General features: G+C 38.0%; 1 protein-coding gene across 1 annotated transcript; it reads right to left on the minus strand.

Annotated features, from left to right (window-relative positions):
• Positions 1 to 96,888: 96,888 nt before the first annotated feature.
• CNTNAP5 (contactin associated protein family member 5) lies at positions 96,889 to 925,536 on the minus strand. The gene is made up of 25 exons (XM_045066473.1): positions 925,065 to 925,536; positions 755,165 to 755,269; positions 736,804 to 736,997; positions 591,910 to 592,057; positions 563,552 to 563,755; positions 543,312 to 543,496; positions 524,794 to 524,937; positions 495,061 to 495,325; positions 477,474 to 477,623; positions 474,470 to 474,641; positions 437,717 to 437,823; positions 386,628 to 386,747; positions 360,569 to 360,769; positions 257,755 to 257,911; positions 241,571 to 241,698; positions 241,205 to 241,375; positions 231,567 to 231,785; positions 215,196 to 215,435; positions 206,930 to 207,154; positions 161,351 to 161,481; positions 154,171 to 154,258; positions 108,301 to 108,519; positions 106,788 to 106,859; positions 104,059 to 104,232; positions 96,889 to 98,578 (listed from the first exon to the last, which is right to left on the minus strand). The coding sequence occupies exons 1-25, from the start codon at positions 925,144 to 925,146 to the stop codon at positions 98,541 to 98,543; spliced, it is 3,939 nt and encodes a 1,312-aa protein (XP_044922408.1). The 5' UTR covers positions 925,147 to 925,536; the 3' UTR covers positions 96,889 to 98,540.
• Between the last annotated feature and the right edge of the window lie 227,897 nt (positions 925,537 to 1,153,433).

A 1,153,433-nucleotide genomic window follows, 5' to 3' on the forward strand; every position in this document is an offset into this window, starting at 1 on the left:
AGGGGTTATCTTTTGTGGCTTTGAGGGGTTTTAAAATAAAGCATAATTTAAAAATATAGATAAGTGTGGTCAAGAAATAAATTTTGCTTTAAAGTAGAAGATCTTACAACCTGTTTAGAAGCTTATTATAATATCCTAAAGAAAAAAGATCATATTTAAAAGGAGAGGATAATTACAGGAACAAAGTCTTGTACAAAAATGGACAAGACGGGATGAGTTTCACCTTAGCGATTTGGCCTTAAAAAGAAACAGGCTTTAAGAAGAAACAGGCCTTGTGGTGTTTGGGTAGCTCAGGTGTTAAGTCTCTGCCTTTGGATCAGGTCAGGATCCCAGGGTCCTGGAATAGAACCCCGTATCAGGCTCCCTGCTCAATGGGAAGACTGCTTCTCCCTCTTCCACTCCTCCTGCTTGTAATCCCTTTCTTGCCATCTCTCTCTTTCTGTCAAATAAATAAAATCTTAAAAATGAAAAAGAAAAAGAAACAGGCATTAAAATGAAAGCAAAAAAAGAAAAGAGAAAGAAAAAAATTTCCAGCATAAGGCGTACTTGGCTATCAAAGACCTTTCTTCACAATAATTAGAAGGGAGATCTTCTACGTGCTAAAAGTAGGCAAAGTAATATAAAAGATGACGACATGGACTAAATACTAAAGTACTCCACGCTTCCAGCTCCCTCTCTTGTCTAACACATGTTCTCCTATGTGACTTTACATAAGCTCATGATATTACAGGGACTCAAATACTGTATTTGAACAGTTCAATTTTTCTACCATTTGGTAGAAATGGTAGAAATACTTCTTAATAGCAAGGTGCTATTATTGCTTTCCATCAGACTTCTGTCAACAATATTTTTCAAAGCCTCTGTCAACGTATCTCTGCATGCAACCCCCACCAGCACCCCAATTTATTTTATTGACAACAGTAAAAAAAAAAAAAAAAAAAAGAAGAAGAAGAAGAAGAAGAGAAGAAAAAGGTCTTTGCTGGAGGAGAAACCATGTGCTTCACTCCACATGACTTGCTGAATGCCAGTAGCTCATATATCAGGATAATTTGGATCAAATTTGGTGCCTTGGATCTCTTGGTGTGACTTTTTTCAGGGTGTGATGGCTGTCCTAGCACCACCTGGCACCCCCTGAAGAAACCAACTGTTGTGCTTTGTAGAAATCCATAAAGCCTTAGGACTCAGGAGATGATATCAATTCTATACATCTGCAGAAAATTGCAAAATGTGAAAATATTACTGACAATTGATAAACAAATTATTTGATATTTCTTTACTTTCTTTAGTGACTTCAGGTTTGTGTTGTATTATAGTTCTATTAATTGATACTTATTTCATCCTGTAGTTACCTGTGGAATACCTACATTTTAGGCATGGCCTCAGCCTTTGGGGCTCACAGCCTAGTGATAACACTGATAAACAAACAACTAAATGTCTCAGAAAAGCCAAAGTAGGAGGAAGCTCACTTTCAGAGTTATACAGTGGAAGGAATCAACAACCTCAAACAAATACCATGGGATACCCAGTTTTCTATTGGTTTTGAAAGAGATGGGTGGGAGCATTTCAGAAATTCTAGAAAGAGGGAGCAGAAATTCTAAAACCTCAGAGATATAAAATGGCAGCATTTTGGATATTTGTAAACTTTTATATTTCTCACTCTTCTGAAGATAGATAGAATCATAATGTATACAATTTTTATTTTTCTGTAATCTAACCAGGGAAATTATCAATAAAAGATGTGGATGACGTGTGATGAACATGGAGATATGCTACCTGATCCGTTTAGGGAAGGGTTTCTGCTCAGTTATAGAGGTGCTATCAGGAGACAGCCAACTGTCCACCATTCTGGGGTATGCTTTAGCTGCAGAGAGTCGCCTCACCTGAGGACATGCTTTACCTAGGATAGCCCATGTGTGATAACTGAGCAAGGTAGGGATACCAAGGCCCTACTCTTTGACACAATGTGAAACAACTCCATTAGTCAATATTCTCTCCAGAACTCCTACAAGTTTGGCTAAAGTTCTGTGTGTCTGCACTACAATTTGACTTTTCCTTTCTCATGTATTGATCCCTATGAACACTTTACACTTCAAAATCAATCAGTGTATGCTTCTGGAAAGTCCAAAATCTAGTAAGGTTGTGATGGTTGGGCTCCCTTCTAGCTATGTGATACCCCATTGGAAATATCTACTATTTCATAACATTGTTTTTGTATTTGGTTTTATTCAATCTTTCTGAGTGTATAGAAAATCCTCTTATAATAATTTAAACTGTCTTTCACAGCATTTTTCCCCATTATTATGTCAGTTGATTTTTTTAAGTGAAAGGCAGTTTGAGATTCTGGCATAGAAGGGCTGAGACAAGATGGGGGTAGTTTGAGGGACTAGGAAGCTGTGAAACAAGGAAGGCCTGAAATCAGTAGCAAGGGCAGGAATCTGGTCATTGCCAGAGTGAGGTAAGTACAATGGGCTAGAATGGTGGAGATCAAGGTGGGAATAGAACATGCTGCCTGCTGGAGTAAGAAAGGGGGTAATATCATAATGCCAGGAGACAGTGCCTTGCACATAATAAGAGTTCAAAAAAATGTTGGCTGTTGTTTTCTATTATTTTCATTACCATTATTGACAGAAATAAAAGAAAGAGAGGGAGAAGATGAAGACCAATTTCACCTACTCTGTAACTCTATGTAGGGCCAGTCTTCCTGTCCATACAAACCAAGGAAGAAATTGCTCAGCATCAGTAGTAAATAAATAAATAAATAAATGGTGAATTTCTGCAAAGTCTTTACACAAATGCAAACATGGAGAAAATACAAATGACAAATGTCAATAAAAATTAAGGTATTATAGAGGGAACGGATTGCATGGAGCACTGGGTGTGGTGAAAAAATAATGAATACTGTTATGCTGAAAATAAATAAATTTAATTAAAAAATAAATAAAATAAATAAATTGAGGTAATGACCATTTGAGAATAACTGATGAATTATTCTCTTAATTGCAATGTAGATCAGAATTGATTCAGGCTATCTGCAGAGGTGGCATACAAAGAATAGTAAAAGGGGTGTGACTATCAAAATGCTTTCAAAGGCGTGATAAACATATAAGAGGTTGGTGAAATGTTGAATGTGAAATATATATTCAAGGGATTAAAAATCCAAGCGTGGGCGGAACTCCTTTTTGCCTATGTAGATATCTCCTTAAAAGGAGTATGCTTTTATCAACATAGGCCAATATCTGGTCTCTTAAGAAACATTAACCAACCACTTTTCTATTAAATAATTTTATATGCATTATCACACCAGTGGACTCCAGAATATATTTCTTCTAAGCCTAAAGTCATGATCAATAGAACTAGAAGCTTCCAGGACACCATTAAGTCCAATCGTTTCATTTTAAAACTGGTGATATGGGGGTCCCTGTGTAGCTCAGTGGGTTAAGCCTCTGCCTCCAGCTCAGGTCATGATCTCAGAGTCAAACCCTGCATTGGGCTCTCTGCTCAGCAGGAAGCCTGCTTCCCCTCCTCTCTCTCTGCCTGCCTCTCTGCCTACTTGTGATCTCTGTCTGTCAAATAAATAAATAAAATCTTAAAAAAAATAAAACTGGTGATACAGAGTCCAAAGGAAAAAAAATGGCTTATATTGTGTGACAGATAGAGCAGAACAAGAGTAAGAAGTTGGGTCCTAAGCCCTAGCCAGAATACTTCTTAATATCTCAAGATAGAAAGTATCATGGAATTACAACTAAGAAATACTTCCATTTCTTTATCATAGATACCAAAATTCTCTTTGTCCCAAAGAGTGATATAAAGTAATTCAGGTGTATGGTAAAATTAAGGGTGGAGAAAACAACAGATTTGTAGGTTTGTTGATTTCTGTAATGTAAGTGTTCATAAATGTGTTCATCATGAACATTCACGCTATCAAAATGATATCACTAGGCACTGTGTTGACAAGAGATGTGCATAAACAGCTATCATGAAAATCACCCAGACTGTTTAACTTGGTCTGTGACAATCATCTATAATCCCTCTTGATTTCTTATATTCTTTGTATGCGTAAAGAAAGTCTTCTTCTAAGGTTAAAAATAAAGTTGAGTAGAAAGAAATAAATGTTGACTACTGCAAAGGATCTGTAGAATCAACCCTTCAATGTGAACCACTTGCTTTGAAATCCTCAGTAAATGGGTGGGAAGGACAAAAAAGGAAATTGTCTCCCTTTCGTCAGGAATTCAGTAGGATACAAGGTGATATGCTGGAGAATCATACCTCATGTGCACTTTTGATTACTGGAAGTCTAAAAGTTGTGTCACTGAATATCTTAAGCTAATAGAAACTTTAATCACAAAACAAAGCCTTCTTATTCCTCTCCTTAATGGTTGAGAACCTGAAGTCTGTGTATGAAGCATATTGGCAAGAGGAGAACTAGAATCTTGTCTCCTGACTTCCAAACACACTTAAATCTACTCTTGTCTACTAACCTGAATTTTTACCAAGAATAATACTAATCTTCTCTGAAAGCACTTTTTTCTACCAGAAATCGGGCGTTCTAGAATGTTTTTCACTATGGGAGAATCTTACTACAAGCTATGCCCTTGATCCCTAGTTCACACCTATCTCCAACATCTCCCTCTTGAATTCTATTTTCTTAGTGTGTCTTTCCTTCATGTCTTTGCTCTGACTCACTCATAAAACATGTATTATACAGTAATGAAACCTCAAAACTGGCACTCAGAGTATGCAGAGTCTAAAATGGAAGGCAGACAGGTAAAAAGAAAGCAAAATGATATGAAATATTATAAAAGAATAAATATAACAATGTATATAAACACACATGAGGGGACATGAAGAAGTAATCTGATTTTCTGTGATAGGCAATGAAAGTTTTACAAGGTTTGGAATCCTATAGGATCATTAGGACTTTTCCAGTAGGTTAGGGGATGCAATCCAGGAAGAAGAAATAACATGTACACATATCAAAATGGCTTTTCAAAAGTTAACCAATAGGCATACTCACTCTTTAAATAATACTCCCTTTTTACCTTTTGGTCTCACATCCAGGCTGCTAAACCAAGTAGAATCATCACTAAGGAATCAGGGGACAGAGACCTCAAACACTCAACTTTTACATACATACATACACACACGCATTCCTAACACTTGAAAGATTTTAAGAAAGAAATTCCTCCACATGTGATGTTCATACTTCAGAAAAGATACAGAATCATTTGGCCACAGATTAAAGAAAAATTAAAGAGAAAGTAAAATAGGAAAATTGGTGGGATCTCTGAGGAAGAGTTCTGTAGGAACTTAGAGAGATTTGGGGACATCTCCCTAGGTGAGTTCCAAGGGACAGTTTGGAGATCTGAGACCAGTAGTCACTTATACTCAGCTTTGGGCTATAACTCTGAGACATATCAATGTTCAGGAGGTTTTTCTCCCCACTATGGTTTGGAAACAGAAAAATCAAGATATCTGCTGGGGAAGAAAGTGCCCAAAGTAGTGTTCCGTGTCTCCTATTGTCCCCAAAAAGGATATGGGGAGGGCTGTGTTTCCTGGTCTATTAGAGAATTCTAATTATTTCTGAAGGAGAGTGTTGAACACTCCTATGACAACATCAGAACACTGGGATACAGAAGTCAGGACAAGGAAATTTGCTATACTTGAGATCAGACAAAACTGAATACCCCAGAGTATTCCACAAGATGTCTGTGGACATGTCTTTTTCTTACTTGTCTTCCATACCTGAAAATATAGGCTGCTAGGAAGTTAATGTAATCCCAGGGTGAAGGAAAGAAGGAAAACAAACTAGCATTTTGAATGGAACTTTTGAGTTAAAATAACTGACAAACTCTGAAGTAACTGAGTTCATTAAAACCGACTAGATTGTGTTCTCTGCTCTCTAATAGAATAAAGGATATAGATGGAAATCTAGTTCAGATATAGAAAAACAGTTACTCTGTATATGAGCATTTATACTTGCATGTATATGTATGTAGAGAGGTTGGGGATAGAGAAGAATTATACAAATAATTTTGTATTTGAAATTTGAAATTCATCAGGAGATAGCTTCAGGCATGAGAACATGGGGAACTCTGGTGATTCCAAGAGAAATTATTTAAAATCATTAAAAACAAAAACAAAAATCAAGCAAATAAAAAACAGAGCCTTTAGAAATGGTCTTCAGGATGACAACAAATGAAGAAAGAAATTTTTAAGACAATTTTTGAAGGTTTGTTAATAGGGGGTCTGAGTGGCTCAATCAATTAATTGTCTACATTTGGCTGAAGTCATGATCCCAGGGTCCTGGGATCAAGCCCCAAATCTGGCATCTGGCTCCTTGCTCACTGGGGAGCCTGTTTCTCCCTCTGCCTCGGCTGCTTCCCCCTACTTGTGCTCACTCTCACTCTCTCTGTCAAATAAATCTTTAAAAAATATAAAAATAAATAAAAATAAAATTTAAAACAGATTTTGGTTAAAAATATGATAAAAAGAGACCTCTTATAATGACAAAGAAAAGTCAAATGCATTAGGAATAAATGCTATTTATAAACACATATATGCACCTAAGACAGAACACCAAAACGCACAAAGTAAAACTAACATAAAAGAAGGCAGAAATAGATAATTCAACAATAATAATTAGATCATTTGATACCTGACCCTTAAATTGGCTAGAACAACTAGATATAAGATTAATAAGAGTAGAAAACTTAAAAAAGATTTTAAACCTCCTAGTCCTAACAGATATCTATACAATATCCCACCCAACATAATAGAAAAAACATACTTTTCAATTGAACAAGGAACATTTATGAGGTTAAGTCATGTCTTAGGCCATAAAATAAGCTTCTGTAAATTAAAAAGTATGAGAATAATACAAAGTATGCTCTCCCACATGGAATAGAATCCAAAAATTCATCAGTTACTTTTCCTGAAAGAAAATAAAAACAGAAGAAATACTTTAAGTACTATTTTGCCATAACTGGGAAGATAGATCAGAATGGATTAGATAAGACATGGGGAGACCATGTAGATAACTTTGGTAATGTTCTTTGGCAAAAAGGTCTGAACAAAGGCAACAGAGGTGGGAAATCAGAGGGAACTCACAAGAGATACCTTTTCACATTGCCTCCCTCTGTACTTTGAACCACAGTTTTTAGCCATTTTCATTTAAACCGTGATTCTCATAAACAGAATATAATACTTGCTAGTCAACTTCTTTTGAAGAAAGACAACACTATTAGCAAGAGTTTCTGCCTCTGTGAAGTATGACCTGGCCCAATTAAAAGTAAAATGCTACCACCACCAACAACAATGCACAATGACTGTGAATAGCAATAGTAGCCGTAAGGACCATGGCAAAGTCAATCGATCAAGTACCATCAGCAAACCAACGACAGAGGGGGAAAAACTGATATTATCAATAATGTTGGGAACTATATGGGCATATTGTGTATTTACTCATTTAAGGTGAAAAAGCAAAGGGTACTTTAGAATGAGACAGCTATTGGGGATAAATAGTATGTCTTCTACAAGAGAATTTTTGTATCTGATTTTGTTTCAGTAAAATGAGGTAAAAGACAAAATTAGGTAAACAAAGTGCTTTTGACTATGTTTTTTATTGGTTTAGAACAGTAGATAACTAGTCCCTATGTAAACATGCATAAAGTAAAGGACAAGAACAGCAGTGGGTGAAAGGTGACACCCAGCTAATAGCTGAACCTTAAAAAGATTACATACTGGGGAAGTCAAAAGCAGTTGGCATTGAGTAGCAGATTGAGAGTTCCCATGAGTTATGGGGGATCAACAACTCAGTTACCTGCAGAACCTATTCCCCATTGGAAGGGTCAGAATTTCTGAGGGAGGACTGAGTTAAATTCTTACACCAGATAAAGTCATCAAAGGAAACTAAGTTATGTGACTCTTGGGTGGCTCAGTTGATAAGCTCAGTTGATCTGCCTTCAGCTCAGGTAGTCTTCACAGAGTGTTGGGATCTAGCCCTGCATCAAGATCCCTGCTCTCCAAGGAGCCTGCTTCTTCCTGTCCCACTCCCCCTGCTTATATTTCCATTCTCACTTTGTCTCTCTCTGTCAAATAAAATCTTAAAAAAAAAAAGAAAAGAAAACTAAGTTCCAAGAGCAGACAATAGGTTCTGCTACATTGCATAAAATGAAGGATTATTGTAGGAAAAAAATCTAAAATCTCCATAGCATAGCAAAGAGAATAAACATAAGAATAATTGAATTTATATTTCCAGAAGTATGGCAAATACCCATATTCAACTTAGAAATTGCTCAAAAGTGCATAGAGAAGTGATAATTGTGATATAGTTAGTGGAATTGGCTTTTTTTAAATTTATTTTTTATTTTCAGCATAACAGTATTCATTATTTTTGCACCACACCCAGTGCTCCTGTGGAAAGAACCAACAGACTTCAATGGATGAATGGATAAGGAAGATACGGTCCATATACACTATGGACTATTATGCCTCCATCAGAAAGGACAAATACCTAACTTTTGTAGCAACATGGACGGGACTGGAAGAGATTATGCTGAGTGAAATAAGTCAAGCAGAGAGAGTCAATTATCGTATGGTTTCACTTATTTGTGGAGCATAACAAATAGCATGGAGGACATGGGGAGATATAGAGGAGAAGGGAGTTGAGGGAAATTGGAAGGGGAGGTGAACCATGAGAGACTATGGACTCTGAAACACAATCTGAGGGTTTTGAAGGGGCAGGGAGTGGGAGGTTGGGGTACCAGGTGGAATTGGCTTTTAGCACCAAAATGTGGTGAAACCTAAAATGTATAAAATTTAAAAAGAAAAATCCATGAGGAGATCATGAGCCCAATTGGACTATGTATTAGTCTGTAAGCATTCTCTCTCCATATCTCTGTTCTATGACTTTCCTTACACATCTGCACAGCCAAGATGCCAGCATTACTGGGGGCCTTCACCTCTTGAGAAAACTTTTCACCATTTCTATTTTCAAAATGTGGACATATCCACATCTGAATTATCTGAGAACATTTTTTAACTCCTTAGAGCAGAGAGGCATTCTTAATATGTATTTTTTTTTTAACATAGAAATACTCCCCTGCTCAGCCTATGTCTCGCTAGGACATTAGATATATGATTTCAACTACTAAAATCATTGGCTCCTTGCCAGGTCTTAGAAGTGCTTAAAGGAAGTGTTTCATAAATGAACAGAACCAAATTAAATCTAGTCTCCCAAACTCCTATTCCTCCAGAGTCTACTAGGCTACTGATTTTCAAGGAGGCTGCAGAACTGAAGAAAAGAAGGTGGGACTGGAGCAAGTAACAAGAAACAAAGCTTCTGTTCTTACCAAGATTCAGCTTTTGTGTGTGTGTGTGAATAAATAATCCTCATATTGTTGCAAGCCTTTAATTAATTGATTAATGTCCTCAATGACTCGATTTTGATATTTTTTTTTCTAGTGTTTTTGCTGTTTTCATGGAGGATATTCCCATTTCCTGTTATGGACTGAATAACTGTGTCCCCCAAGAAGTCATATGTTGAATCTTTAATCCTTAATGTGGTACTATTTGGAGGTGGAGAATTTGGGATACCTTGAGAGTGGAGTCTTCGTGATGGAATTCGTGCCTTAGAAGAAGAAACGTAGAATCTTTCTGTCCCTCTCTGTTTCTTCCATATGACGACACAATAAGAAGATCATCATCTGCAAGCCAGGAAAAGGATTCTTACCAAAAATAAATTTCTGTTGTTTAAGCCAGCCAATCTATAGAATCTTGTTTTAGAAGCCCAACGAGTCTGAGATACTTCCCCATTCCATTTTATCATCATTTAATTTGATCCTTGTTTTCTAGTCAGATAAAGTATGTATAATGATCCTCACATTTGATTTTGGACCCAGGTGGAGAAAGAAAAGGAAAAGGTGGAAAATGAGGAAGTGAAGCAGAAAAGGAGGTGAGGAGAGAAGAGAAGAAAAAGGGGGATGCTTTCAATCAGCTGACGCTTAAGTGTTGGCTTGCCTAAAATCAGACAGCTGCAACTGGGTAGTGCTCACATCTGGATTTGCATCTTCTAATTTATAAAACTCTTTCCGTGTTTCCAAAGAGGAAAAAAAACTGCAATTACAAATTTTTTTATTGAAAATTAGAATACTTTGATTGGAAAGATTTAGAGAATAGTAATAGTTGTCAGTAGCTTGTGATATTTAAGATGTGATTTGGCCCAAACATGGAGAATCTGATAAAAATGACAGAGGCAGTAAGTAGATTGCAGAAGCATGAATGCCTTTCAGAGTCTAGGTGATTTCTCAATGGTTCTTGTAGCCCACAGTCACATATCTTGCTTATCGCATATGCCATGACACCATAAATGCCTGGGGTGTTTGACACATGCCATAAGCTTTTGCTATTCTTCACCTGGATGGATATAAAAAATTAGATCATTATGATAATGTTTTGTTTTCCTACTGAACACACTCCTGATTTTTGGAAAGACATGAGTTCATTCAGGAGAATTCCTTCCCCACAAAGTAATTCCTAAGTTGTCCCAGAGAGAAATGAAAGACTCTCTCTCTGTATTCATAAAGCCATAGTTGGGATTCAGGTCTCCTATTTCCAGAATCAATGGCGTATATATTATTCTATTCTCTTAAGAAACCCTTGTTGTTTCAGGCTACAAATGGGGCCAGAGGCAAACACTACAATTTCTCTGGGTAAAGAGGACTTTTATCCAAATTCCAAATGATCTAGAAATGCCAAAAAAAGCAGTTCAAAATGTTCAAAATGTTCTGTTCAAAAACGCAGTAATAAGATTGGCATTTTTAATTATATTAGTTAATTATGGTATAGGGTAAGAAAGTTTTAGCTATCTGCCAGCTTCCAACCTTGAAATCAAAGGTGTCTTTAAAAGATAAATTCCCAATGGTTTAAAAAGCACAAATTCAGAGGCTTAAAATGTCACTGAGAAGGCACGATTTAAAGTCACATGTTTCTTGTGAAATTTACTTGGCTTACCCTGCAATATTTGTTGTTATTAAGCTTCTCAGTCAATCGGGTCACAATAAAGTGATAATTTAGTCAAACATGAGTTACTTTTACCTATTTAGTTTTCCTGCTAAAAGGAAACACAGTACTTATTAGTCCCAGATGTTTGGTTTGTAATTCTAAGAACTACCGTGAAGTGCCAGCTCTGGTATACCTGAGACTCAACAATGAAAGTCATTTGTCACCAGGCAAAAGGTTTTGAAGCAAATCTAAGGCTTACACTCAACCAACTGAGCCATCCAGGTGGCCGTATTCATTTTTCATGTATTATATTTTGAAATTCCCAAAGAAAACTTTGCAGTTAGAAGTGGAGTGGTATAGAGGGAATAGCATGAACTGGGAAGTCAGATGGTTGTGGGTTCAAATCTTGACTCTACTGATTAACATTTCTGTGATCTGGGCAACTTGCCAAAGTTTTTTGAGCTTGTTTCTTTAATTGTATGAAAATTGAGAAGATTATATCAGATAATGATTTGAAGCCTTAAACAACATTCCCAGAATATAAAAAGCTTTTTAAAAAGAAAAAAAAAGGTTACTTCTCTTAGTTATTATTATGTCCATTTTATTGTTAGAAATGTGAAGCAAGAAGATATTTGGCAATATGTCAGTAGTTATATAGCCAGTAAGTGGAGGAGGGGATTAAAGCCCACATGGCCCACTACCAAAGTCCTCTTGTTTCCAGGATACCATATTTTTTTTTTTCTACACAGCACTTCTAATTCCTTTTCCATTTTGTTTTCTTCACCATTCCATTAAAGCATCATTCTCTAACCTCACTCCATCATAGAATGACCCCTCAATATCTCTTGATTTCCCAAGTAACCAATAGTATAAAATTGTTTAAACTATATTAATTACTGTATTATAATAGTTTTATTCCTGTATTTTCTCCAGATAGACTTATTTCCAAAAGGGAGAGTCAGGATATTCATGTCCATATCTTCATGGCTAGATAGGATTATTCATAATTGTTTATTGAATAAATTTATTCATATTGTAAAAGAAAACTGAATTGAAAACATAATTGAAAAAATAATTAATAAATCCCATGTTATAAACTTCCACATCTTCCTATTAATTTTGTTCTCTAAAGATAATGTATCTTGCTTTGTGAATGAATTCATGGTCTTCCTTTATCTGAATATTCACCTTCAACAAGTCATTTCAACTCTATTTTACTTTTTTTACTTTTTGATTAGGCATAGTGATTTCCAATTCTTAGGAAAATCGTTTCCATTTAGAGTTTTTTGATGATTGGCATATTAAGGCATTTAGCACAATGTCTGGCACAGATTTTCTAATAACATCCTCCTCATTATCTTTTTTGCCTAAAATTCTAATAGCATCTTCCTACAAACCCAGAACTTGTGACTGATAGATACCCTTTAAAACTTTATTTCCTTAAGTCCCTTTTTATCTGATATTTAATAACATTTATAAATTAAAAACAACAATCACAGTGCTAGGCTAGACATCGTATTTTTCCTATAGGTGCTTCAATATAAACCAGAAATACTGTCAGAGTATCTGTTATATTCCTAACTACAAGATTGTGATGATTCTCCTAATTGGTACACAATTTTATGTTCCTTCATTTGCTGTGGCTGCCCAGATCATTGTGGTAAGAATGATTCTGATGCCACATCTAAACTCTTAGAAAGGGTGTCAGGGCTGATTACTGAAGATTACCTTGACAGGAGGAATAGGAAATAGCATCATATATATGGGGAACTGCGGGAACTGCTTATCCCTGAATAACATCATTCATCAAGAAGTCACAGAAATTAAAAAGCACTTGGTAGCTAAGGATGATGTTTGATGCTTCCAGACATTAACCCCTCCACACTTTCACTAATGGAGCTCTGGCCTCTTTCCATTAAGGAGGCAGTCACTGATGTAGAGCTCAGTAGGCTCCTAACTTGGCTTAGCCAGAATGCTTCAGGGATCTGTGCTTCTATTCTTGTTTCCTGACTTCTACTTTGTTTTCAGGTGTTAAGACTGTTCTTCAAACCATTCCTTAAACTATTTCACATGATAAATGGCTTTTGAGTTCTTACACTTGATTAACTGCATTAATTCTGATTAACTCCATTTCACCAGTCAAGCATGGAGTGCTTCTCCTCAGTTTGTTTCTCAACACAAGTACATATGCAGTCAGAATACTACTACTACTACAACTATGTTGTAATAATAATAATTGCTATCACTAGATCTGATTAACATTAAGTCATCAGCATAGTGCATTAGCAAGATGTTCTAGAGATCATTGAAATGATCAAAATCCCTTAAGACTCTATTGTGAAAGAGAGTAGAATGAACAGTGATGTCCTCCCTACATAAGTTAGAGCTTCTTTTTGTAAATTGTATTTATCTTTTCAAAAAAGTAAATCCTGACTTGTTAATTTTAACCATTCTGACTGGTGTGAGGTGAAATCTCATTGTGGTTTTGATTTGTATTTCTCTGATGCTGAGTGATAGGGAGCACTTTTTCATGTGTCTGTTGGCCATCTGGATGTCTTCTTTGCAGAAATGTCTGTTCATGCGGAGAAAGGGGAGCCCTCCTACACTGTTGGTGGGAATGCAAGCTGGTGCAACACTCTGGAAAACAGCATGGAGGTTCCTCAAAATGTTGAAAATAAAACTAGCCTAGTGCAATTGCACCACTGGGTCTTTACCCTAAAGATACAAACGTAGTGATCCAAAGGGGCATGTGCTCCCAAATGTTTATAGCAGCAATGTCCACAATAGCCAAACTATGGAAGGAACCTAGATGTCCATCAACAGATGAATGGATAAAGAAGAGGTGGTATATATACACAATGGAATACTATGCGGCCATCAAAAGAAATGAAATCTTGCCATTTGCAATGACGTGGATGGAACTAGAGGGTATCATGCTTAGTGAAATACATCAATTGGAGAAAGACGACTATCATATGATCTCCCTGATATGAGGAAGTGGAGATGCAACATGGGGGGTTAAGGGGGTAGGAGAAGAATAAATGAAACAAGATGGGATTGGGAGGGAGACAAATCATAAGTGACTCTTAATCTCACAAAACAAACTGAGGGTTGCTGGGGGGAGGGGGTTAGGGAGAAGGGGGTGGGGTTATGGACATTGGGGAGGGTATGTGCTATGGTGAGAGCTGTGAAGTGTGTAAACCTGGCAATTCACAGATCTGTACCCCTGGGGAAAAATATATGTTTATAAAAAATTTAAAAAATTAAAAAAAGTAAGTCTCCACTTCTTGCTTTTTTCTGGAATTAGTTTTTTCATCTTTCACTGGTCCTTGATGTGAACCATTAGGTTGTTTATTTAAACTCTTTTGTTGTTGTTGTTGTTAATGCTGCTGCTGCTGCTGCTGTTGTTGTTCTTCTTCTTCTCCTTCCTCCTCTTCCTCCTCCCCCTTCTCCCCTTCCTCCTCCTCATCCTCCTCCTCCTTCTACTTCTTCTTCTTCATAGGCATTTATCACCATAAATTTTTTTCTGCATGATTTGTGTTGCATCCTGTAAATTTTGGAATGCTATGTTTCTATTTCTGTTTGTTTTCAGTTTTTTTTTATTACTCTTTTGATTTCATCTTTGACCCATTGGTTGTTTGGAATTTTGTTGTTTAATTTCCACATACTTGTGAATTTTTAGTTTCCATCCTGTTAATAATTTATAGTTTCATACCATTTCATACCATTCATACCAATAGACATTTGGTATTATTCTGATTTTTTTAATTTAATTTAATTTTTTTGTGTGTGCGTTTTTAAATATTTTAAGATGTTTTAACCTCTGATCTATCTTGGATGACATTCTATATGTAGTTAAGAATGTGTGTTCTATTGCTGTCAGATGGAATATTCTGTAGCTGTCAACTGGGTGCATTGGTCTAAAATATAGTTCAAGTAAAACATTCCTTGCAAGTAAAATGTTGATTTCTGCTATTATTGTATTATTGTCTATTTCTTCCTACAGATCTGTTAATATTTACTTAATGCCCCCCCCCAAAAAGACAGAGAAACAGAGAGATTCAGATAACTCAAATAAATAATATTATAAATTAAATATATTACAGATAATAACCACACAAATACAAAGGACCATAAAAGACAACTATGAACAATTCCATAACAACAAATTAAAGAACCTATAAGAAATTTTTAAATTCTTGGAAACACACAACTACTAAGTTTGAATCATGAAGAAATAGAAGAAATAAAAATTAAACAAACCAGTAACAAATAAAATTGAGTCAGTAATCAAAAAACTCCCAACAAGGAAAACCCAGGACCAGATGTTTCCATGCGGGAATCCTACAAGCATTTAAGGAAGAATTAATGTCAATTCTTTACAAAACTTTTCAAAAAATTGAATAGGAGGGGGCACTCCCAAATATATTTTATGAGGTCAGCATAATCCTAATTCTAAAGCCAGTTAAGTATACAACAAAAATAACAACAACAACAACAAGGAAAACTAAAACCCAATACCATTGATAAACATACATGAAAAAATTCTCAACAAAATACTAACAGAGTTCAACAACACTTTGAAAGGATCTTATACAACGATCAAGTGGACTTTACCATTTTGATTCAAGGATGCTTCAACATAAGCAAATCAATAAATGTGATACACCACTTTAAGAGACTGGAAGGCAAAATCAAATAAACATGTCAATAGTAGCAGAAATATGATTTTATAAAACTCGTGATAATAACTTACAACAAATTGAGTATAGAAGAAATATACCTTAATAAAATGAAGGTCATATATGACCTTCAATTAACATCACACTCAATGTAAAAGCTGAAAGCTTTCAAAGTTTGGAAACAAGACGAGTCCGCCCACTCTTACTACTCCTATTTAACATAATACTGAAATTCCTAAGTAGAGCAATTAGGCAAGAAAAAGAAAGAAAAGGACATATAAATCTAAGAAGAAGTAGTAAAATTATCTTCTTTGGCTGATGACATGATCTTATATATTTAAAGTATGACTAAAGACTCCCCCAGTGGTGTCTGGGCAGGTCATTCAGTTACGGATCTTATGACCTCATGATTTCAGGGTCATAGAATCATGATCTCAGGATCCTGGGATCCAATACTGCAGGCTCAGCACAGAGTCAATATCTCCCTCTTCTTCCCATCCAAATCACTCATGCTCTGTCTTTCTCTCTCTCAAATAAATAAAGTCTTAAAAAAAAGACTCCCCCAAAAGCTGAGCTAATAAACAAAATCCATAAAGTTGTTGGATACAAAATCAATATTCAAAAATTAGTTCCATTTCTATATGACAGGAAATATCTGAAAAAGAAATAAAATAATTATCCCTACAGTGGGCATCAAAACAATAAAATACTTAAAATAAGTTTAACGGAGGAGTGGAAGATATATATACTTAAAACTACAAGACACTTATGAAGGAAATTAATGGAGACAGAAACAAATGGAAACATATTATGTGGTCACGGATTAGGATAGTTAATATTGTTAAAATGTCCTTGGTATCCAAAATTATCTATACATTCAGTATAATCTCTACCAAAATTCCAATAACATTTTTATAGAAATAGGAAAAAAAAATCTGAAAATTTATGAGGAATTACTTCTTTTCCTGTACCATTTAGAAGAATTAAATTGAAATGGAATAACAAACTAAATATAAGACATGAAATCATAAAAATCCTAGAAGAAAACATAGGGAAAATTATCCTTGACCTTTGTCTTGGCAATGATTTTTTTTTTAATATGACACCAAAACAAAAACAATGAAACCAAAAGTAAGCATGTGGGGCTAAATCAAACTAAAAAAGCTTTTGTACGATAGAATAAATAATCAACAGGGGCTCCTGGGTGGCTCAGTGTGTTAAAGCCTCTTCCTTCTGCTCAGGTCATGATCCCAGGGTCCTGGGATCAAGCCCCTCATCAGGCTCTCTGCTCAGCAGGGAGCCTGCTTCCCTTCCCCTCTCTCTGCCTGCCTCTCTGTGTACTTGTGATCTCTGTCAAATAAACAAATAAAATCTTTAAAAATAATAATAATCAACAAAAAAGAAGGCAACCTATTGAATGAACAAAATACTCACACACTATTTCTGATGATGGGTTAATATCTAAAATCTTTAAGGAACTTATACAACTCAGTAGCAAAATACACAATTTAAAAATGGACAGAGGAATTAAATAGACATTTTCTCATAAAAGACATATAAATGGACAATAGATTTGTGGGAAAAATGCTCAATATCACTAATCATCAGGTAAAACCAAATCAAAACCACAGTAAAATACCACCTCACACTGTTAAAATAAATATCATCAAAGACAAAATACAACAAATATTGGTGAAGATGTGAAGAAAAGTGATCCATGGTGCTCTCTTTGTGGGATTGTCAATTAATATGGTCACGATGAGAAACAATATGTAGGTCTTCAAGAATTGAAATAGAACTACCATACAACCTGGCACTTTTGCTTGTAGATATATACTCAAATAAAATGAAATAAAAATCACAAATAAATATTTATACTTCCATGTTTGTAGCCCCGTTAGTCACAATAACCAAGACATAGAAACTATTTCAGTGTCTATCAATGGATGAATGGATAAATAAAATCTTCTATATATACACAATGGCATACTATTCAGCAACAAATGGAAGGGAATCCTGCCATTTGTGACAAATTACTGGATCTTGAAGGCATTACACTAAATGAAATAAGTCAGACAAAGAAAAATACTTCATATTCTAATTTGCATGTAGGATATAAAGACATTGAACTCAAAGAAGCAGAACGTAAGATAGTGGTTGCCAAAAGTTGAGGGGTGTAAAGATGGGGAGATACTGGTCAAGGAATATAAACTTGCAGTTACAAGTTGAATTTAAACTCCAGGGATTTAAGGTACAGCATGGTCACTATAGGTAACAAAGCTGTATTTTATACTCAAAAGTTCCTCTAAGAGCAGAGCTTTAATGTTATCACCATAGCAACAACAAAGATATGGTAATCATGTGAGATGAAGTATGTGTTAATTGTCCTTATTGTGCCAAATTTTCAGCAATATATACATGAATCAGACTCTCATATTGTACATCTGAAACTTACACAGTGTCATTCATCAATTATATCTCAATAAAGAGGATGGGGAAGCTTCTTGAGCTCCTTCTTACTGATGTGTTTTGAAGAGAGTCTGTTCACTAGATTAATAGCCACGCACTAAGTACTGGAGGCTGTGTTAATATGTTTGGGCAGAAATATCACATATATGCAGCTGCAACTGTGGCTATCATTTGGCTAAATTTATGGTAGACCACTGTCATTTTCCAAGAGTGGTCTTTGCAGAAGTCATACAAACTAATTGAATGTGAATATAATGGACAGCCCTACTGTAACATCCCTTAAAGCTTTAAATATTTAATGGTGGCTTTAATCTCCACAATTCCTTTGGAATATATTATTACTTCTGATTAACTACCACTGCTGAGGGAAGATGGTGTCACAAAGGACCATTTCAGGGACTTGATCTTTACTATAATCATGGCTCTTATTCTATATTATCCTGAAACCAAAATGAGGTTCTGCCAGCTACTAAATATATTTCCCCAGTTATACACATGGAGAATAGGAAAATGATAACAGAGGGTGTATAAAGAAAGACTGAATCCATTGGGAGTTGACTTGGCCTAGAATTCCACTTATAAGTGGCCTCAATAGGGTTATTACTAGCTGGAGGATCCTGATGGCAATTTGGCTCTCTGGTACCAATGATATATGTCAGAACCTATAGCAACAATTATTTAAAAAAAAAAAGAAAATTTTGGCATCCCTTTTTCTCTAGTACAATTTTAGTCAGATACATTACCACATGTTTCTTTCAGAAAGAACTTTGGTAGTATTTAGTATAAACACTTATAGTGGTATTGCAAATTCTTCCTTCTGGTCTCCACTTTAGTGGATAATTCCTGGGCCTGTCTTCCACTGAGGGCCACAGTTTTCCATGAGGGCTATCAGGTGGCTTCTGGGAAGCAACTTCCTCTCAATGGGATGTTGACCTCTTGTCTCCTTGCATACCATAATTTATTGGTCAACATCTCAGGTCCCAGGAGATAAGATATTCTCATTGTCACTTTACCATCTCTGTATATTTTGGTAATTCCATCTTGTCTTTGATGATTACATGTCTTTACCTGGCCTCTGCCATTATAGAGTTCTCTTACTGGTACTATCTACATCTCCATTGTTACAGCGGAGCCCACCTCCGTGGTGGCAACTCCGGATGTCAGCTCCAGCCTACAGAGGAGAGCCAGCTCAGGTCTCCTCTCCATCTTTATCTTAGTTGAAGGTGTGTTCTGTTGGCCTGTGTAGAATAAATAGTCAAGTGGTAGTTTCTCTGCTTTCACATATGAAATTTATTAAACATCCCAACTTTCCCAAAACCTTCTGGACCTTACCACAATACTCTGGTCCTGCAGTCCTACCATCTCCATGGCATTTACTGCTAACCATCATGATCTAAGAGCTTCAAGGAGCCCAACACTTTGAGGCTGTTTTAGGGATAGCTTTGAAACTCTTTGAGGCTACTTTTAACTGACCTTGCCAGCCTGCTAACACACAGGCAGAGTTCACGACTCTTATGTCAACATAAGAGTCTCCATTTATAGTCCATTTATTCATTATATCTCTTGCTCCAAACCCTCAGGATCCATTTAAACCCATCTTCCCAAATTCCTGCTATAATTTCATTATGTAGGTCTTGATGGTTTGTTTTTGTTTTGTTTTGTCTTTGAGTTACATCCTTCTGGATATTGGACTGTATGTCCCAATTTGCACTGTGCTGAGGCATGACCCTGCTAATCAGCCTGGAGATGATAAGGGATGGTGAAGGAGAATCTTCAGAAGGACAGAATCATTTTGAAAGGCACTTGCTCAAGTAAGGTACTTAAGTGCCTAGACAAGAATATGGTACTTGAATAACTACATGAAAAGGGTGACAAAAAACCATAATGAAATTTGAAGTAAGAGTGAAAGGTAAACAAACAAATAAATAAGAACACCTTAAGGGATTAATTAAAGGACTTTGAGAAGGATTTGGAGAAAGAAAAAAAAAAAAGAGTGAAAGGTAAAGACTACCTGAAGGTCAAAGCAGAAGAATGGAAGTATAGCTGACAGAATTGGATGAACTCATAGGGACATCTAAGTGTGCATGGAGATGTCTGTGAGGAAGAGTAGTAAGCAGTATGATCAGGGAATCACTTCTCCGCACAAGAACCTTATGAGACATAATCTATCATGTTCTTCAACACACAATTTAAGGAAACTTTTAAGTTTAAGTAGCTTATGTAAGGGGAATCCCCTAAATACAATATTCAAACAAAGGAAGACTATCCCTAAAACATGTGTTCCCAACAACTAACAGCTAAGCTGTTGCAGTGAATAATGAAAAGCATCTTAGCAATCTGGTTCTGTGTAAGCCCATGGAGTGTCTCTGAAGACATTGTGCACTACCTCTCCTACTCTGGACCCCAGTTCCTCATTTAGGTCTCTGCTATAGTGATGGGCATCAACTAGATTTATGTAAGTGCAACCCAACAGTGAGTCATCTCGGCATAAATGAATGAACTACTAAAATGAAGGGTGTGGTGCAAAAAATAATGAATACTGTTATGCTGAAAATAAAAAATAAATAAAAAAAAAAGAATGCATATTCTCCTCACTTTCCCAGGGAGCTTTTCCATCCTATTTTGAGCCCCAACTTTCCAGCCCTCCCTATCCCACTTACTACTCTACATAGCATTTATAACTATAACGTTGTGTCATAAATGTAGTCATTTGTTTACAGTCCCACAACGAGTGCATGAGATCTACAAGGGCTTCATGTTTTGCATCCTGTTATGTCCCTGTAGGTTAGCAAAGTTGCTGGTACATAGTAGGCATGCTATAAATATCTATTTAATAAGTTGATCATGAATAATACCTAAAACCCACCCACTTAGAATACTACCTAACACATGCTAAGAGCTCAAAAATTGTAATCTTTGTTACTTTGTTACTTTGTTACTTTTATTACTTGTTCTGTGGCTTTATTTAATCACTCACTGTGATTTTCTAATTTGGTGTCTGCAAAATGAATTATCTGTCCCATATGACTGTTCTAGGGGATCTGTGAGATATATGGAAGGTGACTGATAGTAGGAGATCAATATATGATAGGCTTTATCTTTTTTATTATTACTTTGTTGATTTGATATGTATTAAATTCTGTAGGATGAGTTTACTTAAATTGAGACTTACTTTTTTAAATGTAATTGGGGCTGTATAAATTCACACATTTTTTTTCCTTTCAAGTATCCCTCTTCATTTATTATTCATTACTCACTAAATGGAAGCATCATGGCTTAGCTTCAAGGTCCTGTTTATAAATGGCACCACATGAAAACCACACACATTTTGTCACATGTACAAACACGTGTTTCTACACAAATAAAGATCACTTTTACACATATGAGATGAACCCGGATCTTCAAAGAATGTGAATTATTCTGGGAAAATACTCAAGCCAATAGCTCTCTTGGGTAAGGAATGTTCCTGTTGGCTTGGTATCAGTCTTAGGACTGGTCGAAGTGCTGACTCGTAAATATGGTTTCTGTTGGCAATATCATGTTCAAGTGAACGAAGTACATGATCAATCCTATTTAAAGTAAAGGAATGATTTCTCTGCAATGCATAAGAGTTTTATTTATTTTTTACTACTGGAAATGGAATTTTCTGGAATTATTCCAGTTGGTATTCAAAACATAACAAAACCTTAATCAGATGTCAGTCAACTCCAGGTAAATCCAATCTCAGCCACTTATGGAATGATGCTATGTAACTGGTTTCCGCTGAGCTTCAGTCTCAGTTTTGACATTTGTGAAATGAATGTGAGTACTTCATAAAGTCACTGTGAAAATAGAATTAAATGAAGACAACCAATGTAAACTATATGGCCCATGCTTGTAATTCAAGACATGTAATAAATATAATAGTGTAAACATTAAAAAAAACAAAACAAAACACTTATCTAATGCTTGTGATATACTAGGTACTGCTCTGAGCTCTTTGGACATAGTAACACATTCAATTGCCATTTCCTTTCAAATAAGAACTATCATTATCTTCATTTTATAGCTATTAGTCTGTACAGAGGGCTGACACTACTTGCTCAAAGACCATAGATCATTGCACCTTAGGCTGAGGTATATTATTGCTAACTAACATCTCACAGAGGTGAGGATGACATTTCAGAAAAGTTAAGTAATTTGCACACAGCCCCATGGTTCATAACAGTGAAGCAGTCTGAGTACAGGACAGCATTCCCTACTGTCTTTTTACTTACTTACTTACTTAATTACTTACTTGCTTGAGCTTAACAAATCAAAGAAAGGAAAAGAAAATGACTCATCCTTGGAAATCATTTTCTGATGAAACACTATTGTTTTTCAACATAAAGCAGTTTCTCTGACTATTGGGACCATTGGCAGCTCTGCTGGGGACTGGAAGTGAAAGTGAAAGTGCCTTTCCCTCCTTATTGTGAGGAGGTATCCCATCACATGCACAACACACTGGTTCTCAGCCTCATGCTGAGAAGTCTGTACCCAGTTGCAAAGCAAAGAGAAACAGAGACCTAATTGGTCTTCTACATCTCAATTGAGATATTTATTCATGTGGAAAAAAGCCACCAGGAACACACACTCACACACACAAATACCACATTGAAGTAATTTAATTTAGAAATCTTTTTCTTTGAAAGGGTTCTGAATAATACCCCATATTCTGTGTAATGAAGGCAGAGGGGAGATATTTCCAATTAAACACTTGAAAACATTAGTCATAAATTATTCTGCCAAATTTCCAAAAATAAATTTCATAGATACTCAATATGTGGATTGGGAGCAAAGTGCTGTTTCCAGTGGAAGAAAAAGAAGCCATATAAAATTAATCTCTTTGTGAGATAATCTCTGAGGATAGGTAGTCTTTACCAATAAAAGTTTGCTTAAATAATTGTCCTACTGAATACCTATAAAGGCATTTTTTCAGCCTTTTATGTTTCTGTTTAACTGAATCATGGGTTGAGTTTTCTTATGTCCCCCACAGCACCCTGTGATGTGAAATTTTGCTACTTTGTTTCAACAGCCTGTATGTTTAACTGTCTTCTTCACTAGAGTGTGAATATCAAGAGGCCAGAGTCTGCATTTGTTACCTTTGTGTCCTCAGTATCTTGCCTAGAGCCTGGGAATGAAGCAAGGGAGAGCCCAGGTTTAATAAACCGCAACTACAGAAAGTTTACTGTGCAGGAACCATGAGAAGGAAAATAAGGACGAAAGATAAAAATAAGTAGGAGACATACCTTCTGCTTGCAAGAAACTCACAGCCTATTTCAGTGCTTCTCAATTAAATTTTTTTGAAAATTTTATTTATTTGAGGGGGCATAGCCAGAGGGAGATAAACTCAAGCAGACTCCCCATTGATCATGGAACCCAACACAGGGTTCCATGCATGACCCTGAGATCATAAACCAAAATCCTAAGTAGATCACTTAACCAACTGAGCCACACAGGACTTCAAGTGCTTTACAACTCTTTCATCTCTTTTTTTCCTCCAAATTCTACAATTTGTAGTATGAAACAATAAATATTTGTTTTCTAAATATGAAGTCATAGGAAAATATTGACTATATTATTTGATACCACCTCACTGCCACACTACCTCTGGAATGTTAATCTCCCTTGAGGAAGCAGGTTTCTTTACTGATTGAGAATATCTAGTATGGAGTGAGTAAAATCACACATCCTTACAAACATTTATGCCCAGTTGTGTTAAAGCATTAGTAAAAACTGATTCTGCATGGTTTAGTGTGTACTATATATGGGTATGCAAGTTTTATGATCCAATTGGTGGTCATATTTGAAGAAACCATCTTGTTAGTGTCACAGATTAAACTAACATGTTTAATCAACACAACATATAATTCATGGTATTGCAGAGGCTGGCACAAAGGTGGAAGGTCTCCTGTTCCTCTTTTTGCTGCTCTGATTTTTGTCCTCATAAGGGAGTGGCTCCACTTGAAAATAAGTATGCTATCTCTACTCCCCTTTTCTGAATTCTTCTGCTGTAATCACTCTGCTTATCAAGTAACTGAAGCCAATGATGATGCCTTTAGCTTTATCTCAGCTTCATTTAGTTCTTAAAGAAATAAAATGATGTTGACCCTTCCCCAGCTTCATAAGTCTCTTTTATACATCTCCCCAAAATATCTCCCTCACTCTTCCTTGGAAGTCTATTTTCCTATTGGTCTTTCAAAGATTTATTTCTGTATGGCACAGTTCTTGGCCATTAAAAAAAAAAAAAAAAAAAAAAGTAAGGGGAAGTCTTTTCCGATATGGAGCTAGTTTATTCATGCCTTCCCAACTACAAGAGCGTCCCATCTGTTTGTTGATTCACAGTAATAGCAATTTTCACCAACTGGTTAGTTGTATCAGGCATGCAATTTTGGTGAAAGTTGAGGAATTTGGAAATTACTCCTGAAATAGCTGGAAGACTAAATGAAATATCCCAGAAATGTAATAGCTTCTGGCAAAAGCATTCATTCATGCTGCATTCACTTCCTGAACATGTGTGCCAGACACTGAACTGGGCTCCACAGGTAAGGAAACATGGTCCAAGTTTCAGCTCTGCCTTCCAGAAGGTTACAGCCAATTGGAAGGAGACTTGTGCCCAGATTCCTGTAGTTCACCGTATGGGGAGTGACAGATTCAGGGTCCAGACAATAATTATTGCAGTGGTTTAAAAATGAGAAAGTTTAATTAACTGTAAATTGAAAAAAAAATTGTATCACCTGCAGCCTCGGTGCCCAAAACTTAATGACTCTGTGAATTAGACATCAGGCAACCTGCTTTAAACACTTTCCATTTGTCTCCATAGAATACAGAATGGGATTTTCCTTTTTCTTAGAATATATCTGGGCAACATCACTTTTAATCTTTTAATTATTTATTTATTTTGTTCTTTAAGTATACATCCACATGGAAAGGTAGTTTATCTTTTTTTTTTTTTTTAAGACTATATTTGTTTATTTGAGAGAGAGAGAGAGAGAATGAGAGAGGACAAACAGAGTAAGTGGCAGGAGAGAGAGAAGCAGATTCCCTGATCATCAGGGAGACCATTGTGGGGCTGGAGCCCAATGTGGGGCTCAATCCCAGGACCCTGGGCTCAGGACCTGAGTCAAAGGGAAATGCCCAACCAACTGAGCAACCCAGGTGCCCCAGAAATGTAGTTTCCAGAACACTAACAAAACCTGAAAGAAATGAGAAGAAATTGGTGCCTCTGTCAATGAAGGCTGGAAATCATCCCGTGATTGCTAGACATGGATAGATTTTGCAGAAGGTTTCCAAGGCTTCCTCAAATTAAGACAGGGTCTACATTTGGCACTCTGAACACATTTTCGCATAGAAGGGTTATATAAATCAGGGTTAGCTTTCAGAATGGGCTAATAAAACTCAAATAGTAACTCAAACAGTACCAAAAGCACAGTGTCACACTATTTTAAAAGCAAAGTTACTATAAACAATTCATCCCAAGAGAAATATAGATGCAGCTCTAATAGGAAACACCACAAAGTGTAATATGGAAGTCAGGGAGAGAGGTGAAATAAAGAACAAAGTGCAGTCATGACTGTCCAACAATGTATGTTCTCCTCCTCCTCCTCCTCATTCCCAGGGGCACTTTCTGTCTCAGATATTCCTGATCATCTGTGCATTTATTTCTCAAAGTACAGTGGATAGGTCCATTATTTTATTCTTCTAACCTGTGTTGTCTTTCCTTGAACTGTAGATTTCTACAGTTTAAAGTTTGAAGTTTCTCTCGTACTCTCCAGAAAGTAGCTTAACAACAACAACAAAAAATTCAGGCCTTGAAAGGAATGAAGAAATGTAGACTAGAAAAAGGTTATGGTAGTTATTTCTGGCCTTCCTCATTCTCCTTTATCCCTACCTAAAAGCTTTTGCTTAGTGTTGGCTTTTGTTGATATTTGTATCACTAAGATTTCCTAAGAGATTTAACACAGAGTAGATGTTGCATGGAATTCCTACTACATGGTAGGTGTCTTATAAATGTTTATTACATTAAATAATTTCCTGAGGTTAAAAATGTTAATGGTCTTTGGGAAATAGTGAGGGTACAATCTTATAATGCTAACTTACTTTTCTTCTCTCCTATCTTTTAGTTAGATTGTTAGAGTGCCTGGTCATCATGCTTGTTCAATGTCATCTTCCCCATTCAAGTCACAGTTGACCAGTCATTGGGTCTATATCTGACTTGAGTTGGTTCAATCAAAAGGCCAGTAGGCTTGATCAGGAAATTTTCATCTACACCTCTTATCCACAAAACAGGAATATGGTGACATGTTGGTTCTCCTGGGTGAAGGAGCCAAGCACTGTTGTAACTAGAATGTCTTCAGAGTCTATAAAAAACATTTTGAACAAAGTGAAATTTTCTTTTTGAGGGGAAAAAAACTGGTAGATTCTTCCATTCTTTGCTTAGGAAACTAGGTGAGATATGTGATATGAGTTGTGCCCAAGTGATGCCACCAAAGTGATGGTAATCATTTTTGCCAAATGTAAGGAATGCAATATTTATAAGATAAGATCAATAAAATTATCTCCTTAATTGAAGAGGAGCTTATATTCAAGAAAGCATAGCTATAGGATAGCTATAGGACCTCAAGTATGAATATGAATAAAGGAATGGAACCATAATTCACAGCATCAAAGAGTGTTCTCGATTCCCAGGTATTCAGATGTTCTGGTAGTTAATTCTAGTCTTCTACTGACTTTATGGTTAGATAACTCAGGATCATGGTAGCAGAAAGACACTGAGTCTGTTAATTTAATAAGATCATCAGCAAATCATTTCCACCTACATGATATGCACAAGTTCTTTGAGTTAAAATGACCTCAAGAGAATTTCTTATTTTTTTCCCATAAAGTCTCATCTTCTTTCATCTTCTTGATACTTCCAGTTGCTAAACCAGAAAACAAAGAGTAAACTTTGTCCAAAACAGCTAATCTAATTGAACTAATCTACTTGATATCCATTACTAGTTGTTATATCTGTCTCTTGGCTACTACCACTGTCATTATCTTATTCAAGCCCTAGGTTGTTGCACTGAATTTTAATTTGCACTGAATTTTAATTTGTCACTTCCTGCTTTATTTTGTTGGTATTGTTTTACACATTCTCTGGGACCAAAAAAAGTGACCTTTTTTTTTTTTTGTCATCAATGAAATCAGAGTTGCATTTTAACCCACAGAGTTTTTCATAAGACTATAGAATCATCTCCTGCATTCTTGCTTTCCCCACTCCCTAACCATTTTTCCCTACCAAACCCAGAATTTCAGTCCATAAACTTGTTCAGTGTTACACAGCAAATGAGGTGTAGAGCTAAGGCACAAACTGGTTCTGATGACTTCAGAATGCCTTATCGGTTCCTTTACTTGCTTCCTAATTACTGGAAATTTTGCTGTTGAGTTGTCTCATTCCCCAGGAATTGTATCCCAGGAACTTCTCTCTCACTTCTGTGTCCCAACCTTTTACTCACAGAAGGCACCTGGGAGTGTATTTCCTAAGTCACTCCTTCAAGGCAAATCTATTTTATCTTGTTCACTGAAGTAGAAATTTCTACTCCCCACCATTCACCCCACATAATCTTCTAGTAAAAGCACTTGTCATTACAATCACCTTAATATCATTAAAAACCATTCAGGTCATCACATTCTTTAAAGGAGTACAATATATGCTATAGCTGAAATAAAAATTAAAAAAAACAGTCAATTATCTTAATGAGTTGCAGGTGGGGGGAAGAAAAGCACTGGAAAGGGCATGTCAAGGTGCTGTGGATGATGGAAACCAGACAAGTACAGCTTAACTCTGGTACAAGGGAGAGCCACTGTGTGTGAATATCAGGAGCAGAATAAACAGTGTTCCTACCAGGAAGTGCCCAAATTAATTGTCAGTGAAAAGAGTATGGGGGAGTGTAGGGTGGCATACTGGGAAATTGAACACAGTATTAAGAGGTGCATCATCTGAGAAAGAGGAATTATTTGAAGGTGAAAAATGTAGTGGAGCTGAAACTGTGGATGTGACAAAAAATATGGTGGTGCACACATGTGCTGGTAATGTCAACCATCATTCAATGATTATGGGACATCTTATACATAATTTCAGGTTCAGAAGGAGACTTAGAAGTCATCTTAGCCACATACTTTCCAGTGCTGAGCACCTCTCTCAGAAATGTAATCCACTTCCTGTTAAACATCCTAGGGCACAGGAAGTCCAGTTCTTTAATTTTTAAGGAGAAATTTTGGTGAGTTGTGTTATTTTATGTCCTTACCCTAGTCTAAAATATTGTTACAGTTACTGTGTACCAGATGACAAGCTGTCTTCTCTACTTTTGGGGGAAAAATATATATATATATGAAATTAAAATGAAGAATATGTTCACTCTCCTATTAGTCACCTTCAACATGTGGACTTTAATGATGATCAGGTTCCTCAAAATGGGGTATGTGTCCCTACACCAGGGGTATGTCCCAAAATGGTAAAGGACACCCAAAGGTACAGGATAAACATGAGTAATCTTTCCAGAATAATGCTTTCATTTGAACTAAATGCCAAGTAAAGACTTTTTAATTTTTTAATTTTTTATTTTAAGAAGTTAGTGTTATGCATGTACCACCTAATTGAATGAAGATTCCATGTTGGTGAATCTCATAGATTTTATGAAAGTTGGGTGGCAAAAAACTTGTATGCACAATAAATAATTGGAAAATTTATGTTGTGATCTTTTCTGTTGTAATTGTTTTCCTGGAGGTAAGTAATTTGACTTTTTTAAATTAAAATAAGCATAAATACATTATTGAATGAACGGAATATTTTACATATGTATTACAATAAAAATATTAATATAGTGTTTCAAGTGTTCTCAGACTGCTTCAGGTGACTCCTTCTATAGTAATGCATAGAAAAATTGGAGAGGCACAGAAATGATGCATCACCTGGTTCCCCAAGCTCAGTATAACTTTCTAATGCCAAATCTCCTATGATGATAAAGTTTCTGTGATTTTGTTACAAAAATAGATGTACAAGTTACTTCCAATTTAACAACTGCAGTAAAGTAAAAATCAGAATCAAGATCATATTGCTGATAAAATTTAACACTCTTTTTTTCTAATTAATATCATGAAATTTTTGCATGAATCTAAAAATTCTCAGTAAACAGTATTACTAATGGCTACATACTATTCTTTTTTTTTTTGATGTTTTATTTTTTTTTTAATTATTTTATTTAACATAGAATGTATTATTTGCTCCAGGGATACAGGTTTGTGAATTGTCAGGCTTACACATTTCATAGCACTCACCATGGCACATAACCTCCCCAATGTCCATAACCCAACCACCCTCTCCCTACCCACCCACCGCTCAGCAACCCTCAGTCTGTTTTCTGAGATTAAGAGATTCTTATGGTTTGTCTCCCTCCTGATCCCATCCTGTTTCATTTTTATTCCTTTCCTACTCCCCAAGCCCCTTGCCCTGCCTCTCAACTTCCTCATATCAGAGAAATCATATGATAATTACTTTTCTCTGATTGACTTATGTTGATCAGCATAATACCCTCTCGTTCCATTCATAGCATTGCAAATGACAAGATTTCATTTCTTTTGATGGCTGCATAGTATTCCATTGTATATGTATACCACTTCTTCCTTATCTATTCATCTGTTGATGGACATCTAGGTACTTTCCATTGTTTGGCTACTGTGGACATTGTTGCTATAAACATTTGGGTGCATGTGCCCTTTTGGATCACTATATTTTTATCTTTGGGGTAAACATACAGTAGTGTGATTGCTGGGTCATAAGGTAGCCCTGTTTTCAACTTTTTGAGGAACCTCCATGCTGTTTTCCAGAGTGGCTGCACCAACTTGCTTTCCCACCAACAGTGTAGGAGGATTCCCCTTTCTCCACAACCTCACCAACACCTGTTGTTTCCTGACTTGTTAATTTTAGCCATTCTGACTGTTGTGAGGTGGTATCTCATTGTGGTTTTGATTTATATTTCCCTGATACTGAGTGATGTTGAGTACTTTTTCCTGTGCCTATTGCCCATCTGGATGTCTTTGCAGAAAGTCTGTTCATGTCTTCTACTAATGTAGTGATTGGATTATTTGTTCTTTGGGTGTTGAGATTGATAAATTCTTTATAGATTTTGGATACTAGCCCTTTATCTAATATGTCACTTGTGAATATCTTCTTCCATTCTGTCAGTTGTCTTTTGGTTTTATTGACTGTGACATTTGTTTCCTGTGTTCTTCTAAAGGATTTTGATGGATTATTGTCTCACATTGAGGTCTTTCATTCATTTTGAGTCCATTTTTGTGTGTCGTGTAAGGAAATGGTCTGGTTTCATTCTTCTTTATGTGGCTGTCCAATTTTCCCAACACCATTTGCTGAAGAGAATTTTTTTACATTGGACATTCTTTCCTGTTTTGTTGAAGATTAGTTGAGAGATGAGAGTCCATTTCTGGGCTCTCTATTTTGTTCCATTGATCTATGTGTCTGTGTTTGTTCCAGTACCATACTGTTGTGATGATTACATATCTGTAATAGAGCTTAAAGTCTGGAATTGTCATGTCACCAACTTTGGCTTTCTTTTTCAACATTCCTCTGGCTATTCAGGATCTTCTCTGGTCCCATAGAAATTTTAGAATTATTTGTCCCATTTCTTTGAAAAACAATTGATGGTATTTTGATAGGGAATGCATTAAATGTATAAATTGCTTTAAGTAGCATAGACATTTGCACAATATTTATTTTTCTAATCCATGAACATGGAACATTTTTCCTTTCTTTGTGTCTTCCTCAATTTCTTTCATGAGTACTTTATAGTTTTCTGAGTACAAATTCTTTGTCTCTTTGGTTAGGTTTATTCTTAGGTATCTTATGGTTTTGGGGTGCAATTGTAAGTGGGATTTACTCTTTAATTTCTCTTTTTTTCTGTCTTGTTATTGGTGTGTAGAAATGAAACTGATTTTTGTGCATTAATTTTATATCCTGACACTTTACTGAATTCCTGTACAAGTTCTAGCAGTTTTGGAGTGGAATCTTTTGGGTTTTCCACATAAAGTATCATATCATCTGCAAAGAGTGAGAGTTTGACTTCTTTGCCAATTTGGATGTCTTTTATTTCTTTTTGATGTCTGATTGCTGAGCCTAGGACTTCTAGTAATATGTTGAATAGCAGTAGTGATAGTGGACAGCCCTGACATGTTCCTAAACTTAGGAGAAAAGTTCTAAGTTTTCCCCATTGAGAATGATATTCGCTGTGGGTTTTTCATAGATGGCTTTGAGGATATTGACGTATGAGCCCTCTATCCCTACACTTTGAAAAGATTTGATCAAGAAAGGATGCTGTACTTTGTCAAATGCTTTTTCTGCATCTGTATCATATGGTACTTGTCCTTTATTTTGTTAATATATTGAATCATTTTGATTGATTAGTGGATGTTGAACCAGCCTTGCAGCCCAGGAATAAATCCCACTTGGTTGTGGTGAATAATCCTTTTAATGTATTGTTGGATCCTATTTGCTAGTATATTGGTGAGAATTTTGAACCCATGTTTATCATTCTCCTTTTTGATGGGGCCTTTGTCTGGTTTGGGGATCAAGGTAATGCTGGCATCATAAAGTGAATTTGAGGTTTTCCTTCCATTTCTATTTTTTGGAACAGCTTCAGAAGAATAGGTATTAATTCTTCTTTATATGTTTGGTAGAATTCCCCTGGGAAGCTGTCTGGCCCTGGGCTCTTGTTTGTTGGGAGGTGTTTGATGACTGCTTCAATCTCCTTACTGGCTATGGGTCTGTTCAGGTTTTCTATTTCTTCCTGGTTCTGTTTAGGTTATTTATATGCCTCTAGGAATGCATCATTTCTTCTGGATTGACAAATTTGCTGGCATATTATTGTTCATAATATGTTCTTATTATTGTTTGTATTTCTTTAGTGTTGGTTGTGATCTCTCCTCTTTCATTCATAATTTTATTAATTTGGGTCCTTTCTCTTTTCTTTTTGATATATCTGGCCAGGGTTTTATCAATCTTATTAATTCTTTCAGAGAACCAGTTCCTAGTTTTGTTGATTTGTTCTACTGTTCTTTTGGTTTCTATTTCATTGGTTTCTTCTCTGATCTTTATTATTTCTCTTCTCTTGCTGAGTTTAGGCTTTCTTTGCTGTTCTTTCTCCAACTCCTTTAGGTTTAGGGTTAGGTTGTATACTTGAAACTTTCTTGTTTCTTGAGAAAGGCTTGTATCACTATATACATTCCTCTCTGGACTGCCATTGCTGTGTCCCAAAGATTTTGAAGAGTTGTGTTTTCATTTTCAATTGTTTCCATGAATTGTTTTAATTCTTCTTTAATTTCCTGGTTGACCCATTCATTCTTTATCAGGATGCTCTTTAGCGTCCATATATTTGAGTTCTTTCCAACTTTCCTCGTGTGATTGAGTTCTAGCTTCAGAACATTGTGGTCTGAAAATATGTAGGGAATGATCCCAATGTTCTGGTACTGGGTTAAGACATGATTTGTGACCCAGGATATGATCTATTCTGGGGAATGTTCCATGTGCACTAGAGAAGAACATGTGTTCTCTTGCTTTGGAATGGAATGTTCTGAATATACCTGTGATGTCCATCTGGCCCAGTGTGTCATTAAAAGCCTTTATTTCCTTTTTGATCTTTAGCTTGTATTATCTGTCCATTTCAGTGAGGGGAGTGTTAAAGTTCCCTACTATTATTGTATTATGGTCAGTATGATTTTTTGATTTTGTTATTAATTGGTTTATATAGTTGGCTGCTCCGATGTTAGGGGCATAGATATTTAAAACTGTTAGGTCTTCTTCTTGGACAGACCCTTTAAGTATGATATGTCTTTCCTCAACTTTTATTACAGTCTTGGGCTTAAAATCTAATTATCTGATATAAGGATTGCCACCCAGCTTTCTTTTGATGTCCATTAGCATGGTAAATTGTTTTCTACCCCCTCACTTTAAATCTGGAAGTGTCTTTGGGTATAAAATGCGTTTCTTGTAGACAGCATATCATTTCTTTTTCCATTTTGATACCCTTTGTCTTTTTATTGGGGGCATTTAGCCCATTTTTATTCAGGGTAACTATTGAGAGATATGATTTAGTGCCATTGTATTGCCAGTAAGGTGACTGTTACTGTTTATTGTCTCTGTTCCTTTCTGATATACTACTTTTAGGGTCTCTCTTTGCTTAGAGGACCCCTTTCAATATTTCCTGTAGAGCCGGTTTAGTGTTTGCAAATTCTTTCAGTTTTTGTTTGTCCTGGAAGTGTTTTATCTCTCCTTCTATTTTCAATGATAGCCTAGCTGGATATAGTATTCTTGGCTGCATGTTTTTCTGGTTATTGCTCCAAATATATCATGACAGTTCTTCCTGGCCTGCCAGGTCTCTGTGGATAAGTCTGCAGCCAATCTAATATTTTTACCATTGTATGTTACAGGCTTCTTTTCCAAGGCTGCTTTCAGGATTTTCTCTTTGTTGCTAAGACTTGTAAATTTTACTATTAGGTTACAGGGTGTGGACCTATTCTTATTGATTTTGAGGGGCGTTCTCTGCACCTCCTGGATTTTGATGCTTGTTCCCTTTGCCATATTAGGGAAATTCTCTCCAATAATTCTCTCCAATATACCTTCTGCTCCCCTCTCTCTTTATTCTTCTTCTGGAATCCCAATTATTCTAATGTTGTTTCATCTTATGGTGTCACTTATCTCTTGAATTCCCCCCTCATGGTCCAGTATTTGTTTGTCCCTCTTTTGCTCAGCTTCTTTATTCTCCGTCATTTGGTCTTCTATATAGAAGAAGACTAATTCTTTCTTCTGCCTCATTTATCCTAGCAATAAAAGCCTCCATTTTTGATTGCACCTCATTAATAGCTTTTTTGATTTCAAGTTGGTTAGATTTTAGTTCTTTTATTTCTCCAAAAAAGGGATTTTTATCTCTCCAGAAAGGGTTTCTCTAATATCTTCCAAGCCTTTTTCGAGCCCAGCTAGAACCTTGGGAATTGTCAGTCTGAACTCTAGATCTGACATATTACCAATGTCTGTATTGATTAGGTCCCTAGTCTTCGGTACTGCCTCTTATTCTTTATTTTTGTGGTGAGTTTTTCCACCTTGCCATTTTGTCCAGATAAGAATATATGAAGGAGGAAATAAAATACTAAAAGGGTGGCAAAGACCCCAGAAAAATGTGCCTTAACCAAATCAGAAGAGACCCCAAATCGTTGGGGGAGGGGCGGGAAAGGGGATAAAAAGAAGTTCACAAAAAAAATTCAAAAAAGAAAACAAGTAAAGAAAAAATATAAAAAAGAAAATATTTGTGTATTAGGCTGGTGACTTGAACAGGGTCATCCACTTAATTTTGGGAGTATTTTCGTCTCTTAGAAGAAACTACCTCCCAAAATTTTAAAGAATGAAAAATATTTATAAGGGTAAACACAATGAAGGGATGGAGTATGCCTATAAAGATGAAAAAAAATTTTTAATTTATTAAAAAGGAGTGATAAAGTAAGTTGGTTGGGAGAATAAAAAAAAAGAATGTGGAGAGAGTTTGCTCAGGCTGGAGACTAGAATAAGTCCAGAGTTAGACTTAGGGTATATTTTGATCTATTAGAAGAAGTTGTACTCCATATTTTTTTAGAAGAAAAAGTCCTATATGTATACAAAAAAATAAAGTTAGATAAAATATGACTATAATAATAAATGTTCAAAAAATACGATTTTTTAAATTAAAGGTATGGTTAGATAAACTAGTTAAAAAACATTAAAATAGGAAACGGTAAAAGTTAAAAAAAATTAGCAGAAGAAAAAAAATAAAATTAAAAATATTAATTAACTGCAAGACTAAAGAATCATGGGGAGAAAGGCATGAATTCCATGCTTTGCTTTCTCCTCCTCTGGAATTCCACTGTTCTCCTTGGTAAGTGAACTTGTTCTTGGCTGGATTTCTTGTTGTTCTTCTGGGGAAGGGGCCTGTTGTAGTGATTCTTAAGTGTCTTTGCCTGAGGTGGAATTGCACCGCCCTTACCAGGGACCAGGTTAAGTAATCCGCACGGGTTCGCTTTCAGAAGCATTGTTCCCTGAATGCTTTCTGTAGAGCTCTGGAGGACAGGAATGAAAATGACAGCCTCCCAATCTCCAGTCTGGAGGAGCCAAGAGATCGGGGCCCCACTCCTTAGTTCACCCTCAGAGAAAAGCGTTCAATCACTCCCCTCTTCCTGGCCTCTGGCCGCGCTCGGAGCTCACCCAGCCTGTGACCAAGCATCTCTGTCTCTGGCACACAGTTCTGCCTGGAGTCTCCAAACCCTGCAGATCCCTGAGCTCCCCCAAGGTGTGTCTCCGTGCATCTTGTGGGGGCTTTACTCAAAGAGCAGTGACCTGTGCCATGGATTACGGTTCAAGGGAACCCCAAGTGGAGAGCTCACTCCTCAGCTCTGTCTCTGTAGCCGCCTTCCCCTCTCTAATTCCTGAGAGGTCTGTGGCACTCAGACACCCCCAATCCTTCTGTGACCCTGTGGGACCTGGGGCTACTCTCACCCCATGTGGACTTCACCCCAGTTTAGCCTCTGGAGCAATGTCCCTCAGTGGAGCAGACTTTGAAAAGTCCTGACTTTGTGCTCCGTTGTTCCACCACTTGCTGGGAGCTGGCCCCTCCCACCACGGTCTATCTTCCTGTCACTTTGGATTCACTTCTCTGCACATCCTACCTTTCAGAAAGTGGTCAATTTTCTGTTTCTAGAATTGTTGCTCTTCTTCTCTTCGATCTCCTATTGGATGTGTAGGTGTTCGCAATGGTTTGATAAGCTGTCTAGCTGATCTCCTGCTACCTGATATCATCTCAGCCTGCTACTTATTCACCATCTTGACTCCTCCCTCTCTCCTATTTTTGATGAGAGCCTAGTTGGATATAGTATTCTTGGCTGCATATTTTTCTGGTTTAGTGCTCTGAATATATCATTAGACTTCTGGCCTGGCAGTTCTCTGTGGGTAAGTCTTCTGCTAATCTAATATTTCTAGCATTGTATGTTACAGACTTCTTATCCTGAGCTGCTTTCAGGATTTTCTCTTTGTCAGTAAGACTTGTAAGTTTTACTACTAGAAGATGGGTTGTAGACTTATTTTTATTGATTTTGAGGGGGTTTCTCTGTGCCTCCTGGATTTTGATGCTTTTTACCTTTGGCATATTAGGGAAATTCTCTACTATAATTTGCTCCAATATATTTTCTACCCCCTGTCTATTTCTTCTTCTTCTGGGATTCCAATTATTCTAATATTATTTTTTCTTATGGTATTACTTTTCTTTCAAATTCTTCTCTCATGATCCAGTAGTTGTCTCTTTTTTGCTCAGCATCTTTATTCTCTGTCATTTGGTCTTCTATATCACTAATTCTCTCTTCTACCCAATTTATCCTAGCAGTAAAAGCCTCCATTTTTTATTGCACCTCACCAATACTTTATTATTTCAACTTGGTTAAGTTCTTTTATTTCTCCAGAAAGGCATTTTATTTCTCCAAAAAAGGATTCTCTAATATCTTCCATGCCTTTTTCAAGCCCAGCTAGCCCATTGATAATCAGCATTCTGTACTCTAGTTCTGACATTACCAATGTCCGTATTGATTAGGTCCCTAGCCATTGGTATTGCCTCTTGTTCTTTTTTTTGTGGTGAGTTTTTCTGCCTTGTCCTTTTATCCAGATAAGAATATATGAATGAGAGAATAATATACTAAAAGGGTGTCAAAAACCCCCATAAAAATATACACTAAGAAAATTGGAAGAGACCCAAAACCAGGGAGGGAAGAAAGAGGGAAAAATATAAAAAATAAAATTATATATATATATAAAATTTATATATATATAAATATATATATATAAAATTTTTCTCTATATATATTTACATACATATACATGTATATGTATATATTATATGTGTGTGTGTGTGTGTGTGTGTATGACTCAAGCATAAAACAGAGAGCCACCCACTTGATTTTGTGTGTATTCTGGTTTCTTAGAAGAAACTATCTCCCAAAATTTTAAAGAAGGAAAGACTTATACATATGCAAATATAAGGGTAAACATGATTAAAGGTCAAAATATGACTGTGAAGATGAAAATTTTTAAAAAGATTCTAAAGAAGGAATTGATAAGCTAAGTTGGTTGGAGAAAGAGGAGAGAATATGATCAGGCTGGAGATGAGAACAATGCTATGTGCTAGATTTAGGGTATATTTTGATCTATTAGAAGAAATTGTATCCCAAAATTTTAAAGCCAAAAAAATCTGTATGTATACAAAAAAATAAGGTTAAATACAATGAAGGGATAAAATATGACTATAACAATGAAAATTTAAAAAGATTTTTTAAAGGTGTTGATAAGATAAAATAGTTTTTAAAAAGTTAAAAGAGGGGCGCCTGGGTGGCTCAGTGGGTTAAGCCGCTGCCTTCTGCTCAGGTCATGATCTCGGGGTACCGGGATTGAATCCCGCATCGGGCTCTCTGCTCAGCAGGGAGCCTGCTTCCTCCTCTCTCTCTCTCTCTCTGCCTGCCTCTCGGCCTACTTGTGATCTCTGTCTGTCAAATAAATAAATAAAATCTTTTTAAAAAAATAAATAATAAATAAAAAGTTAAAAGAGAAAAGAGGAAAAGTTTAAATAAAACAGAATAAGAAAAAAAATAAAATTAAAAAATTTTAACTCTGAAAGGCTGAAGGAGCATGGGAAAAAGCCATGAATTCTATGCATTGCTTTTCCCTAACTCTGGAGTTCCAATGCTCTCATTGATCAGTGAACTTGGTCTTGGCTAGATATTCTTATTAACCTTCTGGGGGAGGGGTCTGTTGCAGTGATTCTCAAGTGTCTTTGCCAGAAGCAGAATTAGGGCTAAGCTAAGTAACCTGCTTGGATTTGCTCTTGGTAACTTTTTCCCTGAACCCTTTCTGCAGAGGTTTGGAGAACAGGAATGAAAATGATGACCTCCCAATTTCCTGTCCTGTAGGAGCCAAGAGCTCAGGGCCCCACTCCTCAGTGCATCCTCAAAGAGAAGCAGTAAATCCCTCCCATCTCCCTGATCTCTGGCTGTACTCTGAGCTCACCCAGTCTGTGACTGAGGGTTTCTATTTCTGGTGCATGGCCCCATTAGGAGACACCAAACCCTGTAGATTCCTGCCATGTGCTTCTGCACCACTTCTTCCAGAGGAGGGAGGAAGGGGGTCTCTCCAGATATGCCACTTGGGGAGTCCCTACTCAAAGAGCAGTGACCCTACTGTGCCTTGGATCATGGTTTAAGGTAACCCTGAGCTAAGAGCTCACTCCTTGGTTCCATCTCTGTAGCCGGTTTCCCCACTCCAATACCTGGCAGCTTTGCCACACTCAGACACCCCAGGTCTTTCTGTGACCCTGAGGGTCCTGAGACCAAACTGTCCCCATGAGGGCTCAACCCTTGCTTAGCTTCCAGAGTGATGTTCCTCAGTGGATCAGACTTCTAAAAGTTCTGATTTTGTGCTCTGCTGCTCCACTGCTTGCCAGGACCCTCCCCCTCCCCCTATGGTGTATCTTTCTATCCCTTTGGATTCACTTCTCCACACATCTTACTTTCCAGACAGTGGTTGATTGTCTGTCCTAGAATTGCTGCTCTTCTTCTGCTCTATCTCCTGTTGAGTTTGTAGGTGTTTGGAATGGTTTGATAAGTATCTAGCTCAACTCCTGGGACCTAATGATATTTCAGTTTGCTACTCCTTTGCCATCCTGCTTCCCCTATTGCTACATACTATTCTGTTAGAAATTTATATCATAATCTATTTAATAGTTCCTTTATTTTGGGGAATTTAAGTTATCTCAAATATTCTCTGGTATGAACAATTTTATAACCATTTTTAAAATACATATTTGTTATTTCATATTGCATGATTAGACATTAATGTTTAGATCCATGGAATAGAAAAGGAAAACAAAAAAAAATGGAAAAAATAATTCCTCTTTGTTAAAAGTAAATAAATGATTTTCATGAGTTTCCTTTTAACACATTGGATATTCTTATATAAAGGACTCTTTGAGGACAATCTGGTTAATTATGAGCCCCCATGGTGGGTAATATTCATAAAACTGCTTAGCATCATGTTGCCTGCAACAGCAATTTTTGTCAGAAGTGGAGACTTCTTCTGGTGGGTGGGGACTCTGTACAGTTTAAGCTTGATATTTGGCAGCTTTAAAGATCAGAACAACTCTCATCCTTGATAATTTGTTAAAAAAAAAAATCTCACAGAACTTACTGAAAGTTATAACCCTGACAGTTACTGTTTAGTACAGTGAAAGTATACAAATCAAAATTAGCCAAAGAAAGAGCCACATGGGGTAGAATCAGGGATAAGTATGTGACTCTGACCAACAAGAATAAGTCAATATTAATTCTATTACCAGAAGAGTCAAATAGGTTGCTTTACATATGTTCAAAATAATTAGAATATGTTCTCTTCAACCTCAAAGACCTCCTAGGAACAGAAGAAAGTGCTTGAGAAGGAAAACATCTCAGGAAAAAGAAATAAATATAGTAAGAGGTATTAACAATAAAGAATCTCATGAGAAGTGAGGGACACAGATGAGAGGTGACTAACGTAGTTAGGTAAGGGGACCAGAGGCTTCAGGGAGGAGATGGACAGTCATAAAGTGATAGGATTAGGGGTACCTGGGTGATTCAGAGGGTTAAGCCTCTGCTTTCAGCTCAGGTCATGATCTGAGTCCTGGGATCAAGCCCTGCATTGGGGGGGGGGGTCTCTGCTCAGTGGGGAGCCTGTTTCCTGCCCTCTCTCTGCCTGCCTCTCTGCCTACTTGTGATCTCTCTCTCTCTGTGTCAAATAAATAAATAAATTCTTAAAAAAAAAATAGAGGATTAGACTGGGGCTCCTGAGTGGCTCAGTCAGTTAAAGTGGATGCCTTCAGCTCAGGTCATGATGATCTCAGGGCCCTGGGATCAAGCCCAGGGTCAGGCTTTCTGCTCAGAAGCTTTCTGCTTCTCACTCTCCCTATGTCTGTCACTTCCCCTACTTGAACTCGCTCTCTCGCTCTCTCTCTGTTTCAAATAAATAAATAAAATCTTCAAAAAAATAATTAGGAGTAGATAGAGAAAGGTTGAAACAAAAAGTTTTGACATCCAGATGGCCAACAGACACATGAAAAAGTGCTCCATATCACTCGGCATCAGGGAAATACAAATCAAAACCACAATGAGATATCACCTTACACCAGTCACAATGGCTAAAATCAACAAGTCAGGAAATGACAGATGCTGGCGAGGATGCGGAGAAAGGGGAACCCTCCTACACTGTTGGTGGGAATGCAAGCTGGTGCAGCCACTCTGGAAAACAGCATGGAGGTTCCTCAAAATGTTGAAAATAGAACTGCCCTATGACCCAGCAATTGCACTACTGGGTATTTACCCTAAAGATAAAAACGTAGTGATCCAAAGGGGCACGTGCACCCGAATGTTTATAGCAGCAATGTCCACAATAGCCAAACTGTGGAAAGAACCTAGATGTCCATCAACAGATGAATGGATAAAGAAGAGGTGGTATATATACACAATGGAATACTATGCAGCCATCAAAAGAAATGAAATCTTGCCATTTGCGACAACATGGATGGAACTAGTGCGTATCATGCTTAGCGAAATAAGTCAAGCGGAGAAAGACAACTATCATATGATCTCCCTGATATGAGGAAGTGGTGATGCAACATGGGGGCTTAAGTGGGTACGAGAAGAATCAATGAAACAAGATGGGATTGGGAGGGAGACAAACCATAAGTGACTCTTAATCTCACAAAACAAACTGAGGGTTGCTGGGGGGAGGGGGTTTGGGAGAAGGGGGTGGGATTATGGACATTGGGGATGGTATGTGCTTTGGTGAGTGCTGTGAAGTGTGTAAACCTGGCAATTCACAGACCTGTACCCCTGGGGATAAAAATATATGTTTATTAAAAAATAAAAAATTTAAAAAAAATTAAAATTAAAAAAAAAGTTTTGAAAAAGCACATCTCATGTCTACACATATATAAACATTCACAATTCCATAAGCAAAAAGTGTCTGTTAAAAATAGTCACAGATAAGAACAGAGAACATTTACTGAACATATGAGTAGGTCAAGTACTGCTATAACCTTATAGACAAAGAACTTTTTCTTTTTTCTAATTTTTAATCAACTTTAATTGGATAATAACCACACTGGGTAACTAATGCAAAGTCCATGCCACTTAGCACTTAAGTGACAATATCCAAACCAGTATCTTCCCTATTCAATAAGACACTTTGACTGATCACATACTGAGATGTCATGATAATTCAAATTACTACAAACATTAGTAAATGCTTCCTCTTCATTTCTTCACCTTTTCTGGAGCAGTAGCTTCATAATACTGCACAGAGTAAACCTCTTCATGGATGCATGACTTCTATAGTTGCACTAGACACATGCTTCAGAGGGCCACAAACCTATTTTAATGTTCTGTTGTCCCCATCTTGAAATTCTTAGTAATTGTTGAACAAGGAGCCTCTCATTTTCATTTGCATGGACCCCTTTAATCTATGTAGCTGTTCCTGCCCTCAGACCTCACTCTGAATAGAACTTTATTAACACATTGGAGCTTCGCCAAGATCTATGAGATAGTTAACTATCATTGTCTTCATTTTTAGAAGCAAAATGTGAGGCACAAGGTGGTTGAGATAAATACAGTTGATGAGCTGATAGGCAGATCTGATGCCAGTCAGTCTAGCCTTAAAGCCAAGATTGTTAACCACATGCAAAGTAAGAGAAGTGTGGGGAATTGCTAAATATCCTGTGTTGCCAAATAAGGAAAATAGGGAAAAATCTCTTAACCATGAAAAAGGAGTTTCCCTTCACAAGGAATAGAGGGGCTAATTTGAAGACACAGCAGTGTGGGCAGTGGGGCTGCACTATTTCACCAGTTGGTGAAGATAGCAAGGATGGAGACAGCACTCGCACATTTTTTTTTCTTTTTTATAGTCCAAGGAGCTAAAATTCATCTCTATTTGGAATGTAGTTCTGCTAGAGATGTGAGTGCTCCAGAAGTTTTTGTTTTTGTTTTTCCTAGCCTTTCTTGCATCAGAGCACAGAGAGGTAAGTGTTCAAAGCTCAATGAGACAGATGTATGTGCCATTACATCCAACCAGGAGCTGGTGACATAGAGGGGGAACTACCATAAAGGAGCGTGTATGGTGGCTGAGGATGGTGTCAAGGTCATCAGTGGGGACTGGGCCCATGTCCAGTGTGAATGTCTAGGCCATGCCTTTGGTGATGGCCTGAAATCAGTGATGAGGACAATGGTAGTGGTGTCCCTCACTTACCCAGCTCTAGGATGTGGGTGGTGGTCTCAACTGTGGCCCATCTTGGTTATCACATATTTATGAGCCAGGTTTTTTACCTTCACTATTCTGCCTGACATCCATCCACTAACTTCCTCTTTTTCTTCCTCTTCCAGTCCTAATGTGGGCCTTGCCAATAGAAGCCCTCACTAAGACAAAGCCTGAATGCAAAGATCACATAGATCTTGACATTTCGAAGTGAATGAAAGGCCCAGAATTGTGAGGTATTCTAGACTGGACGTGAAAGAAAGTAAGAGTTCCAAGAACACCATAAAATGATGGGATTAAAATGAGGTTAATTATTCATTTTAAAATTAAATATTAATAATAAAGATTAATAACAATCTTACATTTATGGAATGCATTTCCTACTTGAAGAATCTCTAAGAGCCCATTTGAATTTATAAGCCAAGGTAATATATAGAACATAAAATCATTAATTAAAACATGAAATTTATGAAATATATACATCTTTAGCAAGAAAAAAAAGATCATGGAAGCCTAATTAACATCCATTATTAACAGAGTTTCAGGGAGGCACAGGTCATTGGGTTGGTTAGTTCTCTCTGTACATGCCTTTGTGTTATGTGATCCTTTGGCTCTTTGTTCTAGGTCCCCAGAACCCCTGTCACATGGCTTTCCCTCTTCTGACATTTGCTCATGACCCCGTATGGTGCCTGCCAGCCACTAACTCAATAACTGGGGCTTAGGGGTGTAGGGCTCGGGAAGGAAATATGTCTGGTATTTTGACCCACAAATCATGAGGTGAAGAAGTTCAAGTAAGGGAAAATCCAAAAAGAGCATGCATGGTGTCACACATGTGATTGTGCTGTGCAGGGCTGAGGGCAGAGGTAGCGACCTAGGGCACCAAACCTTTAGGAACAATGTGGGCATTCTAACCTCCATGACTTCTAGCATGGGATCTGCCTGTACCCTTTCCTGTAGCCAGAGGGGGGAAAAAAAAAGTATAACAATAGCCACCCACCTATTCAGTGCTTACCAGGTGCACACAATGCATATGTACCCATGGGCTCAGCAATCCAGCACTTTCAGGTATTGAGACCATATTAGTCAGGGTGGGACAGGAAAGTAATGGCTCAGGACTTGTGGAACCTACTAGAGCTTTGTGAACAGCATTGTGCAGATAGTGTGGGTAAGGTTAAGGGGATCCATGAGTGAGGGTAAAACAAGCAGGCTCTGGGAGTGACTGTAGGGGAAAAGCCCTCATCCCTGGCATAAAAGGGCAAAGAGAAAAGAGTGTTGCTGTGACCCAGCAAGGGTTTACAACTGGTAAGGGGACTCTCAGGCAGGAGCTAAGACTATAGAGAAATGCAGCCACTGCTAAGACTCCACAGGAAGGAAAGGGAGTGGGTGCTATCCTACAATGTCCCTCTTCTCCTCTGAACTGCCCTTGCCATGGCCTCCCCAGCAGGCAATCCACAGGGTCAGCCTTACAGAACCCCAGGTGGAACAGAGAATGTGTGAACATGGGTAGGGGGTTGGGAGACAGGACAAACAGAACCAGCAACACAGCAGTCTTGTCACATGTAGGAAGCCCAAGTGCAAAGTGATTTATGCAAATCATGTAGCTCTCTGGTAGCAAAGCTGAAATTTGAACTAATGTGACACATGTTCATTTTCTAAGCCCACCAGACCTCCACCTCTATATACTTCTCCCAGAGCTTCTCAAACTTCCCAGGTAAGCACCCTGAAAGTCTGAGTCAATGGAAAATGCACTGAAGTTGACCATGGGTTCTTAATCATGAACAACCCACTCCAGATGGGAAGTATATTTGAAGTTTCATTTTATCTTAAATATTAACGAAATTCTGTGTGTACATTTGTGTATATATATGTAGGGGGATATAGCTGTGTGTATAAGTTTATTTTAAGTAAGAATCATGGGGACCCTGGGTAGCTCAGTCAGTTAAGCAGCCTACTTGTGCTTTTAGTTCAGGTCATGATCTCAAGGTCATGAGATTGAGTCCCATGAGCCCTGCACTCATCTCATGATGAGCTCCACACTCATCATAAGTCTGCTTGAGAGTCTTTCTCTCCCTCTCCCTCTGCCCCCCCAAAATAAATAGATAAAAAAAATCTTAAAAGTTTAAGTAACTTAATAATAGACGTATTGGATCACAGTATTAATTTCCTATTAAAAGGCAAGGATATGAAGGCAGGCCATGTTTGGCTGTTGCTTTATACTTTTCAAGGCACATGGACAGTTAGGTGTCCCAAGATAATTTGTCCTCAATTGATGAAGCATGGTGGTCTCTTCCACTCTTCCACAGCATATAAGACTTTGAAGTATCAAAATGACAGCGAGAGCAATTCTGCATTGATGCTCTGTTCTTAACCCTGGGTATGAATCTGGAGGGTTTACTCAGGATTGATTATTCTTCAAAAGTAATTCCTACTTACCTAGAAACCCAGTTTTAAAAGTGAGTTAGGAAGTGGTAAATGTGGCACAAGTAGAGGAAGTAGGAAGAAGCCAGACCAGAACAGCCACAGTGGCAAATGTGGGAAATGACATGGGGTTGGGCTGGCCTCACTAATTAGAGCAAGGACTGTGGGGATTAGTCCCTTCTCTGGATTAGGATTGAGGTTTATGCATGCTTCCATTGTAGCCCCATGGGAGGAAATACCCCAAAGCATCAGGCAAGCAGAACACAGTTCTGTGTCTGAAGAGTCTTGGGTATATGGAATCTCAGAAATACAAACCATTCACTCCCTCATCTACCATCATTTATTAGGAATATGTTATGGATTTGCGTTTTAATGGGCATTTTATATGCTTTCTCCTTTGGTCCTCATTATCAATGCTTTTCTTTAAAAAATTTCATTTTACAGATGAGCATTAAATCTCAAAGAGATAAAGAACTCACAAGGTCAAACAGCTTTAAATTGGATGATTCTGAGTCTCAAGCCTACACGGCTTTATACCATTCCCCTATTGTCTGGATTCAAGCCTCAGCCCCAAAGACAAAACCCAGGTTGGATGTGTGGCCATGATAGAGAAGTCCATGTGCCTTCCTAGAGTTGGTGTCAGAAGTTCATGGTAGGGGCGCCTGGGTGGCTCAGTGGGTTAAAGCCTCTGCCTTTGATTCAGGTCATGATCCCAGGGTCCTGGGATGGAGCCCCACATCCGGCTCTCTGCTCAGCAGGGAGCCTGCTTCCTCCTCTCTCTGACTGCCTCTCTGCCTACTTGTAATCTGTCTGTCAAATAAATAAATAAATAAATAAATAAAAAAGAAAAAAAGAAGAAGTTCATGGTAGTCTGGGGCTTGCATCTTAACATCCAAAGAAGAATAATGAGCAGCAATGGCCAGTATCATATTCTATGATATTGCAATACAACTATGGAATCCTGTAGTTAAGGTCGGGGCTTCAATCACATAGACCTGGAATCATGTCCAGTCTTGATCACAGACATGCCAAAGGATCTTTGGCAAGTTACTTAACTTTTCTAAGCATCTGTTTTCCCCTCTGTAAAAAGGAACCAACTGTTTTCTTTTTTATGTAATAGTTGTGAGGATCCAGTGAAATCATCCATGGAAAACATTTGTACAGTACCTGTAACCAGGTTTCCCCATCCTAAAGCCTATAGCATACACACACTTATTAACTTGCTAATGGAAGTTTACTGTTTGTTATCTATGTCTGCATTATTAAAGAGTTGATGGACTTTTATTTAGGAGAACCAAAGAAGAATTCAGGTTTGGAAGAGATTAGGAATTCCTAAGTTAGAATGGGCAGAAGCACTTTCTGAAAGAGAGGAAATGTGGTCCAAATCCATGGGTTTGGGGACTATAACAGAAGAAAACAGGGTGGCTGGATGCTGGACAGTACCTTGTGTAGGGCTTATACAACAGCTCCAACCTGTTACTTCACAGGCTGTCAGCTTTGGCTGTTCATTGTAGTCATTGTGAATGTCCAGCATACTGGGGCACCAGGCCCCAGATTCTGGTTTAATTAGTCCACATGCAGCCTGAGCATAAGGAGTGACTAAGTTGCTGATGATGATTCAACTGTGCAGCAGCATTGGTTTAGGCATCCCATGAGCATATCTGCCTCTTCCTTCTCAGCTACCCCTGTGTTGGTTCTGAAATCACAAAGAATGTGCCCCCTCTTTTTTCCATTCTTCCACTTCCACTCATATCCCCAGGCTGTCCATGCTATCAGAACTTTTCATCCACTTCCCTCTTATCATCCTTTCTAGTATATAACAGAAGGTGACTGTTCAGCTTAGGTACTTGTGCAGGTCACATTTGCTTTGACTCTTGGTCTCTATCTGCTCTGGGCAGCTCGGTAATCATGAAGCAGGAGCAAACCACATGCCCTCTACCCCATGCAGACACATTTTGTTCATTAATGACCCTTAAAGTCAGAAATGAGGTCCTGGTTACCTTTGCAGTCCAAGCCCTGAAGTAAGGCAGTATAAGCCATTTTAACGCATGTGGGGGCAGAAGACAGTTTGGTAGGTGAAACTGGAAAATATTTAATTGATTTAGTACACCCAAAATACCAAAACCATGGAATTTTTCATAGCAAATATGATGACCATGTGCACTGAATGGTTAATTATGATTCCCTTCCCTACTCCTCACCATCTTGGCTGGATTTAACTTTGCCTTGGAGAGGCCATTCCTTATCACAAATGAATTGAGATACTATCTTCACTTTCCTTTACATATATATTGCCCCACACCCTAGCAGTCCATATTAGAGTAAGAGTGAATGTGCTTTCGAGAAGCATATTGTTTTTTATATACTGAGTGCTTAGTAAGTGTGTCACTGTTACTGGTTACTGAGCTACCCAGTCCCTTGGATGTCTGGCTGATGAGGCATTTCTCCCTTCTTCTTCTCCTCCTCCTCCTCCTTCTTCCTCTTCCTCTTCTTTCTTCTTCTTCCTCTTCCTCTTCCTCTTCTTCTTTCTTCTTCTTCCCCCTTCTTCTTCTTTTCCTGGTGAGGCATTACTAATATTATTGTGCACATGGCCTTCTGAATAGGAAATTGTGTTGAAATAGAACAAAAAATAAAACACCACTGTCAATTGCAACACCATGAACTGTCCCTCTGGACCTGATCATCTTTTTCAGACCTGAAAAATATGTCTCCCCCAGGGGTAAGTATTACCTGAAAAACTCTGCATTCTGTTCCCCTAAATACCATCATATATTTTTTTTTAGCCATCACCTTCCTGCAAAAGCAGAGATAGTAGAGATTAGGGGAGAAGGAGAGAGCAGATCATTTCATCAAAATTTAAAAACATCCCCTATGTTTTCTGTTTAATGTGATTTACCAGATCCTGTGCTTTACCAGAGAGCAAGGTCTCAGCCGGTTTTGCATTAGTCTTCCTTCTTGTCATCAACCGTGTTGACTTGACTGGAGGAGTAGCAGAAAAGGTGATCATTTTCCTACAATAAACACTCAACCACTATAAACCATCCAAATGCAAAGAGAGTTTTGAATGTGACCTTATGGGAAATGAAGAAAAGTCAGCTTAAAGTCAACTGAAATGCCTTGTTCTTTGCTTCCAGCCCTTTTGTTTATTTCCTTTCCCCTTTGGAACTTTCTGAAAGTTGCTGTGGCAATTCCTTGTGCAGTTTCATGAGTTTTGCTTAGAATCTGTGCAATGAAAGTTCACTTCTGTAATTTAAAAACAAAGCCAAATTGCTTTGTGGGTTACAGAGATCCCTCTGGGACAGAAAGCCTGCGCTGGTCTGGCATGCAGAACTGACCTTTGCCCAGCAAAGAGAAGACAGCCCCCTCTCAGGAGTGCTGATTGCCACCATGGCTCCCAGGTGGGATTCTGTCCTTCTGCTAGTCCTTCTTGGCTAAGCCACAGCAGCTCCCATAGTGACAACTGGACAAAAGAGGAAGGCTTGCCACATTCTGAGAGTGTGGCTTGAACATGCCAGCTCCCACCTGTGTCCCAGAGCCTTTGTGCCAGCTCTTCCTTTCCCCAGAATACTGCCCTCCAAGCTATATTCTGTCTGCTGCTTTCTAACACAGGGGACTCCTCTTAAATGCCTTCTATTCCATCTAACTTAAATTGCTTGCTCCAAGACCCAGGACTCTCTAATAGACACCCTGAAGTTATACTCCTCATAACAGTATTACCTAAAGTTACCTTTCATTATGTATTAGTTCCCTTGTTGATTGTCGTTTACTTTCCACTAAAATATCAGGTCACTGAGAATAGAGACAGGGACATCTTCTCAGCTCTATTTCTAGCAACTAAGACAGGGATGATGCTGAGTAAATACCTTCCAAGTGTAAACCAGAGTAGGTGGTTGGGAAGAGTAGAGAAACTGTGTTCAGTTGGGGGCCAGGAAAACCTCAGTTTGAATCCAGACTTGCAGAACAGCTGTTTGATCTTGAGTAGAATATTTAAATTCTCTGGATCTCAGTGCTTCCATCTGCTAAAAGAGCACTTGCCTTGGGGGTCTATATCCCCCTGTGGATGGGAACAGAGTCACCAGAGTAATGTTTGTGACTGCTCTTCTTTTCTGGTTTCTATGTATCTATAGGTTTATAGATTGCTCCTGAATTCAGAAGATGCATTTTCACAAAATCAGCTGATGCCTTTGGTGTTGTAAATTAGGTAACATTATATACGAAATCATTCTGAGAGAATACCTGGTGAGCTGGTACTTAATGATTATTATTTACTTTACTACATAAAATGCACTATTTCCCTGACTTCTAGACTACACACAAACACAACCAACAGCTTAATGAGAACTGCTATTTTTGTACTTGTGGGAACAAGATAAAGGGTAAAGGGAAATTGGGTGTAAAAGAGAATAAATTAATATTATAGGAAGCAGCAGGAGGACAATGGACAAGGGAGAGAACCTGGGCATGCTGTATCTGTGCAGTAAGATTTCTTGAAGAAAACAATGGTAATTTAAAAAAAAAAAAGGCTGTGTCCATTGCAAACTGTCACCCAGTACTTGCCAAAAATCAACCCTCTTCACTGTACCAGTATCACACTGGAATATTATATATGTTATGACTAGAAAGAACTTCATGAGATCATATAACGCAAGCTCTAAAAACAGCATTGAATGTTAATAGAGTCAGCAAACTATATCTAAAACCTTTATGTGCTATTTACTACTTTGATTACTTTGGAAAAACTATTCAAATTATATGAATCTGTTTTATCATCTTCAAATTATTGATAATAAGCCCTAACCTAAGGATTAATTTCAAGATTAAATGATATATTTTGAGTACATATGCATCACACAAGTTCCTCCTATAGTAAATAAACCTTGATTTAGGTAGCTCTCACCATTTTTTAGTCAATAAGTTACTGTATTTTATCATGTTCCATTGTATCCAATTTTGGAATGTGTTTCAAGAAGCAACAGAAGTCAAGTTGTTAATTGTTTTTCTCTAGGTCACACAGTCCAGTTGAAAAGGACCTGGAACCACTTTTGTGCTATTTCTATTAATTCAGTGTTGACTTTGGCATTCTTCAGAGCAAGAATTTGGGAATATTCAATGATGTGATCAAGTTCTCCATGGACCTATAGGGCCTTTTCTTCCCTTGTCAGTTAGAAAGTCAATGAAAGTTTAATAAATTCTTGGAGCTTGACAAGACACTGAAAGACAATGAAAAGATAAATAATCTATTTGGGAATCTATCTATCTATCCATATAAAGTTCATTATTGGAAAAGAACAAATCATCATCAAATGGTGATCCAAATACCAATCTAGGTTAAGGGCATAGCTGTCAGACAGAAGAATGGGCTGCAGAAACGAGGTTGGCTCTGTTTATATTTTCATATAACTATCTGTATGATTCTTTAAATGTAGGTAGAGAAGGAATAGAAGAAAATTCACACCAAAATGATTGGAGACAACCTAGGATTGGATATGCCATGAAGATTATGACAGAAAGAATACCTTGTTAAGTTTTTGGGATAAAAGTTTATCCCTTGCTCTCTATAGCCAGGACAGTCTATAACAGTGGCATCTCCAATTGAAGAGTGTTAGATACTGGAAAAAAAAAATCAGTGAGGTAGAGGGTATTCCTGTCCAGTACACCATCATCTGATTAAATTTTATATTCTGTCAGAGAAAATTTATTGCAGTTTCCTAGAGGTTTTAAGACTATAGATACACTGCTTCATAACATATGAGAAGATCTTCCCAATCTTATCTTATTTTTGTGATCTTTAATATCTAAGATATAGTGTCACTATTTCATATTTTTGGCCTCAAGGAGAAACAACTATTTTTTTTTTCATTCCCCAAAACATTTCTATCTTAGTATAGTGATGTGAATAAACATGTCTGGGAGTTACTTGGTTATTCAAAGTGGGAACCCAATGTGAAGGTCCTTCAAAAGAAAATACTGCCCAGATTCAAGGAAGAGAAGTTTCATAGAGTATATACTGGAGTGGATAGTGTACTCCCCAAAATTCACTTCTACTGTGAACCTCAGAATGTAAACTTATTTGGAGTCTTTGAATCCATTATGAAGTCATACTGCATTAGAGGGACCCTAATAAAATGACTTCCAAGAAGTAAAGCAGAGACATACAAAACTTAGAGGAGTACGCCATGTGCAGGTGGAGACAGAGATTGGGTTAATGTGTTTACAAGTTAAGTAAAAGCAAAGATTGCAGCAATGGCTAGAGAAACTAGAAGAGGCAAGGAAGGATTCTTTTCCAAGAGCTCTGTGAACATTATGATTTTGGAGTTTCAGGCTCCAGGATTATGAAAGAATCAATTACTGTGCTTTGTTAGAGTAGCCACAGAAAACTAACATTCATCTACAGGATTACAGGAGTAATATACAGACAATTAGGCATTGAGGGATGATGTTTTGTTAATACATTTTTAAAATATTGTATTTATTTATTTTGAGTGAGAGAGAGAACATGCACAAGTGGGAGGAGGGGCAGGTATAGGAGGAGAGAGAGAGAATCTCAAGAACACCCCACTGAGCATGGAGCTTGACACAGGGCTCAGTCTCATAAGCCTGAGATCATGACCTAAGCTGAAATCGAGAGTCAGATGCTTAACCAACAAAGCCACTCAGATGCCCCATTTTTGTTAATACTTTTAATTGCAGAAGACAGAATGCCATTAAAACATAAAAGATGGCTGAAAAGTAGCATTACACAATCTTGAACACCAACAATGTAAATTAAATATTATATAATGGAAACTAAAGGACCTAGATATACATCCCTCATTATTCATGGGAGTATATTGCATTGTGCACTGCTTCTCTCTGAACGGTGACTTTATTCCATCACTTTTCTCTGAAGACAAGCTTTCTCTGCTTACATATGTACCAGCTCCCAGTGACTTCAATGGGGTGTGCCTTCCATGGCCCTGACTTTCTCAAAACACACACACACACACACACACACGCGCGCGCACGCCCGCACGCGTGCGCACACTGTTTGATCATCATTATCTTACCAGTTATACATAAGTCATTGTACCAGTTCCAGTTTCCTAAGTTGTGGTCTGATTAGTTCCTCTCCAGTCAACTCACTGTCTAAACCCATTAAGCTATGATGATGGATCATAGGCATGTCTTTAGGAAGACTGTGAGGAAAAGTCCCTGAGTGGTTATGTGAGCAAGGAGGCAATAATTGATAAGCCTACTACAAGTAAAACTAGCAATATTGTTTCTGACATCTCAAGAATAAGAGATAAACCAGCCACCATAAACAACCTAGACCTGGTAAGGGACTTTTTTCTAGAGCTGATAGCAGTGGATTATTGAGCCCCACCATCTCTTGAAAGAAAGTTCTTAGAAAACTCTCCCCTTCTCTACAGTGTAATTTCATTCACCAAGCCCTGCTAGGAGCCACATATACCCTTGTCAATAAAGAGACATTGACACACAGATGATATTTTAATAATTTGACACTTCATCCTATTTTCTGTAGACACACCAGAAACCTAGTTTCCAATAAACAGGAACAAGGGCAAGATTCTAAATTGCAAAGAATTTAACAGGTGATAGCTCTTGTCAAGGCAGGGATACAGGCTTTATTCTAAATGAATTAAAAACTTATTGAAATATTGAGTTCAACTCCTTCAGTAAATTTCTCTGGTTCCTCACAATATATCCACATGTAACCACAAATGCCTAAGAATCCTCAACAAAATATTTCTCAAATTTGCCTGCTCAGAAGACTCACTAAGGGAGCTTTAAAAATATTTATGCCTAGATTTTGTCCTTAGGGACTCTGAAATAACTGCTGGGCACTGGGGTTTTCAAAAGCTCCAATGTGTGGGGCTTGCGGAAGAAAAGGAAAGTAGAAAAACTGTTGTGACTGTGGAATTTTACCAGAAGTAGGCCCTTCACCAGCCCACGCAGTGGAGTTGGGTTCTTGCATAGATGAATGATAGAATGAGACAGGGCTTACCTTTCAGTCAAGTTTTTTATCAGTGGAGATAGCTTGTCCCCAAATCCAGTACTGAGTCCATGTATAATTCTAGAACTCTCTCCTTCCCATCCAATCCTAGGTCCTTCAGTATGTGAAGATTCCTTGGATGTATAGTGGAGCTGAGAGAAAGAATTTAAAATGGTACAATGAAATGTATGCACATGAATTCATATGAAAGGAGTTTCTGAAGGGAAAGAAGAGAACAGATAAGCACCTCATTTCACCCACAAGCTGAGCTGAGTTGCAGCTGGCAAGCTGAGAATAGACTGGCTTTATTCATGTCCAATCTCGTTTAATAGAGACTGTCTCATACTGCTGGAATCAGAGGGTAATGGCAATATTTGTAATCCCCCTCTGGGTCTCTCAAATTCTGCAGACCTTGTGAAGCTGGCCTTATGCAGTGCACAGAAAGCAAGACTCATCCAGCTCCCCAGGACTGACTTAAATGCCACATTCATTGCCTGTGGATCACCCCTTAAAACAATAAGGTACAATTTGCCACAGACCAACCACTAAAAAGAAATGAAGCTTTTTATCTTCTTCCTAGGAGGAGCATAGATAGGAGGCAGAGGGTTCTGTAGGGAAGTTAAGGTTGGGCAGTGATTTCCTGAAGCACATTATTTAGGATTTGTGTCCACAGAATACCAGCTTTTTGGTAATTCAAATCTGGGGAGAACTGAGGTTTCTAAAGAGTTCTGTATAATAAAATGAAGATTTCTTGAGATAAAGGACAGAATAACAAAATCACTGCAATCCCACTTTCCCTAAGTATTCTCTTTTGCTTTTACATGATCTCACTTTTCTTTCCACAAGGATCCTGAGAAGAGTAGCAGCTCATTTCTTTCAGAAAGGTTAACAGATACTGCGTTCTAAAATCATGAAAGAAAATATCTTGGTTTCATACAATTAAACTTTATTCCATATCTTTGCATATACGAAGTGAGTGGCCGAACACATTTATTGTGGGTGCTTGGAGTGGGGAGAGAAAGTGTCTAGGAATGGGTAGCATGTCTCCTTTGTTATTCATGAAGCACTCAATACACACATTTTGGGAAGGAGGAGAGAGGAAAGGAGGAAGGGAAAGAAGGGAGAAAGTGAAGGAAAGTGAGGAGGAAGGAAAAAAGCAAAGAACCTGAGCAGCCGGACAATATATATGAGAAATCCGAGTTCAAACCCAGCCAAAAGTTAAGACAGTTAGCTCTGGGTTTGAGTGACTGAAGGACAGCTCTCTGTCCCACCCCAGAGGCACCCAGGTACTTCATCTTCAGCTAGACACCTATTTCAAGCTTGATTTTTCTCCAAAAGCTGCCAGAAGTAAGGGTCCCCTGTGCTATGTGCTGAGTGAAGTGGGAAGCTACTTGGTGCATCTCCTAACAGAAAGTCTGTGACACGCTATCTGATAAAAGAGAGCATAAAATTCTGAATCGAGGGAAAATCAGTGCACTGAGGTGACACACTCTCCCTCTGCATTTCATGCCATAATCGGTTCTGATTGGATTGAAAACCAAACCTCCTCAGGTTTTTCAACATGAAAACCCAAGCCAAAATGGAGTATCATGTATGATTTATACACTCATCCCTCATCATGTCCTCAAAGAATTTGAGGAATTTAATATTGCTTACAGAGGTCATACACCCATCCCTCATCATGTCCTCAAAGAATCTGAGGAATTTAATATTGCTTACAGAGGTCCATATAAGGTCCACACATTTGAAAACAAGACCTTGGATATAACACTGTTAGGAGAAAGGAATTCATTTCCATCTATTTTTATACATGCATATAGTTCATCTTATTGCAAATGTATAAATGACTGCATGTATATGGGATTAAAAATAGACACATAGAGCTTCAATCCTGAAATATGAAAGAAGCTGAAATTTTACTCTGAGACACTGGTTCATTAGAAGATAAAAAGTTAAATCTGAAAACCTTACTTATTAGTAACAAGAGATTCAAATTGGGAAGCCAAGTGCCTTAATTGATTTAGTGGCCTATATCACTTTTGTTAAAAAAGAAAATAAGAACTGTAAGCAGATAATTAACACTAAGGGGATTTGAGAGAAAAAAAATGGAAATATTTTCAGCTCCCAAGAGAAACCATGTATCTATAAATGGGTACATGGGACATATATATTTTCTCCAAAACACATCTGTTTTATGCAAAGAAAATTGCCAGCACACTTATATTTCCACAAATAAAATGTAAACTGCAATATTTTACACTTAGGATGACACAAAAGAGCCATCTTAGATTACTCCATGGATGGGGGATAAATTGCTAGTTTTTAAAGACCCATTTCTCCCTAATTCCAGAACAATTATATGTCTGATTCAGTGACATTACAACAAAGGGAGGCAAAGTGAAAATATAGAGTCCTCAACACTACATTCCTTAAAAAGCTTGCCATCATGATGGAGAGAGTACAAGCGTGCCACCCAACAAGCATCTACTCACTGATTGAGAGTCATTCTCAAATCCTTGCTATGGAGTGGCTGTCAGTCATACACATACACATGCACATGTATTCAGGGTGATTACAACCTCTGGGTGTATGAAGCAGAGAGTCTACCCTGTTTCAGACCATAAGTCAACCTTGAGGCTCTTTCCTCCTTTCATTCCAGAACTTAGGTTGAGACCTTTATACGCTGTTTCTGAACATTTGTTGAGGTCCCCTTAATCATTTAAGGTATTTGATTTCAAGGCATAATGAAACTATGGTAGCTGATGATCTTTATTTGGAATCATCATTTAACTGCAACTGATCCTTGAAGTGGGACTGTCGCTCACAGTGTTGCTGTCAAAAACATGAGGCTATAGGATGTGTAATGATAACATGCAGGAATCATGGAATTGGTGTGGTTTCCACATACATGGGGGTTTGTTTTCAGAATTGACCAGAGTAGAAAATGCTTGAGGATGAAGAGTATAAAAATCCCTCCCCCCCTTTTGCTACAACAACCCAGAAAAGACATCATTGCACAAAAGGGATGCTCACGTTGTGCTAAACCAAAATTACATCAAGTCTTATAGGCAGAAACGACTTTCCATAGCAGTTACTACAAAAACCAAGAATGATTCATCAAGCAATCACAAGAAGCTTAATACAAGAGTGAAGACGTTTGTCACCATCCGTTCTGAACCTCCAGTGAAGCCAGATAAGTATGAAAAAAAAAAATTAGAAAAGAGGCTTAAAAAAGACCATGACACAGAACACTTAAATGGGATTACTTCCTGTCATCTGTTTCTTTTTCTAAAAGTTTTTATCAGAACTATGTCTCTATGTTTATTGATGTTCAGTAATAAACTATTATTGATGTTCCCATGTTTATTGATATTTAATAATAAGCGATGTGTATTGCTGACATCTGTGCATAATTTATTTTAAAATGTGAATTCACAGACTGCCAATAAAATCTGCTATCTTTTTAATGTACTGAGCTTTCTAGCATTGTTATAGATGGCTGCTTGGACTTCTTAGGTCACCTCTGATTACCAGAGTAAATGTTCTACTCCCCAGAGGTAGTGAAACAAGTAATGTTTCACTTATTCACTTCTGCTTCAGCAAGTTTTATTTCTATCATGGTATGTGAAATATTCCCGTGCTTCTTTATAACGAATTTTCTAATCCCTATGTTACCCCTACTTAAAAAACAAACAAAGGAAGAAAAATGAAAACAGGAAAAACAAAAAAACCCACCTCAGACAAAACCATCTCCTACCAGGTTATTGTCCTTAGACCAAGACAAAAGAATTGAACAGTGTTTTAGAAGTGTTGTGATAGATTTGTGTTGACTTTTCCCTTTGTAATCTTGGGGAAACTATTTAAACTGTAAGCCTCTGCTGTTCTGCATATAAAGAAATGATGGTACAGACCTGGTGGAGTTGCTGGGAGGATTAAAGGACTCACAATACCATTTTACCTCACTATTAAATTTTGTCTTATTACCATTCTCTGTGAGTTCGGCGGACCTCTGAAACGGAAGTAAGCTCAGATGCTAAAAACACCAGTGCCTTGAGTTTGAATTTTCTCTTCTACTTCTGATCTTGTAAGTCTTATCTATTATCTGGAAATCTGATTTATTACACAAAATGATTTACCTCTTGGGTGTTGGTTCTTACTCCAATGACACTATTGAAAGTATAACTCTGCCTAGACAGCCCTATTGCAACAGCTTGTGCTGTGACTTCTCCATTCTCCCTACCTGTCTTGCTGGTTAGTGTGAGATTTGGGGGACCTTGTGTCTTCTCTGGATGTAGTCTCTTCACATGTCATAGATTTTCTTTTTTCTTTTTTTCCACTGTTTTGTTTTTATTTAAATTTTGTTAGTTAATCTTACAGTGCAATATTGGTTTCTGGAGTAGAATTTGATGATTCATTGCTTACATACAACATTCAGTGCTCATCACAACAAGGGCCAGAAGGAGATTTTAGAGTCCAAATCTCTTTTTAAGAATTGAGCACAAAGCATTATAAAATGACTTGCAGGTTCAGAGGGAAATGTTCTATTCAGATTAATGCTATTTATCAAAACTGTAATGCGGTTACTTCCTTTTTATCCAATGAAAGATGAGGAAATATCCTCTTAATCTAGTGCGACTATAAAATAGTTCAATTTTTTACTTAGGATGACACAAAAGAGCCATCTTAGATTACTCCATGGATGGAGGATAAATAGCTATGACTATTGATGATTGCCAGCTAATTATCATATTGTAATTTTTGTTACAGCATGTATTTATAATGATCTTAATTAATATACTAAAGAGAACCAATCCCTTACCTAATATAATCTGCACAATTATCTGCATACATAATTACCTATTCCAGAGTTATTGAAATAAAACTCAACAGTTTGATGCTGTGACTTTAATGTTAACATTATTCTAACATTAACATTATTCTATATAGTTATAAAGGACTATATCACTTTGAAAACATGGGAGGAACAAGTAGATCCCAAAATTGACTAGTTTATTTTCACTTTTAAAAAACACACAAGTGGAGCACCTGGGTGGCTCAGTGGGTTAGGCCTCTGCCTTCGGCTCTGGTCATGATCTCAGGTTCCTGGGATCGAGCCCCGCATCAGGATCTCTGCTCAGCAGTGGCCTGCTTCCCCTTCTCTTGCTGCCTGCCTCTCTGCCTTCCAGAAGCCATTACCAATACCAAAATCGTAAATATTTATCCTTATGTTTTCTTCCAGGAACTTTATGATTTTATCTCTTATATTTAGATTGTTAATCTATTTTTAGTTAATTTTTGTATATGGTGTGAGGTAAGCATTAACTTCCTTTCTCTCCATGTGGAAATCCAGTTGTTCCAGCACCATTTGTTGAAGAGACTCTTCTTTCTCCCATGGAGTATAACTGGTGATCTTGGTAAAGATCATTTAGTCAAAAGTAAACAAACAAACAAACAAAAAAAACACATTGATAAGGATATGGAGAAATTGTCAAACTTATGCACTATTAGAGGAACATAAAATGGTGTAGCTACCATAGAAAACAGACTTGAGGTTATTAAGAAAAAATGAAAATAGAATTGCCATTAGGATCAAGAAATTCCACTTCTGGGGCACTTGGGTGGCTCAGTGGATTAAAGCCTCGGCCTTTGGCTCAGGTCATGATCTCAGGGTCCTGGGATTGGGCCCTGTGTCGGGCTCTGCTCAGCAGGGAGCCTGCTTCTCCGCCCCACCTCTCTCTGCCTCTCTGCCTACTTGTGATCTCTGTCAAATAAAAAAATAAAATATAAAAAAAAAAAAGAAAGAAATTCCACTTCTGTATATATACAGAAGAATTGAAAGCTTGGGCTCAAATATTTTGTTTGTACAACCATGTTCATAACTGCATTATTCACAATAACCAAAAGGTGCAAGAGACTCAAAGGTCCATTGACAGACAAATGAATAAAAAAAAATGGCATATACATAAAATGGAAATTATTAAGCCTGATAAAGAAAAAATAATATATTTTATTGAGGAGTGATTGACAAAATATTTTATTAGTTTCAGATATACAATATAAAGATATTGTGTATATATTACAAAATGATCATCACAGTGTCTAGTTAACATCCACACCTTAAATAGTTACAAATTATTTTTCTTGTGATGACAGTTTTCTGGATCTACTCTTCCAGCTACTTTTAGATACACAATACAGTATTTTTTTTAAGATTTTTTTTTATTTATTTGAGAGAGAGAGAGAATGAGAGAGAGCATGAGAGGGGAGAAGGTCAGCAGGAGAATCATACTCTCCATGGAGCTGGGAGTCTGATGCAGGACTCGATCCTGGGACTCTGGAATCATGACCTAGCTGAAAGCAGTCACTTAACCAACTGAGCCACCCCCGTGCCCTACAATAGAGTATTATTAACTGCAATCATCATACTATATATTACATCCCCGTGACTTATTTATTTTGTAACTGGAAATTTGTAACTTTTTACTCCTTTCACCCATTTTATTCACCCCCATCCTCTGCCTGAGTCTGTTCTCTATTTCCATGAGATCAGTTTTTATTGTAGTGTTTGTTGTTGTTATTTTAAATTCCATATATAAGTGAAATCATATGGTATTTATCTTTTCCTGTCTGACTTATTTCACATAGCATAATGCTCTCAAGGTTCACTGCTTCACCATAAATGCCAAGATTTAATATGTTTTTATGACTGAATACTACATATAAAATAAATATATAGAGATATATATAAAATATATCAAATTTTATTTATTCATCTATTGGTGTACATTCAGGGTTTTTACAAATTTTGGCTATTATAAATAATGCTGTAATAAGCATGGGGGTGCATGTATTTTTTTCAAATTAGTGTTTTAATTTATTTGAATAAATAACCAGAAGTGGCATTGCTGGATGTTATGATAGTTCTTTTTAAAAAATTTTTGAAGAACCTCCATACTGTTTTCTATAGTGGCTGTATCAGTTGACATTCCCACCAACAATATACAAGGGTTTGAAAAGGGAAAAAAAAATTGGCACACACTACAACATAAATGAACCTTGAAGACATTATGCTAAGTGAAATAAGCCAGTTAAAAAAGGACAGATACTTTATGATTCCATTTTCTGTGGTAACTAGAATATTCATTGTATGAATGCACTACAGTTTATTTGTCCATTCCCTAGTGAAGTTCATCTCTGTTGCTTCTAAGTATACTCAGTTATGAATAAAGCTACTCTAAATATCCAGGTACAGGTTTTTGTAGGGATACAAATTTCAACCAATTTGGATAAGTGCCAAGGATGTGATTGCTACGTAAAATACTAAGAGTATATTTAGTTGTTTTTTTTTTAAGAAACTATCAAATGGTCTTTCAAAGTGGTTTTACCATTTTGCATTTTTACCAGAAATTAATGAAAGCTATTTGTTTTTCCACATCCTCACCAGCATTAAGTGTTATAAGTACTGGGGACTTTTGCCATTCTAATAGGTGTATAGTGGTACAGACATCTTTGTTATTTTAATTTTTTAATTCCCTAGTGACATAAGCTAAGCATATTTCTGTATGTTCATTTGACACCTGTCTTTTTTTGTAAGTTGTTTTTTCAGATCCTTAACCTATTTTTAAAATCTGGTTGTTGCTTTTCTTATTGATGAGTTTTAAAAGTCCTTTTTAGAAAAAAATATGCAGTTGAAAAAACACAGTCTTTTCAATAAATGATGCTGGAAAAATTGGACAGCTACATGTAGAACAATGAAACTCGACTATTCTCTTACACCATGCACAAAGATAAACTCAAAGTGGATAAAAGACCTCACTGTGAGGCAGGAATCTATCAAAATCCTAGAGAACATAGGCAGTAATCTCTTCGACATTGGCCACAGCAATTTCTTTCAAGATATGTCTCCAAAGGCAAAGGAAACAAAAGTGAAAATGAACTTTTGGGACTTCCTCAAGATCAAAACCTTCTGCAGAGCAAAGAAAACAGTCAACAAAACAAGGAGGCAGCCCACAAAATGGGAGAAAATATTCTCAAATGACACTACAGAAAAAGGGATTATATCCAAGATCTATAAAGAACTCCTCAAACTCAACACACACAAAACAGATAATCACATCAAAAAATGGGCAGAAGACATGAATTGACACTTCTCCAATGAAGACATACAAATGGCTAACAGACACATAAAAAATGTTCGTCATCATTAGCCATTAGGGAGATTAAAATCAAAACCACATTGAGATACCATCTTACACCAGTTAGAATGGCCAAAATTAACAAGACAGGAAACAACATGTGTTGGAGAGAATGTAGAGAGAGAGGAACCTCTCACACTGTTGGTGGAAATGCAAGTTGGTGCAGCCATTTTGGAAAACAGTGTGGAGATTCCTTAAGAAATTAAAAATAGAGCTTCCCTATGACCCTGCAATTGCACCTCTGGATATTTACCCCAAAGACACAGATATAGTGAGCAGAAGGGCCATCTGTACCCCAATGTTCAGAGCAGCAATGGCCACAGTCACCAAACTGTGGAAAGAATCAAGATGCCCTTCAATGGATGAATGGATAAAGAAGATATGGTCCATATATTCAATGGAGTATTATGCCACCATCAGAAAGGATGAATATCCGGGACGCCTGGGTGGCTCAGTTGGTTGAGCGGCTGCCTTCGGCTCAGGTCATGATCCCAGTGTGCTGGGATCGAGTCCCACATCAGGCTCCTTGCTCGGCGGGGAGCCTGCTTCTCCCTCTGCCTCTGCCTGCCATTCTGTCTGCCTGTGCTCGCTCGCTCCCCCCTCTCTCTCTGATAAATAAATAAAATCTTTAAAAAAAAAAAAAAGAAAGGATGAATATCCAACTTTTATATCAGCATGGATGGGACTGGAGGAGATTATGCTGAGTGAAACAAGTCAAGCAGAGAGAGTCAAGTATCAGATTGTTTCACTTACTTGTGGAGCATAACACTGAGGACATTGGGAGATAGAGCAGAGAAGTGAGTAGGAGGAAGTCAGAGGGGGAGACAAACCATGACTGTGGACTCTGAGAAACAAACTGAGGGTTTTGGAGGGGAGGGGGCACTGGGGGGTTGGTTGAGCCTGGTGGTGGGTATTAAGGAGGGCATGTATTGCATGGAGCACTGGGTGTGGTGCATAAACAATGAATGCTGGAATACTGAAAAAAAATGAAATGGAAAAAAATTTGAAAAAGTCCTTTTCATATTTTGGGTATAAGTTTTTTATCAGGTATGACTTTGAAAACATTTTCTCTCAGCCAGTGGAATATTGTTTTGTTTGTTGTTTGTTTGTTTTCCCTTGAAAGTGCCTTTTGCAGACAGATTTTAAATTTAATGAGGTTCAAGCCTCTATCTATGTATCTGTATCTGTATATCTACATATCTATATTTATAACTTTTTAATAAAACATCCCTTCAACGTTGTATCCAAAAAGTCATCATCAATCCAAAGTCATCAGATTTTCTGCAATGTTATCTTCTAGGAATTTTAAGCTTTGTGTTTTACATTTAGATCTATGACCCATGTAAGACCCATTTTGATTCAATTTTTGTTAAGGCTATAAGGTATGTGTCTAAATTCATTTTGTTTTTTTGTATGTTAATACACAGTTTTACCAGAACCATTTCTGAAAAATGTTTTTTCTATCTTTTCTTCATTATATTGCCTTTGTTCCTTTGTCAAAGATGAATTGACTATATTTGTGTATTTCTGAGATTTCTATTAAGTACCATTGGTCTATTATTTTGTTGTTGTTGCTTTTCTCTAATACCACACTGCTTCCATTACTGTAGCTTTATAGTTAGTCTTGATGTCAGGAAGTATCACTTCTCCAACTCTGTTCTTCTTCAATATAATGCTGGCTGTTCTGGGTCTTCTCCAAATAAAATTTAGATTTGGTTTGTCAATAGAATAACTTGCTAGGATTTTGATGGGGATTGCTTTAAATCTAGAGATCATGTCAGGAAGAACTGATAGTTTCACAATATTGCATCTTTTTCTTCATGAATGTGGAATATCTACCCATTTGTTTAATGTTCTTAAATTTATTTCATTAGAGGTTTGTAAGTCTTCCTAATATAGACCTATTACCTATTTTGTTGGCTTTAAACCTAAGTATTTAATTTGGGGGAAATTCTCATGTATATGTTATCTTTTAAAAAATAATTCCTGTTGTTCTCCCCCCCCCCCACGTTGGAAAGACTGACCTTTGTATATGAACCTTGTGCTCTGCACCCTTGCTATAATCACTTATTAGTTTCAGGAGATTTTGCTGGTAGTGTTGATTCTTTCTAACTTTCTACATAGACAATTGTGTCATCTGCATAGACTGTTTTATTTATTTTTTCTTTCTGATCTATATAACTATCATTTCCTTTTTTCATCTTGTTGCATTAGCAAACACTTCCATTATGATCTTAACTGAGTGGTTAACTTAACAAGTGCCTTGTTCCTGAATTTAGTGGAGAAGCTTCTAGTTTCTCATTTTAATGTGTGTTATGGATTGCTGTTCCATTGATGTTCTTAATCAAGCTGAGAAATGTTCCTTCTATTTCTAGTTTCCTCTAAGTTTTATCATAAATAGGTGTTGGATTTTGTTAAATGATTTTCCCACATCTGTTGATGTGACCATGTGATTTTTTTTTTCTTTAGCCTGTTGTGATAGATTACACTGATTGATTTTCAAATGTTGACTCAGCCCAGCATAAAATAAATTCTACTTTATTATAATATATAATTGTTCTCATGAACAGTTGATTTGTTTGGATAATGTTTTGTTGCCTATATGTTCATAAAAAACTTGGTCTATAGTGTTCTTTTTTGAAATGTCTTTGGTTTTGCTTAATTTGTTTCACATAATTAATTAGAAATATTTCCTCTGCTTCTATCTTCTGAGAATATAGATAATAAATACAATTTCTTCCATAAGTGATGGTACAATTCACCAGTGAACCCATCTGGGCCTAGCATTTTCTGTTTTGGAAGGTTATTATTGTTATTGACACATGTTCTTTAAGAGATATAGGTCTATTCAGATCATTGATTTTTTTCTTGTGCAAATTGTGACAGATTGTAAATGATACTTTGTGTGTGTGTATGTGTGTGTGTGTAAAATCCTTTTAAAATACTGTTGAATTTAGTTTGCTAGTATCATGTTGAGACTTTTTGTATCTGTAGTCATAAGATAAATTTGTAATTTTCTTATAATGTGTTTATCTGGCTTTGGTAGTAGGATTATACCAGCTTCTAGAATATATCAGGTATTATTCTTTCCTCTATTTTGGGGAAGATCTTGACAAAGGTTGACATCACTACTTTTATTTATTCATTTATTTATTTATAAAAATGCTAGATTGAATTTTGTAGTGAAGCCATCTGGCCCTGGGCTTTTCTTTATTTGTGAGTTTTGCGTACTGATTCAATCTCTTTACTTACTATAGGTCTGGTGAGATTTTCTATTTCATTTTGAGTCAGTTTAGGCAATTTGCATTTTTCAAGGTTATGTAAGCTGCCTAATTTGTTGGAATACAATTATTCACAGTATTCTTATCTAATCTTCTTTATTTTGTAAGGTCAGTAGAACTATCCCTTTTATTTAAAATTTCAGTTATTTGTGTCTTCTCTCTACATTTATTTGTAAATATAGCTAAAAGTATGCCAATTTTGTGCATCTTTTTCAAAAATTAACTTCTGATTTCATCAATTCTATTGGTTTTCTAATCTATTTTATTTACCTCTGCTCTATTTTTTTTTTTCTGCCTATAGGCTTAGTTTTCTCATCTTCTGGTTTCTCATTAATCTGAAATTTCTCTTTCTTCTTAACACAGGATGTTGCAGCTATAAATTTCACTTTGAGCTTACTTTTACTGCATCTTACAAGTTTTAGAATATTGTTTTTTTGTTTTCACTCACTTCTAAACATTTTATTTTACTTGTGATTTCTTCTTTGGCTACTGATTTTTTAAGAGCATCTTATTTAATTTTCACATATTTCTAAATTTTCTAGTTTTTCTTCTGTTGTCAAATTCTATGATTCATTCTATTATGGTGAGAAATAATGCTTTGTCTAAAGTCAATATTTTAAAAATTAATTGAGAATGCTTTTGTGGCTTAATGTATGGTTTGGGATATGTTTCATATACACTTGAGATGAATGTGCTTTCTGCTGTTAGTGGGTAGAATTTTCTATGTATGTGCAAGATCTAGCTTTGTTTGTTTCTTAATAGTGTTGTTGAAGTTCTGAACTTCCTTATTGATCTTCTAAGTGTTGTGAATGTAATAGTAATAAATTATTTTGGATATAAAAAATAAATGAATATTTTATTTTATCTCTTGCATTTTGTTTTGTTATAAATGGAGTTTTTTTTTTTTTTTTAGTTTTTACATGCTGTAATTTCCTTCCTTTTTTTAAATCTTTATTTATTTATTTGTTTGTTAAAGGAGTTTATTTATTTATTTATTTGACAGAGAGAGATCACAAGTAGGCAGAGAGGCAGGCAGAGAGAGAGAGGGAAGCAGGCTCCCCACTGAGCAGAGAGCCTGACATGGGCCTCGATCCCAGGACCCTGAGATCATGACCTGAGCCGAAGGCAGCGGCTTAACCCACTGAGCCACCCAGGCACCCTATTTACTTTTTTTAAAATTTATTTTCAGTGTTCCAGAATTCACTGTTTATGCACCACGCCCAGTGCTCCATGCAATATATGCCCTACATAATACCCACCACCAGGTTCACCTAATCTCTCACCCCCCTACCCCTCCAAATCCCTCAGATTGTTTTTCAGAGTCCACAATCTTGCATGTTTCATCTTTCCCTCCAATTTCCCTCAACTCCCTCTCCTCTTCATCTTTCCATGTCCTCTGTGTTATTTCCTATGCTCCACAAATAAGTAAAACTATATGATAATTGAGTTTCTTTGCTTGACTTATTTCACTCTGCATAATCTCTTCCAGTCCCATCCATGTTGATAACAAAAGCTGAGTATTCATCCTTTCTGATGGAGGCATAATACTTCATTGAATATATGGATCACATCTTCCTTATCCATTCATCCGTTGAAGGGCATCTTGGTTCTTTCCACAGTTTGGTGACTGTGGCCATTGCTGCTATGATTGGGGTACAGATGGCCCTTCTGCTCACTACATCTGTGTCTTTGGGGTAAATATCCAGTAGTGCAATTGCAGGGTCACAGGGAAGCTCTATTTATTTTATTTTATTTATTTATTTGACAGAGAGAGATTACAAGTAGGCAGAGAGAGAGAGGAGGAAGCAGGCTCCCTGCCCAGCAAAGAGCCCAATGAGGGACTTGATCCCAGGACCCAAAGATTATGACCTGAGCTGAAGGCAGAAGCTTAACCCACTGAGCCACCCAGGTGCCTGGGAAGCTCTATTTTTAATTTCTTAAGGAATCTCCACACTGTTTTCCAAAGTGGCTGCACCAACTTGGATTCCCCTTTCTCTACATTCTCTCCAACACATGTTGTTTCCTCTCTTTTTAATTTTGGCCATTCTAACTGGTGTAAGATGGTATCTCAATGTGGTTTTGATTTTAATCTCCCTAATAGCTAATGATGATGAACATTTTTTATGTGTCTGTTAGCCATTTGTATATCTTCATTGGAGAAGTGTCTATTCATGTCTTCTGCCCATTTTTTGATGTGATTATCTGTTTTGTGTGTGTTGAGTTTGAGGAGTTCTTTGTAGATCTTGGATATCATCCCTTTGTCTGTATTGTCATTTGCAAATATCTTCTCCCATTCCATGGGTTTTTTCTTTGTTTTGTTGACTGTTTCCTTTGCTGTGCAGAAGCTTTTGATCTTAATGAAGTCCCAAAAGTTCATTTTCACTTTTGCTTCCTTTGCCTTTGGAGAGATATCTTGAAAGAAGTTGCTGTGGGCCAATGTCAAAGAGATTACTGCCTATTTTCTCCTCTAGGATCCTGATGGATTTCTGCCTCATGTTGAGGACTTTTATTGTTATGTCTTCTGTATTTGTCAACATGTGTTGTGAATCTCTCTTTTCCTTCTTAGTCAAATTTACTATGAGAAATTTTGTTCTGATTCTATTTACTTTGGGAGATTCTAGGGGAATTTTTAATTCCATTTGCGTTTATCTCACACTTGCCTGCATTCCCCTCTCAAAAATGGTTGAGGACATATTGTGTTTGACGTACTGTATTATAATGGAAGAAAGAGAGAGCAAAAACTCAGCTGTAGCTATGTTTAGAACTTTGTTGATACAACTGGACTCTGCACTGCATTTACTGTACTAGTAGGATGGATGTTTATTTTCTTGGAAAGATACTCAAGTGATTTCTTTGTTTTCTAGTCAGTTTGGAGCCCATGCTCCTAAGTGAGAGAGCGCCACCTTCATGTTCACTTCCTCCATTGCTGCCACTCTAGCTTTTCTTTCTACTCTCCATGCTAGTTCTATTTTTACTGCAGTCAAAAAAGAGCAGACACCCCTTATCTATTTTTTTTTTTTTTGCAAAAGTAAGGGTTAATATTTATGAGAATACAGGGGACTTTTGAACTCTCGAATATCTTTCCTGGGATTAGGAAGAAATCATCTTCTTCACCCAAGTTCCTGCTCCAAAGTCATCTTAATTTGCTTTTTTAAAATTATTTCAAACACCAAAAGACCATGAGGCCTGAAAGGAAGAAGGGGTAAATTAACTTAGGGATCTAGTAAAAGCCATATCCCAGATCAGATATAATGCTTCTAGACCCCCTAAACCCATGCCTTCGTCTCTTGAGCTATACTTGCATTAGAAGATATAATTTCTGCCCATAATATTTCTTCTTTGATGTGCATGAATAAATTCTTCATTAACATTTGACTATAGATACACTGGTATTCTGATCAGTATACTGTGTATGCAATGACACAGAGGAATGAGAAACTCAGAGGGCCTGGGGAATAGCAAGTGATTAGTTATGGTTAGAGAAGAGAAAGTGTGGGAAGGGTAGAAAATGTGAGGCAGAGATATACAAAGAAATCAGAAAATAGGGGATATACTTGTTAGCAGACTTTGGCATCTGTCCTGAGCCTGATGGGTAGACACTGAAGAAAGAATTTAGACACTGGGGAGGAAAATTATACTAGTGTTTCAGAAGTCTTTCTGATGGCAATGTGGAAATTGGATTTAATATTGGAAGAATTGGAGAAAACCAGAAATGGCTCAGGAGATGATTATTATGTTCTGATCAAGATGGGGTGCTGTTCTGTTCCTCCATAAGACCAGGAGAAGACCAAGATTGGAATGTGAAAGAAGTGTTATTTCTCATTTGGGGAAAGAGATGTCAAGGTCAAATCTATCTTTCATCACCTCAGGCCAGAGCATTAAATAGTGCCTAGGGGTGCCTTGGTGGCTTAGTCAGTTAAGCTTCCAAGTCTTGGTTTTGGCTCAGGTCAGGATCTTGGGTCTGTGGTGAAGCTCCTCTTCTCCCTCTAGGCTTAGCAGGGAGTGTGCTGGTGATTCTCTCTCCCTTTCCTCTCCCTCTACCCCTCCCCCCCCAAATAAATGAATAAATCCTTAAAAATAAATAAATGTACAAATAAATAAATAAATAATGCCCAAATCTTTTCAAGAAGTAAAATGGATGTTTTATCAGGTTCCTGTACAGAATTTCTTGGAGCTTGATCATTTATGTTTCTGCTTATGTTCAAGATTCAGGAGCAATCTCTTTCTTCTCAAGGACCATAAGGGCTATAGCTGTCATGTGGAAAAAGAGAATGGCAATGTCCTTTAGTACACTAAGGGGTGTTTATTAGGAAACATATGGGGACAAAAATGCAAGTAAGGGAAGAACTTTATATATAAGGAAAATTAAAACAAAAATAAACAAAGTGAGGCAGTTGGCTGGCTCAGTCAAAGGAGCATGCAATTCTTGATCTCAAGGTGGAGAGTTTGAGCCTCACCTTGGGTGTAGAGATTATTAAAAATAAATAAATAAATAAATTTTAAGTGAAAAGTCTTAAAATCCCAGTGTGCCTCTGGTAGATGTAATAAATAAACAGCTATCAGAAAACCTTTACACTAGAGTAACTGAAATCTTCAGACTATTCATAAGAGAAAGAGTTAAAAATTTTGAGACATTGCTTGAAGCAGACGGGCACTAGGTTAATTTTTGTCTTTTTATTTATGTAAAATTTTAATTTTACTCAATAATTGAATGCAATAAAGGCTCACGTTGTTCTTTACGGTTTGTTCCTGGAAAGTGTCATTGCACTCCCCTTTGGCCTCCCTCTTCCCCTACCTATATCAACTCACTGAACTCTATCAGACTCTCCTACTTACCTCAATAGTTCCAAACAACATGCTATCATTGTTACTTTTGGTTTTCACTTTTGAGGATTATCTATTGATTTCCCACAGCAATTTGTCATTGATTCACATTCCTCTCCTCCATTCCACACCACTTCCTCCCTTCACATCTCTCGCTTCTCTCCTGTCACTTTTTCGACAAAACAGTGTTGTAATTAGGGTTAATGAGTAGTCAGTATCTACATCGTTTGAACAATTGAAATGCTATTCACAGTTCACCATGTAGTAAACTGATTATTTTTATTTTCCAAAACAGCTTGTTCTGGAATGAATGATTATCATGTTATTGTTGTTTATGTTTTGTTTGTTAGCTTTTAAAATAGACTTATTACAAATTTCACTCCAAAATATCTTAGGACACTGACATATCAGGTATTATGTCAATGCCATCTTTTAGAGAAATTATTCCTGATTCTTCTGGCTGGTTTAAACCTGAGATGAATACCTCTTATTTTGGTACAAAGCTGCCATACAGGCTTAAAATGGTGATTTCCTTTGGATATCCTGATCACTGGACCCTGGATCTCTGCTCCTCAGACTAGTCTCTCTTTTTGGTATGGCACATAGTCTCATAGTTTCTGGATGAAAACAGACCATAGTAAGTACATTTTTGGAGACATCATATCTTACAAAAAGTCATTACTATATGTTGCTCTTTGGTAATTTAGTTAAAAGAGAATTCTAAGTTTAAAAAAAAATGTTTGTTCTTAAAAAGTGAAAATCTTGCTCTCTTTGGTATTCAGAAGTTGCAAACATTTTGATTGAATTCCTTTTTTTTTTTAAGTGACTTCTGGGTTTTATTTATTTTTTCTTTTTTCTTTGTTCTCAATATTCAGATACTTTTTAATGATATACCTTTTCATGGATCTATTTTCATCCACTGAACTAATAGCACGCTCTTTTTAATTGAGCTGTTTTGTTTTGGACACTCATAACTTGCATATCTGAATATTTCAATAATTTGTTGATGATACTTGTCTCAATTATTGTGAAATAAATCTTAGGCATATATTAAAACTTCAGGATTGTTTCTCTAGTATTTTTGCACTTCATTTCACATTACTCATTTCATTTTTAATTCTGCCTTATTTCCTGAAAGAAGTCTGCATCCACTAGTCATTCAATTCTATCTTTCAAATTTCTATTGAGTTTTTTCATTGGTAATCTCTAAATATTCTTTTGTCCCATGAATATTCCTTTTCCTTCTAATTTCCTTTTCTTTCCTCTTAATTGCAAAGTCTCTTCTTATTCCTTTAAGGGTATTTATTGATATTTATTTGAAGTATTGCTCTTCTTGAAAAAGCTCTTCAAAATTTACTTTTTTTTGGGTATCCGATCTCTATCTCTTATGCTAGAGGCTTTCTTCAGATACTTAATGATCTCAGATGGTCTGTTGATATTTAAGTATGGGGATGAATACATTTTGTAAACACAGAGTATATGTACTATGGACTCCCTTTATGGGAATTTGATTGATCCATTTGGTTGGGGTGCTAGAAGTTCACAAGAAATCATTTCTATTCTCCAGACAAGGGGAAAAGGCTTGACTGCCTACATTATGGAAGCTGAGTACAACTGGAGTTCAGGCTTCTTTCCTACAGTAGGTATGCATTCACTTGGTGGCTGTGGTTCCAGTGTGGCATCGCTGCTCTCAAATACCTTGGCTTCCCCTGGTATAGAGATATTTTATTCTATTTCCCCTAGTGAAAACTTTAGGTGCTCTCCTGGAATCAAGGGGGTAGGGGGCACCAGTCCAAGGAAACAAAGTGAGGGAAAATATCTGGGGATCTAATTCCCAACAAGTTCTAACCAGCCATCTGTTATTTTACTCCCCTTCATACCCATTCATCTAACTCAAGGGACACGAGCCTGTTGGAGAAACAGCAATATAAATCATACTGCTTTTCTGTCCACACCCCTCATATCTACCCACAAACTGTCCACCTGTATGACTCACAACTGAGCTTTCTCAAGATTGAGTGAATAATCCCTGCTGGTAGTGCTTTCCAAGCCTAAATATCCTGTCACTGTATTTATCTACCATTCTCTTTTGTAGATTTTTTTAACATCAACAACAAAAAGTCTTGTACTAGTGTTTAATAAGATTTCAGGAGGGATGTGTTAGATATGTGTGGTCAGACGGTCATGTTTATCCATGAGCCACAGCACTAGTTTTTGTTTGAGCACTTATTTTAAATTCTGTTCAGTTCAAGTCATAGTTAATAATCTAAATGGGTCACTTGGGGAAACTCGATTTGCCCATTTTCAGACATGGTCATGAATATTCATGTGAATGATTGGGTTTTCTTATATGCATAAAAGAGTTCAGCACATAAACATGTACATATACATATTGTGTTAATCAAACTAGTCAGAATCCATGTGTGTATATCTTATATTTGTGTGTCCTATAGAGAGAAAATGATTTATTTTAAGGAATTGGCTTAGGAAATTATGGAGAATGGTAAATTCAAAATCTCAAGACTGGGCCTCCAGGCTAGAGATCCAGGGAAGAGACAATGTTCTAGTTTAAGTCCAAAGACTGCCTGCTGGCTGAATTCTTTCATGCTAAGGGAGGTCTGCTTTTGTTTTATTAAAACCTTCAAATAGAAGATAAAAGACAGTCTGCCTTACTTAAAGTTTATCAATTTTAAATGTTAAACTAAATTAAGAAACACTATCACACAAACATCCACAGAAACATTTGTTTTAACCAAATAAATATTAAATATTTGGGCACTGAGGCCCTGCCAAACTTATGGGTCAGTTTGACCATTAAAATCAACACACACATACACACATGCACATACACCCACATACAACACACACACACACACATAATTTATTACACATACTTTATTATTAGAAATGATTTTCTCCATGAAACATAATGATTTAGAGCTCAGACTTTAGATTCAGGTAAACAAGATACAGGTTATGTCACCTTCATGCTTATTTCCCCTCCCCCTTCTTCCCCTTCTGCTCCTCCTTCTTCTTTTTCCATTTTCTCATTATAAAGAGGATGACACTGTTGTACACTTCTAAGGATGGTGAGTGTTTTATAAAATAGTGCGAAGCACAAATCAGTAAAACACGTGAAGCAAAACTGCCCATGTGGCTCATACTAAAGATTCCATAATGTGTTGTATTACTTTGTTTATTACTGTAGTCTTTATTAATTCATCAGAGAAATATTTCCTGACCATTTATCTAAAATAGATTCCTCATCACTCATTAACCTCCTTCCTTGCTATATTTGCCGCCTTCCAGTACTCTAGGAGGACAGATCTTCTTGTTTTGTTTGCCACTGTAGTCCTCAAGGTAACTGGTAAGTGAATTTCACTTTTGGGGAAAAAGAAAAAAACAATAAATAATTGGGTCATCAATATCATAGCAAATATATACTCTACCACTTTAAGTACTCTTGACTGTTCTTCAAAAGGATTAAGGCACTTTCAAAACTAAGTACAGTATAAAAAACTATTAATAAGAAAAAACAGAGTAATGGAAAAAATGAAAAAAGTTAGATTTTTGTCAAACTAGAAACTCTCACTCATTAAAGTAAGTGGACAAAACACAAACAGTAAAAGTTCTTTTTTTTCTTTTTTTTTTTTTTTCCTTTTTAAAGAAAACCTATGTTTGGTAAAGGACTGGTATGCAGGATTTATTTTTAAAAATTTCAACAACAAAAAGACAAAAATCCTATAAAAATGAGCAAAATAGACACCTCATAAAAGAAGGTATAAAAACGGCCCATGATCACATGAAAATTGCTTAAAATTATGAGACAACCGAGATAAAACTATGGAGAATACAGTAAGATACAACTATCCTCCAGTAGGAGCCCAAAATTAAAGATGAATAAAAATAAATGTTAACAGGTACGTGGAATAGTAATTCTATTATAGTGTTGGTATGAATATAAAATGGCACTAAAAATACACATTCCCAGCAATTCTGAAGCTACATATTTACCCAAGAGAAATGCAAATACATATCTACTTAAACAATATGTTCATAAAATTTTATGCACAAGGAGACAAAACGCCCTGGTGTACAGGAATAGATAAATAAGTTGTGGTATATTTAGACAAAAAGATGTATTATTTAGCAATAAGAATAAAAGAAGTCTACACAACATGAGTGAATCTTAAATATATTACCCTGAGTAAAAGAAACCCTACATGAACCATGCCATACAGTAGGATTCCATTTATATGAATTCCTAAAATACACAAATCTAATCTATGTTTGGGAAAACAAAACAAAACAGTGTTTTGATTGCCTGAGATAGTGGTGGTAACAAATGACTGGAGAGATCATGTGGAAATGTTCTCAGTGGTAGTAAATTTAGTATATAGGTGGAGGTTTGGTTACTTCAATGTTTACATTTGCAAAAACTTAGAGAAAGGAAATAAGATACATACAGTTCATCATTGTAAATGTCACCTCAAAGGAGGGAAAGACTAGGAACAAATCTGTACTCTAGTTAATGATATACATGGTAGAATATTTATCATGCAAATTTACTTAATTTACTTTGAAACACCTCAAAAAGGCTATAGATGGAAATAGAGGTGGATAGAAAAATGTGATAATGCAATCATAGTGAAATGATAATGGTAAAATGTAGAGGGTGTTCACTGTAAAATTTAATCTATTTTTCTGCATATTTGGGAATTTTCATAATAACATGTTGGAACAAATAAAATGAGAATGAAAAGAAATAAAAGAATCAAAGAATATACATTTTTCAGACACCTAAATTGTGATTGTCTAGTTGAAATTCTAAACTTTGAGTTCTTAAGAACCCAAGACAAAAGGGCAGGTGTGTGTGTGGTTATAGAGTCCTCATTGCCTGGATTGAAATGGATTCATGCCATAGTCTGAGTATGACTTTCCAGAGACCCACCTTGTTTTCAAAATATCACTTGAGCTCAGAGATAATCTGACCAAAAAAACCAGACACATTACTCTTTTCCTTGTCTTTGAGAAATACAAAGACATATGTTTTCCAAGAAAGTTCCATTTAAATGTCAATGATGTGAACCTCCTTCTAAGACTGCAGAGCACCTGCTGGTGACCTGCACTGAAGTTGGCCCAATTCCTGCCTTGTGAAACTGTTCAGCAACAATCACACTCCCTGCAGTTAAATCAATACCTTGAACTTGATACCTGGAGTTTTGGTGTTTTATTTCTACCAAGGGTTTCCAAGCATGCTGTTTCACTGAAGTTAGTTCAAACACTATTGTTCTGAAGAGAGCTTAGGAAGAAAAAATACAACATTATCTCCTCAAAACTTAATTCTCCATGATGTAAATATTGTAAAGTAGGGAGTAAGGATTACATAATAGACAAGCTTTAAGTCTCATTTTAAGCAACTTTTTCCATCGAAAGCTTTCTTCATTTTTCAAAATAGATCTAGATGCTGCAAGTCTAAATAACATTTGTCTTAATATTTTTGTTCATTATAACATTGATCACACTGTGTTGTAACCATATTTTTGGTTGGCTATGTAAACATAATCAACTTTTATTTTATTCTATTTATTTTATTCTATATATTCTACTTATTATATTCTGTTTATTCTATATACTTATTTATTCTATTTATTATATTGTATTTATGTTATTCTATATATTCTATATATTATCTAGTAACATGTCATCAGATGGTATATCACCTAGGAATCTTTAGTTATTAAATAAACAAGAAAAAAATATATTGCCTTCAACAAAGACTCACCTAATGAGAAGTTCAATGATCAGCCTCCTGCCTTGAAATGTACCTCTTCTGAGACTAAAACAAACCTATTTTCTCCCCATCTTTCCTCTCCCTCTATCATGCTGTTCTCCGCATTTTTATGAGTCACTGTCAGACTCTCTTGAGGTCCCAAGGCGGCTGCCTATAGGCTTCAGGGAATACATTTCCAGGTTCTTATCAAGTAGAGATGGAGCAAGTTTCTTTTTTCTGTCCCCATTGCGGTAGTTCTGAGTCACACTGATTCTTTCAGCTTTGATGTTTCCCTACCTGCATGTTCAAGTTTTTGTTTCACATAAACTATCAATTTCCATTTGATACATAATGAATAAACTCAAAAATCCTTAAAGAGCCCATAGAGAATCTACAAATTCTTATTTGAATGACATATGTAATGGATCATTCTTTTCTAAACCATTCTTTGTACACAACAGTAGACAACTGTTTTTCCTACTTTTTCCTCCAATTTATCTTTTAACCAGATGATATATTATATAGAAAAGCAATTACCTAATGTTTTTTCTCCAGTGTTTTTATTGCAAAAACCATTTTTTTTTTTTTTTTTTTTTTTTACCCCTCTGCTTAACTGAATCACACCTGGTCATCTTGGAGGGATCAGTTCAAACACTGTATCTAGCTACCACAAGGTCATGGTCATGCTTCCCACCTCTGAACTGAGAGGGTATTTAGGCCCTTGCCAATCATACCACTTATAATATACCACTTATAATATACATACCACTTATAACATACATACTGGTAGTGAGTGTGGTTGTCAGTTTAATATGGTGGCTAAAGATATTCTCTATTAATTTAGTTTGTGATAACAACTCTTACTCTTAATTTTTTTTAGCCTAAAAATTAATAGAAAATGAACACATCATAAGCTAGCCAGGAATAAAGAGATATCATAGCAGTGTATTCAGAATTTGGCACACAGTCAACATTCCAGAAGTTGTAACTGCAATTGTCACTATTTAATTACTATCACTGGAGGTGCCTGGGTAGCTCAGTTGGTTAAGCCTCTGCCTTCAGCTCAGGTCATGATCCCGGAGTCCTGGAATCAAGCCCCATGTCAGAATCTGCTCAGCAGGAGCCTGCTTCTCCCTTTCCCTGCCAACTCCCTGCTTGTATTCTCTCTTTCTGACAAATAAACAAATAATAATAAAATCTTTAAAAATAATTACTATCATTGTTTTTTAAATTTATTTTTAAATTTTATTTATTTTTATTTATTTTTAATTATTGATTTGAGAGAACTCATTAGTGGGGGAGAGGTAAAGGGACATGCAGACTCCCCCTCTTGAGCACAGAGCCGATTGAGGGGCTCAAGCTGAGGACTCCAAGACCATGACCTGAGCCTGAATCAGACATTTAACTGACTAAGCCAGCCAGGAGCCCCACTATCTTTTTTTTTTTTTATGATTTTATTTATTTAACAGACAGAGATCACAAGTAGGCAGAGAGGCAGGCAGAGAGAGAGGAGGAAGCAGGGTCCCTGCTGAGCAGAGAGCCATACGCAGGGCTAGATCCCAGGACCTGAGCTGAAGGCTGAGGCCTTAACCCACTGAGCCACCCAGGTGCGCCCCCCACTATCATTTTTTTAAAGTACTTCACAAATGTGTAAAATTTTAAGGACTGCTATCCTCTACCAAAGTTTTGGAGTTAATTTTTGTTTTTGTTTTTGTTTTTAATTTTTTGTCTTATTTTGGTTTTGTATCCTTAGCATCTACCACAATACCTTGGAGATCAAAAGCATTTAATAAATTTTGATCTTATGTCCCCAATTGCTATCATTTGCTACAGGAGATTTGTGCAGTGGAAACTTTCAAGCAAAAGATACTATATTCTTCCAGAGAAGTACCTTTTTAGTAAAATATTTGTCACTTTTTTGATAGATTTCTTGTCTTTTCTGAAGTTTTTTTCCCAATACCTTTTTCAAGTACCCTTGTCCATAGAAGTCTGTCCATGTAGTCTGTAACAGTCTGTGTAACACGGCTATTTCTTTCCCTTTTTCATCCTATTGAGATAAAGCTCTGATGGTAAAATGATTGAGCAGGCGGAAAATTGCTCTTCATAAGTGATTATTTGAGAATGGACACATTCTTAGAAACAAAGTTTCAGCAAAATTATTTCCCTTCATTGTATACGTAGCTGGTAGATCGTCTGAGCTTTTATTTATTCATTTTTTTAGGTATTTTCTAAAAGGAGTAGCTTATGTAGAAACATGTTTGTTTTGACATGTGATCATGATTTGCTACTCTGGTGTTTTTTTTTTTTTTTTAAATTGCAAATTATTTTGACACTTTTGCTGGCAAAAGATAGTCTGTGTTCTGTTTCCATGAGCCTGGATGGGTGTTTGAAACTGCTTCAGTGAACAGAAAGTGGAAAAAAAATGATGTGCAATGACTTCTATAGCTAGTTTAAAAAGGGGGTGCGCCTTATTCTAGTTTCTCTTCAGCCATTCTCTTCAGGAGCCCTGAAAGAACTTGTAAGATGTCTGGCTACTTTGAGACTGACATCTGGAAAAACAGTGGAGAGCCCTTGCAAAGATGGAGAAGCCCAGGAAGACCCAGCTCTTCCTGCCTCTAGCTGTTTGAATCTCTCCAGCCCAGGAGATAGGCCTGTGAGAGGAGCCTCCAAGATGCAGCCTCAGCTGCCATCTAATTACAATGGCATGGGAAAACCCCAGGTAAGAGCTACTTAGCTGAGTCCAATCAACCCCCCAATTAGTAAGCAAAATAGATTGCTGCTAATGTTTAAGTTATTCTTTTGGAGTGGTTTGCTTTGCAGCAATAGGTAGCTGGAAAAATTATACATCCACTAGTAAAAACAATGCTCTTCACAGTTAACTAAGACTATAATCACTGAAGTTATGATATAATGTTTTTGTAGGTGGTTTTGCCTTATATGGAAGCAATTGATTAGGTGAGGAAACTTCTCTCAAACATATTAGGAAGAAGATAACAAGTCCTGTATATGATTAAGTCTTTCTTTCCCTAATTTTCAATAACCATATTTCACATTTTGTGAATATAATAGGGGTGTAATGTACTTGTGAGGTCTATGTACTTACTAAGTTACTTATATATTATTGATTAGCTATCCTTTGTCTCTCCTTCCCCCACCAGGTATCAGTTTCATTGGAGCAGGCATTCTTTAATTTGTTCATTGAGGTATCCCAGGAGGTAAGAACAGTGATGGGCACATGGCAGATGTTCAGTGCAATAAATTAACTTTACCAGGAATTAGAAAATCAAATGAAATTAAAATACCAAGATTTCATTTCATATTCATCAAGTCACAGGTGTTTAAAAGAACACAATTTCTAAAAGTTGGCACAAATATTTGGAAAGCAGACCCTCTCATGTTTTGAAGATATAAGAATATATTTGCTTTAGAGTTTCCCATCACAACAGAAATAAGTAAATTGTGGTATATATAACAATAATTTATATAATAGTTCTCAGTAATAAATCTGATTGAAATAGATAAAACTTAAAAACTTAACAGTGAGTGGAAGTAAAATAACAGAAGGTTATGAGTACAATGATACCATGTATTTTAATTAAAAAATAAAAATTAAAAAAAGAAAATTACTGATGTATATAAATATTTTACATTTATATTAAGTATTAAATATAAATTGATATAATTATTATATATTAGATACAAAATATACATTGTATAAAATATTATTATTAAATAATAATACCTAAAAGATCTGATCCCCAAGTAACAAAGTATTAACGATTTATAAAATCTGGTGTTTGGTACATGAGAATTTGGTATTTTTTTCTGTACATGAAAAATTGATATTTTTTCTGTACTTTTGTCTATGTTGGAAATAGTTCACAAAAATTATATAATTAATGTGGTCTCAGGGTATATTTGAAGTATTTCATAGAAAAGGAGGAAATTGTGTATGAGTCAGTAGAGAATTATTTATGGAGTACAGTAGAGCTTAGATAAGGGCCTGAACAACATTCTCAGAGCAGTGACAAGAAAGATTTCATGAAGAAGATAAAACTGCCTCTAATCTTTAATGCTTTGTAAGGATTCACAAGGGATGCTCACTGGGAACAGAAATTCCAGTTGGAAGAGATTGCATGAGCAATAGTATATGGATGTAGAGGAGCTGCTCTGGAAATGCCATGGCTGCAACAAGCTGCTGGTGAAGGCTTCAACAGCAGAGGAGGCGCAATGCTCGTGCTTAAAGCAAGCAGAGGACAGTAGGCACCGCTGGTGTAGACATCCCAGGGTCTTCTGTTAAGTCAGGGACAATGCTATATTTTCCCTTAGAGGCACAACCAGCTTAGTTTAGAACTGTAGCAAGTCCTTTTTCTTTTTTTTTTAATTAATCCTCTCCTTTATTAGACACAATTATTTTCAATATTGATAATCCAACAAAAATAATATCAGAACAGAGAAGGAAATAAAGACAATGAAATCTTTAATAAATCTTTAAAGATTTATTTATTTATTTTAGAGAGAGAAAGAGAGAGGATGGGGGAAGGGTGGAGGGAGAGACAGTCCAAGGAAGACGGTACTAAGCATGGAGCCCACGTGGGAATCAATCTCACAACCCTGAGATCATGAGGCCAGCTGAAACCAAGAGTCCAACACTTACTTGTGTCACCCAGATGCCCCAAAATGTTCTTTTAATGACCTTCAGCTTTGCAATCATGCCAATAAGAAACAAAAATAAATAAAGGTAATATAAAAGCATTGTAGTACTAAAGAAAGGCCAACAAATGACAGGGATGAATTTCTTGTTTAAAGATATTATTTGGAAGTGTGTAAACCTGGTGATTTACAGACCTGTACCCCTGGGGATAAAAATATATGTTTATAAAAAATAAAAAATTAATAATTAAAAAAAGATATTATTTGTATATGAATAACATTTCATGTATGAATTACATTTGTAGTTATGGAACATAGCTCCCATTTTTTGATGGATATGTTAGTTAATCTGATTATGGTAATCATTTCATGATATATGTATATTAAATTAACAAGTATGCTCTGAATATATATAATTTTTTCAATTTTATCTCAATAAAGCTGAAGAAAATTTTAACTCAGAAAGAATTCTAGTTGATCACAATGAAATAATTGAAGTTCCATTTCTTTATGTTTTCATTACTATGTGATGATTATTTATTTTCTTCAGGAACCTATGTGACACCACAGGCATTAGAGACACAGCACCAGGAGGAAGCATGAACAATTCCAACCCATTTCTAACTTACTCTTCACATGAATGTGCGCAATGAGTTCATTTGGGATCCATCTGGCCACTAACTCTTCTGTTTTCCCCTAATGGAGTGGGGAAAACCAGCTGTGGGTGCTGCAAAGGCTGGGGTACTTGACAAAAAAAAAAAAAAAAATTGCCACCATCACAACCTCAAGGTAAGCAACACTTGCTCAGAAAGGAGAGGAATTTTAAGTTTAAATCTAGTAAAGTTTTGATTAATAACTGGTTCTGGAGATTTTAAATTGCTGAAATGAGACTCTGTTTGGGATCTAAGTAACTCCAGAATTTCAGTTATCTAAGATAATCAGAAACAAAGTTTTGCACCAGAAGTAGAGGATGGATGTTTTCCCTTTCTTTCAAAGTTGGATTCATTCCCATCCCTGAGACCCAATATAGAACAGTCATAAAGTAGATTGTGAAAGTTTGATTTGATTACTATGTGATTGTGTTTGTGTGCTGGGGTTGCCATAAAAAATACCACAGACTGGGTAATTTAAAAGACAGATATCTATTGTCTCATAGTTCTAGAGGCTGGAAGTCCAAACTGGAGGTGCCGTCAGGGCAGGTGTCTGATGAGAATTCTCATTTTGGATGGATGGTCAGGGCACATGGATGCCCTGGATGGTCAGGGCACATCACCTCTTCTTATTGCTTACAGGAACAGTGAGAGACAGCTTTCTGGAGTCTCTTCCTTTTCTTATAAGAAACCAGTCCTAACAATTTAGGAACCTACACTTATCACCCAATTTAACCTTAATTACCTCTGGAAAGGCCCTAACTCCTGATAGAGTCACACTGAAGGATGATGCTTTAACATAAAAATTTGTGGAGAGGGTGACAAAATTCGGTCCAGAAAACAATTCTGATAAAGACAACTGGCACGTACTCTTGAGTGCTGCATTTATGTATGTGGCAGCTGATGAGATGGGGTGAAGTGAGATTAACAGCTCTTTGGGAGGCTAGGGCAGTGAGACAGGCCCAGGAAGAGAAGGGGCTGGTTAGCCCACTCTCCCCACAGTCCTCCTGTTTTCTCACCAATACCTTTGGAGAGGAACCTGCATTTCAAATGTATGTTTGAGCAAATCTAGGTTAAACAGAGCATATCTGAAAGAAAGTTTCACTCATGAGTTTTTCTCAAAACCATATTACAATGCCAAATAGAGAAAAGCTTTTACATTTATTCAAACTTACAGTTTACTGAAACTGATATTTATAATATAGTTAATTTGATGAGTGAAGATAGAAAATGAACTGAAACTAGAACAGGATTCTATTATAAGGAAACATTAAGATAATATAAAAGGACTCTTGGAAAGCAAAGTTATGATAGTAGAAATTCAAAGCTCAAAAACAGAATTGATAACCAAGGATAATACTCAGAATGAAGAGTGAAATGATGGAAAAATAGTCCAAAAAAAAAAAAAAAAAAAAGAAGAAGAAGAAGAAAGAAATAAGGAAAGAAAAGAAAGAGGTTGAGAATCAGACTCAGATCCCCAAATCATTCTGTTCCACAAAGACAGAAATCTGAAAGGAGAATTTTATGAAAGAACGCTTGAGCTTTTCAAGCCGCAGCCTAGAATGACTTTTTGTGGGCAAAGCACAATGAATGGAAAGCACTTACACCAAGCAATATCATCATGGAATTTCAGAAAGGCAACAAAGGGGAAATCCTGAAAGGTTTTGAAAGTATAAATTAGCAGACATTCCATAATAAATGAGGAATGTATATGGTATAAGGCTTTAGTCCCTATACTACCGGAGGCTAACAGGGCTGTGGAGAAATGACTTCAAAATTCTAAGGGAGGGGCGCTTGGGTGGCTCAGTGGGTTAAGCCTCTGCCTTCGGCTCAGGTCATGATCTCAGGGTCCTGGGATTGAGCCCCTCATCTGGCTCTCTTCTCGGCGGGGAGCCTGCTTCCCCCTTTCTCTCTGCCTGTTGCTCCGCCTACTTGTGATCTCTCTGTCAAATAAATAAATAAAATCTTAAAAAAAAAATTCTAAGGGAAAAAAAATTTCAAACTAAAAGTTCTGTCCCTCACCTAGTTAGTTATCAAGTATAAGAAAAGAATTAGGGCAGATGCCTGGGTGGCTTCATCCTTAAGCATCTGCCTTTGGCTCAGGTTATGATCCTAGATGAGTCCCACATCAGGCTCCCTGCTTGCTGGGCAGCCTGCTACCCCCTTTCCTATTCTCTCTGCTCCTTTCTCACTGTCTCTCTCTTGGTGTCAAATAAATAAGTAAAATCTTAAAAAAAAAAAAAGTGTTATAAAGTAAGGTCCAATTTTTTTTTTCCATTCTTCTATTTTTTTCTCAGTATACATTTGTCCACATGAGGGAGAAAAAAGGCAAGGTAGTCATGGTATTCGGGCAAAGAGAATAGAATGCAAAATAAAGCATAGTAAGTTTTATTTCCTACATGATAGTGAAGGGAAGCCCCAGGAGAACAGCTGACCTACAGGCCTGAGAGCAGAAGGCTTGACTAGAGCAGGCAGATCAAAGGCTTCAGAAGGGAAGGATGAAATGAACCTGCATGCCTGATGTGCTTTAGCATATTGAAAGGAGATGCACCCTGCAGGCAGTTTAATGATAAACTTTTGATAGGCCAATCAAGCAAGTAAAAGCATAAGAAAATAGAGATTTATAGGAGAATAAAGGCAATTATTGCATAGTAATTGCCCTAGGTTCACTAATATTTATGTACTCACAATGATATAAACACTGACTATTGATGTAAGCAACAATTGTGCATTAATTCTTCTGGGTGGGTGGCAGAGACTTTATAAAGAGGAGCTAACCCCTTATTTTCTATAGTAGAAAGTCATAATGATATCTCCCAACTAAAAAGTCAAATTTAGCAGCAGAAACACGTTATTTAGAAAAATAGGGGATGGTGCCAGAAGAAACAATTGAAATCGATTTAAGCCTTCCCTTTGGGGATGTTAAGATCAGGTGAAGAGGTGGGTGGGCCTGAGAATGATTAGTTTAATTATAAGACTTCAAAAATTTTACTTTTTAAAATAGCTGTGGCTTTTAAGTTGGTTAGATGATTGTAAAATTTAATTATTCAATTAAAAGTTAGCTGTGGATACCTACTATGACTTAGGCATTGAAGTTGGCACCATAAGGGAACATAGGGGACACTGGAGACATTTCAGTATATATTCTGCAGAGAATCTGGAATTAAGAACCAAAGGCTTGTATATAAATGAACTACTTTCAAATGTAAAATTGAGTAGTAAGTGTTCTGGAGTACTATGTAGCCAAAGAAGGCAATCCCATGTCAATTTAGGTAGTCATGGGGAGCTTCATGGAGGAGATGAAATTTCTACAGAACTTGGAAAGAGACATTTGATGTGAACTGAAATGTGTTCACTGAACTTTGTCCCAAGTACTGTCCTTGATGATTTCTGTTTGTCCATTTAATTCTTGATCCAACCCCATGCAGAAGGCCTGATTATTATTATCCCCCTTTTACACATGAAACACCTGATGACCTAGACAAATTGTGTGCCTTCTCCAAACCACATAAATTGTAAATAACAATTTTGGGGTAAATGAGCAAGTTGTGTGATAGTTCTGTTTTTTCATCTGAAAAATAAATAAGTTAAACTATGTGAAACCCAGATTTGTCAATCTTACGATACCTGAATTGTGACTTTCCTTGAGTCTTGACTGGGGATGGGATAGGCAGAGCAGCAATCACCCAGCATAGTTATGTCTTGATTTTACAATTTGAGTAATAGTACCCATTTTGCTCAAAGTTAAAAAAATAAAATAAAAAGAAGAAGAAGAAGAAAAAGAAGAAGAAAGAAAACAAAAAATGGATAGTGGTTAAGCCCCCAATGTTCAAAAAGTCATTAACGCACTAGTATTTGTTCTTATGACCACAGGTCCTCTCCATCACTGTTGAAAGGTAGCTATTGCTTGGTTTCTAGGTCAGTGACTTCTATATTTGGAAAGCAGCCCAGTTTATAGGTTCAAGAGGTTTTAACTTGGATTCTGAGTTGGACATTCTGGCTGGAAGCTTGACCCAGAGCGAAGCATTTACTCTCTTCATGAATGACCAGCTTTGCATGCATGTCCCTCAAATAATGAAGGTACTTGAGTCTGCATGTACTTACCCAGTATTAAGAGCTAAACCTGATATAAACAGACTCAGTCTGAGTTTCATCATTGCATATATTTTCATACTGACTGCTGAATGGAGTAAGATCATGGGATTGAATTCAAGCCCTGTCCTGGAGTCCTTGCTCTAAGACCTTGGTACTTAAATTCTCTGACTCTGCTTCTTTATCTAAACAACAGTAACGAAAAATAATAATGCCTATTCCGTGGAGCTGATGGATTAGAGTGACAATAAGCATAAAGATTTTAGCACAATCTTTAACATTTTAAGATTTCAATTAATGTCCAATATTTTTTTAAAATTTCATTTGGTTTTAATTTCTTAAAACTTTCTTGGAGAATTTATTAATATGTGTTTCCATCCTAACCCCAATCAACTCAGTGGTTACATGAGAATCACTCCAGAGTGTGTTAACTTCAGAATTAGCCACCAAGTTTGTGTTAACCAGCTATTTTGTCCTAACTCCCAAACTTACATCTCTCCATTTTGGTTTTTTTCTACTCTTGGGACATTCCTTTTAAGATCGGACAAAGAGATGAATATAGTGATGTTGATTACTGTGAATAACGTCTGAATCATATCACCTTGCATTGGATTTCTCCCTCTTCCAAATAGCTAAAAGAACAGAAATTGGAACAGTTATTTGATATTTTGAAGACTAGATTTTCTCATCAGCAAATTGGGAATGCAGGAATTTATTTTGTGAGGATTAGTGACAATGCATGACATATAGTGTGTAGAACATAAGCTCAATACAAGTTGTCACTGGTATGGCTGTTAGCTAAAAGAAAGTATTAACTGATCATTATTTTTACTTCAGAATTTGATCACAGGAGACAGTAAAATTTATTTTCATTGTGTGTGTGTGTGTGTGTGTGTGTTTAAATGGGGAGGTAATTCTATCTGTATCCTGTGGTTCTTCCGCAAATCTTCTGAAAATGTTTCTGAACTCTCAGTAGACTTCACTTTTCTCAGGATATTCTCATAAATTGAGAAGAAAGAACCCAGGGGCACATCTTGTCTATTCCTTTCATTTCAAGGGGAAGAAACTGAGGCCCAGAATGACAGAGGCCTGGCCTGGACCCACACAGTTCCAGAAGAGAATTCTGCCCAGTCTGAGGGGCTTCCTGTCTTTATGGAACAATGTTCATTGTTCTTTGTTTAGGTTTAATACCATATTCTGCTTTGTGACATCTCTTAAGTTTTTGAGATTACTGCAATGTACAAAGTAAACTCTGACAGTAATTTTTTGTTTTGTTTTGTTTTGTTTTTAAGATTTTATTTATTTGAGAGAGAGAGAGAACACACAGAGGGAGAAGCAGGCTCCCTGCTGAGCAGGGAGACTGATGCAGGACTCCATCCCAGGACTCCAGGATCAGGACCTGAGCTGAAGGCGGCTGAAGACAAGATTAACTGACTGAGCCACCTAGATGCTCGGAAGCTCTGACAATTAAGTCACAGCCTTGTCATCCTTTTGTTCCGTGCTTCATTCTCCAACCTCAAGAAGGCGTCATCTCTGTGCAGAAATGCACCCTTCTCTTCCCAGTTAATGTCTCTGATCTCTTTCAAACTAAGCTACAGAGCAGTGATCTTATCTGGCAGCTTGATCCATTTTCCACAGAGCTACACAGAAAAGCATCACTTAAAACTAATAGTCTCCTCAGACTGACAAATTTTGAATATTCAAATTTTTGAAGCTGGAAAGAACACCATGTTGACTAAGCCCTCCTCAATTTTCATCTGAATGCTGCTAATTCTCCTAATTTCTCCTTTTGGGTCCATTTCCCTGTTTCATTATCTCCTCAGTATCCTATCTTTCTCCTGCCAGTAGGAGGTTCCTAGGATATGAGGGCATTTTATTCATTTGAATGGACTCAGTGGGGAAGTTCTTCCTGAAAAAAGGATGTAAGGACAGGCTATGACAATTAGATGTCTTTGCCTACATTTGTGACCATGAAAAGAAAAAAACAAATAAACAAAAAAATCAAGACAAAGGAGGCAATGTTATTTCATGACTCATACAGACATTCTGTAACTAAGACCATTTCTTGTCCAGAGGTGTGACAAGGAAGACATGCAGAATTTGGGGAAGAAAGGCAGAGCTTGATGATGTGTCCATACCTCATCTCTCCACACATTGCTCTCACTCTCAGATTTCCCTCTCATCCCTTCAGACTCACCGAGCCTCAAATTCTGACCCTTCTCAGTGTTACCTTGGATTCCTGCCTTCATCCTGCTTATCTTCAGTTTCTGTATGTGGAAAATGGGGATTAGAGTGCTTCTACTTCATTCTGTAAAACTCTGGAATAGTCACTCAACATATCTGGTGGGCAGAAGCTACTGCTATTGTTGATGGGAAATAGGGGAAATGTTTCCTTAATTCTTTCCACTAGTAGTTAAATAAAACAAACAAAATAGTTTGAATTGCCATGGAATTCAAACTTATGAAATTAACTAATCAGATAAGTTTTATTAACCTAATAGAGATGTATAGTCTGGCCACAGGGGTGCGGACCATCTGACTCTGGGGGTCCTAAACAGACCAGATTCAACCACTCATCACTGACAAAATATAAAGGCAGAGAAATGAGTGATGGAGAAACAAGAAAGGAATTGATTTCAGTGAGCCCAACACCAGGAAGACAGTTGATTAGCTTTTCAAAGACTGTCTCCAAGATACCAAAAATACCTCCAGGTTTATGAACGGAAAATTTGAGGCAAAGGTGATGGGTACCTGCAGGTGGGCAGTGAAAGTTAAATTGATTACTGTCTTGGAGTCTATTATGGGCAGGGTCTTGCTGACTCAGAGCAGTCCTTATGGCTTGAGGGGGTAGTCTCCTTTCCATCAGGGGATTCTTTGCCCACAGGGTCTTTTTTTGGAGTTAAGAGAAGCTAGAAAGAAGGACTTAATCAAGTAGAAAGTTTGAGGTCAAAATGGAGGGAGTTGAAGTCCTCTTTCCGATTAAATTGAAGAAGATTGACTGATCCACAGATAATAGATTCCTGAGAGATTATCAATAGTGATACCAGTGGATAGGGATGGAAGAAGGTATGTTTCACTTTGTGGATGATGTCATGTCTTGCACAAAACATTTCTTGGTGTCTTCTGCCAAAATGTTACAATCCTGAGGCTGATGTACCTGATCCTTGCATTGTCCTCTATATATCACTCTTCAGTTTTCCCGTTCATCCCTTCAGAATCATCCAGGTTCAAATTCTTTATCATATTCAGGACACAATTTTAAAATTCTTATTGTTTTTAATCTATGCTATTTTTAAAAAGATAACTAATTTTGCCAGTCCTTACTTTTATTCTTCATTAAAATTATTGTTACATGTTTTTATGGTTGACTTAAGTTCATGGTGAAAAGTCAGTAAGGTGAAAGTAGTGTTTTTTCTGTTAAGACCTTTGTGTTATCAAGCTGGAGAAGTGTAAAGGCTCTGTAATACATGTGGACTAGCTCTCTTCATTTTACATTAGAGGAAACTGTTGTTGAAAGTAGAAGTATCTTGTCCAAGGCCAAATGATGTGTCAGGAATAGATTTAATGGCAGGATCCTAGAGACATTTTGGCTCCTAGGACAGTATACTGTCCACTTTCATTAATAGAAGTTAATTAATGAGGTTTGGGAGAAAATGTTTAATGCTCAAAACCATTGGTGTATATGGGGTAAACAAAGTTTGTTGTATTTCTTTACCACAGAGATTCTTACAATTTGTGCACATACATTGCTCCCCAAAGATTATTTACTCATTTAATCCCTTTTTTTTTAAGATTTTATTTATTGGAAAGAGAGAATGCAAGTAGGTATGGCAGTAGGCAGAGGCAGAGGGAGAAGCAGGCTCTCCTCTGAGCAGGAAACTCAATGTGGGACTCAATCCCAGGAACCTGGGATCATGACCTGAGCTGAAGACAGCTGCTTAACCAACTGAGCCACCCAGGCACCCTTACTCATTTAATCCTTCTTATTTTTATAGTATTTTAGTATTCTATAGAAATTAATATGCACACCTACAAGAAGTCTTTTGCTAACCACAGTTTAGATGGTGGCACATTAACTACTCATAAACTTAACTGGGCCTAATCTTTTTTTTTTTTTTTTAAGATTATGTATTTATTTATTTGACAGAGGGAGAGTAAGCACAAGTAGGGGTTGCAGTAGAGTGAAAGGGAGAAACAGGTTCTTTGCTGAGTGGGGACCCCGATGTGGGGCTTGATCCCAGGACTCTGGGATCATGACCTGAGCTCAGGGCATATGCTTAAGGACTAAGACACCCAGATACCCCTCAGCCTAATCTTAATGCCCTCAAACCCAGGACCTGTATCAGTCATCCCATATCTCCAAGACTATTGAAAACCTGGATATATATCAGCTTTTAATATTAAGTGCGTTTTTGGTATTAGTGCTTATTTTTATTATCATCATCAAATAAAAATGATATCAATGAACAGCCCAATAACTGAGGTTCCTATGATAGCCTAGTATGTTGCTACTGGAATGTATTTTGATAAGCTGAGTGGAAGACTTATCTCTTAATCAGTTATTAATAATCAACTGAAACTTTATAAATGTTTTCCTTAACATGAGTTTACATTTAAGGGACAGTTATAATATTCAATATAAGGAAATTCAATACATGTTTGAAGACCAGATGATAAGGATAATAGTTAAATTTTCTCTTTTCTTCACGGTTTTAGAGATTCATGTTCTACTTCATTTTTGTTTTCATCAAAATCTAAATATTTTGTGGGATATTTTAAAATACCTTATATTATTTTCTGAGCATTCACCACAAAACTCTCTGTCCCACATTCCTCCATAAAGTTATCATGGTATTTTAGTCTGACATTTAACAATTGATCCATCCATCAATATGAATGGGTGTCCCAAAGCCTTTTATATTTTCCATGTTTTCCCTTTTGTGTATGGGAGAGGCTACTAAGGCTTGCCACTGCACTCAAAAGGCTCAGAGACTGACAGGCAAACATGGAAACAGGTAACTGGTAAGCAAAGTCCCAAATAACACAAGCACACCTGTGTTGCAAGAGGAGAAGAACTGAACGGCCAATGTATATGGCATCTATGAAGAATACACACAGGAGAAAGAGTCCTTTATTTTGACTTTTACTTACATTAAATATGGCCTTTTTTGACCTCAGTTTATTTTCTCCTGTACAAATCCATCCCCTTTATGGATATAAGTGTGTTTGTTATATTCTTTAAGGTTCATCAAGCTGTGTCACCTTTTTTTTTCTTCTTCTTCTTTTTTTTTTTAATAGTACACTTTGGTTAGTGTATAATAACATCCCAAAATATATTTATTTCTTTTATATTAATAATTCTGCCTAGTGAGGTTTGTCTATATATTTGGTACGCTCAATTTCTTAAGAGGAGTTATCACAACCTTTAAAATGTATTCTAGGACTAAATTATTATTAAATAACCTCTATGGCCCTAGTTGAGTTTCAGTTATAAATAATCACTTTTTTTTTTTACAGATTTTATTTATTTATTTTACAGAGAGAGATCACAGGTAGGCAGAGAGGCAGGCAGAGAGAGAGGAGGAAGCAGGCTTCCTGCTGAGCAGAGAGCCCGATGCGAGACTCGATCCCAGCACCCTGAGGTTTGTATTGCCATCATTTTTTGAGAAGTCTTTTGAGATAGAATTGATCAAAACCTTCTTGAAAAGAAGAGAGATGGCTGTTAATTCTTTCCATCTTATTCTTTTACTCTTATACCTTTTTGCTGAAATAAATTAAATTGGTCTAAAAAGATTTGCTTTCTTTCAGAATCTTGTGTTCTAATACTATAATATCCCATGCCATTTCAGGTTACCCCAGATGAATTATTTGATGGTTTGCTAGGATTTTCTTTTTTTCTTCCTCCCTCTCTCTCTCTCTCTCTCTCTCTTTCTGACTTTCCTGAATGTTTCCTTCTTTAGAACAGGTAGTTAGGGTCAATACCAGGGAGCATGGCCAAGTCCATTGAAAGGCTGAAGAACATGGCATCCAATTCTTCTGATTTAAATATGACACTGTTCCTGGTTCGTCTTTATCTTTCAACACTCAGATTCGACCTTGCAACAAAAATGACAGTTATTTAACTCAAAAATTCATATTCAGTTTTGTTAAAAGTGAGAAGTAAAAAAAGTCATACAAACCCTCAGGATTTTTATGGGTTTCTGTTAAGAGCTCTTATTTTCTAGAAGACTTTTGACCAAGTGTCTTATGTAAATTTTCATCTTCCTCCCCACCCCCCCTACTTTCTTTGCTTGGCATTGTCTTGCTAGCTGTAGTCTACTTAAATTTAATCTTTAAATAGCCTTTCTTTATTCTCTCTGCTTAGCTATTTTGTCTGTATTGTCTATCCCAACACAACAATGGAGATCTGGGATTACAGAATTTGATTCACCATCCCTACAATGCCAACTTAAACATGACATCATTTTAGGAACTTTGGACAAGGTCACCAGCTGGAGTGCCCCAGCCACCCAAAGTCCAGCAGGGATTCCTCACCAAAGGAATAAGGAATCAGTATCTTACTATATCTATTGCCCATGAACAATGCAAAGTTTTAGAAGCTTAAAACTAACTGATGAATCTTCCTGTGCGTTGACATCATCTATGCTAAGCAAACAAAACTGCTTTTATCCACAATAACATTTGTTTCCCTTTATAGTTGCTTAACTTAATTAACTTAATCACACAATTATATGTGTAATATGGTCATATCCCGTGGCTTCTGTAAAAGTTGTTAACTTCAACTTCCTTTGGGTCTCTCAAGCTGAACAAACAAGATTATGACAAAGAGTCTCCATTGTAACTCACATTTATATATGTTTTATGTATAACAGGTGTTTTCATATTCATAGTCTCTTTTGTTTCTTATTTTCATGGCAACATTTTGAGGTAAGCAGGAATCTGAGGTAATCCAGCCCATACCTGTCAAAGCTGTGGCCCCAGGAACACACCGGTCTGCTTTATACCTTTCCCCATTCAATCAGCTCAAGGGCAGTCTGGATCTTGTGAATCTCACAACGTTCAGAGACTTCTCCACATTCTCAGCCTTATTTTCTATATTGTGTGTACATTTTCATGGTATTGGTCTCCAAAAGAAAACAAGCGTATATTTTATATTTCCACCTTCTATACTAAAAGGGGATAGACTTCAAATTCAATGAATGTTTGTCTAATTAAGGGGTTTGCAAAGTATGACCTATAGGTCAAATCCGGCCAATTGTTTTTTTGTTTGTTTGTTTTGTTTTTATGTTGTTTTGTTTTGATTTTTTGTATAGCCTCTGAGCTAAGCATATCTTTTTGCATTTATAAACTGCTTAACAAAATAAAAAGAAGAAAAAATTTCATTGGGTATGAAAGTTATATGAAATTTAAATTTCAGTTTCCATGCTTTTGGAACTCAGCCATGTTCATTACAGAGTCCATAGCTGTTTTCAACTAAAACAGCAGAATTAAGTGCTTACAACAGACACTAATCTTTAAAGCCCCAAATATTTACTATCTGGCCCTGCCATATTTGATGGATATTTTCTCCCACTCTGGGTTTGAAAGTGCAATAATAATAACTAATATTTGTATTGCTCTGTATAGTTTTAAAAGACACTTTTGTATTTCTTTTATTAATTACTGAAAACAACTCATATTATAAATTAGATACCTAAAGCTCAAAATAGTGGTTCAACTGTTCCTAGTCTATGCAGTTGAGAAGAGAGGATTGGGACCAAATGGAAATCTTCTGAAATCAAATCCCATCTAATGCTTGCTTGCATATGTTATAACCGAAAAAATAATTCCATTTCACTTTTGCACATCTCTTATTTGTCATCTTTGCTTTCCCTATTCCAGTGAGGAAACTTTGATGTAAAAGGTCATTGTCACATCTTTGCTGAGTTGCCTGTCAATTTTGGAAAAGAACTTCCTAGCCTCATTCTAAGCCATATTGAGCTATGTACAATTTCCTGAATTGGCACACTCACTCTTGCCTTGGTGCTTTTTTTCAAATGCCATTTTCATTCTCCTACATGCCATTTTCAACTTAACTTCTGATCATCCTCTAGACCTATAAGACACAACTGAAAGCACACCTTGTTTAGTCAAATACCTGCTCTCTGCTCATGTGTGTTAATTGGAACCTGGGCATTCTCTATAGCACCTGCTATATAGGCATGTTGTTCATGTGCTGGACTCCCCAAGGATTATGGTATTATTCCTATCATCTTACTCAAAATCCACATAGAAATTGCTGAGTAATATTTGTTGATGAATGAATTAGAGAATAAATTAATGGTTACTGTCAAAAGTTAAGTAAAGTCCATATTACACTGTAAAAATAATACTAAAAAGTTATCTTACAAAATCTAAAGGATGACAAAATGTCTTTTATAATAAGATAAAATGCTATAGAACGTATATACACATCACAAGATATTGATACATTTTTATTTGATTTCTGACAGTTTTATTTTTAACTTTGCCTTTCCTTATAATTTAAATAACAAGGCATAAATGGGGAGTTCACCATCTACAACACTGCAGGCTTTCAATTAATATCCCATTATAAAGTCTCCTTAAAAAGCTCACCAGCCCCTTCACAGACACCCAAAGGGAAGATCCACAGGCATAGAAATACACTACAACATGAACATCCCTCCAGAATTCCAAGATGGTGCCATGGCTGATGGAAAATCTCACCTATTCATTGGAAAGGAACAATTGGTTTTTTTGTTGTAAGTTTCTGTGCTCAAAATGTTTTCTATGGGCTCTGGCTTTAAGTAAACATTGGATAATGCTATTCTCTTCCAGAAGCACTCTGCCTCTTAAGACATCTGACAAATAAAATCAGCTACACTCCTCATTCACAGGGATTGGCTGGGCAAGTAGGTACATCACAGAGAGTGTCGTACAGACACAAAATGATTCCTACATACTCTCTTGGTATCTCAGTTTCAGTGTTATTTCAGTGTAAATGGCTATTGACTGAGAACCCCTCAGTTTTCTACTTATAGGCAGGCTTTCTGTTTACCTTTCTAGCTGGAGATTTTCATTTAATTTCATTGAGCAGTAGAAGCCAGGGACAGAGCAGTTGTACCAGGTCAAAATACAAGATTTGAATTTGTTTTAGCTGTATTTGGGTATGGCTAGATGTGGTTTTAAGGCTGAAATTGGTTAAATCTTCCCTATTCCAGTAACCACTCATATCAATCTAGGAAATGGGTGTTAACATTCCTATTTTCCAGATGGGAAGCTGAGGGTAAGATTCTTGCCTAAGACTACACAGATAACACAGTAGGCATTGAATCCAACTGTCTGTATAATCAAAGACTGTGCAGTTCTTTTAGCAAATTAATTTTCTCACACTAGATATATTTATCTGAAAAAAAGGAGAAAACAATACCTGTCAATAGTTTCATTATGACAAAAAAAAAAAGTAATGTGTAGAAGTACCTGACATACACTAAGTCACAGCAATTAGTAATTATTTTGTTATTACATTACTATTGAATGAGGGTACTTGGCTCATGCCAGTTATCTTCATAAAGTCAGTATCTCTTAAATGAAAGCTTTGCACACAACAAAAGGCCATGGGAGACAATGTCAAGTCGTTACACTCTCCAAACCAAAGTGTCAGGGACTTGAGAGCTACCACCTGCCCTTTCACCAGGAGTGCCCTCCTGAGCTCTCCCTTGATGGCGTTTGTCCTCTGTTCAGTGAAAGATATGCTCTAAGACAGGCTTTAATTCTCTAAGGCCTATTTGAACAGTTGAAGCTCCTCAGAGGACAAGGCTGAAGTAGATTTGCCTTTTGGCTAGTCAGTGCTGTCATTAGTTAGCGATGGTGTTTCCTCCCCACGGACGGATATCACATTCCACACTGGGCTTTCAGCAGCCGGCACACTGGTGTCCGAGACTGTACAAACTGTCTCAGATGTGCAGATGCTGTGAGCTCATCTACCTGATCATATGTTGGCTCTTGGAAATATTTTTTTTTTTTGAACCTCCATGAGCAATGTAATCAATTCACACACAGTTTAAAAATTATATTAAAAATACCATGAAGTTGTGGCGCCTGGGTGGCTCAGTGGTTAAAGCCTCTGCCTTCGGCTCAGGTCATGATCCCAGGGTCCTGGGATCGAGCCTCGCATCAGGCTCTCTGCTCAGCAGGGAGCCTGCTTCCTTCTCCTCTCTCTCTGCCTGCCTTTCTGCCTGCTTGTGATCTGTCAAATAAATGAAAATCTTAAAAAAAAAAAATACCATGAAGTTATTCCTTCCCTGTTCCTCTGCCCCATATTTTATGTCTGCTTGGACTCAGAGACATTTTTTTTTCTCTTTTATATTACAGGTTTAAACCAAATACAGATATGGCAAGTGGGTAAGATTAACACAGTTCTTCATTAAATTTGCATGTTACTCTCTGATTATATCATGGGACTAGAAAGCAGCTCATGAAAAAGAGGGTGGGAAAACCAATATATTTTTAGTACTTGAGTATTATTTTAAAATCTATTGAATGAGGCACTGAACCTCAGAGATGAGAAAGGACCTATTTATTTGCTGTCCTTCAGCTACTAATTAGTAGAGTTGGAATCTGAACTCTGACTTTCTGGCTAAAAGTCTGAAAGGACAAGTTCTCCAATATAAAAAGAAAATGAAAACATTTAAGATAATTGATGTGTTTCATTATTTACAATTATGTACCCACTTTTGTGGGGAAAGGGCATCTTAAAGGTTTATTTATAGCAGAGCCAGAGCTAGAACTCAAGACCTCTTCTAGTCCAATCTGCTTGAGAACTACTACTGAGTCTCCTTGCAGAATAAAGTATGAATGCCTTTTCTATGCCTGGCTCTATTAAATTCTGTGTGGTATGTGGCCATTTGTTTTCAAAATGTTAGGAAATGATAAAGAGACATATAATGACAGGTAGCATTTATGGAGGGTTCCACTGCCCTGTTCATATAGCTAAGTGGTTTGCATGTATTACTTCATTTGATACTCAGGGTTTCTAAATGTTTTGTTAATAATTTTCCAGTTTACATCTTCAAAACCCAAAGATTATAGAAGTTAATCTATTTCAAGTCACATAACTAGAGAATGGGATTTTATGGGATTTGAGCCCTGATGGTGTGCCTGGCTCTGATGTCTATGAATCTCTACCATATAATTATATTTGTACACCTCTACATGAACATACATATAAATAGGTCCCCATGTATCCAGACCAGGCCACATGCCTGAACTACAGACATATACCTAGATACCTGCTTGACATTTCTATGTATTGTTTAGTCAGAATCTCAGACAACAAAATCCCAAATTGAATTCATGATTCATGCTTCCTACCTCCCAGCTGCCATTCTCCAAAACAAAGCTATTTGCTCCTGTCCATTTAGTTGTTTATGCTTAAAATTTAGTTTTTCTTGATTCCTTTCTTCCCCTCACAATCTCCTTTGAGTATATCAGCAAGCCCTCTGGGTTCTGTCTGGACCAGCTACTATTACAGTGTCTTCTACAAGAGTCTTAATCCAAACCACCATTGTCCTCTATCAGAATGATTGGGTCCTGGGATGCCCAGATGGCTCACTGGGTTAAAGCCTCTGCCTTCAGCTCAGGTCATGATCCCAGAATCCTCGGATGGAGCCCCACATCGGGCTGTCTGCTTGGCAGGGAGCCTGCTTCCTCCGCTCTCTGCCTGCCTCTCTGCCTACTTGTGATCTATGTCAAATAAATAAATAAAATCTTATAAAAAAAAAAGAATGATGGGTCCTAACTGTTCTTTCCTCCTCCCTCTTCTTCCCCTATAGCCTGTTCTTCATTGAGAAGTGAGATGTGTGTGTGTGTGTGTGTTTAAGGTAAATCTGACATTATCACTTTCCTGTCTAAAAAACTTTGCCAGGCTTTAATTTCTAGTTCTTGACCAACTACCCCATACACAGAACTGTTAATAAGGAACTTATGAAGTGAGTTCTATTTCATGAAAATGGATGTTTAACACATAGAGTCCAGTTGGGCTTAGGACTCTGAGAAGAAAGGGAAAGTGAGACAAGATAAGAAATGTGGCTGCTGGAAATGGGAACTGAGGAAGGCCTCACAGAGGCCCAGGATTTTACATGGGGAGCTGAAGCCAGGATGCCTCCAGAGCCCTGTACAAGACTTTTGACCAAGCCAACAAGATTACTCTTGTACACATGTGAGCCAGGCATGCAGGCGAGTATAATTCAGCTGAGTGATGAGACAGCCCATGACCGCACATTCAGGCCTCTTGAAATCAATAAACCCAGGGAGTGGGAGTTTCATGTTTCTCCAGCAACACCACAGGCCATGTTGTCTGGGAGTTAATGGTCTGAGGGATAAGAATGGCAGCTAAGGGATTAATTGTTTGACTCCTCATTAACCCAAGAAAACACAGCAAGAGACATTTGGCTTCCACGCAAAATCATACAAAATTCTCTCTTTATTAAATATACATTATTTACAGTTTAAGTCTTCCTTCTGTACAACAGTAACCATAGAAAACAAAGAAATCTAAGGCTAACTTTTATTTTTCCCCATACAGTGTATTAAGACATGTTACGTGGTCTACAAAACGGACTTGGAACGAGGCAACATCACTTGGGATTCTCTTTTAAGAATAAAAATGAGAAGGTCCAAAGGAAAAGCTAGACTCTGGCATATCTACAAAAGGAGGTGACCTGTTTTGTGCTTTTGCCATAACAAAAAGTCTGACATATAGATTTTGGAGGGAGAGGTTATTTTGCATTTTATTGTTTGTTTGTCAAAAAATAATCTCCCCACTCCTTCTAATTCCTCAAAAAAGAGGGCCACTGCATGCCAGAGAGAGATGGATCTCCCATCTGAAATGTGGTAACGTTCTGATGTAGAGATCTGCAAACTGCAGTCCACAAGCCAAATATGACCTATTCCCTGTTTTTTGTAAATAAAATTTTATTAGAACATAGCCATGCCTCTTTGTGTATATTTGCCCCTCTTCCTGCTGCCAAAGCAGAAGTGAGTATTTGCAACCAAGACTATTATTGGTTTGTAAAGCCTAAAGTATAAATCATCCAGCCTTTTACCAGAAAACATTTTCTGACTGCTTATCTATTAAGTCCTAGAGGCAGACTCCTAGTTCCCCTTTAGCCTGCATTTGTATCCCCAGTGACAACCCTGGACACATTTTTCTTCTTCCTGTTGACTGAGGGAAGGGACAGCCTAAGACATTACAGGGTATCAGAAGGCCTGCCAACTACCAGCTTCAGAAGGAGAAAAGTCTTGGTGTTGGACCTCCCTAAATGGGAAGTCCTTCTTACACTATAACTATGCTGCTTTAAAGCAAGGTTTGGTGTTTTTGTTTTGTTTTGTTTTGTTTTGTTTTGCATGGATATTTAAGGCAGGGCAAGGTTACATACGTTGACACTGCCATTCAAATAGAAGAGATTATGTTAATATTTCATGTAAAGCCTTTGGGATGGGGTTGACTATAATGGAAAAATATGACTAGGCAGATGCCTGATAATATTATCCCTCAAAGTTTCACTGAAAGTTTCTACTTATGGGCCTTCCAATGAGTCTGCAGGGCAATGCAATGTTCCTCTTGCATGCCTAGAACCTTGTTCATATCTTCGGAGGCTGCTGCTGGCATCTGAAGCATGAAATAACATGATGCAAATGCAAAGAAGACAAGGATTTAATTATGGAACAATTAGATTCACCTTTGGTCATGGTCTAGTACTACTCTTCCAATTTTATCCTGGTATTTTGTAAAATTTTCTGTGTCACTGGGAATGATTGAGAAAGCCAGTGTTCCCAAGTAGTGTTAGATGGTGGGTTCCTGGTAGTATTCATTGTTAGGGATGGAGAATATCACATGTTTTTATAACGTGTCATCCTATGGCAGGACCAACGAAGGGGAAAGAAGGACCCTTAGACTGATTTCAGGACCTCTACCCTTATACATATGTGAGTTTTGATTCAGGACTGTGGATCTAAAGAGCTTTTTGACAGTTTATTTCCCTTAAAATTGTGTCTGGGTGTTCAACCTGAGCAGGGTGTATCATTGTGATGACAGCACTAAAGCATCCTGGGAAAATCTTGATGAAATAAAAATACTGAAAAAGAAAAAGATGTGGTTGGTGTAGGGCTGGGAAGGGTCAAAAAAAAAAATGTCATGCGAAGGTGGGTAATGAATTCTTCATGCATGATATTGCCTCTTTCCCTAATGTGTAAGACAATTATCTAAATGTACGGAAGGGACTCCTGAATTAGGAGCCACGAAAGTGGGAAGAGCTGCTGCCACTGATCTATAGTGGGAGCAATAACCCTCCACACCTGAGACGGCCACCAACTATTGCCACAGATTCCCTCCTCCACCTCAGCATGTTCTCAGCAGGTGTGGTCAAAACACCAACACCAACTTTTGCCTTTATCCTTGCTCATGTCTGCTCAGCCACTTTGTAGTCTATAAACAATACAAAAGACAGACAACTAGCTTACAAAGTACAATATTTCACTAAAAAAAATGTGCTTTTCTGTTCTTCCTCAGAGTACCTTAGTGCAAAATAAGAGAAAAATCACTCAAACATAGGAAGAGTTCAATATTAAAACCTCGTATGAAGGTTTCAAACAATTGCCAACTCAAAAGGAAATCTATCCCTACTGAACAGATGTGTATATGTGACATCCTGGAGAAACTTGGACTAACAGCCCTATTTTACAAAGTCTTTATGTATGTGTCTGTTTATACTGTTTTTCCCTTTAAGAGGTTCAACTACTCAGGATTTGTGGGAGCAGAGATGAAAATTGGAGACATCCAAATCTATATACTATATGCTCACCAAGTAAGGGGGTTGATGAGGGGAAGAGAGGACAGGTTGAGAAAGAAACAAGAACAGTATGTGGAAGAAATTCAATTACACTGTTTTTTTTCTTTTCTTTTTCAAGAAAACATTGTCAAACTGCATGAGAGACATGAAATAGCACTCAGTTATCCTCCATGTATTCTAAAAGTTTGGGGTTTGCTTACACCTTATTCCATTAACCACTTTCACATCTGCAAAAACAAGGAAATCTCTTTATTTACTTGATCCACTTGCGACATGTAGGACAATTGAAGCCTAAGTATGTCAAAGCCTTTAGGCTAAAGAAAAATGAGTAGCAGAGCTACACACTGTCTCAGATTCCCCTTAGCAGGCTGGTGTTACAATGTGGATTTGATAGATTGCAGCTATGGGGGAATTCAAAGGAACCCAGGGCATTGGTGGACAAACTGTCAAGGCTTTTTAAAGAAAGATTTCAACAGCCTGGTTTCTATTTCCCTGAATATCCTGGAGAAGACAGTCTGTTTTTAGCTTCCCAGTGTGGCTTCTCCAAGTGAATGAGCTTCCTGCAGAGAAGAGACAGGTGTGACTTTCTGGATTGGAAAAATTCACTCAGGGCACAGAGGTGAGACCTCACTTAGATGGACAACAACTTTTAGTCAGTTATTTACTTGAAGATACTTCATCTAGTTCTCTGAGATCATTTTAAGTAGAGTCAAATTGTTCTTGGGGACAAAGAAGGGTTTCAGGAGGGGTGGAAGGACAGCAGACACCTTAAAGGACATTCAGAAGAGCAAATGAGACACAAGAGGTCATAAACACATGGCTTGAAAAGAACAGAAAAAAGAGGAGGAGGGGAGTGAAAGTGGAGATTGCTGTCCCTATCCCACAGAGAGTCCCCAGACCATCAACTGTCGGGTCTGACTGATAGGAAGGAGGATTTTCAGAATACCCCAACCTGAAATGAAGCAAGAATGGAGAGAATTGCACTTCCTCCAAGGGACTTTACAGATAAGGACCATCATTTCCTGCTGTTCCTAAAGAGTTAATCAGTCTCCCTCTACAGAAAAGTATCTGAATAGATAGGTATTTGCTTTGAAGAAGAGAAACAAGGCAGTTTATGGAAGGTAGAATATACAAGAAAAAATTATGAATATCTTCCCAAAATTTATCCATTTATGTGTTTAGCCAAGTCTTTGCAAAAATGATTGCTCAGGACCTTCACTCTACATTCTATGGAACAATATGTACCTCCCCTGATAGACTTTGAGCCCCTCCAAGGGCAAGAACAAGGTATAATTTATATGTGTACAGTCCATGTCTAGTGCAATCCTTGGAGTACTGGGCATTCAATAAATAAGTCATAATGAATTAAGAAAGGGAAGAATCTATTTCTTTTGTTCCTATCCTGCTCCTGCTACCTTGTGGTGGGCCTGGGGCTAACAGAGGATAGAAGTCAGGTTAGTACCACCTCTGTCATTACTAATGAGAACAGAAACTTTTATAGAATCAGACTCAGGACCCTTAAAATAAATCTCTCATATGAAGTTTAGAATGAATAGAATAGGCTAAACTATCCATAAATATGTATCTAGAGAAGTGAGAAATGTCTAATGCTCTAGATGAATTCTCATAGAGACCACAGCAGTCTAACCTATATGCACAATGAGTGATGCGGTGGGTGTTGAATATAATTTAGGGTAAGCAAATGTACTGCTGCTTACATAAATAGGCTTGTTTGGTGGGAATTACATCAATAAAATATCCCCCTTAGAGTGTGAAATTGCATAGGTGCTTTTGGTTTTTTTCTGTAAAGGAACCATACTCCGTAAAATCTTTTTGCAATCAGCAGTTGCCAAGGACTGAGGGTTATAGTGGAGAGTTGTGGTGGTCCAGCTGGTGGAGCATATCAGGAATCTTGATTAGCCAAGCAGAAAACAGTGGTTAAGGAGGGGACAGAATGCTTTCAATGACTATTTGTTTTAAATTATAATCACTCAATGATCCAAACACTCACACACTTGAACAATTGCACAAGACTACATGGATTTAGTACCACTGAGGAAAGACAGGCAGAGATAGCACTTATTTCTGAGTGAAAATTGTGTTTTGCTTTGGAGGGAGCAGCTTGCTTATTTCCACATACATCTAGTGAAAGTTAGTGTTCTCTGGGGTTATGAAACAATCCAACCCTGTAAAAGTAATTCTGGTTTAGCCCTGAGACTCTACTTGTAAGAGTAGATTGCACGGTCTTGGCATTGGTTTCTAGGTCTGCGGTACGTCGTCATGTGTATGTATACATCGTCTACGTGCGCAGGGAGGTGTGCTGGTGGATTCTGTGGTGCAGATGTGGCAAGGATAGAGCTTCACAGATTCTTTACCCTACAGAGCTCCCTATGAGCATATGCAGGTAGATGAGGAAAGCAAATACTCTGGGTTCTCCATTGCTTATATCGGCACTATGTCAGCAAGATAGAGTCCTTGCTTTTCAGAGACTTGAATAATGAGGGTTTCCAGTTTTATTACTCACACCTTCCTTTGCCTTTCCACTTCACTATTGGAGATGCTTCAGGTTAAACCCACTGCACTGCATGGTAACTTTTATTTCAGGGGACAAACGACTATGTACCCAAGCAAAAAGCTGATTTATACAGTCTTTTTATGGAAATAGAAAGTTCAAAAGTGAAAACTGGAAATAGGGGTGGACAGGGCAGGAGCAAACAATATTTAAAGATCGTTCCTCTTATTAATGGATCATGGATCTAATTCAGAAAAGCTAGAGGGGGAAAAAAAAAAGATGTCCATGTTGGAATCACTTTAAATAAATTGACTAGAAAAATCATATAATGGAGTGATTAAGAATCCACAGAAAGTTTTAAGAAGAGAATATATATTTAAAACATCTTAAAATTGAGAAATAGGAATACAAACCGAATCCTTACCCATGTGCTCAGACACTGAAAGAAAACCCTGAAATGGATTTGAAATGAGATGGAGCTAATGAGTTCCTTATTGGGAGCCTGACCACGCAGGGGAGTGTTAAATAATCAGAGGCAATAGACACTCTAAGAGCAAGATGGAATTTCTGCTTACTGTCAAGGCTGGCAAACTGCGATGTGGTAATTGTTTCCCAAACCGAATCTGTCTTGTAAAGAGAATCGGCAAGTACTTTCCACATCTGTGGATCATTATCCTGGCATCCCCAGCATTCTGGAGGATTGATATTGTCTTCCCCTTCTCTTTTTCTCCAGGGTGGCCCTGAGGCAAAGAGTTAGACTAATTGCCATAGCAAAAATCATCAGGATTCTTACCACTACCTCGTGGATGAGTTTGAGATGCCTTTTTTAAGGAAGAACTGTGTTTTTTCAAAGCTTTGTTATCAAGAGGGGCAAAGACCCTGAAACTTACCATCATCTCATCTGGGAGTCTATGCCTATAAAAAGATGTGTGCGGGGGCCATTATATCCACAGGGTGTAGATGACTTGAAAACGTGATGTACTGTAGAAGCTACGGATTCCTCAAACTAAGCAGTGAGGATTCTCTAGACAAACCATAATGGCCCATCAATCAGTATATCCAGAGCCTCCCAGAGAATGGCTCCGTGGACAGAGGTGGGGTCATTGCGTTTGCCCTAAAACATGAAATCTGCATTCACTTTATTCACCAGATCTTTGGTGAGTGGATGGAAGGGAAGAATCCTGCTTGGTATTTCTCTTCTTTCATGCAGTTTTTTTTTTTTTAATTATTATTTTGTTTTTGTTTTGTTTTTAAAGCTCAGTTAAGATGGTTTAAGCTCTTTAATGAAACTGGGTACTATTTTAGACTTTTATTAGAATTTCTTTATGCTGAAATAGATATATATCTATAGATATAGATATAGATATAGATCTCAGTATAATAAATCCAAGAAAAACCTATCTAACATTTCTTACAAAATTGGAAGAGGCATTTTTGAAGTTATAGAACATCTACTTCCTAGCAGCTTTCTTTTTTACCTTCTAGTTTCAAGCTACTATTCCCCATGCTTCCCCCAGGTTTATGCTATTGTGTGCTGTTCTAAAGTGTCAGTCCCAGGAGAGGGTGGTAAAAAAGGAGCAAAGGAATAGCTCACTACTATCAGGAATCCTATATTTGAAATATTCAGGGGACAAAAGTCAAAGTGAAAAAAGGTGATGAGTTAGGGCTATGGGCGTCCTATGGTAAGGAAAATCAACACAAAACAAACCTCTCTTATTCCTTTAGAAGTGTCACTGAAGTGAACCAGGCCTTTAGCATCTTTTTTCTTTACCCTGAGTTCCCTGGTAGGAATGAACTTGAGGTGGGGGAGGATGTCAAGGATGAGTGTCATACGCCTAAGTCACAGAGCTCAGGTTCAAAGTAAGCCTGAGGTTTAATGCGAGACAGAACGGCTGTGGAGCTAAAGAGTGCATCTTACTTAGAAACTGGAAATACATAACTAAATATGCACATGTGCACACATGTGTCTCTTCTTTGTCTAGAGGAGTAAAGTCAGTCTCTTAAGTGATCATTATCACCACAATGAGTTTGTCAGAAAGGAAGGCAGTGGCCATAGCTGCCTGGTCTTCTGGGCTGGATCAAGGGGATGGATGCTGTGGTTGATCCTGGTATGTGCCAAAAATAATTGGCACACAGACAGGAAAAGGAGAATGACCAAAATTAAAAGATAGGAGAAAGGAGAAAAATTTAACAACAACCCAAAAGAGAATATTAGGTGACCCTGCAGGTTTTCAGATGAAATATTCCCGCTTACACTCGCTCACTGTATTTTGCAAGTCAATGTCATTTCTAAAGGAACTGTCCAAATTTTCTGGGTATTCCTTCTCCTTCATCTGGTTAGTACGGTGTGACTGCTTATGCTGGTAAAGGAACCGGGTCATGATGCCGATGATAGAGAAGATGATGAATATCACCACCGCTATTACTCCTGTTGATAAAGAGGAAAGAAAGAGAGAGGAAATCATCAGTTCATGCACTCAAAAGAGGTGATTCAGTCTAAACAGGGAACCCACTTAGGAGAAAGAAACAAAAGAAACCAAACAACAAACTCTACCGCATGCCCAGAACCGAAGTCCAGCTGAAATGTGTTCAATCTTCAGATATAAAAAACATCTCCTCTTTCAGACTGGCCAGGAAGAAAACCAGTGTAAATCAGAGAATGACATCATATAAACATGGACTCAGACTGGCAAAGGACTTCTTAATAATTTCTTCAAGTCTTGATTTAAAGAATGCAACAAAATCTTTTAATTAGCACATTTGTCATATTTAATCATTTCCCGCTTCTTGCAACCAAGAAGTTTCAGAACTACTTTAGCACCCTGGAAAACCATGGTGAAGTGTCCCAGACTTCAAAGTATGTTCTCCTGATGTAAATTCACTTAAGGTATATGTTTGCTTTGCTGAACATGTTTTGTTAATAATGACAAACTTCCCAAACATGTAGGATGTTCCTACACTGCTGTGCACTCTGCTAGGCATGGGACAGCTCAGAGACAGTATGCCTCTGTCGTTCAGAGATTGAGAGTCAACTGAAATGACAGTCTTCTTCCAGTTAGGTCAGATTTCTGCCTGCTTTGACTGCATGTGATTTTACTGCATTTACTCGGCAAGTTGCCCTCGCTGACTCAAAGGTCTTGTCTGTACCTTTGCCAAGAAGCCTCTCGAGATGCGAAGAGCAAGGTCAGCAAAAAAAGGGTGAAAATGTAAGAACTGGTGACTTTTAAAGAGAGAATGGTTCTATAAATGAACATAGGATTTTCAACATTAAAATATGAGAAGTATTTATGATATTCAAATATAAGTTTATTCCCAAGAAAGCACATATTTTAATGTTTTTGTTTTTCTTTCTAAGTAGAACATATAATGACACAATACATTTCTTTTAGAAAGATAGTTTTGGATATCCTGTATCCTGATTTACATAAGCATGGGCATTTAAGAGTTAAATACATTGACTGCACATTTTCTCCTGATTTGTTTTAGCGCCAGGGCCATGATTAAAACTGCATACTTTTTTTTTTTTTTTAAATATTCAGAAACCACTATGCAGCATTTTCCCTGACTATTTTAGAATAAGGCAGAGTAAAACCACCTAAGTTAACAAATGTGAATACACTGGGTGTTAGTGAGTTACTTCCCTGACTGGGGTGCAGCTTTATGGGATAAAATACGGAATCAGTTTCCACTCCTTCAGTACACAGACTGTTCAGAATTAGAGGAGTTTTCCCAAGGGATTGAGATGCCTTTCCTGTTCTTAGAGGCTCACAGAAGCATGTAACTGAGTGGGAAAATGTCAGCAGTCACAAGTCTTTTCTTCCCCTGTCAAATGGGAAATTTTAGGAAAAGAAACAGGCACTACATTCTTTCCTGTGTTTCTTGCTTCCAAACAAAAATCAGGTTGGACCCTCTTCCCTGAAGCAGAAACTCAGGTCAGACATTTTAAGAACTACCTTAACATGGTTTTTGTTCTTCACAACTACATTATAATGGTGCATTTCTGTGCTCCCACAAGCATTTGTACTTCTTCCCTCAAAATATCATTTTCTAGTTCTATTGTTGCTGTGAGTTCATTGTGGACAACCTCTATGGCTTTCGCCCATGTATTCCTATGCTCAGCGCCAGGCCTGACCCTTAGCTCAGATTCATTAAATAGAAGTTAAATGAATGGATACTGCTGACTTTTAAAAGAACTCCATCTGGTGTGGATCCGCTCATTTAGCCTGCCAGAGGCAGCAATGGGGGTACCTGCTAGGGCTATGGTTCTTGGATTGCAATGAATTCAGTCTCTCATGGGCATCTTATATTAAACAAGGTTTGGGAATCATTCTGTGTTGCAAGTCCCAGAAGGGGTGGGTGAAGCAAAAAGTAAGTTAGTGAAGGTAGCAGCCAGGCTATGGCAGGATAAAAAGGGGTGAGACCGACAGGCAGTGAGAAAATGGAAAGACAGGGGAGGAAGGAGGGAGAGCTGAGCTCACAGTAGAGCAGATCTGTATCCATAACCATATGTGCTGCTGGATTGGAAACTCCGTTCCTGTGGGCTTCACCCTGCTCATTAGATCCAACCCAAATCACTTGGTGGAGAAAACCAATAGAATTGGGGCTTCACCAATCTGTCTGACCCAACATGGCTTCCTCCCATATGTTTTATTGGTGTGCTTTGTTTGTGCTTTAGGAAAACTGACAACTGGATGAAATGAATGGAGGGCACACTGCCTGTCACTAAGTAAATGTTCCAGCTGTTGACTCAGTAGTCAGCTGCCTGATGCATCAGGACAGGATGAATCCATGGTGATGGGGATGAAAGGGGAAAGGGTGCCTTTGATCACGTCCATGACTATTCATGAAAAAGCTCATGGTCTGGAAGATCATGCAGGGTTCTGGATACTAGATGGCTATAATTAAGAAAGGAATCAAATAAATTCCTCGCAAGTACAGGATCGTTTATGACCCCTCTGCTTTCAGCAATAAGGAATGATTTACCTCCAATGACGGCTGAGTCACTTCGAACAGCATTAGTGAGTGGTTCTCGCTCATCTGTCTTCCCAAAGGGATCTGCAAGGAGTAAAAGACATGGCATTTCACTCCTCATTCTGGATACAGGGAGGAGGTGTACAATACGGATTTGAGATGACACACCTCTGGATTAGACCAAGTGCTCTCAAACAGTTGTGAGCTTACATTTTTTTAGGAACCCAAACAAACATACACACAAAAAAGCTTCTGAGGTACACAACTTCCACCCCATAGTTCCGTAACTATTAGCTTCTATATCAGCTATAAGATAATGGGCTGAAACAGATGATGGTAGAACCCACCCATATCTGCTTTTGCCTACAGTTTACTTCTTGGCCTAACCTAGAGGTCCCTCTCTGCCTTGTTGGACCCTCCCTCTTCATGACAATGGCCTCTTACCTCAAGCATACATGTGATTTCTGCTTCAGAGGTTTCTTTAGCTGCACAAGGATCTGGAGTCCATTGACAGGGAAAGACAAAAGTGCTGGAGGATTAACACCCCCAAGAAACCCTCACTGACAGAGAGAGGCATTTCACTACACATACATTAACATGTATGGTAGAAGAAGAAAGAACATCAATTTGAAGGCATGGAGACCTGGCTTTGAATCTTGATCTGCCACTTGTTGGCCTGGTGACAGTAATTTAGATGCATTTTTAAATAACAAATCTTCAAATGTATTAAAAGGGGGTAATGATACTCATATGCATATAGCACACATGGAATTTTCAAGACCTATAGCATCTGCCATCAGTATCCCTGTATCTTCAAGGAAACGCCTACAACGTGACTATTGTTTTTCCTGCTTCACAGATAAGGAAATTAGATTGAAGCTATTTAGTAACTTGTCTGGAGTTATAGAATTTATCCATCAGAATTCAAATCAAGGCTAGTCAACTGTCCCATTCTTTTTCCTTCTATTATACCTCACTACTGCCAGGAAAATACCAAGCCTGGTGATGAGTAGGCAGCAGCAAAACTCAGTCCCCTTTCTTTGTTCATGATTAATAACTTATTTGACAGTTGATTACCACAGTTGTTTAAGACAAATCCTAGGGATATTTCAAGACTCTATGATGATGGTGACTAAGGAAAGACAGAAAAGGTGTTTTAGGGATGATAATAGTGTGGGACTTTCCTATTATTACGGAAGGCTGATTTTAATTACATGAACTACATTAGTTCAACAACCAGCCTTCCTCTTTCTGACCCTAAAATTAAATATATATATATATATATATATATATGTATTAAGTTCTAACTACTAACTATTGAGTTATAACTACTCATCTATTAAAAGTAGGATTATATTCAATACATATAAAATTCAACCATGAGAAACCAGTCATAATTCTTAACTACCTGTAATCATATAAAGTAAGGACTTGTGTAATACTAGCCTTCAACCTACAACTTCTTGAAGATATCGAAAGTAGTGCTACCAGAAGAAGGCAGTTCCCTGAGTATTCTCCTGTGTACCTGATGAAGAGTGAACTGTGGTCACTGCGTTCACATCCGCATCCATCATGGAGCCACAGCTGGATTCCGTCAGGGTCCCATGGACAGTCACAGGTGCAATGGTGGTGTGACGCAGGGCTGCCTTCAGGGGTGCTACCTGGTTATACTGGACTGAAGACAGGCATCCAACAAAACCCAGGGTGTTGGCTTTGGCAACTACAGAATCCAGTCCAACATGCTCTGCAACATGAAAGACACGCCTGTGTTTTGTGTTTGTTTGTTTGTTTTTTCAAATTATGCTCTATATCCTTTTTAAATAATGTTTAAAATTACAGAACTTACCTTAGAATTCTTTGAGTCTCTCCTCGTCTTCTCTCCCCAAACCTTACCCTACACTATAAGCATCAATTTATCAACCACATATCATGGAAAACTGTTAGGGCCATCTCTGCTTTCAATTAATATTTAAAACTTCCAAATTCTCATTCATATATTTTATGAACTATAACAAAGACTTAATAAATCTGTTCTACACTCTGGATGTTTTATAAAATTCTTTCATTATCCCCGTCACCATTTATCTACAGATGCTTGGGATTAGTTCAAGCACACTACAGTGCTCATTACTTTGCACTCAAAAATGTCGCAAGTAAAAGGCGAAAGATTTATGCGATCTGAAGAGAAACCAGACTTTTTGTCTTTGTCTTTGTCTTTTGTCTTTGTGACATGCAACAGATCTGGCTTTGAAGATCTGGGGAGAGAGCAACAAGCCAAGGAATGTAGACATGTTGCATGTCTTTCCTCCACAGTCACTCCTGCTTCTAATTCTCTCCTGTTGCTTTCTTTTTTCACCTTAAAGACTCTGGTGAATACAGCAGGCTCACTCAGAAGTTTCAGGTTATTCTCCCTCTTTTAAAGCTAGCCGATTAGCAACATTAATTTCATTGGCAACCTTACTCCTCTTTGCCACTTAACCTAACATATTCACAGGTTCTGAGGATAGGACTTGGGTATCTCTGTGGATCGTTATTCTTCCTACCATTACATGTCTGAGATACCATGAGAATTTTCCAGGTAATGATAATGAAAATTTAACAGAGATGTAAAGTGACACTTCTTCAAAAGTAAAAGAACATTGGAGCGGGGGTGGGGGGGTGGAAACTACTGATTTCCAAATATTCCAATAAATATCCTATAGTAGTGGTACATATTTGTTACTCATTAAAGGATCACACATATGTTCATGTTTATTTCTCAATATGGACTCCAAAAGACTTTCTCATAAGAGACTTTTTGAATACTGTTATGTAACAGTTTCCCAGGCCAAAGAGCCTTCTTTAATGAAGACAGCGTACTTTTGCTAAATGGCACTACAACTCAGTGTACCCTGCTCTAATTCCAAACACACATTCACTACTGATTGGTAGTTCTCAAGGGATAAAGTTAGAGATTAGAGCATTTAAAATAAGAGGAAGAAGATAGGAGAAGAAAAGCAGAAACTGACATGAAGTTTTTGCATTGTAGGATTTCAAACCAGTGGAAAGTGACATATCATTGTCATTGTGCCTTAAGGGTCTAAATCAAAAGTGTCATATCTCATTCCCAGAACCCAGATAGAAAGAACCCTAGATCAGGGCCAAGGTCCTTGGAGAACATCAATCTAGTGACTGCTAGGGATACAGGCTCCAGGAGCAAGAAAAAGCACATGGGTAAATTGGGGAAAATGACAGACAACAACATTCTCTTCTTAAAGGAAGAGATGTTTTGAATAAAGTCTTATGTCTAAAGTGTATTTATTCTAGGTGTATAATAAAGATGGAACCCTGGAGATGTTTCTGAAAAGAAATGAAGAGGATAAAACTCCCTGATAGGAGAAAATACTCCCAGTACGAGGCCGGATATAATGATCTCTCAGATCTTTACATATATGGAGATGTTAATTAATTAATTAAAATATATATTAGGATGACTACAAATTTTTTTCTTCATATAGCCTTGTTAACTAATATGTGGTAGGTAATAATCATTTATTAAAAGAAATTTAAAAGTTACAAATACTCAGTGGTCCCCATCTATTACAAGTACCTATTACATAACTATGCAATAACTGGTTTTAAAGTATTTTTCTTTTTCCCCTCAAAAGCTCTTCCAGCTATTTGTTACTATTATCCAAAATTTACAAAGGAAGACACTGACTCTTAGAAAGGTTAAAAGATTAAAAATGTTCATCATCACTAGCCATCAGGGAGATGCAAATTAAAACCACATTGAGATACCACCTTACACCACTTAGAATGGCCAAAAGTAGCAAGACAGGAAACAACATGTGTTGGAGAGGATGTGGAGAAAGGGGAACCCTCTTACACTGTTGGTGGGAATGCAAGTTGGTGCAGCCACTTTGGAAAACAGTGTGGAGATTCCTCAAGAAATTAAAAATAGAGCTTCCCTAAGACCCTGCAATTGCACTCCTGGGTATTTACCCCAAAGATACAGATGTAGTGAAAAGAAGGGCCATCTGTACCCCAATGTTTATAGCAGCAATGGCCATGGTCACCAAACTGTGGAAAGAACCAAGATGCCTTTCAACGGATGAATGGATAAGGAAGATGTGGTCCATATACATTATGGACGATTATGCCTCCATCAGAAAGGATGAATACCCAACTTTTGTAGCAACATGGATGGGACTGGAAGGGATTTGCGAGTGAAATAAGTCAAGCAGAGAGAGTCAATTATCATATGGTTTCACTTATTTGTGGAGCATAATAAATAGCATGGAGGACAAGGGGAGATGGAGAGGAGAAGGGAGTTGAGGGAAATTGGAAGGGGAGGTGAACCATGAGAGACTATGGACTCTGAAAAACAATCTGAAGGTTTTGAAGGGGTGGGGGGTGGGAGGTTGGGGTTACCAGGTGGTGGGTACTGGAGAGGGCACAGATTGCATGGAGCACTGGGTGTGGTGCAAAAACAATGAATACTGTTATGCTGAAAAGAAATTTTAAAAAATTAAATTAAATTAAATTTAAAAAAAGACAATGTGGCGAAGTTGAGGCTCAACTATATTCAGGTTATAACTTGAAACACAGGATTTTTTTTTATTTTTTTTAAACTCTTCCTGTCAGTTAACCTCCCTCTGCTGGAGACACCTGGTTTGAATTCTATCTCCACCACTTTCTGTGGATTACTGACTAAATAAACCTTTCTGGGATTTAATTTCTACAACCAGACAATGCTAACTTGTTGTTGTCAATCTCTTTAAGATTTTTTTATTTCTTTAAGACTTGCTTATTTATTTTACAGAGAGAGTGACAGAAAGAGAGCTCAAGTGGGCGGAGGGGCAGAGGGAGAGGGAGAGAGAGGGAAGCAGACTCCCCTCTGAGCACAGAGCCCTGTGCTGGGCTGGATCTCATGACCCTGAGAGCATTTGCCCTGAGCCAAAACCAAGAGCTGGATGCTGAACCAGCTGAGCCACCCAGACACCCCTAATTCTTTTTATTTGTAACTGAAACTGAGTTGACATATAATAATACAGTAGTTTCAGGTATATAGCATAGAGAATCAATAATTACACATTTTAGAACATACCACAAGTGTAGTTATCATCTGGCACATGTTAGTACATTGTTATTGACTACATCCTTTATGCTGCACTTTTTAGCCCTGTGACTTCTTTATTTTCCAATTTCAATTTTGTACCTTTTAACCCCCTTCACCTATTTTACCCATCACTCATCTCCCTTTCCTCTGGCAGCCACCAGTTTGTTTTCTATATCTATGGTCTGATTGAGTTTTTTTGCTTGTTCATTTGTTCTGTTTTTTTATATTCCATATGTAAATAAAGTCCTATGTTATTTGTCTTTCTCTGTCTGGCTTACTTCACTTAGCATATTACCCTCTAGGTCCACCCATTTTGCTGCACATAGCAAGTTCTCATGATTTTTATGGCTGAGTAATATTCCACTCTACATATATAACACATCTTTTTATCCATTCATCTGTCCATAGATATCTGGGTTACTTCCATATCTTGGCTATGGTAAATACTGTAAAAATAAGAAAAAATAAAACGGGGGAGGAGTCAAGATGGCGGAGAAGTAGCAAGCTAAGACTGCTTCAGCTAGCCAGAGATCAGCTAGATAGCTTATCTAAAGATTGCAAACACCTGAAAACCCATCGGCAGATCGAAGAGAAGAAGAACAGCAATTCTGGAAACAGAAAATCAACCACTTTCTGAAAGGTAGGACCGGTGGAGAAGTGAATCCAAAGCGACGGGAAGATAGACCCCGGGGGGAGGGGCCGGCTCCCGGCAAGCGGCGGAGCAACCGCGCACAAAATCAGGACTTTTAAAAGTCTGTTCCGCTGAGGGACATCGCTCCAGAGGCTAAACTGGGGCAAAACCCACGCGGGGTCAGCGTGGCCTCAGGTCCCGCAGGGTCACAGAAGGATCGGGGGTGTCTGAGTGTCGCAGAGCTTGCAGGTATTAGAACGGGAAAGCCGGCTGCAGAGACAGAGCCGACAGTAAGCTCACAGCTCGGTGTTACCTTGAACCGGTCACAGGCTCGGTGAGCTCGGAGCGCGGCCGGAGGTCAGGCAGACGGGAGTAACTGGGCGCTGTTCTCTGAGGGCGCACTGAGGAGTGGGGCCCTGGGCTCTCGGCTCCTCCGGCCCGAGACCAGGAGGCCGCCATTTGTATTCCCGTCCTCCGGAACTCTACGGAAAGCACTCAGGGAACGAAAGCTCCTGAAAGCAAACCCGAGCGGATTACTCACCCCGGCCCCGGGTAAGGGCGGTGTAATTCCGCCTGGGGCAAAGACACTTGAGAATCACTACAACAGGCCCCTCCCCCAGAAGATCAACAAGAAATCCAGCCGAGACCAAGTTCACCTACCAAGGAGAGCGGTTTCAATACCAAGGAGAGCAGCAGAATTCCAGAGGAGGAGAAAGCAAAGCACGGAACTCATGGCTTTTTTCCTGTGATTTCTTTTAGTCTTGCAGTTAATTTAATTTTTTCTTTTTCATTTTTTTTTTTTCTTCTCGCCTCGGGGAAAATTTTTTTTTTAACTGTTACCTTTTTTTTTTAATGATTTTTTACTAGTTTATCTAATATATATATTTTTTCTTTTTTAAATTTTTCTTAGGTGTTTTCTTTTTTAAAAAAAATTCTTTTCTTTTCTTTTCTTGTTTTTCTTTTTCTTTTTTCTTTTTTTTTTTCTTCCTTTTTGAACCTCTTTTTATCCCTTTTCTCCCCACTCACGATTTTGGATCTCTTCTAATTTGGTTAAAGCATATTTTCCTGGGGTTGTTGCCACCCTTTTAGTATTTTACTTGCCCTTTCATTTACTCTTATCTGGACAAAATGACAAGACGTAAAAATTCAACACAAAAAAAAGAACAAGAGGCAGTACCGAAGGCTAGGGACCTAATCAATACAGACATCGGTAATATGTCAGATCTAGAGTTCAGAATGACAATTCTCAAGGTTTTAGCCGGGCTCGAAAAAGGCATGGAAGATATTAGAGAAACGTTCTCGGGAGATATAAAAGCCCTTTCTGGAGAAATAAAAGAACTAAAATCTAACCAAGTTGAAATCAAAAAAGCTATTAATGAGGTGCAATCAAAAATGGAGGCTCTAACTGCTAGGATAAATGAGGCAGAAGAAAGAATTAGTGATATAGAAGACCAAATGACAGAGAATAAAGAAGCTGAGCAAAAGAGAGACAAACAGCTACTGGACCACGAGGGGAGAATTCGAGAGATAAGTGACACCATAAGACGAAACAACATTAGAATAATTGGGATTCCAGAAGAAGAAGAAAGAGAGAGGGGAGCAGAAGGTATACTGGAGAGAATTATTGGGGAGAATTTCCCCAATATGGCAAAGGGAATGAGCATCAAAATTCAGGAGGTTCAGAGAACGCCCCTCAAAATCAATAAGAATAGGCCCACACCCCGTCACCTAATATTAAAATTTACAAGTCTCAGTGACAAAGAGAAAATCCTGAAAGCAGCCCGGGAAAAGAGGTCTGTAACATACAATGGTAAAAATATTAGATTGGCAGCTGACTTATCCACAGAGACCTGGCAGGCCAGAAAGAGCTGGCATGATATTTTCAGAGCACTAAACGAGAAAAACATGCAGCCAAGAATACTATATCCAGCTAGGCTATCATTGAAAATAGAAGGAGAGATTAAAAGCTTCCAGGACAAACAAAAACTGAAAGAATTTGCAAATACCAAACCAGCTCTACAGGAAATCTTGAAAGGGGTCCTCTAAGCAAAGAGAGAGCCTACAAGTGGTAGATCAGAAAGGAACAGAGACCATATACAGTAACAGTCACCTTACAGGCAATACAATGGCAATAAATTCATATCTCTCAATAGTTACCCTGAATGTGAATGGGCTAAATGCCCCTGTCAAAAGACGCAGGGTATCAGAATGGATAAAAAAACAAAACCCATCTATATGTTGCCTCCAAGAAACTCATTTTAAGCCCGAAGACACCTCCAGATTTAAAGTGAGTGGGTGTAAAAGAATTTACCATGCTAATGGACATCCGAAGAAAGCAGGAGTGGCAATCCTTATATCAGATCAATTAGATTTTAAGCCAAAGACTATAATAAGAGATGAGGAAGGACACTATATCATACTCAAAGGGTCTGTTCAACAAGAAGATTTAACAATTTTAAATATCTATGCCCCCAACGTGGGAGCAGCCAACTATATAAACCAATTAATAACAAAATCAAAGAAACACATCAACAATAATACAATAATAGTAGGGGACTTTAACACTCCCCTCACTGAAATGGACAGGTCATCCAAGCAAAAGATCAGCAAGGAAATAAAGGCCTTAAACGACACACTGGACCAGATAGACATCACGGATATATTCAGAATATTTCATCCCAAAGCAACAGAATACACATTCTTCTCTAGTGCACATGGAACATTCTCCAGAATAGATCACATCCTCGGTCCTAAATCAGGACTCAACCGGTATCAAAAAGATTGGGATCATTCCCTGCATATTTTCAGACCACAATGCTCTAAAGCTAGAACTCAACCACAAAAGGAAGTTTGGAAAGAACCCAAATACATGGAGACTAAATAGTATCCTTCTAAAGAATGAATGGGTCAACCGGGAAATTAAAAAAGAATTGAAAAAAATCATGGAAACAAATGATAATGAAAATACAACGGTTCAAAATCTGTGGGACACAACAAAGGCAGTCCTGAGAGGAAAATATATAGCGGTACAAGCCTTTCTCAAGAAACAAGAAAGGTCTCAGGTACACAACCTAACCCTACACCTAAAGGAGCTGGAGAAAGAACAAGAAAGAAACCCTAAGCCCAGCAGGAGAAGAGAAATCATAAAGATCAGAGCAGAAATCAATGAAATCGAAACCAAAAAAACAATAGAACAAATCAACGAAACTAGGAGCTGGTTCTTTGAAAGAATTAATAAAATTGATAAACCCCTGGCCCGACTTATCAAAAAGAAAAGAGAAAGGACCCAAATAAATAAAATCATGAATGAAAGAGGAGAGATCACAACTAACACCAAAGAAATACAAACTATTATAAGAACATACTATGAGCAACTCTACGGCAATAAATTTGACAATCTGGAAGAAATGGATGCATTCCTAGAAACATATAAACTACCACAACTGAACCAGGAAGAAATAGAAAACCTGAACAGACCCATAACCAGTAAGGAGATTGAAACAGTCATTAAAAATCTCCAAACAAACAAAAGCCCAGGGCCAGACGGCTTCCCGGGGGAATTCTACCAAACATTTAAAGAAGAACTAATTCCTATTCTCCTGAAACTGTTCCAAAAAATAGAAATGGAAGGAAAACTTCCAAACTCATTTTATGAGGCCAGCATCACCTTGATCCCCAAACCAGACAAGGATCCCACCAAAAAAGAGAGCTATAGACCGATATCCTTGATGAACACAGATGCGAAAATACTCAACAAAATACTAGCCAATGGGATTCAACAGTACATTAAAAAGATTATTCACCACGACCAGGTGGGATTTATTCCAGGGCTGCAAGGTTGGTTCAACATCCGCAAATCAGTCAATGTGATACAACACATCAATAAAAGAAAGAAGAAGAACCATATGATACTCTCAATAGATGCTGAAAAAGCATTTGACAAAGTACAGCATCCCTTCCTGATCAAAACTCTTCAAAGTGTAGGGATAGAGGGCACATACCTCAATATCATCAAAGTCATCTATGAAAAACCCACCGCAAATATCATTCTCAATGGAGAAAAACTGAAAGCTTTTCCGCTAAGGTCAGGAACATGGCAGGGATGTCCATTATCACCACTGCTATTCAACATTGTACTAGAGGTCCTAGCCTCAGCAATCAGACAACAAAAGGAAATTAAAGGCATCCAAATCGGCAAAGAAGAAGTCAAATTATCACTCTTCGCAGATGATATGATACTCTATGTGGAAAACCCAAAAGACTCCACTCCAAAACTGCTAGAACTTATACAGGAATTCAGTAAAGTGTCAGGATATAAAATCAATGCACAGAAATCAGTTGCATTTCTCTACAAAAACAGCAAGACAGAAGAAAAGATATTAAGGAGTCAATCCCATTTACAATTGCATCCAAAACCATAAGATACCTAGGAATAAACCTAACCAAAGAGACACAGAATCTATACTCAGAAAACTATAAAGTACTCATGAAAGAAATTGAGGAAGACACAAAGAAATGGAAAAATGTTCCGTGCTCCTGGATTGGAAGAATAAATATTGTGAAAATGTCTATGCTACCTAAAGCAATCTACACATTTAATGCAATTCCTATCAAAGTACCATCCATCTTTTTCAAAGAAATGGAACAAATAATTCTAAAATTTATATGGAACCAGAAAAGACCTCGAATAGCCAAAGGGATATTGAAAAAGAAAGCCAACGTTGGTGGCATCACAATTCCGGATTTCAAGCTCTATTACAAAGCTGTCATCATCAAGACAGCATGGTACTGGCACAAAAACAGAGACATAGATCAATGGAACAGAATCGAGAGCCCAGAAATAGACCCTCAAATCTATGGTCAACTAATCTTCGACAAAGCAGGAAAGAATGTCCAATGGAAAAAAGACAGCCTCTTCAATAAATGGTGCTGGGAAAATTGGACAGCCACATGCAGAAAAATGAAATTGGACCATTTCCTTACACCACACACAAAAATAGACTCAAAATGGATGAAGGACCTCAATGTGCGAAAGGAATACATCAAAATCCTTGAGGAGAACACGGGCAGCAACCTCTTCGACCTCTGCCGCAGCAACATCTTCCTAGGAACAACGCAAAAGGCAAGGGAAGCAAAGGAAAAAATGAACTATTGGGATTTCATCAAGATCAAAAGCTTTTGCACAGCAAAGGAAACAGTTCACAAAATCAAAAGACAACTGACAGAATGGGAGAAGATATTTGCAAACGACATATCAGATAAAGGACTAGTGTCCAGAATCTATAAAGAACTTAGCAAACTCAACACCCAAAGAATAAATAATCCAATCAAGAAATGGGCAGAGGACATGAACAGACATTTCTGCAAAGAAGACATCCAGATGGCCAACAGACACATGAAAAAGTGCTCCATATCACTTGGCATCAGGGAAATACAAATCAAAACCACAATGAGATATCACCTCACACCAGTCAGAATGGCTAAAATCAACAAGTCAGGAAATGACAGATGCTGGCGAGGATGCGGACAAAGGGGAACTCTCCTACACTGTTGGTGGGAATGCAAGCTGGTGCAGCCACTCTGGAAAACAGCATGGAGGTTCCTCAAAATGTTGAAAATAGAACTGCCCTATGACCCAGCAATTGCACTATTGGGTATTTACCCTAAAGATACAAATGTAGTGATCCAAAGGGGCACATGCACCCGAATGTTTATAGCAGCAATGTCTACAATAGCCAAACTATGGAAAGAACCTAGATGTCTATCAACAGATGAATGGATCAAGAAGATGTGGTATATATACACAATGGAATACTATGCAGCCATCAAGAGAAATGAAATCTTGCCATTTGCGACAACATGGATGGAACTAGAGCGTATCATGCTTAGCGAAATAAGTCAAGCAGAGAAAGACAACTATCATATGATCTCCCTGATATGAGGAAGTGGTGATGCAACATGGTGGCTTAAGTGGGTAGGAGAAGAATAAATGAAACAAGATGGGATTGGGAGGGAGACAAACCATAAGTGACCTTTAATCTCACAAAACAAACTGAGGGTTGCTGGGGGGAGGGGGTTAGGGAGAAGGGGGTGGGATTATGGACATTGGGGAGGGTATGTGCTTTGGTGAGTGCTGTGAAGTGTGTAAACCTGGTGATTCACAGACCTGTACCCCTGGGGATAAAAATATATGTTTATAAAAAATAAAAAATTTAAAAAAAAATTAAAAAAAAAAAGAAAAAATAAAACAAAGCAAAACAAACAAAAAAACTTGACTTGCTACATAAATTTGGAAACACTCAGCTTTTGAAGGAAAATTTATGCCTCTCTATTAAAGGAAGTGGATTCTTTTAGCCACAGGATGTACAGATCTTCACATGGTCATAAGTATTTGACACTAAGAGTTTAGTTGACCCAATCCAGGCTAATTTTAGGCAGAAAGTTTATTCTGGATTAAAAAAAAAAAAAGGAGAAAAGATCAGCAATTTGCCAAAAATAGACATAGCTCTAGGATGTAACATGACATTTGCTATATGTCAAAGCCATTTATGACTTTTGAATCCTAAAGTGTCAAAATATAAGCCATACAGGCCCATTCAACCTGAGCTTATAATAGTAAAATGTTGTAATAACATAAAATATAAAGGAAGATGATATTAATAGAATGTATGAACAGTATATACAAGTAAAGAGTTTTTCCATCAAGAGTTCATTGTGGCTTTTAGGTAAGACAGAAGTAGTCTGAAAATGTAACTACCAGGAGTATCCAAAGGCTAAGATCTGTAGCCTACAGATAAAAGCTTTTAACCCTTAAAGGGGAATAATGTATTAAAAAAAATACTTTGCATTTACTTAATGTGTTATGCTTTTCATGGTATGTTCATTTTGTATACCTTATGAAAATATTCATCCTTGTGAAGTGACAAAATATGAGATAGTTATATACAATTACCAGTTATTAAAACCAAGACATAAGATCAAGAAATTGTCCAAAGCAAATTTAAGGATCCCTGGCCAACCCAGGACTGGAACTTAGGTCTCCAGGACTTTATCCTTTTTTTTTTTCTTCCCCATTACATCATACTTAACACACTTCTGTAGGTATTTATTTTTGATAACATGAAAAGAAACCTTACCTCTGTAGCATGACTTACAGCCATTCACTGGGTCATCTGCCTCCACCCATCCATCCCATCTGGATTACAGACAACCTGAACTACCTCGGTCTTACCTGAACACCTAAACAGGCACACAATCTGCCAAGAAGGCCTTTCTGTCCCTTAAATACATGGAAAATATCTGCCCCTACACCCTAAAACTTATATCTATTTATTGGCCACCCATGGCAACTGTTCAGTCTGAAAGAGTGCACTTAACAATTGTTAGCAAGCAGACATTTCCCTACCTCTGTGAGTTTTCATTTACTTTGAAGGATTTATTTAACAGAGCCCCCAATGGTTTCAGGCAGTAAGTCTTATGGTAGGGGCAGATCACTGTGGCTATAGGAGCACAGAAAAGATCCTGAACACAGTTTAGGACAGTGGAGATCAAACTCAGTGTGTAAAAGAATTTCCAGCAAAATGTATGAAAATAACTCTTTTTTTTTTTGGATCTCTAATCATTCAGTAGGTTGGTCTGTTGTGGAGGTATCCAAGAATTTGCATTTTTAAAGCATATTGTTAGTCACATATGATATGGATATTTCATGGACCACACTGAGAAACACTGATTTAGGAAAGATAGCTTGGAATAAATGTATTTAAATAAATTCTTAAATGATGAATGGACAATAATCATGAATAAGTGGGTGGGCAGAGGGTTCCAGTAAAGCCTGTGTAAGACCTACAACAAGGAGTTTAGCACATTTAAAACAGAAAAATCAGGTTAACTTCACTTTAAATTATAGCAAAAGGGGGTTCCTGGGTGGCTCAGTGGGTTAAAGCCTCTGCCTTCGGTTCAGGTCATGATCCCAGGGTCCTGGGATCGAGCCCCACATCGGGCTCTCTGCTCAGCGGGGAGCCTGCTTCTCCCACTCTCCCTCTGCCTGCCTCTCTGCCTACTTGTGATCTCTGCCTGTCAAATAAATAAATAAATAAATAAATAAAGCAAAAGATGATGTTAGAAAGATAGGCAGGAGCCAGGAGGTGGCATTTTACTTCTATGACCTTATTTATTTCACAATATTGTTTCCAAGTCTATCCCCTGACAAGATTGGAAGCATCCTGCTTTCGGGAGCACAGTTCTTTTCAGAGTTCCACCCTCATTAACTAGCACACAGTGCCCATCACACACACAATGTGTGTTTGGTAAAGACTTGAGGAATTGATGAATGAAAAAATACATGTTCCCTAACATGAGCAGTAACGCAGCCTAATCAGAGATATTTACATCCATTTCAAACTTCATTCTGGCCATTGATCAGCATATAGTTTCCTTACTTTCACATTCACATTCAGGACATGTTGTGTGGAACTCTCTTTGATGAGGCCAGTCAAGTCCATTAATATTTCGTACAGCTCTGCCAAGAGTGCACATGGAATAGCCTCCTCATTATTTCAGCACCTTGTTACCTAGAGCTAAATGTACTATTCATATGGCGTCTGAGTGGCCATGTACGTTTGGTTGCTATGTGTCCTAGTGTCCATCCTCTTCATAATGATCCCGTACACTTTAAGAGTCAGGGCCTATGAATTTGTTCTTCACGTGGCTGAGGAAGCATCTTCCAAAAACCAAATGGCAGCCTCTTTTTCTGAAAGTCCCTTTGTCGATGAGCACGTCTTTAGACACCTTGCCAAAAAGCACATGTCCCCTTCTCTTCCTCTTAGTCATTAGCACTGAAACCAGGTGACTTTCTTTCTAATTCATTTCCTCAAACTTTGTAATTGTGTGTGTGTGTGTGTTTATTGGTTTAGCTTTTATGCACCACACTAGACAAAAATTTTTATGAAGAAAGCATACTTATTTGCTTACCACTAACTACCAATTTTCTAACATAGTATTTCAGACACAGAGGTTGTTAAATAAATCTGTTGGATGATTGACAGAGTCCACATGGCACAGGGTCTCCCTATAACAGGTCTTCCATTACTCTTTGAGTAAAAATACAGACATATATATATATATACATATATATGATAATGATACAAGAAAACTAAAAAATAACCAGGCTAGTTCAGTAAACAAAAGTTCTACCATTTAAAAATTCATTATTTTAACTGGACAACTCAGTAGATGAACTATATTTTTCATTGTTAAATTGGGTTGCTTAGTTATGTGCCTGATGCAAAGGCACCCTTATGGATGAGGGATAGTGACTACTGAATCAGTAAAACCTTAGCAACAATATCCAAATCTAAAAATTATAGATATGATACCACAATGTCAATTCTGCTTTTTTTCCATAGAAAAATCACCTTTTTGACTTTAAGACTGGGATTTGCAATCCAATATAAAAGTCCATTCTTTGGGATTCAAAGAAACAAAAATAATTCCTCCTGGGGTACTAAACATTTGATATGGGGTCAAAACCAAACTCACATATATTAATTTGTACCTATGTGTTTGTACTGTTAAAGGAAATAAGCAAAACTGCAGTCTTGCCTGTTCTAACAGAAAATCTTTTAACAGAGTCCCAAAATAACCTAGAGAAATATATTCTACTAGGATATGAAACTGCTACTTTGGAGTTAAAAGCACCAATATGAGTAAAAACCATCCTGAGCACCTTTAATGCTTTGATGTTATTCCTCTCTCTCGTGCGCGCGCTCTCTCTCTGTTTGTTTACAGATTTAAATGAGGCAAGGAGCACTCTGGGTTTGGAAGGTGAGGGCTCCTCTTCTGTGGCTGCCCCAACTTCATGCTTGAGCAAGGTGGCTCTACAGTTCAGGCATCGCACAATCACCCACATCCAGATCCAGTCAAGTCCAACGGTTGGGGGAGTAGGTGGGAAAAAAAGACTGCCTCATCCCTCATCCTATATTTCTTTTTAAGAATGAAGAATCCTGGGGCATCTGGACAGAAAAGTCCCTTAAGCGAAGCACTCTTGGTTTGTCCCCATTGTTTCAGCTCAGGTAATGATCTCAGGGTGGTGACATCATGATCAGTACAGAGTCTGCTTAAGTTTCTCTCTCCTTCTCTGCCCCTCGTCTCCACGTACATGCTCTCTCTCTACATAAAATAAGTAGATACATCTTAATTAAAAAAAAAAAATGAAGAAACTTTTCTCAGAAACACAGCTACTCCACTACCTTTCAGACTTCCTCTAATTAGACAGGTTGTGTCATGTGCTCATGCCTACTCCAATCTCTGGCAGTGAAAATGGACCATCGTCATTTACTTGGACCAGCAGTTCAAAGACCTGTTTTTTATCTCAAGACCCATTTCTACTCTTAAAAATTTGGAAAAAAAAATTGGATATTCATAACCCTTTTGTATCTATCACTAACTCCTGTATTAGAAATGAAAGCTGAGGAAATTTTATTTTATTTATTTTTTTAAAGATTTTATTTATTTGGCAGACAGAGATCACAAGTAGGCAGAGATGCAGGCAGAGAGAGAGAGGAGGAAGCAGGCCCCCCGCTGAGCAGAGAACCTGATGTGGGGCTCGATCCCAGGACCCTAGGATCATGACCTGAGCTGAAGACAGTCGTTTAACACACTGAGCCACCCAGGCACCCCAAAAGCCGAGGAAATTTTAAAACAAAACCTCAGAGCACCCATCCCATTAGCTGTCTGAGTAAAGATATTATCACACATCTTATAGCCCCTGAAAAAACCATTTTACTTTTGTGAGAGAACATAACAAAGACATAAAATCTCTAGTATGAAAATAAATATGGTTTTAATATTGTGAATTCTCTAAAAAGGTCCCAGGTTCGGGGTGCCTGGGTGGCTCAGTTGGTTAAACGACTGTCTTCAGCTCAGGTCATGATCCCGGGGTCCTGGGATAGAGTCCCACATCGGGTTCCCAGCTCCCTGGGGAGTCCGTTTCTCCCTCTGATCACCCCCTTCATGCTCTCTCACTCTGTCTCTCTCTCACTCAAATAAATAAATAAAATAAAATAATCTTTAAAGAAAGGTCCCAGGATCCCCCAAACCCCACTCCCAATGACCCCTGGACCAAACATTTAAAACCACTGCTTCAGACCAATTAGGAAGAATCCTCCAGGACTGATTGAGAAAAACTTTACAGAAGCACATGACTTCATGGAAGAGCATGAATGTTTGAATAAAACCAGATTTTTTTTTCTGTTATATGGTGGTTTTATTTTTGTTTTCATTTTTTATTAACATATAATGTATTACTTATTTCAGGTGTACAGGTCTGTGATTTATCAGTCTTACAGAATTCACAGAGCTCATCATAGCACTACCTTCCCAATATCCAAAACCCAGCCACCCCATCCCTCTCACCACCCCTCCCTTCCAGCAACCTCAGCTTGTTTCCTATGATTATGAGTCTCTTATGGTTTGTCTCCTTCTCTGGTTTCATCTTGTTTCATTTTTTCCTCCTTTCCCCTATGATCCTCTGTCTTGTTTCTCAAATTCCTCATATCATTGAGCTCATATACCAGAATTTTGTTAGGAAGGGAGAATTAAATCAAAATGGATGGTGAGTAGATCACCAATACTGAGTTGCATACACAAAAACCAACAATCTCTGGAAGCCATGCAAGAGCCATATTTACACACACATAAATACATACACATACATACATAAGAACCTATCTAAATAACATTAAGTAACAACGTCATTTCAACAAACAAAAGTTCTACCTTTAAAAATCCTACCTCCCACCACACATTCAGTTTAAAAAGCAGTTATTTTTGATAAGCTATTTGTTGACCTTTTATAAATCTTTTTTTTTTTAAAAGATTTTATTTATTTATTTGACAGAGCAATCACAAGTAGGTAGAGAGGCAGGCAGAGAGAGAGGAGGAAGCAGGCTTGATGCGGGGCTCGATCCCACAACCCTGGGATCATGACCTGAGCTGAAGGCAGAGGCTTTAACCTACTGAGCTACTCAGGGGCCCCAACCTTTTATAAATATCTTGATGTCTAGGTTGAATGACCTAAATTTGGCTGCTCTAAATAAGGAATAATAGAGCTATTCTTTAGGGACTGAATGAAGATGAAACAGGCAAAACTGTCCCATTGGTGATGATCATATTTGATGTTGCCTTTTTTTTTCTTTTTTTGTAAATTATCTTCTATTCTGGTGTGAACCTGTATCACATACCTCATCATAAAAGACACTATTATATGCCTATGTCATTCAGGATGACCTTTGAAATACTGCTCCGTAATAATACTACAGGTACTAGTTACTAAGCATCTATCAGATTAAGTGGTAAAGATTCACACAGACAAATGGCATACATTAGCTTTAAGAGTTGGAAAAACAGAGTAGTGTAGAATTATAACTTCTCTGTAATGAGAAAAGTAAATTTATAGGGATTCAAAATCACTGTAACTAAAACTCCTGACTCTTCCATTACATTTGAGGCAAGTCTGTAAGCTAAAGAATGCAAGGGACACTATAAGGAAAAGGAAAAGGAAAGAGATTTGTCCCTGAAGCCCCCAAAAGGAACACAGCCCTATTTAATTTTACCCTCATAAGGCTTATATAACACTTCTGACCTCCACAAATATATGAATTTATGTTGTTGTAAATCACCAGGTTTGTGACAATTTGTAACAGCAGCAAGAGGAAAGCAATGCACATAGGGACATTCTTTGTGAATGTTAAAGTGGTTCTGTTTCTATTTTTAAAACATACTTAGATACTAATATTTTAATGGCTATATAACAGTGGTAATTTTATCATTTAAATATTTCTATTTAATAAATTTGGTGATTGCAAAGTTTCCACTTTGTATGTCTCTAATATGCACAAATTTCAATTGTCACAATTTAAATCACACCAGTCCTCAAGCAACATAATTCAAGTTTCAGCAACCATAGAGGACTAACTGGGAATAATTGCATAAAGTACAAATTCTCCTGCTAGCTCTTCAGTCAACAAACAAACACGTAAATTACAAATGCTCAGCATAATTAGTGACCAATCACAACATTTCTTTCAAAACCTATTGGTGATTGGTCACTGGGGCATCTATTATTCAGTTCCCACACAGACAGCAAAGCACAGACTTGTGTCACTTCTTCATCTCTCAATGATAATCCCATGTGACATTTTCTAAAAATAGATAAAAAGGGGGAATTGGTCAACAAAGATGAATATACAGCAAAGAAATAAAAAACAACACTGACGATTAAACTCAGATGTAAAGAGATTCATACAAAGGAATAGCTGACCATGGAAATGCTGACATATGTTGTTTGACCGACTCTAGATCTGCAGCCACAGGAAATTAGTGAAAGTGATACAATTTGATACAAATGAAGAAGTGGGTTTGTGACAAAAAGAATGACAATGACCCAGGGGAAGGGCTACTAGTAGAAATCTTTACATTAAAGGAACTCTCCAAGACATTTCATGTCATTGAAAGTACAAAGGATAATATATTAGAAGCTGATCCAAATGTAGGGGTAAGACAGTTAACCATGGCCTAGAAAAGATATTTCTTCCCTATTTGCCGTATAACAAGAAGTAAGCACTGTGAAAACTACTCTTCATACATTTTTAACAAGCACACTAATTTTCAATGTTTCTAATATTTTAGGTGACAGTGTACTAAACAGATATTAGTTTTTCTATTTTTTCATTTCCCTAAGAGAACTTTTAATGCTGTAGAAAAAAAATGTATGGAATCAGAAGAGACCCCAAATCGCTAAGGAAATGTTGAAAAGCAAAAATAAAACTGAGGCATCATGTTACCTGATTTTAAGCTTTACTACAAAGCTGTGATCACCAAGACAGCATGAAAAATAGACACATAGACCAGTGGAACAGAGTAGAGATCCCAGATATGGACCCTCAACTCTATGGTCAAATAATCTTCGACAAAACAGGAAAAAATATACAGCCGAAAAAAGACAGTCTCTTCAATAAATGGTGCTGGGAAAACTGGACAGCTATATGTAGAAGAATGAAACTCGACCATTCTCTTACACCGTACACAAAGATAAACTCAAAATGGATAAAAGACCTCAACATGAGACAGGAATCCATCAGAATCCTAGAGGAGAATATAGGCAGTAACCTCTTCGATATCAGCCACAGCAACTTCTCTCAAGATATGTCTCCAAAGGCAAAGGAAACAAAAGTGAAAATGAACTTTTGGGGCTTCATCAAAATCAAAAGCTTCTGCACAGCAAAGCAAACAGTCAACAAAACAAAGAGGCAACCCATGGAATGGGAGAAGATATTTACAAATGACAGTACAGACAAAAGGTTGATATCCAAGATCTATAAAGACTTCCTCAAACTCAACACACACAAAACAATCATATCAAAAAATGGGCAGAAGATATGAACAGACACTTCTCCAATGAAACATACAAATGGCTATCAGACACATGAAAAAATGTTCATCATCACTAGCCATCAGGGAGATTAAAACCACATTGAGATATCACCTTAAACAACTTAGAATGGCCAAAAGTAGCAAGATAGAAAACAACATGTGTTGGAGGGGAGGTGGAGAAAGGGGAACCCTCTTACACTGTTGGTGGGAATGCAAGTTGGTGCAGCCACTTTGGAAAACAGTGTGGAGATTCCTCAAGAAATTAAAAATAGAGCTTCCCTAAGACCCTGCAATTGCACTCCTGGGTATTTACCCCAAAGATACAGATGTAGTGAAAAGAAGGGCCATCTGTACCCCAATGTTTATAGCAGCAATGGCCATGGTCACCAAACTGTGGAAAGAACCAAGATGCCCTTCAACGGATGAATGGATAAGGAAGATGTGGTCCATATACACTATGGACGATTATGCCTCCATCAGAAAGGATGATGCAACTTTTGTAGCAACATGGACGGGACTGGAAGAGATTATGCTGAGTGAAATAAGTCAAGCAGAGAGAGTCAATTATCATAGGGTTTCACTTATTTGTGGAGCATAACAAATAGCATAGAGGACAAGGAGAGATGGAGAGGAGAAGGGAGTTGAGGGAAATTGGAAGGGGAGGTGAACCATGAGAGACCATGGGCTCTGAAAAAAAATCTGAGGGTTTTGAAGGAGTAGGGGATGGGAGATTGGGGGGACCATGTGGTGGGTATTGGAGAGGACACGGATTGCATGGAGCACTGGGTGTGGTGCAAAAACAATGAATACTGTTACGCTGAAAAGAAATTAAAAAAAAAAGTCATAGAATACCAAAATTTTTTCTCATGAGTTATTAAGAACTTTGTCCCAGGTGCAGTGTATGTGGTCACTTTTACTGTTCTGCAGTACTCTGTGAAGCATGGACTCCTTATATCATATTCATCATGAAAAGATAACTTAGGCGGCACCTGAGTGGCTCAATAGGTAAGCATCTGCCTTTAGTTCAGCTCATGATTCCAGGCACATCACAATTACAGTGCAGCATCCACCAGCGGGCAATGGTCCCAGCCCAGAAGCCTCCTCCTCCAGGCCGTCTCCTGTCCTTCCTCCACAAACTACAGAATTCACACAAGGTGGCCTCCAGAATAATTGAGATCAAACTTGTTCCATGACCCAGATGTGAACAAAGATTTCATCCCCTGACTTCTCTGTAAGGCAAGGAGCCCATAAGAGATTGTCCCAACTGTCAGTCATCAGTTCTTGGTAATTTATATCATTGTCCCTCTATCAGAGTTTTTGGGTTTGGCTAAAAGAGTGGCATTTCTTTTCCTATTTCTCAGTCAGACTCAGGGAGTACAAAATCACAAATTATCCATATTAGTTATTTGAATTTGGCTGCATGTATTGAAAAAAGAAAGAAAGAAAGAAAGAAAGAAAGAAGCTAAAAAATTAGTTCATTTTATACTCAGTTAGTAAAAAGTCTGATGTCAACCAGTCTAGGGTTGGTATCTTGGTTTCAGATATCACCAGAATTTTTTTATAGATTTATACTTCCTGCCTCATAGACTAGGGACTTTGTCTTCCTCCTCATAACATAAGTTGAGGAGCTTCAGTTACTAGGTCTATGTTCCAGACAGAAAAAAATAGAGCGAGTAAAGGGCAAAAGTGTGCATACTTCCTAAGTCAGTCCTTTTGGAAAACCCTAGTGACTTCTGCTTTGAGCCCATTGTCCAGGACAATGTTGCATGGCCAGTTTTAATCCCAAAAGAAGGCTGAGAACATACTGAACAAGGGGAACACTTCCCTCAAACAAATAAGCAAACAAAACCAGAAAACACTACTATGTTCTATTAAGAAGAGGAGAATAAATATTGAAGATGATGTGAACTTTTTATAGTGTCTGATTCAAAACCCTTCAGACAAACTTTCCTCTTTACATGCTATTAAACAATTGTGTAACTTCCCCTCTAGACACAGGTTTTCATTACCGATGAATCAGACAGCTCCCTGGTTTCAACATTCAACTCTCCCACTTATTAACATTGTGTCCTTCGTATACTTACGTGATATCTTTTGGACTGCTTATTCATTTATAAAACGAGAATGAGTAGAGTGCCTGCATGTGATAGATTACAAGGGGCCACAATTGTTGACATTCCATCCATTGAGACATAAGCTCTATCTCCTGTCCCACTGAATGCGAGTTGACTTGTGGCTGCTTTGATCAATGAAGTCCATTGTAAATGATACTCTGACAATTGCAGGACTAACCTTCAAGAGTGCTGGCACCTTCTGCTTTGGGGGCTTGGGGCCCCAACCTTTCAGGAAAAAAAGCCCCACTACCCTGAAAGATCATGTGGACAGAACTTGACTAAATGGAGAAAGACAAGGTCTCTCCTGAGCTCAGCTTTCTAGATGTCCCTTCCAAGGCACCATGCTTGTGAATAAATATGTCTTAGATGCCCCAGACTGGCCCAGAACTCTGCAAATAGCTAAAAGACCAATCAGACAAGCTCAGCCCCAATTCCACAAAATCATGAAATATTTTTAAATAGACATTGCATTGAACTACTAAATTATGGGATAGTTTGACATCCAGCAAAAGATACTTAAGATTATACCTCACACTTGTTGTGAGGACTAAATGTAAAATGAAGGTGGATCTCACTTATTGCCTGGCACACAGTAAATACTCAACAATGTTTACTCGACAATTATTCTCTAAGATCCCACACACCTGCCTGTGGAAGGAGATGACCCATCTGTCCAATCAGGTCTCTATCATGCACTTTCCACCTCAGGACTGTTTTCTAATTAGCCTTTAAGCTGACATGTTACTTCGATTCAGCTGTATCATTCCTTCTTCACTTTTCATTTGCTAATTTTTTGATAAGATATAAAGTTTTGTGAAATGGGGTTATATTATGTTTTTATACTTTTTATTAACAACTATGGCATAGTGGGATAAGTATGAGCTCTGGAGACAGGCAAATATGGCTTGCATTCACTTCAGCCTATTGATATGTGTGGTTGAGCATTAGAGTTTGAATTCTCCCAAAAGCAGACTCTAAAGCAAGCACTAGAGAGTGTGTACTTTATTTGGGAAGTGAAGGAAAACACTGGCAGGGTGGGGGAGAAAATAAAAGTGGGAAGGAAACTAGTGATATATGCATTATCATACCAGACAGAGGCCAACTGGGAAGACACTAGGAAAAAAAAATGGGGAAAACACACACACACACCATATTTATCCCGATTGGTGGCAAGGAGCTGGGGTATTTATATACTACGTCACGTTATCATTGACTCAGGGTTTTTCCCAGCAGCCATTAAATCCCTGACATGCCTGGCCTGCCAAGTAAACAGGCAAAGCTTGATTTTAGTAGCCAGAAAAGCCCAGAGCAAAATGATTTCAGGTGCTGGAAACTGGAAATGAGCTGGCATTAAAACAGAAAAGGCAAGTTACTGAACTCTCTCAAAACAGGATAAAAATAACTAGCCCAAAAAGTTATTGTACTTTGGGAATATTATAATACTCCCAAAACCCTGTACTTGAGGAATTCACAGATATCATGAAATAAGTTGTGGAAGTAGCTGAGATCAGTAGATGATAGTTGACTGGAACTTCTACTGAAAATAACAATAAGTAACTAAATAAGTAAGTAAATAAATAAATAGTAATTAATAGGTAAATGAATAAATAAGTAATATTTATTCCAGTCATCCTTGAAATAGCAAAGGTAACAGTAGAAATACTATAGTCTTAAACCACTCAAATACTTCAATAAAAGGAAAATGAATATACAGAGCAAATGGAAAAAAGAAACTTTAAAAAACTTGTGTGACATAATTATAATGGGAAAGCACCCGCTGCCATTTTTATCCTAGCAGTTTTGGGCATTAGTAGCAGCAGATAAGAGTATTTGCATTTTAATTTGATCAATAAATATCAGCCATATCATATAAGGGCACTTGAGTATATGACTGCAAAAACACCTCACACTGTGACAACAAATATAACACCACAGCTTAGAAAAGAGTTTGCTCGGTAAAAGACAAAAAGAAGCATTTAAGAATTTTATCTCCTTTCCAATTAAAAGCATCTATGCCTTTCTATCATATTACAGAAAACCAAACAAACAGTCCTGACATTTCAGGATCTGGACCTGCCTGCTCATCCCAACCTATCCTCACTACCTTCTGGCTATGCAGAACTGTACCTTTTTTGTGTCAGAGAGTAAACATATTAGACAGAGAAAGAGAGATGAGGGACAGAGGGAGAGAGAACCTCAAGCAGAGCCCACAGCTCAGTGCAGGGCTTGATGTTATGACCCTGAGATCACGACCGGAGCTGAACTCAAGAGTCAGAGGATCAACCGACTGAGGCAACTAGATATAAAGATAATAAGTTAGGAGGTACTGAGGTTCTCATCTGCCTAGTTCTCTTTCTGGCATGAATTTCACAGGAATTCTTTCTACTATTTCCACTTTCAGATTCCCCTTCTATAACTGCTTCCATTTAACATTGAAATATCAGTCACTGTGTGCTAAGCACTATGTGTGCAAATATATAATGCATACATACTCTTACACACAACACACACACACACACACACACACACACACACACACTTATTTAAAGTATCAAAACAATTCTAATAGGTAAGCAGTAGTTATTCTTGCCTTATAGATAAGAACACTGAGACCTAAATAAGATAAGGAAATTGCCAAGCTCTCAAGTAACCAGTGTTTGAGCCAAGCTTGAGGCCAGCTTTAGGCTTGGTCTGCCTGATGTCACAGCTCATGTTCTCTTGTTGTACTTTTCTGCCTTTACAAAGTGTACAAGCTTCACTGCATTCCCTCAGCTACTCGGATAAGTCTCTAGCTGATGATTAATAAACAGCTCACTACTGAATGAGAGGTACAGACCTATGAACACTGTTTGGGGAGGAGGGACCACTAAGATAAAAACAACAACAAGTAAAGATGGGGTGCATAATTGGCTCAGTCACTTGAGTGTCTGACTCTTTATTTTAGCTCAGGTCATTTCTCAAGGTCATGGAATAGAGTTCTGCATTGGGCTTTTAACAAGAATATGAGTATAGAGACTTCTTGAGCTTCCCTTGCTTTCTCTTTCCTTAAAAAATAAAATAAAATAAAAATAAAAATAAAACAAATAAATACATAAATAAAAATAAGATAAACATTAAAATTTGAATAAATAAATAAGATTAAACCCATATTTCAATGCCTATGGAAGCACTAGATAGAAAGAGTTCTTATGACCATGAAAGTATATGTCTGTGATCCACCCAAGGAAAAATGTTGAAAATTTGAATTCAGGGCTTTTTGATGTTACGGACATGTTGGAAGGCAAACTACTATTGCTAATCACTTAGATATGACTCATAGAATTCCAAAGGTTCCAGGGACAGAGCCCAAAGAAAGATACGTGTTCTTAGTCTAATTATTTGATATTTGAGGCTTAGAAGGATAAGATGTGGGAGTACATTTGCCTCCTCCAGGATGCAGACAGGTAGGGTCTTCAGAAGAATAAGCAGGAGTCCTCTTTAAAGACCTCTATGGATTGACAGAAAGGCATGGGGAACCACGTTACAATACAGAATTTCTTAAATATCCTGGTTGGCTAAACCTTGGTATGATGGCTTTCCAAAGACAACAATTCAACTCCTAGAGGTCTACCTAAGAAAACTGGAAACTGGCATTCAAATAAATACATATAAATACATATTCACAGCAGCACTATTTACAGCAGCGAAAAGGTAAAAAGATACCAAATATCCACAAGCAGATAAATGGACAACAAAACATTGGGTATATCCATACAATGGAATACTATTTAATCATAAAAGGAATAAAGTACTGATATATGTTACAATGTTGCTGAGCCGCAAAAACTATACAAAGTGAAAAAATAAAAACAAAAACAAAATGAGACACTAAAAGTCACAAACTGTTTGATTCTATTATAGGAAACATCCTGTATAGGTAAATTAATAGATACAGAAAGCAGTTAGTGCTTGCCTCGAGCAGGGAAGAAGGGAGAATGAGGAGTGATTGCTAATCGGTTCGGGGTCCCCTTTATATTGATGTTTGGGAACTGTATATAAATAACGTAATAACATTGTGAATGTAATAAATATTATTGAATTGCATACTTTAAAATTATAATTTGATATTAGGATAATTTTACTTTAATTAAAAAAACAAACACACACAAATAAAGAGAAAGTGCAGCAATGGTCTATTGATATGCTTCCTTGGCCAGGCAGTAGTCTACTGTTATTCAAACACCAATTTGACTGTTGCCAAGAAAGTATCTTGTAGCTGTGAATGAAATCTGTAATCAGTTGACTGGTTATCTTAGATAATCTGTGTGAGTCTGATTCGATGGGTTGCAAGGATTTAATAGCAAAATGGCTCTCTAAGCTTTGCAGAAGAAGAAATCCCACTGTGCACAGCCAATGCCTCAGAGTGCCAACCTGCACTTCCCAGGAGCCCACCCTGAGGACTTCAGAGCTCATGATCTGATCATGTGAACCTGCTCTTTGCAGGTTGAAACATAGTATCTCCCACAGTGAGGCTTCACTGGCTGAGCCCTGACTTACATGAGTAGGTTCTAAATTTGGAATATTTGGCATCCAAAAGCCTTTTGTTCTGTTACAGCCAACTCTGCAGTGATCACCTCACAAAGACAGAAATCCTAGAGAAAAAGAAAATAGCTCCAAATAGTGCACTTTAGAACTTCAACTGCCCATACTTCTTGGAGAAATGAATAAGTAAGTGCTATGATACTGTGGGATTATGACAGGTAGGTGAGGGAAATGCCCACAACTCAGGCCACAGAAAACAAAGGAAATACAAGCACTTTTCCCCAGCAGATACTGTGCCTCACCAGTGTTCTTTCCATCACGACTTTCAAAATTTCCCTCCTTCCAAGCAGGGGACTGGAAAGGTCTTTCCTGGGAAATATGGGTATCCCAAAAGCATGGCCTGAAGATGCAATTAGAGTTTTTCTAATTAAAGGCCCAGCCATATGCTTCAGTGTAGCTCCCATTGAACACATGTTCACCAACCCATTCTTAAATACAGGCAAAAAGCCTGGGATCATTAAAGCTCTGAGAAAATCCTCTAATGAGAATGGGGGAGATCAAATGACATAACAGAGAGGGGAAAATACTTGGGACAAAGTAACTATGCAGAAATAATCAGAATGGAGGGACACACACACACACACACACATACACGCATACCCACACCAATATATTTAGAGTGATAAGATAACTCCATTTTGAAACTCCATATTAATCTATAAGAGCTAAGCTTCCCATGTATACAAAATTTCACTCAGACCTCAGGAGAACCATTCTGCCAATAACCAAGGCCACCACTTGCTGGATAATGTGAGTCCTTGCTGGAATGGAAGATGCATGTGAACTCTCCTGCTCAGAGATGGAGAGCATGTCATGCTGTGCACATTTGATACCTATGTGTCTACAAGTTTCCTCCAATGGAAAGACCCCACTGCTCGGCATAGCAAGAAATGATAGGTTCACAAACGAAGGCTTGACGTTCCCCATCCAGAATCAATAGGTGAACAGTATCCTAGCTATGGATGGTTTGGTTTTGAGTCTTCCTTTCTTTGGGCTCTTAATGCCCTTAGGATCCAATTTCCATGAGTTAGAGATTAATTGTTGTGAGATTATTGCTTGCATGCACTTTCATGTCTCCATTGAGCCTACTGGATTTGTAAGGGCAGAAACAACCTAACACTCTTCTTCAGTATCTCTGCGCACATAGCTGCCATGATCAGCACCACAGCAGGGGCTTGGGAGGTACTAGTCAGTAAGCTGACTGGTTTGTTCCTACTCCCTCTCCAGCCTCACTTGGGTCAGCCAGCTGGGTTAGTAACTCCTGGGCTCTGCTGTGACTGCGACTAACAGGAGACCCGATTGCTCAGCTAGCATCCAAAGCCCCGAGTTTAGTTCCTCCAAACTATTCAGAATCCCTCAACTAGGCATGGCATGGAGTAAGTACTTGCCCAGGGTTGTCCAGGATTTTTTCTGTTTTAGCACTGAGAATTCCTTGTCCCTAGAAATTCCCCAGTCTCCCACAGACCAGAATGGCTGTTTACCCTAGCACTGGATTATAAAATCAGGAATATGAACACAGGCATTTTCCTTCTGCACAGACAACAGGCACTCTATCTGTAATACATTAGTCAGAAGAACTGTATTGTAAAATGCATATGGAGAATAGTCACAGCACAAAGACAAGTGCTATGACATGGGAGTGATAAGAATACAGATAATAAAACGTCCCTGCATTCAAAGACCACAGTCTTCCCCTGGGAAACAGCTACATACACAGATAAGAACTATAAGCCAAGGAAGGGTAAGCTAACTCAGGGTGTCTCTTGCAGAAGTGGACTAATGCAGAAATCGACACACTGGAAGCAGGACTTTCTTAGTACAGTCTGGTCTGTGCCCCTTTGCCCTGTCCTTGATGATAGAAATTTCACAAATCCAGAAGCAGGTGACCAGGCCTGGAGTGATGGCTTAAAGGTAGTATTTAATGCATCAGCTTTACAATCCACCATAAGGTTGCCTCAAGTTAGCAAACATGAACTCAGACCAGACCAAAACTGATTTCGTCTGCAATGACTGACCAATGCTACAACTCGGTTCCCATTCTCCTGTGTTCCTCTCCAGCCCACCTTATACTTCTATCCACCTACCCAGTGAATTACCCAGATATTCCAATTTCCACTTCATAAGCTTCTGCTGCACCTGTCCCCAAGTTTTATTGCTATCCTCTGGTCCAGGCTCTTGTCCTTTCCTACTCAAAGCACAGATATTAGCATAACCTCCACACCAGTCTCTCTCTTCTCCATCCTACCTGTTACCCATAAAAGAGAGTTACACCAGCAGCTTGACCAGGAGAGTCCTCCTAAGTGGTTTCTGCCATTTACATAATGAAGTCCAAACATCTTGGCAGAACACAGTATGATCCCACCCGGACCTTCCTGTTTGCCTTTTTTGCGCTCTACTCCCTGGCACAAAAAAGAACATCTGAAGATGGCCTATTTATTATTGCGAGCACTCTATCTTTGCCTTCTGACTGTCTTATTTGGCTTACAACACCCCTTCCCCAAAATGCACTCCATCTCCTGAGACCATTTCTGTGCTTCAAGACTAGGGTCAGAGTGACCCTTCCATGACACTACTCGGAATCATCTTGGCTAGAAATGGTTTCTCTCTCTCAAGAATCCTAGAAATACTTAGTAAAATTACTCACATTATAATCACTAAATAAGGGTACCTGCATAGACTTGTGTTTTACCATCTTGGGAACAATCATCCCAAAGCTATATCTCTTTAAGATATTCTTAGTTTCATTTAAAATCTTGTCTTGTACATATTAGGTACTCAAAGGCTGCATTGAATTAATTACCCACAAAGAATGCTTGGGTGTAATCTTCCTAATTCCAAACATTTATATAACATTAATCTTTTAAGAGTGGAATGGCCTATTTGAAGCTTATATTCTATAGAAGTATTTTGTAAAAAGCAAGGAAAAAGATTGGGAAGCTAAAGCAAATATCCAGTCTTTGGTAAACTAGAAAAAATTGTGATTCATTTAAAGAGATCATCTTAAGTCAGAAATTTTCTAAGTAGAAAGATTTACTTATTTATCCTTATCATTGGAAAGCAGGCAATCTGATTTTGTCTCAAGCTAAAGGTAGAGAACATTAGCATATAACATTAGCATATTAGCTACAGGTGTCAAGTCCTGACACTGATCACTTGGGAAAATCCCTGTGGAAGTGAAATAGAAAAGATGCAGGGATTCAGATCAAATGTCTCCTAGAAGTGGATACCCCATATTTACTTATAAGTGGAAATGAACTTTATGACTTCTTAATCTGTTTTAATACTCACTTTATTATTATTAAGGGCATCTTCCAAAAATAAAACCCTGGTAGACTAAATGAGTAACCAGTGGTCACATGACCTTCTTTGTACCTGGATTTTCTCTCCACTCCATGGGAAAAGATCTAAAATTCTAATGTACAGTGTTTGTTCCACTGCCCCTTTCAGTTTCTGACCAGGTCAGTGCTTCCATTCCCACTGAGCTGGAGGAAGGTAACAGAAGGGCTGCTGTAGAGTTCATTACTCAGCTAGGAACCCCTTCACTTCATTACCTTGTCAACGCTGACATTTGTAACATTGTCCCAGATCTCTCAGGCCAAGGGTAAACAAATCAATAGCAGGACCATTGGCAAGGAAAATGGATACCAGCTGAAGAAAATCAATAAGCAGGATGGCTGTATGATCTTATTAACAATAGCTGCTGTTTTCAAATACCATAGTGTGCCAGACATTTTACACACATTACCTCTTATCTTCATCACCAGTCAATACAGCAAGTATTACCACTACTATACAGATGAGGATACCAGGCCCAAAGAAGAGAAGTTAAGAGTAGGGACATAGCTAGTAGGTGACTATTATAGGATTTAACCCAATCACTGCCTGATACCAAGCCAGTTAATTTTCTACCCCACTGCTAGGTACCATTGTAAGGACAAACACAGTGTATGGGGAGTCTGGAGATCCTCACCAAAGATCAAGCTACAGTGAGTTGAGCTGTATGGCCTTGAGCCCATTAATATGTAGAAGAATGACCTTTCAATTCCTATAACTCTAATATTTATGAATTATCCATTGTTTTTTCCTCAAGAAATGCAAAGGGGCACTAAATATGTGCTTCCTGATACAGTAGCAAGTATGGTAGTCATACATAAGACTCAGGTCCTGTCTTGCAAGCTCCATGATTCCCCCATATTGTGAATGAGAGAGGGATGGAGGTGGTGGCTGACATTTCTAAAAATCCCATTTGATCCTATGTTTTAAGCTTAGTTGATCCACCAACTCTCATGTGGTTAAAATCCATGAGGAGCAACTGAGAACATACATGTAAAGAATATCGGGTATGTGTGACCTGGTTTAACTCTCTTAAGATCTTTCCATCAGAAATTATGAATTGATTATTTGTCAAGCATCAGTTAGAGACAGGGTTTTATCATGGAAAATCTATTGAGAATTACAATGGGCCATGCAGTTTATTAGGCCACCTAGATATCCCAAACAATCAAATGAGCAAATAAATCATTCCTGTTCTATAGATGCTTCTTACTTTATAATTATTCCACTTTCAAAGGAAATCATCAAGGTGAGCTTGGGAATATTAAAGTTTTTCAAGGTTTTGGATTAATCTCTTGCAGGCTATGGTAGGTACCAGATTTTCTTCACAAATCAAATACTAATAATACTTATATAATATTTATAGCATACTGATATTAAAAGTATAAGAATAACTGGAAATTATTTGTACTATTATTATTTAATAATGCACTGCTCTGTGTTAGATCTAAGTTCTTATGTTAACTCATTTTTTTTTCCTCACAAGATCTCAGGAAGGTCAGTGTTATTATATGGCTATTTTATAGGTGAGGAGACTAAGTCACAGAGGTTAAGTGACTTGCCCAATATCACAGACTTAACAAGTGGTAGACTTCATGTTTAAAAACTAATGAGGTATTGTATGTGATTAACATAACATAATAATAAAAAATAAAAAATTTAAAAAAAGAGAGAGAAAAAAAAAGAAAAAAAAATAAAAAAGAAAGAAGTAAAATATTTTCCAAGAGGAAAAAAAAAAATAAAAATAAAAAAATAAATAAAATAAAGTCACCCCCTGTGAGTCTGGATTCCACACTCTCGATCATTCCTGTCATAGTTGGGTTTTTAAAGAATGACAGATATTCCAGACAATGTACACTTTCTTTTTTTCTCTTAAGGACTCCTGAATATGATAAAAATTGATTGAACTTCTATCAGTAACAGTCACACTATGTCACTTCTGGTAGACCACAGGAAATCTTTGCTAACAGAGCCAGGCAAAGATGTGCCAAGTTTGACACTTCCTTGGAAGGGCCATCCCTTTCTCGAAAAGATTAAAACATCTCCTCACAGCTGAGGATAGTCTACATTTGGAAACATCATATCCTAGATACCTTTCTTCCTTCAGCTGTTACCCACTAGTTTAGATAGAGCAAGCAAGAGAGTAGATTGAATGAGTAACCAAGGGGCATGCTGTTCAAAATGTGCTTTTGCTTTTACAAAGAAGAATTCTGCAGAGCAGCACAGAGCAGGGAGTAGGTCTAGGCTCCTATCATGAAGTGATTCATTTCAAACACAAAATAAAATTGCATTTTAAATCAGAAGATAACACACAGTCCTTCTGCATGAGGTGAACCAAAATCATCTATTGAAATTCTTTATGGGGAACAAAGGCAGTTTGTTGTCCTTGTTGTTATTGTTTTGTTTGTTTGTTTGTTTGTTTTTAAGAAACAGTAGCAAATCCTGTATAACCAAATTACAATTCAGTGTTGGCTGTCTTCAAAATACAAAGGATAATGTTTGTGTATTTAAGAAATTGGCATGATTACTGTAATCTGATATTTTGGGATACTTGAAAACGCACGATTCACTTCATGAGGAGATCAGATTAGATTAATGAATCTGAAATATCTTATTACCCAGAGAAACAGCATCACAAAAGAAATCTCTGGACATAGTATGAGACAATTACACACATTATCAGAAATCAGAAAAGGTTCTGGTTTGGCAATCTTTTTGTTTACTAAAGAACTGGGAATGAACAGAAACTAAATAAGATTTTTTAAGAAACCTATGCTTTCAGAAGGAATGAATGAAATGAATACCTTTTTCAAAGGGAAAATATTCTCAGTGGAGCCTCTCGGAAAGCTATAAACTTGTCCCAAGGAAGGTAACATGCATTTCTTAAAAGAACATCTCTCAACTTCTATTTTATCTATTGTGACATATTTGGGCTGTTGCCCACAAGCATAATGCAGTTCCAAAATTATGCACAACTTCTAGTCTGTCCTCTGTAACTGCATCCACCTCTCTCCTGTTTAACAGAAGCAGAATATGGGAGCACCTGGGTGGCTCAGTCAGTTAGGCATCTGACTCTTGATTTCAGCTCAGGTAGTAATCTCAGGGTAATTCAGTCCCACATCAGTCTTGTGGAGTCTGCTTGAGATTTTCTCTCTCTTTCTTCTTCTGCCCCTTACCCCTTCTCGAGAACTCTATCTGGGAGTCTCATAATAATAATAATCAAAGAAGAAAGAGGAGGAGGGAGAGGAGGAGAGGAGGAAGAAGAACAGGAAGAAGAATAGGAAGAAGAAGGAGGCAGCTGAAAAAAAGCAGTGACATTATTGGATTATTGATGATTCCCCTAGTCACAATTCATCTCACTTTTTTGGAAGAGCACTTCAGCTTCCCTGTTCTCAGCACATGTGGTTAATGCTGAGCTGACCCTTTTACCCCATAAGGCCATAGCTGGGTGCTTTGAATTCAGGAATAGTCATTCAGCGTATTCCAATAACTTTGACATTGTAATCATCTGACATTGTCACCTGACACAAATTGGTCCTTTAAGAGTTAATCCAGGACTTTGAAAATTTTAGAAATCAAAGGCTTTCTTTCTATCCGGGAAGCTGAAATGGTAGTATTTAAGCTTGGAGTTGCTGATTCCACCTTTGTTAATCTTGAAATTCTGCCTGAGAATGAAGCCACACAGAAAGGTAAGCAGAGTTAAAAACAGAGCAAGAAACAGAGAGATTAACAAAGACTAAATCATGGTCACATTTGTGCCTGAAACAAAGCTTACACCCTGAACCTTCATTTTCACCATTTCACTATTATATTCTCTACCATTACCTCTGTTTTAGTTGGTGTTAGCTTGATACACCCATGAAATAGCTCTGACGGCAAGTCACCCTCATGTCTTCGACCTACAATTGTTCAGAACTTCCATTTAGAGCACATCTGTGTCCCTTCTTGGAAACTACCTTCATAGCTGCCTTTCCAGTGTCTTAGAGCAAAACATCAGCTCTCTATGTTCCTACAATCTCAAACCGTGTAAATTAACATTTATTGGGTGTGTGTTAAATACCAAATGCTTTGTATATAGTGTTTCATGTAATCTTTACACAGCTCTACAAGTTAAATTAATCAAGCACCTCATCTTCATTTTACTGGTGAGGAACTACAGACAGATTGGACAACTTCCCCATGGTCACATGATAGCAATTATAGCAGAGAGAACCAAACATGTGTCACCTTGTCCCTGAAAAGCTGAGCATCTTTCACTTTTTAACTTTAACTTTACTTCTCAGTGTATATCAGCTCTATCAGGTTTGAATCATAAGGTGAATCCAACTCTGTACAAAATCATAAAGAAATGAGGGTATATGCAGTCTTTCAAAATGAGTACTTTGAAGTTCCACCTTTAATTTATATGTACAAATTCTGCTGCACTTTCTAAACATGGCAACCATAACTAACCTTCTATAAGATAGTCTGGAAATAATTTAACAAAACAATAATCAGGGCATTCTTTCAACAATGTTCTGATGTTGCTGAAGACACAGTAGACTTGAAATTCAAAACTGGGGATTTGGAAGAATTCAAGAATCTGGAAGAATTCAAGAACCCTGCTCTATAAACACATTCAAACCTCACTTCATTTTAATAGACCAAAAATCATCAGCAAGTGCTCTTGGTTAGCATTGCAATTTCCAGATTAGCTGGGTTTTATGCAGGTTGAGAAGGAATTCTTTCAATTTCCATATGGCTTCTTAGAACCAACTGAACTTTGAAGCTATGTGGGTAGACAGCCATCAGAGCACAAGAATAATGCTTCTGCCAGGTGTGAGCTTTGGCCTTTCAAGTTGGCAAGTAGGCAGGGAATTAGTCAATGTTAGCTCCATAAACAGACAATCCTATAAGCATGCCCTGAGTACAAGTCTCATGGTAATGTTTATTCAGTATCTGGTGGCTAGGGTATAAAGGGAGTGCTATGATTTATTTCTACTCAAAATTTAACATGTTTCCATATTTTAAAAAATAGCTACTTCCTAAATCTGTAATACAGTTAAGAAGGCTCCTCTGAGAAGATAATAATAATAATAATAATAATAGCAACAACAATAATTCCTAAATTATTAGTTACCAAAAATAGTTGTTGTTTTTTTTAATGTTACAGACAAATTTAATGATATATCTGGCACAGTAAATTAGGGAAAGCCAGGGCCAGAAAAAAATACATTAAAACAAAACCAAAACGAAAATAGGCAGTTTCTTTTAGAAGTTTAAAGATTTTTGAATTCTTAAATCTGTCTAATGTCCATGCTCTCTTGCCCAGACCAAATCAGATGGATGCTTAGGAGTACACAGATAAGTCACACTATTTGAATCTAAAGAATGCATTTCTATGTTTTCTAAAGAACTGTTATTAACCAGAAACAGATGATCTTGTCCAAAAGGATGGCTTACCTAAATACACAATCTCTCTCTCTCTTTTTTAAATTTCTCTGAAAATCCACTGATGCAATAGAACCAAGCTAAAAAAAAAAAACAAACAAAAACCAAACAATGATAACAACAAAAAACAAAAAAACAAACAAACAAAAACACTCCCCTAAAAGTCAAACAGTGTCAGTAAGCCAAGGAAGAAATCTAAAAATATTCCATAACTTACCAGAGGTAAGCATCTGCAATGTAGTTTTTAATGTCGATGATTGTATGTTATTTTCATGGACTTTGTATGTTATTTTCATAGTCCCTGAATCACAGGAATTCTCAGGAAAGAAACTGTTTTACTCATCATTATATATATGATATGAAAACAAAACAAAACAAAAACAACCTGTTCTTGTATCATTATGGAACGCTATTAGTGATACTGAAGAAAACTGAGGCAATAGATTTATTGAACTTGTCTGCCCTGAGTATCTATGATGAAGAATGCTTGCACATCATTGTTTTAGAGTTGAAGATGTCCAACAGACTTGTGGACTCTACTAAAATTGTGAAAGTAGGGTTTCATTTGCCATCATTGCCACTTACCTATTTCTGTACCATCTTTTTTCTTTCTAATTCATAAGGCTTAATCCCAACAAGTTCCCAGGATCAGCGTCCCTTCTTAATAATGAAGCTGATATTCATATCACCTTCTTCTCCTCCAGCTACAGACCTCTCATAGACCAGAAGTGGTGAGGTTAATTAAGGTTCCTGCTTGTAACAGCAGTTGGGATGGGGAGAGAGGCCAGCAGTTGGGAGTCCCCGAATGTAAGCATAAGGAAGAGATTTTACTGAGTATTCTCCAAACTTAACCAAGTTCTTTCCAATCTTTCCTCACAAAGTACCCAAAACAAAATGACAAGGTATCCCTCAGTGATTTAGTACCTTTAATTAAAATTTTACCTTTTCAGTCTTATGTATTATGAGTTTATTTTAAAAGATGGGAAGACCATGGGAACATCCCACATGGTGACAAGACTAATATTGGAGGGACACTGTTTAAATAAGTGGATGTTTCTAAAGCTTCCATTGCACAAAGAAGGTGATATGAAAGGGACGCCTGGTGGCTTAGTCATTGAGCATCTGCCTTCAGCTTAGGTCATGAAACCAGGGTCCTGGGATCAAGCCCTGTATCAGGCTCCCTGCTCAGTGGGAAGCCTGCTTCTCCCTCTCCCACTACCCCTGCTTGTGTTCCCCTCTCTCGCTGTGTCTCTTTCTGTCAAATAAATGCAAGCCTTAAAAAAAAAAAGTGCTATGAAAAACAACTAAGTTTTGTGGTCATGCAGCCCTAATTATCTTTCCTCCCAAGATTCTTTTGATTTGGCTGAAGTAAGGATGACAGGAATCTATATATATATTTATGTAGTATAGAACAAACAATAGACTAGATACTGTAAAATGTAATTCTGCTTCATTAAAATCAATAAACATACTTTTACTGTCTCACTGAACTTCAGGAACAGAGTCATAAGTTTTAAGAGGACTTTTTGGAGGGATGGGAAGAAAAAATCAGGGTAGTGAACCATAAACCAATATCAAGGTTGTATCATGGGGAAATACTTGTACCACCTCATAGAAGCCTTGAGCCTCTTGACAATTGAATATGTTGAATCCCAGACTCACATGTGAAGCTTTAGTGAAAAGTAGACTAGAAAAGAATATCACCTAACAGCAAATGGAATAAACATTGAACCTGTCCATTTCTGATGCAGCTTTGAATTGTTAAAAAAAAGTAACAAAAGTAATCAGATGACATATTATGATATTAATAGTAACAAAATTTCTGCTAAAACTTCAGTCATAGATTTGTTCTCAGTCAGGCCTGCAGCTCAAGCTTATACTCTCTTTTTAGAAAACATGAAAACAAAAACAAGAACAAACCAAAGTGAGAACTTGAAATAATCCTAAATTGGCAGCACCTCCTGGTATTTGGCAAAATTAAATGCAAATTTTGCCTGGAGAAGGAAAGATTCCCAATTTTTGATCATTAATGTTCCTACAAATTAATTTCAACAAATTCAGTTTTCACACATGAGAACAAGGGACCATAGGCAAGGAGTAGAAAACCAAAAATTACAGATTTAGACCCCTACAGATTTCAGATATCAGGATTGTCAGAGGCAAAATGTTCAATAGCTATTAACATAATAATTAAAGAATAAAATAAAGAAACATAAAAATGAGTGAGAACAACAGGCTAAATAAAAAGATATGTTTGAAAAGAGAAAATAAAAACTTTTAGAAATAAAATGATAATCAATGAAAAATGTCTCATTGACTGGATTAAATGAGTATTAGGAAGAGCTAAAGAGAGAATTAGTGAATTTGAAGATGGGAAAAAAAATACACTCCCCAGAAAGCAAGACAGACAATAAATAAATAAATAAATAAATAAATAGTGATGATGATGATACTTATTATAAAAGTATAGTAAGAAACATGGAGATAAAATTAGAAACTGTAAAATTTACCTAGTGTGGGTCTAAAATAATTGAATAGAGAGAATAAGAAAGAAGCCTGATTTGACATGCTGAATATTTTTGAGAATTAATACATGGATACATGTGACTAGTACATTTGACATAGATACATAGATTCATAAGATCTAATAAATAGATACAGACAGGAAACACAAAAATCAAATAAGATACTTTAAAAGAAATATACTATCAGTCAAGGACTACAAAACTGCAAAACACCTAAGTAAAAAAGAGGACATTAAATGTAGCTTGTGGCTATTGGGGGTGGGGGTGGTTAGAGCACTTTCAAAGGCAGGACAGACTGACAGACAACTTTTCACCAGTAATTGCAAAAGACAGAAGACTAGAGTGATATGCTGATGAGGGTTTAAAACTGGTCCCTCAACATCAGGGAATGCAGAATTGGGCACAGATGAGTATGACAGGTTTTTATGTGTGAGTGTGAGCTAGCTCCATCATGTACCTGGATAATTTTCTCAGTATCAGAGGGAAAATTTTCTTTTATTATTGAATTGTACATATAGCAAAATTAACTTCCATTAATAAAGGTGAAATAAAGTCCTTTATCAGATGAAGGAACACTTAACAAAACAGAAACTCATAAGGATTTACTTCAGAAAGAAGGAAACGAAACGCTGTAGTAAGGAGAATGTTATGAAGCATATGAAGGAATAAGAACCAGTAAATTAGTGACTGCATTGGTAAATCAAATAATAGTGTCAGGGTACCTGAGTGTCTCAGTCCTTACATGTCCAACCCTTTATTTCTGCCTGGGTCATGATATTGGAGTTGTGAGACTGAGCCATATGTTGGTGTCTGAGCTCAGCTTGGAGTCTACTTGGGATTCTCTCTTTCCCTCTACCCTCTGCCCTCCCCAGCTCCACTCGCACATAAATAAATAAATAAATAAATAAATGCAACCATAACAATAATGGTATCTACATAAAACAATTGTTATTAATAGGAGGGGTAGATATCAGAAAATAAACACACTAAATTTGATGTAAAGTTTGGTCAGTGGTGATTGGCTCATTCAACTGCTATTTTGGAAGCTAAAATTGACATTTTCTGGACTTGATTGCAGCTGGGTTTCTGTACACGCATAATGTTCTGGAAATGAAATAAGTTATGGATCTGGAAGGGTACAGTGAGACAGGAGTCATTTTTATGCCTTTTCAGTTGTTTCTACCAGCAGGGAAAATCATGGTAACATGAAATGTCTCCTACCATCACTTTTCAGAGAACTTTTCCTGCCTCCTGGGGAGCAGTACTATAGGACTAGGGCCTCAGTGGCTTCTGGACTCCAGATTCTCATCAGTGATGGTCTCAGAGCTAATAGCCTTCATAAATCCCTTCAGAACAGCTGAAGAATCATTCCAAAAGACTGCAACAAGAATCTACCAATACTGGAAGGAGTTCCACAATTTTGCAAGAAACTTATTTCCAGTGTTAAATGAATTCTTGCTCAAAATGCCTAAAAAGTTGAATGAATAGAAAATAATAAAGCAGAGGGGAGGAGTCAAGATGGCGGAGAAGTAGCAGGCTGAGACTACTTAAGCTAGCAGGAGATCAGCTAGATAGGTTATCTAAAGATTGCAAACACCCACAAATCCAACTGGAGATTGAAGAGAAGAAGAACAGCAATTCTAGAAACAGAAAACCAACCACTTTCTGAAAAGTAGGACTGGCAGAGAAGTGAATCCAAAGCGACAGGAAGATAGACTGAGGGGGGAGGGGCCAGCCCCCAGCAAGTGGCGGAGCAACAGGCACAAAATCAGGACTATTAAAAGTCTGTTCCACTGAGGGGCATTGCTCCTGAGGCTAAACCGGGGTGAAGCCCATGTGGGGTCAGCATGGCACCAGGTCCCACGGGGTCACAGAAGGATCAGCTCTGTGATACTCAGAGCTTGCAGGTATTAGAATGGGGAAGCCGGCTACAGAGACAGAGCCGAGGATTGAGCTCTCAGCTCGGGGTTACCTTGAACCGGTCACAGGCTGGGTGAGCTTGGAGCACGGCCAGAGGCCAGGGAGATGGGAGTGATTGGGCATTATTCTCTGGGGGCACGCTGAGGAGTGGGGCCCCGAGCTCTTGGCTCCTCCAGGCCAGAGACCGAGAGGCCACCATTTTCATTCCCATCCTCCAGAACTCTACGGAAAATGCTCAGGGAACAAAAGCTCCTGAAAGCAAACCCGAGCAGATTACTCAGCCCGGCCCCTGGTAAGGGCGGCACAATTCCACCTGCGACAAAGACACTTGAGAATCACTAAAACAGGCCGCTCCCCCAGAAGATCAACAAGAAATCCAGCAAGGACCAAGTTCACCTACCAAGGAGTGCGGTTTCAATACCAAGGAGAGCAGCAGAATTCCAGAGGAGAAGAAAGCAAAGCATGGAACTCATGGCTTTCTCCCCAGGATTCTTTAGTCTTGCAGTTAATTTAATTTTTTTTCTTTTTCAATTTTTTTCTTCTTCTGCTAATTTTTTTTAACTTCTACTCTTTTCTTTTTTAACGTTTTTTAACTAGTTTATCTAATATATATATATATATTATTTTCTTTTTTATATTTTTCTTTATTTATTTTCTTTTTTTAATTGTTTCTTTTTTTTTGAACCTCTTTCCCCTTTCTACCTCGCATGATTTATGGGTTTCTGGTATGGTTAAAGCGTATTTTCCTTGGGTCTTTGCCACCCTTTTAGTATTTTACTTGCTCATTCATATATACTTTTATCTGGACAAAATGACAAGGCGGAAAAATTCACCACAAAAAAAGAACGAGAGGCAGTACCAAAGGCTGGGACCTAATCAATACAGACATTGGTAATATGTCAGATCTTGAGTTTAGAATGATGATTCTCAAGGTTCTAGCCGAGCTTGAAAAAGGCATGGAAGATATTAGAGAAACCCTCTCAGAAAATATAAAAGCCATTTCTGGAGAAATTAAAGAACTAAAATCAAACAAAGTTGAAATAAAAAAAGCTATTAATGAGGTGCAATCAAAAATGGAGGCTCTCACTGTGAGGATAAATGAGGCAGAAGAAAGAATTAGCAATATAGAAGACTAAATGACAGAGAATAAAGAAGCTGGGCAAAAGAGGGACAAACAAATACTGGACCACGAGGGGAGAATTCGAGAGATAAGTGACACCATAAGACGAAACAACACTAGAATAATAGGGATTCCAGAAGAAGAAGAAATAGATAAGGGAGAAGAAGGTATATTGGAAATAATTATTGGAGAGTATTTCCCCAATATGGCAAAGGGAACAAGCATCAAAATCCAAGAGGTGCAGAGAACCCCCGCATAATCAACAAGAATAGGTCCACACCCCGTCACCTAATAGTAAAATTTACAAGCCTTAGTGACAAAAAGAAAATCCTGAAAGCAGCCTGGGAAAAGTCTATAACATACAATGGTAAAAATATTAGATTGGCAGCAGACATAGCCACAGAGACCCGGAAGGCCAGAAAGAATTGGCATGATATATTCGGAGCACTAAACAAAAAAAAACATGCAGCCAAGAAAACTATATCCAGCTAGGCTATCATTGAAAATAGAAGAAGAGATAAAAAGCTTCCAGGACAAACAAAACCTGAAAGAATTTGCAAACACCAAAGCAGCTTGAAAGGAAGTATTGAAAGTGGTCCTCCAAGCAAAGAGAGACCCTAAAAGTAGTAGATCAGAAAGGAACAGAAACAATATACAGTAACAGTCACCTTATAGGTAATACAATGGCACTAAATTCATATCTCTCAATAGTTACCCTGAATGTTAATGGGCTAAATGCCCCAATCCAAAGACACAGGGTATCAGAATGGATAAAAAAATAAAAACAATCTATATGTTGCCTACAAGAAATTCATTTTAGACCTGAGGGCATCTCCAGATTTAAAGTGGGGGGTGGAAAGCAATTTACCATGCTAATGGACATCAGAAGAAAGCAGGGATGGCAATCCTTATATCAGATCAATTAGATTTTAAGCCAAAGACTATAATAAGAGATGAGGAAGGACACTATATCATACTCAAAGGTCTGTCCTACAAGAAGATCTAACAATTTTAAATACCTATGCCCCTATCATGGGAGCAGCCAACTATATAAACCATTTAATAGCAAAATCAAAGAAGCACATCAACAGTAATACAATAATAGGAGGGGACTTTAATAATCCCCCTCACTGAAATGGACAGTTCATCCAAGCAAAGATTAACAAGGAAATAAAGGCCTTAAATGACACACTGGACCAGATGGACATCACAGATATATTCAGAATATTTCAATCACAAAGCATCCCAAACACATTCTTCTCTAGTGCACATGGAACATTCTCCATAATAGATCACCTCCTGGGTCCTAAATCAGGTCTCAACCAGTATCAAAAGATTGGGATCATTCCCCACATATTTTCAGACCACAATGCTCTGAAGCTAGAACTCAATCACAAGAGGAAATTTGGAAAGAACCCAAATACTAAACAGCATCCTTCTAAAGAAGGATGACTAAACAGCATCCTTCTAAAGAATGAATGGGTCAACCAGGAAATTAAAGAAGAATTGAAAAAATTCATGGAAACAAATGGTAGTGAAAATACAATGGTTCAAAATCTGTGGGACACAACAAAGGCAGTCCTGAGAGGAAAATATACAGCAGTACAAGCCTTTCTCAATAAACAAGAAAGGTCTCAAGTACACAACCTAACCCTACCCCTAAAGGAGCTGGAGAAAGAACAAGAAAGAAACCCTCAACCCAGCAGGAGAAGAGAAATCATAAAGATCAGAGCAGAAATCAATGAAATAGAAACCAAAAAAAGAAAAAATCAATGAAACTAGGATCTGGTTCTTTGAATTAATAAGATTGATAAACCCTTGGCCAGACTTATCAAAAAGAAAAGAGAAAGGACCCAAATAAATAAAATCATGAATGAAAGAGGAGAGATCACAACTAACACCAAAGAAATACAGACAATTATAAGAACATACTATGAGCAACTCTACACCAACAAATTTGACAATCTGGAAGAAATGGATTCATTCCTAGAGACATATAAACTACCACAACTTAACCAGGAAGAATCAGAAAACCTGAACAGACCCATAACGAGGAAGGAGATTGAAATAGTCATCAAGAATCTCCAAACAAACAAAAGCCCAGGGCCAGACGGCTTCCCGGGGGAATTCTACCAAACATTTAAAGAAGAACTAATTCCTATTCTCCTGAAACTGTTCCAAAAAATAGAAATGGAAGGAAAACTTCCAAACTCATTTTATGAGGCCAGCATAACCTTGATCCCAAAACCAGACAAGAATCCCATCAAAAAAGAGAACTACAGACCAATATCCTTGATGAACACAGATGTAAAAATTCTCACCAAAATACTAGCCAATAGGATTCAACAGTACATTAAAAGGATTATTCACCATGATCAAGTGGGATTTATTCCAGAGCTTCAAGGTTGGTTCAACATCCTCAAATCAATCAATGTGATACAACACATTAATAAAGAAAGAACAAGAACCACATGATACTCTCAATAGATGCTGGAAATGCATTTGACAAAGTACAGCATCCCTTCCTGATCAAAACTCTTCAAAGTGTAGGGATAGAGGGCACAGACCTCAATATTATCAGAGCCATCTATGAAACCCCCCCCACACAAATATCATTCTCAATGGAGAAAAACTGAAAGCGTTTCTGCTAAGGTCAGGAACACCGCAGGGATGTCCATTATCACCACTGCTATTCAACATCGTACTAGAAGTCCTAGCCTCAGCAATCAAACAACAAAAGGAAATTAAAGGCATCCAAATAGGCAAAGAAGAAGTCAACTCTCACTCTTCACAGATGATATGCTACTATATGTGGAAAACCCAAAAGACTCCACTCCAAAACTGCTAGAACTTATACCGGAATTCAGTAAAGTGTCAGAATATAAAATCAATGCACGGAAATCAGTTGCATTTCCCTACACCAACAACAAGACAGAAGAAAGAGAAATTAAGGAGTCCATCCCATTTACAATTGTACCCAAAACTATAAGATACCTAGGAATAAACCTAACCAAAGAGGCTAAGAATCTATACTCAGAAAACTATAAAGTACTCTTGAAAGAAATTGAGGAAGACACAAAGAAATGGAAAAATATTCCATACTCCTGGATTGGAAGAACAAATATTGTGAAAATGTCTATGCTACCTAAAGCAATCTATACATTTAATGCAATCCCTATCAAAATACCATCCATTTTTTCAAAGAAATGGAACAAATAATCCTAAAATTTATATGGAACCAGAAAAGACCTCGAATAGCCAAAGGAATATTGAAAAAGAAAGCCAAATTGTTGGCATCACAATTCCGGACTTCAAGCTCTATTACAAAGCTGTCATCATCAAGAAAGCATGGTACTAGCACAAAAACAGACCCATAGATCAATGGAATAGATAAAGAACCCAGAAATAGACCCTCAACTCTATGGGCAACTAATCTTTGACAAAGCAGGAAAGAATGTCCAGTGGAAAAAAGACAGTCTCTTCAATAAATGGTGTCGGTAAAATTGGACAGCCACTTGCAGAAAAATGAAATTGGACCATTTCCTTACACACGAAAATAGACTCAAAATGGATGAAGGACCTCAATGTGAGAAAGGAATCCATCAAAATCCTTGAGGAGAACACAGGCAGCAACCTCTTCAACCTCAGCCACAGCAAAGTCTTCCTAGGAACATCGCCAAAGGCAAGGGAAGCAAGGGCAAAAATGAACTATTGGGATTTCATCAAGATCAAAAGCTTTTGCACAGCAAAGGAAACAGTTAACAAAACCAAAAGAAAACCGACAGAATGGGAGAAGATATTTGCAAACGACATATCAGATAAATGACTAGTGTCCAAAATTTATAAAGAACTTAGCAAACTCAACACCCAAAGAACAAATAATCCAATCAAGAAATGGGCAGAGGACATGAACAGACATTTCTGCAAAGAAGACATCCAGATGGCCAACAGACACATGAAAAAGTGCTCCATATCACTCGGGATCAGGGAAATACAAATCAAAACCACAATGAGATATCACCTCATACCAGTCAGAATGGCTAAAATTAACAAGTCAGGAAACAACAGATGCTGGCAAGGATGTGGAGAAAGGGGAACCCTCCTACACTGTTGGTGGGGATGCAAGCTGGTGCAACCACTCTGGAGAACAGTATGGAGGTTCCTCAAAATGTTGAAAATAGAACTACCCTACGACCCAGCAATTGTACTATTGGGTATTTACCCTAAAGATACAAAGATAGTGATCCGAAGGGGCACGTGCACCCGAATGTTTATAGCAGCAATGTCTACAATAGCCATACTATGGAAAGAACCTAGATGTCCATCAACAGATGAATGGATCAAGAAGATGTGGTATATATACACAATGGAATACTATGAAGCCATCAAAAGAAATGAAATGTTGCCATTTGCGATGACATGGATGGAGCTAGAGGGTATCATGCTTAGTGAAAGAAGTCAATTGGAGAAAGACAACTATCATATGATCTCCCTGATATGAGGAAGTGGAGATGCCACACGGTGTGTTAAGGGGATAGGAGAAGAATAAATGAAACAAGATGGGTTTGGGAGGGAGAGAAACCATAAGTGACTCGTAATCTCACAAAACAAACTGAGGGTTGCTTGTGGGAGACGGATTGAGAGAGGGGGGAGGGGTTATGGACATTGGGGAAGGTTTGTGCTAAGGTGAGTGCTGTAAAGTGTATAAACCTGGAAATTCACTTACCTGTACCCCTGGGGATAAAAATATTTGTTTATAAAAAATAAAAATTATTAAAAAAAAATAAAATAATGAAGCAGAGATAAATCCAACAATACAAGCAACCCCAAAATGTATAGAGGCTTACATTTGTCAATTTATATCCCAAAGATGGTCAGATTGGCAAAGTACAAAATTCAGCTATATATTCTTCACAAATTAAAGCTTGTGAAAGAAAGCTTAAAGAAAATGAAAGATCAAGAATAAGCTAATCATAGGATACTTGGGTGGCTCCATCAGTAAGCACTGGATTCTTGATTTCAGCTCAGGTCATGATCTCAGGGTCCTGAGATCTCAGGGTCCATAGAGCTCTGTGTTCAGTGGGGAATCTGCTTGAGTTTCTCTCCCTCTGCCCTTAACCCCACTTGTGCTCTTCTCTCTCTCTCTCTCAAATAAATAAATGTTTTTTTTTTAAGTACAGTAATTGTGATGAGCACCAAGCTATGTATAGAATTGCTTAGTTGTTACATTGCACATTTGAAAGGGGCATAACACTGTATCTTCACTACACTTGAATTTTTTAAAAATGAGAAAAAAGGGAAGAAAAAGAAAAATTGAAAAAAAAAAATATGGGAAAAAGATAGACCACACAAATACTAACTAAAACACAAGTGAATCAGATTTACTAATAATAGACAAAACAGATTTAATCCCAAGGAGAAATTAAGTTAAAATTTACTACGTTAGTGTGAAAAAAAAGTTCAATTTATCAAGATAAAAAAATTTCAATCTTGCATGCAATAAAGACTTTCATTGTATATAAGATGAAATTTATAGAACTTCCAGTAGAAAAAAGCAAAATCCACTACTATAAGAGATTTCAAACCTCTTTCCATTGGTGATGAATTAATGAAGAGATTAATCATTTGAACAATCCAATAATCAGACAACCAAATTCCTTAATTTATTTAAGTAAAAAAAAGAAAATTTAAGTTAAAAAATAAATATCTGAAGTTAATTAATTAATTATAAAGTAAGAAAACATTAATTATTTTACTCAACTTCTATGTTAATGTGCCTTACTCAGCCACCTATAAAGTATATGTAAATACCAGCTCCCAACCCTGCCACATATGTCTCAGCACACCCTATGCCAGAACCCTTTTTTATTTTATTTTATTTTATTTTTTTAAAGATTTTATTTATTTACTTGACAGAAGGGATCACAGGTAGGCAGAGAGGCAGGCAGAGAGAGGAGGCAGGCTCCCTGCTGAGCAGAGAGCCCGATGTGAGATTTGATCGCAGGACCCTGAGATCACGACCTGAGCCAAAGGCAGAGGCTTTAACCCACTGAGCCATGCAGGTGCCCCAGAACCCTTAATTTTAAAACTTGTGTGTTAAAGGAGCAAGAGCCTCCAGATTTGAATCACTAAATAACCCAAGGGAAATTATTTATTTCTTCATTGATTTCAACAAAGCCCACTGGAAGGGAATGGACAAGAACAACAAACCTCTGACTTTGCCCAAGATGAGTGACCGTACGGCCCTGAATTCGACTTCTGGGGAGAAGTTGTAACTTAGTCGCAGTTGCTGATCCACCTGCAGGAAAACAGAAAACAAAGGTGCATCAGCAGAGGTCTGTAAGTGAAGGGAATAAAACCCTCCCTTCTGGAAAGAGCTTGGAAACACACACAGAGAGCAGACCTCTCTTTGGGACTTTCTCTCAGGAGAGATAAGATATGTCTCACTAATTCTCCCACAATGCATGAAAAATACTCCTTTCTTCCCTCTTGGTTAAATAAAGGCTTTCATACAACTCATACAACTCGTCTCCCTGGGAAATTCTGTACAGCTTTTGACAGTATTTATCTCCCCACTGAGATTTTCTCACCAAGTTCTTTGCTGCAAACAAGCAAACAAATGAAGCCTTCTTGGAACCATGCTGTGCAGGATTGACACTGAATGGAAAGCACAGGTTCATTCCCCGTTCCCTTCTATCCCCATTTGGCCTTTGCTGCCTCCTTTGCTACAATAATTCTGACCTGGTCCCATTCAGGTATGGATATGGGAATTTTGCTGAGCAAGTATTTCAGCTTGCCAAAAGGTTGGACCGTGGGGAGAAGAGGTTAGCTGAACAGTTGCCACCAACATGAACACCTGATAAGCCCCCCTCACAGGGGTAAGCAAAAAGCACCACTGGGATTCTTTAGGACTTTATTTACAAGATAATCCTTTAGGGCACCCTCTTCTTATGGCTTAAGCTAACCCCAGCTCAAAACCTTTCTTCCCCTCCTCCTCATTATAAGACAATGCTACCCATCCATTCCCAGCCTTTTTGGTCTAGTCAAATCTGCAAATTCTTCTAGGCTCTACATTAAACATTCACATGATGTTTTCCTTAGAAAGGATCCTCATTATCTTACAGTTTGACTTGGGGGAAAAAAAAAGAAAGGAATTAAGAACCCTTAAAACGATGTGCCCAGCCCTGTTCTCCACTCTGAGCAGTTAACCCAGGATGGAGACTCAATTTCCCATATCTCACAGTCCTTCCAAACCCACTTCTGCTCAGATTAAGCATCTCCTGGGATCCTCTCGGTTCTGCGTGGTGTCTGCTGTGAGAGAAGTCAGCTGCTAAGACTTGTGGTGCACCATTAAATACTTATTACTATTTCATTTATGAAATTAGACTGGAATAACATTTGCTATTTATTGAACACTTGGTATGTATGAGACATCATATTGAAGTATCTTGCAAAATATATGCCTCCTTATAATACTGTCAAATAAAATAATAATAATAATAATAATAATAATAACAACAATACTGTCAAATAAGCATTACCACCCTGTATAACAGACTGAGGAACTGACATCCTGGAGATCAATAACTTGGCCAAGGCCAGACAGTGTCATAAAGCAGTGTTCCATTGCCATGTGGTCCACCCATCACTCCTTATGGTGTTTGCTTTACTTGTCCACACCTCTCTAGATATCTGAGCAGCTTGTAGACAGTCACTGTATGTTTTTACTTCTGTCTTTCAACAAAACTCATCAACAAACATCTGAGAATCTACTGTGTGTCAAACACTGTTCTAAGTACTCCACGGGTCCACCTCGTCCAGGAAGCTTCTCTTGATGTCTTGATTAGACAGCTGACACTCTTCTCTATGCTCAAGGTGACTTTTTTTTTCTGCCCCTAACTTGGAATTTAAAGTGCTGCATTATAACGATCTGCTTCTCTATTTCCCTCTCCCTCTCTCCCTCCCACCCTCACTAAATTATTGCCTTTTTGAGAAGTCAGACATCTTAGTGATATATGTTTTCTTTAGGACCTTCTACAGAAACTGGCAAAGTAACTCCTAGCATGGGTTTGTTGAATGAATGAATAAACATCCCGTACTGATTCCTTTTCTAACTTGGGGGTATGGGGACATAGTTAGTCACATCACACTCACTGCCTGGTAGTGCCTGCGCCATTAGGTACAACAGGGGGTTTTTGGTGCTCATCATGCCTATCAATAGTTTGTTTAATGCTCATGGATTCAGATTCAGTCCTTGCTCTGAAGGAGTTTTCTTTCCGCCCTACTTCAGAGCTCGGTCCTGTGTCTTCTACTCCCTCAAACTGAGTAGAGGCAGGGGCCTTCCAATAGGGGCAGGGACCTCCCCTCATGCACCCTTGCCAAGTTTGGAGAGGAGGCAGAATGGGTAGAATTTCCTGTGGAGCTGAAAACAGTGTGAGCTGAGTTTCCCCTCGCCCCTCACTTGCTGCCCAGAGTCCACAGGATCAGCTTCCTGTGCAAGTTGTCCTGAACCCTGACACGTCCATGCTCAAATGTCACACATGGGAGAGCTCACTGTTCAAGTAGATGAGTCATCCCTATTCTGCTATTCTGTTTTGTGGGAACTTACCTAGTCTTTTCCTCTTAAACCAGATGACTAATGAAGGAGAGAAGGTGGTAAATGACAATCAGTTAAGAGAGTTTTTAGAAAAAAGAAAAAAAATGAGTGTTTTTTAAAGGTTTGGAGAGGAAGGAAAGATGACTCAAAGGATACTTGAGGCTGGACTATGGAAAGTTGGGGGATGGGTTTCATCCCTGACATGGAATATGGGCCTGTAAGCATTACAACTGGTTCAGGTACGGAGTTACCAAGCTTAACAAATTCATAGGATAAAAACACATAAACAAAAAAGAGGGGTATACCAGATACATTTATTTTTAGGCTTCAAAATTTTATAATATGGGCTATTGCAATCATTGTGGCATTCTGTGGGAAATACATTATTTTTTTCAGATTTCCTTTTATTTGTTTTTATGGTTTCATATTGGTTTTGTTTTTAATTATAATTGGTAGGGTGGTAAGGGGTGACATCCTGGCTGTAGTTCTATATAACTATTAGATGTTTAAAGTTTGAAATCTGGTCTAGAAAAGCTTTTTTGATCTCAGAATCTAGGATGACCAGTGGTCTTATCAAGTTGTTAAATGGGTTGGAAAAAGAAGATAATGGAACAAACTTTTTTTGAGTAAGTCCTACATGCCAGGCATCATGCTTGGTCTTTTAGTTATGTTCTTCCATATAATCTTTATAAAAACTGACTGAGCTCAGTTTGCATTCTCATCCCCCCTCTTTTTTAATAAAGCAGTAGACCAGAGTTGAAAAAGGTGAGTAATGGTCTACGATCACATAATGTAAGTAGTGGAACAGAAATTCACACTCAGGTCCTATAGGAATGCCTTTCTTAACCTCAGGATTTTCATCTCTGGAAAAAAGGAAGTAATCATTTTGCTTGAAAAGTGCCTCGAACCTCCTTCTTTACAGTTTTTTGTTGAGCTGGCATTTGGGTAAACTGGCTTAATCTGTTTAATGCCATGTATGCATTTTAAATAGGAACACTGAAGTTCACCTCCATCACCAGGGCATTTTGGGTGACCTGTACCTTAAAAAACACTAGCCAAATTACAATTCTCAAATCATCTCCGGGAGTACTTGCTCCTGGTTGTGGCCCAGTCCTCATGTCTTCCTTCTTAGCATTAAAAGACAGGAGGAGGAATAGCAACTCAAGGGTTAGGGGTTGTGAGGGAATCTGTTTTTAGGCACAGGAAGCCTCTGGCTGATTGAATATGGTGATTCCCACCTGCCCTCTCTCTCTCTAACAGTTCTGAGTAAGGCCTATACCCTGCCTCACAGGACCTAAGGGCAGGACTGGAGATGTAGTAGGAGCCTACACTTTTCTGTTTTTACTGAACAGTTTTTTTCTAAGCAGGAAAGGAGAAGAAAACTAGGCAGGATAAGAGGGATGGTAGTAGTATCAGGGAGGCAGGTGTGTTGTGTTACTGTGTCAATAAACTGATTTAAAATTATTTTTTAAAAAGTCTCCATTCCAGTTTTTTCTGCACTTTTTGTTTCTGCACTCTCATGTGCTTATCATTCACTATTAAACTGATTGTTGGAAATCCTTTTTACAGAAAAAAGAAGGAAATACCTCCTATTGTTCATTCTCTCACTGACCTGTTTCTGTCTTTCATTTGTGCAAAAGAATACAGGAAACAAAAAGAGGGAAAATTTTAATCATACGTACACATTCCCACCAGAATGGATCCTGCATGTCCCATCAGTACCTCAGTCAAAACATTCAAATGAGAAGTCATCTTTTCCCTCCCTTTTACCCTCCAATCTTACACCAACCCAAACTTTCTCCAAAGATGTGTCCCCTTTATTTTTCAAGAGTAAATTCCAGAGGGAAGCTCATTATATTATAATCACTCAGGGATTTTTTTTTTTTTTTACCACATTATGGACAATTATTCTTCAACCTCCACTCAATCAAGAAAACTAATAGTCAACCTTGACTTCTGCCATAGCCCACATCCAAAAGGTTGCCCAGTGCCACTGATGTTATGTCTATAACATTTCACATCACCATCTCCATGGTTTTTCCACTGAACTAATTGAATCCCTCATGATCTCTTTCTGAGTGGCCTCTGTCATGCCTCATCACTCCCAAATGTGTACTTCCACGCAGTGATCACAGTGAGTCCCTAAAAATGAAATTCTAGCCACACTGCTTACCCAATGGTTTCCCTTCATTTTGCCACAGGGCCAATTTTATCTCCTCCACGTAATACATTAAGCCCTATGGAATTCATTCATTCTGTTCATGAATACTAATTGAGTCCCTGCTGTATGTTAGGCACTGCTTGATAAAGTGGGGGTTCTATGAAAACAGTGAAAAAAATTCCCATCTTCTAGAAGAAAGAGGAGATAAAGAATTAGACAAATAAATAAATTATATTGAATGTTAGATTGTGTTTAACTATGGTAGTGAGAAAGTCAAAAGGCTAAGTCACTGTATTAAGGTGATCAGAAATGGCCTCATTGAGAATAGCTTTTTGAGTGAAGTCCTGAAAGAAGTGTAAGTACAACAAGGAATGTAACAGCAAGGGGGCCAGAGTGGCATGAGTAGAGTCAAAGAAAATACTGATCGATGAGAAGCAACATGGGAATGAAGCTGTGGACGCTTGGCCATGGAGATCCCCTTAAGCCTCTGCTAGGTCTTTGGCTTTTACTGTACATGAGAAAGAAAACCATTGAAATGTTTGGATGGAAGAGCACTACCATCTGATTAATATTTTAATAGGATCTCTCTGGCTCCTGTCTTGAGAGCACACTGTAGGGGAACAAAAAACAAAAAGTGAAGGAGGTATCTGTCAATTAAGATGAAAATGTAAACTATAATAATCCAAGGAAGAAATGAGGGTGGCTGGGACGGGGTAGAAATTGGTGATCAACAGGATATTGCAGGTGAAGAAGAGAGATATCAGAGATGATACTATAATGTTTAGACTGAGGTGATGCAAGAATAGTGCAGTCATTAACTGACGTGTGGAAGATTATGGGGTAGGGAATGTTTAGGGAAATATTTTCAGTAATTCATTGTGAAATTTGTAACATTCAAGATGCCCAATGGACATTCAAAGAGATAAACCAAGTAGGCAATGATAGATAGGTCTGGAATTCAGAGAAAGGATTGGAGTTAGATGTACCTTTGGGATTAATTAATCAGCATTCCATGGCACTTAAAGATGTGAGTCTGAGTGAGATTAGACACAGAATGAGTGCAGACACAAAGGAAATGAAGATGAGTCCTGCGATGCTCCACTTCAGATGACGATGGGAGGGCAATGAAAGAGAAAACAAGGAGCAACTAGCAGATACCGAAGAAACAGCAGGTCAAAGTGATGTCCTACAAGCTAAATAAGAATTTATCTCAAGAGCTAAGGCATTACTATGTCAAATGCCAATGGGAGGACAATTAAGGAAATGATTGTTAGATTATGTAAGACTACTGGTGTTTTGAGAAGTATAATTTTAGTCCACCGCAGAGAAAAATCCTTTATTGGCTTAAGAAAAAGGAAGTGCAGCTTGGAAGACCAATTATTTAAACATTTCCAAGGATGTAGGCAAAAAACTGAAAGAAAAAATGGGACACTGTATGAAGTCAGACAAGAGAGATGTTCCCCTCCCTGATGTAGAGAGTGTTTTTTGTCATGTTGTATTGTGTTGTGTTGTATTGTAGTTACATTTGTAATGCATGCAAACCTTGCATGTTTATGCTTTGGGAAGTCATCCAACAGAACTAGGAAATGTTGACAAAGGAGGGGAAGATGCTATACTGATGTTCTTCAGTGGGGTAAGAGACCTGTTCCACAAGTCATGGAATCAGTCTTAGATAGAAGCCCTATCTGCTCATATTCACCAACATGAGGGAGACAGAGTGCCTGAACACCAATGCATGTGGGCGGGTGTATGTGGTGGTGAGAGTGTGCAGGCATTCTAAATGCTACATTTATCACAAGAAAGAAGAAAACAAAGTTAACTTGTGCAAGTAAAGATAGGGTTGTAATTGTTGTGGTGTAAGGAGAAAGAAGGAGGTTTAAAATTACCATCTAGGTGATCCAGAAAGTGAAAGATTAAAAAAATAATAATAATAAGAGGCACTTGCTATACAGATGGAAGGGCTCACTTGAGGTCATGATTTGAATAGGATGAGCTGGACTCTGCCACTTCTCTCACCTGATCCTTGCCTTTTATACCAAGACCAATGGAATTCCAGTGTACCTGCCACACACTATAACCTGCTGGACCTCTTTGCTTATTCTCATGTAGACCCACCGTCTGAGCATTTCTTTCCCTCCTCCAGTTTGCCAGTTCCTAGTCACCTTCATTACTCAGTTTATTCCTAACTTTATCCAAGAAAAAAATACTGATGCCAGAAGAGATCAGTGACATCATCTATGTTCCCATATCTGTGTAATTTCAACCCTAGCCCTTGCGAGTCTCTTGTGATTTTCTCTTCAGCTGTGTGTCTTCCTCTTATACTCCAGTTCGGGGTTACCAAACTTGATCGAGCTTCAGAATCACCTGCTACCCCTCTTGCAAAGAAGTTTTGATTAAGTAGATCTGATGTCAGGCCCCAAAATCTGCATCCCTATCAAGGTCTCAGGTGATGTTGGTACTGGTAGGAAGAGGGGAACACACTGTAGTTCAATTTTGTTCAGTTCTTCAAAAGCTGGAGTCAAGTATCTGTCTCTAGAACTTGGCTGCACACTTGGTTTAGGGTAGAAGCTCAGAAAATTTTACTGAACAGACAAAGCATATTTGGCTGAATGAGAAGAAGAGAAGTAAGGTACCTGAATTGTAAGCTCTCTTCCCTCCCGGTTAATGTTCAGGTGGTGCATCCTTCTGTTAGCAAAGTTCTCTGCATCAATATTGAAAACGTGGGTTTCTTCCTTGCTTAGCTGATAGCGAACCTGTAAGCTTCCTTGAAAAAATATTAGAAATTAGAGTTAAACATAGGATTCATAAAATGCAAAAATATTATCAGATTGTCTTAGTTGATCATTACTGTTTTCTAAGGATTTATATATATCCTTTTATTATCCAAATTTTTTAAAATGCTATATTAGTACATGTATATAGTGTATAGCATACATATATTACTATTTGTATATACATATATCCTATATATTATATTATTATATATATATACTATATGTACTATACAAATTTCATTATTCAAGTTTTTTAAAATGCTGTATTATTATGACATCTGGGTCCATATGGAAAATCCTGAGTACATGTGCAAAATTTGTGTGTGTTGTGTGTGTGTGTGTGTGTGTGTGTGATGAAAAACCATAATGCCAGGTTGGAATATAAAAGAAGTTCAAGTCTATTGTGTAATTGGATTGTCAAAACTTTAATAAGATAGAATCCTTTTCCATTCTCTCTTCAATTCCTACCACTTTTTATAATTCCTTTACTTCCTAATTGCCTTCATGGAATTTCATACTACATAATGTGAAATAAGATTATAAAATCATCTAAGCCAGAATAGAAAAAAAACATTTGGCCTATTAGACCGATACACAATTGAATCAGTTGATACAAGAACCACTACAGCTAATGCTGGTTTTTCCCTGGTTCGTTTGCTCTCTCTCTTTTTGGCTCTGTCTGTTGCATATTTCTACATATGGTTTCCTAACTATTATCGTCTGGGTTTTTATCACTTAAATATGAATACTAGCTCTGGAGCAGTAGCATATTTGGTGCTGAGAGTTGCTGAGTTGCAGTGGTGGTGCAAATGTTCAGGTATAGGGCAAGGGGACCTGGCCACAGCCAGCCTATGATAAGGAAACACCCTTTATGTGCACTGGTGGGTTGTTCAGTGGCATGCTCTTCCAGACTCCTTCCAGTTCTAAGAACTGGAGTGTTTTCATGTCTATTTCAACCCAATAAACTAAATCAGAATGTGATAATTATGTGTTAGGTACAGTGATGAGGACCACATTTCTTGAGGGTATTTGGAGTCTTGCCATTCCACTGTCTGGGTAATTCATATACACATGCAGATTCTGCAAATGTATTCTGTATGCATTTGTCCATTTTAAAATAACTTATATTTTAAACCTCTTCTCTAACACCTGCTTCACAATGATCCATCTTACATGTTAACAATCTCATAGGGACCATGTCTATCAGAGTTTTCTGAAGCATCCCCAACATCACAGTTTATGTCTAAAATACTGCAACCAGTTCTTCTAGAGCCATACAAATACTGATATCAATTTCTTAGGAGTTTTGATGCAATCATTATCTTCTCCTACAGGCTCTGCTCATTTCTACTTTAACAGGTACTGGACTGTGTTATTTGTATACTCACCTGTCTCTCACACAAATTTCTAAGCACCTTGAGGATCTGCACATATCTTAGATTCCCAGCGTCTGGACTATGGTAAATGCTCAGTAAATTTTAAAGGAAACAAGCAAGCAAGCAAGGAGGGAGGCAGGAAAGAAGAGGGAAGGAGGAGACGAGGGAGGGAGGGAAGGAGGGAGGGGAGGAGAAAGGAAGGAAGGAAGTTAAGAAGGAAGGGAGGAAGGCAGGCAGGAAGGAAGGATGAACAAATTCAGTGGGGCTTAGAAACTTTTATATCTAAAGAAATAACTCCTCTGAAACAGTACAAATCTAGGGGATACATATTCTCAATAAATTCAGAGGCCAATGAATTATTCTTAGAAACTGTTTCACCTTGGTATTTACTGACTCAAAGCCGGGAGAACTTCAGAAGAACACAAGGAGTGGTATGCCTGAGGAAGTGGATAATTCCTGAAGGTTCCAACCAATTGGCTTGAATATTTTGTCTCTTTTTAGTGTTTAGGGTTCTATCTCTTTCCCATGCATCTGGATTTGCCTTATATATCTAGTCCAGTCGTTTTCAAATTGTTTGCAAATTAGAGCACTTTTGGGGGCCTTGACTTCAGTGTTGTGCTTTTGAGCCCCATGTTGGGTGTAGAGATTACTTAAAAAAATAAAATATTTAACAAAACAGAATATTTTATTAAATGAAACCTAAAGTGAAAGTTACAGAAAGCAGAACAACCCTGGAGCTTCTTGAGTTGACACAAGAATGGGAGGCTACCTCTAGGCTGCTGATGCCACTGTCCTCTCCCCTCCACCCACCTTCACCCCAAAACCTCATGTTGGCCCAAAGAACTCTTTGGTCTCCCAGAAGCATAGTAGAAAACCTTGACTCTTCGGAGTGACAACTCAGCCTATTAGGATTTGGTTACATCTGTCCTGGACAGCTTTGTATCACTCATGTGCACCTCACAAGACATCCTATAGAGCAGTCTCTCCCTGCAGTCCTGACCATTGGGACTGCACATTCCAAATACTCATAGGCCCATAGGTTTGACAAGCTTACAGTTGGATTTGTCTAGGCTTTAAATTGATCAGTGACAGATCATCTCTACATATCTATGTGGATGTTTCTAGCTGAGGAGAGAGACCTTCAGGTTAAGGAGAAGCCATGCTCTCCTTGGGAGATGTTGGATCTCTTTTCTCTTTTTTCTTTTCTTTTTTTTTTTCTCCTTAAACAACATAAATTTATTATATCTGGACAATAGTTCTGGATTCTAGAAGTACAAAATGTTTTCTTAAAGGCTCTAGGCTAGGATACTTTTATGCCTCTTCTTCGCTTCTGGTGGATGCTGGCAATCCCTGGCGTTCCTTGGCTTGTAGATGCATCACTCAGATGTTCTTTATCTTCACATGATCTTCTTCCTGGTCTCTCTGTTGGCCCTATTTCAAAACTCTTCTAATATTCAACAAAGGATACCACATACCATTTAGCAGGTCATTTTATTATTCATATCCTGCTCGATAATTGTCTATTCATAAGCATGGGAAAAAATGAAGTAGAAACTAAAAATTGAAAAGTCCAAATAATATCCAGTTGAATTCTTGAATTAGCTTTAGGGTAAAGATTCTTTCATCTCAGTCACTTAAAAACATGATTTTGTTTTCTTTTTTCTTACCGGTTCCCACTTTTCCAGTGTTCTTACTCTACTGTCTTCCACGCTGCCATTAGTGTGACTATTATAACACGTATTCAGTCTTGCAACTCTAGCACTTAAAAAAATCCTAAGCCTCCTTAATTCTGTATGATATATTCCAACTTCTTAGCCTGATGTACAAAGGTTTTTTTTTTTAAAACCTTTCTAACTTTATCACATACATATTTTTCATATCTGAATCATACCTGAATACTCAGCATCTTTCCAAATAATGCACTTCTTTACCTCTGTGTGTTTTTCTTTTCCTCTGCCTCCTCTTCTTCCTGGCAGGTTACACGTCATTCTTTTACATCCAGCTCATGTGACCCAAGTCTTCACTAACCCTTAAGGGCGGCATAATCTACTATATTGCCACTGTGCTCACTTTTAGTAACAAACTCAATTTATCATGTTTACATTGTCTTTCCTCTTGAATTTAAGGCCCCTAGGAGGGGTAGTTGCCTATTCATCTTTGTATCTATAAAGTATAACACAGGGTTGGCTATCATAATCCTCCAGAAGATATTTTTTGAATAAAAATCCATTCTGGAGAATTTTATTAACACTCCACCAAAATTATGAACTAAAAATTATTCAATGCCTAATGTGTGCCAGATACTAAATAAATGAATAGTTACAATATTTTAGTTTTATTTTTAAGAAGTTTATAATCTAGTTGAAAGCAAAAGCAAGGTCATACACGCCTACTGTATTTTAGACATTTAATTCTGTATTAAAGATACTTCTATTCTTTTCTCTTTTTTTAAATTTTGTTTATTTATTTCAGAGAGTGAGAGAGAGGGAGAGAAAAGGAGTGGAAAGCAGAAGGAGAAGCAGACTTTCCACTGAGCAGAGAACCCAATGTGGGGCAGGATCCCAGGACCCCAGGATCATGAGCTGAGCTGAAGGCAGATGCTTAACTGGCTGAGCTACCCAGGTGCCCCTAAAGATATGATTTCCTTTTTTTTTTTCTTTTTTATTTTATTTTTTTTTCTTTAAATAGGCTCTATGCCCAGTGTGGAGCCCAAAGAAGGGCTCAAACTCACAACCCTGAGATCAAGACTTGAGCTGAGATCAAGAGTCAAATGCTTAACTGACTGAGGTATCCAGGTGCCCCAAGATATTGATATTTTTAAATTAAATCTTCAGATCAGGAACTAGGTTTTCAGGGATGTAAACAGCTACACAAATAAAGAATGATAATAAAAATAAGGAGAAGAAGATTCAAACTCAGAAGTACAGAACTTCAAAGTACATGTTCCCTCCAGTATAGCATCCTGACTCCAAAGAGATGTGTGGTGGGGAAGATGGATGAGTGGTTGGGCAGAGATGTTGATGGTGGAGCAAAGGGAAAGGTAAATGATTTGACAGAACATACACATTTTGTGAATTCAAAATGATGATGCTGGTAACTAGTGCATCACTGAATTCTCCTGAAACCAATATTGCACTGTAAGTTAACTAACTAGAATTTAAATAATCTGAAAATGAAAACAAAAATTATGAGCAGTTAAAGGGCTGAGGTAATGAGATAGTGTTTTTCAGAGAAAGAGGTTTGTTGGAGGAAGGTAGAAGTTAGCTAGGAAAACAAAATAGAACAAAATATAAGGTAATATGCTTATGCAGTTGTAGAGATTTAAGAACAATGCTGTTGAGTTTTATCATGCTTGAAGCAGTAAAGCTGTAGGCCATTAGCATTGATGAGCATATTAGCAGAACATGCACCCAACCAACCTTCTCATTCTGAAAGATGGAAAAAAAAAATTAAGATCCTGCATGTTGAGGGGAAACTTGGAGAGATTAGTAGAGAGAGACCAGGCAAAGAAGGTTCACACCAGAGTAACAAAGAATCTGGACTTGTGCTTGTAAAGAGGGGTCCCATAAAGGGCTTTAGACATATGAGTGACTGGCCTGACGTACAAAAATTGGTATCTAAAGAAAATTAGCCTACATACCCAGGGTGCATGGCAGATCTAAAGGCTCTTCCACCAGCATGGCCAGTTCTCACAACATCCACAACCTCCTGTCACCATATTTACTAACCTATCAATTTCTAAACCCGTGTCTTTTACCTTCTATTATTTAACTTATATAAACTGTCCATGATCTCACCTAATATCATTTTATGCATTGCTTCTCATCCTTCTCATGTACTTGAAGACATCACTTAGCCAACATACCCTACTTTTTTTTTTTTTTTAAGATTTTATTTATTTGACAGAGAGTAACATAGCAAGAGAGGGAACAAAAGCAAGGAAGTAGGAAAGGGAGAAGCAGGCTTCCCACTGATCAGGGAACCTGACACAGGACTTGAACACAGGACCCTGGGATCATGACCTGAGCTGAAGGTATATGCTTAATGACTGAGCCCCAACATCCCCCTTCCTTTACAATCTTTTTTATTGTTGTTTCATCCTCTGTATTGCTTCATTTCCATTAACATTTTTTCCTATCTTAAAGGAGAAAAAATGAAAAGAAAACTCTTCAACTTTTTTAACTTTAGCCATTGCCGTTTTTCTCTGTTCTCTTTTGGTCTGCAATAAAACTCCTGAGGCTTTATCTATATTTCCTGTCTCCAATTCCTCTCTCCCATCTACTTCTAAACTCCCTCCAATAAGATTTCACCCCTGGGTCTCTCCTAAAACTTCTATTGCTGAGGTCATTAATGACCTTCATGTTGCTAAATCTAATTTTCCACTTAAAATCCCCATCTTAACTCCCCTTAACTCTCCTTAACATTCTATACAGGTCACTCTCTTCTCTGTAAAATTCTTTATTTAGCTTCTAGGACATTCTCTCTCCTAGTTTCCTTCCTTCTTCACTGGCCATCTTTCTCCCTCTGCATCACTGATTCCTCTATTTCTGTTTGCCCTCTTAATGTTCAAGTACAAGGGCTCAGTCTATGGACTTTTCAATACTCACTGCATTGACAATCTCATCCAGTGATAGGGTTCCAATGTTATCTTTTTGATATCCTAGAATTTCTGTTACACATAATTTGGAAAGCTGTAAGTTTGAAATCAAAGTGTCAGCATTTTCACAAGTCTTCTAAAGACTCCAGGGGAGAATCTTTCCTGTATTTTCGTAGTTTCTTCTGGGACCTGACAATCTTTGGTGTTCCTTGTCTTACATCGGCATTATTTCAATCTCTGCCTCTATTGTCATGTCACATGTCCTTCTCTCTGTGTGTCTCCATGTGTCCCTGAGTCTATGTATCCCTATCCCTTCTTCTTTTTTTTTTTTTTTAAAGATTTTATTTATTTATTTGACAGAGAGAGTTCACAGTAGACAGATAGGCAGGCAGAGAGAGAGAGAGAGAAGCAGGCTCCCTGCTGAGCAGAGATCCCGATGCGGGACTCGATCCCAGGATCCTGAGATCATGACCTGAGCCGAAGGCAGTGGCTTAACCCACTGAGCCACCCAGGCGCCCCCCTTCTTCTTATAAAGATACCAGTCATTGGATTTAGGATCTACTCTAATCCAGCATGACTTTACCATAACTAGTTAATTGTACTAACTAATTAAGTTGTGTTAAGTTGTGCCATTTCTACATAAAATCACATTCTGACGTTCTGAGGTGAATTTGGAGGGACACTACTGAACCCAGTATATTATCTAAATGTAGACCAATTCCAAATTTCTATCTCCAGATTGGTCTCCCCTGCCACCTGCAGGTTCCTCTATACAATTACTTTCTCAACATCTCTACTCAGATGTCTAATAACCTCAAACCTTAAGATGCCCAAGACAGAATTTATGATCCTCTTTTCTAAACCTGTTCCTTCCATAACTTCCCACCCAGAAGTGGCAAGCCTCTACTTCCCGGCGATTGGCCCAAAAAATCTTAGAACCTCCCCTCATGTTTCTTTGTCTCATACCCTATTTCCAGCAGAGTATGACATAATTTTATGCACCCCTTTTAAAATATATGCTGAGGGGCACCTGGGTGGCTCAGCGGGTTAAAGCCTCTGCCTTTGGCTCAGGTTGTGATCCCAGGGTCCTGGGATCGAGCCCCGCATCGGGCTCTCTGCGGAGAGCCTGCTTCCTCCTCTCTCTCTGCCTGCCTCTCTGTCTACTTGTGATCTCTATCAAATAAATAGAAATAAAATCTTTAAAATAAAATAAAATATATGCTGAGTCCAACTATTTCTTTACCTCCCATCAATTCCATTATGACCCTCATCTAAATAGCCAACATTTCTAATCAGATGATTTCAATAGCCTCCTAACTACTCCTCTTCTAGAGCTTCTTATAGACTATTCTTACCAGAGCACCTAGAACAATCTTGTTAAATCATATATATCGATAAAAATCAGATGAGTTGCTGTAAATCAGATAAACTACTTCCCTGCTCAAAGCCCTTTCCTTATTACCTTCCCCATTCCCCTTTCTCACTGGGACCCAGTCATGATGCTTCCCTTAACAAGCAAATATCTGTCTCAGACTTTGCATTTTCTGTTTTCTCTGCCTGGAACACTTTTCTCTGAATATACCCATGTGTCCCCCAAAAACCCACACCCACTCCAAAATCCTCCAAGTCTTTGCTCAAATACCACCTGTTTAAAGAGTTCTCTGATGGCCATGTTAGAAACTGTGAGACCCTCGCCTCACTTATATGTATTCCTGACCTCTTGACCCAGCTCTCCCCCCCCCCACACACAGAGCTTATCATCTTGCAACATTTTGCTTATTGTTAACATTTATTATTTATTGTCTGTATCTGTATACTAGAATGTCAGTTCCATAAAGGCAGAGATTTAATAAAATGGAAGAGTCCAAAACAGAAAATATGAATAATATTCCCTACACTTAGGGGAAATATTGTTTTAGTCATACAAACTGATTCTGAGTCACTATGTAAAAATATTCCTTACAAAGACTTTGGTAAGACACTGTAGAAAAGTCTGTTTTTTTTTCAAATAACTAGTTTTTAGAGTACTTATCACCATCCTGCTCTTTTCTTAATTCATACTTTTTTTTTTAACTTGTTTAGTGATTTTCATTATCTATTTAATTATAAGCTCCATAACTGAACTTTACCTGTATTTTTTTCCTGGGGTATACCCAGTGTAGAGAAAAAAATGCCTAGCTTCTAGTGAGGGGTTCAATAAATATTTATTGATTTTTTTTAATAGACTGAAGGAGTGAATGGTTTTGGTGATATATGAAAAATATTTCTTTTATGTCACCCATGCTTCAACATATAGGGTTGATCATGATAATTTCAATAGTTTTCATTGTTACAGCTATGAATGTTAGGTATTGTTATGGGTATAATTAATAGTATTAAATAGGAGTTGACTATTTTGTTCTAGGGATTGTCTAAACTTTTTTCCTCATACTTCATCTTTATACATACAGATTCTTGTTTTACACTAACTTTGCATACAAAGAGAATATAGTTTGTCTAACCTGTTACCAGTCATTTCACACAGCTCTTCCCTCTAATCTAACTGTAATCTGGATTTCCTTGTAGGGTAGTAGTCATGCTTTAGGTCTCTTCTTTTATATGCACCCTCCATAGAAAAATAAAGGCCTTTTGGAGGAAGGCATATGTCTGCATGATAATCCTACTTAGCTAGACTTCACAAAGAAAACACTAAAAACCAATTTGCGGCCACTTTGAAGCCAAACTCGGTTGTCCAGAGCTTGTCCACAAATCACTGCATGCACAACTGAATGCTAAATTTAGTGAAATGCCTCTAAAATTAAAAAAAAAAAAAGTATTTTTTAAGCTTCTTGGAAAAAGCATACATTTATACTGACAGTACTGCAAGCCTCATGGAAGATAAAGTCGATTTCCATGGCAAAGTTAAACACTAAGGTTGTTCTTCCTATTTCTATCGTGGAAGGTGAGGAGAGATTAGAACTGAAAAGAATCAGTTATCCTGGAAAAAAAAAAAAAAACCTCAGCTATTTGAGAATTTCTCATGAGTCAGTAACTGCAATGCGCTGAGCATTCCCAGATCCACTCAGCTATGATGATTTTCTAGGGCTCAATTCATTTCTTATTTAAAAACAACCTTGAAAACTCTCAGAGGAAGTCGTAAACAGGTACCAAATCCTCCAGCTTATTCGGCGATGGGTTCTGGTTTACTTCATTGAACCCTATTCTAAGCACCTTAATAAGTAACAATTATCGTCTTCTATTTCAGTGGTTCTGTTTATGTTTGCACAAAATATTCCTCAACCTGTCTTACCTTTAACTCAAAAGTCATTTGCATAGCAATAGTCCCATTACTGGGAATAAACGCAGACCAACTGCTCCTCTTCCATGGTACTCTGTCCAAACCCCTGTTTCCTTATGGTTTACATTATGGAATGATCTTCTTTTTTTAATTAAAAAAAAAATACATTGAATGACAAAATTAGGAACTGAATTTATTTTTGTTTTTATTTTTCAAATGATATATTTGAAATCAAACAGTTTCCTCTGGCTCAGATTTGTTCTCCGAATTCAGTCTTTACAGCATGTGTAAAAGGCACAGATCCCAAAACTCCATGGGAAACACTGTCTGGTGTTTTATGGGCTTAAAGATTTCATTGAGCTACTAAAGATCTATTTTCCTTTCTGCTGAGACCCAATTAGAGTTCACTTACATTTAAAAACTATCTCCTCTTATTTGTATATGATTTATGGGGTTTGAAGGCAATAGTCATTAGAACTCAACATAGTAATTAGTCTTTAAAGTATTCAGGATGAGGCGGCTTTGTAAATTTTATGCTCACTTTTTATGATCCAATTGCTTTTGAATATAGATGCTTTTGATCATGGCACTTAAACTTTACATTATTTGGAACTAATGTTAGCTATTCATGTATTTATGAACATTCACAAAAAAAAAAAATTTGATGACAACAGGTACTGACAGTATGAAACGATGCAAATCTGCAGAAATACTGGGCCACGATTTGCGACTTGTTACCGGGTTGGCTGAAATGCCACTGAGAACCCGCACTTCTACTGGAAGCTGGTGCTTATTTCTTTCCATCACCCATGGTGGCCGATATGGAGCTTGGCAGGAGTAGGCTTCCATCAACATGCAGCACACAGGAGGGACACACCATGATGTTCCAGGAATGGTGTTATGAACACTTGCTTGGAGAAGAAAGACAAAGCTTTTCCCCCAAGACACACACAGCCTAGTGAGTGACCCAGGACCATAAGGAGACTAGTACCATACAGTGAAGACAAATACTGAAAACACATCTGTTGTGTGAAAAAACTGGAAAATCAGGGAAGGATTGCCAGTGGTGGCGATAACCCCTGAACTGGAGTCATAAAGAACACACAAAACCTGGTCACACAGGCAAGAGGACAAAAGGAAGAAAAAGATGTAATAGCAAGTCAAAGGTAGGGAGAAGAAACAGAAGAGGGTGTGCATGTCTGTGGTTGGATGGAATGCAGGTGTGCACATGGAGAATAAGCAGAAGATAATCAATTGAATATAAATCTTGTGTTCCTTAAGGAAGCCATTACCTCTAGGGAGCCATTATTTCTTCAAATCATAATTTTGCCTTTTCTAAGTGTTATTTATAAAGATAATTTCAAAAGTGCTGCTCTGGATGACAATCCTGATACATTTTCTAGTGATGTCACTCGAGGACTGAGGCCAGCAGTGATTGACCCAGAGCACAAATATATCCATGTGATGGGGAGAGGAGCCAACCTGCACTTAATAATCAGGTCTAAAAGTATTTTAGCATCTAATACTGTGCACACCACTTGGCAATGGTGAAGAACGAAGACTTAAAAAAAAAAAAAAAGTTGAGCATAGAACCATGATTTGTTAAAAAGCTTACAGGTGTGAAAGGTGTAGCATGGTCAGAATGGCACCCAGATGCCTGGGCTTTTGTGTTTTCCTGATGCCCGTCAATGCCATGCAGCCTGCCAAGTGCAGAAATTACAGAGCAGTCAGTGCTGGCTTCAGGCACTTCCATAAATGAAAATATAAATGATGGTCAATTAGAGATGATTTCCTAAACCATTTTCTACAATCATTAACAAATAGTGTAACTAGCTCATGAATAACTTCAGGCACTTTTCACAATGCAAAATCATCAAGATGTAACCACAGGATCCTGTTTAATGGCACAGAGACAATAGCATGAGGCCTTTCTTGGTGGGTAGGGTTTCTTCAACAGGGAGTCCCACCTGTTCAGAAATGAAGGCCCCGGGTCGCCTGGGTGGCTCAGTTGGTTAAGCGGCTGCCTCCGGCTCAGGTCATGATCCCAGCATCCTGGGATCGAGTCCCACATCGGGCTCCTTGCTTGGCAGGGAGCCTGCTTCTCCCTCTGTTTCTGCCTGCCACTCTGTCTGCCTGTGCTTGCTCTTGCTTCTCTCTCTATGACAAATAAATAAATAAAATCTTGAAAAAAAAAAAAAAAAAAAGAAAGAAATGAAGGCCCCATCCAGAGTGTTGTCCCTTTTAGATACCTTATTCCTTCTTATTCCAGCATGCGCCTTAGCCATGGAAATGGAAACTTGCATTTGAGAAAGCTCAGAGAATGGGTTAAAAATAAAGTTTACTGAGTGCCTATCCCATGCCAAACTTGTAAAAGCTCTTGTGTATTCATATGGGACATTTCACTTGATAAGGGAGTAAAGGAACAGATGGGGATGTCCTAAGATGCAGACCTAAAGAGCCTGCTTCTGGCTCTTCCCCAAGACCCCTTCCCAAGAGTCTCGTCCCACTCCTAAAAGGAGCCAGCCACTTCCCTGGGTCAGAGGCTGTGACATGACAACAATTTGGAACAGTTATTATTTTTGTTACAAATGAGAAAAAGTGAAGCTCAGGGAAATTAAAAAGTCTCAGTTGCAACAGGAGGTTTTGAACCCAAGGACTATACTGCTCTGTTTACCTGCCGCCATGGATTTGAGGTAGATAAGAAGCTGGGGGAGGGTCTCCACCTCCAGATCTGAGGCAGAACAGAGAGAAGAGAGGACAGTAGCAGCCCAGAATACTTTGTTTTTCTCCTCCACCTCTTGTGTCTGAATATGAAGTACGAAAGAAATGAAATAAGAACAAAGAACATCTCCCCCCTATACCCACAACATACTAACACACTCACACCCTCTTACCCAGGCACACTTACACACATGAAATACCCTTGCCTAACTATGCAGTTTAATCTTTCAAAAAGATGTACACATTACATATGCACTGAAGAGAAAAGACAAGAAACTTTGTTCTCTACTGAGATGATGAATTTTATGAAGTAGAACAAAGAAAAGAAAGAAAAGTAGAAGAAAGAAAAAAAGAAAAGTAAGCAAGAGCAAACATTAGTAATAGTCTTGGAGGAAAAAAAATAATAAAAGGCCATATAATTAAGCCTCCACATTTTTTTGTCTGCTGAGCACCTACTATGTGCTTTTTTTTTTTTTTTCCTGGACATTCAGACTGCACAGTCAAGGATTCTGCTCTCATGGAGCTCACACCTCCCAGTGAAGATGGAAAGTAAACCTAATTTTATAAACAGAACAAATGCCATGACCTAGAGGAAATGTTCCAGCTTTGATGCGAGAATTTAACAGGTGGAAAGGTGGCCACCTCATTCAAGGACATCCCCCAATATTCTACAATGCCTAAGCCATGCATTGACTTCCCACTGACCTGCTTTTCTCTTTCACTTTCCTCTGTATCAACAACACATTTACCTTATTTCATCATGCCTGACAGCCTCACTTCCCTGTGAAGAACCCTCCCTACCTATCAATATAATTAAGTCAGAAGACTTAAATTACCTAATCTTATCTCAACCTATTAGCCATCTCCACCTAATCCCCTCCTGTTGTCCTGTACTGCAGCCAAAAGAGGTTCACAGGCGTTAAAGTTTTTCCTCCACCGTTCTTACATATAGTCAGGGCTGCCAGAATATCTGCCAAATGAAGGAATGAGCACATTCCAGAAAACCTGTGCATACTAAGAGAGCTAATGTTACTTTTTTACTACATCAAATATATTTGTTCACTCATGAAACACTGAAAGAGAGACAGGTGTGCTTTTCTTGAAAGAAAAATCAAATAATTACATTGGTGTTTTCCACTGTTTAGCAAAGATCTCCAGAGCTCCCCAAGTTCCTTATGATTGACAATACATTCTAGTTTAGAGAAAAGAGCTTTTAAAGCAGGAAGCTTTCTGAAAGGAAGTTCAGCTTCCCATGTAAAAGCCATGCATGCCAGATGCTACAGGGCTGTATATACCATCCCATGAGTTTGAGTTTAACTGCAAGGGTTGAGGAGTTAGTGAAGTTTCTAATGGAGACAATATTGTGGGATATATTTTGGAAAAATTGCAGTGAAAAACTCCAGGCCTCAGTGCCTTAGGACAGCTAGGGACAAGAGCCCTGCAAACCATCTAAAGGCCTACAGGCATAGTCAAGGCCAGATTGGATAAGAGAAAAGGTAATTTTGAGAGGGCACACCAAGATCATCAGGGTTTGATGAAAGGATGGGTGTGTTAAGGCAAAGTGAAGAACCATGACAAAGGGTTCCAGGCCTGGGGATGCTCTGTACCAGCTGACCCCCTCACATCACTCACCTCATTCTCTGTGGGCAGCGCGACCACCTGTCAGCAACTCCACACACTTCTGTCTGCCTACAAAGAGTGTCTGTAGGTGCTATCTCCTCTATATCTCCTCTGTAGGAATCCACCCCACCCACCTACCTTCCCCCATTTCTCCCCCAGGGAAACCCTCTTTGGCCCCTCCCCCAGTTTTGATAGGAGGAAACTTTTCTCACAGAAAACTGCAGAGTTTATAATTGTTTCTCTTAGTGTATTAACATATGACTCTTCCAAAGAATTTAAGATCCAGGAAGACAGAGGTGCTCTCTCTTTTGCTTACCTCTGTGTCTTCAGTACCTATCAAAGACGTCTGGTATGTGGTAGTTAGTAAACAGTCATCTAAAGAATGAAGGTATTAATTAATAGCTTTGAATAACACTGGCAATATGGAAAGGAAAGACGAGATTTAAAAATGGGACAAAAGCAGGTTTTAACTACTAAAATTTATGTGAGGTATTAAGGCTATAATATAAATACAAAGTTAAAGGTAGCAAAAAACAGTAAGAAATGCGGGGACTAGAATTTTGGAGAAAAGCATTGGCTGGAAATAGACATTTAAGAGCCATTGACAGGAAGGTTGTGTGGATTGCAACCCAATTAGATTCAGTCAGCCATGTGTAATAAGATCTTGCTTTATGGTAATTTAGGAACATTGCTCTCCAGTTCAAAGACTGGTTATAATGTATGGGAATAATTTTTTTTTTTTCATAAGATGCTCCATATCCCTTCAAATGACAGAATCATGGTAGAATTACGGACATGGCGGTCCAGTTAAAATCTTGAGCCTGTGTGCCTATTGAAATGTTTTCTGAAAAGCAGGACAGAGTAATAGTTAAGATTAGCCTGTTGGCCAGGATCGGACCCCCGTGTCTCTCTATATTACCAGTGAGGTCCTAGGTAAATGGAACAGTCTCCCAGTACCTCAGTTCTTGTGTATGCAAAATAGGTATAGTCATAGCATTTACGTCATGAAGTCCTGAGAATCGAAGCCCTATTAAGAACTTTCAGAGTATCTGCAACATGACATTCATAAATGTTAGCTTGTGTCATAGTTATTACTTTGATTACTATGTAATCCCTGAAGCTATTTTGCAAGAATTACATATGGAATCAGGATAAAGGATGCATCATCATCATCATCATCATCATCATCATCATCATTATGGGCTTGATACTCCGAGTCATCATTTTTGTTGTTGTAAAATGATTCTGCAAAGAGCTGTATTAATGCAGCGCCATATTTAAGAGCTCCATTTACACAACAGGGAATTGGAAAAAAGCAAGAGTGGTGGTGAGTTCTGAAACAGCCACCTGGAGAGTTGGTCTCATTACCAATTGATATCAATTGAATGTGTACAATTTGCAGGGTAGACAGCAGCCGTGAAGAATTCTGAAAGACCTGATCCTTGTCTCAAGTTCAAATTTCTGCTCAGTGAAAGGGAGATTTCGGAACTGGTGATTTCCTAGGAGAAGCAGGTTTATATAGAAAGCAGCCAGTGGTTCTTATTTATTTATTGTTTTGCAAACAAATTAATCCTGCTTTTTCTTACAGGAGAAGATAGGAGGTGATTTCTTGCCCTAAAGAAGGGAGGGCTTCACTGAATGCTCAGGGAGGCATCAGCTTAAACCCTCAGAGATAGGTTTCTTAGAAGTCAAAGGCATTATTTATTGTTTGCAATTCATATTTGCAAAGTGCTTTGAGCTCCCTGGGGAAAGCTGGAATACAAACACTAGGTACATGTATAATTAATAACTCTTCAGTAGAGATTATGGCCTCTTTGGGTAAGAGTGTAGTTATACATTGACACTCATGGAAGATAGTTAAACAATTTCAGAACAACCCAAGGCATACTCCTGCTGGATGTAGGGAGAATTCATTTGCAGAGCACTCAAGAGCATGGATAGAAGCTGCCATGGACACAGCATGTTTTAGTCAGCCCCCACCTCAAGAGACCATATCACTTGGGTAATGACCCCCACTAGCTGTACCTGAGGATTGACAGGAAGGACAGTGATCATCATTACGACTAAATGTGCCAAGAATTCTCTCTGAGGAATTGTAAACCAAAACAGAACACCAATCCCCACTCCCAATTATCCCCTCTATAAACAGGTCACAAAATGGACACAGTGTTTAGTCTGAACAAATGGATACAATAAAAACCTGCAAAGGGGTGAGCTGTCTGTGGCAGAAGTAATTTTGATTTAGAGGCCACTTTTATTTTTAGATGGCATTATGATTTAAATATCTGCTCTTATTAGCTTCACACTCCTGCTACTAACACACAACTGGACTGTGTGTAGGCTCTGAGCTTTACAAAGCACCTGCCTAACCACCCAGTGACTCCAGAATCTTACTCACAGTTCTGAGGTGAATAAGTTTCTTAAATCTGCTTATATAGCCATTTTTCCCCTATAGCTATTTCCATTTCCCCTTGGAAAATGCTATATTTTTTTTCCCACTGTCTCTTCATCTTCTGTTCTACCCTCTCTATTTTAAATTTTTGTCTGGCTCACCAGAGAACAAAGTGGAGGGCTGCCCACCTCCATTTCAGGTCCCCTTTCTCTCTCCGATATGCTCTCAGTTAGGTCAGAGGAAGGACGGAGCTGTCACTCCTCTGACAGGGAGGGTGGAAGGGTCGATGTGCTTGTCACCACTTTAGAGTCTTCCTTATTGACACCAGCATGTGTGATCTGCGGCAAGGGATGTAATTCTTTGGTATCTGTGCCAGGTCAGTCACATAGAAAGAATTGGTCAGCTGTTCTCTACTGTATGAACTTTAGCAAGTCACCTAAACTCCCTGTTCCCCAGAGGAAAATAAGAATATTTTTTAAAGGTTTTTATTTATTTATTAGAGAGAGAGAGCTAGCACAGAGGGAGAGGGAGAAGCAGACTTCCCACTGAGCAGAGGACTTGATCCCAGGATCCTGGGATCATGACCTGAGCTAAAGGCAAATGTTTACCCAACCTGGGTACCACAGGTAAGAATATTAATACCTGTTTTGCATATGTGATTTTGAAAAAGAGGGGAACCAAAACAACATTCAAAAAACAAACAAACAAACAAAAAGCAAAAAAAGACCTAATGTGGTCTCTAGCCTTGCACAACACATAGGAGACATTGAGCAAATACTAGTTTTCCAGAAGCTGGACACCAAGCTCCATGCCTAGGTACAGGGTGGTGCTAAATGCCATAGCAGGGTTGGGTTTTATGATTTTATGACTTAGACTCATTAGTACTATGTGTGGCTGTGGATGTTGCCACCCCAAAGGATGCTAACTCCTAGGCAAGTCACCCTGCATTCTAGAAGTTTGGCCGAAGGTGTCACATGGAACCTTTACCAAATTCTGCAGCACCCTTGACAATCTGGCAAAGTAAATGTGAGGCCTTAAAAAATATGCATTCATACAGATTGAGCAATTAACCAGGGCAATTGTTGAGGCCCCAAGATTCAGTAGTAAGTAACTCATTATACCATAAAAGAAGCGAAACATTAAAAATCAACCCCAATATTCAAGGACAGGAAAAATTGTGAACAAGTTGTCATCTAATACAATTTATCTGCCACTATATAAGTATAGGGAAAGATTCCATAACAAAATATTAAAGGACAATATTTCTAACACTGTATGCATAGTCTGATTATATTCGTATTTATATAGGGATAGATAGATAAAAGTCACATTAATTATGCTCTCTGTTGTATGCACTGTTATTTAATCCCGGAATAACCCTCCAGAGTGGGTATTAATTGTGAATCATTTTAAAGAGATCTTGAAAGCAAGTACAACAAAGGAAGGTTTTAAGGAGATACCTGCTGGGTATCCAAGTGGCACCTTCAATGCCATAGTGCACTTGAATCCATGGTAACAGTGTTACTCAGAGCTTCCCTGACACGATTTAGGGGAGCCTGCAGTCCTGTTACTTACAGATTGTGCTGTGTCAGTCTCTGCTTCCAGTGCCATTCAACAAGAAATATCTCTTGGCAGCTTGCAGAGGCCTTCTGCTGCCTCACCTCCCCTTTACAGCCTGGATATTTAAACATGAACTACCTCTCTCTGCGTGCAACAGCTGGCTAGGAAGCCTGTGCCTTAATTAGCCATTTCTCCCTGGAGATTTGCGCTCCGTAAATCCACTCTTCAGAGAAAGTACAGCTGGCAAGATGAAACAACAGAGTCAATTGTCTAAAAATTCATTTTTAAGGGAAACATCATTTGTGCATGCATGTGTGTGTGTAGAGGGGGGTTTTCTTTGAATAAAAACACTAGGCTTCAGGGTCTAGACTGAAAGCCTCTCAAAGCTGAAGTCTGGGTCATCAATAGTAAAGAATAGCTTCATCAATAGCTTTTAGAGCAGAATATCTGGTACAAATCTTGGATCTGTGAATTCATCAGCAGTTTATTTAAACCTGTTCTCTCTCAGCTCCATCATCTGTGATTCGGAAGTGTCTACTGCGTAGGGTGGCACTTGACATGGTGTCTGAAATGTAGTAAGTGCTATCTAAATGGTTCCCTTTAACCACTTGGTTTTTGTGTGCAAGGCACATGGTGGGTCCCTGTTAAACAGATACTTACATTATTCTTCTAGAGAAGCTGGTTCTCTGGCAAATGAATTATACAAACAACTGAGGAATGACTAAGAGAAGACAGAACTTGCATTTTTTGAAAATGTGGCAAGTATGGTTTTAGGTGTTCTACAAATTCTTCTTTTTCATAACAGAATTAAAAGAGATGGGGCAGAGAGAGAGAGAGAAGTAGGCATCGTTATTGAAAAATGGCAGGGAAACAGTCTCTGAGAAACGAAAAAGCTCTTCCAAGGTCATGGCCACATGGCATCAGCCCTCCAGGTATGATTTGTCAACTACAAAGTTCCTCATCCCGCCCGAGTCAGCCGGCTCAGCCATGGCCCATGGCGGGTGCACCTCAGAGGAAGGGCAACCTGAAACTGGCTTGGAAACAGTTTCCTCTGACTTTTCAACCACCCCTGACCATGGTGTATAGTTCATCCAGACCAGAACCAATTGCAGTTAGTAAGCTAAAGGGCTCCCTAGGCACTGAGAGCCTCGATCTGAGACAGCTGCCAGCAAGGAGGCAGGCAGAAAAACTAGAGACACAGACAAGAGAACACAGCTGCCTTAGAACTACTCTATTACAGCAGGCAATAAGCATTAGTGTTTATTATCCTGACATGGAACTACTTACAAAAGGATACATCACATTTAGCTGATAATTGCAATAAAGAAACAAAATGTATTACACAAAACAAACGCTGAAAGCGTGATGTTTTATTTAAAAATCAAATAAGGATATAAGTGGGCTATGGTCTCTCTGACTTCCTCACTTTGTCTTCAGTTACTGCTCTAACCGCTAGACGCCCAGGGTGCTGGGCTGAAGAATTGCTGTCTGGTGGCTTGAGTCTCCTGCAAGACCATGATGGGAGAAGGGCTTGGTTCCTGTGGCTTATTTGGGGTGTGGGGGGAGGGCAGCAAGGGGGCATGTCTGGGAGGTGGAAGGTGTCATGACATTCTCATCATGGTATCTGTGAAGATGCTGCAGGCACCAACTTGGCTGTTCAGAGACGGCAGATCCAGGGATGTCATCTGCCCCAGGTCTACCTGGACACAGAGGGTTGAGGGAGCATGCTACTGAAAATTGCTGTGGCCCATGGGCAGCAGGTAATGTGCCATGGGATATGGGAGGGAAGCCCGCCTGGTGGTGCCAAAGCTTCCTGATGATGAGAATCCCTGTAAATATTCATCAACAATCGCCATTTTGGGGGCCTCATCACACACTCACTTAATCAAAATCTCTGAGAAGAGACCTGGGAAGGTATCTATTTAACCAACTACCCCAGTGAGTCCTATCACAGGCAAGTTTTGGAAATATTACCTGGTTATGGTAATGTTTCCCAACCTGGAGCTATGTGAGAATCACCTGCAGTCATGCTAAAAGCACAGATTATTGGGACCCACCCCAAATTTCCAATGAGTAGGTCCAGGTGGGGCACCAGAATTCCCATTTCCAGCCAATTCTTAAGTGAGGCTGATGCCGCTGGTCCAGAGACCACAATTTGAGATCCTCTAGGTTAAGATAACATATCTTGTCCTAAAGCAAAACAGGATAAGAAAGGAGAGGGAATTCTGGGCTGTGTTCCAGAAGAAAGCACAGCCTGCGGAGGGGCTGGGAAGTGGTCCTGGAAGCACTCTCACCATCTGACCCCCCCTTCTTTCTTTACCTCCCTTTGTACATACTTCTTTTGCTTTGGGGTGGGGGAGGGCTTTTATCCCCTTTCCAGTTCTAAGTTTGCTCCATCAACAAATCTGAAGATCTATGGGGCATAAACTGACTCTGTGAAAAAGCCATGTGACTAAATTACAATTTTTAGCTTCACTAGTAACTCTGGGAAATGATATTAAACAAGATGAATTGGGGCACCTGGATGGCTCAGTGGGTTAAAGTCTCTGCCTTCGGCTCAGGTCATGATCCCGGGGTCCTGGGATAGAGCCCTGCATAGGGCTCTCTGCTCAGCAGGGAGCCTGCTTCCCCCTCTCTCTCTGTCTGCCTCTCTGCCTACTTGTGATCTCTGTCTGTCAAATAAATAATTTTTTTTAAATTAAAAAAAATAAACAAGATGAATTATGTTGGAAAGGTTTTAAGCAGGATATGACCATTAAGTTTCTTTTATTATTATTTTTTTAACTGACTGCTCTTGTTTGTTTGTTTGTTCATTCGTTTTTGAGAAAGGAAGAGAGAGAAAGAGAGAGAGCTCATGTGAGGTGGCAGAGGGGCAGAGGGAGAGGGAGAGAGGGAATCCCAAGAAGGCTCCATGCCCCATGTGGAGCCGAATGCCAGGCTCAGTCTCATGACCCTGAGATCATGACCTAAGCCAAAATCAAGAGTCTGATGTTTAACCTACTAAACTACTCAGGTGTTCCCTGACCATAAAGTTTCTTAAACTAAACTACCTCTTTTAGTTTTTAATATTTAATTCAGTCATAAATATCTGGGTAAGGTCTCAAAATCTAAATAATTCAGGTTAAAAAACATTATTTGAAAATACTATGTTAACTAAATTAATACACAAGTATTTTGATATATAAAAACAGCAAAGTATACTAAAATCCAAGAATAGCCAGAAGAGAGATTTAAATCCCTAAGTTCACTATCTTTTATTAAATAAGCCAATGTTATTTATAAGGACTCCTTCCTGACCCTTCTTATTTTTCTAAAATTAAAGACACTTCTGTGGTTCTAATAAAACTAGGAATTCTACCCACAGAAATATCTCACACACAATACACATGGATCCAATTCTAGATATTCCTGAATGTGCTGGAGGGGGTCACCTTAAGGTGCCATTCCAGGAAATGTAGATATGACAGTAGATCTGCCAGGAAATGTAGATATGACAGTAGATCTGCAGAAAGCATACTGCCTTCCCTCTTCTCCAGAATCTAAAATAAAAGGAGATCTCTGATGGGCAACCACCCTCTGGCCCAAAAGTATAACTCTCCCAAGTATTTCCATCTCAAAATCTGTTCTGACTGGGAAGGGTTCTGATTAGAACAAGAAAGAGTCTTCGTGGTGCATTCGTCTCTCCCGCTGAAGTTCTGCTCCCAGTCTTCCAATGCCTTTATTCTCTCTGCTCTACCCACACAGGGAAGGACTAATCCACAACCAATACCAAATTTCTGTAGTGGCCCCTCATAGCTTCACCCTGTTACCTTCAAGAAACTTTCCTGAGGGAAAGTTGGCTTTAGTGGGATTTTAGATGGACAACTACATGGAAACATTCCCAATGTTGGCATACCAACCTCTGACTACAAACAAGTATTTGTTGGAGATGAGAAAAATATAGTAAATAACTCCTATTAAAGGAAAATAAATCACAATTTTCCAATTACCTTAAGAATATAAATTTGTTATCTCCCAACTATGATTTAAGAGAAGAGATCACACATACTCTATGCTCTGTCTGAGAAAAAAAATAAAAGGTAGGTAGACCTTAGCAGAAAATGGTATTTTTATCAAGAACTCTAAATATACATAGCTTATTTATTATTTTCATTTATCTAGTATTTCCCAGCTTTTGGTATTGTCTTTTTTCTGGGCCATTCTCCCATTTTTACAATGGTAATGAATATATGAGTAGCTGTTAGAGTTGCATGAATAAAAGTCTCTTGTTTTCAAGGGGGACAAAAGGGAATGCATAGGGAAGAACAACATGAATTAAACAAGTTTTTGTTTGATCTCTGAGATCTTGAAAGATATGTTAAATCCAGGAATACAAGAACTATTAAAAATGAAGAAATTAGTGAATGAAGCATAAGAACTTCTGCTTATATCACAGTCCTGTGAACAAGCAATTAATTTAGGTACTGGACAGGTAGGGCCCTAAGAGAACACACGTACATTTCCCCTTTCCATCCCATGCAGACACTGCTAATCACGCCCTCCTTCCAGCCAGGGCCAAGGAGCTTCCCAGTTGTTCCCAGGGGACTGCTATGAATCAGTGGGAGTTGCCATGAGGATCACCAGTTCCGGACAGGACGATCTTTTAAATAATTGACAGACACAGGTTTTCTCATGCCAACATTCACCAGATGCTGATACTGACTGATGCCTTTTCTGACTGTTCTGCCTTGGGCACCCTTCAGAGCTAGCTTCTCACTAATGAACCCACTTCCATGGCACACAATGGATAAAACATCCTAGCAAACTGTGCATCACAGCTTTTTGTTTATTCCTTTCAGTCAAACAGCCAACACCTGCCTGCAAGCATGCTACTTCCTGCTTGGGAATGCAGCAGGGGAATGAGCAGCAAACGGTTTCTGGAATTTTAGCAAGAAAATTGAAAATATCATGCAAAGATGGAAAAAAGGGATGATGATTCCCAGAGGGTTCTAGGAAAGGATATGGTCACTTGTCTGAAAGAACATCAGAACCGTTGTTCTCTGCCAGCCCCATGGTGCAGTCAACAACTGCATCAGTAAGAGCAATGACGGCAGCCCATCGCGTGACTGAATACTTAACTTTGCAGTAGCCACTCTGTTACACACTCGTCATTGCTGTCAGTCCACAGAACTGCCCTCTGTGGTCCTGTTGTTATTACAAATGGAGATGCTATGATCCAGATGTGTTCAGGGACTTATCCAAGGTCACCCAGCTAGGGAGGGTCAGAGCTGAGATTTGTCCCTACGTCCACCTTTTCCCATCGATTATACCACTCTTTAGTCTGATGGGGGCACCAAAGAACAACGTGAGCAGGAAAGGCTTGTTTTCCTGCTTGAGACTGGAGTTCACTGATTTGCAAAAAGTGTCAGGCCTGGTTTGCACTAAAGTTAGGGTTAAACCTAGATTCTTGTAAACTTTACTCTGTAATTTCTTCTGCATCTAGTCACAGGGTCAGTGTGGTGAAGGTCTTGGCCAAGGTGCAATGTGTGATGGTGACAAGGAGAATCACATGGATAGGGACTGCTGGTGAGTCCAGGACACTAAGCATTTGATGATGGGTCAGCTTTAGAAGATGGCTCCCAGACCATACACAATAGCTCATTAATATATAACAAGTGACCTCTAAAGATCAATATGACAAGGAGGTGTGCTATGTTTTCATTTGTTTGTTTGTTGTTTTAATCTGGTGTCCCAAGATACTTTTCCATAATCATACCCCAAGAAGAGGTCGGTTGCAAGCCTACACCATACCTGTGAGTACCAATTGTGAGTATATAATTGGCATGCCAGAAACAAATCCAAATTACCCCAGGTATGAGGGTAAAATGATTATTAACACCCCTTTTTACTGTCTGAAATGTCCTTGCATTAGAGACAAATTTTTGGTTGCATTAATGCAGCATTTATGATAATAACTATATTTTCTTTTTCTGAATTATTTTTATTCTGCAAACCATGAGCTCCTTAAGGACAAAAAGAATGTTTTATGCACCTAAACCTCTACCTCTACCTCTACCTAGCCCTCCATCTCTCCACATTTCAGCACAATGCTGGGCACACGAAAGTATACATGGGCTAGTATATACTGACTTGTTATTCAATATTTTCTTCCTGAAGTTTTTACTTAAGATACACCTACCAAAATTTCTGCCAGAGATCTAGTTGGTATTTTATTTTTGTTTTTGTTTTAATTTAAAATCTCTCTTGGTAGGCAAAACATGCACAGTTTAACAGAATATCCCAGGAAAAGTTTCCCATACAAGCCAAGTGTTTTTAGCAAATGCTCTAGAAGCGAGTAAACATAACATCTGCATTTGCTACATAAACACCACAGATTTAGAGTGAAGTGACTCAGAGTTTGCCTAGAAATCATTTGAGATGTTGATCTGTTTCTCTGATTTCATTGTCTGCAGCCTGACACTTTTTTTTTTTTTTTTTTTTAAACTTGAAGCAAAGACTAAATAACTTTTGGGTACAGAAATACTTTTAAAAATGGCAATAATGCATCTAGTTCAAAGGGCTACTAAGCACACAATGCTTTTTTACGAACAATTCATGCAATGGCAGTCACAGTGGTTCTTCAGATGATTTGTGTTTCATAAATACACAATAGTATGGCTATAATTATTTATTTAATAGATTGGTTAAAATTTCTCAAAATGCTAGTCTCAAAGGATAAAAAGAAGAGTGAAACAGACAATGTTGTAATGAAGGAAGGTGAAGGAACTTAATGGAAAAATACAAATCAGGAGAATCACAAGTCCTCATTCCAAGAGTCCTTTACCTAAACCTCCCACACTTACCTAGTAGAGAAGAGGGTCAGGAGCTATTACCCAATAATGTTCTGAGAACCTCTGTTAGCAGGAAGATGGGAAGTATTATCAAATACCAAGGCTACAGAATATGGATCTAAGGATCATCCAGGGATAAAATCATAATCAAAAGTAAGGGAAGTAGCCAGCTGTGGCAGACTAAATGGCTAGATGATAAGACAGAAACCAGGTACTATGCAGTGAGAAGAAACTCCAGAACACGAGGAGAAATCAGTAGGTCTAGAAGGGGCCTGAGATCCTGCATTGCTCAGGTTCCTGGTGACAAAGAAACTGCTGGTCTGGGGTCCACATTTTGAATAACAGGAGCCTGAAGACCTTCCTCAATGTCCCACAGTGTAGCCACAGAAGTGTCTATAGGACCAAACCATGGTTCTTGGTTTCATGGTCAGTGTGTATCAAAATCACCGGAATCGCTGTCAACCACACAGAAGCCTCAGCCTCAGCCCCATCCTCAGAAATTAGCAGTCAGCAGTTCTAAGGCAGAGCCAATAATCTGCATTTCCACTACATTCCCAGGCAATGCCAGTGCTACCAGACTGGTAACCACACATTGAGGAATTCTGCTCTAAGGACCCTTCAGCCTCTCCTAAGTATTAGGGAGGCACGTGAAAGATGTAAGCCCAAGTCATCCAACTCATTGTTCAGTTTTTCAGAATGAACACACACACACACACACATACACACATACACACATCTTATATAGGAGTTATACTTTGCACCATGCACTGGAGATTGTACCTTATAGCAGTAGTTTTCAAAGTGTGGTCCCTGGGCCAATACTTTCAGGATCACCTGGGAATTTTCTAAAAAGATAATTCTTTAGGCCCCACTTGTAGACAATAACAAACCAGAAATTCTCAGTGGGGCCTATCAAGCTGTGCTTCAAGGACGACCATGGGTAGTTCTGATGCCCACCAATTTGGAGAAGCACTACCTTAGGATGAAAGAAAATGCAGGTGGTAGAAAGAGATAAGATGCCTATACAAATCAATGGCTAGAAATCAGATAATCTGAGATCTAAGCCAAGCTCTGTTTCTGTTTATTGAGTCTACACACACCATTTCAGCATGTTGTCCCTCAATTTTCTTACCTGTAAGTGGAGTGAGTCCAAAGCCTTTCCTAATTACTCAAGTATTAAGATAGGTTGTATTATTGTCCCCAAATACAAAATTGTATTTCCTGTAAAGGATTACATGGCTTTAGGATGCTTAGGTGCCTCAGTCAGTTACGCGTCTGCTTTTGGCTTGTGTCATGATCCCAGGGTTCTGGGATCAAATCCCACATGGGTCTCCTTGTTCAATGGGAACCTGCTTCTCCCTCTGCCTGCTTTCCCCCCTGCTCTGCTGGCTCTAACTCACCAACAAATAAATAAATTTAAAAAAAAGGATTACACGTTCTTATCCATGGTCATGAGACTGGCAGTGCCCTGCTTGGTATTGGCCTCAACTATCTGACTTGCTTTAGCCAAAGACCTATGAGCAGAAGCTTTAAGAAGCACTGCATGTTTCCACAGGTATTCTTGCTTTTTCCTCTACTGTAGAAAAGAGGATCCCACTTAGAACTATTGCTTCATCTTGGGCCTCCAAATGAAATGACACATGGAATAAAATCACAGAAGCCGACCCACAGCCAGAGGGAAATAATGTGGATATTTGTTATGAGCCACTGAGATTTCAGTTGTGTTAGCTGTGACAGTGAGATTAACACAGGCATCGTGAACAGATGGAAAGACATAGTGCACGTAAAAACTTGTTGAATAAATATGAGAGGCCACCATATTCTAGGGAGGGTTACAAAGATTGAAAACAAGAAGCTAGGCAACTTAGGGGTACCACTGCTGGGATTTCTCTAACTATGTCTCTTTAATGGCATTGCCTCCCTTTGGCTTCTCCTCTCTCCTCTTGTCTCCATCCATCCCCACCCCCATCCCCTTCTATCTCTCCTACCTTCCGTGCAGTTTCACTTCTGCTTTCCTTTACTTCCCCAGCTGACATGAGGCTAGGACTGTAGGACTGTGGATGAAATGGAGAAAGAGGGCAGAGACTCCCATTTTGGCTCCTAATCAGGTTTCAATTTAGATACTGTTCCAGAGCAGAAAATCATTGTTCTCCCAAAGGATGATAAAATGGGCCAAAAGCACTGTAATAGGTATGGATACAATCACCTGATTATCAAAATGATAAGACCTCTAAATATGATTCTTTAAAAATGCCTCAAAGGCTTGAAATCACATTTACCTTCAAATATGATGTGAACCAAACAAATGGACTAAGGTCTTAATGTAAGTCACGGTAGACAACAGCTTGACTCTGGACGTGTAACAGGACAGAGGTCTGAAGAAGATGCAATGCACACTAATGGAGATTCTTTGACCTTGTCCAGACCTGACTCATTCTACAAGAGACAGAAACTTCTCCCTTCCAGATAGTTCAATCAAATCAAATCAAACAGTTGTCTTGCTCAAAGGCCCTAAGGCAATATGCAATTATACCTCCCAAGCTAACCTCTCTAGAGGCAGAAGCCTAATAAGACAGGGCCTATATAGGAAAAGCATGGGGACCAAGAAAAAAGCTTGAAGAGAAGGACACATGGTAAGTAGGCAACTTTCTGGGGTGAGTTACCACTGGTAGAGAAGCTTGCAGAACACCTAGCCTGGTAGCATGGATTTTCCCCTGCTATTCCTATTTTTCTTCTGTCTCTCATTCTGCTTCCCAGTTGTTTTTGTTGTTGTTGTTTTAAACTGTTTTGCTGTTACGGTTTCCTGTTCTTCCTTCTTTTCATTTCCATTTTTATTTCTTTCCCTTAATTCTGTATTACCTGGTCAGGTTTTTAAATTTAGCCTTGAAGCTGAAGGATTAAATCATTGAAACAAATCTCAGTTCATCGGGTCCAACTGACCAACTGTTACTTTCAGTCAACTTTAACTCTATCTTGGGTTGAATGCTGATTTAATGTAACTGTTTCATTAACAGCATCACCAACTGTCTACTGACTTTTTTTTTTAAGACAATGATGATGAAATTCTGGGTGACAGATGATTAAAATCTCCAGTAAGCCTCAGGTCACTGGGTTTTAACAGATCTGCACTGTCATTTTATTAATGAGGAATATTTTACCAATAGAAAACAGGAAACTTGTGGTAGTGATGCTGGTGATCTAATATGACTAATGTAAAAGCTAAACTGAACTTTCAATCATTCAATCAATTTATAATTTAGTGGATGTTTATAATGGGGTGAGCTTCATTCTAAATGCTGAGACACAAAAGACAAAGTTTGCGATTACCAGAGCCTACATTCTGTTTTTGATGGCAGGCACAAACAAATGCATGTATAATATAGTAGGTAATATCCAGGTAATAAGATGATGAAGGAACACCAAGCAGTATAGACGGCAGAGAGAGAAAAGTACGGCCTGACTCAGAGACAGTGTGGTCCTTATGAACTCTGCTCTAAGGTCCTAATACTGTGGCCTGTGGTCCAGGAAGGAGCCTTTGATAAGATGTCATTCACAGGGGGCGCCTGGGTGGCTCAGTGGGTTAAAGCCTCTGCCTTTAGCTCAGGTCATGATCTCAGGGTCCTGGGATTGAGCCCTGCATCAGGCTCTCTGCTCAGCAGGGAGCCTGCTTCTTTCTTTCTCTCTCTGCCTGCCTCTCTGCCTACTTGTGATCTTGTCTGTCAAATAAATAAATATAATCTTAAAAAAAAAAAAAGATGCCATTCATAGGGCCTAAATGAAACTGGTCCATTTGTAAATAGAATGCTTCTAGTTCAGAAGACAGGATTCTAGCAACACAGAGTTGTTCTCAGACCCCTATTGTCACTATTCCCCTGCCCACATCAACCATTATTAGGATTTCTAGTGGCACAGATTAATTTTTCCTGTTTTTAAAATGTATAAAAATTGAAATCACAGATATATGCTTTTTTATATCTGGCTTCTTTCAACATTAAATTTGTGAGATTTATCCATTGTGTTTGGTGCATATTTAAGTCATTCTTTCTTACTGCATCAAGTGAATATATAAAAGTCCTGAGCTTTTAATGCCTAAAAATCACTAGGAATATGGTAGGCAGACTCCAGGGTGGCCCCCATGTTCACACTCTATATATAGCCCCAACCACTGAGTGTAGGTGAGGACCTGTGACTTGCGTTTAACAAACAGAAAATGGCAAAGGTGACGGGATGTCACTCCTGGGATTCGATATCAAAATCCAGGTATTCATACACCTGCTGGTGCTCCCTTGCTGGCTTGCAGAGGTAAGCTGTTAGGGCCTATGGGGAGTTCCACCTGGCCAGGAACTGCCACCAAACTTAGGAGTGGAGAGCAAGGTCTGGGGAACAGCCAGCAAAAAATGGGGGTCTCCATTCTAAAACCTCAAGGACCTGAGTTCTGCCAACAGTCTGAGGAAGCTCAGAAGCAGATCTTTCCCAAGTGGAGTCCCTGATAAGATCATAATCCACCTGTGAGCTCTGAGCAGAAGACCAAATACGCTGTGCTTGTATTCCTGACACAAGGAAACTGTGAGATAAGAAATGTGTGCTCTTTTGAGCCACTAACTTGAGAATGGAGAACTAGTATAAGAACTCAGATCCCTGGCTTTCTAGCATAGTAATTTTTATCCCTTTGTTTTGTTACAGGTAAGACAAACACCCTATAAACAAATCAACATTCTTTCTCCGTAATCCATTTTCAACAATAACCAAGGTGGCAAATGCAAATCATGAAGTACATTAGCTCTGGTTTAATCGTTTTAAATCTACAGCAGCCTGTCGTTTACCTTTAAAAAGCCATTTATTAATTGTTCAGACACAAGTGAGAAAATACGTAGAAGCAGATAAGGTTGGGTATCTCAGGACATTCCTGGGAAGAATGATCTTAGAGGAGGTAAAGAAGAAAGGAAAACGAGGGTTGTATCTTTTCACGGTGCTATTTTCAGCATGCATTTCCCATAGATGCATCTTAAGTACTTTGGAGCAATGCCAACCAGGGTGCAATGTAGATATAAGTCAATATCCTTACAACACAGGCACTTAACAAGAAGACATGACTGATGCAATACACCTGCTTGCAGGAGAAGGAAGCTCAACCGCTCTGGGGAAATAAGTTTCCGATACCCCATTTCTACTCCTTTTCACTTTGTCCTTGATTTATTGCCTTTGCCTGGCTTCAGCATGACAAAGGCTTCAGCTTTCACTATAAAATGATATTCCAGATTCCACTAAATATATTTGTAAGACAAGGGCAGCCAACAAAATTAAACTGCCGGCACAAAGACCAGCTGTTATTTAAAGCTAGAGAGAGATTACGGGGGATTATTACTTTAACAAAAAAAATATTTCAGCTATGAAACCAGTGCTTATTTCTCCAGCACTTTGGCTGTGTGCTAATTTATCTCCCACCTTGCACGGATTTAGTCTTTCATTGCCAATTTATTAGAAAGCCTGACAAATGTCGGTGGCCTATGGTACAGGACACCCAGGCTTACTTAGTTATTGCTACGGATAGCAGGAAATCAGGACCTTCAATGGGGATTTATGTGTGCTGTTTCTTTGATTTTTTATTGTGCTTTCATTTGAACCATCAGGCATTTCATCTTTAATCTCGTTCATCTTTTAGATGCCCCATCTATGGATGGCAACACAAACAACTAAAACCCAGCAGCAGTACAGTCATGGGGCTGATGATTTGGTCACCGTTTTTCCTCTACCAATTTTAAATGCGATATTTTATCTGTTTCAAACTGCCTCTCTTTTAAGATACCTTTCCTCAGACCTTTGTGTACGTTGAGAGGAAAAATACCTATCAAAATTAGAAATAAGAGGATAAGAGTAATCCATTTTTATGATTTGCTGTTTCTTCAGGTTTTTTCTCTCATTTTAGCTTCATGCTTTTAAGTAAAGTTGTTATCTGATTTAATTTATTCTCCTCGATTCTTAGCTGCACTTTAGTGCACCATAAAGATATGACAGTGAACTCTTTTGAAGATGAACCATTAGAATATGCTTTTAAAAGGCTCTTTTGCTTGAAAAAAAGTGCCCTGTTTTTATTAAAATCTTTCAAGCAATTTCACTAGAAAATGTTGTCCATAGTGGCAATGTAGGTGTAGCCACTGGGCCCCTGAATGGTGCTAGACCAGTCCTGTGTCCTTGAATTAGTGTTATAGTGGTGGATCCAACAAGTTAACAGAGGCAGAGACAGTGACAATTTTGGTAACAGGCTGCTGCAGAAACCCAGTAGAAGGGCATTTAAAACAGTCTTTGGGAGGGAACCAGAATGCTTCCCAGAAGTGACATTAAAGTTAGACTGGAAGAAATAAGAATTTGCCAACAAAGAAGAGATAAAGGTGGGAAAGAAAAGAATGATTCAAGCAAAGGTAACAAAATGTGCAAAGACCCAGAGGTGAAACAGCATGATGCATTCAACCTTGGAACATAATTCAATATGGGGAGACGGTACAGTGGGGTATGAGAATAATAAGAATTGGAAGTTCACAGGAAAGTGAGAACCTAGGGTTGAGCCGAGTTTGGAAATTAGCCCAAGGGCAGTGGGAGCTATCAGAAATGAGTGACATGAATATATTTGAATTTTGAAAAGATCACCCTGGTCAGAATAGAGAATGAATTAAAAGGGCATAGGCCTGGAGGCTGGGAGAAATTTTTGGACACTGTTGGCCGTAATCTGATTCTGAGGTTAGGGTGGCCAGAGCAAAGATTACCAGAGTGGGAGTGTACAAAAGTGATAGATGTAAGAGACTGAGGAAGTAGATACAATGAGATGCAAGAGGGTTGAATAAAACTTGGTGACTGATGGACTCTGGAGGGGTAAGGAAGAAGAAGATATGGGTGATGCATATCTCTGACTGGTTGAGCATAGAGCACTCCTTTGAGAAAGGAAAGACTCGAGCATGGGAAGATGTAGCTATAAGCATGTGTATGTGTGTATGTGTGTACGTGTGGGCATGCACATTTGTATCTACATGCATACACATGTGTGTGCATGTGTATGGGTGTATTGCATGTGTGTGCATGAATGTGCATATATATACATCTGTGTGCTGAGAGGTTTGAGGTTAATCTGGGACACATGGAGCTTGAGGAGTCTATGTGACAGTCAATTAAAGTTACCCCCTCAAGCAGTTGAGACAATCTTCCTGAAGCCACAGCTATCTGTATAATCACTATCTGAAGTCCGGAGAATGGATGATATCTCAGTGAAGGTATATCTTTGCTCCAAAAAAGCCGGAACTGCCCCCAAGGAAGCCAGTGTACAGGGGGCAAGCTGAGAGTAAGTTATCTACACAGGTGGCTGAGGAAGTAGTTAATAGCATAACATGTTCTAGCAAACCCATGGAAGTTAAGGCCTGTGAGAGATGTGGTAGTGAGGGGGCTTCTTAGTGGTCTTGCCATGCACCATTTCAATAAAGTGTGCTTAACGATTATGTAAATAGAACAATTTTTTATACTGAATATTTCCAGTAAAATTGTTTCACTCATTTATTCTTCTGTCCATTAATTATAAGACTTACTTCACTAATTAAAAACAGGGAAATGGGGTATGTATACAACTCATTAGAGATAATCCTCTAATCTGCCTTCAACCAATATCCTGTATTATTTATATGTACTTGTATTTATATGTATTTATATTCATTTACTGGTAGGGAGAACTAGTTTTCTATTAACAAAACCATACACCTCTTTCTTTATGTTCAAACAATGGATTTATTCATGCATTTAACTATTGTTTATGAAAATAATACTGTTTAATAGTCAAAGAGCATAGTCAAAAAATTTCAAATAGTAAAACAAGACTTAACAAGAGAAAGCAACTCTTGTCCCACACCTTCCTACTCTGGTCCCTCTTCCCGCCATGCAGTGACTTTTGGTTCTATTAGTTTTATTGTTATTTTCTTTCAATTTTATTTAATTAAATATATTGCTCTTTCTTGATTTATTAATCTTAAATATTTTATTTTGCCTTATCACAATGGCAGACGAAGAATTACTTTTCTTGGACTCAGTCACATCCCCCCCATGCCTCCAATATAGGCAATCTTCAATTTTGGTTAGGTTGGTTTTTAAAGGCCATATTGTTGTGTCTGATGTAAATATCATCTTCTGCTGGTATCTATCACTTGTATGTTTTCTCTAAGAGCCACTCTCCAAAAGTCCTCTGTCAGTATGCTTTATTCAAGACCAGGTTTTCTCAGCCTTAAAGATATTGACCTTCCAAGCCAGGTAATTCTTTGTGGGTGGTTAGGGTGGTGAGAAGGGAGGTTGTCCTGGGTCTTTACGTTGTTTGGCAGCATTGCTAACTTCTATCCACTACACAAGAGTAGTGCTTCTCATCTGGGCAGCTAAGAATGTCTTCTGATATTACCAACTCTCCCCTGGGAGACAAAATCATGCCCAGTTGAGAACCACTAGCCTGACCAGTTGCTCACTGGGATTTCCGTATACCTGCCATCCTGAAATTATTTTGCCTATTCTGTGGCGGGTGATCTGCTTCCTGGATCTCATATCATACTTTTGTATATGTTTCCTTTTCAGGTGAAGTACATTGTAGCAGGCAGTCTCGAACAGGACCCCATGGATCCCTGCCTCCAGTAGTCATAACCTTGTGTACTCTCCTGCCACATCTCATTGTACCAGGTGTCACTGATGAGTTTACGTTCTGAAAAGACTCCTCTGTCTGTCTTAAGTACACTCCCTTCTGGGTACTTCTCTCTCCCTCTCTGTTTCTGTCTCTGTCTTTCTTACTCCTGCCATCCTCCACCATCTTCTCTTGGAGAAGCTGGCTGACATGTTGTTTGTGCAGCCCTTTGGAAAAGTCAAAGAACTAATGACTAAAGGCTCCAACAGCTACAGGATGGAGCCAGGAAGCAGGTCATCTACACTCAGACTACTGCAGTCCCTTCAGACTATGGCAGCGCAAGCCAAGGGGTAAGACCTCATGAGACACCATAAGCCAGAAACATCCAGCTAAGCCAGTCTCTCTCACAGAAATGTCTTTATACAGTTTAACCACATTTTTGTCGTTTAAAGGTACTAAATTTGGGGGTGATATTTTATACTATTTTATACTAATGCATGCTTATTAAGTAGCATCTTTACAAAGGTGTTTACACAGTCATAAACAATCACCCAAGCTACCTCCACCCTTTAATGCATAAAACTGCTTGCATTCCTTCCTCACATTTGACTAATAATTTCACGAAGCATAGCATTCCAGTTTGAAACCATTTTCCCTTAGGACTGCAAGGATGCTTGTCCATTATCTTCAAATTTCCAGTGTTTCCATTGAGAAATTCTCCACTAGTTTGAATCCTGATCCTGTCTTTACCAAAATTAGGGTTCTGTGTTTGCCTTGATGTGTGACTTCTTCTGTCCACCGTGCTGGGTAGGGAAGCAAAGTTTTACATATAATTTCTTTTACTCTGTATTTTCCAGTACATCTTTGCTAATGTTCTCTTCCCATGTCTTCACCATTTTTATACATCTAGTTAGAGAGTGAACATCATGTTTTGCCCTCCAATTTTCTCTTTTGTCTTCATATTGCCACATTTTGGTATTTTTGTTCAACCCCTGGGAAATTTCTCAAATATTATCTTCCCACTTTCAAGATTTCTAACAATTTCCCCTACTGCATTTCCAGGAGTTATTTTTTATCGTTTTCGAGTTTCATTTTAAACCATCACGTTCTTGTTTCATGGATTTATATAGTCTCCTACCTGACTGAAATAACTGTAGTTTTAGTTTCTTCTGCCTCTTGCGTTATCCCTGTTTTCTCCACTAATCTCCATTTATTTAACCACTTTATCTTTCTCTTTCACCTCGGAGGTTTTATGGAAATATCTGATGGCCCTAGTCATCTGTTCACACTTGTGACTGAGGCAATACAAATTGGATTGAAGATTCTCTGTGCAGGGACTGAGTTTGCCAACAGGAGGGGCTCACTGTTAGGTGGCCACATGGGGGCACTATTCTTTTTAATGGGGGTATCCCTAAAATTATAGTTATCAAATATATTTTTCATGGAATTGTTCAGTCCTTCTGTGGGAAACTCATCTCCTGCATGAAGAAAGAAAAACTTCACAGTAAGAGATCTTGGAAGAAGGGAGAATTGAGGCCAGGGATCTCCTACCCCACTGTACAGAATGCCAGGTCATTTCTCTCTTTAGTCTTCTATCTAGATCTTTCCCTCAGCTTTGGAAACTCTGGTTCAATTTCTATATGTTACTAAATATGTCTAGTATTCTGGGGCAGAGGTGAAAAGGAATTTTCTTACCTTCCCAGGCAAGAAAAAATCAATTTAGAGTCAACAGTTCTCTGCAAAACATTCTCATGTTTCCTTTCCTGATTTCGTGCCTCATCCGAGACTCTATGGTATACAGAATGCCCCGGCCTGAGCCTATCTCATGAAACCTTCTCATTAGCATGCCTTCCTAGTGACTTGGACCCAGTCAGCTTTCCTCCTCTATCTGATGTTCAGTCTTTTTTAAAAATCTCTTCATACTTTATACCCATTTTAAGCTCTGTTTTGTTCTCTTTGTCTTTTGGAGTTCTTACTTTTTTTTTAATTTTTTAAAAAAATTCCTTTATGCCACTGTGGGGGAATGTAGGAAGAGAACAACAATAAATTTGTGTCTTTATTCCTCATGTTTAGCTAAGAATATGCATTTATTACTCAAGATTTTTCTAAACCAGAAAAATTCTGTTGAGCCTTATTAATTATATTAAAATCACCTGTTCTGAGAAAGTAGCACTCCCCCATGTGCAATTTCACTTCAAACTTTCAATTAACAGTGACTGTCAAATTTGGCTGGCTAATCTCATAGCAGGGCTCTAGCTATACCCTATAACTTACATCACAGAATTTGGCATCAATAAGGAATACTAGTTTGTCCTTGTTTGTTTGTTTGTTCCCACTGGATAGTCTGTATGCTTCGTTGTGCGCCAAAGTGCAATTTTCCAAATAGAAGGCGATATCTGGCACCTCTTCCATTGGCGAAGTGTTTCTAAATATAGGGGTTTAATCTTCCTTATATACTTTCCCATCCTTTCTGTCTGGTCCATCTTTCATTTTTATTGTTTAAAGATTTTATTTTTTAATTTGACATGGAGAGAGATCACAAGTAGGCAGAGAGGCAGGCAGAGAGAGAGGAAGAAGCAGGTTCCCTGCTGAGCAAAGAGCTCAATCCCAGGACCCTAAGTTCCTGACCCGAGCCAAAGACATAGGCTTAGCCCACTGAGTCACCCAAGCTCTCCTGGTCCATCTTTTAAACAGAGTTCTGGAAGCCAGGCACTACAGAGAGTGAACATGGCATTCCCAACCCAGCACACACCCCATGTGAAAGCTGAAGCAAACATCAGAGAGAAGGCAGCAGGTTCCATGAGAGCAGCATACAGAACAATGAGAAGTCCGAGAACAGAGCAGAATAGTTCATAAGCTAAAAAGTGATCAGTGGGCTTTGCTTTTTAGCCTCACAGGTTCAATGCTGTGTCTTCTTGGATAAGTCACTTAACTTTCCTGTGCCTGAGTTTCTTCACCTGTAAAACAGGGAATGTTGGTGGCAACTTCACAGCCATTGTGAGGAAATGAGATGAACTAAGACAAAACTAAAAGTGTTGTTCAGCGTGGGGCAAATATTAGCTGCTGTCAACTGGTTTTGAGCTGGGAGGTCAGGGTGGTGGTAAAAATTCCGACTGGACTCGGAAAGTTGAACACCTGCTCACCCTGTCTCCACTGCAGCTTTAGAACAGTAGATTCGACGTCCAGGGCCCTCATTGCTAAACTCTGAGAGGATAAGGGACTTATTAAAGTGGAAAACCATCTTCAATAACTTTGAATGAAGAGAAATAATGATAATCTAAGGCCTACTTGCTGCACAAAAGGTAATTAACTGCACAGAGAACTGAATAAACCCCGAGCTTGGGCTTTCTGCTGACAGTTTCACATCTTGAGGTTCAAGTATTTACAGATCAAGCGTTCTAAGGAGAATAAAAACATGTCTTTTCTCTTAGAAAATCTTTCTTCACACAGACTGCAACAGCTTTCTTAATCCTTAAACCCCTAATTAGAGTTCTAGTCCAAAAGCTAACCACCCAGTTCCCTCTTCTCTTCAACTGTGGCTTTAAAAAAAATCAAGGTGGCTCAGTCACTAGCCAGTGTTTTGTTCCGTTTTTTTTTTTTTTTCATAACTCTTCTTTGTATTTATCCCACATCTTTCATCTAGTTTCTTCAAACCCTTTACAGACAGGATCTTATTAATCCTCAACAACACTGCTGCACGGCCCTTGACCATTGCAATTATCCCAAATTTACAGATGAAGAAACCAAGGCACCAAGTGCACATCTTTTCTCTTTTTACAAACAATGAAGCATAAGAGCAGATAATAATTCTCTTGGTTCTCACAGGACAGTTGTAAGCAACCAGCCTTGCTGGGGAAAAAAAAAAAAGAGAGAGAGAGAGAGAAAAAAAAAAGCAAAGCAAAACAAACAGTTGCTCAATTCTTGGAAAATTTCTAAAGAGTTTTTTAAACTGAGAAAATTCAAAGACCCTGAAGGCTCTCAGAAAATAAAATCAAAGAATGCCAGTTCCACAGAGCCTCACTGCCCAAACAACCTTACCTCTCAAAAGCACATCACAGGTAACAAAATGGAATCAGAGGAAGACCAGCATTTAGGATACTAATACTTGGTTAATATAATGTATGTTCATGCCCACATTTGCTAGAAAGCCTGTTGTGATAAACTGAAAAGAACTGCCCTCTTTCCCCTAGTACAGCCCCACTGGCGCTCTAGAAAGACCTCTCATGGACTCTGGGGGATGTCCTCACACTTTCCAGGCATAATTCAATCCAGGAATACCAAGGCCAGCTCCATGCTAAATACTCTGCTAGATGCTGACCTTACGAAGATGAAAATTGTGTATGGAATCCAACCTCAGTATTCTCCCTGAAGCCAACTATATACCTACATGCTCTTCTACTATGAGCACATAGGACAGCATCGAGCACACAGTAGGTGTTGTGGACTGAATATATGTGACCCTTCAAATTAATATGTTGAAGTCCTAATCCCAGTGTGGCTAAATTTGGAAACAGAGATTCCAGGGAAGTAATTATGGTGAAATAAGAGTGGGACTCTGATTCAATAGGATGAGTATCCATTTCAGAAGAGAAACCAGAGCACGCTCTCTTTCCCTCTCAGGCACATGCATACCAAGGAAAGGCCACGTGAATATACATCTGCAACTCGGTGGGAGAGCTCTCACTGGACACCAACTCAGCTGGTGCACGGATAACAGACTTCTAGTCTTCAGAACTGTGAGAAAATAAATTTCTGTGATAAAGCCACCGATCTGTGATAATTTGCTATGGCAGCCCTGGCAGACATATACAGGAGGTGTATTAAATAAATGTTCATAGAGTTAATTGTATTTTGTAATTTATTTAAGAGAGAGAGAGAGAGCAAGTGAGTTGGGAGAAGTGGGGGAGGGGCAGAGGGAGAAGAAGAGGGACTCTAAAGCAGGTTCCATGCCTAGCAAGGAGCCTGATGCAAGCTTTCACAACCCTGAGATCATGACCTGAGCTGAAACCAAGGGTCGGATGCTTAGCCAACTAAACCACTGAGCTGTCCCTTGTAATTTTTGTTACCCTTAATTTCATGCTAGTTTTGATTATTGATCTTCACTCGGGGACTTAGAGCACTGACTCAGTAGCTCTGCTCTTGCTATTTTGGTTTCCTTGATGCTGGCACTTACTGCCCAGCCAGCTCCACGGTCAGAGTGGCGGGGGCTTGAGGTAGGGGTTCCCACGCATTTAACTATATCTCCTCAGTCATATGTCACTGGGCTTGGCCCTACTATGAGCAGAGCTTATTTAATCCTTTATATACCCTGTTCTTCAGTTATTTTATGTCTCTCTTTGTCTGTCTTTATTTCAGAAAAATCAGAGAAGTTCCTCAACAGTCTAGTTCAGAGTGTATTTGAGAAATCCACTCTTAAAGGTTTTTTGTTTTGTTTTCATGCTTATGTTTATCAAAAGTTTCTGCCTGTACCTAATGACAACAGCCAACCTGGAGGTTGGAGACCCTGTGCCTCATCTTTCTCCTTCTTCAGGGTAATGTCCCCTCAATTAGATGCTCTGTCTCTAGACGATGGGTGATTTTCATGTCCTCTTTGTATTAAATTTTAATCTCAGTCATCCTGAATCCTGACCTTCACATTCATGCTCTGCCAACCCAAGCATTAAAATAATTAATGTTATTATTATTTATTATCAGTGAGAAAATGCAACGTGTTTTGTTCTTTACAGTCTGTGAAGAACAATTTCTTGCAATATCTCATTTGGTCTTTGTCTTAGCCTGATTGAACTGCTATAACAAAATACTTCAAACTAGGTAGTCCAACCAACAGAAATTTTCCCAAAGTTCTGGATGCCAGTAGGTGAGATGAGCAGTGCCTGGTGAGGATTCTTCTCTTGCTTTTTACATGGCCACCTTCTACTCTGTCCTTAAATGACCAAGTAAGACAAAAACAGAGAGAAAAGTCTGGTGTCCCCACTTTTAAGGACACTAACCCTAGCAGATCAGTGTTTTCTCCTTATAACCTACATTAACCTTAACTTCCTTCTTACTCTAATAACTAAGAGGGGTGCCTGGGTGGCTCAGTAGGTTAAATATCTGACTTTAGCTCAGATCATGATCTCAGGATCCTGGGATTGAGCCCCACTTTGGGCTCCTGGTTCAGTAGGTAGTCTGCTTCTCCCTCTTCCTCTCTCACTCTCCCTCTGCCTCTTCCCCTACTTGTGCTCTCTCTCTCTCTTTCCCTCTCTCAAATGAATAAATTTTTAAAAAATCTTTAAAAAATACTAGGAGTCACTTCAACCTATGGATTTTAGGAGGACTTGATCTTCGAGGACCTATAAGCACACCACAAAATAAGAAATCCATGAAAACAGGGTGCCTGGGTGGCTCAGTGGGTTAAGCCGCTGCCTTCAGCTCAGGTCATGATCCCAGGGTCCTGGGATCGAGTCCCACATCGGGCCCTCTGCTCAGCAGGGAGCCTGCTTCCCTTCCTCTCTCTCTGCCTGCCTCTGTCTACTTGTGATCTCTCTCTGTCAAATAAATAAATAAAAATCTTTAAAAATTAAAAAAAAAAAAAAAAGAAGTCCATGAAAACAGACAGAAGGAAAACAAGAACAATGACTGGGATCCAGTGTTTTCATTAATTAATTAATTTGAGAGAGAGAGTACATGAGTCAAGGGAGGGGTAATAGGGGAGGGTGAGAAAATCTGAGCAGACTCACGCTGAGCATAGAGACTGATGAGGGGCTTGATGTCACAGCTGTGAGATAATGATCCGAGCCAAAACCAGAGTGAGATGCTTAACTGACTGAATCACCCTGATGCCCCAACCCGGATTTGGTTGTATTCACCATACCTTCATTATTCACAGAGGCCCACGCCTTGGCACAGAGGATTAACTATCTGATACTGGAGATGACTTTCGTGTCTGCCCATATTTTTGTCTTTCCTCTAAGAAAGGGTAACAGAGAGGGACTCTTGATACTCTCTCAAGGTCATGCTGTGTCAGAACCACATTACTCTGAAATGGAGGAGAGAAGCGCAATAGGACCTGGTATTTCCTCCCAGTAAGACATTATTAGAAAGCCCAGAAATGGAGGAAATGCACCAACTAAAACAATCCTGCAGATATCAAAAGACAATGGGGAATTTTAAGTTCAATAGCAGCAAAGTATTGCCTGACACAAGCCCAGAGACTGAAGTGGTCATGGTGATGTCTTCGGAGGTGTGCTTTTCTCAACCTGTTTATCAGGATCCCTGCTGCTCTAAGGAGCTCACATATATGCTGGTGTCAGAGAGGGCATGGTAAGCGGCAGCACTAAACTTTGAAAGTCTTCTGCAAGAAAGCAGCAAAGACAGAGAGTAGTCTAGGGTCAAACCAGTCCCATTTAGCAGCTGTTGACATTTGTACTTTGAAGACGGTCCCTCTCTGGATTCCTCCTTACCCTTGTCTCCCTTGAGTCAGTCTTTCAAAATGTAAAGTGTCTGGGTTCATCATTATTCCATCCAAGGTATGTACAATCACAAATGCAGACAGTGTATCCTTATGAATGTATGTATTAAAAAATAAAAAAAAGATTTGATAAAAAGGAAATGCTGAAGCAAAGTCAGACAAACCATTCAATGCTGGAGGGCAGCTGAAGAGCCACCATGGGAAGGTGACCTGGGGGCCCTGTTTGGATTTTGTATCCACATGATTTCACGGTAGATTGATGGCCTTAGACTTAGCACATATTCTAAATTTGATTTCTTTTTTAAAATTTTTACTATAGAGGAACCAAGGACACATGATGAAAGTGTAGGAAGGGGAACGGAATGGGAAAAACTATGTGTATTTCACATGCAATGGAAATAAAATGGAGAAAATAAGGAACAATAAAAGAAACCTCTAATTTTATTAAACAAAAATCTAATGTCTGCCTGGAAAACACTGATTTATCTTTCTTGACCCAACTCAAGTTTTAATATCTTCATGAAGCCTTTTGTGACCCTCCCTCCCAGAGAGAATTTGTCACTCTTTCCTTCTTTGCTTCAGTCTACCTGGAACAAACTATACCCATATCTATGACACGTTGTTGTCCTTCTTTGTTGTGTCTCTGTTCTCAGACCAGATCCTTAAAGGAGAATATGTCTCTCCCATGCGTGAAATATTACTGCCACATCGTAGATGCTCTGCAAATAGTTGTTAAATGACAAGTTTGAAGGGGAACTCCATGGTACCATGCGGAAGGCAGAGCCATCACTCAATAAAATTTTATGAAATTTAAGTGTATCTTTAGAAAATCTCATTGTCTTCTCTGGACCCTCTCCTCCTTCATATGCCCCTTCTCCTCCAATTGCCGTGTCTCTGAGAAGTTACCTGCTGTCCAAAGCTCCAGCCGAAGGGAGCACCTTCACTCTCCTGAAGACTCTCTAACCTCAAATGCCTCCTTCTCATTCTCTAATCTCCCATCCCAGAAATGGAAATTCTTTTCTTCTTTTAGGAAAAAGGACATGTTTACATTTGAAAAGACAGCAACGACTTAGCCTGAGTAAGTCTCTAGTTGGAGAAATTTCAAGAAAAACAGTAAAGTGCAAAGAGGAATTCCAAGCATGCTAAACCAAACCCCCACCAGGGAAACACTTGTAAGAATGACTCTGAGTCCCACTGCTTTTCTCTTCTCTGGACTGTATACCCGTATTAAATAGATTTGCAAGCCAAGGATTTTGTCCAGCATTTACGCAGTTCATTCACCTGTCTCCACCACCCCCCTCCCGGCTTCTTAACCCACAGTGCTGAAATTGGAACCATTTTGTATGACATGGCCATGGGCATTTTCTTCCTCCTGGGGAGAACAAAAAGGACTCCTTTTAAGAGTGATCCTCTCATCATAATTTCTACCAGATTCCCAGAGGTGTCTTAAATCAAAGAAAGGTTAAGAAACCTGTACTAACAGAAAACTCTTAACTTCATCTCAGAGAAGTGTGAATCAATCTTAGAAAACCCTTCCAGAGAAGGACTTTCCCTAGTTAACCCCTTACCATGTTTGCTACTTTTTTCCCCCCAAGCTGTAGGTATTCTTAAATTCCATTAGTATTTTTGGAGGTGTATTTCTCCCTGAAGTCTATCAGGAACACACACACACACACACACACACACACACACACACACACACAGATATTAGGAATATCCTTAGCTCTTCATGAAGCAAGGTGCCCACATTATTTACTGGCAATTAGGTCAGTGGCCTAATACCATGATCATACTGGGAACAAGCTGTACCAATACCATTTCTTCATTCAATATAGAAGCATTTTAAAGGCTGCAAATGCAGCCCTAACAGAAAGAAAGAAAAATGTAAGACTATACAGGAATGGAATAGAGAATCACAAAATCTTAGACTTGGAAAGAAACTCAGAGGTTATTTTTTCCCTCATCCACTGCCAGTATTCTTCTTATACTTTCTCCAAGGAATTGTCATTTAATTACTGTTTGAAGACATCCGATGACAAGGAATTCATTCTCACTCAAGGCATTTGCTCTATTGTTATAACCCCTGAATTCCTAAGAGATTCATCCTTAAACTTAGACAGAATCTAACTTCTGGTTAGATTGCCTGAGAAGTCTGGACAACCCGATTCCTTCATAGATCTAGATTGCCCATCAAAAACTGTAGGACAGGTTTTTTTTTTTTTTTTTTTAAGATTTTATTTATTTATTTGAGGGAGAATGAGTGAGAGAGAGCATGAGAAAGGAGAAGGTCAGAGGGAGAAGCAGACTCCCCAAGATGCTGGGAGCCAGATGTGGGACTTGATCCTGGAAGTCCAGGATCATGACCTGAGCTGAAGGCAGTTGCTCAACCAACTGAGCCACCCAGGAGCCCCTGTAAGACAGTTTTTGAATCTCTTTTTCCTTATCATGTTTATACAGCACAGCATCCTGTTTCTTTTCATTGCTCTCCATAGATTCTGATACTGGGCAGTGGGCAGTCTGTGAAGGAATGAATGAATGAGAGTGTATATCTCCCCTGCATCTCTGTAGGATAAATGTCAGGAAATGCCCAGGATTTCAAATCAGAAAGGCATCTACCACTGCCCAGTGTGACAAGCATTTCCTAGAGCAATGGGGGAGGGGGTTCTCTGAGTCGGAGTGAGGCGAGGAGAGCACTATGTGATCAGCCACTGTCTGGACTGAGGCAGTAAGTTAGACTGAGATGTGAAGCCTAAATTTTCACACCGGCCCTGTGACCTGAGCATAAAACAAACAAGCAAACAAACAAGGCACAAGTACCTCCTTGCTTCCTGCACTTAGCTAGGGCTTTAAAAATGCAAATGCCTATGGTGTCAAGTAGAACTTTCAGGGAAGTGAGGCTTTAGAGTATAAGACATAGGGGATAAGGCAGAATTCAAGAATGCCTTCCCAATTAAATAAATGCAAGTTATTTAAAACACCTTGTGTTTCAAAAAATAAATAACACTCTTCATTTAGAGCTATGGTTAAGAACACAAAATATGCTACCAGAGTCAGAGAGGGAGGACTGAATTCTAACTCTTTTACTTAATTGCTGTGAGGTTTTAAGCAAGTTACTTCGTGTCTGTATGCCTTAGTTTCTGGAGCTATGAGATGAATTCCACCACCCACATAGGATTATTGTGAGAATTAAGGGCTGTGCACATTCATTAGAACAATGCCCAGAATATGGGAGTGTGTGTGTTGAGTGTGTGTGTATGTGTGTGTGTGTATAGGGTAGACGGAGTAGTATGTATATGTAACCAAATATAGTTATTCCTGTTATTCACTGTCTGTATCCATAGGTACAGCCTGGCTGGTACAAGTGTGCCATGGAATCACACCTATAAGATGCTTTGGGGAAAAACTTGCATTTCAGAGCTCTGTAACTATCTTACTATAGTCCAGCTACATCACAGCAGGATGGTCTAGCTTAGAGTAAAGATGGTGGGGCTGATTATCAGGAGATCTGGCTTCTGGTCCCAACGGTATCATGAATTATCTGGCCCACATAGGTTAATCAGTTAATCTAGGTCTCAGCGTCCTCAGCCAGACTTCTCCACCTCAAAGAGACATTATGGGGCCAAAGTTTAAGATATGACAAGTTAATATAATGGTTCTACTCATACAAAGGTCTGCTGATAAATAAGAGGTCTAATGGTTCCTTTCCTTCTTATAGGCTCCTCAAGATCAGGTAGGTGGAGTGATCAGTCACCACCCCAGGAACCCTCTCTCTTTTTTCCTTCCCTTTCATTTGCTCTTAGAATGAATTAGTCCTGCTATTGTCTGTGGGAACCTTATTATTAATGTATTTCAGGCCTGATTCAACTCACATGTCCACCAGGTCTGATCCTTGCGTTAGGCCCACACATCATCTTTATTTTCAGTATCATAGTCAGAGAGCAAGATGAAGCTAAGAAAAATAACACCCTCCTGTACCCCCACCAAAAAAATAGAAAGCAAGAGAAATAGCTGGAGTCTCTGTGGAGTCTCTGTCCTAAGGTCTGGAGATGGCAGAGTGCACACTGCACATTCCAAGCTTCCTTTCTTCTCTGCCCCAGCACGGTCTATTCCAGGGGGATCATGCTAAAACCCAGACTCCTCTCATTATCTTGGCAAATTACAAGAGGAGGCAGGACATAGTCTCGATCATAGGAACGTGTTCTTTGAGACCTAACTACAGGGATGTCCACATCTTCGCTCTCTTTGTCTGTCCCAACAGTTGTTCCATTCCCCAGGATTTTGATCTTACGGTGCCCTTGACCAATAGTCCTCCTCATTGTGAGGTACAATCACACAGTGAGGGAAGAAAACCTGACTTCCCCTAACAGCCGTCAGAACTGGTGACCTTCAACAAATACCCCTTTCATGAAGTGGGTCCCAGCACCTGTCCCCGTCTAATCTTCATATATTCCATTTAGTGCACATTCTCTTCAAGGGATGATTCTCAGTGCCATGCCCCACATTGCATGGGGGTATGACTCACATGTACCACTTCTCCCCAAGACCTAGGCAATCGACGCCTATTAATACAGCCTGCATTTGGGCCAGTTCCTTAACAGCCTTCAGTAAAGGAGACTGCAGCAAAGATGACACGATATATGTGACAAGCGTCCTTTTGAAATTCAGATATGCTTGTGATTTTCTCCTTTACACTTAATGGATTCCAGCACAGAATAAATAATAAAGAATTACTGCTACACAGTTGAGGCAAATTAAAGGCAATGCATTTGAGACTTCAGCGATGAATTGACATTGGCCCTGAATACCAAATGCAAGTCATAAAGGTAAAGTACAATCAAGGCTGTGGCTGAAGGTCCAGAATTAAGCTGCCCAGGTGGGACCAAATTTAGGCTGAAATTATGCAGCGTTCTGGGGGGCATGCACTGTCCCTCTTGCCCACTGTGACACTCCATCAGGCTTCATGCTATCAGTACTCACCATTCTTGCAGAGCAGGACAGCCAGGTAATCCTGAGAAGAAGAATTGATGTAGAGCAAGAGGCTGGGCGCCTGGGCTGTCACAAAGCTAAATGCAATATTTTCCTTGGATGGAGCCGCATCTGCGTAAATCGCTGAGGATGAGAGGCTTATATTTTTGGTCACTGGGTAGGGTTCTTGAAACATATACATAACAGAAGTGCCAGCCTCAAAAACAGCAGAAACCTCTGAAAAATAGAAGAGGAGAACGCACACATTGCAACATTTAGTTGATTATTCAGGACAGCAATAACTGTTTATGGTTTGCTATGCATCAAGCACAGCATGATGGTTTTTACCTGAATTATATAACACGCTTTCCACAATAAGTTTGAAGTGGCAGAAGTCGTTACTCTTATTTACAAATGAGAAACATGAAGCTTACAGAGGTTAAGCACCTTGAACAAGGTTGCATAGCTAAAATAGGAGAGCTGAGATTTGCATCCTGAAGTCTAGTTCCAGTTTAACATTCATTTGCAGTACAGCTACCGTGTGCTGGGCTGATTTTTCAAGAAGCAAAGATAAACTGTCCCTGCCACCAGCACAGTAGAGATAAATTTTCCTGGGACTTTCGTAGTTTCAAAACTGAGATTTTAACAGTTCCAGCTTCTGCTTTTCTGGTGTGTTAGGAGGATTGCAAGTGGATTCTAAGTTACTGTGAGTAGGACACTATAGGGGAGGCAGTGGTAATTCTCTATGTCATTGGGTAAAATGTAAGGATCTGTGGACACAGAAGAGAGAGAATCTGTGGAACTCATAGAATAAGGCATTAAGTATCTAACCGCCCGACTCCTTTTTTTTTTTTTTTTTTTTGAGGAATTGGTAGTCATTTCCAAAGAGAGAAATGACTTGAACAAATGGGATACAAGTCCTATAGCATAACACATTGGATGGAGTCCTGCCACCACCACGGAGGAAGGCAGCATCTACAAACTAATGACTATCAGTTAGCTGGAATGTGCAAATGACCCACCTTCCCTGTATCATGTGCTCACTCCAACTCTTACTCTTTTAGTTTGGTGGAACTAGCACAGGATTTGGCTTCTGTTCTGGATCTGAAAACTCATTCAGTTTCACACTAGCTGTGTAGTTCCAGATAAATTAGTGCACCCTGGGGAGTCTGTTTTGTCTTCTGCTGAATAGGAAACATTAACACTTCAACAGTATTTCTGGGTGCCTAAATGAGATAATGTGCATAGAACACTTATGAGAGATAGCCACTATAGACTATAGTTGAATCTTGTAAGCTCTCCATATTAGAAGAGACTTTAACCTGAACCCATCGTAATTTCCTTTACAGACTGTATCTGTTTTTTGACTCCAAATCCATCCAAATGCTGAGATATCCCTTTTTTTTTTTTTTTTTTCCATCCAGTTTTCTCTTACATTCATTCTCCTACAATTTTATCTCTATATGGTACTATAGTATCAGGGCATGGAGGAAAGTTTCCTTCACAGAACAACACAGCTCACATCTAGCAACAACCCCTACTATAAAGATAACACAATGAACATGAAGCCATATTGCCATGATAGATTTCTCTTTTTCCTGTATGATGTGTGGAATTTTCCTAATCCCTGAAATTCCCTGATTGAGTTGGTGGCACCTAGAACATAATCAAACCTGGTTTTTCCTTCCTAATTCTATTGCAAATTTGTTCTACCTTTGTGAAAATTCTATAACAGCCTGTAAGAGTGCCAAAAAAATTAAAGTTGCATATTTATGCATATTGCTTAGCAGATTGGGAATACCAGTTCATTTTGACTAAAGTTTCAGAGAATGTGTTCTGCATTTATCATTCGGTTTACAACATTAGTACTCCTGATTACAAAGATATGCAGCAGAGACTTGTGACAGTGAGGATTCCAGTTAATCATCAGCTTGATTCAAGCACTAGCCTTGAGTGAATTTCCTCAGGGACATTTGCCCTGCATTTTGAGCTACTATCTCCTAGTTAACAGAATAATGGCTTTTATTTGATGTTGTGAGTGTGTTCAAATATAACTGTAATTCAGAGCATTCTGTTATGAATAGCATATTAGATATGGGCATATATATTACATTTTTTTCTTAATTCTCAGGGCAGGAAATTAAAACGTGAAGCACTTTTAAACTAGAGCTGCCCTACCAAATTTCTGTCTTCCTTTTTCTCCTAGCCGCAGTTCTAATTATTCTTAATGCTTAGTGATTTTAATTTTTAATATTTAGATTCCATCAATTTTAACATAAAGCTTCCTTACCAAAACACCTGGATTCTATTATTCTATAAGTTTCTTATATTTTATAATCTAAGAGTTTAAGCTCCCTGACCATATTTAAGCTGAATGATTTGTCTGAATACACAGAACTTCCGGGTTCATTAGAAGAAAGATCTTAACTTGGATGAGATCATCTATGATCCTCATGCTATTCTAAGGCCATGGAACCAATATCAGCAATGTCTACTGAGCACTTACCTGTCGGAAAGAATTATGCTGATTATGTTCTGAGAAGAAGGGACACTTATCAAACAAAACATAACACAATGGAAGGTAGCCTGCAGTGTGATATGTGCCATATAGACAATGATTCCTAGAGCTGGAAGTCTCTGTGGCCACAGTAACTTGACCAGACCTGAAAGGGCAACTCTGCATTGACCAGGAGTAAAGTGTGGGATGAACTAAGAGAAACAGGAAACAAGGTGGTCTCTGAGCCATCTGTGGAGTCTAACAGATGGGAACTGACACTTGGCTGTGCCTCTTCTCTAATGCTCTCAGAGGACCCCACTCAAACTCAGCTCATGTACAAGTAGGGATGGATTCAATCTTGTAGGCAGAAGGACTGGAAGACATTATGGAGAAACACAACACATAGTAGGAACTCAAAGGACAGACAATAGCTGGTCTGACTAATAGTGATACAATTTAGAATTAGAATAAGCATAAAGGTAATGAGTAGACTAGTGATTACCTAGAAATCGGTGAAGTTGTAATTAATATAGCAGAACATCAAACTAAAAATAAACAATTGGCAATTTGAATGCTGAGTGGATATTTCGTAAGAGTAGACATTCATTTTTCTTGTGATTGGTCTTGTGGATCTGTGTTATTAATAAGCTCTAATCTTTTAGCAATACATATTGTAACCTTTATAGATGAATGATGTGATATTTGAAGTTTACTCAAAATAATAAAGGAAGAGAAGAGGATGTGAGTATATAGATGAAATCAGATTGGTCATGAGTTGACCATTTTTGAAGTTAAATAATGGATGCATGAGGGTTCTGAAACCTTCTCTCTATTATCACCGAGAATTGTTTGTTCGTTTTTATTTTGTTTTTTTGTTTTTGTTTTTGTTTTTAGTGATATCCACTGGCAGGAAGGTAAATATTAAAGAACTTTAAACAGGTTTTAGGCAACTGATAAAGCATACTTAAACATACATGCTATTTTTTCACTGAAATTCCATTAGCAAGAAAATAATACATGTGTTTATCACAGCATTATTTATGCACAAAAGTTGGGGTAATGTAAACTTCCAAACAGGGGTGCCTGGGTGGCTCAGCTGGCTAAGCATCTGCCTTCCGCTCAGTCCCGGGATCCAGCCCTATGTTGGGCTCTCTGCTCAACGGGGAGTTTGCTTCTTTCTCTCCTTCTGCCCATCCCCCTGCTCATGCTCCCTCTCTTTGTCTCTAGCTCTCTCTCTCTCTTAAATAAAAATAATAAAATTCTAAAACAGTTATAAAAGCAAGCACTTAGTGAGGCTTTATTTGCCAAGCATTATTTCAAATGCTTTGTGAAATGCTCGTTAAATGTTCATCACAACCCTCTGATGGATTTTTGAATTTTCTAATCTTATAGATGAGAAAACCAAGCCTGGGAGGTCAGTCTCACAAGTAGCAGCACACAGTGTAGACTGTAGCTGAGCCAGAATCTGAATTTAGGCAGATCAAGTGCAGAGTGATGCCACTACTGCAAAGCTAAACTGTTCTGGGGATAGAATGGTTGAAGTGTTGAAGTAAGCAGGGGCAATCCCACCATTAAAACTGACAAATTACACAGAAAATATCTAAAAATGAAACAAACAAAACTTGATATAAAATGTAGATATGAAATACAGAATTATTGTAATTATATTAAATTCAAAGAAAAGAGCTAGAAGGAAATCAGATTTTCTTTTTAATGTTTGTATTTGAGTGATTAGATTTTTTTCTAGATTCCAAAATATATTTCCAAATAGAATTCCAAATACACTAACTTTAATTAGAAAAAAATAATAAATGACGCTACTATGACAGTCATACCCAGATTCTTCATATAATGAGGGGGCAGGTGGAGGTGGGCCAAAGACAAGTCTGAATTATTAAATGGTGTTAGAACAGCTGGATATCCATAGGCCAAAGAATGAAGCTGAATCCCTGCCTCACATCTACAAAAATGAACTCAAAATGGATCAAAGACTAAATATAAAAGCAAAGCTATAAAACCCTTAGAAGAAACCATGGACATAAGCCTTCATGGCCTTCAGTGAGGCAATGATTTGTTCGACATAATACCAAAAGCACAGGGGCACCTGGGTGGCTCAGTGGGTTAAGCCTCTGCCTTCGGCTCAGGTCATGGTCTCAGGGTCCTGGGGTTGAGCCCCACATTGGGCTCTCTGCTTGATGGGAAGCCTGCTTCCTCCTCTCTCTCTCCCTGCTGCTCTGCCTGCTTGTGATCACACTCTCTTTGTCAAGTAAATAAATAGAATATTTTTAAAAAATATCAAAAGCACAAGCAACAAAAATAAAACAATAAGAACCAGATGTTATAAGAATTAAAAACTTTGTGCTTCACAAGATACTCTCAAGAAAATGAAAAGGGGAGAAAATAGGTGCAAAGCATATATCTAATGTGAGAATTATATTCAAAATATGCAAAGAATTCCTACAAGTAAATAATAAAAAGAAAAATAACCCAATCAAAAGTTGGTAAAAACTTTAAATAAACATTTTGTTTAAGAAGATATACAAATAATCAATAAGAACATGAAAAGATGTCTAATATTATCAGTCATTAGTGAAATGCAAATCATAACCACAATAAGATACAATTTCACACAGTCACAGTAAGATGTCCCTTATCAAAAGGGTGGATAATAACAAGCATTGGTGAGGATGTGGAGAAACTAGAGTCCTTAGACTTTTCTGGTAAGAATATAAAATGGAGAAGCCCCCTCAAAAACAGTTTGCCAGTATCCTCAAAAGGTTACATTTTTAGTTACCATATGACCCAGTAATCCCACTTCTAGGTATATACCCGAGAGAACAGAAAAACATTAATCCACACAATATGTACCCGAACGTGAACCGCAGCATTATTTATAATAGCTAAAGAAATGGAAACATCACAATGTCCATCAACTGATGAATGAATAAACAAAATGTGTGGCATCCACATAATGGAATAAAATACTCTTTGGAAATAAAAAAAGAACAAAATACTGAAAAGTGCCACAACACAGATAAACCTTGGAAACATTATGCTAAGTGAAAGAAACTAGACACTAAAAGGCCACATAGTGTATGAGTCCATTAGCATGAAATACCCAGAATAGGTAAATCCACAGTGACAGAAAGTAAATCAGTTGTTTCCAGGGACTGAGGGGAGAGGTGAAGGAGGGGTAGCTACTAATGTGTATAAGGTTCCTTTTTAGGGTGATGAAAATGTTCTGAAATTAGATAATAGTGATGGTTGTGCAACTTTGTGAATATGCCCAAACTCACAGCATTATATAATATAAAGAATGGATTTTAGGGTATGAAAATTACACCTCAGAGACAAGAAAAAAGAGACATACGCAAAACATAAAACCAACCAACAAATAAACACTTTTGAATCCTATTACCATATTCCTATGCTGAATGAAATTAGGGTTTTAAAGAGAAAAAAGAAACCAAAAAGATGCTGGATGGGTCTACAACCCTGGCAATTATTACCAAGTCATTCAACCTCTTTGAACGTCAATGTTCTTAATATGTTAATATCTTCCACACTAGGTTGGTCATAAGGAATGTATGTTGCAGTCAATAATTACTAGCTAGCTGCATGATTATTATTACTTTGTATTATAATCAGAAGCAGAAAGTAGGTCAAGGGATCATAGTTCTGGCCCAGCCATTGGTAATTCCACCCCATATATTTCTAGTATTTACACTCCTTAAAATACATATGCCCTGGGAAGTTAACACGGAAGACTGCCTCAATGGAGAGTGCCCTTGTTTAGGACAACCTCCTAGCTAGTGGCTCTGATTTCCATTCCAGTTCCCCCAGGCAACTGGCACGGTTAAAAGTCTTGGTTAAAAGATTCATCCCACATACTTTGCAGCTACTGAATATAAAAGGAATCATTTCCTTAGATTTATGAGAAAGGGAAGAAAGTTTGGAACTGTGAAATATGAAGCAAGCTGAAAAGGCTAAGCACATATTTGTATATTTTGCTTATGGATCGAAGTAAGGAAAAGTGGGGAGAGAGCACAGGGTCTATTTCAACATATGCTGACCAAAGATATGATGGTATGGACAGAAGATAATTAATCTGAGTTGTTTCAGGGGAAAAAAAAGAGCTAATTAAAAATTAGGCTAAATTTAAAAAAATAGGCTAAATTTAGAATATGATCTATGAGATGTTTGAGCAATGTCTCTAGAGAAATGTAGAATCCCACTGTATTTTTGTTTTGTTTTGTTTCTACACATTGGGCTTGGAACTTAATGATATTATTTTCCTTAGTACATAAAGTGTACTATTTCCTGTAGTATTTCCTGTAGATCCTGTAGAACAATGCTAGTATACCTTTGTGGGCAGGCCTGATAGTGTTTGTTCTGTATTTGCTTCTTCTAACTGTGTAAAACCAGACTAAGGATAGTATTTAAAATTATTTTAGGGGTAGTAATTCAGACACCCTCCCCAGTACAAAAATCCAGCGGCTAAGTGTCTTAGCCCATGGTCAGCATTTACTGGGATGGGGCCACTTCATGTCAAGTTCCATGCAGGGCCAAACACATTGTTGACCTTAACATTTATACCATTAATTTTCTCCCAAGGAGTACAATGATTCTCAACAATAATAAGCAAGTAATTCAATCTAACTATGGAGAAAGCCAGTGTAAATGATGAAGAGCTCAAATTACAGAGTCCTTCAATGAGAACACTAGGTGCTCTTCTTTCGTCTATTGTTTTTAAGTTCCAACAGTAAATTGGACTAAATAAAGCATTGTTTGGTAGAGGTGTTTGGGAAATGTGTTTTAATGAAATGACAAGAATTATGTATAATTGCCATCATTGTTTGCATGTAAATGGTGTTTCAAAGTAATTAAAACATTTTATTTTAATGGTTTAAATGCTGCTCTTGAAATATTGTTTACATTATTTGCCCAACAAACATTTTTCCCCTCCATCAGTAAAATAAACCTTAAAATCCTGCAAAGATTGATTGGAGACCTAATCTTTTTGCCCTTGTATTTGAAAAAATACTAAGTGTTTATACTAAATAAGGCAATTTTATAGTTTGTAGAGTTATCTTTATTTTTTTTTAGAGATAATTTACACCATAACTACCATTCCTTGTTCAAGGCATACATCCATCATGGTTAGTTTTACCAATGCAATAAGTTCGTAAGATAGGAAAGGCTGTAGAAAGACACTGGGGCAGGGATTTTGACCCTGTGTTCCATGCCTATCCCCCAATGAACTAAATGTGCATTGCCAAGCAGGGCTTTTAAAGCTTCAGACTCCATTCATATCACCGGCAGCATAGGGAGATTTTACTAGATGCATGGTATTATTTCTACTGACTTACCTATAAGTTTCCTATTGTAAGAATACTTTGAGATGACTCAAGCATCCCTAAAACTCTTCCAGAGGTAGAATCTATAATGCTGGATTACATTCATGGGCTAAGGAATTGGAACTGGAAAGACTAATGCACCCCTCGAGATTGGGGTGATACAACAGAAATGAAAGTGCACCTCTCCCAGTGTTCAGCTGACCCCTCAGCCAAGGAGAGCGTGTTGCACTGTTACTACCCATCCAGTTCAGTGGCACTGCCAGACAATTACATATGTCTATATGTAATTATGTTGAGGGGCTACACAGAGTCTTTAAACAGAGCAAAACTGAAGAAGGTAAATGATCACATAAGGACTGTCTAAGGGCATGACTTGACCATCGCTTACAGGTACAGCAAAACAGCACTGGGGAGTTGACTGTACCTTTTTTGCAGAAGGGCCCTTCATATGGTGAATTGGTGCAATCACAGAAGTACCCACTGTACTTCTCCACACACTTGCCCCCATTGTGGCAGATGCTGCCATAAGTGCTGCAATGTCCGGGGCATCCTGGCCGGACTCCAGATGTGACCTTTGCCCTCTCCTCCAGGTCCAGTTTCTGCCCATTCAAGTGTAAGGAGCGTATGCATCCTAGAAAGCCTTTCTGTCTGGATGATGTTCCCCCTGAGCAGTGAAAAATAAAAAGGAAAAAAAGAAAAAGGTAAGATACCATACAGTTCAATTGTTTTAGGTTTAATATTGACATTGGTAATAGTTAAGCATTGTCCTATTGTCATGCTGTGTTAAACTTTTCCATTACATTTTCCAGTGAGAATTAGGAATTCAAACAGCATGTGCAAAATGCATGTCTTTCCAGGCTGGGAACCTCCTCACCCCTAACTCCAAAACAACAACAACAACAACAACAACAATGGGGTGCCCAGGAATCCAAGTTGTTGAGTGTCTGACTCCTGGTTTCCACTCAGATCATGACCTCAGGGTCCTGGGGTTGAGCCCTGTGTCCGGCTCCACACTTAGTGGGAAGTCTGCTTGAGCATCCTCTCCCTCTGTCCTCCCACCTGCTTTCTCTCTCAAATAAATAAATAAATCTTTAAGAAGGAAGGAAGAGAAGAAAGGAAGGAAGGGAGGAAGGGTTACACTTCATGTGGAATCCTATACTTTACATGTTTAAGACAGAAATTTCAGATCACGGTGTTCCTTGCAAATGAAATAAAATGTGTCATCACATAGTCCATAGCAGACTTTTGTCTGAAGTAGAATGCTCAAATGGGATTGTCCCTTCTAACAGAATTAGAGGTAAGCTCTTATGCACACCAGCTTAGAAAACTTGCAACATACTTGGCATTGCTTATGAAGTGTAATGCAAGCACTGGAAGGAGGGTGGGCTTTAGGACACACAGACATAGAGTCCTACTCCATGTCACTAGCTGATTAGCCATGTTGATAACTGATCACCTCAGCCTTAGCTACTTGATCTGTAAAATAAGAATAAGTTTGTTTAGTGTGTTTACAGTAAAGCTTAGTGAAGATTATGGAATGCAGTACATACTCAATCATAACTCTTTGTTGTGCCCTCTTCTGAGCCCTTACAATGTCTCAAACAAGTAGATTGTTTACATATGTACATACACATGTACATAGAGAGAGAGAGATCCTAGCACTTACCTCCAAATTATCTGGAAGCCAAATTTGTTCTTCTGGATTACAGAACAGGATTCTAACCCAAGTTCTGCTGCAGGCACAGCTTGAAGTTTTCAGAGAGATTTACAATGCTTGTTCCAAATTATTCAAGAATGGAGTTGATTCAAAGTAAGAGGACTTTGTTACCATTGCAAATCCAGGACTCTCCTAGCCTAAATCTCTAATATCAGAAAAACGTTCACTGAGCGACAAAAGCCAAGAAACTAAGCTAAATCCCATCTGCAGGTATTTGTATGATGCCCAGAATTATGGGAGATCCCAGAAAAGACATAGGTCAAGCCTGCCTTTAAAGACACAAATTCTAGTCTAGATTCAACAGTGAAGACTCAAGTCCACACACACAAATAAATGGAGGGAACCTTCAGGACTTCAAGGTCTATAAATTGTACTAACAGGGACAAAACAACAGGGGCAGGATGGACTTGTCCCTTATTATCTGTATCTATCGACTCTCCTCTCTGAGCCTTATTCGTTTCTAGCCCTACAACTCTATTAAAACTTAGTCTATCGAATGACCAGATAAAAATATATTCCCACCAGGGCACCTGAGTGACTCAGTGGGTTAAAGCCTCTGCCTTCAGCTCAGGTCATGATTCCAGGGTCCTGGGATGGAGCCCCACATCGGGCTCTCTGCTCAGCGGGGAGCCTGCTTCCCCCCCCCCTCTCTCTGCCCACCTCTCTACCTACTTGTGATCTCTGCCTGTCAAATAAATAAAATCATATATATATATGTATATGTATATACATATTCATTCCCACCAAGGTGGATACAGATGGGAATTCCAAATGTGTCATCTCAGACCATGAATATAGATGTTAAATAAGAAACAAAGAAGTAAGTTAAAGAAGTGAGTTAGGTAACCTAAACATTCCCAGCATCAGTCACCCTGGCCAGGTGGACAAGAAAATCACTGGAAATGGTTTGATGGGAGTATAGAATGGGGATGAGGGAGTATTGCAACTTCCCAGAACCACACCAGGTCTACAGACACATAAATAGGTGTCTGCCAGTCACTGGCTGCATCCACAGACTGATTTAACACTCCAAAAGGATTAATCTACTATTTTATTCTGAAATAATGTTGAAACTCTATTGTATTTTCAGGTCTGATAAGTATAAGTGATACTCAAAAAGGCCAGGAGGTCAAACCCAAATTGCTTTCTCCTGTCTGTCCTAATTTTAGTGACTAAATCTCCTTTTAACCACAAGATAAATCAATTATAAGTACAAGCAGATCATAAAGGAAGGTTCATTATTTCTTTCCCAGAGATCATGCAGAATAAAGAAAGGAGGATTTATGTAGTCAAATGTTTTGTCTTGTTTTTTTTCCCCTTATTTTGCAGTCACTCCCTGTGGTAGATTTGAATAACTCTTCATATATCTTGTTAGTGGCATTTTTCCTCTAGCAGAGGTGGAGAATGCAAGATCTATTGCACATTTTCTTGCGTGTGACTTAGTCAACACGTTTATAAATGGAGGAGAAAGTGGCTGGGGTGGTTTCTCAGGCAGAAATGCACTCCTTGAGGTTTGAGACGTAGAGTACAGAGAGAGTGATCCAAAGCAAGAGGACCGTTTCACTCTGAGATGCTGACAAAATGCATGACACAAAGAACTATGAACTAAATTGCGAAATGAGCTAAATTTCCATTTCTCACCTGACTGTCATAGGATAAGAACTAGAGGTCAGGTTCCTTTTTCTTTAGGGAGAAGTAATAGGTAGACTAAGACTAGAATAATTCCAGAAAGATGCTCCTCCCCCACACTCACACCCAGGCAAGTTGTTGGTGCTGTCCGTTTTCTGGCATTGCCTGCTATGTGTAGAGTTTTGTTGCAGGCATAAATGTTCTCTGAACCTTGCGTACTCTGTGGAGACGCAGCTGCAAGCTTCCCTCCCCCTTCTCACTCACTCCCCCCCCCCCCCAGCTCTTCCAGATATCTCTGGCTGCTGTTTCTCCTTCTTCTCCTTCTTATTCCTTCTTTTTCCGTCTCCTTCTCCATTCCCTCCCCCTTGTCCTCCTCCTTCTCCTTTTTTATTCCAGTATTGTTAACATACAGTACCCTCTGCTTCTTTGTACACCGAGATCCATGGTCCTTACCTCAACATGATTCCTTTCCACAGCCTTCCAACTGACCACGCTTCTCATCCATTCAACACTTGACAATCAGAAAGATAAACCGAATTTGAAACTTGGGTTCTGCCATTCCTATCTAATGCTCTTTAGAGATTACTGATTGTCCTTGGGATCTAGTTCAAATTCCGTGGCACAGAGGATACAGTAGGAAAGATCTGGCCCCCACTTACCTCTCTAGCTTCCTTTTCCCACATCCCCTTCTCTGACTTAAGTGCACCCAGGACTTCTGAACTACAAATGGCTCCCCAGTGCCCTCTGGTTTGTCTTGACTTTGGATCTTTTCAGGTACTTTGCATTTATGTAGTACGTTATCTTCCCCATGTGCTCCGCAGATCACAGTACACTATCCCTGTCATTAAAAACACAGACACCAGCACTCATATGCACACCTCCCTTCCCCACACTTTTGCCTCCCAGTATTTAATTATTTCAATTAGTTCCCAATTTTATTTAAAATGAGAGATATTTTTAAAATTCTAATAAATCTTTGAGAAAAAAAAAATCAAATCTGTTAACAACGAATGTGCTTTCCTGCACAGCAAAGCTCCACCATGGTCGGTCCTTTTAAGATGGGGAACCCAATCCCCACTTGGCCACATTCTGCACCAGGGCCACTTCATTCATTTATATTGCCTTCCTGCCCCTTGTAGGTATTTGGTTTTTCAATGCTACTCTAAGATAACTTTGCTCTTTACTTGTCTACATCTTGTCTAAGATTTACTAAAACATTGGAGGAAGAACAACAACAAAACTGTAGCATCATGCTTAAAGCAGCTGAAAGTCATGTTTTTGAGGCTTGCATTTAATCTGAAAGCTGATAGAGAATCAGGGCAGTATTTCTAATAAAAATATTAATAATAATAATAACATTTCAAACATACGTGTATGTTAGAAACTTTATCATTAACTCACTGAACACCCAAAGGGAAAGAGTGTATTCATATTATTCCTATGACCTAGTTGAAGTAATTTAGTGTTAGAGAGATTGCTTTGGCCAGTGTCAAGAATCAAAAAGAGTCTATATGGCAGAGCCAGGTGTCAAACTGTGATCTCTTGACCTTCAAAGCCTGCATACCTTGGAAGCTCTAAAATCCTAAAATGGATGATCTGATTAGACAACTTGAATCAGTACTATAACTAAATGATCCTTCTACCTTCTTACCCTTATCTCTAATATGGTTTCTTCCAGCAAGTAATATACATGCATGTATTTATTCTCTTTACTTTGCCCTTACTCTTCTTGATAACTATCACCATTAGTTGGCTGGTCTAGCTAGAAGCAATTCTGCACGAGACTCTACAGTTGGCCCTTGGTATGTTCATGTTCATTTTGAAGACATTTCCTTCACCTGAGTACAAATCAACTCGTGAAAATGTCACTGTCATCATTCTAAATCTGTCTTAGAAAACCTCCATGTGGCAGCTTCACAAATGCTCATTACTTTCAGAGGAATAGATAAATTATTTTGTAGTCCTTGGCACCACATGCAAAAACCTCTATTTCTCTCCTGGGAGAGAAAGTTCAAACAGAACTCCTTGTTGAGGACTCCTGATAAAACAGTGAATGTACCAAGCTGGCCTCCTGACTCACGAAAACATTTAATAATTTCCTCTTTTTCCATCTTTCTGCCTTTCTTGGTTGTTTTTTTGACCTTGAACTTGGAGTAGCTGTTTTTATTTTTTGTTTGTTTGTTTTTATGATTTGCCATAGCCAGCTGAACTACAGGTGCATTTACCACCTAGATTCCAAATTCTAAAGTGGCAGCAGATTTAGCATATACATGATGAATAAATATAAAGACTAACCATCGATTATCGTCTGCTTTTATCCCACCCCTCCAAATGACAGAGCCTTGGTACCAGAAGGAAAGTATAAAATGTGATTTCCTTGAGAACAAGGCATGCATCTGGTTGAGTTTGGCCAGATACAGTGATTTCTTGCTCATAAACCAAAAACACACATCATTTAATAATAGATGTGACACTAACTGGATGTTTAAAAAGTAAAATAATGATGAAACATCAATTTAAACTAAGAGTTTACTTCTTATAAAGCACCTTCCAAGCATGTACTTCACAGACACTTTCTGGTTTAATCTTCCTATAAATTGTGGAACTTCAAATAAAACACTAATCCTCCAAAAATTGGGAAAGAGATTGTTAACTTAGAATCACTTAACAGCAAGTTGAAAGTATTTCTTATTTGTTTGTTTGGTGGAAATGAATGCTATGAAAAACTTCTCAAGAATAATTCAGCAATATGCATCGAGAGCCATGAAAATATTATTATCATTGGCCTTATTCTATTTTTTTAAAGAAATTTCCCAAAATGGAGCTGGGGCATTGATTACAATAAAAAATAATTAATTTTGCTCATACATAGTCATTATGTGCACAATAGTATAATTATCTACCTGGAAAATCCCCCCAAAACAATAATGACAAATTATTACAATTAAAATAAAAGTATATGGGGGCACCTGAGTGGCTTGGTCGGTTAAGCACCTGCCTTCAGCTAGGGTCATGATCCCAGGGTCTTGGGATCGAGTTCTGCATCAGGTTCCCTGCTCAGTCAGGAATCTGCTTCTTCCTCTCCCTCTGCCCCTCTCCCCACTTGTGCTCTCTCTCTTTCTGAAATAAATAAATAAAATCTTTTGAAAATATATTAATTAATTAAATAAAATAAAGATAGAAGAATGCATACAAAATCAATCACTGTCCTATATAACAACAATAACCAACTGGAGAATGGAATACCTAGGAAAAAATCCTATTTAATAACAAAAGCAGCAAAATACCTAGAAGTTAACAAGATGTGCCTATATGAAGGAAAAAATATAATTCTACCTTTACACCTAAAGAATACCTGAATAAGTAAAATATGTGTCTGTATGATCCAGTAATGAACAGCTAATTTCTTTAACACAATAAAATCCAATCAACAGCCCCTCAAAAACTATTTTCATAGAACATGAAAAGCTAATTCCACAAGAAGGGAAAATGATTGAGAATCATTAATAAGTTTTTAAAATGAAAAGAAGTGAGGTGTGCACAGGGGTAAAACTTATCCAAATCTGTATCAAAATATACCCTGTAAGTGTGATTTGGTGCAGTATTTGGAAAAACAAAACTATTTAAATAAAACAGAAACCATAAATTCCTTGATTTTGTTTATAGTTTTAGTTTTTGTTTCTGTTCTTGCTTTTCAGTAAGCTCCACACCACAATGTGGGGCTGGAACCCATGACCCCAAGATTGAGAGTTGCATGCTCTCCCAGCTGAGCCAGGTAGGCACCCCAGGAAACCAGACATTTCTAAGAAATTCAGAAATAGACTCTTTATACAGAGAGATGGTTTTTTACATTATGATATACACTGCAGTTCTAAGTAACTAGGAAAAAGAGGAACCATGAAATAAATGGAGATGGGGAAATATGATTTTGGAAAGTAAATAAAATTACAATCCTACCTCAGAACCTAAAACAAATTACAGATGCATTAAAAACATAAAACAAACATGGCTACAAAATAGGCAAAAACTGAAAATATTAGGTAAAGCACTATATAACAGTTTTAAAATGCTATTTATATTGGCCTGTTATCGTTTCCATGGCATATTTTAGGTGTAAAAAAACTAACAAACAAAAACAAATAAACAAAAACAGTGAGAAAGCTGTGGTACAATACATATAAATATATCATTTATGTAAATATACCCACAAATAATAATATTCTTCAGTGTTTTCTAAGGGTACCTAAATGTATGTAAGAACTTGAACAATGCCTGGAACATCTCATGAGCAGGACAAATATCAGTTGCCTCTAATAAGGGTAGTTGGAGGTATTACTGACTAATTTTCAGTGAGGATGCATTTGCATATTGATTGTGTAATTTAAAATAAATATTTTCATTTATTATGTATATTGTGTACAGTGTGGTTGGTCTCCTTTTTCTAAAAGGAGAAATAATTTATTATATCTTATAAAGATTATAAGAGAAATAATTTATTATATCGTTTCAAATGAAACTCCTTGCTATAGAATTATGTACATCTCTAAAAGCCATTTATTAATCCATGTGGTATTTGGATATTGAGGAATACCTTTGACAGTATCAGCATGTTTGTGTCTTGCTACTTGGGTTTTCTGCAAAGAGGCTTGTTTTTCTGGTAATTTTGTTTTCAAGACTCCTGGCCAAAAACAAACATTTGCTTTCTTTTTAACAGAATGGTAGCAGGGCAGGGCCAACATTTCGTCCAGACAGAGTACTAAATATGCATTCTGTGGAAATCCCCATTTGGTTATTATTTACAATTCAGGAGGAAGGGAAAGAAAGAAGCAAGCACTTGAATTGTGTTTCTGTTTTTGTTGCTAATGTGGAACCATGAGTGAATAGAGCCCACCTCAGTTCAAGGTAGCTGATTATTGTTTTGCATATAATTTAGAGGTACCCCTGAACAATATCAAGATGATGGGACAGAAAAGTTTCCATAATCCTAAGCATCAGTCTAGAATAGCCACGAGAACCATCGTGATACCACAATTATCTCCCATCCTGCAAAGATGAGTGCCAAATGATGCCTCGCTGTGCTCCCTTCTGTCAACGTTTTGGGAGATAAAAAATCAGCATCAAAAATAGATTTAAAGAAAAGTTACAAAGGCTCCTGGGTTAAGAGGAGAGATTATTGCCTTTCTTGCAAGAGCCACGAGATGAGAAATACCGTATGAGCTCAGGTCATCACAACAGTCAGCGGCAACACTTACATTCTTCCCAGCTGCCGCCTGGCCAAATCATTGTCCTACTAGCACCCGTGTTTGGATTTCGCATATGCTTGGGCCCCTGACAATCACATGTTAGTTTTCTCCAGCATGGGCCTACTGAGAACAGATACTCTCCTAGAAGCTAAAGCACAGACCCAATTCAAAGAAATAAGGATATATAGTAAAAGTTCTATGATTATAAACTTTAAGAATTTCCCCTAATATTTCTCCTGGCCTAGAGTGATTTTATGGGTGATGCCAGGATACCCTAAAGTATATGTTTTTTGTTTGTTTGTTTGTTTTTGTTTTTGTTTTTTTTTAAAGGCTGCAATTCACTAAATAGGATAGTAGCATTGTAGAGTCAAGGGTAACCAGTTCTCACTGTCCAATCTTTTAACACTGTCATGACATATTGATAATTTCTGCAGCAATCACTTTGGAGCTCTTTCTTACTCCAAGCTTCCTTTGGGTATGTGATGGCTGCAGTGTGACTAGGGACACACCATCAAATGTGAGAAGCATCTCTCTCACATTTGATGGTGTGTCCCTGAAACTTGGAAATAAAGCAAAAAAAAAGTGGATGACATTTATTCAGTAGAAATGCAAATAATTTCTTTCCAGTAAAGCAGGTAACTCCAAAGATGGCCTGTTGAACAACACTTTCATGAGGGATAGCCTGGAAACTGCCTCCAGGTTACACTTGAAAGCCACAACCCTTTAGCCCTACTAACCGTCCTTGGATATGCACCCCCATACCATATTCTCAGACACCTGGCTTAAAGCCTTTCCTCTCCATTCAAAGCCCATACTTCTTAAACACCAAATGGATCTTATTCATTTTCATGCTCCTGTTGCCTACCCTAGGGCTAATAACACAGAGTATGTTCAGGAAATATTTGTTAAATAAATTGTGTCCAAAAAAAAAAGAAAAAGAGAGAGAGAGAGAGATGAGAGGAAGTACACGGTGGCAAATGGAGGGAAAGGATCAGATACCTTTCAGTGTTTCTTCCCCAGTCTGGCGAAGTCATGCACAATCTGTTAGACCTTAGAGTTATTTGGACAAGGAAAGAAGAGAGAATAAGGCTGATACTAAAAGAACAATAAATAAATAAATAAACTTTAAAAAATTACTTCAATTAAAACAAAACCTGAAAATTATTCCAATTAAAAAAAAAAAAAAAAAGGTCTGTCTTTTTGCTACTGCCTCACTGGCAGCACCAGCTAAGAGAAGGGCAGTTGCAAAAGATCATGATTGCTTGGATGTCACCACAAATGGGTGTTGGATGTGGACGGCTTTCAGCTTATTTTATGAAACTTAAAATATCACTGAATCACAAATGGAGAGTCTGGCCTGGGCACCTTCTCTGATCTGATAGGATTTTCCATAAATAAGCCCATCTTCACCCACCATAGCACAGGGAAAACAAGAGCAACAGCAAAAGGAATCCAGTAACAACAGCTCAGAGCATGCTTATACATACCACTTAACAATTTGAAAATGGGGTTTTGAAAATCCCTTTCCCTTTGAAAGCTAGTTGCTAAGACAACGGCCATTGTAATGTTACCTTTTGTAAAGGCCCTACCTCAGCTTTTGAGGCATTCATGCATCAGATACACTACCACGTGGGGACACTTCTGCTGATTTGTGCAAAGAAGGGATAAAACCCAGTGTGGGGGCAGGATCCTTCCCCTGGGAGCTATTGCACTAATTGAATATGTCCTTTAAATGTCAAATCTTATAAATTTCCAGGCAAAGCAGTGTCTTATTATTCCCCTGGGATGGGGGTAAAAATAAATTCCCACTTAAAATGATATTTTGCTTGCAACTCTTATTTAATAAGCTTTGATAGAGAATTCCAAATAAAAGGAAAAAATGCCCATTTAATCTTTGCAACTGACTTATGAAGTATTGATTATTAAGCCCAGTGTGCAGATGGAATAACTGAGGCTCAGAAAAGGTAATGACTTAAAATAAAGCCAGTATTAAAAGGACCAGCACTTGGAACTTTGCATTCAATCACTTTCAGTAACTGATTATACATTTACTGAATTCAAAATACATCAGAGAACCTGCACCAGGCACAAGGATGTAAAGATAAATTAGATACTGTGTCTGTGCACAAGGAAACCACTAGAGGGGAGACAGGCAATAACCAGATCATTATAACCTAGTGTGAAGGGTATGATCACAGGTAGAGGGTGGAGTGGGGGAGTACACTCCCCTATGAGAAGAAATTGGATTTGAATCATCAAAAGGCTGTGTCATTAATGAAGAGGAGTCTGCCAAGTAGATAGGGGTAAAGGTATCCATCCTACACTGAGGGAGAAGACCTTTAAAAAGAACTAAAACAATGCAAACTCAACACTAAGGAAGCCATCAGCTTTAAAGAGTGTTCTGGAGGAAAAAAAAAAATAAGGGGGGAAGGGTTATATTATGGCTAATCCTGGGGAGAAATGAAGAATAAATTTTGTTTAAGAGATTACTATGACTTTTAAAAAGTTGTGTGTGTATGTGTGTGTGTATGTGTGTTTTATAAGAAATATATGATTCTGGCTCAGGTTGAGTTCTCCAGCAAGCAGGCTGTGCAGCAAGAGGTGTGTTAAGGATGCCCTTGGGAACCACACCTGTAGATGGGAGATGGAGAAAGCAGGAGGGGGTGGGGGGTGCTAGAGCAGCAGTGCATATTTAAGGACAGTCTAGAACAACCCCACAGAGAGCACCAGAGCTAGAAGAAACCCATGAGAATTGCGGGCCAAATGGACAATCCTTTGGGCCAAAATGGACAAACCTTTATACCCTCGATTCAAAAGGTCACTTTCAGAGGACTGTGATTACATTTTCTTCCCCTCTACCACTCTGCTCAAGGGCTTTCTCACCTCTTTCTTTGAATCCTCAGCTATATTGACAAAGCCTTGGAGAAACTGAAACAGGCTCACTAGGGTCCCAGCACCTGCATGCCTTGCTGGGTCTGCTTTTTTCCAACCTGGTGTTTCCCTGATTGTTAATACTCAGTGGAAAACAAAAAACAAAAAACAAAAAAACAAAACAAAACATAAACAACTTCTCACCTCCCTTCTGTCCCTTAGATCAGGTCCTTGAATGTCCAAGGAATACTGATTTTATTTTCCAGAAAGGTCTGGATTTACTTTTTTTTTTTTAATGATTATCACCCAAGCTCCATGTAAATGACACTGCCCTAATTTTTTTTTTTCTTTACTGAGTTATAAATTTTGATGTCTTGTAGTGCCAGAGGAACAGAATAACTACTTCTAACATTGGGTTTTTGTGTAGTCTAAATCTCAGGCTTCAGGCTTCTTTCCCTGGGTTTGCTTGAGAAAATGATTCCATATGCCACATGGCACTCTCCTTTAAAGAAGACAGTATGATTTGTGCTATGTTTTACCAACATCAATCAATCAATCAATCAATCAAACCAACAGAATAACTTTACATTCTCCTCCAATTACCTATTATCAATCCATTGCAAGCCAACATATGATAAAATAAGCTTCATTTAAAGCAGAAGGGGTTGCAGATAAACATTTCAAAAAAGTTTCTGGACTATTGAGGGGTACAGAAAACACTAAAAATGGGCTATTGGAATAGGTTAAATGCCTTCAATTCTGAACATCTTAAAGAAGAAATAAAACTTTGCATAAGACGGTGATTTAATCTTTCACTTCTCTGAATATAAAAATAGAACCAATGTTTTTTTCAAAACACTTTCAAGCTATAAGAATGTGATTTGGTGGAACCCTGGTGTTGGGGACAGAAAATGCATGGGGAAGCACGTAGCTCTGCATCATTGTTTGTTGTTGTTGTTTGTTGTATTTTGTTTTGTTTTGCATCAAAGAATTTTTCATTAAGTGGACATAGGGGCTCCTCTAGGTACTTTGTCCACAACAACAAAGCACAGAATTTCTGGGACTTACCCTGCTGGTGTTTTGAGGTCTCTTACCAACTTCTTAAACTAGTCACAACAGTTTCTTGTATTTAACTATTAATGGGGAACATCAGAAATCACATTTTTTTTTTTTTACTAAGAGAAATAATTCAAGTATACTTGTTATATGACTTACCTTTGAAAAAATTTAAATATTTTTGGTAAATTAGATATTATCAGAAATTTATGTGATGTTGAAAATACAATAATTCCTTTACTTTTTGTTTCACCACTGATGTAATGTTAAGTGACATCTTCAATGCACTATGGCTTATATAATAAATATGCTGAATAAATATGCTGAAATATGCCTTTCAGTTATTTTTCTTTAAGATTTTATTTATTTGAGAAAGAGAGAGCATGAAAGCAAGAGAGCAGAAGCAGAAGGAGCAGCAGAAGGAGAAGGAGAAGCAGGCTCCCCTCTAAACAGGGAGCCAGAAGTGGGGCTAGATCCCAGGACCCTGGGATCATGACCTGAGCCGAAGTCAGCTGCTTAGTGGACTGAGCCACCCAGGTGCCCCTCAGTTACTTTTAATTGAGAAAAGGATACATACCTTCTCTTGTACTTTGAGACATGTTATATCCTCTCAAATAGAAAACTCTACTGGGCTGCATCAGGAAAGCCTGAGTCACTCTCAAGGATAAATATAAGTAACTATGCACATATATACTTTCTGGCAGCTCATGTATGTGGCTGCATTTTGCCACAGAGTACCTGTCTATGTTGTGCCAGAGATCAAGGTTATTGTGTGTTCACTCTCCCTGATTGGTTTCACTACTGACCCCACTAAGTTTGACATGCTTCACCTGAAAATAGAAATAATAGTTCGCTACCGGCAGGGAGGCAGAAGCAACATTTTTAGGGATCTCTTTGAACTTAATGATTTATCAAAAATCGTATTGTTCTCTTTCATAGTCTAGTATTTTCTCCAAGGAACTGTAAAATGTGAGCAGCTTCAGTTTACATTGACACAATTAAACAGCTAAGCAAAAAACAACCAAGACCAAAACAAACAAATAAACAAACAAACAAACAAACAAACCCAAAAAACAAAACACAAGTCCATGAAAGACAAAACAAAACAAAACAAAAATAATAAGAAGAAGGCAGTAAAATCACATGAAAATGAAGCTCACAGGCCCAGATATTTACAAAATGTCTGTAATTGCAGCAAACTTGGAAAGACGCAATTCAGGTTTGGGGAGAATGAGGATAAGGATGATTGTCATTCCTAACATAAACATGGAGATTGTAGTTCCTTGGGTCCTGGGAGGTAAGATACCAAACTTTTCTTTTCTATTTTGCAGGTAAAGACAATGAGTATACAAAGGATAGGTGTTTTTTAACCAATGTCTTGTGGCTTATTGGCTCTTGACCTGGGTTACACACCCATGTCTCTCCATTTCCAGCAGTGGGTGCTAGTTCTTGGATTCCACATTTGTAGGGAACAGCAAACCAGAGAGCTAATACCTCTAAGAGTTTCATGGATGAGATAATTACATACTTGCAGCATACATTTCAGAATCTATGTGTTATAAAGTTTCTCTTATTCTGTTAAACAATAATAATAATTTAAAAAAAAAAAGTGTGATCAGTAAGATGGCAGGGTTGCAAATGTCCCTAACTATCATGGTGATAAAAGTCTGAAGATAAAAATATTGATTCTGGGAATCCAGCATGCCTTGACTCATGTAAGAGCACTTCAACTTGTCACATTTAAATGACAGGAGCAGTGTGAAGAGGTACATCCTGTTCTACAAAATCTAACCTGTTTCTGGTACTCAGGAAGCACTCACGAGCACACGTCTACACCAGCAATTACAATGCTGAATGATGCTCTGTTTTGATTGAAAGATCCTTTAGTGGCTAAAAGTATCCAGATAGGCATATCCAAATGAATATTTAAATACCGCTACCTTCAATCTCTCCCTGGGAAGAAGTATACACCAATGATATCTTTTTTTCTGCCTAGAAAATATAAATATTCAATGTCTCTAAATTTCTGAATGACAGGGAATGCAATTCTCCACTTGGGCTCTTAGAGCTAAGTAGAGGGTTTTTATTTTTTGTTTTTGTTTTTGGTTTTGGACCACTGAATTATACAAAATGGAAATACTGGGACTTCAGCATTTTTGGCCACCTGACATTTCTAAATAGTGTATTGCTGAACACTGAACAACAGAATTCAAACCAGCAGACTAAAATGACCTCCAACAGCATGTTTCTTTTTTTTTCTTCTTCTTCTTAAAGTACATTAAGACAAATTCAATAAGGCAGAGTAACATCAGAGAAGGAACTTATTGGAGAAAAACATAACTGAAGCAGGTGCTCTCACCACAGCTGACCTTGGCTCCAGCTCGAGCAAGATATGTCCTCCAAAACCATCGACATGCTCCTACAACTCATTGCATTTGTGATCAATTTAACTGAAACGTCTGGAGATAAAAACCTGCCATGAAACACAGCTGCGACTTTTCCCTTTTGACTTGCACACAGTTTATCACATATTCAGGGCATATGATAATTTCATAATGACATGAAATTTGCATGGAAGGATAAAAAATATTATTCCATCTTATGTACACCTTTCTGCCAGAAAGATTCATAAATACTGCCTGAAGATAAATTAAACTTTGGCATAGAATATAATTTATGAAAATTGCAAACTACTTGAATTGATTTCACCAAAAAAGACATTAAATCTTGATGACTAGCAAACTTCTTCAGAGAAATGAAATGTGATGTTTTAATAGAATTAAAACAGCAATATAAATTTTCAAAAATATTTTAAGAGTAAATCATATCACTCATGTAGGTTATTAATTAAGTAAATGTCTTATAATCATAAAAATGCTTTAATCACTTATAGCTTCTGCTAGATAGGTAAAACATGACAGATGAAGAAAGAAATATGATTCCTCTTGAGAAGGGAAAATATGACATATTCTGCTACTTCTTTTTCTCTTTTAGCTGGCATGCTTTTAGTGACTGTTTTTGTCAGAGTTAAAAACTGTTCAAAACTAATTTAAAGAAAACTTGTAAGAAACTCCTGCTGATTGCTGAGGGCATTTTATTACTAGCAGTAAAACTCTATTGTGTGAGAGTTGGTTAAACAAATAAATAAGGAAAGAAAATTAAATCTGGGTTGACTGGAAAATTTTGGACCTTACTTATACCACTGTTCTAAACATCTGAACTTCAAATTTTATATAAGAATAGCTTCTTAGCTTTGATAATATTACAATGGCCCTATTATTTATAGCTCTATTTTGTACCTTCAAGATTTGCAAGTGCTACTCAACCTACTTTTAAAAAATCCTTTCTAAATTACAGCTGTGAGGTTGCCCTTTTCTACCTAGACTCATGTGGCTAAATTCTCTTCCTATATATTGTTGTCTCTCAGTGTCTGTCTTTCTTACACATACAAACAGGCACACAAGCTCTTTGAAAGTAGTGTCACCACACAATTTATCATTCAATGCCCATCATCCAACAAGGTGCCTGAATTGTTTTCAGTGTTTAGTGACTATGGAATGAAAGAATGAATGGACTCAGTAAATGACATTGAAAACTTCCTGGTACCCACTATAAGCAGGGGCAGTTAGTTCAGATGAACAACTTGTCCAGAAACTAATTCTGAGTCTCAGGAGGAACTGCTCAATGGAGCAACATCAGCTCAAGAACTAGACCTGCTTTTCTGTGCCAATGTAAGGCAGTGACCTGAATGATGTGATTTCAGGGAGCATCAAAGAAACCTGTGGAAAACAGTAGCTCCTCCCTCCACCATATGACTGGTGACACATCCCTTTGAGATACTGTAACATGTTTTATTGCACAGTTATCATTAATTATCAGGAGTCAGATATCACTAGGAAGGGTGAAGGGTGCTCACTGACTTAGAGGCAACACCTACTAAGGTGTAAATAGCTGATATTTTTTTTCTACAAGTGTATTTTGACTATAAGAATGAAAAATATTAGGGGTCTGTGAACATCTGAAAATAATATGTACAAGGAGAAAAGAGACAAAATCTGAGACCACCTCAAAATTTGCTAAGGGGTGGCATAATCTCTTATTGCCATGGCTATGAAGCTAGAATGAAAAAATCTGTAAAATCAAATTTATAATTATAAATGCCTTGTGACACATTTTAACCATCCCTCAAGTCTGAAACAAAATCATAATTTTCTCTGGGTCTGGTCATACAGAAGTCTTATAAGGTATTAGCACAGGGGGAACTCAAGATGTCCCTTACCTACAAACAGCTGGCTGTTCAGCTGCAATCGGAAATGACCTTCCTCTGAAGTCTCCCTGGTCATCTTTGGGAGGTTGTCCACCTGAAGTGAAGTCTCCTTGAGGTTTCTTTCAGCTCGGACGTAATGCCATTGGTTATCATTCAGAAGAGAAGGAGAGTGAACTATGAGCTCTACAGGGCCATTCCCAACATCGATGGCAAAAGTGATCTCAGATGGAGCTGAAACCAACAAGGGAACAGGTAGGAAGTTGAGGGGAGGTGTCAGTCAGTGCATTGAGATCACAAGCACACACTGAATGAATGGTGTAAATGACTACACCATTACAAGGTGAGGAAGTTTTCAGTTGAAATCTTTGCAGTATTAAAATTATCAGTTAGTTGTGAAAATTACCAAATATTAAGTCCCAAGCTCTTTTATGGCCCATTTGGTACTCATTGTGAGAATTTAGGAAACAGGATAAGGGCTACAGCCACAGATACCAATTGATAAACATGCATCACTGCCAAGGCTCTGGGTTTTCTGGGTCTATTTTGTCTTCAATTGTGTCTTCATAGATATATGTAGATACTGGATTAGCTATGCCTGCATTCCTGTAGGGAGAGGATTCATACCCTTGAATGTCCAGTGATCTCCTCCATCTTATTTCATTAATACATGTGATTATAAGCATTCATGCTATTCTTATGAACTTTTTCCTCTTTTTCAAGGAGAGTCAAAGTTTAAGTGCTTATCTCAAGGATATATCCTGCAAGTAGTGGTTCCTGGGATCAAACATAAGTCCCCATCCCTCTTCCATGACTCTTTCTGCCTTTCTATAAAAATCTGCATATCACACACGCCATAGGTCACCCAGTCAAGAGTAATAATACCAATGATGATGATGTGGTACTGGTATTGGCATTAATGGTGTTGGTGGTGGTGATAGTGTTGGTGGTAATGATGATGGTGGTGATGGTTATGATGATGGTGGTGGTGACATAGCCATTGAGGGAGATAGAGAAAGAGAAGTAGCAGGGACACAATAGGTACAATGAATTCTGCTGAGTGCTATACTAAATTCTGACCATTTTAATTCTGACCATTTAATCTGTCATTTTAATTCTCAAAACAACACCATGATAAAGATATAATTTTTATTCCCATTTCATGGGTGAGAAAAGAAGTGTAATTTTCTCAGTTTCTCCGACAGGACAAAGAATTTGATTCTAAAAGTAGAATTCTTCTCTATTTTTCTCTATTGAATATGTCTTTTGTATTTTCCATTATTAAATAGGATTTTTTTTTTATCTGAAGGATATGGAGAGGCAAATTATAAGTTTATTTGATGAGAGGACAGTCCCCTTTCAGTCCCTGGAGCTGGAGCCTTCCTATGACAGACCTTCCCTTCCTTCTAAACACCTTGCACAGCCCCCTCTCCTTTACACCTAAAATAAGACATGGGTATTTATTTGACAAACTCATCAACTGAATTATCAGTAATAACACATGTCGAATAGCACCCTGGACTCTCCCTTCTCAGCCTTCAAATCCAAACAGAGAATGAGCCTTAGTATAAGAAGTCCCCCAGTAGGTAGAATTTCAAGTAACCAAGAGCTTGAATGTTTTGCATTTGGTCAAGGTGAGCCCAAACCTAAAAGAGTTAGAGGCCCTAGACTGGGACTTGAAAGCATGTACTCTGGACCCACATTTCCAATCTTATCACACCTCAATTTTCTCATTTGAAAAATGGGAATGAAAATAATACTTAAGTGTCAGGTTGTTTATGACTTAATCCTGATGAACTTCATAGAACCATATCTGGCCCATAAGATGTACTCAAAGTGATTGCTATTGCTGCTGTTATAGTGACATAGTGAGTTGTGACAGACTCAGTCCCACGGCATTGGCTCAGAAACCATGCATTAAAGGAGAGAGAACTGAGGTGAACAAATTGTGTTCAACAATTAAAAGATTAAATAAGAATGAAGTTGGCTCTTTGAGCAATTTCCTGTTTCTTATTCAGGCCACAGATGCCACCTTGCAGCCCTGCACATCTTAAGATCAAATAAACACTAAATGCAAGATAACTGGAACCTCAATTTATTTCTCTCTGCAGAACCAAGGTAAGGATTGGTGAGAAATGGAGAGGAAAAACATTAAAGATTTTGTTAAAAGCCTTTCTGTAAAGCTGGTCTTCTGGATATTAAGTTCTACATGGACAGCACCACTTTATGGAGCTTTCTTTGCTCTACTGCTGCATCTGTCCACCACCCCTGCCTCCCCCATCCTTGGTAGGGTTCCTGTCTAGGCTTATCCCTGCTCCAACACTTATCCATCTGTTGTATAATGATCTTTCTAGGGTCTGTCTCCCCAATTAGTCTGCAAACTCTAGGTAAACAGTTCAACTATTATTTTTAAAATTTTTTCAACTTATTTATTTTCAGAAAAACGGTATTCATTATTTTTTCACCACATCCAGTGCTCCATGCAATCTGTGCCTTCTATAATACCCAATACCTGGTACCTCAACCTCCCACCCCCCCGCCACTTCAAACCCCTCAGATTGTTTTTCAGAGTCCATAGTCTCTCATGGTTCACCTCCCCTTCCAATTGACCCCAACTCCCTTCTCCTCTCTAACACCCCTTGTCCTCCATGATATTTGTTATGCTCCACAAATAAGTGAAACCATATGATAATTGACTCTCTCTGCTTGACTTATTTCACTCAGCATAATCACTTCCAGTCCCATCCATGTTGCTACAAAAGTTGGGTATTCATCCTTTCTGATGGAAGCATAATACTCCATAGTGTATATGGACCACATCTTCCTTATCCATTTGTCCGTTGAAGGGCATCTTGGTTTTTTCCATAGTTTGGCGACCGTGGCCATTGCTGCTATAAACATTGGGGTACAGATGGCCCTTCTTTTCACGACATCTGTATCCTTGGGGTAAATACCCAGGAGTGCAATTGCAGGGTCATAGGGAAGCTCTATTTTTAATTTCTTGAGGAATCTCCACACTGTTCTCCAAAGAGGCTGCACCAACTTGCATTCCCACCAACAGTGTAAGAGGGTTCCCCTTTCTCCACATCCTCTCCAACACATGTTGTTTCCTGTTTTGCTAATTTTGGCCATTCTAGCTGGTGTAAGGTGATATCTCAATGTGGTTTTAATTTGAATCTCCCTGAGGGCTAATGATGATGAACATTTTTTCATGTGTCTGATAGCCATTTGTATGTCTTGATTGGAGAAGTGTCTGTTCATATCTTCTGCCCATTTTTTGATATGTTTGCCTGTTTCATGTGGGTTGAGTTTGAGGAGTTCATTATAGATCCTGGATATCAACCTTTTGTCTGTACTGTCATTTGGAAATATCTTCTCCCATTCCATGGGTTGCCTCTTTGTTTTTTTTTTTTGACTGTTTCCTTTGCTGTGCAGAAGCTTTTGATTTTGATGAAGTCCCAAAATTTTATTTTTGCTTTTGTTTCCTTTGCCTTTGGAGACATATCTTGAAAGAAGTTGCTGTGGCTGATATTGAAGAGATTACTGCCTATGTTCTCTAGGATTCTGATGGATTCCTGTCTCACGTTGAGGCCTTTTATCCATTTTGAGTTGATCTTTGTGGACAGTGTAAGAGAATGGTTGAGTTTCATTCTTGTACATATAGCTGTCCAGTTTTCCCAGCACCATTTATTGAAGAGACTGTCTTTTTTCCACTGTATATTTTTTCCTGTTTTGTAGAAGATTAATTGACCATAGAGTTGAGGGTCCATATCTGGGCTCTCTACTCTGTTCCACTGGTCTATGTGTCTGTTTTTATAACAGTTCAACTTTTGGACATCTAACACCAGGGCTGGTATATAGGAAGCCTTCATCCAACTAAAGACTTGTTCATTAAAACGTTACACCATACACACTAAATACAAGTTTGTAATTTCTTTTAGATTTTTTTTTTTTTAGTTTTATACCATGGCATTAACTTCCTTGACAAATATTTTAATTATTATTATTTAATTTTATTTAGGTCACTATTAAAGACCTACTTGATTCAGTCTATTCCTCCTAGAACTGAGGAACAATCAGTAAAATGCAGTAATCAGAGCCAAGTACTCTGCTAAACACTTTTCATTAATGAAGTCCTTAATATTTTAAGCCACACTATACTCTTTTGAGACAGGTAACATATAGCAGCTGCAGGAGCTGAGCTGACAAGTGGCTCCAACCCAGATGGGGCAGAGTCAAGATTTAAATCCAGGTGATGTGTCTCTGGAGCTCATTTCTGAACCCACTCTCTCTATGAAAAAAAATCTTCTTCCCCCAAACTTACACAGTGCCCCTGGGGGAGGGGTTCAAAGCTAAAATATGTAATAGAGGTGCCTGAAAACAACTAAACAATAACAATGTAAGTAAATAAGTGGTATTTCCAACATTGCCTAGTGACTCTGAGGATGGGGATCAGAGTCAAACATAAGCCTGATCTCCTTTGCTGATGGGATGTTCATCACCTGATGGCCCTGGAGGAGAAAAACAGAAGCCTTGTGTCAGCCCTTAGCTCAAGCATGAATTTACCCGCTGGCCTTTCTCTCTCCCACCTGTCTGACAAATATCTTCCTTTCATTTACTCCCTTGTGGTTCAAGACAAAGTTATAGAGTCAGTTAGCCTTTCAGTGGGTTTTTACCAATCCAGGTCTTGTGTTAGGCCCTGAGAATGCACAGATCAATGAAACCCAATGACCTCACAATGTACTTTCAAGATTGACAAAGAAAGAACATGCTAAGTGGAGGAAAGTGCTGAAAATTCAAGTACTTCTAGAAGATGAGAGTATTTCTGAGTAGAGGCTCCTATATAATGTTCTCCCCTCCTAGAACTTCATATCCAATACCACGTTGGGCATACAACAGATCCCAGGATCACTTATGGACAAAGAAGAAGTCACTTATCCTCTCTGACCTTCTATGTATGCATCTATAAAGTGGGAAATATGAACTATATGACATATCGTTAAACATTTTTGTAGATAAGACAACTCAAGAAAAAAGGATATACAAATTGCTAAAATTTTGAAGACTTCCTGAATGTCTTATGTGTCAAATCACAGAAAAAAAAAATTCTATTTTCTCTGAGTCCTAGCATTCTTGGGTTTTGAGGCAGTCTTGCAAAATAGAATAGGAAGTTGCACTAAGGAAGAAAGAGGTAGGTTGATCATGGATGCTGACTCTTAAACCAACTGTGTAAGCTGTGTAACTCTGGGTGTTTTACTAAGTCTCTCTAGGGTCACCCTTCTTATCTTTAAATTGGATTAGGAGTTGAACAATGAAAATCATAGTGCAGTATCTTGTGAACATCAAGAATAATTTTGTTTGAAAACAAAATATATAGTAAATGTATAAATAGGGTAAGTGGCAGAAGGAGAGGCAGAAGCAGGCTCCTTGCTGAGGAAGGAGCCTGATGTGAGGCTTGGTCCCAGGACTCTAGGATCATGACCTGAGCAGAAGGCAGATGATTGACTGAGCTACCCAGGCATGCCTGGAGACATCTTTAGATCCTATCAGTCTAGAGATGACACCAGAGAGATCTGCATAACAAACTTTACTAACTAGCATTTATCACAACTTTTGAAAACCTAATATTGCTTTCCTTTGTCCATTATTTCTCCATAATTTTATTTTTCTCTGTTGAACACACTATATGATAATCTATAATTCTAAGCCACCTGTTTGAATTATTCATTTTTCTCTGTTCATGTCATGTGCACACAATGTGTGTAGATTGGTAAACTTCTGTTTGTTTTCCTCTTGTTACTCTTTTATTACAGGGGTCTCAACCAAGAACTGAAAAGTTAAGAGGCACATTGTTTTTCCTCCCTCTTTCCCCCAGCACATGTAAAGGTGGGTCCTGGCAAAACCACTCTGCAATCTTTACTTCCATGGCCAGAAGCCTTGGCCAGAGGTGTTTAGGTGTTGCACACCAGGAGTTTTACCCATTAGCTGAAATGTAGCTCTCCCTTGAAGGACAGCTAGCTTTAGACTGAAAAAAATTCAGAAGTCAGTGCAGGGAGAGAAATAAATTGAATCCAGATAACATTATGAAACATTATAAAACTGATGAATCCAACCAGAAATAAAATGTCTCACCAGTTCTGGACCTAGTCATATGTCTCAGTACCAGTGAATCCCCATCCTTGTATCTACTAGTTCAGATCAAGTTTTCTCTTAATTGCAGCCAAATACATCAGATTGGCATATGGATGTCATAAGTCCCATTTTGCATAAGTAAGCACCAAAGGGGTAAAGAACATGTTTACAATTAAACTTAGAAGGCTGGAAATTTGAATCACCTGGGGTTCTAAGCAATAGGCTCTTTCCACTAAACCACACAGACTCTCAACAATTCCCCACTTCTCCTCTTCACCTACTCTAAACTGTATTTCCAACCCACAACCATTGTGAGATAATTGTCAAATTAGCTCATTTTTTACACTCAGTCTCTTTTGAAACAGATCCACTAAGACATGATACTGTGTAATGTCTTGTTTCTCATAGAATATGGACTAATTTCAAGGCTACATAATTCACACGTCTTAGCTGGAAGTGACCCAGAAGGAAATGGATTGAAAATTTCATGGAGACGTCTTGTTCCCTGTTGAACAATATGGATATATCAACTTCAGAGGCTTCTGTTCGGATAGTTATAGAGGAATACTCCTTAGGGATGGAAAAGAAATCTATTCTGAGCCATTTCATGTGTTTAAAGGCCATTTCCTTTATAAGTAGCTGATCTGTAAAAGTATCTTGTTATGAACCCCTTAGGGTGAAAATTTTATCTACAGAAAAGGTAAAAGATGAGTATAGATGTTAATAAGAAATACAAGACCTCTTCCAATTTATTTTTTCCTTTTAAATAATAATAATAATAATAATAAATACAGTATTTTGAAAAATATGAAGTCCTGTATTTTAAATTTTTTATATAAAATCCTCTTGTTTCAAAAAAGTATATGTTCTTCAACCTGGTGAAAAAACTGTATGGCAAACAATTACATCAATGGATTTTTAAATTTTCTTCAAATTAAATACCACCTGAATTTAAAACATTTTTGTATGACCCGAAGGACAAAATACAGTACCAGAAAGTACAAACAAATTGGACATTGAAATGTAATTAACACTAAATCATTGCTCATTATCTTGTGATAATATGCCATGACATTTGCTGCTGCTTTAATGAATCAAAAGGCCTTAGGGCCTGATTTTTATTAAATTTACATTGAGGTTATTATATCCATATTATGCAATGGTTGGAACTCAACCCCACATTTTCAGAGCCTGGCTAAGTTAGATAGGAGAGATCTTATTTCACACTAAAGCCACAAGAGCGTCCTCCCATTAATAGTCTAAATCTTCAGAGTAAAAGGAGGTTAAGGCTAACAATTAAAGAGATCTCTTTCCTTGTATGTATTGTTCTATAACTGCAAAAGAAACATCTAACTGCTTGGTGATTTACAGGGAGCTGGTGCAAATACCTCAGTCATCTCCTCCAGTTAGTGCTTTTGTTTCTTTCTCTGGAGCTCTCAAATTTTTAAGCTCCTCTTCCCAGAACTTTACTTATGCTTTTAAGGGTATTTCATGCAGGGGGTCCCTGGGTAAGGGTATCCAATCCCCTTTGGCTCAGGTCATGATCCCAGGGTCTTGGGATCCAGCTCTGCATCAGCTCCCTGCTCAGCGGGAGGCCTACTTCTCCCTCTCCCACTTCCCCTGCTTGTGTTCCCTCTCGCACTATCTCTCTGTCAAATAAATAAATAACTTTTAAAGGGTATTTCATGCAGTCACATCACTATCATAGTATTGGTAGTATAGGTCAACTGCCTCCATCAAACTATAGAAAACATCTGTGTAGACACAGATAAATGAGAAATCTAATGACAAGCACAAGTCATCATGGTCATGGCGTAAAAAGGGCAAGATGGTGGGAGTTGTCCATCTTTGTAGAAGAAATATGGGGGGAGGGGGCAGAAGGTGCAAGAAATTGGAAAACTAACAAAAGCAACTAAAAATAAATGCTTTTATTATTGCCACGCACCAGCAATTCTAAATAGGATCAGTGAAAAACATTATTCTACCAAAAAAAGCCTTTTGTTGGTCTAAGTTATAAGAAATGCTGATGCCAGTATGAATTTTTAATAACGTATATATAAGCTTCAAATAGCATGTTTTATTACTTGTCATTATTATTTGAATATAGTAAATATTATATTCAAGAGGGAAGTTAATTCAGACAACTCCAGTTATACCTTTGGCTTCTGAACATGCAGACTCAAATACAAAGGCTTAGTTCTAAGGGTCAGAATTCAACTTCTGATTTCTCATTTGTACAATTACTATGCTATCCTTGTTTAACTCAGACCTACTGTTGAAACACATGAATACACATTAATACGGGGCTTGTGGACACAGATTGCACCCAAAGAGAACTCACACAACTGCAATATTTAGGAACTCCATAATATTTTACCAAATGTGATAAAATTTCTAGTGAAAATATTTTAGTGATTTTCTTATTGATTGCAAAGATATTTAAATGTTGCTAGAACTAATCGTGAAGAAAACACATGGAAAAATCATAATTCCTGAAATTTATTATAAAACAAAGTATTTTTATGAATATCAATCAAATTTACCTTTATGTTTAGAACCTTTCCTAAAATTTACATGTCTGTTGCTTATCGTGAAAAAAAAAATTCTTTAAATTTAAAAATAGTAAAAGTATCCTTTGATTAAGATAGATGGGCAAATCTGATTATATTCTGTTTTGAACATACACATGTGAAGACTATTGATTTTGATAAGCCATGCACAAATTTGTAGAAGTTAAGTAGGAGGAACAGAAATTTTAATATGACTATTACTGGAACAAACCAATATACAGGTATGTTTTTGTCCTTTTTACTAAAAAAAAAAAAAAAAAAAGACTAATGTTAACTAGAAACCATTCATGTCTTTTCTTTTTTAATTGGCCTGATCACATAGAAGTGTTCAATATTAGGACATTTTGCCATCTACATTTCTATTATTCTTCTTTTAACTTTATGATCGTTACTGATATAACCTGTGTGTAGGAAATGGGATGTTAGACAATGATCCATATTCTGGTGTAGCTGCACCACTGCATATGGGGAAGTAGTTGAAAAAGAGCAGGAATTCTGATTGGGTAGTCACACAGTCCTAATGGTGAAAAATAAATCAGGAATTACTTTCAGAGCAAAAGTACAACAACAACAAAAAATAGACCCTAATTATGAATAGAATGCATAATAATAATACATTAAGCTTTCCATGAAAATTGTAGTGAAAAAGTTCTGGGGTATGGAAGCTTAATGTAAAAGGTAAGCAGTACCAATGGACAGATAAGGGACACTGTAATAAGTACTATGGGGATTTGAGAAATACACTATTTTGAAGAGAGAATGATAACATTCTGATAGGCAATAATAAAATAAGCAAAAACAATTAGAAGGAACTAGAAATTAGCATGACTATTTTTACAGATTACCAGAGGCATTAATTTGATAGTATCAACATGTACTAGCCATTGGTGGCAAAGATAAGACTTGGACTTCTGTTGACATTATGTTAAATTCATAAATGAGGGCACTTACAGCTTATTTCAAGTCGGATGAAGTCTTTAATGCCAAGGTTTTCTAGGAAAACTCCCGATAAAGCCGTGGTTTTAAAAAAGAAGGAAATATCAGCACTGAACTCCGCGTGGAAGGTAGGGAAGTGGAGGTAAGAGGCTTCTGTATAAAATGATACCGCATTCCAGAAGTGCCCTGCAAATGGAAATATCCTTAAGCAGGGTTCATTGTTTTAGAATGAGATGTAGAAAAGCATTGGACATGTGAAAAATTTTCAAGACTGAGGGACACTGCAGGAAAAAGGGATAAGGGAATAAAAACATCTTGTGCTTATGTAATGAAAAGAGAAAGCTTTTTTTTTTTTTTTTTTTTTTCCAATTTAGTACTCACGGTCTCCATAGCAACGCAAGGGACCAATTCTCCAAGCAGCTTCTGAGTTTGATCTGTTGGTATCAGTGATAACTATCTGAGTGACAGGCAAGTGGTCTTTGAAGGAAAGAAACCCAGTATCATTTGTCCTGCAAAACATAAATTTAAGAAAAAAGAGGAGAAAATGTGGATAATGTAGGGACTCTTACCAAGACTCCTTTTTTCAAAGGTGATCTGGGGAGTTGCAGTAGCTGGGTGAGGCCAGGGAGGGGAAACCAGAAGGCTTTTCATCTCATAAGCATATACAAAAGACTGGAAGGCCAAATACAAAACCTTTGGCCAGCTTCCAAAAACCAGGGAAGTTACATTTTCTCTAAGTCTTTCCAGAAACACAGGTAATTTACAGAGCTTGCTGTTTCTTGTTGTAGCTGACAGCACCCCACCTGCCCAATGCCTTGTTGATTTAACATTAAACATCAACTCTCTTTCCACAGAGATTGGCTATCTCAGTAACTAACTTGAAATGGGCACCACAAATCCCACTTGAAATCACTCCCAGGTCTTGCTCCAGCCACCAGCGTATAGGTTTTAATCAGCTTGAGATGTTTCTTATCACCTTTTAACTCCAGGTAAAAACAAGTCTTCAGAGTTACCTGTTTGCTGCTTTTGATTTTGCTCTATGTTTTAAAGACCTTGGGAGTTAACATCTTTGTCTTTGTTAATTATGCAAACAGATAACTAGTTACCCTTTGGGGGGGAAAAACTTAAAAATAAATAGGGTGACAGTATTGTTTTTCCCTTTTTTAAAGCTGTGTTTTTGGATTCATGGTAAGAACATACCATAGTATCTGGGAGAAGAAACCTGCATTGAATAAATAACTATTCTGAGCCAGAAATATATTAGGGGATAAGTACATTTTCCCCACACAACACACTTGTGAAGTGGGTACCTTTATTTTCATTCACAGATGAGGAAACTGAGTCTAAGATATATATCAGACAACCTATCTAAGTACAGAGGACACAAAAGGCAGGGACTTGATCACATATGATCTACCTTGTGTCTAAATTTAACAATCTTGCCATAAATAGTCATGTCTACATTTAATAAAAATATATGTTTATATGCTTTGAAGATGCCTGTATATTATGTGCTAATATTTAATTCCCACATGATAATCTGAAACTCGTGACTAATAAAACACTGATGTTTCCAAAAGAAGGCGGGGGGAGGAGTGGGTGGTGGGAATACAAAATGTGTCATATTACAGCAAGTCATGAAATAGTAACCAAAATTCCTCAAAAGCCTTTTTTAAGTGTGCCAGGTGAACTTTCCATTATTGTCTTGCTCCATTTAACTCATCCAAACATCAGGTAGCCTGCTATAAAAGATGATGGAAGATTTTCATTTCCATGCTCCATCCATCCAGTGTGCTAGCAACTTTAAATGACGAGCTGAACTAAGTCATATGAGGTAGTCTGAAAATTGTAGAGTGGGCTAGAGTCCCCACCCACTACAGCCTTAGTTAAGGACAGGATGGAACCTTTTGCCAGTGCATGGGAATTGGGGGACAGAGCACCACACACCAGTATTCAGGGCAAAGTATACGATGTAGCAATTTGATATCAAGAACACAAAGGAGCAGATTCATATTACTTTTCTCTCTGTAGTCACAAAGAAATCAGCAAAACACTGAACACACACTCAAAATCAATGTTACATTTCATTATCATTTATATATAATTTACAGCTCTCGTTTAGAGAGAAAATAATATCCCTGAATATTCTGAACTGAGGAAGCATGGCAGGAGTAGTGTGATGTGATGTGCTAAGGGCATAGCTTCAGAAGCACACAGATTTGTTCCGGAATCCCAAGTCCCAGTTCCTAGCTATGTAACTTTGGGCATATAATTTTATTTCTGAGATTTCCCCAGCATCCTCAATTTTAAAATGGAGATAAAGTCTATACCACAGAGTTATTGAGAATTAAACGAGATCATATAATCACTTAGCACGGTGCCTAATCTATGATAAATGCTCAAAAATGGTAATGACAACACTCATTTTAGTTCTTATCTTTGTTCCTGAAACCTCTGTAGCTTTAGGCAAGTCAATCCATCTTTTTATTTAGCCAGCTATAATTCTATATGGGAGTTCTCATACTACATAGAACACTGTAGAAAATTAAATGTTCATATTTGGCATCCAACTCATGAAATTTGGAGAAAAAATATCAGTTCATCTTGGTTTTAAATAAATGAAATAATTACCTGCACACATTCTATTCAGGTCAAGTAACCAAAAAGGTAAATAAATGTACTATCCATTTTTTATTATTTGAATACCTGTATTTAGAGGCAATTCAAAGGATTAGGAATAAGGCTGCTGTTTCTGTTTGAAAGAACACCTATGAATGTTACAAAGACAAAAGGTAAAATTTGAGTCTTCATATTTCAATATCTTTTTTTTATTGATTGATTGTTTATTTATTGTTCACCTACAGTCCAAACCAGTGTTTCTGATCACCTTCAAATAGTGATTCAGGGATGAGTATCCTCCCATATTAGGGATCCACCATCTTTGACATGTGGCTTTCAAGGTTGACATGGAAAGGGAAAGAGGATAAACAATTACCAATGAGACTGGAAGTGACACACACCTCCTATCATTTATGTTCACATTCCAATGGCTAGGGCTTAATCAGATGGTCACCTCTGACCACAGGGGAGGCTGGGAAATGTGCATTAGCCATGTGCCTTGGAAAAGGAAGAAATGGTTTTGGTGATTAGTTCATGTTTCAATGGCATAGTGATTTAGATAATCCTTGTGAGTAACTCCCATGTTCATGATGATTTCTTGAAGATAAATTTCCAAAAATTTCTCTAAGATTATTTCTTTTATGATTCCAGAGAATCATCTTAATATTTTATAAGTATTTTGAGCAGATGCCAATATCTTTTCAAGCACAGAATTCAAAGCAAATTCTAAGTAGTCAAAGTTGAATAAAGACAAACCTATATGTAATTCTAAGAAAGTATATTGCTCTAGGATTTTGTTTCTCTCTATTTTTATTTTTTTTTAATTTTTTTTTTTATTTGACAGAGAGAAATCACAAGTAGATGGAGAGGCAGGCAGAGAGAGAGAGAGAGAGAGAAGCAGGCTCCCTGCTCAGCAGACAGCCCGATGTGGGCCTCAATCCCAGGACCCTGAGATCATGACCTGAGCCGAAGGCAGCGGCTTAACCCACTGAGCCACCCAGGCGCCCCTCCATTTTTATTTTCAAGGTGAAAATGGTTGATTCTGAAGTCTGTCCATCAATGCTAACTGCTGTCTACCTTCCCCATTCTGGCACCCTGTCTGCATCAATTTGATGTCCTGTGTCAAAGAGCTGGAATATATAAATAGCATTCTAAGAATAAAAATATCTTCTAAGGAACAGAGAAAAAAATTTCATATTTAGTTTGATAATGCAAGGTACAATACTAAAAATACTTTTTTTTAATAGATACAAACTCAAATTCCTACAGGGGCCAGATGAATAACAAAAACAAGTGAAGCTAGCTTTGTTTTGGATAATAAATGAAACCTGACATATACCTTCATTGTCAGAGAGAGAGAGATAGGGAGAGAAAGAGAGAGAGAGAGGTTAGAAAACTGGTAGAAAAAATTCGTTTGGACTAAAGGAAACTGATACCCGTTAGTAACAAGTAATTATGCTTTTAAGGAACATCAAACAAGTGGATCAACCTGGTATATTAATGTAAAACTCAAATTTAAAATTTTGACAATGGATTTAAAATTCTGAAGAAACAAAAAAGAGTATGATGGGAGCCAAAACTGCACTGCTCAATAGAATGTGGGGACTGTATTCTGCTTATGCACAACCTAGGCATTTAGTCATTCTCTTAAGGTCACAGTGAGAATAAAATTGGATTTAATTCAGTTTGTGACAGGTATGTTTCAAACATTTCAAAGATTCAATGAGTAGAATATCCGAGAGGTGTGGTTGTTGGTGGTGGAATTTAGTGTACAAGATAATACACAGTGATACAAATTAGGGTAGTACCTACTAATAAGCAGGGAGTCTACAGCTGTACATTTTTTTGTGCACATTAACTTGTTTTCCTTTCTCGTTTGTTTGAACTTGCCTTCTTAAGGGCAAACACTTTATAGACTTTGTCTTCCTTTGGAATAATACACAAAATTCCCCCTAAGAGTACAGGGTACTCACATAGTTTGTAAGTGCAGAAAGGGTTATGTTGTAGTGAAAAAGCATTGCCTTTTGGACCAGACTTTATGGGTTGAATCCATGTAACTCAGTATATTAGTTTATAAAATGTTAGTGAGGTCATTAGAATGACCTCAGCTTCAGTTTCTCTATCTCTAAAATGGGGTAATAATATCAATTTGATATTGTATAAATCAAAGGAGATAATACATATAAAACTATTAACACACTAACACAAAATAGGTATTCAATGGATAGTTATGATATTCCCTGTTAAGTTTGAAATAAAAATGTGAAATACAAATAATTTTTAAAGGAAAAGTTAGAAAGAGAGCCTCACTGTTGGTAGGAATGAACAGAGGCCGTCACAGATGCCAGTTAGAGATTCCAGCTTATGGAGGCTCCAAGGACAAGTCACAGACATGTGTGGTCCTCAGGAAATCCACATGAGCTAATGGAAAAACCCGTCAGAAGCAACGTGGTCTCCTCTTTCTTTATGTGCCTCTTGGGATTTTACCAGGTTCAGGATTTCAGGACAAAACAGGGGCCGCTGATTTCTTTAGTGAATCATTTGGGTAAAATATAGTGAAAAGTCATATGCTAACATTTTTGTTTTCATGAATCAATCAAATTTGGTTAACTGCGGCTCTGTAAGGTTCTTTTAGCAGAATCATTTGGGTCACTGAGCCTATTAAGAGAATTTTTTTTCCTTATTCTATGTTTCTTTCTTTTAGTCACTTGAAAGTAAAAAAAATAAATAAATAAAAAATAAAATAAAATGAAACAAAACAAAACAAAAACACCTTATGCATAAGATAGGAATACCTACCAAATTATGCAAAAACTGAAGGTTCTAGCGCCCTTTGAAGCCGCTATGTGAATCTGAATGGGTGAGTCTCAGGACCTTCTGCAGAGCCTTCCCTTGAGTGGGTGACATGATGTCCTCCACTTTCTGTGGCTGCAAGGTGTCCAGAAGCAAGTCTGCAAGTCTGAGGTACGGTATTGATGCTTGCCAGTAATTCTACCCTAACCTTGGTTAAAGCAATTATTTCCTCTGTGTCTTCCTTCTTAATACTTCCTGATAAAAAGGACCTAGAGGATTAACTTAAAGGTTGGTTGTCACTTAATTGCCAAAAAAAGCAAATGCAAGCATCGACTGCGGTCACATAGACAAGTGCACACCAGGAGGTCATATCCATTCCTCTCTGCCCTATACTGACCAGACCATGTCTGGATTCTTGTTTTCCGTTCCCAGCATAAAAAATGTGAAGGGTAAAATGACGATTTTGCAAATATTTAAATATTTGGAAACTATAGTCCTTCTGTAAATATTCTAGAAACTTGAAACCATAGTGCTCTTCTCAAATAGGTGTGAGGAAAACAAAATCAGGCCTTGGTATGTGAATACAGCCAAAGGCCACCTAATGTTACTTTATTATTAAGAAATTACCATGACCCTCAAGATTTTATGAGTATAAAGTTAATTTAAAAAACGCTACCACAGATGAAGATTTTTGGAGGCATGATTTGATTAACCTGCTCTGGATATGAATGAAAGTAGCATTCAATAGGGCCACAAAAGTTCTTATCAGAGCTGTCTGCACTCTCCCTCTGTCTGCCTGGTCCTTGGAGATGGCTACCTACACTGGCTTTCTCCCGCCAATCTCACTAATGTCTTCCTAGTCTGCTTCTCCACATTAGACTCTCAGTTTCATACTCTATTGTTTAAATGTGACCATGATTCATACTCTATTGCTTAAAGCCTTGTTATGATAAGAGGTCTCTGTCTGTTCCAGGTGTCGTCCAAATCTCATGTTTAACACAGTAGACTGGAAAGTAAAATGCTTATTAAAACCACAGTTGTCTTTTACAGACAATTCTTTCTAAAAAAAATAAATAAATAAATAAAGAGAGAGAGAGAAAGAAAAAAATCATGCAGGGGTTAGAGGTATTCCTTGAGTTTAGGGTTGCTATTCTTAGATCCGACTTCTGGCTCTGGGGCTCAGCTGAATGTCTCCTATCACTGAATGTGAGCGTGGGAGCTGCTTCTTGCCTTTCCGTGGCCATGTGAGCATAAAAATAGTTTTTTACACATGATCTCATCTAATCCCAGAACATCCCTGTGACAATATTGTTATCAGCACCTGTCTTATGCAGGAGAGGAAATGGAATTTTATAGAAGTGACTAACCTTCCCAGCGTGCATCATTTACAAGTGGAAGGATCAGGATTTGAACAGCATGCCTTTGCTGTCACCATGGTGCTCCTCTGGTCTCCTGGTCTCACTCCTACAGAGAGTGGCTCTCTTGCATAGGGTTGCTGCTCCTTCCCAGTCAGTCTATATCTTCTCCAGGTAGTGCTTGAATAACAGCTCTGCCCCTGAGTCCTTGAGCTGCCTTTGCAGGTCTTGGACTGACCATCCCCATTCCGTTCACACAGGCAAGATACAATTCAGTTGACTAGGTTTCAGTTTACTAATTTGCAATCATTTTCCAGCCCTGCATTCCCTGAGATTACATGTGGGTCACCTTGACAGGAGTTCTGGGAGCCCACAAACTCTTCAGTTACACATTTACAAGCACTCTCTTGGTTTATTTCTATTGTGGCCAGACCCATCCATTACATGGCGAGTTTCACGAGTGAATTTTCAGAGAGCAGCTCTGTTTTGGGAAGAGGGGCCTTCCTTTTTCTTTCTTCATTTCACCTAGAGTTTGACAGCTGAATAATACCTTTGATTGTTCTTTCTGCTATTTAATTCTATTTATTTTATGACATGGATGTATTTTTTCTTAGAAATCTGTTTAACTTCTATAAATCAACGTTGTCTCTTACCTTTTATTTAAGCTTCTTTAAAAATAGGGGAAATAATAAACATGATGACTAACAATTTTTTGAGAACCAAATTCATGGCACATCTGCTCAGCGCACAAATTACTGCTAACTCAGCCAGTACTTCCCAACTCTCCAAAGATATTCTTTTTCCTTACTTTCTTTCTTCTTCTTCTTCTTCTTCTTTTTTTTTTTTTTAAATAAAATAGGAACTTGAAGCCCAGAGAGGCTAAATGATGTAGACTGTATAGTTAGTAATGACACATCCAGGATTTGATCATCTCATTACATAATAAAATGTTACTTAGAGATAAATTACATTTTACATCCAGAAAATAAGACGGTTGCCAGAAGCAGCAGCTACAATTGTGAGCATTCTAAGTGTAGTATGCATATTAGCTCATGATATTTTCTCTGAAAATCCATAAGGCAGATTTGCAAAGGTGATAGAACTATTTCCTCTCTTCCTCCTTCCCTCACCTCTTCCTCTTCTCTTCCTCCTTCTTATCCTTAATGAAGAAGAATCTACACTTTGAAAATAAAGTGCAGAAAGGCTAGGATCTATCTGTAGTTAGCCAAGAGTATCCCCCAGACCTCAGAAGTCATGCCAGTAATGGCAGAAATGATACCTGGGATCCACCCAAGCTGTTTGCACTTGCCTAAGGGTTCCAGCAAGTTCTGAGAAGAAAGCGGTTATAACTGACGTCTTCCTGTGTGGCCCTGTTTTAACCCTAGTGAGTACTGCACATTCCTTCTCAGGGAGAGAGGATCATTTCCCCCACAGAGTCCGAGCATCCAGTTCTGAACTGATCCCTTTGTGGTCTATGTAATACCTTAAGTCCCTTCAGCAATTTGGCCACATCTAGCAAAACAGAAAAATGGATAATTTAACAATTTTAAGCTGGGGTTCTATGCAATAGAAATGATTTCCAAAGTGGAAAGGGTATAAATAAAGACTCAAAAATGTTCATTGAAACTTTTTTTTCTAATAGTGAAAAATCATTTACAAGGAAAATGTTTATCATAAAGGAATGGTAAAATAATTTGCAATACAATCATACTATGGATACTTTGCAGCCATTAAAATGGACAGTATGTACCTATTTTCATGCTTATTTAATGAGGCCACATAAAAGCTCTCCAAGACATATTTTTGTGAAAAAAGTAAGTTGCAGAATATTATGTTTAATATTATCTCACATTTAGGATGTGGCATATGCATAGGAAGATGTAAAAATGCCGTACATGCCCATCTATTATCTCTAGGTGTCAGATTTTACGTATGGGGTACAAGTAAAGATTCCAACCAGTCGTTAGGAAGGGGATTCTACTTTTTTACTTAAATATGTCTGAAATATTTGAATTTTTATAGTAAGGATATAATAGAATATATTTATTTTATTAAAATAAACTCTTAAAGTTAAAAAAAAAAGCAAGAGAAATATTCCTCTTATGTTTTGTTAAATATAGAAACCTAAATTGTGTGAATCAGAACTGAAAACTGTGAGCAAACATGCAGAATAGATAAATGAGGTAAGCAGCTCATGTAATTTGGATCTGAGTAAGAGCTACTGTTAGGTGAGTAATGCCATACACTTAGTGATAAGTAGGCAAATTAAAATAGAAGCCAAAGACTCATTGCATTTTTAAGTATAATTATAATATGTTGTTACACAATAATAGTACACATCAAAATGTTATATAAAATGTACTATGTAAATGGAAATTCTTAATCTTTTTTTATCATTGTGTTTAATTAGCTAACATATAGTACATCATTAGTTTTGATGTAGTGTTCAACAATTCATTAGTTGTGTATATTGCTCAGTGTTCATCATATGTGCCCTCCTAAATACTCATTACCTGGTTATAACATTCCCTTAGCCCCCTTTTTTCTGTAACCCTCAGTTTGTTTCTCAGAGTCCAGAGTCTCTCATGGTTTGTCTTCCACTCTGATTCCTTCCCATTCATTTCCCCCACCCTTCCCTTGTGTTCCTCTGCACTGTTCCTTTTGTTCCACATATGAGTCTTTAAAGGCAAGGGAAACAAAAGTAAAAATGAACTTTTGGGACTTCATCAAGATAAAAAGCTTCTGAACAGGAAAGGAAAGAATCAACAAAACTAAGAGGCAACCCACAGAATGAGAAAAGATATTTGCAAATGACATTATAGGTAAAGGGCTAGTATGCAAGATCTATAAAGAACTTACCAAACTCAACACTCAAAAAAACAAAAAACCCAGTCAAGAAATGGGCAGAAGATATAAACAAATACTTCTCTAAAGAAGACATACAGATGGCTAACAGACACATGGAAACCTGTTTATCATTAGAAAACTCTTATTAATCTTGATATTTACTTCAAGTTCTATTTCTGATATTCAAAACTTTGTAACTACCCAAGTAATTTGATTCCATAGACAATTTAGACATAGTATATTTGTAAAGCTTGACAGAGAACTAATGTGATAAAAATCTCTGTCTACATCTTTGTTTCTTATAAGTAGTAAAAGGAGCATTTTATAGTTATGTTTTGTTTTCTAGAACCCACAAGTCTTAAATTCCTTATATTGAGTATTTTCCCAATAGATGTTAGGATGGTGTCATCACTGAATTGAAACAAACAAATAATTTTAAAAGAAAATCCTAAATGTTATTTTTAGTAAAATATCAACTATTTCACTCCATCTAGAATTCTATAAAATAATGATGTAATATATTGGTTTTGAATAATCAACCTCTGATATAAGTTTTTCCCCATTTTTGTATTGTTTCTTTTTTTCTTGTTATGCAATACCTTCAATTATCTCCAGTATGATACACCATAAAACATTCTGCCTAAAAACAGTCCAGTGTCTAGTCATGGGATACTTAGTGTAAACAAGCCAAAACCAAGTTGCCCCAGGACATACATTTTAAGTGGAAATGTAACAAATGGAACAGCAGACTATAACTAGCAAGTGATGGAGATATTTGGCCAGGGAGAGAGTATCTGGAGAAAGGAAACACCATGTATTCATTATCTCATTCATTCTCTCAGCAGTTAGTACATGAAGGACCTGCCATGTGGCATGCATACTTCTCTCTAACACAAGGTTCAGGTCCTGATTCTATTGCTGGATGCATGTGGAAATTCACTGAAGAGTTAGAATCTAGATAAAACTTTCATAATTAAGGCCTGCTAGGAACAAAACACTTCCAAAACTTAACAGGGCTTGGAACTGCTCATAAGCAGATTCATGAATAATAAAATTCAACCAGCAGAGGTTATAACTAACTAACTCATTCACTAACTAACTAACTAACTAAATAAATAAAAATGCAGATCCTTAGTATGTTCTGAAGTGATCCTTTCCTTTGTTTCAGGATTGAGGATTCCCGCCCCATCTTAGGACACTAACAAGGATGAAGCACTCTCACTGCAGCAAGCCTGGGAACCTCAGGAATCGAAGTCTGAAGAAAGATCTAAGAAATCAAAGAACAGCCTATGTGAGCAAACTCTAAACCCATTGGATGTATCCAGCATCTTCCTCCTAAGGGCAACTGTCTCAATAAATCTCATGTGAATGGCATGAAGGATCTTCATGAAGGTCAGGGATAAGACATGTATTTACCAAAGAGAAAAGTTGAAGGCAAGTGTATAAAATGATAGCCTTGGGGAGGGGTCATATGTGTGTCTCAGTTAGTGAAGTGTCTGACTCTTGATTTCGGCTCAGGTCATGATCTCAGGGTTGTGTAATTGAGCACTACATCTCATCGGGGCATGCTCTGTGGGGAGTCTGCTTGAAATTCTCTCCCTTTGCCCTTCCCCCTGCTTGTGCTCTCACTCTCAAAATAAATAATAAATAAATCTTGGGGGAAAAAAAGATAAATTTTGGAGCAGAGGGGCCATTTCCAACTATGCTTTGATAGTCAGAAGGAAAATGAATGTGCAGTGGGAAGTTGAGGCTAAACTTTGGGTAAATGTTTCTTGAGTGGTTATAAAAGATGGGTAAGAGCTAACAATGAAATAAAGATCAGTTAATCCTGGAATGACCATAGCCTGACCTTCGAAAAGTAAAAATATGTCTAATAGAAGTCATTCAATTGTTCATTCATGGATGTGACACCATTTATTAAATAATTTCTCTGTGGTAGAGAGGCAGAATCAATGGCTAAAGAGTAGTTTGAAGCTTCAGGATTCCATATCCAAAAAAAAAAAAAAAAACTAAAAATAGCCTACATTTTTTTTTAAGAAACAGAATAATAGCTTCCCTTTTTTGGATGACCAGATGACCAGAATTTAAAGCTTACATCATTTTCTCTTCCAGTCTTATACCATATTACTTTATATAAGGGTGTATTAAGGAACAAGCGGCAAAGAACAAAGTTACTGAAAATCAAATAAAAATATCTTCACTTCCTTATGACTAAATTTTAAAAGATGTTTCACTGTTAAGCAATAGAGCTTTGTCTCAGTTCTGCTTGGTTGTCTGGCTGAAAGAAGTCCTCATTAGGACCAGAGGCCACCACAAAGAGGCGCACTTCGAAAGATCTCCCAGCCTCCTCCAACTTGCTGCCAGAACCAGCCTTTGGATCTGTCTACATAGATGACAGTTTCCCACCCTACAGAACCCCATATCCTATACTGTCTGTCTCTATCCTAGAGCTATCCCCAGTGTCCTTTGCTATTCTCCAGTCTATCAGTCTGAAGTAATGGGGTCAGAAAACACCCAACTGGCAGGATTTCTATATGTTGAACCATCAGATTGAAGACAAGTTCCTTTGCAAACAATCATTGACTGTAAAACTGTTACTCATTTCAAGTTTTCTCATTTTATTTCCGAACCCTCTGGAGATGTCAGCTCAGTAGTATACTTGATTTCCAATGCCTACCTGACACTTCCTTTACTCTTAAGAAGTCACACTTTTTGTGTTCATCAAGTTCTTCTTTCCCCTCCATCCACCTCCATCTTCTGAGCTGACTCACTTTCCCTCTCACCCACCCCATAATCATTTTCCTCATTTACTTGGTCTTATTGAAATCTATAGCACAAATTTATTCAGTTACAGAGGTTGATTAAAACAGAATAAACTATTGTCAATTGCCAGAGGCTGAGAGGATGGCTAAGCTTCTCCTGAGCAGCCTGATTCAGCACAAAGAAACCCAGAGGCTACCATGATGTGATTGTAGAAGCCCTGGGAGAGGTCTCTCTGGCATCCTCACCCACTGTCATAACTCAGAATCTCAACTCGGTGGCTCCTTCCATGGAGTCACCAAGAACATCCTGGGATTCAGCAGAATCCTACTCTGCCCCCTTAGTCACATGGCCTTAACTAAGCCACCTACCATGCCAGATCCTCAGTTTCCTTTTCTGGGGAAAAGAGACGATAAGCCCTATCTCAAGGGTGGTGGGATGATGCTATGAGGTGTAGTATATAAAATGCCAAGAACACTTTGGTATATGATAGGTGATATTTTTTAGCGACAATACTACCTAGGAGTTGTAATATATCAAACTACTATCTGCTAGATGCTCTACTAGCCCAAATCAGTTTTCTGATCAATTTTACCAAGAGCATATGGTTTCACTTATTTGTAGAACATAAGGAATAGCATGGGGGACATAAGGAGAAGGAAGGGGGAAATGAAGGAGGGGAAATCAGAGGGGGAGAAGAACCATGAGAGACTGTGGACTCTAAGAAACAAACTGAGGGTTTTTGGGGGGGGGGTGTTAGGTGAGCCTGATGGTAGGTATTAAGGAGGGCACATATTTTATGGCGCATTGGGTGTTATACGCAAACAATGAATCTTGGGACACTACATCAGAAACTAATGATTACTATATGGTGACTATCATAACATAATAATAACAAAAAATTATCAAGAGCAGAAACTTGAGGGAATTTTACAAGGTAAATATATTTGAGTTTTCTGAGGAGCACATAGAAATAGCAGAGATATTAGCAGATATTAGCATGCTCGACTGAAACACAAACTTGAAATGTGTGGAATGCCCGCTTGACCACGTGCAAGCTTAGGAGAGTGTGCTTGGGAGAATAAAAGAGGAAAAAGACTATTTCACAACTGTGTAAGCTTCTGTACTTTCCCCTTCTACAGTAAATAATAGACCTAAATAGATAGGTAATGAATGCATTTCCACAAGACTCTGCCAGGTGTCCTGGTGCAAAGGATATTCTGTGTTCACAGTCTTGTCACAGACAAAGGGATTTCACTATTAGTTCACATACAAGGAGCTTCTTGATCTGGATTTGGTCTTCTTTCCTGTCTTCCTCTCCTGTAAATTCCCCACCTGACGATGGGGCAATAATCACAACAGATTGTTCTGGGGAAGTAGCGATTTCTATATTTCACATTTTCCTGTCTGAGCATGTGGAGGTTCCGCCCTACTATACTACACTAAATGGAAGTTCCGCCTAACTATACTACACTAACTTCAGCTAGCTTTCTCTGGTTCTTTGAAACCTAACTGCCACATCCCAGTCTATATCCACCATAGTTCTGGGCATATCTACACTTATCTTTATTACCAAATTCATTACACAGTACATTTATTGCTAACTAATTCTTTTCCTTCTCACTGTTCTGTGAGTTCCGCAAAGGCAGAAATTGTAATGCCCTTGACCTTCTCTGCACCAAAGACTGCTTGACTGGCAAAGACCATGCATGCAGTAAGCCAATGATACATGAGTAAATATCAGATGGAATGGTAAGTACAGTTGATTCTATAACAAAGTATTTTTCAGATTCATGTATACCAACCTGTGACTGTCCTGATACAAATGAGTGCAATTCAGAAGAGTTAAATCTCAGCTTCTGCTCCTTCATAAGAATGACACAAGGAACTCCCTGACCTCATCTGACTTTTGCCCTGAGATGTTCAACATGTTATTTGAGTCACAGTGAAGTAGGAATCTTTACAAAAGGAAGTTCAGATCATTTCTCTTGATCCTAGTTATGTGGATTGTTGAACAACATTTATATCTAAAATTAAATGTTGCTACCCCTAATAGAGGTCACTTGCCACAGAAAGTAGAAAATAATAGAGCTTTTCCCCGACTGTAAAGGAACTAGAAAGGGTTATGAAATATGCAATGACCTCTATGTTGATAGAGGTATGATGGCACCAGAGTTGACAGAAAGGACATTTTGAAACACTCCTCTGAGTACAGCCTAGATGACAAAGTTAAGTCAACATATAAAGGGGTCAGAGTAAGTAAGATAGTGAGTAGTTCAATGGAAGAAGAGGCTGGATTCTGAGTAAAAGAGATGGCCAGTGGGAAGTCTCAGAAGAGACATTGTGGAAGCTCATCAGAGTGGTGGCTTATTTTCCACTTTTAAGTATTGTGATGTCATTTTCTTTCACTGCCCCTAATTGCCCAATAAATTAAGGCTAGCCCTGGCTGGTTGTTCCCTAGCAAAGAAACGCACTGAGGCAGTGTTCAGTATGGAAAGGGCCACACCATAGTAAATAAAACAGTGAGCAAAAATCAAGAATTCAGCCAAAAGGGAATGAAGATAATCAGGAGAAACACTTCCCCTTCCCTTTATATTCTACTGCCCCATATCAACTTCCCTGATTATACTTAATGAAATAAAGTTGTTTCCATTCAGGTCTATACGTAGATACATTTCTGATATCAAGCATAGAGAAGGGGATTTAATGAATTCACAAAATGAGCTAATCTAAGCTACTGGTTGCAGATCATTTTGAATATGTTTTCTCAGCAACAAAATCATTTAACTTCCCCACACACATCTCTCAAGCTTGCCGGAGACATTTTGTGATCACCCTTCCTCCTTAAAATTTTTCTAAATTCACGTATTTAGCTAACTGCCACTGAGTTTCTACTGTAAAAGGAATAGATCTTGAGGAATATAACATTAAAAAAGACATGGTCTCCATTCAAAATATGAGTTATATTTGCACTCCTCCATGATGTTTTGAGAGAAGGCTCTGCAGGGTAAAGTGGGGGTCCGAGGAATGGAGAAGCCCAAACTAAGTCTAGTTGACTTTGTTTGATTTTACTCATAGTAAGATTTTCAGGTTAGAAGAAAGCATCCAGGTATCTTGTCTCAGGGCCCTAGAAGCCCTATAGCATTCTGAAGAGGTGGCCCATTTAGCAGAACCCAGGGGAGGCAAGTGTTTGCTCTTTTCTGATTGAACTGAGAGTTTGACTCTACCTTAAACTTCATCAAACAGTCCCTGCTCTTATCAATTTACACAGTGAAGAAGAAGTAGTTAAAAGGAAATCAGGTGGGTTGAGAGCAACTTGACATAGGAATTTTTCATTATAATTGAGCAGAATTTTATGAAGCAAGCAAAATTACAAAACCAAAACTAAAGAATGCCTTAAATTTAGTGAAAACAAAAGCAGGTTTAGAAATGTTCTATGCCTATTTTCATAATACAGTAAAACAAACAAACAAAAAAAACAGGCAGTTCACCTCGAGGACAAAAGCAAAGTAGATGTTATGGATTTGAGAACCAAAAACTAAGCTTCATTTTACAAAAGCAACATGATATGGGAGAACAAGAATGACCTGGTCCCTGCCGTTACTGAGTTCAAATTCTGGATCTGTCACTTAATACATGTGTACAACCTTGGGAAAATTATTTAACTTCTCTATAAACTGTATTTCTCAATCTTAAGATGCAAAGGTGGGAAAATTATATGGACTTAATAAGGGTTTTTTGTGATTAAGTAGATGCTCAATAAATATATATTTCTTTGCTATATTTCTATTCTATGATAAGGTAGGCTGGCTACTGACACATCATTGGGAAAATATGGTCTGTATAATTGCACATCCTTATCTCCCACACTCTATCCCAGAACATATAGTCCACACATTATAGAAACATTGGATAAGTCACAAAGCTTAGTATTACATTTCATTCTGTTGTACAAAATGGAATGTTCAGACTATAAGGAGGTGATGATGTGACAATGTGTTTTATTTTGCAAGCCTCAGTGAAAGTCCTAAAAGTACTACACCTGGCAATTCTCAAAGTTAAAAACAATCACAAACAGGGATACCTAGTTTATATCGAATTTCTCAACATGTCTTTTTCTCTTGGGGGAAATTTTGTGCATCAATTAAAGTGGTTCCCCCACAACTGCAGAAAGATCATAATCCCAATTACCATTCATCCTTGTCAGCATCACAGTTGCAGAAGTGTTCAATGTCCAGGCAACTCTCATCCAGGCCACATTCACACTGCTGAACCCCAGGTGGGGCACCTCCCCAGTAAGGGTGCCTTTCATTGGACCGCCCAATCCACCAGGTAAATGGTGTTCCATCTGAAAGACAAGATAGTTTGCAGAGGGTGTCAAAAACTTACATGGAAATGTCTTCAATAATAAATGCACTACTGGGTATTTACCCCAAAGATACTGATGTAGTGAAAAGAAGGATCATATGTATCCCAATATTCATAGCAGCAATGGCCACAGTTGCCAAACTGTGGAAAGAACCAAGATGCCCTGCAATGGATGAATGCATAAAGAATATATGGTCTGTATATATGATGGGATATTATTCCTCCATCAGAAAGGATGAATACCCAACTTTTGCATCAACATGGATGGGACTGAAGGAGATTATTCTGAGTAAAATAAGTCAAGCAGAGAGAGCCAATTATCATATGGTTTTGCTTACTTGTGGAGCATAAGAGATAACATAAGTGAGATGGGGGAAATCGAAGGGGGAGAAAAACCATGAGAGACTGTGGACTCTGAGAAACAAACTAAGGGTTTTGGGGGTGGGGTTGTGTGAGCCTGGTGGTGGGTATTAAAGAGGGCATGTATTAACAGAGCACTGGGTGTGGTGCATAAACAATGAGTTTTGGAACACTGAAAAGAATTAAATTAATTTTCAAAAAAGAAAAATACATATTTACACATATTACATATACATAATATATATATGCATATCTGTATATATCCTCCCTTTCTCATTTCCTCTCTTCTTTTCTTCCTTCCTTTTTTTCTTTCTTTCTTTCCTCCTTCCTCTCTTTCCCTCTGTCATCCTGTATATGGATCTATATGTATCTGTACATGTATACAAAACTCTCTATATGTATACACACACACACACACATATATCCACATATACATCTATATCTATATCTGTATCTATAGATATAATCAGATACAGACATAAAAACACTTTCATGAAAAGTATTCACATAGTAGGACGAGGATCAATCACAATGTTCAGGCAGGGTCACAAACTCAAATCAGTTATCCTAGTTGAGTAAACTGGGCTAAATTGCAGACCAAATATTTTTAAGATACAGATACAGAAATTAATTTCATTATAAAACTATTAAAGGAAAAGCAACAGCATGAGGGCCAAGACTGACCTGACATTAGTTCTCAGTTTCTGATAGTCTCTGAGGACAAGTGGAGACTACGGTGGAGGAATAGTGTTGGAACCCTGGATTACCACAGCTTCTACTTTGTTTAAAGATAAGTTATACTCCACAAATAAGTGAAACCATATGATAATTGACTCTCTCTGCTTGACTTATTTCACTCAGCATAATCTCCTCCAGTTCCATAGGGAGTTAGAGAGGAGAGGGAGGTTGGGGGAAATTGGAAGGGGAGGTGAATCATGAGAGACTATGGACTCTGAAAAACAATCTGAGGGTTTGGAAGGGGCGGGGGGTGGGAGGTTGGGGTACCAGGTGGTGGGTATTATAGAGGGCACGGATTGCATGAAGCACTGGGTGGGGTGAAAAAATAATGAATACTGTTATGCTGAAAATAAATAAATTTAATTTAAAAAAATAAAGAGAAGTTATATATTTCAAATTCAAAGATTTGAAGGAAAAAGAATAAAACCTGTTGACGATCAATACTGCCAGGGCCAAATAATTCCTTCTGAAGGTATATTTAACCCATACAGAGTTGGTATATAAACTGATTTCTGGTTTCTGTAGTTGAGAGAAAACTACTTTGGAGTCTTGTGTTTATCAATTTCTTTCTTCCTTTTGGTTTGTTTGTTTGTTTGTTTTGTTCAAAGCTTAGTTTAGTAAAATCTGTTGGAGTTTTCTTTTATGATTGGGAATATTTCAGTAGATTAAAATTATTACTCAGAAGATGATAGTGTATCCAAGCAACGGGTTGTAGGGAGAGATGGAGGTGTTATACATCATCAGGCTGCATGGAGTTAGGTCCAGGTCCCTTTGGAAATTGCTGTTTTGTTTATTTTTGGCATACAACAGGCACTTAACATGCGATTACTAAAAAATGAAAAAAAAAGCTTAATAGGGATCATTTTTAACGATGCACCATTTTAAAATGGAACAATGCTTGTCTGATGATGTTACTAGGTTGGAATTTTGCCAAGTCAAGATTTAATTGTGCATACAACTCCTGATTTGCAAACACATAATTTACAAATTATTTGTGTATGCACAGATAGCAACAACTTTCTCTGGATTGCTCTCTGTGCTAATATACTTATGAAAGTCACTGAGGCAAGTAGGAAGAGAAATGACAAATGAAACAGTAGGTCATAACGAAAAGTTCAGGAAGATACTGTGAAAAGCAAAAGTATCTTAGAGTTACTGAGTTCGAAGGAGGACAGCTTGAAGGACCATACAAAACCCAAAATAACACACCTGATTCTGCCTAAAATGTTCCAAGCTCCCTTATTATCTTTTAAGCTAGAATTCCAGTTGACAGTATTTGTTTACCAGACCCTTCTTTTTAAATACTAATTCTCAATGGTTTAAGTCCATTTTCCCTATAAATCATGGAACAGTAGTTCAAATGAATTGTTTTACTTCTAAATTCTAGCTTAGATAAGCCACTCAAGTGGCCTAGAGAGCTGGTGGGTTTATTTAGGGCAGAGGGCACTACTTTTGGGAATGGAGTAAATTTAGGTAGATTTTCCAAGTGTTTGAGTCCAGGGAACACAACAGTAAAACATTTTAAATGTGAATATATTTACCAATGTTGGGTCTGGGTCCAAAACATGAGAAGAAATCTCCCCAACTCTACATCTTTCTGGCACTGCCCAGGATTCTTCCCCATAACATTAGTTCAGATCAAATAATAATGTTCAATACCATCATGAATTATTTTTGCTTATGAGCTAAACCAAGTTTGTAATCATACTAATAGCATCATTACTAATGGTATGATTTCCGAACAACCAATTTGCGTACAGCTTCTGGAATCTGTGTTGCTTTCTAGGAATTTTACAAATTCTCATTTGGTATCTTAAGCCTCTAGAAGTTTCACAGCAACTTGAGGCTTTGCTTTGTTTCAAATCCATCATTGTCTTACAGAACTGAGGCTTGGGGTCCCCTTTTCATGTCTAGAGATTAGTATAAAGGTTTTAAATTATGTTAACTGAATGCATGTCAATGAGTAAGAAGAAAGAAAGGAAAAAGAGTAGAAAAATACATGTACACACACAGATATTTGAAAGCAGGAGAATCATTGCTAAATTTTCCTCTCAGATGTCCCATTTTTATGTTTGTTTTCCTCTAGAGCATAACGAACAAGGAAGCCAAAGATCAAAAAGGATAGGACTTGCCCTGATTCATGACTCTAATGATATAGTCAGGTAGGGAATCTATACCTTAGGTTCACATTTCAGCCACTGGAGAAATTGAATTTATTTTCTCCTGACCAGGTGTTTAAAAAAAGTAAAGTCACAAAACACAATTATACAGATATAGACATATCTCAATATGCATTCATTCACCAAATATTTACTGAAGATCTATAATATTCCAGGAACTATTCTAGGTAGCTGGAATAAATCAGTTTAAGACAAAGCAAACCAACAAAGAAAGAAAACATGTCCCAAAAGCTTGCATTGTAATTATAGGAAACAGACAATAATAGTAATTAAATAATTTCTTATTATTTATTTATTTGAGAGAGAAAGAGAGTGACAGAGAGAGGAGATGGAAAGGAGCAGAGAGAGGGACAGAATCTTAAGCAGGCCCCATGCCCAGTACAGAGTCTGATACAGGGTTTGATCTCACAACCCTATGATCATAACCTGAACCAAAATTAAGAGTTGGATGCAAAAGTGACTTTTGTTTTGTTTGTTTGTTTGAGGCACCCACACACCCCAATAACAATTTCACATTTAAAAAGGAAGAAGAGGTATGGAAACAATACAGCAGACCGAGGTAAGGTAGACTGCAAGGAAGTGTGGGCTGCAGTTTTAGAATGGTCAGGATAAAAACTGATGAAAAAATAATTAAAATATTGAGTAAAATTTCAGGGCAGGAACAAGTGACTCAATGGCTGGCTATCTGGAGGATAACACAGCAAACAAAGGAAACATTCAGTATAAAGAATCAGGAAGTATAGGATCAATGTAAAATAAAGGGATTTCCTAAAATCTATCAGCTGGTTCTCAAACCATTATTTTTAAAATTTTGAGGAAACTCTAACTGGACTGTCCAATTAAAAAAAAAAGTAGCAGAAAACAGGCAAAATAGAACATGTATTAAATTAGATTATTGGCTACAAACTAAGAATTCACTCTGATAGTTCCAAGGCAAAGGGTATAATTAAGAAGATATCAGGCTGCCACAGAACCATGACCCGGGAAGAAATGGGCTTTTGGCTAATGGGCTTACCATGTTGCTCACTGGCCTGCGAAGGGAACTCTGCCTGGCTCACTAGCCTTGAAAGTCAAATACTGGAGACCTACCCAGCCAAAGATGTCATGCTGCCAGTGCCACAACCACTCCTCTACAGGTCAATAGGGTCAATAGGCGTCATCCCCCCAAAGACAGAAGTTACTGTGGCCAATGATCCTAACTCTCAGAATAGAAGCTCCATGAAGAGCCTGCTTCCCAGTGCTCACCTCCAGTAAGAGCTGCATACAGGTGTCTCATTAGGGAAGCAGAGGTGACATGCTTGCATCCCAGCTGCCAAGGAGACTGGGCATGTATATTCTGACTTGCTGCAGAGACAGGACTCACAAGGCAAATTTTCATTAACACAGAAATAACACAAAAGTTATGGGGCAGGTATGAATAAGACAAATGGCGGGACACCTGGGTGGCTCAGTTGGTTAAATATCTGCCTTCAGCTTCAGTCATGAATCCAGGGTCCTGCATTGGGCTACTTGATCATCAGGGAGCCTGCTTCTCTCTCTTTCTCTCTCTGCCTGCCACTCCCCCTGTTTGTGTTCTCTCTCTCTCTGACAAAATAATAATAAGAAGAGGAAGAAGAAGAATGCAAATGGCATCCTGGAGGTAAAGACACACTTAATATCACTTCATGGATCAGAACTCTAAACTGTTGGGGCAGGGTTTATGCACCCCAGAAAAGAAGGTCTGCATAATGCTTTGTGCTTCTAAAGCCTGAGGCTACAGGATTTTAGGGGTCAGACTCCTATCAAAGAAGCAGTGTTTAAATGCACTGCCCCTCTTACAGCAGACTTCCACAAGAAAACCTAAGAGAAGAATGTGGGATGTGGCCCATATATACAATTGAATATTACTCAGCCATCAGAAAGTATGAATACTTAACTTTTGCATCAACATGGATGAGACTGGAGGAGATTTTGCTGAGTGAAATAAGTCAAGCAGAAAAAGTCAATTATCGTATGGTTTCACTTCTGCTTGTAATATAAGGAATAGCATGGAGGACATTAGGAGAAGGAAGGGAAAAATGAAGGGGAGGGTGGTTGGATGGGGAGATGAACCATGAGAGACTGAGGATTCCAAGAAACAAACTGAGGGTTTTAGAGGGGAAGGGAGTGGGGGAATGGGTGAACCCAGTGATGGGTATTAAGGAGGGCATGTATTGTATGGAGCACTGGATGCTATATCTAAACAATGAATCTTAAAACACTACATCAAAAACTAATGATGTACTTTATGGTGAGTAACATAACACAATTAAAAAAAAAAAAAAAAAAGAATATTGGGAGGACCCGATCCCTCTGGAGTATGGCACCACCAGGACCTCAACAGTAGACACAGAGGCCTCAGAGAGGTGGTGAGGTCCTCTATATGCAAGGTTTAGAAAAAAAATCACTGAGAAATTGCATTCATTTGCATTACTTCTATGCATTTGGAATTATTATTGTTGTTATGTATCCTCATGCACACAACAAAGTCTAGGAAAATTCATCATATATATACATTTTTTTTAAAAGAATCTTCTCAGAATGTTTTTTGTTGAAACACTTTTTCATCTTTTTTTTTTTTTTTAAGATTTAATTTATGTATTTGATGGAGAGAGATCACAAGCAGACAGAGAGAGAGGGGAAGCAGGCTCCCTGCTGAGCAGAGAGCCCAGTGCAGGGCTTGATCCCAGGACCCTGAGATCATGACCTGAGCCAAAGGCAGAGGCTTAACCCACTGAGCCACCAGGCACCCCCATCATATATATATTGAACAAAAAAACCCTCCTAAGAAAGTTAATGGCTTAGAGTGAATGACCTCAGTGTGTGGTGGTATGTAACCACAAAAGGTGCTTTTTATTAATATCAAATAGAATATCACCAGACCAAGATCAATCATTTGTCATGAGGCTTATAAAGGTGACAATAGGAAACATTACTGAGCATGTGCTAAGTTACAGGCAGTATTCTGATGTGCTCTACACATATCAACCCATTTCATCATCACTGCTATCCTAGGAGGTGGGTATTACCCTTCACTTCACAGGTGAAGGGAGTGAGGCAGAGAAGGTTTAAAATACCCTCTTGGGGCCATACAATTAGAAAGTTCAGAGTCAGAACCTGAATCCAAGTATTCTTGCCCAAGAGTCCATGGATTTAATCCCTGTTATGCTACCGTGCTCTGACATGTTGGGAAATAATACATGGTTAAAAAATTTAGGGCCCCCAAATCCCAAAAAGACTAAATAAAAAAATAAACAAAACAAAACACAAACACAAAACTTGGGCCTTTCAACAAAATACATATGGGTAGATTTAAGTGATAGCTAAGAAAATTGCCAGTCATGGGTAATCTCTCATAATCACTAAAATAAAGACAACACATTCCTAAATATATCTAACTACTACTCACTCATAGACACTAATAATGCCACAGCAGAATCTAATGTTAGCATTGCTTGCTAGAACTTTCCAGGATGACCCCACCACGAATTTCTGCAAGACAGCCACAAGTATACTTGGTTTGGCTAAAGACTGCACACATACTAAGAGGCACAATTTATGCCCTGTAGCTGGACTGCTTTTCAAAAGCTCTGTACCTTTCTGAGTTTCTCAGTTTTCTTTTATACTTTTCTTTTTTTAAACATCCATTTCTTAGAACTGGAATTGTTTCCCAAAAACTGGCTAGGGTGTTTGACAAATAAGTTAAAATAGAAAATCGTGCAGACCATCATGTAACTTACTTGACATATTAGACCATGCAGGGTATGTAGACTTAGGTTTGTCCGTACTTTCTTGGGGATACTTAGAGTCACAGGAGCTTCATGTTCGTCAGTCACAATGGGATGTAAAGTACACACAGACATTTCTACATGAGCCCAAGGATAGAGACAAGCCTTAGAGTCTTGGACTTCATTCCTTCCCTAATTAAAAAAAGGAAGACAGGGCAGGGATGAAGTCCAAGACTCTACAGCTTGTCTCTATCCTTGGGCTCATGTAGAAATGTCTGTGTGTACTTTACATCCCATTGAAATTGACTAACACAAAGCTCCTATTACTCTAATTATCAAGAAGGTATTGCAACATAAACTTGGAAAATAATTCTCACAATTGAGTCCAAAGAAGGTGGAAATGTACTGCATATTGTATATTATAGAATGTTTTATAAAGGGAATTTCAGCTTGGAGAGGGTGTGTGTGTGTGTGTGTGTGTGATACACACATACAGATTGAAAGACAGACAGTGAAGTAAGAGGATTCAGATGAAGAAAAATCCTTATCCTCACTTTTGACCTCAGAAATTAAGCCCATATTAATTCCTTTCCAAACAGCATCAGAAAAATATATATGAATTTAAAGCATTATAGAAGGTCAAACTATGAGTTTTGATAATTAGTGCATAAGTACAGGTTTCCTCCAGTGAGACATTTTATATGATATACACAGAGACAGAGCTTAAGGACAGAAAAATCATAATAAGTTTAAAAGAACACCTAAGCAGAAAACCAAGCTGTATATGTTTAATTTCACATTATGATTTTCCTAATGTCAGAAATTTAAAACAGATCATGATGCAGGTTACCTGCACCCTTTTACGGCTTAATCACTGAGTTTTTGAACAGAATTCAAATTGGAGATCCTTCCTTAATCTTGCAATTGCTTAAATTAAAGTCTTGATAACTGAGAACACAATAAACACAATAGCTTCCCAGTGATAACTACAGCCACAGCCAAGAGAATTTGGCGGTTGCCACCAGTAGAAACACTCCAAACACAATTCCAAACAAACTCAGCATGAAGCTGGAAAGTTCTGTAAATATACAGAGACAGTGCTACCATTTTGAACTGTTGTCACTGTTTTTATTTTTTTTTCCTCATTTTATTTCTAAGTTTACAAGTAGTATGCTCATAGCCATAAATTCTGGTAAGCTCATTGTGCCAACAGAAAGACTTCCAGTGTTCATTTCTTTTACAGCTTCAAAAATGTCCACACTGATCAGTAAACATATGTTATAGTGGTTTGATGGTAAATATCTCTGTCTCCTTGATGTTAGATTTGCTCTTGCTACATTGGCCCATTGAATGTGAAGAGAAATGGCAGTGTGTCCATTCAGAGTCTACACCTTGAGTTATGGATGTTTCCACTTTCCTCTGAGGATCTTCTCTGACATAACCATAAGAACATGTCAAGGGAGTAACAGACTGTCCAGCTTGGACCTCAGGATGAGACACATGAAGCACAGTTGTCACTTCTGATGCACAAACGTGTGAGCTGAGAATAAGCACTGAGTGCTGTATTCCAGTAAGCTTTGGCACCTGGCTGGATAACATTATTGTGACAATAACTGATAATACAAATTAGATAAAAACCACATAAACATATTCTGTAGGGCTTATAAAGAACTAAATAGAAAGGTCAATGGCTCTGCTTTCAAAGGATTTACAATTCGGTTAGAAACATAAAAAAAGAGAAATATAGGTGGATGAGGAAAATATAAAGAAACATCAATCCTCTTTTGGCCCAAGTAATTGTCTATCTTCTGGCCCATATATGTAAACAGTTGTAGCAGGCACTTGAGTGGTTGCTCTGGGAGTCATTCCTAATCCTCTTCTGCAGTTGCCTTTCTTGCCTTTCCACATACGTTTAGTTGAGCCCAGTCTGGGTTCACTCTGAGCCTGTCTTAACTCAGGGACCATTATTTAAAGTGGAACCTTGACTCTCCCACCTACCTTTGTTCCCTTCAGATATGGTGCTTAGATCTTCCTACATTTCAGATAACAGTTTTTTCCAATGGTAATAGTCCCCATTCATCCTTCCTAGGCTCAATGCCTCACACCCCTGCATTTGGTTAGAAATTGTGCATAAGACTCTGGAGGAATCATACAAGTGTCTGATCACTAGACGGTCACCTGGCACAGCTTCCACTAATAGAATAACATGAGACATATATATATATATATATATATATATATAATATATATATTAAATATATAGAATAAGACATATATTTAATATATACTAAATATATAAAATAATGTAAGACATATATATTTAAATATATATTTAAATATATACACACATATATTTAAATATATGTGTGTGTGTATATATACACACACACTAATAGAATAACGTAAGACTTATATATATTTAAGTCTTACGTTATTCTATTAGTGTATATATACACACACATATATAAATTAATATATATAAATTAAATACTATATATAATATATAAATTTAATATATATATTAAATACTATATATAATATATATTAAATACATAAATAAATATATATATACACATGCATACATATATGTATATAAATAGATACATATCTCATACATATATCTATGATTTATAAAATAATGTAATTAAATACAATGTGTATGTATATATCCATATACATTAGTGTGTGTCTATTAGTGTGTATATATAGTATGCATATTAGTGTGACATGTGTGTGTGTACATACGTACATAATCACCTCAATTATTTCTTCATTCTACACTATATGAAGATCATGGTGTGTAACCCAGTGATATAATTTTAACAGACTATCACTACCCCATAGGAGCTCATAACATTTAGGGGAAGAAGGACTTATACACAGCTGGGAGAAATGAAAGTTAGAATGAGATTAGGGCCAAAATAGAGCAGTTAATAAAAGTCTAGGGAAGCCCAGAATAAGAAACTATAAATTTTGTCTCAGGAGTCCTGAGAAAGGTTTCATGGAAATGGTTTAATTTCATGGAAATCGTGACATTTGATTAGAGGCTTGGCATTGAGGGGGATGGTGCCACTGGGAAGAGTCTGTGCAGGTATGAGACACTAAAGGGGACCCAAAATTCACTACAGCATCCTTAGAGGAAGAAACGGTCTGAAGTAATAAGACTTCTGCATATACTAAAGATAAGCTATTTCACTGACTGTAGTTGAGCATGTGGGCTTGAAAAATAAGAGGGAGAGAAAGAATCAACCCAAGTTGAAAGGGCAAATAATTACAGGTGATTGCACCAAAATGGTTCCTTGTATGATCAAAATACAAATCATCAAACACTGGTTTAGGAAAGAAGACTCTGACCATGAAACAAAGCATTTTATATAATCTTTCTAAGTAGAATATCATTTCTGAGAAAACATTTAGTTAGAAAGAAAAACAACCTCATCCATATCAGAAAATAATGGTAGACATTCATCAAAGTCAATCTTGGTCTTACCACTTGCTGGTCAGGATCATTAAATCAGACCATATGTCTAATAGTGTGATTAAGAGCTACTCAGTGACATTAGGAATTAACATTTTTATAATGTTGTTCAATGGTCTCTTCTCCCTGCCTATTTAATTGAAGTGAGCACAAAAGGGAGGGGCAGAAAAGATTAATGATACTGTCCTCTCAAAACAAATGACAAAATTCACTTTGATGGGGTTATTTAAAGCAAGACTAGACAAATCTCTCCAGAATGGGTCACAGGAATTCTTTCCTCATTAGGCAAAGAGATAGACAAAATGAATAACTTAAATAATTCTATTTACACTGTTTATGTTTCACAAGAGAATATAATAATACTTTGCATTCAGCAGTATATTTCATTTTAAGAGCTGTAATGAAGAGGATTTGCAAGGTTCAATGACTTGCTCCGAATCACAAGGTAACTGAGGGCAGACCTGGGCTCATAGCTCTGGGTCTCTAAGACCCACCACTGCAGGGCTCATATTTGGAACACTTACCTTCACAAAGGCTCACAGACCTTTTTACTTTTTTTTAAATCTATTTATTTATTTATTTATTTAATAGGCATGTATTTTTATCCCCAGGGGTATAGGTCTGTGAATCGCCAGGTTTACACACTTCACAGCACTCACCAAAGCACATACCCTCCCCAATGTCTATAACCCCACCCCCCCTTCTCCCAACCCCCCTCCCCCAGCAACCCTCAGTTTGTTTTGTAAGATTAAGAGTCACTTATGGTTTGTCTCCCTCCCAATCCCATCTTGTTTCATTGATTCTTCTTCTACCCACTTTTTAATGTGCCAAAAACATGTAGAGATATGACCCGTGTAGGGAAAATGACCAACTATGATAAATACGTGGGAACCATTAATAAAATAAGATCTTTGGTTTAACACACCATTCCTCTGATAGGATAAACTTGAGAGTAGTAATTTCAGATGCTGGGTGAGAAAGATAGCAGAGGATTTCCCTGTCCATATCAAACCGTAATGTGAGAAGAAAGAAACTGTTATTGTGTGAAGCCCCAAGGCATAGGTTAACCTATACTGATTAATATAGTAATAATTAATTAATTAATAATAATAATAATGGATAAGACACAGAGTTAGAAAAGTAAAACACCTAATGTCTGTACACAGTCATAGAAAGAGAGAATTGCAAAAATCTGGGGACCAAAGCTAATGCACCTACTTAATACTAGCAATCCTAATTTAAAACATCCAGGGTTTACTGAGCATTTAAAATATTTCAGGCAGTTTTATGCACTTTTTATAACCTAGTTTATTCAATCTCCACAACAACTCTATGAGGTAAATTATTCTATCCCACTTTACAGATGAAGAAACAAATGCATTACCTGGAGGAGACATTATACATCCAAGGTCACTCAGCAAATGATAGCTCCCGGCCAAAGCCACAGAGACTTATTGCAGGTGATTGCAACAGACTCAAAGGTAAAATCTCGGCCTCCCCTATTGTTCTATTCCCTAAAATTTATTCTAATAACAGAAAATTAGGATATTTAAAATATATATTAGATGATTGATCTCTCCTCTTAAAATCCTTCCATATTATCCCACTATAAGAATAAATACTATAAGAATAAATAAATAATGTTAGGCAACATGTGGAGTGTCAACAGGAAAAAACAAACAAACAAACAAAAATAAAACGGGCTAGTATTTAGTAGAAAGCATGGTTTTAGAAGAAAACTCTGAGGTCATTCTTGTTTCAAATACATCTGCCATTTTGGCTTTCCAATCATTGAAATCAAATGGTATCACTGCACATTAGTCTTCAAAATAAGGTTTACATAACTTATTTCATTCAATGCCCACTCCCCCATTTCTGTGAAGATTTTTATTCTCATTTCACAAATAAACTGAAGGTAATAAAAGATTAGTAATTTTCCCAAGATCACATGGTTAGGAAGATGTGAATTTAGACCTTAAGTCTCCAAATACCAATACCATTTTTATTATATCAAATGGAACCCAGTCCTATAATGGTAGAAATGAAAGGGTATTATAGATCTTCACAACAATTGATCTTGAGTCAAAATTATGAGTATACATCAAGTAAATATTTTATTGGTGAAACTGGAGGGCTTTTTATTGAGTTTGTATCTTCAATTCTCTTCAGATATTCCAAACTATCTTATCTTCCTAACTGTATTGGTATATCTTTGATTTATCTAATGGTCAATCAATGAAACAAGCAAAATCTGAAAAAATAAATATTAATTACCATTATTTATCAGAAAGCCAGTTTGCCTGGACCTCTATCACTGGTCAACAGCTACATGAAGAGTGAGAGGGTAATCATATAAACAGGAACCAATTGGACTTTCTCTCTAGAAATAGATCAGTATTTCTCAAAGTGTACTATTATTCTGACTATAATCAGAATGATTTGATGTTCTCATAAGAACAAGTGTTCTTTGTATTTTCCCAGGGAATTGAGTCCAAGATTCTCTGTTTCTATCAGACCCCAAAATTTTTTCACACAGAAATTTTAAAACCATTGGTGAGATGGTTTGAACCTCATTCAAGATGTTCAGATGTTATCCTCCTTTTATTTTTAAAGAATTCTTGTTGAATGACACTATAGATTGCTAAGTACTAGTGAGCGCCTCCGTTTTGGATTGAATTCCATTACCAAAATACAGACATGAAGTTTTACCAGTTCCAGCTAAAGAAAAAAAAAATGATAGAAGGAGATAAATAAAATACATACTAAAAATTAAGTTTAACTTTAACTGAGAAAAGGTCACTGAAATATATATTAACTAGTTTCTTCTCTTTTGTTTGGTTTAATATAAATACAGTTAATATACATTTGATGATGCCAATCTTCCATAATTCCCTAGAAGATTCACCAGAGAACCAGAGAAGTGTCTGCCACAGTTATCCATTCCACTTCAGTCATTTTATTTAGCAAACTCTGTTCCATACTTTGGGAAGATTAGGGAGGACCAATTCACCTTCTCTTAGTTTTCTTCTACTCTGGCTCAAAAAACAAAGCAAAACAGAACAAAAATTTACTACCTTCCCTCTCGTAGGTCAAATGGCTCTCCCGTGCCCACTTTTAATTTGCTTCAACAGGAAGATGATGAGAGTTCTCACCTATCCATTCTGTTCCTTCAACTGTCTGCTCATTAGTCCATCTTCTCATACATCCATTTAGCTGTTCTTACCAATATTTTTCCCATGCACAACCCTTTGGTGGGCCTCACACTTGGAGATATGGAGAAATTTTCCTTGTCCTTCTTCATAGACATTTCATCTATTACTTATCACAAAGGTCTAAAAAGCCTAGATTCCCAACCCTGTATTCTTTCCTGAGTTGTTTGGTGGACTCAACTGTTTCATCAGTATTTTCCACTGCTTCCTCACAGAGTCTGAAAATTATTTATTACTCATTGTCCTACAGGAATGTATATAAAATATACACAGAGAGGTCTTCACACATACCTCACAAATAGCTCTTAGTCTTGTATTAAATAAGGCACTCGATAAACCAGTAATTGTGTGTTGAAATATTAAGGGAGTAAATGTTGCATTGCTAATCAAAACGCCATTGTGATCATTCATGTTAATAGATCACCTCTAAGTGATTGTTACCATTTATGAAGACACCAACTAACCCCACTGTGGCTTATACTATGAATGTTTCCATCCGTACTGTAAATTCCTTTTGCTGATGGCACATTTTCTGGGGCTTTTTTGTTGAAAACCATGTAGGATGAGGATGTTTATGTAAGACAATCCTGTCCTTTAATCAGCTACTACAGATTCAACTGTAAGTTACAGAACATTAGAGAGAAACACTCCCACACACCCATGCCCTCTTTGCCTGAGTGGTCAGTTTAATTTCTTCTTTCCTCTTCTCCAATCCTCCTTTTCCATTTCATTCTTTCTCTCTTCTCCCCTCTCCCTCCACCTCTGTCTCTCTCCCCTCCTCCTTCCCTCTCTTTTCTTTCTCTCTCTCATTTCATCATTTCTCCTTCCCACCTCTCTCTTATATCCCCCACTCCAGAGTCATTTTTACTTTTTTTGCCCCTTCTCTCCCCAATCCCTTTTTTGAGCAACTACCAAAGATAATTCTTAACTTCTTCTTTCTTAAATACATAAACACAATCACACATATAAGAATTGCCCACAATTCTGTCTATAATATTCTATCACTGTTGTTTAATAGACATTACCTGATTATGATAAGAAAAAAAAAAAAGACAAGGCAGGAAAAAGGAAAAAAAAGGAAAGAAAAAAGGAAGAGCTAGCTGGAACCCTTTATGCAAATCCCTGCATGAATCAAGTTTTCTTTCAAATTATAACAGGTGAACAAATTCATGAAGGAGAGCATGAAGGAGATAACGTGAGTTTGCTTTTCATAGTTCCTGCTAATGAACAAACAAAAATCCGCTCTTCGTTCATTTCTGTCCTTAAAACATAGCCGATGGCTGTAAGTCTAATATTCATTAGAGACCTGAACAAGGCACAGACAGAAAGTTGATGGGGCCCACAGATCACGCCCACCAGGCAGTGCTAGAAACAGTGCAAAGCAGCAACATAAGAAGAATGGACACAGAGCAGCTCTTCTAATGAATAAAATATGAAGAGCTCTGCAATTACGCAGACCAGAAAGAAGTGGCCAGAGGATCATCAGCATAATGATAGCAATAAAAATAGGATTTCATGCCTGTATCTCCTATTTCACATCCCAAATCTGAATAATATTTATTAACCACTCTCCTGCTTATGGTTATTTGCAGGGTACATAACAAAAAATAAAACAAGGCTATGAGTTTCCTGCCTTCAAGGATTTTCTGTTCCATGATAGACCACAAAGGTCATTTAATTATTCTAAAAGATAGTCTACAAACAGAAAATACATGAAAGTGGTAATTTTGGTTTCTGAGAAGAAATATGCCATTTAAAAGAGTACTCTATATTTGAAAAAATTTAGACAAAATGACCAGTTGAAAAAACTGATTAGCTGTGTATGTTGATACAAACTAATTTTCTAAATAAAAAAGTTAGAACATTGGCTAGTGACTTAAAATATACTATCACTATGTTTCTAAATCACAAAAGGTGCAGCAAAAAAAAAAAAAAAATGAGGTTGCAGACATGGTCAGTAATCTACCTAAGGGTAGGGATGATTAGTAATCAATAGACACCCAGTTTTTATTAGACTCTCAATAATTCATTAAATGACCACAAGTATATATATTTGTAGATATATGTCCATGTACACACACATGCACACACACACACACACACACACACAGTCTAGTGTAAAGCACAAAACACCACCCTATTTGAAAAGTGTAACAGTACAAATGCTTTTCATGATAAGTTCAATATAACTTCTGAAAAGATGAATAATTAAGATTTGAGAAAGTATCATTATCAAGAAATTTTTAACTATAGTTTTCACAGACAGGTATATATTTTATCAAACAACATAATGCTGGGATTCATTTTCTAATAAGTCATTTTGTTGCTATCAGAAGGAAAGATAAGTGATGAGAATATAACATGATACACTACATCTACCACTCAGCCCTAATGCTGGCAAACCCAGTCCTTGTCTCCATCAGGATATACCATTAACAGAGACTGCCTTCTAGGGTCTCAGTCAATAGAAACAAGTCAATTAAAGGCCCTTTCAGTTGATAGAGACAGCTAATGCATTGTTGGCTACTCTTAGAAGTCTAGAATCAAATTGGAAAAATGAGCACATTAATCAAGGGGAAATATACCTCTGAGGATTAACAGGTTTCTGGGATGGTACAATTCAAGCAAGATCTAAGATCTAGGACTTATTCTTGTTATATAGAAAAATCTCTCAAATCTCTCAAAATGGAGGGTATGCTAAGTTTCTTTGGTTATTCTGGAATTGTTGATAACAGCTATCATATTTCTCCAAAGGTTAGTTCCATGATAATAAGTTGTACCGTTATTTTTTGTACCACTAAGAAAGAAAAACTACTACCAGATCAACTAAAATATAACATTGATTATAAGATTTATTCCAATTTTGGAGATATTAAACGTATGAAAAGAAACTTTATTTCAATTACATTTACATATATAGTCAAACTTCCTATGATTCATTCCATTTAAAATTAATGTCCTTTTTATCTAGTTAGGAAAACTGCTTAGTGTGTGTTTGTTTGTTGCAAATATAACAAGGATAAAAAATAATATCTAAACAGAAAACAATCCAGAAAATTCATCAGGATTTGAACAGTTTTCTTATGAACAATTACCACTGTCTAGCTTAAATTAGATGTTCAATACAAGTATTTTATTAAAAAAAATATTTGAAGACAAGTGTTTTCAGGTAAGAAATGGGTGTACATGAGGTGATTTCAAAAGAAGGTCTGAAAATTTTCTGACACTCCTCTTACTTTAAATCCCTATAGACTTGTGAGCTTCAACCAAGAAAGCAGGGAGGAAGTGATGCTAGGTGATTTGGCAAGTGAGTCCTCATAGGTCATGACTGGTAGTTTCTAAACTGTGATTTTATTAGAGAACATTGCTGATTATGTCCAGGAGACTGAAACAATCCCTCTTGTATACAGCAGTCTAAGAATGCCTTTCTATTTGGAATTTAACAGAGGGTAAAAGAAAATATCTTAGTTTACATGTTAAATTATGAATCACCATTCAGTTTGGCTTAAATATTGGGTTACAAAGACCAATCAGTTCTCTTTTTGTGGAGTTACCAGATTTCCAAAAAAGATCACTCAGAAGATTCAAAAGACTTATAATTGTCTTAAAGTTTTTAAGCCAACATCCCCGTACCGTATTTTTTTAAGATATTACTTATTTGAGAGAGAGATGAAGGAAGAGAGAGTGCTCTCAAGCTGGGGAAGGGGCAGAAGGAGAAACAGACTCCCCACTGGGCAGGAAGACCAGCTCTGGAATGTGGTTTTGATCTCAGGATCCTGAGCCAAATGCAAACACTTAACCAACTGATCCACCCAGATGCCTCCCCAACATGCCTTACTTTGACACAAATGTTACTTCTTCCATGAAACTTACTTTTATTAACTCCCGCTATAGATGGCTACAGTCATTTAGAACTTTTATTTTAAAACTATATATGTAAAATTTTCTGTATTTTAAAGATATTTTAAGTTCTTTGAGAAAAAGAATAATATTTTTTTGTCTCTATTCAATTCTTTGGTTTCAAGTGACTTTCAAAAAGAAATGGCACCTGGGTGACTCAGTCATTAAACATCTGCCTTTGGCTCAGGTCATGATCCCTGGGTCGCGGGATCCAGCTCTGCATAAGGCTTCCTGGGAGTGGGGAGCCTTCTTCTCCCACTCCCACTCTCCCTGTTTGTGTTCCCTCTCTGACCGTTTCTTTCTGTCAAATAAATAAATAAATAAAATCTTTAAGAAATAAGAAAGGAAATGACCACTACATGCATGATAAAATATAGATTAGGGTTGTCCTAGTAAAAACAGAAAATAAAATTCTAGAAATAAATTATTTGGTAAAATTCTATTTTGTCAGTAAAGAGACAGGAAAGATACCATCAGCTACACATTTCTTACAAAAAGAAGAAAGCTTACCAATTCTCAAGAGACGTAAAGGACTTTTTTTTTTTTTTTTAAACACTGAGTTTGGAAAGTAAGTTTTCATACGAGCTCCTCTATAGGAGGTCACAAAGAAATCTACTGGAAAAATGTCTTCAGTAGCATGCCTACCACAAAAGACACACTTTGAATTTTGCTTGGAGGAATTTCTAGGAGGTCCTTTGGGAAGAGGGAAAAAGCAAAGGGGCTATCGTGGATAAAGTAATGCATTACAGTTAAGGATTAGCCTTCAAATGACAGGCTTGATCTAAAGAGAGAAATTAAGGAGCAGATTGAGTACATGGCTTTCCCATGGCCCTCTCCTCTCCCAATACTACTTTTCTGAGCGGGGATATGCGTAAGTGATTGATAGAAGACACTTTGAGAACAGACTCTCTGACAAGGGTCTGGGATATGTTATACTGCTTTGAATCAGGGTCAAGTGCTTTAGAGAACAGAGGAGACAAAGATGCCACCACCCACACTGTGCACTTCAGCTGGGGAAGGGAAAGAAGGGGAAAGTTGGACCCTTTAACTACATGTTCAAACATCACACATTAACTTCTGAGTGATTTGAGGTGATTTCTGAGGCTCTCAGAAAAGATTGGTAACTGACTAATGATATGAAATTATTTTTAGCTCTTCATACCTGTTTTGGGCGGAATTACTCTCTACCACACACAAATCCATATGTTGAAGTGCCAACTGCAAGTACCTGAAGGTTTTTAAGGAGGTGGTTAAGTTAAAATGAGGCTGTTAGTGTGAGGCACTAATCTAATATGGCCGGTGCCCTTATAAAGTCTCTTTTTCGGAAAAGACCCAATTGGAAGCATGTGGATAGTGGAAAGACCATGTGAGGACATAGCAAGAATTTGGATATCTGCAACTCAAGAGGAGAGGCCTCTGAATAAGAAACCAACCCAGCCTATACCTTAATCTTGGGCTTCAAGTTTTAAGAACGGTAAGAGAATAGATTTCTGTTTTTAAGCCACAGAATTTGTGGTATTTCAACATAACTGCCCTAGCAAGTGAAATCAGTGCCATTTGGGATTTTGCCCTGATTTCAGAGTTTTCAATTTTAAAATTCCTAACACATTGAAGGTAAGTCTAATGTCTCTTAAGTATTAAGGGAAGTGGTGGCATTCATGAAAGGAAATAGGGCAAGACATATTTAGTTTTTCATTTTTATTAAGATCTTATTTATTCATTTGTCAGAAAGGGAGAAAGCACAAGCAGAGGGAGCTGGAGGCAGAGGAAGAAGCAGGTTCCCCATGGAGCTAGGAGCCCAACGAGGGACTCTATCCCAGGACCCCAGGATTATGAACTGAGCTGAAGGCATACACTTAATCAGCAGAGCCACCCAGGCGTCCCTCCAGTTTATTTTCAAAAGGTACTATTTTTGATATCTTCTGGGAGTTCTGCTTTATCTTTTGTTGTGTTTGTCTGTTTCCAGCACCCTTCCTTGGACTCTTACGGATAAACAAAGTGAAAATCTGTCTGGCAATTCTGAGTACTGACCTCTGTCTACCACCTGATATGGAGAGGGAGCTGGGCAGAGGCAAAGATGAGTATTGGAATATATTCTCTTCTTCTATGTGCTTAACAGGATTTTCCATCTTCCCACCCTCGGAGGTGTATGAATGTTGCAAAAAGATGGGAGCTAGACAGACAAATGTTTCACAGTCTATGAAATAGTATTATTTAGGTTGATAACAAAGAAAACATTCACTACCTTAAAATATATCAAAGAAGAAAAAAATAATAAGGGTTCAAAAATTGTATTCTCAATATGATCTAGTGAACTATAAATTTATCATTAGGCTTCAAAGAAATTTAGCATTCTATTTTTATACCTAAAGCGATATAGGCACAAAATTAAATATTTTGTCTTTTGGGGGAAACATACATGGAACATTTTGCTACAGCAAACTGATTTAAACTTTTTATTTTAATTTCTGTATAGTTGTGTTTTGTGACTGTAGGGCTTCCAGCAAGGCTTGTTCAGGGACAGTGAAATTCCTGGCTCTACCTTTTCTCTCTCCATGTCCCATGATCTGGTTTCTACTAAAACTAGCTCTAAAAGTAGTAGAGTTACCTGGAAATTAAAAATAATTAAACAATTTTTTATTTTATGAGTCACTTAAAAATTGGGGATTGAAAAAAAAATAAAGTTGTTTCCTGAAATACCATCAGCTGCTAAGTTATTTCTGGTTTCATCAGTTGTACACTCAAAACTCATCAGAACGGAACAGAGATTGGGAGAAACAACCAGATGTGACTGAATTCAGCTTCGATGGGGGAAATGGGAACATATGTTTTCAGAAAATATTCAAAGGAGGAAACCACTGGGTTTTTCAACAGCTTTAGTGACAATATTTAGCAGTTAAAATGCTTCAGATACAAACTCTGAAAACAACCAATAAATTAGTCAACACAAGACATCCAGGCAGCTTACACTCTCTTCTCACAGATGAAGGGAAGGAAGCCCAGCCTCGGGGACTGGTCTGTATATGTGGGGTCAACATGAGAACCCAGATACCTTGGGATCAGGGGATGTAAGCAGCACTGGATTCACAAATAATTCAGAACTGTCTTTGAGCTAAGAGCCTCACTCCCATCTCATTCCCGTTGGTTGGGTACTCATAATCCTGAATTCATCCCCGCGAAAATCTCAGTCACCTAAGAATTCACTATCCCTTCTTTCTCTAGGACTTGCCCCAAAGAAGTCATGTTTCAGGTAAAGAACTACAAAGAGTCCTCCACTAAAATTCTGACCACTGGGACTAGGGCATCAAAGACCAACCTCATTTCTTTTTTTTCATATGAAAATCTTAGCCATTCACTGTTTTAAACATCAGACAAATTTTCTAGAGGAACACTGGCCATCTTTTTCTTTCTTTCTTTCTTTCTTTTTTTAAAGTCTTACAACTCTACTTCTAAAAACCTTTTAAATATTTCTTAATAAATTGTTCATAGTGGTATTACCCAGAATTTAAAATTCTAGGATATAATCTAAATCCCTTCAATAGAGGAATAATTAAATAAATTGCCACACAATCACATGAGAAACTATTATGCAGTCATTGAAAATCACCTTATGGAAAAAGTTTTCCAAATTTCTATTATGAAATTGTAATTCAAAAAGGAAATTAAAACAAAATGTCATTTAAAAATATCTTTTAATAACCAGATATCAGAACAAATGATATCTCCTCAATTTCCAATTCCATAATAAGCTTACTACTTGGTCAGGCTATTCTTTATGCCTGTCCCTCATATTTACTCATAGATTATAATCTCCCAAGACAGGATCTTTATTTCATTAATTCATAAAACATTTGTGTCACGCACAGTATTGGAAACCTTTGTATCCCCTAAGGTGCATTCTTCTCATAGGAGAAAATGAGGAATTAAATATGTCTTACACATGTATTGTTTGTTAGTAATTATAAGAGGTAATTTAGATATGTCCTTTTAATATTTTATAAAGGGAGTTTTATTAGACCCATTTGATAGCTGGAGAGACTGAGACTCAGAGAGGTTACCAGAGTCCATCTATTCTCCTACCCATGACATGACTCTGTCTCTTCTCTTAAAGGGTACTCAATTACTTTGTTCAATAAAATCACTGGCTTGCCCTTTAATGAGTCCATGACATTCCTTAAAGTCATTGACCCCATACCACTTCCATAATGTTTCCAGGATCTAGCAAATATATGTATTTGATCCTGAAGGAAACAAAATGTGAAAACTCATCACATCCAATGAAATTATATTCAGCATGCATAATCACCAACACTGTCTCAGCAACAGCAAGCAATAATTAGGGTTTTGTTTGTTTGTGTTTCAATAAATGGACAGTTTGGGCTCTTTTCTTTTCTCCCTTCCATAGTTTTTTATACCCTGACACATTATAGCTTGGTTGGAAAGTGCCAAAAAAGAAAAAAAGAACACAGGAAAAACAAAGGTCAGGGAAGTTCACTGATGTTCACTTCTACTGAAAAATGAAGAGTTTGTTGGACTGATTTTTACACCTTTTTTTTTTCCTAGATGGAAGAGTGGGGGCACCTGGGTAACCCCATAAGTTAAGCATCTGCCTTCAGCCCAGGTCATGATCCCAGAGTCCTGAGATGGAGTCCCATGTTGGGCTCTCTGCCCACCAGGGACCCTGCTTCTCCCGCTTCCTCTGCCTGCCTCTCTGCCTGCTGCCCCATCTGCTTTTGTGAGCTCTCTATCTCTCTTTCTCTTTGTGTCAAACAAATAAATAAGATCTTTTTAAAATTAAAAAAAAAAAAAAAAACTTTAGATGGAGGGGTGGGCTTATAAAATAAAACTAGAAAAAGTCATCTTTCCTTATTACCAAACCAAATAAGATCATTTTCTTAGGCATGGGGTGGGGGTGGGGGGCTTAATAAATAATAATACTTTGTCTATGTCTTTTTTTTAAATATTTCTATTTTAAAGGATTCATGTTCAATTTTATTTAGTCAGAATGAGGTGGGACTGGAAATTTGGGTATTTAGGTATGACCAACCAAACTGTTGTCCTCTTTGTATCTGTTCATCTTTTAATTTATTTAGTACAAAGGCTTGAAACATTGGCTGAGATAGATCCAATGTCACCGCATGATTAGAGCATTCACATCCATGTGTTCACACTTCAAGTCTGCCTTTGGGAGAAGACAAGCAATTTGGAGCTTTGCGTACCCCCAACGATAAGGAGCATCTAATGTTTATTGTGGGACAATTCATCCACATTTACTTCTGTAAAGCCTTGTATGAACATATTTGTATATGTATCCAGCAGTCAAACAAACATGAATTTCAAGAGGAACAAACCAAATACCTCTTGAAGGTGAGACTGACCTATGAAAATTCCATCCTCATTACCCTACATTTCACAGTCCACTTAAACCAGCATGGCTTATATTGTTGATGTCAGATCTCCCAATATTCTGTCAAGGTTGGAATCTATATCCGAGCTGCAACAGAATTATGCATTGTGTCTTTCAATTATTTAAATTGCAGATTCCAGGGCCTTCCGTTGCATTGACTAAATCTGAATTTATAGGGATAAAGCCTAAGAAATCAACATTTTAGTAGCTCCCTAGTTTGGGGAACAGTATGTCAAATCATTAACTTATTTTACAATTGTCTGTGTTATCCATTTAAACCAATCATTGAGTGTTTTTAGGCAGGAACTGTTATTCCACACACTAACATACAATATTCAACACTACTCAGGTACTTCCTAAATGTTTCAATAATACAAATTCTACAATTCTATTGTAAAATAAAAAGCTTTCATAGGTAGAAACTGTGCCAATTTGGCAGCATGCAGCCTCTGAACTTCACTGTGGCAAACATAGCATACACTCCTGCCCTCCATCCCCTTTGAATCACCATCACACAGCAAATCAAATTGGATTCTAACCATTTTAATTTCCACCCTACTCTGGAAATGGCATCATTTGCTATCATGGTTAAAGGAGATGATGCTCTTGATTAAAATAATTATATAGTGGGAGCTTGGCCAAATGAAAATAAAGTGTGGGGGATGATCATCTAGATATTTAAAATCATGTTGAAGAGGATAAGCACCCAGAGTATTTAAGCAGGGGGTGATTATAGTAACAGGAAGAAATTAGGCAAAGGAACACTTCACTGAATACCACAGAAGTTTTGCCAGACCAGCCCTATTTTAGAGCAGAATGATTTCCCAAGAGATGAATATTTATCCACAGGTTGTTGGAAGTTGCAGAGACCAATGGCCTAATTTTATTTCCTCTCATCATAACTAGGTACCATGCCAGAAAAATCTATCAACTAATCAATACCTATTTACTCTTCATCTAGTAGTTGCCTATTCTAAAAAATGTGTGTATGTTTGTATTTTCCAACCACCAATGTCCATAATCCAACCACCTAGGCATCCCCAATATCTAGCTTGTGTCTTTACACATACCATGCGTTTGATTGCTGTTTAAGTATGGATAGAATATAGAGAAAATAAAGATTTTTCATTTCTCTTAAATTGTTTATACCCTATGTAATTAAAAAGCAAATGTACATTCATAAGATGATAACCTATTAAAGATACTTAGAGTTTTCAGGTATCATGTAGGTGATAGCTGCTACTACTACCAATACTATAGTGCTACACATGATTGGTTCAGCAATTTCAGAAAGGGAGTTATTCCATAAGTGCATTTCCCAAGTGACAGATGTATATTTTTTTATTATGGAATTTAAAGAAAAATAATTATAGTAATGTTTTTATATCAATTTTTAAAGAGCCCAACCTTTTCAAAGTAGAATATAGTTCAAAACAGGGGCTTGGCAGGAATATGAGAAGGATTTAAAAATAAAGAACTGTCCATTCACAAGAAAAATATATAGAAAATACATGGAAGAGTACAGATGACTTTTTTTTTTTTTTAATTTGACAGACAGAGATCACAAGTAGGCAGAGAGGCATGTCGGGATGGGGCGGTGGGGAAGCAGTCTCCCTGCCGAGCAGAGAGCCTGATGCAGTGCTTGATTCCAGGACCCTGAGATCATGACCTGAGTCAAAGGCAGAGGCTTAACCCACTGAGCCATCCAGGTGCCCCTACAGATGAATTTTAATTTTTTTTATTTTTTTAAAGATTTTATTTATTTATTTGACAGACAGAGATCACAAGTAGGCAGAGAGGCAGGCAGAGAGAGAGAGGAAGGGAAGCAGACTCCCTGCTGAGCAGAGAGCTTGATGCGGGGCTCAATCCCAGGACCCTGAGACCATGACCTGAGCCAAAGGCAGAGGCTTAACCCACTGAGCCACCCAGGTGCCCCCAGATGACTTTTTAAATTCAACCTTATAGTTAAGAAATAAAAGAGGAACTAAATCAAAGTACACCTGAGTTTGAAAATGTAATGGCTCACAGGATTATGTAAACATATATCTCAGTAGGGTTTAATTTTAGATGAGTCATAAACTTTTATTTTTGGTTGGTTCCGGTATCTTGGGTCATCTTGGATAGAATTAAGCATATAAACTTTGTACATTGTGTTGGAGATTTGGAAATCATGATGAAATCATGATTTGTGTTTGTCTATTTATTCACATGCCCATCTTCCTCTATTAGACAAGGTAATGGAGATTGGTAGTTGTTCTTCTATATCCATTCTTCCTTTCCTTTAACAGTGGAATTTTAAGGGAGTATTTCACCCAGATAAAGGTTGCATTTCCAATGGTTCTTTGCAGAGAGGTAAACCCATGCAACTAAGTTCAGGTTAGTGGTATATGAGTACAAATGACTTGTGCCCTTTTAAGGGACCAAGCCCTTGTTTCTGTACTGCAGCCTCCTTGGGAACATGGCAGTGAGAGGTCCAAGATCACACATAGAAGTTCAACATTTTGGGAATGGCAGAGCAATGAAAAAGAAGCCTGAGCTAAAATAACCAAGGATCATTATGTGAGAGACATAAATGTGTCTTGTGTTCAAGACATTGCTATTTTGATTCTTTACTTCCACAGTCAAATGTGTTTTCTAAGTAACAGGATCCCAATGTCAGGAGAGTCATGTGGAATGTCTTACTTGTTTTTGTATCCTAGCCCAGTCAATGATACACAGAAATTGTTTGAAGAGTTGAGGCAGAACGCTTGAATCTCAAATGGCTTCCTCCTCAGAGAAATACTAAGTTCACCTGCCATGTGTATCTAACCAAATATTAAACATAACTGAATTTCTGTGGCCAATAACATGTTTTGTCTCTTATTACAATTCCCTACTGTCTTGTCTTCTTCTTCTAGTAGTCTTATCTCCTCTGTGAACTTGTATTTTCTAGTTTGTCTTAGGAGTTATTAAACAAGATGTGTTGGAGTTATGCCTAAAGTTATGCCTAAAGTATCAATTAGGTGTTTTCTGTAAATCAAGAACATGCCTTTGCAAATCTTCAGATTGAGGTTTTTCCAGATTGTCTGTTTGTCAGATTGGATTCTGGATTTTTAGATATTTTTCAAAAGTCAAAACTCTATGCATATGTGGTTCTAGTAAAATATAATTTTATATTTAATATATAAGTGCCCCCATATAAACATAATTGTTCAAGTAAATATCACATATAGTATATCTATAATATATAATAACTATACATGTAGTATAGACATATATAACATATAATTCAAATATCATTCATTATACTATATATCAACATCTATACCTGTACATCTTAATATCTCTATAATGTGTATTATATAGCATAATACATAATGTACTTATTACAAATTATTATATATCTGTATACTTTATTTAAGCTTTTATTTATTTGCTAGAGAGAGTGAAATAGCTCCAAGTAGCAAGAGCAGCAGAGGGAGAAGGAGAAGCCCAGGCTCCCTGCAGTTCTCAGTCCCAGGACCATGAGATCATGAACTAAGTGGTAGGCAGATCCTTATCTGACTTAGCCACCCAGGTGCCCCTGTATCTATATGCTTTGCATCCACAAGCAATATTCTATCCAAAATTCCCTAAATGAGTACTTTGGGCTTACTTTGAGGACAAAAAAGCTTTTTATAAATATCCAGTAATAGTAAATTCTAGATACCAACTTGAAGGTAATATCTTTGTCTTTGAAATAACACCATGTCTGAAACTTAACCACACCTAAAACTTACAGCCCTCAAAATTGAAGTTCTGGTTTTCACCACTGTAGTCATCTGACATTTTTTAGATTATATTTTCCAGAAGATTTGTTTTCTACTCAAAATCTAGACAGTCCTCGTTATATGTGATCAGTTGGTGTGAAGAAAAGAATCAGTTGTGATGTCCAAGCACAGAATAAAACAAAAGCAAAAACAAAAAAACATTTTGTGTTGCTCTTGAGGGCAGCAGTAGGGGGAAAAGAATCAATAAAATCAATCACATTATTTGTGATAACTGTTCCTCCCCAGCATTTGATAAAAAGGGACCAGACTGAGAAAAGGTGCCAATTACCAATGGTTTCATGTGAAAATTAGTGTTATTACCAGGCTTCACTATAGTTAAAAAGGACATTAGACTGATAAGATTCATAAATGTATATTGAAACATTTAAAGGTGCTTAATAAGGTTTGTAAGTGGAGCCAATTTTTATACAAAGTTCCTTTAACTATGATTATTAAAATCTTTTAGGCTTAGATGTGGAATAAGGTTTTAATTTAAACTTAAAAGCATTAAAAATTCTGTTTTTAATGTCTAACTGTGAGCTACTGAATATCAATTGTTTAAACCAAAGGTAAAATTTTAATAGTTATTTTTAGCTATAGAAACAATATTTTAAAGTATCAAAAAGGTGTCACATCATCACCATCCTTTTAATATCAAAATCACAGACAATCGGGGCACCTGGATGGCTCAGTGGGTTAAAGCCTCTGCCTTCAGCTCAGGTCATGATCTCAGGGTCCTGGAATTGAGCCCCACGTTGGGCTCTCTGCTCAGCGGGGAGTCTGCTTCCCCCTCTCTCTCTGCCTGCCTCTCTGCCTGCCTCTCTGTGTACTTGTGATCTCTCTCTCTGTCAAATAAATAAATAAAATCTTAAAAAAAAAAGAAAATCACAGACAATTGAGAGACCGCGAAAGGTGGACACTCATCCTGCCCGCAGTGGAGAATAAATGATGCCATAAGCCCAGTGAGGACTCAAACCCAGGCATTAAAAAGGCATAGGTGAACTTTGTCCAACTACTCATTTGGCCCAAGAATTTTCTTCCCGACCAGGCCCTAACACTCATAATTGGAGTCTGTCTGCTGTAGCTCAAGAGAGTAAATTCTATGTTGTCAGTGATTAGCATGATCACTCCAGTGTGTTTTGGACCCCAAACGTCATGGAACCCGAGTATACTCATTGCAGGGATCAAGGTTCAAGTATGTCTCAACACTTTCTGAAATGTCCTCAGACAATGAAACTTGAGGGGCCACAACCAGAAAACCACTCAGTGTGAAATCTTTGTGGATTGTTAATTTAATACAGCAGTTGTCAGTAGCCAAAGGGGCCCATGGGCATCTTGAGGTGACAATAGTTAAAAACTAAAGCTCAGTTGTTTAGCAGAGGGCTAAGGTCAACAAAAGGGACACAGGAGATATACATGGTGATGTACAAGGAGGCAGGCTGATTGTTCATTGTTCAACCAGAATGCACTTCTTGACAGTTAACTTACAGACACACTTGATCTTTAAGCTTGGCCTCTCCAGTAAGTATCACAGCCTTTCCTCATGCCCCAGTTGGTTAGAGACCCTTCCTAAGGCTCCAGTACCACCCAGGATTTATGTTGCTGACAGAGTGGATTACATCCTACTTCTACTACTTATTTGCTTGCTTTTCTTTTCCTCCTAGACAGTGAATTGCAAGAACAATGTCAGCATTTATTTTTTGTTTAGTTTTACTTCTTTTTAAAATTATTATTATTATTACTATTATTATTATTAAAGTAGGCTCCATGCTGGGCATGGCCTTTAAACTCATGACATGGACCTTGAACTCATGACCATGAGGTAAAGAGCTGAGCCAAGATATAGAGATGGAAGCTCAACTGACTAAGCCACCCAGGTGCCCCATCATTTTACTTCTCTAATTTCCATGTCTCAAGCACCTAGCTAAATGAATGCCACTGTATAAAATAATAAAAAAATGTAACTATCTGTTCTCCCATTTCATGTAGAGCCCTTACATTTCACAAAGTGTGTGTAACAACTCATCAAAGAAATGGACATGAATTATAAGAGCTGAGTTAAATTATATAATTTAGCTATAATGCAGTTCTGTTTTAAAGCAAATGGTCTCTTAATTTTGGTCATTCTAACTGGTGTAAGGTGGTATCTCAATGAGGTTTTGATTTTAATTTCCCTGATGGCTAATTATGATGAACTTTTTTCATGTGTTTGACAGGAAACAAGTGTTGGAGAGGATGTGGAGAAAGGGGAACCCTCTTACACTGTTGGTGGAAATACAAATTGGTGCAGCCACTTTGGAAAACAGTGTGGATATTCCATAAAAAATTAAAAATAGAGCTACCCTGTGACCCTGCAATTGCACTACTGGGTATTTAACCCAAGGATACAGATGTAGTAAAAAGAAGGGTCATATGTACCTCAATGTTCATAGCAGCAATAGCCACAATCACCAAAATGTGGAAAGAGCCAAGATGCCCTTCAACAGGCAAATGGATAAAGAAGTTATGCTCTTTATATACAATGGAATATTATGCCTTCATCAGAAAGGATGAATTCCCAACTTTTGTATTAACATGGACGGGACTGGAGAACAGTATGCTAAATGAAATAAGTCAAGCGGAGAGAGTCAATTATCATATGCTTTCACTTACTTGTGGCACATAAGGAATAACATGGAGGACATTAAAAGAAGGAAAGAAAAAGTCAGTTGGGGTAAATTGGAAGGGGAGACAAACCATGAGAGACCCTGGACTCTCAGAAACAAATTGAGGGTTTTGGAGGGGAAGGGGTTCAGGGAGGGATTAACCTAGTGGTGGGTATTAAGGATGGCACATATGGCATGGAGCACTGGGTATGGTGCATTAACAATGAATCTTGGAACACTGAAAAAATTAAATAAATAAATAAATAAAATGAAGCGAATCATCTATTTTAATATTTCCCTTACTATATAAATGCCTAATTCAAATTTCTACCTTACCTCATTAAATTCTGAGCTCCTTGAGGGCAGGTCTCTGCAACTGTTCAGTGAAAATGTATTAAATGTTGATATTGATGAGAGCTCTCTCCTTGATCTAGATGTCTGTTTCCTTCCCCAGATTAGGGAAGTTTTCAGCTAAATAAAAATTCTGTCCTCTTTCTCTCTCTTCTTCTTCTCAAAAAGTTAAAAATAGAACTACCCTATAATCCAGCAATTGCACTAGGTATTTACCCAAAAGATACAAAAATACTGATTCAAATGGATACATACACCTTGATGTTTATAGCAACATTATGAACAATAGCCAAATTATAGAAAGAGCCCAAATGTCCACCAACTGACATAAAAAAGAATGAAATCTCGTTTTTTGCAATGACATGGTTAGAGCTAGAGAGTATTATGCTAAGTGAAACAAGTCAGAGAAAGTCAGAGAAAGACTAAAACCATATGATTCCCCTCATATATGGAATTTAAGAAACAAAAGAATATGGAAGGGGAAAAAACGAGAGGAAAACCAAGAAACAAACTCTTAATTATAGAGAACAAATTGATGGTTACTGGAGGGGAGATGAGTGGGGGAGAGGCTAAATAGGTGATGGGCATTAGGAGGGCACTTGTTATGAACACCAGGCATTGTATGGAAATATTGAAGCACTAAATTCTACACCTGAAACTAATATTGCACTGTGTGTTAACTAACTAGAATTTAAATACAAACTTGTATTTAAAAAAAGAAAAACCACAAGAGAATGTATTAAATGTTTATACCAAGATACCCTGTGGCTATAAAGATGCACAAGGCATGATAACTACTCTCAAGGACCTTACCCTACCCTGCAAGAGTAGGCCGCGTAATGGGAAGTACAAAATGAGAAGACAAAATAGGTCATAATACATGGAGTGCTATGGAAGCAAAAATAAGGCTCATCAAACTAAGAATGGAAATGATGTCAGCGAAGAAAACCTAAGGATGTGACATGTTAATTTGGAAAAGAAGAGTCCAGGGTATATTCCTGGCCACAAAAAGGGCGGGGGAGGGTGAGGGAGAAAGAAAGAGAAGGAGGGTGAGAGGTAGTATATAGGCAAAGTAGAGGGGATGTGACAAAATACACTATAATCTCAAAGCTGTAATTAATTAGTCAAAATAAAGGACAGCATTCAAGGAGAGAAATTTATCTGAACTAGAGCATAAGATGGTTTGGGGCCATATGTGCTCTCATAAAGAAGTTGAAATTTCTCCTAAAGGCAATAGCGAGATTCTGAGAGATGTGTCATCAGAGGAATAACATGACAAAATTTGTGCTTTACTCTGGTAGAACTATGGAAGCTAATTTGAGAAGGAGGTGAGAAGAGAAATAATATTGGAAATCAGAAACATTATTAGAATGTCACTGAGGTAGAAATACAGCAGCTATTGTTGGCACCCAATCCAGTAACACTCTTCCACAGATCCTCCTTTCGCTGCTAATAAAACCCATTAGGGGAGCTATATGGGGATAAAGAGCAAAACTCTGGATCAGTCAGCTTGGGTATAAATCCTAATAGCTATGTAAATGTGTTCAAACCCTTAAACATTCTAAGCTTTAGTTTTCACTTCTGAAAAAATGGAGATAATTCTACCTACCAAATAATGCTTGTTGTGAGGATTGAATGTGGTAATACAAGCAAATGCTTACGAGAACATCTGGCATGCTCAAGTTTAACTATCATTGTTGTCCTTGTGATTTGGTTCATGTAGCCATCCTACACGAGCCTCTGAGGAGGTGGCTCCCAGATGAAAAGTAAACTGTAAGTGGCTTAAACTGATCGATGCAATTCAATTCCTTTTCAGTAATTGTTTTAGACGGGCATGTATTATACAATTCTGGCCAATAAGATGTAAAAGGATATCAGGCCAGGGGCTTAAAATGGGTCCTGAGGAGGGCCTGTTCTGCTAATGGATGCTATTCTTTCTACTGAGAGGCTGAATCTCCTACATTCACTGGGGCATCATGAGGGTGAAGCTTGAGGAGAACATTGAAAAAGTTGTAATGTTTTTCATTACAAATGTATAAAAATTTTTGTAAATGAGATAAGAAATTTTTTTTTCCTAAATTGTTTTGCATTGAGTTTTTTGTTACTTTTGTCCATAGGCATCTTGACTGTTATAATTAGTACAAAATGAGAAGGGCCTGAACTAAAGTAGGTAGAGATAGCAGAGAGTAGGTGGTTTGGGGAATATTAAGCATATATTACATTAAATACCCAGGATCCATTTGGATGTCAACTGCAAGGAGATAGGGGGCAGTTCTGTTGGTGCCACTCCAGTCACTCTTACAGAAAAAAGGGAAGTTGCAAAGTGAAGGGACAATAACTCAAAGGTGTTAGGAAGGAAAGAAAGAGGTATCCTCTAGGAGACAAATTGCAGTAACATCCAGAAGAAAGATCCAAATTTATATAGGCTATATTCACTGAGTTTCTATCACAATGCGGTGCAAAGGTATCAAATGAACTAAAATTTCACTACTATAGTTTGTTCTACTTAAGAAATTCTAAGATGGAAGATCCCTGAGCAGAGGTAGCCTGCAATTTTTGACCCATGGATGTTTTTAATTTTCCTTTCTATCCTTCTTTCTCTTTCTTTCTTTTGTTCTTTCTTTTTTCTTTCTTTCTATTATGTTATGTTAGTCACCATAAAGTACATCATTAGTTTTTGGTGTTGTGTTGCATGATTCACTGTTTGTGTGTAACACCCAGTGCTCCATGCAAAATGGGCCCTCCTTAATACCCATCACACATCACCAGTTAGCCCAGTGATGGGTATTTTTAACTTTTCCAACCAACTTGCCGATATTTAAAAAATCGAGAAATTTAACATAAAAAGTTTGGATTTCTGGGCCTGCTTGGAAAACTAGGGGACCCAGCCTTACTGGGCCCATATTCCTGCAAACCAGTTTCTTCATTAAGGACAAGCTGGGCTTCCAATTCCTATTTCCATCATTCTAGCACAATACCCTCCTCAAAAACTAAGGAATGGCTTCAGTTACCATCTCTTCATTCACCATAGATGGCAAAACAGTGAGATCTATACCTATTTGTTGTTGTTGTTGTAATTTGATAGAAGAATTAAAAGGAAAGTAATTATTTATTTTACTTTCACATCTATCAAAACTGTGAAATTGGAAAAAGCCAGGTGATTTTGTGGTTTAGGAAAAATAGAAGACAGCATGTCCCTTTGTTAAGAAAAGTTGCTTGAAATTTAGCAATAAGGCAGAATGATGACTAAGACTCTTTCAAGGTCATATTGAAACACTGTTTAACAGGCCCCTCCAATACTTAATTTAATTCTCTAAAAGATTATTTAATTATCTGGGGGATTAATTATTTCTTTAAGGGATTTATCTTTGTTTGACTTGTTCTTTACTATTGATTAGGACCACAATACATGTTAACTTGTGGATTTTTGTCCAGTAGAGATAAAAATGATTTCTAACTCCAAAAGTTATGGTTTTATTGACCTATAAACTTTGACCAGTTTTGTCTCTAACAAGGTAACTTGTTTTAGCATGTTTTCCTGAATAACTACGTAAATTTGTGTTCTCAAGTGATCTCTGAACCTGCTTTACCACCCTGCTGGTTCTCTTATTAATCATTTATGAAACTCTTCCACATGCATTTGTTCCATATTTTATATGCAAGCCATGATTTTAACTTTATGACAATTATAATTTTATGTTTTTGAGAAAGATATAACTTTTCCTTAGTATTTTTGTTTACACAAAATGAATCTTTGTAGAGAAAACGCTTCCATTTATGTTAGCTGCCTGGCCTCCATAGACGTTCCTATTGGTGATCTCTCTCAAAATGAGCACACATAGCCCCACACAAAATGAGCACACACACACACACACCCCAGCAGTACTTCTTGAAGCTGTTAACTCTACTTAGATCTCAGTGTGGATAATTTCAAGAGGAATTTCTCAAGGAAATGGTACTTTTACAAAGGCCTGGGGGCAGAAGAAATATCAAATAAAAGCAACGCTAGGGATTGCTCACTTCACAATTCTACTTAAGAGAGACTGTACTCCACACTGTGTTGAACAGAACACAGTACATGGTGAGGGAGTTATCCTTACAATTTAATGTGCAGAGAAGGACGTCACAGGTTGGGCTCCTGCCCAGGGAGCAGAACAGAAAGAACCCATTTCTGAAGCTTCTCTATAGTCAGGTAAAACCACATGAAGGAAAAACTACATAAGTAATTGCTGATTCACCACAATTGTCAACTGCTGAGTAATTCTGGCTCAGAGAACTCAGCAATTAACGCCAATGGTTAACACTAAGTGATCGTGTGGGACTCCACTGCCACCATAAACACAGACTCACATTCATTCTTAGGAAGCAGGTAGTAGCAAGGAAACTATGCGAAGCATCCTTACTCTACAGAATCCCAGAAAGCTATTTTGCAACTGCAGTTCCAGGAAAGACACATAAATGCCAGCGTCTGACATGATAATAAACAGCAATATGATTTACATCCTTCTCATGATAGTTATTCCCTGTGTACCTCGAACACACAGGATACATTCTCTGTCTTTGTTTGCCCTTCTTAGTGGTCTTGGGAACTGCCTCTGCAGACTGTCCCACTCAGGTTCCCATGTCTGCTGGCAATGAAAGCACCAGCAGGAAGTTTAGAGGAGACAGAGGTCAGGATATTACTTTCTGGCTTCCCCTCTGCATTGTTAGAACTATCAATGATTGAGCTTCTTAACAGAGTCCACTTTTATCTGGTAGCCCTCTTCCACTACTTTCCTCTTCAACTGCAGGGGTAGCACTGACCCCTAGTGTCTTCACTTTCTGCTGTATCCCCATCCCCGCTGCTACCTCAGTAAGCAATGCCTTCATTAAAGCCTGTACACTTTGAAATAAAAATAGAACTACCATATAATCCAGTAATTCCACTACTGGGTATTTATTCAAAGGATAAGAAAAAAAATAATTAAAAAAGATAAATGCATCCTTATATTTATTGCAACATTATTTAAAATAGCCAAATGATGAAAGCAACCTAAGAATCCCATCAATAGATGCATGGATAAAAAAGATGTAGTACACACACACACACACACACACAGGAATATTACTCATCCATAAAGAAAAGAATGAAATCTTACATTTGCAACAACATGTTTGGATCTAGAGGGCATAATGCTAAGTAAAATAAGTCACTCAGAGAAAGATAAATACCATATGATTCCATGCATATGTGAAATTTAAGAAACTAAATAAATGAACAAAGAAAAAAATGAGACAAGGAAAAAAAAAGCATTATAGAGAAGAGATGGTTATCAGAAGGGAGGTGGTGGGGGATTGGTGAAATAGGTGATGGGGATTAAGAATACACTCATCAGAACAGCAATTCTAGAAACAGAAAATCAACCACTTTCTGAAAGGTAGGACTGGCGGAGAAGTGAATCCAAAGCAACAGAAAGATAGACCGTGGGGGGAGGGGCCGGCTTCCGGTAAGCAGCAGAGCAACGGAGCATTAAATCACAACTTTTAAAATTCTGGTCTGCTGAGGGACATCACTCCAGAGGCTAAACCAGGGTGAAGCCCACACGGAGTCAGCGTGGCCCCAGGTCCCCGCAGGGTCACAGAATGATCGGGGTGTTTGACTGTTGAAGAGCTTGCAGGTATTAGAACGGGAAACTGGCTACAGAGACAGAGCTGAGGAGTAAGCTCTCAGCTCAGGGTTACCTTTAACTGGTCGCTGGCAGGGTGAGCTCGGAGCGCGACCGGAGGCCATGGCGACGGGAGTGATTGGGCGCTATTCTCTGGGGGTGCACTGAGGAGTGGGGCCCTGAGCTCTTGGCTCCTCCGGGCCGGAGATTGGGAGGCTGCCATTTTCATTCCCATCCTCCGGAACTCTATGGAGAGTGCTCAGGGAACAAAATTTCTCCAGAAGAAAACTTGAGCAGATTACTCAGCCTGCCCCTGGTAAGAGTGGTACAATTCTGCCTGGGGCAAAGACACTTGAGAATCGCTACAATAGGCCCCTCCCCCAGAAAGTCAACAAGAAATCAAGCCAGGGCCAAGTTCACCTACCATGTAGTGCAGGTTCAATACCAAGGAGAGCAGCGGAATTCCAGAGGAGGAGAAAGCAATGCACGGAACTCATGGTTTCTCCCCATGTTCTTTATTCTTACAATTAATTTAAATTTTTTTTCAATATTTTTTCTTCTGCTAAATTTTTTTAACTTTTACCCTTTTCTTTTTTTAACTTTTTTCAACTAGTTTACCTAATACATTTTTTTCTTTTTTATGTTTTTTTATTTGTTTTCTTTTTTTAATTGTTTCTTTTTCTTTTTCTTTTTCTTTTTCCTGAACCTCTTTTTATACCCTTTCTCCCCCCCACCACGATTTGTGGTCTCTTCTGATTGGGTTAAAGCATATTTTCCTGGGGTCTTTGCCACCCTTTTAGTATTTTACTTGCTCATTCATATACTCTTATCTGGACAAAATGACAAGGTGGAAAAATTCACCACAAAAATAAAGAACAAGAGGCAGTACCGAAGGCTAGGGACCTAATCAATACAGACATTGGTAATATGTCAGATCTAGAGTTCAGAATGACAGTTCTCAAGGTTCTAGCTGGGCTCGAAAAAGGCATGGAAGATATTAGAGAAACCCTCTCAAGAGATATAAAAGGGCTTTCTGGAGAAATAAAAGAACTAAAATCTAACCAAGTTGAAATTAAAAAAAAAGCTATTAGTGAGGTGCAATAAAAAATGGAGGCTCTCACTGCTAGGATAAATGAAGCATAAGAAAGAATTAGTGATATAGAAGACCAAATGACAGAGAATAAAGAAGCTAAGCAAAAGAGGGACAAACAAATACTGGACCATGAGGGGAGAATTCAAGAGATAAGTGACACCATAAGATGAAACAACATTAGAATAATTGGGATTCCAGAAGAAAAAAGAAAGAGTGAGAGAAGCAGAAGGTATATTGGAGAGAATTATTGGAAAGAATTTCCCCAATATGGCAAACAGAACAAGCATCAAAATCCAGGAGGTGCAGAGAACCCCCTCAAAATCAACAAGAATAGGTCCACACCCCGTCACCTAATAGTAACATTTACAAGTCTTAGTGACAAAGAGAAAATCCTGAAAGCAGCCCAGGAAAAGAAGTCTGTAACATAAATAGTAAAAATATTAGATTGGCAGCAGACTTATCCACAGAGAACTGGCAGGCCAGAAAGAATTGGCATGATATATTCAGAGCACAAAATGAGAAAAACATGAAGCCAAAAACACTATACCCATTTAAGCTATCATTGAAAATAGGAGAGATAAAAAGCTTCCAGGACGAACAAAAACTGAAAGAATTTGCAAACACCAAACCAGCTCTACAGGAAATATGGAAAGGGATCCTCTAAGCAAAGAGAGAGCCTACAAGTGGTAGATCAGAAAGGAACAGAGACCATATACAGGAACATTCACCTTACAAGCAATACAATGGCATTGAAATCATATCTCTCAATAGTTACCCTGAATATTAATAGGCTAAATGCCCCAATCAAAAAACACAGAGTATCAGAATGGATAAAAAAACAAAACCCATCAATATGCTGCCCAAAAGAAACTCATTTTTAGACCTGAAGACACCCCAGATTTAAAGTGAGGGGGTGGAAAACAATTTACCATGCTAATGGACATCAAAAGAAAGCTGGGGTGTCAATCCTTATATCAGATCAATTAGATTTTAAGCCAAAGACTATAATAGAGATGAGGAAGGACACTATATCATACTCAAAGTTCTGTCCAACAAGAAGCTCTAACAATTTTAAATACCTATGCCCCTAACATGGGAGCAGCCACCTATATAAACCAATTAATAACAAAATCAAAGAAGCACATGAACAATAATACAATAAGAGTAGGGGACTTTAATACTCCCCTCACTGAAATAGACAGATCATCCAAGCAAAAGATCAACAAGGAAATAAAGGCCTTAAATGACACACTGGACCAGATGGACATCACAGATATATTCAGAACATTTCAATCACAAAGCATCCCAAACACATTCTTCTCTAGTGCACATGGAACATTCTCCATAATAGATCACATCCTGGGTCCTAAATCAGGTCTCAACCAGTATCAAAAGATTGGGATCATTCCGCGCATATTTTCAGACCACAATGCTCTGAAGCTAGAAATCAATCACAAGAGGAAATTTGGAAAGAACGCAAATACATGGAGACTAAACAGCATCCTTCTAAAGAATGAATGGGTCAACCAGGAAATTAAAGAAGAATTGAAAAAATTCATAGAAACAAATGATAATGAAAACACAATGGTTCAAAATCTGTGGGATACAGCAAAAGCACTCCTGAGAGGAAAATATATAGCGGTACAAGCCTTTCTCAAGAAACAAGAAAGGTTTCAAATACACAACCTAACCCTACACCTAAAGGAGCTGGAGAAAGAACAACAAAGAAAACCTAAACCCAGCAGAAGAAATCATAAAGATCAGAGCAGAAATCAATGAAATAGAAACCAAAAAAAAAAAAAAAAAATAGAACAAATCAACGAAACTAGAAGCCTGTTCTTTGAAAGACTTAATAAGGTTGATAAACCCCTGGTCAGGCTTATCAAAAAGAAAAGAGAAAGGACACAAATAAATAAAATCATGAATGAAAGAGGAGAGACCATAACTAACACCAAAGAAATACAGACAACCGTAAGAACATACTATGAACAACTCTACACCAACAAATTTGACAATATTGAAGAAATGGATGCATTCCTAGAGACATATAAACTACCAAAACTGAACCAGGAAGAAATAGAAAACCTGAACAGACCCATAACCAGTAACAAGATTGAAACAGTCATCAAAAATCTCCAAACAAACAAAAGCCCAGGATCAGATGGCTTCCCAGGGGAATTCTACCAAACATTTAAAGAAGAACTAATTCCTATTCTCCTGAAACTGTTCCAAAAAATAGAAATGGAAGGAAAACTTCCAAACTCATTTTATGAGGACAGCATCACCTTTATCCCAAAACCAGACAAGGATCCAATCAAAAAAAAGAACTACAGACCAATATCCTTGATGAACACAGATGCAAAAATTCTCACCAAAATACTAGCCAATAGGATTCAACAGTACATTAAAAGGATTATTCACCACAACCAAATGGGATTTATTCCAGGGCTTCAAGGTTGGTCCAACATCCGCAAATCAATCAGTGTGATACAACACATTAATAAAAGATAGAACAAGAACCATATGATACTCTCAATAGATGCTGAAAAAGCATTTGACAAAGTACAGCATCCCTTCCTGATAAAACTCTTCAAATTGTAGGGATAGAGAGCACATACCTCAATATTATCAAAACCGTCTATGAAAACCCACCACAAATATCATTCTCAATGGATAAAAACTGAAAGCTTTTCTGCTAAGGTCAGGAACACCACAGGGATCTCCATTATCACCACTGCTAGTCAACATAGTACTTGAAGTCCTAGCCTCAGCAATCAGACAATAAAAGGAAATTAAAGGCATCCAAATAGGCAAAGAAGAAGTCAAACTATCACTCTTCACAGATGATATGATACTGTATGTGGAAATCCCAAAAGACTCCATTCCAAAACTGCTAAAACTTGTACAGGAATTCAGTAAAGTGTCAGGATATAAAATCAATGCACAGAAATCAGTTGCATTTCTCTACACCAACAACACGACAGAAGAAAGAGAATTTAAGGAGTCAATCCCATTTACAATTGTACCCAAAACTATAAGATACCTAGGAATAAACCTAACCAAAGAGGCTAAGAATCTATACTCGGAAAGCTATAAAGTACTCATGAAAGAAATTGAGGAAGACACAAAGAAATGGAAAAATAGTCCATGATCCTGAATTGGAGGAAGAAATATTGTGAAAATGTCTATGCTACCTAAAGCAATCTACACATTTAATGCAATCCCTAGCAAAATACCATCCATTTTTTTCCAAAGAAATGGAACAAATAATCCTAAAATTTGTATGGAACCAGAAAAGACCTTGAAGTGTAGCCAAAGAAATATTGAAAAAGAAAGCCAAAGTTGGTGGCACCACAATTCTGGACTTCAAGCTCTATTTGCTGTCATCATCAAGACAGTACAGTACTGGCACAAAAACAGACACATAGATCAATGGAACAGAATAGAGAGCCCAGAAATAGACCCTCAACTCTATGGTCAACTAATCTTCGACAAAGCAGGAAAGAATGCCCAATGGAAAAATGACAGCCTCTTCAATAAATGCTGTTGAGAAAATTGGACAGCCACATGCAGAAAAATGAAACTGGACTATTTCCTTACACCACTCACAAAAATAGACTCAAAATGGGTGAAGGACCTCAGTGTGAGAAAGGAATCCATCAAAATCCTTGAGGAGAATACAGGCAGCAACCTCTTCAACCTCAGCCACAGCAAAGTCTTCCTAGGAACATCGCCAAAGGCAAGAGAAGCAAGGGCAAAAATGAACTATTGGGATTTCATCAAGATCAAAAGCTTTTGCACAGCAAAGGAAACAGTTAACAAAACCAAAAGACAACTGACAGAATGGGAGAAGATATTTGCAAACGACATATCAGATAAAGGACTAGTGTCCAGAATCTATAAAGAACTTAGCAAACTCAACACCCAAAGAACAAAGAATCCAATCAAGAAATGGGCAGAGGACATGAACAGACATTTCTGCAAAGAAGACATCCAGATGGCCAACAGACACATGAAAAAGTGCTCCACATCATTTATCATCAGGGAAATACAAATCAAAACCACAATGAGATACCACCTCACACCAGTCAGAATGACTAAAATTAACAAGTCAGGAAATGACAGATGCTGGTAAGGATGCGGAGAAAGGGGAACCCTCCTACACTGTTGGTGGGAATGCAAGCTGGTGCAACCACTCTGGAAAACAGCATGGAGGTTCCTCAAAATGTTGAAAATAGAACTACCCTATAACCCAGCAATTGCACCACTGGGTGTTTACCCTGAAGATACAAACGTAGTGATCCGAAGGGGCACATGCACCCGAATGTTTATAGCAGCAATGTCCACAATAGCCAAACTATGGAAAGAACCTAGATGTCCATCAACAGATGAATGGATCAAGAAGATGTGGTATATATACACAATGGAATATTATGCAGCCATCAAACAAATGAAATCTTGCCATTTGTGATGATGTGGATGGAACTAGAGGGTATCATGCTTAGCAAAATAAGTCAATTGGAGAAAGACAACTATCATATGATCTCCCTGATATGAGGAAGTGGAGATGCAACATAGGGGGTTAAGAGGGTAGGAGAAGAAAAAATGAAACAAGATGGGATTGGGAGGGAGACAAACCATAAGTGACTCTTAATCTCACAAAACAAACTGAGGGTTTCTGGGTGGAGGGGGTTGCTGGGGGGAGGGGGGTTGGGAAAGGGGGGTGGGGTTATGGACATTTGGGAGGGTATGTGCTATGGTGAGTGCTGTGAAGTTTGTAAACCTGGCGATTCACAGACCTGTACACCTGGGGATAAAAATACATTATATGTTTATAAAAAATAAAATAAATAAATAAATACAAAAAAGAGAATATACTTATCATGATGAGCACAGAGAAATGTATAGAGTTGCTGAATCACTGCATCATATACCTGAAACTAATATGCCACTGCATATTAATTATACTTGAATAAAAATAAAAGGAAAAAAGAAAACAAGAACTCTCTTCATTTTGACTTAGTTGAAGTCTATATATTAACAGACATAAAAAAGAAAGTCCGCTTGATTTTCAACTTATTAATTATAAACTCAAAGAATACTGTAAGCTCAATTGTAAATACTCAGATGATTTAACAAATAACAATAGTCACCAGAGCACCATATGGGTCCAACTAGTTATTTGACATATAAATTTGCTTTATACAAATGAGTAGTTTCTATTTACAACATTATGGATATAATTTTTACTTTGAATTTTATCCTGCCAACTATCACTAGTACATAAAAAGCTATCCACCCTCAGTTACACTGTAAGATATCCAAATTAGGATCATAATTTTATGTAATCTTGCTTGCATGGAAAGGAAATTTAAAACTTGAGGCTGTTGAAAGAGATTTTTCTTTTATAATTAATTTTTTAGGTAAATCTTTTACCTAAAATTCATATTTTGAGAAAGATAAAGGAAGAGATGTCCATTTTGTAGAAATTAAAAATTAAACAGAAAGGTGTTAAGCATTTTCAATGTCCTGGGCTGAGCCTCTGCAGAACTGAGATGAAATCTGGTGCTTCCATTCTCTTTCCTTCCCCCATCTTCGAATGTGGAAGCAACTTCTGACCATGTTGTAACAGCGATTATTTATTTGGATTATTGGTATCCTAAATTGCTTAGAGATGGCAATGGTGGGGTAGGTGATTTTCTTCTTCAAACTTTATTTACATTTATTGTACCCTGAATTTACTTAGATAACATACAATGTGTAAAGCAGCTCAAAAATGAGCAATTATTTCCAGAAGTATTTTTATCCCTACTTACTTGAAAAGGTGGCATTTTTCCCTATCAAAAATGGAACTTTATTTCAGATTTTGGTGGAAATTTTTAGAGGGATCAAGCCCCTTTTCCCCATCTCTGTATTCTTGTACCCATCACCAGGTCACCTCTCAGGGTCCCTACTGGGCATGGACTACCAACCACTCTCCTCAGTGTCACTAAATGGTTGTATGTTTACTCTTCTACCCTAGGATACTTCAAAGGCCATAAAAATGATGACAAATGAGCAGTGGTCGAGCAAACAATACTTTGAAGGAAACACACATATTATCACATTTTTGTGCAAATGTAAATTCTTCCAAAATAAAATTATCAAGAAATTAGCAATTAGAATTGGGTTTCAATTGTGGCTAAGAGGAGCAAAAGAGTTAATGCCACATGGAACTTTAATATTTTCCTTTCTTTTTAAAATGATGGACATTGGCCCCAAGTCACACAAATCCAATTATTTCTAACATTTTGAAAGGAAATACTTGATGTTTTGCCAAGTCTGTTGCTAGTGATGAAATCTCATATGATATGGAGAAGTAACCTAGGATTGGAGCTACCATGCTTCACAGAGTTTAAGTTTCAAGGCCAAACCTACAAAGACTCACTATTGTCTTCTGGGCCCAGCAAGTGTTGTGTAGGTGGGAGGGATGACACCTGGGCAGAATGACCTGTCAGATTTCCCCTGTACCTGGGAAAGCCAGAAACCTGGAGGGGAAGAACCAAACTGAAAGTCCATTTCAAACTAAAGATATTATGAAAGATAACAAGAGTAAAGCGTGTTTTATTATTAATAGTTACCTTATTAATTACAAAGTCCGTTTCTAGGCATTTGAATATCTTGAAACTTTACTGTGATTTTATGCTATTTGTTTTATTATGTAGTATTTCTTCTCCATTTTTAAAGAATCGTCATTTTATCAAACTGTATTACTCTATTCTTATTATAAATCATATCTAATGCCAAACCCATTTCATTTACCAAATATTTAGAAAGTGTCTACTATATGCCAGACACTATTCTAAGCACATGAGATATATCACTGGATTTAAAAAGAACAAACATAACCTGTTCTAATGAAATTTAGATTCCGGAAAGGGGAGTTATCCCCCACCACCATACACACACTCATACATATACACACCACTCTATAATATATATCTATGTCTATACACACACACACACACACACACACACGTATGCATGTATGTATGTAAGTATGTAATGTATAACCATATATTGCATAATACAATTACGTAGTATACAATTAAGAGGAAAGGACTAAAAAATTGAAAGTAGAAGACACTTAACAGGAATTCCATATGGAGAGAAGAAAAAGCAGGAGCTGTACTAAACAGAAGTATCTCCAAGAGGATAGACCTTTTAGAAAAAGTATGTTTTACTAAGCTCATGCTGCTTTGACAAAAACACCACAGAGTGGGTGGCTTAAACACACACGTTTCTCACAGATATGGAGGCTGGAATCTAAGATCAAGAAGCCAGCAAATGGGATCTAGCTGTGCCCTCACATGCCCAAGAAAGAAAGGGTCTCTTTCCTGTCTCTTTCTGTAAAGACATTCATATCTTATTCATGAGGGCGCCACTCTCATGACCTAATCACTTCCAGACGGCCTCACCTCCAAATGCCATCCGTCAGAGAGTTAGGGTTCAACAAGAATTTGGGGGGACATAAATATCCCACAGCAAAGCAGTATTTGATTCAAACGTGAAAGAAGTGAAGCGACTGCCAAGCAACTGCACACAGGGAGAAGGTTCCAAGCAGTAGGACCAACTGGCACAAAGATATTAAGCTAAGAGCTGGAGGAAGAGCAAGCATGCTGGGTTAACTGTGGAGTGAGGGCAAGTGAGGAGATTCTAGGTGTTGGAGTGGGGACAGGGAGAGAAGCAGCCAGATTATGTAGGTATCTGTAGCCACCACAAAGAACACTATAATCAGAAAACAACTGTAAACATTCTGGTATTTTTCCTCCTGATTTGTCTTTTCCTGTTTACACTCAGACAAACATTTCCTAAAATGTTTGAGAAAACATTAAAGATTAAAACTCCTATGAGGTACACTGTGCTACCAATTAAGGACACTTTAAAATTAATTTCCTATGACATAAAAAGCATTCTGTATAAAAACACTTAAGGACTGTGTATAAATTCTATTTATCTTTCAAAGAGACATACTTAAAACAGATACACCCTCTGGCATATTCCTGGAATAATGATATAATGAATTTCACACTTGATGTCCAAACACTCCCTTGTTGTGTCTGTTTAACACTTTGAGAGAATCAGGAAAAAATATAAGAAAAAACAAAATGAAATCAAACAAATCAAACAAACAAAAAACATTTCACTTAAGCATTAATGATCTTTTTAATGCAGACCTTCTGCTTTTCCAGATAGAAGTGCCTTATTTAGCGCCCTAGGGGAATACCTGGCACTTGTAACCACCAAGTTAGATCGAGGCCGCCTATTCTGATCCTGTGAATCAAGTTATCCCCCATGCATTTATTAGAATGGATACTGAAATCCTTCATTTTATATCTTAATAAATAATACAGAACTACAGCAATATATTAGGGATAATCCTTGCTTTCCTTGTTTGTGCACCACAAACTGGGGTGGGCAGGGGAAGCAAGCCTGATGGACAAGACTATTCAAGTGGTGACAGCTATTACAATTCATGGACATATGCCTACAGCCATATAACCAGCCTTTTGCACCTGTGGATGAAATCTTAAAAACTCAAGCCTAAATATCTGGGACAAATTTCTTAAAATTGATTTTGTCCTGTGAACAATGAAAGCATGCCATTGACTAGCTCGCACCATCAGGCACTTATCTGTGATACATCCAAAAATGGCACATAACATTCCAAGAAACCTTGTTGTTATTGTTGTTGTTGTTTTGTTTTGTTTTTATTTTTGTCTTTTTGTTTTTCAAGAGAGAAGAAAAAAGAAGAAAGGAAGGAAAGTGTCATTTATTCATATGTTTAAGAGCAAAGAGGTTTAAAAGCTTTGTTTTACTTTTAAATAAAATGCATAGTTGCTTATTCTGACATAAGAACAGCTGGCACATTTAACATTATAATGTAAACATCTGCTCATGTTCATATGTTGAAATAAGCACATCAGATGGTAATGCTCAAAAATTCAGATTGGTTTTAAAACAGTGTTTTTTGATAGCCTCTGAAGTAAATGACAGGATCAGAAAAAGAGAACAAGGAAAGGCGAAAATAAATCTTTTAACTGTGCCCCCAACTCTCTTTTAATATTGCATCCCATTCCTTTGCCAATCATCTTAACTTCACTTGCATCTTCTTAATAGCTGATTTTACATAATGGGAAATTTCATTTCAGTTCTCTTTCCCTGGTGCTGTGCAAAATTGATAAAGGGCAGGCGTAGCTTGACATGCAATTCTCCATCCCCTTCTGAAATTCTGCTGAACTTTCTCTTTAGAGCAAATAAAGCAGGTAAACTCAACAGCCATGGAATTGGCACTATTAAATTCAGGGACATAAAATAAGGCACTAGAGGAGATAACTTCCTATTCACAAAGACCTTTAAAAAAAAGCCCAGAGCCCTAAGCGATCACCTTAGCTTTGGAGTACACAGAGTTGAGGTTGTGTTATCAGTCTTTTCTCCCTGGGAAGTCCTTTGCTACCAAAGGAGAAGGAATCATTAATACACCCTGCATTATGATGCAGGAGGGCATCATATTCTGAATCCCAAATGATCTGAAGGATAGAGTGCTAGCACTCAACGGAATTCTTAAAACAACTGATAGGACCCTTTACATTTAAATCTTCAAAGTAAATGTCTTTATTTTGAGCAGAACAATTTGGTTTTGTTGTTATTATTGTTCTTTTGCCCTTGGTCTTGAATGGCTAATGCCTTGGAAGATGTTGAGAAAAAGTATTAATAGAAGGAGAGAGGTTACCCCAGAGATGCCCAGAAAGGCTGAAGGAAGAATCAAGGTAACATCAGCAGATTAAAGGCAGGTGATAATGCAAAAAAGAGCAGAATATTAATTGTAGAATCAGAGCAATAGATATGAGTGTCCACTATACAATTTTGAAATATTTATATGTATGTATATTTGAAAAGCTTACAATATGATGTTGAAAAAAATAGGATAGAAAGTCTCCTTAAATTAGTCATACAGTAATAGGAAAAGACAACTCACAAAAAAGGAAAAAAATATTTTCAAATCACCTATTTGACAAGGATCTAGTGAGCAAAATATAAAAAGAACTACTACAAGTAACAAATAACTCAACAAAGAAAAATGCAAAGCACATAATTCAATTTACACACACACACACAGCAAATCCTTTTCCATGAAAAGATGCTGAACATCCTTGGTCATTAGGAAAATGCAAATCAAAAGCAAAATGAGATAACAGTTCACTGAATAGGAGGGCTACATTAAATAGATAAACACAAGCAAGCATTGGCAAGAATGTGGAAAAATTAGCAAACATTGCTGATAAAATAATTTGGTAATTTCTTCAAACTGAAAATAGTTTCGCAATTTCTTTAAACTGAAACATAGAATTACCATATGATCCAGCCATGTCACTTCTACATATACATCTAAGAGAAATGAACACTTATGTTCATGTACAATATATCATCAGAGCAGCATTATTCACAATAGCTCCAAAGTAGAAATAACCCAAATGCTCATTAACTGATGGATGGATAAGTGAAAGGTGGTTTGTCCATACAGTGGAATATTATCTGGCCATACACAAGAATGAAGAACTGATACATGCTCCAACAGGGATGAACCCTGAAAAGGAATTACAAAAAGTAAAAGAAGCCATAAAAGAAAGGCAACATATCCCATGTTATTATTTGTATGAAATATCCAGTAAGTTGAATCCATAAAGAAAGTAGATTAATGGTTAAAATAGGCTGGGAGGAAAGAGGAATGGAACGAAACTAATGGGTATGGGGTTTCAGTTTAGGCTGCTCTGGAATCAAAGTGATTATAGTTATGATACTTTAGGAAAACCCTAAGAATGTATACTGTAAAATAGTGAGTTTTATGGTATGAAGTTACATCCCAATAGTAAAAGAGAAAAAAAAAAGAATGAAAAAGAAAACAAATCAAACATAGGAATCTGAAATTGAGATGAGTAAATAAAGAGCCTGCAAGTGACTTTATTGGCATGACTGCAGTGATAGCTGTGTGCCTTGACCATATCAATCAGCTAACCTTATGGGCTTGCAAAGGATGGTGTTTATGCTTTGTAAGGAGATTCAAGGAGCAAAGAGAGATGGCACAGAGAAGGGTAAGTGGGTGAGCAAGGGAGTTGGGTGGTGGTCACATCGGGCATGTGCTATGGGAACCTGAGGAATCTCACTTCATAGAACAGCCTGTTCACTTGACTTTGTGGACAGGAGTGATGCTAAAGCTGACCTGGCCCACCTTTGAATGTCCTGAAGCTCTGTGTTATTCCAGCCAGGTTTCCAGTTGTTGTGTTGAGGGTGCAGCACAGGATTTGGAGAAAGCCTCCTGGTGGTGCTTCAATTATTTTTAGTCTGAGCTCCTCTCCCAACCTGGAAGTAGGTACTACATCCAAACCATGTAAGGACTGAAGAGAATATATCTGATGTTTATTGAGATAGGAAACAGTATCCTTCCCTCCCTATTTTAAGAAGGCAACCATGCCTCTGTGTTCCCAGTCTGGGGGGGGGGTGATGTACATCTCAAGGAAAGTGAAAGCTACTTAGAACAACTGACTTACTGGCTTTTCTCTGTCTCGTACTGTCTGATATTGTAGCTAATAGCCATGAGAGGCTATTTAAACTTACATAATAAAATTAATTAAAATTAAATATTTAGTCCCTCATTGGCACTAGACATATTTTAAGTGATCAATAGCCACATGTGGGCAGTGGCTACAATGTTGGACAGTGTAGAATGGAACATTTCCACCATCACAAAATGTCCCATGGGACACACATTGCACCTCCTTGCAAGAGGTAGAGGCAGAAACAGTAGGAGAAAGAGAAATGTTTGTCTATGGGAAAAAGATAAAGTGGATCTCTCAGGCAGCCTAAATAATGGGCTGGGAGTAGGAAGTTCTCAGAAAATCTCCTGGTTTATTGACGATGGCTGGACTCTGGGCCTCAGCATTACTAGCAAAGACAACAGTTCTGGCCTGTATTACCAAGGAGTTAGCAATGGATGCACTCATTTGCATAATGGAAATATTAGTGGTGACCATGATAAACAGAAGCTTAGAAGCCCTTCCTCCATTATAGAATACTGTATGAGCTTCCCTAATTCCTCATGCCCAGGTAGGATTACCCAAAAATCACCAAGACTGCATATATTGTCACACTAGCTTAGATTCAGATTCAATTTGAAATGAAGAAATACAAAAAGACTCTATTTATGTTTTCCAAAGTCTATGAAAAAAGATTCATATTTGCTATTAGTCAAATACCCCATGATGGACACACACACACACACACACACACACACATACACACATATCCACGTATACCCACATATATAATAGTTTTTGGATTATTGAATGTATGAGTTTTCCAGTTGCAACGTCAGCAGTATCTGTAGGAAAATGAGGTGAGTGAGGTCTCCCTAAAGCAAAATTTCCAAGAACAGGCATGTACCCATTGCTTCTGCCTTCATGTCAACCACCATCTCTCTCACCTGTATTGGGTAACAGCCTCCCTGTTCTAATCTGGTCCATTTCAAACCCATTCTGTGCACTGGAGGAAAAGAGCCTGACAAAATAAAGCATTCCATGCTCCTTTTTATAACCCTTTCAGTACGATCTATTTCCTTGAGGAAGATCTGATAGCTTTAGGATGGCCAGAAAAGGTCCCTAGGATGCAGTTCCTGCTCCTCCTGCTAGCCCTACCATTTACCATTCACTCCTCTCCAGGCTTCAGGTGCCCTGAAATGCTTAGTAGTTCTCTGCTGGGTCTTGGTGCTTGCTATATGATTTAGTTTCCTTAAAAAGGAAATTCCATAAAAGGAATATATTAATCGAACCTTCTGCATTGTATTGTTGCAATGTTTAATACAAGTGTATAGAACAGTATCAGGTATTTAGTAGGGAGAGTTAAACAAACAAACAAACAAACAAACAAACAAAAGCAATCATGTTAGGTTATTAACAGATGACAGAAGGTTAATTTGCTGCCTCAGCTTGGGAAGTATCTGCACTCCAGCGAAAACTCCAGATGAACGAATCTCAGTTGAAGGATACTCAGGCATTATAACAGGCTTTTGAAGGTAGATGGCTCCCCACAACCCCCGCAATGACCCTGCTTTCTTTTTTCTTTTTCCTTTTCTCTTCCTTCTTCTCCTTCTCCATTTCATTTTCTTCTCCATCTCCTCCTCCTCCCCTTCTCTTCTTCTTCTTCTGCTTCTGCTTCTGCTACTTCTACTTCTTCTTCCTCTCCTCTTTCATCTCCTCCTTCTTTTTTTAATTAAGAGAGGGATTTTCCATCAAATCACTCATTAACATTGCTCTCTTAATATAAGCCTTGCTGAAGTTTCCATTAAAAAAAAAAAAAAGGTCAGTATTGAATGAATCCAGAAATAACACTGTATTCAAAATCATGGCATCATCCTGCAAAACACCTGACCAACACTCCTCAAAACTGTCAAGATCATCAAAACTAAGGAAAGTCTGAGAAATTGTCACAGACAAGAGGTGCCTAAGGAGACCATGACAAGTAAATGTAATGTGGTATGCTGGAGGGGATCCTGAAATAGAAAGAGACAGTAAGTAAAACTAAGGAAATCAAAATAAAGTATGGATTTTTGTTAATAAAAATGTATTAAAAACAATAAAATAAAATAAATGTATTGATGGGGCGCCTGGGTAGCTTAGTCAGTTAAGTGGCTGCCTTCGGTTTAGGTCATAATTCAAGGTCCTGGGATTGAGCCTCACCTTGGGCTCCCTGCTCCGTGGAGAGACTGCTTCTCCCTCTCCCTCTGCCTGCCACTCTGCCTACTTGTGTTCTCTATCTCTCTGTCAAGTAAATAAAATCTTTTAAAAATATATATTGATATAGGTTCATAAATTAAAATAAATTATTTGTTTTAATTTGGGTGCCTCAGTGAGTTAAGCATCTGCCTTTGGCTCAGGTCATGATCTCAAGATCCTGGTATAAGCCTAGTAGTGTTGGGCTCCCTGATCAGTGGGGAGTCTCCTTCTCTCTTTCTCCCTCTGCTCCAACACAAAAATTATCATACCACTAGGTACACGGTATATGGAAACTTTGTTTTAATCTTCTCAACTTTCCAGAAATCTAAAATTATTCTAAAAATTAAGACTACTTAAAAAGTTAGGTATTCACTGCCAACAACTGGAAGCAATCAACACATCCTTCAACTGGTGAATGGACAATAAATGGTGGTACAATGGACTATTACTCAGTACTAAGAAGTGTTCTATCAAGCCATAAAAAGACATGGGGGAAACTCAAGTGTATATTACTAAGTGAAAGAAACCAATCTAGAAATACCTACCTATTACATTATTCCAGTCATATGACATTCTGGATAAGGCAAAACTATGCTGACCTTAAAAAAGACCAGTGGTTTCCAGGGGTTGGGGGTCGGGGAAGGATGAAGAGGTAGAGCACAGAGGATTTTTAGAGTGGTGAAAATATTCTGTATGATACTATAATAAGGGATTCCTGTCATTATTACATGTTTGTCCAAATCCATAGAATGTACAACACGAAGAGTGAACCCTAATTTATACCTCAACATTTGGGTGATTATTATGGTCAATGTAGGCCCATAAGACCTAACACATGTACCACACTGGTGGGTGATATTGATACTAAAGGAGGCTATGCATGTTTTGAAGCAAGAGGTATGTGGGAATTTTTTGTTCTTTCTTCTCTATTTTGCTGTGCACCTAAAGCTGTTTCAAAAATTAGTCCTAAAAAAACAAGGCATCCTTAACAGTCAGACAACAAAAAGAAACAAAAGGCATCCAAATCAGCAAAAAAGAAGTCAAACTCTCACTCTTTGCAGATGATATGATATTTTAAGTGGAAAATCCAAAAGATTCTACTCCAAAACTACTACAACTCATACAGGAATTCAGTAAAGTGGTAGGATATAAAATCAATGCACAGAAATCAGTGGCATTTTTATACATCAACAATCAGACAGAAGAAAGAGAAATTAAGGAGTTAATCCCATTTAAAATTGCACCCCAAACCATAAGATACCTAGGAATAAATTTAACCAAATTTAACTGTAGAATACTTATGACAGAAATTGAGGAAGACACAAGGAAATGGAAAAACATTCTATGTCCATGGATTGGAAGAAAAAATATTATTAAAATGCCTATGCTACCTAGAGCAATCTACACGTTTAACAGAATCCCAATCAAAATACCATCAACTTGGAGCTCCTGGGTGGCTCAGTCAGTTAAGTGTCTGCCTTTAGCTCAGGTCATGATCTCAACTCCTGGCATCAAGCCCCACATCAGGGTCCTTATTCTGCTGGGAACCAGCTTCTCCCTCCCCCTCTGCTTGTCACTCCCACTGCTTAAGCTTTCTCTCTCTCTCCCTCTCTTTCTATCAAATAAGTAAATAAAATCTTTAAAAAAAACTACCACCAACTTTTTTCACAGAAAAGGAACAAATAATCTTAAAATCCGTATGGAACCACAAAAGGCTTTGAATAGTCAGAGGAATGTTGAAAAAGAAAATTAAAGCTAGTGGCATCACAATTTCGGATATCAAGCTCTAGTATAAAGATGTAATCATCAAGACAGTTTGATACTGGCACAAAAACAGACACATAAATCAATGAAACAGAATACAGAACTCAGAAATGAACCCGCAACTCTATGGTCCACTAATCTTCAAAAAAGCAGGAAAGAATATCCAATAGAAAGGAGTCTCTTGGAGCACCTGGATGGCTCAGTGGGTTGAAGACTCTGCCTGTGACTCAGGTCATGATCTCAGGGTCCTGGGATCCAGCCCCACATTGGGCTCTCTGCTCAGCGGAGAACCTGCTTCTCCTCTCTCTCTGCCTGCCTCTCTGCCTACTTGTCATCTCTGTCTATCAAATAAATAAATAAATAAATAAAATCTTTAAAAAAAAAAAGTCTCTTCAACAAATGGTATTGGGAAAATCAGAGAGACACATGCAAAAGAATGAAACTGGACTATTTCCTTATGCCATACGCAAAAAGAGACTCAAAATGTATGAAAGAATATGAGACAGGAATCCATCAAAATCCTTGAGAAGAACACAGGCAGCAACCTCTTCGACCTCAGCTGCAGCAACTTCCTCCTAGACACATCGCTGAAGACAAGGGAAAAAAGGGTAAAAGTAAATTATTGGGACCTTATCAAGATAAAAAGCTTTTGTAGAGCAAAAGAAACAGTCAACAAAACCAAAAGACAGATAAGAATGAGTAAAGATACTTGCAAATGACATATAAGATAAAGGTCTGGTATCCAAAATCTATAAAGAACTTATCAAGAACACCCAAAGAACAAACAATACAATCAAGAAATGGTCAGGAGATATGAACAGACATTTCTGCAAAGAAGACATCCAAATAGCCAACAGACACATGAAAAAGTGCTCATCGTCACTTGGCATCAGGGAAATACAGATCAAAACCACAATGAGATACCACCTCACACCAGTCAGAATGACTAAAATTAACAAGTCAGGAAATGACAGATGCTGGCGAGGATGCGGACAAAGGGGAACCCTCCTACACTGTTGGTGGGAATGCAAGCTGGTGCAACCACTCTGGGAAACAGTATGGGGGTTCCTCAAAAAAATGAAAATAGAGCTATGCTACAACATAGCAATTGCACTGCTGGGCATTTACTGTAAAGATACAATTGTAGTAATTTGAAGGGACACATGCACCCCAATGTTTATAGCAGCAATGTCCACAACAGCCAACTATGGAAAGAGCCCATATGTCCATCAACAGATGAAAGAATAAAGAAGATGTGGTACACACACACACACACACACACACACACACACAGGAATATTATGCAGCCATCAAAAATGAAATCTTGCCATTTGCGATGATGTGGATGGAACTAGAAGATATTATTCTAAGTGAAATAAATCAATCAGAGAAAGACAATTATCATATGATGATCTCACTGATATGTGTAATTTGAGAAACAAGGCAGAGAATTACAGAGGAAGAGAGGAAAAATTAAAGGAGAAGACACCACAGAGGAAGACAAGCCATAAAAGACTCTTAATCTCAGGAAACAAATTAAGGGTTGCTGGAGGAGAGGAGGGTAGGAGGGATGGGGTGGCTGGGTGATGGACATTGGGGAGGGTATGTGCAATGGTGAGCACTGCGAATTGTGTAAAACTGATGAATCACAGATCTGTACCCCTGAAGCAAATAATACATTATATGCTAATAACTTAAAAAATAAAGGTATCTTAGATGTATAAACAGACCCAGCATTGAGTAAATGCATGACTGTGGCTTAGATTAATTAACCTTTCTGAGATATTTCTTCATGCAAAGAAGTGGTTAAAGGAACAAAATTTACTTTCTCACAAAATTCTAAAATGTCTTGAATTTGTGAGAGAAAAGACAGTTCATAAGTGATGAAATAGCTGTATCAAGTAACATTTTGTGAAGCAAATCTTAATCTGGAAATTAAAAGAAAAATGAACTTGTGAGTATGTGTTTATTTGTATATGTGTATTTAATGATGTGATTTGTCAGGGATGAGTATAGATTTAAGAACTGAAGAATATTTATAACAGCATTATTAACAAGAGACAAATTATGGAAACAGCCCAAGTTTCCATCAACTGGTTAATGGATAAGAGTGGTATGTGTGTATATGTATATAAATATATATACACATGTATAAATATATATATACACATATACACACATATATGTGGATATATATATCCATATCCATATATATATCCATACATATGTATATACCCACACATACATACACACACATACACATATACATACACAGTGGTGTATTTGCAACAATGTTGATGGAGCTAGAGATCATTAAGCTAAGCAAGGTAAATCAGTCTGAGAAAGACAAATATCATAATTTCACTCACACATGGAATTTAAGAAATAAAACCAATGATCATTGGGGAAACAGAGAGGAAAACCAAGAACCAGACTCTTAATTATAGAGAGAACAATCTGATGGTTACCAGAGGGAGGCGGGGATAGGGGAAATAGGTGTTGGGAGATTAAGGAGCACATTTGTGATGAGCAGCAGTTGTTGTATAGAAGTATTGAATCACTATATTATATACCTGAAACTAATATTATTCTGTATGTTAACTAACTAGAACTTAAATAAAAACTTAAAAAATACTTGAAGAATGTCACTTACTCATTTAGGATGCTTCAAAAGTCAGCAAGTCAGTCTGAGCTATGGTTGTCTTCATGATTTCATTGATTTACAGATAAAGAAATTATTTGGGGGGAATTTTTATTTTTTATTTTATTTTTATTAACATATAATATATTATTTGTATTATTATGGATGTTTCAGATCTTCTTTATCCATTCATCTGTTGATGGACATCTAGGTTCTTTTCACAGTTTGACTGTTGTGGACATCACTGGTATAAGCATTGGGGTGCAGGTGTCCCTTTGGATCACTAAATTTGTATCTCTAGGGTAAATACCCAGTAGTGCAATTGCTAAGTTGCTCTATTTTCAACTTTTTGAGGAATCTCCATACTGTTCTATGGAATCAAATGAACTCAACATCCTTGCTCCCCTTCAAGAACACAAACTCAATGATTTAAACCAGAACAGAGTACCTTGAGAGAAGTTAGAGCTGAGTAAGTTTCCAAGGAAATAATTAGCTTTTTGCTGGTCCTTTAAAGATGACATTTTACTGAGAGGCAGAAGGAAAAAATGAAATAAGTGCATTTAAGATGAGATGGGAAATAAAAGGAGTTATTTCTCTAGGAAAGAAAAGATTCCAAGCTTTTTTTCTTTTTTTTAAAATCTGAATTGCAACTCTAGGATAAAAGTGCAAGAGGAAGAAATGAGATCAGAGACATTTAAACCATAATTACCTGCTTCTCTGATTTATCCGCAAAGTATAAAGTTTTTAAACAAAGGCACAAGAAAACTTTGAAAAACTTTCCTCCTCAACCAGAACCTTGAAATCAATACTCATAAATATACCAAAATTTCTACTGATAACGTTTCTTCACTTTTAATAGGAATCATACTGATAGTTTAAAGACCACATTTTTTTCTGAGAGGCTGATCTTAGTGGCACCAAGACACATACTTACCATCCAAAGTAACCATGTTTTTGCTTTGTTTTGTTTTGTCTTCTCTAGCTAACTCTACAGGGTAAGGAATGGCTGGATGATTCAGTTGGTTAAGAGGTTGACTTTTGATTTCAGCCCAGGTTATGATCTCAGTGTCCTGGGATCTGGCCCCACATCAGGTTTCAGGCTCAGTGGGGATTCTGCTCCAGGATGCTGTCTCTCCCTCTGCCCTTCCCCCTGCTTGCTTACACTCTGTCTAAAATAAACAGATCTCATAAATCAGTCAATCAACCAATTAATCAATTTTTTTTTTTTTTCTTGAGAGAGAGAGAGATTGATCACAAGCAGGCAGAGAGAAGGGGAAGCAGGCTCACTGCTGAGCAGAGAGCTTGATGCGGGGCTCAATCCCAGGACCCTGAGACCATGACCTGAGCCAAAGGTAGAGGCTTAACCCACTGAGCCACCCAGGCTTCCCCTAATTAATCAATCTTCAGGATTAAAAAAAATGAAGGCTTTAGAGTCTCTGGGTTCACATTCTGATAGCTTACCTCTTTACCTCTTAACTTGGTAAGTGATTTTGAACACACTATTTCACTTTACTATTTTACTATTTCACTTTACTTTAACCTCAGTTTCATTACATTAAGAATGGGAACAATACTTTGTTCCCATATTTGTTCCCAATATTCCATTCCCATAGGAGATTTGCTTTAATATAAACAAAAACTTACATAAGGAAACTATGACAGTAGTGAGCTTTGTCCAATCCCCTGCAATAATATTCTCTAGTTCCCTGGAATGCTTGCCAGGAAACCACTGAGAATGTGAGCTTCCATCTATTCTCTCTATAAGGACAGCCCCCAGGGTGGGGGCATTAATATGGTGGGCCAGGCTTCCTCTATCTGGGCCTAATGTGGTTATCTGGTTCCTAGGCTGATCAGCTCCTATTTGATTAACACACTATTTTTTGAGCTATTCTTTTTGTCTTAAGATTTTATTCATTTATTTCACAGAGAGAGAGAGAGAAAGTGAGCAAGCAAAGAGAGAGGGGGAAGGAGGCTCCCCACTGAGCAGGGACCCTGACACAGGGCTGGATCACAGGGCCTTAGGATCATGACTTGAGACAAAGGCAGATGCCTAACCAAATGAGCCACTCAGCACCCCTTCTTTAGCTATTCTTTATATCCTACTTTGTTTAAGAGATGCTTGGTCTCTTTTAGATGATTTGTCTGATAGTTTAGGGGTATATTTTAGAGTCTAAGTCAAAACTGAGATTATATTTTTCCTGTATCCAAATTCTACAGGAATACCCAGAGGTATTATGCAGCCATATTGAAATTAGATTGGCCTAAGCCATTGATAGGACAGTAAGGACAAGATTCTAAGTAGCAAAAGTACAGCCCACTATGGCATACTTATGTCACAATCATGGGACAATTGTACTCCATAGGGAACTCAGAAATAAGCTAATGTATGCAAAGTGCTAGGCATTCAGTCAACACTTGATGGATGTCAGTTGTTTACAGTTTTTTAAAGATATTATTTTTGGGGTGCCAGGGTGGCTTAGTCAGCAAAACATCTGCCTTAGGCTCAGGTTGTGATCCCTGTTCAGCGGGGAGTCGGCTTCTCCTTCTGCCTCTGCCCCTCCCCCTGCTCTTGTTTTCTTTTACTCTTGCTCTTGCTCCAGGGAGAAGCAGACTCCCCACTGAGCAGGGAGCCTGATGAGGGGATTGATCCCAGTACTCTGAGATTATGACTTGAGCTGAAGACACTTAACCAACTGAACCACCCCGGGGTCGTAGTTGTTTACATTCTTATTTCAGAAAATACTAGATAAAATGCAGTCTGATCCTAAATCTCAGTAGATGTAACAGTTAAAATCTCTGGTTCTTCATATTAAAGAGGTTTTGTTTTTTTTTTTCACTTATGATATTCATTTTTGTAATTTCAGAGCTTGGCATGATATCTTGGATGCATTATGTTCTCAACAAATGGTTATCACTGTTAAGCTGTTCTGGAGAAACAGTGATATTCCTGGGATTTTTATTTTGAATACTGAATGAGATCATCTCTGAACATAGTAAAATAATACATTTGCATTATAAAAAGGACAAAGAAGCATATATTATGTGCCAACTGTGTTTCCACTTTTGTCCATACTATATAGAAAAGTGATGCATAGAAAAGTTGAAATTTGTTGCCCAGGTACACACAAGTAATTGGTGAAGCCAGGATTTGAACCTGAAACTATGGATCTTCAAAATTCACGTTCTTGCCACTAAGGCATTATGCCTTCTTTCCATACTCTAGGTATGTCTGTGAAGAATTTCAGAATTCACCAGAAAAGATTCATGTGTCATAGAAAAAAAATCTCTATCTGATATCAAAAGAAAAGATAGATTACTCCTTTGGGGAACAACAAGGAAAGGCTGAGAGCTAGCAAAGGAAGCTAAACCAAGAAAGGGCCTATTAATCAAATGGGACATTCCCCAGAGCCCATTATATCTTATTGTCCTAGATTTTGAATAGTTCATTCTTAGATTCCCTTTGGTAATATCAGAAAACATTACGTAGAGCAACTTAAATCCCATCACCCACACATAATTGGGAAATATGTTGACTTAATTTCTCTTACTCTGTGTTCATATTTTGTCTTCTAACATTAGCAAGAAAGGGAAAAAGAAAAGGATCTAGAACAAAAAAAAAAAAGGCATTGGTTTTTCTTTGTACTAACTCTTATGTCCTGGAGTCTTATCAATAATTGTACATTAACGACTCCCCTCTAGCTCATCTCACCTATGACATCTTTCTTTACCCCTTCTCCCTCCAGGGATCAACTGATATCTGACAACCTTCATTCTGGTGATACATTACTGCTTAGTAAACTATGCCAAATGGTCATCACTGTTAAACTGTTTTGGGAAAGCAGCAGTATTTCTGGGATTTTTATTCTGAACACTGAATGAGGTCGTATCTGAGCATAGTAAAACAAAACAAAAAAAAACCATTTTCATTATAAGAAGAAAAAACCACACTTTAATGAGTATTTATTATTTATTATATTTCCACTTTTAGTGCCTTAAAAGACAGATCCTCTCCAGCCTCAATCAAGCCTTCAGATGATGCAGCCCCAGCTGATACTTGTTTGCAACCTCATGGGAAATCTTGACCAAGAATTACATAACTGAGCCACTCCTGATTCACAACTCTCATAAACTAATTATCTAATAAATTGCTACTGTTTTAGATGCTAAAAATAACACAAAATTAAATATATATATATATATATATATAAAAGAATCCCCATATTTTCCTGTAAAGAACTAGATAATATATATTTTAGATTTTGAAAGCCATACGGTTGGTCTCCCTCATAATTACTCAACTCTGTCCTGATAGCAAAAGCAGCAATAGTTAACATATAAACAAATATGTATGTCTGTGTTCCCATAACTCTTTGTTAAAAGAGAGCAAGCAGTGGGCCACATGGGCTATAGTTTGTTTACCCTTTGTGGAATACAACAATTCATTATTTCTCAGTTTGGGCTATTATTCTTTCTGTGAGATATTAGTTGTGACCATATTAACTGAAGAGCTTGGCTTGGGCTGGAACATGCCAAAAGGCTTCAGTTACATGTCTCGTGCCTCATCTGGAGTGGCTGGAACAGCTGGGGACTTTCTGTCCCTTTCTTTTCTCATGTGGCCTCTTTCATTCAGTCCTTACACTTCTTTACATGGAAGTTAGACAGATTTCCAAAAGTACAAAAATAAAAACTGCTAGGCTTCCTGGTGCCAGGACAGAAAATTAGCACAGGGCTAATTATGTGGTCAAAGCAAGTCATAACAACAAGATAGCTTAGCCTCATGAGGAAGGGAAATAGGTTCTGTCTTCTTATGGGAAGAGCACATACAAGAATGAGAGGGATTGTTAGCAGCCACCTTTACAAACAGCCCAACACAGGACTTATCACATTTATTTATCACATAATTTATCATAAAATAATGGTGTGTTCAGAGGTTTCAGGCCACAGAAGCTCAGGACCTAACTAAAGGAAAGTAGGATCACTGAGTGTATGGAAAGGAATAATCCATTTCTCCAATACTGACTCGGTTTTCAGTAAGTGCCAGTCACTGTGCTAGAATGCCAAGGACACAGATAGAGACAGACACTTTTCCCTTATTGAGTTCACATGATATGAGAAAGATGTGGCTGAAAGAAAAGAATTTCAACAACATAATACATTCTAGACTACAAAAGTGAGTGATCAAAGAACCAGCAGGGCACACTGAGGGGGATTCTGCCTAGAGATGCAAAGGAAGGTTTTGAGAAAGAGATAAGGTGAGAACAAAATCTTAATGAATAAGGAGCGGCTGACACTACGGACAAGATGCAGAGAGTCCTAGTCAGAAAGAACAGTGTGGAAATGGGAGGAAGCAGCAAGGGCTTGACTGCACAAACGGTAAGGAAGGGGTTGGAGGTCCCAGGTGGGAACAGCCCCAGAGGCCTTGAGTGACATTCACCCTGTAGGCAAAAGTGATCTGAGGCAGGATTTCAGAATGTTAAGAATTTCAAGCAACAGTGTTGAACAGAAATTGGTGAATGAGAAACAAGATACAGAGAGATACCTGTTTGAAGGCAATTAAAGTACTACAGATGGGATTTGATGGCCACTTGGGGAAAAAACACACACACACACATTTTGACATTTTTGTTTATTCATCCTGCTCAGTGAGGGGGAAATCTGTTTCAGGAGATTTTGATGAAAAGGAAGAATAATGTGCAATAACAGTACACGAAGAAATAACAAATACAAAGCATGTTGTCTTGTAGTAAGGTTACTGGAATAAAGCTTCCGTCTGAAAAAATCCAAAAAATTTATCTGACCTTCAAGAATTAAAGTACATTTAACTTCAATAAGGAATCTTGTACAGACACTTAATACATTTTAAACAGGTAGAGACTCATTGGGAAGGGTATGTGCTATGGTGAGTGCTGTGAAGTGTGTAAACCTGGCGATTCACAAACATGCACCCCTGGGGCTAATAATACATTATAGGTTTATAAAAAATTTTAAAAAATTAAAAAAAAATAAAAATTAAAAAACAAACAAGCAACAGGTAGTGACTGCTGTGTGTGTGTGTGTGTGTGTGTGTGTGTTTTTCAAACTCCAAGCAAGAAGTCATCTTAGTGCTAAATATAAAGTTTTTAAAAGTGTTTTAAAAGCACCTCTTAGGCTGGTCCGGGTGCAGTGGTGTTTACAATTAAAAGCACCTCTTACTTCTTCTCAAGTTACATAAATAACATATATTCATTCATTATAGATAATTTTTCCAAAGAGGAAAGAGTGATAAAAAGAGGGAGAGGGAAGGGAGAACAGGAAAACGTCCCCTTCTGGGCTCTCTTCAGTGTCCCTCCTTCACTCCCACAAGGGTAAGAATTCATCATCCTACCCTGGGCACAAGTAGGCAGAACAGAAATAAAAAGAAATAATAATGTTACTTTTAATTCTTCTAGCAATCTCTGGGTTAGCACTGAGGGCAAAACCAACTGAAATGAGAAAAGAAAACACCATGGAGATTGTAAATTGAGACTGAATGCCTTCTAGAGATAAACCAGTTACTTCTGGTCCCACCACCCTCCACCAGCCACATAAACACCCCCCAACACACACACATGGCACACATAAGCACATATACATACACATAAACACATATGCATATTCACACACACACACACACACATGCACACATGTCTATGTACAAGGCTATTCATTACTGCAGACCCCATGCTGTCGGCTCAGCTTCACTCCCCAGCCACCGCATCTTCTGTGTTTACCTTAGCTTGCCTAATTCTCACTGGTCCTTCAAAACTTGCTTTGGATCTAATCTCACTTAAGAATCCACTTCCAGGGTCAGTTCTCTCTACCTCTGTCCCAAGAATGATTATTTTATTTAAAATTATTTGTTTACTGATTTATCTCCTCTATTAGACTGAACTCCTGAGGAGTAGTGCTGTTGTATTACTTACCATTATATCCCTGGGAGTTAACATAAAGCCATAAAACCGGGCAAAGAGTAAATGCTTGATAAATGGTTATTGTGCTGGGTGTGGTCAATTGCAAAATGAAAACAGTGATGGTAGCAAGAACAATAATATCACAATTTCCAGGAGCAGGATAATGTCAAGGGTTGAACGTCTTCACTCTAATGAGTAATTCTTTATAACCTAAGTATGAACATTATCCATGTATAATTATCTACCTGCTATTATCAAAATACATTACCACTGAATTCAATGTTTTCTCCACCTTTATTTTTTAACATGTTTTATAGCCAACTTTTACCTGTGAATTATTCATAATACATTTTAAATGTATAAGATAATTGACCTTGTCTGTAAGAGGCACCCATAATCTCACCCTGTAATAATTAACTTTCAGATGTGGGCCATTATTTAAGGGTAATGACTTTTCATCAGTTTGGCAATACATTATTGCTTAACAGGCTCATCTGATGCCATATTTCACACCTTTGCTTTTTAATTCCCCCTATGGCCCAAGATCTAACACTCACTGGCTAACTGCATGTCCCCAAATGAACTCAGTGTATTTCCAGTCCCACCAGAGAGTCTCCCTCCCCTCTCAAAGAGTGGTATCAACATTTACCTCTTTCATGAAGTCAAAATTCTAGAACATAGTCTTGAACCCCAGACCATTCTGTCTGCCTCACCTTACTGTTCTCTCCATCTTCTTATACAGTCATGGAAGCTGACAAACTTTTCCTGAAATTGGCCCCATTCTCTACCCCAGCTACTGGAAGTGCACCAGGTTGGGTCTCAGTTATCTCTGACTGGGACAGAGACACCAGGCTCCCAACCAGGCTCCTCTTCTCAGCCTCTCCCCTCAAATCAACTCTGCTGAGAATTTCAAGCCAGGAACCAGACCATCACATGACTGCTTAGCCTACTCCAGAAACCCCCCCAACCCTGAGTCTCCCAAATGTTCTCAGGATTCTGCACATTAAAAAAATAAATAAATATATAAATAAACCACCAGTTCCAAAAATATCATCGCCAAAGGCTGAATCATGATTGTTTCCACAAAACAAAGACCGATTTGAGATGCTGTTGTCAACAAACATTATAGAGCCTATTGGCTAAAGAATGGGATTTGTGGGGTGCCTGGGTGGCTCAGTTGTTAAGCCTCTGCCTTTGGCTCAGGTCCTGATCCCGAGGTCCTCGGATAGAGCCTCATGTCAGGCTCCCAGCTGAGCAGGAAACCTGCTTCTTCCTCTCACTCCCCCTGATTGTGTTCCCTCTCTCACTGTGTCTCTCTCTGTAAAATTAATAAATAAAATCGTAAGGGGGGGTGGGGGGAGGAATGGGATTTAGAGTAGAGTTTCATAGATAAATCTCCATAATTAGACAGCAATATTTGAGAGAGAAACTGAGGTCTAGAGAGCATGTGACTCTAGGAACCAAGCACACTTCTCATGAATAGGGCAGTTTCATGTATTTGGGCTCCATTAGTTCAGAATCAGGGCTAGTAAAATTTACTTGAACAAAAATAAGGAAATGTCTAACTCAGTACAAATAGGGCAAAATTAACTAAGATGCCATAGTATTCCCTAAGATTTCAATACTCTAATTGTATGTACCTGGTGACAAAAAACTACAAATGATCTTCTATATTTACTAAAACCAAGAGTAGATTCGCAGAAGAGAATATAAGTTATAAAGAAAAATAACTGTTTTGCATGACAGACAATTTGTAATTCAGTCGGATCTTCCTGTCTGCTGCTTATAGGTTTCTCTGTAGTTTCCATGCACAGGAAGTATAGAATATAGAAATTGCTTCCTATGATTACCAACCACCTTTCACATCAATATTCTCTAAGCACTCAAGGGAGGAACTTAAGAAAAATGTAATTCTGGTTGAAAAGGAAACCCATGAACCTATGAAACTTCCAGAGCAGCGCACTTCAGATAAAATGAAAGAAAAGAAAAAGAAACCAAGACAGAAAAAAGAAAAGGAAAGAAAAGGAAAAAGGAGAGAAGAGAAAAGGAAAAGTTTCCCAAAGAATGTCAAACATACCTATGAAATGCTTAATAACTGTTTAAGGAGGCCTGTTTCACGACCCACAGACATAATAAATAGATCATTTAATAAGAGCTATAATCAGGTTATATCAGGTTATACCTAAATATCTAGGATCTGTGTACCTATACCATGTCAGCCAGTGGCCTCCTTATAATGTAGTGCTTAGGTCCTTCAAATAAAACCACCAGGGTGGACCATTGTTAATGGACACCCCAAACTTTTAGGCCACAATTTAAGCTACACTGACAAGTCTTTTAGTAGTCAATATACCACTCCTTACTTATATAGCCCTGGCCCTAGACATCTACCTAGTCACATGTAAACCTAGAAGGAACACAGCCACCAAGTCAGCTAATTCCTGTCCCACCAACTCAAGTTCTGATTGCAAAAGCTAGGAATTAACGACATCTACCACTCAAAGGTACCCATTTCCAACGCTTTAGAGCTATATTGTCTAAAAGTATAGCTGTATATAGTTATTTCCATTTAAAGTTAAATTAATTAAAATTAAAATTTCAATTTCTCATTCACAATTACTATACTGCAAGTGCTCCACAGCCACATGTGGCAAGGGACTACTATATTGGAGAAGGTAACTAAAGAATATTTCCACCATTGCACTAAGTTCTATTGGACAGTTATGAATTAGGTAATTTATTTACCATCTTACCATTTATTTACCATCTTAACTAACTCAATAAAAAGTAATAAATAAATAAATATATATCAAACTATTTCTCGTAACTTCTGATGCTTATTGTTCCTATCTATTTAAATTACCTGTTTCAAAGCTCCAGTGTTTCACTTATCCATTGCTGCAAAACCAGCCACCCCAACATTTTGTGGCTTTAAATAATTATTTTATTCTTTCTCATAATCCTGTGAATTGACCAGGATTCAGCTGGACTATTCTCTTTCTAGTCTCACTGAGAGTTTCTTATACTTGTGATGAGATGTCAGCTGAAGTTGCAACGTCAAGATGACCTCATGCCCATGACTGTTGACCTCCATAACTGGCATACCATCATGTTGGAAAAGCTGAGCTTGTCTGGAAAACTGAGTAAGCTGGGTCTCTCTCTCTGCCTATTCTCCCCACCTTTCGCATCCTCTTCCTTTGCAGGTGAGCCTTCTATGGAGAACTTTTAATACATTTATAAATTACAGTCTTCCGTGAAATGATATACCACTTCAGTTCATAATGTATATAAACTTGCATAAGCCTACTTTGCTTTTGGCTTTCATATAAATTTGTGTAAGTATTATGTTGTCCTTCACATCTTTCTTGAATTCATACCTTTTTTTCCTACCTCACTTCACCAAAATACTGTTAAGTTTCTTAAAGGAATTGAGTCCTAAATATCTAGGATCTGTGTACCTCTTTCAGCCTTCCAGTATTTAGCTGAACATTGTGCACAAGTTAATCCATTAATAAATAAAATAATGGATTGACTATGTCCTCCATAGCCATCCATCCCAAACACCACTGGGTCTGTTCAAAAGCAGAAGAGCATCCATCAATTTCCGTCAAGGATAGTATGACAATAAACTTTAGAGTTAAATGGACGAAGGCCTAAATCTCAGATCTATTGTACCACTACATCATATTGCTTCAAAAAGAACTGTAAGGCCTTCATAATGTAATTGTAAAGATGACTCAAATCTAAGAAAATTTAACTATGGAAAGAGAAATAAAAAACAGTACAAAGTAATAATAACAAAAATGACAACTCTCAGAGAAATTACAATCTGAGGGGTCTGGACCTTATATTGCTTACAAGGTCAGCATTTTCACTTACATTTCATTCACTCTTTCTCACAGGAATAGACAATGACATACATACACACACTTGAGGTGCTGCGTGTCCTTTGATTCTTCCAAGACGTTAACCATATAGAAAAACTTGCCAGTGAAGACTGCCTAAATAATAAACTGTACTCATTTAAAGAAAGAAAGAAAAAAAACCTCAGTTGTAAGCAGTGCAATTTGCTGTACTGAAAATCAGATTTTAGTGATTCAGGATTGAACACCATAAAGCTGCTTTTGTTGGCAGTAAAAATATTTTCACTACCTCAAGTCATCACAAACACCGAATGTAACTATTTTTCTTTCAATGCAGAGATGCTGGGATACTCAGACTCATAGCCTACAAGGAAAAAATTTTATCAGCTGCCTTAGCCTTTGACACAAATATTTCTATAGGTGATTGAGATGATCTATGTGGGTACTAAGAAATAAAGTGTAAGCAGAAATGAGCCATTTTATGGTATTTATTCTGCACAGCCTCCAAAATAGTGAAGAAGATGAGATCTGAGAAAGGAAAATGGAAATAATGTGTCTTCTTTAATTTATATGGGAGGCAAAAGGGAAATGAACCCCTTGCACTTTGGCAGCTGGAATTAAAAGAAGCATCCAAGGGGATTTTCAGCCAGGTGCACCTCAGCACTCAAGTAATTTACATTTTGAAGATCAAGAGGCTTTATTAACCAATGTGAAGATAGTGTACCTCTGAGGTTAGCTAGAAAAGTACTCAAATAGAGTTTTAATCCCGCTGGTAGATATGAGAGATGGAACTGATAATAAGAGCAAAGGAAGGAACTTGGCACTGGTTGAGAGCTACTATTCACAAACACAATAATGTCTGATGATGAACTGTCAAGGCTGATCAAAGCTCTGGGGCCAGACGTCTTAGAGCTAAAGTCCACCTTCATTGCTCACTTGCTCAGTGACACTGGGCAAGCTGTTTGATATCTCCAACCTGAGTTTCTCCAAAGGTAAGATGTACATAATAATAGTTCCCACCTCATAGGTTAGTTGTGAGACCTAAGTGACATAGTGCACATAAATCTCTTAACATACTACCTGGTACATACTAAGAATTCAGTAAGAGTTACCTATGGTCACTACTGGCATGAGATTTTTTTGAATTTAATTACTATAATTAAAACCACCCCATGGAGTGATATTATCCTCACTTTACAGCTAATGAAAGTAGGACTTAAAAAGAGGTCACAGAAGTTCCCAAGGTCACACAGTAGTCTATTTGATTGCAAAGTTCCTGATTTTAGCTAGTATGGCCCACAGTCTTTTTGTCAGGAGGGCAGGAGTTTCTAGTCTACACTAAAAGAGTTAGCTCTCCAAGTGGAAAACAGTGGCCATGTGCAGGCCTTGGTACATGGTAAGGGCTATTAAAATTCTGTAGATACTTTCTTTAATTAAAGATTTGATTTGATTTGACAGAGAGAGACATAGCAAGAGAGGAACACAAGCAGGGTGAGAGGGAGAGGGAGAATAGGCTCCCCACAAAGCAGGGAGCCCTACGAGAGGGTTGATCCCAGGACCCTGGGCTCATAACCTGAGCAGAAGGCAGATGCTTAACGACTGAACCACCCACGTGCCCCTGAAATTCAGTAAATACTTTTTGAAAAAAATGAAGAAAATGGTTAGTAGAGTAGGCTGTAGCACTTTTTCTGCAATGTAGTGCTTCCAGCACAAACAAAGTAAGATTACTAGCTCCAGTCTGCAAGCTCAAAAGCTTGCCCCTGGTGCAGGTGTGCTGACATACTGCAGACCACATGTTCATAGCAGTTTGTGGGCTCCATTTGAGTGGCCACAACTCTCCACACAGACAGATAGTTCCTGTCATTTCAGGGAACTTCTGTTTACACACTTAGCTTTTGCTTCCTTTCCCCAGCCCAGATTCTAAACTATGACAGTGGGTCTAATGGGCTGTTACACTTTGCTAATTTACCTATTAATTTTGCAAATGGTCTGTTTCACGGAAGATAAAGCTTATCCTTTGGAAACATGACATTCTTCAGCACAATCTGGCTAGAAGGATCCCCGAGCCTTGTTCGGAGAAAGAAAATGAGTTGTCCAAGGTGGTGTTTCACTATTTACTACCTCCCCGGTGGCATCGTGTAGATAAGATGATTACTCACTCAATAAAGTAAGGTGATTAGTCAGTCAATAAATGTTAGTTGCCTAACATTTTGGAGGATTGACTAGAGGACTATTTTCTTTCCTTTTTATCAAGAAAAGGATAGAAAAACTAATGTAGTACATACAGAACTTCATATTACAGAATTTAAAATGAGCAAAGCCACAAATATTCCCTTCTGGTGATTAATGGGTAACAATAAATTATTGGAAGACGCGTCATAGACCCCACCACCACCTAGTTTGAAGAGCTGACAGTGGACTAGCCAAGCAGTCTGAAGTACCCAGCTACATAGTGTTTGGGGAAGAGTGAGCACGATGGTCCCCAATAGCAGATAATGTTCAGCCACACTGTGCTTTCAGAGACTCCTGAATAATTTATATTAACTGGAGGAAACACCAGATTATTGCTCTTAAATTCTGAAAATAGTTGATTTTACTGTCCATAAAATGTTCTCAAGTTAAAATGAACACCCCAAACATACACAATACACCCACACACCTGCCACCATGACCACTATCACCAATTGCAGCAACAACATCCCATAAAGTCATTTTAAATAGATGAAGTTTATGATGATCACTATAGTTGTTTGCTTACAAGTAAATATTTACAGAGTGATTGAAACAATTTGTTTTGTTAAGTACCTAAATGGCTTGTCTCCTATTTTTGCATCACTAATTAGCCAACCACTTTTTCTGTAGCTGGTAACAAGGTGCAATTCATTCCAAACTCAGCCTATACTCTCACAAGTTCAAAATCATAAAATTAGCAACTCTTCCAAAATGGCAGAATGAGGACCTTGCTGAACTCACTCTCCCTCTAAAAAAACAAAACTGCAGGCAGAACGACTAAAATCAACCATTTCAGAACTCTAGTAATTAACCTAAGCCACAGAATGGACTGAAAATTGCCTATCCAAGTGAAATTACTGAACCTCATGAAGACAGTAGGGATGTATATGATGTTCTCTTTTCTCTCCCGCCCAAGTTCAGTGGCTTAGTAGCCAGTAACTTGCAATCTTTCAGACAATAGAGAGATCCACAGTTCCATTAAAAGCATCATCATCATCATCAGACTATGGTCAACATTTTGTCCAGAATGTTTTGTCCAAAATGCATTTCCCCTAGAAATCTTTGTTTTCACAGTGGGGTGACTATTGAGCTCAGAGCTAGGATGGCTGGGAGAAGATACATGTCAGTCATTTGGAAAATGTTTATGGGAGCCTAAAATGTGTCAGCCTGTGTGTGAAGCACAGGAATATGGCTGGGAATAAGAAGTCATTCTTAACTTTTCTAGACTTCCTATCCTTGCTGCTGACTCAGCTAGGTAAGGGGAAGGTGAGGAAAAAATATTCCGAGTAGTGACAGCACAGAGTCATATTGCTAATATTTCTGTGCAGAAAAGTACAGGATGCTGTAGAAGCTGAGGAAAGAGGAATCTGTCGTAGAATGGGGAATGCAAAACAAGCTTCCAGAGGATATACCTCCTAACTGAATCTTGAAGGACAGAGAGGAGTTGGACTGACCCTCACAGGAATGAGAAATTTGACAAAGTACCTTGAGGGCATCTGCCTAGAAAAGAGATACATTTATCTAGATGCCCATCTGAGCATGAGATAAAATGCTCACTCCTTCAAAACTTCAAGTGAAAGATTGTAATAACTCATGTATCCATTGACTAAAGAGAGGATGGAGAGGCAGGAGAGCCAGTCACAGAGCTGATGCTGAGCCACGTGAGAATGTGAATAGTTATGTACCTCAAGGAATTAGCAAGGAAATTCGTTTTGCAATGAATTTAAGAGAGACAATACAAGAAATGTGAATAGTTATGTACCTCAAGGAATTAGCAAGGAAATTCGTTTTGCAATGAATTTAAGAGAGACAATACAAGAAATGGGACGAACAGCCAGAAACCTGGGTTCTAGGCTCAGTTCTTTCACTTATTTTGACAAATGATTTAAGGAAAGATCCTTGGCTTCAGTCTTCTCACCTGTAAAGAGTAAAAGTTACTTGACCACTGCCCCTTATAATAGGCACATCATTGTAGATGAAAGTTTTGTAAACCTTGAAGTCTCTTGGAATCAAAAGTGATGAGGTAATAATAGTGATAAGGATTGTATTTTTAGCCACAAAAAAATTGACATGTCAGGCTTGCTCTATTAAGAAAGGATCAGACAGGGGCGCCTGGGTGACTCAGTGGGTTAAAGCCTCTGCTTTCGGCTCAGATCATGATCCCAGGGTCCTGGGATCGAGCCCCGCGTTGGGCTCTCTGCTCAGCAAGGAGCCTGCTTTCCTTCCTCTCTCTCTGCCTGCCTCTCTGCCTACCTGTGATCTCTGTCAAATAAATTAAAAAAAAAAAAATTAAAAAAAAAAAAAAAGGATCAGACAGACTCCTGGGTCTTAAGACTCTGCTTTCCCCAGGTGTGTACCAGCTCTTAGCTCAGCTCAGCTCAACAACTTGAGGAGACCTGCCATTTAACAGGTTTTTGTCTTACTTAACACAGAGGTGCCTCCCAAACTAGGAGATGCATTCTGCTGTGCCTTAAGGACCAACTCCTAACTCTTTTTGTTTTATTTGTTTAATGGCTTTGCCTCAGGCCACTCACCCCTCTAATAAGGAGAATGTGGGTGTTGCTGACATTTCTCCCTTTTTCATTTTCCTGCTGGAAATGACTTTGTAGCAGAGATTTCAACATGCCCTTCCTGACATATGTTTGGCATTCTGAAATGAAAGGTGTATGCAGTTCACTTTATTTCATAAACATTTACTGAGTGCCTATTGTGTACCAGTCCTGATAAAAGCCATGGATGGGGATGTCAAGCGACAATCATCACGGTTCCTGTCCTTGAGTAAGCTCTTATTCTAACAAAGGGATACAGAAGTAACAGTTAAGGTACTGGGTAGTGAGAGCTGGAATAAAGATAAGCAGAAGCATGAAATGAGATCAGAGAGACCAAATTCCAAGTGGAGAACAGTCAAAAGAGGAAACCAAGACAAAATCAGGTACCTTCCCTTCTTAGCCTCTCCTTACTTAGCACAGGGTTAATTTTGCTATAATGTATACTTTTCTAGATTCACATTGGGAGTGCTTGTTGGACCAGGCAGCTCCCGTCACAGGAAATTACCTTAAGAAAACTTAAGTGTCATGTCTCACAGGAGATCCCAATTGCAAGAAAACACTTCCAGAAAGGTGCAGTAAAGACCTCTGAAAAGCTTCTCTTCCATAAAAGTAATGAGAATGTTGTCAAAAATCCACTTTTCTAGAGCTCTGGAAATTAATGAAAAATTTGCAACAGTCTGAGGAGCATGTATTTAAAACTATAACTGAATTTTGATAAAAAAACAAGTTATACAGATGTTTAACCTGCCTATTCTAATCTCCTCTTCAGAAACATGGGATCCTTGAAAACTAACAGCTTTACAACTACCATAGCCTAATAGCCACTCAAGGGAGTAGAATGAGTCTGATTTTTCCCAAAAGCCACACCCCAGAGAACTGTCATTATTTGATCTTTCTGAAAGCTCCCTGAAATCAACCAGTCTCAGAGCCTATCTCTATTATGACCTGACTCACTGCTCACTCTGTGAACATCCCTATCCTGAGGATATGTTTTGAAAATAATCAATGGGAGTTGCTTAATATCCATTTTGTCAGGTGGGACTACAAAGAGGATGACTAAACATGTAAAAGGAATTAGGAAAGGAGATATCTACAGAGGGTGGAAAACTTCAGCAGATTTCTGGAAATCTAGAAGGTTATGTGCATGTACAAGGCTGTGCACACTCTCAGGACAGACCTAAAAAGTCCTATCTTCTCACATATAGCTGACTTTAAGGATATGCAAAAGCAGGATGTGAAGGCAATGACAGAGCTGTAAACTGCTTACACTGAAGTAATGCCCCAACACATACTCAGAGACCCTTAACAAAGACTAGAAGACTCTGTGAGTGGAGGCTTTAAGGAAAACTGCTTAATCATTAGCTATAAAAAAATGCTAACTGAGCAGAAACTTCAGTGACCACGTGTGAAAAGTAGAAGGAGTATAAACTCTTTATAATTAGTCTAGGAAAGTCCCTAAACAAACATCAGTGTGATGAATAAAACAACAATAAAACAGCAACAAAAAACAAAACCTGAGGAGGAGACAACTGATTCTGAGCTGCTACATTGTTACTTTAAATGTCTTCTTTTTAAGGAAACAAACAAAACAAAACAGAATATAAACAGGAAATTATGGCCCATACAAAAACAAACAGTAAATAAAAAATGTCCCTGTGGAAGCCCAAGTATTGGACTAATTAGTAAAAGGCTTTAAACCAGTGTTTTTAACTATGTTTCAAATAAAGAAAGATATCCATGTCTAAAGAAGTAAAAGGAAAAAAAGAATTAAAAGGAACTAAACAATGGTATCTCAAAAAAGTAATAAACAGAAAACTGTAAGGATGGGATTATAAGGTATAAACATTTAATTAGTATTACAATGATAATACCAAGGTGGGAAGGGGAACAAAAGCATGTTACAGAAAAGTTTTTATTTATGATTAACCTTAAGTAAGCATTAATATAAAATAGATTGTTTTAAATTAAGATGCTAATTATAATCCCCTGGATAACTAGTAAGAAAGTGAAAGAAATAATATAGTAAGACAAACACAAAAAAAAAGACTTAAGAGATATCCTAGAAAATAACTATCTAAAAAAAGTAAGGCGGGAATCAAAAATTGGGAAGAAGGTCATAAGACATATAGAAACAAATAGAAAACAGGAGCTATATATCCTATCGTATTGTAATTACATTATATAAGAAATAGATTAAATAATCCAATCAAAGATAGAGATAAAAACAGAGAGAAAATAGACATACACCAAAAAAACTCAAGATCCAGATATATGTTATCTATAAGAGATGTAAGTTGTATTTCTTTTTTAGGATTATTTATTATTTGACAGGAAGAGATATTGCAAGTGGGCTGAGAGGCAGGTAGAGGGAGAAGGGAAAGCAGGCTCCCCACTGAGCAGAGAACCTGATGCGGGGCTGGATCCCAGGACCCTGAGACCATGACCTGAGCTGAAGGCAGAGGCTTAACCCACTGAGCCACCCAAGCCCTCCCGCAAGTTGTATTTTAAAACACAAATACGTTGAAGTTTTACAATTGCACCCAAAACCATAAGATACCTAGGAATAAACCTAACCAAAGAGGCACAGAATCTATACTCAGAAAACTATAAAGTACTCTTGAAAGAAATTGAGGAAGACACAAAGAAATGGAAAAATGTTCCATGCTCCTGGATTGGAAGAATAAATATTGTGAAAATGTCTATGCTACCTAAAGCAATCTATACATTTAATGCAATTCCTATCAAAGTACCATGCATCTTTTTCAAAGAAATGGAACAAATAATCCTAAAATTTATATGGAACCAGAAAAGACCTTGAATAGCCAAAGGGATATTGAAAAAGAAAGCCAACGTTGGTGGCATCACAATTCTGGACTTCAAGCTCTATTACAAAGCTGTCATCATCAAGACAGCATGGTACTGGCACAAAAACAGACACATAGATCAATGGAACAGAATAGAGAGCCCAGAAATAGACCCTCAACTCTATGGTCAACTAATCTTCGACAAAGCAGGAAAGAATGTCCAATGGAAAAAAGACAGCCTCTTCAATAAATGGTGCTGGGAAAATTGGACAGCCACATGCAGAAAAATGAAATTGGACCATTTCCTTACACCACACACAAAAATAGACTCAAAATGGGTGAAGGACCTCAACGTGCGAAAGAATCCATCAAAATCCTTGAGGAGAACACACGCAGCAACCTCTTCGACCTCAGCCGCAGCAACATCTTCCTAGGAACAACGCCAAAGGCAAGGGAAGCAAGGGCAAAAATGAACTATTGGGATTTCATCAAGATCAAAAGCTTTTGCACAGCAAAGGAAACAATTAACAAAATCAAAAGACAACAGACAGAATGGGAGAAGATATTAGCAAACGACATATCAGATAAAGGACTAGTGTCCAGAATCTATAAAGAGCTTAGCAAACTCAACACCCAAAGAACAAAGAATCCAATCAAGAAATGGGCAGAGGACATGAACAGACATTTCTGCAAAGAAGACATCCAGATGGCCAACAGACACATGAAAAAGTGCTCCATATCACTCGGCATCAGGGAAATACAAATCAAAACCACAATGAGATATCACCTCACACCAGTCAGAATGGCTAAAATAAACAAGTCAGGAAATGACAGATGCTGGCGAGGATGCGGAGAAAGGGGAACGAACCCTCCTACACTGTTGGTGGGAATGCAAGCTAGTGCAGCCACTCTGGAAAACAGCATGGGGGTTCCTCAAAATGTTGAAAATAGAACTGCCCTATGACCCAGCAATTGCACTATTGGGTATTTACCCTAAAGATACAAACGTAGTGATCCAAAGGGGCACGTGCACCCGAATGTTTATAGCAGCAATGTCCACAATAGCCAAACTATGGAAAGAACCTAGATGTCCATCAACAGGTGAATGGATAAAGAAGAGGTGGTATATATACACAATGGAATACTATGCAGCCATCAAAAGAAATGAAATCTTGCCATTTGCAACAACATGGATGGAACTAGAGCGTATCATGCTTAGTGAAATAAGTCAAGCAGAGAAAGACAACTATCATATAATCTCCCTGATATGAGGAAGTGGTGATGCAACATGGGGGCTTAAGTGGGTAGGAGAAGAATAAATGAAACAAGATGGGATTGGGAGGGAGACAAACCATAAGTGACTCTTAATCTCACAAAACAAACTGAGGGTTGCTGGGGGGAGGGGGCTCGGGAGAAGGGGGTGGGATTATGGACATTGGGGAGGGTATGTGCTTTGGTGAGTGCTGTGAAGTGTGTAAACCTGGCAATTCACAGACCTGTACCCCTGGGGATAAAAATATATGTTTATAAAAAATAAAAAATTAAAAAAAAATTAAAAAAAAATAAATAAAACACAAATACATTGAAAATAAATGGATGGGAAAGTATATACTATGCACAAATAACTAAAAGAGAAGTAGAATAGCTATACTAATTTTGGATAAAACAAATATTAAAAAATTGTTACTAGAGATGAAAAGGGGGAATTTTATAATGACGAGAGATCAAATCATTAGGAAGATACAATAATTATAACCATATATACAACTAACAACAGAGCCTGAAAATATTGAATCAAAAATATAAAAGGTTGGAGTGATAGTGATAGATAATTCAATAATTGGATAATTCAATATCCCAGTATAAATAAACGATAGAACTAGGTAGAAGATCAAAAAGAAAACAGAAGTTTTGATGGTGTAAGTTAGATCTAGATCTAACTAACATCATCTAGATCTAATATCATCCAGATCTAACACCATCTAGATCTAACAGACATCAATTGAATGTTCAACAATTACAGCAGAATATATAATCTCAAGTACATAAGAAACATTCTCCACAATAAATTATATGTTAGGAAATAAACAAGACACTATACATTTAAAATTACTGATATCATACAAAGTATGTTAACCAAAGATCTTGCAATTAAAGTAAAAATTAAAAAAAATAAAATGGGAAAGTCATATAAGTGAAAATTAACATCATAATCTTAACCAATGAGTCAAAAAATAAATCACAAAGGAAATAAAACTCTTTGAGACAAATGAAAACAAAAGTACAACAGACAATTTACAGGATGCAGTTAAAGAAAGCTTAGAGGGAAATCTACAGCTTTAAATGCCTATATTTAAAAAAAAAAAAAAAGAAAGAAAAAAAAGAAAAGAAGAAAGAATAACCTTTCTTTTTACCTTAAGATACTAAGAAAAGATCAAAATAAGCCAAAGTCAAGTAGAAAAAAGGAAATAAAAAAGATTAATGAATATATCAATAAAATAGATAATAGCAAAATGATAGAGAAGAATCAATGAAACCAAACGATTCTTTAAAAAGATTCACACATTTTATAAAACTTTAGCTATACTCAGCACAGCAACAAAAACAACAAAACAAAGTCTAAAATTACCACCATTGGGATTGTAAGAAGATACATCACTACTGTTCTTACAGAAATATATAGGACAAAAATGAAATATTATGAAAAATTGTAGAGAAATAGACTAGATAATGTAGATGAGATGGAAAATTCTAGAAACAAAAAAGATATTGAGCCTGATTCAAGAAGAAACATAAAATTTGAATAGACTTCTAACAAAGAATTTGAATTATTAAAAAACAAACAAAAAATATTCTGTCCCCCCCACCCCAACCACGCTTACACACATGAGCCCTGGTCCTGATGGCTTTATCCAGGAGTTCTACCATTAATGCCTTCCTTTCCCGAACTTTTCCAAAAAAATACAGTAAAGGGGACAATTCCCAATCCATTCTATGAGACCAGCATTACTCTGATACTCAATCCAAACAAAGACATCACAAGAAAAAGTATCTATAGACCAAAATCACTGATGAATATTGATGTAAAAACATCCAAGGAAATACTAGCAAAGCAAATTCAACAACATAAAAAAAGACTATACAACAGGACAAATTCATTGGTATGTGAAAATTGATAGTATGAAACAATAAAATAAAAGAACTATATAATCATCTCAGTAAACTCACACAAAGCATTTTGCAAAACTCAACACATTTTCATAATAATCATTTTTAAGTAGTTAAAAAAAAAAAGCCATACCCCAGGTTTAGAAGGAAATTTTTTTGAACCTGATAAAGGGTACCTATGGCTACCATTACATATAATGAGGAAAGATTATTTTCCTTCTAAGATCAGGAACAAGTTAAGGATGTCTCTCCATTTTTGCTACTTCTAGTCCATACTATCCTGAAGTTACTAAGTAGGGCAATCATGCAAGCAGAAGAAATAATCAACTATATTAGAAAGAAAGAAGTAAAGCCCACTATTTTCAGATGATACAATCTTGTGTATACAAAATGCTAAGGAATCAAATAAAGAGTTATACAACTAATAAAATACTTTAAACTATGATGGGATACAAGATCAATATAAGGAATTAAATGTATTTTTATACACTGGTAATGAAAAATATAAAAATAATTAAGAACATAATACATGAAAAATAAACAGATATGTAAAAAAGGAAAATAAGAAAACATTTATAATAGCATTAATAAAACAGGAAATGACTAGGAATAAATTTAACAAAAAAATTGCAAGATACATACACTGGAAAATACTGCTGAAATAATCTGAAGAAGATCTAAATAAAGGAAAAGACATCTCATGTTTGTGAATCAGAAGAGTTAATATTTTTAAGATAATGACAATTTTCAAATTAATCTGTAAACTAACGATCTTTATCAAAATCAAAGCTTTTTTTTTTTAAGATTTATTTATTTATTTATTTATTTATTTGACAGACAGAGATCACAAGTAGGCAGAGAGGCAGGCAGAGAAAGAGGAAGGGAAGCAGGCTCCCTGCTGAGCAGCGGGGCTTGATCCCAGGACCCTGAGATCATGACCTGAGCCGAAGGCAGAGGCTTTAACCCACTGAGCCACCCAGGCACCCCCAAAGCTTTTTGTTAAGAAACTGTCACAACAGTGGCACCTTAAGTGTCCACCTTTCAGCTCAGATCATGATCCTAGGGTCCTGGGATCGATACCTGCATTGGGCTCGCTAGTGCTCCCTGCTTCTCGGAAAGCCTGCTTCTTCCTCTCCCCTTGCCTGTGTTTCTTGTCTAGTCATCTCTCTCTCTGTGTCAAATAAATAAAATCTTAAAAAAAAAAAAAAAAAAGAAACATATGAGTTTGAAAATTCACATGAAATGCAATAGCCAAACCAATTTTGAAAGGGATTTAATGGTTAAAGGACTAGTATTTATCCATATCACAACCTAGTCCAGTACTATAGTAATTGAGACTGTGATCTTGGATTAAGGACAAATAGACCAATGGAATATAATCGAGAGTGTAGAGATAAACCTCTGCATTTATGATCAAATAATCTTTGACATGGGCATAAAGACCACACAATGGGAAATAGTAGCCCTTTAAACAAATGGTGCCAGTATAAAGTCAACCCCTACTTCATACCATAAACAAAAATTAACTGAAATTGGGTCATAGCTCTTAATTTAGGAGCTGAAACTATAAAAATTCTAGAGGAAAACATAGAAAAAAATCTGAAGTATTGGTCTAAACAATGGTTTCTTACATATGACATCAAAAACAAGAGACAAAAGCACATATAGGTAATTTGGACTTCACTGAAATTAAAATAAAACAAAGCAAAAACAAAAAACTGAATATCAAAGTTCACTATCAAGAAGTAAAACTGCATCTTACAGATGGGAAAGAGATTTTTCCAATGGTAAATCTAGTAATGAAGTATTCATTACTAGAAGATTATATAAAGAACACTTACAAGTAAAAAATGAAAAAAATAAATAATGTGGTTTAAAGATAGATTAATAATTTATATAGACATTTCTCTAAAGAAGATCTTAAAGTTCTCAGTAGCACATAATGTTGGTCAACATTAGTGACCGAGAAATATGACAATCAAAACTTCAATGAGATCTCACTTCACACCCTCTCAATCAACTAAAATAAGCAAGACGGACAATAACACATGTTGGCCAAGAGCTGTTGAAGTTGGAAAACTCCTACACAGCTGATGGATACATAAAATGGTTCAGCAGCTTTGGAAAATGGTTTTGCAGTTCCTCAAAGGGCTAAACATATAATTTCTATATGACCCACTTATTTTACTCCTATGCATATAATCCGAGAGAAAGGAAAACCTATTTTGGCCTTAATGTTTACAATGGCATTATTCATAATAGCCAAAAATGTGGGAATAATTTAAAATGTTCATAACCTGAGAAATGGATAAATAAAATGTGGTATATTCATATATTAATAAAGCATTAATAATGTATGGATTATTAATTAGCAATAGAAAATAATAAAATACTGACACACCCTATAATGTGAACTAATTTTCAAAACATTATGCTAAGTTAAAAAATCCAGTTACAAAGATAAATCACACATTGTTTGATTACATTTACAAGAAATGTCTAGAATAGGTAAATATGTTAGTACAGAAAGTAGATTAGTATTTGCCTAATACTGGGGTTGGGGCATTGTGGGCAAAGAAGCAGTGGAGAATGACTGTAAATATATAGGTGGTGTTATTCTGGGATGTTAAAAAATGTTCTAAAATTAAACTATGGTGATGTTTACCACTCTAAATACACCCCAAACCACAAACTATAGACTTTGGCCAAATTTTATGGCCTGTTAAATTTATTTTAATAAAACTGTTAAAAAAAAATAGCACCTCATCATTGTGAAAATATTTTAGAGCTTTGGAGTCAGGAAAAAAAAAAAAACTGAGTTGAAATTTCCACTTTCCCTTTATAGCTATATATTGCAGCAATTCCTTTTTTTTTTCTTTTTTTCTGTGCCTAAGGTGCTTCTCTATAAAATATGTGATGATTATGTTACCTAAAGCACAAAATAATTAGCCTGGTTTTCTAGCACAGAGTAGGTATTCGACAACTGGATTCTGCTTTCATTATCCCGGTACATACTTTATTTTGTTTACGGGTCCCGACAAACAAACCTTATTTGGACCATGACATGTACCTTCACATGGGACCTTAAAAATACACAAGTTAGTTGAAATATTTAGGAACTCAGGCAAATAGGCAGACAAGAAATGTATCTCACAAATACCTTGACATAGTTTATGACACTGTATTAACTACGACCCAATCAGGAACTGTGGATTCTTAATTCAGTATCTATCATTTTAATGATGATCATCAGTACCATCACCGCTATTGTAATCACTAAATTAAATCCATTAAGAAAGCACATTCTGAGCACAAGTTAATTTTTTTAAGATGATGTAGTGCTTTCAGACTGAGTACTCCCAATTCTTCAACCAAGACATCACAGTTATTATTACTAATAAGCTTAATACTTCTTATAATAGCTACTATTTTAAGTATTCTGTGCCTGTCTCACCAGTGAATGAAACTGAGCACACAGTTCCCATTGTGAGAAATGATTTTCCTTAATCCCCACATCAACCTCATTTTATAGATGAGGAAACTGTAGCTTAGGAGACCCATGACATTGATGTCAGGTCAGAAGCTCAGCTCATAAGCAGTGATGGAAAATTGCTATCTCTTAGGCCTTTTTTTTTTTTTTTTTTTGAGGGAAAACTGGGTTACATTGTTTAATAAATTTATTTTTAAATCGAGGTTGTCCTGGAAAGTCCCAGATGCATGCTTCCATAGCTATACTTAGCTTAGCACCATGAGGAGGTGGAACTTTTCTAAATATTACTTGGTAGTGATGATTATGCTGATAATTACACCAATGATGATGTAATACTTGGAAGTCAAAGATAGGTGAGCAAGAAGACATAAAATTGCTTACCCACAGAGAGAAGCAGCTCTCTGGTGACAGGATGAACTCTCTTGCCAGTCAGTATAATAATCGCCTCCTCTGGAACAGGCTCTGCTCCAGGCACAAGAACTGGGGCAGAATATTATCAGCCACTAAAACCTGCCTTATTTAGCTGAAGTCTCTATGTACACATAAGCAAGTAAATCGTATCATGAGAAAATGACTGATTGAGAAAAAGAGAACAGGAAAATGGGATAGGGAGTGCTGAGGCCAGGAAGGTTTACCATTTTAAAGAAGGTCAATAGTGAAGGCCCTGGTAGGAAGTTGTATTTATGCCAAGTTCTGGAAGAGATAAAGTAGTAAGGCATGTGGTAAATTGCAAAAGAACTTTGCAGGTAGAGGAACAAGTAATTGGAAACCAAAATTTCAAACAACAAAGGATGAAACAGAAATTAGACTTCATTAGAAATCTTACAATAAAGAACACATACCATGAAAAAAGTGAATTAGGGAATGCAGAAAATACAGTTTCAATCATATCTGGTAAGAGTCTAGTGTCCAGAATTTGTAAATAACTCTTAGCACTCAATGACAAAAAGACAACCCCACTAAAAAAATGGGCAAAGAGGAAATATTGAGGAAATATTTCTCCAAAGAAGATATCCAAATGACCAACAAATACATGAAAAGATGATTGACATCATTAACTGTTAAAGAAATGCAAACCAAAAACCATAATGAGATCATCACTCCCTTCCCGGTAGGATGATTACAATTGAAAAAAGAGAAGGTAATAAGTTGCTAAAGGAATCAAGTGGTTCCAAAATATGGAAGGCCCGAGAAGTCCCTAGGCTTACTTTAAGTGAGACAGAGAAACACTGAATCATTGTGTCAGGAAGAAACACATACTGACATGTATGTTGAGAACAAACTGAAGGGTGTGTTAGGAAGGAGCAAGTAAATCCAGTTATAATCCTAATGAGAGATGATGCATCTTAGACCCGGGGGAGTGACCATTGCGGTGGTGAAAGTGGTTAAATTCCCTATATATTTTGGTCACAGTCAGTGGGATTCAGGCCTGGGAAAAAGAGGGATGAAGGTATAATTGCAGGGTTTTTCAGTGTTAGCACTCGACACAGTTAAGTTGCCTTTTATAGAGCTGGGCAAGAATACTGGACAGTAGATGTGGAGGAGGAAGATCAGAAAATTATTTTTTGTTATCTTTTTAAGATTTTATTTATTTACTTGAGAAAGAGAGAGTTCAAGCAGGGAGAGCAGCAGAGGGAGAGGGAGAAGCAGACTCCTCACTGAGTAGGGAGCCCAATGCAGGACTCTATCCCAGGACCCCGGGTTCATGACCTGAGTGTGAGGCAGACGTTTAACCAACTGAGCCCCCAAGGCACTCCCAGAAAATTATTTTTGGACACAAGACCAGTAGGCAGGTGGGTATGTGAATCTTACAATCAGAAAAGGAATCTTGGTTGGAGATCTAAATTTGATAATCTCCAGCATGTGAAGAGACTGTAACCCCAAAGGAGAAGAAGAGAGCCAAGGACTGATCCCCAAGGATGACCCCTCATTTCAGTTGTGAGGAGAAAAGAAAGAACCAGTGAAGAATAGTGAAAGCACAGTCAGGTAGGAAGGTGAGGCATCTTCAATATCAAGCGAAGCATGTATTTTAGACTGGGGCTGCCGAATCACTGCTACATCAAGAGAAGATCTTCTATCATCCCCATGAAATTAGTCAACTGTGAAGCTCATTGGTAAGCTTCCTAAGAGAAGTTCTTAGATAAATCAGTTTTGTATTCAAAACAAATTATGTAGTATTTTCTAAATGCAGGTCTATGCATTAGGAATATATAAATGAACACCATTTGCTGTAAGTATGCAACCCGTTTCAACAAAAGTGGATACTTAATCCAGTGACCATATGAACCAAGTAAAAAGAGCCAAGAAGAGCAGACACTAACTTGGCCCACACATACCTGAATGGGCTTCACAGGGGAGTAGACCTGGGGAAGGAGAAATGTCACCAGCAGTGCTGTATGGGGCAGGGAACTCTGGAAGTGGGACCAAGAATGAGTAAGACATGGTAGTGTAACACAGCCAAGCTGTCGGGGAAGGAAAAGCATCCAAATACTAAAGTCCTTCTGTCATAGCAGAACCAAATTTGAGTTTGTTACCTGCACTATTATTTTGCAAATTTTTTAAAAAAATTAATTTACCTTAAGTTTACCAGCTTCTGGGACACCTGATGGCTCAGTTGGTTAAGCGTCTGCCTTCATCTCAGGTCATAATCCCAGAGTCCTGGGCAAGAGTCCTGCTTCGGGTTCCTTGCTCAGTGAGGAGCCTGATTTTCCCTTTGCCTGCCTCTCTCTCAACAACTAAAATCTTTAGAAAAATTTACTAACTTCTTTTCAACTTATACTATTCTCTTAGTAACTAGAGGTTTAAAATCATGTGGTTGATATGTTAATTGTATGCATTTCTTCTAACATATATTAAAATAAAAATACAAATAATATTTATGAAAAGTCCAAATACCACATCAAATATTCTTGCATTTCATGCTTTGTGAATCCCTGAGCTCAAGTATATAGTAATGAAAGACCCGCGGATCCCCTTACCCAAGAATCCAACACTGCCACTGGGTGCAATCAGCAAGAGGTTCTTTATTGTTACGCAGGCGCCTACGGGTGGTCAGCGCGCGCCTGCGGGTGGTCAGCAGCTCCTGCTAGCTGAGCACACCTGGCTGGGGTGGTGCAGGATTTTTATAGACAGGTACAAACAAGTCCCGGACGGGACGGGGCCAATTGGCTGACAATTTGAACATTTGAAAAAAGGCATACTTGGTGTTAGTGGATTGGCCCTGGAAGACCCCCCTCGCGCGAAGAGAAAGGCGGGAAGGGGAAACAAAGAGGGGAAGTTTGACCCCATCACTCAGCAGAAAGGCATCCTGTCTACGTGACCTATGTGACCATGCAGCCCCCTTGCCTATGTGACCTATGTGACCATGCAGGCCCCTTGCCTACGTGACCATGCCCCGGCTATTAGGAGAGGGTATCTTGTTCAAACAGGAGTCAAGTGTCATGCCCTAAAAGCCAAGCGGTTACAGAAAGGCAAAAGCGCATTTACATTGAATTCAACCCTGGGGGAAGGGTCTTTTCATTGCAAGGGGAGGAGGGGTACTTTTACACAACAAAAGAGCAGTTAATTAGTTAACGACTGGGGGGGGGGGTGTCTTTCAGTATCAGGAAAAACCCATGGAGGAAAATAAGATAACAAATAAATAATATTTAAATAATGATAGATTAATGAATAATATGTAAGGATAGTACATAAATAAATGAGGACAAGAAGGTACCCATGGGGGGAAGATAAGCTGCAGCCTGCCAAGTCTTGATAAATAAAACATTTTTGAAATCTCACTCCATATCATCCAGTTTCCTGGACAATTTTTTTCCTTCTAGTAATGATTCGACATATGTTCAATTTGTTATTTTCCTCTCAATGCCTCTGGAACACATGTCATGCTAAATAGTTGCTCCTAAACCTTTCAATTAGTAGGTAAAGATCTCAGACCTTAGTTCCTCCTTCGCAGGCTCCCTGAGGAAAATCTGAAGGAAATCTATAGCAGAGTGGGAATTCCAGGCCTGCTCCCTGCGGAAGCTCCTGATGCCCGAGGATTTTCTGGACAGACGCATGACTAAAGCATGCTTTCTCTACTGGTTCAGAGGCCCTGTTAGTTGTTTAAACTTGAAGCAGGGCATGAGAGCCTGATGTAGGCAGTGTTCCATGGCCAGGGGATTCCATGATACATCACCATCGGTCACTTACTTTTAACCTTTATAAAACTGACTCTTCACAATAATGACCTTTCAAATCCAGGATGAAAGAGAAGTTCACATTTTATCACTTGATGAATGAGTTCCATCATATTTGTCTGCAGCAGAGCTTTCTTGACAATTCCCCGTTCCTTTGGGCCTCTTTTCCCATGGACTGCCTTTGATCAGTAAAACAAACCTGTCTCAAGGACACTGCCCTTAGCAGTGGGGGAATGAGAAAAAGATAGGCAGGAACAATTATCACCTTTTCTCTTCTATCAACATAGGTGCCATTGCTACCATTAGATTATCATTAAGTGGTGCAGGAAGGAAAAATAGGAAAGAGAGAAGAGACATAGAAATAGCTACTGCTTAAAAAATGAAGCCATGGGGAGTGCTTTCCATGCACTATTAATGTTAATGTAGTGGAATTGCTCCATCCTCTTAATTAGACTCATAATTCTTAACCTTTAGGTAAACTGTGTATTCAGGCACGATGGAGGATGAGAAATGAAATTAGCATGGCCCTGAGGCAGGGAAGAACATATCTCCCAAAGACCCAAGGGCACTGATGAATAACAGGGGCAGGAATTAACTTACTTTGACCAAAATAATACCACAGAGCAGGTGGGATGGAGCAGGCTTAGTACTGAAACTGGGAGAAACATGCTATTGCTGAGACACCAGAGGCGTGAATCGTCAAATCAAGGGCACATGATTCTGTGGCACCCAGAGCCCAGCTGTGTGGAATAAAGGATACTCAGAGACAGCACAGAGACTTCACCCTTCTGTCCTTCATTTAGCAGGAAGTAGGGTTGTTTTTCTGTTGCTATTCAGTCAATACGTAATCTGACCCTTCAGACACATTCAAATTCCTTGCAGCATGAACCACCCCGGGACATCTTTTCTTTTAGCTCTCTTCATTCATTTATTGGTTAATCTTCACCACAACGTTTAAAGTTCTTCCTGGTATGGAGGGATTTCTACCAGCCTCTAACTGCCTGGTCATTTTAGTGTTCCCCAAATCTTTTTCAGAAAGCACTTTTAGCTGCCATTAAATGTTTATCTTATAACAACCAGAGTAATAATCTCCCTTTGGTTCTTCGCTGCAGTTCATGCCCAATCACCTGAACACATTTGAAATTTTTGAAATATCAAAGCAACTCCCCTAAACATAAAATAGGGAGCAGCAGAAGAGGCCACTGTGGGAGAGTAACCCGAGCTACGGGAATGTCCTCAGGGCAAGATGGCCCGGTGGTGAGCTTGTCGCCCTGGGGGCATTTGCAGTACGGTGCACCAGCCCTGTTGGCAAAAAGTGTCCAGCACCATCTGCTTTGTCAGCTCTCCAGATGCCAGAGTGAGAATGCTAGCTTTCAGAGCATGGGGGAAACCACATCAACAGGGCACTGTGAGGTCCTGTTCTATACATTTGCACAAATACACACACATAAGAATGATATTTCAGAGCCAAACAGATTCATAAAAGTAACACATTTGTGTGACATTTCTGTGAATCAAAACATTTGTGTGAATCAAAAAATATATAATGTTTTCAACTATACATCAACACATGTATACAGACACATTTTTTATCCACACATATGTTAGGGCTTCTTGACTAATTACATAATTAAACATGAAAATTTGCTTTGATTTAAAAAAAAAGGATTATAATACTTTCTAAATATTAACCCTACAATTTTTGTTGACATTACCATGAACTAACACTAAAACTGTAATACTTATTAAATAGTAAAGCTAATTTTGATATTAATCAAATATTTCATCTTAGCTGAAACCGAAATTCATGCTATATATATTCATACATGAAGATCTATAAATAAACTTTCAGGTTTCAAAATAGATTATAGTAGTTTAGAGATCTGATACACTTTTCTTTTTGGTGTGTCTTACATTAAAAAAATAAAACATCTTGTAGTCGATGAGAAGAGAAAACTGATGTTGCAAGCATACTCTTTTATTTCAATTCAATGTGGATATGACTTTCTTTTTGCTTTTTTGCACCTGTTCTTCCCTTTCCCCCTCCCCTGGTGTGTGATAGGCATTGAGGCTATGCACCAATTATTTCTGTTTCTTCACCTTCCGGGCATATGGTGGCGTTATACTTCCTGATCCCCTTGGGGTTATAGGTATTTGAAGGTTAGCACAATATGCCACTTCAAAATATGCCATTTGCCCTAAGGATTATTTTGAGCTGAAGGTAACTGAGAAGGAGAGACAGACAAAGCTCCCCATCCTCTCTAAATTTGCCTGAAAGAAGGGCAGAAATTTACAAAAGTATCCCTACTTACTACTTTGCCAGGAGGACAAAAGTTAACCATTTGGAAACAACATTAGACCCTCTCAGCCTAGATAAGGCACCAGAGGAATCCACATAACAAATTTTACTAACTAGCCTTTATCTTTACACTTGGAAACTTAAAACTGTTTTCCTTTGTCTTATCACTTCTCCACAGATTGACCATTCTTTACTGAAGGTACCATATAAGCAAGAGTTCTAAGCCATTTCTTTGAATTGTCCATTTTTCCCTGAACATCTCCTATGGATACATTGAGAAACATGTTGATAAACTTCTGTTTATTTTTCTCCTGTTCATCTGTCTTTTCTTAAAGGGGTCTTAGCCAAGAAACTCAAAAGTTTTGAGGGAAAATTATTTTTCCTCTCCTAAATATTTCATTCCGGGCAATGAATCGCAAACAAAAGTGACATATGACACCCCAGGCTGTAGCAGCTTTGAAGCACTCCAGAGTTGTCTTTTCCTCTTCCAAGGTGGCCAGAGACCCTTGAGGGGAGCTACTTCATCTCTGGGTCATGCAGGAAGAAGACACAGAGTAGAGCCACCAGCCACTCCCTGATGAGATCATCAGCTATTTAGCCTATCCTATCTGATAAAGGAAAGTACTTTTTAAAAAAATCATATTCTCACATGATCTTCACAGGCAAGAAATAATGTTGAGCACCTACTTTTTGCCAGACATCAGACGAGGCTCTAGAAATGTTCAGAAATGAGTAAGACCAAGTAGCTATTCTTAAAAAACTCAGAGATGGAAAAGTCTCACTTGGAAAATATTTTTCAGGGGTGCTTGGGTGGCTCAGTTGGTTCAACATCTGCCTTTGGCTCAGGTCACGATCCCAGGGTCCTGGGATCAAGCCCCACGCTGGGCTTCCTCCTCTGCGGGGTACTTGCTTTTCCTACTCCCTCTGCCTGCTACTCTCCCTGCTTGTTCTCTCTCTCTCTCTGTCAAATAGATAAATATTAAAAAAAAAAAAATCTTAAAAAAAAAAAAAAGAAAAGAATGTTTATTTCAATTCTGCCACTGAGGAAATGGATGTCCTCTGTGCCTCTCAGCTGCCAACAAATTGCCCTCTCTGGGCTCCTACTGCCACCATATTCATTTCTCCCTTTAAGAAACTCATTGTAAGATAAGCTGTTTAGGTTAGTTGTCATGTGCATGTCTATTGTCATGGATTCATTTTCACCATCACAACTTGAGGGCCTTGGGAGGATCACATAGGGCTTTTTGCCCAGAATCATGCCTCCAAGTTGAGAATCTATTTGATGAGACAGACTACAGGATTCTACTTCAGAGACAATTCCCCAGAGAGTGGCTTTGCTTTCTCTCCCCACCCCCACCCTCTCTCCCTTGCCACCTATTTTTCTCTCCCTTCTTGCCTTCCTTCCTTTCTTCCGACTTTCCTCCCCTCCTTCCTTCCTTCCTCTGGCTTAATCTTCCCAAGGTGGTTTCTGCAACTACTCCAAATTGCACCGTTTTATCCTTTCTAAACTCAATCCAAAAACGTTGCTGAATATACAGATAAATTGTTGGAGTGTCAGCAACTTCATTTCTGATTTTCTCCTTATCTGACTTCTTTCCCCTGTCAGTGACGTGTTCACAGAGAGAATTAGTTTTCTATTCTTGGGGACATCTTATGAAACGATTGCCCAGATAGATTTTGTAGTTACCTGACTATACATATAATACTGGCTTACTAGGCAAACTCCAGCCTTGACTTGATTCAGTTCAGGGACGTTGTATAACTGGCATCTGAGTAGCAGACAAGGATTACTTTCATTTGTCTATCAAACCGAATTTAATCACAACAGGTTTTATTAGACTCATTTATATTTTTTTCAGATATGGATAGTGTCATGCTGTTCTTACTTTATCTCTTTGACCCTTGGTTTGTTTATCAGTAAAAACCTTTGACATGGGATCATAAAGATTAAATGAGATGGTTATACAATCTGTCTATACCAGGAATTAAAAACATGTATTAAAAATCCTGGCACATTAAAGTTTTTAGATTCAAAAGCTAGGCTTAATGCAAATGTTGCTCCTTTCCTTTTTTCCAAGTATTTTAAGTATCTCCTACATGGAGATTATTAGGAACCTGAACAGAAAAATGTATATATACACAATATGTATGCACATATATCATATACAAGTATGTATATATGTAAAGGCTTGAATATCATATATCATATATCATATCATATATAGGTATATGTAAGTGGGTTTGTTTTACATATGTATATACACAGGACATATTGCAGTAAACTTCATGTAGCCTATACCAATATGCTCTCTTCAGAGAGAGCCCTCTTCATTGGCAGAACCAGCACTCAGAACAAGGTATCTGGACTCAGGATCTTAATCCTGCTCTTCCTTCCTCTTCTCTTGACATCAGGAGTATTAGTTTTGAAGTTAGAGCTATTAGGATCTTCCCTGTAAGACCTAGGGCGAGTTATTTACCTTGAAGTCTCCATTCCCTCGTTCATATACCTGGAATAATAACATCTTATTCAGTGGTTCACGTGAGAATATAAAATTGTGTGCATGTAAATATACGTGCACACACATATATATGTTTGTATGTATGCATCCGTATTACATACATATGTACATAAACATATGTTAGCAGATAGCAGGTACAGACATCACTGTTGGGGTTGTTATTATTATAATAATTAGTAATAGTGGTATTTCTTGATTCTTTTGTTGACTGGTCTTCCACATCTGGATGCAGGGGCTTTGGACCCCCAACTTTCCAACCCATGAGAGTATAGATTCCTTATAGTAAGCCATCCTTAGAGCTGCAGAGACTCCCCCCTACAATATTTCTGTGACTGTTGCTTAGCGCATTTGCTTTCTGCACTTACATGAGCTCCAGGGCTCAGGCATTGTTTGCCTACTACAATGCTTCCTTTATCACATGAACTCGGGTCTCTATTCTCACTGCTTACAGCATTCTTGTACCACCCCACCCCACCCCCTGCTCACCACATACATGCTTTCCCTTAGCTGCATGCCTTTCCTGCGCTCTTTAATGTACCTGATGCCTCCTACTCTGGTTGCTCTCCACACTATCACTTCTCATCTCTAGCCTCAGGCTTCAGCACCACCTATTGACCTGACTGCCCACCCCACATCTCGAAATCAACGTATCTAATCAAAATCTAATTTATTCCCTACTAGAACCAACTCCCTCCAGCTTCTTAACTCCAGTGTTTCTGTTTATTGGTCTTGCATTGAAAGACTTATCCAGAATGAAAATATTTTTTTGAACAGCACTATCCAATATGGTAGCCACTAGTTGCATGTAATTATTCAGCTCTTGAAATGTGGTCAATGTGAATTAAAATGTGTTGTAAAAGCAAAATGTGCACCAGATTTTGAAGATTTGGAATAAAAATTATGTTAAATAAATATTAATAATTTTCCATTGCTGATTACACATCAAATGGATACTATTTGGGATATATTGTCACAAATAATACATAGTATTAAATTCATTTCATCTATTTCTTTTTATGTTTATAATGTAGCTATTAGAAAATTGCAAAGTTTCCATTGAATAGCATTGCTTAAGTCTATTTTGTTCATCAAGAGCAATCATTCTTTTGTCTTATTTCTTTTTTTTAAGATTTTATTTATTTATTTGACACAGAGAGAGAGAGAGAGTGAGAGAGAGAGAGCACAAGCAGGGTGAGTGGCAGGCAGAGGCACAGGGAAAAGCTGGTTCCCCACTGAGCAAGGAACCAGACGTGGGGCTTGATCCCAGCACCCCAGGATCATGACCTGAGCTGAAGGCAGAAGCTTAACTGACAGAGCCACCCAGGTACCCCTCCCTTCCTATTTCTATGTCCCCACACTTTTTACCTCTTTCTTTGACAGTGAGATAGACCTAACTTGTCTCCTTGTCAATAGTCTCCTCCTGATCTAGTCAGGTTTCTTTATAACCACATGGCTAATCTTCCTATTATATCACACTCCACGAATGAAGGTAATGGAGTTCATCTACAGAAACATGTTGCAAAGTATCTACAACACAGAATGTTCTCCATCCTTCCTAACTATTTTCTTTTTCATCCTCTGTTCCCCCTCACTGAAATAAGCAGTAACAGCCTCAACTGCTTCATTCCTAAATATTACTCTCCCTCATTCCCTAAGAATGGTTTCCCTCCATGCCCTTCCCCATCACAGTGACTACTACCCAAGCTGTGTCTAAAAAGAAGTGATTCTTTTCCATGTATCTCTGAGATTCATTTAAGCAGAATTGGTTTTTTCCTTTCCAGAGCTTTCTCTATCTTTCTGACTTATAAATATTGTCTCTAGCTCTACTGACAAGGACACAGGCTCTTTAAATTGTAGTAGCCACTATGGGAAACCCATTTACAAAATCATGGCAATCCATGAAAAAGTCTCAAACTGGGTTAATATATTACTTATTTTGCAGATGAGAAAATGCCTCAAGATTTTGGTTATATGGCCTGGCAACAGCCATTCAGCAGGAAAGTGGCAGAGTGGGGAAGCTCAGTATTTTTATTTTTATCACCTATCTATCATCTATCTATCTATCTATGTCTTTAGAACCTAAAATGTTTCCACTGTGCAATACTAAGATTATGGCTTGACATCTCTACACTACCCAGAACACAACTTGGTATTTCTCATAAAATCCTACACACAAGGGCTTGCACATGGACATGCACACACGCACACACTCAGGAAGGCATGGAGGAATAAAAATGCCATAATGCATTCCTGTGAGGGCCCAGGCAGGAAAGAAATCCAGCATCAGCCCTAACTCTCCATGAGAAGATGAGATGCCATTATGCACAAAGTCTGTGTAGACTGGCAGGCCTCATCAGTGCAGCTGGTATCATAACATCTCTATATTACCTCACAATCACTGAGGTGTTTATAAAATGAATACTCTGATACATGTGTACATACTATAAAGCAAGAAACTGTTATCTCCACTACTCTTGACTTGTTAGGACCTTGGGGAAGTTTCACATGTTATCTATACAAATCAGTATTACCATATGGAAAATACATTCTGAGAAGTTCAGGTGTATGAAGGTATTAAAAATGTCACCTACCAAATAAATAAATCACCATATCTCATTGTCTTAAGAGTCAGAAAGGTCTCTCTCTCTCTCTCTTTTTCTTTCTGTGTGTGTGTGTGTGTGTGTGTGTGTTTTACCAACTCCTCTAGTTTGTTATGGTAACAAGAAAGTAATAAACTGTAATGTGTTTTTTAACTCACTTTGTAGTAGCTAATACAGTCATGAGGTGTCACAGTGGGAAGGACACTTGGAGAAAATCATATATAACCCACTAGGATTAAAGAAGAGGAACTTGAGACAGCTGGGTGGCTCAGTTGGTTAAGTGACTGCCTTCAACTTAGGTCATGATCCTGGAGTCCTGGGATCAAGTCCTGCATTGGGTTCCCTGCTCAGCAGGGAGTCTGCTTCTCCCTCTAACCCTCTCCCCTCTTATGCTTTCTCACTCTCAAGTAAATAAATAAAACCTAAAAAATAAATAAATAAAAAAATAAAGAAGGGGAACTTGAGACCCATTAAAATATAAGAAAGTTGTTCAAGGTCACAGAGAGACTGTCCCGGAGCCAGAAGTGGGACAGTGTCTCTGACCTTCTGTTCCCGCCCTTCCCATTCACAAACTGCTCTCTGCTTGCAAGGGTTTCTGCAGCAGGCTTAGCGAAATGTGCTTGCTTTATCCTGGGTCCTCTACCGTAATACGGACATTAGTGATACCATTAATTGAGGTGGAATCTTCTATTCAACAACTACTAACTAAATGTTTGCTAGGTGTCAGCTATTATTCTCAGCATTTGGGGTGCAAAATGTTGAGTTAGTCAAAAAATTCTCTCCTTCATGAAGCTCACATTCTACTGACAGAGATAAACAATAAACAAATAGAAAATATTGGGCAGTAATAACTTCTACACAGAATACTAAAATAGAATGAAGTGCTATAAAGAATCATAGTGTGTATGTATGTCAAACTGAAGCTGAGAGCTAAGCATGGGAAGAGGAATGAAAGTTTTGAATAGGGAGAGTGGCCAGTGCATCAGTTTAAGATGTAGAGGGCTATTTTGGCAGGAAGCAGAATACAAGGATATCGGGCTATGTTTAGGGAGCAGGTGGGAGGACAGGAACTGGGGAGTGGGCTCAGCCTGCAGAGCTCTCTGGGCCATGGTAAGGAGTCAGGATTCTGTTTCAAGGGCACAGAGAAGGATTTAAAGTCAGATTTATACAACCTCATTTTGGAAAGACCATTACATTGTCCGCTGTGTGAGATAGAAACTGTAGCAAGGTGGGGTAAGGATGTGACAGGAGAGAAGCAGAGATATGATGCACTTGTCCAGTCTGGAGAGGATGAGTTCTGAACTTAAGTGAAACCAGTGGAAGTAAGGGAAGAGGCTGGGGTCAGAGTCAGGACTGACTGATGAGTCAGTATTCTTGATAGACTGGATCAGAAGGGGAATGATGATGAGGGAATTAGCCCTAGATTTTGGGCTTGAGAACCTGGATGGAGTCATTTACTGAAATGAGAAAAATAGAAAGATGATTGGAGTTGAGTGGTTAGCGGCGAGGGAGTGAACACAGACTTAACTTTACCACTTTCAACAGTGCTATTAGATGGATACATATCACATTTACAAATACCTAACCTTCAATTTAAAAGTAAGTATGCCCATAAACCAACAAGAGGCAGATCCCCAAATTCATTTTTTTCACCAGACATATAGCTGGATTCTGAGACCCTCTCCTGACAGCTAGGAGAACTAATATTCTCCTTGCTCTTTTGAAAGTATGATAAAATACTGACAAAAAAACATAGTATTTTGATTGTCTACTATAAGCAAGACATAGCATCTATCATTATTACATTTGTAGCTAAGAAAACAGAGGCTCAGAAAGTCCATGTAACATGCTCACATTCTCAGAGCCAAGAAGTAGAAAAAGTAAAATTTCATACAATTCTCTGTGATTCAAAATTCATGCTCTTGTCATGTTGCTGCTATTGTACTATGTCTTAAGAGTAGAAAAAACAAACAAACAAAAAACCTTTATCCTATAAGTACATTCAAGATAAATTAAGCAAACACATTTCTTCATAGAGTAGTGAGAAAAATAAAAACTTTGTCTCACGTGGGGCCCAATGTTGATAGTTGAGTAATCTACATTGACTATGAAAGTAATTAATGGTCTGGAAAGCAATTCATTTGCAACCTGGCACTTATCATCTCTTGAATTTATGTGGGACAGTTTTTATTTTCCTTAGATATACACCCACATCTCTAGCTTCCCTACGGTGTATGTCTTCTTTGTAAAATCCACCCATCTCTAATTTTGACTTTATGTCCCCAGCAAAACACCAAGAGTGAATTATTAGGACATTAGGAAAGGTGGCTTTCATGCACAGTAAAATGCACTGACTTGATTCATGTTATAGTCTCCTTATATTTTTTAAGACCTATGGCAAACTCTTATAAACACATTTTAGCCATACTACTTCAAGGGTAACAGAAGTCCCTAAGAAGGAAAAATGAAGAGTCAGACACGTTTCTAGCCTAAACTAGAGCTGAATGTTCAATGGCCAGCAGGACATCAGAGTGCAAGTTGGAGATATATGACCTCCTGATTCTGCCCTCCATTTGCTCTATTTCCTTAAACTAGTTGACTACCCATGCCAAAGTCTGAAGAGGACATGGTAGTCTTAAAATATGTTCATTCACTCACCCCGTGAAAAGATGGAATGAAATTTGCCTCCTATTTAATGTGGGCTAGCCTAACTGGCCACCTTCTATTAATTAGAAAGTGGCATAAATAATAATGCATGACTTTCAACACTAGGTAAGAAAAAGCAGTATAGGTCCCACCTGTCCTTCTCTCTCTTGGGGCATTTGTCCCTGAGCCCCTCTGCTATGAGAAAACCAAACAGCCACATGGAAAGACCACATGCCCAACCAAGGACACAGCCAACAGCCATGACAACCGAGTGAGTGAGCCCTTGATGACTGCAGATGCAGCTCTGGTCCCAGCTTCTTGCAACCCAGGCTGAAGCAGCAATGGGCAAATCCTACTGGCACGTGACTAAATTGCAGACGGATGGGCAAGATGGATGTTCCCATCATTTTAAAGCACTAAGTTTTATGGTGGTTTGTTACATAATAATTGATAATTTAATTTAATAATAATTAATAATTTTAAAAAATAATTAATAATTTTAAAAATAAAATTTTTCTTGGGTACCTGAATCTTCCTTTTATTTGTTTCCTTCCCTCTGTGAGACTTTTTCTTCTTCTTAAGTAGTATGTTGACAGCATGTCATAAGGAAAGGACCATGATGCACTTTGGGATCAGTTCTATCATCTATCTATCTATCTATCTATCTATCTATGTATCGTGTGTGTGTGTGTGTGTGTGTGTGTGTGTGTGTGTGTTGTAGTAAGGGAGGGAGGACAGAGGATGGAAAGAAGGGAGGAAGGAAGATAAGAAGGAAGGAAGAAGGGAATGGAGGGCGGAAGGACTGGAGAGAGGAGGGAGGGAGAGAGGAAGGAGAGAAGGAAGAAAGAGAAGAAGGGAGGAAGGGAGGGGAGGCTCTCAGAGGACAAGGATTCCAGCTCCCACAGAGACCTCTAGGATTTGGGAGTGCGGTCTGGGGAAGTGGAAAGTAGTAAAATAGTAGGTGAAGGGGCCAAGGCAATCTCAACTCAGTGTAATTAGGGAACAAGTACAAAAGTACCTCCAGGAAACAGAAGGAACCAGAAGGACCTCTAAGCCTTTTGCTGACAGTGCTGTGCTAGACTGTAGGGATCAGGACTGTATAAGACAAAGCTTTTGTCCTCAGGGAGCTCATAGCTATTTCTAGTTCACTAGGCATAGGGAGTGACCTAAAATGGATCTAACAAAAAATGGATACCCAGTTTAGCCTGACTTAAATAAACTGACATGAGTCTTTGGATTTAAAACAGGAAGAAGAAGAGTAATCCTTTGCTTAATTGTTTCAGGACTTCCCTGCACACTTAGGATAAAATCCATAGCACTAGGCCTGTCATGATACAGTCTCTGGACACCCCAGGCTCATTCTCTTATCATTCTCACTCCCTCATCTCTCCCCACTAGGCACACTGGGCCTCTTGCTATTCCCCTGCCTAGAATCTTCGGTGCTGGATATCACATGGCCCACACCGTCCCTTCACCCAAGACTCCGTGGTGCACCCTCTTAGCCCAGGAGGCTTTCTTGCCCCTTATGAAGCAGAATTCCCAATGCCTGCTCATTCTCAATCTTCTTTTGCTTCTTGACTTTTCTTCCTTATGTTCATCATGAACTGAGTATGTTTGGGATGAGGGTGCACATGTGTGTCTGGCCTATCTTTCTTATACCCCTGCTACAATCAGGTAGGCAGGGACTCCATTTTTTCAATATTTCATTCCCCCTGGACAGAAAAGTATGTGACAAAATACTTTTGTCACAATAAAAATGAGTAAATACTTATTTGAAAGAAAATGTAATCATCTGTAAATTTATTATGTTTTGTACAAATACTGGGGACAAAGACTTTTAAGTTTAATAAAACCTAGTATATCCTGAAAAACTACCTTTTTTTCTATCCATAATTTGACTTTTCTCCATCACAATTCCTTACCTAGATTTCTAAGTCTGATCATTCTTTTGTACACATCTTAAGCCAAATATCGAGGATAGTCATGAGGGTTTATACACACAGGTATATTTACAGATATATCTGGAAATGTAAAAAGTATATAGTGAGTATATATAAATCACATATTATATATTGTATAGTATGTACACTATAATGCATAGTGTGTATATATAATATATTCCTACATGCTACACTATATATTTATATATAATTTAAACTATGTATCACATATATATTATATATAACCAGTTAGCCACATACACACTAAAGTATCATTAAATAAGAAAAAAGAAGAAAATAGGAAGTTTAGGAAGGCTTTAAAAGAAATGTGATTTGAGGGGCTCAGTTGGCTAAGCATCTAACTCTTGATTTTGTCTCAGCTCATGATCTCAGGGTCATTAGATAGAGTCAAGTCAGGCTCTGTGCTGGGTGTAGAGCCTGCTTAAGATTCTCTCTCTCTTTGCCCCGGCCTCCCCCCTCCCTCTCTAAATAAATATAAATAAATTAATAAATTAATTAATTAGAATTTCAGTGCTTTCCAATCCATGGGAACACAACTGGATAAAACAATAAAACAAGTGACCCCAGATGGAAATCACCCAAGTCCCTGCCAGCCTGAATGAATGAACAGGAATGATGTTCACCCATTACAGGCAGGGAGATGAGGACTCTGAAGCATTGATGGCACTGAATAATTAGGTCTACCGAGGAACCTAATCCTCACGGCAATCTTATTTATATGATAGGTTTTCTTGGCAAATGCTTTCTTTTCAGAACCAAGGTAAACTCCAGCTCAAGCTGTCCTATAGCTATTAGATTTCAAAGTAGTGGAGTCTCAATTTTCATAGATATTTCAAGCTATTTCAGTGGTTTCGTATTTCAAATATGACTTTTAACATTTGCCTTAGAAAGCTCACAGCTTTATTGGGGAGGGTATTTCCAAATAAATATGCCTGGGAAGGTATCCCCAAATAAAAACGTTTACTATGCAGAGTATAAACACAAAAGATACATACATCGGATACACATTATTGAGGAAATCTAGTGAGCAATGTCATGGTTCCATGGAGACAATGGAAGAGATTTGGGATTGATAGGATCTTCTATCCTCAGTCCCAGCAGGAACCTGGGCATTGGGCTTCCCCAGGTGATTACCTTCCGAAGCCCTTTTCAATCTTGTCTTCCTTGCAGGGGGAAGTTGTAGGTTATAGAGCTCATTGGCCACATGATTAAAGCATCCTCCAGACTGTGGATTCGATATTTCTTTCTGCATCTTCTGTGTGTTTCCTGAGCTGGGTTCTACTTTATTTCATATGACTCATTACATGTTACCGAGACCCTGGCCTCGGCCAAAATTCCTAAGAAGATGCTGATGGTGACAAAGGCTGGGCTCCAACAAGGCAGCCCTTGTTCCTGAGAACAAGTGGACCCCTCCTCTCCTGGTGATGAAGTGCCCGAGCACAGGCAGGCTGATGATTCTTGTCTTGGAAACTTTGTAGCTCTGCATAAAGCTCAAAGTAATAAGTAGAAGCATAAGGAAGACAACCAAAATGATGCATGGGAACAGCAAAGACACCTTTCCCAGGGACCCCTGTGGCTTGGAATCCTGGTCCTCTGGAGAGTTTCTAGCATAAACCTTCAGTTAAAGAGACAGATGACACATTCCATTGGCTGGCGCTTATCAGCAGCTCTGGGGAAGAATATCAGAGGAAACTGTCAGAAAATGACAGCGTCATGGTTCAGTACTGACTGAATGAAAAATAGGCAGTCGTGAACCAACCAGGCCTGAACTAAGCTTGCCTGTCTTAATTTTCCTCTCTATTCCAGATGAATAGAACCAAAGCCAGAGCTGAGAGCAGACAGAAAGAGGCTCTGGGAATACCGTTGTGGGGTCCTCAGGGCCACCCTGGGAAGGCGTGCGTGAGCCCTGGGAGCTCCTGCACTCAGCAGGGATTCTGAAACTTTTTGTAGCTTCCCAGGAATTTGCCCTAATTCAAACCACCCTCACAATCACAGGGCCTTGGCGGAGAGCCCTCTGGCTCCTCTTCTCTGTCTTTACTACATTTTCTTACAAAATAAGGAAGATCTTAGAAACTCATGTTTACCCTGACCAAGTGATTTCCCTCTAACTTCTGGCCCTTTGAAATCTGCACGGTATCAGAAAGAGCAGACTTGTTTGGACTACAGGTGCAGCCCAGCCCAAGAACCTGATCTGTCCCTCCCTAGCTGTGTAGCTTAATCCAACACGTTCCTGTCTCTGAGGTTCTCTTTCCTGAAATGCCAGACGGGGATACCAATCCTTACTGTGCAGAGCCCTTGTCTGGATTAGAGATAATGCTTATATGGCTCCCCAGACATAGCTACTAACATGAGAAATGCTTAGTCACTGGTGGCCATTAGAACAGTTATTTATTTTTCCCTCATCTTGTCTTCTTTTATTTCCTCTCTATATTATCCATTGTGTATAATATGGAGGAGGCTCTATAGCAAATAAAGCATCCTCCACATTCTCTCCTTATTGATTTAAGTCCACAGCAGCCACAATTCATAACACTTTATAGCTTCTATTAACCCTGATGACCAGTAGTATCTCCCTCCAACAACCTAAGGGAACCACGCTATACATTGTTTTAATTAAACAAAACTATAATTGCCTTTGACCCCCTTCTGCATTTTTCAGATACCAAAGGGAAAATAAGATACATGTTGCTGACAAGTGGGTCCTCAATCCCACAGTATTCTTGGGAGTATAAATTGGTATAAACTTAATATGTTGCCGAAGTCAATATGGCAAAAACCTTAAAAATATGTACGCTTTTTACCCTGGCAATGGCACCTCAAGGAGTTTATCCTGGGGATATAATCAGTTTTGTTCACAAAATTTTTGTGCAAAAAATGTTCTTACACATCTGTATTGGAAAAAAAGAAAGAGAGAGAGAGAACTAAAGGTCCAAAATAGATGTGTTCATTTTGTATATCTGTTGTGGTATGTCCATAAAGTGGAAGACGGTTGTCAATAAACATTATGATATAGGGTCATATTTACTAATATGGAAAGATATGTGTACTGTGTGTGTGTGAGAGACAAATAAGGTAATAAAACAGTATCACAGAGTGGAGGGGGGGCTCTGGCTTCAGCAGGTAAGGGAGGGACTTGTTCCACTCTTCCACACAGCAGGTAGGTAAGGAGGAGATGGACTCTACTCATCTCCCCTTTTTTTCTGTGGTCTTCCCCCATGGGAGAGGCATTGCATAAATAGACGAAGAAAACAACCTTGAAAGTGTGCGCCTATTAACAACTGAATATTAATGCCCCTCTAAAATTCGTATGTCACAATTTTAATCCTTAATATGATGGTATTAGGAGGTGGCCCCCTGGAAGGTGATTAAGGCATAAAGGTAGAGCCCTCATGTATGGGATTAGTCCCCTTCTAATAGGGACTCCCAGAAGGTCTTTCACTCTCTTTCTGGCATGTAAGGATATAACAAAAAATGAGTTGTCAGTGACCTGAAGAGGGCCTTCACCAGAATCCACACATCCTGGCACACTGATCATGGACTTGCAGCCTCTGGAACCATGAAACATAAATTTGTGTTTTTATAAGCCCATCAGTCTGTCATATTTTTAACAAGGCTTATTTATTTATTTTTATTATGTCATGTTATTAACCATAGAGTACATCATTAGTTTTTGATGTAGTGTTCCATGATTCATTGTTTACCTGTAACACCAGTGCTCCATGCAATACATGTCCTCCTTAATACCCATCATGGGGCTAACCCATCCCCACACCCCCTCCCTTCTAAAATCCTCAGTTTTTTTCCTGGAGTCCATAGTCTTTCATGGTTTGTTCCCTCTCCAATTTCACCCCCTTCATTTTTCCTTTCCTTCTCCTAATGTCCTCTATGCTCTTCTGTATGATCCATAAGTAAGTGAAGCCATATGATAATTGACTTTCTCTGCTTGACTTATTTCACTCAGTGTAATCCCATCTAGTCCCATCCATGTTGATGTAAAAGTTGGGTATTCATCCTTTGTGATGGCTGAGAAATACTCCATTGTATATATGGACCATATGTTCTTTATCCATTCTTCTGTTGAAGGACATCTTGGCTCCTTCCAAATTTTGGCTATTGTGGACATTGCTGCTATGAACATTGGAGTGCATGAGCCCCTTCTTTTCACTACATCTGTATCGTTGGGGTAAATACATTAATGCAATTTCTGTGCCATAGGTTAGCTCTATTTTCATTTTTTTGAAGAACCTCCACACTGTTATAGCAGTTCAACAAAGGTAGTACACTAGGCCATGGCTCTGGGATTCACATGCCTACAGTAGTGCACATAGTTGTCTCTGTCCCTGTTTCTGTGAGGTAAGCCTAAATGAGTCAGTGCTCATCTCTGAACTGAGGGATGTGAGGTTGGGCCCGCATCTCTGTGGGGCTGTCTGTCTGCAGTCCCATACCCCACACCGCAGTGTCTGGTCTACACCATGTTCTGTAAGCTAACCCAGCAAAAAAAAAGGAGCACTGTGTACCCATGCTCATTATCTTCCTTCATCTACCTCATTTGATTCATAAAGCATGGGGGAAAGAAGATTAATGAGTATTCTCAACCCCAACGTATAGACAATATGTTTTTACTGTGTTTTTGTGAATGTGCACAAAATGGGAAAGTGTCTGGAACGATGCACAACTAAATCCAACACTGGTGTCTCTGGGTGGTGAGATTATCTGCACGCATGAGTTACAATTATTATAATTATTCTATTTACACCATTAAAGTAGAAATAAACTGTTCCTTTGAGCTTGCTTCTCATTACAGTGCAAATTTAGACCTTCCCTGCTGGGATGGAAGCTGTGAAGGAGGAAAGAAATAAGACCCTGGTATTTGTTGAACACCTAATGAGTACCAGGCACAGTACAAGGAGTACAGAGTACATTTTTCCTGCACTCCTCATACCAACCTTATTAATTGAGGATTTGGGGTAAATTGCTTAGGTGTTGAAATTACTAGTGGAAATTTAACAACTTGCACAAGTTTCTATAGGCAGTAAGAGGCAGAGTCACTCTCAGTAGGGTCTGGCCCCAGATCCATGCCCTTCTACTTGAATATGCTCAGGGAATTCATGACAGCGGAGTTAAGGGGGGAAAAAGTGTGCAAAGGCAATAGTATTACCACTGTTATCACATAATAAGACATAGACTAAACAAAATCCATGGTCAGAATGAACAGAATCCCATTTTTGTTAAAATTCCATCACACCCAATCCTTAGAAAACTAAAAGCCACACAGTGAAAAGAGGGTAGGTTGTTTTATCCAGACATAGGTACTCTGAATAGTGCCAAGAGTGACAGGTACAGGCTTGACAGCCAGATGGAGAGAAATACCAGCAAGTAAACACACTGAGCCTCTTAAGCAGCACCGTCTAAGAACACGGGAAGAGGGACAGCAACCAATGCCTAGATCTAATCAGCCCTGTGAGCACGGCTGAATCCAAGGAGAGTACAATAATTGATTTTCACAATGATGATCCTGAGTCATCAAGAAAAGGTTACATTTTATGTTCAGAACTCTCTGTTTAAGAAGGCAGGGAAGCGTGTAATCCATTTGAGAGAGATTTTCATTTCAAATAGTTAAAAATTCTTTGAAAACATTTTTGGTGCTTAAAGGGATAAGTGACAGTTATCTGGAAAATTCACTTATGTGTAACAACGTCTTTCCTAAAGATTCTAGATCAGTGAGCCAGAGTGTTATATTTAGTTAGGCTTCTATCACTTCTCCTTTGTTAACATTCCACTGTCTATCTTCTCAAGCCTTTCAAAATTCCTAACCTTCAGGCATGGGATTGTGAATTTCTTAAGGCAACAGAGTGTGACACCATTCTTGGATATTCCATATTCTTATGATTCTCGGCTTGTGCATGTGTGTATGCCTGTGTGCATATGCAAGTGCCATGAAAAAAGTGATGAAGATATTCACAAAAATGACTGACTCCCAGAGGCATCCATGAGCTTTGACAAAGCCCTCTGGACATTTTACAAGAGCCCCTTTCAGTTGTAAAGTTTTCTTTGTTTGTCATTTTGTCTTATTTTGATTTTTCTAAAAGCAGACTATTTAAAAAGAGTAATTTCCATTGAGGCGTGCACACTCCAGGCAACATGAGCAATACAAACACACAGGGCTGTTCTTGCCTGCCCTGCTGGCCCCCTTGCCTGATACCACTTCCTTCTGCATCTCTTGCCCAGGACGGAACTCACTGTTCTTTTGTGAATATGCTGAGATCCTTTGTGCTTTCTCATATGCTGGTCCCTTTCCCAGAAACATTCCTTCCCACCTCCATACCACAATTCAATGGTCTCTTCGAGGGCTGTTGAGCTCAAGAAACTTCTCATTCTCTCAACTGTTGAAGGATGCATGTTGTCACCATTTTCTTCTTGAAGATGAGGATGGAACCTTGAGAGGCTACCATGAGAGCCTTCCCTTAGGTCACACTTGGGAATCAGAGCGGGGATGAGTCCATCCCCAGTCTTTTCCTGACTTTATTTCTTTCAACTGCGCAGTGAACAGCCGTCACTGCAGACGCCCCATCCTTGACATTCCATGTTTTCCAGGCCTGTCTGTGGTCATCCTGCATGGTTCACACAGAGGAGAGGGGCTGAGCCTTACCTGGTGTGTTGAGCAGGCGGGACCTTCTGCAATGGTAGGCCACCTCCTGCTCACAGTGCTCTGAGCTGTCAATCATGGCTTCCAGCTGCTCCATGCTGCCACCATAATCCAAAGCCATGGTGTAGGGCTTCTCAGGGTCTGCACCCCGCACATGCGTCAGCTCTGTGTTATTGTGCTGCACTGATGTCCAAATCTTGTCCTCTGTCCAGAAAACATAAGGAAGGAAACATTAGAAGGGAAGGTCAAAAGAGGACCATGCTTATATAACCCAATAAAGCCGGGGGAGGGAGGGTCCAGAAGAGGATCTCATAAGCAATGTGACGCTTGGCTGAACATGGGGCAATCAATCCGCCTGAATGCTCCACTTACGCAGATAAAAATGACAGAGAATTTCTGTTTCTCATAAAGTTCCTCCCAGAGTTAATACGGGGGTTAGTAATTATAAGAACTAAATTTGTGGAACACTTTATGCTAAGCATTTAATTCCCATCATATCATTTTAAACAGACATTACCTAAATCTGAAGAAGTTAGAAATGCCATATTAGAAATGAAAGAAAAGTGAATGAGCAGGGTTGAGCAGCTTACCCTTGTGCAAGTGACCAAGCAAGAGCAGGAAACCAGGGTGTCTGACTGCAAAACTCATGCTTCCAGCTCCTGACACACACTCCCCCATGAGACAAACACTAGCACAGATAACTATCTCATAGAAACACAAGTATCACATCGAATATTTCCTGTGCACAGAAAGATCTCCGTATAGAAAGTACCTGTAAAATACACCTAATTAACAATGATGAGATTGTATGATCCACACTATACATACAAGGCACTTAACTGAAGTTCTTTTTTTTTTTTTTAATTCTCTATGCGTCCTCTCTTTGCCAAAAAATTATTTTAAGAGGTTTACAATAAAATAACATGCAGAGGTGAGGACCTTCACGACACATTTGGAGGTCACACTTCACCTGCTACAGGTAGGAATGTAAGGCGAAGAGAGAGAAGAGAAATTAGAGTTTTACAGCTTGAGAGATGTGTATTTGAAAACTCTCTCTGCCAACAAGAAGCCTGGACAAACCCCTTCACTTTTCTAGGGCTCAGTTTTATTATAAAAATAAAAGAAGAAGAAGAAAAAGGTGGCCGTCCCGGCCGCAGGGCTATTTCTATGGAATAACAAGCAAACAGATGAAGTTGCAAGGCTGAGATCTATCAGCCTATATACCTTATATCTGGTATATATTCTATACTAAGAGATAGATCTGTCTGAGTTCTATCAGACATTCTGTACTAATAACCTAGACTAAAGCCTTTACTGCAATTGGACATAGAATTTCATTCTGAACATGCTCACAAATAAAGGAGGAAATAGGAAGACTCGAAAAGCTTTTGTCATCCGAGAATCTTACCCACATAATAACACCATTACTCTTCATAGATTCTCAGGGCTGAAAAATAACTTAACATAGCTATCATGTGGTTTCCCTCCTACTCTACCCTCCTAGTCTTTATAAAGGAGGAAACCAAGGTCTAGGAAGTAAAGAAATGACCCAACACATTTCTATTAGACCATAGTGATGACTGCCCGCACTAAAAATAACTATCATTAATTAGTACCACTAAGAAGCAGGATCACAGCTGTCGGCAGATTTAGGTAAAAAGGAAAAGCGCAGGCAAGCTAGATCCCCAGTTTTAATACTTTCTCTACCCTAACTCTGTATGTGACTTGGGAGAAGTAACATCATTGCTTGCACTTCTGTTTCACTGTACTAGAAAGAAAGAGGAGAGAAAGAAAGCTTCGTTTCCATTATCTCTAAAGAATTTTCCAACTCCAGAAAAGGAAATATTTCTTGCAGCAAAAATAGTAAACTGTTCAAGCATTCTGATTCATCTTCAGACTATTTCTTAAAACCAGTCCAGTGATAACATGTCTACAATGTTTAATGGAGGCAGAATTACATTTTCTATAAAGTCTGAAAAACGAATCAGACTGAAAGTTCTGACTTTGAAAGTAATAAAAGGACATAAATTCTAATTGGCAATAATTAACCTGTTACTCCAAAATATAGAAAAAATCTGATAAATTATCAGAGAAAAGTAATTATTTAATAACACAATAGCATAGAAAGAGAAATAAAGAGTGACAGTTTTGAAATGCCCATGGTCTGTAGAAGAAAAGCAGAACCACCCAGTCTAATGTATAGATGCTGTGTTACTGTTTCATGTGAGGTCATTTTATATACCTTATATCTGGTACAGATAACAATCCTCCATTGTAGATGTCAATGTAGAGATATATATATATATATATATACACACATACACACACACACACATATATATTCAATGTAGATATATGTGTATCCACACACACACACATACATACATATACACACACATATAAACAGATATGGCTAATAGATAAAGACACAGACATACACATATACACATAGTGGTATAGACATATGAAGCCTTAGAGAGAGAAAATAAACTTGTCCCCAGTCGCATTGTGTCCAGTCTGATGCCAGAAGTGGTCCAAATAGCATCATTAAATCATATGAATTTAGATTTCCTTACAAATACACACAGATTCTTATATCCATATATCCATTCATCTACTTATTCATACATTCATTCATTGATTTGCTTATTCATTTACTCACTGACTCATATTTCCAGAATCATATTCTATCTTTAGCAAGATGGAATAGGAAAATGTATAGGAGAGACAACCTTTCATTTTAAAGCCACTAATGTTGCCAGCCCTGCCTTCTGGAACCTGAGGGTGAATGGAAGTTCTAACAACTAAAGTATTGGCACTTTTTGATATATGCAAATATACAGAAGATGCAAAGGAACAATTAAGAGCTCTGAAGTGCTCTCCATGATTCACAAGCCCTAAAAACACAGTATGAGTAACAAGAGGAGAGATGATTACATGAAACCTAGGCCTCTTAGCTGGCTTTCCTTTCAAAGATGCCCTTTGTCCTCAGACTATTTTTTCCTCTTGGGAGATAGCAGAAGAAAGATTGGAAAGAAGGAGGTAATTGGATACTATTTCCTTTTGCCTTTTTTTTTTTTTTCCTTCTCACAGTTTCAGTGATAGCAGGTACAGATTAAGTTCTGCACTCTGACAAAATATAAAAAGACTAGAGGTCGATGCCACTCATGTAAGTTGGCTTTGGTGCCTGATGCTCTTGATGTCTGGTCTAAGATAGGGACATGGGGTTTTAGCTAGGGAATGTGTATGTGAAGTTTAGCTCTAAGGATTTTCAAACAAGTAATACTCATTTTGAACAGTCTTTTAGATAGATGTTGGTGGGAATCCACTCATGAACGTATACGTACTTTAACTGAAATTGAACCCATGAAGCTAAATGTTAAAGATAGTCAATTAAGTCAATGGGTGCATGGATATTTACGGACACAGACTGGGCTCTGCAGTGAGAAGATCTGGATTTCTGTGCCACCTCAAGCAGCCTTGGTCAAATCATTACTTCTCTAATTACTTCCAGCAGTATCTAGAAAGCAGAAATGATACAAGCTCTACAGGAGAGTTGTAAAGATTAAGTGAGGGGGTTTGTGTGAGAAAGCCCATTATTAACTAAATTATTAAACCTTCCACAGTAATCTGTATATGCTTATTATACAAAAGGTATATCATCTCTGTTCCAAAGATCCTGCAGATATCAAATGCTGCTATTTTTAACAATAACTTCAAGGAGGAGATGGCCTCTATATAACTATAGTGAGAACTATAGTTTTTGTTAACAGAAATCTTTCCCAGAATATAAAGGAAGACACAGGAGTCATTTCAAGAAGGGGGTAGAGACACACTGAAGCTGACCATTTCTCTGCAGATCCATGAGGAAAACACACCAGTTTCAAGAGACCTGGAACAGGAAATGGACTCTTCGTGAAGTTCTATGAACCTGAACTCTCCTCACACAAGGAAACCTTTGGAGATTTGCCTTTAACCTAAGAAAGTCCAGTTATACTCAGGGGTGGAGGAGTAGATTATCTAAATGCTATGATTAGGAGAACATCATAAAACCCTCCAGGCTCCAAGCACCACCTTCTGCTGGTCTGCCCCTAGACCGGACCTTTTACTACAGGGCATATATTCTCATCTCTGGAGGTGCTTTTAGTGCTTCAAGGTGCCATGAGAAAACCTGGCTTTAGAGACCTGCCTGCCTTTGGAAACTGTTCTGCTACATGTCACCAGTGAGGATTTGGGCAAGTCATTAACTTCTGAAATTTCCACTTTGGAAAATGGGATATTAATATCAATCTTTTTATCCATGATAATACAATGATTCAGCACCATGTTTCACATGGACATATAATAGGCTTTCTGACATGCAAATAAATAAATAAATAAATAAAGAATCTATGCATTAAAACTTTTCTATAACATGAGACTGAGGACCCCAACTTTGTTTCTTAGAGAATTGAGGGTGGGGAGCTCATCCAGCAAATGAAGTTAACAAGTGGGAGGGGCCGCAATTTCTTGTAACATAGCTGTTACTGTGTCTAATTAGTTATTACCTTCTTTTTCAATTATCTTTTCACTTTGGAATTTTTCATGTGTCTCTATATTTATTTGTATCCCTTTCACTTACTGACATCTTGTCAATTAAATATGTTGGTTAGTCCTCATGATCCCAGAAACCTAGAAAAACACTGCTTCTGCTATTACTTTTTTGCTAACTCAGGTCATTCTTTATTATTTCTTACTGTGTATTGCCATTCAGTCCAATGATGAGAAGCATAGCCCCATCTTTCTAACTTGTTCAAAGGAATATATGTATTAAATTATCCAAGACAAATTCTCTGTTTGTGGGAGAACTACATTTGGAGACTTTTGAACTGGCAGCAGGATTTACTCAATTCACTAAAGATCTTAAAGTAACAGTAATTATGTATTTGTTTTTCAATCTGATACATAGTTTGCAAATATTTTCTCCCATTTCATAGGTTCCATTTTTATTTTTTTGATGGCTTGCTTTGTTGTGTTTGATGTAGTCCCACTTGTTGATTTTTATTCTTTGTGTTTGTACTTTTGGTGTCCTAAAATTGTTGCCAAGACCAATGTCAAGGAGCAACTTCCTTATATTTTTTAGGATTTTTATGGTATCAGGTCTTATGTTTAAATTTTTAATTTATTTAGAGTTAATTTTTGTGAGTAGTATAAATAGGGCTTTTTTTTTTTTTTTTTTTTTTTTTTTTGCATGTGACTATCCTGTTTTTCCAGCACCATTTGTTGAAGATACTATCCTTTCCCAATGAATGTTCCTAGCTCCCTTTTCAAATACTAATTGAATGCACCTATGGGAGTGTAATTCTGGGTTCCTCATTCTGTTCTGTTGGTGTATATGTCTATTTTTTTTTTATGGAAGTACTGTGCTGTTTTAATTACTAGAACTTTGAAGAAATGGAGGGATGTTGTTTAAGGATGCTTGATGTACTGGCAAGACATTACAAAGACCCTCACCTGCTATTTGCTACCATTATACATTATACATTATACAAGCCATGGACATCAAGAAGCATATGCGATAAAATTCTAAAGCATCATTTCACAGACATAACAATGTATTTTACAGAGGCAACCAAAGCATTTCTTACACTACATTGTGAATTTAGGTTTGAAATCCATCTTCCCATAAAGCTAAGAGATCTCCCAGAATATGAAGTATATCCTTCATTCTTATGTTCAAATATGTGCCCAGTTACTACTGAGCCAGCCACAGGGATACCTGCCCAGAAGGATGATGTACTGCTTAACTCTCTAAAAGCTTGCCATTGTTTGGGGGGAAAATTGTGTACAGAAGAATGACAAATATCTCAGGCTATCATAAGTACTCTTGAGATTAAAAGTAAATAAGGTTTGGGGTGCCTGGGTGTCTCAGTCAGTTGGGCATCTGTCTTCAGCTCATATCATGATCCCAGGGTCCCAGGATCAAGCCCCACTTCGAGGTTCCTACTCAGTGGAGAGCCTGCTTCTTCTCCCTTTGCCCCCTCACCCTGCTTATGCACTCTCTCTCTCTCAAATAAATAAATAAAACTAAAAAATTAATAAGTAAAAGTAAGTGAGACTGCCCCAGAGACCTGGTGGGGGCAGGGTTGGGAATGGATGTTATAGGAGCTTGCCCAGGAAAGACCACAATGTTTTCCTTGAGAATGGACAGGTCTACAAAAGTCTTTCATCCTCAGACCTCCAGAGCTTAGGCTGCCATCGAGCACTTTCTAGGACTTCAGGAAATCATTGTCAAGTGACAAGATTAGTTAATCACCACTGTTTGTTTTCTTCTAGGTTATTTCTTCTAGCATTGTCAAAGCAGCTCTTCTATGCATGTATAGTGATCCAAATGTAAAAGGAAGTTTCATTATAAGATCAACACACACACACACACACACACACACACACATTTAGTATGATCACCAGCAATATCAAAACAAAAGAAAAGAAAAAGAGGTTGCACAAAGTGCTAGCACAGTAGTAATGATAGGATGCTCTAGAACTTTCTATATCTTCATCTCTGTTGTAAAATCTTTTCCAGTTATCACCCCAGAAAGCCCTCTATGGACCCTCATTTTGTGTTTCTATGTGGCCTCTGGTTTCTCCTGCTCTCATTTCAGAAACTGTAAACTGTTTACACACAGAGCCACAATTTAATTTTCTTTCAAAATTTTTTCTCTCATTTTACCGGATTGCTATTATGATGATGATGATCATTATTATTATTAATAATAGCAGTAATTAGAGATGATATAAGCTATTCTATTTGTCACCATGGAGATCACCACTCAGAAGAAAGAACAAATGAAAGGATAGTAAACAAGGAGAGCAAGACAAGAAATAACTCTGATTAATACGACCTCATTCTACACACATATCTATCTCTTTGCAAGGGCCAAAAGAAAATGTGAAATTTTTCTATCACAAAGCGTGGGAGGAAGGGAAGTCTACAGATTGTCAATACCCAGCTTAATTGAACTTAAATCACTGTGGGGAGCTGCTTATAGTCCTTTGAAAAGTGTGCCAATTCACTTACGATCCTATTGTAATAAAGCAAGTCTATATTAAGATCCCTGGGGTCACTTTTGGTACAGTTATCTATGTTGACAAAGTGAATTTTCTGTGCCAAGGGTAAAGACAGCTTAAATAATCCTCAAACCACTGCCTGTACCACTCATTTGCCATCTACGTATGTACAGCCTAGTGACATCTCCTGTCATTTTGCATTGATAGTTATTTAATTTTTCATATGTTTGTACCTTATCTCTCCACTTAAATCACAGGCAATGACTGCTGAGTAAATATCAGGTTGGCAAGGACTTCTCTGGTTAAGGGAGGCAGATGCAAGGAAGAAAAGTGAGTGCACCAGGATCTGCAGGCTCAGTGGACACTACCAGCTCACATTGCTGAATACTTGCAGAGACATTTCACCTCCCCAAGCCTCAGTTTTCTCACCTATAAACTGGGTTTAATCCACTGTGCAAGGATGATGTGAGAATGAAATAAAACACACGGGAATGTTGAGCACACAGTCTGGGTACCGGAAAGAAAACCAAAGTCCACTGCCATTAACCCCCCTGATGTAGCCACTCAGGGAGCATAGGGAAGGATCATTTCATTAACAGAAACAGTTATGGGAACCTGTGCTGAGGGGGTCAATGCCACGTTCTCCTCAGCCGGCAAAGGGAAGTGGGACAATTGGTGTAAAACAATTTCCAACCCCTTTAAAGGGCTTCAAATTCTCACAGGAGCTGTTTTCCTCCCAGGTGCATCCATCAGCAGCCTGTGCTAGAATACATCTGTGCGGCGCTAAAACAAACCACTGCAGATGTGGCCGCTTTCAGCTCTCACCTTCTGCTGCTGGGGGGGAGCGCATTACCGGTTTATGGCCCCTGCTAGGGGCCCTGCGCGATGCATTAGCTGGAACGCAGACACCGCAGCTCAAGGGGCGCGCGGGTGTTGGGGCCTGCTTCTGGCCATTACCGCTCCTCCACCTGCCTGCGCGGGCCACGCTTTATGATTTCCAGACAACATACTTGACTGTGATTTATTCTCCTACTTCGCTGGAGCCTTTACTTTTTATGTACCTTTTTGGGGGTTATTTTTCTCTTGCCTTGCTTTAAAATAGGTGGTATGATCACAGAGACCTGGGAAATCTGTTTTATGGTCGGGCGGGGGGGGGGGGGAGGGTGGCAGGAGGTTTAGACCAGACTCCACGCACATTGTACCATACTTGATGGTTTGTTATTCATTGGCTTATTCAAGGAGAATGTATTAGATGTGTGGAGTGTGCAGAACATTATATTAGGGACTGGGAAGTTATGACGAAGTGTATAAGGTTAAATGACACTGGACCCGGAGCTCAGGGCATTCTTGGGTGGTTCTGGAAAAGAAGTTCACATGGAAACCCAGACCCAAACACTGTGGGGCTTAAGGGTAGGTGTGAACAAGCCAGGTGTGCCTGCCTTCTGGGCAGAGGAGGGAAGAAAGGGGACTCCACACCAAAATCACTAAAGGGAACAGGGCTATGGGGTTTGTGGTCAGGGTTTGGTTGCTGTTAGGAGTATTTATGAAGTCTTTAGGAGTACCTTTGTAGCAGGTACTGTTTTGGTACATTCTGACGAAAAAGCTGGGACTCATACAGACCTAACCTAGTTCCCACATCTAGGACTTCCTAGATGAGTGATGCTGAACACGCTCTTCAACCTCTCTGAACCTCTGTTTTCTCAAAATACAAGCAAGATGTGATCTCTACCTCACACTTAATCATGTGTATTAAATGAGATAAATATTGAGACAGGATAGTTCATTATCTGGGACACAAGTACAGAATAAGTAGTTTCCATTCCTTTGTTAAGAAGAGCTAAAGTAGCCAAGATCGATTTCAGGGGTCTAGATGGGAGAGAGCTGACTGTAAAGGCCTTTCCATAATCCTGAGAAGGACTATCCAAGGGAAACATTTATATCTCCTTTTACAAGGACACAAAGAAAGACAAGGCCACAATAAATCTCTGACTGCAGAACATTTCGTTTCACGGATCTTATATTCTGGTTTTAGAAGTGATTGATAAAAAGACACTCAAAGAGGAGCATGGAATGATTCATCTTTCTTTCAGCAGACATCTCTGCTTTGGAGCTCATCACAGTATGGATGATATTGCCAGAGCACCAGTGTCTTCTGCAGTGGGAAGCGTCTTCTAACTCCCCCAACATCCAGCTCTGGTCTTGCTCAAGAACCATGATAACAACTTGTTTACTTCAATCTCCCCGTTAAACCATAAGCTCTACAAGGCAAAAGACAATCCTGTAAATCTTTGTATGCTGAACACTTGACCCAGAGTGGGCATTCACTTACCATGAAACTAAACATCCAACAGATTGCCAGGATTTCACTGATTCTAGTGAGATCTCCTGAAATCAACAGGAAAGTGATAAAGGATGGGAAAGTATGTTTAGATATGTACTTAAAATTCTGCTCTGTAGCCCAGAATATCTATTGCAAAAGCAGCATATTGAAGAAGAAATTCAGGGGTGCCTGGGGTGGCTCAGTTGGTTTGGCATCCAACTTTTGGTTTTGGCTGGGGTCAGGATCTCGCCGTCATGAGATCAAACCCTGTTTTGGGCTCCACAATCTGTGCAGAGTCTGACTGGAATTCTCCCTCTTCCTCTCTTTCTTCCTCTGCCCCTCCCCTCCCATGCTCACTTTCTTTTTCTCTCTTTCAAATACATATATCTAAAAAAAGGGAAAGAATCAAATATCCACCAAGAGGTTTCTGAATGAACAAAGCATAGTTAATTGGCACAATGAAATACTATGCATACATAATAAGGACCACACAAGACCTTTCTAAACGGATTTATAATGTGTTCCACAAAGTACTGTAAATGACATGATCAAGTCATTAAGGTAAAAAAGACTCTGCTACATTGTATGCACGAATACAGAGCAATAAAAAACACACACAGGAAGGGTAAACCAATAAAACCAATAACCAAGAGAAGATGGGTAAGAAGAGGGTGAATGCCATAGAGAGAGTAAGAAATCTTTGGTCAACCATATTATATATAATATAAATATAAAAGTATATATTATGTAAGTATACAAATAGAAGCATATATAATATCTATATTTAGGTTTTGTAACATGTAAATATTCTGCAAAGTCATTAATGAAATATATAATTAAATGAAAAGGATAAAAAGAGACAAACACTAAATTGGAATAATTTTCTAAAGTTTTATTTATTTTAGAGAATGAGAGAGAGGCTGCATTAGTTGGGGGAGAGGCGGAGAAAGAGAATCCCAAGCAGACTCCCCACTCAGCACAAAGTGTGCCCTCCGCAGGGCTTGCTGTCAGGATCATGACTTGAGCCAAAACCAAGAGTCGGATGCTTAAGCAACTGAGCCACCCATATGCCCCTAAAACTGAATATTAAGCAGAAACAAAAAGCCTAACTGTATATTAAATAGATTTTTAAAATGGCAAATAAGGAAATATTAATTCAAGTGACTTTTTAATGAGGTATTCTGTCTAGCCATACACCTTGGTAGAATATAATCTAAGAACTGAAGTTAAAATTCAGTAAATGTTATGCTTTACTTTGTTATTGGTAGTGATATAGTTGATGTGACTCTGAAACTATTTTGTGCATATTATCAGGTAGAACAAATGAGTAAATATATTGGTATTGTTGAGACAGGTTGTTACTCTGAGAGAAGAGAGAGATATATGGAAAAGAGAATGATGAGGAAAAATCCAACAATGTTCCATTAACATTAGAAATAACCATAAGAAATAATTTAAGTATATGTGTAAACACATGCACACACATACACACATTTTCAAGTTCTGTCCACTGCAATGAACTAGAAGTAATAAGCAAACCTAAAACCTAGATCCCAATTTCCAAATACCATTTACTACAAAATGTGTCTTTTGCTTCTTTGGGAAAACAGCTGAGTTTAGATGTAAGCAAGGCAAATTCAAGGTAACATCTGGTGCTAGAAAACAAGGAAGTACTCCAAGATTAATGGAGATAGGTAAGAAAGACATAGAAGCAGAATTAGTGGGACCATGACTAGCTATATTTGGGGCAACTTGAATACCAAAAAATATATAGTGATAATAGTAACATTTTAAAATTAAGTAACTTATGAGTCTAGAGCAACACAAGAGAGGTTAGACAGGGCAAGGAATAAAAAGCTTTTCTGGGGGGAAAAAAAAGCTCTTCTGTAGAGAAGAATGCAGAATGACAGCTGAAAATGCAGAAGGAATTATAGGATTAGTAAAACATTTTACAAATTCCAGTGTAATAGCATATGGGTTGGGGTCATTCCCAGACTGGGAGGAAATGTTGGGGAACTGGGTATTCACACAGCATCTGCATATAACCCCACAGGCAACTCACTGATTATAAATCACCTTTACCATACAGAGAACTGGCACAAGTGTTTTAGCCAGCAATGGGGTTGAACCTCCCCAATAACATCATGTGCCTCCTAGTGGCATACACTGAAGAAGACAAACATCACCCATGAGGTTTTCTGCCAAAGTATTCCAACAATAAAGAAATTAACAAAAAAGTCTAAAGAAATATGGAACATTTTGCTTAACAACTGGCTGGTACTCTTTTAAAAAGTTAGTAATGAAAACCATATGAAAGTGATGGGTTGGGGGGCAGGGATTTTCTAGTTAAAACAGACTAAAGGATATGGCCATCAAATCCAACATGTGGGCACTCCTTGAATCCTGAATAGACATAAAAAAACAGATGCTGCTACAAAAGACACAGTAGGGATTAAGACAGACCATATATTGGAGATTTCTGATTGAATTCATATTTACATTCTTATGCATGGCTTTGGTGTTATGGTTATACGTAGGATAATATCTCTGTTCTTAAAGATATGAACAGAAGGTCTTTAGGTTTAAATTATCAGTATGTCTACAACTTATTTTCAAAAAGTTCAGGGGAAAAAAAAAAGCTTTTACACCAGAAGGAAGGGGGATGGGGGAGATAGGAGAGAGAGAGAGAGAGACACAGAGATGAAAGTGGCACGAATGTGCAAATGCGGCAAAATTTTAATGTTTGGGGAAGCTAGGTGAAAAGTGTATGGATGCTGGTATTAGTGTTCTTTCAACTTTTCTGTAAGTTTGAATATTTTTGAATAAAAACTTTAGGGGAAAAAATAACGCTTAGCACAGTACTTCATCTTTGGTAAGTGCTCAAAGCTATTCTACTATGCTCTGACAAATTCATGTGTGTGTGCCCTATACCAACACACATGGCTAAGGACTAATTAGCCAAGAATTATCAAATAGCAGAAGTAAGTTTCAAATTCAACCATTCACACATGGTAGCATATCCATTTTCAAGTGCATATTTATTAATAATGTTGAATTAGTTTTAGGGAGTGCTTTCAGTATACCGGGTGCTGTACACTCATAAAAGTTATTAGTTACTTGCTTTACTTCATTCCCAGAAACCAGAGTCAAGGTTTTGGGGGCTATGGTGGTAAAAATAAATAATAATAACTATCATGTATTAGGTATACAATGCCAGGCATTTTTTTCCTACAGGTTACATCAGTCATCTCATATAAGCCTCAAACACCTTAAAAATAATTTCTGTTATTCATTACAGAAGAGGAAACTGAGAAATAGGGAAGCCAAATAACTCAACTACATCACCTGAATTGATAAAATTAAGAAGCACTAGTGTTTGGATTCAAACCAAGTCCATGTTCTTAATGACCATGATACATTTGGCACATGTTTTTCTAGTACATGAATTGAAGGAGGAGTCATAAGAATTATGACAGGCAAAGAAGCTTCATAAGAGAGAGGGATGAGAGCTTGGTCTAAAGAAGTTGGTGAGGAATAGGTATTCCAGAAGAACAGAACTGGGAACAAGGCTTGAGGGTTGGACAGAATTCTCAGAGCTGGCACTCTTAACTCCATGTGGAAATTGTCTCAATGGACAGTCTAACCAGTCAATGTCTCTTACCAACTTCTCCCTGAAAATACATATAACATACTCAAACACTTGCATACTGAGAACACAGGGCTGATGGGTGCATCCTTGACTTGAGTAATAGGAAAAAGGGCCCTAGAGAATGTCTCCTCTGATTTCCCTACTCTGAAGAGAAGGGAATCCGAAGCTCTAGCACATATTGCCTCTTTTTTTTTTACCCCTCCCTGTGGACTCGCTTCTCAACCCTTTGGCTAAGATCAAGTGTGGAATGTCTAGATTGACTTTGATTCATCATCTTTCCCTAGAATCCTGGGCTCAGAGGAAAAGTGAGTAAGAGCAAGTAAGCTTTATAGGAAGCATGTTTGACTCCCACTTGCTATTTTACTCTTCCAGACAAGGAAATTGTCCAGCCTAATGGTAGCACTGCATGAGAATCCACAGATGATCCAGGAGTCCTTAGAGAAGGCCAAGGGTCCATAGGCACCTGCTCATTGCATCTCCACATCCATGACCCTCCTGAGCTCACAAAGATTGATATTTTTCTCCCTTTCTTCCTTTCTGCACCCCCTTGGCACACCTACCTTTCAAGATCAAACCTAAGTACTACATCTCCTATGAAGGCTTTCTTAATCATTTCTGTCTCTAAATTCTTTCAGCATCTAGAACCTCCCATGATGAGGGTACTTGCTGATGATGGCCTCTATTTCAAAAGCTCTTCGAGAATGCCACATCTTGGATTGAGTTTATTAAGCGTGTCACTCATTTGATTTTATTTAATCTACACATCATCACATTGATGAAAGAGTAACTGATCATCCCTATTATACAGATGAGGAAACTGAGTTTCTTAGAAGTTAATGTGCCTGAGATTCCATGGCTGTCAAATCTACAAGATGATTACATGACCTTAAAAAGAATGACATAGATAAAAGTGCTTTAAGAGCTGAAAATTAAATACGAGACCCTTAGGCATAAAGGTTAATGATTTACAGTAGCTTGTACAGCACTGAGCACAAAGCAGTATCAATAAATACTTGTTGATCAGACTGGGCCCTTTTCCCCACAGCACTAAAATGTGGGTTTTGCTAGGTATCCACAATAAAAATGTGTTGTGAAAGGTCTACCAGGAAAGATCAGGATAGGCTCTGTGCTCAAGTCTTTTAGTCACTGACGAGCCCCCTCTTAGAAGTGGGAATGAATAAGCATGGGGATTTTTTAAGAGTTAAGCATTATGCTAATCACTTTATGGCGATATTTCCCAAAGTCTGTTATCTTTAGGTGCTTATAAAAATGCTACTTCTGATCACCATTCTAAACCTACTGAATTACCATGGCTGGGGATATCCTAGAAAATATAATTTTAAATCTTTATCCCAGGTCATTCTTTGGGGAAATAAAATATAAAAACCTTTGCTTTATATAATTCTCATCTAATATTTAGAAAACTTTGAAGGGTATGTATGATGATCCCCATTTTAAAGATGAGGAAAGTGATAATCAGGGAGGTGGTAGGTATTATAGAGACCTCATTCCATCGTGGTCACTTCCTTGAGGAATTTTCCACTGTGATATTGGCCAATGGCTGAGGGCAGAACAGGCCAGGGGAAGCCAGAGAAAGGTTCTGTTTGGACACACGAGTCTTTATTTGCTTGTGTCACCTGTCCTAGGGACCCAGTGATAGGAACTGCAGAGCTAGTTCCAACTTTTGGCCAAGATAATGTCAACTTGTAAGACCCATGACAAGTGATTCAGCCCCTCAAAATTTCAGTGTCCTGCTCTATAAAATGGAAAGAATGGTATCTTCTTCACATGATTGCCAAGAAAACTGAATGACATCATGAAAGTAAAGTGCCTAGTGTGGTGCCTTGTATCAGTAGATGCTCAATTAAATGTTAGCTGTTTCTACCACAAAACCCAGCAGAGAGCAGCTCTTCAGGGACATCTCCAACCACCATCACCGTGTCCTTGGACCCTTGATTCAACCACTTCCTTCCTTGTGCTATTTCTGTACCATCTACTGGCTTCTATTTTATTTTTTGCACCATATGTAAATAATCTGTTTACAATATCTGTCTCCCTCTTCCAACTGTGAGATCTTGAGGACAAGGACAGACATGCATTTTGTAACCTTGGCCCTTAAATCAGTCAGTTCCCAAAAGTTTATGTGAATGGCTTAATTTCTGAATGACCAACTGAATATCTGAATGACTAACTGACTTAAGAACGAGCGAATAATGTATAAATAACTGCACATATGAAAAATAAATGTGGAAGTAAATACATGAGAGAATTAATGAGTAAATAAATGAGAGATGAATAAAGAAATTCAAGAAATCAGTGATTGCATTAGTGCAGGGTGTGTGTGTGCGTGTGTGTGTGTGTGAATGAGTGAATAAGCAAATGAATGAATGAAAATCACATTGCAATCACTCTCTCATCTTTTGTCCTGAGCCTTCTGTTCTCATCCATGTGGTCGGAGTCAACTGGCCGTGCTAAACGGGTGTGTGAAAGGAATTTCTCTAAGTGCCTGTTAAAATTCTTGGCAATTCAAAGGTGACAATGCTTTAATTTCAGGGTAATGCTACAGCTTTATGACTTAGCAGTTTTATTTAATGGCCCAATTTAGCAGGAGATTATGCCGTCTGCCACTAGCCCAGAGAGACCACTTTAACACTCATGCATTCAACACAAGCAGATCTGCTCCCTGGCTCCACCTAAGAGACCAGTCTGCTGGAATCCCTATGAGGTCACCACACCTTGATGGATGGATAGCATAAGCTATCAAACAGGGAAACAGATACTTCAAACAAAAGGCTTCCTTCCTCTAACCTGTTGAATTGCCATTCATCTTCAGCCTAAAACGGAAAACAATTTCTGGAGAGCAAATTGTCCCTCTGAAACATAAGCAACAATATAAGTATTAGTCCAACTGATTAAACTGCTAGTGAGCCACAGCACATACGTCACCCATGAGTGAGTCTCAAGCAGGAAATGGTGCTTGTGTTACCCAGGAACGGCGACACAGCTTGTGGGCTCCCTCCCAGGATGAGCTGAGCCTAATGTCTAGAGACACAGTGGACATGTTTCCTAGGGAAGGGAAATGAAGAAAAGGGGAAAGGCCTATGGTTCCTACACTATCCGCTTTGTGTCAGTCACACTCTGCCATTCTTCAAAATGTTAGCTCATTTAATTGCGTACATACGAATCATAAATTCTGTTATCATCACCCTTCATATACAGACAAAGGAACTGAGATACAAAGATTAAGGGCCTTGCACATGGTCCCAAGACAATAATTATAATAGATATTAATTATAATAATTTGAAGGATGTAATAAATACCAGGAATTGTTCTAAGACTTTTAATTAATGCATATGAACTCACTTACCCTCATAACCATGACTTTCAAAATTGTGAGCCATGATTAAGGAGCCTGGAATTTGCACAGGTAGAAGAAGGGTTTGGGGAAAGGCACAGTTAGACCTGTATTTTCTTTTCTTTTCTTTTATTTAAGATTTATTTATTTATTTATTTATTTGAGAGAGAGAGAATGAGAGAAAGAGAAAGAGCATGAGTGGAGAAAAGTCAGCAGGAGAAACAGACTCCCTACTGAGCAGGGAGCCCAATGCGGGACTCCAGGATTGTGACCTGAGCTGAAGGCAGTCGCTCAACCAACTGAGCCACCCAGGCGCCCCTAGACCTGTATTTTCAAAAGACCTCTCTACCTGTAGGAGGAACATGAATCAGAGTGGGGAAGGCTGAGGACTCGGGTGTTGTTGTTTTGTTTTGTTTTGTACAACAAGGACAAGGGATTATAAACACTGTAGACTTGGGGGGACCATATCTTAATCATTTTTACATTCTCAGTGCCTCATCAGTGGCTGGCCCAAGCAGACCAGCAAGGCATACTGATTTAAATAAGAGGAAAGAGTGCTTCTTAGGCTTTAGTATCCTCTGGTAAGACAGAACGCACCTGACAAAGGAACAGTTTTAGGTTTGATGGCTGTAATTGGAATCCCATTTCTGTAACTTATTAACCTTATTAACATATTTGCAAAGTAAAAATAATTCCAGGTACTTCCCAGCAATGTGTCATTTTTTTTTAAAGATTTTATTTATTTACTTGACAGACAGAGATCATAAGTAGGCAGAGAAGCAGGCAGAGAGAGAGGAGGAAACAGGCTCCGCTGAGCAGAGAGCCCAATGTGGAGCTTGATCCCAGAACCCTGGGATCATGACCTGAGCTGAAGGCAGAGGCTTTAACCCACTGAGCCAGCCACCCAGGCACACTTTAGAGTGATGTGTCTATGTGTCTCGAATTAACCCAGTACCCAGAAGATATCCAGCACAACAGTATGTAGTCCATAATCAAATGACAAGATTTGGCAACCATTCCTCTGCAATGATGGCTATCTAACATATGATTAAAGGCAAGCTTAAGAATTTGAGCCTCAATTGCTCTTGCAGAAGACTTTGGCAGGGAAGTTAATTCTTCCTTTTTGTGCTGTGTATGTGTGCTTATGTCCGTGTGTGCGTGTGTGTGCGTGTGTGTGTGTGTGTGTGTGTGTGTGTTTGGGAAATGCAGTGTTTGGGCTAGAAGCCAGCAGGGGGATGCCAATAAGAGGTATGAGGATGGAACTTTATTACAGATGTGCAAGACAGCAACAACTGAATTCTTCTTCTCCTTGGTGTAAAATACAGCTGCCAAAAATTAACAGCATACTAAGAAACTCAGCGAGAGATAAATGTGCTATAAGTTGGTTCCATGCAATGTCATGATGTCATGGATAACTCATACACTGACAGACCTTTGTGCAGCCCATACACAAACTGTAAACTCACAAACATTGTTTTAGCTTTGAAAGCAAGGCTGTTAGAGCCAACTGAATGGACACGTTTCTTTCTTTCCATCAATAGTCTGGATAATAATCTATTACCTGCAAACACACTGCACAATTATGTGCAGGAATATTAGAGAGACTTCAATTGCAGCTTCTCTACCTACTCCATTATGCATGCTTTGATGAGTTTTAATGAAAACAGAGCCTACTGCCAAAGAAGGGACAAACAGAGCATCATAATAACAAGAGTGATAAGATACGGGGACTTGCAAGGTGGTTTGCAAATGGATTATGAGCTGTTTGAGAATGAAAAACAAGTTTTGCTTTAGAAATTTGATGAAACATTCCTTGTAAACTCCTTGAAATGCCTGATGATAGCTGTATAGGTCTAGATACACAAAATTGGGTTGGTATCCATCAAGAGAGAAAATAAATGTATTTTTTTTAGTGCTTCTAAACAAACAGTTTTGCATACCAATATGAAATTCTTCTGTGCAGAGGAAAAACACTGTAAGGCTGGGAAACATCTTTGAACATGGTGACAAGATGAACTGTTAACATTAAAAATGGCAAAATAGAAACTGTGTAAAGTAAGCTTAAATGTCAAGTTCTAAGGAATATCTTGTCAGAATGCCCCATTTTTTAATTCTGATTTATCAATACTAGAAGTTTCCCCTCACAAATGCTCCCTTGAGGCTCCTAGAACCTCAGAAATCTCACGGCACCTGCAGAAGGAGCACAGACTTTATTTCTGGCAAAAGGAGACAACTATATTTCACAGCTAGGATGATTACACAGTTATCTTCTATACTAGGACAAGCAGTGAGAGAGAATGAGGACATAATTAATAATCAAATCAGGGTGTTTGGTTACCCAATTTCATGACCATTTGCTCTTGGGGGCTGGGAAGTTTGCATATATATTCTAACCCTCACATTAATTGTAAAGGCAGCTATTTTTAACATTTTCACTTCTTGATTTCACTGATAAGGAAACCAAGATCCGGAAATGCTAAATGACCTGTCCAAGGTCACGTAGCTGGAATGTGCCAGTACTAGAATCTGAATTCCAATGTGAATCCAAAACATGTGGTATTCCCACTGGTCATTCCTGTGTTTGAGGAAAAGAAGGGATTTGGGGAAGGCCATTAATGGGAACTCTTAAAGGCTATGGGGAACATGTGGGCACTTGCATTCTTGGATTTGTGGAAGACATAGCATGTAGTGGAAATGTCTCAAACCCAGTTAAATCAGATGTTGAGGCAGTAGCCACAGTTCCAAACTGCTCTTGATTTAATGGGATTAATCTAAGATAAATTAGCAAGATTGGGAAGAAAAAAAGGGGAAAGGTATTAATTAATCTTTAATTTGGCTGGGATTTTTCAGCGTTCCATTTACACTGAACTCATTGGAGCATACATAAAGCAGATTCAGGATTCATTACATTCTGTCCCTCATTTTCCATTAAGGAGCTCAAAGATCCATGGGAACACACAAGTAAACACTAGTGGGTTACAATGAAGTATGATTGGTGTCACGGCAGAAGTACACAGAGAGGAGAGGAGAGCACAGAACAAGAATACCTAAACTATAGGTACTCCAAATTTATTAGGCCCAGCTGTCTAGAGAAAAAGAGCCAACGGGATGTGAGTGTAATTATCTACCCAGACCTATATCTATCTAAGTCTATCTTCTGTTTCTCAATCAATCAACTGATCAGTTTCAAGAAATTGGGTCACAAGATCATGGAGGGTTTTTAAGTCCAATGCCTGCAGGGTAAACCAGAAAGCAAGAGACTTGGCAAAGAGCTGCAGTTGGAGTCTAAAGGCTATCTGCTGGCAGAATTTCTTTCTGCTTGGTAGAGATCAGGCTCTTTTCTACCAAGCCCTTGAATTTATCAGTTGAGGCCCATCCATGTTTTGGAGGATAATTTGCTTTACTCACAGTTCACTGATTTAAATGTTAATCTCATCCAAAAACAAAACAAAACAAAACAACATCAACAACCAAAAAAACACCCTCACTGAAATATTAGTGATAATTTTTGACCAAATATCTGGGTATCATGGTCCAGCCACGTTGAAACGTAAAATTAACCACTGTACTGAGGGAAGCAGGAAATACCTGAAAAGACTCATTCTCCTATTTTAAACCCCAATTTCCTGCACAGATTCCTCAAGGTTTCACTAATTTCAACTACTTTCTGTGCCCTGGTCTTTCTCTATTCCTATCTTCTCCTTTATATTGATCCCAGTGCCTGCAACTCCCTCACTTCCTTATAGCCTCCAACTCACTCTGCAAGCCCAACTTGAATTTTCTTCCAGGAACCTAATGCTGAGTCCTCCTGGATTTCTTGTTGTCTTAAATGCACTCTCCCCTACTAGCCCAATTATATTGACATAGCTAAGGATGACCACAAACGTCACATCATTGCTAAAATTATCCACACCCAGTCTAGGAGATTTTTACAACCAACTAGTGGCACAGGGCCCAGGTGTGCCCTTTACCAAAACATTGTGTTTTAGTATGCCATGCCATGGTTTCCCTTAGTGGTCTCTGTGTCTCTCAGTTATTCACCAACTGATTGACTTACCAACTTTTAGTTTGTTAGCTTTCTTTGTCTTTTGTTCAGCTTGTGTTTCTCACATTCATCTTTTTTAAAAGATTTTATTTATTTGAGAGTGAGAGATAAAGTGGGAGGAAGGGCAGAGGGATAGGGGGAGGGGCATTACCAAGCAGACCCCATTCTGAACTTGGAACCAATTGTGTAGCTTGATCCTATTACTCTGAGATCAATGTAAGGTGCATTAGATCAATACCTGAGCTGATATCAAGTCGGATATTCAGCCGACTAAGCCACTCAAGCACCCCTCTTGCATTCTTCTTAACCTCACTCCCATATAACCTGCAAAGGGATGTATTTCTGCTTCAGTTTGGAATCTATTGAACAAATCCATGCTTCATATATTTGCATGCTTTGGGGATTTCACTGATAGCTCCTGCCTCACCACCATCCTTGCTCCTTGATGAATTCTAATCATTTTTTCCCCCAGACTTTTTTGCACAGTTCTTTAAACAGGCTAACACTGATATTTTCCATTTGCCCCCAGCCAATGCACTCTCCATCTGCCTGCTGCCTTCTCTGTGCCCAGGAAGACTGATGAGAAACATTATATAAACAATTGCTCTTGCCTTCTGAATTCTAGCTGGGTTTGCTCAGTGAAGAAATAGGGAAGAGACTGGAAGGAACAAGGAGAGATGGAGCATTCCCCAAGCGCCTAGTTGGCTATTCCCCTACAGGAGGTCATAGTTCTCACAAGGCATGGCTTCTCCACATGCTGCCCTCCTTCTCACTCTGGTAACACTCCCTCCCTTCACCTTTATGCGCATGATGGTGGGAACAACCCCTCTGTTACTAGCTCTTCTCTGTAGTCCTCTTCCCATAATTTCCTGTTGTAGGCACACACTTTTGTAAACAGTCTCTAATTTGAGCAAGGCCTATAAGTGGTCTGCTGTCCTCAAGATAAGAGAACAGTGTTAAAGCCTATGCATGATATGACCATGGCATCTTCTGACTAGTGCTCAGAAAGTGGTTCATCTTTCATTCAGAGACAGTTAACTAGTCTGCATGTTCAGCAAGTGTCTATGATAAAACATTCCTTCTTTTCCCCAGAATTGACTTAGTAGATTTCCTTGCTTTGAAACTATAGTTTGGATTATGGACCTTCAACAGCTTTTGCTTGCCCCTACTCAAGAAAATGTGATCCTTTTCTACTCATTCAGCTTGATGAGTTCCTCAGTGTTCTAAACTCCAACTCATCTTGGTGAGTTTGTTGGTCCCCATAAATATGCAGGCTTAGGGGACCTTTGGAATTTGTTCCTGACATTCATTTGCTCTTCCTGAAAGTGCTCTCCTTTGCCCTTTTTTCTGGGCAACTCCTACTCCCCACCTAGATCTTAGATCAAAAGCCCTTCCACTGTGCAGGAGGCTGGATTAGCTGTCCCTCCAGTGGACTCCCAGAACACTGTACACACCCTGTCGTGATCCTTATAATTGCTGTTGTTGCTTCTCCATGATTAACTTCTGAAGGAGACTGAAATGATACACTTATGGATTGAATTCTGTCCAAAAGGATGTGTGGAAGTACTAACCCTTGACACCTGTGAACATGACTTTAGTTGGCAATAGGTTCCTTGCAAATGTAATCAATTAAGATGAAATCAATTTAGGGTGGATCATAATCCAATATGACTGATATCCTTACAAGAAGAGAAGAAACAGACACATGAAAGGAGAAGGCTAAGTGTGACTCTTTCCTATGGAAGCCGGGTGACAATCTGGGGAGGCAGTCACTGAAGTGCTGCTGCTAAGGCCTAGGAATGCCCAAGGTTAGGCAAGCCAGCAGAAGCCAGAAAAGGCAAGGGAGAATTCCCCCCTACAGGGTACACAGGTAGTGTGTGTCCCTGTGGCACCTCGATGTTGGACTTCCAGCCTCCAGAACGGTGACACATATACTTCTAGGTATTTTTATGTCACTCAATTTGTTATAGCAGCCTGGAGAAACTAATGCAGATGCTATTTTGTATCCTTCGCAGTCTGCAAAGTGCCTGAAATGTGTAAACTTATATTGGGCTGAATGGAATAGTAAATCATATATAGAGATGTTAGAAGTAGGCCAACTCTGCACTCCTGCAGAAACTTTTTATCTTCCTCATCCATAATTTCATTCAACACTCCACAGTGGGTTTTCCCTCTCTCCTACCCGCTAGTGCTGTGGTGAACCAACTCAGAACAACAGGCACACGGTCAAAATGTGTAGAGGTTCAGATTCGGTCCACTTTATAAATAAGCCTAATTACCCCCCTTAGGTTACTTCCATGAATTGGCATATTGTCCCCATGCAGAGATCACACTGCTTTCCAGTGAATGGGGCCATTGCTTTGTGAATATGTGGAGAGCTCATCTTCCCAAGATCACCCGGTGCTAAGTAAGATGCACAGGCATAAATCCCCAGGGAGGAATAAGGTGCCACCTAGAATAAAAGAATGTGTCCCCCCAGGGCACATTGAGAAGACAGATGCAGTTGTGATTCAAATTTACTGTTTTCTGATCTAAAAACCTGTCCTTTACCCTCATGATACCTATTTGCAGGTGTGTGTAGATTTATTAGGAGAAACATCTTCTTTTCTGTCAAATCTCAAATGATCTCTAAAGGAATGCTAAATGAGGAAGGCCTGTGAGACCACCTGGCACCAGGTCCTTATTTTAGGATCCCAGGTCTTATTTATGTGCAACTAGGCAAGGGGCACTCAGCTGACTGGCACAAGGTGCAGAGAGAGAATCCAGGTCCCCTGCCGTTTGGAGCCATTTACACTCTCTGTGTGATTACCCCAGTGATGTTGCTCAAAAGTGCAGAGAACAGCAACTTTGTGTTTTCAGAAACTGGAGTTAAACACAGAACAAGTCACTCTCCCACCCCACTGCACACTGTTCTGTTCCCTCAGTTCCGATTGTCCATTCCCTTTCTCCCTCCTTCTCTCTCTTCCCTGGGTCACTTTGTTATACCTACACTGGTGTCACAAGTCACTCCTATTTAAGAACAAGTAACAATTATAAATACAAAAATATGTGTTTGATCATCATGATGTTTATGTATTAAAATGAGTGTCAGTTAAATATGAGAATTATGAAATTTAGCCTGTACAGAAGGTTTGTTTTTATTTTTATAGTTCTTCTAGAAAAACAAAAACAAATCAAAAGCAAAACCGATGCTCCACAACTACATGTAACCAAAACAGCATATGTAAAAGAAATCCCCAGTCATGTATTACCAAGCCTATGAAGTCCAGGACAAGATTCCAAGCTCCCCATTCTTTCAGTATCACATCAGCAAAATAGCAAATTTAAATACACGTAAGCATTCCTCTTTAGCCATTCCTGGACAAAATATCATACATAAGCCTGAAAGGTAGTCTTTTTAAAGTGGCAGGAAGCGCCATGTAAATGAGACCTATGAATCAATTATACCCTCGTCACTGTGCTTATATTATTTTGAAGAGTTTAATAATTTAAGGCCGATTTAATGTATATATTTGATCTCAAAATATATTTTAATGACATAAGGGCAAGTCTATGCTTATCTATTAAATTCATGATTTTAAAATATATATTTAGAAATACGGGCACCTGGGTAGCTCAGTGGGTTAAGCCTTTGCCTTTGGCTCAGGTCATGTTCTCAGCGTTCAGGAATCAAGCCCCACATCAGGCTCTCTGCTTAGTGGGGAGCCTGCTTTGTCCTCTCTCTCTGCCTGCTGCCCTGCCTACTTGTTATCTCTCTCTTTCTCTCTCTGTCCAATAAATAAACAAACAAACAAATAAATAAATAAAACCTTAAAAAAACACACACACACATAAAAAATAAATAAATAAAAATATATGCACTCATAGAAGAGACACACATACACATTCACAGAAAAAAAAAAATCCCAAGGAAATCCATATAATAAAATAACAGTAGTAATCTGTCGATTGTGGTTTAAAGGTGACTTTAACAATCTCTTCAGATCTTGCTTTTTTCGTTAAATTTTCTATAATTAATATTGACTTATTTTATAACAAAAGCAAAACATAAGCAATGCAAAGTACCCAATTAATCTTTGAGTGATATAAATTATTACTGCACCAGAAGGTTTTCTTTGCTTCCTGAGTCTTGACTATTAGTCCCAGTATTTATTACTTTGAGCAAGTCATGAAAATCTCATATTCTCTTTCTTTCTATGTAAGATAGAGATAAAAATATCTACCTCAGGCTTTTATTGTGAGGAGTGCAAGAGATGGTATTTGTAAATCTCAGTTCAGCTCCCAAAGTGGGTAACAGGGCATTTACTGAATTTGAATTTCTTAAACTAGAAAATCTAAATTGTTAACAAGAATCACTGGAGTTCCGTGTATTAATTCCATCTTGAAAATACTCAAGATACACAGAGAAAATTAGTTCTTCACCCATAGGTTAACACTACAGTTTACTATAACATAATTTCTAATTATGATATAGGGAAGTTGAAAAGCAGCCAGCACATATGCAATTTGGAGAGATGAATTATTAAGGAAATGCAATGAAATGCATCTAATTCTGTGTAACTAACATATTCTACAGAAGAAGTGTGGTTGTTTGTATCCAGAAGAACAAATCGGTAAGTGCCCGTAATCACCAGTTTTGAAATGCTTTTTTTGCTTTTCTACCTGCGATATTGCATGACATTTTCCCTGCTACTACGGCCTCACAAATGAGAGTGGCTGTGTCTTAATTCTCTGCGTGTCTTCAGTGCCCCGGGCACCCTGTGGCTACAGAAAGAGCTTGGTGAATGTGCTTGCCTTGTTGCAAGGAAGCCTGAGGACTCAATGAGTCTTAATACCCTCCTTACTTTTCTGCTTTATTACATGATTCTGTTGTCATTTCTAAAGGCCAGTGCTTGAAACAAACACACAAAAATGTGTATGTGCTAATTAATGACACTCACAATGGAGAGGGTACTTGCACTGCTGTATTTTTAAGGAACTATTACATCAGGTTTTGGCTTTGAAGAATTATTTTTCAGAATAATTTAGTGATCGTATATTGTTTCTAAATCCATGCAATAATTAATTCTTACTATGTCTTTGTGCACTTTAGAAAGGAGTGGCCAGGAAAATGCAAATAGCTCACTTTTCTTACTAAGCATCTATTGGATAAGTAGCCTGGCCAATTCCTCTGATATTCATGATTGTGTCTCATTTTCAACTCTGGGAGGAAGGAACTACTTTTCCCATTTCACTGATGAACAGCTGAAGCTCAGAGAGCATATCTGATTCACACCATCCTCAGGGCCAGACACGAATCATACTTTCCCACTCCCTGAGTCAGGGCTCCTTATTGATTTTGAGTTTTGTTTTTTTGTTTGTTTAGTTTTAAAAGAGTTTTAAGAGAGAAAACGTCCTTGGCAAGTTCTAAAGAAAATACCTCAGAGTTAATTCTTGATTTGACGGAGTGTGATCAAGACCATTAACTTCCTCTCTCATGAAGGTAACCCAGCTGTTAATGTCTACTACTTACTTAAATACCACCCCCCATCACAGAAATTGGTTCTCTAATTTTTTATTTATGAATGTCTTCTTCCTGTTGTCTTCCCTTTGCTTTGTACCATCCCATAGCTAGGTTAAGTATGAATGGGGTTTCTGATCCTTACCTGTGATGTTGCAATACACTTGGAGGGGTCCCAGTGGCCCACTGCCATCAGAGTCGATGTAGAAGAAACCAGCTGTGTTCCCTTGGTGCCTGTACACCTCACAGGATTGCTCGTAGAGGGCTGAAAAGAAACAAAGACAGCAGACATGAAGCTTTGCTTGGTTCTGGATATCACTCTGGAGGGATCAGTAACTCCTACTAATCGCTTACTTTCACTATTGATTCCACCCCCTTCTATAGCCTTCATTTCCCACTCCCCTTACCCAGGTCTTAGCAATCCAGTCTCCCAATACTTGGTGGAGTCACACATCCATTCCTCCTAGCATCCATTCTTCTGAATCACTCAGATGTTAGTTCCTCCAAAAAGTCTCCCCTTCTGTCAATTTTGGCCCTTTTCTCTGCTGACGTATGAGCCCTTACTCTGTACCCACAGAGTGTAATGAGCTAGGATCATCATATGCTGTTCTGTCCCCAACAGTGGTCACGGAAACTGTAAGAGCAATGGCCCTGTGCTATGTGATGCTGTGTTCCAACACCTGGCACAATGCCACATTCAGAGAAGTTCAAAAATGTTTGATGAATGGATGAAGACTGAATGAATATATATGATCATGACTTTTTTATTAATAAAATAAAATGACATTATCTTACTTCTCTATATCCAGAGCTCAATACAGTACCTAAAACAGAGCAGGTGTCCAACTAAGTTGAGTCTATTTGACTTAACAATATTCATTGTGTTTCTAACATGTGTCAATAGTGTGGTTGCCACCTGACAACAGACCATGAGTGAGGCAATCACTCTGTGCCACAGAAAGCTCACGGCCTGGCTGTAGCCACACAGGTGGTTATGTGCACAGAAAGAGACAGACATGGGTGCCTTGAGATAGGGTACTTTGACCGATATGCAGATATGAGAAATTTATAAATCTCATTACAGTAACATGAATGAATTTGGTGACGTGTAAAGGAGGCATCTGCTGTCTCATGCATGAGAATGTAGAATGTCATCTGATGTTTTAGACAAAATGGTATAGCTCAGAGCAGCAAGTACATATCCAATTATGTCATTCCCCCATGCTTAAAACACTTCAATGGCTCCCAAAGACTTTAAAGATATAGCACCAACTCCTCACCTTAGCCAACATGCCCCTGTGACTAATGCCCCATCCCAAAAATATGAAGCCGCACTTTGTCATGATCAAGTGTAAGGGGTGCCTCAGATAATTCATTACCAATAAAGTTCTAAAGCTTGAGAGGGTTTGACTTTTTCATAAATTAGAGTGAATTCAAGGTTATCTGTGTACTCCTATAATTCTCTCTTGCAGTCATGCACACTTTCTGAACCAGAGGCTATAGTTTGCATCACAGATACAAAGCATAACATATAGCTCATTTCTGTTTGCTCAAACCTGACACACCTGGGTGCGTACCAAACATAAGAGAGTCAGCTCTTATGTGCGTTATCCCTCTCACCACCCCTTCATTTCCAAGATGGTGGCGGTGTGAAAGGAGGTGCTGCTTTCACATGCAGAGTAAATACCACACAGGCAACAATGTGGGGGTTACATAGTGGTTAATAACTGTGAGCCCTGAAATCAGGCTACCACTTACACTCACTTATGGGAACTGGGAGAAGCCACTTCTCCTGTGGTACACAACCTCTAAGATAACTCATCTTGAATTCATATTTTGTTCCTGAAGTTCATCAACTTGAGTGTAGGCTAGACTTATGGATGTGCCTCTAACAGATTATGACAGAGGTAATAGATGTCATTTCCAAGACTAGATTTTAAAAAGGTGATGGCTTCCATCTTGAGTGTTGCTAGATTACTTGCTGTCAGAGAAGCCAACTGCTCTGGTCTGAGGCTGCTGTAGGAAGAGGTCCACATGAATGAGCTTGGAGGCTTCTGGGTATGCCATGTGAGTGAGCTCTGAAGCAGACTGCCACAGTCAAACACCAACATGACTGCAGTATTAGCTAACATCTTAATTGCAACTCCAGGAGAGATTGAACCAGAAACACCCAGCTAAATTTCAAGAACCCAGGGAAAATATGAGGTAATAATATGTTGTTTTCAGATGTCAAGTTTTGTTATAAGTCATTATGTAGCAATACATAGTTAATAAACTCTCAAATAATTAATTTTATCATGGGGCTATAAGTATAAAAAAGAGCCTACCTTATACAACTAGTAAGGATTCAAAGAGATACTCAAGATAATCCCAAGGATCCTTATGAAAAACCAACAAGTCCTACCTCCTGCAAAGATGATGACTTTTAGTTCTTAGTTCATTCTTTTGGTATTAACTATTTGTATCTCTGAATAGCATGTCCAAACTGCTACTTCTTGATTTTTTTTTCATTTATATAGGTTATGTTTTTTACTTATCAACACAAAGATAATAATTTGGCTTTTACTTAACCCCCCACATTCAAAGAACTTTCTATCCCCCATACCTCAAATATAGTTGCATTATAATTTTAGTTTGATTAGTGGTTACTGTTTACAGTGATGTGACAACATCCAAGCCATTCACAAATAACAAATCTTACAATGTGATTAATTTTCCTTTTATGAAACAAATGTAATTTTTCTCATAATTAATAACTGCATTATTCTCCCATTTGTCTAGTTGTCTATGTATTGGTCACAAATTTAACTCCTAATTCACTACCAAATCTCTAAAATGCCTCCCAAAATATTCATGTAACAACTAATATAGATGGATACCTAAGGAGAGAAAGGAAGAATGGGGGAGAAGGGACAGAGATGAAAGTTAAAACTTTCTGGATGTTTACATTTTAAATTTTGGAGGAGGAGGGGCAAGATGGCAGAGAAGAAGAAGATCTTGTTTCAACTGGTCCCCCAAAGTGAACTAATTATCTACCAGAACACTCTGAAGACCCATGAAATCAGCCTGAGATGTAGGATTATACACTTCTGGATCTCTAAGGGGTCAGAAGACATCAGTAGAGAGGTAAAGCAGAATGGGAATGATCGGACTGATATCAGACAATAAACAGAAGGGGGAGGGAGCCACTAAAAGTGACCTACAGAAAGTAATACCCCAATAAAGAGTGCCCTGTGATTGGGGACCATGATTAACTTGGAGTCTTATTAAAAGCACTCAACAAGAGCAAAAGATATTAAGAGGCAACTGGTAGAATTGGGCTGTCACAGGCATGGGCCTAAGCCCACAGACTTAGGATGGCCACCAGTGGCAACCACCCATGCCAGAGAGTGCAGTGAAGCCTACAGGCAGTAGTCCCTGAGTCCCCAGATTTCTGCTGCTTGCACCACTACTCAGGTAGGCATACTCCTGCCAGCGCGCACTATGGAGTCTGATGTGGACACCAGCCAGTGCTCTCTAAAACAACAGCCTTTTGCATTCTGAATGTGCACTGCTTGACTGGGGTCTGAACCATGGTCCCCACCTATGCCTGACAGAACTCTGTGTGGCCACTAGCCAATGGCCTCTAAGTCCTGGTGAGAGTCTGAACACTCCCAGCCCAGGCTTAAAAACTCAGTGCACTATCTCTGGTTGGGATCTCTGGGGCTGGCAGCAACTTGCAAAACCCTGAGATCTGGATCCCCAGATCTGTTTTTTGCACATCCAGACACTTAATTGTGAAATTCATGAATGATAGTTTCAGACAGGAAGTCTTAAGCACAGCTAGGGGGAAGAGAATCCTTAAGTACAGAGGAAGGTCCATCAGAATAAGGTTAAACCTGTCCACAGAAGCATGGAAGGCCAGAAAGGGCTGGAAAGACACATTCAAGGCACTAAATGAGAAGAACATGCAGCCAAGATTACTTTATAAAGCAAGGCTGACATTCAAAATAGATGGTGAGATAAAGAGCTTCTAAGACTAGCAAGGTTTAAGAGTATGTGACCACCAAGCTGGCAGTACAAGAAATATTAATGGGGGTTCTGTAAAAGAAGAAAGAACCCAAGAGTGGCATAGAACAGAAATTTACAGAGATAATCTAAAGAAACAAGGACTTCACAGGCAACATGATGTCAATAAAAACATATCTTTCAATAATCACTTTCTATGTGAATGGCCAAAATGCTCCCATAAAACAATGCAGTGTTGCAGATTGGATAAAATGACAGGGCCCATCCATTTGCTGTCTACAAGAGACCCCTTTGGAACCCAAAGATACATCCAGACTGAAAGTGAAGGGATGGAGAAGCATATTTCATGCCAATGGACCTCAAGAGAAAGCTGGGGTAGTGATTCTTATATCAGATAAATTAGATTTTAAACTAAAAACTATAGTCAGAGATAAAGAAGGACACTACATCATTCTTAAAGTGTCTATACACCAAGATTTAACAGTTGTAAATATTTATGCCCCCAAAATGGGAGCAGCCAAATACACAAGACTGTTAATCAAGATAAAGAGTATTGATATGAATACATTAATAGTAGGGGATCTTAACATGCCACTTTCAATAATAGACAGATCATCCAGCAGAAAATCAATAAAGAAACAAGAACATTGAATGACACATTGGACTAGATGGACCTCATAGATACATATAGAACATTCCACCAGACAAGAACAGAATACTCATTCTTCTTGAGCACACAAGGAACTTTCTCCAGAATAAACCACATACTTGGTCACAAATCAGGGCTCAACTGATATGTTAAGATTGAGGCTCTTCCCTGCGTATTCTCAGACCACAGTGCTTTGAAACTGGAACTCAACCATGAGAAAAAGTATGGAAGGAATTCAAACACTTAGAAGCTAAAGACCACCCTGCTTAAGAATGTTTGGATCAACCAGGAAATCAAAGAAGAACTTAAACAATTCATGGAAGCCAATGAGAATGAAGACACATCAGTACAAAACTTATGGGATACAGCAAAGACAATCTTAAGGGGGAAATACATAGCCACCCAAACCTCACTCAAAAAAATTGAAAAATCCAGAAAACACCAGCTCTCTTTACACCTTAAAGAACTGGAGAATCAACAACAAATTAAGCCAACCTCACACACAAGAAGATAAATAATCAAGATTAGAGCAGAGATCAATGGGATAGAAACTAGAGAGACGATAGAACACATCAATGAAACTAGAAGCTGGTTTTTTGAAAGAATCAATAAGATTGATAACCTGCTGGCCAAACTAATCAGAAAGAAATAAGAGAGGACCAAAACTAATAAAATCATGAATGAAAAGGGAGAGATCATGACTAACACCAAGGAAATAGAAACAATCATTAGAAATTACTATCAATAGTTATATGCCAATAAGTCAAGCAACCTAGATGAAATGGATGCATTCCGGGAAACAGAAACTTCCAAAACTGAATCAGAAATAAACGGACAACCTGAATAGACCAATATGTAGTAACGAGATTAAAGCAGAGATCAAAAACCTCCCAAAATACAAGAATCCAGTGACTGATGAATTCCCTGGAGAATTCTACCAACATTCAAAGAAGAAATAATACCTATTCTCCTGAAGATGTTTCAAAAAATTGAAGCAGAAGGAAAACTCCAGACTCTTGATCACCAAACCAGGCAAAGACCCCACCACTTTGACAAAACAGGAAAAAGTATACAGTGGAAAAAAGACAGTCTCTTCAATAAATGGTGCTGGGAAAACTGGGCAGCTATATGTAGAGGAATGAAACTCGACCATTCTCTTACACCATACACAAAGATAAACTCAAAATGGATAAAAGACCTCAATGTGAGAGAGGAATCCATCAGAATCCTAGAGGAGAACATAGGCAGTAATCTCTTAGATATCAGCCACAGCAACTTCTTAAAAGATATGTCTCCAAAGGAAAAGGAAGCAAAAGTGAAAATAAACTTTTGGGACTTCATAAAAATCAAAAGCTTCTGCACAGCAGAGGAAACAGTCAAGAAAACAAAGAGGCAACCCATGGAATGGGAGAAGATATTTGCAAATGACAGTACAGACAAAAGGTTGATATCCAGGATCTATAAAGAACTCCTCAAACTCAACACACACAAAACAGACAATCATATCAAAAAATGGTCAGAATATATGGACAGACACTTCTCCAATGAAGACATACAAATGGCTATCAGACACATGAAAAAATGTTCATCATCATTAGTCATCAGGGAGATTCAAATTAAAACCACATTGGGATATCACCTTACACCAGTTAGAATGGCCAAAATTAGCAAGACAGGAAACAACATGTGTTGGAGGGGATGTGGAGAAAGGGGAACCCTCTTACACTGTTGGTGGGAATGCAAGTTGGTGCAGCCTCTTTGGAGAACACTGTGGAGATTCCTCAAGAAATTAAAAATAGAACTTCCCTATGACCCTGCAATTGCACTACTGGGTATTTATCCCAAAGATACAGATGTAGTGAAAAGAAGGGCCATCTGTACCCCTATGTTTATAGCAGCAATGGCCACAGTCGCCAAACTGTGGAAAGAACAAAGATGCCCTTCAACGGACGAATGGATAAGGAAGATGTGGTCCATATACACTATGGAGTATTATGCCTCCATCAGAAAGGACGAATACCCAACTTTTGAAGCAACATGGACAGGACTGGAAGAGATGATGCTGAGTGAAATAAGTCAAGCAGAGAGAGTCAATTATCATATGGTTTCACTTATTTGTAGAGCATAATAAATAGCATGGAGTACATGGGGAGATAGAGAGGAGAAGGGAGTTGGGGGAAATTGGAAGGGGAGGTGAACCATGAGAGACTATGGACTCTGAAAAACATTCTGAGGATTTTGAAGGGGCGGGGGGTGGGAGGTCAGGGTACCAGGTGGTGGGTATTATAGAGGGCATGGATTGCATGGAGCACTGGGTGTGGTAAAAAAACAATGAATACTGTTATGCTGAAAATAAATAAATAAATAAATAATATATATATATAAATAAATAATAAGAAAAAAGAAACATGTACTAGGGTAGTAGTAATAAAATCATCAGTACACAATTTGTCTTTAAAATGTCTCATAATAGAAAAGGAAGACCCATCTATATGCTACCAATAAGAGACTCATTTCCAATCTAAAGACCCATGCAGACTGAAAGTGAAGGGATGGAAAATTATGTATCATCCAAAACAATGTGAGAAGAAAGCCAGGGTAGCAATTCTCATATTAAACAAGATGACTTTAAAACAAAGACTGTAAAAAGAGACAAAAGAGGACGCTATATGATCAAAAAGAAAAAAAATCCAACAAGATAGAAAAATTGTGAATACTTACGCATCCAACATGAGAATATCCAAATACAAAAAGAGCTATTAAAGGATGGAACTGATAATAATACAGTAATAGTAGGTGACATTAACACCCTACTTACATCAATGGATAAATCATTCAAACAGAAAATCAACAAGGAAACAATAGTTTTGAATGACACATTGGACCAGATGGATCTAACAGATATATGCAGAACATAACATGCTAAAACAGCATATTCATACAAATTGTTATCAAGTGCACGTGGGACATTCTCCAGAATAGATAACATATTAGTCCATAAAACAAGTTTCAACAAATTTAAAAAGATTTAAGTCACATCTTTTCCAACTGCAATGCTATGAAACTAGAAACCAAACACAAGAAAAAACTTGCTGGGGGTGGGGGTAAATACATGGAAGTTAAATAAGTTTCTACTAAACAATGAATGGGTCAACCAAGAAATCTAAGAGGAAATCAAGAAATACATGAAGAAAAATGAAAATGAAAACACAATGTTTCAAAATCTTTGGGATACAGCAAAAGTTGGTCTAACAGGGAAGTTTATAGCAATACAATCCTGACTCAAAAAGCAAGAAAAAACTTAAATAAATGACCTCTCCTTAAACCTAAGGAAACTAAAAAAAGAACAAACAAAACCCCAAACCACTAGAGGGAAGAAAATAATAAAGATTAAGCAGAGATAAACAAAATAGAAACAAAGAAAGAAAAAGTAGAACAGATCAATGAAACCAGAAATTAGTTCTTTGAAAAGATCCACACAATTGATAAACCTTTAGCGGGACTTAGAGAAAGAAAGAGGACTCAAATAAGGAAAATAAGAAATGAAAGAGGGGAAATAACAACCAACACCACTGGGATTTAAAGGATCATTAGAAAATATCATGAAAAATTATATGCCAACAAATTGGACAACCTAGAAGAAATGGAAAAATTCCTAATAACATATAACTCCCCAAAACTGAATGAGGAATAGAAAGAGAATTTGAACAGACTCCTGACCAGCAATGAAACTGAATCCATTTTCAAAGAACTTGAAACAGAAGTCCAGGACCAGATGGCTTAAAAGGCAAATCAATCAAACACTTAAAGAATTATTAATACCTATTCTTATCAAACTATTCCAAAAAGAGAAGAGGAAGGAAGTCTTTGAAATGCATTCTATGAAGTCACCATTGACCTGATTCCAAAACAATAAAGACATAAATAAATAAATAGGCTAATATCATTGATGAACCTAGATGCAAAAATCCTCAGCAAAATATTAGCAAACTGAATCTAATAATATATTAAAAAAATCATTCACCATGATCAAGTGGGATTTATTCCTGGGATGCAAGAGTGATTCAATATTGCAAATCAATCATATCATATCAATTAAAATAAAGGATTAAAAATCATATGGTATTTTCAATAGATGCAGAAAAAGCATGCAATACACACACACACACACACACACAAAACACAAGAGCATAATTTTGGGGTATGTGAGTGGCTTAACTGGTTGAGCTTACAACTCTTGATTTCAGGGTAAGTCATAATCTCAGAGTTGTGAGATTGAGTCCCATGCCTGGCTTTGGACTTACATCGAGTCTGCTTGAGATTCTCTCTCTCCCTCTCTCTCTGCCCCTCCCCACCTGCTCACACATATATCACACATTAACAGAAACAAAACAAAAACAGGAACAACAAAAAACCTAACAAAGTATGTTTAGAGGGAATATAACTCAACATACTAAAGTCTATATGTAAAAAATCAACAGCTAATATCATGCCTAATGGGGAAAATGTGACCATTTTCTCCTAAGATCAGGAACAAGGCAAGAATGTCCATACTCACCACTTTAGTCAACATAACCATAGCAATCAGACAAGAAAAAGAAATTAAAAACATCTAAATTATTAAGGAAGAAGTAAAATTTCACTATTTGCAGAGAACATGATACTATATATAGAAAACCTTAAAGAGTTCACCTAAAAACTACTAGAACTGACAAGTAAATTTAGTAAGGTCACAGGACACAAAATCAATACACAGAAATCCATTGCATTCTTATACACTAATAATGAAGGTACAGAAAGAGAATTTTTTTTAAAAATCTCATTTATAATTTCACCAAAATAATAAAATATCTAGGAATAAATTTAACCAAAAAGGTAAAAGGCCTGTACTATGAAAAATATAAAACATTAATGAAAGAAATTGAAGACTGCACAAATACAAAGATATTCAATGCTCATGGATTAGAAGAACAAATATGGTTAAAATGTCCATAATACCCATAGCAATCTACAGATTTAATTCAGTCTCTATCAAAATACCAACAACATTTTTCACAGAACTAGAATAAACAATCCTAATATTTGTATGAAACCACAAGGACCCTGAAATAGGCAAAGCAATCTTGAAATAGAACAAAACTCTAAGTATCACAATTCCAGATTCAAGATATACTACAAAGGTGTAGTAATCAAAACAACTATGGTACCAGCACAGAAACAGACACATAGATCAATGGAATAGAACAGAAAGTTCAAAAATAAAACCAAGATTATAGCATTAATTAATCTTTGACAAATGAGGCAAGAATATAAAATGGGAAAATTCTCTCAAAAAAAAAAGTAGTGTTGGGAAAACTGAACAGCTACATCCAAAATAATGAAACTGGATCACTTTCTTACACTATACACAAAAATAAGCTCAGAATGGATTAAAGATCTAAATGTGACCTGAAACCATAAAAATCCTGGAAGAGAGCACAGACCATAATTTCTCTGACATAGGGCATAGCAAAAATTTTCTAGATAAGTCTCCTGAGGCAAAGAAAACAAAAGTAAGAATAAAGTATTCAGACCACATCAAAATTAAAAGTCTCTGTACAGCAGAGAAAATGATAAACAAAACTAAAACACAGCCTACTGAATGGGAGAAGATATTTGCAAATGATATATCTGATAAAACCAAATAATTCAATTAAAAATGGGCAGAAGACATTAAAAGACGTTTCACCAAAGAAGACAGAGATTGCCAGTAAACACATGAAAAGATGCTCAATATCAGTAATTAACAGGAAATGAAGATCAAAACTATAATGTTATATCACCTCACACCCATCAGGATGGCTAAAATAAAAAATACATAAAATAACAAATACTGGTGATAATGTAGAGAAAAAGGGACCCTCATGCACTGTTAGTGGGAATGCAAACCGATACAGCCAGTATGGTAAAACAGTATGGAATTTACTCAGAAAATTAAAAATAAAACTATCATCTGATCTAATTATTTCACTGGGTGTTTTCCAAAAGAATATTAAAACACAATTTGAAAAGATATATGCACCCCTATGTTTACTGTAGCATTACTTACATTAGCCAAATTATAGAACCCTTCCAACTGTCCATTAGTGGATGGATGGATAAAGAAGATGTAGTATTTATACACAGGGGAGTATTATTCCACCATGAAAAACAATGAAATTTTACCACTTATAACAACATGGATGGCTCTAGAAAATATAATGCTAAAAGTGAAATAAACCAGTCAAAGAAAGACAAATACCATATGATTTCATTCATATGTGCAATTTAAGAAAAAGTAATAACAACAGCAGCAAATGAACAAAGAAAAAAGAGACAACTCAAAAAACAGACTCTTAATGATATAGAGAATGAACTGCTGGTTACGAAGGGAGGCAGCTGAAGGAATGGGTGAAATAGATGAAGGGGATTAAGAGTATACTTATTGTGATGAGTACTGAGTAATGTATTGAATTGTCAAACCACTACATTGTATACCTGAATCTAATAACTAACACGATACTATTTGTCTACTATACTGGAATTAAAATTAAAAAAAAAAGAAAATGCATTGCTTCATCTTAAAAAAACAAAAGAAATGAGGTGAATAGTAACAACAAAAATCACAGCATATTAATAAACGTTGAAACTGAGTGAAAGGTACAAAGAGAACAACTGTACTATTCTATCATTTTGTGCATGTGTTTGAAAATGTGTGTCATAATAAAATTTTTCTCTGAATATTTGGGCATTTCAGGTATTCTGTGGATTTCAGTCTCTTTGAAAAATTATCTTCTGGATCTTTCTGTCCTGATACAATATGAATGGTATGGTTTCCATCTAGTGTACAGCTGTCTCCCTGGTCAAATCACCAACATGCCAGGCATTTCCCTCCTCCCCTCTTTTTTAAAGATTTACTTATTTATTACCCAGGAGTTCCACCAGGTATTTCTTCTTAAAAATGGCTTCCTAAGGGGACCTGAGTAGTTCAGTTGGTTAAGCATCCAACTCTTGATTTCAGCTCAGGTTATGATCTCAGGACCATGAGATCGACCTCTGAATCAGGCTTTGAATTGTGCATGGGACCGGCTTAGGTTTCTCTCTCTCCTTCTTCTTCTGATGCCCCCCACCACAACCCCCATTCCCTTCCTATATCCCTTTCTCTCTAAAAGAAAGAAAAATACTGGTTTTCTCACTCAGCACAATGAAATACACTCTTGAAATACACTCAAGTCATTTCATGTATCAATATTTTAATTTCTTAGTGGCTTACTATGATATGGACATACCACAATTTATTTAATATTAATCAAATGTCTATCAAATAAACTAAAGTTCATTTGTTGGGTTTTCCAGTTTAGAGGTACCTCAATTGTAGCATTAAAAAAAAAAATCCAGTGTTTTTTTCCTTTTTAAATTTTTTTTTAATAGCATGCAATTTTTTAAAGATTTTATTTATTTGGGGGGTGCATAAGAGTGAGGGAGGGGCAGAGGGTGAAGCAAGCTCCCCTCTTAGCTGGGAGGCTGATGCGGGCCTTGATCCCAGTACTCTAGAAGCAAGATCTGAACAGAAGGAAGACCCAGGCACCCCATTACCATGTTATTCTTGATTTACTGATATAATATATCTCTAATATCCCTAAGAATATTAACTATAATATAGTTTCTTTTTTGACATTTTTTTTTCTGTGTACATTGTTTCTCCAAGTAGTGTGTGTGTGTGTGTGTGTGTGTGTGTGTGTTTAGTTGTATTATTTTGTGTTTTGTTTTGGTCTCCATCTTATCAGTCAGGTTAGATTATTTTCTGGGATGTCAGATGCTTTTCTATAGTCCCCCATTAAATCAGTGGTCTCTAAAATACTGACTGCTTTCAGAAAATATCTGTAGTTTGCTCTCCATATACTTTACTATAAGTTTATCTGCTTGGACCATTTCATGGGAAACCCCTAAAGACATGTCAGTGACTTTCAATATGTTCTTTTGGTCTTAGATTCTGTGATTGAGAGGGATATTTTACATGGGATTTGGAAGGTGCAAGTGACACATCAAACATCTATTTCATGATCGTAGTGCTATGGAGATCACACATGTTTTCACTTATCTTCTGACTTAAGTTGTTAACAAAGGGCAGCCAAGTCAAGCCAGCTGCTCCTCCAGATGGAATATTTCCTCCTTCAACTTCTCTAATTTTTGGCCATGTGCATTTTTAGATCTCATGATCACTCCATTACAAAGTTGAAGATCTGGTGGTGGTATGGGCCCAGAATCTTCTCTGATCAGCTACAGGTGAAACAAATACACCATACACAATTATTGAAAACTCTCATTTTTCAGTAACTCCATGTTAAGATCTCAGAAAATAAAATAAAAAAGACACGATTCTAGATATCAAAAAATTCAGGATCTTCAACTTACCAAAACTACCCCAATATAGATAGAAAAATATAAAAGACCAATTTCTATAAAATAAAGAGAAAAACAAGTTTTTAAAGAGTACCCATAGGAAACTCTGTTGTATCAAGTAATAAGTGTTAAATCATATAATTTCTCCAGAGAGAGCAAAATGGTGGAGGAGTAGGAGATCTAAATATCACCACTTAAATATCATCAGGAACCAGGAGTTCAGCTAGGTAATTATCAAACCACTCTGAACACCTACAAACTCAACAGGAGATTGAAGAGAAGAAGAGCAGCAATTCTAGGAACAGAAAATCGACCACTTTCTGGAAGGTAGGATGTGTGGAGAAGTGAATCTGTGGCAATATATGGGAAGAGAGACCACAGGGGTAGCGCCAGCTCCAGGAAAGTGTAGATCAGCAGAGCACAATACAGGAACTTTTGGAAGTCTGCTCCACTGAGGGACATTGCTAGAGAAACTAAGCATGGGTGGAGCCCTTGTGGGGACATGTGGTTTCAGGACACATTGGGCCACAGAAAGACCCGGGGTACCTGAGTGTGGCAGAGGTCCCAGGTACCAGAGTGGGGAAGCTGGTTGCAGAGACAGAGCCAAGGAGTGGGCTGTCAGCTCAGGGTTACCTTAAACATTGATCCAAGGCACATTCAGACCATTACTCTTTGATCAGGGACCCCACAACTGGCAGATCTGGAGAGATCCCCTCCTTCCTCCTCTAAGAAGAGCAGTGTGGGAGTACACTGCAGGAATATGCTAGTTTTGGAGACTCCAAATGAGGCCATGCACCAGAGGTAGAAATACTAAGTCATGGTCTGGGTGAGCACAGAGTGCAGCCAGAGATTAGGGAGATGAGAGTGACTGACTTCTTTACTCTGAGGGTGAACTGATGAGTGGGATCCTGAGCTCTCAAATCCTCTAGGCTGCACCAGAGGTAGAAATGCTAAGCCATGGTCTGGGTGAGCACAGAGTGCAGCCAGAGATTAGGGAGATGAAAGTGACTGACTTCTTTTCTCTGAGGGTGAACTGATGAGTGGGAGCCTGAGCTCTCAGCTCCTCTAGGCTGGAGATTGGGAGCCTGTCATCTTCATTCTCCTCTTCCAAAGCTGTACGGGGAGTGTTCATGGAACAAAAGCTACCAAGAATGAAACAGAGCAGATTCGCTCTCTGAACCGGCCCCCTTAGCCTGGCTCCTGGCAAGGGTGGTGTAATTCCACCTGCATCAAAGACATTTCAGAATCAGTATAACAGGCCCCTCCCCTGGAAGATCAACAAGAACATCCAGCCAAGACCAAGTTCACCTATCAATGAGAACTGCAAAACTTCAGAAATATAGGAATACAGCATATAGAATTCATGGCTTTTCACATGATTCTTTAGTCTTGCAAAGTTAAATCTTTTAAATTTTATTTTTTTCTTACTCTATTTTTTTAAAGATTTTATTTATTTGTCAGAAAGAGAGAGGGAGAGAGAGCGAGCACAGGCAGACAGAATGGCAGGCAGAGGCAGAGGGAGAAGCAGGCTCCCTGCTGAGCAAGGAGTCTGATGTGGGACTCGATCCCAGGACGCTGGGATCATGACCTGAGCCGAAAGCAGCTGCTTAACCAATTGAGCCACCCAGGAATCCCTCTTACTCTATTTTTTAAAAATTTTCCTTCATCCTATTTTAACATTTTTAATTACTTTATCAATAACTTAATTTTTAAAAATTTTCATTGTTATATTCATATTCTATCCCTTCATTGCATTTGACATTATTTTTTGTATACATATACATTTTCCTTTCTTTAAAATTTTGAGATAAAGTTTCTTCTAATAGATCAAAATATACCCTAAATCTAGAGCATGGCTTTGTTTTAATCTCCAGCTTGATCACTTTCTTTTCTCTTTTATTTTATTTTTTTAACCAACTTCTTATATTATCAATTGCTTTTCTAGAACCTCTTTTATATGTTCATCTTCACAGTCATTTTCCATCCCTTCATTATATTTACCCTTATTTTTGTATATATATATGTCTTTCTTCCTTTAAAATTTGGAAGATGGTTTCTTCTAACAGACCAAAATATACCCAAAATCAAGTGTGTGTGGCCCTGTTCCACTCATGAGTCTAATATATATATATATATATATTTCCCCCCCTTCTTCTCCCCCAAGTTCTGATTTGGTTAGTGTGTATTTTTCTGGGGTTGCTATGACCCTTTTAGTACTTTGTTCTCTCATTCATCTATTCTTATCTGGATGAAATGACAAGGCTGAAAAACTCACCTCAAATAAATAAATAACAAGAGGCAGTACTGATGGCTAGGGGCCTAATCAATATGAACATTAGTAACATGTCAAAACGAGTTCAGAACAACAATTATCAAGGTGCTAGTTGGGCTTGAAAAAAGCATGGAAGATATTAGCAAATCCCATTCTAGAGAAATAAAAGCCCTTTCTGGAAAAATAAAAGAACTAAAATCTAGTCAAGTTGAAAAATGAAAAGCTATTAATGAGGTGCAATAAGAAAAAATGGAGACTCTTAGTGCTAGGATAAATGATGCAGAAGAGAGAGTTAGTGATAAAGAAGACCAAATGATGGAGAATAAAGAAATTGAGAAAAAGAGAAACAAAGAACAACTGCACCACAAGGGGAGAATTTGAGATGTAAGTGATACCATAAGCCAAAACAATATTGGAATAATTGGGATCCCAGAAGAAGAAGGAAGACAGAGTGGGGAAAAATGTATATTGGAGCAAATTGTAGTACGGAATTTCCCTAATTTGGTGAAGGGAACATGCATCAAACCCAGGAGGAACAGAGAACCACTTCAAAGTCAATAAAAATCGGTCCACAGACCATCATCTAATAGTAAAACGTATAAGTCTCAGTGACAAAGAGAAAATCATGAAAGCAGCTTCTGACAAGAGGTCTGTAACACAAAATGGTAGAAATATTAGACTGGCAGAAGACCTATCCACCAAGACCTGGAAGGCCAGAAAGGACAGGCATGATACATTTAGAATACTAAAAGAGAAAAATATGCAACCAAGAGTACTATATCCAGCTGGGCTGTTATTGAAAAAAGGAGAGATAAAAAGCTTCCAGGGCAAACAAAAACTAAAAGAATTTTCAAACACCAAACCAGCCCTACAGAAAATATTGAAAGAGGTCCTCTTAGCAAAGAAAGAGACTAAAAGAAACAGACTAGAAAGGAACAGAGACAATATACAGTAACAGTCACCTTAGAGGCAATACAGTGGCACTGAATTCATATCTTTCAATAGTTACCCTGAATGTAAATTGACTAAATGCCCCAATCAAAAGACACAGGATATCAGAATGGATAAGAAAACAAGATCCATTGATATGCTGTCTATAAGAAACTCATTTTAGACCCAATGTCCTCTTTATATTTAAAGTGAGGTGGTGGAAAACAATTTATCATGCCAATGGAAAAAACAAACAAACAAACAAACAAAAAACAAAAACAAATCAAAAACCTGGGATGGCAATCCTTATATTAGATAAATTAGATTTTAAGCCAAAAACTATAATAAGAGATGGGGAAGGACACTATATCATACTTAAAGGGTTTGTCCAACAAGAAGATCTACCAATTTTAAATATCTATGCCCGTAACATGGGAGCAGCCAATTGTATAAACCAACTAATAACAAAATCAAAGAAACACATTAATAATAAGAGTGCCTGGGTGACTCAGTGGGTTAAAGCCTCTGCCTTCAGCTCAGGTCATGATCCCAGGGTCCTGGGATCAAGCCCCGCATCTTGCTCTCTGCTCAGCAGGGAGCCTGCTTCCTCCTCTCTCTGCCTACTTTTGATCTTTGTCTGTCAAACAAATAAATAAAATCTTTTAAAAAATAATAACAATACAATAATAGAAGGGTACTTTAACACTCCCTTCACTGACATGGACAGATCCTCTAAGCAAAAGATCAACAAGGAAATGAAGGTTTTTAAATGATACACTGGACCAGAAGGACATCACAGATATATTCAGAACATTCCATCCCAAAGCAAGAGAATACACATTTTTCTACAGTACACACGGAACATTCTCCAGAATAGATCACACCCTAAGTCACAAATCAGATCTTGACTGGTACCAAAAGATTGGGATCATTCCCTGCATAGTTTCAGACCACAATGCTTTGAAACTAGAACTCAATGACAAGAGAAAAGTTGGAAAGAACTCAAATAGATGGAGGCTAAAGATCATTCTATTAAAGAATCAAAGTTTCAACCAGGAAATTAAAGAAGAATTGAAAAAATCATGGAAACAAATGATAATGCATACACAACTGTTCAAAATCTGTGGGACACAGAAAAGGCAGTCCTGAGAGGAAAGTATATAGCAATACAAACCTTTCTCAAGAAACAAGAAAGGTCTCAAGTACACAACCTAACCCTACACCTAAAGGAGCTGGAGAAAGAACAGCAAAGAAAGCCTAAACCCAGCAAGAGAAGAGAAATAATAAAGATCAGAGCAGAAATCAATGAAATAGAAACCAAAAGAAAAGTAGAACAAATCAATGAAACCAGGAGCTGGTTCTCTGAAAGAATTAATAAAATTGGTAACCCCCTGGCCAGACTTAACAAAAAGAAAAGAGAAAGGACCCAAATTAACAAAATCATGAATGAAAGAGGAGAGATCACAACCAACCTAAAGAAATACAAACAATTATATGAACATACTATGAGCAAATATACACCAGCAAATTTAATGATCTGGAAGAAATGGATGCATCCCTAGAGACATATAAACTACCAAAACAGAACCAGGAAGAAATAGAAAACCTGAACAGACCCATAGCCAGTAAGGAGATTGAAGCAGTCATCAAAAATCTCCCTGCTAAAAAACAAACAAACAAACAAACAAACAAACAAAAAAACATAGGGCCAGACTGCTGCCCAAGAAAATTCTGCCAAACATTTAAAGAAGAATTAATACCTATTCTCCTGAAACTGTTCCAACAAGTAGAAATGGAAGGAAAACTTCCAAAGTCATTTTGTGAGGTCAGCATTACCTTGATCCCAAAACCAGACAAAGACTCCTTCAAAAAAGGAGAATTACAGATCAATATCCTTGATGAAGACAGATGCAAAAATTCTCACCAAAATAATAGCCAATAGGATCCAACAGTACAGTAAAAGGGTTATTCACCATGACCAAGTGGATTTATTCCCAGGCTGCAAGTTTGGCTCAATGTCCACAAATCAATGAATGTGATATAATACACTAATAAAAGAAAGAACAAGAACCATATGATACTCTCAATAGATGCTGTCAAAGCATTTTAATTAAGTACAACATCATTTCTGGATCAAAATTCTTTACAGTGTTGGGATAGAGATGCATACCTCAATATCATCAAAGCCATTTATGAAAAACCCACAGTGAATATCATTCTCAATGAGGAAAAACTGAGAGCTTTTCCCCTAAGGTCAAGAACATGGCAAGGCTGTGTATTATCTCCATTGCTATTCAACATAGTACTAGAAGTCCTAGCCTCAGCTATCAGATATTAAAAAGAAATAAACAAACCAGCAAAGAAGAATTCAAACTCTCACTCTTTGCAGATGATATCATACTTGGAAAACCCAAAAGCCTCTACTCCAAAACTGCTAGAACTCATACAGGAATTCAGTAAAGTGTCAGGATATAAAATCGATGCACAGAACTCCATTGCATTTCTATACACCAAGAACAAGACAGAAGAAAGAGAAATTAAGGAGTCAATCTCATTTACAATTGCACCCCAAATCACAAGATACCTAGTAATAAATCTAATCAAAGAGGCATAGAACCTGTACTCTAAAAACTACAAAGTACTCATGAAAGAAATTAAGGAAGACACAAAGAAATGGGAAAACTTTCCACACTCATGGATTAGAGCAAATATTGTGAAAATGTCTATGCTACCTAAAATATTCTACACATTTAATGCAATACCTATCAAAATGCCATCAATTTTTTCCAAGTAATGGAACAAAAATCCTAAGATTTATATGGAACCAGAAAATACCCCAAATAACAAAAGGAATGTTGAAATAGAAAACCAATATTGTAGGGATCACAATTCCAGACTTCAAGCTCTATTACAAAGCTGTCATCATCAAGACAGTATGATATTGGCACAAAAACAGATACACAGATCAATGGAAGAGAATAGAGAGCCCAGAAATGGACCCTCAACTCTATGGTCAATTAATTTTTGACAAAGCAGTAAACAATGTCCAGTGGAAAAAAAGACAGTCTCTTCAACAAACGATGTTGGGAAAATTGGACAGCTGCATGCAGAAGAATAAAACTAGACCATTTCTTTACACAACACACAAAAATAGACTCAAAATGGAAGAAAGATCTCTATGTGAGATAGGAATCCATCAAAATTCTTGAGGAGAACAGAGGCAGAAACCTATTAGACCTCAACCCCCGCAACTTCATCCTAGAAACATCACCAATGGCAAGGGAAGCAAAGGTAAAAATGAATTATTGGGATGTCATCAAGATCAAAAGCTTTTGTACAGCAAAGGAAACAATCAACAAAATAAAAAAACTGACAAAATGGGAGAAGATATTTGCAAATGACATATCAGATAAAGGGCTAGTATCCAAAGTCTATAAAGACCTTATCAACCTCTACACCTGAAGAATAAATAATCCAATCAAGAAATGGGCAGAAAACATGAACAGGCACTTCTGCAAAGAAGATATACAAATGGCCAACAGGCACATGAAAAAGTGCTCAATATCACTTGGCATCAGGTAAATACAAATTAAAACCACAGTGAGATACCACCTCATACCAGTCAGAATGGTTGAAACTAACAAGTCAGGAAACGACAGATATTGGCAAGGAAGCAAAGAAAGGGGAACCCTCGTACACTGTTGGTGGGAATGCAAGCTGGTGCAGCCACTCTGGAAAACAGTATGGAGGTTCCTCAAAAGTTTAAAATAGAGCTTTCCTACAACACAGGAATCACACTACTGGGTATTTACCCTAAAGGTACAAAGGTAGTAATCCAAAGGGCTATATGCACCCAAATGTTTATAACAGCAATGTCCACAATAGGCAAACTATCGAAAGAAACTAGATGTCGATTAACAGATGAATGGATAAAAAGATCTGAGATATCTATGTATCTATATATCTATATATATATATATATATATATATATATATATAATGCAGCCATCAAAAAAAGAAATCTTGCCATTTGCAATGACATGGATGGAACTCGAGGGTATCATGCTAAGCAAAATAAGTCAATCAGAGAAAGACAATATCATATGTTCTCTCTCATATGAGGAATTTGAGAGGCTGGTGGGGGGGTCGTGTCAAGTAGGGAGTGGAAAAATGAAACATGTTGGGATTGGGAAGGGAGAAAAATCATAAGAGACTCAATCTCAGGAAACAAACTAAGGATTGCTGGGGTTATGGGGCAAGGGATAGGGTGGTTGGGTTATGGACATTGGGGAGAGTATGTGCTATGGTGAGTGCTGTGAATTGTGTAAGACTGATAATTCAAATACCTGTACTCCTGAAACAAATAATACATTACATGTTAATAAAAAATAGAATAAAAATTAAAAAAATAAAATCTTTAAAAAATAATTCTCTGGAGATTCTTTTACAGAGAAGATAAGCCTAATGCCACTTATATTTTTCCAAAGCACAGAAAAGAAAAGAGAAAATTTCCAAGTGTGTTATAGAGTATAAAGGTCATCCCCAAACCTAACAGAGATCACCCCAAAAAAGAAATCTACAGACTCATTTATGAATATCAATAACAAAATTTTACATAAAATATTAGCAATTAGAACCCAACAGATTATTTTGAAAGAACATTATAGCCAAGTGTGGTCTTAACCCAATGTTAGGGCCAAAGAGAAAGTTTATATGATCAACTCCAATCATTTAAAAAAGGGGCCTGGGTGGCTCAGTTGGTTAAGTGTCTGCCTTTGCCTCAGGTCATGATCTCAGGGTCCTGGGATCGAGTTCCACTTTGGGCTCCCTGCTCATTGGGGAGTGTGTTTCTCCTTCTCCCTCTGCCCACCCCACCTGTTCCACCTGGTTCTCTCTTTCTCACATCTCTCTCAAATAAATAAATAAATAAAATCTTTAAATAAAGGAGACATCATATGTCTTATACAGGCTTTCGATTGCCATCAGATGTCACCTACACGAGAAGCACCACATTTCCTATCAAGAAGAAGATAAAACCATAAATGAAAAACAAAAGAATCTGCCAGTGGGCCAAGAGTTGTCTCCACTCAAAAGAGCAACTAGACAAATATGCTACATTTGAAGGTCTAATTAAGGGCACACACAAAGATATGTGCTTTTCAATGAAAAGGACAATGGACATATAAAGACTCTTTAGAATATATTTTTATAGTAATATATATAGATATATAATGTAATTGGTCAGAGCAGATGGATCAGTGTTTTCATATTTAAGGCAAATTGTATGAATCTAGATCTGACAGCTAATTTATTGCCTAAGGTACAATATGAAATGTCCTTGTGATGCCCACTCTCATTAAAGATAATGATAGTATTCAGACAGCAAAACACTTTTATTTAGATCTCACCTTTTCAAGTACCAAGGTCAGAGCTGTAGTTTTTCTGCCCCACCATTTATATTCCTTTTGTAAAACTATAGAAATAGACAAGAAACTTGCTTACAAAACAAATACATATTTTGGGAGGGGGGGTCTTAAAAATGGTTCAGCTCTATTTCCTTTCTTTCTTTCTATGTCCCTGGCAGTCTAATTACTACGAGCTTGAATATTTAGTTCCAGATCTACATACAGGGCCTATAGACATAAATAAGATCAAATGAATTCTAGTAATTAAGTAAATACTTGTGAAGCATTTTGGACTTAACAACTATTTATTTAATTACATTTAGCAAATCCCTTGTGCAGTAGGTCTGCGGGATTTTGCCTTGCTTGGTTTCAGTACAAGAAAAGAAAAAAATAATAATAGTATGTTAAAACTGATGGGATTGCTGACATTATCTCAAAAAATGTGTCAAGAAATTAAGTTAGAAAACAGATCTTTTGATGTCACAGCCTGTACATAGATGGCACAGGTTGAAAACAGGAAAAGATTCTACAACATTTGCAATACTGGAAAGGAGGCTAGTAAAGATATAAACAAAGTAGTGGAGACTAAAGGTTAGGAATGGGGAGAACGATGGAAGGGGTATGACTGTAAAGGGACATCATGAAGGGACTTCGTGATAAAAGTATTCTCATCCTGACTATGGTGGCAATTACACAAATCCATACATGTGATAGGATTGCACAGAAACACACACACACACACACACACACACACACACACAGAAGTGCATGCCAAATGAAGCCATCTTAATTAACACTGTGTATATTATCAGCGTCATTTTCCTGGTTTTGGTATTATACCACAGTTATGCAAGATGCTACCATTGGAATAAACTAGGTCAGGGGTATGTAGGACATCTTAGTAGCTCCCCCCCCCCAATTTACTGTGAATTTCAAAATAAAAAGCTTTAAAATGGGAGATATGACCAAATAACTCTTCTTTTTTAATTTATTATGTTATCTTAGTCATCATACAAATCAACCAAACAATTCTAATTCTGGGTATATACTCTAAAGAAATGAAAACACATGTCCACATAAAAACTTGTGTATAAGTGTTCACAGTAGCATTTTTCACAATAGAAAAACAATGGAACAGCCCAATGTCCATCAAGTGATGAAAGGGAAACAAAACCTGTCCATAGAGTGAAATACTAGGCAACAGGAAGGAGTTAAGTATTGACACATGCTACAACATGGATGAACCTTCAAACCATTATGTTAAGTGAAATTTGCCAGTTACAAAAGGTCTCATACTGTATGATTTCATATATCTAAACTGTCCACACAAGGCAAGGCTATATATACAGAAAATGTGTTAATAGCTGCCTGCATCTGAGGGTAGATGTTTGAGAGGTGGGCATCGGGGATGGGGAATGACTGCTAATGTGTATGGGGTTTCTTTTGGGGTATTGACATGTTTTATAATTAGGTAGTGATGATGGTTGTACAACTGTGTAAATATACTGAAAACCACCGAACTGTACACTTCAGGTGAAATTTATGATGTAAAAATAGACCTCAATAAACCTGGGGTGGGGGGAAGATCAAGGGGCAGGGTGTTAGGTCATAGGAAAGATCCAAAAAGGTGATTTACCTCAAACCTGGAAAACACACTGCATCAGAGCCCTGTCTCTATTACATTGGACCCACATTGTCTGACTACAGCTACATGCCCATCAGAAAGGAACATGTTTGAGTCCTGCATAACCTCCACCCGAGACTACACCAATATTTCATTTTCTCCTTAAAAGCTACAACATATTTCATTAAAATAAGATAAGATGAAACAATGGTTGCTCAATAGAAAATCTTGTGTCTAATATTCCTGTTATGTTGTCATCCTGACCCTCTGTAAGCCAGTAAATTAATCTATAAAACTTTTAGTAATTATCCTTAATGATGTGTTCTATGTAAATGATAAGTATGTAAACATGCTTAATATTAACCTTCCTAGTAATCCACAACTGAATTACGTCTAGCTTATCAGGTGCATGGAAGCGAAGCCGTGGGATTCCATAGGCAGCTACGGGCGTGAACCTCAGGGGAAATACACCACTTCTAAAGCAGCGGTTCTGAGTTGTGCTCCTTAAACCAGCAGCAACTGACAAAACTCTGAGCTCACTAGCCTTGCAAATTCATGGACTCCATCCTGAATCAGAATCTCTGGGCAGAGCATTATAGAAACTGTGTTTTAACAAGATCTCCAGGTGATACTTTTGCAAGTTAAAACTTGGAAAACTTTGTTTTACAAAAAAACAAAAACAAACAAACAAAAAAACTTATTTTTTTGCCACACTTATTAAATATTGGCAGCTAGCATGACTTTTTTTTAGAATTATTTTCCATTTGCTGAAAATTCAAGTTTTCAATAAGCATTGGCATTGACATACCCATAGACAAAATAATTTCAACATTTGCCCAGAACGCAGTCTCCATATATTTTTTGCTCCCTTTTGTTTTCTTTCATGATACTGCACTACTTTGGGGGTAATGTTCATCATCTATTTGTGTAAATCAAGAGTAATTACCAGCTCATTCAATATATGACACTACTTTTATATTTTTATCACTGGTTATTAATTCTATCATTGCACCATTTGATGTCTTTCTAGAAAACATTAGGAAGCCAACAGCTTAGGAATCAAACACCACCAATAATTTAAAAGACTTTGGTAAATTGCTTAATCTCTTGACTCTTCCTTTTCTTTCAAGATTTCTATGCGAATTAGATGAGGTAATATATGAAAATTAGCTGATATGGCACTTTCCCCACAATAGGAATTCAGACATGGGGAGCCATCTGATTGTTACCATTTAAAATCATTTACAACAATTAAATAAAAAAGGACTAAGTACATGTACATAGTGAATTTAGGATATTTATCTGGAACTTTATCAAAATATATATGGCACACCAGCCCTGTGTTAGATAAAGAGTTAGGTGCAGTGGATACAAAAATGAATAAGATATTGCCCTGCTCTCAGATTTTAAGTCAGATAAGGGTGTAGGTTGAGTTATATTCTCCATTTACATGATAAAATTTGAAGAAGTTGGACCTTGAATGTCTCTGTGTTTTCAGGGTCTAGATTGGATCCTAGTAGGTGTTCAACAAATGACTGTTGGCAGATTTAGAAACATATAAATGAATAAGCTAGGAGAGCTCCCAAGGGGACCAATGAGGACCATACATCTCTTCAAACGTGCCCTTCTAAGAGACCTCTCTGGAAACTAGACTAAAATAAGTTAGACCGAGGATAGGAAGACAAGTGAGAAGACCATTGCAGAAGTCCCGCTGAGTAAGAACTAAAATCTAAACAAGAGGACATTGTAAGTGTTTCTAAAAAGAAGCCCAAGTATGGTGCAGGGACAATTTTATGCATGCTTGAAGACAACTGAATTTGAATTTGAAGACAATTATTCTGCAGCTTATCTAGGACTCCATACATCTGGGCATCTCATTTGGAAAGAATCAGAAATCAATTGAGAAATAGCAAGAAGTATTATTTTCTTCTGGAGGAAAAAAAAAATGTTTACAAGTTGATTTAATACAATGGTAAGATTTAAGCCTTAAATATGTCTGTCACTATAATCCAAAAATCCATTTCAAATTACACAAAGATTCAGTATAAATCTAGGCTACCATGCAATAAGAAAGCACAAAAACTTTGGGTAGAAATTTACTGATCATAAGGAAATGGCAAAGAGTCGGATCACTGACTCACATAATGGTAATAGTTACTATTTGATAATAAACAATGCCTACCATGTGCCAGGCACAGCCTTAGGCACATTACATGCAGGATTGTTAGTCTCATACAGCAATATTGAGATTCAGTTTTACAGAGGTGTAAACAAAGGCTCAGGAGATAACCCTGGCTTTGTCTGAGCTCACCCACCCAGCAGCACAGCAACTGATGTCTGAGCACAGGCATGGTTATGTTGTGTATATTCTCCTCTTTATAGAGATGTTCTTGCATCTCATTCAGTCAGATAAACAATATGAAAAATCAAACATGATATTCAGAGACTTATTTCAATTTCAGAGTCTCCAACAAATATTTACAAACTTTTTAGCATCCCTCAGAGTTTTATAAACTCGGAGCTTTATAAACATACCTGCCCTTACAGCTCTGGCAGTTCCCCCACAAGGTCTCCAGAAAGACCTAGCTATCTAATTATGACTTTCTAGCTTTACTCATAACAAAGAAATCTTTTCAATTGTTGAAGTACTTAAATTTGAAAAAGCACCCATAGATGATAATTGCCTTCGCATATGCCTGAGGCTTCTAACTAGATCACATCGCTTTACCTTAGCTTGTGAATTGTGTAAGACCAATGATGAATCACAGAATGGTGCCCCTGAAACAAATAATACCTTACATGTTAATAAAAAGAAAAAATAACAAAAATTGGTAAAAAAAAAAAGAGGTGATGCTTTTAAGATGATATTTGATGTGAGTATATGAGGATATTTTACTCTCTGTTTTATACATAAAGAAAATGAAACAAAAATCCAGTCTAAACAAAACCATAAATTCTGCAGACAGGCCAGTGTCAACTATAGACTCAGTTCCACTGGGGCTAAACTGGCCTTTCCTAGGCTCACAGTGCTCAAGAACCCCTGATTCATGGCATTCCTCTCATCCTACACAGAACAAAACTTCACTAATGCAGCGGGCTGGGATGTTGTGGACAGATTAGATAAGGAGTACAAATTGCTGGTGGAAAATAATCTTGAAACATAAGATAGCGTGACTTACTTAGTGACCTTGGCTTTGGTACTGAAATTGCCATCTGGTAGGGGGCTCCAAGTGAGGACCTCCAACCTTCTTACCTCAGGCAGGCATGAAAAAGTGAACTAAAGCCCACCACGTCCACCTCCCCAGTGCCTGGCTCAAGGCACATATTTCCTAATCTGCCTGCTCTTGGTTGGGGTCATGCTTTGGAAAGTAGACTCATATCATGATTTGAGTGGTCCACACTTGCTCCATGGGAGTAAGCCTTGATTTCACAACCAAATGATAATTTCCTTGAGAATAGGTTTCAGGGATGCAGTGAAAAAGAGTTTTTTTGTTGTTTTAGCCAAAGACTTTTGCATTAAAATGCTAACCTTCTTGCTTCTGAGTCTTATAAACCTTGCCTGATTACCATGGTAGGTGTACATTTTCCTAAATCTAACAGTGTGTTGCTAGATATACTTCAGAAAGTTACAAAGAACTTCCAAGCAAACACATAGTTGGCGCTCACAATCAGTTCCTGCTATTCCTCCTACCCATGCTCCCTAGAACTACTTTGATCAAGTGTTGATTGAAAACATTCCAGCCCAGACTAGAAGCCCCCAGAGGGCTCAGGTTCTTGCCACATCTAGGGTTTATATCCAACCAGTGTACTGACTGGGAAGACATCTATCTGATTAGGAGTGTGCTTCCCATACCATCTGTTGTTCTAGATGACATGTCTGCTCTGCAATTACTATATTGATAACTACATGCCTGTACTAATTTTCAGGGTCTTAAAAAGAAAAAGCAATTTCTATTCTCCAGCAGAATAACAAAGAAATAGACACATTACCATTTATAGTATAATATGATATGTCCTAAGATTAGGACATATACAAAATCTAGTATACATTTGACCAAAAGACTACCCAAGCCTAACTGAAGGCATTGGTTTGATGGCACTTGATCTGGGTGTGAAAAGCTGAGTAGAAGTGTCCTAGGCTGACAAGCAATCCTGCAGCCTTCCCAGCAGAAGTGACAATACACTTTAAAAGTCAGAGGTAGAACAGCATGACATGTGCAGGCCACTAAGATTAGCTGAGCGTTGCCCCAGCAGATGCCCCAGTTGCCCCATAGGGGCATGTGCCTCACTTCCTGGTGTGACACTTAGAAAGATGCCATGTGTGATTCTCACCTTCTTTCTCCTTCACAAGCAGAACGGAGGGTCCCGAGGACTAAGCAGGAAGTGGAACACTAAGAGAGAAGGGGACTGAGTCCCTGTATGACCGCATAGCTCAGCCCCATTACAGTGTGATGTGAGGTAAAAAGAAACTTTTATTTTGGTTATTTACTGAACTTTGGGGATTGCCTGTTATCTTAGTTAGCCTACCTTTGCCTTGCTCCTTAAAAATTTAGCTTAGTTTTTGGGAGATTCCTGAGTGCCAAGCTTGGTAGCATGCATTCCTGTTTTTGGATATATACAAAGGAGCTCACTGAGTGCAAGAGCTTTGCCCCTAGCCATCCCAACTGGTGAGGGAATAGTGGGGGACTCTGATGGTGCTTCCCTGACTCTAAACTCCTTGCACTCTCCTCTAAATGCTACCAGCAAACAGAAACTCATAAAATAGTTATACTGTGGTCGTAACTTTCTAAAACTGGTCTCAAATAGACAGAGTAATAAGGGCAATCCCAGTAAAAGTTCCTTCAAGGCATCTTGGAAATAATTACACAATATTTATCTGTCTATATTTTACCATCATTGTTAAGAAGTCCAGAATTCCCTGTGTAAAGGCCATACTGTGCAATAAATTAGTACTTTGCATTTGCACACTATAAAGAATGTTTTCCTGTACAAATTGGCAGATGCCTATTCTTTTAAGATGTGAGAAAAACATTTTACATTGACAATTTTTTTTTTTTTTTTTTTAGTATGTGCAGACTACATAGTTGAAACAAAGAGATTTAAAAAATGCCCTGAGCTCTCCTTACTGAGGATAATTAATTTTGTCACTCAGGACATCTTGTGTTGGTGCAATGTACGATGCCCATTTCCAGCCAGCTTAAAGTCAAAACCCACTGAATTCTTACTACCAGATTATGTTTACAAATCCTTCTCATCATCACAGTGATCACAGAATACTAATCATGCTGAAACATGACCACCAAAGAGGAAATGGAGACACAAATCTCTGGGAATATGTGAATATATTAAAAGCTAAAAAAAATAAAAGCTGAAGCTTTGGGACCCCCCCTTGCAATGCCTTACTGCTGTCCCAGCAATGTATTGACAGGTTTGTAAACACTGTGTATCCTTTGGGTTCAATCCTAGAATTAGACCATAGGGATATTTTATGGGTCCATTAGGCAGCACCTGCTACAGAATTTGCGGGAGCTGAGAAGCAGTTACCATAAGGTTGTGGTTCTTCTATTGGATGCTGGAACTTGAGGGTACAGTGGAGAAGGGAAGATGGATGTGAGGTGGGGAAGCAATGTCACTCTGGAACCCCTGACTGTGCGCTGAGCCCAGGATGGACTGAAACCCAGGACATTGCCTGTTGTCTCTCTCTTTAATGGTTTGAGTATTCTGTAAAACCTGGGGCCCCTTGTCACAGAGCTAAACACATGCACCTGGCCAGCAGTCAGAGAAGCTGAAGTAAGATCTGGAGGAATTAGAGTGGTAGCGGGAATACTACTGCTGCCCTAAGCAAGCAAAGTGAGGCACCAAATCAGGAACAGTGAATGTCAGCTATACAATGTTGCTGCCTCCCTGCCACCATTCGAACCTCCCAACAGTATTTCTCTTTTGGTCTTCCCTAAGTAGAAAGAAAATTCTGGGAAATATAGTTCAGCCAAACCAAGTTAACGCCTATAAAGCTACCAGATTTTTAAAAGTGGGATATTTTAATTATAATCCATTAAAGTAAAATATTTAACAGCAACTGGTGAATACCACTGTCTCTTTTCCTTGTCCTTCCAATTGTCACACTTCTCATGCCAGGTAGCATTGGAGAAACCATAGAAAGTTTTAAGATCCAGTGAAGGGGAAGGTATACTGTGGATATGTATTTAGCCACAGATGGGTGAGTTATAACCACATGGTTTGCAGGTATTCACAGATACCATTATTGCTAGCCATTGTGATTTGGGAGGAGGTTTCATGAACACTTCTGCTGTTCCCTCCGCAAACTCAAGCAATGCCAATGCTGTCAGGGCCAGAGGTTGTATCGCAATAGAAATGTCTCCTGTAGCATCCAGCACCACACATTTCTTCTTCTCCTCCTCCCCATCCCGGTCTACCTCCTCCTCCTCTTCCTCCTTCTCCGCCTCCTTCTTCTTCTTCCTCTTCTTCTTTTTATTTTTTTTTTAAGATTATTTATTTATTTATTTGTTTGAGAGAGGAAAAAGAGATGGAGCACAAGCGGAGGGAACAGCAGGCAGAGGGAGAGGGAGAAGCAGGCTCCCTGCTGAGCGGGGACCCACTTCCAATGCCTGGCTCCATCCCAGGACCCTGAGACCATGATCTGAGCTGAAGGCAGACTCTTATTTCACTGAACCACCCAGGCAGCCCCTGCATCCAAAGTGTATGTGTCTTCATAGAGAAACCAGGTTTCAAGTGTATGCAGTCAGAAACCCGTGTGTAGGAAATTCTTATAAATCTTCTATCTAATTTATAAAACTTGACAGGAATTCTTCCAATTTCAACCATATTCATAAAAGTTTATGCAGCACAGGAAACAGGGATGGGAGTTTTTGTTTAATTTGTACAGTTTCAGTTTTATGACATGAGAAGAGCTCTGGAGATTGACGGTCAGTGTGGGTGCACAACAGTGTGAATGTATTTAATATCACTGAACTTCACACTTAAAAGCAGCTAAGATGGTAACTTTTAAATTACATGTATCTTACCATAACAACAACAAAAAATGGGGATCTAAAAAGTTTGAATGTTTGTCTCCAAACATCGGGAGCTAGTCATAAAAATAAAACAATTTAGTACTAGGCATGCCTAAAAAATGTTGACACTTAACATTCGTTATGCTATGTTATGTTTATCAGATAACCAGGTGAGAAAAGGGGATATTTTGAAACTTTCGGTTCTATTGTCATGTTGTTTTACATTAAAGTAAATAAACAGTGGGTATTTTGAATGTGTATCTGGTGTTACCTATAATAGAAGGTGCTCTAAGAGATCATTTTCTAAATTATCAGCCTAATTTTTTTTCAATCAACCATACTAGAAGAAAAGCTGAATTACCACTTTATTCTTTGCAGAAAAAAAAATAATAAAATCATTTTGTACAGAGGAAAAAGAGAGGGGTTCCTAGGTGACTCAGTTGGTTCAACAGCTAACTCTTGGTTTCAGTTCAGGTTATAAATTCAGGGTGCTGGTATTGAGCAACCCAATTGGGCTCCATACTCAGTGGGGAGTCTTCTTGAGAGTTTCTTACTCTCTCCCCCTCTCTCTATGTCCTTCTCCTGATCTTGCTAATATGCTCTTACTCTCTAAGAAGAAATAAGTAAAATATTTTTAGAAAGAGAGGGACAAAAAAACCCCAGTCAAATATATATAACTATATAAAAGGACTATAAAATTATATCAGAGTTACTAAAAATATTTTTTAAATTTGGACATATTTGTGATACCACTTTTTCAATTTGTCATTTGTAGCAATTTATTTTCTTATTCTACAAATAATGTAGAAAAAATTATTAAATGGAATGTTCAGAATTATGTAAGTCTGGGGTTTTTGAAATTCTGATCTGCCCCAGCTCAGAGTATAGCAACTGAACATAGCATTGGTAGTGGATCATTTCCATGGTCAAGGAGCAAAGCTGGCAGCCCACCTCTCCTAGGAATGTGCCTGAGCTCTTCTCACAAGCAAACAGGAACCCTGGACTCTTGACATAAGCTTCACTTGGTGTCCAAAGACCTTCATCCTGCCTTTGACCTCACTCTTAAGTTATGTGTGCAGCAGTGTCTTAGAAAACTGGAAAATGGATAGAGAAGCTACCAATTATCACTGCACTGCAATTTCCTCTTCTGTAAAATGTAATAATACTGTTAACCTCATTGGCTTCTTTGAAGAGTAAATGGGACCATGGGAATTGTGCACTGAAACTGTCTGTTGTGTTGTAGGTGCCTGAGAAATTGAGGAGGGGCAAAGTGAGAGGAAGAGAAGAGAAACTAAAGTAGACAGAAGCTATAAAGTGGAATATTGGAAATAAGTGTGGGAAAACTCTTCAGAATTACCGAACACACTCGGAGCTGCTTCGAGGAGGAGGCACGGATTTGCTGGGAGAGGAGGAAGGGATTCCGGGCCGGGAGAGAGCGGGGTAATAGCTGCGGCCTTCCACCAAGACCAGCCACACAGAAAGCATCTTTTTTGAGCACTCGAATAGACCCAAATGAGAACTCTGTGCAAAGGTTTCTAGAGGAAGAAGGTGCCATCCCTGCTCAGATAGTGAGGGACAGATAAGAGACAACACAGAGGGATACGTCCGGGACCTAAGAGAGATAGAGGCTGGGAGAAATAGTTACGTTGTTGGTTGAGTAGTGTGTAAAGCTTCCCAGCGAGGGGATCGTGGAGCCTGATCTCATCATTCTCTGATTCTGTCATCACTTTTTTTATAAATACGCATATTAAACTGAATTTAATTCCCATCTAGATTGGATTAAATCTTCAGTTATCCTTTCGCCCTTGTCAGACCTTGAGATAAAGCCACTGATAGGAAACTGTTTTAAGTGAATGGCTTGACTGGGGCATTCTGTCTTCCTCTTAGAGTCCAATACTGGTTGCCAGAATGGACAAAGCCTTGGAAGCAGCCATCACCTCGCCTTAAATGTTGTCCCAATGAGTCTGCTTGCTATCTGCATGTGCTACTGTTCCCTAACCAAGTGCCTACAACCTGACAGACAAGAGAGCCACTGAGGCCTTCTGACCCAAAGAAAACCAGCTTATTCAGGATAGCATGCACCAGATTTATACAACAACTTCAATTTATAGACTTTCCAGATCACTTGCATGTCAATCTTTCAAGATTCTTTTTTTTTTAATTTTTTATTTTTTATAAACATATATTTTTATCCCCAGGGGTACAGGTCTTTGAATCACCAGGTTTACACACTTCACAGCACTCACCAAAGCACATACCCTCCCCAATGTCCATAATCCCACCCCCTTCTCCCAAGCCCCCTTCCCCCAGCAACCCTCAGTTTGTTTTGTGAGATTAAGAGTCACTTTAAGGCAGATTTAAAGTAGAGAGGTTTCACCATCTGTTTTAATATGTAATGAAAACTTATTTCCTTCTGTAAGAGAGCCCCAGCTTAAGAACATGGCTTATTCTTGGACTTTGGAGTGGATTCCCCATAGTACTATTTATACTGCAACATGGGATCACCTTTGGGGAAGATGGCCTCTGCTACCACAGAGATAATCTTTGTCTTTCTTGGATGCCCATTATGTGCACATGTAACAATCTTTTCCTCACATTTCCCCCCCCCCCCTAATAAACCTACATTTCAGGGCATCCTTTTGCCTCCTGTGCCTGCCAGGTCTTTAGGTTTGAGGGAATGTCTCCTGACTCATCATTACCTGTGAGCTTTCCTTTTTTTGTGCAATCCCAGCTTCCGGAAAACTTAACTGAAGTTTGCCAACTTCTGTACAAACCCTCCAACACTTTTTCTCAGTCACTGCTGCCTGAACTCTGCCTAACCTTTACCAATATTCAACAAAGTCCTTAATGAGATTGTTTTATGTTGTTATGCTAGAAAATTGAAAATGAAAGAGCTTTGATTTCTTAGAGGAATCACATAAGGGAGTCTGTGCACTCCCTTTTATTTTTTATCCTCTAATTAGAAGATTGGAGGGTATTTTTTTTTTTTTTAAGTAGGAAGAATGAGGAAACCAAGAGACGATTATCACAAAGACATTATTTCAACTTTTGCTTTTTTTTTCCTCTTTCACTTTTATTCTCACCTTAACATCATTTTAACTTATAGTTACAAAACCTGAAATGATCTCTACTAATAGAGAAATTAAAAGATCCACATTATGCAAGAAGACTTTTGAAGAATTGATGCCCAGCGTGGTTGCCCATTGCCCCCCCATGAAGCTTACCCAGTCAACTTGCTCTGCTCCCCTTATTGGCTCCCAAGGCAATATTGGCTATCCATTCTCCCCTTTATCATCTCTATCAACATGCCATGAGCATGAGACATTACTTCTGCTACCACAACTCCTCTATTTAAGTCCTCTCCACTTGTGCAAACAACTGTATCCTGTAAGGACTTCCCGCTCCTCACTGGTGCCCTAACCTTAGGTACCCCATATTGTTCTGATCTCTTGAATCTTATCTATTCCACTTATTTAACAAAGAATTAACCTTTGTTAAGAATTAACCTTAACTTACACTATGTGCTACCTAATTGAACATAATAATAAAAAAAAAAGAATTAACTTCATTTAACAAAAGAATTTAACAAAGAATTAACAAAGAATTACCTTCATAATCATGCCACATACATATATTTTGCCCCCAAAACACTTTATAAAGGCAGAAATATATATATATGTATGTTTCATCATATATATACAATTTCTATATATCTATATCTCTATATAGATACAGATACAGATAACATAGACATAAGGATAGATGTAGATACAGACACAGACATGGATTGTATGCTTTCCAGCGTCTTGACCAAATGAAACTGTGAAGCATATTGAAGACTGTGAGGAGGAGGACCCAACATTCATAAGGTTCTCCTATCACTTGCTAAACACTGCCAGGGCTTTAAAAATGTTATTTCTATTTTCTCAAGAAATAATTATCGGGCTGGCAAAAATCCAAACTTTTGACAACTCTCTTTGTTAGTGAGTGTGAAACTCTCATCTTTTGGTCGTCAAAGTGAAAAATGTCTGAATGCTTGTGGAAGTCAATTTGGTGATATATAGCAAAAATCATACCTGTCCTTTGACCTGGCAATCTCTCGTTTGGGAATTAACCTACAGATATTCGTGCAAGTGTGTGAAATGATATATGTTCAAATTTATTCATTGTGGTTTTAGTCATATGGGATTAGAAAAGAAAATCTACAAAAGCATATCAATCTGGGCTTTATGCAATGAATTATGGCACAGCTCTACAACTGAATCCCAAACAGCTGAAAAAAGAATGATGGAACACTTTATGTGTTGATATGGAAAGATGAGCTCTAAAAAAATGGGTATAATGCTCATTTGTATTTGCTTGCATTTCTATAAAGAAACACAGGTAGAAGACACAAGTTACCTACAATAGCCTCAGGGCAGGTCTAGGCAGATGGATGATAATCAGGTTTTCACTGAATATCTCTCTCTTTTTTTGTAAGTTTATTTTATTTTATTTTTTTCAGTGTTCAAGATTCATTGGCTATAAAACACACCCAGTGCCCATGTAATATGTACCCTCATTAATACCCACCACCAGGCTCACCCAACCACCATCTACTCCCCCTCCAAAACCCTCAATTTGTTTCTCAGAGTCCGCAGTCTCTCATGATTTGTTTCCCCCTCCGATTCCCCCCACCTCCCTTCTGCTCTCCATTTCCCAATGTCATCCATGTTACTCCTTATGCTCCACAAGTAAGTGAAACCATTTCACAATTGACTCTTTCTGCTTGACTTATTTCACTCAGAAAAATCTCCAGTCCCATCCATGTTGATACAAAAGTTGAGTATTCGTCCTTCCTGATGGAGGCATAATCCTTCATTGTATAAATGAAACATATCTTCTTTATCCATTCATCTGTTGAAGGGCATCTTGGTTCTATCCACAGTTTGGTGACTGTGGCCATTGCTGCTATGAACACTGGGGTACAGATGACCCTTCTTTTAACTACATCTGTATCTTTGGGGTAAATACCCAGGAGTGCAGTTGCAGGGTCAGAGGGTAGCTCTATCTTTAATTTCTAATTCCCCCCAACATGGATGGGACTGAAGGAGATGATGCTGAATGAAATAAGTCAAGCAGAGAGAGTCAATTATCATATGGTTTCACTTACTTGTGGAGTACAACGCAGAGGACATTGGAAAATGGAGAGCAGAAGGGAGGTGGGGGGAATTGGAGAGGGAGACAAACCACGAGAGACTGCAGATTTCTGAGAAATAAACTGAGGGTTTTCGAGGTATGGGTGGGGGTTTGGTGAACCTGGTGATGGGTATTAAGGAGGGCACGTATTGCATGGAGCACTGGGTGTGTTGTATAACCAGTGAATCTTGGAACACTGAACAAGGAAAATGAAATAAAATTTAAAAAAATCAAGCATCATTGTAATATACTTAAAATCACATTCTTGGAGCACTGGGTGGCTCAGATGGCTGAGCATTGGCTCTTGATTTCAGCTCAGGTTGCAGTCTCAGGGTCATGAGATTGAGCTCTGCATTAGGCTTCCTCCTCAGCAAGAGATCTGCTTGAGATTCTCTCTCTCCCTCCCCCTCTAAAATAAATCAATAAAATCTTTACTTTTTTTAAAAAAATCACATTCTTAAAATCTGTTGCATGACTTCCAGTTCAGATGACATAGATTTGTTTCTCTCTGATCTTCTTGATAACTGCAACTATCACTTTAGAAAATAATGCAAGAATAGTCAGAGAGGACTCTGAGATGTCGAAAGAAGATAGTGACATGGTTTGGGACCTCAGGACTGAAGGGATAACACATCAGTGATTCTATACTTACCTTTTGACCCAAGAAGTTGACCCAAAGCCAATTACTTTCTGACCTTAATATAGCACAGAAGGCATCCCAGGTAGGATTATCATCCCCTAATTCCCAGGCCACTGAATCAAAAGACACTACCTCTGACACCATCTGCTGAACCTGGCAGTACCTGACAGAACCTGACATTGGGATCCCCACTACCACTAAGTGGCCAGGGGATGGGGTGTTCTTCATCACTGGGGCTGACACTCATATTCCTCACCAAAATTCATCAGGCAAGCCAGGAACCACCTACAGGATAGATGGTGTCATGAAAGGGCAGACCAATAGGAAGGAGTAGAATCAGTTGCTCTATCCAGAAACACAAACTGTGGTGCTTCCATGGAATACTACCGAGCAAAGGCAAAAGGCAACAACCTGGATGAATGTTTAGGAAATTACACTGAGTGAAGACAGTCAATTCTACCCACACATCCTCTATCCTCTCATGGGTCCTCCCCTGCGACTAGCCTTTTTAAAATCCCATCTCTGATTGAATACTGAAACATTAATATCTATCATAAACTAGTCCTTTTTAAATCTTGCACTGGGTTTATGTTTTGTGATATAAAAGAATCAAAAAATGCTTATCACCTACAAATGAGAAAATCTGACTCTTGCCCAAAATTATATCAAAAGGGAGAAAAATTCTCTTCATTAAATAAAATGTAAAGCAAGGGTGAGAAACAAATACAGAGTCATGTTTTGATTGCATAAAATATCACCTGGTCAGCATCTTAGTCACACCAAGGCTGATGGTGATAACTACTAGCATTATCACTAAGGTGCTAAACAATCCTATATGATATCAGCTGTAACAAGATACCTGTAACATGTCACTCAGAAGAATGACACGGTAGAAGTATTTCCAAATATGGCAAAATGAATATAGGTACCAAGGTGACAGTTGGGCAGACAGTAATGGTCAATTTTATATGTCCACTTGGCTGGAAAATAGTCTCCAGTTATTCAGTCAAGAACTAACCTAGGTACTGCTGTGAGGGTGTTTTGGAAATGAAATTAAAGTCCATAATCAATTGACTTTATGTAACAGAGATCATCCTGAAATAGCTAGATGGGCCTGCTTCAATCAGTTAAGAGACCTACAAAAAGAGCTGCAGCTCACCTGAAGCAGAAGAAATTGCACCTGTGAACTGTACCTTCAGCTGCTGCTCCAGGATTCCAAATTGTCCCTTCTGACTGCCTGCACTATGGACTTCAGTCTTGCCTTGTCAGCTCCCACACTTGCATAGGCCAATTTTTAAAAATAAATCTCTTGATATGTTTCTCCTCCTGATCCTGTTTCTCTGCTTCAACCTTGTTGACTGATGTCAATTGTGTTTATCATCATTACTCTTCTCTGTTAGTAAGACCCTCAGTCTATACAAGTCAGTCTTCTTCGTTATCCCAACTCCAGCCAAGTTAATTTCACCCTGTATTCTTTTTTTTTTTAAGATTTTATTTATTTATTTGACAGAGAGAAATCACAAGTAGACAGAGAGGCAGGCAGAGAGAGGGGAAGCAGGCTCCCCGCTGAGCAGAGAACCCGATGCGGGACTCGATCCCAGGACCCTGAGATCATGACCTGAGCTGAAGGCAGCGGCTTAACCCACTGAGTCACCTAGGTGCCCCTTTCACCCTGTATTCTTGACCCTCCCCCACTGTCTCTGGCTGTGCAGCTCACACATACATATCAGGTGCAGCTCAAGTCCAAAATTGCAGAACATTCCCCTCTCCTGCTCCATGTCTCATCTCGCCCCTCCTGCACGATGCCTCTATTTTAATCTTTACCTATATTCAGTTAATTCTTTGACTATGCACAACCTTATCCTACCATTCTTGCTAATTTTAAAGTCCTTGAGAAGAGGATTACAATCTTCAATTGCTCAGGTATCACCCACAGTGATACTGCTGGACCCAAAGTGGGTACTTATTTATACAGTCCTGATAGAATGCCATGTTGTGTGGAAGAGTGACCTGAAAAGAGATGAGATTGTCACAAATTGGTGCTAAATGAAAATAAACATCTTCATTAAATTCTAACATAGCAGCAGTCAAAATAATGTGTGGGAGTCATCTATGTTCACAGATTTGAGGATCTACTGTGATTATAATATGATGATAATAAGTATATTATCATTGATTAATGTAAATAAAATCAATTTCTTTCCCTGGAAAGTACTATTACCTAGTACTTTCTGAATCCAGTGATTACAAAAACTATGGGGACCACCAACATCATACTTAACTAAGGTAACTGAGGTGTGATACAGGGAAAAGAAAAGGAAATCAAGTCCTGTTCTTTGGGGTACTTCTCAACACCTGGCAGGGAGGGCTTAAATGACAGGCTGTCCATGGTGGGTTCACTGAAGATACAAGAAAGTCTAACCAGAGAAAGTTAAAAGAAGGTACAATCTAGCTTCTGAGAGAAACAAATCTTCTGCCCACCAGAGAGGCACAATAATAGCAGAAGGTATTGATCACCCTGGTTCTACAGCATCACTTGAGGAAGGATGTAAATAACATATTTGCACTGAAAGGTCCCTTCCAAACATAGAAATCAGCATCTGTTACTAAACTAAAAGCTCTCTACAGAAGAACAGAAAAGGTAAAAGCACAGAGGATTTATGAAGGAAAGTAAGTAAACCAAGAGCCTCCTATATTGGCACTACAACTGATACTCCAAAGTGATATATTTTTCATAAAAAAATCATCAAAATATCTTAAGACATACACATGATTATGCTTATATTTTAGAGATGAGAAAACCAAGTTTCAAGGAAATCGAGTAAGTTTTCCCGGTTACTCATTTAGTAACTGGCAGAACCTAGATCTGAACCCCAGATGGACTAATTTTCAAAAACAATCCTCTTTTCATGCTTCATCTCCATAAAACAAAACCAAACTTAAAAACATTTAGTGTCTACTTCTTTTGACAATCCCCTAATAATGTCATCAGACTGAAAAGTTCTCTTAAGTAAGCTAGAGAGCATAGGTCCTTTCTCCGATGGCCTATGAGCTCCAGGCATCTTAGACTGCAGGTTATATGACAAGTTGTTCCACTGAATGCCCATTAAGACAACATGCAGCAGTGAAACCAAATGTTAGCAGATGCATTCACTCATTTCCTCTTTCAGCCATCATGACAACAGGATCAGGGAGACAGGAACAAGGGAACGGTTGCCAAGGTCTTCATCATCATCACATTAGCTGCAAGCAGGAAATCTGTGCTGCCAAAAACCGACATTGACAACTCCTCCGTTGACAGACTAATAAACTCAGTTACATGTCCTGCTCTGACAATGGACAGCTTTATTTCCTTTTTATGTTTTCTACATATATTTACTTATCCAAATGTCTTTTTTTCTGCTAGTATCTTAAAATAGTGACTACAACTATACCCCCTGAAAGGTGATTCATAAGCTCGTCTGAGAGCTAATGGGGGACTAGAAGTGGGAGTCTTTAAGAAATGTGCTCTGAATTCAAGGCCGGAACCTCAGGTCTCTGTTCAAGTTAAAAACAGGACGTTTCCCTTCATGGTAACCAAAGAGAAAGCCTAACAGATATTATGGGCTATCATATGGTTTCTTATCTTTCTCCTTTCAGTGGAAATGACATGCAAATACACTTCAAGGAAGTGTGAAGTGAAGTGAAGCCAACAATTTGAAAATTAAAACTCCATTTTCTCAAAATTTATTTTGTGGGTGACATAATAGGGAGCTGGTGGTAAGAATTGAGGACACAGGCATGAAATGTCCAAGTGCCTGTCCTCAAGGAGCTTGAACTAATGCTGAAAATCAAAAGATGATACCCAAGGAGAGTATTGAGGCAGAGTAGAGAATTATCTGGAAGAAGAAGTCAGGAAAATCGTTCAGGGTTAGTGCGCCTGGCTGACTCAGCAATAGGGCATGTGACTCTTGATCTCAGGGTTGTAGTTTCAAGCTCCATGTTGGATGTAAAGATTACTTAAAAACAAACAAGGAAACAAACATTCAGTGTCAGAAGAATGGAGATAAGAATTTGAGGTGTTTAGGACTGAAAGTCAATCAGATCTACTGTAACACGAATACATATGGGGCCATGACTGTGATTTATGAGGGCTCCCGGTGATAAAGAGCCAAACTTACTGAGCTAAGAAGCAAGGATTTTATCATTAAGATAATGGAAATCCACTGAAGAATTTGAAGCTGAGAAATGATATACTCAGTGTTCCTTTTAGAAAACAAGTAACACATACTAAATTTTGAAATAACCTTAGAATTTCACCACCTTACCAACTTACCTTGGCTAAAGCATGATATAGTCAAGGAACCTTATGTAGAATACACACAGTGATAAAATTAGAGACGACAACAATATCCAGGTTTTAGTACTGCCTGAGTCTTGTAATTGAATGTGGTTGGGCTTTGCATTCTACACTCCTCTGAAACCAGGGTCCTTCCTCTGAATTTTTGCCTTGTCCCTTACCAAAGTTAAAGTAGAAACAAAACGATGTACATATATAAGAAGAAGGAACCTATAAAGAAGGGCTAGAATCACACATGTCAAAGGAACTTCATGCACACTGATTAATGATTTATCCTAGGAGTGATAAGGTATAGATTCTATCATATTCCCTTGGTATATGGTGCAAGTAAGTCTCAAATTGGTGAAATAACTTGCCATAAATCACTGTTGTATTGTGTCACAGAATTTTAATTGATAAAGATTTTTTTTCTAAATTTTATGTCTAAATTACAGAATCAAAATATTTTTGCAAGGTTCAAGCTGAGCATATTAAAAGTTCCTTTGTTTCATGACACCTTAGATAGTCCAGTCTCACACTACCATTTAAAGTAAAATTGGTAGGGGTACTTGGGTGGCTCAGTTGGATAAGCATCTACCTTTGGCTCAGGTCATAATCTCAGGATCCTGGGATTGAGCCCCTGTCAGGCTCTCTGATCAGTGGGGAGTCTGCTTCTCCCTCTCCCTCTGCCTGCCACTCCCCTTGCTTATTCTCTCTCTGTCTCTGTCAAATAAATAATTAAAAATCAGAGGTAACACTGTAAAAGAGTTCTTAGTGTTTTCTAAACCATAGTAATGAAATGGGCTATATGACCTATGCAAATAATGTCCTAAGGTAGAACACAGCACCTACACAGTATAATAACAACACACTAAAGAGAGTCAGCATACTCATCCTGAGTCATGCTATCAGAGCACATCAAAATAATCTTTCTTAGTGACCATGTATAATCCACATATAATCCACACTGTCCCCTGAGGGATATGGGTTATATGAAGTATTTGACTTGCCTAAAATCATTTATGGCAGAGACAGATCTAACCTCTGGCCTCTTGAGCCCCAGCTTGGTCTTTTTTCAGTGCCACGGTGTTTTTCAGTTTTGCTAATGGTAACACCTATGTCAGAACCTAATATCTGTTTAACATTCTATAATGTAAAAAGTCTTATTACAGTCATATGACTTGTTAGCATAGACAGATAAATTACTAAATGTCTCATGTGAAAAATACACATAAATTTTCATAAACATAATTTTAAATTATAATAGATATAATTTAACTTAAAAATACCAAATTGAAATATAGTGCTAGATGTTTCTCATTCCTTTGCTATAGTGCACACAATAGCTGTTTGAATGGGTCATTATTATTTTGAGACCAAGAAACCAAGGCTGAAAAAGTTAAGTAATTTGCCCAAGACCAGAGAGTCATAAATATAACCTAGATCTGTCTGGATCCAAAGCTGAGATCCAGATAGAAAATGTGTCTTCATATATTGAGTTTATTAGGTATGTATCCAGTCCAGACTACTTCTAACTCATGGGACATACCAGAGTTTTATAATTCTATGGCAATTAGTCTTCTGTTGATTGAAAAAAAAATTAAAAATAAATGCTCATTGTTCCTGCTCAGTGTTCAAAGTAAATATCAATGGTTCTCCAAAGGAAAGCAACATCAACAATTAAATTATCTCCAGTTAATTATATTCTTTCATATTTGGGGATCTTTTGTTGCTTCTAAGGATTTGGAATAAAGCCAAAACTTGTGATTACATTTCTTGCACATTGTCAATCCAACGTAAGTATTTGAAGTTGGCTTTACTTAGCCTCAATTAATGAGAGGAAAGGGAGACGAAGGGAGAGATGGAGAAAAGAGGAAGGAAAGAACAAACAGAACAAATTAACATGTAGCAAATGACTGTGGGAACCTCTTAAATCATTGAGATGTGTTCAAAAGGAAGAAAATCGATCCGAGGTGAATATGCAACCTTGATCCCTCCTCCTTTCTGATAAGTCTCTGTATCAGTTTTGTTTTTAAATCCTGCCATGTTCTATAAAATATTTACAAGTGCTCTTTCTTCCACTTAGAGATGTTGTAATGTGAAGAGAAAGTGCTTTCAAGCCATCTAGAACTGGGTTCAAATCCCACTTCCTCTAGCTCTGTGGCTTTAAGCATTTGGCCATAAAAGAGATGTTTACATCCATTGATCCTCTGCGGTACACATATTTGCCATATATCATACAAAGAGGGATGCACAGAACCTTGGCAGTTTGGTAGGGAAAACAAGAACCAAACCTTCCATATTAATCTGATGGAATAGATTCTACATCCATGGCTATCAAGGGAGCAAAGTGGAACAGCAACTAGGAAAGGTCCTGGTAGGCTTCTAGCAGGAATTGATGAGGTCAAACCAAAAAGAGATTTGGTCAAGAGATCTACAAAGACCCAGTTGTATGAAGAACTTCCATAGTCTAAAAAGGTCAAAGCTAAGAACTTAAGGGGTCTCAGAAAGTGAGATGACATGGTGAGCCACTGAATATAATTCATGGCCCTTAAAATAAGCTAAACAAATGTTCATTCCCTTCCCCTAGGCTAGTGCCTCTAAAGAAACCCAAATATCTGAGTGCTTATCCTTATATCATATCCTTCCTTTGGTTCTCACTCTGGAACACTGTCCTAAGACTTCTCTGCCTGTCCACATTTGGATCAATCAATCCTTTGAGAACCCTTTCCCTCCCACCAACTCAGCCTGTTCTGATCTCTTTTTTCACAGAGAATAAGTCACCCACATCCTTACATACTGCCTTCTGTTACTTGTTTATTAATGAGTGCAAAGATAATTGTCTTTTCTCCTGAAGGAGAATAAAATCAACTCAATGGCAGATAGGGGTTCAGAATCCCCTGGATCCTGACAACACCTCTGATAGTCATCAATTCACAAATTCTCTTCAAACAGCAAGTTTCTGTGCATTCTAATACTTCCACAGTCACAGATTGTCTCTAGAATAATGGTTTCTTTCGTTCTCTTACTGTGCTTTTCTGCCATTACTTTTATAAACATCCATCTAGTCATTCAACAATCACCAAACACTATGATGAAGTAATCTGGGGGTGACGGCTCAGACACTTTTGTGTTTAATCTATTCCTGGAATACTTCTCTTCTGCCCTTCAAGTTACCAACTTCCTTAGGCTGTCCTTCTCTTTCCCCACCATTCCTTCTTGAGTTCCTTAAAATGCTTTACTTCGTAGGTTCCACCCTTGGCCTGCCACACCTGAGTGACTTTAGCCACTCCACACCTCACAATTCTGATCTTCCTCCCAGACTTCACCTGGGGATTTTCAGCTACTTCAGTATAGTGAGCACCTCTCCAGGCTGACACTGTTTCCCAAGCAGAATCGATAATAGAATCCCGTGAATCTCCTCCTCTATCTGTTCAAATAGCAGCTCACATGGAACAGGGACTTTCACATTTGCCAGGCACTGGATTAACTACTTTAGGGGGATTGTTTTGTTTAATTATCATGATATTTCCATTACATGACTGTCATTACTAGCCCCATATCACAAATAAGGAAGTTAAAGCAGCTTGTAAGTTGTAGGGTCTGGATTTGACAGGAGGCTTTCAGGGTCAGGCAGACCTAAAAACTTAGTCACTACATTCTTCATTCATGAAGGCTTCCAAACTAAAAAGCTAAAAGTCATCCTTCTCTCTGCTCTATTTGATTTGTCTTCAAGTCTGTTTGATCCAATTTTAGATATGCCTTTCAAGTCAGGTCCCTTCTTTTCTAGCTTGCTCTGACTCTCATCATTTGTTGTCCACACAACTGCAAAGAGCATCCAGTATCTTTCCTTGCACCGACGTCTCGTCTCCTAACTTCAGTGTGTACTTTACAAAACCATCACAGTTTTAATTCCCTTAAAAAAAAAAAAGCCCAATAAGCAAAATGCAAACAACAATAAAATAAATATTAGCAAGTCATTCCCCAGAAATAAAGCAAAACCACCAAGCCGTGCTTGGCTCCTAAATGCGCAACAGAGAGGCAAGCTCCTTCTGAAATGATCACCCATCCTCTCTCTAGCTATATTTCCTGCCTTTCCATCTTTCCCCGTTGCACCTTAGACTCTACCCATGCTAGGCATTGGACAATCCTCTCTTTGTTGCATTTGGGCAGTCCTCCTCACTCTTCCTCCTCCTGGCTCTTGTTCTTTCTCATCCTCTAAGGTTCTGCTCCAAGGTACATTGCTGAGAAAACTTTCCGACCTCCCTGGAAAGTGACAATGCCTTTGCCCCAGGAACTCACCACTAGTGTGTGCACATCTTTCATTTGTCCATTAGTGCACACAACAAACAGCAGCTTTCTACTATGTGTCAGGTATTAAACAAGGTGCTGGAGATACAGAAAAGATCTGGATACCACCCTGTCCTTATGGAGTCTCCAACTAATGGCGCACTGAACAACTCTTTCCCACTTAATTGTCTATTTCATCAATTACATGGTATGTACTTTATGTCAACAAATCCTTGAATATGTTTAGTACAAATATAAAGAAGACAGAGTTCCTTCTCTAAAGGAGTTTATAGCCTCAGTAGGGGAGTTAGCATAAATAAAAATAATGATGACACTTAAGACTGTGGTTAGTGTCATAAAATGAAGCAGGGTGTGGATTCAACAATTCATTACTCTTATTTATTTTTTTTTTCCTTCTCCTTTAGGTGTCTAGTTGTAGCTGGGAATATCTGCAGAAGGCATTGGGGGTTAAGCATGAAGAGGGATTATTTTTTATATCTTGATAAGAAGCCCACAAGATAATATTAGGATATGAGCTACACTGAATTAAGAGGTATAAGAGATGCTTTTAAGCAAGACTTTTAATACCAGAATCCCCTACCCTCTCCAACCTGCCACTCCAACTACAAAATGCCATACAGTTAGAGGAAAACTTACCTACTGTTAAAACAGCAAAAGTGTTATCCCTCTGTGATGACTAGTGTAGAGTCTGATAGCAAGACAACCTAACATGCTCCTAATCAATACCCAACTACTGACTGCCCAATGGGAGAAGCACTATGTTAAGCTTGGGAGAGGAAGAAAGCTGATATCCTCTTGCCCAACTACAAAGTGAGCTAAAAGGTATTGTTAGGATACCAGTGTCTGGATTGCAAAAAGGGATTAACACAGGCTGGGAAATGGTGAAGAGATCCTGAAAAGGGCATCAGACATAGTGAGAAGATCGAGGACAATTCCACTCAATAGAACGCATAAGATGATAAGTAAGTACTTCTATTACTTATTGAGTCCACTCAATGGGAATCACCAAATATATAGTTATGACACCAGATATTCTTTCAAAAGGTACTTGTTGAGTGATGAAATAAAATTCTGCAGAGATAATTTTATGTATAAGTCACCTAAAAACAAAACAAAAAAACCTTTTTTTTTTTTTTTCCCCATCTGGAACTCATCAGAGTCAATAATAATTTCCATTTCAATATGTAAAATGTTTTGGTAAAAATGTATGTGTAACTGTTTCATAAGTTATAGTAAATTCTGGAAGAGGAGGTAAAACAAGATATCAGAAAATAGTGATCAGAGTACAAACAGTATCAGAACTTTAGGACAGCAAGCTGAAAATATGAATCAAGATCCTTAACACTTATCTTTGAGTCAGTAATGTCATTAGTAAGACATTCTAAGAAAAAAATAGAAGCTGAGGGATTTTTAAATTATTTAAATAATTTTAATGTGCTTAAGCACATGAGTAATGCTACAGTGCTGGTTATAATAATAATAATAATATTCAGAAACAACACAGGTCTCCTCTCCCCCCCCCCAAAAAAAAGGGAAAAAAAGATGAAAATATTTGAATAAAATCATTAAATGGATTATTTATTATGTATTCATTAAAGTGGTATTAATAGATATTGCAATACCAAATAAAAAGCTTTGTTTTAATGGGAAGTGAGCTCAGATTTCCCCTAAGGGAAAGTGCTTCATAGGAATATCATTTGGGCTGTTGGAATTAATAAAGAGAGCTCTTTACCTGTCTTTTCTTGAGTCAGGAAACATATGCAGTGTTCCAAAATATAGCATAGATATTCCTACTATCATGTTTTGGTTCTTGCCTGTTTTCAATAGGCTTCCCTATTTCTAATACTCATTTTAATTTTGGCTGTCTATCAAGTGGTAATTCATCTTACTTTCTCATGATGATCGCATAATTATTCTAGAATACAAAAACTTCCTTGTCTCTTGGTCTTATAGAACTGCATCAGCAATTACAGTATCAAACGATATGATATGAAGGAAGTCATGGATATCCCATCACGAAATTCTATCAAGAGGTTTGCAAATGTCCTTTTACTTGTTGGAGAAATGGAGAAATGAAATAAGATTCAGAGTGTGGGGCACCTGGTTGGCTCAGTTGGTTGGGCTTCCAACTCTTTCAACTCAGGTCATGATCTCATGAGCATGAGATCAAGTCCCATGTTGGGCTCCAAACTGAGCATAGAGTCTGCTTGAAGATTCTCTCCCTCTGCCAGTCTCCCAACTTGTTCTTGTGGTCTCTCTCTTTAATAAACAAATAAGTATTAAAAAAATTAAAAAGATACAGGACTTAACCTCTCTGGCATCAAAGCCAGATTCCACCCATCAAGTCCCAGCTTCACTAGCTCTGTGACCTTTAAGGAAGGTGTATAGCTTTTCTGGGCCTCAATGTGCTCTTCTATAAAATGGAGATAGTAATATCCATCTCATTTTATTAGCATGTTGCAGACTTATTATGCATTAAGCTTTATAATCAAAGTCTCTTCCTTTTAATATTAACTTAGATTCATAAATTACCTTGAGTAGGATATGCCCTAATTACTTAGAATTTTGACATTTACTACACAACCTTCTAAACTTGCACACTATGTAAAACCAAGAACCATAGTAACCATTTCTGGTCATCTGAAAGCTCTGATTGCTGGTTGGGTTGACAAGACTTATGTGGACTACAAATATTGGCATATCTTCAGTTATTCCTTTGGAGAATAGGATACAACATAGAGAAGAAGATTCCTAACCAAAACAACATAAAGAAATGACATAATGGTGTTCAGTGACAGTTTGTGGGATAAGTGAGAGTCTCACGTTTCCTCCTCATATGAGGAGGCTGCCAGATTGGGTAGGAATTGTCCACACACTCACCACCTCCTTCTTTAACAGGTGGTTTTGAGTAAAGTGTGTTTGAAAACTAATCTAACTTGTGCATGCAAGTTCTTTATGTGTCATCAGGTAAGGAGGAAAGGAAATTGAAAGTGAATGATGATATATCTACTTTTAACAGCAACCTGCTCTGCCTAGAGACTTTGAGAATTCCCATTTTGCTATTTCTTAGAGTCCATCATACTCTCCCCTTCACCCAGACTCATTTCTTATCCACAAAGACTGGACAGAAAGAGGGTAATCCTATCTGTCTTCAACACTATTGGCTCACATTCACTTGTAAGCATCTAGAACGAAAAAATAAAACACACCTTGAAGGGCTTAAAGAGACAGAAGACTAAGAATACTCAAGAAATCATCAGTCTTAAATAGTATGAAAAATGTCTTATAAATCTGAAGACTTTATTTAGTGTTCTTTTTAAGATTTTATTTATTTATTTAACAGAGAGAGAGATCACAAGTAGGCCGAGAAGCAGGTAGAGAGACAAAAGGAAGCAGGCTCCCCACTGAGCAGAGAGCCCAATGTGGGGCTCAATCCCAGGACCCTGATATCATGACCTGAGCCAAAGGAAGAGGCTTAGCCCACTGAGCCACCTTGGTGCTCGTTTTATTTAGAGTTCTGACTGTGGATGACTGCTTCAGGACGTATGCACCAACACACCAAGGACACTGCCATTTCTATAAGAGTGGAGCTGTGAACTTGCTTTTGTTTTACCCAAGGGTATCCTTTCTTTTGTCTTCTGCACTTTGGCAACTCTCATCTCTTATGTCCCATGTCAGGGGCATGTGCTTTTTGCAGTCAGGAAAACATGCCTTGAATCAATTAGCTTATAAATCTGATTCGAAACAATGGTCCTCTCCAAACTAGGGAAAGGAGAGAAATGAGTTAGAGGGTGACAAATTCCTGAATTACACAGGTATACCAGGTGTGTTTGCCAAACCTCAAAGCCACCCAGGTAACTCTGATTTTCCTGGCTGGGTGCCCAGAAGGGAAGAAAGAGTTTAACAACGTTGTGACCTATGGTATATACAATGAGCAATTTCACAGCAAGGGGAATCAGAAGGTGTTATAAAACAGAATGGTATTTTTTTTTTAAGACTTTGTGTGTTGACGGTTGCCAAACTGTGGAAGGAACCAAGATGCCCTTCAACGGACGAATGGATAAGGAAGATGTGGTCCATATACACTATGGAGTATTATGCCTCCATCAGAAAGGATGAATACCCAACTTTGTAGCAACATAGACGGGACTGGAAGAGATTATGCTGAGTGAAATAAGTCAAGCAGAGAGAGTCAATTATCATATGGTTCCACTTATTTGTGGAGCATAACAAATAGCATGGAGGTCAAGGGGAGATGGAGAGGAGAAGGGAGTTGAGGGAAATTGGAAGGGGAGGTGAACCATAAGAAACTATGGACTCTGAAAAACAATCTGAGGGTTTTAAAGGGGCAGAGGGTGGGAGGTTGGGGGAACCAGGTGGTGGGTATTGGAGAGGGCATGGATTGCATGGAGCACTGGGTGTGGTGCAAAAACAATGAATACTGTTACACTGAAAAGAAATAAAAAATTTAAAAAAAAAGACTTTGCATGTTGAGTCTCCTGCTCATCACCTTTGACAGTGTTCCTTTAAAAATCAGCACCTCACTTCCATTGATTTTCAACTTCACACTTTTTTTTTTTTAAGCTAGAAATGTTTTATTTTTAGCCTTAATGGATAGAGAAAATGAAAGGAGAAGAGTATCCATAGAGATGAACCCCTCAGATTAGTGTTAAATTACTTCAGGAGAAAGTGAACAGAATCAGCTTGAAAAATCTTAGACTTGTTGTCATGTGATTTGGCCAAAAATTGAGTAGCTTTGATTTAAATCTCCTTCGAAGTCCTCACTATTACATCGATAGCTATTCTCGTTGTCATTGTGCTTCTTACAAGAGCACTGAGTTGGCAATCTGGACAGTACTGTATGCATCATGCAATGTGTCTGTGCATGCATAGATTGTTCTGGGCTATTTAAGGACAATATTTCTGGAATAGGCTCCACACTTATAGATTTTAAGTAATAGACTTCATTTTAAAGCTAAGTGGTGCTTTTCATTTTCATAGGCATCCAACAGCAGTAGCATCATCCCATGATGACCTTTGGGCTATGTCATCTCTGATTGGATTAGACAGCTCTGTGGGCGTCATTGGTCAATTAGTCTTACAAATCACAGAAAGGCCATAGAATGGCTGAGAGGTCTTCAGGGATGAGAGTGATGACACTGCCCATTCTGGATCAGAGTCTGATTCAGCCGTGCCAACATCTCCCACCCATTTTCTGAATCCCTAAGTGCCATTCCAGGAGCTTAAGAGACCCTGGCAAGTTTGCTCCAAGTGGACCTCACTCTAGTCTTCGGCAGGTCCTTGGCTTTGTTCTTACATTTTTACCCTAGCAGGTCCTTCTCCTACCTCCTAAGTCAATTTCACAGCTCACATTTCCGATGAAATCTTCTACAACTATAGCTAGCACCTTCAGATTATGTCTTTCTAAATTATACTCACAGTTCACTTCACACAGTTTGACACACAATTCTCTAAATGACAAATCTCTATTTTGGCATGTGTTTTTGTTTGGCGACTCCAACGAGACTCTAAAATTACAGTAATCGGGGCTCATGCTATTCATTTAGTTTTTACTCGTCACCCCTTGCTCTTTGTATGTTCCAGTCTGCCTTGCTGCCTGCTTCATCTCTTCTTACTTCTCCTCATTGTCAGGACTCTCCAGCCACGTGAAATCACTTAGAGATTCAGTTTGCTTTTGCTTTTCTTTTTCTGTAGCATTCCTACCAAAGATTAGCTCAGGTCTTCTATATGATGCCTCCCTAACACTGGCATGCAGTCTTCTGCACTTAGCACCATATACTGGTTCTATTCTCTTTGATCCCATGGCAAAACTGTACTTCCCTTCCTCTTGAATTCAAGTGTGCCCCTGTGATGCTACTCAGCCAACAGAATGTGAGTGGAAGTGATGTTTGCCACTTCCCAGCAGAATCTTTCAATAGTGAGCACATGCTTCCTACTGCTTCTTTCTGCCATGACAACCTTCTAGGTGATGGAGGCTCTGTGAGCATCCCAGAACGAGAACAAAGTGGGAGAGAGACGTCTGCCAATGGAAGATGAGCACGTAACACAGGCAGGACACAACCACCGGTTACTCTGGCCACTGAGATGTTAGATTATTGACTAGAGCAGCACAACTGAGCCCATCTAAACAATGTACTTGACTTAGTAGCTCTCCTTTGTGGGCCCATGTACATCATCTCACCTGTGCCTCCAACACTTATTCCATTTCCTGTGTTTCTGTCAAACCATAAATTCCATAAGGATATGGCTTGTATCCATTTATCCGTCTCACATGGCCACCATGGAATGGGCATATTATGACAGCCTCTCAGGAAACACATGTTGAATGAATGACAAAAAGTGCCCGCCCCATTTGAATGCATCCTAAAGTTAACACTGGTATTCCTGGATGTTTGCTCATTCTGTGGGTAAATCATAAGTACTCACAGTTATGGCAGGTGGCGCCCGTGTAGCCCGTGTTACTGCAGTTACAGTAGAAGGTAGTCCAGGATTGGGAGCAGCTTCCCCCATGTTCACAGTAGTTTGGCAAACACCTAACAGGAGATAAAGCAAAAGCAAACAAAATAAACCAACTCAACTGAAATGAAGGGGAGAAAACAAAAAATGTCTACATTCAGCTGTATGAATTGATAGTAGAAATTGGTCTGCTGTATGTCTATACCTAAATCAGACTTGAGCAACAGCAAAATAATTCTATAGCTTTATCACACAGAGTGGAACCATCTAGCCCTACTATGTAATGAAAGGATCAGAGCTGATTTAGGCAATGTTGAGCATTTCAACATTGGGGCAAGTTGCCATTGACTTAAAGTTAATTTGAAGTGGTCAGAATCTATATGATTTTTCATTTACTATAGAATAAAATGTACAAAGGTTGTGGTTTTACATTTTGGAAAGGTTCTACATTTTTAAAAGGAAGTGAGAAGGGGGCACATAATTGAGGCCACTGTCCTCATGATTCTCTTTTGGGTGATGGCCAGGAATCTATTTTAAGCTACATATGAAATTAGAAAAGATGGTACCTTCTCATTTAACATGCAAGGAAATACTGTCATTTCAAAAAATGTCAGCCCAACCCCCCCTTAAAATGAAGCCTTTATTAATTACAATGAAAACACTATAACTATTCTGAAAAATATTTTCACCACACATATTAAAAATGTTCCAAAGCATTTGTAGAATTTGACCCCACAATCACACTTAAATGGTTCTATCTTAAGCATATAACTCAAAATATAATATCCAATACTGGAAAATTTCTTAGGGACGTTGTGGTACATAAAATGAATGGGCTATCATAGAGCTACTGCAAACAGTTAGCAAAAAGGATTATAACAGAGACTGGATTAAGTGAAAATCTGAGATATGAAGCATGGCCACAACAAAGCAAACCAAATATATTGTACTGCAAAACTGATAGGAAGAATAGATGTCAAGGATCACTTGAGGTAATGGGAGTAAAGGCAATGCTCCTATCTTCTGGACAGAGATCATGGGCTTTAGGGTCACTTATATCTGAGTTCAAATACCAGCTCAGCTATTCACTGCATGGCGTCTTTGGGCAATTCTCTTCACTTCTGACATACATGATTTAAAATATCTACATGGCAGGCACTGTTGTGACCAAGAAATAACCTGGCAAGTGCTCAATACTTATAATGAATAAAATTAAAATTAAAAGCAGTGATAAATACTGCAATTCTTGAAATAATCTTTATGGGAGAAAAATCCCACTGATTTAAAAAGGGAGAGGGTGTGAACAATGAGGTTATGGAAGTAGTCTAATATAATAAAAGGGTTCATTGTGTAGCCTCTGAGAATGTGAGGCAAGCAAAAGTAAGATGATTTATCCTTAATGTTCTATATAGGTAGGAAACCCTCCAGCAATGATTGTTTCAAAGCTCAGAAACTAATATTCCTGCATATGTTCAGACATTATTAGAAGTTTTCCGCTCAGCACAGCAAACACACAATTGTGCTGACAGAGCTTATGTGTGGGGAAAGCATATTGGTGACTCCATGGTATCCAACTATGGCTTAAAGAACAGAAAGGGGGAAAAAAGAACCAGTAAATTTTCTGTAGAACACGTTCACAGAAACCAACCAATCAATATATAAATAAAAACAAGGGGTGCCTTCCCTAATACAGATTTTATCCTTCCTCTTGATTCCCATTCCCAGTTGGTAAAAAAAAAAAAAAGGTAAGAAAAAGATTTGTCACGGAGATGAATGAAAGTCTCTCTCCCTAACTAACCTTGTTCTGTGAGGAGTTACAGAACCTTGAAGCATCAGTGTCCTCATCTACATATTCCAAGCAAGGACCTCTGCCTCAGGGTATGCCCCGAGGGAAAGCCTAGCTCATGAAAACCCACTCACCCTATACCTTTCTTCCCTTATATCCCAGCACCTCCCTGCTTCTGAATTATGCTGCTCCTGCAATGCATCTTCTCCATAGATTTTCCCTCTAGAACTGTCAACACACTCTTTATCACTATCCGAATCCATTCCATTCTCCTTCCCCCGATACCAAATAAAGACCCACACACACATACAACTCAAGGGCACTCCATGATTGGCAAATTATACTATTATTAGCTCCTCTTCCTTCCCTAACATAAAGTTACTTGCTTTAAAGAGGGAGAGCTGAGGGGACCTAGTACAGTTGGCTGAGCATCCAACTCTTAGTTTCTGCTCAGATCTGATCTCAGGGTTGTGAGATCTAGCCCCCTTGTAGGGCTCCCCACTTAGCGAGGAGTCTGCTGAAAACTCTTTCCCCTGTCCCTCCCTGCTATGTATGCTCTCTCTCTCTCAATCAATCAATCAATCAATCAATAAATAAATATTTCAAAAAAGAAAAAAAAATGGAAAGTTGAGCAAAACCAGGTTGGTAGGCATTTAATCCTGTAACCTGTTGGTTTTGGTGCCAAGGAGTTTTAGGTTGGACTCTTTTTAATGGCTGAAGCTATAAAATAGAAAACTCAGAAGTTCTAAGAGACAACATTTTCAGCCACAAGAAGAAAACTTACATTCTGTAAAAGAGAAAGGGAGAAAAAGAGGGAGAGAGAATGTTGGGGTGCAGAATGCAGCAGAAAAGACAGATGGAGAGTCCTGATAGAACTTGTGTGGCTGGTTCCTGTTGTTTCCAAGATTTGGTTGCACCCCTGAACTTCCTGAGGGCTGGCTGTTTTACTCTGTATCACATGCTGTGAGATAACCTGAGATCATTCTAGAGAAACCCCCATTCCTTTCAGGCTGGCTCAAACCGGGATTCTGTGATTTTCAAGTAACAGAATCTTAACACTTTGTAAAACAGAATTCTATAAATATAAAAAGAAATGAAAACACACATTTCTCCCTCTCTTCTGTACTTTAAAATATTTTAAAAATGAAGATTTCCAAATTTAGTTGAGCATGTCGTAGAAGAGGTCTTGGGGAAAACAGTAAGAAATATCTGGGCACTTTGAACTCATCCTTAATAAGCCTCACATAGACTTTGTATTGAAGTGTTAATAAACTCAATTTACCAAGGAAAGTGTAGGATAGAAATTCATTGCTTGTGGTCACTTTAAAAAAATGATATATTTCTGAAAGACAAAAACAGTGCTTTGGTAAAGGACAATCTAATATTCCTAAAATGAGGAGAAAAAAAAAATGGATGCTTCTAGCTTGGTTCATTTTGGTTCAATACATACTATGATTAGAAAAACTCATCTGTAAAGCTGACACTCAAAATAAAAGATGTATAATCCCAATATGCTTATTTATTAAGGGCAGTTTTATGAGTATAATTTCCATAGTCTTTAATCAGTTTCTTTAAACTGGTACTTTGTTTCTTTTTCCACTTGCCATAAACTAGGCACTGAAGGCATGACCCAGAAAGAGAAGAGTGGAGAGGCTACCAGAGTAAGAGAACCCCATTAAGAGTGAGAGCTCTGTCACAATCTTAGGGGTAAGACCCTCAATTCAAATTGTTAGGAGATAAGCACTCCGAATCCCTATCTCCTAAATTTCTAATGATCCTTCATATGCAGCTGGACCTGGATGGATGTGCTTTCTCTAGGTGCACTTAGTTTAACAAAAAAAGCCTTCAGCATGATCAGGACACTTTCCTTCACCTTGGTTATTGTTACCTTTAACAAGGTACTGCAAAACGCAATGACCTTTAGCCAGCCTTGTGACAATCCTAATGGTGTTTAACGGAACGTTGTTTTCGCAGCTAATCTCCTACAAAACACATCCACCGAAAACTTTCCTCTCACCAACAACCTGAAATGAAACTTTGACATGTGCTCACCATCATTTCTGAGATGTTGTTTTAATGTTTTATTTTCCCTGTTTAATAAGAGAAGAAAGACAAGAGGAGGGTAAACAACTTGCCCAGATATAAAGTGACAGAGCCAGGAAGGTGAGTTATGCTGCCTGTCACTGAAACCTGTGTTCCCAAGCACCATACATCCTCTCTCTGCCAAACACCAGATGATGCACCTCCTTAAAGGTGAACTCCGAGCATGCATTAAGGCACCACTTCTGCGAAGAGTGGGATGGAGGGGGCCTTCATATAGTTACCACTGATTCCAGAAAGTCATTAGCAAACTTGGAGCTGAGGTTAGAGCAGAGAAAGATAGTGACAAATGGGTCAATTGACAATAAATAAACCTGAACTAGAGAATAAAAGACATATTTATTATATAATTAGCAAAATGATACATAATTGAGTCTATAAACTCTATAAATTCAGTGATGAAGATCAGGGAAAAGAGATTTTGATTCTATTTTCAATTTCTTTTCATGACCAAATTGTTGAATTCTTAAAGTAAGAAAGAAATTCTTCAAATAAAGCTACTGCTAGGACAGCCCCTGTCCCTACCCTACTCTTGCTCTGATTTCTTTCCTTTCCTTTTTTTTTTTTTTTCCCCCAGATGATGGAGACTCCCTCTACATTTCTTAAGCCTATATGAGTTAATTTGATTGTTTCTAGTCTGGGCCTGCTTTTGGTAGAATGTATAAGTTATCCCAAGCTAGACAAAGCTATTTGACCAATCTAAAAATTGATGACATAATGTTTAAAATAAACTTTGTAATTGTATAATCCTACAAATAGAGAAAAATGTAGTCCATCAAGGTCTATTCCGCAAAACAGAAGATAAATTCAGGATCCAAAGTTGGCTTTTGAGTGCAGGACTATGGGCTTCATGGCCAGCCTGCCAGGATGTCCTGGAGCCATTGACTGAACACTCATATGTACACAGCTCTCGGGGTGTTCCACCGGGATTAACCAAGATTGTGCTCACATCTCCATCACTCAGCATAGTCAGTGTCCTCTATTAACATGAAATTTTTAGTCCTCCAGGTTTTCTGAATTTAGTACCAAAAGTTTATGACAATCAAGACCTCAGTATTAATGTTTGGGGGTTAAGAAGGAATAAGGTATTGAGAGAGAAAAATGGTCCCAAAGCTGATCTCAGCCAGAAACTTCTATATGATATAATCTACATCTTCCTGTGAAGAAACCAGTATTCTTGACTTTGATAAAATGCTTAAACATATTTATAATGGACTTTGTTGGTTGATGGTAAAGACCAATGTTGGTTGATGGTCCACTTCAAAAGGAACCTAACTTAAACAGTCTTGTAACAAGTCAAGGAATGTAATAATAATTATTATTTTTTAAAAAATTCAGTCTTACAAGGGATATCTTTGATAGCCCCTCCCCCCAAAAAATTATCTTCAAAACAGCTCCTGCCAAGAATGGATTTTTAAGATTTTTATTTATTTGTTTGACAGACAGAGATCACAAGTAGGTAGAGAGGCAGGCAGAGAGAGAGGAGGAAGCAAGCTCCCCACCTAGCATAGAGCCCAATGCGGGGCTTGATCCCAGGACCACAGGACCATCACCTGAGCCGAAGGCAGAGGCTTTAACCCACTGAGCCACCCAGGCACCCAAGAATGGATTGAACTGGTCTGAGATAGGTCTTTCTCTTGCAACGAGATTATAATAAACTTTGGAAAAAAAAAAATAACAGTTCTTCAGTATTTATTTATTTATTTTTTTAGCTTTTCTTTCCTTTAATTCTGCGTATTTGACACACATGGAAGCCCGGTCCCCCCAAAACAACAAAAACAACTGATGTGCTCACCAGCCTAACTTAACAGATGTTAACCCTTAGCTATATATATTTTTTCAGGTTCTTTGGTATTTGTAATTTTTAAGGGAATTTGGCCTATTTAATATGTCTTGCAAACACCAATTTAAAAAGTGAAGAACAGGGGTGCCTAGGTGGCTCAGTAATGAAGCATCTACTTTCAGCTCAGGTCATGAGCCTTGTGTAGAGCTCCCTGCTCAGATGGAAGCCTGCTTCTCCCTCCTCCACTCCCCCCACTTATGTTCCCTCTCTCACTGTGTCTCTCTCTGTCAAATAAATAAATAACATCTTCAAATAAATAAATAGTGAAGTATAATTGATTTGGACCTTAAAAATCTTCCTAGAACACCTAAGACAAATTCAGTTCCCCAAAGTTATATGTTCATTTTCTGGATACTTAACTTTTAGAAATATTTGTGGCATTCTTTCTTGTAATGCCATAAATTGTACAACTTGGAAAGTAAATCAATCATATCATAAATGAAGTTTAATGTATTTGAAGGTATTTAAGTAACTAAATCCATAAATAGGATTAAGCATTATTCAAAGGGTTTTTAGACCTGAGTTCTAATACTTGCTAGACTTAATAGAATACAGTTTTATAAACTGAATTTTTTAAAGAATAAAAAAGAAAACTTTAAAAAAACAAGATTTTGAGTTTATAATTTTAAGAAACTCAGTATCACTCTTTGAAACAAAAATAACTTTACAAAGCATCTTATTTGAATAAATAAGTCCTCCTTTGTGCATACCACAGTTTCATCACACCTGTGTTGGCTGGTCATTCAGGTTTTAAGTTTGACCTTCCTAACCCACTTTATGGGGGAGCACCGTGTAGTCCACAGGCTCTGCATAGGACCCTGAGCCTCACCTTGAGGGCAGCTTCTCTTTGCTGAGTACTGAATTCCTTCTCTACTTCCTCTTCTTCTGTGTCTCTGTCACATTAGTGAGTACTTTATGGTCAAAAACAATGGATTTTATTTTTTTAGTTTTTTAAGATTTTATTTATTTATTTGACAGACAGAGATCACAAGTAGGCAGAGAGGCAGACAGAAAGAGAGGGGGAGAGAGCTGGAGGAGGGAGGAGTCAAGATGGCGGAGAAGTAGCAGGCTGAGACTGCTTCAGCTAGCCGGAGATCAGTTAGATAGATTATCTAAAGATTGCAAACACCTGCAAATCCATCTGCAGATCGAAGAGAGGAAGAACAGCAATTCTGGAAACAGAAAAACAACCACTTTCTGGAAGGTAGGACTGGCGGAGAAGTGAATCCAAAGCGACGGGAAGATAGACCCAGGGGGGAGGGGCCGGCTCCCGGCAAGTGGCAGAGCAACCACGCACAAAATCAGGACTTTTAAAAGTCTGTTCCGCTGAGGGACATTGCACCAGAGGCTAAACAGGGGCGAAGCCCACGCGGGGTCAGCGTGGCCTCAGGTCCCGCAGGGTCACAGAAGGATCGGGGGTGTCTGAGTGTCTCAGAGCTTGCGGGTATTGGAACGGGAAAGCCGGCTACAGAGACAGAGCCGACAGTAAGCTCGCACCTTGGAGTGACCTTGAACCAGTCGCAGGCTCGGTGAGCTTGGAGCGCGGCCGGAGGTCAGGCAGACGGGAGTAACTGGGCGCTGTTCTCTGAGGGCGCACTGAGGAGTGCGGCCCTGGGCTCTCGGCTCCTCCGGGCAGGAGACCAGGAGGCCGCCATTTGTATTCCCGTCCTCCAGAACTCTACGGAAAGCACTCAGGAAACAAAAGCTCCTGAAAGCAAACCTGAGCAGATTACTCACCCCGGCCCGGGGTAAGGGTGGTGTAATTCCGCCTGGGGCAAAGACACTTGAGAATCACTACAACAGGCCCCTCCCCCAGAAGATCAACAAGAAATCCAGCCTAGACCAAGTTCACCTACCAAGGAGTGCGGTTTCAATACCAAGGAGAGCAGCAGAATTCAAGAGGAGGAGAAAGCCAAGCACGGAACTCATGGCTTTTTCCTTGTGATTTTTTTTTTAGTCTTGCAGTTAATTTAATTTTTTACTTTTTCATTTTTCATATTTTTTTTTCTCGCCTTCGGATAAAATTTTTTTTAACTGTTACCTTTTTCTTTTTTAACGATTTTTTACGAGTTTATCTAATATATATATATATTCTTTTTTACATTTTTCTTAGGTGTTTTCTTTTTTTAATTCTTTTCTTTTCTTTTTTTTCTTTTTTCTTTTTTTTTTCTTTCTTCCTTTTTGAACCTCTTTTTATCCCCTTTCCCCCCCTCACGATTTTGGATCTCTTCTAATTTGGTTAAAGCATATGTACCTGGGGTTGTTGCCACCCTTTTAGTATTTTACTTGCCCCTTCATATACTCTTAACTGGACAAAATGACAAGACGGAAAAATTCAACACAAAAAAAAAGAACAAGAGGCAGTACCGAAGGCTAGGGACCTAATCAATACAGACATTGGTAATATGTCAGATCTAGAGTTCAGAATGACAATTCTCAAGGTTCTAGCCAGGCTCGAAAAAGGCATGGAAGATATGAGAGAAACCCTCTCGAGAGATATAAAAGCCCTTTCTGGAGAAATAAAAGAACTAAAATCTAACCAAGTTGAAATCAAAAAAGCTATTAATGAGGTGCAATAAAAAATGGAGGCTCTCACTGCTAGGATAAATGAGGCAGAAGAAAGAATTAGTGATATAGAAGACCAAATGACAGAGAATAAAGAAGCTGAGCAAAAGAGGGACAAACAGCTACTGGACCATGAGGGGAGAATTCGAGAGATAAGTGACACCATAAGACGAAACAACATTAGAATAACTGGGATTCCAGAAGAAGAAGAAAGAGAGAGGGGAGCAGAAGGTATACTGGAGAGAAATATTGGGGAGAATTTCCCCAATATGGCAAAGGGAATGAGCATCAAAATTCAGGAGGTTCAGAGAACGCACCTCAAAATCAATAAGAATAGGCCCACACCCCGTCAACTAATAGTAAAATTTACAAGTCTCAGTGACAAAGAGAAAATCCTGAAAGCAGCCCGGGAAAAGAAGTCTGTAACATACAATGGTAAAAATATTAGATTGGCAGCTGACTTATCCACAGAGACCTGGCAGGCCAGAAAGAGCTGGCATGATATTTTCAGAGCACTAAATGAGAAAAACATGCAGCCAAGAATACTATATCCAGCTAGGCTAACATTGAAAATAGAAGGAGAGATTAAAAGCTTCCAGGACAAACAAAAACTGAAAGAATTTGCAAACACCAAACCAGCTCTACAGGAAATCTTGAAAGGGGTCCTCTAAGCAAAGAGAGAGCCTACAAGTGGTAGATCAGAAAGGAACAGAGACCATATACAGTAACAGTCACCTTACAGGCAATACAATGGCACTAAATTCATATCTCTCAATAGTTACCCTGAATGTGAATGGGCTAAATGCCCCTGTCAAAAGACACAGGGTATCAGAATGGATAAAAAAACAAAACCCATCTATATGTTGCCTCCAAGAAACTCATTTTAAGCCCGAAGACACCTCCAGATTTAAAGTGAGGGGGTGGGAAAGATTTACCATGCTAATGGACATCAGAAGAAAGCAGGAGTGGCAATCCTTATATCAGATCAATTAGATTTTAAGCCAAAGACTATAATAAGAGATGAGGAAGGACACTATATCATACTCAAAGGGTCTGTCCAACAAGAAGATTTAACAATTTTAAATATCTATGCCCCCAACGTGGGAGCAGCCAACTATATAAACCAATTAATAACAAAATCAAAGAAACACATCAACAATAATACAATAATAGTAGGGGACTTTAACACTCCCCTCACTGCAATGGACAGATCATCCAAGCAAAAGATCAGCAAGGAAATAAAGGCCTTAAACGACACACTGGACCAGATGGACATCACAGATATATTCAGAATATTTCATCCCAAAAAACAGAATACACATTCTTCTCTAGTGCACATGAACATTCTCCAGAATAGATCACATCCTGGGTCCTAAATCAGGACTCAACCCGTATCAAAAGATTGGGATCATTCCCTGCATATTTTCACACCACAATGCTCTAAAGCTAGAACTCAACCACAAAAGGAAGTTTGGAAAGAACCCAAATACATGGAGACTAAACAGCATCCTTCTAAAGAATGAATGGGTCAACCGGGAAATTAAAGAAGAATTGAAAAAAATCATGGAAACAAATGATAATGAAAATACAACGGTTCAAAATCTGTGGGACACAATAAAGGCAGTCCTGAGAGGAAAATATATAGCAGTACAAGCCTTTCTCAAGAAACAAGAAAGGTCTCAGGTACACAGCCTAACCCTACACCTAAAGGAGCTGGAGAAAGAACAAGAAAGAAACCCTAAGCCCAGCAGGAGAAGAGAAATCATAAAGATCAGAGCAGAAATCAATGAAATAGAAACCAAAAAAACAATAGAACAAATCAACGAAACTAGGAGCTGGTTCTTTGAAAGAATTAATAAAATTGATAAACCCCTGGCCCGACTTATCAAAAAGAAAAGAGAAAGGACCCAAATAAATAAAATCATGAATGAAAGAGGAGAGATCACAACTAACACCAAAGAAATACAAACTATTATAAGAACATACTATGAGCAACTCTACGCCAATAAATTTGACAATCTGGAAGAAATGGATGCATTCCTAGAAATATATAAACTACCACAACTGAACCAGGAAGAAATAGAAAGCCTGAACAGACCCATAACCAGTAAGGAGATTGCAACAGTCATTAAAAATCTCCAAACAAACAAAAGCCCAGGGCCAGACGGCTTCCCGGGGGAATTCTACCAAACATTTAAAGAAGAACTAATTCCTATTCTCCTGAAACTGTTCCAAAAAATAGAAATGGAAGGAAAACTTCCAAACTCATTTTATGAGGCCAGCATCACCTTGATCCCAAAACCAGAAAAGGATCCCATCCAGAAAGAGAGCTATAGACCAATATCCTTAATGAACACAGATGCGAAAATACTCAACAAAATACTAGCCAATAGGATTCAACAGTACATTAAAAGGATTATTCACCACGACCAAGTGGGATTTATTCAAGGGCTGCAAGGTTGGTTCAACATCCGCAAATAAGTCAATGTGATACAACACATCAATAAAAGAAAGAACAAGAACCATATGATACTCTCAATAGATGCTGAAAAAGCATTTGACAAAGTACAGCATCCCTTCCTGATCAAAACTCTTCAAAGTGTAGGGATAGAGGGCACATACCTCAATATCATCAAAGCCATCTATGAAAAACCCACCGCAAATATCATTCTCAATGGAGAAAAACTGAAAGCTTTTCTGCTAAGGTCAGGAACACAGCAGGGATGTCCATTATCACCACTGCTATTCAACATAGTACTAGAGGTCCTAGCCTCAGCAATCAGACAACAAAAGGAAATTAAAGGCATCCAAATCGGCAAAGAAGAAGTCAAATTATCACTCTTCGCAGATGATATGATACTATATGTGGAAAACCCAAAAGACTCCACTCCAAAACCGCTAGAACTTACACAGGAATTCAGTAAAGTGTCAGGATATAAAATCAATGCACAGAAATCAGTTGCATTTCTCTACACCAACAGCAAGACAGAAGAAAGAGATATTAAGGAGTCAATCCCATTTACAATTGCACCCAAAACCATAAGATACCTAGGAATAAACCTAACCAAAGAGACACAGAATCTATACTCAGAAAACTATAAAGTACTCATGAAAGAAATTGAGGAAGACACAAAGAAATGGAAAAATGTTCCATGCTCCTGGATTGGAAGAATAAATATTGTGAAAATGTCTATGCTACCTAAAGCAATCTACACATTTAATGCAATTCCTATCAAAGTACCATCCATCTTTTTCAAAGAAATGGAAAAAATAATGCTAAAATTTATATGGAACCAGAAAAGACCTCGAATAGCCAAAGGGATATTGAAAAAGAAAGCCAACGTTGGTGGCATCACAATCCCGGACTTCAAGCTCTATTACAAAGCTGTCATCATCAAGACAGCATGGTACTGGCACAAAAAACAGACACATAGATCAATGGAACAGAATAGAGAGCCCAGAAATAGACCCTCAACTCTATAGTCAACTAATTTTCGACAAAGCAGGAAAGAATGTCCAATGGAAAAAAGACAGCCTCTTCAATAAATGGTGCTGGGAAAATTGGACAGCCACATGCAGAATAATGAAATTGGACCATTTCCTTACACCGCACACAAAAATAGACTCAAAATGGATGAAGGACCTCAATGTGCGAAAGGAATCTATCAAAATCCCTGAGGAGAACACAGGCAGCAACCTCTTCGACCTCTGCCACAGCAACATCTTCCTAGGAACAACGCCAAAGGGAAGGGAAGCAAGGGCAAAAGTGAACTATTGGGATTTCATCAAGATCAAAAGCTTTTGCACAGCAAAGGAAACAGTTAACAAAATCAAAAGACAACTGACAGAATGGGAGAAGATATTTGCAAACGACATATCAGATAAAGGACTAGTGTCCAGAATCTTTAAAGAACTTAGCAAACTCAACACCCAAAGAACAAATAATCCAATCAAGAAATGGGCAGAGGACATGAACAGATATTTCTGCAAAGAAGACATCCAGATGGCCAACAGACACATGAAAAAGTGCTCCATATCACTCGGCATCAGGGAAATACAAATCAAAACCACAATGAGATATCACCTCACACCAGTCAGAATGGCTAAAATAAACAAGTCAGGAAATGACAGATGCTGGCGAGGATGCGGAGAAAGGGGAACCCTCCTACACTGTTGGTGGGAATGCAAGCTGGTGCAGCCACTCTGGAAAACAGCATGGAGGATCCTCAAAATGTTGAAAATAGAACTGCCCTATGACCCAGCAATTGCACTATTGGGCATTTACCCTAAAGATACAAACGTAGTGATCCAAAGGGGCACGTGCATCCGAATGTTTATAGCAGCAATGTCCACAATAGCCAAACTATGGAAAGAACCTAGATGTCCATCAACAGATGAATGGATCAAGAAGATGTGGTATATATACACAATGGAATACTATGCAGCCATCAAAAGAAATGAAATCTTGCCATTTGCAACAACATGGATGGAACTAGAGCGTATCATGCTTAGCGAAATAAGTCAAGCAGAGAAAGACAACTATCATATGATCTCCCTGATATGAGGAAGTGGTGATGCAACATGGAGGCTTAAGTGGGTAGGAGAAGAATCAATGAAACAAGATGGGATTGGGATGGAGACAAACCATAAGTGACTCTTAATCTTACAAAACAAACTGAGGGTTGCTGGGGGGAGGGGATTTGGGTGAAGGGGGTGGGATTATGGACATTGGGGAGGGTATGTGCTTTGGTGAGTGCTGTGAAGTGCGTATACTTGGTGATTCACACACCTGTACCCCTGGGGATAAAAATATATGTTTATAAAAAATAAAAAATTAATTAAAAAAAATGAGAGCTGGAAAGATACAGTGGGCCACAAAAAAAAAAAAAAAAAAAGAAAGAAGAAAGAAAGAGAGGGGGAGGCAGGCTCCCCGCTGAGCAGAGAGCCCAATGCGGGGCTCGATCCCAGGACCCTGGGATCATGACCTGAGCTGAAGGTAGAGGCTTAACCCACTGGGCCACCTAAGTGCCCTGACTTTTTTATATATTAGATAGTTGTCCTTTTGATTTTGTTTATGTTTTCTGAGTATTTTTTCTTATTTTACACATTGTTCTTCTATGGCCTTTGAAGTGTTTCCCTGTTATGTTCCTTGTTGTTCATGGAACTTGTGAAGGGCATTGCCACTGATGCGGTGGCATTTCCAAAATTTTGATTATATATGTACTTTGACTTATCAATTCCACTTCTTGGAATAATGCCCCAGAAATACTTTCTTATATGTGCAAAGATATATGGAAAATTACTAGGGCCCCTGGGTAGCTCAGTCAGTTAAGCATCCTACTTGATTTTGGCTCAAGTCATGATCTTAGGGTTGTAGGACTGAGCCCCATGTCAAGCTTCATGCTGAGTTGAGTCTGCTTGAGATTCTCTCTCTCTTTCTCTCTCTCTCTCTCCCTGCCCCTCCCCCACTCATCCTCACGCTCTCCTCTCTCTCAAATAAAGAGATCAATTTTTACAAAATATATATATATATATATAAAATTATTATAACTATCAACAACTTAAAAAAAGGAAACATAGTCCACCATTTGGGGAATGGCTGAAGAAACGATGCACCTCCATACTATGGCATGTTATGAGGCCATTAAAATGAATCCATGCATCTGTATGTAAGGATACTGGAAAGTTCTACATGTGCAATATACTATTAATTACAGAAAGCACATTGCAGAGTATCATGCGTAGCTTCTGCTGTTATTGCCCTCATTGAAGAGAAAATAAGATCTAGGAAGAAATGGTCCAAATCAGTAATCTGTTAATAGTAGTTAAATGTGGGCATAAAAGTACCATCCCACTTTTTATTTCTGGGTTGGTCATGGCTTTATAATAAACTGGAAATCAACATATACACGGGCTTACATTCCCATTTTATTTTGCCATTAGACAGCAATAAAGAGAAGCTCATTCACTTAAGAAATGGTCTCTAAGAAGAAGAGTGAGTCAGGCTGTCCCAACACATTCTTAGCCAAAGCAGATCAGCTGGACAAGAGAAGAGGTTCAGGTGAATGAATCTGGTTTTCTGCATAAAGCCACAGAGGCTCAGAGAGCTCCAGGTCACCCACCAGCACAAAGCAGGCACTCAAATCAAGGTCTAACTAACTCTACCTCCCTTGTTAATCTCTGAAAATAAAATTCAGTGGGTGAGGCCTCTGCTCCTTGGAACAAAGCCCACCTGGTAATACACTCCTGATGATCACATTCATTATGGTCCTCTATTGATCCATGTAATTTTAAGTCTCTTGTAAAAATTAAAAGGAAAGGGTCTTGTGTTTAAGAAAATCCGCACAATGGTTAACTGTGTTGCTGAGTATCTACCCTTCTATTACAGTTATTTAAACACATACGCTGTTAGACACATGTACACCCCACAAAAAAAGCCCCAACCTGAACACAGCTAGAGGAAGTCATCTGTTTAGATCAGCCTAAAAAAACACTCAGTGTATTTCTATAAACACCCACAGAAATATTTTTTCCTCAGTATGAGATTTCCCTCTTCCTCATTCCCCATAACAGATTGAAATGAATAGGACACCTATTGGCAGACCTTTGAAATTCCCAAATGTTCAGATAAATGGTCGCCTATAAACGAGCCTGAATGTATTCATGCTCCATTGAACTACTTCCCTTTTTAAGAATTCTCATCCCTTCTTTATACAGTTGAAGGTCAGTTTCAATTTCTATATGCTTTCCTTAGAGACAAAAAGAACAAAACATTTCAATAGTCCTCAAAATGCAAGCTGACTAATGTAAGCCTTTTAATGAAGCTCATACATTAAAAATCAGCTAGGTTGAGTTCCTTTGTCTGTTTGCTTTAATTAGCAGCCAACCGCATTGATCTTATTTTGGTCAGATAGCTTCCCTGAAAGCTTTTGAAACCTATTTCTATGCCTCTCCACTCTAACAATTACCATAATCCCATTTTACCCCAACAGTTGGATCTTCATTATAATTGAAATTTGTTGTAATTACAGCAGATGCAGACATTAAGGAATTAAGTGAATAAAAAGAAAGGTGTCAGAAGTCAGTTTCCTAAATTTCCCAGGGTCTAGTTCACAGCAGGGAGCCAATTGTCAATCATTGCGGAGAAGATCCCCAGATAATGGACAAACCAATGGTAGTCAAAGGAATTTGCTGTGCACCTCAGTGACCCCAAATACTGCCCAGCTTCCAGACGGACCCCAGCACACACCGTGGGCACGCCTCCTCCCTGTTCTGGCAAAAACAGGAAAGTCCTCTTTCCACTCATCTGCAAACCTCAACTTTATGCCAAGAGAGGTTCAGTGTTCTTCAAAGGCCATTTCTGCAAAGCAGAGGATGCTCTGATTCATGAATATATCAGTGTTATCTAGTCCAATACTGTTAATATGAGAAGTAAGCTGAGACCACGAAACTAATACCAAATCACAGCCACCTGGTTATTTCACAAAGATAAATGTCTGTTTTCTCCAAATAACAATATAACGTTGTTTCAAAAATCACAAGGGAATCTATTAACCTGATATGGATCATTTTTCAACTTATTTATTTATTTGTCAGAGAAAGAGAGAGAGCACATAAGCAGGGGGAGCAGCAGGCAGAAGGAGAGGCAGGCTCCCTGTCAAGCAAGGAGCCAGAATCCAGACTTGATCCCAGGACCCCGGCATTACAACCCAAGCCGAAGGCAGACTGACTGAGCCATCCAGGTGTCCCTGATATGAATCATTTTGACGAAATAAGGCCAAATTGAAGTTCCCTAATCAATCCGTTTGTCTCAATGGCCTAGAAGTGCTTCATTGGAATGGAAACACACCACACAATTTACAGACAGGCTCTAGACTTATAGGAGAGAAATTTGGTCTGGGTTTATCTACTACATATCAGTAGGGTAGAAGGTTTTGTGTGCCTTCCAGTGGAATGATTTTGTTTTTGCATCCTGGAGATGATATCCCAATTGTTATGTTAACCAAAAAATGCAAACAATAGAGCTTTCCAGATTACCAGAATGGCCTTATTCTTAAAATTTCGACCATCATTCATATCCCACTAGGAATAGGAATGATTCTATTGTCTGGTTCCATGCTTAAATTTTGTTTAAAATGTGATACAGTAGTTTTAGGTTAGAGACTGAGGTTCTGCATTGACAAGTTCCCTGACAGGGCCAAAGCTGTTGGTCCTCAAAGTGCAGTTGAATACCAAGGGGCCAGTTGAGTTCAAGTTCCAGAACCATTCAACAGAGATGGGTCAGAGGGGTTGCAAATTAGAGGGATTTTTTTTTTTCTCTTTTCTAGTTCTTGGGCTCTTCTTGCAAATATTTCTATTTTTTTTTAATTTTAAATTAAACACAATGAGTTATGTATCAGATTTTTTTAAAAAGATTTTATTTATTTATTTGAGAGAGAGAGAGTGAAGGTGAAGAGAGGGGCAGAGGGAGAGAGAGACTCTCAAACAGAATCCTTGCTGAGTGCAGAGCCTGACGCACACAGAGCCTGATGCATGCAGAGCCTAATGTCGGGCTTACTCCCAGGGCCCTGTGATCATGAACTGAGCTGAAGTTAGAGACAACAATTGAGACACCCAGGTGCCCTTGTATTTTAATACAATGCACAGCAATTTGCTAGTTTTGTGCTTCAGGTTAACCCTGGAGACCTTGATGTCAATCTTCTTCTGCCTTCCCTATGTATTCATGGGAATGAGTGTACTAGTGTCATCTATGACGAGGAAGGCTGCACTGCACCATCTGGGTGCCTTGGGGTCTGCTCAGGCCCCAGAAGGTAGAGTGGCTGAAGGGAGGCCTCTGCTACACTGAAACCCACATAAACCCATTTAAGCCCAGCTAAGCTCAGGAACATCTGCTAGCCACATGTTCTTTCGACTGCATAATAACAGCAAGAACAAGTGAATGGATGAACATGACATCAAAAAAATGTCATATTATAGAAAGCAATAACACTGACTATGCATTTATCTGACTTTTGTGTTTATAAGGAATGAATACAGGTCACAAATCTGAAGTAGAAAAATTATACTAACTTTGGAACGCTGCTGGATAAATCTTACTGAAAAATATCAGCTATTTCAGGGGAAGGTATTCAAAACCTGTCTATATTGGTAGCTACTTACCTATATGAATCAGGATTTTTTAAATATTTAGAAGTGCTACATAGACTGAGTCCTGAAGCTAACACAGGACTGCAGTGTGCGATCTCTCAAAGAGCTTCATTGTTTTCACAGACCAAGTGTAGAAATACTTAATTTGATCCTCAAATAATTACTCTTATCTTTTACGGATAGTCCTATGATTTTATTTGGCAGAATAAAAAAAAAAAATCATTGCCAAAACAGAAAGAAGGAAAACCTCTCAGATACAAGACAAAAAGAACACAGGATGATTGGGTTCATCAATCTCTTTTCAAGTTTTATTATCTTGACTCCACCAAGGTTTTATTTTCCAGTGGATATTAGGGCTGGCAAGGCCAGCCCTGGCTGTTGTGGTCTCTGCCATGGCCCCTGGAATCCACAAAGAGTGTGAACAGACAGGACACCAGCAGGGCTGGATTATCTGGGATGCTGACCCATGTGGGCATGTTTATAAGGTTCTTCTATTTTTCACTTTAAAGGTCATGCTATCAAATTAAACTTGAGCTGCTGTTTAAGAACCAGAGAATTAGGGCCTCTACCAGAGGCTCTCATTTTTGAGCCTGCTACCTCTGAGGGCTGGTCTGGGACCCTCCCCTGAAGGACAATGTGAGCTTCTTCACAAAGGGCATACGGTCCATTCCAACAACCCAGACTTCAGATTAAGGAGATTCAAGTTCAAATCTTAGTTACTGTCATTTTCCGGCTCTTGTTATGCTCAAAATTATTTATGTTTTCCTGGGCTTTAGTAAAATCAAGGCAAAAATAATTTCTAAATCATTAGGTCTGGCGGAACATGAATGAGTGTCAATAAACTCATTTATTCTTTCCATTCACTCAGACCCAGACTGTGTATTTTCCTTTCTTTCTTTCTGTAACAGATATGTTTCTCCCTGCACATGAACAGCTTTGGTCTGCAAGTTGCTAAGCTCAGTTTGCTACTTAGCCTGTCTATGCAGATCTGACATTTCCATTCTCTGTTGCTAACCTCTGGAGCTGCTAAAAAAGGTCACATTTCATCTTCGCTCATTTAAGTTTCATCAGTGTCCTGTCTACTGGCAGAGCAAACCTGACTTCCTGGAGAGAACGGAGCAGAGTTAAGCTCTGTTTCTGGGGCTTGAGACATAAGGCAGCAGAGACCTGAATCCTTCAAGTATCATGCCTTGCTTAGCTGTAGAACCACTGGCCACCACAGGTAGGCACCATGATTCCTCCCACAGCCAGTGAACAGTTTCCTTGGTCCCTGAATTTGTGTCTGTCTTGGGCATAGGCCATGAATTCAATTCCAGCTAAAATGCTTTGACCTTGGAACACAGAGATATTGGAGAACACAAACAAGAAAGAAAATACTGAATCCTTCCTATGATTATTATATATCTGTTTTTGTTTGTTTGTTTTTGTTTTCCTTTGGGCTTCTTAGATTCTTCATTATCTGACTTACAGGTATGGAAAGTAAGATCTGAAATGTCTTATATTCAGGAGAACCTTAGTGGAAAATACTCAACATTTAAGCTATCCTAGGTCAAGGAGGAGACACAGGCTCACAGGACACAGTTAAGAGCGGAACTGCAAGCAGTAGGGAGAATGGATATAGAGCAGGTGAGCCCGTGTACCTACATACAACCAGGATGGATTCACTGCTCCCTGTCCTTTGCTTTGCTCTGCGAGCTGACTTCCCTCACTCTGTCTGTATCCTAATTACCCCTCTAAGGCAGGGAGTATGGCTGTGAATGGCCAAGTTTTGCAATCTAAGCTGTCCTCTGTTAGAAAAGAACTTGTCTCTCTAATGTCAAGTTTAGGACTCCTCAGAGGGCACCAGGTTAGCCCAGCTTGATGGGTCAGTCCACTCTGTTCTCGTCTCCTGGTTTCTGGTCCTCTGCCAGAGTTTTCACAGACATATTTGGTGGGAAGGGAAGGAAGGAGGAGCAATAGAAGATAATAAAGAACAAGAGATCTGAAACACATAGAATTATAGATGGCCTCTAAAGGACTGCCCACATTCCCCATCTTAACACATGGAACCACACACTGCCTGCATTCAATGTCTCTTACTTTTGCCTATAACAAAGTGCCTGGGTGGCTCAGTGGGTTAAGGGGCTGCCTTTGACTCAGGTCATGATCTTGCAGTCCTGGGATCTATAGAGTCTGGTGTCTACTCCCTGCTCCTCTGTCTCTCTCTGCCCACTTCTCTCTTTCTCTCTCTCTCTTTCTCAAATAAGTCAATAAAATCTTTTTTTTTTAATACAATCTTCTCTGTCATTTTAGGCTCAGCTTAAGTGATATCCTAAAACTGAACACTTGTTCTAAGCCTACAGTGATCTGTCTCTTCTCAAAATTGGTAATCAGCACTGCAAAGTTCAGACCATAACTGTTCACCAATTGTATTTTTATTTAGTTGGAACTGAATGGCATGCTGACAGACAGTTCTTAGATGACCAAGGGCCACCTGGCATTTCTGTGCTTAATATTCCCTGGATGGCTGAGAAAAAGTTGCTTTCTCTCCCTCGTACTTCTTCAGCAGATACCACTAGTCATCCGCTGCAGTCTTTTACCTTTGAGTCTAAATTCTATCTTGGAATCCTTGGGAATCTCTGAAGCCATTATCATGGTGGGTACAAATACTGCAGCCTATCTGCAAGCTCTAGGGTTTAGGAAAAGAATCATATTTATTTCTTTCCTTCTCTGCCTTAATTTTCCCCAAATATGTATATATCTGAAAGAATGTTAACCTTTCTAACATTTATTAAATGGTACACTTGGTGTGCTAGACTTAGTGCTGGGCTATCACAGTAATTATTCCAGCTAATACATAAAACAATCCTGTGAGGAAATTATCACTATCTCTAGAAAAGTGAGGATCACATATTAAGCAGCTTATTTAAGATTACAGAAGTGTAAAAGGCAGGGTTTAAATCTGGGAGTATACAAATCAAAAGCAGCAGTTCAAGGCATCAAAATTAGAAGGAATTTTTTCCTTAATATAAAAAATTTGCTTTATTGAGAAAAAGGAAAAAGGAAGGCTAACATCTGCTTATGACCTTCTGGTTCTCTTTAATGTTAGCTTTTGAAGCCACAGTGTCTCCAGTACTGACCACCTCCTGGTGTTTACTCTGATGTACTCACATTTCCAAAAGTTTATTATGTGGGTGAGTAGTCTGTGGAAAGAAGGGTTTTGTGGTCAAATATATTTGTGAAGTTGTGAAATTTTTCTAATTATCCCTCTCTTGCATAGCCTGTAAATGCAAGGTGCACATTTACACACACACACACACACACACCAGATGACATATTGAGAAATCCTGCAGTAAAGAAACCCATTTAATTTTACTTACTCCAGCATTTCTCAAACTTATTTGAACAAAGCAATCGTTATTCAGAGAATACCATTAACATCAGGCAGAACTAGGAGTGTTGTCCCCCACTGTGTAGAGAAAATTTGGATGCGACTGTATTATGATGAGCAAAATAGGGAAATTTCTTTGTTTAATCTGCTGACACAGTATTTCTGAATGACTGAACAGCAGACTTCCTGAGGTGTTTGATAAAATACAGATTCCATGTCTCCATCTCCTTTAAACTTAATCAGAATCTCTGGGATTGTGGAGTCCAAAAATCTGCATTTTAAAAAGAGTACTTCAAGTGATTTTTATGCATTCTAAAATTTGAAGCTATGTTCCAATGTGGTTGGGGTCAAATCTTAAGATTATTTAAAAAAATTTTTTTTTAAAACATTTTATTTATTTGAGAGAGAGAGAGAGCACATGCCCCCAGGTGAGGGGCAGAGGGGGTAGACTCTGTGCTGAGCAGGGCACCCCCTGCTGGATTTCAAGACTCCAGGATCATCTCCTGAGCTAAAGGCAAATGCTTAACCAACTGAGCCACCCAGGTACCCCAATATTGCTTTTAATCCATTGATAGCACTAGGAATTGTGCTCGGTTAGCATCTGCAGTCTGGTATGAATCTTGAGTTGAGTCCATTTGTGCTGGTACAAATACTCAGTTGAAGCCAACTATTTGCCAACAGAGACCCATTAGATGGCCTTTACCTTGGAAAGCATCCCATCCAAGGATTGGTCTCAACTTGCAAACTCTGAAATCCAATCTTCCCAGATTACCAGGACCATTAGTCTCCAGAACTGTGACTCATGCAAACAAACTTAACAAGACACTGGTGTGGACTAGAATTCCAATTTGTGGATTTACATCAAAAAGTATAACTGATAAAAGGCCTGATATATCCACCGGATTATCCAATATGTCCCCTTCCTATAGGTCAGTAAGCTTCATGGGTTGCAAAACTATTAGGTCAGTCAGTTAAACTTAAAACCAGAATAATGATGTTTTCAGGATTTCTAATTTAATGCCAGTACTCTCTGACAGACTGACTGATCCAAACCCACATTTGTGAGTGAACTCACACAGCTTTTGTAGGCCCTCGGTCTACTTCTTACTCTGAATTGTTTGGATTCAGGCAGGTGAGTTTTAGAGATCTGTCAATAACTAACTCTAGCATGTTCTATGATACTTGAGATGAAGAAAAAATTAATAAAAGTGAAGACTCTCTTTAAAAAAAACTAATCCTTTATTGATGATATATAACTAAATAATAAGTTCATATTTCCTCAAAGTATATCCTTATTTAGAAGGTAACTTTGAACCTGTCAACAGAGTAAAAGAATACTTTACATGGTACAGTTATATCTTACGTAATATAAAGTTTTTGGCATTTTGAACTAGTAACAGTTAAGCACTTGTTTGTCCAGGATCTTGGAAGAAATTAAAGCAAAGAGTGATAAGCTTTTCTCTTCTGATATAAATGTCTCTGGGGAAAGGTATAGAAAGGTATACCATGGTCATACACAACCTGGGCTGCTGTGGTTGGCATTACATTCACTCACCAGGTCTTGATTCTGAGGCCCACACCTAATCTTTAGATTTACTCCAGGTGCAGTCCTAGGTTGCTAAGTTAGCACAAAAAAAATGTAGTTCCATGGGAACTGACACAAGCAGAGAGTCTAGTCTTGTATCATCCAATACGGTAGACATTAGTCACCCATGCTTATCTAGATCTAAATTTATTAAAATTAAATTAAGTTAAAAATTATCTCTCTCCATCATAACATCCACACTTCAAGATCTCAGTAGCTGCTAAGGATTAGGTGTAGACAACACAAAAGAGATCATTTCCATCACTGCACAATGTTCTATCGGGGTGTAGATGTCCAGTCCAATTAGTATTCAATTCATTGAAACAAACATTTATGTTACATCCCCATAGGTTTTATCCATTCCTAGGCAGTCAGATCCATGATGGTCCTTCACTCTGACATCAGGAATATGGGAATTCAGGGGACGCATTTGATGCCATTAATTTGGTTATAATTCAGCCTGGAATAGATGCTGTGTATCTTCAAGTTAACCCATTAAGACCTATATGAGATGTTTGGCTTAATTCTGAAAGGCCAATACTATTCCTTTTATTTCCAAGTTGCTTGGGAGCCCATTAACTTCTAATACTTGATAACTAAATAATCTCGTTTAACACCTATAAACCTCAGTTCTCTCCTTTATAAAATGAGAATGGTTTAAACATTTAATATAGATTTCAACAAGACAATTGGTAGAGGATAAAGCCTAGCATGGCACCCATCCTGTGGTTGAATTCTACTAAATTTAGATGATTCCAGGTATAGTACAGAAACAAGTAGGAGAAAAACTTCATAGGAGAAGGAAAAATATACATATCTTCCATATATTTGTGTCTATATATATGGAAATATATGTATATATGTGTATATATATATACTTTTTTTACAAAGAAGATTTAGATGGCATTTGGCAAAAGTTGGAAGTAGCTTTCTATGTTGGAAAACACTAGAGAATTTGACATAGCCCAATGAATAATAACAATGTTGTTTAAGTCTCTGCCAGGCATTTCAGAAAAAGAAAGAGAAAAAATAAAGATGTGACAGAGTATGGATTGTATATGATTCTGGTGGTGCTCTCTGGGCTCCTGGGGAAACTTTACTCATCTTCAATGACTTCACTTGCAGATAAACAGCTGACAGAGTTACAGACACACTGGCACCCCCTCATTTTTTTTTTTATCCCACTTCTAATAGGTAAACAATGACAATTTCACAAGCCTTCCCAACTCAGTCTCCAGAAGGCTATTTAGAGCTCACTGAGTCTAGGGGGTACATTTCCCAGATCCTATTACTAGGAGACTGGTGACATCCTTTGACAGTCACCACAGACATTCTGTATGTTTCTCTAGAGCTGGCTTCTATTCAGACTCCCCTTTTCTTGCAGAGCTGCAACTCCCCCCCTCTCATTTTTCCTTAAAGCATAAGATTGTATTAAGGATAATGTGCTCATGTGCTTCCTTCCACTGTAATATTTATAGGCTACATTGCTCAAACACATTGCTCTGGTTTGCTTGTCTAATTTTATGATGGCCTTGCTAAACAAAAATACTCTTGCTTGCTAGTGCTTACAGAAGGAGCACTTAACACCACGTGAACGATGACAGCTGGCACCAGCTGCTTTTATTAGGCACTTTAGCTATTCAAATAGAGCAATACTTGGTGCGAACCACATGGGGAAGTTTTCAATATGAGAAAGAGGTGAAGGGCCTTAATTCCCAAATCTTGGACAACTGTCTCCAGAGTTTGAGACGTGCAAAGATATTAAAGATGATCGACTTCATTCTGTCTCTTGGGAAGGTACTCCATCCAACTCCAAGTGTTGAGTTCTGTCTGTTACACGTGCAGTTCATCCCCAGCTACTGACAGCAGCTTCTGGGAAGGTTCAGTTTATCCAACAATAACTGCAAAGCATGTGCTCATAACAGAAGGCAGAAGTAGATATCACGGACTTTCCCACAGAAGGCAAGGTATAAAACAGGTATCAGTCATGACTGGGGGCTAAATGAAAGAGAAAAGAAGGTGCTAGAGACAGTCACCTAAGGGAAGGTCTTTGTGAGCATCAGTCATAGTCAGGGAAACTCTACAGGGTAGGTGGGATTCAAAGGAGTCTTTGAGAGATGGGCAAATTTGGGGGAAAAAACTGTTGGGAGGAAATTCCAGCCAAGTGCTGGGGGGCTGGAATGAGACCAACTGCTCTGGGGCCGGGAGTATGTCCACTTTGGGAGTGCCCCTCCACTGCTATTTTCACTTCTGCTTGCCATTCAAAATGTAGCTCAGATGTAAAGCTACATGAAGTTTTTCATGCCCCTCAGTGCCACCAGTGTCCCTGTGCACAATGTCTGCTATTTTGTCTGGCTTTCTTGCTCTTAAGTGTCCTGCAGGCAGAGTTATATGTATTCTGGAACACAGGAGATGCTCAGTAAATGCATATAGATAGAATGATGCATTAATATAGGAGGTAAGGGGTATAGGAAGGAAAAGGGAGGAGAGGTCAAAGGAGACCTCAAAAGGCAAGCAGGGGGATGTGGATGTTTGTGTTTTTTTTTTTTTAAATATTTTATTTATTTACTTGACAGAGAGAGATCACAAGTAGGTAGAGAGGCAGGTAGAGAGAGAAGCAGGCTCCCTGCTGAGCAGAGAGTCCGATGTGGGACTCAATCCCAGGACCCTGGGATCATGACCTGAGCCAAAGGCAGCGGCTTAACCCACTGAGTCACCCAGGCGCCCCTGGATGTTTGTGTTTAATGCCTCACTCCATCCAGTGCCAGAGGGCATGTGACATGTAGGCACAGAATCTGAATTTCGCCACAACTAGACTTGTAATAAAATACATATTTCAGGTAGCAGGAGAGAGGTATATGAGGCAAATTGCCACTAAGAGAATAGTTCTCTGCTATTTTATTTCCCTATCTCAAAAGTGGCTCTACATTTAGGATAATTTTATCAAGAAAAGTTGTGTTATGAATTCTCTATGAGGTAAAGAATGAAGTGGCTGCAAATGGCAAATTTAATGCAGTCAGGAGCTCATCTGCAGCCTCTTCTCATGGGTCCCCACACGACCATGCAAAATGTGGATTCCAGGAAAAGACATCATGGCATCAACATTTTTTAGAACTGTGAGGATTCACTCTCTTCTTTATCAATGCTTGCCTCCCCTCTTCTTCTCAAATGTCTCAGATGTTGAAGAATTATTTAATATCACTAGAAACAATAGTAATTTGTACTACCACCCTTACTATTTGCTCAAGTGCTGCCAACCACATGTTCTCATCCCCCTCCCACTCCCATGTGTGGATCTTCTCGCAAGAACCCCAGAGTTGCAGCTTAGCATGAGTAAGCATGGTAATTGGAATGACCTTTAAAATGCATATGCCTCCTGTCACTTTCAAATTCTTGGGCTTTACCAAAGTGCCAGCTAAAATATCATTCCCACCTTTATACGGGTGTTTATTTTGGATGGGAAGACATGGACTTTTGTCTTTTTTTTTTTTTTCCATTTTGCTAAGTGTAGGTGCAGCCTATATGATATTAGAAATGTGCTACTAGAAGGTAAAAGTAAACCCTTTAGCCATGGCAGCCAGGACAGTCTATGTGGGATCAGGATGAATTAAGGGGATGTTACTATGCCTAGCACACAGAGGAATTCCCAGCACACTCATATTTGGGGAAAATTTAGGAAATTTGTTTTCAGTTAAAAACCCAGATAGGAAGTTTCTTCCCACTAAGGGAAGCAGAACTTTCCAGTACTCATAACCTAGTCCCCACAGCAAACACTGATTTCAGCAGAAGACACACAGCGAGGACACTGAGATCAGAATCACTAGCCAGAGGTTTGTAAGAAGGATTGGAAAGGGCAAATCTCTGAGAAAAGTCATTGATCCAGACTGGTTCTGTTCGCAGAGTCTGAGAACAATGTCACCCACTTCCTTTCCTGACACAGGGTCTGCACCCCCTTAAAAACCAGCTTTCCTCTCAGTCTCTCCTCGCACTCTGTGTATTCACTTCATACCGATCCTCCTATTTGGGAGCATGTATGATTATGTCCAAGACTATTTGGTCAATCTGTGTCTCTCCATGGAGCTTTCTGAAGTCAGGTGTAATCTACTCTGTTCAGCAAGTAAGTAAAATCTCAGCTCCTACCCAGGCCCTGGTCCAGCAGAGAGGTTCTAAATATAAGATATAAATGAATGAATGAATGAATGGATGGATGGATGGATGAATGAAGAGTGTATGAATGATTCACAATAGTAACAAACAGACTCCTGATCCAAGGATCCCAGGAAGACTGCAGCAGGGGAAACACCAGCAACTATGTGACATGCACAGCCTTGGATCTCCAGGGGGGAAAAAGTGCTTGGCACATAGTAAACTCTCTGAAAAGACTTGCTGAATGAATGTGTGGGTCCCACAGGAAGATTAGCAGAATATGGACAGTCTCTCAAGGAGCAGGAACAAGAAGTACACCAGGACTTTCTGGATAGTGTCATACTTTGTGTACTGTGTGTGTAAATGCCTATGCACATTTGTGCACCTGCAAATTCTGAAACTTGTGCATCCGATCTCATTTCAGAGTGGGAGGTTCTGTAATTCTCAACAAAATTTTCTGTTCAAATTTATAAACCTTGAGCTGCTAAACACCATCTGGGATTATTTTAACATTGAGGGCAGAGATAGTCCCTTATCAAATTATTATAGTGAAAATCATGTTTTTCAATTTGGATAAAAGCAGGTAGCAAGATGATAATGACATTTTTTGTTATACTAAAGTTAATCATACTCTGGACACATGAAGTATTACATAAGTGCAGAGACTATAAAGTTTGATATGTTCATATTCTCTTGCATAACTATCTGTTTTAGGTGTGTAACACTTCCCTTTGCATTTTCCAGGTGTTGAGATAATCTCTGGCTTGGTCCACAGTATATCCCAATGTTAGGAGAGAAAGACCCTAGTAAGTCACATTAAAGTAGTCTGTTGAAGATGAAGCTAAACCTGGAGGGAAGACTTCAAATCTCTAACTTGAAGCAAGTGAAAACATTAATTGCTGTCCAAAAAATAAAATAGGCTATGGATGTAGGTAAATTATTCAGGAAAGTGTCATCTTTTTTTGCTCGTATATGGGTTTTCTAAAATCTGGCCTGCTGAGATACATACAGACCCATCCATTTCTGTTTCTCTTGTTTTTAACTTTAAGAACTTTTATCTTCCTTCTCACAGTCAGTCCTCACCACAATCCAAGAGGAAGGCAGTAAGATCATGTTGCTCTCATTTAACACCCTCGAGAGATAAAGTGCATCTATTGTCCCTGTTTGACCACAGAGGAAGCTGAGATAGGAAAAGGCTCAGTGACTTGTTGAGTCCAAAGTCAGGTTCAGTGTAAACAGCAGGGGTTTCACCCCGTGGAAAGCCTGAGTCAGATTCTGCAGTAAGGTAAATTCTTGAATTTACGCAAAGGTGGGTTTTCCTCATCCGCTGCTCAGGAAAGCCAACTTCCCCTTTTGTGATGGTTACAGCAATGGCATATCATCACGGCAAACGTACACATTATGCAGGCAGCAGTGGGGCCAAACCCAGCCTTCAGAAGTCAGGTCACAGTAAAACCCAGGAGGCCAGATTCCAGTTCTGGGGACTTCCTGTGAGATATCTTAATGCAAGATAAAAATAACAGAGAACTGATTCTAAATGTAGATTTTGCAGCAGAAACAGGTGGGCACATTTTATCACAGGTCACATCTGCTTTTTCCCCAACTAAAAACATGTTAACCTCCTTTTCTCTTCCAACTGTGCCCATAAACAGTGCTTACGATGAGCCACTGATGCATGCTTTTGGACTAGGGAAAAATAATGTTAAAGGTAACAAGGGCTCTGACTCAGTGACCCCATGAGTGGACATTAATGTAAATGAGGAAAAACCCGAATATGACACGGGCCACTTAGAAAGGCGCGCTCTTTGGAGAACGGGGCAAACAGATGGAAGGCCTTTATCAGAGTGTTGGGTGAGGCATAGTGATGTAATGATTGTGTGAAGGGAGCAGAAAGAAAAATCTCTTTCTACTTATTAATTTAGAAATGCTTTCTGCACAGTTAAATATAAGCACTGCCTGCCAGAAGTCACTTGAGAATCTAAAATAGCCTTTTTTTTTCCCCCCATGTTTTGATCCAGATCAAAAGTTTGCCTTGGTTTCTGTGTCATCTAAAACATCTGAATTTCTTAGCCAGTATGTCTCAGGAGAGATGCTCCAAGCACCTCCCAATTTGGAAAGACATTATCTTACTGCTCTCTGAAGGTGTGTACCTCACCTTAACTTCATAACTATAGCTCTCAGAATGAATCCTTCCTCTTCGGAAGCACCTGTGACCATTCACCCAGCTCATGGTTCTGGCTTTGTTTCCTGCATCAATATTTCAGATTACTGGTTGGTGAGGGAACAGCCAGTCTCACCACCTTCTGATAGGACAGAAAGAAGTGCCACCTTTGGCTTTGTTGGCACTCTGTGTTTTCCATGAATCAAAGGTGCCCTGGTGCCCTTCTTCATGCACAAGTAGAGAAGTACCATTTCATCAAGACAGTGATCTGCTTTTCTTGTAAAAACAAGGGGCGAGAGAGATGAGTTTGGTAACAGAACACAGATGTACTCGTTCACAGCGACTTATTCAAATCAAAGCCAAGTTCCATATTTCTCCAATGTCCTTCTTTCCCCTGACTTTCAAAGAATTATAACATAGGTGATAGGGAGAATAACCCTCATTTAATAAGTGGTTGAGTAAATCAGTATTTTCTAGATGAAAGGTGCTTAAAACAGATCCACTCAAAATCTGCCTCCTCAAGGCAATCATTCCGAGTAAGTTCTGAGGCTCCTCCCTTCCCTAACCAGGCCAAAGATATCAAGGTGGAGACTTTAAGCTCTTTGAGCATCCGTGTGCTTGTCACAAGGTTGTGGCAATTAGCTGCTAGGGTATAACACTTCAGATACCTTTGGTAGTCCATCTATTCCTGCAGAAATAAACCAGCTTCATGACTAGGACACAAGATGAAAGCACATCATTGTCTACTTTGCAATCCTGATGAAGAATATAGGATGCCTCCTAACTACAAAGTTAGAAGTGGTTAAGTGCAAGGAGAGGCCAAACCTCTTCAATGAGACTCATCGGTTTGTAGCCAGGCTCTGCCATGTATTCCCTGTGTGACCCTGGACAAGTTACTTAGTGTCACTCTGTCTCAATTTCATCCTGTACAACAAAGTTAATAATATTACCCACATCATAGGGTTATTGTGAGGATAACACACACACATACACACAAACTCACACACGTAAAAATGTCTTGGTACGCAGTAAACATTTTTTAGGATTAACTATTAACATAGTCTGTTATTCAGATTTTAATGTGTTTTATTTGCTGCAAATTCCCTATGGCTTTGACTTTAAATTCTCTTTTATCCAGTGATGCCAGTGCAGCTTTTCCCACACAAGCAAACAAACACCCAGCACCTCACCCTTTCTCAGTCCCAGCATCATGCACTCCACCCCACCTGAAACAGCCTTGCCTGACCTCCCTAAGCCCAGCCCACCCATCAAGCTCTTGAAGTCTTATTTCCTCAGTGATATTCCCTTGACTTGATCTGAATGACTGAGCACATCTCACCTCTTTCTCTGGCCTTTCAGCAATAGGCCCTCTACCTCTCTATGGATTGAAGAATCACCAAAATCTGGATTTGAGTTCTGGCTCCACCAAATACGAAAAATGTGACCTTAGGCAGCTTACTGAACTTTCCTAAGCAGGGGTGGTTTTATCCCTAAAATAATAATAATAGAGCAACCCCATTATTCTCAAATCTGAATTTGCATCAGAATCTCTGGGTGGTGATGGGGGGCTGCTTTTAAAACTCAGGTTGCTCCCCTTCCCCCAGTTTCTGATACAGAAGGTATGAACTGGGACATGAGAATATGTCCATCTAACAGGTTGCCAGGTGCAGGTCTGGGAGCCGCACTTTGAGAAGCACTCTTGTGGACTGCAGGACTGCAGAAAGAATTAAATGAAATACTTAGAGAATGTTTACTCAGTATCTATTATATAAACTATAACCTTTCTTTTCCTCCATGAAATCAACTTACAATGATAAATAAAAACACCAGAAGTGCTCTTGTTTTGATGTTGGCTCCATCCCATGATTTAAAGGAGAACACCATATTGTAGCATTTCTCACTTTAGAGTTAGAAGCTCACATTGTGTGGGCATTGGCCTTACAATGGCTTTTCTGGCACCCAATGAAAAGGCTTTCAATTTTAGAGAAGAACTAAAACATATGCATTACCATGAAATGTAATCTTTTTATATATCCTACTGTTTTTAACAGACTCCTACACACAGAGTGGGTTTTTAGCATAAGTCTGTTTATGGGAGGTCATCCAAAATAATGCTTCTCCACCCTCAGTGTTTACAACACTCCAAACTCTGAACCAAGAAGGTAAGAATCTTGACCGGAGAGTTTAGCAGATGCTTTTCTTAAATGAATGTATGTTGGGGGAAAAGGAAGTGGTTAGGGAGTGAGAAGCCATATTTCATAACTTATCTGGTGCAAGACATTTTAAAGCAGAGTTTCATATGTGATTTTCTCACTGGAACAAACAAATCGTTTTGTTTTAAAAGGGTCAAAGCAAAAAAGTCTCCGTAGGATACAATAGCAAAGACCCAACTTCCATGCTGGCTTTGTCACCCTCTGCTTAGACTTCCATTACCTTCTATGCAAAACCAGAGCCAGATGATCTTTGAGGACGGTTCCTCAATACCATCACTCTGTGAGGAAGGGGGGCAGGAAATGCGACCCACAACCATGGAGACCCTTTGCCAGGCACCAGAAGACCAGATGAATCAGTCTCTATCAGTCTTTATAAAGGTGTGGAGCAATATGCTTTGGAGGGTGGAGTCACTCTCAGTAGAATGGCACCACCACCACCCACAGGGTGTGAGGCTTAGGGAGAGGGAGAAAGATTGGAGCTGTAACTTCCAGCAGGCCAACAAGTCAACTGTCCCCCAGATAACACAAAGACAAAGATGTTCGTTGGCAGCTGCAGGCATTCTAAGACCCATACTCCCTCCACATCAAAATATCCCTTTGCTCAGGCACTACTGAAGTTCCAACTATTTTCATTTACATTCCCAAAAAATTTGTTTGTAAAGGTAAAGAGGGGAGAAGCTGAGTGACAAGAACCAGGATAATCTGGAGGCAGATGGAATTTAATTGTGCCCACCCACCAATAGTGTCCCAGGGACTGATTTCAGCACCCCTTTGGAGATGGACATTGAGACAGAGCTGCTGGAAATTTTCAGAGACCTGATGAGATTCTGATCAGAAGGACAACTGCTTGGGTGTCCAGTGGGGGCAAGAGCCATCCCTCTTCCCCACACCTACACCACTTTTGTTCAGAATCTATACAATACCTTGACCTTCAGGGTCGGAGGTTTTAAGGGAGTAGTACTCAAAGTCTGTCCCAGGACCAGCCCACCAGCGCCCTGGAATTTGTTAGAAATGAATATCCTCTGGCCCACCATAGTAAAATCAGAAACTCTAGGGATAGGGCCCAGTAATTTGGTTTTTAAGTATCCCTCCCATCATTCTGATGTAAACATGCTGGAATTTGCCTGCAAAACTTAATGAAGCACTCACTTCCAGGTTTATGTAAATTCAGGGTCCACAGGTACATGAACCAGGAAATGAGGACTGTCTTAAATTCTGTGCCCTTGGTATATCGATCACATGCTTTCCTTTTCCTATCCAGGCCCTGAGAAGCAATGCTTTAGGAGAATCCACAGACTGCAACCTTGGAACCCAAATTGATGGACACCTTCCTAATGAATGTCTCTTGGTAGCCCAGAGAGCATCTCTGTTGAAATCAAAGTGCAAAGTCCAAGTAACTGAACAGACTGACTTGAGGACATGTATGAGGTGTATATATGGGGATCCATCCCAGAAACTATGGGGATTACGTGGCCATGTTGGGCTTGAGGAACTTCAAAAAGAGACCTGAGCCTTCTCCTTTCTAGAGAGCTAGAAAGCTGGAATCTAGAGAGCTAGCAAATCTTTGATTATGGAAATTGACCTGGAGAACATTTACTGAGTAGCTACTGTTTACTAGACATACAGCTATGAACCTGATTTCTCACACTGTCTCATTTAACTCTCACTGTGAATGTAAGTTTTATGATCTTGGTTCTACAAAAGAAGACACAGAAACAAAAAGGTTAAATAATATGTATTGTATCTCAAGCTGGTAAGTAGTACACTGGGAATTAAACACATTCTATCACCTCTCAAATTTGCTGCCACCTGCCCAGAGATTAATGAATCCGCCTAGGTGTGACTTCCACCTGCCCTCACCTCAGACAGTTTCCCTATTTGCTCCTCCAAGTTTGGCTTCACACCTTGGATCCAGTCTTCCAATCAAATCTGTAGACAACATTTGGTTATTTGCTTCTCCTGCCCTGGATTTTGAACTCAGCAGGACTGGCATGGCTCCTCCAAAGTGACTTGGTAGATATTGCCACAAAAATCCTAGGGAGAGGCACTTCCTAACCTGGATCACCAGGATTTACTTCACTCAGAAACCACGCACCTGGCACCACATGCCACTTTGAATGTCCCCCTTCTAAACAAAATCTCATTAGGCACCCGGTGTTTTCAAAGAATGAATATATTGATTATCCCTGAAAAACTTTTATATGGTTGGCAGAAGATGGCGTTGCTTGTGTAAAAGCCACAGACACACAATGACTGCCATTTCCAGGTCAGTGCCTGCTGCGTAGAAGTACAAGGGAGCAAACCTGGTAGTGTTTAACTCTGAGCCACAAGTTCAATCCTGTGGCCATGGAAAAAGTGGCATATGTCTCCAGGTCTTAGTTTACCCTGTGTAAAAAATGGGGACACTGATGGCGTTGTATCACCAGGGCTTCGGCAGCTCGTACCACGTCTTACACTACCCAAGTATATACATAAGACTGCCTCACTCATTCCCTCAATCCCTATCTATGAGGTTGAGTACCTGAGGGTATGATAAAGCCATTCATGGAATGAAGCATTTATTAAGGGTGACTTCACTCTATGTAGTTTAGAATATCATGTTTTGCCAAGAGGGTTGCAAGAGATAAGTACAGGGGTCTAGGGTGTGGAAAATGTGAGGTTGAAGATTCAGTTCACAGAGGATGGATAGTAGATGGACATCATATTTTAGAAGCTTAGAAAGACTATTGAAAGTGCATGGGGTCTGCTAGGAATGCTGTCTTGTCCCAAATGTGATTCCTAAAAAGCTGCCCTTTCTCCTTCTCCTAACTCATTGTTGGACTGTCAGGTATTGGGCAGTTGTACAGATGGTGCGTCCTAAAGCCAACCCTCTTTGCTGCCAGACTGGGGTGCAGGCCACTTACTCCACTTCCTTTCTTCCCTGAGATCAGAAGGCTTGATAATTGGCCCATGATTGAAATACAAATTGTTAGTTTAGATTCCTTAATCCCTGAGAAGGGATTCTCCCAGCTGTTACCAGCATTGTCTCATGGCTGGTTTGTGAATTTGCTCAGGCTGGGCAACAGAGGCACCCCCTCAAAGGCAAATGGCGTAAGGGACCCCCATTAGAGGAAGCTCTTGCAATTTTGGAATGTTTGTGTCTCTTCTATAAATGCTACCTTGGTTTTCCCACAGTGACTGACACTGAGAGCCTCAAAGGACACTGAGAAGGCAGACTCCCTCTGGCCAGCCAGGTCGGCTCACTCTGAGGGAGATGGAGGGCTGGGCAGGCAACCATAGAGAGGCCAGAAGGAGGCCTGGGTTTCTACAGGCAAAGATGAAGGGGCAGAAAATTGAGTCTGGGAGAGAAGAGACTCTTAGGTCAGATAAAATGCTATTCTCCTTGGACTTTTCTGAATGTAGCGCAGTTAAGAAAAAACACAGCCAAGAGAAAACATACTCACGCACAGAACCAGGCTTCTCCACCCCAACCTCTTCCACCCCACCCTATCCCTCCAAGTGGCAAACTCTGTCTAAACAAAGACTTTGCATTTGCTCTTAAATCAAGTTCAATTAACTAACACATTAAAAATAAAACACACAACTTAGAACCCACCTGTTTTTTAACTCTTATCCTCTGCAACAAATGTTAAATATAAGTTCAAGAAACAATCAAGCAAAGCCTTTTACCACAGTATCCCCTTCTGTTAGAGGCACTGTCTGGTAAATCAAGACAAACGTACCATTTACTCACTAAACTAAACACAATCCCTTATTATACAATTAACCAAAACACAATTGTATGTAATACAATTATACAGACCACAATTACACAAAAGTAATGATGCAGTATAGATGGCAATGACTTTCATGTAATCGAAAATAATGAGAGCATCCTTGATTAGAAATTAAGGTATCATAAGAGATCCCTATTGATAAATGTTCCCTCTATTGAACTCCACTTTGCAAAAGGCTCTGCTGGCTGATGAAGTTGGACGCTTCCCCTCGTTGTTAATAAAGACTATAGGGGTGGCAACCATTCTGTGTAGTATCTTTTATTCTGAGATCTCTAAGCTAGCATATTCTAATGAAGCACACATTTTATTACCCACTTTTCCAGCTGGTCAAATAGAAAAAAAGAAAAAAAAATGAAGCAGAAGAGCCAGGAAGTCTGTGTGATTTGCTGAGGATCCCATGTGTCGTGGTATTAACAGAGAAACGTGTACATAAAGCTCCATCAAATTATATTGGTCATTCCGAGCATCAGCGGAGACTATAACCTGCAGAGCTGATTTCTGTGCTGCTCAGAAGAGGCACCTGCTACTTCTCATCATTGCTCCCCTAGACAGAGGCAGTTACCTTCCCAGCATGGGCTGGTTCTCTTCCAATCCATCCTTCTTACTTTTTCCTGAGTACTCTTTATAGGAAGCAAGTTTCATACCTTCCTTTTTGATTCTCACCTAGCACATGAGGCCACATCCCACAGGCACACAAATTTCTTCATAGTGGCGACTGGCCCCCATCTCTAACCACATTCACACTACATACTCCACTACCATGACCACCTTACACCCCTACCAACCTATATTTTGTTGACTCTAAGTCACTCTTCATTGTAAGACATACCATTATTTTATATGCCACTAAGAAAGAAATGCTGATTGAACGATGATACACCATCAGTTATAAAATGCAATCCAGCATTAGAGATTTTAAAATGAAAAATCGGCACGTTGAATTGATGAAATACTTGCCAGCCATGATTTCTCCTACTTCTCTGTCATTTCTGACACTGCGTCCAGAGAACCTATCTTATCCCAGCACCTCTTCTCCATTCCTCAGCCAAGTCTTACTGGTTCCTTAAGATCCAGCTCAGCACCACTTCCTAAAATCCTTTTTGACCTCATTCTTCACAAGGTCAGACTGAGTTGCAGTTGCCATATGTCCCACAAATAAGGGTGCACTTCATGGGTGCCTAATAGCTAATTTATTCCCCAATGAGACATGAGCAGAGAACCCTGTATCACCACCTCATAGGCAAGCACTAGACACATATTATTCACCCATTTAATAAGTGCTATTTTGACAGGAATGAGCAAAATTGTGAGAATGAAAGAAGTAAGTACTAGAGATAAAACATGGAGAGCATGATAAACCTGGTTGAAAATTCAAAATCTTTAACTTCCTGCAGCAGGTCTTTGAACCTAGAAACTTTAAATATAAGAGGAGTCAGAGCCCAGAAAAAAATAAAGAGAGAAACCAAGCTTCTGCTAGATTTGTGGGTTGCAGAGTATAAGTGTGGATTCTCTCTCTCTGCTGCCTACTCTCTTCTGGGCCAAAGAAGCAGTGGGTTAGGGGTAGCAACAGCAAAGGTCAACCACCCCAGGAATCACCCCTGGCACCATCTGAACCTCTGGTCTAGACCCTGAGGGCCTGATGCTCACCTGCCCTCATTAGAAGGGACGCTCACTGCAATAGAGAATAAAAATGGTTTAAGAGAAAAGTAATCCCTCCCTCCTTTAGGCTTTACTCATAACTTCAAACTAATCAAATGTTGTTTATGCATAAAATTTTAATCCTGTCACAAATTTGTATTTTGATTTAATTTGCATATCCCATTTACTGCAAGTCAACAGGAAGAGAGACTCAACTAATTTAAACCATTTTTCTCTGGGCCTGAAATCCTTTCAGAAATATTTTCCATTAGGCAACTCAATTATGTCTAATGTGGCTAATGTCAGTGGATTAGAATTTTGCTTAAAGAAACTCATATTTAGAACAGTGAGAATGGGAAGGGGGCGGGAGAACAGAGAAGAGACCATAATTACCTGTCTTTGATGCTACACAGATCAATGTGTAAATCACTAAAATTCCCCAGGGAACCTTGCTGAACTGAAATGAGGTCCTTGGGCTGGTTATCAATAAAGATGAGCCTCATGCAGCCTTGGAAAGCCTTAATGGGATTTAAACATTGGGAATCGGTGAGATTGTCGGGGCACCCTGTGGGACAGAGAAAAAAAAATGAAGAAGAATACTGAAATGATCAGTCATTGCTTTGGCGACCTATTGATGGAGGACCTGGAGGTCTAATTATTTGGGGGCTTTTTCATTCACAGCAGTGCACGCATTTTTGTTGTAAATCCTAGCATTCTCAGAGAAGGAATTGGTACAAAATGGGGCATACTCAATCGCTGTACAGAACAGAAAACAAAATATGTTAAAGGGAATACCACTACTTTAACATTTATCTCATTCTTATTTCTTTTTGCCTATCAGTAAGCTACCCACCATTCTGTTGCATGGTATACTTCACTCACCCCAAGGAGGCAACACATTATCACTTCTTGGGAATGTTGGTTCTATCTCAAAACACGCTCTAAATGCACAATTCAATTCTGAATTACACTTTCAAAAGAAATTACGCTTTGGGTAAAGATGGTGGCAGAGTAATTGTCTGGTTAATTGTTAGCATTAACAGGCTTAGTTCCTGAGAAAGGTACACATAGGAACGTAACTGGAATTTTGAAGACTTGTGCAAAGCAAATCCCAGAGCCAAAGGAACCAGGGGTTTAAACGCACATAGTTATAGGGCTGTAATAGCACACATGAAAGGTTAACACTGTACCTTTTTAAAGAGTGTTCTTAAAAAAAAATCTATTACACTGATTTAACATAGCTAGCAACTAGGGCATATCTGCTTCTCATTAAGACAGGTACAGAGTAACGTAGGTATACGAGTGCTTGTGCTCTTTATAAACTCCATCCTGATGGTTTTAATAGGTTCAGAGCATATGGGAATGCAAGCTTGAAAACATGGCAATAACCCATAAATAATTGGGAATTATTTCAGCCATTTCTAATAGACAGTCACTGTTGGGCAGAAGCCCAGCAGCTGGCTAACAGCTTACAGGCACACTATAAAGTGAAGAGAGATGCTACAAGTTCTAATTGAAGCTGTAGAGAGAATTTATGTAAGCTGACTATTATTACTCAAACTCATTTTTCACCTTCCTTAAGTTTACAATCTACATGTGGGGTGCTTCTTTAAATACTGTTTAAATACTGTTTATCACAGATAAACCTTCCCCTTCTAAACCCAGTGCCCTCTAAACTTGGGGAAGGCACACATTTTCCCTTTGAGACATTTCAGATGCCATCATTATTGAACACTGTTTTCCCCAGAAATAAGTACAAGAATGCTTCTCTCTCTTTGTTGGGGAAACATTGAATGTGATGCAAAAATGATGCAGTCTGTAAAATGTATCTTTGGGGCCCCCAAGAGCCCTTCTTTGGTAGCCTTTATGCTACATTCGCTAGCATCTTCTTGCTGTCCCAAACTAGTGGTTTGTGGACACCACGGACTTAGGGGTGAGTTCTAATATTTGCACAAATGATTTCATTTCAACAAACCGCAGTCCTATTATCTGTGAAATGGGGCTAAAATTGCTTACCTCACAAAGTTACCCCACGAATTAAATGAGGTAAGACCCATAAACCATGTATAGCGAATGGAAGTTCTCTCTTCTTGGAGGAATCCATTGTCCTTGCATACATGGAGAAGATTTAGAATGGAGGACAGAGGCCCTTCATGGGGTCTTAAAATCAAACCACAAAAGTATTGCTCTACGCTTCATTTCTTCCAGGATGTCCAGATGCATATGTTACATTTATGCAATGCCCATTTGTATTTCAAGGCTTAACCACGTGTCATCACATGAGAGAAGTGATTTGTAAATTCTATTTGAGAGACTGTACTTTATAACTTTACATAATAATTCCCTTCAGTTTCCTAACAGAAAAAGAATTAGCAACCTGATAACTGGTCCAGTCCATGCCCATATCTGCAAAAGTCAAAGCCATTTTGTCCATTCCTTGCCGTGTTGGGAGAACTGTGCTATACACGTATACCCTGCCCTTACTGCAGTCTTCCAGTAATTTGGCTCTGCTTCCCCATGTCCTGGATAAAGAAGTTCAGGGGCCATCAGTGTCTCACTCAAGGTCAGACAGAGATTGAGATTACTCTCAGTGACTGTCTAATGCAAACAGATGACTAGGAAATTAGATACTAATATTTTTCATGAAAGAAATGCCTTAAAAAAAACTAAATACAGATGCACACGCACCCATAAAAATGCAGTAAATTCCTATTTATATATTTTTCATCCTTTCCAGTTTGCCCTGTGTTTCATTGGGAAGGTCCCTAGGATTCACCTTGCAATAGAAAGAGCTGGATCTGTACCGTCAGCTCCATGTGAAGCTACAGGTTCATGGGCCTTCTAGACCTTTCCCATATGTAGAGCCCCACTTCATGGACATGGCCTCTAGGGATGTCAGGAAGGAAGGAACAGATAGGGGATTCAGAGTGTAAAGCGGTAGAGGAATAGCCTAGACAGCTGAACTTGCTGGTTTTGCCTTTCTGCCTGGATTTTTCCTTTTGCACGTATTGCTGACTGTTGGTACATATTCTCCAAGTTTTCAGCTGACTTTCTCCTTACCAATGTGATCACAGAGCTTGGCATAGCTACAGAAATCTCCTTTGGACATGTTATATAACACCAGCTCTTATAGCTAAAGTTTTTTTTTTCTTTTTTCTTCCTCTGTCCTGACCTAGATAGTTTATATTTGCACAGCTGTCAGAGAGTTTGCTTCTCATTATTTCATGCTTGGGAGTGGGTACCCGTGTGTGTGTGTGTGTGTGTGTGTGTGTGTGTGTATACATGTGTGAATGGTCTAATTGGCAAAAAAACCAAGAATAATAATAATAATCAGGGCGAAATAATTGTTCACTGCATTCTCCCTCCCTCTTTTACTTTCAAAACCTGTGGAATTTACCTCCAAAGTAGTAGCTATTTCCAGAATAAATCTGCACACGGGTGGTGTCCTGGGCTGGGGATGCTGCATCATTATCCAGAGAGAGAGTGATGCGGTCCCTTCTGGCGTTGATGCTAACAGAATGCCACAAGCCATCGTTCAAGTTGCTTCCTGCAAAAGAAACAGGAAAGGTCCACATGGGGCTGATTGAGTAGGGCGGTCTGGAGCAAGGGGGCTCATGCTCCTCCCCTGCTGTGCTCCCTGTGTGTCTCAGCAGGCACCCCTTGTGTCCCTGTACTTAAACCACAAACCCCACGTTTCCACACACTTCAACTTTCTTCCTCTGTTTACTGCTCTAATTCTATTATTTCTAAAGTGGCTGAACCGCATCTGATACATTTGGTTTCAGAACAAAAGGGAAAACACAAATTTTTCTGTACACTACAATAAAAGGCAGGGCCATGTGAACAGACCTCTTGCTGTATAAATGCAGAGTAAAATGTTGAAAGGAAAAAAAAATTCCAAATGTCCATGGTGATTTCATCTCTGGGTGGTGGGGTTATAGGTGGCTTCAGTTTTCTCACAGTTTTCCAAAAGTACCTTATTTGGCTTTTTTTTTTTTTTTTTTTTTTTTAGGAAAAAATAAACTGTTTTTAAAGGCAAAAATAGATGAAGAATACTAAATTCTTGTTCCAGGCAGAGGCAACCTCCCATCTGAGAGAAGTAACAGATCAGTTCATTCCCAACGTTTTTCCTCAACTAGGTGACACTGGCTGAGTTACCTGCCTTCCCTGAACTCTGGCTTTATCATCTGAAAAGATCATAATTCCCACTTTGTGTCATTATAAAAGGATCAATTGAGATCAGACAGGGAAGTTTCTAGGACAGTTGCAGGCATAGTAGGTGGGTTTTGTTGTTGTTGTTAAGATTTTGTTTATTTATTTATTTGTTTTTTTTTTTTAAGAGAGCATAGAGGGACAGAGGGGGAGGGAGAAAGAATCTGAAGCAAACTGCTCACAGCACAGAGCCCGATGCAAGATTCTGATCCCACAACCCCAAGATCATGACCGAGCCCAACTCAAGAGTGGTTTCTTAACAGACTGAGCCACCCAGGCACCTCATAGTAGGTGTTTATTACAAGTTAGTCCTCCCTTGTTCTCACACCCCTGATGTCTTTGGTGCATACTACCCTGATGGACTATTTGACTGAGACAACTGATTTGGGAATTAGTCGTAAAGATAGGGACTATTTCCTTTTACAAAGTATATCATCTATTAAGACTATTCATGTCAGGTGCGTGCTGAAGGAAACTAAGTCTTAATCACCAACCCTGTCACAAAGATGTGTCTGTGAAAAAATCACATTGCCTCACATGTTTTCACTCAATAGACATCTGTTGTGCCCTGCTGTGTGTTGAGCGGCGTTTCTACTCCTATTGCTTCAGTTTTCTTCCCTGCAAAGTGAGGAAATGATTGTACTTACTAGCCATTGTGAGAATTATACAGTAGTTAATACAGTGGTGCATGTAGGACAGTTCATGCCACATTGTAAATAAACAATGTTACCTAAAACAAATGGACAGAACAGCAACTGCGAAGTGGTCCCTTCCATCTGGAAGTATGAAGACATCACATGGTGCCTATAATCCCTCATTAAATGGAACAGATGTAAGCAACAAGGGTTAGAACACTGTCCTTTGAGTTCAGGGTAGTGAGATAAACAGAGAAGCAAGCAAAGAACAATACTTGCCATTTTGGTTGGTGCAGTAATATGGGAGAAGAGAAGAAAGAAAACCTAAGTAATGGCATGTGAGGATCCTAAAAATGCTTCAAAGCAGAAATGGTTCAAGGAGTTTCTGAAAAATGCACAAGAGCTCTCTACTCATAGAACAAGAGTTCAGGAGACAGAAAAACTACAAAAAAGCACAGGTCTGGAATGAGAAGCAGGAGAGGGCAATAGGAAGGTAACTGAGGATGGATCCAATCACCTAGGGGCCTGCAATGCCAAACAAGGAATGGCTTTCCACAGTTTCCTTGAATAAATGATTCTGGAGAATGCTTTAGTCAAGCTAATTCCATCAGAACCCTTGGAGATGGGACCCCAGGCATTTGAATTTTTTTAAAAGCTTCCTGGGTGATTCTAATGTATAGCCAGGAGTGAAAATCACTGCTTTAGAACAGTGGGAGTCCACGAGGGGTCCTTAGCATGGGAAAAACATGGCTGGAGATACATATGTAAAGACCCCATGGCAGAGGACAGCTGGGAGGAATCAAGGCTGGAAGCAGAACTGATAGGGCCTATTGCATGCACTGGTCCCAGGACGCAGAATGATGGGAGTCTCAGCCAAAGAAGCAGCAATGCAAATTGAGAGCAAGGGATGGATTAAGAGCCATTCCTAGAGGTAAAAGAGATCAGATTTGGTAGAGCCTAGTGGAGCAGTCCCTAAGAAACCAGCTGGGAAGGAAGCACTAAAAATCAGAGCCAAGGTCTGCAGGGTTTCTCACAATAGCTACTAAAGAGCTTGTGCCCCTGAGCCCTCAGATGGTTGGAGAAGATGCCCAGGGAGAAGCACAGCACCAGGCTGGGGGCCCAGCTGTGATGCACCAAGGCAGCTGTGTCCCATCTGCTCACAATAGGCCAGATGTAAGAGACCCTCCTGCATTTCCAGCCAGCTCCCTAGCAGTCAATGCTGCAGCCTTGAACATCTGCTTGGGGTGAACCCAAGGGCTGCTCCACCTGTCAGTCTTACTTCCTCCCAAAAGCCAGTGTTTGGGTCCTAACCACAGGGACTCTGCTAATGAGGTAGAGGCTCCATCAGGTGTTTCCTGGTGATGAACGTTTGACTTCTGGCAGGGGCATTTGGGGGGCATAACCAGCTGTAGGTCTTTACTTCCTTTTACTCTTATTTGCATACTGATTGAAATACATTTGCATAATATAGGATACTGCATCTGCAGACAAACTATAGATTGTTGGAGGTGAAAAGGAGTCCTTAACTAATCCAACTTAGAGGATGTAAAAAAATAACCCCTAAGAGCCCAGCGCTCTGCTAAGCATCAGAGCTTCAGTAAGGAAGAAGGAAACAGAGGCCATGGGGACAGCCCCAGTAATCAGATATACATCCTCTGCTCCTTTTACAAATGAATGTGGCCTAAAGGAAGAAGTCTGAGCCCTGTGAGTGGCCAGGCCAGAACGCTGGCTTTTGTGTTCTGACTCTGGGTCCCCTCCCCTTCCCCCATCACACCCATGTCGCTCTCTTTCACATTGTTATTAATAAGAGTTTGCTTGGTTGTTTGTTTTCTTTTTCCTTTTTTTCTTTTCTTTCTTTCATTTTTTCTTTTCTCTGGTCTGCAATTCCTTTTGGTTTGATCTTTTGGATCTTTTCCTCCATGGTCCTGAATGCCTGCAGGGAGAGCCTATGTGAAATCTTCACTCTTCTGAAGAAAATTATTAGGTCAGTCGTTCCCGGTGCTGGTGCTGACCACACAAAGGGAGCACCTGGGGAGCTTCTGAAAAGACAGGTCCCAGGGCCCCACACCAGGTTAATTAAGGCAGGCTTCAGGGTGGCCCCAGGCCTTGGAAGTTTCAGAGATCCCCAGAGAGCCCATTGTGCAGCCTGGTTAACAAGTTAACCATTTGAGGTTTCGGAAGAGGAAGAAAAAAAGCTGGGAAAAACAAGGCTTGTTTTAGAGGTGCTGAAGCTGGGAACAGATTCCAAGGCAAGCAAAGTGATATATTTCCTTCTAAAAATCTGCTTTCTGCCTGGGTCCTCCTTCCTACTTCATTCTGTTTATATGTTATACATGTTATATATATATATATATATATATATATATATATATATTACATATAAATATGTCTATATATGTTATATATATATAACAAAATAACAGCTCTGGAGGTTCTTCAAGGTTTAGTTTCTAAGAATTCTCTTTTTAAAAGTACAGGTTTAAGTCCGAGTAATTATTCAGAAATTAGGGAAAAGCAATTTTATCAGGTTGCTTTCCTCCGAAAACCTCCCTGAGACCAAAAGTTCTGAACGAATAGAAGTTTTCAGTGGAGAGACTGGGAAAGCAGTAGCTTTGAGTCCAGGAATATCTGATGGGGAAAAGCGCCTGGAGGTAAAATGATGTAATTAGGATGACTTTGGAGTTCTAAGAATTCATATGGTTTAGGAGATCAGACTTAAAATATGGAATTTGATTTCTTGAAAAATCATTGGATAATGACAAATACAAATTTTCTGACCTGTAAGTGATGTCAAATAATATTTGCCATCCCCTAGAAAAAGAAGAAAAACCAATATACCAAGTTAGGGGATAGAGAGGGAAATAGGAAATTTCATATATTGTTGGTGGCAACATAATTTTGTACATTCTTTCTGGAAAGCAAAATACCGAACATGAAAATAAAAGTTCCTGGGGCACTTGGGTGGCTCAGTGGGTTAAGCCTCTGCCTTCAGCTCAGGTCATGATCCCAGGGTCCTGGGATCGAGTCCTGGGATGGAGCCCCGCATCAGGCTCTCTGCTCAGCAAGAAGCCTGTTCCCGCCCCCACCCCCCGCCTGCCTCTCTGCCTACTGTGATCTCTCTCTCTCTCTGTCAAATAAAATCTTTAAAAAAAAAAGTTTCTAAAAGTATCATACTTCATTTTCCATAATTTTTAATCCAAAGAATTAGTCCTAAAAGCGTACAAGAGCTGCAGCCAAGATTTACAGTAAAAAGAGTTCATGATGCCATTTATTTCTAAGACCAAAAATTTACAACCACTAATATTTCCAGGTTAGCTAAATTGAACATGGTATACTTACTAATATGAACTATAAAGTAATTAAAAATGACCGTGTCCAAGAATGCAAGTGATATCCCAATAACAGAAAAACTGAGACTATATAGTATATGTGGTTATGATTTCCATTTTGTTAAAAATTATTACAAAGAGAAAACACTAGAATGCTCTGGAATGATAAGATTTTTTTTTGTTGTTGTTGTTCTTAATAAAGAGTAGTGGAAATTTCAAAGTTTCTGAAAACAAAATGTAAACAATTTTTTTTTTTTTTTTAAGACTAACAAACTGTTTAAGTTGAGATAAAGGTTAGGAAATGTTTTCATTCTTTCTTACTTCTTGCTCTCATGGGTTAAAGCTGTTGCTCACAGGTCTCTGAATTCAGCCTAAGGCACTCCTAGGAAAGATCTTTTATAGAGAGAGTTAAAGAAATTGCTCTGTCCTTTGCTCAGGATCTGAACCAAGACTCAAAAGTTTTTCTCCACGAAAACAAAAAACAAACTAACAAATAAAATCAGTTTCCCTTCTTGCAATTGAACTTGTAAATGAACTTTTGAAACACAGGCAAATTGTAAAAATAGCTAATAATACGCTCAAGATATTGAATATCTGTGATGTGCCACACATTTTAAATGTATAATTCCTAACTCTCACAATGGTCCAGGCGGCCAAGTTTTATTGTCTTTATGCTATAGGTACAAAATGAAAAGGAAGAGAGCTGCTCAGGTTCATGGGGTTACAGAGTTGAAGCCAAAATTGAAGAGGTGGTATGGGGGACCCAGGCTAAGCTCCTGCTGTACACCCCTCCAAAGCCAGCCCTGCCATTCTCCAGGAACCGATGGCCAATTCTTTTGCAAAACTCTATTTTCTGACATTGAATTCAACTTTGTGTTTCATTATTTGTATTTTTGGAACAGCTTGATTGAGATAAAATTCACATACCATGCAATTTGTTTACCTAAAATGCACAATTTAATTGTTTTTAGTCTATTCAGAGTTAGGCAACCATCAAAACATTAATTTTAAAGCATTTCATAACCCCGAAAGAAACACTGTAACATGTAGCCATCACCTCTCTAATCTCTTCACCCCCTCACCTCCTGCCTTAGTCAACCATTAATCTGCTTTCTGTCTGTATGGACTTCCCTGTACTGGGAACTTCCTATGCATGAAATAATACACTATCTTGACCATACGAAGTTGAAACTTTGGTCCTGGTGTTATGTAGATCTTCTAGCTTCTAAGAATTAAAACACATTCAACTTCTGTTTCTTAGAATGTCTGCTTAGCTCTAACTTGGAATTCTAGCTAATTGTAATTACTTTAATTTTATTTTTCCAGGTAGGTAATCTCATTGAGCATTTAATACATCTTTTCTTTTTTATTTTTATTTATTTATTTATTTATTTTTAAAGATTTAATTATTTATTTGAGAGAGCAAAGGAAAGAGGGAGGGAGGGGCAGAGGGAGAGGGGGAATTTCAAGAAGACTCCTTGCTGAGTGTGGAACTGGTCATGGGGCTTGATCTCAGGACTCTGAGACCATGACCTGAACTGAAACCAAGAGTTGGACACTTAACCGGCTGCGCCACCCAGGAGCCCCTTAATATGCCTTTTTAAATACTTTTTGTATGAGAACTTCACAGCAACTTATAGTTCACATTTGTTAGAACTGAGATTCAGAGCAGTTAAGTAATATCCTGAAGACCAAAACCCTAAATTTTTTTATGGAAGTAAGGTTTTCCTTGAAACAGAGTCAGTCCTTCAACACTGGCACTATGTCATTTGGACCAGATAATTCTTTGTTGGGGGTAGGGGATTATGCATTACGCCTCTTGTGCAGCATGTTTAGCAGCACCCCTGACTCACTAGAGCCAGTCACAGCCCCCTACTCCCAGCACCAACATTGTTTCCAGATACTGACAAAAGTTCCTTGGGTGAGTTTAGGGGGAGGGGGGGCTGGGGTTGGCAGATGGGGAATCTCCATTGGTTGAGAATGACATATTCAATAATTCTGGAGGCTGCAGAGCCTTGGTGCTCTTTCACCTCCTCTTCCTTTCTGTATTTCTCTTGCCCTCAAATACTGAATAGGTATTTGCCCTTTAGATTTCGTCTAATTTCAGCATCTCTCCTGATGATTTGAGTACAAAACCCTTAAAACAGAGGGGCTGTCCCAGGACGTCTAAGCATGAACTGTTAGAGCCACACATCAACATGCAGAGATTTAGCTCAAGCCACAGCAGAGTCCCCAGAGACTCTATTTCCGACTCTGAAAATAACTTGTCACAGATTTCTGTGATGCTTTTATTCACCTTGTACCCCTTGCTCAAGGCCCTGCCACTTATAATTTCTAGGAATTTAGACAGATTTCTTAATCTCTCTAAATTTCTAGGAATTTAGACAGATTTCTTAATCTCTCTAAATTTCTAGGAATTTAGACAGATTTCTTAATCTCCATTTGTAAAATGGAGATAGAATTACCTGGCTTGACTTAGAAGATTCTAGGCTTTATCTTTTCCAGAAAACCCAATTCAGCTGCTTTTTCCACATTCTGTCATGTCTACCTTTACTTAATAGTTCAAAAGCAGTTTCAATTTTTGTGAGAACAAAGTGGGGAATACATAAATAATTGAACAAAGCAGTCTTAAAATGTCAATCATGTCGTAAAAGAACATATTACAATTATTAGTACCATTATGCTACAATTTAGATCCTCAGTTCTGTTTTTCTTGGATACCGTTTATCCATCAATTATGAAATTTTATTAACCCTTCCCTATACAGTAGACTGAATTCACATTTTTCTTCAAATTCCCTCTCCAGGCTTTATTCTATCCTTTATCACTGCAGCTGAGAATTTTTATGATGGGCTCCCTCTTTTCCAAGCCTCTGACTTCTTTCTGGTCCAGGACAGCTTGCTAGATTGAACTAAGTAGCACCTCACAGCAAATGTCCTTTAGTGGGTCACTGAATCTCCACAGGCTTAGCCTGACAATCTTTGCCTGCTATAATCAAGTCTCCACCTGTCCTTCAATCCCATTTCCTAATGTTCCTACACAAATTCCCTATTGTAGCTAGGCTAGGGCATCCATTATGCTCCGAGTGAATACACTTACCTAATCATTGCCTCTACTCCCACATCTCCAGTATACAAGCCCATTTTCTATCCTCCAATACCCAATATTTTTCCTAGAGCTTCTTCTGCTCAACTGTAGGGACAGGAAATATATATATATGTATATATATTATATATATACATATATATATATTTATATATATATATATATATTTTTTAGAGAGAGAGCAGGAAGAGGAGCGAGAGTGAGAGAATTCCAAGCAAACACCCTGCTGAGCACAGAGCCTGACGTGGGGCTCGATCTCAGGGTCCTGAGACCATGACCTGAGCCAAAATTAAGAGTGAGACACTTAACCAACTGAGCCTCCATGGTGCCTACATTTTTTTCTTTTTTTTTTTTTTTACTTTCTATCATAGTCACTAAACTCTCTATCTAGCACAGTGCAGGGCATTTAATAAGTGCCAAATGATTGAGTGAATCAGTTAATAAACCAAGAAATGAGCAAAGGAGGTTTATCTTTACCAGACCAATATAAATTCCTATAACATCTGCTTCCTATAACATCTGCTGTCTGATCTATGCATTTAGTTCATATAATTTACTGCTTTTTACCATTAATTAAGAATGCATCACTGCCAGTCTCATCACCCCGATGAGATTACAAGTTCCTGGGGGTCAGAGTCTGAATTCTGTTTTGGTATCCACCTCATCATCAACAGGGCAGCATCCTCTCCTTTCCAAATGCTCATTGATTGATTGAACATCTCACCAGGTGAATCTCCATTGCCAAGTGTCAGCAGCAGGGTCTCCCTGGTACACGGCCCATAAATCACAGGTTAAACCTTTCCTAGTTGTTAAAGCCTGGTGCATATGTCACAGTCACCTGGATCCTGAAAACTCTTGGTCAGGGTATGCAAGGAAAACACCACGGTTTGCCATCCACTAGAGTCAGAGAGGAGTTGTGATGGAATTGTTGTTGATGGTAACCCCCTTGTTTCCTTGATATAGGCCTGAACGCTTAGCTCAAAAATCAACATGGTAAAAAGTGAGCTGAGCTCCAGAGATATATTTCTCCATCACCTTCAGGATACAGCCCAAAATCTGATGTTCCTGCCAGAATGCTGCTTTATATTCTGTCTGTTCTCTTTGCCTTGTGACCCAGTTATCCTGAGTCAACTGTGGATTCTTATACTTCTCAATCTCCTACTTCTCTCCTCTGATTGGCACATACTTTCCTTCCCTCTCTATTGGCCAGAATCTATTCATTCTTCAAAAGCAAGCTGTGTTGCCCCTGTCCTTAGAAAGCCCTTCCTTTCTCACACATCTAAGTTCCTCTCTTCAGTGCTCCCATATTAAGCTGAGCATATGTCGTCTTGCATTACAAATGCCTCAAGAGCATCCCTTCCAACTGTGCCTATGAGCTCTGGGTGGACAATACCTCCATCCTCAAGTCTGAGTATAATGCCAGCAGAGAGCTGATACCTCAAAATCTTCCTAAATTAAATGGCAGCAAAGTGAATTCTATGAGAGAATTATCAAAGCAGAAAATAGGAAAGAGCAAAGGAAGTGAGATCACTTCCTGACTTCCTTTGACTATTAGAGTGTTCTGATGTAGCAATAAAAATCTAGCTCCTTCAGTTCCTCTTTTGAATGAGTGGTGAAGAAGGAAGAGTAAGTTAAGAAATGAAATGACCCCACTGCCATTACTAGGACTTGAAAAAGCTATAAATGCCCAAGAGATCACTGTTTTGGTAAACATTCCCAACCTCTACAAGATATCTCAAAGCTCAGACATTTCTCAGTTTCCCATAAAATGGAATGTCTCATCACATTTCTGTCTTCTGAAACTTGAACTCTGTGCTCAGCAGCTTGTTGTGACAGTCGTAGCCCTGTGGCTATTTATGTATTTGCCCTTGCTAATGGGATTTTATCATCAACATTATCTTAGCTGAAATACAGACGCATTAATGACAACTTAATTGAAGCAGAAGAGGAAGTTCACAAAGTTATCACATTTCCTTGATGTGCAGATGGCGGCTAGATACAAATGGCTTAAATGAAAGGGCAATATTTGGGGAGCAGCTCTGTTAATTGCAGGGCTGTAGCCTAAAACCATCTGGCCACAAGTATTAATCAGGGTGACACGTCTGTCCTGCAGGATGCAGCTCCTCAGCCATCTCTCCACCTCTGGGAGTCCCACTGGCCTTTATCTAATTAGTACGTCCCCTGAGTGTAGCTCATCTCTGGTTTTGACACATTCTGCAGCATAAGATTGTGGTAACATGAATGTTTGTTAAAAAATCACTATTAACTCTTCTTTCACTGTTAAAATTACATCCTTCTGAATCATTTTGGCGGTCAACTCTACTGGTTTATTCATTTAGGCAGTTGCTTATACCTTGGGCACATAGTTATCAAAAATCTGTGTATCAGGAATGTGCTATAATAGGCCTTGGGCAAATACTGATGAGCAAGTCAGTGTTCTTGTTCCCATGAAACTTTATACTGAAGTAGTCAGGACAACAATGAACAACCAATTAATAGACACATGATTAATTTACATTGTTACAGGCTGAATGGTGCTCCTTAGAATTCATAGGCTGAGGTCCTTACTTTTAGTACCTGAGAATGAGTCTGTATTTTCTGTATTTGGAGACAAGGACCTTTAAAGAGATAATGGAGGTAAAATGAGGTTATATGAATGGACCCATATCCAATGTGACTGGTGTCCTTATGAGAATATTAGGCCTCATGAACTATACAAAAAGAAATTCCTAAGTCACTACTCTATACTGTTTCCTTTCAGTAGTTTCAGCAAACTAATGCACACACATACACATATCCTTAGGGCAAATGCTACATAAGAGAAGATTTAGAAAGCTGGGTGATGGGGCATCTGGCTGGATTTGGGAAAGTTTCTTGAGAAAATATCAATTGAGATACATTCTGAAAGGCAAGTGGGATGGTGTTGACCATAGTTGTAGGACTTATTTAAGTAGTCAGTGTTAAATACTAATCAAATAAACATCCATCAAGGCTGCTGACCTAAGGTTATGCCACTAGAATTTCATCTTATCTTCAGTCCCAGAAGTCTCCTAAGTGTGGATAATGGATAGCTGTTTAGAATAGATTTCGTAATTGGTACTTCTGGAATGCCCTTTCTAGAATTCTTCCTATTCAAGCCAGTATATAGAAATACCGAAAGTTGTAAGGTGGTTGAGGAAATACTATGAACACAGTTGCCTGTATCTAGGAATTAAATTGGGTAAGCTGGGAGTGCCTTTTCAACAAACTCTTGGCCTTAACTGAAAACATTTCAATGGTGTCTGGTTGATTTCTGGTTCTTTGCTAGTTATGTCTCCTCTTGCCCAAGAATTCTGTCCTGTGCCTGTGGACTGGTTTTTAGTTTCCATCTTCCCAACTAATAGTCAGGTTGTTAGGTTGACATCTCTCAGCTTGGAGACTTCATCCATTTCCCAGGTTCCAATCATGCCTTAATCCTGAAAACTCTACTCTGAGTTTAATGCCTCTAGTTGTACTAGGGAAAGCTCTGGATAGATTATTCCTCTAATGGAATATCAAAACTGGTCCTTATGCCATTTGACTTTACTGGTGCTTGTTCTACTTATTGCAGTGATGTAAACATGTAAAAAACCTTCAGCTATAAGAAAGTCTATTCCATACTCAAAGATACTTGTCACATCTGTGTCTTGCTTCCTCTCCTAAAATATCTCCACCCTTAACACAGTTTGAAGATACATTCTGATCACCCCTTACCAAGACACACACACACACACACACACACACACACACACTCTCACTCTTTCTCTTTCTCTTTCTTCTAGTTCTATTTATAGAAAGTTCCCCCCAAAACAACTTCTCATATTGGGATCTTTAGCTCCTAACTATACATGTCACTGAAAGTCAAATGCATGACCTTTCTGGAACATCCAAGTCTCATTCACAAAATCATTGTATGACAAAGGCTAAGTTCAGTTTTTTGTGTGTGTTTGTTTGTTTGTTTGTTTGTTTTAAGATTTCATTTATTTATTTGAGAGAGAGAGAGACAGGAATACTGAGAGTGAGCACAAGTGTAGAGGAGAGGGAGAAGCTGAGCAGGGAGCCCAACATGGAGCTCCATCCCAGGACTCTGGGATCATGAGCTGAGCTGAAGGCAGACATTTAACCAGGTACCCAGGTACCCCAAAGCTCAGCTTTCTTACTTCACAAAATATACCACAATTTTGGGAGTAGAGAAACATGATCTCTGACAGGGGACATGGCCCTGCATACCCTCAATGAAGGCCATTTACCATATTTTCAAAAGAAACCCAGATGCTCTTGGGTTGATGACTTCCTTGAAGACAATGAGGAAAAGGATTGACCTCAGCTCTTCTTCAGGAGCTCATATAAAGGACTAGAAGGGATTTTACTAATTTTACACCAAGTCTCTCCTTTAGCAGAACAAGACAATGAGGTCTAACAGAACAAGAGTTACTCACATTCTCCATAGCCAAGAATGCCAAAGCCTGAGTTCAAGCTCTTTGCCCAGGCTCACTTTTCAGTGGGGAGTTAACACTTTGAGAAATGTCACAGTAGCAAAAGCAGATTTCAAACTTCAACGACTAAAGCCCTCAGACTTCTTCCATTTTCATTCCGGGCATCCTCACATCAGAAAAATAAAAATAACATTGAAGTTTCACATCACATTTAAGGTAATTATAGTGATGCCAGCTTTTTCTCTCAATTCTTTAATGTTTCACACAAAATTCAAAACATTCCTCCCTGATTCTCCAAAGAAACAGAGCAGGTGGCATTCTTTACCTTTATACAGTTCCGTTTTCTTAATAATTCAGATGAGTTTGGACAATATCAATCTCCACTCTCAACAGCTCTCTAAAAGTCTTTAGTGACACCCATTTCTGACATTAAAAAATAGAACAGAGTCTACTGCTCAATGAACAGGTGTAGATGTGAGAGATGGACTAGTCCCTGTGACACATGCCACCTCATGAAATGTAGTCAAGAACTGAGAGCTTGAAATGCATAAAGTAGAAAGCCCAGATGTTTGTTCATTTATTTAAGATTTGCCTATAGATCTTTTCTGATTCCTGAAAAGAGGAATGGAAAGTCTCACTGTGCAGAAGGACACCTTGAAGGTATTCTCTCTTCCAAGGCAGCCCCACGATTTCCATGTGGGGTTTGGAGCATGCAGTGATCAGAATGGGAAAGGCTGCATAATACAGGGCAAAGTTTTTGGAAGCAGATAGACACTCAGTAGTACTTCATGTTGCTTAGTACCCTTAGTCCTTAGATGATAATCTTACTAAGGAATTGGCACTAAGCTTTATATCTTGTATACTGAATGAATAGGGGTGTGTGTGTGTGTGTGTGTGTGTGTGTGTGTGTGATGGAGATACGGGTTCTTTATTTTATAATATTATGCAGGAAAACTCAGCTAAAATATATAAGAGGTCTTAAAGACAATGGACTCACCATCTTGTGTAAATCCCACATAACCTAAGAATCTCTCAATGGAGCCACCAAATAAAAATGTTCTGGGAAGAATTAACTTAGACACTAGATAGCTATTTACTTTAATAGCTTTTTTTTTTTTTTAAAGATTTTATTTATTTATTTGACAGAGATCACAAGTAGGCAGAGAGGCAGGCAAAGAGAGGGGAAGGGAAGCAGACTCCCCGCTGAGCAGAGAACCTGATGTGGGGCTCCATCCCAGGACCCTGGGATCATGACCTGAGCAGAAGGCAGAGGCTTAACCCACTGAGCCACCCAGGCACCCCACTTTAATAGCTTTTGAACATACATCTATAAATCATTTTTCTCAAGTTTCCTTACATTTGAATTACAATATAAAATATGAATATGGGTGGCATTAAGTTCTAGTATAAAGACCATGAACTTGGGAATCCAAAAGAAAGTCTGGAGGTAGAATACCATCTTGGTCACTTTAACTTAATTTTTTGGTTCCCAGTTTCATCCTTGCCATGAGGCCCCAACACAATGTCTGACCTGCGAGACATTCACAATGACTGGCGATTCTACTCTCTTCTCAATTACAGTGAAAAGATGTTCTCAAATTTTCTTCATCTCCACATATATGTGTGTGTGTGTGTATATATATATATATATATATGGGAAGCATTATATTGTTATCTTTCATCTTCTGGAAACTTCATCTCCTAGAAGAACTGAATTCAGATGCTTTCTACTTTGAGGATGCATCTAGTTTGCACTTCTGTCCTTGACCTCCAAAGCAAAAAGCCATGCACTCTGTATGAAGCTCTGGAAAGAGGAATGGATGTGCTAGGCATCCCTGCATTTTCATTTCCGTGGGGGTTACTTTCTCTTTTAGACCCAAGATGTTAGAAACACCTGAATTAATCTTTAAATATCTGGAATCCCTGTCCCACTAACAAAATGCAATGCGCTATACTGTTTATGTTCTGTGATGTACCATGTGTCGAGGGTAGCCCCACTGGGCCTCAAACATCAACAGAACAATGGCCATTACATCCTACTTTCTCATTTGGGGTTGTCATTAGAAAGCCACAATGATCTCAGGTACTTTGAAAACAAGTTTCCTCAGAAATGTAAGGAACAAGAAAACTTTCTGTGGTTGACTTTCTGTTGGCTTGTTGTTGTTTTACTTGTCTCCCCTGCCCTCCCCAGGTAGAAAAATTTCAGCAGACACAAAGCATAGCTCCATTTCAAAGAAAAAAAAAAATGAGAGAGGTCTGAATTTTCCAAAATTCAAAAATTATTATTGGGGAAAGAATAAAGCAAGAGTTTTTCTGAGACAGACTTCAGGAATTCAGTCAGCACATTTTTAAAACTTCCTTTTACCTGTTTCATTTTTTTGAGAGACAGGTCTGAAATAACAGATAATTTTTTTCCCCTTCCTGCAGCTGGGTAATGTGGCAGCTTTTACCAGCCTCTCTCAGTCATAAATGTGTTTTAATGGACTGACATGTGCTTAATAATACAGACAGCACCTGGATGCTTTAGAACAAAGTGCCACCAGGGCCTAGCCTATGTTAAAACTGCATTATTGACCTGAGGCCTACAAGTCTCTATACTCAAACATCTTGCTGATTAGAGACAAACAGCCTAGTACCAGGTCAAATAGAGAGGTTTTCTTCTTCAAATAGAGAGGCTGAGGTCTAATTTTATAACTCTGAACATGAAGAATATTATGTTTCTAAGTGATTAACTCACCTCCATTACTAGAAATTCTATAAATTTTATAAAATTCTGTCACTGCACAAATTGACTCAGCTTTTATGACTCTGTGGAATGAGGCCCCTTCCAGCTATAGGTCTTGAATCAGTATGTGAGGGAAAGGAATCTGCTGACTACTTCTCAACATCGTGCTTAGGATTTTAGATACATTATTTCATTTAGGCACCATCCTGCCATCTCCTGATTTAAGAACTCTTTTTTTTTTCTTCCTATCTCACATTTTAGGCAAACTCTGAGATAGTTCCTGATGATCTGTGACTCCTAATATCCACAGGTTTGTAAAATGCCTTTTGCTTGAGCAAGGCCGAGATTCATTTACTTGTTTCTACTACTGAACAGAGCATGGTAAAAGGGATGGGGTGCCTCTCCCAGTGTCAGGTTATAAAAGGACTATGGTTTTCACTGTGAGTGTTCTTTGTCTTTCTTGAATCACTCATTTGGGGATAAAGGTACTATAATTTCATGAGGCACTCTTCTGGAGAGGCCTTGGAATAAGCTTGGAAGTGGATCTTCTGAGGCTGCCCAATAGCCATATGAGTTAGCTTGGAAGCAGATTGACCCAGAGTTGGACTTTAAGGTAATGGCAGCCCCCACCAACAATGGAATTGAAGCCAGAATTACCCAGCCAAGGTGCTTCTGGATTCCTGACTCTTGTGAACTAGGACACGATAAACATTTTCAACCCCTATATTTTGCTATAGTTTGTTACACAACCAGAGATAACGAATCCACTCTCACTTACATACGGGACGAAGTTAAGAAGTTTATTCAGAGCCAGAGAACATTAAGGAAAAGAGGTATTTTTTGAACCTAAGTTCCAGACCCAGGCTCTCCTATTTTTGCTCACTAAGTGGCATATGAGGTTCTCCCACAATCTGACTTGATCTTGGGTATTAAGTCATGCCCTTTACTATTTAAATCAATTTTCTGTAATTTATTTGGATAACAAAACTAACACTCCAGTTGGGAGAAGGAAGACATTTAAGACAAAAATGTGATGTAGTGTAATCCAGGACGGATATTGGCCCAGGATGTCCTGAGGGGTATTTACTCAGACTGTAGAACCATGAAGGCTTTTCAAATGATTTGTTTACTTAAGAACATGCCTCTGCCCCTAATATAATGTCTGGCACATTGTAGCCTCAGTAAGTACTTGTTGACTAAGTACTGCTTCTGCAAAGACAGGAGACATTGGTAAGGTAACAAACAGAGAAGGAAGGAGAAAGTTCTGCTGCCCCATGTTACAAAAATGGAAGAATCAGAGTTTGAAATACATGACTTCTTCATAAATTATTCTGCAGTATTGCTATATACTAGAATCTGTATATTGCCATAAAAGTCTTTCCAAAGTTAGTTATTCCGGGGCCAGTTTTTAAAAGTTTTGCCATACCTAGAGGCCATATGCATCAGTATTTAATCACTATCTTAAAAATGTACTTTAAATATATTTTTAAATTTAACTATTTTTATTTATTTACTTAAGAGTGAGAGAGCACGAGGAGGGAGAGGTGCAGAGGGAGAAAGAAAAGCAGATTCCCTGCTGAGCAGGAAGCCTTATGCAGGGCTCTATCCCAGGACCCCCGGATGATGACCTGAGCCAAAGGCAGACATTTAACCTACAGAGCCACCCAGGTGTCCCTAAAAAGCATTTCATTAAACTCAATAACTTTCACTTGAAATAAAATTTGGTGGCTGTAAAAGCTCCGTGGTATTGTGTGTGATATACAGGGAAACTACAGACTTGCAACCAGGGAAATTCAGGATGAAATGTGGTTCCAACAGGTATTAACATGTGATATTTTAAGTTACTTAGCTTCCCTGACTCTTCACTTCCTTGTCTATAAAGTACATATAAAAAACCTTCCTAGAACGAGCATCATGAAGAGTCCATATAATATATGCCATGTCTGTCTAGACCTAACAAACTGTTCAGTAAGTGGTCTATATTATTTATATTTAGGTAGGAATTCATATTCCTGCTTCTCAAACAAATCTGTTGAGGAATAAGGAAATAAAGAGACTTGTTAAAGTTTCAATAGATACGTCGGAATTCAGGGGTACTTTTTTGTTATTGTTCATTTAGTTTAGTTTTTTTTTTTTCTTTGGGGGGGGGGTGGGGGAGAGTTGCTTTGGGGCACCTGGGTGGTCAGTCATGACTTCCTTCTGCTCAGGTCACGATCTCAGGGAAGCAGCCGCACACTAAGTCAGGCTCCCTGTTCAACGAGGAGTTTGCTTCTCCCTCTGTCCCTCCCTTCTGCTCCCTTCCCACAAATAAATAAATGAAATATATATTAATTAACTCTGTGTGTGTGTGTGTGTGTATACACACATGCATACATATGGTGGCCTCCCCAGACTTAGAATAAAATGACTAGTGGGTCATTCCACATCACTGACAGCTGGATTCTGCATGTTTTAGTCAGAACCTCAAAAGTGTGTTGATCTGGCTGAACAAGAAGCCGACCTAGCAGTTGTCAGAAGACGGTACCTGTGAGGATTTCAGCTGTGCGTTCGGTCATCTTCTGAATCACGAGTCTCACAGTTCCACCTTCCAGGCTCAGCAGCAGGGTCCCCGAGCCCTCAGACAGCTCTGTGGACAGAAGCAGACCATCCTTGTTCCATGTTCGAAACTGGAAACTCACTGAGAGCCCATCAATTTGGGGGGTGCCGGGCAGCAGCAAATAACTGCTTCTGGAGTTGACAAATGTGATGGGAACAATTTGTGGTTCGGAGCAGGAAAAAGTGACATTGCCCTGGAAAACAATAAAAATCAAACATATAAAAGCCATTTTTTATTCTGCAATCCGACAGCTGATATAAACAACTACCTGTAGCTGACCTTAATTTCAGGATCATTCTACATTCAGCCACAAGACCTTAAAGGAAAAGAAAATGTCAGCTTTGTTCAGATATACCTGTGAGATTGTTTCCATTCCTGTTTTGCAGATCACACTGTTACCCACGAGAAGGCCATCGAAGACCCCAGTTGGGGTGGGGGGCGGTATGGGAAGCATCAGCATTTTCTAAGGAAGCAGGTATGAAAACAAGGACATTCATTCATTGAATACATCTGTACCACGAACCAACTATGGACCAAACAGGGGTAAAGTTTCAAGACATACACATGAAAAAAACTTTGTTTTGATGTGAAAGTTGCTACAAGACAGATAGACACAATCTCCCAAGTGGACCCTGGTAGAAGAAATAACGAAACAAGTAAAGGTTTCACAAGGGAGGTGATGCTTTCCTGTAAGGATGTGGGGAAGGAGAGGAAGGAGTGTGCCTGGCTAGGCTTTTCAGCAAGTAGCTCATTGTGCGCAAAGAATTGGAGAAATTGGCAAAATGGCATTCCTGGGAATTATAGGGAACTGGTCATTTCTGAATATTAAGTGCAACAGGGAAGGCCAGAGGCCATGAAAGAGGTGAGGCCAGAAAGATAAGTAAAGGCAGAGTTTAAAAGCCCCATTATGTTTGTTACATTTGTTAATCCAAGCTTAGAAACAATAAAACAACATTGGTTGGATTAAAGCTATGAAGATGATTTTCAATAGCATGAGGAGTGAAGTGTGGTGGGGAGGGGCGGATGGGAAGCCTAGAGGTGGGGAATATTAACTGTGCATCGACTAGAATCGGGAAGATAAAGAAGAATATTATTCTTTGTGTAAGTGAGTGGAAACTGGTCCAAGTTTTGTGGGGGGTGGGGTGGGGGGACACCCTGGCTTGACTGGCTGCCTGCATTCAAAATTTCCACTAAGGTGTCCAGATAGGGACAGTTGGTTAAGCGTCTGACTTCTGCTCAGGTCATGATCTCAGGGTTCTGGGATGGAACCCCATGTTATCTGGCTCCCCTCTAAGCAGGAATCCTTCTTCTCCCTCTCCCTCAGCCCTTCATCCCACTCCTGCTAGCTCTCTTTCTCTCTCTCAAATAAATAAACAATATCTTTTTAAAAAGTTCTGGTAGACTTCTTTTCAAAAAGGAAGTATCTTCACTGATGGCAAATGATTGAGGAAGAGCTGTCTTTGGGAAGAGAGAAAATCACAAATGCTCCTACAGCAAAATCCAGAGATAGCAGTAACCATTTTTCCTCTTTTTATTTTTCACAGAAGAGAAACAAATTTGCCAGAGCAAAGCTGTACCCCAAGTTTGAGGCTGTGGAGAAGGTGGAATGTTGGGGAGGCAGTGATACGACTCTAGGCAGAAGAATAGGAAGTAACAAAAATGCCCCACTCCCCCATTGATTTAAAATCCAATGTTTAGCTCAACCCAATGTTCTCTCGGTGTTCTCTGGATCAATAGCTATGGAAGTTGGGGGTCTACAGAAACTGAGATTCTCCCCTTATCTGAGCAGTTCACCCACATTTGACAGGTCTGGGAGACGCCTTCCTCAGACTTGCTCCATCCACTGAATGTCTAATGGACCTCAGGTACATGTAAAACAGACAAGGGCACTCAGCATCCCTTGAAAGACATTCATGTGTCCTGGCTAGATTCTGGTGGCAAGAAATTCAGACTGATGTCTGAGGGAGTCTCCCTGGTTAAGGTAAAGCCATGTGTGGTGATCAGCACTTGTCATTGGGGAGTAGGACAACATTGTCATGCATTGGGGTGTCGCTGGTTCCCTGCAGGTCATGCTCTTCCAGTTCGTTTTCCACATCCCTTCACACTGTACTCTACTATCCTTCCCTGGACCAGCTGCCTGAGCTGTCCAAACTTCCGTTTGTTCGATCACACCCCTTATGTTCTCTGATGGCAAATGCAAGGACAAATGAGTAGGAGAGAAGAGAAAGGAGTAGATAGGAAATGCTTTCCACACCAAATCTGACCCAGTTCTCCTGGCAAGTGAATGTTCCCAGCTCAGCTCCCTATCACACAGCTGCTGTGCTGCCATTTCTGCTTCTAATCCCATCTCAGCTACATTTGCTGTTTGCAAAAATGTCATAGTGTTGAGAAACATCGATATCCATCCCACTCCCATCTCCCCAATAGACAGAAAGAAAAAAAAATATCTAAATGCAAAAATGTTACTTTTGAATCAGCACGATTATTCAATCTTTCTCAATAATACCATTTTTGATTCCAGTTTCCTTTTTAAGGCAACATTTGAGGGAGTCCCTACCATGATTTAGAAACAGTGTGCAAAAAGACAATTTACTTTAGGACAGTGTCAAAACAGAAAGTGGCAAAAAGACTATATTCCCCTTCAATCTATTAATTCAACTTTTATTCCATCTCCCCCACCCCAACTGCCTGCCTGCACTCCCACTTAGCCCTGCCTGCCAAGAAGGAAGCTCCATTTCTCAGACCCCCTATTACACTGCACACTTCATTCATAAAGACTTTAACACTGGGGTTCCTGGTTGGCTCAGTTGTCAAGTGGCTGCCTTTGGCTCAGGTCATGATCCCAGGGTCCTGGGATTGAGCTCAGAAGGAAGCCTACTTCTCCCTCTACCACTCCCCCACTTGTGTTCCCTCTTTTGTTATCTCTCTGTCAAATAAATAAATAAGATCTTAAAAAAAAAAAAAAGGACTTCAACATTTATTAAAGATTTCTCAAGCATTGTAAGACAATGTTCTAAGCACAGGAGTTATAAATAAGTTGTAAATGTGATTGAAATCCATTGCATCCATCCTTAAATGTGCATTTTGAAGGTAATAGGTACAAAGCATGCCATGACACAGGAGCACACCATAGTCAAATCTTCAACATGAACCAACCAATGCTGGCCCAATAGATGAAATGAAGAAGTCAGTATCCCTGCCATGGGTCCCTTTCTCTCCTGCATAAATTACAAGACCTGCAGGGCCTTTCACTGTCCAAAAAGGAGGTCACTCTACATTGAAGAGGCTAAATCCTTAGTACCTGATGCATTTCTCCTGACAGCTCCACCATGCCATGGTTGGATAGTGACCTTCTACTGTGTGACTGAGGCTGCCAGTCAAGAGGGGGGTGGGGTCTACCCAAGGCACAAGTACCTGAAACACCTAGTCGGACCTCCCTTGTACCCAGGATGGCAGTTGTGAGTGCCCTGAGCTTTCACGTATCCTTTTCATGTGCATACACGACCATCCTCCAAAAGGCAAGGTACACAAAAGTGCTGGCCCCAAGATAGAGCAACCATCTCTCCATTAGAGACCCCCAAACAATATCCATATTCCTTTTCAAGGATCCACCATGGCTTTTCTTTACAACCCTGAAGACACAGAACTTCCCATCCTACCTTTCTCAGGTAAGAAGTGATCACTCCAGATGGACCACAGAACTTTGAAATCCTAAAGATCTATTCATAGACCATCTTAGAGAGATTGTCCATATCTGTGTAAAAATGTTATTCTGGATCATAAATAACAAAAGCTAACACTGTCACCTGTCATGAGAAGCTTGATGGCCTCCTCCAGGTGATCAGGACTTGAAACCCAAGAACTAAATTTGTGTCAGAGTAGGAAGCAAACCCTTTTCATTGATTCATCCTCCCCAAGGAAGCCTTCCTTCCAAATGGCAGACAAAAACCCCTACCTCACTAATAGATATAAAGAAGCAGTACCCTCTCTTAGACAAAGGAAGTCCATCCTAATCTGGAAAGTTGCAAAAAGCTACCTTAGGGAGGTGACAATAGCATTGAGATTTCACAGAGGCACAGGAGTAGCTATGTGGAGAATAGGAAAGTGTGTTATCTGATAATAGAGGGAAAGCATATGCTACAAGGCTAGAGGCAGGGAAGTGTGGGGCAGATATAGTCAGGGACTCAACAGAAGGTCCGCTGACTAGAGTTCAAAAGCCAGCATATCAGAAGGCAAGATGAAGTGGAAAGGACAGAAGGAAGGGCAATCCTATAAGCTTTTAGACCATGTTGAAGCACTAGAACTTGATGCTGTGGGAAAAAAAGAGAATGGGATTGCGGGAAGGGGGATTGATGTAGAGGCTAGGATACACCATCAAGTGGTGCTTCACATACTTCCCTTAGGGGGCTGTCCTTAAAGAGTAGAATGTATTGTATATGGAGAAGAGTGGCCAAGGGCCACACCTCAGGTAGCCGTTACAGTTAGTAGACCAGAGCAGCTGAGGGCTTATGGAGGGCTCTATCTAGAATGGCAAAGGGGGAGAGGGAGAAAAGCAAACATATTTTGCAGGTAAAATTGATAGGAGGACACCTGCATGGTGAAGGGACAGGAAGATCAAGCATAGCTCCCACTCTCCTCTACTTGAACAAGGGACTTCAGCAGACATGGAAGGAAAATATTTCTTTTATGTTAGATTTCTCTCCAGCTCTCCACCTGATTTACTTCATGTCAGTGTGCACATAAAGACAGTGGGCTGTTCAATTAGGCAGAAATGGATTCTTACCATAAATATTTACTGGAAAACCCATATATTTTGTATGATCCTTATTTTTAGCTACTATAATTTGGAGGATGAAAGTAGAGAGTTGAATTGGGATCAAATGAGAATACATGCAATAAGCCCAGCATTGGTCACAATGGTTGTTTTTCTGCTTTCCCAGGACTTCTAGTTTTGGGGTGATCTGAGGCAAGTCACTTTTAGAGTTGTAGTTTCCTGTTTTGTAACCTGAAACCATTGGACTAGATAGTTCTGAGGTCCCCACTGCTTCTCCATTTCTAGGGTATCTGAGACTAAGCACCCACATCCTTATCATCTGTTTCCTCTTTGGAGTAAAAGATAGGCATCATTTGAACCATTCATATTGTTGGCATGAGAAGAGTAACCAAGTATTTATAATTTAAAATACATTTCAAAAGGTTTCTTTATAATGATTCAGGACATAATGAAGAAGATTTAGGCCTCTCTCATACCAATTCTTTTCTAACTACAGGGAACAGATCCAAGGGTCTCCATAAAGGACTATATATATTTAAAATATAGTAAAGAGAAAATATATTGTTTCATATTTTAAAAAACGAGATCCAACTTTTATAAACATAATTAGCAGGGAATAACAACCAATTGACTGACTATTCTTCTCTCTACCCACTCTCTAAAAAAAGCATCTGTGATTACTTTACAGAGACTATAACATTGAACTGAACCAGGATTTACAGTGTTTAACAATTTCTTGGAGACAATAAAATAGGTGAAATTACATGTAATCTGCTTAGCTTGGTGCTGGTCCAAGGACCATGCAATGAAAATTGGAAGAAAACAATAAGAGAGAACACAGGTTCTGAGCAGCAGCCTCCTTCCAAATAAATCCAAGTCATTCTCCCACTAAATCAAACATTTGTCAAATGATGATTGTATTCCAAATAAAATCCATCTAACGAAAAGCTTTCTTCCATGGTGGAGGGGCTCGTCAAAAAGGAGATCCTGTAGTAATAGCATAATTACCATGGTCTCCTGATGACTTGTGAGTGAGGAGTATCTGACAGAGAGAGTTCTGGACACCTAAGTCTTTGCCATGTGATCACAGAATGATTCAGATGAATGGTCACAAACAAGACTTATTTTTCATACAGAGGGACAAACTTCAGAAGATGCAGTTCTGCTTCTGGACACAGTGGAAGAAACACCATCATGGTCTAAATGTGAGTGTGTAATAGAGGGAACAGCCCGAAATGCATTGAACGGTGAACCCATGGTCTCTGGTTTGTCCCACGTTTGCTAAACATGCAACTGATTGTCATTTTCTCATTGGTCACAGGAGATGCTAGCCAGGCCTCAGAGAGCACAAGGCAAAGATGCCCTCATTTGCCAAACTAGAACAAGGAGCTAACAAAACTGAGAAGAAAGACATTCACGCACGGCTTAACTTGTGCCTACTTCACAGCTGGAGGATTGAGCATAACCCTTTGCTTATGTTAGAGGAGGTCATGGATGTACATGAGACAGTGTAAACTGCAGCAGCCGAAGTTAACTGTGGCTGCATTTTCAACCTAGGTGTTACCTTTGCCTTATCTCTCCGCTAAGGGATCCACCTTATTTCAAGATTGTTCCTTCCTTAACTTGTGCTGGCTTCACAGACTGCAGGTTATGAGTAAAGGGGCCATCAAGGAAGAATTCTTCACGGGCACTTGCCACTTGTGGGCATTTTTCTCCAGTCAAACTTTGACCAAGTGATGATAGGCACCACCTTTTTCTGGTTATCTTGGTTTGGCAAGTGCATTCATTCCCAAGGCATTTCACTCTCAAAGATAATCTATTCCTGCCTGCGATAGTGATTCAAGCCATTGAACTGTTTTGTGGAAGGCACAGAGAGTTGTCCTCTGTTTTAAATGATAGTCTTAAAGACATGATAGATAAAAGGCAGGTAGGAGAGGGCATCAATGTCCTCTAACTTATTCTCAGTCATGTGGTTTGCCACGACTTCCTGCCTCTTTTCTCGGACTACATGCCTGACAGTAAGACTCTGGCCTGCTTAGAGCTGACAGGGTAGAGGAGGGCAGAGGTAAAACAGTTGCCGGATTCTGGTCTGGGACCTACTAGCCACCCACTGGCACAGCAGAACATGCAATGGAACTGAGGCAGTTGGGATGCTGTGGCCTTGAACCTTGGCAGATAATTAGATTGGTTCCCCAGGGGCGGGGGAAGGAGGTGCTCCAGGGCACGCACATGTATTTTCACAGTTCCCGGTCCCAAAAAACGGGCAAGCCCACACCATCATCGAGTCTCTGTTGTGGGGATGGGGTGACTGTAAGGATTGGCTTTAGCTGGAAGGTGGGCATCATCCAGAATTCCATCTACCAGATCTGAGACCCAAGGTCTCTAGCCCTGGAGACCCCTAGTTGTCACTCATCTGAGAGAACACCTGCCTACCCCTGCAAAAAAAGAGAGGGGAAAACAAAACAAAACAAAGCAAAAGAATCCAAAGAGTAAACCAATATTTATCTGTTGAAAAAAACTCGAGGTCATCGATCAAAGTAGGCTGGGAAAAGAACTTGACCAAAGTTAGGATGAGTCTGAATCTAGCCTGGGCAATAAGGCTGTGGTTTAGACAAAGGGGCTATGTGAGTCCACTGAGACTTCTCAAATACTGTTACAGCCAAGTCCCAGTACCTCCCTTTCTTGGGACCTCAGTAGAGATGATATGTCAGTTGTGGCTGTCTTTCTGTACCAGAAAAATGATTTTTAAGACCTCAGGGGAATATCGCAGACCCATCTTGAGGTTCTGCTTCCCTTGACTCGTTTTAGAGTTTCCTAAACGTGCACTTCTAAGGGTTATGTTGCTGTGCTGAGCTGTTATTTACAAAGCATTTTCATTGTGGGTGTTTGTTTTGTTTTTAATCATCATCCAGACATCACAACACCCTGGTGAGTAAAAAATAAAGCCAGCAGTGCAAGACTGGGTTTCAATCAGGAGGCATCAAACAAAGCCAATCAAGCATTTATAAGCTGGGGGAAAATGATCTTGATTCAATCTAATTTGTGGGGAAAGATTTCAAAGTCAGTTCTTGATTTTCCAAATGAGTACAACCATTTCTAATTTGATTTGTCTGAAAACTCCCAGGACTGACTGGCATGCTATCGGCAAATGTAGAGGAAAGGCTGTCTTGTAAGCTAAAGCTATCTTTCTGATTCACAAACTTAGGAGAAGCAGGGTGCTAAATCAAGGCATTTTTAAGTGTTTAGACAAAGATAGGCTCCTTCATTCTTTTATTTATGTATTTAAACAGATATTTATTAAGTAGTTTCTATAGACCAGGCTCAGTCTTAGTGGCAAGGACACAGCCAAGGAGATAGGTAGGCTCAGAGCTTGTGCACCTGGAATTTCCACTGCACAGGCTGGCATCACAGGTATGATTAGGGCCAGGAGGTAGAAGTCTATGTTGATGGGACAGCATGTAACAGGGATTCCTGAAGTACCTTTTGATTTGGATGATAAGTCGGCCGAAGTGGGAGTGGGAATAGGATTGGGGTGGAGGGTGAAAAAGCAAACAGGACAGCCACTGGAAAGAAAGCCATGACGTAGTTTTGAAATTTAAGGAAGACTAGATGCCTGGCATTGGTCTATACAGGTAATACATTGTTTCTGCCAAAGAAGGCCTTCTAGGATAGAGAGCATGGTCCTTCTGGTCTTTCATTTGAGGGATACCTAGGGGAAACATCTTTAATAATGAAGAGAATGTCCCACTTATAACTGAAGGGCCTGGATACACTGGTAGGTGGTTCCCCACATAGCCTGCTTCTCCAGCTTTCCATGAGCTGGCTACATGTACATATCAGTAAACAGGGACCCACTGAGAGGCACATGCTGGCTTTGGCTTCAGAGACTCTCTCTTGACTTTCTTCTATATTTCCCACTTTCCAAGCTCCCAGTTTCAACTCCTTGGCTATGGAGTCAGTGTTAGATCCATGCCTGTGTGTGCCCATTTCTGGCCCTGTATTTCATGCTTAGTCCTCTACATCAAAGATGATTGCCCCCACCTGAGTTTCAGGTTTTGCAAACAATGGTGTCTTTTACCTAGAAACAAACCCCAGAGGAGGTCCTTGGGAGCTGGAGAATGAAAGGAAACGACAAATAGACAAAATGTTAAACTGATAACCTCTCAGGTTTAAGGCAGAAGATAAAGCTGTAACTACCTTGAACACTCCTTAATTTCTATTTCCAAATATTGTGCAAAACTATTTGGAAATATGAATCAAGAAGCTTAAGAATATTAACAGTCCTTTTTGACACTTTACTTTCACTTCTAGAAATCTATATTCAGGAAATAATCTGAAATTAAACCAATATTTACACACTAAGCAACCATTATTTATAATAATACAAACCTGGCTCTAAAATTAAAATAGTTATGTAAATCACGGTATATTCATACGACATACTATTTTGCCACCACTAATAGCAATTTTTATGATAAGCATGAAAATTGCTTTTAAAATAACATCACATGAAATGAACAGAATACAAATTGCAGGTACAAATCAGATAAAATATACCTATCTATAAATATGTAGGTATAGAACAGAGACCACTTTGCTAAATAGCAGCTCTAACTGGCTTGTGGAATTACGGGGATTTTTATTCACGTAATTGATTTTTTCTCCATTTAAAATTTATTTAAAATGAAAAATTAAGCTTTTATAATGGAAATTTAAATTAAATAGTTTTCCAAGTATTGTTTGAAAGTTTTCATGACAACAATATTGTGAATTAGTAGCTGCTATAAGTGTGGATTATTGAGAGAAATAAATAATAGCAATTAATTCAAGTAGGGATAGAAGAAGCTGGATATGAAACCCAATGACTACTAGTTTTCAAGTGGTTCCCACAACTGAATAAGATTTGTTCCCTCCATTGCAGTCATTTATGTGTCTACCCCAACAAAGTAGGCAAAGGTGACAAGTCATTATGGTAACCAGTCAAAAGAAAGTGTCATGTGTGAGCATGTATGTATCAGTGTGTGTGTGTGTGTGTGTGTGTGAACATGTATTTATTTTTTCCTTTTAAATAAACTTTCTTGTACAAACTGCTTGGCTTGCAAACAAAGCAAATTTCTACTCTACAAGCATGTACATTATGCCTTTATAGACTAAATTAACTTCAGTGAAGAACAAATGTTGTTAGCTCTGAAAACATAGTATGGGCTTCTTGTGTCTTAGGAAGAGACTGAAATGTATCAAGTGTGTGTGCAGGGCAAGTACCTTTACCTGGTCTTGAAAATTAAACAAATTTACAGCTTAAAAATGAATGCATTATAAAAAGCAGCTTCTCAAGTTTATCAATAACGATTTAGAAAGAAGAAAATATCTAATTCTGATTATTATTATCTCTAAGTAAACATTTTAAAAGTTTTCCTAATAAAAATAGGCTTAAAAAATAGAAGCTAAAACTGTAATACCTATATTTGGGGTGGTGAATATGCTAAATTAACACTGTCTAAGAGAAATAGAATGTGAGGCACATAGGTAATTTCAAATTTTCTGTAGCAGGATATCTGGGTGGCTCAGTTGGTTAAGGGTCTGCCTGTAGCATATGTTATGATCCCAAGGTCCTAGGGTAGAGCCCTGAGTCAGGCTTCCTGCTCTGTGGGGAGTCTGCTTCTCCCCTCTCCCTCTGTCCCCCCTCCACCCCAGCCCCTATCCTTCTCTCTTTTGCTCTGTTCTTTCTTTCTCAAATAAACAAGTAAAATCTTTAAAAATAAATAAATATATAAATAAAATTTTCTGTAACTTTATTAAAAAGAAAGAAGTAAAATGAAAGAGATTAACTTAATTTTAATTTGAATATTGGACATTTATATTATTTAATATTATTATATAAACAAATATTATTTAAACATGTAGTCAATACTAAAATTATTGAGGTGTGTTTTCTATTTACTCTTTCCAGCATATCTTAGTTTGATCTAGTCACATTTCAAATGCTCAACAGCAACACATGGCTAGTGGCTACCATATTGGATTACACAAGTCCAAAGTGTCCTTATAATAGTGATGGTAGACCTTGACATCAAAGTAAAAACTGTAACACTTTTTACATGAGAATTCTCATATACTGACCTTTATTGTTCAAAGAGACTTGGGTAAAGATCCCTAGTTTACCTACTGAAAATCCATTCTCCTTGCCTTTCTTATAGTTGCACTCCAGTTTATTTGAGGGAGCACTATGTTCAAGTGGGTGGTTACATGTCCCCAGTCCTCTTGCAGATCTGTATGCTCAGGTAATTTAGTCTGGTTTATGACGTGTGGCAGGGCAGAAGCATTGGTTGGGACTTCCTGGAAGCCTTAAGAAGTGCTGACTTAGCTGGCAGGGATACTCTTTTGCCTCCCCGCCCCTCCCCGCTCCCTGCTGAAGCTTTGCATGTAGATATGATACCTCAAGTTCCAGAAGATTGCTGGGACTCTTAAGATAGAAGCCACAGAGTAAGAATGGCTTCCTTGAAAGGTGAAATAGTCTGAGTCTCTAACTACTTCCTGGGGATTCAGTCTCTGTTAATATTTTGTTGAGGGGGGGCAGGGGAGGCTATAGATAACTAATACAAATACTTCCTGTGGTCTTCAGATAATAAAACTTTAAGTGACTGTTATGATCTGAATTGTGTTTCCCCAAGTCGATACGTTGTTACTCTAACCCCCAGCACTTCAGAATGGGATAGTATTTGGAGATGAGACCTATAAAGAGGGGATGAAGTTAAAATGAGGTCATTAGGGTCATCGCTAATCCGATCTAACTGGTGTCTGTACAAGAAAAGGAAAATTGGACACAGAAAAATCAGCTGTATGGAGACACAGATGAGAGGCCAGTTAAAAACCTAGGCAGAAGATGACCAAGTGCAAACCAAGGAGAGAGGCCTCAGGAGAAAACAAACCTCCCAATACCCTGATCTCAGAATTCTACTCTCCAGAACTATAAGAACGTAAATTTCTATTGTTTGAACCAAGCTAGTCTGTGGTAGTTTGATATGTAAGACCTTGTAAAGTAATACAGCGATAGAGGCCTTCTAAATAATTCTCCTTAATGAAATGTTTGTGTTGAAAGGTATTTCAGACAATGTTTTAAAGGTTTTATTTATTTATTTGACAGGGAGAGAGAGAGAGCAAGCACAGGTACAAGTAGGAAGAGCAGCAAGCAGAGGAAGAGGGAGATGCAGAGCAGGGAGCCCAACAGAGGGCTCCATCCCAGGATCCAGAGATCATGACCTGAACCAAAGGTAGTCACTTAACTGACTGAGCCACCCAGGTGCCCCTGAAAGGCATTTAGATGTTCTAAAGAATGTTTCTCAGTCACAGTGCCAAACTAAGTTAATCACGAAGTTTATCCAATTACATAGTAACCATCCTGGATGGGGAAACCACAACTCCTGACTCATACAGTGGTTTCTCTGTAGGCCAGAACTACTTCTGCAACAGGGACATAGAAATCATTAGTGGGGGTAGATGTCCGGAAGAGCATGTATTTTGTTTTGTTTTTTTTTTTCAAGATTATTTATTTATTTAGTTGAGGAGAGGAGAGAGAGAGAGCGAGCACATGCAGAAGGAGAGGGAGAAGCAGGGAATCTGATGTGCGGCTTAGTCCCCAAACTCTGAGATCATGCCATAAGCCAAAGACATACTCTTAACTGACAGAGCCATTCACGTCTTCACGTACCTACCGGAGATCATCTTCTCATTCTCTGCCTCAGGTGGCTAAAAGTCAAATGGTATGGGCACCTGGGTGGCTCAGTTGGTTAAGCAACTACCTTTGGCTCAGGTCACGGTCCCGGACTCCCGGGATCGAGTCCTGCATCAGGCTCCCAGCTCCATGGGGAGTCTGCTTCTTTCTCTGACCTTCTCACTTCTCATGCTCTCTCTCACTGTCTCTCTCTCAAATAAATAAATAAAATCTTAAAAAAAAAAGTTAAATGGTATTAAGGATCTTTTACTTATATGTGAAGTTCACTAGGTTTAGAGAGGAATAGCCTCCCTTCAAAAGATGCTTCTACTCTCCAGTGTTAAATAAGGAGGCATTCTCACTCTAATCAGATGCTACAAGTTGTCTTGGTATAATAATCATTCCAACACAAGAATAAGTAATTATTTTTTAAGTACAAACTATCTGTAGTATGCTAGTTTCCTTGCTGGGCATTCAAATTAGTCCTGTCTCCTCCTATTAAAAAAAAAAAGAAAGAAAGAAAGAAAAAGAAAAGAATGAAAGAAAAAAGAAATAAAAAAGCGCCATTCACTTATTCAACACTTGTTGATCACCATTTTTCTGATGTACTGTTACTTTAGCTAAAATTCAGAAATTCAGTGATTAGAGCAGGACACACAAAATGTTCATAAAGCATATCATAGCAGATGAACATGGCTTTGGCATCAAAAAAGCCAGGATAGAGACTTCCTAACTATGTATCTTGGATGACTGGCTTTAATAGCATTACACTCATGTTTCTCAACTTCAAAATGAAACCACAAATACTTGTCCTTTCATAGGGTGAGATCAAAGATGGAAATAAATTAATATGAAAATCAGTTGACAGAGTATCTGGCATATACTAAATGCTCAGTATATTACTATTTTCATTACAGACTATGTTGATAAGAAGGAAAAAAAAGTTACACGAGATAATATTCTTTTTGAAAAAGAAAACTGGAAAATCTACATTGACACAGCATTTATAGTTGACTTTCATGGGAATGCAGGTAATTTTTTCTTTATTTCTACTTTTTTGTGTTTCCCAAATTTCCTATAATCTGTAAACATGAATTCTCTTGTGAAAAGTGGGAATTACATATCATTTTTATTACACTTATTGGTCCATATGCTGTTAATTTAATTATATTGGTGTGGGGATGATTCTTGTGCTTTCCCAGAGCAGTATCAGCTCTAATTATCTCACACATTTATAAAACATGGGGACCCACTATTTCTTAAAAAGGGTAAGAGGTTGTAGGGATATCAATCACAAAGCACTGAAATTGAAAACATGCCCTGGTTATAAACACTTGATTTTATGAGTAAAAACAAAAACAAAACAACAACAACAACAAAAAAGACAAAACAAAACAAAAAAACCAAGATGCTTACATTGTCTTAATGGTTTTTGCCAGTAATGACACTGTTAAACGTTAAAAGTCTGGTAACATTCATGTGCTTTCTAGTTTCCTGGAGGAATCGAGGACTACTGATTCAATATGGGGTATTGTATTTGCCCATGAATATAGAATGATGAACATTCACCAAAACCTCAGCCTATAAAACTAAATATCTTCTGGGGCTGCCCGACCTTCCATTCACCTTGAGAAACTAGCACTGAATGCTCCATCCTCAGGGTCTGATTCTCAGCTGTGCTCTTGCAGCACTCTACAAAATCATACTGTGCTTAGAAGCTTCCACAATGCATCATCCAAAACTGAGGTAAATGGTGGATTTTAGGGCATGCCCTCAGCCCCAAATCTACTCAGACTCCACATTTCTATCAGATACGTCAACTGTGGCTTGTACAGACTAAATGTGTCCATTTAGCCATATTCTTGACCTCAGGGTACCTTTCTTAAAGTTCTAGTCAATCATCAAATTTTTAAATTATTTTTAAATTATCCTTATTATTTTTAAAAGAGAAGACTTTTATTTAGCTACTGGACTGTATTGATGCAATAAAGACAAATGACAAATATGAATGTCCTTCAAAGGGCTTGTTTTCCTTGGCAGAAGCAAGGTAAATTTTGGAACTTATTGTTAGGGAGGAAATTGATGTAATAATCGACCACCTTGGGTGAGAATGGATAACCCATGGGCTGACTTAGGAATAGAAAGATGAGCCAAACTAGGATATTAGAGAAAATGGTGGAAAGAAATGGCAAAGAAATAAAACTATTTCAAAGGAGTGGAGGGAGTTGCATGAGAAAACCTTTAGGTAAAATATAGGAATAAGTTTTAGGAGAATTGTGGCATAGCAAATCCTCATCGGAGGGGTACATTGTTTGGGTGATTCAAATGCAGGTCTGCCTATGGCACACATCAAGCTTTTTTGAGTACGAAAAATACTTTTCTATGTAGTAAATTACATGGACCTATAAAAGAGAGTAAGTGTAGTTTCATTATTTTCTATTGAGGAAATAGATAATGACAAAATGAAATAAATTAATACTTCCCTATTCACAAGAGCCTGTACCTGTATTTAGAGTTTGTGCTCATACACCTGTGAGGCATGCTATGATCACCCAAGTCCACACGCAGGTGATGTTAAACCATGAACACGCACGTGCTTCCCTTTGTCTTCCTTACCCTCTCTTCCAGAAGTCCTGTGCCTTTTGGTTTTTAACCCACAATTTAAAAGGAAGAAAAGAGATTAGAGATTGTGTCAGCTACCCGTTTCTGAGTTTCAGCGCCAAAGCCCTTCTTCTCCCTGTTTTGACGCTGAGAATGGACCCTGAAAACATTTTCCGCCCAAATGCTAGGATTTGCCAGTAGAGGGCACGACAGAGCCACTGCAAGGACATACCATTTGGCCGCCTTCTCTATTGGGTTCCTGTCCTCCATCATTGATGGTCATTGGGGAACCCACTAATTCTTCATGCTTGAGCTCCAGCTGCGCCCTCAGCTAGCACCTTCTCCACTGGTAGCAGCTCCCACAGGCAGCTTAGACCTATGCTGGCTGGCAAGCTTTGTTGCTGTTGGCAGACTGCATGGTCCCAACCACCCACTTGGACCGGGTGTGAATCTCAGCCTGAGAGGAAGGCAGGGGGAGCTTTCCTTGTATCTAGTTCCTTCACTGTCTATTTTCTGGCAGCCTAGAGAAAGTACCTGATTTTTTCTAAGTGCTCATTCTAGACCATTAAGTCCTCTTTTACCCATGTTAGCAGTTACTACCCTCTACTTGCCAATATATTTTTAAAACATATATATAATAATTTTTTTCCTTTTCAAACAACCTGATCCTGGACAGAGATGTCTTCTAAATCTTGTGGCACAAAGTGAAGAGCTTCTAAGAAACACGTCCACCTGTCCCACAAGGGACTCAACATCAGGTCCCTGCTCATTGAGGCCCTGATGATTCAACCAGGAGAATTTATATAAGATTATTAGGAATTTATAAAGACACAGAAAAGGTTTGATTTTATTCATGATTTGTAATTTAAAATGTTTTCTGGAGCTCTTAGCTTACTGTCCGTAGATGGACTTCAGGGGTCTCTAGTGATCCAAAAATGTTATACAAAAAAAAATGTTTTCATAATTTTCATTCTATTCTTCAAGGGGTATGTGGCTCCTAAGATATTTATAATCACTGACCTAAAATATTTAGAGTTGTTCTTGCAGAAGGCCATTTACACAACAGGATAGACATAGTCATAGGACTATGGTCTTCATGGGAAACATACAATGAGAAATGGTGAGCAAAATGGGACAATAAAAATAATTATAACACTATCATTAGCTATTAATGATTCAGTGCCTATAATATCCCAGGAGTCACCAATCTATAAAGCAGGTGTTTTTTAGTTCTACCTTGAAGATGATGATACTGAAACATGAAGAGGTCAGGTAATTTGGTCCATCTTCTGCAGCTATTATGTCATGATGGTGGGAATTAATCTTACTGCCTTCAAAGATTATACTCTTCTTCAACATATAGTGCCTTCATTATGTACATTTTAACGTGATAAGTGGCACAGAAAGTTATGTTTATTTTGTTTCCCAGAAATACTATGTCCTCATTTTGAGTTTCCATGCCCCTGCTCAAATTACCTTGGAATTGTCCTATTACAGTGGAATTGTCCAAAGAGATGTCTTTCTTCAAAACCTACATCAAGTTCCTGGACATTCATGAAGTATTTCCTGAACCTCCTAGCCTGTGATTTCTCTTCCTTAATTCTTGTAATGTATTTTGCACCCTGCCAGTAGTTTTCAGTGGCTGGGGAAATGGTGTTCAGGAGCACAGTTGGGAGGGCAGGGCTGTAGTCAAAGTCAGAAAGCAAGAAGCTATAAAACCAAATGGAATCATTGAGAGAATCAATGAGAGTAATCAAGACACCAAAATTAATAAAAAGTATATGTCAAACTATTAAGGCAAGAGAGAATAGGTGAGGAGAGGTGGCCATCAAAATGGTGACCAGGAGAATAGAAAGCACATGATAAGGAGATAGGCAAAGTATGTCTATTGGCTCTTAACTTTGAGTTCTGAAATTGTGATGCAATGCCAAGGTTGTGGATGCTGGGGCAAAAAGAGGCTTAAAGTTTCCCATCCATTGAAGGTAAGGATCATTTGCTATGAGCACAGTAGATACTCTATAAGTTATGTATTGAGATGATGATGATGAATCAAGTGCTAAGTTATGTCATGTAATAGAAGTGTGAGTGTCACAACAAAGAAAGCATAATGGAGCTGAGTGATGAAAAGTGCTGTGAGACAAAGGTGGGATCTGGAATGGCCACACAAGGCTAGCAGGCACAGCACATCTGACACTACATGATTCCCAAACCCATGGTGGATTCTACCTATGGGTCATAGCAGCTTCTTCTATGCAAGCTGGACCTGGAGCCATGACTCTCCATAGCACTGTGCTCCAGAGAGCCACAGACAATCCACTGAGGTTGACATAGGCAGGGTAGAAATGCAGTGGGTTCATACTGGTATACTCTAGGGAGGTTCCATCTTTAAGGTTTTGAAACTTCCTATAAAACCACAGCCCCAAAGATCCTAAGGGGCTCCCTGAACCTAGTGTTGTCTGCCTGACTGCCAGTTCTCTCTGGGCCTCCGCATAAGGCAGCAACTCAAGAGTCCGTGATTGGCACAACCTGGGGGCTTCAGCACTCTGCTCCACTTCAAGAAGTCATTGAACATGTTGAGTCTCATCCTGATTCGAACGTTAACCTACTTGCAAGTTTAGAGAAGGATGGATGGTTTGGGACTAGGTCAAGGAAGAGCCAAGGGAGAAAAGCAGCTCAGTGCAGAAGCAACATGGAATGAAAAGGCTTAGATGTGCGTATGCATATGGTGAATTCCAGAAACATGGAACTATCTAGGCCTGGCTAGAAAAGAAGCGATGACAAGAAAGGAGGGGGGAAATAAACTTCTAGATATTGGAGGAGCTGATCATGAAGGACTCAAAACCCAAGAACTTTCCATCACAAAATACAAGAGTCACTGGTTGCAAAAGGCTGAAGGAGACAAAGAATCCCAATGAAGACTCTCTGCCACATCCTTAATTGCAGAAGGTAGAGCCTGGCAGCGAGATGCTGGCAACTGGACACGCTGAGAGCTGTGAAGCCAGTGAGGAGCTCCAGCCAAGATCACAGCCACATGATTGTAAGGCAGTTAGGCTCTTCCCAGGCATTGCCTCTGCTTCTCTCTCTCATTCTGGGGATGAAGGCAAGGATTCTGCCCCAACGCTCATACATTGCAAGGGATGTCCCAGGGAAATTTATTTGGCGATGAGCAAACTACATGGGACCATTTCTGAAACATCTCATTGGCTCTTCAAATCCGAGGTAAGCAGTGCTATCACAAAGCTGCCCAGGCTTGTATTTTTTTTTTCCCCCACTTTGGTGTGAAAGTCATTCAAGGCCCTAGGAAAAAATAGATGTATAATAAAAATGAATAAAAGCTGATGGTGTAGTGTTTTCCAAAAGAAGAGGAAGAAGACTGTGAATGACACAGCTGCTGACTATATATCATTGGCTTTCCTGGGTCCTGGGCATAAAGCATCTTTCAGTATAAAGTGTGGATAATAATGTCTGCCCCTGTCTGCCTCTCACAGAGGTTTCAGACAGAAAGGAGTGAATACAACCACACATCCATCTGCCACTTCCCTTTACTATCCTCTGATATTAGCATCGTGATTTGTGGCATCATGATTATCTATAAGACAATGCTCTGAAACAAGGTATCTTCAAATGAGGGGACTATCATTGCTGGTATTATTGGGGAAACATGAGCTATAAAAAACACACTCAGGTTATTAGCTGGAAGTTTTGCAGAAGAAAAGAACCTGAGTTGATTTCAAGTATCATTTAGACCTTTTCTTTTTCTTTTTTTTTTTTTCTTTTTATACCAAGGTATAACTAACATACCATGTTATGTTAGTTTCAGGTGTATGATCTAATGATTCTATAATTCTAGACATTTCTCAGTGCTCATCAATTTAAATGTATTATTGATCCCCTTTAGGTTTCATCCATCTCCCCATCACCTCCCCTCTGGCAAACACCAGTTTGTCCTCTGTATTTAAGAATCTGTTTTGGGGGGATTTGGGTGGTTCGGCCAGTTAAGCATCTGCCTTTGGCTTGGGTCCTGATCCCAGAGTCCTAGGACCAAAGCCCAGAATCAGGCTCCCTGTGCAGTGGGGAGTCTGCTTCCCCCTTCACCCTCTGCCTGCTGCTCTGTCTGCTTGTACACTCTTCTCTCCTTCTCTGTTAAATAAATAAATAAAATCTTTTTTTTTTTTTAAAGACGTTTTTGTTTGTGTGCCTCTTTTTTTCTTTGTTTTGTTTCTTAGATTCTACATGACTGAAATCATATGATACTGGTTTTTCTCTGACTGACTTACTTGACTTACCCTCTATGTCTATCCAAGTTGTTGCAAATTAAACCCACTATTTTAAAAGAAATTTGAATATTCAAATGAGGGGAAAATATGAGGTGGCATTGGCAGGAGAAGCAGGTACTTCTACACACAGTGTGTGTGTAGGGAAACTGGTACAGACTATAAACAATTGAGTCAAAAGTCTGTAATTATTCATCCCATAATCTTCACTCCTGGTTATCTATTCTGAATTTTAGAAAATTACCTTTTCATTATGTTTACAATCTCCACATTATTTTTGGTAGTAAAAATTCAAGACACTCAAAATTTGAACACAGTAGAATCTTTAAAGATTTTTTAAAATGTATTAGAAAGACAGAGCAGGGGGCAGGAGCAGAGGGAAATGGACAAGCAGAGTCTGCACTGAGTGTGGAACCCAATGAGGGACTTGACCTTGAGATCATGACTGAGCCAAAATCAAGTGTCTGACACATAAACACCTGAGCCACCCAGGAGCCTGTAACCACTGTAGAATCTTAAAGGCACTCTGATAAATTGAATTAATGCTTAAATTATATTTTATATAAAAAGATTAAAAAATTTTAATAAAAATTTTAAAGATGAAGCACCTGGGGTCTTCAGTCAGCTGCCTTCAGTGCAGGTCATGATCCTGTGGTCCTGAGGTAGAGCCCTGCACCAGGCTCCTTGCTCAGAGGGGAGCCTGCTTCTCCCTCTGCTTCCCCACGTGACCCCTGTTCATGTTCACTCTCTCTCTCTCTCTCTCTCTCTCCTCTCTCAAGTAAATAAACAAAATCTATAAAAAAAATTAGCAATGTAAAACATTTTAAGAGAAAATATTAGCTATAAGGAGCAAGATAAAAGGTTGTCAATAAAATATGGTCCATGTTATATAAAATATAAAAAAACATGAAAAATGAGAACAGATGAGAACAATGTTTTGTTCTCTGGCTGGTTTTGTGTTTTATTTTGTATATTCCAAATATTCATCAAAAATATATAGAAAACATACAACTTTAACATTTTTTTAAAGATATTATTTATTTATTTGACAGAGAGATCACAAGTAGATGGAGAGAGAGGCAGGCAGAGAGAGAGAGAGAGAGGGAAGCAGGCCCCCTGCTGAGCAGAGAGCCCGATGCAGGACTCGATCCCAGGACCCTGAGATCATGACCTGAGCCGAAGGCAGCAGCTTAATCCACTGAGCCACCCAGGTGCCCCACAACTTTAACATTTTTAAAGACATTTCCTTTAATAGCTTCAAGTAATGATTTTACTAGATGAGCTACAAAATTGGCCATCTTAGAAAAACAAGTCATAACATTGATTTAAGGTAGAATGATTTTCAGAGAGGATGACCATTCCACTGTTAGTTCATTTTTTTTTTAACTTTACATTACATTATTCCTCATACAATCTTGAAACTAACTTTAATGTATCCACCAAAAGAAAGGAAGCAAATTTTCTGGAAGCTAATAATTTAGATTTTTTTTCCAGGTTATGAGGAGCATACAATAGAGAAGCAGGTGGTGTGACTGTCAGAATGGTCAAATGATGGTAGATGACAGTAGGAATGTGGAGAGAGAAGACATGCTATGTTAGTTGCTTTTTCAAGTGATTCCTTCCATCAAGGAAAAGTATCATTTATCACAGAGACGAAACATAATCCTGGGGACAAACTGAAGAGATTATAGGCTTCACTAGACACCAGGGACTTTTCTCTGACGATTTTTCATGAACTTCTGGGTCACAGACAGGTAGGGCAAAGGTTGCTTTGCCACTGTGTGTGTGTGTGCATGCATGTGTTGTGTGCATATACAATGTGAGTGTGTGTGTGATTTCATGTGCATATTATATTATATTTATCTTATATTTATCTCTGAGTGTATTTTCTTGGCTTTGGAGCTACAAGAAATAAACAACCACACTGCACAGAGTATTGTGGCAGCAGATGCAAACAAGAGACAATAAACCTCACAGAAGCCTGCTTCTCTTACCTATCTGTATGCCTATTACATCAAGTCTACTGGGCAACACCTTTTTTACATACATTATTTCAATGGAGCCCATCATTTGATAAAATCTGGACTGGAGACAGTCATTCAATTTCCTCAAATGAATTAGGTAAATAAGTTTGTGATAGATGCACTCAAAATCCACTCCATGGTTCATACGGTTTGGAAATAAACGAAACTTCAGACTCAGGAAAGTAGAACGTAAGCTGTCGCCGATCTACTTTTTGATTTGCTGGGGTCATAGAATACAAACCTATGCGTTTAGAAATGCAACGGCTCTCTCAGCCATTCTGTTACTGCAGGTGTTGGTCTGAGAAGACCAAGAGGCTTCCCAATCAGCTGAGTGGAAACACATTCCGGGATCGCATGAAGAGATTTCAGCCATGAGGCTGGGAGTATCATTCTGTGTTTAGTATTTTGGCTACCACCCATTCAATTCCTTAATTTCAATTATTTGGAGAAAAAGGCACAAAAGTGAATTGATATAGTCTATTAGCTCAAAAGCCAAGTCTATATCCATAGTCCTGCTATTAGCCATTTTCCCCCTCTTCTGTTGGAGAAAAAGTAAAGGAACAAGACCATTTCTACTATGTTCTTCCTTTAAATGAAAAAAAAAAATCATTTTAAGACCTACAGTGAAGTAAGTTAGACCTCAGCTAACAACCAATCACATTATTCTCCTTGCCTCTGGATGAGAGGATGCAACCCTCAGAAAGCAGAGCTGAAAGAAAGCAGCATTTCTTGTGAAGTGGAAGAAATGAAATTAATCATTTTTAGGAAACTAGCAGGCAATATATTTCTTATGTTATGTATATAATAATCCACATTACAGGTACTGTACACACACTTCAATGGGCCATTTACTTTCTGATTGTTTATTATATGGTGCTGTATTAGCATAGGATGAAAGATTTGAGGAAGAATAGAGAGGTATTTTTTATGTCTACTTTAAGCTGTTAGTTTTACTGCATTTCAGGATGTGGAGGATCGTCTTGTAGGCAAATCGAGCCATAAAGACTAAATTGAATTATCCCCATGGAACAGCTGTTAAATCTCCAGGGAGTGGGCAGGTCCCACAGAAGGGAATGACAAATTGCAATAGGGATGCTCCCTGAGTGCCAGCGGCTAGAGAGGTTTGTACTGGATGAGGCCAACGCGGGCGCTTCCTTGAGCCTTGAATCACATTTTGTAATGTATGGGTGTTATCGTACCCTTGCTACCTGATTTGTTGATTCCTCAACTCTTCCTGCTCAACTCTGAACTTTCCAAGACTCCATAACTATGAGAGTATGTGAACACTGGCAAAGGACAAAAACACCATCCCTTTCAAAAACCCTTACTTAGCACAGCAGTGACTTAGTAACTTGGAGCAATGCTGATTTTGTAGCTGATATTATGTCTTTGGGGGAACACTTTAAGCCTGAGTAGGAGAATAAAACAGTTTTTACTTGTAATTAACAGGGAAAACTCTCCCTTCCCTCACAGAATTCCTAAAGGAAAAAGACTAGGTATATAAAGGTGTGTGTGCACGTGTGTGTGTGTGTGTGTGTGTGTGTGTGTGTAGTGATATGAATTCTCACTTAAGCAAGGTGATGGAAGCAATTTGGAATAAAAATACATTTCACTTTTTTTTTTCTTTTAAGTTTTGAAGGTTAAAAGTAATGGTTGTCTACCTGCAAAGTAAAACAGTTTTCTTGGGATTATTTTTCCCCAAGTACATTAGTGCTAAATGGATCTTTGTGCTTCATATTAACAATACCACCAATTAAACTCTGAGGAATGAAGTATGCTAGCAATGTTTCAGGCAACTTGGTAAGTGCTAGAGTAGTATAAAATCAACAAAATACTTATTAAAGTTTTGGTTAATCATTCTCTCAGAAAAAAGAGATGATGAAAAGCTCCCAATATTCAGAAGTTCATTTTTTCTCCATGTTCTCTTTTTTTGTTGTTGTTGTTCTGTGCAACCAGCACATTTTTAAATATATGTCATCATTAGGGCACCTGGGTGGCTCAGTGGGTTAAGCCACTGCCTTCGGCTCAGATCATGATCTCAGGTTCCTGGAATCAAATCCTGCATCGGGCTCTCTGCTCTGCAGGGTGCCTGCTTCCCCCTCTCTCTCTGCCTGCCTCTCTGCCTACCTGTGATCTTTATCAAATAAATAAATAAAATATTAAAAAAAATAAATTAAAATAAATATGTGTCATCATTAAAGTTATTTATAACACATAATATGTATGGATATTTCCTTTTTGAATATAGCCCTGAGGATTTTAGTTATTTACATGGAAGGCTCAGGCTAGCAGACTTTCGAACCTGTTTATAAATAGTAGATGTAAACAATATCATGAGCTCCTTGTGTTTCAACACACTCTGTCAACACCTTGCACAATGGCAAATGGTATCCTGCCTTTCATATGAGTTGACATTCATGTCATTACTCTAAACTAAACTCCCAGTAGTGTGGTATCTTATTGCCAACAGGCAGACTGAACTCAATGACACTAGTATATTATGAAATATTCATTAGTAATATTGGAGAAGGGATGGGCATGAGTGTATTTTACATGGCTCAAGTCTCCTGAATGAGGCTGAAGAAGAATATCACCACCAATCTAGTGATTAGGTCACCTGGGAGATGGGCAACCTAAGTACACATTGATAAGATAATTGTCAAGACCCCTGAGCATGAGCCAGGGATGGGTAAGTAATATCACTGGATCTCCTAGAACCAGAGTCAGAGGACTAACCCTCTCTTAGCACCATCCTTACTCTTCAGAACTACAGGAGAAATTTGGTGCTAACCTTTTAAAATAATTGCAACCTTTAACCGCACATATGATTCCCCTCAAGCAAGTCTATCTCACACCCTGGAATCCAATGGCCACTTTAAAAAATGCTTTACCTATATAAAATTCAATTGCCCAAATGAAATAAAGTATTCATTATAAGGTCTGCTTATCAGGGGGGGAAGTATATATCAAGGTCATTTAAGTCCCACAGGTTTTCTACAGTCTGCTGGCCGGATTACAAAGAGAATCAGATTTTGCCTGTCAAATGATGCGGTGGCCAACTTTTGTCATGGCTTTTGGAAGAGTGTCAGTTAAAAGGAGTTTCACTTCTGGGAAGATGGAGTAGTGTAATTTTCTCTATTATCCCCACTAAGCACAACTAAAAACTTCTAGACATTACGTATAAAATAAACCTAAGAAGACTGAATGGTGGAGAAAAGAAAGTATGCTGAAGGATCTTGACAACCAATGAACAACAGTAAAGAATTCCCCAGATTTTCTTTTTGTCTCATGCATCTTAGAGTTGTTGCTGAGAAGTCAGCAGCCTGATGAGACCAACTGGAGCAGGTAAAAAGTAAATCCCAATCAGAAGCCTGCTCTCTATGATCAAAGGCCCAGGAGAAGGAAAGCTTAGTAAGACAGAATACCTTTAGACAATAACTGTTCTCTGCCAGCCAAACACTATACAAAGAACTCTGACCCTGTTTCCATTCATCCATGCTATAGCAATGTTTTGAAACCCCTGACCAAGACTGGGTCAGAAAAGACTGAGTAGGGAGCAAGAACTTTAAGCTTTGTCACAGTGTAGCAAGCTTCTCCCTGTAGTAACAGTTGAAACCACATGTTTGGTACAGCTTGGACTGTGTACCCCCACTCAGCAGTTGTGAGCAACCCCACCCACTTCCTGCAGGGATGGTGTTGGAGATGTTTTAGAGCCAAGTCATGACTTTCATCACAGTCCAGCGGTAACAACGACATGCCCACACACATACACACTGTGATGGCAATGGAGGTCACGTGGAGAATAGTAATGAGGTTCTCATACACATCCCAGCCAGTTGGAGGTATCACTGACGAACTGATGGGGAGCTGGAGCTCTCATTCTTCTCCACCGTACCCTTAGGTGTCAATGGAGTCTGAGTGGAACACCTGGATACTATCCCCACCCACCTAGGAGAAATAAGGTAAAATCCCCTCTCCGCTATTGGAATAGTGTCAGAGAAAGGCAGCTAATAGAGAATAGCTATTATGATTGATCATAGCATACTCCCTAAAGTGTTCAGGTTAAAATAAAAATCTTCTTGTTATATAGCAAGAAACAGAAAGACCTCAAATTGAATTTAAAAAGGTAATCAACAGATGCCAACACTGAGATGACAAAAATATTGTTAGAATTATGTGACAAATAGTTTTAAGCAGCAATTATAATAAAAATCCTTCAGGGAACAATCACACATGTGAGACAAATAAGAACATAGAAAGATCCAGCACAAAAATGGAAAGTCTTAGCAAGGAAATAGAAAAGGTAAAGAAGAACGAGATGAAAGTTTTGGAACTTAAGAATACAATAAAATAATAAAAATAATTAACAGATATGCACAATAACCAAATGAAGAGAGTAAGGAAAGAATGAGTGAACTTGAGGATCTTACAATAGAAATTACTCAATTCGAACAAAAGACAAAAGAAACCAAGACGAAAACATGAACAAAGGGTCAGGGACTTGTGGGATTATGACGAAAGATGTAGCATTCATCATTGTGGAATTCAGAAAAGAGAAGAGAAAGAGAGGACTAAAAATTACTCAAATAAATGGCAGAGTTTGGAAAAAGACAACAGCCCATACATTCAAGAAACTGAATGAAATCCAAACAGGATAAACATAAAGATATCATATCATTCAGCACATAATAGTCAAACTTCTGAAAACAAAAGACAAAGGAAAGATCTTGAAAGCACTGAGAGAGAAATGACAGCTTATCTATGGGGAAAATATTTTAATAATAGTTAATTTGCCCCCCAAAAAATTGAAGGAAAGTGACCTAATATTTTTCAAGAACTGAAAGAAACAACAATCAAACCAGAGTCTTCACCTTGATCCCAAAACCAGACAAGGATCCCACCAAAAAAGAGAGCTATAGACCGATATCCTTGATGAACACAGATGCGAAAATACTCAACAAAATACTAGCCAATAGGATTCAACAGTACATTAAAAAGATTATTCACCACGACCAAGTGGGATTTATTCCAGGGCTGCAAGGTTGGTTCAACATCCGCAAATCAGTCAATGTGATACAACACATCAATAAAAGAAAGAACAAGAACCATATGATACTCTCAATAGATGCTGAAAAAGCATTTGACAAAGTACAACATCCCTTCCTGATCAAAACTCTTCAAAGTGTAGGGATAGAGGGCACATACCTCAATATCATCAAAGCCATCTATGAAAAACCCACCACAAATATCATTCTCAATGGAGAAAAACTGAAAGCTTTTCCGCTAAGGTCAGGAACACGGCAGGGAAGTCCCTTATCACCACTGCTATTCAACATCGTACTAGAGGTCCTAGCCTCAGCAATCAGACAACAAAAGGAAATTAAAGGCATCCAAATCGGCAAAGAAGAAGTCAAATTATCACTCTTCGCAGATGATATGATACTATATGTGGAAAACCCAAAAGACTCCACTCCAAAACTGCTAGAACTTATACAGGAATTCAGTAAAGTGTCAGGATATAAAATCAATGCACAGAAATCAGTTGCATTTCTCTACACCAACAGCAAGACAGAAGAAAGAGATATTAAGGAGTCAATCCCATTTACAATTGCATCCAAAACCATAAGATACCTAGGAATAAACCTAACCAAAGAGACACAGAATCTATACTCAGAAAACTATAAAGTACTCATGAAAGAAATTGAGGAAGACACAAAGAAATGGAAAAATGTTCCATGCTCCTGGATTGGAAGAATAAATATTGTGAAAATGTCTATGCTACCTAAAGCAATCTACACATTTAATGCAATTCCTATCAAAGTACCATCCATCTTTTTCAAAGAAATGGAAAAAATAATGCTAAAATTTATATGGAACCAGAAAAGACCTCGAATAGCCAAAGGGATATTGAAAAAGAAAGCCAACGTTGGTGGCATCACAATTCCGGACTTCAAGCTCTATTACAAAGCTGTCATCATCAAGACAGCATGGTACTGGCACAAAAACAGACACATAGATCAATGGAACAGAATAGAGAGCCCAGAAATAGACCCTCAAATCTATGGTCAACTAATCTTCGACAAAGCAGGAAAGAATGTCCAATGGAAAAAAAAAGACAGCCTTTTCAATAAATGGTGCTGGGAAAATTGGACAGCCACATGCAGAAAAATGAAATTGGACCATTTCCTTACACCCACACACAAAAATAGACTCAAAATGGATGAAGGACCTCAATGTACGAAAGGAATCCATCAAAATCCTTGAGGAGAACACGGGCAGCAACCTCTTCGACCTCTGCCGCAGCAACATCTTCCTAGGAACAACGCAAAAGGCAAGGGAAGCAAGGGAAAAAATGAACTACTGGGATTTCATCAAGATCAAAAGCTTTTTGCACAGCAAAGGAAACAGTTAACAAAATCAAAAGACAACTGACAGAATGGGAGAAGATATTTGCAAACGACATATCAGATAAAGGACTAGTGTCCAGAATCTATAAAGAACTTAGCAAACTCAACACCCAAAGAACAAATAATCCAATCAAGAAATGGGCAGAAGACATGAACAGACATTTCTGCAAAGAAGGCATCCAGATGGCGAACAGACACATGAAAAAGTGCTCCATATCACTCGGCATCAGGGAAATACAAATCAAAACCACAATGAGATATCACCTCACACCAGTCAGAATGGCTAAAATCAACAAGTCAGGAAATGACAGATGCTGGCGAGGATGCGGAGAAAGGGGAAAGGGGAACCCTCCTACACTGTTGGTGGGAATGCAAGCTGGTGCAGCCACTCTGGAAAACAGCATGGAGGTTCCTCAAAATGTTGAAAATAGAACTGCCCTATGACCCAGCAATTGCACTATTGGGTATTTACCCTAAAGATACAAATGTAGTGATCCAAAGGGACACATGCACCCGAATGTTTATAGCAGCAATGTCCACAATAGCCAAACTATGGAAAGAACCTAGATGTCCATCAACAGATGAATGGATCAAGAAGATGTGGTATATATACACAATGGAATACTATGCAGCCATCAAAAGAAATGAAATCTTGCCATTTGCAACAACATGGATGGAACTAGAGCGTATCATGCTTAGCGAAATAAGTCAAGCAGAGAAAGACAACTATCATATGATCTCCCTGATATGAGGAAGTGGTGATGCAACATGGAGGCTTAAGTGGGTAGAAGAAGAATAAATGAAACAAGATGGGATTGGGAGGGAGACAAACCATAAGTGACTCTTAATCTCACAAAACAAACTGAGGGTTGCCGGGGGGAGGGGGTTTGGGAGAAGGGGGTGGGATTATGGACATTGGGGAGGGTATGTGATTTGGTGAGTGCTGTGAAGTGTGTAAACCTGGTGATTCACAGTCCTGTACCCCTGGGGATAAAAATATATGTTTATAAAAAATAAAAAATTAAAAAAAAAAAAAAAAAAAAAAACAAACCAGAGTCTTCTATACAGGGAACATATCCTTCAAGAATGGAATAGCTACCAAGACATTATAGATTGAAGCACAGCTAAGAACTTGTCACCAGCACACACCTTGAAACATGGCAAAAGGAAGACAGCCATCCTGTGTATATACTAAAACACAGAGACATGAAATATATGAAGTGAAACAGAACTGGAAGGAGAAATGAACAAGTCCACAATAATAACTGGAAATATCAACACCATTGTTGAGTACCTACTATGTACAAGGCACTCTGCTAGGTATTGGGTATGCAGTGGTGAAAAAGAAAAAAAGCCAGCTCTGGCTCTCAGTCTATTGGGGAAGATAAATGTTAATGAATTAGAAAAGGATATAACTTGCCAGCATGATAAATGCTACAAAGTAAATCTCAAAAACACAGAAAGTTTAACTCCTCTTATTCAAAATTCCACATTTTAATATAAATAATAAGGAGGTAAACACGCAATTCACAAGCTATAGAATCTGTGGCTCTACTCGCATTTCCCAGAGATAATAAAGGACTGAGGCTAATACAAGGTAAGCTGCAACACTCCCCACAGCTGGCACACAACTGATAGCCAGGAAAATGGAATTCTCTAGGTGCCTCTAATGTATTGTTCCTCCTGATAACGCAGTTCACACCGGCTCAGTTCCTGCCTTTTCTCTTGCTCTCCACTTTCACCTGGGAGACTGATAGGACCTCAAAGAATATAATATAAACACATTATAAAGAAGTTCAGGAGATGGGATGGGAAAAAGACTTACTCCAACCTATTAGAAACCACCATGCTGAGAAAGGTGTTGACTTACCACAGTGTAGATCTGATGCTTTCGTCTTTTAGCCAGGTCAATTATATTTATTCCATTGTAGTAAAGGTTTTCAATACATCCATGGAAGTTTTTCTTTAAAAAGGTCCCAGGTTTGCCTGGTACTGGAATTCCTCCAAAACTAAGCTTTATGAAGAGGGGGAAAAAAAATCAGCTCTTAGTTATAAGCCCTGAAGGAGTAGGAAAGAAAAGTAAGCGAGTGAATTTTAGTAGTTTCAATTGTATGTGTGAGCCAAGTGGCTCAAATAATTATAGATGCCATTTGATTGCACATTTAAAAGGATACTGATTAGCCCACATAAAAATAACTATAATTGCTTGCTTTTTAAGGGCTTATTTTACAAAACTATTTCACTTCCTTTCTGAACCTTCTTAATACTAAATAAAACAATAATTTATAGGAGGGAGAAATAAAAAAATCAACAACTTTATATTTTTCTCTTGTGCAAACATCTGAGAGAGTATAGCCAAATGAAAGCCAAGGGACAAACATAACATACCTCTGTTCACCTACAGAGAGACCTAGTTTAAAAGTCTGTGTTATACCAAATAATCCTATGTACATGATTATTTCCAAATTATTTTCTGTAAAGATGGAAGATAGGGAATAATCCAAATGTTCCATACAATTTCCTTAAAGGAAATAATCAAGAATTAATATGATGGAAACTTACTTAGTTGTCAATAATGGTGCTTATATATGTGATAAAACAGCAAATGAACATAATGTTGATTGAGAAATCAAGTTATGATGTCAACAACAAAAAAATTATTTATACACTATAGACTTGGAGGAAATGCACTGAACTGCTAATCGTGGTTGCTTTGGGAAGAACATGAGATACTCATTTTGGTTTTTTGTTTTGTTTTGTTTTGTTTTGTCTTACTACCATTCTTTCCAGTAAAATACTACAAATTGTTTTTGTAATATTAATACTACTTAAAAGAACAAACCTGATTGGTTGTGAATATTCTTACCATTATACAAGAGAAACAGGATGGTTTCTATAATCATGTTTATCACAACAGGATTCAATGTGTAAGCCAGGTTTTCTTCAGTGTTTTGAAATGTTACCTTTAGCAAGAATTTAAACCATATTGATGCTTGAATTTAAACCATACTGATGTCTCAGGAAGATGTGTTCTCCCAACTAGAATGCCTTTGTTTTATATGAATAGCTACTCATAGCTACTCAGGGCTAGTTCTAGATGTTTATTTTTTCCTCAAAAATTCCACACTATTATAGAAAAATTGTAATGTGTGATAAGGGTTATTAATCCTGCTGTCTACTTTCACTTGTCATTGCTTTATTCTGTTAGGAGAATTATTTGGTATTTTGTCTATTTTATCTTATTTTTTTTTATAAACCTATATTTTTATCCCCAGGGGTACATGTCTGTGAATCACCAGGTTTACACATTTCACAGCACTCACCAAAGCACATACCCACCCCAATGTCCATAATCCCACCCCCTTCTCCTAACCTCCCTCCCCCCAGCAACCCTCCGTTTGTTTTGTGAGATTAAGAGTCACTTATGGTTTGTCTCCCTCCCAATCCCATCTTGTTTCATTTATTCTTCTCCTACCCACTTAAGCCCCCATGTTGCATCACCACTTCCTCATATCAGGGAGATCATATGATAGTTGTCTTTCTCCGCTTGACTTATTTCGCTAAGCATGATACGCTCTAGTTCCATCCATGTTGTCGCAAATGGCAAGATTTCATTTCTTTTGATGGCTGCATAGTATTCCATTGTGTATATATACCACAACTTCTTGATCCATTCATCTGTTGATGGACATCTAGGTTCTTTCCATAGTTTGGCTATTGTGGACATTGCTGCTATAAACATTCGGGTGCACGTGCCCCTTTGGATCACTACGTTTGGACTTCAAGCTCTATTACAAAGCTGTCATCATCAAGACAGCATGGTACTGGTACAAAAAACAGACACATAGATCAATGGAACAGAATAGAGAGCCCAGAAATAGACCCTCAAATCTATGGTCAACTAATCTTCGACAAAGCAGGAAAGAATGTCCAATGGAAAAAAGACAGCCTCTTCAATAAATGGTGCTGGGAAAATTGGACAGCCACATGCAGAAAAATGAAATTGGACCATTTCCTTACACCACACACAAAAATAGACTCAAAATGGATGAAGGACCTCAATGTGCGAAAGGAATCCATCAAAATTCTTGAGGAGAACACAGGCAGCAACCTCTATTTTATCTTAAAGTTGAATTTCAGAATTGTTTTACCTCAGATAGTCCATTGGAATTTTGATTAAGAATTTGTTATTTCCATTGACACATTTACTTGGAGTAAAATGGATATTTTTGAAGTATTTCATCTTCCTATATAAGTACACAGTGTCTTTGTCTATTTTCAAATGTTTTTGATGAGACCGCTCATTATGTTATCATTTTTTACCATAGTTGATATACTCATCATTAAATTATTTCCTTTGAATTTCATGCTTTTAAAATTTGCTATTGTATGGAATCCTTAAAAAAATTAAAAAAAAATGAACTCGTAGATAGAAGAGATTGGTGGTTTCCAGAGACAGGGGTGGGGCCGGAGGAAAGGAGTAAAGAGGAACTCAAAAGGAGCAAACTTCCAGTTACGAAATGAATGTAGTGCACCGCATGGTGTACTATAGTTAATAATATTGTATCATATGTTTGAGGGTTGCTAAGAGAGTAGCTTTTAAAAGTTCTCATCAAACAAAAAATAAATTTGTAATTATGTGTGATGATGGACGTTAACAAGACTTATTGTGGTGATCATTTCACAATATATACACATACTGAGTCACTATGCTGTATACCTGAAATTAATATACGTCAAATACATCTCAAAAAATTATATTATTTAAGAATTGTTTCCTTAATTAAACATTCTGTCATATAAATTACATAAATATCCCCTTGTTTTCATTATCCAGATAATTTTATATTAAATAATGTATGTTTTAGTTAATATCATTGAACTTTTATTTTTTTGTTGTTTTGTTTTGTTTTTAAAGATTTAATTTATTTATCAGAGAGAGAGAGGGAGAGAGAGCGAGCACAGGCAGACAGAATGGCAGGCAGAGGCAGAGGGAGAAGCAGGCTCACTGCTCAGCAAGGAGCCCGATGTGGGACTCGATCCCAGGATGCTGGGATCATGACCTGAGCTGAAGGCAGCTGCTTAACCAACTGAGCCACCCAGGCGTCCCAATATCATTGAACTTTTAAAGGGGATAGTCATAAGCCATATTTAAAACACTTTACCCTCTTCCAAGTCAACGTTTATATATTTTTCCTTGCTCCATTGTCTTTGTAAATATTTTCTAAAATCTGTCCAATACTTTTTAAAGATTCATTTATTTTAGAGAGAGCAAGAATGAGCAAGAGAGAGAGAGAAAGCGCAAGGCAGGGAGGAACAGAGGAAGAAGGAGAGAGAAATTTAACCAGACTCCTCACTCAGGGCAATGCCCTATGCAGGGCCCCATCCCACCACTCTGAGATTAGGGCCCTGAGTTTACAACCTGAGCCAAAACCAAGAGTCGGACACTCAACAGACTGTGCCATCCAGGTGCCCCTGTACAAAACGGTTTAAACGATATTAAATAATCACAGTACAAAACTTTGCAAAAAAATTGTATTTTTATATATTTCCCGAGTATGTAATACTGACTCTGACTCCACATACCTTAAAGAAATATCCTTCTACTCCTATTTAACACATACATAATTTATTTACTTACTTATTTGTTTATTTGAACTGAGAATTGAATGCTGTTTTATCCATTGTTTTTTTCAGAAATCCAAATGAGAATACAGGGTATTTTGTTTAAAGTCCTGGTGGGTTGAATTATATTAACAGATCATAAATTAATAGATTCTCTTTGCTTGAACCACATGTGTGCTCCATTTTCCCTGAAATACATGTGCTCATATTTTAAATAGTAAATGAATTTGAGCTCTAATTTCCTTCTTTTGTCAAGTATTTAGATCAAGTCTAGATTTATCTCTGAGAACAGCTATGGGAGTTTTATCTTTGATTCTATTTAAGGATGGCTTATAAAGCTTGGGGAATACTCAGAAACTTAAACACTAACGAATTTTAGTTCAGAAAAATTTTAAAAATTCTTTCTTTGATAACTTATATAAAATCATCCTTGTTGATCTGTTGCGATATTCAAATATTTTCAACTTGATTCAGTTACATTAAAAAAGATCCTTTTCTGTTTTCTAAATTGTTGCCATAGTTTAGTAAAAACTAAATTGAAAATTTATTTTTACTTATTTTTAATAAATAAAATTTGTTAGAGAGATTTAGGTTCACAGAAAAACTGAGAGGAGGGTACAGATTTTTCCCATACACTCTCTGTCCTCACACATGCATAGTTTCTTTAATAATCAACATCATTCACCAGAATGGTACACCAATTTCAATTGGTGAATGTATACTGACACATTATAATCACCCGAAGTCCATAGTTTACATTACAGTTCACCCTTGGTGTTGTGCATTCTATGGGTTTGGACAAATGTATAATGCCATATATCTACCATTATGATATTATACAGAATAGTTTCACTGCACTAAAAAAAATTCCTCTGAGCTCTGCCAATTCATCCCTCCCCCGTGCCCCTCAACTGTAAGCCCTGGCAACCATTAATCTTTTTCCTGTCTCCATACTTTTTCCCTTTCCAGAACATCATTCTGTTGGAATCATATAGTATGTAGCCTTTCCAGATTGGCCTATTTCACTTAGTAGTAATATGGATTTAAAGTTTTCCCATGCCTTTTCATGGCTTCATGGCTTCATGGCTCATTTCTCTTTAATGCTGAATATATTCCATCTGGATATACCATAGTTCATTCATCCATTCACCTACTAAAGGACAGCACGGTTGCTTCCAAGTTTTGGCAACCATGAATAAAGCTGCTGCAAACATCCCTATGCAGCTTTTGTGAGGACATAAGTTCTTAATCATTTTTATAATTTTAAATATACAATGACACTTTTAAAAATGTTGGCCACCCTCCTCAATTTGTAAAAATATTTTTAATGCTCTACTTGCTTATGACTTAGGAAAATAAGAGTCAACAAAAAAAAAAAAAGAAAGAAAATAAGAGTCACAGGGAAATACTTGAAAAAAGAGAGAAAGACAAAAACTCTTTTAAATAGCAAAAATTAGTGTTTAAAAGATTTGGGGTAGTATTCTTTTTGCCTTTTTTTTTTTTTAGAAGCCAAGTAGTATAGCAAATCCTAGAGAATACTGTCTACTGCAAAATTGTCATTTTCTGTCACACTAAGGACAACAAAAGCTGTTTCTAGCCTGGGTGGGGGACATTTGGAGAAAGTTGGTGGAGACAAGAGTATAATTAGACAGTAGTATAGGCCCTGTTCTTTGATTCTCTGCAAACCTGAAACCTGCTGAGGTTTGGGGGGCATGTTCATATTGATCATAAGACAGATTTTGGAAAATATAGCTATTTCTCCACTCATTCCCCACACAGTGACAGCTATAATTTTTAAGAGATGTCTCAAGTTCAGCAGGGTCCCAGAGCAAAAATTCTCCAGAAGTGAGACAAACTATCAATGTCTGAGGGAAACAATGATACAGAAAGGTCTGAGCGTTCTTCACAATAACCTAGTCACTCTAGTATAGTGGGAGGTAGACTGCGGAGGGTCCCAAGCCTATGAGAGCAGGATGCAGGATATGGATGGACTGAGAATGGTAGCTGGATCTGAAGGTCTTTGAGAATCCAAGTGACCAGACCTCAAAGCATGAGCCCATAGCAAGTAACATGGACAGCAGCCACAGAACACAACACTTTATCCCCAAGTCTCCCCTAGTGCAGGATAATGCACAAGCCCTCCAGCCAATGATCTGCCCAGGAAAAAGGAAAGAAGGGGGAAGAGAAAACATCAGTACAATCCAACATTTACACAGTGTACTAAATTTTAAACAGGCATTAACTAGTTATCCTTCATTATCAAGGTTAGATTTTTCTGCAGTCAGGGGAAGCAGGGCTGATGAGCATATCAAATTCAGCTGGGGAAAAGAAACAAAATTATGTCTCTGCACATTTGAGTGTGACTGTAAATTTTTGATGTATCTTATATTTTCAAATTTTTCAAATTCAATAATCTGAGGTTATAATTATACTCTTGAATTATAGATAGTTTGTTATCAGATAATTTAGAATGAAAAAAATGCTTCGTATATGGATTCCTTTCCTACACATATAGTATCAATTTTTTTCTAAATACTTCATAAACACTGGTATGCTATATTTGTTATATATTTATTAATTTTACATTAATAATTATATTCCTCAAATAATTTGCATTCATATTTTATCTGATTTATCAAAATTGTGAGAATAAAAATTAAAATATTACTCTAAACTATGTTTCTGTCCATCAAGCCATCCATACTAAATTCACTCTTCTGCATGACCTGGGATGGTCAAATTATTTTAGTCATTATTTGCAAAAATTGAATATTGATCATTCTCAAGCTATTCCACTTAGTTCAGCTGGCATCTGATTGACTGTCTCCCAAGTTTGCAACACTAGGTTTTCTCCTTTAATGCTGTCCATTAGTTTATTCAACTAGCAACATAACTGGAAAACCAGTGATCACTTCCTTGAGTTTGGCTCCTGGGTCTCCATATCCTGGAATTGCCACACAGGCAGCTCATGTAAGGGTAGTGTTAACCAACATCTAATTAGTAAGAATGGACAGTTTCGTTTTGTATTTTGGAGTTATTTTTCGTATTTGATCGATTTTTTAAAAAGATTTTATTTATTTATTTGCCAGACAGAGATAATAAGTAGGCAGGGAGGCAGGCAGAGAGAGGGGGGAAAGCAGGTTCCCTGCTGAGCAGTGAGCCCAGTGTAGGGCTCCATCCCAGGACCTTGAGATCATGACCTGAGCCGAAGGCAGAGGCTTAACCCACTGAGCCACCCAGGTGCCCCAAGTATTTGATTGATATTTTACTTGACATATACATCTGCCAAGTATGGATGTTTTTAATTCAAAATCACACCGATTATTATTTTATGGTGACCTTTATCTTCTGATTTTAATTTTTACTTTCAATCATAGAACAAAGAGACTATTTACCACCTGAGGAAACAGGTAATTCTTAAGTTTATTGTGTAATGTTTACTGTGTTTTGATGTTAACTTGGAAGACAGTCACTGAGATTATCTAGCTTCTCAAACTGTGGCTTTGGATTACTTTCTATGAAGCACAGATTGCTGTGTTTTTTTTTCTTTCAACCCCAATTTGTTCTACATCTTGTTTACTTAAACTATTATTATTATTAACAATCAGTATACCCACTTTTTCCACTTCACATTCCTTTTTAAGATATTACATTATGTGCCAGTTTGTTGTGAAATTGCATAAATTTGTAAATCATGTCAGCATTTATCCTCTCCCTTTCCACAGCTAAGTGTTTAAAGGTGATGTTTCAGGAACTTCTCTTATTGGATTCAAACCCAGGTCTGCTTCTGCTTTCTATGGGGACCTGGGAAAAATACCTAACTTCTATGGGATTCATGATCCTCATATTTAAAATGAGGATAGTAATAATACTTATGTCACATAAACAACTGAGCTTGACTGGGTAATGTGAGAATTAAAAACCTTCTCTCACCTGAAGGATGGAGAATGGATCCTAGCATACAGTGTTTGCTGTTAATAAGACTGTTTGCACTGTAGCACCTTCTCAGTTCAGAAGTTCTTCCAAAATTGTATTTTGTGGCATTATATTTATAATTTCTGAATAAAAACATATGGATAGTAATTCTAATATTTTTCAGTCTGAAGGTTGTGATAGTATGTATTGATATTTTATTTAATGGCAGCTCAAGTGAGTGCCTTTTCTTTGTTTGGATTAATAAACAAATCTTCCTCCAAGATTCTACAGAAGCCTCCATCTGGTTTTCAGATTTTAAGAACGCTAGAACTTAATATGCTGAGTGTGCCTTTAAAAAAAAAAAACCCATTGGTTTGTTCTAGCTTCCCGTATATATTGGATGGAAAGAAAAAGAAAGAGAGGCCATGCTAGAACTTCATGGTTACTCTCTATATTCAATTTTATTTTCAAATTTAGAAAGACTAGTAATTTTACAGTTGAGTGTAAAAGTCTGTATTGCTCATTCAGCAGGTAGGGGAGAATACCATCTCAGGTTCATGTTCTGCCTTTTTTTTTTTTTTTTTTTAATCAGTCATTATTCTAAAGAGTGCTAGTTTTGTTTGGTTTGGTTGGTTTATTTCCTTGATTTCCTGAATTTCTATCCTATTTTTTTCAGTTACTTCAGTTGTATGTCTTTGTACAAATTACTTTTTATTGCCTCACATATCATTATTGTGTTTACAATTCCCCAAGTATTTCCTTCAAACTTTAATGAGTGTCGTTGAATTAATCTTTGCTTTCAAGACAAACCTGGCTGAATGCCATGAACCTCTTCATTCACTAATTTTATTGTCTAAGATTCTGATGATATATGATCCTGCCCATTCATTCAGACTCCAGCATATTATACCGTGGTACAGATATTGATGATATTGAACAGAGATTATATTTCAGGGTATATCATCTGCATGATGTTGCCCAAGGGCCTTCAGGATGTGGATCACAGAGCTGTAAACCCAACTTCTGTTAGCTCACGGTCTCATATAACTCTGTACAGTTGTTATAGTGTAAGAGAGCCAAATGCCCTATGCCAGTTCTTTCCAAGTAGTCTTTAGCAATCTCACTTTTTTGTTGTTGTTGTTCAATTGACATCATCTCAATGATGTCTACCCTGATCAACATATCCAAAATTGCAATCTGTTTCCCCTCATCTTTTTTTTTTTAAATGTATTTATTTATTGCATGTTTAAGCTTTCTTTTTTTTTATATAATTTTTTATTTTTTATAAACATATATTTTTATCCCCAGGGGTACAGGTCTGTGAATCACCAGGTTTACACACTTCACAGCACTCATCTTTTTTTTTAATGATTTTATTTTGTTTTATTTATTTATTATTATTATTTTTTTTTTTTTTTTACTTATTTTTATAGAGAGCACATGCACATGCCAGGGGTTTGGGGCACAGAGGAAATGGGAGAGATAGAACCTCAAGTAAGCTCCATGCTCAGTATGGAGCCCAATGCAGGGCTCAATCTCATAATCCCACGATCATGACCCGAGCCCAAATAAAATGTCAGATACTTAACCAACTGAGCCACCCAGCTGCCCCTCCCTTCATCTTTGAACTTCCAATCCATAACCTAGATGTATGTTTATTCTTCTTTCCATTACATGTGTAATTTATTTACTTGTTATGTTTACTGCTTATGGTTTGTCTCCTCTACGAAAATGTAAGCATCACGAGGGTAGGCATCTTTGTTCTTTGACATATTTGAATTTCCCAACTGCTTAAAATGATGATGATATATAATAGATTCTGAATAAATATTTGTTGAATGTTTTTAAATATCTCTCTAAAAATATTTCTCAAGGACACAGATAATATCTTATTCACTTTTTAATATTTAATGCAAGATGTATGATTCAAACATAATAAATCCAACAAATATTTGTTGAACTGCTTTAAAAAAGAACACTAGCAATTTACTTCTAAATTTGCTTTTGCCTTATTGCCCTTTTGTTTTGGTCAGTTTAGCTGCTTTCTTTGCTTACTTTTCTTGTTTGTTTGGTTATGGCAAATTGCATAGTGTATCTTTCATTAATCTTAGTAGTCAACAAAACCAGGTGTTAGATTGTGAAGTTTCACTCACAGTTTCAGTGTCTTAAGCAACAGAGTCCATCTGGTAATCTGATGGGTCTTCTGGTGTCACAGGTGGGCTCCAACTAGATGACTCCCAGAAGAAAGCCTGCTTTGATGTTAAATGTATGAGGTCCCAGAATCTGCCACTCTCTCTTCCTTTGATCTCATTCCTCTTCTTTGTCTGGAATTTGCTTCTATCTTTTTCAATCTTTGATGTTACTTCCATGGCAATGAGTTCATTCCTCCTTACTGGCTATTCCTCTGGCCCTGTTTAAATTTTGGAGTCTTCCTGTTTAGAAAATTCCTTTTTCTGTAGGACTTGGATTTCTGATATTTTTGAAGTTTCTCATGTGTGAATATTTGTCTCACTTAACCTTTGATAGTCCACTTTGTAATGAAAGGTGTATGAAAATAGATTCAAACAGCTGTCTTTTTTTTTTCGTTCTTTAAAACTTATACTGGCTTTGTGTTTGTTGAGCCATATACAGAGTCCATGGCCTTTATGGAAGAAGAGCTCATCACTGACCTTGGGAATGTTCTCAAAGGTCAATGAGTTTCTGCCATTTCAAATGAAACCAGAAATCCCAATTTTCCTGTGAAATCTCTTGATTTTTAAATATTAGCCCAAATTCAAATAGTTAAAAATGAAAAATATGAAATAGGCCAAGTGAGATAATAGCAGTCCTAACATTCTCCAGGGTCACAATTTTATGGCTTCTGCTCTACTATTTGACTTGATCAATGACTCAGTTTGAAACTTCTTTGGAATGTCTGATCTCTTTAACTTTAAAAAAGCATATTGTGGGGGCGCCTGGGTGGCTCAGTGGGTTAGGCCGCTGCCTTCGGCTCAGGTCATGATCTTGGGGTCCTGGGATCGAGTCCGGCATTGGGCTCTCTGCTCGGCGGGGAGCCTGCTTCCCTCGCTCTCTCTCTGCCTGCCTCTCCATCTACTTGTGATTTCTCTCTGTCAAATGAATAAATAAAATCTTTAAAAAAATAAAGCGTATTGTGCATATGATGTCTTATTTTTTGTCTGTACTTTGGGGTCACATACTGAGAGATGGTAATTGGTTACATGTTAACCAAAAGTTACCTCTTCTTCATTGCTTCTATAACCTATTCTTTCACAAATTCCCAGCATCCCCTTATTTCTGGATAAGAAATGTCCTATGTCTCTTTTACAGTGGACAGAAGGTGAGCAATATTTGACCCAGACACAGCCCTGCATTGAAAATGAGGGAACATTAAATGGCATTTCTAAAGGCTTATTCATGTATTATTTTAGAGAGAGTGCAGGAGGAGAGGTAGAGGGAGAGGAAGGAAGAGAACCTCAAGCAGACTCCTCACTGAGTATGGAACCCAGCATGGGGCTTGGTTTCATGCCCTTGAGATCATGACATGAGCAGAAACCAAGAGTTAGAAGTTTAACCAACTGAGCCACTCAGGCACCCATAAATGGGTATCTTTTTACACACTCAAAAACATCAGGAGCTAACACAGCCCAGTTGGTTCAACATGTATTTATAATTTGTTCTGAGTGAGCTTACAATAGTTTTACCTTGGGTTTTTATACAATGGGTTAAATTTTGTCTGTTTTAGTGCTCAAATAGGGAGCTCATTGGAAATCCTATCTTCAGTATCCCTCATATACCAGGCACCCAGGCGCCCACCTTTGACCACCACTTTGACCACCTTCCAGTTCCATTCTTCCTCATGGTGCAGTCAAGGAGAAACAGCTATAATAACCTGCTACCACCCTTATAAACCATGATCTTCCTACACAGCGCCCCAGAAACTCTTGCCTAAACCGTTCTGAAAGTGTTTTGAGGCCCTGAATGGCTCTCTCCCTATCTGCCCTCCTCAGGATGGACCACAGAATGACAGGTCTGAGCTGTGGCCAGGTGGCAGCTGTTTACACCATGGACAGGGCTTGACCATCTGGGATGTCACTGGGAAGGTACATTCGTCAAAGCAGGAGAATAGAAGATATTTTATTCAACAGTTTGTCAGCTTATTTGTAACCCTTTAAATATTTAAACTTATGGTATGTGGACCTCAATTTGTACTCTTGCCTCAGGCTCTACACATATTCAACTGTGGCCTGGCTAATTCTATAATACTTTATTGACGTTATAATAATTCAGCCCAAATTCAGCCAGACTCAAGATATCTTATTAGATGATTAAAACCTGCTACCACCTCCACCAATAGCAGCTGAAATAAAATAAGGAGCTTTTTCATTTGTTCTTTTAGTTCATGCTAATAAAAACAAAGATTTTTTTTCCACTTTGTGATATAATGGTAATACTGAAATACTCCCTTCATCATGTTTTTATTCCAGTTTGCCGTTATAAAACTTGGGGAAACACAGAAAAATCCACAAATCACAACAATCTTAAATTTAAAAAACAGAAAGAAGAATGGCAGGGATTAATGTGGTTTCAAGTCTTGAATACATGCAGAGGCCAGAATTAGGGCCAGAAACAGTGCTTGTATCTTGACAGAGTATCTCTTTCTCAGAGGAATGTCTAGTCACCAGAGGGATCTCCAGTTGAGCCACTGCACAGATCTGAGCTCAAATCTTGTTTCTGTTCCATAATAGCTACTGGGGTATGGGGATGGGGAGCCGCCAACAGTCTCTCTTGCCTTGGTTTTTTTGTAATGTAAGACAATGATTTCCCTCAAAAGGTAGCTTTAGAGGTAAAACAAAATCACAAAATATCAACAAAATAGTATTTCATGTTTTCTCCCTTCCCGTTTCTTCCTCTTTATTTCCACTTTGCACCTACTTATTTTCTTTTTCCTTATTTTATTTTCTTTCATTTATTTTCCTCTACATAGGCCTCCTACTTTAGTCCTCAGCTGAGTTTCCAAAGGAAACAGGATCAATAACAATTACACTGCCACATGATCTGGAAAACTGTTTCCTTAGTGATCTGTGGTTATTTTGATCACTAAATAAGTAGTTGTATTATGTCTGGCCAGTCCTTTAATCATGTCTGAGTTCTAAGAGAAGTGTCCTTTAGGCCATGTCAAGTAAGGGTGGTGGCAAGAAGTGGCCTTTAAGCATGGCAGACCTATAAAGAACTTCTTATAGAAACCAAAGTTGGTCATCAATTGTTATGTTTTATAATTACAGAAAGAAGCTTCTTTCATTTACTTAACATATATTCATGAACTCCACATTTTGTACCAGACACATTTCTATGAAAATAAAAAAGAAAATGTTAACCCTTATGATGAGCTTGAATGTTATGACTGGGGTGGGGATGAAGAGATAGACAATTAAAAATAAGTAAATTAAATAAAATTCTAAAGTGATAAGTGTTTTTGAAAAAAAAACTATGAATAAATACAAATCATAGGTTGTAATTTTAGCAGAAAATATAAGAAATATCTTTAAAGTCACATATTCTTTCTATTGCCTCAGTTTCTCCTTAAAATACTTCTATATGTGGTACAAAATTCAAAATGTTTTTAAAAAGTGGTTACTGTGGGGCACCTGGGTGCCTCAGTTGTTAAGCATCTGCCTTCAGCTCAGGTCATGATCCCAGGGTCCTGGAATCAAACCCCTCATCGGGCCCCCTGCATGGCTGGAAGCCTGATCCTCCCTCTCCTACTCTCCCTGCTTGTGTTACCTCTCACTGTGTCACTTTCTGTCAAATAAATAAGTAAAATCTTTAAAAAAGTAGTTAGTGAAAATTAAGGGTTCCCTCTTCATTGAACTCATTCTCTTATGATCTGCCTTATCTGTCCTTGTAGTCACTTCTGGAGATTTCTGTCTACATGCTGTCTTCTGTCAAGTCCATGCTTTCTTTCTAATCTTAAACACAGACATTCTTATAATGCAGGGCATATTGTTTTTCTTTTCCTTTAGCAATTTATATTAGAAATAGTTCCACATCAGGGTATATAGGGCTGCCTCATTCTTTCTAATGGCTGCATAATACCTCTGTATAGTTTTGTCAAGCACACACACCAAACAAGGTGAGCCCAAAGCCAAGACATGACCGACCCACCTGTAAAGGTAAAGAAGCCACTTTTAGATTCAGATGGACTGTGACTTACAGAGTCAACAAAGGCAATAGTAGCTAAATACTGCTGCCCACCTGTCCCACGAACTGAAAAAAATTATGCTTAAAAAAAAAAAGAAAAGAAAAAAAAAAGGAGAGGTCGGATGACCACAATATAAGCTGGGGGGTTTCCTTGTTGCTATAGCTCCTACTCTAGTTATTTCAGTCACTAAATAAGCAGTTGTATTATGTCTGTCCTTTAATCATGTATGAGTTCTAAGAGAAGTGTCCTTCAGCTAAGCAATTCTTGATGACACAGCTCTATTCTGAAAGTACAGGGCAAAAGTGCTTCATGCCTTATCAGAACCTAGGAGGCAACAAGAAACTGTGTCATGACATCCTCCCAAGGGACAGGTGTGGTGAATGGGAAACAGCCTTGAAGCTTCTAATTGCAGGCCTCCAACTTCTGTTGTTTCAGAAAGATCATAAAGCATGCTGTCAAGACTCAGATCAGCTACTGTGCAAAGCTATGGCTGTGTGGCCCATGTAGATAGTGGGAGGTCATCAGGGCACCATGGCAGAGCTGTTCCTTTAAAGAGCTTAGCATAATTATATTTTTTTGTTCGTTTGTTTTAAAATATTTAATTATTTATGTGACACAGAGAGAGAGATCACAAGCAGGAAGAGAGGCAGGCGCGGGTGGGGGAAAGCAGGCTCCCTGCTGAGCAGAGAGCCTAATGCAGGGCTCAATCCCAGGACCCTGAGATCATGACCAGAGCCAAAGGCAGACGCTTAACTGACTGAGTCACCCAGGTGCCCCTAGCATAATTCTTAATTAACCCCCTTGTGAAGGACTTTTGGGGAATTTCCACTATTTTATTATTCCTACCATATATCCTATTACACATATTTCCTATGACCATAAGATAAACTGCTAGAAACAGAACAGTTGGGTTGAAGACCACATGTTTACAATTTTGAAGACATTGTTCTTTTGCTAATGTAATGTTAATTATCATCCCACTAATAATGGATGAAATAGCTCTGGTTTCTCCATACCCATGCCAACATTGTAACGTTTTTAGTTTTTGCAATCTAAGTGAATAATATCATTGTAGCATGAATTTTCATTATTTTTCTTTTTGAGTTCAGTTGAGTACCTTTTCATATATTTGAGAGCAATTTGTATTTCTTACATCCATTTTCTTTATTTCTCCTTTAAGTTATCCATTAAGAATTATTTGTAGGAGATTTTTACTTATTAATTGAATTTTGAAATAATTTTCTAAGTTACTGGGGTAGTGATATCACTATATATGTATTCTTATGGAAGATTATGTGGAAGTTTTAAAAAAAATTATATGGGTATTTTTCATATGTTTTATTTCCAGGCTTCTGAAATTCATGTCAGACTTAGAAGAACCTCCCATTATCCTTGATTAAAAAGTACTATCTCAGGGTAGCTGGGTGGCTCAGTGAGTTAAAGCCTCTGCCCTTGGCTTAGGTTATGATCTCAGGGTCCTGGGATTGAGCCCCGCATCAGGCTCTCTGCCCTGTGGGGACCCTGCTTCCCACTCTCACTCTCTCCCTGCCTTTCTGCCTTTTGGTGATCTCCGTTTGTCAAATAAATAAGTAAAATCTTTTTAAAAAAGTACTATCTCATATTTTCCTTAAAATTTTGATAGAACCTACATTTGAAGATATATGTATACATATGCATTTTTAAATGTTTATAGGGTTTAATCTAACCTAGCTTTTTAAACTAAGTATTATTATAATATATATATATATATTTTTTATTTTGTAAAATGCCTTTTCAATATATATGATGTGGTAATATGCAAAATCATGTATTTAAAAAAATTTTAATAGTTCTGGTGCCTGTAAAATGGCTATATAAACAGGATCACTGAGCACTTTTGATAGGAAAAGAATTAATGGATTATATGAATCTCAGAGAAATGGGCCCTTATTAAGATCCTAAAAATATCTCTTTTCTAAAATCCATCTGCTCCAGACCAGAAGTGAAGCAAATTTCTATAGTCTTTCTCACATGCATTTGGAGAAAATCATATAGGCTGAGTGATGTGAACTAAGATGACATTTCAATGAGAAGCAAAGGATCTACATTCTTTCTGCTTCTTTTGATTGATTGATTGATTGATTTTTGACAGAAGATTCCCAGCCCTAGGTGGGAAGAGAAGCAAGCAACTTAATATATCTTAATGTAACAAAAGCCTTCTCCTTTCTTTTTTCCCACAGACAGGCATGATGTCATTCATTGATATCCATAGATAGTCTAAGATGGAGAGATGAAAGTTACCATATTTTCTTGAAATTATTAGCTCATAATGTTAACATTTTAAGAGGAATTTTGATTTTCATAATATAATGAACCTTGGTATAAGACTTGAAAGGCATAACTTTAGAACATCGCTGTTCTAAAGGATCATAGGAACCCAACGGCCTGATTTTAGTTTTCCTCCTAGCTGGTGGTATCCAGGGTGCATATGGGCACATACGGTCCCATGACAGAAATCAAATCAATGACCTAGATTCTTATTAATAGACATTGTTACAAAATAATCTCTAGATTTAAATATTTATTTATCTTTATTCCTGCCAATAGGGTGCTATTATTGCTTCTGGGTAACTGAAATTAAGAGTTTTCATTTCCTGGATTTATACAACTAGTTAGTGGTAAAGTGGCAATTAGAACTCAAGACCCCCATTCTACTGCTCTTTCCTTTACACATAATCTTTAAGGTGAACTTGCAAAGACTGGAGAACTCCAGTTGTTCCAGAAACTGGAACACATAATTCTCATGTTCTAGTACAGTCAATTTCTAATGTCACCATTAGAGTCAATCCGTCTTCTTATATGGTCACTGGGGCAAGCTGGCTGGGCACTCTGGAGGGGCTTGAATTCTCTGAAACAGAGTTTACTTCCAAGGAATTCACCAAGACATTTCTTTCCTAGGAGACACTTTTTATAAGGCAAAGTGAAATCCAGGCATTTCCTGAAGAAACCTGTTCCAGTTTCATAAATTGAGTGACATCACTGGATTTCATTTCCCTCAAATGTTGACATTCATTTTAATGCCACTCAGCTGTGATCCCATAAACATTCTCTACACAGGAGAGATAGGTAGACATAGGCTTAAAAATAAAGGTTAAATCAGGCAACTGGGAGAATTTTAGAACCATCTCCTAGGCAGGTAGAGTTACAGATGATTTTGTTTTCTATTGTCCTCAAGTTCATGAAAGATATCTCTTTAAATATTATGTGTATTCTTTATGTTTTTTCTTTTTTCAATCACTTTCAACCACTTTAAATCACTTAAACCTGACAAAGAGAGATGATTGATATTCATAGATTTCCAGTTATCAGCAAATAAAAAAAAAATCTACCTGGTGTGTTTGAGTCAGAATGGCAAATTCTTTTTTGAAGCTAATGAATAGCATAATTTATCAATAGTATGCTAAGCTAAAGGTAGGATCAAAAGAGGAAATCTTTCTTATAGCTCATGATGGTGATTGATAAAAAGTAAGTCAGACACTAATTTTTCAATTATCTATCTCCACCCCTGCTGTTCTAGAATGTACCCCACTGGTGAGTGGAATTGTCAACGAACAGATTTTCCCACCATCTGTCCAGCAATCTCCTCCCTCCACCTGCCCACAAGTCTAAGCTACAGAGTAACTGTTCTAAAATAGTACTTTTCAAATGGTAGGGTGTCACCTGGAGGATTTCTAAAACAAATTTTTGAGCTCTTCTCCCAGAGTTTCACATTCAGCAGGTGAGGGGGGGGTGCTGACTATTTTCATCTATAATAAATCCCCCAAGGGATGTTAATTGGGCTGACTCCTAAAACAGACATTCAGAATTGCCATGCCACCATCCTGCAAAAAGTCCTATAAATTCTCCAACACAGGAACTCTGTCTCAGCCAACTGTGTATATTTATTGCCTAGAAAAAAAAGTCTGATACAGAGCAGGGGCATGTTTGTAGAACTGAAGAACTACTTGCAAAGATGGATAACTTTTGTCTGCCAGTTTACCGAACTTTGTGTCATCTTCTTTGTGTTGTAGTCTCGGTGCATTTCTTGCAGTCATGCAAGAAAGCAAGAAAGAAATGACTCTTCGTGTATGCTATCAAAAGTCTGCATAGAAATGAAGGTTAACTACAAGTGCTATAGTGTGCGTTTTAGATTCCTTTGAGTTTTATTTATCTCCCCTTTTTCTTCAGGAATATGTGACATATAATATTATATTAGTCTAATTGCTGTATTTTTCCAGCTAATTGAAATTGATTTTGGAAAAAAAAAAAAAAGAACAACTGAATATAATGATAAGATTATGCAGTGATACAGGAAGGTGATACAGGAAGGCTACAAGCAGGAAAAAAAAAAATTAAGTGAAAAAGAGATTTCCTGATTTTAAAATATACACAATTTGCTGAGGTCCCCTTGTTGCCAAGACACTTTTCCCCCACAAACATTGCTCAGATTGCCTTCTTGGACTCTTCCACTGAAGGCTGTCTGGGCTTAGACAGAGAAGTTGAGCCCAGGGTAAGACTTGCCATGGCCCCCCATCTTCTCTCAATTGGTCATTTGTTTGCTGATTTTTTTTTTCTTTTTTTGACTGATGCTGAGTAAGGCACCTGGGGACCTGCAGGGAGAGTCTACTCACCTCATAGTCGATGTCTAAGGCATCTGCCTCGCCCTTGGTGCGGAAGTGCTGTGTGTGTCTGTCCACAGAGAAGTTCACCTGCTTGCCAACCCGCTCAATGAGGACGGAGTGCCAGTGCTGATCATCCAGCAGACTTCCCAGGGTGGCTGAAGGTGGGCTGCTGCTGAGCCGAGGTTTGCTGTCATCTGTGAAGGGGAAAGGAAGACTGGATGGCATTCGTGCCCAAGGGCACGTGCATGCTAGAATATTCCGCAAGCAACGCCAACTCTCTTTATCCTAAAGGTAGAGAATGACTCTCTCTCTCTCTCCAGAGCCAGAACCCTATTGGGTTTGTAAAGGAATAACATATTCTGTCCACAGATTTAAGAAACAAATTCTAGGTCAGCTGATATATACATCCCCTTCTGGATATGAAAGGATATGCTTTCAGAGCATGAACAGTTAAGTAATAAAATGCACCATATCCTAATGTCCATCAGTAATATTGAAAACAGAGAATATCACACTTAGAAATAATACATATTCTTGGTGTTTGAATGGTTCTTGAATGGAGAAAATGAATCTTGACTTATGCTTTGGAGGAAAAGTAAATTCTGGGTAAGTAAAGGGAAGGCAGTGGGCACCGAGTTAGGCAAGTCTGAAGGCAAAGGCAAAGGTGAGGAAAGAATCATTTTAGCTGCAATTTTCAAGTGCCTACTATATGAACAGCACTTAAGTTAGAAGCTTATACCCACCATCTTTAATCCCCCAGGGGAAAATTATTATCTGAACTTCGTGAATAAAGAACGTCCAGATCAGTGAGGTTAAGCGCCCATGGCCCAGGGGTGCAGCAAGCATTCAAATCCAGGTCCTCTGACCAGCCTTGTCACTCTGCCTGTGGCATGGGCCATATGCATAGATTCTGTCTAGACTGAAGATGCCCTAAACTTGGCGTGAGAGATTAACCCTAAACTTAGGCTGTGAGAGATTCAGGTGGAGAGGCACATTTTTCTATCAGGCCAGGCTAGTTCTCCCTCCCCTCGGCCCCTCCTCCAATTTTATGGAAGTTCCTGCCAGTACCATTTTGTCAAAAAGATTACAGCATTTTCCCCCCTTCAGAATAGCTCAGATTTAGCCAAATGAAAAGTTAAATGCAATTAATTAAGACTTACGTGTAAACTTTCAAGTTTGTGAATGTTTTATTGTTTGGTCCCCTTAGAAACTGAAAGCTAAATGTCTCCCACTTCTCTCCTAAGATGCGTTTTACCAGAACAGCTCCAACAGTCTGCTCAACAGTGTGGCATTAAGGAGGCAGGAGCTGCCATTTTCCCTGTAGGCTGCTCACTCCCACCTCCATTATGGCCCGATGGCACTGCTTCCTGCACTGAACAGCACTTGGTTGATTCCGACGGGGGTGGTGGAGGGCATCAAACTTATTGTAGATGAAAAATGATAGATGGTGCATTCATTGCTGACTTTTTTCATTATTTATTGAAAAACTTTTAAGTTCTTGCAATTAGTCAAATTATGCTAATGATTAAAAGTTATTTCTTCTTTTTCTTTCTCCTTCCTCCCTTCCCTCTCTCCCCTTCCTTTTTTCTCTCCCTGCTTCCTTCTTTCTTCCTTCTTTCCTTGCATAAAACGGGTACTGTGATATATAAAGGGGATAAAGGAGTTCAAAGGTACATTCCCCTCCCCCAAAGTCTTTTTTTTTTTTTAAGATTTTATTTCTTTATTCGACAGACAAAGATCACGAGTAGGCAGAGAGGCAGGCAGAGGGAGAAGCAGGCTCCCTGCTGAGCAGAGAGCCCAATGCGGGGCTCAATCCCAGGACCCTGAGATCATGACCTGAGCCAAAAGCAGAGGCTTTAACCCACTGAGCCACCCAGGCGCCCCCCCACCCCAAAAGTCTTAATGCAGTCTCTCAATAAGTAAATTGATAAAGTGTGCTGGTGGCATATAGTGTTTACTGTTAGGAGCTAAACAAATGCAGGGTAGGGAGTTGTGAGGCTCCCATAGAGCAGTGACAGGTCTGAGATTTGGCAGGAAGAAGGAGCAATAGCACACGGCCAGGAGAAGCCTGTGCCAAGACTCAGAGGTGCAAAGAATCATGGTGGGGGAGTCCATGTAGTGGTTCTGTGACCATGCCAGCCTGGCTGGTATCATCCGGGACTAGGGCACTAGTATGTGTGAGGTAACTGCATATTTTATTTACCTTTAAGGAAAGGACATCTGATGAATTAGTAAATCAGAAGTCACTAACTCAAATCAGTGAGGATGAGAAGAGAGAGTCTTTAATTTTTTCTGTTGTTTCCTTCCTCTTATATAAAAAAAGATCATTATGGCAACTGCACGAGAATTTGATTAGAAGGCAAGTAAGACTGACAGTAATCTAGATGGGAGACCAAAGAGAGGGCAGGAAGGATGGATAATAAGGTGGTGGCCTCTTTTGGATATTGTCACTTGGATATTGAAAGGGAGGTGATAAAGGGAGACTCCCCTAAAGGTAACCTCTAGGGTTTTTTTGTTTTTTGTTTTTTTTACCCCCTTGAGCAGATGGGTGGAAAGTGGTATCAGTCATGAGACACGTACAAGACAGAAAGAAAGAACACCCTCTCTTTTTCTTCACACAATGTACACACACACACACACACACACCACCCTTTATTTATAAAATAAAATTTGTCCAGGGGTTAATGAACTATTGAAGGAAACTTAGTGTGCCTTATAAACAGTAGGTTTCGATGTTTAAAGCAGCAATATCCACAATAGCCAAACTATGTAAAGAGCTTAGATATCCATCCATCAACAGATGAATGGCTAAAGAAGATGTTATATATATATATATAGATATAGGTATAGATATAGATATAGATAACACACACACAATGGAATACTATGTAGCCATCAAAACATGAAATCTTGCTATTTGCAACTATGTGGATGGAACTAGATGGTATTATCCTAAGCCAAATAAGTCAGTCAGATAAAGACAATTATCATATGATCCCCCTTATATGTTGAATTTGAGAAACAAGACAGAGAGAGGATCATAGGGGAAGGGAGGGAAAAATGAAAGAAAAAACCAGAGAAGGACACAAACCATAAGAGACTCTGAATCTCAGGAAACAAACTGAGGGTTGCTGGAGGGGAGTGGGTGGCTGGGTGATGGACATTGGGGAGGGTATGTGCTATGGGGAATGCTATGAACTGTGTAAGACTAATGATTCACAGACCTGTACCCCTGAACCAATAATACATTATATGTTAATTAAAAAAAAAAAAAAAGAACTCAGGGTAGGGGAGGCACTTCAAAAACGTGATAATGTTAATATTTTTAATAATAGTGGTACTTGATGTTACTGAACCAAGTTTGGCAGAGTAGTTGCTCAGGAGACAATGAAAAAGAATCAAATCACAATTCTTTGCAAAGGAGAAAAAAACCAAAAAACAAAAAACAGTCGGTTCAGGTAATAAGCCAAGTGAAATTAATATTAGAGGTTTCACTTTGATGTGTGCCTCAATTTTCATCTTAAAAGGAAAAAGATATTTAATAATTATTTCTTAACAATAAGTCAGAAACATTAAACATTTGAAAATGTAACTCCACTGTAAGTCACAGAATGAAGGAAAAAAGGAAAAGGAATCACATCCTTTCTCTCTACTCATTTATTCTATGTGTTGCTTTTGGTGGATTTTAGTGGATATACTGAGTACTTTCAGAGAGCCAATGATAATGATTAAAACCACATATCTAAATATTTTTTCTATACTATTATTCCAGCTTCAAATGATGAATTTAATTATAAATGTGTCAAAATGACTATATATTTTTTTTAAAGATTTTATTTATTTATTTGACAGACAGAGATCACGAGTAGGCAGAGAGGCAGGCAGAGAGAGAGAGGAGGAAGCAGGCTCCCTGCTGAGCAGAGAGCCCGATGCGGGACTCGATCCCAGGACCCTGAGATCATGACCTGAGCCAAAGGCAGTGGCTTAACCCACTGAGCCACCAAGGCGCCCTGACTATATTATAATATTCATATGCTAATCTTCCATATGCTAATCTTCCATATAACCACCACAGGTAATCATGGTTATTAATCGCCTGTTTCTCCTTCCATTAAAAAAAAAAAAAGGCTTATGCAAGTCATATATACTTTATTTTTTATTTTTTTTTAATTTTATTTTATTTTTTCAATGTTCCAATATTCATTGTTTATGCACCACACCCAGTGCTCTATGCAATATGTGCCCTCCTTAATACCCATCACCAGGCTCACTCAACCTCCCCCCACAACCTCCAAAACCCTCAGTTTGTTTCTCGGAGTCCACAGTCTCTCATGGTTTGTCTCTCCCTCTGATTTCCCCCAACTCACTTCTCTCCTTCTCCCAGTGTCCTCCATGTTATTAGTTATACTCCACAAGTAAGTGAAACCATATGATAATTGACTTTCTCTGCTTGACTTCACTCATCATAATCTCTTCCAGTCCCATCCACGCTGATACAAAAGTTCGGTATTCATCTTTTCTAATGAGTAAGAACCAGTGTGGGGGCTCGTTGGCCTGTGAAGGGACCAAAAGGGAACTTCCATCCTCGGGTGAGCTTTCTCTGGCTGCCTCATGGAGCTTTGTGACCCTTGCAGGACCCTGCAGGCTACGCACATGACATCGTCCCCCTGCCCTCCCCACCAGTGACCCCGTTTTGCTACACATTTCGGGCAACCCCACATAGCTTCCAGTAACCAGGCAGATGTGGGATCCCATTCTTTGAGCAATAGCTGAGGCCAACTGGACCTCAATCCCAGTTAATGATAAGGGAGAGAAAGTCTGCTGCAGGCTTTGGGGGAGTTTCCTTCTTTCTTGCCTTCCCCCTTTCTGGTCTGGCTGTCAGGAGTGTCAGCTTTGGGAAGAGTCTTTATCCTGTTGATGTCCTTGAACTTCTGACTACTCTGTGCCTGCCCCCCAACCACTCCTGGGCTTCCAGCAACATCAGATTAAAGAAAGCCTTTTTGTGGAAGCTGGAAAAAAAAAAAAGGCATGGAGTCATAATCCTCCATCGTATAAATGGATCACATCTTCTTTATCCATTCATCTGCTGAAGGGCCTCTTGGCTCTTTCCACAGTTTGGTGACCGTGGCCATTGTTGCTATAAACACTGGGGTACAGATGGCCCTTCTTTTCACAACATCTGTATCTTTGGGGTAAATACCCACTAGTGCAATTGCAGGGTCATAGGGAAGCTCTATTTTTAATTTCTTAAGGAATCTCCACACTGTTTTCCAAAGTGGCTGCACCAACTTGCATTCCCACCAATAGTTTAAGAGGGTTCCCCTTTCTCCACATCCTCTCCAGCACTTGTTGTTTGCTGTCTTATTAATTTTGGCCATTCTATCTGGTGTAAGGTGGTATCTCAATGTGTGTGTGTGTGTGTGTGTTTTAAGATTTTATTTATTTATTTATTTGACAGAAAGAGATCACAGGTAGGCAGAGAGGCAGAGAGAGAGGAAGAAGCAGGTTTCCTGCTGAGCAGAGAGCCCAATGTGAGGCTCCATCCCAAGACCAGGGGATAATGACCTGAGCTGAAGGCACAGGCTTTATCCCAATGAACCACCCACGCGCCCTCTCAATGTGGATTTTATTGGAATCTCCCTGATGGCTAATGATGGTGAACATTTTTTCATGTTTCTATTAGCTACTTGTATTCTTTTATATATATGTGTGTGTATGTATATTTGTATATATATACTTTATATGTATATATATACTTTATATGTTCATATATACTTTATATATGTAATTTATAAATGCAATATATAAGCATTGTATATATGCATATAGATAGCAATATATGCAAGACAACATATAAGCAAATACATGTATTCTTTATTTCTCCTCATTTAATTTTTTACCCTAATGGTGAAATACACTGCACATTTTTTTGGACCTTTTCATTTTTACTTAATCTATCCTAGGAATTTTCTTACATCAGTATATAAAAGTTGTCTCAGTCTTTTTTGAAGCTGCATAGTATTTATTGAATCATACATATGATATATATGTATATGTATATACACACACATATATATCTGATATATATGATATATATGTGTGTGTATATATGTATAATTTATATATATATATATATATGCCAGTTTCCTATTGATACATATTTAGGTATTCTATCTATTGTTGATAACTAATACTGCTGAAATACCTTATATGTAGCCATCATTTTAGATGTGTGCAGTCTTTCTGTCCCATGCATTCTTAGGTAAAGAGTGAATGGTCAAAAATTTTCACATTTGCAATTTTGACTGGCGCTGGCCAATTGTCCTCTACAAAAGTTGTGCCTGCCCAAACTCCTACCAGCAATTTAAGAAACTGACTTTTCTCCACAGGCTTGTCAAGAAAATATGTTGAAGTTTTTGGAATTCTGCCTATTCAATAGACAAAAAAAGTATATTTCTTAGCAGTTTTAATATACATTTTGAATGAGTTTGGAAATATTTTCATTTTTTTTAATTTTTAATTTTTTATAAACATATAATATATTTTTATCCCTAGGGGTACAGGCCTGTGAATCGCCTGGTTTACACACTTCACAGCACTCACCAAAGCACATACCCTCCCCAATGTCCATAACCCCACCGCCCTTCTCCCAACCCCCCTCCCCCCAGCAATCCTCAGTTTGTTTTGTGAGATTAAGAGTCACTTATGGTTTGTCTTCCTCCCAATCCCATCTTGTTTCATTTATTCTTCTCCTACCCACTTAAGCCCCCATGTTGCATCACCACTTCCTCATATCAGGGAGATCATATGATAGTTGTCTTTCTCCGCTTGACTTATTTCGCTAAGCATGATATGCTCTAGTTCCATCCACATTGTTGCAAATGGCAAGATTTCATTTCTTTTGATGGCTGCATAGTATTCCATTGTGTATATATACCACATCTTCTTGATCCATTCATCTGTTGATGGACATCTAGGTTCTTTCCATAGTTTGGCTATTGTGGACATTGCTGCCATAAACATTTGGGTGCACGTGCCCCTTTGGAACACCACGTTTGTATCTTTAGGATATATACCCAGTAGTACTGCTGGGTCATAGGGTAGCTCTATTCTCAGTTTCTTGAGGAAACTCCACACTGTTTTCCAGAGTGGTGGCACAAGCTTGCATTCCCTCCAACAGTGTAGGAGGGTTCTCCTCTCTCCGCATGCTCGCCAGCATCTGTCATTTCTTGACTTGTTAATTTTAGCCATTCTGACTGGTGTGAGGTGGTATCTCATTGTGGTTTTGATTTGTATTTCCCTGATGCCGAGTAATGTGGAGCATTTTTTCATGTGTCTGTTGGCCATCTGGATGTCTTCTTTGCAGAAATGTCTGTTCATGTCCTCTGCTCACATCTTGATGGGATTATTTGTTCTTTGGGTGTTGAGTTTGCTAAGCTCTTTATAGATTTTGGATACTAGCCCTTTATCTGATATGTCATTTGCAAATATCTTCTCCCATTCTGTCAGTTGTCTTTTAGTTTTGTTCACTGTTTCCTTTGCTGTTCAAAAGCTTTTGATCTTTATGAAATCCCAACAGTTCACTTTTGCCCTTGCTTCTGTTGTCTTTGGCGATGTTCCTCGGAAGAAGTTGCTGCAGTTGAGGTCAAAGAGGTTGCTGCCTAGGTTCTCCTCAAAGATTTTGATGGATTCCTTTCTCACATTGAGATCCTTCATCCATTTTGAGTCTATTTTTGTGTGTGGTGTAAGGAAATAATCCAATTTCACTTTTCTGCATGTGACTTTCCAATTTTGCCAGCACCATTTGTTGGAGACTGTCTTTTTTCCACTGGACATTCCTTCCTGCTTTGTCGAAGATTAGTTGACCATAGAGTTGAGGGTCTATTTCTGGGTTCTCTATTCTGTTCCATTGATCTATGTGCCTGTTTTTGTGCCAGTACCATACTGTCTTGATGATGACAGCTTTGTAATAGAGCTTGAAGTCTCGAATTGTGATGCTGCCAACTTTGGCTTTCTTTTTCAATACTTCTTTGGCTATTCGAGGTCTCTTCTGGTTCCATATAAATTTTAGGATTGTTTGTTCTATTTCTTTGAAAAAATGGATGGGATTTTGATAGGGATTACATTAAATGTGTAGATTGCTTTAGGTAGAATAGACATTTTCACAATATTTGTTCTTCCAATCCAGGAGCATGGAACATTTTTCCATTTCTTCATGTCTTCCTCAATTTCTTTTCATGAGTACTTTATAGTTTTCTGAGTATAGATTCTTTGCCTCCTTGGTTAGGTTTATTCCTAGGTATCTTATGGTTTTGTGTGCAATTGTAAATTGGACTGACTCCTTAATTTCACTTTCTTCTTTCTTGTTGTTAGTGTAAAGAAATGCAACTGATTTCTGTGCATTGACTATATCCTGACACTTTACTGAATTCCTGTACAAGTTCTAGCAGTTTTGGAGTGGAGCCTTTTGAATTTTCCAAATATACTATCATATCATCTGTAAAGAGTGATAGTTTGACTTCTTCTTTGCCAATTTGGATGCCTCTAATTTCTTTTTGTTGTCTGATTGCTGAGGCTAGGACTTTCAGTACTATGTTGAACAGCAGTGGTCATAACGGACATCCTTGCCATGTTCCTGACCTTAGCAGAAAAGATTTCAGTTTTTCTCCATTGAGAATGATATTTGCAGTGGGTTTTTCATAGATGGCTTTGATAATATTGAAGTATATGCCCTCTATCCCTACACTTTGAAGAGTTTTGATCAGGAAGGGATGCTGTACTTTGTCAAATGCTTTTTCAGCACCTATCGAGAGTATCATATGGTTCTTATTCTTTCTCTTATTAATGTATTGTATAATATTGATTGATTTGCAGATGTTGAACCAAACTTGCAGCCCTGGAATAAATCCCACTTGGTCGTGGTGAATAATCCTTTTAATGTACTGTTGGATCCAATTGGCCAGTATTTTGGTGCTAATTTTCACATCTGTGTTCATCAAAGATATTGGTCTGTAATTCTCTTTTTTGATGGGATCTTTGTCTGGTTTTGGGATCAAGGTGATGCTGGCCTCATAAAATGAGTTTGGATGTTTCCTTCCATTTCTATTTTTTGGAACAGTTTCAGGAGAATAGGAATTAGTTCTTCTTTAAATGTTTGGTAGAATTCCCCTGGAAGCCATCTGGCCCTGGACTTTTGTTTGTTTGGAGATTTTTGATGACTGTTTCAATCTCCTTACTGGTTATGGGTCTGTTCAGGTTTTCTATTTCTTCCTGCTTCAGTTGTGGTAGTTTATATGTCTCTAGAAATGTATCCATTTCTATCAGATTGTTGAATTTGTTGGCATTGAGTTGCTCATAGTATGTTCTTATAATTGTTTGTATTTCTTTGGTGTTGGTTGTGATCTCTCCCCTTCATTCATGATTTTCTTTATTTGGGTCCTTTCTCTTTTCTTTTTGATAAGTCTGTCCAGGGGTTTGTCAATCTTATTAATTCTTTCAAAGAACCAGCTCCTAGTTTCATTGATTTGTTCTATTGTTTTTTTAGTTTCTATTTCATTGTCTTCTGCTCTGATCTTTATGATTTCTCTTCTCCTGCTGGGTTTAGGCTTTCTTTGTTGTTCTTTCTCCAGCTCCTTTAGGTGTAGGGTTAGGTTGTATATTTGAGACCTTTCTTGTTTCTTGAGAAAGGCTTGTACTGCTATATATTTTCCTCTCAGGACTGCCTTTGTTGTTTCCCACAGATTTTGAACCATTGTGTTTTCATTATCATTTGTTTCCATGAATCTTTTAAATTCTTCTTTAATTTCCTGGTTGACCCATTCATTTTTCAGAAGAATGCTGTTTAGCCTCCATGTATTTGGGTTCTTTCCAAATTTCCTCTTGTGTTTGAGTTCTAGCTTCAGAGCATTGTGGTCTGAAAATATGCAGGGAATGATCCCAATCTTTTGATACTGGTTGAGACCTGATTTATGACCCAGGATGTGGTCTATTCTGAAGAATGTTCCATGTGCACTAGAGAAGAATGCATATTCTGTTGTTTAGGGATGGAATGTTCTTAATATATCTGTGATGTCCATCTGGTCCAGTGTGTCATTTAAGGCCTTTATTTCCTTGTTGATCTTTTGCTTAGATGATCTGTCCATTTCAGTGAGGGGAGTGTTAAAATCCCCTACTATTATTGTATTATTGTTGATGTATTTCTTTGATTTTGTTATTGATTGGTTTATATAGTCGGCTGCTCCCATGTTAGGGGAATAGATATTTAAAATTGTTAGGTCTTCTTGTTGGACAGACCCTTTGAATATGATATAGTGTCCTTCCTCATCTCTTATTATAGTCTTTGGCTTAAAATCTAATTGATCTGATATATGGATTGCCACCTCAGCTTTCTTTTGATGTCCATTAGCATGGTAAATTGTTTTCCACAACCTCACTTTAAATCTGGAGGTGTCTTCGGGCTTAAAATGAGTTTCTTGGAGGCAACATATAGATGGGTTTTGTTTTTTTTATCCATTCTGATACCCTGTGTCTTTTGATTGGAGCATTTAGCCCATTAACATTCAGGGTAACTATTGAGAGATATGAATTCAATGCCATTATATTGCTTGTAAGGTGACTGTTACTGTATATTGTCTCTGTTTGTTTCTGATCTACTACTTTTAGGGTCTCTCTTTGCTTAGAGGACCCCTTTCAATATTTCCTGTAGAGCTGGTTTGGTGTTTGCAAATTCTTTCAGTTTTTGTTTGTCCTGGAAGCTTTTTATCTCTCCCTCTATTTTCAATGATAGCTTAGCTGGATATAGTATTCTTGCTGCATGTTTTTCTCGTTTAGTGCTCTGAATATATCATGCCAGTTCTTTCTGGCCTGCCAGGTCTCTGTGGATAGGTCCACTGCCAAGCTAATGATTTTACCCTTGTATGTTACAGACTTCTTTTCCCGGGCTGCTTTCAGGATTTTCTCTTTGTCGCTAAGACTTGTAAATTTTACTATCAGGTGATGAGGTGTGGACCTATTTTTATTGATTTTGAGGGGCGTTCTTAGCATCTCCTGGATTTTGATGTTTGTTCCCTTTGCCATATTAGGGAAATTCCCTACAATAATACTCTCCAATATACCTTCTGCTCCCCTCTCTCTTCTTCTTCTGGAATCCCAATTATTCTAATGTTGTGTCGTCTTATGGTGTCACTTATCTCTCAAATTCTCTTCTCGTGGTCCAGTATTTGTTTGTCTCTCTTTTGCTCAGCTTCTTTATTCTCTGTCATTTGGTTTTCAATGTCACTAATTCTTTCTTCTGCCTCATTTATCCTTGCAGTAAGAGCTTCCATTTTTTACTGCACCTCATTAACAGCTTTTTTGATTTCAACTTGGTTAGATTTTAGTTCTTTTATTTCTCCAGAAAGGGCTTTTAGCTCTCCAGATTGCCTTTCTCTAATATCTTCTATGCCTTTTTCGAGCCCGGCTAGAAACTTGAAAATCGTCAATCTGAACTCTAGATCTGTCATATTACCAGTGTCTGTATTGATTAGGTCCCCAGTCTTCGGTACTGCCTCTTGCTTTTTTGTGTGTGTGGTGAGTTTTTCTGCCTTGTCATTTTGTTCAGATAAGGTTTGCTTTTCATTCCTCTGGAATTCCTGGAATTCCGCTGGTTTCCTTGGTGAGTGAAGTTGGTCTTGGCTGGGTTTCTTGTTGATCTTCTTGGGGAGGGGCCTTTTGTAATGATTCTCAAGTGTCTTTGCCCCAGGCAGAATTGCACCACCCTTACCAGGGGCTGCACTAAGTAATCCGCTCCGGTTTGCTTTCAGGAACTTTTCACTGAGCGCTTTCCATAGAGCTCCTGAGGATGGGAATGAAGATGGCAGCCTCCCAGTCTCCGGCCCAGAGGAGCCAAGAGCTCGGGGTCCCACTCTTCAGTGCACCCTCAGAGAAATGCGCCAACCATCCCGTCTCCCTGGCCTCCGGCTGCGCTTGGGGGAAAGCGCTCAATTGCTCGCACTTGGAGAAAAGCACCTGGTCGCTTCTGTCTCCATGGCCTCCAGCTGCACTCCGAGCTCACCCAGCCTGTGACCAGTTCAAGGTAAGCTTCATTTGAGAGCTCACTCCTCGGCTTTGTCAGCTTCCCCACTCTAATACCTGTGAGCTCTGCAACACTCAGATACCCTCGGACCTTCTGTGACCCTGTGGGACCTGGGGTTATGCTGCCCCTGCATGGGCTTCCCCCCAGTTTAACCTGTGGAGCAATGTACCTCTGTAGAGCAGACTTTTAAAAAAGTCCTGATTTTGTGCTCTGATGCTCCACTGCTTGCCGGGAGCTGGCCCCTCCCCCACGCAGTCTATCTTCCCATCACTTTGGATTCACTTCTTCGCAGGTCCTACCTTTCAGAAAGGGATCAATTTTCTGTTTCTAGAATTGTTGCTCTTCTTCTCTTCAATTTCCCATTGGATTTGTAGGTGTTCGCAATGGTTACATAAGCTATCTAGCTGATCCCCTGCTACCTGATGTCATCTCAGCCTGCTACTTCTCTGCCATCTTGACTCACACCCCCACCCCCATATTCTACATGCATCCACTGCCACCATCATTACCACACTCTTCATGCTTCAGGACATCTGGGCAAGAGGAAGCAGAATCAGCATTCATAGCCCCATACACATCCTCACCAAGGTTAGAGTTGGCCTTCCTCTCCCCTACCCTAACTTTGCCTCAGCAAGTTTGCTATTTCATCCAATAATCCCACTCATAATTCTAAGACTCGAGGAATAACAGGACATATCTTCTTAAATAAAATGGAGCTACTTCCCCCTTACTGCATCAAATGAAAACATGAGCCTTAATTAACACACTTATCTTCTCATGCAAAACAGGTTATGAAATTTTCATGAATATTTATAACAATTTGTTGACCTTCCCTCAAAAGCAAATTAATATCATTCCTTCTTTACATTGTTAACTTAGTTAGCCAAATCTTTTTTATTGCCCCAAAATAATGCAAAATAAAACCCCATTTTTTTTAATAAAACATAAATCAGTAAATATTGAGGGACTAAAAAATGTTCATAACTTTTTATCTAGTAACCAACATTCTGGATGTCTCTTCTAAGAAAACAAACTGAAATATGCTGAACTAACATCTTCATGTCCAAGGGCATACATATGACAGTGTTTTCACTGAAAACTCTTCTTTGATTAGATTTTCTTGTTTGGTCTTATCTTAACAGTTCAAACATGGATGTTACCTTAACTTTCACAATCTTTGAACTTTAGATAGCCTGAATGGGGAACTCTTCAGGGAAATGGGGACTCTTGTTTAACATTGTATTTCAGCAAAAAGTCACTTGTGGAAAGGGCTTCATTTTCTGTTAATGAAATAGGTGAGCACTCATATGGAAGTCCCTAGTGCCTGCCTTCACCTGACCTTCAGAACTGACCTTTCCACTCTAATTGAGATTATCAATATTGGTATTCACTTATATTATTAAGCTTTTTCACATATGAGACCTTAATATATGTTGTTTCAATTCTTCCTGAACAAAACCCTGAAAAAAATTGCTGTGTCAAAGAAGCCACGTGACTTACTCTAGAACACAAAGAATTAGGATGGCAACCAAGCTCTGTCTGACTCTAACACTAATATTACCAACACAATCTTATTGAGAAAAAATGATATTCCTGATTCATCCTCTGCACATCTGCATCCCATCATACACACGTAAGCTATGTTGCTTAGCTTAGCAGGAATGAAGAGTCTCAGAAAAGAATTTGTTGGATGAAAACCAACAAGTTGTGCAAAAGAAAAATGGGGCAATGCTAAGGGGGAAGCATAGACTTTAGAATGAGAAGGCAAATTTCAATGCCATAGGTTATCCAGTATTGTAAAGACACTTGCTTGGAAAGATGCAGGGCTAATAAATATTCTCCTGTGTGCCCAAGTGAGACTTCCTGGAAAAAGAAGAAGAAGAAGAAGAAGAAGAAGAAGAAGAAGAAGAAAGAAGAAGAAGAAGAAGAATGAAAAGAAGAAGAAACTAATTGTAAGCAACACGATTCCAGTGGGCTTGACACTCAAACTGGAGTAAATCTTGGGTTGCCTGGGTGGCTCAGTGGGTTAAAGCCTCTGCCTTTGGCCCAGGGTCCTGGGATCAAGCCCCACATCGGGCTCTCTGCTCAGCAGCAAGCCTGCTTTTCCCTCTTTCTCTGCCTGTTTCTCTGCCTGCCTCTCTGCCTACTTGTGATTTCTCTTTGTCAAATAAATAAATAAAATCTTAAAAAAAAAAAACTGGCGTAAATCTTTAACACTAAAGCAAAGAAACATAGGTCTTTATTTAGAATGTTTCTAACTATCATTATATTTATTTAGAGGTATAGATATAGATATTTAGAAACTAAATATTTCTAAATATCATTCAATAAAATACTCTCCAGGTTTAGGGGTGTTTGCTCAAGTCCAGCCTCTAATTTTTATCCATCATCCATGACTTCACTACCTTAAGAAAATGGTTTCTCAATACAGTTATGGCATATGGTTTTGATAATATATAATCATATACTTTAAATTAATATTAAAAAGTTAAAATGTAAATAAATAAAGAAGTGGTCAATGTATACAGTGGAATATTACTCAGCCACTGGAAAGGATGAATACCCAACTTTTGCAACACCATGGTTGGAACTGGAGGGGATTATGCTGAGTGAAAAAAGTCAAGCAGAGAAAGACAATTATCATATGGTTTTATATGTACATGGAACATAAGGAATAGCATGGAGGACATTAGGAGAAGGAAGGGAAAGATGAAGGGAGGAAATCAGAGAGGGAGATGAACCATGAGAGACTAAGGACTCCAGAAAACAGGGCTCTGAGGGTTTCAGAGGGTTGGGAGGGGCGGGGAGGACATGGGTTAGCCCGATGATGGGTATTAAGGAGGACATGTATTTCATGGAGCACTGGGTGATATACACAAACAATGAATCATGGAACATTACATCAAAAACTAATGATGTACTATTTGGTGACTAACATAATAAATAAAATAATAAAATAAAATCGATTTTACATTAAAAAAAGAGAATGAAATAATTATTTTACCAGGTTGAGAACTCCCTGAAATTAGGGACTGCTAAGTACAACTTTCAATCCCCCATGGCTAGCTCAGCTCCTAATTTAATGTATTAGTTCAACAAATTGCTATTACATTAATGAAAATTTTATGAAAAATGGGGTGCATTTTGACCCCCTGACACTTTGAAATTCCTGTATTCCTTTACTTTTTATGATAAAATGTCCAGATTAGTCAGAGCTATCCATAAAGCCTTTCTGGGCTCCTCTCCCCTACCCTGATCACTCCATTGTTACAGTTTAACCAAGAACATGGACTTCATGATACTTTTATAAAGGTTTAGAACATTTTAATTATTAATGTCAGGATATTAGGGTAGAACTGGAGGGGGTTCCAACCCCAAGTCTACAATAATGGGACTATGTGATCTTGGGCAACAGACCGCACATCACAGACCATCAGTTCTTTCATCTGTAAAATAGGTTTGGATACAGTTTCTAGGTCTGTTATGTTATTTTGAATAGAATACATATTTAACTTATCTAGTATAATGCTCAAGTGCAGGCTCTCAAAAACAGCAACACTTAAAATATCTTCCATAGTATTCAGTATAAATTCAGAAACATGTTGAACATTTTACAAATATGTGTGGGTTGACTTATTCAATTGCGTAGATTTAAAAGAGCTAATACAAATGTCCATTTTACTTTATGGAGAATGTGCAGATCTTTCACCAATATCTCAAGATATCACCACGAGTTGATTATTCATTCAACTGCTTTGGTCTCTGCACCCTACGCTTGCCTCCTCAAGGGCATTGCTGTGTATGCATTTATATGCTATTCTTGGATTCTCACTTTACTACAGCTGCACTCATTGCAACTGCACATTCTGCCTTAGTTCAAAGGCACTGAACTCTTGTAAGGATGAATGACCTACATGTACTATTGATGTCTTGCTTAGTTCTTACAACAGTTTCCCAGTCATTAATACCTGCTCTTTGATTCTCCCACCGGCATGTATGGGTTAGTGCCACTAGAATTCTGCAGAGGGCAGACTGCCACAGGTGGTGTGAATGAGATATGTTCAATGTGAGAAGAGGAACTGACTGAAAGAAGAAATCTCTTTCCCATTAGTACTTCTAGGAAAGAAAAAAAAAAAAAGAATCATTGCTCTTCCCTAAGAAATTAAGTCAATGGGAATGACCTAGGTCAATTTTACCATAGTACTGACCTGCCCAAGTAAGCCCCGGTAGGGATAATTGGCAATGAATCAGTCACCAAAGAGCATCACTTAAAAAGAAACACAACCAATGGGGATCCAAAGGCCAGCCTCAACAACTGGCCATGGTGCTGAACCCCTCTATTCCTATCTTGAATTGTTGAACTGTAAAGTCCAATTACATAAGGGACACACATTGGAGAATCATCACTAAAAGTTGTACCACTGGAGCCTCCATGGAATCTGGGAAGGAAAACTACCTCTTCATTGGCCTAGGGCCATCCTTTAGACCACTAATTTGGATTTTCAGATTCTTCCTCCTTCCTTCTTTCTCTTTCCCTCTTCCTCCCCTTCCTCCCTCCCTCTCTTCCTCCCTGCCTCCTTCTTTCTCTGTCTCCCTCCCTTTTTCTCTCTCTGCCTCTCTCTCTCTCCCTCTTTCCCTCCTCCTTCCCTCCCTCCCTCTCTGCCTCTCTCTCTCCCCTCCCTACCCTCCTTTTCACATCCTTTCTTTCCTTCTATTATTCATTCATTTCTTTAAAAAATGAAATATTAAAAGATAAACATAAGCTAATCACAGAAAGACAATTACCATATGATTTCACTCATATGTGGAATTTATGAAACAAAACAGGTGAAACATAGGGAAGGGGAGGAAAAAAATAAATAAGACAAAATCAAAGAGGGAGACAAACCGCAAGACTCTTAACTCTAGGAAACAAACAGAGGCTTTCTGGGGGATGGGGTAACTGGGTGATGGGCATTAAGGAGGGCACTTGATGTAATGAGCACTGGGTGTTATATGCAACTGATGAAACACTAAACTCTACCTCTGAAACTAATAATACACTATATGTTAATTAATTGATTTTAAAAGAAAATTTTAAGAAAGATTATCATGATCATGAATAATATGAAATCTTTCCATCTTGGAAGTTGCGTGACAACATGGAAAGAACATGAATTTTGTATAATATATAAAATTTCATATAAATAACTAAGAAAAACATTTAAAAAATATACCAAAATGTCAATAGGAGAGATGACTGTAGGATTTCAGGTGACATATTTTGTTTTCCTTAAATATAATTATTTTTGTTTAATTCTTCAGGTTTTCTAAAACTGATATATAGTTTATAATCTGAAGAAAATAGTAAAAAATGATTATATATAACTACATTTTAATAGTGGTCATGCCTAATAACTAGCTGTGTAACTTGAAGAAATGATTTATCCTTTTTGAGTCCAATATTCTTTATAGGTAATTTGGGGCTAATATTCATTTACCTAGTTGAGCTGCTTTAAGGATTGGATAGGATACTAACACACCATGGGGAATCTGTAAATATCAGGGCGACATCATAGAGAGAAAGACTCATGGGGAGACCAGGAGCACAATCTTGGGGTGAGCATGCCCAGCAGTAATAATGTGTCTTGTGTCAAGCCCTAGTATTTGAGATGGAACCCCCTTTTTCCATTGTACTAATTGTACCTTGAGTACCTACATTAGGAAGGTGCTTTCCTAACTTCTGGAGCTACAGCAGTGAACAAACCTTGTCTTTGTGCAACCTACATTACAGATTTTATATTATGAGAAAAAGCAATTATCATCTTCCTTTCCCCTTTAACTTAGTGCTTTCAGAGATCTGGTGGTTCTTTCTGAGGTGTGAAGGGTTAAGGAACTGATATATGCCAGTGTCTCTCTGGAGAAGAAGATTAATATGAATTTACAAGAAACCTAGGTGGCTGCTTCAAACAGGTAAGTACAGGGAACACTCAAACTCACAACATTTCACTTTCCAAACAGATAAAAGAGATGAAGAAATTCTCAAACTATGAATAATAGTGAGAGAACAAATTCTTACTACTGAATCATTCACTAAATGAGGTTTTACTTTATCACCACATGATTAGAAATACACGGAATATGGAATCTGGAGGGAATAAAAGACTTATTTTCCATATATCACAGCAAGGAGCAGGTCCTATTCATTTTAAATACAATTTCCCTTCAGGAATACTGAAATAGCACAGAATACAGGACATTCAGATATTGTATTTCTTTTTAAAAAATGAAGAATATTAAGAGCTTCTCTTTTTGATACTTCACTATGTTTACTTATTGATAGAGAATATTCATTTATATTATTTTTGGTTTTCATGCCCAAGCTCCACAAGATAGTTATTCCTTAGCCCCAGATTATACATAAGTAAATGGAGTCTTCTGAGTTATGCAACTTTCCCCATAACAAATAGTTAGCACATGTCTACAATTAAAATAGGTGTTGCATGACCACACCTCCTCCTTTCCATCATGCAATACTGTGAATGCAACTAGTTTAAAACATCAGATGATGCATGTTGGGGCAGACCTTTGGAGGGGGAATGGCATATCTAATCAGGAATATAAATCACAGTAACTGGAAGATTCAGTGTTACTAGCAGAAGACACCTGTTCTGCCATTGACAAGTAACCATAACTTCACTCTCAGTGCACATGCACTCCATTCATCCATATCCCCTTTCTGAAAACTGAAGGTCAGGTAATGAACTGGCGCATTTTTACTGAATATGTGTATGCTTACCCTTCAGATAACTCATTGATAAGTTGTTTCTTTAGGTATGTTAATGCAATTAATCATGGTATTAGTAAATCCCCTTACTGCTCTCTTCTGGGTAAAATTCTGCTTCTAAAGATGCCTTTGGTTTACATTTAATGTAATGCATTAGATGTCAATTTTATAAATTAAAGGATTCCATATGTTCTCCCTGACAATATTCACCATGGTGGCTTAAAAGGTACTCAGAAATGCCTCAAAATAAAGACTTTGTTTTGGTTTTTGAGGTGAGTCAACACTAACTTTCATTCTTCTGTCTCTCCTTCTAATTATAAAAATACACTTATTTGATATTTTCCCCAGCTCTCCATACAACCTAAAGTTACAAACTCAATTCTGCTATAACTGTCCTTCTTTACTTTGATACCAAATAGTTAGTGGCAATTCTCTTCCACAAGTATAATATTCCCCCCTAATATACTAACAAAATCAGTGAGAGGCAGGGAATCATTCTCATAAAGAATGACACTTCCTTTTTCTTCACCTTGGGTGATCTCTCTATTTTGTTTGTTTCTTTTTCTATGGAAGAGCTTTTTGGTTTGCCTTTGCACCTTTGGGAATTTTCACCCCTGCCCTCAGCACTTGGTTCACTCTACCTTCAAAAGTACCTTTGAGCATATAAAGGAGGCTGAGCCCTTCTTTCTTTTTCCCTGGCATAAGAAGCTGATTACAATGAAATTATAATGATAGACTACCTGTGGTGAGGCAGGTCATGCTGGGTGCCAACCCATAGGGGGAGGATGGAGTCCTAAATACACAGGAGGCAGGTCATTTTGCTAACTTAACTGGCATTTGGCAAGTCTAGGGCTCACCCTAGCACAAGAGATGTAAAAGAGAGTGTTTCCCTTAACAAGACATGGGAATGAGCAAAAACATAGACTTTCCCACTATACATATGACCCTCTCTCTTCTTAACCAAAATATAAATAATAATGATAATAAACTAAATAAGTTAAAATATGTCTTCTCCACTTTTCCCTGGGGACTCAATTTTCATAAATATACTAATCAGAATAGAATGTGAGCAAGCTTCATTAAAATATGTGTGCATGTGTATTAAACTTGCTCAAGTTAAATTGTATTTAAAAAGATAAACAGATAAATATGTAGGTAGATAAATAAATACATATATATAGCAATGAGCTTGTAGTGATTCCTACCCACCAATATTATCTTGTTTCAAAGAATGCTATCCATGGCTTAACTATTTCACAAAATGTTTATTTTTTCTTCTCCAATAAAATGTCACTTAGATTATATTTCAGCAACTCCCACCTAACATACAAGGGCAATAAGAAATTGTAACCCACCACAAAATAGAGTTCCTGATAGTTCAACATGGAAAGCAACAAAGCCTGACCCTACCCAAGTTGAGATGCAAGGCAAGCCTCCCCTTCTGGAGCTCCAGGGTGATATGGTCTCCACGTTGACCTTCTCCATGGAAAAGAACCCCATCTCCTTGCATGCTCTTGAACTTCAGAGAGATCACATCTTTGAGAGTGCTCATCAACTTCTGATTGAACCTATATAGAAGGGAGCTTCGGCCATCAAAGTCAGCAACATCTGATTCTGGGAACAGGGAGAAAGGAGAGGGAGAGAGAGATCAGTGAACATCCTCATAATTGCTCTTCGTGCTTCTCATCCAATTTATAGGAATGTTCTTGACATTTGGAGGGTTCCATCTCAACAGAAAGCATATGGACTAGACCCAACCTAATTAGACTCAAGGGGATTATTCATTTACAAGCAGGCATCACACATTGAGTCAAGGTGAACTGATCATTAGCCTGGAAGTATAACCCTGCTTTAGTGATATATCATATTTTGCTTGATGGTACAGCACAAGAATACCACAAATACCTATGTCAGGCTCTATGGTGTCAGATGCCTGGTAGTAATAATATATCATGACTTATCTTCATTATTAATTTGCTTCTGATAGTTGGAGCCATTTGATTCCGTCACCTCAGGTTCAAGGTTAGAGATGAAAAATATAGTCTATTATTTACCACATCTAACTGAATAGTACTGTCTTCACAGAACCTGTGTTGAGAGAGATACTGAGGTCTCCTTTGAGTTTAGTGGAAAAGAATGTGCAGTAAAGGAAGACTTGGTGTTTGTACAGGGAGGGCAAGTATATTTTAACCTTACCATCCCTACCTATCCTGTGTTAGTGATATATATCATTTTATTTTTTATATGTAAACATATTTAATTATTATTGTTAATCAAAAATATATATAAATAAAGGAAAGTCAAGTAATCATGACCTAAATCAACTTATTTAGTGGATATGTATAAACATACTTGAAAATCGTATGCCAGAATATTAACAGAGGTTCTCACCTCACTGGAGAATATATTGAGATGGCAAATAAGTATATGAAAAGATGCTCCACATCATGATATTAAAAAAATACAAATTAAAACAGTAAGAAGATGCTACTGTATACCTATAAAAATGGCCTAAATTTGGAACACTGAGAACAAAAAATGCTGGCGAGGTGTAGTAACAAGAACTCTCATTCATTCATGGTAGAGATGCAAAATGGAGCAGCCGCTTTGGAAGACAATTTGGTGGTATCTTACAAAACGAAACATACTCTTAAACTATCCAGCAACCTCACTGCTTGGTATTTACACAAAGGAGTTGAAAACTTATGTTCACACAAAAATCTGTACATGGATGTTTATAACAGCTTTATCCATAATTGTCAAATCTTAGAAGCAACCAAGATGTTCTTTAGTAGGTGGATGTATAAATAAATTGGTACATCAAGACAGTGGAATATTACTCAGCACTAAAAAGAAATGGGCTAGCAAGACATGAAAATACATGAACAAAACTTCAATGTATATTACCAAGCGAAAGAAACCCATCTGGAAAAGCTACTGTTTGATTCCAATGACACAATGTTCTAAAAAAGGTAAAATGATGGGGATGGTAAAAAGATCAGTGGTTGGCTGAGTTGGGGAAGGGAATGATGAACTGATGGAGCCCAGAGGATTTCTAGGGCATTGAAAAGACTCTGTACGATAGTATCATGATGGAAATACCATATCATTATACATTTGTCCAATCGCATAGAACATACAACACCAACAGTGAACCATTATGCAAATTATGAGCTTTAGGTGATTATGATATATCAGTGTAGGTTAACCAATTGTAGTAAATTTTCCACTCTGCTGGGGGATGCTGATAATAAGGGAGGTTCTACATATAGAAGCAGTGGGTATGCAGGAAATCTGCATACCTAATTTTTTTAAAAAAAGATTTTATTTATTTATTTGACAGACAGAGATCACAAGTAGGCAGGGAGGCGGGGGGGGGGGGGCGGCGCGGAGAAGCAGTCTCCCTGCTGAGCAGAGAGCCTGAGGTGGGACTCGATCCCAGGACCCTGAGATCATGACCTGAGTGGAAGGCAGTAGCTTAACCCACTGAGCCACCCAGGCACCCTGCATAGCTAATTTTTCTGTGATTCTAAAATTGCTCTGAAAAAGTAATCATTTAACAATCAATTAATAGGCACTCTATTTGGGAGGTGTTCTATGTTATTTTCACATTATTTCTCCTATTTTTTTTTAATTATAAAAACTTTTGCAAAGAATTCTTATTACTTTTACAATAGAAAAAAATGTAAGGCTATTCAATATAACTTGAAACAAATTCATTATATACCATCTTATGTGGGTGGGGTAGTGGTGAATGGGTGTATGGAGAGGGTGGAATTAGTCTTATTTGAAATCGAGTGCTCTGAAAAACTCATTTTTTTAGTATTCACCAAGCAATTAAAATACTCAGCTTGAACATACACAATGATAAATTAAGTATATTATTTTGGCCAAGTTCAAGCTGCCCAAATTGAAACATTCTTTGTAAAGCCAAAATTCTGAAATGAAAGTAAAAATGAAATTATACTTTTACCATAATTAGTTTTAAAATGCAACTTCACAATGTATTCCTATGGAACAAAGCGATTCTAACCAAGGGTTGCTGATGATTCTCTAGACCCTAAAAGGAAATAGGCCAGATACAGAGAGAAGCTTCTCTTAGCTCCATTGCACAGATAGGAAGACTGAAGTCCAAAGAAGTCGAGAAAGTTGCTGCAAGTCCTCCAGCTAGTAAATAGCAAGACCATAATGGAAATCCGGGGCTGTTAGTCTTCAACAATATCTTTTTGTTGTTGTTTCTCTTTGTCGATTGCTTCTGTTAGCTTTAGATTTCATGGCAATACAAAGATGTGCTTTCTTCTGTTACTGCATTAGACTCTGGGATAGGAACTGGGTCCTTAAGAGCTTTGGTGTTGAGTGAATGGACATGACATATACTCTGTGGACAGCCAAGATAATATGACTTATGAGCTAAAAATAAAGGGCACATCCAGTGCTATGGAAACAGAAGGCTGAAACACTATATTGTTTTTGAGTGTGGGACAAATGCTTTCATGAATAAACACAGAATGTGTTATTGCTTTGAAGATACACCTCATGCCTTATGTCTCAGCCTACAGTGCCCAGGCTCTTCCTCTCTCCAATCTAGGTCCCTACACCCCTCTCTCCTAATTCATCATGGCACTAATGACCTATATTTCATTTCCTCAAATGCCTAGCTAATTTAGTGACTTACCTAGTCAAGTGCTGATGACATAGGTTACCTCCAATAAAGTACATCTTGCCATGAAAGTACATATTGCCATGAAATCTAAAGCTAATAGAAGCAATTGACAAAGAGAAACAAACAAGCAAACAAAAATATTGTTGAAGCCTAACAGACCTGGGTTTCCATTATGGCCTTGCTATTTACTAGCTGGAGGACTTGCAGCAACTTTCTTGACAGCTCAGGGGTTAATTCTTCATATCTGTGCAATGGAGCTATGAGACGCTCACCCTACAAAGTCATGGTGAAAATTACATAAAGTATACCTGGAAATGTAGAATCACTCAGCAATCCACCCCCCTCCATCCATTATTAATCCAAAAGCATTACTACAGTGGTAAAGATTTGTGCATTACAGTATAAAGATGATACGAAGAAAATGGTTTGATTTGGTATCTGTCATATTACACCGAGCAGGTATGCATTCAAGCCTATATCATCACTTGCCACATTCTTAAAATAGCACCTCATAACTGTCCTGTGTGATTCAACGTTTGCTACTTCCCTCTGACCCATTCTTTCATCCTCATAAAACACAAGTAACATCACAGATCGCCTTCACTAAAGCCCTTTAGTGAACTCCCTTTACACTAAGAATTAAAATCTCTCTCTGAGACCTCTCAAGATCTGCCTTTCCTGCTTTCCCACCTCATCTTTTCTTCAATCCCCAACCATCACTCCCCTTTATGTACTATGTACTTTCAACGTGTGTGTATGTGCAATGTGGGGGTTAGTTTGGGTAACATACGCAGAGCACATGTCAGGAGCCCTATAATGGTGTAAACTTTTTTTTTCCCCCACATGCGAACTTCCTTAATTTCAATCAACCTATAAAGAACGTACTATTATTATTCCAGTTTTGCAAATGAGGAGTCTATGGTTGAAAGTGGTGAAGAGTAGCATGAAGTTAGCAAGTGGCAGAGCCCAGATTCCAACCTGTCCCATCCCACTAAACCTGTTCTGCTTGTGCTGAGCCCTTTCAACAGGCCTGCCCCTCTCTCGCTTCAGGCTCTGATATTCAGTTGTCAGGCAGGTGGTTGGTCTTCCTTAACAGGTTCCTCGTTTAGCTAGTCTCCCCTGAACACTCTGATACTTCCTTCGTAATTCACTTCCCAACTGCAATTTGATTCTTGGTTGTTTCCCAATGTGTTTCTAGTCCAGCTCTCCAGCATGACAGGGCATCCCATGAGGGCCGGGGCCAGGTGTATATTTGCCACCTCATTAATTCAGAGCCTAGCACTGGGCCCAGAACACTATGCTGTCCAGAAACACCTGTGAAATGACTTAGTGACCCCGTAAGGAACTTGTGCCCAAAGGTAATATTGCTGATTGTTCCCTGACTTCCTGTCACATCACCTGCCCCCAATTTTTAAGACTCTGGCTGCAGAATCACACTCAGAGTGTTCATTTGCCTGGAGGTACACGCTCACCTGGGATATAAAGCCCACATAACGCACACTCACCGGTGCAGAGGTGAGAGGCCTCCTTTAGAAAGCACAGAATTAGCCTTGTGGAGAATGGAAGCTTTCCTCCGAAGACTACCAACAGCTAATGAGAGAAAAACTTCACCACTGTAAGTGAACTCAGGCAAACACCTTGAACCTTTGCAGTATGGGGCCACACCGAAAATGCATCAACCATATCCCAGAAGAGAACAGGTGGTTAAAAAGATACTGGGGGGGAGAGGTTTATAGAAGAATTAAAACATTCCCCAGCTGAATACTTAATACTCCCAGCATGGAGCTATATGAAATACCCAGCATTCCCAACTTCATTTGGATAAGCAGATTTCAAATCAAAATAATGAAGGCTCATATTTTTAAACTGTGATTGTTAAGAAAAACAGTTATATTATACGCTGCCTTTTCCTTTTTAGATCTTATTGTAACCACTTTGTCCTGACTCTCTCATTCAGCACTTTCAGGACTTTGTGGCATGGGGTCTGATTATGAACATGAACACCTTCCTTCATGTCTTACGAGCTACTTGAAAGAAGATTCTGCTTAAAAATATCAAGAAAAGGAAAAAGGAAAGACAAGTAAAATGGAGTGCATTGGAAGGTGTGTAGAGATAGGCCCCCTTCTGGCAGGTGGAAAAGTGTGTAATCACCTCAGAATGTAGTTTTAAGGGCACCAAGAAAGTAACTGACAAAACTAAATATATCTTCCCTATTCTTTATCACTGCCTCTCTATGCCACCCATAGAGATTTCTTATTCTGGATGAAGTAATCCATTCTCTAGGGGAAAAAGGGGAACAAATTAGCACGCATTGCCTGATTTAATGCTCTTAACAGCCCTACAAGGTCTATATTTTTTCCCATTTGTAACATGGGAAAGCCAAAGCACCGATTATGTATCTTACCCAAAAGCATACACATGGGAATGAGTTGTGTGACACAGAAACCATCAATGTTTCCTCTTAAAAGTGGGGGTTGGTGTGAGAACTACATGAAATTTACATCTCATACATAATGAGAATGTACAAGACTTTGTACACTCAGCATTAAGCATGCACTGGGGAGGAGCTATGTATGTGGGAATATGTGTATAAGAAAAGGGATGTCAATTTTTTAAAGATTTTATTTATTTATTTGAAAGAGAGAGTGAGCATGCACTAGAGAGAGCACAAGCAGGGGAGGGGCTCAGGAATAGGGAGAAGCAGACTCCCTGATGAGCAGGGAGCCCAAAACAGGACACTGGGGCCGAGGACCCTGAGATCATGACCTGAGCTGAAGGCAGAGGCTTAACCAACTGAGTCACCCAGGTGCCCAGGAGATGCCAATTTAAAAGGAAGATAATGTTAAGCAGGAAATTATTTTTTCCTTAAAAGTTGATAGGAATTTCCTGTGGTCCCTGCTCTTCTGAACTTCCTTTTTCATTCAGAGACTCAACTAGAGCAGTGTTCTTCCTAACAGGGCCAGGGAGACCACACAAATATCTGAGAGGCTTTTTTCAGGTATACATGCATTACCCTTCCCACCCCCACTATCTCCACTAAGGTCAAACTCCCTATCTTAGTCTATTTCTGTGGTCTCATTTCAGTAAGACATGCTTGTATTCAAAACTTTGTTGAACCCCCTCAACATGGCAGCACCTGTGTTCAGCATAGGTAGACAGTGATAAACTCTATAGAAGTTCCTGCTTTCCAGGGCTAAGCTAGAGACAGCAAACATACAATCACACATCCCTGGGAAGAGGGTGAGCACTGTGCCCTGGGAGTTCCCAGAGGAGGGGTGTCTAGCCCTCTCTAAGAGTAGATAATGCTTCTCCCAAGCCCTGAGGGATGACTGAAAATCAGGCAGGTGAGGTATGTGCACAAGGTATTGCCACCAGAGGGAAGGAGCGGCCCATCTGAAGCATGGAGAGGACATGGGGTCTTATCTAGGATCAGCAAGTGTTCAGGTTTGTTGGCAGGCAGTGAACTGCCTGCACCAGCAGCCTTGGTAACCCCAGAAGCTCATTAGGAGTTTCAGGTTTTCCGACCTCACCACAGGTATACAGAATCAGAAACTCTGAGCATGAGACCCAGAAATCTGAGTTGTATTGAGTCCTCTAGGTGATTCTAATGCCAACGGAAGTCTGAGAGGCTCTACACTAAAGCATAAAATGGCAGGCAGTAGGGAATCCAGAGGCTGGGGACAGAGTCCGGGCTTCTGTGATGGAGCATCCTGTTAAAAGTAATAATGGGTTTCAACATGGCCCTGAGGTCAATGGAGAAATAACTGTCAAAGTATTTTAAGTAGGGAAAGTGTATGGCCAGTTCTGGTTTTTAGAACTTACTCTGGTTTTCAGAATGTTCATCTGTATTGTTCGGTCAGTCTGCATTCTGGTCCCAGCTACCCATCCCGCCCCTCCCCAGTGGGGTTACCTAATTTCTTCTTACAGCTTTTCTTATTTTATCGACAATGCTGGCTAGAACACAGCTGTTAGATATTTACTCCCCAGAGAGGACAATTTCTTCCTCTTTCTCAAAATCGATTTTTAGGATCTCATTGTGAATTCAATTCAACTCATTTTGTGGTTTGTTAAGGTGGTAATATACTGGCAGATTTCTCTGGAATATGAAGGAGAGCCTGTTTGGGGATCCAAAAAGTCTTCAGGATAAGGACAGGTTCTACAGCTCACAAAGCTCTCCTTTTAGGTTAAGACAAAACCAAAGCATACTCCCCTCCATGCCAGTGGTGCTGAGAAATGCCAGTGCTGGCTGACTTCCCACTGAGCCCATAATTGCTGACCCAGCTGTCATAGCTCGTTTTCTGAGAAAGACAGAGTTCTGGAGTCAGACTCTGGCATATTTGATGGATGTTGGTAGCTTGTCAACAAACCAGCTAAAACAAGGGCTCCACTGAATAAAAGATTCCAAGCTCGAATCCCCAAGTGAGCTGAGAAGGATTCTGGCGTGGGCCGGCAACACATACTCTGTTTTCTCACAGACAAGAAAGCCCCAGCTCAAAGTTGACAGGAGAAACCATCAATTCACCCTGAGACAATTAGTCCCACTCAGACACTTTGGCTATTCGCAGTAAACATGATTTTCAATACAATTACAGTATGAAGCTTAGCTCATGATATATTATATAAGAAAAAGGATTATTATTCAGACCATAAACTTATACGGAGGACTCCAGGGCTTTGGCTAGCAATCCACAAACCACAAAGGTTTCCGTCAGCTCAAATTTACACAGATCTCCACCAATCCTGACTTTTCTAGGCCTTATCAGAAGCTCCTGATAACCTCAGATGAACTATGAAAGCAATGTCAGTTTCCAAAGTTAGCACTGACAAACCCCAAGAATCACTTTCCTTATGGAACTTCTGACATTTCTGTGTATGAGAGCAGGGAATACATAGAATAGATCTCAAAAAGACAACATGAAAAACAGTCATAGTACAAAAAAGAAAAAAAAAGGCAAAACTTTGAATTCCAATCCTAACTTTAGCAGATAGAATTTTTAGCTCTGACAGTCAGATGTGCCTTCTTAAAATGCCTAGGTTTTTTTGGATAACTTAGACATGTCGACATCTCTGAGCACACTTAGCATTTGTAGTTCAACTGGACTGTTCGCTAACTCCAAAGATTAGGCCCAAATAGTGTTATCATTTTAAAGAACTTTTTAAATAGTAGAGACCCAATCACAACAAAATAATGATAATAATAACAGTAATAATAATTTATAATAATTATTATTATAAATAGTAGAGATCCTGGGGCACCTGGGTGGCTCAGTCGGTGATAAGTGTCTGCCTTCAGCTGAAGTTATAATCCTGGAGTCCTGGAATGGAGGCCCTCGTCTAACTCCCTGCTCAGTCAGGAGTCCGCTTCTCCCTCTGCCCCTCACCCTGCTTTCATGCTCTCTCTCTCTCTCAAATAAATAAATTAAAATAGTAGAGATCCTTTGATTTGCTTGTTCTTAAATTCACTGGCAGATATTAGGCATATTTTGTACTCTTTTGGGTCACTATGCTGAGCTATGAGATCCAGGTAATTGAGATATGGGTTGTTCCATCCAGGGATTCAGACACAGTAACATGAAAGCCCAAAAAATTAATTGCTTTGGTGAATAAGAAGGTGATAAAAGAAATCATAATTATGGCCCCTAGACCTTGTTGCCCAAGTAGGGACTTGTGAGACTTTAAGGGAGCATTGGATCACTCAACTGGGCCAACAGCATGGACCAGGACTGAGTAGAACTAGTTGGGACATAGGGTCACCCCACAGAAAAGGCAAAAGGAGGGCCATGAGAAGTGGAAGGTCATAGCCACAGAGGCTCAGCAAGTTAACAGAAGGTTTTGTTATGGGAGTACTGTTTCACAAATCTTACTCATAAGTTTCCAGAAGGAATGATCAAGGCAAAAAGCTAACCCTGAGCATCCAGCACTTGTTGTACAAATAGTATGCTATTTGTTATGTACAAATAGTTACGCTATTTGTAGCATACTATTTGAGCTACTATTGTATGCTACAATACATACTATTTGTATGCTACTATTGTAGCATACAATTATGAGCTGTCCCCTCACCTAATAGACCCACAGTAATCTTCAGCCACAATGTACAAATGTTTCCTGTGAAAGGGTCTTGGTGCAATGAGACACAGTTATATGGGAGTGTCAAAATTGGAGAAAAGAGCTGTTACTTCCCACCTTAAAACTAGAAGGTATTTTTTTTTTTTCTAAAATAAGATTTACCATGGTTTTAGTTTGGAGACCTACTGAATACCCTTGCTATTGATTCTACCTGTGTACGATCTGTGAAAGTGAGGGCAAGGAGGTAGGTATGGGGAACAAACCCCTCCAGTGATCATTTGGATAGAGAATTTTTTTTTTTAATAATAATTTTAAAAAACTGTAGGGGGCAAGTCCTTGACATTTTTGAGGAAACTCACTGCTGCATAAAGAGGTTGATCTATTAGTTCATTTTGCCTCTTAAGTTTCCTTTAAAATCACAACCATTAGAATACGGGTCCCAGGAATCAGAGCCATACACTCAAAGCACACAGCGAGCAGCAGAACATCAATTCATCAAGAGAAATTGTTAGCTGTGGATTTCCCATCCTTTGTTAGCCTTATACAACACTTGGTTTCCTCAACCCCCACGTTTAGAAGCATTTCTTTGTCTGCCTTTTATAGCAACTAAAAATCCTGAATTCCTATAGGACAATGATTGTCTTGTTTGTTTCTATACTCCAAAGCCTAGCAGAGAGGGGCTACTGAGTATTGCTCACCTTTTGCTGAAAGACTTTTGAGACCCTCAATCAATAAGAAAAGTTATTCCAGATTTATCAGAAAAGTCGACAAGGTAGAATATCATTGTTTTTTTGAGTTAATGAGCTCTTACTGCAGATATATATGTAAACTGGTCTCTTCCCAGAAGAGGGTTCTTTTTTTGGTTGTTGTTGTTTTGTTTTGTTTGTATTTATTTAGTTAGTTAGTTAGTTATTCCTCTATGAACTCAGAGAAGAGAAAGAGAAAAGAAGAAGCTGACTAACTCAAATTTTAAGACCTTTCTGGGACTAAATTTCCTCTGCTGTAGAATGAAGGAATTGCAACAAGCTATCATTTCCATTTGTATTTCCATTTGTATGATGCTATGATTTCCAAAGTGGGATTCAAAGACCACAAACACAGGTCTCCAAGCCCTCAGGCCTGACTGCTATCATTCTGTCCCCTTCAGGATTTGCATTGCTATAAACTCGGCCTTTTGAGGTGCCCTGTGATATGGGCCTTCACATGTCAAAGATGAAATTTACAACTTTATGGACTCTACCATGTATAACAAATGGCCCCAGAGGATGAGAACCACAACAAAGTGAGCAGCTGAAACCAGGGCAACAAAATTTTATTTGGGGAATTAGGATATGATGTCAGCTCTGAAGCTGATGAATTTTGCATGACACCACTTGTCCATAATTAACCAAATAGCCGCAAAGTCTTTTTTTGGTGTGTAAAGAGGCAACTTGAAGTATAAAATGACAGTTCTAATTTTTAATGAGATTGGGAAGTCTGACAGATCGTTATGCCTTATCAGAATTTATAATGCTTTTTAAAATTAATTAGCTTCCCATATGGAAAGGAATTCAAGTAGAAGCCCCTGGACAGAAGTCCACATAGCCTAAAGTCAACAGGTGGCCTGGTGAGGGTATATAAAAAAGTTTGCCTCTTTTCCCTGAGGAACAGGTGGAATGTGGTCCTAAATAAGAGGGGAAAGGAAAAAGGGGGAAAAGTGTGGTGACCAGTATAAATACAAATGAAGATAATGATAATGATAGCTAATACTTTTTAAATGCTTACCATATGCCAAGTACTCTTTCAGGCAATTTGCGATATGAAATGAGCATTATTTTTACCTCTCTTTTCGCTAAAAAGGAAGCTGTATCTACAGAAGACACAAGATTGTCCAGAATTATACAACCAATAGTTGATAATAGTTGACAAGCTAGGATTGCATCTCTGGTGGTGAATGTACCCACACATCTAATATTATTGTGTACTATCTTTAATAGTGCCTATATTTCATCTTAAATCCTTAAGATTCACAATCACAAGCAAGAAAATAATAATGTAGACAAAGAATGAAGTGACTCTCATAATTAAAAGGGAAATTTGAGAAAAAGGTTTTAAATTCTGGTTCCATATAACAATTACCCAGGAACAGGGGAAAAAAAAAATCAGTTATTCTGGGACCTCTACCCAGGGATTATGCCTGAGTTAGTATTTAATATATATTTAATATACTTATTAGATGTGTGTACCACATCTTCTTTATCCTTTCATCTGTTGAAGGACATCTTGGCTCCTTTCACAGTTTAGCTATTGTGGACACGATGAGTGAATAAAGAATATGTGGTCCATATATACAATGAAATACTACTCAGCTATCAAAAAGGATGAATGCACACCATTTGCATTGACCTAGATGGAACTGGAGGAAATTATGCAAGTGAAATAAGTCAAGCAGGGAAAAACAATTATCCTATGGTTTCACTTATATGTGGAACATAAAGACTTGCATGGAGCCCCATAGAGGAAGGGAGGGAAACCAGAATGGGAAGAAATCAGAGAGGGAGACAAACCATAAGAGACTCAGGACTCTGGGGAAAAAAACTGAGGGTCACAGATGGGAAGGGTGTGGGGGGATGAGGTAACCAGGAGATGGGTATTAAGGAGGATACCTGGGGTGATTGAGCACTGATTGTTATATCCAACTAATGAATCATTGAACATTACATCAAAAACTAATGATGTACTATATGTTGGCTAATTGAACCTAATAATAAAAAAATAAGGTAGAAGGGGTGGGGAGCCCTCCAGACAATGAGTGATCAACCCATTCAAGGGCCTTGAGATAGGAGGGAACATGGCATGACAGAAGGCAAAACAGAAGCCAATAAAGCTTGAGACCAGGTATGGAGGTGACGTCATGGTGTGGTGAGGCCAGGGGAATAAGTGAAGGCCAGATGCACTAGGACCTCTTCTTCATGCATATATATGACTTTGGTTTTATTAAGTGTAGGCAGAAGCCAGCAAAAGGTTTTCAACAGGAAGTGGCTCAACTCTGCTTTTTATGACAATCCTGCTGACTGCTGCAGAGATAATGGACTAAAAGAAAGAAAGAAAAAAATAAAAAAGGAAAGTGGGTTCCTGAGTTAAAAATCCAGGTGATAGGAGATATAACTGAACCAGGCTGGATGAAAAGAAATGGACATATTTGTGATGAATTTTGGAAGTATTGTTGATAGAGCTTGCTGATAGATCTGCTATGGTAAATAAGGGAGAGCAGAGATTTAAAGAAAGCTCCCCATGGCTGGTTCGGGCAACTGGTGTTATCTACTGAGATAAGGAAGTCCACAACAAGAAGAAACTGAGTGTGGTTAGAGGGTACAAGTTGACTTTAAGAGTTCCCTTTGGGATATGTTAAATTTGAGCTATTTATGACATAACCAAATTGAGATATCAATCAGGCAAATGAATATATATTTTTAGAGCTCAGAAGAAATATTTGGTTTAGGATGCAAATTACTTATCTAAAAGTCACTTCACATTTATAAATTTCAGTCTCTCTTTGTATAGTACATAGGAATAGTCAGTCATTCCTATCTGAAAGACTGTTGAGGTTTGGAGTGTATTGCACCATACTGAAAATATTAAATGACAGTGGGGGAGGGGGATGTTGATGATAGATGGTGACATTTCTAATGGAAATTATAATTTAATGATGGACAAGTTGTCACAAACAGGGAAGATACTGGCTCTCTCTCCCAGAAAGCATCCCCACTAATTACAACTCAGAATAGTTCTCCTCATCCCCCCCCTTCTTATTTTGTAGACTCAACATGAGATGAATTATTTCGCACAATTCTGTACTGACATCTTTATTTAAGCATGTCTCTTTATAACGGCAGCTCAGTGATGTAGCAGGACCCGTGTCTTTTACTTACTTGGTTCACCTGCACAAACATGTTGGTTCAAAAGAATCAAACTGAAAATTGGTCAGAGGGAGAAAACACCCATGCAAAATTCAAAAACCAGGTATCCCACTTGACAACAGTGGTGACACAGAAGGAAAAGTGGTAATGGAGGAGGTATTCAAGAATTCTTATGAGAATGTAATGTCGCAAGTTTGGTTGCCAAACATTTGTATGTGGAAATGTGTCATAGTCATACTGAAATGGATGCACAGCAAGAAGAGGGTATAACATGTTCAGAATAACTATCTAGAAGGATGTTAAAAATTATTTTCTTGGTTCTCCCTAGAATTATTTAGCAGTAGCAATTGTAATAGGAGAAGACTTTGTATTTTATTCTTTGTGTAATGCCATGGGAGACCACATTTGATCCTATTCTTGAAAACAGAGAGAGAACCCAAAGGCTACTGAGAACTGAGATCCCAGAGTCTATGACAGCAGAAGGAGAGACAAGGGCAGAATATATTTGAATCCAAGACAGACCCCTCATCTAATAGAAGATAAGACCAACGTTTCCCCAAAAGGCAACATGTAGTGGCAGTACAGGGCTTTCCTCTATGAACACATACCCCCACTACTACTAGCTGTCAATTACACAGACTATTGACTACATACTCCATTCTATGCTTGATACAGAATAACTCTGAAGTGACATCATGGTCTTTAAAATAATTATCACTGTGATTTGCAGATGAGAAAACAGAGGCTCAAATAAGTCAACAAGATTTGCTGGGAGGTGGCTGCTTTTATGAACAGACCATTGATTCCATTGTCCATTCCATTGAGTACACAAAGGAATTGTTTGCTTTGAACTTCCTTGTGACCATGACAAAAAAGATAGCATTGGTGATGTGAAAGCAATGGGAACTTCTGTAAAATGGGATAGTCACCCTGGAATGTATAAAAGGGAATGAAGGCAGGGCGTGCCTGGTGGCACAGTTGGTCAAAATATCTGACCCTTGGTTTCAGCGGTACAGGTAGTGATCTCAGGGTCCTAGGATAGAGCTCTAAGTCCCTGCTTTCAGGGGCGGGGTGGGGGTGGGGTGGGGGTGGGGTCTGCTTGTTGGTCTCCTTCTGCTCCTCCCCCTGCTTGTGCACTCTCTCTCAAATAAATAAAATCTTTAAAAATAAACAAATAAAATAGAATGGAGCCAATTAAGAAGATAATATTTTTTAAAACATTAATACTTAAGGAAAATGGAGATACACTTTCACTTCTAGAGATTTTGAGGCAGCATAATACGAGAATAGCCTAAGGAGGCTCTAAACACATTCAATTTGGGAACTGCAACCGCTGATAATCTCAGTTATTCAAAGAGAAATAACATGAGGTATTAAGGAAACCCATGTACAAGGAAGAGTCTAATAAGCTCATAATTTTTATTACTTATAAAATACGCATATATGTATGTAATTATATATACCACACACACAAGAGAAAGGATGCCTTCATTAGAAAGAATATTATACAAACATCGTAATTTTAAAAATACAATAAAATGGTAAAATATGCAAAAAACCAGTAAAATATGCAATAAAAACTTTCAAAAATGAATAAGGATGGCTAGCCTTTAGATCTAAAAATTAAATACACATTAAATATTCCAGAGCATACAGCAGCCATCAGGCACTGATCTAGGTTCTGAGTAGCAGAAAGGTAGGACATGATCCTATCTTACAGAACAGACTGGTTTTTAGGTGAGGAAGCACTAGGTAACTTTAATTTAACAAGATAAAACCTAGAACTGAAACATAAAACCTAAAAAGAGATCACATGGCAAGGTCCAGGAGGCAAAAGATTTCAGAAGTAGGTGATATTTGATCTGGCTGGTGAGGGGAAATCTGTAGTCATCCTGGTGAAGGAGAAAGAGGATTTTTCACGAAAAAAAGAAAAAAAAAAAAGACAGCTGCAAATATGAAAACATGGAATCCAGAGAGAAGCTTATGTCTTTGCAGGGAACTGTACATGACACTCAGTGGAAGTTGAATATGGGGAATGCAGCAGATGACAGGGGTGGAGAAGTGTGGGCTCTTCCAAATGCTATGGGGAGCCCTTGAACAATGAGTCAGTGCTCCTCTCAGGAAGGCCCTAGAAGCAGGGAGACCACGGAGAACAGCTGCTGCCATGTTGGCTGAGGAAAGAGGAGGGACAAGCATGGCTAGGGATAGGCAGGACAAGGCACATAGGCACCAGGACCCACAGGATCACGTGAGTGGGGTTTACAGAAAAAAAAAAAAAAATCTGCAGGCATGGATTTCCAAGCCAGGTTTGGAGAATTCGAGAAGAAAGGGGGTCAAAGAAAGCAAATAAAACCGAACAAAAGCCTCCAGTTGGGCCCAGTCGGCAGCGTTGAAGGATGACGGAAAGATCGTGAGAGAAGGCCTGCTTTGACTCCTCCAACATGGAGGATGCTTTTCAAACCAGAAAAGGTGGCCTTTATTAAGAAGGAAGTGAAGCCCAAGAGAGCTTAGCAAAGAGGAAGGACTATCTCTTACTATCAATGCCCTTCTTCCTACAGGCCGATGAATTTTATTTAAGCTACTGAAAAAAAATGTTGGAGCAGAGAGAGGTAAATGGCTTCAGCTTCCCACTTTCCTGTCCTTGTCTCTTGTGCACTAAAATGACAAAGTTCTGAGGCCTTGCCCCTGCCTCCCTATGTGTCAGTCCCCACCTGCTTCTTGGCGATTCTTCCTGTGCTAGGGAAGTTACTACTCAACTTTTGAGACGCAGCTAAGGTGGACAGGCGAATCTTTCTGACATCAACAGTGACACCTGCTTACTTTGTCCTCTTTGCCCCTTTGGCTCCCTTTTAAGATTTCTACCAGGCACATTCAATCCTTTTTGGCATGTTTTTATTTACATGCTCTTGACCCCATCTTTGACTATCAGCCATGTCAATCATTCAGTGAATGCTTACTGAAAGTACACCAGGTACCCAACATACCTGACAGGCAGTGACTGACTTTTTGAAACCTAGAGTCTAGCCAGGGGAGGCATATGTCAAAGAAACAATTATATAATCAATTAGTGATATGTGACCATAAAAAAAAAAAAAAAAAAGTGCTTCAAAGAAAAGAATACAGGACTTATAAAAGTCTGGGAAAAGGTATTTTTTTTTTAATTTAAAAAAAAATTTTTGTAAACATATAATGTATTTTTATCCCCAGGGGTACAGGTCTGTGAATCGCCAGGTTTACACACTTCACAGCACTTCACCATTGCACATACCCTCCCCAATGTCCATAACCCCACCCCCCTAAGGTATTTTTTATTTCTTACATCCCTTAGGCCTCTGCATGATGCTTAGTGTATCTTTTTTTTTTTAAGTTTTTTTTTATTTTATTTGTTTGAGAGAGAGAGAGTAAATGAGCAGGGGGAAAGGCAGAGGGAGAGAAAAGGGAGAAGCAGCTCTACACTGAGCAGGGAGACTGATACGGGGCTCGATCCTAGGATCCTGGGATCATGACCTGAGCTAAAGGCAGATACTTAACTGACTGAGCCACCCAGGTACTCTATACTTGGTGTAACTTAAGTGCTAAGTAAAGTTCTCAACTGAATGAATAAATGAGTGATGAATGTGATGAAAGTAAAAATGTGCAGGTATTTCAGATTGTTAAAACTTGAAGTCTTAAGAAATTATAGAACTACAAGTTTTCTACCAATCTTGAGCAACATACCCGAGCGGAATTCTAAGAAAAAGATTTATAAACCCATAGGAAGTAAATAAATAAATACAAACAAACAAACAAAAAACAGTTCCCCAGAAACTACAATGGGTGTATTAATAGTAAGTAATTACAGGAAAATTACATGGTTGCCCATGCTGATATACATATCCATTCATTCCACAGATATGTGTTAACTACCCATTTGTTCCTATTAGGTATTGAGAATTAACATACAAGGTACCTGTTCTCATGGAACTTACATTGTGGTGCAGGGATTTGAGTAAGCAAACAAAACAAAGGAACAAGATTCTGGTTTGTGATAGGCATCAGGAAGAATATAAAACCACATTATATAGCCAGGGGATGATAGTTAATGCACAGGAAATAATTTAGAGTGGCCACCAGAGTGGACTTCTCTGAAGAGGTGGCACCAGAATTGAAAATTACATTGACTGAAGGAACAAACCGTGTAAATTATTGAAAAAAGCTGTTGCTCCTAGGGAACAAAATGTGCAAAACCCTCAGGTAGAAAAAGCCTGGCATGAGATGATCAGCATATCCACAGTATTTAAACTTATGGAACTCTATAAATTAGGCTCAGCATGAGGTATTTCTGGAAAGTGGAAGAAGTCCTGAGACTGAGGCTTGGGATTTAGCATAGGTCACAAGTGATCTAGAAGGGAAAACCAGGTTTTTAAAAAGCAGAAGTGGCTAATTGAACTCAATACTACTGAGAAGTTGAGTGAAATGAGAAAAATGAAGTGACCATTGGAGTTGATAATGTGGAGGTCACTGGTGGTCTTGACTAAAGTAGTTTCTGTGGGACATTCTATTAGTCTGGGTTCCCCCAGACAAATAGGATTAGGTGATTGACAGATAGATAAATAGATGACAGATAGATAGAGATAGAGAGATAGAGGTACAGATACAGATACAGATACATTACAAGGAATGGCTTACACAATTTTGGGGTCTGACTAGACAAGTCTGAAATTCATGTTGTCAGATTAGGAGGGGCCAGCCAGAAACTCTGGCAGGAGGTGAAGCCACACAGCACATGTAGATATTCTTCTTCTTCAGGGAAACCTAACTTCTGATCTTACAACCTTTCAACTGACTGAATCTAGCCCACCGGGAGATCAAGGTTAATCTCATTTAGCTAAAGTTCAGTGATTGTTCACCCATCACAGCAACACCTAGATTCATGTTTGCTTGACTATCTGGACTATAGCCTAGCCAAGCTGACACTTTAAACTGAACACCACATGTGTATGGACTGAATAGAAACAGCTGTAGTATACTGGGAGGTGAGCAGGTGGAAAGAGTAACCTCAGACAAGGTTTGGAGAGAAGATATTCTGGGGAAAGGGAAAGAAGGAGAAGTAGCTGCTAAGTAGAGCCATAGGAATTTTGTTGTTGCTGCTTTGTTTGATAGCTTATATAGCAAAGTTTCATAATTTTAGGATTGGTCCAGTTGAAATGGTGGATAAGATGATGTTGAAAGAAAGTGGGAATCCAGAGGACACACTGAAATGTGTTTTTAGGTAAAAATGAGAGATCTGCCCCCATCCACCCACCCACACACCCAAGGGCAAAAGCAGCAAAGCACCAGAACTAGTGACTGAAAAAGACCAGGTGCTGGCTTGAGGATGGTCTCAGACATCTGTGTCCCATCACTCATACTAGGTACCTAAGTGTAAGTTATCCCCTGAGGGGATGAACGCGATAGACCAGAAGAAAGGAATCCATGAAAGACTGGTCTACTCCAAATCCGGGGCAGTTAGTTTGGTCAAGAATTGAGGGGTAACAGATCTGTGGACTTCTGAATATTGTAGAAAAATCTAATTACAAAGAAAAATGAAACAATCTGAGGGTTTTAAAGGGGCGGGGGATAGGAGGTTGGGGTACCAGGTGGTGGGTATTATAGAGGGCACAGATTGCATGGAGCACTGGGTGTGGTGCAAAACTAATGAATACTGTTATACTGAAAATAAATAAAAAATAAATTTAAAAAAATGTTATTGTGGGCACTTTTCTTAAGAGAGGGTCTCTTGTGGCCATCAGATTCTCAAAGGAGTCTGCACTAGAAAAAGCTGGACCTGTTGCTCAAAGGCCACTTTCAACCCTACAGTCTGCTATTCACCTGATGTTCTGAGTCTTTCTATGCATGCACACAGAACAATGATTTTGAAGGACAACAGACAGGACTGGCAGAAAACAATGAGGACACATTAAATAGTAATAGGATTGTTACACTAAAATAGATGGCTGAAGTTATAATATAAACAACATTTGACTTCAGCATGAAAGGTTCACATTGTACTTAAAAATAAAGCTCAAAGTACTGACAGCTGTTATCAACAAAGAGGTAACAAGAGAATCTGGGTGCACCAGATATCCTGGGATAGGAAGCATATACCCTCTTAGATATTCTATGCTTTGTTATGGAAGGGCTAGAGTGGAAGGCAGTGTATCCCTAGCCTAATGGTTTGTTGATGTATATGCTGTTTTAACACATTCTTTCTGGAAGTGCTTGTGCAAGATAAAGACAATCATTTCATAAATACATTGCCTCTGTGCAGATATTTATTTTTACCCGACACTCTGTGTCCATAGCTTCTCTAGGGAGCTTGTTAATACTCAACTTTCTGGGTCCCTGTGCCCAGAATCCCAATCCAGGATGTGTAGGACATAGCTAAGCAAATGCATTTTTAATGAGAACTCAAGTTGATTCTGATATAGGCATTCAGTTGACCACATTACAGGAATGAGTACAAGCATGTAACCAAATAGACACTTCAACAGGACTTGCTGAGTTTTAGTGGTAACAATCATGTGTGTTCCTTCATTAGAAGTCACTGGGTTTTGGCATATAGGCAGGAAGTGTAACTGCTAAGGTAGAAAAATAAGTTATGGAGGAGAGGAGCAAGATGGTGAAGGAGTAAGAGACCTAAATATCATCAGGTCCCAGGAGTTCAGCTAGGTAGTTATCAAACCATTCTGAAGAGCTGCAAACTCAACAGGAGAGAGAAGAGAAGAGAAGAAGAGCAGCAATTCTAGGAACAGAAAATTGACCACTTTCCAGAAAATAGGACATGTGGAGAAATGAATCTGAGGCAACATTCAAGAAGATAGACTGTGGGGGGAGAGGCTGGCTTCCAGCAGGTGGAAGAACCAAAGAACAAAATCAGAACTTTTAGAAGTCTGAGAGATGTCATTCCGGAGGCTAAGCAGGGATTAGAGCCCTTGCTGAGACACTGTATTCTCAGGACCTGCAGGGTCACAAAAAAAACTGGGGGTTTCTGAGTGTGGCAGAGTTCCCAGGTATCAGAGCAAGGAAGCCAGATGCAGAGATGGAACCAAGCAGTAGGCTCTCAGTTCAGGATTACCTTAAACCATGATCCGAGGCAAAGTTGGACCACTGCTTTGGGCAGGGTCCCTGCCCAAAAAGCAGTGGTTCTGGCAAGACTCACCTTCCTCCTCAGGGAGGAGTGGCATGGGAGTGTTCTGTAAGAATGAGCCAGGTTTGGTGACTCCAAATGAGGGTGTGGGTCAGAGATAGAAACTCTCCATCACAAGCCAGGTGAGCTTGGAGTGCAACCGGAGAGACCAGAGAAATGGGACTGATGGACTTCTTTTCTCTGAGGGCACACTAAGGAGTGGGGCTCTGAGCTCACGGCTCCTATGGGGCCACAGATTAAGAGGCAGCCATCTTCATTCTCCTCCTCCAAAGCTGTACAGAAAGTATTCAGGGAACAAAAACTCCAGAGACCAAAACCAAACAGAGTACTTAACCTGGCCCCAGGCAAGGGTGGCACAATTCCACCTCCTGGAAAGACATTTGAGAATCACTGCAACAGGTCCCTCCCCCAAAAAGATCAGCAAGAACATCCAGTCAAAATCAAGTTTATGAATCAATGAGAACTGTGGAACTCCAGAGCTAGGGGAAAGCAGTGCATAGAATTCATGGCTCTCTTCCCATGATCCTTTAGTCTTTCAAAGTTAAATTTTCTGATGCTTTTTGTTGTTGTTTTTCTTTTTTTGTTTTTTCCTTAAAGTTAAAATTTTTTAATTTTATTTTTTCTTATTCTATTTTTTAAAATTTTTTCCCTTTCCTCTTTTAACTTTTTAAAACTATTTTATCAATACCTTTTTAAAACTATGTTATATTCATATTTTATCCCTTCAATGTATTTAACCTTATTTTTTTGTATACATATAGGGGTTTTTTTTGGCTTTTTTTTTAAATTTTTTATTTTTTATAAACATATATTTTTATCCCCAGGGGTACAGGTCTGTGAATCACCAGGTTTACACACTTCACAGCACTCACCAAAGCACATACCCTCCCCAATGTCCATAATCCCACCCCCTTCTCCCAAACCCCCTCCCCCCAGCAACCTTCAGTTTGTTTTGTGAGATTAAGAGTCACTTATATAGTTTTTTTTCTTTAAAATTTTGGGATACAATTTCTTCCAAAACATCAAACTATACCATAAATCTAGCACATGGCTTTGATCTAGACTCCAGCCTGATCACATTCTTTCCTCTTTTTTTTTCTTTTCCTTTTTCAATCAACTTCTTATCTTAGCAATTCCTTTTCAAGAATCTTTTTAAATTTTCATCTTTATAGTTATATTCCATCCCTTAATCATGCTTACCCTTATTTTTGTATATATAAATTTTTCTTTCTTTAAAATTGTTGGAGGTAGTTTCTTCTAACAGACAAAGATACAACCAAAATCCAGTTTGTGGCTCTGTTCTATTCACCAGTCTATTTACCTATATACCTTTCTTTCTTTCTTTCTTTCTTTCTTTCTTTCTTTCTTCTTTTCCCGTGGCTTTGGGTCTCTTCTGATTTGGTTAGTGTATATCTTTCTGGGATTGGTGCTACCTTTTTGGTATACTGTTCTCTCATTCATCTGTTCTTATCTAGAGAAAATGACAAGGCAAAAAAAAAAAAAAAAAAAAACCTCACCACACAAAAAAATAAATAAAAAATAAGAAGCAGTACTGACAGCAAGGGACCTGACCAATATGGACATTAGTAATATGTCAGAACTAGAGCTCAGAGTGATGAATATAAAGGTATTAACTGCGCTCAAAAAAAAAAAGCATGGAGGATGATAGAGAATCCCTTTCTAGAGAAACAAAATCCCTTTCTGGAAAAATAAAAGAACTAAAATATAACTAAGTTGAAAAAAAAACTATTAATGAGGTGCAATAAAAAAATGCAGTCTCTTACTACTAGGATAAATGAGCCAAAAGAGAGAATTAGTGATATGGAAGCCCAAATGGTGGAGAATAATAAGCTGTGCAAAAGAGAGACAAATAACTACTGGACCATGAGGGGAGAATTTGAAAGATAAGTAATACCATAAGACAAAACAATATTAGAATAATTGGGATCCCAGAAGAAGAAGAAAGAGAAAGGGGGCAGAAGGTATATTGGAGCAAATTATAGCAGAAAATTTTCCTAATTTGGCAAAGGGAATAAGCATCAAACTCTAGGAGGCACAGAGAATCCCCCTCAAAATCAATTAAAATAGGTCCACACCCAATGATCGAATCGTAAAACTTAACATCTCAGTGACAAAGAGAATCCTGAAGGTAGCATGGGACAAGAGGTCTGTAACATACAATGGCAGAAATATTAGTCAGCAGACCATTCCACAGAGACCTGGCAGGCCAGAATGGACTGGCATGGTATATTCAGAACACTAAACAAGAAGAATACACAGCCAAGAATACTATATCCAGCTAGGCTGTCATTGAAAATAGAAGGAGAGTTAAAAAGCTTTGAGGACAAACAAAAATTAAAAGAATTTGCAAAAACCAAACCAGCCCTATAGGAAATATTGAAAGGGGTCCTCTAAGCAAAGAGAGAGCCTAAAATTAACAGACCAGAAAGGAACAGAGACAATATACAGTAAGTCACCTTACAGAAAATATAATGGCACTAAATTCATATCTTTCAGTAGTTACACTGAGTGTAAATGGACTAAATGCCCCAATCAAAAGACACAGGACATCAGAATGGATAAAAAAAGAAGACCCATGGATATGCTATCTACAAGAAACTCATTTTAGACTCAAAGATACCTCCAGATTTAAAGTTAGGGGATGTTATCCTTTCTGATGGAGGCATAATAGTCCATTGTATATATGGACCATATCTTCTTTATCCATTCATCTGTTGAAGGGCATCTTGGCTCTTTCCACAGTTTTGTGATTGTGGCTATTGCTGCTATAACATTGGGATACATATGGCCCTTCTTTTCACTACAACTGTATCTTTAGGGTAAATACTCAGTAATGTAATTTTGGGGTCAGAGGGTAGCTCTATTTTTAATTTCTTAAGGAATCTCCACACTGTTTTCCAAAGCAGCTGCATTAACTTGCATCCCACCGACAGTATAAGAGGGCTCCCCTTTCTCCACATCACTCCAACACTTATTATTTGCTGTCTTGTTAATTGTGACCATTCTAACTAGTGTAAGGTGGCATCTTAATGTGGTTTTGAGTCTCCCTGATGGCTAATGATAATGAACATTTTTTTCATGTGTCTGTTAATCATTTATATGTCTTCTTTGGAGAAGTATCTGTTCATATCTTCTGTCCACATTTTGACATGATTATTTGTTGTTTCAGTGTTGAGTTTGAGGAACTATAAAAGTACTATAAAAGTAAAATTAAATTTAAAAAATAAAATAAAGTGAGAGGGTGGAAAACAATTTACCATGCTAATGAACATCAAAAGAAAGATAGGGTGGCAATCCTTATATCACATAAATTAGGTGTAGAGACAAAGACCATAATAAGAGATAAGGAAGGACACTATATCATACATAAAATGTCTGTCTAACAAGAAGATCTAACAATTTTAAATATCTATGCCCCTAAGATGGGAGCAGCCAATTACATAAAACAATTAATAACAAAATCAAAGAAACATATCATTGATAATACAATAATAGTAGGGGACTTTAACACCCCCCTCACTGAAATGGACAGATTATCTAAGCAAAAGATCAACAAAGAAATAAAATAAAGGCTTTAAGTGACACACTGGATAGATGCACATCACATACATATTCAGAACAGTCCATCCCAAAGCAACAAAATACAAATTCTTCTTTTGTGTCCATGGAACACTTTCCATAATAGTTCACATCCTGGGTCACCAATCAGGTCTCAACCAGTACCAAAAGATTGGGATCATTCCCTGCATATTTTTAGACCACAATGCTTTGAAACTAGAACTCAACCACAAGAAGAAAGTTGGAAAGAACACAAATACAGGCTAAAGAGCATTCTACTAAAGAGTAGAATTCATGGAAACAAATGAAAATGAAAATACAACTGTTCAAAATCTGTGGGACACAGCAAAGGCAGTCCTGAGAGGAAAGTATATAGGGATACAAGCCTTTCTCAAGAAATAAGAAAGGTCTCAAATATACAACCTAACCCTATACCTAAAGGAGCTGGATAAAGAGCAGCAAAGAAAACCTAAACCCAGCAGGAGAAGAGGAATAATAAAGATCAGAGCAGAAATCAATGAAATAAAAACCAAAAAACAGTAGAACAAATCAACAAAAGTAGGAGATGATTCTTTGAAAGAATTAATAAGATTGATAAACTCCTGGCCAGACATATCAAAAAGAAAAGAGAAAGGACCCATATTAATAAAATCATGAATGAAAGAGGAGAGATCACAACCAACACCAAAGAAATACAAAAAATTTTAAGAACATATTATGAGCAACTATATCCAGTACTGGTTGGCAGTCTGGAAGAAATGGATGCATTTCTAGAGGAATATAAACTACCAAAACAGAACCAGGAGGAAATAGAAAACCTGAACAGATCCATAGCCAGTAAGGAGATTGAAGCAGTAATCAAAAATCTCCCAAGAAAAAAGAGGACAGGGCCAGATGGCTTCCCAGGGGGAATTCTTCCAAACATTTAAAGAAGAATTAATACCTATTCTTTCAAAACTGTTCCAAAAAATAGAAATGGAATGAAAACTTCAAAACTCATTTTATGAGGCCAGCATTACCTTGATCCCAAAACCAGACAAAGACCCGATTAAAAAGGAGAATTATAGACCAATATCCTTGATGAACATGGATGCAAAAATTTTCACCAAAATACTAGCCAATAGGATCCAACAGTACATTAAACGGATTATTCACCAAAACCAAGTGGGATTTAACCTGGGCTGCAAGGTCGGTTCAACATCCACAAACCAATCAATGTGATAATAAAAGGAAGAACAAGAACCATATCATACTCTCAATAGATGCTGAAAAAGTATTTGACAAAGTACAACATCCTTTCTTGATCAAAACTCTTCAAAGTGTAGGGATAGAAGGTATATACCTAAATATCATTAAAGCCACCTATGAAAAACCCACAGTAAATATTATTCTCAATGGGGAAAAACTGATAGCTTTCCCCTAAGGTTAGGAACATGGCAGGGCTTTCCACTCTGACCACTGCTATTCAACATAGTACTAGAAGTCCTAGCCTCAGCAATCACAATTCAAAAAGAAATAAAATGTATCCAAATCATCAAAGAAGAAGTCAAACTCTCACTCTTTGCAGATAATATGATACTATATGGAAAACCCAAAAGACTCCACTTCAAAACTGTTATAACTCACACAGGAATTTAGTAAAGTATCAGGATATAAAGGCAATGCACAGAAATCACTTGCATTTCTATATACCAACAGAAGAAAGAGAAATTAAGGAGTCAATCCCATTTACAAATGCACTCAAAACCATAAGATACATAGGAGTAAGCCTAACCAAAAAGGCAAGAATCTATACTCAGAAAACTATAAAGTACTCATGAAAGAAATTGAGGAAGCCACAAAGAAATGGAAAAATGTTCCATGCTCCTGGATTGGAAGAACACATATTGTGAAAATGTTTATGCTACCTAGAGCAATCTACACTTTTAATGCAATCCCTATCAAAATGCCATCAATTTTCTTTAAAGAAATGGTGCAAATAATCCTAAAATGTATGTAGAACCAGAAAAGCCCCACATAGCCAGAGTAATGTTGAAATAGAAAACCAAAGTTGGCAGCATCACAATTCCAGACTTTGAGCTCTATTACAAAGTTGTTATCATCAAGACAGTATGGTACTGGCACAAAAACAGGCACATAGTTCAATTAAGATTGAACAGATTAAGAGTCCAGAAATGGACCCTCAACTCTATAGTCAACAAATCGTCGATAAAGCAGGAAGTAATGTCCAATGGCAAAAAGACAGTCTCTCCAAAAAATGGTGTTGGGAAAATTGGACAGCCACATGCACAGAATGAAAGTGGACCATTTCCTTATACCACAGACAAAAGTAGACCAAAATGGATGAAAGACCTCAATGTGAGATAGGAATCCACCAAAATCTTTTTTAAAAAAATATTTTATTTATTTATTTGACAGACAGAGATCACAAGTAAGCAGAGACGCAGGCAGAGAGAGAGAGAGAAGAGGAAGCAGGCTTCCTGCCAAGCAGAGAGCCTGATGCAGGGCTTGATCCCAGGACACAAGGATCATGACCTGAGCCGAAGCAGAGGCTTTAACCCACTGAGCCACCCAGGAATCCCAGAATCCACCAAAATCCTTAAGGAAAACATAGGCAGCAACCTCTTCAACCTCAGCCAGAGTACTTATTCTTAGAAACATCGCCAATGGCAAGGGAAGCAAGGCAAAAATGAACTATTGGGACTTCATCAAGATCAAAAGATTTTCCACAGCAAAGGAAACAGCCAACAAAACCAAAAGACAACTGACAGAATGGGAGAAGATATTTGCAAATGACATGCCAGATAAAGGGCTAGTATCCAAAATCTGTAAAGAATTTATCAAACTCAACACCCAAGGAACAGATAATCTGATCCAGAAATGGGAAGAAGACAACAGAAATTTCTGCAAAGACAACATTCACATGGCCAACAGGCACATGAAAAAATGTTCAACATCACTTGGCATCAGGTGAATACAAATCAAAACCACAATGAGATACCACCTTAAACCAGTCAGAATCACTAAAATTAACAAGTTAGGAAAGGACAGGTGTTGGAGAGGATTTGGAGAAAAGGGAACCCTCCTACACTTTTGGTGGGAATTGCAAGCTAGTAAAGCCACTCTGGAAAAAGCATGGAGGTTTCTCAAAGAGTTGAAAATAGAGCTACCTTATGACCCAGCAATAGCACTACTAGGTATTTACCCTACAGATACAAATGTAGTGATTTGAAGGGGCACGTGCACCCAAATGTTTGTAGTAGCAATGTCCACAATAACTAAACTATGGGGGGGGAAATGGATGTCCATCAACAGATGAACGGATAAAGAAGAAGTGTTATATCTATATGCAATGAAATACTATGCAGCCATCAAAAATCCCCAAATCCTGTCATTTGCAATTATGTGGATGGAACTAGAGGGTACTATGCTAAGCAAAATAAGTCAATCAGAGAAAGACAATTATCATATGATTTCTTTGATATGAGGCATTTGAGAGGCAGGACAGGGGGTCATGGGGGTAGAGAGGGAAAAAATTAAACAAGATGGAATTGGGAGGGAGATAAATCATAAGAGATTCTTAATCTCACGAAACAAACTGAGGGTTGCTGGGGGTGAGGGGGTAAGGATAGGGTGGCTGGGTTATGGACACTGGGGAGGGTATGTGCTATGGTGAGTGCTGTGAAATGTGTAAGTCTGATGATTCACAGACCTATAACCCAGGGGCAAATAATATACTATGTTAATAAAAATAAATTTTAAAAAATGAAAAATAATTTATAATGATGACAATGTATAGGGGAGAATTATAGGAATGATTACATTTCTTGCATAATTGTTACTTTAATCTTGAGTGATTGCCAGCTCTACCCACATTTATAACTTTTATTTGCAAGATGGAGAACCACTTCCACATGTACCAACAACTCATAAATGAATAGATGGCTAGCATAATTCCAGGAAAGAAGCATTCCCTGGGTTACACTGGGTTGAAATGTTCCTTTGCCTCCACTTCTAGAACAAGTGAAGAGGGAGAAACTTTGTTCCCTCATGGTTCTGAAGGAAGGGTGAATTTATAATACTTCACTCCACTTCTGGGAAAGAATGGAGCTCAAATTGCTATTCTACTTCAAGGACAAATGATATTCAAACTCCAAGAGCTCTTAACTTTGACCTTTGAGGTGTTGTTAAGCTCTTATCATATTATCACCACAAAGCTCCTTCATTCCTAGACAGAGGAGTTTTTTTACATTTTCAAATGTGCAGAAGTTATTAGGGACTTGAAAGACTTTAAAACAATTGAGATTGCCATCTCAGTGTAGATCAACTGATACCATATAGGGAAAGCTGCTCACAACACACCAGCGCGAGGGTTCATGCATACACTTACTATAGGAGCATCCGTAGACCTCCACCCTCATGCCAATCTTTCCACTTGGATTCCATTCTAGGGGCACAAAGCGAACGAAGCGGGCTCTCACTGAGTGCAGTAACTTGTGGTGCATCACGCTGTCAGCATTCATGTTTCCTGCAAAGGTCTGCAGAGAGAAAAGGAGCCCCAGTGAGGTCTAGGATACTATTGCATCTCCTTCCCATGCTTGAGTTCAAAGAACATCATTGCAAATCCACATGTTACTCCAAGAAAATCCTCAAGTTCTCACATATGCCAAATAGAATCTGACTCTCCTGAAAATTCTGAATTTAGGGGAGGGAGTTTCTCAAAGAATAATGTAAAACCCTACTGATGCATTGAAGCTACCACCCCCCCAAAGCCAGCTCAACTGCTAAAGATAACAACTGAACAATAAGGATCACATCCAACTTCTCATGAGAAATGGGAGAGAACAATCAATGCTGAAAGTAGGACACCATCAACTTGGCATTCTATACCCAACAGAAATAGCTTTCAGTTCTGAAGAAAAAATAAACAGTTTCATTAAACAAAAGGTGAGATAATTTCTACACTCCCCACTGCTAATACTGCTAAATAAGTTATACAGTCTGAAGAAATTGATTCAAGGTAGAATTGTTAAGTTATAGGAAAGAAGGAATGAAGAGTACTCAAAGGGATAAATATGTGGCTAAAAATAAAAGACTAGCTTTCTTTTCCTAAACATCTTAAAGTTCATTCACAGTTTAGAGGAAAAATAAAAATGTATTATGAGATACAGTATTATGAAATAAAAGTAAACATGTATCAATAAAACTATGAAGAATGGGATATAGGGTAAATAGAATTACACTAGTATAAGGCCCCACATTGTATACAAAGTGATATAATAGAAATTTCATGCAAACATTATAAGTTAAAGATGCATAAACATAAACCAAAAAGGTATAGCCACAAGGCCAATTAAAGAGAAAGGATGGGATACCAAATAATAGTAATAATAATAATAATAAAAAATAACAAAAATAAGAACAACAAACCAGCAACAAAAAGCTCAGTTTAACACAAAATAAGGCAGAAAGTGCAAAACAAAGGAATAAATCACAAAGAGGAAAAAGAAAAAAGGAATTGTTAGTAGACTTAATTTTTACCAAACTAATAATTACATTAAAAGAAAAACGAGCAAAAAGTCAAATGAAAAGTTAGAAATTGTCAGGCTGGACAGAATGGGAAGGCCCATCTCTGTACTTTTGATATGATACTTTTTTTTTTAAATAATAAAGGCACTGACAGGTTGAAAGTAGAGGATGGGGAAAGTATTACAGGCAGACAGTAGATAAATGAAACCCAGAATTTTTGTATTAATATCAAACAAAGGGGATGCATTTCAAGATACCAAGAGACTCTAAAATTACAAAGGGCTAAGTCATTATGAAAAAAAAAAAAAAACAGAAAAATAAAAGTGTCTGCACCTACAGCAGAGATTTGAAATATAAGAAGCAAAACCTGACAGAAACAAAAAGGGTGGAGGAGGTACAAAGTAGTGACAATTACAGTTGACTTTTATTATCTTCCTCCAGTAACTAATGGAACAAGTTGGGGGAAAAGCCAGTGAGGATACAGAATATTCAAACAGTGAAACCAACCTAAATGTTCATAGAACACTGAACAACTACAGATTAGATACATTGTTTTTAAGCACACATGGAATATTCATTAAGAAAGACCCTATTCTAAGCCATAAAGAAGCATACTTTGTTTTCTGATCAATTAAGTTCAGAATTCATAATAAAAAATTATTTAGGAAACCCTCAAATGTTTGGAAGTTAGTCAACACACTTCTAAATGACCCATAATACGTCAAAGAAGAAATCAAAATGGAATCTAGAAAATAGTTTGAATTGAATAATGGTAAAAACACTGCATCTACATTTCTGGAACACAGCTAAAACAGTCCTTAGAAGAAAATGTACGGCTTTAAATGCTTTTTTACATAAAAAAGGAAGAAGTGAAGTTAAAACAAAATTTACATCTCCATCCCAAGAAGTTAGAAAACTAGTAAATCAAACTCAGAACATTAGTAGATCGGATTACTATTCAGTAGTTAAAAAATACATCAGCATCTACAGCAAACCATGTGTTGAGCTAAAGAAGCCAGCCATGAAGAGCACATACCCATACCACATGATTCTATGTTCATGAAGTTCTAGAAGGTGCAGAACTAAGCTCTGGTGATAGAAACCAGAGGAGTCATTTTCTTGATGCTGGGAGACAGAAAATGACTACCAAGACCATCCATCAACTCATTTAAACAGAACATCCTTGTGAGGTAGAAAATCTGTATTATCTTCATTTTCAAGATGAGACAACTTAATTTTGGAGAGTTTAAATTGGATCATAAATTTTAAATAAAGAAATTATCAAGTTGTGACTGGATTATAGAGACTCTGATGAAAGCCCAGTGACTCTCTGATTTAATTCCCATTATCACCTGCATATGCCAGGTTTCTGAAACTAAATATTGCCCCTGGCACAATAATAGCTACCAGTTTTGAAGGGCTGCTCCACAACAGACACATCCTAGGTGAACCTCTGTATGTTTTAAGCTCACTGCATATATTATGGGGAAGTTTGAGGCAGCTTCCTCAGTAAAGGCATCACCCCCACCATGGCACAAGTACATTTAAACTTTCTGAAATTGCACTACATCTTATAATCGTGTAGCCAGCCCATATTGGGTTTTCCACCTCACTAGTAGACCCTCGGAATCAGAGAGGTTAATTCTGAGCATCATTATATATACTGTTTCTCAGAGTAGTTTGTTCTGTTCTCACCCCACATCAAGCAGTAATATACTGAATTTTGGCACAGACCTTTTACTGTTGTCATACTGTGGGATGAATAGCGGCATCATCATTATTATTATTATAAAACATTATGCATATTGTTCTTGACAAAGCTGTTCATTGATTTTGTCCCTACATAAGAACACAGTGCACTAGTTAATCTTTCTTCCCCTATAGTTAAGAAGTGTAAGGATCACAGAAATTGAGTTCCTGTGTGCTTTTAGGAAAAAACAACCACATAGCACAGGGCTCACCAGTGGGAGCCTCGAAGAGAATACTTAAGAAAATGAGAGTGCCAGAGTCAGTATTCAGCAACTTCCACTAAGACGTTCATTCCTTGACAGTAAACAACATTTTGGCTTATGAATGGAAGAATTGTTGGTCATAATGAAGATGATGATGCTCTTCGTACCCTTTACTAGGCAGTTAAGTATAATAGGCACAAACTAGGAGTCTAAGATGGGACAGACACTGGCGCTTATCAATAGAAAATGGAAGGGTCTGGCTTAGCCAGAGCAACTCATTTGGCTTCAGCAAATACATCACATTGAGCCAATCCCACTGATGACTTTGATTGGCAGCAAGATTGCAAGCAACCAGGTGTCTGCCAGAGGGAAGATGTCATTAATTGGCTTAACTACAGTCTCGAGCAATAACTAACAGGTGCAACAACCAAATTTTGCCTCTGTAAACTTGACAGGGAATATCAGGAATTCTCAGGGAGACCTATTTCAAGTCTGATGCTCTGCCAAACACCATGCTGCCTAAGAGTCTTTTTTAAAAGAAGCATTAGAGTGAGAGAGAAAGGAGATGAGCTTTGAGTGCTATTCCTAACCACCCTGCAGATTCACTCTGGCGTCCACAGCAAGGTACTAGGACTGTAATTCCTTTGGGGATATAGACTGTATCTTATTTTAAACTGGAATGCTTAGTGCATGAACACAGTATTTCTTAAAGGTACAGTTGAAATGGCATTCAGTAACCCAAACCAAACCTGTACACCATAGATATCTCAAAATCAGTGAATTCTACAAACAGCACTTTAACATTGCTCACAGGGTTATTAGTAAGTTGTTGAACTCACTGAGTGAATGCATGAGCAAAGGAACACAACTTTTCTGACTCTTGGTGTTCTCATCAGAAGAGTGAAAATAAAATCTCTAAGGCAGCTGTGAATCTTACATTAAATACTGCATGCAAATGGACAGTGCACATAATAGACTCTCACAGAAACACACAATACACTCACACAGAGAGAAAGAGATTCCAATCACAAATTCTGTGTAAAAATAACTTTCTGTGAGAGTATATTCTGAAGCAGTGACTTATTAATACTCTCAAGCCCCGTGGAAGGCATTTGTCAATCATACTTAAATTTTCTGAATGACATTCAAAGGTATTTCCCAGGGAAAAAAAAGTACAAACTAAAACTAAGGAAGGACTAGCAGCTCAGAGCTAATTAGAAATACATTTTTTGTATTTAATAAAGCAGAGGGTAATTAACATGCAAACTGCAGAGTTAAATCTAAAATTGATAAACCTACTCCGGCTTCAGTGTTCCAAACTGCTATGCAGGGGTATGTGCTGAAATGGATTTCAGAGAGGCACTTATAGAGAAGGAAATGAGAGAGATCAGTGTTAGTCACTGGACACTACTGGCTGACAGGAATTCTTTTTTTTTTTCTTTAGTATTTAGTTTTTTTTATCTTTTTTTTCTTTTAATTTGAGTATAATCGACATACGTGTCACATTAGTTTTAGGTGTACAACAAAGCTATCTGACAAGTTCATATGTTATGCCATAATCAACACAAGTGCAGTTACCATCTGTCACCATACATCACTGTTACAGTACCATTGACTATATTGCCTAAGTGCTAGATTTTAGGGATGTAAGAAGGAGAATTAAACTGCTGGATCTTTTCTATTCTACTCTCGTTTGTAGTATGGTATCCATGACATAATTACATCATTATAAGTGTAGATGCTGTATATCTATTTTAATTTCATAGGAGCAGTTATTTAATTGGGCTAGAAGACCACCATGAACTTGATCACTGTGTAAGAACGGGCCCCCCCATCTCTTGATCCCAATAGTTGGCAAAGAGGAAAACTAATCCATGCCACTGTCCACTCTGTTTCCTTTGTCTTTATGGCCTCCAGAGAGGAATAACTCAAGGATTCAGAGCAACCATAGAGAAAAACTATCACTCGCACTTGACCTTGACCACAGGTGGAGTGGGACTCTCAAGTGAGCCCTTCTAGTTATAATCACACACTCATGTCCTGTTCCCCTCTCTTAGGAATGAAGTGTTCTTCTCTTTCCAGGCTATGTGACTGTATCACTGAAGAATATTTGTTTCCTCCTTGGTTTCTGTCAGTAGGAATGCCTTCCAGCATGAGGTATGAATGCTTCCTCATTCCCATCAAAACCCGACACAACCTTTGTCACACATGCTCTTGTGCAGTCAATGGTCAATTGTCATTTTGCTCCTACTTTCTACTTAACTGCCAGTCATCCTCTTGAAACGTGGTTACTGTGTGGTCAGTTCAGGAAATGGAATCCAATGTGAAGTCCTAATATTGGTCACTTTATTATTAATTTACCCATATTAAAGTTATTTGCATGAAAATCTCATCAGGTATGAAGCCTCCAAATGCACTAACCCATCACATGCATTCTTGCTTATTCCCAGTAAAGGGAGATACTGAGACTTGACAGCAGAAGTTAGTGAATAACTTACAAAGATTAAAGATAATGTCCTCCATTAAATGCCTCTCCCATTGGAGGCACCAGTACAGTGCCTTTAGAAACTAGTACCTAGCCCCAGGCAGGAAGAGCTGGTTTCTGTAGGACAGCACAGCCATGACATCTGAATCTCTGCCTTTACTTCTCCCAATAGATGATTAATTCTCTATCTCATTTCCACATTGTTCTCCTAGTTTAATAAAATAGTGTGTTCCTCTGTTATCTATTTGCATGAAAACAATCCCATCAATAACTCAAGTGCAAAGAGAGTTCATTGAATGTCAAGAGGTACAAAGGACATTGTTAAAGCTATGTTAAAGTCGAAGTTGAAGGGCCCTCAAACCACCACTGGTCTCTGCCTACTCATAGCTTTAACAACAAACCATCATTAATTCAAAAGACGTTTCTGAGTTAAGTTGCTCAAAACTTTTCCTATACCAATAGGAACCTTATGCATACAATCAGGTTATAAATTTCCTTTTGACAATTATTAATCTGGGTCACATTTTGTAGAAAATAAAATGGGATCAACTAATAATGTGAAAATCAGGATCAATCTACAGCTAATAAAAACACAACTTTTTGTCCATGGACTTGGATGATCCAGACCCCTATTATTCTTGAAGACACTATGTATGTACAGATAAGTATCTATTTAAATATGAGGATATGCACACACACACATACACACACACGACACAAAAATTCCTCCTTCTGCTTTTTATGTGACTTCTGCTGCATTAAGTACATTAAGTACATTAATGTACATTAAGTACATTAAGTATAAGGGGTAATAAAGCAACTGTTGACAACAGTGTCATCTATTTATGTTCCCATCTCTGGGCTGAGAACTAGAAAACCAACATGTATGGCAGCTTGACTATATGGTGCACAACTGAACAAAACAGAAATATCCACTTAGTAAAATTAGACTTTTTACACTCCATGAAAGCAAAGAGAAGCAATGCCTTTTCCCTCTTCTGAATTCTGAAAAAGGACTAAGCAGCTTTCTGAACTTCCTCCCCAGTAAAATAGAGAACTGAGCATGGGGGTTGCCAGGAGGGCCTGGTTTATTACAGGAGCCACAGGGAAGGGACATTGTAGTAAAGGGCCAGGCCCAGAGCTAGGAAGGGACTGACCACTGTGTCCAGGGTAGTCACGGGTACAAACCAAGATGAAAAGACTTGAGCTCTCCAGTCCCTTTATGCGCACACAGTGGCTTTAGTAGGGGATCTTGCCAACTCCTTTTCCCTCTCCTGTTCTCCTATCTTGCTTTATCTTCCTTCAAAAACAAATCTTGCTTTACTGTTTGTCTCTGTCCATGCACTGCAAACTCTAAGAGAGAAGGGTCTTCAGGAATCACAGGTAAGGCCCAGAAAGGTCTCTTGAATGAAGGAAGCATCCAATTTTTTCCCCTAACTTGTTTCATTAGGGAACCCTGCTATCTTTTCATGGAATGCCTTAAAGGGATTGTGCTCACATAGAAATGTGCACAGAACATCATCTTGAGAGAAGTTCATATTCATCACTTTCTGTGGACAAACCAAAGATAGGAGTTGTAAGATATTTTCTCAATGAAAGATAATTAGTTGAAGGGGGAATTAAAACAATATTACATATGAGAGTTCCTTCCACTAGTGACATCATTTTATTTTTTATTTAAAGATTTTATTTATTTATTTGACAGAGACAGAGCACGAGGTGGGGGTAGGAGCATAGGCAGAGGGACACAGGGCTCAATCTCAAGACTCCAAGATCAAGATCTAAGCTGAAGGTAGACATTTAATGGACTAAGCCATCCAGGTACCCCAACTACAGCAGACTTTAATGCTCTTTTTTTTTCTCTTGAAACAAATTTTATTTTATTTATTGTTATGTTCAATTAGTCAACATATAGCACATTAATTTTTGATACACAGTTCAATGATTCATTATTGAGTATAACATCCAGTGCTCTTCACAACACATGCCCTCCTTAATGCCCATCACCTGATTACCCCATCCCCAATCTCCTCCCCTCTGCAGCCCTCAGTTTGTTTCCTGGAATCCAGAGTCCCTCATGATTTGTCTCCCTCTATGATTTCTCCTCTTCCATCTTCCCTCCTTCCCCTGTGATACTCTGCTCTACTCTTTATGCTCCACATATGAGTGAAACCATATGATCATTGCCTTTCTCTCCTTGACTTATTGCAGTCAGCATAATCCCTTCCAGTTCCGTCCATGTCCATGCAGATGGTGGGTATTCATCCTTTCTGATAGCTGAGTAATATTCCATTGCATATGTGGACCGCATCTTTGTCATCCATTCATCATGCCTACCCATACTGTGGAAGGAGCTGATGTGTCCTTCTACTTAAGTACTCCTAATTCATATACTAAAGCCCTTCAGAGAGACCACAGGACAGTGAACTCTCAATCTATATAGTTAAGAAAGCCTGTACATCCAGCCTATCAGAAACTACCTGAGGGACAAGTATCACAAGGAGAGAGCAGATGATACACACTGGGCATATTTCTTCCTTGATGTTATTTTGTGCCTGTGAGGGTCCAATTGTTGGTCTCAAAAGCTATTTGCGGACTGTAGGTCTGGTTCCCACTGTTCTTTACATCTAATCGTCCAGAGAACAGGCTGAGCCTGATACTAGTCCTACAAGGACCAAGCGAGGGCTAAAAGGTTCTAGCATGTCCTTACCATTATTGCCTCCACAGTGCTTTACAGGCTCACTTTCAAATAGCAATGTGTACACCAGCTGATAAGCACCAATTCACCTGTCATGTAGCTGATTTTCTCGCAAGATAATTTAACACTGCTGAATAGAAACTTTGAAGAGACAGCAGATTTCTCTGGAAATAGGAACATGAAAGCAGACAACACATGTCCTTTTTTTTTTTTTCCCCCTCATTTTCCTGAGATTTGGATCTCAAACTAGCACTCTGAAGAGAAGATGTTAGCTCATTGTCAGCCTTTGGAAAAAAACATGTTATAGGCCAAGTTTATCATGATCTACTTCTCTTCTCCATTCCTCCTTTGTTCCATTTCTGCTCTTAGCTGACTTCCAGCTTTTTTTCTGTTAAATTATGAGTAGCTCAAGCAATGGTCCTTCCTAGGGAAAATCAGAATTTCCACTTTTTCCCAGTTTTATTGAGAAATAATTGATATGCATCATTGTATAAGTTTAAGGTATACAGAATGGTGATTTGATTTACTTATATTGTGAAATGATTCCCACAACAGGTTTAGTTAATAGCCATCATCTCATAGATATACAATAAAAAGAAAAGGAAAAACATATTAATGTGATGAAAACTCTCCACTTTCCTATAATGGCATACAGCCATCATCATGCTGTGAGTCACATCCCTCATCCGTAGCTTCTGACCACCTTCCTCCAGCCCCTTCGCACCTCAACACTCGCTTTATCCATTCATTTGCCAATGGACCCTTAGGTTGTTTCCATGTCTTGGCTAATTGTAAATAATGCTCCTGTTAATGTTGAGATGCAGATGCAGATATAAATATTAGTGTTTTCATCTCCTTTGGACATATTCCTAGAAGTGGAATTGCTGGACCATATGGTGGTTCTATTTCTAATTATTTGAGGATCTTCCATACTGTTTTCCATAGTGGCTGCACTAGTTTATAATCCCATCAACAGGACACCAGCCTTCCCTTTTCTCTACATCATGGCCAGCATTTCTCTGTTATCTTTTTAGTGACGGCCATCCCAACAGGTGTGAGGTGGTATCTCACTGTGGTGCACATTTCCAAAAGGGACACTTGTACAAAAGAATGAAGGAGAAAGGAAAGAAAGAGATAGGAAGGGAGGAAAAAAATACATGCAAACATATTTCATTTCTCCTGACAGGTTGGCTCCTAACCTGAAATCAAATCCCTGGGTGTCTGCTGTAAGCCCTGAGGTGCGGCCCTGAGTAAATGATGGCACAGAAAACATCTGGTGTAGGGCTCAGTTCTTTCTCTGCACTGCCTTCATCAGCTCTTCAGCTCTTCCCCGGGTGACTGCAATAGCCACCAGATCATCTTTCTCCCTCTGGTGTTACTCCATTTAATCAATCTTTCAAGAGAGATTATTACCTTTAAAATCAAATTTCTAGGGGCGCCTCTGCCCTCAGCTCTGGTCATGATCTCAGGGTCCTGAGATGGAGCCCCGAATCAGGCTCTCTGCTCAGTGGGGAGCCTGCTTCCCCCCTCTCTCCCTGCCTGTCTCTGTGCCTACTTGTCATCTCTTTCTCCCTCTCTATCAAATAAACAAATAAAATCTTAAAAAACAAAAATCTAATTTCTAGTATGCCCTATCATAAAGCCCTCTGTTTTCCAAACCATCTCCTGCTGCTTCTGTCCTTACCATGCCCTCCTTCTGTATCATTCTGCTAGAGTTTCCCTCAAACACACATGCAAACTCTTTCTTTAAGGATCTGGGCTATGCTCTTCCCAACCTCTTGTTTAAGCTGGCAACACTCCCCTTGTTGATCCCTGCTGTGTCTTCTGTTATGGCACCACACCAACAACAGGGCTGAAACCTGTGCATTATACTGGTCCCCTCCTGTATACAGCAATCACCTTGAGGACCTCCACCCTGAATCACTTTGTGTCTCTAGCACCTGATACATGGCAAAGGGGAAATGCATGATATTTTCATTCTTCATTTCACTTATTATCCCTGATCCCTCTTGAGATGTATTACCGGTTCCTCAACTACATGATGTGGTATGAAGCTGCTGGGCTTTGGGTGGAGGTACCCTTGAAAACGACCTCCTACCATTACTTCATATATAGCCAAAGTCCATTAATTTTGTCTTTCAGAATCTTGGTTTATTTATCTATTAAATGGGAGTAATAATACTGATGAAGGGAAATTCTACATTAAAACTTCCTTCTTCCAGGGGCGCCTGGGTGGCTCAATCAGTTAAAAGTCTGCCTTCAGCACAGGGCATGATCTCAGAGTCCTGAGATGAAACCCCACATTGGGCTCCCTGCTCAGTAGGGAGCCTGCTTCTCCCTCTGCCTCTGCTGCTACTCCCCCTGCTTATGTGCATTCTATCTTTCTCTTTGTCAAATAAATAAATAAAATATTTTTAAAAACTGTATTTTTCTATAAAAATAGAAATATTTCCTGGAATTATAAATAGTTGGGCTCTTCTCCAATAGTGTGCAGTGGCTTCCACTGCTAACATCAAACAGCCTCCAAGCTGCCAATGGGCTCAAGTACCAGGGAGGTCTGCATGCTCCGGAAAGAATCAGAGGATTAAACTTGGATGATGCATTTGTACCTCGTTGTGTCAAGGAACAGTCAGGCCTTGTTTGTACTCTGCTTCATCCCCAAACTGAAACAGTCATTTTCAGACCACGCAGCCTGATAATTCCGCACTCCATCTGACTTCATTGTTGACCGTGTCTGAACCAAGTCGAACGGGGCATTCTCAGCTCTTTCACATGTCATCCAAGGCCCTGTTTGCTACCCCTATTCTGTTTTTTATGAGTCTTACTTCTTACAATCCCTGCGTGCCCTGTAACCTCCAAAACCTGGGCTTATCATTGTTGCTGGCCATAGATAGTACACGGAATGTTCTTTTAGCACCTTCCTGCTATGCTTTCACAGCTTATCAGTAAGGAGTTAAGAGGACAGACTCTGGAGCCTGTGCTTACTTTCAAAATCCTTTCTGGGTGTGAGGACTTGGACGAGTACTTAGCTTTTCTGTACTAATACCTGCTCAAGTTTAAAATGAGGATAAAAATGCATTCCTTGAGATGGTGGAAATGAGTGTGTGTGGGTGGGGGTTTCCTGTGTGTACATTTGTTAACACACAAGTCTCATGTATCATGCAAGGATTATTCCGAGTAATACATACATTCATAGAGATGGCTTGAATATTGCTTAGAATAGTTCTTGCATCAAGTATGACGTTCTGGCCTGAAATATTACCCGTATAAATGTTAACTATTACTACTTAGGTCATAATTACTTTTCAAACCCATTTCAAATGTCAATTTATTTATTAAATGAATCCTTATTCATTTAATTCCACAGGCAAAAGAGGGAGGGCAGCTCACATTTATGGAAGTCGATGATAATCCAGGCATGGATTCTCCCAACCGTCCTTGACCATCCTGTGTTGTTTCTGGGCATTTTGGAGACGGACTTAGAGGTCGGGTGAGTCCCTGGCAGTGGAGCTGGGAGTGAGCACAGGGCTACCCTTCTGTTCAAGCTTCCGTTCTCCCCGACCCACACAGTTGCTTTTTAGGAACAATGGTCTCCCTGTCCTTTGAACTGCAATTGTATATTATTTCTAACTCTGTAAGGGCACTTAATACTTTCTCTTTTATATTATAGTGATGCATGCACATACATGACTTTTACAATGAAAGAACAAACATTTTTCAGTGCAGGATTTTATATAAAACTCCATCTGATAACATCCACACTTGTCTAATATCACGTATTAAGCATATGCTTAAAGCTTGACCTTAAACAGTGTACACCTGTCCCCTCCCCCACTTTCCATCTTGTTCTTTCCTTTGCTTTATCAATGGGCATGTTTGCTTTGTTTCTGTTAGAATCTACATTCCTTGAGTGAACTTAATTTTTGGAAGACTCTAGCGTATTTAGGAAGATCCTAGCATTTACCCTGGGTGACATCCAAAGTATTTTATTCTGCACATAAAAACGTAAATAAGTAACTGCTATGACAGGGCATCTTGACTCTTTCATGGCATTGTAAGCCTAAATCTGAGCTCCACTGGATTCCTATGAAGTGCAAGCAGAAAGCATGGTTCAGGGTAGGAGTGCATTCAAAAGGAAGGGTGAAATGCAACACAGTGGAGTGCAGTCCTGTCTGCATCACAATGGGGCTTCCACAAGTACCTTACTTCTCCATGTCTTTGTCTCTTCCCCTGCCCAATGGGGATCAGGGCCCTCTGTGCAGGGCCATTGTAAGATGAAAGACAGCATTACATGTAAAATACAGGGATGCCTGGGTGGCTCAGTGGGTTAAGCCTCTGCCTTCGGCTGGGGTCATGATCCCAGGGTTCTGGGATTGAGTCCCTCATCAGGCTCTCTGCTTGACAGGGAGCCTGCTTCCTCCTCCTCTCTCTCTCGCTCTCTCTGCCTGCTTGTGATCTCTTTCTCTGTCAAATAAATAAATAAAAAATAATTTTAAAAAAATCTAAAATACATAGTAGTTCTGCATGTACCAAATGCTTGTCACATGTTCACTATCCATCTTCTCCTTCTCATTAATAATATGTCATTTGTCAGGATGGGCCAGGCTGGACTCAATCTGTCCTGGGGGTCTAAGCCTCGTTCTGCCAGGGACTGTGCTCCTGAGGCTGGCCTTGTGATGTATCATTTCTATCTCTCCTATTTCCATCTCTGTATTCTCTTTTATTAATGGCTAGAGAAAGCACACAATAGCTGTAACAATTAAGTCACATTAGAAATGCCTAAATACGCCTAAAATATGAGTGATGTCTCCCACTGAGGGTTCTCTAACGTACTCCGAACATTCTAAAACCTTAGTGGCTGGAATCCAGGACCAACTGCTTATTTAAAGCTGACTGTACTGATTCATTCATGTATAGCAGGAAATTCCACAATTGTTTTGTAGAAATAAAATATGATGCTTCAGTTGTTCCCTTGGTCCTCCCAAAGCAAAGCCAGGATTTGGTTTGGGTGAGGTGACACCTGGGACAATGACTGCTCTTCATACTGACTGCGCCTGGGGTGGGGGAAACTGTGTTCTGACCCCTTAGAGTAAGTTGAGGGGAGTGGCCCTCTTGGTTTCAGAGAAGTCCAGTCAGGGGCACCCTGTAGGGTCAGGACAATTACCTGAGTGTGTGCAACAGAGTGATACGCCGGGGGCGAAAGAGAGAGATGCCCCCCAGGACAGCCTGCTGGAGGTGCTGAGCAAGCTGGTCTAGGATCTTCAACACATGATAATCGGAAGTTTTACTAGATTGTAATTTTCTTATTATTTCCAAGCTGCCTTCTTATGTCCAAACTCTACAGCTGAGTTTAGCTGATATTTAGAGAATTCTCCGAGGGAACTGTGTCTTCACTTGGAGGAACACGGAGACATAAATCCTGATACAGCAAAAAATCCTGGAGTCCTGGCTGAAATGAAGGGTCACCGCCAGGATGGGTTTGAGGGACATGTAAGTATTTTTCAGCATCTCAGAAATATTTAGAGATCAGACCAGTCATGAGGAATGGAGGTTTGGCTAATCCCACATGGGAATTAGGGGGAAGGGAGGCCCCTGCTGACCAGGACCTCAGGCATGCCACCTTACACGGTCTCCACACTTTATAGAGTATGAAGCAGTAAACATGCATGGGCTCAGATCTGACCAAAAACTATGCCCATTCAACCATGTCCTTTCATTCCTGTGTTTAGATTAAATGATCAGGAGGAAGAATAACAAGAGATAAAATAAGCTAAAATTTGGAAATGGGTGGGGCGCCTGGGTGGCTCAGTGGAATAAGCCACTGCCTTCAGCTCAGGTCATGATCTCAGGGTCCTGGGATCGAGTCCCGCATCGGGCTCTCTGCTCAGCAGGGAGCCTGCTTCCTCCTCTCTCTCTCTCTGCCTGCCTCTCTGCCTACTTGTGATTTCTCTCTGTCAAATAAATAAAATAAAATCTTAAAAACAAATTTGGAAATGGGTTATAAAGCAAAGTAAAAAGCCAAATAACTTTTAGGAGTGTTTTGAGGTCAGTATAGATTGGTCTCAATTGTCCATAAGTCCCAGAATATATGTAAGGAAGAGTTATGAAAGTGTTAAATCAAAAAGTGCTTTTCAATAATTCCTCAGTCAACCTGATACCCAAATTGCCAAGACACACAGCAAAGCATTTTTCCCCTTCCTTCCTTCCGTATTTTATTTTGATTAAAAAAAACAAAACACAATATAAGCCAGAAGTTAGAATTATTCAAATAGTACACTTAGGAAACATATCTGAGCAAATTATTCAGTGCAGGAACTAGGGATTCTGAAAGAGAATCCTGGATTCTCTAGCAGGATCGAGTGAATAAATTTCAGCATGGCTTTACTTTGTTATGATATAATCTCAGTCTTAATTTCCAGTGTGGCTGTCAAAATGCATGAGAGCTCTGTCTCCATTAAAGAGATTTTGGTTTTGTGAACTCACTTACTGAGCTATTTAGAGATTTCATTTAACTAACCCATTCCTAGAGACTTGTAAAGACAACTGGCTTAAAAGATTAGCATCCTTTTAACTGTTTTCCTTTTAAAGGCAATCAAAGCCATTTCTCTCCATCATCGGGGTAATTGTTGAGTATATACCATTTTATCCTGTTTAGATTATTTGACCTTTTCCTTGTCAGCTTTTATAGTTCTTCATTCCTGCTAACATTTCTTCACAGTAAGCAGTCTTGCTATATAGTAAATGCTAATTGGCCCTTTAAAAGGTTCCCATGATAAATATCTTTATGCCTCACTTTAAGGTTTCTGGGCATAAAGCGGAGACGAGAGAAGTCACTTTGCTCTGTGTCTTTCATCCAGATCCATGTCCTCTGTCACCTTTCTCACTCTAAGCAACATTTGATGACTTGCTCCTTGCCTTTTTCAGCTTTCATTCCTGATGCCTGGTCTCACCTTGCCTTTTTTGGTGAGAACAGCAAGTGCTCTGGATTAATGATACTGTCACTGGTCCTATTTGGGGTTTCTACAACAGCGCTAAAACAAAAGACTCAAAGATTACAAAGACAAGCATTGAGGTGGGCTTCCACATAACCATTCCCCCAGTGCAGGCAGCAATTTCCCAAGGGCAACAACTAAAGGGGGCAACTTTCTTCTATTGTTATTGCCTGAGATTCACCAGATACAAAGTGAGGTGAGCAGGTCAATAGGTTGAACTCAACAAGATGACCTTATCAAGTTCATCCATTTTTATGATCAAGTTGTGTCTACTCTCAGTTTAAAAGTTCTATATTTCATTCCTTGTTAACATAAATATGTTAATAGTTTAACCTTTAAAATATCTTAAGTCTGCAAAATGTCTTATTCCTTAGACATCCTTCTTAGCAAATATTTTGCCTCTGTTATGTAATAGCTTTATTCCCCCCCACACACACTAGAAATATGTTATTTTAGCTAATTCCTTAAACAGTTTCTGTGACATAGACTTATCTATTCCATCTCTCAATGAAGACTCAGAGCCACAGAATTCAAATGACTTCTCCATGGCACACTTCTGGTAATTCATACTTAAAATCTAAACCCATGCTGGTTTAGCTTCAAAATTTTAACATTTCTCCTGGACAATGAAGAATAATATGTGAACCCACAGCTCTCAAAACTGATGTCCAGCACAAATTCTCAGTGTATCTTCCTTGCAGAAATGCGTTTACAATACTCTTGATTCTAGTTCTCTACCTTAATGGGGAATGGATATGTTTTCCTGATCTTGTGCAAAAATATTGCTGAACTGCATTTTTAGCGCATCTTTTATGCATGGTGTGTAAAACGACTATTTAATGGACTGCTCATGATAACATTCAATGACTTTATACACAGGTGCGATTAAATAATTCCTTCTTGAGTTAATCATAGAAAAAATAACTCACTACAAAGCTGAATGTGTATTTTCTATCAATACAGGTGAAGAGTATGCAACTCAACATGTTACCATTTTTCCCTTAGCTGCTACACAAATTAATCTTTTCCAGGCGGTACAGTTTACTCAGGTGACTCTGACTGTATTTAGCTTTATTTTCCTTCAGTATGTTTATCTCCAGTTGTCTTTGTCTTCCAGGGTCTCCTTTCTCATAAGCTGATTGGATTGGCAAGTGTAGCCCAGGAGAAAAGCAGGGACTGGTGGGCTGCTCTGGCTTTTCAGTAGAGAACCTTCTGCTGGAAAGTCAACTTTCCTATCGAGTGGAACAGATGTTATGAAATTTAGGAAGTCAGAAGTCACTCATCGGAGCTGCCTGCCAACCTGTGAGGTAGAACAGTGAGATGTGAACTAGAAGATGCAGATTAGGAACTAAAATCACACAAATGAACGCATGCACACAATAAATAAATGAAAAGCATCTAGCAGTTGACTCGGTCAGCAGCTGGATTATCCGAAGCCAAGGGGAAAGCCTGGCACATGGTTTGCTAACTGGGAGACCAAACCAAATCCTCTTCCCTTTTCTATGATTAGTCATACTTTGAAGGCACTTAGACCTCTGATTCTTTAACTGGAGGAGACTTTGGGGCTCTCCTTCACATCAGTGACCAACCGATGCTTTGTTGTTTTCACTGTCGTTGTTGTTGTTTATTTTTGTTTTGTTTTGTTTTTGTTTTTGTTTTTAAAGGAGGGTCTACCAATTCCTTGCATCTGTTTGCATCTGTATTCTCTGTGAAACGTATAAATGCCTTGGTTTTGTTTTTTTGTCTCAAAGCAACTAATACCAGAATCTTATTATGTGAATAATTAATTTATTTGTTAAGTGTATGTGTGCCTTTTGCCTGTCAAAAACTAGTCCTAGTGTGAAAAACATAGAAGCAAAAGCATATTTTAGAAGGCAAGAGACATAACCTATGGGCTAATTAACCATACCAGGGACTGTGAAAAGTGTCAAATGAGTAAGAAAGACATTAAGTGTTATGTTCTTATTACTGGTTAAAAAAGTATTAAAAAAAAAAACTTGAAGAATTTTATTTTGAGTGGGATTGGAAAGGAGAATGGTGAAATGTTAGTATTTCCAGCAGACAATCTTTTCTCCCCAAATTTAGGGATATATATATATAGATATATATATATAACATTTTATTAGATTTTCAAACTTTTTGATTGCATTTCTTATCTCTACCTAAACATTACCCCACGTTAAAGGTATTTTGTCTGTTTTATTTTCAGCTCTTTTTCCTTTACTTTGTCCACACTGAGCTTGGCTTACTGAATCGAGATTCTGGAAAGATGTGTTTGGATAAATGGCTTCCTTTAGTCTCTCAGGTCTCATGGACACCCGTTCATTCACTTTGGCTCACGAATGAATGAACTTTGAGCCTTCTGCGTGCCTGGCATTCTGTGAAGCACTGAGATAATGGTGAGAGCAAAACTCAACCCTGAGCGAGGGTCGAAGTCAGGCCCAGGACAGAAATGCGCTAGTAGTCACACAAATGAATGTGTGATGATGAAGGGGGAGGAAAGATGCTATCTATGCCATGAGAGCACATAATCCTGGTGTCTGACCTAGAATGAAGGCTCACAAAATGCCCTCTGAGAAAACTGATGCTTGAGCTGAATGAAGCTTGTTCTCTCAGCTTCTTAAAAGCCAAGGTTTTTGCTAAACCCGGGAAGGAGGAAGGACATAACCCACTGAGGTATAATGAGTCGCATCCAGAGTTCCCTGCAGAGCCCCACACCTACAGTGCAAGAGAGGCCCCCTGGTGCTCTGTGATGTGGGAAACAAAGGCAGATGAAAAATTTCCTTCCTCCCTATATAGCCCTTTGACAAGTCTTTGAAACAGGCAGAGTGACATTCCTCTAGGAACTCAACTGCTTCAATGTTAATACTTTGCTAAGGGCAAAACGCAATCCTAGCTTGACACCACTACCACTCGGATCCTGTAAGCCACCTTTAACATATAAAAATTTCTTTGGAAAGTTCCTTTATCTCTAAACTCCCCAAGATATGTTTTGGCAATCTTCCCCCAAGCATATGGCCTACCTACATACATTTGAAGGGTCTCATGACTAAGGTTTTATTAGATGGTACTAAATGACTCTTCCCAACAATAGATAGCCCTCTCACGGTCCTGGAAACCTTGCTTCCAAAATTCCTTAGAGACTTACACTATCCCTAACTCTCTCCCAACTTGGGGGTATATAATGAGCTGTTCCTCATGACCCCAGTGCAGCTCTTTCTGCTTAAAGGTCCTGTTCCTGTGCTTTCATAAAATCAACCCTTTGCACTAAAGAGGTCTCAAGAATTCTCTCTTGACCATGGGATTCAAACCCTAATGTTTTTCCTACATCACTCTGCATGACTCCCAAGTTCTGGTGGCTATGGTGGCTGCTGCGTCTGTAGGGCAGGATCACTCAGGAAGCAGCTGCTCTCCCAGCCTCAGCCCTCCCAGCTCCAGCCTGCCAGCGTCTTGGCTGGAGCCCAAGCCACACATCTCTGTGCTCCTGCCCCAGAGGCACAGTCTGTATTCGCAAATGGTCAACTGAATATATGAGGAGTTCACACATGGAGAGTAACTGATCAACAACAGAGTTGTTGGATATATTCCTCCCCTTAGTCATCAGGCCTGCTGTCAGGATGAGCAGTGGCTGCATCAGGCTACTAGGAAGCCATGAGGAGATGTGGCCAGCTTGGAATGCCACTCCTATCTAACACCATTCCCTCTTTTCCCTCCTCCACCCCCTTTTCCCTCACTCTTGCTTCCTGGGAATTGCATTGGTCAAAATAGCTTTGGCTATTGGCTAAATAGCTCAGGCTTGGTTTTCTCAGGAAACACTGGCTGAGATAAGAAGGCAATGGACTGAACTCAAAATTAGCCTCCATTCTATTTGTTTTGATCTCAGAGTACAAACCCAGAGATTTAATTTAAAACAAAAACAAAAACTTCCTCTTCCTTGAGAATAACGACTGATAGAAAATTAACAATGAAACATGGTAGCCAAAATAGCCAATGCCTGTCCCCAGTGGAGGGATGGCATTCCAGTTAGGCTCTATTTATCAGGCCAAATCTGCAGCTTGTGTATTTGGTGTGGGTGTTGAGGGCACTGGTGCGATTTTAGGACAGCATCTACCAAGCATGATCAGAAGAGGCTACAAGACTGGAAGGATATTTGGGAATGATCACATGAGGAACACTGAAGCCCCTGAGGCATGATATAATATATATATGATGATATATATTATATCATCTCTCTCTCTATATATACATGTATGTGTGTGTATATATATATATATAGAGAGAGAGAGAGAAAGAGATAAACACACGAAGTGTGGGAAGGAGGATGGTGAGAAAGGGAGAATGGTGAAAGGGGAAGATGAAAATTACCATCATGTCATTATTAAAGAAAGATACCCCTTCTTTTGTATAGTTTTAAATTATAACCATAGAACAAACTGGAAGGAATTCTTGGGAGTAATGCTGTTCAAGAGTGGGAGAGTCTGCGTGATGAGGTAGCAGCATCACCTACGACTATCAAGGCTCTCCAGGGATGACACAGGAGGGGGGATTCCTAGAGGGGGTAGACTGGGTTGGAGGACTGCCAAGATTGCTTCCAATGTGAAGAGTCTGATCCTGGTTCTCAAACTTGGTTAGTGTTAGGTCCATGGTCAAAGGAGTGAGACTGATACAAAGCAAAGGTCAAGCAAAGCCTTATTTTGAGCCAAGCATCAAGAATCAAACCGACCATTTGGGGCTGCCTCTTACAGAGAGAGCAAGCAACTCCCAGCCTCACAGACTAACTTTTATAGAGCAATTGAGCCTGACCACACACAGGTGGTCAATGAAGTTGCAACACACAGAGAAAGCTGCACAGTGATGCTAGGTCACACATGGGTGGCCAACTGAATTACAATTCACCCCATAGTAGCTATTTGAACTAGCCTATCACCTTGGTCAGAATTGGCACCCAAAGCACACCCAAAAGGAGGGGCCCACACTCCTTGGTAGCTAGGGAGACAGTATGAACGCTCCACTGATGGGATGTCTCCACCTGGCCCGACTCATCCCTGCATTTGGGCTGTTATCTCCGCCTGACCTGACCCATCCTTGTATTTGGGCTCTGTTATCAGGGACTGGTCGACCATATTTACTGGTTTTCCCAGACTTGCTTTTAAGTAAATCCCCTGGCCCGGGTGCGGGGGGCGGGGGGCAGGGTCAGTTTAATTTTTACTGCATAAACAATAAAATCACTGTTTAACCAATGGAATCACTCTGGCTAAATAGGTGCTTACAGTTAGCATAATGTGCCTACCATTTATTCACTGCATTCACTCCCAGGAAGTTCGCTTCCTCACTTACTCATTCTTTCCCTTGACAAACATTAATGCTGTTTGCATGCTGGACACTACAGAGATACAAGGTGAATGATGCATTCTGTAGGAATCCACAGCCAAAAGGAAGCAGGAAAAAGAGAACAACCACTGTCACCTAGTATGCTAAAGAAGGGAGTGGAGGGGTGCCCGGGTGACTCAGTAGGTTAAAGCCTCTGCCTTCGGCTCAGGTCATGATCTCAGGGTCCTGGGGTTGAGCCACGCATCGGGCTCAGCTCAGCAGGGAGCCTGCTTCCTCCTCTCTTCCTCTGCCTGCTTCTCTGACTACTTGTGATCTCTGTCAAATAAATAAAATCTTAAAAAAAAAAAAAAAAGAAGGGAGTGGAGATTGGTGAGGGGCTGTGCTCCCATATGGGGCTCGAGTGCTGGGAGGACTCTTCTAAGTTCTCAGGGAGGGACATTTTACTTATCTTGGATGGATACATATGATGGTTCTTGGTCAAGAAGGAAGCACAGATTTGTTTAATACGGCACTTAAGATGCTCAGGTGGGCTGGAACAATATCCTGATTCTGTCACTTACTTGCAACTTAAACATCTATAAAAACAGACTCACTCACCACCGCCCCAATGTATTTTTTTTGAGTGCCTAATCATGAGGCTAGCATTGTACAAAGCACTGAAAATAGACTTATGAAAAGACAGACACAGACCCTGGCCCTGAAGGTGGTTTAGCCTTATGGGGGGAGGTAGTCATTAACTATACACCTGTTTACTTAAGTACTTGTATAGCATAATTATGTCAAGAGGAACAGGGGCCTAGTTTGGCCATGGGTGCCAGGATAATAAACACACTTAATCTCCCAAGATTGATATAGGGGTAAAGTGAAATAATGCATGCTCAGTGCTTAGCACAGTAGCTGGCCCACAGTACATGATGGACACCTGTTCACTATTAACATAATGTCGATGATACCTATGTGCATACCTCTCCCATTAATGCCTCTGTGATGAGAATAAACAGACCACTGACCTCATCTACCAACAAGGCTCTGTTTCCTGATTTTGAAGTTGACTTCCCCTGGTACATTGACAAAACTAATTTGCATCTTCAATTTCTGTTCAAATAAAATGCCTTTTATATCAAAAAATGAGGTGTGGTGGGGACCTCTTTCTCTATGGCTAGTTGTCTGCCATCTGCAAAGTGACCTCTAATCATTTGTTAAGTAACAGCTGCTTCTGTGGAAACAGTCAAGTCAGGGAGGCCTGTGCCCAATATTTGAGTCCATATGGCATCTGTATCTTCTGCAATCTCACCTGTGGGGACATAGCAGAGGGAAAGGCAGGCAGCGTGAGGTGAACAGAAGAGTTGGGGGGAGGCACCTTTGGCCCTGAAAGTGTACCTGTTCCTTCCTTGCAGGCTGAAAGACTGAGGAAATTAAATAGCAGAGGAAGAACAAAACAAATCCACAGCTCATTTAACCTATCTTTTTTTCCATTTAACAGGAGGATGGATCTAAGTTTGGGAATCAGAAGAACTCAGACTGAAACTTACTTACCTTTTCTAAGTTTTGGTTTCCTCATCTTTAAAAATGAAGAAAATAGGCCTTTATCCCAAATGGGGATTAAAATACAACATCAGTAAAGGACCTTATACATAGCAGTTTCTCAGTATATATCCCCCGCTTCCTTATTGCCCAAAGTTGACCTCCTTTTCCCAGCCTCTATCCTGTATTAGACAGAACCTCTCCAAATTAACTGAAGGAAACTTCCATATTCCTCACCACTACAACAAGTACACATATGTATATTTCTGCATGAGAAAGAGAAGTGACATGAAATGCTGAGTTCTATATGCCGGTTAAATCCGATACAATGTGGCCATGTAAAGTCAGTATAACAAAGTATTCCCATTTTTCTCTGGCATGACTGGAATATTTTTAAATACCTACTCTAACAAAAGAAAAAAAAAATCTACCCTACAGGATGTCAGAAGAGATTTTAATAAATTCCAAGGAATTAAACACATAGAACTATGTTCACAGACCACAAAAAAGACAATAAAAATACATAATCAAAGAATAAATTTTTAAAATTATATACCTAGAATTTCAATAACCCACTAATAGTAAACCATGCGGAGATAATAGGAGAAATTGTATACAATTAAAACTGAACAAGTAATAGGCCCTACCTCCAAGTTTAAGTATTATCTAGAGAGAAACACCTAGCTTGGCTACACTGGGCAAAATGTGGAAGCATGAATGCAAGTGAGAGAAGTCAAACCTAAGAACTCATTTCTTACAATGTGATATCCATCATACCCTACAGGACCTTATTCTTATCAAAAAGATAAAAGCATACTTATATGAAACAATTAGCAAATGATAAAATATATGTCGATTACAGCTCATGAGTTATAATTCATTGAGCCCAATTATGGTGAAAGACATGCTCCTGAAGCACTTTGCATAAATTAGTCTTGACCTTCATAATAGCCCTGCAATTTCTACAAATAAGGAAAAGGGAGGCTTTGAGGTTTTAGGTAACAGCTAGCAAATGACGGTCTTTGCTTGAAGCTCCAGTTGGATGCTGATGTGTATTTTTTTCATTCTATCAGAACACACTGCCTCCCACTGCAGCACCATGCTTGGGGCTACAAACACACTGATAGAGGTAGTTTGGGAGCAGTGTCGATGATCATTGCTGCAGTGATTGGGAAAGGCTGCATGGTGCAGAGGGGCCGAGATGTGCCTCAGAAGGCTGCTAGAAGCTGGTGAGTTAGGAAGAAGGACATTACAGGCAAAAGATATAGCTATGCCTGCAAACTTTCAAGACCTTGGTTTCCCTGTCCACATGTCCAAAACTAACATTTGCTTCAAGATGGTAATAGAAGAGTAAATCAGGTAATATGAATGCAGATAGTAGGCCCCAGGGAAGGCTGTAGCTATGCAAACCTAATGTTATCGTTACTAGAGAGATAATGTTTGCCAAGTGCTTTAAACTCCTTGAAAGGAAGGTGACAGGGAAATGCATAGGGCCATTGTGATCTTTGGCATGAGAATGTGGGGCTGGGACTGGGGGCATAGTTTGCAGAACATACTGAAACAAACGGAATGGTTTTGCAGCTGGGCTGCAGGGGGGCGTTTGAAAACTTGGCATTTCAAAGTATGTACATAATTTCATTTCAAGAAAATGCTAGACTATGAGGAATGTTAAGAACACTTTAAAAAAAGGAAAAAAAAAAGATAGACTTTCCTGTGTTAAATACCTTGTTTTGCTTTAAAAGAAACACAGGTTCAATTTCCAAACTTCTGACGTAGGAATTAAAACAGAAGAAGTTCTTAGAATCAATCAGTCACCAAATAGTTTGATCTAAGATTTGTAGGTAAGAAAAACAGTAGCAAAGTATTTTAATTGCTTGCTTTTTTGATATATTTATTTCCTCCAAATAATCTCCCAGTAACCATCATTATCCTCATTGTACAGGTTAAATCAAAGGGTATATATGAAGGTGCCAAATATCTTGGGCTTTTATGCAAAGGTTCTTAATAATTATTTTAATTGTATTGACAGAAAAGACTAGGTTAAAATATTTAAGCAGCTTTTGCAAGATCGAGAAGCTGAGAGGGGAATAAATTGAAACTCAAATCTGTTGTTCAGAGCTTTAAAGCCACCACTGGATGAATTCACTCTCCCACTCTACAAGAAGATAATTTCATGCAATCTTCTCTCTTCTCAAACCTCCAAAATTCCCTCCTCACTCCCACACTTGGCTGATGACTCCTCATATTTTTAGAACACAACAGAAACAGACTAGAACTAGCTCATCTACCCATCCCCAAAGCCATACCCTGCCTGAATCTGCTCCCATAAGCCACCTGCCATCCAGAGCAGCCAGCTGAGGGGGGCCTACCTTGGCGGAGGGTACCAGCTAACCACTGTTCTCTTCCCCTTCTGCGCACCCTTCCCTTCTGCAGTTAGTTATTCCTTGTCATCAGTTTTCTCTTTCTATGCATTATTCACGTGGGTGTGTAAGTATGCCTCAGTGACCCTCATCTTAAAAAGCAAGTAGCAAAAATAAAGCAAATGATAAAGTGAATCTAAACCGCACTTGCCCTTGTCGCTACCACTCTGCTTCTGTTGCCCTGCTTCCCCACATTGCTTCTTCGATATCCCGTCCTTCTTGCTTCCCTAAACGTTCTCTCTCTCTCAGTCAACTATTCCAGTTCCTACCGCTGGAGGCCCTGGAGCTTGGTTCTCCTGTGTCCCATTCTTTTCATCATCAAGAGGTTTTCCTAAATGATCTCATTCACCCATAGTTGTTACTACCCTTGACATGCTCAGTGACTCTTGTCTGTAGGTCTAATTTTCTAGCACATCTGCGTACAGGTCCTGCTCTGCATCTCCCAGGCTGGCTAGTAGGCAGCTCCAACTTTTTAGAACAGAAATAAAACCCTCCATCCTCTCCCCATCCACCAACAAATGATCTTTTGCTGGATGCTTACTCAGGTCAGTAATGGCGCCACCATAAGAAGACGTTCTCGGGAGATTCCATCTTGGGGACATACATACCTATTCCCGTCTTTTCCTGATATACCAGCGATAATTCAACAGCCTTTCCCATTGACTCTATCAATATGATTGCTTTTCAATTCCATCACTGTTGTATTCTTGTCCAAGCCATAATCATCTCTTTTTTGAGCTGCTGCTATGACTTCCTAACTGGTCCTACTACTTTAGTTCTTGTTCTGCCTGCTGTCCATTTTCCCAGTCGGTATATTTGTTCCCACAGGTAAAACAAATAATGCCCACTCTCCCACGTAGTGCATTGTGTTGGCAGCTTGCTCCAGTTTGAATGAAATTCAAACTTTAAGCCTTTTATCAAGTTCTACAAGACCCCTGCATGACTGGTGTCTACCTTACTCTCTAAGACTCTTGTTGCTGCAGTGTCTCCAACTTCCCAATTTGTGAGACCTGTGCTGACCCCCAAGCACACCCAACTAGCTCCCACATGAGATTCTCCACACTTTGCATTTCTTCTGGATAGAACTCACTTTTCTCAGATCTACCCTCCTGCCCCAAAGCTGCCTGTTTGAACAGTTAAGTACCAGCTCAAGTGCCAGAGAGATTCCAGCTGTCCCTTCCCCAGTGAAATATCCCTTTCTCTCGTTTCTGGATCATTTTCTATCCCATGGATCAGTATTTTACGTTTTTGCAAGATACATATCATTATCTAAAATAATTTCTTTATTTTTGGTACATTTATTTTCTTTTTTCTTTCCAGAGGCATATGAATTTTGTGAAGGCATGGACTCTCTTTTGAGTGTTATTCTATCCCCAGAGTCTGCAGTGGTGTCTTCATTTAGTAAGATTCCCAAAGAAAAGTTGCGTTGTGACTGGCTGTCAGCTCCAAAACTGCTTTAAGGGGTGCAGGGATGGGGTGCCTGGAAGGCTCCTCCCTTAAGCGTCTGACTTCAGCTCGGGTCATGGTCCCAGAGTCCAGGGATCTAGCCCCATACTGGGTTCCCTGCTCGGTGGGAAGCCTGCTTCTCCCTTTCCCACTCCCCCTGCTTGTGTTCCCTCTCTCTCTGTCTCTGTCAAATTAAAAAAAAAAAAATCTTAAGGGGTCGGGGGAGGAAAAATTTATAGTTTTTACTAGAAATTTGGAAGGAGATGATATATACCAATGGAAAGGAGAAAAGTAAACAACAAAATATGTAATTAAGTGTTAAAATACACCATATTATGGAAAATCCTATAAGGAATATTCTTTTGTGATGAAGATGGAAATGAACTGAAGGCTATGCTCCTATGATTCCAGAGAATTACAGCATTTATTTATCTTCCTCTTGGCCACAGTATGGAGGTATTGTACTAACCAGTCTGCCCACGGGCAATTTCAAGATAAATTGGTCAGTGCAGTAAAAAACTATGAGAGTGCAGGAAGAAAAACCTCACTCTGACCCTTTAAGCTCTGCCATGTACGATCTCTGGCAATTTTCCTTATTTCTTAAATCCTCAGTTTTCTTACATTACAGTTTTGTTTACAATACAGTTATTTTTTTACATTACAGTTATTTTTTTAAGACCAAATGAGATAATGTACAAAATCCAGTTCTTGGGGCACCTGGGTGGCTCAGTCGGTTACGTACCTGCCTTCAGCTCAGGTCATGATCTCAGGGTCCTGGGATCAATGGAGCCCGAGGACCTTGGGCCCCTGTTCAGAGGGGAGTCTGCTTCTCCCTCTCCCTTTGCCCTTTCCCTCCACTTGTGCTTTTTCTATCTCTTTCTCTCTCTCTCAAATAGATAGATAAATAATCTTTTTAAAAAATGGATTTCTTGTCATATGGTTAGTTTAATAAACTAGAACTATTAATATCTGGAATAATATCTTCATGTTTTCAAATTCATACAAAATCTTCATTAATTCCAATAATAAATCAATAAATAGGATGATAGGATTTCTAGACATACCAAACAAATGGACTGTATTGGCAGAATGACAGAAAACCAACTTAAGGAAAAGAAATAAAACAAACAAAAGGCATATATGTTAACCTGGGTCCTAAATACAACTCTGATTCATGTCTTAAATTTTATAGGTAGAAGTGTCCATGACCAAAATATGAGAAACTTGTTGTTTGTTCTCTTGTTAACCATCTGCTCTCTCTAAATATCATTATGCTATTCTACAGGATACCATCTACCTTTCTGCCCAACCATGGACCCACGTTCAGGATAGACTCTACTCAGGGAGGTGCATTTATCATCTGCGGGAGCAGAACCTCAGGGATGGATGCAGAACACTGTGTTGAGTGTAGAATCCTCAGGGAGTTCAGGTCAACTGCCAGACCATATAAAAATAATAAAAAGTTAACTAGTTATTTTTCATAGGGCATTTGAAGAAGGAAGCCTCCTATGTGGGATAATTCATATGCAAAGTGAGACTGTTCCCTGGCATTCTGAGATGGAACACTGTTTCCCTCTATCAAGACATAAACAAGAGATTAATGAATGTTTCCAAATGTCTATAATAACTGAGGTCAGCACAAAGCAACATCCAATAATAATAGATATATAAATGCTTACACCCTGTGCCTTAGCAGTTCCACTCCTAGGAAATGACCCTCCTAGCTATTTCTCACACAAGTATGCCAAGAAAAATTTACAAGGACTGTGTCTGCCCTATTTTTGAAACATGAAAACCTAGTTGAAATCAACCTGATTGTCCAAAAATCAAGGAAATAGCGGCAAGACCATATAATGGAATTATAAGCAGCTATTGAAAAAAAAATCAGTCAAATGCACTTGTGATGACAGAAAAAATTTTAAAAATATGTATCGTCTGACATATGTATATGGTTATGCTTGTATATTTCAAGAAATATCTGAAAAAAATGCAAAAATACTAAAAATAGCCACCTCCATTATATATATATATATATATATAATTATTAAAATATGTGATATAGGGTTTATCTTTGGAGTGAGTTCATTCTTTCTCAGTCTTTTTGTTGTCGTCAGGAAGTCCCTATTTAAAGGATTAAAAGGTTTCTTTAAAAAAGTATTTTATTTGAGATCGAAGAGAGAAAGTATGAGCAGGGAGGAGGAGGAGAAATAGCTCCCCACTGAGCAGGGAGCCCAATGCACAGCTCAGTCCCAGGACCCTGGGATCATGACCGGAGCTGAAGGCAGATGCTTAACCCACTTAGCCAGCCAGGCACCCCAAAAGGTTTTTTTGATGTATACGTGTGACCAGTCCAATCCTTTTAAACCATCCAATGAAAATTCTAGATAAACATCCGCCCTCATGTACAAAATCTTGTGAGCAGATAGCATGTGATGGTGCTAAAAGGGTACAAAAGAAATACAAACCCTGCAACATTTCCATTAGCCTTGGCTCCTAGAATCACCAGTGACAAAGAGGGTGAATCCAAAGGCTGGCTGTCCTACTGGCTCAGCCAAGAGTCCCACTAAAATTGAGACAGTACTTCAGATTTGCACATAAGGTTCATATGAAAGCTGACCTTTCAACATCATTTACACATTTAGCTCAGAAATCCCTAAGTTTCTGGTACTAAAAGAAAATTTAATTTGTAGGTACTGCATTCTCTTTAACCACAAAATTTTCCAGAATCAATTTCCTTTTTTTTCCCCAGTGACATGGATTTTTATTCTTAAGATGCTTTTATCCTATTTTTGCTTACAGAAATTTTGGATGGCCGCTACTATGATATTTCTCTGTAATTCTTTCATTTCTATACTCACTACCCTCTTCTTTCTCTTGAGTAAAGAGTGCCCCATATGCTAACCTTTAAAAACATAGGAAGGGACAATTTTTGAGGAATAAATCCTTCTACTAAAGCAAAGCATAATTTCTTAAGTGGAAGAAAGTGTTCATAATGTAACTATCCACATCCATAGTTACCTACTTGGTAAGTTTGAGTTTTGCCTACCACATTATCACTGAAAGCAGTAACTGCCTCTCGGCTGCTTTAAGGCTATTAGCAAAGGTTTTTCCTGTTTCTTTCTCCCCAGAAACTTTTATTTTAATTCCTCACATTTCTGACTTTAATGCTATAAAATATAAATCATACTTTCACTCAAATACAAAACACGCCTCACGTCCCCAAAAACCTCAGGAGAAACCTGTTTACAGGTATCAATATTTCCATTTAAATACAGGAAATGAGTTGAAGAAAATAAATCAATAGTACCTTCCCTAGCACTTCTCTGGAGGCATGAAGCCTGACTCATCAAAGAACTCTAATTCATTTCTCATTACTTTCTTAAGCTTAAGAGAAAAAAAGGTTGGGCCATCTGGACCCTTTGTGGAAGCTCACACCAAAGTAAATACCTTCTTAAAAAAAGAGGAGAAATTGGATCTTAACATGGAACAGCATGCTCACAAAAAGCCATCTATGCAACCACAAACTGCCACATCCCAAATGCCGGACTTTATAATAACAGTAATACTACTTGCACATTCAACTTTGTATCACACATACACACAAAAGCATATACTCTCAGGTCATAGCTTTTTCGTTTAGACAGACTTTAAGGCATCACGGAGACCTTTTCTAAGCACAGAGAATCTTGGTCAATCAGCTACAGAGTGACCATACGTACATGGTACGTAACCATGTACCTGAGACACATTGAATTAAGTAACCATTGCAAGGGTTTTCCTTATTCTCAGCCAGCATGTACTTCTCAGTAACTTTTATTATAGCTCCTTCTTCTGTCTTTGAGAATAACATTAAAAAGAAAACTGTATATTCTTCATTATGGATTTTCAATGATGAGGACTGTTTTCCTAAATGAATGGCAGCTGTCACTCATTCTACTTCACCTGAACTTATGACAACCAACATCTTTCCACTTTCATACTGGTATGAATGATTATTTTGAAACTAAGGGAAGTATTTTTGCTTCCATTTCATTAAGTTTGGCACCCAAGTTCTAGTATCTATTATATTTTTCTTCCTTCCCAGTTTTATATTTTATGAAAAATTTGCAAGCTTCATACATGTCAGCAAAGACCTTGTAATTCCTTCTAAGGCCACTCTTAAGGATGATGCTCTCAACAGGCATTTTGAGTATTATATGGTCAACAGTTTTGAATTCTTCAGTGTTAACATTTAGTGCATTTTAAAATTGTATTTATATAAATATACAAGAACATGTTAAGCTGGACTGCTCTATTTTTTTCCTAAAGTTCTTATTTTGAAATAATTTTAGACTTATAAAAAATTGTAAAAACAATACAGAAAGTACCTAAAAAACTACTCAGCCAGATATCCCTGCTGCTAACAATTTGCATAACCACAGCACAATTCCCAAAACGAGAAAAGTACATTCCAGTACTTTTTCTCATTCCACGACCCCTAATGTAGTGTTCTATTGCGTTTCTCCAGGGTCTCCACTACTGTCCCCTTTCTGCTCCAGTATCCAATCCATTGAACTACCATGTTGCCTTTGTTCCCTGTAGCCAGTGACAGTCCTATAGTCTTCCCTCATCTTCCATGACCCTCGGACTTAAAGAATGCTTCCTTGTCAATTATCTTGTAGAATGCCCCTCACTTTGGGCCTGATGTTTTTTAATGATGATATTTAATGATATTTTAATGATGATATTTAATGATGGTATTCACAGATGTGACATTGTGCCCTTGCCAGTGCATCATGTTGGGGGATGGTAATATTGTTATGCTTTATTACTGGTGATGCTCACTTTGATCACTGTTATGGGGGAGTATGCAGGTATCTTTATTATAATTTCTTTCCCTTTGTAATTAATATTTTGGGAGAGATAATTTGAAGCTTCGGAGATATCTTGTCTCTCCCCAAACCTTTACCCACTAATTTTAGCATCCATAGATGATTTAATCTGCTTATTACTGTGGTATTCCCATGATGATTTTCTATTTTGTTCACTCAATCTTCTTTGTTAATTAGAATTCTTCTGTAAGGAAAAGCATTCCCTTTATTTACTTATTCAATTATTTACTTGTATCAGGATGAACTCATGGTTATTTAGTTTAGTCTATGGGTTATAATCTATTATAGTCACGATTTATTATGTTTCTCAAATTGTCCCAGTTCTTTCAGTTTGACCCCTGTGTCCCTGTGATACCTTCCCATATTTTTTTTTTCAACACTTCTTTACTTTTTTGGCATTACAAGATGCTCTAGCCCACCTTGTATTCTTCCCCAGCTCTGGTATCAGTCACTTCTTAAAATGGCCTCTGACTCTGTTTATTGGAGAGTGGTATTTAGAAACCAATATTTTGCCACCAGCGGTGCTCATGAATTTATTCCAGTAGGAATACTGGAGCAGATCTGACTTATTTCTAATGACCTCTTACCAGCTTGCAGTAATTAGCATTTCACTTACTGGGCACTCACACGTAATTTTTTAACTAAGTCATTCTATAATTTTTCCTAATATAAGTATTTCATTCACTAGCATTTATTTTATGGACTCTCTTTCTTTTATTTTACTTTCCTATAAATGAGGGTTATTTGGGACCATTCCTAATATTTCCATATATCTGCTTTCCATAATTCCTGAAAGGAAAATTATTGATTCTTTCTGGATGTACATTCAGTACCCAGAGATGCACCATGTCTGGAAAACAGGATCCAGGAGACTTGAACTCATTTAGAGAAACTAGAATCTCTTTTATGATCTCTCTACTAGTTGAAGTTCATTTCCCTACTATTTATGTTGGTTCAATTTTTACAAATCTGAAGAAAGTTAGATATGATAACACTACAGAGGTGCTTGGGTAACTCTGGATTTCAGCTCAGGTCATGATCTCAGGGTCAGGGATTAAGCCCCACACTGGGTTCCAAGCTCAGAGTGAAATCTGCTTGTCTCTTCCCCTCCCCCCACTTGTACTCTCTCTCTAAAATAAATAAATATAATATTTTAAAAATAAACACATAAAAGCACTACATAATTTTCACTTTTTATTTGATTGTTATTAGAACTTAGTCCTCCTTATATAACCTTCTGTAAACTTATTTTTCTGATACAATTATTTCTTAAAATATTTCATCTTAATCTCATTTTATATTTAAAGTTTAAGAGCTTGTCTTTATTTTTTTTTTAAGAATATTCCTTTTTGGGGGACTCCTGGGGGCCTCAGTGAGTTAACTTTCTGTCTTCGAGTCAGGTCATGGTCTCAGCGTCCTGGGATTGAGCCCTGCATCAGGCTCACTGCACCGTGGGGAACCTGCTTCCCCTTCTCTCTCTGCCTACCTCTCTGTTCACTTGCAATCTCTCTCTGTCAAATAAATAAATAAAATCTTTAAAAAAAAGAATATTCCTTTTTTTAAAAATAATACCAAGCCCCTGTAATATAAGATCACTGTAAAATTTAAAAAATCTGTAATGTCACCACCAGAGATATGTATTTTACCTATCATGCATATATAAACACATGTATACAAATATATATAAAAGTTAGATTACTTGAATATATATTACTATATTCAGCTATTTTCATCCCCCATGGTATCATGGGAAAATTTCACATGTAAAATTATTCATCATTATATTTTTATAATAGATTATATATCATTTTATGTATTCATTAGAATTAATTTAACTAACTCTCCATTATTAAATTGTTAGTTTTCTTTCAATATTGTACTATCATTAGTAACATTGTAATAAACATCTTTGTACATAAATCTTGGTCCAGATTTATAATCACCTATTTAATAAAGATGCTTACAAATAAAATTACATAGGTCTTAATTTTTTAAATTTTATTTACTTATTTGTAAGAGAGAGAGCACAAGCAATGGGAGTGATAGGCAGAGGGAGAAGCAGGCTACCCAACAAACAAGGAACACTATGTTGGACTCAATCCCAGAACCCTGGGATCATGATCTCAGCTGAAGGCAGAGGTTTAACCAACTGAGTGTCCCACATAAGTCTGAATTTAACTGAAAATGTATTTAATATCATTGAAAGTGTTTGTTTTTCTTTGCACTTTTATGGAAGTCTCAATTATTCTGGGCTTCAGGCCTGCTAAGTAGTATTTTTATAATCCTGTTCCATGCTTTTGTACTCATCCTTAATGACATGTTTTTCTTCACATGACTTATAGACATCTTGCTAAAATCTCAGTTTAATAGTGAATACTTCATGCAACCACTTCAAATATTCAGTTCCTCATTGTCAATTCATTTGTCAAGGTCATTGCTGATTTTTTAAAATTGCAATTTCACGTCAGACTGTGTCTTACTTTCCTCGATATATCACTTTTGTAATTCTCCTTTCTGGAAATTGTTATTTTGGTCACCATTGAATGAACATGTTAGAATCCTTGATATAGTTGATATTCAATGTTTTCATGAGCCTTCTGTTGTTTCTAATTTATAAGGAAACACCCTTCTGTGAGTAAGAAATAATAGTACTCTTTATCCTTTCTTATACATTCCAAGATTTAAGGTTGTCTGTAAAGCAAATCAAAAATTTACGAAAAGTTCCTCTCCATGCTGAAACTCCAAGCTAATGTCTAGAATATGGATGTTGGGGTACCTGGTGGCTCAGTGGGTTAAGCCTCTGCCTTCGGCTCAGGTCATGGTCTTAGGGTCCTGAGATCGAGCCCCGCATCGGACTCTCTGCTCAGCAGGGAGCCTGCTTACCCCCCTCTCTATGTGCCTGCCTCCTCTCTGCCTACTTGTGATCTCTGTCAAATAAATAAATAAATAAAATCAAAAAAAAAAAAAAGGAAAAGAAAAAAGAATAGAATAGTGAAGTTGCTTCAACATGGTGGTAACTTCCATATGTGACTATTCTGTTACCTGTCTTTGGACTGTCAAATCTCTGTCTAAAGATTGGTAGTATATCTCCTCAAGGATGTAATTTCTGTTGCCTTCGTTTTTTGCATATATGCAAAATTCCTCAAATGTGCTCAAACCATCAGGCTTAAGGAATTCTAGACAGTAGCATATTTTCTCACATGCATATTCACTTCCATCTTTCTTTTTACAAGAATTTCTAATTCTTTTGGACATAGTTACTCCTCCATTCTGTGTTGAGTGCCATATTATTAATTTTTTGTGACTGTGCCAGTTACCATAAACACGTAGTCAAACCAATTTAAATACAAGAGAATTTAATACTTTACACATTAGTAAGTCCAGAAGTTGGGGAAGCTTAGGGTTTGATTGACTGAGTAGTACTGTGAGCTCTTCAAAAACTTTGGTTCTCTACAACTGCCCCTGCTACTGTCCATAACTGTAGCTTCATCCTAAGTTTGATTCACTTCATTGTCAGAAATTGACTGTAAATTGGTACCAGGCAACTTTTTTTCCAGGTCTCTTAAGTAGGGAAAAATTATATCCTTTCAACAATAAAATACGGATCCTCCTTTGTAGTCCTATTTGGAAACTTAGGACATATGGCTCTCCCCAATGCAGCAGAATCTCTGTACTTTGGGATCTATCCCTGAAACTGAGGATGGTGTAGAGAGAGTCCATCTATGTCTTCATTACCCATAAGCTGAGTATTTATATATAGTAAGTTAAGATCATATTTATGATTTCCAATATCCTTTCACATCTTTCCCCACATTTACTGTTTCTCAACTTTATTATCAATGACTTCCATGTTTCTCAGAGTATTTAATCTGTGTGAGTCCCACAACTTTATGAAACCCATATGCTATATCTGTCAGAGGGGATTCACAGTTTATATTAGCATGCTAAGTCTATGAGAAACTCTGTGATTGAAAGTAGAAGTCCCTTTGGCATATTTAACCCAGAATTTTCCAAACTAACTCTATCACAGAACTCTCATGTTGCGTATAGTTTCTTTGATCTTATGATAATGTTTAATGTTTCCCAAAAGAAAACTTTGGGAAAAGCTTCTCTTTTTTATATAATAGTTATTTTAATTATATATTTTATCTCCCATTCCATACTTTAGTGGACTAAGACAATTCTGATAAGATTTCAAATGTCAAAGCAAACATATTCTTCCCATACCCCATGAGGTAGACTCAATCTCCAGCTGAGGGTTTCTAAAGCATGATTCTAAAAAAAATAAAAATAAAAAAAATAAAATTGTGATGTCAAATATCACCAGCAGTCTGTACTTTATATCCAACTTTATTTTCCTAGTTCCCTCTCCCTTGATTTGGAGCAGGAAGTAGTAAATTAAAAATGAACCCAAATATCCAAGAGTTCAGGTTTCTCCCAAGAACTTCACTGTCTCAAGATTTGTCCACTGAGAAGAAATTTATCCAAAAAGATATATGCAAGGCCAATGGGTATATGAAAAGATGCTCAAGGTCATGAGAAATGCAAATTAAAACCACAATGAGATACTACCTTATACCTGTTAGATTGATAATAAAAACCATAAGATATAATAAATGCTGGTGTGTGAATGTAAAGAAAAGGAAGCTCTTGCACCGTTGGTGGGATTGTAACTTGATGCAGCCACTAGGAAAGCAGTATGGAGAATCCATAAAAATTAAAACTGAAAGTACCATATGATCCAGCAATTCCACTTTTGGGACTATAACCAAAGGGAATGAAAACACTAACTGTAAAAGATATCTATGCGCCCTTGTACATAGCAGTATTATTTATAATAACCAAGACATGAGAAACAACCTAGACTCAATCAATGGATAAATGGATAAAGAAGTGGTGGTTTACATATGTATATGCAAAAACATGGATGGACCTTGCAGGAATTATGCTAAGTGAAATAAGTCAGAGAGAGAAAGACAAACACTAAAGGATCTCGCTTATATGTAGAGTCAAAGGAAACAGAAAACAAAATACCAAACTCATAAAAAAATAACTTACAACAGATTTGTGCTTATCAGAGAAGGGAGGCAAGGGGAGGGAAAACTGGAGGAAGATGGTGAAAAGGTACAAATTTCCAGTTACAAGATAAATAAGTGTCAGGGATGTGATGTACAACATGATAACTACAATTAACACTGTTCTATAATGTACAGATAGAAAAATTGTCAAGAGAGTAAATCCTAAGAGTTCTTACCATAAGAATTTTTTCTTCATTCTTCTTTCTTTTCTTTGTACTCTATCTATATGAGAAGATGATTGTTAGCTGAACCTATTGTAGTAACCATTTCATATTAAAACTGGAGAAAAACTAAAAAAAAAAAAAAAAGAAAAGAAAAAAAAAAGAATTGTCCATATGATCTGTAGTTCCACTACTGTGTTTTACCCAAAAAAACCAAAACTACCAATTCAAAAAGATATACGCCCTGCTATTTTATTAGAAAATTATTTTTAATAATCAAGTTATTGAAGCAAACCAAGTGTTCATTAATAGATGGGTACATAAAGAAGCTGTGGCATATAGGCAGATGAATATTACCAGTCTTTAAAAAAAAGAATGAGAATAGTAACAAGTGCAACTGACCCCAGATGGCTCTGATTTTAATTTGGTGCTTTTTCTACTAGTCCCAGAGAAACCACCTTTACTGGATTTTACTGTGCATATAGTATAATCACTACAGGTGTAATTAGGACCTCTTTACATTTTCCCCATGGACATTTGTAAAATATACATTTAATATATGTATATATAACATTTACTGAACATTTTGTATGTGTTGAAACCTCCGGCAAGCTCTTTATAAAAGCATCTCCTTATTCTTAGAACACTTTATGGAATGAAAATGTGTCACTGCTCATTTACTATTTCACTTGATGTTTAGAAATCACAATTTGACAAGTTATACAACTGAAGCAAAAAAGAAAAAAAAAAATTACCCTGGCTACAATTTGAAATCTCCCAGGACTCTTTTTAAAAATATCAATGCCTATGTCCCTTTAGAGATTCTCTTTTAATTGGTTTGAGGTGAGGCCTCCAACATGTGTATATTTTTAAAAATATCTCCAGTTATATCCAACCTTAGCAAGAGTTAGGAAACATGAGATTAAATGATACAACTAAAACCACGTAACCCACTGTCTGCAATTAGAACTAGAATCTCCCGATTAGGCTCAGTGGTGTCCAAGATTTGTTTTTCTTTGCAAATATACACAATCTTTTAAAGACATTGAGATTATGAGTCCCCGACACTTCTGAAACAACTGGAAGACAAGTGTAGCTCTATCTCCCCACTGTCCCCAGTGCTCTGGGAAAACCCTGAGACCCAGTGGAACTCCAGGCTAATCCAGGCAGGGGCTAACAAGTTCCCATAGCCCTTTTTCTAATTAAATCAGCTTTCCTTCAAACTACCAGTTTTCTTAAGCTCTTCAGAAAAACGTTTTTGGTTTATACAGACAATAATTTCACATGGCTAAACATTTTTTTTTTTTTAACACAGCTAAAAATTAAATGGGTTTTCAGGAAAGATTTCTCCCCCAACCTTGCATGCATTGCTAGCCATTCAGATTTTTCACTCAGAAGTGACAATGTCTAATTTCTTCTGTATATTTCCAGCGATATCTGATGCCTATACCGAAAAGATATGTATTTTTTCTTTTTTTACATAGATGATATTACCCTATATAAACTGTTCTACATCTTCCTTTTTTTTCAATGACTATTTCGGTATCTTTCCATATCAGCCTATAAGCTACTTCCTTATTCTATTTCATGTCTTTGTGTTTTCAATTATATCTCACTCTTCTACTGATGATGGGCATTTGATTTGCTCCCAATCTTTTGTTATTACAGGAAAGCTTCTAAACAAATTTATTCCATTAGTTTGCCCATGTGATGTATATTTCTAAGATAAATTTCTAGAAATGAAATTGCTGAGTAAGACTATGCACATTTGTAACTTTGATGGATATTGACAGATGGATTTCTTTGGAGACTGTACCAATTTTCACTATGACCAGCAAATTTGAGAAAGAGGCTTCCCTGATATCCTCACTAACACACTGTGTTATAAAACATTTTGATCTGTATGTCAATCAGACAGTGAAAAATGGCTTCCCAGCAGAGTTTTATTTTGCATAGCTCTTTTTATGGTCAAGGTTTGGAAGCTAGATTTTAAAACTATACTTGTGTCTTTGTCTTATATTAATTTTTAGCATTTCACCAAACTTGCTCTTTATCACTGCAACTGTTTGCTTCAATATAAGCTTAAAAGGCTAATACATGGGCTAGTCAGGGAATTCTGCCAGTATTTACAACATTTTTTTTCCCGTGGAAAAAGATCAACTATTGTTCTGTATAACTGAAATATAAATACACATTTGAAAAACACGCAGTGTAGACCGCCAGCAGATCTGTGCTGCACACCACGCACGTGCTGCGTATTTGACGGGGAACAAAGTATCTGCTCAGATTCACAGTGCTGAAAAGCAAGTGCATTCAGAAATTATCTGCTAGTCCCCTTCCAAGAATTGATTTCTTTCCCTAAGTAATTGCTCTTTGAATGAAGGTCATTAAAGGGCCATAATAAAAGAGTTAGCATTTTAGAAGGTTTTGTGAATTTTATAATTTTCCATCACATCAGGGAGCCAAATCCTTTCTGTGGTTCAGATGGAGCACAGTTTAAAACCCAAGGCCCTCAGAAATCAATTTTTGCCAGCACACAGCTTTCAGATATGCAGTGGAGGCCAGGAAGCTAGCAGTGTGCCTATGATCAGGCGCTGGTGGATGGCTGGAATCAGACACCGGGCCTCCAGCCCCAGCGCAAAGGTTTCACCTTACACCCCTCCACCTTCACCAGTTCAAATGCACGTCTCTGTTCGGGAAGCAAAAGTCCCAGCCTTAAACTAATAATTATCCTAAAGTGTGATTCTGAACTTCTAACTTGAACAACACGTTGAACAACACAAGTTTGAATTGTGTGGGTCCACTTAAACATGGAGTTTTGTTAGCCTTTTTTTTTTTTTTTTTTTAAGAATTGACAACAAGAATTAGAAGGCGTTTATTTGCAACTGCCTGCCCAGTCTCTAAGGGATCTAATGGAGGACACCGGTCCTTGCTGCCCACTCAGTGCCCAGGAGGTGTGCCCCAGACATCAGCAGCCCCTGGACCAGGCCCAGGCTGGCCCGTAGGTCGCCGGGAGTGCCACTGGAGTGGTCAGGTCTAGCACCAGGACCGGTGGGCAGAGGGCTAAGCTGATGCAGAACATTCCAAGATGGCAGGGATGGTACAGCACTGGCTGCCCTGTGCCCCACCATTCCTGGACCCAGTCTTCCACATGCCTGCTCTGGACTGCACTGGGGCAGTTTCAGACCTTGTTTCCTCCCAGGTCTGGCCAGCGTTCCAACTCCACCCTGCCACCTCCAAAGGGCCACAGCACTCACAAGTGGCTCCAGGTGCCAGAGCCCAAATTGGTGATATACCTCAAAGCAGAAGGGGCAGTGGTATTGTGCTCCAGGATGCTGCTGCTGGAAGGCCTTGGGGGCTAGTTAGCAAGGGCCCTGGGGACCATGGTCCACAGCCAGCCAGCTGCCAGGCCCCACCCTGCAGCCCTGCCTCTCCGCACCTAGCCCCCGGCCCCAGCCACCTGTTTGTGAATTATTTTTCAATAATGCATTCCACTACTGTAAATATATTCCCATTTCTTTATAATTTTCTTAATAACATTTTTTTCTATAATATTTTATGATAAGAATACAGAATAAGATACCTATAACAAAAAATATGGTAGTAGACTATTTACGTTATCAGTAAAGTTTCCAGTCAACAGTATGTTATTAGTAAACCTTTGAGGAATCAAAAGTTATAGGCAGATTTTTGACTGCCTGGGGGTCAGTGCCCCTGATCACCACCTGCTCAAAGGTCAACCACACTTTTTTCTTTCTTCTGTGTAATGAACAAGTACCTTAACTCGTTCATACCATTGGCTTACTTACAAAGTATACCTGTGATGGGTGCTAAGCCATAAGGGCCCAATCCCCGCACAGGACTGAGCTTCTCATTCTCTCAGCTAATGAGGATGTTGGCACTCGACAGCTGGGTGCAACCCTGGGAATCACCTTGGTGGAATAGAACCTCTTTGTCCAAGGTCATGTCTCCTCTCTAGGGCCTGCACCCTAAGACTGGTCCGCATGTGTGGGAGACTAGAGTAAGGCCCAGCCCCCTTTTCTCATACTGGACAACTCTGATGGTTCTCTCAGCTCTAGAGCTTCCATGAGATCGGTTATGGCTTTGGCTATGATTTCATCATAGCCCAACCTCTCCCTCTGCCTGGCCCTGCTACTTTTTCTTCCCTTCAACTGCTACTGACTTCCAAAGCACTTTCCAATAATCTTCCTACACAGTAATCTCTGTTCCAAAGTCTGTTTTCCAAGCAACATGTTCAACTCCCAGTGTACCTGTCTAATCTGGAGCACTAGTTCTCTGGCATGTGCACACACATGCTGGTCAATATTAATTGACCCATTCAGAGTCACATATTCATCCAGAACCTATTATGTGGCACATACTAACTAGAAGCTGAGAGTAAAGACATTAACAAAAGCCAAGACTCTGTGCCTCAATACTAGACACGTTGTACCTGGCAAAGAGGAAACAATGAGCACAGAGTCATGGCTTTAAATATGTCACTCTGCCTTGTTTTCTGCAATCCTAGACAATCTCTGTGCTGGTTCTTTATCATGTATGTGTACCTGGTATAGCAATTATTATTCTGCAGATGACAATGATCCCTTTTGCCAGCATTTTGCTAATTTCAGACTTAATGAAACTATCATGGGGAGAATCAAACACCTGAGACCTCCCAACCCCTTATTATTGCTACAATGAAAGCAAATGTGTGCAGCCTTCTGGTGATCCAGGATACATTGTGAATTTATAATGCCTGATTTTTAGTCTAGTATACCCCCAAGAATCTTCTGTTCTCTACAGGCATAGACATTTCAACATCACATTTTTTTTCTCCTAGCTCCTCCTCAGCTTGCTCTGGAGCTCTTGTTAGTCATTGGGGGAGGGGGGGTGCTAACAAATTTTCAGAAGTGTCATATCAACTTTGGCACTGACTATAATTAAAAATTTAAAGACGATGAACTTTGGAGTCAGATTTATGAAGATCGAATCCTGGCTCAGATACTGATTACCCAGGTGACCTGAGACTAATTCATTAGTCCTCCTGAAGCCTCAATTTATGCATTTTGAAAATGGGGCAATGTTCTCTACCTTACAAAGTTTCCAAAAACAGAGGATTAGAGAATACCTTAGAGTGTCCAGAAAATGAATAGCTTTACATCAATAATTTTAACTAAAATATTTTATTGGTGAATCTAGATACATTTTTTACTAGACTTATAATTGGAGTTTGTCCTTATGTTCCTGGAGGAAGAAATGGCTGGTGAATTAGGTTGTTGTGATTTCTCTTTAGACTAACACCTTGAGAGCAAGATTATGCAAAGCTCAGGCTGCCCCTTCTCTTCAGAGAAAGTTTCTCTGGAACCAGGGCTTTAGCCCAGGGTTGGTTTCCTTCTTCTGAGGCTGTAGACTTTGCAATATAAAGGATACTCACCTGCATTCTTTTTCCTATGAATGTCCCAAGATGGCCACTGCATCTCGCCCCATAAATTTCAATGTAGATTAGAATTGTGTGTGATTGTGTTTTGTTATATTTTTAAACTGAATACATTTGACTAATGAAATAACTGCTCAATGAAGAGGAGGAGGAGAAGAAAGCGGAGAAGGAAGGAGGGAAGTCTTATCAGTTTAGCCCCTCTAATCCCCACAACCATCTGGTGAAGAAGTTCATTAACAACTTCCTGTTTCAGATTAATAAAGTGAGCCTCACAAAGTGGAAAGACTTCCCAAGAAAACTTTTTTAAGTAGTAAAACTAGAGCTTAAATTCAGATCTCCTAATTTAAAGTCCAACTTTTGTTCTGCTTTCCTATAGTGTTACTATTGTAAAAGACAATTCAAGACCATCCTTTTCAATCTTTCCCACACCATGCACCAATGTTGTTTGAGATATGTAGAAAATAATCAGCTAAACTTTACAAATTATTTTCCTTATTGTGCTATGTCCAGGACACCTAACTTATTCACGTGAATCATACATTTCTGAAAAGTGGCAAGTACGCAAAACAATCCCCAAAATAGTTTCCCCACAGATTCCCCACTAACATTCCTCCTATTGTATTGTCAGTCAGGATTTCTAGTATTTCTTGGAAAAATTCATTTAAGGACCACTAACTAGTACTATCTCAACTTTGTGGTCATTGTTGGTAGTAATTTATCTCTTCTAAAATTTCAGTTTAAGGGTTTTGTTTGTTTGTTTGTTTGTTTACTTTATTTATTTGACAGACAGAAATCACAAGTAGGCAGAGGGGCAGGCAGAGAGAGAGGGGAAAGCAGGCTCCCCGCTGAGCAGAGAGCCTGATATGGGGCTCGATCCAAGGACCCTGAGATCATGACCTGAGCTGAAGCCAGAGGCTTAAACCACTGAGCCACCCAGGCGCCCCTAAAATTTCAGTTTAATTCAGCAAACACTTACTGTGTGTCGACCATCCACCATCCACCACGTGAGTAGGAAGGAGGTGATGAAGAATACCTTAAAAATCTGACTGCTTTATCTCACAACTGTCAGAACCAAAGTTCTACTGTAATATCCACCTTTAATTTCCTTTCTCTCTTTTTGAAACTTCTTCTTCTTCTTTTTTTTTTTTTCTTTTCTTTTTTCCTTTCTGGTATTCTACCTAGTGCAGCACTATCTGAATTCAGAGTATGAGAAAGATTCTAACTTGATAATTAACCAGGTTTATGGCATCAGTTTCATCCTTTAGAAATTTAAAAAAATCACTAAGTGTATTGATTTTTTTCATCCATTTGTTCACTGAATGTTCCTTGAGTAACTACTTTGTACCAGATATTCTTTAAGACATTTGGGGTACAGCAGTGTACAAATCAGAAAAATATTTATGCTCTCATGGAGTTTAGATTCTAGCCAGACAGAAACAGAAGTCAATGAAATAGTATGATAGAAAGGTACAGGGGCTATGGACAAAAGATAAGACTGTGCAGGGAAAGGAAAGCCAGAGGTCATAGGTGAAGGGGGGCAGTTTGCAACAGAAAGAGGTTCATTATGTTAGGAACTACTGAGTGAGTGAGATCTGAACAAAGAATTAAAGAAGTAACTGAATAAGTGATCCCCAAATGAGAAGCAGACAGAGCAGAGGCTCTGGTGTGTGCTAGCAGGAGGAAGGCAGCCAATGCAGTTGGGGTAGAAGAACAGCAAGATCAGACAGGTCTCAGTGAGTTCTGATACATCTTTGTAAGCCATTCTAAGGACTTTGTTTTTACTCTTCTGAGGTCAATCGGGAGCCATTGCCTAGGACTGAACAGAGGAGAGACATAATCTGACGTGAGTTATAAAGGGACGCAGCAGACTTCTGGGTGGAAAATTGATTGCAGAGGGATAAAGAGAGAGGCAATGACATTGTAAGGGGAAGGGTGACAGTGGCTTGGAGCAGCGGGTAGGGATGGAGTGGTAAAAGTTAGGGGGCTATTTCTGAAGGAAGAGCTGATGGCTTACTATGTGTTGTATGAAGGAGAGAAAAGTTGCAGGGGTATAGCTAAGGTTTGGAGGCTGCTGGGAGCATTGAGTTGCCATCCATTAAGATTTCAGAAGCTGGGGCGCCTGGGTGGCTCAGTGGGTTAAAGCCTCTGCCTTCAGCTCAGGTCATGATCTCTGGGTCCTGGGATTGAGCCCCACATTGGGCTCTCTGCTCAGCAAGGAGCCTGCTTCCTCTCTCTCTCTCTGCCTGCCTTTTTACCTACTTGTGATCTCTGTCTGTCAAATAAAACAAATAAAATCTTAAAAAAAAAAAAAAGATCTCAGGGGCTGATGGTGGAGTCAGTATGGAGAGGAAGTCATTTTGTATTGGGAGTGCTGAGTTGTACAAAGGAGATGTTGAGAAGGCAGGTGACTTACGGTTCTAAAGGTCAGGAAGGGGGTATGTTTGGAGATACATATTTGGGAATATGAGAATAGTTGAGATCACATAGGAGAATAGAAAGTAATTTTGCAATCAGTTCTGATAAGGAACTACCACTGATACAAGAGGAAAACCCAAAGGGTGAGATATCCACAGAGCCAATGAAGAAAGAAGTGACAAAATATGACTTACAGTGGAATTATACCTGCACATGTCCTGATGATAGCCAGCAACAGAGTAGTCAATATGAGGCATTACAAACAATCATAATCCCTTCATAAAACTGAAATGAGTAAAACTTATTTGTGTATTTATTTGCTAGTGTCTGTCTTTTACACCTTACCATAAACCACATGCTTTCATTGTTTTCTGCTATATCCTGAACTCGTAGAAAAAGACTGACTGACACACAGTAGGTATAGTCATAAAAACATATTGAACAGTGACTGAATATGTGCAGACAACTAAAGTGTAGTCGGTTACTTATTGACAGTGCAGTGGGTGCCTGACTGACATAAATTTCATTGCTATGCTTTCAGGTATAAAGTGACTTGAGGGAGCTGGACTGAGGAGATACAGAGGCACTCTCAATAAGGTCAAACCTAAGCCTGGAGAGCTGAAGCAATTAAAACTGATAGCCGAGTGAAGGCAGAGGTATCCAGCCAGCATGCTATCATGTTTATTCCCTCGCAGCCCGGCAGACCACAGCTTTCTTTTGCTGACTTTATGGACTGAAATCATTCTTGGTAGAGAAGTTCAAAGAAGTGTCCAAAGTCACTGAGGTAAACAATGGTTAAAGAAATCAGGATGGGGGTGCCTGGGTGGATCAGTTCAGGTATGCATCTGTCTCAGGCTCAGGTTGTGATCCCTGGGTTCCTGGGATCAAGCCCGAGGTCCAGCTCCCTGCTCAGCAGGTAATCTGCTTCTTCCTCTCCCTCTGCCCTTTCCCCACTCCTGCTAGCTCTCTCTTGTGTGCTCTCTGTCTCTCTCTCTCAAATAAATAAATAAAATCCTTAAAAAGAAGGAGAAGGAGGAGGAAGAGGAGGAGGAGAGGGAGGAGAAAAAGAAAGAAAGAAACCAGATGAGGAGTCTAGATTTTGGAATAGTTGCAAGTGATATAAAAGTAAGCTGAACTACTTGTTGAATTTATAATAAGACACAAAACAGAGAGATAAGATTCAGAAACTCCTAAGCACATGGTATTTACTGCTTTCAGTGCTATTTACCTGTTTCTTCTTTATGAAATTTAAGGTGTTGCATTTCTATGCATCAATATCAGGATATTTCTAAAGAGAAGTGCTAAAATTATTGGTGTGTACATATTTGAATGGAAACAAGATATTATCTTTAATTTTTACATCTTCAAAGAATTCATTATGATTTTATCATATTTTATAATGGTTTTACTAAAGACAGTCTTCAAATCATGTGACAATCTTGATTCTGTCATTTGGACGTAATATTTTGATCCATACTACCAAGGCTTAGAGAGAGGAAATTGTGTTTATGTTTCATCTACAAGCATTGTTTATCACCTGTTCTTAACACCCCCAGAATTATAAAATTCATGAGGGAAAGCTAGAGATACTTCCAATTCATTGGCAGATATGTTATCCTGGCATTACATCTGTCCTTGTTGGCACTGGATATGCCAAATGCAAAATGAAGCTCAGAGTTACGGTCTTTCTGACCATGGAAATGCCCTCCTTCCCCTTGGCTATCCATGGTTTTTTATCATGTCTAGTAAATACAAATTTGAAATAGCCAAGCTTCATCTCTATGTTTAGATCTCATAAGTTGGACAAATAAAAAGGGTCCCTGGTTGTAAAAACCATATATTTAGGATGAGATGTACCATAAGAACGCCACTCAACTTTCATAGGTTTTCTACCGAAGATGGCTCATGTAGCACCCAGAATTGATGTGAAAACATTTGTTCCATGGGACAGAAGTGGTGCTGCTACTGTGGGACTATCCGCTGTCATACTGAGTGCCTCTGCTCCCTTCCACCAGCACATTCTCGTGCACACTAATCATACTCTTGCAAAAGTTAAGAGCAGGAAAAGAGGACTTGAAAGTTTGTACATCTCTTTTGTTATGTATTTTTTTTATAAAATTAAAATTAGGTTTCTACCAATGACCATAGTTATACCTATTCCTTACAGGGATGTGGAAAATAAGAATAGTAGACTTTAAAAATTCACCTAGTTGTCCCATTTTCCAAAATAAAACAGACTTTGTAAAGATTTTAGAACATTTATCTTCTGATCCTTTTTTGTACACATATATTTAAATGTCTATTTTTAAGTTTTGAAATTATCACTCACTTCTTTTAGAAAACATAAATTATACAGAAAAGAAAGAAGAAACGATGAGGAGAAAGATGATATATATGGAGTGTACAGAACATGGACTGATTTAGGGAAAACTGTTCCTACAGAATAAAGAACTCAGGCATAGGATGAGTGTTATCTCTAAACAATGCACAGGGACCTTCCTAAATTGATGATCAACGTCATTGTGATTATCAAAAGGCAGGACTACATCCAGGCAAAATTAACAGCAAAACTCCACATGTGACAAAATCTGGTCACTTATTTCAAGGTAGAATGCTAAAGGGGAAAATACCAAGCAAAGCTAGCTTGTCTATTGAAGACTAAAACCAACTAATTTTCTGCCCCTGTATTAAGTAATACAGAGAAGAAACCGAAGAGACTTACTATTATCCCTGGAAGAGTTTGATCTCACATAAAACTGAACCAATGAAAATAGTTATTTTATAAGATGAAAAGCCCATTCATCAAGACTTGTTTCACGGTTTTTGATTTCCTGTACCCATTAATTCAAAAGAATTGGATATAAACTGCCCAGTGCCAACCAGTTCTCCATCTTGGGAGATCATGAAGTAACTCAGCTCAGGTTCTTGACTCCTAAAAATATACTATTGTGTCTTTCCTCTTCCGAGAAACCACTGAGACTTGACAAAGAGGGTTCTCCCCTATTACAATAGGTCGAATACCGTGAGCTTTCCTCAGGCCATGTGTTTTTATGGTTATCTTTTAAGAAGTTGTCATTATATACTATTAAAAAAAACAACAACAAATTATTTTCTCATGCTCTGGACTAGTGCTCAAGTTTTCTGTTTATTTTTTTCTCTTCATCTATGTTTTAAATATCTGCTGGGTTACTTGTGTTCTTTACTGACTCCAGGGAAGAAGACAACAAAGCCTATGTGGCCATTTTGAATTTCCTTTTAATCTCTTATTTAACCATGTTCATTTCATCTCACCTTGATGCCTCTTATTTATACTATATCCTTGTTTCACTGTAGACATGTCTTCTTGAATCTTGTTAGAATTTTGTAAATCATTCCTTTGTGCAAGTAAAAAAATTATTTCCATCTGCCCAGTGGGTGTCATATTGTCATTTGTACCTCTGAGCACACTTGCAGTCTGTAACAGACTGTTATCAAAGGTGTCCCTTTCCAACTGAAATATGACCCATCCTGTCCTCACACCTATGGCTCAGATATACAGAGACAAAGAAGAAGCACAAGGAAAATTGAAATCCCCTGAAACACCTGCTCTGGGTATTCTGTCTCCAACCCTCTCCATAGTTTTTTGTTTGTTTGTTTGTTTGTTTTAAGATTTTATTTATTTATTTGACAGACGGAGATCACAAGTAGGCAAAGAAGCAGGCAGAGAGAGAGGAGGAAGCAGGCTCCCAGCTGAGCAGAGAGCCCAATGCGGGCCTCAATCCCAGGACCCTGGGATCATGACCTGAGGCGAAGGCAGAGGCTTTAACCCACTGAGCCATCCGGGCGCCCCCCTCTCCATAGTTTTAACTTTTGCACACTACCACTCCCTGAGAATCAGTTTTCACCTCTGCGTTCTTCCTCTCCTTCCAAGCTTGCAGAGTTATGACTTCTTCTGTTCTATGTTCTGTGAAAATAGGGAGATTCATGTAGAAATCTGAAGCAGTCTGTTATGAAGATGTAGTGGAGGAGGATGGTGCATACACCAATTGCCTCAAAGCAGGCCTTCAATAAAGCAGTTGCCTAGAAACACATTTTCATTTCTGACTCCACTTTCAGGAGGACAGGGGGCAGTTTGCAGAGCATACACAGTTCTGTGATTTACGTCCAAATTCTGGTTCTACCAGACTCCTAATCTGCAAACATAGCTCAAGATCCAGGGAATTATTGCAATGTTACATTGTCTTCTTAGATGCTGTTCTGACTTTCACTTTCTTTCTCTTCTTTTATTTTTCTTTTTATGAGAAATTGGGAAAGAAAGAGTGAAAGACTGATCTCAGATTCATAATAACACCTCAAGCCCCTGAGAATGAGGCAGAGCACATCAAACTCATTGTATTGATCATGGTAGGGTTATCGTACATTGAAAATATGTTTAAAAAAAAAAAAAAGAAAGAAAGAAAATATGTTTTCTCCATCTGTCATCTATTGTAATCTTCATGGCATTTTGCAAGATGTCAGTTATGTCTCTCTTTTCCCTAAAAACCCAGCTCTGTGGCTTTCTGAGAGTCCAGTACAGTTATTTCCCTTTTGGATTTCCCTTTGTCTACGTCCCATGACAAAACATCCTGCCTCGGTTCTACCCCACCTTGATCCAGGCCTGAAACGCAACCACTTTATCGCTCTTTCTTTGTATTAAAAATAAAACAAAACTAAACACCTTTATCCAAGTATTTTATGAGTTTAATAACTTTACCAAAGATTTGTGGAGTTGGAAGGAAGTTTCAATTCATGGATTTCCAGTTTTCAATTATCCTGCTGGCTCTACTCACACTCTGAAGCAACACCAAACATTTTTCTTTTGTCTCATAAGCAGAGAAATTCAACCTATATTTAGGCCCTGGAGCCTAAACTTTTATCCAGAAGTGTGCTTATCAAATCATAGTTTTCACTAGACATGCCAAAAAAAAAAAAAAAAAAAAAAAAAAAAAAAAAACAAAAAACAAAACAAAACAAAACAAAAATACCCCACTAAACTTTCTCTATACTTCTTTATTTATGGCCCCTTTGGGTTGATGTCCTTGCTTTACAAAACAGCTGCAATAGCTCAGAGAAAGTGATTCCCTTAATTTGTACAACTGGTTAGTGGCAGATATCCCATTCCTTACGAGTAGGACCACAGTCTGTACTCCAGGCATGGCATTTCTGTTTCCAGACAGTAGAAAGCACAAAGAGCTCCAGCCCTTGCCTTCTCTATGTACCCTTTGCAAGCTGCTTAAGTAAAGTGAGGCTCAACTTTTCACGTGTGAAATACTCATGTAGAGAATGGCCCTGGGATACAAAGACTCCCCATGATAAGACTGTGCTGCATACCTAATACATACTTAGTGTTAATAACCTTTTTCTTTATAATTTTCTTCTCAGTATAGCAACTAGTAGAAAACATCATGTGCCATAGGAAAATGGATCTTCAAAACAATGTTTATTTCAGATGAATTTGGTGAAATGAGGAAAGTTCATTGTAGCAGGTAATTGTCTTGTGTGACTCTCTTATCTGTATATCAATAGGCAAAACTGCATGCCATTTTCCAGAAATTTTCTCTAGAATTGTAGCTTTACTCTACTACTACAGGTCGGTGTTGTCTATTCTTGGAATCCTTCCCCCTTACTCCTAAGATTATGCTCAGTGTCCTTCCTCTGGATTTTTTCCCTAGCTCTATCCTTGTAGTTACCACATTAAATTGTGTACCTATTTAATACCCCATGTAAATACCAGCTTTTAGAGCTGTATATTTATTAGGCTTACTTCTGAAATATCATTACATAAATTTAATTATAAGTAATATAATAGACATTTGATGAATGAGTAATTGTCAATCTCCTTTAATATCAAAGCAAAATATTCCTTGGCACTACCGATTATTACACAATTTTCCCAGATCCCTTAACTACACCTAGACAGATAATGCAACAGATGTGGGAAAACACACCTTTCTTCTTCTTTAAGACTGCCCTTCTGCTCTTCTTCTTATTCTTTCTGCTTCCTCAGTTTTGTTTTGTTTTATTATTTTCCTCCAAACCCCAACCACCAACATGTACTTCTTGCTCTGAAAACTCATTCAGATAAAATTTTTAATATACTCATCTGAACTCACTCTTTGCACATTTCATTGGTCTTCCTGCCCATGGCTGAGGTTAGAGATGAGATCATGATGCTTCCGTCACACCAACGAGAGCATTGCCAGGGGCACTGGCCCGCCTGCCATAGAAAGTAAGCTTGGGCAAATGGTGGACAGATAGTAACGATAGGGCGTATAGCCACAGAACAGAAATAACTATCCCAATACTTGGCCTTTGTCTTGACTTTAACCCTTCCTTGAGGTGAAAGAAAGAGGTTGCCTTGAAAGCGATCATTTCTGAAACCAGGACACTCTCAAGGATCTGCAAAGTGTTAGGGAAAGAGTGCAAAGAGTATCTTTGGTTTTAAGAAACATTTTTTTCTATGAAATTTCTGCAAACACTTCCCCCAGTCCCAAAAGGAATAAGTTCCTGGTTTGATGTTCAAAACTTGTCCTCTTCTCTAGAGAAATGTAACTATCAAAGGCACTATCTGTGGTGTACAGATAAGGTGAAGTCTGGGGACGATATAGAAGAGTATAAGCCTGTGCAAGTCGAAGTCTTTGGAAAAATGGAAAGTTTAAAGGGAAACATTTCTAATGATGTTCAGGGCAGTAGGCTCTTTAGGGAGACACACAAAAGCTTGGCTTGTCTGTATTTTTTAAATGTCAGGTAAAAAACTGAAAGAGAAGTCCTTGAAACATAGAGCTATAAGGTAACCAGTCCTTGCTACTTTCTTAGAATGCACAAAGACTTCATTATGTGTATCTTGGGGGTCCAAAAATTTTACTCGTAAACATTTATATCTGGGTAGGATATATAGAATCTTACATGTAATATTAATTCAATAAATTTCCATTAATTAGATTCAGAAATTGTAGATAAGCTAGCAAAAACAATTTCACACCTTCTTATTCTTTGTTAAAGTTACTAAAGTCATGTCTCCTCACAAACTTGAGATAATGAAATTTATTTTTTAAGAGATGTGAAAAAGGTTGATAGCTTTGTGTATACTTGTTGAAGAAATCTTAAAACAAAAATAAAAACAAAACAAAAACAAGCAACAACAACAAACACCAGCATTTTATAAGTGCAGAGATGTAAAAACTGACAAGAAGAAATGAGGAATTAAAGGGACAAACCATGTGTATTTCTATAAAATGCATACGTTTACATAGGTATTTAAAATATCAGACAAGGGGCGCTTGGGTGGCTCAGTGGGTTAAAGCCTCTGCCTTCAGCTCAGGTCATGATCTCAGGGTCCTGGGATTGAGCCCCGAATTGGGCTCTCTGCTCAGCAGGGAGCCTGCTTCCTCCTCTCTCTCTCTGACTGCCTCTCTGCCTACTTGTGATCTCTGTCTGCCAAAAAAAAAAAAAAAAAAAAAAATCTTAAAAAAAAATAAATAAAGTATCAGACAAGATAAGGAATATTTTAGCATTCCAGGTGGTTATGGGCATGAAGAGATTAAATTTTCCTGGTAATGCTAAGCTTGCTTAAGAGTTTATAACTCTTTTTGTTTCTACCAAATTTAATTTGGAACTAAGATCTCATCCTTTTGATGTGAATTTTAGTTTAGAAATAGCCAGAAGTCATTTCAAAATCAAGTCTAGGGAATAGGTGAATGAGCAACCTGGTTACACTGAATTGGGTCCACAATGATGAAAATGGCTGGGTTAATTCTGTAGTTTTCATTAGAGATTGTAAGGTCTTTCTACAATGCAAATATGTCACAGTGTTACAATAAATGGTAACGTCATTAGAATAAGGGTAATTTCCCATTGTGACTATTTCGAAGGAAATGCTACTTAACTGGAAGTATAAATTCTAATATCTTAAAAAGAGTCAGTCTTCTTACAGGTGTGATAGACAAAGGATTGGTGCTTTTATTATATACAGGGCTCAAACAATCTAAGAGAAAGCATAAACAATCTAATAGATGTGGAAAGGACATGAACAACAATTCACAAAGGGAGAAAATTGAATGGCTCACACAATCCAGGAAATATGTAGTTCAAAGTAACATTTTAAACTAGAAATGCCAGAGCAAAGCAGTAATTCTATACAAACTCTACTTGTTAAATTAGCCGTTATTAAAATAAAGACAATACCAAAAGTTTACGGGATACCAAAGAATGAAAACACACTTCTGAGAGGAGTATAGATTGAAACAAGAATTCCTGAAAATAAATTTTAATTTTATATGTATTTACATACATAGATATATAGAGAAAATCATATATGCAGCTAGATACTTTATGTGTGTGTGTGTGTGTGTGTGTGTGTGTGTATGTGTGTATGATAAATGGCGAGGTAGACGGAGGAGAAAGAGACAAATGAGAGAAGATAGATAAGAGATTGAAACACACACAATATTTATATTCTTTGATCTTAAAGCACAACTTACAGAAATCTTTCAGAAAATAATCCATAGTAATGGGGAAAGTGTAATGTATGCAAATATGTTAATTACATTATCTACAAATGTGAAAACTAGGGGACAAATTATGAAGTTTAATATTTTCCTCTTGATGTGTGCCAGGTTGAACACCAGTGATGGTTTTGTGTACATAGTGTGCTGATGACTGAATCAAAAATAGTCTTCTTTCTATATGTCTACATTTTCTAAATTTAATATAATAATCATGCATTTTTTATAATTAAAAAATGAAGATATATTATTAGAAAACCCCTTTTAAAATGTCTCCTAGTTCCTCAACTTGATAAAGGGTATCTACTAAAAATACAACCAAAACTATATTTAATAGTGACAGACTGAAAGCTTTTCTCCTACATTTAGGAACAAGACAGCGATGCCACTGTCCTCACTTTGATTCAGTATCTTATTGTAGATTCTAGCTCCAGCAATTTGGTAAGAAAATGAAATAAAATGTTTTCAGATTGGAAAGAAATAAAACTATCCATCTATAGCTCACAAGAACTTCTATGTAAAAAACCCTGAAGGACAGTGTAGAGACTGTAGAGATTGAGTTTAGCAAGAATAGTATAAAAAATATAAAAAAATATAAAAAATAAATATAAAAAAACACAATTTTATTTTCATACATTAGCAATGAGCAATTAGAAAGTGAACAATTAGAAAGTGAAACTGAGAATATACAATATAGTTTACAATATATACTATATATACATATATACTATATATGTATATTTAACATACATATCATATACATATATGTATATATGTATAATATATATATTTCTATATTATAAATATATGTATGTTGTATATACATTGTATATTGTATATACAACATATGTATATTGTATATAATATATACTTATATAAATATATAACATATATATTTATATATTATAAATATATAATATATAAATATATATATTATATTATACATATAATGTATGTATAATATATTTATATATAAATAAATATATATTTATATATATTTGTATATATGTATATGTATATATACGTACATATATTTACTATATATACAATACAATTTACAATATAGTTAAAAAAAAAAGATGCTAACAAAAGAAGTATGATATGTATACACTGAAAACTCCAAAACATTGTCAGAAGAAACAAAAAATCTAAACAAGTGAAAGACATACTGTTTTCATGGATTGAAATACTTCATATTCTTAGGATGGCAATACTTCCTGAGTTGATCAACAGATTCAATGCAATCCTTATTGGAGCATGAGCTTTTTTTGGAAAAAATAAAATATAAGCTGATACTAAAACTCATGTGCAAATACAAGAGTTCCAGAATCCCAAATAGTCAAAACAATAATGAAAAAGAATCTCAATTTCAAAACCACTACAAAGGTATTGTAAATATGACAGTGTGGTCCTGGAATAAAGACAGAACTACAGATAAATGGAATAGAATTAAGAGTCCTGTAATAAGTGTGCCTGGATGACTCAGTCAGTTAATCCTCTAACTCTTGGTTTCAGCTCAAGTCATGATTTTAGAGTCATGATCTCAAGGTTGTGAGATTGAGCCCCATATCAGGCTCTGAGTTCAGAGGATAGTTGGCTGGATATTCTCTCCTCCCTCTGGACCTCCCCTACCCCCACCCCTGGTACCCATACATGTGCAGGAACATGAGCTCTCTATCTCTTATGCTCTCTCTTTTTCTCAAATAAATAAATAAATAAATACATGAAACCTTAAGAAAAAAACAAACAAACCAGAGTCCTGTAGTAAACCCTTAATGCTGATTTTGACAGATACCAAAAAAATTCGATGGAGAAAGAACATTTGTAGCAAGAAATGGTGCCAAGATAACTGGATTCCACATGCAGAAGGAAATAGTTAGATCCATCTATTACCCATAAAAATTTACAGCAAATAGATTTAAGACCTAAATGTAGGTGGTGAAACTATAAAACACTCAGAAAAAAAAAATACAGTGTAAATCTTCATGACCATGGATTAGACAACAATTTCTTACCATGACACCAAAAGCAAAAGTGACAAAAGAAAAAAAAAGAGAGAAATTGGATTTATTAATTTTTTTAAATTGTGGATTAAAAATTAAAAGTAAGAAAATGAAAAGATGGCCCCCAGAATGGGAGAAAATACTTGCAATCATATATCTGATATGGGTCCAGTATTCAGAATACATAAGGAACTCTTCTAAGTCAGCAATAACAACATAACCCATTTTAAAACTGGGTGAATAACTTGAGTAGACTTTTCTCCAAAGAAAATATACAAATAGCCAATAAGCACATGAAAAGATGCTCAGCATCCTTAGTCATTAGAGAAATCCAAATCAAAACCACAGTGATATACCGCTTTAACCCCAGTAGTTTGACTAAAATCTAAAACCAAAAAAAAAAAAACAGACAATAGCAAGTGTTTCCAAGGATGTAGAGAAATTGAAACACTCATACATTGTTGGCAGGAATATGAAATGGTGAAGTCATTGGGGAAACAGTGTGTCAGTTTCTAAAAAATGAAATATGAGTTTTATGTAAAGGAGAGAGGGATGGAGAGTGACTGCAGGCAGGAACAGGGGTTTGTTTTGAGTGATTTGTGATGATTGTTGTGAATATGCACTGAATAGTATGCTTTAGAAAGGCAAATTTTTTATATGAGAGTAATACGTTAATACCTTAACAAATATATTTCCCACTTAAAAAAAAAAAAAAAACCTCCTCATGTATTCACACACACACACACACACACACATTTCTATTTAAATACGGTCTCAAGCCCTTAGGGAGAAAAACAAAATCTGAATCTACTAGGTGATGAGCATATTTGGAAAATGAATAAGTTATGAATTCTGGAAAGCACAGTTATGCACATCTTTTTCACTCTCCGTTTTACCTCCTGTAAGGCACTATGTAGAAGTAGTATGTGGACTATTATGGGTAAAAACTTTAAGGGGAATGAATTAAAAGTATATGAGTTGTTTGCGTCCATTTGAGTGTATATGTAAACATGCAGACACACTTATGCATTCACCTTATAAATGCCTAAAGTGCTGGCAGCAAAAGACATTATTTATCATGTTAATTTTAAATTAACATCTGATGAAGAATCTGGGTTAAATAGTACGTGGTATGAAGTAGAAATATCAGTCAAAATAGGACACCCTGAATACAAAGGAAGTGTGAGAGAGCAGGATACCACATACCCTCACTGTGGAGTTGTACAAATGATGTGTCAGCCTTTGACCATCCCTGCTCACCTCAAAAATGCACACATAGTTAATTCAGAGAAAACAGATCAAAGGAATCTGACTCTGCTTTGCAGCTTTTTTCTGTGCAACTCTGTCAACCTCCCCACGGCCCTCCCCTCATCTGTCTAGAAGTGCTCTCGTACCTGACCTCCTGCTCCAGGAGTCTCCCTCGTGAGTCAGTGACCAGCCCTTAACTGTCAGCCACCGAGAAGCTTTATCTTTATCTTTCTCCTTCACTCTTCAGGACTCCTTAGTGTTCACCAGTTAAGAAGGGGTAGAAAGGAAGAGAAACAATAAGCATTTAAGGAAGCCATAGCTTTTCTTCTGCCAGGTGTCCCCCTAAAGAGAGGCTAGGCTGAAAAAAGTTAAAGAAACATTCAAACTTTGACTACTCTATTAGTTTCCCATTGCTGCAGTAACAAATTTCCATAAACTCTCAGCGGCTGAAAACAACACAGATGTATTACCTCACTGCATTGGATTTTAGTGATGTTATATGCAGTTATTTATAAGCATATCAGTACTGAAATCAGTAATAAATGTCTTCAGAATTTGTCATTTAATAAGTAAATATAATTTCAGTTATTAAACACAAGTGTTGAGGAGCGCCTGGGTGGCTCAGTCGGTTAAACAACTGCCTTCAACTCAGGTTATGATCCCAGAGGTCGATTGAGCCCCATGTCGGGTTCCCTCCTCAATGGAGAGTCCTCTTCTCCCTCTGCCTGCCGGACTGCCTACTTGTGCTTTCTCTCTATCTTTCTGTCAAATACATAAAATCTTTAAAAAAATAAAAATAAGGTGTGCCTGGGTGGCTCAGTGGGTTAAGCCTCTGCCTTTGTCTCAGGTCATGATCCCAGAGTCCTGGGCTTGAGCCCCGCATCGGGCTCTCTGCTCAGCGGGGAGCCTGCTTACCCCTCTCTCTCTGCCTGCCTCTCTGCCTACTTGTGATCTCTGTCTGTCAAGTAAATAAAATATTTTTTAAAAATTAAAAATAAAAATAAAAACAAGTCTTGATAGTCTTCCCTAGCTTTCTACTTTATCTAACACGAATTAGGAAAGCAAATCTTAAACAATAATCACTTGTAGTTTATTTTTTAAATTATAATCAGTAGAATTTACACATTTTAAAATGTCATTAACTAGATAGCATTTTTACTTTTTTATTATTATTTTTAAAGATTTTATTTATTTATTTGACAGAGAGAGTGAGAGAGCACAAGCAGGGGGAGCAGTGGGGAGAAAGAGAGGGAGAAGCAGAATCCCTGCCAAGCAGGGATCCTGATGCTGGGCTCCATCCCAAGACCCTGGGATCATGACCTGAGCCAAAGGCAGACACCCGACCATCTGAGCCACTCAGGCTCCCCTAGATAGCACTTTTAAAATGTCCATCTATATTACCCTTTGCATTTCATGTTCAAGTCATGTGTTTTTGCCAATTGATAGGTTTGTAGTTTTCATATTCATATGTAATACTGATGTGATATTCCACATTCCTCCTCCAGTTTACTTTCTTCCAGATTAAAAATCTATCCATGGTTAAAATAAAGAAGAAACCAGTTTACCATAACAATCACAACTCACAATCCTGATGATAATTCTGAACTTCAAGACTCACTGATGCTGTAGCATCAGTGTCAGTTCCTTCCCCAGTACTGGAGTTTTAAATATTTCTCTATTTTGTTCACTATAATGCCATGCTTTTTTTGCCCACTTAAGAAAATACATTGGAATTCAAGTAAGCGAGTGAGTGAGAGTAGTATTTATTCTAGAGATAGTATTGAGATAACCTTGAAGGCACCTTAGTTTATTTTAAAAAGTAAATCATTCACAAACTTTAGCACATTATTATGACGGAAAAATATTTGCAGTACGATTGAGAATTGATCTCAGCTCACTGGTGTGGCAAGCTGTTGATTTAACACCAACAGATCCACGTGTTTGGAACTTGTCTTATGCTCTGTCATCTTCAGAGTATGGCAAGGTCAACCAACTTGCTATTTTCCTTACTGTTATTTCTTGGTTTCAGTAACTACTACACATTGATTGGGTAAATATATGTGAATGGGAGGGAAGAAAGTCGGAACGAGATAGGGAGAAGGATCCTTTTACTGAATTCAGTAAGGAAAGGAGACCATACTGAATCAGGAAGAAAGTTGGCCACATCTTGGTAAAGTCATTTTGCGTTTTGGTCCTCACTTCTTCCTTTGCTCTCTTCCAATTATTGTGATGAGTAAATGAGACGGTGGCTATGAAGGACACTTGGAAAAATAATGGCTATCATGTAAATATAAGGACATGTGAAGAGAATTAGATCTTTATTTCAAATACAGCCGCTACATTATTTTACTTATGAATGCTGACATTTTCATAAGCACTTCTTTCCACTTCTGCTCAATTCTAAGCCCCTATTCAATTTTCTGTATAATTCCTCTTTGGGAAAGTCAGATTTTAGCATCTGTCCTCCCCCATGCTAATGACAGCAGGTCTCCACCTCCGCACAACTGATGATGAGCTTGCTACAATGTTGTCCTGGTTTCCACTGAGTTTTTATTTGGGTCACAGTAATAGAGCCAAATACAAGCAGGAGGAAATTGTTTCTTAGAAGCCCACCTGACAAGCCCATGTTGGAGGTGACTAAAATACATATTCCAACATAGTTAAAATATTGCAGGAGGTAAGTGCATTCAAACTCTACTAGCTACAACAAAACCTTTAATGGCTTAAAATCAAAGGACTGCATTTCCTAAGATCCAAAGGCCTTTGTAACTCTGCAAGGTTACATACAGTGATCCTCTACTTTCCTTTCCCAGTTTTTCAGGTATTTCTCGCCCAAGTTGAATTTTCCTTGTATGACTATACTACTCTTCACAACTGGTCTCCCACCTCTTCTCTTTCTCATCTCCAAGCTGGTCATCAGACTTCTACAGGATTTATCTTCATCTATAGCTTTTATCCCATTACACTCCTGCTAAAAAAAAGGTCAATGACCAATATAACTTATTATTGAAACATTTCAGGCTGTTCAGTATAGGATGGAAGGAGTCAAAGAGTTCTACCACTTTCTAGGGGAGGGACCTTTGGCATAATTTTCAGCAATCCAGTGATTCCCTTAGGTAAAATGGATGTGAAATTTCTCTCTCAAATTGGGGTCTGATCAGACGATACGGAATGAAGTATAAAGAATCTAGCAAGAGGATCCTGCTCTTCCCTTCTCCACAGCCTCATCTAACTCTGACCAACCCCCCCCACTTCCCCCAGTTCCACTCCACACATACACACATGCATCCCACGTCTCAGACAGAAAGGGTTATTGGCTATTCTGGGAATCGGACCCCTCTGACCACCCACCCTTTTTCTGGCCCAGGTCAAGATGTTGCATCCACTGGGAGATTCCCCCCACCCCAACCATATCCATAAGACCAAGTCATGGCCATCCTCAGGGTTCAGTTTCAACAGTACCTCTTCCATGAAAACTTTTATTCTCACATTATCTAGATTAAAAATTCCATCCTTTGGATCTCCCTTTCTTTTATATTTCTGTTATAGAAATAGTTGCCTCAGCCAGTCTTATTAAAACTTTTCAGCAAAAATCTTATTGTCTAGTGATATCCCATACTTTAGTCTTCTCTATAGGCTCTGCAGCAAGAGAACAGTTTCATACATTTGCATTTCTTTGAGAAGAGATCTTGCAAAAGGACAATGCTTATATGCATTTAAAAGGAGTGATAAAAAGAAACTCCTGAAGGGTGAGGAGGGAGAAGTCACTAATTTAGAGAACAAAAAGGAAGATTTTTTTTTTCTTTTTCTTTCTTTCTTTTTTTTTTTTTTTTATTGTCTGTGTGTGGTAAGGCTCTGGGCTAAGACCAAGATTTGAATGAGTTCATAGAATTCTGAATAAGAAGCAAGATATTATGAGCAGTATCCATGATGTGAGCAAGGTAAGCTGGTAGCTCACAGCCTCAGTTGGGGAGAGGGAGTGAACACAAAATTACTGGTTTGAAGAACAGAGAAGAACAATATAAAATCTGCAATTTAGAAACTGCGTTTCCTCTATGAGATTTCCACTCTAAGGAGAGGACTTCCTAGACCTTCTTTGTCTTCTACATGATATAAGAAAAATGAGAGCCATATATTCGTCCTTCAAAATGTAATAGATGTATTTATTGTAGGATCTGAAATTAAGCTAACTAAAAAAAAAAAAACAAAAAAACAAAAAAAAAACAAAAAAAACCCACTTTGTTTTCCCTGTAACTCTGCATCTTTCATTTTTAAAAAATTCTTTCCATTCAAGCTTTCAGCAGTTTTTTTTTTTTTTTTAAAGATTTTACTTATTTATTTGACAGAGAACACAAGTAGCAGAGAGGCAGGCAGAGAGAGGGAGAGAGAAGCAGGGTCTGCACTGAGTAGACAGCCCGATGCGGTGCTCGATCCCAGGGTCCTGGGATCATGACCTGGGCTGAAGGCGGAGGCTTTAACCCGCTGAGCCACACAGGCGCCCCGCTTTCAGCAGTTTTGAGAACAGACTTAGGCCTTGCTCTAAGTTGTTGTGTTTGTTTGATTTTCCTTTTTAATATGGAATACTCAACTAATTCTCACCACAATCTTGTGTGAAGCATTTTTATAATACTTATTTTATGTATGAGGATGGTGAAGCAGAGAGATGCTAAGAGCTATGTGCTTAGGTCACACAGCTAATAATAAATTTCACAGCAGGGAATCTGCCTCCGGAATCTATGTATTTAATTATTTTAACAAACTTTCTTTCTATATAGTATATAATTCTGATTGATTCATAGTCTCTGTCAAGCAAATGCTTAATACTCAGAGTTGGGGCCACGTAAAAAACATTCAAACAAACAAACAAAAACTGGGTACTTTACTTAGGGGTTTCCTACCATAACCATCACAAGTGTATGCACTTGCACATGCAAACACACACCATTAGTTTTTAACCGAAAAAGCAAGCTCGCTGCTTCAAAAATCATACTGAAAACTTCCTGATTGCAGTGCAACTTGAAGAAGGAGATGTATTTTGTGAAGGCCACACAGATAGCTTATCAGGACTTTTAAGCCCCATTCCCAGGCTCACTAGGGCTGCATTCTTCCTGATGAGCCTTCTACAAAATAACAAGAAACATCATTCACCCGCCCCACCTCCTTGCCCACCCTCCTTTGTCTGTTGTCTTGGCTCTGTCCCTGGACTACACTCCACTCTGATACATTCTGCAAACATTTAATCCTATTTATTACTTGTTTGTTATCTGCATTTATCATCATAATACTCATTTTGTCTTTTCATTGTTGGAGCCAGAGTAGCTCTGCTTTAATCCTAAACCTCCGGCTGGTATGGCTCATGCTTACTCTCTGTGTACAAAACCCTGAACTGCCCCACCCATGGTAGAGGTACCTGAGAGGAATGGGGCCCAGCCAGGGCAGCTCACTTTCCAGGGAAGGTTGACAGTTACGGTTTCTTCCATGACTCTAATAAATTGGAGTGAAAGCAGTCAGATCCTACTTCCATACCCTCGTCCTTATTTTCGACGTATGAATAGTTAGAATATAAAATATTCAGTTGGGAAGGAAGCTTGGAAATGTGTTCATTTCCCGTTCTCATCTTATGGAGAGATAGAAGCGGGGGGCAGGGCAAGAAGAGACTTGATCATTGTCTTCAATTATGTTAATGAGTGCCAGACTTGGAGGTCTGAAAACGTTTTTAATTCCAAGATTAATACTTTCTAGCCAGTTGAACTATGGGCCAAAACCAAAACAAAACAAAAAACTTCATGGAGACGCATATCATTGATGAGATAAAGCTTGTACAGGATTCCATCATATGATTGCAAATTGCTTCTTCCCTTCCATATGAAGAGGGACCATACTGGTTGAGTCTCTGGCCACCCACTCTTAGAAACCCCATTACCGAATGAATGGTTCTGTTTCTTTTAACATTCCTTTTCAAACTATCCTGCTTAGAGCTGTAATAAAACAGTATTTCATAAACTGTGTGCTTACATCATTCCCATTCAAAGGATTCCTAGAACTTCCAGTTAACCGCTGGAAGTCATAGAACTACAAACCCCTTGAGGTTGATGGGAACTTATTTTACAAATGGCTCCTTTCCATTGTGAAGAACTGATTTCCTCCTTCTGCCTCTCGAGGTCCTCAGGGTGCCCTCTTTCCTGCTCCCTCTCTGGTCAGCAATCCCACCTGGAGGCTCTTGTTTTCACGTTGTTTTCAGGTTCAGCTGATAGGACTGCCTGGCGCCTTGGATCACACGTTCCTTGAATGAAGTAACTCATCTCACTCAGTTTAGCATATTATCTAAACTGACTCACCAGTTTTTACCCATACCCTCAAGCTTTGCAGATCCAACTGTACACATGAGCCCTCCACACATTCTCTCTCTGGGTCTTGCCTTCCAAATGCCACAAAGCTGCTCATTCCCTTTTGCCACCTTCATTTCAGTCCTATTTTTTCTGACTTTGTTTTAACTTTCCATAGACCCATTTGGATCTGATATATATACCTGTGGACCTAGAAATTCAATGGGTAGGCTTCTCATCTGCTCTGGCTCTGGAAACTCCAGAATTGGGCCATATATGTTTTTGTTCATCTGCCGTCCTCACTGTCTGTCACTGGCTTTATACATATTAGATGATCAATTAAAAATTTAAAACAAACAGGCTATTTCAATTAATGTATCCATTACTGTTTTTTGTGTTTTGTTTTTGTTTTTGTTTTTGTTTTTGTTTTGGGGGGAGGGTCCAGATTCTGTCTTTCTGTCTAGTACTTTTTCCAAATTGGACCTCCAGATCCCAACAAAAATATCTTCTCTTTCTACTCCTATAACTCACCTCAAATCTCTTTTTTTCTCCATTCTCCATCTCCCTCTTTCACATACACATGGATATCTAGACATATACACAAAGCCCATAATGTTCTTCCTTTCATTTTGACTTTCAATTTGAATAATTGAAGGAGTAGCTGTAGGTCTATGAGGCAAAGCAAGGATGAGGTAATGTTTTCCTACCTAAGCTATCACCACCATCTTGACAAACATTGTATAGTTAATTCTCAAAGCCTCCCTAGGAGGCAGGGATTGGCAGGTTTGATTGAACAGGCCCTTTGCTTGAGTTACATTTGTACACACATGATGTTCCCATCCTCACCAGCTGGGAACCTCTGCCCCAGGGTCCAGGCCCCTATGTGCCATCATCTCTTCTATAGATAGAACCCTTGTCCCTGGCTGGTTTGCTATTCTTGATTCCTTTGAATAGCTTAGTTGATCCAAGAGATGTGTTGTTGAATTTTATGACTCATAGGACACTGAGGATTCTCACACTTGTACCAAGACCTTACTCACATTTGCATATAAAATTAGGCCTAGACTTGAGTCTGTGAAATTCTGTTTTAGGACTTCTCTATAGCCTTAAGATCAAATCAGGCAGCTAAAGGGCTAAGAATTAAGAGTCTAAGATACCTGTTTTGTAAGTTCTTGATGTCCACGGGCATTTCAGTGCCCAGATCAAGTGCCTCCCCTGGGAAGGTGTCTATGACCCATCTAGATGAATGTGGCAACTTTATGTATTGAAGCACCTATGCTGTGTTAGCCATGTTAGATGCTCAGTTAAAGTTTATTGGAAACAGAATTTTGAGGGCCTGAAATTTTAAAACAGGCAGCGCAAGAATGCTAATGGACTGCATTTCTACCAGGCAAGGTTTTGTAATCCAGGAGGAAGTGAGGCTTTTGTCATCAGAGCACCTATTTCATGGACATTTTTACACAGAAAATTCCAACTGCACAGGGAAGTCACTGCAAAACAAAACAGCTAATAAAATGTGTGGTAGTCAGTTTTTCAGCTCACAGTCCCCAAACAAGGTCAAACCAACTCTACTGAATAGCCATTTTACACACATAATTACCATTCTGATTTCCTTATTATTATTATTATTATTCATTTTGTCTTAATACGGGTTGTCAGAATCATTTTATTACGCTTTTACTCTTTTACTCTTTTGCCCCTTAACCCCTTTACATCACCTGCCTGTCTTATCTGGTCTTTGGTTATCGTGAGATTTCTTAGATTAACCTAAGTGACTACAGGTGGTAAACTCTCAGACTTGTAAGTGACTAATACAAGTTAGTGAATGACTTCCCTGACTTCTGATGGAACTAGAGATGACAGACATCACTAACGTCTATCAAATGTAACTGGCCTTGGCACATTCTAAATTCATCATCTATCAAATAAGAAGAACTTGTTGTCTTTGCAGATTTGTTTTGAAAAAATCAATGGGAAAATGGCTTATAAAAGCAATACATTTCCACTAACTTCCAATCAGACTCTCTTGAGAAACACAATTTCCAGATCACCACTGCTAGATGTTCATTAAGAATTATTGTTTAGATTTCCTCTAATAAGCATGTGTTCTTTTATAATAGAAAAATATTTTCAAAAAAGGAAAAAGGAATTAATATTTTCCCCACTTATTAGATGATAAAAGAACAAGGTGAAAAAAAGTTCTAATACTTTCTTTGCTTTTTAGCCCTAACACAGAATTGCCCAACATTGGGGTACTTAGGTGGCTCACTTGGTTAGGCGTCTGACTTTCTTTGGTTCAGGTCATGATCTCAGGCTCCCAGGATTGAGCTTCATATCTGGCTCCATGCTCAGTGGTGAGTTTGCTTCTCCCTCTCCCTTTCTCCTTTCCCTAAGCTCTCTCTGTTTCTCTCTCAGATAAATAAATAAAATCCCCCCCACCCCCAAAAATTGTTCCTACATCCTTCTTGCTGCATTATAAACTTGTTTCTCCAGCTCATCCTCTGTGGAGCTATATTACAGTAGCTGTTTTTAAAGACTCCACAAGAGCTCCAGAATGACTGCTTGTCTGGGTCCCAGAATACAGTGACTCCAATCTCCCTCACACAGCATTCTGTGTTCCCTTAAACTAAACCTGTGGTCATCCATTTCATACCAAATTCCGTTGCCTATTGTGGCTCATTCCTAAAAACAGAATAGTTAATTTGACATCAGAAATGCATAGTCCACAAGTGAACTTCTTCTGTTTGGAGGGCACAAACACTCTTAACACACAAATGCCCACAAATAAAAAATGTGAGGAACACTGAACAAAATATCCAAACCCTCATGTACTTTAAGATGATGATGACAACGATGATGATTTGAGGCACAGGGAAAGCTTATTTGATGAAAAGACAGAGGATTTATGGCCTAGAACATTGTCTCAATGCATGTGAGATGAGGTGAGTCGGTGCCGGCACTTAAGTGTCCAAGGCAGATGCTCCAGAAATTAAAGGTGGGCAGTGGAGTAGTGATGTGGGGCCCTGCAGGTGTCTGATGTCACGCTACTCCAGTCAGATACTCCATTAAGCCAGCTCTTCCACATCACAGCTAGTCAGGGAAATGCAAATTATGGTAACAGTGGGACAGCTCTTTAGATCTATTAGAATGGAAAAAAGTAAAGCCTTGAAAACTAACGCTGCTTGGTGAGCAGGCAGGAAGAAAGGTGGGTCCACTTATGCATTGCTGGAGAAAATGAGTATTGTTTCAATCTTTTAGGAAATCAATCTATCAACATCCATTTCCATTAAACATACACACACTGAACGGTGCAGAAAGCTCACTCCAGGGAAGGTCAGCCATAGAAACAGAAGCAGCAGCATGTATGGCTGTCACTGCAAAGGTCCTTATTGCAGCATTGTGTGTTTGGACCTAAATAGAAACCAAGCGAATGTTTACAAAGAGATGATGGTTAAAAATACTGTAAAACATCTCTACAGAGGAAGCCTGCATGGACATCCAAAAAGAACAGGTTGGAGGTGCCTGGGTGGCTCAGTGGGCTGAGCTCCTGACTCTTGATTTCAACTCAGGTCTTGATCTGAGGGTTGTGTGATTGAGCCCCAGGCTGGGTATGGAGCCTGCTTAAGATTCTTGCTTTCCCTCTCCCTCTGCCCCTCCCCCAACTCTCCCTCCCTTGAAAGGAAAAAAAAAGAAAGAAAGAAAGAAAGAAAGAAAATAAAAAAGAAAGAAAGAAAGAAAGAAAGTGAGTTAGTTAGTTGGTGTCTTATTTTTTGGCCTAGAGGAAGCTGAGAAGGGGAAATAGCAGGATTTCTATTTATAAAACAAGGAATAACTGAAAATCCTATGCATGTCCTCTAATACATGGTCACTAGATTACTCAATTAGTTGTTGAAAGGTTATTCATCAGACCGTCAGGATCAGCTAACCAGGAGAGTGGTTTTCACTTGAGGTCAACCTTCCAGCACCCCATGCACATTTGATAACATCTGGAGACAATTTTGATTGACACAGATTGTGGGGTGGGGGTGGTGCTATGGGGAGAGGCCAGAGTGCAGCTAAACACCCAACAATGCACAGGAAGGCCCCCTACACCAATGGATGACCTGAGTCAAAAAGTCAATGGTGCCCAGGCTGAGAGACACTGATCTAGGGAATGAAGGTGGAAAGAGCAGAGAAGATATGGGAGGGAGATGATAAAGCAATAAAAGAAAAATGGCTATATATATATACATATATGTATATATATGTATATATATATATTTTTTTTTAAAGTAGTGCCAACACACACACACATACACATCACATACCAAACAAATAAACAGACACATCACCGAAATGAAGACAAAAGTCAGGCATATGCAAGACTATACTGAAATGTGAGGTCATGCACCTATCTTGTCATTCCCAGTTTAAAATCTACTTTTTCTTCACATTGCCAGGAGACAGAATCCTGACAGGAAAGAGTCTTTGATGCAGAACCATGGACCATGACACCTCTTTATTTTCTTGGTCTCGTGTTGAATATTGTTGTTTATACACATTCTTGGCATTTGCCATATGAACATCCTAAAAATTCCAAGAGCAAAGAATTGCCATCTGCTTTGGCCTTATGCATTAATGAGCATGTTAATTAATGGGATAAAACCACTTACAGAAGTTAAAGAATAGAACTACAAGGCAGGAAAACATTTTGAGATGTTTTGTCACTCAGTCAACAAAAGCTGGCTGATCATCTTCTGTGTTGGGAGTGGGCGAAGTGCCCAGTGCAAGGATAGAAAAGCCAATGCACTACCCAACTTTGCTTTCGAAAGGCAAGTCCTACATACTCCAGGAGAGTAGACAGACATAGTGAAACATAGCCCCCAAGCTGTTGTGGGAGTTTCAGACAGGAATGATCGGCTCTGCTCAGGTAGGGGAGAAGGTTCAGGAAAGCTTCATGGGGAGCTGAGTCATGACGGAAAGCAAGTGTCAGTGGATTTTTGTAATTATAGCGGTGGCAACAGGTTTGTGGGAAAGGGAGCTAGACATGCTTAAGGGAGAGAAATAACAAACTGATTGGAAGTGAAGGTTGAGAAAATCTGACAGAGACTCCCAGGCTTCTGGCTTAGGGAACAGAGTGGTTTTGTGGCCAGCCATTCGCACTGGAATAAGCTGACACACTACAAAAATACCCTGTCCCTGGATTTTATAAAGATCCTTATTCTCAGACATGATCTGAATCACTAGAGGAAAACTGTAAGTGCTGTTTTCCAAACTCTTCCCTTGGGTTATTAATAGCTGCAACAATTAAGCTTAATAGAATTTTAGACATTCTTAAAAAATGATAAAACCTGACTGTGGAGCATAAAGTAATATAATTATCTCATTATTTCCTGATCACAAGTCTCTGCATTGTACCTGGGACGTTAAGACAGATTCAACCATACTTTGAGGAATTGCTGATTATGTAAGTCGTACCTTTAGCTCAGGGCTTTATAAAAATGCGTGATATTAATATATATGCTCTTTGAACTGAGGAATATTTTCACATGATCTCTAGCTGAAGATTATTTAATTCTAGCTGAAGATTATTTATTAACTTTAAAACAAAAATATTGGTAATGCTTCCAAACAAAAGAGGCCTTTGTGATTTGACCCCTGCTTGCTTCTCCCTGTCAACAGCCTGGCCTGCAGCTCTGTGGGGGAGCAGCATTGAACGGGATACGCCTGTGTCCACTGCTCCCAAGGACTGCTGATGCTTTCCTCTGCTTCCCTTCCTCCAGACAAGTGTCAGCTCTTACCCCTTGTTTTGCTGCAATGTTGTGTCTTCTGGGAAACACTGGAGAACTCTCCATTTTCATTTATCCTATGAACATGTGCACATATTCCACTCAAGAATTACTACACTTATTGCAGTAAAAAAAAAAAAAAAAAAAAAGCGAGTGTTATCTCCTTGTCTGTCTCTACCATATTGTCAGTTCCACATCCTTAGAGGGTCCAGGTTCTGGTACATTAATAGGTAACACATACATACACACAGAGATTCCGGTACATTAAGAGGTAACACACACACATACATACAAATAGGCACACACATATCCTATAAATATAAAGATGTATATATAACATGTGTATGAATTTAAATGTATATGTGCTTGCCTGTAGTTTAAATCAGTAACTTCAATGGCCACCAAATTGACATCTGTCCTTATATCTGTGCTTGTTCTCTCTGTTAGACTCTTTTTGTCTCTCTGAGACTTCAATAAGTATCTAATTTCTCTTTACCAAACAGAGATACAGAAAATATGGAAGCCTAATTGCTGAGATTTCTTTAAAATAGTTCTAGTGTTCTAAAACTCCTCTTAAAAAGGTAATGGGGATTATTAGTTAACTCGGAGGCTGGAGCAGAGGAACCTATCCAGGCAACCTCTGTGAAAAAGTGTTTGCAGGGTGCTTGAGTGTTGAGTTTCTGGAACCAACAACTTGGATTCAATCTTAACTTCTCCACTTAAAAGCAGTATGATGTGGGACGCCTGGGTGGCTCAGTTGGTTGAGCAGCTGCCTTCGGCTCAGGTCATGATCCCAGCATCCTGGGATCGAGTCCCACATCAGGCTCCTTGCTCAGTGGGGAGCCTGCTTCTCCCTCTGCCTCTGCCTGCCATTCTGTCTGCCTGTGCTTGCTCTCTCCCCCTTTCTCTCTGATAAATAAATAAAAAATCTTTAAAAAAAAAAAAAAAGCAGCATGATGTGAGGAAAGTTTCTTAACCCTTGCATGCTTTAGTTTTTCATCTGCGAAATGGGATAAGTGCAACACAGTCCACAATTCCGATTTCAGAAGGACTGAAAATTATTATTATCATTAGCATTACCGGTAACATTAGTATTAATTCATTGGGCTTGCAAAATCTGAATTTATTCAGTGAATTTACCCCAAAGGTAGAATCAGCTCCATAACAATGTGAGGTCTTAATGAAAACCATTTAATGTGAATAGTCATATATTTTTTCGTAGAAATATTACTGTGTTTAGAGATGATGTGTTGCTCAGATAGCAAAGAAGATGGCACCTTATACATAACACATGCTTCACATGAACTTTCTTAGACCCAGAACATTCTGGATTCTAAAACACTGGTTCTAAGCAGTTCCGATATAAAATTGAGGCTTTATACCTACATCATGAATTTTGTGTGAGCATGAAAAGCAAGTATTTTGTGGAGACTCAGGCATATAGTAAATAGCCCCAAAATGATAGCTATTATTAGAGCAGTCCAGTCCCCATGATGACCATGAGAATGACACTGCACATTTTGCATGATACTCCACATGTGTGAATGTGAGCCCTTCAGCAATTCCGTCACTTAGTTATTGTGTAGATATTGGTCACCAATTTGCTCATGTGGTAACTAAGATATAGACCCCAATTAGGCAACTTTCACAGGAAGAAACAGTACGCAATTCTACTTGGAATCATATCAGAGTCCCCTGGCCTCAACCCAGCTTTCTGTGCAACACTCCACAGGTTTCCAAGCTTGTCTGGGAGCCTTCAGTCTTCAGGCATAGTGGGAGTCACACTGTACATAAGATGTTCTGCAGAACACACGACTCCCACAGCCCTGGCTCATTATGACAATAAAACGTCATAGTTGGGCTTTGAAGGCAAGGCAAAGAAGGATGGCAAGTAGGGCAACTCACTTGAGTTGGTCTATTTCCACATCCCCGAAGTTCTCTGAGCCCTGCCTTCCTCTAACCCTTTTGTAGGCTGACTTGAGAGGTACAGCAGTTGTTCCAAGCTACACTTCATCAAGGGAGGAAGAGGGCTTGTCTCTTCTGTTTTATATATGTTTGTTTTGTCAAAACTGAGGAAACTTTTTCTCAAAAGCTTTTAGCAAAATTCTTCTCCTAGTGTTCATACAATTGACCCACGAGGAAACATACATGGATTCCTGATCTATAAATCACTGGTGAGAGGTGGTACATTTTTCTTAACTCATTCAGGCCCCTGCCTTGAGGAGAGAGCTTCTGTATTTGTATGCTTAGCTGAAGTCGCTGCAGGGAGGGGGAATTAAGTGGCATCTAAAGGGTCACCTGACAGGTCTGTGGCAGGAGAGGCAACCACCTTGAGTAAGGAGTTGAACAAGACCAACAGTTTCAAAGACTCTTTTTTTTTTTTTTTATTTTTGAAGGCAGTAGAAAGCTTGCCACACACATACACATACACATACACATACACATGCACAGGCACACAAATTTAAATAAATTGTTCTGTGAAACATCACTATTTATAAAACAGAAGTGGAGCAGCTCTGGCAATCAGAGGTGAAGCACTGTGCCCAAGGCAACCCTGAGGCAAAGGTTTTTGGAACCCTTGAGATCTGAAAACCACAGGGCCAGATGGTCTCTGAGCTCACTTGCAACCTTAAAATTATATACTCTACAGAATAAAGTTTTCCTCTTATTGAAGGAAAAATAATAGCACAGGCAAAGCAGAGTTCAAAACCAGCCAACCAAACAGAAATGCTTATTTGTCCATTGTATGCCTTATGCGCCTCACTTACACACATACACGTATACTATATACATATTCAGATGCACTTCCCTTTCAATTTTTTCCCATATATATTTTAAGGTAAAAATTGTTACAGATAAGAAAAACAAATTTTGATACATATTTCAATAATTTGATGGGCATATATTCATAATATAAAGTAAGTTGTCTTAAATACATTCTTAAACAAACCTGGATATGCAAGAGTAGATGGATGGATGGATGGATGGATGGATGGATGGATGACTGGGTTAAAACATATTGGTGGTCATTAAAACACCAATAACAGATTGTGAGAGATTTTTGTTTTCCACTATATATATTTTTTAAATGAGCATGTGTTATTTTTATAAGTGGAAAAGTGAACTCATGTATATTATTAGTTTAAAGTATCAAAGTAGGACTCCTGAGCTCAGACTGGGAGAGGCTGGAGGCCCCCAAGTACATCAACTGCATGAAAATAATTCAGTCATTGGTGCCTCAGTGTGTCTCCTCAGCTAAAATTGTAAATCAACTCAGTGTTGTGCTTGCTCCCAAAGACAAAATATGGGTCTCTCAGGGCCCACTATGGAGATTCAAACAAGTCACTGCAAATCATGGAGAAATGGCTGTTCTTACGGGCTTTGGCAAGGCATTTTCTAATTTGAGCTATGTCTTCTTTACACCCTGAAGATTTGGAAACTGCCAGTTGTGAGACACAAAAATCCGTAATAGAAGGCAGACAGAAAGTCCCCATTTATGTAATTCAGATGAAGTAGCAAGAGACTGCATGTTACCAGGTCTAGGCCCCCACATCTGAAAGCTTGAGAAAACAAGGCATCATGATCACATTATTCCTTGTGAATCCAGTACGTGAAAAATATACAGCATCTTGGCTTTCCTACAAATCACCCATCCACAGTATTCTGAAGGGGTCCTTTGGGGCAACAAATCAAGGCTGCTTTGAAGGACAAGGGATATAGTATAATATGTTTTTGGTTATTAAGAAAAGCTATTGAAGTCTGCGATTTAGTTCTATCACTAAAGATGACAAAATGAAGGAAGTACTAAGTTTATCCGTAAGTACAAATTTTGATGGCCCAGGCAAACCATTAACAATTGAATGTAGAACAGGAATGATCTGGATATGATTTGTGGTATCCCCCACCCATGCCAAACCACCACAACCCACTCCTCCTGCTGGTCCCATGGCTTTGTTGGATTCTAAATTATTGTCTTGGGGCTGGCTCACCTGGGGTGTATTCAGTACTCCCAGTTAGTCATACGAACATGAGTGGGAAGATCCACACAATACCATAACCTTATATTCTTGATAAGTGTCAAGGGTTGAAAAAGTGTGAGAATGGGACCAAATTTTTTTTTATATGTTTTCAAGTTAAGAGATAAAAATTAATATATTAAGATAGAGAAAGAGATGTAGGGAGATAAAACCAAATTTGGGGGCTCTAGGCCATTCTGCAAAGAGAAATAGAGTCCTTAGAGCTTGATTATCTATTAGCTACTGTTCATCTCTTTCTTGGGTGGGCTTCTCACCTGATGTACCAACCAGTGTCAGGGCTTGGGAGTTGATTGTGTCTAATGAATTCCAATCATGATTGTGTGTGTGTATGTGTGGTAAGGGGGAATCTAGAAATTTTGCCTCTTCTGTAACAAATATATTTAATGATCTGATTCATAAAAGTAAATTAAAAGTATTTTATAGCCACCTAACTAGTGATTAATCATATAATAATTAAAAGTAATTACCTCATAGACTGCTTTTGGTATGAATTGGATGCATAAGCCTGAGTGACTCTTAAATATCTATGATGGCACAAGGTTAATTAAGAAACAATGACAAATGGTTTCTTGATACAATGGTAACATGGATACACTGTAATTTCCAACCCATTCAGAGGCCTGGGTCCTATTCATTGAACAGTTCCCTGGTGAAAGGACTGATTACTAGCAAGTATAATGCTACATTCTTACTCAATTGCAAAGCTCACTCTTGTCCCAATTCCACATATCTCCAAACCAATTCTTATTTCAGGCACAAAAGTGTATTGTAAAAACATATTTAATGCCTTCAAGGACAAAGAAGTTGTTTTTCAGAAAGACATATAATGTCTTCTATAAACCAGTTCCCATCTGAAATTCTGGTTTTATGGTTCACTGAGTCACCCACTTTCAATCCCAACTGCTAGATCCTCCAAATTGTCTGCAGATTGTTTATTGCCATCTTAGCACTAGGCTGCTTCTTTCCTCCTATTCTCTCTCCACATCCCTTCCTAATAATAATTCAAGACTCCCTGGCTTCTTCCTTTTCAGGCATAAGTGAGTCTCCTTTCTTTGTAGCCCACAATACTACAAACCTATTCCTGTGATCACATCAGCAATATTCTGTTTCTTCTATTTTTAAGTGTCTCTCTTCTCTTATTAGCTTTCATAAGATGGAGATCATGTCTTATTAATGAGGATAATCTAGATCCTAGTATAGAGCCCACCAGACAGCAGGTAATTAATAAAGTTTTATTGAGTGAGTATAAGTTATCATTAGGTGACTTGTGCAGATGATTTACTTCTTCCTGTGGGAACATGAAAAAATCAGAGAACTTGAGGACCGAAGTTTGATATTGTGTAGTACTATAATTTATGAGCTGTGTTCACCCCCCCCCAAATTCATATCTTGAAGCCCTAACCCCTAATGTGACTATAATTAGATGCTCTTGGGATGGAATTGAAGTTGAATGATGTCATAAGGATGGGGTCCTGATCTGACAGGATTGATAGTCTCATGAGAAGTGGTAGGAGCAGAGATACCTGGGTGGCTCAGTTGGTTAATCATCAGCCTTTGGCTCTGGTCCTGAATTCAGAGTCTTGGGATCAAGCCCATTAGGTTCCTTGCTGAGTGGGGAACCTGCTTCTTCCTCTCCCTCTGCTATTCCCCCTGAATTTTCATTCATTCTCTCTCTCTGTCAAATAAATAAATAAAATCTTAAAAAAAAAAAAAAAAAAGAAGAAGAAGAAGAAGACGAAGTGGAAAGAGCAGAGACCTAGCTTTTTCTTTCTTCACCAGCATGCCCCAAAGAAAGGCTGTGCGAGTGCACATCAAGAAAGCAGCTATCTATCTACAAGCCAAGAGGAGATTCCTCAGCAGGAACTGAAATGGCTGAACCTTAATCCTGGTCCTCCCAGGCTCCAGAAGAGTGAGAAATAAATTTAAATCATCCAGTATATGGTCTTTTGTTATGGCAGCCTGAGCAGATTCCTACAGGTAGGGGGAAAAAAAAAGTCTATCAGGTATAGTCTAAGAGAAAAAAAATAAAAAATTCATCTGAAGAAATTTGGAAGAGAACTCAAATAATACTTGAAATTCTCAAACATGATCAGAGTAAAGGAACTCAGTGTATATTGGATGCCTTTCTAACTACTAGGGGTATGTACTGAGTTTTACCTCTAAAAGCTGCCTCGTTTTAATCCAAAATTTAAAAAAAAAAAAAGTAAAGGAACTTTCAAGGAGAGGACTTTATCCTCAGAGGCACCTGCATGAGGGCACAGGGCCAGTAAGTATCAGGCTTCAAACCTAAGCCTGCCACAGTATACCATGTTCCTGCCAACCTCAAGCTCCCACTGTGAATCTGGTTAACTACTTAATGAAACTTTGTCTACTTATCCATAACTTTAAAAATAGCTCTTTTTAGGACATTTGACACTGTCCTTGAAATCATTGCCTATTTTTCTTAATGAAAGTTTCCATAAATCCCATGAGGCCTTTGACAACCTTTTAATAGGAACATTGTTTGAAAAGATCTAAAAATAAAAAGTTTAACAAAAAGGCATTTTGAAAGGGTCATTAGGGAAATTGATGAGGCCTGTTTTCTTTTCTCACACTCTCCAAGGGCTCATTAAGGGAGGGGTTGAGTACAGTAAAGGGGGTAGTAGAGGAAAGAAGGGAATTAAATTATAATGGTAAGTTATGATTCTAGCCAATCTTGACCTTTCCTTCTGAAGGGATGAAAAGATAAAGGTTATTATTAATAGAAGGAAAGAGTTTACCAACCTGATAAGTAAGAAGTGCCACACTTATGCATGGTTTTTTTTTTTATCAGTTGGTACCTTCCTCCTTCCTTTCTCGCCCATCAAAACACAGACACACAATCACAAAATCACAATTACAAATGCCCTTATGCATGTACACACATACACACACACACAGGTTGACCTGTAGGTTACCAATCTTTCCTTTATTGTATAAAAACACATGTTTAGGGATTATCCCAGCAAATATTTCTGATACCTATTATGGGGGAGACACTGTTGCTGGTACCTGGGATAACTGTTCAACAGAAAAGAACATCTGCCTTATGGAGCCAACACTCAATTCTATGCAGAGCTCCGTTTTCTTTCTGTCACTCAGCTGTCTTAGTGGGAAACATCGCTGGCAAGAAGCAGAGGCCATGGGTCATAGCTCTAAAGGACGGCTGATGCAGAATAGTTAAAGCCCAGGAAGCACCATCCTGGTTAAAATCCCTAGAATGTCAGAGTCTGGAAGCTGGGTGCCGCCGACTCTTCAATGGAAGGGCTGAGCCTTACAGAAGCCTATTCTTGATTTTCCTTGTGTCCCATCTGCATCTATTAAGTTGGAAGAATATCTCTCTTCGCTATTCCAAAGGCTGTCTGTGAGTCTCAAGTATGGAGTCCCAAAAATGGAGATGACCTTCTTTTTCAGATCTTCAAGTCAATTGAGCATTATGCAGTGTCTCCCTCCTGTAATTACTTCTCTAATGAACTTTTTCTCCTAACATTCCTAGCTCCCCATTACTGAATATTTGTAGCCTATGGTGGGCTCTATAACGAAATAATCTCATTTGATCTGTAAAACAGCGCTTTATATATTTTATTATTAATTCCGTTTAGTACATAAGGAATGCCAGTCTGAGAACCGAAGTTACTTGCCCAAATGCATGGTTCATGTGGATTGGAAACCAACTCAGCCTCATTCCCACGCACATGCTTTTTTCCTACTGCACAGTCTCTGTTTTCAAATCCTACAAATCTACAGAATGATTTTTCAGTATAATATGTGGGAAGATTGCCAATTTGGAGCCTTTATATTTATATATTAGTTCATTTTTAACTCCCCAAATAGTAAAACAGCTGATACTTCATGAAGGAGATAAATCTATAGATCAAGAGGCAGGTTTTCTCTCCCTGATTCAGCTTAAGCTCTTATTTTATCACTCAAACACTGATCCTGTTCTTTTCCTGTGGTAACCTTTTAAGCCTGTGTAAATAGTTTCTGGCTTAAGATTCCTATGCTTTAATTTTCTGTGAATTTGGTTTGAGCCTTCTGGTAATTCAAGTAGTTACATAAAATAGTCAATAAAATTCTTAGCACATCTGGTTTGATTTTACTTAGCAACATTGAACTGGCTACTCTTGCCAAAGAAAATGGAAAATGAATAAATTCAGTCCTTTAACTAAGCAGGTAATAAAGAATTATGTTAGAATCCAGGGCAGAGCCTGGGGAAGGGGTTTGGAAGCAGAGTCAGAACCATGGATAAGTGGCCAAGACTGGCACTCAAGCTTGTGAGGTCACAATGAACCTTCATTTATATGTAACAAAATATAATTTTCTTTCTTTTTTAATTTTTTTTAATAAACAAGCCTCTCAATATTGGCAAAGAAGGGAGAGCTTTCATGCAGGGAAAGGACTTTCATGTAGGCTCAGCATTTCTCCCTTGAAATCACATCGCCCTAGGGAGAGCTTTTTAAATACTTATGTCCCATTAATATTATGGTCAAATGTAGAACCTTGAATCTCTCCTTATACCCTGAAGCATAGTGTACTTGAGACTGAAACTTTCAGAGCAATATTTATCTAACTATTAAGTGCTTACAAATCACCTATAAGTCTCGTTATATATTACAGATTCTGATTCAGTACGCCTGCCATGGGGTTTTAAATTCTGCATTTCTAACTAACTCCCAGAAAAGTTTTAGAGAAGATTCTGCTGAAGCTATGGAGTATCAAAAAAACATGAGATCTGGTTACTACAGTATCAATTTTCTTCCCCTACCAGTGTCTCTCCTTCCTTGCTGGAAACCTAAGAAACACCAATGGAGCATTCTCTGTCTTTAGCTATCTTCAACTTTTGTCATTTTGGCCCAAGAATTCCTTGCATTTATACCTTTTGAGTGTCTGGTTTCTGGTATATAAAGTTATTCTTTCCAGAATAATCCCCAAAGCAATGATCATGCTTTCCAGGGATGACCAGAATATCTTATAATATATTCAGAATGCAACCAAAAGGAAAAAAAAATAGCTGGTGTTGAAGACAAAAGCCCTCAATTTTATAGATTTTAGGTCCAAGATAAAATACTGGTGTCAAAAATCAAAGAATCAATGTCAAGCAAGAATTATATATGTAGGGGCACCTGGTGGCTCAGTGGGCTAAAGCCTCTGCCTTCAGCTCAGGTCATGATTCCGGGGTTCTGGGATCGAGCCCCACATTGGGCTCTCTGCTCAGCAGGGAGCCTGTTTCCTCCTCTCTCTCTCTCTGCCTGCCTCTCTGCCTACTTGTGCTGTCAAATAAATAAATAAAATCTTTAAAAAAAAAAGAAAAGAAAAAAAAGAATTATATATGTAATCAGATGCAGGTGATTTTAAGGATGAAACGTCCTCAAACCTGCTTCCATTAGAGAAAAAGACTGATGAAAACCAAGTTAGCAAAAATGGGAGCTCAGAGTGAGCAGTTATGTTCTGTGAGAAATGTAGCAGATACTGCCCTGAATTTCTCCCATTCTGATGTTGACACTTCAGCACTCTCCTGGAGAATCTGTACCGTATCCACTGTTACCCCACTCTATCTGTGTGGAGCAGATGCCACCCACACTCCTACTCTTTCATGGATGCATGCATGCAGTACGTGTGACCAAAATCTGGACAGCCAACATAGGTGATACTCCTGGATAGAATCAATTCTTCAACCTGGCTGTGACCATAGGTGGCTCACTTCTGGAGTTTGGTAGAACCACTTGGAAAGATAAGTTGATTTTGTCCTATATTGGATACACTGGTAGGCTATAATATTGGGACAGCAATTGACTAGCTATTGGCTAATATTGACTATCTCACCTCCTTGTGGAAAGGTCTGCCTATGAGTGCAGCAGACATGGAAGCTAGAGAAACTGTTCATGTGTAAGGGAGTGGGAGCAAATGAGAGTGGCTGGGGAGGAAGTGAGACCAAGTCTCCAGGGCATTATTTGATTTCCATACCCCAGGTTGCCTAGAATTGGTATAGTCTTCAATTATCAGGTATGTAAATAAATCATGTTCTTTCTTTCATTAACCATTCCAGTTGAGGTTCTAGCAAATGCAATTTTATGTTCTTTGACTAATAAAATGTATTAAGGAGACAGAGCTAAACACAAGAAAAAGGCAGGACTTAAAAAGTGTTGAAAATGAGTTTGGGCAAGAAAAATGAGGCCTGATTAAAACAATATTTGGAAACCTCCACAAAGGCATATATAGGCAATTACTATTGTGAGTAATAAAGAGTGAAAATGAAAACATGATATTCTTTTTTTTTTCTGAAGCCCCAAAGGAAGATATGATTAAAAGTAGCATTTGTGACTTTTCTCTTGAATTCTTTAAAGTTCCACACTAACAGCTTATAGAAAACAGTCAATAACTACCAGAGATTTCTGACTAATTTTGATTCTCACTTTAGTTCTATGCATCTACAGCATTACCTTTCTGGATCAATACCTTGTTAGGCACCTTTTCCAGTGCAACCCTAGTTTTCCTGTCTACTTTTGTGATGGCACCTGTCATGCCGTAAGTCACATGCCTGCTTTTCCCAGAGTACTCCTTGGCAACTGGGGTTGTGCATCTCCTCCCTGAACCCCAGTGCCTCACACAGGGTCAGTGAACCACAAAGTGAGGCTGAATGAGTGGTTGAGTGATGGAAGTTATCTTCATGAAAACACCTAGGACTCATGAGTATTTTTGGAAACACAGACCGCAAACTAAAAAGTCACTGGGTATGCTTAAGGTTTGGTATGAAAGATGCTTCTGGCACTTTTTCAGGATAAAAGTTTCCTTCCTTTTGTTCTCATAACTGCTCTTGCTTCCCTCCACCTTATTCTCCACACTGTAGACAGAGTGTTATTTTTACATGGGTTGGGTGGGGGAAGGTCTAATCATACCACTCCCCACTTAATTTGCTTTGATAGATGTCCAGTTCTTTCAGAACTTATCTTTGCCATTAGGAACCTGAAGGATCTGGCCCTTTCCTCCCTGGATCCTCTAACTTCTGCAGTGTTGTTCATGAGCTCTTCTTGGTTCAGGGTTTTCACACTGTCGGTTCTCTCTCTGGACCTACTATTCTACTTTTCTTCCCAGCATTATTCCTTCTTCTATGTTGGATCTTGGCTTAAATGCCAATGCTTCAGAGAAACCTTTCTTGGTACTTCACCTGAGGCCAAGTACTCAAATTTATGAATTCTCTCTGCATAAAATACTTCTTCTTAGCATAGTAATTAAAATTATTTAATTTTATACTTATTTGTCTTATTATTTCCTTAACCATCCTTGTTGCTAGAGCATATAATTTATAAAACTAGGCTTTTGCCTATCTTATTCATCATTTATTCCCAGCCCTTAGCATAGTTCTCAGCACAAATAGAACTTAATGATGAAAATTAAAGGGATGACGATGGTGGTGATAATGACGATAACAATGGTCTGGAGAAGTGAATTAGGTCATGTCTCATGATGTGAAAACAACTAAGCCCAAAGAGGATGACCTTGCAATGGTTTTCATTTCTTTCAGATAATTCATACATTTAGTACCATGAATAGCTAGAAACTACAATTACTTTAATGTGTTGCTGTTTTATAGAAACAGACAGAGGTAATATTTTTAGCAATTGTTTATTTCTGAGTTGAACACCTGCCTTGATTGTTGTGGCCTATATTAACAGCTGCTTTTAGCCTCAGAGGAAGGGTCAGACACTTCTGTGACTGTGTCATGGGTGAGCAGCTGCTTTATCTGTTGCTATAAACAGCTGCACAAGAGATTGCAAGGTGGAACCATCTCGTTTTGAAAATCACCATTTAGAAAATGTGTGCCATGATTGGATACATAAATTTACATGTATATCGTCCAGACCATCTGTCTGTGTGTCCAAACAGGAACTGCCCCGTTTGAGTCAGCTCTGGGAAGTGATGTTGGGCTTCTGCCTCCCTCTTCCCCACATGCAGGTAAATGATAAAGCAGGCCTTAAACAACATGATGCAACGGACCTCCCAGATGTTCATGAGCGGGGAGGAGGGAGTTGCCACAACACAGAGAAAACTGGTAGAAAACATAATTCATGTTGAACTGCAGTCAAATGTAAGAAGATAGATTTGCTGAGGAAGAAACAAGTAGGGGGATATTTGTACTTTTCTGTGGGTAAAGATCAAACATATGTAGTCAGAATGCCAAAAACAAAGAACAACAAAGAATTCAATTCTTTGACAGAAGCTCTGAGCTTTGGAAGACATTATCCTGGCCAGGTATCTGGAGATGAGGGACATTATATAGAGGAAAAAAAATGAATTTGATTTTAACTTAACTTCTCTCTCTTTCTTTCTGTCTGTCTTTCATAGAGAGAGGGAGAGCGAGAGAGCATGTGGGGTGGGGAGAGACAGAGATGAAGCGAGAAGTATTAAGCCGACTCCACTCCCAGCCTAGAGCCCCATGTGGGGCTCCATCTCATCACCCAGAGATCATGACCTGAGCTGAAATCAAGAGTCAGATACACAACCAACTGAGCCACCCAGGCACCCCTTAGTTAACTGCTTTGATGAAGGGAAGAGGCCAAATCCACAGATGGAGAAATGGTCACATAAAAGCAAAACAGAGCAAAGGGCTAGAAAAAGTGTGCTTTTAATCATCATCTTCATTATCCTTAAGAGCACATAGTCTTACTCCACTAAGTTATTTTTTTTTTTGTTTGTTTGTTTGTTTTTCCCCCCTTCCAGAGGAGTCACCTCTAGTGGGTATCCTCCTCCAAATAATCTGGAGTGGAGTGCTTAAGGAAGACCCACAGATTAGTCCCTGGAATGATCAAAGACAAACTAGCAAGAGCAAAATGTCAAGCCTACACCATAGACCTCATAATGTATCAAGGGCAAGGACCAAATGCAAACTGGTATCCACATAGAAGCTGTTGGGACTGAACTTTTAGAATGCCCACCACGAGTGAGATATGAGTGGGTGTCATTCTTGCTTTCACTGAATAGTGTGTGGGTGAGTGTCAGGCAGAACCAAAGATAGGAAGCCACACTGAACAGCATAGTCTAATAATAAGACAATACATGTAATAAATGAAAAATCATTTTTTCATATTATATGAATAAAATTGAACTATGGTAGGAAAATAAATAATATGACATTATGCCTAAGTTCTGCATTAATGATTTCCCTTCACATATCTGAGTGTAGGGACAGGAAGAGGATGAAGGCAGGAATCTAGTGTGATGGATACAGGCAAAATGAATAGTGCAATGTTAGTTCGCAAATTGCAGAAGGCATGATAGTTTGAGAGTGTGATCGATACTCTACTTCATTTAGCAAGTACAGCTGTCCAGTTTTTGGAGCTTTCACAGTGCCTCTGCAAAGAAAATAAAGATTCAGAGACTATCAGTTGCAAGTGTTACATAGTCCATCATCAAAGCAGAAGCTTTATTGGCTGTAGCAGTAACAGACGAGGCTCTTGTAAAACATGTAATGCCTGATCACATAATTGCTAAATCACAAGTTGGAGGAGAAACAAATGTGTCCCTAGCTATTTCTTCAGAGGTGCTCTTTTAAAAATAAATAAATAAATAAAATAATAATAATATTTTTTCCTCTCTCTCTCTTTTTTTTTTTTTTTTTTTTTTTACTTTTTTACTTTTATACCCTGTAAAAAAGTATTGGAAGATAACATTTGTCTCCAGAGCAGGAATACATTCTGAACAGACTGCCTGGGTTCTACAGTTCCTGTAACTCTTGTGATGGATAAGTTCATCTCTGCCCAGGTTTTCAAGGTTAAAACTGCAAGAGAGTCAGGTCCTTTGGCCCTTGGATTATCTTTGAAGAAACAGCTGGGAAAACCTGTGTCCTGAATAATGGCTGTCAGCCCTCAGGCCAAACCCGTTTCTAAGTTAACATAGCCAGCAGGGCAGTGGAGGAACGCAGGGGAGGTGAACAGCTCCTGGCAGTGGTTTGCTAAATCTTCTGTCTCAGGATAAACTCTCAAGTCCTTAACAGAGCCCACCAGACCTTTCATTTGGGCTTTCTGCCCGTTCTCCCTTCCCACTGCTGCCTCCTCTGCATTCAGCTTACTGCTGACCTTTCATTACACCAAAGACTCATGTTCTTCTTCCTCTTTGCCTTCTCTGTCTCTAGACCACACTTTTCCTCTTCAAGCTTCAAACGGCTCATTTCTACCCATCCCTAGCATAACCGTTTACATACCCTTTACTCGGAGACGCATCCTGGCCCATAGACTAAGGGGGCTCTGCCCTGGGTTCCCTTGGTAGTTGCTATAGTTTGTTGGAATTATTTATCTTTCCTGTGGTTATGTACCTTCATGATTGCAGTAATGTTTGGGCCCAGTGATTATTTTTGTAGAATTAAGAAAACAGATTTTTATGTGTGCTAAACCCAAGATAAGAGAACATGCTGCAAAAGCTAGTGCAAAGAAAAGTATATAGCCCCTCAGCTTTTCTTATACGCTGAGCTGGACAGATGCATGAGTTCCTTGCCTCAATTCTAAGAAAAACCTGAAATTCATATTAAATCACAGATGAGAAAGCAGTTTTAAAAAGATAAACTGGTTCACAATAATGTGGTAGAGACTTACCCAAATGTTACATGTGTTTCCCTAAACTCCCCAGTCACACTAAAATTTACAGCGGGGCCATCAAACTAGTTCCCGCAAATAGACAGGAGGGAAAGTGGTGCGTGTCCTGTGTGGAGCGAGGTGTTGGCCGTCGTGACAAATGGCACAGATGAAAGAAGCCTGCCTCATCCACACCCAACTGAAGTGTGAGGAACGGGGTGCCTGGGTGGTTCAGTCAGTAGTGTTGGATTTTTTTTTAATATTTTATTTATTTATTTGACAGACAGAAATCACAAGTAAGCAGAGAAGCAGCAGAGAGAGAGGGGGAAGCAGACTCCCCGCTGAGCAGAGAGCCCAATGCAGGGCTCGATCCCAGGACCCTGGTATCATGACCAGAGCCCAAGGCAGAGGCTTTAACCCACTGAGCCACCCAGGTGCTCCAGTAGTGTTGGATTCTTGGTTTTGGCTCAGGTTCTTGAGACTGAGCCCTGTGGTGTGCTCTACAGTCAGCTCTGAGTCTGCTTGGGATTCTCTCCCTCCCCCCCTCCACTCTCTCATGTACACATGCACATGCATGCACACACTCTGTCTCTGTCTCTCTCAAATAAATAAATAATGTCTTTTAAAAAAAGGTGTGAGGAACAAAGTGACAAAGTGTTGCATTTCACTTTGACATTTCAGAAGTTCCTCTTTTGTGAGGAGTTACTTTTAATTACTTAGATTCATGCAGAAATCAGTACCTTGAAGTGAAGAGGTACTGCTAAGGAAAGAACGGGAAGAAAAAGAAAAAGAAGTCACTGATTGTGTATTGGTGGTCAGGCTTAGTGATTCTTCCATGGGTAGTACAGAGTCTGATACTGGAAGTGGGAAAGATAGACATCTATGTTTGGGGGTGCTAAAACGTTTAGTGAAATCATTAACCTGAAGGGCAAATGGATTTATGGCTTAGGGAAGAGGCTGGGAATTGGAATATGAGAAGTGTGTATTGGTTGTGTTTGCTAAGGCTTAGAAGAAAGAGAAAGTTTCAGGAAACAATATGCCAGTTTATATGCAGAAATAAAGGACTTGGAGGATTACAGAAATTCTAGGTCCTCCTCATTGGAAAAACATGAGTGCTTCTAATACACAAACAAAATAATGGATTTTTTTTTTTTAAGATTTTATTCGTTTATTTGACACAGAGAGAGACAGCGAGAGGAGGAACACAAGCAGGGGGAGTGGGAGATGGAGAAGTAGGTCTCCCACGGAGCAGGGAGCCTGACGCAGGGCTAGATCCCAGGACTCTGGGATCATGACCTAAGCTGAACGCAGATGCTAAACAACTGAGCCACTAAGGTGCCCCGATAATGGGTCTTTACAAAGACTTTGAGTGACAAACGTCCAGTAAGACCTCTTAGTTAGATAAAGCAAATCAAGGCAAAGACCAGATTAAGTATGTACCATTTCCGTGTATTTTTCCAGATAAGTATTTGCCATTGAGAGTTGGAAGGCTCTGAGAATAGGACTTCTGAGACACAAGACATACTTCAGAAAAAATGTTAGGCATTACTACTGGCACATAGAACTAAGGGGAAGTACATTGATCAGAAATTTTCTAGTTTTTGAGGCAAATACAAGTGTCAATATATAAGTATATCATGAGTTTAGGGAAAACAAAAACAAAGACAAAACACCTTTTAGTATTTGTTCCTTAAAATGTTCCTGGTAGGTCCAACTTTCTGAGAACATGAAGTGAAATGAAAAAGCTTTATAGCCCCCAAAGTGGGCATATTCCCTGATGTTCATTTTTGCTGATGCCAGGGAAGATAATAAAATAGGGAAAGCCTTGTAGAAAGGGGTTGAAGAGTCCGGATAATGATCAAATGAAGGAGCTACTTGAGAAAGCAAATCAAGCCTCCATATCCCAGGGTAGGAGGACTTTTTAGCATTTGCTGACCAGGATTGCAGAAAGGCTACAAACCAGTGACTGTGCTCTGTCCTGTTTCATCTTCCCTGTCATCCCCTCTAGGATGATGGTGTTTATTGAGACTGTTTTGCTTCTGCTCCACATTTGCCCGCTCGTTGTGTATATGTGTGTATAAAGTATGATGAGAAAAAAAGACGATATTCATTTTTTCCCATTGTTCTTAAATTGAAGATCTTTTTATCAAAAGAAGCCAACACATACAGACCTTATGGAGACAATAGAAGACATTTGGACTGGGGAGCAGAGGAGTAAATGAATGAGACTGTGCAATGACTTCTTTCAGGAAGGGTCTGGGAAGTCCAGTGTGTGTTGAGACAGGAGAAGGTCGGAGTGTATGAGTGTAAGAGAGTGGCAGGTATTTGGTGACTGAAGAGCAGGCAGTGACAGAGACAGTGCTCATCAAACATTCCTTGTCCTCCATTGTACTTAAACATGAAACCACATCAGCCTAGTGGACTATTAGAGTTTGTATTTTTTTTTTTTTTTTTGCCATTTCTGGTCAATTAAGACCTAGTGTGCTTGTACCCTCTCATTTTTTCTCCACCACTGCAACTTTCTACAGTGCTTGTTTTAAATGGAATGGTACAAGATGGCACATGGTCACCCAATCACTAGTAAAGTGACTTGAGAAATAAATCTTGGTGGCATTAAGCCTTCGAGATTTCAAAGGTGTTTTCTGTTCTGGGCATCCAGGATTAATTACTTTGACAAATAGCATAAAATGTGCACTAGCATTATAATCAAGTGAATAGCAGCCTATATGATATGAACAAAACTATATAAAACATTCATGGAGAAAAGACAGGAGGCAAATAGACCAAAATATTAATTGAAGGGAATGTGTGATATAAATGCATGTCATTATTTTTAAGACTGTTTTTTGAATATACAATCATAATATACTTCTTAGGAAAGGATTATCCACAAATCTTAGTTACTTTTTAATCGCCTACAGGATTTTTTAATTGCTCATTTTGTGCAGATGATTACCTCCTTGAAAGAGGCTGAGGTAAAATCAATCAAAGTCAAAATGGTAGTAACCACTGACATAAGGACAATCAGAGGGGAAATTAACTCATTTCTGAAGTGGTAATATACTCAAAGAAAAACTGTCAGGAAGACTCCATTCTACAAAGTTTATAAGGCTAAACAGAGGCATTGCATGGTAGACCTGTGTTCTCTATACCACACCCTTAGTCCCACATGGGTAATATCCCACCTCTGCCCAGAATGAGCCCAAGAGTTCAAAACTCGACAGAGAATAGCGTTTCCTTTTTTAATAGAACATAGTAATCCAGAATGATCTTCATAATTACCAAAAAAAAAAAAAAAAAAGATTTGAGAACCATGTTCAAGCTCTACTTTAGTTTTACACAAAGCTACATCTTCAAATATTAAATATAAACAGGAGAGGCCTTATTTGGAGACACATATATGTAGCATCTATTCCCATCTACATTAGAGTAATAACAGTATTACGAGAAAATAGACTCTTGGGGTGCCTGGGTGGCTCAGTGGGTTAAGCCTCTGCCTTCAGCTCGGGTCATGATCTCAGGGTCCTGGGATCGAGTCCCGCATCAGGCTCTCTACTCAGCAGGGAGCCTGCTCCCTGCCCCCCCTTTCCGCCTGCCTCTCTGCCTACTTGTGCTCTCTCTCTGTCAAATAAATAAAAATCTTAAAAAAAAAAAAAAAGAAAGAAAATAGACTTTTAAAAATCACATTATTTCACTCTAGAAAAACCTAGTAGCTGCCCATAACATTCAGTACAACATTGAAATCCCAGGCCAAGATCTATAAGCTCTAAAGTCATTGTACCTTTTATCTCTACATCCTCTTCTACCCCTCTCATTCTTATTTAGCTCCTGAAATTCAGTCACTGGGTTTCTTCCAAGTCTTCAAACATGCCAACGCTGCCCCTGTCCCAGGGCATTTGCACTTGCTATTTTGCAATTCTTATAGTCTGGACAAATTTTCCTCTGGTACTACTAGAGAAGGCTAACCCCTTACTAGCATTTTTCTATATTCCACGTATCTCCTTTTCAGAAAGGCTTTTCTTAACCTCTTGATCCAGAATATTTCCACATCCAACTCTAGTCAAGCTTGCTTGCTCGCTTTCTTGCTTGCTTGCTTTCTAATTAGTTCCAGAGGTAGAATTTAGTGATTCATCAATGGCATATAATACTCAGTGCTCACTATATCCAGTTCCCTCCTTAATGCCCATCACCCAGTCACCTCTTTCCCCCACCCACCTCCCCTCCAGCAACCCTCAGTTAGTTTCCTAGATTTCAGCTCTCTGATGGTTTGCCTCCCTCTCCTTTTGCATCTTATTTTATTTTTCCTTCCCTTCCCTTATGTCCATCTGCTTTGTTTCTTAATTTCCACATATGAGTATTTGTCTTTCTCTTATTTTGCTCAGCATAATACCCTCTAATTCCATCCACATTGTTGCAAATCAGCCAAGCATTCTTTACAATTCTACCCTTCAAAAAAAAAAAATTCTACCTTTTTTTTTTATACTCTTGTCATTATTTTAAATTGTCATATTACTGTACTCATTTATTGCCATCATGCTTATCAGCTATGCCCAGCGTTGTTTCTGGGGATTAGAATTGTGTCCAGCACACAGAAAATAAGGTATCAATAAATAAATCTTAAATGAATATACTATATGAATAGTAGTACAAGTGGCCGTCTCAGCCACGAAACGGAATTAACAGTGAGAGCATTCATAGGAAGACAAATAAGACTTCTCCCAGCTTCATCCTGAACACCCTTCCCTTGAACCACCCCCGCTTCTCTTCCAGATCCATGCTGTGCTAAGTTCAACTTCACAACCCTCTCTTTGTTTCTCAAATACGCTATGCTTTTCCTATCTGAAGGCTCTGTTCATATTGTTCTAATGTATGCATACTTTCCCTCATCTCTGCTATCAAACTATTCAGGCTTCCAGCCTCAGGTCCTCTGCCGGTGTTTATAAAATCTACCAGGGGAAGTGAGTTGGGGGAAATCAGAAGGGGAGAGGAATCATGAGAGACTGTGGACTCTGAGAAACAAACTGAAGGTTTTGGAGGAGAGGGGTTGGGGGGTTGGGTGAGCCTGGTGGTGGGTATTAAGGAGGGCACAATATTACATGGAACACTGGGTGTGGTGCATAAACAATGAATCTTGGAACACTGAAAAAAATTAAATTAAAAAAAAATGTACCAGTTACATGCTCCATCATCATCATATCCACTTTTCAGGAAAAGAGCAGCCACCCTCTGTGCTCATGGAACTCAGATGCTCTGTTATTTTAACAGTCGCAAGTGTTTGTGATATTTATCTCTGTTGTTTGCATTTTGGCCTCCACCAGAAGAATCCCTTAAGGAAAAAGTCTTTGTCTTATTTACCTTGATATTTAGAACATTATGCATAACTCCAAGAACATGGCATGTGCCCAATGACTTCCTTGGATTTAAAAAAATATAATTGATTGAACAAAAATATAATTATTTTAAATAATTTTCACAAGTACCATTCACATTATTTGCTTAACATTACCTTTCTGTGAAGTGTTATTGATATTCTTTTATTTATTTAAAACCTATTTTAAATAATTTTTTTTTAATTATGCATTGGATTTTTATTACTATTATTTTCTGATATTCAGAGAACATATTAAATCTTTCTAAAGACTTCAGTGCAATTTAATTTTAAAATGCTCATAAGATATAAAATGTTCATATTATCAGAAACTCCACTACTTGGAAGCTATCCTAACAAAATTATCAGAATTTCAGATGGAGAGATATCTGTTTAATATGTTTAATAATCAGTACAATAGGGGAAATAGCAGTGTCCTAAATGCTGTACAATGGGGAGGATTAAATATCTCATTCAGATCAAAAGAGGGATTAATTTCTGGTATAAGGAAGATTTTAAAATATTTAAAAATATTATTATTTAGTTTTTATTAAGTCTATTATCTAATATATGTTACTATTTAAAATACATGACAGAATATTTATTTACTAAATACATCAGTGTGTGATAAAACTTAATATTATATAAAATATAATATATAAATGTCATATATAATAACTGGTAAGCTTTTTAAAATTAAGAAAATAAACAATTTTTGTTCATTAAATCATTTCTAAAAAATAAAAATAACAATTATCCAGCATACTACATACAATTTTTAAAGCTTGATATGAATGTATGAATATTAAAAGCAAAATATACAAAATAATTATTATTTATTCATATACTTTCATCAGTTCCTAAGCTCAGTCTGTATATAACACCACATTATTACATTCTGGAAAATCCACTTTTTTCAATATGATCACTTAATATTTTAAAATGTAAAATTACAGTTTTCTTCATAATTATAGTTTATGTATCAGAAATTGCTGACATATTCAGAGCAAACCTGCTAAATGGAGGATATTCCGAATCTCAATATTTCTTTGTATAGAAATGTTTATATATTTGAGTCCAGTTAATTTATACATACAGTGTTTTTGCCTTCTTTCGCAGTATCTTCCTCTGATAGATATTTTTGCACAACAAAACTTGCCAAATAAATTGCCTTTATGATTCTCTTCAATGTTTTATAAGATTTAGATTTATGTGAAATCATAGGCTTTTTCAATTTCATTCCCTTCTTATACAGAATATGAATTTATCTAATTAAAAATAGGAGCTTCATCAAAATATTCTTCCCAGAAGTCAAGATATTCCAACATGCAATTATGGAGTTTTAAAATTAAATTTGGTACACATTTGAACATTCATCACTTAATTTGTCCAGTTCCTCCCTTGCTTTTGTAGAAGTAATTTTTAATATATTCCTGTTTGCATGTTTTGTTTTCAATAATGGTAATGTTCTAAAAACCTCAAAAGCTAAGGTTCTCTGGCTCTACATTTGTTGAATTCTGTGAAAGAAATGATGGTCTAAAGAGTTTTAAAGATACTGGGAAATGTTCCCAATTTAATAGTGAATGGAAATTAAGAAAAAAAAAACAGAAAAAGATAAAACTAAATAAAATGCTATAACAGAAAAATTATGTAAAATATTCCTTTCCCAGTAGTTCTAAGCCATATGGCTTTTTCATCCACAGTATGCCTGAAACTGGGGCTCATCTTCCCATCAATTTCATGACTGGTAATCAGGAAATTGTGCTTGCTCCATAAAGATTGTGTAGATATGATCAGAGCAGGTGCATATTTTGTCACTGTATGAGTTATGGCTCAATCAGCTAAGCATCTGACTCTTGATTTCAGTTCAGGTCATGATCTCACAGTCTTAGGATAAAATCCCATGTTGGGCTCCACACTCACTGGGGAATCTGCTGTAGATTCTCTCCCTCTCCCTTTAACCCTCCCCCCTGCTCTTTCTCTCCTTCTTTCAAATAAATGAATTGATCTTAAAAAATAAAAAAGAGCATCAGGTAAAGAAATGCAAAATAAAAGTTCTTAGCGATAAGAAAACAATGTGTCGGGGTGCGTGGGTGGCTCAGTGGGTTAAGTCTCTGCCTTCCGCTCAGGTCATGATCCCAGGGTCTTGGGATCTGGCCCTGCATGGGGCTCTCTGCTCAGCAGGGAGCCTGCTCCCCCTCCCCTGCTCCCCGCCTAGTTGTGATCTCTTTCTCTGCCAAAGAAATAAATAAAATCTTTTTAAAAAAGAAAATAATGTAGCAATGTCAATTTGGTGGCATTTCTTTTCTTTCTGAGGAAATAGTGGTAGGTCTTATAATTGCTAGTATTTTATATTAATATAAATATATACATCTAAATAAAGACCAGAAGAAAATATCTTAAAATGTTAGTAGCTGCTATCTCTGGCCCATGGAATTATAAATAATTATAATTCTCTAAATTTTCTAGTTGTAGTTTCTAAATGAAAAATATATATGTATAATTACTTATATAATGAAAATAGTAATTAAAAATTGGCTTTATTTGTAATAACAAGATTAAGTACTTAGTTGATGAAGAAGATACAATAAAATTTATATAATTATATAGGACTCTATCTATAAAAATACTTAGAGAACTTAATATAAATGAAACAGAGAAACACCAAAATGTTAACAGCAAGTTTAAAATGATAGTTCAATGACAGTGATGGAATTATGGATCCAATCTTAATTTTTACTTTGTCCATTTTCAATAATAAATACCTAATATAAATATATGCATGCGTTTTTATCATATCAATCAAGAAAACCACACAATAACAAAATCTAAACACAAGAACCAACATTAAAGATGATTTGTATGTACCTCTTTGGAGAGTTGTTATCTGCCATCCATGGAGAACTCATTCTGTGACTGTCATTGAGCCAGGTTCTTTACCCATAGTTTTCATTTCCTATCCACAATGATTCTGAGGCATGTATACAATCACCCCTATTTTAAGGATAGTGAAACTGAGGCTTTAGAGGTCCAGGGAAATACCAGTGTGTAAAGTAAGTAAGTCATGGAGCCAGAAGTTAGGGCCATTCTGACTTAGATAACCTCATTGTTCACGACCATACAAGATGCACAGATTCTTCATCACCCCAACAGCAGTCACGAAATGGAGATGTGATGTATGAACTGCAGATGTGGCATTTCCTACTATACACAATTAGAAACTGGGATGAGGAACAAGCAACCTACTGAAAATGACAGAGCTTTCAGTGAGAACATTAGGTCTAGAACCTGTCTAAGCAAAGGTGAAGACCTGTGAGTAATGGAAATTGGAGGAGGCCCCCAAATCATGTTTCAAATAGTCCTGGGGCCTGCCTGGCAGTTGAAGATCACTTTTCTAAAATTTATGTTTCATCACTGGGTTCTCAATTTCAAAAATCCATGTATAGAATAGGTGCAGACAATGGATCTTTTATAACAGCCTTGCAGTCAAGATGTGGACTGAATTGATTTCTCTTTCTTTTGGCAGATGAAGGTGGAAAATAATTGTAGTAATAACTTATATAGTGATTTCCAAACTCAACTCACTGAGGAAAAATACATTAAATAGTGCAATGCTATTTGAATATGGCATCCCAATAGGCACTGAGTTACAGGAAGTGCTACAAAAGTAGAAGTCACATTGGATTTAACTTGATGAGTAGTTCATCTTCAGATATGAGACACTAAGGCTGACCAGTGACCCATTATGCTAATATTCTGCTTCTTGCAGCAGTTCCAAGACATAGCTGGGGTAAGCATGGTTATCACCCTTTGCAATCAGTTTCCAAAAATCTATAGATACCCTCCAAAAAGCCCAAAGGATATTTTTAAATACAAATGTAAAAATTAACTTATATTCTTTGTAGAAATTTGGACAATAAATAGAAATTCAAAAGTAAAAAAAAAGTAATCAGAAAATAATCACTCATAATCTTACCACTGTAATATACAATGTATAGTCTTTATGTATAATAAACTTTTATATGTATTATGTGTGCATGTTATAAAGTATTGTGTGTAATTTCAGCCTAGACCCCAGGAGGCAGTGTTGTAGCATGCAAAGACCACAGTACGATGAGCATATCTGGTTCAAAATCCAGATTCAGTTTCTCTTTATTTCTTTTATCTTTCTCTCCCTTAGTTTCATCTGTGATATGGTTATGATGTATCTACCTCCTAAGACGATAGTTAGGTTATAGGAAATAATAAATATAGTTAGTGCTTAGTCCATTTGGCCCACTATGTACCTGCATAGTGGGCATTCATAATGGTAATTGCTAAAAAATGCATAGGGTTTGCTTTCTTTTACTTCTTTTAAAACCAAACCAATTTGCTTATTCTTCAAGCATTAGATCTTGTTGTAATACCATGGGGACTGGTGACAAATCTGTAAAACTCATATTTTTTCATACTCTTTAAATACTCCTTTAAATGGCCATCCACTTAAAACCTGTGCAACCAATTTTATACCTATTGTCATTTACTCTCAAGCTGACAATTTGCCATTCATTCATTCCTCTAGTTTGTTGTTAGCAATAATCTAGTCACCAACTTGATTAAAAACAATCCTTCTTAAAGCAACTCAGGGCATAATAATTTTGGGTCCCTGGCAGAAATGGAAGGTCTAGGTAATAAGTGAAGTGGTTTTCAGATGATACAAAAGAAAATAAAACTAGTTTTACAGCAGAAGTCTTCAAATACTGAAACGTAGCCTAACACTGAGAGTCAATACTGAATGCTCTTTTGATATGGCTACAGTGTCTTTGGACTATTAACCACAAAGCTACCCTCATAACATACTGGAGGATCAATAGTGACTGTTATTAATGGTCATCGGGGGACTGAATTGTAAAGTCCTCAAATCTTATGATGATAAATGGAGATCCTAAAAAGCCGTCTTTAGTAACCTTTCATCCAGAGTAGGATGGGTTTCTTGTCCTGACCCATCCTGTAGTAACAGATTCCTGATGCTGAATCCATGGCCAATATTCATTCCTTCCTTCCTCCCTTCGTCCTCCCGCCCTTCCAGGCAGTGTTTGTTGAGTGCCTCCCTGTTCCAAGTACTGCTCCTGGTTATAATGACATACCACCAAACTAGACCCAAACCTCTACGGCCATAGAGCTTACCTCTGGTGCAAGGAAGATAGGTAGAGTGTGTCAAGGTACTAATAAGTAATCTCAGAGAGTGATAAAATACCAATAAAGAAACAGAATGGGTGGAAGGGTTGGGAAATCACAAGATTTCAATTTGAAAGACAGAGATATTTGAGTTAAGATAGTAGGGAACTACAAGTTTTATTTTTTATTTTTACCTGAAATATCTTGAGGAATACTAGCTGAAGAGCAAAATATTTATCAGAATTTTTAAGATTTTTATTAAAACAAGATAAAAGACTCCTTAGGGATAGCAAGGAAATAACCAAGAAAAAAATGAAATGTTCCATTTATACGGAAGGACAGAATCTCTCTGTGGGTAAGCCATATGCCTGACTGCTTCAATTCCTAGGGCTTAGGACAGTACCTAGTATACAGAATGGTCAATAAAAATGCACTAATTGGCTGGCTTGATTCAGAGTAATTGAAACACTCAATAAGTAAGTATAATAGGGAATTCCTCCAAAAAGTGTGTGATCTACTACTTAATTTTTAGCAACTTCACTTTAGTGCTAAATCATACAGACTTTAGACTTTTCCAGAATCATGGTTATTTTTCCAATTTGGTAGCATTCGATATTCACTAAAAATTTCAAAAAATATATTTCTGATCACTGAAGCAAAACATATGCAGTTTCTTCTTGAATTTGATGCTTAAAAACAAAACACCAATGTCCACATTAGTGATTCCTTAACATACGAAAATAAAGCTGATTCCACTAGTCAGACATGTAGGAATCAAACCTAAATTTGAATGGAGAAACTCCTGGGCTCCTAACCTAGATGTATTTCCTGTAAACTTCAGACAAACCAAAAAGGTCTAAGACAGGTATGTCAGAAAACCTTCAGGACCTTGATTATGGTGGTTAAATCTGTGGATACACTTGCTGCTCATCTTGGATGTAGGTAAAACACTCCCAATTTTACAGAGTTCGTCAGCTGTGGTTTTTTTGCTTGCTTGTTTTTTATTTGTTTTAATAGGGACAGTCTGATTCATGCTTCTCTAGAAACACTGCAACAGTCATCATTATAAATTGAGAAGAATCAAAAGGCAAGATGGGGCCTACAAGAATGAATTCTAAAATTTCTAACCTTAAAAGAATACGAATAGTTTATTACCCTATTTTATGCTTTATAGCATGAAGCACACTAGCCTGAGTCCTCGCAATGCCAGGTGCCTAACAGGTGCTTTGTGCATGTGGGGGCTTAATCATAAGGTTAAAGCCATGAGTCCAATATCCTCTTCTTTGAAGTGGGGGTAGTGACCCCATACCTCATAGAACATTGAGAAGTTTCCACAGTGTTTAGCATGGTGCCTAAAACATGGACGCACCCAGTGAGAGCTAACATTGTTGCATGCTTCCTTCCTATCAGGATGATGCTATCCACCACTGTAGGGAGGAATCCGACACTGGCTGAGTTTCTGGTGAGTGTTTCGTGCGTGGTGGATAAGGCATCCATCCCTCAGGGCCAATCACACGTGTGTGTGCGATGGCTGGCCTGGAGACTGTGGCTAGGAGTGGAGAAAAGCTAACTGATCCCTGTGGGCATTGAACCTGGGCACTGAACTTGTGACCCGGACTTCATTACTCACTATCCTCTATCCCCTCAGCTAACAGGTTGTCTTAGTGGAAACCAGAGCTTTCCCAGGACTTACCAAGCCTGCTGCCGAAAGAGAGTGGTGGCCTGGAACTCAGTGTAAACCGCTGGCAGGAGAATTTCTTCGAGGAGGAGAGCGAGCGGGAAAGAAGAGGATGAGGTCTGCTGGGGGGGGGGAGAAACAATGGGAGCTCCGGGGCCTTGCTAACAACCTGTGGAACCGGCAGCATTAGGGTCACAGGGGCTTCTTGGAAAAACAGAACACGGGCCCAATGCCAGTTCTACAGATCCAGGAGCATCCTTAACAAATCCTCAACCGTTCGTATGCACACCCATATGGGCGCCACTACACTGGAACAGGGGTTTGGACTTCGCTGCACATTTGAATTGACAGAAAATTAAAAACACAACATAATACAACACAAACCCAGATGTTCATGCCCACTCCAGACCACTCCCGACAGAATATCTGGAAGTGGCATCTGGGCACCTGTGATTGTTGCAACTCCCTCACTAACTCTAAGATTCCCAGAATCGGACACCCATTGCTCCAGAACGTAGCTGTGAGGATTCCTTGCCTGCTGTCAGGTTGAGTTTGTTGGTCACAGGCTGTCCTTGGGAAGGCATGGGTCACTGGGGAATGAAAGACAAGGCAGTACCAGGGGAAAGGCGTTTGCAGGCTGGAGCCAGGCAGACTCAAGATGAATCCCAGAAACACCAATTAGGGTCTGGAAGGCCTTGGGGAAATTATTTAATCTCTCTGGCTTTTGGTTTTCTCATAGGTAGAATGAGGATACAAATACCTAGCTTAGAGTGTTATAATCAAAATAAAAGGTGATGTATTGGCTTGCTGTATGAAGGGAGATCAATAATCAAAAAAAGCATTCACTAGATAAAAATAATATGTATTTGGTAAATAAAATTATTAATAACAACAAATTTTATTATTCCAGATGAAAAAGTATCCAAATGACCAAACCCCCTGCATTTCATGCTGTTCCGGGAACTGTGAATGTATAAAATGATTTTAACAAGACTTAAACATCCAGGATCCCATTTATGAACACAAGGAAAGACACAACATGAAGTCCAACATGTTGGATGAGATGAAACCCATATAAAAGTTGTTTAGCAATTTTAAATGACTTTATATAATCTAGTTTCCTACTGTTTAATGTATATATTACATAGTGTATAGTTACTTTCATTTAAGATAACTCTATGAAAAGAAAGCATATCCCAGGTCCCAGATATTCCCAGAGTGCCAGGAGAGGGGAAAGGTGCCAAAGTGGCCGTGGTTCATGAAACTAATTATCCGGGGCAACTCTCCTTGTGGAACTGCAGGACTCCAGTATTACAGAAGCGTTCAGATAGTAATGAACAACAAAGGGAACGCTACCTGTGATCTTACAAACTGAAACAAGCCGTGGTCCTGGACATCCACACCACTGAGTGTCTATTCATACTTCAACCACTAACTTGTTTTAAAAGAGTAAACTGTACTAAAAAGTTGCTCTGTGTCTCCATTTTTTTTTTTTTTTTTTTTTTTTTTTTTAACATAGAGTGTTCCCAACTCTTGTGCTAGGTGTTAGGGCTAAACAAGTGAGCTAAGCACTATTCTTGGCCTCAAGGAGTTGATAGTCTAGCAGAGAAACCAGATATGTCAAAGCAATTTCAAAAGCACATAATATTTAGAATATTTAATAAATCACTGCCCACCAGGGTTCCAGTATCAAAGTACAGGAGCCAGTTTCCTGATGGGTCATGGCTGGAGCAGAGACGAGTTGGGGTTCCTAGGGAGGTGACAGGATAGACACAAAGTTATGGCGGCTATTTCAATAACTCTGGTACTTAGCTAATTGAAAAGGAAGTATTTTGATATTTTGATATTTCTACCATTTTGACATATTAGCAATACTGATTCATCCTAGATTTGAATAGAGGTTAAATACAGGTACTGGGCTAGCCCAAAGGAATTACTGAGAATACTTTTGTATCCAGAGCTTCATAGCAAAAGTTAATATTGCCAAGACAGAGTAGGTTTCCTATAGTCTCCCGCATTTATGTCACTTGGCAGGCTGAATAAGAGACACTTAAATTATTTGAGCCTGCATTCCTACTTGGCTTACAAAAGCCCAAAATTCAGAGTCCACCTGAGACTCCAAAGGCACACCTGCCAGGATCATTCTAGCTTGACACTCATGTGTGTGGGTCAGCAGATACTATGGGGAAATTGTTCAACCCTCTGCTTCTAAGCTGGTCAGTCTTGCAACCTCTTTTGCTTACCTTCCTGACAGCGTCACACTCCCTCACTCCACTGTAGATTTCCTAGGCTCACTTTCATTCAGTAAAAAGGCCTGGCTGCCTGTCAAAATATTCAGAGAAAAGGCCCTCCAGCACAAACTAGAACAAGTAAGCAGGTGGTAGCTGAATCCCACCTGCCCAACGAGTGCCAATCCAAGATTCTCATAGGACTGGATCATCCAGATCACTGAGAGAAAGTAAAAAAGCATCACCCCTGCCTGGACCAAGCAAACCCTGCACAACCAGCAGAAGACCATTAAGGAACCCACTAGCAATATACTGAGAATAGTTTTCATGGTAAATAGGAAGTAGATTATAGGGAAGGAGCTGTGGGCATCTAATTGGATGAGCCCCAGCACTGCATGTATCTGCCTGCGAAAATTATTTAACATCCCCTATGCTTCCTTTAATTGTCTGTAAATAATAATAATAATAATAAAGTAATAATAATAATGGTAATGTGGTATTGTCTATCTTACCAGAAACCATATTGACTATGGAGTATCACTTTTAGGTCTGAATCGCGGCTCTCCGCCTAAGACCCAAGTTACTTTAAGAAAAGTATTCCTCCAGAGCCTCAGCTTTCTCACCTGTGAAATTGGAAGGCAAGGTTTTCATATTTTATTTGATCATAATCTCCACGTGCCGGTGTCCTGGGTCTGCCCATGCCATTGCAAAAAACAAAACCAAAATAGTATTGGCCCTTAAGGAGCTCATATACAATCTGGAAGGAGGCACACTTTAAATACATGCAGGAATAAATAGAAAACTCCAACTGTGATACATTGAGGAGAGGTGTTTGATGCTATTAATATATATGCTGGAGAGATGTGAGCCAGTCAGAGAAGGCTGGCTGCAAATGCTCTTTGGCCTGCGTGCCATATACCAACAATCACACACAATTCCAATGACGAATGAAGGGAGAAGAAGTCCAGGTTGCTGTATCACTTTTATTTCATGCACATGGCCATAGTTTATTAGAACACCTGATTATCTACACACATCAGTTGCAAACCTCAGAACCTACTATTATTTCCATTTGAGAAATAAGTATACTGAGGCTTATAGTACTGAGCTAGACATTAGCCCCAAATCACTCAGGTGGTTTACTGAGAAGCTGGATTCCAAATACAAGTGTATCTGATTCCAGAGTCCTTTGTTCAGCCACCAATAATTTGTTTAGCCCCTATTGAGTGTCTGCACTCATGTGATTCGTTGAGGCTTTGAACCATCTCTGTCTTAAAAGCCTGGAAACCGCATTTGAATCTTTGCATTTCAAACATGGTGGACTGATGATTCAGCCTCAAAAAAGAAGAAAGGATGAGGATATTGTTTTTGTGTGGGAGCGAAGGTGTAACCTGCCTGCAAACAAATGCCATCCTTGTCAGGAAGCCTGGCAGGAGTTAAACGCTAGCATGAGAGAAGTGTCTGCGTTACTTACTGAAAGACCGAGGTCTTTACTCTGAGCTTAAAGGAAGTAGAGCTGTAAACGATGCTTTTCGCTTTCTTCCTTAAGAGGTCCCATCTGCCTTCCATACTTGGTCAGCAACAGCCCTACAGCCAGTTTGTGAAACTGCCACGAAAGAAAGCAAAAAGTCCTCTCTCCTATTCTTACCTAATTGGTCCCAGGAGAACCCACATTTGCCAAGTTTCTTCAATTAGCTGACTTTTCCTTGGGGTCTACCTAGAGGATGACTCTAGGTTTAGGGATGATAGTCTTTTAAATACCTCCATGTGCAATCAAAACAAAACAATATCTTTTTTGAGAAGAAATAATCACCTTAATCTTTCCATGCTAAATTATTTTTCATCAGTCTGTCTTTTCTACTTTGATTGTGCTCAGTAAAGTATTTCTCGAATTAGCAATTTAAAATATTATTTTTGCAAAAACTCTAGGTGCTATCACTTACTCAAGGGATGGGGGTTTGGGCAATAAATAAGCACTGAATTAATTTTAGTTAATTTATTTGAAGTTTAAAGGACCTATTTCCTTCCATAGATGCTTTCCTTTTAATCTTCAAACTAGTTTTGTCTAACTAGGTAGGAGAAGGGAATGTGGAAGAAACACCTTGCCTTTTTACCCTCGTTCTCATTTCTATCTGTTCTTTCAGGATTTGTTCTCTTCAACAGACTTGAAAGCTCCTTGAGGATTCATATATTATCCTGTTTTATAACTCCATAATCTTCCCCACCTTGCTGGAGAATTACAGGTGCCCAATAAATACATTTTTAGTAATGAATTAAATATATTTCATTTCTATCATTAGAAGAACACTGCTAGTTTAAAAGCTGATTTCAGCATTTCCTTGTTCCAGAGCAGGAAAAGAAGAAAGACAGCTTGTTTTATCTGTTTAGGAAAATACCTCAGTCAATGTTAGTTATGGGAAGGTCTAGATAAAGGAAGTTAACATTTAGTAGAGTACAATAACAAGAAAAACCACCTTCCTTTTTTCATGTGAAGTGGTTGTTCTGTGGTGGAGAGATTTTGTTTGTTATTTTTAGAGTTGTTTAATAATTGCAGGTAAAATCAAAATCTGTTTGTTTTTCCCCCTGGAACCCAGGGCCATGTAAAAAAGGTCAGATGAGGGGAGGGGCTTGGGGCACCTGGGTAGCTCAGTCTTTAAGCCTCCACCTTCCACTTCGGTCGTGATCCCAGGATCCTGGGATCAAGCCCTACATCGGGCTCCCTGATCCACTGGAAGCCTGCTTCTCCTTCCCCACTCCCCCTGATTGTGTTCCCTCTCTCTCTGTGTCTCTCTCTGTCAAATAAATAAAATCTTAACAAAAAAAAAAAAAAGAAGGAGAGAGAGAGAGAAAGGAAGGAAGGAAGGAAGGAAGGAAGGAAGGAAGGAAAAAGAAAAGGGGAGGGACTTGATTTGAAGATGGGATGTTTTCAGGGGACACTGGGGCTTCTGAAGGGACAGGCGGTTAGAGACCTAAAGCTGGAGATCAGCTGATGATTATGGGGAGAGTGACATCCAGGCTTCAATGTTTCATTGTGTCTTTCTGATGCTACGATCACCAAACCAAAGTTGTAAAAGTCAGTGCTATGCAATAAACAGTCTTGCTTCTACGGTGTTGTATGGAACTCTTAGCAGGCAGTGATCACAGAGGAGGCAGCTGGGCCATTAAAAAAAAAAAACAAAAACTTGAAAGTTATTAAAAGAGTGGATCTTAAATGTTCTCCCTACAGAAAAGAAATGGTAATTATGTGATTTGATGGATGTGGTAGCTAATGTAATGATGGCAATCATTTTGCAATACATAGTGTATCAAATCAACACTTTGTATACTTTAAACCCACACACTGTTACATGCCAATTACATCTCAGTAAAGCTGGGGGGGAAATGAGTTTTAAAAAGAGTGTTGGAAGTTAAGGATATCAGTGAGGTCCTGAAACCCATGCAATAGTAAGTCTCTGATAAAGGCAGCAAATGTCACATTTTCTACAAGCAAATGCTCGATAGATGTTTAAGCTATATACTTGGATACTGAGTGAAGGATAATGCTAGAAGTCAGAAAGGAATGGGACAAAATTTAAATATGCTTTACTTTTTGGTGGCAAATAAGTAATGTACATATATAGGGATTGGGGAGGTAAGGAGGTTAAAGGGTGTGTAGTTAGAGTGAATGATGGAATGAGTCCCTGAATCCAACAGATGTCAGCAGAGAGTGGAAAACCAAACCAACTCATCAAATACAGTGGCTCTGACTCTATTCCTCTGTCCCAGCCCATCGTCTCCAAGTGGGAGCAGGTCCTGTGTAATTTGTGAGCAGAACTGTTTTAATACAGTAAATCTGAATACATTGTCCCCTGTTCAGTTCCTGTGAGGTTATAAATGACACCTCCCTTCACCTATCAGACCCTTAATATCCTCAAAAAGAAATTGGAAATAAACAATCCCACCCCATTTGATTGTTCCTGAGGGTTAGATGGTGGTCAAGAGCCTTTAACACATCCTGGTACATAGTTTACTCTTCTTCTATAAGCCAACCATGTATAGAGCATTCTAGGTGGTTACTTTGCTTTTTGGTAGGTGTTGGAGCTTAAATTCCTATGTGAATAATGGTGCTAACTTGCCAAATCGTGATCTTTTTGTTACCTGCCCCCCCATCTCTGACAACTGCCAGTCTGTTTTGTGTAACTATGAGTTTTACATATATTCCACAGATAAGAGATCTATAGTCTCTTTTTCTGTCCGACTTACTCCCTTAGCATAATTCCCTCAGATTCCATCCATGTTCTGGCACATGGCAAAATTACTTTATTTTTTTATGTACTGGGTGACAGACATTAAGGAGGGCATGTGATGTGGTAAGCACTGGATATTATATGCAACTGATGAATTACTGAACTCTGCGTCTGAAACTAATGATGTACTTACAAGTTGGCTAACTGATTTTAAATTAAGAAATTCCATTATGTGTATACACCACACCTTCTTTATCCATTCATTCACCGCTGGGTGCTTAGGCTGTTTCCAAATCTTGACTATGGTAAACAAGCGGCAATGAACAGGAAGGTCCTATATATTTTTTCAATTGGTGTTTTCATTTTCTTTCGACAAATACCAAGAAGTGGAATTGCTCGATCCTATGACAGTTCTATTTTAATATTTTAATTTTTGAGGAACTTCCATATTGTTTTCCACAGTGATTGTAGCAGTTTACACTCCCACCAATAGTGCACAAGGATTCCTTTTCTTCATATCTGTACCAAGACTTGTTATTTCTAATCTGTAGGTTTTAGGTCACATCTCACTGTTTTTGATTTGCATTTCCTGATGATTCATAATGTTGAATATCTTTTCATTTACTGTTGACTATCTGTACGTCTTCTTTGGAAAAATGTCTATTCAGATCCTCTGCCCATTTTTTAAATAGACTGTTGTGTTTTGCTATTCAGTTTTACGAGTTACTTTTTTTTTTCAGTTGTATGAGTTCTAATATATTTTGGATATAAACCTCTTGTCAGATATTTCTCCCATTCAGTAGGTTGCTTTTTTATACTGCTAATGGTTTCATCTGCTGTGCAAAAGCTTTTTAGTTTAATGCATTCATACTTGTTCACTTCTGTTTTTGGTGTCAGATTCATGAAATTATTGCTAAGACCTATGTCAAAGAGCTTATCACCCATGTTTTCTTCTAGGAGTTTCATGGATTCAGGTCTTGTGTTCAAGTTCTTAATCCATTTTATGTTTATTTTTGTGTATAGTGTAAGATAGTGGTCCAGTTTCACTCTTCTGCATGTGGCTGTCCAGTTTTCCCTGCAGCATGGTATTTGTCTATGAAGACATTAACCTTTCTTTATTTTATATTCTTGGCTCCTTTGCCAAATTAATTGACCATATATTCCTGGGCCTATTTCTGGGCTCTCTATACTGGTACATTGACCTGTGTCTGTTTTTATGCCAAAACCATACTGTTTTGATTACTGTAGCTTTGTAGTAAAGCTTGAAATCAGGGAATGTGACATCTCCAACTTTATTCTTCTTTTCCTTATGTTAGCAATAGCATTGGCTTGTCTCTAGCTTGCGATTTCAGGTTTCTATAACTATTAGAATACACATAAGAAGGCATGCTAACATGATCACCAACTTAAGAAACCATATTTCCTATAGTTCTAACTAGGATAAACATATAAGTTATCCTCCAAACTGAAACACTTGAAGATGAAAAAAAAAAAGACATATTTAGGCTGAGACAATAGGCATAAACCAAGACAATCCCTGGAACACTTGCATGTGATCAACCTAGGATTACCTCCGTCTGGGCTTTGGAGCAGCAAACAATGGCATTTCCAGAACCCATCTTCTTTATTCCCTAGAAAAAATGATGCCAAACTATTGACACATGGTGAGTGTTCAATAAATATTGAATAAAAAAGTAAAGAAAGTGTTAAAAAACAAACTTGAAAAGTATCATAAATGAGGCATAAATAAGACCTATGATGACTTAGAAGCATTCTTCAAGGACATATATGTTTCCTCATACAGAACTTAGGACATAATTTAAAAAGGAACAGAATAAGAGGACTTCATGAGGAAGGTAAGAAAGATTCACTCAAAACATAGTAAAATCAAGAGATAGAAAGCAGCTATAGTTCAAAAGGGTACACATCTCTCTCATTTAATTTGAGCTGTTTGTCTATGGTGCCATTTCTCAATGAGAAGTCACGGCTTGGAATGATGTCATTCAACATCATCTTAACTTCCAAGTTTGATCTCTCAGGAAAGGTACTGTTATCAGCCGCTTGAGGTCTGTTTGTTCAAAATTTCTTCTAATTTGTAGAAAATGTGGAAATCATTGCCTGTCTGGGGTTTTGTTTTGATTGTGGACAGATAAATAAGTAAGCATATGATTGGCCATCTGGGGTATTAAGATTTGGTCATTTTCATATAAAGTTGACTATAAAGAATAATTAGGGAAAGGTAAATGTTTTCTAAAGTCTGTTTGGATTACTTCTCAGTAGAAGTAAATGCCTTATTTTTTTGTTGAATTACTACATTTTTTCAGTATTTTTCTTTTGAAAATAATTTGTAATTCCTTTGGTGGGAATTAATTAAATGAATAGAATCTGCTTATACCTTATTATAAACGTGTTATTTTCAATGTCTCCCTTTAATATAGCATTGGGTCTATTAAGCCTGATGATCTTGGATATTTTGTACAAATCCAATGATCTCATTATCCCACCTAACTTAAGCATTGTCTTCATCTGTATTTATGAAATATGTCATCTCAGCCCTAAAATTTCCTTCAACTTTCTTAGCTTTTGTCACCTCTAGTGATGATATTGCAAATATTCACTGGAGGATGGATTGTCTCTGGCAGCTTAACACAATGAGAACATTGCTGTTCCATCTGCTGGGAACATAGGGACACTTGGCAGGAAGTTAACCAAGTCAGTCATGGGATGACCCAATTCCTGAGGCTGGTCTCTTTGGTATATCAAAATGGTGATGATTGCAAATGTATGGGCCCTGATCTGACATGAATCAGGGCTTCAAATCCTTCATTTACTAGTTACTTGACATTTGCTCTACTTGTTCTGAATTGCCTGTCATGGGATTTTTTATTGCAAGAAGACAAAGAAATAATTATACATACACACACTCTCTTTCCCCATCCCATTAAACCTGTTCTCACTGGTAGATAAAAACCTATTCCTAACTGATGTGTTAAGGTCATTGTTGATAATAAAAATAATAGCAAAAATAATAACTAAAAAGGGATGGTTGGCTCAATATTTATTTTGATGTATCACTGTGGTCTTTACTAAAGCTTTAGAAGCTGAAAGTTAATGAGGATCGGTTTTACCCAATCACTTACAAAGGAAAAAATATTGGAGTGTCCTGTAGATAGGAATGAGAACATGGACCATGTAGGTTTCTGTATATTGTATCCATTTTGGATATGGCGAATGCAGGACCAGGAGTTCTAGTTTACAGGACTCCCCTGGTTTCTCTTCTTCGGCTGCAAATTACTCATGACAAGTGCAATCAATAAAAGTTTCCTTGCCCAAGGCCAGAGAGGGCCTGGTTTTTCCACCCTTCATCTAATGAGATGAGGCCAGGAAAATGTGCTGGGGCCAACCCTGCCTTGCACAATCATGTGCACTACTGATTATTTATAGAAAAAGAAGACCCAGGTCAAAGCTCAAACACTTCACTAGCAGGAATCCCCTGTTCTGGCATGGTTAAAAGAAGTCTTCTCTTGGTTGTGTTTCATGGAACAACATTGATGTTTCACATGTGGTTGTGGGAGAGGAATATTTTGTGATAGAATCTCAAGGCTGACAGGCCCTTTAAGGTCATTAACATTAACTCCCCCATCTTGTGTCTGCAGTATCACCTGGTCAGGCTGGCTGATGTGTCCTGAGAGCACTTTGGTTTTTGGCTTGTTTTTGTCATAGGGGCCACATGTCATCTACTCCCAACCTGCCAAAATAGGAGTCTTCAGACTGGACATGTGCAGAATTCTTCCAACTTTTCCATGTGACTTGGCTTTAATTTGCTCACTGTCCTGTTGATTCTCCCGTAGGTACATATTCATGCCTCTGTACTACTCTTTATATGTGTAATACCCAACATAATCCCCCAGCTGAGAGTTTTCCTTAATAGCCCAGAGAAGAAGAGTACTGAAACCCTTCCCGTGAGTGAATCTGGGGGAAAAGAGTGTAGTACATATTTGGCTATTACCTACTATAAGCTTAGTTAAAACTGATAAACTCCCTAAATGGGGAAGTGGTTTTCATCAAGACTGAACTTGGAATATTGGAAGTTTGGGCCCAACTGTCCTTTCCTTGGATTGGGCCCATTATCCAAACAGGTACAGATTTTGGTGGGTCCACATTTTGATATTCACTAGATGTAGTATAATTTAAACAAATTGAGGGGCATATTTTCATAAATTACAACTGGGAGAAAGGCTGATCCATTTTTTTCTTGATTAGGTTTTTAAATGGATTAGTTAATAAGCCTTTCTTTAAGTCAGAATCAGAGAAAATCCCGCCTATTGAGGTATTTTGTTTTTATTTATTCTAACTTTTAATTTTTATAAATTATGTTTTTAGAATTTTTATTTAAATTAAATTTAATTAACATATAGTGTATTATTAGTCTCAGAGGTAGAATTTTGTGATTCATCAGTTATATACAATATCCAGTGCTCATTCCTTCAAGGACCTTCCTTAATGTCATCCGCCCAAATACCCCATCCTCCCACCACCTCTCCTCCAGTAATTCTCAGTTTGTTCCCTAAAATTAAGAATCTCTTGGGGCACCTGGGTGGCTCCGTGGGTTAAAGCCTCTGCCTGTGGCTCAGGTCATGATCTCAGGGTCTTGGGATTGAGTCCTGCATTGGGCTCGCCACTCAGCGAGGAGCCTGCTTCCCCCCACCCCTCTCTGCCTGGCCCTCTGCCTGCTTGTGATCTCTCTCTGTCACGTTGATAAATAAAATCTTAAAAAAAAAATCTCTTATTATTTGGCCCCCTTTCTGTTTTCGTCTTACTGTACTTGTCCTTCACTTCCTCTATGTTCATCTGTTTTGTTTCTTAAATTCCACATAGGAGTGAAATCATATAGTATTTGACAATTTCTGACTAACTTATTTTACTTAATGCAATACCAACTAGTTCCATCCACATCATTGTAAATGGCAAGATTTCATTCTTTTTGGTAGTTGAGTAATATTTCATTATACAATATATAGTATATACCATATCTTCTTTATCCATTGATCTGTCAATGGACATCTGGTTCCTTTCCATAGTTTGGCTATTGTGGACATTGCTGCTATAAACATTGGGATGCACGTGCCCCTTTGAATCACTATGTTTGTATCTTTTGGATAATTACCTAGTACTGCAATTTCTGGGTCTATTTTTAACTTTTTGAAAAAACTCCAAACCATTTTGCAGGGCTTTTGTTCTTAATCCATTTCATATCAGAAGCATGCTCATCTTGCCTGAAGGCATGCAATATTAGTTTTCCTTCCTTTTTACTTCCTAGTTTCTTATACTTGTTAACTTCAGAACTGCATTCTATCATACCTAGTAAATCTAAATTCATGGGGAATCTCTTATTTAAGAAGTTGCTCTCGTATACCTTTGGCTTTCATGGTTCTTAAAATATTCCCTAAGAGGACAGAATATTTCTGTGTGAAGTTTGCTGAATAAGGATCCTAGGCTTATTTCTGAGGAAACTCATAACACTTGAAATTAAGGGTGGGGGAAAAAAAAGAAAGAAAGAAAAGCCCTTTCCACTTGGCAGACATTAGATAGTTTCACTGGCAGCAGAGCTTGGCAAGGCAACTAAGAGTCACAGAGGAATTCAAGTGAGGAGAAAGCCTGACAACCAGGTGTAAAGCAGGAGTCCCTGAAAGACCATTTGGGAAAGCTTCAAGTGACAGATCCTGCAGAAGGTGGAGGTATGAAGCCTCAAATGCCAAGAATACTAGAACTGATGGGTAAGACTGAAGAATAGTCCCATAGGTCAAGCAAGTTGTCTGATACCATGTTGGAGAAATCACGGTGGAGAGGTCCTTCTCTTAAAAGGTAAGGGAAGCAGGAAGCAGTGGGTCAAGAATCAAGGCAGCCACAAAAGGAGAGATTATGGGTTACAAAATGACCAGAGATTAAGATCAAACAATGGGTCAGAAATTCAAATGAACTAAAATGTATCAATGCAAGGCATAAACAGCCAGGAGATGGTGAAGTCATGAAGATAATAAGGCGAGATCTGGGTCTGTGTTGGAGATCCTTATGTGCTATATTTGAAAGTAGGAATTCAGGTCAAGGTGAGCATGCTGTAGTCTGTAGTTCATAAGCAGGTATACCATTCAGACTGATTGGATGGTTCATGTGAGATAATGGTAGTAGAATACATATTCTGACAATGATATTTAGAAACTCAATACTGTGGGAAAATATAGGGAAGGGAGATTGTTTTCTTTCACATTTCATTTCTTTCAAGCCTCCACATGCATCAGAAAATTAAAGTGTAGTAATAACTTAGATGCTGTTTGCAGAATGTGTTAAAAGAGGAAGGGTGGATAGAGAGGTAGCACAATATAGTGAAATTATCTACCTAGTCTTTTCACATGTGGTCATTCAGTAATTGATATATTGTTAGTTTAAATTAAGATGCACTTTTGGGATATCTCATAAGAAGAGTACAGTTCTATTCTTTTGCATGTGGACATCCAGTTTTCCCAACACCATCTGTTGAAAAGACTATCTTTTCCCCAATGTGTATTCTTAGCACTCTTGTTGAAAATCAGTTGACTGTATATGCATGGGTTTATTTCTGGGCTCTCTGTTCTGTTTCATTTGTTTATATGACTGTTTTTATGCCGTTACCATACTAGTTTGTTACTGAAGCTTTGTAATATATTTTGAAATAAGTAAATATGCTGCCTCCAGTTTTGTTCTTCCTGTTCAAAATTGCTTTGAATAATCAGGGTCTTTTATGGTTCCATATAAATTTTAGAATTTTTCTTTCTAATTCTGTAAATTAGATAGAGATTGTATTGACTCTGTCAATCACTTCAACTCAAAATGGATTACAGATTTAAACATTAGACCTGAAACCATAAAAAGTCCTGGAAGAACACACACAGAAGGGAAAAGCTTCTTGAAATTAGTCTTGGTGATGATTTCTTGGCTATAACATCAAAAAGCACAGGGGGACCTGGGTGGCTCAGTGGCTTAAGCCTCTGCCTTTGGCTCAGGTCATGATCTCAGGGTCCTGGGATCAAGCCCCGCATCAGGCTCTCTGCTCAGCAGGGAGCCTGCTTCCTCCCCTCTCTCTGACTAGTTGTGATCTCTCTCTGTGTCAAATAAATAAATAAAATCTTAAAAAAAAAAAAAACATCAAAAAGCACAGACAACAAAAGGAAATAATGGACCAATGGTAGTATATCAATCTAAAAATCTTCTGAACAACAAAGGCAATAATCAACAATATGAAAAGGCAACCTACAGAATGGGAGAAAATATTTACAAGCCATACATCCAATAAAGGATTAATATTCAAAATATATAGGGAATTCATATAGCTCAATTGCAAAAAAGTAAAAAATAAATAAAAATAAATAAACTGATCAAAAAGTGGGCACATGCACAGAATAAGACTTTTCCCAGAAAAGACAAGACATACAAATGGCCAAATAGTATATGAAGAGGTGCTTGACATTACTAATCATTGCAGAAATACAAATAAAAACCATAATGTGATATCACTTCATGCCAGTTAGGATAGCTATCATTAAAAGCACAAAATGTGCATGATAGGCCCTTTGAATAATTCTCTTGTTTTGCTGTTCACATATTGCTTCTCCTAAGTTCAGATGCAAAGATAGCCCAGAATCATTCGTCACCCATAGCTGGAATCTGAATGATCCCCGTACCTTTATTGCTGGGGGAGTACACAGAGGACAAGACCACATACTTTTATCCTGTTCCCACATAGATAGTGGGGTGTCTTAGTTGGTTTAACAGGCAAAAATAAAACATGCATATCCTTGTTTAAAGGAGTCTGTTTTCACCAGAATCTAATATCAAATAAGAGGAGACAAAAGAAAAAGAATTAATTTTACCTCACTTATAAATATTGGCTCCAGACCAACCTGGAGTTGTAAAAGAGGGTACAGAGGCTCACAAAGAGGTGGAAAGTCCCAAAGGGCAGCCTACGAGAATCTCGTATTCCCTGAGATACTGTACTTTCTGTTCAAGCAATGAAGGACCCAACCTGTGGTGTTTGATTCTGTAATCTACTACTATAAGCTGTTACTGGATTGGCCAAATAATCCATTCAACCAAAAAAAAATCAGTCTGGCTAATTTCAATTCACCAAATTAACTTAATATTTCACCAAATTTGGATAAATCTGGTTTATCTTGGGCCTCAAGGACAAACTTGAAAAAGGAGGAAGTTACACAGTACAGAAGAAACAAACACAATATAGAATGAAGAAGTGAACCCTTGGGCACTGTTGGTAGGAGTGTAAATTACTGTAGCCGTTATGGAAAAAATAGTAGAGATTAGTCTAAAAAGTAAAAATAGAACTTCTATATGATCCACCATTCCCATTTCTGAGTATAAATCCAAAAGAATTGATATCAGGATCTCAAAGAGATATTTGTACTCTCATATTCACTTCAGCATTATTTACAATAACCACAACAAGAAAGCAACCTAAATGTCATTGACAGATGAATGGATTAAAAAACTGTGATTTATACATACAAGGTAATATTACTGAGCCTTAAAAAAGAAGGAAATCCTGTTATTTGTGACAACATGGAGGAACCTGGAGGATATGCTAAGGGAAACAAAACAGACACAGAATAACAAATACTATGTGATACTACTTACAGGAGGCATCTAAAATATTTAAACTCTTAGAAGCAGAGAGTAGAATGGTGGTTTCCAGGGGCCGAGGAAAGTCTTAGTCAAAGAGAACAAAGTTTCAGTTATGCAAGATGAGTAAGTCCTAGTGATCTACTACACAGCAAGGGAGCCTTAGCTAATAATTCCGTACTGTATACTTAAAATTTGCTGAGAGTAGACTTTATATTGAGTGTTCTTATCCCCCAAAGCAAAATAATAATAGAGGGTGGGTAGAACTTTTGGGAGACCATGGATATGCTTATGGCATTGACTATGGTGATAGTTTCATGACTGTATACTTAACTCCAAACTCATCAAGCTACATACATTAAATATGTACAGCTTTTTATATGTCAAACAGATGTAAAAAACAAGCTAAAAAGGAGGTGTGCTCATGTGAACATAAAAGTCTTAATTCAAAAAAGTAGAATATCTGATTCATAATTTTACATTATTATATATTGAAATTATACTTTGGGCATATTGGGGTAAATAAAGAATATGTTTGTTTTTTTGCTATTTTAATGAAGCTACTAGAAAGTGTAAAATTGTGCACGTAGCTTGCATTATATTTCTTTTGGACAGTGCAGACCTATATACTTCAGAATCACACAGACCTGTGCCCCTATACCATTTCTTCTGCCATGTATACTTTAGACAAGTTGCTTACCCTTTTGGAGCTTCTGTGTCAACATCCAAAATATTGGTATCAGTAAGGTCTGTTTCAGAGTTAATGTGAGGATAAGCGGTAAATTAGAAAGGGCACACGTTTTTATCATGAAGAAGATCTTACCAGTGATACCCCCACCTGTCTTCCTCTGGGGTTCTTCATTGAAACCACTGAGCTGAACTCCAGTTACAGGAAGATGAATCAGTGTTCGCAGCCTGCCAGGTAGGAGGTGTGTGTGGGGGGTGGGTGGGTGGGTATTTATTTATTTATTTATTTAGTCCTTTGGAAACTGTTGGCAAATATGACAACCAACGTGGAAATACATTTTATACCTGTTCTGTGTGTGGGAAAGAAATTTGAATTGTTCTGGACAGCACTTTCAGTGGTTGAGCTGAGAAAAATGTTCATGTATCAAGTCTAGAAACTGATAGACTCAATGAGGAAGCAGAACATATATTCAACACTGGGAAACCTGGACATCTATCTTTCTCTTCAACTTATCAGAGTATCCATTGCTCATCCATTGTTCTATATCAGGATACCAATCTCTGGTAACTGTTTTTATTTTTTATCTTTTTAAGATTTTATTTATTTATTTATCAAATAGAGAGAGAGGGAGAGAGAGCATAGAGAGAGAGGGGAGGAGCTGCAGACAGACGGATAATCAGGCTTCCTGCTGACCAAGAGCCCGATTCAGGACTCAATCCCAGGACTCTGGGATCATGACCTGAGACAAAGGAAGATGCTTAACCAACTGAGCCATACAGACATCTCTGATCATTGTTTTTAATTGTAAGTTCACATATGTATAGTCATCCAAATACATTGCTATATCACTCACCATCTCTAGTGAACCCCAAATAACCCTGGAGAGTGGGAAAGTCTGGTAGCATTCTAAGGTTAGAGGTGAAATGCTAGGATAGGGAATAATGCCTACAGAACACCATATGTGAGAGCCATTAATCTGGGTATATTATACACTATTGTATTTAATATTTATAGATCTCTTAGCTATAAATTTTAAATGACTTTCTTAAAGTTACATAGCTAGTAAATATCAGAGTCTAGACTATCGCCATTCCTATGTGTTAGCATTTCCTTTGGAGAACAAGGTCAAGAGCTAAAGCTAATGAAGAAATGACCTACCAGCTCACTCATCTAATGCTTTCATGTTTTAAATAGATTCATGCATCAATTCTTTACTTCTCCAAATAAAACACGAGGATCTTTGCTGTCAAGTTTCCAATTCATTTTTATGAAAATAATATTAATAAAATAATCATGTGTAGGTATAACTTATTGAACACTATGTCATGAGTGGTGTTTTACATATACTATGCTATTTAATCATTCCAACAGTCTTATAAGGTAGACACTTAACAGATTTCACAGATGAGGAAATAGATTCAGAGAACTTAAGTCTTTTGATTATCAACCCACAGGTAATAGATGGCAAGGAAACTGTATTAAAATTTATTTTATTCACCCACCCCTTCTTCCTCTTCTGTGCAATAGTAGAACTAGAGTTACATATTTTACTCTAATATTTTATGATTAAGCATGATGTCTCCATTTCTCTCTCTCTCTCTTTCAATCTCTCTCTCTCTTTTCTTTTCTTTTTTTTTTTTTTTTTTTTTTTTCCTGTTCTCCCCTGAAGAGGTAGGGGACAGAGCAGATGGCTTCTGGAAAGTTTTCAGTCTTCAGATTCCCTTTCCATAAGCACATTCTGCATAAAAATGTCTGGTGCATATATGCTTCAGTAGTACCTATTAAAGCCCATTTCAATTCACTTTCATAACATATTTAAAAGTAAAGTTTATGGTTGGATAAAGGACTCACTTCATAACCCAAAGCAATCCATCTTATCTGAACTAAAGAAAATAAACAAAAACTGGAAGTCCAGATCAGCGATTGGGAAAACTAAAAATATCCTAGAAATAAGCTCTGTCTATGCTTAATTTTTGATGATAGCTATCTATAGCAAAGTCTGAAATGTGGAGGGACAAGAAAAGTAAGTTTATGTCACAGGCACAAACAATTTAAAACCTAAAAACAAAACAAAGATGAAATTCTCAAGCGGGAAACTTTTTTTTTTTTTTTTTTTTTAAATACATAAAGTCAGGGGCACCTGGGTGGCTCAGTGGGTTAAGTCTCTGCCTTCAGCTCAGGTCAGGCTCCCAGGGTCCTGGGATTGAGCCAGCATCAGGCTCTCTGCTCAGCATGGAGGCTGCTCCTAGCGCCCCACCACCTGCCCCCGCCGGCCCCCGTCAGCCCCCGTCTGCCTTTCTGTCTACTTGTGATCGCTGTCTGTCAAATAAATAAATAAAATCTTTTAAAAAATAAATAAATATATATATATAAAGTAAATTTGAAAAGAAGGTGAAAACCAAAGCTCTATCTTTTTGATGACAAATTTTAGATGAAAACTGAAAAAGTATAGATTCAGCGACTCTTACCCGGACTCCATTTCCTTCTCTTGCCATCTGTTTTCTCTGCCTGCAGTTAAAGAGTGCATTTTCCGGAACCCCATTTTCACTATGTCACATCTTTGCCTAGAGACCTCCTCCGGCCACCTTGCCGCACTCCACTCTCAGACCGTTTGGACCAGAGGGCTGACCTCAGCTCTTGTCCTGTTGCCTGAAAGGACCCCTTTATAATGTCACCCACACTCCTTTCTTCCCACCTTCTAATTGACCCTCCCAACTATGTCTCTTGTTATTCCCCTTTTGTGCAATCTATTCCCTTCCCTCTTTAATTTTAAATTCAGTGTCTCTCCCAAGTATACATATGTCAAAATGTATTGACATATGCATTGACATATACATGTAGATTTGACATATGTCAAAATCTACCCCTTCTGTACATTTTCTCTGATTTATTTTACCCAATTTCACCTTTCTTCCTCTAGACTAAGTTAGCCACTGTCACCCAATGCTTTTCAGATCACAGTAGGTGATAATTATGCTCACACAGTATAGTACGAGGTTCTCAGTCATTGGAATGGGAGCGCTCCCCAAGCCCTGCCCAAAGTAACTCCATACACTGGGAGTCAGCACTTCTATGTAAAAATAACCTACTCCTTCCCATAATTTAGCAGCCAAGCTCTGTTTCATGGCACTGATGACCATAACTGGGAACTCCAAAACTGGGTATATATTGTGGGACGCATGCCTGTTTTTAACAGGGTAAGAACTGAGGTAGAAGAAGGAAGTCTGATATTTTGATTCTGTTACTTTAATATGGCCTTTTCAATACTGTTTGGCACAGGGATATCTGACATATTGCTTGTTGTTTGTTTGTTTGTTTTTTTAAATTTTTATTTATTTTTCTTTTTGAATTTTACTTATTTTAATCTTTTTTATTATGCTGAGTTAGCTACTGTATAGTAAACAATTATTTTCTGATGTAGTGTTCAGTGATTTATTAGTCAAGTATAACAGCCAATGCTCAAAATGTTAAAGATAGAGCTACCCTATGACCCAGCAACTGTACTACTGGGTATTTATAGCAAGGAAACAGATGTAGTGAAAAGAAGGGGCACGTGCATCCCAATGTTCATAGCAACAATGTCCACAATAGTCAAACTGTGGAAGGAGCCAAGATGACCTTCAACAGATGAATGGATAAAGAAGATGTGGTTCATATATATAATGGAATATTACTCAGCCTTCAAAACGATGAATACCTACCATTTACATCAACATAAATGGAACTGGATGGAATTATGCTGAGTGAGATAAGTCAAGCAGAGAAAGGCAATTATCATATGTTTCATTCATATTTGGAACATAAGCATGGATCACCATAGGGGAAGGGAGAGAAATCCAAAAGGGGAGAAATCCAAGAGAGAGATGAGCCAGTATTGTGATGAGCACTGACATAGTGTTTTTAATAGAAATTTTGAAGGTATAAAAAAAGGTATAAATTCATCTGATTTACAAACTTAAAAGTTTTCAAGCCATTCGTGGAACAGAAATTTGCATCCCCCTCTTCCAAAACTCCCAGAACTAGAATATGGTACCTGTTGGACAGAAGTATTTCTGGGCTATCACTGAACACACAGAGGGTAAAGCTGGAACATCTTATACACTGGCTGCTGCCAGTCACTCCTCTAAAAACTCTACCTTTGTAATTTTACAGTCAAGACAGTCTTGCGAAGGAGAGTTATGCCTGTGATTTGCAGGTTATGGTTGTTGGGGGGGGGTGTCACCATCATGCTTCCCTCCTGCATTATCTGAAATCTCATTTTGCAATTTTTTTAGTGACATCTTATTTAAATCATAAATTTTTTAATGTAAGGACCATCGTGCTTCATCTTGTTTAGCACTGCTTTGACCTCACTGATACCCATGGACACAGTTTGAGAAAGTAGGCTATCTATCTCATCAAACAATGTCTTCCATTTTCCAACTGACTTGTTCTTAGCCTTATTTTACTTAAGTCTGATTGGATGTTCTGACCTATTTTAATAGTGGAGACCTTGAGACTTTTTCTTATTTTTCATATTCATATATATATATATATATATATATATATTTCTTTTTTTTTTTCCCTCCAATGTATGCTGTAGAATACGGTTGTGACTTGAATGGATGGCTCTTCTATAGCCAGTTACCAATTGTGAGACTGCCTTATCTTCTTACACTCAGGGCTTCCTTTTGTTCAGCTTGCATTTGCTTTTGGGGTCAGTCTGCAGAGGCCTTCCTCTCTTATCACTTTCTGTCTTCAGACTACAGGCGAGAAAAATCCCTCTCTCTGGTGCTTATCATGGCCTCTCTTTCCCAGTGATTGCAGACACAAAGCATCCCAAAGCTCCTATCGCTCACTGGAAGCCCAGCTGGGAAATCTGCAGAGCCCTGAATATCTTATCTGAAGCACTGCTAGCAGATAAGCGGTCCAGAGGTGCTCCTAAAGCCCAATTCGAGAAGACCCCAAAGAAAGAAATCCAGCTTAGTTTAATGAAGGCCCTGATTTGGGGCTCCTGGCCACTTCTCAAGGGCACACAGGGACATGAAGTCTTTGCATTGAGGCCTGACTCTTGAAATCTTTTTATTTTGTAATTGTCAAGAGAGCCAAATGCACATTTTTTTTGTTGTTGTTTATTTTTTTCATTTAAAGCACTAGGAAGTCAGCAAGATAGAATGGGTAAGACACCAGCTTTCAAGTTACATGACCTTAGTTCCAATCAGTTCATTTCCATCATGACTTCCAGGCTGTAGTATCTTCCTTAGACCAAGTAGGAGGTTGCCTGTCCCAGGCTCCACACTTTACAGGGACCCTACTCTGGCTGGTGTTCCTTTTCACGAGTTCCTTCCTGAAGGTGAAGACTGGGACCAGGCGGGCGGTGAGCTCACTAGGAGCCTGGGCACCCTGTCATTGGCCTCCATCCTAATCTAGACCATCCTTCTCTCAGGCATCCAGATCTGAGAACTCCCTGACCAAACTGCCCAGCCCACTTCCTGGGTGTGTGCAGGCCTCTCCCAGGCTCACCAGCCTCGGAGAAAATGGACTAGGAACACAATACTAGTGGGGGCATGAGCAAGGGTCAGCCGAGCGTGGGGAGACAGACATCTGGGCAGAGCCTGGAAATATGAACTCTGCCCAGTCGGAAGGGAAGAGGGTGGGTTGTACCACATGTTCTGATTTGAACCTGGACATCCATGTTGTTATGAAAGTATATTTTTTAACAAAGAGAGCACAAGTTATTTCACAGTTCGTTGACATGATTTATAACTTTCACATATGGAGGCATATGGTGCAACATGACAGTGTTTATAATTTTGCCCCAAGCCCCCTCATTGTCAGGGGAAGTACCACCTCACCATATGACTTGAAGTAAATGGATTTAATCTTTATGTACTACAATTCGTTAATCTTTAAAATGGAACAGTAAGTCCTACGATGTGCTTATAGTTAATTTTATAATACTTACAACAACACAGACCATAGGTTAACTCATTGGTTAATAAAATGTGTTAAATCTTTTCTTCCAAACTAATACTCAAGTTTGGAAAGGGAAGTACAAGCAAAACAAACTAACCAAAACAAAACAAAAACTTCAACACATGGATTTTAATAAAATTCAATTATATCCATTGACACGTCTTATTATTCTTTATAAAAGATACTTTTCATTCTTGACAAGTTCAATGAGAAAGCAGTATTGAAAGTCACAAAACACTGACTTATTCCTGTCTGTGCCAGTATCTGTCATTCCAAAAACAGGATAGTTTAACTAGTGGGGGAGCACTCAGGAGGACAGGAAGTCTCATGTTCACTCAGTAAAGGACAAGCCAATTTCCTTTTAAATAAGACCTATTTGTACTGAAAGCATTGCTTTGAAGAATTGAGCTTGATCGTGACATAAACAGAAACTTTCTCCCTTTATCTAGATATTCCCTCCCTCTGCATACCCAGAACCTTCCTGAGAGAAGCCTCCCTGGGACTGAGAATCAGCGTTAAAAACTGCATATTTTAAAGCACCAGAAACTAAGTTGCATTACGTTTTCCCTATGCTTCTGGGTATTCTACTTTTTCTTCTTAAAAAACAGTTTGTTTGCCAGGAGCATTTCCCCCAAATTCTCCCAAGCTGTGAACATAATCTTATATACAGAAAATTTTATATTATCCAAAGCTGCATATTAGAAAAATATATATTTCTCCCTGGACACTTACGTTGTATAAACAATGCAACTCATTCTCCTGGAAAGCTACATACATTTTATATATTTTTGTATCAAAATGCTCTCCCTTAATTTAATCCAAATTGATAAATGAATACAGAAACAGGATCTGAAGCCCTAAAGACTAATATATTTAGTCTTCTTGGATGTGCCATATGCATATTTACACTTCACGATTAAATGACATACAGAGAGACGTGCAATATTCCAAAGAAATCCTGACAGCTTTATTAATTCTGCCAAAAGCTCACGGGGTTGTTGGTCACAGGGGAATATTTACTGGATTTCTTGCCTATAAGAAGAGTTACATTTGGAATGGAAATTAATCACCATGACCCCAAAGGTGAGGATTTGAATTTTTACTGTAAATGTTCGCACTACATAAATTCAGAAGCCATTCCTTTCCAAACACTCTTCTGAGCAGCACCCACTTTGTTTAAGACCGAATTTTTGCATTCTGTTGGAAAACATGTTCTCAACTTTTCAAATATGCTTTTGTGAAAGCAATTGGACATCCCTCAGGCATCACTCTTTTCGGTGCAGTGTGTGTATTCTGTGCAGGAACAGGCGAGGCTTAAAAATTATGAATCTTAGAACAGAGTTTCTCCATGAAAAAATGGAGAGATAGATCAGATAATGCCAGCTTCCTAATGATAATGAGGACAGTAAATAATTTTAAAGCCTGCACTGCACGTTAAAAAAAAAAAAAACTCTCATTCATCTTCCCCATATAATAAATCCATATAATGCTTAAGCCAGCAAAAAGCATATGTAACTTCTATTCTACAAGGGGTGTTATTTTTGGAAAGGCAAACAAGATGCTGTCTTTCCACCATTCCTGGGTTAGCACACAAAAGACAAAGTGTCGCTTGTCAGATGAATCCTAATTGGCTGACGGGACTGAGTTTTATGGCTTTGCTTCATCTGCACATGAAGACTGAAGCATTAATATGCGGGGAAGTAAAACTTGATATAAAGTTCATAGTGCAGGAGTTAAAGGAAGAAAACCAACACATCAGTCAAATATGATCATCCCAAGACTTGTCAAGAGAAAGTTTCAGCAAAAATACGCCCCTTGCATGGGTGGCTGAGGGGATTACACTAACCAAGTACTACACAAGACACATACTAGAAAATCTTTTGACAAATGCACTGAAGAAAATGAGATTTTATGCATCAGAGACCTATTCATAAATCATTCTTAGGGTTGCCCAACTTTTTTTGGAAGGTGAAATTTAACTCTCTCCCAGAGTCAAATGGAGCAAAATCAGTTTCTGAAGTCTGCAAAGACATTGATATTGTACCCATAAGTGCCAAGTGGTTGATTTCATCTAGTTTAATAACATGTCAATTCAGTTTTAAAAAAATAGTCATTTCTAGTCACATACACTTAGAACATTCTATTTGGTTAGCAGGCATGGTGCTGCTAAACTATCAACACCAAGACACCTCAAACTTCATAAACTCCCATCCAATTCTGTAAAGAAAAGTACTATCAGTAGCCACAGGTTGAGTACTCCAGCATAAGAGGCTCAGGAGATAGTCAGTATCCTGGGGCCAGTAATTTTGTTTCTTTTTATAGATGAAGAAACTAAGGTTTGGAGAGAAAAGCAACAGTTCAAAGGCACACAGCTAATAGGGGCTGGAGCCGGATGGTGGGGTCCCAGAGGTTGAACTCATCAGCATAATCAGTGTGCTGGGTACAGAGGGAAGGTTGTCAACATGAGCAACATTCCAGACTGTGTGGTCTGTCACCTTGTGGCTGTTGGATCATCTGCTTGGTTGTTTGACTTTGCACTGACCCAAATCCTGACTAACTGACTCCCTTCTTCTTTACCATTCTCATGCTGCAAATGGAAATGTGAAGGCCCATTAATTTTGTGTCGTCCAGCCAGAGCTGCTGGAGCAGAAGACAGATCCCAGGCTCCCAAACCAGCCCTCTGTCACCTAGATAAGCCAGACTGTACACACGCACTGCACCAGCTCCAATTCCATGTCAGGATCCTTTACTCATGAATTAGTTTCATTCGCTGCAGCTAAAAACCTTGCCAGAGGGCCTCCTCTCTTCCCTAACTTGCTATAATCTCTCTCAGGCATGTTGCCATCAGTACCCTTTCTTTCATCTCTGAATGCTCACAGGAAGCACAGGCATAATGCTGTCTTTTTAGACAGAATTTTTTGGTTTCTAAGAGCAGTTGGTATGAAGGATAGTAGCAGCTTAGGTCAGAAACGATGGATGCTAAAGTGGCAATTTGCACCCCACGAACATGAGAGGGGATAATGACCACATTAGCGTAGTCAGCGAACGATTATTAGCAAAAGCAGTGTGTGGAGGTGCCCTGCCATCCATTTGGACCTTACTGGATGCAGAAAGTGAAATTGACACTAAGGGGTGAGACAGGCAGAAACTGACAGTCAGTGCTAGAATGACATTGTTCTTGCTTAAGGGATTCCAGATGGCAAAGTGTGCACAGTGGGAGCTTTCTTCAGAGCCTTTACTCTGCCAACGTGGGGGCAGGATGGCTGTGCCATTCCACAAACTGTGAGAGAGGCTGGAAGTATTCCTCACCATCCCTGTCTGAAAACAATGAATGCACATGTTCCCAGCCCAAGCACCTTGAGCCAGAAGGCTTCCTGGATCCTCTAGCCTAATAGCTCCACTTAGGGTGACAAGTGTGACTCTGGGATCTCTCATGGGTTCTCACACTTCTTGTGGCCTTCACACAGGGTAAACTCTGTCATTGAAAGGAATTGTTGCATCCTCAAATACACAGACACGGACAGAAGCACACAGACATGTTTACCTATGCACACACTCACACAACAGTACTATAGAGAGATTCTGGTACATGACACCAGCAAGTAAAATAACAAGAATGACCAGGGTGGTCTGAGGTTTGCTAATTACCTGATCCACCTCTGGGCTTTGAGTAAGTTCATAAAGCCACCAGAGGTAGCAGGAGGTAATCATCTAGGATCCTCCTACCTTGGAACAGATCTGGATACACTCCATTCTACCCTCAGGGGCTTGAAATCCACATTGACAATCTAAATTCAGTTGTAGTTCTGGGCTTTAGGCCTTGGTGTGGAGACTGTATCTCTCAGACATCTGACTCTAGAGTGTCCCCAAGGAACCTTGATAGGACTGACCATCTGGCTGCTCACATTCATGTTGCCTCAGGAAGGATCAATATTTCTAGTTCTAGTATCTTGGGATCTAATTCTCATATTGATCACTGGGCATGGAGATCAGGGTGTATGTGTGTGTGTGTGTGTGTGTGTGTGTGTGTATTTGGGCATCACTTAGTTTACCCAAAGACTGCCAACCAGAGGATCATTTCTTCATAGTTTTATAGAAAGAGTCTAGTTTGGGCATTTATTTACAAGAATATTTACAAGTTTCGACATTTTACATGGTTTAAATGAACTCATCCTGTTAATTAACTCAGAAGTGTCTTATCAGTGCCCAAAGTTTGAGTATCCAGAGAGCTCCCAAGGGCAGGCTGGTTTCTACAACTCTGGCATCTAGAGATTGAAAAGAATTCCTTCCTGTATATGACAAGTGGGTTAGCATAAAATAAAAGTGGCTAATAATGTCAATCATCTGTTGACCACTTATTTTGTGACAGATATCTCATATATATTACCTCTAGTCACCCAATAATTTAACATAGGAGACACTGTGATCTGCATTCCATGCAAAAGGAAATTGGGTTGGGCAGCAGTGTAAATAACTGGTCTAAAGACACAGGAAAGTCGGTGGCGGGGAGCTAAGATTCAAAGTTAAGGCTTTGTGGACATGTACCCCATGCTCTTTCTGGCATCATCCTCAGATCTCCTTCAGTAGGATTTTGGAAGTACTGGTCATATACAAAAGAGTGTTGGTGGAGAGCAAGGAACATCCAAATCATTTATGACCTTTGAAAAATTGGTCAGAGCACTGGGTGTGGTGCATAAACAATAAATTTTGGAACATAAAAAAATAAAATAAGATTAAGATGTTTAAGAAAAGAAAAAGAAAAAGAAAAGTTGGTCAGGATCACTAAGACAGTTTGGTCATGAAGCCAATTAGATTTTTGGCAGGAGGCAGAAATGGTCCTTGAATTTTACCATAGAGACCCTGGATCACGTATCCACTAGTAGTGATTCAGATAAGTGTATATGTTCATGTTATGTATATTTTAAGAACAAGAGCACAGATCCAGGTAGAATTTCTCAGAGGAAGACATTATCTTACTTGTCCTACAGCTGTCTGCCTGCCTCCTCCACCTCCTGTTCAGTGCTGGCATGGGCATTTGGGGCCACTCACTGACAGGTGGAGCCTCCCCACTTGTTGCTGCTTCCAAGAAGGCTTTTGGGGGAAATTCCATGCATTGTTGGACAAAACAAAATGAAACAAAGCAGACAACAACAACATCCATGAAACACCTCTCTTTTCACTGACCTACATAGTACCTATCAGTTTTCATAGAAATAAAAGGGGATCAGGGAACAGATTGCTAATAGTTCTATCCTAATTTCTTAAATTGGCAGAATGATGTTTATATTTCATATGCAATAGCGGTGTTAGCAAAGATTATACTTGTCATATGTAAACCTGCTATGTGTTCAATCTAATTTGTTGTATCAATCTTATATTGGATTTATTTTGATTTTGTACAATTAATTCTTCCTTTCTGTGATTGCTTCATTGCTTCATTTCATACTTGCCTATTACATATATTTTTACAAGCCATCTTTCCTCTTCTGCTTAGAATGGGTGGGTTGTAAATACCTAATTAGCAGCTATCACAATCACAATGAAAATGAGAGCTGCAATTGCCCAGATTGCCTCATGCTTCCCTGACCCTTGCAGTTAGAAAACCCTGCTTGGGTCTCACCTGCACCCTTCCAACTCCCTATATAGGAATTTTTTCTCTTATTCAGGAGTCTGAGGATTGGTACCTGAACAGCCTCTGCTTTGACAGCCAAGAAAGAAGGAAATGTCACTGCAGAAATAGCATCTTGCCTGCAGCTCCCAAGTACAGAGTGGCCTGGTTACAAGGCAAACATTGTGACAGGCAGCAGGCAGGTGGACCGTGTCCCAGAAGGAGGGCTTCCTTTGCCACAGATCTAGTCACTAGGAGCTCAGGAAGCAAAGGCACAGATGTGTCCATTGGGCAGGGAAGGGGAAATGGGAAAATACCATAGCCACTGCTGCTGTGACTTGTTGCCTTTTTCCTTACCATCCCTCTTCACTGCTCTTCCTCCCTAAATCTCAGTTTCTGCCACTTCTCAAAGCTCCCACTGTTTTGGGGAGAGATACCAAAAAAAAAAAAAAAAAATTAGAATAACGTGTGATATGTGCTCTTTAAGAGGCAGTAGCAGGGAAATATGGAGGTGATTAATTCTGCTGGGGGATATCTATTTTAGAGATCTCTATATTTAAAGAAATCCCAACACAGGAAGCTCACAACTTCTCCAGTTACTAGTTAACTGAATTACCCAGTAATGATGGTTGCCATGAATCTTCCTATCTATGTGCCTCATCCTTCAGGATGGCTTTTCAGATTTTCTGTTACTGCCATGGAACTTCTGAGACACTGAACCCTTCTGTCCTCTCTGGTTTTATTTTAAAATATATTTTTATGTAAATTATATAAAATTAAATGAAGAATACAATTAGGGATGCATTCCCACAGAAAAAGTAAATATAAAATACGACTTTCTTAAGCTATTTTAAAATGACATTATGGAAGGGGATAATTCTTTAGTAAACCTAGTAATCTGTCAAAATTAATTAGGATGTGAAAATTGTTTCATTTTTTTCTATGTGTGTGTGCATGCAAACATGATTATCTATTACATTGACCTGTACACATTTACCTTTACAATGTAACTTGTACACTGAAATTAAAATTACATGGTATGTCAACTAATAGGAATATAAGTAAAAACTTAAAAAAATAAAATCACTTTACATTGTTTAATATCAAACAACCACTGATGGATACTTGCATTATTGTAGGAAGACATGTAAATCTCAGAAGACAGCTGCCGTGAAATTCTCTTTACAACAATGTTACTTTTTGTCTGATGGAGTCTCTATAAGTCTAGCACTGTGATAGCATTGTTACAATTTCACATTTTCCTGGAATGTTTTTTGTCAACCAGGTGGCCAATTTCTTCCTGTAGCACAGCATACAGCTGTACTCAGTTTGAATTGGTAGACTTCAGTATGCAACATTATTCTACAGTCTTAAAATAATGAAAGGTGAGAGAAGGTACTATATATTTAAGACATCCAAAGGGGTACTATAATGTCATCTTGCATTTGTCCAGTCATTTGGCCGAAATGCCACCTTGTAACTCATCTATGCAACATATTCACAATCTTCTAAATTAGGTATAATGAGTCCTCGTTCCTCAGCAGTGTCATTAATCCAAAGATTACTGTTTTGAAATGCTTGTCATATCACCTTTGCTCATTTACAAAGAGCATATTCTAGGAGGATCAGTATGTAGCTAATCCTTGAAAAATGTTTGCTGGGAACAAATTAATGAAGCATTGCACCCTTTTCTTTCCCTTGCCAGCTCTGGCTGCCTTCTCCCAGTTAGTTCATCCATCGCCCACATCCCTGATCTGTAGCCACCCAGCAGAGTTATTGCATGAGCTACACTTGTAGCTATTGTGGGTATTTTCCTTATGCCAGACCATGTGCACCAGTCACTTTTCACTTGGGGTCTTATGTATGGCTGTTTCTATGACTGTGTGTGCTTTATAAGGACAGCCTTAATGAGCTAAGGGCAAAAGATAATCCCTTGCAAATGCATCAATTGCATGGCTTTCACGTCAAATTTATAATGATGGAAAAGTAATTTTAGAGAACATTTCAGTTTTATCACTGTGGAATGAAGCAGTCAGGGCAAACAGTCAGCATATTACTGTTGATCATTTACTTTGTGCAAGGCAAAGTACAAAGATGGAGATACAAATCAGATAGGGCTCTGTCTTCCAAACATACCCTGTTTAGTTTCTTGGACAAGACTAGCTCACATGGAGCAACATTTGAAGGGATGATAACAAAATATAAAGAAGAATTGCTCTAAATCCTAAGAGATGAACAAACAAAGTGGAAGGAAACATAAATGTGCAAGAGATCACTTCTACCCGAAGTGACTGAATCAGAAGCATCACTGTGGGTCTGGGATTGTATTTGCCCTGGATTTCAAAAGAAGAGAGATAATTCCTGGAGGTAGAGGTGTGTGTGTTGGGGGGACACGGGGCAGGTAAGGGGGACTGAGGAAGAATTGCAGATGATGGTGTTACTACAAGTAAAATCTTAAAGATAGAAAATGATTAAAATGCAAAGCCATATGGCTGTGTGGAGCCAATGGTGCCATTGTGCTAGGTGCTATGGGTGAGTCAGGGTAGTTTGTTGCTTGTTTGTTTTAACTTTTTTTTTTTTTTAAAGATTTTATCTATTCATTTGAGAGAGAAAGAGAGAGCACAAGTGGGGAACATCAGAAGGAGAGGGAGAAGACAACTTACCACTGATCCAGGAGCCTGATATGGGATTCGATCCCAAGACCCTTGGACTGTGAACTGAGTAGAAGGCAGATGCTTAACTTACTGAGTCACTCAGGCAGCCCAGTCAGGGGGGTTTTTAGAGAAGAGCATCTATGCACAGTGCCCTTGCTCTGGTAAACAAGCTCAGGGTTATATGTGTGGAATTAAAGTACATTTCACAAAATTGTACATGAAATGTAATAGTTTCTTAGGGCTGCCACACAAATTCCCACAAGCCAAGAAACCTAAAACCAAGTAAAATTATTCTCTCATAGTCCTGGAAACCAGAAGTCCAACATCAAAATGTTGGCAGGGTGAGGCTCTCCCTGAAAGCTCTATTGAAGATTCCTTCCTTGCCTCTTCCTTGCTACTGGTGGCTCCTGGAAATTCTTGGTGTTCTGTGGATCATAGCTGTGTTACTCCAGTCTCTGTCCTCGTGTTTGTATGGCCTTCCTTGTGTTTCCTGGTATTTTATCCTCTGTATTAGGTCACCAGTCACTGGATTTATAGCTCTCTCTAATTCCAGGATGATCTCACTTCAAGGTCCTTAACCACTTACATCGACAAAGATCTTATTTATAAAGAAGATCATATTCTGAGGTTCCTGGTGGACCCAGAATGGAAGGAGGGGGCACTATTTAGCTCATTACAAGTCTGTGCTTAAGTTAAAAAGTGACCAAAAGAAGATACTTTAATTTTGTGGTCCCTACATACACTTCCACAGAGTAACTCGATTCCTCTAAAGCTGTATTTTTACTTATCTAGGTATTTATTTTTAAAGATTTTTTTTATGTATGTATTTACAGAGAGAGAGAGAGAGAGAAAGCGAGCTCATGAGTGGGGCAGAGGCAAAGGGAGAGGGAGAGAGAATCTCAAGTAGACTCTACTCTGAGTGCAGTGCCCAAAGCCTGGCTCTACACCGGGGCCTGATCTCGGGTCCATGAAATCAGGACCTAAGCAGAAATTAGGAGTCAGAGGCTTAACTCCTCCTATGAAGTTTTAAAACCAAGTATATCTGTTACAGGCTCGTACGCATTCCAATAGACATTTTTTTCTCCCAAATAAACTAATTTTGTCTTTAGTACAAATCAATCGACGCAGGTAATCTTCCTTCTTAGTTATCCTAACAAGTATCCTGCAGGAACTCCTTATAAATTAGGGTTTTTCTTGGGGCGCCTGTGTCGCTCAGTTGGTTAAGTAACTGCCTTTCGCTCAGATCATGATGCCAGGTTCATGGAATCAAGCCCCGTATCAGGCTCCTTGCTCGGTAGAGAACCTGCTTCTCCCTCTCCCTCTGCCCGCTGCTCTACCTACTTGTGCTCTCTCTCTGTCAAATAAATAAATAAAATCTTAAAAAAAAAAAAAAAAGAAATGAAGGTTTCTTTACATGCTGTATTATTGCTCACACTATTCCTAAAGATCTTGAATTTAAGACCATTGGGGGTTTAAAACCAAAATTTTATCTTTGGTCATTCTTTCATCATGCTTTATGTTTAAACTCAAAAAAAATAAATAAATAAAAATAAAAAATGCTGGCCATCTCCTGAATTAACATGAGGTTAAGGATTATCCAACATCAATTAATATCACTACCCATTCTCTGGTTACACACACTCAAAAGGTATTAAATTTCCTTAGTCGTCTTTTCTCCTGAGTTAATTATAATTTGCTTATGCTAAATTAATGGACCCTAGAAGCACATTGACCATATAATTTATCATCCAAACCAAAACATTTCTGAGAGCGAAAGGTGACACAATTAAAACTTGCAGGTGTAAGCTGGTGTAAACAAGAAATTTACCCTAGCAAATCCAGAAGGTGCACCAGCCCGTCCAGACTTACCTTCTTTGTGCCCAACACAAGTTCTGCATTTCAGCCAAACAGATGGCATGTCTTTATTTTCTGGGCATATAAAGGATATTTTATATATTTTTTCCCAAAATTCAATCCTGAGACTTGTCACAATACATACTTAGTTAATACTTGTTGAAAGTAATATAGCAATTACAGCCAGCATTTATTAAATACCTACTGTGCTCCTGGACAAGGTATTTGCATTTTTTTTTTAAAGATTTTATTTGTTTATTTGACAGAGAGAAATCACAAGTAGATGGAGAGGCATGCAGAGAGAGAGAGAGGGAAGCAGGCTCTCTGCTGAGCAGAGAGCCCGATGCGGGACTCGATCCCAGGACTCTGAGATCATGACCTGAGCCGAAGGCAGCGGCTTAACCCACTGAGCCACCCAGGCGCCCCAAGGTATTTGCATTTGATTAATATATACTGTTGGGGGCTCAGAGAGCTTAAGATGTGACCAATAATTAGGGAAAGGGTCAGGATGGGGACATAGATACCTTAACTGCAAATCCTGTGTTCATTCCTTTGGTACCTCTTTTGAAATGTTCTTTAAGTCTCACTAGATAGAGATGGTTCTGAATTTGGTGTCTTAATCACCATCCAGAACTTTCTTGAGGGGCACCTGGGTGGCTCAGAGGGTTAAGCCTCTGCCTTCAGCTCAGGTCATGATCTCAGGGTCCTGGGATCAAGCCCCCCATCAGGCTCTCTGCTCAGTGGGGAGCCTTCTTCCCCTTCTCTCTGCCTGCCTGCTTGTGATCTCTCTCTTTCTCTATCAAATAAAAACAAAAAAATCTTAAAAAAACAAAACAAACAAACAAACAAACAAAAAACAGCAGAACTTTCTTGAGCTCCTATTCCTGTACCCTGTCCAGAATCTGTTACTTCCCCAGTTATCTCCTGATCTCCTTTCTTTACATCTTATCTCCTACATCATTGTCCAGAACCTGATGCTACTTCAGACTTTGGGTAACAACATGTTTGTTGGAAATGTTACTTGGAAATCTTTGTTGTGACAATATCTTTATTTAGAGGGAGGAGGTTAAAGAATCCATATCAGGAGTAAAATAAATTGCAAAACATGCCCGTGCCTCTGGAAATCAAGCAAAAGTCAGTATTTTGACTAACTCATTTTGACTGGCTAGCCGACCCATTTTGAAACGAGCAAACAATGCTCTGTTATTACCTAGCATTGCAAGAATGGATGTTAATGAATGTTTCCTCAGATTCTGGGCCTTCAGCAAGATGTCTGCCATAAGATGCTATCTCAACCAAGGCCCCAGCTTTGACTTTGAAACTATGCTGGCATGATTTTCCTGGGAACCGATTTAAACAAAATATCAGTGACTAAAAATCTGCTCAGTGTTAAATTCCTGGCCCTCCAGGTGGTTTACCTTTTTTCCAGACCCACTTACACTTTGTTATTGCTTAGTAACCTGTGTCTGTGCACAAGAACAGCAGATGCTTCATTCATCCTGGGACCAAGTGGAGCAGCAGCGCCATGGCTGATGGGGGAAATGCTCGCCTATTCAGAGCCTCAAAGGCACGACTCATCTCTCACCAGCGGGCACCTAATATGTCATGGCCTTGAGAACTGGCAAATGCCACTGGCCTAGAAAATATACTGGGAACACAAGCAGGACCGTGCTGACTGCATTTATCACCTTATGTTTGAAGGGGGAAAAAGTACCTTTTGGAAGTCTGACACAATCTTGGTCAACAATCCAGGTTGCTTCCGATAAAGATTCAGAGACTGTTCATTTGAATGCTTCTTATATTTCAGGGACACTGGGGTTCTACATAGATTGATACTTCAATGGATCCTTCTAACACTCAGAGGTAGGTTCTATAAACTTTTAGAGATGTGAACTTTAAGGCTCAGAGACATAAAGTGCTGCTCAGAATTGACAATGATAGTAAGCAGCAGGGGTTCACACTCAGATTTGCCTCAATCCGAAATTCACATTCCAAGTTTGTCCATAAAGCAGAATTTTTTAGAGCACTCTTAAATTAAAAGAGACTCGAATGAATCAGATCCAGTTTTAATTAAAAAAATCCACCTTCCCTGATGGATGGTAGCTACACTTGTGATTACTGCATAACAGTGATTTGATTCCAAATCACTCTGTTGTACACCTAAGACTAATATAATGTTACATGTCAACTGTACTTAAGCTTTAAAACTAAATAAAATAAAATAAAAATCTGCCTTCCCCCATTGCTGTCTTATCTGAATCCAATAAGTGCAGTCTCAACTACTGGCAGCACCATATCTAGTGTGGAATAAGCAGAGGTAGCTCTAAGTGGGGAGAGAACTAATTCAGAGTCCACTCTATTAGTAACAGGTCTTCAAGAACTCTGATAAGTAGTGCCCAATTATGTTCAAAGCACATTAATTTATTTCTTTTGGCTTCTTTTTCATGTTTAAATAAGAAAATCACATAAGTCATTGAACAACAGGGCAACACATTCAACAAATCCTTACTATGTTCCTTCATCAGGGGTCATCTTGATTAGAGAAAACAGAGAATTAAAATCCTTTCTTTCTTTTTTTTTTTTTTTAAAGATTTTATTTATTTATTTGAGAGAGAGCAAAAGCAAGAGATCACACAGGGAGCGTGAGAGGCAGAAGCTGACCCACTGCTGAGCAGAGAAACGGATACAGGGCTCCATCCCAGGAACTGAGATCAGGACCTGAGCCAAAGACAGATTCTAAACTGACTAAGCCACCCAGGCTCCCCAAGAATTATGATTATTTCAAAGAATCCTTGTGATTGCTACATTTTAAAGTAAGACAGCTGCCACATCTGTGTTAGCAAGCAGGTAGAACTTGTGTTGATTATGAATGAGTTGTGCAATGGGAAGGACCCGAGCCTTGGGTTAACTTTGTGAGCCCTCTGTTCTCATCTGTAAGTAGGGATGATCTCCCTTTTGTAGGGCTTATAAAAAGCTGTCAGCACAAATGTGTGTAGCTAGTGCTATTGTTTCTAATATGCTTGAAAGATGGTTTAGACAAAAAAATATATATACATATATCATTGTATTTGTATCTGTATCTGTACCTGATATCCCATCAACTAGTGCCTCTCTAACTTGGCCATCATGTCATTAAAGTACTAGGCTCATTTTTTGTACCTCAATGAGACTTTGGCAATTAGCAACAAGACTTTACAGTAATTTGGCATAATTTATGTATTACTACTGTTGTAACATCTATTTCCAAAATCAACCTTTTAACACAGAGTAAGTGGAGCAAAAATCCTCTAAATCTTCTAACGCCTGGCATTGAGGTAAAATATTCGAAAGATCAGAAATTATAATTATGGAGAAATTAAGATAAAGCATGCTAAAATTAAAAGATATATGATACATATGTATACACATATATACAGCATATATATTTAAATTTAATTAAAGATGGATGTACAAACAAATATTTAAATATAGAAGTATATTTATAGAATTTAGATATGTAAATTTATGTATACAATATATCTTTAAATACTAGTATGTACGCATATGTACATATACACATATACATATCAATGCAATTTTTCAACTCTAGTTTAAATGACAGGATCACACTCTTAACACAGAAGTTTCACTCATATATTTACATATAAATAAGGTCATCTATAAGGTTTCAAGTTTCTAGGAAAAAAAAATTTTACAGAGTGTTCTTATTGATTTTGCTAACTTAAATACCTGAAAATTCTTGGGTGACTGTAGTTATTTTTAAAACTTCCTTTACCATGTTATAAGAAGAAAGATGTTGCATTTTCTTGCATGATAATTTGGCTGTATAGAGCGCTCATGTAAACACGATGTCCGAAACACAGCATGACACCACAGAGAAATGTGCACTAGGTGCGGAACGGGAGGGGCAGCCTCGCCATAGAGAGGACGTGCCCCCTCGGAGTAAACACAGCCGCGTATGAGGGACCCCTCTTCCGACACAGCACTCCCCTTTCTCAGACTCCTTCCCATTCACAGAAACTACCACACACAGGCAGCCGGTGTGTCTGGAACATCCATTAACTCCTTCATGTTTATCAGCTCGGTCCTTATCTCATTCATTCCTTCCACTTTGTTTCAGAGTTCACTCCTGGGGCTTTGGCTGCAGATTATTTCAGGGTGTCATAAAGGAGGACAGATAGGACAAAATGGTGGAAGAACCATTACGAGATCAAAATAACTGCTGGGGAAAAAAAACACAACACAACTCATAGCACCTACTCTACTGACAAGTCAGAAACTTCATGCTCTCAAATATATGCCATCTGTGCATGTTCTTCTATTGTGTACCTTTACCGGCATTTATCTCACCTTTGACCAGGGATTTCTATATTCTACTCTTGAAGTTCCCTTAATTTATTGCATGCAGAATGTGCCTAACAGATGCTTGATATCCTAAATTACAATCAGATAAGACAGGATAGTAGGGGTCCATGATTCTCTGCTACAATTTTTTTTTTTTTTTTTCCCCTGCAAGGGCATCTTTTCCACACAAAAAACATCAATGATGTTCAGGCCAAAATAATTCCAGCCTGATATTTATGACTCCCTCTATCTTCTTCCAATATTTATTTTTCTTTAATTTAAAAATTTTTTAAAAGATTTTATTTATTTATCTGACAGAGAGAGAGATCACAAGCAGGCAGAGAGACAGGCAGAGTGAGAGGGGAAGCAGGCTCCCTGCAGGACAGAGAGCCCCATGCGGGGCTCTATCCCAGGACCCTGAGACTGAGCCGAAGGAAGAGGCTTAAGGCTCTGAGCCACCCAGGTGCCCCTCTTCTTCCAATATTTAAAAACAACATAAGATCAAAAACCAAAACCAAAAACAAATAAGCAAACAAAACAAAACAAACACTTCTTTTTTTTTGTATAGATTTGTGAATTAATTTTCAAATAATTCTTTAGTCACAAAACTGGAGAATTATTTGATTATTTGTCAGGCTAGAGTCTAGACAAATCTAGTGGTACCATGCAGTTGCTTCTCTAGTTCAGACAGTTGCTCCAGCAGCAGCGGTGCCCTGGGTGACACGGCAGGGGAAAGATGCTCTCTCACATAAACAGTCACAATTGGCCAGGGATCTGAGGCACAAGATCAACTCCTGCTTACACTCACATTTTTCTGATTCTCTCTCGTTTTTCTTTTTAACATGAAGACAAACAAAGCTAGAAGGATACTTACAGGAATCGAAACCTGTGCTGACTAGATCACACTTTTGTCTTTACTATCAACTGTTATCCTTCTAATCATAAACTTAATGAAGCTTGCTTTCTTTTGGACTTTGTAAAGAACACTTGAGAGACTCTGTCTCCTCAAGGTACCCACCAGGCCTGGAATCCTTCCATCTGCCTAGAGCCAAGTAGGCACCGGGGGCTTCAGACTTTGGCCCAGAGCCTTTATCTTGAGGCGTCAGTAACTCCCCCAGGCTCTTACTCTAGCTCTTCTGTCTGCTACCAGGACTCACAGCTAATTGTTTTTAATGAGCCTGGGTGGGTAACTATCTTTGCCTATAACCACAAGGAGATCTTACCTTCTCCACTGAGTATTTAGTTTATTGAAAAAAAAAAAAAAAAACCTGACTTATTAAGATTGTTTTCCATTTTGCATACAAAGCTCAAAAAAAAGAAAACTTAGAGCCATTTTCCTCTGGGTATCTTCACCAAATGCATCATGTATACCTACCTTTAATAGTGATAATAATAACTAATCTTTATTTAGCTCTGTGTATAGTTTACACACTTTAACCCATTTACAGTTTACACAGTGGCCCTCGGAGTCAGGTCCCTGACCAGCAGCACAGCATTAGTTGGGATTTTGTTACAATGTAAATTCTCAACCCAATCCCAAATTTATTGGATTAGAAAATTAGCAGGTGGGGCCCTGCAATCTGGCCCTTAAGTTCTGTGGGGCATTTTGAGGCACATTTATTTTTGATAATATCTCCTTCACAGACCACATTAGGTAAGAACCCATTTTGCAGAAGAGGAAACTGAGCCTTCTATGGACTAAATCATTTATCAGAGTCATAGCATTTCTAGCTGCCAAACTTCAAAGACTGATATCATCTAAGGGGAAAAAAAAAGAAAAAGAAATCATGATAGTTAAAGACTAAATGAATAAAAGGTAGTTAATAGATTTCTTCCCCTCAGTCATTATACCTTGCTAAAATAATTCAATATATTCACACACACACACACACACAATCTAACGTTCTACTGCATGTTAAAGTTGAGATATTAACTCTAATTTCTCCAAATTTAAGGTAGGTGTCTCCAAAACCTAACTGATATATATATATATATATATATATTCCTGATATTTATATATATCAGTTAGGTTTATATTTATATATAAATATCAGGAATACACTTATAAGTCAGATTTCCCACAAACTGCTGAGGGCTTTAACAATAAGATTAATTTAATAGCAGTGCATGTAGAAGAATTAATTTTAACCAGATTATCCTTCCTTTGATGATCAGCTGCTGAACCTCATCCCAATACAAATGCAACCAGTTTGTAGGAGACCGCAAACATCTGTTCTCCCCTAGAAAGTGTCCGCATGAATATTAATCCTGAAGACTACATGGTGACTCCCTGTCCATGTGATGTGTTTAAATGCCACATGTGTAAATGTGTGAAAGTATTTACTCCTTGAAGAGGCTAGGCCCCATGTTGGGAAGTTCTCTGAGACATCTCGGCAAATTCTAACATTAAGAAGGGGAAACAGATGGGCATCATAGTGGAACTTTCACAGACTCATGTGGAACCAGAGGGCTGGAGGGAAGCCTGCTGCTTCTGGGGTAAAGACCAGCTGTTGCTTGCACAATGCTGATTGGCCAGTTGTTCCTTCTTCCCTTTTCCGCAGAACCTCATCCAGTGATAAGAGAATCTAAGGTCAACAAAAATTGCACAGGACAAAACCATGGGGATGATTCATGGGAAATATCAAGTTTTGAGGGGGCCTTGTCTGTTTTAAGCTGGATCCCTAGTGAAGCTTAGGCTTTATTGCCAGTTACTTTTTATTACAATCCACAGGGCAGCCCATAAACCAAGTATTCCAAGCAGGGAAGTATGGAGGAATTGATGCAAAGGGCCTGGAAGTTTCTAGATACATCCCGGCTATGGATGGGGAGAATCATTATAATAAGGTTAAGTGATATTTTCAAGGTCACACAAGCAACCAGTGGTGCAACTGGGGTCTGAGGCTAATCAAAAGCCTCTGCATTTCCCTCCCTCCTTGTTTCTATTGGTCGGGCACATAGTGTTATCTCACTTTTGCACTAGTGGTCTTCATTAAGTCAGAGGCAAAATTCTAACTGGAGGCCAACTTCTGAACTGAATTTTTAGTTATGACCAATTATGAAATAAATATTTACAATAAAACCTTATATGTATGTGAGAGAGAGCCAAGGAGAGAACTATTAACAAAATCTTGAAAAATATATTTTTTAAAGATTTTATTTATTTGACTGAGAGAGAGAGAGATCACGAGTAGAGGCAGGCAGAGAGAGGGGGAAGCAGGCTCCCTGCTGAGCAGAGAGCCCGATGCAGGGCTTGATCCCAGAACCCTGAGATCATGACCTGAGCCGAAGGCAGATGCTTAATCCACTGAGCCACCCAGGCGCCCCAATACTCAGGATATTTTAGACCAAATTGGTAAAATAAATGTATATGAATCATAAATATCAGAGAACATCTCCCAGAGTTCAGAAGTCACTCAAGGATGAAGTTAGGGGACTAATGAGCTAAATGTATAATCCATTGTTTCAATTGACCTCTGTGTGAGAAAAGTGTTGAGTAACATATGCAAGTGCTTTATATTAAGATAGATTCCATAAAGCCACAGGAAATTATAGACCACATTATCATACATGTCAAAGGATTCTAAAATAAAGAGAAAGATTCCTGATGTATTTGGGAAGAGGAAACATGATTTTCAGAAAAGAAAACTGTAAGCTAATTATCAGTAACATACAGTATATTCAGAGGGGAGTGATGGGCTAGTGAGGGGGATGGAATTTACCAGGTATTATTGGCCATGAGTGAGCAGGCTTACTGGCATGGAAATAGCATCAGTGAAGGAAAAGAATCAAAGCCTCTAGTTGTTGTTAAAAGATTTGAAAGATCATTCTATAGGGGAGGAGGCAAACATTTTCATGACTTGTTGCATGAACAAACAACTGGGTTTCAATGCGTGAACACTTAAGGGAGGCAGATTTTGACTTTGTATACGTCAGTCTCTTCCAACTCTGTTCTGATGATCTGTTTTACTGAATCATCAACAGAAGACTTAGGCCAGAAAGCTAGTACTAAACCTCATTCTGAGCGCACCACTGACTACAGAGCCACCAGCAGGAAGAATCTGAAATTCATGATGTGTTAGGGATACCTTAAAGATAAAATGTGTTAGAGATACCTCCTCGGTATTGCCTTGTCCATGAAGCTTTCCCCCAAGGTTCACGGTGCTGGTTCAGCCCAGATGGGACTTGGATTTCCAGTTAGCAGGTGATTTCCTCATTGGGCCAGAATGTGTCCTGATCCAGTTTGCACTAGCTGTTTGTCTGAGGCAATTGAGTCTTGAGCACCTGGATGATTCAGTCAGTTAAGTGTCTGTGTTTGGTTCAGATCATGATCCCAGGGTCCTGGGATCGAGTCCCACACTGGGCTCCCTATTTGGCAGAGAGCCTGTTTTCCCTCTCCCTCTGCTCACCACTCACCTTGCTTGTGCTCTCTCTGTTAAATGAATAAATAAAATGTTTAAAAAAAAGAATACTGGGTCTTCATTCTTAAGCCATCAACCACTGCCTAACCTGCTGATTTAGGTGCTTAGGCTTTATAAACAAACAGAGTCGGGTTTGCATCTTGGTCCATCACTTTACTACTTCTGTGGTTTGGATCAGGTTCCTTGGCCCTTCTAAATCTCAACTTTCACCCTTAAGATAGAAACAATTCATTAGGCTTATTTAGAAGGTGGTGGACAATATCTTCAGTAATCTTAACCGGGTACCTATTCATTTTTGATTGCTGAATAGATTAGTTCCTTCATTGCATTAGGCCTCCTGAAATATAGACCCCAAAAGAATCAACCCTTTGAACATATTCTGAAATGCCATTATTTCATTCGTAGGTGCCATCCCTGCAAAGTTCCTTGTTTTAGTCATGACCTCAACTCTTTAAGCTTCTGGTCTCCCCCAGTTGTCTATATCACTGTGGTCCTTGCATCCCTTGTGAGGGAACATTCCCATATTATGGCATGAGGACTGATTTGACCATTTCAAAATATATGACCTGCATAGATCAGAGGCTGGTTGTGAATGCCTAACTAAATGAGGCTAGGAATAAGTGAGCAAAACAGCGCACTAATATCTTCACAATTAATACTGAGGGATCCACCAACAACAGATACTTGTTTAAAACCAGTACCTAAGAGGGGTTCATTAGATTATCTCTGGAAAAGATCAGTTGGATAAGTTTTTTTTTTTTTTTCTACAAAGATGAATAGAGCTTTAACATTGATAATAGGATTAAACTTGGAAAAAATAGGCAAATGATTAGAAGAAAGAGGAATTTGAAAAATCTGGGATTCTTATAGATTGATTCTAGTTTTTATTTTCTGTCATCATCATAAAAAAAACACAGTAAGAGAAGTGTAAAACACTGAAGCTTTTAGGTGACATGAAAGTCTGTGAGTAGGAGGGATTTAGAGTTGAATTAAAGAAAGAGTTTGGTGAACACTTTCATATATGTGTAAAGCGGTCAGAAAAGGCAAATATTTAATCCAATATGCCTCAATAAAAAAGAATTTTATTTATAAACCAAACATGGTTGAGATGGGGGCCTGGAGACCAGGGGTAAGATGACTTTGAGGACTTTGATTTTGTCTTTTTTTTTTTTTTTTAAGATTTATTTATTTATTTATTTATTTGGCAGACATCACAAGTAGGCAGAGAGGCAGGCAGAGAGAGAGAGGAGGAATCAGGCTCCCAGCTGAGCAGAGAGCCTGATGTGGGGCTCTATCCAAGGACCCAGGGATCATGACCTGAGCCGAAGGTAGAGGCCCCAACCCACTGAGTCACCCAGGCGCCCCTGATTTTGTCTTTTTTACACTGTGGGGTTCTGCGGGTGAAGTTCTTGGATGCAAAAAGATAACAGAATTGTGATATATATCTTCTTTTATATTCAAGAAATGTGGTGAAGGGTGGTGGAATCTGGGAGCTATGACAGTGGAAATTAACTTCCAGATGAGTGAAATGAGCTTTTAGCATGGACTGGCAGAGCCTACCTTACGGGTTGAAGATACTTGCACTTGCTTCTTGTCCTGTCCTAGTAAGAACTTATTAAATACTTGTGAGCCCATTGGCTGGAATATGCTGATACGCTTCTATAGCCAGCATGGGTGTAGAAATTGTCATCAGAAAAGGATATTGAGGGGAGCCTGGGTAGCTCAGTGGGTTAAGCCTCTGCCTTCAGCTCAGGTCATGATCTCAGGGCCCTGGGATCGAGTCCCGCATCGGGCTCTCTGCTCAGCAGGGAGCGTGCTTCCCCCCTCTCTCTCTGCCTGCCTCTCTGCCTACTTGTGATCTCTCTCAGTCTGCCAAATAAATAAATAAAATCTTTTTTTTTAAAGGATATTGAAATGAAACATATAATATTATTTAATCATCATATAAGGCTTTTGCACCCATAGCTAATGCACGTGGCACAGCTGATTTGCCCGGAAACATGATGGGGGGAACAAAAGACCTCAAGAAAAAGAAAGTGAAAATTTCCCAGAAATTTTATAATAGATCCAAAGATGGAGACATTCTCTTAGGTGAGAAGAAAGGATCCTAACTGACTTGTACTCAAACATGAACCATGTGGATAAAGTGATCTAAAAATAGGAGACCATATATTAAAACACAAGCACAAGTGGCTGTCTTTGAAATTTCAGAGCGAAAAATATCAGAAAAAAAAAAGGAAAGTGTCAAAACACAAAGAGGGCAATGCGTTTTTAGAACACTTACATGCTGTATGTGGGAAACATAGGCAGATTCATTAAGGGTTCGAACACATACAGGAGGGACTCAGAACTGAAGCGGTAATTCATGCATTTATTTGTGACAGTAAGTGTTTCTATAGGCCTATCTTTCCAAATGACTGGTAACGGGACTCTGGTCTGTGTAGATTTAATTAGAGGTTTCTTTGTTCCAAATATATTTATCCACCTTACCAAACATAGGCAAATGTTGCTGCTCAGAGTTAGAATCTTATATTTGTATTTTCGTGGAGTGTCTCAAGACAACCTGAAAAAGATTTTAAATCTGCTAAGGTTCTAAAATTGTCACAAAGTCACACCTGATTATTTAGTGAAGTGGAGAACTCTGGCCTGTTCATAAATCATGATTCATCTCTAAGCAGCTGCTTGGCGACCTCATTTATGAACATTCCATTCAGTGCCAGATCAGAGAGTCTTCAAATTGAATTTTTAGGGCATGAATATTTGATATTGTACATTGTATAGATAGATATATTTCAGGATTGTTACTCTGAATGAACTTTATAAAATAAAATAAATCTCTGGAGTACTGGTAAGTTGATATCTCAACCACAGCATGTCCTAAGTTGTATTGTTTGCTAACTCAATTTTAAAAAGCATTACAAACTCCGTATTATCGAAAATTGAAGATCTTCAAAAGACCACATGAAAGTATCATTCAACAGATTCTCTACTTCCAAGATACATCATCCCCAATTAATTCAGTACTTGATACTGATGTTTTTAAGTATTGATTTTTTTAATGAAAAGTTAAATAGAACAACTTAAAGAGTTTTATAAAAATCTCTTTGGGGGTGCCTGGGTGGCTCAGTGGGTTAAGCCTCTGCCTTTGGCTCAGGTCATGATCTCAGAGTCCTGGGATCGAGCCCTGCGTCGGGCTCTCTGCTCAGCAGGGAGCCTGCTTCCCCCACTCTGCCTGCCTCTCTGCCTACTTGTGATCACTCTCTCTGTCAAATAAATAAGTAAAATCTTAAACGAAAAAAAAATCTCGTTTGGCCATTGTTCTCATCTTTTTTATCAGGGTTAATTCTGGTAAATCTATAATCTCCCTTCTAATTTTAAATTTAAAATAAAAATTAAAATGAATAAATAAAATTTCTCAAGATAATCTATTCATCCAGCAACATAATCTTGTGGAAATAATAATGAATATTAACCACAAGTCAGATTTTACGTATGTCTATGAAGTATTTGGTAAAATACTCAGTCTGTTTGATGGCCATGCAGTTTCAGTTTGAGCCCCATCCATTTGCTATATAAACAGTTCTATGTTATTACTGTGTTCTCACTCATACTTTAGCAACAAAAGGGCTTAACAGTGGGTCCAAATAAAGTTTACATTTAAAGTAAGAGAAGTAAATCAATTTCGTGAAACTTTAAAACTAATCAAGTGCAATAAAGGAGAAATAGAAAATACAGTTTTGCAATCATGTATATTTAGAAATAAATCTTAGTTCTGTATTCTAGCACCCCCAGTATGATCTTGGGTTAGTCTCTGTGAGTTTCAAGCCTCTATATACTAGCTACAAGATGTTTAGGAGATAAAGCAATAGTGACTGAAAAGTAAGGGATGAAAAAGACATTCCATGCAAAAGGAAAGCAGAAGAAAGCTGGTGTAGCTATACTCCATCAAACAAAATAGATTTTAGAATAAAGACTGTGATAAAAGAAAAAGAGGGCAGTACATGAGGGTAAAAGACTCAAAAGAAGGAGATAAAACAAATATCTATGCACCGTGCATAGGAACACTAAATATACAAAGCATATATTAATAGACTTAAAGGTAGAAATTGACAGCAATATAATAATAGTAGGGGACTTTAATCCTTCACTTACATCAATGGATAGATTATTCACACAGAAAATCAATAAGGAAACACCAGTCTTAAATGGCACATTAGACCAGAAGGACTTAACAGGTATAGCTAGAACATTCCATCTGAAAGCAGCAATCTCAAAAGAACATGGAATACTCTCCAGGGTATACCACATGTTAAGTCTCAAAAACATCTCAGTAAATTCAAGAAAACTGAAGTCATATCAAACATCTTTTTTGACAACAGTGGTATGAAACTAGAAATCAATTTAAGGGGCATCAGGATGGTTCCATTGGTTAAGCATGTTACTTTTGATTTCAGCTCAGGTCATAATCCCAGGGTCATGGGATCCAGTCTTCAGTTAGTCTCCATGCTCAGCATGGAGTCTGCTTGTTGTCCCTCTCCCTCTGATCCTCCCCACAACCCCTCACTTGCAAGCTCTCTCAAATAAATAAATAAATAAATTTTAAAGATCAATTACAAGAAGAAAACTAGAAAAGCTACAAATGCATGGAGATTAAACAACATGTTAGTGAACTACTACTGGATCATGAAGAAAATCAAAGGAGGAAAAGAAAATCTAGAGACAAATGAAAACAGAAATATGACATACCAAAATCTATGTGATGCAGCAACAGCAATTCTAAGGGAGGAGTTCATAGCAATAAGGCCTCTCTCAAGAAACAAAGAAATCTCAAATAAAAAATTCAACTTGACATCTAAAGGAATTAGAAAAAAAATCAAAATTAGTAGAAAGAGGAAAATGATAAATATTGGAGTGGAAATAAGAGAAATAAAAACAAAACACAACAAAGAAACAAACAAAACCCTCAAAACAGTAGAAAACATCAATGAAACTAGAAACTGATTCTTTAAGAAGAAAAACAAAACTGACAAACCTTTAGCTAGACTCACCACAGAAAGAAAAAAAGAGGACTCAAATAAAATTGGAAATGAAGGAGAAGTTACAACTCATACCATAGAAATAAAAGGGACGATATAAAACAAAAAACAAAAAAACAAAAACAAAACATAAACAAAAGCCTACTACCAACAATTGTATGCCAACAAATTGGACAACTAAGTAGAAATGGTTAAATTCCTAGAATTTCATCCAGCACTGAATCATGAGAAACAGAAAATCTCAACAGATCAGTTACTAATAAGCAATCAAAAAGTTCCAACAAACAGAAGTCCAGTACTAGATAGCTTCATTGGTTAATTCTACCAAACAGTTAAAGAGTTAATACCTATTCTCAAACTTCCAAAAAAGTAAAGAGGAGGGACTGCTTCCAAACTCACTTTATGAGGCCAGCATTACCCTGGTACCAAAACTGGACAATGACGATATATAAAAGAAAATTACAGGCCAATATCCCAATGAACATTGATGAAAAAATCCTCAACAACATATTAGCAAACCGAATATAACAATCCATTAAGAGTCATACACCATTACCAAGTAGGATTTATCACAGGGATGCAAGATTCACCATCTACAAATAAATCAGTGTGATACACCACATTAACAGAAGTGAAATCTAGACATCATATGATCATCTCAATAGATGCAGAAAAAGGAGTTGATGAAATTAAACATCCATTAATGAAAAACCCTAAGCAAAGAGGTATAGTGGGAAGGAACTTCAACATAATAAAGGTCATATGTGACAAACCCACAGTTAATATCACTTTCAACAATGTAAAACTGAAAATTTTTCCTCCTAAGGATGTCCGCTTTCCCCATTTTCATTTAACATAGTATTGCAAATCATAGGCATAACAATTATGTGCAAAAATGTGTTGTGATTCTATACACTGATAAGAAAGTATCAGAAAGAAAAATAAAAATATTCCATTTATAATTGCATCAGAAAGAACAAAATACCTAGTAATAAATTTAATGTAAGAAGTGAAAGACTCATATACTTAAAAAAGTAAGACCTTGATGAAAGAAATTGAAGACAGAAAGAAATAGAAAGATATTTCATGCTTATGGATTTGAAGAATTGCTATTGTTAAAATGTCCAGACCACCCAAGGCAGTCTATATATTCAGTGAAATCCCTATCAAAATTCCAATGACATTTTTCATAGGTGTAGAAAAATAATTCTAAAATTTCTTTGGAAACACAAAGACCCCAAAAGCCAAAACAATCTTGAGAAGGAGCAAAACTGGAGGCATCATGCTTCTTGATTTCAAAACATACTACAAAGCTATAGTAATACATAGCACTGGCATAAAAACGGACACATAGATCAGTGGGACAAAATAGAGAGCCCAGAGATTAAACCACAATATATGGTTAACTAATTTATGACCAAAGAGGCAAAATATACAATGGAGAAAAGACTGTCTTCAGCAAATGGTGCTGGGAGAACTAGAGAGCTACATGCAAAAGAATGAAACTAGATGACTATCTTATAATATACATACATATTAATTTAAAAGATTAAAGGCTTGAGTGTGAGACCTGAATCCATAAAAATCCTAGAAGAAAACATGAATTTGAAGTTCTTTGAAATCAGTTGTATATATATTTTGGATCAGTGCAACAAAAGCAAAAATAAACAAATGGGACATTAAACTAAAAAGCTTCTGCACAGCAAAGGAAACCATTAACAAAACCAAAAAGCAACCTACTGAATGGGAGAAGGTATTTGGAAATCATATATCTGACAAAGGGCTAATATCCAAAATATATAGAGAACTCATACAACTCAATGAGAACAACAAAACAATTTGATTAAAACATGGGTAGGAAATCTGAATGGACACTTTTCCAAAGAAGACATACAGATGGCCAACAGGCACATGAAAAGATGATGAACAACATTAATCATCAAGGAAATGCAAATCAAAACCACAATAAGCTATCACTTACACTTGTCAGAGTGATTACCAAAAACACAAGAAACAAGAGAACAAGTGACCCTCATGAACTGTTGCTGAAAATCCAAACTGGTATAGCCACTATAGAAAACAGCAAAAGAAATTAAAAATAGAATTACCATATGGTCCTGCAATTCCACTACTGGATATCTATCCAAAAAAACAGAAATGTTAATTCAAAAAGATATGCACCCCTCTGTTCATTGCAGCATTATTTACAACAGCAAAGGTATGCTAACAGCCTAAGTGTCCATCAATGGATGAATGGACAAAGAAGATGTTGCGTGTGTGTGTGTGTGTGTGTGTGCGCAGATAATACTCAGCTATAAAAAAGGATGAAATCTCCTCATTTGCAATAACATGGATGGCCCATGAGAGTATTAGATTAAGTAGTATATGTCTGTTATACGATGACAAATACCACATGCTTACCATGTGGAATTTAAAAAACATAGCAAACAAACAAAATCTTGACTCTTAGGAACTGAGAAAAGATTGGTGTTGCCAGAAGGGAGGGAGTTGGGGTATGAACAAAATGGGTGAGGGAGATCAAAAAGTAGAGTCTTCCAATTAAGAAATAAAGAAGTCATAGGGATGTAATGTACGACATAGAGAATACAGACAATAATATCCTACGGACAATAGTATTGTATAGTGACAGATGGTAACTGGACTTTTTGTGATAACCATTTTGCAATTTAGACAAACGTTGAATCATATGTTATATACCTGAAATGACTATGATATTGCATATCAGTTATACATTAATAAAAATATTTAGACGAAATAATTCAAACTTCAATTCAAAACTTCAATTCATTCTGAAAAACAACCAGTTTTGATTGAAAATGTCAAAGAAAATAAATAACCCCACATCTATTTGTCTCTCTCAAGTCAAAATATAACCTTAAAATTGTTCTTCAAAATGGAAGGTGTGCTTATTTTTCATTTCAAACTAAAAAAAAGACAAAAGAAAACAAAAAATCTGTAAAAATTTATGGAGGCTTCAAAATTGAGTGAAAAAATGGAATGGTCTCCTGAAGCCCTATTTAGAAAAACGTTTTTAAGTTTTATTTATTTAAGTAATTTCTACCCTCAATGTGAGTCTCAAACTCACAATCCCGAGATCGAGGGTCATATGCTATTGTGACTGAGCCAGCCAGGTACCCCTTAAAACCCAATTTTTAAAATGTAAAAAATCCATATTCCTTGTAAATGTTACAACTTAATATACAGGCAACCTAGAATAAACATGATAATAATAGTATTCCCAAGATTCAATCTACCATAACTAATCTCAATCCTAACTTCACTATTATTTTCAATTAGCAATATTGATGAGTAGACAATTATCAAATAGCAATGAACATAAAATAGAAATCTGTTTCCAGGGGCGCCGGCCGGGGTGGCTCAGTGGGTTAAAACCTCTGCCTTCAGCTCAGGTCATGATCTCAGGGTCCTGGGATCTAGCCCCACATCCAGCTCTCTGCTTAGCGGGGAGCCTGCTTCCCCCTCCCCACCTCTTTCTGCCTGCCTTTCTGCCTACTTGTGATCTCTGTCTGTCAAATAAATTAAAAAAAAAAAAAAAAAGAAAGAAATCTGTTTCCAACCAAAGTAGGGCCAACACAGAAAAGCATAGACAATAGCAATTTGGAACCATACTTAGCATTAATTTAAAGGGGGAAACAAGTAGGGAGAATATGAGAAAGACAGATTAGCCTATCAACTGCCACATCTTCACATAGTATATACATTAAGAAAAAAATAAATATTTGGAGATGTTTTTTCCATAAATTGTAAGCAACATAAAGAAACACATTATTTCATTTAGTGCATCAGTTTCTGAAGCCTCCTCCAGATGCCTCTTGCTCAGTGTCTCTGTCTCCCTTTCTAACCTCAGTCTGGGGACAGCCTTTCACTATACCTGAAGGTCAAGAGTTTAGACCTTGGGGTGGGGAGGAAATTTCTTTTTCACAACTTGGAGCACACTGTCCTTCACTTCCTAGGTGATGTTATTTATAATGACGAAATGATTCTACATTTTGCATTTGTCTTGTCTTTTTAAACCTTTTAATTGTTTTCAAATCTTGAATAGAAGTTGTTGAGCACAGTGGCTATAACATCAGACCAGACTACAGATTCTCAGGCTGAGATTTTACAAATTGTTCAATGTCGATTGCATTATATAACAGCTTGCTGGGTCACTAGAGGATACGTGAAGTGTTTGATACATAATGAACAGGTGAGTGAATAAATACATGCTCAATAAATCAATACATTCTCATTAAAAATCAGACCCTTCTGTTTTTTTAGATGAAGAATTGAGACCTGCTCATCGAATTACTCAGGTTACCAGAAGAGGAGGAAAACACTTTTTTTTTTTTTTTCCCAACAGGCATCCTAATTTCCCTTGGAACTGAAACCATGCTGGAAGGAGGACTCATAGACCATCTAATTATTACTGAATGGGCACTCTACAGTTATTAAGCTACCAACAATCTGAGTAGAGGAAAATGATAGAAATGCTCACTGGTTACCATTATTATATCTCAGATTCATTCACTGGAAGAGAAAAGATGTCCTACCCAGATGCTGTCTTCTTGCTTGTACTGTTTCCAGTTGCGTCCTGTGTCACTGAACATCAGGCTGTAACTCGTCACCCAGTCAGAGCTTCCGTATCTTCCCTGCGTGGCCACTGCTGTAATCTCCACTCTGTTTCCCAGGTCCATCTGGAGCCACTGTTGAGCATTGGAATCTGCTGGGGACCAACCGCCAGTTCCTGGAAGAAGATCAGAGAGAGAGTTGTAGTAACATTCCCCATGGCTGCAACTCTCAGCTCTCAAAGAGAAAGAAATGGTGTGCCGCTAAGATGTCTTTACCCCCCAAAGCGCCCTGCTCCTCCTTGCATGGCCTGATTTCCATTCTCCTCTTCCACACTATTCCCTTTCATGGTTCAAGATTCATCTCGAGCCCATGCTGTCCCTTCCATAATTCTTTCTGTCTTTCCTTGGGCATTAGTTTCTATTTTTTGGATTCCTAGTACAATCGGTACTACTTATTTATTTTTATTCTCCTACAACCTTAATCTTATAACATGCTTTCTATCCTTTGCTTAATGGAGAGCTCCTTCCTTCCTTCTTTTCTCCACTCTTTTATCCCTCCCTCTACCAAGGCCCAGATATTTTTTCTGTGGATACAAAGATGAAAGATCATTGACTATATCTTTGACTCTGTCTCATCCATGCAACTGATGTTCTCTGAGCACCTGGAGCATTCTGGATACTGAAGAAAGACATGAAAACAAAAATGTGCAATTTGATGTGATAGGAAGCCTTATAAAAGGCAAACACAAGGTACAATAGGAGCTCAGAGGACAGAATATCTCTGTAGGTGACAGAAAATGAGATAGTGAAATGAGATAGTGATGACGAGACAGTACAGCTGAAGCAAGCCTGAAGCAAGTATGACCATGCTGCAGGCAAACAAGGTGAAAGAGAGAAAACGTTGGAGAGATCAAACAGGCCCAAGGAACAGCATGCACAAAATATCAGGGGACATGAGGCAGTGTGCCGTGTTTCTGGATCTACACGGGATTCAGTATACTTGACACACAAAAACATTCTTACATGGGACAAAAGACCCTGGGCCTTAAAAATCCATTATTTGATATACTGGAACTCTGCAAAAGATCAATATTAGCTCTTGCAACTTTGGAAGACTTGTTGGAAGACTTGTGGCCTCAGTCTTCTCTAATTGTTTCACATGGTAATAATGAGGTCAATAATCATTTTTACTGACCCAAGAGTTAACAAATCTTCCAAATCCTGAGTGGAATCCTGGAAAGGCAGAATGTGTATGCCATGGGTGGGGATGAGAAGGAAACAACACTTCTGTGAAGTACCTTGCTCAGCGTATCAAGTTGGTGAGTTAATTACATTTTCAATTTAGAGGACTTAATCAATAAATCCCTTTTGATTTCAACCTTTGTCATTTAATAAAATCATTTTAGTTATGATTTTATAACTTTCTCACGATCTCCGAAGGAACCAATGGGACTTCTTCCTGGTAATCCAGAACTTTTCTGAGCCCTGGCTCCCTGGTGTAGACAGCCCGTCATTGATGGAAGCAGACATGTAGGCACAGGAGATGGAGGACATGAGGTGAACCCTACTTTAGTCATAGGCACATCCCGCAAGGTATGTGTTGATTCTCTCTTAATAGCAACTGCTATTAAGCTTTGGTTTGATTTTTTTTTTTTTTTACTTTCCTGAGAAGACTGAAATGCAGGGAAAGGAAGAGATGGAACATGCTCAGCACCTATTACAGAATGTATTTTATTAAGTGTTCTGCAAGACACAGATACAGTGGCAGATATGGCTGATTTCCCTGATATCCATTTCTCTTCTTCTCGGGTGGGTATGAAGCTTAATTTCATTTTCAGCTCTCCATCCTCTTATACTTATAGTCACAGAGATAAGTTCTCCCTAACCAAGATAGGAGTAGGAGGAAGACATGCCACTTAGAAGCCAACTGGTCTCTTCCCCACTTGTTTCTCCTTCTATGACTGATAGATGCAGTTGGCACCAAGGCCTGAGGTGATGACAAAACAATAATATGGAAAGATCTTGGTTTCCCATATCATCACATGAAGGAAAGCATCTGTCTACTTGAATACCTGCCCCAAATAATAATATAAATAAGAACTAAGCAACTATGTTGCTCAAGACATTGTGGATTAGAACTTTTTTGATACTGCAATTCAACCTACTTTAAAACATACATAATATCCTGTAAGATAAATAGCGCAATTGCCAGTATATAGTTCAGGAAACTGAGATCCAGCAAGTTTGGAACACCTGACAGTTGGGATTCAAGCATTGCTCTTTGAGACTATTATGTAGCAGGAAAAAAAAAGTTTCAGGAAAAAATTTTTTTCAGCAGAAAAAGAAACAAACAAAAAAACCAAAACACCCAGAAAATCAATACAGAAGAAAGGCACAGGGAGGAGGCATATGAGCAGAGATCTGACCTGCCAGATCCGGAAGTACATTTTTGTCTAACAGCTCTGTGTTTACTAAATTGTCCACAATTCCCAGCCCTGACTACCTTCTCTCAACTTTTCACAACTGACAGAGAGGCTTAAGAAGAGCACTTACATTTCAAAAACATTAAAAAATAATTTTAAAGTCCAAAACAATTTTGAGCCTATTCTTTATTTCCATTCAATTTCTCCTCCTGCTCATTTCATGGGGTCTCTTTCTTCTTAAGTGAAAAAACGCAAGTTTGTATAAACTATATATCATGTGTTAAAACATGATCGAAGAGAAATTTGTATGATGATTTCTTCTGAGTGATGAAACTATGAGTGATTTCATCCTTTTATGCTTTTTGCCTATGACATATTTTCTATTATCAGTATGTCTTTCTTACATAAATGCAGATTCGCATTATTCATATTTATGTGGTTTATTGCCTAAAGAATATGTACAGCAATTGAACAGCTGGTGACAACTTGTGACTTTTTATGTGATCATCACTATTTTTGAAATCAAAATCCTCAGACCTTAACTAGTCCTCTTTTATCCTCAATTATCAGCAGCCAGAGCTCCTAGTCATGTTTTAGGATTTTTTTCTTCATTTATTCTAATTATTGTCATCCTCATATATGTTAAGAATTTTTGTTAAGAATGGAAGAGAGAGAACAAAATGACAAGGAACTCTCCCTGTCAGCACGCAAAACATAAAATCACAGAAGACCGACTGAAAACCAAACCGAACCAAAACAAGACTAAACAAAAGACAGAGAGATAATGCTAAGGTTTCTTCAAATTTGCCTAAAGAAAATCACATCTCCCTTTTGCCCACAGTAGAATCCGTAGCTTATTAATCACCCTGAAATTAACTGAAATAGAATTGTTGCTGTTCACCTTCATTAACACATTGAGTTAAAAATGTTCCAAACCCAGAAGCTTCAACCTAAGCTCTTAAAACAGAGGGACACTGTCTGGGTGATAATTGCCAAGAACTCTTTTCCTGCTGTTGAAGATGTTCCCTGCATTACAGCTAATAGACCAGGCCTCCAGGGTTGCCATGGTTGCTATGGCAAACATTTTGTTCCTTGCACCAAACAATAACTGTGTTTTCAAAATGATGAGAGAAGCCTAAGATACTATTTGCAGCTACTCTAAACACATACTGTGCCCACACTAGCTTTCTGTTTCTGAATTATTCTCTAAAGTGGGTGTAACGTACACACAGATACCTGCGTCAAAGGCGTAAACTAAGGCAGTGCTGCCTATAAATGTGGCTGAGGTATAAATGACTATGAGCCGCAACTCCCATAACCCCTGTAGTTTGAATTTAAGAGAATCTAATAAAAAGTTAAGGGAAGATTTTAATTTTAGAAGAAAACTAACTTCACTTTATATTTTAATATCATCTAGAATTTTCCAATAGTTTTCAAACATGGGATCCTGAATGATTTTTACGTTATATTTTAGCACAGCCCAAGCCCTGAACATTACATTTGCCGTATGTGACTAGGGTGGGAAAAGGGGATTATGGACTGAAAGCCAAGAGACCTGGTTCTAGATATTATTCTGCTCTCAAGGTTAGACTGGATGAGAAATTCTCAGAGGGGTTCAATCATCAGAAACACCTTTAGGTGTTTGTGAAGATGATAGTACACATTCTTGGGCCTTCTACTTGATGACTTATTCCAGGGCCTAACCTAGGAATTTGATTTTTTAAGAAGTTGTTCCTGGCATGCTGAATGGTTTGGGAAAAACTGGATGGGACCACCTCTACAATTCCAGTTCTAATATTTTACCATTAAGGATTGCTTTATTTAGCTATATAGTGGTTCAAAATAGCTTAAATCCAACATGCTATTTTTGATGATCAGAAGCAATAACAAAAAATAACTACCTGGAATTGCCTCTGGATCTAAAGATCGACACCCTTGTCTCATTTGTCCCCCAAGTCCCCACACCAAACACAGATGTGTAGTTAAACTCACACTTAACAATTGGCAAGGAAATCTGAAAAACTGTGAATTGAGAAATATCCACCTCAGCTCTTACTTGAATAGTTATTTCCCCTCCCAGTTAACCCTTTGTTCCTTCTCATCACACCTATCCTGCACGACCTTGGAGTGTTCATTCATAAACACCATTAGCTGACATATGGTCCTTGCTAAGTGCTCAGCAACCCCCTGTGTACTTGGCACACATGGACTCAATCATCGACACAGTAGCTTTATATGATAGATATCATTATGCCCATTTTACAGGTGGTGATACTGAGGCCAGAAAGATTGGACAGCTTTTCCAAGATCACACAACTAGTAAGTGGCAGAACAGGGGATTTGAAACCACAAAACCAGGACCCAGAGCTCAAACTTAACCACTTGGCAATACCAACTCCAAACAGGATGAACAGAAAACCTTCCTCCTGCTTCTTTTTCTTTTCCAAAATAGCAATTCTCATGAGAAACATAATTCACATTCCCGATTTTGTTTAGAATATCTTACCTGATTCCCACAGCAATCAGCAATGTATTTTTAATTCCATTTATGAAAGAATAAAGCAGCCTCGGAGGGTCAACCAGCTAATGGTGGTGAGAGACTGTTCTCCAACCCAGTCCTTCCGATGCTTCATCCCTACCTGAGGTTCCAACAGGGACCAGGGTCTTCAGCCTTAGAAATGATCCTTATGGAGAATTCTAAAGAAGATTTAAACTAGGAAAAGAGAAACATCTTCTGACTCGCAGCAGCAACCTCCTCAGCCTTTATACCATGATGCTTATTCCTCACTTCACAAGCTAGGGAGGCTCTAAGCATGAAACAGAATAACTGGTAGAAAATGGAGAAATTCCTCGGTTTCTACACTTATCTCCACTTCTAACTCAGAAAAGGAAATGAGAGTTCATTGGTGTCATACACTGGAAATGGGCACAAGATGGATTATATACAGCCCTCTGCTCAGCAAAATTTTACAACTATTATTCAAAAAGAGTCCATTTAGTACAAGACCAACAGGAACTAGAATCATCACATACACACGCATACACACAGCATTTTCATACCTACTCGTTTGAAGCACATAGCCACTTTTAAAAGCCCTAAAATAATTTCTGCAGGGAATAGGTTTCTTAGGCTCGTGCCTTCCCCCAGATTTACACAAGAGTCTCAAAAGGTACAGGTACATTGTCACCAATGACTGGGAGGTGAGCTTAAATTATTAGTTGCATCATTAATTATTAAATATTTCATGCCCATATAAGCAAAGGTTCAAGATTTTTCAGGGACAAAACTACCTAGAGATGGCAATGAGAAAAGCAGAGACACTGTTCCATAAATATTTAATGTTATACAGTATGGGTAAGAGTGATAACATTCACAGACTTGCACAAAGCACTCAGGAGGGCTTCCTATACCTCCATGTACAGAGTTGTTATCATCCATTTATAGCAGGACCTATGGCTGAGCAGGGATTTCTGAGGCTGGTGGGATGTTTTCTGGAAGCCTGGGCATCATCATCCTTCTGCTGGGCAGGTATGGTAGGACCTGGGCGTTTCAGGCCAGCCCTGGCCAGGACTCCCTGAGGATAAAGAAAGTGGGAACCTGGCCAAACACCCTGTGGGTTTCAAAACAGATAAAACCTGTAGGAAAACCTGATGTGTGGGGCGCCTAGGTGGCTCAGTAGTTAGGTGTCTGCTTTCAGCTCAGGTCATGATCCCAGGGTTCTAAGATGGAGCCTCACATTGGGCTCCCTGCTCAGTGGGGAGCCTGCTTCTCTCTCTGCCTACTGCTCCCCCTGCTTGTGCTCTCTCCTGCTGTCTCTGTCGAATAAATAATAAGTAAAATCTTAAAACGAAACAAAACAAAAACCTGAAGTGGACCTATTGAGGCCAATTTGCAGAGAAGACCAAAGGAGTTTATAATAGGAGACTCATGAAAGGGAGGGGAGAGTCTGGGTCCGATTCAGATCCAGTCATACCTGAGGCTGCCTCAAGAGTAATGTTGGGGCAACAGTGGCTCTTTGTGTGTGACTTTGCTAGGTTCCCCAGAAGTCAATTATGAAGCATGGATTGGAGTGTCAATAGTTTCTTTGGAAAATGACCCCAGGAATTTGGGTTAGGCAGATGGAGCTGAGACAGGGAAGGAAGGAGAGCCAATCCTTGGCACATCAGCAAGCGAGCCTTCTTATGGATGAGCTTAATCCCATCAGTGCAGGATACAACTTAGGGTTCTATTACCAGAGTGTGTTATCATAAATCATAAATATAACAACTGAGTCCCATAGTGCTTGAAAATAACGGCAGGGAGAGAGAGAGACTTCAGGCAGAGTAAAGAAGGTGTAGGGGTTGAAAGTGGTAATGTTGGGGGGAGATCCTAAGGTATTCTAAGTGTTCTTCTGTGGTCTTCCTTAGCTTATGGATCCATCCCCCAACTGTAGATGCAGGCTGACAACTAGAACTGTCTGTCCCCTTCTCCATTAGCCAAACAGAAGCACGCTTGCCCAGGAAGCTGCCACTTCCTGGTTCTCATCTCAGCCAGTGATGAACTGCTACACAGTTCCTAAAGTCAATCCCCTTGTCTCAAGATGTGGCTGATACTTGTGGTGCAATCTGTGGTCCAGAACTTCCTCCTGGCATTAGAAGAAAGCAAGGCTTCAGTTGAGACCATGTTTCTTGCTAGCTTTCCCCTCTCCTAACCCTCACAACCTGTCTCCAGAAATCACTCCCCCACAAATAATTTGAATCAGAAGTTCCATGACAGGCCAGCTTCTAAGATGTCCTTGTACTGGAAGTGATGAGGTCCGTGAGATGTGGGCTCCAACAGCCCTTGCTATAGTGTGTACACTTGTGCACAAACCTATGTGACTGTGTTGATCAGAGAGAGCTGTGTTTTACTCTGAAGGGTTCTAGTGCTCATTACTCAGATAGCCATGGTGTCCTACAGTGAGTACTTCCCTTGTGAAGAGTGTAGCCATTAAGGACCTCATTGATCAAAAAAGTACATCAGGCTGAGCATGTCACAGTTCAAAATTATACAGGAAGTGAGAGAAATCAGCAGGAGGGCATTTGGGGCTTGGAAATTTTGGAGGTCAGTCCCGAGGAGGATATCTCACATTTATGCCCCTTGTAGGCCAAGGATTGATTCACATACACATAAAAACACTCAGGTGAGAAGGTCGTGTATATAAAATGTGAAAAGACTTCAGAACTATGCTGTTCAATGTGGCAGCTACTAACTTTAAATTTGAATTAGCTTGTCTTAACCTTTTGGTTCTGAAGTAGCCTTAGCCACATTTCCATAGCCACGTGTAGCTACTGGCTACCTTTTTAGATAGCACAAAGAATATTCCATTCTTGCAGAACTTTCTATTGGCTAGTACTGCTCTAGAATTTCTCTTATAAACTGGTGGAAGCTGAGTTCTATTTAATTTGTCAGATCAATACAACTTAACTATGCATCGGTACTCAGGCCTGGGGATGCTTTTAGTGGATTATTTATTCCTCATTTAATGGATATATAATTATTGAATTCCATCCATGAGTAAAGCAATATAAACGATTAAGGAGCAAGAGAAGACACTCTTCCTATTTTTAGGCATATAGAGAAAAAAATGACACTCCCAAGATTTTTGAAGGGAAAACAGAGCCATGGAATCAAAAGTCATTTAAACCTACAAATCTCATATTGTTGGCATTACCATGTAAAGCTTCTCTCTCCATGAACAGCATACTTTTTGCACAGTTCACATATTACATTTATCTTGACTTCCTGGGGCAGTTTTGTTTGAAAGACAGTGCCCAGTCTAAGTCTGGTGCTTGAGTTGAAAGAGTTACTTTTGACTCTGACTTTGGGCAAGTAATTTCTTTACTTCTATAAAAATAATATAGTTCAGTGTCCACTCTAGCAAGAATCAAGGACCAAGATAATATTTGTCTACTCACACCTTTTATGACATAGGCCCCCAAATGGTTAAATACAAGTGTATTTAATTGTTACTTCAAAAGCTTCATTTTGGGTTCCAGAAACTAATTATGGCATCAGTTCAACCCATTAGAAAATTACTCCTTTGGCTGGAATATGTGCTGTGTAACCCTCCAAAATCATGGAGATACAGCTCAAGATAGACACACACACACACACACACACAGGAGAGAGAAGAAACCTCATTAACTATTCTCTTACTCTGTATCAGATTATTAGTCTAAAGCCAGTGAAGGTAATTCCACCACCCTTGACAGTGATTGGGTCAAGGAAGTGGACATATGATCAGATTATGGCTAAATGGACAGAGAAGAACTGCTGGTGATGTGAAAGCTGAGTGGTTGGGCAGACTTGGGTCCTGTAAGTGTCTCACAGCTCTACTCCATGGTTCTCAAACCTGAGCACATCAGAACCAGTCGAGGGGCTTGGAAAAACCGAGATTCTTAGGTCCCACTGCCAGAGTTCCTGGTCCAGCAGGTCTGGGTTAAGTCCAGACAATCTGCATTTTTGTTAACAAGTTCTGAGGTGATATTCAGCATGCCGCTGTTCTGAAGAACTGAATTTGATGGCTTAAAAGCAAGCATTAGACTCCATGCTTTCTGTTTCCCAGAATGTTGTTGAATCTGGCTGAGGTGCGGGTGGGTGTATTATTAGCTGGAGAAGGATGTGGGCTGTGAGGATGGCATTGCTGAACTGAATCCACCAGCCCTGGTGCCCGGTGCTCACTGAGGATTTCCTTTGATGTAAGGTAATATGTATTCTTTTTTTAAGTAGAATAAAACACAGATACAGAAAAACCTCACAAACCCAATATTTAGCTTAATAAACTACTCCAAGGGGAACACCTTTGCAACTACCGTGCTGTTCAAGAAACAAAAGTACGGACACTTCTCAATCTCCGTGCACCTAACTTTGATTACTTAATATTTTTTCACATTACTGAGGTTTTTCTTCCAAGCTAGTGAGTTTTTCTGTTTTCCATTACCTGCACAAAATTTACCCTAACAGAGATATCTCAGGGATAATACCAATTGCTCTGAATATTTTGTGGGAGGGATTGATTAGAAGCAAGTCCTTAGCAAACAAATTAGATGGATTCTCTTATAAAATCTGGACTTTTATCAAACATGTACATTGATTAGCAAAATAAAGTCCAGATACAAGTGTCAGTAAATGATTGCATAGACAAGTCTAAGAGAAGTGTAGTTTGAGATTCTCAAAAGGGGCCCCAGGAAAGTCACCACCACAGAATGTGGAGCATCCAAACAGGAACCCTGGAGAAAGATGAACTGCTTGTTTATATTTACTCTTGTTTTCTGGTTTCTTGAGGTTGGTTATATGTTACCATTTTCACTCCATATGGTGGATTCAATTACCCTTAGCTCATCTTTTTAATGGCATTTAGACAATGTCTTTTTTTGGTTTTTTTTTAAGATTTTATTTATTTGTTTGTCAGAGAGAGTAAAAGCACAACCAGGAGGAGGGGCAGGCAGAGGGAGAAGCAGGCTCCTTGCTGAGCAAGAAGCCTGATGCAAGACTTGATCCCAGGACCCTGGGATCATGACCTGAGTCAAAGCAGGTCAACTGAGCCACCCAGGAATCCCATTTCTACAATGTCTTAAGTGAAAAGTTTCTAGATAGATTTTAAACAAAGGAATTGAGTGGACTCTATCTAACTATTCCAGGTTAAACAAAGCAAAAATATCCACCATACAATATGCTATTCAAATACAACTTACTTCCATCTGTGTGTGACCTTCATTGCAAATACAGTGGTAAACTGTCACCACTAGACAAATGTATGTCATTAATTACCCTGCTCTTAGTTGCATTACTGTATTTTTAAGTTACAATGCTTTAAGTTAAATTCAGTAAACTGGCAAACTGAAGACCTTGTCTCTTTGCAAAGTATTAGTGGTATCAGATAGGCGATTGCTTGAGCTGGCATTTTACAGAGTGCTACTTAGAAATAATCTCAGCTTGGCATTTCAAAGGAAGTGACTGGCTATCAGAAGCAAAAATAAAGCGTCAATTATGTGGGTTTATCTATTACTCTCAATTTGCTGAATGTTGATGTTTAGAAGCTCTTAAGAATTGTATTATTAGGGAGCAAAAGCGTTCAAGGTTCTCCTTCTCTTAAAATCATTGTGTTTTGCAGTTATCCTGGCTGATTAGAGAGAAGGTCATCACATTCAATTTGTCTACATTGAAACAGGGTTCCAAGGCTCCTGTTAAATACCAGAAGATTTCTATTCTGTATCTCTCAATGATCTATTGCTGTCTTAGCCAGAGAAGAGGCCTACAGCATTGTTTAAATATCTAGGTCAAAGTTAATTTTGCCCACAGGTCTATTAGGCCATAGTGTGATTTCAGGGGCACGGAGAAGGCACAGGTGTCCATATCTCTCTTTCTCTCTTGGTGCCTGAAAATCCAGTCTTCGTGGTTAAAACACTGGCAATACTATCTGAAATGCCAAAATGACCTGAAAGGGGTGAATGTTACGCTAACCCCACCTCTACCCAGATTAAGATCTCAAATCAACATGGATAAAGATGTTAGTTAACTAGGGATAGACAGAATTAAATTCAATTCTGAGCAATTAGCTGCCTATCCTAAAAATCAGTGACTTAACCTCTCTGAGTCTATTTCCTCATTCTTAAAAATGTGAATGATACCAACTATCTTAGAGTACCAATATGATGACACAAATAGAGCTTAAGTTTCTACTTCTTGGTTTCGAGCATGGTTTCTTATTAATAATAACTTGGATAACTTTGATTTCCTCCCATCCCCCAGCACCCACCTCTAAGATCCTGAGCTGAAAGAGGCATAGAGTTTAAGAATTGAAGAGGCATATGATCAGAAGTCTGTGTAAATGCAACTCTGGCTAAAGCACAGGTTCTGATCAGATGTTTGGGGGCGGAGGCTCAGATTCTGCATTTCTAACAAGCTCCCAGGTGATGCCCCAGGATCCACAGAAAGAGTCCACACTTATTTCAAATATTGAGGAGAGCATAATGTCACAAAGGAAAGCACAGAACTTGACTCTGGTCATGCTGGGGGTGGGGGCAGTGAGAGCAGGATTAAAAAAAAAAAAAAGGAAAACTGAAAAGAAGGGAAGAACCCTTCAAGTGGAGGAGAAGAAATGCAGCGACAGAGTTCTGCCCATCTCACTGTATTTTTAAACAGATTAGATGATATCCGTATCACGTCTGGCTCGATCAATTCAGCTGGGAGACTGGTGCTGTCATTTGCAAGTAGGTGTCATGGTGCTGCCTGTGAAATTGGATCCTCAGGATTGTCACCTAGCTATCTGGAACAAGTCCCCAGATAGCTGATATCACTGATGCCTGAATTGCTCTGAATCCATTTCTCCTTATAGAAGGACCAGTGACACCAAACCGAAAACCAACTTCCAAAGACCTTCAGGGGTCCTTAGGTTTTTGCAACCAGTGTTGCCCAAGGAGAAAATAAAAGGTGTGTATGGAATCTGTGCTAAATGGGGGCAAGGGTTTTGAGCCTTTTCACTGGTCCACGAGCCCAGGAAGTTAAAAAGGCCTTGACATAAAAAATCAGATTCTCCATGGCAACAAAATTGTCATGCTAGAAACAAACCATCTCAACTTACACAGGCAAGCATCTCAAAAATATGTCAAGTGAGGAAGAGAGATTAAAATTTCAAGGGATAAATGGTAAAGGTAATTGTTTGCAAAACTGTGTATGAGGGGAAGAGCGATAGGGAAAGAAAAATACGAACCCCTCCTCTCACGGGGCCAGAGATGTCTGTTCTTATTTGCCTTTTAATCATATAAAGTAACTTAAAACCTTCTCACTCTGGATCAGGTCGAAGCCACAGCTGAGCAGCTTCCCGCCGCACCCCCAACACTGCACTTTCTGCTGACAGGAAGGGCTTCTTCAAGCCCAGCTGACTTTAAAGCCCAGATCAAAAGCTTTCTTGCCACAAAATAAATCACACTGGACAAAGTTAGATGCCTCCTAAGCTACAATTGTATAGCTTGACTTGGTAACCTAATAGTGATCTGACCTCCCGCTTAATATATTTTGTCAGTTTTTTTTTAAGCAATTAGTTCTCTCTCTCTCTCTTTTTTTCTTTTTCTTTCTCTGTGTATGGATGAGAGAGGGCTGAAGGATGTGTGGAGGGAGAGAACAAAAGCTCTATTTGGCAAATCCCTTCCCTAGAGGAGAGAGAGCTTGTCAACACTATTGCAGCGGGCACTCACCACCCAGGCTACCTCCCCATTTGGTGTGTTGCCCAGATTTTGGCTTCCACCGCAGTACCTCAGGGCAAAGGTTGTTTCCAAGGGCATGTTTTTTCTCGGAAAGATTCCTTTGTCACTGACAGAACTCATGACATCTGCTCCACTCAGGTCTGAGAGTACTCATCAGCGCACTTTCCTGTAGTCTTCTTTTGAACTTTGGAACGGATCCCTGCTTCCGACGCGACAAACTTAACAGCAGGGCAGCATTTGCCCCTGTGTATAGGTCAGAGATATGCGTGCTTGAGTTCTGAGCACACACGAGAGGTAAAGTCGTTCTCATTACTATGTTCAGTGTATGCCAGAGGTGTATGTGGTTGCCTGGAGTCGGCAGTTTTAAATGGTGCTCAGGACTTGCAGAAAAGTTGCTCTTTGGGAAATAGCTCAACAGGGAATAGCTGTGAGAACGTTGCTGAGCACACTCCATATGAGAGAGACATAGCTTCATGGAAGTCAAGATTTTTACAGCCTGGATTTCATCTTGGGTGGCCTCCTGGGAAGATTCTTCATAAACATATAAAAGTCTGAATGAGGCAGAGTAGAAGGAATTCATGAAATACGGTGATAAGTGAATGAATGAATGAATAAGCAAATGAATGACTGGAGTATGTTAAGAAAAAAAAAATTCAGAAATTGGGGCACCTGGGTGACTCAGTCAGTTAAGTGTCTGCCTTCGACTCAGGCCATGATCTTGGCGTCCTGGGATCAAGCCCTGTTTCTGGCTCTCTGCTCAGCAGGGAGCCTGCTTCTTCTTCTCTCTTTGCCTACCCCCACCCCTCATGCTCTCTCTCTCTCTCTCAAATAAATAAAATCTTTAAAAAATGAATGAATGAATTAATTAATTAATAAAACATATATAGAGAATTCAAATTAAAACCAAGATGTTCTTTGAAATCTCCAGTATACCTGAATGTATCCTGGTTTCAAACCATGCAGAACAATTTGCATTTCTGGGCGTATTTGATGTGTTTCCTCTTTTAAAATGAAAGAGAAGTTTTAAAGAAAGGAATGAAGAAAGGAGTGTTCATTAGATAAAGATATATAATACTTCCAGGCTTTTTCAGTGGACAGACAGCATGTAAGTCTGTTGTTACAGGAGAAAAAAGTCATTACCATACTAACATTTCCAAACTAAACAAAAATTAATTTTCTCAACTTTCAGATTTCTATATTTAGAAAATTCATGACAACAATCTATTCTTAATAATATTAACATAACTTATATTTTATTATAATGCATGCTATATATTTATATATTCTGTATAAGTAGTATATGTGTGTGCATATGTACACATACATATTACTATATGTGTGTATATGCATATATGCATATATATATCTTAATACATGGGGTTCTGTGTGCGTGCATCTCCAACCTTGCATTTGCATATATTCATCTCTTTCTCTATATCTGACTCAGTGTATATGTGTGTGAGTGAGTGTGTGTTTGTGTGTATATAACTGTATGCATCTATATTGGCTCTCTATCCTATTTATATATATATATATGTATGCATGCATATTATTTATGTTATATATAAGGATAATGACATCAATATTATCACTAACAAAAATGGTAGCTATTAATTACTTATATGCTAATTTACATTATCCATGTAAACTCTTTATAAATAGGATTTGTGCCTGTTTTTACCACTATGTGCTACAGTTCTAACAGAGTGCTTAGTGCATAGTAGGTGCTCAATAAATATTAATAGAAAAAATTTTGTTCTTTGTAAATTCATTCAACTTATCAGTTTGGAACTCTTATATTTTAGAATCAACTGGAAATCTTGTGTTTATTTACTTCATCAATATCCACCTTTGGGCCCCATTTCTGACAATTAATTCAGAATATCTGAGGAACGAGCTCAGGCAGTGTTACTTATAAACCTATCCAGGTGATTCAAATATATAGCTCGTGGATGAGAACCAGTGATTGAACCTCTCCTTGAAGCTGTGTTAAATTCCCCCTGAGGGCAATGGTTGGACCCAGGGAATGAAGGGGAGGCTGCCAGCCCTGGCAGCTGTGCTAGAGGATGACTTCTAGGCCAACGTGTCTCAACCTTCTGAGACTGAATCTCCTGCATGGCCGTGCTCATGTAAACTCTAGTTGAGAGAAGAAAGAGAGAGCAACATCCTCTCTATACACACTCATGCTGTTGGTCTCAGGCACACAGATTTTCTAGTGATAAGTGAATAGGATTGTTATAATAAACTGGAGGAGAGAGAACTGTGCTAGGTCAATATCTGTTCACTAGGGGACAAGCTGGCATATGATCAGACTCACAGCTTCCCCAGAAACTGCCCAGGTGCTACTAGGCAGTAATGACTTTTTGCCACTGCAGAGTTGGATGAGATTGGGACAAACTCTGGCCCTGGATGTCCCATTCGAAACATATATAAGATCTTCTGAGCTGTGTTGCCTCATGAACTGGCAAGTAGACCTCCGTACTCCCCTCCAGCTCTCTACCCTGCAGGGAGAAGTATCTTTTGAATGTGAAAGTCTTCCTCAATGTGCATATAATGTGTCAAGGCAAGCATTCCACTTTACAGATAAAGAACTAAGGTCAAGAGCAGAGAGGTGACATGTGATCACAGAGCTTGTAAGTAAATGCAGGAGACAGCATTTGAACTCTGGATAATTTGTTTCCAAGTCTCCTTCTAACATATTTTTTTAAACTAAATAAGTTCCTTTAAAAAAAATTATTTATTTATTTGACAGACAGAGATCACAAGTAGGCAGAGAGGCAGGCAGAGAGAGAGGAGGGGGCTGGCTCCTCACTAAGCCTGATGTGGGACTCGATTCCAGGACCCTGGGATCATGACCTGAACTGAAGGAAGAGGCTTTAACCCACTTAGCCACCCAGGTGCCCCTCTAATATTATTTTTTTTACATTTTTTTTATTGTGTTATGTTAGTCACCATAAAATACCTCATTAGTTTTTGATGGGTGTTCCAAGATTCATCATTTATGTACAACACCCAGTGCTCCATGCAATATATACCCTCCTTAATACCCACTACCAGGCTCACCCATCCCCCACCCCCTCTCCTTATGAACCCTCAGTTTGTTTCTCAGAGTCCACGGTCTCTCATGGTTCATCTCCCCCTCTGATTTCCCTTAATTCACTTTTCCTTTCCTTCTCCTCATGTCCTCCATGTTATTCCTCATGTTCCACAAGTAAGTGAAATCATATGATAATTAATTCTCTCTGCTTGACTTATTTCACTTAGCATACTCTCCTCCAGTTCATCATAATTAGCCATCAGGGAAATTCAGATCAAAGCCACATTGAGATGCCCCCTTACACCAGTTAGAAAGGCAAAGAATAACAAGGCAGGAAACAACAAATGCTGGAGAGGATGTGGAGAAACCCTCTTATATCGTTGGTGAGAATGCAAGTTGGTGCAGCGCAGCCACTTCGGAAAACAGTGTGGAGATTCCTCAAAAAATTAAAAATAGACCTACCCTATGACCCGGCAATTGCACTAATATAGCCCTTTTAAACCTTTGTTAGTGAGCCAATTAGCTCATGGGGTGATTAGGAGCTAAACCTATGTTTTGAATGACTTGGATTTGAATCAAAGCATCTCCCCTTTGTAACTGTGTGATGTTAAGCAAGTTATACAACTTTTCTGAGCCTCAGGAACCCTATCTGAAATTATAAGGTAATACTACTTATCTTACAGTATCTTTCTGAAGAAAAAAATACCTTAATATAGGTGAAATGCTTTATGAAATTCTTGTTAGTACACAATTGTTATTAATATTTTCCTGCTGGGTCATTGGTTATTTATTCTTTTTTTCCTTTAGAATAGCATACTTGGGGAACCTGAGTGGCTCAGTGGGTTGAGCCTCTGTTTTCAGCTCATGTCATGATCTCAGGGTCTTGGGATCAAGCCCCACATTGGGCTCTCTGCTCAATAGGGAACCACCTTCTCTCTCTCTCTGCCTGCCTACTTGTGATCTCTCTCTGTCAAATAAATAAAATCTTAAAAAAAAATAGAATGGAATTCTGTTTTAAAATTTATTTACTTTTTTAATTTAAATTCAATTTAATTAACATGTAGTGTATTATCAGTTTTAGGGGTAGAATTTAGTGATTCAGCGGTTGCATATAACACCTTACATTACATGCCCTTCTTAATGCCCCTCATCCAGTTTACCCCATCCACACCCCCTCCCCTCCAACAACCCTCGATTTGTTTTCTTAGTTAAGAGGCTCTTACAGTATTCTTAAAACTCCTTTCTTTTTTTTTTAATTTTTAAATATTATTTACTTATTTATTTGATAGAGAGAGAAAGAGAGAGAGATCACAAGTAGGCAGAGAAGCAAGCAGAGAGAGAGGGGGAAGCAGGCTCCTGACCGAGCAAAGAGCCTGATGTGGGGCTCGATCCCAGGATCCTTAAAATATGACCAGAGCCGAAGGTAGAGGCTTAACTACCTGAGCCACGCAGGAGCTCCCTTAAACTCCTTCCTTAACTAGACCATATAACTTGCTAACATAAATTACTGATCCCATTATAACAAAATACCTATAAAATATAGTACAAAAGAGATACCAAATACACAAACAAAAACTACAAATCATTCTTATGAATAATGAAAATTCAAAATTATAAATTAAAATGTCAACAAGTTAAAACAATAAAATTTGACAAGTTAAATCATTCTGCACATTATATCCATAACAAACACAATCACCAATTATAACTTATTCGAGAAAGCAAATATGGGCCAATATTTGAAATTTTACTAATATGATATGCCTCATATTATCAATGAGAAGATATAATTAGGAATAATTAATATGAACTCTAACAGATCAGAATACCTCTTGAAGTTGCATGTACATTTTTTCTCAACTTGAGAGTTTATAATGTTCTCTAGTGAGATAAAAACATATAAATATTACCAAGATGTTAATAATCTTTAAAAAATAAAAAAATAAATTTTAACAATCTTTAAAAATTAAAAAAATCAATTACATAGCTATATGTGTGTGTATTTAAATGAACATATATATCATAAAAATTAACCAAATCTGACTAAAATATATCTATGTAGATACCCAACATTATGTTAAAGACATTTCGCCTTAGAGATCAGTTAAGTGTTTCCTACTATTACTTCCATCATACATGGTAAAGATACACACCCAACACATAACCACAGTTATCTCTAGCTGGTAAGCTTGCAAGTTATTTGCATTTTTTTGCTTTTATTTAGTAGTACTACATATTTTTTAAATTAGTGACATTCATTTTATTCTAAAATTTGAAGTTATTGAAGGGACTATATCAGTAGATTTAAATCATGTTTATTATAAACATGCTTCAGTAATAATATATTTTGGTAGCTCTTTATGTTAGATATATGAAATATAAAAAGAAAGCAATTAAAAAAAAAAACCCTTAATTTCACCAAGGCCTCTCATAATAATTAAGAATAGTGTGGGTTGGGGAGATAGAACTGGCATAGTTTGATATCTATTATGCACAGAGAAACAGGGTTTAATTCCACCTTAACCCTCTCTTCCCGTTCTTCTTCTGAAAATGCTCTTGGACATGATCCCAGTGAAGGAAACTGCTCTCTGTCTTCCATTTCCTCACATTGTGCTTATTCAGCACTTGCCTTTAGCATTTCAGTCACCTTACTCACCAACTCTTCGGTTGAGTTGAGCTGGGCTGTGAGTACCCGTGAGGTCTGAGGAACTGGAAAAAGCCATTGGAGAGAGCAGGGATGCTAATGGGTCATCACAGTTGTCTATAAAGATAAGAAAGAAAGCAAGCAAATTCCATTAGCAAGATATAGCCTGTCAAGAGAGGAATGATGGCATTAGCCATTATCATTTACTAACTACTGCTCTGAACAAGGACAGTATGACTCATTTCCATGTGCTATTTCATTGACTCCTCACAGTCTTGAAACACAGGTAAAAATTTCATTCACAGTTGGAGACATTGACTTTCAGAGATTTTAAGAAGTTTCTCCAAGGTCACAACACCAGAAAATGCTGTGGCCAGAAATCTCACTGATTTGTCTATCATCTGCTCCTTTAATCAACCACTTGAACAAAGCCTCAAGTTATGGCTATTGAGCTTATTCTAGAAGGAAGGGGACTACTGAAGGGAAGATAAAATTGTTTACTTGCTCTCACATCTTCAATCCCTGAGGAGTCCTGCCATAGATGTATCTAGATGGATAGAATGATTTAGAATGTCTCATTCCTAGCTGTGCGAAAATGTTTGGAAAATGAAAGACTAATTATAATAATTAATTTCTTTCTATCCACAAAGTGAAGGAGAATAGCCCCCAAACTTGTACAACCTTGAGTCTGATATTTACTTCAGAAACAACCCTTCCTTCCTACCCTGATGTGACAGATAGGCTTTCTAAACTTTTTTTGATGCTGTCCAAATGTGGAACAGGGTGGGACCATGGGGAGATGTGATCTTGGCAACACAGACCTGTTCTTCCAGATTGACCATGCAATCTTGTGCAGAGGACCCTGTTCTCCAAAGAGCAAACTGGCTGTATAAATGTTCTGTGATCATTCATTTGTTTGCATTTTACACTAAATGGCACACACTTTGCAGGACTTAGCAAATAATCTGATACATAGTAAGCCTTCAATAAAGGTTTGTTGGGAGAAATGGGTGGTCGTGGGAGAAAGGAAGGGAGGAAGGGAGGGAGAAAGGACAGAATTAGTTCCCACAACAGTACCAACATGTTTTCCCTATTTTTCCATTCTGTACACAATTGGCTTTTCAGAACACTGCAAAATGATGCCATTGAATCTAGACATACTCATTCAAACATGACTTTATGTCATTTAATTTGAAGGGAAACTTCGTGTAGTAAAGGTTCTCAAAAAAAGCGAGTCTTTTTTTTTTTTTAAATGTACATTGGATAGGAGTGTTTGTTTATCTAGAAAATTCTTAGAGAGGACTATTTCATCTAACTCCAGGAAAATTAATGAGAAACATAAGGATTAAATTTTTGTTTGTTAAATGTGTTAAAAAAAAAAAATCAACTGGCAAAGTGTATTTTGAGTTTTTCCCCAAACACAAATGTTTGAAAAATATTTTGAGGTACTTGACAAACACAAAACAGAGCCAGATCTTCACTAAGGAGGAATGACATAAAAATCACAGCAAGGATACCTCTGCAGTTCTGGTCATTCTGCAAATGATGCAGGTGCAGGGAGGTGCATACACACTTCCAATATGTTAATTTAGAAACGCAGATTGGTTACACTATTTATATATTAGCAAACAATTTTGATGTGATGCAAATCTTACATTTGCCTATACTTATCTCATTATCAGAAAACATTAGGTAAATACAGGAAACTGAATTCAGTGGAACTGACCCCCCACGGAAATACAGTACACCCGTACACATGCACACATCAAATACCACACAACATCATACTTCACAGCTATGCTATGAGCCACACTTGTCTGCAACTGTAGTTAAACCATCCTCCAATTTCAGGTAACACTCCTCTCACTACTTCTCAATAGCTAAGAACCCTTCTGACACCCACTTCCACAAGCAAATTGAAGATTTTTTAAAGTGCCATGTTTATACATTTATGCATTTAAGTATTCCTTAAACATACAGCATGTACAATGCCATGTTACCATTTTTATTGGGTCCTTAGGATTTTTCAATATGTTGACAATGACATGTTTGAGTTTTGTGCCCCAACCCCATGTTTCCCTTAAAGTAGGAATAGAAGTGATTTAACCATTTCAATTTAATTCAGTCCAAAAAATATTTATAAGGACATACTTTATTCTTGAACTTGAGCAAGCATTAGAGAGAGAGTTGAGTAAAATTGAATCTTAGACCTCACAGAGCTCAGAGACCATTGTAAATAGAAAGAGTAAATGATAATAGATAGATAGATAGATAGATAGATAGATAGATAGATGGATGATAGATAAAACTGATGAGAAAGTTTAAGCGTATTTCACCAAGGTTACACCCAAGCCAGTAAAATGGGGACCCAACTATTTAGACATCCAGGCAACTGATCTGCTCTGTCTCCTCCAGCCATATGCAGTCTCCTCTTTCACAAACTGCTGGCCTCAAGGAGAGGTTAGCTTCCAAAGCTTCCTGGCCTTGTGACCCCAACTGCCATTTTCCCCAATGGCCATTTCCTCTTCTGAATTGTACCTTCCTTGTATCTCAGTTTGTGGGGTCAGTGTTTACACTTGGAAGATTAGCAACCTTTATCATAAACACTCTTTGCTAAAGGGAAGGTCCAGAGGAGATTGTTCAGGATTCCTCTCATCATGGACCTTGTGCATTGCAAAAGTGACTTTTAGAGAACATGGCTGAAATTTTGTTCTATTCTTAAAAATGAAAATAATGGGAAAATTTCAAATCAGAAAGGAAGAAAGACCTCTCCTCCACAGCCAGTACATAGCTCCTTTTGCCTCCTTTATTTCACCTAAATTGAGAATAGACCAGGCCTCTAATCAAATTAACCCTGGTCACTGGGAATTAAGAATTTTTCCATGTAGCCATTCTAATTCCAAAAGTGTGTATTATTTTTAGACATGTGTCCTATTCTTAAAGCAGAAGAGAAATGATCTAGCATACATGAGAACAGTGTATATATGTTTTAATACATGATTTGGGGCAGTCGGGGATAGTGGAAATTATCAGGAAGGCTAGAGCTAAGAGTTTGTCATTCTAGTTTGGTTTCTTCTCTTGATTTGATGACTCCAGTTAATAAATTCAAATATACTAAAACATCAACTTCTTTGTCTGCAAAATCAAGAGAGTCATCTCTGACATATCTAGCCAGAGCACCATCTTAGAACAAACAGAAAGAGAAGATATGGGAAAATATGGGAGAAACACCCTTTAAAGGATAAAGCATAGAATGAAATCAGGAAGCACTATATGAATTGTCTGTAATATTTGCAGTAATCAAAAACAACCATTTCAACAATTTTATTTCTGAGACATTGTATATCACAATACCTGCTCAATAATTGATGTCACCAATAACTCTTTTGCACTAAACGTTGACAAAGGGCCAAATGAGAAGGAGAATATGAAATGGAGGGGGAAAGAGGGTGTTAAACAGTCACGAGAGAGTGAGAACAACATTGCACAGGGCAGTCCTCCCGGATCTCTGTGGATCGGCAGCCTTGCGGAGCCTGGGCCAACATCACACCAAACACATGGATGGGAAAGAAAGAAACAAAGCACCATCTGCTCCACCATTCCTGCAGGCTTTAAATAAGCAAACCCGTGTTGTCATTACATTTTAGGCACCACTCACATCTCTGCTTTCTGACAGTGTGTCTGCACACTGCTAAATCTATCAGTCAGTTCCTCCAAAAGTATGGTGGATGTTTATCTGTATTTACATGAGGAGAGAGGAGAGGGTGAATAAACCCAGGTGGGCAAAGAGATGTTTGAAGTTTGGGGAAAATATAGCAAAGGACTAAAGTCAGACTTTGAAGAGAACACACAACCTGAGATAGACCTTCATAATTTTACTAGAATATCATTTTTCACACTTAATTGATGCATTGGCATAGTAGAATATTTTTAAAACAAAGCTCTGAAAAATCCCATGGATGGGGCTTATCTTTAAAAGATTTTTTTACAGGGGTGCCTGAGTGGCTCAGTTGTTTCAGTGTCAGACTCTTGGTTTTGGCTCAGGTTCTAATCTCAGGGTCCTGAGATTGAGCCCCACGTTGGGCTCCATGCCTAGTGACAAGGCTGCTTGATATTCTCTCTCCCTCTTCCCCTCCCACACTTGCTCACATGCTCTCTCTCAAATAAATAAGTAAATCTTTAAAAAATATTTTTTTGAAAAAAGGAAATAAAGTTAAAAAGATATTATTAAAAAATGTAAACCCTTACTCATGTTTGATTTGTTAATTCATTTTCCTCAGCAGATGATTTCATTTCCATCTTTACCTTTTTCCTTTACGACATTAAGGTCACTTTCTACTCTACCCGATGCCCAGGCAGATAAAAATCCATGCTTATGTGTATGATGGAAAGTTACTCAACTCTTTCCAATCAGTAACTGCTGAACAACACTATTCTTATCTGTAAGTGACTTAGCCCTACATTCATAGACTAAGAGGATACCAAAACCCAAGGAACCTATGAAGTGGTGAAATTCAAGCCCTTCACTTTACAAATGAGGACTTCAGGAATTGGAGAGATGACAAGGCTGTTAAGGATTATTCAGTTCACTGATGGACTAACCTAGACAAAAGCTCAGGTCTCCTTACTCATAAATGGTGACTGCTAGCTCAAAGTTACCTGCTACATCTGCGTAAGTCCAGCGATCATTATTATATTGTGTTCTATAACATTCGTTTAAAGAATAACTTTCTTTGTGCAAAAGGAAGGCCAGAGTTGCATCTTCTGGATAATAGAAAAAAACAGTAAAGAATAGCATAGGATTTTCAAAAGAATTTGAATGTCTTCTCTATTTTTTCTTGTCTTTTCAGTTCAACAACTTTAACATCAAGAAGAAAAGAAAACATAAAGGAAGGATTAAAAAAAAAGAACAGATAAACAAAAGTGATATGTTTCCTTATGAATATATGTGTGGCTCCTCAAGTTAAGCATTTTGTTTGATATTTTCAGTCTGAAGAAGTGGGGATTATTTGTTCCTTAGTATGTATGTACGGTTACATACTAAAGGTCTTCTATCACACTAATTAAAAGGTAAAGGCAAACAAGAGAATTCTGAGTAAATATGATATTTACACAGCTTTTTAAAAATTATCATGGACTCTTTAAGATGATTCTACTTTAAGTAACACGTTTTGTTACCAACATATATTTTTTATTCATTATTATTAAAATACCAATAGAGTAACAGATGGCCCAGAAGTCAAATTGTGAGTATCATCTTGATTACCACAGTAAATTGTCTGTATATGGGGATTTGGAGATTAAAAGATTCACTTGTATTTATAGGTGAGATAAAATTCCTCTTAGCGTTTCACACTTAATGGCCTACTTTGTTTAAAAGACATAAAGCACATATTTTGTGTAGTGCCTACAATGGTGCTTAGAAGTGACAACTCGTGCTTTTAGCTTCATTTATTTTTCCCCTTGTTACCTATAATTTCACTTAGTAAACAACAAAAATAAATACTCTAATATTTCTCTTAAACCTAACCCTGTCCCCATTTTCCACCATGAAATCCTAAAAGATAAATTGCTTTATAATGAACAGAACAAGAAACATGGCTCTCTAAAATAGAAGAAGTTTAGATAGATGAAAAGAAATTTAAACCTTCTCTCTCCTGACATCCATCTCCAACTTAATACAGTCTCTGCCTTTTGACTACCTGCTGAATAAACATGGTTGTGCTCTTTGTTGTAGGAAGACAAAATTAAAGTCAAAGGCAAAGACCCTGAACTCAAGAAACCAAGCATCTACTTTGCATTGAACGATAATCCACATGTATTTTTAAGAAGCTCTTTATGTTTATGAAAAATTCCATGTAAAAAAAACTTTAACTTGGGATCCAGGAATCCTGGGCACTCTTCTACCTTCGATATTTCCAGTTTTACCTCTCTGTATTTCAGATTCCTCAAATGTAAATTGCAGGGGTTATCACTCATTTGTTCAATCAACAAGCCTTAACTGAGCACATTCTAGACATCTGAGGGTCTGTCGGGCCTCAAAACTAATAAAGGCAATTAAAGCAAATTCCTCAAACATGGTGGAGATGGGCACTTCACTTGCTATGTTGTGCTGGTGATTGGTGATGGATGGGGTGCAGCAGGCTGCAAGAGTTTCTAGAAGAAAGGCTAGTCCTGTCCAGGGATTGACAAGAGAGCTCTCGGGTATTTTTCCAGCTTTAAAAGCAATTCTATTCACAATCTTGTGTTAGATTTGGTATGGAGGTACTGTCTTTCAATTATAAGTGGTTTGCTGAGATAGTAAACAACAAGTATTGGAGAGGATGTGGAGAAAGAGGAACCCTCTTACATTGTTGGTGGGAATGCAAGTTGGTGCAGCCACTTTGGAAAACTGTGAAGATTCCTTAAGAAATTAAAAATAGAGCTGTACTACTGGGTATTTACTCTAAAGATACAGAGGTAGTGAAAAAAAGGCCCATCTGTACCCCAATGTTCATAGCAGCAATGGCCACAGTCGCCAAACTATGGAAAGAACCAAGATGCCCTTCAACAGAAGAATGGATAAAGAAGATATTATCCATATATATTAGGGAATATTATGCCTCCATCAGAAAGGATGAATACCCATCTTTTGTATCAACATGGACGGGACTGGAGGAGATTATGCTAAGTGAAATAAGTAAAGCAGAGAGTCAATTATCATTTGGTTTCACTTACTTGTGGAGCATCAGGAATAACATGGAGGACATTAGGGGAAGGAAAGGAAAAGTGAATTGGAGGAAATCGGAGGGGGAGACGAACCATGAGAGACTGTGGACTCTGAGAAATAAACTGAGGGTTTGCGAGGGGAGGGGTGCGGGGGCTATGTGAGCCTGGTGGTGGCTATTAAGGAGGGTACATATTGCATGGAGCACTGGGTGTGGTGCATGAACAATGCATCTTGGAACACTAAAAAATAAAATTAAATTAAAAAAAACAAATGGCTTACTAGGACTACATCATAAATAAACGACCAAGTATAACAGCAAAGCAGTGGGAGCTGTCTGTCTTGCACAGCTGTCTGTCTAGGTTGTCAGCAAGAGGAAAACCATCATTTGTACTGTGTGGTTGAGGCAGCTACAAGGGTTGTAATCCATTTCAAACTCTAGTCAATATCTATGCTGGGCTTTGAACCAAGGTTGGTATGATTCTTTGCATATGGCCTATTTGAAAATTGACTTCCAATCCCTAAAAATGACAGCAGGAATGTCTCCTAGATGGACATGGGTGAGTCTTCCATTTGACTGTCTTGTGTGAGTTTGGCCCTTCTTGGATTTTCAGAATGTGCCCACATGACTGTTACATAATTAGCCTAAACTCAAAATATGCCTAAAAATATGTTTTTCTAAGTTGTTTTCTTCACATACTACTCCATTTCACCCCCAGACCTCCACTAATGGATTTTTTTTTTTTTTGATTCTCAGGTTAGGAATATTGACTATCTTATTTTTCTATTCTAACCTTAAATATAATTTATCAATGACTTAATATAAACTGAAGAATTTTTTTTTAAGAATTTATTTATTTATTTGACAGAGACACAGCAAGAGAGGGAACACAAGCAGGGGGAGTGGGAGAGGGAGAAACAGGCTTCCCGCTAAGTAGGGAGCTCGGTGTGGGGCTCATCTCAGGACCCTGGGATCATGACCTAACCTGAAGGCAGATGCTTAACCAGCTGAGCCACCCAAGTGCCCCTAACTGAAGAAATGTATCCTAATTCCTTCATGTGTGAGTCACAGGATATATATACTAATTGTGGGGTGATTAAAGCATACAAAGCTCCTGGTAGAGCAAGGATATTATTCTACTCCAGCACTTAATGTCCAGTACTACATATATGTTCAATAAATATGTGTTGAATAAACAGTTGAAAGAAAGGTCTCTCAGATTTGTACTCAATTTTTTTTTTTCCCTTTCGTTTGTCCACTACTTAATCCCATATCAGGCTTTTTGAACACCATGTGACACTTTTGGTAACCACCTTGTCAGTTTACCACTTGTGTCTATCCTCATTCAATCAACAGTTGTGAACCCCATGTTTCTCTCACCAAGACCTAATAGTATGTGAGCCTTAAATTTGGCTTCCAGAGGTGACATCACAAAAATGAAGGAACAAAGAGAGAGTTGTGTGCATATATGAGGTCTCAGTTGACCATAAGGTCAGAGCATCATTGAAGGGGTCACAGGCTGGTCAAAGACTCAGAAACTGGAGTCAGTCACCAGAGTCAGGAGTAAGGAACCTGTTGTTGAGATTAGCTTTGATCAGAGACCAAGAACCATAACCCCCAAAAGCATCACTTGTGGTGCCTAAACACAAATATGCTGAAGTTTTTAAACTCTTAAGATTATGAATGCTCATTCATAGAGGAGCTGGATTAGTTAGAAGACAGTAAGTCTTTGATGGGTAAAAAAGACAAGAATCATAAATAAAAAGGACTGGAAATTGCTGGAATACAAGAAATTGAGATTTGTGACAAGATTATTTTTAAAAACAAATGATAAAGAAAAGCCAATATTTGAAATAATTAAATTTTATCTATTAAATTAAATTCCAAATCTAACTTTGCTTCTATGTACCCTTGTTCCTTTCTTCCTATCTGCAACTATCAACACTCCTCATAGAACACAATTCTCAGCATTACACACAACTCGCAACATGCACATACACACACATCATTGCAAAGTACAGTGTCAGTCAGGTTTGGGATTTATTTTTTTTAAGCAAAGCTAAAAAAATGAATGAATGGGATATATAGAAGGAGGAAGATTATGAAAATGGGAAAATAAGATCACAGGTTTAAAGAATTAAAAGTACAGATTATGTCTTTTTACTTTTAAAAGTGAATTGTTTAAAGGATTATGCATGGAGTATTAAGATGAAAGAATGGAGACAACTGAAGAATTATAAAGATAGTGTTTCTGCCAATTCAGTGTTAATCAGAGCTGAGAATTTCTGTTCTGGAGCTGTGGTCTTCTACAGAGATACCTATTCTTTCTTTGAATATAATGAAGCTAAACTTCCAATAGCTACTCAAGTTCTTGCATCAAGTAGTTCTAAATTACAATGAAAATTCTGGTTCTCTGGAAACCCTGATTTTAAAGGGCAGATCAATCAATCCTTAGATATTTATAAAAACCTCTTTGTTTTTAATAGGCATAGGCACAGTTTCTAAAGGAAACACTAACATCTCTGTATCATCAATTTGCTCGTTGGAATCGAGGGAAAAGGCCTGATTAAAAAGATAGGCTTGGGTTGGAAACTAGCCAGTTGGCTGACAGCACAACCCAATGAGGTCAACGCCAACCATTTATGAGTGGATGGGATAAACATGTAATGATAATGTGAACAAATATTGATCGTTATTGGTCTTTAGATGAAAAAATAATGACAGCCCAGAGACAGAAGCAGTTGTCTTTCAAGATCATAATCTGGCTCTGTATGTGTGTGTATGTGTGTGCGTTTTCTTTCTGGACCAGTTAGAGACTGTAGTATATTTGGAAAGAGCCCAGACATTGGATTCCAGCCCAGTCTGAATTCAGATTCTGACTCTGCAGCTTACTAATTATATGTCCTTTGGGATGTTATTTAATCTCAGTCTTCTCTGTGTATAATGGGGATAATAAGTGTACATAGGCTTGTTATGAGAACAAAAAAAAGACAATTTATGTAAAATATTTAACCCAGTGGTTGGCACATGTCTAGATATGTGTTCATTCCTTCACTTGCTGTCACTCTTTCTACTTTAAATTCAAGCTCACCCTTTCCAGTTGCAGTCATTACATTTGAAAAATGACATTTTTGTACACTTTATTATATATTTCAGACTTTTCCCATCCAGATGGTTTTAACACTATTTCTTCATCAGCATTTCAGGGTTCTTAATATAATTCTGTACCAAGAGCTATTCTGTTTATGCATTACTTGTGCTCTAAGACTAGACCCAGTACTCTTTCTAAGTTTTATCATCTTTTTTTTTTTTTTCCTTTAATGCATTCAATAGCAGTTCTTAAGCACAATGTGCCAAGGATCATGCTGTCTGGTCCATTATACTGGTGAGTCTTTTTTTTTTCTTTTTAAGATTTTACTTATTTATTTGTAATTGAGAGACATAGAAAGCATGAGCAAGGCGAGGGGCAGAGGAAGAAGTAGGCTCCCCACTGAGCAGGGCTCAATCCCTGACCCCCAGAATCAGGACTTGAACTGATAGCAGGTGGCAGACACTTAACCAACTGAGCCACCCAGGTGCCTATATACCGGTGAGTCTTTGTAAGAGGAATATGAAGCACAGCTCTTACACAACATTACAAAGAATGAAGCTGTAGAATATGTTTGGATTTCTTTCTAGTCCTTATATTTGGTGTATTTTTTTAAAAGATTTTATTTATTTATTTGACACAGAGAGAGAGGTCACAAGTAAGGCAGAGCAGCAGGCAGAGATAGAGGGGGAAGCTCCCTGCTAAGCAGGGAGCCTGATGCGGGACTTGATCCCAGGACCCTGAGATCATGACCTGAACCGAAGGCAGAGGCTTAACCCACTGAGCAACCCAGGCGCCCCTATTGTATTTTTTTAAAATTAGACATTAAAAAATGGTCCTGCTACGTTTGTGCTTTTAGTTCAGAAGCTTAAAAAGCTGAGAAACACTGCTCTAGGCAAGAAAGTCTCCCCAGTTTGTATTCTGGAAAGTTTGTTCTGGTTTCAGCATAGAAAATGGAGCATGTTATGTGTGCATGTCCACAGCAAGCACTACCGAGTAGTGAGGGAAAAGGACAGGGAGAACCAAGTAAGGCCTATGGAAATAGTAAAGTGATAATGAAGGCCTGAACTAAAACAATGGCAACTGGAATGGAGAAAAGGTAAGAAAATTGAGGTATATATATCACTTAAGAATCATCATTGCTTGGTGCATTGAAAGGGAGGTAAAAATAAAAGATAGTTTAAAGGTTTTGTCTCAATGACTATATATTTTGTCATTTTAGAGACCTGGAAACTTACAGATCAGTTTCTAAAATTAACAAATTTAATCTTGATGAAATCCCAATAGTTCATTTTTGCCCTTGCTTCCCTTGCCCTTGGCGTTGTTCAAGATCAAAAGCTTTTGCATAGCAAAGGAAACAGTTAACAAAATCAAAAGACAACTGACAGAATGGGAGAAGATATTTGCAAATGACATATCAGATAAAGGACTAGTGTCCAGAATCTATAAAGAACTTAGCAAACTCAACACCCAAAGAACAAATAATCCAATCAAGAAATGGGCAGAGGACATGAGCAGACATTTCTGCAAAGAAGACATCCAGATGGCCAACAGACACATGAAAAAGTGCTCCATATCACTCGGCGTCAGGGAAATACAAATCAAAACCACAATGCGATATCACCTCACACCAGTCAGAATGGCTAAAATCAACAAGTCAGGAAATGACAGATGCTGGCGAGGATGCGGAGAAAGGGGAATCCTCCTCCACTGTTGGTGGGAATGCAAGCTGGTGCAGCCATTCTGGAAAACAGCATGGAGGTTCCTCAAAATGTTGAAAATAGAACTGCCCTATGACCCAGCAATTGCACTATTGGGTATTTACCTTAAAGATACAAATGTAGTGATCCAAAGGGGCACGTGCACCCGAATGTTTATAGCAGCAATGTCCACAATAGCCAAACTATGGAAAGAACCTAGATGTCCATCAACAGATGAATGGATCAAGAAGATGTGGTATATATACACAATGGAATACTACGCAGCCATCAAAAGAAATGAAATCTTGCCATTTGCGACAACATGGATGGAACTAGAGCGTATCATGCTTAGCGAAATAAGTCAAGCAGAGAAAGACAACTATCATATGATCTCCCTGATATGAGGAAGTGGTGATGCAACATGGGGGCTTAAGTGGGTAGGAGAAGAATCAATGAAACAAGATGGGATTGGGAGGGAGACAAACCATAAGTGACTCTTAATCTCACAAAACAAACTGAGGGTTGCTGGGGGGAGGGGGTTTGGGAGAAGGAGGTGGGATTATGGACATTGGGGAGGGTATGTGCTTTGGTGAGTGCTGTGAAGTGTGTAAACCTGGTGATTCACAGACCTGTACCCCTGGGGATAAAAATATATGTTTATAAAAATAAAAAAATAAAAAATTAAGAAAGAAAGAGAGAAAGAAAAAAAAATAAAAATAAAAAATAAAATTAACAAATTTAAATCAAGCAAAACAGAGATGAATGACCACACATTAGAATGATTTCCAAAGTATAGTTAATACTTCTCATCTTCCTTTTAGATAAATAGAATAAATAGTGTCATGAGAATACTACACACCCACACACACACATATATCACATGGTAAGTCATATCATGTTGTAAAGCGGCACGTCCTTAATTGTCCAAAGAGAAAAGTGAGCAGTAAGTACTATATTCAGTAAAAAAGAAACATCACATTGACCTGAAGTATGTAGTTCCCCATGCTTTCAGAACACAATTCTAGTCTCTTCCTCTCTGGGCTCAGACCTGGTTTGCAGTGACATGGCTAAACACACCAAGAAGATCAGAATCCTGGGTAAATATGGGACCAGTTATAGTGCCTTCCTCAGGAAAACGGTGAAAAAGATTGAAATGAGCCAGCATGCCAAGTACACTTGGTCCTTCTGCAGTAAAAACAAGATGAAAAGACTAGCTGTGGGGATCTGGCATTGAGCCTCCTGCATGAAAACTATCGTTGATGGTGCCTGGATCTACAACACCCTTCTGCTGTCACAGTAAAGTCAGCCATCAGATGACTGAAGGAGTTGAAAGACCAGGAGAAGCCCCACCATTTGCTGGCCTATAACAAATGGGTTAATTTATGTAACAAACAACACCACCACCACCAACAAAAGAATATAATTCTAGTCCCTTGCCTCTCTAGATCCATTCATAATCACACTGTTTGTTATTTTATTTCCTAGCACTCCTTATTTCTCAGTCTGTGCTCACAGCTGGATAATATTTTGACAGCTTTCTGGACCATTCTGTGCCATACTTCTATGCCCCTCCATCTGTGACTTTGTCCTGAAAGCCCTCCATATCACCTTCCGCTTGCCCACCCATCAACTCCTATTTCCTGCACAGGATAAAAATGCTCCCAGAGCATGCCTTGATCTCCTCATGCAGAGAGAAGTGCTTCTTCTTTGGGGGGGTCAGTAGGTCAGTAGGAAGACTTACCACAACAATAAGCTTTTATTTCAATGATATTGTTGCACCTGAGGCATCAAGCTCTTTGAGAGCTGGAACCATGTCTTACTTCCTAGCCTCCTTGCCTTTCCCAGTGATGATCACAGATCAGCTGTTTAATAATTATTTGTTGAGTAGAATCTTAGATAAATGAAGGAAAGTCTTTAATCCAAATTAAAAATCTGAGTAGGAACTGGGCAGCTTTCTAAAATGGGAAATGTCTAGGCAACAATCAAAACTTTGGGGGTTACAGCTCAGTGGAAGAGCATTTGACTGCAACTGTAAAAACTCCACCCAAGTCACATAGGGGAGTTAAATCAAAAACTGAATGCCTGAAGAGAATTTTGATGAGCTCATCAATACTATTTTTGTATGTGTGTGATTTCCAAATACCTTCTTTAATTGATCTTTGGGGGAAAAAATGTCTCAGGTGAGTAGGACGGCCATAATGGTGGTCATCTAACAGGTGAGAAGCAGTTACCAGTGACACACAAGTGTTACCTGGAAAGACAAAGATACCTTCTCTCCAAAGTACTTGCTCTAGCCTCAAACATCTCCCCCATCCCAGTTCTGCTGGCAAAGAAAGCAGACCAATAAATACAGAGGGGATCCTGACTGTGTAAATCTAGTGAGTGTGCAAGTATTGAGTCGAATAAAAACATTAATGCTGTGGGTTGCATCACTCTGCCCATGCATTTGGTTGTCCTGCTTACTTACTGGTACATTTAGACTAATCTATTCATTTCTCTGTGCTGCAGTTTCCCTCCCTGGAAACTGGTGATGCAGATGCCTATTCTCCATAGAGAGAATGTGACAAATTAGAATTATTATGAATAAGCAATGGAGAAAATAATGCTTGGCAGATAAAAGTGTTCAATTAATGGTAACTATAACATTATAATTATCCAGTAAGCCCCTGTATGGATTTTGGAAGGAAATGATGTAAGAAAATGATGTTTAGAGAGTACATAAACTTGAATCCTAAAATTTAGAAGTGAAAACACTTCTAGTTCTCAATGATCATCTTTAACTTATCACTAGACCTCTCTGAATATTGCTCTTAGAATTTAAGGATAGGAACTAGGCAAGGGTGGCGAATAAACTGGCCTTAGTGGTTCCCACTTACCAGCTGGTTCCCTTTTATTGATTACTGATGGCTCTACCTTAATGTGCTTATCCTCTTCTAAAAAATTTTAATCACTGCAAGAGAGGGAACCAGGCAGAGTTCAGAGCTAAGTCTCAAATCTGGTCCTTTTGTCTTTGCTGCCCTCTGTACTCTATCACCCGTACAAAATATATCCAATTTACAGCAGTAGAGAGAAGATCTTCATTTATTATATGCAGACAGATATTAATTATTCTAATCCCCTCATATTACCATATTTCAATTTTAGAAATGCTATCTTTTATATAAATCAATAAAAATCCTGGATATAATTTACTGGATCAAAGTATGGTGTGCCATTTGTTAAAACATCCTCTAGAGAATGTTTGCTCATCAGAAGACTGAGAAAGAGGTAGGTTCCAGCAGACAATCCATTCTACCAATTGTTTTTGTGGTCCAGAGAGCTTACCCATAGCTTACCCATCTGATACCAAATATGATCTGATCCTGCAGAACTCCATGAAGTGACCTACCAGGCACTCAAATATAATGATTTTTTGAGACATTTCAGGCCTCTAGATAATGATTTTTTGGGGACAGGCTAAAAATAAAAGCTTGTTCCAGTCAAAATGCTTCAGCATGCTCTACTTTTCCTTGTAAAATGGTCTTCTTGCTCATCCTGAATTACAACTGTGATTCTTAAGCAAATGTTGGCTGTAGCTATGAAGACATAAAATGCTATAAATGTTATATGGACATGTCCAGGTATTAGGTGCTGTAATTTAAAAGCATCAATAAAGTTTGAGTTGTATTACAGAGTTTGCAAATCTGTCACGGTCAGATGAGTTCAAGTTTTCCCATACCCAACCCCTCAAATTATGCATGAACAGATTTAAAAAGCGGGAAAATACATTGTATTGTGTTCACTAAATATCTACCATTTTGGGGGGATCTTTAGCAATCAAATAACAAGAGAAAAGACACACTGGAAAGCAGTTATAACCCTGGGAAATTTTAATTTTATTGCTCAAGACAGAAAGTGGTATATTTCAAAACCGTGAGCAAAGATTAATGGAGATGAAGGGAATGGTAAGTGGCTGTGAACCAAGACATTTAACTTTAATGTCACTGCAAAACATGAGAAGTCATCATTTCAAGACTCAATAACCTCAAACTGAAATGCGTTCATTGCTATTCTTCCTTCTCTTTTTCCCCCAACATTGTACTCTGCAAGTTGAATGGGTCTGACAAGGAGTTGGTTTGAAAGTGAAGGGTTCTTTTCCTGAACAAGGTTAAGTTTAGCTTTGATGACAGCACAGCCTGGAAATCTCCTGCCAAGCATTTCCTGCGGGCAAGAAGGCAGAGGATTTTCACTTTCTCTGTCAGCTTTAGCTCTATCTCAAGTGGTTATGAGTCAAGCTTTGGAAGAGAAAAGACAGAATGAAAAAAAAAAAAAAAACCAACAAAAAACAAAAAACCCTTTAATGCACAGCATTGGTCTGAGAGTTCCAGACAATTTTTCAAGTGCATTTTGATGAACTGGGTCACAGACTCTAGTTCCTTGGAGTCAGTATAATGTGTGAGGAAGGCATTCTGTTTTGTTTAAATGGAATTTTAATTGGGGAGTAAATTTAGGAAAATGTGGATGCATGCCATTTGATACTAAATCCTGTATTTGCCACACAGACTTGGAATGAATTTATATGAACACTGACAAGTTGAAAAAATTTAGTCATTTGTTCATGTTTAATATGTACTGATGTTAAGTCTAGATAGTATTTTGTTTTATTTTGTTTTGTTTTTGTCCCTGCTGTGCCTGTGCCTTCAAAAGAGTTGGACCCTACTTCAGTCCTTCAGAAGTAGGTCCAAAGTAGTTGGACCTACTTCGGTCATCTAGCTGTAGTACTTAAACCCATTCTAGCATCCTCATGGGTTCTGTGGACTATTATGGTCAAGGTTTTCTGCTTTTGATTTCCTGGGGTACCACTCCCTGGAATAAATCCTGATTCAAGATTAAGTTCCCAGATCTCGGATGTCACACTTGGGTTGAGAAAGCCCTAGGATCCTTGTGGCCTCTGTCTTGTAGCTTGATCTCATTTTACTATTTCATGTAACCAATTCCACTGGCTTATTAGGTCCTCCAGAATCTGTCTGACACAGAGAGAGAGAGCTTGGAAAAGCTGTCTCACCCCATGGTAGAAGAAAAAAGAATGATAGATGAAGAGAAGGGAAGATTATCAGCATGGAAAAGTTATATGGATAAAGTTTCCCTTCTTATTACAAAGTGTCTTACAAAACAGGCCATCTGTATACTGTTCCAGTTGCTATAACTACCAGCATTACAACAGAACACACCACTTATGGAATTCAGACAACGGCACTCTGTGACAGGGGATTTACATAAATTACCTCATTGCTTCCTCCTAATACTAATTATGAATTAAGTATTATTTTCCTGGTTTAATAAGGAAGCGATTTCAGAGTATTTAAGTAACTTGTCCAAGGTCGCAGAGCTTGGATGGGCCCTAAATCTGCCCAATGACTGCTAACAATAACTACCTTATTATCATCCTGCAGAATTAACCCAGGATCCTTCAGTTCATTCTGTTCATTTTTTCCCCAATATCTTGACCAATCTTGGAATCTTAGACTCTTTACAAAAAATACAAGAGAGCTTCATATATACTCTGCCAAGTGCTATTACAATACATATGAGAGTATGTCCATACCAAAAATTAACTAAATCAGTAGGCATAGGTTGAGGTCCACTACTAAAACTTCCTCAGGAGGACCTCATCCAAGTACCTTTCAGAGATTCTATTACCTGGAATTTAAGTTATCCTGGGCACACCCAGGGATATGTCTCCAGGGTCTACAGAGCCAACAACACACAAAGGAGGTAAAAGGAGAGTGATGACTGATTTAGAGTGAGGGGCACTCTACTGCCTCTGCTTTGGCACAGCAAATGATTGGTTTAACCCTCTTGAAATTTAGAATTTTTGTTTTCTGTGACATCTCAGATATAAGTCCTCCCGCTATCCTGAACTTTCTGCCCTTCACAGAAGCTTACCTAGGCTTTGGAGGATCTTCCTATACAACTTGGCTGTGGACCCTCATTCTGTCTGTCTTCTGGCTTAACCAGAAGGATGACATGCAAACTCTGCTCCTGAACTGGGCTTTCTATTTCTTCTCGAGTCCAGCCCCACCTGGCCAGCAAGTTCCCACTCACAGACCTGCATGACAGCTTTTGTTTTTTAGATTTACACTACGGAAGAGATGCTAACATGAAACTAGCATGTAAAAATCAAGCCCTTCTTCTGAAACCTCTCAGGATGGCCATTGAATCACTTTCCCGAGTCTTCAGTGACATTCCTACAATCCATCTCCAGTCTCGCTGTAATGGAATTTGAATTATCACTATAACAGTCCTACTGAGAATAGTAAGCTCAGAGAAGCCTCAATCAGAGTTATAGGGACATTAATTAAATGATCGAATACATTCTTCTCCCTTGATTTGAAAAAGTTTTCAATGACCATATTAATATTTTTCATATTAGCTAGCTGCAGAAATTAGCTAGCTGCATACACATAATTATATTAATATTTGAATTAGAATCAGACTGTTTTATGTTACAACATAGATCTTTAAAACATGCTTCAAGAAGTTTCTTTACATAAATGGATCAGACCTCAATTATGCAAACACTGTTTTGGGGGCAAAGGAAAAGGAAAAGGGAAAACAATATCCATAATGAGATGAATGGGCAGAGTCTACAGCTCTTTGCCAGTTTTGATACCTCGGATGAGACAGTACTATGGAATATGAAATGTGTCCTGAAATAGTGCTTCTGTAAACCTATATAGTCGACTTTTGAGGACAAATCCAAGTACGCAAAATCCTAATATTCTGGATCATTTTCAAACACCATCTCTGAATGCATGGATTGAACTTTTGGAACCAGGCTATGGGTAGCTCCTGTCACTTACTGCTACACATCATAGTTACTGTCACCCCAATTAGATGTTGAGCCTCAGGAAGAGACCTAAGCATGCCTCTGTACTCTAGCCTAATGGTGAGCCCCACAGGGAACTGGTATCATATAAAAGGAACAGGGTTTCAGATGGATGCCCTTGAATAATTTATTTAACCTTTATAAACTTTGTTTTCTTTGACATAAAATGAGATAATTACCCTTTTTTTAGTGTGATTGTTTTGAGGAAAATTAAATGTGGTAACATATAAAGGACTTCATTTATTGTACGGATTTAGTAATTGCTCATTCTTGTTCTTTTTCCAAAGGCAATTATGGTCAAATATCTCCTGATTACTTGATTGATTAATATCATTTTCATAATTATAAATTGGAACACTTTAATCATGTTTGTATTTTTCTTGGTTAGGTTTATAAGTAGTGCACATACCTAAGAGAGGGCTTTGGAAGGCTCTCCCTAAAGAATTTTATCTGTCATCCTAATTTAGTTATCTTTAAAGACTATTATACCAGTGCTAGACAGTGTTTTGCACTCTGATGTAATATAGAAGGATGAAATACATGTCTTCATTTCTGTAAGCTGCCAACCTGTGGAACACATATGCCTACACTCTTCCCTCTATGACTAACGAAAAAGATCCAATATAGCCCCCTCTAGAGGGAGAATGGACTGAAAGATGTTTCAAGAAATATGTGGACCTGCGTATTCATTGGAAGAGGAGGAAACTGAAAATTTGACCAAAATAAATTTTATCCAAAATTTTATCCCTCTCCTTTTCTTTCTTCAATTCTCATAGACTTAAGATAAAGCTATTTCTTGATTTGCTTGGCACTGCAACTAACATTAAACAGTTTTATGCTCATACACTGGCTTTTAAAAGAAGATAAAAAGTAGTAATACAAATGACTTTTTTGACTCATTTCAAAATGACTGCTATAAAGAGCCAAGCATTCCAAAATGTAAGTGCATCTATATTTAATTCAAACCTCTGCTGATCACCCCCTTCAGCAAATCACTCCCCAGCCTCCAGCTCTATATCCAACCACAGCCCCTCCCAGAGGAAGAAAAAGAGAAAGAAAGAAAGTAAGAAGGAAGGGAAGGAGGAAAAGAAGGAGAGAAAGAGGGAGGTATGGATGGAGAGAGGTATGGATGGAGGGTGGTATGGAAAAAAATAAAAGCAACCCTAATTTTCCAGACATCCATTTTCTTAGAACCTTCTCAATTCCAGGATCATTTGGAATTTTATTAAACTGAATGAAACATAACTCTCTAAAACCGGAAGTCAGTGTTAATATTCTGCAATTTTTTTTTTCAGTCAAACCTGATTTTTAGCTCTCTCCCAACCCATACATCTAGATCTACTCTTTCTTTTAAAGATGTGTTTTGGTTTTGACCACGTGAATAACCTATATTTTAGTCATTCACTTTCCCATTGACTTTAGGTTGTATGTATGTATGTATGTATGTATATATGCATGCATTTTTGCTAATTCAAATAACATACAATAAACATCACTGTGTAGATGTGTGGATGCATCTAGAGGTAAAGTTTCTGACCTATAATATAGGTACATTTCCATTTTTAGAAGAAATTGTCATATTATTCTTCAAAGTGGTTATAGTAATTTGTACCCACCCACAACAATATAAGATAGCTTTAATTTATTCCTCATATCTCTCAACCTTTGATATCATAGATATTTTTGTCTTGGGTATTTTGTCAGGTAAGCAATATTTGCCAGATCATGGGGGGGGTGTCTTTTTAATATTCTATTAACCATTTACGTTTCCTGTTGAATGAAGTGACTGTTTGTACTCCTTGCAGACTTGTTGCTGCTGCCTGCTGCTTTGTTGTTATTTAATTGTGTTGCTTGTTTTCTTATTGATTTTAGAAGTCTACCATATATTCCAGATACTAATGTGCTCCTTATATTGTTAAGGCCTCTTTCCCCAGTCTTTACTTGCTTTAAACTAAATTTTTCATTAGCCTAAAATTCCCCTTAGATTTCAGGCTAATTCTGGTTCTAACCTGAGTTTCTCACCATAAACATGATAGTAATGCTACCTGATTTTCCTGCTGTCTATCATCTTCTTTCCGAATCAGCTCCTCCCATTTTCAGACCTCACCCTGGTCTTAAATGATGCAGAAATCCTCCTTTTGAGTGGCCTTGTACCTGCAAGGCTGTTCTTCTCCACTGTCCTCACACACTGCTACTCCCAGGATGAAACGGGACTGGGCTCTAGTCTATCTGCACAACCACATGCTTAATCTACCAAAGGCTTCAAATCTCTTTTTCGTCCATGTATCTCTAGTGCTTAACACAGGGTTGGGCACATTGCAGGTACTCCATTAAGCTGCCATGAGAAGTGTACACCTGGGCAATGGGAACATAAACATCAGGGGAAGTGAAAAGTGAATGGAGAGTGTTCACAGGAACTTGGGATATCTTGGAGCTTGGAAGACTGGGCTCTGACTGAGGAGTCCAAGAAGACAGTGTGGTGAGGATGGAAAATCCAGATAGGCAGAGCTTTAGTACATTTAGACAGATCCTGGACAGAGGAGAAGGGCTCCATTGAAGGCTTGAGGTCCTGAGAAGTGTAGTGATTTCAGTCATTTGGTAGAAAATAGACCATCCTGAGGGAAAATGGAAACATTAAGATGAATGGGCAGAAAGATGGCCTTCAAGGTAAGTTACTTCCCTGGTGACTGTGAACAATACAGTGAAGCAGAAAACAGAAGAGATAAGGCTTAGTCAGTTCCAACCTTGGAATTTCATGCTACTTCTCTGAAGTCTGTGGAAGGAAGCTCACTCCTTGGAATGAGGAAAGGAGTCACGTGGCACCTCTAGGTGTTCCTTGCTTGGCTACTCAAGACTTATGGGCCAGTATGGGTAGGGGAGCCTGGGCATTGCTCCACAATTTCCAGATAAGAAAACACTCTCAGCACTAGGAGAAAGTAGAATGGTCCAGGCAGCAGTAGGAATCAGGGGAGGGCAGTGCTATAAGCCTCAGAGTCTCATACTGGTACTAATAATCATTCAGTTGAATCACAGAAAATGAATGATAGCTAGATTGAGTCTCATTTCTAAGCCATGCTTGTCTACTCTTAGCACTCATGAAGGAGAAGTCTAGGAAAGGAATAAAATGAAGCATAGCAGGTTACCATCTATGTCTATGAACAAAATAGATGCTCAGAAAAGTGTTGATACTGTGTGCACTGAATCCAGAGAGCTTTTGGCCTCAGAGAAAGTTAAGCCTGAAGAGGAGACTGCTCCAGAGGGTGAATGGAGGGGGCTCCTTAAGAGAGCTTGCCCAAGCTGTGGGGAATTCAGGTTTCAGTCAGCAGTTAGGTATTAAATCTTCCAGGCAGATTGGAAGCAGCCAGAGTGTGGACAACTTCTGGACAAGAAGATCATGTCCCAGGTAGAGGGGTAAGAAATTCAGGATCAGACAGAAGTGTCTTCAGCCCCTGAATAAAGCTAGGAATTGAAAACAGGGTGTGACTGAAGGTGCAGAAGGGATTTTCAAGTTATTAGGAGGATATTCTGAACATTATGCCAGTAAATTTGAAAACCAGTTAAAGAGACATATCTTGGGAAAATGTTACATAATCAGTGGTGTCTTAAGAAGAAACGTGTGTGTGTGTGTGTGTGTGTGTGTACACCAGACAATTTAACAGGAATTTTACGAAATCATTAAAAAAAATCGTAAGTCTGTCCAGAGCATAAATGAGGAAGTAATCCTACAATCAATTACTACTGAAACTTAATAAATACAGTGAATGAAAGTTCTAGGCCACTCTCATCACCACTGAGGCAAGAATCCAGAACAGATCTAGAAATGTATTTTTTTTTGGTGTGTGTGTGTGTGTATGTGTGTTATGTTAGTCACCAAACATACACCATTAGTTTTTGATGTAGTATCAAATCCAGCATGTATTAAAGATCATCAGCATGGCCACGTCAGGTAAATCCTAAGGAAAGCCCAATACTTGATGCAGTAGAGTGAATCCTGTAGAGGGTTCAGCAATAGTAAACAGGACAAGAATGTTCATGTTAGGATTCTGGGTGGCTCAGTCGGTTAAGCACCTGCCTTCAGCTCAGGTAATGATCTAGGGTCTTGAGATCAAGCCCCTTTTTTGGCTCCTTGCTCAGCAGGAGGGCTGCTTCTCCCTCTCCCTCTGCCCCTCCTTCTTGTCTGTGCACTCTCTCTCTCTCCCTCAAATAAATAAATAAACTCTTAAGAAACAAACAAACAAAAAAAACAAAACAAAAATTAAGAAACAAAATTTTCTTAAGAAACAAAAATTTTCATGTTAGAAAATTGTTTAATATGATTTATTAAATTAAGGTATAAAAGAAAAGAAATAAAGTGATTGGTTCATAGATAGGAAATACCAAAATTCATTACCCAGTAAAAATATCACAACATCTATTTCTGACAAAAACTTATAGCAAACTAGAATAGAAAGGTATGGATGTTGAACCTAGGGCAAACGTGATCCACCATGATCAACTCCTGAAAGCATTTCCCTAGAATGGTAAAAAAAGACCAACAAGCCTATTGTGAACTCTACACAGAACTTAGCCAGCATAGTGTGGCCAGAAAGAGGAAAAGAGTTTTTGATCATTAGAAAAGAGGGGGTACAGCCCTCATCATCTGCCTTTGAGATGAATGTATACCTAAAAAACCATAAACAGTCCATGTAGAAATTGTTAAAAGAAAACTGTCAACAATCTGCCTAGAAATTATTAGCATTAATAAGAGCATTCAAGTTGCTAGACATAAAATCAATGTATAAAAATCAATTGTGTTTATACACACCAGCTGCAAATAATTGAAAATATGATTTTAAAAACAAAGTTTATGATAGTCTCGAGCAGCTTGGAATAAATCTAATAAAACAGTGAGAAATTTATAAAACATGTTTGGAAGACATTTTAAAAGACCCAGGTAAATAGAAATTAAGAAGACTTGTCATTGTAAAACTGGCAATTGTACTACTCCCTAAAGAGATATATAAATTATTGGAACATCAATCCTAAATGCCATGTCTGAATTTCTTTCCATCCTGTCTCGCTTCCTTCCTCCCTTCCTTTTATGACTCTGACAAGCTGATACTAACATTTATTTAGAAGATCCTAAGAGTTGAGATATTCCCTAACAAGAAAAATAAAATAAGGAGTAAAAATATTTAGGTATATATAAAGAATTATCTAAAAATCTGTAGTAATTAAGGTGGTATGAGTATTGGCATGAGACAGAATAATACCAATCCAAAAACAAATAAATATAAATCAAGAATCAATTAATCAAATTGACACAGTCCCTGAAATATACGGAGACTTGATTTATGATAGAATTGGTCATATGAGTCAGTAGGGAAGGAACAGACTTCACAATTCATGGTGCTGAAAAAACATTCATCTGGAAATATATGAAATTGGGCAAACCTCTTCTCACTCCATATATAAAGAACACATTCCAGGTAGATTAAAGGTTTAAATGTAGAAGACAAAACTAAAAAAAATACATATTTTAGAAAGCATTATAAAAGAATATTTTTATGACTTTGAGGTAGAAAACTATTTTTTAACAAAATACAGAAAATTCAAATTATCAGAGAAATGAAGGATTAAATCCCCCATAAAAAATTAGTAACTTCTGTTCATTAAAAAATATTCCATAAAAACAGAATAAAAATACAAGCCCTACACTGACGGGTAATTTTGACAATAATCTAACTGACTAAATAATTGAATTCAGAATATATAAATAATGCCTACAAATAAATTTTAAAAAGGCATATGATCCAGTTAAAAATATAAAAGACTCAAATGGCTCATAGATTTAACAAAAAAAAAAAATCTCATTAGTATTTAAGGAAATGGAAATAAAATACCATTTCACATTCTCCAAAACAAAATTTTTGACAAAGTTTTGATGAGGATAGATATCAACTGGGAGGCCTACAAATTGCGTGTGAGTCAGTATAAACATTTTGGACAATGACTTGATACTGTTAATATAGTTAAAGTCAATCACAATTTATGAGCACAAAATCCCCTTGCTTGATTCATACTCTCAACAAATGTCTTCCCAAGCACACAAGCACATGCGCCACATTATTCATCATGGCACAGCAGAAAACCCAGAGCAACACAAATACCAACTAACAGTGGAAGGAATAAAGAGACAGTTGTATGTTGTTACAAAGGAAAGTTATTCCACATGGACACCAAACCAGAGCTACCTGCAAAACACATCTATGGAAGTATAAAGAAGTTAATACTGAGTGAAGAGTGGAATCGTACAAGATGATACGGCAATTTAATCCATTCATATGAACTTTCCAATCACATCTTTGTTATTTGATTTGAAGTTCCAAATCCAAAAGCTTAAAAGAGAACTATAGGTGGTACAATCTTCTTAAAGGAAAACAAGAGTACAATAAACACAAAACTTCTTGGGACATGGAATACTTACTTGCATGGGTGGAGGCAAGACAGAAAGACAGGAGAGAGGAGGCCCACAGGCTAATTCTCACAGGATGACTATGTCATTTTCCTTGAACTGAGATGGTGAGTATATAGATATGTATGCACCGTTTATTATTCCTATCTTTCACATAATTTATTATTTCACATATTATTTTTATTAAGTTTTTTTATTTTTTATTTTTTATAAACATATAATATATTTTTATCCCCAGGAGTACAGGTCTATGAATCGCCAGGTTTACACACTTCACAGCACTCATCATAGCACATACCCTCCCCAATGTCCATAACCCCACCCCCCTTCTCCCAACCCCCCTCCCCCCAGCAACCCTCAGTTTGTTTTGTGAGATTAAGAGTCACTTATGCAGCCATCAAAAGAAATGAAATCTTGCCATTTGCGACAACATGGATGGAACTAGAGCGTATCATGCTTAGCGAAATAAGTCAATCGGAGAAAGACAACTATCATATGATCTCCCTGATATGAGGAAGTGGTGATGCAACATGGGGGCTTAAGTGGGTAGGAGAAGAATAAATGAAACAAGATGGGATTGGGAGGGAGACAAACCATAATTTAAATGTTTTTTTAATGAACTCTCAATTTAATTAAAAAAAACAAATTTTAGAGGTGAAATAAATATTTAGCATGAGAATGGAGTATATACATTATTGAGAACTGATTTGGAAACCATAAGATTCTGCATTAATGGCTTTTATCCAGACCACCTATCATTTCACCTGGAAGCTTGGAGGTGGGGGTGTGCTAACTAGCTGTGTCAGCGCCAAGAAACACTGGGAATCAGGCTGGGGCTGAATCTATAAGAAAAGCCAACACTGTCTCCAAGTCTTACCAGCTTTAGTCCTTGGAAAGGACTAAAGCAGATGACAGTCTGCAGCTTGTTATTTGGTTTTTGAGAGAGAGGTGTCATGGATGACCGTGGATGACCTTTGCCCAACATGGTGCGATCCTTTGCATTTTGCTAATTTTCTAATTAATCAATTACTTTATTAACATGGACTTTTTTTTGAGGTAATCTCTTCAAAAATATTTTGTGAGGGGTGCCTGTGTGGCTCAGTGGGTTGAAACCTCTGCCTTTGGCTGGGGTCATGATCCTGGGATCCTGGGATCGAGCCCCACATCGGGCTCTCTGCTCAGCAGGGAGCCTGCTTCCCTCTCTCTCTGCCTGCCTCTCTGCCTACTTGTGATCTCTGTCTGTCAAATAAGTAAATAAAATCTTTAAAAAAATATATTTTGTGAGTGGGACACCTGGGTGGTTCAGTTGGTTAAGTGTCTGCTTTCAGTTCAGGTTATGATCCTAGGGTCCTGGAATCGAGTCCCACATTAGGCTCTCTGCACAGTGGGAAGCTTGTTTCTCCCTCTCACTCTTCCTCTGTTCTCCCACTCTCTTTCTCTCTCTCAAATAGATAAATACAATTAAAAAAAATAAAAATGTTTTTGAGTATTTAACAATGGGAACTTGGATGTTTTCAAGACAATACGTTGGTAGTTCCTCTATAAAATATACTATGCTTTTGTGGTAACAATTTTCTCCCTGTTATGAAATATAATCCTTGCATGGAAACCTGGAGAAAAACAGAAATGAGGAATTGCTACTCATACAAACCATTAATGCATCTTCCATGATAGCAGTACTACCTTGTGTGCCCATCTTAGTTTTTAAATTGAGATTCTTACACTCAAAACAATCTCTCAAGGTATCTTTATTTTAACATGAGGAAACAGGGACTGATCAAGATTAAGTAATTTAGCTAAAAGTGGAAGAGCCAGGATATGAATCCCAAATTGACTCCTATCCCTTGCTTTTAACCATTGTTGCATGCTTCTCCCTTTCTACATTTCCCGTAAGAACAGGGTTTTCTTGTAAGACAGAGCTCCATTTCTTCTTTATCAGAGGTAATATCTTGAGCAATTTAAGCCATTGTACATTCAGCTTGACAATTTTCTTCTCCCCTTGGGCATTTTTCAAATTATTATTTCCTGATCAGGAGGAAAAAAAAAGAAAGGAAGGTTCTATTTTTACCTAGTGCCATTTATTTTTTGAAAGAAGGGCACTAAAAATGACTTTGCACAAAGTACAGTGATTCCCTCCGTAGTTAGGTACAACATCAAACTGGAGGCCCACATGTCCTGTTAACCCACAGCGGGCACTCAGCCGTGCATTACACAGTACTTCAGCTCTGGAAGTTGTGAGCAAATTATAGCCCCTTATTCAAAATGGCAGCTTGTTTGTCCTTGTTTAGAAAAAAAGAAACTGCATGTTAAGTACAAAATCTTGACTTAATGATATTCCTTATTTCTAGCTTCATTTTCTTTTCTTTTTTTAAGATTTTATTTATTTATTGGAGAGAGAGTGAGAGAGGGAGCACAAGCAGGGGGAATGGGAGAGGAGAAGCAGGCCTCCTGCTGACCGTGGAGGCTGCGGTAGGATTCGATCCCAGAAGCCTGAGATCATGACCTGCGCCAAAGGCAGACGGTTAATGACTGAGCCACCCAGGCGCCCCCTAGGTTCCTTTTCATCACTGCCCCACTTCTTATTCTTTTCTATATCATCCTTTTTCCCTCTCCATTCCCCAGAAGCCTCATTGATCTGTGATTAATGTGGATCTTTTATTATATTGAGCCTTGCCAATTTTTTTCCATGTGTTTATATTTAAAAACAGAATTTGCCATATAAGAATGGATAAACTATAGTCCAGGCCAAATCCAACCCACTGTCTGTTTCTGTAAATGCTCCTTCATAGATCACATCCATATCCATTCCTTTGGGTCCTGTCAACAGGACTGTTTTCATGCTACAGTGTCAGTGTTGAGCAATGGCAAGGGAGACCCTCTGGCTCAAAAAGCCTAATAAATACATTTACTTCCACACACTTTATGAAACAAGTGTGCTTACCTCTGCTCAAGGGTGTTCACTGACCATATTCTACCCATCCACTTTCCAGCATTGGATGCAGAGCCTCCCCTCTTGCTCCCTAACATCCTAAAAACCACTAAAAGTAAACACTTGTCAGGAGCAAGCCTCCATGGACCTGTGTGAGACTTTCTCCAGGACACATGCTCAGGACAAGAATGTGGGATCACAGTGGAGTGAGCATCCCCCACAACTGTCCCCCCCCAGCACAGTTACACCAGCCCACACTGCCAGAGCCACCTTGTCCACCTAAACCTTGACCTTACTTAGGTGTCTGCTTCTTTCCAGGTTTATCAACATTAAGTAACGTCTTGTTGTTGGCTACATTTACATTACAGAGCTTGAAAAAGATTGAGCTCCTCTTCAGATGCTTTTTATGCTTTTTGAGTTATTTCTTCTAAAAGTGGCTGTGATCTATATTTGGCCTGTTTCTATTGGAATGGTTGTCCTTTCAGGCATATTTTTGGTATGCAGGAACCCTTCTATATTTTGACAACAATCCCTTACTGAATTGGGACACTTCAAACAACTTCTGCCACCTGTCATTCATCTATTAATTTTTCTTTCTGTGTCTAATGTTGAAAGGAAATCCTTTCTTGGAGGATTAACAAATTAATGGCACTATCATTATAATGTGATAATCTTATATGTCATATATATGTCATTACATTATGTATACTGTTATCTATAATGTTGTATATGTTGCATAGCATATATTTATATATTATATATTTTTATCATACTATTTTTATAAATTTATAACAAGTATTCCAAGTGGTTTTGATGGGTATGCTTTTACTTGCAAATCATATAGATTTTTTTCCCTCTGGTTTAATAATTGATGTAAACTACTTTCAAATATTTGAAATTACTGTAGGAACTATATGGAGGCCCAAAGGATGCATCTTTGTCTAATGACCACATGTTCAAGACTAGAGGATCCAGACCTTGTTGGGTTATGTAAAGATATGATGTACCCATATATGAGAGACCTGGTTTATATCTGTACTAGGTGCAATCCAGGTTTCGTTAATATATATGACAGCTGTTTGTTCCTGCTTCTGCTCCTCCATAGCTGACTGAGTAATCGAGGGGCAGTGTGAAGAGTGTACTGATATATTAAGTGTTGGAAAGCCTCAGTGGCCCCCAGGAGAACAAAATGGGGGAGTGGCTGGGTAACAATTTGAAATGAAGAGATGCTCCAACAGCTGTATCCTGGAACCCATGAAGGGATCCTAATGCACAGGACCAGAAGGAGTGAGAGGTGGCTCCAAGTGCAACAAACAGGCACAGTGCAATAGGCAGAGATGCCTGGCTAAGCTTGATTAGACCACTTATGACCCAGAGCTGGAGGAAAGCGATGAGGCTAGTGGCACATAGGGTCCTGCCACATCTCACTTCCCTTTATTGCCGAAGCTTGCTCGCGGCAGAGGTTTGTAGCTCCTGTCTCCACCTCCCCTCTCCTACTGTGCCTTCCTCCCCAAGGTACATATCAACCATCTGCTGAAGAGTCAAATCCCAGGTCTGAAATTCAGAAGATGTGAGTAACATGGATTGGCTTAAAAATATGTGTCTCAGTTGCATGAACAGGTTGTAAAATATGGAAAATAAATCATGAGAGTAAAATGTGGGTCCACCATGGCCAGTGAGGTACTACTTTTCAAGTGAAAAGGTTCATGGTTTGGTGTCATTTTAAATCTTAAGCAAAGTGTTTCACTTTTCAAAACTTCACGTTGCCAAACCAGAGCTTCAGAGATCTTTCTTTTTTCTTTCTTTCTTTCTTTCTTTCTTTCTTTCTTTCTTTCTTTCTTTCTTTCTTTCTTTTTCTTTCTTTTTTTTTGTAGCATAAAATTCCATTCACATTTATCTGTAAAGCAGCCTTTACTCAGACTTTCCCTTCATTCAACACATGTCTACTGAACACTCACTATGTGCCCACACAATCTGAGATACTTGATCCACAGACTTGATACTTTGAATTAGTGAATAAAAGAGACAAAGGTCCTAACTCCGAGAAACCCTAGCTCTTGGCCCTTGAAGACAGACAATAAACAATTCACATAGTAAATAAGAAAACTATGTATTATAGGTTGAATTGTGTCCCCCTATGTATTATAGGTTGAATTGTGTCCTCTCCCCTGTAAGAAAACAAACAACAACAACAACAAAAAAAAAAAAAAAAAAAAAAAAAACCTGGCAAAGATCGAGTCCACACTACCTGTGAATGCAAACTGATTCAAAATTGGGTCTTTGCAGATTTAATTTAATCAAGTGAAGATGAGGTAATTAGGGATGATGGGCCTTAATTCAGTATGACTGGTGTCCTCCTAAAAGGAGGGACATTTAGACACACAGACCACTGGAACAATGTGTATGATGACACAGAGACACATAGACGCAGAGAGAAGATGGCTACATGAAGACAAAGGCAGAGATTGGAATTACGTTTCCACATACCAGGGAAAGCCTGAGGCTGTCAGACACTAGCAGAGAGAATGAAAGATCCTCTCTTTAGAGAATTCAGAGGGAACATGGCACTGCTGACAAGTAAATTGAGAACTTTACGCCTCCAGAACTGTGAACCAATAAATTGGTGGTGTTTTAGGTCACCCAGTTTTTGGTAATTTGTTATGGCAGCCCTGGGAAATTAATATCACATGAATGCTTGAAAATGATAAATGCTGCAAAACAAAGAGAAAGTTGAACAAGACAAAGAGGAGGAAGGATGCTCGGGAAGGAAGAAATGAGGTACAGTACTGAATAGTGTGGTCAGAGTAGAGACTATTATGACCATACCATCTACCAAGAGTTGAGGGTGGTAGCCCAGAGGATATCTAAGGGAAGGATAAGTAGATATGGGGATTGATGGCCAAAGTCCAAGTTATACATGGCGTGACTAACATTGAGGGAGAAGGGAGTGGAACAAGTGGTCCATGAAGTCACTGGCCAGATCATTAGGACCTTGTTGACCACTCTGAGTGGGAGGGGAGCCAGTAGTCGGAGGTTTCATGGAGTGACATGTTCTATATTATACAGCAATTTAGTTGTACAATTATTATATTGGGCATAAGTTATTAGGGGGCCAGTATAGCTGCAAGGAGACCATGTGAGGCACTATGGTACTAATCCAGGCAAGGCACCACAATGGGTCCAACCTGAATGGCACCCAAGAGGCTGGTGAGAAGAGGCAAGCTTGCATTTCGAAGATAGAGCCAATATGATTTCCTAAGAGATTGTGTGTGGCACAGAGGAGAAAGAGGGTAGTTGCAGGATGGGTGGCTCAGAGGTTATCAGTTTGACAGCTGGTAGGATGACTGAGATGATGCAGATGCTTACAGGTAGAGCATTGTGGATTTCTGTTTTGACATTTAAGACATCTGAAATGTTATTACACATCACTCTTTAGTCTGCATGTTGGCAAGAAGCAGATGGCACTTGGAAATGCATGGGCGAGAATACAACTAAATGACTGTCCTTGCAGTGTGGGGAGGGTGAAGAGAAATCCACATATGATGACATAGTACCATGAGTCATCCATAGTAGTGGAGGTCAGCTTGGAAGGTGTACGTGGATAGGCCAGGAGCAGGGCTGCAAAAGGCAGTGGGAAGTGAAAACAAGGGCAATAGGGAGGGCCTCCTCTAAGGACAGGCAGCCAGCTGGGGTAGCATGGAATAGGAATGGACTGTGCAGTAATAATAACCACATTCTCCTTCAGCCCTTGTTCCTTCTCCTCATGCCTCTTGGGACAGATCCTAGCAGAAGTCAGAGAGAAAGAACAACTGATAAAGTTAAGTCCCCAAATCCAGAGCCAGGGAAGAATGGAGAGTGGATATGCAGAGCTAGCAGAAAGCATTCCATTCAACACTTAAGCTATTTTTCACAGCAGTGAAAGAACTTCACAGATTTCCCATCACAGGTCACCTACCCAAGTACATAAAGTCCAAATCTGATATAACTGCAGCTCATTAAAGCACTGCAAGGAAGAGGGGGTTTTGTAATCTTCCTGTGTGACAAATTAGCAGTTTATTTTTTGTGTCTTTTCATGTACTCACATTAAAATTCAACAATGGCTCCTCCCAGATTTTAAAAACAGGTCAAATCCTTAGTATATCTACTATGGCACCAATTATGGCCCTTTCGCTTGTTCTGTCCATTTTCTCCCCATTTTTTTTTTCTACCAGGCACATCAAGTAACTTTTAATTATCCAAGTGGGCCAGTTCTTTCCTGCCTCCCTGGCCTTGGGGTGCTATTCTTCTTCCTGAAAATCCTAGTCACCCTCTCCACCTGAGTATTTCCTCAATATCCCAAGTTGATACTGTTTGCTTTAGTCTTTCACTGTCACCATGTTCCCCGGAGAGAAGCCTGAAGCAGTGGAGGGAGTGGAGACGGAGAGCCACAAATGGTGTAGAGACAGAGAACAGCCCAGGGGGTTGAGCCTGCACTCACCACCCTCTGCTTTCTTGTTTAAGGGGGACTCCTTCCATCCACTGCCCCAACCAAAATGGTTTAAACCCTCCAGTGCCAAGCGTGTCTGTTTTGAGGGTTCTTCTCGGGGTTCTTTCCTATAGTTGCCTGAGTCATCTAATCTATAACACTGCCATATTTAGAAATGTATCTGTCCATATCTTTCATCCCTTTGATGAAATCCACATTTTCTTCACCTTGTTCTCCAGTACGGATTTCATGTATCAAGGGAACCCATGCCTCGTTGTGGAGTGAAAGTATAAATGGCATCTGCATCCTTATGCGCTGCCTCTGGTTCTCCTTATAGATCCCTTCTGTTATCTTGCCTATTCTACTCTGTGAAGGACCCAGAGACATATAAACCTCTCTTCCAAGTAGTATCATCTGAAGTGACTTCAAATGGTATCTCCTCAAGATTTAAGGCATCCAAGGAAACTATGCAATGTTTGCAAAAGACTTTTTTTAGGGGGGGCGGGGGGACACCTGAGTAGTTCAGTCCATTTAGCATCTGCCTTCTGCTCAGTTCATGATTCCAAGGTGTAGGATCAAGCCCCAAGTGAGCAGGGACCCTGCTTCTCCCTCTCCCTCTGCTGTTCCCCCTGTGATTTCTCTCCCTTTCTCTCACAAATAAATAAATAAATTGTTTTAAAAAGATTTTTTTTCTTTATCTCTCTTTTTTTCTTTTATTACACATATAAATATGAAGGGTTAACTCTATATGAGGGATTTCACTGTCTGAATATAAAAATGTCATATCTCTTGTGCTTATTTAAAAATAATTACTTTCAATTGTAAACCAAAGTCACTCTTGCTCCAATATAGCAAAACATGCAAGATGCATGCATTCATACCTAGAAATAAAGTTTCTTAAACCTCAACAATGGATCAGAAGTGGGATGTGCCTTGGAGAATTTCATTTATGGAGAGTTAAATTTATTCTTTGAGGACACTCAGATGTGAGAAGATTAAGAAACAGAACAAGGTATGGGTCTAGTTTTGACTCTATAAAAATATATTGATTCAACAGTATATATGACCTTCCATTATACATCCGGATATATCAAAAAAATTTATTCTGAATGAAAAAGATGTGAGCAAAAGCTATTGATTTACAAGTACTAATTAATGCCTTCTTCCTTGTTTATTTTGTTTCAGGAAAAAATAAGTCAGAGCTGTTAGTTATAAGATGAAATAAAAGAAAAAAATAGGGATTTTTTTTCTTATAGAAATCTGGTTTACTAGCCTTTAGATTGGCATATAGTCTATGTTCATTACCACTTCTAACTTGAAAAAGCCACCTAGGCAAAAGAACCATCTTCAGAGTGGTGGTTAATATTAAGAATACTGACTCAAATTATCCAGATTTTAAAACCAGAAACTCTAGTTTCTCAGTAGCGACTAACCTCTAGATTTTCATAATATCAAGGCATTCTTCAGTGAAAGGAGAGCATCTGTTCTTCAGTCAGAATACAATTATCATTCATATTAATAAATACACTTGCCCTTTACTAACTTGTTAAACCAGATTTCCCCTGAGACTTCCATTTCTGTCAACATCAACATTTGCCAGAAAAATATGGCTTTTCTAAACAGTATACTGATACAACTTTCTTTTTTTTTTTTAATGTTTCTTTTTAAGAAAAGGGATTCAAGAACAAAATATTAGTAATGTATTTGGGGAAAAAATAAAAACAAAAACAAAAACCTTGAAGACCAAAAATTGTATAATGGTACTAAGGCTGGAAAGAGGAAACCTAAATTTTATTCCTCACTTTGTGTATAATAAGCCATGTGATATCAGCCACATTACCCTCCTTTTTACTATATATCCCTTGGAAAACAAAACAAACATTTGGGTTGTGAATCTGTAGTCTTGTGTTTTCAAACTGGAAAATCAACTCAACTTAAAAGGTCAACTTAATGTGAGCTCAATTATTATAAATGGAAGAATAATCACATAATAGATGCACTTACTGATCTTCAAAAGGTTGTAAATCATGCAGAATGGACTAAAGCTGAAACCATGTAGTCTTTGACTTGTGCTGACATGAGGAGAGTGAAAGTGGGTGATGTAAATTAGAAATTTTAGGATTGCTGACATGGGATACATTTTAATCATTCTTAATACACTGGTTAATGTTAAAGCCACAGTTTTGTAACTGATTATAAATTATTTTCAAGAATTTCAAGAACTGGGGTCACCAAGGGGGCTCAGTTGTTTAAGTGTCTGACTCTTGATCTCAGCTCAGATCTTGTCTCAGGATCATGAATTCACGTCCTGCATCGGGGTCCATGCTGGGCATGGAACCTACCTAAAAAAAATTTTTTTCCAAGAACTGGAAGTATTAAAAAAAATTTTTTTATTATGTTGTGTTAGTCACTATGCAGTACATCATTAGTTTTTGATGTAGTGTTCCAGGATTCATTATTTGTGTATAACACCCAGTGCTCCATGCAATACTTGCCCTCCTTAATACCCATCACTGGAAGCATCTTGTATAAATTTGTTTGAAAGAGAAAAAAGAACACAAGGAAAACTTCTTCAATGAAAGAAGCGTATGTGGGAACATGGAGGTTCAAAAACCCAAAGGGGCAAGCACAAACTGAAATGCACAACAAAGGCAGCTCATAAAATCCCAACCTTTGAAGTTTTCCCCACACACCAGAAAAAGTTTATATATCTATACATATAAAACCAGGTCTGTGTCATGCATATCTGTTGGCCTAAGGAAATGCGTTGAATAAAGTAGTCACTCAGTCTTTTTCAAGTCTTTAGTCAGAAAATTCAGATGCATTAGGTATTTGGTCTTGAAAGACAACAACATTTCTCCAAAGACAACAGCAAAATAAAACAATCCACAAAAAGTACAAGTATATATTCAACTTTTTGAGTTCCAATAAAATATGTTACAAAAAATGAAGTTTGTACCATTTTCATCCAATAGTTGAAGAGGCATCTACCTTTTCAGGATGAAAAATAAATATCTTGATGAGTGGTATCATCCCAGAGCAAGAGAAGAGGATACATGGGTGGTTCAGTTGGTGAGTATCAGACTTTGGATATTGGCTCAGGTAATGATCTCAGGGTCCTCAGATCAAGTCCCATTACCTCGGGCTCTGTGCTCAGTGGGGAGTCTGCTTAAGGATTCTCTCTCTCTCTCTCCCTCTGCTCACCCCCACTCATATGCTTGCTCACACACACTCTCTGTCTCTCAATAAATCAATCTTTTAAAAATTGATGCTAAGGAAAATAACACATACTCAGTGGCTTTTATAAATGAGGAAAAATGAAGAAAATACTTAGAACAAAGCCCTCACAGACATAGAATTTACATACATGTACAGACACACACACAGACATGTAATATATATATATATGTTATACACATATGTTATAAATTAATTATTAGATATCTTATGATCTTAGTAATGAGATGGGCTTCTTTGCGTTGCCTTCATTTCTCATTTAACGAAGAGGCAGTTTCAAAGAAATGGGTATCCTATGAGGAATTGCATTGTTGTACCTTAATTGAGATTTTTCTTTTCTCTAGCTACACACATTTTTTGATTAATTGATACACTAAGAAGTGGTTATTTGCAAGTTGGGATATATATGACTTTAAGATTAGGGGTACTCGATCCAGGAAGTGTCCCATGGGGCTAGTGTGGTGTCGGTTGAGTTCTCTAATCACACATGGAGGAAAGTGTGTTATTTGAAACTACATTAATCCCTCTTCCTTCTTAAGGGAGATTTTCTTGTTGGTTACTATCACCGCTATGTTTAACTCATAAAACAGGCACTATTAGACTTCTTCTCCAACTACCCTTGAAGTTTTCTCATAAAGATCATTGTTACCAATTGTTAGCCTAATAGTGGCTCCTATCACATCCGTATTCAGATCACCAAAACAATAAATTATTTAAACATACACATTATGGAACAAAGAGAGAGAAAGCTTACCCTTAAGGTCACTTAGGAAAAGTGGTCTAGCAAAACATATGAAGATTGTAATTTTTTTAAAAGCTTTTATTTATTTATTTGACAGAGAGTGAGCGCAAGCAGGGGGAGCTGCAGGCAGAGGGAGAGGGAGAAGCAGGATCCCCACAGAGCAGAGAGCCTGACTCTGGGCTTGATCTCAGGATCCTGGGATCATGACCTGAGGTGAAGGCAGATGCTTAACCACCTGAGCCACCAAGATGCCCCATGAAGGTTATAATTTTTAATTCAATCATAAAGTCTTTGTATCTTTTTTTCCCCTCTTTGGAGAGAAGCCTCAATTTAAGGACTCACATATAGACAAGTTGGCATTTTTTCTAATTTTCCAGATGCAAAAGAACACGATGAAGTTAAAATACATGTTCAAAAGGAGCATGAATCACAGATGGAAAGCCAGGTATGGAAGGGGTGCCTGCTCATTATTACTTACATATTTAGAATAGCAATTCTGTGACCTCGAAAGGTGCTTCGGAATTGATTAGTAATCTAGTGACAAGTGCCCTGCCAATTCTTAAGATCTAGATCTCTGTCCAGTCAATTAAATACAAACAAACAAGACAAAACAAAATGTAATGAAATGGATAAAAAGAAATTTTCTTCTTTGTTATTTGGTGTTAATTATGTTGATAAAAATACGTTAATGACAATTACCCAGAGCTCTCTTCATCACTAGTTATATTCATATTTTTCCACATCTGGTATCTCCCATAAAACTCTCAATAACTTTCAAGGTAAATATAATAGCCATGATACTAGGAGAGCAATAATTGAGGCTAAGGGTGTATCAATGACCTCTCTAGGGTCCAGTGGTGAGGAAATTGCAGAGCAGATGTGTGAGGGCTACTCCAGACAACATGGCTTTCATTCCTCTTGAGGTTAACAGCGGCTCCTGGAGACACACTGAAAAGGCCCTGGAGAAGATTTTGTGAAGGTTTTCAATGATGTGAAGTATCCAGAATATTACAAATTTTACAGATTTACTTTGTTTCTTTTCTTCTACTAGAATATAAGTTCCACAAGGTCAGAGATTTCTGTATTGTTTACTACTGCATCTCCAGCACCTTCTTTTTTTGTTTTTTGGGTTTTTTTTTAAGATTTTATTTATTTGTCAGAGAGAGTGAAAGAGAGCACAAGCAGGGGGAGCAGCAGGCTCTCCGTCGAGCAAAGAGCCCAATGCAAGACCCAATTACAGGACCCTGGTTTCATGACCTGAGCCAAAGACAGATGCTTAACCAACTGAGCCATACAGGTGCCCCATATCTCCAGCATCTAAAAGAGTGCCTGAAACAAGTGATCGACAAATACTTTTTGTATGAATAATAGCAATTAAAATTTAAAATGACACTTCCTAATTAATCAGAGGATGTACATTATTAGCATATGAAATTCTTAAACATTTTGGTTCATTTCAATTTGATAATGGAAGAAAACATATGAAGAACTCATGAAAGGCTTAATCTCCAAAATATTGAAATCATATTACACATGTTCTTGAGTTCAATAATCCAGACCAGACTTTAAGACATCCAGATGTTAAATCCTTCAGGCCACAGTCAGTCTTATTCTTCATGACAGCAGAAGGTCCAAGCATGGCAGATGCCACTCTTTTATCCTTGTTGGTGATGAAATAATCCTGTGTCTCTCCTCTTTCTTTCTTATTTCCCTTTTGCGTGTATGTGTGAGGCTAGATCTTTCAAATAATTGTTTAGTGAGGATTTATTCTGGGTTTTGTTAGAGGGTTTGAATTCCCAACTTTCCCCAATATCATTGGAAGCATCGACTTAGCTGATTCAGTGTTTTCTCTACCTTCAGGATCTCTTGTTTCTACATGGTTCCATGACAGATACCCTTTTTGCTTGAGTGAAGAGTCTAAAAGCAATGTACCTGGATAGACTTCCAGGAAAGCCTTTCTTCACAAGGTATCCTTGCTCCAAAAATCACCCCTCACATTTCCTTTGTCTAAAGTCACCTCAAAATTTTAGATCCTTCCCAAAATATTAGTGAGGTCAGAATATTTTTATCTCATACCACTAGAGTCTTTCATTTTTGGGCTTCTCCTGACTCCCTGATGGGACATTCTGTGTCCTTCTCCACTTCTTTGATAAACCGTAAGCTCAGAAGATGGTCTTCCATTGATTATACTTGCAGGTGCTAAGTCAGTGTTTTTCCTCTCTGCATTATTTACATTCAAATTATCTCATTTTATGGAATAAAATATTATCTCTTGTTAAAAGAGAACAAGTCAGGAAAGACTACCTTTAGACAAGGCCAATTCAAATTGGCACTTAACTTAATGATTATTGTGAATTTACCACAAGGCAAACATCCCAATAAAAATTATGGACATGAAAGTACATGAACACCAGACCACATACCAAAGATGATCTCCGACGGCCAACACAACACACACTGCATTTGATAACCACTGTTGCTGACAGCCCATCACATATACCTGACCTCCCATCCCTCACATCCCAAGCTTATTTTCCTGGTTCAAAATGCACAATTCCACTAGGTCTCCTACTGCTTCTCTCATTCCCATAGGGAAATGTACTTTGATAAATTTCCAGGGATGATGAATTATTATCTGGGTCTTTCTTGCACATTGTTTTAGGAAGGCCCTAATCACAATTTCTGGAGTTGTGCTTTGAAATCAGATAGATGTGCCTTCAAATTCTCACTCTTCTACTTTTAGTTGAGAGTCCTTGAGCATGCTACTGCAAGACTCTGAAGTTCAGTTCAGATAGTTCTATGTTAAGGACAATATTTATTGCAATATGGTGTCATGAGATATAAACAGAGCATGATCACATTCGTGAAACACAGAGAAATATTTCCCTCTGCATTTTCTTTTCTTCTTCCAGGTTATTCCTTCCTCTCTTTCGTTGTATTGGAAGAATGTTGGAGCACGGAGGATAAGGGTGAAGAGGAAAGGTATTATTACAGAAAGTGCTCCATGCAATCTGGTAAACCTGGTGCTTTCATTGCTTTTGCTTCTACTTCTGCTGTCTTAAGCATTAGGTCTCAAATTCTCGTTTCCTCCTCCTCTAGAGACAGTGTTTGCCTTTGACAAAAACAGACATTGTCAGCAGGGGGAGGAGATATGATCCAGGATCACACAGCACCCTGAGTTTGTACTACATTTTCATTCATTTTGCCAGTAAAATGCCAGAAAGACTGCATTATCTCTTGAAAGGAAGGAAAAAAAAAAAAAAAACAGACTGAAATTTGACTTCACAGGTAGACCCTAGTGGTTCCATTAAGAACATGGAGCTTGTTTAATTCAGCACTTTTGTATGTGAAATATGGCAAATGTGTAAGAGACTCCAGAGAAATTGAAAAGATCATCCCACTAATAGAGTTTAATAGGACCAGCATGAAGATATCTCTGCCTCAGGTAGGAACACTTAACAAATGCTTCTTGTAATGAGTTTAACATAAAATATGGAGTTCTATGTTTGACTGTTTTGTTATAAAAGGGAAAGACACATTCATAATATACACATGCACACATAGAGTGTAAGCATCACCTATGAACATATTTATGATCATATTTTTAGGTATAAAAATCTGTGTGCATGCAGATAAATAAAAAAAATTACATATTTGGGCTTTTACATTTGCATATGCATTTATATACATTTATATTCATATATAAACAGCTTTATGAATATGCATTCTATTTGTATATATTTATATGTATGTGTATATTTAAATACATAGATAAGCATGTGTATACTAATTTGTCTCTAATCATAATCCATTACTATGGAAGAGATGCATGCATACGTAAACCAACATGTACAAGACACATGCACAAAAAAATATAAGACTATATATTCTATACCCATTGATCTCAAGGTGTGATCCTGAATTAGTATAATCAGCATCACCTGGGAACTTGTTACACTTGCAAATTCTCAGAACTTACCCAGACAAACTGAATCAGAAACCCTGAGATCCAGAAAGTTTGTTTTAACAAGTCTTCTAGGGAATTCTGATTTACACTTTAGAATGAAAAGGACTGTCCTATATAATATACAGTAAATGTACTTTGCACATATTTTATTTATAGGTGCATATACATATGCTCTTACATTAACAAATAATAAAATGAATACTTGAATATAATCATAAATGTAAAGCAACTGCCCTTTAGTTAGGGACAGATAACCATTCGGTGCATAGAACCCTTTGGCATGCAGGGGGGACCCTGTTCAGACTCTTTTTACCGGCTCAGAGCTTTTTTTTTTTTTTTTTTTAAGATTTTATTTTTGAGAGAGAGACAGCGCAAGAGAGCACGGTGAAGGCCAGAGGGAGAAGCAGACTCCCCGCTAAGCAGGAAGCCTGATGAGGTACTGGATTCCAAGACTCCAGGATCATGACCTGATTTGAAGGCAGAAACATAACCAACTGAGCCATCCAAGTGTGTTCCCAGCTCAGAACTCCTAGAACCTGAGGAACGACCAAGGAGGACTGAAGTCACAACTCTAGGGCTGGTAGAAAGGAGCCAAGAACCAGAGCAAGCCACCTTAGGAGGGTAAGCATGTGCCAGCCAAACCTCTCATTTTGTCGCTCTGCTAGGCTGAACCCTGGTGCAGTTTACACAGACACTGTCCCTTTAGTGCAGTTGAGACCCAGTCCTGCATTAAGTCTAGGGAACAAATGAAGTGTCTTAGTACTTTGGCCTTTAGTTTTCTGTTTGCTCTGCTCTGTTCTCTCTGCTCACAAAAAAAAAAAAAAAAAAATCTCTGCCTGGTTCTACAAATGACAGAACAAAAAAGGGGTATGAGGATAACAGAAAAAAAGAAGGCTGCAAATCAAGGTTTTATTTCTGGCTGTGCCAATGCTAGTCTAATAATGAAACATTTACTAAGAGCCTTTTAAATGCCCAACATGTACTACTATCAAAGTCTCCAGATAAATGTGAGAATTTGCCCTTGTTTTTTGGCAGCTTATAGTCTAGTGGCTGACAATATGAATACATAAGATGAAATCAAATAAGGTCACAGAGAGCAACTATGTGTTGGACTTAATACTGTTGACATTGGGTTGCCTGGCTGGTTGAGTCAGTAGAGCATGTGACTCTAAATTCTAACCCTATACTGAGTGTAGAGATTACTTAAAAGCAAGAAGATATTAAAAAAAAAAATAATGCTAGCACTGCAAGTGGCAGGGAGAGTAAACTTGGAACAATGAAAATTTTCATGGGAGGTGTGGCATTTCAACTGGAATTTCAACAGCAAATGCAGAGCTAAGGCAGAGTTCTTCTATCTGTGTACATTTCTTTATCTGTCAATTTGGTTTAATAATAACTGATCCCTGACTGTGAGACCACTGTGTATAGATGTGAGATGGTGAGTAGGAAAGGAACTTGAAAAGTTTAAAACATCATACAAACATCAATATGGCACCTGTTTGAGAATGCATCCCTAAGACCAAGGTAAATTACAAAGACATTGGGTCTTTGCATCCCTTGGTTTCCTTTCCACAGCATCTGTGTTGGCACACATGCCTGTGGCAGGCATGCAAACATGCCACCTTCTCCCCAGTGGATTGTGTGTCAACCCTGGCCAGTAAAGTTACTCATTCCAAAACCACTAACTTCCAAATGATGCCTAAAGATCTAAAGATCTTAAGGCAGCTTTCTCTTCAATCTGTACCTCTCAGAGTCTCAGTAACCATCACAAGCTGGCCTACATCCAGAAATCTAGCATAGTGCATCCCCCTGCCACTGTGTCTCAAAGGGTTAATTGAGATTTTTAGTGACCTATCCCCCAAATTGTCCCTCCTGCCTTGTTTTTTCTTTACCAACTCATTCTCCACTCTGCCACCAGAGTAAGGTTGTCCGACTGCACATGTGAAAGTACAGGGTAGCCAGTTAAGTTGAATTTTAGGTCAATAATGAAGAACTTTTTAGCGTATGTCCTATGCAATACTTAGAATATGCTTAGACTAAACAGTTTTTCATTATTTATCTGAAATGTAATTATATTTTACCTGACAACTTTCTACCAAAATTTTGCATCCAAGTGCTCTTCTGAATCACACTGATCCTCTGTATAATTCCACATCCCTCCCCCCAAAATGATGGGAAACGCACATGTGGCCCTTTTGAAGGAGTTCTTGCATATATTTCTAGCTTCACTGCCTTCCCTTCTCTCAGATATGCAATTCCAATGTCCCTCTCATCCAACAGATATATTTTCAGTCCCAAACCTATGTCTCTGCCATTCTTGTCTATTTGTCTCTGCATGGGCTGCTCTCTCCCTCAGATGCTTCCTCAACATCCTTCACTTCCATAACCTACCAGGATTTCACCTTTAGCAAATATGTAACTTCCTCTGGAATCCTCCAAATTCCCTGATCTGAATGGCTTTTCCTTCTGCTCTCTGTCATAAAATCCTGGGTATCTATCAATCTTAGACCCAATAATATAATCTGTTGTATTTATCTACTCATCTACTTCTCTACCTTGATAGTGAACATCTGAGGGGGCGGATGCTATCTTTCATCTCTTTACCCTCAGCCTTTGAGAAGTTCCTTGCACCTTACACCAAAAAAGGGGGGGGGATGAATGTATGAAAAATGAAATAAACTTCATCATAACTTTCCATAGAAAAAATTAGAAATAGACCATGTGGGGGTTGCAGTAAAATACATTAGCTATGTTTTATACATTTTCCAAGTGAGAAAGAATTGACTGTGATTTACTATTTGATTAGATTGATTAATGCAATGGATGATGGTTTCTGAAAGGAAGCTATTCAACCCAGAAGAAATACTGTGACATAAATTCAATATCAATTGATTCTACCGGATTACAACACACTGAATGTACATTTTGTTTTTGACTTTTCATAAGACTTGAACATATTTCAAGGGAAAATAGACATTTTTACTATTTATTGAAAATAGTTAAGAAGGAAAATCTTTAAAGGGTTTCAAGGTTACCATAAAATAATTAGCAGACAATGTGTTTTTTAGGAGGTGATATTATAAATTGGATCAGAGAAATAGAGAAGTTTAAAGCAATCTTTCATTTTTGGACATATATTTCAGTCATTCATTCAAATGTTCACTTATTCTTTCATTAATGGATGTTTATACAATGCCAATAACTATGTCCAGTTGTAGGGATACAGAAATAAACAGCTGTAGTGAAAAAAGTCAAAATCATACTGATAATTATCAGTAATGTATCTATCATGCAGAATTTTTGGTAGAAGTGATGTCTAAGCCAAATACTGAAAGGCTAGCACAAGTCACAAAAATGAATAAGAAAAATGTGGAATGTCTTCCATACTGAGAGATTGATTTGATACTTCTTTGTTACTTATGAGAATGAATAACAAAATTTCTGGATCTGATATGCAGAGGTTTCATGGTAAGGAAGCCAAAATTTAAGCATAGAAAATTTGGAAGTGCAAAAGTGAAATAATTTTGCTGGTAGAGAACAAAATGGCAGAAAGCTTCTGACAGGAAGAGAAAGGACAGCACAGCCAAGACTGTTGGGACTCAAGACACAGGTGGAAGATGAGGTCAGAGAAAAGTTAGTACCTTAGAGACAAAGAATGACTTAAAGGCAAGAATGTGAAGGTAGTATCACAACAGCAGAATCTTGGTAAGTCTAAACATATTAGAGAATTTTGGTAGACATGCTTTCAAGCACTTGGCAAATACTGAGGTGAAAGCACAGGGTTAAAGAACCAGAGGGATGAAATAAAAGGATTATTTCCCGGATTTGTCAGTGAGGACATAGGTTCCAGGACTTTGTTATGCTGAAGTCAAAACGCTTGATTTGAGTGATACAAGCTTTAGGCTTCCCAGAGAACTGAGAAGCAAAGATGCATGGGATGAACCGTCAAAGAAACCTGGGGTCCAAAAGGAGTTTCCTGACCGCTACGTGAGTTTCAGTGACTTACTTCATCTTCCTGAGTCTCAGTTTCTTCATCTGTAAAATTGGGGTAATTTATCTCCCTGTGAGAAATACTTTCAGACTAAATGAGATACTGCCTCTAATGTCACCAAAGATTATTTTTTATTAATTTTTTATTTTTTATAAACATATATTTTTATCCCCTTGGGTACAGGTGGATTACTTTTAATGAAGAATACATAACTGTGTTTGAGATATTTCTGTTCTGTATTTCTTTTGAGGAGAATGTGAAGATGATTTCCAGTGCAGATAAATGTGTTCCTATAAAAAAATACAATGTTGGCAGATAAGGAACAAACAACATTTCTACTTTTCTATCACACTGGGAGAATGAGAGAAAATATAATGCTGAAAGTGTATTCTTAAATCAGATTCTTTTGGAAAGGAATTATACTTAGAAAGGTATAATCTTGAATTTACTTTACCCAGATTATACATAACTAAAGTCAAGTCAAAACTGTACTTAGCTATTTGAATGACATACCCTTCTGTCCCATAGGCAACTTCAAATCTCAAAATAACTTAGGAGACCAAACAGCTACTGATTCACTCAAGATGGAAGATGTCGAAGAGAGCATCCTAATTTGTTTGTTAATATAGATCTACTACCTAACCAATACTATGATCACCATTGTGTGAGTAATACTGCCTTATAAATATAAAGCACTTTCTACCTCTCAGAATGCATTGATAATCTTACTTGTTCCTTACCACAAACATGTGATGCGCGCAGATATATGACTTTCATCACATAAGAAAATAACACATAAAACAAAATAGCTTGCCAAAGTACTGTTTCCACTGATCTGTTTGCTAGATCAAAGAGTTCAAATGCTTCTGAAATGAAAATGTATTGAGAGATATAGATGATAAGCTAGCTTGAAACCAACAGCAAAAGAATGCAGGAAAAAGCAATACCTGGATATAGGCTTATTTGCATACAGGTAACACATATTCCCAGAATATCTTCATGATACTCGATACAATTAATTGTATCCTAAATTGCCATAGCCTGATTAGGTACAAGGGAAGGAATTCCTACATACTGTCAGTTTTGACTCAGAAATACAATCATTCTTTGGAACACAGAAATTCTTATTCTCTTTATCTTTATTCACTCAGTAATTTTTCATTGAGCTCCAAAAGCAAGGCACTGTACTAATTGCTATGACTATTCAAGGAGGCATCAAGGGTTTTTATAAAAAATGTAGAATTACATTAAAACTATAAATAATAGAAATACAAAATTAATATTTAAGTGAAATCAAATATGAAATTACACTGAAATGTTTTTAAAAGATCTGTTTTTGTTTACCTTTAAGGTATCCATCTAAATGCCTACTAGGCTTTGGTAGATGAAAGTGTCTAGCTTCCCCATAACTCCCCTACCCCTTCTCTTAAAGAAGGGGAATGCATACTGTTCTTGGTATCTCCAACCCAGCTCCTTTCCAGTGGAAGCTGCTGGCTTTTACCAGTCTCAGTACATCTGAGGGGAGAGGGTGGCACAAAAACATAGCTGAGGGGCCCATTGAAAGTGAACAATAAGAGGAAATGAGCTGGCAGAGCAGGGCACTTCCTGTTACTTACTCAGCAGCACTGGAATTAACAGGGGGGCGATTTTCATTTTCTGAAATCCAGAGCCCAGAAAACAGAAATATTTCCTAACCATAAGTAAGGAAGAGAGTGAGAGAGACAGAGTACAAGGAGCAGGGAGGGACAGCAGGAGAAGGAGAAGCAGACTCCCTGCTGAGTCAGGAGCCAGACAAGGGGAGCTGCATCCCAGGACCCTGGATCCTGACCCAAGCCTAAGTAAGATACCAACAAACTCAGCCACCCAGGTGCCCCTAAGTATGATTTGAACCTTATTTAGGTAAGGTTTTCTAAATCTCCTTATTTTTGGTTTGTATAAATTTAGGCTTTGTGTTCCTGACAACAGGCAGATTGGTGGGGAGGCAGTAATTGGGACTTAATACTGCACGATTATCTTTTCTCCATCTCTCACTAGCATTTATGTTTAGAGTGAAAACAGGGAACACTCAATATGTACTTAACTCTACTACATTCCTTGTGGAAGAAAACTACGTCTAAAAATCTACATAAAATATGAACTCTAATATCACTGAATATGATGGAAAGAAAAAGGAGAAATTAAATGACGGTACAATATATCTATTTCAAATTTCCATTGAGTGCTTCCAGAAAACAAGCAGAAAATAGACTCTCGAGAATCCTATCTGATGTTGGCCTAAAATCTTTGCTTCTTCACCATTTACAGGAAATTGATTTTCTGTGATGGAAATCATCTCAGCTCTGCAGGCTCTTTGAAGTCCTGTCAAAGACCAATGTGCATTTTCATGCATTGTTTGTAAACTAGAAGAATACTCTTTCATGAAATTAATTGTTGGAAAAGATACTAGAAGCCAAACATTCCCCCACCCCTTATTTATAGTCTTAATGTTTCTCAAATCATGTCTTTTCCTCTCTTTTATTTACTGTGGAATCCTCCAAATCACATCAGTAGGAAAAGAAAATACCACAGGTTTGTTTTTCAGAGACATCCTCACTGGTTTTGATGGAAATATAAAATGTGCACTCTGAAATAGCCTTGTCCTAGGGGAGCAGAAATGAGCAGATGAGCAGTGTCAAGCACGGGCATGGGGCCAACCACTGAAATCTGAAAGTCAAACCTATCAGGAAGGCATCGAAATCCTATTAATTCTGCCAGAGCCACAGGCTTTGGATTTTAATAGTTGGAAGTTGGAAGTGCATCTGTCTCTGAGTGAATTGAAATAAAACTCCCCCTTCCCCTCCATGTGACTTGCAGACTGACATTTCTTATAATTAAAGGAAGCATCTTCATCTTTAATGTTGCTCACTCCTGGTTTTGTGGAATGCAGTCTCTGACAATAATGTAATCACTCTAAGAAACACTTGAACGACATTGTTTCATGATTAAAGAGGAAGAAAAAAGAATGCACACACTCCCTTATGTAAAATTGATTTTGTGTGGTATACTATCCTAATATCTGGTTAAAGCTACAGAGTGAGCACAGATGCATCTGTAGGGCAGGCCAGGGGCACCACAAATAGTGAGAGGGGATTGGGCCGGGTGAGAAGCTAATTTTGACAGTGTTTCTTAGGAGATCCCTAAAATTCTGAGAGCTTTTCTACACTACTTTTTTTTTCTTATTTGAAATGCTGCTCTGTAGATCAATTTCTAAATTATAACCAATCCTATGATAATGAGCAAACTACCAAGAATCTAAAAAGGAAAAATGTACCTCAAAATTTGCCTTAATGTCAGGAGTTAAAACAAAGGAAAACAACTACCACCACCAGCATCACAGTAACAAAAGCATTTCAAACCTAAAATGGGGAATAAGTACTACCTCTGAGGGACTGAGACCGAAGCGGACTTGGTGGTCTTAGTGGAACACAAGCTATATTGTGGTGTACAAGGCATACTAAAACTGCAATATTAAGCAAGATGTCAGAATAACTATAGGATATTTCAGTATGGGGGAAAACACCGATTAGCCCCTAAATTTTGTGATCAGATTCTAGAATGATGCTCCAGTTTCTAATCTCAGCAACTGCATGATAATATCAACAGTATGAACAAAGTCTAGTGGAAAGCAACAGTTGTGTTTAAAAGAAAGAAATTAGACATTAAGAAAGAATTTTTAAAAAACTGATCTATAGTCTAGAAAAGACCTGGGTTGAGTGAGGGTTAAATTCTATCCATATACTAGATTCATTTGGAAGGGAAGCAATATTTAAGAAAAGGCATTTGTTCAGTGTACACATTAAGCCAGATGTGACAAGAATGACTGCCAAAGAAGGAGAACAATAAGGAAAATGTAAATCATTGAAAAAAAAAAAATCTGATCATTGATACAGAAAGTAGGAAGGATTTTTAATTTACCATTGCAGAGGCATTCCAGCCCTTCACCCGAGTATCTCCTTGGTGTCAGGATCTTAGGGCAGAGTGTCTGTGGGCAGGTGTGCACATGCAGAATGAGCACTGATTACACAGCGCCCAGGTGCCAGGCACTGTTCACACCCTATGTATCTATCTATTCCCCCAAAAAACCAAGATAAATACAAGTTTTGCCACCTTTTTTTTTTTTACATAAGAGGAAAAAGACACATATAAAATGGAGAAATAACATGTATGAATGTGCATGTTTCAAGTGGAAGAGGCAGAATTAGAACCCAGAGCTATCTGATTCTGCAGTCACCATTTTCTTACCTAACGCTGATAAAGAAGCCAGCAGCTTTTGTGAAGAATTTAGATTGTCGTCATCATCTGCCTCCTAGATATAAATGTTGCTTGGCTTGGCGGCTACAAAACCCCTGAGAGGAAGGCCTCATCGAAGCTTTCTACTTCGAGTTGTTGCATCATTAAGCTCAATAAGTGGCATTTCCTTCCCCTTAATTCTGCCACACAAATTAATTTATGTCTCCCAATAATGAGGTGTGAAGCCAGGGGTATTATCTCTCTGTTAATGACCATTTGTTACGTTTTAGGGGACTGAACTCTAGTGGAGCACATGCTGGCAGGTGTACTCACTCTTTGAGGCCAGGAACCGGGAGCAGGCAAGGAAGAGATCAGCAAAGAGCTATGCTGGGAACAGAGTGGGAAGGACAAAACACACTCCTATGGACACAGGATTTTCAGCCTCAAGGACTCAAGGGTGTGGGTTTGCATTCTGATAAATTAAAAACACTTTAGAAGCTTAGTTTTGAGTACCATTTAATTTCAGGGTAGAAGATCATAAAATAAGATAAAGTATAAAAAATCAAGATGCTGAATATTAAATATGTAGGCTTCTATGAACTCTTGTGTGTGTGTACATATATGCATATGTATGTAGTTCTCATTTATGTGATACATATTCAAGCATATATTCTAAGGCTAATAATTCATGCATATCTGTCTGTCTGTCTGTCTGTCTGTATCTATCTATCTATTTATAGAGAGAGAGCGTGTATATTTAGAAACACATCAAAATAAATGCCATGGAATCAAAATGTTAAGGAATTAATTCTCAGGAATTTCAGTATAGGTTTTATGTATTTTCTAAATTTTTGTAATTTTTAAACTTTCTAAATTGAGCTTGTGTTACTTTTATAATCTGAAAAATGTAAAAAACGTTATTTAACAACTTTAACATTATTTAACAACTAAAAATAATAACAACAATATAATAATGATGATGATGATAATAATAATGCCCATCTCAATGTGTATATGTTTTCCATTACACTTAAAAATTCCTATCATTTTCCCTGCTGTTTTGAGAGGGAAAAGCAGCCTATCTCAGATAGTTTGTTTTTGAAGTATGCAATTGGCATATAGAAACTTTGAATGCTTAGGGGAAAAAAAAGAAGTGAACTATATTTAATCAAATCCTGATAGAGAAAAGTAAATAAGACAGTTAACCATTAATTACTCAGTTATTAAATATTTTGGTATTATTAATGGTAGATGCCGTGACCAGGCTTTGAGCATACAAGGACAAATGAACATAGCTAGCTACCGGGCTGATAAATTGACCAGCAGACACTGTATCTTACACGTAGGTGGGGGAGGTCACTGTGCTGCTCTTTGCTGATAAAGAACATGAACCACCACCAAGTTTGGCTGACAGAAAACCTTTCTAGACCGTTTCCTCAGAGAGGCTGTTTCAGCATTTACCACATGTACCAGAACAGCTTGACCTTTACTCTACGGAATGCCCACCATGGCGAGGACATCTTGTCTTTAGCTCTAGTAGACAGGCCTGGACTCCAGGGAAACAATAAATTCCAAAACCAGAAATAGGAGAAGGTCAAGAGTCTGAAATAAAAGCAGAAGCTGTATGTATCACATGGCCCCTGAGGACAGCTCTAGCTATCGTGACGATCCCAAGACTTCTGGTGAGACCTATTTAAAGCCAGACAGCCTTCACCACCATTGCTCGGCCTTTCAGTGACTCTTGATGTCCAGCCAGGAGTTGTTGTCACAAGTCCTTCACCTTTTTCACATCTAAAGAACAGCTCAAATTACCTGTGTGTTGAGGGGTTGTGGGGATCTTGTTATGTCAGCCCCCTCCCCACCATGATCAAAAACAGCAAGGTCACTTTGCAGCTGGCAAATTGAAATACTGTAATTTGTGTGCTCAATAAATAACATGAATTAGATGCAGCTCTTTTATCTGACCTTTCTCAAGGAGAAGAGGTAGCATCAGGCCAGTGGGCAGGAAAAGAGAGCATTTTGGAAGGCAGAGGAGCCAACACGACATCTGAAATTACTTGATAGAAGCCAACATTTTATATCCCTGCTGTAATTCTATCCTGGTTTGAAAAAGCAATAACTTTCTTTCTATCTGAGTGACAGCCATATGGGGTTGTTTCTATAGTTCCGTGCAACGTAGAGATAGAAAAATCCACCTAGATGGTGGGATAGAGGGGCAGAAAGGAAGGAAGGGGCTTCTCAAATGCAAATGGTTCAGAACATGCCACAGAAGCCTGCTGAGTTTCCTATTTGAGAGTGAGGAGACTGAAATTCAGAGAGGTCAGGGTAACTGATTCAAGCTCATTCAACTGGAAGGGGCAGGCCACAAGGTCTGTGAGCTCTGTCTGTGCACTATGCCCTTCTATATAAGCTATGTTGGGGGCGGGGGCACTTCTTCCCATGCTCCTTACCAGTCTTTGTCTTCTTACCAATCCTTTGCCTACTTCAGCCCTCAGTCACTCTATGCCATGGAAGGGGGTATCTACAGGCTATGGGAGACACTGACATGGCTCACTGTGGCCCACAGCAGTCACCCTGACTGACCCTGTCCTGTCTCTGCCCATACTTACCCACAGCTTCTCATCACTGTGGAAGTGTACCAGGGACACTCTGAGACAAGCTCCTGTAGATGACCCAAAAGATGGCATTGGGAAGCCGCTGCCCCACTGTCTGCCTTTTAGAGTGGCAGAGGACACTGCCGTATGATTTAACAGTGCCATCTCCACCAGTGTCCCAGGGCACCACTCATCTGAGAAGCTTCTGCACACAATGCTAATATTGGCAAGATTTCTGAAAAGCTAACTCAGGTATTAAATCATGCCAAATGAACAAGTCAAATCCTTATTGGTCTTTTCCCAAGGTAACTCTCCTAGAGAAAAGTAAAGGTTAAGTCAGTGACTGAAAGAGAAGTCAGCCCTCTCTGGAAAAAAAGAAATAAATAAAAATGTAAGGCATCTGAAATCTTTTTTTTTTTAATATTTTATTTATTTATTTGACAGACAGAGATCCCAAGTAGCCAGAAAGACAGGCAGAGAGAGAGGGGGAGGCAGACAGCCCAATGCAGAGAGCCCAATGCAGAGCTCAATCCCAGGACCCTGAGACCATGACCTGAGCCAAAGGCAGAGGCTTAACCCACTGTGCCACCCAGGCACCCCAAGATATCTGAAATCTTAAAGAAGATTCCTTTATAACTGTCTCCATATGCCACCTACCTCTCCTTAATCTCTCTGTTCTGCTCCTCAAACCCTGTGTCGTTTGTTAGCATGCCTGTCCTGGTTTGTCACCTCTTTTCTCAACAAAACGTGAAGATGTCACCTGCCTCCCTTAAATGCCCCATCATGTTTGGCCTCAGCTATAGAGAGATTTTTTTTTCCATTGGTGCTGCTCCTGACCAGGATTTTGCCCACCATCTTTTCCCACATGAAGAAAAGAGCAGGACAGGTCTATGCGATATGGCAAGTGTTAGACCTCAGCTCAAGTGACCCCGACTTCTGGAACCAGAAGCTATGGCCTTCCCATGATTTTCCTTCATATCAACTACAGAGTTATACTGAGCCTAAGACTGAGTAAAGCCTCTAAATACACCATCATTTTGGCCTGCACCCTAAAAACATAAAACAAAATAGGAATATTTGGGCACTATATTTAAATTAGTGAGGCACTATAATGCTTGCTAATGGGCTGGAGTTCTTGGATCTTAGAAATGGAGCTTTCCACTGGGTTTTGTTGGAAATGCACCACAGTGTTACTAGTTTTCATTTTTCTAAATATTAATCAGCCTTCTTTTGAGGCCCATTGGCATGGAAGATGCTTCTCCATCCCTTCACTTTCAGTCTGGGTGTATCTTTAGATTCAAAATGGGTCTCTTGTAGACAACATATGGATGGGTCCTGTCGTTTTATCCAATCTGCAACCCTGTGCCATTTTATGGGCGCATTTAGGCCATTCACATTGAGAGTGATTATTGATAGATATGTTTTTATTGACATTGTGTTACCTTTGAAGTCTTTCTTTCTGTAGATTGTGTCTATATTTCTGTTCAATGCTATTCTTAGGATTTTTCCTATATTTTGTCCAGTGTCCCATAGAAGTTCACAACAAATGTCATCTTTGCAGTTTCTAGGTATAAGTCAAGGATTCTTATGGAAACTGCATCCATATTAAAGTTTTCTCTCAAAGACAGGCCTTTTCTTTATTGTGATTTTCCTTCAACCTCACAATTAATTTTCTCTTACGGATGAATGGGACCCATCTTTTTGGTTGTGTTCATGGATCCTTCATGTGAGTGGACACTTGCTTCGTGCTGCTCAGTGACCTGTAGCTCCACTTACGTCCTGCCAGCCCAAAGCCCAGCCCCAAGTGGCACACCAGCCACCACAGACAATACCAAAAGACTAAAGGCCTCCCACAACCTCCTCAGTGCTTTACTTGCTATCTTCCCATGTCACCTGCAGAAGAATAATGGCTGGGAAAGGAGCAACCGATAATGTCCACCTCTGTCCTCTAGGAGGCTTATAGCCTAGTAGCAAGAAGACATGAATGTAGAGAAAACAGTGAAAAAAAAAAAAAAAAAGAAGAAGAAGAAGAAAAGGGGGAGGCAGCAGTAGTGAGTATAGAAATAGCTGGCCTGTTGATTCCAAGGTGGGCCTTTGGGGTGAGGGCCTTTTTGGGTTCCACTGAGGAGGACGGCATGAATAAGTGTGCAATTTGGAAGGCCTCACTGACTGACCATCTAGAGTCTGCATCCACCCTAAAGCACTAGATAGCCATACCCACAATTCACGGTCTTTACTAATGTACAAAAGCTCAGCTTGGTTTGGCGTGAGAGACATGCATCGCTCAATGGTAATGGTAATGATGATTGTTACTTGTATTTATTCATACCCCATATCTTTATACAGAGGACTTGAGACAACTGGCGATGAGTGTTGATGTGCCCATGACCCAAAGGACCCTGAGCAATTCCAGTTGCTCATGCTTTGCCTGCCCTTCTCTCCATGTGGGGCCAGCCTCATCCCACATGGGATATTCCGGCAGCCTTCTGAGAAAATCAAGACATTTCCTGACTTACCATTTCTTTCTACCATATCTGGACAGATCTGATAGAAGGGCTTTCTCAACCCTAACCTGACAGTTTAGTAGGAAAAAGACTTTCTGCCCAAAAAACTGAGCTATTTTAGTGTATTACACTAGGCCCATGTCTGTCATGACTGTACCAAACAAGCAGGTCCTATATCGAGAAAATCTTGAAAATTGGGAACAATGTTTTAGCAGTCAAGAATTTCCCTTCTGCCCTCAAGAGCCCAAGGGCTGTGTACACACTCTTTGCCCAGTTTCTGTATAAACTTTTAGGGAATAATTAGAATCCCGTTGATGCTGTATTATGCACTGTAAACATAAGAGCCCTAGCAAACAAAACAAGCAAACAAACAACAGAAACAGACCCATGAATACAAAGAACAACCTGGTGGTTGCCAGAGAGAAGGGAGCTGGGGATCAGTGACACGGCGAAGGGATGAAGAGGTACAAACTTCCAGGCATAAACTAAATGTCACAGGGATGAAAAGTACAAGATGAAGAATATGTCAATAATAATTTAATAATTAAAAAATAGCTTTCTGCTTTTTGATATGATTAATAATTTACAATGAGGACACTTTTCAGAAGAGATGAAGGAAACCAATGATCTTTCCATAGATCTAGGACTCCTCTCTTTTGTAGCAAGGAGCTGCCTCGCCCCAGATCACACACCCAGAGAGGGATGGGAATCAGAATGCTTCTAATCTTCTCCTCCTTGCTGGCTCTCTTTCCTTTCTTCTTCCCTACATTTCCTCCCTCTTTCCTTGGCCTCTCTTTTCCTACTTTTTGCCATAGATGTGTTTTGACGGCCTGCTTTGGCCCAGCACCACTTGGGATTTTGCTTCTCTCCCTTCAGCCAATCTCAGATGTTAGAAATCTGCACACAGAAGGGGAAAGTAGTTCTCTGTGTATCTGACATTTCTGGACTCTTGGGGATTGGGCTGTTGCTCCTGTGCCACAGAGGAGCCCTGACCCTACGTGGAAGCAGCTCAACTGCCCTCAAAGGTCCAGGCTGGACAGGCTCTCTGCAACTGGCCTAACAGGGGGTGTAAAGTCACAATCTGTTCTCTAACAACTTGTGATTATTTTCAGAATCCTACAAAGACTACATGGTAATGAAATCAGTTTCTCCACATACAACTTGCTATACCTTATGTTTATACTTCAAAAAAAAAAAAAAAGTGAAAGAAAAAAAAATTCAGAAACTTTTATCCATTGTGGAGAAGAGTGAGAACCTTTTAAAAAATTGTTTTGTTTTTATATTGACAACTCTAAGTGATAAGCAGAGTTGAAACTGCCAAGTAAAAATGGGCTCTGGAGTATAAAAGAAACATTTTTTAATCTCTTATGATTGGAACTCTGCAGTCACACATGGAAATGTATTAAACAGGGATTACCTGTCAAACATTTTTTGAAAAGCAGAAGGAAGTTGTTGTTTTTTTTTTTTTTCTGATTGTGTATGGTTTCTAAAAACTATAGAACTTCACTTAAAAGTAAATCTTTAGGTGGGAGGAGAAACTAAGAGGGTATTCCTGTGTTTTAATTAGAAATATTTTATTTCAAAAAAGAAAGAGAGATGTGATACATACTTTATGAAATATAATGTGTTAATTTGAAGAATTTAAGGGAGATAATGGGACAAAATATAATATGAGGAGAATAATAAAGTTTTTATCTTTATTAATACAAGAGACAAGATGAATTAAAAAAAAGACCACTGGCATTCTACCACATAGAACCGAAGCCTTAGGATTGAACTTCCAGGGGCCACGGTCTTGCTCCCTTGGTTATAGACTGCTTCCGTATGCAAATAATAGTAAAATGAGAAAAGCAAAAGAACAAGAAATAGAAACTGAGCAGTACGTGACCTGACCACTTCATCTTGGGAGAAGGTTTGGAGAGGAAATTGAGGATGTTTTGTCCAAGGACAGAGGGAGTGGGCTGTGTTTCAAGCTTGAAATTTCTTGGATTCGTAGACCCCTCGTCCTTCCAATGGTGTAATCTTTGTCGATGTAAATATTCTAATTGTATATCCTGGATGTCCCATTTATTCCACCTGGTGGCCTACACTGCCTGGAAAGAACCCCCAGGGGTTAGAAATGGTAGATTTCTTTCTTTTGGTGGCTTTTGTTAATTAGCTTTGGTTTCAGGCACAATAGTGGAACTGCCACCACTATTTCTAATAAGTAAAAATGGAAGCCAATAAGGGAACAAGGTAAAAGGGAAAAATGACAATAACTAACTAAATGATAGCTAATGAAGCCAGGCAAGACTTTCATATCAACTGGCCCAAGTGATTCTGTTGGTTCAGGACCTGATCAAGTATGCAGGGAAGTAATGTCCATTTCCTCTCATCTTGGGTTCCCTGTACTTAAATCCCGAGGTAAGTAAGTGTAACTAGTTCCAAGCTTTAGATCATTAAATGTGATTTAGGTTCTTACTCGCTCTAATGAGAACTGCATATAATTATTTTTATAAAATCTCCCACATGATGCTTTAATCAGGATTATGGCACATCAGTTTTAAACAAAACAACAGTCTGTGCAATTCGATCCATGTTCTGTTTACAGACTCACAGATGTTAAGCCATAGGAGCGATAGATGGTGAAGCAAAGCAGGCAAATCACAGCCCAAATAATTGGCTGTTTGGAGACTTTAGTTTACTTTAGTTTGCAATATTAACATTCATGTTTCAACCAGAAAAATGAATTCCATGACCTGGATTTTTGGAGAGGCTCCACGTCTAGACCACATTTTTTCTTGTAACCAACCAAGGTTTCACACTTACAATCCTGTGTGCCATTGAGTAATGTGGATGGGTGAGGGAGCTGGGTGTAAAAGTAAATCGGGATTTGGGGAGTTGTGTCTTACTGAAGGCCCATGCCTCATGGACAGAGCCAGCTGCTATATACTATTGCATATTATAGTTGTAAAATATTCGTATTTTTATAAGAAAAAGTCAGTAGTCTGGGGCTCCTAGTGTTTAAAAAAATCCCTGATTTTAAATTTGGGAAATTATATTAAAACATATTTATGCATGCACCATTCCTGAGGCACCCATGGGCCATTAGTTTGAGACTTCTGCTCTGAACTGTGTATATTGTCAGGATAGATATCACATATCCTTGTGTTATTATTATTATTTTATTACCATTACTATTGCTATTATTATTATTATTATTGTTAGCATCTTTTTCATTGTCTAGTGCCCTGAAATGAAATGGACACTTGATGGGTGTGGAATAAATGACTGAAAGGCACCAGTGGGTGTAATGGTACTAAGTTGGAAAGGGACTCTTCCATGGGCAGATAGGTAGTGGCAGAGGCAGATGAATATCATTTCAAGTTCTGCCTAATGTCCTTGAGCCTACTGCCATTCCCCTTTTCAAGGTTTTAGTGATGTAAAAGCAGAATAAGAGGATTGCAGATATCCATTAGGCTGTGCATCAAAAGCCATTCATAGCAAAAAAAAATGTGTTTCACATGAAGGGGAAGGGGCAGCGAAAAGAAGGCGCTGATGATAAATATTATATTATCTTGCATCTTTTAACACAGACTATGTTCTGACAAAATATACAGATATATTCTTTCATTTTATCTTCACAAACATATCAGACATTTCCATGTTCTAGAAGAACATGGGAGAAACTGGGAGAAAGAGAAATTAAGTGAACCAGTCCCAAATCGTGCAGTTACTAAACTGAATCTACCCTACCTTAGGTGGCTTTAGTTCTCAGTACCTCTAAAGTCTCTAAAGTCCACACGTGGCTTTAGTTCTCAAAACAACCATGTAAGACGGATATCCTTTTACATATATTTCAAGGGAGGGGAAAGTCTTAGCTAATGCAACAAAGAGGCATGCACCCAGCAAGTGTAACTTGTTAAAACTAGATTCAAATCTTACTCTTTTGACTCACAAGAACATGCCTTTTCCATTAATAACAAGACTTGCTCTTCCAGGAGCACCTGGGTGGCTCAATTGGTTAAGTGTCTGCCTTTGGCTCAGGTCATGATCTGAGGGTCCTGGGACTGAGCCCACCATCAACAGGAAGCCTGCTTCTCCTTTTCTCTCTAACCCAGCCCTCCCCACTCATGCTCATGTTCTCTCTCTCTCTCTCTCAGATAAATAAATAAAATCTTGGGTGGCTCAGTGGGTTAAGCCTCTGCCTTCAGCTCAGGTCATGATCTCAGGGTCCTGGGATCAAGTCCCCCATCGGGCTCTCTGCTCAGCAGGGAGCCTGCTTCCCTTCCTCTCTCTCTGCCTGCCTCTCTGCCTACTTGTGATCTCTGTCTGTAAAATAAATAAGTAAAAATATTTAGGGGGAAAAAAAAATAAAAAGGATTGTTCTTCCACATGTTCTGTTTGTATTATATCGTGATGGCTCCTAATATCCCTGCAGAGTAGGCAACACAATCTACACTTCACGGTTGAGTTCAAGCTCCTTGTCCAAGTGTGTGTAGATACCAAGTCAGCCCAAGCACAGATTTCAATCCGAGGTACAAGTCCTGTTCTGCCTGGTTCCACCATGCTTCTTGCTATACAGTCCTCCTATACCCTCCCCTGCGTAAACTCATTACTCATCATTCCACCTACCCACAGACAGCTTAGGGCAAGCCTGCAGCTCTCTCTTCCCCAGTAAGTTCTCTCTACCGTGTTGTCTATGAGTGTTTGAGAACATTTAAACTGTGTCATTAAAGCTCTGCTCCAGCACTTCCAAAGGCTTCTCCTCCCACCTAGAATAAAATCCAAATTCTTTCATGGGATTTATGTGTCATAGACTGCCCCTTTCAGTGAAAATTTTCTTCTTCCAAAACTTGTTCCCTCACTTTATTGATCAAATATTATTTCCTCAAAGAGGCAATGTTAGAAATCATTATCTAAAATAGAGTGGCTGGGCACCTGGGTGACTCTTATCAGTGGAGCATCCAACTCTTGATTTCAGCTCAGGTCAGGCAGGATCTCAGGGTTCTGGGATTGAGCCCCACATTGAGTTCCCCACTCGGCAAAGAGTCTGCTTAACTCCCTCCCCTTCTACCCTTTTCCCTGCTTGTGCGTGCCTGTACTCTCCCTGTAAAACTATAAAGTTTTAATAAATCTTTAATAAAATATAAATGAGTCTCTGTTTTAAGTCTGTCCTCTTTTTATCACGTAGAGCTATTTAAAATTATATCATCTCTGTGTTTTCTTACCGCCTATCTCCATCACTGGAATGTAAGTTCCATGAGGGCAAGGTTATTGCTGCATTCACAGCTGTGTCTAAGCACTTAGAACAGTGTCTGAGTAAGTCCGACCTGCACAAATCCCCTTTCACGAATGGCCAAGTGACTTCAAGGGTCCAGGTACATTCTCTAACATTTGGCATGCACGCTGATGTTTTCAGAGCCGAAACACAAGGAGAACAGTCGTGTTATGAAATCACTGAAAACAAATGTTGTGAATAAACACAGATGTAAGAAAAAAAATGTTTGGTGGGTTCCAACTAAGTAACTGAAGAATAGAGTCATAGACCTTAGAACAGAAAATAAAAATAATTAAGCTGTGAATGTTGTTAGGAGAGATTCCAATTCTTTCAAAGATTCATGCAGAGAAAACAACTTGAAGTTAAAAGAAAAAGTTTTTTTTTTTTTAATGGAAGAAGAATAAACGTTATTTTCCTTTATCCTTTCCTTAAGTTGGAAAATTAGATGAGAGACAGAGATACGAAAAGAGGAAGAGGTGTGTAATTTTGAGGGCTATCATAGAAGTGGTGACTTTTCTGTAGTACACATGTAAGGAAGGAAACCACACTGATTTCAAAATTGGAGATTTAAGCAAAAGTTGCTTTTATTGACTTTTAAGAAGGAAGGTAGAGTTTGCTTGTTTAGGTTTATGTAGAATGATGGGCCCTGACAGCCAGCATTTCTGTCTTGAAGTGTTTTCATGCAGATAAGATGAAGACATCCATGCCTGACTCTTCGAGGAACCATAATCCCATCTTGGCATTTGCTGTAAATGGAAACTCTCTGTGGGCAGACAGATAAAATAGTTTCCTTCTGACATTTGCCTGTGATGATGACTTGATATAAACAAAGTAACTACTTCTCTGCTATGCTTGCAAGGCCCTGGAGACCACATGTTCCTGTCCTCATTACAGCCCAGGGAGTGGGGGTGGGCCTAGTGTGGTATGATTGAAATTGAAAACATGGTGGTCACGTTATGTTCATTCTGGTTGGACTCAAACATTGAGTATTTGCTACGTCCTAGTCTCCAGGAGTGCTCTTCCTCTGGTGCCCATTGGTGTGTATGTGTGCATGGACCTTGCAAGGCAACTGACTTCTGGCCTCTCTGCCTTCCTCACTAGTCTAGATGTTGAGATTCAGTTTATTTCTTCCAAATCCCAGTCCCATCATCACCCCCATCATTGTCTCCTCTCCACTAGTCTCTTACGCAGCAGAGTAGACAATGAGTCTGAGCTCACGCAGACCGAGTTTTCACCTCAGCTCTATTAATTTGCTAGCTGAATGAACTTGGCAAACATATTTTTGTCTCTCTGACCTATATGTATAATGGGATTTAGACTATCTACTTTGCAGGGTTGTTAAGATAATTAGAAATAAATTGATGTACTAGGTACTCCGTTCACAGAAGTTGAATGAATCTCTCCATTGTGCCAAGAAACATAGTCAACTTTTAGCCTCTTTCATGGTCTAGACTTCTTTTCTCCAGACTCCTTTTTCTCACTGATAATTCCTCTGATTCTACTTTTTTGTTTATCATTGAATTTGTACATTTTCCTGTTGCATTGTATATGGTTATTGCAGATAATCCTCAAAGCCTTTGTGAAATTGGTAGTGTATAATATAAACAAACAATATAAGCAAACACATAAAATAAAACAAATAAATATGGCCTCCAGCCACAAATTCCCAAAGCCTCATATTCTCTAGTTTTAAACTCTGTCAACAATGATGATAATTTATAAATCCCAAAGAGCCAACAAAGTGAGAATTGTAAAATTTAACACAGGGCCTGTATGTGCAGAAGCAATACTAATTGCAGTCATTTATGTCAACAGCTTACCATTTATACCTAATTACCATGCCTCAAAATTGCATTATGTATATCATTAGGTGTGTGTCAAATTAACTCTGTTGTAAGTTTTATTTGATTATGCCACTATTCTCCTCACCTGCATGCTCAGTTTTTATAGTTTGTTGCTTATGTATCATGGTCAATTGCTCTCAAGCTTAAAAAAAAAAAAAATGGTAAAGACAGCAACCACTGGAGAGAAGAGATCTAAAACTTGTGATATCTACCACTGAAGAACTGATTGTTGGGGAAGAGAGGGATCCAGCCTATTAATTTGATGACCCTAATGTTGACCTGCTGCTGCCCACCATAGGTTTGGGTTTGGTTTGGTTTGGTTTGGTTTTCCCTTTCCCTCGGTGGCAATAACTTTTTCTCCATTAGTGTAGGAAAATCTGACTTGGTAAAAACATAGGATTTAGTAGATGTGGATTCAAAGATCTGCCATTTACTTGGTGTAAAGTGGCTGGTGTATGTTTCCTGACTGTCCATAATCTCAACTTCTTTGGAAAGGAATGCTGATATCTCCTTCATAGACTATTTGTAAGGAGAAACAGTGACTGTTCATTCCCATTAAAAAATGGTAATATTGTTTCGTGTTTGGGAAGCTCTAAGTAAGTGATAGAGTTTCCTACCCTCATTCTTCAAATGTATTCATCCCTCCGGATAAGTATCCCTCAAGTTCTTCAAAATCTGGATGAACTCTTTCATACAGGTGGACATGTTCTTTGTTGACATTTGATAACGAGCTCAAATGTGACAGTTGGCTTTCAAAAGAGGACCATAACCTCTTAATCCTTGCCTGCTTGGTTTTCAGCTAAGCCTTTGAAGTGTCACAACTGGAATCACAGAGCATCATATATTAGCTTTAGAAAGAAACATAAGGATCACCTTGTCCCATGCCTTAGTTTTCTGACAAGAAACACTGGGACCCAGAAAGGTTAAATGACTTTCCCATGGCCTCTCAGTTGGTTAGTGACAAAACAGGGACAAAATGTTCACACTGATCTTTTTACTGACTAAGTACAGAGGTTGGCAAACTATGACCCACAGGCCAAATCTGGCCAGGCGCCTATTTTTGTAAATAGAATTTTATTGGAACAGTGACATATCCATTCATTTACATATTGTCTATGGTTTTTCGTCTACAACAACAGTATGAATCGTTGTGACAGCGACCATATGGCCTGCAATGCCTAAAATATTTACTTTCTGGAACTTTAGAAAAAGTTTGTGAACCCCTGATCAAGAAGAAAAGTTCCAAAACTCCAACTCATGAAGTGAGTTATCACCCCATTTTTTTTTTTTTTAATCTGAGTGGAAAAATCAACCAAGAAACAATGTTCAACATTTTTCACTCTGAAGTGAGTTTTGAATCCCAAGAGTTACACAAGTGTGATGTCAATGCTAAAAGCAGCTGTTCCTGTTAGGGGGCAGGACTGTGGAGGTTAGGCAGTAAAACCCATAAAATATATGTGTCTCTGAGCCACTTCACATGAGCATTCTCTCTCAGGTCTGCGCTGAGTTCAAATAAGAACTCCACTAAGGGGTTCTCACTTGAAGGGCAAGACGTGTGTGTGTGAGAGAGTGGACTGAAAGATTCCTGTGGGTCCTGAGGACAGATCACTGTCTCAGTCACTAAAACACAGTCTGTCGGCCATATGCAACACACCTCCAGAATACCTGTTTCCACCTAAAAGGGGCAACTCAAATTCAGCCTAACAATAGAAGAAACACCAAATGCCAACCCTGTTGGAATAGATAGGTAAGGCCCAGGCTCTGCTCTTAGGAAGAAAACAGCTGTGAGCAAGACGCGACATGCAACTGGACTCCCAGTGCAACTTATCAAATGCTGCAATAAATAGAGAATCACCAAAAATAACTCTAATGACCCTTCTCTGTTTCACACTTGAAAAAACCGAGCATCAAAGGTTTTTGAACTAATGGGAACACTTGGGGACAGATCCTTAAACACTGGCAAAATCTTTTGCATGCTTATTATGTACCAGGCTCTGCTCCATAAGCTTTGCATATATATTAGATAATTCAGTCCTCACAATAACTCTGTAAGGTAGCTTTTGTTGTCATCTCATTTTGCAGAAGAGGTAGCTGAGGCACAGAGATAAGGCACTTCCCTGGATCAATCACATTGTTAGGTGCAAGATGAAGCTCGGGTTTGCCTCAGCCAGAGCTTCTATGTCTATGGACTCTTAAGGATTAGGCAAAATGCTCACATTTACTGGGTCCTACTCTGGGCCTGACACAGACATGAGGTCCTGCCGTTCCTACAGTAACTGTTGGGCTGCGGTTGGGCATTGGCTTAATGGTGATCATTTCATTCATTTCACAGATGCATAAACCAAGGCTTGGAAAGCAAGATCACCCTGTGGTCATTCTGATAATCTGTTCTGGATCTGGGGGTCACAGTACTGCCTCTCTGATTTGTCTCTCCTCTTGGTCTCAATGCAACTTTATTGTCCTCTTACCATCTGCCGTCGGCCTTGCCAGTGTATCAAACTACCTGTTTACGTTTTTCAGACGTAACCTAAGAGTCTTCAAGTCTTAAACCTATTTACAGATTGAGATTGCTGATCACAGCCATATGCCAATTCTATTTGTCTCTGTTTTCTGAGATCATGTTACATTAACTGGCACAAATGTACCTTCTCCCCAAACCTTCTTTTAGAAGCACTTTCCAAAGCTAGCTGGAGTCTTTTTGTGTGTCACAGAGGGGCTGGTCAGGCATGCACACTGTCTCTAGAGCAGCAAAAGCTTTTTCCATTGCACTTATCCGGAAGAGGCTCCACTGCCATTGCTCCAAAATTTCAGGGAACTGAAACTGGTCACTGATCTAACAATGGCTTATCCTGGAGAACCACAGCCATTTAATGTTTTTCTTTCAAAGGTTAATTAATTAATTAATTTATTTATTGAGTTCATGAATCCAAAAAGACTGGTGACAGACCTCAAGGTAAACACTTCCCCTCTCATCTGTCCCTGTTATGCATGTTAAAAATATATCTGCATTACCTTGAAAAGCAATATAAGGATTAAGATGTCCCAACTAATTATCCAAGGGAGAAAAATAAGCATGGTTAGAAAAGGCAGCTTCTGGGAGATGGGAAAGAAAAACTGAAAATCTACTGTTTCCTAATAAGCCAATTAAAGTGGATCTACTTTAAGTGGACCCATCACTAATAACATTTTACACTGTGCTCATGCACACGCGCACACACACACACACACACACACACATACTTTATTTAACACATGGTCTTCTCTATTTTCACATGCAGACATAGACCATGGGTTAATTTTAGAATTCCAAAGGATGAAAGTGCTACTTGGCAAACTCAAATATGATTAGAGGAGGTTGAATAGCAGTTGTTGAAAGGCCTAAGAGTGTTCAGAGTGTAAAAACGAAGGTCAAGTTGGGGCATTATCACCGCCTTTGAATATCTACAGGGCAGTCATGTAGAAAATGGAATAGACTCATTTCATTGTTCCAAAGTGCAGAGCTAGTATGACTGATGGAATTTACAGAGGCAAGTTTTGGCCAAAATAAGTATAAAAACTTTGGAACAATTAGTTCTATCATAAAAGGGAATGATTTGCTTCGGAGAATAGCAAAGTCTTTCCTCATAAGATATTTCAAAAAGAGGCTTGTATGGGTTACCTGTCAAGGATTTTGTAGAAAAATTCGCACATTCTTTAAACAGCAGCAATGGTTCTCAGTCCCAGCTATTAAAAATTCTGAGACTGGGGTCTCACCCCACAGATTCTGGTTTAATGGATCCACAGTGGAGCCTAGGCATTAGGATATTTATAAGCTCCCCATCTGATTCCAGTGTGCAACCAGATAAAGAAACACAGGGCTAGGGAAGGCATTCATCTTATTTGTCACTCTGTTGACAGATATTAATGGAGCAAATGCAGGAGGCCTGATTCTCTGAACTGAAGTAGGGAGAGTAGCAGATGCTAGTGGTGCCCACCCACACCCCTCACTCCTAACACTCCAACACACCAGAATTTTCACCATCTGAAGACTGTGTTCCCACAAGAGGCCTCTTTACGTATCACATGGCAGGACAGAAGTGCCAGAGCATCGTTGCTCCTTGGACATATTCCTCAAGGCAGGATGGATGGGAACTCGCTCGTTCTATAGCGGGGCGACTCTGAGGTGAACGTTCTACAACTGGGCCTCACAGTTTCTCCAGTGAAATTAAGTTCTAACCATCTCGCCCCACCTTCATTAGCTAACACTCATTTTCTGAAACCTCCTTTCTCTTCTGTGTCTCATTTACGGGCCCCTTAGAGCTGTTCTTTTTACCTCCCAAAAAAGTTCCCTGCAGCTGAAAACTGTCTCAGAGTCTGCTCTGACAGAATCCAAACCAGGCTCATTTGGGCTTGGGGAAGCCCACACCACAATGAGGAAAGCCAACCAGTGAACAAATCTCATAACTAAAGGAGACCATATCCCAAATATTTAGGCAATTGGAATGTTCTGGAGGTTACCTAGCTGCTGCATCACACTCAGTTCTCTGGCAACCAAATCATGATGAGTCCAGCAACATTTGATGCCAGGGGTCACACTCCAAGCCAGCATTCTATGTCCTCTTTAAATGATAGAGATTATCATTTTAAATATTTATTAACCAGTATTTATTGTACATACACTCCCCACATTTTATCTCTATGTTTTTGTCTAGTTTTCTATTTTTTCTACTTTTTGATCAATGTCATTAGCCTTTCTCCCTTCTTCAGAAAATCAATGGATGGTATGAAATATTTAAATCGTGTCATTATGGTATGAAGGGTTAAATTTTTATAAATCCACCAGTAATCCTGACCTCAACCTCCAGCCTTAGCCTAAGGTAGTTTTAGGTTGGCTAACCACTCCTGGAATATTCTAGGTGGAATTAACCCCAGGGATGGTTTCGATGACCTTGGATCCAGGATTTTGTACAGAGCCTCACCAATAGTTTCCATAGCAACCAAAGTTGATAAATGAGGATGATTTTCATTTGCTTGTCTCTGAGTTACAACTTTCTTTTAATAGGAAACTAGAGGAGAAATATGAAATATGATTACCAAGCAGAGAGGGTTATATGCTATTATAGGATAGGATTACCAGCTATTTTCTTCAAAACTGAAATTTAGATCTTGGCTTGTCTGTTCTCTTCAAAGTCCCTCAAATCTGTCATGTTCTTCTCCCACACCATGCCTTTCGATGTTGTCTTGCTTGGAATGCCCTCCATTTTCCTTTCTGCTTTTCTGTATTTGCTCCAGCTACTATTTCCATATCTGCTGCCCCCTCCCTTAATAAACTCCCCTCTTATCCTTATCAATTTTAATTCCACACGATGTATATAATGATTATATTGTTGTTAGGTGGACCGGTTAAGAACAAAGAAGTTGGCAAAAGACAGATCTGTGATTCCAGCTCTGCTACTTAACAATTCGGAGGCCTTGAGCTATTGGCTTCACCTTCCAGGGTCTCAAGTCCCTCTGTTGGCAAAATTTGGATAACAATAGAACTGACCACCTCTGTGGTAAAGGATTCCCCGGGATCCCGGACAGACTATCTTAGCACAGTGACGGACATGTAGTGGACATTCAGTAAACGATAGTAAAGCAGGATCTGCTTTCATTGTTGGGTCACTTCATGAGGGAGCACTCACATCAGGAGCACAGATGGGACAGTCAGACAAATCCTGCTTCACGACTGCCCTACACACATGCATTGGTTTTCGTAAGTTAGAGTGCATTCAGCAAGTCGCTATACCCCCCAGGCTCAACATCTTTATCTATAAAATGCATTGGTCACCACCTACTTCACATAATGTTGGTCAAGTTTAACTCAATACATCACCACATGAGAAGCCCCTGGCCATTGTGTTTTTAGTGGATGTCCCACACATTTATTTCCCTTGCCCCACTTCTTCTCACCTACCCTTTACAAAGCTGTAATTGCCTTAAAAACAGTAAGCATCAGATGTTCACCAGATTATTAATGCATCATTACATGACTGAGGACACATGTGCCTTTGGTGCAAACACATGCAGAGCATTTGCATGCTAAGCTAACAGTAGGTGTTCTTGATCTTTGGGTCTGAGAACTTTGTGCACCTAAGCAGAAGGATAAATCGAGATTATTTAGGCTGAGGAGACAAGGGTACATCACCATCTATATGAGACAACTTCATAAAGCTAGGTCCCGGGTTATCTTTCCAACACAGCAGTCTCAAAATGTAGATATACATGGTTTTAAATGAATTCACTTGGCAATCCACTTAAGGGCCTAAGGCCAGTGAGTTAAGACATTTAATTGAAATTCATATGACAACGACAACAGAGGAGAACATTTTTAAAGTGTTGAAACATAGACTTAATTAGTAGCCCATTAGGAGGTCCAATTAAGGAAGAACATCTTAGCAATGCAATGCCGAAAATCACACAACCAGTAAGTGGCAGAACAGATTTTTAAACATGGTTCATTGTAATTCCAAGTCCTCCTGGCAAGGTTAGCAACAGTGAGCAAGTCTTGGGTGCTCAGGAGGGTGGTCGGAGAAGGAACAGTAACCCTGTGAGCAGGCAAAGCAGGATGTACCTGGAGGACACAGGAGAATGAATGTGTTTCTGTCACTTCTGTTTAAGAAACCTTCCATGGCTTGGCATTGCTCTTAAGAAACAGTCTAAGCCCCTGAGAGCAGCCACAAGGCTTCCCAATGTGTGCTCCAGACCAGTTCACCCTGAATCACGGACTGCTTCTCCTAACTGTACTCAATGATCTATGTGTCACTCCGGAATTCTTTCAGTGTAAGTCTCTCTTCTATGGCTCTTGATAAATGTTCTTCCTCTTGGAAACTTCCATTCTGTATCCCACTCTGGGGTGTTAGCTAGGACATCCCATCCCAGATCAAGTCCTCGACATGGGACTTCCTATTGCTGCCTGCAGAACATCTCTCCCATCCTGATTCTCTGTTAGTCACTTATGGATCTCCAGCACAGGCTTAAAATGTGGGCAAGCAGTAAGTGTTAAATAGGCATTTTAAAAAAATGAATAGGCCTGGATATGTCAAAAGAAGGACAGAGAGCTCTCCAGGAGGAGGGAGAGAGTGCTAAGTAACAACTACCCAGGATCCAGTATCCAAAATCAAGATTATCTGTGTCCATAATTCATATTTATAGCCAATTTATATGCTGCCAGAAGAAACCCTGGTATGGAACTACAACCTTCATTAGGAAAGGCAGTAAATGAATGCATAAAATTAATAAGTTGGAGCTGAGATATCACACATTGGGCAGATTTAGAACTATGGGTCATGGTACTTCAAATTTGTTATTTAACACAATGACAAATATAATAGAGGCCAACATTCTTAAATATATTGATATAATAGCAAACATACACTTTCTAGTTGTATTTTTTAATCAGAAATAAATTTTGCTTATAGAAAAAAATAGGTATTTCAGTTGGGAGTTAGGTCCTTTACACTGCATTTTTTCTTTTTTTTTAAGTAGTAGAGAGAATTAAGGACTTCCTTCCCCACTCCACCATTCCCAAGAGTTTTTGGAATGATACAGAGGTACTCACAAGAGACAAAAGCTTAGATTTTCAACTGCTAAGACAGAGGTTATTGAACAGCAGCAACACCTGCCCAAAAGTCAAAAGTCTGGACCCTCTCATTGCCAGAGAACTGGACTGGGAGGGTCAAGAGGCTGCCTTTGTGCTCCTCATGGATGACAAGGGGATTGTTCTGGCTGCAACACAAGATACACAGGCGGCCTGGCTAGATGTAGACCGTTCAGTGTTTGTTGGTTCCGTTAAAGCTCTAGGACTTAATTTTGTAGTCAGGGTCACAAGAAGAGAAGGAGGGCAGGCTGCCTGGATGCCGTGATTTCTCCCTTGGATTCTCACTACACATTCCATGTGGCTCTCAGAACTCATAATGGCCCTTAAAAACTGTTCAGTTTTTGCTGTTGTTGTTTATTTTTTCCTTCTATTTGAAGAAAATTTCTTAACCACGGGAAAGTAATGTAGAAAATCATGTTGTTTGCCTTGGTGACACATCTTACAGAGAGTTCTGAATCCAGATAATGCAGCCAAAAAACTGGCTTGTGTGTGATATCGACCTCCATTTTCACTAACATCACAATAAAGTTGGTTCTTTTTTGGGTTTGTTTACTCTGTGACAGGCACTTTCTTGGATCACATGGTACCAAAGTCCTATTTCCTCTCCTTCCTGCATTTAAGTTTTCTTTGTAATGACAACATCAAAATGTAATGTCTAAACAGCCACATTTTTTCTTTACTAATTTATCAAAATTAAATGTAATATATAAGGACTCAAAATAATGTAATTACTGGAAAAGTGGAGTAAAGTAGGAGATACATGTAGACAGACTAAAGGGGGTCATATGGTCTGGCTGGAAATAAAAAAGAATTTAATGGAACACGCACAACCTTGAAGAGTTCCACGAAAACAATGCATATGATTAACAAAAGTTAAAAATGATATATTTGCCCACAATTTTATAAGAATTTAATATGTTCAGGGAAAACTATTGATGAGATTCATTTATTCTGTGTGTGTGTGTGTATGTGTGTGTAATGCCTAGTATTTTATAGGCACAGTTTAAGGAGATGAGGATATAACAGGGAAAAACAAAAACACAACTCCCTGCCTCAAGGCATTTCCATGGTAAATTATTTTTGGAATTAGCTCTTGGGATACATAAATCAAAACTAAGTGAGAATATTTAAATCAGTCAATATTCTGGAAATTTTGGAAAGCATGCTTACTAGAATGATTTGAACAGTAAATAATACGTTAAAGTAGATCATAACCCTGGAAGACAAGACACAGTTAACCTAGGAGACCCTTGTGTAAGGCAAGGCTGGAGCAGCATGAGTTGAATTGTATGCAGCCAGATATCTTCATTTATTCAAAAATCCCTTCAACTCATATTTATTGAATCCTTCAATAAATCAAGATCACGTTCACAAAGGTAAATGGTGGTTTTTACCCAACATCTTCCCAGCATCTGTATCAGTGTACTCCCTTTGGAATAGTCACTGTTGAAGACAGACATCAAGAGATTATGCAGGGGGCGCCTGGGTGGCTTAGTGGGTTAAAGCATCTGCCTTCGGCTCAGGTCATGGTCCCAGGGTTCTGGGATCGAGCCCCGCATCGGGCTCTCTGTTCGGCAGGGAGCCTGCTTCCTCCACTCTCTCTCTCTCTCTCTGCCTGCCTCTCTGCCTACTTGTGATCTCTGTCTGTCAAATAAATAAATAAATAAAATATTTTTTAAAAAAGAGAGATTATGCAGTATATTTATGCCTTGATGGCCTGAGATCTTCTTAAGTAGAGAATAATCAAGGAGGTAAGCTAGCACAAGCCTCTTTGCAAAGCAAGAATTCTCTCTGTTACAAAGTCTCACCCACTTGGGCTCCAGGTAACAAGCAGCTCTGCAGCATAGGCTGTAAGTAGCTCACTTCATCAACTAACATCTGAACTATTGCCAAGTCTAACCAGGGATGCAGGGCTGTCAGAAAGACACCTGGAACAAGATGGTATACTTTTATGGCAATAAGTATGAAAGGTTATTTCAGATTGTAGAGCATCAACCAAGCTGTCTGTATTATAATTTCACAACCCCTGTCTGCATTCTGAAATCCAAAAAGATCTGAAATTAAACCACTTTTTTCCATAGGTCGCTTGATGAAGAAACCTAACCTGAACTAATGCAGGCTCTTTATTTATACCACATTGTGTGACTATTCATATATTTTCCTATAAAAATATTAATGTGTTTGATTAAGAGTACTCTCTTAGACCTCACTGGAGTTTTAGTTAACATACAGTACATCCATTCAATTCTTCCTATACATTTTTTAGCAGATTTTTAAAAATTTTTTATTATTTTCAGCATAACAGTATTCATTATTTTTTCATCACACTCAGTGCTCCATGCAATCCGTGCCCTCTATAATACCCACCACCTGGTGCCCCGACCTCCCACCCCACCGCCCCTTCAAACCCCTCAAATTGTTTTTCAGAGTCCATAGTCTCTCATGGTTCACCTCCCCTTCCAATTTCCCCCAACTCCATTTTCCTCTCTAACTCCCCACGTCCTCCATGCTATTTGTTATGCTCCACAAATAAGTGAAACCATATGATAATCTTCCTATACATTTTAAAAAATTCTGAAAACAAACTTGTTGTCAAGGTTCCAAAAATGGGGTTGTGTTTTGGCTAAGGCTCTCATTTCTTTTATGAACCTCTTGATGATGAGCTACATCATCATGCTACATCTCATCTATCTTGATGATAGCCATCCCTATTTTTATTTATTCTTGATTTATTTAAGGTTCAGTCACAGAGCATTCCCCATCTTTGTGAAATATTCTTGATAAGTATGAAATTTAACAGCTTTATACAATTCTGCCATATGGATACAATATAAATTATTTAAGTATTCTTCTAATGTTGGAGTTCATTTTCAAATATTTGCTTTCATAATTCTGAGCTGAACATCAAAATCTGCTCACATGTCTCTATCCATTTAGAGCAGATTCTAGAAAGAGGACTCCTACCTGAAAGGGCCAGGGTGTTAAGCTTGTTAGCATTAAAAGAAATTGAATCTGACTTGAAAAATTTCTAATATTCTTGAGTCCTGCCCCTCCTTCAGGAAACATCAGGAGAGACAGGCTGTGCGTGTGCATGCATGCGTGTGCACGTGTTTGGGAACAAAACAGCGGTGTGAGTGATTTTTTGGCACAATAACGATCTGGGCATTTAGCAACTAGGAAGAAAACCAAAGTGGCAGCTTCCAGTGGAAAGTATACCTGCCCAGGTGTCAGGAGAGCTGGCACAAGGTTCCTGGCTTCAAACACCCTTCTGTTTCTCTCCACTCCTCGGTTTCCCTTTCTCTGTTAACCTCTGCCCTATTGCTTTAAATGGGCTATTCTGAAGATAAAACAGTTCTCGTGAAAAGCCTTTTAAAGTAAAAATTTCTGTACAACTGCAAGGTGTTATTTATTCAACACACCAGCAATGGAAATTTTTGTCAGCTGTGTACTATTTACAGTTACTAGCAACATGTATCAGATTTCAATTCTTCCCGTGAAATCCAAAGCTCAAAATCCCATTAAAAATACTTAAAAACATCAAATCCTCCCTATAATTAATAACAATGATTGGGCACAGAATTCTCAAAAATAGACTTATCTCTATTCAGCAACAGCAAGTACTAATGAGAAACTGAAGGAAGTAGATAATTATAGACCCGAGTCTCCTTTGCCACTCTAAAGAGTACATTGAACATGAGCAAATTGAAGCCTTGCTCATATGACAAGTATACTATCTCCGAGTGTTAACACTGAGACCTCGTCTCTCTTCCTCTAAAGAGGTGAAGGGTTGGAGGAAAAAGGCTACAGCGAGAGAAGCCATGTCACAGAGCAATCTACCCCAACTGCATTTTCAGGGGCTGGATATACTTCAAGAGGTTCTTTTAACTTCTCTTCTCTTAGTATGTTTCAACTGGCAATAAGTCTTTGCTCAACGGCATAAAGATGATCAGATGGCATTTTGTGGAGTTCTTCAACTCTTGGGACTCCAGGTCTGTGTGCATGTGTGTTTGTGTGCATGTGAGTTGTGGTGTGCAGAAATAGAAAGTTTTTTATGTTAAATGCTTTGTTCTACATCGTTCATTGTGTTAGAAATACTCCAGGATTTCTTGATTAAAGATACAAATCATGGTCTTTACCTAGGAGTGGTTCATAGTATAATAAGAAAAAGGAATAAAATAAGTAAATGAATACTTACCATGACAGATTCATTTCCAGGATGGAGGGAAGTCTGAAGAGTTGTAGGAGTGAAGTAGAAAGGAACCAATCCCAGTATATGGAACCCTAATGCCATCCATCCCACAGGGCTAATAGGGGTTAGGCAAAAAATGTTCTGGAGAGGAAACATTTGTTGTGGTGGGCAGAATGTAGCTTCTTGTAGAATTATGAGTAATTCTAGAGAGCTGACATGCAGTTCTGTTGGTGTGTATGAGAGAGAGAGAGATGAAAGAGAGAGACTGGAGGGAAGTAAGCCACTGGAGAGAATCAAATCATGTGGGTTCATATATGCCATATTAAAGAGATTAGTCTGAAGTAATAGTGCTACTTATTCTTCTGTCAATAATCAAATTAAATAGGTTTTCTTTCAACCTCAGGGACTAATTCTTCAATTTGGTTTTGAGAGTAGAGCCTGGCTTTCTCTATAGCTCAGACATTCCAACAATTCCAGAAGAGTTGAAGCTTTACTGTATGGTAGTTGAGGGATAAAATGGCAAATCTTAAAGAAACCCTTAAGTGAAAGAAACAGAGTTTATCATTTTTATGAAAAGGCATGCTTAACTATCCCTAAAAGCCACAGTCAAATAGGCTTTGATATGAAATAACTTTCATATAAAACTTCTTTCAATACTATCCCATTAAGAATGCAAGATCCTCTAGAGCAGTAATATTGAGTGATTTTAAGGATCCTGAATGGAAACAAGATATTGATGATTGCTCCGTACAGAATCATGACACAAATGCTTTTAAGGAACCAGTAGACCTTGGCATATGTTCACCCCTCTGCTCTTGCTTGGCTGCTGTTGTGGAGGAAAAAGCATGTGAATAGGCAAAGGGTAAAGGAGCACATAGACATTTCATCTCTGTCAGTACCTAAATTCTGTCCAACTCTGATCACAAGCTCCTATGAGATGCTGACACCCAGATGTCGTCTGGGGCCTTTGGCCTTCCCTCCACCAGCTTCCTCATCTTCAGTGGATAATCTCTAACATTTCTCCTGGAGCTAACCATTGTGCTCACTGCCGAAGTTTTCCAGGAAATCCATCAAAACTGAATTGCCCCCGAAATATAGATCAATGGGACAGAGAAGGCCTTGACAGGGTATTCCTTTGGCTTATGTTCTGGTGTATACCCCAGTAACTTTTTCCACATGTTGTTTATTCAGCAAAACAACATTAGGCTCCAGGCTCAGAACCCTCTGGTTACCATGCTCCTGTGTTACTTTTAACCCAGAATGACCTATATTTCTTCTCCCTATACTTTGCCATCTCTTCAATGGCAAAGTTCAAACTAATGTTGATCTCTAAAGTTTTGGACAATGTTTCTATACCTGGCAATAGCACTGATATACACACGTGCCAACTTCTTCTTACAGAGTATAAGTTTCTTAAAACTTAAGAGACTGGTTTTAGTTTCATCTTTTATTCTCTTAAAGCATCTAAAAGAGCAATGTCTTGTGTGTGTTTGAAGCATGAGTGTCGATGAAGAAAAAACTCTCTAGAATTGGACTTCACTCACGTAATTTGTTTCTGAGCTATTAAAGCTACATAATTAGTGAATGGGCTCAGAGTTTATGTTAGATTACCAATCATGGTCAATAGATTTTAGCTACACCAAGCTATGTGCGGATCCAGCCAGAATCAAGCTTTTTCTTTCTTTCCTTTCTTTTATGTACAAATACAGTCTGGTTAATATTAACATGAAGAGCAAATTTGGGGAAAAATAACATCATAAAAGTGTGACAGGTTAAAAAATAAAATTAAAAATTATAATATGTGGTTTTATTTATTCATGTGTTTATTCATTCATTCACACATTCAAAGAACACTGATGTGATGTCAATGTTGAGGGGGAACCTATTCTAGACAATAGAATATGACAAGGAAAAGGACCATTTGACCCGTGAGGAATTCATGACCTGGTGAAGAAGATAGCCACGCACATAGAATGCAACATGCTTTTCTTCCTATGTGCTCTCTGCCCTTTTGCCATTATATATTCTATAGTGTGCCCTTTAGGGATGCCTTGTCCCAACTTCTTCAGGGACTTAGTCATAGCATCCTCTATGAGGGATGACTCCTTCTAATCTAGACTGTGTAAGATGTCCTTCTGGGCTATCCCATCTTTTATTTATTTATTTACTTATTTATGCCATAGGGAAAATAAATAAATAAACAAATAAATAAATAAATAAATAGGAGATGGGATAACCCAGAAGGACAGCTTAATGGAGTGTAACAAATAGCATGGAGGACATGGGGAGTTAGAGAGGAGAAGGGAGTTGGGGGAAATTGGAAGGGGAGGTGAACCATGAGAGACTATGGACTTTGAAAAACAATTTGAGGGGTTTGAAGGGGCGGGGGGTCGGAGGTCGGGGTACCAGGTGGTGGGTATTATAGAGGGCACGAATTGCATGGAGCACTGGGTGTGGTGAAAAATTAATAAATACTGTTATACTGAAAATAGATAAAAAATAAATTTAAAAAAAAAGGACATCTTACACAGCCTCGATTAGAAGGGACTAAGTCCCTGAAGAAGTTGGGACAGGGCATCCCCAAAGGGCACACTATAGAATATACAATGGCAAAAGGGCAGAGAGCACATAGGAAGAAAAGCATGTTGTTTACAATGGACAGAGTTTTTCTGATTAAGAGACATTTCCTAGAGGACTTGAAAGTTCATCTAAGCAATGTATATAGAAGAGGTCCACTGCTCCCAGCCAGCACCTCCAGCATTTCGATTTGATTCTGTAGGTTTCTAGCACAAACAGAAATATACGCCAGCAGAGGTGTATACCTTTGTCCTATGGTTGGCACTCATTGTTTCGCTTTTCTGATTGTTAGTTCCCCCTCCCATTCTAGTCACCCTAAGCATGCAGCAAAGGAAGAGCTCAAAAGTGAAGGCGTGGGTTCATTTTTCACACTCTCAGATTCAGCTAGAGCTCTGGAGTTAACCATGATGGAATACCCACGGTCCCCTCCTTGAAAGCCTCAGACTATTATGCAATAAGACTATACTCTTAAAAAATGGGGAACTGTAATGTAATTGGAAATGAGCATCGTATTATCTTAAGTATGAAGACCACATGCCCTAGATTCTGACAATTTCAGCACTTCTCATGTAATGCTGGTCGGTTCGTACAGATTTAGGGTTCATCACTGTCACCATAATACATTACGCAAGAGTTCAGAGAATTTCATAATAAATAAAGATCAAGGCCATTGATACATCTTTATGAGAGAGGCTGTGGTTTTCCTAGCTTTAGAGGATGAAATAAGAATAAATGAAGTTTGTAGGGTAAAGAGCAGCATGAATCACAGAACATAAGAATCACAGTCTAAGTAAATAATTTAGAAACAAAATAAAACAAATAAAACCTAGGTCACCATACCTCATTTTTGTAGGATTTTTCTTAATCCATGGATGTGGATGGGGGTAAATGCACAGATCTAGATGTTGGTGTATATAGTAGTAGTAGAGAAAGGAATGAGAGTGGAAAGTCAGTAGAGAGACTCATATCTGTAGCTTCACAGGGAAAGATACATCCCTTTGACAAATATAGAGGCATACACCATTTTATTGTGCTTCTCTTTTTTTTTTTAAAGCATTTTTAAGGAGTTTTTTGTTTTGTTTTGTTGTTGTTGTTGTTGTTGTTGTTTAAGATTTTACTTATTTATTTGACAGACAGAGATCAAAAGAAGGCAGAGAGGCAGGCGGTGAGCGGGGTGGGTGGCAGAGAGCAGGGCCCCCACTGAGCACTGAGAGCCCTACTCAGGGTTCAATCCCAGAACCCTGGGATCATGGCCTGAGCTGAAGGCAGAGGCTTTAACCCACTGAGCCACCTAGGCGCCCCTATTGTGCTTCTCTTAACTGCACTTCAGAGGTATTTTTTTTTTTACACAAATTAAAGGATTTTGGCAATCCTTCATTAAGCAAATCTATGAGTGCCATTTTTCCAACAGTGTTTGCTTGCTTTGTGTCTCTATGTCACATTTTGGTAATTCTTGCATATATCTAACTTTTTTATTATTATTGTCTTTGCTATTGTTATCTGTGATCAATGATTACAACTCACTGAGAGCTCAGATAATGGTTAGCATTTTCAACAATAAAGCATTTTTTAATTAAGGTGTGTACACTGTTTTTCTACACATAATTAATAGATTAATAAACTTATTTGACACTTAACAGGCTAAAATAAATATAACTTTTTCATTGGGAAACCAAGAAATTCATTTGACTTGCCTTATATCAATATTCACTTAATTGTGGTGCTCAGAGGCCAAGCCTTCAATATCTGCAATATATGCCTTAAGTTATTTTTAGGACCCTTCCCTTTCAGCTGTCCATGCATTTTTTTCTTATCTCTCTTCAAGCCCATCCTTACTAATCTAGTGTAGATATGCATAGAGAAACACAGAGCAAAGAAGGCACCAAACATACATCTCTTCATAGAGGGAAAAATTGAGACCTGAAGAGATGTAAGACTGCCTAGGTTCCTCCTCTTCCCTATGACTGAGCTACAATGCAAAGCTGAATCATCTGCTGCCAGCACTCATCTTGCTTTCTGGATACACACGTGGCCCTCACCTAGAGCTGGCTTGGGAAATGCCCTGCTCTCCTGCGGCTATGAATCCTCAGAAAATTGTAATTCTAAGGCTTCAGAAGAGGCGAAAAGCCTGGACATCCGTTAGTTTATGCAGAGAACTGCTATATAATTTTCAAGTTTTGAGGCTCTTCGTTCTTGTCCCTTTTGCCTTTCTACTTAGGAGGTCTCTGCTTCAAAGGGAAAGAAATGGGAATTAAGATGGAGCTGAGTAAGTCTTGCTGGCAGCCCTGTCCTTTTCAATTTAATTCAATCCTCCCAATAATCTTATGGCAGATATTTTTATCCCAATTATACAAATGAAGAAAGTGAAATGCTGGCATCAAATGTCAGCTCACACACCCGGGAAGAGGAAAGATCACAATGGGAAGCCTAGTGGGTCTGATTGTAAAGTCGGTGCTCTTACTGAAATATAACAAGTCTTCCACAAGGATGAGCTTTTGGGGTGGAGTCAGGTTGGGGGTCTCTTGCGGAATACTGGCTGCTAAGATCAGGAAAGAGTGTTGAGAAATACAGGTTCATCTCCAACACCACGTGGGGAAGATCATTAGAATATTGACTACAGCCAATTATTTGTATTTCTATGTCTTTCATTTCAATTATCCAGATGAATTCCAGGCCCCAGGACTATGCACAATTGAGTTTTATTAGATAGTGTGTTTTATTGACTTGAAGTAGACAATATGGATTTTACGAGATAGAAATAGCATTGTGCCAGACCCCTTGCTGGGGGTATTTTACTAATGGCAAGCTTTCTGAAGAAGAGATTGCCGTATAAAAGAACCCACTACAATATTGTTTCCAAACTAGTTTTTATTATAGACCCCACAGTTACTGTCTGGAACCCCAGTTCATTAATGCAAAAGTCAAGGAATACTTACCCATCTTCCCCTCCCTTTCTTTTCCTTGAGCTAATTCATCTGGGAAGCATTTTTATTTAATCGTCTCACTTCTCTTTCCCTTTAACGGAGGAGTCACGTTGTCCTTGTAATTTTTCCTTTTCACAACAGGAAGAGAATGAGGGTGAGAGGCGGTAACTAATGGCCCCATGGAAAGAACCCCAAAGAAACTCATCGATTCACAGAGGTGAAACTGTCACAACATCTCACCTTTAGTCTTTACAAATGAGTGAAACCAGAATTAGGCTCCACATACACTTGAAAATGCATTCAGCTGACACATAGAAGAATTAGCACATTACACCGGTAATGTTGCAGGGAGGAAGAGCAATTAAGGACCTACGACAAAAGAGGGGGCTGCTTTCTCCACTTCAGCTTCCTTCAGAGCACAGCGGTTTTGCCTACCATAGCAAAAGACACTTTGCACTTTAACAGGGGCCACAGGTTTTGTGTATTGGTTTATATCTCTATTCATTCATTTCAAAAATCCACCATGAGTTTGGTGTCTCCTGTGCTAGAATACAGACACAGACAGGCCAAGATGTAGTAGTGCCTCTCAAGGACTACACAGTGTACCCCATGGGACAGATCTGTGACTACATGGGGGAAGGCAAGCATGGCCCGGCTTCACGGAAAATCAGTGCTGGGAACAAAGGGACGCACAGAGAGCAGCACTTGATGAAGAAACAGTGTTGGCAAAGGTTTCACAGGAGAGGGGACACTTGAGCTCCATCTTCTCCAACACTCCATCCAGATAAGCACAGTGAGAGCATTTCCTGTAGAGAGAGCAGTGTGACCTCCAAGTCCCCATCTGTGTCACCAGGTCCTCCGGTGAGAAGTAACACAAGAAATGATCACTGTTGGAGAGCCTCCTCCAGACTGTCTGGGAGCTCAGGTCACCTGGGGCGGCAAGTAACATTGCAGAAGCTGGTTGATGTAAGAAGCTTTGAAGAAGGCTGAGGGACACTTCCAGGCACTTCTTCTGGACAAAAAGGACTTGGAAGGAAGAGGAATAGGCACTTAAAGCAAAGACAGCTATGGAGGAGAATGACAAAACTCTGGGTTTGAGTTCCACCTCGCTACTGATGTGAATTAGAAAAGTCAATCTTCCTGACTTTCGGCTACCTCTTCTGAAAAATGAAGATTAGGATATCTAATCTATCCTCTTCACAGTGATGGTTTTTAGATGAAATGTATAAAATGTTTTGTAAACCAGACAGGCTTCCACAATAGAATAATGCACTATTATTATCCTTCTTGTTGCTCTATCAATATCACTATTAAGGAATTAAGGAGAGAAATGTAAGTAGAGGTGCCTGAGAAAATGCAAACTGATGGTTGATTCAGTGAGTGAGGGAGAGGAGTGTGTTTGTACAGCCAAAAGGCTGATAAGTGAACACTTACTATTGAGTGGTATTTAACATGCCAACGCACTTGGCCATGCATTATTGCATCTAACTCTTCAACAACCCTGTGAAATTGACAGCACAGTAATTGTATCTCCAGATTACCAGTGAGAAATGGAGATAATTGTTAGCCGAGTGCCTGACACATAGTGAGTGCTCATCAGATATTTGTTATTATTAATATTGTTACTTTAGCATTACTACTATTTTATCACAATTACTTAATGTTCATACGGTTTGAATATTTGGATGTTGCCAGGAGCAATAATAATTAACCAAGCGGCTGATCTATAAAATGGGGTCAATTAGGTTGATTCTATTTATCTCAGATTATTTGAATAGGAAAGTCAGATGACCCATTTGGAAGTATATTATGTAATATGGCCAGATAAATGCAAGTCACAGTAAGATTACATTCCATAGGGAATATCTATCTGTGCAAGAAAATCTTAACACTTAATAGCTGGGCACGTGCACTATATTCAAATATCTAACTATAATAACACAAGCCATAAACTCTGCAGTTCCCAAAGCCAGCAGAAGAATTTGTGGAGAGTAACCATGTCCATTCATTATAGTGAGCACCACATGCAAGGTTGTGGGCTCTTTCAGTCAGCAATCTGTAAAGGAGGAGCAACAGTTTCTGCCCAAATACCCAGGCCTTTCCACTCAGGGATAAGGTAATCGTTACATAGCCTCAGCACCAGCATACTTGAGGTTCAGTGCATGGCCTTTGCGCAGTTTGTAGTTTGGATGTCTTCAGGTTCTGCTGGTTGACCACTGACACAGCTTCAGTCCTCTTTGGCTGACTTTAGGCAAGGCTGCTGCTCTTTTGTGTCTCTCTAGATTTGCCTCCCTGGTTTGTGTTCTCAAAGCTCTGTGGCTGCCCCTCCTCTGACGATGGCTATGGGAGAGCTTTCAGTGCCCATTTGGTGTGTCGACATCTTTCCCGCTCAAGTGTGCTCTGAAAACAGGCTCCTTTTAAACCTGATGGCACTGCCTATATAACACACTTAAATATTCTTCTTTATCCTGCCAAAGGAGTGCAGGATACCCCCATTCCCAAAGAATGTGAACACATTCAATAGACTATATCGATACTTATGAATATACTTCTGCTCATGCCTCTTTGATGTCTTACCCGGAGAGGACCAGGCCCTTGGTTTTCATCCAATCTTTACACGTAACCCCAAGATGCCTATGCTTGAAGCAGTGTCGGAACAGAAAGCTAAATGAAACATTGTCCTTGTCGTTGATTAAAAAGGGGGTTCATAAGAGATGGAATCACTTTCTAAAACTTTTGTAGTGGGAAGGAAAAGTATGCAAACAAAGGAATGCTTGTAACGTACCTATGGGACTTTTTTTTTTCTCCTCTAAAAGGCTTTCATTTAGCTTCTGCATAGAAACCACCCACTTCCCTCAATAGAGAAATAAAAGGAATGTGCTGCAGCTGTATCTACAAAAACACATTTGGATTGAATCAGCATGCAACCACTGCAGCTCAATGAATCCTGAGATCAATTCCCAATCTATTAACTTCCAATCACCTACCCATGAGGAAACTGTTGGGTTTGCTGAAGCAATGACACAATTCAATTCCTGATTACAGAGTCTGGTGAGCTTGAGATTGAATCCCCGCTTTGGCAGTTATGGACTTAGTCAACTTATTTAACCCTTTGTCTCCACCTCCTTATCTGCAAGTGAAGTTAGGAATAACTAACTGTCCTGTATCAAAAACACTCTACGACATTCCTATATAGGATGAACGATAAAGCATCTTCATTTAGAATGTGATCTTAATGGTCTTAGTATCAAATGCATCATCAGAGCATGGATGTGAATTAGAGAAAAAAGATTTGCTTTACTAACCCAATAAAGAGATTAGAAGAGTGGAGCCTCATCAACTTGAAACAATACATTTAAGGTCACACAGTTATTCATCAGAGTCAAAGCTATAATCCAAGTCAACTAATGTCCTTAGGCCAGTGTTCCTTTTATTAAAACACAAGCAGTCATATTAATGGAAAACAGATCAACTATTTCCCTGGTTGTTAGATTTTCCTAAAGAAATCAAACTTCAAAAGCAGCTACTGCTACTAACATTTATGGGAATATTGTGAATATTATTCTTGGCATTTTTATATTTCTGGGGATTGCTAATATTATACCAGCATGACCTTTCTTCTTCCCCATTTACAAAAAAGCGGAAACCACCCAAAATTGTTTTAATTGATGTATATTTATTCAGTCAGTGTTTGAATGTCTACTCGGACCACCCCATAATACTTTATTAGGCACTAAAGGAGAAGTGTGTCTATGCTGAAGTTAGAAACCTAGTTGGTGAGATAAAGTACATCTTCGAAGTATTTAAAAAAAAATCATGCAAAAATGAAAGGATTAAATATCAAGACGAAACTGGGGCTCACAATGAATGTTTGGAGAATTCTGGAGAATTCTGGAGAAGAGGGGAGTGTAAGTGGGGTGACCAGGATATCCGGGCTGGCCCAGATAAATCTCAGTTTATGTATCTTTTTCAGGCATAGTAATTAACGGTGTTCCTTTCATTCTCAAAAGTATCTGGACACTGCATGAATAGGCCAAAAGGCAGTTGTTTCATGTAGAATAATCATCTTGCATGAAAGAAGGGGACAGGTGGCTCGATGGAAGTCTGCATAACGGTGCTGTTCATCTGAGGTTAAGAGTCAGGTAAGGCCAAAGATGCTGCCTTGGCCTTGGGAAGGACCTTTGCTGCCCACGGATGGAAGGGTCTCCACCTCTTTCTCATTCCTCCTCACCCCACCCCATATCAGAATTAGTGCTTTAAAACCACCCAAATTCAACACTGAAAACAAAAGCAATTTCTTGGGGCTTACAGAGGGGATGAAAGCTGATTAGATCCAGACCCTGGCAATATATTTGCAATTTATAATTTTAAGTAGCAAATCCTTGTCATGGAAAAAGAGAAACCAGAAGAAGGATTTCAAAGTCTAATTATAACAATAGTTGTAGCCTTGAATTTGGCAAGTTGACAATCCATATGGAATGAAGATGAGGTCCCTGGCTGTGATTTAATGCCAAAAAACCTTTCTTTACCTCTGTGCATTTAATTCACTGTGATTCTGCAGCACTCAGGATTAGGGGCAGTATCTGTTTACTCATTTGCAACAGTGACAGAAAGCCTGTTAGAACGAATGTAAGCCAGGTCAGCTGGGGTCATCCTTCCCTCCCAATCAGATGGGAAAATAACAAACCTAGATAAAGAGATTTTAAAGCAATCATGCTGGAGCTTCAATTAAGCTTTCCTTATCCTATTTAACATGATTTTCAGGCCTTTCATCTTAAACCACAATTTTATTATGCTCAATCTAATACCTTGTGCTGGAGTAGGATGTGCCTATTATCTTTGCCAAAATTTGTACAATATGCAATATCAAAGGTCATCTTTAAACAGAGAATAAGCAAACATTCACAGAAATGCAATATTGGAAATGTTGGGTAGTTCTGCTCTCTCCTGATTTCCCCTTCCCTTTCTCATCTTGTAGATCTCTTCATTATCTCCATTCATTTTTCTTAAACACAAAGTAGATATCATTACCCCATTCTAAAGAAGGGGACAAGTCTTCTCTAACTGAGTAGTATGTCAGTGGTCACACCGTCCTCTGTCTGACCTGCCAGTGGGACAAAAGATCTGCTTGACCCTAGAGCCCACCAAGTGTTCTTCACTCCTCTCTGGCTTTAGAGATTTATCCCTTAAAAGGATTTAATTCATGAATGTGATCACTTCTGAAGAAGAACTACACCCTCACCTACTCTTTCATGTGAGATAATTTTTTTTCTTAGCCTCTCTTATCATCAAACTTATGGATATAAAGGTAGCAAGCATATAAGAAAGATCCCTCAAAGGAAGTGGAATTCAGCTAGGTGAAGGAGCTCCAACACTGGCTTCAGCGAGTACTCAGTTCAAAGCGTGATTTGTCCCTTGTTAGTTGCACCATGAGGGGAAAATGATCTTCGTTTGCTTTTTCTTTCTTTTCCCATCTCTGTGCTTAGTTTTCTCATCTGAGAAATGGTACTGGTAAGGTTAGTAATCTGTGGATGAGCCTGGCACAAAATAGGCATTCAGTAAATTGTAGCTTGGTTATTTCTATCTTTCCCTTCCACTAACCTCACCCACACACTTTGCTTCTAGAAGCTGTAAAGTATTAGATTTTCTAATTCCAAAAATTGAGTGAGGCTCAGATTCATAGAACCCGACCAGTTCTCTGCATTGCTGCTCTCTTGGACCCGGATTTCTCTTAGATTGCCTGTTATGCTTGCAGATACCGTGGAAATGAGCACTATATACTTGGTCTGATAAATAGAAACAATTTTACCAGAATCACTCAATATGCAAACACTTTAAAAATAAGCAAGAGCTGTTACGACTTTAAATATATCTGTGCTTGACAGGCTGCCTAATGTTTCACGATTTAATTAGTAATATCATTTCCCTGGACTTAAGGTTATCAATCATGTTACAGTTATTTCATTTCTGGCTGTCTAAATATAGCTGGCTAGAATTCTGGCATTGTTCCCTTTGCAGGGATGAGCAAGAATTTTCAAGGAGAAAATGGTGGCAGGAGGAAATGAGACTACCTTCTATAAGGAGCCATGGATCAAACCCTCCAAGAAATCCCATCTTTCATTAATCCACAGCTATTTAGCATCTTCTCTCTTTCCATCATGAATTAGCTGATATAAACCTCTAGTAGAGAGCTTATGCAAGAGTCTAGGAGAGAGAATGAACAAACAAAAGGCAATTAATCTAATTAATGGTGGTAATAGTCCCATGCATCTGTCTACTACAGTTCACAGCAGGCACTTCCACAGAAGTGATTTTATTTAACCTCATTTAATTAGCACTAAGTGCTAAATTGTTTGGTACACACTATAAAACTCAGCTGATGTTCATATAAGGGAAAGATCAACATGTGGTTTGTAGTGGTAGAGAAAAATCCAGGTCCAGATGGAGACTGAAAAAATTGGGTGCGTTGGATAATTCAGTTTGGGTTGGGCCATGGGGATAATGAAATCCTTACCTCATTTCCTCTGATAACATCTCATGACTCAAAATATGCCAGAATTTTCCCAAATGTAGACTCTCATAAAGCCTAATTCAGCATTTGACCACAAAAACATGTGTTTTGGTTTTGTATTTCTCCTCAATAATGATAATCCTCAATAATGATAAAAGTCCTGGAAGCCAGACATAAGCAGTCATTGTGTTGACTGTGCAGACTACAGTGAAACCAAAATACAGAGAAAGGAGAAAGCCTCTGAAATATTTTGGGGATGAAAATAAGTATGGGAAGCAGGGAAGGAAAATGTAAAAATGTGCTAGAAAGCCAGCTGGAGAGGAAGTGTTGCATTTTTTTCATCAGTGGTTTGTATTGATAAAATGTGCTTTAAATGGTCAGTCTGTACCTAATGCAGATCGAGTGAAGATACTCATGGAGGCTTATGAAATTGTTTTCATTCAAAGCAATGACCTTAGATGTATGTGCACACGTGTGTGTGTGTGTGTGTGTGTGTGCGTGTGTGTGTGTGGAGTGGGTAGAGCACTAATACCAAAACCTCCCATTCTTACAAGGTGAAGAAACACTGACAGTAACATGGAGGTAGCCAAGACTAGAGACACATCGGATGGTCCAAATATCCCAAATCCACCATGGTGTTCCAAAAATCTATTCACTTTTACCACATTGAAGATGCAGATTGAAAACATAGACCTCCCATGTACAACTGTATTTTAATAAATAAATAAATAAGCAAACAAATAAATAAATAATTTTTTTTAAAAAGAGCATCTTTGGAAACAAGGTCAGAGTATGGGTGAATACATGCCGGGGGCTTTTTCTGAGGCCCTATAACAAGATAAAAGCATATTTGTCTCCATTCAGTTGGTGTCTACTTTTCTCTGTAAAACCAGTATTTTCACTCAGACACACAAGGATCATTCTACTTTCATTAATGTAACTTCTTCTGATGGCACTTCAGTGGTTGAAACTTGTCTGAAAGTCTCCAAGTTTATAAGGGGGTTCTGCCCCTGACATGATTTGGTTGTTGGTTTGGGACAGTCTGGCTAAAACTTCTCTCCTTCAGTTACCTCATGTGTAAAATAAACTGATGAGGTGATATAATTTCTAAACTCTTTTTAACTCTAGTTTCCCCTAAAACTAACCTCATTTCCTCTAAGGCTCTTCATATTCCATCCATCTTTTAAGATACCTCTTTTGCCGCAAGCCCTTCAGAGATAGACCTGGCTATTTTCCTCTCCCTCACTTGGCATTTCCTCATGCTCCAAGGATGCCAAATGGTTCTCTCTAGCTCATCTTTGCTCCTCTCCACTTTGTATAAACTCCATTTCTGCCACAAATATCCCTTCTCCTTCTTTGGCTCTTTGTTCTTCCTAAGTCTGTTTATATTCTGAGCAGGGATGAGCAGGGTTGAGCAGCCTCATTGAGGAGCAACTACTGTGTGCTCCCATGGCACCCTCAGGTCACTGTTATTATTAGACACCACTCCTGGCTCTGTACCATAACTGCTGTACCTGTCACTTTTATCAGACTCTGACATTCACTGAACCTTGTGCTCTATCCCCAGAGCAGATGTCCTCAAACTGGCTGTGTAGTGGTGTGATCGGAGGACCCTTTCAATACCCCCACACCCAAGTTGTTCTACAGAACAATTAAATCAGAAACTATAGATTGGACCCTATCTATCAGTATGTTTTAGGCCCCTGAGGTGGTTCCAAGTTTGAGCATCACTGCCTTAGAGTGTCCAACAATAAGCATACAGTAATTGTTAATGAATGACCCGCATTAACTGGATCTATGATCCTGGACAAATTATATGGTTGCTGTAAACTTCAGTTTCCTTCTCTAAAATGGAGATGTAATTTGAGACAGTATGTCATTATGAAGATTGAGATACACATGTAAACACTCAGTCCATAGTGGGCTTTTAGCAGCTATCAATTCTCCTCACTTGTTCATCTCTCTAAAATATCGGTATCAGGTTTCCATAAGTCATAGAATAGGCAGTTTGAGTGAAAAAGCATGAGCTCTATCACAGAGCTATTTTTCCTTGACCTTCCACTACCCTTATCGCCTTCCAAAGCATTCTTTCTATGTTCTCTGTAAAGCACAGAATTCCCCCAAGCAAACCTGGTCACAATGATTTAAGAAGCAAACTGGCTTACTGTCGTGTCACTTCCTTAATGGGAAATAAGCCTCATTATTTTTGCACTCTCTTTCCTATCCCTTCAATCAGCCCCATGACAGCGTGTCCTCTAGAAGGGACAGGTCTGAGAATAACTTGTCAGCTCTTCTAAGTTGAATGCAAGACATGTAGCTTACAGAAATGACAATCTGAGGCAAGTATTGTGGCTTATAAGACTCTTCAATTATCAAAACAGTGGAGGATATAGATATACACTTGGCTTTTAAATGCCTGTGTGTGTGTGTGTGCGTATTTAGTGTGTGTGTCTAATACATATTCATATGAACACGTTGCATAGTCATGATCTTCTTTTTTAAAATCCTCTCAGAACAGAAATAGGGTGATTTTAAGATAAAACATAGACCAACGGTTCTCAAACTTGAGCACGAATCAAAACCTTTGGAAAGCCTAAAGCCCATGTTGCTCAGAATCCCACTCCCAGAGTTTCTGGTCTAGTCACCCTGGAGCAGGGACTCAGAATTTTCATTTGAGGACCACTGGTCTCAGTGCTGCAGTCAGATTTGTGCTTGAGTACAGGAGAGGAGAGGAGTTCAGTAGGGTTCCTGAAGAATAGATGTTACAGAAGGAACTTCTCTTGGACAAGTCCTTCTTGGCATGAGAGTACATTTGATTAGTGTTAAGTAATCACTATGATGATGAATACTCAAGGTATCAGTATGCTTCATCACAGATTGTTTGAATATCCCTTTCCCCCATCCTTCAACCTAACTCCTTACCCCACACTAGCATAGATAATTTAGAATTAAATGCATTTTGTTTTATATTGAGATAATTATCTTAACAAATATTTTTTGAGTATATGCTATAAATGCCATGTACTGCTCTAGGCATCTGGGTACTTATAGTAAAATATCTGCCTCTATAGAGTTTATATTCTGGTAAGGGAGGGGAGAAGAGACAGGTTAATTAAATAAAATATACAGTATGCTAAATAGTGATAGAGAAATACCAACTAGGAAAGTGGAATGAGGAAGTTTTTAGAAGAGGTGAAGCTTCTGGTAAAGGGGCCAGATTCAGCCTCAGATTTCTGCCCTAGAATGACTGAAATTGTTGATTTAGTCAAACCAGAAGATCAAAAGGAAGTAAGGAGAAGGTAAGCTGAAGCAACACTTTGAGAATTCTGTTGATACTGTTTCTGTAGCACTCTTCAGGGAAGCAGGTACGGGAGAAAGTAATTCAAGAAATCCCTTGGAGTTTTGAAGGCAATAAAATAGAAACATTGGCAAAACAAGTCAAAAACTTGTGTTTAAAATTGTAACCCTGTTTCATTTTCTTAAGAGTCCTGGCCTTCCACCTGGGATTCTAGTTCAGTTGCAGATAGCTGTATTGAATTTAGAACCAAGTTTGATGGGGAAATATGTGCAATCCTGAAATACATAACTAAGTAGGATGATGTAGGAAGAAGGTCACAGAGGACACTGAACCTAAAGAAGAGCCATTCTTTAAGGTAGTGTAACAGAAACACAGATATTTGAAAGTTATTCATAAGGAAATGCAAAATTCATGGTAGAAACATCCCAAAATGTCTAGGAGTTCTGGGCTATACATTTAAAATCAGGTAAGAAAGGAAGAGTTCATTCTAAGAAGAGCACAACCACCTTGAGAGAACTCCAAATATCTGTGGTGCTCCATGCACAGCCAGAAAGCCCATGTTGAGCCACCAAAATGGAGACCAACAGCAAAGCTCACCTCAGAAGTCCAAGTACCTGGGTGTAATTAAGTAAGGTGAGGATGCCAAGCTACTAGCACAGCTCCTGTCACCCCTTCCCATCTCTCAAATTCCTTTGTGTCAATAACTGGGCAGAAGAAAAGTCACTCCCTGTCCTCCTACAACCCTGAGGAAAGTAACAGATCCTGTGCTCCTGCTGTGGAGGCTGAGGTGGGAGGACTCACACCCTCACAGGCAGTGCCCCCTATCCAGCATTTTCTAGTGTGAATGCCTGCTGCTGACTTTATTCCTGTTCCAAAAGTAGAGGGAGGACCCATGATCTGAGACACAGTCTGGTCTGAACCTTCCTTTGGAAGTAACTGCTCCCACATTTTCCCTCCTGCCAGTTCTTTGTTTATACTTAAATCAGCCCTTTGAATAAACCAATGTTTGTCTTCATTGTTTTGGGTTTGTGTTAATTGAAAGCAGAGGCAGAGATATATTAAAAACTGAATTAGCAATATCTAAAAAAGATATATAGAGATCTTGATTTTATATGTCATGACATAACACCATAATAATCATATACTACTATCATAATATCATGCCATTGATTATATGTATGCATATTTATATATAAATATTTCTCATGAGCAGTTTGGGTATATTTAGAATGCAAGGTTGGTTTAATGCTCAAAAATTAATCAGTGGAATGAAGTATATTAACAAAATGAAAATATCTTCTTGAATGCAGTAAAAGCACTGGACAATTATATACCTATATATATATATATAGAGAGAGAGAGAGAGAGAGAGAAAATATTGCCTGTATTAAAGGAAATAAATTATCTGGTAAAAGGAATCTATAAATAAGTGTAAATAGACATCATATTTACTGATGAAATTTTGAAAGCTATTATTTTTAGCTGAGAAATTAACAGATTGTCCATTGTTCACTTCTACTGAACGTTGTACTAAAGGACCTATCCAATGCAGTACAGCAAAAGAATGATTTAAACAGAGGCGCATGGGTGGCTCAGTGGGTTAAAGCCTCTGCCTTCGGCTCAGGTCATGATCCCAGGGATCCAGTCCCACATCGGGCCCTCTGCTCGGCAGGGAGCCTGCTTTCCTCTCTCACTGCACCTGCCTCTCTGCCTACTTGTGATCTCTGTCAAATAAATAAGTAAAATATTTAAAAAAAAAGAATCATTTAAACATTAAGATCATAAAGGAAAATATATAACTGCCATTAATCATATATGCTATAATTATATACACAGAAAATATGTATCCATAGATGAAGGATTAGGACTGATGAAGTTAGCAAGGCTGATGGATGCAAGATCAACTTACTAAAATACATCTACTTCCATGTGCTGGCAACAAATAGTTAGGAGATGATATTTGAAAACTAGATATAATTTATAATAGCCTCAAAAATATAAAATGACAAAGAATAAAACTAACAAAAAAGTTCACTGTTCTATGTAGAAAGCTCTACTATTAAAAGAAATATACAATAAGACTGGATAAATGAAGCAAGGTAGACAAGCCAAACTCATTGGCTCATGATTGAATATTGTAAAGATGTCAGCTATTCCCAAACTGGTATTTTGATTCAGGGTAATCCTGACCAATATTGCAATTGAATTTTTTTGGAACTTAACAAGTTGTTTCTAAAATTTCTATAGTAATTTAAAACAAAAGACATGAAGGGCTAATGGTACTCGAATGAAGTGGGAGGACTTGTTCTTTCATCTATCAAAAGTTATTATAACTATAGTAATTAGGATCATGTGATATTGGCTCAAGGTTAGACAAATAGACCAGCAGAATAGAATCAAAAATAGACTGATATGTGTAGACAATTGATTTAAAGCCAAGGTGACACAGTAGAGCTACGGAAACATGAGGGTCTTTTCAATGATTCTGGGACAACTGGAAAAAAAAAATAGAAAATGTGACCTTACTCCACTCACCCACAAAAATACAGTCCAGGAGGATCACACATACAAATGTGAAGGGTAAAACATAAAGCTTGTAGATAAACTATCTTATGATTTCTTAAATAAGATACATGATGCTATAAAGAAAAACACTGCTGAACTAAATCATTGAAAGTATGAATATCTGTTTGAACTTAATTAAAAGAGTGAACGAACAAAAAATAGGATGGGGGGAGATATTTCTGACACATGATAGACCAAGAGCTTCTACCTAGAATATACATAGAATTCCCATAGGGGGGGAAAAAGGAAAGGAAAACTTATATTATCCAATAGAATAATGGGCAGAAGTCTTGAACAGACCTAGTAGGTCATTTACCCAGCAATGGGGTGTAGAGTGCTTCTTCTAATTCAATTTATTAAATGAAGTCTGTTTTGTGGGTTTTTTTTTTTTTTTGCCTTTGTGTAATGTGAGAAACATAACACCTGTACAAGAAAGTACTCAAAAAACTTTAAGGATTTTATTATTCATTTATTTGAGAAAGAGAGACAGCTCAAGTTTGGGGGGGGGTGCAGAGTGAGAGGGAGAGGGAGATAGAGAGTAGACTCCCAGCTGAGCAGAAAGTCCAGCACCTGTCTTTCCTATGACCCTGAGCTCATGAACTGAACTGAAGGCAGATGCTTAACTAACTGAGCCACCCAGGCACCCCATACACAAAAAAACTTTAAAAACTCAGATTTCTCATACACTACAATTCATTGTATGAATATAATAATTCATTTTTTACTTTTGATTTGTTTTGGAGTGTTTCCAGTTTTTGATACTGTGAATAATACTATGATCATTCTTGTGTATGTTTCTTGGTATAAATTGTGCATGCCTTTCTGGGGGATGGGTAAGCACATTTCAAATTTCATTATGTAATAGAAAACTGGTTTCCAAAGTGTCTGTATAAATTTACATTCCCAATGGCAGTATAACACCTGATATTATTGGTCTTGATAGTGTGAGGATTTAAAAAATTTTATATCTATTGTCAGTTGTGTATGCAATCTTCTTTAGTGAATTTTTCCCTAATTACTTTTGGAAATTAATGGACTATAGTGACAAATAACAACTTGAAAGAATCTCAAAAGAAAGTAATATGGAGCAAAAGAAGCCAAATACAAAATGTTTCTATTTATACAGTTAAAAATGTCTGGTGCTTAAGGATGCTTTCTGCAGAGATAAAACTATAAAAACAAACAAACAAACATGAAAATGATTACTACAATAGTAGGGGAGGCTTTTAGGAAGAGGGAGGAGGTGGCAGGGGGGTCCACTCAGGGTCTTTTGGGTGGCAGCAATATATTTTTTTCCTTGTTATAAATGAATGAATACTACACAGGAGATCACTTTGTAATATATTTTAAGCCAAGCACCTCTATTTTGTAAAGAAGGATGATCTCTAATTTGTCTTCTTTAAGAGTGTGACAAGCTGGCTAGGCTAACATAGGTTCTTTGAGCAAGGCAGGTGGTCAGAACATCTCATATATGGAATTTGGAAGCTTCTAATCAGAAGAGAACAATGTTTTGTGTTTGAGACAGAGCCCTGGATCTGATCTGAACATCAGGCAGTGGTACATAGTCAACTCATGGAAAAAACTAGGAGCTAGAATGGGAAGTCAATGTCTTTGAGAACTAGGGAACATAATATCAAGGAATGACAAACAAAAAGAAGTGAATTGGAAGGTAATCCTTATGGATATTAAAGAAGCCATTCAGCGTCAGGCATCAGTTTGTTCTTTTCACTTGACAACTGGGCAAGCCAGGTTCATGTACAAAAACCTGAATGGAAGAGAAATGTGCTCCGTTAGCCCTCAAAACGTTTAAATTTCTTAAGGAAGACACGTCAGATACTACTATTATATTATAGCAGCACATGATTCCAGCAAACTCCAGTAGGTAGGATTCTGAGGTTCAGTGAGCAAAAATCACTGAAGATGTTGTCACCCATCAAGGATGTCTCTGGGGACAGTACAGAAGTGGGAGGGGCCTGAACAATACCATAGCAGTGGGTGTGCTGTCTACACGCCAATGAACAGACAGACAAAGGCTGTTGACTCAGAGCTCTGGATTTGGAGAAATTGAGAAGTCAGAAATGAAAGCTGTTACTTGGAAGGGAGACTCATGCTATGATTAATGTGGATAAAGGCCAGAAAGAAGACAATGTGGTGTTAACAGAAATTTTTATGACACCCCCGATATATCATCTGCCCAGGGCCTCGGAGACTTGAACACTCAGTATTTCTTACCATGTCTGCTGTTCTGGTTTTGTTTTAGGCATTTTGTAATCTCTTCATGAGGGCTGTTTCCAGGTATCCAAACCACTCATGGCGCATGAGGTGAAAATGATTTGAGGGTCTCAGAGAGATCAATAATTTTATGTTCCATGGATTGTCAAATATATACTTAACGGACTCCTACTTGTCAACATACAGGTGATATGGAGCCTGGGGACAATGTCAGAATCAGTCGCTACAGGCAGAAAATGTAGGAGACACCAAACCCCCAACGCACAGCCAGAAAAAGACTCTGGTTTATCTGCAATCACAGTCAATACATATAATTTTACTCTAAGATATGCTGTGATGCTTTAGCCTGTTTTCATAATGGGCTTTCAGCAGTCCCAGAAATGTACATTCATTTTAAACTCTCAATACTTCCCTTCTTCTTCTTTTTTTTCTTTTTTTTCTGTTCTTCCTTTGCTCTCTGTGACCTTTCCCAAGTGTGTATGGAATTTGCCCAAATTTCATTTCATTTTTGATTGTGTGCCAGCTAGATAATAACAGGCATCTGATCAAGGGTTTAGTTAAGTGCTCTATCCAGCAGTATTTATGCTACATAAATTATTCATACAGTACCACCCTGGACAAATTGCACTTTGATTATACAGTCATTTTTCAGTCCATTCATTTACCAGACAAGTAGAGATCGTGGGAGATCAGAGGAGCCACACGTGTGAATGGATAATGAACTTGGGTCCTTCACCCCCTCCGTGTCCCCAGCTCCCCTTTCTGGTGGTGAGCTCTTTATCAAGGGCCTTTGTGAAGATCAAATGAGGTAATAGATGAAGAGTTCTTTGAATGGTAAATGTACTGAATAAATAGAGACAGTTGTCCTTGGGAATTAAGCTCTTAAAGTGGAATGCCTTAAGGTCACAGAGATCTGCCTTTGAATGCCAACTACTTGTGTGACCCTGGGGAGCAACCTCAGCTGTCTGTGACTCAGTTACATTGTCTGTAAAGTGAGAATACCAATCGCCATCTCTCAGGATGTGTGGAAGGAAGAAATGGAGTCACGTATGGGAAATGCTAGCACTGTGCCATGCGGATGGCAGGTATTCAAAAAGCAGAGTTCTCTCTTCCCTATAGCTCTTTGATGGCGTGGCTTATTTGGCAGCACCATGAATGTATTAGCTTTTTGTTTGTTTTTCTTTAATGTGCATGTGTATTTGGCTGCCAATTTGATTCCAAGTTCCCAAAGACAACAAAGTTCTTTATTGTCTTAACCTCCCCGCTCCCAGGGCCAAAGAGGGTGCCAACAATATGCATGTGGATTCACTGATGGTAGGAGCCCCCAGAGAGCTTCACAAGTGCAATCTCTAATCAGCACATTACCTATCCTTGAATATCGTCCACTCCTAAATAGGAAGCCCTGTGCTTAGCTCCAAGGAGGAAGTCCACGCATATGTACAGCTGATTTAAGGGGAAGATGACGCAAATAGGAATCCAGATGCTTCCACTGAGCTGACAGAAAGACCATCAAAACCTGGAGAGATGTCCTGCACACAACTGGACCTACTGAAGCAAGCAAACAACAAAATCCTGATTCCTACCTCTCCGTGTATTCTGTAATAGTATTCTTGAGTACTTATTATAATTTCATGGAATTAAGCAATAAAAGTTAGAACCATTAGTAAAGCAGTCTGTCTTGTACCTAAATTACTTACACAGTTGAGTACATGCCTTTAATAGCCCACTGCAAAATAAAAACCTGGGTCCTTTTTTTAAAAAAATAAACAGAAAACGGGGCCATTAAAAGTGCTAAAATATGTATACATTTATTTTCCTTTCTTCCTAGTGTCTCTGACCTGTTACAGTGGTTGTTTTGTTTGTTTTGTTTTGTTTTGTTTTGCTTAGTTTTGTTTTGTTTTTAGTTAATGTCACACTCTGCCAGGCAAAGGGAGACTTGCGGGGTGAATACAGACTCTCGCAGGTGCTGGTAGGCTCACCAGCTGTCCTCCTGCCAGCTGTCTAACGGATAAACCATGACCAGGCCTTAGTGAGAAAGTTGGTGTTCCCTTCCCAAGGGACGGCATACCAATTAATGGCAAGTAGGCAGCCCCTAGGCGACTGGAAAGTCTGTTCCAGAACATGGTTGGGATCTGCAGTAGGACTGAGTAAGAGGTTTGCCTCCATTGAGTAAGAGGTACCTGACTAATGTGCCTTTGTGTTACTCACCTGGCACAGGGTTAGCTCTGTCATGCCCTACCTTGAGATGCTGTGAAATGTGTGTTTATTCCTAACTCTCTCCATGTGTGCTCCCAGGTCTTGCCATGAGTGGAGGGTGGCAGCTGTCCCTATGTGGGTGCCAGGAGTGGGAGGCTGGAGCATCAGTGGGTGGGGAAGTTGGCAGCTCGAAATCCATCTGGGAGCCAAGGTTCTAAGCCCCCAACACGTGCTTCTTTGTCCCACTGGACATCACTCACAAAGTACAAATTCAAAGGTAAAATTATTAATAATTTCGAGGGTGCCGAAATAGAAACCCCTCTGGTACATACTCATGATGCTGGTCCTGATAACCTTGTATTGGTATGTTTCCTAGGATTGTCTAAGCTTTCTGCCAAGATGTAAGTTTTACTCAATACAGTTCTCGAAAATTCTGATTTTGTGCTTTTAATGTGATGGGAACTTGGTAATAATCTGGTTTGTTAGACTTGTGGGTACATAAAGAGGACACGGGCTGAAGCAAGAGGCTAAGGAAATCTCCTGTGATGCACATGCAAGAGCTTTATGATCTCAACTTGAAAACACATTTTCTGATTACTTTTTGGGTTCTGAAATGTATTAAGGAAATTGCTATTATATCGGTACTGAAAAGGTGGTTCACCACTGCGGGGTTTCCACAAACTTGTGTGTGACTTAAAGCAGCATGCTCTGTGGCAGATGAACTGGTTTTAATATCATCTAAAGGATCAAATTTGGGAATCATTTATTTTGAACATATTAAAGATTACCCATGTGCTTCTAATGTGCACATGACAAAGTAAAGTAGGCATTTCCTCTTCTTTTCTGAGAAATGACATGAAAACATTAAGAAGCAATAGTATAAGAAACACAAATTATGGGGGCACCTGGGTGGCTCTGTTAGTTGAGCCACATGGAGTCTGTTTGGGACTCTCTCTCCCTCTATCCCGCCCCCCACTCACACATTCTCTAAATAAATAAATAAACAAAAATTATTAAAAGAAAAGAAAAGAAAAGAAATACAAGCCATGTAACAAACACTAACATTACAGAGAGAGATGTAAGGAGAAAGTTCAGAAGGGCAAAAGTATTAGAAGGTGAGAGGAAGTCATTCTTTACAGACTGTTGTTAAACACCAAAACTTCAAATAATAAAGTAATAAGTATATTCAATGTTATAAATGTAAACACTGAGAAAGAGCACATAATACACTAAGATCAGGTGGTGACCGGTGAGTGTGAGTTAGAGGAAAAGTTAATTTAATCAGATCATAACCAGAGGTTTTCCTTCAATGAAAGAGAGGATGAAGGATACTAGATACAACCGTTGCTCTATAGTTAACTAGTAGAGCAAATATATTAGGATTTCAAATTACTCAAAATGAATACCCACTCTGCACCTGCACAGGGGATCATGCATGCACACACACACACAGACACAAACAGATATGTCAATAAAACTAAGTCAAGGGGTGCCTCAGTGGTTTAAGTGTCTGCCTCCAGCTCAGGTTGTGTTCCTGGGGTCCTGAGATGAAGCCTTGTGCCTGGCTCCCTGTTTAGTAGAAAGCCTGCTTCTCCCCCTTACTCCTCTCCCCCTCTCATTTTCTTTCCCTCTCTCTCAAATAAATAAAATATTAAAATATGCAAATAAACAAACAAATACATAAATAAATAAAACAAAGCCAAGAACTTACAGAGTACTTGGAGAAATGTTTTTCTAAAGCTACAAGGAATAAAAGTGTATGGAAAATATTTGAGGAACTAACAATATTTCTGCCACGCAATAAATTCTATATAGCTAAACTAACCTATTAAATGAAAAAAAGACATTCCAAGATTGGACAGAAGCAAATCCCAATTTTATGTTGTATAGGAGAGACACACCTATAGTAAATAATTTAGATTTTAGAAATAAGATAATAAGCAAAGTGAGATGGATTGTACTGAGCCAATTTTGTTAATCCAGGAAATGATATTTGTCCAGATTTCCTTTTCCTATATGACTCTCTGTGTCAGAAGGGTGATTTGGGGGTTTGGCAGGTGTACTGGAAGGCGTCCCCTGTAAGGTCTTCATGGTTGGACATAAAGACAGATGGTTGGGCTCACTTGTCCTCACTGCCCTCCACTCCAGAGCCAGCTACTCCCCACAGCTGGCCCTGTTAACTCTCAGTGGTCCCCAGCATATCACCAGAGGCTGGCTGTGGACCCACAGAGGTGCTCACTCCAAGAGGCCACTTCCTTCTATTTTTCCTGAGCTCCCATTTCAGCCCCCCTTTAGCAACTGAACATGACGTCTCCTCAGAAGGGTCTAAAGTCTCCACTGTTTTTTACTCTGTGTTTCATGATGGTTGGTCCAAGGGGACAACTTCTGACCTGACCCTCCCACTGCCCCCTGCTGTCCCTCACTTCTCCAGCTTCTCTTACATTTGTGTAGGCCTAATTCTTATAACAGGAAGATGTATCAAGAAAAAGAAGTAAAAGTCTGTGGGAAAATACACAGAAACAAACTGATAGTAGAATGTGATTCCCCTCTTTCATTTCATGAAAGATCAAGTTGGCCAAAAGAAGTAGACAGATGGCTGAAATAATATAATTTAAAAGCTGGTATAGTAGATCTATTTAACTTCTGTAACCTGATAACTGTCAGTAAATACTTTTTTCAGATGATCCATAGAACATTCCAAATAAATGACCATGAGGAAACTCTCAATATGTTTTCAAACAGAAATAATTCAGACCATATTCTCTAATCACAATGAGGCAAAACTGGAATCAATACAAAAGCTAGGAAATCAATTAACTTCTCCACTGGGAAAATGAATAACAACAAGAACAAGCAGCAAAAGACAATGTGCTAAAACAACTCCCATGTTAAAGGGTGAATGGTAAATACTAAAAAATGCTGAATATTTAGAAAATGACAATCATGAACACCAAACACATTAATATTTAAAGAATTTATATAAAGCTGATAGAAGATGCCAATTAATTAGACCAAGATACCATTTTTTCTTTAATTAGGCTTGAATAGATCAAAAGATTAATAAAACTATTTTGACAAGAGTGTTTGGAAAACGCCAGTCTTTTAATTGCTGATTGGACTGTATATATTGGTCCAAATTCTCTAGAGGACAATTTGACACTATCTCTAAAAATAGCAAGTGTTCATATGTTTTGACTCAGCAGCCCCCACTTCTAGAAATTCCATATACATGTACTCAAACATTTGCAAACTGTGGAATGCGTGGAGTTATTTCCTGTGATACTGTTTTTAATGGCAGTGATTAGTCATAACCTAAACTGCTATTAGTGAAAGACGGGTTAAAGAAGCAATCATATACCACACAAGGTAATTTTCTACATCCTAACAAAGAATGAAGAAGTTCTATATGCGCTGATCTGAAGGGATCACAGAGATAGGTTGTTAAGTGATAAAAGCAAGATGCAAAACATTTCTCCTTATGCCAGTATGTGTGAAAACATCTATATATGTTTGAATGCTTGTAGAGTATCTCCAAACCATACACAGTAGACTATAAATGAGTTGCTTCCAGAGAGGGGACCTGGTTTTACACTTGATCTTAGCCAAAAGGCCAAGAAGTGATGGGGACCCAGTTTTGTCGGACATAGGTTTGTCAGGAGACTTTTATCTACCTATCTTCATACACATTTTTAACAGTGTTTGACGTGATTGTATTAATTTTTCCAAAGATAAGTAAAAATGAGGACAATAGCAACTGTACTCCCAACAAAATAAAGCGACCAGTCTGATAAGCAACAACTATGTTTTGTTTTGTTCTGGTTTTTTACTCATTTTTGTTTTTGTTTTGCCTTATTTTTTTCACTGAGAAAATCATAGACTAGAATTCATATCAGGTTCAGGAAACCGAATATAACTTCTAAAGCCTTTCTTATTTATACCAAGTATCAGACCCTCCACGGGATGGTATGAAGACCATCCACAGCCCAGGCAACCTCTGCATCAAAGCTCAGCAGCTGCTTCATTCCTTGTGGATCCTCCTCCACTCCAATGATTCCAAAATACCCACCTGTTGGCAAATGTGCATGCATCCTTGAATCCACGGCCCCCTCACTGTACTGCTTGCACATGGACTCTCACATTTACTCCCACCATGCCTATTTCTGAGTGTTGCCATCCTGCTGATGCTGAAAGCCAGTTCATACTCATTCTCCACCCTCCCCTGATTTTTTCAAAGTTTTTATTTATTTATTTATTTGAGAGGGAGAGACCACAGGACCAGCGGGGCGAGGGATAGAGGGAGAAAGAGCAGCAGACTTCCTGCTGAGCAGTTAGCCTGAAGAGGGACTCAATCGCAGGACCCTGGGATTGTGACCTAAGCAGAAGGCAGACCCTTAACTGATTGAGCCACCCAGGCACTCTGCCTCTCCTGATTTGTACATCTGACACTCTTCCTGCTTCCAGAAAACTCCTGCCACTCCTCTTCAATGCAGGGTACTTTTCATGTTTAGCCATTTATATGCATATCTCATTTCTCTGTCCAGTTTCTAAATCTCTTCGGTGGGAGGAGAAATTTTGTTAAAATTTGTCACTGTGACTAATGGGCTTTCCTATACTAAGTGGAGTTGTAATTACCATTCTTTTATTTATTTTTTAACAGCCTTCTGAAGCTATAATTGATATGCAAAACTGAACATATTTGAGATGGTCTTTGATGAGTTTGAATCTACACAATTTAATAAATTTTATGAGAATAAAGGAGCAAATGAGTATGCATATATTTATATATTTTTTCTCTTCAGTTAAGGTTGATGATGATGACAATGGTAAAATTATAGCTACTCCCTCCTTAACCAAATGAAATACTTCTAGCCTTATCTCTTTTTTTTAAATTTACCTTGAAACTGCAATTAATCCAGGCATTCACAAGTGCTTTCCACAGCTATAAAAGCAATAAAAACCAAACTTTTCCATTGTTTCCCCACACGAGGTCTCAACTTCACACAATAATATAAAAATAATCTTATACGGGCATTCCCTTAAAACTGTGCCAAGCACTGAGCTAGACCCTGGGATGACAGAAGATAAAAACTTATTCTCTGGAAGGATCTGTGAGTCTGTGGGAGGGAAGAAGCAGATGTACAGTAACAACTGAGCATAAGCAATGCTAGTGTGGTGAAGGGTTAAAAACATGGTTTAGAAATACCTTGTGATCTCAGAGAGATTCATCAGCAAGTAAAATCAAAGTAACATTTTTTTTTCTCATCCCCATTCTCCAAGTATAGCACAGAAAATAATGCCACATGTGTGGTTCAGTAATGTTACTGGGATCACCAAGAGAGAGAAATACTTTGGGAGGAAAGGGGACAAATTTTATTTGAGAATGTTTAATTTGGGAACTTTGTAGGGATACCTGGGTGACTCAGTCAGTTAAGCATCTGATGCTTGGTTTCTGCTCAGGTCATGACCTCACAGTTTTGGATGAAGCCCCAGTTCAGGCTCTGGGCTCAGTGCAGAGTCTGCTTCAGATTCTCTCACCTTCTCCCTCCTACTTACCCTCTTCCTTCGACAAATAAATAAATAAATAAATAACCTTTACAAAAAGATTTTATTTATTCATTTGAGAGAGAGAGAGCACAAGCAGGGGGAGTGGCAGGCAGAGAGAGAAATAGACTTTCCACTGAGCAGGGAGTCCAATATGGGACTTGATCCCAGGACCCTGAGATCAAGACCTGAGCCAAAGGCAGATGCTTAACTAACTGAGCCACCCAGATGTCCCTAAATAAAATCTTAAAAAAAAAAAAAATGTGGGAGATTTTGAGATTACCTAAGTGGAAGTACCCATGGGCAGGGGAACCAGCCCAAAGGGAATCAGGACATGTACATGGACTTGGGAGCTAAAGCAATGACTAGGAGCTCCCCCAGAGTAATTATGTAGAATGCCAAGAATAAGGCCCAGGTTCCAACGTCAATAAAAGACCTTGATAAAACCTATGGCTGTGAAATTACTTGAAGATATGATGGATAGGAAGTAAACAAAGAGGGTGAGGCACCATGGAAGCCAAACGGAAAATTAAGTAGCATTAATAATGCTACTTCTCACAGAATAGGCATTTTTGCCAAGAATTATGTTATATGATGCTTTATAACTTCCCCCCATTTTAAAGCTTTAAAAAAATAGATGTTAACAAGGCTAGGAAACTTATCTCAGATGTTAATATTAGTTTAGCCCTATCTCACTGTAAAGTATTAGAGGCCTCAGAAAATCAAATATAGTTAGGACAGAAAAATTACCATTAGACTGGACAATGTGAAAACTGTAGCTATCTTGGTTATAAAAGCAAAAACAAAACAAAACAAAACAAAACAAAACCTTTAACTTTTTTTTTCTCACCATAGCACATACCCTCCCCAATGTCCATCAACCAGCCACCCCAAACTTCCTACCTCCCTCCCCTCCAGTAACCCTCAGTTTGTTTCCTGAGATAAAGAGTCTCTTATGGAAAAAAAAAAAAAAAAAAAAAACCAAAAACTTTTAAGAAAATGGGAGCAATTGAAATAGAATGGCTAAATCACACAACCGAGAAAGGTAGGCCATGTACTACTTCCCAGAGAATTGAGAAAGATCCACCATGTGTTCAACGCGTCTATGAGTGGAATGGACAAGTGCACCTCTCTAGAGGAGTGAATGGAAATTCAAAAAGTAGAAATAATAATCCTCTCAATGACACTTACTGACATCTAGAAGATGGGAAATGATCAACTGAATGAAACATGAGTGGATAATTGATGAATCTGTGTAAGAATTACATGGGGTTCATTATACTTTTATTTTGCCTTAAAAATTAGGAAAAAAGTAAGATTGTCAATGGTGAGAACTGGGTCAAGAAGTCCAGCTATACAAAAAAATGGAGAAATAAGGTAGCTCGTAGGTAGAGGAGGATAACTGTCCAAGGAGGTGGAGATCTATATCCTTTATATTTATTTCTATGGTTAACTAAATTTTTCTTCAATTTTACTGATACATAATTGATATATATCACTGTAAAAATTTGAGGTCTATAGCATAATGACTGAACATACATATATTGCAAGAAGATTACCACAGCAACTATGTGAAGGGAAATAAGTCAAGACAGTGGAAGACAAACGCTGCATGATCTCACTTATATGTACAGTCTGAAAAAAGGTAACTTCACAGATTATATTTTAATAATATATAGCATGTATAATTATAATAATATGTAATAATTAAATTATATATAAATATACACACACACACACACAAAAGACAGTATGCTTATATCATATAAACATTTTAAGATGATAGACACCTGAAAATTTCTTTTTTGGGGGGGGATTTCTTATATGTGGAGATATAAGTACCAGAAATAATAAAAGCTAATATTTATGGTGTACTTTGAATGTGCCAGGCACTTTTTCAAGTGCTTTATCTGATTTATCTCATTTATCATTACAACAGCATTATGAAGTAGGTTAATATTTAAATCCAAATTCATAGATAATCAGTCCAGAGTTTAGAGAAGCTCAGGAAGTTTCCCAGGTTAAATTTCCCCAAGGGAATGGGGATCCCTTTCCAGAGCACAATGGAGAGATCAGCTTTCATCAAAAGACTCCATTCTTGGCATTGAAGGAGTGGGGCACGATCTCCATTGAGACAGAGACAGACTACTTGGCTTTCTCATGGTTCTAGGTCTGCTCTGTGACTTCTGTTGGTGTTACCATTCCAATGCAGCAGAAGAGTAACTGAACTGCAGAGTCTGCTGGATTGCCTGAGGGGTAGCCACAAAGCCAGTGGATGGGCAGACTGGGGATAAAGACCCTGGTCCCTCTGCTTGTTGTCCTGTGCTCTGTTCATCGGCTAAGTCAACCAGAGTCCAGTATATAATTATCCCGGGAGGATGATTTAAATTTCTTTATTTTATTATTCAGCAATTTTTGCCAGTAGTTTTGTATTTTCTTCATTTGTTTTATGTAGAAGTTTACTGACTTTTCATTTCCTTGAAAAGTGACCCAAGAGATTGGGATGAGTTTCTGTGCCTGTGGCATTGTTTTTAATATTTGCAAAAGAGAACTCAAAGGTCACTTCTAAAAAGTACAATGTATTTTGTTTCCTTGATATTTAATTCTGGCTTGGGTGGTGATGGATAAGATCTGGAAACCTCAGTGTTTATAAGGGGTTCAGTTTACAGGGAGGGTATGGTTGTCTTGAACACGTGCAGTGGGTCCTAGAAGAGGTAAGCAAGCGTTTCTGGAGCTGGTAGCGGTCTGCGGGGATATGTTGCCAGGGATGCCATTAGCTTCTGTGAAAGAGAAAGCATAAGGAAGCTATGCTTGATTTGAGACAGAACTACTGATCCATGTTAAATAAAGCACATGTCTAATACAACTGACCTAATTCTATTTGCAAAAAGGCCTCAAATAAGTGATCAATGTAGGGTGGTCATTTAAGTACTCCAAGATAACATTGACTTGCTGCTTCTGTCTTGGTTCAAATATCAGGGGTGTATTGGCACAGTCCCTAGTATTTCCCGTCCATGAGTCTGTAAGGGCTGGAGTGAGCAAATCACTGAATTAAATAAGCTTTCAAATTAAACTTTGGGCTCTATTCTATAATCAGAATAATACCTTATCCGAATTTGCTCTTTAACACGTGTACCCCCAAGTCAAGTCCTTTGTTAAAAAGGGAGCTATATTGCATGCTGGGGATTCCCCATGCAAGTTCTGAATCCACCTCAAATACATCCTGCCTGTCTGGTGGCATCATCCTTTGTCTGCCCTTGTCTGGGATTCTGACATAGCTCAGAGTCAGCACCTCCTTGGAGGTCAACCCTGGTCAGACAGTGTAGGATTCCCATCATGGGTTTAATATTTGAAGTCAGACAATCTGAATTTGAGTTTTGGAATCTGGTTCTCTCACAAACCAAATTTTAATGTTACTTAATTTCTCTTGGTTTTCTCATTTAATAAATCAAAACAGTACCTGTTTTAACTGTAAAGCAGTTAAAACCATCAATGTCGTAGTAAGTGATCAGAAATATTAGCTATGACGATTTTCATTTTCATGAGGAATATCATTGATGTGACCCATCTCAGGGCTCTCTTACCTCCCTACTACTGTGATTTAGGCTTGGCCAAGTCCTACAGGCCCACCCCTTTCTAGCTAAGCCATGGGTGATAAGAAAAGAATACCTAAAGTCTTTCAAAAACTGCCTTCCATTCTGTGTGTCAGCACCATTGATTCTCATGAGTTGTGATTCTTCTGCTCAGTTTCCCAAACTGTCATCTCACTTGGGGGAAAAAAGGCAGGGTAATGCAGTGTGCTAACCTGGGAACCAATGCCAGACTCTAAATGGTGCTAGGTTTGAGCCCTTCCTGTTTCTATCACTTCCTTATTATATGTTTTGCTTATTAGATGCAATTTTGAATTGCATCTTTGATTGTTCTTTGATTTCCCTGAGCTTATGTTTCTTCATCTGTAAAGTTGGCTTGGTAATGCCACACTCATGAGGCTCTGTTGAGATTAGAGCTGGAATCAAAGTACCATACTCGGGTTTCATACATAATTCAGTCCCTTTTGGATACTTAACATATGTTGGGTGCTGTGTGAGATGCTAGGACACAAAAGTGGTTACAGCAGATTCGCCCTCAAGGATCCTGCTATGTGGTTAATGACAGAAACAAACTGACGAGGTCCTTCTAAGTAAATATTCAGACGTATGTGAGGACTTGGTGCTCTAGAGGCCAGAAGCAAAAGATCTCACCTCCAAGCTGTATGCCCAGAGGAGACTTCCTGCATTGGATTATAGTTGAATTGAGGCTGAGGTGTTCAGGCATAAAGACCATGAAGGTCTTTTCAAGCAAAAAAGAGCATAAATAATGCCTTCAAACATAAGGGTGCAGTGGAAGCAGTGAACCCCATGTTCTTATTAGAGCTCATAGCATGAGGAGGGACAAAGTGGAAGATGAGTCTGAAAAAGTAAGCTGGTTCTTGAGGGCTGCACTAGGACCTGAGGCTTTACTCATAGGTCGACATTGAGAATCATAGGAATTAGTTAATACATGGTAGATGGTATTATTATTACTTTTGCTAATGGGGCAGTGTCCTCAGACCAATGTTGCTGACACAGGATTGATTCCCTTGCACATGTGAAATCTTTGCCATTGGGCTGCTGACATTTTACACCCCTTCCTGACTTTTTCCAATGGAATAAAATCAATTTGTGTAGAGCACTAAGCCATTCTTCAAGCTGACATCTTGCTAGATGTTTTTTTTTTTTTTTCCTTCCCAATTCTAACCTATCCTAGGCACAGATAAAGTCATGGAGCACAGACCTCTAGGGTAGAATAGTCTTAATATGTATCCCAACCCTCACACTTCTTAGCTTTGACTCTGGACAAGCACTTTTTTTTCTTTTTTTTTTTTACTTGTGCTTTAGTTTCTTCATCTATAAAACGGGAATACAAAGAGTATATCACTTCTTGGAGCTGTTGTGAGGGTTAAATGACTCAATACACAGAATAGCATTAGGACCATCTCTAGGATGTGGTAAATAGCCAGTAAATTTAATTACTATTAATGGTCTAAATTACGTAGATCCTCCTCCACTACCCAGTTTTGGCATACATGATTTAGTAAAGGTTATCTCTTATGTTCTTTGGGTAAAACACATAGAAAATGGGGGAAAGGACCTGATCATTCACTGAAGGGTGATATGTGTTGAGTCCTACTGGCACAGTAAGACAACCCAGGCTCTGGTGTTGCCAGAATGTCTTTAAATGGGAGCTTGACTACAAGGTGAGGGTGGGAAAATATAAGAGAAGAAGGCACTTGTTTTTAATCTGTGTTTGCAAAACATACATGCTGTTTCACTTTGTGTGCTTATTTGGTTGCTCATACAATCATGACATTGGTGGACTGAAGAAGACACCTGTCTTTGTCATTAGAGGATGAAGAAGTCAAGAGGAGGGGGTGGTTAGAAGCAAAGGTATCACGGTGCAGATGGAACCAGCTCTGATATCTGCTGATTGTGAAACCTCAGGCAGTTACTCTTTTCCTCTCTAATCCTTAATTTTTTCATCTGGAGAATGGGGCTGATGTGTTTATCTTATAAGTTTGTTTTAAAGTTTAAATAAAATAATAAAAATAAAATAAAATGTAAAATAAATAAGGACTGTAAAGTGTTTACCACAGTGACTATCATGCACTGGGCTTTCAATACAAGCTGACAAAACCAAAAATAAACAAGAGAAAAAAAAAGGTGTACATGAATATGAAAAAAAAAATGACAAGTTAAAAAAATAACCCTAGACATATAATTTTATTCTCAATGGAAGACAGCAGAAGAGAGATTCACTCATGACTTATTTGGAAACAATGAACCCAGTATTTAAATATTTTCAGGCATTTTCCTGTGGATAAAGGGACGTTGAGATTTGCCCTCATCCTTGCAGGAAGCTCACATTTCAGCGAAAGACCAGACAGCTAAATGGACAGTTGTACTGCAGCATTTAAAGGTAGGGTTGTGGAGAGGGGGGCAATCAGTATACACCTGGTTGATTGGTCTTGTAGCCCTCAATGGGTTCATTTACCCTGTAATATTCCATAATCCCACATAGATCCCTACTGAGCCCACCATCTTTTTGGTGGGCAATGTCAATCCTCAAGGAATGACCATCAGAGATTGTCCCCACATTTCACTCCCAAATTGGCCCTTCATTCTGCACCACCTTGCTCTAGGTCTTACGTACACCTAGAACCATGTAATCTTTGGTACTGCCATTATTTCCTATGGTGCCTTTGACAATTTAGAAAAAGAGCATCTTCTCAACATACTATTCCTCCACATATTTGAAATGTTTTATAATATACTGATTAAAAAAAAATAATGTAAGGTTTGGAGCCATCTGCAAGAACACTGTTGTAATAAATGGACTAATGTATCCTGTATCTGATGCGGGGAATTCCCCCTCAGCTGAGGCTTATTACACAGTGCTCAACTAACACCACCATACCAACAGCCTTGGTAGATATTACTATTCCTATTATCAGAGGGAAATAGTGTTTGGCCAGATGAATAGAATTGTCCCAAATCATATGAATTTGGACAATGACAGAGCAGACCTTAAACTCACGTAGACCTGACTCAAAGTTCCTGCTCTCTCTGTTCTCTGAAATGCCAACAGCCCAGAGCACTCCTTCCCTCTGCGGACCACTTCTGCCACTCTCTGCATGGGAGGTACACTTTGAGTTTTCAGTTTAGAGCATCCCCTCTAATAACTCCCCAACCTTCCCTATTTCATTGTACAGAAACAATTCCAATTCATTAGGCATTCCTTCTCTTTAGTCTGTGTTTCAAAACTCATTCAACATTTATCTACACCAAACTGTATTTGCCATCCATTAGTTCCCTGCTAGCTTGAGGTGCACAAATGAGCAAATTTCTCCTCCATCAGAATGCTCTGTACCTCATTATTTGTTGTTCTCCATAATTTAGTAGCATCTGCAAATTTCCAAGCTTGGTTTTGAACACTGGAGCTGTGATATCAGTAATACAAATCATGTACAATAATGCTGAGTTGAAATAAACATCTTTATTTTCACCCCCATTGAGCTGGCATGTAAATGCAATGCGATTATTATTGTGGTCCATATCCTATGAGGTATTTCCCTTATCTTATACCAGAATATGGAGATTAGAGAGCATGTGAAAATAAGAAGTCTACACTAGACATTTAGAAAGATAAAATAACAACTATGGCTTTGTTGTGCTTTGTCTTTTACAATGTCAAATGTTCTTTAATTTTTAATGTGACTCTGGGTGCACATTTTCCCTAAAAAGAAAAGATCCCATCTTCTCATCCACTAACCTGAACATCTACTGTCTAATCATTCATATTCAGGCATTCACAGAGAATCATCAAGCATTCATCTGATACCAAATCAGTACTGAGCTGCTGACGCTGAAATAATCATCACTCCTTCAAAATGCAAGCCAAAATTCTATAGTGAGTAATCATAATAGGTACCATTTATTGAACACTGATCACGTGCTAGCCTCGACTAGAGGCGTCACATCTACTTACTTCTCCTTACCACATGTCTTAAGGTAACTATTATTATTTCTCCTGTCACAGATAAGGACATGGAGGAAGAGAAAGGTCAAGGTATTTGCCAAAATCTCACAGCAAGAATACACCGGAATAAGATTTCAACACGGGTTTGCCTAATACCACAGGCCACGGTCTGCCCCAAAAAAAGAAAAAAATCAACCTCTTACGTGATAATAATTATGAAATTAAAAAAAAAAAAAGATCTTGTAAAATCCAGCTATTTGCATAATCTGGATTTGTGCTGTGCTAAAAGCCTCCTTCCCTAATCCTATTCCCACTTGCTGACAAGGATTATGTTAGCAAGAGATGATGCCCTTTGTTCTATGAGTGGAAATAAAGTTGCACTGCAAATATCCTGGAATGTCATGAAAGACTGTTGGAGTACCAGGTGTTTAATGGGAACAGAAGGATACTGACTACACAAAGAGGTGAGCTCATGCTGTTGAAACAGTAAGTGAAAGTCAAGTTCCCATGTTCACTACTTTGATAGGGGGGGTAATTAAATGTACAAGCCTGAAAATACTTCAATGAACAGTGCTCTCTATAATTTTAGATAGGATCACTAATGCTTGCCTGTTTGCCACTATATTCCAAGAGCCCCAAATGTGCTCACTAAATATCCACTGAAGGAATGACTGTCTCCCCTAATTACCATTCCCAGCCTGTTTGCACAGCATAACTTTAGGTGTAGGTCTTCGAGAAACTGCAAGATATCCAGATGGAGAAGGTAAAATAAGGACTACGGTTCTGAGAAGGAGCAGATGGGATAAAGCAATGCCTGGAAAATGAGAACCTAGAGGATAGACGGGCTCCGAACGGTCAGTACCTTGGTTTAGGATGAGGGATTATGCATGTAGTTGGCTTGAGAAAGCAGAGCAAAGAAGGAATGAGCAAATGTCCCCCAAGAAGGAAGCAGGCCGGGGAAAGAGGAGGAAACTGTGTGTATGTGAGGCCAGATACTCAGGAGGAATAGCTCCGATGATTCCAGATGAGCCGTCAGGCATTGCCAACTTATACAGGCCTTCATTTCACCAAACAACAAGATGATTGGCAGTCACCAGACTAGGTGAAAACTTCAGGAAATGTTGTCTTGAAATACTGCACACCCTCAGCCAGATTGGGAAAGGGTGGACATCAGAGCAGAGTGGACAAGAAATCCAGTAGCATTAGGAACCTACTGTGTGCAGAGCGTTTGGTAATTTGAATGAAAACAATGAGTGGCAGTGACGCCTCTGCCCCTGATAAGAAATGTTTGGATGAGGAAGGCTTGGCCTGGCCCAGATTTTATTATCCTTCTTCCTCCACTTTAAAGCTGGTCTTTTTGACGAGGTCTGGCTCCTCAAGTCTTCAGAACAGAAGGATAGAGGGACAGGCTTAGGTAACAGGGCCAAAGGGGTGGGCGTATGCTCTTGTAGCTACCACCTGCCCCACCTTCCTTCTCATTATCTCAGACTTCACAGCTGCAGCGAAGCTAAAGGTCAGAGGGCAGGGCGGTCTACTCTCTGTGGCTGTCAGACCTGTAAGTTGGAAATCTGACATTGGTATCTGTAAAGAGCTTAGAAAATCAGGCTTCTTAAAATGCTATTCCAAGTATAAGAATCCTCACTCCCAAATCTTGGAGACAAAAGAATGGGGTTTTCCAGAATCTGAGCAACATCCAGGAATTTATAATTATACCCATTTTAGTTGTGCAGCCTGGGTCACATCATCACATAGTGCACTCTTCATGTGGAGCTCTTGGGGAATCTCAAAACTACAAAAATGTGTGTTGCAACAAACATCTGATTCTTTTTAATCTTCTGGAATGGGCTTTTTGACTAACCATGAATCTCACTCTGCAATAAGTACTCGGAAGTTCAAGGCAAAATTTACCCCCTACTGTGAATCTTTTTGGCATTCTTATTTTCTTATTTTATTTTGTACCTCATGTGATAGCTTCATTTTTTTTTTTTAATTATTATGGGTTATTTGTGCTTTTGTATACAGCCTCAAATACTCTGTGGACAAAGGCAATGAGTAACTCTATAAAGAAGTGATTAATGAGGACAGGCACACAAGGGGAGAAGCAAGGCCTGTTGTCCCAATCTTCAATGGCCCTTCAAGTGGGCCTACTTGGACTTTAAATAGCTAAGTAACTATTTCCACTACTGGCAAGTATCCGAGATACCGAATTATGGTGACAAAGAAATATTGGGTCTAGTCCAGCTCTGCCACTGTCTAGCCAGCTGACCTTCACCTCATCAGATGGATACCTCACTGAACCTATGTCTTTGTTACGTTACCTATAAAATGAAATGTTTGAACTAACTAGGAGTTGGCAAACTATAGCTTTTGGGACAAATTTGGCTCTTTCATTCTTTGTACAACCTGCAAGCAGAATGATTTTTTAAGTTTTTAAAGTATTTTTGTTTGCTTACTTTTCTTAAGTTTAAGAATTATTGAAGAAAAGGAAGGGGAAGAAAGAGGAGGAGGGAGAGGAGAATAGGTAGCAGACAGGATAGATAGCCTACAAAACCTAGAATATTTACTGGCTGGCCCTTTACAATGTTTGCCAACCCCTGAGAGAGCTGATGGCTCTCATTTCTTCAAATCCTCAGTTTTCTCCACAATTCTATAATCCAAGGTGAAGTTCCTTCACCTTCCTGTAGCTTAGTTTACTTCCTTATGTAATATAGCCTAGCATTGCAATAGGATAATTGTAAAGCCCAGAGATTGTGGGGGAGGGGGAGAAGAAGGAGGAGGAGGAAGATGTTCAGAAGCATAATGTGCTTTTATATATATATATAGAGAGAGAGAGAGACATCATAAGTGATGTAGAGACTGGGGTGCCTGGGTGGTGCAGTCAATTGAGTGTCCAACTTTTGGTTTGGGGTCGGGTTGTGACCTCAGGGTCCTGAGCTGGAGCTCTGTAATCAGCTCAGAATCTGCTTGAGATTCTCTCTCTCCCTCTTCCTCTGATCCTTTTCTCTCTCCCCTCTCCTCACTTTTTCTCTCTAAAATAAACAAATCTTTAATAAAAAAAGAAAAAAAAAAAGAAGTGATGTAGTGAGGATTATTCATCTAAGTTCAAAAGGGCCCAGACTGACACAGAAGCCATGGACAGCCCATATGCAAAGCACAAGACTCCATATTCCCCCAGGGCTTGGGTGGTACATGTTGACCTACTTTAGGTTTTCAACAGAAGCCATCCACAGTAGTGCAGGCACAGACAGCTCTGTGCTGTTTTTACCTGAGAATCTTAGAGCACAGAGGCTATAACCTGACTTCATGATTAGGGGCCCTCATCTACCTTAGGGTCCATACCCAAACGCACTTCTGGGCTCCAAGTCACAATCTCCTTCTGCGCACTCTTCTGTGCTGCTTCTCCCTGTAAAAGGAACTAGCATCCATCCAAGGATATGAACTTGCAGTTGTTGGGAGGCTGTATGGGCCAGGTGCTTTACATATTTTATTCCAGTTAATTTTTCTAGTAACCCTTTGGAGAGGGTCTTATATTTTAATGATATAAAATTTTAATGATGAAGAACCCATAAAGAAGTTCAGAGTGGTAAAATAGCATTCTTAGATCACTAACTAGTATGTTGTGAGGTCACAACTTCAGGCGTCTTCTCCACCATGTGCTTCTCCTGCTCTAACAACCAGGCAGGTGTGAGCTATGCAAGTCATTCCTGTCATCTCCTCTCACTGAGTCCCTACCCAGACCCAGGGGGCAACATTTCCTAGCAATGATCTCACCTTCCTCTCTGAATCCAGGCCTGGATGAACTTCCCCTGTCCCTAGTTGTTCCTCCTCCCTGGGAGTATGCCTTATTCTGCTTCACTCTGCCCAACTGCAAGATTAGCCACTGAATCATACCAAAATTATATTACTCTTCTGACCAAAAGTCTCTGACATCCTTCCAGTTTTTGTTTTTTTTTTTCCCCCATCAAGTCCAATTTATAGGCCTCTGTTCATCACCTGACCCCAAGAGGCCTCATTCATTTCCTAAGCATCTCTATCAGCATCTACTCTTCCCGGTTTGAAAGATCTCTTCATGTCTCTGGCTAGGCCCCTTCTCCGTCTCCTTTTCTCCATGCATTAAGATGCTACACATCTTAATCTCCACACTTCCTCTACACAGGCTTCTTTCCTTCCCTCGTCTGCTCATTCTTCTCTTAGTTTCTAAAATACGTATTATTTATTATACCCTCACTGCTTATTCAGCTCAATGGGCTTGATGTGTTCTACAGAGAACAGATTTTATTTCAAACCTCATTTGATCCTGGCTCTTTCAGTTAATGTGTAGCATTAAGAAAGTTATTCAACTTCCCAAAGTCTCAGATTTCTCATATGTATAAAATGAGACGGATATCTATTTTGAAGGGTTTTTCTGTGGGATAACATTTAAGGTGTTGTGAATAATGGCTACTACATGGTAGGCAATTAATGCATATCTCCTTCTTTTTCCTTTTTAGGCTACCACTGTTTCTATGCAACATACCCTATACAACCCAGTGTTTCATTTCCTGTCTTATTTTTTTCCCCTCTATTTTTTTCTCCAATAGAAAACATGTATTTTCTCCAATAGAAACCATGTAAACTACAATGTGAATAACATGAAAGGAAGGTCCATACAATATATTTTTTTTCTTTTTTTTCTTTAGTCTTTGGGATTTTGTTGAACATACAGGAATCAATCAATAAAATGTTTGATATTAAGTAGAGTCTCTTAGATAATGGGGGAAATCAGTGGTTTAACCCAAGGTAAAGTAGTCAATATAATCCTGAGAAAATTTACCCTCAGGCAGTGCTTTGCAATTTTTCTTACTGATATTTTTACTGGAAAAAAAAAGATCCTCATCAAAAGTAATCTTTTTAAAAGATTAGATAAAAAATAGAGCATGATGGGACTGATAATTTGTGTACTTTTACAATCATCTTGAATTATTTTTCAATGTAGGCAGTATATTTTTACAACATAAAACAATCACAAAATACCTTTCACAAATATATGATTGTTCAGTCCAATTATACTTTCTTTGCCTTATCCATATAGTCAATCAATATTGTTTCCTGAGGCCCTACCATGTGACAGTAGGCCAGCACAGGTGCTAGGATTGTTAAGATGAAGTTTGAGTTTTCTCTCAGTGACCCTGCTCTCAGGGGGAAATGTGGATTCACAGAGAAGCCACAGTAGTATGAGATGACATCATAATGACATATGTACAAAGTAGCTCTGGTAATTCTTCATAGCCTGAAGGCTGAGATTTGAAGGCTGCAGGTAAATGAACTCAAAGGATGGGATTAGGTGAGGCCAGAACATTCCAGGAAGCCAATGCCTTTGTAAACATCCTATTATCTCTGTAGAGTTGTGCTCAACTAAGCGGTTCAATTCAATAATTGGATTAATGGATTAATTCACTGTCCCTTTGTTGTAGCAGAAGGTGCACGTGGATCAAGAAGATCTGGATTAGGAAACATATTTTGAACCAAAAATTCGGGAAAATTAAATTACCTTTTAGGTTTCTTTATTCTCAAATTCTATAATTTTGATTCATAATTCCTCCTCTAATTGACTTCCCAAAGTTATTAAAACATTTGAGAATTATTTCTATTAAACTGTTTTGCAAAGCTATTGCAACCGTGAAAATATTACAGCATTGAAGGAGGGCAAAAGCATAGTGAGTGAAGCATAGGCTGGTAAGGTAGCCACATGAGGGCCCTTAATTTTATCTATTTCATGTTTCATCTCTGTGACCTAGAGCAAGTTTCTCACACTTTCTGGAAACTGAATATGTCATATGTACACTTGGGAAGATACAAAGAGAGTAGGGAAAACATGATATGAGATGCAAGTCAAACACCTGGGATATAGTAAACCATCAAAATGTTTTTCTCCTTTTGTACTTAAAAAAGACTGGGGGTCTTCAGCTTTCAAGAAGATGGAGTAGACATACTCTTCCCTACTCCTCCCAGTAAGTACAATGGAAAACTCTGGACATTATCACTAAAACAAGTTGTAGAGAAAAAAGACAACCAGCTAGGAAACTTGAAACCTGAGGAAGAACACAGCGGAGAGTGCCCTGAGATTTCTCTTTTCCTCATGTACCTCAAACATGGAGGTGAAGAGGCCGGCAACCTGGAAATGCCTTTAGGGATAGACAAAATAACCCCCCAACAAAAGCCTATTCTCTGTAGGCAAAGGACCAGGAAAAGAGCAACCTAGCAAGTCAGAAAACTTAATGACAATAACTACTTTGTTATAGCCAAAAAGCACAGAATAAACTAAGGCTCCATTTCTCCCATGCAAAGGCTGAGTGAAAAAACTATACTTCCACCCTTATCAGACTGTAATAAGGCACCAAGGTGGGATCAAAGAAGGCCAATGAGGAAGCCAGGACTATTATCCCAATGGCAGAAAGTGGCTCTCCACCCATAGTTTCAGTGGAGACCACCTCAGGAGTCAGAATTCTTACCCTGCCTAGCAGTAATGAGGAGCCTTTGAGTCAGGCGTCAGTGGAAATTGAGTAGAGAAACCTTGGTTTCTACATTCCCATGAGATGGTACTCTTCCATTTGACTGACAAAACAGTGTCACAAAAGCCACTTAAAACAGAAAATTTAAATGTGATCAAGAATGTCATAACATAATATAAAAGCATCAAAGTTTAAATTGAAACCTGCTCATTCTACCAAGAACTAAGAGGATCTTAAACTGAATTAAAAAACAAGATAACACCAAGATGATATATATTAGAATTATCTGGTAAATATTTAGAAGCAGCTATGATAAAAATGTTTCAATGAGCAATTATGAATAGACTTCAAGCAAAAGAAAAATTAGAAAGCTTCAGAAAAAAAAGGTGTCAACAAATAAAAAGAAGACAGAAAAATAACCAAATGAAAATATTAAACCCAAAAAATTCAATACTGAAATTAAAATTTCAGTGGATGGCTTCAACGGCAAAAGAAAAGAGAGAGAGAAGGGGTGCCTGGGTAGCTCAGTTGCTTAAACATCCCACCCTGTTTTAGCTCAGGTCATGATCATGGGGTTGTAAGATCAAGTCCTACATCCGGTTCCCCCTCAGCACAGAGTCTGCTTGAAATTCTCTTCCTCTGCCCCTCCCCCTGTGCACTTGCTCTATTTCTCTCTCTCTCAAATAAATAAATATAAATATAAATTTGTATACATAAGATATTTATATATATAAAGTATATATATGTGCATATATATATAAAAAAAGAAAACATACAGAGAATATAATCAAAAATTGGAAAAAGGCAAAAAAATTTACTCAATCTGAAAACAAAGTAAATTGAAAAAAAGAAAAAAACAGAACTTCAGTGACTTAGAGTCTATAAATAAAATTTAACACATATCATTACGATATCAGAAAAAGAAAAGAAAGTGGGTGGGGTTGAAAATAAACTCAGAGATATAATAAATGAAAATTTTCCAAAGTTTTTATGACAATAGACATAATCTACAGATTCAAAAAGCTGAGTAAACCTAGGATAGGATGGACCCAAAGACATCCATATCAAGACATACGGTAATTAAACTTCAAAACTAAAGACAAAAATTACTGAATGCAGCCAGAGGAAAATGACACCTTACAATAAAGAAACAAAAACAATTAGAGCGACAGCATTTTATTCATCAGAAACCAGAGATGCCAGAAAATATGTGGCATGACATTTTTTACAGCTCAAGAAGGGGACTGTCAATCATAATCCTTAACACAGGAAATACATTTTTCAAGAATGAGGAGAAAATAAAGAATCAAGAGGAAATAAAGAAAAAAGGGAATTAAGACGTTTTGTTACCAGCAGACCTCTCCTAAAAGAATGGCTAGACAATGTTACCTAAACAGAAAGAAAATAATAAAAGAAGGAACCCTGGAATATCAAGGAGAAAAAAAAAAAAAAAAACACAGTAAGCAAAGCTGTGGATCAGTTTAGTGGGCTCTTCTCTTCTGGAGTTTTCTAAATTGTCTTTGACAATTGAAGCAAAAATCATAACACTGTCTGATGTGGTTCTAAATGTATTTGAAGGAAATACTTAAAAATAATTGTATTATAAATGGAGGAGACTAAAGGGACTTAAAAGGAAGTAAGCTTTCTATGCTTAACTTACTCTGGTAAAATGACACTAGTAAACTCTGATAAATTACATATATAATATAATGCTTAGAGCACCACTAATAAAGTTATATAAGGAAATACACTCAAAATTACTATAGACAAATCACAACGGAATTCTAAAAAAATGTTCAAGTAATCCACAGGAAGCAAGAAAACATAAATAGAGAAGTGACAGAGATAACACAAAGGAAAAAAATGTTAAATGTTAAGCAAAATACATCAACATTAAAATCAAATATAAATGGTTTTAATACACTAAATAAAAGACAGATTATCATGGTGGATTATACCATCTCCAAAATATGCTGTTTATAAAACCTTACTATAGCTATAGCAGTACAGCATGTTGAAAATATAAATATAAATAAAAAGAGATCTAGATCTAGATATAGATATAAATATAAAGATATACTATGAAAATATTAATCAAAGGAAAATAGGAAGGGCTCTATTAATATCAAATAAAGTACACTTCAGAGTAAAGAAAATTGTCACAGCCAGAGAGGGATATTATATGATGATAAAAGGGTCAGTGCACCAAGAAGATATAGCATCATAAAAGTATATGTAGCAAACAACAGCAAAATATGTGAAGCAAACGCTATCAGACTAAAATGAGATACAGACAAATCCAGTTACAGCTGGTGACTTTAGCACCATTCTCTAAATAATTAATAGAACGAGACAGAGGTTCAGTGAGGTCATCCACCAACAACATCATCAACCAAAAACAACAGCCAAACATAAGTTCTTTTCAAGTTCCAAAAGAGACCATATACTGGGCAATAAAGCAGACCTCAACAAATTTAAAAGAACTAAAAATCAAATAGGGCCTGATTTCTGTACCACAGTGGAATAAACTAGTTAGCAACAGAAAGAAACTCTCCAAATACTTGGAAACTATAAAATGTTGTCCTAAATAATTCATAGGGTCAAAAAAGTGGTTTTGAAGATGATCAAAAATATATTTAATTGAATGCAAACAAACATACAACATATCAAAATTTGGGGCATATGACTAAGAGAGAAATTTAGAGGACTAACTACACACTTCAAAAAAGAGTTTGGTCAATAATATAAGCTTTAACCTCAAGAACTTAGAAAGTAAAGAAAGCACAGAATTGATAGGAAAAAAGGTAACACCCAAAACAATAAAGAGCAGAAATCAAAGAAATTGAAGGAAAAAATAGAGAAAACCAATGAAGCAAAGAGCTAAGTCTTTGAAAAGATCAATGAGGCTGACAATACTCTAGCAAAACTGACAAAAGAGAGAGAGAAGAGGCTCTATCGGGAATGAAACAGGGGCTATCACTACAGACATCAAAAGGATGAGAGGATATATTTTTTAAATCCTTTAACTCATAAAGTTGAAACTTTTATGAAAGGATAAATTTCTGAAAAAAGCACAAATTACCACAACTCAACAAGCATGAAATATATTATTTGGATAATTCTATGTCTATTAAGATACTTGAATTCATAATTTTAAAACACCCCCAGAGAAGAAATCTCCAAACCCAAAGAGTTTCAGGAAGGAATTTCACCAAAGAACTAAAGATGAATCAACATCAATTCTACACAAATTCTTCTGGGAAATACAGAAGAGGGAAGCTTTGTCACTATTTATCTTAAATTAATTTTATATGAAGTCCCTACATAACAGTTGTTGTATGTGTATATACATATATACTCCTCATGAGTACAAATGCAAACATTTTTAAGAAAAATATTTGCAAGTAGAACTCAGCAATATATAAAATAATTGTACATGGTTACTGACCATAATTTCTCACCTCCACCCTCAGGGATGTGAAGCTGGTTAAATATTTGAAAATCAAACAAGGTAAATTAACATAGAAAATAGGCTAAAGAAGAAAAATCACATAATAATATCAATAAATTAAGTAAAATAATTTCATAAAATGTAACGTTCACTCATGATAAAAATAGAAATATTGGAGGACCTTTCTCAACTTCATAAATGACACTGACAAAAACCTACAGCTAGCATACTTAATGGTGAAAAACTGATGGGAGACAAAGCAAAAATGTCTGCTCTTACCATTCTTGCTCAACATAATGCTGGAATTAGTAGCTAGGGCAAAAAAGCAAGAATCTATAAAAAAAAAGACCTCTAGTATTGTTATAAGTGACTCCGGCGAGATCATAGAGTAAACATAAAATATCTATTGCATTTCTATAAACTAGCAATGAACACGTGAATTCAAATGAAAATAAAAATACAATACCATACCATTAGTAATCACTCAAAATATAGAAGTTACATTCAAATCTGACAAAACAGGAACAGGAGTGATATGCTGACAACTGCAAAACAGCAATGAAAGAAATCAAAGAAAATCTATATAAAATGGAGAGATAGATGTATAGTGTACATGAACTGAAAGACTCAATATAGATGTCAAATCTCCCTAAATTGATATACAGATTTAGCACAATTTATATTAAGTTCCTAGAAAGTTTTGGGGGGATTAGGGTAGCATATATGGACAAAATTATTCTCAAGTTCAAATAGAACAGCAAAGAAATCAGAATAGCCAAAATAATTTTGGACACAAATGAAAAATAAAGACCAAAGTGGAAAGAATCGGTCTAGTCAATTTCAAGATTTGTTATACCTGTAGCAATTGAGACTGTGTAACATTAATGATGGTATAAACATATAGATCAATGGAATAAAAAAGAGTCCTCTTTTAAAGACAAACACACAGATATGCCCAACTGATTTTTGACAAATGCTCAAAAGTAATTCGGTGGAGAAAAACAATCTTTTAAGTAAATGGTACTGGAAAAATTAAACATCCATAGGCAAAACAAAACAAAAGAAAGTGAAACAAACTAAACTTGACTAAATTCTCACATTGTATATAAAAATTAACTCAAGATGGATCATAAATTTATGTAATTATTATTTTAAAAATACATTTAAATATAAGCAGAAAACCATAAAAATTTTAGACAAACAGAAAATCAACAGGTTTTAAGATAGACATCACATCAAATGCATAACTCATGGGGTGCTTGGATGGCTCAGTGGGTTAAGCCTCTGCTTTTGGGATCAGGTCCTGGTCTCAGGATCCTGGGATCGAGCCCCACATAGGCCTCTCTGCTCAGCGGGGATCCTGCTTCCCCCCATCCCTCTGCCTGACTATCTGCCCTACCTGTGATCTCTCTCTCTCTCGGTCAAATAAATACATAAAATCTTAAAAAAAAAAAAAAAGCATAACTCATAACGATAAATTTGACTTCATCCAGATTAATAACTTCTAGTCCACAAAATATGCCATTCATTGTTTTGAAAAACAAGTTACCGAGTGAGAGGAAATATTTTCAAACCACATAGCCAACAAAAGAATAGTATCTAGAACATACAACTAACTTTCAAAAGTCAATAGTGGGTAAACAAATTACAACTGGGCAAAAGACATAAAGAGAAATTTTACCAAACAGGATACTCAGATGACAAATAATCACATGAAAGATGTTCAACATCATTAGGCAGTAGGAGAGTGCTGATAAAAACCACAATGAGATCTCATTACTCAGCTATCAGAATATCTAAAATGAGTGCCCCTATTTTCAGTGGGTTAAAAGCCTCTGCCTTCAGCTCAGGTCATGATCTCAGGGTCCTTGGATCCAGCCCTGCATCAGACACTCTGCTCAGCATGGAGCCTGCTTTCCACCCTCTCTCTCTCTCTGCCTGCCTCTGCCTACTTGTGATTTCTGTCCATCATATAAATAAGTAAAATGTTTTTAAAAAATAATGTCTAAAATAAAAAATAGTGACAATACCAAACGCTGTCAAGGATGTGGACAAATTGGATCATTCACAAATTGCTGGTGGGAAGTTAAAATGATACAGGCATCTGGAATACATTTTGGCAGCATTTTCAAAAATTAAATATGTTACTACCATATTGTACTTCTGGGAATTTATCTCAAAGAAATACAAATAAAATGTATTCACACAAAAACATGCACATAAATTTTATACCATCTTTATTTGTAATAGCCCAAAATTGCAAGTAGTCTAATTCTCCTTTCATAGTACATAGTTAAACAAAGAGTGGTATATTCATAAAATGGAAAACTACTCAACAATGAAAAAGGAAGAATTATTGATATATAAATCTCAAGAGGATTATGTTAAGTGATAAAAGCCAATCCTCAAATGTGCACATTGCGTGATTCCATTATATACCCCTGTTGATGTGACACAAATACTGGAATAAAGGCCAAGAGGTAAGGAGAAATTCAGGTTGGGAGGGAATTTACTAGACTAGAGTGATAAGAGGGATCCCTGTGGTGATAGAAATTTTCTATATTTTGATTATATTAATGTCATTATCCTGATTGTTATGTTGTAGCTTTTGGAAGATGTTACCATTGGGAGAAACTGGTAAAAGGTATATAAGATCTCTATGTATTATCTCTTACAACTGTATATGAATCTACAATTATCTCAAAATATAAAAAATAATTAAAATGTTGAATGTGTGGGGTATTTACTTTATGCTATTTATCCTTGGAAAAAAGTACATTTGATATTCTGCCCAATGTCCTCTTTTAAAGGCAAACTCTCACTATCTGATCTGTTTCTAAGAAGAAACAGAAAGAGAAATTTAATGCACTGTAAGAAATTTACACTTTTTGGAAAAGAGTCCCTTAGGTTTGCAACGCAGGAAAGGAAGCTATAGTGGAATGCTTACATTTTCCAGAGACAAGTCATAAATTAACACCTTAGAGAAGCTTGTACATTTTAAAAGCTATTTTGACAAACCAGAGAGCATCTAAAAAAGGTTGATAGGCTAGAGAGTAGTCAGGAAGCCATTTCATATGAGGAGTAGTTAAGATACGGAAATTTAGCCTGGAGAAATGTTAGCAGGTACATGTATTTGAAGGGCTCTTAGGCAAGACAAGTGGGAGCTTATCTCCTCTTACTTATAAAGAGTATTTCCCATAGGGTGGTTCATACAGATGATTTTAGGTGGTGAAAGAACTAACATATTTCATGTTAATTGTTATGTTCTCGTTTGTATATGAATTAGAAAGATGAAAATAGTACATCTAATAATACAAATTTTTCACTTGTAATAGGATGTATACATTCTCTATTAAAAAGACATCTAGATTTTAAAAGACATTTTTTGAAGAAAACTATAAGTAAATAAGAGTATAGATGGTTCATGACTATGACAATTTTCAAGGCTGTTATGAAGGCGGCTGTGGGTTTTCACTAGAGACACATTTATCATTGTATCATTATAAGTCTTCAGTCAGATCTAACAAGATGCATCGAAGATGTTGGAAGAAGGGTTCTTATCACAGTTGACCTTCTGGAAAAGGTAATCTCTTAGATCCTTACTTGACATTTCAGGATCTTAGGATCCATGATTTTCTGAGGTTGGTTTTAGAGGACCCGTGATGATTGTATAATGGTTGCAGATGTACTAAAAATAATTGCAGTGACATTAATTCAACCTAAGAAAGAGAATCAGCAAATTCAATTCTCAAAACTGCTTATTTTTGGATCCAAGGTCACCTCCCAGGAATACTATTCACACAATGGATTTGAGGGCTCTCTCATGGTTTCCTATACAATTGGTCCAGTGCAACTGGGAAACTGCTTTTAATAGTCCCCCAGATGAGTTTGATGTACACTCTACTCAGGAATGACTACCCTGGATTATAAAAACAGAACACACCCATACTCATCAAGATTTGGAGGTCACAGTCAAGAAGCCCAGTTGGCAGTGTTCTTTTTGAGCTAGGAAGTATAATTCAGTTTTAGTTTATGGCGATTTAAAGTTATTTGTTTAGACTGTAAGACTATTTACAACATAGGCCATATTATACAGATTATTGATCCTCCAGGATACTGGACAAAATAAATATTTTAATATAGTTCAGCTTTCTGATGTAAAATATTTACATTAATTTTAAAGTATTCCCAAATTAAATTAATAAATACATTAATAAATGCTGTGTGTATGGAGCTATAACATTTACTAATGAGGAATAGTTAGGAGACAATACATAGAAAATTTTGGTAAATTTTTATTTTATGGGTTTTTTTTTAATATTTTTATTCATTCATTTGAGAGAGAGAGAATGCATGAGTAGGAGAGAGAGGCAGAGGGAGGGGGGAAGCCGATTCCCTGCTGAGCTGGGAGCCTGACACTGGGCTGGATCCCAGGATCTGGAGATCATGACCTGAGCCAAAGCTGGAGGCTTTACCGACTGAGTCATCCAGGTGTCCCAGAAAATTTTTATTTTAATTCCATTCCAATAATACATTGTCTAAACACTTGAAAATGTTGGTGATTTTCATCTCCCTTGTTCCATATTGAAAAAAGATTGCACAGAAATGTTTACTTTATGGATTGATTGAACATTTGCAATAATAGTAACATTTACCTATTGATCCTAATGTGCCAGACACTGTTCTCACCACCTTATATATATAGTAATCCATTTACTCTCCTCAACAGCCATGCAGGTTGGTAATACTTACAGATAGGAAGACACACCCAGCTAATGTGTAGTGGCACTGGGATTTTACTCCAGGTGTTCTGAACATTATCAAGCACCAAAGTAATGACTTTCAAAGTTTTTATCCAGGATGAGTTGTATGAAATAAGCTCCTAGTAGATCCTAAAGCATGCACATGCACACACACACACACACACACACACACACGCACACACGCACACACACACGCTGGAAACAATCATTTTTGAAATGAGAGAACCCAGGCATTTGCAATATTTTTCTCATCTATTTCATTTTTAAAACTCTAGATGAGGGGGCGCCTGGGTGGCTCAGTGGGTTAAAGCCTCTGCCTTGGGCTCAGGTCATGGTCCCTGGATCCTGGGACCCGCATCAGGCTCTCTGCTCAGCAGGGAGCCTGCTTCCTCATCTCTCTCTGCCTGCCTCTCTGCCTACTTTTGATCTCTGTCTGTCAAATAAATAAATAAAATCTTTAAAAAAAATTCTAGATGAGGCCCACTAAACTAATTTCACAACCCATGAATATATTGCAAACCACTGCTTGAAATAAAATGCATAGTGCACTATCTTTGCTATGAGGGAAATTAGGGGTTGCAAAAGAAAAAAGGATGAAGACCCTATGTCCAAGTTCTGATGTTAAAGGAGATTTAGAAGTTGATCAATGGTATTCAGGGCAAGCCACTGTGGTAGGCCAAGGAGCTATGGAAGGGGCAAAATGCCTAGAGCTCCCACACAAGCATAAAGTGCTTGCAATTTTTGGAGGTAGTGTGATATGATGGGAAGAACCAGGAGCCAGGAAACCAGAACTGAAGATTGGATCTGCCAATTACTACTCATGTATTCTCAGGAAAATAATTAATCTCTCTGAGATCTTATCTGTTATTCTAGAATAATGGAGCAGGTGATTTTGTTGCTGGAAATTACATCTTACTTATGAGTTCAACCACAACTTCAATGGACAGATTTATCTAAGCACACACTTACACAGATGGAGTTTCATTTCTATGTCCAGCCCTGTGTATTTTCCTGACCTTTTGGATCTCCTACATGTTCAGAGGAATTAATAACCAAGAATTCAATCTTCAACTGGTGAATAACTTCCCAACTCTCCTCAGAACAGACAAATTGGAAACTATTCTCTTCAGAGAGATCCCACAGAAGCGAGTCTTTATGTTGGTTTCCCCTTCTTTTCTGTATTACTCTTTCCACTCCCATCCTCATTCTTTCTGAGATCACCTTGCAAATCATCAACCTGTACCCAAATCCTTGTCTCAGTCTCTACCATTGGTGTAACATGAATTAAGAGAAGAGAACTAAATGAAAGAAGTATGTTCTATCTCTAGTGGAATACCTAGTACATATCAAATAATTGATAGAATAATATAAAGTCTTCCTCTGTGAAGACTCTTTCACAGTATAGAGGGCAAAACCAATGTGTTGGAGCCAAAAACAGTTTGAAATTAAGAGCAAATATCATAATGCTAGTAAATAAATAGAAATTTGAACCCAGGCCAGTTACGTAGAGGTTTCTCCGAAGGGTATAATTAAAGATGGGTGCAAACAAAAACCATTGTGCCTAAATACAATAAACTGTTATGAACCAATAAAAATATGAAACATATTTACAGATATAGAAGGCTCTTCATACCATATTGTTGAATAAAATTAACAGGTTATAGTTCAATATGTAGACCATGATCTTATTTGTAAATCTTATCTATAAAATAATATATATATTGTCTACAGAGTAAGGTATACATGACCATAAAAAATAAAATTTGATGGTTATATACGACAACTTAAAGAGTAGTTGCCTTTTATGGGTAGAATTTTGAATTTTGTTTAGCATTTTTATTTTTTCTCTATATTTTCTAACATTTTATTTTTGGAGTCAACATACACTCCTTGAGCTAACTCAACAAATAATACGGTTGACTCCATAGTCCTTGCTCTTTTAAGCTTTTGCACCACTGTGCAATCTTGCAGTGGGCTTTGAAAGAAAATGGAGAACCATGTCTGAATACCTTCAAAATATCTTCATGGTATATCTAAGAATCCTTTCAGAGCAGTGTCAAACTCCTAACTCTGAAAGGTTGACTCAAGGCAAGTTGTATTACAAGCCAGAGTGAATCTGGCTTGACTCTACCTACTTTCTCTAAAGCTGGTATCAGAGCTTTAAAATCTCATTTTGTCCATCTGTTTAATCAGAGTCAGAAGGACTGGTCCAAACCCAAGGCATGACTACATATGAGAGAACATGAAGTATAGATACAAACTGAAAGAACATGGACAAAGGCTTTGGGGCAGACCCTGGGTGATAAACGGTAGGGGCATTTCCTGAAGAACCTCTAGGTTTCCACAGGGGTGAGAACCTACACCAACATACCCCTACCTGTATATTCATCAGACACTTTTATCAGGTTACAGGTATACATAAGGCATTCTCAAGCAAGGTCTCCTAATAATTTATGACAGCATAAATGTCAGGAAACTACAGCTGGAGTGTGAATTTGTGAGATTACTTGTGGTTTGTCAAACAGCTTAGCTTAGGAGGAAAATCTACTGCCAAGGAACTCTTTCCCAAACAAAGTTTGTAATTCTAATTAAAGTTGTCTGGCTGTACCTGTTAAATTGAAAGGGCTATATTCAGAGTCATTTGGAAGCATGCTGCCCAGATTATACTTAATAAATTGGTCTATGAAGTTGCTTACAAGAATTATTGGAGCACAGATTTTGGGGGGATATGACAAAATATTCTAAACGAATAAATGAATGAATAAAAAAATGCATAATGTATACATATCACTGTGTCCCACTCTTTAAGTCCTCATAACAAGACAGGTCGCATAAACTACATTTTAATTCTTGTTGCCTCATGAGAGTTTGAGCTTTTCTTTCTTTATAAAGGAGGTTTTAAAATGCTCAGCTTTTCCCTAAGCCACAGAGGTGGTAGGTGATGGAGCTGGCCTGTGCATCTTATACCTGGGGCTGTTTCTTCTATATTATACTGGCTCCAACTCTAGCATCACTACATAGGAACAAGCATTAACCTCCTCTTGAAGCAAGCCCTAATCTTTTTACTTTGTTATTCTTTCTGGAAAATGGTAATGAAAGCAGAGAAGATAATGGTCATGTTGGCATCATGAAAAGAGTAGATTTTGCTATCCAAACAGAACCAAACTAGTGCACAATTCAACAATTGTTGAATTGTGCACTAGTTTGGTTCCTTCCAGTCTCAAATATTCAGGCTTATTCCATCCCTTAGTCAGAGAATGAGGGTTGGCACACTCTCTTAAAAATGGAAAAAATGCAAAGGACTTACTTGGGAAGAAAAGAGGGTTGCACAAATTTCTTCTCCGCTGGCAGAAATTAGTGAGGAGAAACATCAAAGGCACCAAGAAGGAGTTTGTGGAAAAGAAACAAGAACCAAAGGGGAATTGACTTTGGGTCCAATAGAGTTAACTGAAGGAGGAGACTCAAGGACAAGCTTGAAGTTTTCAAACAAGTGGGCCTAGTCAGAGGGTGGAGGAGACAAGAAAAAAACATCAAAGGTGGACATTGTCATACAAACTCTATAGTTCCTCAGGAAAATGGAGATGCTAGAGACTCTAACAGTAGCAGAAGATAGTGTCCTTGCTTAAGTAGAGATGCTGCAAAATGAACTGCTGTCCCTAGGAGGCAGAAGTGACTGAGATTAGCATTCAGAACTTATCTGGTTGTTGAGAGAGCTGTGGGTAGGAAACTCAGGCTGAAGCCCAAAAGTGTGAAAGTGAAGCTGTGGTAAGGAGTGAGGCTACCTAGATTTTAATTCTGGCTTCACCACTTAATACCCTGGGTAAATCACTTAATCTGTTCTGGGTCAATTTTTAAAAAATGTTTTATTTATTTGTTTGAAAGAGTCAGAAAGAGAACACAAGCAGGGGGAGTGGGAGAGGGAGAAGCAGGCTCCCGCGTTGAACAGGCAGTCTGATATGGGGCTCAATCTCAGGATCCTGGGACCATGACCCAAGCATAAGCAGATGCTTAATGACTGAGCCACCCAGGTGCCCCTGGCTCAATTTCCTCTTTAATAAATGGGCAAAATAATAGTCTCCACTTCAGATCAGAAGCATCCTCACTTTGCATGTTTCTGGCATCCACACTTTTGACTTCCACTATTTGAGTAAATAACAAAGTCCTCAAATGACATCATTTAAATTTCCATTCCTGTGGTATATTAAGTGTGAGAAAACTGCATAAAGTCAAAACTTGGCTGCTACCTCCTGAGTCTTCATATCATCACCCACATAACAGATGGGCTGTGTGGCCAGTGGCCAATCACACCACATCTCTCAAAGTCACTGTTTCTGTTATGTAGTTCACACACAGACAGTCAAGCATGTGATTGTGTTTCTTCCTTGTTCCAGTGACACAAGAAAGGCGGCATCTTACATATGTGGGTATTTAAAAGAGGGGATTGGACAACAAAAATCCAAGTGCAGTAAAGAAAGGAAAAGTGGTGACACTGGAAATAAAATGAGAATTATATATAAATGGAGCTAGAACACCAAGAGCTGACCTTGGAAGTGTTGACATGCTGCTCTTCAAGAGATTCCACAAGAAGCCAGAAGACTTTAGGGAAGGCAGACTTGTCAACATAAATAAGAAAAGATGTCATGATAAATGAGACGTTCCAGAGGAAGGACAATGAAGAAAAAGCCACATTAAGAAGAACCTCAGAGTCTGATGCTAAGTGAAGTAAGTCAGACATAGAAAGGCAAATACCATATGGTTTTGCTTATATGTGGAATTTAGAAAACAAACAAAAAGCAGAAACAGACCCATAAATATAGAGAACAAAGTGATGGTTGCCAGAGGGTAAAGGGTAGGGGCGTGGGTAAAATGGGCAAAGGGAAGTGGGAGGTACAGGCTTCCAGTTATGGCATGAATAAGTCACAGGGATAAAACGTACCGCGTAGGGAATATAGTCAGTGAAATCGCAATAGCTTTGAATGGTGACAGATGGCAGCTACCCTTGCGGTGAGCACAGCATAAGGCACAGACTTGTTGAATCACTATGTCCTACACCAGAAACTAATGTAACATCATGTGTCAACTATACTTCGATATATACATAAATAAGAGACCCTCAGAGATATTTTGCAACATTGAAAGGACAAACAATAAAATGTTACAAGCTGATCCAAACTGAGAACGGAGTTTGCCAATACACCAAGGCAGGGAAAAGATGTCTGCTGCATACTGTAAGTGGTACAATGAGAAGGCAAACACTGCTGCAACTCCTCTTGGTAAGTTTTTTTTTTTTTTGCAAAGAAATAAGAAACACTTTGATTCCCTATATTTCTAGTATTTCAAATTAAAGTATACTAGCTAATTATTAATTTAACTACTTTCCCTATACATTTAAAACTAACTGTGAGAATGTCTTTCAATGTTTAAAAGTAATTTTTTTTTTTTTTTTTTTTTTTTACAGAACAAGGGTGCCTGGCTTGTTCATCTGGCTAAGCAGCTGCCTTCAGTTCAGGTAATGATCTCAGGATCCTGACATTTAGCCCTGGACTCTGGTTCCCAGAGTCTGGCTCCCTGCTCAGTACAGGGGTCTGCTTCTCCCTCTCCTTCTGTACTCCCACCCCTAGTCTGCCACTCACTCTTTCTCTCTCCTTCAATTAAAGAAATAGAATATTTATTTTTTTAAAAAGTCACAGAATAATTGTACTTTTTCCCATTGGCCACTGAGTCTAATTTGAACGATTTCAACTTGTACAGACAAAAGAAATGTCTGCATTGCTCTGAAGAATAAATGAGATGAACTATGCAAAGTGCTTTCACCACAGCAAATGGCAATTTGGAATAAAACTAACAAGACCAAGTACACAACAAACATTAAGAACTTTCTTCCTATAAAAGTATAATCTATGATTAAAAGCTACAGCTGAATTTGTGTACTATTAATAGTGAGTTAAAAAAAAAAAAAAAGAAGTCCTCCTCACCAAAAAGGGGAAAAAAAAAAAAAAAGACATCCATGTATTGGATATCTTTTCTGGAAGTTGCAAATTTTCCTTAAAGGAAAAACAAACAAACAAACAAACAAAAACACAGAAGAGTAGTTACAGATGTGATAAAATTAAGAATATTGAGATGGAGAGATTAGCCTGGATTACATGGGTGGGCCTAAATGCAACCATATTTATCCTTAATAAGTGGGATATGTTTTTTTTTTTAATTCTCAGCATAACAGTATTCATTGTTTTTGCACCACACCCAGTGCTCGATGCAATCCATGCCCTCTCTAATACCCACCACCTGGTACCCTGACCTCCCGCCCCTGCCCCTTTAAAACCCTCAGATTGTTTTTCAGAGTCCATAGTCTCTCATGGTTCACCTCCCCTTCCAATTTCCCCCAACTCCCTTCTCCTCTACACAGAAGAGGCAGAGGCAGTGTGATTTTCAAGGCAGAGACTAGAGAGGTGCGGCCACAGCCAAGGAAAACTGGGAGTCTCCAGAACCTGGAAGAAGCAAGAAACAAATCCTCCCCTAGAGTCTCCAGGGGAAAATTGTCCTCCCGACACTTCATTTTTGGTCAAGTGATAGTAATATCAGACTTCCGGATTCCAGACTGTGAGACAATAAAATTCTGAAGTTTAAGAGATCAGGCTTGTGATCATTTGTTACAGCAGGCATAGGAAACTAGATTATTATCTTCTTAGATTTTGCATATTATTCCAGGATCTTTTTGTTTGTGGAGTTAATTGAAATCCAAAAATATTTACCAAGTTCCTACAAGTACAAGACAGCTGAATACAAATCTGAGTAAGACAAGTCTCCTGTTTTCTAGGTGCTCATAATCTACACAAACGGGCAAATGGAACTGTTATGACACAGTGTCATCACTTAAATTCTGGCACTTGCTTACAAATTGTGGCATATTTGCATAACGGAATATTATCTGACCATTTAAAATGTGGTTGTAAACAAATGTATTAACCTGGAAATGTCTTCAGATGTATTGATATATTTAAAACTCGTACACTAAATAATTTCGACGGGGCAAAAAAAGTTGTTCATAAGTATATGGTCCAAGGCATGATTCATAAGTTTGTCTGGGTAGTGGGTTTCTAGTGTTTATTTTCATCTGGTTTTTGTTTGTGCTTGCCAATATCCTGATTTTTTAATAATGAGAAAGCAATAAAAGTATTTTTATTAAAAACAGTCTGGGTTGAGTGCCAGTTAGAAATACATTCAGGATGAAGACGTAAGACAGAGGAGGGATAGAGGATCACTAACCTAGTAACATGTTTCCTCATCAAAGGTCCTCCTCATCAAACCACAGAAAATGACAAATGATTTGGCCACCCAGAAGAGTATAGGCCACTTTCATTCAATGCTCAGATACCACTGATTAAATGGAATGTTATTAATTTTTTAACAATCTTCGAAGAGAACAAAAACCCTCATCATTAGATTACATATGCATATCCTAAATTCAACGAAATACTACAATGAATAGTATTACAATAAAGCCTATCTTAAATTTCAAGAAATGCGGTAATTTTCTAAAAGTAAACTGACTTTATCCTCCTCTCAGAGCAAAAGTGAAATCACTGGGATGTAGCACAGGATTCTAGAGGTTGAGCTGGAGCGTCTATTGTCCATAACCCTCTTCAAGGAATAAGAAGAAAAGAAATACTGTCTGTCAGGTTGCACCCCACCTGCCAGCGGGCTCCCCCAGCCCTAGTCCCTGATGCACTTGCCACACTTCCTGTGGTAGCTGAGTTTAGACTTTTAGAATCTAAGCAGTAAGGCAGCAACAGAGAGACATTCCTCTGACTGCTGCAGTGGCTACTTTGATATTCTACCTCGAGAGCATATCCACTTACTGTTAATAGCTCCAGAAAGTATTTCTCAATTTGAAACTGAAATCAGACTGTGAACACATCGTCCTTTTTTAGCATTATAAAGCAGATGGACTTTAAGCTGATAAACCTCCAGACGGAAACTAACATTAGTATCAACACTGTGAACTAAATTGGATTTTTTTTACTTTTGATTATGAGTCATCTAGTTTGTGGATTGTAGCTCAACCATGTGAAACTGAGAACACCAACCATGAGATGAAGGAGCTATTGCTCAGCACTTGAATTCCTATTTCTGTTGGTTGCTACTGCCATTCTTCTGGTGTTCTAAATTTGGATCCTTTGTGTTATTATAATGACAAGCTTCATTTTTCAGTGCATTATAGTTTCTGTTATGCATACAAAGTCTGCATTTGTACAACTCTTTAAAGAATACTCTTTCACTTTCAAGATATGGAAACATACACTTAGGGGGATTTAGAAACTTGGCCAAAGTAACGGAGCTTGAAATTAGTCATGTTGGCTTCTGACCCCAGCTCTTTGTGACTCATTCATTTCTAGGCTGACACTGTGGGCTCACCTTTGACTGTGGGCAGTTCTCCTGTTCTTAGTACCACATAATTAGGTCGAATAATTACTGCTGCAGCACATGGGGACCAGGTAGGACAAGTGGAGTGAAACTGGCCAGGAGTAACGACATGCCTCAGGGTTGGCATCAGGGAACCTACCTGTGTGTTATGTATTTTTTTAACGCTTGTCATTTACTCACTCTCAGGACAGAATATTGAGTAATTAATTGTTTTTCTTTTGCCAAACTACACGTTTCCTTATCCTCAGTGTCTGTGCCTGCCCTAACATGACTGCCTTGTTAAGGATTGTCTGCCTGATTACCCATGGCCTCACATGATTCCTCTCTTTAGTAAGTATGGAGTACTCACTCTAAGTGGGCACTGGGGATTACAGCGGTGAACAAGACAGACTAGAACCTGCAAGAACGAAGAGAAACAGCCAGCCAGTTACAGTAGAATGGGACAAAGTGGATACAGTATTATGAGAATGTCTAGCAGGAGGAAGCAATCTAAACCAGAGTCAAAAGAACTTTCACAAAAACTGACATTGTAACCAAAACCTGAAGAATGTCAGGAGTCAGTCTGCCATGGGGCATGGCATGCCTGACTTCCCTGTGAAAAGCCTGTCTGAGGATTAACGGCATGTGAGGACTCACATGCATTAGTAGGATTTCAAAGAGATTCAGAATGGCTGAAACCCAGAATCTAGTTATGGAAGATAGAGAAATAGTGAATAATGATGTAGGATTAGTAGACAGAAATCTTATTACTGACATTTTCATAAGCTATTTTAAAGAGTTTTGACTTTATCCATAACAATGAGCTATCACTGAATATGTTCTTTAAGCCAGGGAATGATGATGTCAGATTTATATGATAAGGGATAGAGTGGAGGAATGAAAATTGGGTGGATGTAGGGGACCAGTAAGGAGCCTGCAGCAGAGTATTGATCCTGGTGTGCAAAGATGGCAGTTTGCACTGGGTTGACCTCATTAGATATGGAGCAAAGATATAGCAGGGTCACAGAATTGACAGGGTTTGTGATTGATTGGACATGTAGAATGAGAGAAAGGAAGGCCTATGGATCCTTGCCTGGATTCTTCCTATACCTGAAAAACAAATTATATTAACCCTACAACTATTGACCTTTATCAGATAGTGTTCTTAATTCTTGACCTTTAATAACACTGTGGGGTCTGTTCACAGTATCAGTTTTGTTCTTTCTATTCTAAGTAGTAGAAACCCCAATTCTGATGCACTTAAAAAATGCAGGAGGATTTCATCTTAGATATCCAGAAATCCAAAGGGAAAATAGTCCCAAGGTTAATTGATTTAGCCACTCTATTATATCACCAGATAGTTTCTTTCCATACTTCCCTTATTTCTATAAGCATCAGCTTCATCCTAAGTCTGGTTTTGTAAATATTTATAAGATAGTTTACTGCAGCAGTGGGAACAACATATTTTCGTGTCGTTTCCAGAAAGAGAAAGAGCCCGGCTTCTCTTTCCAAGAAAATAATGGCAGATTCTGCTTTGCAATTCATTGGCCTGAATGACCAATAGTCCTACCTATCCCTGAACAAAATCCCTAGCACTTGTATGAAAATCTTGTACTTCTGAAACAATTTACCCACCGTGGAACATCCTATACCTGGATTTATCCTACTACTTTGACAGCTTCCCTAGGGTCTTGAGATGTGAGGTCTATTAAGTCTGGAAATGAAGGATGCCTTGTATCCATACCTTCCTCTCAACATAGACCTCTTTGGGTTCATTTCTGACTCTTGGGTCAGAATCTGCATCTTGATCTTGCTCTCTATCCTAATGGCTGTCATATTAACAAAGCTTCTTATCTCCTGGCCAGATGATTTTGGTAGCTCCCTAAGTGTTATGTTATCCTCAAACTCACTCTTCTGTTCATCTCCCACCTCTAACCCTACTCTATTCAGCCAATGAATCCTGCATAGTGGCCAGATTTTAATCATGAGGACTCCCCCACCCAGACCAAGACCATGTGTGACAGTGATATAACTGACTTGCCAGTCCTCTAATAGATTTCTGTTAAGTTTCATCTGAGCAAATGACTTACACAACTTAAGTCTGAATTACAGCTGTAAGTGAGCATGAGATTAAGTTGCAGCCAATGGAAAAGAAGCACAAATTGATTATTTTTTGTTGCAATTTTTATTTCATCCTATTAAAAAGAATTCATTCCATCTCACAGGATACAATAGGAGTAGCCTTGACAGCCTACTCCTTTATAATCCTGTTATATCTCATACTTCTTATGAATGCTATATTTTAAGTGGCTTATATTGAAATTAATAATTCTTTGAATAACTGTCAGTTTGTGTTACTACACTACAGGCGAAGACTTTGCCTTTTCTTTTCCTTTATATTCCAGGCACTCATCGTAGTGCCTAGCATATAAAAGGACTTAAAGAGTGTATGCTGAATGTGAGAAATATGTGTTGAGTATAATAAATCAAGCCGAGCATAAGTGCTTTCGTAATTCTCATTTAATGTTTTTTGTACTTTAAACTTCTCTTTCTAGATGATAACTCAGTAAGAACAAGAACCAGAACTTCTTATTTTGTGGCTGGTTTTTATAAACATAGAGGTTTCAGTAAATATATTTGAAATCACTTCAACTGGAATTATAGAATTTAGAATCAGAATACCAAAGTCATAAGGAATCTTAGGAATTATACAAATCAATATTCCTATTTAAGAAAGAGGAAAGTTATACTTGGAGACGTACACTAACTAGTCTAAGATGACATAACTGGATATGACAAAACGGAAGACATAACTTGATTTTCTAACTCCAAGTCAGTGTCAAATGACACTTTACTATGTATTGTGATTTCTACTGTTCATAAATTAGCACTTCTGAGTTCATACTTTGGTTGTATCATATTTTTTAGGCTTTATGGAGAATTAAAAAAAAAAAAGGTATGATTTGCCCCAAGTTTCTCTTTATCTTTTTGCTACAACACAACCATCAAGAGAAAATCATTAGAACTCTGAAAAAGAATCAAAAGCATAACAAAATAAACAAACAAAAACCCCATAACAACCTACATCTCTTATCACTAAGATTAGAACTCTTTTTAGTCATTAATTAGATGAATTCACAAATGAGTAAATGTGATGATACATCTGCCCAGAGTCCTTTCTGCCAATGTGGAGATATAAATATGAATGTTGGCTCCCCCATGGAAAAATGCCAAAAGAACCCTCCGTGCGCATTTTCAAAACAAAAACAAAGACCTCCACAGAAGAAAGAGGCCTCTTTCTTTTTGGCGTTCTACTCAGCTTGGCTACAATTCAGTAGGATTTCCTACATGGGCAGCTTAGAACTTTCTGCTCCTCTAGCTCTACGTCTCTGGCCCCCACCTGATCTTTACCATGTCACATGCCAGGAGAAGTCTTTCTGTTGTGTTTGGAAAGCATTTGTTCACCATCCACTATGTGCTAGAGACTGTAATAGGTACTCCAGTGAAAACAATTGATTAAAATGGGGTCCCACCTACCAGTGAGGTGCTGCTCATATAGAGACTCACACAGAAAGAGGTCTTTTTCCTCTGCTGTGTACACAGTTCCAAGAAGTTACAGAGAAGTTACTAGAATGCCAAATATACTCCTGGACAATGTAATAATTGCTTATATCAATAAACTTGCTATCCAACGAGAAGGCAGTATGCATGGTAAACACAGAGAACACAGAGGAAAATGGGCCAGGGATGTGAGAGGTCTGAAAACGGCATTTTATAAGGTGTGGATGGAGTAGCTGTGAGACTGAAGTGTCTGTAGGATTCCAGAGTAACTGCAGTTCTGGAGTCATTGCAGGATTTTTGGAGTGGCTGAGGGATTCTGTAGGAAGTGTGGAATTCCAGAGTCAGGCGTGGGACTCCAGAGTCATTGCAGGCTTCCTAACTCTAGGATAAGAAGGGTGAGCATCTTCAGAGAATGTTTTTTGTTTTTAATGTGGAAAATATATTTTTGTAAGAGGAGGGGCTTAAACTTAATTTCTGTAATTGTTTTAGAAAGTCCAAACAACAAGGATTCATTGATCTTAGAGGAAAACTCTAGTTCAACTTAAGAGCCAGCATTCTCAGCATCAGTGTTCTTTCTCAGGGAGGTATGGCGCTCAGCCATTGAGTTCACTAATGGTCAATGTGCCATCACTGGGTCACAAAGGGACCAAAGCAGTGATTGTCTCAGTTCTTGAGTAGAAAGTCGGAGCCTGGATGGACCAAGTCTCTGGCCAGTTGTTTATAACCAAGAGCTGCCTTGCCTTTACCTCAGGGTCCATGCTGATATTTTGATTTTCTGTGCCCCATGGTGTGAAACATTTTGTGAAGCACTGCTATAGAATGTATTTCTTGAGGTACGTTGAAATATACAGTCTCCAAAGTGTCGATTTTAAGACTCTATGTGAAGTGTTAAGGAAGGAAAGAGGAAGATCAGAACTATTTATTGAGCTATGCTTTGTCTCATTTGTTGCCTCATTTAATCCTCACCACAGTCCCGCAGGTAGGCATTATTTCTCACTAATCTATTTGGAGAGGTACAGCGGCTGCACGCAAATCAATTAGGGAAGCAATGAGTTAAGGAAATGTGAAATGGCATGGGGTTGGTTAAGTGCAGGAGAAAACAGAGAAGACAGCTGTGTCGGATGCCCTGTGATGATCTGGACAGGCAGGACCAGGGCTAGGGGAATAAGGTCATTTTGGGAAAAGGAAAGACACAGCAGACTTGAACTATGGGACCATGAGAGCAAGCAGGAGATGAAGACACCAGAATGACCCAAGCAAAGTCTGGCAGACAAAGTTGGCTAAGGAGGAGAGAGTCAGATTTAAAAGGTCTTGGGTTCCATGAGAAAAAATGTCGACCTAAAGCTCTGGCACTGAGAAACATCAATGACAATAATATCAGAGAAAACTAGACTGTAACAGAACTGGAAAAACACCATCCCTGAGATTCCAGATGAAAGTCTGTTGCTGTAGTCTCTGAGGAATACTATGCTCAGCTGTGATTTTCATGTTCTGAAGTAAATAAAGGTCCTTGGATCTCTGCTGGAGTCTTCTTCCATATAGAAGTCTCACTTTGACCAAATTTAATAAATATTTATTGAGGACTGACTCTGTATCAGGCTCTCTTCTAGACACTGGCAATACAAAGATGAAAAGGAAATGTTTCATGTTTTTGATGAACTTATAATCTGGATGTGTAAAGGGTAGCATATGGCATGTACACCAGCAAGACCTCCAGTGAGGCAAGATAAATCTCATTATCCCCATGCTTCAGATGACAAATCTCTATGGATTTGGGGGCCTTGACTTTTGCAGCAGCACCCAGAGAATCCCCTGTGTTACTAAGGTGCCCTTACTTCCTCATCACCAGACTTTCCTTTCTCTGAGACCAAGCCTTTCAAGAGCCCACTGGAGGTCCAGATGCCACCAAAATGTTTACCTTTCCCCTTTGGGGAGTGTTGCATTTTTAAAAGGAGCATTCTTGTTTTAACCATTAAAGCAAAATTACCATGGTGAAAATTTCTGGCACTCTGTAAGATTATGGGGAGATAATTTTGTAAAGAACTATTAAATGTTGATTAAATCATATTCCTACCTAGAAATAGAACTGGGTAGGGTGAGGACTTTTGTCTTTTTCAACCACATGTGAAAGAACTTGGTCACACTTAATCCTAACAATAACTGTGGAGTATGGCTTATTGTTCCTATTTTACAGCTGTAAATACCAAATTCACATGACTTGCAGAGGCTCACACAGCCAGGAAGTGGCAGAGCCAGGATTCAAAATAAAATCTTCCCAGTGCTAAATTTTATTTATTTACTTTTATTTATTTATTTTCTCTGTCCCCTGAAGGCTTTTCCCTATCCACATAAGCCCACAAAGCAGGCACTCACACAGGTTTCTCGTACATTGACTCCTTTCAGTTCACGCTTTTGACTACCTGGGGTTACAATTTCTGATGGTTTTTTTCTATAACTCTCCTTCTCAGCTGTAAGAATAGGCTTGCCTGTGGATTACAGGAAGAGTTTCCCATGAGCATCGGAATAATTTCATAGGTCCTACAATCTGTTTTCCCCTGGTAAGTTGCTACCTCCAGCTGCCTCCCAAATTAATGTGATCAGGGCATGCCTTTGCAGCAAAACAAACTCACTCATGCTTTCCTTATTGAGAATTGCTTAGGCTGATTAATCATGACGGATGTCTTCATAGTGGATGGATTTCTTGTACCGGTGTCTCTCAGCCTTTAATTCCACATTGTGCTTAAGTTCAGGAAAGGTAAAAGGGCCACCCTACACATGATAAAATAAAACTCTCCTTTAGCTACATATATGTGTTGAACATTGAAGGTTATGGACATCTGTCAACTACAGAAAAAGTCTTACATTTCATTGGCCATTAGAATCAGAAAAGACCTGAAGCATTTCCATTTGTAACTTCATTATTTTAAAGAAACCATGTTTGTGAGAAGGAGAATTATTTTTCAAGCAGTGTTGCTTCCCTTACATAATGTTATTCCTGCATTTTTTTATTGCATTCGTCTGATATTTTTATTACTGAGCACACCCTGTGTTGGCATTCATAGGCTCTTGTCCTTGACAAACTTGCATCTTGTTGAGAGACCACAGTCACAGGTATATTGAATAATTTTACAGTGATGTCAGACAGAAGATAATCAAGGCTGACAAAGCAGTGCCAGAGCCACGAGAACAGCATTTCTCAACTCCTTAATGGATCTATGAGAAACAAGTCTGTTTTCTGATAGAAAACACGTAAAAAGACAGGAAATAGATGTTTTGAATGCCTGATATGTGCCAGGTATCACAATAAGCAATAAGCACTCTGGGGTATTTTTACCTCTACTATCACATCCCTACAAAGTTCATATCATTGTCTCCATTTTATAGACGAGAAACCTGAAGATCATGCTAATAGTTTAGAGAGCCAGGACCCCAACTGTGTCCGATTCAAAAGAGTTTGCTCTTTAAAGTGTAGCATGGCTTCCCTTTGGGGAGAAGAAGCAAAAGCATAATTTTCTGAAGACATTCACAGGATTACAGGCTTTCCATTATTTTATTTATTGCCCGCAGGAATGTGATGTATATACATCATTTTAATAACCAGTGAATCCATTTTATAGTCGTGACTTTAAAATACACACAAACAAATCTAATGAGTCCATTAGTTTTTGAAAATGTTAATAACCCTGCTAAGGGCAACTTTTTCTGCTTAAGGTAAGAGTAAAGAATAAATATAATAAATAAAAAATGCACTAGTATCATTGAAAATACATTTTATTTCCATGACTTATCACATAGACAGGGAACAATAAATACATTAGTAACTAAAATTTCAATAACATTGTTGGCAATAATATTCCTGTTAATAATTTCACTTCTATAACTTAAAAAAAAAAAGCCTGTGAAATAAGAAATAATTCCATCACCAGGTAGGACAATAAGTTACTCTTCAGAATAACAGGGGAATAGGCACAAGGCCAATTAAATATCCCTGGCAGATTGGATCAGCAGGAAGCAGCTTACAAAAGCACTTGCTTAGAAGTACCAGGATGGACAGGAAGATGAAAACCTTCCACACAAGGTTAGTACTTGAATTTCAGAAGGTCATTGATAGACAAGACTTAGCCCACAGGACTGGTAGGAGAGAGCCAATAGACATCGTGATTTAAAGAGATAAAATTCGGGGTGCCTGGGTGGCTCAGTGGGTTGGGGCCTCTGCCTTCGGCTCGGGTCATGGTCTTGGGGTCCCGGGATTGAGTCCCGTTTTGGGCTCTCTGCTTGGCAGGGAGCCTGCTTCCTCCTCTCTCTCTGCCTGCCTCTCTGCCTAATTGTGATCTCTCTCTCTCTCTGTCAAAATGAATAAATAAAATTTAAAAAAAAAAAGAGATAAAATTCTTCAATTAACAAATAATATTTTAGGACCTAATACATGCCATCCATCTTTTTCAAGTGCTAGGAATTTTCTAGGCTGGTGAGAAAAACAAGCAAATAAACAATTAATGTCAGTGATATATGTAAAAAAATACTGTTGGCTTTGGAACAGGATAAGAAGGAAAGGGATTGTGACCTAAAGATGTCTTGGATTATGGAAGCATGGAAGATGGTTATTTATCTCAGACTGAATGGGTGGTGAGTAAAGAGTTACTCGGAAGCCTTGCTAAGGGGAAGATGATTGATGTGAGCTAGGCTTAGAAGGATGACCAAATGTGGAAGGTGAACCAGCAGTGGCAGGACTCTGACGTTATGCAAAGTTACAGTGGTACGAAGGATCAGACCATGTGATGAGCATGCAAGTGATATGCCCGGATGGTTGACGGTGAGGTTGGAGAGGCAGGAAGAGGTTAAATTATCCAAAACCTTATGTAACATTCTATGGGATTTGATCTTTATTCCAGAGTTAATTGTTCCCACCTTTCAGTCTGTAAATATCACCCAGCCAAGAAATATTGTGAGTTTAAGTCTAGAAATCAGCATTATAAATAATCACTCCAGGCTATATCACTTCTGGTACTTCTGGTACTTCCAGCAACCCAATCCTCTACTGAACAGGAACTACTGAACAGTTTTTAACTGGGAAAAGTGGCCATGTTTATCTGCTTAAGTTTTTATTCCAGTAAAGTAAATTGCAGATTGGACACTCAAAGAAGATGAGGCAAATGGGAGGCAGAGTAACTCCTCAGTAACTTATTGCTATAATCCAGGTTGAGTAGTGATACATGCATTAAGTAAGGCTGAACTTGTTACTTTGTGTAGGGGACAAGGAAAGGGAAAGATTCAAGGATGACTCTTGAAAAGTGGTACTACCATGCAGTGTGAGAAGGAGGGACAGTGTGGGAGCTTGATTAGTGAGAGATGAGCTCAGGGTGGGCATTCTTTTCCTGTGCTTCCTCCAGATTGTGATGTCAGTTCATGTAACAGAGCTCAGGAGATCAACATTGGACAAGAGCACCTAATAATTGTCAAAATATTAATATTAGCTAAAGTCATAGTCTGGATGAGTAAAGAACACACACACACACACACCAAAAAAAAAAAAAAAAAAAAAAAGGAAAACAAAGGCATCCATGGAATTTTGAAGAAGGCAGTGTTTGATGGAAGATAATAACTTAAAAAAAAAAAATGAGGGAATAACCAGAAAAAGAAAAGAGAAAAACTCCAAAAGAGAATTTCTATAGTGTGAAAATTTTTGTGGGATGTCAAATTCATATGTTCTACTTGATGATGTTCTCATTTACATTCTCACCCTGACTACATGGTCGAATGCTTACTCCAGACTTGTGGAAGATGCAGAGACACAAAAGAGACTTATTAATTTGCCCACAGTCACATGGCTCATGAGAGGAGAAGGGTCCCCAGTCTCACCTTTGCTTAGTCTGGAAGCCGATGACCCATCCTCTATCACATGCTGCCTATGAAGGAAATGTCAACAGACTCACGTCTAATGAGTGGAAGGGTGAATAACAGGGGCATTGCACATCAATGATTCTTTCTAAAACTCTATGTCTGAAAACAAAGGGAAAGTAACATGAGATGAAGGGACATGAAACTATGAAAGAAAAATAGAAGTATGGTTCCATTCAAAGGGGAAAGAGACAGTAGAGAGGGAGGAGATGACAGTGCAGGAGAGAAGCATGTTTTATTTGTAGAGTCACAGGGGAAGTGGAATTCAGAGCCCATGACAGAAGACATTTTAATGGCAGGAGAGGGACTCAAGGATACAAATAATTGTCTTATTAGGTAGGGAAAGGAAGAGTTCAGGAAGTCTCTCCAGAGAGATGGCCTTTATTTTTCCATTTTCTCATTGACTTAGGAGACATTTGCTGAAAATAATGAGATCTGATGGTAAAAATAGGAGCTGGAATAAAATGAAATGAAAATGTGACTAACCCCTCAGAGGACATGGAGTGGTGGGTTATCAAGGGCATATAGAAATAAGGCAAGGAGTTTAAATGGTCCAGCTCAGAAAGGGGAAAAAGGACCTGGAATGTCCTCTCTTTCCATGGTCAGGAAACTATCAGTAACTTATGGCAAAACTTGATGTCCACTTCAGACAACCTCTGTGTTCCACCAGGAGGATCACATACCATTAGTTAGGAATAGCTGCATGAGGGCATTCTAAGGAGCATTCATGAAAGGGTGAGGTCTGAGGTGAAACTTTAAAAAGTTCAACAGAGTGTGGACTGGTGGGAGGGAGGGAGAAAACTATTGCAAGAGGAATGAGCCTTGAAATGTGAAAAGGTGTTATCTAAAGGCTATCAAGTAACATGGAAGTGTTGAAAGGGATATGAGGAGAGGGATACTGTTGGGGGATGTTGGAGAATGGAGTTAGATGCTTCTTAGTTTCTGAAAAGATCGCCAGTCTAGCTGAAGAAGCTGGACTTCATACTTTGTCAAGTCTTTCCAAAGTAGACACTCACCATTGGCTTCACTAAGTGTCCTGCTTAAAGATGTGCATATTCAGCTCTATCCCATGATATTGTGGAAAGGAGGGGGTAAAAAAAAAAAAAGGTTGGCTCCTTGTTTGAGTTGGAAAGAGACTTTATATATAATCTATCTAATCTTTACATAGGTAGTGATCATGCTCATTTTTTTGGGCCAAGGTCACACAGGTAGGAAGCAGAGGCTTTCAAGTCCACACTCCCACACATCCATTTGTTTCCAGCCCATAAACTTCCTTAGGTACATAATTCGTGGAAAAGCATCAATAGTCACTTTCTAATGAGAGCCCTTTTGCGTACAACAAGAAGAGCTACTCTCTTTGTCCTAATGGCAGAAAAGATTTGTGGGGCTGTTATAGAGAGGTCACCTAGATGATGGAAGGTAATTTTACCAACAAACCAAAGGAAAGAAAGGGCTTTGGTGAAGCGTCTTATGTAGTCTTCATAGCCCTGGGAACTATAAGGAATAGTCACAGACTGCCAGTGTATCTGGGGCCAGGATCTACTGCAGTAATTCTGGGATTTGGGCAGCAATAAAATTCCAAGATATCTAAACTTATTTTGTGTATCCACCTCTCCTTGGGCATTCTATCTCCCCCTTTTACATTTTAATTTCACTGTGTATTAAGTACATTTATATTAGTTTCAGATGTATAAAATAGTGATTCAACAATTCCATGCATTACCCAGTGCTCATCATAAGTGTACTTTTTTAAAAATTTCTTTTTAGCGTAACAGAATTCATTGATGATAAGTGTACTTTTAATCCTCTTATTTCACTCACCCCCCCCCCAACTTATTTCACCCATTTCACCTATTCTACCCAGCCACCTCCCTTCTGGAAACGCCCAGTTGGTTCTCTATATTTAAGAGTCTGTTTTTTGGCTCATCTCTGTCTTTCTTCATTTTTTTTTTCTTAAATTCCACATATGAGTGACATCATATGGTATTTGGAGAATTCCTTCTCCAAATTATTTCACTTAGCATGATTCTCTTTAGATTCAGCCATGTTGTTGCAAATGACAAAAATCTCATTCTTGTTTATGGCTGAGTAATATTCCACTATATATACATATACCACTCTTCTTTATCCATTTATCTATAAACAGACATTTGGTTTGTTTCCATAATTTGGCTATTGTAAATACTGCTACAATACACATAAGGGTGCATATATCTTTTCAAATTAGTGTTTGTATTCTTTGTCTGTTCCTTCTTTTTTTCATGACTCATGTTTCCAGCAACTTCCAGCCAGGCTACTGGAGGTGGAGTGATACCATTGCTAGATGCTAGTGATACCATTGCTCATTGCTAGTGACCTGGACAGGTCACTGTGATCCTGCAATCCTTTTAAAGCATCATCTAGGTTCACCTTTCTTGGTGTCTGGAGAACAGGGTCCCAGGAGCTCAAGGACCCTACTGCATCAGCTATATGTTCTTTAATATTTTTAAAACCAAAAGGATTTTCCCACTTTCCAAATGCTCATTTCCCTTCTCCTCCCATACACATGGCTTAAAAAGAAAACCAACTCAAACATCTGGACAAAAAGCCAAGAGCACATAGTTTCATGGGAGATGGCAAAGGGTCCATGTTTCTTTTTTATGTACAAATGGAGGAATTTTACTGGCCCTCTTGCATCTTTAGTGGTCCTCTAAGCTAGCCGAGGCATCTGTCTCTATATTTGTAGCCATGAATCCTGTCTGATTTATACCATTCTCTGATGCCAGTTAAGAAGCCATTTTCCTCCAATAAGTCATATGGCATAATTTCTTGCCTTAGTTTCATTTCATCCCATTCCTCAGCAGCAGTTCCACAATTTGGTAAAATTTAGATCCTCCAACATCTTCATTAAAGGGGGAAGGCTAAGAAATACTTCCTAAGATTAAATGTTTGTTATAATTTCTAGGGAAGATTTTAAGAAGAGTAAAGCCATGCTCTGATGGACCTTCTTAGAGTTTATTCCCCCTCAACTTTGTTTCTGGCAATATAACATTAGACTGCAAGAAACTGCATAGCAGAGTAACATAAAACAAGCTTTTAAATAGACTATAAATTAAGAGTTGCCTATAATCATAATGGCCACCATTTATTGTGGCTGACACTGTACCAGGTGTTTATGTAAATCATGCCACTTACCCCTTACCCCTCAAAATAATTCTATGGCATAGCTTATTAATCCTTTTTTTTTTTTTTTTTTTGTGGAAGAAACAGAGATTTAGAAATGTCAACAATCTGTTGAGCTTGAAAGTAGCAAGGGAAAAATTCCAGTCAAACCTGGGGCTCTCTCCATTATTCTAGACTGAGCCTAACATCTCTCATGCTCATTGCTACCCCAATATGGAGACCTTTGTGCTGGTGGTTGATGGTGCTCAATTTTAATTTGGCTTAATATGTATGTATAAGTTTTTAGTGTATATCAAAGGGGGCCAGGGCCAGAGCTGCATACAGAGTGTGCCTTGATTACATATTTAACTGATAGGTGATTATATATCTAACTGATAGGTGAATCTGATGATCTTCTGTTCTGCTTTGCTTCAGCCAAATTTGTGGAATAAATTATGGTTTTAGGCTTATTAGTATGCAGGTCTATCCTTGAGTGCCTCTCAACATGGCCATGACAGCTACCTCAGTTATGGTCACTTCTCAAAAATTTATTGGGCATTTGTCGATGAATAAGAAATGAGGACAAACAGATGGTTGCAGAATAATGTGGTTGGTTCGGCGGTCAAGGTATGCAGAGGAAAGTAGGGGCCCACAGAGCAGGGACATCTCACTCAGAATGTGGGAGGGAGAGTCAGGGCAGACATTCTGGAGGACAGCTGAAGTTATTCTTGAAGGATAACTAAAAGTCAGCCAGACAAGGAGGGGTCGATGTTGGGCTATGCAGCGGAAGAAAGCATGAACAAAAGAAGGCAGAGTAATGCAGGAGTGAGAGGTGGACAGGGAACTTTCAAGGATTCAGAACAATTAGAACACTGAACACCAAGCAACTGCAGAGGGAGAGAGGAAAGCTGAGGTCAGCCAGGAGTCGTCCTCAGGGTCTTGAAGCTGAACAAAGGGGAGTGGCATAGACCGATGTGCGTTTAGAACATTTGCATTCTAGTGGAAGAGGTCCTTGAAAGAGGCAAGAGATGGAAACTCACACTACCAGCCCAAGTGATCTCCACCCTCTCCAGAAAGCAAAAGGATCATTAATAATTACTGAATGGAAACTTTGGAGTGAAAAAAGATCTATAAAATATGAAAAGTTCTACACGTCAAAACACATGCATTAATTTCCACTTCCTCTGTGCTGTGAATACCGGGAAGCTTGGTAGAAAGGGACTGAGTGGAAAGCCCAGGCTACCTCTAATTCCTTCATCTCTTGGACTGTGCCTGGTGACTCTCTTCTGAGTAGTCCCCTGCTGTTGTCCTTGATACTGGTGTGTGCATGGTTACTTCCTCGGGTCAGGTTTTTATCATCACCTGCAAATGAAGATTGGTCTCTCTGGAGATATTAGCATGACATAAAGTCTTCAAATGGAGGAACTCAGGGATTTCAACTTTTAATCACATTAAGGACACCATGTCTGTCTTTCAGTTTGAGCTACTTAAAGTGTAATCTGTAGACCACACCGCACACCATGTCAGACCCAGGGATGCTCTGCTGGGTCCAGGATGGGATAGGTACAGAACTTTGCTGTAGCATTTAGAGACCTATTGCAACCTGGCTGCATGATTTTCTCCATGTGGAATCCAATGGTAAAAATTTGCCTTTCATTTTTTAATATCTTTGGCATCTTCTTCATTCTACTTTTTCCAGTAATCCATTTTGTTGTGTCTGCAAATGTCTTAGTCTGTGATGGATGGGGCCAGAGGGAGAAATGTAGGAGGGACTGGTCCTTCATCACAGATAGTCTGAGAAGCCTTGTTCTACTTTCTGCTGCAAAATGAATGCCATAAGAAAATAAAATAAAGCAAAATAGTCTTAAAACATTTCTGAGTGACTGTGTCAGGCAGGTAAACTGGATGTCTCACTTGACCCTTCCCAAGGCTCTGTGAGATGGACATTATTACAGCTGTTTTGCAAATGAAACAACCAGAGCTGGCAGCATTTATGTAGATTATATGGGTTGGAATTCAACCTCAAATCTATGTAATCCCCAAATCAATATTCTTTTTAATACCCCCTGCTCCCTTGTTACAAAGTATATAATTTATTGCTAAAATTAGGCTTAGCTTCTTCAAGAGATAGAAAGGTCATTAAAATCAGGGCCCACATGATACACCATTTTAAATGCCTGTGATACAAGGATTTATATAAAATATTTATTTGCACATTCAGATATTTTTGGTATTCATCCACAGTCCTTGAAAACATGTCGGAGCCATGAATGTGAAATGTGTGTCTTATTCTTAATGAAGTTGAAATTCTGGACCCCACCCAATGGCAGGGGCTTGTTGTCGGGAGGATCCACCATGTAGTTAGAGAGATGGAATTCTGAATCCTAATCCTCCTCTCCAGGGAAGGGAGAGGCTCTGGAGTCAAATCAGTCAATGCCAGTGACACTCAGTCATGACTATACAATGACACCTCCATAAGAACTCAGGAGGATTGGGCTTGGAGAGCTTCCGGGTTGGTGAACACATGGATATTATAGAGAGTCGTGTGACTGGAGAAAGCATAGAAGCTCTGTGCCCTTTCCCCATTCCTCACCCCGTGCATCTCTTCATGTGGCTATGGATTCATGCCCTTTAATAAACTGGGAAGTGTGAGTATGTGTTTCCTTGAGTTCAGTGAGCCAGTCTAGTAAATTAGCCAAACCTGAAGAGGAAGCCATCAGAACTGCCAATCTGGTCAGAAACACAGGTAACCATCTGAGACATGCAACTAGCTCGGAAGGGAGGGGAAGGCAGTCTTGTAGGACTGAAGTCTTAACCTGTGGAGTCTGATGTTATTTCCAGTGGAGAGTGTTGGATTTGAGTTTAATTTTTGGACACCCTGTTGGAGTCTGAGAATTGCTTGGTGTTGTGTGTAGAGGACCCCACCCCCATACTGAAATTGAGTCCAGAAACCTAAAAAGAATGTTCATAATCCATAGCACAGCAACAGAGGCGATGATGATTTTCTATATATTCTGGATAACTAGCGCCACCCTAGAATTGTCCTTGCTATTAACATAGTGTTTTAGAGGTAAAGGAAAGGCAGTGCTGAGCACCCTGGAAGAACCAAGTGAAGGACCTCTCAGAAGCCTGCCAAAGCTTCTATCAGGGGGAGTCTTTGCATCAGGTCTTTATAGAGAAACAATTAAACTTCGAGCTATGTCTTTGTGCCTACTGGGACACTTGGTGTTTATCGACAAGGACTGTGTATGTGTGCATGTTCATTTTGAGAAGAGAGAAGAGATGGAAAGAAAACTAGGTTTTGTCATTGTTAAGGCCTCAGACACTTGTAGATGCACACACAGGTTTTAATGTCAATGGGAGACACTTTGTCACATGCCATTATATCTGCTCCTATCCCACCACAGCTGCCTATAATGTTAGATTAACTGAAAAATTGCTCACACTTCTCTTTCAGGTTTTGAACAGGGACACTTAATATGCCACAGTCCAAGAGAACATTCTGCATGCTTAAGATTAAACACTGTTGAGATTTTCTCCTGTTGACTATTTCATTCAGAAATCACACACTCTGAAAAAAAAAAAGGAAAATCACACACTCTGAAGGGGCGAGGGTGGCTCTGAGCTGGTTCCTCCTATAAATTTTATTTCAGTACTTGCCAGTGCCCGAGCATATTGTGCCAAGTGTAACCAAAGCTGCAGACATTTTGAGAGATTGATATTTCAGAGAAATTGAAATTCATTCAAAAGTAGTCTTCATCAAAGTCCAGAGCTATGCCTTGAAATCTGAGAGGAACCTGGGGTTCAAAACCATTCAATATGCTCATCAGTATGTCAAGGTCCCACATCAGGAGAAAGAGCAGCACACAGAGGCAGAGATAGCTTCAGAGTTTATCAGGACAGGCCCAGATATCTCCCCAAGCATATTTATTACTATTACCCCCAACCTACCTTCCTTGCTAAGATCTTAATAATACAATCTAATTATTTATTCTTGATAATCTCAGTTGTTTTTAATAATATCTCTCAAAGCAAGGCAATACAGCCTAATGGTTAAACCCATAGACTTTAAGCCAAGAACATCCCTTACTGGATGAGCACCTATTGGATACTAAGCACCAAACTTAAAGTATAATGCAAAAGGTAGTTCCTTTAACTCTCTCCTTAATCATAAGGGTATTTTATCATATTATCATCATTTTCCAGATGAAGCTCAGGGAGTTCCCAATCCAGAGACTATAACAGAGCCTATATTTAAACTCAGATTCAACTCATCCTTAAGCATTGCTTTTTTGTTAATTTTTAAATTTTTATTTTGTATAATTATGTTTTATCTAACAGAAAATATAGCAGACCTGACAATTTTATTCTGGTTTGAAAAATACAGGTCTGTACCTTAAAGGGTGAAAAGTATACACCAAACTTTTGACCAGGTTGCAAACAAACACCAGAGTCATTCTCTGAACATTAGCTTAAGGTTTACACAGGTACTGCCACCACCTCCTCTTGCCTCCTGAGATGTAAATAAAGCATTATGTCGTCTCCAATCATTGGCATTATTTGCCTCCAAAGAGCAAGATGGGGGTTTCTCGATGACAGTAAATGTTCTACTACATTCCCTCTGTATCACTGCTGGACATTTAAAGGGAATAAGAAGACAAACCCAGAGACCGGTGGTGGCACCAGAGGAAGGCTTATTTATCTCATCATGTTTTAACTTGTCCCCATTAGAAAGTATGATGAATTCAACAGTATATACAAATAACTTCACACATAATTTAAGGAATTTTGCACCTACCTCCCAGATGTCCTGTGCTCTGACCCAGCTAACAACCCCCTACATAGAAATTAGAGACAAACAGGAGTTACAACTATAACTCTTGGTACCTTAGGAAGAAGTGGTAAAACTCTTTACTGGGTACCTACTAGATGCAGAAAAAAAAGGAAAGAGACATTATTAAATGACACATAAGCATTGTATCTGGCAGGAATGTGTTCAATAAATATGAGGGGGTCAGGAAAGGAATTCTCATTTTACTGATGGGAAAACAGTGATTAAGAGGTTTTTCCCAAGATGATGTCGAGCTAGGTTTTGACCTAGGTCTGTATGACTTTAAAGCGTGCCTTCACCACCTCATGCTGCCAGTTTAATGGGAGCTGACGACCACTACTACAGGGATGAGTAAGAAGTGGCTCTCACTTCAAGGAACAATCTAGTGGGTGGGAAGATTAGAGACGTGCATGACAGGAAAACTAGTAACACAGGCAGAAAACATGCCCAAGGGACTCAGAAACAGAGAAAAATGAAGGCTTTGGCATAGGCTTGGGAATGGCTGTGACTGAAATCGGTGCAGGCGTCCTACACAGGTGCGCACGCACTCACTATAGGCAGGGCCAGGGAGCAGTGTGAAAGCAATGAGAGCTCTAGAAACAAGAGCCCTAGGGGCCTCTCCAATCCTGACCTCTACATGCTGAAGGGGCACAGAACATGCTACCCCAAAATAGATCTATTTGGCATAAGGATTATCTCGAGCTGGTTATTTTTAAGAAATAGCAGACACAAGAGAAGCTCTGGAAACCCTAAGTAGTGTTTAGCCTCTTGAGACAGTCCAAGTTATAAGGGGAAATCTCCATTCGTAAGGGTATCTCCCTCTTTGTTCCAGGAAGAGGAAGAGGACTAAAATTCTGGGAACTTAAATCCCCACAGCCACCTTACTCTTGTTTATTGTGCTTTTCCCTGGTGAGCCTCCATTGTCAGCCTCTCCCATCGCAGCACCTTTCTTTTGTCTTTAGCTGAAGAAAATATTTAAGGTGAAGGCTTGGGCCATTTTAGGGAGTTACTCAACTTTCCCACTATCTCCCACATGTATATGAGGTTATGTAATTAAATGTCTGGGGTCTTTTGTTCATGTTGATCTGTCTTTTATTATGGGGGTGTTGGGGTTAGCCAAAAACCTAGATATGTAGAGGAAATATTTTCTCTTTCTTACAACTGCACGCTGACTCCACACAATAGGCACCTGATAGATCGACACCAAGCGTATGGGAAGACAGGGCTGCAATGGGAGACCAGCTGGTTTGAGGAAGACCTCACATTTCTGAGTCGGGAGCCTCTATCTTACACCTTTCCTAGTGGAGTCACTGACTGCACTTGAATGTGTAAGAGACCCAGGAATTCCAGGGTGATAGGCTTAATAAGGTCCAGCTGAGATACAGCCTTTCTGCTTGGCCACGTTCAGGCACCAGAAGTGGGAACCAGTATTCCCTCAAGAGTTGAATTCCCATATAATGATATGCAAGAAGCAGGTTCTATGAAGGAATATCACACTGGAAAAGGCATGGACTGTCAGACAGACCTAGGTCAAAGCCAAGCTCCATGTGAGGCAATGATAAACCCTGGGTGAACTTCTTGGCTGTTAATGATGGTCACTCATGATTAGCTTCATTTTCTCTTTCGTTAAATGAGGAACATAATGCCAACCTCAGACACAAAATTTTCAGTCCTGGAGCCAGACTGCCTGTGCTAACATTTCCACTTTCCAGCTGTGTGACCTCAGACAAGTGATTAACCTCTCTGTGCCTGTTTCCTTACCTGTAAGCTCAGGTTGGACATATCCTTAGCATGCAGGGTTATTACGAAGATCCTATATTATGAAGATAAAAAGACAGGATTGTTTTGGTCTATAATGTCACATAAATGTAGACCTTCCCCTTATTACTGCTGTCAGATAATAACACTCAATTTTTAGGCCATGGCAGATACTGGGGAAGGATGATTTGAACAAGTGGCTCTCCCACGCTTAGGCATAAGGATTTTTGAGATTTTGGTATCAAAGAAATCTCTTACATTGGAGATTTTAAAGGCCATTCCAGCACTAACCTAACAAAAATGTGTGCCCAAGGCAACAGCCCAACCTCACCCTTATTTCCTGGTTTCTGAGTCTCAAGAAACAGGATTACTCAGGGATTGTCAAGCCACTCCTGGGGAGCCTTCTCCTATTGTGAAAACCTTTCTTCATTTCTGTCTGTAGAAAGCTCCTTTAGCATTAACGACCCAATTGTCTTCTTTTCTAGTATGATATGTACCTCACCCTGTAACTTGACCTGGTAGGAGTGTGATTAGTTAATTGCCGTGGGCACCTGATATTTGAAGGAAAAAAAAAAAAATGGATACCTCAGCCATTTTTCTTTTCAAGCAATGGAAAATGATTAAGGTTCAGTGATTTCTCTGTGGGGGGTAGCTGTTTTCAGGTGGATATTCAGAGACTTGCAAATGCTAGACATTAAGCTGTTCTTTTCTGTCTTTTTCTCTTTTATGAAGGCATAACAGGGGAGGGGTTGGAAAAGACAAAGGGACAGGTTCTGAATAAGTTCTTTTTAAAATCTCCTTTCTTTGTAATAAAAATGTTCATCTGTATAAATTCCACTTATTTGCCATGTGCATATTTGGCCACTGGCAAAATTGTGAAATCTCCAAGTTTCCCTTTCTTGTCTTTGCCTTTTAGATTCTGTCTGGCTTTTTCCCTTTGAGGGACTTCTCACACAGATCCCTCCCGCCCCCAGCCAGTCCCCACAGGGTTCACACCCATCTTGTCAGAAGCTGGGGAAGAACATGCCACTCATGCACACTCAGAGAAATTTCACAATCACTGGCATTTAGAATAAGACCTTCCCCTCCTCCCCTCTCCAAGGACTTGCAGGAGAATGAGTCTCTCAGAATCTTTCTCTCTTCATCTTTTCTGGGTCATGGACGGGTTTTGGAAATCAGGTGAAATATAAGCCCTTTATCCAAGAAAAATGCACAATGGCATATACAAACACAGCAATTCTTGCACAATTTCAGGGGATTCACAGGCCCTCTTAAATGCACAATGGAAATCCTGAAGAATGTTAATGCAAAGTCCCTGCTCCACTTTGTGTGGGGAGGTTGGGATGGGGGGGGAGCTGGGGCAGAAATACAGGCTTTCTGTCACTATCACTTATTGCACTTTCTTTCCCAACACATAAAGCCAGTAGTGGAGATATGTTTAAAAATTGGTTTTAGAGGGGCACCTAGGTGGCTCAGTTGGTTAAGCTTCTGCCTCTGGCTCAGGTCATGATTCGAAGGTCTGGGGATTGAGCCAGAGTTGGGGACCCTGCTTACTAAGGGGTTTGCATCTCCCTCTCCCTCTGCCACTCCCCTCTTCCCACTCATGCTCTCTCCCACTCTCAAATAAATATATAAAATATTTTAATAAAAAAGAAAATAAATAAATTGGTATTAGAATAAAAAGTGAGTATTAATATTATCATTACTCACACAGTGCCTATTTCAGAGGGTCAGGAGAAATCAGACACACACAACTGTAGTATCATTCTTTTGTAACAGAATGCAAACACAATCTAGTAACTCTGTCCTATAAGGGAAAATAACTTTTCCCTAAAGGGGAAAAGTGTTTCAAGAAAGACATTTTCCACTGGAGGCCAAGCTGAAATGCTTAATTTTGGCCTGGAGAAAAGGACTCAGGGAAACTCTACCAATGTTTTTTCCTGAGGAGCCCAGAAGTCAGAAAAGGGTGAACTGATAAACCTTGACTAAAGACACATTTTGAAGCCAGAGACATGTTTGCGATCTGAGTTTTCATTTGAAAAGTCCATGTTATTTCATATCCTACTCCAGAACATATCTGTTGTTTTCTTTGATATTAAAATAATGTGCTTTTCTTAACCTTTGCATGAATTGGTTCTCAAGAACCAAATTAATGTGTGTGTGTATCAGCGTGTCTATTTCTTCATTATCATTGCTTCCTTCTGTGATACAAATATTGCTAAAGCTATAGTTGAAAAGCTTGGGTTCAGAGATGAGGCCACCCTGAATGATAGGTGTTCTTAAACATGCTGTGATAATTTCACAGCATCCATCATCTCAAGACAGTAGAGGAGGCAGGAACAACCATAGCACTTTATGAAAAACTTAAGCAACAGTAAAATTACAGGGGTGGGTGGGTGGGTACAGCCTAGCGGCCGATACAAACACCATCTCCATAAACATGGCCTTGAAAGAGAAGACGCCTAGGCTGCTGGGACTCTTCCACTGTCAAAGTGGAAGTTGAATGTGTTTCTTCACTAAAAACTAAAATCAGTTCCTAGTTTGGAATTGTATTCCAAAATTTGGTGGGAAATGAATGTGATTTCCTCCAGTCAGAATATATTGATAAACTGTTAGGACCTCAGTTCCTACCAAGGGTCTAAAATTCTCTTCTCAGTGGAAAGAATATAGTGGTTTGGAATCACAGGTCAACTGCTTAATGTTTAATAGTAGACTACTCAGCCCTCTCTAAACTGTTAAGTTTCTTAGCAAACATTAACCATATTAAGGTTGTGGGGCCAATTAGTGGTGATGCATGTTAATGACAAGGCCAGGCATAGAGTAAGCAGTCAATCATGGTAGCTACTAATACTATAAACAGAGATGAAACAAAGATGTGATATATATCCTATAGGCTTTAAGGGTTAAAGGAAAGCAACAATAATGAAGTCCAGGGAAGAGAGGCTGAGAGCTGAGGACTGGACCATAGAGATCTCTGAAGTTAGAAGCTAAGATGAGACTTTCTAGTTTACTCAATTCAGGAGAAGCCAGCAAGAAAACTTATCCAAGATAGCCTTGAACAAAGTTAAGAGAACCATTTATATCAATGGAGGGCTAACTAAGTGACAGTGATGAGAGGGAGAAAGAAAAGACACTGATGGCCTTCAAACAACACAGCTATCTGATGCTTGCTAGCTTGATTTACTTTCAACTGAAAGCCTTACGCTGTGGTCAAATCTTTCCAAATCTACTCTGCAATCCAATTTTCCTAATGGCTGTCACACTGTGGCTCTCGCAGATCGGTAAGACAAATCTGGAGGAATGACTGTGTTCTATTCTGGACATTATATCTTCCCCCTGGACATTATATTTTAAATACAGCATTGTCAAAGCAGAATGTCTACAAAATAAGGAAACATGATGCAGGGACAGCAAGGAGGGAAAGCATACATCAGGAGAAATAAAGGAAAAGAAGAGATGAGAAGACTAAGACAAATGGTGTTGTTCTCTTTATGGATTTGCAGAAAAATCATGATGAAGAGGAAGGGCACTTGGTTTGAGATGCCCCGGGGAGCAGAGCTTAGTAAGGGCAGTGGTTTTGTGGTGCATGAAGACAGGCTAGAAGAAAGGATGCCCTATATTGGAGGAGGAAAATAAGTCGTCCTATGAAGGAAGTATAATGTAACTGCCAATTGTCTGGAATGCCTTTAGAAAATATGGAGATCCGCATAGGTTATAAAGGTTATGGCTGGATTATATAACTTCGAAGGTCTCTTTGTCAATTCTGTATTTTCTGATTTTTATACCCTGCCTTTTTCAAAAAGCAGACATCCAGTAGAGGCCAAAGCCAATCATCCCATTTCCATTGAGAAGACAAATTAAATACTGTGTATCTGTTTAATTGCTTTAGAAATTGAACATTTGATTGGGGGCAGATAAGCAATCAAAGCCAGAATTCTTATCTAACCGATCTCTGAACTGCTAGATGAAGTAGAAAAGGTCATCTGCATAGATTGGTTCATGGCCTTTCCTGAGTGTCAGGAAGCACCTCCATAGACCATTTTGGTACTTTTTGTTTGTTCCTAGAATTCCTCAAATATTTATGTATGCTAGAAGGGAGGTGCTATAAAAAGAAAAAGTAACACAAAAAATTAGAAAATGCTTTGTTATGAAACAGAGTTTTACTACCATATGACAAAACCATGGTACTCTAAGGTGGCATGACCAGATGGCTTTCAAGATAAGAGTTAAACTGAACCACAAGGTAATTAGAAAAATGGTATGGAATTGATCTTCCCATTCCCAGTCCACGATACATCCCTTTCACCCCTATTCACACTGTGCCTAGATCTCCCCCATCAGTATATCCAGATCATTATTTCTCCAAAAACAATAACTAACTACCTAACTAAATAAATAAATATTAAAATTATAATAAATATCAATATGTCAGAAATATGCATGCACAGCTTCTCCACAGACACTACTTATCTCATTTGTTATTTACCATAGCCTATCTGCTAGAGCTATCTGCTCTATTATCCTTATTGGGCGAAAATGTGGAAGGATAAACACAAAGGCATACACCTAGTAAGTGGTAAAAACATGACTAGGATATTTCTTATTCTATTCTAAGAATTTTCCCAAAAGTGAAAAATGGTAGAAGAAAGACTTGGGGTATGTGTGTGTGTGTCTTTTCAATTAATACATGATATTCTGTAAATAACTCACAGATCTAAACAGTTTCTCAGACTTCGGCTATCATGATCTTTTGGGCGAGATATTTATCTGCTTATCTGCTGTGGGAGGCATTCCTTTGCTGCATGGCTGCATGCTTATTAACATCCCTGGCTCCTCTATCCATGAGATGCAGTAGCAAGACTCCAGATGTGGCAACTGAAAACACCTTCAGACATTGACAAATGTATCCAGGGGCAAAATCACTTCCAGTTGACAACTGCTGATCTCACACTATTGGGCTGATTTTTTTTTTTTTTTTTAAGAGAAGCACAAACTAAACTACTTGACATTGAGCACATACATGTCTTAATCTAGGCATGTGTGCACAAGCACATATAAACAATGACGAAGGAACCTCCCAGTGCATTTGGCTGCTTCTAGGAATTAAATCTCCCTAGCACAGAAAAAGCAAGGTGCCATCTTGACTTTGGTTTCTAATCTGGAATGAGAATTGGAAGGTGTGTAAAATGAGAATTTCCTTGGACACCAAATGAGGTATTTTTATTTCTCCATATACAAAATGACATCATTTCCCCAATGAAGCCACAAAACACTTAGCTATAGGAACCCAATAAGCCAAATTGAATTTTCCAATAAAACTGACATTTATACAGAAAACATAGAAATCTTTACCCCAAACAATGTATCAACAAGGCTGAGAACATCAATAGAGTTATACATTCTCCCCTTAAATTGATTTTGTTTCACTCGGTCCAATGTTTCTTGGATTAACTTTACTAATGAATTTTCACAGTAGTTTATTCCCTTGACTGCTAAGCCACGGTCTGTGTTTAATTATGATATTCTTTCCTAAGTCCAGATCTTTTATCAAATCATTAATGGCAGGAAAAGATTCGCTGACATGACAGCTAAACTAATCCATCTTGTTTATAAAGGACAAAATCAGGAATGTGATGTGGGTGCATATTTGTAGAGAAAAGCATATCTACATCCCATGCATATATGACAGCACACAGCACACAGTGCCTGTCACAATTACACTTTCATCTAAGTGTCTTATCAGTTCGTATTAAGTCAGAACATTATCCAGAGAGTGTGTGTGTGTGTGTGTCTGTGTGTCTGTGTATTAGGTAATTCAATACCCAAAACTGATAAAACAGTGATGAGGAGAACAACAGCAAATATTTCTATTGTAGAAATTTTAGAAAGAATATTAACCTGGTTTGATATACTGAAAACGTACCAAAACATGTTGTACTAACTTTTGTTAATAAAGAAGCAAGCATTACACACACACCCCACACAAACACACAGGCTTCAAAGCACATAACGTCCCATAAGGTTATTTCAAGACAAAAACTCAATACCGCAAAACCAAAAGAACCACGTTGTGATTTTATGTCTCTTCCTGTATTCTTCATTTAATTAGATCATTGTTGAAGGAGCTGTGTGTGTCTCAGGTAAATCCCAGGGCCAAGGTTCTCGTTAATCCCATGTATACTTATCCATATGCTCAATTATCACTATCTCCCGATAATGTTACTAAAATGTCAAGCTGAATATAGCTGAAGATTTGCATTCTGTCCATCAGGTAATAGAACTATGTGAAAGAACTATAAAAAAATAACCCCAGTAAATTGGAATGCGAAGGATGCTTACTTGAATGTTGCCCTGACACAGAGCAGCCACAGTGGAACATGTCTGCATGCCTCCCCCCAGCATTTATCCACCTTCTTGGCAAAACATACTCTATTTCAGAAAATAAATAGATATTAATTTCCATCCAAATGTCCGTTTCAATTCATTATCTACAGAAGTAAATATTCACAAAGGTGACACCCAAGTCAATATTGACCTTGGGGGGATAATAAATTTTGACATTTGCCAGAATAAGCAGTTTGCATAGAGTATATACACATGTAAAACTCTCCCTGGTGTATTAACCATGAAGGGAAACTCAAATATATAATACATATGTGTATGCATATACATTATCTTTAATTATTTATTACATTAAATTCTGTTAAGAATGCAGAGCAAGAGCATTTGGAGTTCACTAGAGGTTTTATTTCCCTATATAAGTACAGTGTAGATCTATATACAATGGGATTTCCCAATTCACGGAACTTTAAGCACACACACAAGCACGTGATTACAATTATGAGTCTAACCAGAATCAGGAGCCAAGGCTGAATCCAGACATTTATTTAATTTGTGTACATTTACCACTTCGAGCCACATTAATTAACATTCGAGAGCACACTGAGAGGGCCTCACTGGTGGAGAACGAAGGTCTATTTTTCTCACAAAAGTTGAGAGGCAGTGTAATGAGATTATGCCTCCATCCACACATGATGAACTGAGGACCCGTATTCAGAGGTCGGCCTCTATTCCCGTCGCTCACCCAGGCTTGCTGTCTGCATTTGTGTTTCATGTAAAGTGTCTATGCTTTAATTCAACCTAGCAAGTAGTTATTTTGCTCTTTGCTGATGGCTAACATGAAATCCCTTCTTTTGAGAAGGTCCCCAAGGAATTTCTGGGATGGAGGTAGATAATTCAAGGGCCTTCATAAGAGCTACTGACTATTCACAAAGGAGATCAAAATGAAGAGACATGTCCTGGAGAAGCTACTCTCTTCTCCCATCTGTAAATGCCAGTAAGAGTCTCTTGTCCTAAGACTTCTATAAAATAGCATCAGGACAAAAACAGATTTTCAAGGGGTTAAAAATGGGCACCAGGGTAGAGATAATATTTAAAGTATTTCATAATCTCAACAGCTGGACACTGTTGCAAGCAGATGCAAGTGGTGAGCACCCAGGGCAGACTTGCTGCCAGCACATCAGCCAAAGGTCAGCCACCATGGAGGGCACTGTCCCCCGACTCCTCAAAATTTCCCTATGCCTAATCACATCTGCATACAATTACAAATTTAGAGATACCTGCAAGTAAGCTGGAGGCTTCACTTCTATGAAGAATCAGAAAGAGAAGAGGAGACTGAGCAGGGCCTCACCCCATCTCCCCCAAACAGCAATCTTGGTCATTTCTTTTGTGTCCAGAAAGTCTACGTAAGAGTTCATTTTGGAAGACAAAAATTCCTGCTTATGAACTAAGTTTGAGTACAAAGGGCCTTATTCTTTCCGAGAGCTAGAACACAGCATCTCTGCATTGCCTCTGTGTGAGTGACTTCTGAATTCTCCATTTCCTTTCCCTTCCGACTGCCATGGACCGAGAAGAGAGGCGAGACTGCAAGGCAGTGGGCCATCGGATGAGTTCCTCGGCCTCTCTAAACCCAAGCATGAAGGTCCACTGAGCCAAGAAAATAGATGAAAAAGAAGACAAAGGAGACACACAAAGACATAACACACAGCCAAGGCAAGCAGCAGCCAGACTGCAGGGATAAGTGCAGGAGAGCCGGAGAATAAAGCAAACCATTGCCTGGCCTGGTTTTCCACACAGCCATTTCCCTCATGGGCTGGTCTTCTTCTACAAGCAGACACTACAAGGACAGCAAGGCAGAGGCTCATCATCACACCTAGTCTGTGGCAAAGAATAATGGTACAGTATATACACCAGTTAAACCCACCTTCCCATCTACACCCACTGGATGGAAGGAGATTTGGGGCTGTGTTTGGGCTTTAAAGCAGCTTGAACTCTGTAGCCCAAAGATGCAGAACAGATCTGAAGGCCATCCAATCCTTGCCTTATTCGAACCGGACCTAAGTATCACAAATAGGGTTTTTTTACTCACATGGAAAGAAGGAAGGAAGGATGGATAGAAAGAAAGGAAGAAAGAACAAACGAATGAACCCACCTAACAAATTCTAGGAGCAATACAGTATGATACAGATTTAAAAAAAAAATACTGCACTTATGAGGAAGATCTCAAAGGAGCAGACACTGATCATGGAATCCACAATACCATTAGTGATAGGTTTGGAGCCTGGCCACAGAGATCTGATGGCACAAGCTTTAATGAGTAATACAACTTTTCAACTTTTACAAATTGTTAGATATACAGGAGCTGTTTGCCACAGGGATTTCTAGATGTAGGGGAAAAGATGGCCTGAAAATTAGGAAAAGACTGGCAGATTGGGAGGAATCTGTAGGTCTACCCTGACAAGGGTTTTCTCATCCTGCATCAGGGAGAAGGCTTGCTCTGCAAGGCTGAACATCAACTTGAGTTTAAGGATGGCTCAGCCTTGGGTTTGGGTTCAAGGAAACAGCAAGCAGAGAAAAGCAAGTACAGACTTCTCAGTCAGGGAAACATGGACTATGATCCCAGTGTGACCACCTCCCAGCTATTTGATCTTGTGTAAATAACCTGACCATTCAAGCCAGCACATCCTCAGTCTGTAATGGAGAAGACAATGGCTGTGGTTAGGAATAGGAGGAGACCTCATAAGGCATCCTCCTGGCACCCAGTGGAGGTTTGGAAACCCTGCCAATGAAGAAACACATTACTTCACTTTATCTCTAATCTCCAGGGTTCCAACATTCCAATCTACTGGATTCATTTCTTTTGATTGTGTCAAAAGGTTCCTGATTGTTGTAGAATGAGAGGCATTAATCTCTCTTTTAATATCCTGGTGAGCTCAGCCTGTCTCCAATCAGAAAGAATCTGCCCCTGTTGACCCCAATCCTGTAACCTGGCAGAGCTCATTCACTCAAAGGTAAACTTCATGCACGTGGCAGAATATTGGGGTGCAGCCTAGACCTGGAGTGGGCCAGGCAGACTGCTTGCCCACAGCCCCTACAAACAGCTCCTTTTCCGTTCATTTCATAGGCTGTGGGTTTCTTTTCTTCCTGTGAATTGATAAGCCCTTCTCACCTCCCATTATTGATTAATCGTAATGTGCAGCTCACAGAACTGTCATAGCTGATGGCAAAGGAAACTGCTGTTCCAAGGAGAGACAAAGCAGTTGTTCTCCTTCACATAGGAACCCTGGAAGGCAGATGCAGGGAGAGAAGCTAAAAAGCTCAGACCTGAGCCTCCGGGTGTATGCGGCCCTCTGCCATGGGTTAAGTGAATCAACTTTGCCCATCAATTTTTAATTGGAGATCTTGAGAAGCTATTTTTTATCGTAATATAAACATGGCTATAATGTAGAGCAGAATGCAAATGTGTCTGAGGCTTAAGACAAAAATTCAAGAAATTAAATGCTTCAGTGACTACTTGAGGAGGAACTGAGAATCTCCTGGGTCTTCCTGCACTTTATTTATTTATTTATTTATCATGTATGTGTGTCTTTATTTATTTATTTATTTATTGTGGTGAGTGGCACTTCAAAGGAAAAGTCTGAAAAGTGTTAGCACCAGCCATAACACATAAAGAGGAGTCATTTAGTATTTGCTGATTGAGATAGGCTGAGCGGAGGAAGAGAGGCAGCGATAGAGAGAGAACTGAGAAAGGAGGAGGAAAAGAGCAGAAGAAGGGAGTGATGGGACAAGGGGAAAGAAAAAGAAGGAGTCTCAGGAAGCAGGGGCGTTGGGGCAAAGGGGAAGAAACACTGAAGACAAGGAAGCAGAGAGACAAGATCTGGGACTAGGAAAGGCTGCTTACGAAATTGATCAAAAGGGGTGGGTGGCTCAGTGGGTTAAGCCTCTGCCTTTGGCTCAGGTCATGATCTCAGGGTCCTGGGATCGATCCCCCCACCGGGCTCTCTGCTCAGCAGGGAGCCTGCTTCCCTCTCTCTCTCTCTGCCTGCCTCTCTGTCTACTTGTGATCTCTGTCACATAAATAAAATCTTAAAAAAAAAAAAAAAAGAAAAGAAAAGAAATTGATCAAGAACAGAGCAGAGGGGCTACAGGACCATAGTACCATCTTGTTGTGAAGAGATACTATTGGACAGCAATCCTAATAGTCCATCAGCGAACAATCAATAAACAAAGGCTTTAGGAATGCACACAAAAATGAATGCACAGCAGGCATTTCATAAACATTTTTTGAATCAATGAATGAATGAATGATTCACTTGAAAATGGAAGAAGCACTTACAATACACCAATCATTGTACCAGTACCTGATTTTTAACTCAACAGCAGTAAGAGCATGTCTATTATTTATTCACCCAGTGCAGCTTCAGCAGTGCGTGAGAAGAACAGCTCCCAAACTCTTGCCTGAGCCTTCTGCTTCAGACACTGGGAAAGCTTCACACGTAATCCTGCCCCAGTTCACTGGCTTTTCTCAAGGTCTAATCAAGGACACTTCTCCCATCATGCTGACAATATCTGCGAGGGTCTAATCACTGTCCTGGAAATGTGCTCCTTATTTTTCTAGATAAACACCCATTCCACTCTCTTAGAAGGCTCCCTTTGTGAGCTTTTTAGCGAGCATGTTCACTGGCCACAGCCCAGAAGCAGTGGTCATACCCTGACAGAGTTCAGGAATCAAGTGAGGAATCCAGACAGGCATGTTTTTGTCAGGTGGAGAAAGATTCTTCCCACAGTCCTCTTGACATTGGAGTTAAAATGAGAACAAGTTTCCATCTGCCTGGGCAATCACTCAGCTCTCTGCTCACCCAGATGAAGGGAGAGTGAGCTCTTCAACCTTTGCTTGAGAATGGAAACATTTTTGCCCTAATATGTATCATAACTGATGACCTACACCCTTCCACTCTCCTTCAACTACCTCCCTGTTGCCCACCTGCTTGGAATATGGAGGATCCTGCGCAAAATCAGAAGTTGGCAACACGTGTCTTAGACACCGTGAACATCCCTATTATTTGTCCTTCTTCCACTCCGAATAGTCTCTTCGTCTCCTTCAGGTACCCAGCATTTTCTCTGCCAATAAATTTTTGTTTGTTTTGTTTTCTGGAAAAAGGTCTGTTCCTCTCAGTCAAAAATAGTTCAGATACACAGGCATCCCTATATTTTCTTTCCGGTGGAGGGGGGGGGGGCGCTTTGTGTCTTAAGGCTTATCTCCGTGCACTGAAAGTCTTTCTCTCGTATTTACAAATTCAGAGCACTGATGGAGCTAGCGGAAGAGTTGTTTGGGGACAGATGGGTAGGGGGTGTTAGAATCAAGTGGGCTTTCCCAAGTGTCCTGTGGGTGGCAGATCCCTGTCAGGCCTACCCTTAGAATAGGCCTTGATGGAAGGCTTCATCACATTTGGTGACTGTGCCCACGTAGTTTATAACAAGGAAACACTTGAATCCAACAGACTTTTTTTTTTCTCCCGTCCTCTGACATCTGAACACAATCATGAACACAGGGAAGAGCCAGTGATAATACCAAAAATACATGGCCACATGATGGAGAGAGGAGTGGGAAAGGGAGGAAGAGAAAGCAAGAGACGGGGAGAGAGGGATGGGGCAGGGGGCAGAGCGAGAGAGAACTGAACATGTATATTCAGCAAACAGTGGCCTAGACTAACACCTACAAGCATCTGTCTGTTAGGCGAATTTCTTTAAACTGCTATTTGCCTTGGATTGTCTTCAAAGGGATATTTCTGCTTCCAAAGGTGGATGGTTAAAAATAAAATACATCATGAGTGTGTTTTGGCATTTCCCTTTCGTATCCCCCCTCCATATTCAACATTACTGTTGTCATCCTTTAAAACTCAATCAATGCAGCTGATCCAGTGAACAGATGGCATTAATCAACCCCCAAGAATATGCACAAAAGCAATTAGAAATGTAGAGACTTGGAATTTATGCCAGCAAATCAATTACCAATGATAGCAAATCAACGTGGCACACCCAGCTTACATTTGTTTCTCTTTCCAAAGAGCAACCACTGGTAGGAGTGATCCCTGGTTTACCCCCTGCCAGAAGGGGATCAAGAACAGAAACACTGAGGTTTAATTACACACTTCTTAATGACTAGTTCTCACTCTGCTGACAAAAATTGGTGTAATTTACAGACTAGAGGATGCATCAGAATGATGGATACAGACAGCATATGCTATATAGTGTCATGCAAATATGAAATATACTGCTCTGAGAATATGGTCGTTTGGTATTCCCAGAGAAGAACTTCATTTCAGAGAACAGAGCACCTTCTCTAGCATCTATGGCCCTCATTTGTCAAAAACAATGGGAGCAGCAATAGCATACATTTTAACCACAAATCTGGCCCTTCTGTGAGTTTACTAGTTTATATACCCCTGGTTTCAATGTACTTGGCCATTATTTTCTTTCTGGTTTTTTGTGACCTTTGCAGATTCTGAAACCTCCTTCTTCAGGCTCTTACCACTTGATAATAAGCTTATCACTTACTGTGATAAGCTAAGCGCTCAACTAGTTTTCTTGCTGCTAGTGTTGCCCTGGGCCAGTCTACACCTCACGTGGTGATTTTTTTTAAAACAAGTATCTGATTATGTATTATCTAATTACATACACAAAATCCTTCAGTGAAGCTTCATAGTTTGACAGTAAAAACAAGATCCCCCACACTTACCAATTTCCCTCATTTCTTTTTTCTTTTTTTAAAAGATTTATTTATTTGAGAGAGAGAGAAAGAGACAGAGTGAATGAGAGCAATAGAAAGCAAGAGAGAACATGAGAGGGAGGAGGGTCAGAGGGAGAAGCAGACTCCCTGCGGAGCAGGGAGCCTGAAACAGGACTGGATACTGGGACTCAAGGATCACCACCTGAGCTGAAGGCAGTCTCCCAAACAACTGAGCCACCCAGGTGCCCCCTCATTTCTTTTTCTAGCCCTCTCCCTATAGGCCACTCTCGCAAGTAGTCCCTACAACAGGTCTCCCCCTTAAGCCTCCACCAAAAAAAGCCTGTGAGAACCTCTCCCCATTTCTGCAGTGAGTGAAGTCCGACTTTGTTCAAGTATCACCTTCCATCTCACTCCCCTGCCTTGACACCCCAGCCAGTGTGAGATGCTCATTTGGTGCCTCATATTACACCTGGCACTTACCTATTCTACAACATTTATCACATTGATGTGATTAAAGATTTATTTTTCTGGTTGTCCATGTTCAAAGTTCCTTGAGATCATGGACAGTTCTTCTGATTTATCTCTATTTCTCCTGTTTCTAGAAAAACTTGAGTTTAGTAAGGAAAGCCTTTAGTTGGGAGACACTTCTTCAGTAAGTTTTTCAAATGAGTAGCACACATGAAGTATTGACACTGAATCTTCCAACCACAGCTTAGAGAGAGGATATCAGAGGCTCAGGATAGTGTTATCGAGGTCATGTTGTCGGCTTGCAATAAAATATAATCTTTCCAGTAATTTAGTACAAATGCCCTATAAAACAACATTTAAACTTTTCTTTTTTATGCTGAATGCTGGACCATGAAGAAAGATTTTTTATAGCTATATATTTGTGTACTTTCAGCTCTATAGGAAATGTTCATTAAAATCGCAAAAGCAAGTTAATAAAATTAGATCAAACTTGGTTCTGAGGTCAGATCTTAGCATTTCCAGAACAATAATAAGTGATACTTGCCAGTTAAAAATAAAATAAACCAAATAAATTTAAGACTCTAGCAACAGGACCATAGAAAGATTATTTTAGCTTACAAATTAAACTTCTTAGTTAGAAACCATTCACTACTTCTCTCATCCACTCATTCACCTAATGTTTTATGTATTGAATACAGACATTGAAATGAAATATGATAATCAGGGAGCTTTGCAACTACTCAAGAAGACAAGGATTTTAAGAAAGTGCTATGGAAATATACTAAGTCATACATAGGGGCATTTGGCCCAGTGTGGGGAAAGCCTGTGTGTGTGTGTATGTGTGTGTGTGTGTAACTGGGAGAAAATTAGGGTGTGTAAAAACTAGAAAAGGGTAACTAGATCAAACAGATAGCATACACAAATAAATGCAAGGGAGATGCAGGACAGCATGGCTTGTTTGTAGAATGTGGAGTTCCCAAATTGGAAATTAGAGGACAGGGCAGGAACCATGGACATGCAGTTTAGACCATTAGGTAGGGCCAGATTAGAAGAGCCCTGTGCAGGGAGAAGGAGCTCATACCTACTATTTAATTAATACATTTGGTTTCATCCTAGAGACTGAGAAGACATGATGCTAACAGAGGTAGATTTCATGGTAGCGTGTGTGGTCACAAGTCTTCATCAAGGCTATGCCCTTCCCCATCCAGTTTTTTATTAAAACTTGTAAAATAAAATTAAAGCGTCTGATGATCATACAAATATGTGGCCTCTTATTTTTGACCATTGTGATATTAGGCATTTTGCATCAAATCTACATTCCAATTTTTGTGTGTTTTGTTTTGTTTTGATAAGGTATAACTCAGGTGTTGGCTCTGGTGGAAAATGTTACCTTCCTGCCCTTTGCTATGGATAGAGCTACAGAGACTAACCATAGGGATCACAATGCAACTTGCCAGCTCACACACAACCCCGAACTGAATGCATGGGAATTAATTTCATATCTTGCAGACTCTGATCTTTGGAGACAGACAGCGGTCCAGATCCTGATTTTTTTTTTTTCATAGGATCATACCTTTATGATCCTGGGGAAATTATTAACTTCTATTAACCTTAAATTTACTCATCTGTAAACTGAATTTAATAAAGTCTACCTAGCTGCAATGCCTTGCCAAATTATGTGCCCACGGCATATGAAGTGAGAGATACAATTATTGGGAGTTATTAGGAATTAAAACCCTATTATGTTGTTATTCTAAATATAATTGCTTAACAATTTAGAATATGACCATCCCAGAAGTATCCAAATGGAATGACCAGTAAGTGGGTAACATCAGTAAAGACATAAATACATTAGGACTAGATAGGACCTTAATCACCATATGATCCAACTCTTTCAATTAATCCACAACAATCATTGGGATAAGTCAATGACCTTCTCAAGGACACTTTCCGGAAAGTGTCAAGAGTTTTGATGAATGAAGACAGCTTCCCTTAGGTATTAAAAATGCCACTATTAGCTCCAAATGAGTACACTGAATCTTCAAAACAAAGGTCCAGTGAGTGAATGACTATTGTATTATGATCTTTGTGGTAACTAGACCCTCTCCCCACCCTCCTAACTAGTGAGGATAATTAGCTTTGTATATAGACAAGGCATATTTCAGCAGAGTTCCGGCATACAAACTGAAGGGCTTTGGATCACCAACTAAAGCTTTTCGGAACATTTCAAATGGTATCATAAATCTTCGTTTTGTAACAAATGAGCACTGAAAAGTAAGGAGATGTAGGTAAGGAGAACTGGGTCCTATTAAAGAAAGATGAAGAAACTGGGAAGAGCAGGGGGAAAAAAGAAAGAAAGAAAACTTCAATTTAGAGAATAGGGGCTGGAGTGATGTCATTCTAATGGAAGCTAATTCTCTCATAATTCTGTACCCTGGTATGGACATTGCTTTTCTAGTTTTTCATTTACATGTTCCAATAGTGGAAATACGAATCTGGTTTGGAGATGTGGGCTCTGAGGGATTGAAGAGAAAGAGAGTTCACATGGATTGTCAAAGACAAGCCTATTCAACCATGGGAAAATCTTTAGGACTCTCTTCCAAATGAGCATTCTAGTGCTTCCTTCACTTCTGCTGACTATAATTGTCAGAAAAGTATACCGCAAACACTTCCCTGCTGAAAAAAGTCAGCCTGGTATTTGTTTATTTATAATATTACCTATTGATTGGGTTTGTGCATAAGCTTCAGATAACTCAAGGAATATTGCATTCTCTTTATTTAAAGATGTTTATGACTATGATTGACATCCTTGTATATTTTACATGAGGTTCTTTCTGTGATGAAAGGCATCATCATAGAATAGAGTTTCTGATTTCTTTCTCAAGGCTGTTATCTCTGTGAATTGTATGTAGCACCAAACAGTTAAGATGCTTGAAGATCCAAGTGACTCATTAGGTTAAAATTAAGGCAGTCATAATCACGTAACATCTGAATATTGGCAAAAATAAAGTGAAGAGTGACCCTTGTAAGTATCCTGCATTGCTCTTATCTTCTGAATGCAATTTCTTGCATTATCATAGTCTTTCCACATAATTAATATTTGAAGAATCTCCTTAGTAAAATACGGAACTGCTGTTCTGTTTGGGAGAAGATACATATCTCAGTTGCTGTTTTATATCCAAGCCTGTGAGCATGGCAAAGTTGCATAAGTGCACAGACATTCAATGTGTTAGCTGTGGCATAACCAGGGCTAAAACCCATCAGCATTTCAAACTCCTAGTTTCATTTGGACCAGCTATCCTCAAGTTACATTGTTTCTTCTTGTGCCAAAGGAGTTGATATCACATGTAAAATGGTTTTTCATTTAACAGTGGCCTATCATAGCTACATTCGAAATTAACTAATTCCCTCAGGGTAAACCCAAAGGAAATGTTGTAGCTACTTAATATCCTGAAAATCTGGAATGGGGGAATTTCCACAGTTTTTATTACTGGTTGGTAATTATGTTCTCTGCACAGATTCATAATACCTATTCTGTAGCTGGCCTTCTAACCTGACTTTATTTTAATTGTGTTTAATTAGAAACTTACAAAATCCATAATGGGTAAGCATTCATTTCTCTCTTACAGACAAATGCCCAAGTTTTGGTCAGATTATAAGAAAATTAAACACACACATACATATACATTCTATATGCAACAGTAATAACAACACACTATTTTTAGAATAATACAAACAATTAAAAGTTATTTTTATTTGAACAAAGGTCACAGGTATACTTAGATACCACGGAGCATCTTGCGTAAATAACTCATGTTTAGGGATACTTTCACAAATGACATAAAATGTTATCTCAAAAAATAAAAATCTTGAAAAAAAATTCTCCAAGTAATCTGTATACTTATACAAATTGACTATTTGAAAGGAGATTTATCTTCTTCAATACATGCATATAAATGTTCATGGACTGTAGATAAATAGTATATCAAAGCCTTAAATTTAATGGATAAAGTATGTGGACAATTGAAGTCAGGAAGAATTGTGAAATGCTAATGTTTTTCTCTTAGAGGTTCTGCATCACTGTTTCTGAAGATCACCGAGATAAACTGAGTTGAGAAGTAATTTTCTGCGGCCATGCTACTGAACTAATACATTTTGTTCACCATAATAAAAAAGCATTCATCATTATTCTTTAAGAACACTGACCCTAAAATATTTAGCAAGTAGCATGCATTCAATTGAATTGTTGATTGGAAATAAGAAAATTAAACTGTCACTGATGAAATACTAAAGCTCATTACCACAAAGTTTCATTTGAAATGTTGAGAATTAGCTTTATTGCTGCATCAGTAATGATAAACATGAGTCTTAAATCCACGCCATTTAGGTTTTATGAGCATTATTAAAACATATTAACCATAATTCAGTTAATTTACACAAACTGGCATTCTACAATTTATTTATTTCCTTGCTCTTAAGAAAAGGTGCTACATAAGGAAGCCCCAACCATATTCCTGTAGGGTATGTTCTATCTATTTTACCCTTATTCCTCGCCCCACCTTTATGGATCTTCAAAATATTCACTATTTCCAGATAGGTAAATGTGCTAACGGAAAAACAGCTCTTTTGCAGCTATACCTTTGCATCATTAGGACAATACTGACCTCTAGTGTTTTAGGAGGTAGAGAGGCTAGCTCAGCACCATGCCTAACTTCCTCTAACTAAACCGCTTAGATGTTTTTCTAAAGCACTATGGGAACAATTTCACTTAAGAAGAGGAAGAGGAAGAGGAGGAGGAGGGGGAGGGGAGGAGGAGAGAGGTGAGGAGGAGGAAGAGAAAAGAAACATCAGATTCTAACCTTGTCCTACCTATTATCTGAAATGATTTCTATACTAAGTCCCTCTGGCTCCTCCCTTTTAGAGAGGTTGACCTCACTCCTTTAGAATAGAAACTTTAATACAATCTTTATAAGACATTACCACTAAGGATGGATTCTGAACCTCCAAAACTTCCAATCACAGAAACACTGGCTCTTTTTTGGACCATTTTCACTAAACAACATTTGTCTAATTGTCTTCCCTTGAGGAGCAACTCTGGGTTGAGTATGAGTATCTCTTACACCAGGTCCTCTTGAACCTGAGTGTGGGAAGTGATGTAGAGGGACTCACAAGTACTAAGTAGTCTTTCTATCTTTCTCTTAAAGTGGTGTTATGTTCCAGTACAGTTAAGCATTTCAGAGGTTCCTGGGAGTTGGGAGGTAGCAGACAGAGGAGCAAGCCCAGAAACTCAAGGAACCTTGATAAAACATCTCTGGAAAAAACACAGATGGCTTAATTGCGTTCTTTCTCATTTAGGAGTTTCCAAGCTGGAAAAACTTCCTCTCTCTGCCTAGAGAGGCAGCTGAGCAATTGAGCTTGAACCTCTGATGGCTCTAGCGATTTATTCAACTTTGAGGAACTGGGTTCTTTAAATACACAGTGCAGGTGGTGGATCCCCAGGTGTCCAGCCTTCCTGCCTATTAAATTAAATGCCCTGCACTTGCTGAGGTTAGAGCTTGGACGACAGAGTGTACACTTAGTGCATACTCATTATGTGTTCTTTGGCACAAAGATTTTGGGGGTGGAGTGTGCATCAAAGCTCTTCCTCCTGTAACAGGGGCAGCCATTGATCTTGTGGTTTGACTACATTGGGCCATGACTCTTAGGCCAAAACTCCCAATCCTATTAAACCGATGCCTATTGGTTGCAGGATACCCCAACTGAAGCCTCCTGCCTACGGGAGAGCTGAAAGCCATGTCTAGTGAGGTACTGGGTATATTGCAAATCCCAGGCAGCCGCATTCAGAGATGAGCCACTGTCACCGAGTGCGGTGGCTGGGAGCATCTCTATCTCTGGAAGCTCAGCCTTCAGTGCATACAATCCGAATCCGGGGCCCTTCTCCGGAAAAGCTTTGGCGGAGACCAGGCAGGCGAAGAACACGGACCTGGTGTGAGGCACGGGGAAGAGAAACCTTCCCTTCTCCCCCGAACTTTGAGATTCGGGAAAAAGGGCAGGAAATTCAGCGGGGCTGGCTCATCTGAGCTCTGCTAACTTTTGGGATGGTTTGAGTGCTAGAACCACACCAATCAGCACTTCCCCCCTTCCTCTCTGTTCAGGGCAGTCACAATTGAACATGCTTGGACAGCTGAGTGTGTCTCCCCAACGCTGGCGTTTCCCATCTCACCTACCCGCCCCCAGCTCCTGGTACTCACAATTTGTCGCTGTTAATCCTAAATGCCACAAGCCGGAGAACAGCAAAGTGAAAACGCTGGTCAGCCTTGGTACAGAATCCATTTCCCCCGAGTAAGCGGTCCCTCCCAATCGAATCCCAAATTCGCAGGCGCCAGCCGCGGCTTCTTCTTCTGCTCGCTCTCTCTCTCCCTCTCTCTCTCCCTCTCTTCGGCACCGCCTGACCCCCTCCCACCCCCCCTAGGAGAGGCACTCGCGGCTTCACTCCATCCCGTGTCCAGACGCTCCACCGAAAAGGTAGCGGGCTCTGCCTCTGAGCTGCGGCTGAAGCTACGGTCCCCGCAACTGCCGCTTGCTGTACTCGCCCTCCTCGCCCGCCTCTTCCTCTTCTCCCCCTCCTTAAAGGTGCAAATCCAAAGCCCGCTGCAACACGAGGCGCCGAGCCCGGCAGACAGCCCCTGCACCTCGGCCGCCAGCGCTGGGATCTGCACCCGGGCCGGCCGCTCCTTATAGGCGAGCTAGGCGCGCGGCACCGCCCCCGGCCAGGCCCGCCCCGAGCTCTCATAAGAGCGGTCTGGGCGGGTCCTCTGCGCGCTCCGGCGCCCTGGCTCCAGGCCCCGCGCCGCGGCGGTGCGCTCCGGCGGCCGGGGTGGGGGTCCCTCTCCCGCGGGCGCGCCTCGATCCCCTCCCTGCGCTACCCTTCCTCTGCCTCCCCACCCGCCCTCGATGGGGGGTGCAGCGAAGACATTTCAACCAGGTTTTCCAAGAACATTGCTGTCCGAGTGATGCTGAAAGGAGTTGGAAGACAGAACACATCAGCAAGAGCGAATTTCCCATGGAAAGCTTAGCAACGAGCTAACGAGATGCCTTTTTTTTTTTTTTTTTTTTTTTTTTGAGAGGAGAGGGAACACTTGAATTATTAAATGATGAGCGATTTTCAACCCCGTGTTTATTTCCTACTTGGCCGATGGGTATTGATGATATTGGGATTTCTGGTTTAACTGTTTGACGTTACAGCCGAGTCCCTGGTCTTCAACCCTGCGCCCCACTCCGTCGCTCGCACTTTTAGGGCGACCACATCCACACTTCGCTCTTAGCTGTTAGCATGTAGCTTGGGTCGAGTACTGCAAGGTGTTCAGGGCTTTACGTTCCCGAAAGAGGGAGAGAAAAATTCGGTCTCTCAGTGACAAATGATGGGAGTCAGGCCGGGGGTCCTGGCTGGCTTCTAAGATTGGAAATCTGGGCCCGCCTTCACCCCCCACCCCCCACCCCCGCCATGGAAGAATTAAAATTTAAAAGGGGGTAAAGAGTAGTTCTGGTTCCTTCCTAGAAGCTTCCTGTTGGAAATTCTGGTTCTCTCTTTGGCTTCTAGTTTACATCTGGGGATTCTCCTGCTTTACCATAAATCAATTTTATTTTGTTTTTATTGGAAGCTGTCAGAGAGCTGTCAAACCTTAACAAAATGAGAGACCATAATGATTTCTCCTACGTGAAGCTTAAAATTAAGTTGGGGTAGAGTCACTTCAGAGGAAGTGGATGTCTCCTCTTCCCCCCCACCTCCACCCCCCTTCCCCAGGCAGCAGCAGCAGCGCCCAGGCAGACTTATTTCACATTATAGATTCCTGACAATAACCTTTGGTCTTCCCCTATCAGATGAACAGGGAATAGCGGATTGAGTTGGGTTTCATGCAGCTTCTGCGTGAATCTTGAGGTTAATAAGTGGTTTTGGTTAGGACTGGACTCTCTGCTCTGGAATACTAAAAGGTAATTTGAATGACAATTGGATTTGTGACACCATTATTTTATCAAAGAAAGAATTCTGTCACTTAAAATGATTCTCTTGTCTGTAAACTCCTCCTCCTCCTCCTCCTCTTCTTCTTCTTCTTCAAGATTTTATTTATTTGAGAAAGAGAGAGCACCATTGGGGGTTGGGGATAGGCAGAGGGAAAGAGAGGAAGAGAGGAAGAGGAAGCAGACTCCTTAGTGAGCAGGAGGTAGGGCTCAATTCCAGGGCCAAGAGATCATGACCTGAGCCAAAGGCAACCAAATAAACCACCCCAGTCAGTGCACTTTGTCTATAAGCTTCTAACTGAAAATAATTGTTAGCTACTAGATTCTTGGGCGACCAGAAGACTTCTCCAGCTTAGGCTTTACCTGTGGAAGAAGAGCCATCTCCAGGAGATGGTGAATCACATCAGATGAAAGCTGAGGTGATCCAAAAATCTGTGGGGTTCAAAGAGGTCTGAGTAAGGAGGGGGCCTGGTGTTCAAAGTCAAGCTGACCAGGCCTGCCTCTCCTTCTACAGGGGGCCCCAAGCAGCTGCCACCCATCTTTGGCCTTTGAATATTTCAGATAAAAAACACCTTCGTGGCTAGTTTAATCATACTAGAGAGTCTAGAAAAAATACGCACCATTATCCAGGTTTATATGTTCTTTAACATTTAGACATGTTTTAAAAGAAATAAAATAGTACAAATATAATTTAAGCTGCTTTTGCATTCTTGACTTATCCCATTTATTTCCTGTCATACCTAGAAGTAAACACTTTCTTTTTCATTCTTATACATTATGTTTTTATACATTTACCACAAGTATTTACATCCCTAAACAATATATGGTATCACTTTGGTTGTCTTTAATCAACATATAAATGGTATCATACTGTTTCATTTTGCACCTGCAGTTTACTCAAAGTTATACTTTTTGAATTTATGCATTTGGATACATGTGGTGCTGATTCTTTCATTTTAACTGCTGTATTATAGTTCATTTTATAAATATGCGACTTTATTCATTAATTCTACTGCTTATGAATCTACAGACTATTTCCTGTTTTTTGTTTGTTTGTTTGTTTGTTTTGTTTTGTTTTGTTTTTTAGGGGTGGGAGGGCAGACAGAGAGAGAGAATCTTAAGCAGGCTTCATGCCCTTTACAGAGCCCTATGCAGGACTGGAGCTAATGACCATGGGATCATGACCTGAGCCAAAATCAAGAATCAAAAGTCAAAGTAACTGAGCCTTACAGATCTCCTCCAGAGAATTTTTTCTTTTTTCCCTAACATAAGCAATACCCTCTTGTACCTGTCCCTTAATATTTCCCAAATATGTACTTAGGAGTCAAATTTCTGGGTCATAAAGCATGCTTATTATCCTCAGCTTTAGTAGGTCTCTCCAGTTGCCGTATAAAATGATGTTAGCAGTTTACTCCCCTTCCCCCATAGCAGTGTGTGAAATTTGCCCTAGCTCCATAACCTTGCTGAAACTTTAAGACCTCTCTTTTTACAAATGGGAAAATGATACCCAGGGAATACAAACTTTTTGTTCAGTGAGTAATGCTCTAGGGCATCATCCTACCTTGTCCACCAATCCAAAAATATTAGATAAATAATTTTTTTTTTAAATTATGGAAGATGTGGGCTTCATTTCATGTCACAATGTCTTAAAATTGAATCTACCTATGTCAATAAAATGTGCTTGAAATATATATTAAAAGACAAGCAGGGAAATTGTTATGTGAAGCTCCTAAACTGAATAATCTTCTAGATATTAGTCAGTATTAGAACTCTGCATTTAGATGCCCATATGCAAACCTAGTGTATACTATATAAATTGCACCTAATTTAAAGTCCTATTTACAGTTGTAGCTTTTTTCTCTCTCTCTCAAATACACCTGTTCTCAAAGCAACTTTGAGCCTTAAACAGCAGATATTTGTCTAAGATTTGTTAACATTTCAGCAAGAATACTGCAGCTCTGAATGGAGCGAGGGGTAAACAGCTGTTCCTTTTAGACAATAGTGTAAACAATGCCATCTTCTGGGGGCATTTTGCCAACAAGTTTTTATTAGCTGCAGAATATTAATCACTGTTAAAACTGTTCTCAGCCAGACTGATATTTACCTTTTGAAATTCTTTTGTAAACCTTTTTGTTTGATAAATCCACCTTTCAAATGCTGGAGTAGAAGGTGAATAATCTATCAGTTTCCTCGATGTTGCTTTATGTAGAAGAAGAAGAACTCATACTTGCAGAGTGCCTTGCTTTGAAGAAGCTTAAAAATTATGCATAGATAGAGCAGATTGATTGCTAACAGGAAATGGGGGAAAACAGATAATTGAAATCCTCAAATGCCTGAATTTTAGAATGATAAATCTGAGCATCTTCTCAAGACAAACTTTTGTCCAAAATATTAAAAAAGGAATGACTTGGACAGGCTTTGGTGTTCATGTCCCTTTAATTTTCCCTTGGGCCCTTCTACTTCTTTCCCTTTAATAGAGCTGAAGGGAAAGAATCATAATCAACTGGAATCTTAGCCTTGGTATATTCAACAAGTGGTTTGCCTCATGGATTTTGTAATCCTCCTGTGAGGCATGTAGGAGGTATGTTTGGCCATCTCCATTTTACAGATGCTATCCTAAGAGGAGACAGATATTGACATGTTAAGTATCATACAGAATTAACGGCTCTCACCCATATGGTACTTTAAAATGAAAACCACTCATCTTTTTTCCTTTATCTTTTGAGAGCTAATAGGTCAAATTCACTGTGACGTTATTGGTGCCTGTCACATATAGGGGAAGAGTTGGCATTGATCACAATAGGCTACACTGTTGTGAGTATCAGTATTCTGGGGTTATTTCAGCTTCACATATTTGTGGTTAGTTGTAAAGAAGGAAGGATGATTTCTGCTGCCATTCATATCTTTAAAATAGAGTTTTTAAAAATAATGATGTGTCAGAAAGTTAATTTAATATTTATCCTTTCACCTTTATTTCTTAAAAATATATATATATATATATTTTAAAGAAATAATTTTTTTTTCTTTTTTCCTCTTTGGAGCATGGAGTCAGCAACATGCTATACCTGAAGGGTGTAGGAAATAAGAAAAATGTTCCTGCTCTCTTGGAGCTAAAAACGATTTGGAAAAGTATGCTGTAAACACATTAAAAAGTTAAGGTAACAGTACAAGTTAGCATGTGATTAAGTGCCAAATGGCTCAGATACTAAGTGTGATAGGAGATTTTAAGCGGACAAAGATTACTTCCCCTGGGAAGGAAGACCTGCATTTGGCATAATGAAGTAATTCTCTCTTCATGGGTGAAGGGATTTGAATCACCCTGGGCCATGGAGATTGTTATTCAGATTAGGTTAGGTCAGGTAGCTTTGCCTCATAGGAAGTCACATTTTAGGATCATGTAGGCAGAATTCTACTTTTACAGGATGGGCTTTTCTATTCAGGCAAAGAGACCTCAGCCAAAGGCGGAGTACAATTCACTTGAGTCTCTCCCCACTATTTTTCTCTCCTTGTGCCACTTCACTTCACACTCAGTCTCGTCACCACCATAGTCATCCTTGACCTCAAAACTAGTTATCTTCTAACATCAGTCTCCTGCAGATAGAACAACCCTTTACGTACTTTTACCTGAAGTGCAGGTTTCTCAGCTGGTAATATGTTGTGCTGTTTACACATATTACTCTTTCTTCCTTCTATGGACTACGTCTTCCCAAATGGCTAATTTTCACTCACCATTCCACTCCAAATTCAGCTACCACATCTCTCTTGAATTTTTTGGTGATTTCTGTACAATGTTTTTCTTCACATGTGTTTTCCTAACTCTGAGTAATTTCTCAGGAGTAATTTATCAATGAACATTAAATTCTTAGTCTTCAGCATACATGCAGGCTTTCAAATAAAATATATATATTTTTTATATTAAATATATTTTTATATTAAAATATATATTTTAACATGTATATATATAAGTGTGTGAATATATATGTATACATATATTTTTTATTTGAAAGCCTGCATGTATATATGTATATATATACACATGTGTATATATATACTTTTAATATATATATTTTAATATAAAATATTAAATATTTTAATATAAAAATATATTGAATATAAATATATATTTTTATTTGAAATCCTGCATGTATATTTTAATATGTAAATATGTAAATATGTATAAAAATATACATATTTGGAGCATGGAGTCAGCAACATGCTATACCTGAAGGGTGTAGGAAATAAGAAAAATGTTCCTGCTCTCTTGGAGCTAAAAACGATTTGGAAAAGTATGCTGTAAACACATTAAAAAGTTAAGGTAACAGTACAAGTTAGCATGTGATTAAGTGCCAAATGGCTTATATAAATATATATATTTTTATTTGAAAGCCTGCATGTATATATGTGTATATATATATATATACTTTTTTTTTTATTGACAGAGATCACAAGTAGGCAGAGAGGCAGGCAGAGAGAGAGGAAGGGAAGCAGGCTTCCCGCTGAGCAGAGAGCCCAATGTGGGATTCCATCCCAGACCCTGGGACCATCACCTGAGCAGAAGGCAGAGGCTTCAACCCACTGAACCACCCAAGCACCCCTCAAAAAATATTTGATGAATGAATCATGTTAGATACAAAAAGACCTTGTCAGCTTTTTAAAAGGCTACATCTACCCCCTATCTTCACCTCTATTCACCCACTGCACCAGAATTCAGAGGCTCCTTTGAGGGCATTTACTCTTATTTTCCCTGTAAATCAAAATGTCAATTACATGCAAAATCAATAGGAATATAGTTTAGGTTAGTATCTTTATAGTTCATTTTTCCTAGACATATATTTCTCAAATACTTGGATTTATTTTGGGGGGAGGAATCCACCCTTTAAAGTATTCATCTAATTATATTTGTACAATCCCAGCTGTGTCGTATCTGGAAACATATATCAAGAAAAGGATTGGGAGGGGGGTGGAGGATTCGGTGAGCCTGGTGGTGGGTATTAAGGAGGGCACATATTGCATGGAGCACTGGGTGTGGTGCATAAACAATGAATTCTGGAACACTGAAAAGAAATAAAAATATATAAATAATAACAACAAATAAAATAAGCTTCAAAATACAGTTGTTTAAAATAAATTTAAAAAGAAAAAGATTGGGGTGCCTGGATGGCTCAGTTGTTAAGCATCTGCCTTCAGCTCAGGTCATGATCCCAGGGTCCTGGGATTGAGTCCCTTGTCAGCCCCTCTACTCAGCGGGGAGTCTGCTTCTCCCTCTGCCCCTCCCTCCAACTTGTGCTCATTCTCGCTCTCTCTCTCTCCCCTCTACGTAAATAAAATCTTAAAAAAGAAAAAGAAAAAGGAGAAGGATCTCTCTTCTTCACTTATTGCTGGCTCTTTCTGAGGGGAATCTTCCTTATAATCTCTGAGAAGTTGTTTGTGATATATATCATATTTCAGGATAAACTTGTTTGGAGTTTAATGAAAAGTTCTGAGCTCAGAATCAGAAACCCCAATCATTAGCTTTGACTTTGCAGCTTACCAGGTACAAAACCCTGAGTAAATAATTTGGTCTTTTTTTTTTTTTTTTTTTTTTAAAGATTTTATTTGACACAGAGAGAGAGATCACAAGTAGGCAGAGAGGCAGCCAGAGAGAGAGGGGGGAAGCAGGCTTCCCGCTGAGCAGAGCCTGATGCGGGGCTCGATCCCAGAACCCTGGGATCATGACCTGAGCTAAAGGCAGAGGCTTAACCCACTGAGCCACCCAAGTGCCCCTAATTTGGTCTTTTGAGAGTCAGCTTTTATAACTGTAAATTGAGATAATTTCTGGTTTAGGTATTTTGGCATAGTGAATATAATCATACATGTAAAAGCATTTTTGTTATATATGCACAAGTTATAAATATCATGCCTTAGTCCAAAGAAGACAATTTAGTCAGCCTCTAACCACTGGATTTCTCATGCATTTTATTTGCTAGTTCATCCCTGAAGTAAAAATTCATGTAAGTATCCAAAAACATTACCTGTTCTATGGGAAGTACACATAATTCATTATTTAAAGGCATCACAATAATTAAATTAACCAACATTAATTTATTGAGCAACGTTGATGTGCCTAGACATGTATTATTTCCTTTTGGTTAAGTAGGTGTCCTAGGGTGTACCTGAGTGGCTCAGTGGGTTAAAGCCTCTGCCTTCTGATGAGGTCATGGTCCCAAGGTCCTGGGATTGAGCCCAGCATTGGGCTCTCTGCTCAACAGGGAGCCTGCTTCCCTTCCTCTCTCACTGCCTGCCTCTCTGCCTGCTTGTCATTTCTGTCTGTCAAATAAATAAATAAATAAATAAAATATTTAAATAGGGTCCCTAGAAAGAGTTGGCTTGGTCCAGTCTTCACGGTTCTTACACTCCTCTCAATTTCAAAATAAGAAGTTAGTGTATATAAACATAAGTAATGAATGTTTACAGGTGAGAAAACTCTAAGTTTATGGTTTTCCAGTCCATTGAAGTGACAGATATTATTGGTTTCTTGACCAACAACCATTTGCAATTTCTTCCTTGATTGCAAAACAGGCTGTCAAAAGAATCATGATTTGACTAAGCCTTTACAAGTATATTTCCCTTTGAGAGTGATTATGTGATGTTTGCCTTGTGGCCCAGTTCTGAACAATAGTATTCAAGGGGAAGGAGAAATTTTTTTCTCCCAAAAGGGAGAGAAGCATGAATAAAAATCCTGTTATCCCCACTGCTTTCCCACAGCATGGTTACTATCTCACAAGGGCATAAGGTTTGTAACTCCAGTAGCCAGCTTGGGAATATGAGGGGATGACCAGGACAATGACATGGCCAAAAACAGAGACATGTCATGGGTATTAATGACAATACGGAGTTATTTCTACTCTGGAACAATAAATGTCTGTATTGTTTAAGCCACTGCTAGTTAGGTTCTCTAGAGGAAAACAGAACACATATTAAATATCAACCTGCAGTAGGCATTATGGGTTTGTTTTCTCCTCTTAGAATTCATGGAAAAATTCTGAAGGAAGTATCATTAGCTACATTTGGCAGATAAGGATACTGAAGCTTGTGAAAATTAAGTAATATTGTCCAAAGCACAAAGCTATTAATCAGAAATGGTTCTGATTTTAGAGTTTTGGTTTATCATGCCATCACTAGTGCCACAAATGTTTAGAAATGAAATGCATATATTAATCGTGTGTGTGTGTGTGTGTGTGTGTGTAACTTGCCCATTTACTCTCCAATATGACTGACAATTTGATTTCTATGATTAAAAAAAAAATTATTTGGGTTACTGCTGGCCTGCTTCTACGTCTCAGGGAACAGCTGTCTCTAAAGCCAGCTTGCTATGACTAACTTGGTTAAAGAAAATTAGTGAAGAGCAGAGGTAATCTCTTCAGTTCCAGGTACTCACCAGATCTTTAAGTCAGTCAGGCTGACATCTGAACATAGGATTTGTGGTAAGTACTACTATGAAAACTCTTCTACAAAATTTAAATTTCTTTGAAGGTATATTTTTCAGGAAATACATTATTTGGAAGGAGAAAGAGCTGATTTCAAAGGATTATTTCATTATGTAACCTAATCCCTAGCATTTATGTCCTTTTGTCCCTTTTGCATTTGAATCAGCATAGAAAATACAGTGAAAACATCTATAATTTGCTTTTTATTGGCATTTCTAATAAGGTAGAATGAATGTTAGCCTAGAGCCAGCAGGGGGTGTGTTGACTAGTGGGAAGAAAAAAAAAACCCAGAGCAGATTTGAAGCAGCAGCGTGGGAAACTGTAGGTTACTGAATTATTGTTCATTTAGGGGAAGGTAGAGAGAGGATGCTAAAGAAGGTAATGTAATAAAACCAAATCTGTTGATGACTTTCTTTAAATTTTTCCCTACAACTCTGATATTATGTCTATTAAGAAATCATGCATGACCAAAAATAATAAAAGTTTATGATCAAGCATATTGAATAAAATCCATTATATTTAATTATTTTTATCTTTATTAAAAAAATAAATATGCTACCTCTCTCTTTCAATAAAAAACTTAGAGTTTTTAAATCACTCAAAGCTGTATAATTTAGAAAAAAATTTCAGTGTTTCATATGTGTAGTGAAATGGACATTTTCATTATGTATTTTTTTCTATATAGCCCCATTTTTATTTTCCGTATAAGTCACATCAATCACTATCTAATAAATATCCTCTTTCTCCTAGCCCTGTTTGAGAAACTTCACATACTGGCTTCATTAAGGATAATCTGCAGTTTTGAGGAAATTGTAGTGCAGTTATGAAGATGAATGCCTCAAATTCCAGGAAACTCCCTATATGGTAAATAAAATGTTTCTTTTGTTTTAGCATAAAAGAAACCCTCTTTTAAAGGTCAAAATAATATGTATGTATGACTTAAGACATTTTCCATTCAAAACTGTTAAAATAGGGATGTTTGCTGTAAGAGTCAGTTATTTGAATTCATTTAAGTGGAATATGTCTTGATTCAAATTCCATAACATCTCTATTTGGGATGCTATTATAAATCTAGCCATGTATAATTAGATGATGGGGTTACATAGATAGCAACTCCTCAAAGCCTTTATACAATTTAAGAATGATTGGTATACAAGCCAAAAGAAAAGGTAGAGACAAGGATTTTCGAAACCTTAGCCCATAGATCAGATTTGGTCTGTTTTTTGTGTGTGTGTGTTTGAACAGTGCACAAACTATGAATGATTTTTTACATTTTTTTAATGGCTGAAAATAATCAAATAAAGAGTAGTATATTATGACATTTTCAAGTTACATGAAATGCAAATTTCAGTGTCTACAAAGGAGTTTCAGTCTATAAATAAATTTCAGTGTCTACAAAGGAGTTTCAGTCTATAAATAAATTTCAGTGTCTACAAAGGAATTTTCCTCCTTCCTTCCCTTCCTCCTTCTCTCTTTCTCTCTCTCTCTTTTTTAAACAGCTATGGTTATTTGTTTACATGTTATCTATGGCTGCCTTTGCATTACAGTTGCAGAGTTGAGACATTTCCACAGAAATTTTAAGACCTGCAAAACCTAAATTACTTACTTGATGACTCTTTACTGAGCCCTGACAGGGTCTACTAGGTGGAACACTAAAGCAGAATACAAGGTACAGAGGTACTACACTATGAAGGACGTGGTAGAGCTCATCCATTCAGAATATTTTTTTCTTTTTTACCAAGACTCTTTGATGTATCAGTACCATCGGATAAGCTGAGGAACAAAATAATCACTCAAGTCTTGGAAAATCTAAGGTGGATATATAGATTTATTGGCAGTAATTGGATTGGGTTAAAAACATTTCTGTTAAATGTGTTGAGTTTGGATCTTCACATTATTCTCTTAAAAATATTAAATGCATTCTTTCTCATTCTTTTGATTTTACCAGATTATTGAGCAATTTTAATGATCTTCCAAAAAACTCCTGTTGCTTATTGACTGCATGTTTTTAAGCATGCTTGCATGTTCATATTTATTGTGGTATACTTTAAATTTTTATAATGGCAAAAACTTCTATATCCATTTTACTTTTAGCATTTTTTTGTATTACCCCATTTACTTAATAATATATATTCTTTGTCTCTCTTCCCCTTCTTTCCATGGCCATAATCTTCTACAGTTCCTCTAATCTTCTGACTCATCCAACACTTGGGTCAACATAAGGAAAGGTCCAGAAATGGCAGGTACAGAAGAGCAGTGAAAGCTCATGAATACTCACGGTTTAATATACCCGCCTTAAGCTGGTTTAATTTAAAAATGTTTTTGACTTTCCGTTGGTCTGAAAGTGATACATATTCAGTAGAAATGGTACTTGAAATTTCAAATTTGGATCTTTTCCTGGGCTAGTGACAATGTGTAACAATCCTGTCTCAAGACACTATGCAGTAATAGTGAACCACAGGTCCCAGTTCCACAGTGATCACTGATACGTTCTGTACCGTTCTGTACTGATACAAACATTCTGCTTTTTACTTTCAGTATAGCGTTTAATAAATTACATGAGATAGTCAACCTAATATATTACACTTTGTTATAAAGTAGCCTCTGTGTTAGATTATTTGGCCCAGCTGTTGGCAAGTGTAAGTATTCTGAGCATGCTTAAGGTAGGCTGGGCTAAACTATGGTGTAGGTTAGGTGTAATAAAGGCATTTTGACTTAGGATATTTTCAACTTATCATGGGTTTGTCAGGGCATAACCCCATCATAAGTCAAGGGAGATCTTCATTTTGTCCCTGTCTGACAACTAATTACAATTACATTACATGCCAAGGAGAACAAACCTGGCATACTAGGAACTCACACTGGAAGAGGGCTTGACCTCTCTCCATGGATGCCAGGGAGTTTCCTAGGGAAAGTAACTTATAAGATGAGCTGATGGAGGTGGGAGGAGGAGGGTGTGTTTAAGGAACTTCAGTGGAGGGAGCAGAATGGCTAGGAGGAAGATTACCAGAACTAACTAGTGACCTCCAAATGGAAAAGTGAGTTGAGAGTCAGCCCATAGAAAGATTATTACAGGTTTGGTATTTGTTAAGAGAGATAGTATAGGTATTGTAGGGATTTTTAATTTATTTTTTTAAAGGAAGGAAGTGACTCATGTTTTCGTATTTTGTGGTTCTTTGGGTCCAGGTGTCAGTCAGGTCATTTCTCAGAGATAGATTTGTAGTTACAAGGAAATAATGTTTACTCCTCCTTTCAACATTTGTTTCCACTTTAGATGTCTCTAATGATGAAGGAAAGATGTTAGAGTTAGAAGCTGATTACCAAGAAAGAGTTCCTGAGACGTCTTTGGTGCAAAAAGGTGGTTTTATTAAGGCACAGGGACCTACAGAGGACAGGAAGAGTTGCACCAGGGTCAGGAGGAGTGGCCCATTATATATTTTCTTTTTTTTTTTCCCCAAAGATTTTATTTTATTTATTTATTTCACAGACAGAGATTGCAAGTAGGCAGAGAGGCAGGCAGAGAGAGAGGAGGAAGCAGGCTCCCTGCCGAGCAGACAGCCCAATGCAGGGCTCGATCTTATGACCCTGGGATCATGACCTGAGCTGAAGGCAGAGGCTTTAACCCACTGAGCCACCCAGGTGCCCCCCATTATATACTTTCAAGTTGGGAGGGGGTTACAGATAACATTAGTCTCTAAGGAATTTGGAAGCAAGGTTTCCAGGACCTTGAGGGTGCTAGCTATTGTTGGGAAAAGGTCATTTATTACCATCTTTAAAAAAACCTTAATTATGAGACCCTTCAGATGTATATCAGTGGGTCATATGCCTGAAGGATAATTGCCATCCTATATTTTGGGGGCTTAGAGATAAAGGATAATATCTGAAGGAATTTTAATATATTAAGGCAGACTTACAGGATGGGGAGTGGAAGGGGGGGTGGCTAAGTAGACCTTAAGCCCTTAGCAAGGTGTTGACATCAAGGCAGTTGAGTGTCTAGAGGAATGTCACTCTACCAGTTTCAAGGACTTGTCAGTGGGCTGTAGATAATAAGGAAATCTAATAATTTTTCTTCTGCCTTTGTTTCCCACATCATCTAACACCTTGCTCAAAGATATAACAGCTTATGGATTTAGATTTGGTGTCCAGAGTATCAATTATATATTAAGTTTTTATCTCATTTTAGACATAGGATAGAGGACAATTTATTTAAATCCTTTTTACCTGTAAAATGGAATGGTGCCAAATGACAAGGTGGTTGTGACAATTTACAAATGAAACGCACTGCTTACTGCTTTAAGTGCTCCTGAAATGGTTATTGTTATTGACAATTTGTTGCTGTTAAATATGTTGACTTAACTTCCAGCAAGTCCTCTTTGAGACCATTCAATGTCTTTCATATAGCAAAGCCGAATAGGGGCAGCAGTATCATAGTTATCAACAATAATCATATTCCCCTGGGGGGAAAGGACTGTAGAATGTGGCCAATGTAAAATTTTCATATTTGACATTTGTCTGACAATTCGCTTCTGGTGGACAATGACTTATTTTCTGAAGAATTAATAACAGGTTTCAGAATCTGAATGATGATATCTCACCCTCAAAAAGAATTTGTTTTCAATACAGCCAGAATGAGTTGGCATAATAAAGTCTGTCTTAAAAATTTATAATGGGAAAAAGACAGATGGAAAGCAATTTATTTAGAAAGGATTTTTTTTTTTTTTTTAAGAGGACTTTAGAGTAAAACCAGAAAGTTGTAGCTCAGTGATTTTGGCCAAAATGATTAGAGATTGGGGAAGATTAGCTTCATAAATGCTGAAGTTTGAAAGTTTGGTGCTGAATTTACTAGACAAATACTTCTCAAAGAAATTTCATTGCTTGGAATTTACCGACACTGTATCTTGACTTTTTGATGCACAACTCTTTCTTCTTGGTATGATGCTATTCCTTGTTTTAGGAAAGAGTCATCCCACCTACAACTCCAGAAAGTGTTTTATCCATAGCTATACTGAGCATGGAGAAACTTTAGTTGGTTTCTTAGGAATGTCCTTACAATATTCTTGGAATTCTATATTAAATGGTATTACCATCTTTTTTCCTCCTATTTGTCAGGAAACCTGATTAATGGGCTTCAAAATCCACATCTTGGTTTCCTTGCAGTTTTTCATTGGATGAAAATGAGATGTTGATTCAGCATGAGTCTATGAATTGCTAATGTGCAACTTTAGATTTATAGGATTAAATGGAATTCAATTAGATTTTTGGGGAAAGGTATGTATGAATAAAGTATATATACAATTTAATCTTGATCAAGGTTTTCATATGGGGGACTTTAATTATTTTAGCTCACCATCTTTGAACCATTTGCATAACTCTGTAATGGCATTTGCTCTGCTATTAAGCAGAAATTAAAGCCAGCCCAGACCAAATGTGTTAGGGTAAAATGTAGGAAGATGATAGCATCACTTAATAATGTGTTGCAACTAAGAAGGAAATTAAAGACTTTGGTAACTTTGGTATAATTTATGAAAGACCAAATTTTCCTACTTAGACTGATTTAGGAATGTAGGCTATTGGCTTCTATTATAAAGACTTTCAATCATGGCTTGAAATTATACCCATTTCTGTTTACATGGTTTAATTTTGCACAGCAGTAGATCATTGGGGACATTGATCAAAAAGTGACACATATTTTCTTTATAGGTAATTTCCATAGACATGTTTGATGTTCTTGATGTATCATTAGAGCCCTAAGGACTCTGTAAGTAGGGTAGTTTTAGACCTTTTGCTGTGGAGTTAAGTCTGTGATAGGAAGAGTCAAACAATTTGGAGTTTATACATTCAACAAACATACTGAAGACCTACCAGATGCCAGGTCACCATGAGAGCTGCACTAGTTATAGAATGAGTAAGCCAAGTTCTCTGCTTCCAGAATGCACCCATAGTGAATGGTAAGGCAGACATCATAACCACTAAATATATACCGAATGATGAATGTATCAGGGAAAACTAGAGTAGGAAGAAACGGACTCTGCCATCCTGAAATTCAGCAAGAGAGTTGTTTTTGTTGTTGTTGTTGTTGTTGTTTTAAATCCAGAGCTGATGAGCAAAAATTCATCTGTTGTGGAGACAAAAGAGGGAATTTCAGGAGAAAGTAAAAGCCCAAAGTTATGAGTCTGTGTGCCATGTGCTGGGGAAAATTTGAACATTTCTAGTAAATTAGAATAAATGTTTGTATGTCTAGGATGCATACAGATACAATGAGAAGAATAAATAGTATATGTAGTAGTAAATGTGTCAATGTGTCTATATTTCTGATTAGTCAGAAAGTGGATTTGAATGCAGAAGGCAAAATGCTAATCTGAAATAGAATCGTTTTTATGTTTAGGCTTAGGAAAGACTATAGATATCAACTATTAAAGTATGAGAATAGATGACATGACAATATTTTAAAATTCATTTAACTTTATTTTTTGTTGTTATGACAATAACACAAAGTGAGATCTGCCATCTTATAAAATTTTAAGTGCATGAGACAGTGTTGCTAACTATATAGTCACAATGTTCTATAGAAGATCTCTAGAACTTACTCTTGCGTAACTGAAACCTCATGCTTCTTGATTAGAAACACCCCCCTCATTTTCTCCTCTCCCCAGGCCTTAATAACCATCATTCCACTGTCTAATTCTATGAGTTTGACCATTTTAGATGCTTCATAGAAGTGGAATCATGCAATATTTGTTTTCTGTGTCTGGCTTATTTTATTTGGTGTAATGTCCTCAAGGTTCATCCATATTGTTACATACTGGGAATTTCTTTTACTTGTAAAGCCTAAATAATATTCCAGTGTGTGTGTGTGTGTGTGTGTGTGTGTGTATTCTTAACCATGCATCTCTCAATGGACATTTGGTAATTGTGATATCTGAGCTATTGTGAGTAGCACTACAATGAACACAGAGTGCTAATATTTCTTCAGGATTGTGATTTCAGTTCTTCTGCTAAATACCCAGATGCGAGATTGTTAAATCATATGGTAGCACCATTTTTATGTTTTTGAGGAATCTCAAAATCTTCAAAATCTTCCTTTCATAAAGGCTATATACCATTATACAATTTAATTAACGGTGTGCAAGTTAATGAAACTTTCTTATATTTTCCTTATATCTTCATCAAAATTATTGCCTTTGGGTTTTTTTTGTTGTTGGTGGTGGTGTTTTTTTGTTTTTTTTTTTTTTTACAATAGCCATCTTAACAGGTGTGACATGATATCTCATGGCAGTTTTGATTTGAATTAGATAATTAGTGACATCGAGAATCTTTTCATATATCTGTTGGCTCTTTGTATGTCTTCTTTGGGAAAATGTCCATTCATGTCTTTAACCCATTTTTAAAATTGGGTTATTGGAATTTTTTGCTATCGAGATGTATGAATTCTTTATAAATTCTGGAAATTAACTCTTTATCAGATATACAATTTAATTTTTTCCCCATTCTACAGGAAGACTTTTGACTCTGTTAAGTATTTCCTTGGCTATGCAGAATCTTTTGCTTGATTTAATCCTACTCATCTATTTTTGCTTTTATTAGCTGTGTTTTTGGTGTCTTATCCATGAAATTATTGTTAAGCCTAATGTCATGAAGCATTTCCCCTACATTTTCTTGTAGGAGTTTTGGAGTTTCTTCTAGGAGTCTAATATTTAGGTCTTTATTTTGAGTTGATCTTGTGTGTGGTATGAAATAAGTATTTCTTTTTTTCTTTCTTCTTCTCCTATCCTCCTTCCTACCCTCCTTCTTTTCTTTTCTTTTCTCTTCTTTCTTTTTGTTTTTGTTTTGTTTTGTTTTGTTTTGTTGTGCATATCCAGTTTTCCTGGCATCATTTGTTAAAGAGACTGTCTTTTTCCCATTGTATAGTCTTGGCATCCTTGTAAAAAATCAGTTGACCATATATGTGCATACTTATTTCTGTTCCCTTTATTCTGTTTATATATCTGTCTATATGTCTGTCATTATTTCAGTACCATGTTGTTTTGATTACTGTAGCTTTGTAAGATACTATGAAAGTAGTGTATTACAGAAAGTATGATGTCTTCAGTTTTGGTCTTTCTCAAGTTGTTTTGGCTATTTTTTTTTAAAGATTTTATTTATTTGACAGATAGAGATCACAAGTAGACAGAGAGACAGGCAGAGAAAGAGGAGGAAGCAGGCTCCCTGAGGAGCAGAGAGCCCGATGCGGGGCTCGATTCCAGAACCCTGGGATCATGACCTGAGCCAAAGGCAGAGGCTTTAACCCACTGAGCCAGCCAGGCACCCCTGTTTTGGCTATTCTTAAATTGACTTGGCTATTCAACAAAATATTGTTTTGATTACTGTTGCTTTGTAATATATTATGAAATCAGAAAGTATGATGCCTTCAGTTTTGTTCTTTCTTAAATTGAATTTGGCTATTGAAGATCTTTCCCTATATCTTGAAATGTAGGGAAAAGGAAGAGCAAAAATAAAAGAACAAAAAGAAGAAATAAACAAAACAGAGATTAGAAAAAAATTAATAAAACTGAGCTGTTTTTTTCAAAAGATAAAATTAGCAAATCTTTAGCTAGATGAAGAAAAATGAGAGAAAAAACTAAATAAATACAAACAGAAATAAAGATGAGACATTAAATCTGAGGTCACAGAAATAAAAAGGATTAGAAGAACTAATATGAATAATAATATACCAAGAAACTGGATAACCTACAATAAATAAGTAAATTTTGGGAAACATAAAACCACCAAGATTGAATCCTAAAGCAATAGAAAGTTTAAATAGACCTATAGCTAGTAAGAAGATTAAGTCATCTTTTAAAAAATTAAACAGATAAAAGCTTAAGGACTAGGTGGCTTTACTAGTAAATTTTATCAACAGTAATCTTTCTCAAATTCTTCCAGAAAATTGAAGATAAAGGAAAACTTTCAAACTCATTTTGTGAGGCTAGGATTAACCTGACACCAAAGTGAAACAAAGATATCACAAGAAAGAAAACTACAGGCCAATATCCTAACAAATGTAGAAGAAAATGTTTTCAACAAAATACTACTAAAATGAATTTAGCAACACAATAAAAACATCATAGAGCATGACCAAGTAAGATTTATCCCTCAGATGTTCAACATACAAAAATCAATTCATGTGATATACCTCATTGATAGAAAAAAAGGCCAAACCTACATGATTATTTAAATAGATGCAGAAAGTACATTGAAAAAATTCAACATCCTTTCATGATAAAACTTCAAAAACTAGAAATAAAAGGCCAGAATAAAATTCAACATAATAAAGGCCACATTCGAAAGCCCACAGCTAACATCATATTCAACAATGAAAAACTAAAAAGCTATTCTCATCACTTTTATATAACATAAGAAGTTCTAGCCATAGCAATTAGTCAAGAAAAACAAATAAAAATCATTCAAGTTGAAAAAAAGAAATAGCATCATTCCTAGTTGCAGATGACATGGTATTATAGACAGAAAACCCTAATGACTCCATGGGCAATGGAGGGCGAGTTAGAAATAATAAATGAATTCAATAGCGATGTGGGATACAAATCAAAATGCAAAAAAAAAAAAATCAATTTGCTTTTTTTATACTCCAACAATGAATTACCTGTAAATAAAATTAGAAAAATAACTTCATTTACAATAGCACCAAAAAGAATAAAATACTTAGGAATAAACATAAATACAGAGGCAAAATACTGGTACACTGAAATCCTCAAAACATTGATTACAAAAATTAAAGAAAACACAAACAAATATATGATATTCTGTTCTTATGGATTGGGGAAAACTTAATATTGGTTAAAGTATCTATACTACTCAAAGCAATTTACAGACTAATTTAAGCCTTATCAAAATTCCAGTTTAGTTTCTGTAGATGTATAGAAAAAAACAATTTTTGAATGTCTTAACTTTTAATTATTTGGAATAACATTTTTTATTTCCTCCCTTCAAATTTGCTTAGAGTAGTCTTAGCCTGAATGGGAACAGAGCAAGCAATGTTTGGGTAGTTCAGTGAGCTACTTAAAAAAGAAAATAATTCCAGTCGTGTTTTCCCTAACTTCTTAAGTTCCCAAAGCAACAGAAAGAGGCACTGGCTAAATATGAAAATGATTTTGCAAACAACCAAGTCGTTTCTTTGAAGAGATTTTAAACTCTAAAGAACAACCTACAGATCTTTTCACTGTGTTTATAAGTGGATAAAACTGTTACCTTAAAAAATAAGTGACTTATTTTACCAGCAAATATTCCCCTTGCTGGGAATAGCAGAGGATTGAAATCTGGAATGTGCAAGGTAAGGCATGTCCAATGGACTCAAGAGAGGAATGCTATTTTATAGAGAAAAAAGAGGAAATTGGGAAGGGTTCTGTTGAATAAAAGTTCACATAGAAAAGCAGAAGATGAGGGATTATGGCTTCTCACTGACTGAATTGCAGGAATAGTTGACATCTTTTAGAAGATTTAATGTATATCTGTCCTGTGATGGCTCACTCTTTCCTATTGATGGTTCTTCTGTTGGGATCTATAGTTAGCAATCCCTCCTATAACTGACATTGAGTGACACTGCTTTCCCTTTTAGTCTTCTGATTCCACTTTAGTGAGGTTTCCCTTGATCAATTTTCACGGAATATTTTTTTGAAATAAAGTGAGTGACTTAGAACATAATATTTTACCCAAGAACTAGGCAAATACTTACTTTCCCTAAAGCCCTATGATAGTTAACTTGTTACAGAATTCTAAATAGAATAAATATAGAAATGTTGAAGGACTGGGGCACCTGGGTAGCTCAGTCGTTAAGCGTCTACCTTCGGCTAGGGTCATTTTCCCTGGGGTCTTGGGATCAAGTTCACTGCTCAACAGGAAGCTTGCTTCTTCCTCTCCCTCTCCCATCCTTGTATTCCCCCTCTCACTTTCTCTCTCTGTCAAATAAATAAATAACAAATATTAAAGGATTATGTGAGTGGAACCATAGCACGGATATGTCTTCTTCAAAACCCACTATAAGAAATAATGGTCTGTGTATATAGCTGTGAACAAATTGTCAGACCTGACTTTTACTCCAGATTCTAGCATTTTCATAAAAAGAGAGTTTATTGTTTCTTGATGGCATTCCTCTATTTATCAGGCATTCTTCAGTCTCATGAGAGGTTAGGAAAACACATTATTTCAGATGGCTTTCTCTTCTGACTCACAGCAACCTGGGTTATCAGTCTAGTCAAAGTAGGGCTTGCAGATAACCAGGAACTTCTTGAAAGCTCTGACCCCACTTAAAGTTTGGTCTGGTCTGATCCTTCCTCATTTTGCCATTTAAAACTGGAAAAGAGAGACCAAATATCAGCTCTTCTTCCTTCCTTCAGAACTTCTTCAAGAGAGGAATCACATGCTGCAACCATACCCTATAATAGGGACTTGTGTGCCACCAATACATATCTTCATCAGCTTTCATTATTATGTTAGAAACTCACAACTTTAAAAACCTACAATAAAATGGTTAACCATGGTCAATAACTTTAGAAATCTTTCTAAGAATTAATAGAAATATTTTGATGAATTCCCAATAATTTATTTTTTGCTTTTGTTTCCCTGGCTTCAGGAAACATACCTAGTAAGACGTTGCTATGGCTGAAGTCAAAGAGATTTTAATGGATTCCTGACTCACATTGAGGTCTTTATTCCATTTTGAATTTATTTTTATGTATGGTGTAAGAAAGTGTCCACTTTTATTCTTTTGTATGTTTCTGACTAGTTTTCCCAACATCATCTGTTCTTCAACAGATGTTTTTTCCCATTGGATATTCTTTCCTATTTTGTCAAAGGTTAATTGATCATATAGTTTTGAGTCCATTTCTGTCCATTGACTGATGAATGGACAAAGGAGATGTGATATATACATATATATGTGTGTGTGTGTGTGTGTGTGTGCATATCTACCTATTTACCATCTGTATCTACAAAAGAGAATATGATTTAGTCATAAAAAAGGATGAAATCTTATTGTTTGCAATGAAATGGATAGCACTAGACTGTATTATGCTAAGTGAAATAAGTAAGTTAGAGAAAGATAAATACCATATGATTTCACTCATGTGGAATTTAAGAAACAATACAGATGAATATAGTGGAGAAAAAGAGAGGCAAATCAGGAAATAAGCTCTTAACTCTAGAGAACAAACAGATGGTTACGAGAGGGTAGGTGGGTGGGGGATGGGGGCAAGAGGTAATGGGGATTAAGGAAGGCACTTGTGATGAGCACCTGGTGTTGTAAGTGTCCAATCACTAAGTTCTACACCTGAAAATAATATCACACCATATGTTAACTAACTGGAATTTAAATAAAACTTAAGAGTAAAAAAAAAACAATAGAAAGAGCACTGTCCTCTGGGAAGGTAATTGTAATATACACATCAAGAATTGCCAAACCTGTATACTTTGTTACCCTGTGATGTTACTTTAGTCTGCCTATTCAATATAATGTGTAGATAGATTTTTTTTTTTTTTTTTTGAGAGAGAGAGAGAGAGAGCATGAGAGAGAGACAGCAAGAGAGAGCAAGCTGGGGAGCAGGAGCAGAGGAAGAGGGAGAGAGAGAATCCCAAGCAAGCTCCATGCCCAGCATGGAGCTCCATATGGGGGAGGCCTCAATCTCCCTATGCTGAGATTATGATCAGAGCTGAAATCATAAGTATAATTCTCAACTGATTGAGCTACCCAGGCATGCTAAAATACAATAAAATCTTACACAACAATTACAAACCACAGTTATGGAGAAAATGCAGACCCCAAATTGCATGACATATGAAGGCAATTAAGCATACAATGTAGATTTAAAATTTAATAAATGCTCACATACATATAGACAAATAATATAATGGAGTAAGCAAACATTGAAATAGACCTGCTAGAATGAAACATTGTGAGATTTTCCTTTTAGAAAATTTTCCTTAGTGTTGTTATATCCATTAATGGTCTAAAAAATAATTTCAGGGACACCTGGGTGGTTCAGCTGTTAAGTATCTGTCTTTGACTCAGGTCATGATCCCCAAGTCCTGGGATGGAGCCTTGCATTAGGCTCCCTTCTTCAAGGGAAGCCTGCTTCTCCCTCTCCCATTCCCCCTGCTTGAGTTCCCATTCTCACTCTCTATCTCTCTGTCAAATAAATAAATAAAATCTTTAAAAAGGTAGATAAAGAAGAATCAATGAAACAAGATGGAATTGGGAGGGAGACAAACCATAAGTGACTCTTAATCTCACAAAACAAACTGAGGGTTGCTGGGGGGAGGGGGGTTGGGAGAAGGGGGTAGGATTATGGACATTGGGGAGGGTTTGTGCTTTGGTGAGTGCTGTGAAGTGTGTAAACCTGGTGATTCACAGACCTGTACCCCTGGGGATAAAAATATATGTTTATAAAAAATAAAAAATTGTAAAAAAAAAAGGTAGATAAATAAAAAGTTTAAAAATTTTTCAAAATGCAGCAATGGCTATCACAGAACAAAAGAAAACAATTGATGATGACCACATTAATTAAAATGTTAGCATACTAATTATTACTGTTCATGATATAAAATCAAGTTACAAATGAGGTAGCCTGTTGTGAGAAGTGAGAAGTAGAGGCGAGATTTTACTGCATATTTCTGAGTTTGAAGTAACCATGTGTGGCCAAGGAAGACAGTATAAGGGGAAACTGAGAAAATCAATGCAACTGGCTTTGTGCTGTGTGCTAGGCACACACGTGGGTTTGTGCTATACTTCCTTCACGTACACATGGGGTTTACTAATAATGTTGAGCATGAACCAGTATCCTGTGTGATCATGAATTGAGCACGTTTCTTCTCAGTTTCCTCATTCTGTAAATGGCCCAATAATTTAAAGGGTTATCTCAGCTCTTAGCAGTATTTTATATCAATTAGACATAATCTGAAAGGATTTAGTGGGCCCCATCATAATGGATGTGTTTGACAGAAAAAAATGATAGCTAATTGGAGGCCATACACCTGTCTTAGGGCTGTCAGGATGTGTGACTCTTGTCTGCACAGAATGTACAGAGAGGCTCATTCAAACAAGGCCAGATAGGATAGAAAGAAAAGGACCAGTCTGAGGGTTGCAGAATGTGACCTATACTCTTAGCTCCTCCATTGAGTGACCTTTGGCAATTTATTTGACTATAATTGGCCTCAAATGCTCCACCTATACACGAGTCTAATAATAGCTTCTCCATCTTTTTCTTTTTTTGCAAGACTTCCTGAATGAAATATTATATGTGTAAGCATATTTAAAATACCAGCACTTAACAAAGTATTGGATACACCAGATATGCTCACTATAAACTAGTTACCAGTTGCAGATGTTACATGTTCCAATCAATCTCAGCATTTGCTTGGGTGAAATGACTATCAGTCATTCACTGTTGATATCCTAAAACTGTACAACCATTTTGGAAAACACTCTCACAATGTGTACTTGGAGGCTTGAAATCATCACTAAACTTTGATCTAGAAATACCAATTTTGGGGTCAATTCTGAGGAATTAACACTAGAAAGATAGATATTCCAGAGTTGTAATTACCCCACAAGAACATAAAAGACAGATAAATGATTAGCCATAGCAGATTGATTAAGTAAATTAAGGCATGATGGATTAGAATTATATTAATCATATTTGCAAAGACATTAGAAATGTCTCTTTGTATCGTTGGGAAGAAAATCAATATACATCATGTATGCAATGTATATAAGCAGCTCTATAAAATATATGAATATAAAATATATTCATATATAAAATATATGAATAAAGGTGGGAAATATTTCTCTTCTGCAGTTGGAGTTTTTCTAGTTTATTGAATGTTCCAATTTCCTATAAATGTATGTTATTTTAAGCCAGAACAAAAATTTTAAACCTGAAATGACCAGTTCTCATTAGTTTTCAAAACAAGGGCTGACTGGTTCAATGGTGTGATCACTGAGAAAATCAGAGTTCGTGTTATTTTGTTTCATTTATAAACATCACACATGTCTACTATATTTCAGACACTGTGAGTGAGCACAGATTGGTTGATTATTTTTTAATTTTATTTTTGGCTATTTCTTTTTCAGAAAGATAGTCACTAAGAGATTAAAATTCAGAAGATAAGATGTAGTATATTAAGATCTAAGACATATAAATGGCAGTTTTAAGCAATGTTTTTCTGGAAGTGTGAAAGAACTGGAAAAGATAGAGTGTGAATTGAGTGTTCCAAACAACAGCATTGCCTGTTAAAAAAAAAAAATCTAAAAGTATCACAGTTGAATTAAGAAATGAGAAAAGGAGTGAGACAAAATCGCTACATTAAATGAAGGGGGCCTCCTGGGTGGCTCAGTCAGTTAAGCCTCCAACTCAGGTCATGATCTCAGGGTGCTGGAATCTAGCCCGTGTTGCCCACTGCTCACTCAGAACAGGCTCATCACTCCAGTAGGGAATCTCTCAATAGGGAGGATCCTCTCTCTCTTTTTGCCCCTCTCCCTGCTGGTGTGTGCTTTCTCTCTCTCTTTTATTTAAATAAATAAAATCTTAAACACACACACACACACACACACACACACACACACACACACCTCTAAGTGTTATTTCTATCAGTTCTTTAAATTAAGACTTTTGATAATGTGGTCATTAGGTTGTAGTTTGAGGTGTGGTTTCATTTCTACAGTTGAAAGAGGTTTCCCTCATTTCACCCACACTTATCCTTGCCAGATTTCTATTAAGGAGAAAGTACGGGAAAAAAAAGCTAGCAAAAAAAAAAAAAGAAAGAAAGAAAGAAAGAAAAAAAGACTACAATATGACATTCTAAATATATCTAGAAGATGTGTTAAATTGCAGTGACTTCTTAAGGACACCAAGGTGCCTGGGACTCAGACATTTTAATTCAGACAAACCTTATCTGTAGTGTGCAAAATCTGAGCCATTTGCAGGACTCCGGAGAGTTTAATTGCTTAGCATTTATAGATTGCATGCATCCTTTAACTCTTTCAGGGGTAAGGATGGGAAGGAATGAGATGAGATTTGGAATCAAGGCCTTCCACAGCCTCAAGGCTAGCTCTGCCAATTAATACTATCTAACTGGGAAAAAGTTGCTCAGCCTCCCTACTTCTGAGAGACTTAAAAGTTGGATAGGGTGATTATTTATCATACTGCAACAAGGATTACATGAGATAACACCTGAAACCACGTCTGGCACAGAATGGATACTCATTACATAAATGCTCTTCTTGTTATATATTAAGATACTTAAAAAGAATAAATGGGAGCAGAATTGTGCTTTCATGATCTTAATCAGATAGGAAAATGGAAGCTGCATTATAATAGGAGAGATTAGTTACTGGGAAAGAAGTCAAGAGGCGTTTTTAATGATCTATATATGAGCCAATAAATATCAGAGAGGAAGTAATATTTACAGAGAGCATTTGGGAAGGTATTACAAGAAAAAAAAAATCATCTCAGGAAAGAATGGTTCAGGTGTCAAGTGGAAATAAAACAGAACAGAGTGATTCCAGAAATTCAGCCTTACAATATTGAAGGAGCAGATATCCTTGAGATCCAAAGACTAAGAAATAAAACTGAGGAATCTTTGAAAGACAGGAATTAATTTAAACTAGCTTCTTGACAAATATCACATAGGTATGGCATTCACACCTGTTGACAAAACTTCCCTAATGAAAAAGATCCCACAGGGGAAAGATGAGGGCATAACCCACAGTAAAACCTTTCCCAGGAATGGAATAACTGACACTGGCAAGGATTATTAGAGCAACGGTTTTTTAAATAAACTACGTTTAGTTTCAAGAGGTCCCCCTCAAATGGAAAGGAGAGTGGGAGATAAAAAAAGCAAATGCAGACATCATCTTTAAACTAATTGATATTAAATACACAAGAAATCTGTTTGTTTGTTTGTTTGTTTGTTTGTTTTGAGAGAATTGTATTGCTAGGGAACAGGGAGCTTGAGCTAAATTATAAGCTCTTTGAAACTCACAATAATTCTTAGGTCTTTCAACTTTCTCCCAGAGCTTTATAGCTTTCAAGAAAGATGAGATATTCCCAAATACTGATTTCAGATGTGTCTAAGAATGATAATAGAAAAAGTAAGAATACTCCAAGTCTAGAACTAGAGACTTTGAGTTTTAGGATACAGGTTCTGCCAAAAAATGTTCTCTGACCCAGAGCAGGAGGCCTTCACAATATTCGTCCAATGAAATTTTAGGTTTCTATAGATCTATGTCTGCTGACTATCTCTTTCTTTCTCACTCTGAATGAGATAAGGGTGTTTATTGTGGTTACCTTGACTCTGTTACATAGTAAAATTTAAGTATAGGCAGTGTAGATGATTTGTATTTTTCCTTTGTAAGTCTCTAGTCCAAGACAAGTTATGCTTGCAACTAGTGACAAAAGTACAGAACATCAGCCTGAGACCCCAGACTTCGAGCTTAATTTCCTGGATGGATGAGACTTCGAGCTGTTTCCCTTGCTGAGGATTCGAGCATATTATATGTATAGAAAGAGTATAAAGAAATGTTTAGTGAGCAGACATGTGGACGGTGGCAAAGACAGTGGTCAGTGGTGCTCACCCAAAATTCCAAGCCCTTTCATTGTTAGGCAGGACCAGGTGACTTGTTCAAACCGTGGGAAGAAATACCGGGTTTTCTTGCTGAACTGAAGCATGCAAAAAATGATAGACAGTTTTTCAGCTTCCATACCCTGGGAGACTGTGCTTTCCAATGGTGTAGCTATCAGACAGCGGATCATCCATAGCCAGCAACTTCCCTCCCCCTTACAATCTGAAATAAACATGTAACAAAAGCAAGAAATAAAGTTTGGAAAAAATTGATTTGGTAGCATAAACCTAGGGTATCCTAATTCTTAGATTATCTAGTACAACAGTTGAGAGATAGAGTGTGTGATTTTAAGAAACTTGGTCTCTTGCTCTCTATTTTCTAGAAGAGAACACACTCAAACTTTCATTAAGTGAAATGACTCAGAATGCATCCAGCCTGGGCACCAAGGTCAAACTGGGATCTCAGAGGAATAAACCTCCCTACACCAGTTCTAGACATAGATTATCTTGTTTCAGAGACCAAGGAAGAAAAAACAAAAGTCATATGCTCCACAATTGTTCAAAATACGGCAGTGGAACTCACAGTAGGAAACCTGAAAGGAATTATATAAAAGCTTTCACTGAGACTTCCACGTATTTCCCTATTCTCCTCTCCTGGTAAACTGAAGGAATTGAGGGTATGTTTGCAGCCAATACCTCCACTTCTTCTCTCATTCATTTTACTTTCTCAGGAGTCTAAGACATAGATTAACCTCTTTCTTTCCCCCTTATACTAGATATCCTCCTTTAACTTTTCAGTGTACAACCTTATATATCATTACCTTGACTTCTATTCTCCATCAAACTCTAGCATTTTTCATCTCTCTTTTACAAACAAAAACAAAAACAAACAAACAAACAAACAAAAACCCATGAAAATGCCCCAGAGTTGCCACCTAGGTTTCTTTACCTCCCAGTCACAAGCCAACTATGTCAAGCCATCAGAATGGCTCAAGGTATGATCACCAGTGCTCCCTGATGGTAGAGTCATTGATGACCATTGCTACTCTTAGCAAACTTAACCTCTCATACCTCTCATAAGCATTATCTTGCTTGGAAGCACTCTTTCCTCTTGGAATCTACAGATTATTCAGTGTCTCCTGCTTTGCTGATAGCTCCTTTATAGAGTTCATTTTCTTCTCATACGTCTTTCAACTTTGGAGTTTCTCAAGGTCCAATTTTAGGTTGTTTCATTTTTTTTCACTGAATACGAGTTCCCTAAGTGAATTCTTATACCCGTATGCCTCTGAACTCCAGATCCACAGTTAGCTGCCCGCCTGACATCTCTACTGTGATGTCCTTGACACCCAAACTCAGCATGTCCCAGGTATCTTACTTCACTAACACCGCTTGTGTTGCCCACACAAGACACAATATCTTTTCCTGAAATTTTCAGAATTTCCTCTCCCTCCCCTTTCTCACACACATCCCACCAGTTCTTATCTCTGTATATGTCCAGAAACTATTGACATATTTTCAGAACCTCTTTTAGCACTTGGTGAGACCCACCATAGGTTACAGATTCTACTTAGGTAGTCTTCTAAATAGACTCACATCTATTTGTTCCCAGCCAAACATCTCTAGACTGCAGAAAAGTGATCCTTTAAAAACACTTCTGAACATTTAATTTGTAAAAACTTTTCAGTGGTTTTCCATTGCAGTCATAAAATATTCAATATTTGACAGTCTCTCAGGCCATAAAGGAGTTGGCTCTGCTTCTCTCTGGTAACTCTCTCCTCTGTCCTCCATTCCTTTTTTTGCATCATGCTTTTTCCTTGTTATGTTCTCCTTCACATGGCCTCCTTATACATTCTCTTCTGTATAAAATGACTTTTCTCTCTATTCCAACTTGTCAACTGTGACTTATCTTTCCCATGTCCAATTTATGTCCTTTTCCCAACTTCTGGGACTATATTAGACCACTTATACTGTTCCATCTTGGCACTAATCATACCTATGATGGCTCAATCATTTGTACTTTTTTGAAAAATATGTATTTTGTCTCTTGACTACCAGGGTCTGTGAGTGAGGATCCTATTTGTCTTCTTCATCAATACATCTTTAGTTCTTAGGATAGTGCTTGCCACAAAGTTGGCTCTCAATATATAGTTATTGACTTCTCAAAGGACAGACCTTTAACTCACAGTAAAACCCTTAGAGGATAAATTAAAATGAACACATGGAAAATGAAAGTCACAAATGGACCATCAATGAATATGTCAGTCCGTGTTTTTCATTGGTGGAAGTTGTAGGGGACAAGGAGACAGAGTTTTCTTGCTCTTCTCCTGGGGCTTCTCTGTTTATCTTGCAGGGGGCTGATAGGGGAAGATCAAGAAGGATCCTGCCAGCCTGGGTAGAGGCTGAAAGAAGAGGAAGACTAGAGCAGGTGGCTCAGGACAAGTTTCCGCCAGGTTTAAGTCTTGAGGGTGAAAGGGTCCTGAGACTCCCCTTATTTTTCAACATTTTATAAGGAAGTTAGTCAGGATGGGCACCAAACTGATAGGTATTAAGAGCTTGGGTTTGCAAAGATCGCTCCCAGTTAATAACTACTCTGGGTAAAAATCCTTTTGAGTGGGGCGCCTCGGAGACTCAGTGGGTTAAAGCCTCTGCCTTTGGCTGGGGTCATGATCTCAGGGTCCTGAGACTGAGCCCCACATCCGGCTCTCTGCTCAGCAGGGAGCCTGCTTCCCCACTCCTCTCTTTCTACCTGCCTCTCTGCCTACTTGTGATTTCTGTCTGTCAAATAAATAAATAAAATCTAAAAAAAAAAAAGAAAGAAAAAATCCTGTTGAGTATTGATAATAACACTTGTCACTAAGATTCCATGATAGTTGGGGGCCAAAACATTATTCTGAGCTTCCTATATGCATGATCTCATTGATTCTTCACAGGAAAGCTACTGAGTAGGTGATATTTTAATACTTTATAAATAAAAAAACGAAGGCATAGGGAATCCATCTGCTTACCCACGGACTTAGATTTAAAAATGTCAGGCCACCACTCCAGTCCAGGGAGTCTGTGTTTAGAACCTAGGTACTAAGCCATTGTGAATTTCTTTATACTTTACACTTTACACTTTTGCTTGGTCTTCCTGTCAGATGTTACAATAACTCTGTAAGATGAATACTGGTGAAAATATATCCCTTAAAATTTTGTCTTTTCCAGTAGCATTATCCTCCCATTGTTTTCTATTCTGCACACAGGAAAATCCTTAGGCATTCGATCTTAATGTTGCAAATATTATTTAAAAAAAATCAAGAGTGTCCATTCAGCTTTATGGAAAAAAAGGTGCACCGCATTATTTTCAAAAGTGGTTACCTGTGGTTTTGACACATACAAGCATATTTCCTTTCTAAACATTTCAAAGATACAGATATTTCATGAGGTTCTAATTTATTCTTAGATTTGTGTTGCAGAACATCAGACTTCATTGTCGGAAAAAGCTAAGGTCTAGGAATGCTCTGTGCAGAGGTAGGGGGAAGTAGCTTGGTTGGTAATATCAGAAATGGCTAAATGGATTTTTGATTAAATTTTCAAAATTCCTTTTCATGTGGATGAGGCAGAGAGATTTTTAGCCTAGTAGCTAAATCTTCTATACACATCAAAGTATTAAAAAATAAAGCCCCATTAATGCAGTTTCTTCCATGATGGTATGGAGTGATTTAGTGTGTCAGAAGCAACCCATTGGCCCCAAATATCTTCACACTAGATTGTGCATGTTGTTCACAATTCCAACAGAGAAGAATTCTTTCAAGTTTAGGTGATATATCTAGTTAAAATGCAAATCATCTTCCTGAGGAAATACATTACACCCAATCTAGTTATTAACACATAAATACTAATTGCTTCTCAGATACTGTCTAGTGAGACAGAGTTGAGAATAGCTTCATGAAGGACAGAAGAGGAGGGATGACTGGGAGAACGGAGTGCTAGTCCTTGGAGCAGACATGACGGGCAGCCTAGATAAAGCAGAAACCTACTTTGGGCCAAGCCATACCTTGGCCAAAAAAGCGAGCAACGGAGAGAGAGTGGGATATATAAAGGGCCGTTTGGGCAGGATATACAATCTGAATTTTTATAGGGCCGATCATGACCTAGGTAAGCATCTGGCTGCTGTATTCTACCACTTTCAAAGGTGTTTTGATAAAACAAACACACAAACAAACAAACAAACATCCTGAACCCTTGATACTATTTCTATCTATAACCCAACCTTACAATCACGATCAGATGTGGACAAGAAATCAGAGATGGACACGCGTGCAAGGCTTGTTTGCCTTGAGTGTTCTGAACTCATCTGACCATGAATAACATCTAGGGTGACCTCCTCCTCTTTGAAGGTTCAGATTTAGTTCATCTAAGGTGGGCCCTGGAAATCTATTTTGACAAGTATCTTATATGATCCTCATAATTGAGCAAGTTTGGAAAACCCCATTCATTTAACAGATCAGAAAACTGAACCTTAGAAAGGGAAGGGACTTGCCCAAAATAACTTGTGATGAGATTCTTGCTGAGCTATAAATCTAAAAATCTCCATTCAAAGTGCAGTGTTCACTATACTGAGCCCTCCCCAGCTGTCCTTTGATTTATCTAGTTATAAAACTAGCCTGATGGTTTTTTTTTCCCCCCCTTTTCCTTCTCTGTGATTTCTCATGTATGCTACAACCCCAGATAAATCAGATGAGAAGGGTGGGGAGTGAAGATTAGATTGCTCTGGAATTAACCTTTTAATTAAATCAATTTCTTGTGCTTCTAATAAAGAGAGTGTTTAAATGGAAAACAGAAAAGAATTAGGATGACATATTAAATGCCCTCACTAACGTGGAATGCAGAAGATGAGAAGGGCCAGGAAGCCAGAATCCTTCCATTGGAATGGAGGAGTGTTCAAAGGTTAGAACTCTATAGGGTCCTGCCGTTGTTAGAAACGAGAGTTCAAGTCCATAGACGCCTCAGCAGTGGCTCCACTCTGCCGGAGGAGGAGGGATGAAACCATTCCCAGAGAGTACCTATTAGCAGGTTGGAGCAGGCCCAGGAAAGCAGGCTGCCTTGTTATTAATGGCAAATGAACTGTGGATGGTGCCGTGCGATGACCTCTCTCTCTCTCCGGCCCACGTTCTCCACTCCACATCATTGCCCTTATGGTGTTGTTCTTGGAATTATGCTCAGGCTGGGTCTGAAGTCTGTTTCACTGGCTCTAGAAATGGCTGGTAGCCAAAGTGCTTTTGTATTGAGAACTAATTGGGGGTGAGGTGAGGTAATGTGGTCGGCTCCTGGAGCTAGAGCAAGGGAAAATGTCTAGAGAACCTATTTTTAACTGCATTGGCGCCTAAATTGGCTGCTCAGGAGGAGCCTTGCAGGGAGGTCAATAAGTATATTCCTAATGTATCACTCCTGAAACAACATTGGTGCTTGCTACTGTGTACCTTATTATAGAAAGGTCATGTTTCTCACCAGCTGGCTTTCAGTTCAGGTCCCTTTATCTACCCACAACTTCCTGTTTATGGATGATTTTACGGTGTAGCAGAAAAAATAAACAGCTTCAGGGCTGCGAAGTCTTGGGTTTGAATACCACATCTACCCCTTTCAGGTATAGGATTTATCGCTTAAATTTCCTGAGACTTAGTGTTTTCACCCATCAGTTGAAGATACTACTTTCTCTTCTCTGGGTTTTTAAATAGGGATATATTTGAATTAATATGTCATCGTTCAACAAATAACAATCGTTAGCTTGTAGATTTCTTGAGGATAGATATTCCTGTCCTCAAGAGGCGTCCTTACTTGTTTCTATAAACCTAGGACTCACTGTGAGATTTGGTATGGAAAAGAATCTTTATATGTTTGCGTGAATGGATAAATTCAGAGTTAAAGATGGAACGGAAAACACCATTTAAACTTAACATGGATGAATATAAATTCCTCAGAGATCCTTAACAGCTAACCTACTCTCCTCTCCTTTGTATGACCTTCCTAACTTCATCACACACTGAATACCTTATCCTCAAAATTTCATGAGTGGTTAATGTCTCTAACATTTATTAAACATTGAATTTTTTTTTCACTTGTAGTTTTACTTATATTTCTTGAGCATAACCTGTATGCTGAATCCTCTGTGATTTGCTGAGGAGAACTTCGGGTGAGAAAAACATGACTATGCTCTCAAAAAGTAGGAGCCTATGCCCATTTTTGCTAAAATAAATAATAATTACATATAATGTCTCACTTGTGATAGAAAAAGGCACAGAATGCTAAAGAAACACTAGAATAAAAGCACCTAGCTTCTATGAAGGACTTGGAACAGTTTTCAGAGGTAAACCCAATACGGTCATAATATCCCACATGTAGGATTTTAAAAAGATTTTATTGATTGATTGATTGATTGATTTTCAGAGAAAGCAAGAAAGAATGAGTAGAGGGAAGGGCAGGGGGAGAGGAACTCCACGCTGAGTGCAGAGCGCAACTTGGAACTTGATCACAGGACCCTGAAATCATGACCTGAGCCTTGAAACCAAGACTTTGAGGCTTAAGCCACTGAGCCACTCAGGTGCCCCTCAAATACTTTCTGTTTGTACGTATGTGGGTTTGTGCATATATAGGCGTATGTACATGTCTTACATATTGGAGTATGGGGAATAGATTTTCTTGTATTTTTGTGTGAACTCAGTACATTTGGAAGAGAGAGATTTTGTAATTCCAACTGATGATTTCCTTACCTGTTCAGTATATTTATAAGGTAATGTAAAACTCATCAAAAGTTTAACTCAGAAGCTTGAAATTTCTTTTAAAAATCTTCCCAAAGTATATTTTTTCCAATGACAGTAATAGCCAAAATCCTATAGAAGTTAGGAAATGTGTTTTGCTAGTGGGCTATTGATTTAATAAATATAAGTGATGATGGAAAAGGACATGTCCACTTTATCTCATGGCTATTGTCCTAGGATGATAACTGTGGTAGACAACCCCAAATACATGAATACCTCAAATGGGGGTAAATAGATGTTGTGGATGGAGTTAACCTTTTAGTTGTGTTGTGGGGATGCAGGCAGCTGGGCAGACATATTATCAGACTTGACTGCATCCTCATCATGCCTTCCTAGCAATTACACATAGTGCAGGCCCCAAATAATTTTTGATTGACTTGTATTTTATTTTGAGGTGGAACAGGATATTATGAGCACTGAGGTCAAGCTCAGGCTAAACCAAACTCCATCAGGAGATTTCTTAGTGAAAAAGCAGGCCCCTGCAGATCTCAGTGCTTCAGCCGTGCATCAGCAATGGTAATTCAAATTTGGGGAAATTTTCTTCATGTGAGGAGTTGTCAGAATTTCTTGGAATGTAGTCCATTTCTTAGGGTCAACAGATATATGTGTGTGCTGAGGCTACATATACCATTGAAGTTAATTCAGAGCTTAACTCTGGTGAAATGGAAAGATCTTGTAGAAAAATATAGCATAATGTTTAATTGTTAACTTTCCTCCCTGTATTGCTAGAGATGACAGACAAAACAGCTCTGAGCCTCATACATTGAAGACACCCAATAAATGTGAAGTAGTAAAACTTCTTGTACATACATTTTTTAAAAGATTTTATTTATTTATTTGACACAGAGAGAGACCACATGTAGGCGGGCAGCAGGAGGGAAGCAGGCTCCCCACTGAGCAAAGAGCCCGATGCAGGGCTGGATCCCAGGACCCTGGGATCATGACCTGAGCCAAAGGCAGAGGCTTTAACCCACTGAGCCACCCAGGTGCCCCTCTTGTACATATATTTAGGCAGACATTTAGTTGGCAAAGTAAGTGGTTTCCAAAATCCAATTAACAAGGAAATGTTCCTGTTTCTTTACCCCAAAATACAATGAACAACCCAACACACATGCTTTCTCTAAAATCCATGCACAATTCTGTTTATAGGAAAGCTTGGGAGTAATCTTCTCAGTACATTTAATACAGGAATGGCATGTGGAAAGTTACAATGGTCAAATGCATGAAGAACACACAGGAAATGGGATGTTTGCCTCTGTTGTTGGCAAGATTTTGGACAAAATATCAGATTGCTGGCACATTGTGAAGAACCTTGAGCACAGGGCAGAATGGATGTATATTGTACCATTTATTGAATTTCTGTTGTGACTCCAGCATTGTGTAAGGCATGCATCATACCCCAAAAAACCCCTGCAAAATTGTATCCCCCCTTTTTCTATTATGGTGATGCTTAGACAGTATGAATAACTTTCCGTCATTCAGAGTCTTCAGAAGTGGAAGAAGTTGGGAGTTGAATTCAGCTTTAATAGAATTCATATCTGTATTTTAACAAAATATTCACTGTAGGTCCTTGAGCAGGAGGAATATCTGTTGATAGACAAAGCTATGTTGTAAGAAATACTTGTTTTTACTACTTTACTACTTTTGCCTTTTCATATTCTGTTCTATTTTTGAGTTCCTTCTCCCCATGTTGTTCTCCTGCCAAAGAACATTACCTTCAGCTGCCTGTTCCTGCTGCTGCTAAGTCCAATGAACAATATCTAATGTCTTGAAAAGCACCCTGCGCATTCCAAGGAGGTTAGAATTTCAATGGGATGTGGCAAAAATGCCTTCAAAATGTATTATAAAAAGTCTCAAAACTGTATTTTCAATAAGTATAATAGAACAATGTTTCAGATGGGGTTAAGGCAGCAGTACTCCCCCCCCACCTCGTTATTTGAATTCAAATCACATCTGGTTGAACACTCTTTGGTGACTGTTACCTAACCTAAGCCTATTAAGGGGATTGGCATGCATTCATTCAACAAATGGGAATTAGCACAATTCTGTGCTGTTAGTGGTTTTGGCACTGGGTGTACGGAGAAGGATCAGCTAGTCTACACCTCAAGAAGGACACCACCAAATGTGAAAAACTGCCAGGAAAAGAGGCAGTTAGAGGAGAGAACAATGAATCCACTGATGACATGCTCTTATGGAAGATGTGTGGAGACACCGAAGGTCCCTCTAGACCAGACTGTGAGATCAGGAGCTGCTATCTACTTCCTCCAAAAAAGCAAGGTTGGATGTAAGTGGGGGGGGGGGGGAAGAAAGAAAGAAAGAAAAGAAAAAAAAAAAGAAAAAGAAAACAACAACAAAACATAGAAATGGCTAGATAAAAAGTAATGGCTTTATGGAGGAAGGTATAGTCTCTACTCTGGCTGGCCCTCTCCATCTACTGTGGTGCCTAAAAATGCTAAAATTAAATAAGATCATTCTTTTGACACAGAAACCCATATTAGAAATATCTATATGACAATGCTATCATCTTTGTTTCAATGATGGCTGTGTCGAGGTGAATCTGCCCAAGATTTTATAGATCTGCTCTGTCCAACGTGGCCACTTGTGGCTATCTGAAATATGGCTCATATGACTAAGCATCTAAATTTTTAATTGTGTTGAAATGCTCTGTAAGTGAAAACTCTACATTAAATTGTGAAAACTTAGTGTGAAGAAGCAAATGTCAAATAGCCCATTATAATTTGTTTTTGCCTATTGATTACACGTTGAGGGATATATTGTACTAAATAAGATGTGGCATACTTAAAATAAGTAGGGGAAAGTTCACCCCATGAGAAGGAGATAGCACATGGAAAGGCAGGGAGCATGAAAGAGACCATGGCACATACAGAAACAGTCCTGCTCAGCTGGGGCTGTGAGAGCAAGGTACAGGAGACCAGGGGGCTTCAACAACATACCTTTACTTATGACATTTCTGAAGGCTGCGAAAGTCTAAGATCAAGGTGTTGGCTGGGTCACTTTCTGGTGAGACTCACTTCCTCTTTGTAAATGGATACATTGCTCTGTGGTTGAAGACAGAAAGAGAGGGAGAAAGAGGGGAAGCAAACATTCTTGATTGCTATCTCTTCTTCTAAGGGCACTCATGGCCTTATGATTACTTCACACTTGTTGCCCAGTTACCTCCATAGAATTAAATGGGAAAGACCCCATTCCCAAATACGCTCACATTAGGGATTAAGTTTTAACAGTTAATTTTGGGGTAATTGCAAACATTCAGTCCATAGCAGGCAATTGCAAATTATATACTATGGCTAAAGCATCCTATAAAGGATAGATGAAATGAAGTTTGAAAAAATGATCAAAGCTGTGAACGGACACTTAAAGAGGATCTAGGTGGAGGTGGGGGGCTTGATTGGGTTTGTTCAAGGAAACTGAAATATATAGACCCCAAACCCTTGGCTCTACTGGAGGATATGAAGTCGTTTTGAAAAAAATAAATAAATAAAATAAATAAATAATCAACAGGTAGTCACGTTTTTATTCAAAGCCATGAGAAATGCAGGTTTCAATGATAGCAATGCCCTGGGTAGTATTAAGGGTCTCTTGGAGAACATCTAAGAAATTGTAACTGCCAGGCAACTAATTACTTACTGAATATAGATCTTTTTTCTCCCAAAGTAAGGATAATGAAGTACACTTATAGCTATTTTCCTATCAGTAGATCTCTACTCACTGGCAGAATACACAACCAAGGAGTTAAGGTTATTGATCAGGGATGCTTTTAAAAGCAGGAATTTGAATTTATTTTGCAGTGAGAGCAAATGTCCACCAGATGGCAAACAGCAGTGAATCTTGGTCCAACTGGGCCCCTCTCCCTGTTCTTCCTACCACCTCTTCAGCAAAAAGGTCTTGGGAAGCATGATTTCACACCTGGGGGGTTTGATGTTGCCATTTGTCATTTGACTCATTTCACTTCAGAAGAAGACACTTTGAAGAGGAAGAAAATAGGAGACATTTATTTTTGCAAGAGTAAAGGAGGCAGGTTTACTTGGATCAGGTTTTTAATTGACATTTTAAAAGGATACTTTGAAGAGAATGCTTTGTCATGGGGTAAGGGAGATTGGAAAAAGGAAATGTGAATTTTCCATGAGAACCCAGAACACTGATTTCTACAAGAAGACCGGTAGGATCCATAGACTAGCAGTGTCAACCTCTGCTTACCCTTCAAAGTTTCCTAAAGGATAAATAACATAAAGATATTCTGAATCAGCCAAATTTATGAGAAGCTTACAGTTGTCTTAGAGCAAAATGATATGGGTTTCAGTCCTACATATGCTAGGAACTGGTTGTGTGCCTTGGGCAAGACTTTTGCCTTCTCTGGGTGTCAATTTTCTCATCTACAAAGTGAGGATGTTGGATAAACACGGCATTAATAATTCTCATTAATGACCACTAATTAAGAGCCAGATTCTGTGCTAAATGATTTGTGACAATATCTCACTTGTTCTTCATAACAACCCTATAAGCAGACAAAGTTTAATCCCTGTGTGGGTTATAAGGAAACAGGAACCCGAAGTTACACAACCTTTCCAAGTCTCAAGGCTGGTAAATGTTGGAGTCAGGATTTGAATCTGGGTTTGGTCAACTCCAAGTCTAAATTTCTATCACAGCATAGAATTCCTTTATGGATTATCTCAAAGTGTCTATTTTGTGCAAGAAAAATAACAGAATTTGAAAGACTATTTAGAAAGTAGTAAAATAGCACTTTTATAAATTGAGGAAAATACCTCAGAAGAAAGAACTTACTTGCTTTAAATGATTGAGTGAGTCCCCTATCGATGATACAACAAATCACCATGGACAGTGGCTGAAAACAACACAAATATTTATTTTGTATTATTTTGCAGTATTGACATTCAGAAGTCTGAAACAGGTCTCCCTGGACTAAAATCAAGGTGTCGATGGGCTGTGCTCCTTCTGGGGTCTACAGTGAAAAATCCATTTCCTTGCTTTTTCTAGTCTGGGAGTCTCCTCATTCCTTTACTCTTGCCCCTTACTTTAAAGTACATAGCAGAGCATCTTCTGAATTCTCTCTCACCCTCCCACCTTCCTCTTTCACGTGCAAGAAAGGACCCTTGACATTACATTGGGCCCACCCAAGTAATCCCGGATATCTGAAGATCCTGAACATAATCACATCTGAAGAGTCCCTTCTGCCATGAAAAGTAGCATATTCTTGGGTGCTGGAGATTGGGATGTGGACACATTTGATCAGCATTATTCGGCTTACCATAATAGCTAACACATACTGACTTTTTACTGTTTCAGGCCCTATTCTAAGCATTTGATACTGATTTAATTGTCTCTTTCCTACAGCTCAGAGAAATAGTTACTACTGTTGGCCCCATTTTTAAAATGAAGAAATGAAGGCTCAGGGATTTTATGTAACAGTTCAGGATTGTGAGCCAGTAAATAGTGTATTCTGTTTTCTCCAGAGCCTCCATTCTTATTATTTTATACATAAATAAGGTCTTTGCAGCGAGAATAATGGGTGCTTTCAAAAGTGTATTCAAGGTACAGATATTTTGATGATTAATATTGTCATTTTCAATTTACCTTGGGCCTTCAGGTCCTCTTGTGATCCGTTAAAGCTGGATTATAGCACCAGAGGCATTGCTGTTTTAGCCATTTCCAGTGGGGTGATACCTGTGTACCATGCTCTACAGAGACTCAAAATTCCATATATGGTGATGTGGCTACTGGCTAAAAATAAATTTGTCAACAATGGATATAGTTTTGCCTCTTTGTCTACACTAGCTATGATTTTTAACCTTTTTATTATAAGTGTTTAAATATCTATACAACAAAATTGATCATCTTCTTAGGCTGTATAGTTCCATTCACATTCCTCGCCTGCCCCACCCTAACTCCTCCCCCTGACTGAAGGATCACTGAGATGTGTGTTTTTTCACTTCCACATATGTGTATATTTTTCATATCTCTTTCTGTTATTAATACCCAGCTTAATTTCATTATAATCAAGTGATATACTTGAAATATGATTTGAAGTCTTTTAAATGTAGTAAGGATATTTTATAACCCAATATATGGTTTATCTTTGTGAAAGTTCCATGTACACTTGAAAATAATTTGTGTTTTGCTGTTTATTTTATTTTTTATTTTTTTATTTTTTTAACATCTTAATTCAATTTTATTTTTTTCAGTGTTCCAAGATTCATTGTTTATGCACCACACCCAGGGATCCCTGGAATATGTGTTTTGCTGATGTTATATGGTGTGTTTTGTGAATGCCGACTAGGTTCCAAATGGTTGATCGTATTGCTTTGTTGTTATATATATTTTCTAATACAATCTTATCTATTAATGAGAGAAGAATATTGATGTTTCTGATAATACTTGTATATCTTTCCACTTTCCCTTTTCATTTTATCAGCTTTTTTTCATGTATTTTCAGGCTCTGTTATTCTGTATCTAGGCATTCAGGATGGGTATGTCCTCTCAGTGAACTAAGTGACATCTTTTTCATTATGTAATATGTCTCTTTATCTCTAATTTTTCTTGTTCTGAAGTATACTTTGTTTCATACAAATGTAGCCACTTCATGTCAAGAGCTGTGAGAGTCTGAGACTTTATTTTACTTGCAAGCTAATAGCATGCCGCAGTTCTATGGATGTTGATGGAGGGCACAATAGTGAGTCAGAGATTAAGGGCAATTTATGTCTCACAGAAATCACAGTATCCTGACTATTAGGTTGAGGTTTCCCTCATGAGGGAAACATGAGGGGGCACAAGAGGACATGTGCATTAGTATCAGGTTGTGTTCTAAGTAAGGAAGTCTGAGTGGAGACCACACTCATCTTTCAGAATTGGAAGTAATATGCCTGCCTTTTGGCTCAGAGTTTAAGATATGGTGTCTACATAAAAAAGATCATTCACCACATAAAAAATAGTTTGAAACAAATATCAGTCAGTGTTTGGCTTTCAAGAGGCACAGAAATGCAAGATACCCTGGGAGATGGTCTCCCATCACTTCTGCTTCCTTCTCAATAGCGTTTGCATCCTGTATCATTTTCTGTCCTTTACTTTTACTCTTGCATTTATAGTGAGTTTCTTGGAAACAGGGTATAATTTCATCCTTTTATTTATCCACTGTGATATTTTATTTGGTGTTTATTTATTTATTTATTTATTTTTGAGAGAGAGAGAAGGGGAAGAGGGGCAGAGAGAGACAGAGAATCTCCCTGCCAAGCGTGGAATAGCTGGGTGCTCCATCTCAGGTCACTGAGATTATGACCTGAATCTAAGGCAAGAGTGGGTCACTCAACTGATGGAGCCACCCAGGTATTTCTTTAGCATTTCTTTATAAAACAGATTTAGCATTTCTTATAAAACAGATCTGCTGCTAACAAATGTTATCACTTTTCCTTTTATTCCTTAAAGATATTTTTTGAGGGATATAGATTCTGAGTTCACAGATCTTTCCTGTTACCTTTTTAAGAATGTTAAACTGGGGGCGCCTGGGTGGCTCAGTTGGTTAAGCCTCTGCCTTGGGCAGGGTCCTAGGATCTATCCTTGCATCAGGCTCCCTGCTCAGTGGGGGAGGGAGTCGTCTCCCTCTCACTCTCCCTTTATGATCTCTCTCTCTGTCAAATAAATGAATAAAATCTTTTAAAAAATAAAATAAAAGTGTTAAATTATTTTCAGCCCTTCTTGGCTTTTTTGGGGGGGTGGGTCCACAATCATTTGAATTATTGTTTCCCCAAAAGTAATGCCTTATTTTTCTTTAGCTTCCTTCACATTTTAAAATATTTTTTAAAGTGTTCAGTTGTATCATGATGTATCAGAGAGAGGATTTTTTTTTTTATTTGTCCTTCTTGGGATTCAGTGACATTTTTGCATCATTTAAGTCCTACATTTTGCCGTCTTATTTCAGAAACTATTCCTTTATTTATTTATTTATTTATTTATTTTTATTTTTTTCCCCTGAGCCTATTTTCCCGCTTTTTCTCCCTTGCTTCTTGAACTTTGATGACACTAATGCTAGATCTTTGGTATTATCTCACAGGTCCCTGAGGCTCTGTTTATATTTTCCTTCTCCCGCACCTCTTTCTATCATATTAGATAATTTCTTTTTTTTTAAGATTTTATTTGTTTATCAGAGAGAGAGAGGGGGAGAGAGCGAGCACAGGCAGACAGAATGGCAGGCAGAGGCAGAGGAGGAAGCAGGCTCCCTGCCGAGCAAGGAGCCCCATGTGGGACTCGATCCCAGGATGCTGGGATCATGACCTGAGCCGAAGGCAGCTGCTTAACCAACTGAGCCACCCGGGCGTCCCCATATTAGATAATTTCTATTGGTGTATTTTCAAATTTACAAATTATTTCCTCTGGTATCTCCCTCCACTACTGAACCTATGCAGTATTTTTTAAAAATGTATTATGTTTTTCATTTATAAACGTATTTTTTCCTTTTCCTCTCTTCCATTTTTTATTCTGAGACTTTATATCTTTTCAGGAGTCTCAAAAGCATTCAACCTGACTTTTTGGATTATGTTAATAGTTCCTTCACAGTCTTTGCCTGGTAATTTCAACATCTATGTCATCTCAGAGTTGTTATCAGTTGTTTTTTTTTTTTTTCCCCCCTTACAAGATGTCAAGATTTCCTGTGCTGTCATAGGTGGAGAAGCTATGGATTATATCTGTGTATTATTAGATACTATGTGTCTCAGAGGACTATTGACAATGTTGCTCTTTCTATTTTAGCAGGCAATTGACTGTGTTATGTTCAGCAGCCAAGTCCCTCCACACCTGAGGGCTCTGGTGCTCATGTCAGGTCAGTTTTCAGAGTTCACAGTTTTATTCAGGTCTTTTGCATCTGATCACTCAATGGCTAGTCTAGGACCTGAGTGGTGGTCAGTGATTTAGCTCAGTTCCCAGACTATTTGGTGTGTTGGATAGATGGGTACATGCACAGATCAAGGGTGAGTTCAGTGGTTCATAAACAACTGTATGAGATCATTTTCTTGAAATGTCTTTCTTCTTTAACTTCCTTGAAACTTTCTTGTACCAGGAGATCCACGTTCTGACCTCCTAACACAAAACCTGTACATAATCTTCTTATTTTGTCATGAACTTTCTGTGACTATTGCTCTCTCTAGATAATAGGGATCCTCTGCACCCTTTTGAGACCACAGATGATTCTGTCTTGGGATTTTAGGTGTCTTCTAAGTTGCTAATTCTTCTGTTTCACTGTAAGATTGTCCAGGGGCCAGTTTAGGAGAGAAAAACAACAAAAAATTAGTGGGTTATCTCCTATTAAATCTGCCCCATACATGTTCCTTGTCCCACTACTCATACAGAGAGATTCTTCTGAAGTTCCTTCTGTCCGCAATGGGTATACACTGCTAGTAGCATTTTTGTCTTTGATTCCAGACTAGGAGAAACTGAAAGAAATAAAAAGGGAAACTTACTGCCAGTTCAATAATAGCTCCAAACATATTTTTTGACCATAATCTTCCTGCCATTATTTATTTTTCAGCTCTCAGATGGTTTCTTTGATACATTCTGTTCAGATTTTTGGTTGCATTTAGTGGGAGACACATCGACATCTCACTTACTCATCTTTACCAGAAATAGAATCTGTTAATTCGCTATTAACTATGTTTAAATTATAACTGATGTGAGTTTCAATATAGTTTAAAATGCTGCACAGAAAAGACAGAAATATTCATGTCATCATGTGGCTTTGATTTTTTTTTTCTCTACTAGTTATGGCATTTCAAATCACCACAATTAGAAATCAAAATTTGGTCTGACAATTTGGGCAGACTTTTTGCTGTGGCAGTCCAGAAATGATGATCTAGAACATCGGTATCCAACTAACTCAGAGTATTAAGACGAGCTCAAAATAGTCAAACTCATGGAAGACTTCATTTTTCCATTAAGCCACAGGGGGCAGCAAGGAATAGGAAAGACCATGGGCCTGCTGGAAAGAAGACACCAGTTTGGCTCCCTAACATGCTGTAAAGTTGCTTGACTTGTACAGGACTTCATAACTGAATCTGTGAAGCAGGCTATAAGAAAACTCCACCTAGATTTGCCACTGATGCAGAGACAACATAAATGGAAAGTAACCAGTAAAGAGAGGCACTCAAAAAAGCAAGTTAATGACATAAGATACAAGATACATTTTTTTTTTTTTAAGAAATCACATGAAACACAGGAGACTGGAAAATTAAATAAGACATTAGAAAAAAAAGGCAGTTTATATAAGTTTAGGGATAGTGATAGCTATCTTGAGAAGTTATAAAAGGAGTTAGAAATAATGTATATACCTGCTCAAAAATCATGATAATATAACTCTTTTGTTTTTAAAGATTTAATTTATTTGAGAGAGAGAGAGAGTCAGGGAGGAAGAAGAGGGGGAGAGGGAGAGGAAGAGAGAGAATGTCAAGCCAATTTCCTACTGAGCACAGAGCCCACCGGGGAGGTTGATCTCATGACCCTGAGATCATTATGCAGAGATCATGACCTGAACCAAAATCGAGAGCTGGATGATCAACCAACTGAACCACCAGGTGCCCCATGATAACTCTTAATACATGTGCAACATTTCCTCTGTTTCAAACATTGTTCTTTGTCCTTTACACATGGTGTCTCATTTAATGAACATCTGAAATAGTTGCTTTTGTTATTCTCCATATCTGACACATAAGAAAACTGAGGCACAACAAGAAAATGTCAGAGTTGAGATTTAAGATTTTAACCAAGCAGTTTGGGTCCAGATCCTTTTCTATTAACGAGTGTGCCTTGCTACCTAGCTCAATAAATTCTAGTTTGCATCATAATTATTATTATTATTATGTGATTTTATTATCATTATTATTCCTGTTATTTCTAACTAACATCTCCCTTTGGAATAATAGTATTCACTCTTCCATGGTCTTTTAATTTATAGCTAGGCTTGAATAAGTAAATCACTCATTAGGGGACTCATATCTTTCATAATGCTCTTTAGCTGCCAATTATCCTTATGTAATAACATCATTCTGCCACCTTTTAGAACAAGAGAATTCCTTAAGAACAAGAGAGTTGCCAAAAATCACATCTTTGAGAAGGACACACATTTTATTTTCCTAAAATGTAGCTGATAACAAATTTTCTAGGGAATCATATGCTAAAGCCAAATCATCAAATAATAATGTATTTGTGAAGCCACTATATTATGGGGAGAGAGATGAAGCTATAACTGATAATGTCAGATAGCTCCAGGTAAGGAATAAGATAGTCCCCAACATATGCAAAAATATTTATAGCAGCACTAACCATAGTAGCTGAGAGAGAGAAAGAGAGAGAACAGCTCAAATGTTTGTTAACTGTAAACTGTATCAATAAATTTTACATTTGTGGAGCAGCCTATTAACAATGAAAATAAATGAACTACAACCATACTTTACAATACACATGAATCTCAAGAAAATAATTTTGAATAAAAAGATATACCATATGCTTTTATTTTTTTTAATTCAAAAACAGGCAAAATTGCCTATTATTCTAGGGGAAATATAGAAACCCAGAGATGGGTTGAGGTGGACTTCTGAGGTACTGTTGATCTTGATTCTTGATCTGAGTTCTGATCACTCCTTCCTTCCCTTCTCCCTTCTCTCCTCTAGTCCTCCCTCCCTTTCCCATTTCGCTCCCCTCCCTCCCTCCCTCCTCCCTCCCTCCCTCCCCCCTCCCTCCTCTCTCCCTCCCCCCTCCCTCCCTTCCTTCCTTCTTTCCTTCTCATCACCAAAATGCAGACCTTGAAGCTTCATGCTACAACAATAGTACAATTATTTTCAGGAATGACTGCAAACAGTCAATGATAAGACTTTCTCAAGGTGGTCACAAGGATGGAAGGCAGCGGGGAGTAACAAGAAGTTGAAGTAGATACACTTCTCAACTTCCTTTTTCCTAAAAGGCAAAAGAAAAAGAAAGAAAGAAGATTTCCAAGTTGTTTTTCTTCTTTCTCATTATGTTAGCTTCGTGTCTGTAAGAAGACAACTCTTCTGGATACCTTTAAGACCTACTGGGCACGCATCTTCCCAGGCTGGTGAATGTGTCTAAGCCTCCTCTCTCTTTTCAAAGTGAGTGATTCCAGTGATACTTTCAAGAATTTCATTTTTTAAGAATTTATTTTTAGATCCCCTTGAGGTATAGTTGGTAAATAGTGAATAGAGTTTTGGACAGACACACATAGGCTCAATCTTTGTCTCTCCTGCAGTAGCAGCTCCGCCTTGCATGTGTGTATGGCTAAAATGCTTACCAACAACCAGCATACTTATTGATAGAGAATGTTTCCGTTGACAGTTTTATTCTCAACAGTCTCTCAGTGTCATCAGCATTTTCTCATGAACATCAGACTGTGTACATGCAGTGTGTCTTTTCTGAGACCTGAACCTTGTTGAGCTACTGGCGTGGGGAGACAAGTAGGACAAATCAATGTCAGTGTGCATAAAATGATTATTAAATTTAATTCACTTGTAAGGGAGAGAGCCCAATCTCTTTGACAACTGAATAGAATCAGATGGCCCAAAACCAAGCCTGAAAAAAATCTAAATGTTTGTCTATGATTTTTTAGAATTCTAGCTGGCATCAAATCAGAGACTCATGGGCCTTAAATTCCTCACTTCCTCCTAATTAAATCTCTAGGTCCTGTCCTCTTGTACATTTTGTTTCCACCTATACTACCTCACCCCAGGCAGACAACTGCTCCTTTCCATATTTCATAATAGATGAAATGACACAACCTAACAGACAATGTGAAATAAATAAATAAATAAACGATGGCATATGTGTGTGCAGAAAACTTTGTTGGAATTGAGGTGAGGTGTTGGAGGGGACAGATATCCATCATAACTGTGCAAAACTCTCCAAATGGAATGTTAAATATCCTCTGGCTTAAAATGGCCTTGGGTCAGCCTTCCAGTTGACCTTTTCCTGCTTGCCTCTTTCTGCAGAGTACCCAGCTTCAAGCGCCCCCTATTCTCACCACTACTCACATCTTTCTCAGCCTCCCCCAGCGTTTGTCCCTCACTCACTGAACACAGAACAAGTCTGTGGAGTAAAGCCCTTGAGCTTTTCTTATTTTTATTTGCTTCCTGCCAACATTCATACCTTCATGCTTCTCCTTTCCTCCCCCAAAGCTTATCAAGGCATTTTCCCAAACAAAATCATTTCCTTTTCAAAGAAATTGTATTTCCTGCAGGCAAGAGAATGTTTCAAAATTTCCGCCTCACATATTTATGCTCTGTTGTTTCTGGCATAATCCATTGATTGAAGAAAAAAAAAAAAAAAAAGAAAAGAAAATAGTAAAAAGAAGTGTGTCTCTTAACTATAGAGAACAAACTGATGGTTACCAGAGGGGAGGTGGGTAGGGAGATGGGGGAACTAGTCGGTGGGCAGTAAAGACTACACTGATCATGATGAAAAAAATAATAACAAAATAAAATGTGAGAAAAAAAGGAAATGTCTGATCTGTGGTGTTAAAGGATTCGCAGTTACACGAGGGCTATTTCTCCCAGTGGGATCAAGTGGCCATCTTGTAGACTCTCTTCTCTCCTACCCTGTAAACTAAGGTATGATATAAAATCCTCAGTGTAGAAGCTGGCAATGATGATGGTGGGCCATACTGAGGGACAGAAATCTTTTCATACCTTTAGTGCTCCATACCATCAATGCCAGAGATTGCAGAACCTTGGCTTCCCTGTTTTCCCCTCCCCAAAATAAAAGGTTACAGAGCTGCCTGTCTCATGAACTTTGTCCCCAGAGTCAAGGCTCTCGGCAGCCAGGGAAGCAATGGAGTGCTGTTTCCACAGGTGAATTCATTGCTGCGAATTTCCAGGGTGTGGCTTCCAATTTTCTGATCCAAACCCCATCCTTCCTTTACCAATAAAGGCTCTAGAAGAGTTTAAATTGAAGCAGTGTGAGAGTCAAAGAGGTTAAAGTCTAGATTGGGGAAAAGAGAACCATGATCCATGTTTTCTGATGGTGTTGAGTTTTTATTAAAATTAGTAACTGAGAGGTAGCAGATTACGTTAGGTAAGTACAGGCACTTTGTGGTCCAGTTGTCACTCTTTAAATTCCAGCTCCGCTGCTTGCTAGTGTCACCCTAGACAAGTCATTTAATCTCTTCTTGCCTTCCTTTTTTCATAATATTGGTCTCTAAACATTCACTAGTAAGTACTCAGGAAATTATACTTCTTATTAATGATAGTTAGCATATTCTCATACTCGTTTACAAATATGTGTTTCATGGTGAATATGGAGAAGCCCTATACTATGTCTAGAAAGGCCAAACAGGCAGGTTCTGTAGTTTCATAGAGCTTTCATCCCAGGGACTGTAGGGAGATATCACAATTATTACGTAGTTGCAATTCTTATCAACTACTTTATGAAAGAAAAAAGCATAAGAGTGAGAGCGAGCTCAGTATGAACATATTCTAGAAAGATTGAACCTGGATTGGAGGGGGAAAGATACACTCTCTAAAGAGGGGATATTGAATCCGAGACCTGAAAGGTTAGCTAGGTGCAGATGAGCTTGGCAGGATTAGGCAAATAGGGGAGCAAGGAGTGTTTTGAGCACAAAAAAGTCATATGTACAAGGTCTAGGGCAGGGGAGGGATTAGAATTGGACAGCCAGGTGAGAATGGTAGGAATAGTCTGAGCAGAGAGACAGTATGGCAGGGGGCAAGATTTATTGGTGGTGGTTGTGTCAGGGAGTACTTTTGGGTCACATTATACCTTGTGAGCATGGTTCTTTTTTTTTTTTTTTGACTTTATTTATTTGACAGAGAGAGACACAGCAAGAGAGGGAACACAAGTAGGGGGAGTGGGAGAGGGAGAAGCAGGCTTCCCGCTGAGCAGGGAGCCTGATGCAGGGCTGGATCCCAGGACTCTGGAATCATGACCTGAAGGCAGATGCTTAACAACTGAGCTACCCAGGCACCCTCTGATAAGCATGGTTCTAAGATCCTCCAGGAAGTCACTAAAGATATTCCATTTCTCTAAAAAAAAAAAAAAGGATATATTTATCTTCCTAAATATGGTCACTATGATATTGAGGGAACCTGAAATTTAGGGCACATTTTAAGACACTGTGTTAATTTAACCCTGAGGAATGCTTAAAAATGTCTGAAATATTTGCAATTCTGCCACATGTAAGAAGAGTTAGAACATGCTGGGAGGCCTATTGTGGCCCTCACCTGGCCCTGATGCATATCCATTCTTCTTCTTTCCAGAATGTATCCTGATTTCTGTTCAGAGAATTCACTTTCCTAATTAGCAACCATGTGACTTAGGTGGGATTCACCGGAGACAGCTCTAGAAGCAGAATGCGCAACGTTCCAATTGTATGCATATCCCACATTGCTCTGGCAGAGTGATTAGATTAAGGAAATGTAACTAATTAAACCAGGGAGAAGTTGACTGGAGATTTGAGGAATGGAAAATATTGCTGTTTCTGTGAGATTTAACACAATTCGCTTTCCTTTTTTAGAGCAATTTAATTTTAATTTCTTGCTTGCTGTTTTTCTGCCCTTGCTCCCACCCTGCCACACCCTCTGCCCCATTTCTCTTTTTCGTTCTCTCTTTTGTTTTGTCCATTAGTGATGATAAAGTCCCTAACTGATATTGGTCCCCACAAGTATAACTAGGATCAGTGAGTAGAAACTACAGATAGACCAATATGCCTCTATATGGGGGAGAGAGAGAAAAAAAAGAAAAAGAGAGAGAGAGAGAGAAGAGAGGTGTGTGTGTCAGGGGAACTGAGAGCTTTAACCTCCTGTACACCAAACTGTTTGTAGTTTTTTTATGTGTGTACTGATTTATGTTTTCATAGGTCTATGTTATGCTGTTTCTTCTGCTCAAAACAGTCTTTTTCCCCCATCACATCTGAATAGCTCCTGTTCTTCCAAGACAGCTCTGGACCCTTTCTTCTGGAAGCTTTCCCCAAACCTTCCCGTTTCTCGGCTGGGCTGAAAGCTCCTCCACACACATATCCTATTTACTCACATTAGTATCTCCTTCACCCACCTGAATGCCTGACACATGTTCTTCACACTGTCAAGGTGCAGAAATGCAATCACCTTGTCTCAAGACAATGACCTTTGTGATAATGCTTGAGGTGTTCAAACATAAATTACATGAGTGCTGTAACTTTTTATTACAGTCCAAGATGAGATAAGTAGACAAAGTAAGAAAAGTGCTTATTTTATAGGAATTGAAATGAACAAATTATCCACGTTGTATTGTGTTATGCAAAACTATCCATCAGCAGGATTGAATTTTTTTTAAACAGTGGGGGTACTTCACAACATCTGGTTTGATAGCTAGTTTGGGATGATGTGGTGAAATATCTTCAAACATCACTCCAGGGTCATATGGGATGACTTGTTGAGTCTCTCTCATTTTATTGTGAAGAGAAAAGGAAATAGGAAAGCCTACTCTTGACATTTGAAATGTTGGATATTGTGACATATATATTTTTCCTTCATGTCCTCCTGCCTATCCCATCTGTTATCCCATTCTTGCCAAATGATGTTCATGCTGCCTTGAGTCCACCGTTTCAAGGAGATTACCTACCCATTGTGACATAAGTACCATCTCATTTCTGGGTCAATGTCTAATCTAACCCAGAAGAGGAAACCACTGTAGGTGGTCCTTCACACTTCAGTGATTGGGCAGAGGGAGATGTGTATGTGTGAAGCGGGAGTCTGTCTCCTTGTTATCTCCATAAGTGAGTGCTTCCTCTGTCACTGTGGGAGCTGGGCCGTAGGAGCAGCCCTTAGTTTAGAAGTAGGGACAAACTAAAGGCCATTTTTGCCCTAAATTCTGGACCCCTTTTCTACTTCTGCCTTATTCCATCTTACTAATGTTGAATATTTGCTACATATTTTCTATTTGGGCTTTGGACATTGGGGATAAATTATTTTTATTTGTAAGATAGTTTTTTGTGTCTGTGTGTATATACATTGTACTTAATTCATTCTTCTAATGGAGAGAAAAAAAATCCGTAGGTACTTATTATGGTATTAAGCTCACTGCATTAAGTACACCATACAGTTCTTCCTCTTTTTATTAAAATTCGCACAGCCCTAATGAGCTATGATATCACCCCTGTGCAAGGATCACAGTTCTAATGACAGCGTTGAGTTTTATAAAACTGCTTTAAAAGAGCAGTTGTGAAAACATCTTCAAAGTGAACTGCCTAACCGAGTCTGCATTCCCATTTCAAGCATAAGGCTGTCACCCTCCCAGGCAGGCATGAGAAATTCTGGGTAAAAGGTGGAAGCTCTTTCTTTACTTCTCTGTGAGCTGCTTCCTCTGAGATCTCCTGCAGACTCATGAATACATTGTTCATCCCCCAGAGAAGACCTAAAGTTTTCATGTTTTTAGTAGTGCTTGTACAGGATTTCAATCTGGAGAAGCTAGTGTTGGAATTCTGTCTCCAACACTGAGTAGTTCTTGGATTTTTCTTAATTAATATAATCTCTTTAGTGTTTTCCAATCTGTAGGTCACAACCCATTAGAGATTGTGAAATCATCTAAAAGTCAAAACAGCATATGCAATAAAATAGGTTTTATCACACAGTTTAAGAATGAAACTTTTGTTTTATTTCTACACAATACAACATATTTCTTTGTGTTTCAGAGTTTCTCAAATTGTTTTTTTTTTTAAGATTTTTTTTTTTTTTTTTAATTTTAGAGAGAGAGAAAGAACAAGAGCATGAGGGGCAGAGGTAGAAGGAGAGTGAGAGAGAATCTCAAGAAGACTATATGCTGAGAGAGGAGCCCCATTTACGGCTTGATCTCATGACCTTGAGATAATGAACTGAGCCCAAACCCTGAGTCTTATGTTTAACTGAAACCCTAGATGCCCACAGAGTTTCTCAAGTTATTTTCAAAGCAAGCCTAAGTCTCCGTTGTGTTGTCTCCAATCACCATTTTATTAACTTAAAATTCACGAGAAAACAAAGTTGACTTATCACCTTTCCTCTGCTAGGGCTAGAGTTAATTCCTTTCTCAAGTATTTGGCTCTTTGTTTAGGAAGATGCTCTAAGAAGTTGTGTAGTGAATGGAAGGTGAAAATTCTTCAGCATAAGGACTGGTGGAACCACTGAAAGTAGGATACAACTCAGTTTTTCACATCAGAGAGAGAGAGAGACAAGGCCTGGGAGGGTCAGTAATAGTGGAAGACTGACAATTAGACTGGGAGAAGGAGTCCAGTGATGATGATGTTTGTTTTTATGAGCTCTCTACACAGTGCCCATAAATAAATAAATAAATAAATAAATAAATAAATACTAAATATAATCTAATAAAATTAAAACTATATAGTTTTTTGATTGTGCCATAGTGTACTAATGGTATTTTTTACCATGTTTTCAGTAGAAATATAGAATACTGCTGAATCTTATGTAGTGATATGTTATGAACTGAATTGTGTCCTCTCTAAAATTTATATGTTGAAGACTTATCCACAGTGTGACTACATTTGGAGATAGCACCTTTCAAATAGGTAAGTAAGGTTAAATGAGGTCATAAGGGTGGGGCCCTAATTCAATAGGAGTTGTTTCCTTAGGAGAAGAGGAATGTTTTTGCACAGAGAAAAGGCCATGTGAAGACAGAATAAGAAGGCAGCTATGTACAATTCAAAGAGAGAGGGCTCAGGAGACACCAAAACTGCCAATACCTTGATCTTGGACTTCCAGGCTTCACAACTATGAGAAAATAAATTTATTTTGTTTAGCTGGCCAGTCTGTGGCATTTTGTAATGGAAATCTGAGAAGACTAATACATGTTACTGACAAGTGATTATAGAAAAGGGGCCAGTAACCTTAATAGCATTAACTGCAGGAATTAAAACAAAAGGCAGAAAAAAAAATCTAAGGTAGAAAATTGGAGTGAAATGGTCTCTGGAAGATTACAACTATTCACTCCTCCAGAATCACAATCTCCAGAAAGATTTGATGATATGCTGGATTTTTACTGGTATGTCTGTGATGGGAGACTCCTTAAACATGTTATAAGACAGACTGGAAACTTGGCACTACCAGGCAATTGACAATTGGTTTACATGTGGATCATATAAAATGAAACTTATATGTAAACATGTGTGATTAGTAAATGACCAAGAAGAAAATGAGATTAACATTCCCATGTGGATGAAAATTAAACAAATGTATGCAACTATTTTAATATCTGTTAATATCTGTAGACCAACTGTTGACAAAGTAATTTATAATGCTACTTAGCAGGATATAGCTTAACGGTTACAGATTAATTAGAAGATCAGAGTTTGATGTCAGAGTAATTCCACATTATACTTCAGGGATTTGACCTGTTGCATGTCCAAATTCATATTTTTTTAAAGACATCCTGTATTAGTAGTTTATCATATAGCTGTCAGAGTAATTAACACTAAATGATCTTTAATAAAGATCAAATTTTGGAGAGGAAAAAAGGAAGGAAGGAAGGAAGGAAGAAAGAAATGGTTTACTGAAATTTTTAGTTTGCTTTTATACATTGAAATAATATACACACTGCTTTGCAATGGTTTGTGGGCATACATACATGTCCATGCAAACATGCCTGTGTATGAGTGTGTCTTTGATGCCTAGTTTTAGAGTCAGTAGAGTTCGTCGGCCAATATTCTAGTTTGTGCCTCCTCTGAAGTTGGGTATGGCCATATGACTTGATTTGGCCAGTGAAATGTGAGCTGACATGATGTTTGTCACTTCTGGGTGGCATTAAAATAGTTATTACATTTTCTTCTTATTTTCCTGGTTACCAGTTCAAGATGGTGGAGGTCTTGAATGAAGAAATTGTAGACTGGACATATTTTTATATGCTTTAAAATAGACATGCATGAGTGAAAAATAATACTTTTTGCTTTAATCCACTGACAGTTAAAGAGTAGTCATTATTGAAGCATAACTTAATGTATCTTGATTGACACAGATGGCAAGGGTGGATAAGAGGACACACTCTAATTTATGACTGCCTGAGTTATAATTCTGACTTTGCCTGCAAGAGCTCTGTGATATTGGGCAAGATATTTGACCCATATGTACTAGCTAAGACCTTCTCATCTCAAAAATGAGGTAAGTATAATATCTCCCTTTTGGAGCTATTGTATTGTTGCAAACATTAAATGTGTTAATAATGTAAAACAATTAAAGCAATGCCTAGCACCTAGTATGCACCTAATATGTAGTCAAAAATTTATTATTATTATTAACATGGTTCTAAATAAAATCAATTTGGCTTCAAGGTATAAAAAAACTTTTCATTAAGGTTTTGGAAAACATTTGTTTTTATTTCTCCAAACACTTTAACATTTTTAAAAATATGTCCAGTACATAAGGAGAGTTTATATATTACATTTTATTTAACTTTTGCAGCCATCTCGGGAGGATGATAATTGTTTTTATTTTTTAATGGTTGACAAAACTAATGTTTGTTCATCATGAGACCACAGCCATTTTTTTTTTTGTAAAATACTATAGTTCATGATATGTTTATCCCACCCCATGTTCAGATGAAATGCTACAGCTGTGAGAGTAACATGATTTTTATTTTATGCCCATTCTGATAAAAATTGCATTTTAAACTAAACTAATTACTTAATTCAACTGAGCAGTCATAAATAGAAAAGTATCCCTTGGTGGAAAAAAAAGATAAGCATAAATGAATGGATGTTAGTGGTTATTATGGAGTCTCCCACTCAGGTACCTTCTTTCTGTAGCTCTTGAATTAATTTGGTCTTCCAAGTTGGCTTTTATCCCAGAAGAAAATAATTGACTAGTCAACTAGTGAACTTTGCAGGAGTCTCCATCACTGAGAACTTCTAGGTAAACATTTTACACTGACCAGTCCATCTTGAGGTTGAGACTGTTTTTCAGGGGCTGATTTTTTTTCCCCCAGGGGATTCCTTTTCTTGACTCCACATCTCTGATCCTGGAGGACTGTCCAGCTCCTTTGAGGACATTTTCAATCATATACTGCCAATCAGACTGCCAAGCAAGCAAAAATAAACCATTTTAGTTGTAAATTCAGATTAACTAAATGTTCTTTCACTAAATTGTAAGGTTGTTTGACCAGAAATACAAAAACTAAATGAATGGGACTGGATTCTTAAACTCAGTTGGTTTTTTTCCCCCCATTTTCCCCTCTTTCTCCTTGAATTCCCATTTTCCTCATTGACTTAATTTAGACTTTTGTTCTCTGTTATTAGTGGGTCATATAACAAGACAAAGGAAGCATGTCATCTCCCGTGACCAAGACTAGGAACGGCAGTTCGCTATCAGTAATAATTCATTTTCTCAAAAATCTTAATGCTTGAAGATATTTTGACTCTGAATGAAATTGGCAAGTGTTTACATTATTTGCTCACTGATGTGGCTGTGAGATATTTGGGTGCATGTGTGAATAAATTTTCTCCAAACTAGATTATTTTTATTGCTATGAATCATATAGGAAGGCATGAAAAATCATCTATCTGTCCTTCTGCAAGAGTTGTACAGAATGGATTTAATAGAAGAAGCTAAGAATTGGAAACCAAGAGACTTGGGTTCTAGACCACACTTTATCATGTTTGTCTGTGATGCCATACTGGCTGGGTAGTAATGAGAACAAAACCCCACACTTATTTGGTCTTTGCTACTGTGACAGTATAATGGCAACCTGACATATGCAAAATGTGAATTAGAGCTTCAAAAAAAGTCTTGCAGCTTTAAAGAAAAAGTCTACATTGTAAAAATGCCTCATGTGCAAAAGTACTCATCATGATGCTAATTAAATAATACAAAAGTCCTGGGAGGGGAAGAGGAAGCAATGGATATATGAGATAGAGCATAATTGTTTAAATCACGATAATAATTATTAGCGTTATTTACTAGAAAAAGTCCTTTGAGTCAGCAATTTTATTAGATATTTTAAATGTACTATTTTATTTAAATATCCCATGAATCTTTTATTTGGAATTATATGCTACCCATATTTTAATCTGAGAAGACTGGACTTCAGAGAGGTAAAAGTAATGAATATCTTCATTCATAGAAAGCTTCAGAGCCAGGATCTGATCTCAAGTCAACATCTTTAATCACAATGCCCTGTGCTTTTCCACCTATTTTAATCACAAGCAGTTCTTAAAAAGATCTTTGTGAGGAATTTGCAAAAATAATCCTGGTAAATTAAGTAAAAAATACATGATAAAAATATATATATTAAGTGTGATCAAAACTTCAAAATATCCACTTCATATGTCATCAGGGAAATGCAAATTAAAACAAGGAAATACTCCTACACACCTATTTAGAATGGCCAAAATCCCGAAGAGGGACAATATCAAATATTGGCATGGATGTAGAGTGACAGGAATTCTCATTCAGTGCTGGTAGAAAAGCAAAATGGTACAACCACTTTGAGCAACAGTTTGTGTCTTCTTACAAAAAGAAACATAATCTTATCATACTCTTACCACACAATCTCGTAATCATATTCCTTGGTATTTACCTGTTGAAGTTGAAAACTTATGTCCACACAAAAACATACAAATGGATGTATACAGCAGCTGTAGTAATAATTGCCCAAGCTTGGAAGGAAACAAGATATCCTTTTGGTAAACAGATAAATAACCTGTGGTTCATTCAAACACTGGAATACTATTCAGCCCTGAGAAGAAAGGAATTATCAAGCCATTCAAAGACATGGATGAATATTAAATGCATACTATTAAGGGAAGAAGCTAATTTGGAAAGGCCACATACTGCATGATTCAAACTGTATGTTATTCTGTAAAATTTAAGAATGTGGAAAAAATAAAAGGATCAGTGGTTGCTAGGGGTTGGGACTGGAGCAGGAAGGGATGAATGGGCAGAACACAGAGGATATTTAGAGCAGTGAAAATACTTTACATGATACCATAATGATGATACATAATATTATACACTTGTCCAAATCCATACCATATACAACACCAAGAGTGAACCTTAATGTAAACTGTGGTCCTTGAGAGATTATGATGAATCAAGGTAGATTCATCATTGTAAAAAATGTACCACTCTGGTGAGTGATGTTGATAATGGAAGAGGCATTTGTGGGGATATAGGGGTACATGGGAAATCTCTGTACCTTCTTCTCAATTTTGTTTTAAGCCTAAAACCACTCTAAAAAACATTAAGTCTTAAAAAACAAAAGAGACTATTACACATACACTCCCAAATGGCTGAAAAATGTTATATAACAAAATGTTAACAGTTGCATTCTTCAGGTTTGTAAGATTCTTCTTTTTAAAGTTTTGCTTATATATTTTTCTGCATTTTTACATTTATTAAGCAAATTGTTTAATGAGAACTATATTTCATAATCAAATTATTATTTTGGGGGTGAAACCAAAATAAGGGTGATCAGGCACAGTGCTTACTCATGGCTTCACTTCTCACGATCCACATTAATCATGCCATTTTTATAAACTAAATTGAAAACCATTTTGCACATTGTCCAAGGAATGATAATAGTGACAGACATTTCTTGAATGGTTTACATGTGCCAGGGATTGTGCTGTTTTATATTTGTTCTCTGTTTAATTCATATAACCACTTTATACCAAAGGTTATGTTCTTCCTTTCATCTTATAGGTTAAGCTACAGAAATCCAGAAAAGTGAAACAACTTTTCAAGTTCATTCAACTAGTAAATAGTGGATCTAGGACTCCACTCAAAGTGTGCAGAATTCCAGAGTGGGCTCTCATTACCGTTAAATAGCTTGCCTGTCCAGCCTCACAGTCATAAAACCCAGCAGGTCACAGCTTACAGGAGCTAATTTTAATTGCCCTTCTCATGTGAGCTGAGAAAATAGACTGTGAGCATTTGAGTTCATAGTCACAAGGAACATTAGGAATTTTAGAGTTGACTTCTAATGAATTACTTTATCAATTTCTCATTTATACTAATTTATTTGGTGGAGAAAAAGCAACCCATGTCCCAGTTGACCCCACAGGCTATTTCCTTAGTTTGGAAACTATTTGAGGCAAAAACATACACTCTTTAATTATAAAAGCAATTTTGGTAAAAAAAATGTCAGCATTTTTATTCGTTGATGGATTGATTTTTAGAATGCCCATAGCTATGCAATCCAAGACTCCACAATAAGAAAATAAATTAACGTTCAGAAATAACACAAAGTAAAATGTCTCGTGTATGGATCCCTGCAGTTGTCGGTAACACTAATGTTTCAGGAAAAGTGAACACAATGAAAGTTTAGCCTGGGAATCCTTTTGTAATTATATCTGGGGGTAACACGGTCAGGTTTACCTATTCATGTAATGATGCAGAGGGCATGTGACTCTTGAGAATCTTGTCAACACTTAGGCATTAGCCCCCAAACAACTGCCCCACTTCTCTTGTCAAGCTGTTGATATCTCAGTTCTGTTTGTCATGCATGTGCCCACAGCCTGACTTGAGCCAGTCATTCTCCTGAGGACTGCAGAGGTAATCACTATGATGACATCCCCAATCTTCAGGCCTATTGGGTCCTACTCATAGACTGTTTTGGTTAAAGCATCTCAGTGTGCATTTAATGCACCAGTTAGGATTCCAGAATGGGGCCACTGCCCAAATATGACTAAATTGTAGGAAAATTTAAGCCTGAAGCAAAGCAGAGGATGTCTTATAAGTCAGAGTTAATGGAAATGCCTGGGAGTGGAGACACAAATGGGGAAGAGAAGCAAAGTGGACAGTGTGTTGATCTAACTCCCAAGGAGAACTAAGACTCAGCCCACAAGGCTTCACAAATATTGCAGTCTATTAAAACTTGATGGGGAGGTAACTACACAAAATGCACTGGTGGTTTTCTGAGTAGAAGGAAAAGATGAGGGACAGCAGCCAGCATGCCTTCTAGCAGTTTGTGGAGGCTTCTGGTACAGCCTCTGCAAAGAGCTCCTGATCATTCAGACCTCCAAAGCCCACTTAAATGGACTAGGTGTCCCTCATTTCACACAACGCAAGCCAGGAAGAAGTCAACAGTTTCAAGTGCTGTAGGTTAAAAAAACGGGCTCTCTTCTCCCCAGCCTCTGCCCCTATCAATCACCAAGAAGATCAAATACCTCTTAAATGGATTAAAATGACACCTCCTACCTACCCTCAACTCTTTCCCCACTTCGAGTTTACTGAACTGCAGAAGTTATCCAGACTCAAAGACTACAACCAACTACATAGGCTAACCGAATGTGCAATGATTTAAGGTAAATCCTTTTACTTAGACCTCTGTCGATTCCTATCACAGCCAATATTTTAACAACTTTATCAAGCTGTGATTCACATGTCATATAGTACATCCATTTAAAGTGTACAAATCAGTGATTTTAGTATAGTCCAGAGATGTTCAATTATCACCACCGTCAAATTTCAGAATATTTTCATTATCTCAAAAAAAAAAAAAATCCCATAGACTCTAGCTATCACTTCCTTATCTCATCCTGTCCTGGTCTTAAGTTACCTGGTCCATTGTTCCATATGTTTATTCTTTATCTTCAGGTTTCATATTTCATAGGAATTTCAAATAAATGGAAGAATATGGTGTGCGGTCTTTAGTTACTAGCTTCTTTCACTTAGCATGATGTCAGGGTTCATAAATGTAGAGTATGATCAGTACAGAGTTCCTTTTTATGACCAAAACTATACCTTCATACAGGTTTACCACATTTCTTAAATCTAATCATTACTCAGCAGACAAGTAAGTGGTTTCTAACTTTTGGATATTAGTCTTTATGCTGCTATAATCATTTATATAAAAGTTTTGTGTAGATGTAGTTCATTCCCTTTGGGTGTGGAGTTCTCTAGGAGGGGGATTGCTGGGCTACACGGTAACTTGATGTTTAATCATTTGAGGAACTGCCAACAACTTGCAAAAGTGGCTGCATCATTTTGTATTTCCACCAGCAGTTAGTGAGAGACATATATATTTTTTAAGATTTTATTTATTATTTATTTTTCAGAGAAAGAGAGAGAGAGAGCACAAGCAGGTAGAGTGGCAGGCAAAGGGAGAAGCAGGCTCTCCACTGAGTAGGGAGGGCTCCCTACCCCACCCCATGCAGGACTCAATTCCAGGACCCTGGGATTGTGACCTGAGCCAAAGGCAGACACTTAACCCACTGAGCCACCCAGGCATCTCTGCGTGATGCAAATCCTTGCTAATACTTGCTATCATCTTACTTAGTTCTTGATTCTAGAGATCCTAGTTCTTTTGAAATAGTATCTTACTGTGGCAAATAATATCAAACATTTTTCATGTGCTTTCCAACAATTTGTTCATCTTCAGCAGAATATTTATTCATATCACCTGCATATTTTGTGTGTTTGCATTGAAATATATATTACATTTCCAGTGTTTATTTGATTATAGTTGACACACAATGTTGTGTTAGTTTCAGGGGTATAATATACCAATTCAACAACTGCATGTGTTGTGCTGTGCTCTACAACCTGTCACTATACCAGGCTATTACAATACCATTAATCATATTCCTTATGCTATACCTTTTATTCTGTGACTTATTCATTCCATAACTGGAAATCTACCTCACTCTCCCCTTAACCATGGATTTTATTGAGAGTTGTATGAGTTCTTTATGTGTTCTAGACATAGGTCTCTTTTCAGATACGATTTATAAATATGTTCTACCATTCTGTGGGTTGGTTTTTTACTTTCTTCATAGTGTCCTTTGAAACATAAATGTTTTTAATTGTAATAAAGTTCAATTTATTTATTTTTACTTTTGTTTTCCCTGTTTTTTGGTGTTATACTTAAGAACCCATCTAAGTCCAACTCAAGGTCATGATGATTAAATACTATGATTTATTCTAAGAATTTTATAATTTTAGCTCTTACATTTTGGCCTTTGATGCATTTGTGTTAATGTTTTAATGTGGGATGAACTAAGGATCTAATTTCATTCTTTTATATATGGCTATCCATGGTCTTAGTATCATTTGTTGGAAAGACTGCTCTTTTCCCATTGAATGCTTTTGGTCCTCTTGTCAAAAACAAGTTGATGATAAATACAAGTGTGAGAATAGGATGCTCACTTCTATTCCATTGTTCCATATGTTTATTCTTAGGCCAGTATCATCGTTTTGTGATTATTGTAGCTTTGTAGAAAGTCTTAAAACTGGAAAGTGAGAATCATCCAAATTTGTTATTTTTAAAAAATATTGTTTTGGTTATTCTAAGCCCTTTGGAGTTCTTTTTTTTTAATTATTCTTTTTTATTTTTTATTTATTTTATTTTTTTATTTATTAGACAGAGAGAAATCACAACTAGGCAGAGAGGCAGGCAGAGAGAGAGGAGGAAGCAGGCTCCCCACTGAGCAGAGAGCCCGATGCAGGGCTCGATCCCAGGACCCTGGGATCATGACCTGAGCTGAAGGCAGAGGCTTTAACCCACTGAGCCACCCAGGTGCCCCGCCCTTTGCAGTTCTATATGAATTTTAGAATCAATGTGTCAATTTCTACAAAGAAGACAGTTGGGGACTATTGTCACATTAACATTGTTGCCTTCTGATCCATGAACATAGAATATTTTTCTATTTTTTCAATATTTTAAAAATACCTTTAAACAAAGCTTTATGGTTTTCAGAATATAAAGTTTGAAATTCTTTTGTAAAATTTACTGCTAATTATTTTATTCCCTTTAATACTATTGTAAATGGAATTGTTTTCTAAATTTCCTTTCCACATTGTTCATTGCAGGTTTATAGAAAGAAAACTGATTTTTTTTAAGTATTTTATTTATTTGACAGACAGAGATCACAAGTATGCAGAGAGGCAGGCAGCAAGAGGAGGAAGCAGGCTCCCTGCTTAACAGAGATCCCGATGTGGGGCTCTATCCTAGGACCCTGAGATCATGACCTGAACCAAAGGCAGAGGCTTTAACCCACTGAGCCACCCAGGCACCCCGAAAATGAGTATTTGTATATTGATCTTGTCCTTCAACCTTGCAGAACTCATTTATTAATTCTAATGATGTTTCACTTAGCATGATATTGTCAAGGTTCGTCAATGTAGAGCATATATCAGTCCAGAGTTCCTTCTTATGACAAAAGGTAATTGCTTCATACTGGATTCTGTCATCTGCAGATAGAGATTATTTCACTTTTTCAATCTAGATGCCTTTTAGTACTTTTTATTGATTAATTTTCTTGGCTAAAACCTACAATGGATAGACAACATAGAAATGATGTTGAGAGCAGACATCCTTGTCTTATTTCTAGACTTATGGGGGAAAGCTAGTCTTCCAGCATTAAATATGATTTTTGCTGTTTTCTTTTTTCTTTTTCTTATATGCCATTTACCAGGTTAGGGATGTTTTCTTCTTCTAGTTTTCTAAGAGCTTTTGTCATAAATAGGTATTGGATTTTGTTAAATGGCTTTTCTGAATCTATTGAGATAATCATGTGTCTTCTGTTTTGTATTCTATTGATATGCTATGTTAATTGATTTCTGGATATTAAAGCAATCTTGAATCCCTATTTAGTCATGGAGTATAATTCTTTTTATAGGCTACTAGCTTTGGTTTGATAATATTTTGTTGAGAATTTTGAGACTGCACTCAGAAGTGTTAGTGGTCTGCTGTTTTCTTTTCTTGTAATGTCATTGTCCAGTTTTGATAGCAAGGTAATAAACTGATGGGAATATTTTCTCTTCTTCTGCTTTTGTAAGATATTATGAAAGAGGTGCCTGGATGATACATTCATTTAAGGGTCTGCCTTCAGCTCAGGTCATGATCTCAGGGTCCTGGGATCAAGCCCCAACCAGGAGCTTGTTTCTCCCTCTCCTTCTGCTCCTCCTGTTTCTTTCTCTCAAATAAATAAATAAAATGCTTAAAAATAAAAGATATTGGGGCGCCCGGTGGCTCAGTGGGTTAAAGCCTCTGCCTTTGGCTCAGGTCATAATCTCAAGGTCCCGGGATTGAGCCCCGCATCGGGCTCTCTGCTTGGCGGGGAGCCTGCTTCCTCCACTCTCTCTCTCTGCATGTCTGTCTGCCTACTTGTGATCTCTGTCTAATAAATAAATAAAATATTTTTTAAAAAGATATTATAAGAAAGTTATGCTAGTTCTTCTTTAAATGTTTGCAATAATTCACCAGTGAAATAATTTGGATGGTGTTTTGTGTGTGCTGGGGTAAATTCTTATTATTATTAATCAATCCTTTTTTTTTAATTGGTCTACTCAGATTGTCTACCTCTTTAGTCAAGTTTCAGTAACTTATGTGTTTTCAGGAATTTGCCCATTTTATTTAAATTATCTGAATTTATAGACTTACAACTATATACAGTACTCCTTCATAATATTTTTTTGTTTCTGTAAGATCATTAATAATGGCCTTCTCTTTCATTTCTGTTTCTAGTTATTTGAGTCATCAATACAGTGAAAGGGTTATCAATTTTGTTGATCTTTTCAAAGAATTAGCTTTCTTTAAATTTATTATTCTCTATTGTTTTTCTATTCTCTACTCCATTAATTTTTTTTTTTTTAAGATTTTGTTGGGACTCCTGGGTGGCTCAGTGAGTTAAAGCCTCTGCCTTCATCTCAGGTCATGCTCCCAGGTCCTGGGATCAAGCCCCACATTGGGTTCTCTGCTCAGCGAGGAGCCTTCTTCCTCCTCTCTCTCTGCCTGCCTCTCTGCCTACTTGTGATCTCTGTCTGCCAAATGAATAAATAAAATCTTAAAAAAATTAAAAAATACAGATTTTGTTTATTCATTTGACAGACAGAGATCACAAGTAGGCATAGAGGCAGGCAGGGTTTGGGGGACGCTCTTCCACTGAGCAGAGAGCCTGATGCGGGGCTCGATCCCAGGATCTTGGGATCATGACCTAAGCTGAAGGCAGAGGCTTTAACCCACTGAGCCACCCAGGCACCCCTCTAATCTATTAATTTTTGCTCTTTTATTATTTCTCCTTTTGTTTGTTTCAGTTTTAAAATTGCTCTTCTTTTCTCCAGGTTCTTAGGTGAAACGTTAGGTTATTAATTTGAGATCTTTCTTCTTTTTTACCATAGACATTTACATTGATTTATCTCTATCTTTTTTAGTTTTAGGAGATTGTTGTCTTCATTTTCATTTATCTCAACGTATTTTCTTATTTCCATTTTTTTCAGATTTATTTACTTATTTGAGCGAGAGAATATGTGTACACGAGTTGGGGAATGGGCAGAGGGAGAAGGAGGACAGAATCCTCAAGCCAACTCCCTAAGCATGGAGCCTAGTTCAGGGCTCCATCTGACCCTGAGATCATGACCCGAGCCATTGTGATTTTTGTTTTGACTCACTGTTTATTTAGGATTGTGTTTTTCAATTTCCATATATTGAGTTCCCCCAATTTCTCCCTTAATGCCTTTTTTCCCCCCAAATACTACAAAATTTTGCTGTTCTTACTGAATTTCTGTAGCTTTGCTTGAGAATAGATACTTTTCATTTTCTGTGTACCTTTAGGACGGTTTTCAAAGACTTTAAATGGTTGCTTTTTTTGTGATTATTTTTCTAATTTTACTGGGGAGCAGGTCAGTGGAGCTCCTATCTCTGTCATTCCTCAAATCAATTACCACAACTGTTTTCTGTGCCAAATCTTAACCACGGATACATAATTAAGTTAAATGAATAATTCTAGACTCATAGAAATACAGAGATGAAGAAGAACTTTGAGATATTTGATCTCCAAAATCTGCTTTTTGAAAGGAGGTCATAGACCTTGACCTTGTTTGCAGCCGTCCCCGGCCTAGGCTGTTGTCTCCAGATCCACTCCAGATCACTTTCCAACAACCACGGTGTTCCAAATGATAGTCAACAGGTCAAATCTCACCATACCTACTCATTTACATATTGTGTAGAGCTTCCTTCATCTGATAACAGAATTAAGTTGTTGTGACAGTGATTCTTGGCCCAAGAGGCTAAAAAACCTTTACTACTCTCTGGCTTTTTACAGAAATACTTACTCTGCTTCAGGTTAAACTCTCCTTAAAACTCATTGTTATTGGTCTAGTTCCTGAGATTACTCTTTTACTAATTAAGCAGGATCTAGGTTGGAGACAGAAATCATATTAGGTATTTTATCAGAGGAAAAAAAAAGTAATTATAAAGAATTAACTAAGTATAAAGTTAAAAAATGTAGAAAGAGAACACTAAGATGTCGATGAGGTAGTTGCTGCCTCTAGGGTTGGTTAAGCAAAGCAGATGAAGCTGCGATTACTTACATTTAGAAACCTGGAATAGGAATGCTGCTGTGCTGAACTCAAGATTTCTATGAATAGGCTAAGTCGGACTGGTGTCTCTAAAAAGTTTCCCTGGGACTGAGATATCTGAGGAGGGGGTCTGAGGGAATACCCTGACACTAGTCTTGCAAATGTTGGAAACACTGAAAATTGATTTAAACTATTTTTCCTAATGTGAACCACAGCCACCACAGTTTTGATCCTCACAGGAACAGGAACAGGAACAGGAAGAGGAGAGGCAAGCAAGTCTCTCCCTCTAGAGCTTGCTGGCCCTTTGCAGTCCCCATGGCTGAGCCAAACAGGAAGCAGCTGGCACAGTGTTAATGTGGTTTTGAGACACTGCTGGCATCACATAGCAGAGTTTAAACTACAGGTTTGAAGCTGAGAGAGAAGAGCTGAAGACTGGCACACTTTTCGGGGCACCTGGGTGTCATTAATTGTCTGCCTTCAGCTTGGGCCATGATCCTGGGGTCCTGCAATGGAGCCCCACATTGGGCTCCCTTCTCAGCGGGAAGCCTGCTGCTCCCTCTACCACTCTCCCTGTAGTATTCCCTCTCTCACTATGTCTTTCTCTGTCAAATAAATAAATAACATCTTTAAAAAAACAAAACAAAACTGGCACACTTTTCATGGAATAGACCATAGGGTAAGCTTGAGGAAGGTACCTGAGATAAGAAAAGGAACTACTTAAAGGAAGGTATAATCTGTGCATAAGGGGTATGGGAAAGAAGAAGCACATATTTATTTCAAAGCCATAGTCACTACAAAATGAAATTAAAACTCATATGGAATGAAAAGTAAGCACCGGAATGTGAGGTGTTTCTTCCAGAGGAAGACAAGTTGTTGGTAGGGGGACTGGTTGCATCACTAAAAACATTCAAAACACGACCCAGCCTACGATTAGATAGTACAAATGTGAGTCTCCCCGGAGTCCAGTGCAAGAAGGAGTGTGCAACTTGTGAATATTTTTTTCATAATTGATGAGAATTATATGAGAATACCATATGATTTATAAGCACTCAAAAGTGAGAAATGATGCAATACAAACATCTAAACAGAATTGCATGATATCTAACACTGTTTTTAATTTAAACTATAAGAAAATAGTGGCAACTTTACAAGGAACTGTCCTCACAATCAGAGTCAATAATGAGTGATATTGCAGTGCAGCTCTGAAACATATTTGTGGCTCTGCTTTGTGGCTCTGTATTTTTGTAGTACCAGAGATAACCTAGCTGCAGAGGATAAGAAAGCTGGGAGCAATTCCCACACATTGCAGTAGGATATATGATTTCAATATTATATTATTATTATTAATTATTATTATTTCAGCCACTGAGAATACACACATGACCTCATTTTTATTTTGAACTTTGGTACTTTTAAAGCAATTTCACTTCCATTGTTTCATTTGACTTAGCCATATAAGTTGGATACAGGAGACCATTTATCCATTTACAGAATGTTTTTCAACACTATGCTCCAGGGCCAAGGAGGTAGATAATTTTTGTCTTTGTCTTTTATGCCATGTTAGAAAGTTTTGAATTCATGTTGTGAGAAAGATTTCTGAATACTTACATCCAGGGATTTACATGATATGGCTAGTATTTTAGGATGGAAATGCAAACACCTCTCACCTTTAAAAATATATTTGAAGCATTACAGAAAAGAAGATGCAAATGAACATGTAGAGAGAGTTACCACTATTATATGTTTCAAAGCACACTAAATAATACTATAGTGGTTGTGATAAATTATCTATGGAGTAAAATTATTAAACATACATAGAGCTGTTAGCAACAGTTTCAGAAACCTACAATTCCTGGAGGGAATGGGAAGGAAATGTCCATTTTGAGTTAGAAAGAAGATTTCAACTGTTGTGTTTCTTTAAAAGAAGAATCAGAAACATTATTACTAAGGGCAAACATGTGTCACATGTGCCTGATATATACTTGTTATATTATTTCCTATAACTGTATGTTTGAAATAATTTGCCAGTTCTTTTTACTTACTTATTTATTTATTTTTCTGTCAGGGAGGGAGTGTGTAAGTTGGATTAGGTGTAGAGTCCAGGACGGTTAAACTTAAAGCACTGGAAAAAAGTCAAAGGCGGTTATAGGAGTTAACTGTTTTGGACAGAAGAGAAAAATGAAGACATGGTATCTTCCCACACAGAGTCCCACAGTTACTATTGCAACAACTTGTGTCTTCTGAATCCTAATCTATTCCTCCAGGATCCATGGACTCAACTCTGGACAGCCACACTTTCTAAGCTAATGACAGTCTCCCCGTCCCTCTCCCATTTTGTGTTCACATCAGAACAACTCATAGATTTCATGCCTGGTCCAGTCCCAGCACATAGGAAATGATTATTAATAATACAGTGACATTGTAGCAAAAAATAATATTGACATTCACTCATCTGTTTTAAGGAATCTTGAATGATGGCTGTTTGGACTGCTAAGGGAAAAGCAATAATCATCTGCTTGACTATTGGCCTCAGGAGATTTCTAAATAAGATTGTGGGCTTAACTTCTTAAACGTATATTAAAGAGACTGGTTACCTCAGTCCAATCAAAGATTCCTGCTACCCTAGAGCTGGATAGTAAAGAGAGCAATCATAGCTCTCGGCAAGCAAGTCAATGTGTGTCGTAGTTGAGGAATGTTATATGGATGATGTATGATGTGCCCCATGGTTACTGAGAAATGGGGCTATGAGTGCACTGTGAAAGATGAAGTGTGCTCTTTTTTTTTTTTTAAGATTTTACTTATTTATTTGACAGATAGAGAGAGAGAGAGTGAGAGGACACAAGCAGGGGGAGGGGATGAGGGAGAGGAAGAAGCAGGCTCCCCCCAAGCAGGGAGCCCAACATGGGGAATGATCCCAGGACTCTGGGCTCGTGACCTGAGCTGAAGGCAGCTGCTTAACCAATTGAGCCCCAATGAAGTGTACCATTCAAACATTACACATATATATGCCCCTCTAGGGTTTTTGGTTTCATAGTGTAGTGCCACCATGCCCTGTTCCTTGTAGAACTTGAAGTCCTTGTAGGACTTCTGTGAATACTGACAACTGACCTCTGGAAAAACTAACTTGAACACACCTTTAAATGATAATAATAATAATAATAATAATAATAATAACATCTAGCATGCCACATCAGACCAAAATTGTTTAAGACAGACAATTGTCCTGTTTTCAAAACCAGCATACATCATTGACTAAAGAAGAAGGGCTTTTAATATAAGTACAATTAATTTGTCCTCTTGAAACCTAGGATCATAAAATAGCCCCTGGAAGAAAGTACCTATCTACCACCTGCAACCTCTTTTTGACCCACCTACTTCTAGATAAGACTCAGTATGACTCACAAACTCATTCTAGATATAAATTTGCTTATGAGCAAAAAGACTTATTCATTCAAAATATAGGTAGGATCCATCACTCTATCAGTCAATCATTCTATCATCTATCAATCAATCTATCATCTATCCATCATCTATCTATCTATCTAATCTATCATCTTTCATCTTTCTATTTGCCTCTCTATCTGATAACTTCCAAACACTTGCTATTCTAGGTATTGGTGATACAGCATAAACATGCTCACTATATCTGTCCCCTCAGGAAGCTTCATTCAAACCAGGCTCTGACCATGGAAAATTGAGTTTGAATCACATGTTTCCAGTGATGTTCATTCCAGACAGGATGTAGGACACTTTAGGAATAATAGGAATAATATCAAGTCCAAGAGAAAGGTGGGACTCAGGTGCTCAGAGTCTCTAAGAACAGCATGCAATTCCTCAGGCAGGAAAATCTTATGAGAAACTTAGAGGACTCCACTGTTCAGGTGTACTTAAGCAAGACAGGGATAAAGAGGTAACCCCTGGAGAACTGAGGGTGGGAAAATCAATCTTACATTTGAAGAGAATATTATAGCCACTGAATTAGCATACTACCTAAGGTCCTTCAGAGAAACATAACCAATAGGAGATGTGAGAGTGTGTTTGTGTATAAAAAGATTTATTTTAAGGAATTGGTTCACAATTATGGAGGCTGGCAAGCACCAAGATCTACAGAGTGGGTCAGCAAGTTGGGGGGCTCAAGAGACATGATGGTATAGTTCTAGTCTGAAGGTATCAGCTGCAGACCTAGAAAGAGCCCATATTTCAGTTTGAGGACAAAGGCAAAAACAAAAGCAAAAACAAACAAACAAACAAAAAAAAACAAGCAGATATACCAGTTTGAAGTGAGGGAGGCAGAAATAATTATTTCTTACTTGGGAGAGGATCAGATTTTTTGTTCTGTTCAGGCCTTCAACTGATTAGGTGAGGAGGATCCACATTAGGGAGGGCAATCCGATTTGCTCAGTCTACTAACTGAAATGTTAATCTCATCTAAAAACACACTCATGGGTATCTAAGAGCAAAAACATCTAGAATAACATGTAACCAAATATCTGGGCATACTATAGCTCACTTAAGTTGACACATGAAATTAATAATCACAGCTACTTAGAGTTTACCCATCTCTGTATCTTAAAAAACCAGTATGCTGGGGCTCCTGGGTGGCTCAGTGGGTTAAAGCCTCTGCCTTCAGCTCAGATCATGATCCCAGAGTCCTGGGATCAAGCCCCATATCAGGCTCTCTGCTCACCAGGGAGCCTGCTTCCTCCCCCCCCCCCTCTCTCTCTCTGCCTGCCTCTCTGCCTACTTGTGATCTGCCAAATAAATAAATAAATAAATCTTAAAAAACAAAACAAAACAGTATGCTACTTGGCACACCAGATACTTATTAGATACCTATCAAAAGCTCAGTGGAATGGAGTAAATAAATTATAGCCTATTACTACCTTGTAATGCCTGTAACTTCAAAGTAACTGCCATGCTCTGGGTTTCAGTCATTTTCTTAATAGAATGAGGTACAATAATGATTCATATTATTTAAAAAAACGGGGTGGGATTATGGACATTGGGGAGGGTATGTGCTTTGGTGAGTGCTGTGAAGTGTGTAAACCTGGTAATTCACAGACCTGTACCCCTGGGGATAAAAATATATGTTTATAAAAAATAAAAAATTAAAAAAAAATAAAAATAAAAGAAAGAAAAAGTCAAAAAAAATATAAGTATTTTGAGATGATTACAAATTTACATGCACTTATAAGAAATAATACAGGAAATAATTCATAAAAATACATGTACCCTTTACCCAGTGTTATGGGCTGGATTGGGTCCCTCAGAATTACTACGTCAAAGCCCTAACAGTATCTCAAAATGTGTCTGTTTTGAAGATAGGGTTGTTCAATAGGTAATTAAAGAAAAGTGAGATCACTTGGATGGGCCCTAATTCAATCTGATTGATGTCCTTATAAGAAGAGGACACCAGAGCACAGTCATAGAGGAAAGAGTATGTGAACCCAAAGGGAGAAGGTGGCCATGTGGAAACCAAGGAGAGAAGAGGTGGAGGGCATGTGCTGTGATGAGCACTGGGTGTTATACTTAACTAATGAATCACTGAACACTACACCAAAAACTAATTATGTACTAAAAAAAAAAAAGAAAAGAAAAAAGAAAGAAAACTAATTATGTACTATACAGTGGCTAACTGAACATTAAAAAGAAAGAACAAAAGAACAAAAGAAAGAAAAGAACCTTCTCTAGTAAAGCCACACCTGCTGACACCTTAATCACAGACCTCCAGCCATTAGAACTGCAAGGAAATAAATTTCTTTTGCTTAAGTCATCAAGTGTATGGTATTTTGTTATGGCAGCCCTAGAAAATTAATATGCCTAGTTTCCCATAATGGTAGCATTGTGCAACAGTAGAGTAAAATATCGCAACTGGGATACTGACATTGATAGAGTCAAGATACAGAACAGATCCGTTACTATGAGGATTTTTCCTGTTGCTTTTTTAACACTACATCCATCTTCTTCCCACCTCCCTCTTCTGGTCCCGGAATGCCAGCGACAGCTAATTTGTAAGAATGTCATATAAATGAATCATGGAGTATATAAACTTTTGGGATTGGCTCCCCCCCCTCAGAAAATTGCATAGACATTTATCCAAGTAGTTGTGTACATCAGAAGTCTGTTACTGAGTAATATTCCTTGATATGGATGAACCCAGGATATTTAACCAATCACCCCTTAAAGAATGTGTTTAGTATCTCTAGTTCTTGGCAATTATGAACGGATCTTCTTGGAATAATTGTGTACAGGTTTCTGGGTGAACATAAATGTTCATTTCCTGGAGATAAAGGACCAAATATGCAATTGGGTCATTTGGTAGTTACATAATTTGTTTTATAAGAAATTAACAACCTGGGGACGCCTGGGTGGCTTAGTCATTGGGCATCTGCCTTCGGCTCAGGTCATGGTCCCAGGGTCCTGGGATCAAACCCTGCAACAGGCTCCCTGCTCAGTGGGAAACCTGCTTCTCCCTCTCCCACTCCCTATGCTTATGTTCCTTCTCTCATTGTGTTTCTCTCTGTCAAATAAATAAATAAATAAATAAATAAATTTTAGAGAAATAAATAAAATACATGGAATATCATTAAAAAAAGAAATTAACACCCTGTTTTTCAGAATCACAGTACCGTTGTATAATCCCATCAACAACCTATGAATGATCTAGTTTTCCTATATCCTCATGCATATTTGATGTTGAGACTATTATTATTTTTTTTAAAAGATTTTTTCTTTATTTATCTGACAGAGATCACAAGTAGGCAGAGAGGCAGGCAGACAGAGAGGAGGAAGCAGGCTCCCTGCAGAGCAGAAAGCCCGATGTGGGGCTCGATCCCAGGACTCTGGGATCATGACCTGAGCCGAAGGCAGAGGCTTAACCCACTGAGCCACCCAGGTGCCCCGAGACTATTATTTTTAATTTCAATCTTTGTGATAAGTACAAAGTGAAAATTCATTATGATTTTAATTTACATTTCCATGATTGATGATTATGTTGAATATTTTTATTTGCTTAATTTATATTTATATGTATTCTTTGGTGAAACGTCTATTCATATCTTTTGCTCATTTTCTAAATGTATTGTTTCCATATTGTTGAGTTTTGATTTTTTTTTTGTATTTTAGACAAAAGTCCTTTGTCAGATATGTGATTTGCAAATATTTTATCCCATTCTGTACCTTCACTTTTTTCCCCCCTGTTAACAGGGTCTTTTGTTGAACAAATGTTTTTAAGTGTGATGAAGTACAGTTGCTCAATTCTTTCATCTATGGATCATGCTTTTAATGTCAAGTCAAAGAAATCTTGCCTGGATCTTGGATCCTAAGATATTTTTCTTTTATTATTTGTTATTTAGTTTTGTCTAAGACTTTTATAGTTTTATGTTTTACATTTAAATTTGGGATATATTTTGCATTATTTTTTTGTACAATGTGAGGCTTAGGCTGAGGTTCTTTTAAAAACTTCCTTATGGGGAGAAACTGGGTAGCTCAGTTGATTCTGTCTGACTCTTAATTTTGGCTTAGGTCATGATGTCAGGGTTGTAAGATCGAGTCCCACATTGGGCTCCAAGCTGGGCATGAAGCCTGCTTAAGATTCTCTCTCTATCTGCCCTTCTGCCTCCTTTTCTAAATAAATAAAAATAAAATAGAGATAAAATAAAAATAAAAAATTTTGCTTATGGGTACCCAGCTGCTTCAGTACCATTTGCTAAGAAGGCTCTCCTCAACTGAATTGTGTTTTGCTTGTTTGTTTGTTTTTCTTTGCATTTTTGATAACAAATCATTTAGGTACATTTCAATGGGCCTGCTTCTGGGTTATTTTGTTTTGTTTCATTGATCTATGTGTTGTCCATTTTTCCAACATCATACCGCCTTAATATATATCTGTAGGTGCTTATCAGGCTTTATATTAGGTACAGTGATTCTTCCCACCATATTTTCCTTTGTCAAGTTTGTTTTTGCTATTGCAGGATGTGTGCCTTTTTGTGTAAATTTTATTATGAGCTTCTCTTTGCAAAAACGCTTTCTTGGATATTGTGTTTTTAGTTTTAGTTTTCATATTCATTGTGAGTATACAGAAATGTGGTGACTTTTTGTGTGTTGGTCTTGTACCCTATGACCTTGCTGAACTACTAATTAGTTCTAGGGTTTTATTATTGTTGTTGTTAGCTTCCTACGGATTTTTAATAGACAGTCATACCATCAGCAGATAGGAGCAGTTTTATTTACTTATTTCCAGTCTATATATTTCTTTCCTTCTTATCTCATTGTAGTGGTTAGAACCTTCATACTTTGTTTGAATAAGAATGAGGGAGTGGATCTTTGCCCTCTTGCCAATCTTAGATGGAAAGTTATCAGTCTTTCATTACTAAATATAATGTTGGTTATAGGAAGTTTTTGTAGATTCTGTTTATTAAGCTGAAGAAGTTCCCATATGTATCTTGTTTGGTAAAAGTTTTCATGTGAAGGGGTTTTGGATTTTGTAAAATACTACTTCTTTATCAATTGATATCAAAATATGATCTCCTTAGTCTGCTCATATAGATGGTAGATTATAAAGATTGGTATTTGAATGTTAAAACACTTTAGCATAACCGGAATAAATCCTGCTTGACAATGGTATATATATTCTTTGTAGACATTGCTGGATTGGATTTGCTGTACTTTGTTGAGAACTTCCGTATCTAAGTTCATGAGAGACAGTATCTGTATTTTTTTTTCTTTTTATATTGTCTTAGTCTGGTTTTGGTAACAAAATAATACTAGCCTCATGAAAATTACTTGAGAAGTGTTTCCTCCTCTTCTGTTTTCTGGAGGTAATTTTATAAAATAGGTATTAATTTTTCTTTAAATATTTGGTAAAATTCTCTAGAGAAGCAATCTAGGCCCAAAGATTTCTTTTTCAGTAACCTTATTTTAATTGGAAGTACTCTGAGAAACGCATACTCCTGCTTGGAAAGGTGGGAAAAGGGTAAGAAGAGATGTGGTGGAAGAAAAATCATCAACTTCTTGCTCAGTGCCAATGAAACCACAGTGGGGAGGGAGGAAAGCATCCTAGTTTTTCTGTTAGTATTTAGCTGGAGTAGAAAATAGATTACCAGACAACATCTAATGTTGGGTTGTCCAGTTTGGGGCCATTTGGTTATAGTAGCAGGCTTTATTGGAGACTTTTTGGTTTGTTTGTATTGATGATTCAGGATTGGATGCTTCTGTAGGACATTAAGAAATCCAGGGAACCCCCTGACATGCTATTCTTCAAGTCCTCCATTCTCCAAGCACCATGTTTTCTTATTCCCATCTTTCAGAGAGTTCCCATGCTTTATGTGCAGGGCTTTTTTGTTATGTGTGAGAAGACCCATGAGGAATGGGACTATTCCACACTGACAGAATTGGAAATCCATCTATGTTGCCCTATTTTTTTAGAATAAAATAAAAATTGAGATAATGTTTGTGAGAATTACATGATGTGATGATTAACTCAAAGTCTGGAATATTAAAAGTATATACTTTGAGCTATTAAGGGTCTTCTAATGACTTTGATGAGAAATAAGTTCAGAAGCAGGAAGGGCGGGGAAGAAATGAGAAAAATGGAAAGTAAAAAAGGCCAGAGTATGAAGTACAGATTAAAGCTCTGAAGGACTGAGGTGACAGATACTCAGTTCAGGCACACATCTGGTGACCTAAAAGTGCTGGGCAGGACTGGGCCATTCTCTCTCCTGTCTTTTGGTGCCAATCCACTTGCCTGATATCAGATATTTCTCAATGTCAGAGAAATACTGATATGGCTAATGGAGAGAAAGTGAAGATAAATTTTGTTTTCATCTGAGGATAGATAAAAATGAATTATTTTAATCATCTGTACTTTTTTTCTTGGCTTTACTACAAACTCACATTTAGAATATCTACTATAATCTAGTCATGAAAAACACAAATTTAAAGCTATGTCAACAATCATGCAATAATTCATAGAGGTAGGGGAAAAATACCTGAGACTTGAAAATAAAATATTAATATTTGGTGATTTAGAAATACTCCTAATAAGTAAAATAAAGCAAAGTCAGGAAATATAAACATAATTGCTCTATCAATATTTAATCATAATATTTTATCAATTCATAAATCTTCTCATTTCTCTAGAATTCTGAGTGAAGTTCATTTGAATCATAAAATTATCATCCATCTTTTATAAACTTCACTAATGTAAATAAATTTAAATATTGACCATAAAATTAATTTTATAAGACCATCAGATAAATATCTTTTTTTTTTCCCTAACAAGATAGTGGACATTTTTTTTTTCAACAGTTAATCTAACATGTTATGAGTTTACTGGTAACAGGAGGCTGAGAAAACTTCCAGCAACCTTTAAGAATCATTGAATTCAACATCACTTCTTTCTAGAAAGGACCATATTCACATGCTGCTAGATAAATTAAGTTTTCCTTTCTTTCTTTTTTTTTCACTTTATGGCAAGCATTTTTATCTTTAAACAACTTTAAACTAACATAAAAATGACAAGAAAAGTACCAAGAATTTCTTTTTGCCCTTCACCTGGATTCTGCAATTGCTGACATTTTGTCATATTCAATTTTATTACTGTCTTTCTGATTCATTAGAGAGTAGGCAGCAATCACAGGACTCCTTTCCTATTAAGTATGTCAGTTCAGATCCCCAAATTATCCACAAATAGGAAACTTAATATTAATAAAATAATACTGGCTAAGTAAAGATTTCAAGTTTTTTTTTTTTTAAATTAACACTTAATTTATTATTTGCCCCAGGGATACAGGTCTGTGAATTATCACGCTTACACATGTCCCAGCACTCACCATAACACATACCTTCCCCAGTGTCCATACCCAGCTATCCTATCCCTACCCCTCCACCCTCCAGCAGCCCTCAGTTTGTTTCATGAGATTCAGAGTCTCTTATGGTTTGTCTCCTTCTGATCCCATTAGATTTCAAGTTTTGTAGATTGTCTCAATAGTGTTTGTTACAGCAAAAATTATATTTCTGTTCTATGATACAATCTTGAATCACATTTCACATTTAGATTTGGCATCTTTTTTATTAATAAAAACTAATATTTAATGAGTATTTACTAGGTGTCAGGCATTTGTGTAATGTTTTTGCATTGGTATTTTATTTATTTATTTATTTACATTTTTTTTTTTAATGTTAAAAAACCTCATCAGTTTTTGAGGTAGTGTTCCATGATCCATTGTTTGTGTACAACACCCAGTCCTCTATGCAATATGTGCCCTCCATAATACCCATTACTGGGCTTACCCATCCCCTCTACACCCCCCAACCCTCATTTGATTTCCAGAGTCCACAGTCTCTCATGGTTCATCCAACCCTCTGAATCCCTCTCCCCCTTCATTTTTCCCTTCCTTCTCCTAATATTCTGCATGCTATTCTTTATGTTCCACAAATAAGTGAAACTGTATGATAATTGCCTTTCTCTGTTTGACTTATTTCACTTAGCATAATCTCCTCCGCTTACATCTGGGTTGATGCAAATATTAGGCATTCATCCTTCCTGATGGCTGAGTAATATTCCATTGTATATGTGGACCTCATATCCTTTATCCATTCATCTGTTCAAGGGCATCTCAGCTCCTTCCACAGATTGGCTACTGTGGACATTGATGCTATGAACATCAAGGTGCATATGGCCCATCTTTTCACTATATCTGTATCTTTGAGTTAAATACCCAGTAGTTCATTTGCTGGGTCATAGGATAGTTCTATTTTTAACTTTTTGAGGAACCTCCACACTGTTTTCCAAAGTGTTTTACCACCTTGTATTCCCACCAGCAGTGTAGCAGGTTACACTGGGGAAAGGATCCCCTTTCTCCACAACCTCTGCAACATTTGTTTTTTCTTGTCTTGTTAATTTTTGCCAAGCTGATTGGTGTAAGATAGTATCTCAGTGTGGTTCTGATTTGAATTTCCCTGATGGTTAATGATAATGATCATTTTTTCATGTGTCTATTAGCCATTTGTATGTCTTCTTTGGAGAAGTGTCTGTTCATGTCTTCTGCCCATTTTTTGACGTGATTATCTGTTTTGTGTGTGTTGAGTTTGAGGAGTTCTTTATAGATCTTGGATATCAAACCTTTGTCTGTAGTGTCATTTGTGAATATCTTCTCCCATTCCATGGGTTGTTACTTTGTTTTGTTGACTGTTTTCTTTGCTGTGCAGACTTTTGATCTTGATGAAGTCCCAAAAGTTCATTTTTGCTTGTTTCCCTTGCCTTTGGAGACATGTCTTGATAGAAGTTGCTGTGGCTGATGTCAAAGAGGTTACTTTCTGTGTTCTCTAGGATTTTGATAGATTCCTGCCTCATGTTGAGGTCTGTCATCCATTTTGAGTTTATCTTGTGTATGGTGTCAGAGAATGGTCAAGTTTCATTCTTCTGGATGTGGCTGTCCAATTTTCCCAGCACCATTAATTGAAGAGACTGTCTTTTTCCATTTTTTCCATTGGATATATTTTTTTGCTTTGTCCATAGAGTTGAGAGTCCATATCTGGGCTCTCTATTCTGTTCCATTTATCTTTGTATCTGTTTTTGTGCTAGTACCATGCTGTCTTGATTATCACAGCTTTGTAATGTATCTTGAAATCAGAAAACATAATGCCCCAGCTTTGTTTTTCTTTTTCAACATTTCCTTGGCAATTCACGTTTTTTTCTGGTCTCATACAAATTTTAGGATTATTTATTCTAGCACTCTGAAAAATGCCATTGGTATCTTGATTGGGATGGCATTGAAAGTATAGATTGCTCTGGGCAGTATAGACTTTTTAACAAAGTTTATTCTTCTGACCCATGAACATGAAATGTTTTTCCATCTTTTTTGTGTCTTCTATAATTTCCTTCATAAGTCTTCTGTAGTTTATCTAGAGTATAGATCCCTCACCTCTTTGGTTAAGTTTATTCCGAGTTATCTTATGGTTTTGGGTGCTGCTGTAAATGGAATCAATTCTCTAATTTCTCTTTCTACAGTTACATTGTTAGTGTATAGAAAAGCAGCTGATTGCTGTGTATTAATTCTTTATCTTGCCACATTACTGAATTGTTGTATGAGTTCTAGTTATTTAGGGGTGGAGTCTTTTGGGTTTTCCACAGAAAAGTATCATGTCATCTGCAAAGAGAGAGTTTGACTTCTTCTTTGCCAATTTGAATATCTTTTATTTCTTTTTGTTGTCTGTTTGCCGTTGCTAGTATTTCTAGTACTAAGTTGAACAATAGTGGTGAGAGTGAGTATCCTTGTCATGCTCCTGGAAAGAGAATGATATTTGTTGTGGGCTTTCATAGATGGATTTTATGAAATTGAGGAATTTTCCCTCTATCTCTACAGTTTGATGAGTTTAAATCAGGAAAGGATGCTTATTTTGTCAAATGCTTTTTCTGCACCAGTTGAGAGGACTATATAGTTCTCTCTCCTCTTGTTAATGTGTTCTACCACATTGATTGATTTACAAATGTTGAACCATCCTTATATTTCTTGGATAAATCCCACCTGCTCATGATGGATAATCCTTTTAGTGTATTGTTGGATCCTATTAGCTAGGATCTTGTTGAAAATTTTGGCATCCATATTCATCAGGGATATTGGTGTGAAACTCTTCTTGATGGGGTCTTTGCCTGGTTTTGGGATCAAGGTAATGCTGGCCTCATAGAATGAGTCTGAAAGATTTCCTTCTGCTTTTATTTTTTGAAAAAGCTTCAGGAGAATAGGTATTATTTCTTTAAATGTTTGGTTGAATCCCCCAGGGAATCCATCAGGCCCTGGACTCTTGTTCTTTGGGAGGTTTTTAATCACTGCTTCAATCTTGTTTATGGTTATTGTTTGTGGAAACTGAGGCTGTCAGTTTCTCCTGTTTCAGTCTTGGTAGTTCATAGGTTTTCAGGAAGACATCCATTTCTTCCAGGTTGCTTAATTTATTGGCATATAGTGGTTGATAATAATTTCTAAAAATTGTTTCTATTTCTTTGGTGTTAGTTGTGATCTCTCCCCTTTCATTCATAATTTTATTAATTTGGGTCCCTTCTCTTTTCTTTTGAATAAATCTGGCCAGTGGTTTATCGATCTTATTAATTCTTTCAAAGAACCAACTTCTAGTTTTGTTGATTCCCTATTTCTGGCTTCTAATTCTTTGATCTCCGATCTAATCTTATAACTTCTCTTCTAATTCATGATTTAAGTTTTATTTGTTTTTTTTTCTCCAGTTCTTTAAGGTGTATAGTTAATTTGTGTTTTTATTTTTTGATTAAGGCTTGGATGGCTATGTATTTCCCTCTTAGGACTGCCTTTGCAGGATCCCATAGGTTTTCTCCAATGTGTTTTTATTCTCATTGGTTTCCATGAATTGTTTAAGTTCTTTCTTGATTCCCTGGTTGACCCAAACATTCCTTAGCAGGATGGTCTTTAGATTCCAAGTGTTTGAATTTCTTCCAAATTTTTCTTGTGATTGAGTTCCAGTTTCAAAGCATTATGTTCTTAGAATATACAGGAAATAATCTGTCTTTTGGTATCAGCTGAGTCTTGATTTGTGACCCAGTATGTGACCTATTCTGGAGAAAATTCCAAGTGCATTCAAGAAAAATTAATATTCTGTTATTTTAGGGTGGATTCTGTATAAATCTATGAGGTCCATCTGGTCTGGTATCTCATTCAGAGCTCTTGTTTCTTTATTGATTTTCTGCATCAATGACCTGTCTATTGCTGAATTGAGGGCTGAGGTCTCCTCCTGTTAGCATGTTATTATCAGTATGTCTCTTTATTTTGGTTAATAGTTGGCTTATGTAATTGGCTGCTACCATGTTGGTAGCATACCATATTTACAATTGTTAGATACTCTTGTTGGATAAACCCTTTAATATTTATATTGTGTCCTTCTGTAAAGACTATAGTCTTTAACTTAAAACCCAATTTGTCTGATATAAGAATTGCTACCCCAGCTTACTTTGAGGTCAACTGGCATGAAAGATGGCCCTCCATCCCTTCAGTTTCAATCTGGATGTATCTTGAGGTTGAAAATGAGTATTATGTAGACAGCGTATGGATGGGTCCTATCTTTTTAGAATCTGCAACCTTGTGCTGTTTCATGGGAGCATTTAGGCCATTCATGTTGAGAGTGATTTTGAAAGATATGATTTTATTTTCATCATGTTGCCTGTGAAGTCCTTGTTTCTATAGATTGTAAATTTCTGTTCTATATCACTCTTGGGGTCTTTCTCCTTTTATAGACCCCCCTTTAATATTTCTTGTAGGGTTAGCTTGATGGTAACAAATTCTTTCAATTTCTGCTGGTCTTGGAAGCTCCTTGTCTCTCCATCCATTCTGTTATGTTGCTGGATAAAGTATCCTTGGCTGCATGTTTTTTCACTTATTACCCTGAATATGTCTTATAGCCCTTTCTGGCTTGCCAAGTATCTGGGGACAGGTCTGACATTATTCTAATTTTCCTCCTTTTATAGATAAGAAACTCTTCCCTCTTCCTGCTTTCAAGATTGTTTCCTTGGATCTAAATTTGCAAATTGTGCTATTATATGCTGTGGCATTGGTCTGTTTTTGTTGATCTTGTGAAGGGTCCTCTCTTACTCTTGGACATGAATGCTTATATTTTTCCCCCAGATTAGGGAAGTTCTCAGCTACAATTTACTCAAATATATCATCTAGAACCCCCCCCCACCCCTTCAAGTATCCCAATAATTCTTAAATTGAACATTTCATTCTGTCACTAATCTTTTCCAGTTTGATTTCTTGGTTTTTAATTTGTTTTTCCCATGCCGCCTCAATTTCCATCTCTTCTATCATCTTATCTTCTATCTCACTAATTCGTTCTTCTGCCTCGTTTATTCTGACAGTCAATGTATCCTGCTTAGACTGCATTTCATTCATCACATTTTTAAGTTCAGCCTGATTAGATCCCATCTCTGTCCTTAGAGATTCTACATTGTTGTTAATATTTTTCTCAGGCCTAGATATTACCTTGATAATTGTTACTCTAAAATCAATTTTTGACATTTTGATTGTATCCATATCCAGTAGTTCTATGGCAGAGACCACTTTTTTGGTTCTTTCTTTTAGGGTTCCTTCTCCTAGTCATTCTGTTGAGGGGTGGTTGAAGGGATGTACAGAGTCCAAATTATTGAACACAATCCAAGCAAGATGCACCTGTTTTATAGGGACCTTAGAGATGTTGGCCTCTTGTTCTTCCAGCCTATTTTCTGGTGGATGGTGGATAGGCCTGTGGTGCTATTACTCAGGCAACCTTGTTTGGGCGAAATTACCCTGCCCCCTGTGGGTAGGGGATGTATTCATTGAAACCTTTTAGTTTTGATTTTTGTTGTTGTTGTTGTTGTCTGGCATCTTTCCCTGGCAGCTTTGTGCATCTCTTCTGAGAGTCAGAGCAGAAGTGATTGTATCCAAACCTTTGTCTCAGAATAGAGAGAATGCAGTCTGATCTTCATGGAACTCTCCAGGCCACACTGTCTCTGCTTTTGTCTGTGCTGCTAAAAACCACAGTGTTCTGGGTTGTGCACCCCACAGCAGCACTCCCAGCCCTTGCTTCTAGGTCCAGGCATGTTTCTACCCTTTGTGCTTCTACAACTGCAAGGCACCCCTGGGTTGCTTGTGTGCTCCTAAAGCTCTAGGTGTAAGTCTTGTGGACTGTCCTAAAGTCCTTCCTTACTGCTATGGATCTTCAAGTCTGTGCCTGGTCCATAGTGTGGGAAGCTTTTGAGTGCTCTTGTGTTATTTCACCTTCCAGGCTGAAAAGAGAAGCAGGTCTCTTCTCCTGTTTATCTTACAATATTTGTTCACGGAATCATGGATCCCTGCTTCATACCTCAATACCAACCACCAGAGATATTGTTTGTGGAGATCCAGATATATCTTCTTATATCTCAGGCTGATTTTGTAGTGTTCAGACTGGTCTGGTAGATATCCTGCTCAATTCAGAGGACCAGTTGAAATAGGGTCCCCTACTTCAATGCCATCTTTTTCCTCTTTCTCTGCCATCTTTTTTATTGCTATGTAATTCACATATGATGACATTTACCCTATTAGAGTGTTTGTTTTTTTTTTTTTTTGCACTTATTTGGTTTTTAGTATATTCACAAGGTTGTATAAAAATCACCACTATTTAATGCTTGGAATATTTTTATTACTTCAAAAGAAAAACTGCATATGCATATACACTAGCAGTTATACTTCATTCTCCCCTCCCCTAGCCCTGGCTGCCACTAGTCTGATTTCAGTCTCTTAGATATGCTTTTTCTGGACAATTCATTTTTATGAAATTATACCATATGCAGCCTTTTGTGTCAATCTTCTTTCACTTAGCATAAGGTTTAAAAATTAATCTGTATTGTAGCACATACAATATTTTATTTGTTTTAATAGTCAAATAGTATTCCATTGTATGGATATATCACAATTTGTTTACCCATTTTTAGTTGTTGGACATCTGTGTTGTTTCTATTTGGAGCTGTTAAGAAAAAAAAAAAGAATAATGTTGTTATGAACACTCATATACATGGTTTTCTTTATGTAAACATATATATGTTTTCAGTTCTGTTAGAAATATATACCTAGTAGTAGAATTCTTGGTTTATATGATAACTCTAAATTGACTTTTTGAGGAACTGTCAAATTGTTTTACAGAGGAAATCCATCATTTTATGTTTCTTTTTCTTTTAATTACTCCATTTGTATAGAATATTTAGTTTTTCAATTATTTTATGATGATTCTATATTCTTATAGATTAATTCTTGTACAGATATTTGATTATATCTTTAGCATAAATTCCTAGGTGTGGAATTATTTAAATCTTAAATGCATTTGATTTTTATTTTTTTCTTTGTTTTCTTTTCTTTTTTTTTTAAGTTAACATATAATGTATTATTTGTTTCAGGGGTACAGATCTGTGATCCATCAGTCTTATACAATTCACAGTCTTCATTATAGCACATACCCTCCTCAATGTCCATCACCCCCATTTTATGTTTCAACAAGGAATAGATGAGGATTCCAATTTCTCAAAATATATAGCAACACTTTTTATTTTCTGACTTTACTGATTATTGCCATCTTGATTGGTATGAAGTAACATTTCATTGTGGCTTTAATAAGTATTTAACTAATGGCTTGTGATGTTGTGCCTGTTCACATGCCCTTATTGGCTATTTGTATTCTTGGAGAAATGTCTATTCAAGTTATTTCCTTATTTTCTAATTGGGTGGTTGTCTCTTTGCCATGTTGTAAGAGTTCTTGATATACTCTGGATGTGAAAGTCACAAGATATATGAATTGCAAATATCTTCACCCATTCTGTGGAAAGTCTTTCATTTTCTTGATCATGTCCTTGGAGATGGAGAAAAAAATAATTTTTGTGAAATCTTATTTATCTGTTTTTTCTTCGTAAGTTGGACTTTACGAATTATTTCTAAGAAACTATTACCTAATTCAAGATCAAAAATATTTACACATATGTTTTAATCTAAGAGTTTTATAGTTTTAGCTCTTATAGTTTATTTATTTATTTATTTAGATAGTTATTTTAAAAAATTAGATAGTTAATTTTTATATATGGTATAAGGTAGGAGTCCAACTTCATTCCTTTGCATAAGATTACTAGCTGTCCTTCAGCACTAATTGTTGAAAAGACTATTCTTTCACCTACTGAGTTGTCTTGGGACCCTCATCAAAAGTCAGTTTCTCAAAGATATATGGTGTTATTTTGGAACATTAATTTTTATCCCATTAATTCATTCATCTACTCTTAATCCAATAACACACATAATCAAATTTTTAACTTTGTGATAAGTTGTGAATTCAGGAGGTATGAGTCTTCTAATTTTGTTCTTTTAAATTTTTTTTTTTTTTTTTTTTTTGCTATTTGGAGCCCTGCTGGTTTTGATAGAAATTGTATTATATCTATAGGTCAATTTGAATAGGATTGCCATTTTAATAGTATTAAATGTTCCAGCTCATGAACATGGTATATCTTTTTATGCATTTAGTATTTTATAAAATTTCTTTCAGTGATTTTTGTATTTTTTACTGTACAAGTTTTGTAGTTCTTTTAAGTTTATTTCCACTTAATTTATTATTTTTTTCTATTGAAAATTAAATTGCTTTCTTAATTTCATTTCCAGATTGTTCATTTCTAGTGTATAAAATCACCACTAAATTTGTATATTGATATTGTATCCTGGAACCTTGCTGAATTTATTTGCTCTAAATTTCCTTGTATATTTTCATATGTTTCTCTAGAAACATTTCATATGTTTCTATACACACAAGATCATGTCATGAAAATACAGATAGTTTTATACTTTCCTTTCTAATCTTAATATCTTTTCATCTGTTCTTGCATTATTGCTTTGGCTACAATCTTTTAAAATATTAGCTAGAAATAATGAGAGTGGCCATCCTAGTGTGGTTTTCAATTTATGGAGAAATTTTTGGTCTTTCATCATTAAGTGTGATGTTAGCTGTGGGTTTTATCAAGTGGTTTATCATCATGGATTGATACAATTACATTTTCTCCCCTACTCTCTTAATAATACATATTGCATAAATACATAATCTTTTCTTGAAATACATCTTATACTTGGGATAAAGACTATTTGAACTTAGATTTTTTTTTTCAAAATATACTGTTGTGTTTGATTTAGCATACTTTATTTAATATGAAGGTGAATTATAATGAAATCAGTAGAAACATATTTTTCCTAGACTACCTGGTGCTATCAAAAGTAGCTGAAACATGAGCAAAAGCATTTACTCTCTTTGTCACTCAAATCATGTCTTTATAAAAACTAAATAATATCATTTAACTCACATGTATTTTTAAGGATTAAATAAACTAATACAGATGAAATTTTATGTTTTTTTCTATTTTTATAATTATTACTACTGCTTTTTTTTCTGTAAGAGAGTTGGTCTTTTATATTTTTTTATCTGTTTCTACTTTGTTTGATTTAAATCTTATTCTATCCTTATAAAGTTTGTTAGCCATTTCTTCTTATTTTTTTGAACAAATATTCACGCTGTGTTTTTCTTAAAAAAAAAAAAAAAAAGTACTGTAAGGGCCTATTTGGCCAGAGCAATTCCACCTGGTTAAACAATGACCTTGTTGTTTACACAGTAAAATTTAAACTGTCCCTGCCCCCCCTTCCCCCAGGGGACTTACTTAAAACAAGTCCTGGAAACTAGTCCCAGGTAACAAAGCCCAAATACAAGGGTGGGTCAGGCCAGGTGGAGGTATTCAATCAGTAGGGGCTCATACTGTCTCCCTAGCTACCAAGGAGTATGGGCCCTGCCTTTGGGTGCCTTTTGGGCACTAATTCTGACCAAGGTGATAAGCTAGTTCAAATATCTACTATAGGGTAAATTGTAATTCAATTGGTCACTTATGCGTGACCTAGCAGGACTGCACAGCTTTCTCTGTGTTACAATCTCATTGGCCACCTGTGCATGGCCAGGCCCAACCACATGGCCTTCGCCCTTAAAAGCTAGTCTGTAAGGCAGAGAGAGGTCACTCTTTGCAAAAGATAGCCCTGGCTGGTCAGTTTGATTCTCAATGCTTGGCACAAAATAAAGCTTTGCTTGACCTTCGCTTTGTATCAGTCTTGCCCCCTCTTCCATGGACCCAATAGTACAATAAGGGAATTGCTACTTTATTGAAGGTTCCCTGGCATTAGCTTATAAAACATTTTTGAACTAACAAATAGTATTTTTGGTAACTTTTACTTGCTGATTTAATCTCTTTTATGGCTTGGATATATTTAGATTTTATTTGTGTGTGTGTGTGTGTGTGTGTAGAAAATTTATAAAGATATATTGATAGAAATGTCATTTTTACCTTTTTTCTTATATATCACTTGAAGTTGTTTATATTTTCTTCTGATTTTTATTTTTATTTATTTTTAAAGATTTTATTTATTTGACAGAGAGAGAGAGACATCACAAGTAGGCAGAGAGCCAGGCAGAGAGAAAGGGGGAAGCAGACTCCCCACTGAGCAGAGAGCCCAATGTGGGGCTGGATCCCAGAACCCTGAGATCATGGCCTGAGCTGAAGGCAGAGGCTAACCCACTGAGCCATCCAGGCACTCCAATTCTGATTTTTAAATTTCATTTATATATCCAGAATTATTTTCAATTTTCAAACCCAATATTGTTTGGGGATTTATTTATTTATCTTTAGTCAGTTGCGATAGAAGTTTGCCTTTTGGGGTTAATGTTCAGCATGAAATCAGCCCTAATACAGGGCTTGCTACAATGTAACACTAAGGCTGCTGGGGGGAAGGAAGTTTTCAGAGAAGGGATAGGCCTTTGGAATGCCTAGGCCTGATTGACCTCTCTGCCTTGGGAATGCTGCAGAGACTTGCTTTCCCCAAGGCTCTCTCTTTTTTTTTTTTTTTTTTTAAAGATTTTATTTATTTATTTGACAGAGAGAAATCACAAGTAGATGGAGAGGCAGGCAGAGAGAGAGAGAGGGAAGCAGGCTCCCTGCTGAGCAGAGAGCCCGATGCGGGACTCGATCCTAGGACCCTGAGATCATGACCTGAGCCGAAGGCAGCAGCTTAACCCACTGAGCCACACAGGCGCCCTCCCCAAGGCTCTCTTAACCCAAACAGCCACCCTGTGATCTAAGAGATATATGCATTGTCCCTTAAGCTATGTTTAGGAGGGCAGGAAGATTAGCATATCTTATATTTCCTGTAAACAGATCCTCCTAGTTTCAGAAAGACCCCTTGTCAACATCACAGGCCTCAGAAACAGTGATAAGGATTTGTGATTATTGTGAAGGATCAATAAAAGGAAGAGCATTGACCCCCTTGCCTTCTACTCTCTTTCACAGCCAAGTCTGGAGTGACCTTTCATTTGTTGGTATAGGGATTGCTGGCCATTCCCAGCATTTGCCTGTGTCTAGGTCTTCAGTCTTCTTCCAGGTTTCATACGTATATCTGTGTACAAATGACAGTCTGTGTTTATGTTGTTTGTAATTAAATTGAACTCACACACACGTGTGTGTGTAAAACTTTTATGTGGTTCAATAGGAGATGTGTTCCTTATTAACTATAAATCCATATTATCTGGTGCAATGACAAAGTATCTTTAAAATATTATGCACAGTGAAACAATATTTTTGTAACATATATGCTTATATAATTGTAAAATGCACTGCATGCATGGAACAAATCTAGATTTAAGTACACTAAAACATTAGTACTCCTTACCTCACTGTAGGTGAATTGGAGATGATTTTATTTACCTAATCTGCAGTTTAGCATTTCTCAGGAGCAACCATTACTGATTTTCATTTTAAGTGGAAAATTTTCTTTTATATTGTACTGATATTTTCCAAAATGATTCCTTTTAATTATATCAATCATTTTCTCAAAATGCTTCAGTGATTTGTTGTTCCCAAAGGATGGAGTTTAAATTCTTTATTCTAATATTCAAAGTCCTCTGTCACTTGGCAGCAAACTGTATTTCTTCTCTTATCCTAATTCTCACACTCAATACAACAATTCCAACCAAATGCTTTTACCAGCTGTTCTCACAAATTTCTCTCTCCAATCTTCATACTTTTTGTGCACTCTGTTTCATCTACCCAACTGAAAATATCTCTATCTTTTTTTTCGGCCTATGTGAATCCTACCTATTCTTCAAAATGCAATTACTCTTTCTTCATCTTTTATAAAGTTTTCCTGGGGGGAAGGGAAACAAAACAAAACAAAACAAAAGGAAGTTCTTTAAATATTTTAATGCCAATATTACTTTACTAATTTTCTAATTAATATTTTACTACTCTGGCATCCATTTTAGTGGCATTAACTCAGGATTGCATAAACTCGTTGCATTTTGGGACATGTTTGAAGCTGCCCAGCTAACAGGGTAAGTGGGGAAAGCTATCCAGTGCATGCATGCTGGCTACTCAAGCTGTGTGTCTTAGTATAAAGCTGCATCTGCCCAGAGCAAAGAAAGACTATTTTTATGAAAAGATTCCATCCATAGAGGAAGTCATGTTGCAATTATAGTCTGTCCAGAGGCTGCATCCTTATATAAGCCACAGGATGTTCAGATAAATAAGTAATTTCATGGCTCCTCATAATTAACATTTTAAAGGGATTATATCTGTTCCATCAAATTAGGATATGGAGTATTTCTGTAATTTTTTGTATACATTAGATCACCTAGCACAATGCCACATGAATGATTTATGAACAGATATGCACAATTCAGATATATCTGACATGAAACAAAATCTCAGGGATATCAAGACAGATTCCTACATTTCAAACAAATTGTAGCTGCAGCAACTTGGCCACCTACTTGTACAAACGCCAGTGAGGCAATGAGAAGAGTTTGGAAGATAATAATCACCATAACCTTTACTCATTATCAGTTATTACTTAACAATAGTAACTAGCATTTAAAGACTATTTTACAGGTTTAAGGTACATCATCATTAGATAATAACCATGTCCTTTCCATTTCTTTTTTGATGCCTAGGTTGGTACCTGGAAGAGTAGCCTCCTGGCAAATATTTCTTAAAGGAATAAAATAAATTCAATATTAATTATCACTACATACATAAGTGAAACACCATGGACTTTTTCATACTGTTTAGCATCCTGTGATGAGAGTGGGAAAAATCAGAATCACAAGGCCAGCAAGTGGAATGTTCTCTCTGTTATGGCTTTCTTATTAAAACAAGGAGTGGAGAAAGCACATTTCCTGCAGAGTACAGGTAATAAAGAGTATACTAAACTATAAAAGTCACTTAAGCATTCTCTTACATGTTCATAATGGTATTTAAAATCAAATAGTTTATTTTCCTCCAAATTAGAAATGTTTTTCTGGTAGAGGCCATGCTGCCTGTGTTTATTTGAGAAACAAACCCAAGTTAATATGCTTGTCCTTAGGGGTTTCAACAAGTGACCTTGGAAAGTTGTCACAACTAAATATAGAGCTGATTATTGTGATGAATGCTATTAGAAATAGCCACTTTGAAAGTTTCTCTCTAGCATATTAATTGTGGAGATGTCATCAAATCTTCTACATATGTTTACAATGGCTAGCTACAAAAGAATACAGGTTGAAGAGCTGTTCACACAGACGTGATGGAGGGTCATGCACCACTCTTCTGCTGAAGCCAGAACAATGTGTGCGGCCTTTTGCAGGGAACATGCACTTGGTTTATTCCATACACTCTCACTAAAAATGCTTTCTGCTTCAAAGCACCAGAAAGTGGTACTTTTTGATAACACAAAACTTGTAACCTCCAGTTGTTCTATCAGCATTAGCTTCTGGGAAATTCTGATCTGAGCTTACAGCACAGCTTTAAGAATTGTTCAAGTCCTTGCTGCATGCATATGTTTCTACGTGCTCACTTTCACTGTGGTTGAATACTTCATTTTCATTTTTCTTTGAATTTAAAAATTTGTTTTATCTTAATTATTCATGTTTTTGGTAATTTGCCTGAAAGTCCTTAGAAGGAACTGGGGTAAACATGTAGACAAATTGTTCTCCAGTTCAAGCTACCAAGTTAAAAGTAGAAACAGAAAAATGTGGGAACCCATTTTACAGATAAAGAACCTGAGGCACTGAAGTGTAGCATGACCTAAGGACAAACACAGATTTTTAAACCATAGCTGTGTGAATCTTCACAGTCCCATTTGTTTTCCTCTTCTCACAGGGACATGTGATGAGCGCACACAAACTTGCATAGTTTCATCCCGCACTGGTTTCCACTCTGTCCTCAGCTGTGCCCTCTGCCCCATTTGCAACAGAACCTAAAAAGGTAAAGAAAAAGACTGTTGATTTAGATTAGACTGTGCCCCCAGACACCTAGTGTGTTCCCACTTAGAAAACGGGTTGACGGGCACCTGGGTGACTCAGTGGGTTACAGCCTCTGCCTTCAGCTCAGGTCATGATCTCAGGGTGCTGGGATCGAGCCCACATTGGGCTCTTTGCTCGGCAGGGAGCCGGCTTACCCCCTCTCTCTGCCTGCTGCTCTGCTTACTTGTGATCTCTCCCTCTCTCTATCAGGTAAATAGATAAAATCTTAAAAAAAAGAAAAAAGAAAAAAGAAAGAAAGAAAGAAAACGGGTTGACTTGAGTTCAACTTTTCTTTTTTTTTAAAAATATTTTATTTATTTATTTGACAGAGACAGAGATCACAAGTAGGCAGAGAAGCAGGAAGAGAGAGAGGGTGAAACAGGCTCCCCACTGAGCAGAGAGCCCAATGAGGGGCTTGATTCCAGGACCCTGAGACCAGTGACCCACCCAGGAGCCCCTCAACTTTTCTTTTGCAAAATTTCAACTAGGCATCTTAACACATGCCAAATATTAAACCTTGAATTTGAAATATTTTCTGTGGATTTCTTATTGATAAGGAATGCTTGGGAGGGGATTTTTTTAATGGCAAACATTGTAACATAGCATCCAAGTTAAAGTTCCCTAGTTGGACCAGCTTTGTGAAGGAAACAAAAAATTGCATCTGCATCAGGACTATGTCAGAAACTGTGCCAAGGAAGTTCTGGAATGAATGAAGATATTACAAAGTGCCACAAGGCTAATTAGTGTGCTGAATCTTCCTGTAGAAGCAAATTTGCTGGCATCACCCCTGGGTCCTAATTTGAGAATGACCTCAAGTCATACTCCCCAAGGTACTATTAAAGAAATACCATACTGAGGAGGACTTTTGATAGATGAATAAAATAAATATTTATTCTCTCCGTACATAAATAAGTTTATTTCTTTAACTGTTAAAGCTAAATTATTTATTTTTATTACAGGTTTCTTTATTGCAGAGAGCCTTAATGTGTTAATGAACACTGTCAGTCTCAAAGAAAGGAAGGCAATGATCAGTTTCTCTTTAGTTTCTGTAGCCAAGGGTAAAAAGCTTCCTGAAGATTGTGCCCTACAAATCACAGTTTGTGAAATATTAAGACACATAAGAAATGATACATCACTTTACTTACTGTTATTCTAAAAAATAAAAATGTAAGTGTATAGATAGTCTTATATGCATATTTGATTTTATGGGTGTGGAATCCTGTTGCTTGGGTTTGTACGTGGCTCTACCACTTACTAGTCGTGTGAACTGGAACAAATAATTTAGCTTTCTGTTCTTTGGTTTACTCATAGGCTAAATAAGGATAATGAAAGAAGACAAATTGCAATGATAAATGTATTTAGAGCCTATAGCTGCACACTTTTCATTTTCTAATTCACGATTTTTCTTCTCACATGAACATATGTGTGGTGTGTGCATTAACTTGGCACAGCCTCCTTCCCCTCTTCACTGCTTTCCACTGATTCTTCAAGTGTGCCCTTCTCTTTTCGAGACAGAATTGGGTTGTTTTGATGATTCCTATGTATAGAAGAGCCTAGAAAAAAACTCAGTGAATATTAGCTAATGTACATGTGATTTATTTTTTATTAAATATATTATTATATATTATATATATGCATAAGAAATATATATGTTATGCTATAATTATAAATAACATACTATTTATATATATTTATATATATTCATTTATATGTCACTATATTATAATTCTTATATAAGTTATATATTATAGAACACATGTAATTAAATAATATTTATATATTATAATATTATAATTATATAATTATATATAAGGCATATATATTTATAAGGCATAAATATTTCTACAATCATGAATAAAATAATTTAAAAATAATTATATTTAAAAACATCTCCAAGTTGTTAACTTATATTTCACTGTTGTAACACATATACATTAAGTATCATGCATTTTCAGTCTTATAAAATCTCTCTAGCATGCCTCTAAGGCAAGTTCCCTCAAGAGCTGGAGAAGTCTTTTGGCCAGAACCTTTGCACATTTAACGTCTATACTGTTCTGAGACTAAGTATAAGCACATGTCTCCATAGGAAGCATTTAGTAAAGAATTTGCTACCATCAGCTGAGTCCCTATAATGTGCACAATTCTTGACACCTGCTATTTCAAATCCTCATGCTAGTCTTATAAGGTCAATAATGTCACTGTCAGATAAAGAAACTGGGGCTAGAGGAAGTTTCACAGCTAGTAACACATGGAACTTGGATTATAAACCAGGACTTACTGATGTGAGAGTTCACTTCTTTGAGCTCCCTGCTGCAGCCATAGGAGCCATAGGAGCTCGGAAATCCAATCCAGACTCTCACATGGAGAGGCTAGGTGGCAAAGCAACTGAAGCACACCAACCAGATTAAGGGCAGCAAAACACGGAATCAGGAATTATCCCAATGAATCTGAATACTCCATGCCATCTTCTATGTTTAATGTAAAATGTGAGAAAAATGAAAGGATTATTTTCCCAATTTTCTATTCATTAGATTTTTGAAAATGTCTGTTTAACTTCTCCCCATAAATCAATATCAATGGTATGTCTTAGCTTAACCATGAGGCTTGCTTACTCAGTTGTATTGTTATGTGAGGTTGCACAGACATACATTTAGCACGTTTTCTTAAGAAGAAATAAAATATTTCATATTTTACTTCATTAGTCTCCTCAGTACTCCTATAATTTCTAAGGAAGTATTCACTTATACATACGAATCAGGTACACTGGATTCAGAAAGAGCGGCATCAGTAGAAGCTTTAATTTGTCAAGTTGACAAGGGCATTTCCTTGTTCATGATGCCATATCTAAAACTCAGGCTTTCTTTAGTGGCCACAAATCACTAAATGAGATTATAATGAATAAGGTTTGGACATAGAAGAGATTATCATGTTTTCAAACTATGTATTACCTAGGTGCTCATTTTACAATATTTACCAAATACCTACTAGATGCAGGCATTGTTTGAAGGGCTTTAGATACAGCAAAGGACAAAATAGGAAAAAATCCCTGCATGTGTAAGACTTACATTCAAATGGGAAAAAAGATAATAAACTGGTGAATTACACAGACACACCCTTTACATACACCACACCACCTTACATATAAAGGTGATAAATGCTGTGGAGAAAATGAAAGCAGAAAAGAAGAGGAAATACAGTTCAAACAAAGGGAGGTCTGATTTTTAAATAGCGTGGTCAGGAAAAATCACTGTGAGAAGTCGTTTCCTTTTTAGATTTTTTCCTTTTCTTTCCTTTTTCTTTCTTTCTTTCTTTCTTTTTTTTTTTCTTTTTGTTGCTCTTGTTTTGTGATTTTTTGTTTTTAAAATTTGAAGGTGGTCAAGCGCAACCCATGCTGGTGTTGGCCAGGACTATTCCTGGCAGGAGAAATGATTGCAAAGATGGGCATGTACCTTGTGTGCCAGAGGAATAACAGAGAAATCAGTGGGGCAGAATGAGTTTGTGGTGAGGAGCCCAGGAACAAATGAGATCAGACAGTTAATAGAAGCCCAGCTCTTACTGGTCTGGAAGAAAGTTCTAACGATTTTGGTTTTGGCTGAGAGAAGATAAGCTATCTAGTAGTAGGTTATCTGGCAAAGACTTTGAGAAGAATTATGTGATAAGATTTTTATTTTAAAAGACCACTGTGGACCTTTTTTATCTAATTTATAAAAAGCTGCAGAAGACTGGCCTACAGATCTTAAAATGACAAGAAGATATTTCATCAGAAGGCAGAAAACACAAAGAATCATAAATGAGCTAAATTTCCGAATGGGTGAGGCTGTTCTTAGGAGTCTAGAGACCCATGGATGCTTTATCACTGGTTCAGAGCTAGAAGGAACAATCATAAAAGAGGGAATTGAAGAAAAAACCCACCTTCAAATGACACCATGAGGCCTGGTATGAGGAATGAGAGTTCCCAGATATCCTACCACGTAGTGAATCAACAACAATCAGCACTCCCTGCCCCCCTCACCCCACCATGGGCCTTCCACGACAGGCAGCAGTACAGAAAAGACTCAGGAATAAGTGATAAAGTCCATAGAATTTCTCCCAAAACATCCAAGACCATTGCTTGGTGCTGAGCAGCAGCCTAATGAAGGGTTTTAAAATAACTATGGTAAATATATAATAAAACCAAGTGGAAAATAAAAGTGATATATAGGATCAGATAAGGAGTCTCAGCAACTCAAGGAAAACTACAAAAAGTAAGTAATGGCAATTTTAGAATTTAAAAAATACATTAGAAATTAATAGTCATTTGGTAGATTTGACCATAATCCAGACACAACAAAGGAAAGGATCAGGAACAAACATATAAAGACCCAAATAGATTTTAAAGAACCAAACAGACCATCTGAGACTTGTAGGAGAGTATTAAATGGTCTAACATACTTGCAATTGAAGTCCTAGTAGGAGATGTAAGAGGGATAGAGATATAACTTTTTGTTTTGTTTTGTTTTGTTTTAAATGATGAAGAAAATAAACCCACAGATCTAAGAACAGCAATAAACTCCAAACAGGAGAAATACTACTTAGACACATCAGAGACAAACTGTTGAAGACCTAAGATAAAATGAAAATCTATAAATCAACCAAGCAATTTGACACATGACATTCAGGAAAACAAAAATAAAGATGTCTAGGGGAACCTGGGTGGCTTAGTTAAGTGTCTGCCTTCAGCTCAGGTCATGATCCCAGGGTCCTGGGATCAAGCCCCACATTGGGCTCCCTGATCAGAAGGAAGCTTGCTTCTCCCTCTCCAACTCCCCCTGCTTGTGTTCCCTCTCTTACTGGGACTCTCTGTCAAATAAACAAATAAATATAAAATCTTAAAAAAAAAAAAAAGATGTCTGTCTTCTACTCAGAAATAGTAGAAGCCCAAAGGCAGTGGCAGGGAATTTCACCTAAGGCAAGAAACATTCAATGTATAGCCAGTGGACATGTTTTCAAAAATAAGGTGATATAAAATTATTTTATGACAGACAAAGACCAAATAAATTAATTTTCAGGCTAAAGAAGGGAAATCATATGTACATGTGAATTAATGTGGATGAAACATATGACAAAATTCAAAATATATTATAATGAACAACTCTCCACAAATTAGGAATAGAGAGAAATCATCTTCATTTTCTGAAGAGTCTTTACAAAATTCTAATGATAGCCTACTCCTTAATGACAAAAGACTGAGTCCTTTCTTTCTAAGACTAGGAACACAGTAACGATGCTTGCTCTCATCATTTTCATTTGACACAGTACTGACATTTCTAGTCATTGCATTAAGGTAATAAAAATTAAAAGCCTACATATTAGAAAGGAAGAAGCAAAGTAACTACTTCTATTTATAGATGACTTCAATGTCTGTATGAAAAATCCAAAAGAATCTCTAAAAAACAAATCCTAGAATGAATACATGAGGTTGGTTAGGTCACAGCATCCAAGACCAATACACAAACATTAGATTCATTTCTATATACTAAAAATAAACATGTGAAAATCAAATTAAAAAACAAAATACCATTTATAATCATTATACAAAAATGGAATAGCCAGGTACACCCTTAATAAAACATGTATAAGATATGCATGTTGAAAAATATGAAATGCTGTTAAAAGAAAGAAAAGGCCTAAATAAATGGAGAAACATTATGTTAATAGGTTGAAAGACTCAACATAGTGCCAATTCTCTCCCACATTATTTATAAGCTTAAAACAATTTCTACTAAAATGCCAGTAAGATGGTTTTCTTTTGCAGAGAAAAACAAGTTTCTGATTATGTTTCTATGAAAAGGCATTAGAATTCATATAAAATATATATGAGAAGGCACTACAGTAACTAAAAAAAAATCTTGTAAAAGGAGAGTAAAGTGAGAAAAATCACTCTACCCTTATGGAGGAGCTAATATATATATCTAGACTAATTACATAGTGTAGTCTTGATAGAGGGAGAGGGGCTGCGGTCAGTGCAACAGAACAGAGAACCCAACAATAGACCCACCTAAATCTGTCCAGCTGTGTTTTGACAAAGGTACAAAGGCAATTCAGTAGAATAAAGATATTCTTTTTCAGGAAGTGGTGCTGGAGCAACCAAAGGTCCATAGGGAAGAAAGAGCTTTTATGGAGAGGTTAGGCCAAAAGACTGAATGCGGAGGATGCAAGAGAGAACAAGGGAAAGATGTTTGCAAAACCCCAAGAACAAAATATTATTTGGAACATAAGTATCATAAGGACCAGAAAGAATTATGAGAGTGGCAGGAAAAAGCAGTCCGGGTCAAGAAAGTAACATTAACACAACCTTTGTTCTCACTTAGAAAGGGATTATAGATACCAGTCCTTTGTATTCATTAAAAGTCATGCCTATAATCCATTTAATTAATAGAAGCTATTTGCTTCTACAAATTTCTGTTATTGCACATTGTAATTATAATTGGATTTTTACTACTTTTAGCTGATCTTCTCCTCTGATATACCAAAATATTTAATAACCTGTACTGTGGTTTTCCTCATCACAGTTCCAATGTCTAGTAACTGCCAAGCATATAGCTGGAACTGGAGAAATATTCATTAAATGCAATTAAACTAAATGAAGCCAAGTTACTAAATGGCTTGATTTCAGTTCCAAAGCCATTGCTCTCATGCTCTTTACCCCCCAAAACTTTGCTTAAGCAATTTCCCCCCAGACTCTCTCCAAATGAGTCTAACTTCAGCCATAGGCCCCACTCCTTCTATGCTATTTGGATGCAAGTTCAAATTAACTCTTCCAGATTCATCTCTTGTAGTTACTAACAAGCTTCATTGCATGGTTTTCTCTGTGAAATGTAGTACTTATCTCTCCAACTGATATATCACTTCTAGAACGTCCCTAGAGTTCCCATAACCTTTAGATTTTGTTTGTTGATAGATTATATGTTCCCAGAGAGGGAACATGAATCTCCTATTTCTTCTGTTCCTTTGGGTTCATCCTTATTTCTAGCATTTCTTCAAATGTGAAGTCAATGCTGTGGTTATTCCATTCATGTACTAGATTGTATTTGACTCTATAATATTCCAAACCCTGAAACTAATGAAATAGATTTGCTTCTTGGATAATTTACCGTAGCAATGATATTTTCAGTCTAGATTTCTACAGCTTATCTTCACTAGATCATCCACTTAGTACATGACATTTCTAATAGTTACTTATAATCTGGTTAAGATATGTAGTGTTAATACAGGTGTTTTTTTCTTCTTCTTTTTGTTTCTAACTACATGTCTCTGGTTGAGTAGAATTAGCTGTGGGCTGTTTAAACCAATGGGTCAACAATGGCATGGAGTCCTTTCTAGGGAGAGCGTATCTCAATGAATGTTTGAATTGTTTATGGATAAACTTTTGCTTATCATCAAATAGGCAAGATAAATAAAGTAAGAGCTAATTAGGTCTACATAGTAACTAATAGCATTTATGAGCTATATGTTTGTATTTTGAGATGGTTGATGAGAATCCAGACAGCGAATGCAGAGAGTACTTCAGGAGAGAGCAAGATCCATATGAGGAAAAAGTGATAATTTTGACCTCAAAAAAAAAAAAAAATTCTTGCTCTGTGTCTGATCCCATTAAACAGACAAAAGCAAGCTTAAAGAGTAGGAGAAAATATTTGCAAACTACATATCCAGCAAAAAAGCTTAGTAATTAAAATGCATAAAGAACTCCAAAAACTCAAAAGTATTAAAAAAAAAAGAAAAAATAATCCACAAAATTCCAATTAGGAAATGAAAAAAAAATACATAAACAAACCTTTCATGAAAGAGGAAATACAGTTGATGAATAAACACATAAAAAATGTTCAATGATGTTGGCTATCAGCATTGGCTACAAAGAGATATCACTAAACACCTACCAAAATGGCTTTTTAAAAATAGTGATAACCAAATGTTGCCAAGGATGAGGAAGATCTTTATCACTCATGCATTGTTTAGTTGCACCAAAATAGGGGAGCCTGGGTGGCTCTTTGGGTTAAAGCCTCTGCCTTTTGCTCAGGTCATGATCTCAGGGTCCTGGGATCAAGCTCCGAATGGGGCTCTCTGCTCAGCAGGGAGCCCGTTTCCCCCTCTCTCAGCCTGCCTCTCTGCCTACTTGTGATCTCTGTCTGTCAAATAAATAAATAAAATCTTAAAAAAAGAAAAGATGCACCAAAATAAATTCTTAGTGGATCTAGTATTTGCAAAAAAAAAAAAAAAATCTTATATAAGGCTTTTAGAAAAAAATTCTAATTATTTTGTTCCTTAGGTATCAGAAAGCAAGAGAAGGAACCAAAAATGTACAAAGCACAAACTATCAAATTTGACTATATTAAAATAAAATGAAAGACAAAGAGATTGCTTTATCTCTCTAGAAAAAAAAACCCTAAAATTGTGAATAGACGAGACAAGCAACTCATTTGCACATAATATGAACAAGAAAGTAGCCAAAAATACATGAAAATGTAGCTTCACAGAAGTACTGGAAATATAAATTAAAATGATTCGACATCAATGTTCGCGCCTCATATATTTTGCTTTTGGTTCTATATATTCTCTGATTTTCCCACATGGACATCCACTTAGCTTCTTGGTACACGCAAAAACAAAAACAAAAACAAAAAACCACCCAGGTATATGAAGAAGTTAGCACTCATGTCATGGACATGTGACCGTGGGCAATAGGAACTGGTAGATAAATGGTCCTTTTTCTGTTAACTGGCTGGGTAATTCTTGGTTGCGTTCTCTATAGATTCTCTAGTAGGATCTAGACATAGCTGCCCACAGGGGTAATCAGCTGGATAGCATATATAGATAAACTTCTTATACATAAGGCTTTTTCTCCGTCTGCTTTTTTCAGGAAACTTAGCAAAGATATCTGTCTTTATTATAAAGCAACATACATTAGTTTTATGACTATAAAGTCATTTAATCAGTTATAAAATTATCTATATATTTCATTCAACACAAAATATTTCTTGAATGCCTGTAAGTCTGGAATTATGTTATGCATGGATCTAGCAGTAAGCAAAACTAAAAAAAAAAAAAAAAAAAACAACAAGGAAACTTTATCTTCTAAGAGTGTATAGTCTAGTTGTGAACGTGTGTATTTAACAAAAAATCACACAAAACAAATTAGAAAACGTGCAAAGCAAGTACAAGGGGTTATAGACTGGTTTAGTAAGGATAACAGATCTAGTCATGGGGACCAGGGAAGGTTTCTCTGAAAATGTGGTGATTTGCTGGACAGAAACCCAAGGAAGAGTAGGGATTATTGAGGCAATGAATATATGGTTAGGGGAAGAAAGGACATTCTAGAAAGAAGAGCAGGGGCAAAGATTTGGAGGCTGAAGTATTAATGAAACATGTATCATGAACATACAAAACATGAAACAAACAAAAATATACAAACAAAGCATATGGGGCTAGGTATCAAGAGGAAGCTTTGTGCAACTGACACTAGGGATACATAGGGACAATGTCAGGTGATTCTGTGGGCCACATTAATGACTTTTTTTTTTTTAATCCCAAGAGTCATGAAATTGAAGGAAGCATATTTTTTAGTAAAGAATTGAAATTATCGATTTCTGTTTTCAGAAGATCATTCTATTATGGCTAATATTCATTGAGAATTTACCCTATGCCAAACACTGTTCTGAGCACTATGTGTGTGTTACATTTTGGGTGCTCATAATTTCCCTACAGGTTTTGCATTGTTATCCACACTGTAAGAGTGAGGAAATTGAGGAGTAGAGCAATTATCTTGTCCAAGCTCACACGGTGAAAGTATGGCAGAGCAAACCCCAGTAGTCAGACTTTAGCACTCTTACTGTGAATGCCCAAACTGAACTGCCCCTACAATGTGAGAAGGAGAGAGTGGAACAGTAGATGTGGGGACCCAGTTAGAAGGCTATTCCTGCCATCCAGCGAAGGGAGGTACAAGCTCGGTCTATGTGATCAAAGTGAGATGGACAGAAATGGATGGATATACTATGATTCTCAACTGGAAGAAACTTTGCTCTCTATTCCCAAACCAGGATATTCAGCAATGTCTGGAGTACTTTTGGTTGTGAGAACATGGGAGGACCTCTAGTGGTAGAGGTCAGGATTGAGGCTACACCTCCTACAATGCATAGAACCCCACAACAAAGAATTATCCAACCCAAAGGATCAATGGTGTCTAGGTTGAAAACCCTAGTATAAAAATATCTGGGGAGAAAAACTGATAAAACTTGATGGTGAATGGGGGGAGGGTTGTGGGATGAGAGAGCAAGAGGTGGATGGGATTTGTGGGATGAGAGAACAAGTGATATCAGGGATATTGTGTAACAGAAAAACTGTCACAACACTGTAGGGAACACAGCAAACATACTGGGTTTGAAGGAATTTAAATTGAGTAGTCAGCCAAAGAGAGGTATCATGTGATCACTAGGTTTTAATTAATTATAGGGCACAAAAGAGAATTGTGCATTAGAGACATATATTTTAAGTTATCTGGGTGTAGACAACATTTGAAATCATGAACACAAATAATGTTTTCAAGGGTTAGAATATAGGCTAAAAGAAAATAATGCCTTAGGACTGAGTCTTTTTTTTTTAAAGATTTTATTTATTTATTTGAGAGATGGAGATCACAATTAGGCAGAGAGGCAGGCAGAGAGAGAGGAGGAAACAGGCTTCCTACCGAGCAGAGAGCCCAATGTGGGGCTCTATCCCAGGACCCTGGGATCATGACCCAAGCCAAAGGCAGAGGCTTTAACCCACTGAGTCACCCAGGCACCCCATAGGACTGAGTCTTGAAGAAGTCCAATGTTTAGTGGTCTTTTACTGCAGGAAAAAAAAGATGAGCAAGAAAGAGAGAGAGTAAATGGAGAGAGAGAGAGAGAGGGAGGGAGATATCAGAGAAGTAGTAATAAAAACAAAATATTGTGGTATTTAAGAAGTTAAGGGCATATAATTTTTAAAATAATAGTGCTTAGAAGTTAAATAAGGTAAGTGGGGGGAAAAAGTCTGTTTCAAGTATATGGATGTAATTGGGTTCTAATTGAGAACTAATTTGGAATAAGAGTTTTTTGGATTGCAGTGTAGTTAGACATATCCCCAGCACACACACACACACACATGCACACACATCCTCACACAGATCATTGTCCCCCACCCAAAAAATCTAAATAGCTTACTGAATACTATGTAGCTTACCATGTTCTAGGCGCTATAAATGCAAAATGATAAATGTTTACTCAAATAGCACAAGGTGTTTGTTGGTAACCCCTTTTCAGAGATGAAATGAAGGTTTAGTGATGTTAGGTGATCTGTCAGAGGCCACATAAAAGGCATAATCTGGTTCCTAACCCAAGACATACAGTCTCCAATGCCCATATTCTTTCTCTTAAATAGAACAATAAGGAAAAGCTCCAAACTCAGTGGCATCTGTGTATGTTGACTTTAATCTTATTTACAAAATTTGGATTCATCTCACTCTGATACAAAATTGTTTTCACATGTTTTCTTCCTTTTTATAAGCAAGGTGGACCATGGGGCTATTAATCATTGCTGCAACAGATAAAGCTGATGTGTAAAAACCAATCTCCATTATTCATTTGGAACCACATTGTGGACTGAGATACTGTATCACCGAAGGAAACAGATGGTCCATGTTCCTGGTAAAAATACTTTACAAAGGCATTCCTGTCTGCAGTTCACAGGTTCTGAATCCATTCCTATCAAATGTGATACTCACAAGGTCATCACATACAGCTGGTCTTTAATGACTTTGCAATAGAAAATACAACACATTTGTAAATGACAGTAGAAAAAACACAGCAAGTTTAGATATGAGAATCAAATAAATATAGTATATTCTGATTTCAGATATAACAATGAGAATAGCTAATGAAATGAATAAAATCTGTTCTATAATTCTTCCTAACCGCCCTCTGTTTATCCAACTGCCCCCCTTTTAAAAATTTCTTTTTCCATTTTTAAAATTTTATTTTATTTTTTTCAGTGTTCCAAAATTCATTGTTTTGCACCATACCCAGTGCTCCATGCAGTATGTGCCCTCCACGATACCCAACTGGCCCCCTTTTGTTTAAGTTCCACCATTTAGTTTAAAATACTTTTTTAGGGGTGCCTGGGTGGCTCAGTGGGTTAAGCCGCTGCCTTCGGCTCAGGTCATGATCTCAGGGTCCTGGGATCGAGTCCCGCATCGGGCTCTCTGTTCAGCAGGGAGCCTGCTTCCTTCTCTCTTTCTCTCTGCCTGCCTTTCAGTGTACTTGTAATTTCTCTCTGTCAAATAAATAAATAAAATCTTTTTTAAAAAAAAAGACTTTTTTTAAAAATGCTAATCATACTACTCTGCTGACCTGTTTAAAATCTTTAGATGACTTCCCATCACCTACAGGGGGGTAATTTTGAGCAAGCTACTTAAACTCTCTCTAACAAGTTCAAGATTACAAAGTTAATAAAGTGACTGAGTTGGGAGTAAATCCCATGACATCAGCCTTCTGCTTTAGCTTTCAACCATGAAGTTGTAAGAATTTTCTAAACAGGAGCTGGTAAACTATGTTCCGAGGACCAAATCCAGGCTACCACTTGTTTTTTACATCCACATGCTAACAAACTTCTCTACATTTATAAATAATTGAAAAACAAGTTATAAGAAAATGAAATTTCATAACATGTGAAAGTTACATGAAAATATCAGAGTCCATGAAAAATGTCTTCTAGGAACACAGCCATGACCATATTTTATGTATTGCCTATGGCTCCTTTCATGCAACAACAGAGCTGAGTAGTCACAGCAGAGATTGCTTAGCCCACAAAATCTAAAATATTTAGTATCTGGTCCTTCATAGAAAAGAGTATGCCCACATCCAAATTAACAACTAGCATCAGGGAAGAAGGAAATAGAAAGCTAGAAAGATAAGTAGAGTGAAGTTAGCACAGGTCAAATTGCTTCATCCAGAAATTTGGACTGAAAATAAATATGCTTTATACATTAAAATATATTCTTTTGAATTTTAATCTTTCTTAAATTGAATTGCCTAAAATACATAGATGGATGTATATAATGTATATAATATATACATAATGTATATAATAATGTTGCATACTGTGGTTAAACATGTCTAAATTATGCATGGATAATCAATTGGGTGTATTTTGCTGTGCTATATCTTTTGCCCTTAAAGCATTATTCTTTTTCCCTCAAAACTTCTCCTTTACTATTTCATTAACACTATTTTTTTAAAAAATTTATTTTAGCCATCATCTTCTCTAGGAAGGTATCCCTGACACACTCCTTCCCTTCCTATTAGGCACCCCTTTTATAAGCTCTCGTAGCTTATGCTACTATATGATAGACATTTTCAAATTGTTTTGTCATGATTGATTTTCATAAGTGAACTGAAAGCCTTGGAGTCTTCTTTTTTCTTTTCTTTTTTTTTTTTTTTTTTTTTTAATCCCTTGTGCCTAAGACATTACCTAGCATGTAGTAGACACTTACTAATACAAATTTGTGAATTAATATTCAAGAAATGCCACACACATCTTCCATCTCATGTGATACTACTTTCCCTCAAGGCAAAGACTGGGGTCTTTTTTTTTTTATGTAATATTGCTGGAAATGTCAGAGAGTCTTAGTGATCTGCTCACACCTTTGGGAAAACTAGGAGCCTCTTGGGAAAAGATGTGGTATGTATATATACAATGGGATATTGTTCAACCATAAAAAGAATGAAATCCCGCCATTTGAAACAACATGGATGGAACCAGAGCATGTTATGCTAAGTGAATTAAGTCAGACAGGAAAAAGATAAATCATATGATTTCAGTTCTATGCAAAATGTAGAAAACAAACAAATGAACAGGAGAAACAGAGAAAGACTCATAGATATATAGAACAAACTGGTGCTTGCAAGAGGGGAAAAAGGGTGAGTTGGTGGGGGAAATAGGGAAAGGGGATTAAAAGGTACAAAATTCCCATTATGCAGTAAGTAAGACACAGGGTTGCAGTATACAGCATAGAGAATATAGTTAATAATATCATAACAGGGGCGCCTGGGTGGCTCAGTGGGTTAAGCCGCTGCCTTCGGCTCAGGTCATGATCCCAGGGTCCTGGGATCAAGCCCCGCATCGGGCTCTCTGCTCAGCAGGGAGCCTGCTTCCTCCTCTCTCTCTGCCTGCCTCTCTGCCTGTTTGTGATCTCTCTCTGTCAAATAAATAAATAAAATCTTAAAAAAAATAATATCATAACAACTTTGGTAACAGATGGTAGCTAGATTTATAATAGTGATCACTTCATAATGTACCTAAGTAAACTATATTGGACTTCTGAAACTAGTAAAATATTAGGTCAGTCAACTTCAATAAAAAATGTAGTCACCAAAAGCTTATCACATAGGGGATAAAATAAATACCTAGAAAAGTGCTTGAGATATCATGGGCATTCAATATATATGTGGCAAGTGGATTTTTGAGTCAACAGATCACTAATAAGGGATATAGTAGAGTTACCATAGGGTATCACGAAAGTTTAGGTACAAAGGGCATCTTATGAAAGTCTATAATTAAAAATATAATAATTCTTATTATTATTAACATTTTCTGACTGCTTTCTTGGAGCCAAGCACCATGTTAAGTGTCTTAAATGCATTTCTTGAATTCTTGCAACATATCTATGAGGCAGGTACCACATTACCAATGATTTCTTTTTTTTTTTTTTTTTTAAGATTTATTTAATTGAGAGGAAGAGAGAGTGTTTGGTGTGGGTGAGAGGGCAGAGGGAGAGAAGCTCAAGCAGACTCCCTGTTGAGTGCAGAGCCCGACATGGGGCTGGATCTCACTACCTATGTGATCATGAGCTGAACCAAAACCAAGAGTCAGAGGATTAACCATCTGGCACCCAGGAGCCCCGCAGATAGCTTATAATTCATGGCACACATACTGCCCTTTCTGTTTGTGTCTTTCTGGCTACTGCCTTCAACACGAAGCACTTATTCTCCATATATCTTAAACCTATGCTCCTGAGAAATATTTTTGTTTCATTTAAACATAATCCTCTTTCCTTTACTTACGTTTGGCCAAGTTCTTCATTCAGGGCCTCTTCATAAGCTCTTGCTCATCCTACAGATTGGCTGCAGAGCTCTCTGTGGAAGAGATCAATGAATATGTTTTTTCATTTACCCATTATTTCACTCAAATACCACATATTTAGCTTTTACATGCCAGACAGTGGGAATTCAGAAAAAAAAAAAAAAAAAGTCCTTCATAGCCATGGCCTTCCTAAACTCATAAGCAGTCAATATGGTAGTAGGTGTTTTGACTGAGGGGTCATGGATCACAGCTCACAACAGAAAGTGTGCCTAGGCTAGCCTGAAAGGCCATGGAAGTCTTTATGGAAGCCACAGGATCTGAGTAAAAGAGTATCAGAGGAAATGAAGGGTATTGGGGGTAGTGCCAGGAACCAAGACAACAGCACTAGCAATAGCACAGAGGCATGAGCCAGTCTCATGTAGAAGTCCTTGTAGTTTATTGGCCATGGAGTGAGAAAGGAGAGCAGTGGGAAGGAGCACAAGGTGTATGGGAGTAGTACCCGTGTGGCAAGCAGGGTGGCCCAGGGATCATCATGTCATGTGGGGGATGATCATTTTATGCAATTTTGTGTTTTGCTGCCCTGGTAAATAGTCAGGGCTATGTTCCCCACATGAGACAGGAGTTCTATCTGATGTGGAAGGTGCTGAAATAGCATGAATAAAAGTGGGCAATATTATAGAAATGGGATTTGAAAGGCAAATCATTATTCTGGCATTTTGTAAGTGGTTACTTAAAAGAATGTGTTGTTTCAATGCAATGTTTTCCTTTTAACTGTGCGTGTGTGTGTGTGTGTGTGTGTGCGTGTGTGTGCAAACTTGCTACTAATTTTGTGGTTTCCTACTTTTTCTTTTTTCTCTTATTCTCATTTAGTACATCACTACAAATTGAGCAGAAATTTCAAATTGTGGGTGGAAGATTAGTCAACCGATTGAAAGGTTAAAAGATACTTTATTTTATAAATATGTGTTTTCAAAAGTTCAATTGTTAAGGAAAAAGAATAATGTCTATTAGTAAATCTGAGCAAAATGTCATTCTTTGTAACAACTCGCTATTGTTTTTGAATAAAAAAGAGAACATTCTTAGGAATGAATAATAAGAGAATGGGTGAATGAGATGAATCCCCCCCACCAAAAAATGCAGTTCTATATTTGTTAATTGTAGAGTGCCCTGAAAAGACCTGTATATAGGAAAGAGGTTTTCCAACCTCAACTCATTGGAAACTTAATTAAAATAGAAAGTTATGTAAGAGAACATTTTTACTATGTCATTTCACTCTTATAACAAACTTATAAGTTAGATCATAGTACATCTATTTCATATGTAAAAGTAGCTGAGCAAGGCCCAGAGAAGTTAACTGTCTCACCCAAGGTCAAATGAAGGTCTATCTCCAAAGTCCAGGGCTTTTTCTGGGTTGCCCAACATGCAGAGAAATTGGTTTCAGGGAGAGATACTCTGCTTTTTATAGCCACAGCTTGAATGTAAATACTATAACTTGAGGGCTTTTTGAGATTAAAAAAAAAAAGGTCTTATTTAATGTCAAAAATAAACCTTCAGCTATCAGAGGGTGCTTATGTGTGTGAAAGAACGATACCAGCACCCTGCACCTGGGTTATCAGTAGCAGCTTCATTGCACCAGAAATGGACAGAATTGAAGTCGTTTAAGAGAGAGCTTATAAACGTAGCATTGTTTTAAAGTGAACCTCCATGATTTTTTCAAAGCTTCCAGTCCATAAAATTGTATCATCTTAAAGCCATAGAAGACCTAGGTCTTCTATTCCTAATGCCATCATTTTCCTCTGCTGATGTAACCAAGAACCAGAGAAAAGGAGAAATTATGTAAATGCCTGATTTTAGTCTGTTTGGTTGAAATATGTACTAACAATTTGCTACATCTTTAATGAATCGCATGCTTAATGGCACAAGTCAAAATTGGTACTAATATTTTTATAATAGAGATAAGGACCCTGAGGCTGGAAAACTTTGGTGGCTGTCTAAGGGTTGCATATCTAGTTAGATGTTACACAACTAGTACAGTGACAAGGCTGATACTGAAACTGACCTTGCTTGGTTCTAATGTCTACCTCATCTGATTAGAATGAGGACCAGACCACAGATTATGTCACACCCTAAAGTTCTTCATCTCCTATGTCACCTGCCGTATGGCAGGATGGGACAGGAAAAATAAGCAGGGACAAGGAAAGCACATTCATAATAATCCCAGTTTATTATAATTGTGATTCCCCCTTTATTTCAAAGCTTCCACCAAATTGTATCCCTGGTGAAACGACCCCCACCCCTGCCCCTGCTCCCAAGTACAGAGAACCGTTCTGCTTACCAGTTGTCAGTTCTGTGTTTGGCTTCACTCGTGAGTCATTCCATGACCTTGATCAAACCATTAAGCTTTTCTTTATCTCAGTTTCTCCATCCATAATGTGATTATAAATAATACATCCCCCCTAACTACTTCACAGGGGTCACAAAGGCATTAATAATGTAATTATTTCTAAAGTACTTTGAAATCCTTGAGTGAAATATGATATTAAAAATATCACTGCACTCAAAATATTCCCAGACAGGCAGACTTAAATGAGAAAACTATTGCTCTCTGAGTGGAAAATATGTCTGACAGGATAACATAATTTTCCAGGAGAAAAATGCCTTTCATATAAGGGTCTCAAAACCCCTTTAGTTTTGTTTAAGGTGCTGAGACTGTGGTTTGTGCACCATGGGTAAGAAGACTCAGTGGGCTGTGCTCTTTTCTGTATGCCTTTACAACTCTACTAAACCCAGAAGAGGGAATGAGATTAAAAAGCCCCCAAACTAGGGTTATCAAATAAAATACAGGATACACAATCACATTTGAGTCCCAGATAAACAAAAAATAATATGTTATATAAGTACAGTCCAGGTATTACATGAGACATACTTACACTAAAAACAAAAACAAAAACAAAAAACGTATGTGAAACTCAAATGTATTGCATGCTATTTTTGTTCTCTAAATCTGGCGAGCCTGCTTCAAGTCCTCCTTATTTAACTGACTTCATTATTTGTCGATCTGAATTGCTAAGAACCTTATGTGGAACGAACGCAAAGATAAATAGCCTCATTCATTTCAGATAACATAACAATGAAACAAGTGATATCAATAGTCTAAACCAAGTTGTGATTTCTGAAAGGCAAATACTGTGTTCGGATTTCCTTTATATTTCTTGGGTTTGGCATAGTTTCTGTAACATTTTAAGCAGCAGAAAAATGTTCAATAAATGAATGAATAAATGGTGGAGTGAATGAACAACTTGGATTCACTGAAGGAATTTAAGGCATTTTGGAAAATTATTGTAAAAATATATTTGGGTTATAATCAGTTACTATAATAACTCTACATGGTAGTTTCTTCTAAGATAACTAAATTAGTTTATTAAGTTGCTATCCCTACAAGATTTTATTAAACTCAGCAAACATTTATTGAAGGCCTTTTTATGTATGAAGTATTTATCTTGGTGTTAGATTTTACTATTTATTACTTATCAAGTTATTTGTTATGAATTCTGCAACAAATTTTACCATCTTCAATTATAGAAATAATTACCTTATTATAACTGCTTACTTACTTGTAATTCATTGCAGAGTAAAGAAATCCTAAAGAAAAGCAGGTGGGGTGAGAATGGAGAATATGGAAACATTTTGATAAACCATTTTCCAGCTTTACTGTGATATAACTTTCAAAAATTGTATATTTACTTTACAAAATATTTTGATATATGTGTACATCATGAAATGATTACCACAATCAAGCTAATTAACATTTTCATTACTTCACATAGTTATTTTTGTGTGTGTGGTGAGAACTTAAAGTCTACTCTCAGTAAATTTTGAGTATGCAGTATAGTTTAATTAAACTATAGTCATCATGCTATAAATTCAATCTACAGAATTTATTTATCTTGCATAAGACACTTTGCATATTTTGACCATTTCTCATTTCCCCCACACAAACCCTGAAAAAAGTCATTCTGTTCTCTTCTATGAAATTGCTTTTTTTTTAAAGATTCCAAACAAAAGTGAGATCATGCAGGGTTTTGTTTGTTTGTTTTTGTTTGCTTTGTTTTTTCCTATGCCTGTCTTATTTCACTTAGCATAATGTGCTCAAATTTCACACATATGATTGCAAATGTGATAAACACTTAGGTTGATTTCCATGTCTTGGCTATTGTGAATAATGCTGCAATGAACATGGGAATGCTTATATCTCAAGATATTTTATTTCTTCTGGATATATATCCAGAAGTAGGATTGCTGAACCATAAAAGTTGCATTTCTTTTAACTTTTCTGAGGAATTTAAAAACAAATTTTATACTGTTTCCCATAAAGGCTATAGTAATTTACATTACCACCAACAGTTTGTAAGGGTTCTCTTTTGCCTATGTCCTTGCCAATACTTATCTTTAATGTTTCTAACAGGTGTGAGATGATCTCTTATTGTGTTTTTTGATTTGCATTTTCTTGAGGATTAATGATGTCCATGTTTTTCATATCCCTGTTGACCATTTTAAATATTAACTTTTATTATATGTACAGTTCAAAATTATCTTCTCCCATTCCATAGATTGTCTTTACTTTATTCCATAGATTGTTGATTATCTTTACTGTGTGTAGTGTCTTGTTTTGATACAGTACTATTTGTCTATTTTTATGTTTGTTGCCTGTGCCTTTAGGGTCATATTTGTAAAACCACAGCTTGTACCAATGTCATAAAGGTTTTCCCCAGTGCTTTATTCTAATAGTTTTAAATATTTAGGTTTTACATGTGAGTCTTTAGCACATTTTGAGTCAATTTTTGTATATGGCATGAAATAAGAGTCATTTGCATTCTTCTACATGTTGATATTCTGTTTTCCCAAAATAATTTAATAAAGAGACTATTCTTACTCCTTGTGTGCAACTTTGTTGAAGACAAATTGACCATAAAGGCATGGGCCTGTATCTATTCTACTGGACTAAATGTCAGTTTCTATGTCAGTATCACATTGTTTTGATTACTATAGCTTTGTAGTATATTTTGAAATGAGGAAGCATGATAACTCCAGTTTTGTTCTTTATGCCCAAGATCCCTTTGGCTATTCATGGATTTCATGATTCTACAACAATTCTGCTATTATTTTTTCTATTTTGTGAGAAGTGACATTGGAATTTTGATAAAGATTGCATTCAGTCTGTAGGTTTCTTTGGATAGTATGGGCATTTTAACAATGTTACTTATTCCAATCTCTGAACACATAGATTTTGGGAAAGAATGGTGTTAATTCTTTTATAAATGCTCAGTAGAATTCACCAGTGAAGCCATCAAGTCTTTTGCTTTTATTGTTTGTTAGGAAGATTTTGATTACTATTTTAATCTCCTTACTTGTTACTGGTCTTTACTTTATGACTCAGGTTCAATATGTTTCTCAGAAGGCATTAATTTCTTCTAGGTTATCTGATTTGTTTGTATCCAATTATTCATAGCAATCTTTTGTCATCCTTTGTATTTCTGTGCTATCAGGTGTAATGTCTCCTCTTTCACTTATAGTTTTATTTATTTATTTGAGCCTTCTATTTTTTCCTTTGATGTAGCTAAATGTTTACTAACTTTATCTTTTTAAAAGTAAAAAAAAAGTTAAAATTATGTGGAAATTAAACAATATACTCCTTAAGAAATAGGAAAAAAAAAAAACCTTAAGACAAATGAAGATGGAAACAACATATCAAAATTGATGAAATGGGGGCACCTGGGTGGCTCAGTGGGTTAAAGCCTCTGCCTTTGGCTCAGGTCATGATCCCAGGGTCCTGGAATTGAGCCCCATATCGAGCTCTCTGCACAGCAGGGAGCCTGCTTCCTCCTTTCTCTCTGCCTGCCTCTCTGCCTACTTGTGATCTCTGTCTGTCAAATAAATAAATAAAATCTTAAAAAAATTAAAATATAAATTTAAAAAAATGATGAAATACAACAAAAACTATCCTAAGAGGGAATATTAAATCTATAAATGCTCACATTAGGAAACAAAACAGATCTCAAACAAACAACACAACCCAACCTTATAACTCAAGAAACTAGAAAAAGAACAAAGAAACAGGAGCTTCTAATGACATACTGGCACAGAAAGACCTCATAGATATATACAGAACATTCCACCCCAAAACAACAGAATGCTCATTCTTCTCGAACACACATGGAACTTTCTCCAGATTAGATCACTTGCTGGGTCACAAATGAGGTCTCAACCAACATCAAAAGATTGGGATTATCCCCTGTGTATTCTCAGACCACAATGTTTTGAAACTGGAACTCAATCACAAGAAAAATTTGGAGGAAATTCAAACAATTAGAATCCAAAGACCATCCTACTAAGGAATATTTGGTTCAACCAGGAATTAAAGAAGAACTTAAAAAATTCAAGAAATCAATGAGAACAAAACCACATTGCTCCAAAACCTATGGAATACTGCAAAGGCAGTCTTAAGGGGAATATACATTGGCATTCAAGCCTTACTTTAAAAAAAAAAAATTAAAAAATTAAAAAATCCCGAATTCACCAACTAACTTTATATCTTAAAGAACTGGAGGTGGGGGAAAAAGAAAGAAAAAAAAAAAAAGAAAAAGAAAAAAAAAGAACTGGAGAAAAAACAACAAATAAAGCCTAAGTCATGTATTAGAAGAGAAATTATTAAGATTAGAGCAGAGATAAATGAATTAGAAATCAGAAATACAGTACATGAGATCAGCAAAACTAGAAGTTGGTTCTTTGAAAGAATTAATAAAATCAATAATCCACTGGCCAAACTTATCAAAAAGTAAAGAGAAAAGACCCAAATTAATGAAATTATGAAAAGGGAGAGATCACGACCAACACCAAAGAAATAAAAACAATTACTAGAAATTGTTATCAACCACTATATGCCAATAAATTAAGCAACCTGGAAGAGATGGATGTCTTCCTGAAAACCTATGAACTACCAAGACTAAAACAGGAGAAACTGACAACCTCAATAGACCAATAACCATAAACGAGATTAAAGCAGTGATCAAAAACCTCCCGAAGAACAAGAGTCCAGGGCCTGATGGATGCCCTGGAGGATTCAACCAAACATTTAAAGAAATAATACCTATTCTCCTGAAGCTTTTTCAAAAAATAGAAGCAGAAGGAAATCTTCCAGACTCATTCTATGAGGCCAGCATTACCTTGATCCCAAAACCTGGCAAAGACCCCATCAAAAAAGAGAATTTCAGACCAATATCCCTGATGAATATGGATGTCAAAATTCTCAACAAGATCTCAGCTAATGGTAGCCAATAGTACATTAAAAGGATTATCTATCATGAGCAGGTGGGATTTATCCCTGGGATACAAGTGTGATTCAACATCTGCAAATCAAACAGTGTGGTAGAACACATTAATAAGTGGAGAAAGAAGAACCATATGGTTCTCTCAATTGATGCAGAAAAAGCATTTGGCAAAATAAACATCATTTCCTGATTAAAACTCTTCAGAGTGTAGGGTTAGAGGGAAAATTCTTCAAATTCATTAAAAAAAAAAAAAATCTATGAAAGCCCTGAGCAAATATCACTCTCAATGGGGAAAAGCTGAGAACTCTTCCCTGAAGATCAGGAACACAACAAGGATGCCCACTCTTGCCACTGTTGTTCAACATAGTACTAGAATTCCTAGCAACCACAATCAGACAACAAAAAGAAATAAAAGACATTCAAATTGGCCAAGAAGAAGTCAAACTCTCTCTCTTCACAGATGACATGATACTTTATGTGGAAAACCCCAAACACTCTACCCCTAAATTACTAGAACTCATACAGCAATTCAGTAATGTGGCAAGATAAAAAAATCAATGCACAGAAATCAGTTGCTTTCCTATAAACTAACAACGTAACTGTAGAAAGAAAAATTAGAGAATCAGTTCCTCTTACGATAGCACCAAAAATGATAAGATAATTTGGAATAAATCTAACCAAAGAGGTGAAGGATCAATACTCTAGAAACTACAGAACACTTATGAAGGAGATTGATAAAGACAAAAAAAGATGGAAAAACATTCCATGTTCATGGATGAAAAGACTAAACATTGCTAAAATGTCTACACTTCCCAGAGAAATCTATACTCTCAATGCCATCCTGATCAAAATACCAATGGCATTTTTCAAAGTACTAGAATAAACAATACTAAAATTTATATGGAACCAGAAAAGACCCTGAATCACTAAGGAAATGTTGAAAAAGAAAAAAAAAAAAAAGATCGCTATGTGAATCACTTTGCCTGTTCATATATTACAAAGCTTTGAGCACCAATGGTATTCACACAAAAACAGATACATAGATTAATGGAGCATAATAGAGAGCCCAGATATGGATCCTCAACTCTATGGTCAACTAATCTTTGACAAAGAAGGAAAAATATCACTGGAAAAAAGACAGTCCTTCAATAAATGGTGCTGGGGATAATGGACAGCCACCTGCAGAAGAATGAAACTTGAGCATTCTCTTATACCATACACAAAGACTTAAACTCTAAGTGGATGACAGACTTCAATGTGAGACAAAAAAATCTATCAAGATCCTAGAGGAGAACATGGGTAATAACCTTTTTGACATCAGCCACAGCAACTTCTTTCAAAACATGTCTCCAAAGACAAGGGAAACAAAAGTAAAAATGAAATTTTGGGACTTCATCAAGATAAAAAACTTCTGCACAGCAAAGGAAACAGGCAACAAATCAAAGAAATGGGCCACCTGGGTGGCTGGGTGTCTGTCTTCGGCTCAGGTCATGACCCCAGGGTCTTGGGATCAAGCCCTGCATCACGGTCCCTGCTCCACCATGGAGCCTGCTTCTCCCTCTCCCACTCCTCCTGCTTGTGTTCCCTCTCTCACTGTATCTCTGTCAAATAAATAAATAAAACTCTTAAAACAAAACAAAACAAAAACAAAAACAAAGAGGCAGCCCATGAATGGGAGAAGATATTGCAAAAAGAATATCAGATAAAAGGATGATATCCAAGATCTATAAAGAACTTCTCAAACTCAACACTCAAAAAACAAACAATCAAGTAAAAAAATTGGCAGAAAACATGAACAGACACTTCTTCAAAGAAGACATACATATGGCTAACAGACACATGAAAAAATGTTCATTATCATTAGCCATCAGGGAAATTCAAATCAAAACCACATTGAGATATCACCTTACACCAGTCAGAATGGCAAAAATTGACAAGACAAGAATCAACAACTGTTGGAGAAGTTGTGGAGAAAGGGGCATCATGTTACACTTTTGGTGGGAATGCAAGTTGGTGCAGCCACTTTGGAAAAGAGTGTGTAGGTTCCTCAACAAATTAAAAATAGAACTGCCCTATGACCCAGGAATTGCACTACTGGGTATTTACCCCAAAGATACAGAGGTAGTGAAGAGAAGGGTCACATGCACCCCAATGTTCATAGCAGCAATGGCTACTGTAGCCAAACTGGAAAGAGCTGAGATGCCCTTTAACAGATGAATGGATAAAGAAGATGTGGTCCATACATACAATGGAATATTACTCAGCCATCAGAAATGATGAATACCCCAACCTTGGCATCAACATGGATGGAACTGAAGGAGATTATTCTAAATGAAATAAGTCAAGCAGAGGGAGTCAATTATCATATGGTTTCACTTAACTTGTGGAAGACATTAGGAAAAAGAAGGGAAAAATGAACGGAGGGGAATTGGAGGGGGAGACAAGTCATGAGATACTATAGACTCTGGGAAACAAACTGAAGGTTTTAGAAGGGAGGCGAGGGGTTTGGAGGATGGGTGAGCCTGGTGATGGGTATTAAGGAGGACATGTATTGCATGGAGCACTGGGTGCTATATGCAAACAATGACTCATGGAACACTACATCAAAAACTAATGATGTATTTGTATGGTGAGTAACATGACATAATAGAAAAAAAAAAAGAAACTTGATATTTGCAAGACTGAAATATTTTAAGGGGGAAAAAAAAAGAACAAACTAAGACCAAAGGTAGAAGAAGGACGGAATGACAAAAAATAGAACAGAACTAAATGAAATAGAGACTAGAAAAACAAATGAGTTCTAAGTAGAACTCAGAAATGTGTAGAGATGAGGAGAGAAATCAGAGGAGGATAAAACCTCCCTTAGGATGTGAGCCTGATGTCTGTAGGCTGACCATCTGGGTTCATATTCTGACCTCTTTCAACATTTGCAATCTGGGGAAGTTTTATTTAACCTCTGAGTGTTCATTGCCTTTATCTATAAAGTGGGAATAACAGTGGAATTCACCACAAGATCATTGTGACTATTGAACAAGATAGTGAAAGGGAAGCCTTTCACCAAGACCCTGGAAAGAAAGACACACTCTACTTCTTGATCAGTTTTTGTTACCATTCATTGTAACTGAAGCCAAGGGTACAGGTAGAATATCTCTAATTACTTATTTACTTAGATTAAGTCATTTAAAAATGACTCTTCATCTCACAAAACAAACTGAGGGTTGCTGGGGGCAGGGGGTTTGGGAGAAGGGGGTGGGATTATGGACATTGGGGAGGGTATGTGATTTGGTGAGTGCTGTGAAGTGTGTAAACCTGGTGATTCACAGACCTGTACCCCTGGGGATAAAAATATATGTTTATCAAAAATAAAAAATTAAAAAAAAATGTATTTTAATAAAAACAAATAGAATTATATTTCAAACTTACATGTATAACTCACATAAAAATTAACACACACATAAAGCATGTATTCATACAAACTTAATGCTATCTGTAGGCCACATTGGGCTCTGTCTCTGGATTGCTGTGGTATCATTTCTATCCCTTTTGATATTAAAGTTATTATAGTGAATATGAAAAGGTCTAGGGTAAAAATTAAAAAAAATACTGAGCAAGTATATATTAGAATAGGTTGCTTCATAAAAGCCAGCTATTATTTTGTTCCATTCTGTTTATATTTTTCATCAGGTTTGGCTCCCACAAGAAATGGTTATGTTAGGGTTCATTGTTTCTGATGTACATCTGAGATAAGAGAGTCTCCAAGGGTCAGGAAACTTCTTCAGGACAGTCAGCTTGTTTAATGTGCTAAAGATCTATATTCTCCTGGTGCCAAAGCTTATTGGCTTTTGATTTAATACCAACTCTTAAATGACGAAATGTGGCTAGGGTCTGTGTTGGGGGGAAGTAGTCCTACTTGAGTATATAGAAAAGGATCCAAGGTGGAGTACTTATGCTTGTTTTACTCCATAATGAGCTGGGTCATTCAGATGTGTTCCTTTTCCTAAAACTAACCTCACTAACCGTTAAAATAAACTCATAAACTGAAAAATGATCATTACAGACTTGACAACAAGCACTAATAACAAAAATGATAATGACTTTAGGAACCTAATTGTTTCTGAGTCTATCATGCAGCTACTTTGGGAGCATCCCCACTGATAGAGGAGCATGAGGATACTCCCTCTGCAAAAGGACACTTCCTCCCAGAACCAGAGCAACGTCTGTGAGTCTCGGTCTGATGACAGTGTTAATTTCAAGCTCTGTTAAATACATAAAATAATAAGTGTTTAATATCTTATTCAGAACAAAATTACAACACCATTAACTGCTTCACTAACAGTGAATAAATTACCCTTTGACACATAGTTTGCATTAATCAAGCAGAAAGAAAATGCTAGAGGAAAAGAAAACTGATGTGCCCCCAACTCTTTTCCCTAGGCCTATCTTATTTTTCTGTAGGTACCTCATTTTTCTTTTCTGTATCCCCATGTTTTAGACTGGCTTGCTCCCTGCACTTTCCTCACTCATTCAATCCACTGAATTACTAATTACCTTCTTAATGACCTCTCTCCTGTCCTCCCTCAGAGCCCAATTTTATCTCCAGTTCAGTAGTTTAACTTCAGCAGGCATCTTGATCTCCTGGAGAGTTTGCTAAGATAATGGCTGCTTGGCTCCATTTGATCCTCTTTCTTGGGACCAGAGTTTGAATTTGTAACAAGTTCTTAAGTGATATTGCTGCTCCAGGGTACACTGAAAATTGGTACTCTGGCCAGAGGGATACTGGTTTGGAAGGGTTTGGAGTTCAGTATTCAGCTGTTTGTTGTGAGTAGTGTGTTCTAATCTTTTGCTATGGGTAACAAATTCCACCCTTGCAGTCTCAAACTTTTCAATTATTTGCTTAACTCCTACTACCTCTTCACTGAGCCCTCATGCCTTGGTTGATTATACAATAGCTTTCCCCTCTTACATCCATACCAGATATTTCTACTTCCTATTGGGAGGCAGCGTGGAGATTATCAGACAGGAAGCAGGTTCTAAAGTAAGACAGATCTTGGTGTGAATATTAGCCTTGATGTTAACATTTTACATGTTCCCTAGTCTCACTGAGTTGCTTCCTTATCTTAAAAGTCAATCTAAACAATACTCAGCCTGCATAGCTGTTGTGAAGATTACATAAATTAACACTGATTGTCTCACATTGGAGGCACATCAGAATCTCCTGAAGATTTGTTAAAGCAGAAATTTCTTGGCTTGCCCTAGAAGTTCTGAGCCCAGGAGTGGGGTGAAACCTGAGAATTTGCATTTATTCAAAGAACCCAGGCAATGCCCATGTGGCCATGTTTTGAAAACCACTAAAAAAAAAAAAAAAAAAAAAAAAAAAAAAGTCCTTAGCACAGGGTCTAGCCATGTGCAGGGAGTAAAAATCTGATTTTCCGCTTTTTGTTCTCTTTTGACTGATCTTCCTGGTCTTTATGATTTCAGTAGATCTGTTGAAACTTCCTTGTCTCAAGATTTGCCTACCTTGATTTCTCGAAATTTGACATTTCCATTTACCAGTTCAGAAGTACATTCCATTTTTATTCTTTATCCTCATGACCAATCTGGTCTAATTGCAGCGCATTTCTTTGGTAATATTGGCATCTTTATCCACATTTCAGGCTCTTAATATCCTGTTTCTCTACATTTTCAGCTACATGTGGCCTCACCTCGGAAACTCTGTCCCATAATTAGTCGCACACTTTTGCAGCAGTGTAGATGTGAGACTGGGCTATTTTCTGCTCCAGGTGAAGGCAGAAGATCATCTGAAGTCCCGCTCTTGGGCAGGCTTTGAATGCAGTGTTCTGTGAAACCAAACAGTCTCAATGCAGATAGCTGTGTCTGCCCCTAAACACTTTCACTGTTGAAAAGCCACAGCAAGATAAAAGAGCATCAAATTCATTTGTAAATTTGTGTGCTGGTAAGAAGCTTCTTGTTTTGTAGTCTGGAAAGGCACTTTTGAGCCTCCACTTCTCTTTTCATCTCCCTGTGCCCATCTCCCTTCCTTACACGTGTGTGCCCATGCACTCCCACAGTCCTCCCCTATCCATTGTGCCTGGCTGAAGAGATGCAGAAAGCAAAGGTTGTACTGTACTTTTAAAAGATAAAAGCCACCGTACTCCACTTACAATGCTTTTCTCTTCCACATTTTTCATCTCTGGATCTCCAACCACTACCTAAATGCTTTACAAAACTTGCTATTGTCCTTAGTTCCCAAAGGAGAAGTTGGATGCAAGCCACTCTCTTTAGGATACTGCATTCCATCAATGGATTGTAGACTAATGGGCAGAGTCTGTGTGCTTGCTGGAGCTGTGTCTGTTACTCTAAATTGTATGAATTGTTTAAATGGCATTGTAGATAAATATTAAAATGTAGTTCCTGTGTAAGAGTGTTCTCTCAAAAGGAGTTTTGGAAGATGAAACCTTAGGACCAACTCCATATGATACATGAAATATGACAGATGGAGTGATTACTTGAAAAAAATCAATTCTTAAATAGCACACTATAACAGAATCTACAAAAGGGAGTTAAGACACCAAATACATTAAAAATCTAAAGCTCATCATAAAGGTAAGTAGATAGATGCACTTTAGATGTACACATGCACGCGTGTGCGTGCACACACACACACACACACACACACAGTGGACAATTTAGAGAATGAAGAGCAACGGCCGGAATGTCATCCTTCTTGTGCAGTGCAGTGCTTCTAGAGGTGTTAGACATCTGATGTGAAACTCAAGCTGCTCGGCCTTCCAAAGACTCATGAAACACTGCAGAGTGAATCAGGGAGCAAAGACCTAACCCCAGTGTTCAAAAAGTTTCACTGGCCCTCTTTCTTCCTAATATTTCCTCTCGATAATCCTTTTCTCTTTTGTATTAATGCAAAGTAGAGCTTCTAAAACAGATTTTAAATTAATCTGTCTATAATTAGTTAGAAGTGGATCAATCCACAGAACTTATTGTGTACTGAAATGAAGCCATGCAGACACAATCCCTACAGTCAATGACATGAAGTCCATTTGCAGAAATAATTATCCATCATTGGAAGTACAGTGACCTTCATTGGCTGTCTATTCTGGGGCATGGTAATGCATATATTATTTTATTTGTATAAACAACAATGTAGTGTATCAAATCTCAACAATCCGGTCTACCAAGTTAGGTCAGAGGCTTACAGAGGATATGTAACTTGATTGATTTTATATCCTACTGAGAGAATCAGATTAGAAACCAAACTTGAAAAGATCAGCAAGTTATATCCTTATTCTTGGCGAATATTGCTTCTAACCTACATGATGAGAGAGATATTGACCCTGATTTTATCAAGTTTAGTTGTTTATTCTCATACACACATCATAGTTTTCTGTATGTGAGTTATTCAGACTGAGCAATTAATATTGGTTGAGCTGTTGCTCAACTTGAACGTAACCGGTTAGTAACTTCCAAGGTTAAGAAGATTTAACCACACGGAAAACAGTAATGATATGTTTAGATTTGATTTCAAGGATCACTTAGCCAAGCCAATAGTTTTCCATGTCTGGGGGATGTTTTGGTTTATTGAGAGGTGTTGCTGGTGGTTTAATGGGCAAAGACAAACATAGTAGAACATGGAAATATCCTCCAAAATGAATTACCCTGCATTCTGCATCATTTTCAAATATCTGAATGGGTGCTCATACAGGAAGAAAAACTCGTTCAAAATTTTTTGAGCCTAGAAGCTAAATCCATTTTACATTTAGAAAACATAGGGTTTTGGTTTCATGCCTTTAATATTTCTAATTTTTTTCAAGGATGCAACTAACCTGCAAATTGAGGCAAGATTTTCCTTTTATTTATTTATATTTTTTTGTTAAGAATGCTGTCAGGAATTGTTCACTGTTTTGGAAAAGCACATCATGAGCAAAGCTGTACTATTTGAATTGCTAATAAAATACACCTGTTTCAGGCAGCTTCTACAGCATTCGTTTCATTATCATTCTGTGTACAGATGCGACCATTTATTCCTTTATGTCTTCTTTACTAGGGCTTTCTGGTCATTTGCAAGTTGAAAGCATACTATTTCATTATAAATTACTTTCCTTTTGTTTCTCTTTTATGGTAGTCTTACAGCAATAGTTTAAAACTATTGTGTTAGTAAGTTACATTATCTATAAGTTCCACTTACAAATAGTAAAGGGGCACTATGAAACATTTATTATAAGATAGTGTATTGGTCACTAGACTTTTGAGAGCCACTATGTTAAGCTCTCAACTGCCTCCACGAGTTCTTTGACTTTTGCCACCTCTTTATCTTCCTAACCAAAACTAGTTAAATGTAGACTTCAACCTTTCTCTTGACTAGAATAGTCTTTATTTGCTTTACCTTAATTGGAGGCATAGAATTGTGGTCCTTATAAAACCATAACCTAACCTGCATTGTTCAGTTAAAAATTCCCACGATAGGGGCGCCTGGGTGGCTTAGTGGGTTAAAGCCTCTGCCTTCAGCTCTGGTCATGATCCCAAGCTCCTGGAATCGAGCCCCGCATTGGGCTCTCTGCTCAGCAGGGAGCCTGCTTCCTTCTCTCTCTCTCTGTCTGTCTCTCTGCCTCCTTGTGATCTCTGTCTGTCAAATAAATAAATAAAATCTTTTAAAAAAAAATTCCCACGATAGTTAAAATAACACCATCTAGAATTAAAATACCTATTGACACACTAGGTTCTAACCCATTAATCTGACAAAGATTATAAAGATGTTGAAAGCCCAGTGTTTGCAGTGGGTACTAAGAGTTACATTAAATATATGTATATGTTTTGATTTGCCAATTCCACTTCTAGTTATGTACCTCAAATATATCCTTGTATATATACATCAAGGAAGTTTTCACCTAGGTCCATAAAAGAATATATACAAAAATGTTAATTGCAGTATTATGTATAGTGTCAGAGAATTGGGAGCACTTGTGTGGCTAGAACCAGGAGAGTGGGCAAGTAAACATTTGGAAGTTGTTGTTTTGTTTTGTTTTACAGCTTTACATTAGTGTCACTAATGAAAGCATTATAGGGATATAGATGAACCTTAAAATCTAAGTGATTAATGAAAACATAATAGAAATTATGTGCTATCTAAATATAATATTATATAAATTAAAAAGTATGTAAACAGCATATGCATTTTGCAATAATATATAACAACAAAACTATGTATTATGTACACTGAAAAAGTGGGTTATACCAGACAAGTGCAATGATAAGGTAGTTTCAGGCTAAAAAGGAATAGAGGGTTAATATTAATTTTGTTAAATCTATGAAATCAAATGGAATTTCAAATGTATGTGCTCTGTTTGTGTTTCTTCATAAAAAAGATGCATAATTTCATAATAACAAAAATAGTCCTGTTTGGTAGACTTTTAAAAATCCAATTGCTTTTGCCTTCAAATAAAGCCAATACATGCTACATGCCAAGTAAAAAGTTCTTACCGGGAGAATGGTTTCACCTAGGCCGCTTTCCTCAGTGTTCCTGAAAAACTTCCCCCAGCCCTGGCTCTCATGCACTTTCAGGAATCTGCTTCCTTTCATATTTTCACTCCATTTTTCGTGGCAAAATTTCAAAAGTCAATGTCACAAAGTAAGAACTCCCTTGGAGGATGGAGAATGAGAGGATCTGCTGTAGAACAAGCCGGGGTCTCTCAGTGGGAACAAGAGAGAGCCAGAGGCAGCCTCCCTGTGAACACCCACCCACACTGACACCCCTTTCCATCAGGGCAACTGTGTGAACGCCCACAGACTCCTCCCACGGGGAGTGAGAGCCAGTCAGTTCCAGAAATCACCTGCAAAGAAAAAAAAAAAAAAAAAAAAGGAAAAAGGAAATGAGTAAAGTGGTTCTTAAGCAGTATTATCATTACAGAGATAATACAGGGGATTTTCCTGGCCTACATATTCTGAGCCCTATGGTGGTATATCTTTTTGTGGAGCAAACTTTTTCAACAAAGTTTACCATAGATCCAATAAATATAACCCAGAGACTATCCTTTTTCTGATGCTTCAAAATTTTGATTATGAATTCAATTTTCAGAGGCTCTGACTTCAAAAGGGAAGGGCCTTGAATGTGGGACAAATATTTCAGTCATAGGAAAGGGAAAAAAAAAACAAACATCTCAATTCTAAAAGTCACCCGGAAGTGTAGACATGTGAGTCAAGTAAATTCCGTTTACATAAGTACACTTGAATCCAATCCATCAATTGCTCTGATGAAATCAACTTATGAAATTCCAAAATTGAAATTCATAATTGAATGAAGGTGGTACCCAGTTGGGGGTTGACGAGAAGTGAGTCTATATCTGTATGTTCAGTTCACTTTTGGATGCCATCTCTCATTTTCAGCTGTTTCACTGTGGCTTAAAGCAGCATCTAGCACCAAACAAGCATGTCCATAGTTGAAAACTGTTTGTCTAAATAATGGCATTGTCTTTGGATCTCACTCTTTAAATAAAAGAAACTATTTAATTTAACCACACACTCCACCAAACCTAGCATACACCTCCACTATGTAAGTACAATGAAAATTTGAAATGAATCAAAAGTTATCAGACCCAAAGATTGTGTTTTCTATTTTGCATCATGTTCCATATCAAGAAAATGACCTAGCTATTGAAGATTAAAAGAACATTGGAAGTACTCACCTTAAGAAGAAAAACGAGGATAGTTGTCTTTCTCCGCTTGACTTATTTCACTAAGCATGATACGCTCTAGTTCCATCCACGTTGTCGCAAATGGCAAGATTTCATTTCTTTTGATGGCTGCATAGTATTCCATTGTGTATATATACCACATCTTCTTGATCCAGTCATCTGTCGATGGACATCTAGGTTCTTTCCATAGTTTGGCTATTGTGGACATTGCTGCTATAAACATTCGGGTGCAGGTGGCCCTTTGGATCACTACGTTTGTATCTCTAGGGTAAATACCCAGTAGTGCAATTGCTGGGTCATAGGGCAGTTCTATTTTCAACATTTTGAGGAACCTCCATGCTGTTTTCCAGAGTGACTGCACCAGCTTGCATTCCCACCAACAGTGTAGGAGGGTTCCCCTTTCTCCGCATCCTCGCCAGCATCTGTCATTTCCTGATTTGTTGATTTTAGCCATTCTGACTGATGCCGAGTGATATGGAGCACTTTTTCATGTGTCTTGTTGGCCATCTGGATGTCTTCTTTGCAGAAATGTCTGTTCACGTCTTCTGCCCATTTCTTTATTGGATTATTTGTTCTTTGCATGTTGAGTTTGCTAAGATCTTTATAGATTTTGGATACTAGCCCTCTATCTGATATGTCGTTTGCAAATATCTTTTCCCATTATGTCAGTTGTCTTTTGGCTGTGTTAACTGTTTCCTTTGCTGTGCAAAAGCTTTTGATCTTGATGAAATCCCAATAGTTCATTTTTGCCCTTGCTTCCCTTGCCTTTGGTGATGTTCCTAGGAAGATGTTGCTGTGGCTGAGGTCGAAGAGGTTGCTGCCTGTGTTCTCCTCAACTATCATATGGTCTCCCTGATATGAGGAAGTGGTGATGCAACATGGGGCTTAAGTGGGTAGGAGAAGAATAAATGAAACAAGATGGGATTGGGAGGGAGACAAACCATAAGTGACTCTTAATCTCACAAAACAAACTGAGGGTTGCTGGGGGAAGGGGGGGTTGGGAGAAGGGGGGTGGGGTTATGGACATTGGGGAGGGTATGTGCTTTGGTGAGTGCTGTGAAGTGTGTAAACCTGGTGATTCACAGACCTGTACCCCTGGGGATAAAAATATATGTTTATGAAAAATAAAACATTTAAAAAAAAAGAAGATAAACGAGGAAATAAAATAAGGAACTATAGAGTGTTCTAAAGATATCCTTAATTGTCCACTAACATTATCTATAGGTCTTTACTTCTCCCTGTGAAATCATCTGAGTGATCTTGGCTTGAGATAGATTTGATTTCTATATTTCTTTCCAGAGTGGGTTCAGAACCCCAGGTGCTTAACTAGAGTGAGGGACACAGGCTTGCCAGAAGGCAGGTTGCCTTCTTTGACTTCGTAGGTAATTTAATTAAACTGAACCAAAGTTTGAGCTAAGATCATAAACAATCTAAACATGTGACATTTTCCTTTTAGGCAATGAGTATGGGTATTTGATTGGCAAATTATGTGGAGGAAAAACAATGTTTTAGTGACCATAATTTTGCTGTGTTGTGTATTATAAAATCTCTGGGGCTAGGGGTCAGAAAACATGAACTTAAAGTCTATCTCTGCTGGTTTCTGGCTGTGTATATCTGACAAATCATATAAACCTTTTGAACCTCATTTTTTTCACTTGAAAATATACATACTAACCTTGCAAGATTGTTGTGAGGATTGAATATGTTAATGTATATAAATCATTTAACACATTGCTTCACACATGGGTATTTTTAAATTTTTTAAGGTATGGAATGGAAGCACTGGTGTTCAAGGTATAATCCGAGTTATAGTGGAGGAGAAATCGCAAGCAGGAAGAACACATGGTCCAATCCGTTTTAAGGATTTATCCAAATTGTTGTAAGGATTTGGGCTTGAAAGAAAGATTTATCTAATTGAATCTGATCCAGGATACATAACTTATTTGGATTAGATGAGTCAACCATATTGATGACTGTTTTATGTCATCAACAACTGTGCAACCATACTCATGTCTGTTTCATGCAAAAAAAAAAAAAAAGAGTGTGCTTTTGAGTGCTCGGTACTTCAGGGACAGAATGTGAGATCATAGTTAGTTAGGATATAACTGAGAATGTCAGCCAAATAAACTGAAAGCAAATGTTCCTACCTACGAAATAGCAGCATGTGCCAATGATAGCACATCTGCTAATGAAATGAGGATGATAATAAAAAAATGCTAACATTTATAAGGATTTTGGAATGTCAAATTGTGTATGCTTTCAAGGGGCAAAACTTTCAAAATGTAATTTTTCTGCCACCGATTGCAACTGTAGCTGTTGTTTTTTAAGCCCTTACTATATTCTAAGGTCTCTGCACACATACCATCCTCATGACCCCTGTGTGTGACAGGCATGATCCCATGTTGCAACATAGGAAACTATAATGGGAAAGGTGAGCTTCTTTCCTAAGGTCACACAGCCATTAAATAGCAGACCTGGCATTTGAATCTCATTCGATTTTATTTATTTTTGTCTTAATGTCCATGTTTGCTCCACCAAATGGTAGTGCCATTTTCTGCTATTATTTTTGGAGCCCAAATTACTGAGTACCATGAAGTACTGCTAAATGTGAAGTTGAAGTGATGAAAGAAAAAAAATGCAAACAGATACCACTGGATTATTTAGTAATAATTTTTTTAATAACATTCTGGTCGATCAGAGGATCATCTGGAAAACGTTTTGCTTCACCATTTCTGGTTCTATCATTCTGATTTCCTAGTAAATATGCAACTTTTAGTCAACACCAAGAATGCCTGAGACCTTTATATACAAGTATTCAATGGAATGAAATATACACTCATGCTTTCTTCTTTGATTATCCTCAAACAGATTTACAGAGCTTGAAAGAAGCATTAAAGCCAGTATATATACCACAGCAAGTGAAAGAATAAGCTAACATTTAAAATTTCTGGTAGAAATACAGTTGCTTTCCACTGGTGTTAATTTATATGCTTTAATTATACACAGTATTCAATGTCATCTGAAAGACTGCAAATGACAGTCTTGATGTGATATACATCAAGTGTGTATATACAGCGCTACCCTTCAATGACTGGAAGATACCTACCCATGCTGGTGGCTCCTGGAAACTCTCTGCATCTGGCTTGACTCCCACAAACCACTTGTGTAGCTTAGTCTTACTTAGCGGTAAGTATGCTGCTCTCACATTCCCTAAATAGTGCCAGCCTTAAGCTCCCATTCAATCCTGCATTTTCTATTGCTTAATGACACCCACTGACTTCCTTACCATCACCCCAAGTGCACTGGATCAGAAACTTACATCATCTTCTATCTTCTCTGCCAGGGTGAGCTCATCTTGTGAATAACTGACTTGTGTCAATGACAGCCTCATTTTGTTTTAAAGAAATGCATTGAATAGAGTTTGTAGCTGTGCAGTCACTTCAGTATGTATATTCTAATTTTACCAACTCAAAGCCAACTGACACACTTTAGTACCAGGAGAGATGAAATGGGTTTGACAGGCTTGCCTGTGACTTTGGAAGTCACCTGACAGTAAATTGGGTACAGGTAGGATGAATACGAAAGACCTGTATTCTTTTCTTTGTGTTATCAAAATTTATTTTATAATAAATGTATTATATTTGCAAAAATTGAGATATTGTAATTTTATAGAGATGACTCCTGTTCCTTATTAACAACAAAAACAAAATCTCAATAGTATTGAAAGGTACAGAAAAAGAAAAAGAGAGGGTAAAAATACTATCATCTAGCACAAATTATTATTAACATTTCAAAAATCTTGTTATGGGTATACACAGAAAGATTTATAAGTGTTCATAAGTAGCTTAATAGGTATTTAGAGATAATTTTATAAACCAATAAAACTATATCACTTCATATATATCATCAAATTTGAAAATTAAAAAAAGTGAATTTAAAAAAATGGATAAACATAAGATAAACATTTAATCAAGAAATATTGATTTATAAAATACCTCTATGATTAGAGAAATATTATAAAGTATTAGTAGTTTCCATTTACAATGATTTCACATTAACTACATATTTAAACTTTACATACAGCAATTTTCTCTCTAACTCAGAACTTAAAAAAATAGTCACCATAAGATTTTTCACCTCTTTCATCCTCTGAGATCCATGTTTTTTTAGTTAAGTAAAAATAAAAAAAAAATTAACCTTGTTATAGTTCAAAACATTTGCTTTCTTCCCTGTAAGTATAATTACCAGATGGATTTAATCTTATTTCAGTATCTCAGGGGATGAAATACTCACTGCCTGTTTGTTTGCCATAGCTTTTTCATTCCTCAGTCATTTACTTTGGCTTACATTTTTCCCGGTTCACTATAATATAGACATTATAGAAATAGATCAGTTGTGGCATATTCTGATTTTTGTGTTAGTGGCCTTGTCTGTGTGTTGTTTTTATATATTTAAGGAAAACCTTGCTAAATATAAAAATTTATTTGACCATTTAAAATTGTTTGGATACTTGAAGGTGTGGCTTCTTATCTTCAGTAGTTAAGATAGCACTTTTACCATGGTCATTTAAGTTGCTTGAATTTTGTCAATTTTTCTCTTAAAGAAACTTATATGCATACTGTCTACATTTCCAAGTTCTTATACATTGATTATAACTTTCCATGTCCTCTTTCAATCAATAAAAGATTGACTAGAAGTAATAGTTGCTCTCGATGTTCTCTCCTCCCATGTCATTCCACTTTCTTCCTGCAAACTACACTTGTGCTTTGCCTTAAAGTGAGTTAATTTTTATGACTGACTGATTTACACATTTTTTTGATCTTTATTATTTTGGAAGTGCAACAGCTCTTGAAAGTTGCCTGTACTTGTCTTTACTTTGCTCATTCTTCTGTGACTTTTGTCCATTCTGGGGTCCACCCTACCCTGCTCCAGAGGAACAGCTCCGGTCACTGGTGACCCCCTCATCACATCTAAGGGGCAATCTTCAATGCTCTTTGTAGTTAAAATGCCAGGAGCTAGGGATACAGTTCTTTGTCCTGACAGTTCTTACAGTCTATTTCTATTAATCTCTTTGTGTTTTTCCTCTGCCTTTACTTTAACCATTTCAAGGCTCTTTTCTATTTTAGTACTTTGATTTTTAGTATACCCATCTCTTCCCTTACTTGTTTTTTTTTTTTGTTTGTTTGTTTTTTAAGAGAAAGAAAACATGCACACACATGATCTCAGAGGGGGAGGGGATCCTTTTTAAAATTAGAATGCTTTTTTTTAATGTTAAGCACTTGACTGAATTCACACTACTAATTTCTTCTAAAGCATACACACACAATAAAAGGTGGAAAAAAGATCTAACAAGTCAATACTGATCAAGATATTTGTATAGCTCTATTAATAATAGTAAGTCAAACACTATTCACAGATAAAGAGGGGGACTAAATACTAAAAATAATGTAGCAATAAAATATAAAGAAGCCTAAAACATCATGTACATAATAACATAGTATCAAACTACACAAAGTAAACAGTAACGTATTTTGAAATAGAAATTAACAAACACAATTAATATTATTGTCAGTAATATTAATTTCCATGTGACAACAACCTAGCAATCTAGTAGGGCTATAGAAGATTTAAAAACCCTATCATCAATGCTAATGCAGCATAGATAGATAACTACAACCAACAATTTATAGAATACATATTCTTTTCAAGCACAAAAAGAAAAATGATCATTTACTAGGTCACAAAGAAAATAACCAAAAAATAACAAAGGATATTCATATAGATGTTGTTTTCTGATCACAATGATATAAAATCAGAAACCAATAAAAACTTCCTTCAAATATTTAGAAACAAAGACACTCCAAATACTTACAGAGGAAAATAAGAAGCAATCTTTTAATAATTTCAAATAATGGTATAAATTTTCTTCTAAGTATTATTTTAGGTGGATGGCATTGTTTATAGTGTATGATGTATTATTGAACTCTATAAATGTTTTGTAAATAACCATTAGGAAAGAAACTAAAGTGTTGCATTTAATTTGACAACAAAATCAAAGTCTTCAATCATATGGGGGAAAAATAATAAACAGTGGTTCTCAAACATTAGCATGCTTTGGTATCATGAGATACCAATATGAGATACCAATACCTATATGAGAACTTATTAAAATATGGATAGTTGGGGGCGTCTGGGTGGCTCAGTAGTTAAGTGTCTGTCTTCAGCTCAGGTCATGATCCCAGAGTCCTGGGATTGAGCCCCACATCAGGCTTCCCGTTCAGTGGGAAGCCTCCCTTCCCCCTCTCCCACTCACCCTGCTTGTGTTCCTTCTCCAGCCGTCAAATAAATAAATAAAATCTTTCTCTGACTGACTTATTTCGCTAAGCATGACGGAGAAAGACAACTATCATATGATCTCCCTGATATGAGGAAGTGGTGATGCAACATGGGGGCTTAAGTGGGTAGAAGAAGAATTAATGAAACAAGATGGGATTGGGAGGGAGACAAACCTTAAGTGACTCTTAATCTCACAAAACAAACTGAGGGTTGCTGGGGGGAGGGGGGTTGGAGAAGGGGGGTGGGGTTATGGACACTGGGGAGGGTATGTGCTTTGGTGAGTGCTGTGAAGTGTGTAAACCTGGCGATTCACACACCTATACCCCTGGGGATAAAAATATATTATATATTTATAAAAAATAAAAAATAAATAAAAAGTACAAAAAAAAGGAAATCCAAAAAATAAAATAAAATAAAATCTTTAAAAAATATATAGATGGTTGGACCCTACCCTACAGTTTCTGATCTGCTAGCTTCTAGATAGAGATCAAGAATTTGCATGTGTAACATGTTTACAGGAGATGTCAATGATACCTAACTGGGAATTCAAGTTTGAGAAGACACTGGAGTGGAATGATGAATTAGAGGTGATAAAGTGGGGAGAATAAACAGGAACTATTCTCCCAAGTGATGAAGGATATTTTCAGTTATTAGGAAGATTGAGAAGATGTCTTTTTTTTTAATTGAGGGGAAGATTACACACATATTAAGCTTTAAAAAAAAAAATAAGATGGTAGGAAGATGGTGTGTGTTCCAGGTAAAGAAAGGGAATAATTTGCTCATGAACAAAGCATACAGAAGGATCAGAAATAATTTTTGCTTGCTTGTGTGTATGTTTTAGTGATCCGACACATTCTTATTGAGAACTTGCTCTGTGCCTGATGCTATAAAAAGCATAAGAATAACCAAAGTCAGCCAGCTAGTCTCTTCAAAGAGATCACAGGTGAGTGGAGCCAACAGTGTAACAGTGAGTGGTAATTACAGTTGAGTTTGCTTAAAGTCAGCATGTGGTCTCTGAGTGCACAGAAAGGGAGAATGTGAGTCAGCCTAGAAAGTTCAGAGAACACTTCTCGAAGAAATTACACCTGATTTAGTTCTTTATTGTCATTTTAGGAAGGGGGACATTTACTTTGAGACAGAAGGGGATCTCTGCATTAGATTATAAACCCTGAATTAATAAACCACAGAGTAGGTGCTTACTAAATTTACATAAAAATGAAAGGAAAGAGCAAAAAATCCCAAGGAGGGTAGAGAAAAGAAGGATTGCAGGAAGGATAGATAAAATTGACAAGAAGATAATTTTGAAGTAGAAAAGGTATATAGAAAGGCCTACCAAGGTCTTCTGGAAGCACCAGTAAATTTTCATCTGTGGTGATTGAGAGGATTTTAGCATTGGAAATAGTGAGACCCCTTTGCCAAAGGTATGTTCAGAAGCCAACTGGAGATGAATAAAAAGAATACTAAAGTTCAGTGGGGCCCAGCTATGGTTAGCACAATTTTATGGTGTTACCAGTTGTAGATGACATTTTCCAGCATAATCAAATAGCCTGAGGTTCTCTCTGAACTTCTCATGGCAATCAGCCCTGTGGAGGGGCTGCCAAATGAAAGCCTAATGATATTGGATGCTTTTATGAGGTCAGTGGGCAGTGTGTGATGTTGCTCATTAAACTTCTGTGTCCAAAATGGAGCACTCTGAAGTCTGTCAATAGATTTGGCCACTCTGAGTGTACTGGAAATCTGAGTGTCTATAACATTGTTTAGCAACTAGAGGATTTGGGCTGCTGAAAGCAACATCTGGTAATAAAAGTAGGTGCTTTTCAAACCCTTGGAGATAAATTAAATATTGTTGTCATTTCTCCAAAGTAAATTCCTAATACCTGGGAAGAGTCATAGCATTTCCTAAATGGATAGACACAGCTACTCGGCTATAGCTTAAGTGGTAAGTTAAATGTAACTAAGAAAGTCTGTATCTGGTAGGGACATGAAAGATGAAGAACAAACGAGGACAAGAGCAGCACGGTATCCTGTGCTGCAAAGAGAGACACTAACTATGGCAGATATGAGCATTCAAGTCAACAAACAGCTCTTCTCCAAGTAGTTGATATGCTACTTGGCACAACAGCTTGTAGGAAATTCTCTTGCTGACTAACCATTCCTTTTCTCAGGAAGCACAGCCTCAGAGAGAGAGAGTCATTTGGAAAACCATCATAGATACACAATGGAAGTTAATACCTTTCATTGGCTTATATTACTTGCAAAGGAGCAATAAGCATCAACTCTGAGCAGCAATCTTGCCTCACTGTCAGATGTGCAGGGTTTCCTGGCCCTTTCTCCAAGATGGCCTCACCAGCACACAGCTTTGCAGAAAAGCACCCTTTCTTGACTATATCCCTTGCACTAACCAGGTCAGCCTCCTGCCCTCTATTTGCAGCACAGGTTGATTTGTAAGCTTTCTTCATCTATCTCAAGCCTATTACAAAAACAGTTTCCTACTCTGCCATCCACTTCACCTCTCCTTTCCTTTAATCTCCACTATGCTCTGTGATATCCCAAAGAATCAGATCCTGATTTAGCTTCAGTGATGTGGAGTCACAGTCCTGACTCTGACCCAGCTCTATGTCTGATCCTCTATTAAATAACCAACCCACACATACACACTCATGGTTAAATTAATGGAGGGATAACCAATTCAAGGGGATTGGCCCCTTTTCTAGCAAAGTGGCTGAACTTTTGGGAAAATGAGAATTACTCTAGATAATACAGGACAATGAAACTTGCAGGAATGTTTCTGTTTTGAGTATAAAAATTGAATTCCCTGCAGGAATTATGATGTGTGTGAAGCCAACTGCATTTCAGAAAGGAAAAAATATATGCCATACTGAGGCAACCATTCACAGGAAAACTAGTTATAGCTTTATGTGTCACTCTCTGTTTAATTTCAGCAACTTCTATCCAAAAATAAAGCAAAACATTTTATGGATAATGAACAAGAGATTTAATATTGTATGGGTGACTAATTTGGTTACTTAAGAAAAAAATTGGAAATGAACCGGATATTCTAAACTTGATTAGTGTTTCTGTCATAAGGATGCAGCATTAGCTTGACAACAATTGAAACTCATAGCTCATTATTTCTGTATGGCTTCTCCATTAGCTATACTTCTTAGAGTTTCACTGCTCTGTTGGAATTGTTAATGTTTGCTTCTTGCAGAAGTTTTTCTTGGTAAAGCCAGTTATGAGAAGCCCAAATAAAACAGACATGAAGCAATTATATAGATCATTCTAGACCAAAATTTTGTCCTTCTCTCCTTTCCTTTAAAGTTACCTCAAATTTCATAACAGCCATGAAGACCTAGACTAAAAATGAACTCTTTGATTAAATAATGAAGTTTAGAAAATCCAAGGCAGGGTCTTTCTTCTTTCTTATATGAAGTACTTTACGTCCACTATCATTGCCAGAAAGGTGTTCATTAAGATGCAACAGCCATTGGTGCATCAAGTGAGTTATGAGTCATTCACACCTTAACACAAACTATTTTAATAAACCATATTTCTCTATAACACCGTACCAAAGAAACGAGCGTTTGAGAGTAAGGAAAAGGGGAAGAGAATTTTTAAAATAGATGCATTAGTGAAGAGGCGATGCCTGAGTAGACACTCAAAGCAGAGGGATTTAGGGAGTTGGCGGTAGCAACTAGACCCCCTCTCCCTAACCTAAGCTAGACATACAGCAACTAGAAGAGAGAGAAAGAATAATATAAATGTATCCATGTCATATCATATTTCTTTTGCAAACCTAGAAAGCAAAAGAGTTTTTTGCTGACCTCTTTTGTTTGCTACAGTATGTCTTAAAGAAAAGAAAATATGGTAGGTATGTGGGAAGATCTGCCTTGTCCCCTACTTTATTAGAAGAAGAATAATTTACCAACAATCTATAGGTTAAAAAATAATTCTCCACATGACTAAGTCACCATATAACCCATTCATGGGACACTGTATCTAGGGCAGTTAGGATAACTGGCCTGAAGTTTTCCATGGGGGTGTAGCTAAAGGAGAAGCAGCAGCTCCTATGGTTTCATAATGTGTGTGTGATGCTCACACATGCATGTGTGCACGCATGAAGGTGCACACCCAGGACACCCAGGGAGAAAAAGCAGAAATCAGCCCCAAGAGTCTGTTTTGGGGGGGACTAAAATGTTTTGGTTTTATTCCTCTCTTTCTTTTATAACCTTAACCCACTCTCACTTCAGGCTTACCGTCTAAAAGAGCACATTAGAGACTCAGTTTGACTTCCCTTTTCTCCTGACAAGTTGACAGTCAACAGATCTTAGAGCCAGTAGATATGCTTTAACAAATCAATATCAGCAAAATGGCTTGGAGGTTTTAAGAGTTTTCTGGATGTTCTTTGGTCCCCTACCTGGAGTTCTGCACCAAGCATGAGTTTGATTGCCTTTGGATAGGAGTCCTCTTATGAAGTGTCAAGTCAGTATCCAGGGTCTCCATATCAGGTCAGCCCATGTGAATCATACACTGATCATCTTCTCTTCCTTCAGTAAATGAAAGATTACATTTCCTTGCTTTGCTGCTACATTTTCACAAAATTAGTTCTCTCTTTTCACTTATTAATATCCTTGACTAGAAATTTTTTTTTTTAGTACTGGGGGACAGGGAATGTGGATGACAGGGCTTCCTTCATGCCATGAAACTGCTACTCCCAGTCCTTGTTGGGACAGCATGGTCATGCACATATCTTTGCTCCTGTCTACTAAGCATCCACATTATGTCAACCTCCGGATTTGAGCTCTTTGCTTATTTTCCATAGACAGACTTCTGAGAGTTGGTGCTAAATTCTTACCAAGACCTGCTCTTAATGTCTACTGCTCACCTCTTCATGCAGTGCTATTCTCAATAGTGAGGGAAGGAGAAAGGAGAGAAAATAACAGCAGGGCATATAGCAACTGCCAGGCACTGGTACATGCATTATTTATTTTAAACCTTATCAAAACTCTAGTTGTTAACTCTTTGTCACCCTTTCCCCGATTGTTATGACTTGCTGAGAGATTATATTCTCTACTACAATCCCAGTGCCTACCAAAGTACCTTGAACATAGTAGGATCAGTGACTATGGAAGTATGATAAGTTTATAGAACATAGTCTTGAGAATTAATACTTGGTAAATTCCTGGAGTTGTTAAATGACATGGCAACCATATATACTCTAGCATCTTCTGATATTTAACAGTCAAAGTTACCTATAAATTAGGCTAAGAATAGTGCTTCCCAAGTGGATTTCATGACACTCTATTTTGCTGCCATGTTGGGTGGCAAATGGTTCCATGACACAGTAAGATTGGGTAACACCAAGTTAAACAAAATCGCACATATTCATTTATTGCAGGATGTCTCTAGCTATTTTGCTAGACTATATAATATACTTAAGAGACAACATATTCTTATATTCTCTTTACCTCAGGGCATTATCTGGAACTAATGTCCCTTAGAACACAAATTAGAAAACTGTGCTTTAGTGAATATATAAAGATCTAGTTCAGTGGAGACTATAATGTACAAGAAAGGACTTAAATCATTGCTGAAGTTGATCTAACTCTAGAAAAAGATGCCACAGGCACAAACTTTACTCAATCTTCCAATATTAGACTGCCATCAGTGAGCATAATAGAATTACTTTCATTAAATTCCTAACTTTATCAAAACTATCTGGATTGTTTGCAGAGCTAAATCTGCAACCAGGATACGCCTATGGTTTTCTAAATCAACAATGAGTGAGCATGGCGGGTGGTAGACAGGGAGTGATTAACAAAGCAGTTTGAATAACAAAACTAAATATAGTTCCTATTTTTTATTTTATTTAAGTAATAATCCCCTCTGTTTCTTTATCATGAATTAATTCTTTTTTCCTCAAAAGTTAATCCTTAATTCTGATGTTTTTAAAATGAAAATATATGCCTTCTCTCTGGTTTAAATTTTCCAAAAGTTATTGTTATTAAAGAAAAAATGTAGGGGTGCCTGGGTGGCTCAGTTGTTGGGTGTCGGCCTTCGGCTCGGGCACAATCCCAGGGTTCTGGGATCACACAGAATGTGAAAAAAAGAACAGTGTCAAGAGTGACAGTAAGGCATATTTGTTAGGGGAACCGGTGGTTCAGTTGGTTGAGCATCTGACTCTCTCGCTGTCTCTTTCTATCAAGTAAATAAAATCTTAAAAAAAAAAAACTACCAATGTTATCTATTAAACACTGATTATTATAGAATGATATCAAAAACAGATATCTTTTGTGGGTTTAAGTGTTTTTCCTCTAAAAGAACAATATCTTACCTGGTAAGTCAATTACTTTTGCTCACCTGCAAATAGAGGTGTGGTTTGGACACTTTGCATATAATCTTCTTATAAAATCTAGTATGCATTATTCTTGCTTATTTGGAGACTGTGACTTCCCTACATTGACACAACTTTTCAGTGGTGAAGTAATAAGCTATATGCAGATATGTTGTATAGACATCCATATTCAAACATCGGCAATAAAAATAAAGGGATGGCTAGAACCATAGCCAATAATGGAGTGCAAATAGTTACCAGGGAGGATCATCTATTCTGTTCCCCTATATTCCTTTACAGTAACCCATTATTCAGTCAGCTATGCTTTGGAAAAGTGATTCTAAAATTTGGGAATATAGTAAAATCATCCTATGCCCTTGTTAAAAATTCAGATTCCTAGGGTTCAGAAACAAAAAAAATTCTGGCTGTATGGGTTTGGGAAACATTTCAGTAATAACTTCATATGCTTCAGATGTCAAAAGTCACTGACAATATTAATGGCATATATTGACAGACAATCTGGAATTGTTTTACTTAGTAATAAAACAGTGTTACAAAACCCTTCAAACATTAAATTAAATAATGTATATGAGGTGTTTAACATAGTATGGTGCCCAAAGTTAGTTTTTTTCTGTTTAAGTATTTATTGACCACTGGCTATAAGAGATCAGTATTTTTTTTCTGGACCTCTTAGAGATACAAGTGGAATATAGACATAATATGACCTTTGCAGGATTTGCAATTTTGGAAGGGGGCATGAGAGCTGCTGAATGATGTGATTATTTCCTCCACTGTTTTCTGTATGCCTCTTAAAACAATTACTTTCTTCTAGTGGTTTTGACAAAAGGCCGTGCTGTCACTCTTTTTTTTTTTTTTAATGAAGATTTATTTATTTATTTTAGAGAGAGCATGAGAGTGGGAGGAGGGGCTATGGAGAGAAAATCTCAAACAGGCTCTGCACTGAGTGTGGAGCCCCAAGCCTGGGCTGATCTCAGAATCCTGGGATCATGACCTGAGCCACCACCAAGAGTCAGATGCTCAACCAACTGAACCACCGATTGCCCTGACAAACACGCCTTACTGTCACGCTTGACACTGTTCTTTTTTTCATTCTGTGTCTAGTATATCTGCACTACATCCAGAGTCTGACCCATTTTAGTCCTTCTACTATGCCCACCCTGATCATAACTAGTGTTTTTGCTCCTTGTAGTCTGCTCTCACAAAGCAACCAGAACGACCCTATTAAAACTGGTCAGCTGTCAGGTGATACCGCCTCTCTGCTCAGTTCCCTCCACTCTTCCTATGTCACTCAGAAATAAAGCCAAAGCCATTAAGTTTTTAATTGGCTGGCCCCAATCTCTCTCTCAAGTCATCTTCACCTTTCCCCAGATCCCTGTGCTCCAAACATGCCATTTTCTTTGCTGTCTTTAGATGAAGTCTGGCCAACCCCACCTCAAGCTTTGGCACTCTCTTTTTTCTGACTGGAATGTTCTCTCTGACATCTGAATGGTTCATTCTTTCCTCCTCTTAAAAAGTGTGGGCTCACTATCAGTTTTTAGGGAGTCACTTCCTGACTACCTTATTTAAAATTGCAAACCCAGGACACCTGGGTGGCTCAGGGGATTAAAGCCTCTGCCTTCGGCTCAGGTCATGATCCCAGGGTCCTGCATTGGTCTCTCTGCTCTGCTTCCTCCCCTCTCCTTGCCTGCCTCTCTGCCTATTTGTGATCTTTCTGTCAAATAAATAAATAAAACCTTTTCAAAAAATTATAAACCCTCTGCTTCTGACACTCCCTGTCTTTCCCCCTGCTTTATCTCCCTTCCCCAATAATTATATTATTTATAATTATATACATAATCTGAATTTAAATTAGATACTATATGGTTTACTTTATTTCACTGGGGTTGTTATTTCCTCTCCCTGTTTCCAATAGAATATAAGCAAATGAGAGTAGGGATGATTTTGTCTGTTGACAAAAAAAAAAATTTTGTCTGTTGACAAAAAAAATTTACTGATGAATCACTAGCACATAACAATAGAACTAAACACACAGAGTTATCATACAGTAAATATATGAATGGAGAAATCCATGAATGTCAATAAATAAGTGAATTATAATAAATAAAAGAAATGAATTATGAAAAACAATTGCATTTATTGGTGCCCAATATATTCCAGATACTTTACTTGACCACTTATATACATTATTTCTTTAATCTTGACAATAATCCTTGGAGATGAGTATCACAAGCTAGGCATTTGCAGATGAGAATCAGGCTCAGATACGTTAGGTAGTGAAGGAGGTATTTGAGAGAAGACCCATCTGGTTCTAATGTATATGCTAGGTTTTCTGGAGGAAGTTATTTCTAATATTCTTGGAAATATCCTACTCAGCTCACATTTCCAAGAATAGGCAAGGTCTAAATCTTCTGGTTTGGTAAATTTCTTTAATTGACTAACAAAAGTTAACATGGTTAAACCAAAATAACAGCGTCTAAGTCATGTTCATGAAAATTTATGTATTGTCAGATAATATTGCCAAAGAAATTTTATTAACTGCTAATTTTCCACATTGCTACATCTTGTGAAGTGTGAAAAGTCTAACAAATCTATATCTCCCTTTAACATTAATTAGAAGAGTAGAGATTACCCTCACGTAGAGACTATTATAGAAACTTGTCATTGTGTCACTAGGCAATAACTGTGCTTGATTGATTAAAATGGTAGTATTAATCTATATCTATTTAATGTTTCTCATAACATACCATTAAGGACCTGTAAGGGATGGCATGTGGATCTTGTGTAGATATGCCTTTCATACTTGCCTAACCCATATGCCAACTGACTTGTCTTCAGATACTCTGAGTTCATTCTCACTAATATCTATTTGTATTAGTTATCTCCCATTTGAAGTTCCTCCCCTTTCCCTGAATGTCCATCCAAATGAAGAATCTTCCAAGGTCCATTTAACACTTTCTCATTATCTATAAACTTCCTTTGTTGTTGTTGTTTTAGTTAACATTAGTATCTTCTTTATTATCAGTTACATATAATGCTTTCTCCTTTAGTTTGCCTTCCATTCAATCACATTTACTTATCAAAATTATTGAGTTCCTACTCCGTATGAAACTCAGAATTTTCTCAAATGCCAACAGGAATATGACACAACCCTCACCTATATAAACTGTACAACTGTTAGGCAAGTATTTTCGTTTTCTTCAGTTAATTATTGTTTTGACATCTGCAACACTCCATATTATTTTATTCAGAATATAAAGTGTATAAGTAAAATAAAATATATTCTTTGACCTTCAGGAGTTCACAGTCTAATGAGAAAGAAAGACATTTATGATCACAGTCTGATGCAGCCAGTATTATTGAAATATGTAAGAGTGATGTCAAGAACACAGAGGAAGAACACATGACCCATTTTGGGAAGGGTAGGCCAAGAAAAGGAACAGAAGGTGACACCTGAGTTGAATTTTAAAGCAATCATAAGAGTAAGCCCAACTAAGACTGCTAAAGGTGGGATATTTTGCAGGTTGAGAGATAGGCTGGTCTTTGGTTTTTAGGCCGTCCCCAAACCTTAAGAGATATTAAGCTCTCAATGAAGAGAGAGTTTAATAATGGTCATCTCAAATGGTAGCACAATATAAGTCTTTTACTATTTTCTGAGTGACTGCTTTAACTGATTAATAAAAGTATTATTTAGGTAAGGGAAAACTATGTCCTAGCCTTAGTTTTTTGAAGACAGAACTAACAAAATTAAAGATATCCTTCCAGTCTTTATGTGTTTTCCTTAGGCAGAAAGAAAAATTTCTGTTCTTCCATTGTGCTAATGTATATTCTGAAAAAAATGAGAGAGGAAACTAATAAGTCAATATGATATTTGTTATCTAAGTTTCTGACTATTTAAAGAATTCTTCTAACTTCGATTTAAAGTTTTGTTTTCTCTATTTATTCACCCCATATGTGAGCTGATTTCTTTGCAATGATGCTTTCCTGTCACCTGTGGGTTTTTCCTAGTAGGGTCAATTGCAGTGTAACCTTCTGAGGATACATGGGGACAGGGAAATGAATCTATTCCCAAACACAGTTGGCAGCACAAAGCCTTAAAAAAGACTCCAGGATAAGAACATGTCCCTAAAATACCTCACCATTATGTTATAGTCCTTTTACTTTTTTCTGTATGGCTTCAGTTCCTGCCACATGCTGGGGAGTTAGGAGGCATAAAGTCTGGTTCTGGCTAAGGAGCTAATTAGTTGTGTAGCCCTTAGCAAGTCACTTGACCTCCCCAGGTCTCAGCAAATCTTTATCTATAAAATGAAGAATGAGATTCTGATTATGAAATTATATAAAAATTTCTTTAGAAGATATTCCTAATCTTTTCATTTCCTTGTGTTCTTAACCTCTTTTGCTTCGGTGTTAGGTGTGGTAAGAATCTCAGTGAGAATAATGCCATTTGCTTCTTTCAGACTCCTTTCAAGTGTCTTTTCCTTTGGAAAGCCTTCTGGACTCTCTGCTTCATTTAATTTCCCTCCTTTGTGTCTCCTGAAGGATGTTTTATGTGTGGCTATCCTTGTGTTGTAATGATGTGTCTGTCTCCATATGGTACCCTCACCTCTGTTGTAAAAGCCTTCACATGGGAACTCTGACTTTTCATCACATCCTGTATATGTATAACACAGTAACTTCTTAGTAAATATCGCATGATGAATAAACTTATTATATGGTGCTTCCTACACATTGAACAAGTATTACATGCACTGTACTATCTCTTTAATACATTAAAGAAGAAATATTTTATTACATTTCCAATCAGCTTCATTTTCAACTTCAGTATCCTAATATTGTATTATTGCTGAGTTAGATACTTAAAAATTTTTTCATTCCAAATATGTTTAACTTGGGCGATTGCTTATTAATCAGTATAAATGTGTCTATTATCAAAATTTATATCAAATTATGCCAGTTGAGCCAAGTTCTGTGGGTTTTTAAAGAATACACATGTTATATTGTTTTCTATTCTTTTTTTTTTTTTTCAGAAGATTCTATGGTTGATAAGAAAAAAAGCAACAAAGCTCTTCTTTAACCAAATCTCTTGTATGTCATATACCCACATCTTTGTCTGTTTTGTGTGTGTGTCTCTCCTACTGGTGTTTGAGTTCCATTAGAACCTGTGTGTTAATCATATACTTAAAAATAATAAAAATAACAATATTAAGGTACAACAAGAAACCAAATACTGAATGTTCTTCATAAATGAAATAAATCACATAATTATAGTCCACTCTAATTCATTTTCAGAAATCTAGTTAAGAGAAAGAGTCAATTTGAATTAAGTGGCTTAATGGCACAAGAGGAATCAGAGGCTCCTATTGCTACTTCACTGATTTATGCTGATGGTATGTTTTAAAATAAAGTGTATTACTGGAAAATTGAGTTATAGTAAGAACAATAGATGGGGAAAAGATTGCCATTAAAAAGACAGTTTGCTTCCTCACAGATCCCAAGAGGTGGAGTACATATCAAGCTTCAGGGATGGGAGAGGGTCATGGATCAAAGGGGAATTCCCAGGATTATAACCAATTACCAGGACTGGTTATAAAGCAGAATGAAAGGGGAGAACTGTAAGAGCCTTAGTTGTGACTTATTCAGAAAAAAACAGGTAAAGCATGGTAAGCTGTTTAAAATTGGCTAATTTGAATAATTTCTTCTTTTATTTTTTAGTATTTATTTATTTATTTGAGAGAGAGGGAAAGAGAGAGCACAAACAGGGGTAGAGGCAGTGGGATAGAGAGAAGCAGACTCCCCATGGAGCCGGGAGCCGGATGAAGGGCTCAGTCCCAGGACCCTGGGATCATGACCTGAGCCAAAGGCAGCCACTTAATGACTGAGCCACCCAGGTGTCCCTAATTTTTTTTTTTTTTTAAGATTTTTATTTATTTACTTGACAGACCGAGATCACAAGTAGGCAGAGAGGCAGGCAGAGATAGAGGAGGAAGCAGGCTCCCCGCAGAGCAGAGAGCCCGATGTGGGGCTCGATCCCAGGACCCTGGGATCATGACCTGAGCCGAAGGCAGAGGCTTTAACCCACTGAGCCACCCAGGCGCCCCCAGGTGTCCCTAATTTGAATGAATTCAACAGACTCTGAAGCTCGGCAGCTGTCCTTTGTTGTTAGGTACCTAGCACAGGTGTATAGTAGCTGGAGTTGGTTGGGGTGTGAACTTTAGATTGGTCAATTTTGTATTTGGAAATTATGCCCTTGAGAGGCGGACTTCTCCTGAGGACGAAAGGAGCCATAGTGGAGACAGGAGGTCAAGGGCTGGTATCCGGGAGGCATGTTATCATGTTGTCCCAGACCAAGTGTGTCCAGCATATCCATGTATGGCAGATGTTAAAGCACCATTTTTACAGAAGCTAGAAACATGATCAACACACTGTTTTCCACTAGAATCAAATGCAAGTTGGCTGAAGGGCAACAAAGACATGATACCCAGACTCTTAATCAAACAAAAGTTTCCCTTTACATTGGCTTGATGGCCATCATGAGCACCTAAAACTTTTCATTTTTATAGTTTTTTTTTATTCACCAAACTATATACAGTGAAGAAAAAGAAACATAATTGTGTTTTGATTTCCACCCTTATTTAATTCTCCCATTACTGAGACAGACAGAATAAATTTGGCCAATGAAGACACTAAAGGGCAGAATAATTAAATGACTTACTCCAAATTCATACAAAAAGCAACTAATAAAACCCAGCTCAAGAGCTTGTTTTTTCCGTAGCATTCTACTGCCTACCTCTGCTGTCACAACCAAAAGGACAACATATGTTCTCTTAGCATGCAGAACATTCTCTGCCTTCCATGAGTAGTGTGTTTAGAGTGCTATTTTAAATGAAATACAGGATTCAAAGGAGTTTAAAATATGAATATCATTCACAAAGAATATAGAGTCCATCTGGGAAACAAGGTATATATATGACTTTTATTGTTAAATCATCTATTTATTTACATACTGTGGAAAAGTAAAACTGTATATCATCTTGAAGTTAGTGCCCAGAATTTCTTTCTTTTAGAGACATTTTTAAATGATGCTTGGGGAAGCTGATAAAACTCTAGGAGCCTCAGTTATCTCTTGTCTAGACAAAGGAACAAAGATTCATTTTTGAACAAATCATCTGACTAGAAATGGATACTGGAGCCTGGGGATTAGAAGAGAGGATTAAAACACGGGAGGAGAAGACATGAAAAATTATACTCTGAATTTGGGAAATGACAGTGAAATTTGCATTGAAATATAACCGACATGCAGTATTATATTAGTTTTAGATATATAACATAGTGGCTTCACAGCTACATTTAAAAATGACCACCCATATAAGTCTAGTTACCCTCTGTAACATACAAAATTAATACAAAATTATCGTCTATATTCCCCACACTACATATTACATCATGACTAATTTATTTTATAACCACAAGTTTGTACCTCTTGAACCTCATCATTTTGCCCACCCACCAGCCTCTTCTCAAGAAACTATCAGTTTGTTCTCTCTGTCAGTGTTTCTGTTCTTGTTCTGTTTTGCTTGTTTGTTTTGTTTTATATATTCCATATATAAATAAAATCATGTGGCATTTGCTGTTCTTTTTGTGACTTATTTCATTTAGCACAATACACTCCAAGTCCATCCATATTGTCACAAATGGCAAGATTTCATTCTTTTTTGTGGCTGAGTAATATAATATCCCATATATATAAATTAAATATATATGTGTATATATATATTTTTTTCATCGTTTTCTTGTTTTTCTGTAGTTCTTTGCTCCCTTCTCTTGCTCTCTTCTTTGCAGTTTAATGATTTTCTTTGGTGTTTTTTTTTTTTTATTTCTTTGTTATTTTGTGTATCTATTGTATCTATTTTTGTGTATCTATTATAGGTTTTTGGTTTGTAATTTCCATGAAGTTCATATGTAATGGCATGTATATACCATATATATATATTATATATAATACATAGACATGCATATATAAATATACATATATAATATATATAAATATGCACAATATGGACCATAATATGGTATATTTAGACATATTTAATATGTGCATATATGATATATGCCATTATATATGAATTATTATGAATTATAAGTATATGTAATATGTATAATAGATTATATATTACATTATATATATATGTACACACATATATACACATACATATACATATATACACATACATTATATATACAATGCAATATATTATATAATGAATTATTAATATATATTGATAATCATGTCATTATATATGAATTATATATATATATATAAAATACAGTCTATTTTAAGTTTGACCACATTACAGAAATATTACTTTTTTACCTCTATCCATATTTCATGCTTTTGATGTCATATTTTACATATCTTTATTTTTTGTCTTCCTTAATTATCATAGTTATAGTTGATTTCACAATATTGGCCTTTAGTCTTCATGCTAGCTATATAAGTGGTTGATCCAATACATTTACTATATATTTGCTTTACCAGTTAGATCCTTTTCTTTCATATATTTTCTTATTTTTAGTTATAGCCTTTTCTTTCTAGCTTAGTTTCCATTAACAATTCTTGCAAGTCTGGTTTAATAGTAATGAACTCCCTTTGCTTGTCTGGGAAACTCTTTATCTCTCCTTCAATACTGAATGATAATATTGCCGGATATAGTATTTTTGGTTGGATTTATTTTTTTTTCCTTTCAGCACTTCAAATATATCATGCCATTCTCTTCTGGCCTGAAAAGTCACTACTGAAAAATCTGCTGATAGTTTTAAAGGGTTTCGCTTGTATTAGTTTTTTTTTCTCTTGCTTTTATGGGCCTTTATCTTTGTCTTTTGACATTTTAATTATAATATGTCTTGGTGTGGATCTCTTTGCGTTCATCTTTCTTAGTCTTCTCCCTGTGCTTTCTAAAGCTAGATGTCTGTTTCCTTCCTTGAGCTAGGAAAACATTTAGCATTATTTCTTCAAAAAAGATTTTTGCCTATTTTTCTCTCTCTTCTCCTTCTGAGACTCCTATTAAGCAAATGTTAATACATTTGATGATGTCTCACCAATCCCTTAAGACATTATTACTATTATTATTATTATTATTATTTATTATTAATTTCTTTTTCTGGCTCTGGGTGATTTCCATTACCCTGTCTTCTAAGTCACTCAGTGATTCTATTGTTATCATTTAAATGCTATTTGGAACATGGTTCTCTATTTCTTCATTTTGCTTGATTCTCTGTGTTTCTGTTGAGACTGCATGAACAGCATGGATATGCAGGACTTCTCACCTGCTACATCTATTTATTGGGGCTGCATGAGTGGTATGAGGAGGCACATGTCTCCTGCTGTGCCTGTTGGAGCACAGTAAGCAGCAGGGGGGTGTAGATTTGCTCATTTTCTATGCCTGGCAGTACTGCATGAGTGGTGAGAGGAGGGGGATTCACCTGCTGCTGTCAGGTCTTTAGAATGAAGGTTTAAAATGGTGTCCAGTAGCCTTCTTGCTGGTAATGTAGAGGTAGGGCCTAGGAAAATGTCATCTACTATCATTCTGTTCCTGGAGAGAGTCCTGGCAGACTTCTGTCCCTTTGGCAGATGCTTTAAATTTAGCAAGTGAAACTTCTTTACTTATAGTCCAGACTCTTTTCAAACTGCTGTTTTTTGTGTTGGGTCCTGAAGGAAATGGTTCTACACACCAAAGCTTAAAGAGTAGAAACTTCATTATCTGTAGCTCTATATTTACCTTGAATGTAATCTTCATAGCTTTTCAAAGCCAAATATTTTGGGGGCTTGTCTCTCATATAAGAATTGAAGGTTGGAGTGCCTGGTGGTGGTGTTATTCTGTAGAAGAAACTTCATTTATATTTCTGTTTGTTTTTGAGATTCCTACAAATTGTAGGTTGCTATCCAAGGGGTGGAGTTTGGGGCACAAATGTTGCTCTGCTTCTTTTACCTATCTCAGTGTGGTCCTTCCATATTTTGCTATAGAAGACGTGTTCAGCAAATTCTCAAGTTCTTTTTGGAGTGGATTATTCTATATATAGCTGTGTATTTGTTATGTCCACTGGAGGAGTTGAGTTCAGCATTTTCCTACCCCACCATCTTAAACCACCTCTAAGAAATGTCTTATACTGAATTGAAAGTTGTATATATTGCTGCAATATAATATCTTCACATCACTAAATTTTGAGTAATTCAGTGGCAGTCAAAAGAAAGAGTCTAACAGCAGGGCTGATTGAAAGGGTGCCACTGGGAATATAACCTTGAGCTGACACATTTGTAATGGATTCAGCAGAAAACAAAAGTAAAAACACACCTCCGAACCAGAATAAACATAAAACTATAACATTGCTGGAAATACATAGAAATTAGGAACATTTCTACAGGGGATGAAATGGGAGTGTGAAGAATGTTCTATAAGCTATAATGATGGGGAAATTGATATCTGATTAAACCTATTTCACTATAACCTTAGCAATATGTTCCACAAATCCTATAATGGATTTTGAGTGTCTTTCAGGTAAATTAAGTTCTTCAGTTCTTCAGTGTTCTGCCCTGTCAAGTTTCTATAATACCTAAACATTAGATAAAAGGAAATATTCAGAGTACAATATGGAATTCTACATAATCTCTGCAGCCCATCCTGGTTCCAGCACTGATCTGCAAGTATCTTTATCCTTCTACACTAAAGCAAATATAAATTGCAAGGAAAATCTTCATGCATATCTCTACCAGACTAGAAGGTCTGTCAGAGCAGGTTGTTTGTGTGGTCATTGTTATATCCTCACTGCCAAGCAGAATGGCAGATGCCAGGCAAAAGAGCCAAGGCCAGATGGTGATTGAACTAAATTATGTTGGGGTTGGGTTGACTTGACAAAGTGACCAAATTAAAGGGGGTTGTCAGAGGTAGAATTAAATTATTTTTTTAAGATTTTATTTATTTATTTGACAGACAGATCATAAGTAGGCAGAGAGGCTGGCAGAGAGAGAGAGAGAGAGAGAGAGAATGAGAGAGAGAAGGGGGTGGGGAAGCAGGCTCCCTGCTGAGCAGAGACCCTGATGCTGGACTCGATCCCAGGACCCTGGGATTATAACCTGAGCTGAAGGCAGAGGCTTTAACCCCCTGGTCCACCCAGGAGCCCCAGAATTAAATTATTTGTGAATTAGCTAAGTATAAACACCCAACACTTGTTCTTATTTTGTGGAACTTCTTATTCAAATGACCACTTTGAAGTTTATTCTAAAACAAGCCAGGGGTGCCTGAGTTGGCTCAATTGGTTAAACATCTGACTCTAGGTTTCAGTTCAGGTCATGATCTCAGGGTGATGAGATCAAGCCCCATGGCTGGCTCCATGCTCATTGGGGGAGTCTGCTGAGATTCTCTCTCCCTTTCTTTCTGCCCACCCCAAATTAAATAAACAAACAAACAAATAAATAAATAAATAATTAAATAAATAACAAAACAGACCAGACTCTCTGTTTCTTGAAGCTTTATTTTTTAGTTTAATTTAATTAAAATAAACCATTACAATTATTACCAAATATCACTTATGACTGCAATTTTAAAATTTTACAACCTAGTCCTCTTTAGTGTATGAAGTAGGATTGTCAATATTTTTTTTAAAGATTTTATTTATTTATTTGACAGAGAGAGATCACAAGTAGGCAGAGAGGCAGGCAGAGAGAGAGGAAGGGAAGCAGGCTCCCTGCTGAGCAGAGAGCCCGATGCGGGACTCGATCCCAGGACCCTGAGATCATGACCCCAGCCGAAGGCAGTGGCTTAACCCACTGAGCCACCCAGGCGCCCCTGTCAATATTTTATATATGATTCACTCCATCATAAGTCTCAGCATTAAAAAGGAACAGACACTAAATGCATGGCACTATGTTCTCCATACTCTAAACATTTCAAACTGTGGAGAGGTGCACTCCAGGAATGTCTTTTAAGTGTTCAACAGGTGTAGTTTTTTTGAGCTGGACTTCACTGTACAATCTCCACCCAGTCTGTTTGCTTAAGGAAAGCTGGCGGTTCCAGAGATAATTACCATCCTAGGGTGGTTCTATAATCCTTTCTTAATCATCATTTCTTTAAATAGACTCATTTGCTTCCTAGATACTCTGTTTGTGTTTCAGAATGGAATTAGTTTTCTATTTTTATTTTTAATAGTCTCAATATTTAGGAACAATTTATAGAAAGAGCCCTGGGAATGAATACTGAATTCATAAAACTTAAACCTATAATATTTAAAGAGGCCACTTACTTTCATTTTAAGACAGGTGTCACAAAAAGAGCGTGGACACTGTTGCTTTCAAAGTCAATTTCTGCCTTGTATTATCTGTAATGCCAGTGCATGGCTTGGTTCATTGTGTGAGCCATGGTTTATCTATCAGGGAAACAAGAGTAAAAATTATATAATAATGGGCTTCTGTAGTGCTCTACAGAGCACTAAGATGATGTGTGAAGCAGTAAGAGGATGATCAGTAAATGATGACTATTATAATGATTAATTTCAAACATGATTTGATTTTGAAGTACGAAATATCTTAGCTAATTCAGGTCAAATGATTTGTTTTTCCTTCTATCTGCCACATTTTCACACAGACTGAAGGCATTGACAAAGTGGGAATTTAGAATATTAGAGAGAGAAAACTAATATTTATTCCTTACTGACTTCATACCAATCTCTAATTTTAAATATATCATCGTTATGTTTATCAAGTTATTACTGGGTTTCTAGGATCTCAATAAGATTTTTATGCACGTTTTCTCATTGACTGCTTATATATCTGTTTATCCGTGTTTTGTAGATAAGTAAGCTAAAGTTCTCTGCAGTTGAATTAGGAAGTAGGTTTGGAATTTGAACCAAGTCAGCCTGATACCAGAATGAGTAGGATTCCTGCAGTTAGCAATTTACTGAGCACTTATTTTCTGTCAAGCATCCTCTTTTTAAGTATTTTATATGGATTACTCATTGGTCTTTGTAACAAAACATTTGATCTAATTACTATTATTGCAGTTTAATTTGTAGATGAAGAAAATAAGACACTGGAGAAGGCAAGCAACATTTCTAAAGTCACCAAGTTAGATATGTTAACTCAGGGAGTTAATCCCAATCAATCTCACTCCAAAACTAATATTAAAGCCACACTGACTTATGGGGAAGAGTCTAGCTTTAGTCTGTCACTATGTGAAGGCTTCTTTGCCCCTATATCTCTCCAAATATATGTTGCCTATAATCCTAAAGACTCAGTGATTAGATTCTTATGCTCTTTCTCTTCTTAAATTTAAACATATTTTCAAGAGTTATGTATTGGTCAAAAGTATATTTCTATGAAGTAGCAGATTAGATCCCCAAGAACACAGATAGGATGACACATGATAGTATAAAACTTGTCAAAGAACTCAGTGCAAGGCAGGGTCTACAAGCTCAAACCTCCTCTTATTTGCATTAGAATGTTGATAGATATGATGGGAGTAAGCAAGTGCAGGGTTGAGTGAGGAGAGAATCTCTCTAGGAATGAGTCATGCAAAAAACCCCAAGGAGAATTGTGTCTAATCAAAAAATACACTTTAGTAGCAATTCTGATGGACAAGGTTCAGTGGGAAGGATTCATGGCATGCTGTTCCTCTAAAGGTGTTTTCCTCAGATGAAGATAAGGAGTAAGAGGCAGAAAGTTCTTATGTGTACCTCTTGGACATCATTTCTAACAGTCACATTGATAACTTTAACTTTTCTTTTTTTTCTTTTTTCTTTTTTTTTTTTTTTCCTGAAGCAGACAGGAGGCAAGATTGCTAAGGTCCTTTCTATAATGGCCTAATCAGTACATTTCAAGTGTCATTATGGTGAAAAATCAACTGTAGAGGGAATTCTAGAATTTTCTTTATTAACAGACACAGAAATAGGAAGGGTAAGGTTAAAATCTCTGCTTAAAGGATGGTAGCACTGAATGAATAATGTCATAGCTCTGTTCACGCCTGAATTGTACCCCTGGGAGTTTAATTTTACTGTTTTTAACCAGTGACCCTTTAAACTATAAACATTGAAAAAAAATGTCTCTTTATGTCACATTATTAACCCCAGAGAACTGCCCATATGAGTCCGAATGGAACACAAAAGAGCAGCATTTATGTTGCAATTTTTTCACATTAAAAGATTTCAGGCCAATTTGAGGAATTGTCAATTTAGGGCTTACATCTATAGCTGCTAAGAAGCAGGATGAGTTGTCAAGGAATTGAGTCAGGAATGAAAACCAAGAATGATTGTAGAGATGGAATTCAATATAGACAATCTAATACGTATTACTTGACCATCTAGCAAAAGATGAAAGATGAATCTGCACTACACAAGATACAGAGGGGAGCAGGATTGGACAATCCAGTAGGACACAGAGTCATAACCAGCCTGGCTGGAAAACCTGGCTCCCCACCCCTGGAGGGAGCTCCCTCAGAATGCATTCAGCACTGTATCACTGTAGTTTTTTCTTCTGAAACACACAACTCTGTGTGCGTGTGTGTGTGTGTGTGTGTGTGTGTGTCTTTTTTAAAAATGTAAGTCTAGACTAGAAGGCTTAAATTTAAGGCTTGTAAGTTAAATATAATCTACGGATTTATTTTGTTTATGTTTCCTTGTTAAAATTTGAGTGCTATAAAGTGGGAAACCCATTCTTTCCTTATAGCACCATCCTTATTATTCTATTGTTTTCCATCATCCAATGATAAAAGTGTGTGAGTTTGCAATTCACAACAGATTGTAAGCTCCTTTATAGGAGTTACTTTTTTGGACTGTGATTTTAGATTTTCTGCTTTTAAATCTTCACAGGCATGAAGTATATTCCCATTGTTGTGCAACCATCACCACCATCCATCTCTAGAATTTTTTTTTTAATCTTCTCAAACTGAAATTCTGTATCCATTAAACACTAACAATTCATTGCTCCTTTTTCTTGCCTCAGGCAACCATCATTCTACTTTCTATATGGTTTTTATTATTTTAGATATCTCAAATAAGAGGAATTATTTTACCATTGTGATTGATAGATTTCAATTAGCATGATATCCTTAAGGTTCATTGTTGTTGTAGAAAGTTTTTTTTTTTTTTTTTGGTAACATTTTAAGGCTAAATTAAATGCCATAGTTTTATATACCACATTTTGTTTATCCATTCGTATGATGATGGATACCTGGGTTGTTTCTATCTTTTGGCTATTGAGAATAATGCTGCTGTAAATGTGAGTGTATAGCTATCTCTTTGAAACCTTACTCTTAACTATTTTAGGTATATGCCCCCAAATGAAATTACTGGGTAACATATTAATTATATGTTTAATTTTATGAAAAACCACAACACAGTTTTCCATAGTACCTGCACCATTTTACATTCCTACCAGCTGTAGGCAAGATTTCCAATTACTGCACAGACTCAACAAAACTTATTTTCCTGTTTTTTTGTTTGTTTGATTTAATAATAACCATCCATCCCAGTGGGTATGAAGTGGTATTTTGCTGTGGTGCTTTTTGTTTTTGGGTTTTTTTTTGAAATATTATTTTTTATTTTTTTTAAAAACATATAGGTTTACATACTTCACAGCACTCACCATAGCACATACTATCCCCAGTGTCCATAACCCCCACCCCCCTCTTAAACCCCTCCCCCCAGAAACCCTCAGTTTGTTTTGTGAGATTAAGAGTCACTCATGGTTTGTCTCCCTCCCAATCCCATCTTGTTTCATTTATTCTTCTCCTACCCCCTTAACTCCCCATGTTGCATCTCCACTTCCTCACATCAGGGAGATCATATGATAGTTGTCTTTCTCCACTTGACTTATTTTGCTAAGCATGATACCCTCTAGTTCCATCCATGTCGTTGCAAATGGCAAGATTTCATTTCTTTTCATGGCTGCATAGTATTCCATTGTATATATATACCAAATCTTCTTTATCCATTCATCTGTTGATGGACATCTAAGTTCCTTCCATAGTTTGGCTATTGTAGACATTGCTACTATAAACATTCGGGCATATGTGCCCCTTTGGATCACTACATTAGTATCTTTAGGGTAAATACCCAATAGTGCAATTGCTGGGTCACAGGGTAGTTCTATTTTCAGAGAAATGCATCCATTTCTTCCAGATTGTCAAATTTGTTGCTATAGAGTTGTTCATAATATGTTCTTGTAATTGCTTGTATTTCTTTAGTGTTGGTTGTGATCTCTCCTCTTTCATTCATGATTTTATTTATTTGGGTCCTTTCTCTTTTCTTTTTGATAAGTCTGGCCAGGGGTTTATCAATCTTATTAATTCTTTCAAAGAACCAGCTCCTAGTTTTGTTGATTTGTTCTATTGTTTTTTGGGTTCTATTTCATTGATTTCTGCTCTGATCTTTATGATTTCTCTTCTGCGGAGTTTAGGCTTTCTTTGTTGTTCTTTCTCCAGCTCCTTTAGGTGTACAGTTAGTTTGTGTACCTGAGACCTTTCTTGTTTCTTGAGAAAGGCTTGTATCGCTATATATTTTCCTTTCAGCACTGCCTTTGCTGTGGCCCACAGATTTTGAATGTTGTGTTTCATTATCATTTGTTTCCATGAATTTTTTCAATTCTTCTTTAATCCTGGTTGACCCATTCATTCTTTAGAAGGATGCTGTTTAGTCTCCATGTATTTGTGTTCTTTCCCAATTTCCTCTTGTGATTGAGTTCTAGCTTCAGAGCATTGTGGTATGAAAATATGCAGGGAATGGTCCCAATCTTTTGATACCGGTTGAGACTGATTTATGACCCAGAATGTGACCTATTCTGGAGAATGTTCCATGTGCACTAGAGAAGAATGTGTATTCTGTTACTTTGGGATGAAATGTTCTGAATATATCTGTGATGTCCATCTGGTCTAGTGTGTCATTTAAGGCCTTTATTTCCTTGCTGATCTTTTGCTTGGATGATCTGTCCATTTCCATGAGAGGAGTGTTAAAGTCCCCTACTATTATTGTATTATTATTGATGTGTTTCTTAGATTTTGTTATTAACTGGTTTATATAGTTGGCTGCTCCCATAAAATTAAATTGTTAGATCTTCTTGTTGAACAGACCCTTTGAGTATGATATAGTGTCCTTCCTCATCTCTTATTATAGTCTTTGGCTTAAAATCTAATTGATCTGATATAAGGATTGCCACCACAGCTTTCTTCTGATGTCCATTAGCATGGTAAATTGTTTTCCACCTCCTTGCTTTCAATCTGGAGGTGTCTTTGGGTCTAAAATGAGTTTCTTGTAAGCATCATATTGATGTTTGTTTGTTTGTTTGTTTGTTTTTATCCATTCTGATACCCCATGTCTTTTGATTGGGGCATTTAGCCCATTAACATTCAGGGTAACTATTGAAAGATATGAATTTAGTGCCATTGTATTGCCTGCAAGGTGACTGTTACTGTATATTTTCTCTGTTCCTTTCTGATCTACTACTTTTAGGGTCTCTCTTTGCTTAGAGGACCCCTTTCAATATTTCCTATAGAGCTGGTTTGGTGTTTGCAAATTCTTTCAGGTTTTGTTTGTCCTGGAAGCTTTTTATCTCTCCTTCTATTTTCAGTGATAGCCTAGCTGGATGTAGTGTTCTTGGCTGCATGTTTTTCTCATTTAGTGCTCTGAATATATCATGCCAGCTCTTTCTGGCCTGCCAGGTCTCTGTGGATAAGTCTGCTGCTAATCTAATACTTTTACCATTGTATGTTACAGACTTCTTTTCCTGGGCTGCTTTCAGAACTTTCTCTTTGTTACTGAGACTTGTAAATTTTATTATTAGGTGACAGGGTGTAGACTAATTCTTGTTGATTTTGAGGGGGATTCTCTGCACCTCCTGGATTTTGATGCTTGTTCCCTTTGCTATATTAGTGAAATTCTCTCCAATATACCTTCTGCTCCCCTCTTTCTTCTTCTTCTGGAATCCCAATTATTTTAATGTTGTTTTGTCTTATGGTGTCACTTATCTCTCAAATTCTCCCCTCGTGGTCCAGTAGCTGTTTGTCCCTCTTTTGCTCAGCTTCTTTATTCTCTGTCATTTGGTCTTCTATATCACTGATTCTTTCTTCTGCCTCATTTATCCTAGCAGTAAGAGCCTCCATTTTTTATTGCACCTCATTAATGGCTTTTTTGAATTCAACTTGGTTAGAATTTAGTTCTTTTATTTCTCCAGAAAGGGATTTTTATCTCTCTAGAGAGGGTTTCTCTAATATCTTCCATGCCTTTTTTGAGCCTGGCTAGCACCTTGAGAATCATCATTCTGAACTCTAGATCTGACATATTACCAATGTCCGTATTGATTAGGTCCCTAGCCTTCGGTACTACCTCTTGTTCCTTTTTTTGTGGTGAGTTTTTCTGCCTTGTCATTTTGTCCAGATAAGATTATATGACGGAGCAAAAAAAAAAAAAAAAAAAAAAAAATAATGAAAGGGTGGCAAAGATCCCAAGAAAATGCACTTTAACCAAATCAGAAGAGACCCCCAATCGTGGGAGGGAGAAAGGGGATAAAATGAGGTTCAGAAAAAAAAAATTTAAAAAAGAAAACAAAAAATTAAAAAAAGAAAACAAATAAAGGAAAAATATAAAAAAGAATAATATATATATGTATACATATATATATTAGATAAACTAGTTAAAAACATTAAAAAGAAAAGGGAAAAAGTTAAAAAAATTTAACAGAAGAAAAAATAAAATTAAATTAAAAAAATTAAATTAACTGCAAGACTTAAGAATCATGGTGAGAAAACCATGAGTTCCATGCTTTGCTTTCCTCCACTGGAATTCTGCTGCTCTCCTTGGTAGGTGAACTTTGTCTTGGCTGGATTTCTTATTGATCTTCTGGGGGAGGGGCCTGTTGTAGTGATTCTCAAGTGTCTTTTCCCCAGGCAGAATTGCACAGCCCTTACCAGGGGCTGGGGTAGGTAATCTTCTCGGGTTCACTTTTGGGAGCTTTCTTTTCCCGAACACTTTCCGTAGAGTTCCGGAGGACGGGAATGAAAATGGCAGCCTCCCAGTCTCTCGCCCAGAGGAGCTGAGAGCTCGGGGCCCCACTCCTCAGTGCGCCCTCAGAGAAAAGAGCCAATCACTCCCATCTCCCTGGCCTCTGGCCATGCTCTGAGTTCACCCAGCCTGCGACTGGTTCAAGGTAACCCCGAGCTGAGATCTCACTCCTTGGCTCTGTCTCTGTAGCCGGCTTCCCCAGTCTAATACCTGCAAGCTCTTCTGACACTCAGACACCCCCTATCTTTTTGTGACCCTGCGGGACCTAGGGCCACGCTGGCCCCACGTGGGCTTCACACCAGTTTAGCCTCTGGAGCTATGTCCCTCAGTGGAACAGACTTTTAAAAGTCCTAATTTTGTGCTCCATTGCTCCGCTGTTTGCGGGGAGCCGGCCCCTCCCCCCGCGGTCTATCTTCCCGTCGCTTTGGATTCACTTCTCCACCAGTCCTACCTTTAAGAAAGTGGTTGATTTTCTGTTTCTAGAATTGCTGTTCTTCTCTTCAATCTCCTGTTGGATTTGTACGTTTTGCAATGGTTTGATGAGCTATCTAGCTAACTCCTGCTACCTGGTGTAGTCTCAGCCTTCTCCGCCATCTTGACCTCTCCTTGCTGTGGTTTTGATTCACATTCCTTAACAATTAATGATATTGAGCAACTTCTCATGTCCTTATCAACCATTAACAGGTCATCTTTGGAGAAATGGCTATCCAAGTCCTTTGCCCACTTATGAATCTTTTTGTTGTTGACTTTTAGAAGTTCTCTGTGTACACTGGATATTGATTCCTAAAAGACATGTGATTTTGCATTATTTTCTCAAATTTTATGAGTTATCCTTTTAATTGGTTTACAGTGTCTTTTGATGTGCAAAAGTTTTATATTTCAATGAGGTCCAATTTGTCTAGTTTTTATTTTGTTGTCTGTGCCTTTATTATCATATCAAAGACATCATTACCAAATCCAGTGTCCTTAAGGATTTCCCTGTGTTTCAGTCTAATAGTTTTAGAGTTTTAGTTTTTACATTTATGTTTTTAATCCATTTTGTGTACAGTGTAACATAAAGACTCAACCTATTTATTTATTTATTTAGTTTTGTATGTGGGTATCCAGTTTTCCCCATACCATTTATAAAAAAGATGTTCTTTTCCCATTGAATGGTTTTGGAATTCTTGATGAAAATAATTTGTTCTTAAAAATAAGGCTTTATTTCTGTGCAATCTCTTCTATTCTGTTGGTCTATTTGTCTTTTTTATTCCAGCACTGCACAGTGATGACCATTGTTTTGTAGTAAGTATACAGGAGGTGTGAGGCCTTCAACTTTGCTGTTTCTTAAGATTGCTTTGACTATCCAGGATTCCTTGAGACTTTATATGAATTTTAAGATGGATATTTCTATTCCTGTAAAAAATTATAATTTTTGATATACTTAGTATTGAATCTATAATCATTTGGGTGCTATCGACATCTTAACAATATTAGGTATTTCAACCCATAAACATGTCTTTTCATTCATTAGTGTTTATCTTATTTTTTTAATAACATTTTGTAGTTTTCAGTGATAAATATGCCACTTGGTTAAGTTTACTTCTAAGTATTTTATTCCCATTGATGGTCTTCTGAATGTAATTGTTTTCTTAGTTTCATTTACAGATTGTTCATTGTTAGTGTATAGAAATGAAACTGAATTTTGTGTGCTGAATTTCACAGAATTCATTTATTATTTTTCTCCATTTGTGGTGTGTGTGTTGTGTGTAAAATATTTAGAGTTTTCTGTGTATAAGATTATGTAGTTTGCAAATCAAGATAATTTTATTGAATTTTAATTCAATAAATAAATAAAATAAATTGAAATAATAATAAAAATAAATAAAATAATAAAATACTAAATAATAATACTAAATAAATTAAATATAAATAAATAGATTGCATAAATTAAAAGAAAATAATTTTATTTCTTCCTTTCCAATTTGAATTTATTATTATTATTATTTTTTTTTGCCTAAATAATTTGGCTAGAATTTCTAATACTGTATCAAATGGAACTCAAAATTTGGTCTGTCCATTATTGAAAGTAGGGTATTGAAATCTTTTTCTAGAGCTGTCTATGTATCTCTTCAATTCTGTCAGGGTTTACTTAATATATTTTGGAACTCTAATATATAGTATAAGTATGATTTTAATTGCTATATCTTCTTGGTTAATTTATAGTTTTCTCATGTATTTTATCATGTTTTGATTAATTTACATTTTTATAATGTCTTTTTCTGTCTCTTAGTAGAATATTTGACTAAAAGTCTCTTTTTTCTGATGTTAGTATAGCCATCCCTGCTCTTTTAATTAATATTTGGATGGAATTTTTGTCACTTTTTTCAATTCAACTTATGTATGTCCTTAGATATATAGTTAAACTCTTGGATATAGCTTGTAATTTGATCCTAATTTTTTATTCAGTTACATCTTTTGATTAGAGAATTCAATCCATTTACATTTAAAGTAATTACCGCTAGGGAGTGAGTTACTTTTGATATTTGTTATTTTGCTCTGTGGGTGTCTTTCTGCTTCTTGCCTACATTTCCTCTATTACTGCTTTCCTATTTGTTTAAATATTTTTTGTAGTAAGCTATTTTGATTTCCTTTTTATTCCTTTTGCATATAGTCTATAGATACATTCTTTATATCATAAAGATTAGCATAGAGATTTCATATAACATCCTAAAGTCTTTAATCCCTATTTTAAATTTATACAAAATTAATTTAATTGCATATAAAATCTCTACTCACAGTTCAACCTCTCCTGTACTTTATGATATTGATGTCACAAATTACATCATTATACATATGTACCCATTAATGTAGATTTTACAGTTTTTATATGTATTTTTATTTAAAATTCTGTATAAATAAAAAGTGGAGTTACAAATCAAATTATGATTATATTGGTTTTTATATTTGTCCGTGTATGTATATCCTTAACAGAAAACTCATATTTTAATGTGACTAACAGTCTACTTACATTTCATTTCAACTTGAAGGACTACATTTAGCACTTCTAGTAGTGCAGGTGTAATGTTAATGAAAACCCTCACTTTTTGTTTATTTTGTAATGGCTTAATTTCCCTCTCATGTTTGAAGGATAGTTTTGTCAGATACCAAATTCTAGGTTTATAGTTTATTTTCTTTAAATCACTTAACATAGATTATCTCACTGTCTTCTGGCCTCCAAGGATTTTGCTGAAAAATCTGGTAGTAAGCTACTTTAAGATCACTTTTTAAAGTGACAAGTTACTATCCTTGTACTGTTTTCAAGATTCTTTATTTTGTCTTTCAAAATGTTTGATTTTAAGGTGTTTCTCTGTGTATCTCCTTGGGTTTATCCTACTTGAATTTCATTGAGTTTCTTGGATTTGCAGATACATGTTTTCTGTCAAATTTGGGATGTTTGTAGTTATTACTTCTTCATATAGTCTCTGGCCCTTTCTGTCTCTTTTCTCCTGCTACATAATGTATATATTGATTGGTTTGGTCGTATATCACAATCATTTAGGCCCCTATTACTGTACTTTTTCTTTTTTTCTGTTCCAAGACTCAGTAATTGAATTGTCCTATATCCAGTTTTGCTAATTCTTTCTTCAGCTTATTTGATTCCTCCCTCATGAATTTTTAAATTTAATTATTGTATTTTTCAGTTCCAGAATTTCTATCTAGCTCCTTTTTAAAAATGTATTTATCTTCTTATTCATATTTGCATTTTCTTCATATGTCATTTTTATGATTTTTTTTAGTTCCTTGTCAATGCTTTCCTTTATTTGTCTAGTAGTATGATACCTGTGTTTCTTTGGAGATGGTTTCTGGAGTCTCTCTTTTTTTTTTTTAATGCTTTCTATTTTCTTGCTTATTTGTATTCCTGAAGAAGTTCTGTTTCAAAGTTGGGAAGACAGCCAACCCTCAGATCCTTAGCAGATTTCCAGGAAAGAACTTCAATAACTAATAGGGCATATTATGACCTTGGGATCAGTTCTGTGTGAACGCTTAAGATTGTTTCATGTCTCTTTTCCAGACGGGTCTTGTGTGTAACTGTGCATGTGCGTTAAAAAGGAATCCCTCCTATACACAGTGACTTTTAAAGATCTTAATTTCCCAAAGACTAACTTCAGTTCTTTCTGAGGGCCTTAGGGGTTTGATTGTATTTCTCTAGCCACAGTCTCTTGTTCTAAGTTTCTTTAGGTGTTTAGTCCTCCTGAAACTGTCACAAATGGTGGGGTCAACCTCTTCTTTCTGTGCCATTTCCCAACCTGAAATCTGAGCTATGCTGCCTTACTTCATCTAAGCTCCCAGTCAAGCAGAGCAAAGTAGTCCCTATGGTACACCATGGAAAATTTAGACATTTGCAAATAAATTCTGCTCTATTCCTTTTTGTCTAAGAAAGGGAACCAGGGACTGGAGTTTTTCTTCATTATTCCACAAGAGGAAGATCCTGTGGTAAGGGTGAATAAAATTGCCACAAATTATCCTATCATTTGTATATACTTTAAAAAGTATTTTATTTATTTTTAGCGAGAGAGAGGGAAATGCATAAGCAGGAGGAGGGGCAGAAGGAGAGAGAGAATCTTAAGCAGACTTGCACTGAGCATGGATCCCTATGTAGAGCTTGATTTCAGGCCCCAGAGCTCATGACTAGAGCTGAAATCATGAGTCAGACACTTAACTGACTGAGCTATTTAGCCCTCTAGCTGATTTTTGTTTGTTTGTTTGTTTTTATGCTTCCTTCAGAGATTGAGGAACTGGAGCTTATTAGTCTTCCATCTTCCTGATGTCTCATGGTAGTTAGTTTTAAGCCAGGTGATGGGTATCAAGGAGGGCAGGCATTGTGATGAGCTCTGGGTGTTATATGCAACTAATGAATTGTTGAACACTGAATCAAAAACTAATGATGTACTGAATGTTGGCTAACTTAACATAATAAAAAATTTAAAAAATTATGTATCTATGTAACAAAATTATAGTGTCTGAGAAAAAGGTGGATTTCAATTAATTAGGAACTATTTTTAAAATAAGTCAGCAAATGAAGAGCAAGAGCAATAGTGTGAGAAAGCCATGTATCAGAGAACTCTTAAAGAAGAAAGAAACTAGCATTGGCAAGTAGATCAGGACTTCAATAAGGGAGCAGGGAATGTTTCAGGAAGAAATCTTGAAGACTGAAAATAATTTTTTTGGCAGGTTTGTCAGAGGGGATTTAACTTAAAAAATACAAAAAAAATGAAGATGGGAAAACTATTTTTAGGGAGAATTTGGATAAAAACAAGTATATTATGAATTAGCATATATGAACATTATTGTGTGCTTTAGGAGACTTTGAAATTTTAAACTTATTTAATCGCTAGAAGAAGCCTATGAAGTAGGTATTATTCCAGTGTTACAGTTAAGAAACTGAGGCTAAGTAACTGGTCCAAATTATACAGTAAGTATGGAGTGGCTGGGATTTAAACCCAGAGAGCCATGTACTTTACATATAGCACATGACCATGCAACTCCTTTATAAGTATATTTTTATGCATTTATTTCTATGTGAAAGTTGGAAGCACAGAAAACAAACCACATGACTTCAGAATAGGCTTTTTGTTCTTTGTTTTGTCTGTGTCCAGAGCCCGTATGTTTTACCACTATTGGTAAGAAAGCAAGTAGAAAATCTGGTGGATAGTTTTATGAGAAAATCTATTGAATATGAGGATAAGGAGACTGAGTCCTATTCTCTATAGAATTAAGGACTTTTAATTTTTTTTTTTTAATGGGTATGAATTGATCTGTGCTTTAGGAAAAATAACCTGACAGGAGTTTGAGAAAGAAGGGATACTTGTTAAAAGGCCATCTCTCTAGGGCTTATGTGGTACAAAGAGACCTAGAAAAGGAGGATAGCAAAAAGATTGGAGGGCAAAGGGGAAAGACATCATAGCATTGAAGAGCCTTAAAGAGTTGGTACATGTTGAGAGCAGAATACAAGGGAGAAATGCAATGGACAAGATATTGAAGTTTTGCTTTCAGGTTATTTTCAGGTTATTGGCCTACATAAGAAAGATGCTGTGCTAAATATTATGTTGGGCATTACCAGTGTACAAAAATGTATGAGACCCTGATGATTTTTGCTTTCTTCCTCTCTCTCCTTTACTTGTGGCTGTCCCCTTCTCTCTTTGGTTTTCTCTTTTTCCCCTTCCTTCCTTCTGTTTCCAATTTCCCTTCTCATCTTTCACCTTTTAAAATTCTCTTCCTCTTTTTCTTTCATCTTTACTGATATATATATATATATATATATATATATATATATGATTATTTCCTACTCTGTGCAGGTCTCCTAGACACTAGGAGTTTAGTGTTAAATGTGACAAAGGCATCCATATAAAGTTTTCTCAAGGGATGTGAAAATTAATTTATAAACTAAATATGTAAAAAATAAGTAAATTTCAAGTACTGACATATATTTTGGGGGAAAAAAGGGTTAAAATTAAACATGAGGGGGCAGGTACAGCTTTATAGATAAGACCGTTTAGAAAGACTCTTTGAATTACAGGGAGACATCCCAGCATTGCTAACATAGCCATAATATGGTAAGTGTGAATTAGTGGTTCTTGACCAATCTTCTTTTGTTGTTGTTGTTGTTGTTGTTGTTGTAGGTGATGGTGGTGGTGGTGGTGGTGGGGTGTGTGTGTGTGTGTATGTGTGTGTGTCTTAGGGTGTGGTTTTTTGTTTATTTATTTTTTGTTTGTTTGTTTCTTGTTTGTTTTCTTGACAGCCCTCCTAATGCCAGGTAAAATACTCCAGATCCATTATACCCCTCTCCCTATATTTTGGGGAACTAAGAACTTACTGATGCCAGAGAATTAAAACTAAACTAAACTAAACTAAATATTTACAGGATACCAATTATACTGGAACAGCAATAGGAAATCTAATTCTGCAAAAATATTCTAAAATTTATTTACATATGGAACTGGGAATTGTTAACCATGACTATCTTAAACCATTATTAAACATTAACAATGTATATTTTTATTACCTGCATTCATTTTATTGATAAATGTGTACAAACAAGAGGAAACATGTAACTTATCAAAAAATTAGGGTTCTCAATAAAACACACAGTATCAGACTTCATTAAATGATAGAAATAAGGCAAGTTTCAGTTAATAAATACCAAATTTTAGAAAAACTAGCTTAAGATGTTAATATTGGTCAAATGTTATAAATTTCCAGCTGTAAGAGAAATTAGTTCCAGATACCTAATATATAGTAGGGTGATTATAGTTAATAATAGTGTCTTATATACTTGAAGGTTGCTAAGAGAGCGGCAACTTAAATGTTCTCACCACAAAAAGAAATTGACAATTATGGGAGGTGATGAGGGTGTTAACCAACCCTACTGTGCTAATCATTTTGCAATATATAAATGCACAACATCAACAAATTGGACACTTTAAACTTTCACAATGTTATTTGTTAATTATATCTCATCAAAGCTTGAGAAAGAAGAAGTTAATGGTTAATTACTCTGAGGAAAGAGTCTCTTCCAAAGGAATCCTCATCTTGTAGAGGACGGAAAGGGTAAAACTAGCTCTCCATTTCTAGAAAAACACTATCTGTCCAAAACTTTCTCAAATTTGGCATTGCAGATACCACTTTTAAGGGTACTAATGAATACTCCCAGGAAATCAAGATAATAGTAATTTTATCAGAGGTAATGCTGTATTCTATATCCCAACTTGCCTATTCGCATGGACTGTTATTTGCATACCATAAGTTCTGAGAAGCATCTTTAATAAGAAATAAAATAGAAAAAATAATTACTATGTTCAGAATGTCTCAAACTGACATGCATGTGTTTAATTTTTTATACATGCTTTTAGTATTTTGAATAATATTTTTGAGGATATCAGCTTGGGCCAGTTGCTTTAGGTTAATATTTTTTTCCTTTAGGAGGAATTTTTTCTCTTTCTTCTAATTTGTGTTCTAAGGAATGTGATTTTTCTTTTTATTCTTCAGGACCACTTTTTCCAAACACAGGTTTTGTTCGTTCTGTATTATCACTGAAGTCTGTTGTCCCCATTATCATTGCCATATCAGGCCTATGGAAGAATTCTGGAGGCCACAAGTGCTAAAAAGATTCATACTCTAAAATTTCCCCTATGCATCCCTGAAATACCCAAATAAGTGGAATAAGGCTAAAACAGATTTAAAATGCAATTTTCCCTGAAAGTTTTAATAACAAAATTCTCACTTCTTTTGGTACTCCTGCTCAGCTGATATCTTGATTGTGTGTTTGGTCTGCCAATCAAAAATGCATACTGCTCTGTATCTCATACCCTTAGCATTATCCATTTAGGTTCACAGTAAAACAAATGCCGGCTCATGGACTTCTACTCAAGAGGAATTTATTGGGTGACAATATAGTTGTGTGGTGCAATTAGATATTCGTTTTGAACCTTAATTTATAACAAAAAACCTATTATTACTTAAGATTTCATCTTGATAAGAAAGGGTTTGGGAATTTTTGTAGAAATTTAAGAGGCGAGAGAGAGAGAGAGAATAAGAGAGAAGAAAAAATAAAGAAGACTTTGGAAGGCTAAAGCTCTACTCTCAAAGCATATTTAAGTGCTGCTGCTATGTGTGGGGATGTGGGGAGATAAAAAGAGGTTTCTGAATGTGTATAAATATCAATATGAATATTGTAGAAGGTGATAACCCAGTTCCTTTCAACAGTAGTGAGCTGATTGGACTTTATTTTCAAAGTTTTAAGATGTCTAGGTGCTTCCTGAAAGACAAGTTTCTGGCATGCTTAATTCAAATCTCAGGCAGAGGAAAGCAGACAACGCCTGGTCATGAAAGTTGTAGGAGCACTGCAGACACCTGGAACAAAAGATCAACAGATAATGGTTAGAGGAATACAGCTGACCATCTGATACTGTGAGATTCCAAGCTGAGACATCTGACATTTATATACATATATGCCATATATATGGGGAAATTAAGAAAGCTACATGCAGATGCAGTCAAGAAATATGTCCAAAACATACTTGGGAATGATTCAAACTCTCATTTTGGGTTTATCTTTAGTCTTAGAGCAGGCCCAGCTAATCACAGATGGACTGCTTTGGCATGGAATCAGTCTGAAAAAACTGGGAATTTTGGCCATTGTTATATTAGATCAACAACTTTCACTAAACAGACACACACACACACACACACACACACACTACAAAGAAACAGGAAAGCATGATTCATTCAAAGGGACAAAATAAATTTGGAAAAATCATCTCTGAGGAAGTATAGACATTGAACTTACTAGGAACAGACTTTAAAATAAGTGTCTTAACTTTAAAGAGCTAAGGGAAACATAGAAAAGAACCATAGAAAACAAGGAATACAATGTATGAACAAAATAGGAACATCAACAAAGAAATTGAAATGATAAAATGAACTGAACAGAAAATCTAGCTAAAATAGCATAATAACTGAATATTTTGAGTAGTCAGAAAAAAAGGACTTACTAAACTTGAGGACAGGAAAATTAAAATTATTGACGCTAAAGACAGAGAAAAAAAGTGAAGAAAAGAAAACAAAGGGACTTATGGGATACTATAAAACAGACTAATATAGGCATTATGAAGGTCTCCCAAGTAGATGAGTGAGAGAAGGGAAGACAGATTATCTAAATAATGGCAGAAAACATCCTAAAATTAAGAAAAGACATAGATCTAAAAATCCAAAATGCTCAATGAAATCCACATCGGATAAATCTAAAGCTATTCATACTGAGATACATTATAGCCTGGCTTTTGAAGGATAAAGACAAAATGGGAATCTTGATGGCAGCAAGAAAAGAGTAGTTTGTCACTTAAAAGGGAATCTTCAAGAAGATCATCAATAGATTTCTTAGCAAATCTTGAAGGCCTGAGGGTAGTGTGCTGTGACATTTAAAATGTTGAGGAAACGGGGCGCCTGGGTGGCTCAGTGGGTTAAGCCGCTGCCTTTGGCTCAGGTCATGATCTCAGGGTCCTGGGATCGAGTCCCACATTGGGCTCTCTGCTCAGCAGGGAGCCTGCTTCCCTTCCTCTCTGCCTACTTGTGATCTCTCTCTCTCTCTCTCTGTCAAATAAATAAATAAATAAATCTTTAAAAAAAAAATATTGAGGAAAAAAAAAAGAATTATCTGTCCAGGGAAACTTTCTTTAAAAATTATGGATAATTTAAGACATTCCTAGATAAAAGCCTTGTCACTAGGAAAATTTAAAAAAATAATAATAATAAATAAATAAATAAATAAACTATACACAAAAGAAGTCAATAATAGGAAAAATGAGGGGCAAAAACATGTAAGACAAAGAAAAAATAATAAAATGCAAACATAACTTCTCTTCATTAATAATTATTTTAAAAGTAAATAGAGTGGGAGAAATTGGAGTGGGAGATGAACCATGAAAGACTATGGACTCCAGGAAAAAAAAAATGGAGAGTTTTATAAGGGAGGAGGGAGGGGGGATATGTGACCCTGGTGATGGGTATTGAGGAGGGCATGGATTGCATGCAGCATTGGGTGTTATATGCAAATAGTGAATCATGGAACACCACATCAAAAACTAATGATGTACTCTATGGTGGCCAACATGACACTATTTAAAAAAAAAAAAAGGAACTAGTCACCAGGCAGCATAAGAAGAGATACAAGTGACAGTAAATTAAGGTGTTCTTGAGTCCTTGGTTATAAGAAAAATTACAAATGTTCTAATATCCTAGAATATTTCTACTGCCAAATTCCTATTTGCTTATTAAATGTATTCTATACATATCTTTTTATAAACTTTGCCTTGCAGTCTGTAAATATCTTAACATGTGACAGAATTTACACTCATTTTAATTTCTGTGTTTTTATTTTAAAATACTTGTTTTAATAACTATAAAGGACAAACTGATGGTACCAGAGGTTAAATGAGTGGGAGGATGAGTGAAATAGGTGATGGGGATTAAGTAGGACACTTGTGAGGAGCACCGAGTGATGTATGGAAATGCTCAGTCACTAAAGTGTACACCTGAAACTAATGTTCCACTGTATGCTAATTGGAATTTAGATAAAAATCTAAGGGAAAAAGTAAATGGATTAAAACCCTCATTAAAAAGCCTTAAATTGATGACATGTGTTAAAACAAATCCAATTCTATGGTGCTCACTTATTTGAGTCTATTATGGCACTAACTTTATAACTGAAGACACAAGTAGGTTAAAACTGAAAGAACGGAAAAAAGACATATCATGTAAATAGAGAGAGAGAGAGAACACGGGAGAACTGGGCCTCTACATAAATATTAGACAAAATAAATTTTGTCAAAAATTATTGCAAGAGACAAAGAAAGACATTATATATTGATCAAAGCAACAGTAATCAATAAGATATAAGAATTATAAAAATATATACACCAACATTAGAATAGAAAAAGCTATGAAGCAAAGCTGAGCAGAATTGAATGGAGAAATGGATATTTCTTCATAACCATTGAATATCCCACTTTCAATAATGGATAGAATTACCAGATAGAAGATCAATAGGGAGATAGAAGACTTGAACCACACTGTGTGTCTAATAGACACATACAGAATATTTCACCAGACAACAGCAGCATGCATATTTTTCTCATGTATACATTGATTATTATTTTTTTTCTTTAATATAATTTTTTATTTTTTATAAACATATATTTTTATCCCCAGGGGTACAGGTCTGTGAATCTTTTTTTTTTTTTAAAGATTTTATTTATTTATTTGTCAGAGACAGAGGGAGAGAGAGCGAGCAAGCACAGACAAAGATTCAGGCAAAGGCAGAGGGAGAAGCAGGCTCCCTGCCAAGCAAGGAGCCCGATGTGGGACTCGATCCCAGGACCCTGGGATCATGACCTGAGCTGAAGGCAGCTGCTTAACCAACTGAGCCACCCAGGCGTCCCAACATTGATTATTTTTAATAGACCATTTGTTATGCTACAAATCAGTCTTAATACACTTGAAAAGATTGATATTTTTCAAATTATCTTTCCATATCATAGTGGCATAAAATGAGAAATCCCAAAGTAATAATACTAGAAAATTCACAAATATGTGGAAGTTATATAACACACTCAAACATCAGATGAATCAGAAAAATTATATGAAGAATTAGAAAATACCTTAAGACAAGTGGAAATACCAACATATTGAAGCCAGTGAAAGTAGTTCTAAGAAGGAAATGTTTAAGAAATACCTCAATTTAGAAACCTAAATTTATACCTTCAGGAAGTAGAAAACCAGAACCAAAGTAGCAGAATGAGGAAAATAACAGATTAGAGACAAATAAAATAAAGAATAGAAAAATAGTAAAGAAAATAAAGGAAAATAAAAATTGTTTCCTTGAAAAGATCAACAAAATTGACAAACTTGTTAGATTTACTAAGATAAAAAGAGAGAAAAATCAAATTACCAAAATTAGAAATGAAATTGGGATATAACTACCAATTTTACAGAAATAAAAAAAAAAAGGACAGAACTCTGAGTAATTATTTATCAATGAATCAGGTAACCTGGATGAAGTGGACATTTCTAGAATCACAAAATCTACCAAGAATAAATCATAAATACATAGAATACCTGGATGTACACATATCTACTAAGGAGAGTGAATCAAAAAACAAAATCCCGAAGGACATCTTGGTGGCCTCCACTTTGTGGCAATAATAAAAAAAGCCTCTCTAAAAATTTGAATGCAGATTTTTTTTTTCTTTTTGGGCACAAGATTTCAAATCAGATGACAAATCAATAGAAGCCAAATGCTGTATCATATAGTATGTCTACATTTAGCTTTATAGGAAAGTATCAAAATATCTTCTAAATGGTTGAATCATTTTTCATTTTCATTCCTACCAGCAGTGAGTGAAAGTTACGGTTGCCCCTCATTCTTGCTAGCTATTAATATTGCCAGTTTTTGTTTATTTGCTTGTTTTAGCCATTCTAATAGGGGAGTAGTAGTGTCCCATTATTATTTTAATTTGCAATTACTTAATGGCTGATGATATTAAACATCTATTCTTGTATTTATTTCCCCTCTATATAACACATTTAGTGAAGTACTTTTTGCCCATTTTGTAACTGAGTTATTTATATTCTTATTGTGAGTTCTAAGAGTTATTCCTATATTCCTATATTTTGGAAACAAACTATTTTTTAAGATTTTATTTTTATTTATATTTTTATTTATTTGACAGAAAGAGATCACAAGTAGGCAGAGAGTCTGGCAGAGAGAGAAGGTGGGAAGCAGGCTCGCCACTGAGCAGAGAGCCTGATGTGGGGCTCGATCTCAGGACACTGGGATCATGACCCGAGCAGAGGGTTTAAACCCTGAGCCACCCAGGTGCCCCTGGAAACAAACTCTTTATCAAACATGTATTTGAAAATAATTTATCTGATTCTGGGGTTTGTCCTTTCATTATCTTAATAGTATTCTTTCTTAGAGCAGGAAGTATAAACTTAGTAAACTTCAAATTATCAATTTTGTTTTGAGGATCATGTTTTGATGTTCTATCTAAATATTCATGGTGTATATCCACACAAAGGATGGTATCTTTTTAAAATTCTCACTGTGAGAATTTGGTGGTGTGTCTGGAGGGAAAGAATGTGAAAGTGTAGGGGTCCCCTTTAGACTCTAGCCTCAGGAGTTTCTCATTCTCATCCTAATCCTACACTTAGCTCCAACAATTTATCAAAATTATCAATCAAATGCTCCTGTTAGTTGATTCCACAAAAGCTTCTGTTTCACTCAAGTAGTTTTTAGCTGTGCCTTTCTGGAGGTGGAAGTTTTCCCATCAGCTATAGTTTTCTGGTGGATACAGGAAATGTCAGAGGTTTTCCATTTCTATAGTTTTTCTTACAAGGATATGAGTAATGATGTTTTTTGCCCTTTACTTGTCAGAGCTGAAGCCCTCTATTCGACTTTAAGCCTATGAGAGCAAAGATTATGTTTCTTAAGTACACTGCATGTTCAGTAGCTAGCACAATGTCTAGCACATAGCAGATATTTAGTAAATATCTGAAAAAATAATGTATTGGGGGATGGATAGATACTGTTCAATTATTGTTCAATAGGTATAGAGTTTAAGTTTTGCAAGTTGAAAAGAGTTATGGGAACAGATGGTGGTGATAGTTGTACAACATTAATCTATTTAATACTACTGAGTTGTTTACTTAAAAAAAATGGAAAATATGGTGAAATTTTTAATTAATTAAATTTAACCAACACAGCTTCCAGAATTAGGGGAACTTCCATACAAACAATGCAACCATTCTCAGCCCCTGGACTTGGTGCTTTGTCAATTTAGGAGGAAGTTATATATATTTGTTGAATGCTAAATGTAGGAGTTAGTGTGAAGCTAAGACATGCCATTAATCTCTTCACCTCCGGTGAAGTATTTTGACTATTTTGTAGTTAGAACTCCCATTTTAGAGATCTATAGGACAAAATGGGGGTACGAACATCAACCTAAACACAGTCTTTTTGAATAATTTATTTGAAAACATTATGATGTGGCCTTTTACTGCAGAATCCTTATATATATATATATCAGGGAATTTAGCTGTGCTTATTATATGGCAAACAAAAGGAAATCTCAGAATGCACATAGTGTCCTTTTTTATCATAATTGCATATGTATTTTGTATATTGTTAACCTAGTTCTGCAAAACCAAGAAAGAAGTAAAGCTAGCCAAAATGCCAGCATTAAGCTAAGTTACTCATATGCATTAAATTAGAGAAAATAGTGAGTGGAAATCCCATGTCCCCTGGAGAGCTAAAAATCAACCTGGAAAACTATGGATTTTGGAGTTAGTAGATGTTTCCAGTCATAGTAGTATGTGACACTAGTCAAGTTTATTTTTCCCCTAATCTAGAAAATGAGAAATGTATCAAAATGTTTTAAAAATTAAAAGGCATATGTATTATTCAAATACTCAATAGGAACATAGTAGGCCCTCTGTGACTGACAATTGAATAATAATCCCATTCAAATGCAGGGTAGGACTGGATCAGAGAAGGAAAGAAGATTATGAGCAAAGTAAAAAGGGTCTAGGACAAATACCTGTGTGGAGTTGTGTCTTAAGTTTTATTGTCCTTCAATTATATTCCCTGTGGAAGGTAAGGCAAGACTAATGGTGGGAATAAATCTCAAATTATTTACACAAATGTGTTTCTAGAGAGCTAAGCATGTTTCAGTAGAACAACAAGTATACATATGAAGCTTTTATTTCAGCAAATATTTAATGAAAATTTTTATAAAATGAGTACTTGCCCAATTATTGTTCGCTTCTACTTCTGGAGATTGGGGTTTTGTAAAGAAATGGACACAGGTAATGTACACTTGAACACACACACACACATGTGTGGACTCAAATGCATGCATATTTGAATACAATAATCAGATCCTGGAAAATATTGGTTTTTACCTGTTTCTTTGGAAACTTTGAGCTCATTTTTATCAAATTTGTGTTTCTATCACCGAGAATGTTCAATGATTCAAAAATAATTATTTTGGACAAATTATCTTGCATCTGACTCAGCTACTTTGACTTAAACTTGGAGAAAAACATTATAAAAAGCTTGGCTCACATCTTACAGATATTATATGAAAGAATGCCTCACATAGAGCTTATAATCCTAGTTGTTTCTAATGGTGTGCTAAAATCATTCTGACTGGCTGCTGGAAGATGGGGTTTCCCACACTGAGGTATCATCTTGAAAGGAGAAAAATATCCTGGATTTAGAACAGGTTTATTCACAGTCAGAATACATTTGAAGCTTCTAAATTCATTCTTTTAAATCACTTAGAGGAATGCCTCCCAACTGAGTTCATTTCCAGAACAATTTCAGAAAGCTAGAGCTGAAAGGGCAACATATGGTTATTGGTCATTTACAGTAGAAGCTCTCTGAACTGACTTCCCCTTAATAATGCACTGCTTTAATCTATACTCCATAAACCTTATAGACTGATGTTAATAGAATCCTGAATACTCCCTGTTAGTAAGTTCTTGTCTAATATGGTTGCACCATTCTCCTCATACAGGACATGGTTGTTTCCAAAATTTTCTGTGCTTTACATAATTTGAATTATTATTACATGAACAAATTCCAAATGAGTGCAATAAAAAAACAGCATTCTTTCCTTCTGTATTTCTGTCTCCCTGTCTCTCTCTTTTTCTCTCTGTTTCTCTGTCTCTCTCTCTCTAGCTCCTTTCTTCCCTCCCCTTTTTCAATTTATTGCTAGTTTATTGATCTTTGCAGATACTGCATAGCTCTGATATGTTAGAACTTTGAAAAGTACTTAACTTAAAAAAAAAAAATTACTGTGAGCAGCTACTCTCCCAGTCATAGAGTAGCAGTTTTGGTCAGAAACTGAGTTTAAGAGACAGATAGCACTTCTAGACTAGATATATTGAAATAAATGAAAAATCTTGTGGATTCTGTTCTATCAAGAGCTGTAGAGCTTTGAACTTGCCTTTGATGATTGGGCAAAATGAACAGATGCTGTCCACGAGAATGGTGTTCTGAGGCTCCCTGCCTCTCCCTTTGCATGGATTTTTAGATTTATTGAGTCTAAATTACTGTATGGCTGCCACACACCTACCTGATGATTTGAGTAGTATTTTCCTTGGCTAGCAAGGTCTGCATTTCATTTTTCCATCAACACTGAACAGACTGAAATAGAGTCAAAATCTAAATTTAAGGCCTATAAAAAACATTTCCAGAGATGATAAGATCAGGCTAGTTCTATCTATATTTTATTACCATTTGCTATTTTTCACAATTATGACATCCTGGCAACAAAGTGAAACTACTAAATTCAATAAATACACTTAAGGAAAGCTATTGGTAGTCAATCTTGCAACTACACTACAAAAGGCCTTAGAGAAAAAAAATGAATTCACATTTAATGGACACAGAAGAATTTTAGTTTTTCCAAAATGATCAAAAGCTTATTTTTCAATTGCTTCTTATCTACGGGAAACATCATTCCTTTCTTGTTCTATATCCACATTTATTTGGAAATAAATTATTAGGAGGCCTCAAGAAAATAGTAAGGTAGAGACACAGGTTAAAGAGGAAATACTTTGAAGTTCTGCCTCATCAATACCTTAAAACAATAAGTGATAAATAAGCTATATATATATATATATATATATACACATACATATATATATAAACACACACATATATATGTATAATTTAAGATTTTAAGATTAAAATTAAGAATTTAAGATTAGAGAATTTAAGAATTTAGGAATTTAAGAATTTAAGATTAGAGACTATATATATATTTATTTTTTAAAGTCTCTAATCTAAAATTCATGAATGTGCACACAAGCACACATTTATACTTTCATAGACAAATTCTGCATTTCACATGGAAATTTCTGATAAAATTCAAGGATACAGGCAAGTGTGATCTTAGAATATACTCATCCATGTAATTATACTCATATACTCATATAGATATGCTCATCTACAGTATTTAATAATCATAGTAATCAAAAGTGATTTAAAGTCTGTTTGTAGAGCACAGACTTTTCATAAAATGTTACCCCTTTGCCCTTTTTATTTAAACCAACTTTCCTAGGAACTTCTTTTCTGCTACTTTAAAATTGCCTCTGTCCTTTCCTAATGTGCAGTACATGCCTATCATTAGATAATATTGTTTTATAATTATTGAGATTTTTCATTGTCATTACAGATGGATATATACTTATGTTAAGAATGATACAGAAAAGGGTGCCTGGGTGGTTCAGTGGGGTAAAGTCTCTGCCTTCAGCTCAGGTCATGATTCCAGGGTTCTGGGATTGAACCCCACATTGGGCTCTCTGCTTTGTGGGGAGCCTGCTTCCCCTCTCGCTCTCTCTGCCTGCCTCTCTGCCTGCTTGTGATCTCTGTCTGTCAAATAAATAAATAAAATATTTAAAAAATAGATACAGAAAAATGTGGAGCAAAAGTAATAATTTCCCATCATCTCTTCCTATTTATCCAAACCCATTTACTCTCTTCAAACACTAATTTTAAAGATATCTACTGTTTTTATTTTATTTACTTATTTCTTTATTTTTGCCAGAGTGAGATAAATCACAAATAGGCAGAGGCAGACAGAGGGGGAGTGGGAAGCAGGGTCTCTGCTGAGCAGAAAATCTAATGCCAGGCTCAATCCCAGGACCCTGAGATCATGACCCAAGCCAAAGGCAGAGTTTTAACCCATTGAGCCACCCAGGAGCCCTTAGATATCTACTGTTAATAGGACTATATTTTCCCCAATTTTTTTTGTTCTAAGAACACATGAATCTCAGCATTTGTATTGCACTATCACTCCACTTTTAACAGAAATCTTGCCTTTCTATTTCAATATATACAGACTTTATACATTCTTTGTAATGAGTCCTTATTATTCCTAACAAAAGCTACATTATTATTATTTATTTTACTACATTCAGATTGTTCTCTCAGGATTACTGCTATATTTCCTGCATACAGATTTCTCTGGATGAACTCTGAAAAATATAATTTTTAAGCCAAAGGCTATGCATATTAGAAATCCAAAGTGGCTGAACTAATTTTTACTCTGTATCTACAGTTTATAAAATAGCCATTCTATCTCCACATCCCCATGAAACCCTCAATATTATCAAACTTTGACAAATTTAACCAATCTGGATAGACTTTGCTATTTTAATTTGCTTTTCTTTAATTACTAGTAAAGTATAGTGACTTTTCGCATATTCAGGCCTTATTTATGTTTTATTTTGTAAAATTATCAATTTTTACAAAAAAAGTTATCAATTTATCAATTTATCTTTTGGTTTAGTTATGGCCTTTTCTATTTGAAGAACTCATTAATTTTATATATTCAAGTATGTGTTAGCTCTATCAGAAGTATTTTCTTCCAGTATATAGCTTTTGTTTGTTTGTTTATTTATTTATTTAACCTTTTGCTGTTCAAGTCTTAGTTTTTTATATAGCCAAATTGTAGCTCTGAGTTTTCATCTTGCTTACTAATATCTTATTCATTTACAATATCAAGGTGATTAAGTAAATTTTTTAATGCCTTTATGATTATGTATTTTACATTAGGTTTTTAATCCATCCACTATTTGTATTGACTATAAATGAGGTAGGGATTGATTTTTTCTGAATATTTAGCCAAGAATCTTCCATTTCTTGCTGATTCATACAATGACTTTTAAAATAGCAAATGCATGGGAATAGAAAGAATCTGATCCAAATGTCCTCTTTTCAATATAAAATCACAATGCATACAAAGAAACAAGAAAGTTTAACCCATTCAAAGGAAACTAATAATCTATGGAAAATACACCTGAGAAAACTAAGAAACTGGAATTACTAGTACTAGACAAAGACTTCAAAACAGCTGTCATAAAGGTGTTCAAAGAGCTAAAGGATAACATGGATGAAGATGGAAAATATATGAAAAAAATTATAATATAAATAAAGGGATAAAAATTATTAAAAGAGGCCAACAAGTAATTGTGGAACAGAAAAGTCAAATAACTATAATGGAAATTATACAAGAGGGATTCGAAAGTTAAATTTCAGTTAGCTAATGTACAGTGTAATATTAGTTTCAGATGTACAATATAGTAATTCAACACCCATACAACACCCAGTGCTCATCACAGCAACTGCATTCCTTAACTCTTAACACCTATTTAACCAATCCCCCCACCCAACCACCCCAAGCGCCTCCCCTCTGGTAACCATCAGCTTTTTCTCTAGAAGTAATAGTCTGTTTCTTAGTTTGCCTCTCTCTTTTTTTTCTTTTTTTACCTTTGCTCATTTGTTTTGTTTCTTAAATTCCACATATGAGTGAAATTATAAGATATTTGTCTTTCTCTGACTGCCTTATTTTGCTTAGAATAATACTCTCTAGCTCCATCCATGTCTTTGCAAATGGCAAGATTTCATTCATTTTATTACTAAGTAGTATTCCATTGTGGAGATTATAGATAGATAGATAGTCACATATTTTTCCATTCATCAGTCAATGGACACTTGGGCTGCTTCCATAATTTGGCTATTGTGGGTAATGTTACTCTAAGCATCAGGGGGCATGTATCCTTTGAATTAACATTTTTGTACCCTTTGGGTAAATACTTCACAGTGCAATTGCTGGATTGTAGGTAGTTCTGGTTTTAACTTTTTAAGGAAGCTCCATACTGTTTTCCAGAGTGGCTGGACCAGTTTGCATTACCACCAACAATACAAGAGGGTTCCCATTTCTCCATATTCATGCCAACACCTGTTGTTCTTTGTGTGGTTGATTTTAGCCACTCTGGCAGTTGTGAGGTATGAGGTCAATAATATGTCATTGTAGTTTTGATTTGTATTTATCTGATGATCAGTGATGGTAAACATTTTTTCATGTGTCTGTTGTCCATCTGGATGTCTTCTACGAAAAAATGTTTATTCATGTCTCCTGCCCATTTTTAAATTGGATTATTCCTTTTGAGCCATTGAGTTTTATAAATTATTTATATTTTTTTGGATACTAACCTTTTATCAAATACATCATTTGCAAATATCTCCCATATTGTAAGTTGACTTTCAGTTTTGTTGATGTTTCCTGTGCTGACTTTTTTTTTTATTATTGTGTTATGTTAGTCACCATACAATACATCTTTAGTGTTTGATGTAGTGTTCTAAGATTCATTGTTTACATATAACACCCAGAGCCCCATGCAATACATGCCCTTCTTAATACCCACCACCAGGCTCACCCATACTCCCACCCCTCTCTCCTCTAAAACCCGCCATTTGAACAAATGGTGCTGAGAAAACTGGACAGCAACATGCAAAAGAATGAAACTGGGTCACTTTCTTACACCAAACATAAAAATAAATTCAAAATAGATTAAAGGCCTAAATGTGAGACCTGAACCATAAAAATTCAACAGGAGACCACAGGTAGTAACCTCTTTGACATCAGCCATAGCAACTTCTTTCTAGATATGTCTACTGAGGCAAGGGAAGCAAAAGCAAAAATAAACTATTGGGACTTCATCAAAATAAATCAACATTTGAGAGGGACATTGCTATATAGTTTTTTGCTTATGAAAATTGTTCCATTTCATTCAATACTTTGAAAGAGTTTGAGGAGGATTGGTGTTAAGTCTTTAAATGAAGTGAGACTATTCGGCCCAAAGAATTTCTTTATTGAGAGGTTTTGATTACTGATTTAATCCCTTTGCTATTTGTAGATCTATTAAAATTTTGTATTTCTTCACAGTTTAGTTCTGGTACATTGTATTCTTTGTATTTTTCTAGAACATGTCCAATTCATCTTTGTTATCCAGTGTCTGAGGGTATATTTGTTTATAATATATTCTTTAAAATGTTTGTTAATTCTATAAGTTCAGTAATGAAATATTCACTTTTATTTATGATTTTATAAATTTGAGTCTTGTCTCCTTTTTATTAGTCAATCTAGCTAATGGTTTTTAAAAACATTGTTGATCTCTTCAATAAGACAATATTGGTTAGTACTGATATCTCTCTATTGTTTTTCTAATCTCAATTATATTATCTTTGGTGCAAGCTTTACTATTTCCTTTCTCCTGCAATCTTTGGTTTTAGTTGGCTCTTTTTTTTTCCTAGTTCATTAAGGTGTAAATTTAAATTTAATGTATGTATTTATAAGTATAAGTTTTCTTCTTTTCCATATACTCACTATATTGCATAAATTTTGGCATGTTTTGTATTGTGTTTTCACATTGTCTCCATAATTTTTCTAATGATTATATTTATCTCTAATTTTTCTTGTGACTTTACCTTTGACCAAATGATTGTTTAAGGTGTGTTATTTAGTTTTCACATATTTGTAAATTGTCCAGTTTTTTTTTTTCTGTTGTTGAGTTTAGTTTCATTCCATTGTAGTCAGAAAAGATACTATGCGAGATTTCAATGTCTTAAATTTTTTCTTTAAAGATTGTATTTATTTACTTGACAGACAGAGATAACAAGTAGGCAGAGAGGCAGGCAGAGAGAGAGAGGAGAAAGCAGGCTTCCCACGGAGTGGAGAGCCTGATGTGGGGCTTGATTCCAGCACCCTGGGATCATGACCTGAGCCGAAGGCAGAGGCTTTAACCCACTGAGCCACCAGGTGCCCCAATGTCTTAAATTTTTTGAGACATGTTTTGTAGGCTAAAAGGAGTTAGCCGTCTTCATGGCCTAACTTGTTTTTTGTTTTGTTTTTGGGGGGTTCTTCCTGGAGAACGTTTATTGTGCCCTGGGGTGGGGGGGAGTGTATTGTTGGGTTGAATGTTTTATGTATGCCTAATAGGTCTACTTTGTACAGAGTCTTCTTTGGTCCTCTATTTTCTTATTGAACTTCTCACTAGATATTCTGTCCATTTTTGAAAGTAGTGTATAGAAGTTTTTTATGTATACTGTAGAAATCATTCTCCTCTCAATTCTGTTTTTGCCTTATGTTCCCCCTCTCCCGGTGTCTGATGCATATATATTTATTATTATACCTTCTTGGTGAATTCACAACTTTTTATATATAAAATATCTTTTTTTTCTTAAAAATATTTGATAAAAGGTCTATTTTTTCTGATATTAGTATAGTCACTGCAGCTGTCTTTTGGTTATATTTGTATAGAACATCTTTTTCATCCTCTCAGTTTCAATGTCTCTTATCTATTTAGATCATTTTGATCTATTTAGATGTACAGCAGTTTCTTATAGATAGCAGAGAGTTGGAGCATGACAATTTGTCCATTCATCAGTCTTTGCATTTTTACTGCAAAAAAATACACTTTACATTTCAAGTAATTACCGAGATGGAAGGAATTAATTCTGTTATTTTGCTATTTGTTCTGTATGCTTTATGGTTTTTGTCCTTCATTAACTCCATTACTGCTTTTCATATTTAGTTGTTTTTTTATTTTGAACAGTGATACATCTTGATCCCCTTATCATTTTATTCTGTGGATATTCTATGCATATTTAATTTCTTGCTACTATGAGGATTACAAATAACATCCTGAAATCATATCAATCTATTTCAAACTGATGCCAATTTAACTTTAATTGCATACAGAATTGTAATCCTGTTCAACTATGGCCCCTACCCATTTGTGTTATTGGTGTCAAAAATTATATTTTTATGCATTGTGTGTCTAATGACAGATTTATAATTACTTTACATATTTGTATGGCAAATTCTATGGTACATAAAAATTGGAGTTATAAAACAAAATTGCAATAATATTCACTTTTTATTTTCCTATGTATTTACTTTTACCATAGATCTTTTTGTCTTTATATGGGTTTGAATTAATATCTAACATACTTTTATTTGAAGCTGAAAGATTTCTGCAGCCTTCTTATAAGGTAGGTTTAGCAGTAATAAATTTACACCGCTTTTGTATGTCTGAGATTACATTAATATATCTTTCAATTTTGAAGGACAACTTTGGTGGATATAGGATTCTCAGTGACAGATTTTTGTTTATTTTGGTTTTGGTTTTGGTTTTGCTTTCCCCCTTCAGCACTTTAACTACATTATTCCACTGACTTCCTTCCTCCAAGGTTTCTGGTGAGAAACTGACTGAAAACATTATTTGCAAACCCTTTTATGTGAGTTACTTACCTCTTACTACTTTCAAGATTTTCTCTTTATTTTTGATGTTTGATATTTAGGTTGTAATGTGTCTTGGTATGGGTGTCTTTGTGTTTATTCAATTTTGGATTTATTGAATTTGTAGAATTGTGTCTTTCAAATAATTTGGAAAATATTCAGACATTATTTCTTTGAATATTCTTCTGTCACTTTTTCTCTCTCTTTGTCTTCTGGAATTCCTACAATGTGTATATTGGTCTGCACTATGCAATTCCACAAGTCCCTTAGGCTATCTTCACTTCTTTATTATTTTTTTCTTCTTGTTGCTCAGACTTGGTAATCTAGTTGTTATCCTAGTTCATATTTGCTCATTCTTTCTCCATAACAACTAAAAAAAGAATAGTGTCTTAAAGATTAAAAAAATGTTAGCATACTAATTCAGTGGTGTGTTAAAAGGATTATAATCATGACCAAGTTGTATTTATTCCTATAACACAAGGATGGTTCAACATATGGAATGTAATATAGTACATTAATGGATTAAAGATAAAAATCACACATTATACTTTAAATTGATACCTTTTGGGGCGCCTGGGTGGCTCAGTGGGTTAAGCCGCTGCCTTCGGCTCAGGTCATGATCTCAGGGTCCTGGGATCGAGTCCCGCATCCAGCTCTCTGCTCAGCAGGGAGCCTGCTTCTCTCGCTCTCTCTGCCTGCTTCTCTATCTACTTATGATTTCTCTCTGTCAAATAAATAAATTAAATTAAAAACAAACAAACAAACAAATAAATAAATAAATTGATACCTTTTTTGTAATGAGCACTGGGTGTTATACACAACTAATGAATTGTTGAACACTACCTCAAAAACTGAAAATGTACTATATGTTGGCTAATTGAACATAATTTTAAAAAAGAAAAGAAGAAAGGACCTTTGACAAAAATTCAACATCTTTTTTAATAAAATTTTTCAGCAACCCAGGAATAGAAGAAAACTGCCTATGATAAAGATCATATATGAAAAATGGACAGGTAATGTCATGCACAGTGGGGAAAGAATGAAAGCTATCCTCAAGTTTAGGAGTAAGACAATGATGTCCACTTCCACCATATCTGCTTAACATAGCAGAGTAATTTTTAGCTAGAGCACTCTCCTGAAAAAAGAAAAGTGAAAAGAAAAAGACAAACAAGCAAAGAAGAAAAGTAAAGAAACTTCCAAACTGGAATTAAGTAATTCAAATGATGTTTGCAGAGGACCAGCTCTCATATGTGGAAAATCCTAGATTCTATTAAAAAAAAATGTAGGATTTAATAAACAAATTAGGCAAGTTTGCAGGATATAAAATATAAACAGAAAAGTCAGTTCTGTTTCTAAACATTAACAACAAATAACTGGAAAACTAAATAAAGAAAGCAAAGCAACCATTTACCATAGAGCCAAAAAAAAAAAAAAAAGCACTGTAGGAATAAGTTTAAGAAATTGAAAGGAAGGGGCGCCTGGGTGGCTCAGTGGGTTAAGCCGCTCCCTTCGGCTCAGGTCATGATCTCAGGGTTCTGGGATCGAGTCCCGCATCAGGCTCTCTGCTCAGCAGGGAGCCTGCTTCCTCCTCTCTCTCTGCCTGCCTCTCTACCTACTAGTGATCTCTCTCTGTCAAATAAATAAAATCTTAAAAAAAAAAAAAAGAAATTGAAAGGAATACACTGAAAGCTATAAACCACTGCTGAAAAAAATTAAATAAGACATAAATAAATGAGAAGCTATTTCATGCTCATAGAATAGAAGATTTAATAGTGTTACAATGAAATTACTGCCCTAAGAGATCTACAGATTCAATTCAACTTTTATCAAAATCTCATTGGCAAATTTTTTTTAACAGAAATTGAAAAAAAATCCTAAAACTCAGTCTCAGGGGATCTGGAGTAACAATAACAACAACAAAAATCTGAAATAAAGAACATATTTGGAGGACTTACATTTTCTAAATTTCAAAACTTACTAGAGAACTTCAGTAGTTAATTCAATGTGGTACTTGTATAAGAAAACACATATACCAAAGAAATAGAATAGGGAAACCAGAAACAAACCTCATTTATATGGTCAAATGATTTTCAGCAAAGTTGCCAAAATCATCCAATAAGAAAAGGACAGTCTTCAACAAATAGTGCTTAGAACGTTGGATATTCACATGCAAAAGCATACATTTGAACTCTTGCATGATGGCACACACAAAATCTAGATGAAAACAGAAAAAACCATAGAATAAAAACTAAAAGCATAAAACTCATACACACACGGGAGAAATGTTCATAAAATTAAATTTGACAATGATTTCTTGGCTTTGATACCAAAAGCCCAGGCAACAAAAGAAAAACAAAAAGAAAAAATAAAGTGGACCACATCGAAATTAAAGTTTGTGTGTCAAAGGACATCAAAGAGATTGTCAATTTGGGGGGGGGGACAAAGGAGTGGGAGAAAATATTTCCAATTTTATATATAATAAACACTACTACCCAAGCTATATTAAAACTCCTCAAACTCAACAACAAAAACAAAGAACCCAAATTAAAAATGGGCAAAGAATTTAAACAGCTATTTCTCCAAGTATGATATGCATATACATAAGCTGATGAAAAGATATTCAACATGACTAGTCATCAAGGAAATAAAAATAAAAACCATAATATGATTTATCATATCATCCCTATTGGGATGATTTATCTTTTTCTTGAAGATTCATTTACTTTAGAGAGAGAGTAAATATGGGTATGGGGAGACACAGAGGAAGAGAGTTCCAAGCAGACTCCCCACTGACCATAGACCCCAACTCAGGAATGTCTCCATCTCACAACCCTGAGATCACAACCTCAGCTGAAATCAAGAGTCTGATGCTTATCTGAATGTGCCACCCAGGCGCTGTTAGGATGACTGTTATCAACAAAATAGAAAAGGCCAAATGTTAGTAAGGATGTGGAGAAATGGGAATGCTTGGGGTGTCACAGTTTTGCTGTTTTTCAAAAAAAATTCAACATTTAATACACTGGTATCAGTGAACTTAGGGAGTAGTTGGCAGACAGGAGCATAATCTGAAGGCAAAGCTCACAGTATTTGCTGATGGCTTTGATACAAAACAGGAGTAAAGGAAATGAATAAAAATAATTCCAGGTTTTTGGCTTGAAATAGCTGCTGATGTTTTCCTTTACCAAAATAGGGAATACCAGTAACAGAGAACTTTAGAAGCACCCCTGTACTTATAAAATATTATCTACTGGTGCTTATGTATTCTAAAATATCCTCGTTGTCACAGTTCCCTCTGTCATGAAGCTTGGCAAGACATGGTCACTGTTACACATCCTGATTAGCCTCTATAGTTTACATTGGCCTCCATAGCTTTGCAATTTTGGATAAACCTCACGAGCTTATAAATCTGTATAGTTAGAAAAAGAACCTGGCTCCATTTCTGAAGCAGAAAAAAAAGTAAAAATAAATATTCTCACATAAGAAAGGAATCCAATGTTGCTCTCATTAGCCCTTAGTTCTCATTGCTTAGTGGAAATCTCTTGAAACTCTATGATTAAATAAACCTGATAGTTAACCTGAGAGCGAAACATGAGATATGTGTCCACAGGAAAAGAAATCATAGTTGTCTTTGACTGAAGGAGAGTGTAAGGGAGGTCTTGGAAATGGAGAATGAGGAGGAAGAGTAATCCCTTGGCCATTTATACTTTTCAATTATAATGGTTAATGCTTGTGCCTTTGTATGTATGGTGTGTGTAAGTGATATGACTACCTTCATTTGTTTTATTTACATTTTATTTATAATTGGGTTTTTATATTCTTATCTGTAGAATGCAGATAGTATGCATGGAGCTAGTGAACTTCCTCCACTATAGACCTATCTTAACTCCTTTCCCTAGAAATAAACAGCATGGTGTTATTATATATGTCAACAGCATGCATTTGCCATTCCTGTGTAGACCCCAGTGTTTAGGGGGAAAGCTATCTTGCATTGCCTGATGGCACCTCAGCCCAGGGTGACCATGCAGCTAGTCCCAGGGAAGCCTGCTATGTCAAGTGCTAGCCTGTTTGTGAAAATGCCATAGCTGATCTTTCTAAGGACATGGGAAATAAGCCAGTGGGCACAGCAGTTAAGAGTATATAGCTGTTTCTGATATTACATGGCTTTAAACTGCTGCCTCTCTTCTGATGCCTGGATGTGTCTCAGTGTTAACTAATGTAAAGATCAACTGATTCAATTTTGCATATCACAGAGCTGGGTTTCCACCTCAACTGCCTCAACAATATTTCTCTTTCCACCAGGCATGAAGTTAGTCAGCACCATTTATTGAGTTTCCACAGTATATATAGACACTTGAAGTGATGTATGAGTATTAGTAGCAGCAGGCTGCTTTGAAGGAGGTACTGAATAAATTATTATTTAATTAAAGCTCAAATCAAGGCTGATAATAAAATGAATGCCTGAGCAGTTGGACGGTCACTGCCTGATCCAATTGGACTATAATTATATACAGCCATGGACAAATCACTTTTTTGGAACATGGATGCCTGTAAAAGTGACTTGCCCCAACTAATGGCTATTGTAAATCAGGGGATGGTGATAGCTAATCAGATGGAGACCTTCTCATAGTGGGGGCTTGAAGTTTTGTGAAAAACAATTCCCGACATCCAACAAAGTGAAGATATATCGTCTTCTTTCTAAAGGCATCATGAACAGTCTTGAGCAATGTCACCTTGAGTTTCCTCCTTGTCACTTTGATAGTACTGGTTTTTGAATGGATGAACATTCATGTGGAAAGGAAGTGAACTTGGAGCCATGCAGATATGGATTTGAATCCAGGCTTTTCTATTTAACTGCAATATGATCATAGTCATTAATAATAGTCATAGGGCAAATTACTTAGGTTTTCCAACCCTTGATTATTTTTAAAGAATATATAATACCGTGGGGCACCTGGGTGGCTCAGTGGGTTAATACCTCTGCCTTTAGCTCAGGTCATGATCCCAGTATCCTGGGATCAAAGCCCGCATCAGGTTCTCTGCTCAGCAGGGAGCCTGCTTCCTGCTCTATCTGCCTCTCTGCCTACTAGTCATCTCTGTCTGTAAAATAAATAAAATAAAATCTTAAAAAAATAATATATAGTAATCTATATTAGCATGAGGTGCTGAAATTGGAGATAGAATATGTAGAGTACTTATAATATGTTAGGCTCCAAATACATGATGGTCTTGGTTGCTACCTGTCTTATAAATATATTATTTATTGCTAAAAATAGTCTAAAATTACTGCACTGTTCTATTACTTTTAAACTCCAGGGCTTGGGGCTTATTTGGAACAATACCTGGAGTTATTACTTTAACTAATGTGCTTCAACAAAACCCATATTAACATTTTTTAATTAAATCTTTGGTTTTTTAGAGCAGTTTTAGGTTCACAGCAAAATTAGAAGGATGATACAAAGCTTTTTCATATACGCCCTGCCTCCATGCATTCATAGCCTCCCTCATTATCTACATTCCCCCCTGGAGTAGTACATTTGTTACAACTGATGGATTTACAGTGACATATCAAAATTACTCAAAGTCCATAATTTACATTGAAGTTCACTGTTGCTGTTATACATTTCATGAGTTTGGACAAATACATAATGACATGTCTCCATTGTTATTATATAATGCAGAGTAGTTTCAGTGCTCTGAAAATCCACTGTGCTTGGGTTATTCATCCTTTCCTTCCTAAGCCTTGCCCCCAAACCCACACAACCACTGATTTTCTTACTGTCTCCATAGTTTAGCCTTTTACAGAATGTCACATAGTTGGAATCATACAACATGTAACTTGTTCAGACTGGTTTCTTTTATTTAATAATATATAATCAATTTGTTATATTGTTTGTATTGCTACTATACACTTTATTAAATATTTGTTAATATAACTGGATAAGTATCCTCAAACCAAAAAGGGTCATAATTTGATATCCAAACACAGCCGCTTTAACTTTATGATTATACATCATAATCATTTTCACATGTAATTATTATCAAATCTGATAATTACTTGAATCAACAGTCTGATGGTACACTCAGTATATACGCTATATTTTTACTGTTAGACATTTAGATTCTCTTTAATTTTATACTGTTACCAATAATCTTGTCAATACTCACAGGATTTTCAAAAAAACCCCACATATTTATTGATATGAATTAGTATATATAGATGTGTGAAAATAAAACATAATTAAAGCACCCTTTACTGGGATATGTTAATTTAGGTTGCATATTCTCATTGGTGGAACCAGTGAAAATGAGAATGCGGCTCGCCCGTCCTTCAAAATTATGTCCTTGGTGCTTCTGCCATTCTCTCCACACCTATAGGACAGGTCCACATAGAAATTCCTGGTATTTTGCCCTTTTTGCACATCTAGCCCATAGCTCTGCTTCCAGTGATGTGTCTAACTTAGTGGTTATATTTGACCCCAAAGACATTTCAACCTTGATTTTTAATAGTCAGTATTTTAGCAATGGTTTTAATGTTTATTTTTCTGTATTTAATACTTGTTTTCAACATTTGATATGTTAAATATTTCATCTAGATTCTTACATTTTTATTACTTATGTGATAAATTCATGTAATTTGGAAGATCAAGAACATACATTCCTAATTACTCCCTTTTTGAAAGAAGGAACTAGTAACCCTAAGAGAGTACATACATTTCCTAAACATTTTAGTATGTTTGCTTTTCTACAAGAAAGACGGGGTGAAATAAGCCTCACTCCCCACTCACTCACTTCAGCACACCAGTCTTAGTTTGGAAACTTTGTAGAGATCAGGCCAAGCATGAACTGCCTTTAAATTGCACCAGAAATGCTTAATGCTAAGTAGCCTGTGTATTGTGGCTCTCATAGGTATAGCTACTTTAGGGCTTGCTTTCACTGAAAATAAAATAAAAAGCAAGTTTCCAAAAAGCACACTCCACAAAGTGTGGCGAAGTTTGCTTGTAGTTTATAATATGCCTCATGTTACTTTACTGGTCCATTTAAAATGATAATTAACCATCTAAGTAATGGATAAAGCTATTTTTCCTTAAAGTCTTAGAAATGATACCTTGGCTAATTGGCCTTCTTCAGCCATCCTGTTTCTCTTCCTTCTTCCCAATGTGACATAGAATTAAACACAGATATTTTTCAAAGGGTTAATTCTTCACAATGACTCTATTCATGGAAGAAGCTTTCTGCCAAAGTGGAAATGGGGCCTTAGGTTTTAGGGACAAAAGGTTATTAGAATAAGAACATCTTGTACATTTTCTAAAATGTCAAGATTCTAAATTGATATTTCATTATACAATTATGTTCAGAACGATCAGGTCAAATTTTGGAATCATTGGAATTTACCCCATTTTGTCATGAAAAACAACTACTGAATTTGTTTCTTCAGAAGCATTGTATTTTATCAGGAAAAAATGTTTATTTCTAGGTGAGCTAATTTCTGTTCAGAGATGATTTTGTTCAATTAAAACAACCAACCTCTGGCATTTATATAATCTAGACATCATATTGCAACAGTTTCAAAATATGAACCTGTTTTTGTACAAGATTACTCTCCTTCTCTCTCTCTCGATATATATATATATATATATCGAGAGAGAGAGAGAGAGAGAGAGAGAAAGAGAGAGAAGGAGAGTAATATATATATTTTAAGTAGGCTCCATGCCCGGTGTGGAGCCCAATATGGGACTTGAACTCCTAAACCTGAGATTAGCCTAAGGTGAGATCAAGTGTCAGTTGCTTAATGAACTGAGCCACCCAAGGGCCTCTGTAGTAGATTCCATTAAATAAAGCAATAAAAATATTACAGTTTTTTTAAAATTTAGTTTAATTTTATTTTTTTTCAGTGTTCCAAAATTCATTGTTTATGCACCACACCCAGGGCTCCATGCAAAATGTTATAGGTTTGATCTTTTAAAAAATCACAAAAGCATTTACGTTGAGCATAGCATAATGTATAGTGTTCTTAAGTCAATATATTGCACACCTGAAATTAATGTAATATTGTGTATCAATTATATGTCAATAAAAAACTATGGTGGGGCACTTGGACTCAGTCATTAAGCATCTGCCTTCAGCTCAGGTCATGATCCCAGCGTCCTGGGATTGGGCCCCACACCGGGCTCCCTGCTTCTCCCTCTCCCACTCCCCCTTCTTGTGTTCCCTCTCTTGCTGTGTCTCCGTCAAATAAATAAATAAAATATTTTTCAAAAATCATGATAAAATCAGATGTATAGGAATACATGGTACAAATTAGAATGTAGAAACAATAGAGATCTAGACAAATTATTGATATTGCTTTTTATACACAGTAGTAAAAGAAAGTTAAACTCATTAAGGAAAATCATAGTCATTAATTTTTTTTTCCTTTGTGATGAGATACTTCAATTCACATTAGGGAGATTTTTTGGAAAATTCCATCATACTTTAACCAAAATTATTAATAACCAAAGCCTATCATATCACAACCACTCTTTGAAATAAGGTGAAGAAAGGTGGTAATGATGGTAAGTAGAAATGTAGCACATGAAAGAAAGGCTCTTAAGATGTGGCTTGCATGTTTGTCATTGTCAGTTTTATATTTAGTACTTCCATCAAGAAGCTAGAAGGATGTATAAAATGGCTGAAATGCAAACACAAAGGAAGAGGTTGTTTAAAAAATTATCAGAACAATGAAAATAAAGTGTAGAAAATGTCACAATGGTCTGTAAGACTGAGTTAAGTCAACCCAATGATTTATAATTAAGTCAAACAGTAAAAAGGTAATTTTCTGAATTAGCATAAAAATTGAAGTATAAATAAATGTGAATCATATATATATGTGAATCACATGTAAATTAATATAATATATATGTGAATCATGTATAAAATATATGAAATATAGAAATAATGTGAAATAAATATGAATCATACTTATAAAAATATATTTTGTATTTTATTATATCATATATCATATATTAAGTATATATTATATATTGTATATATATAATTATATATTATATTACTAAATAAATATTGTGTGTGTGTGTGTATTCTAGTAAAGTCAAGTACCAAAGACCTAAACATTGCAATTTATTTACAAGGAAGGAAAGGTATGTCATCCAATGAGAATGCTGAGAAGTTCATGCAGATCTAGACATAGATAAAGCTTGAGGGAAGTAGATGTGCAGCAATAAAAAATAAGAATGTGAAAATAACCCTACTCTCTATTGAAAACTAAGGACAGGAGATATTCATATACCACTACATCTGAGGAAGGACAGGACTGAAATTTCTTTTTGTATGAAGGCAGGAATTAAATGAAAACAAAATTCTGGATTCTATGAGTTCTCTAGAATTTGGAAAGGGGAAAGGAGGCCAAGATATCTGGAGAACGTGCCGCTTGGATCCAGTGAATAAAAACCATGGAGTTGATTGTGCAGCCAAGGAAATGACTTTCCACAGATTAGAAATGTGCTGCCTTGGTGAACAGACAGTGACTCTTGGACCAATGGTAGAATTGAGGGGGATTGTACCTTGGAGATCCAAGGAATGGGTTCCACTTAAAAAGAGCGTATCAGCTATGGCATATCAGCTATGGCTCTTGAGGGAGATAAAGGGGATGTCCTTGTCCTTTAAATGGTAACTGTGGGCAATTTCAAGAATGGGGCTGGAAAATAATTTGGTAAGCCTCGGATTCAGTAAGTCATGAATCCATGAACAATAGAATGGCTCCCTGTGGCATTTTTGGAGACATGACAGTGTTCTTTTCTTTTGAGATAGGTGTTGACACAGGGAGGAAGCCACCAAAAAAACCTCATGGGAGGTTGGAGAAATGACAGGAGTTTCTTCAGAAAGACTATATGCTATTCCGTGATACTGAATATTATAGTAACAAGAAAACTTGTAAGCCTCATGAGATTTGGTGCCTGGGAGGGGTCATGAATTTCCCCTGCTCCATTCCCTGTGACTCTGGCCCTTTGTACATATCTTGGGCTGCTGAATCAGCTCTCCCCACCACAGATACAAGAGGAAACATCTAAATGTAAATGCGACATATCAAATACAATTATCCTTACTTTGTTTTAGGAGCAGACTCTAAATCTTAACAGTTATCTCATTTTAAAAGGATGAATAAAGATGGAAAAAAATAATATTAAACCAAAGGAAATCTTCTATTATGTCAAAGAGACAAAACATAACAATAAAAGGCAAAAGTACATATTTTTCAAGAGCTTCACTGTAGGGAAGAGGAGTAAACTTTAAACAGCATCTGCTATTATCTTAGTCAAATTTATGGAGCATGGATTCTACAAAATGAGAGATAAGATAGGATAACAGTGTGAGGTGAAAAGTTAATTGAAAGGCAAGCAGAAATTTAAAACAAATAAACAAGATAATATAAAGAATGCTATAAAATCAAATATGCTTCAACAAAATTGTAAAGAATTCACATTACACAAATCCTTAAAAGGGATAATTCAAAAAGCAAATTAGTGATTTAATGGACATTGTTGTGTGTGTCTTTGGTTGCCTCATCAAAAACACCTCTTAAGTTGGGGGTGACTCAAAATGAGAAAAGGGCAAAGCCCAGATCCCTTTAAGTAAGGGTCCATATTCCCCCTTGTTTCTTTGCCACGTAGTGAGTTCACGTGGCCAAAATTAGCCAAGTTGATAGCACAGCTCAGGAATTTGAATGGGATACTGCTCCACAGAAAAGTTATGAAATTTTTTGAGAGATTTATGGTAGATCCAGGATTCAGCAATGTGGCAGCAAATGTCCTGGAGAGCAGAGCCCCAGATGTCACTTGTGAATGTGGAGGAGCATTGGCAACAGTGACCTAGGTGAGTGTCCAGAGACCATGGTGGTCATACAGTGTCTACATCAGATGGTTTCTGGTGATGCTTTCATCTGTGCTTTGCCACCAACTGCTCTTGCAAACTCTTTGCTTCTAGTTCTGCAACCCACTCACTGCTATAGGGAACAATTTCAACATTTGAATATGCTTTCTACAAATACCCTTTCTGCTGAATTTTGTGAAAAGTTCATTTCTTTTGTCTAAAACCAAGACCTTTGACTGATCCATACGATTTTGGGGGTGAACTTCAGGAAGCTGTGGAAATACACAAGGAGGAAATAATGTTGGAAATATAGGAGAGGAAAAGGATGGCAAATATTGATGAAGGGGTAAGAAAAACCAAAATAGAAGCAATAATTGATAGTGCAGTATAACAAAGCTTTCCATTGACACATGATATGGGGATTTATTTAAAAATGTCACAAGGTATGAAAAAATTATTTAAAGGTACTAATACTTAAAAAAAGCATTTATTAAAAGAATGATTGGTTCATGGATGTGGCTAACATTGATAGGAAGCAAGTGTTTGAATATTTATAAGAGTTTGAAGAACATCAGATAGAGCCTGGATTCACCAGGTTTCCTGACCACAGGACTTCTTATAGCTTGACATGTTAGTGTGTACCATAGTTCTTCAGGAAGGATGATACAATATAATCCACTTATCAAATTATAAAATCATGAAAGCTTTTTTTCCAAATGTATTTTCTGGGAATATTGTTTCATTGCACATATCAGCAAATGTGAAAACATATATATCCTGGTGAAAGTAATGAACTTCAAGGTTAAGTAATGAGTTCTATGAGTTCTAGAGTATAAGGCACAAACAGGTCAGAGAGAAAACATCACTGTGATGTTAGACTTCTCACAGCATTATTTCCAGCAAAGTAATGAATCCATTTGTCAATTTTGAGAGCAAAATGGTGTCTCAAATATGTTCTATCTATCCAGCCAAGTTGTCATTCATATGAGAAAGTAGGGAGATTCTCAGATCTGTATGCATCTGCCATCCCATGTTTTTGCTTGTCTTTAAAAGATATGTTCAATTAATTCTAGATAGCCAAGGAAATTTTTTAAAGATTTATTCATTTATTTTAATGTAGGTGAGGGGCAAAGGGAGAGAGAATCTCAAGCAGACCCCTCACTGAGTGTGGAGCCAGATGCAGGGCTCAGTCTCAGGACCCTGAGATCATGACCTGAACGGAAACCAAGAGCTGGATGCTTAATTGACTGAAACACCCAGGTGCCCCACCAAAGGAAAATTTTATGGGATCAAATTAAATTATAGTATGTTATAGGATTCAATATTTGCTACCTTAATAGGGAAATTAGAAATGTTTTGGTATATCAAGAGAGGGATCATGGACATCATAAATTTCACATACACTTAGAAAAAGTGGACAGTGTGCTCATATGGTCACAAGTGACCAATATGAATATGGTGAACATTATGTATTATTAATAGTTAATAGCCTATGTGTGACTTTATTGATCCCTGGAAAGTCTAGAAGAAAGCCAAAAATGAGGGCAAACAATAAGGGTTTACTGATGCCAAACCTGCAAGTTATGCAAGTTATGGTACTAGGTGCCATGAAAAATATAAAACAGGTTGAAGTCAATTCAGGTCCATTCTCCCAAGATCTTTTAAATTTCAGAAGAGTCAGGGGCTCCTGGGCAGCTCATTTGGTTAAATGTCTGCCTTCAGCTCATGTCAGGATCTCAGGGTCCTGGGATTGAGCCCCATGTCTGGCTCTGCACTCAGTGGGAAGTCTGCTTCTCCTCTGCCCGTTCCCCACTTATGCTCTCTCTTTCTCAAATCAATAAAATCCTTAAATAAATACATAAATTTCAGAAGCATTAGAGGCTACATACAATCATTGCAAATGCTTTCCTATATTAATGACAACTCATCCTTTTTAAATGATGTGAAAATACATAGGAATTTTTCTAAATTTATAAAATAATTATCTTGCAAGTTTTGGAGTGCCGGTTTGTAAGCAGATGGTTTGAGAACAACGCTGTGGGCTCTTCTTCTGGTTTCCAGTTAGTACTTGCTTTTACAATCTCCTGACCATATGCAGTGGTCTCCCCCAGTTCTATGTTTTTATCTCCTTTTTAACAAGATATGACAGTCATAACAAACTTGTTTATTCAAACTGCTTCACTGGAGTCATGATTAAATGTAACAAGGTTAGGCAGAATTTGGTATTGTCAACCAGATTGGAAGGTAACAATATCTGGCTCTAGATGATGTAAGGTGTATAGAAATAATTCCTTTTCTTCATCTGAAATGCATTTAATTAGATATTTTGACTACTTTTCTTGCTCTGACTTGGATAATAATGCTATTAAGTTAATATAATTATATGACATAGAGACATAATCTTTTTTCTAAAACTCCTGGGACCAGAAATAGTTCAGTATTCATATATATACGTATATATATGAATATATATGTTGTGTTTAAGAATGATAATGCAGTGTATATATATTTTGTAATATATATACCCTGTATTAAAAAATAAGTCACAGAAATATAAATATTACTTACGTGGGAAAACTTAATAATAAATACTACATATCAGTCACAGTCAATTTTACCACAAATATCAAGTAGAGTGAGCTTCTGTGGCCAAAAGAAAGTTTTTTGTTTGTTTGTTTGTTAGTTTGTTTTTGAGCCTAATCGATTTCAGGATTTTATATAAATGGCTGTAGGCTTTTATTATTTTTTGGAAAACTTTCACAGTCGTAAGTGTACATATATACCTCATTTTATGCAGCAGCTGTGTTATCAAAAAATAGTATGTATATAAAAATATTTTCTTATACATTAAAAAGTCAACTCTTTCTTACTTGCAAACATCACTATCCAGCCAGGTACCAGGTTGTAGAGATTCTCTCTCCAAGGGACTTTTAAACTTTTATCACTTTGCTGACAGGGTTTTCTAAAATACAAATCTATGCATGAAATCACTCTACATAAGATATGTCCATAGCTCCTTATATATATATAAGTAGGGAGGGAAATACCCTATCAAGGCCATAGGACCCTTTTGACCCTTGTCTTCGTCCCTGATCCTCTCCTGGTGCTGAACCATGACTTTGTCCAACTCAGTTCCCTGCCCTGCATTTCCACAACCTCGTTTTTCTCCCGGGGTTCTATAGCACCACTTCTCCTTCCATTTATTCCACTCATATTTTAGAGTGGTGCCCCCAATCTTCTGTGCATGCCCCACTTCTGAGCTTCCCTAGGATCTTGAAAATGCATTTATCGAAATATTTAAACCCTCAGCTATCATTTTGCTTTTGCTTCCTCTCATCTACCTCTAGTTTTATTCATATGCTTGTACAATGTATAGCTGATGAAGATTCCATTATGCCAGAAACTATTCTACAAACTTTTTTTTATCTCATCTATAAGAAAAGTTATAGTTACTAGCTTCCCCATCCCATTGTGCAGATAAAAAAATTGAGACTCAAAGAGCAATATGCATAAGCATGTAACAATAAGTAACCAACCCTGGATGCTGAGTATTCTATTTCTAGCTTGACTTTAACCACTCTGCTATGCTTCTCCACACATATTTGATTACTTGGTTAATATCCTTAACCATTTTGGGACTTGGTTATAATGGAATTGTCTCTATTTATGCAATCATCTAGAAGGATATTTAAAACTATACATATAGGATCTAAATAGATTTGTGTATCTCCTAAAGAGCTATAAAATGTCCCTTGTTCCAGGGCAATGTGATGGACAGTTATAAAATTATCATCAATGAATCACATCTTGCTAAATTTACCCCCTTGTGTACTGCTGGCCTGATGCAGCTGGCCTGATTCTTGACTTGTTTCCATAGTAGAGTGTTACAATGTCATTGTGAAAATTCCAATTCTGAGCCTTAAGAGGATTTGCAGCTACTGCTTTTGCTCTCTTACTGCTCTGAGATGCCATTTAAAGGAATCTCCTTGAAGAAGAAAAGCCACATGGAAAGAGAAGCCCTGTGGAATAGAAGGACCCAAGAATAGAGAAAGGAACAACCAGATCCTAGCATGCCAGTCATGCCAGCTGTGATAGCAGATTTGTGCTCCAACCAATCACTAGGAATGCATGACTGAGCCAAATGGAACGGAGATAAGGCACCCAGCTAAGCCCAAGACCAAATGGAAAATTATGAAGACATAAATGGTAGTTGTGGTTTTTAAGTCACTGAGTTTTGAAGTGTTTTTATATATGTTACCATAGTTGGTATCAGGAAAAGTAGTGCTGCCTGAACAGAAACTTCAAATATGGCATTGGCTGTGGGAAGAGAAAGTGCATCAATGCTGGAAAAGTGGTGAGAAACTTGTTTTCTGAGACTGGAAGAAGGAAAACTGCTGTTCAGTAGTGGCAGAACAATCGGTGAATTGTCTTCTATGATACTGTAGAATACTGGACATGTAATTAGCAGATATCTGAAACTGGCTATTGAAATTTCCAGGCACACTACTAAAAGTGGCAGCTGAATATTTTTGGATTGCTATTATAAGGCATGTGAAACAGAAATGAACGTATGAAAGAAATGTTTAGTTCTTGAGCAGAATATAGAAAAAAAATTGAGAAGATCCAGCATATGTTTGAATTGGAAATAAAGCTGTTTCTCATCTCATGTCAGCCCAGAAGAGAATCCCAAAATAAGAATTAACCCTGAGGCAAAAATAAAAAATTGAAAAGAAAGAAGAAAACTCTTTACTAAGCACTCTGAAAAATTTAAGAAATGCATATCCAATCTTTACAGCTAAAAAAGTGTATATAAAAATAGGAACATAGTGTGTAACCCCACAGCAACATCACACATGACCCAAAGTAGAATGATTGTTTTCAAAACAATTATTGATGTGTCTGTTGAGGCATTAGGAAATGACAATCAGATTTCTAGGAAACCCACATACTTCAAAATGGAGTTGTATCATGGAAAACAGTGTCAGTTTATGTTAAAATAAATAGAGATATTTCAAAATAAAAGGAGAACTTTTTCACCAAATTTGCATGATCAGAAAGTAAGCTGAGAGAATAATGCAGTAAAAAATTTAAATAATATTCATGTAAAAAAAAACCTCTCTTTGATGACTCAAGAGGGAAGAGGCAAGAGATATTTGGAAAAATGCACTAGAAAAGTACTTTTAGAGGGGGAAAAAAAAAATCTTTATCAGAAATCATACCAAGCTCTCAGAGTAAAGAACTGGCAATATGTGTCTGAATGAATTTCCAAATTGCTATAAGTTGGAGATTACTAGGTTCACCTACTCTTCTTTTTTGAATATGAATGTCTATCCTGCCCTATACCATCACTGTGTGTTTGGAAGGAGGTGAGGTAGATAACTTTTGTTCTTAGTTTACAGGTTTCTGGATAAAGTGGAGCTATACCCAAGAAGCCTCATCTGTCTATGAGCCAGATTCAGATCATGAAATACTGGATTTTTGAACCCTATACCATAATTGGATGAAACTTATGTATCCTGTGAGTGAAGATTTAATGAAAGAGTAATGTAAATAATTGTGGTCAGAGAAGGTCTAAGATGGATTGTAAAATATGACCACAAATTCTTTCCAATCAGATACGCTTGGCCATTTCAATGTGACTTTGCCCCTTCTCCAATCCTTAGGTGGAGGATTGGATTTTGGGCTGGCTTTGTGATTTACCTTGACTCACCAACACAATTTAACAAAAGCGAAGTTAGTTTCTGAGAACAGACCTTAACTGGCCTTGCATCTTCTCTTCTCAATTTCTTGAAATGCTGTCTTAAGACCTTCATAGACAAAAGTCAGTCTAACCTATTGAGTATGGGAGGCCATATGAAGGAGAAACCAAGACTCTCTGGCCAGCCAGTGGCAATTTTTGGATATGTGAATGAAGTCATCTTTCCAAACTGACCCTCCAGTAGGGGCAGAGTAAATCAGGAAGAACCTACAGAAGATCCATCTAGCCAGCTGATAGAATCATAAGGGTTTGTTTTTGTTTTGTTTTGTTTATTTTGTGTAGGTGGCATGACATGATTCAGCAGAAATTATTTCCTTAAAAAGGTGGCATCATTCCCTAGCTGAGAGTCACTGAGGGTTAAAAGAGTTAATTCACAGTGAGTCACTGGCAGGCATGTGAGCCAACTGTGGATGTTGGCTAGGAAGCTGATGACTACTACACTATGCTGAGTTCACTGAATGTTGGTATCTGTGAGAAAACAGCATATGTGGTACCCAAGTTAACGTTATGTCAAAGTTACCTTAAAACTTGAATATGGTAATTTCTACCAAGTATTTGACACATGGTTGCCCACCAAACCCAATGTCATTACCATGAGTCATATATATATATATATATATATATATATATATATACACACACACACACACACACACACACACATATATATTTTTTTCAGGACACAGCTAATTCTTTTATTCTTACATAGGATTTCATATAGGAAGTATAGTCATCTATAAATATTAAGACTATCAGAATACTCTTTACATAAGATAAAATCAAGTACACCTAATGTCAAAATTACTAGTTTTATTTTCCTAGTTACTTCTCAGGAAAAAAATTTAAAAAAATCAATATTAAATAAAATATATGAGATAATCTCCAAAAGAAATGGGGACAGATGGGGACTTCCAGAGACAGATAATTGCAATGTCACATGATAGAAATTTCTAACAGCAAATGTTTGGGATGATATTGGGTGCAAAATGTATTACAAAGTTGACAATATCAGTTCAAGTAGGTGGACATTTAAAACGTGTGTTGGTGTTGGTGATGATTTCTTTAAAATGATGTCACAATTCTTGTTAAGATGAAAAATTATCATTAGCATTTTTTAAGTATTTATATGTTTATTTGGGAGAGAGAGAGAGCATGGGGGAGGGGCAGAAGGGGCTGAGGGAAAGTGAAAGAATTTCAAGCAGCCTCCCTGCTAAGTACAGAGCCCTATGTAGAGCTTTATCCAATGACCCTGATATCATGACCTTAGCCAAAATCAAGAACTGGATGTTTAACCAACTGACCCACCCAGGCACCTCAAGTTGAAAAATTATTTTAGAAAATAATTGTCAGTAATTGCCAGTATATATCAAGACCTAAACATTTTGTAATCTTAATTTTGAAATTTTACCTTTGTAAATATGTTTTTAGATAATTTAAATTTAGGGGAAGCATTCTTTGATTTTGCTTTATTTGTAAACCTGCTTATCACAATGTTAGGCATAATAGAGAAATATCAGATCCAATACAAATTCTAAATATAGTTGAGTGACTACTTCAAACATGGCATATTAATATTAATAAGTTCTATGCAAACATTACAGTCTATGTTTACAAGGATTTAATATTATATCCCACTTTTAAAAGGATAAACTTTATTTTAGCATGAATTAAAATATATTAAATTGTACAGAAAAAGAACTTATAAAGACATGCCCCTAAAATTAATAGTAGATCCTTCTGTATTATAAGATCATTGAGGATTATTTTTCTTCTTTACATGAATTTAACAACAATTAACACGTCTGTCCCACGATTAGCTTTTCATTAAATTAACTTAATTGAAAATAAGTAAATAATTCCTAGTGATAATGCAATAATTAAACTGACTTTTAAAACAACAAACCCCCAAGAATTTGAATATGTGACCAAACATAAGAAAAATAGGACCAAAACTTTATTAGGAATATAATTCTCTTCTTAAGAGGGAGTATATAATTCAGGAAGAGTGGGAATGAGAGAAGCAGACTCCCGCTGAGTAGGGAGCCAGAGCCTGCATTGGTGCAGGACTTGATCCCAGGACCCTAGGAACATGAGCTGTAAGAAGTTGCTTAACCAATTGAGCCACTCAGGCACCCCAGCTTTCTTTGGATTTTAGACACTACACACCTTCTTCTAGCTCCTAACCCAGGAAATGGCAGCATATCCAGGAACCCTAAATAATGGAGGTCTATGCCCCACAGTCCCTGCTCTTCATATCCTTTCCTCAGGTAGAAGAAAAAAAAATAACCTGTGATGTTAAAGTTAGAAGCCTCTGATAATAAATGGGCAAAATATTTGGTAAAATATTTTCCACTATAACTTGGAAGGCCAGTTTAGATTGAGGGTATTGCCTTCTCATTATAGTCTATGTCTTTTAGATGATCCTATGATAGCATGTCTTAACTTGTTTCACTGACATAAATAAGGCTAGGAAGCACAAAAACGTTTGTTTAGGTCTAAGTGACAATTTTCAATGTGGTTCCTGGGATTTTGCACAGATAGGATGCATATCAGAAGCCTATATTTTTCCTGAAAGAGTTAGTTTACCAAAAAGAACAGGAGCCTGGAAGAAAATCCTGTGATTTAATGAGAGCATTCTACCATCTTCTAAGAATGGCCATTCCAAGTATATATTCAATAAGTAGGAAAATAACCACAGGAGGGATATGTAGACTAACTAGGTATATGGCACACTCTCACTTGAATGTGGTCAAAACTCCACCATAAAACAAACATTTTAAACCACAGGGGCTAGGATTCACCACCCAGGGATTAGTGACACAAGTCTAGTATCTAATAATCTCTGAAAAATCTACATATACCTTTTCCCAAGACACAGTTACTCGAGTAATTAGTTATAATTTCTCAGAAGAAGGCTTAGAGGATGATTTACAGTGACAGAACTCCAGAGGTTTTACTCAAGGGAAATCAGCCTCTCTTTCAATCATGAAAACTGAAAACTGGGTTAGATTTGAAAATAGGATAAAAAGGTATGACTCTTCATTGTGGTGATCAGTTCATGTTTCTGGCCACCAAATGGAATTTTTTTCCGGTTACAGAAGGAAACACCCATCTATTTCATTTTTAGGAACACTGTTATAAGTGAGCTACTGAGGGATATTATTCAGTTAAACGTTTGGATAACTACTTGGTACCTGCTGACCATTCAGATAAATGTACCTGCCTCATATTTAATAATCAAGCATTATCATTTGGCTTCTGCTACTCTGCGATTTTATAATTCCCATTGAATTCAGGCAGTGTAATGGTGGTCTTTGCCATCATTATTCCTGGCCAAGACAGGAGAATACCATAGAGCTTTCCCCTAATTAGTAGAATTTTCAATGCCTTACTAAGGAGAGTGGTCTCTGAGCTCTTTTGGGAAGTGAGGTAAGGGAATGCATATGATAAGTTCTCTTGACATTTCTATCTCCATAAGCTGAAAGATATCTTCTTTAATATTTCCAAAGGAAATTCTGGCATGTTAACCTCATTGAATAACAGTCATTGCTAAGCCAAGTTTAGTCAATTAGCCAAATGAAATGGAGGACACATAGAATCTCTAGCAAGTGTACACATATAAAAATCCCAAACTAAATCCAAAACAAATAAACAACAACAAAACATTTTATCCAGTGTTTTATTCTCTAACCCTTGTTCTCACATTTTTGAATGACAATAAATATTCTTTAAGTTTCTGCTCAATTAAATCAATAAAATCACCCAATACATTGGAGCTATAAATTACTCCTTACTGGATCAGATTTGTGATTGACTTCTGGAACATTCCAATATAGTGCTATAGTCATGGGGCCAATGGCAGCAAAGATTGGTTGGGGCATACTATTGGGGATAATTGGTATCTCTATATGAAGCATCTGCCCTAGGTAAATTTACTATGAGGTTTTTTTTTTTTAATTTTTTGTTTTTTATAAACATATATTTTTATCCCCAGGGGTACAGGTCTGTGAATCACCAGGTTTACACACTTCACAGCACTCACCAAAGCACATACCCTCCCCAATGTCCATAATCCCACCCCCTTCTCCCAAAACCCCTCCCCCCAGCAACCCTCAGTTTGTTTTGTGAGATTAAGAGTCACTTATGGTTTGTCTCCCTCCCAATCCCATCCTGTTTCATTGATTCTTCTCGTACCCACTTAAGCCTCCACGTTGCATCACCACTTCCTCATATCAGGGAGATCATATGATAGTTGTCTTTCCCTGCTTGACTTATTTCGCTAAGCATGATACGCTCTAGTTCCATCCATGTTGTCACAAATGGCAAGATTTCATTTCTTTTGATGGCTGCATAGTATTCCATTGTATATATATACCACCTCTTCTTGATCCATTCATCTGTTGATGGACATCTAGGTTCTTTCCATACTTTGGCTATTGTGGACATTGCTGCTATAAACATTCGGGTGCACGTGCCAGTTTGGATCACTACGTTTGTATCTTTAGGGTAAATACGCAATTGTGCAATTGCTGGGTCATAGGGCAGTTCTATTTTCAACATTTTGAGGAACCTCCATGCTGTTTTCAGAGTGGCTGCACCAGCTTGCATTCCCACCAACAGTGTAGGAGGGTTCCCCTTTCTCCGCATCCTCGCCAGCATCTGTCATTTCCTGACTTGTTGATTTTAGCCATTCTGACTGGCGTGAGGTGATATCTCATTGTGGTTTTGATTTGTATTTCCCTGATGCCGAGTGATATGGAGCACTTTTTCATGTGTCTGTTGGCCATCTGGATGTCTTCTTTGCAGAAATGTCTGTTCATGTCCTCTGCCCATTTCTTGATTGGATTATTTGTTCTTTGGGTGTTGAGTTTGCTAAGTTCTTTATAGATTCTGGACACTAGTCCTTTATCTGATATGTCGTTTGCAAATATCTTCTCTCATTCTGTCAGTTGTCTTTTGATTTTGTTAACTGTTTCCTTTGCTGTGCAAAAGCTTTTGATCTTGATGAAATTCCAATAGTTCATTTTTGCCCTTGCTTCCCTTGCCTTTTGCGTTGTTCCTAGGAAGATGTTGCTGCGGCAGAGGTCAAAGAGGTTGCTGCCTGTGTTCTACTCAAGGATTTTGATGGATTCCTTTCGCACATTGAGGTCCTTGATCCATTTTGAGTCTATTTTTGTATGTGGTGTAAGGAAATGGTCCAATTTCATTTTTCTGCATGCGGCAGGAAAATTTTCCCAGCACCATTTATTGAAGAGGCTGTCTTTTTTCCATTGGACATTCTTTCCTGCTTTGTCAAAGACTAGTTGACTGTAGAGTTGAGGGTCTATTTCTGGGCTCTCTATTCTGTTCCATTGATCTATGTGTCTGTTTTTGTGCCAGTACCATGCTGTCTTGATGATGACAGCTTTGTAATAGAGCTTGAAGGCCGGAATTGTGATGCCACCAACGTTGGCTTTCTTTTTCAATATCCCTTTGGCTATTCGAGGTCTTTTCTGGTTCCATATAAATTTTAGCATTATTTGTTCCATTTCTTTGAAAAAGATGGATGGTACTTTGATAGGAATTGCATTAAATGTGTAGATTGCTTTAGGTAGCATAGACATTTTCACAATATTTATTCTTCCAATCCAGGAGCATGGAACATTTTTCCATTTCTTTGTGTCTTCCTCAATTTCTTTCATGAGTACTTTATAGTTTTCTGAGTATAGATTCTGTGTCTCTTTGGTTAGGTTTATTCCTAGGTATCTTATGGTTTTGGATGCAATTGTAAATGGGATTGACTCCTTAATTTCTCTTTCTTCTGTCTTGCTGTTGGTGTAGAGAAATGCAACTGATTTCTGTGCATTGATTTTATATCCTGACACTTTACTGAATTCCTGTATAAGTTCTAGCAGTTTTGGAGTGGAGTCTTTTGGGTTTTCCACATATAGTATCATATCATCTGCAAAGAGTGATAATTTGACTTCTTCTTTACCGATTTGGATGCCTTTAATTTCCTTTTGTTGTCTGATTGCTGAGGCTAGGACCTCTAGTACTATGTTGAATAGCAGTGGTGATAATGGACATCCCTGCCGTGTTCCTGACCTTAGCGGAAAAGCTTTCAGTTTTTCTCCATTAAGAATGATATTTGCAGTGGGTTTTTCATAGAGGCTTTGATGATATTGAGGTATGTGCCCTCTATCCCTATACTTTGAAGAGTTTTGATCAGGAAGGGATGCTGTACTTTGTCAAATGCTTTTTCAGCATCTATTGAGAGTATCATATGGTTCTTGTTCTTTCTTTTATTGATGTGTTGGATCACATTGACTGATTTTCGGATGTTGAACCAAGCTTGCAGCCCTGGAATACATCCCACTTGGTCGTGGTGAATAATCTTTTTAAAGTACTGTTGAATCCTATTGGCTAGTATTTTGTTGAGTATTTTCGCATCTGTGTTCATCAGGGATATTGGTCTATAGCTCTCTTTTTTGGTGGGATCCTTGTCTGGTTTTGGGATCAAGGTGATGCTGGCCTCATAAAATGAGTTTTGAAGTTTTCCTTCCATTTCTATTTTTTGGAACAGTTTCAGGAGAATAGGAATTAGTTCTTCTTTAAATGTTTGGTAGAATTCCCCCGGGAAGCCGTCTGGTCCTGGGCTTTTGTTTGTTTGGAGATTTTTAATGACTGTTTCAATCTCCTTACTGGTTATGGGTCTGTTCAGGCTTTCTATTTCTTCCTGGTTCAGTTGTGGTAGTTTATATGTTTCTAGGAATGCATCCATTTCTTCCAGATTGTCAAATTTGTTGGCGTAGAGTTGCTCATAGTATGTTCTTATAATAGTTTGTATTTCTTTGGTGTTAGTTGTGATCTCTCTTCTTTCATTCATTATTTTATTTATTTGGTTCCTTTCTCTTTTCTTTTTGATAAGTCGGGCCAGGGGTTTATCAATTTTATTAATTCTTTCAAAGAACCAGCTCCTAGTTTCGTTGATTTGTTCTATTGTTTTTTTGGTTTCTATTTCATTGATTTCTGTTCTGATCTTTATGATTTCTCTTCTCCTGCTGGGCTTAGGGTTTCTTTCTTGTTCTTTCTCCAGCTCCTTTAGGTGTAGGGTTAAGTTGTGTACCTGAGACCTTTCTTGTTTCTTGAGAAAGGCTTGTACCGCTATATATTTTCCTCTCAGGACTGCCTTTGTTTTGTCCCACAGATTATGAACCGTTTTATTTTCATTATCATTTGTTTCCATGATTTTTTTCAATTCTTCTTTAATTTCCCGGTAGACCCATTCATTCTTCAGAAGGATGCTCTTTACTCTCCATGTTTGGGTTCTTTTCAAACTTCCTTTTGTGGTTGAGTTCTAGCTTCAGAGCATTGTGGTCTGAAAATATGCAGGGAATGATCCCAATCTTTTGATACAGGTTGAGTCCTGATTTAGGACCGGATGTGATCTATTCTGGAGAATGTTCCATGTGCACTAGAGAAGAATGTGTATTCTGCTGCTTTGGGATGAATTGTTCTGAATATATCTGTGATGTCCATCTGGTCCAGTGTGTCGTTTAAGGCCTTTATTTCCTTGCTGATCATTTGCTTGGATGATCTGTCCATTTCAGTGAGGGGAGTGTTAAAGTCCCCTACTATTATTGTATTATTGTTGATGTATTTCTTTGATTTTGTTCTTAATTGGTTTATATAGTTAGCTGCTCCCACGTTGGGGGCATAGGTACTTAAAATTGTTAAATCTTCTTGTTGGACAGACCCTTTGAGTATGATATATGTCCTTCCTCATCTCTTAGTATAGTCTTTGGCTTAAAATCTAATTGATCTGATATAAGGATTGCCACTCCTGCTTTCTTCTGATGTCCATTAGCATGGTAAATTCTTTTCCACCCCCTCACTTTAAATCTGCAGGTGTCTTCGGGCTTAAAATGAGTTTCTTGGAGGCAACATATAGATGGTTTCTGGTTTTTTATCCATTCTGATACCCTGTGTCTTTTGACAGGGGCATTTAGCCCATTAACATTCAGGGTAACTATTGAGAGATATGAATTTAGTGCCATTGTATTGCCTATAAGGTGACTGTTACTGTATATGGTCTCTGTTCCATTCTGATCTACCACTTGTAGGCTCTCTCTTTGCTTAGAGGACCCCTTTCAATATTTCCTGTAGAGCTGGTTTGGTGTTTGCAAATCCTTTCAGTTTCTGTTTGTCCTGGAAGCTTTTAATTTCTCCTTCTATTTTCAATGATAGCCTAGCTGGATATAGTATTCTTGGCTGCATGTTTTTCTCATTTAGTGCTCTGAAAATATCATGCCAGCTCTTTCTGGCCTGCCAGGTCTCTGTGGATAAGTCAGCTGCCAATCTAATATTTTTACCATTGTATGTTACAGACTTCTTTTCCCGGGCTGCTTTCAGGATTTTCTCTTTGTCACTGAGACTTGTAAATTTTACTATTAGGTGACGGGGTGTGGGCCTATTCTTATTGATTTTGAGGGGCGTTCTCTGAACCTCCTGAATTTTGATGCTCATTCCCTTTGCCATATTGGGGAAATTCTCCCCAATAATTCTCTCCAGTATACCTTCTGCTCCCCTCTCTCATTCTTCTTCTTCTGGAATCCCAATTATTCTAATGTTGTTTCGTCTTATGGTTACACTTATCTCTCAAATTCTCCCCTCGTGGTTTAGTAGCTGTTTGTCCCTCTTTTGCTCAGCTTCTTTATTCTCTGTCATTTGTTCTTCTATATCACTAATTCTTTCTTCTGCCTCATTTATCCTAGCAGTGAGAGCCTCCATTTTTGATTGCACCTCATTAATACCTTTTTTGATTTCAACTTGGTTAGATTTTAGTTCTTTTATTTCTCCAGAAAAGGCTTTTATATCTCTTGAGAGGGTTTCTCTAATATCTTCCATGCCTTTTTCAAGCCCAGCTAGAACCTTGAGAATTATCATTCTGAACTCTAGATCTGACATATTACCAATGTCTGTCTTGCTTATGTCCCTAGCCTTCGGTACTGCCTCTTGTTCTTTTTTTTGTGTTGAATTTTTACGTCTTGTCATTTTGTCCAGATAAGAGTATATGAAGGGGCAAGTAAAATACTAAAAGGGTGGCAACAACCCCAGGAAAATATGCTTTAACCAAATTAGAAGAGATCCAAAATCGTGAGTGGGGAGAAAGGGGATAAAAGGAGGTTCAAAAAGGAAGAAAGAAAAAAAAAACAAAAAAGAAAAAAAAAGAAAAGAATTTAAAAAAAAAGAACACACCTAAGAAAAATGTAAAAAAGAAAAAATATATATATTAGATAAACTAGTAACAAATCGTTAAAAAAGAAAAAGGTAACAGTTAAAAAAAATTTTACCTGAAGGCGAGTAAAAAAAAGAAAAAATGAAAAAGAAAAAAATTAAATTAACTGCAAGACTAAAAAAAATCACAGGGAAAAAGCCTTGAGTTCTGTGCTTGGCTTTCTCTTCCTCTGGAATTCTGCTGCTCTCCTTGGTATTGAAACCGCACTCCTTGGTAGGTGTACTTGGTCTTGGCTGGATTTCTTGTTGATCTTCTGGGGGAGGGGCCTGTTGTAGTGATTCTCAAGTGTCTTTGCCCCAGGCGGAATTACACCGCCCTTACCCGGGGCCGGGGCCGGGGTGAGTAATCCGCTCGGGTTTGCTTTCAGGAGCTTTAGTTCCCTGAGCGCTTTCCGTAGAGTTCCGGAGGTCGGGAATACTGATGGCAGCCTCCTGGTCCCCGGCTGGAGGAGCCTAGAGCCCAGGGCCCCACTCCTCAGTGCGCCCTCAGAGAACAGCGCCCAGTTATTCCTGTCTGCCTGAGTTCCGGCCGCGCTCCGAGCTCACCGAGCCTTCGACCGGTTCAAGGTCACCCCGAGCTGCGAGCTTACTGTCGGCTGTCTCTGTAGCCGGCTTTCCCGTTCCATTACCCGCAAGCTTTGCGACACTCAGACACCCCCGATCCTTCTGTGACCCTGCGGGACCTGAGGCCACGCTGACCCCATGTGGGCTTTGCCCCGGGTAGCCTCTGGAGCAATGTCCCTCAGCAGAACAGACTTTTAAAAGTCCTGATTTTGTGCTCCGTTGCTCCGCCGCTTGCTGGTAGTCAGCCCCTCCCCCCAGGGTCTATCTTCCCGTCGCTTTGGATTCACTTCTCCACTGGTCCTACCTTTCAGAAAGTGGTTGTTTTTCTGTTTCCAGAATTGCTGTTCTTCTTCTCTTCGATCTGCCGATGGATTTTCAGGTGTTTGCAATCTTTAGATAAGCTATCTAGCTGATCTCCGGCTAGCTGAAGTAGTCTCAGCCTGATACTTCTCCACCATCTTGACTCCTCTCCAATTTACTATAAGGTTTTAAAGAAAAAAGATTATTTTTCTCAGACTTGGTAGGGAAAGGTGCTTCTGTGTCAATGGAAACACACAGCAACTTGGACTTCCAAAATTCTTAACTTCATCTGAATGGAACCAGAAGTCCCTGTTCTAAGTTCCAGACATGCTATAATTTCTACATTAAAGATTGGTGAGGCTGTGAATTCAGATTACATTGTAATTCTATAATCCACACAATTAAATTTTGGTTTTATTCTCAGGAATACAATTTTTGTGGCTATAAGAAAAAAGAGAATTTAAGATTTCCTTAGAAGCACTGTCATTCTCTGTGACTTGAGTCTAATGACCTTAGTTTGTAATCTCTCTATGGATGCTCCACAATAATCATAAAAATTTGTCCCATACCATAGTATTGTAATCAACATAAATGCCATGGGGAAATAACAGAAACCCTTTGGTCACCCAAAGTAATTTCTTTAGTTCTCATTTATCATAATAACTATGGGTGAAATTTTGGTTAATCCTGGTTCCATGGATTAGTGAAAATCCTATTACCCATTGGCAAGGAGCCAATGCTATGCTCAAACCCAAGGATACAGCATAACTAATATGCCCCAAACCTATCTTCAGGTCTCTGCTTCTTAGTACCTGTTCTGGTACTCATGTCTACATCAGCTACTGTCCAGTCAACAGGCTGAAATCATGAGGGCTATCTTAACAAAGATAATGTAATATAAAGAGTTGCTCATCAGATATAAAATTAACTGGTTAACAAAAAAGGCTAAAAAGAGACAAGACTAAGATATTTTTAGAGGCAGTCACTTCAGGAGGTAGCTATTATCCCTAGAGTTGGAGGAACAAAGTAAAGGGCTTGAAATCATTAACTCTTAGATATTTCAAGGAGGGGTTCCATACTTGTGAGGTCGAGGAACTGCTGGGCTGATGTTTGTGTCTCTGAGGAATGTGACCTAGCTATATCTGCAAGTGTTAGACAAATGCCAAACTGTAGGGATTCAGCTAGAAAAAGGAACTGCTACAGATGTGAAGAAACACTCCTAGGGTACAGATAAGAAAGAACATGTTTCTTCTCGCTACTTCTCCCTCACAGCTTTCCTTCAGTGCCCCTATTGGCAGAAATGAACACGGAGCCAGCTGGCAAAGCAGAACTCTAGCTTGCATATTGCCAGCATCAGTATCACAATGCAGAAGGTAGAAGGGCATGTTTGGAGCTGAAAACAGTTGCATAATAACTGTCACAAGGAGGAGGCTATATGTCCTCCAAGAATGCATACTCCCCAGTGACCACCTTGGAAAATGCTACAGGAAAGACAAGAAATGTCAACCCAGAAGGCAGTGCCAAGGGGATTTGGAGAAACCTGGGAAAAATAGTTATTTCCAGGAAGGGAAGCACCATCCAAACAAGCAACTGTCCCCATTGCCAGGCAGGGGTCTTCATAACACCTGCCCAGCATGTAATTTATCTCACTGTGAACACATTCTTCCCTTCTTTGAATGGGGGGTTTTATTGTAGTTCATCTTGTCTCCTTCCTACCTTGATAGTGAGGGATAAAATGACATGTCAAGCCACACCCAGAACTGAATGGGAAGACAGCATATCATCCAGAGAGCCTGAACTCTGAGCTGGCTTTTGTGACTGGACCAGGCTTTGGCTTGTCTTCCTTGGAGAGGTATGAATATGTACCACATGTAAGAAAGGTGTTCACTGGTAATGGTCAGAGGGATGGCATACACAGAGGTAGAAGCCGTCCATCAACATGTGTACTCCTCCCTTCCATTATATTGGTATATAGACATATAAAGAAGCTGCCCAGAAAGATATCACATTTACAGCCCCTTTTCTCTATTTCTAAGTGTGACTAATGGGGTAGGTTAGCCAATTAGATGCTAGCAAATGCAAAGAGGGTTACTCTCCACCAGGGCATTTTCTCCACATCCCCTTCTGCTGCTAGCTGGTTGCAAACAAAAAAGCTGGACCCTAGAGAATCCTATGGCTGCAAGATAGAAGAGGCCAAGATTCCTTAATTACCTCAGACTAGGAACACCAACACTGGCTTGCTCTGTGGTCAGGAAACAAACTTCTGTTATGGCAAGCTACAGAAATGCTGGGCTACTGGCAGTACAAGTGATAGAGTTGCCCTATATAACAGAAACCTGAGGCATTTGTCCTTTATCTTTATTCCCAACAGGTGACTGAAGTGATATGATGGTAAACAAAGTTGTCAAGGAAAATCTTTTCAAAGATAAAATAGACTTGGTTAGATATGTTTCTACTCAGAGATGAACAAACAATATAAATAATCCACAGGGGCTGTAAAAATCACCTCAAATAAGATTTTTTTTTTAATATGTATTTTTCCAGAGAACCATACAGAGTTTGGGACAATTTAGTTCTAGAAAAGAACATAACTTCAGGCAGAAAGAATGTTATTCTCTAAAGGAAAATAATGAAAGTGTTAACACTGTGAAATAATAGAGAAAAGTTACGATGTTAAGAATGTAGACTGAAAATGTATCTATTTGAGGATCACTTGGGTGGATTAGTTGATTAAGTATCTGATACTTGGGTTCAGCTCAGATCATGATCTTGGGGTCATGGGATTGAGCCCATCTGGCTCAGTGTTGTCCCAGGAGTCTGCTTGAAGATTTTCTTCCTCTGTCCCTCCCCCACTTTGTGTGTGGTCTCACCCTCTCTAAAATAAATAAATAAACAAATCTAAAAAAAAATCTATGTGAGCAAATAAAACAATTCACATATTCATATAATATGATCACAGAATTTAATATGGTATCAGCACTAGTGATCTCAAGGAAAGTATCTCAAAGAAAACAAGCAATAGAAGTTAAATTTAGGGGCACCTGAGTGTCTCAGTGTGTTAAAGCCTGTGCCTTCGGCTCAGGTCATGATCCCAGGGTCCTGGGATCAAGCCCCTCACCGGGCTCTCTGCTCAGCAGGGAGCCTGCTTCCTCTCTCTCTCTGCCTGCCTCTCTGCCTACTTGTGATCTCTGCCTACTTGTGATCTCTGCCTGTCATATAAATAAATAAAATCTTTAAAAAAATAAAAAAGTTAAAAAAAGTTAAATTTATGAAGTTTGAGAGTCTCCAACAGAGTACATAATAATACACAGAGCTATTATTCAAAATAAATAGGAGAAAAAGTTCATGTGCTAACAATTTGTTTATAAACACTGTCTACTAATTCTCCAGGATAAGTAAGAGTAGCATGTATGAAGTTACAATTTATTCAATTACATCATATTCATATTCCAGAATTAACTAGAATAGAATGTACAACTTTGAAGAGATATCTGTGTTGAACTGAGATTCCTACAGACATTTAAGTTGGTGTACACATGGGAATCCCAAGCAAAGACAATCTCAAATATACACAGATCCAATAGTTTTATTACCATTTTTTAAATTTAAATTCAGGTGTTCCTGGGTGGCTCAGTGGGTTGAGGTCTCTGCCTTTGGCTTGGGTCATAATCCCAGGGTCCTGGGATCGAGCCCCATATGGGGCTCTATGCTCGGCAGGGAGCCTGATTCCTCCTCTCTCTCTGAATTCTTCTCTGCCTACTTGTGATCTCTGTCTGTCAAATAAATAAATAAAATCTTTAAAAAAATAAATAAATTTAAATTCAATTAGCTAACATGTATAGTATCTCATTAGTTTCAGATGTAGTGTTCAATAAATCATCAGTTGCATATCACACCCAGTACTCATCCTATCATGTGCCCTCCTTAATGCCCATCACCCAGTTACCGCATCCCCCCACCCACCACCCCTCCAGCAACCTTCAGTTTGTTTTCTGTAATTAAGAGTCTTTCATGCTTTTTCTCCCTCTCTGATGACTTCCATTAGTTTTCTCTCCCTTCCCTTATGATCCTTTGCCATTTCTTATATTTCATATATGAGAGAAACCATATGATAATTGTCCTTCTCAGACTGACTTATAATGCTCAAAATATCATGCTCCAGTTCCTCTCACATCAATGTAAATTGTAAGTATTCATCCTTTCTGATGGCTGAGTAATATGTGTTTGTGTGTGTATGTATGTGTGTGTGTATGTGTGTATATACACATATATATATTATAATACAATAATATATAGTTATATATATATTTATAATCTCATGTCTTCTTATCTATTCATCTGTTAATGGTCATCCCAGCTCTTTCCACAGTTTGGCTGTTGTGGACATTGCTGCTATAAATATTGGGGTGAAGGTACCTATTCACATCACTACATTTGTATCTTTGGGTTAAGTACCTAGTAGCATAATTGCTGGGTCATAGGGAAGCTCTATTTTTAGCTTCTTGAAGAACCTCCATGCTGTTTTCCGGAGTGGCTACACCGGCTTGCAGTTCTACCAACAATATAAGAGGATTCCCCCTTCTCCACACCCTTGTCAGCATTTGTTGTTTCCTGACTTATTAAATTTAGTCATTCTGACTAATGTGAGGTTGTAGTTTTCATTTGTATTTCTCTGATGCCATGTGATGTTGAGCACTTTGTCACGTGTCTGTTGGCCATTTGTATGTCTTCTTTGGAGAAATGTCTGGTCATGTCTTCTGCCCATTTCTTGGTGGATTGTTTGGTTTTTAGATGTTGAGTTTCAAAAGTTCTTTATAGATCTTAGATACTAACCCTTTATCTGATATGACATTTGCAAATATTTTGTCCCATTCTGAAGGTTGTCTTTTAGTTTTTTTGACTATTTCCTTTGCTGTGCAAAAGCTTTTTATCTTGATGAAGTTCCAGTAGTTCACTTTTTATTTTGTTTCCCTTGCCTTTGGAGATACGTTTAGCAAGAAGTTGCTGTTGCCAAGGTCACAGAGGTTGCTGACTGTGTTTGCTTCTCTAGGATTCTGATGGATTCCTATCTCACATTTAAGTCTTTCATCTATTTTGAGTATATTATGTAAGAAAATGGTTCAGTTTCATTCTTCTACACAATTTCTTTCATGAACTTTATGAATTTGTTTGTGGAGTACAAATCACTTGCCTTCTTGGTTAGGTTTATTCGTAGGTATCTTATTTATTTATTTAGTTAGTTAGTTTCTCTTTGTCCTGGAAGTTCTTTATCTCTCCTTCTATTCTGAATGACAGCCTTGCTGGATAAAGTATTCTTGGCTGCATGTTTTTCTCATTTAGTGCCCTGAATATATCATGCCAGCACTTTCTGTCTTGCCAAGTCTCTGTGGATAGGTCTTCTGCCAGTCTAATGTTCCTAGCCTTTTATGTTAAAGACCTCTTGCCTTGAGGTGCTTTCAGGATTTTTTCTTTATTTTTGAAATTTGCAAGCTTCCCTATTACATGTCCAGGTGTCAATCTATTTTTATTCATTTTGAGGGAGTATCTTTGTACCTCCTGAACTTGAATGCCTGTTTCCTTCACCAGGTTAGGGTAGTTATCACCTATGTTTTGTTCAAATATACATTCTATCCCTCTCTTTCTTCTTCCTTTGGGACCCCAATAATTCTACTATTGTTTTGCTCTATGGTATTGTGACTTCTCAAAATCCCTCCTCATGGTCCATTTTTTGTTTGTCTTTCTTTTTCTCAGCTTCTTTCCTTTCCATCATTTTGTCTTCTGTGCGACTGATTCTCTTTTGTCGCATTTAATGTGCTGTTAGAGCATTCATTTTAGACTGTATCTCAGTTAAAGCATTTTTAATTTTGGACTGATTAGATTTTATTTCTGCAGTAAGAGATTCTCTTGTGTCTTATGCTTTGTAACTAGTAACTTTGTAACTAGTAACTAGTAACTTTGTAACCATTTTTCTGAATTCTAGCTCTTATCTTTTATTTATATACACATTGATTATATCTATGAGAGAGCATTATCCCTGCTTTTTTCTTTTGTTGTTAATTTCTAATTCTAGTCATTTTTTTTTTCAGAGAAGAAAAGATAAATGAGAGAGCAAAATAAAAAATCTCAACAACCCCAGCAAAATACATACTAGACAAGTCCAAAAAGGTCAGAAACCAAAAAAAGAAAAGAAAAAATGAAGGGAGGAGAGTATAATCTCACAGGTGGACAAGACAGTGTGATTCAGTTGGTATTGGATGTATTTTGGTCTGCTTATCAGAAGACACTAAATCCCAAAATTGCAAAGAATGAAAAACATTTATCTATACAAAAATAAAATTGAATACTTGAAAAGAAGCCAAAAATGAATATAGCCACATAATGTAAATGTGACAGTGAAAATCTTTTTAAAAGATTTAAAAAACAAAGAATTGCTAAAATAAGAAACTTGTTGAAAAGGAAAAAAAAGAAAAAGAAAATTTTAAACAGAAAGACTAAAGAACCATGAGGGGGAAAAAAAAACCACAACAAAACATAAACCAAAAAAACCCCCCTCAAATTCTATAACCTATTTTCCCCTAGCACAGGAGTTTTTCAGTTCTGAATGATCCATAAACTTGGTATTTCCTTGACGTTCCTACTGGTGTTCTGGTGGAGGTGCATGTTGCACTGATTTTCAGGTGTTTATGCCTGACTGGAGTTACACTATGATTTGCCATGGGGTCAAGCTCAGTGTAAGCTGCTTCAGGTTGCTCTACGTGGCTTTTATTCCATGAAGGCTTTTTGTGCTTCCCAAAAAGATTGTTGATTTTCTTTTCTTTTCTTAAGATTTTATTTATTTATTTGACAGAGAGAGACATAGCAGAAGATGGAACACAAGTAGGGGAAGTGGGAGAGGGAGAAACAGGTTTCCCACTGAACAGGGAGTCTGATGTAGGGCTTGATGCCAGAACATTGGGATTATGACTTGAGCCAAAGACAGATGCTTACTTAATGACTGAGTCACCCAGGCACCCCTTAATTTTCTATATTTTTTTAAGATTTTATTTATTTATTTGACAGAGAGAGATCACAAGTAGATGGAGAGGTAGGGAGAGAGAGAGAGAGAGAGAGAAGCAGGCTCCCTGCTGAGCAGAGAGCCCGATGCGGGACTCAATTCCAGGACCCTGAGATCTTGACCTGAGCCGAACGCAGCAGCTTAACCCACTGAGCCACCCAGGTGCCCCCTTAATTTTCTATTTGTAGAACTGTAACAATTTTTTTTTTTTTTTTTTTAGAACTCAGTTTGAATTCATGGGTGTTCAGAATGATTTGATAGAAAATTAGCTGAATTCAAGGGACCAGATAAAATGTGGAGACCTTATTCTTCCACCCTCTTTCCTCTCCTCTTTATTACCATTGGTTTTTAATGGAGAAAAATGAAAAAAAAAAAACAGTAAAAACAAGCAGTTTAAGCTTGGTCATGAAAACTACTCAGAGGAAACAGAAATTTGCATGTGAAATTACTTACAGAGAATATATTGTACATTTAAAAATGAAATTGAGCTTATATATATGATATGTTATAATATATACATTATAGTATGTAATGCACATTATCATTCTTAAAATAAGAGCCGTATGCCATAAAAATAATTTAAAAAATTAATCCTTTGGGGAAAAATAATCCCATTGGATGCTCATGAAACCAACAGGTGTGGGGGGGTGGACAGGGAACGAGGAATGCTAATATGTTAATGTCTTTATCTTTCATGATGGCAAGTAAACCACTCCTGTTCCGCTTCTTTCTTATATGTAGAAAGATAAATGCAAAATCTCTTCATCACAAAAACATATCTATTTTAATTAAAAAAATAATACTTTGGCTATATATTTGGCAGAAATGTCCAATTATCTTCTTTTAGAATTCAGTTCTGCTAAGTGACATAGCAAAAATGCTTCTTTTATTGGTTTATTTAATTTAATTTTGATGAGTTAAGTTTATTACAATAAAATGCATTATAGCCTGAATTTTCTCTTTGTCACAGATTTTGTAGAACTTACTTAAGGCCATTTTCATCTCCTTGAACAATACTGATGTAGCAAAGATGATACCACTTCAAGTGTTTAGGTAATTACACTTTTTTAGTGGCTCTTTTCCATATTTTGATAAATTGCTTTAATTTCACAAGTTTTTTTACACCTGGTCTCACTGAAGTATAGTCTCATAACACAGCAACTGTAAAGAAAAGTATGATCCTTAAAGGCACGACTTGCCTGCACCATTAAACTTGGCTCTTGGACTTTTAAGCCATTTAACACACTCTAGGATCACATTCTTGTCATTTCTTCAGGCTCAAAAAGTGCTTGTGCTTTGAATTTTCGGGTTTTTTTTTTTTTTTTTTTTTTTTTGGTTTGAATAAACAATCCACTGTCATTTTTCTTTACATTTGCCCAAATTCCTATCATTCTTTCTTGGTAACCTCTGTATATTTTGCACAAGTTTAGGCTCTGTGTGACATTGTAGTACTAGTATTTATCAGCCTAGACAAGAACAGTTCTTCTGAAAAACTCCTCCCTCACCAAAAACAAAGGAAGAGAGACAGAGAGCTAAAGATAACAGAGTGAGAGAAAAAGAGAGAGGGCAGGGAAGAGAGGAGAAAGGAAATGGGAGGATGAAAGGAAAAGAAGGTGGGAGAGATGGCGGGAGGGAAGGAGGGGAAGGAAGGATGACTTTGGTGACTAAACACCACCAGTAATGTGATTTTGGTTTTTTTTCCTGTGGGGTTCCAAAGGTTTATTTTCTCCTAAAATTACTTAGGTACACAGGAGTGAATACCTATTTTTTAAGTCCTCTTTCTTACTAAAGGTTAGATTGGTAATTATATCCCATGGTGGTTTCAGAAAGATGATATAAATACTGGTTTTGACACATTACAGATTTATAAACTTTGCATAATATTTTTAAATCTCAATTTTGTATGTTATAATGTAGGAAAAATGTTAACAATCATGTGGCCAAAAATTAACAACTACTAGATTTAGAATTAAATCCTTCCCACAGATAAGGTATATCTTCTTCTTTCAGTACTTAATGTAAAGAAAATCATTGCATAAAATATGGACATCCCAATGAATCTTGTCTTTTAATAATATATCTTATTTCTTATAATAATTTTCAGCCGGTTTACTTAGCTTTTTCTACATTATTACATTACCAGAAAAGAAATAAGATTGTTGTTCTTGTTTTCCTGTTCTGTAAATAAACTTTCATTTTGTTGTCTTATCTTATCGTGTTGATGGAGAAAATATATTCTCATTCTAAATCATTAATACAATTATTTTTTTACTTCTTATGATTAAGTATATTGTATTTTGGTGTGAATTAAACTGATTATTTTTAAGAGTTTTCCTATATTTTCAGAAATTTCTCAAAGTTATCTCATTTAGTAATAGACTAATGTGTTTTTAATATACAGCTGGACTCTGTAGGGTAGTTCTGGATTTATTTTTATTGTATTAGTATTCACAAGTTAGATTGATTTGCAGGTTTCTTATATTTATTTATTTATTTATTTATACAATCTATTCAGAGGCTCTCTCTCCTCAAATAATTAAACAGTACTAGCAATATATTTTCATGGCTGGTTCCATTTAAAACTTTTAAAAATTATTAATTTGAAATATATACAACATAAAATTAAGCATTGTAAAGTGAGCCATTCAGTAGCCTTGTGTACATTTACAATGTTGTGTAACCATCAGCTGTATTTATTATTAGATATTTTATTACACTGAAAGGAAACACCACAGTCAGTAAGCACATGCTCACCATTCTGCCCTCTCCCCAGCATCTGGCAACTACCAATGTATATTATATCTCTACATATTTACTTATTCTGAATATTTCATAAAAATGGAATTATGTTATATGTGACCTTTTGTGTCTGAGTTCATTCACTTAGCGTGTTTTTAAAATTCAATCATGTTGTTGCATGAATCAATACTTTATTACTTTCCATGGCTGAATAATATCTCATTGTATGAATACAGTATGATTGGTTGATACATTAATAAAATTTATGTTCATTTGGGCCATTTTCACTTTTTAGCTATTATGAATAGTACTGCTATGAACACATGTGTACCTATACTTACTTGCATAAATGTTTTGAATTCCTTTGGTTACATACTTAGGGATGGAATTGCTAGGCCATATTAATTCTGTGTCTAATTTTCTGAGGAACCACCAAACTATTTACCAGAGCAGCTGAATTAACTAATAACCCTATCAGCAGTGCACAGGGTTCCAATCCGATTTCTCCAGGTTCTAACCAAAATTTTTTTTTTACTTTCTGTATTTATTTTTTTAATATTATTATAATTACTCTGGTGGGCATGAAGTGTTAACATATTGTGATTTGGCTTGAATCTCTGTACTAATAATGCTGCACTTCTTTTCATGGGCTTGTTGGCCATTTTTATATCTTCTTTGGAGAAATGTCTTATTTAAGTCCTGTGAAAATCGTTCAATTTCTTAATTTTCTTTTTTCTTGTTGGGCTATAAAATTTCTCTCTGTATTCTAGGTACTAGAGTGTCTTAGTCAGTTTGGGCTATGATCACAAAATGCTACAGACTGGGTGACTTAAACAACATGCATTTATTTTTCACAATTCTAGAGACTGAGATGTCCAAATCTAAGGCACCAATAGGTTCTGTTCTGGTAAGGACCCTTTTTCTGGTTTGCAGATGGCTGCCTTTCTGTATTTTCACATGAAGAAGAAAGATGGTTCTGGTCTCTTCCTCTTTTGATAAGGACACTAATCCTGTCACAGGATTCCACCCATCTTCATGGGCTCATTTAAACCTAAACATCTCCTAAAAGCTGGACCTGCAAATACCATGTAATTGGCACTGGAACACAACACTCGGTCCAGAGTAAGATGTTTGTCAAATACATGATTTGCAAATTATCTTCTCCAACTTTTTAAGCTGCCTTTTTACTTCCTTGAAAAGTCCTTTGATGCACATAAGTTTTTATATTTTATGAAGCCTAATTTATCTTTTGTTTTTTTTTCTTTTATTATTCATGCTTTTGGTCAGGTCTAAAATTCCATTTCCAAATATGAGGTCATGAAGATGCATTCTTATACTTTCTTCTAACAGTTTCCTAGATTTAGCTCTTGTATTGAGGTTGTTGATGCATGCTGAGTTGTTTGTTTCTATATGGTATGAGAGAAGTTCCAACTTCATTCTTGTGCATATGGATATTCAATTGTCCCAGCACCACTTGTTGAATAGACTGCTTTTCTTCACTAAATGGTCTTAGCACATTTGTATGAACACTTAAATACATACCATTTTTCTATATGTCTGTATGCCTTTAGAGGAGAATCCATTACTTGGCTGTTCTACATTCTGGTGGCTGCCAACACTCTTGGACCTATAGTTGTGTTACTCTACTCTCTCTTTCTGTAGTTACACTGTCCCAGTTACATTGTGTCTATGCTGTCTGTGCCTGTCTCAATAAGACACCTGTGGTGGCATTTATCAACCACCCAAATAACATAATCCAGGTTAATCTTTAATTCTTACAATCCATTCATTTATCACATCTGGAAACATGCTTCTTCCAGAGAAGGTAAGATTGACAGATTGACAGGTTAACAGTTAAATAAAGATTGAAGGATTAGGGCATATCCATGTTGGGGAGAAAGCCTCTTTCACCTTACAATGGCTTTGTTAGATGTCTTGACATTTGAGGGTGTTTTCACTGAATATAGAATTTGGCATTGATACTTTTTTTCTCTCATCAGTTGAAGAATGTTCCACTTCACCCCCCAACTACCACAGTTTCTTTTTTTTTAATAATTTTTTATTTTTTTATAAATATATATTTTAATCCCTAGGGGTACAGGTCTGTGAATCGCCAGGCTTACATACTTCACAGCACTCACCAAAGCACATACCCTCCCCAATGTACATAACCCCAACCCCCTTCTCCCAAGCCCCCTCCCCCCAGCAACCCTCAGCTTGTTTTGTGAGATTAAGAGTCGCTTATGGAATACTATGCAGCCATCAAAAGAAATGAAATCTTGCCATTTGCGACAACAGGGATGGAACTAGAGCGTATCATGCTCAGCGAAATAAGTCAAGCAGAGAAAGACAACTGTCATATGATCTCCCTGATATGAGGAAGTGGTGGTGCAACATGGGGGCTTAAGTGGGTAGGAGAAGAATCAATGAAACAAGATGGGATTGGGAGGGAGACATACCACAGTTTCTTTTTAAAAATCTGCTGCCATTCAAATAAATTCTCCTATACTAATGTGTTATTTATCAGAATGTTTTCAAACTTTATTTTTGCCTCCAGTTTTTGTAAATGTGACTAGGAAATGCCATGATATATATTTCTTTTGGCTTATTATGTTTTAGAATTTCAGCAATTCCTTGTATCCAAATGTTTCTGCTTTTTGCTATATGGAGGAAGTTTTCAGCCATGATTTCTTTAGGTTCTTGTATAAACTTTCCCCCTTTCTTTTTTACTTCTAGAACTCTGAGTAAGTCTCTTCTCTTATAGTTTCATAGGTCCCTGAGGTTTTGCTAATTTGTTCCAGTATATTTTCTCTCCGTATTTCAGAATGTGTAATTTCCATTGTTCTATCTTCAAGCTCACTGTGTCTTTCCTCTGTGTTTTCCAATTTGCTGTCAAACCAATTTAGCTTTTTTATTTTGGTTATTTTAACTTTTAATCCTAAAACTTCCAGTTATATATCTTATATGAATTTCCTGAAGCCTTCTATTTATTTGCTGGCACTTTAAACATTTTCATTTGTTTCAAACATGTTTGGAACATCTCACTACAACATTTGATGATAGCTACTTAAAATACTGTCAGGTAAACCTAGTGTATATGTCATCTCAATGACAGAATTTTAAATTTCTCTTTTCTCATTCAGTTTAAGAACTTCCTGGTTTTTGGTATAATATGTGATATTTTATTGAAGCTTGGACATTAGTGGGATTATTGTTTAAGGTTGAATCTTTTAAAATATTATGTTTTAGGAAGAGTCTTCTGTCAACATTCAAATATGTTTAGGGGAGCTTCTATCTCATTGTTTCCAGAGGAGTGGTGAATTTCCAGATTCTACAATTAGTTTCCTTTGACATCAGGAAGTGGTTTCCTTACTATTGTTTATGAAGAGCAGGGGTTCAGGCATCTCACTGTGCCTGCATCCTGGCTTGGAAGCCCAGAGACTCCTTGTTACTGCCCCAAAAGTTATTTTCCTAACTACCATTGAGGTGTGGCCTTTTTACCACTGGGATGGAGCCCCACATGCAGCTCTCTGCTCAACAGGGAGCCTTCTTCCTTCTCTCCCTCTCTGCCTGACTCTCTGCCTACTTGTGATTTCTATCCATCAAATAAATGAATAGAATCTTTAAAAAAATTTTTTTAAAAGACATTTTTTTCAACCAACGAAATTAAGGAGTTTGAGAACATCAGATCATTAAAGGAGATTCTCAATAAGATTCTTTAGGCAGAAAGATTGTGATTCCCAATGCAAAATGCATGAGGTAAAAATAAATAACAATTTGGGGGAAAAGTAGACTTATGATTAAATCTTAATAAAGGTTGAGTGGATAAAACAGTAAATATAATGTCACATGGAGTGTTTCAAAAGAGTTAAATAAAGTAATCAAAATACCATGGGGATAATAACATAATGCTAGGAGTGAGAAAAATAAATTGTTTAAAATTCCTGATCTGTCTGGAATATGTTTAAAGTATTGGCTAAACCTGACACATATAATTTAAGTATGTGTGTTGAATATTCTAAGACAACCACTGAAAATACACGGTATACAATCTCCAAATTAGTAGAGGGGGAAGAAGAGTGGTAAAACATTTAATACAAAAAGAAGTCAACAAAGAAAACAGAAAACATGGAAAATCTGAAACAAATAGAACAAATGTTATAAACTATTATGTTTACTGTTTGTATTAATCAATAGTGACATTACAGTTGACATTGAATCATGCAGGGGTTAGGTACAATAAGACCGTGTACAGTCAAAAGTCTGTGAATAATTTTTTAATCCTCCGAAACTTAACTACCCATAGCCTACTATTGATTTGAATCACTACCAAGAACATAATCTGTTAACACATATGTATTTTTATGTGTTATATACTATAGTCTTACAATAAAGTAATCTAGAAGAAAACACTATTAAGAAAATCATAGGAAAGAGACGATATATTTATAGTATTGTACTATAAAAAATCCACATATAAGTCGACCCATGAGATTCAATCCCATATTGTTTTAGGATCAACTGTAAATGAAAATTATGTAGTAAATAAAAAAGATTAGATTTTTCAAATGTCATCCATGTGCTCTCTAAGAGAAATATATCTAAAACAATATACTAAGGGTTTGAAAGAAAAATGTTGAGAAAAGGAAAATTGTGCAAATACGATCCAGGAGAAACCTATACAACTTTATTAACTCAAATAGAATAGACTTTAAGGTGAAAAAGTAACACTAAACATAAAAGTATTCCTTTTTAATAAAAATTTAGTTAATACAAAAATTTTAAAAATTATTTTCTATGCACTTAATCATACAATCAGAAAAATTTAGTCCAATACTTAACAAAACTGCAATGGAAAGTAGACAAATCTACTACCATAGAGGAGGAGTTCATTTAATTCCTTTCAGGGGGCTCCTGGGTGTTTCACTTGGTTAAGCCTCTGACTTTGGCTCAGGTCATGATCTCAGGGTCTTGGGATCAAACCTCATGTCAGATTTATAAACTCCAGGTTCCTCATCATGTCAGGGATCACATAACCATGAATGCTTAAGTGGCAACACAGAACTTGGAGCCAAGGTTAGCTGTCTTATACTGAAGGTCTATCAACTGGGGCCCATGTCTTGATTATTTATCAGTGATGCAGCCTAAAACCCCTACATAATTAAATATAATAATAAATATAAATATAATATAAATTTCCTTTCCTGTAATCTGACATATGGCCTTGGTAGATCTCTGTGAACTGCCTCTTGAACCTAGTGGTCAATATGCATATTTGCTATCTCTTGCTTCTCTAAGTATACTTATTGCCCAAAAGAGGTATAGTGGGTGCTGTGTTCCTGTTTGCTCCTGTTTCCTCTTGCTCTTGCTTATCAAAAAATATGTAGAAAACACATTATTTTCAAGCACATATTAAACATTTACAAAAACTGCTGCACTGGTCACAGGCATGTCTTGATAAATTTCAACTACATTAAATCATACAGAATATATCTGATCATGATGCAATTAACATAGAAATAAACTAAAAAATAACTAGGAAGAAGCCATATATTTAGACATTTTAAAATTCTAAATAAATGATGTGTCAAAGATAAATTTTGGAAACATGTTTAAGTGAATGACAAAAATATTGTGAAAAGAACTTACATGATAAAACTAAAAGTAATTAGAGGAAATAATTAGGCTTATATGTATTTATTTGAAAAATAGTATTGAAATTAATGAGCTAAATATCCATTTCTAAAAGTTTTAAAAAGAACTGCAGTACAAACACAAATTATACATAAGAGATCAATAAAGTTAAAAAAAATAAATTAATGGCATGGAAAACAATTACAATGGATTGGATCAACAAAGCCAAAAGTAGATATATTTTATTATTTTTTTAAGATTTTATTTATTTATTTGACAGAGAGAGATTACAAGTAGGCAGAGAGGCAGGCAGAGAAGCAGGCAGAGAGAGAGGAGGAAGCAGGCTCCCTGCTGAGCAGAGAGCCCGATGTGGGACTCGATCCCAGTACCCTGAGATCATGACCTGAGCCGAAAGCAGCGGCTTAACCCACTGAGCCACCCAGGCGTCCCCAAAAGTAGATATATTTTAAAGGCATATTAAATTTCCAGGTTGTTCTATAAGGAAGAACTAAAGCAGGAATGAAAAAAACAGGATACTGACAAAAGAATTTGCAAATTAAGACAACTGTGTTATGAATATTTTGAACTTGACTTGAAAATATAGATGAAATTCTAAATAATAAAGACCTTATAAAACCCAACACCCAAAAAGCAGATAATCCAATTACGATATGGGCAGACGACATGAATAGATAGTTCTCCAAAGAAGACATCCAGATTGTCAATAGACATATGAAGATGTACAACATCACTCATAGTCAAGGAAATGCAAATCAAAACTACAATGAGATACCACTTTACACTTGTCAAAATGGCTAAAATCAACAACACAAGGAACAACAAGTATTGGCAAGGATGTAGAGAAAGGAGAACTGTCTTGCACTGTTGGTGGGAATGCAAACTGGTACAGCCACTCTGGAAAACATATAGACATTCCTCAAAAAGTTAAAAAAAAAAAAAACACCCTATGATCCAGTAATCACACTGCTAGGTATTTACCCAAAGAATACAAAAAATACTAATTTAAAGGAATACATGCACCCTGATGTTTATAGAAGCATTACCTACAAGAGCCAAATTATGGAAACAGCCTGTGTCCATGGATGGATGAATGGATAAAGAAGTAGTGTATGTATGGAAAGGACTATTACTCAACCATAATGGAATATTACTCAATGGAATATTACTCAACCATAAAAAAGAATGAAATCTTGTAATGTACAATGACATGGATGAAACTAGATTGTATTTTGTTAAGCAAAATAAGTCAGTCAGAAAAAGACAAATATATGATTTCACTCATATGTGGAATTTAAGAAACAAAACAAATGATCAAAGGGAAAAGAGAGAGAGAGAGAGACCAAGAAAGGGAGTCTAATGATTTCTATCTATGAGACTGTGCTATTTACAAAAAGATAATTTTATTTTGTCTTTTCCCATTTGGATGCCTTCTATCACCTAAGTGTCTTGGCTAGACTAATACTGAGCAAAAGAAAGAAAATAAAATTGCATATTTACAATATTAGTCCATTCATGTAAATTTCAAAATCAAACAAAATTGACTTATGTTGTTTAGGAATGCGTTGATAATTCAGGAATTGGTTTCCTCTGGTTGGGGTGAGAGAGAGGTTAAGTTAGGTAAGGGAGTCAAGAATGGGGGAATTCTGCATCAGGCTCTCGGCTCGGCGGGAAACCTACTTCCCCCTCTCTCTCTACCTGCCTCTCTGCCTACTTGTGATCTCTGTCTGTCAAATAAATAAATAAAATCTTAAAAAAAAAAAAAAAGAGTGGGAGAGTTCTAGGGTTCTGACAATTTGGCTCCATTTCTTTATCTGAAGGGTGGCAAATGGGTATTTGCTTTACTGATATCTGTTTAAGTTTGCATATTGATTTTATGTCCTTTCATGTAAGTATATTTCAGAATAAAAACAAGGTAAAAATACACTCTGTGTATATGCTGATGCCACCAACTGCTTTCTTGACCTTTTGCACCCATTTGCTTTTCAACAACTTCCTGCAAATAGGCACCTGAAAGTCCATACACTCAAATCTTTATTTCTTTTTTTTTTAATTCTTTATTTTTTATAAACATATATTTTTATCCTCAGGGGTACAGGTCTGTGAATCACCAGGTTTACACTCTTCGCAGCACTCACCAAAGCACATACCCTCCCCAATGTCCATAACCCCACCCCCCTTCTCCCAAGCCCCCTCCCCCCAGCAACCCTCAGTTTGTTTTGTGAGATTAAGAGTCACTTATGGTTTGTCTCCCTCCCAATCCCATCTTGTTTCATTTATTCTTCTCCTACCCACTTAAGCCCCCATGTTGCATCACCATTTCCTCGTATCAGGGAGATCATATGATAGTTGTCTTTCTCTGCTTGACATGGATGGAACTAGAGCGTATCATGCTTAGCGAAATAAGTCAAATCTTTATTTCTATCCCCCTCTCTATCTTGTCATTCTCTCAGCCTTTCTAATCTCAGTCAATAACAGTATTAATTCAGAGGCTTGAGCTAAAATATATATAATCACCTAGGATTCCTACTTCATTCATGGGATACTTTCAGTGCAGTGGAAAATCCTTCTGGCTCTGGCTTAAAATTCTGTCTTGAAGCTGCCACTACTTATCATTTCACCATTACCTTCCCTGAATCACACTCACATGTCCTTATGTGACTGCATTCTACCCAGTGTGCTATCAGCACACTGCACCTCTTCATTCACTTCTCTGAACATTTCCTGAACCTTGACATTGCTTTCCCTTGAAGAAACCACATCTTTAGGCTTCTCAAAAGCTGAGTGCTTTCTTTTCATTTTTTTCCAACTTCATTGAGATAGAGCTAACATATAACATTGTATAAATTTAAAATGTACCACTGTCCATGTGATGATTTTATATATGTATATATTGCAAATGTTTACCACAGTAAGGATAGTTAAGCCCCCTAATACCTCACATATTTAACCTTTCCTGTAAGCATGTATGTATTGACAACTTTTGATATCCACTCTCCTAGCCTCTTTCAAGGATACAATACAGTATTGTTAACTATAGTCATCATGCTGTGTCTTAGATTCCCAGAACTTATTCCTCTTATAACTGGAATTTTAAACCCTTTGACAACATTAAACCACTTTTTTCTCACACTCCTGGTAACCACCAATTAGATTTGTTTCTAAGTACTTTATTGTTTTTGATGCTATAGTGAGTGAGATTATTTATATTATTTCTTTTTCAGATAGTTTGTTGTGACTTTTTCAGATAAATATAACTGATTTATGAATGCTGATTCTGTATGCCACAACTTTACTGAATTTACTTATTAATTCTGAGAGTTTAATTGTGGAGTTTTTAGGACTACCTATGTATAAGATCCCGTCATCTGAAGACAGAGACAATTTTGCATCTTTCTTTCTGATTCAGATTCCTTTTACTTCCTTAAATGTTTGGTAAAATTCATCCATGAAAGGATCTGGTTCTGGGCTTTTCTTTGTTTGGAAGTTTTTGTTACTGATTCAATCACCTTACTTGTTACTTGTCTATTCAGATTTTCTCTCTCTTCCTCTTCGATCTGGATAGGTTATTTATTTCTGGGAAAATATTCATATCTTTGGGCTGTCCAGAACTTCCTCTTACTATCCTTACTCTTAGCCATTAACTTCGTTTATTACTTCAGTGAGAAAATAGAAGTAATTGTAAGGAAACTATGAGACTCTCCCATAATATAAACACCCACATGTATCTGGATGCTTAAAATTTCCATTCTTTCTGTTTCTGTGGGTAAATGATCCTTGAGTATTTTTTTCATATACTGCTTGCCCAATTGAACAGCCTATTTTATAAAGGATATTTTTAAGTACATTGGCTTCTTTACAATTAGATTGTCTCTTTCTCATTGATAACAGATATTCTTCATACAATCTGGATATGACTATTTTTTCAGCATTTCCAGTTTTTTTGCACTGTGCATTGAACGAAATTTTCATTTTTTTCCGTACTCTATCCAGTGTTCACAACACCATTTACTGAAAATATTATCCTATTTTTACTGCTCTAAAAAGCTACCTATGAATGAATCTGTTTCTAATCTCTTAATTCTGTTCTATTGGTCTAATTACCTAATTTATGCCAGGGCCATTCTGTCTTAATTACTGTAGCTTTATGAGAAATCATTACATTTGATAGGACGAATTCTTCCAACTAGAAATTCTTGGTGAGTGTTTTGGCTTTTCGTCTAACTTTGCATTTCCATATTGCACTGGATTTACATTCCACCCTTGATCATGCTGTTCTGTATCTTGGTGGGAAGATTTCTATAGACTACAGCAGAAGCTTTTAGGTCATCCAACTTCTAGTTAGGTTTAGCCTCTTGGAGACATAGCCAATTAGAGTGCAGGTGGTGAATGAAATTAAGTTCTTCATTTTCCTGGCCTCCTCAATTTCAGGTTTTCATTATTTGGCTGCATTGCCCTACCTAAGGCCCTGGTTCTAATGAGCATCTCTCTCATATAGTTACCTATTTCAGAGTTGGTTCAATAAGAGTTTCCACTCCTTGACCTTTCAAGAAACTGTATTGGAGGTATAAGAACAGCAGATAAAAAAGGGCATAGCTTCAGCCTACTATTTCATAGTAGAAATACATAATAAATTAATTAATATACCATCTTCCTTTCTCTTTGATTTGTGTTTAAGAAGATGAATTTTGAGAATTCTAAATGTGGTTATAATGCAGGTGTTTGGTACAAACTAACAAACTAATAAAAAACTGATGAAGTACAGAAGATTGTGAGGAATTTCATTTATAGGCACTGACTGAGTTCTCTACTTTTCCTACGGAGCAATATAACACACTGGGTTTTTCTGACATGGCAAGTAACTAAAGATGTATATATGTGATTTAATTTATATATACATATATATTTTTTTTCTCCTACTTCCTTATTTTTATTCTCTTCTATTCTTACATGCATTCACTTTTTTTTTGGACTTACCTGAAATTTTATTGTAAAATATCTGGTCCTTTCTTAGACAAATTATATAGGTCAAACAGTAATGTAAAAACAAAAAGAGATATTCAAACATTGTCCCCAAGTTAGTAGATTTTTAAAATGTATTTTACACACTGCAGGAAATGCAGTTTGTAAAAAGGAAACCAACTATTCAACCAGTGAGAATTAGTTTCAAGGTAAAATAACTTAGCAATGTAATCATCTGTCTATCCAATGTTTACAATGTGAGGGGCTGGCTGATTTGTTTGTGTGGTTATTTCTGAGATGCTAAATATGATTAGAATGAATTCTCCCTCTGGGTGCTTTGCATGTCATAGAACAGAGATGCACTGACTACTATTAGAAAGTCAAAATCTATAAATAAATTTAGAGTTATAAAAAATACTGGGCACTGTGAACATTTTATTATTCAATATGTTTTTTGCTGGTGGCATAACTACTTATTCCAAAAGATCCATGTGACTCTAAACCAGGCAAACATTTAATATCTAATACTTTAAGGCTCCCTTTATATAAGCAAATGTTCTTAGACACTTAACAAATAAAAAATATAGATCTTTGCAGAAAGCATAAAAGCATAAGATGTTGGGGAAAAAATGCTTCTGAGCTCTGGAGGAAACCTGGGAATACCAGAGTGGAAACATTTCTTCCTCCCTTCCCCTTCTCTTCCTTCCCCTCTCCCTCCCACCCAACGCCCCTTTTTCCTTCCTTTTTTCTTTCTACCTCTTTCTTTCTTTCTTTCTTTCTTTCTTTCTTTCTTTCTTTCTTTTCTTCCCCTTCCTTTTTTGGGGGCCAATCTTGATAAACTTAACATAGAATTCTTGAGTCTATGAACACATTGCCAAATGCATGTGTACAAAAGAAAATTACAAAGATTACTTCCCAAAGTTACATATGGACTTTTTTTCCTTCGAGTGGTTTTGCTTGACCTTCCAAGTTCTGTACTGTCAGCGACAAGATGTGGAAGAGATTAGTAAATCTCCATTTGTTCTTTTAGTTGCTTCAGTTTAACATCTGTTTTTCCATGCTTCCAGAACTTCGAATCTACAATTTGTCTTTTCCTAGGAAAGCAGAGTGGCATTTTGACAAGAACATGACTCTGAATGAGACAGATAAAATTTCTGCATATTGTAAACTTGCATATAACCTTAGACAATTCACTTAATATTTATTTTCTTTTAATTTACATTGAATTAATTAACATATAGCATATTATTAGTTTCAGATGTAGAGTTCGGTGATTCATCAGTTGTGTGTAACACACAGGGCTCATTGCATCACTTACTATTTCTGAGTCCTAGTTTTCTCATGTGTAAAGTGAAAGTTACTGGATCTCTACTATTTTAATAATTCATTTATTATACATAGTTATAACAGTAATATTTAATATATAATAAGGGATTACACAAGTATATAATATTTTGTGAATATTATATGAAATAACATATATAAAAGTCCTGTCACATAAGAATCTGTCCTTTTCTGTTTTCTTTATTGTTTTAATTTTATTTCCTTAATTTTTCCTTCCCTCCAACAAGGATCAATTAAACATGTCTAGAACACAGATTATATGCTTAATTGACAAGTGTCAACTGTAGTAGATCATGCCCCAGAACCTAGGAGATAAGTTGCTATGGGCAGGGCATAACTTGCTCATGAAGAGAATAAAAACTGTGAGCAAACTCAGGTCTGACTTACAAAGCCACTCCTGCCCAAGCTCCATACAGGAAAGGGAGTGGGGTTGCAACTATAGCCATTCCAAATGGCGCTCTATAATTTACTCACCACATTAACTTGATTTCACACATTCAACAAATACATAAGTGCCTCTCAAGATTAAGGCCTTAGATGACAGCGAATAAGACAGACTTTGGGTCAATCTTCATCTCAGAGGAAACATAAGCAGAAAACTATATCCACCTGATTTCTATGAAAAGATATATATCAAGCAATAGTGGATCTGAGTGTGTTAGTCAACTAAACCTGCTAATATAATATCGAAACAATATTCACTTTAGGTCATCCTTATTTGCAGGCATTGTGACTTTAAATCTCAAAGATTTAACTCTTAATTATTTCATGCTTAAAACGTGTCTTTTTTTTTTTTTCTGGCCTTTACAAAGTCTGTAATAGCCACATAGGTTACTAGAAGAAAACTAGAAAACTCATTCTCAGTGGCAAATCAGTGCCCAAGATATTGAGGACAGGAGCACATATGCCCTGTAAAAGTCAGACACTGAGAGGCATGTATGTGCTTTTTTTTCCTTTCTAACTAAAAAGAGAGAGAGATTTAGTTATTTTATAAGAACATTGTAAAATCTGAAAACCTGAAGGGAACGAAGATTAATTTCTTGCTCATCTCTTTTTAAATTTTTTTATTAACATATAATGTATTATTTGCCCCAGGGGTACAGGTCTGTGAGTTATCAGACTTAAACATTTCACAGCACTCACCATAGCACATACTCTCCCCAGCGTCCATAACCCCACCCCTCCCTCCCACCCTTCCAGCAACCCTCAGTTTGTTTCTTCTGCTCATCTCTTAAACAGAGTATTTCCAACCTACATATGCACACTCCCCAGATATTGATGTCAGAGAATTAACCTGCCCAAGTTTATAACCTTGAAGTTTCATTAGTACATTTTGAAAAAAACAGCTTGCCTATTTGTTACTGAGTAATTGACACAGACATTGTTCTCTGGTAATATTATCAAATATTATCATTTCACAAAACTCAGAATAATCATCATAGACTAAGAATCATAGCTATGAGTTAATA

This window comes from Mustela putorius, unplaced genomic scaffold (assembly GCF_011764305.1).
Source record: "Mustela putorius furo isolate JIRA1106 unplaced genomic scaffold, ASM1176430v1.1 tig00003867_pilon_pilon_pilon, whole genome shotgun sequence".
In the NCBI taxonomy this organism is placed as follows: Eukaryota; Metazoa; Chordata; class Mammalia; order Carnivora; family Mustelidae; genus Mustela; species Mustela putorius.

Excerpts from the sequence above, each read along its gene's own strand:
- CNTNAP5 (XM_045066473.1), bottom strand. The coding sequence starts at position 925,146 with ATGGATTCTGTACCAAGGCTGACCAGCGTTTTCACTTTGCTGTTCTCC. Across the intron at positions 241,376-241,570 it reads CTTGCGTTGCTATGGAGACC|GGCACTTCTGGAATGCGGTA; the intron begins GTGAGTACTAAA and ends TTCCATTTGCAG. Across the intron at positions 207,155-215,195 it reads AGGGCCCTTCTGCAAAAAAG|AGGTTTCTGCTGTTTTTGAG; the intron begins GTACAGTCAACT and ends TCTATTTTTCAG.